Consider the following 1,153,433-nt stretch of genomic DNA (forward strand, 5'->3'; position numbering starts at 1 on the left):
AATTGTTACACCAAATATTATCGCCCGCCCTGTATTATATTAAAAAATTAAATAATGAAGAATCTGCATAAATGTATGTATGTTTCTCGCATTGTAATAAAACAACGGTACCTAGAGCCATCAAATTTTGAATGTAATCTTTCACCGAATATGGGCATCTGATAACCCTAATTTGGAATTTGTTCTATTATCGATTTCATATTTCGTAAACCTTTAAAGAATTTTTGATTAGCAAACTCAAGGATTTCAAAGAGAAAAAAAAATATCTCCAGCGCGCGAGATTGTGTATCCGAAATTCTAATGACATGTTCATTTTAAAATTATTTTGCGATATTGCTGTTCAGCTGAATTTTATGGTTTAAGTGCGAAGAACATTAAGAATAAATAATATTAAGAAGAAGCATATTTAATAAATGAAGGTAACACACGAAACGTTAAAAAAACACACCTTTGGAAGTAATTTAAAATCCGAAACCTTTTAGTTTGTTTCAGTTTCAGTTTGATAATTTTTTTTTTACTGTAGACGAGCGGAAAAAAATGTCCTCATTCATAGTTTCAAATAATTTCAATAGAGTGCGTAAACCACATTTGTCGTTATTATCCCTCAAAAAAAAATTATAAGATGCCAAATTTCAAACCTCTCCATTATGTAAATTCATGTATGTCTTAGGAATTTTGAATAAAAAACTCTTTTTTTTTTTTTTTTTTTTTTTTTTTTTTTGCATGTGTGTTAAAAATAGATGTATTTTAAGATGATGGTAAAAATTGTATAGGTTATAATTTGAAATTGTTTTCGAAAAATTTATAAAAATTACTTTAAAATAATTTTTAAAATCAGTCATAAAAAATGTCGGAATTATATTTGGATTAAGCCTAAATTTCGAATTCTGGAAGAAGGAATCAAGTACGTTTAATAAAAAAGAGATATTAATAAATATATACCAAATTCAATTAACACTGAGAAGCTAAAGTTTTGAGAGTTAATTTTTTAAAAACTACTGGTGCGATTTTTACAAAACATGGCAGTTATGCATAATTTGAGTCGTAGAATCTATATATTGAAAACAAATTCCATGTCATTTCATTAAACGTCCGATTTTGTGTCAAAATATCCATATTAAAACAACGCTATACATAAATCTACACTCATGTCCATAAATTAAGGATAATTCGGAGTCACGCGGAAATCGAACTCTAAAATATATATATCACCTGTAAAATCACTACACACATCTTCAAGAATCATATGCAAATTTCAGGAAGTAACCAGATGACACCGATGGTACGTCATTATGACGAGAGTGTAAGAGAGTAATATATAAGGAATACAGGCAAAGAAGTAAAATTGTTCGCAGTCGCTTTATAAGCATTTCAGTGCAATAACCGAATAGTTATGACACAAAGGACGCATTTGGGTGATTTTTTACGTGGTAGAATTATCGGCCGTCTGGAATGTGGGCGTACCCAACTGGAAGTATCAGACGAACTTGGAATTGCCCAGAGTGTTATCTCCAGGCTTTGGCAACGATTCCAAGATGATGGTAATGTGAGAAGATGTTACAGCACAGGTCGCCCCAGAGTTACAACGCCGAATGAGGACCGGTATTTGGCAGTTACTGCCAAAAGAAACAGGCGGAGCACAGCCTCAGACCTGTCTCGTCAGCTCTCATCAGCCACTGGTACGACAATTTCAAGGCAGACCGTGTACAGACGCTTAGGGCAGATTGGTATATATGCTCGTAGATGCGTTCCTGTCAGATCCGTTCCACTTACTGCAACTCACTGTCGTCTGCGGCTAGCCTGGAGTAGAGAGCATGCATTGTGGACACCGCAAGAGTGGGCTTGTGTGATGTTTTCCGACGAGTCCAGGTTTAGCTTGCAGTCTGATTCTCGCCGGACTTTCATATGCAGAGTTCCAGGTACCCGTTACCGCCAAGAAAACATCATTGAACGACACCGTTACGGTGGTGCAGGAGTGCTCGTTTGGGGTGGATTTATTCTGGGTTCCATAACTGACCTGCATGTTTAAATTGGAACCATGACTAGCCAAATCTATCGGGACGTCATTCTGGAACAACATGTACGTTTGTTTCGGGGCGCCATGCGCGCACAATTTGTGTTTATGGATGACAATGCCCGTCCTCACCGTGCAAACATCGTAAGCGAACGCCTTCAAACGGAGGATATCACCCGTATGGACTGGCCAGCATTCTCACCGGACTTGAATCCAGTAGAGCACGTGTGGGACATGCTTGGCCGACGAGTTTCAGCCCGTCAACCTCCTCCTACATGTCTACCGGAACTTCGGAGAGCATTGCTTTTTGAGTGGTGTAATATTCCCCAAGATCAGATCGATAATTTGATACTCAGCATGCCTAGGCGTTGTACGGACTGTATTGCATCGTCTGGGAGACATACAATGTATTAAAAATCATACCAATCATGTAATATTGTTTTTTTTGTAAAAAGTGTTTTTTTTTTTTTTCGGTAATTTGCTCCATGGAGAAAAAATCGCTAATTTTTTTAATAATATCAAACATATAGCATCTTGTTTTGCTCTTTACCTTTTGTTTAATAAATAAGCTTTACAAATAAGTCAAATTTGTTTTGCTTCTAACTCTTCTTTTGCCTCATTTTGCATTATCCTTAATTTATGGACATGAGTGTAATACAAATTCTAAGTCCGAAACATGAAAACCGCAAGTTGAATTTCGTCAGTCGGCCCAGTGGAACGGGAGATACAGAACTGTCCTATTTTTTTCGCAGTGTACATGTGAGTAGCGCGCTTTCGATTTATTTTAATGTTGTCAACAGTATGAATATTCCGGGTATATTTAATAAAGTTTAATGTAAATGACTTTTGTGCTTTTATTTCCTATGGCAAACCAAACATTTTACAGATTCATAGTAATCTTGATATATTTCTGTTGTCTGCAATGAATAAAACATAAATTCATTTTAATACCTCTGCATAGAGTCATTGTATTATTAAAACACTAAATTACCAGAATTAATATTGGAATGAGATGACATCGCATATCATGGAAATTTTGAAATAAGTAACAATAAAAATAAATTTTCAAACTCTGCTTTCTTAACACAAAATTAAAATTTCATATTCCATTCCTTATTATAATAAAATCAAACTGTGACGTACAGGTGGTCATGAAAAAACTTCCTAGTTACATGACCCCTAGCGGCCTATCCGCTCATAAAATCGAAATGAAATTTGAGGTATTTTTATTTGAAAGTAAGCGCTCGAGATTGTGAGGATTTAAAAGAATAGAGCTCTCAAGGTTACGGTTACAGTTACCGTTACGGCTATATAGCACGTAAACCAGCAAATAGGGTTGGATGCCAAGTGAAATAAAATAATGCTAGAATACTAGAACATAACAATAAAGATAATCCATGTGATTTGAAATCCAGAAGGCTTTTGAAAAGTGTTCAAGAAACAAAATGTCATTTTGGCTGAATATGCAAAAGTGAAAAAATGCAATTACCTTCCTCCGGCATTTTGATGTAGGATGACAATACGGGACATGGCCCACTATGGTGGCGATGCAAGATTCCATACGTCGTTCCAGGCTTTGCACAACATTATCCAGAAGTTACTGTAGTAACTTATCGCATTCCTCTGTCAGTGTACAGATGAAGGAGTTCTTGTTTATTGAAGGGTATTGTCGATCAACAAGACCCCTCCCCAATCATTTTCAGTCGGATTCAAATCTGGGAAACGTGCTGTCCATACGAAGCGTTCAATAGACTACCTGTATAGACACTCCTGGACAGAGACTATTCGATGAAATATTGCGTTGTCATCTATGGAGCATTTATCACCGACAGCACGATGGAACATATAAATATGAGGCATTAATAAATCGTAGGCCAGATAGTTCAAATTGGATGCACCTAGCGCGACGTACGGCGTTGATCTTGAACCCAGCCATACCATGAGACTAATTGTAGGATATCAGTCTCTCTCCTGTATTTTTACCGGACTATGCAGTACCATTCTTCCGCAACATCGGTTGTTGTTTACATTCAGACGACAAACTGAACCTACTTTCATCGGAGAATAGTACACAACCCCAGTCGTCTTTATTCCAGTTGCGATGAGACAGCATTACAAACGGGCGGAACGCTAACGACTAGACATTGGAATGCACACAACCAGGTGAGCATATAGTCATACTTGATGCAAAAATCTGCTTACAATTGTTTGGAAGATTCGCTTACCAGTAACAGAAAGTAACTGATTTGCAACCTAAGTAATTGTGCTGCGCCAGTTCATTTTCGTAGATCGCGCTATGTATCTATTTTCTGTAGGCTTCGTACTACAAACACGACCTCACATGAGTTATTTGCTACACATTCCGTTTGTTTGAAATTATTTCCAAAGCTTTAAAACATGACTGTGGCTGACCTGGCATTTTCTAGGAACATCTGTTGTTTTTCGTCTTTCGTCAGTCTTGCTAATAATACGCCCATGCGTGAAATCATCTAAGTGATGTTGGAAGACATAAAAAATTCAAAGTTCGTCAAATAACTCTAGCTGGATAAATTTTGCTTTTGAACAACGATGGTCAGTACGCATCAGATCCATTATATGTCTTATCAGCGGTATCACGTGACGAAAAACTTTAGTAATCCAGAATTTGCATACTCTCAACACGTCTTATTGTATTCCGTACATATGTTAATTTCCACATTTTCCTGCTTCCATTTTTGTAGTTGTTATCACTGCTAGTTTTATACCTCGTTATCAATTATTCACCAGTGTAATAAGACTTTTCTGCCGGTGAAATTTTATTCTATGTAGCTAAAACCTTCACTTATGTATCCTTAAATGACTCAATTCATGTAAAGATTCTAAACTATTTACAATTCCGTCATGTCCTGTGCTTTAAGTTAAATTCTTGGGCTGCTTAGACATGGGTTAGTTTATATCAGATATTTCTGTTTGTAAATTCATTCAAAGCCTTGCATATTCATTCAGAAGCTACACACATTTTGAAGTAGAAAGTGATAACAGTTAAGACATTATCATATCTCACACAGATTCGATATTTTTGCATTAAAAATAGGCGTTTTTGTCTAGCTGAATATTTTAGGTATATAGAGAAAGAATAAGAGAATTACAAGCACAGTAAAAGAACTAAAATAAAGGTGGATTTAGTTGAAGTTATAAACCACTTTTCATTTTACTTTCGAAACATGTTTTACACGCCAGTCTGAAAATGCAACGGATCCATTTTTGATTTTCATGTAACAACATGAATTTATTTTTAACAACTTTAGCTATTTTCAGTTAACGAATTTAGCTATTTTCGAAGCTAGTCTTCCTAAAGCATGTTTTAATTTTTGCACCTGCAAGAAACTGTATTGCGTTCACTTACATGTCAAATACTGACCTCAAAATATATAATCTAAGCGTGCCTTGGAAACTAATGAATGAGAATTACAGAAAGAAGCTCACTTTAATAACTTTTACCACTGCTACAAACATAAGAGTTTTAATTTGTCATCCATACATCCTCCGGCATAGCTGATTTTGAAAAATTTAAATAACTTTAATTTAGAAGTCAAACAGCAAAAATCAGCGTTGTATTTGCAAATTTTCCAGCAGCAGATTAGATGATTTTACGGAATCACCTGCCTCTGCTGCCGTAGTGCATTTGCACTTTGGTAATCTGGAGCAAATTTTCAGTTTAGTAATCTTTGTAATCTGGAGATTTTAGCCTTCAATTTATTTAGTTATTTATATATGCATTACATAAAAGACTAATTTTGAAATAGGAAACTGGTACAGAATCATGTAAAAAATTTATAATGTTTTACGTACTCATTTTGTTTTGGAAATTTTAATCATAACCTCTTCTTTTAAGTCTAGATTGTAATCTGGAAATTTTAGTATTAAATTTATTTAGTTATTTATGTATTTATTAAAAAAAACTTTTGCTCTTTTTAGGAAAAAAAAAAAAAAAAAAAGACTTTTTGAACAAATTCATGATGAAGTCTTCTCTAACGTTAATTTAGATCATTTCTTTGTTAACGAGATAATCAGACTCCCATTTTATGACTATAAAACAGTTTGAAATTCAGCGCAGTCCATATAATAGCTCTTGATAATGATAAAAAAGTAACTCAGATACAGTAAAAACAATTAATTCTTCTTATAGAGAAGAAAACAACAACCAGCGAGGGAATGAATTATTATTTTATTCTTGTTATAAGCAGGAGTGATCTGCTAAACAAAAAGTAATGAAAATATTCCAGCTGCACGTAAATAAAACAATAGTGAACAAAGATGTATCGGTTGCATTACGAAAAAGTTCGAGTTCTTTTATTTTTTTTTCCTCTTTTTGTAGGAGTTTGATCGATGGATCAAAGCTTTTACAATTAACAGCTGTAATAACACAAAAGGAGAAAGATTGTCCATTAATCAAGTAAATGTTAGCTCGAATGGAAAGAAAAAAGAAACCATGAAACGCAATTTTATGTTCTAAACTTTTTCGTTTTATTTTAGTGATAAGGTAATTAAAGAATAAATAACATTACACTTAATAGAAAAATTGTTTCAAATTATTTGTTCATCTTGATTAAGTCATGTGCTATATTCTTTAACGAATATAATACATTTTCGAAGAATAACATCGGAATAGAAGACCAAATCTCTCTAATTATCGGTAATTCCAATTATCCGGATCGTTAACTCTTCCTTCAAATTCAAATAAAATGATTTTTTGAATTTATTACTTTTCATTTATCTAAATGACAATGATAATCAGTAGAGTATTTATTTTTAAGAAGCTAATAATTTGCTTTTGGTATATGTATCTGATACGTATTGATTTAAAACTGTCATTACATCCTGTAAATATTAATAATAATGTGCGTATGCTCTATAGAACGATGTGCTATCTTTGTTTAGTGCGTGTCATTGCTTATTTATAACATATAATACTTCTTTTATAAAATACTTCGAACAAATTCAACTTGTGTTAATTTTTCTTTTAAAGCAAGAAGTTTCTGCCTTTAATTAAAAATATAGCAAATTTATTTTGAATTGGATTTTGAATAAAATTTAAATTTCGAGGCAAGATAGTAGAAATATACATATGATATAATAGAAGCATATTTTCATCGGAGTCACTAAAATCATTTGGACGCTTGCATTACGTTACGCTAACACGAATACATAATCCACTCGTCTTGACAAGTGTTGCTTTTTCTTGGAAAAGTAGTTGCTCAACTAATCAGGTACTAGTCTGAGGCATAAATAATTCTCAAAATTTTCCCATTCAATAAAACCTAAGATATGGAAGGAAAGTAAAAAGGACATGTACACTGCTCAAAAAAAAAAAAAAAAAAAAAAAAAAAAAAAAATGGGACAGTCCTATATCTCCCGATCTACTGGGCCGATTGACAAAATTCAAATTGCGTTCTTCATGTTTCGAAAGCGCGACTTAGGATTTATATATAGCACTATTCTAACATAGGTATTTTGACACAAAATCGGACTTCTGAAATAACATACCATTTTTTTTAACATATTTCGATTCTACGACTCAAATTACGCCTAAATATGAAATTTTGTAAAATTTGGAGCGAAATTTACGGAGAAATTCACAAATTTATGTTGGCACTTTTTTGTCAGTTTGCGCCAAGAATACTTTACTTGGCGAACTTCTTAATATATGGCAACCTAGTTTCCTTAGGAAAAAAAGTCACCATCGTTCCCTTTTTCCAAATAATATTCTTTATATTATATTTTTCATTATAACTTATTATTTTAAGTAATTTTTTCTTTTCGAATTTCATTTTAATTGTTTAAGTTGCACTTTTTTTTTTTTTTTCGAATAACTGTTTTAAAAATTTCTATTTACCTATTCGAACTGCGTAAATAATGGTGCAGCGTTTACTTATTATTTTTTTTTTCAAATAGTTTTCTTTATATATATTTTTCGTCATAGCTATTATTTTAGGTCATTTTTAAATTTTTATACTTTTATTTTAATTGCTTGTGTTGCATTGTCTCTTCAGATAATTGTTTTAAAATTTTCTATTTATTCCTTCGAACTGAGCATTTTAAATATATTTATTAATATCAATTTTCCAGAATTTGATTTTATTTATTTGAACTGCGTTTTTTTCGGAAGAATACTTTGTAACCCAGACTACGATGCGTTTGAAAACTGCATACTATATTAAAAGAGAAAATACAGTAAAGCACAGTTTTACACGCCTTTCAATGTTCCGTTCAGAAAAAATATATATAAATAAGAGAGATGTATAACCGATATTTTAACTTAGGATGACTTGCATGCACTGCTTTAAACAGTTTTATCATTGTGCCCACTGCTTTACACAATTTTATCCTACATTTGGTTTCTTAAAATGTTATTCATATTTTAGTCAAATATTTTATTTTTGAAATCGCAAGAATCAAATATCATAAGATTGAAAAGTTTTAAATTTAAAAAAAATACGAATACTAAATTTTACGAAAAAATTTATTTTTCTTCTCTGTTTCTTTAAGCATTCTGAAAGTATATTGAAAAGTATCCAACTTTTCGAAACATTTTGGTATTTCTGACAATCATTTTAAATACAGTTATCGCCTTCCATTTCATAAAGGCCCACAAACGGCCGAGCGGTAAAGTTGCTGAACACTGGTAGTTCACTCCGGGGTTCGAACCCCGGTAAACGGGCTGGTTGCATGGGCGTTTTCGTGGATTTTCTCATGTGTACCGCGTATGACAGCTGGTTTCCCTTAGAAAGTTCTTCACGAAGTATTTCGTCAGAGCCTTTATCAGTCTTTAGAGGCTAAACATTTTGAAGCTATGAGATGAAAGGAAAGACTGGTTTCATCAAAAGGTTTTGGTTTATTTTATTATGACAAAGCACACTACGGCTATCTGCCTAAGGGGAGGGATGCCTTCCTGGAGGACTTTCTAAGGGAAACTGGCTCGCATACACGTTACACATGGGAAAAACCACGAAAACGCCCATGCAGCCAGCCCGTTCGCGGGATTCAAACCTCGGACCGAACTACCAGTGTTCAGCGACTTTACCGCTCGGCCGCTAGTTCATCAGGAAGGGAAAAAATCATCTTTAAGTGACATCCACATACATCACTGGATAAACTCCTGAATCTTCAAATAATTCGACTGAGGAAATCATGGGATTCACCATTTATGATACGATATGATGTTCTATAACGTAATTTACACAACCATATAGTTTAAAACCAGTCGCTCTTCACTTTAATGTGCAATGATATCGTTTTGTCTTTTCTGTTAACACAAACTCAATTGATGGAATAGTGTGTGTGTGTGTGTATTTAATTATGGCAAAGCACACTAGTGCTATCTGCCTAAGAGGAGGGATGCCTTTCGTGGAGGACTTTCTAAGGGAAACTGGCTCGTATACACGTTACACATGGGGAAAACCACGAAAACACCCATGCAGCCAGCCCGTTCGCGGGATTCGAACCTCGGACCGAACTACCAGCGTTCAGCGACTTTACCGCTCGGCCGCTGGTGGGCCCTCAATTGATGGTATTTGCTGGTGTACTCGTCCAAGAGTTTTCTCTTTGAACACCTAAATTCTTTGAAGTATCCTGAAAGTATATTCGAAAGCGTCCAACTTTTTGAACATCTTGGTACGTCTGACAGCCAAATTTCCCTGCAAATTTTTGCTTACTTTTCTCCCTAATTTTCTTCTTTCCTTCTACAGTTATTTTCAGTGCTCACACAAGAAAATTAAGATTTTTCGACTGCTAGACTTCCATACATTTTGCATTCTTGTCAATTTTTTAAAATATCAATTATATGAATTGCGTTTCAGCTAAAGACAGCTTTTCATTTTTTAGTCATTTTAGCTATAAATAAAGTTTAAAGCGAAGTCCAAAGGATAAATAATTTAATTAAAAGATTTTTGCTAAATGCAAAGAAATAAAACAGTCCAGCAGGGTTTATTCTGTACCACAGAGTAACCCGATTCTTATATCGGCTGAAACAATCTAAATCATATTAAAGATCATGTTTTTTTATACAATCTATAACGCGAGAGAAAAAATTAGCTTCTTAAAACATGCTTTCTAAGAGAATTAATATAAAAATTTATATTTATATATATATTTTTTAAAGTTGGGACTTGAACCAAACTGTCAGACTTTTAAAGCTTATTTTACATGGTGGTTATTATTAAAGTTCCACTTTGAAATGGTCATAAAAGGAAAACTACCGGACCAAATGTTATCAAACTTGGGAATCGTGTAAAGGAGGTTATAAGAATTTATTTTCGGCGGAAAAAAAAAGAGTTCAAAAACTCACCATCAGGGGAAAAATGGCGCTGTATACAATATTGTTAAATGAAATAAGACACGAAAACATCTGTTTAAAATGTGTTTAATATTTTCCGAAACGTGTTACAAAGCATGTTCAATGTAGCGTCCAGCATTTTCCGAAAGCAAGTTAAATCATGTTACTTACTGCATTCTCAAAAGCAGCTCTTAGCATATCAGGTTTGGTTTTGGTTTGGTTTATTAGATTACGGCAAAGCACTCGAGGGCTATCTGCCTTAAGGGAGGGATGCCTTCGTGGAGGACGTTTTAAGGGAAACTGGCTCGTATACACGTTACACATAGCATATCAGGAGGAATGTTATCAGTGTATCACATTTTTCATTTCTGCCAAATTGTTTAGATTATCACCATAAACAGTGCTTTTGAGATAACCTCATAGACAAAAGTCACAGTGGTTGAGGTCTGGTGGGAAGAGGGGAAGTGTTGGCCTATAAGACGTTCATTTGTGAAATGTTGCCTAAGTAACTATGCGACACTCTTGAGGTGGTGCCCAGCCCTGCATAAAAATTGTAGTATCTAAAATGCCACGTTACTGCAGTTCATGTATCACGAAACATTTTAATATTGGCTCTAAGGAACTGCAATCGCAGTGGTCCAGCTGTCGACTGCTCTTCAGAAAAAAATGGTTCAGTTATAAAACTAGCTGTCATTCAAGAGTAAACGGTGTGAAATGACTGTTATGCAATCGAATGCAGTAGGAGAATGCAATGGAACTAGATAGATAACATGAGAGATTTCTTTGGCCCAAATCGATTAAAAGCATTTTGAATCAGTATCTTCATGTTTTAGTGCCGAATTCAGGCTTAAAAAATTACAAATTAGCGATCTGTAAGAAAACGATTTCCAGATTGTACGCACTTGTGAGAGTGATTTGCGATCTTACATTTTCTAATCGCTAATTTGTGGTTTTCACGGACGAAATTCTTACTTACAGGGATGGCGCACTCGACATTTATCGAATTTAACGTCTTTAAATGGTAATTTGCCTACTTCAAAGTTTCTTAAGGGTATACAACATATTAAACCCGTTTAACAAAAGGTTAAGTTAGATTCCGACCCATATTTCGTTTAACAATATTGCATACAGCGCCATTTCCCTCCCTGGTGGTGAGGTTTCGAACTTCCTTTTTTTCGCGGAAAATAAATTCCCATGACCTCCTTTACACGATTTCCAAGTTTGATAACATTTGATCCAGTAGTTTTATGACCGTTTCAATGTGGAACTTTAATTATAACCACTCTGTATATTATTAAATTTTAACTTGAAGCTATGCGTTATATGTATACCATGCGTAAAATTTTCGCTTTTATGGAAAAATAAAAAATCGAAGCAAATATACTTAGTATAATGGACCAAAACTGAAAACATTTCCCCTCCCTCCGAAAATAAAATATTGAAATTTCGAACTTGAATTTACTGGGTTATCGAAATATTTAATTTGACTTATCTTCTAAGTCCTAGTTCCGACAACAATTCCGTCAAAAATTCCGAATTAATTAAGCTAAAGTTAAAGATTTAGTATATATTCACTGTATGTTAATAAAGTAATCAGAGTGTAATAAAAATAGATTCTAGAATTTACGCTGATGTAACATTTTGTCTGACTGCACAACATGTAATGGAAGAGAAGGTTTGTAGAGATCTGTTTTTCACATGCCTCTAAAAGTAGATGTCATATTAATTTTGTCTCTTCAATGTCAAAAAACGTTCCTTTGAGAGGCAACTTTAGTTTTTGAGAAAGAAAAAAAATCACAAGAAGACAAATTTGAAGAACATGCAGGACGATTGAATATACATACTTATTTTCCGAACACAAGCGGTTCTCCGACTGGTTATTGAATAATGAAAAGATGCATTGTCATGCAATACAAAACATTTGGAATACGTTTTCTGGCTGAATAACGTAAGATTAAAAGTCATCTGCTTAATTCACAGCCATTTACAAGTCAACTACTCGGGCAATTGCAGAATCGTTTTGATCCTGAGCTTATAAGACAAACCTAATATCACTGGATTTAAACACTTCTTTAATCATCCGAGAACGTTCCTTCTTTAGCTCATATTCCAAGAATATTAAGTGAATACAATTATTGCCAAAGAAATTGAATATTCATTTGCACTACGGCTTGGTAGTTTACTAACGAGTTAACAAAACTTAAATTCTGCTTTTTCTGTCAAAGAATACAACAATATTTTAAATATTTACAAATAAAATATTAAATTGGAGATTTAATTGGAGCCTCATCAGTTGCCTAGCATTTGAAAAAGAAAATATTGTTAAATACTAATTGTTTGCTGCTCAGTCTAACCCAGGCTGCATGGTTGGTTTTCGTAGTTTTTTAGGTTCTCTTTACAAAGATTCTCTATGAAAGCATCTTAATCAAATAGCTCCCATGTTCTTTCTATGTTCAAATAACCAACTAACTTAGTTTAAGAGCGATTTCCAAGTGAAGTTACTAGTAAAATCCGAATACTCATTAAAAATCCTGTAGCTAGCCAATCGGGAGTAACATGAAAGATACGGAACCAATAATTGAAATGTTTTTACAGTACGCTGTTTCTTAACTTAGATGGTCATTCCTTAATTAAATAGCCCACCAACAGCCGAGCGGTAAAGACGCTGAACACTGGTAGTTCGGTTCGAGTTTCGAATCCCGCGAACGGGCTGGCCGCATGGGCGGTTTCGTGGTTTTCCCCATGTGTAACGAGTATACGAGCCAGTTTCCCTTAGAAAGTCTTCCACGAAGGCATCCCTCCCTTTAGGCAGATAGCCCTCGTGTGCTTTGCCATAATTAAATAATCCAATTCAATCCTTAATTAAATATAATTGATTTGTAAATTCTACTAGAACTGACGGTAAGAATTGAAGTGGAAATAAGTAATATGGTGTGCAATCTTGATTAATATAAAATTTAAAATATTTGCATAGAAAAATGTTTGCATTCAGACAGAAAGTTTTTTGAAATATTTGCAATTACTTTATAAGAAGGATTTATTAATAACAGCAATAATTACTTATTATATTACTAATGATTAAGATTCAGTTCTTGACAATTACATTCTAAATTAGAATTTTAAGGATATAATGAAAATACGCTACGCACAAAAATACATTTTAGGAAAAAAATGAGTTGATTTTTTGTTTTAAAACTTCTTAATTCATTTAGTAAACATCGTATCCTCGTTGTTTATTGAATCCAGAATGTTGGTGTCGTTTATATAATTATTCTTACTTGTCCACAGAATCTGCTGACTTATCCAGCCATTACGTAGCTGCAGATCATTTCTACATAACCATTGAACTTCCATTAATTCAGTCTCTAGAGGGTTGTATGTTTATATCATAATTTGACTTTTATAAAAAATGATTATTCTAAATATTATGTTTCTATAAAAATATATTGTGCTTTAAAAATATGGATAATAGTATCAGCCGCTCTTTCAGCCACTTCAAAAGCAACAGTTTGTTTAGAAATAAATTATGCAGTTAATGTCATAAAATTCAAATAAATATCAAACGAAAATTCTCAGTTTTAGACAATTCGATTTAAACGAAGTAAAGTAGCAGACGATAAAACGCGGAAGGTAAAAATTTACTCTTACAAAAACTTACTCTTAAACTTTTTAAAAAAAGAAAAGATACGAGAGAAATTTAAAAAAAAAATAGTTAAAAATTTGAATAATATCATCTATAATTTAAAAAAATAGCCTTTCATATAGTATTAATAAATATTTATTACGCATCATTCAGGGAAAAATGTCATATAATTAATTCTCCGTAAAATTTTACTTGAAGTATAAGGTTAAAAATAGCTGTGGCAATTCAGTGTAACAAAAATCCATAGACCACATTTGGTGTTATTATCGCTCAAAAAAAAGGTGCCAAATTTCAAAACGCGAAATTATGTAAATTTGTGTATATCTTAGAAAATTTTGAGTAAAAAAGTCTAATTTTTTGCAGATATGCTTAAAAATACACCTACTTTAAGATGATGGTAAAAATTTTATAGGTTATAATTCAAAATTTTTTTCGAAAAATCTATAGAAATTATTTAAAAATAAAAATTTAAAAAAATAAAACGCAAAAAATGGGTAAATTTTATTTGGAATGAACCAAAATTTCGAAATATGAGAGAAAAAATCAGAAAAGTTTAATAAAAAAAGAGATATTAATAAATATTTGCCAAATTCAATTAACATTGAGGAGCTAAAATTTTGAGAGCTAATATTTTAAAAACTATTCGTACGATTTTTACAAAACTTGGTATTCTGGCATAATTTGAGTCGTAGAATCGAAATATGTAAAAAAATTGGTATGTTATTTCAGAAAAAGTCCGATTTTGTGTCAAAATACCTATGTTAGAATAGTACTATATATAAATCTAATATATATCCTAGGTCGCGCTTTCGAGACATGAAAAACGTAGTTTGAATTTTGTCAATCGCCCCAGTAGAACGGGAGATATAGCACAGTCCCATTTTTTTTTTTTTTTTTTTTTTTGAGCAGTGTACCTGTTGCCATACAAAATGGGACACTCCCAAAAAAAAATAAAAACAAAACCCTCCTCTCCTGTTAAGGGGACGGTGGACTTTAAAATAGCTAAAAATCAACTTAAATGACTCAATTCTTGAAAAATATATATTAAATTTGATTATTAAATTTGATTATATTAAATTTATAAATATTAAATTTGATTTTTTACTCTCGTAATATTCCATATACGTAACTACATCGTATGCAAAAAACCGAATTCAAATATTCTAATGTTTAGAAGTTACAAGCATTCAAAATGTATAAAGAACGTAAACTTTGCCGTACACGAAACAACGTAAGCTTTTAAACTTGGTAAAATACTAAACAGAAAAAAATAAACTTCATACTAATTTGCATGAATGCTAACAAAGAACAATAAATACATTCTGCTTCACAAAATAAGAAAAAAAATAAAAGAAATGGCACGAATGTAAAAAAGGGATATGAAATACACGATTAACACATGAGGTAGAGGTTGCGTAGCCAAAAGAAAATATGCAACGAAAATTAGCATAAAGCGCAATCCGCAAGTCACACCACCACAACGCCTTAAAAAGGTACACTGCTCAAAAAAAAAAAAAAAAAAAAAAAAAAAAAAAAGGGACAGTCCTATATCTCCCGATCTACTGAGCCGATTGACAAAATTCAAATTGCGTTCTTCATGTCTCGAAAGCGCGACTTAGGATATATATTAGATTTATATATAGCACTATTCTAACATAGGTATTTTGACACAAAATCGGACTTTTTCTGAAATAACATACCATTTTTTTTTTTACATATTTCGATTCTACGACTCAAATTACGCCTAAATATGAAATTTTGTAAAATTTGGAGCGAAATTTACGGAGAAATTCACAAATTTATGTTGGCACTTTTTTGTCAGTTTGCGCCAAGAATACTTCACTTGGCGAACTTCTTAATATATGGCAAGCTAGTTTCCTTAGGAAAAAAAGTCACCATCGTTCCTTTTTTCCAAATAATATTTTTTATATTATATTTTTAATTATAACTTATTATTTTAAGTAATTTTTTCTTTTTCGAATTTCATTTTAATTGTTTAAGTTGCACTTTTTTTTTTTTTTTTTTCGAATAACTGTTTTAAAAATTTCTATTTACCTACTCGAACTGCGTAAATAAAGGTGCAGCGTTTATTTATTTTTTTTTTCAAATAGTTTTCTTTATATATATTTTTCGTCATAGCTATTATTTTAGGTCATTTTTAAATTTTTATACTTTTATTTTAATTGTTTGTGTTGCATTGTCTCTTCAGATAATTGTTTCAAAATTTTCTATTTATTTCTTCGAACTGAGCATTTTAAATATATTTATTAATATCAATTTTCCAGAATTTGATTTTATTTATTTGAACTGCGTTTTTTTCGGAAGAATACTTTGTAACCCAGACTACGATGCATTTGAAAACTGCATACTATATTAAAAGAGAAAATACAGTAAAGCACAGTTTTACACGCCTTTCAATGTTCCGTTCAGAAAAAATATATATAAATAAGAGAGATGTATAACCGATATTTTAAGTTAGGATGATTTGCATACACTGCTTGCAAAACAGGAAAGCATTTTTACCTAGTGCTTAAAGAATAATGTTTAAATCGTTACATTTCTTTTACTCTCATTACCATATCTAGCTTGTAACAGTTTTATCAGTTACAGTAACAGTTTTATCATTGTGCCCATTGCTTTACACAATTTTATCCTACATTTGGTTTCTTAAAATGTTATTAATATTTTAGTCAAGCCCACCAGCGGCCGAGCGGTAAAGTCGCTGAACACTGGTAGTTCGGTCCGAGGTTCGAATCCCGCGAACGGGCTGGCTGCATGGGCGTTTTCGTGGTTTTCCCCATGTGTAACGTGTATACGAGCCAGTTTCCCTTAGAAAGTCCTCTACGAAGGCATCCCTCCCTTTAGGCAGATAGCCCTCGTGTGCTTTGCCATAATTAAATAATCCAATCAAATCCTTAATTAAATACAATTGATTTGTAAATTCTACTAGAACTGACGGTAAGAATTGAAGTGGAAATAAATAATATGGTTTGCAATCTTGATTAATATAAAATTAAAAAAAATTGCATAGAAAAATGCTTGCATTCAGACAGAAAGCTTTTTGAAATATTTGCAATTGCTTTATAAGAAAGATTTATTAATAACCGTAATAATTACTTATTATATTACTGATGATTAGGATTCAGTTCTTGACAATTACATTTTAAATTAGAATTTTAAGGATATAATGAAAATACGCTACGCACAAAAATACATTTTAGGAAAAAATGAGTTGATTTTTTATGTTTTAAAACTTCTTAAATTCATTTAGTAAACATCGTATCCTCGTTGTTTATTGAATCCAGAATGTTGGTGTCGTTTATATAATTATTCTTACTTGTCCACAGAATCTGCTGACTTATCCAGCCATTAAGTAGCTGCAAATCATTTCTACATAACCATTGAACTTCCATTAATTCAGTCTCTAGAGGGTTGTATGTTTATATCATAATTTGACTTTTATAAAAAATGATTATTCTAAATATTATGTTTCTATAAAAATATATTGTGCTTTAAAAATATGGATAATAGTATCAGCCGCTCATTCAGCCACTTCCAAAGCAACAGTTTGTTTAGAAATAAACTATGCAGTTAATGTCATAAAATTCAAATAAATATCAAACGAAAATTCTCAGTTTTAGACAATTCGATTTAAACGAAGTAAAGTAGCAGACGATAAAACGCCGAAGGTAAAAATTTACTCTTACAAAAGCTTACTGTTAAATTTTTTAAAAAAAGAAAAGATACGAGAGAAATTTAAAAAAAAAATAGTTAAAAATTTGATCATCTATAATTTAAAAAAATAGCCTTTCATATAGTATTAATAAATATTTATTAGGTATCATTGAGGAAAAAATGTCATATAATTAATTCTCCGTAAAATTTTACTTGAAGTTTAAGGTTAAAAATAGCTGTGGCAATTCAGTGTAACAAAAATCCATAGACCACATTCGGCGTTATTATCGCTCAAAAACAAGGTGCCAAATTTCAAAACGCAAAATTATGTAAATTCGTGTATATCTTAGAAAATTTTGAATAAAAAAGTCTAATTTTTTGCAGATATGCTTAAAAATACACCTACTTTAAGATGATGGTAAAAATTTTATAGGTTATAATTCAAAATTTTTTTCGAAAAATCTATAGAAATTATTTAAAAATAGAAATTTAAAAAAAAACGCAAAAAATGGGTAAATTTTATTTGGAATGAACCAAAATTTCGAAATATGAGAGAAAAAATCAGAAAAGTTTAATAAAAAGAGAGATATTAATAAATATTTGCCAAATTCAATTAACATTGAGGAGCTAAAATTTTGAGAGCTAATATTTTAAAAACTATTCGTACGATTTTTACAAAACTTGGTATTCTGGCATAATTTGAGTCGTAGAATCGAAATATGTAAAAAAATTGGTATGTTATTTCAGAAAAAGTCCGATTTTGTGTCAAAATACCTATGTTAGAATAGTACTATATATAAATCTAATATATATCCTAGGTCGCGCTTTCGAGACATGAAAAACGTAGTTTGAATTTTGTCAATCGCCCCAGTAGAACGGGAGATATAGCACAGTCCCATTTTTTTTTTTTTTTTTTTTTGAGCAGTGTACATGCTGGACTTAGCCGGACATTCCAATAGCATTCAATATTTCCACAACACCATCACACTGGGGATGATAATTAGTCCTAGTATGTTTGATTACTTCCAGTGACTCATACGCTTCCATTATCGCCTGTGAAATAAGATTGGTACCCTTATCAGTAACAATACGTTGTGGCACCCCACATGAAGAAATGAACTGCTGCAATATTTCTTTTGTTGTGTCTGTTGTGGTTTTCTGTAACGGATAATCCTTAGGCCATCTAGGAAAATAATCGGTTACGACCAAACTAAATTTATTACATGTCAATGCACTGGAAGAAGCCCAGTTATACTCATCGAAGTTCCCTCAACAGGGCTGTTAGCCTCGGGCAATGTAATAAGAGCAGCCTTATGATGTCTTTGGCCTCGCCTTTGGATACAGTAGTAACATGATTTTTCATAATAGTAAATTTGTTTATGCGTTCCCATACAGAAAAATGAATTTGAATGTGGTGTAGAGTATCCTATACTAACCTGAGTGTGGAGCTGTAGATGAGTCATGATTCTCCTATAAAATCCTTAGCACTATCGTTTCAGGAACTATTAGTCTATTCTGCCTCTGCCAAAGAGAACTTGGCCTATTGTATTTACAGTATAAAATATCCCGTTGTATAAAAAAATGAGTAGTCCTAGAAGAGTTGTCTTTTTATTTCTCTTATAATTTGTAACTCTGGTGTAATTGAAGTCTTAACAATATGTGTGGCATTTACTATGAGATAAATAATCTGCAATTAAATTTAATTTACCTGGCTTGCGAACAATTCTGCAACTAGACTGGGATAAAACCATAATCCAACCTGCAGTTCCAGAAGTGGGATCTTTAAATTTTAAGACATGAAATAATGAAACCTGATGATAGAATACGATAAATTGTCTTCCTAATAAATATTGCTTAAAGCATACAATACCCAAACAACTTCCGAAGCCCGAACAACTTTCAAAACTTCTCTTTCCACTGTACTACACCTAGTTTCAGGTCCTTTTAATTTGCGAGTAGTATAACAAACTGGCTACTAGAAACCCTTTACATGCTCTTGACATAAAACAAAACAATTCTAGTGCATAATTAGAAGCATCAGTACACAGCCAAAAGATTTAGCAAAATCTGGTATAGCCAAAATAGGGTTATTTAGAAATTCAGATTTTTTAGAGTATCAGAAGCTTGCTCAGCTTCTTGTGACCAAAGAAAAGGAAATGTATTTTTTGTTAACTGAGCTAAAGGAAGTGCCTTTTCGGAGAGATCTGGGATGAACTCTCGATAAAATATCTTAAAATCGTGGGCACTGTTTTTAAGTTCCTATTATCACGTTATATTATACCTTTAGAGACATTAAAACCTAAGTATGTGATCTCTTTCTTTAAAATCGATGCATTTAGAAGTTTTAATTTTGAAACTATTCTCTTTCAGACTATCAAATACAATTTTTAATTTTTCTAAATGTTATTCAAATGTCTTGGAAGCAGTAACGCTATTAACTTTGTAAACCTTATTTTAAGGGTTGAAAGAATGACTAAAATAATTGACATTAACCTGTGAAAAGAGCTAAAAGCATTACGCCTAGCAGATGGAGTTCTTAACCACGCATAGTGCGCAGGAAAAGTAGAGGAACAACTTTTGAAATTATCACCTGAATGAATATTCATTTGAAAAACCCTGAAGTACAATCAAGTGTGGAAAAATAATTATCATCTGAGTGGATATTCATATGAAAAACACTGAAGTTTAATCGAATGTGGGAAAATAATTATCAAATTCCAAGTGTTGAATGAGCTCAATCGTGTTAGATAAAAGAAAACTGTTTTCTCATTTAATTTATGAAAGTTATGAATAAACGGTAAATATCACTAGCCCTTTTTTACAAATAATATTCAATCAGTATAGGGGCTATTACATTCTTGTACGATGTTTGCTTCAAGAAGTTCAGCTACGTTTTTGCCAAGTTCCTCTATAAGGTGAAAAGGCACTTTATAAGCTTTTTGCCTAAAAGGAATATTATCTCCTAAATTTATGTTGCGAAGAATAGTGTCACGTCCGGTAATGTGATTTAACACTAAGAAAATAAAAATTTTTGCATTATTGAGAATAATGCGCAATTGCTATAATATTGCACTTTTTTAGAGATATTTAGGAACTCGCAACTAATCTCTTTTATATATATATAATTTTGTTTTAGATGTGCATTAGTAATGTTAGCAGTGCTTTAAATAGTAGCGTAATAATGTTTTCAATAACTTTTATAAGTATTTGCGTTACACATTTACAATTCATTTGCACTAATTTTATCCTACACAACCTTCCTGCACAAATCCTAGTATAATACTGAATTTCGATGTGGGTTCACCCAAATTCTGACTTCCAGAGCGTTTACAATCTACCAATCCGTTATACAAGGACCATCGTTCAGCAAATGTACACATATTTGTTTCACAAAAATGCATTCATGATATTTTCATATTTTCAAATGATTTCACAGAATAAATGTTCAAATGATGAAGCGGCATAAATTCTCGTGACTATACTTATTCCCCCATACTGTGGCACAAAGATAAGTGACTCGATATAGTTTTCATGACGTAAGGAATTTCAACTTGCATCACAAAGCAATCATTCTTGATCACTGGTTTAATTTTCACTTGACGTGATAGCTAAGATCTAATGCATTATATACTCTATTGATTCACAGTTACTTGCTACGATAAATATAAATGTGCAATATGATAATTCTTCTTAAAACGAGGGAATTAATAAACTGAAATTGTGTTGGTCATTTGCTGGGTAGTTGGTATATTGTCTTAGTAAAAATAAACTAATTCGCCTAAACTATCTGGCAATAGAGTTCCTACATGAATTGTTTACTGATTTGCTGCTAGGAAAGGGTACAAACGTTTTAGAAAAGTACTCCACTTTATCTAAAAGCGCTTTCAAATATATCTTTAGAATATTTCAAGAAATAATATGTTATTATATGTATTATATTGTTTCTCAGAGATAACTAACTGCTTCCAATGCTTAAATTCAGCGGCAGCCCAGCTGAACTCCATTTAAAAAATTCCAGCCGGAACGTACATGATCTCCAAATAAGATAAGCTCCCTTAAGTAATGTTGTTATTGCAATTATGTTATTTAATTTTATATTCTTTAATTTAGCAGCAATAGAAACTGATTTTTTATACTAGAAATTAAAAACATGTCTCATTTTGTTTTCTGGGAGCGACGCTAAAATAGGAAAGCATTTTTACCTAGTGCTTAAAGAATAATGTTTAAATCGTTACATTTCTTTTACTCTCATTACCATATCTAGCTTGTAAGATCTATCTCTACTTGTCCACATACAATAACTTAGATCCTACAATAAACCTGGCGAATTCTAGGACAGGCGTGAATTAAATACCAGCACAGAAGAAGGGTGCAAAATAATCCCTTATTGAATCAAACTAATTTAACAGAAAGAACGGACTTCGTGCGTTACAAAAACACCGTTCACTTGCAACGGTAACTAAACGTAGACTAATAAATCAAATCTGAAAAATAAACGAGTGCAAGAAGATACTTCAAAAATTACTCCTAAGAGATAGACTCACAGAAATCTAACCGGCGTGATAGTAAACTATAAGGCCAAGAGGCTTATTAGCGTGACGCCAAATAACAACGAAACGTGCGCTATGCTAGCGAAACACGCTCTGAATAAACTGAGAATAATCACACGTTTAAATAGCACTTCACGTAACTTTAAATTTACATCCTGGCGAGAGAATGTGAGGGGAAGTTTGAGAAGTTAAGAACAATAAAACTTAAAATAAATTTGTTATGCAAAATAAGAAAATCCCTACAAGCTACTATCAATTTATTCTCATTTGTTATATTATTTTGTTATTTTTATTACCCTTCTTTATTTTACTAATAATTTATTCACTTTATTCGTGCATAATTTTATTTTAATAATATTTAAATTATTACTTATTTATTAGTAAGAGAATGTATTAAAGCTTTATTTTATTGCTTTATGTTTATTTAACATAAATTAAACATAAATTATTTTTTTTATTTTTATTTATTTATCGCCTTCTTTACATATTTTTAGGCCCATCAGCGGCCGAGCGATGAAGTCGCTAAACATTGGTAGTTCGGTCCGAGCTTCGAATCCCGCGAGTGGGTTGGCTGCATGGGCGTTTTCGTGGTTTTCCCCATGTTGAACGTGTATACGAGCCTGTTTCCCTTAGAAAGTCCTCCGCGAAGGCATCCCTTCCCTTAGGCAGATAGCCCTAGTGTGCTTTGCCATAATTAAATAAACCAAACCAATCTTTACATATTTTTATTTATTTACTGCTTATTCATTAATGTCCGTAGATCTTTGGAGCTTCTAATTTTAGAAATCAATCCCTGCCTGAAAAAGAATAACTGTTTTACTTGATGAATATCTTATATTCATACAAACATACATTATAATAAATGGCAATAATCTAAAAATATTAAAATAAGACCTAAATATGAATTACTCAGAAGTAAATTACATTGTTTGAGAAAGAAATTGAGAGATAAGAACTGTTCATTTTGTAGAATTTTACAGTAAAGTTCTCGAAAACATATAACCCATTTTGAGCTAAATTAAATCATAATAAGATAAGGCCATCAAACGAAGATAACTATTTAATTAATTTAAAGCTCTGAGTTTCGAAATTAAGAAATGTAAATGATAAAATCGCTCAAAATCCACTAACTAATTTATGCTTAACTCCTAACTTTAATTCTTAAATATATATTATTTCTTTAATTCATTCTCGGTTGAATTACGGAAACATAATCGATAATTTCAAAGTGAGAAATCACGATATCAGAATTAGATTTTTGAGATATTTAAATCCCTCCAATCTAAGTCTGATACGATCAGATGAAAAAGAAAATAAACGTATTATTTTCAAGAATCTAGGTTTATGATTCTATAACCTAAGTTACTACTTTTACATATTTTACCGGAACTTAATATAATTTAATTCCATAAACATTATATTTAAAAAGGGGAATCATGGTATGTAAATATTATATCTAATTTAATGCCAGAAAAAAAATATGAAATCACGTCATATAATTAACATTTAAAGGATTTAAATGTTCTCTTCCACCCTTCCACCCTTGTCTATCCTCTGGAAGAGGGTGTCCACAGGGTGTCTAAGTACAGAAAATTTACAATGTAGTACACGTAAATAACGACGTATATCGCTAATGTATTATTTAAGTTACATATATATCGGAAAACAAATTGTATAAGTATGGACATAATTTATTTATGTTCATACTTATACAAATTGTTTTCTATCCCTGCTATTGAGAAGAATTATCTCTTCCTCATTTAGCGTAATAGGATCAAAATTATCAAATTTTGGAAATAAATGATAAAGGAAATGATATAAAATATTAGATTTTAAACAAAGTGCGAAGAAATATAACATAAGCCGATAACTACGTTTCATTTTTAATTTAAGACATACAGAAAGAAATTCAAGGCATCAAACGGGGATCGGCCAACCTTTCTCATAAAGGGTCAGAATGTAAAAGGTTTAGATTCGGTAGGCCACAAAAAAGAGGTGGTTTAAAAATGCTTTAGGAAATGATATTTTGCATAATAGTTATACACGTTTTGCTGACAGTTGCATACACACATTTACAAAACTCAATAAATTTATTATAGAACAAGCTATAGGGTTCCAACTTTGGATTTACCGTTATGTGTGTGGAACTTTGAGAACCGGTAAGCGAACAATTGCTTTAGCTCAGGAAATAGAAACATAAACTGAAGAAGGGTTAATTGTCTGTTATTGCTCAAAATAAGGATTAACAGATGGCCCTTTTCGGTTAATCTTCGGATTATGGTAACTTGGCGATTTTTACCGAAAATTTGGCGGCCAACCCTGCTACAGCAACCTGCTAGTTTTTTTTCTTTTGGTCGCCATTTTGTTTCCACGAAGTAAAGGCCCCCCCGCGCCCTTTTTTTTAACTCAACATTTTTTTTCCAACAATCTGCTAGCCAAATTACTCTTATGCTAGAACTATTATGGAACAAAAGTGCTTAATTGTGACGAAGATTAGGTCCGAAATTGGGAGAAAGTGCAGAATCGCCCACCGCTTGCCGCGTTTTTAAGAATTGCACATACGCGGTATCCATGTACACGTCAACCTATTTTCACTTAAAAAAACATCCCAGAATTACACAAAAATGACATTGCGCACACTCTTGACTTTATCCATGTACACTGCTAAAGTACTAGCTAGTAACCTTTATCGCTTTACCAAAATGTCGCCAAACTACCTGTTACCATATTCCAAAGATTAGCCCCCTTTTCTCAGAACGTACAGTAAAGCCTCCACTTGGGCTTGAACTCAAGAATACTAAGAAAATCAAACTTGACTAGTGCTTTACTAAAAAGATATATTCGAAGCTATTAAAATTCTACAGGAATTGGTCCCTAAATGCTAACTAAACGGCGAGGCTATCAAGGGCATGAAATACGGCCGAGTGTTAGTAATAGCTTAGAGAGAATATAGCCAAAAGGGAAACGCGCGCTAGTCAGAATCTCTGCCTCTCTAACAAAGTCAGTGAAATTTCCGACTTAACTGCCGCTATACCTTCATTTGCATTAACCACGATTTTAAAAACACACTCTTTCATGAAATTTGTAAGCTGAAATTAGAAAGAACAAGAAAGTAGCTTTAACTAAAAATAACTGTTAAAAACTTAGGCTAAACCTTACAAAGTTAAATGTTATACTAATGCAATAAATGTAATTGTGTTCGCTGAAATATTATTTCATCATACTAAAATTCGTAGTTAGTAGTTAATATCACTTAACATTGTTTGCAAATGGTCATCTGTTCATAAGTATCTTTACAGACTTCATTTTCGAAAATGTTCTTTCACGTTGGTAAGTACTCCTAAGTGTAGACATAAATCCACGTGCAGATGAATTTAATTGATCGTATTTATCTTCCGAAAGATATGTATAGAACTGGGGTTCATCAGTTTCTTTGAAGGTCATTTTTTTAGTACATTATGATTTGAAAGATGAGTTCCTTCCAACTGAAGGTCCGACTGAAGTGCCTTTGTTTTAATTAATTTACTGTTAAATATGTTTTGAACTATGCAAATGTCCTTTGCACTTACCTTAAGATCTAATAAACATTGTTTTAACTGTAATTTAAATTCAGAAAATATGTCCGTCTCGAATTTTTCGGGAAAAAAAAATTCGTTAATAACTGATTTTTTACAGCATGGAAAATGATCAAACTTGTTTAATATTATTTGTGTTTCAAACAATGAGATTGTTCCGCTGTATGACTTAAAAGTATAATACATTTCACATATAAGCTTTTTTTTTTTACCCTGTAATTTTAATTTTCTAAAATATACCCCATTATTTCTTCAACAAAAACTAATTTCCATAGCCATTAATCATTAGGTAATAGTGCTTGTGGACAGTTTCTCTCCTTTAGGAAAATTTCTGTTACTTTTCCGAGTTAAAAAAAGTTCCATTTACCAGAGCTAATAAAGTTAATTGTTGACACAAATTTTTCAATAACACATGAAAGATCAAGGTTTTCACAACGAGAGGATCTTGGTGAATAATACAGTGAATAATCAAAGGTTTTGAACGTTATGCTTCTTCACAAGCCTTAAACATTTATTCAAATAATCCTTTAATCCTTTCCAAATGCCACAAATACTCTTTCACAATTAGTTGTGACACATTTTAACTGCTTTCATTGCAAATTGTACTGTGTTAGCGTTTTCCTTAATATACTGATTTCTTAACATTGCTTCTGAATGCAACGTGGAGTAGTTAAAATTTTATGTAACATTCATTAATGATACGAAAAATAACAAACATAATTCAATAGTTCAGCACTGATGTTTCTCGCAAAAGTAAAAACTATATGTCATGATAACCGACTTATTAACCAAGTACTTTAGGTAACAAGCACTTGGATAATTAGTTGGTACCTTGTTAAGAATAAGTTATGTTTCATAAAACTGAACGCTTTCTCATTCCGCACTTGTGACGTCATCAAAATATTGTTAATTGCCTATTTTTGCCTAACTTTGACACTCTACGCTCAACCACATTTGACATTCTACTGTGGCATTCTAAATTTCATTTTTTAAAAATTTTGTAATGGTTTCCTTTAATTGCGAAATAAGCATAAACGAAATCTATACTTCGGGTGTTATTGAGATGTGTTTTACCGAGACGTGTTTTGCGTCTTAAAATTTTTTATCCCTGAGACCGTCATTGGGGAACGTAGTCCTACTTTGAAAATCTTTGTAAACAAATACAATATATTGAAATATCTGAGGAACGAATGAACATTTCTTCTTTGACCTGGAACATTGCTCAAAAGGCACATGGGGTAAATCCCCAAACTGTTCATGCAGCCAACGTGTTCGCTAAGATTAAAAACATTTTCCAGCTATCAGGATTAAGCTTAATGCATTTAAATACATTGTGCTCTCGATTATCCGGGTTCGGATTATGCGATTTGCAAATTATCCGCGCCTGCCGCTGTCCCATACGCACACTCAATATTATACACGACAGTGTGTAAGAAATAAACACGCAGAAGTCTGAGAATGCTTAAAAAACTTTAAATTACATCTGTACAATAATATAGTTGAGGGCATTTGATTATACAGATTGAGTTTCTTTCATATTTGTGTGCATATTTTCTGCTTATTCTGTTACAAATAGATTTAGTATTTTAGAACTAAAAATTAACAACGATCACTGCAAGTACAAGCGCAAGAAAGTTGTCTTGACATCAAAACAAAAACTTACATTAATCGAAAGATTTTAACATGGCGGATTTTAACAAGCTCACCGAAGAATTTAGAATTTGAGCTTAAATTGTGGGTTCGTTTGAGACGGCAAAGTCTTTGTTGAAGCATTATTGTATTTTGTAAACAAAGGGGATTCGAATGCAATGATAAAGTAGCACGGTGTGAAATTCGACAAACGTTTAGACGTTTTGAAGAACAAAGTGAAATTACTGAATTTTCTAAGAAACAAACGCATACAATATGCATGAAAATTGATAGCTTGGATTATACGTATGATTTATATTTGAGATTTCAGTACTTGAGCATTCCGGAATATCACTAAGAGAAATGGAGCACAGATTCATTACAATAATTTAAACATTACAATAATGCATTTAATAATACTTAATTATCGGCGTATATAGTTTTTCTCGATGCGAACAATGTTATAGATAGTTTTAGAATATCGCATACAATTTGAAATAAATTAATGTTACTTTCTTAAAACGGAATTTAAACAAGGAAATGATCGAGTGGATGTGTTTATTGTTACATTGTAATTAAACATCATTTACGGGAAACGACTGGTAAAGCGTAATAAGGGGCTACGTAGCAAATGTCAAAATTTATAGGAGCAAAAATAAATTATCGCATTCCTTACAAGATTGTCACATGACGTTCGAAAAAAGCTGAATTACATGGATCCTAGTTACATCGATCTCATAATTGTTTGTTGGAAACGTCTGACATTCTGTTGAGGAATGGGATAATATTTTTGTTGTTCCTGTAAAATTTGAATTTTGTGACATAGCCCCTTTCTACAACTTCCGATTTAAATGGCAGTGTAATAGCTAACCAAAATAAAACAAGTAGTATGAAACCAGGTATATACATGTTACACCTTGTTAAACTATATGACTCACGGTGAGAAAGCATACACGAGGTTATCGGTGTTAGAAACATATTTTGTGGTGGAGACATTAAAAGAGAAAATATATCACATTTTATGTTGTTCTGAATAACATATAAACAACCTATTTCAATGAGTTTATTTTATCCTGTGAAAATCCAGCACAAAGAGACTTTGATGAAATCTAAAGATACTTTCCAGTTAACACCTGACAATTTCTTCAAATGAAGCACATAAAGTAGACGGAACTAGTACCATTTTAGAGGAAAATATAACTTTCTTCTATAACAAAATATTTTAAATTAGTTGAAAATGGTGCATGTTCTGTTTCAAAATGTGTGAAAGTAGCTCTTCGGCTTAGAGTGCCGATAGAGAGCTCTAGGTGTAAAAGAATATAGCATGTGCTTTCAGTGTTCCTAAACATGTTCCTAAATGTTCCTGAAGACTTAAAAGAGAAACTGTTCTGCATCTATTGAGACGATGTCAATCAATGTAATGATTTAGGGCTTTACAGAATTAGGAAAGCTGCATCGCTTCTTTGTTAACTATAAATACCAGCCTGTTTCCTTTTTCTAATAATGTCGTAATTAACCTTACATCCATGGAATACCTATATTACTTGCTTTTACGCTCAAACAAGGATGATGTACCTCATAGATGCAGTTTATACAGTCTAGATATCTATAATGATTATTTGTCTTATTACTAGAATTTAAACTTAGTTTATTTTTGTGTCAACCTAACATATTTCGCTTCATATCGTTAAATAATTCTCTGAACACTGAATGCAAGGTGGTGCCCAACCTTATATTTTCTGTAGTACAGAACGCAGATACAGCTCATGCGCCTCTTCGTTAGTTTAAAAAAGGTAAGAGGTGAAAATTTGTTAAATAGGAGGTTACACAATTACATCTGTCATTTTGAATTAATATGCTAAGCAAATTTATTATTATGAATGCTGTTCAAATCAATATCAATATTTTAGACTAATAAGCAGCCGTATAATTTAGAGTTTCTCATATATTTTTAAATCAAAGAAATACTATTATTTTAATTTATTAACAAAGTAACAATTAAAATAAAAATAAACAAGGGATCATCACACTATCCACTTACTTCCTTCCGTAATTCAAAGGAATGAACTAAAACGCATAAAGGAAATTATTAACATTTAGATTACTGCAAGAGATATGTCTCGAAAAATAAGAGAAAATACTGTAAAGTATTTGTAAATATTTTAATCCTTTTTTTATTTTATTTTTGATTTTCTATTTTGTAGTATTCCGTATTGCTTTATTTGCTTATTTATTGCATTTTATTTATTTAATCTTTTTAGAAGGTAATTTTATGGTTTATACTTTTAATAAAATTTCTTGCAGCCTGTCTTGAATTTGAGTGTTTATTTTAGCATAGAATTGTAGAGCTTTTGACTCTGATTGCAACTGTTTTAGAATTGTAAAAATAGCCCAATTAAAACTCGAGATATGGGAAATGAAGTGATATCTGGCGATTTCTCGCCAACTTGGAGTCTTTTTTTAAAATTCACGAAAACACATTTTCGAAGCCTTACGACCTGTTCTTTCAAAAGTTCCCAGAGCCCACGCTGCAGGATATAAATATGGGTCAGAAAGCCGCAGAGAACTACATGTTAGGGTTTACCCTGGGAGTGATATGAGGAACTTTGCGATTTATTTGTGTGCTAAGGAAGAGCTGCTGAATACCCCTGTTCTCTTCAGCGATGACCAGCCATCATTACGCTGTGTCTACCATTTATTTTTTTCTATTTTCCATAATAAACTGTTCATGTTTTCTGCTTATCTCGATTCATTAATTAAAGAAACATCAACTACCCCGTAACGCAGAACAATATATAATACCTAGTGGGAAAGAGCGGACTAAATTCGCCATATTATTTAAATATTTTCATTATGTAGGAAAATGCTAAATCGCAAATTTGTGTATTTCTTGCAATTACGTTAATAATATTCTCAATTGTCTGCAAATTAAAATTAAAAATTCTAAAAGAAACGGCGTTCTGTTCAAAATTGAAGGCAGTTTTGAGTATTATTACACTTCCTTACCGACATTCCTTACCGATTTAAATCGATAACTTAATGTAAGAGTAACTGCTTGTGAGAGTCTGTAAACATGTCTCGCAAATTTTCAGATTCGATATAAGTACAGTAAAGTTATTATATTCATACTTTATGGCTTGAGCTCTAACTTGGATCGCTTAATGATTTTGCATAAAGAATTAAAGATATTTCTGAAATTTTAATTTTCATTTAGTTTTAATAGGTTCGGATTAGTTTTATTTTAGATACGTGTTTGCGTAAATATAAAAGTATTAACGAAGTTATGCTTTTGGAAATGTTACAGAACAGCAGTTTCACAACAGGTGATCATCGGTTCATCTTACTAAGCCACAATTTCAAAATTACCATTCAGATTTCAATGATGGCATTTAAATTACATCCAGGCAGATATGGAATGATGTTATCGAATATGCGTGAATTCGAATAATTTATGCTGTCACTCATTTCCTCCGGCAGCTGGTGCCATATATTGGGGGAAGTGGAAATTGAGGACTAAGCTTGGAATGCGTTCCTACATAACTTTCACAGTTAGAGAGCAGAGTGGTAATCAATAGACGATGCTTCATCTGAGCCAATATTGGCGCATCACAATGGGACTGCTATTATACAAATGCCATGTTCAGTGCTAAAAAACGTCTTTAAGTGACTTGATTAAGAGATAATATTATTATTATGAGATAATAATTTAACGAGAAACTTGAACGTGCATGTTGTGAAAAACAGAGATATTTCTAAAGGACTTTTGTATTAATTCAGAAACTTCTTTTAAGTGCATGAGAATCATAGAAAAAATTTTAATTAGATAATTAGTCACAGAAGGATTTTACTAAAACGAACCTACGAAAGATAGCTGTATATTAATCTATGTTCTGCAGATTCATTTCAGTGAAAATATGGATATTTTGTAGCAAATAAAGATTGTCAAAAAAACAAAAAAGAACAGTTCGCTTACTGAAAGATTTAAAGTAAAGAGTAGAAAGTAAAAAGTTAAAGAGTTAGAAAAACCAATAAAATTCAGAAACTACATAAAATAACAAAATAAAATTCATTTGAAAATTTATAAAATCTAGACACATAGAGTAATCGGAAACATGAGTTAATATTGTTCTGTATTAGTATAGAACATTTTAACATAAGACATTTACAATAGATACTACTAAACATCATAACTGTGTAATAGAAAATTTATAGCAGTTAGTGTGTATAAGCCAATATTGAAATGGTACATAGATGTCCAATATCAGTAACTATATTTCAAGAGTAATTCATGTGAATAAATATTATAGCAATACAAGTATACAAATATAAATGGAATTGCCTTGTGTCACAAATAAGGTGCAAAACTCATTCGGTAAAGACTACATAAAATATACATGGTCCAGTGTAAAAAATTAAATAAAATTAAATACAATACAGAGTAAGTAAAATCAAACTAACGTTTATTCATGGTGACACGTTTAAGAATACAAGTTACATTTTAAATTGGTGGTGACTGGTCATCTAAATATCTGAAGAAACAAACGGAAAAATAATTTGTAAAACATACCTTCTTTAACATATATAAAAGTTTCACAGTTCACTTGATACATTTACTTGATACAGGTGAAAACAATGACACGATAACAATCTCGTCGCAGGACATAATTACTATACTTCGGGAAAATCATCTGTAAGAAGAAAACAGTATGAGATAAAATTAGTCAAAGGCAACTGTTTCGGAGGCCAGGCTTCCCTCCTTTCTGCCGCTTCCAACCGGTAGGACACCGGTCTTCCCAAATCCACAGGCCATTCTTGAGTCAGGAAATAAGCAAGGATTATTGTATCAGTTCGCCTTTCTTCTGTGCAGGTTGTTTAAACGTTCGTCACATTCACGTCTCCGAAGCTACTGGCCTCCACGCTGCACCATAGAAGTGTCATCTTTTTGTCTCGAACGGCTAACCGAAATTTCTTTTTCCCGTCTCCGTCTCTCGTCCAAACTGCTCAGCAACTTTTATACTCGGCAAGATCTTGAAAAAATTGACGAAGTATAATGATCGGAAGAACGCCAAGCACAGCAACCTTAAACTAAGGAACATTGAAATCTTCACGGGAAGGGGCGAACGACGCTTCCATTTGGCGAAGGACGCAGTTCAACAGTGCACCCTTTATGACCACTCTACTGGGTCAACCTCCTCTCTGCTGATGTAAGGGGGAAAAGCACTAGCCTCACCTGGGGTGCAACTCCAATATAGCGAGGAACCTATTCGACGACCTTTCACTCCCGTAAACCATCTCCCCATAGAACATTTCCCTGCTAGAGATGTCACAGCAAACAGGGTCCCGTTTAAGTAAAACGCCAGATGGTGCAATCATCAGAACATGTGTTAAAACTCTTGGCGAAAGAGTTTCGGGATGTCGAAATCCCCAGATAAGGAATTCTGAGAAACGGATTCCCAGCCGACAACTTTGGATGTGAAAAATTACATAACCAATGAATAGTTTTTCAACACAATAAACAAATTCAGTACAGTAAAAATTAAACTATTATTTAACAATTCAGTTCATTAGAATGTTATCGCAATATAAATTTTTTCTTCAGCAGAAATTAAGTATACACACTCATTATCCAGATTGAGTTCAATTACAATTGATTTACCTTACCACCAGTCAGAAAATATGAATTCGATAAACTTTAGTAGAAAGAGGGGTAAAAATTAAGTTAAATAAAATTTAAAAAATTAAATTAGCACACCAATAGTGCAGCAACAAAACTTAAATTAAATTAAATAATTAAAGTTAAATTAAAGTTAATTAAAAGAAATAATTAAAGTTAAAAGTTAAACAACTTTAAGGGTCAAAACAACAAAACAACAAAAACCAAGTAAACTTAAGTCCCTAAACTCAAATCAAAATAAACCACTTAAGAAAACTTTTGAAGCAACCATACTTAAATTTAAAGTTTACAGAGTTACAGTTTAAACTTACAACCAACATTAAACAACTAAAGCGAAATTAATAATTTTAATTACTGATCAAAAGTGAATTAAGTAAGCAAATAACTTAAAGCTTACAAATAATAACAATTAATACATAACAATATTTATGCCACGATGTTTGATAAGATATGAATAAATGATAAAAGAAATCTTATGATTTTGATTACATTTAGAAGTGCTTAGGAATAAGAATTTCCCTCTTTTCTTCTAAGAGTTTCTCTGGCTACAGAAAAATTAAGTTCAGAGATATTATTCAAAAACAGCTAACAGACAGATTTAAAAGGGCACTTCTTTACACTTTCGATGATTTCGTTGATTTTATATGCATAGTATTAACGTGTAAAATTACTAAATTTAGGTTAACAAACTGGTATTGTAAATGACATTACATTTTTCAATCAGTGAGATGACATATGTTTCTCGCCACTTTGTTCAGTGCTGACTGGAATGTCACGAATGTTCTTTATGATGTTGCAAATCGTTCAACTACTAACAGAACAAATATCTGTTATTGATCAAAACATAATGGCGTAGTACTATCTGTTTTTTTTTCAACCTACCGTTTACTGTGCTTGATATTCCGTGCTGTAAGGCTTATCAGACCTTCACAAAGGGTCCCTTTCATTCACACAAAAAACAGTATTCACAAATGCATTCTATTGTTAAAAGCAATCATATTTATCATGAGAGTTCGGAGCCTTCTATACAATCCTATATTTCACAGATAAAGATTTTAATGTTCTTAAAATTCCAACCAGTCTTCGCTCTATATGAAACGGTTCGTTTGCATATTCCTTGTACTATATTTTTCTAAAAAAATTTAGTTCTTAAAATACATACGTTGCAGATGTTCGGTACTTATTTTTATCCTCTTTTAATATAATTGATCTTCATGTGTAGGCATTGGTAGGGCTGCTATTAATCCGGGAAATATGTTAAAGTTCTGTAGGCCTTATTAGACAAGAGAGCGAGTTATCGCCATGTCTGAAATATGATCACAAAGCTTAAGAAGATTTAAAAAAACCCTTTTTTTATATTATCCGAAATCTTGACATAAAAGGCACAATTTTTGCTAAAGACAAACCTCCACTTTAGCCTATGTAAAAAGCAATAATAAAAAATTCATTTCAAACGTTGATAACTTAGTCAAAGATACACGATCAAATGAATAATCTATAATGTCTCAATTAATTTTACCGGCGCGTACGTTTAAAGCATCGGCTAACCAGAAAATGCAGAATCTGGTATAATAACTTTTAGATAGAGATAGATAAATTCTAAAAGCGCGACGATAATGCCAGAAACTCTTTCTTTCTAATATTCAGAATCCTCAGCTTATATACTCTCAAAGCTAATTTCTATCCTTGTAAGGAATATGGAAAGATGAAGTTATAATACAGATCAAAACCGAAACAACTGGTAATTAACATAGGAATCGTATAAAATGATTACAGCACCTAAATAAACGAAACAGAATATTTATGTGTAAATTTACCAAGTTAGTAAATAAAATTAATGAAAAAAATAATGATATGTAATTCCTTCAGTGCACAGACCTTTCGGATAAACTACCAACGAAACAAAGAATAAAGTGAGTAACATGAAAATATTTTTTAAATAGTTTATACGCCGTAGGCTTATTCAAAAATTTAAACAGTTTTTGAATCAGATGACTTTACAAAACCATTATGTTTTAATTATTAATTTTCAAAATAAGTTCTCCCTGAATTACAAGTTTCATAGAGTTCCATGCACAGTTCAAAAACAGCTAGCGAGGGATCTCTTTAACACCATATTCGTCAGAGTTTTCAGCTTCTTATTTAAAGAAAATTCTACGCTCAATTGACTTTTCAATAGTAAGAATGCTCATAAATCACCTGATGCTAAGTCTACCTTTATGGAGGGTGTCTAGCCATCGATTTTAGACACAGCATTCAATGTTGCAGAAGCAACAGGATATCGGACGTTGATCTAAGGGTAGGGAAGCTAGGTTTCTTGAATAAATCCGATCTTCCCGTCTTCAAAGTTTTTTAAAAAGAAATTTTCGAGGTGTTTTCACAATAATCAGAGCTCATTTGTCTCCCACAGTGTTGAAATGCTAATAATCGAAAATGAAATGGAAAACAGGTCAGAATACTTTCTTTCATGATTACTTCTCAATCACTTGTGTAATACCGACTATGAAGTAACCTACACCACTTAAATACTGATACACAATTAAAAGTTTCATTATCATTCGTATTTCATAATATTTAAAGTATTTTTTCATTACCAAGACTAACCTGGATATCATTATTTTTGATTGAACAATAGTTAGAAACTACGCTTAGAAAAATACGTATGGAATTTAAAACTTGTGAATGATTTCAAATCTGCAAATTAGAAAAACCAAAATTATTAGAGTTGAGAACAAATATCCTCAGAATGTTTGACAACGGAAGTCCTCTGGAAAATACAATATTAATATCCTCAGTATGTGAAACTGGTGAAGCCCTCGGGACATCTGGAATCTACATCTTCAGAACAACCTCATATATCCAGGTACATAGCGACTTAAACAAGATATCATCAGGATGTTAAAGCACAGTGTCATAAAGGCATCTGAGAATCAACATAATATAGATATCCTAAGTATATCCCTCGACATTCCTACGTATAAAGGACATGCTGAAGATATTTTGTGCTACAGGGGCTTTCCCTAAGATTAATATAAAATAAATCACACTTTCTTCGTATCCACCATCTTCCTCATCCACCACAACAAAGCGTGCTGGATACATGCCCTTTTTGTCCCATAATACTGAAGAGTTTGGCTGCTCAAATGCAGATACAGACATGTCAGTATACGAATTTGTCAAAATCTAATGCTATTAAGAAAAACAGAGACGATCTAAAAACATTTCAACCAGCTCTTATGGGATAATACAGTTCGCGTTTCAGCACATAAGGTTAACAACTTAAGTAGGTGAACGAGAGTATTTAAACGAGTGAACGAAAAGATCAGACAGCACGTGATTTCGCTAGTGAAGCGCACGTTTGCTATTTTATCCTCCAGCTGTTAATCAGAGTAGCGGCTACACATTCTAGACATGTAAGTTAGTCTGTAGCCGGTGTAGGTTTCCAAGTCAGCCTGTTAGATTAAATTAAACTGTATAGTGTAGCACTAGATCTTTACCTTTTGCATTTATTGTTAAATTTCTTTTAAGTTATAAGGTATTTCTCCCGCCTTCCTGACATGCCTTTGTGGTGTAGTGGTTCTTCACGTTGACGTCTCACGTCTAGAGTTCACGTTCTCACGTCTAGAGGTCCGTGGTTTTATTCCAGGCGAAGGCGATTGCTCATTTTTCATCCTGCCTGTTTAAAAAAAATACTTATGTCTCTACAAAGTTATCACTGCAAGTAGCCGGTGCTGTTGTATGCATGCAAGTCCGTGCGCTTCTGTTAAAGAGTTGTGATTAATAAAAGGACTTTTACACCCTTTCCCAGTTCCAGGTAATTGCTGCGTTTTCATGTTTTGTGATGCTATCATCAGAAAATGCATCTTGCAAAGTCTTTTGATAGCAGTGTTATTTTTTTTTACCTATCGATCACAATTAAATAAACAGTGCTGAAAATCGTACACAACACTTAGAATAATTGCTTCTTTTAGGAAAACAAAGTTAAACATCATTTTAAAATTACCATACATGGAAATTATGAATTTCTTCGTTGGATGGCATATAACGTTGAATAGCTGCTTGCTTGCAAAGTGTCATCGTAGATTTAAAAATTCGCTGTGTACACAATGAGCTTTCATAACATCATGTACGGAAATAAATAAATATTTTTTCGGGCAATATGGAAGCCCGCAATTTCATCGTTAGCGTATTTCCATGTCAAGTTCTTGGTCCGCGTATTGTCTTTATCTTTATCCTCTCCTCATCATCATCTTCGTTCTTTCTCAATGCTTGCCCGATTATTTTCGTTGTCCCCTTCAGCGAGTGCGACGTAAAACAAACTTGTTTACATACATCCAAGTCTGCATCTTCTCTATACTAGCACTAATGTACTTCCTCTATGTAAGTAAATCTAAGACTTCTAACATCTGAAAGACTTGTTTTAAATCCAAAATAATTTTTGCCATTCATATTCGTCACCTATGAAAATGATTACAGCCAGTCAACGGCGACGTAAAGTAATGTTCTTTATATCTCTCTAGTAAAGAGAAAACTTTGAAAAGGCATCCTTCAGCGCCAATTGATTCTGAAAATCATAAGTATTACTTTAAATGTTCAATCTTCTCACAAGGATACATAGAAATGGTTTGATAATTTATCTTTATATTCGAGATAATTCCTTGATTCATTCGTGCGATCGTTAGTCTGATACGTTGCGAGGCAGAAACATAACACAAACGTTTTCAACATATCTTCAGATTGAGCCTCTAACTTAAGTTTTTACCCAATAGGCCTAAATTTCGGATTCAAATCTAGTGCCACTATTTTTATGCTGCCAATTAACTGGATGCCAGTTATGATGAATTTGACTGTAATTTGAAAAATACTAAAAATGCTTATAATAAAACAAAAGGAAGTAACTGTTGGTAAGTAAGCCGTATTACAAAATTTGGAAACCATTGTTTTTTAAATTGCACCAATTTCCTATGCATAGAATGATATTAAAAAATTTTATCTGTCTCTTAATGTTTGATTTAAAAATAAAACATTTAATTAATTTTCTTCAAAAAATGAAACATAGACTATTACTTGAATTCATTTATTACATTTAATTCAAATGAATGTAGTTTTATCGGGAAAACTTTCCTATCTGTATGTTAAAAAACAAAAGGTACGTTTCATATCTCCGAACGAAAAATTGATAATTTGAGATATCTTTTCAGTGTTATCAGTACCACTCAAGTTTATCAATGTTTTGCAGGGTATAGTTTTATGTTACTACTAATAATGGAAAAAGCCAAATTACCTAATGACTACTTTTGACTGTTCAAACATAATTAAATGTAAAATTCATTTTGAAATGCTGTCAGCTAGCTGTCAAATTCAGCTGAATAGATATAGTAATAATTAACATAGGTATACATTACATGATAATAATTAATGCAGTATGAAAGCTGAATGAGAGAAACATGATTGCGTGTGAAGAGAAAATGAGATGAGAGAATCATGCGTATGAAGAAACATGAGTGCAATCGAATGAAATAAACATAAATTTTGCGTGAAATAAAAGGCATCATGCATTAGAAAAAGCAGATATTTAGCGGCCTTAAACTAGGTTTTTTTTAAACTAGTACTTTGAGATTTACTATATAGAAGTGTGCAAACAATAAAATTTATATCTAAGCCTTCTTACTTTTCTAGTTAGTTCTCAAGTTATTGGCAGGTATTTCCTACAACATTCACCCAATTCCTGCTACTCACTTCCAAACCTAACTTTTGAATCTCTAGGGTCGAGAGTGAGGAGAAGCTAGCAGAGAATTTCGTGCTAATGGTCAGCCGCTCTTGATTAACCTCGTTCCGGATAATAGTGCTTTCTTATGACTTCTACCGATTGATATTTGGCCATCTAATGCTCTGAAGCGGGTCGAAGATTTCGATTGCGACCTGACCCACCTTTATGAGATCAGAGTGGTTTCATTAGAAGCCTTCTGTTTTTATTGAATTCGTGCATTCAGTTTTGTGTTAAGGGGACTCATACACCTTAAAACCCGTAAGATCTTCGAATATGTGACTGTTACAGGAATTGAGGTAACTTATTTATTTTGAAATCAATTACTTCCAACTTTTTACAGCTGACTACATAATATAGCTGCTTTCTTAAATAGTAATCAGAAAGTTTGTGTTGCCACAAATATTTTTATAATTTAATCCGCTTTGTGACAAAATGTTTCGTCATGTTTCCACCTTGCGCGCACAGTTTAAAACATTTCGTTGCATAATTTAATTCCATATTTAATATATAGCTTTTATAACATTTGGAAAATACTGTGAACCAAAAATTCTAAGAATTTCATATTAAATTTTTATTTTATTTGGAGTTGAGGTTATAAAATGTATTTTTTATTAAAAGATCTGTAATATTTTTGTCCATAAAATTTTTTAATATTAAAATATTCATCATATTTTTAGTTCAGTTAGATAATAGTGCCTATATAAAGAATTCCATCAAATTTCAAGTATGTACTACGAGCCATTTTTAAAATATCATGCGCGCAAGGTGAAAACATGTCGAAAAATTTTGTCGCAAAGCGGATTAAATTACAAAAATATTTGTGGCAACACAAACTTTCTGATTACTATTCAAGAAAGCAGCTATATTATGTAGTCGGCTGTAAAAAGTTGGAAGTAATTGATTTTAAAATAAATACAATATCCCAATTCTTGCATCAGTCACATATTCGAAGATCATAAGGGGTTTAAGGTGTATGAGCCCCCTTAACATTGTTTTCCTATGTTAACATGCAATTTGAACTGATGAATGAATAGGGTACATCCCTGAGCTGAATTCTTACAGCAAAGAAATACCAAATGAGATGGATACATATTGTTAATTAATATTTTAAGGAATATTTATAATACTAGTAGGCTATAAAATAAAGTATTTTGCAAATAGAAGAATATATCCTTTCAGTATCTGATCATCTAAGTATATAGGCACAACAGTACACATAAATTCTAGCACATTTCATGAATTTCAGTTCTTCTTCTCGTTTAGTTTTCGTCATACACGGTTTTAATTTTAAAGCAAAAGCTTATTTATAATGAATTATTGTCATTCAGAAAATACTACATGTTTGGAAACTTATAAGATATCAGAAGTGGTAACAGAATGCTGGATATATTTCTATCTTATTCGAAAAATTTTTGTAGTAGTACTTGTTAGTAGAAACATATGTGCATGCGGAAACCAAACCAAGGATGGGCGAGAAGATAAAACTGTATTTATTGATGACGATCAAATACTAACTGAATGTCTCATTTAAAAGATATATATATATATATATATATATATATATATATATATATATATATATATATATATATATATATATATATATAAATTGTATCATCTGTAAAATTATGAGACTATAACTTTATAACTGAATTTTATAACTTTATAATTTTAATTTAACTATACAATGTAAGTTATGTGGTACAAAAGCATAATAAACTTTACTCGAGTTAAAACATCATATGAGTAAAAACATGTGTTACTTTTGAAAACAAATATCGTGGTAAAAGTAATGAATCAAATTTACGACGAAGCATTTTAAAAAGCAATACTTTTTGTGTACCGTTGGAAACACTGTCGAAAGGAATATAAATCAGCATTTGAAAAATCATATGCGTGATAGCAGTGGACAAGTTTTATTTTTAAATATATTTAAGCCCGAAAGTACAAGAAAAATTTTTCAAATCTTTAACCATTGCAAATGAGTCATCTACATCGCTATAGGGCTCACTTCATAAAGACGTTACTGTTAGAAATAAGTTGTATTTAGTATTCTAAATGTCTAATCAATCTAAAAATGCATTTTTTGGGAAGTTCGTAAAACTTCAGGATATTTTCATGGAAGCTGAATGTTGGATACTCGTATGTTCATCTTCTTTAGGATCTTCTAAAATTCTGAAGTACAATTAAAATTTTCGTTTAATGTAAGGTTTCTATTCAGTTAACAGAAGAAATCGCTACGTTTTCAGGCAAAGCAATATCCAAGGAAAGTTCCATTATTATTACGCATTTATGAGCTTATCTACATTTGCATTCTCCAAAGAAACAAAGAACCGTCCATTACTTAATTTTGCCTTTAACAAGCTAATGTAATGATTTCATTAAGTAGATCTCAAAAAACGATGTTCAGAAAGAAGAAAGTAGACAAAAATATATCTTCTTAAGACAAAATTCCTTGTGAATTACTCCTTCCTAAAGATAAATAAATGAACGGAATTTAAATTCTCCTTCCACCAGAGATAATGATGATCCTCGTTCTATGTGCGGGTTACAAATAAAACAGTAGCTCACTGCAATAAATTGTTAGAAACATTCACGGTTACGGGTGTTAAATCGTCAAATTCTTACTGCTTTTCATTTTTTGGACCTTTAATTTCCCAACAGCAATTATTGGCTGAAGGAAATAATTCGCCTTTTCTTAAGGCGAACGGATTAAGTTCCAAAACTAATATTATTAATACAATTATTTTTTCGAACGTCTATTGCGAATGACCGGAAAAATGCAGTCGTTAAACTTGATAGATGCATTTTAAGTAAAAGGTGAAAGGAAAATTTTGCAGAATGTCCTATTATTAATGCATATATACATGTGTTGTCAAAATAATAGAATTGTATAAAAGTACATAGAATAATGTACCCATTAACATGTACAATTTTAGTATCAGATATTGCTTGAAACGATTTTGGAATGGAGACGCGGACTGGAGGTGACAAGTAATTTATAACACTTTGCTAGTCCAAACAAATGTTATTGTTTGAGAGCTGCTGGGAGTGAAAAGAAAAATTACTCGTGTTTTCAGCACAGACGACAGTAGTTCATTGATATGTAAATCTGCTGATTATGCAGGTAGGATAAAATTTTTGTGTCCGTCAGTCTACGATTGCAGTATTTAACATCGATGATGAAAAAATTATCATCTTGAGAGATCCCTTATTCAAAGGAAACAGTGCTTGCGCCATTGAATGGACATGCTCCCTTAAAATGATTATGTTGACAAAGCTATTTGTTCTTTCTTAGAAAGAGATAATTGTACCTGTTGTAAATGAAGTAACTAATCGGAGCATAAATGAACCACAACTGTTTTTTACTGCTTGAAACAGATGGTCGTGATCTTAATAAGCACCACACATATTTAGATAAGAAATAATTCACTCATCAGATAACAGTTTTTATTGCTGTTGATCAATGTGCAATGTTCTGTACTTCTGGCGTCACTGCAGTCTCTATTTTGCATTTATATGTATATAGATAGAGACATTAGGTATTTCATTTGGAATCAGGAAAGATGAAAAATTAGCAACGCCTTCGCTAGGAATCGAACCACGGACCTCTGGAATACGCACCCAGCATGCTGACCACCACACCACAAAGGCGAAAGAAATATCTTATATACTCCCCCTTTTAAGGGAGACTGGGGTTTCTAAGGAACCCAGTCACCAAACCCTGGGTGGGGAGAGTCATCATCCACCACCCTTTCAGCTCGGGCGCCACTTTAGAGACTTAGGTATTTTTCTAGAAGCAAGAAAGATGAAAAAGTAGCAACTTCTTCGCCGGGAATCGAACCGCGGACCTCTGGAATTCGTGGTATGGTGCAGACCACCACACCACGAAGTTATGCCAAGAAAGGCGGAAGAAATACCTTATATGTGAACCAAGAAGTTTTTATATAAGAGAGTTATAACTTAAATATTTACTTATTCCGCTTTTCCTTGTACTGTATGGGTTAAAACTTGCTTTTTAAATAAAGATCGAGTTCAGAAGTCATTGTTCTTTCAGTACATTTTCTTTCAGACATAAATTCCTTTTAACGTTCTTCTGGCTCTATCAGTAAGTTTCATTTTGCACTCACAATTGTGTCTCTTAGAGATTATTTTGCCGAGAAGATTGTGTGATGTCATAACTGTATTGACTTACTTTTAGATGTCCAGAATAATTTTACAGTAAATTAAGATACCCACTAATAAGCCAGGTACCAACAATTACATCTCTTTGAAACCTAGTCAAGTCACTCACTTTTCTGCAATGGAAACTAAGTTTGCAAATCACACTTTTGCAACTTGGAATATATGCAAAATAGTCATGGAAAAATTTAGTTACTATTTTCTCGGAATATTATATAATTAATGAAAATGCATCCCGTTTTCGAATGATAGATTTACTTTAAATTCAATGACTCTGTGCTCTTAAGTACTTAAAATTAAGCTAATAATTTCATTAAAATCCAAAGATGCATATGGAAATTTTCTGTTATAACTCTGATATTATACTCTATATGATGGTCTTACGCACAGCTATTCCAATTAGGTTAATATTTGCAAACATTTCTTAAGTTTATTTAGTTTCGGTTGTAAATTACATTTTAATCTAAAATCTGTATAATACAAAATATTCAATAACATACAAACCGTATGTAAATAAAGTGACTTGACTTCATGAGGATTGCGAAATTTCAGCAGACACTTCTCTCAAACACTGCATCTGGCTATTTTAAACGAAGCACTTAAAATCACCAATGCGCGGGATTTCTATAGCCTACAAAAGGCGCTAAGCTTTTTCGAGTATACAACACTCACTTAGATAAAAATGAGTTGCAATTACTTATTTACATTTTTAATTCCCATGCGCGTATTCTTAATTAACTCTTAATGTATATATATTATTTTCTATAGTAATTATATATAAGGTTTGGGATTTTATATTTTGTGATTCTCGTCCTCACTATTTCATTAACATTTCTTGAAGTCTTTTATCTTATTTTGAAAACTTTCATAGAACTAAAAAGAGGAAAATGTACAATAATATCCTTTAACATCCTCTGCAACGCAGCGAAAACGTAAACTAATTTATAGTTAAGAAAATTAACGATATAAAAAAATGTGTATATAAATGTGTTATGTTGAAACGTAACAGAACATATTCTATTTATGCGATTCTTTTGCATAATGGACGCTTATTAAAATTACCTCATTTGTGCTACTGAGGAAGAATATTATAATGAGTCGTCCTTACAGGGAAGATGCCTTAAAACACCATTTGCTTTGAAGAATATTTTTATTATTCTCTAAACAGTTCAAATTATGAATTTTAAAAGCCGTCTTGATCGGTATAGTGGTTAGCGTTACTGGCTGCCGTTTCTTTGGACTCGGGCATAAATTCCTAAAAAGGTGTGGGTGATTTAAGGGTATAGTGGCTGGCAGCATGGAGATACTTAAAGCACCGACTCGCCGAAATTTCTGTCGAGATAAGACAACAGTGGTTGTGATAATGTAATAGGGACCCTTCTCCCTATGCTGGCAAAACTTGGCAAAATCAGTATCACCTACAAGTGGCCGATACAAAACGATTGAAATAATTATGCCTCCTCGAAATGGTTAAATTCGTGAACTTATTCTGATGTTACTTTCAGATAAGTGAGATAATTTGCATTAACTAGAATTTGAAATAAATTCGGTTTAGAGAATTGTATCTATAAAACGCGGAAGCATTTTTTTCTCTGTAACTGTATTTTGTGTTAAGAAGCGCAAAGCTGTAAGATTATTAATTTTGTAAATCGTGTCTTCGTCTAATTCGGAAAGAATTTTTCTCAAATGCAGCATTTTATAATTACTGTTAAAACTCAAGGGAATTTCTTAGGCTAGAGACTGAATAATACATGTAATGTTTGATAGGATATCTTCCACTCTTATGAAGTTTAAACTGTTGAATTTGGAATGGATATCATAATTCTCTAGCATTACATTTTGGTTTTTTGAGCCTCTTGCATTTTCAGTTTCTTTGTCTTTTGTTTATTCAGACAGTATAGTTGTTCGTCCAAAATACTTGCCATCAGCCACACTTTTAATTATTTCAGTGAACAATTAATAAAATTTTAATGTCTTTAATGCAGCTGGATTTCTGGTGTTAATAGTCACTAAAAATTTAAGATTTCTTTATACAACATATTAATGCATATTAGAAGTTTTACTTGCTGTCAGTATTCGTCTATCTGCTTTAAATTTGATGTTTAAAGAATAAAGATTTCTCAGGTTTAAAAAAATTAAAAATGTCATCAGCATATTCCAATGCTGATGGAATCCAAATGTAGCTACGGCGCACTTTCCAATTATCTCTTTAGTTAGCTTTTTTTTCTTCTGCTTGCATCAGCTGTACAGCAGAGGAAAGCCACGATCAAAGACGTTCTTGACAGATGTTCGTTTCTAGAAACACTTGGCATGTTAATTGAATTTGGACATTGGATTGGAATAAATGATTCTGGTAGTCATCATATGGGTAAAACATAATATTAGAATAAACTGATAAATATCTGAAATATTTTGCAATGGTTATTATAATAGAAAGCTTGGCTAATATAAGTAACCGTTTTAGAGACTCAACAATACAGAGTGAGCTTGCGAAGTAACATATATAAAGATTTTTGTTATATTATAAATTATGCTGTAAAGATCACAGACGTTTATGCCAGATTTATACCAAGATTTCATAGAATTTTTGGTGTAAATCAAGTTAAACCCTTTCTGATAGAAAATGGTTTCTTATCCAACAATATACCGGAGTTATCATGTTAACATTCAATCCCATACTTGTTGGGGCAGCTTAATTTGTTGGCTTTTAATTCTACGCTTCACTCAGACAATCTCTTAATGCTGCTTTATACTCTAACCACTTTACTTTTCAGAAAAAATCCCACAAGGAAGCGATTTCGCTTCAATTTCTTAATGGAATAAGTTGTAATTCGGAAGTAAAGTTTATGAAGGCTTCGCACTTAATGAAATGAAATACTTCACATGTATCCGGAAATTACTTTTGAAGAGAATTCGCTTGTTTCTTCTTGAAATAATTTCCGCTTCAGTTTTTTTAGCCTTATTATTATTAGATGCCTCTCCATTTCAAAGATCTCATCATTGTCGATCAAAGAACGAAAGAATTTTATCTCAAGTACAATGATCTATCATCTTTAACAAATACGTTTTATTGCTCTCCAATATAATATTGGAAAGCCGTCAAACGTTTCTTTCATGAGGTAGATAGAAGAAATCTTCTTTATTGCAAGCAGATTTCTAGTACATAAAATACAGTGTTTCTATAACTCTCCTTTATCACGGAAGCACGCATTTCTTGGATGCTCAAGGTATGTTTTGCAAGAGCTCGAGTATTTATATGTGCAGTAAAATGTAACATTTGTTAAATTATAGCGGTATTTAATAAAATGACTGTATTTTAAAATGCGCAAGCTTTTGTTGCTATAAGGAATGACTTTGCTAAATCGAAACAATTGATTTTGTGCTTGGATACAAATATATAGAAAGTTTTGAGCAAGTGGTGTATCTTCACGTCTCATTCAAACTAAGCTCTCAACATAATTTTCTAAGTATAATTTACAGTTATAGCTGTTCCAACGGTTTTTAAATTTTTTCAGTTCCATGGATTTGATAAATACTACAAATACTTCAAAATTTCATTCGAGATAAAAAAAAAGTGTTTTTGATGCCTATCGATTTTTTCATTCGATTATACTAAAGTCCTGAATTCAGTGAAGTGAAACTCGGGAGAACGTTAAAAGGACTTTACGACAATTAAATAACTTAATACAGTTCCAAGTTTCAACAATTCAAAAATATCCTTTATGTAAAGCATATGATATATGTAGTTCGAGCTTTCATATCCTAAAAACAAAATATGTATTTAATACAATTTTTATTATCTTTTACCTCACATTTTTAGAATGTTACTCACTTATTATTTGGCATATGTAATATCCATACATTGCTTTCTTTTTGCCTTAGTTTTTTTTTTTTTTTTCTCATTTTTCATTTCTTCTTGTCCTGCTTTTCATATATGCAACAGAATTGTGTACCTCTGATTTTAAGGATTTTTGTGTACCTCTGATTTTAAGGAGAAAGGTATCTAATAGCCGATATTTCTGTTGTGTGGTTTTCAACGAGATCTATTTATATCTGCCTGGGGAACCTTGTCTATTCTTCGATTAAAAAAAATAATGCTTTATTTTTTTCTCTCAAATCATGTGCGAAATCGTATGTTTGCAATACTTAAATAAACTTCCAGTGTTATATATTATAGTTTAAAAATAAAGGTCAGTAACAGTGTTTTATTTCGTCAAATTATCATTGCTTGAATAGTATTTTACAGAATTTCCTTTAGAACAGTTTTAAAATAAGTTGCTTTGCTGTTCTATTACATAAATCAATATTAGATTGATTGTAAAACAGAAAACTAATTATCAGATGAACAAAATATCTTTGAATAATTTATTCATCGCTCTGTCATTTCGATAAACTGATTTATGTAATTTTGTAAATTACAAATGGACCTTTTTTAATAAATAAATTATTTCGGAATCCTAAAATCAGATTTAATGTTTGAAATTTCACGAACCTCTTAAATCTATTGCTCTATGAGATATAGGCAAGATAACAAAAATATTCACGTAATGCTACAGGAAAAGGTAAAATATACGGAGTTGACGATATGCAATTTCATAAACTGAAGATAATGAGAAGTTCAAAAATCTCTTTCTTGAAAACGTAGTAATGGTCAAACTTTACCGAGTTAAGAGAAGAGAGAGGTATAAGTTAAGTAATGTTTAGATTCTTCTACTTAACCGAAAGAATATTTATAGAATATTTATATTCGGGTTAGTAATTTGTATGCTAGAATTTGGTAAATAGAAAAACAGAACTGCGTCTGCACTCCAGAACTGTTCCTGAACCTATTTATTTCTTTCTGGAAAATAATAAAAATTATAAATAAATCAGTTTGAGAAATAATTTGGTTCTTCGCATTACTTATGAGAAACCACAATATTTGTTGTTTAGTAGCCAAAATTACTGCTCACACTAATTCATCATTCAGTTTGGTTTTTCTAAACCAAACTGAATAGTTTTAGAACCAAACTGGTTCTAAAACTTTCAGAAATATTTCAGTGAGATGATACCGGATGCGTTACCAAATCTGTTCGCTTATGATGCAACAATCCAAGCTGCACTACAATTTTAATAAGCTAGGCAGTGTTTATGGTACTACATATGCTTTAAGTGTTAGCTCAGTTCCAATGAAACTGCAATCTAGTGGTATTTTCACCTTTATTTGCTCTTATTCTGAAGGCTTCTTTTCTTCACTTATTTTTTTAAAATCTTTTCGTTGTCTGTGATTGCCTAGGAATAATTTCATTTAGTTTTAATTTAGTTGCCCCTTTTTGTCAGTCTTCTTGAAGTAGCTATAGTAAATTATGTTTTCATAATCTTCGTTCTCATTTTAATTCCATTTGCATTTAAAACTACATCTCTGATTTAAAAAAAAATTAAAATATTTATGCTCATGGAAATTTTCTAATAAAGGCAGTTTCAATTTATTTGATTAGAAAAAAATCTTTAATTTACTTAGAATAAGAATTATTTTCTTTTGTTTTTACAGAACCATTTCAAAGGCTCACTACAATTTGCATTTAATCCTTTAATTGCACAAAATATTAAGGTAAATATACGGCACGCTGCCTTTTTCCTTTACTTTAATTACTTTTTCCTTTACTTTAATTCCCAACTTAAATATTGATGTAATTTGGAATGTAACACTTGGTTCATTTACTCACATTTCGTCTGTTATTAATTTCGTACTTATAATTTTATGTTTTAATTTAATAAAATTGCGAAACCTTTTTAAGCCTAATCGAATCCACTACAGAATACAGTTAATGATTCTTCAAAATAATGAAATTATACAAAATTCGCCTACATTATCCATTGAATGATCCTATTTAGAAACAGTGGATGTAAAATTTTGCATTAATTTTACATTTTTCAATACATTTGTTTAATCTGAAAAGTAGTATAAATGTACTGAAAATTCATTAAAGCAATTTAAGTATTCTTGCAATACTCTGTTTCTCTAAATGACATATCCTTAATTTTTGATATAGAAATTTTATCGTTGTTTCGAAACATTTTACTCCTGAGCGTTATATTTTCCTCCAAAATAGTCTCCAAATTGCTGATATATGTTATTCACTTAAAGCATTTTTAGATATCGAAGTCGTTATAAGTATTCTTTTTTCCAAGATTTATGCATTAAGCATAATAAATAAATTTCTATGTGAACAATATTGTAAAAACAAAAATATGTATAATTACATAATGATGACCCACACATGACTCAGTGATTAACACTGCTGCATACTGGTATTTCGATCTGGTTAGGGCTCCATCCTAGGCCAACAGACTGGCTGATGCATGATAAGATTTTCCTATGTGCAACTTAAATGCAAACTAGTTTCCCTAGAGAGTTCACGACAAAGAAATCATTCTTCTTAGACAGATAAACTCAGTGGCTTTGCCACATTCAAATAACTTAACATAATTAAATAAAGATCTGTGTTTTCATAAAAATTCTTTTTAAAGAATGATATAACATTGGTAATAGTTATTCATTTCCTTTGAAAAAGTAGAATTAATGGTGGGTAAATTGATACACAAAAGAAAAATTAAATTTGCAGGGATATCGCTAATGATACGTTTCAAATTTAGTTCATATTTCTACATGCTATAATTACACACTCATAAGACAGAGGGTAGCCTTTTAAATTTTTTTAAACTTGTGAGTCTAATTTAAAACAGGACTTAATATAATGTTATAAAATATTACTTTTTTAAATTTGAAGTAAACAAAGTTTTAGAAAATATGTAAATGCATTCCTTGGCGTTTCAGGCACTAATATACCTTTTAAAAACTATTGATAATATTAGTAAATTTGTGGTCCATTTAATTGTTTAAGTATCTTGTATAAAATGAAAAAGGAAATATGGTAAAGCGTCAGTGATGTATGAATCCATTATGAAAATTTTGCTTTATATTTAAATAAAATGTAGTAATATGTATTAAAATACCTTGTTTCAAATGATAAACTTAAAAAAATACTGCGAACAGATTGAGATAAGAATAGCAGTAGCACTAAAGATATTGATGCAAAAACATATTTTTCCCCAGAGCAGCTGAAGAAGCTCAAAATAAAACTTATTTGTGTTGAAAATTTTTTGTGCATCGTTTTAGAGTCCTTAGGCACATTTATGTTTAAAATTTTCACATCTTATGTTTTAAGATAATACTTTCTGAAGTATTCTGATAATATGTTTATATAAAAAAGTCAAAATCTATAATTTAGTTAAATCGTTTTCGTTGAAAAGTGATCATTGAATTCTAAAGAAATCGTGGAATAATTACAAAGATATGTTTGGCACGCAAAACAAGGAAAGAACATAAAGTTATTACTGTGATGCTCATCTCTGAACCATCTGTTAGGAAATGTAAAGAAGTGATTTTCTTTTACCTTTATGAGTATTTTCTGTGTTTTAAGAGATCATGAAACTCACTGTTCACAGCTCCACTCAAGTATATGTAACGGCGAATACCTCTGGGTGAGTAATGCATCAAATCAATGGATATGGGTGCATTTTGTCATCGATTTCATATTGAAAGAGATAGCGAGATACATTCTTCTCTAGCAGAAACGAGCAGAAAGTATCACCATTTGAAAATCTCTGTGTCCATATCGAAGAAATGCATGCTAGTGTGTCGACAGCTGTCGGCTTTCCAAGAGCAGCCATCAATACCGAGCAGACTTTTATTTGTTATGGATTTTCATGGTTTACGAAACTGTCTTGTAATCATGAAACATGAATATATTTCAAAGGAATATTTCAGTCCATCCTTGCTGTACACCTGGTTTGAAAACATTTGGAACGAGAAATAACGGAAGAGCTCTACTTTTTATTTCGAAATTAAAATCTATTTGAATTATAAAAAACAAAATGACGAATTAAGAAATTTTGTTTCCTATCAGTTTCAAATAAAGTTGAATAAGGGATTGGATTTGGTTAATGAATATATCAAACGAAGCTATAGATTTGGGTGTAAGAGCTCGAATGCTTTTATGGAGAATTTTCGAAATGAAACTGACTTGTATTAACAATATTATTTGAGATAACACACAAAGCGTGTGTAAAAGTCTATTCCGTTCTCTAGCATAGGTCTTTAGGTATTAATTACTTCATTATGAAAGATTTCTATGTTAAGCACTGTAGCAATATAATACGAATTTGGCATATTTTAGAGCTAAGCGAATTGTAGAACGCAACATTTTTTTCACTGTTTAGCAAAATGTGATACTATTATTAAATGTCCATAACCTTAGATAAATGTGAGGAGAACTTATATAGTTAAAAATAATATAATTTATAACTAAATCCCTGTGATAATAAATCATTATCTGAAAACCTCTTTTGCATTGGCATACTTAAACGCAGAAGGATTCGAAACTCTTTACAGGATTTTAATGTGCAGACTACTCAAATAACTATGTTTATGTGCCCCGATGTAATGACAAAGATAAAACCTTTAAAGGCTTAAAAATATTGCTGCGCGTCAGGCCAAGAATTTAATTTCCGCGATCAGTTTTCTTAATGTGGACTTATACAAGTAATTCATACAAGTAATTCAGAACGTTTCGAAAAGTTGACATACAAACAGTCACGTAACGCTCTGGTTCTGCGACTGCAAACGCAGATATAATATTTATAGTCCAATTCCCGGACCATTGAACAATATGATGTTTGCATCGCCAGTGCTGTGATAGTGAAACATTCCGTATCAATGTACACCTGCAGTAAAACTTTTTTTTTGCAATGTTTGCAAATTTTGCAACATGGATTCAAAAACAGGCAAAGCATATTCATTACTTACTAGAAATACTAATTGTAAGTTTCTAATAATATGTAAAGGTATACTCAGTGGTGCACACAATTTTCTCGAGAACTAATTATCAACTACAACTGTAGAAGAACTAATTATCAATTACAATTGTAGAACTGTAGAAGTTGGGTTGCTAGCTTTGATAATGTTTCGATAGCAAATGAGGATATAATAATTTGGAATTCAAATGAAGTAAAAAATTTAAAAAAATTATTAAATGTGTGTGTGTGATTATTAAGCCTCGAGGGCTAACTGCCTAAGGGAAGGGATGTCTTCGTGGAGGACTTTCTAAGGGAAACTGGCTCGTATACACGTTACACATGGGGAAAACCACGAAAACGGCCATGCAACCATGCCTGTTCGAGGGATTCGAACCTCGGACCGAACTACCAGTGTTCAGCGACTTTACCGCTCGGCCGCATTATTAAATGCTAGCAATGATAGATTACATACGCATATATTAATAAAAGCTGCAGACAGTAAGTTGGCATGCTGAAAGGAGGAGGAAAACAAATTATATAGTCCCCCTTTTAAAGGACGACTAGAGATTAGGGGTCCCAGTCGCCAAATCCTAGTGGTAGCGAATTATCGTTCCCCAACTTTTCATTCGGTGCCACTTCAGAGTTATTAGGTTGTTTTGAAGCAGGAGACATGAGAAATGAGCAATGCCCTAGCCAAGACTCGAATATGGACCTCTCAAGTACGATACACCACGAAAGCATGCTGGAAGGAGGGAAAACGTACCTTATAGGCTAACCATAGGATTACCTTAACTTATTGGCAAATTATCGCAAGACAATTTTTGAGTGAATATTTGACACGAGACAAATCAAAATCTAAATAAAGATTTCGTGGATTTCAATCTTCGTGGATTAGAATTGAAATATCAACACAATCTAAATCACTTAGCGCATAAGAATTTTACACAATGGCCCTACCTGCCTTGATAATATGTCGATTATTTACAAAGTAAGATTCAAAAAGCTAAAATACTTGGTTGGCAACATTAGGTTATGAAAACTCATCAAACATTTGCCAACTACACAGCGAAATGTGTTTTAGCCTTTCATGAACATAATAGGCACTCTATAAACTCTGTTTTTTTAAACTATGGTAACTATTTTTAAATCTGAATAACTTTATTGTCTGAGCGAACATTGTGACAGGAGCTAAGAGCGATAGGTTAGAATTTAACAACGATCTAACAGTTAATAATCACGAGGACGCAGTTAGTGTTAAACCAGTATCACATCTATTACCTATCATCAACAGTGCGTCAAATGATATCTGATTGAGTGACTTACACGAAAACCATTTCTTTTGGAAAAAATACAAGCGGCCCAGCTTTCAGCAAAGTATTTTTAACAAAACACACACACAACACACATCGGGGTCAGCAAAACATGTTTCATCTAGGAATCCTCCAGTGGTATGAGGTGGAGATGCTTTTTTCGTGGAAATGTTTTTCTGGTTTTAATTCGTTGTTAAATTTCATAATTCCATTAAATAGTAATAGAATTCTGTATTCATCTAAATGACTATTGTTTCACAAGTTTAAAAGATCTTTTTTCCTTAACTTTCGAAATGAAAACGAAGAAAACAAAATATGCCTACGTGAGCACAGCAGAGAAAAATTTTGAGAATATTTTACTATATGATTAAAAGCGAAGTCGCTGTCGTCATATGCTGACTGGAAAGAAAATGGAAAGCTCCAAAAAATTAATTCTTGAAACGGTGATAGAAAATAATTAAAATGAAACATTAACCAAAATCGAAAGTTTTTTGTGGGTTTTAAATGCCTTCATGAAATCCAGTTATAAATTAAATTGTCTCTTAGTTACTTTTCTTTTATTCTTTTGTTACAGGATGGCGGTTATAGTGTTACTTTCAATAATTTAACTGGAATGCACTCAATGTTTTCCTATGGTACCTGTTGGCATCAAATAACTGTTTTAGCCATTCAAGTTTTAATTGCATTCCTTTGGTAAGGTTAAGGCGACAATAAGGTTATATTGACTAATTGTGAATGTTTGATTTTGAGTACGTTTTTCATATTAGATATTATATGATTTTCTTATGTTCTTTTGTAATGGAAAATTTAATTTGTTTTTTGTAAAGAACTGAACTACCTCAGAGAATAGTGGGTCTCCAAGATTACTGCCTGTTTTTGATTCTCCTCAACCATATACTCCTTCGTTTGCCTGGAATCCTCTTTGTGGTTTAATATTACCATTACTAGGAATGCAAAAATTAGAAAGATGCAATAGTACGTCTTTCTTCTTTTGATTTAACAATATTTCTTCTTCAAACTTGCATCTGAAGTACCACAGATTTACAGTGTTAGATTAGTTCAAACAAAACTACAATAAGAATATTTTTATCTTTACTTTGCTAATTGTTACGCAGAATTGCATTTTTCTTAGTTTAATTAGCAAAGAAATGTTTTTTATCAAACATTTATAACTTAATAACAATATTAAAATGTTTATTTTATATTTAAAATATGGCTTTTGAAGTTAAGATATAGAAATGACGGTAGACCTAGAAGCTATTATGTCCCGATCATGTATCTATATGAAACAAAAAAGTAGAAACTTACATGCTACTGTTCAAGTGCGAAAATAAATGTTCACATTAATTAGGTAATTTTTAGATTACTTGATTTGTTTCGTAAAAGTGCGGAATTATTTATAAAATAAAAACTTTTCTTCAGTTTATGTAGATACTATATACATTATATTATTCTGAATCGTTGAAATACAAAAGTTTTTTTTTATTATTATTTTCTTCCCCTGCATGATAAAGTAAATACCTTAGTACAAAAAAGATTTTAAAAAACTGAGGCTGAAAATCTAATTGTGCTACAAATAGCTATAGAAGACAACCTGTGTAACACCAGTCATTAAATGGCGCTTATCATATTTTTGGCAAATTAATTTCCTTATTTTTAACTATTTAAATGAATCATTACATTCTAATTTATTCATTGATAAATTATATGAAATATTTATTCTGTTCATTACCTCATTCTGCCAACTTAACAATTCAGATACTGAAAACTTAAACATACGTAAATGTTATGTTGCAATAATTGTCAACATTTTTACTTACAATCTGTTGATTATTACCCCAATTTAATCAAGAAATAGATATTAATTTGTTTCCACATTTCTCTGTGCATTTCAAATAAAATGTCTTGATATATGTAATTAGTATATGAAATTAACAAATATTTTGCAGTAACTATTACTAAATATTACTGACTTGTTTGCTGAGTATTGATTTAAGCGTACAAAAACGTTACTGTTGTTCGACTGAAAATCATATTTTCAATTTAACGAGTGTCCAGTAGGGAATGTGCAGATAAGCTAGGTAATCTGGAGATTAACTGCGTTCCAAAATGTTACTTTTGTTCAAGCAATTTTAACGAGTGGCTAGTAGGTAAAGTACATGTCATCTAGGAAAATCAATATGAACTGCGTACAAAAACATTGCAGTTATTTGAGTGAAGCATTAGTTTCAATTTAATGGAGTTTCTAGTAGGAAATGTGCAAATTACCTAGGTCAGAGATGTCAAACGGCTGGTGTCCGAAAAAACTTTATACCGTCCGCGAACATATTTTTCGTAAAAGTAGCATAATTTTGATAAAATTTTGTAGAAAAAAATTTAAAATTTTTGATGATATAGATCCCAATTTTATGCTATTTCCATTAGCAAACAGTTAACAAACAGAATCAAGAGACTCCCAATGAAACCTTAGAAAACCTACAAATGAAGCTAATTAATTTACCTTAAGATATAAATCTTATACACAGATCTGAAGATAAAAAATGAATTAACTTTTATATGAACAGCGTTTTTACGTAGTTGAAAATTAATAAAAAAAATGTCGATGAGTATTTAAATTCCTTATGAAGATAAATTTAGAATTTTTCTCCAATATTACAAATGTGATCAAAATATATACCCTATCAGGTATTGTAACTAAAAGCTGCAGTAAGAAATAAAAACGTTTATAATTATTTACATTAAAATATGTATTTTTTCTGTATAGGTCATATTAAAATATAATAAATAAATGAAAGATAAGAATTGTCATTATTTATTTTGTCCCATATGAGAAGTTTTCTTAATCGGTTTATTTCAGTTTAAGGTAAAAGTAAGTTATTTAGTGATTACTTGAATATATCTGAATTAATGCCAGACTGAAAGTTTAATGTTTAACCGTCGATGTTTCTGAATTACAAAGTGTAAGTTTAAGAAGTGACTTAGAGATATAGGCCAGAATATTTCAGATAGAATTAGAATATTTCAGATAGAATTAGAATATTTCAGATAGAATTAGAATATTTCAGATAGAAAATAAATATAAATTGGAATTTTTTGCGTCATTATTACTACTTTTATGCATTACTGGATAAATATTTAATAAATAAAATTTTAAATTTAATTTAAAACATTTAACATTGTAGAGCCATTAGGTTATTTTTGGAAGAAGGCAAGATGAATAATTAGCGACGCCTTCGCCGGAAATCGAACCGTGGACGTCTGGAAAACGCACCCGTCGTGCAGACCACCACACCATGAAGGCATACGAAGAAAGCGGGAGAAGTACCTTATAACATTTCTCCCGCCCTTTTTCCCGGTTTCCCGGCACTTCGCAAAAAGAGACAGAGTTCGGGCACTTCGCAGAACAGCACAATCCACGGTAGATCCATATCTACGGCAACTCAATCTGATAACATACAATAAAGCTAGAGCTTTATATAAAAGAAAAATTAAAGAGGCCAAGTTAATCTCATGGAGAACTTACTGTAATAATGTCACTAAAGCCTTTGACCTACTCAAAAGATAACATATAACAAGGTGTTTCGTCCTACGACCCTTTCGCCTATGGTGAATAGCACTGCCTCATCCAACATCGAAGTAATCAGTGAAATCATAAATGCAGTTTTTCCTGATGATGATGAAGAGAATTTCTTAGAGGAGCAAGAGGAAGCGAGAAAAACCTACAGTATGAAAAGTTACCAGAAGTGATGAACCCCCTCCTACGCAAATGGAAGTGAATAACATCATACGTACTCTGGCACCCAAAAAAGCTCCAGGTCCGGATGGAATTGATAATGTCATCATTAGAGAGATACACCGGGAATTCCCAAAACTATTCCTTGCGGTCATTTCAGCTTGCTGGAAGCATCAGTAATTCCTAAAAATATGAAGGTGTCAGAAGTGGCGTTATTCCTAAAATGAGGCAAAACTCCGGCAGAACCTTCATCTTACAGGCCAGTCTGTCTACTGCCAGCGTTCGATAAGGTATTGGAAAGAGTAATTCTTTACAGACTGGACTTCTTCCTGCAAAGGAACAACCTATATGGATTCCGAATGGGCAACTCAACTGAGCATGCCATAAAAGACTTAGTGACCACTATCAAACAGAACAAGGATAAAATTTGCACTCACTGGCAATAGCCATTGACATCAAGAGAGCTTTTGACTCTCTTTGGTGGCCAGACGTAATAAATTTGCTACACAAGATGGCCTGCCCAACAACCATTATTACTATCCTTCGCTCGTATCTTCAAGATCAAAGTGTACAAGTAACATCAGACAGCGGCATTTATGTCAAAAATGTCTTTAGAGGGTGCCCACAGGGGTCATGCCTTGGACAAACACTGTGGAATATAGTGGAAAATTCAGCATTTCGTCAGTTCGAGAGCGTAGAATACGCTCGAATCATAGCCTATGCGGACGATTTTATGCTAGTTGTGGCAGGAAGGAGTAACCTCGAAATGAGATCTCAATACTGTCTTGATCTGTTCTCCCAATGGGCCAGAGCACATAAGCTTCAGATTTCGGCAGAGAAAACTAAAGCTTTACTCATAGGACGCAGCAGGCAGCTAAGACGCGCAACCCAAGCATTAAACTCCATGGGATACCGGTAAAATGTTTCCCCCAATTGAAATATCTTGGGCTATTACTCGACAACAGACTTTCTTGGATGCCACATGTCAGGAATCTTAAGACGCTAATTAGCATTCTAAGCAACAACATGAGACGCATGAGTTCACATAAATGGGATATCTCATCTAAGCTACTAAAATTTTGGCATAGAACCATTACAGAAAGAGTAATAACTTACGGTGCAGCAATCTGGGGTGGCGAACTTACCTCTCATATGGATTTGGATTTGGATTATTCAGTTATGGCAAAGCACACGAGGGCTATCTGCCTAAAGGGAGGGATGCCTTTCGTGGAGAACTTTCTAAGGGAAACTGGCTCGTATACACGTTACACATGGGGAAAACCACGAAAACGCCCATGCAGCCAGCCGGTTCGCGGGATTCGAGCCTCAGACCGAACTACCAGTGTTCAGCGTCTTTACCGCTCGGCCGCTGGTGGGCTTTACCTCTCATATGAAAAGATCCCTGCTCTCTATTCAGAGACAGCAGCTACTTCAAGTATGCAGGGACTACCGTACCACGTCAACACTAGCCCTACAACAACTGGCAGGAATTCCTCCCCTAGATTTGATAGTAGAAAGGGAGGCAGCTATCATAAGGGTTACCAGGCTGGGTCAAACGTCAACACTCTGGGGTCATAGTTATCACCACTCGGACTACGAGGAGCAAAACAACTGCAATAACTTTCACCCAGCAGCTTTTAATCTCTCCGACGGTATCAGCATAAACGACCAACCAATTCAGAGGTACAGTAATAACCTTTTCACAGATGGCTCCAAAACTGAGAACGGCACGGGTAGCGCCTTCTGTAGACTGGAAAATGGAGTGGAAAAGGAAAATAGGCTTGAACAACTCGGTATACCAAGCAGAGCTTCTAGGTATCAGTGCTGCAATTAGATATGCGAACACATGTCAACAGGAGAAATTCTCCATACTCAGTGATTCGGCATCAAGTCTGGCGGCTATCGCAAGTCAAAACAGCCGGAGTCCTTTGGTATACCGAATTCAGAAACAGCTTCTGACAATGTCTATTTCGCAAATACCCACTTTAAAATGAGTTCCCGCTCACACAGGGATTCAAGGCAATGAAGCCGCCGACCTACTGACCAAGCAGGCAGCCAGCTGCACTGATATATTAGAAAGACCAACTAAACTTCCTTGGTCTCATATTAAGCGAACAACTTTGACAAGTCTGCGACAAAATTGGCAAAGTAGATGGACAGAGGCAGAGGTAGTACGAAGGACATTTCGCTTACTGCCAAAAGTTAACATGGAAATAAAGACCCATTGTGTTAGCCTAACACAGTTCTTGACAGGTTAAGGGCCATTCTTAGTATACCTGAACAGATTCAGACTTAGGGATACTCCTTTCTGAGAATTCAGAGAGAAAGTCGACACGGACCATTATTACTTCCATTGTGTACATACAAGAACCTGGCACTTGAAGAAACCAGCGGACTTTGCCTGGGCAATGTCTAGCATACTCAAAAACAGAATAGCCCTTGATAACATAGAGAAAATCTCAAGACACTGCCTAAGCAGAAACAACCGTGAATAATATTATGTTTCAAATGTTCAAACCTTAAAGCAGATAACCAGAATATGTAAAAACTGTTATCAATATGTAAAAACTGTTATTAGTATGCAATATTCAACCTTGTTACTTTGGAGTCTTCCCCGCCGTGATGGTATATAATTCCGTTTGGTTCATGTTCGTGGTCGGAAGCCATCATAGCGGTGCACTCACTCACTCACTCACCTTATAACATGAAGGTAAGTATACGTTTGAACGATTCCTCTGCGTCATTATTACTATGGTTTATGCATGCTTCGACAAATATGTAGCAGGAACATTTAATTTAATTAAAAAAAGTGCTAAGAAAACATGATCTGCCAGATACTTTAATATCTTTCAGATTTGACTTGGGCGCTAATTTGATTAAGACCACTAATCTTAGTAATCAGAATATTAACTGGATAAAAGTCAGAAAATGAATACTATTACGCATTTTTTGGCTTAATTATCAGAAAGTTATCTAGGTAATCTGCACAATAACTGATTTTCGCATTTTAGCGATCTAATTTCTGCATTTCCGCACATGCAGTTTAATATTTCGATATTTCAGTATTATTAATATTTCTTGTTTCAGGTATTATTTAGCCTTCGAGATACAATGCTTCTCTGCCAAAATTGGGAAGTTAAAGCGTTTACATTTTAAAATTACTTCGCCACTCTATCGGGCATCAATCATTCATACACCTGTTATGCAGCCAGTTCTTGCGATCTCCAATTCACTTGGCATAAAATATTTGATATAATCTGAAGAATAGCTCAATCTGTGATGTTTGCCATTCAAGCCTCCATTTTTGTTTTATAAAATTTATCTTTTAAATGAAAGCCGTAAATTGCTTAGCAAACTACACGATATAAAATTAATATGTACTTCTTAAAAAAGTGCATCTGTATTTTGATCAATGCATAATTTTGATATAAACTGAAGCATAAAGAACCGCTTAGTAAATTTTGACGAAGCATGTTATGACTGGGAGAAATGGCTTCATAATTGATTGTTTGAAAAACATTTTCGGATTCAGGTTATAATACTTTAGGGAAATCATAAAATTTCATATAGCTAGCTTGTTTACTAGGAACATAATTTCGGATGAATTAGCATTGTTCAGAAGAGTTGCCCACTTAACATCGTTGCTTATATTGTAACACTTTTGATATAACACTAGCGTAAAATTGTTTTTATTATTATGCTAGCATATTTTTTAACATACAAGTAGAACTTGTTTGTAACACTGCAATATTATTTATAGTTGTTTCCAATGAAACCACTACATGGTTACAAAATACTCTTTTGTCTGGGCACATCAGCGACCGAGCGGAGTCGCTGAACTTTAGTTCGGTTCCGCAAACGGGCTGGCTGCATGGGCGGTTTCGTGAGTTTCTTCATGTGTAACGTGCAAGTTTCCCTTAAAACGTCCTCCACACAGGCATCCATTCTTAGGCAGATATCCGTCAAGGCATTGTCTGAATCACATAAACCAAACCAAACCTATCTTATCTACTTAAGAAGAAGTATTTAGTATTTATCTCTTTCTTGTTTGCTTTTTAATATGAAATATTGAATCATATCTAGTTTAGGAAACTTAATTAAATATAAATATTCTACACTAAAATTTAATGTGGTTGCCCGCTTGCAGCGAGAAATATAACAGCAGACAAAAGAAATTGAAATTATTTGCTGTTCTTTGTTTTTATGCTTTTCAGTGAAATTGTTTCTAATCAGCTTTAAGAATTTCAACAAAGAGGGCATTGAGTTTCCTTCCTTACAATCTTACTTTAGTGAATCCCTGAAGATGACTAGAATGCATCTAAAATTTAATTATTTCAAAGAGACAGAAAACGTACTGCGACAACTTAATTTAATATTTGAACGAATTACGGTTTCGTTACGAAATCAGTTTTCCACTATACTTCTAAATTAATGAAACTCCTTTTAAGTTGCTGCTAATTCAGTTTTAAACCGCATCACAAAAGCCTAAATGAAGACGAGGCATTTGGATCAGGCTAAAGTAAATTATACTTCATTCACATATAAAATTTTAACAAATTTGAATTCTTAAGACTTTTTGGCGATTCTGTCCAGAGGTATCTGAAGAAATTTCCTGAACATATTTATTTCTTTCCGTAAAATAAAAATAAAAATAAATCGATTATTTTAATGCTAAATATTCACTATTTATTATCTACTTGTTTCCTTCCTTTAATTCAGAATATCCATTCTTTTTTTGTCAAATGCAATAATACATGTGCCTACAAATTTAAAACTTCGAAGAATTAGTTGTTTTCAATATTATTTCGATAGATGAATTCTATATAATGCGGAATTTATCAAAGGCGCATTATCTGGTGATTGTTTTATCAAGTGTTAATTACTGGATGTTATGAATATTAGTAGTATTATTAAAATTACATTTATTGGTTAAATTAAATTCTAATGACAAAAAATGAAAAATCTGCATGTTTTATTCCTCTTTTTTTAATTTGCCACGTTTATAAAGTGAATTAAGTCTAAGTTGGCTTTGCTTTCATAATTTGAAAAACATACATATATTGGCTATTTTATAGACCTTAAAAAATTATAAGAATTTGCAATTATTCCCAACAAATGTAAAATAAGATAGTTCTTAAGATTTATTATATAAGAGAGAGCAGAGACGTAATGCTTTTTAGTTAACATAATACCCTCACTTCCAAACGTTAAGCAGGAAGATGTAAAATGCAAAAAAATCAACAAATACTGCTTTGATTGACACAACATTAGGCAGGAAAGTAGCATATATATTTACGCATAAAGCAAAATCAATAATTATATACAGAAATGAAAACAATATTAAATTTTTGTAAGTTATCAGATAATGACATACTGGAGACTTAAACAGAATTATGTATGCATGTTTATTAAGTGAAAATAAACAGCATAAAATGGAAAAAAGGACATTAATAGGGTATGTAATATCCCCCTCATCTGTATACAAAGCTTACACCTTGTGACCATGCTTTCAATTAGGTGGTCAACCACCGCAGAATTAAGCAATCTCCATTCTTCTTGTAGAGCAACTTCCAGCTGAATAAGAGTGGCTGGAGGTGGGAAACGTGAAGATACAGCACGGCCGAGAGCATCACATAGATTTTCAATGGGATTAAGGTCGGGCTAATATGCTGGCCACGCCATACGCGCAATCCCTTTGCTCTCTAGGTAGTCATCGACGATGTCAGCTCCATGGAACGTGCGTTATCGTCCATTAAAACAAAAGTAGGGCCAGCTGCTGCAGCGTACAATCTCACAATAGGTTCTAGGATTTAACATCGGTACCGGACAGCCGTCAAAGAACCCCGTTTAAAGATGTGCAGGTCGGTGCGGTATTCTAATAAAATCCCTGCCCACGCCATAATGCTTCCGCTTCGAAATGCGTGATGTTCGGTGATGTTTTGTGACGGATTGCGTGTTAGTTTCTCATGCCATATCCTTACACGCTTGTCATTTGGCTCCAGAGCAAATCTTGACTCATCAGTAAACATGACATTGCCCCAGTCAGACACATTCCAATTGGCATGTTCCCGGCACCACTGTAATCGTGCCCCTCTTGATTAGATGGCTGTTACTTAACATATTTGCATACTTCCATCTACCTCTGCAGTGAATTGCATCATCTTCAATTCCGGGTGGCTTCCGAAAATTAGCATTGTCCTCTCCGTGCTTAACTTTTGGAAGTGTGTGTTTCAAAAACACGAGGAATTTATTAAAACGTTGAATATCGCACCATGTTGAATATCGCACCACGTTGAATGTCATCAGCAGAATCTATCATACCATGGTCATTTTTGAAAGACATCATCATTGCCCACCATACAGTAGACCTAAGGTATCTGCCACTTCTGAAACATGGGGCTATTTTCGGGCATCATCTTTAAAACCGTCTCTTTCTGCTTAAAAATGGCCATTGACGAACCAAAACTGCGAATTTTGTGAAATGGGTACAAATAGTTGCACAAAACTGATGTGCAGGGCTATGTGAACGTTACGGCGCAAATTTTGTCTTTTTTTTGGAAGCCACATTTCGGACAACAGCTCTGGAAATGGAAGGATATATATATCATCCCCATGTAAGCGACAATCAAATACTTGCATCCCAAGTGGTTTCTTTTGAGCTTATTAGTAAGGGTCTACAAAAATGTCATATTATTATTGCGCCAGTAACAGATGTACGCTTAGTATTACATGCTGGTAAACTATTTCATAATAATTTAAAAGCGAAAACAGTAACCGTCACTTTTCCTGTTTCCATCATAATGTGGGTCTTCTCCCGAGATGTACTTAACACATTTGCTTTTAGAAATGTACATTTATACCCAACATCAGGAATAAGAATGGTTTTTCGATATCTCTTATTGAAATTTCTTAAACACATGTATCTACCAGTATTTATTTTTATACAGCAATTTAACAATCTTTAAACCTCTTTCTCTCAAATGCAATCATTTTACAGAATGGTGGATACAGCGAAATTCATATCATCTCCACTAGTTCATCCACTATTACTCTACAATCTACTCGAACAACGACAGCGGCTATGTTTACTGTCCTAGGAGTTGCACTAAAAGCCCTTTGCAGTTAATACATTTATGAAAGTGGATGAAATATTAAGCCTTATACAAAGAGATTACATTCCTTTCAGAAATCGAAAGTCATGATTTAATTGTTCTCATGGATATGCGTCTATTATCATTCTAGGTTTCATTACAAGGTTTTGAACAGCAGAATTTTAAAGCCAATTTGTGACATGAGCTATTTTCCAAATGATATGAGATAGGTACATAATAAAAAATCAGAATTCTGTTTTACGTTCTCCGCTTTTTCTAGATACGTTAAAAATATGCGAATTCAACTTATGCGAATTTCACATAGATCTTGTTAACAATACTTAGAGACCAAAATTTCCTGTTCATACTTTCGATATTCAGTTTATATTTGGGCTTAATTATTTTCTGGATAGTGTCGGCTTGTGAAAAGTAATCCAGGAATCAAGATTTAGAATTCTTAAGAAGGAACTCTAAATGCCATATCAACGAATTGTTTTTCGTATCTATTTTATTATCTGTAACACAAAAATGGCTTTTCCTAATTCTACCGTGATAAGCGATATAGGGAAAGAGAAAGGAAACAGCTTTTACTTTGTCTTTCCATGTTAGTTTCTGCTTATAGTTACAAACGTAATTTCGGTTAATGAGACCACACGTAGCCCCATCTGTATAATTAGGTGAGTTCAGATTTGCTTTCCCAAATTCTCTCAAATTTAACAAATGGTCAAATTTAAAACCTCCGGTGCTGCAATGAACTTCTAACCAACTAATGAACTGGAATCCGAAAGAGGCATTGCTTATTACTCAATTAAATTTTTCTTTAGAGCTATTTTATCTTGCAGCCGTTTAAGACGAAGTAAATCTTACACTGTATGTAAATGATTCCTAAGCATTCATCATGTAAAATAATAAGATTTAATATTGGAATACAGACAGTTTTTCATATGCATGAAAAAAGGAACACTTGTAGTGCAAAGTGCAGTAATGTATATTTAGGTAAATGAAAATTTTATCAGTTTGTAGGGATCATGGTGATCTAGAGACATTTTTTCAGTTTCAGACATAAAGGATTTTGCGTTTCTCCGTGAATGTTTCTGATTAAATTTTGAAAACACAATAAGAAACTTAAAATTCGTGTAGGAATGTCATCCTTATAATGCAGTGGTTCTGAACTACTTTTGCCCCATGTACCCCTTTTACCATTGCTTGACCCCTCCTTTCCAAAACACGAAACATATATACACATTTATGTAAATTAAAATTATTTTTTACTGTGTTTTAAAACTTAAACAAGAAAAGGTATAGAAAATATTGATAAGTAAAAAAAAAAAAACTTGAGAAAAGAGTATTTTGTTTATATTCATAAACTAAAACTAAATACCTTGTAGGCAAATAGAAGTCTAACCGTGCTTTTCCCCTGAAACTATCATATTTTACTCTGATTGAGAACACCTGTTATAATTCATAGAACTATTACTTCTTATTTATTTACCCAAATATTTTCCAACAGATGTTCATCATGTTGCATTAGCGAGAAAAAAGTTTATTGATATAGATAAAATTAGTATTACATAGAAAACAATTTTGAGTACTCCTGTGAAAATGGAACTAGCTTTCAATTTGAAACAGTTTATAATTGACATAAATGTTGACGACAACTGAAAGGACACTGATTAAGATTTAGAGTGATACGTTTACTAAAGAATTTTGTTTTCCACTGGATTTATAAGTTTGCAATATTAATATTAATATTTAATCCCTTCTACAACTATATTCACAGCTGAAGGAATAACTCCAAATAACACACGATTTGAAATAGTTAATTTTGAAAATATTGCACATAAAAACACACGATTTGAAATAATTAATAGTTTTGAAATATACAAATATCTTTTAAATCTTAGTTATACGTTCTAAACTATATGTAAAAATATAATCAGATGAATAAAATTTCTTACAGTTCTAAAAGATAAACGAGGTTTACATGTCTTATGATTGCAAATTTGTATTAATACTGTGTAAAGTAACGAATGGTTCCTTGTGAAAGGTTAAATTTCCAGCTTGAAAGTAATTTATATGATTTAGAATTCAAGAGCAGGTTATTATCAAATTCTTCGCCATTTAAATCGTTGAACTAAATATTATAAGAACAAACATAATACATTAATTCAGAAGTCAAACAACAAAAATCTGCTTTATATTTACAAAATTTTCACAGGACTAGTTTGGATGGTTTTACCGAACCACCATCCTCAGCTGCAAAACCGCAAATGAACAAGATAGGAAATAATGATTAGATAAGATAAGAAAGCCTGGACAAGAATAAGCAAGTGGCGCCATCTGTTGGTGAAACCAGAACTAAAACATAATTTCTTTAAAGACCGAAGGCAAAGTTGGATTGGAATTAGGATCGTTAACTAGAACAGAAAGATTTTTATAAATGTGAAATGCCTCTAGAAAATCCGATTCTCCAATGGAAGATGTTTTTTGAATAATTTTGGCAGCAGAAAAATTGAAAGTGTGATTTTCGGACCAACAATGTTGAGCAACAGAAGACTTCTGTGTTTCCTTTTCTCTAACATATGCCTCATGTTCCTTGACGCGAAATTTTAAGGCTCTCTTAGTTTGGCCAATGTAAATCAAACCACACTGGCAAGGAATCCTATAAATACCCCAGGAATTCATATCCGGAATGGGGTCCTTGAGTATGAAACTCGGAATTTTATTGATGGGAGAATAAACAACCCGAAAGTTAAATTTCTGCAAAATATGTGAAACTTTATAGCTAATTGATGGAAAGAAGGGAATGACAACAGAATTTTTATAATCTTCTAAAACAAGACTGTGCCTTTTAGTGTGTTGAGATGAGAATTTTTTAACTGCTTGATTAATAATGTTGGGTGAAAAGCCCCTGTCAATAGCTATTGCTTTTAAATAATTTAGTCTTCATCAAGGGCTAGTTTGGAGGAGCAAACTTGAAGAGCACGGAAAACATAGGAATAAAATGAAGCTAACTTTTGTTTAGTCGGATGACATGATTTAAAGTGTGGTGGAAGGCAAACCGATGAAGGTTTACGGTAAACCGTAGTACTGAAATTATTCTTGTCCAGGCTTTCTTATCTTATCTAATCATTATTTCATATCTTGTTCATTTGCGGTTTTGCAGCTGAGGATGGTGGTTCGGTAAAACTATCGAAACTAGTCCTGTGAAAATTTTGTAAATATAACGCTGATTTTTGTTGTTTGACTTCTGAATTAGTATTTATTCGGCGTGTTATTGTGTCTTAATTATAGAAGACCCAAACGGGCTTATTTTTTGCTTTCTTTTTTGCAGGTGGTGTGGCTGCCATTTTGTGATTGCATGGGTTTCGGTAAGTACATTTTTGCAATTTTCAAGTTCTGTTTATGTTTTTTATATTTGGACATTGTGCTTTGCTTGTCTGATTTCATGCATTTTGCTTACAAACGTTTTGTTTTCGATTCATTTCAGTGAGGGATTTTTCTGCTGTTTTGTGTGTGCTTTATTATTGCTTAGTTAATTTAGTTTGATTTTCTGCTTTGTTTATCATGCCTTCATCCGTTAATCGTTTCACTAAATTACGCCTGAAACGGCAAAAATTCCTGAATCATCTTGACATTTTACTTAAATTTAAATGTAAAAAATTGATCTCCAATTTTATTCAAATCAAATCTAATCGAAAACCTTCGAGTCGCGTTCCAAGAATTCTGTTAAATTGCAAGATTGTCTTACTTCGGTCCATCATAAGGGATACACGTCAACAATTGTCCAAAGCTGAACATGAACTCTATAAGCTTCATCTGAAACTCTCTAAATCATATCCAAAATTCACTGCCCTTGAACAACACTCTTGGTCCAGAACGGAGAATGCAGTTAACCGTCATCAAAACACCCTTGCAGTTAAATTCGAAAAACTTCTTTTACAGTCTTCCAGTTCAAGTAGTTCAAAAAATCTTCCCATTGTAAACATCAAGCCAATAGTTAATATTTCTAATGTTAGTCTTTCAGAAGAACAAGAGAGAATTCTAAAATATAATTTTAACTTCTCTCAAACCTGTAAACCCTCGCTTCCAAACATTTTGGCTCCTATCGAAAAAGCTTCCAAGTTCAGTAAAGTTTCAGATTCACAGAAAGAAATGATTAGGCATCTTATCGCTCATAATGTGAAATTCAATAATAAACCTTTGAAACCAAATCTAACTGCGAGAGAAAGAGCTGCAATGCGCGAAATTCATTCTAAGCCGGATATTATCATTTCAAAGGCCGACAAAGGTGGCCAGATAGGCGTCATGGATAAGAACACTTACATCGATGGTGTCACTAAACTCTTAAACGAAGGACCGTATAATCCGATCCCTAAAGATCCTTCACCTTCGGACTTGTCAAAAATAAAAACTGCGATCAAATCTTCGCAAATCATTTCAAGCAGCTTAAAACATTCGCTTATCCCATCTGTTGCGAATTGTGCCAGATTATATGCTCTTCCCAAAATTCATAAAAGTGGTATTCCTTTCCGCCTATTGTATCAAATTTAGGTACTGCCTCGTATCCATTAGCTAAATATTTAGTTTCTAGATTTTCAACTCTATTAGACAATAACATTTACATCATACAAAATTCAACAGAGTTTGTAAAAAAGGTTAAAAACATTTCTCCTAGTAATTTACTCATGGTTTCTTATGATGTAAAATCATTATTCACCAATGTCCCAGTGGAGGGTGCATTAAGATGTCTAGAAACCAGACTTCGCGAATTTCATTTCTCTTGCATCGAAATTGATGAGCTAATTTCTCTCACTCAACTTTGTTTGAAACAAACACATTTTGTTTTCCAAAATAAGTATTACAAGCAAACTGAAGGATTAGCCATGGGAAGCCCCGTCAGTCCCATCCTGGCTGATATCTACATGCATTATTATGAATCAAAATTGTTTGAAACTTTAAAGTTCCCGGCATGGTTCCGCTACGTACACGATACTTTTACTCTGTGTGAAGGTAATAAAGATGATTTAAATAAAGTTCTTTCAACAATGAATTCTATTGATCCTGCTATTCAGTTCACTTTTGAACTTGAGACTTGCAATTCTCTTCCGTTTCTCGACATTCTGGTCACGCGTAACACATCCAACTTCAGTACTACGGTTTACCGTAAACCTTCATCGGTTTGCCTTCCACCACACTTTAAATCATGTCATCCGACTAAACAAAAGTTAGCTTCATTTTATTCCTATGTTTTCCGTGCTCTTCAAGTTTGCTCCTCCAAACTAGCCCTTGATGAAGAAGTAAATTATTTAAAAGCAATAGCTATTGACAGGGGCTTTTCACCCAACATTATTAATCAAGCAGTTAAAAAATTCTCATTTCAACACACTAAAAGGCACAGTCTTGTCTTAGGAGATTATAAAAATTCTGTTATCATTCCCTTCTTTCCATCAATTAGCTATAAAGTTTCACATATTTTGCAGAAATTTAACTTTCGGGTTGTTTATTCTCCCATCAATAAAATTCCGAGTTCCATACTCAAGGACCCCATTCCGGATATGAATTCCTAGGGTATTTATAAGATTCCTTGCCAGTGTGGTGTAATTTACATTGGCCAAACTAAGAGAGCCTTAAAATTTCGCGTCAAGAAACATGAGGCATATGTTAGAAAAAAGGAAGCACAGAAGTCTTCTGTTGCTCAACATTGTTGGTCCGAAAATCACACTTTCAATTTTTCTGCTGCCAAAATTATTCAAAAAACATCTTCCATTGGAGAACTGGATTTTCTAGAGGCATTTCACATTCATAAAAATCTTTCTGTTCTAGTTAACGATCCTAATTTCAATCCAACTTTGCCTTCGGCCTTTAAAGAAATTATGTTTTAGTTCTGGTTTCACCAACAGATGGCGCCACTTGCTTATTCTTGTCCAGGCTTTCTTATCTTATATAATCATTATTTCCTATCTTGTTCATTTGCGGTTTTGCAGCTGAGGATAGTGGGAGGAAACCATCGAATCTAGTCCTGTGAAAATTTTGTAAATATAACGCTAAGTTTTGTTGTTTGACTTCTGAATTAGTATTTATTCGGCGTGTTATTGTACTTAATTAAACATGGTATAAGTTTTTAGCAAAGAAAAACAGTTAAAATAAATATATGTTCTATCTATACATAATAATTAAAAATATTTTTAAATGAAGACAGTTTAATTATTATTCCCTTTTCTGTTTTAAATCTTTCCATACATTAAGTAACTCACATTGTCTCTGCTTTGGCTAACAACAGTAGTCCTTGTGAACGGAATTCTTATGAAGGGCTTCATTAATATCACAGAAATAATCATACAGATTCAGCACTTTACTTTCAAACATACAGGAAAATTCAATTTCCTTAAAATAATTCGAAAGATAATAATCCTTTCTAACGTAATCGCTATGCTCCTTAATTTCAATAATATAACTAAATCTCTATTGTCGTCAATAGAAGTTAATCCGTCCGCTAAAGAGCTAATTGAAGAAAACCTTTTTTCTTTGCCCTTTATGTTTCTCCTTCTTTAAGTAATTTTGCGATAGAAGAAATGCAAATCCTCGTTGTTTTACTTTTATTGATGTTATTGATACAGAAGTGCAAGTAAATTTCACTGTGCTGGGTTAAACAAACAATCTTCTTAAACGATAAAAGACAAAGATTTTTACCGTTGTCTTTCTTAAACAGTTGGGTAATTTCCCAATTGTTTTAGATCTGATTGAGATCACTAGCGGTAAGTGTTGCTAAAACATTCATTGAAGCATTTAATTCGAATTTATATATAAGTTCAAAGTACGTTTTTCCATTCCGTCTTCAACAATGGAGCTTTAATCTCCTTCTTAAATTTAAAATGAATGTTTTTAAGTTGAAAAAGTATTTGATAATAGAGATTTAATCAAAATAGCTTATAAAAATTAAAAAAAAAAGAACAGTTTTGTTTAGAGTGAAAGCTAAGCATAGACTTCTTAAATAAGATATTCTTAAGAGTTTAGGAAACAAAAATGAATTTATGTTCTCACTCAAGTGTAAATAATCAGGTATTTAAAATATTTACGGGCATCTGTAGCTTAACTGCATTTTAGAAGACATTATCTAATACAAATAAAGTAGGAGCAGGATTTGTAGAAATCCAAACATTATGTTAATTCTTATTAATTTCACAAATAAACTTCAAAAATCCAGTTTCTTGTTTTTTAGTACCTTACGGATTGTTTAAATTTTAAAGGGAGAAATTTCGGGCCACAAGAATATAATCCCAAACGTAAAAATTTGATGTTTCATAATGAAATGATTTTCGTTTTCTTCTCTTCTCCTCATTGTTGCTTTCCAATAATCCATTCCATTATTAAATAATGCGGCAACTTTCTAAAATGTATTTAAAGTGTTCCTACGAAGAATATAATAGTCTTACCGCTAAAAAAAAACTATCAGATATCGCCAGCAGAGTATAAGAACACGCACATGTCTTAAATTCCGATTAATTTACAACGGTCATATATAAATTTCGGTGTGGTTTAAAAATTTTAATTTTAATTAAATTATTCTAATAAACGTAATAATTCATAAGGAATTATTATCTAAATATTTATAAGGAAATTCATGGGCACAGAATAGCCAAAATGCTCATCGTAGTTTTAATGTGAAACTGAAAGGTAGTACTTGGCTTGGAGTAGTTTTAAATAAATCTCTATCAGTTTCGAAGCCATTTAAACAAAAGTACCTCTTCTTCATCCTTGTTCCTGAAGAAAAGGTACGAGCATTTGATCGCCTTCAAAACGAAGACAGTTTTACACAAACTCTACTCCAAACTAAGGTTAAATTTTCCATTAACATGATTCTTTCCCAATTTGATTCCCTTTTTGCTAAGAGTTTCAAAATAATGTTAAAGATCCTAAATTTTCAAATAATTATAAAGATTTGAGTCTAATAAAGAAAGATTAGTTGCTGATACGAGTATATACCTATATATCTGCCGGTATTTCCATGCTGAGTGGCTATTTTGTTTGTACCGTCAGTGGTATAGTCGCATATAATGTACTGCAATAATAACACAATATGTAAGAAGAACAATCGAAAAAGGCATAGAAAGATACAGTAATGATGTTAAATATACTTCTGAAAATGACCTTCTACAAATAATTGGCGCGATATAGCAGCTGAAGTATGTTAATAGATTTCATTACAGCTTAAAGCGTTGAGAGAAAGAATAATAAAAATTTTGCTTTAATTGAATACTACAAATATAGCTAAGGTGTTTTAAAATTTTACAAAGTAACTGAAGCTTTAGCTTTCCCTGACTTTTCTATTCTCGTTCTTTTTTTCAGTTATATCGCTAGAGCAAAATTATGTAGAGTGTTTCATAACGTAGTTATGTTGTGGATTGCGCCGCCTTTTTTTCTAAAGTTGTCTAAAGTTTCTGAAATGAATGTTTTATAAAATAGGTTGTGGATTCCGCCACTTTTTTCTAAGGTTGTCTGCACTGTTCTTATCAATTTCGTTACCCAGCATCACTTGCTTAGTTCCTGGTCAGTTCGAATAAATGAGAGTTGGTTATTCCTCTGTTTAGATGTCAGTGAAAGGTAATATAAGGAGCAACACGCCACAGCTCTGAACGCTCTTTACAGAAACGAAAAGTGTTATTTGGAAACATTTCGTAAATTTTGTGCCATATTTGTGTCTGTTCTGGATAAAATGGTCATCATGAATGTATGATGTCAGATATGGAATATATGGATAATTTCATGAAAAATGTCCTAAATGCAGGATATGATTTCTTGGAGTGCCTTGCATTGCACTGATAAACAGAAATGGCTTGTAAGATCTTGTGATTTCTCAACTTGCAACTTGTTTTTTATGAGTTGATATTAAATGTTATAGAATTTCACTTGATTTGGGACCATAAACTATTTAAAATTCCTAACAGATGTAAAGCGAATCATTGCTGCATTTGAAATTAACATCAGAGATTTAAAAATGTTTTGAACAAGCCTTTGTATTAAAACAGATATATGAACATACATAAACTTCTCGTACTAAAGTAATCAAATATCACTTGTTTCGATATAATTGACATAACAGTCAAATTCAAATTTAAAACCCTGACTAGTACTCAAAGACCACACAATTAAATAAAAATCTAAACTGGTTCAAGAACTCTAACAGGCGTATCAAATTAAATGTCAGCAGCAATAAATGAAAGGTCGAAATTTAACAGAGATGGCAGAACTAACACTATATGCTCCCGAGTGGCAGAAACACTCTCTGTCTTACAGTCCAAAACCTTAGCTTAAATACCATCTAACTGATTTGTTTTCTGGTGAGGAAACTGAAAGGAGAAGATACAGTGAAAGCTGAAATTATAAATAACTAGTTACATTCAAATAATGACCTTATAAGGTATTTCTCCCGCCTTCTTAGCGAGCCTTCGTGGTGTAGTGGTCTGCACGATGGGCACGTAATCCAGAAGTCCCGGTTCGATTCCCGGCGAAGGCTTTGCTAATTTTTCATCTTTCCTGCTTCCAAAATACCTAATGTCTCTATAACCTTATAATGTATACGTAGGTAAACCGCAATCAGTTCTCGAATTAAAAACGAAATTCCACGGGCCGTTGGCGAAATCAGCAAAGACGTGGTTGAAAAGCTTGCCGTAAACCTCACTATCAGAATAACTGTCTACGGCAAACAAATATCATTGAGTTCAAAACCGAACTATACATGAAAGGGAATAAAAGAAAAATTTTGCTTTTCATGTAGCTTTCACTTATTTATAGCATTTTGTATACCTGTGTAATTTATGAAATACGTTACATAAATTAAATTTGTATAAAAACGCGAAGACGTTAAGACATGTCAAAAAATATCTGTCGCAAACCTTTCTCAACATAACTCTCAAAATTATCCCTAAAATGTATCAAGTTTCTTATAATATTATTCATTTTATCGAAATATAATGCTTTCTTATAACAACTGCGCATTTGATGATTTTTTTTTCTATTTGCTAGCCTTTCTAAAAAGATCACCTTCGAAAGTGACAAATATTTTTGAGTACATAAACAAATATCTATACTAAAAATTATCTCTCTAAAAACAACTTCATTTAGAATAGAAATAAGAATCGTTAGAAATCATCTTAGAAAGATTTTACTGTATTCAAATTGTTGTGAAATGTAAATTGCATTTAATGCTGCGCATAGTAGCAAGTCATTATATTAATAACGTTTATTTAAAAGTATTTTACGGTTGAAAACACTCAAGATTATAATTTTACTTCACTAATACAATGATTGTTAAATATTTATAAATCTATTAAAAATCAAATTCATTGAACGTTAACATTGGCATTTCATTATAAGGAAACCGCACATGAAATAAATAATACAGTTAATGATTAAGATTTTGTATTTGGAGCCCGTGCTTCAAAACTAGTAATATCCATTTGTCTAAAAGCAATGCGTTCCAAGACACATCGCGATTATGTGAAATAATGGATTACGGTAAACATGTAACGTAAAATTGATGTAATTTGCATTAATACATTACGACATAATTGGAAACTAAGCGCAGTAATCAATTATCATTACTAAATAAAGTAAAAATTAAGCGAGCTTACAGTATATTAAGCCTTTACATTAAATTTCTCTTACATAAATGGGAAAAAAAATCTCTCTTTTTAATTTAAAACACGGAGATTAAAATAGGAATAAAAGTACTTTATCTGTACTATATAATAACATGAAATGTTCGAACGAAAGCAGATTAATGAAACTGAAGCATATAGGTTAACGCACAGCATAAACAATTAAATATCAGTGCGAATCGAACGTAAGATTTTAGGCTCATAAAAATTATGCTTTTTTTAAACAATTCTAGGGATATTTTTGCTGTAGTACTCGTATATCACCATATTTTACCCTGTTCTTAACTATTGCAAGTATTTTGCTGATGAATTGCTTATTTTAATTTATTGTATTTCAATCGATTATTTAAATACAAAAAACAAGAACACATCTATCTTGAGATATTTATCCATAGTGCTTAACGATTTTGATTCTATCATCAATAGAATATAGGTATATAACAAACAATCTGAAAATAATCAGCATAACCAGTGTGAGTATTATGGAAAATAAAATATAATCGTCAAAATAAGTTCAGTGCAAAAGGTAGAATTGCAAAGGTAAAGTTAATTAATTTATCATCCACTCTAACAAACCTCCATACTATTAACATCAGGATCTTTTAACACTTCGTTTGATTAAATTTTTTACATTAATGGTGCCCCTTAATAGCGGTACTCAAAATATGTGACATTCTGTCGGTAAATGTATTCAGCCTATATATTCACATTAGCAAAGACAGCAAAAACATTTGCTGTTATCGAATACTCTATTATGTGAAGATCCACACACGCAGACTTCAGAGAAGAGAATCGGACAATACGGTCCATCAGGATGCATTAATCACTACCGTTAAGCTATTGGTCATTGATGAATGTGAGCTGATTCCTAGGATCAATTCAGGCGTAATCAACTCCGGGTGAATTTACAGCTCCCATGACGGGATCAGTCTTGGAAAGCGAAATAGCGCGTCACACATAATAGACTGCGCCGAGAGTTTTGCCTATGGTACAAAGATAAGAAGAATTTCTTCAAAGTGTATTTAATCAGCTTGTCCATTCCCGTGCCCACTTTATTCATTGAGTTTGTCTTTACTTTTCATTGAGTTTGTCTTGAGAATACTTAAATGCTTTGGAATAACAGGCTTAGAGACACAATGCATTGTATAAAAATGCATTTGTAAAACATTTCTTAGAAAACAAATTACAATAACAGAACACTGAATTTTCATTACTTTGAACAGTAATTTTCTGCGTACCCAAATTTTAAACTAGATTATCCGATTTTCCACCTTAGATTAACAGTAAATAAAGTTTAACAGTATAAAGAATTAGTACCCTTATTTGTAAAACCGTTCTTTTTACTTTTCAAAGGATGGAGTTTATCATAATTTCTTAATAAAATTTTAATATTACAGAATGCCCCCAGTGCGATAATGGTTAGTGATTCTGTCTTGCGTACCGAAGGTTGCGGGTTGAAACCTGGAAGAAGCATGGACATTTATAAATATATAGTAGCTTCGCGCCGGGGGCACTTTAAATAGTATATGGCGATCCGAAAGTTCTCTTATGTGGTTTGTGGTAGGGAAGAGAGATGGGAGGCTGTAGGGCAAAGGTTCCCCGAAGAGCTCTTTCAAAAAATTGGGATGGGAATAGAAGCCCAACATTCTTGAGGTTCTTGAGGTTTGATTATTATGAATCAAAGTTATTTGAAGCTTTAAATTTCCCGGTATGGTTCCGCTACGTAGACGATACTTTTACCCTGTTTGACGGTAATAAAGATGACTTAAAGAGTTCTTTCAACAATGAATTCCATTGATCCTGCTGTTGAGTTCACTTTTGAACTTGATACATGCAATTCTCTTCCGTTCTTAGAAATTTTGGTCACACGTAACACATCCAACTTCAGTACTGCAGTTTACCGTAAACCTTCATCGGTTTGCCTTCCACCAAACTTCAAATCATGTCTACCGACTAAACAAAAGTTAGCTTCATTTTATTTCTATGTTTTCCTTGCATTTCAAGTTTGCTGCTCCAAATTGGTTCTTGATCAAGAACTTAATTATTTAAAAGCAGTAGCTAATGACAGGGGTTTTCACCCAACGTTATTAATCAAGCATTTGCAAAATTCTCATCTCAACACACCAAAGGCACACTCTTGTTTTAAGAGATTATAAGAATTCTATTATCATCCCTTCCTTTCCATCAATTAACTGTAAAATTGTACGTAATTTAGAGAAATTTAACTTTCAGGTCGTTTATTCTCCTATCAATAAAATTCCGAATTCCACATTCAAGGACCCCATTCAGTATTTGAATTGTTGGGGTATTTACAGGAATCTTGCCAATGTAGTTTAATTTATATTCGTGAAACTAAGAGAGCCTTAAAATTTCGCATTGAGGAACATGAGGCAGATGTTAGAAAAAAAGACACACAGAAGTCTCCTCTGTTGCCCAGCATTGTTGGTCCGAAAATCACACTTTCAATTTTGCGGCAGCCAAACGTATTCAAAAAACTTCTTCCATTGGTGAATTAGATTTTGTAGAAGTGTTTCACATTTAAAAAAAAAAAAAAAAAAAAAAAAAAAAAAAAAAAAAAAAGCGCCTTTTTGTTCTAGTTAATGGCCCTAATTCCAATTCATCTTTGCTTTCAGCATTTAAGGAAATTATGTTTTAGTTCTCGTTTCATCAATAGATGGCACCAGTAGATTAACTCGTGTCTTACCATTCTTATCTTATTTAATCACTATATCTTATCTTTTTCATTTGCGCTTTGACAGCTGAGGATGATGATTCTCCTATACACTCAGTTCTATAATTTCTTGATGTAAACCACATTAATTGCTTAGTAAAATGTAAACTATTTTGAAGTTTGCTGCTCCTTCTTTTTTTTTCTTTCAAGCGTCTTAGTATATGCATTTCCTTCAAATGAGGTGAGTATTCTTTTTTAAAATCCGTGTTGTAATTCACCGTAAATATAATTTATTTTTTTAAAATAGGAAATTATAGTTTATGCTACAGTTGGTAAAGCTTAGTTATTATACATTGAGAATTATTGTCGTTACTGCATATCTTAATCACTGTCACACGATCAGCATAAAGTTTTCAAATTGGAAGGCCTGCAGTCAATTGGGTGAAGCAGAAAATAAAGACACTTGGGTAAGCAATAAGCAATATGCTGCGGCACACCAATGTAGCTTAAAAATCTCCGGTCATGTCATTTACAAAACCAAATGCATGGATAGCAGCTCTGCAAGAGTTAGCTACATTTTCCATTTTAAGTTCAAAACTGATGATTCCTTAAAGCTGTTTCTGTCATTTATTTTGGATTATCTGTTCATATCTCTCTTTTTCTGTCTACTTGAATCAATCTTTGCAAGTCATTAATGTTTTTCTGTAGTATATCTTCTAGCCTTTAAAATGAGACAATCATTCTTACACGCATGCTCTTGTACCTTAGAAATTTATCACTTAATGTTTTCGATGCAGTTTCTTCTATGTCCATCCATTTCCCTTGATGCTTGCGTTTACTCGAGCTGAAAATAAACAACCAATCAGTCCAGAGAATCTAAAGATGCTTTCGTCACTTTGTTTAATCATGTTTGTTTCACTTTTGTTTAAATCAAGTGTCGAAAGATCTTTGGTTCTAGAAAGAGAGTCCAGAAAGTCGTCAGTTCCAAGAAGAGGGTAGCTGTCTTTCTTCGTAACCTCAAACCAACCGGCGACAGTTGAATGGGAGATGCCCATAAACTTGCTGAAGGCTGGATGTTGTCGCTTTCTTGCATGTCCTTTAAAAGTGTTCTTACTTCTTCCTGTATAGCAATCGGTAGACGTCTTGGATGCTGCTTGTTTTTGAGTGATAATCGGTGTCAATTCATCTTGAAGATCTTGAATGACACGTTCCGTAACATTCCTCTCTCCATCGCTTAACTGCGCATTCTGCAATAACTCCGATTTAATGCTTTCTGAAGACACGGATTCTGGGATGTTACTCTTTCTTTCAACGCTGGTTACTGCAGTACATGCTGCAACCACTGCACCTTTGTTAATAACTCTCTCCTTGTCAGATACATTGGCAACTCTCAACCGGATAACGACCCTTGATAGGTCGACGAGTGCTGAGGTTACTAGTACTCCTTTCGGGCTATCACAGTTGATGCCGTAGCGGAAATTTCTATTTCCCGCTAAGGATCCAGGAAGTAAAAATTCGGTTCTTGCTGGTACTGTGATATCGTCTTGAGTTATGATTTTGTGGAAAGATTTGACTCATTCATCATTAATTCCGCAGAGGGCTATCTCCTTACAGGCAGAATGCAATTCGTTGTTTTTAAAGTCGAAGGAAAAATGGAATTTCCTTAGAAAGCCGAATCCTGCTAGGCAAGGATCTGTATTCTCTGCCACATATGCCGTGTGATGATAGGCGGCACCTCCAAACGTGATGTTAATGTTTACGTTTCCGTCAATGTCGATCTTCTCGCCGGACGCAATATGGAAGGTAACGCAGAGCAGTTATAAGTGTACCTTCCAGTTGCTGAACCAAATCTTTTTGGAAGCTGGTAACGTTGGCTCCTGTACCTATGGTCAAACTGTAGGGAACTCCATTGATATGGCACGTACGTGCTATTTAGCACCGCAGTTTTAGCACTTTAGTAAGAGTTTCGTCTCGGCTCTATTCCGTATCAAAGCATTGACTTCTGTAGTTAAATCATCTAAACGAGCAGTAACTTGATCTACTGGTTCTTGGACTTGAGAAGGTTTGATTGGGCTGCGATGTCTTGAAGTTACTTGCTGTCTGCCTCAAATTTCAAGGCGCACACTAGAGCGCTTTTTAAATCGTTTACTTCCGCCATTCGTAGAGCTTTCTGTATTTCAAGATCCCGTGTGTCGTCGATGAAGTACTGCAGGGACAGGAATTTCCTTGTTTCTGTCGGGCATTCTGAAAAAGTAATATGAAACAGCCTTTCAACATTCGTAGCATGTTCCTGGAGTATTTGCGTGCACTCTGTTTACGGAATTTAACTGAAGCCTACTGTAGCCTTAAACATTTCTCCCAAAAGCGCAGCTCTAACGCTTAAAGCTTCGAAATCTAGCCTTTGATTTTCGGAAGCGTCTGAAATATATCCGCTGCGTCTGTTCTCAAAGAAGCGGCGAGATAGCAAGCCTTAGCTTGGGAGTCCCATCCATTCGCGTCCGCCACTGTAGAAAATTGTGTCTTATAAACTTGCCAGGAGGTCTTATCATTACAAGTGGATAACTTCAAAGAGGAATGAGAAGGCACGGGTAAAAATTTAAATCCATTAGAATTGATCCCTGCCGCCACTACAAATTTCTTTATCAACTTCTTTGGCAACCGCAGAAACCGTGTCATCAATTCGTTGTTCCAAGGCAGAAAACTCTTTCTTCTATTTGTTCTTTCACAGAACAAGCTCTATAATCGATTTATTGTTCCACGGCAGAAACTCTCTCTTCTATTTGCTCTTTGACAGAAGAAACATTTTCGTCAATTTGTCCACCTTTACTTTCATCCACATCTACTCTGTTTTCCTTAGCTTCAAATTTGTTTTCTATTATGCAGGTAATTTCGCTATTTATTTCTCTCTTGAACGGCTTGCTCCTCTTTTTTAACTGATCCTTGTCCAGCTTCAATCTTTCTTTAACTGATTCTTGACTCCATCAATTTTTCAAACGCAGCAAAGACTGACACCAGTTGCCTTAATTGTTATTCGATCGCACTTGTCACTGGCATTGAATCCCACCTCTGCCACCAAAAATGTGCGTACCGGTTCGTAAATGGTTTAAGGCACAAGTCTGATAAAAGGGTAGTAATTTTTTTCTTATCGAAAGAAACATAATAAACGCTGGAATTTTGCTCGGAGATATTCGTACAAGTGTTCACGATATCAGGCAGTAATAATCAATAGAACGTAAATACGTTAAATAGAACGCAATACAACCAGTAGCTATACTTTAAACGTTAGATTACAACGTAGTTCAAAGAGAAACAGAAGGCTAATTCAAGTATCTCTGTTGGCGCGGAACTAACACAAATCGCAGTAACAGTAAGTAACAACTGAGCTGAGCCAATGCCAATGATTAAGCATTTCGGAGTGCCTATGGTTCTAAATCATGCATCTCTACATCATAAAAATATGTAAGTAATGAGCAGAAATAGGAAAACTGCAAAAATAGTTAGTTTGATGCAAGCTAGAGGGAGCCACATAAGCTTAGAGAGCTTAGGTATAGGAGAAATTTATAAATTCAAAAAAAAAAAAAAATGTTGTAATTTTTTTGGTTTTTATTTATTTATTTATTTATTTATTTATTTTTGTATTTTGTAATTTTTGGGGAGTATTTTATATTTTTATAACATAAATAAAACACAAAAGCAAAAGGCGGAAAGATTTTACAGATTAAGAGGCTCATTGGCCCATGGCGCTAAATGAGAATGTAGTAAAGTTTGTGAAAACGCGAGGACTTATCCAAGGCAGAAATTAATTCTGCGTGCATGATGTGAAATTTACGCGAATCGATTGATAACAGTGCAAAGAAGGCCATTTACCAGTTGAACTTGAGTAGAATATAGCAATTTGGCATAGTCAGTGAAAAACAGCAAATTTAGAAGATTAAGACTTTCGTCCTTCACGGCGCGGGGTTGGAATTGAGGAGGCGGGCGCTTGTCTACGTCTTTTATTAGGAGGATAGATGCCGTAGTCTCGGCTCATGATGAAACTGAACTCAGATGTCTCTCTCTGGCTTTTTAAAGCTTTCAATGGGTCACGAGAGAGTACTAGTAATTTCTATGCTTCTACAGATTTCTAGAAACCAAAAAGAGGATGGAATTACGGCTACAGCTAACACAGTAGTCAATTACATTTATTCAATATCAATACCGATTAAAGAGTTACAATAATGAAAATGAAGGAAAAAAAATAGAAACAGGATTCAAAACATTTAAATAATATCAAACATGAAAATATTGTTGGAATTATAATTACTTATATAGCATTTATATATTAGTAAATAAAATCTTACAGCATAACCCCAATGATTCGGATTAGTCGGAAATTTCGACATCGTGATACTCGTTTCGGCTAGGTAAGTAAAATTAAGACGTTTAAATTTATTTTTTAATTCAAATTTTTCATTGATTTAAATAATATAAATGTAACTTATACGTATTTTGAAGAAGCTAATAAATTATTTGGATGCAAAAGCGTTTAAAATAAAACAATTAAAAGCAATAATTTACAAATGTACTTTCTGAAACTCTCGTACTCGTTGCATAGCCATAACAAGGATCGTTCGCTAAATGAAGATTAAAGAAATTGGGTAAATTTCTCTCTTTCTCCAAAACAGAGATGTTTGTTTCCGCAAAAAATAAAGAAATAAACAAAACAAAATTTAAAAAAAAAAAAAAAAAAACTTTTTTTCATTTTGTGCAATAAAAGTAAAATTAATGTCCTATGTGCAGTTTTAGGGCTTAAGCAAATAAAAGATAATTCCTCTGCTTAATTCAAACATTCTTCAATTTAAAATGGGCCATGTATTTAGGCAAATAAAAATTAATTCCATTGCTTAATTTTGACAAGAAAATATGTGTTTTGTATTTAGCTAAACAGAAAAAAGAGAGATTAATAGATACTTTATTAAAATAAAATGAAATGCTAATAAATGGAAACCAAAATTATTTATACTTTCAGATTTTATATTAGGAACAAAGAGACATTACACGTTACGAGGGCATCTGGATTAAAAATATTTAAAAACATCCTGTCTTTAGAGCTTCAGATAGACAGTCTCGCGCGCAGGAGACAAACTTTTTTTTTTTTTTTTTTTTTTTGTTCGTACAGTGTAGCATTGCTCGCTTTGAAATCACTGAGTTTGTTAATCAAAAATTCGTACGTTTTACAAAATTTGAAATGCACAAGGTAGTCTCAGGCACGAGATAAAAGTGTTTTTTTTTTTTGTGCAGTGCTCCGATTGTTCTCTTTGAAATCGTTGAGTCTGTTAATTGAAAATTTACAAAAGACAATGCTGTGGCTATTTACAAGTTTACAATCCAAAATTACAAGTTTTACAAAATATGAAATCCACAATAAAACAAATTAGAAATTCTAAATTTGAGCTTCGAGGAGTCCATATTTGGCTGGAGGATTACGTTGTTCAAAATTAGAACATGATGAAAAAAATGGCACAACGAAGTGAAATTTACGACGAGACTGTCACAGCTTATGGCGGAAGGAAGGTGATAGGAAAAAAAAACTGTAAAAAACCCCCTTTCTATATTCTGCAATCAATACCGAAGATTTTGGTTAAAGTATAAATCATTTCCAGAATTCAATATTTTGGGTAATAATTTAAACGTAGTTTTTAGAAATAGAAAAAAAAATGAGTTAAAACATCTTTATTTCGTTTTAAAACAATTATATTTTGTAGACGAATGTGTAATCTTGTTAGCATAAATTTAGGTATTTTGCATAATGAAACTCGAAAGGCATACGAAACGAACGTGCGCCAAGGTATATATTGGCGAGAGAAAGTAAAGCTCGTGTGCAATGCAGTATATTTGATTTTCACCCTAGCTACTTGTACCTGGCCAAAGGTCTAATCCAGTAGTACTTTCTTCTCTTTCAGGTACGATGGCAAAGTATGTTCCTGTTTATTTTTCTTATTGCATAATATAGGTAAGCCTGATGATATTTAGTACTGATGATGATTCTGTGTAAGTTATTCTTTTGAATGCTTCAATTTTAATGTCCTTGAACATTATTACTTTTTGTTATGCTTAAGTTAAGCAAAATTATCCTATTTTATTAAATAAAGATTTCGTAGTTAATCTTTTGACTTATGATTCTTTAATTCTGTGCTTGAGGAAACGTACTCATTACGCCTTCAGTGTTAATGCCCAACCAACAAAAGATTATGAGACTGAGAAATTGAAATTTTGTAATGTTGTAAGATTCCAGGGGCATAAAGTGTTAAAACTGTTTGTTGAAAAAAAAACTAGTTACAAAGTTTATAAGAATAATTGTAACAAGTAATGATGTCTATTCTAAAAGAATCAATTTGTATAGAAAAATTAACAGATGAAAATTATTCAGTGTGGAAATTTAAAATAAAACAACTTCTAATAAAAGAAGGTTTAGATGATGTTGTATTCGAAGAAAAACCGGAAACTGATACTGATATTTGGTTAAAGAATGATCGTAAAGCTAAAGCTTTAATATGTCTAAACATTTCGGATTCGCAAATTATCCATGTTTTACATAGTAAATCTGCAAAAGAAATTTGGCAGAAGTTAAAATGTGTCCATGAACGTGTAAATTTAACAAATAAGTTATTTCTTCTTAGAAAACTATATTCCATTAGATATAATGAAAGTTCTAAAATGCAGGAACATATCAAAGGAGTACTAGAATTGGCTGAAAAGCTGCGTAGTATAGGTGAAGAAATTAAAGAAAATAACTTAATAGCAATACTACTATGTTCTTTACCAAATTCATACAACTCCTTAATAACTGCAATAGAAAGTAAATCGGAAGCTGAATTGTCGCTAGAATATGTTAAAAACAAACTAATAGATGAGTATCGTAGACGTGTGGAAACTAAGAAAGTTCAAAAGTACGATTCAATTGCTTTAAAAAGTAAAAGCGAAAATAAACCAAAGTATGTTACACAATTTTGTACTTATTGTAAGAGAAATAACCATACGATAAATGACTGTTTTCATTTAAAACGCAACGCTAGAACTTCCCCGAAAACAGATGTAAATAATAGTAAAATAAGAAATTAATCTCAAAATTATAAAAGTAATGCATGCCAAATAGCAAGTACACAAAGTGTAGAAAACATAACAAAATTTAAAGAAAATAAGTATCTTAAAAGTATTGAAACTGAAAATACAGAATCAGTTTAATCAAGTTCTAAAAGTGGAAAATAAACATGAAAACACGCAAACGCAAGAATGGGTTATCGACTCGGGAGCCTCCACTCATATGACGAGTGATAAGAAATTTTTCTATCAGTTAAATGACTCTAATAAACAAATAGTAACTGTAGCCAATGGTGCTAAATTAAATTCTTATGGTATTGGTGAAGGTTATTTTAAAGTTCAAAACTTAAAGGGTCAGATTACACAAATAAAATTGGAAAATGTATTGTATGTACCAGGTTTAGATAGTAATTTACTTTCTGTTCAATCTGTTACCAATAAAGGTTGCATTGTTACATTTGATAGTAATAAGTTTTACATAAAGCGTAACAATATACTCGTAGCCGACGGCAACGCTCAGCAAGGTTTATTTATATAAATTGATCGTAAACCCAATTGATGAGAAAGCATACTTAGCTAATAATGTTTCATGTTCAAATACGAACTGTATACTAAAATGGCATCAAAGATTAGGCCACAGAAATATAGATGCCATAAAAACACTTGAGAAAAATGATTTCGCAGACGGCATTAAACTTGGTAAATGCACTCATAGTGTGGAATGTTCTATTTGTGTAAAAGCGAAACTAACTGAAACACCTTATCCCAAAACTAGTTTTAGATCTAAAAATCCACTGGATTTAGTGCACACAGGTGTGTGTGGGCCAATTGAAGTCAACAGCTTAGGAGGGAAAAGATATTTCGTAACTTTCATTGATGATTATTCGCGTTATACTCAAATTTATTTTATTACTTCAAAAGATGAAGTACTCGACAAACTTAAACAGTATGTTGCATCGACAACAAATAAATTTAGAAAGAAAATAAAGGTTCTCAGATCCGACAACGGTACAGAATACTGTAACGAAAGTACTGAAAATTATTTAAAGAAACTCGGCATTTTTCACCAAACTTCGGTTCCTTATTGTCCGGCACAGAACGGCGTCGCAGAAAGGAAAAATCGCTCTTTAATAGACATGACAAAAGCTATGCTAATAAACTCTAAATTACCGAAAGGATTCTGGGCTGAAGCAGCAGCTACTGCTGCATATCTTCAAAATAGGTTACCGACTAAAGCCACAGATAGAACACCATATGAATTTTGGAATGGTAGAAAACCAAACTTAAGTCACTTACGAGTATTTGGCTGTACAGCATTTTATTATGTGAACAAACAAAAACGGCGTAAATTCGACAACAGACCTGAAGAAGGAATATTCGTAGGATACGATTTACGAAGTAAGGGATACAGGATTTATGTAGGTGGAAGAAAAATAATAGTAAGTAGAACTGTTAAATTTTCAGAAAACGCGTCTTTACCTGACAAACTTGCAGAAAATAATGCTGAAGATTTAGAATTAATTCACTTCAATAACTCGCAAGATGATGAAGAAAATAATGAAGAAACATCTCTTCGCGATGATTTTACAGAAGATTCAAAAAGTTCCGAAGAGTTAATTAAATGTGAAGAAAATGTAGAAAGAAGGGTTTCTAGCAGATCAACCAAAGGGGTTCCACCGGAAAGATTCTGTTATAAAGCAGAAGACGAAGAATCAATCTTACCTAAAAATAAAGATCCAGAAAACTTTGAAGAAATTCTAAACTTACCAAAACGTGAACAAGAAGCTTGGATCAAAGCTATGCAAGAAGAAATACATTCTCTAAAAGAAAATTAAACCTATAAACTTACAGAATTACCACCAGGAAAACATGCAGTAGGCAGCAAATGGGTGTTTAAGACAAAATATGATGAAACTGGTAAAAATATAAAATACAAAGCACGCTTAGTAGCCAAAGGATTTACTCAAAAATACGGCAGTGATTATGATGAAACATTTTCACCAGTAGTGAAACACACTACGGTAAGAGTTTTCTTAGCATGGGCAGCGTATAATATTGCCAAGGTACATCAACTAGATGTTAAAACAGCTTTTTTTTATGGCAACTTAAATGAAGAAATGTATATGGAACAACCAGAAGCATTCGTGGTTCCGGAAGAAAGACATAAAGTTTGTAAATTACAGAAGTCGATTTATGGTCTCGAACAAGCAGCTAGGTGCTGGAATGCAGAAATTGAAAATACACTGAAGAATCTGGGGTTCAGTCAAAGCAAAGCAGATCCGTGTCTTTTCACAAAAGTGGTTCGTGATAAAAGAATAAATTTAATAGTGTATGTTGATGACATCCTAATAAGTTCTACAGAAGGACTAATTCTTCAAACAATTAATGATTTAAAGAAACGTTACCAAATAACGCATCTTGGTGAAGCTAAATATTTCTTAGGCATGGAAATAAATCGCAAGGAAGATGAAAGTTATCTCTTATCACAGAAAAATAAAATAAATCTACTTGTCAAGCAATTTCAACTTGAAGAAGCGAAACACGCTAGCACACCAATGGAAACGAACTATTATAACCTAAACAAGGAAGAAAATCTCCTAACTTCAAATGATAAATTTCGCCAAGCTATTGGAAGTCTTTTGTATATATCGTCCATCACAAGACCAGATATCACAGCTTCAACTCACATACTCAGCAGAAGGTGTAATAATCCACGTCAAAAGGACTGGAATGCTGTTAAAAGAATCTTTAGATACTTAAACACGACAAAGAACCTATCCTTACAAATTTCGTCGAGTGAAGAACCTAATATTACAGTTTATTCAGATGCTGATTGGGGACAAGATATTGAAGATAGAAAATCTACACCCGGAAGTGTTATTTTATTAGGAAGGAACTGTATTTCATGGTTTTCAAGAAAACAAACTTGTGTTTCTTTATCCTCAGCAGAAGCTGAATATGTTGCACTATCGCAAGCTACGCAAGAACTATTATGGCTATTAAAATTAACAGAAGATTTCAATCTACCCCAAACTCTACCGATAAAGGTATTTGAAGATAATCAGTCTACTATAAGACTCGTAGAATCTGAAAAATTGAGTTCACGCACTAAACATATTGATACAAAAGTTCATCATATACGCGACTTGAATAACAAAGGAATAGTAAAACTTGCTTATCTTTCAACAGAGGAAATGGTTGCTGATATTATGACTAAACCAATTCCTAAAGCTAAATTTCAGTTTTGCAGGAATGAATTACAATTGGTATGAGTTTCATTAGCAAAACAGGGGCAATGTTAGCATAAATTTAGGTATTTTGCATAATGAAACTCGAAAGGCATATGAAACGAACGTGCGCCAAGGTATATATTGGCGAGAGAAAGTAAAGCTCGTGTGCAATGCAGTATATTTGATTTTCACCCTAGCTACTTGTACCTGGCCAAAGGTCTAATCCAGTAGTACTTTCTTCTCTTTCAGGTACGATGGCAAAGTATGTTCCTGTTTATTTTTCTTATTGCATAATATAGGTAAGCCTTATGATATTTAGTACTGATGATGATTCTATGTAAGTTATTCTTTTGAATGCTTCAATTTTAATGTCCTTGAACATTATTACTTTTTGTTATGCTTAAGTTAAGCAAAATTATCCTATTTTATTAAATAAAGATTTCGTAGTTAATCTTTTGACTTATGATTCTTTAATTCTGTGCTTGAGGAAACTTACTCATTACGCCTTCAGTGCTAATGCACAACCAACAAATCTTTATGAAATATTTTCATATTCTGCATTATTAAAATCGAATTTGCTATTTTATTTCACTCATAAACTACATGTTTATCTAGAACAATAAAGTTCTACATTACGTTTCTTACTTATTTCAGAAATCAGAAAGTACCAAATGTTGAATCAAGCCAACTAAGCATTGAAAGCCGTACATGATCCATGCTCACACTACTACTTGTTTACGAATTTTGTTATCCAGCAACTGATTGATTACCTCTCTACATTACACTTTTAAAATAGATATCAATTGCCAAATCTGAAATAAAAAATCCAAAAACAAATACCTATTTAAAAAAAGAAAAAAAAAACACTGAATTCTTCTGTAAATAAAAAGGTAATCATCTAATCCACTATGGCCATGTATGATTATGTTATTTCTAAATGTTGTTTAAATGCAAAATTTTCAGAAGTTTTAACGAAGCAGGCTTGTGAAATCATGATGCTATAGAACATGCACATGGACAGCAAGTCTTTGCAACAAAGCAAACAGTGAACGTTTTTTTACTTTATTTTCTCTCGTAAAATACTGATTTAAGCAAATACTGCAAGAACAGCAAAAACTTACTATGCATTTGCAAATTTTTAAATCTTTCTGTTCTGTGAACATATGTTTTTATAGATCTGCTGAAAAGTTAATGCGAGTTTACATCGAGTAATTTCTGCAGTTTCGCTTAGAACTTTTTTTCTTTCCTATTTATGGCAGAAAACAATTTTCTTTTATGGTGAGTGGTTCTTTCATATTATGCTTTCTGGCTTGGGGATTTTTTTTTAATATTCACTTCTTTGTTTTTCATTGCTGTTATTGCTTTAATATTTTGCTTCCTTCTTTGGTTTAAATGTCTTCAAAGTTCACCGAAGGATTTTAGGATTTAGAAATTTGTACCCTTGCCAGGATTCGAACCACGGATCCTTCCGTTGCGAGCTGGACACCCCCACGAATATGCACTTATCTCGAGAAAATTTTCATGAACACTCGGAGAAACTTAAAATTGCAACGAATATACAACTTACGACACGTAGTGTAGTTTATAATGATCAGAAAGTATGTAACCAATAAACACTGATGCAAAATCATTTATATGCTATATACAGGTCTATTGTTCTTTGTTTTTTCCATGATTCATAGCATAGTCATAATAAAGTCTCTGTTCGATGTAAATTTAATATTTGCATTTCTTCCTTTTTTCTTTTGCCTTATTTATTTTCTCACTGTTTAATTTTATGTTATAGTTTACAATAACCTTGTTACTGGCAACCTGCTTTATTTTACTGTTGAGTTTGTGTGAATGGCAACAGTTGTTCATGTTTATGTTTCAGCAGAATAACATTCTTATTCGCACTGTGCTGCATGCAATTTTTCTGTTAAAGAATTTCAGGTTTTAGAACATCAATAAAGTTTGTTATAATTTTTTAAAATTTTGACGGCATGTAACATGATTCTTCTTTTCTAAGGAACATTCTTTTCTAATATAGACATCTCAAAAAATGCAGCCCAGACGGTATAGTGGTTACCGGGGGGGGGGGCTAATGAGGTACCGTAGGATCGGGTTCGAATCCTGGAGAAGGCACAGATGTTTGTAAATATATAATGTCTTTGCGGAATGAGGGCACTCTAAATGTATGTTTAGCCGAAATTCCTCTCGTGTGGGTTTGTGGTAGAGGAGAGGAGTGAGACTTTCAGACTCCCCTCCCGGAGTGTTCTTCCTCAAAACTGGGGTGGAAATAGAAGTCCAACCACCTTGACGCTCTGGCAACCAGTCTTCCATGCAATTGATGGACGAGACAACAAGAACATCGCTAAAATAGTAAAGGGTCTCGAATCGCAAATTTTCCATCTTGCTAATTGTTCAAAAGCAAAAAATTATTCTAAGTATCTACTTCAAATAAGTCATTGTCATGAATAAGTGTCTGTGACAAAGAAAATAGTTATTTGATATAGTTTAAGGGATTTTTCAAATAATTTATTTGCTTCAAATAAAAGACGAATTATCTATTAATAGCACTGAAATGAAGGGCTTCATCAGCGAATAAAAGACGTCTTGGAATCAAAATAATATAATATAATACAATAAAATCAGCTCAAAATAACAAAATATTTTAAAATGGTACATTTTGTACGTGTTATGCAATTCATTTAGCTTTCAGTATAAGAAGCATCCATCCTTATTTGTTCTGCTTACCAGAAAAGCAATATCTACCAACTAGTAAATATATTACAATGGTACTTCTGAAGAAATCATTCCAGTCTACGATATACTTAAATCTTACTGACGTAAAACGGAAGATTTTTAATGTACGCTTCAGATCTATTAAATTTTTTATTGCCCTTTGTAAGTGAAGTTAAAGAATCTTTGCTTTGGAACAATTTTCTCACAAATCTCGTAAATCTCTCCTTCGTTTCGAGGAGAAAAACATTCCATTTACCATAAAATTGGATAAACGTTACAAGTTGTAAAAATAAATAAATGTCTTCCTTTTTTCTGCCAAGTTTTGAATTCTTCAGTTATTGGTCAGTAAAAGCACTATAAAACAGTTAATCACAGTGAAATATTTTCGAGAACCACGGTGCTTTGTGTAAGAAATTTTCTTAATCATTTGATTACTCCTTTGAAATAAAACTAGACCTTTTATTTTAACAAAACTACATTTTTAGTTTCTTTTCAAAGTTTATTACTTTGAAAACTATTTTCGAACATTAATCATATAACCTGAGATAAACATTAATCATGGTTTATCTCAAGTTTTGTAGAAGGTATCTCCTAAGCACTTGCAGAAAGACGGTAAAAATAATAAAAGAAAAAAAATCTTAAAGGTTTCAGATTTTAAATTACGTCCAAAGGGGCGTTTTTTTAACGTTTTGTGTGTTACCTTTATTTATTAAATAGGTACTATTCCGTTTTGAGGACAGTAAAAAATAATTATTGTTGGTGCTAGTGATGCCAAAAATAATTGCGGCAACCGTAACGCAAGAAAGGAAGTATAATAGTAAATAACTATCTAAAGAATATTGTTTTAATTTCGACGAAAGGTTAATTTCATATAATACATTTTTATTATTATAATTTATATAAAAAAAGATAAACATAACTGAATAGAAGCATAAGAGTAAATAACTATTTCAGATCATTATTATAATTTATATCAAAAAGATTAAACATAACTGCATGGATTCCTGCATCTCTCTTTCGCTACCGTGTTATCCCTAAAGCATAATTTCATCTCGTTGGTTGTTCAAACATAATTTTCTATAATGAATGATGCCTTTTCTTTAAAAAAAATTCTATTGTAGACTTTTCGTCATGAGTAGTTCCCAAATTTTTAAATCCATAGAATATCAAAAAAGGATTTAAAATAAAAAAAGGATTTAAAATATAAACTAGTATTTCAATGGCGTCTTAAGAAATATAGAACTATCTAAACTTACGCAATTTGAAATCAGCGCGATTAATCGCTGAATAGATTAATCGCTGTAAAATGGGCGCACTTGCTAGATTTGGCGCTTTTACGCATGCATTTTCGTTGCATTTTTTTATGGTCCTCAAAACGGAAAAGTACCATTGAGGTATGTTCTTCGCACTTAAACCATAAAATTAAATTCAATGTCGCGAAATAATTTTAAAATGAGCCTATTTTTAAAATTTCCGATACACATTTTCGCGCGCTGGATTTAAAAAGGTTTCCCCCCCTCACGTAGATTGTTGCCATTGCTCGCTTCCAAATCGTTGAGTTTGTTACTCAAAAATTCGTTAAAGTTTTACAAAATATGAAATCGATAATAAAACAAATTCCAAACTTCAAATTTGGGCTTCCACATGCCCATATTCGCAGTAAGATTACGTCATTCAAACTCGATGGCTCTGTGTACCGTTGTTTTATCACAATGTGAGACATATACATACATTTATGCAGATTTTTCATTTGTAATTTCTTCAAATATAATGCAGGACTCTAACATATGGTGGCAACAGTTTGAAAAGGGAGACGGACATTTATAATGATTAAACGCAAAATCGCAAAACAAAAACAGTAGTCCTTCAGGGACAAAGCCCCTTTGGACTAATTACCTTTCGTATTATTCCTGCAGGCGATTGAAACTGCGGACTTATTCGTTTAGATGTCAGAAAGAATGATAAAAGCGTTCTTTGGTTTATGTAATATTAACAGAATTCATTACCTTTGGAAACGTAAATAAAGGAATTAGAAATTATTACCAATCCACCACATGCATGACAAGGATATTTTTCACAACATGCATATTAATGGCAAATTTACAATACACGTAATGCATACATTTCGAGTTAACTCAACTGAATGCCCTTTTTCCTCACATACTATCATATTTTTCTAACTAAACTACAATGGCGTTTTTAACCTCAAAACGTTGGTTTATCAGCTTATAACAACAATAAGCTCAGTTTTTATCTGCGTCATTTAAAAATTCTAAAACATGACATCGAGTTTGAAAACATTTATGAAAGTAAAAAAAAACATTAATATTAACGGAGTTTTTGTTACTTCACATAATGTCTGTTAGAACAATCGCTCTTCAATGATAAAACAGAGAGGTATATATTTCATTTAAATCAAAGACAAGTTTATTTGATTTACAACTTTTTTTTTTTTGTATATTGCATTTGCATAATGTTGGAAAAATTTTCAGGTTGTTTCATTATGACTTGAACTCAAATGTTCTAGCAATTTTAGGCCAGTACTTTATCTCGAAGATTAAAATGTTTCTTTTCCTTAATATCTTCACATTCGAAAGAGCTTGGATCTCTATTAGCCAAAATCTAAATTTTATTAAAAGGATAGGGTGCAATAGTGAAAAGGAACATTGTGCTCTAAACGAGACAGCAGGCCTGTTATGCATAACTAAACGTGAAAGATAATAATATAATTCACCGTCTCTCAAATAACTCGAAAACACATTATAAAGTTAAGACTTTAGCTTTTATTTCACATTTCTGGTATTCTCTGAACACTTACGCCACAATGACGGGAACTCACTCGTTTCTCAAAAGCGAGAACACTCTGGGTTTTTCCCGTTTTGCCCAGCACTGCCCTCTGGAGGCATTTTCTACATTTTGCAGTTCATAAACCAAGGAGGTAAGACTGGACATCCTCCCGCCCATTGGAATTGCACATTTCAGCATCAGAATAACGCAACAATGTTTGCAAAATTTGAATAAAAATAATATCTAATAAAATTAGAATAACACTGTATAAAAACCTAAATGAAACTAATTGTAACATAGTGAATACTGCACAATTACAATAATGCCATATAATCTAACTATTGATTTGGCAAGATACATATGTGACGACCACTTCTTTTAAGAAATTTTCCATCTGATAACCGTAAATTGACAACTCTTATCTTTCCGTCTTTGCCTGGAAATATCTCAGCAATTCTAGCAACCAACCATTTGGTTGGTGGAAGATTTTGATCTTTTATAAGTGCACCAGTTCCAACATTAACATTATTTTTATCTTTGAAGTAAATTACTAAGATAATCTTGTCGCCACAACTGTCAATTTTTTTAACATAATTAGTTATTTTGTGCCACTTGAAAAGTCTGTTTTCGGGCTGTTAAATTAGGCTCAGATAGAGATGATTTCTCTGTCGATCAAAGTGTTTGGGTACAAAACTCTAAAACCATTAGGATCGGAAGACATGGGAGAAAGAGGGCGCTAATTCAGAAAAATTTCGATTCGTATTACGATTGTTAAAAACTCATCTATACTTAAATTAGTATTTCCCACAACACGTTTCAAATGGAGTTTGAATGACATTACGCCAGCGTCCCAAATACCGCCAAAATTGGGAGTCTTTGGAGGAATGAACTTCCAGTCAACACCTTCAGAAGATAAAAAATTCACCTAGAAGATAAAAGTTGTAAGAAGTTCATCAGCAGAATTCACCATACTAAACAATCTGTTTATCTCTACTCCCGCAGCTACAAATGTTTGTGCGTTATCCGCAATACGTTTTCTAGATTTGCCTCTTTGAGGGAAAAAAAAACATTTTAGGACAAGAAATAAAACTTTGTGTCGTTAGATCCAAATGAATTCCAAATGAATTGCACGGGTTGCGAGGAAATCAAATACGGCAACATAAACTTTGTTAAATACACCTTTACGTTGCTTTTTGTATTTTACACTAAAGTGTCCACAAATTCGATGTCTGTATCATTAAATGCAAAACTTATATTAAGACGCTCAGATGGAAGATTTCCCATTAACTAAGAAGTAGAATGATTTGCCTTTAAACAAGCAACGCATTGATGGTAAATTTTCCGCTAATATTTCTCCTATTTACGAGCCAATAGTTTTCTCTCACATAATATGATAAAGTCTGTGGTCCCACGTGAAAGCAATTTTGGGAAAATACATTACAATTAAATCTGTTATTTTTTTTTTTTTTTTTTTTTTTTCCGTAGAAGCACCACATGATGTTTTTTACAGAACACAAGATTAGAATTTTATATTCGACTACCAACTCTAATGAAAGAATTTTTATCAATAAAAAGGGCTGAAATTTTAGCTTACTATTGAAGGATACTTAGTTTACCCTTAGATAAACTTTGCAGCTCTGTGGCAAAAATTCTTGAGCCTTGTACTTGTCTGATATTAAGAAAATCTCTGCTTGCTCTAGTTCAGCAGCGATTACATAATCTAACCTTTTGTTGTTAGGGTTTCTTCAATTAGAGATGAACCTGAAAAGAGAACTTTAAACACGTAAAATGTGGATAAAATGATTACTTAAGTCATAAATACGATTTAAAAAGTTAAAATCCAGTGTTATACCAATGAGCTCCAAAGAGTCAATATTATCAGTCTTTTTTTCAGTTCATTAAAATACTCATCCTCTGTGACACTAAGTTCTGGAGGCTCAGGAGTAATTTCGTTTAGGAAGGCAGGCATAGTCCACCAATTATTTATAAGAGAATGGCTATTTGCACCACGGGTAAGTAAATCGGCTGGATTGTCCTTGCCAAGACAATGTCACGTAGCCTCAGTTGTCAAGCCTTGTAGCTTCTTCACACGACTTGATACAAATTGTTTTGAATCCAGTATAAGGTGACATTCGAATCACGCCAAAAAATGTTTCGCTATCTGTTTTTTGTCAATAATTGGTTTCAGTTCACTAGCTAATCTTGCTGCAAGTAAAGCACCCATAAGCTCAAGTCTTGGCAGTGACAGCTTCTTTAACGGATCCACTTTGAATTTTGAAGCCACAAGATTGATTAATATTTCGTTTTCAAACAACTGCTTCATAAGCCTTAGTACTAGCATCCGAAAATGTATGAATTTCCAGTTCTGCATCTTGATCGATAAAAGAACCAACTATATATCTCAGAACCTTTAAAGTTTTAAGTTTTGGAGCTTCTTTACACCATCTCATCATCCACTCCTCGCTTATATCAGGAGGTAAAGCTTCGTCCCCAAAACGGTTTCTTTGTCAGGTCTCCTAGAACAGGCATTTGAAACGGATAGTAAAAGAAGTCACCAGACCCAAAGGGTCGTAGATTCTTCTAGCAGCCATTATTAGAAACCGCTTGGTGTTCCTTTCCTGTTGGAGAAATTATAGCAAACTATTAATTTCTAAGGGGAGGTAATCACTACATAGATCCCATAAGAGACCAAGGACTCTGTGTAATTTATTCTTTAAATCTACTGGACATAACTGTGCTTAAATCACACAGCTTTCCACTCCTTTATTAAACTTTCAGAATTTGAAATCAACATCCTTAAGGATATCCCAGCATCTCTCATTATGTTTTCGGTACTTAAGAAATTTCAAAGACAGATGGAATGTCGTCATTTTCTGTGATAAGGTCATCTACATAAAAACAGGTATCAAACGTTTATTCTGTAGCAGGAAAGTCCTTAATGCACTTCTCTATATGGTTTTTAATAGTTACCGCCAATAAAAAGGGACTTGCATTTACTCGAAAAATTATCCTTTTGAATTTATATACACATACATTATTCATAATGTCAATGGAAAGAAATCTCACTGCGCCTCTGTCTCTTTCGAGTAAAAAATTTGCAAGAAAGCTTTCTCTATATCTGCCAAGAAGGCGATCTTGTTCAAGCGAAATAATATCAATAAATGAAATATATTTGGGTTTAAATTAACTCCTTGATATAAACAATCATTTAGAGATAATTGCCCTGGTTCATGCGAACTTCCGTCAAAAACAGTCCTTACCCTAGTAATTAAGCCCTCCTGCCCTCTGATGCACAAAACAATAAACTTATTAATAAAGGGTTAAAAATAAACCGCTTGCGTACAAAAATGCATGTAAATTCTGGGATGCAGAACTGATTAATAAAAGGCATAAAATAAATTTCTGACTAAATACTTGAAATATTGTCATTTACATCTTGATTAAACAAGAAAAAATTTCTGACAAGAGGAAAAATATGATAATAGCACAAACAATGCCCTGAATCTCCGGAATTCTCCAAATGAAGTATAGAAATCATGATTTAGAATGATGAAGTGCGCTGCAAGAGGTCTAATATCAAAGACCTCATCTAGAAACTTACTGTTAATTAAGTGCGAATAGTTCGCAAATTAACTTATGACTGCCTTTCTGCAAATTTTCTCGTTAAGGTGTTTTTAATTTTGTTCATTAATCTCTCTTTCCATATTTTGATGGAGCAAGCATTTACGTATCAGGTAGAGGGAAATATTCATTAGACGTTAAAATTTATTTCCTATTATGGGAAGTGGACTAGTGTCTGATTTTCAAGCAGCGCTCCACCCCGGTAAAGCGTAAGCTAGGATGGGCTTAAGGTAGTCACTGTCTGTCCATTTTCAGTATCAAATTTGAAAATTTTGAAATTAGTAGCAATCTACGGCAGGCATTTTTAATATGTGAAGTTGGCTTTAAATCTTGAGAAATAGCTGTCTCATGGTACTGAATCTTGTTAACAACGGGAACTTAATTATTCAACAAATAAAGATTCTTATGATTTGTTTTCTGCATTTTTTATATCTCCGAATTATCAGATGAGGCCGTGATCGATATAATGATTAGCGACGTCAACTGCCGTGACGATGGGCAGCGCTCAAATTCTGGAGAAGGAATTCATGTTTATACGTATATAGTGTCTGTGCAGTATAGGGATACTCAAAGTACTGGCAAGTCGAAAGTCCTCTCGATTTGTTTGGTGTTAGGGGAAGAAAGATTGGGACTTGCTTGCAATGATACTACCTCTCCATTTTCAACACCAGTGTTCGATTTCAGGCGTGAGTAAATGTAATATTTTAATTGCGTGGATTATGAGTTGTAGATTTAACAGATATCTTTCTGTCATATGAGAGTCAATTAAGTAATAATATTCTGCATAAAATTTGGGAAATTTGTGGTATAATTTAATTACAGTATAGAACCCTAGAGAACTCTGCCTTGATGTCTACCTCTATTCTCTATTTCGCAGAAAATTTATTTTTATACAGTCACTTAACATTTATCATATAAGGCAAAGTAATCTAAATATTCGGCAGTTTTCTAACTGAATAAACTGCGTTTGCCATAAATTGCACCCCTTTCTGGTTTGTTTTCATTATTATATAAGAATCGAAACTGTTTTGACAAAACTTCCAGAATTTTCTAAAAGGAAGATGAAGGTTTAAACCCGTAACTCGATGAGAAAACTGCACTTTTATTCTAATATCATCACGATTTGTTTTAAATACTTATTTAAAAATATTTGAAACAAACTCTCCAAAAAATTCCTAAATTACAAATGGAATTTCGCCAGTTGATAATGTTTTAGATATTCGATTGAGCTAATGGTTAATCTTACACAAAAATAAATTTTAACAAAAAATTAAAAAAAATAGTTAATTTGCTTTTAAATAGACATTTTCAATAACTATTTTTATAATCACAGCACAAATATTACTGTCACTTTATTAAGAAACTGCATTAACTGCCTTAAAGTTAAGAAATTCGGACTTTTTTTTTATTATTTTTTTTTATTTCCTCTATCCTGAGTTTTAAATAAAAGTGATATAAAATGTTAGTGCTACAAACTATAAATTTAAAAAAAAATATTTTCCCTCTTAAACTGTTAACTAAATTAGATTCTTTCTTGATTATTTAACACATGTTAACAGTTTTGAAATGTAAGTCTGAAGAATTGAAATCAAAGAAATTAATTTTAGTAAGGTATTAGAGATAAATAAATAAAACTTACACCACTAAATTCTAATATCATAGATAAACTTTGATGAACGTGCAGCCGAGATATGCTGTACGAGGAAAAGTAACGCTGTGACAAAGAGGATTAGACACGGATTTAATAAAGTTCAGTTTCCGCAGGAATGTTCTTCCGAATTACTTCGATTGCGTCGTGGTAAGAATTATGGACCCACTGGCAATGCCGAAGGACTGTGACACCGCTATTGTCAGATTAATGTATTATCCCAAACTTCCAAATTTGCTCCGTGACTGGAAAACGGAAACAACATTCTTCACAGAAAGTATTACTTGTCACCCAAATGTGGGTTGCTTTGGTAACCTGAACAATTTTGGAAAAAAAGTTACTTTCTTTAGAGTTGTGTTTACTAACAATAAATCGAGGATATTGTTAATCTTGATTGTATTTTGGTGTTTCGGGAAAGGCCGGAAAAGTACTGAATAAGAAAGTGTTAATTTAGACTCTTGATTCTTTCGTCCGCTTTCAAGAATATTTCTGACACAGGAATTTAAAATTGCAAAATAATTTTCGAGCTTATCGCTAATATTTATTTAAGATTATAATATCTTGTTAACTGAATGTCCTTAGTACATATACCATTTTACAATTTTTCTGTATCGTGGTTATGATTAATATATAATAATAACAAGAGACTGACTGAATCTGCACCCCTCTTGTTGCATTAACATTTCATTTTCGCATTATTGATAATGATAATAATGCAACGAATATTGATGAATAACTGATTATTAAATAGAGTGATTTCCTTCTGATGATAAAATAAAATAAATAATAGTTGTATTATAGCCATCTAATCCTGGTTAATTTTAGAAGAAAGTAGCTATTTTGCACATGTGATACTTATTCAGTATAGTAGAACATACCATACTATTTAAGATAGCCGAACGTGACGTTATCAGTCAGAAAAGTAAGAATAAAATTTGTACTGTCATTAACTTTGTTCTATGTAGTAGAGTAATGCAACATCGGATTTCTCTAATACGTAGTCCAACTCCCACCGTAACCGATAATTATGGTGCTACTTTTGAAGCTTCATATAAACGTGGTTTAAGATACGGAAAAACATGCGGGTAAGAAACGCGATTTCAGGCGAAATATAGACACATACAGGATGGCAATAAAGAAACTTCTCCGATGTAACCCGTAGCAACTTCTCTGTTCAATCAATAGAAATGAAGTTTTAGATATGTGCTGGAGATTGTGCTAATTTAAATTATTAGCTGCGATTACGGTTACACTACACACAGCTACGGTTACAGTGAAAGAATTTCGAAATTTTAGAGCGGCAACAAAAAACGTTTTTTGAAATTTAGAGTTTTCATCGTGCCCACTTTCGCATAAAGCATTGCATGCTGGAGATTACTGACAAAAATGACGAACGTAGCATCGTACAAGAAACCTATATAACTCCTCGCTTTATACATCTTTCAATTCTGGCAAATCTCGTGGATCTGATTTGCAAAATTTGTGGTTGGTATTTCAGATAATCGCGGTACCAGAAATCCATAGAAGCGAGGTCAGGTCATCGCTGTGCCATTAAACTGGAAAGTTACTTGAGGTGCCTAAATCTCGAAAGTATTGTGCTCGATTTATAGAAAGAGTTCCATCTTGAATCCATACAATGTCATTAACGATATTTCGCTGCTGCAGTTATGAAATTCCGTAATTCTGCAACAATGTTGTATACCGATCTCTTATGATTGAGCACGTTTTCATACCTATGAAAGTGACCTCTCCAAAGAAGTACGAATCTAGAAGGAATGTGGCTGCGTTCCCTCACCATTCAGCCACTTAAGCTTCGTGAAAAGTTGCTGGTGCCCCATTGTGAAAATTTTGTCAGCCCAGTGAATGCAGTTCTTAGACTTTACGTTTCCAGTTAAAGTCAAATGCGCCTCATCTATAATATCCACTGCAGCCACCTGCTATCTTCATCGCATCTGATGAGGAAAAATTTCGCAAAGTCGGCACACTGTTGCAATATCTGGACACACTTGGCATCTATAAGGAAACATCCGCAGAACAGAGTGCAGAAGCGTGAAAACTATGGCTTTCGGTACATCCAAACTACGAGTAAGACTTTAAGTATGCAATGGACCTGCAATATTCGAATTATGCAATCCGCAACAACTGCAACAGGAAATCATGGATCTGGTATGTCAGATGTGCATCCACTTGCTTTAAATTTGTTCAAATCACGTACAGGTTAGACAGAACATGACCCTCTTCTTAGCCTATGATTTTGCCGATAAACCTGCACTGCTTCGGCAACATTAAATAAAATAGCTTTATAGATGCACCTTGTGTTTTCCCTATAAGTGCCACATTGTAAACATTTTCAAACACCTGTCTGAAGAAACAGTCTTCCCGCACTCTTTATTAAAAATTTTACACAAGCAGAACTTTGCTCATGGTGTTCTGTGATTTGCGATTGTACTGTATAACCTTACAAATTACGCAATGTGCATTCACTACAGTTCCTGTCTGTGTTGTCATTAGTCCTTTTACAATGCTTTTCTTTGCAAAAGTTTTACACTAGCAGTTTTCATCATATGTGTACCATCCCAACGCCATATATGATTTTTCATGATCAATATGCTCAGGAAAATTAGTGTTGCTATTTGAAAATTTCGAAATGTTTCCACAAAAACCGTAACTATGTGAGCTGTATTGTTTTGAATCCATCAAAATCTTCAGCACTACCTTCAACTAACAATACCTGAAATTTCATTTCGATTGCCTGAGCTCATAGGTCGCTAGGGCTTCATACGTCAGGGAATTTTTTGAAGATGACCCTGTATATGTATATATATATATATATATATATAGAAACACACATACACAAAGATATATACAGGATGTTTCAGCAAACCGATTATAAACTTTCAGGAGGGATAGAGTGCATCTACACAATGGGAAATCACATAGCACTGCATGGTCAGAAACTTTTTTCTGGCAAGGGGACGTAACACCATAAAACACAAGAAAGGAAGGACACAAACATTGTGGGAATATACGTTTATTTTATGCTTTATGCAGCGGAAATTAAGAAATAAGAACAAAAGCAGGAGATTGCTGTCAAAGAAGACTTTCGAAATTACGTTCGAAACGTATTCTCAATATGGGATCGGCAAGGGTCGGTCGGTAGCAGGATCGCCAGACCTCACTTGCATTGTCTACTTCCTGTGGGGGTACGTCAAGACACTGGTCTACGAAACGTCCGTTGCAAGTGCTGAAGAACTTGATGCATGCATTGTGGCAGCTGCTGGGGATATACGGGTCATGTCCGGTATTTTCCAGAACATAAAATCTTCCATATGCCGGAGATGTGAGGCCTGCATCAGGGTCTGGAGTAGTAATTACGAATACCTTTTTTGATGACGATTCGTTGTCTATTTTGGTTTCATATCCTGTTCATGTTCTTCCTTTCTTGTGTTTTGTATTGTTACTACTGCGTCTGGAAAAAACCTGTGTGATTTTCCATTGTTTAGGTGTACTTTATCTCTCCCGAAAGTTTGTAACCGATTTGCTGCAGCACCCTGTATATCTTAATATTATTACTCTTTTTTAGTGAGAAGAAAGCACTTCTCAGCAGATGAGAAATTTTTCGCATTTCTTAAAAATTTACCTTTGTACATTTCTAAACTGTTCACCGTATTTATTACGCATACGAGATAAAATATTGTCTAATTTATTTTTATTTATTAATATTAGATTATTTTTTTAGATTATTGTATTTTTCCAAATGCTTGGCATTCTTAACCTGATTAACAAGTATCTTAATCGCTGCTTAGTTGCATTTTAAAAATATAATTGTCATAGTTGTTAATGAAATAATGGCTGGAAATTGTGTGTTTTACAAATTAATTCTAATCCACCTGATATTCTATAAACATATACAGTCAAATAATTGTAAGCTCATCATTACTTTTTAGGTTTTCCACTCAAACTGTCCTTACGAACCATTTTGGCATTGACAATATTTGAGAATACACAATTTTTCTGTCATCTCAAAATTGACGTATCCCGAGTGCTCCAGACAAGTACGACGACTACTGGTGCCGCATATATTTGATCAGTTTGTTTTTCCTTTTATATTTTTTCATCCTTTGTGAAATGTGCATGTGATATATTTCGGTAAAGAAACGTTTATTAATTTTAAGGATGGTTTTTGGATTTGATGCTATTTTCTCGCTCACAGCTTATAGCTAGGGTCGGTAAATCATTTTTAGATAGGTCCAGATAGTGAAAATTTTACACTCGGCAGGCCCTCTTAAAGGAACAAAGCTAAAAAACGTTTTAGGATGTAATATTTAAAAATAATATTGTACACATTTTGCTGACTCACACAAAAAAAGTGGGGCTAAAATATTTTCGTTTATTCATAAATGCATTATAGAATAATTTAAAGGAGATACTAATCTGATGAACGCAATTGTTTCTTCTGACAAAATATTTATTTCATCATATTGAATTTCGGAATTACTATCATTAGTGTTGTTTGACAATGATCATCTTTTAATAATTAATTTTATACTTCATTTTCAAAAATGCGCTTCCACTTTGATAAGTACTTCTTAATAAAGATATACATCCGCATAAATGTAATTTCATTTGACCATATTTAACTCCCCGAACGATATTTAGAATAATATTTGATCCCCTTCTTTAAAAATCTTTTTCTAGTATGTCAGTTTTCTTTCATTCTAACTTCCTTGATGACAACAGCAGACAACAAAATGAGAATATGCGATATCAGTAGCGCCATTTGAAGTCGGTATTGACAACTTTTCAGCTGGACTATGGCAATTACGTTCGTGAGTATTACGTTCGTGATTTACTTAAAAACTGTTTCATGTAAAAACAATATTAAGTCGCGAGCCGGATTTGGCGTGCAGACCGTAGTCGCTGACCCTTGCCATGTAGGGATTAAACAGAGCTACATTTCTGCATTTTTCGTGTCAGCAGCATGTTATTTCCATTCTCGATATGTATACATCTCATGATAGCAAAAACTATTTTAATTTTAATCAGAAAATATTTATCATAAAGACAAATATTTTCTGATGAATAAAATTAAAACTGATACCAATTCCAAATTTAAGAGCTCTGAAGTTTGCTTATGCATTTGAGATTAATGTAAATTGGTATAAATAAAAAAAATTACTAAAACATTTTAGAAAAACTGTAATGTCTGTAGTGAAAAAGAATACATATATAATAAAGATTTTAGAAATCTTTATTAGGACTCCCTCACTTTAAAACTACAATAAAGCAATGTGACCCTTACACTTGTTCTGCCTTCAGCAACGAGATAATAGCGATTAATGAGGGGCTTGATGCTATCTTGGCTTATGATTGTGATTTTGGAAAATTATGGGTTTTATTGGATAGCCGCAGTGTACTACAACATCTTGGTGGCTGGTCGTCCACAAACGATGAAACCAGCATATCTATTCTGCTCAAACTGAGGAAGCCCTCTCAGATCTTCGACGTCCACCTCCAGTGGATCCAATCACATGTTAATATTAGTGGTAAGGAGATAGCTGATAGATTGGCAAAAGAAGGCAGTGAAAATTAAACAGTCACTGGCTCTTCGCGTACTTACCAAGAACATTACTCAAATGAAAAATCTAAATATAATATGGCGTATTCCACCTACTCACCAATGATACACAAGACCATTCCCTGGCCAGTGCATCTCGAAGCGATTTTTTCAAAATTCGAATGAGTTTTTTATTTTATGTTTTTTTGATGAAACCGCATCAAATCGATAATTCTCATTATATCAGCAACAATGACACGCAGCTATTGTTGCTGATATATCACTGTTGCCTTCGTTGCTTTTATCAGCACTCTTGCCACTCGGAAAAAAGAGGCATCTAATTTTGCGCAGTTTTTTAAATTTAATGTTACTCTTGGATACTGGACGTTTGTCCAGAAAAGGCAACGGGAAGTTATTTAATTTATTTGTTAGAATAATTAATATTTGTATTATATTGCTTATTTCATTGTATTTTTGTATATTTAATAAATTTTTTGACTTTTTTTATAAAGTTTTCTGCAGAGTAAAATTCTGTGTAGTTTTTAAATTTTATGTTTGGTGTTCCCTTTAAACATTTTTCCGGTACATTTAAAAGCCAGTAATAAAATTTAGAGACAGTAAGAGAATTTAGAGTTATAATCTGTAGGATCGGTACTTACTGTCTAGGAATATGATGTCTGTAAACTTACTTCTTAGGTGGTTGTCTAGGGGCTAATAAACTAGTCCGATTTATGGAAAACTTGATAATTTAATGAAACATGAATAGTTACAACAAACTACAAAGTAATTACATACGTAGAAGGAAATAGATGATATTTACAGGTGAAGAGAATCGACCGTCTTTTACATGTAAACATCTTTCAGTTGCATCGTCGTCTTAACGGTGGAATCGTCTGATTTCTATCATCGGAAAAGTAAAAGATTTATTCTCACAGCTTGTCGCGTCATCCTATTATAATTAACGATGCCATCCCACATTATCAAAACACAAGAATGAAATAGAGCAAAATAACGGAATGCGAGAAACTTGGATGCAGCAACAATATTACAACGATCATTTTAATTGAAGCTGAAACGAAAAAATGAATATCGCTAATTCATCAGTAGATGCGCTAACATTGTGAACTTCGTCATTAAGAGCGCCAATACGGCAAATTGAAAAACAATTTTTTTTGGAGAGAAGCGCTCTTTTTTCTCCGTTGCTTCAATTTAACAATCTGTGAAAATTTCAAAACTTTATATATGGTATATTTTAAAATTTTAAAATCGTAATCTTCAAACTATCTAAAAAACTCAACGATTTTCGAAAATTTAAAAATGAAATTTACTTTTCTTGGGTATCTGAAAATATATTTTTCTACTGCATTTCATGGTAAAATCCCGGTATGTTTCGTTTGCTCGTTAAACGTAGATCTGTTCGAAAAAGTCATTTAAACATCAAATAAAAGAATTTAAGTCGAATTTCGAAACAAATCTCTTTACTGCGTTGTATTGTTATCAACGAACCGTGTACAAGGGGCGTAACCAGAAAGAGCAAGGGAGGCATTTGTCCCCGGGCCCAGCTTCCTGTGGACGCCAAACTTGATGTTACGAATTTTTAGAATGAAATGTTTTCCACTTCTGGCAAATAGGACGGGGACGCGAGATCATCGGTTGTCCGCTGGCACTGAAAACCCTAGTTACAGCTCTGCATATGTACGTATCAAATTTGAACTCGATAGCTTCCCAGAGAGTTGCTTAGAAATTGGTGACAAAATACGAACCAATGTAACTAAATAAAAGTGAACCAAATAAAAGCTTATAATAAGAATTATATTACGGAGATATAAAAGTATCACAATAAAAGTGTTAAAACTAATGCGTGCTTAAGTAGCTAATGTGAATATTATATTTTCTCGTCCATATACACAATCTTGTAGCTATGTAATTTTATAAAATCATTCGCAATAAATTACATAAATATAATTTCAAGTATAATCACGTGAGGTTTTGAATTGAAGCTGCTAACTCGGAGTTCTTGTGATCCTACTCATGTGATCTAGAACATCACCCAATCCTAGCGATTATCAAAGTCGTGTTGCTAAGTTCTTCTCTCTTTCAAAAGATAAATTACCATCGGCTTTCTTTGCAATTCTAATTTCTCGGTGCAAAACATAGTAGTATATGTTTAGGTGCTTAGTCTAAATATAAACTACAGAGCTATATCGTCAGTCATTATCCAACGTAAGTTTCCACTTTTAAAACATATATTAAGTACATATTATGTTTTCATGGCTACTATATTTATTTTTTTTTCTTATTTTTCTCTTATGAATGCTAGTAATTTGCAATATTTATCATGGAGTTTTTTAATATTGTTTTTGTGTATAAATTTTGGTTTGAAGTTTCCACTTAAAAAATTCAGTTCATTTACATACTATGCCATTTTCTATATTCTATGACCCACCAAACGCATTACAATAATATTTAATTATATTTTAAACCATCTAATCTTGCATAAAGGACGCTATCGTTGTTATCGATCTAATTTTCATGCTCTTTTATATTAAGTTTGGTTTATTTGATTACGGCAAACCATTCGAAGGCTAGGTGAGAAAAGTCTTCGTGGAGGATTTTCTAAAGGGGGCTGGTTCATATACACGTTGCACTACGAAGGACAACCACGAAGATAAATCACGAAGATGTCCATGCAGTTATTCGCTGGTATTCGAACCTTGGACCGAACTATTAGTGTCCAGCGACGTTATCGCTCGGCCGTTGATGGGTCTGCACTTTTCTAACTATGCAGTTTATTCATTCAAATACAAAAACATCACAATGAAATATTGAGAAAATATATTACGTAAATTGAATAATTCTTTCTTGTTTAATAAACCCAAAAAGGCAGAGAAATAATTCAGGAAGTTTCAATCCCCCCACTACCCTCTTTCCTAGTGTAGAACTGTCAACAGAATATTTGTCAACGTGTAATTACAGTTTACACTTCCTCGACAAGAATCAAGTCGAAGCTCCACAAGGGGATACATTTCAGCATCAACCAGAATTCTGGAAGCATTTCATAATTAAATAATTTATCACTTGGCTGCAATTAAATTATCCCGCTACCACGGAAGCTAGGGAACTCTGACTTAAAATAGAGCCTACTTACTAATTTGTATTAATTTGCCTTGCAGTGTCTGAAAATTTATTTTGTTTGTAAACTGCGTTTCGGGTATAGTTCCTTGAAATGACGATTTATGGCTTCACAACTTCTGTTTCTGATGTAGCCGCAGGAAATATTTAAACTTCCTCACAAAAACAAATAATGACGATTAGGGTAGCAATGCTATCGTAGTTAAAAAACGCAGAATTCCTGGAGCGCTCGCGAGATAAATAACGAAAACTCTTTGCTAGTATTTACACTGCAATTGTCGCCGGCGAGATTTTCAATAAAATTTCCGAAAATTGTCTACTAGGCACCAGCGGATGGATTAAACAAGTAGTATTTAAATAAAAGATCATTATATTATTTACTTTTTAGTATAATAATACAATCAAACTACAGGAATATTACAAAGTTCAAAAATCCATTCAGATGGATGGTGATTTTTGACAGTTTGTTTCGTATATACGCATGTGTTTTGTGCATTGTGTACAGATGTACAGGTGTTAGATGCTGTTCTGTGTTTTATTCAACATGAACAGTCTGGCGAATAATAACAAAAAATGAATGAGGATTTCGCATAGCGTACGAAAATAACGTTTTTGCAATTTCATAAATCTTGATATGGTATCACTTATACTGTAAATAATTTCTTTCCAACTTTAGACAGAAATTCCACGTTTTAGTTTATGCTTATTTTCTAACATATCTATAAGGCTGGAAACAAATAAATTATCGTTGTCTGTTAAAATTTCGAAAAAACTTAAAATGGGCTGTATCAAATATTACCACGATTATAGACTAAAATTCGGCAAAGCAGCAATCATATCTTGGTGCAATTTTTAAACAAAACTCTAGAAGGCAGGTCCTTCTTTTTAATCAGCGAAACAATAACGCCTCAAAAATTTTATTCAATTCGAAGACTCTTTCCCCCCCCCTCCTGAAAACGTGCCTGGTTTCCCGAGAAATCGGTAGAGTTTTTTTTTTTTTTTTTTTTTTAAATCTCTGTTAAAATAAGACTGTCTTTTTGCCTAATATTAAGTTTTATGCTGATGTGATTCTCTTTCTTTGTGATGATTTGGGAGAAGTTGTAGAGTCGTAAGTTCTTTTGAAGCCCTGGATTTCTCGAATACGTGTCGAGTATGCTTCAAATTACACCACGAAGGCAGGCGGAAAGGAGGAAGAAAATTCCTTGTATACTCCCCCTTTTACTGGGAATTAAGGGACCCATCGCCAAATCCTGGTGGTGACGAATTATTTTCCTCCACCTTTTAGTTCGGGCGCCACTGTAGTGTCATTAATTTATTTTGAAGCAGAAAACGTGAAAAGTAGGCATTGCCCTCCCGGGACTCGGACCCTGGACCCCTTAATTACGCCTTGAGTATTCAATTACACCTCGAAGACATGTGGAAAAATGGAAGAAATACCTTATAAAGATGCTGTTGACTGTAAAATGCATGATGTAACTCTAAAATGCAAAAGCCAGAAGTAACGACGACCTTAAGTTGCAACTGAAGAAGAGGAGAGTGTTTTGAATCCCTAAAAGTACGTTTTTCTTGAATAAAATGTTAATGAACGTTTATTTTCTTATAATTTAATTTAGTTTACTGAGCATTCCTTTTCATTACTGAAAAAATTCATTTTATGTAAATACATACAGTGCATCTATTTCAAATTCTTCCACATTTTAAACATTCATCTTTCTTATATTCAATGCATTTATTAAGGTATCACTGTTCTAAGTTTTACGCTATCATTCTTTTTTATTCTAGGAAATTTCTTGCATGCTTTTAAAATATTAACTCTTCTAAGCCGTTTTTTTTTTCTCTTATATTCTGTAATTTAAATTGTCACTATATATTAAGTTTACCAAAATTTTCAATTTATGTCATAACTTCTGCATACGTATGTCATATATTTAAGTTACAATATATGTGTGGTTTTATCATACAATGTGTGAAATAAATATTGACAAACGTAAAAAAGCATGCATTACTTTATTCAATAAAATCTAACAACATATTCTTAAACGAGACTGTTATCATCTTTATACTGGAAGTATTATCCCGATGTTATTAACTATTCATAAGCAAATTATTATTATGCAAGCATATAAATACGATACAATTTATTTTTAATACGTTCTCGGTATCTAAAGAAATATTTATGTCTGTTTTAAATGCTGCCTTTGCGATGGCGCTTACTTCTTCAGTACTGATGTTGAGCAAGTCGTGTATTAAATTTACATTTATTACGTTTATTAAAATTTTCAATTATTTTAATAGTATTTGTGCATAATTTTAATTTATTTGCAGTTAAAATCTTTGCGGCTTTGGCGTAAAACGTGTGAAATGAACTAATGCAAAATTTTAGACACACGTGCATTTTCGAAATTAATTTTGTAACTTGTGCAGAAACGAGATTGTACAGTCTATAAGGCTTAAAAACACGAACATTCAGGATAACCTGGCCAGGATTCAGATCTTTCGATTACTAGTCGAATGTACTAGAATTTACACTGTGAAGAGATGCAGAAGCGAAAGCGAAAATTCCTTATATTCTTCCATTTTAGATGTAATTGGGAAGGAAGGAAACCCAGTCTTCATATTGTTACACCACAAAGACACGTAGTGGGGAAGGTAAAAACTCCTTAGATTCTACCCCATGTAAAAGGCGACTTGCTATAGAAGCCCGAGATCCAGCTGAAAAATCCTGTCTGTTACGAATCATCGGCCACCGCATTTTAGTCAGGAACCACAGTAGAGGATTTTAGAAATTTGGTGGCAGGATAGGAGTCAAATCAGTTATGCCCTTCTCGGGATTTTAAATACAGACCTTTTCGATTAATAACTGCACTTGATAACCCTTCACTCCACAAAAGAACGGAGTAAGGAAAGAGAAAACGCCTAACAAGGCTATCCTCATCTTTGAATTTGAAACATCTTTGTTAGTTTACTGTATTATCAAGCACTACGTTTATTATGCGGACATTCTGCAGTACTGAAATAATATTTTTATATTGCTCCAAAAACTGGCTTTTCGTAATTTCCGTATTTCCTTTATTTAAAGCCAAATTAATTAGTAATTGTACATTTAGATCGATTCCAGAAAAATTGCTTTAAATTTTTACGGTTTGGTAATTATTGTGTGCAGAATTTCTTAAGAGGCGTTTGTGTTTTCCTTAGGTCTTAAAACACTGAGATCCTCAAGTTATATGCTTTATAAGGAGACATTATTAGTGGTTTATATCTTAAGTCTCGATGATTTAAATGCGCAGCTACCTTTGATCTTTATGAGAGAAAAATTCGCTTCCCTAACGAATATGAACTTGTTTAGGAAAAAAATAAAGCTGTCAGAAACTTCAATGAACAAAATTTGTATAATCATTTTTTTTTCTTATATGAAAACACGAAAATGCTTAAAAATAAATAAAAAGGCAAGAATACTATAGTCTAAAAATGCTAAGAATACTAAAGGTCTTAAAAACACAGAGATAAAAATGGAAATCACACAGAGATAATCTTGGAAACGTAGGGAGGAATATATATTTTTTCTCAGCTAATTTATTAGAGAATTAGCCTTCAATCTTTTACGATTGCTCTATTAATAACTTCCTTAGTCTAAAAGTGCATTATACGGATTTCAGGGAGTAAATATTCAAGAAATCATTCTTATAGTTTTCAGCCTCAACTAGAGTATAAGAAAATGCTAGAAGATTGGATTTTTCCCTGAAAAGCTTCTGGTGTTTAAAAATAAAGTCTGTCAAAAGCAAAATAAAATCTTTCATTTAATGAAGAAGCGACCAAATTAACGTTATTATTATTAGACGTTCTTCGTTTTATTTTGATCTTTTAAAGCTTTCCAAATAGACTTGTTTCAAAACAGAAAAGAAACACACCAAAGTCAAACATAAAATTAGAAAGCAGTAACCTTATTAACGTAGATTCTTGACTAAATCAATGCCGAACACACTTTACTAATTGTAAATAGACAAGGTTTTTTAAAACCTTTTTTTATAAATTTTGTTATCTCTGGGTCTAACTGCTCTTTTCGTAATAGCGGATACGTGTTCCCGACAAATTTTCGTCAAATGTTACTTCCCAGCCACAAACAACGCACTTCAGTCACATTTGCTGAAGGTGCCGGACGAAAACATCGCGAGCGTAAACGTCTCGGAGAAAACAATGCATGGCGAAACCATTGTCATCAACATCGTGTTAGAAAAGGAAGTAAGGAGAAAAATGCACAGTTATAAAATATAGTGATATAAACATGGCTCATTTACAACTTAAACATAGAAAAACACATGTGTGTGATGTTATAATCATGGAATTATTTGTAGGTTCTTTATTTTTAACCACGATGTTTTTACGACCATAAGTTCTTATTTATGCTTTAAAACAGCGATGTTTTTGAATCGCTTTATATTTGGCGACGATGTTTTTAATATTACTTAGTATTAGAACTGAGATGTTTTCTCTATGCTTTTGTTTCTACCACGAGGATTTGTGCGACAATATTTTATCTTTACATTGTTTTATTCGCGATGTTTTCGCCCGCAATATTTTGCCGCTATGTTTTCGCTAGTAACCACGCTGAAATATCAAGTAAAATATCTCTGTTTGCTCATAATGCGTTCGAGGATAAGGCTTGATAATGCAGCATATGCCGGTGACGGACCAGTCAAATACTGATTCAAAAAGAAATTAGTACTTTTCAAATCGTATTTTACTTGTGCTTAAAATTCTGGATCTTCTGCATTCAATTATCCCATCAGTTTAACATTGTTTATTCCCTATAGTATTCTTTTATTTGGTAAGATATGATCTTAGCTACTTTATGTTTAACGTTATGGCAATATTTTTATGGGCTACTACATTTGCTGGGCATACATGAGACGAGCGCTTGTATTCTTGACATTCTTCTCCACTAGAAATCAAACCCAGGCGGTCATCTGCCACATATTAATCCGGTTGCCCCTATAGACATTGTTGACCTTTTTGTAAATGGGAATTTTGCTAATCACTGTACTATCGTCAGAAACTGAGCCACCGACCTTCAAGTTTCTAAATGGATGTGCTAATCGCTGCACGAAAGGATACATCCTACGAGATTGCTAAGTTTTATTGCATTAATTTCCTACTTCCTTCACTTAATATACGTGAAGAAAATATTCACATAAAGTATACGTGATTATTTTAAAGCTGAAATTTAAAAGTAAAGCAAACAGATTATGCTTAATTTTTTAAACATATTTTGATATATATTGACTTCTTTACTCTGCTATGATCATTGTAATTTTTTAGTAGCCACAGGAGCAAAATGCCCAGAAAGACTATTAATTTCCTTTTTGCATTTTGCATTGGTTCACTCTAAACTGCGTTTCACTTTTCAAATTATTGCAATCAAATATTAGACAACTGAATTATATTAAAAAATTAAATAATGAAGAATCTGCATGAATGTTTGTATGTTTTTAGTACTGTGAAAAAACTACGGTACCTAGAGACATGAAAGTTTGAATAATGTAGTTATCCACTCGAATACGGGCATCTCGAAACACAAATCTGGAATTTGGAATTCGTTTTATTATCGATTTCGTATTTTGCAAAACTTTAACGAATTTTTGATTACCAAAGACAATGATTTCAAAGCGAGTAATGGCAACACTGTACAGAAAAAAATAAAAATTTTTTATCTCCAGCGCGCGAGACTGTGTATCGGAAATTCTAAAGGTATGCTCTATGCTGTGATATTGCTGTTGAATTGACTTTTATATTTTACATGATATTTAATAAATGAAGGTAACACACAAAACGTTAAAAAACGCCCCTTTCGGCGTAATATAAAATCTGTGAAAGCTTTCAAACTTTAAAAAAATTTTCCCTTATTTAAAAATATATGTAACGCATATGCCTGTATTCTTAAGTATTGGCATAAGTACTGAAAATAAAGACGAAACAAAAATTCAGGTTTTTTTCAATATTAAAAAAGGAACTGAAACGAATCGTTTATGTATTACGATAAAAAATTATCAAGTATTGGAGACTGACTATAAACATGGTTTACTGCAAGCTCACACTATAGCATATCACAGAACTGATTTTCTTTCACAAGTTATATAAGAAGCAAAGATATTTTACGTGATTATCTTTATTTTGAATTCTGTCCAAATAACTTCAACGGGATCTAGTCTCATAGTACTAAACAGCATAAAATTGCCATTATGAATGTGTCTGCAAGATACATCATACTTTTTCTTGTGCTTTAACAATAGGAAATAGAAAGATTTAATTATAGATAAAAGTTCTGCCCGATGTCTAAGGCGGAAGAGAAAGTAGGGAAGATGCAAAAGAAAGGAAGTAATTACGTACAAAGCCGGAAGCACTTTAGTTGAGAATAAATTTGTGATAAGAAAGAATTGACTATTATCAACAAAGAGATTTGAGAGTAAAAGCGAAATCTATAAACCAGATTAACAACATTACAACATGTCTGAATATTAGTAAATTGCAGGGTGGGAATAATACTGGTTCTTCTCATTTTTATTTATGAAAATGGCTCTGATTAAGACCGATTAGTAAACTAAGTGGTTCTAAAAGTTACAAAAAATACATTGGATTTTATTAAAACTATGCACATCCAGTTAACCGCACTCCATTTTTCTTGAACTTCAATTACCTTTAACGTTTATTTTTCGTTCTGAATCGAAAGATGTTATTTATGTAGAATTTGACTTAATTCACAGCATGAGAGCACGAAGTAATATTTAAATGGTTTATTTAATAGAAAGAAATAAAAGTAAATAAGAAAAGTAAATAAAGATGAAGTTAACGGTTGCGGTATGCAGGATTAACATAATGATGCACCAACACTCCTCTTACACCTAAAGGCATAACATCAAAAGCACAATCTAAATTCATAAACTCTTGAAGACGTATGAGCCGTCTGCTCACGTCCGCCCTCCACTCTCGACCAGGTCTCAGCGCTGTCTGGGATGATTCTTACTGCGCTGGGTGATGCTATACTGATGACGTCATAACGCGCAATTCTAATTCAGCATTGGACGTTGTGATTTCCCACAGCTTCGGCCAGCCTGAAGAGGCATCGTCCTCGATGTCTGTTGACTGGACATCACTATCATGTACCTGCAAAGAGAATAAAAAAAAAAGAAAGAAAGAAAAAAAAAAGAAAGAAAAAGAAAAAAGAGTATCAGGTCCTTAGGTTTTGAGCTGATACAAACATCAAATCAATTTGACCATGGCTTCATATGGTCAGCCGCAGTAGATGTCAAATTCGGTCCTTCATGGCATCCTACTTTCTTGACTTCATATCTGTCATTTGATCGAACAGCTATGATTTTATACGGTCCATGAAACTCAGGTCGTAGTTTCAAACCAGTCCCATATTGAGTTCTCTGAATGGCTACCAAGTCGCCAATCTTGTATAGTTTCGGTTTCTTACGTTTCTTGTTGAATTGTTTTCGATTCTCTTCTTGAATCTTCAAAATGTTGTTTTTCGCATCTTCTCTCATTTCATCACGTTCTTGCATCAATAGTTTTAGATACTCTTCATTCAATATCTCACTAATTCTCAAATCTTCTTTGTTCTTCATTTTTGTGCCTATGAGAAGCTCAAACGGTGAATATTTCGTACTTCTCGTAGTCGTACTGTTGATTATTCTCTGAACATCTGGAACATACTTAAACCATTTCGTTGAATCTTCATGTGATAATTTTGACAAAACAGGAATCAAAATTCTATGAATTCGCTCAATTTGTCCGTTACCTCTTGGAATACCGGTAGTAATTTTGACATGTTCTATACCTTCTTCAGTACAATACGCTGAAAATTCTTTCGATGTAAAGGCACTACCTCGATCTGAAATGACTCTGGCTGGATTTCCAAATACAGTCTGTTGTTGCTTCAATTTTGAAATAACTTCTTGCGTAGTTGGTGATTTCACTGGATAGAACCAAGTAAATTTCGTAAAAGCGTCCACAACAGTTAGAATGTGTTGGTATCTCTTGTTCGTTGATGGAAGAGGTCCAATAAAGTCGATATGATACGTACTCAAGGGAACGTTTCTTTCGGTACAGGATGAAGAAATCCTTCTGCTTTTCCTTGCTTCTTGTTGTACAGTATACATTCAATACAGTTAGCAATTACTTTTTCAACTTTACATTTCAGTCTGGGAATATAGAATTCTTGCTCTACGGCATTCACAGTTTTATCTACAGCAAAGTGACATTTTTTATGTACCTTCTGTATGATTTCATTCTGTAAGGATTCTGGCACTACTAGAAGATCTTTACCATTTTCAAATTTGTACAAAATATCATTTCTCACGAAGAATCCATTTTCTTCTCCCATCTCAACTAAATTCTTTATCAATTTCACATGTTCATCTTCATTCTGTTGTTGTGCTAACCGAATCTTCTCAGTTACATCGGATGTGTATGATGTTAAAATTAAAGCATTTCTACTTAAAGCATCAGCATGTTTCATTTGGCTTCCTGAACGATGTACAATTTCATAATCGAATTCTTCAATAAACATTGCCCATCTTGCAATCTTAGGAGTTAAATCTTTCTTATCTAAAATTTTCTGAAAAGCACTACAATCAGTTACAATTTTGAATTTAGTCCCTAACAAATAGTTTCGAAATTTCTTCAGAGCTTCTATTACTGCAAGGGCTTCTAATTCGAAACTACAGAGTTTCTCTTGCTGCGGTGAAGTCTTCTTACTCATATACTGGATTGGGTGATAATTACCATCATCAGACAATTGGAGTAATACCGCACCAAAGCCTTGACTACTAGCATCAGTATAGAGTTCTAATGGATATCCTTGCCTAAATATGCGTAGAACAGGTGCTTGAGAGAGAATTTATTTTAATCTGCAAAACGCTTCCTGTTGTTCGGAATCGAACTTAAAACCAATACCTTTTCTAAGCAAGTCGCTAAGAGGTTTAGCTATTTTAGCATACTGAGGAATGAATTTACGAAAATATCCCGTTAGTCCTAAAAAGCTTTGTAGTTGTTTACAGTTACGCGGTTGTGGAAAGTTTCGAACAGCAACAGTTTTGGAAGGTGATGGTCGAATAGTTCCGTTTTCAATTACATGTCCCAAAAATTCAATTTTACGTTTTAAGAATTGACACTTTTTGAAATTTATTTGTAATCCGTATTCCGAAGCAGTTTTGAATACTCTTTCTAATTTGTCTAAACATTCAGCTTCATCATTAGCCGGTATGACTATATCATCCATATAAATAATTAGTACACCTTCATTTAACAAGTTACGAATTACTGAATAAATATACCTTTGAAAAACATTTGGACTAATACATAAACCAAAAGGAGCTTTAAGAAATTCGTAGATACCATTATGTGTTACAAAAGCGGTATATTTGGTGCAATTTTCGTCTATGTCTACATGGAAAAAGCCATTTTTCAAATCTAGCGTCGTGAAGACTTTTGACTGTTCTAAGCGATCAAGTATTTCCGGAATTAAAGGCAGTGGAAATTTGTCTTTAATAATCTTCTTATTCAATTTCCGATAGTCCACGCATAAACGTTTCGAATTATCACACTTGTTACACAAAACAATAGGCGCCGAATAATTAGAATTGCTAGGCTTTATTATGCCCTCTTTCAACCATTCCTTAATTTGATCGTCAACAATTTTTTGTTCCGCAAAAGACATGTACCTTCTATTTTGACAGACAGGAATATCATCGCATAAATTTATTTGCATCTTGAAGTCAGATTGTCTATTTTTCCGAGGCTGGTACGAATTAATTAAATTACACAGTCTTTCTTTATGTTCTGCATTCGAAATATGCGATAAATCAATCTCGTTGACAGAAATATCATTCACCAGATGTGAAAGGTAATTAAACGTCGCGCTACTTCCGCTTTCGGGACTTTTGTTTACATTAACAGAGACGCCAGACGATTGCGAAGGATCATAAGCATTCTTCAATGAGACAGCAATATTCAAATTTCCCATAACGCAACGAACGTTAGAATTTCGATATGACTCAGCAGTTATCAAGTTTACATTACTTTTATTCCGATGAGAAATTATTTGAAGGCCATTCTCGGTAAAAGAGAAGTTAAACTGATTCAATACATCCAAACCTAATACAATTTGATTACATAACGACTTAACAACATAAATTTTCGTACAAAGTGAAAAACTATCAATTGAAATATCAGAAATGAAAAAGCCGATGGGGTACGTTTGCTGTGATTCAATTCCGTTTAATGTGATATCGCTACAATTTAAATTAGGAGAACCAATCTGCTTGTGTAACTCTGCGCTGCATATCGTTACATCTGAACCAGTGTCAACTAAACTATCAACTAAATGATTATTTATTCCTACAGTCTTCATAATTCTATCTTTGTCGGAAATTCGTTGAATTAAATCTGCTTGTTTCTCGTGGGTCTGATCTGGACAGTCAGTTGAATAATGCCCATACTTTTTACATTTTATACATTTTACACCCTTTGATTTGTTTACACAATGCTTTGAATAATGCCCGAATTCCTGGCAATTAAAACATTTGACCTTATTAACGTTAGATTGATTTCGGTTTGATGACGAAAGCTTTCTTCTATCTTTATCTACTTTCGGTTTCGGATTTTTAAACTTATCATTGTCCGATCTCATTTTAACATAAATTTTAAGCCTTTGTTTAAATTCAGTTATTGTTTCGCAACCATATAGTATAGTTTTCCTCAGTACAGAATCGGGAATACCATCAATAACATATTTAATTAATGAAGCGTCTTCAATGTTACCTCGCGAACACATTTCTTTCATTTTCAAAAAATACTCATCTAAAGATTCATTAGGCATTAATTTACGCTTACATAACATTTCATGCAATTCAGCAGAATTAAAAGCTTTACCATATTCAGATTTCAAAAGATTTTTAACTTACATCAATCATTAACTTTAGGTTCACTCTGAATAAATAGTTTCGCTTTACCTTTTAATGATCTTTTAGCAAAAACTAATTTATGCAAATCACTCAATTTTAAAGAATTTATAACGTCTTCAAATTCATCAATCCATTTATCAACATTTTCATATGCATTACCAGAAAAAGGATTTAACAATATTTCAATATCCGAAAACCTAAGATGAGGTTTAAAATTATCTTGAATTGGAAGCTGCATACTGTTGTTTACTTGAGTCTCATTAAAACCAGGATTGTCTCTTTGATTATCATCAAGCATTACTTCAGAAATTTTATTAATGGTTTCATCTTCAATATCACTAGTTTCTTCATGCAAAATATTTTCAAATAGTACAGATAAATCACATAGGAAAGAGACAATTCGGGTTACGACTTCCGTTTTTAAACCTTCTGAATTTATGCACAGTACATTGCAAACTTTAATTAACTCATTCAAAGTAAAACTATTCTGCACTGTATCTATTTTCTTATTAAATTCTTCAGAATCTGGTTTAAATATAAAGCCAGAAAATTCACGTAATCTTTTCCGGTTATTTCGATCTCCATCAGTATTAAAAATAAGCTTATGCAAACTTTTGATTTCAGAACTTTTACTATTCTTTAAAGCTGCTTCCAATTCTGGAATTTCTACTAACTTCATATTGGAAAGAAAGTTTTGTACTCACCCGACAGATGATGTCGTCAATTGGGTAATCCACACTTTATACGAGTAATCCAATAAATCGAATAACTTTCACTCAGTAGTTCAAAGGACAGTTCTACTACTCGCACATTTTGGAATTCGAGGCCCCACGTTGGGCGCCATATTTTTTGTAGAATTTGACTTAATTCACAGCATGAGAGCACGAAATAATATTTAAATGGTTTATTTAATAGAAAGAAATAAAAGTAAATAAGAAAAGTAAATAAAGATGAAGTTAACGGTATGCAGGATTAACATAGTGATGCACCAAGAGTCCTTTTACACCTAAAGGCATAACATCAAAAGCACAATCTAAATTCATAAACTCTTGAAGACATATGAGCCGTCTGCTCACGTCCGCCCTCCACTCTCGACCAGGTCTCAGCGCTGTCTGGGATGATTCTTACTGCGCTGGGTGATGCTATACTGATGACGTCATAACGGGCAATTCTAATTCAGCATTGGACGTTGTGATTTCCCACATTTATGCTTTACTTTCTTCCTTCATTTATGTACGTTATATTCCGGCCTATAAACATACACCTTTGATTTCAAACTATATCTTTTAATTTTAAAATACATTCGCCGTATAACGAACTGCTTTTTTTTTTTTTACGAAGAAAGATACATGTGCGATGTTTTTGTTCTTTGAAATCATTCATTTGAAGATTTTGCCAGACTTCCAAACAGTGGTATACAAATTTTTCCAAGGCTCTTAAACAGTGGTATACAGAATTGGTCCCAGGCAAGCATAAACACATCGTTAAAGTGCTCTATGGGTCAAAATGAGTTTGGTATGCTATAACAATATGTTTTGTTAAATATAAGGGTCTAAAGAATAGTAGGTGTACTAGTTTTTCATAATAATAAAAATATCATGGAATTTAAAAGTGCATTTTACTTGAATTCCATGTGTATCATCTAATAAAAGTATGCTTATTTGCTTAAACATTGAGCTCTGTATTGAATTAAAAAAAGTTGTTATGTCTAAATTTATAATTATTATTTTCAAAAATAAATACTATCATTGTTACAAAATAACGTCAATATTGTTTTCGCCTACTATAAAATACCATCTTGGTAAAACTGAAAAAAAGGAAGTATGGAAAGAATATTTGTAAGAAAGGTAAACATTTTTCAGCCTTATAAAGATGAAATAGTGCTAAGTAGTGAAAATTTGATAAGATGTAAGGCTGTATTCTTATAGTACACTGTGCGAAATTTTATGAATTTGACCGGTTTTCTCTGCATTTTTCAGGAGAAAAATGAATGAAGTGGCAGAGAAAAAGAGTGGATGAATGGGGCGTAGTTCGGTATCTCTGCCGGAACGACCTCATAGTAATAGAAATTCACGAGTACATGTAATAGATTTCGGAGTTAAAGCATCTGCAACTGTTAAATGCTCATTGAGGTTGCCATTTACTAATGTGAGACTCAGGGAAAATAATTCTTTGAAATGACTGTTAAGAAACTAAGCTCAGAAAGTATACAGCACGGCTTTGAAGGAGAGGGTGGCTATGTGTAGAATAAATCAATGTTTATTATTATTATTTACGTCTTCTTCCCTAGGGCACTACATTAAAAGGAGGGATACCTTCGTGGAGGAATTTATAAGAAAAGGTGGCTCATGTTAACATGTTACACATGCGGAAAACCACGAAAACGTCCATGCAGACAGGCCGTTCGCGGAATCCGAACCTTGGACCGAACTATAAGTGTTCAGGGAATTTACCGCTCGGCCACTGTCGGGCCATTAATCAATTTTTGTACGCCACTACTGTACCTTAGTGCAGTTGTGGCTGCTTACCTATCTCTACTTTTAGTATTGGACGAGAAAGGCGTATTTACAGGTTCCCAGTGGGAATAAAATCGTGAACTTTAACTTTTCGAACTGATTTCCAGTGAATGAGATTAAGATTTTCTAACCAGACCAAATGTCTGAGAACAAAAATTACCTCTCAGACACACTACGAAGGGTGCAAAGTTTATGAAACCAACGAAAAGGCTAGTTGTCTGATTATCCATTCCGGTAGATGACGCCACTACCCTTGAGGATAGTATAGCCTACTCTTCTGAACAGTAGGAGCCGAACTCGCATATTTTATGTCCCCAGAGCTAAGTCTACCAGATTGTAGTATCAAACGTATCTTTCAATCTGAGGTCTAAAACATTTCATCCTTTCCTCTTAGAAGCAGTCATAGCAAGTGTTGCCACACCTCTGCTTCATCTTTTATACGTCCTTGCACATACAGCGCATTCATAGCTTAAGATTTGCATTATATTTTTCATATTTAATCCGCCTGTTATTGGTAAACAGATGGAGAGAATTAAAAGCAATGTGTTGTCACTGTATATAAACCAAAAGTCTTCAGTTTAACTTTCATACGCCCTCGCAGTCATCTATTCTCAGTATGTTGACTTCTGCGCACCGAAAATCATTAATTTAACAAAGTTCTTAACAATTTTAATCTTTATTTTACTTTTTTAACAATAAATTATATTGATACAAAAAGAAAAGAATTAAATTTAGAGTATATACAATTCGGAGTAATTAATGTAAGACGTTTCTAAGGCTACATGATCCGTAATTTGATATATGATCTTATATTGTCATGCTCTCCATCTTTATATTTACAGCAACAATGAGGAATCGGTGAACAAACACGTAAGTTGATCATGCTGGATGCTGATCAAAGATGGTGGTACATGCAGCCACCAGATTTTGAACACATGTAGTCTTATATCCGAACAAATGCACATCATAGCCCAGGATTAGAACTATGAATTTTTTTGTTTATTCCATATTTGGGGCTATTTAACGAAATTCATATTAAGGAAATCAATGCATATGTATTATTTTCTCAAACGCATTGTTATAATAACGCTTGCATCTTTTATGACCACAAACACGAACAATTAAAATTTAAAAATTACATAGAATTAAAAGTCTATGTATCAAAAATGGTTTTAAGAGAAAATGTTTTCTGTATTTTAATTATGTAAAACGGAAGCTTTCACTATAAATACTATGCTTTCATTTGCGATAAGTTACTAACATTACTTCATGTTATTTTTAATGCATAAAAGCCTCTCATTCCTTCACAGTTAAATAATGAGAACGAGATTCACATCTGCTTATTTCTTTTCTTCAAATATTTTGAAATATGTTGATACTATTTTTATATCTTGATATATTTTCTTTATGTTTAGGTACTACTAATGTAATAAGATGAACTATCGATTGTGCAGTATTTTCTTTTGTTTTTATTGAAGAATTCAATGGTAGGAGACGCAGTAGTCGTTGTGTAGCGGTCTTCTTATATATTATTTCGATACTTAAATTATTTTTCTTTATCTCTTTAGCAATGCAAAGAAACCCTATGAAAAGTTCTAAAAGAACATCAAAAAATAAAAAGAGTAGCTGAAATATAATATTATAGCATAAATTGAGTAATTTCCATACAATTATTAGAATGTATCCAGTTAGGTATTTAGATACTCTTTTTACATATTTGCACGACGTAAAGGAAATATTGCAATCTCATAAAAGTTCGCTTTTGAGATTTCAAAGGAAATAACTATTTTGACAGTTTCTGAATCAATTTTGACTATTTCTTTGTGCGAGATCTGTACGTAAGGAAAAATAAAAGAATCTTTATTTCAAAACGTATCGCAAAATGGATTCAAAATTGACTTTTCGTGAAGTCTATGTACATACATATATACGCAGAACGTTGAAATTTTGTATATGAGACTGCTATAAAATCTAATTGTGTACTAAGATAGGCCAAAAAAACACTTTTCTTATTTTTCTATCGCTATACACCTGAAACGATGCCTATCGCTTATCTATGGAAAAAAAAAAGTTTTTATACAAAAATATATCATGTGTCAGTGCATCCCACTCAAAGTTTCGAAAAATAACGACATTTTGCTGTTTTCCGTCAGTTTTTTATAATTACTAAACTCTTTACTTACGAAATGTAATTGTTCCTAAAAGAGTATTAAAGGGCGTATGGTACACGGAAAATAATTAAAACCTGTAATTTAAAATAATTTATTATGTGTGCAAAAAGCTAAAATATGTTTTGTAAAAATAGCAATACTTCCTAGATTCTGATAATTTTAATTTTTCGTTTTTTAATAAACAAACAGTGAATATATTTCTCATTTAAAAATTTTATTTCTCATAAGATTACACCTTAAAGTTAATTGTTTGGGAAAATACTGGTATAATACATCTTGACAGGAGGCCGATATATCCTGATGTCCTAATCAAGCCGTCTGTTTCGTCAGCGCTACAACGTTTTTAGATGTTTCGGTCATAAGTTTCACACACCTTTCTATAGCCTGCGTCTGACAATAAAAAATAAAAGCTTTGGAAATGCAGTCGTTACAATATGCCAGTCTTAAATAGCTTTTTGATATATTCATCCCTGATGTTGCTTAACAGTGAATAGATATTGCGTCTCTCACACCAAATGAAGTTGACATAGTCTGTTGGATCGTAATTCAGTTTTGGCGTTGTGAAGTATTGAATATTCTTACCCTTAGAAAGTTCTACAGCTTTCATAATGGACACAACACCAGTTCTCTGGTATCTTCTTTCATTTACAATCATTGCAAGAATTAAATTTTTGGGATGAGCAAAGAAAGCATTCCGTTGAATTAATGGACTAATAACATGCAGTAAATTTTGAGTTAGATATCACGATCTTCTGATACCTACAGAAGCTACACTTGGTAGATCTTTGCTGGTTTAGATTTTGAACCAGAGAAGCTTGTAACAATTAAGAATAAAAATGCATCACCTTCCTAATTTCATCAATATGTTTTTTGAGCTCAAGTCAAGTCTCAGAATTGAGTGCAAAAGCTGACCAAGATGAGAAACAAGTTGAATTTTCTAGAATTTCACCTGATTTAATAACAGCGGAAATGTCTGCTCAAGTCTGTGAAGGAAGTATAATTCATACTTGCTCAACAGTTCTCTGACAAGTTGAGAAATGCAGAATGCAACACGTTTAAAGTTAACTCGTGGATGTTTTTCACAGGCAGCGAAATTTTCCTCGATTGGTCAACTTAGGAATTTTGGCCCTGTGGTAACACCATCCAAGTGATAAAATAGGTGGCGAAACTGCAGTTAAATGAAGCCTGAGAAACATATAGCTAGCCCACTGCAGTGATCTCCAAACATGCAAACCCATCTAGTGGATGATATTATTTTTCGAACTAGTATTAATTACAGGTCTATTCCTCCTATCGATCAAGATTTTAAAGAGAAATCTCATGTGTGATTAAATGGTACTTTATAGTGGAAGCTATATCTTTAGCAAATTCCGCAGAGGAAGAAATGTGGCTGATATATTCTGGTTCTGGCATTCTTGTTGCTGTGATTAATCTCACTTGCTCGACCTAATCAGAATAAGTACATGAATTTCATCGTGGCAAGGAGTACAAGATTGTGTCTGTCATTGGTAAAACTGCGTCTATCTTGACTTGGGCAAATGGAGTGTAAGATTGCTTCTGCTCAAGGATAAGCACCATACAGGCGACAGTCCAGTTCCGCCTCAGTTTTAAGCACTGTGAGAAGGGACACGGGGGACAAATTAGATACTATCCCAACCCTCTTTTACCTTCAAAATACGGAGAAGATTCTCGATTCGCCGGACATTCTGAGTGCCTTCATCCCGCCCAGACAATATACATTTACAAACAACCACGCCTTTTCCGAGATTCGAACGCGAAGCCTTCGGTACAGCAATTCAGTATTATTAACAATTTTCTCTCTGACTTCTGTTTCTTTTATGAAATAGTACTGGTCTTTCAGTTATTCGAAAACGCTTTGAATTAATTTCTTTGATTACCATCGTTTCATCTTTTCTTTCATCAAAGTACAGGCCCATAGTGTTTCCTTAATGGATTGATTATCCAAATCATATCTGTTATTACTTCTTCATCTTCTTATTTTTTTTCAGTCAACGATGTCGGGATATTCCGAATCAATTATCACATAAATGGTTGTCTAATGTTAACATGGTACATAATATTGAAAATTAGACAAGACAGTTACATAATATTTGCTAATTATAATCACGGCTTGAAAATGCTTGTAGCAAAAATTACGAAATATTGCATTTTTAGAGGAAAACAAAATGTGATTTTTGAGCTTTCTGCGCAAACAATAAACGATTTGAAATTATAGGTTTTAAACTTTATTTCCTGGTCCTCTTGCCAAAAATTCCCATTAGCACCTACAGCATTTCAGTAAAAACTGACCAAAAATATCAAAAATTTCACCCATTGTCAAGACTGAGTTCAATGAGCAGACAAGAGATATAATTTTATTTAAAATATATTTTTTTGTCATTTTGCTCATCAATAAACAGCTTTTTTCTGGGTATAGCGATAAAAAATAATAAAAATTGTACTTTTTGACCAACCTCCTGGGCACCTATATTTTTTATTGCAATCGGCGGTACCAAAAGTATATATATGTATGTATAATATATATCCTATTTTCTTTATACATGGTTTCTCAAAAGGTCGTTTGCAAATTTCACGAGCTAGTCTATCAGACCATGACGAACAAGCATAACACAAAATGCTGTGTACGAAACCGTGACTAGTCGTCGGCGCTAGAGAGGCAGTGTTCACTGGCGTATTGGAAAGCTATATCATTCCAGGTAAGGCTGTTGAAGGAGTAGCATGCATTTATGGTACCTTGGATGGAAGTTGACAAGTTCTTCCTAAACAAATGTTTGCCAAATCATCCATAGTTTGACCAACTGAATCTCAGATTTAGTGAGATTAGAGCTGAGTAAGAATTCACATCTCTCGGCAATGTACTATACACACAACTGCCATAGAGGGAGTTGCGCTACGAGCAATTTAGAGACTACCACGATCCGTTCATTTACCCATATGGATTTCTCCATGTGAGGTCCCTGGTATACTCCCACTTTTAACATTTGACATTGACTTCGTCGTCATGATACTTGACGTGGCGTGGTGGCACTTGTCCATGACTCACCTGGTCAATTTGAACGAGCCATGAATCTATTCGTTGACATTGTGAAACATACGTTGCGGTGTATTGAAGGAATTTTGAACGTTTTCTGAAACCATGATTATTTCTTTCGCCTGTATCGCGAAGTGTTTTATTTTAATTTTTAATAGTAAATTCGTGTTAAAGCCTCTTTGTTTGCATATTGGTCACATTGCTGTAGCAACGTACGGTTTGATTTTACAGACACAACTTCCTATGTAAAACTTGTTCTTCATGGTCTGACCCACCATCACGTAAAGTATATAAACGGCCTTGTGGGAAACATGAATAATCTTCAGGTTTTACACATTTTTATTACATTATTCTAAATATTTAAGTGTCCATTGTGATTTTTTAGTTAATAAACTGTTGTTTAACAAAAAAACAAAAAAAAAATTATGAAAACACATTGCTGAAATTGTACGTGATTTGTTCTTTTCTCACAAACGATTCACGCTGCAATGAAATAAACTTAATCTGAAACTGAAGCTGAAAAGGACTATCCGTAATGGCGTTGTCTTGTGTTCTATATTTTCTGTTGAGATGATTTACCTCTTGCTTACCTTACGTTATGTTTTATGCCGTAATGTCTAATTGTGACACGATGTTTCTGCAATGGGTTTTTGGATTTTTCTCCTCCTAATGTTTTCCGCAAACACTTCTACAGATCAACAATCTGATCAATGGGTCAGAGCTCGATGTTCGCGAGAACAATAGATGGGAAAAACGAGATCTAGTGAAAAGGCAAAATTAATTTTATGACACTAGATTCGATACTTAGTATAGGATTAAAAATAGTATTTAAAATACTTCGTTAGATATTGTTTTTATATTTCTTCAGTTTTATCAATTGTCAGCTTTAGTGTGAATAATTTAAACCTCAATATGCTTCTGTCTAATTGAAAGCTCATATTTCTATGAATATGTAGCGCTATGTCTGTTGCATATTGTTATGTTCTGAATTTCTATTTTATCTATTAAACTCAGATAGTTGTGGCCGAATATTCATACATCTTCGTGAAATGGATGACAAGCTATATCTCCTCGAAGTGCATAGAATTTTTTAAAGCAAACTGCAAGTTTAAATTTCAGTAATTTTAAATCAAGAAGATGATATTTATTTTGCTCTTTTCTGGTCTTTAGGAAAGTAAATATTTATGATGACTTCTGAATAATCAACAGATATACAAAGGGGAAGCTTTGTGCATTAAGAACAATATTAAGTAAAAGTTGTTCTCGGGGTAACGTGACTATACACACTTATAGTTATGCTTCAGAATTTGTAAAGCATCTGGTGTGTAAATGAATTATTGAGTACAAGTATGTTAGAAACAAACATTATTTACCTAGGAACTCTAAATAATAGGCATGAAACTGTTCTTTGAAATAAATGTTGCAATGGTAAAAGCAAAAGTATTTGTGAAATTCGCGGGTTGTTCTGATGAAACCTGTTATGATTTACATGCTCATCAATATCTGTATTACAGCTATGTACACTTGTTTGGATATGAACGCATGTCAGATAATTTCAAGGTTGTATTAAATTTCAGAATTTAGATTCAGTTGAAAAGACATGTAGTATAAAATCAAAACTCGAATTATTTTCACTGCTGTAATCAAGTAGGGGTAGTATTAGAAATAATAGTTAAATGCATTTTTTGAAAGCTTCTAATAACCCTACAATTAATACAATTAGAAAAAAGATTGTGCGTAACTTAAAGCCTTCTGTTTCACTGCAGTGCTGAACAACAACATTCTTTTTATGCCTTAGCCGAAATGGCGAAAAATATTCTCCTTTTGAGGAATTGAATGTACTATAGTGGAAATTTCAACTCTGTCATTCAAACACCTGCCAAACAGTCAACTAGGCATGTAAAAGACGTTGGAGCTACTTAAAAGGCATGCGATTCTGAAAGAATTTTCACATTGCGAATATACTATGCAGTTGAAGGTAGATGGTACAAAACCAAAAAAAAAAAAAAAAAAGGTGTAGATGTTAGAAGAAGAAAGTTTCGATGCCCAGAGTTTCAATATATTTTTGTCCATAGACCCAAGAAATCGCCAAATCGGCGCCAAAATCGGCGTATATGAGCTATATCTTTGTGAGGATTTTTGGCATGCTGAACAGTCCCACCCACTTCAGGCTCTTCCGAAGTTGACTCCTACCATACTTTTTTTTTTTTTTTTTCAGAAATGTTGCATCATAGGTGAAAATGGTTACAATTGAGCCTACGTTTAAAACATTGTTTATATGTAAGCCTTGAAAAGAATTTGCTCAAAATTAAAGGACTAAATAAAATTAATAAAATGACGTCTTTTAACGAAGGAAAAATTCGACAAATGAAATCCTAACGAATATGTGAGTGAACAATTTGACCATGGTTAGTTTTCATCACTAATGAGATATTCCACCCTCTGAGTTATTTTATACTTATAAGGGATGCAAAACTGAATTCGTTGGTTGTACATATATTCAGCTTTATCTTTTCTATCTAAAGCAAACAATAACTTTATACGCATTGTGCTGTTGCTAGGAAAAGAAAGGTTTTTAAGTGCAAAAAAAGATGTGAATTTAATGTATCCTAGCAAATAAGCAAGTCGTTTGGAAAGATAAAAATTTTCTCCCCAGGCTATCAGAATGCTAAGAATGCTTTTGCGTTTTTGCGTGGGCATTTTCGGAGATTCATAAGGGCTTTTGAAAAAAGGAAAATGTCAGGGTTTCTTCTAAAACATTATATTGTAAAAATTGATATTTTATTTTTCAGTGAGTTTATTTTTCAGTTTTTATTTTTCAATTAACAATTAAAAGTAATTAATTAAAAGTATTAAGTATTTAATGTGTAATCTTTACCATTAGGACTATACAATTTGAAGTTGGTCCTCTCACAGTTTTCTAATTTTTAGCTTTGATTATAACGAAATTTTGTTCATTCTGGAAAGTTCTTTTCATTGTTCTAGAGGAAGAAGTAATAAAACCGTTTGATTACGTTTTCTTCTTTAGTTGGGAAATAAAGTTCACCAGAATAATGAGCTTGTAGAAGAGTCCACTACATAGAGGGTTTTCTGAGTGAAATGACTCGTTTTATATTGCATAAAGGGGGAATATGCATTGTTCTATTAAATAACATAGATCACGATTCCAACCTATTGGAAGAAAAAAGTGCTAAAAGGACATAGTTTAATGATATTAGGATTCGTGTAGATCCCATTATTATATTTTTGTGATTTGAAAATAACTATATTATAAAATTTAAGATTGTGCTTCTCAGTAAGTGAGTAATCAAATCTGAGATAAATTAATAGCATTCTGATGTATCTAAATATTAACGACATGATGGATGTTTGTAACTGGAAGTTAATTTAGATCAAATTTTTTAACCTAATCTTATCTTTATCTAAAACTCTGTAAAAGTTGTTTAAACTGAAAAAGTGAAACTGATAATATGAGGAGAAAGAAAAATCTTGTCAAGTAACTAAAAGCACTAAGATTGCATTAAGCACAAATATGACATTTTCTCAGCCTTTAAATAAAGATTATCTGAAGACAATATTTGGATATTCTCAACGGGTACGATTAGTCTGTTCTAAGAGATACAAGCGTGGTTGCTGTATAGAGATGGTAGACGGCGAGTTGATTTGTACAAGATTTCAATAGTGTATGTGTGTTGCAATCTAAGGTAGTAAAACGTAGCATATATTGGGACGTCATTTATGTTCCTTAAAACTTTTACTATTGCTTTTATACTAGATATTGAATTTAAACTAGACGAAGTAATATAGAAGTATAAAACTATAATGTGCAAAACTAGACGAAGTAATATAGAAGTATAAAGCTATAATCTATCTACAGTATAATATTTATATTTGAATGAGAAACGAAAAAATTCCTTTTGTAATCATTTATCGTCTTTTCATGATTGTTAAGTTTCTCAATTGTTTGAAGAAAATTTTCGAGCAAGAATACTGTTCGAGAAAAGGAATAAGCGCGGTATACTGAATAAGTATGATAATCATGGTCCGGGTATTCGCGTAAAATAAAGGGGCTTAGGGTTTCGTTTTAAGAAAACGAAACCCTAAGCCCCTTTATTTTCTTTAGAAAACGAAAGTTTGAACAGAAACAAAAACTATATTAAAAATGATATCATAAAGGATAAAGAGAATAAAAGTAGGAAAAATTAAGGAATGGTTCTAAAATTATTTTTATGGGCAGCTAAAAAGCATATGAAATTTATTGCATTTTGCACTTTATTGTGAATAATTATAAATTATGAATTATAAACGCTTCATTCTAAGAATCTGAAGCAGAAATTATGAAGAGAACTTCATAGTTTCTGCTTCAAATTATGAGAATTCAATCATTTGTAATAAAATAAGGTGTAGGCATAGATAATTAATTCTAGTGCTTCAATTTCTATATCTTAATTTTAACAGTTTTTAGTGAAATGATTTTGGCAGTATTTGCAAATTCCGATAGATGACATTGTCCAGTAGGCATGTAGCAACGTTGTGGAAACCACAAGAGTTGTTGGAGATTTGTAGTATAGATAGGACTAGAGCAGAAAGCAACGTACTATGATTACAGAACAGAGTAAAGCTCTGCTTCACGTGACCAGATTGAGGAAATTGAGCATGAAAAGCTGATGCAGTATTTAATTATCTATTTCGTAAACAACATTTTGATTAGATAATAAGACAATAATATTCTTCCTCTCTGTAGTAACCACACGTAAAGGTCTTTTTGATTCTTCGAACCAAATGCTTAAGACAGTATTTTATTACCACACTGGCATTTGCAAATGTTCCTTTATATAAGATTACTTTGGTTTGTAAGTATTAGTAATTTTAAGTATTAGTATTAGTATGTAGGTATTATTTACAGTTCTTAGTGAACTTTGTACATTGCATTTATTTCTATGGTGCTTTCAATTTCTGACAAGAATTCTAACTGTTAAACATCATGGAGTCTGTAAGCACATGTAATTCATAATCATGCATTAAATTAGATATGCATGTCATAGTTTCTGTACTTATAAAAATGTTACATGTTCTTAGAATAGACTAAGCTTAAGACATTATTTAGCTCATTTTCGATTTTGTAACACAGAATTTTTGCTAGCTGTACTCCTGAAAAATTAATTTTTATATGGACTTGAGGATTAACGAAATCATATTTATGATACTTACGATAAGACTCAATTAATTGTAACATATATCTTCAGAAATATCAGACTTACAAAATAAAACTCGCTTCTTAAGTGATCCAGGATTGATGCTTAAGTTAAACTTGAATTCATCACGCACGGATTCATCACCATGTTTTTTTAAATGAAATCGAATTTATTGTAGAGGTATACGGTAATATGAGGGAAAATATTGTTTTGGCTTTAATATATGATTCAGCACAAGTGAGACTAAAACCTATTGAAACAGTGCTTAACCGGTGTCTCTTTTTTGCTTGGATAAGTAAAACCGCTCATACTGTTAAAAATATGAAGCATGAAACACATAAAGACTAAGAGCTATGAGAAACGCAAAAAGGACCCATATTAAAAAAATTGTCTATTGTATTGCAATTTTTAAGCACTTATGTCATAAGGTATGGTTACTTAGAGAAATCGAGAACGTGGCAATTGTTACAGTATATTTCACTTCAAACTCTAGAAACAAAGTATGGAAAAAATTCCAAATGTACGAATAAGCAATTGCGGAACACAAAATTTCATGAAAAGTCTTTGGATTAAATTTTTGTGATCAAGATGCAGCTTGATACCTTGATCAATACTTATTAGGTATTACCAGTTATTTTAACATATTTAGTGTTTGATTTCATGATCCATTGGGTTACCACGGAATATTTGGATAATAAAATTAAATCTGTATTTTAAAATGAGTTGAAATTCTCCAATTGCTCAACATTTTGTGTCCCGTACTGTCTTGCTATCACTAATTTAAGTACCATACATTTGATATGTAATGTAGTTTAATTTTTATAGTGTACTTATTTACTTATTTCATAACTGATTTATTCGTTTATCTTTTAAAATTTTTGTTGAATCTCAGTGAAACCTCCTTTATTGTTTATTGAAAGTAATACCTTTCATATACCTAGTTGCTGATGGGGACATTTTTCGCAGGTTTTTGAGTGAAGCTACTGCTGTGTGGTGTGATCTGCTGTAAACGATATGTAGTTTTTATTTGTACGAGAATATGAAATACCTAATTTTGCGGTATCATGACGTATATTTCGACAGATGTTATATTTTTATAATGTATCATGACATTAAATAGAAATATCTAGAAAAGAAAGAACGGGATATTAATACGATCGCTAAAAGAAATGTGCAAGGTACAGTTGATATCATAATAAAAGAAGGCTTGCCTTGAAGGATGAAATATTTTTGTAATTAATATCTAAATGCCTCCTACTAATTATACTTATCAAAATAAAATGTTAAATAATAAAGCAAACATTATTTTAAAAAAAAAATGTGAGAGTATCAGGCGAATGACGCTGAAGCTCGTATCAGCTCAGTGCAAGAACATAAAAATCCCTTTTCTCAATAAGCTGACAACTTTCTCTCCGACCACGAATCCTAGCTTCCAGTTTAAATCCTTCAGTCTATACGTTCACGCTTTATCACCGCGTCCAATGCTGTCTTCGACTGTCACATGGGAAGGAGGTTTGATTTATTAAATTTTCGCCCCGAGAATCACTTTGATTTTACACACATACTATCCACACTCACTTGTCATTTTTTATACTTAAATGGCAGAAAATAAGAAAGGTGACGTTCGCCATTTTTTTACCTGCCCATGTTCTTGACCTCGGGCGCCAGTGTCCAGACTGTGATATATAAAGCTTCACTCCACAATATTTTCGCATTATGATGTATGTTTCGGAAGGGGGAAGTCAGTTTAACTATAACGCTTCAGTATTGAAAGAATGGCATTTTTACTCATGATAAAATATGTGAAAAAATGCTTAGGTTTCTAGTAATTTTTAGGAACATGAAATATAGAGGTTAGAAAAAGGAAAGACATGTTATCAAATATTCACTTAATTTATTTCTAAATTTTGCATTCTGAGAAACTGTTCTTTCATGTATGTATTTCCTGGTAAACATAAGGAATCAATATTATTATACCAGATTTATATTTGTGCACTTTGCATATTGACTTCATCTTAAAATAATAATATAATATTTCATCTTATTGAAAAAGATAAATTTAACTTCTTACGCACATTTAACATACTTAATGTATGACACTGAGCAAATTTTACACTTATTTCGTTTTTCAGATACTTCTTTCAAGAGTATAATCGAAACTGTATCAAGCTTTTCCATTAATATCTGAAAAATATAATATGATCGCACTTTGTCTAATAAAACAGCCAAACAACTCTGCATTAGCCCTGATTTGTGCGCGCCTTGCTATATAAAAAAATTGAATTGTGTAGAATAGAATGTGTAGCAGAAATACATTTGAAAGCGTGTTGCCAATTACAAAAGATAAATAAATTTGCAAAATAATTTATCCATATTTACTAGCCGAAGTGTTTATTTTCATTATCTGCTTTTATAAGTCACCTGGTGTCCAAGGTCATCCGAATTATCTCATTATTTAAGTATGAATATGAGGGAAAACGGATCGCAAAGAATATTAGCTATCTCGCAAACTAGAAAATTTCAGTAAGATTTCCTTCCAAAGATATTGCTTAAAAGTCGTCGAATCATAAAGATAAAAAATTGCGGTTTAAAATTTTTTCCCTTTACAATTAAGATAATTCTTGATTACCTGAAAGAATAAAAACAACCGAAATTTATAATTACTTTAACGTTTTATTTGCAGAGGATAGCACATTCTCATTATGAAGATGAATGACATACATAGCCTGACCTATATTTGCATGATTTAGCTGCGAATTATTTGCGTGGATTAGTTATGTTTCCATGAATTTGTATAAATCACTGGAAGTATTTTTGTTAAATTTGTCGTGTGTTTAATTTTAACATGTCGAAATGCCAAGAGAAAAGATCCAAGCTTGAAAGAAAAAGATAAATTATAAAAATATTTTAATATTGTTGACATTCGTATCCAGAGAAAAACTACATTTAAAGTGAAAATATCCTTAACAGCATTGAGTAATCTGTTTAAAAAAGACTTTACAGTTAATGAATAACTAATAAAATTTGCAAGGGTCTCAAAGAAGAGCAAAAAAGACAGACAACCGCAAGAGGTTGAAATTAATTTTCTAGAGTAGATTTAACCTACAAAGGGAAAAAAATGTTTCTATTTGTAGAATTTTTCATTTATTACATACATGCTAAGAACGAATTTTATATCAACTGACATATGGTTCATAAGTTGAAAAAAGCGAAATCCAACAATATTCACCAAGAACTGCATGGTCACAAAACGGATCATCATCAGCTGATAACTGGATAAATCACATTTTGCAGGGGCTGCTAATTGAATACAAGCCACATGAAATTTATAATACAGACAAACTTGTATTGCATTATCAGAATACACATTAATGTTAAAAAGTGAAACAGCATTTACTAAACTATTAAGAAGATAGCACTGTTTATTGAGAAAAGCAAAAAAGCTCGATGTTTGAAGGGAGTTAAGAATGCACTTCTAGGTTACCGCAGTAACAAGGACTCATGGATAACATGGTTTTTTACTGAACTTATTTCTCTTCCTTTTTGAAATAGAACACTGGCTAAAAAATGAAAAATAGCTTTACTAGTTACATAACTGATTTCTTTCCAGAAAGTATAAATGTTTCTTCCTGCCAATACAATTTCTAAAAGTAAACCTTTACGATATGATAAAAGCTTTCAAACATTATTACAGAAAACGATGTTCTGTAAATGATGAACAGAAGTGAATTTTGTGGAAATCCGAGCACTTTGATAAATGGACTTAGTGGAAATCTCTGCTAAAGGTCGTGCGTATTATAATCAATGCAGGGGAATAATTCTGTAAAATCAGTTAAAATTGTTTTCGAAAATGGGATTTTTAATGTAGAAAAATTCTTAGATGAATTGTAGATTATAGCTAATGTTTCACATATAAGGAATAAGGATGGGAAGTTATGAAGATTAAATTTCAGAACATGTGTCAATTCTCAACAAAATTGAAACAAAGTGTATGAAAAATGACTATGAAGAGTTAGAATAACGGCTGAAACTGACAGAGAAAGTGAAAGAGCAAAACGTGACTACATCCCATCATGAATCGAATCCGAATCGAAAAGCATTGCGAATTATAAGGAAACTTCTTCAACCAAAAAATGTTGAAGAAAGCTATCAAAAGTTTTACAAAATTATTGAGAATGCAATTGAAGAAATGTTATTGAAAAATATAAAACAATCGTAGATACAATAACTGTTTGTAAGAGATAAAATTTCATCAAAAATGTAATTATGAAAATATTTCTATAAAAATATAAATTTATTTAAAAATTGCTTAAATATTTCAATTTAATATTAATCTTTATTTTATGATTAATTAATGAATTAGTTGCCCGGTATTATTTTTCTTGAAAAAAATATAAAACTTGTACTCCGGTTTGTAATATGCAAATCACTGTATATTAAACTCAACCGCTTATTAAACTCAAACATGCTTCGAACCGAAGTTATTTTAATAAACGGGGTATATTTTTTATATGTGTAATGCTTTTAATGTGCGCAGTTAATCTAATATTACGCAGTCCAGCTAGTTTAATTTCATAAAAATATTTAACAATTTTAGCAATAAACCAAAGGTATTGCTTTTTCAACAATCTAATTCAGGGTTTCCTGAAACATTTGGTGTGGGGACCCATAATACTTCTGAAAAATTTGTGGGATTTCATAAGCATTGCACTAATCCGACACACACTTGAGTGAAACTATCAGTTTCTTCATTTGTACTATAATATAATTTTAGTTTTAAGTCATTAACATTAACTTTTAATTTTAAAACATAGAACAATATGAAAACTTTAAATAAGTAACAGACTTAAAAATATAATATAGTAATAAAAATAAGTCCAATTTTTGGGGGGTAAGTTCAAACATTCATTTTTAATGGTAAATGAGTGATGTTTTCCACATTAATTCCGAATACTTTAAAAATCCATATTACTTCTTTGGCACTAAAATTTGAAGAGAAATATTTCTCAAAGTTTATTTCAAGACATCGAAGATGTTCATTTATAACTTTTAACAACTCAGCTTTTTGGTGATCTGTTTCATCATTTTCACTTAAATTATTAACAAAAGCATCAATTTTTCATTTGTATTTGAATATGTTGCAACTTTTCCCTTGAAGCGAGACATTTAGTTTATTTAGATTTTCAAATGCGTCACTCAAATAACATAGTTTTCGTAGCCATAAATTATTATGGAAGGAATTTACAAAATCTGATTTTTTTCGGTTAAAAAGAGAACTTCATCTTTTAATTTTAATAACTTTTTTAAACTGTCATTCCTGAAAGCCACCTTACCTCTGCATGTAATAATAAGCTTTTGTATTCAGGACATATGTCTTTTTAAAAGATTTGAAAACAAACGACTATTTAGAGCACCACTTATCGAGTTGACCATTTTGTCATTGACCTGAAGTACAACATCTAATTCCGTTGATACGTTTTTGGTCACCAGGGTCACTTGATGTAAAGAGTAAATGTTTTGTCTCGATTAGTAAGTATCTCAATGAGTAACTGTTATATGTTCATTGCCACTTTCCTGAACTTTATCTAGAAATCCTAATGAGTGTAACACATTATTTGAAACACGTCCATCCTGTGTTCCTACTTTTCCTTTAAGAGTTCGCCCGGTCATTGAGGAACTTTCCCTCTCTGATATGCACCCCAAAGCAGTACAGAATTTTGAAATTCCACCTTGGGAAAATTCACGGATTCAGCTTCTTGATGTTTTCAAACATCACGGGAAGGCAAGCACTAACGAGATTGTTTACAGACAACTCTTCGCTGAGCACAGGCACAAATATAGCAGTTATCATCCGATATACACAGATGGATCTAAGTCAAATGATCATGTTGGGATGGCATTTGTATTTGAAGATTACATAGAGGGCAGATGCCTGCACCATGCTTTCTCAGTTCTAACATCTGAACTAACTGCAATATATTATGGTCTTCTGTACATCTCAAAGCTCTGCCACAAAAAATTCATAGTTTATACAGACTCGTATAGTGACCTTAATACTTTGGAAGCTTTTCCGAACACTCAAAATCCTGTTGTGGTGGATGTTCTGAAAATTCATATAAACTTAAAGATACGAGGATATGAAATCCTGTACTGCTGGGTTCCCGGGCATACGGGAATAAAGGGAAACGAGCTTGCAGACATCGTGGCAAAATCTGTTGTTGAACTGTCCAGTCGCCTTATCCCTTTTAGAGACATCTGCTGTGTCATAAAGGGGAAGATACAAAAAAAAAAAAAAAAGGCAGCAAATTTGGGACGTTCAGCTGAGCAACAAGTTGCGAAATGTAAAGCCCAGAATCGAGCACTGGGATTTTGCTGGAAATCGTAAGGAGGAAATTCTTTTGACTCGCCTCAGAATTGGTCACACTAGAGTGACACATAAATGCCTTTTAAAAGCTGAGAATGAGCCTGTTTGTTTAAATTGTAATGTTTGTTTATCTGTCCGCCATATTTTAATTGAGTGTCCCCGTTTTAACAATCTTCGTCAGAAATATTTTAATACCTGTGACTTACCTCTCGACCGTTTAATCGGAAGAGAGGCCAATTGTAATTTATTTTATTATTTAAAAGAGACTGGTTTTTATTACTTAATGTAATCTGTTTTGAGGATTGTGTCTTGGATTTTAATGTCTGCTTTTACCTTGTTATTATATGACTTCATCCTCTGGATTTGTTACCTTTGTCCACTTGTTTTTATTTATTGTATTTTAATTTCATAAATTTTAATCATCTCACCTTGTGTTTGGCGCGTCATAATCATCTTTGGTTTTGCGCCAAAAACCCCAATCACTCACTCACTCTATCTAGAAATCCAATTTTTTCGCCGAACATCGCTTTAGCATCGTCTGTCCAAATGCCAAAAAAAGTTTTCCATTGCAAGCTTTCTTCAATGTAAACTTCATTAACTTTTATAAAAATGCCCTTTCTTTTTGTGTGTCGATAGAAAGAGCAACAAAACAAAAATTATTCATGAATACAAAGATATGACTAATATGCATTAATAATTGAGCGAAGCTGGTAATATCAAGTTAATTCATCCAACTGGATTGCAAACTTAGGACTCATTTTGAGCCTAGTTATTACGTGCTGATGTTGATCTTTATTAATACCCGAAATTTGATTTCAAACGGTATCGTTGGATAATGGAATTTTACGGATTTCATCCTCATACTTTTTCTGACATCTTAACAATAACCGGCAATATCAGATTTTCTCCAACAGAATACGGCTTTTTATTTTTTGCAGTTAAACAGAATGCTTCATAAGACGCAAATAAATATTTTTATTCACAGTAACAAAGTTCTCGTCGTCACATGTTTGCTGATTAGATGATTTCAAAAGTCGTTCAAAGCATTCTTTTGTTTTCTTGCATTACCTAGTATGTTTTGTATTGAGATGGCCCTTTAATTTGTCGGGTTACATGCTTCTACGAAATTTTCTTTAAAATTTAAGTATAATGACTTTTCAATTCCATCATAATTACAAGAAGTAAAACCAAATTCCAAGTACGAATCCCCATATTTTCCTTTTCTTGGTACTTCGCTCGTGCTAGGTACCAGAGAAACCTTTTCATTGTTTTTTGTCTCGTCTACCTAAATTTAACCACTTGTCCATGATTCGTAAAAATATTTGATAATAATTATTGTTGGAAAAACAAGTAGGGCTTGTTTTAAATAGATAATAAAACAAGTTATGTACTTTCTGATGAAATGAACGAAACAACTATGGCAAAAGCGATAGGACGCTTGTTTTATCGGGACATTAGCACTGTATAAAAAAGTGGTTGCCAAACTTACGAAGCTTCTGAGCTACTGTATCATTTTTTAATCCTACTGTGAGCTACCGACGAAAAGAACTATCAACTTTAAAAAACGTTACATTTGTTTATTGCCTATAAACTTAGATTTCTATTAAGTACGAAATGAATTTTAATTAAACTGTATATTAAGACACAATAACACGCCGAATAAATACTAATTGAGAAGTCAAACAACAAAAACTGTATATAACAAAAAGAAAGTGAAATTGAGTTGCACATAAGAAAGAAATTGAAGTGTAGTTAGTAATAAGTAACAAACGTAATAAGATATTTTTATCAGACTTATTAAATTAAAAAATTATTATACGAAAATTATTATTATTATTATATGAAAAGGATGGAACTTTTCATATAATAATATGAAACCTTTGGACATCAACAAGTTTTTTTAATGTTGGCAGAGTAGGTAGTGGCTGTTATTCGAATATAGTTATCCAAGTGTTCATCAGGGAGCCTATTACTGTACTAGTTTTAATAAATTTCATACTGTAAAAAGGAATTTTACACAAATATGTAGAGCCGAACATTGCCTTTACTTTGCGAAACATCTGGACCAAAATTGGGCATTTTTTTTTAGGAACAAGAGAACAAATATTTTCAGAGCTTGAAGAAAACGATTTTACTGATAAATCGTTTTGAAAATCAGACAGCGCCAACTCCACTGCGGAATTATCTTCTTGAAAATCAAAATGCCTCATGAAAGAAGTAGAGAAATATTCTGCTTCAATCTCTACAAAAGGCAAATTTACAAACTATACAACAATTCAAAACCTTTTGAAATCTTGGAAACGTTTGCAAATTCTGTAGCCAAGCCGGATCTTCTAATTCACGAAAGGTTTTTCCTCGTCCTTTCAAAAATTCAACTAAGGGAGAGAGCAACTCTTGGAAACGCTGTAAAATTGCCTTCACACAACCAACGAACCAACAAGATTACCATACTGGCAATCTAGTTCATCAGTCAGTGCTCTGAACACACATCTCTAAATTGCATGTGCTCTTAACATTAAATGGTGCTCTAAACATTAACCACTAAAACATTAAATGGAACGTAATCCAAAGAGCAGAGAAAGCGAGTTTCTCTCTAGCTTTTATAGCTTTTAAATCGGCCACGCGAGATAGTTCTAGCAATTTCTGGAAGGCATAAAGAGTAGAATTACAGTGAACATAGTAGTCGATTACATTGATTCAAATTAAATATCAATTTCAGAGATAAACTTCTATTTAATGTTAAATGCACGTCCTTTTGCATTTTTACTTTTCCGGCGTAGCTTTCTCTTAAAATTCGTCGCGCGCTGCATTGCACGGGGAAATGAAACAATTTTAATTATAATTCTACTAAAATGCCTAACTAAATACGAAATTCTTAAGAATTAATTATATACTTTGCTGAATCGGAACGCACATAAGATGGAGAGGCAAAAATATTTTATTTCCGAGAATGACAACATATTGCCTTTAGTCGAAATTTAGAAGCAATTGAAATATAACTTCTTACACTTTGTCAAATGAGAACACACTGACGAAAGGAAAATTAAAACATTTTATTTCGAGCAGTAGCAGTGCATTGGTTTTTAAATAGTTAAATTCGTTAATCAAAAATTCGTGCAAAATAAAAAATAAAAAATTTCCAAATCACTATTCGAGCTTCCAAGCATCGAACTACATATCGCACTGGAGAACTATGTCTTCAAAATTTGGTTGCTGTATTTACAGCATTTTTCCTGAATTTCCAGAAATATACGTACATATTTTTCATAATTTAGTAATAGAAAATAAGTAGCAAAATATTCTAGTAAAATTATTAACCTGTCTGAAGTACATAACATTATAGATTTATATTTAAAACTATTCCTGGTGTTAATAGATTTCTCTTTTATCTGATTACTACTACAGTGAAACCACTAGAAAATACTAGTACAAGAAATATATATCTCCATCAAGTAGGTATCACCATAACGTCGTGTTTTAAAATTGCGAATATCTAAGGTCATTAATTTGTTAACTCTTATATATTTTTTTTCTTTTCGCTGATAACTAGGTAATGTATTAAATGCATTAAATGAACATAATGAACGAATATTTTCAATTAGCTTGCGATAAAGAAACTGTTGACCAGAATGTTAATTGAAGTGCAATCCGTCTGAATTGCCAGAAATTTCGACCTTAATGCATATGTTTAACTTGTCATTTATAGAGAAAATACAAATTACTATAAAATTTCCATAAAAACATAATGTTTCCTCTGCATCCGTTGCATAATTTAAGTACCTACTTGTTTTAAAAGCTTTACAAGGAGTTGCCTTGCGCTGTTCTATGCATCACAGCTGAAATAATCTAGAGAAAACAAGCTGGTTTGAGACGTTAAAAGCTTCCATAAGGTGTTGGATTTCTTATATTTTTTTCATTGGTTTTCCTTTCTTTCTCCTTTGCCGTGCTGCTGGACATCAATTCCTATTTGCAGCGACAGTCTGCATTCGTAAATTTGAAGATAATGTTTCCCCTGGCTAAAGTATCACACTTAGACCCGACACCAGCGGCTGTTTATAAGCTATTTCAAAAAGTTTTCATATTAAGGTATAAGAAATGCTGTGTTGGATAGCTTCAGTAATTATTCAAGTATAGCGCCGCTACTGTAATTCATTAGTTCAAAGTTAGTGTAAATGCCTTACTCCTTTGTGGTGGAGGAAAATATAAATTTGCTTGAGAGCTAAGCGATAAAATGTATGACTTCTTCCTATTACAATAAATAACAAAATGTTTCCCAGGATGAGAAAGAAGGTGAAAATAGATAGAAAGAACATCATAACAAGAAATAAATTATCAACAAGTGCTTAAGATATAAATTTGTTGCTAATTTATATGCTTTCGTTTTAGCTGAACGTATAAATTTTTAATATAATGACAATTTTTGCTACTTAGGGCAGAACTCCAAATTTAGTTATATAAATGTTTTAAATTGTCGCATAACATTAAATTTATAGTATCTTAATTTTTTGGCCTTTCTTATTTACCCAAAGAAAAGAAAAGACCGAATACCCTGTAGCATTGGCACAGATCTCACGGAGGATAAAAATTAAGAAGCAATTTAGTTTTTGAGAGTTCTGTGCTCACTTTGATTAAAAATATGTGTTTGGTTACATTCACCATAGCTTAATGTATCGTTATATTGCCTCTTTTCTGTGTTATCCGCCAACAGAGTGTATTTTTATCCGATATTTGTAGAATATTACTTTGAATAAAATCACTTTAGTAGCTGCTAATTATTTATATTCATATTCTTAAACTGCAGTTTCTTATATTACAAAGAATTAAAATATTCCTTTTAAGGGTCTTGCAGCTTAGAATTTAGTATGTTTAGCTGGTTATTCGAAGGCCACATGTTTTGTCGACTTCAGTAGGTATATCGTTAAACAGTAAAGGATTTTTCACTCAAAAATCCTTAATATCATTGTTTTTTTATTACAGTGAAAAGCAATTTAATTATACTCTATCCATCACAGAAAATGCAACATCACGAAGACTCGAAAATATAATTATGCAAATTTCGCGGAATACGTAGCGGAAAGCTTCAAGCGGGTAATGTAAAATGCAAGCTGGTCACGTGATTATTGCGCGAGGTAAAAGGGAAGGTAACGGCGGATGAATCAACAATTGCTAGTTCAACTTTCCAGAAGGCACATGCGAATATAGGGATGCTTGGACGACGAACCGTCGTTTGATAAACTGCTGTGATTCAGCAAAAGGACGGTTTTATGAATGTCAAAGTGTAGGCTTACGTATGACTGGTTGGTCTTGCCGTCAATTCGCTGTTAAAGCACATGCATATCTATCCACTGCGCATAGAATTTTGTTTAGATGGATCGGTGAAGGAAATGTACGTAGTTGCGAAAGACCAAGTCCATCTAGGGTTACTACAAAGAGCATAGATCAAGCATACTAAGAGAATAAGAGAAGGGGTGGGGGCCCCACGATCGACTTCGCTGAGATTTTGAGCAACTTGCAGGGCGCTTTGGATCCACTATCTGGGAGAACAATTTTCCGAGGTTTGGCTAAAAGCGGCCTGTACACAAGCCGTCCTTTATGAAGACTATCATTAACGCCAAACCATCGACGACGTCAACGAGCCACTTGGACGTCTGCACAATGTGTCATTCAGCGACGAGTCTTGATTTTGCTTGTCTATGATAATCACTGGTAAAGAGTCTGGAGGCGTCGGGAAGATAGAACCAATCTGAATAATACTACTGAACACCACACACCTCGTCAACGTGGCATAATCGTTTGGGATGTCATCAGTCATGATAGCAGGTCACGTCACGCATCAGAAGCACATTGACTGAAATGTTGATTAAGTGCTGCAGCCGGTTAGTGTCCCATTACTTCCTTGGCCTGACATATTCCCTGAATTTTCGACGTTTGACCATATCTGGAGCGTAATTGATTTTTCTGCGCTGCCTGAGCCATTATAGGGGAAATAACTTTTGAGGTGGGTTTAGAGCATATACGCTTCTATCGCTCAGAACACCTATCAGCTCGCTAATTGAATCGGTTGTAGCTTGTATTGCCGAGAGTTGTAGTCATATTCATATAACTTACTAATTCCTTGTATGTATATTTCTTCACATTAAAAATTTATCTTTCTCTAAATAACCTCACTTATTTATATATATCCTTATGTATACCAAATGACATAACATTCTATCAGTCTGTCATGGTGTTACAGTTTCTGTGTCGGGCAGTGTATTTGGTAAATTAATATTGGAAATCTGTGAAAAGATACAGTGCTACAACGTCTCTGGATAATGAAAAAAACTCGAAATAAGTTTTTGAAGTCAAGTGCTTCTCGGCTATGATACAAATGACATAAATTTATATTTCCATTCTTTTCTTCTGCTTCAAAACATTTTCAATTACAATAATGTATTTCCATTAAAATAAAGGAAAAGCGCATATATTTCCACAAAACTGAATATTGGAAAAAAATTATTTGGTTAAGGTGAAGCGAATTACAAATAAAACAGTTATTTTTTATGGAGATTCTAAATCTAAACCAGCAATCTAGTGTTTTTTTTTCTTTTTTTGTATGAAGACAGAAAAGACAACGTCTCCACAACCTTTAGTCTGTTTATTAAAGAAGCAGTTCAAATGGCTAAGCAATGATTCCCGGAGCAAGCAAGTAGCGTGCTTATATATATATATTACTTAAATGCTTATCTTTTAATGTTTATCAGTTAGATATTTAATTAGTGATGTATGATTTAAGCTTATTGATAACATTATAATTGTATTTTATTGCATTAAGTGAAATAAATGTGCACCCTCATGTGCATCTCTTTACGCCACATTATTTTGAAAGCCAATTAACACGTCATACAGAGCCATTTATTTTAAATTAAAATCTTCTTTAAAATATATTTAAATTTTTATATTATTTATATTTAAAAAACTAAAAAGTAAATAAATTAACAGCAAAGTTTACCTTTAAATAATATTTCAAGAAGAATAAGGAATTCGGATGGTAGGGGGTCAGATAAGTGGAGTTCTACTGCAAGCCAAAACCTTTTTCTCTGATTCCTTCAGCTGTAAGCTTTAATCTTTACCTTATTTAAACTTGAATTTCTGTCAATTCTGTTATTGCTTATAATTAAAGGTGTTTTCTTATATTCATCTATTTCTGATGCTCTGTGCGTGATATCTTTCAAATGACGCCTTTTCGTTTCGCAGCTTTTTATATCGTTTGCAATAGTTTCATTTTCCCGGCATGACTCTTCCACGTATATGCTTATTTTCAACTGTCGTTATTCTTTACAATTTTAGTCGTTTCTTCCTTATTTTGACATTCATTTTTCATCCTGATCTTGAATTTCCGTAGTATTCATTTATGCGAAGAATGTAGTGTCAACTTTCTTAATTAATGTTTAAAGAATGAATATTATAAACATTGTAACATTTGATAAAAGCCGCCCATCCGAAATAGTGGTTAGCGTCGCTGACTGCCGTGCCATAGGTCTCGAGTTCGAATACCAGAGCAGGCACGGATATTTGTAAATGTATAGTGTCCGTGCGGCATGGGGGCACTCTAAATATGCGGCGAGCTGAAAGTCCTCTCGAGAGGTTAAGGTTAGGGAAAGAGAGATGGGAGACCCTCGGATCCGTTGGCCCCGCGATGCTCGCCATCAAAATTGGAGGAGGAATTGAGCTAAATCGCATTCTCACCTGTAGCTGTCTCATCTGTATGTTGTTGAGCTGTTGCCAACGACAGGCGTAAGATTGCGCCCCTTGCTACGAGGAATTTTGTGGGCTTGGTATGACTATAGGTTAGACATGTGAGCATTAGTAACAATAGCAACAACGACAACATTTGATAAATATTATTACGCTGTTGTGAATCTTTCCAGTTTTGTCCTATTTTGTTTTTGTTTTTCCTCTGCTAATATCCTTGATGGCATTACATGAATATGTTTCTAGATATATGATCCCACATATTTTATATATATTTTAGTATTATTATATAATTAGTATGTATGATTAAGATTTTTATGTATTAAACAAAATAAATATTGAAAATCAGCAATAGTTTTAATTAAAATCGATATGAAATATGAAAGCAAAGTAATAATTGCTTGCCTTAAAAAATATAAGAAAATGAAATCCTTTTCTATTCTATTTATTCCTAATAATTGCTTTAGCATACCATTTCGTTTATGTAAGTTATTAAAATCATTTTTATACCTAAATACCACAAAGCAGAACAAATAAAACTGTTTTCTTCACCATGAATATGTTTATATACAATTAATTTTAAGATTAGCCTTACAGATTTCATTAGATTTTTCAAAGCAGAAAGCACGCAAAATAAGCTATACCTTTTCGCCGATTCAAAGTCCGAATCTTATAATCACCAGTCCAACGTGTTAGTAAATTACACAACAAAGCAATGCAATGGGAAATGCGAACTTTTTTTTATAAATTTACAAGAAACAATAAATTTGGGCAAAAATGCTTCATATCGCAAATGTAGTACCGTTACACTTTATGATATTATAACCATTTTTCGAAAACTGGAGTTTACTTGCACAACATAATTTTACTTCGACCTAAGAACTGTTAGAACAAGCGAAAATGCATTAAAGAATCCTGAACAGAAAGATTCAATTAGGAGAAGTAAAACAAAAATAAGGTGCCTCAAACAGCTGATGTACTTAGAGAAGTTCAAGATATTTCTTTTAGCTGAGCCTCTCGGCAGTCTCTTCAGTTTTACTACTTCTGCTTTATTGTCCGAAGCGAGAGCTTGTGCTGCAACCGTAACTTTAAAGATAAAGAACACTTTAAAGCTGCACTTAAAAGCAAGAATTTGTGTTTCCAGCATACATTGGCAGAAAAGTTTTCCTCGTAATTTATTTTTATTACATTCCCGAATAAGTTTGTCTGCAGAAGTGAATTAAAAATTTTTAAGAGGTCAGGGTTAAACTTTTAAATGAAATCACGTTACATATTCGTCGTGAATTGCGGAAATGTGAAAAAAGCGGCTATTAAAAATATGATGATGAAAATGAACAATGAAAGTGAACCTCGCATAGAAAGCGAGGTAGTAGTCCCAGAAATATGAAAGCTAAAATATTTACTTTTCTAATATATAACTATGTTTTGGAATGAGGCTGTACTAGAGAAAAACGTATGACTTAAAGCAATACATTTGTAAAACAAATGGTGCATAGTTTTGGTTATGTGTTTGAAAGAGGCCGCGACTCATTTATTTAGATCAAAATACTTTATTTCAATGCTCATTTCGTATATAATATATATTAAAGCTATGTGTTTCAAATGTTTCGTAGATATATCGAAAATTATCCATAAAAATGGTTCATTTCCCGCAATATTAATCATTCATTCAAAGTGTTTCTTTGAAATATTAACAATACCAATAGCTAGAAATTTTAATAGTATATCAATTGGATTTTTAATAATAACTATTAATATGTGAAACATTAACAATATGGTAAAAATTGTTTTGAGTTTTTTGCGTAATGTTTCACAGCTCTGTAATAAGATTTGAATCTTTTTTTAAACTTCAACTTCTTTCATGGCAGGATCCAATACTTGAACGCTATCAAATAATTTTCCAATTAATTAAAAAAAAAGAATTACTTAAAGTTGTTAACGTTAATTCTGTTTCAATAGCTTCCATTTTGTTCTCCAAAATATAGTATTCATTTGGAATTATGAAAAGGTGTTCTAGCTTCTCTAGTGCTGTTCCTGATGTTTATACCACGAGATCATTTCTCTCACAACTATTTCGTCCACTGCTTCAAAATCTTTTTTTCCTTAATCGGCATTTAAAGTTACTATACGAGCTAATATATATTTTATATCAACTGTTTTAACGTCAGTGAAACCTTTTGATCTTACATTATGTGAACAAGCGCTGGTTGGGCAAGATTCTATTACTTGTAATTCCACGAAGCAGCACAAACTCTGTAGACTGTCGGACATTTCTGTTTCCCCCTAAGGTTAAGCTCAATTTTGTAATACAGTTCCGTTTTTTTTTTTTTTTTTTTTTTTTGTATGCGCGGGCAGTCAAAGCCCTAAACAATAAAGGCTATTTTATTATCACATGCTACAGGTTACAGTTCTTCAAAATTTTTAAATTAGCTAGGAAGATTGAATGGAAAAAACGTATATATTTCTTAAAAAAACGAGAATGATTATGAATAAAGAAAAACAGCTAAATAAACTCAATTAACCCATTAGCCGCTGGTGTTGCGTTGACGCAACGGTCAAAATAAATGCGTATATAAATATAACTACCTAAGACATTTTATACCAGCAGATGATTTTGTGTAGGGAATATTATGAAGATTATTTCTGTAAAAAATATTTGCCTTCAACAATCATTTTGTTTCTAATAATTAAACAAATAATAAAAAATTTTCTAATAATAAAACAGGTGTTGCGCTGACGCAACGTCAGCAGGAAAACGGGTAGTCAATCTCCTTTTTCATTCATTCCTTTCGATGTTCTGGTTCATGTTCTGGTTATTTAAAAATGCCTAGAACGAAGTATCTTACATTAGAAGAAGCTCTTCAAAGATTTTTCATGAAGAAACAGATGATGATAATGTTAATAATGACCAGAATGAAACTGATGTTGTTGTTGTTTCCCCAGAAATTGCAGAGGCTAGTGACGAATAAGAAAGGAATGGCAATGTTATGATAATGATATTTTACCAAATCATACTGCTGGGGAAGTTGAAACTCACGTAAGAAGTAAGTTTCAGCCTTCTAAAAGCAGTTATAGTAATACTAAAAAGTTTACAAAGCAGAAGACTGAAATCTTGAAGTGGATAAAAAAGGAACTGTTAGTTATGTCTCAGGAACAACATGAAGAAAGAGATAGAAGAGAAATTATAAAAGACAAAACACAAGGTAAAACTAGTGCACAGATTTTTCGATTTTCTTTTTGGTTTAGACATTTACTCTTTTCTCGTTGAATAGACAAATATATACGCTCAGAGAAAAAAAAAACGCCCAGAATTTATTGCATCTGAAGCCTATATGAGAATATTTATTGGAATATTATTGCTTAGAGGATATCATTCTTTACCTCAAGAAAATATGTATTGGTCTTTTGATAAGGACATATCTGTTACTGTTGTATGAGAATTAATATCACGTTTGCAATACAGGAATATGATGCAGAATTTGCATTTGACAATAGTCAAATTGACAATACTGATAAATTATATGAGATGAGACCGTATCTAAACTTACTAAATATCACCACATTTTACTACTGAAAATATAAAGTCTCTTTTAGATTCCAGACGCGAGAATGCATTATTCCTTTTGCAAACTCCTAATGAGAGTGTAGAATTAGCCAGAAATAGATCAGCAACAGGAAGACCTAGTAAATTCAGCATTCAAAAACCATTGCATGGAGATGGTAGACATTTTATCGTAAAGTCCGTTGATAACAAAAGACTTTGTTGTAAAGAGTACCATAGCCAGACTGTTTATAGTTACAGCAAAGTATGTAATGTAGCTTTACATCATGATCGTAATCAAGCTTTTCATGCTTGAATCTTTCAAATGAAATAATCTGTATTTGTAAAAGAAATACAATGTATATTTTAATATTAAATTAATCACAAGTAAAGTGATTTGTAGATTTATAAAACGTTAAACAGCTTAAAAGTAATTCTGCGCTCCACTCAAAAGAAACATCACTCGAGTACAATCCTACTCGCTAAACATCCGTAGTCTTATTCCGCTGACGTTGCGCGAACGCAACACTAGCTTTTTCCACAGGTAAGAGCATTTTTTTTTTATTTTCAATGTAAATTTATGTTATAAATGCTTAATTTAATATTTGTTATTATTTTCATGAGAAAAGAAACTTTCCTTGTAGATTTGGCGGTTAATGGGTTAATTTAAATTAGCGAGTTTTATTTTACTTTCAAAGAGTAGAATTCTGTGGACGAATTTCGGAAATTAAAAAACTGGTTGCTTTCACGTTTTCTTAAACCTCTGACCGGTCCGTACATCGCTAAGAAAACACAAATTCCCCTAAACTACCACGAGAAAAATTATTTTCTTGGTTTTTAATGCCGAAATGCCCCTGGTTCTTTATCCCTGGATCCCTGGATTTATATACTTTTAAAATATTGCCTTAACGTCTTGGACATATTTAAAGATGCATATATATATGCATACTTACAGACACCATAAAACAGTATTCTAGACTGTATATATACGGCCATGACGGTCAAAGTAATACCAATAATACCCATTTAAACTTTCAGCAACCACTAAAGGCTTACATTAAAATCACACGCCTTTAAGTTACTGTTTCAAACATTATATATAGCATTATTTTGTTAACTAATTTCAGCAGTTTGAATTTTTGCAAAGAACGTGTTTGTGACATTAATTTTGGACACCAGACTACTAATAACAATTTAAAAACTGATTCACAAATAACAAAATAAAATAAACAATTCAAAAAGCTAAAAACAAACCAAAAAATAGTAAAAGAATAAATATACATTTAAATGTTGCGGTTTATATACTTACCATTTAGTTATAATATCAAGCACTGTCGTAAAGTTTAAGAATATAAGAATGCTTATAAAAATTTACGCTAACAATGTAGGATGCTTATCTACCGCTTTTAACAATATTGATAAACGGAAGAGTTGCTTACAAAAGGCTCTAAACTATTTTAAAGTGAGCTCTTATTTTATATTAATGATTTAAGCAATCGGTTTTGAAAATTAGTCATATTTTTAATATCATATGTTTTGAACAAATTTACCTGCCTCTTTTAAATGATCGTACTAAGTTAATAAATACAGCTGTTAAAGGACTATTATTATATTATTGTTAAAGGATTATATTTAAGTAGTCTACATAAAAAAAAATCTAATGTGGACGCCACATCACTCCTTACGGCTTCTTACATTACACACATTGTCTGCTGCATTTCATTTAAACTTATTTCTTAGAATTTTATAAGAGATATATTCTAATTTAATTAGTTCAGTTCTTTTCGGCAAGGCTTCACACATAAAAACTCAAAACATCATTAAAAACTGTAAAATAAAAATAAATAAATAAATAAATAAATAAATAAATAAATAAAATCTGAAATGTTTCAGATTTTAAATTACGTCCAAAGGGGCGTTTTTTAACATTTTGTGTGTTACCTTTCTTTATTAAATATCATGTTCTTCGCACTTAAACCATAAGATCCAGTGCAACAGCAATATCGCAAAATAGTTTTAAAACGAGCATATCTTTAGAATTTCCGATACAGAGACTCACGCGCTGGAGATAAAAATGTTTTTTCTGCACAACGTTGCCATTGCTCGCTTTGAAATCCTTGAGTTTGTTAATCAAAAATTCGTCAAAGTTTTAAAAAATAGGAAATCGATCATAAAACAAATTTCAAATTTCAAATTTGGTCTTCCACATGCTCATATTCGTTGGAGGATTACGTTATTCAAAATTCGATGACTCTATGTACCGTTGTTTTATCACAATACGAGAAATATACATACATTTATGCAGATTTTTTATTATTTAATTTCTTCAAATATAATGCAGGACTCTAACATTTTGTGGCAACAGTTTGAAAAGTGAACCGACATTTATGAGTCCGACGCAAAATGCCAAAACGAAACTAATAGTCCTTCGGGATTCAAATACCTTTGGACTAATAAAATAAATCAAACACCAAACACAGTTACAGAAAAATTTACAATTAAAATTAGAGTTTCTAGGCAAAAACAAGCAATTCGGCCATCGGTCAGGAAGTCATATTTTTCTGTGCACAAAACGGAAAGTTTACTTTGGATTCTACTCGGCAAAAAGACACTGAAAAAAGTTGGTGCACAAACTGACGTAATTCTCTAATTTCATGTGTAAACAAATTCCTTCCTCTTAGGCTTAGCTCCATTTCTATTTTTAAATTGTTGATGATTCTACAGTTATTGCATGAAGATTAACAAAAGGCATGAAAACCTACACCGGAACATAAAAAGAAAATAATTCAATCACATTTAAATAAAAGAATGCCACCATCGTGTAAGAATAAAAAACTGAACCAGGTAACAGAGTGCGTATATTTATGTATACTCAGTCTCTACCTACATATACTCACCACCATTATATAATATATATAATGCTATTAATATAATAATAACAACGCATATATATGTAGATTCTTAGACATTATTGGTGTTCTGCAGCCGGGGCAACAGAAATGAGACAAAATTTGGAAATAAGTGATACGTTTATTTACCATCAAAAAAAAAAAAAAAAAAAAAAATTCCCAAGTGTTCCTCCTGTACATCGAGGAGAAGCTCTATTTATAGGTATGTGAGTGCCATGGTGCTCATCCAATCAGCGGTATTAATTGAGATTACGAGGTGACGCTATATTCTCATCAAGAGTGTTCTATGAGGACTGTATGTAATATGACAGATTTATAAGTTTGACGATTTGGCGGGCGCCAAGAGGTTTTTTAAAGTATAAGAAAGAAAGAGCTTCGCCAAAATATAGGAACAGGGATGAAAAATAGGTAGAGAATCGCCAACACATTATTATAAGGAATATGATTAGAATTTAATTTAATTAATTGATTTAAAAATATCATTACATATATGTAAACGAATATATAATATATACACACATATATAATATAATATATATATATATATATATATATATATATATATATTACGTGTTCATATATATATATATATATTACGTGTTCGTTGCGGCCGATTGTACCCAAAAAAAGAGATGCGCAGCTACATGTTGTAGCAGTCCCATGCGCAAAATTTCATCATTTGTAGCGAGACATTTTTTTAAGCGAGATACGCAAATGCGTACCTACCGAGGTTACAAAAAGAGATCTTCTGAATACACTTTACAATGCTTTTTGATGATTTTTTGGTGTAAAATCCTTTATTCTGTTCGTACGTACAGATAAAACATAAAAACATCCTTCAAATTGGTTTGAGAAAGGGTTAGACAAAGTTTAACAGGATAGGACATTTTGAACCCACGTTTCACAAGAAATACTTGACCTGCTATTGGACACTTTTAAACTTATCGCATGCTTTTTCCAAAAGGTAAAAATTTTTGCGTCTTCAAATCACCCTTGAATTCAACTTTCTTTTCCAAGGAAACAATGGAAATAAATGGTCATCTTTAGAATTAAATAAGTTTACGTTTTGTTCAATTTTTGTTTCAAATAGCTAGTGCTACAGATAAGCCATTTTTTAGCTTATTAAAGCTCAGATTAGATTTTATATTATTTATAGAAAACTCTTCTGAAAAATGTTTCGTTGTCTTGGTATTAAAAGTTTAGGATCGCATAATCGGGGGGCCACTCAATTTTTGAGTGTTGTTTAAATGACTATTTGATTTAGAGTATATTTGTTTTGCTCTTTAATCTGTAATTGCTTCTGCGTGACGGATTTACTCATAATGTTATTTGACGATTTTTTTAGATGTCATTTTACATAATTTAAAGTTTTATTGTTTTTTGAATAGTCAATTTGGCACAATGTAATGTAATGTCGTATCCTTTTTTCCAAGTGTTTCGAAAGCGTGTAGGGAAATTTTGGATACATTTGAAATTCGACTTTTCGGTTTTAAATTAATTTTGATGTCTTAAATGAAAATTTAATTGAAACGTTTTCAGTTTTTGATCTCAAATGATCCAGAAGACAATTGTGTGTGTATTTAATTATGGTAAAGCACACTAGGGCTATCTGCCTAAGGGGAGGGATGCCTTCGTGGAGGACTTTCTAAGGGAAACTGGCTCGTATACACGTTACACATGGGGAAAACCACGAAAACGCCCATGCAGCCAGCCCGTTCGCGGGATTCGAACCTCGGACCGAACTACCAGTGTTCAGCGACTTTACCGCTCGGCCGCTGGTGGGCCTGATCCAGAAGAACGAACGTATTTTCGAAACATATTAATCTAATTTTATGAAACTTAAATTCATTTTCCCAGGATGAGTTCTGAATTAAAATTTCAGTGAAAGGAGATTAATGTTTATATTTTGATAATTATGCTTGTTTTTCCCCTTTTCGCATTTTTATTTTCGAGTTTGTTCGACTGATAAACTCTTATTTTAATCTTGATATGTTTAGATACAGTGTTAACAGCTAACATTTTTTAAACAATGGACGGAGTTAGAAAAATAAACTCTGCGTGGCTAACAGCAAAGCGTTGCAGCGAAATGAAGCAGAAGAGAAGAGAAAGTTTCGACGCAATTACCTTTCACATCGAAATCCATTTCAGATCACATGACATATATATATATATAGTCTCACTCTGTTACCTGGCATGGTGAATTTAGTTTTTTATTCTTATATATTGAGTAATTGTGCATTTCGTTTTTAATTATTGAATTATGTCGTTTTTATGTCCCGGTTAAGGGTTTTATGTCTTTAGTTAATCTGCCTGCAATAGTTGTAGAATTATCAACAATTTAAAACTTTAAATGGCCACTCAAGCTTAAAGAACCCTCTTTTCTTTACATTTGAAGCTCAGTAGAATAGTTAATTAAGTCACATTCTGCACATTCGATGTCTTTTTGCCGAATGGGCGTAAACTTTCAGTTTTCCGCACAGAAAAATATGGCTTTCTACCCGATGGCCGAATTGCTTATTTTTTCACAGAAACTCTAATTTTAATTGTAAATATTGTTCTTTACGGTTTTAAATGTATTTGGTTTTTTATGCTTTTATGTATTTTACAAATTTAATGAAGATGTTTTGAGGTTTTATGTATTTTTGTTTTGCGTGAAGTGAGAACTGAATTAATTGAATGAGAAATATATCTCTTAGGAAAAATAAGTTGAAATGGAATGCTGCAAAAGGAATAATTTAATAGGCCATTCAAGGAAGTCATGTGGTGTCCACATCAGGGTTCTTAAACAAACATTCATCTTTTAACAAATACTTTAGAAATATTACAGCAATTACGAATTTTAACTCATTTTTAATTACAGGTTTGAAGTAATTAAAACAGTAAATCCCATACTACATCATTACCAAAAATGATATTGGTTCAGAAAGCCTAATAATGATAGGATTTACTAAGTGTGACACTTTAGTCCTATAACCTAATAAATATTTAGAGAACTATCGTTTTATGTGAGGTAATACGACAGAGACTTACAAATGTTTTAAAACAAGCTTTTTGTTTAAACTAAACTTCTAAGAAAACAGGGTACGACTAGTGCTACAGATAAGCCCTGCTTGTGAAAATTCTAAACAAGAACAGTCAAATCAAGTTAAACGCCGTACGTAGTCTAAGAGTACACAGATGCCACCAGTTAGCTCTTATTTAAAGGCGGTTAATTTTAGAAGTACCGGTGACGAGAGAAGATAAAGCCCAAATAAGTTACAACTAGGTAGATCTGGCCGAATCTAACCAGGCGATGCCTATGTCAGGATCATTCTCTCAAGATCCATAAACTTTAGGTTAGATATTCTACAAATTAATTTAAAATTAAAGTGAAGGTCCAAATCATAAATGATTAGTTTGAGATAAGATAATTACAAACAATAATAATAATAATGATAATAATTATAAAAAAAGACAATTAAAATTAAAAAAATAGAACTGCTGGGCATGTTACGTGTACATGCTGGTTTTCTTTATTACATTTGTCTCTAATAATTGCACGAAAATTATTTCCAGCATTTTATGTGAAATATATATTCGTTCATATTTTCGCAGTCATCACGTATTTATGTTTTCTACTTTTGCAGTTCATGCACTTATGCATGCACCTAAAAATATAAGAACATTACATAAGTTACATGTAAAACATCTGAAAATAATTTTGATAATATTGATTAAAATGTCAGTGAATTTGTCTATGGTTTTCATAGTTTTATATAAAGTATGAAACTCATATATTATATCAAGATACCCTAACTGTAGCATAAAACGAGGATCTGAATATTTGTTTTTTTTTTCAAATACGCATCAGATGACTGTTCCACTCCAAAGTAGTGCATAGGTTGGTACTTTCACTCTTATGACGCGTTAAAAGCTTTCTATGGAAGACATTTCTGTTTGTAACATGAAACATTAATGGCATCGATAGCACTTTGCATATCATAAAACTTTTATCTTAATGATGAAATTGTTGATTCTAAACGTATGATGCTTTGAAAGAAAAAATTCCATCTTATTAAGCAAAGGGAGAGCATAAGTTTACATTCCAAAAACACAAAGATGATTTTTATGATTAAAAACTTATATTAATAAAATAATTACGATTAAATAATATAATATACGATAGTAAGCTACGTACGTTAAAGTAAGCTCGCTCTTGGTTAAATAGCACACGATGAAACTTTTTGTTTCTATTTATTACTAATTTCTTTGTTATCACAAGCACATAAAAAGTAAGCGAAGAAAATAGACTATACTTAAATTTAATAAGAAATAAAACCTGATTTCCAACATTCATTTATTGAGATAATCTAATAAACATACATAACGGCAATATTTAAAAAAACGCGAATTACATAGTGTTTGAAAGAATATATACCAAACGAAAAGTAATAAAATTGCAATTTGCAGTCAATAAATAATACATAGTTTTTTTAATATTGCACAATTAGATATGACATAATTGTAGATTACAATATTTCACAGTAATGCTAATGTTTCCTTAACACTATTATGATGTACATTTCATATACTTTAAAATCATTACCCTTTTCTGCATACTATACAAAAGAAAATATACTATAGAATGTGCCTTATTATTATTTTAATGTATTGCTTTTTGTTATTACATATATCTAATTCATATTCAGTAGTCATATTAAGTACTGGTACCAATCCAATAATTTCTTTGTATTTTGAAAATAGTGAACATACCATAACAGCTTGAACTGTTGTTGCTTCTGCATTGATTGCATTTTCAGCAAAACCAGAAAATGCCTTACCGTTATATGTTATTTTTGGTTTAACATGAATTCATTCTGAGCACCAACACAGTAATTGATTAATATGAATGATATACGATATAACACTTAGGACGTTTTAAACGAATCGCCAATCCGTGTATCGAGATATTGCACCGCTGGAGCCAATGAAGATTGGAAAACACGGAAACACATAAAACACCAAAACAGAACACTATTTTACGAACACTATATTCACCATTATCATTGCGTTTGATATTTCACGTTGCATTTGATATTTTCTAAAAGATTTATCCAACTTTCGGTGTCTTCTTGTAGAGCAGATATTCGCAAACAAAATAAGCACAATTTTGGCATTTCTACGATGATTTCTCCTCAATTCAGAGGCTTCCAAACAGGAGCTCACAGCAATGCAAATTCATTCACTGAAGGCAGTTGAAGTAAGTAGATAGGGACAGAACAATTGGAAGATTCACAGTGAGTTCTTTTATTGACAGTGTATTACATTTATTTTTAATATAAGCAATATGAATTATATCAGTCACTGATTGATTCAATTTCAAGCATGAAGTCAGTCTTTTCAAATGCTTTACAGATGGCATCTTTACCAAAATACTTGAGAAAACTGCTGGAATCTCAATTAATTGCCCAGTTACTTGTTCGAATTTGGCAACTAGCCAAAGCGCGCAAGCCTCGAGCTCAGATGTTCGTTTATATAATCATCCAGTAAATAATATACATGGAATGTCCGTCTGTCGAACACCACTTGAGTGTAACTTTTCCGCTATATTTACGATTGCATTAAACCTTTCAATGGTTCTTCTGATAATTTAATAGAATCTTTTTAAAATGGCCTAGAAAAATTATTTCAGCTGAATAGAATTACGAACAATGTTCACAAGATTATGTTTACAAAAAATATTTATCGGGCTCGCTAAAATATTTTTAATGTCAATGTCGCCATATCTCGAGTGTACGGTATACTAGGATTAAACCAAGCATTTTTGAATGCGTAAAAACATCGCAAACAGTTCATCAGAATTTTTAGAGTTACTGAATTTCGCATTTTTGCTCGCAGTTTCTCTAATTTTGATGTCAACATTTATTAGTAATTTTTCAAAGCCATTAATTTTGTTGTTATCCATGAAAAGTGTTAATATTTCTTTTTACTTTTTCATTAATTTTTCCGTTCTGCGTTTCCTGACTGTCGATGAGTTCTCCGTCATATATGTTGGACAGTCATTAAAAATGCATGGATATGCATCATCTTTTAACATTGGACATTTTCTCGGAATTCATAAAATTGTCATATTTTTATCCGTGAATACATCTTCACGCACCATCATATCTTCGCGAAAATTATACTTTTTGCTCTGTATGCGCTAAAATGTTTCATATTATGTCAGCGTATTGATTCAGGTAAATTCGTCCTTACTTCAAAAGTAATCAATAAAGTCATATTTCAGCAGTGGAATAATTGCTAACATGTGATTTGCATTGATTTCGGAAATATGACTTTTTAAAATATATAAAATGCATAACTTAATAAATTTTTTGTAGAGTTCCTCACTGTGTAATTCTAAATTACTGACGGAAGTGATTAATCTTAAGAATTGATAGGCGAATAATCGCTTGAGTTCGTGTGACAGGAAACAACAAGATAGAAGGGTAAACTAACCATTTATTATTCCAACCAAAAATTTAACAAAACTCCGTCTTGGAATGTACAATAAAGGCGAAATTTGGGCTTTGAACTTAAGAGACTAAGAATAATAATAAACTAATCTAAACTAAAAATGTCTGGCAGAAGCTATCAAAATTCTAACAGAGCCAGCCCCTTAACGTTAATAGACTGCGAAGCTATCAAGGGTCTAAAGTACGACCGAACGTAATAATAGCATACGAGAGAGTAGTATAAAAACCTCTGGCATACCGGCCCAGCGTGCAGAGCCACTAAACCACTAAGGCACGCTAGGAAAGTGGGAGAAATACCTTATAAACCTAATTTAACCTTTTGAAAAGTTCTCCAGGAAAGTATCTCATGGCACATTGATCCAAATTGTTTTATCATGGCATTTACATGCAAATGTTAGAATAATTTTAATTAATAAAGTTCTCCAGGAAAGTATCTCATGGCACATTGATCCAAATTGTTTTATCATCGCACTGACATGCAAATGTTAGAATAATTTTCACCAAATAAACTCTAGACTCAAAATTTGCATTAAAATGTAGGCTTGTTAATTACATATTCCATAACTGACTGCCAAAAGATTAAATAAAAAACTCAGCTTAAAATGTATGAAAAGTGCTTTATAAAAATTAATTAATGTTAAACTTTGAATTATTTAGAAATCCCTTTAAGTGTGATTCAATATTTGACAATGAATTTTGCTATAAATGCAAGAAGAAATTAAAAAATAGAAACGTAAGTTAAGAATTGATAGGAAAGGAACTTTAACTCAATTTAAGTGTTAATAAAATTAATATAATTCTTAAAACTTTATAGATTAGTTTAATTTTTAATATTTTGCTATAATATTTATAAAAAATATTTTAAGTATCAATTATTTTAAGAAAATTTTAAACAATTATTTAGCACGTATTTTAGTACTAATTAAATTTAATGAATCAAAAGTATTAATATTAAATTTATATTTCATTAGATTGTACAGTTCCTCACTTTGTAAATGCTAATTTACAGTTGAACGTGAAGAATCTTAAGAACTGATAAGCGAATAATCGCTTGAGTTCGTGTGACAGGAAACAAAAAGGTGGAAGGGTAAATAACCCTTTATTATTCAAATAAGATTTAACAGAACTCCGTCTTGGAGTGTACAATAAAAGCCGACACTTGGGCTTGAACTTAAGAGGATAAGAAGTAAACTAAAACAAATCTAAACTAAAAAGATATAGCTGAAGCTATAAAAGTTTTAACGTAGCTGGCCCCATGAATACAATATAACTGGAAGCTAACAAGGGCCTGAGTACGGCCGAGCGTAATAACAGCTTTGAGAGAGAGTAGCGGAAAAGGCGGACTCGTGCTAATCAGAGACTCTGATTCTCTCTAACTCAGCAAGTAGAACTACGCGGCTAAATACCTCTCCTCCTCTTTATGTATTCAGACGTGATTCTAAAACTACGTTCTGGCCGGAAGTAGTAAGTTGAAGGAAGGAAAGAAGGTGACGGGAAATAAGTTTAACTCAAAATTTAACTGTTTATAAAATTAACATAAATCTTACCTTAGATTAATCTATTTAAATGAAATAAAGTAATGAAACATTGCAAAGTAAATCTTATGTGGACTTTAGATTCTTGAAAGGGCAGATTTAGTCTCTTTTCATTCTAAAAGTAACGCTGATGAACTATGAAAAAAAAATGCTAAAACGACCACGTCTAAAAGCGGTCATATCCTGACGTTTCAGCGACGTCGAAAATTGCCAACATGCAAACGCAAATATTTTGCGTCTTCGCAACGTTGTAAAGACATCGTAAAAGTTACCACGACCACTTTTCATTGTCTCAGACCAGTTTGCAACGTCGTGTGCTACTTCGGAATGCTGTCGAACACAAAGCAAAAACTATATAAACCCTGCTGGTACGGGGAAAATTAGTTAGTACCTCGTTTAGCGATCCTAGCGAGTTGATAGTCAGTCATTGAGCGAGCGTCCCGAAGTCTAGCGCAGAATTGCTCGTTGAGTGCATCGACAGAGTCTTCCAGTGTACCGCGAGTTAGTGCATCGTCGAATTTTCTCTTAGAGTGTGCTGAGTCGAGAGCTGTACTCTTGTGTATCGTCGAGTGCATCGCGTGTTGTAGTGTGGAGAGTCTCGAGAGTACGTGGGTTCTGAGAACGACCGAGGAGAGTCGGGAGCTGTACTCCGGTGCTTTGCCGTGAAGCTGTCTTCACCGTTATATCCTGATTGCCTGAAGGCTGTGTCGCTGATTGTTACAGCGTGTCTATAGTAGTTCTTCGAGTACTGTAAACGTGATTTTGGAGCTGTCCTGTTTAATATTGGCTAAATAAAGTGTGTTTCGATACTTCATCAAATGTCGTCATTATTCACTCTAAATTCACACGAACCCATACGTAACGAACGTGAAGAAAGAAAAATAAAGTAACAACTGGTATCAGAAGTGAGATTTGCGAGTAAAGCCGGACTGGAAGAGAAAAAAGGCCAGACGAGAAGAAATAAATTTTGGCCAAAGAGCGACAGCAACTCCAACAGGTGAAAGTGGATCTTAGAGAAGAAAGTGCAGCCATAAAAGACGATGTGGAAATGAGAGAAGTGGAATCTGAAATATCAAAGAATGAAGAAATGAAGGAAGTTAATGAGCTGTCTGAGGATGATCAAGAAATGAAGGATGAAACATCTACGGGATTAAAGAAAAAGAACGAAAACATGAAGAAATAAAAGACGGGAAAGAAGCTTTTGATTATCACATGCCTGAAGTAGAGATAGAAGAAAGTGAAAATGCGACCGTCAAGTTCGTAGAACCTGATGGTGAAGTTACGAAGTTAGCAAGTATTGAACCATCTGAAAGTTCATGTGACGCTGAGATGAAAGAAGCTGACGTACAGCTTAAGCTCTGTGCTCCAGTATTGAAAGCAAATTCACCCATTTCACAAACTGGGTGTGTGCCCCATAGTGCAGGCTGTGCAGACAAGAACTTGATTCTAAATTCTTGATAATACTCTGTCTTTAGTTACATTTACCTGGCTTGTATGAAAAGAGCTAACCACTGAATCGATAATAATAAGCTCCTGAAATCATTTTTCAAATTGGTCTTGAAGTAATTGAAGGTTGATGAAAAGGAGGCCAAGTCAGTTTCAGCTTCGCCTATAGTGTATGACTTCATCTGCAAACGTCATTCAAAAAACCAGAATAGATTTCAATGAATTACAAAATCCCTATCATTAAACTAAATGTTTGTCATTTCTTTGCACCTCCATATTTTAATTATTCAATTTCTTAATTGAATCGGAATTTGTAAAAAGGGACAAAAGCCAATTTTTACAGGAGCAACAAAAAAAAAAAAAAAACAACCCATCCTATCCTCACAATAATGTTAGAAGACGTTTTAAAAACGCTGAATGATATAGATCCTAATTATATCGATCTCATAATTTTTGTTATTCACTGCTGTATTCTAGTGAGGAATGAGATAATTTTTATTGCTACGCATGTAAAATTTGACTTTTCTCATACAGCTAATTTTTACACCATCCAATTTAATTATATTTGTGAGGAAACTTAAATCCGCTAGCAAGCGAAAGTACATTAGGTCAGATAAAACTTTTAATTTGTGGAATAGAGATATGTTTTATTTTCAGTTAAATTTACTAATAATGCAAGAACTTCGCTTTTGCGGAGCCAACGCATTTTTATATGCAGAAAGAGATAAGGACCTCAGGACTTTTTAGTACGACTTTGAAATCGAGATATTCCAAAGGGTCTATTCTAATGAAACATTACTATTTTTATAACTACTTTCATAATTATTGGGCATAATTCTACTATCCGAAGCTGCCTGATGAATGATACAATGATGCAACATAAAGCTTGGAAATGATTTATATTTCCAACAGAGCGAAGTAAATCCATTAATATTACTAACCATTGTTAGTGTCCCATCAGTGGTTATAGCCTATATCTTTAGCAGAAGCATGTTCATCTACTTTACATATGTTATAAATATGTTGTGGATATCCTCATCTCTTGTTCATCCTTTTATGGGTAATAATATTTTCAATAAGTCTTCTTTAGCATTAATTTTCATTCTCAGCATAACTGATAACTGTGCACTAATATATTTGCAGACTCTTCAAATTGTAATGAAAGCCAGCCACATATTTCTAAGTTACACTTGAAATGAGTTTGCATGTCTTTTGAAAAGGCATGAATTTTTCTTATGAAAGTGTTATCTGGCAAATGCAGGCCTTTTGCATCTAATATAATCTCGCGTTTATGAGATGGCACAAATAAGCCATCGGTAACAGTCAAATAATTCATCATCTTGAAAAGGATTTAAATAGTTCACTTTCATTTAATAATTCACCATCCTGAAGAAGATTTGGGGTCTTTGCTAGCATATGAAAAGATTTTACCCTGCAAAGCTATTTCCGACAGATCCATTTATCTTCAAAACTGACGACAAAATATGATTCTTCTAGTCAATATTAAAATTATAGATTCTTTCTCCTGTTATGTAGAATAAAGTGTAACTTTAAAAATAATGGATATAATAATTTAAAACTTTCTGTTAGTTATCTGAAAAAAAGAGGCTAGCTATTAAATTAACCTCACTTAGAGCCTGAAATCTAAAAAATAATGATTGAAGATATACTGAACTGTACGTAAACTCAAATATTTGTGAAGTAAAATAATTCAAAATTTAAAATCTTTAAATCAATATCAGGGATAATAAAATGAAATAATCTGTCAAAACACATTATTTTTCAATAAAAGAAAAATGCAATTCATTTAAAAAATTCTAAAATTTCAATTCCTACTAAAATGCTATTATTTTCGACTTACTTTAAAACACGCACGCCTCATATAAATGCCGAAGCATAATGATTCCTAAACTGAGAAAACTGCAAACTCATTTTCATTGTAATACAAACAAAAAAACCCTCAAGACAGCAGGGAAGGATTATCAAGTCATGAAATAATCCAATCAGCAGTTCAAATAAAATGATAATAATTCAGATCATAAGTTCAGATACATACAATTCAGTAATTCCTTAGACAAACTGCAATATGTTACCCAAATTAATTACAAGAGCGCTCTCTCTCCCTAAGGATCACATGGGGACATGGTTGATTAGTGTTAAAATAAGGATAGAAAAGAATTTACAATTAAAACACATTTAATAATCATTTGTTAACATAATTTGAGATAGCTGGCCCAGAGTATCTCTACATCCCTTGATTAAATAACATTCTAAATTATTTCTATTAGAAGCATAATTTGTATCAAAATTAGATTACAAATTTAAACATAATATGATTATTTTAAATTACTTTAAGGTATTTCGTTTTTTCCCTCTTTGATACTTGACTTTGCCTTTCTTTTGTTTAATTTAATTTTGTTTTCATTATAAGCACATTTTAAATCTCATGCATTCAACTGTTTATAGTATTCCAATACTTAGCTTACACATTACAAATCACTGTCAATCACTGTAAGATGTTAACCGAATTGTGGTTTTTATACATGCATTTTAAAGTCACTTAAGGAGAAGAAATTTTCCCTTAATTAAAATTTTAAAAAAATTGGCAATTAAGTAATATGAAATAAATCGATTTTCACTTCATAGTAAAAACAATAGTGTAAGGAAATAGCTCAAAGATGACTCACATTAGGACCACCACCTTGATGAGCCTTGCCATCTCTTTATGTTTTTCTTTTCAGGTTCGTCAGTCTCTGAACAGAAAAACGCAATTACATTCTTCCCTTCAGAAGTACTGGAGGCTAATGATGCCTAATAATTGGAAGGAGATACCGGAGTACGAAGGCCCTTTATAAGGTATTTCTCTCGCCTTCTTAGCGCGTCTTCGTGGTGTAAGGTTCTTCACGCATGGCACGTATTCCATAGGTCCGAGGTTCGATTACCGAAGGCGTTGCTCATTTTTCATGACTCCTGCTTTCAAAAAATGCTTATGTCTCTACAGTGGCGGCCGAACTAAAAATGGTGGTGGATGATTTTTCTCCACACCCAGGATTTAGCGATTGGGTTCCCTAAACCCCCAGTCGCCCTCTAAAAGGGGGAGTATATAAGGTAATTCTCCCGCCTTCTTAGCATGCCTTCGTGGTGTTCTGCACGCTGGGCGCGTATTCTAGAGGTCCGTGGTTCGATTCCCGGTCAAGGCGTTGCTCAGTTTTTATGACTCCTGCTTCCAAAAAATACCTAATGTCTTTACAACTTAAGATTTAGATTTTAAACAGCCAAGCTTAAACCAAGAAGACCGAGAAAAAGAGATTTTTTCTCAATAGAAAACAGGAGTCTTAATCCATCATACGACAAAATCTTAAGAAAACAAAACTAAGCTCTTCACGATTCTTTTCTCTTTAGTGATAACTTTTTCCTTTGTTAATAGCTGATAAAACTCCATCCTCCCAAGAGACGAGGAGAACCCTAACCGCAACTTGGTCAACTCCCGCTGTTCATAAGCCACGAGGAAGCTGTATTCACTTTTTCCCCCTTCCTAATTTAAATGAGGTGAAAAAACTTTCTCTGCCTCACTTGCAACAACTTTTAAAACTTTGGCTTCTGAAACAGGAATATCGTTTATAAATCCACCATTGGATCTAATTACGGATAAATTAATCTCTATTGACTGACATCCTTTTTTAAACTTCCTCCAACCAACAGAAAAGAAAAAAAAAAATAATACCTTAAACCATTTTTCCGAGAGAAGACGTTCTATCCCTCCAAAATGTGCTCTACCCTACTTCCTGGCAAAATTTCAAGGAATATTTTTAACCGTATTTTTGTCAGAGCTGTTGCATTTGTTGTAATAAAGAATTCAGAAATTTTACATTTCACACGAAGTCGAGGTTTCTTGCAACTTGAACGAAGGAAACACGTGCTCAGAATTGAAAATTAAAGATTTACTACTGCCGACCTTTGAGCACGATTGGAGGGAAGCATAAGGAAAAGTCTCCTGCGTGTCTAGCTATGCAATACATTTCACTATCATTTTAAGAAATACAGCGCATTTAGAGAAAAACTGTGCTTAAATGATATTACACACATGTCCATAAATTAAGGATAATTCGGAATCACGCAGAAACCGAACTCTAAAATAAATATATCACCTGTAAAATAACTACACACATCTTTAAGAATCATATGCAAATTTCAGGAAGTAACCAGATGACTCCGATGGTACGTCACAATGACGAGAGTGTAAGAGAGTGACATATAAGGAATACAGGCAAAGAAGTAAAATTGTTCGCAGGCGATTTATAAGCATTTCTGTGCAATAACCGAATAGTTATGACACAAAGGACGCATTTAGATGATTTTTTACTTGGTAGAATTATCGGCCGTCTGGAATGTTGGCATACCCAACTGGAAGTATCAGACGAACTTGGAATTGCCCAGAATGTTATCTCCAGGCTTTGGCAACGATTCCAAATGATGGTAATGCAAGTAGACGTTACAGCACAGGTCGGCCGCAGAGTTACAACGCCGAATGAGGACCAGTATTTGGCAGTTCCTTCGAAAAGAATCAGGCGGAGCACAGCCTCAGACCTGTCTCGTCAGCTCTCTTCAGGCACTGGTACGACAATTTCAAGGCAGACCGTGTACAGACGCTTAGGGCAGATTGGTCTATATGCTCGTAGACCTGTCAAATGCGTTCCACGTACTGCAACTCACTGTCGCCTGCGGTTAGCCTGGAGTAGAGAGCATGCATTGTGGACACCGCAACAGTGAGCTTGTGTGATTTTTTCCGACGAGTCCAGGTTTAACTTGCATTCTGATTCTCGTCGGACATTCATATGGAGAGCTCCAGATACCCGTTACCACCAAGAAAACATCATTGAACGACACCGTTACGGTGGTGCAGGAGTGCTCGTTTGGGGTGGAATTATTCTGGGTTCCAGAACTGACCTGCATGTTCAAATTGACAAGCCAAATCTATCGGGACGTCATTGTGGTACAACATGTACGTTTGTTTCGGGGCGCCATGGGCGCCAATTTGTGTTTAAGGATGACAACGCCCGTCCTCACCGTGCAAACATCGTAAGCAAATGCCTTCAATCGGAGAATATCACCCGTATGAAATGGTCAGCATTCTCACCGGACTTGAATCCAGTAGAGCACGTGTGGGATATGCTTGGCCGACGAGTTGCAGCCCGTCAATCTCCTCCTACACGTCTACCGTAACTTTGGAGAGCATTGCTTTTTGAGTGGTGTAATATTCCCCAAGATCAGATCGATAATTTGATATTCAGCATGCCTAGGCGTTGTACGACTATATTGCATCGTCTGGGAGACGTACAATGTATTAACAATCATACCAACCATGTAATAAATAAGCTTTACAAATAAGTCAAATTTGTTTTGCTTCTAACTCTTCCTTTGCCTGATTTTGCATTATCCTTAATTTATGGACATGAGTGTATTACATTAAATGCATTATGAATTATAACACAACTTGAATTACTCATTTTGGGATTAAAATAACAAGGTATATAAAAGCGATAATATAGAAGGCACCAGCAGTAAAGGAGGAGGCACGTACACTGAAACTATAAGCATATAATTAACAATAAGTGTAATATAGCATTTAGGAGAATACCTATTAAATGGGGATACCCGTTCCTTGATGGCACCACAATGCGGAACAAATAATTCTGCTTTTTGTGTGAAACAATCAACGAACAGTGGCATACAGTACAAGAAATGTATTAAAAAATTTTATTGCGTGTTCTTTGACTTTTTTTTTTTTTTTTAATTTTTAACAGATAACCGGGATAAAAGGAAAAATTGGTTTGGATGATACCTTCAAACGGAGACAATCGCTGTCAAAACGGGAAGTCTGGACGGGACAATTTAAAATGATATACATATAATTATAACAAATTACTAAAAAAATACGCTTATATTTCTTTAATTAATTACTAACTATAAAAATGTTGCATAACTTTTTATGGAAAACCTAATTTTTTTTTTATTGTGGTATATATAAAAGCCTCCGCCAGGCGCAATGATGCTAGCATACGGCTGAAATGAAGTATTCCTTACAAATCGAAAAACCGACTATTTTTGCTAGAAGACTGAAATTCGATGCTTCCAACTCACTATAATAGATCGAGCCATTAATGTACTGACCTCAAATCACATACCCCTAGGAAAGAGAAAGTCCAGTAGCATTTATTACGTCGTAGAACATGTCGGTTTAGCTACAAGTCGGCTTTCTGAGGATGAAGCTGCTTTTCAAGATGTGAATAAGTATTTAAGTAATTTTGCCCTTCTTAGTCGTTTTTTTCTTATTTTTTGAAGGTTTGAGAGTATTTTCAAAGAAAATCAATTTGCAGATTTATGTTAGAATCCAAATTTTACAAGCTAAAATTCGAATGATTTTGGAAGTTTTTTCATTTTATTTCAGAAAACTAAATTATTTTGAAAATGAACATGCCAGCCATCATCGTGTGTCAGGCAATGCCAGCTAATCAAATACTTTTAAGATAACTTAATGTACACTGCGAAAAAAAACGACAGTTTTTTATTTCTTTTTCTATTGGGCCAATAGACGAAATTCAACTTGCATTTTTCATGTCTCGAAAGCGCGACTTCGGATATGTTTTAGATTTATATATAGCATTGTTCTAATGTAGTATTTTGACACAAAATCGGACTTCTGAAATGACATGTCAATTAATTTCTATATCTCGACTCTAGGACTCAGATTATACCAAATTGCCAAGTTTTCTAAAGATCGCACGAGTAGGTTTAAAAAAAAATTAACTTTCAAAATTTTAGCTCCTCAGTTCGATTTCGATATATATTTATTAACATATCTTTTTTATTAAACTTACATGATTCTTTATTTGATATTCCGAAATTTAGGCTCATTTCAAATAAAATTCTCCCATTTTTATGATTTATTTTAAAAATTTGTATTTTTACATAAATTTTATAAATTTTTCAAAAAAAATGTTTAATTATAATCTGTGAAATTTTTTCCACCATCTAAAAGTAGATGTATTTCTAAGAATACCTGCAAAAACTTCGAGGTTTTTTTTTTATTCAAAATTTCAGAAGATATACGTGAGTTTATATATTGGTGCGTTTTAAAATTTGGCATATTTGTTTAAAAGCGATAAAACATCCAATGTGGTTTAGGTACTTGGTCAAAATTATTCAAAAGTAGAAACGAAGTGACTTTTTTCCGCTTATGCGCAATGTAAAAAGCTAGGAATGCTGTGACCTTTTTTCCGTTTCTGCACAATGGAAGGAAAAGGAATCTGTTTAGCTAAATACATATATTAAGAATTTCACCAAGTGATTTATTCTTGGCGCAACTGAAAAAAAAAAGCGCCTACATAAATTTTTAAACTTTTTTTTAAAAATTTCGCACCAAATTTCACACAATTTAATATTTAGGCATAATTTGAGTCGTAGAATAGAAATATTGGAAAAAAAATGTATGTTATTTCAGAAAAAGTCCCATTTTGTGTCATAATGCGTAAGTTAGAAAATGCTATATAGAAATCCAATATATATCCTAAGTCGCGCTTTTGAGACATGAAAAACGCAAGTTGCATTTCGTCAATCGACCCAGTAGAACGGGAGATATAGAACTGTATTTTTTTCCTCCCGTTGTACATTAAATTTCAAAACGCCGTACTTATCTGACATTCGTAAATTCTTAATATACACTAACGCTATAAAATAGGAATGTCCAACCCACGGGCCGCATGTTGCCCAAAAAACGTATCAATGCACCCCAAGAAGCCAACGCTAAGAGCAAAACAAATATCAAGAAACTCAACCCCATGACACATTTTAAATTGTTGAGACCGTGGTTCGAGATTGAGTTTCAACATGGACAGGCGATTTATTTCATGCGCCGAATTGGAGGGAAGTAAAATGAGTCTAGATTGCAGTGGCGGTTCCAAATCTTCTTCCTACTTGTGCTCCAGATTACTTCATTTCGATGCATTGTTTGTACATATTGCAAAGGTGATATTGTCAAGAATATTGTTTCCAGCGTTATTTTTAACTACAATGAGTAACAGCGATGAAGTACTTTCAAGCGAGTCAAGGTGTGTTTAAAGTGGTATAATTCGAGCTGTGTGTGGAATTATTTCCTAAATTGTTTGTGCAGTTAAGTGAATATGTAGGTGAAAAATCAGTTTGGTGTTTCAACGTTGGATGGCATAGCGAATAATAGTGTTTGAATTATAATTTTCATTTCCTAAAATCCTCTTTTTTCTAATTTTCTTTGTTCGGAGGTTCCGCAAAGTAAAGGCGGGATGATTGCTAGTAACATGTATTTCACTGATTTTGGAAATAACGAACTACCACAGGAGTTAAAAACGAATGACCGAGAATATCCCATCTTATCCCAATCTGGCCCATGGAAGCTAAAATAACAGTTTGGGTACCTCTACTATAAAGCATTCAGCTGCATAGTAACGACACACTATTACTATTGCAGAAAATCTATCGTAAACTGGGGTACTTCTGAATCGCCAAGCATTTAATTTTAAGTATTCGATTGGGCAAAATGATACAGAGTAAAGACTTAGCTAAACAGAAATAATAATCTAAGAATTCGCATTAAAGATATTCATTCTTGTCACTTTAATTATTCAGAAAAAATTTAACTTTACTTAGAGGGGAATATTTTCCTTAAATATTTCTTTCTTGCTTTAACAGAGTTATAAATTACATATAATTTACAAGTGTCTGTAAAATTCATACAAAAAGATACAAATGCTAATAGATACATACATTTTACAATCGCGATGGTAATACAGATTGTGACAGATACATAAAATTTACAAATGACAATAGATGCATAAATTTTCAAATGCGATGTGGTAAGATACATACTGTGAGATGCAAATGGTGTCAACAAATTGGCGCTGAAATCCTGTAAAGCATGACACAGGTTCTCTTTGTCATAAAGAAATTTTAATTTTTCAGGACTTTCTATTTACTTGCAAAAGTATCCTGAAATTGTATACTATTTATTACATTTGAAACTGATGCTGTGAGTAAATAAATGTCTTTTTCACATATATATTATGTAGTACAATTATTATCCAGTTAGCAGCTGGAAATCCTCGGTTGAGAGAGTGCAAGGATTTTATTAATTTCAATGACTGTACAATATTAATATTAAAATTATTTTCGATGTTTGAAACATATAACGGTTTTAATTTAAACGAAAATTTTCTAGCATGATTTGGTACCAGTTCCTTCCAAAAGTTTGTCTGTAGAGTATTTGTTCCCATCTGGAAAAATAACGAAACTGCAAGTGTAATGCATACTTTGCATAACGTTTTAAATGATTTTTTTTAAATTCAAAGCAGATTTGAAAAATTGGAATTACTTTAAAAGTTATAGCAAGAAGAATGAGTTGACAGCTAGCGCTGTATAACTTTTGAACGAAGTCTGATATTAATGCAAGAGTAGAAAAATAAACTGCTTTCTTTGCAGTGATCATATTTTCACTTTCTTATCGGGTATAATTTGCAAAGTTTTAAACTCTAGTTGTCATTCCTTTTCAGGGATAGAGAACTTTTAGCATGAGCCTGTAGTATTTGGCGAAGTTTCTCTTTCCCTGGCGAAATAAAGAATTTCTGAACTGGATAGAAAATGATATATTGCTCTCTTGGGGCATAATGAATAATGAAATAGCCATCAATTATTTTATGTTGCTCTGTCAGCTATTCGACGTAAAATTAGACATTATTTTGTCCCAAATGCAGCGCATAATAGAAAAGCAAGTTTGCCTTCTCAATTAGAATATCTGAACTTAAATATTCAGTTACTGGGGAAAATTATAAATTATTAAATTCTCTCTTTGGGTAGTCAGTGATTTCTCTCACCGAATGATTAATAATAATTAATAAGTTTATTACTTTATTCCCACTAATAACGCATAAAGCAGCAAAATAGAATAGAGTAATTAAAGCATCACTACTTTCTAGTCTGTAATTTTATATATTGTGGGGGAAAATCCTTAAATACGAATAATCAATGTTTTTAATGCTTGAGTAATGTTGAAAATTGTTTTTGAAAGATTGTTCAGGTCACGCGCCATTATAATTTACCATTTTCTGAAAGAGTGCTGTAATTTTGAGAAATGCATATAAAAAAAAGAAGCTTTTGTAAATACACAAATCACATAAATATTTTATTGTAATCTATATATTATGCAAAGTGTGCCAGCGTAATAGCATTAGTTATTTGAAACGGGCATGCACAGTTAAGTATTATTGAGCAATGCACTAAATTAACACAGAAGGATCAAGTAAACATTAGAACTTCTCTCAGAACATGCAAGCCCATCAAACAATTAATATATCAATAACAGAGAAAACTTTTGCATCAAATTTCAATGCAGGTAGTAGAAATAATTGCGTAAATAAATTTGCAACAATGCAATATTGATTTTTACTCCGAAAAAAAAATCTGATGAGTGCACCACATGACTTCCTTGTACGGAATATTAAATTATAGTATTTCTTCTTGCATTTCATTTAAACCTATTGGATTGAATTAAATCTACTTCGTCGATAGCGCATAAGCCACAATAGAATAAATGCACTCTTTAGAACTCACTATATTTGTTTACCATAGCGAGACTAATCTAATCATTCCTACGTTTTGTATTCAAATACTTTAATAAATCTAAAACGATGTATAAAAGAAATTAAACAAAAAATATCAACAACTAGAACAACAAAAAGAAACAGTTTTTCACAGACGATTCCGTATTTCCCATTCAATTAATTCAGTTCTCACTTCGCGACAAGGCAAAAATACATTAAAACTCAAGATGTCTGGAATTAAAATTATGAAATAAATCGTAAATACTTATTTCCTCGAATAAATTCCAGAATGGATTAATCATGATTTAATTCGCAATCATAAAAGAAGGCGTTATCTTTATTGTTGCGAAGCTAAGTTTCTCTAGATTGGCAACAAATCCACTATTCTGCTGTTTCAAATGTAAACAAGCAATGGCCACCATCAAAAAAACTATTAAGCTTAGCGGTACTTTAAAATTATTGATAATTCTAAAAATATTGCATACAGATTTACTAAAGGCATAAAAAACCTTAACCGGAAGATAAGTACAACATAATTCCATCATTTTTAAAGCAAAAAAGTGCAGAATTTTCAAACATATAAGAATAAAAAATCTGAGGTCACTGAGCCGAGTAAAAGAGTGGATATATATATATATATATATATATACATATATTTATATACATTTTGGTGCGGCCGATTGCAACCAAAATACGAGGTGCCCGTGTACTTGTTATAGCAGTCCTATATACAAAATTTCATCGTTCTGAGACTACTCGTTTTTGAGTTATGCGAGATACATACGTACGTGCGTACATACGCACAGACGCCACGTAAAACTCTCTTTAGAATTCAATTTAAATTAGTTTTACAATTTGTTTTGGGAAAAAAGAGTCCTTTATCCTGTCCTTACGTACAGATGTCACGCAAAAACATCGTTAAATTGCATTCGATAGCGGTAAAAATGGATATTTGCGTTAAAATATGATGCCTGAAACTTTTTGCGATTACAATACTTCCTTTTTACTTGGTACAAGAAAATAAAAAGGTTATTCATGGCTCATTTATTTGATGCATGCGTAACACAGGTTTCATGAAGAAACATTGTTATAGTTTAAAAAATAATGTTGATATTTAATAAAGATTAGTTATTTTATTACGTCTTCGATAATTATTAGCTATTAAACTTCTTTCGGTAATTCTAATGAATAAATAACTATTTTTATTTACAAAGATAACTAAAAATGTGCATGCTTTTAATGAATTTTGTATTCCCTGCTATTATATTATACACTCATTAGGTTATTTTGAAGAAGAAGACAAGAAAAATTAGCAATGCCCTTGCTGGAAATCCAACCTGGACCTCTCGAATACGCACCGAATACCACGAATGCCTCTCGAATACCACGGAGGCAAGCGGAAAGAATGGAGAAAATACCTTATATACTCCCCTGTTTTAAAGGGCGATTTTGGATTAGGGGACACTATCGGCAAATACTGGTGGCGGCGAATTATCTTCCACCTTCTTTTAGTTTAGGCTCCACTGTAGAGTCATTAGGTTCTTTTTTAGAGGGAAAAAAATACTTATCATATTTCGAAGAATTCTATTTCATGTAATTCATTATTTTTAGCATTCCCAGTTATTTCCGAGTTTTGCGTATGTATAAGCAAGTATAACTTATTATTAAAATGATATTTGATCTCGATTACTCATGTATATATTTTCTATGTAATCAAGAGATAAAAATCAAATCAAAATTAAGTACTGAAAGGTAGATGCTACCCAAATTAAAGACGCAGAACAAAAGCATAAGCATTGAAAATATTAAAAAAAATACAAAATATTAAAAAAAATATAGAAAAAACTGGCGAAAGTCTTTAGCTTTCTTTAAGGAACAGCCGAAAAGTTTTAATAGAGCCGAGTTTTGGAATTATATCTAGATCTTTTTTAAATACGGGTAGATTTAGAAAGTTATAGAAAATATCAATTCTGTTATAGAAAATTAGTAAAAATTGAGGTAGTTAAAGTGTTTTAAAATTGAAACTAAGTAAATTTTAAAAAAATTGTAATTTAGTAATCATCAAGATATAATCTGCTCCAATTTTCCCCACAAAATTGAAAAGAAAAATTCTCGAGTAGGAAAGAGAAAGTCCAAAAATTAAAAAATTAAACCAGGAGCTACCTGTAAGCAGTCTGCATAATTAATAAACAATTTGAATAACCTTTGATAAATAAATCAAAAGCAATTCACTAATATATATATATATATATATATATATATATATATATTAGCGAATTTTATATATATATATATATATATATAGATAGATAGATATAGATACAGAAGAATCCAAAATTCATTGAGTTCGAAAATAAGTTTTCTGCTACTTGCTCAATAGCTGCAAAGTAAGATAATAATAATTAATTACTAAAGAAATATTGATTATATTATCTCCTAATATAAATTTAGTAGAATGTATTAAAATAGAGTGAACCCATATGTAGGAAGTTTAATTCCGAAAATTGTGTTTTAAAGTAACTTAAATGTAAATCATGAAAAAAACGTTTTAAGGGGACTTGAATTTAAATCATAAATAACAGAATTTAAGACTTTGAGGAAGAAATTAAAAATTAAAAAACAAGTAATTATCGCTATTGATCCAAAATTAGTTGACTTTTCAAGGGAAATAAACCAACTCCCGTTCAATGAACAATAATTAATAATTGCGAAGGTGTTTTGTCTTTTAGTCAAGTAAGAATGATGATGCCAAACTGGCAAATTAAGTTAGGCCAAAATTGTAGTTCCGTGAAGAGATGGGATTTATAATCAAAGTAGATTATCAAAGAACTCATTCTGAATGAAGCATTTTCGCTAATACAAGATTCTTTAGAAATTTTAAGTAAAAAGCCAATTTATGTAGTAAAATTTACAAAATACTTGAATGTTTACTCAAGTTACATTTTGTATTATTAAATGTTTATGTTTTCGTTTTGAGTGTTTGCTTTATGGTAGCAGCCCACCTTTCATTATTTAATTTTGATTTAATTCATTTGGCAGCATTCTTATCGATAGTAATAACATATATCATCTTAATTTTAAATTTATCAACTGTTTAACTTTCCATATATAGGTAAAGAATTAAATCATTGCTAACCGCGACTGAGCAATCTATCATGTGGTTTTTGCTGATACAAACGGCGCCAATTAAATCAAGAATCAGTAAAAATAATTATATTTTATCAAAAAGGTTCTCTAAATTTGGAAAACCAAATAAGAAAATAAACTCAAGTGAAGAATAAAATTTAAAATAATTCGAAAACAAAATCAAGCGTAATTTTTTCATCATATTTAATGTGTTTAAAAACTAAATAATAAAATGTTTAGCCCCACAAGTTTACTCCTTTATTTCTAACTCTATGCTTATTCTCGCCTTTTATCTTCATTTGCAGACTATTAGAAATGAAGGAAATAATTTGCTGTCCCAAACTGGAACCAAGTTTCTCAGTGTTATGCAAACCATAAAATTCAAATTTGTATCTAATTTCCTTGATTTGGTCAGCATTTCTTTTTCAACTGCATTGCTAAAAACCAGTAAAATGAAATAAATCACTTGCATAGTGAGAAAGTTTAATATAATAGAAATCTGCGTCATCAAAACACTATTGCACTGACTGATCGCCCCCTGTAACTTCGCATTTGTGAATACTGAAAGCGTCTGCAGTGAATCAATAACAATGGAAGAGAAAATTCATCTACAAACCGGTAAAAAATATTTATACAAATCACCATTGACTAGCCTAATCATTTTAAGACAAGCCACCACTTACATTTCCTTTTCAAGGACAATTATATTTTATTCTTCTACAAGCATTTTCAGTCTTGAGTCTGTCTCAAAATGCAAATAGTTTTTCTACGAGATAAAGATTAATGTAAACTCCAAATTTGCCGAAATTTAAACAAACGCGATACTGGACCTAACTATGCTTAATAAATATAACAGTACTAACAGGCTTATATAATATACACAAACGATAACTGAACCTAATCAAACATATATTTTATTAGACCTTAATTAAAACAAAAGTGAATAAATTTTAAGCCATAAATCCAAATAGAAAAGTACCAGCTGAATCGCAAAATTTCAAATCATAATTAACTACAAATATATTTCTTTAGAAGAATCAAATAATATATAAATCAGTAACATAATTACAGTGTTTTCAGTCTTCACTTTAAAAGTTTGATACAAAAAATGAAACAGATAGTGCAGAGAAAGTAGACTGTAAAATAAAAAAAAATCAAGATATCATCTTAGTTGCTTTAAGATGATAACGAACGGTAACAGAACACCTATTACATTGAGTTACACTGAGATCAGATATCTATCTTCAATAGACAAAAATTTATGTGATCACTAACATAATTAATATCAAAATTCGTTTTTGAAGCTGCAATTTATCCAAAATTACATAATTATCCTAAAAACAAATCCACGCAATAATAATTATATAGTAAAAAGGGGAAAAGAAGAGGATGAAGGTACGGATTCTTATAATAAACTTTATCTCAAGGAACTATTATAATTATGACTGTTGTCCTACTATTATTATATCTATTATAACTATTATAATTATATCTATTATAGTATATGATATCAATCATAATGTCAATATACTATTATGTACTATTTTAAATACTAACTTTAAAAATAAACCGAAGTGTAGTGGGACTATACCTACATTACTTATAATAAACATTGGGTGTCCCACTACACTTCCACCTGAACCTGAACCCGTTACATTGGGTTACATCAAAGTTATCATTTGAATAAATGTCGTGCTTCTCAAAGAAATAGATAATTTGGTGTCAAAAATTATCCAATTTTTTTTCACTTTCATGTATGTCAGTTTAACTTAAACATTTAATGTTAGCAACTTAATAATAATCTGATGCTGAAACTATACACTGGAGAATTGACAAAAATCTTCTTGGCGAATGAGAAGGGAAAAGGTGAAGCAGTAAAACTGTTTAGTCACTAAGTTAAATTAAATGTTAAATATTGAATACTAAAGATGAAACTTATTATGTAAATTATTCTAGTACGAAAGTAGCCAAAATGATATAAGTTAAAATTTTTGTATCAGTCACATCAAAATCATAAATGTCATCCTAAAAGGACCAATGATATTCCAGTTTTATATTTTTATCTAAATTAATTCTCAAGGGGCCAATGTGAGATGAGCAATAACTATTATAATAATATATTATTAGCGTATGTGGATTAAAATAAATATTAACTGCATGCCTTACCAAAGAGTATGAGGAAAGAAACTACACCTACAATTTATTACGTACCTTATTATTTATCTAAACGTACGATTTATTAATTCGTAAACATAAACTAAAATAGCTCTCCATGTAATCTTAAAATTTAACACTGACTAATTTTGCTATAGGAAACATAATTACTGTAGTTGTTATAAATTGTATTGAATAAGAATATTTAAACGCTTAAAGAATAAAAACTGTAAAACATTACTTAAGTTAAAATTTTTATTTTGTTGCTTAAATTAAGGAGAAGAACCTCTACATTATAAGACCGTAAAACAATTTTTTTTTCACACAACGAACTAAATAAGAGAATGCTTTCAAAATTCTCAGGCAGATAGAAATAACTGTCCACTTCCACAAGAAGGGAATACACATTTTCTTCTTTTCTATCCATTTAAAAGGATAAGAAAGGTAAAAAGAAGAGACGGAAATCCCGAAAATATTCAATAAAGATCCCTAAGGAATTTGAAAAAACGAAACTGCGTCACCATTCCCGAGTGAGGCACTTATGCCTTAGGGATGAAAGAAAACTTGGAGATTTTTATGTATTTTAAACTTCACGAATTCCAAGAGAAATTTCAGAAAGTTCCTTCATCCAGGTGTTGTAAATAAACACAGAATACTTTTAAACATAGATTCAAAATATTTTTTATAACTTCTTTTCCATGTGAATAGAAATTGGTGTATGTTGAAGTGGTCTATTTTGCATTGTAAATCTCCGTCACTCATGCAAGAAACCAGTTTTTTAACAGTGCGAAAATTCTTTCTGCCAACTACCTTTTTTAGACTGGACGAATATCAAAAGAAAATATAGTTGTATGTAAATCTGAAGATGTTAGAGAAAGAGAAAATCGTCCTCGATTTAAATTATTTTTGAAGACTAAGAAAGAGACTTTATATGAAAAAGATAAGTTAGACTGAAAAGAATTTTGCAATATTTTTGCAGTTACAGTAATTAATTTATCTACCTATAGAACTGTGTAGAAATCCAACATTTCAAATGTTTTTATCTTGTTGATGAAATATCTGTATATGGAATCTGATCCCATGTACGACGTTGAGAAAATTTCAAACATTGGAGCTGTATAAAATACCTTAAACCAAACTGGCAAAATATCAGCTAGTTATTATTGAAGACTGAATTTCATTGAAGCAGAAAGGTTTTCTCCAGAAGATGGCAAAACATGAATTTTGAATTTAAAAATATGGAAAAATATATTTAGCGCAAATGAGTTAAAATAATCATAACTAACTCCTTTTAAGCGTAATTATTTGATAGCAAGCAATTTATTTATGAGTTCACGAAATGAAGCCATTCTATGAAATATTTTTAGAAATTTTTTAGTCACTTTTAGAAATATTTTGCACTTGCCTTAAATTTAAAGTCGAACATCTTAGCATATTAGCATTAAATTCTAACCGCAGGTAATTTTGTAAAAATAAAAATTTGATGTGGACGTCACATGACTTCCTAGTACGGCTCATTAAATTACAAACATTTTTTACTCCAACAATAAAATTATAGTAAATATTGTTGGATATTTAATACAATAAACTGATATTAAATATAGTTAGCTATTTATTTGTTTGGAAATTTGCATTCTTCTTCGTGGCTGCGCAGTGCTGAAGACGCGCTAAATTCAGCCCGCATATAGTCCCGCAGTAGAAGCAAAAAAAATGTGTCTCCTCCCGACATGCCTGTATCGAATGTGTGTGATCCCGATTACAGACATGGCCAGTAACAGTGATTTTATGCGGCCTTAGGCGGAGATCTGATGCACGGAATCCTGAGATAAAAAATAGCTGTCGAAGACAATAATGGGAGTAAAAGTCTAGCGGAGGGTTTTGGACAGCATTTATATGACGCATTGTATGGAAGTTGTGCAGTCAAGTACCTGCGACGTACTAGTTAAGTTAATCACATGTTATTCATTATCCATCTTCTTTATCTTAGTAGAACATTATGTTTTTGAAGCAGAAGACGTGAAATATGTGCCATACCCTCGCCGGGACTTGAACCTAGACCTCTCGAATACACAATACACGCTGAGTGTGCTACCGTTACACCTCGAAGGCATGCGTGAAGGAGGGAGAAAACACCTTATATATTATGTTTTTTTCTCACACGTCATAGGCTGAAATGTCCTGTTCATCGGTTTTGTTAAAGTTTATTTTAACATACAGCAAGCATTTTTCTTTAGTAGGCTACCAAGTTTTACACTACGCTACTCTCAGAATTATTGTTAGACTAACTATATATATAAATTGTTATTATATAGATAATTAGATTTCGTTATTTGTCGAAAATTAATATCCTTTAAAATTGACATGAATACTTTCATGCCAAAACATGAATACTTTCAAATCCATTTTACGATTCACTATGGAACAAAGAGTCCTTTGTTCTGTCCGTAGGTGTATATGAGTGGGGTGTATATATATTTATATTTATATATTGTACGTTCCGTTCTTTAAAAATAGTGGACTGTAAATTGACTTGATATTACTTCAGTATAGAACCCAAGAAACCTCAGAGTCATAACGTTGACCGAAACTTCTTTATTCGCTTTCAAACATTAAGTTGGTTAGAAACGGCGAAGACCACACTGCAAACTCCGACTTCGGTAGCGGCTTACCACACAAACTCAGAAGAACCTCTGCTTAATTGAAACTCCAGCAGTTCACAGCAACCTCAAAGCTCTAAACGCGAGCTTTAAAATCCTAACAAATTTGCGTCTGCGCCGCTCCTCGGTACAAAGAAAGACAATTTGCATAACATCGAGCATACCCCCAGCCTTGAAGTCCCAAGGGGGTTCAAACAATAAATTTAATCTGTTGAACTGAATAAACCTGAAAATAAAAATTAAAGTCTCTAAATCAGGAATTAAATGGAAAAGCACATAGCTTTGCTATAGGTAGTTTTATTTCACCATTGGAAGTGCGTAAACTCATCACTCGAACTTTCTCATCAAGACCAGGATACACTTTAGTAATTCTACTTAATTTCCAACGTAGCGGAGGTATATTTTCGTTCTTAATAAGAACCATATCACCAACCTTCAGATCTTATTGCAACTTGCACCACTTGGGTCTCTTCTGCAACTTAGATAAATACTTACTGCTCCATCTCTTCCAGAAATGTTGAAATAACCTTTGCACGTTCCTCCAACGATCACTGCAGCTCATGGTTTCTTGAATTTGGTTAGATTCTGGAATAGCGCTTAAAGCCGCTCCGGTTAAAAGGTGTCCTGGTGTTATCGTCTCCAAGTCGCTACAATCACTTGAAGCTGGTACCAAAGGCCTAGAATTAAGACAGGATTCAATGTGGGTTATTAATGTCAAAAATTCCTCGTATGTTAGAGTAAGTGTTCCTAAACATCTAAGTGATGTTTCATAGACTTGATACCCGCTTCCCGAACCCCTCCAAAATGAGGGGCAGAGGGAGGATTAAATAACTATTTAATATTTTCTGAAGAAATATAACCGTGTAGCTATTCATCACGTTGAACAATAGAAAAGGCTTTCCTTAATTCTTTATTAGCTCCTATAAAATTCGTTGCACAATCACTGTGAATTTCACATTTGCCTCTACCAGCTATAAACCGCTTAAGTGTCGCGAGGAATGATTTTGTTGAAAGATCTCCAACTAATTCTAAATGTATTGCTCTTGTAGTAAAACAAATAAATAAACATACGTAACACTTAAAGATTTTGCCTCCTCTACCAGGACGATATTTAACGTTACATGGTCCTGCTAAATCAATCCCTACACGAGAAAAAGCTCTACTTTGAGTAACTCTTGAAGCGGGTATATCTGCTATTAGCTGAGTTGCAGTTTTGCGCTCTAACTCTACGGCAGATAACACATTGGTTTATACACTTTCTTATAATATCTCTAGCATTCACAATCCAAAATCTATGTCGTATGACAGAAGTGAATAACTGCGTACCTGCGTGAAGATACGTGTCATGATAATGCTTAATAATTAAACGCGTGATATTGTGATTCTTAGGTAAAATCATAGGATGTTTCTGATTATTTGAAACTGTAGAGTTTCTGAGCCTTCCGCCTACACGCATTACGCCCGCGTAATCCAAGAAAGGACTTAAAGACAGTAATTTACTTGATGTCTTTAAGGGTTTACCAGAGTCTAAACAGAATAATTCTTCTGGAAATTCGGCTCTTTGTACAATCCTAACAATCATAGAAGTAACTTCGCAGAATTCTTCAGTAGATAAATAACCCTTTATACGCTCTGTAGGTAACTTACTACAATTATTTCTGAATCTTAAACATCACGTTAACACTCGACATAACTTTAAAGATGATGAAAATCTTGAAAACACACTAGGCTCTTCAAATTTGGAAACATTTGAACTGAAACCTTTTTTCAATTCCTTCAACATAACCTCACCCTCTAATTCTACACTTGAATTTTGCTGTACATGATTTAGGGATTCGTTTAACCACTGCGGTCCGTTCATCCATAACTGACATTGTAAGAATTCTGATGGAATAAAACTTCTGGTCCCACAGTCTGCAGGATTTTGTTTCCCAGCAACATAATTCCATTGAATACCTGGAACAGCTTCCTGGATTTTTGCAACTCGATTTGCCACAAAAGGTAGCCAACGGCGAGGTTCGGGCGAAACCCATGCCAATGTAACCCGCGAGTCTGTCCATGCGTAAATATTGTTAATAGGGCAGTTCTATGCATGATAATACTGCATATAAGAGGTTGGTTAAAACTAACGCAGCACACAACTCGTCTGGTTTTAAACACAACTCGTCTGGTTTTTAGACTGGGTTTTTAAGGGCGCTACTCTGGTTTTCGATGTCAGAAGGCTGACTTTGACTGACGAATCAAGGTTGATTGTTCGGAGATAGAGGACTGCACAATAAGCATTTTCTGAAGCGTCGCAGAAAGCATGGATTTCTATAACTACTGCCCTTGGACTCAAGACATACCTCGGAAATTGTAAGCTTGAAAGTAAGAGCAATTCTAGATAGAAACGCTTCCATTTTCTACTTATTCTCTTATCAACGAGTTCATCCCAACCCAGCTGTAAGTTCCATAACTCTTGTAATAATATTTTTGCGTATATTATTGTTGGCGCTAACCATCCCATTGGATCAAAGATTTTGGCTACCTCTGATAAAATAGTCCTCTTAGTAAACTCTTTATCACTTATTGCATACCTAAAAATGAAATGTATCACTAGAGTTGTTCCAATTAATTCCCAATACCTTTATTTTCTCGTCACTGGTTATTTCAAGAGAAATACTGGATTCTCGTAAGCACTCGGGAATATTCTCTGAAATAGCTGAACTGTTTGAAATCCACTTCCTTAAGCGGAATCCACCCCTTTTCATTATTTCATTCAACTGCTGAACTAGAACATTCGTTTCCTCTTCACTTTGTGCTCCTGAAAGCAAATCATGAACGTAAAAATCACGAAGGGCAATTTTTGATGCTAAAGGGAATCTCACTTGTTCATCTAATGCAAGTTGTTTCATTACTCTAGTAGACAAATATGGCGCACAGGCAGTCCCATATGTAATATGTAACTGTCACTAATCTAAATGTACTCAAGGGCTCACTAAGACTATCCCTCCAATGCATTCGTTGCCAATTTGTATCTTCTGGGTGAACACGAATTTGTCTGAACATCTTCTCTACATCAGCACATACTGCAATTTTGTGAGTTCTAAACCGTACAAGAATCGGAAACAGCTCTTGTTGAACTCTTGGCACAACCATCAAAATATCATTTAATGAAAGACCCGATGTCGTTTTAGCTGAAGCATCGAAAACAACTCTCAGTTTAGTCGTATTACCTGATTCCTTTAATACGGCATGATGAGGCATGTAATACGTAGAGTCAATAAGAATCTCTCCCTCAGGCACTCCCTCCATATGTCTCAGCTCAAGGTATTCCCTCATGAAATGCTTATACTGTTCATATATCTGATACCTTTTTAGAAGTGAATTTTCTAAAGATTGAAATCTACGCATAGCTAATTGTCTGGAATCTCCAAGCTGCGAAGGCGGAGAGTGAAACGGTAATTTCACAGTATATACCCCACTTTCCTCTCTCGTATATGTAAATTTGAAGTAATCTTCACATGCTCTCTCCGATTTAGTAAGCATGTCAAACGTAGGTGCGGCATCCAATTTCCAAAAGTCAGACAGCATCTGATCAGTTTCCACTTGTATATTATTCACATAGATAGTAGGATTAATTTGTGTTGAATTATTCACACTACCTGAAATTATCCATCCTAGTTCAGAACGAGAAGCTACTGGTTTACCTTCTTCGCATTTAATTATTTCTCCCTTTAAAAGAGGTAAGGCAATATCTACGCCTAAAAGTATATCAACAGGCCCACTTTTGTAAAATGTTGGATTTGCTAACATTAAATCATTATATTCCTCAACGTACTTCTTATCCAATGTAAAATGCGGCAAAGTTCCAATAATTCTATTGATGATAAATACTGGTGTTTTAAATGACACTTTCGCCGGAAAATGCGGAACGAAGTTTATTTCCGTAATTCCATTAGTTTTCGTATCCAAAGACCCTAAACATGAAATAAAAACTTTGGTATTTCTTCTTGCTAACCCTAGCCTTTGTACACAATCTTCTGAAATTAGGCTTGCTTGACTGCCAGGGTCAAGAAGGGTTCTACACAATTGGTATTCACCCGATGAATCTAACACTTTAATAACAGCCGTACATAATAAACTTCACGAAACACAAGATTTAATCACTGGACTAGAACTTGCGATATTCTCCCCTGACCCAACCGCTTGAGCGCGAGGTTCTGGTTCAGGGAAAAATGGCTTAGCCGTCATTGATAATTCATTCGAACTGTTCGTAACTCCTTTACGTGCCTTTTGTTCATTTTGAACTCTTTCGAAATGCAGTAGTGTGTGATGATTGTTAAACCACTTTTTACATTTATGTGTACTTCTACACTCGAAAGCTTTATGATTTGAAACCAAACAATTAAAACAAACATTATTTCTCTTGACAAAATTAACGCGTTCCTGAAAATTCAGATTTAAAAACTTATTACATTTAAAAATTGAATGACCGGCTTTACAATACCTACACTGCGCGCGAATCTCTGAAGCCAATGAAGTTAATTTGTCTTTTGTAACTTGTTTATCAACACCTTGCGTTTAACCTGCTTGCAAGGTTCTGGCATGAGATTTCAAGAACTCTAACAGCTCATTAAGTGTTGGTAGTTCCTCACTCTTTAATGTTCTTTTCCACCATACTCTCGTCGAAGAATCCAATTTAAACTGTACGATAAACATTAAAATAGTATCCGCGAATTGCTCCACTTTGAATCCTAGATTTTCAAACGAACATACACATTCTCTTACAGTGTCTACTAACGCTAATATCTGACTAGGAATTTCAGCTTGTAAATTTGATAAATACAATATTTTCTTTAATAACGATGAAAGTAATTCTCTCTTATGTGAAAATCTTTGACACAATAAATGCCCCGCTATTTCGAAATTCCTGTCACAAATAGTTAAAGCTTGAACAATCCGCAAAACATCTCTTTTTAAAGAACCCTTTAAATATTGTAGCTTTTGTACACCTGATAAACGGTCATTATCCACTATTGCCGTTTTAAATAAATCAAAAAATGATAACCATTCTTCAGCACTGCCACTAAATACAGGAAGAGTTTTCTTAGGTAAGCGTAAACTCGCTATTTCACAAGATTTAGTTTCCACACTAATGTCTTTAACATTCTTAACTCTGGTTAGCATTAAAATTAACTCATCAACAGTACCTTGTATGACCTGCTGTTCTTCTATAAAGACATCAATATCTTTTTCTTCCCACACTACAAATATGTTAGTAAAAATATCCGAAAGTTCGGTCATTACATTATTTAATCTAGATTTAAAAAGTTCTAACTGATCAACATCCACACAATCGTAAGTCACTGTAATTTTCTCTTTTAGTTTACTCAACTTAGCTTTAGCTACACGCTTTTTAGTCTTAAGCGTTGTAAATTCCATTATCTAATAAGAAAGATATAAAAACACACTGACTCACCAATTTTACTGCCACTCCGTAGCCGACGGATCAAAAACATGTACGTTCCGTTGTTTAAAAATAGTTGACTGTAAATTGACTTGATATTACTTAAGTATAGAACCCAAGAAACCAAGAGTCATAATGTTGACCGAAACTTCTTTATTGGCTTTCAAACATTAAGTTGGTTGAGGAACGGCGACGGCCACACTGCAAACTCCGACTTCGGTAGCGGCTTACCACACAAACTCAGAAGAACCTCAGCTTAATTGAAACTCCAGCAATTCACAGCAACCTCAAAGCTCTAAACGCGAGCTTTAAAAACCTAACAAATTTGCGTCTGCGCAGCTCCTCGGTACAATTTGAATAACATCGAACATATATATTTGGTGCGGTCGATTGGAACCAAAACGAGAGTTGCACAGCAGCAGTCCTATATGCAAAATTTCAACGTTCTGAGGCTACTTCATTTTGAACTATGCTAGATATATACATACGTACCTACGTACAGACGCCACGAAAAAAATCTCTTCTGAATCCATTTTAAATCAGTTTTATAATTCGTTAATTCGTCAACAGAGTCTTTTGTTCAGTCCTTACGTAGAGATGCTCCTAAAAGTATCGTTTAATTACATTCGGTAGCGGTCATACTGGATATTTACATTGAAATATACCTGGAATTTTTCGTGATTACGGTACTTCTTTTACTTCGTACAATGAAGTAAAAACAAGAATATTTGAAGCGAGAAATAAAACCAGTATAAATAATTTCAAGATGAAATTTATTAAAGCAGGAATATTAAATGCATATTGGCAACGTACAATCTTTATAATGAGTCTGAAATTCTTGTCTTGATTCACTTGAAATAAATTCTTTCAGTCTGTAGATTTAGCTGAGTAAATTTACTAAAATGGCATTTCAAGTAATTTCTTAAAGCCTTGCTTTAAAATTTTAATGATTATTATTTTCCACAATGTGCCTCTGAACATTAATACTAGAATATTGTATATGAGCTTGAATGTTTTGAATTATGAAATAAAAATCGAGATTTCTCGTAGTTTTCGTAAAAGCCCTCATGGTTGACTTAATCTCACTACTGACTTCGAGGTCTCCAGAAAAGTCATCAGTGGACATCGTGGCCGAATTCGAAACGGGTCTCTTATAAGAAGACAATGCTACTTCAGCCAGTGAAATTACAGATCGAAAGTGACCCGCATCGCTGCAAACGTGCTTATCAGAACACACAGTTGATCGATAGTCGACGTAGGAATGTTCATCTGCAAAACTGTGCTCAGTGAAATTCGATATAATAATAGGGGGACCGGAAAGTAATGTCGCTTTCTTACATTACATTCACACGAATAAATTTTTAACACGTTTTTATTTTTAATCGATAATGTAATCATCCTCGTTATCAACAACCTTTTGCCATCTAGTGTGCAGATTTTCAATCCCCAGACCGATATAAATCAATTGGTTTTTGAGTAAAATATCTGAAGATGGCTTTTTGGATATCATTCAAATTTTAAAATATTTTGAAAAATGTTGTAGGGATCGGAATAAATTGAAATCCAAGTGTACGATATCGAGCGAGTATGGCGGGTAATGCAGCACCTCCCATCCCAATTCAGTCATTTTTTCCAGTGTCCGTCTTGCACAGTGCGGTCTTGCATTGTCGTGTTACATAATGATGCTACTTCTATTGGCAATCGCCGGATATTTTTCGATTAAAGATTGGTTCACTCGATCCAATTATTCACAATAAAGATCTGCATTAACAGTTTGTCCAGGTTTCAGCAATTCAAAATAAACAATTCCGCGAATACTCCACCAAACACACAGACCCCTTATAAAACACATAACCCCTATTAAAACTGCCTTTTGCGCTTTGAATTATCATATAGGACCAATTTTTCGTCTCCAGTAATCAAGTGATCAAAAAACGGTTCTGTATGGTGCCGTTGAAGCAATACGTTGCATGTGATGGATCGGTTGGCTTTGTTTTCTTCGGACAGATTATGGGGGACTCAAACACCTGCTTTGCTTATTTTTTCATCTTGCTTTAAATATTCTTGGATGGTCGACCAAGGTTGGTTAAGAGTGTTTGACATGGATTTGCTTTCCCTTCTGCCCTTAGCATGTTGTCGACATTCGCAGAAACGACATTACTTTCCGGTCCCCCTATTAGTAGCTTAGAAATTTTAGCATAGCCTTTGAACATTACATTTTTTTATTCCGAAGATTTTCAGTCCATAATTTGTTATAATACTGAAAGTTATAATTTTACTTTCTGAATATTTAGAATCCTTTTAAATATATTAATAACACTATAATTAAAATGTAGTGCGTAAATAGAAATAGAATCATATTTTTTCATTTTGGTATGCAAGTTAAAACTTATTTACATACATGAAATATGCTAACTAGGAATTGTTGTGAAATGTATTGAATGATAGATGAGTACACTGAAATTTCTAATCATTTATTTATAATTTCGTGTTTTGGTCTCTGCTGTCCATTCAAAAGAAACCAGTCCTGAAGTATCAATACTGATTGTAACTGTAATTGATAAATGATTGAATTGAATAAAACTGAATTATTATCGAGAAGGCACTTATACCGCTGCTGGAGAAGTAGAGCCATGCTACCAGGGATTATTTCTTAGAGTAGTGAATGAAAATTTCAAGAGGAATAATTTATTTTAATCCTGGCAACTTAAAGTGGTATCTAAAGTAAAACTCAAAATATAACTCACTTTAAACTTGAATTTATATTAATTTACTGAAAATGTGAAAAATTCCTAGATTCTTATGTGTAAAAGATAGATTTCTTGAACAACTTCTTTTACGCTTTTTAGCGGGCAGGAGCTATTCCTGTTGTGTTTCTTTAAATCAAAGGTGTTTCAAGTTAGCTTTAGATACATAGTTGAAAGGACCACTGACTTAGAGAAGCTTACAACCAGGATTTGGTATGCAAGTTTTAATTACTAAACAATATTTCTGTAGCGTTGTATTTTAGCCTTTTTTCAGTAGTACACTGAATAAAAAACCGGAAATGAAGTTTCATTCATAGACAAGACGGTGAGCGATGAGATATTTATCGTAGCAGGAAATGTGAAAAATGGGCAGTGCATTCGCTGGGACTCGAATTTCGGACTTCCCGTTACACGATAAAAGGCACGCGATAAGTAAAAAGAAAATTTCTTTACATTCTTCCCTACTTAAACAGCGACTTAAGGAGGAGGCTTAAGGGTTTCCCACTTAACCTACTTAAAGAAGAAGCGGGGACTCAGCTCCCAAATCGAGGTGGTGACGAATTATCCCTCACCACATCTTCGTTTGGTCACCGTTTGTAGAACAATGCATTTTTTATTGGAGCAGAAAATATGAAAATTATGCAACGCTGTCGCCAGGACCGGATTTAGACTTGATAAGGCCCTAGAGATATTAGATCCATTATAAGTCCACATATTATACGTCAGTGCCAAATATGATTTTCAGATATCTAGAGGATTTTTTGGGGGTCTTGAAGAAAGTGCTATAGCTAAACTATAGATTTTCTAGCTTGTGCGTAAATCCTGCACTGGCTGTCGTTGGTTTTCGCCCTCCTGAACTTTTGATTGTTAGCCGTATTTATTCGTAAGTATATCAGTATTCGTAAGCACGTGTTGAGAAAGAAAATAACTTACAACACTTTACTATAACTTGCATGTTTGTAAAATAAAAGTAGATTAATTTTCACCAATAATAGCAGCAATAATTTATAAACTGAATAACAATATAGTGTTAAGATCACACTTACTTAATTAATGCAAGATTACTTTACTTAATACAAGATATTTTATTTACTTAATGCAAGACATTTCCTTTACATAAAACAAGATTACTTCATACATATTTCTATAATCCCAAGATCATTTTATTTCACTGTATGGTATTTATTAAAATATCCTTACCAATTATGTTTAAGCTATCAAAATGAGAGTTATTAATACTAGTGACAATACTTCGATTGTATTTGCATTGTTTTAATGCAGTATTTAACGATCATCTTGATTATGTAATATAAAAAATAGAACATATGCGTTGTAAGCATTATACAAATATTATTTATACTTCAAATTGAAAATATAAATTAAAAATAAAGTAAATTAAACTGAATGAAATCCAGTCTGTAAAAGGGAACTGGAATTTAATTCATTAGTTCTTTTAAGTAAAGAAATGTATTAATTAGAATTGTTTTTTGTCCCTATAGACGTGCAGCATCAGAATCAGTAAATAAAGACGAAGCGCTTACAAGAAAGCCAGTCATAAAGCAAAATAAAAATTGAGCATGGTAGGTAATGTTAAAAAGAAAGAAGGTTAGTAATAATTACTTACCATAAAAGAAGTACAACTATAATTCTTTCAAAATTGACTTCGTTCGTGCAAAATAAAGATTATTGTTTTTTCTTTTCTGCATTTTTCCATTTTTGAATCTTTCTCCTGAAACGAGAAATTCCTGCTTTCCTCTTTTGAATTTAATTAATATCATTAGTTTGAAGAGCAGAAATGAGGGCTTGTGTCTCAGTGGATTTTTTAATAGTTCTTTTTTAATTTTCTTCAGAAGTAAATATTATGAAATACATTAATTACAAATACATTTTGTTTCTCCTTTCCTCACGCGTGATATGAGCATAATAATATTTGATTGAGACAGCTTCAAATTTATCCCTTCCCAATGGAATTTCAAAGTAATCAGTTATGTTTCCGAGCTAAGTTTAATAAAAATAACAACTCGTTATTAGACAACATTAAAAAAACTGTTTTATACGGGTGCACGTAATATACGACGTTAGAAAAAAATGAATTGACATAACAGTAATACTATTTATAATAATTTTAAGTTAGGAATATGAAAATAGACAAGATGAGGTTTAATTGTAATTGTAATGAATCTGATATATTAACTTAGGGATATTGTTAAGAATAAAATAAATTAAATCACTAAGAAGTACGCATGCTGAATTTTAATCGTGTTAGAAACGCAATGTATAGTTTTATTTTAAAGTAATTTAAAACTCTGCCATGACGTCGCGTGATAACACTTGAAAAAGGCTAGTAATTTTATATTTATACATGTGGAGATTAGAAAGAAAGGCAACATTTGAAAGGCTTCATGGTTTGTATACTATATGTATGCTTATGATCATGTAAAAATTGGAGGGATTCAACTACTAATATTTCTAACGACAAAAATATAAATTACTAAGATGTATTCGTATTACTTTTAAATACATTAGATTCGTTCTGATGTTATGAGTTACCATCGGAGTGATAATTCTTCACATCATGGACTTCGTTAATGGATCCCATGATCCCATTTTTGAGTGGAGAATGTAAGGAATTATCGCCTCCTCCGTGCAGTATTTCGTGGTATAAGTGGTTATTACGTTCAGCTAGCAAATCATAAAATCTTTGTTCAAAATTGGATGAGAATCCTGTTTATTTCTCACGCTCTCTGGCTATAAAAGCAAACTGTTGCCTCTGCATTGCATGATCCTTAAGCCACAAAGAATGACAACATCAACGCAGCCAAATGAATAAATTGGCAGGTTGGTAACCCCGCAATTTTTAAACACGATTGTAAATTAAAAATGCAAACATTACAGTTTTGTATCAGCAAAGCAAATACCGAGGTGAAACGAGTAATGACTCTTAAAACAAAAGATGCATCAACAATTTTGTGTGATACAGCGTCTGCTGTAGATAATGCGGCGAGTGAGTACAAGGTTTGTCTTCTGAGTAGCTTCCTGAACATAAGGATCTTAATAAAAATTAATTCTTCAATAAATACGCCTTATCAGTGCTGAAAAATAAAAACCTTAATAACAGAGCTTATAAACAAAATGATACGCTTCCAAACGTCATAAAATGCAAGGCATGAATACTTCTCAACGATGTCTTTCGACTCCAATGTATGCAACAGATAAGTGTAATTCATATGTTTGATCGCCAAAGAATGTTGTTGCCAGTCATAAAGAAAGCTCAGTTCATAGACCGATCTTTCAAAACCGGAAAGAGTAAAATATTGGAAACTATGCACCAAAACGTCCGAAAATATAAGTGAGAAAAATTCAATTTTATATGTGTTCGTTGTCTGAAAGAGTATTGCTTGGCAGAATTGTTTTACGCCAAGCAGAGTTTGGCTTTAATGTAACCCTAAAGTTATTTCGTGTTTGCCTTATTAGTATGTATGGTTTTTTGACTTGATGTAAGAGCATATGGTTGCTCGCTTTTAGCAAAGTTACATAGGTAACTAACTATAAGCACATGCGTGTGCTAGTATACAATAATGTTGTTTTTGTTAAAATAAATTTGTTATTGTTAATAACAGTCCACTTACTGAAGTTAAGTTTCATTAAATAAGTTTGAACTATCTTCGGCAGGAACAATATAGAAGAGCATAAAGTATTTAAATATTATGAAGGAATCAAGCATTTTACAATTTTGAGCCAGAAAGTAATGTGCCAGAAATTAGTGCCATCGAAAACAAAAACTTTCAAATGAAAATGTTAAAAATTTTTTTTTGATAAATGAGAAATAACATCGAAATGCACACTGCACCATTTTCCAGGTTTTCTTACAATTCTTCCTATTATTTTATTAATTTATGTTTACCGAAGCTTATTTCCTCTAATAATAACTAACAAATTTAAAAACATAATTAAAGTAACTTTCGAATTGGTATGGCCATTTTGCGCCCCTTCTAGTGATCCACATGAGATTGTCCCGGCTCTGATTGTGGGTAGTATTATATTGTTTAATACTGTAAACTGTATTGAAGAAACAATAAAATCCGTACTGAACATGATAGATGTTAAATTAAGTAGAATAAAACGTATTATAAGTAATTGTATAATAAAAGTTAATTGGAGAGATATTAAAAGATACTAAACTTTCACTGTGGGCTAAACTATCGAATTGTTAAACTTGATAAAATAATACTTTTTAACATATTGTAAAACGGAAATAACTAATTTGAACTATTTCGCGTTTTCGTTAAAGAATTTCTGAAAGAAGGTGCAGTCTTTTCTGATGCCTGTTTTAAAAGCAACTGAGAATGCCCTAGTTTCACCAAGTGAGTACGAACGTAACCTCTCACATAATGAATTTAATAACGTTTCATGCCAAGAACTATAGTGCAGCATAAGAAATATGAAAATTATAAAGTGTTCGTATATTCTCCTAAGTTTATTTATGTTTTAAGCGTACATATTTTTAAAGGAATATATTTGGTGTTGTGTACCAAAAGCTAGCAGAGAAATCAGAAAAAAATACTAGTAAACTAATTTTATGACAGTCTAGAAGCTACAGTAACTGTATAATATGAGGGAATATGCACGTCAATGGTAAAAATGCACGTCAGCTTTCATTGATTGTATTTTACTTTTTCTCTGACTTAAATTATAAAATGTGATTTCAGTGACTCAAATTAAGAGTACTTCTAAGTATTGAAATTTGGAAGTATGCCTTTCTCCAGTCTTTTGTTGCATTTCTTTATCTTCTCTAAACTGAAATGTTGTTTAAACATGTTATTGATAATTCAAACTGTTGAATAATATTAAATTAATTTTTTGAAAGAGGTACAATTCCTGTTCACTTTATGGTCAGAAATCTATCAATCAATTAGCATACTTTGCATACTGTAATTGAGACCCTGTAACTTTATTGTTTTATGTTTAGACCATAATTCATTAATTTATTTGTGGTATATATTATCATTTGAGTACTGAGAGATTGCGAAAAGTAATAATTTGAGCAGTCCGGCAAAACAGCAAAGGAAACTCTCATTTCTAAGAAATTATCTATTGAGCGGAAATCCTAACATATTTAATCTCCCCATCAAATTCCAGTCCTAGAGTATTTTCTTCAATAAATACTTAGAATCACTTGAACAGTGTAAAATCATTCAGCTTTCAACTCTAACTTAAATGGAACTTTGACTTGTGCTAATTGTATCTTTCAACTCAGTGCATTGAATAATTGACTGGCAACGTCTTAATTCATGTCGCAGCATAATTCCATGTTTATTTTATTCATTTTTTTATCTTCGAAGTAGATGTCGAAAGAATGAATCTCTAAAAATACTTTAGGTCTAATGGACAATGTTATTAAAATACCTCTTATGTTTATCTGGAATATGTTTTAAGCATTTAAAAAATCAATACATGGACTGTAACGCTTCACAGAAAACCACTGTTACGCTATAAGTACATGATACATGACCATGTCCTTTAAATAAATATTAAAAATAAAAAGCTGTTTTGTAAAAATGTATGAACATATTGAATAACTGATGTCAAGAATTTCAGTAATTTTAGATGAAGAAAAATTTTTTAAATAGTTCAGTTCAGCAGATTAATGAATTACAGTCATTTTGTTATACGTTCGAGGTTCAGTAAAGGTACTTCAAATGTTTTGATATTTTTAGATGAGTGTTTGTATGAAATTTTTGAAAATGTCACTATATTAACACATTTTGATGACTTCATAATGTCACTTTTTCATCCCTTAAAATATCTGATGCGGACTCCACATGACTTCCTTGTGCGGAATGTTAAATCATCCTTTTTTTGCCGCATTTTATTTAAACATATTTCCGCGAATTTTATTAGAATTAGATTTCTCATCCAATTAATTCAGTTCTCACTTCGCAGTAAAACAAAAATACATAAAATCTCAAAATATCTTCATTCCAAATTAAAAATAAAGGAAAAAAATAAAATATGAAATACAATTAAAACAAGAAAAAAACCTTTTTTACAAATTAAAATTAGAGTTTCTACGCAAAAACAAGCAATTCGGCCAGCAGGCAAGAAGGCAGATATTTCGGTAAAAAAAACTGAAAATTTAATTTTGGTCCCACTCGGCAAAAAGATATTGAAGGTGCAAAAACTGACTTAATTCACTATTCTGCTACGTTTCAAGTGTAAACAGGTATGGCTGCTATGATAAACAAGCAAAATGCCATGTATAGAAACATGACTTCCTTGTACGGAGTATTAGACTATATGCATTTTTTCTTGATTTCATTTAAACTTATTTCCCCGAATTTCATTAAACATATATTTCTCATTCAATTATTTCATTACTCACTTCAAGGCAAGGCAAAAGTACATAAAAGCACAAAATATCTCCATTAAAAATTGAAAGATATAGAAAAACATAAAACACCAAATACACTTAAAATAATAATAATAATAATAATAATAATAATAATAATAATAATAAAAAGAAAAAAACAATTTTGACAATTAAAATTAGAGTTTCTACTCAAAAACAAGCAATTCGGTCAGCAGCCAAGAAGACAGATTTTTAGGTGCACAAAATAATTAAGAATTTCCTTTTGATTCCACTCGTAGACACTGATGGTACAGAAAGACCTAGTTCACTATTCTGCTAAAATGTAAAATATATAGCTGGTATGGTAGGAAAAATTAGGCTTTGCCGCACTTGAACATTTTTTAAATTGTTGATAACTCTAGAACTATTGCATGCAGATTAACTAAAGGCATAAAAACCTTAACCCGAACATAAAAGCAACATAATTCCATTACTTAAGCGAGATACATACATACAGACTTACATACGTACAGACGTCACGAAAAAAATCTCTTTTGATTCCACTTAAAACCAATTTTATAGTTTGTTTGGGGAAAAAAAGAGTTCTTTATGCTGTCCTTTGATACAGACGTCACGCAAAAATATCGTTAAATTGCATTGGATAGCGGTCAAAATGGATATTTTCGTTGCAATATGATACCCGGAATTCTTCGTGATTACGATACTTCCTTCGTTTCGTACAAGAACGCAAAAAGTGAAAAATAGGAGAATTTTGTTACTTATTTCGAGAAACGTATAACAGCTTCGTGCGATGAAAAAGGCATGTAGGATCGCCAATCCATGATTAGATCTTAATTTTAAAGGCTTTTGCTACAATGAATGCAGCCCGTTTTTTAACAATTATGAAAGTGCATAATTAAAGTTGAACGCTTTCATATTTATACACGAAAAATTGAAAAATGAGAAATCTGGGAATATTCAGTTCCAGTTTATTACACAATGCGATAACTACCCACAATACCTCAACGTAAAGTGAATAATTACTTGAAAGCATTTTTAGATAAAACATAGAATGGATCTTACTTGAAAAATGCACTATATTTAATATTCAGAATTTCCATATATTCATGGTTTATTTGGGATTAAACATTTCACCTCACATAAATGCATATACTATCTCCATCGATGCATTTAACTTGGCTCTTACATTGATATTCGATAATTAGTTTACTTCCCAATTACCGAATTTAAATTAATGATCGTTAGTAATTATATGACCAAGAAAATTTTATCGATAACCGATTAAGATTTAGAATCGATTTCATAAAACATTTAAGCAGTAAATTACACTCACTGGACGAGACTCAAAATATTTTTCCATCCCGTTAATTAAACTTACTACTGATAAACTGCAGAGTAAAAATAATATAAGTACATAATGAATTTATTAGCAAAATATTTCATGAATCTAAAAGATCAAATTATCAACATTAATTTTTAATTTACAGTTAATAGAAATTTAGTTAGTAAATTAAATGTATCTTTATTTCTACAAAGGAAAATAGTAAATAACAACCCATTCTAAAATTTTCACAGAATCTCCCAGGCTTAATAAACATCCTAAATCCATAGGTTATTTTTTTCCTTCAAAATTTATTTCATTGGTGTGGAAAAAGCGCTACCGTAAAAAATTATAAATATTAGTTCAGTTATTGGGTAATGCGATAACTAGCCGTGTAGACGCAGCACATTGACACTATCAGGTAGAAAAGAGGTGTTTATTTAAAAAATAATAATTAAAAATATTGCTTTTAAGCCTTTGTTATTAAATTGCAGAAATAAACATTACTTTCGATTTCTTTTCTCTATAATATAGCATTTAAAATATGTAAATATTTAGTTTTGTTGTAGTATTTTCATTTCATAATGTACATGTAAATTAAAATATAGTAAAATCCAAACAAAGCACGTTTCACTCTTCAGAAAACTAACCTATAAATGTAATACTTTATCTTGCGTATAATTCCTTAACAGTTCATCTCTCATCATATATCTTCGGTAATTCTCAGTTAGGAAGCCGTACAATGTGATGATTGAGCTTACGCACAGAAATGGTAGAAGCAATCGTGAAAGTTGAATATTTCTTAAACATTCATGAGAAATTCAGCTAAACTGGCGAAGTCTGCTCACCCTTCTCAAGCAGGTACATTTGCGTTTAGTTACGGATTACTTTATTTCTATTGCTCAATCAAGGTTTCAGTTTAAAATTTTTAAAGTTTAATTATTATTGTAGGAAATATTTCTTAAGTTATGTATGTACATGACGTCATAAGCGCTATATCAGAAAAACATGATAGAAATTAATTTCGAAGTGTTGTGTTGTATTTCGGGGAGATCTATTTTCAGAATAGAAGCTTGAAATAACAAACAAAAAATGGCATTTATGAAAGTAAAATTTGTCAAATTTACTTTCATAAATGTCAAAAGTTAATTTTAATAAAAATTCAAAATTTTAATAAATTATTAATGTTAATTTTAATAAAAGTCAAAAGTTAATTTTAATAATAATTTTCATAGAAATTTACTTTCACAAAATTTCAAAACGTTAGAGGAACACGATTTCTTAAATACATTGGCTTCCTAATGATAAGCATACAATGTGAAATCAACAAAAATAGAAAGGTAAAGCTTTGCTTAGCGCCAGAGTGCGTGTACAGATTACAAATGATATTATGCATAAAGGAAAACAAGCATTGAGCACAAAAATAAAAATCTATTCCATTTTCGCTAATTATATGATCACGTCCAATTTGGGTTATTAAAATATTGAAGTTTAAATCCAAAAACAAACCATCAAAATTTACATTAACCCTCTCGCTGCGCAACCCACGATTCCCGCGGGGATGAAATTTTGCCGTCTATTTAACAGTGCAACACACTCTTTCCTAGTTCAAGGTTTCCTTTCGGCTTTTCTGTGATGTTTAATAGTTTATTTAGGTATGGGCTAACAGATGGCATTAGTTGTCCACATTTCTACCAAATATACATGTCGCGTTTGCTTACTAGAACTTTACTTCCACGAACGCCCTCTGGCGGAAGAGACTAAAAGTAGTCAGTTGAACGGCTGACGCGTCTAACAGATGTATAACGATAGACCGTCTCCGTATAAATTATGCTTATAATCATTATAACTTGTAAATATTTTGTAGATATCTTTCATATGAATTAAAATTTCTTAAAAAGTTTATAGCTGTGTTGCGCAGTAAATCGAAGTTCATCATAGAGACAGATACCGAGAAGAAGGAAAAGCAGGCAGTTCAGGGCAGCCCTATTTAGAAGGTAAGTGAACTTTCACTTATCTATTTAATGATCAAAAAATTTTAATAGTACAAAGTTGATAAAATTTTTTAACATGACGCCCGAACAGGGACTGTCAGTAACTGCTGTTTTCCTAACTATTGAAACTGTCTAAATTGACATCAGTTATATAGATAATACATAAGCATAAATAATTAGTGAATTGCTGATACTTGTTGAATTGTTGAATATTAAATAATGACGGAATTCATCGATACATTGAAAAGGAAACGCGGCCACATAAGGGCTGCCGTTACAAAATTAATTGGCCGAATCGAAACTGAATTACCAAAAACAGAAGTGAATGCAGAGGAACTAGAAATTTCCTTAGAACTCTTAAATGAAAAATCGAACGAGTTAAAACAAATAGATGCCGATATAGAAAAATTAATAGACATAAATTATCTTGACCAGGAATTAAACGGTGTTGACGAATATCGTGAAAGAATAACTACATTTAAATACAAAGCTAACAAAAAATTGAAAGAAATTAATATAGAACAACAAAAATTTAATGTATTACGAAGCACTGAACAGTTAAGTGAAAGTATTATAGAAAACATTAAAATCGAAAGTCATAATGTGAAGCTTCCTAAACTTACGATTCCGAAGTTTTATGGCGAGAGCTGCGAATGGCTGACATTTTGGAACACTTTTTCATCAGCCATACACCAAAATAAAACGCTTGACGCTATAAGCAAATTTAATTATTTGAAATCCTTTTTGGGAGGCACTGCTTATAACACCATTGACGGTTTCGATTTAACCGAAAAAAATTACGAAACTTCAGTTAAACTCCTCACAGAAAGATTTGGAAATAAAGATGTACTGATCAACGCCCATATAGATAAATTACTGAAAATAAGACCTCTAAAGGATTCTGATGACATTCAAAATTTCCGTAAGTTATTCAATTATATACAGAAACATATTCGATGTCTTGAATCATTAAATATGACCTCAGAAACATATGGAGCTTTATTAACACCTATTTTGCTTAAAACATTGCCCGCAGATTTGGTTTTGGAGTACAATAAAACAGTTCGGAAATCAAATTACGATTTGAATCACCTAGTGGAATTTCTTTCTGAACAGTTAGTTGCGCGGGAACGTACATTCCAGACGGTCCAGCCAAAGGCGGCGCCGTAAAAGCATAACAAACTGAGTGAAACCAGACCTATTGCGAAACACACAGCTTCGGAGTTGACTAACGCAAGTTTGCGGGGGGGGGACAAACACCATGTGTTTTCTGCGACTCTTCTTATCACGAGTCTATAACGTGTAAACAAGCATCTTTATGGTCTACTGAGAAAAAAAGGGAGAAATGCAAAGCGAAAGGGATCTGTTATCGCTGTTTACACCCACGGCATCTTAGTTTTAATTGCACTTCTAGAATAAGGTGTGAATTATGTAAACAACGACATGCCACTATAATGTGTTTTAAAACCGAAAACGGAGAAATTAAGGAAGAACAAATTGAAAATAAGGCCATAACGAATAATTCATCCTATGAAAGTGTAATCTTGCAAACTTTAATTGCCAATGTTTACGGAGATGGGGAAAGCAATTTTATACGAATAATTCTGGATACCGGAAGTAGCAGATCATATATCAGCACATTTCTTGCGGAGAAATTAAAACTTAAATCTTTAGGTCAGGAAAGTGTGACTCATGGGCTTTTTGGAGGGATAGAAAAAAGGGAAAATCACAACAAGTATCTGATTAAGTTAAATAATCCAGAAACAGGATTCACATGCGGAATGGAAGTTTTGAGCCAAAAAACCATATGCTCACATATTCCAAAACTGGAGGATAGGGAATGCTTAAAGAAACTAAGAGGTTACAAAATTTTTCCCAGTGATGTAACTAATGAGAATTCTTGTTTATTTGAAAAACACCCTAACGAAATACACGTGCTTGTAGGAGCAGATTATGTCGGAAAACTCTTTACAGGGGAAGTAAAACACGTAACGGGGAGTTTTGTAGCGATGAATACACACCTTGGTTGGACTATATTAGGGAGAACGAAGGTAAAGGGAAAGAATTTTAATGAAATTCTTTTATCACTACACATTAGTGACAGAAAAATTTGTGACTTGTGGTCTCTTGATTCTATCGGAATAACTGAACCAGCTCTTTCGCAAACAAAACAAGAAATAGAAAAGGCTACAGAAAATTATTTCATCCGTACTTTAGAAAGAGATGACGCTGGAAGATATCAGGTATCACTTCCATGGCTTCAAATTCATCCTGAGTTGCCAGATAATAGAATCCTTGCAGAAAAGAGTCTGAAGTCTTGCGTGAAAACCCTTCAGACAAAGAATTCCTTAGAAGCCTACGAAACTGTTTTAAAGGATTGGGTAGAAGAGGGAATAATTGAACCTATCAATATTTCGGAGGCAGAAAAGATCAAAGGGCATTATCTGCCACATAGAGCAGTGTTTCGGGAAAATTCGACTACCAAAATTCGACCAGTGTTCGACGCATCTGCAAAGGAGAAAAATTCGGTATCTCTGAACGACTGCCTGGAAAAGGGTCCTAATTATCTTGAATTGATCCCCAAAATTTTGACAAAATTTCGAGAGGGGAAGTATGGAGTAATTTCGGATATAAAAAGAGCATTTCTTCAGATAGGTGTGAATCCAGCGGATCGAGATTTTCTCCGGTTCCTATGGTGGGAGAAAGAACAGCCTGAAAAACTGACTATATATCGGCACCGAAGGGTTGTATTCGGCGTAAACGCCAGCCCCTTTTTACTCGCTGCCACAATTAACTACCATTTGGAAAATGTACCAAAACATCATCAGGAAATAGCTTCAAAGCTAAAGAAAGCCTTGTATGTGGATAACTGCGTAGCGAGCGTGGAATCAATTGAAGAATTAAACTCATTTATCAAAGGATCTAGAGAAATAATGGCTACTGCAAAATTTGACCTAAGAGGTTGGAAACATAATAGACTTAAAAATGAAACTTCAATTTTAAACCTTTCTGATAAAGATTATGAAGATGTTGTGTCTGTATTGGGATTGAAATGGGACTTGTTTGACGATACTTTGTCTTGTCACGTAAAATATGAAGAAAACCCTGCATTGAGCAAAAGATCTGTTCTTACCGAATTGAGTAAAATCTTTGACCCAATTGGGTTTACTAGTCCAGTTACTCTCATGCCTAAATTGATTCTGCAAGAGTGCTGGAAACATAAAATTAACTGGGATACTAATCTGCCGAAAGATCTAGCAAGGAAATTTTTCACATGGTCATCTCAGTTAAAATATTTGAAAGACATCAAAATTCCTAGATTGCTTCCCAAAATAGACGAAAGTACCACTCTGCATGTATTTTCAGACGCAAGCAAGGACGCGTATGCGACCTGCATTTTTCTTAGACACAGCGGTGAGAGTGGAGTCACTTGTCAATTGATATAATCTAAAGCAAGAGTTGCTCCGCTAAAAGCACTCACCATACCTCGACTAGAGATACTCGCTTGCACTATTGGAGCCAGGCTCTCTCATACAATAAGAGAAGACTTGAAATTAAAAGAGGTTCCAGTTTTGTACTGGACGGATTCCACAAATGCTCTCTTTTGGATAAAACAGAAAGAAAATTGGTCCACTTTTGTAGCCAATCGAGTAAATGAGATTCGAAAATTGAGTAACCCAGATCACTGGCATCACATTCCCGGAAAGTTTAATCCTTCGGATTTGCTATCACGCGGTTGCTCTGCAAAAGAATTGAGGAAATCCGAATGGTGGAAAGGACCAGATTGGATTTATCGACCTCCAGAAGAGTGGCCTATTGCAGATGGAGAACATCCTGACTTCGATATAGTAAATGGAGAGAGAAAACGAACTGTGGTTTCAGCCAGCAATAACACGAATACAGATAAATTTAACCTTTTTGACAATATTTCAAAATTCGAAAAGATCATAAAGGTCGTATCTTGGATCTTTAGATTCATTAAAAATGCTACAACACCACCATCTGAAAGAACTCATGGGAGAATTTCAGTCGAAGAACTAAAAGGAGCTGAAATAGTGGTTTTCCGACTCATCCAACGAGAATCTTTCGAAGGATTGAAAGATAAAAGAATACGTGCTCTAGAACCTATCATGGACTCCAATAGCCTTATAAAAGTGAAGACACGTATCTTTCAGAGAGACGATGATGCTGACTTTCGTTACCCAGTTTTACTTCCCTCAGGACATCCATTAGTCTTAAAACTGATCAAATCTGAACATGAAAGGCTAAGTCACGCTGGAGTACAATTCGTTATGTGCGCTTTGCGTGAAAAATATTGGATCGTAAAGAACAGGAAGACAGTACGCAAGGTTATAAAAAACTGTGTACGATGTCGAAGGTTCGACTCTGATTCATATAAGACTCCTCAAGCGCCACTACCTGAAGACAGAATAAGAGATGCTTTAATTTCTGAGATTATTGGTGTTGATCTGACGGGTCCCTTAATTTTAAAAGGAGGCCAAAAAACATGGATCGTCATTTTTACTTGCGCAATATATAAAGCAGTTCACTTAGAGCTAGTCTCATCTCTATCAACCGAAAGTTTCCTGCACGCGTTCAGGCGATTCATCGCTCGAAGGGGTAGACCTGTCACTGTATACTCTGACAATGGAACCAATTTTGTTGGATCAAATAATTTGTTTAAGACCATAGATTGGAATACTATCTTAGAAAATGCAACAGTTAAGAAAATTGAATGGAAATTTATCCCCCCTTCCTCGCCATGGTGGGGAGGGTGGTGGGAAAGATTAATTGGAGTACTAAAGAGAATTCTTCCAAAGGTACTAGGAAAATCTTCTCTGAATTACGAAGAATTGTAGACAATCATTTGTGACTGCGAGAGCATTATGAACAACCGTCCTCTCACGTATTTGTCAGAAGACGCAAAGGATTTAAGAGCTCTCGCCCCAGCAATGTTTCTAACAGAAATTCCAGAGACTGGAGTTCCTGAATTAGATCTTTTGGATTCTAAATCCATCAATAAAAGATACCTTTACAGAGCCAAATTGAGAAAAGATTTACGAAAAAGATTTCGATCAGAATATTTAGGGCAACTAAAACAAAGCTCAAAATTCATCCGCGAACCATCTTCTGTGAAAGTTGATCTTGTAATTGTGTCCAGCAACGAAAAAAGGATAAACTGGCCCTTAGCTAGAATCGTGGAAATTTTTCCATCCCACGACGGACACATTAGATTAGTGAAACTGAAAACTGCACAAGGGGAGATTATAAGACCTACTAAGAACCTCATACCTCTTGAACTCAACTTTTCACCTGAGTCGGATATGCTAGTGAGGTACAGAACTCGACGTATGACGAAATCTCAAAAGACTTGAACTACAGGTCAGTTGAGGTCCATCCTCTGTTGATACTGGACCTCAAGGTGGGAGTGTCGCGTTTGCTTACTAGAACTTTACTTCCACGAATGCCCTCTGGCGAAAGAGACTAAAAGTAATCAGTTGAACGGCTGACGCGTGTAACAGATGTATAACGATAGACCGTCTCCGTATAAATTATGCTTGTAATCATTATAACTTGTAAATATTTTGTAGATATCTTTCATACGAATTAAAATTTCTTAAAAAGTTTACAGCTGTGTTCGAAGTTCATCATAGAGACGGATACCGACAAGAAGGAAAGAAGGCAGTTCAGGGCAGCCCTATTTAGAAGGTAAGTGAACTTTCACTTATCTATTTAATGATCAAAAAATTTTAATAGTACAAAGTTGATAAAATTTTTTAACAATACAAGAGTATGTGATGTAGAATTTTACGCGCGCTTTTCAGAGCTCAAAGATGCCTGGCAGGAAGCGTTTCGCGAGTGATATAACCTAGTATATTCCTGACGATATTTCCGACACTGATTGTAGTTTTAACTCTGATTTCAAGTATATTGAAGATAGTTATAGCGAAACTGATGAGAATTTCTCGGATTCCTCTGCAGATAGTGATGAATCTGAAAATTCAGTTTCTATTGAAAATGTTCGACAGTAGTGCAAAATTTATATGCAAAATATTACATTATACAAATATTTTCATTAGTATATATGTTTTACCTTTGTATTTTATAAAATAAATCATAATTTAACTAATATTAATTTTCAAAATTTTCCTTTTATATCATTATTATTTAATTTCAGTATTCTGACAACCTTTTTCTATGATCTAATTCTATAATAAAAAAAAACTCTTTTACAAAAAATTTTTCTACATTTTAACTCTATATAGATTTGAAATATGTAATAAAAAATACGCAACTAAATACAAAAATACTTTTGAACCTATTTTGATACAAATACAAAAACGTACGCAGTGAGAGGGTTAATAACGTATCGTTCCCGGACACGTACTTAAAGCAATTTTCCATGTTTTGAATGAGATGAGCAGATTCCAGTAAAGGCCATTCCTCTCTTAAGGTAGTTTCCAATTGTGTGAGATCAGTTGGATGAGGTAAACGTGCAGAGACAGCACACTTAATGGTATCCCGAAGGTTTTCAACGGATTTAAGTTCGGTAAAAGTACTGCGACCACTCTATTCGGTAAACGCTCTCACTCTTCAGGGACCCATTAAATTACGGACATTAACATCCTTAACAAAGAAATCAGGATCTCCTGTTCCGACGAGTAATCTTACAGTCAGCTGTTCGATTGGGGTGTCATTGCAATACTGCAAAACCGCAGTTGCGCAGTATCGGAACCAGTGTCTTAGTTCCAGATTTTAATCTTTCAACAGCAATGTCTTAGTATCAGATTGCGCAGAGTATTTTAGTTAGTGGATCTTGAAAAAAAAAAAAAAAAAAAAAAAAAAACCCTCCGTTATGGTATCAATCTTTTCCTTTCGGACTATGCCAAGCTTAGTGTCTTTTAAGCAAAGGTAATGTCTATTATGATGAAGTCTGCATTACTGCAGTTGTTAAACATGTCAAGGCAAGAACAAAGAGCAAGAACTGGAATACTATTTGGATTACCAACTTGCAACTAATGTTACATATACAGAGGTTTTATAAGTAATTTGGAAGTCATAATTATATTGGAAGATTTAAAGGTCTTTGTCGTTGCATAAGTTTGTCTTCCGAAAAACCGAAAATTATATACATGGTTTAAGGGCAGCTTTTTTTACATATATTTATACATACTTTATCAAGCTAATGGTGTACAGATTCGGTGTTGCTGAAAACGTCGGCAACTACTTGACATTTGGAACCTGGTGTCTGCATTTCAAGAGTATGTAACCATGTTATTATAAGCATATTTTTTTGTTTTGTTTTATTTCTGTACATACCAAACACTTTTAAATTTGTTCACACTCTTTCTATTTTTCGTCCAGCTCATTCAAGTCAACCTTCTTAGTCAGGAATTTGTTGCAAGAGTTTTTTTCGCACTTTTTATTCATAAATATTTCACATAAAATTTTCTTCCCCAAGGAAGGTGTCAATCGCTCATTATATATAATTAAACTTATATTGATTTTACTAAATTGTTTTCTTTTTAACGTAAGTGAATAATGTCACAGAATCTGTATAGAGTGAGATTGAAAGTTTGTTTTTGCAATTTAAAAAGTCTGATGTGGACACCATATGACTTTCTTCTACGGCCTATTAAATCATAAACATTTTTGATTTACTTTATTTAAACTTATTTCCTCGAATTTCATTAGTGATATGTATCTTATTCAATCAATTCCGTCTCACTTAGCGACAAGATAAAAATGGATAAAACTCAATATATTTTTTGTTAAAAATTTTAAAATGAAAAAACCTAAATTGCCGAATACAATTAAAAACAGATTTTCAATTATAGTTTCTACGCAAAAACTAACATTTTAGAAAACGAAAATCAAAGACATAATTTTCAGTGCACCAGATTTAAAGTTAAATTTTGGCCCCACCTATCAGAAAAGCAATGAAGTTGGCGCGCCAACTGACATAATTCACTATATTACTAAAATTTTAGATGTAAACAAATACATCTCGTTAGGCTTAGCTTCGCTCACACTTTTAAATCGTTGATAATACTATTACAAGTATTGCATGCAGACAATACTACGAGATCATTGATTAATTAAAGTCATAAAATCATTAAACCGTAACATAACAACAAGGTAATTTAATAACTGTTAAAGCAAAAAATTCACAATTCACCAACATCTAGGAATAAATACCCAGAGCTCACCGAACCAGGTAAAGGGGTGGGTAGATATATATTTATATGTATATTTATAAATGCACGTTTGGTTCTTGCAATCAAGAAGGGAGTTGTGCAGCTAGATATTATAAGAAGCCCATGTACGAATTTTCAACGTTCTACAACTAATCGTTTATGAGTTATGCGAGATACATACGCACGTACGTACAGACGTCATCCAAAACTCCCTTCCGAATCCATTTTAAGCCTATTTCACAATCCCTTTGGGAATAAAATATCCTTTATTCTGACCGCACTTACAGAGGTTGCGCAAAAAATTTTCCAGATAGATTCTGGAGCAGCAAAAATATATTTGTGATGAAATATGTTACTTGAATTTTTTTTTTTCGATTACAATACTTCCTTTTTGCAAGTACAATACATCGAAGGAAGTAAAAATCATTTCATTCAGCCTCTAAAACTCGAATAGCTGATCTGAATTATCATTCGGTTTTTCACGATTCTTGCAGCTCGTATGTCTTATGATAAAATTGTACAAGCATGTTAAACACCTATGCAGAATAAAAATTTAAATCAAAACTAGCTATTAAAACAAGAAAGCAGAATTTGTTGAATGAGAAGACAAATAAAGTATGTTAGCATATCATTAAAAAAATTTTTAATGATTAAAAAAATTTTTAATGATATGCTAACATACTTTATTTGTCTTCTCATTCAACAAATTCTGCTTTCTTGTTTTAATAGCTAGTTTTGATTTAAATTTTTATTCTGCATAGGTGTTTAACATGCTTTTGGACATTTATTCATTTTAGCATTTTATTCAACAGAGAAAGTTTGCCACCACGCAAGTAATTTTAAAAACAAAGGCAGATGATAATCTGCGCAGATTTAGTTCCATCTAATGACAGATATTCAATTTTTTTTTTTTTTCAAAATGAGATGATTTATCTTGAATGATGCCAAATCATCATCAATTTCTTCATTTCATTAATCTCCTCATTTGTTAACACCTATATATCTGTCTTTTCTTTAAAATATAAGCATTTACATCAACAGGTAATACATGGTTATTTTGTATTATTTAAATGAAATGTATTAGAGCTAAAATTGTGTAAATGCTATTGATAGTTTATATATGCAAGTAATAAATATCACGAGATTTAAAAAGGATAATTTTTAAAGAATAATACTTGTATTTCTGTTTATGCTTTCTTAATTCATCTAAAAACGCTCTGAAGAGAAATACAGAACAAAACACTTTTTTAATCACCCATCCTTGGATCCGAAATAACCAACATGGGGATGCATTAAGTGTTCTCCTTGAACGAGTTATCTCAGTCTGGCAACACTCCAGTGAACTGAGATTGATTGTTCCCAGGCTACTGGTAGAAAAATCTAGTTGTTGCTTTGCCCCGAAAATCTTGTTGCGGTCCGTGCTTGTGTATAAACATTTTATTTGGGTTACACTGAAAGCACCTAAAGATTTTGCGGAATGTGGTTAACACTAATAGCATTCTAAGTAATTTTCTAAAAACATTAAGAGGTACACAATATCATACTTTCTCAGAACACATCTCTTAATCTTGAAAGTCTCACCATTTATGTTCCTTATATATCACACGTTATATATCCTAAATGTGCTTATTCTTGTGAAATAAAGTTATAAAACAAGTGAAAATTTTAATTAGTCGCAAAATGATGATATGTGCAATATTTTTTCTATATTTTCTTTATTACTGTATTTTTTGTTACAAAATAACACATATATGTAATAAGACTATGGCATTGTTGTAATAAGATGACTTGATAAAAGAAAGTTGCAACGGATTGGCGGTGGTTCTTTGCATCATAACTTGAAGACAACTTGATTGCGTAGTTAGAACGATGGACGCATAAAACAAAAACGTTGAAGACATGGCCTAATTTCCACAAATAATTTTATTACTGGACAATGCACATTAGCACTATGGGTGTGCTCTTCACCTCCGCCCCCAATTTTGTACAAGTTACATCTTCTTAAAGGGCGAAAAATAGAAAAGTAAACTCTCCTTGGAGAGCCGCAAGGCGACAAAAGCATCTCGAAGCATAAGGGAAGACAGAAGAGAGATAGTTGCGACGTAATTAAGCTTTTATAACGAATTCTATTTCGGATCGCATGACAGATTAATGTTCAGATTTCTTCGATAAGTGAGCGTTACAGATTAGATGACGGACTTTTTCCGTTTAGTTAGAAAAATTATTGCGTTGTTATTTTTAGAATGAAGACAGGAGTTAAAGGGCTATTATTAATTTATTTTTTGAAAGATAGATATTTTGTATTTTACATATATAAAGCCTTCCTTGAAAAAAATCTAATTATATGGAGTCTAAAACACAAAGACTTTGGAACTGAATATTTGAAAGGACTTTTAAAATATTATCTTAAGTTTAATTTTGCAATTATGTAAATAATTTGTAGGGTTTATATTTATTTTAACTATCATTTATTTTAAGTTTAAGCTATCTTTCCTGTCAAGCCTTTACTTTCCCCTAGAATTGCCAATGCCAGAGTATGTAAATTGTAGTAGAGCGCGCAGTTTATTCAAATTTTAGCAGAAGTAAGTTGAGTTTAAATAGAAGGGAAACGAGATTGTATGTGCGCTTCTTGAATCGATAACGTGAAGGTAGCTATGTAGAAATTTAAGAACCAAGCTTTTCGGCCTGTGTGCCTATCTCGGCAGTTCGTTGAATTTTTCAACTGCTTCATCAGTAAGCTCACTGAATATCAGATGTATTTTAGAACGCGGTTAAGTTAGTTACGATTTCAGTGTCTCGTAGGTAGTGATCTAGATATTTATTCATCCTGTCATTAATTTTTAGTTTCACATTTCTGTTTTTGTTAAACCGCCGGGTCGGCGTCGTTTGTGAGCGTCAAGTGAACGCAGCTGTTATTTCTAAAGTGGAATAAAAAGGGCTTTAAAACCCTTCTTACGTGTTTGTGTAACTTTACAGTTCATTGCAGTTACTACCACAGTTGCTGACAAGTTGGGGCCATCACAATACTACAAATTATTTTGCTGAAACTTTCAGGATATGTATTTTTTAAATAATTTCTTTTCATTTGCGAATGGTTTAGCGTTTCTCTCTAAAAAAACTTTTCTCTCACTCACTTTCCTTGTTGAAGGGGGTGGGAATACGTAAAATATAAAATATCTATTTTTCAAATAATAAAAGCCCATTAACTTCCGTTTGCATTCTAGAAATAACAGGTCAATCATTTTCGAAGTTCCCTGCAATTCTGGTGCGCACTTTCCGATGAAATCAGGACATTAAACTGTCAAGTGATCTGATATGGCATAAAAGGTTAATTAAGTGGCAGTTAACTCTCTTCTCTTCTGTTGCTTCGTTTCTCTTGCTTGCTGCTTGCCTTGCCGCTAGCCAAGCAGAGTTTACGTTTCTAATTTCGTCTATTGTTTAAGAAATGTAAACTATACAAAATTGTGGGGTGCATAGCGCACCCATATTGACGATGTGTATTATGAAGGCATAAAATTACCTGTGGAATATATCAATATGTGTGTTCGTCGAGTATCATCTTGCTAACTACGCAGTAAAATCTGTTCAAGTTATAATGCAGAGTACCATCGTTAGTCCGTTGCAATTTTTTTTACAAAGCCATCTTATTACAATAATGGAACAGTTTTATTATATATATATATAGTATAACTGTTCATTACAAAATAACTATGTAAGTAGTTGACTACAAAATAACTCTACTTGTTGATTATAAAATAATGAAGTCCCAATTATCTGACTCGGGTTAATAGGTCTGAAGTAAGTAGCTTCGTATTCTATTTTCTAACCTCTCAACAACGAAACTGACAGATCATTGAATTAAAACTTCTATAAACTTTAGCAACATGTAATTAAATCATCTGTTAGTTTTGTCACATTAAGGTCAGCTTAAAGCCACCTATTTCGACAAATTTTATATATCAGTATCACAAACAATTCAAGTGCTATATCACACCAAATAAAATAGTTAAATTTTAAATACTACACTAATCCACCCCATATTTATACCGTATTTAAGTTTTTCGTTTTTTACTAGTTAACAGAAGTTTAAAAACGAAGTAAATAAATAGAGATCTCTCAAATTCATCATTTTCAAGTTTTAGTTTGACAAAATAAATTAGACCAATTAAATCAAATGTAATATAATCTGAATAAAATTGAAATTAAAAATGGTAAGGATTCATAAGTTTCTAATAATCTACTTATACATTTATAATATTTAAAGCGAATATTTGAGCTAGTTAGATATTACAAATCTTAGATACGAATATCTTGAATATTTAAATAATGTATACTATTGCGTTTCAATTTTCAAAGAACTGTTTTCATATAAATGAACTCAGTATTAATGTTAAGTGTATTCATGCGTTTTTTGAGCTTAGCAAGGTTTTTATAAAAGTACAAGTCTTTTCCTGGAGTAACGTAAAGTTACAATAGTTTTGTATATAATTTGATGTTAAACAGTTTTCCTTACAAGCAGGTTTTCAACTTGTTTTTTAATATATGATTTGATAGATTTCTCAGTTGATTAAACCATTTTCTGATATAAAATGGTAAAGTTTCTGCTATGCTCAAAGGATAATTTAAATGCAAGTATACTGGAGCCTCGATCCACTGCTTTCCAATGGGATACACAGGAGAAATTGAGGAACCTGTTTATTTCGGGACATCCTTGCACAAGTTAAATATGTAGCATATTGTACATAGATGGAATTTATTGCTTTCAAGGTGATTGTAGCTCATTATTAAGCAGTCTCACATTGTCCTTTGTTTTTTGGCTGAATTTTGATTTATTTGAAAATACAACCTTTTGAGATCTATTTTCACAGTCCGTGTTGCTTCTACAGTAGACTCCTGATTAACCAGAACGGATTAAATGGGTTGCGGACTAAGCCGGCCAAACATATCAAAATATGCTAAGTTTATGTATCGCAGATCAACGCAAGAACTACTGTCACGAACCATCAAAGTAAAGCATAATTGTCTATGAATAGTTAATAAAAAAGGATGTGTGGAATAATAGCAACAATGAAAGGGTATGTTATAATATTTGGGAGCTGGCTTTTAATACATGATATAATATAAAGATTGTTAATTCATCCGTTAAAATCAAATTCTCAATCTAATAAATAAATCAAGTGTACAGACATTCATAAATGTTTCACTTTGACTCCTACAGAAGTGCAAATGCGGTGTAAACAAAAACAAACAGCGACTGCAGTTCATAGATAATGAGTCAGGAGTTCTTTATTAAGCCACAGCTCTTTCAACCAGCCTTGGCGTTTTGTTTCTTCACTATTTTTATAATAAAAGACACAGTAAAGATGCATATTAGTTTTAGAAAGATTGTTTTATTCCCAAGTATCTTTTGTGGTGATTCGTGATATCATATCAAGTATTTTTGCTTTATTCTTGAGTGAAAAGTTTTGACAGAAAGCGAAACCGGTAAATTTTCCTTCTTCATAAGGAAGTTGAAATTATCAGAAATCTAGAGACTAAATCGAGCTTACAGTCACCATGGTTTCAATAGAAAGCTGACAAGCAGACTCTACTTGAATTTGTAATTTTATTCATTTAATTATTCTATTAAGTTTGATCGTTTTAGAACAACTAAGATTTGAAAGTTTTAAAGGTTTACTGAGGTGACTAAAAATATATATGTATACAAAAAACGTCGCGGCATTTGAGACCTTGAAGCACACAAAGATATCTGAGTGTCAATCACAGTGCAAAACGGAATTTTTGTATCTTAATTAATTAATTAATTAATTGTGATTTTCATGATACCAGACTAGATATGTAAATTCTGAGTCAGTCCATAAAGCACTTCAGCCTTTGAATAGAAATACGTTAAGGGTTACAAGGGAAATAAATCGTGTGTTAAATTTACAACGTGCAGTAGTGTAGCATAAATTCATAGACTGAAAATTAATGTCATTCTAAACAAGACAAATCTGAGGAAATTTAGTAAGTTCATGTATCCTTTGTTAACATAAAACGTACGCGACGTTCAATGACTGTTTCGCGAATTGTCACTAAGTCATTTAAAGTATTATAAAATCAGGAGAAGTATAAATAGAACCATTTAACTCAAATAAAGGTCAACATTCAGCACCAACTCGTGCTTAGAGAACCCAACATCTTTGGCTTAAATCGAAAGGTGGATGATGAACGTAAATTAGATGAAGTTTAAGCATTAAATTAGATGAAGCATAGCCTAACGGCTTCATAGTTTAACTATCCCGCAAACTGGCTCTGACCGAAGTCGACCTAAACAAACCTAATGGCAAGAATAGCTCAAAACCGCAGAATTCTAATCGCTAGAAAGTCAAAGTTAGCAACGTGGCCCTCAAGCAGGGAGAACACGCTCTGATTTTACCCTCTAAAACCTCCCTTTATATACTTCCTTCTTTCTGCCTAGTTTGAATATCGCGCGCGCTGGAAATTTGCATTGCGGCAGGGAAACGAAATGAGGCTTGAGAGGAAAGTCACTTAATTTAAAAGGAAAGTCTCTTAATTTAAAAGGAAAATAACTTAATTAAAAATAATGTGTTGGAAAATAAGAAAGAACCCTACAATTTAAAGTAATAGCAATAAGTAAGCCATCTGTTCCCTTTTCAGTCAGGAAAAAAGGTGAATGAACGCACAGTCGCACTGAGGGGAAAAAGGGGCGGAACGCCTGGGCCTCTAATTAGGCAGACTCTGAAAAACTTTTAAGTTTTTAATTATATGTACCTATATGAAGGAATATAAATGAGGGCGAACTTAAACTGTCGTCTAGAAATCCTTAAAGTTTATTATGGAAATGGACTTCCAAAAAACAGTCCCTAATTTATATTTGACGCTAAGGACTTTTCTGACGGTTTGTATTTCAGACAGAAGCTTTTCAAAAGTATCTTCCATTAACAATGAACAAATTAAAAGTATAAGGTATTTCTCCCGCTTCCTTGGCATGCCTTTGTGGTATGGTAATCTGCACGCTGGGCGCGTATTCGTGGTTCGATTTCCGGCGAAGACGTTACATATTTTTCATCTTGCCTGCTTCAAAAACTATTCTAATGTCTATACAGTGGCGCCCGAACTAAAAATGGTGTTGGATGTTGATTCCCCTCACCCGGCGATTGGGTCTCCTAAAACCCCAGTCGCCCTTTAAAAGGGGAGTATATAAAGTATTTCTCCCGTCTTCTTGGCATGTCTTCGTGGTGTGGTGGTCTGCACGCTGGGTGTGTATTCCAGAGGTCCGTGGTTTGATTCCCGGCGAAGGCATTGCATATTTTTCATCTTGCCTGCTTCAAAAATAATTCTAAATTTCTCTACAAAATGTCTGATAGTCTTTTCCATTGGAAATTAAAGAGCTAAAAGCGTTAATTTTTATGAAGCTCTAAAAATGTTTCAGCTGGCAAAAAGACAATTTTAACTTTTTTTACTAATAGAAATGTTAAAAGTATTTAATTAAAAAAAATCACATCTTAAGAAGCTTTCTTAGATCTGCTGGATATAAGTTGTGTTTTCTTTAGTCTTATGATTTTTTTTTTTTTTTTTTTTTTGTTTTCCAAATCAGATTAACTATTTAATTTTAATTAAGTAAATGTAAAATACATATTTGTGTTGATATTTTGTACGATGATCACTCCAATAGGGAAGGGGTCCTAGAGCTATTTACGCGGGCTTGAAATCTTGTTGCAAAGATTTAACTGGATTATAGATTTTGATATATATCAGATTTATTTCACAAAAATAAACTTTTCACTTTGCTTGAACGATTATCAAAGATACATGTGAGAAATGCTATACAGAAAACGCTACTTTCAAGAAACTAATGCGGCAAAACGAGCGAAAAGGAGTAACTAGCATTATTTATACATTATTACATGTGGATTAGTCGGAAAGGAAAGGGCGAAGGCAAAGCGATCTCTGTGAAATCGGTAAACCGAGATTGCACTCTATAAAAGAATACAAAAGAGTATATCCAACTTTATACTTTTCTGAGAAAAGTGAATATATTTTTCGAACAACCAGATTCCTGTAAATGAAGTTAATTATTCATATAAAAATAAGCGTAGTATACTAATTTATAAGAAATAAAATTTAGTAAAAGTGTAAGAAATTTTATATGAAGTTTATGTGATCGTTAGAATATCAATGTTGCAGTTCTTCCCACGAGAAAAATATTAAGTACTTCGGAAATTTACAATTGCAACTGATAACCACCTGATACGTTTATGCGACATTAACGTTTACCTTCGCTGCTTACGACAAACGACTATCATAAACTTCGGTCATTCGGTCATCGTCTGGAAATGCCATTATTTTAATCTCGTAAGCTCAAGGCTTACTTTATGAGAACATTGATTCTTATTAGCAATTAACAGGATTCTTTTCGAGATATTATTAATTGTTTTTACTAAATCCTTATGTATTTTAGATATTGTTTTATCTAATTTTTTATGTAATTAAATCATTGTTCCTGTTGCATATATATATTTGATATTCAGATTAGATCGAATACATACCAGACATTTTAATAATCTTAAGCCTTTTGCAAAATTGCAATTAGTATCTTCTGTTACTATATCTGTGATAATACATTTATTATGTAACTTTATTATTAATAATACTATTATTAATAATACAAACTGCAATTTCATTACAAGTTTAGTATATTTATTTAGTACATAGCACAAGTGTATACTTAAATACGTATACGAACTATGTATCTAGTGGATCTGTATATGCTCCATCGTGTTATGCACACAGATGTATGTGTCTCCATATTCTATTTGGCATGTTGCGAAGAATTTTTACCTTTCAAAAGGCTTTCTCCATACTTTTTTTGTTAACTCTAATTCCAATCCTCATGTTCTGCAAGGTATACCACAAGGCTTACACAATTAAGTTCTAACAATAACAAAATAAATAAAAAAAAATGCACAATATCTTTGGAAAGGGTGAAAGACAATTTCAAAAAAAAAATTTAAAGAAAATAAAAAAATGAAAGGAAGCATATAAGTTAAAAATTAAATGTAATTCAATAATTTAAATTGAGAATGAAATACCAAAAAACAAACATTCTCTCCATAATCCTCAAAAAAGCTCAGAAAAAATTGGCGGCCAAGATTCAGACAGGCACTGCAAAGGGGCTTAAAGTACTTTTCTCTGTTGGAGATGATGAATAGAGTCATATCGACTATGATTAACATCTTCATCGATCTACCGCAGCTGCACAAAGCGCTTGAAAGAAGTCCACATCACTTGAAATAGCCTTTAAATTTGCCATGTCCTGAAAAAAATTGAGTTAATTTAAAATCTGTTGACAATTGGTCAAATTTATTCTTTGAAAAACTATAGGAAAAATACCTTTCGGTCCATCACTATTGTGCTTTTGGTGATGCAAGTATTCTCTGTTCCAAATACGTTTAGCATCATTTCTATAAAAGCAATTCAGTTGAGAATCTGGAACACGGAGTTTTAAACCAATGTGAAGATTCATAACCAGGTTTGCTAGAGCATCATTCTTCTCATTTAAAAAATTTCCACATTGTCCACGAACATAAGCAAAATGAATGTCAGTATCACGATCTTGCAATGTCTTAATAGTAACCTGGCTTTCAACAGCAAGTTTCACGGAAACACTAAATTCCTATCGTGATTGCACGGAAGAAAAATTATTACTTCATATTGAAACGAGCATTAATAACAAATCACTAGGAGAATTTTTAATCCATTCCACGGCAAGATTTAAGCATAGCAACTAGGCCTGAAGAAAAAAAGAACTCATCACTAATTCTGTATTGTTAAGTCTATTTCTTGTAAGTTACTTTCTAGTTTATTTTCATAAACAAGAAAGTAAATTACAAGTTATTTTCATAAACAAGAAAGGAAGTCTAATCTTAGCATTCATCTTACTTCGCTAGTAAAAAAAATTAACTGGCATTCTTCAAGAATAGCATTTCAATAGACAATAACTGGTATAGGGTTTCTATTAAAGGAATGTGGCAAAGTAGAAACTGGAAAATTGCCATCAAGAAAATTCCACAATTATTAGTAACAAATGCTCTCCGTCATCACAGTGTTACTTGAATTAAATTAAATTAAATTTTAAATTACAATTGTACAATTGTACTTAAATTAAATTTTAATATTAATGGGTGGAAGATCAGCTATAATAAAAAGAGCTTCGTAACTAATAGTTCTCTAGCCGCGAATGGTTCTTAAATTTTATTTGAATTTTTCTTAGAAGCTTGCAGTTTACTTTCTTCAGTAAAGAAACCCAAACGCTTGATGCATAGGACTTATCGGCATTATTCTACTCTATATCAATATTCCTTGCGCACACATATCAATCTACGAACATCTGCTTTGACACATAAGTGGTCTTAGAAATTTTAAATAACTCTGATAATACGTTTTCGCGTTTTTTTTTTTGCCTGAAAGATGGGAAATATGATGCTTAAACCGGTATTTGTTATTTAGGATAGCTCCTTAACACTTTACTTGAATAACGAATACTACAGGAAAATCCCCAAACAATAAAAGTATTTAAGTCTGCTTACTCTAGTTTTTTTGACACATTTAGTCAAGCATGGCATAATCTTGGCATATCCAACATTCGTCCAATTCCCCGTTCACTGCTGATTTCTGCATCACTGTTCGTCTGTTCTTATAACGTCCACATCTTTCCACTAACGCCGCCGAAACTGGTTTTCTGCCAAAACTCATTCCACGTCAGATGAACCGATCTTTTCGAATTTAGCTATCATTTTCCGCAGGCCTTAAGTGATCATGGGGTAGGATTTTATGCCTTTTAATTTTCAGAACATCGTAATAGCTGTTGACACAGAGTCACCGCTCTGTTAGAAAAGCTTCACAAGCAGAGCTCAATCCTTCTTTGTCAGTCATGATAAAGCATTTAGGCAAAGCATTACGTGTTCCGCCAGGGTCCTGCATTTTTATCACAGTTATACCTGCGGTGCGCATGTCAAGTCTTAGGAATATGCATGCCTCCACAAGAAGGCTTACTTTAGGTAAGCAATATGAAAATATGTGTATAATTTAAAGTAAGATTATCTCGAATTAAAACTGGAAAAAATGGTTCAACAGAATTCACATAGCTATTACTCATGCATACATTCATTAGAAAAAAGAAAATGCATTTATTTTAACGTTGGGAGAAAATTTCCGAATAACAAACACTATGGTAAAATTTCTACGTTAATACACTCGTGATGCACGTGAAGTGTTGATAAACGAGGCCCACTGATCATTTTCTTTGTATTTATAATAGTTATTACTAAATGATTTATATCTCTTTAGTACAGTTAGTAAAGAAAATATATATTTAAAAATACAAAATTGTATTACAAATCAGCTGGAACAAACCTAATTGCATACTTTTAAGAAATGCATTTGCATAATTATTTATCAGATAAGTTTCGATATTAAATATAATCTATTACATTTAATACATTTTCTGCTTTTATTCAGTTGTATTTTACGAAAACATATCCTTTCTTCTTATGAATTCAGAGAGGGGATATGAAATTGTAAAAAATTTCGGGAAATATGTATGATTCTGCTTAAAAGTGATGTTTAAATATGCATACAATCGTAAGAAACACGGCTCTTTGTTTATCGAAATGTTATAGAAAAGAGATCGATAAAAATTAAATTTCTCAAACAACGGCATTTTTAAAGAAATTATTTTTTTATTTCTGAGACAAAGACTAAAGTAATTAGCAGAAAAGTCAGAGTGAAAATCAAAAGTCAAATGAGAATGAAATAAATATAATCAGAGAGACAATTTGCAAAAATGAATCAGAAGAAATCTGTCACAAGAAACTTTAAATAAAGCAGACTAGTTGGTTTGAACTTATTTACTAACTTTTATCCAAGCCAATCAATCGAAACATCTTTATATATAAATACTATTTTTTGAAACATAGTTCATTCTAGCAACATTTTTAGTTTTGTGTTATTTCCAGCTTTTTAGCCAAAAATATCCATCTATTTCGAAAGTATTTTTTGAAAAAATATATCTTGCTGTGCAACACATCCTACGCTCCTCTTCGTGTCATTATCTGAGTTCCTTCAGTCTTCTAAAAGTAAAGCGAGGGATATTTTATCACTGTTAGTAGCAGCAGCAAAAAGCTGTATATTTCGATATATTTACTTTTAGAAGGGAAACACAATGTTTAAGAATTCTGTTTGCTGTAGCATCTGAAATCATAAAGAGCTGACACGAGAAACAAAATCATAAAAATAATAATTCTCAATATAATGAAGATTTAGAACGAATGCTACCCTACATGCTGATAAACAATACACTACAGACAAGCCAAATGACTAATAAAAATATTACTCAGAATAACTGTAATTTGATTTCAGAAAGTATTAGACAGATTTTCATTAAAACAATTATCTGAGAAATGCTTTAATTCATTAAAGTAGACTCATTTATTTAAAAGCAATTATTTTGTAAACATTTCACTTCTTTGTTTCTTGGTTATTAAATAATGCCATTTAAAAGACAGTAAAATATAACGAATTTCGCTTGCTTTATTATGAGAAAGCACTGGAGGGCTATTTGCTCTATAGGAAAAGTGCCTACTTTAAAGACTTTCGAAATGGAAACTGGCTTATATCCATCAAATATATCTTCATTCAATAAACGGGTTAATCTTTCACTTATGAAACTGAATGATAGCCTGGACTCGAATTCGATTAGATACCTTTTAACTGTGTTTTGATTGCGGTAAATTATACAAACTGGCTATTTTTCTAAAGGGATTGAACTTTAAGGGAGACTTTTTAAGCGAAAGTGAATAGCATTTATGTTACACATAAAGAAATCCATGGACATACATATAACAAAGGCAAATTCTAGTATTAAAACCCGAGTCGAACGCAATAACCGAGTAAACACCTCGACCAGTAGCGGGCAATAATAATTAAAAAATAATCTTAGTTAAAATCACTTTAATATAATGAAAAACCTTTATAATTAGCGAAATAAAGTAAAAATGTAACATTACTGAGGCATAAAAATCATGGAGGATTTTTGTTCATTTAGTTCGTTAGTGCTTTGTCACCTACAAGAGAAATATCTTGTTTGTAAAGTTATTTTTTTTCTCAGTAATAGGCGGTGGTCTTATTCTAGTTGCTTCAGAATGGTTCTTGGATATCAGACCCAATGCCGTTCATTTTTGTTCTAGAAAAAATTAAATATTAACAATAAAGACCTCAGTATTTTGTTAAGAAACACACCCAAGTTTTACTATTCGTTATTTTCAGAACTTAATGAGCAGAGCACAAGATATTTTCTACAGAATAATGAAAACTTCATCCACTTTGAAGTTGATAAATATTTTTGAAAAGTGGGAAAAGAAATCGTTTATGTATTTACCGAGGTTCCATTACTTTATGTTAATCAATTTGTATCGGAATGAAGAGCAGCTTTTGAATGACAATGTTACTATATTAAGGTATTTCTTCCACTTCCCTAGCGTACTTCGTGGTGTAACGGTAGCACGTTGGGTTGGTATTCCAAAGGTCCGTGGTTCGATTCCCGGCGAAGGCGGTTCCATATTTTTCATGGCTTCCAAAATATCCTAATGTCTCTACAACTAAATCCGCTAGAAATTCGCTTTCGTTAATAAATATTCTATTCCTTTTGGTATATATGAATACGCTTGTAAGACTAACTATGAAAACGTGTATTTCAACGCAGAAGGATGCGAAGAAAGCTTTCATTGCAGTAACATGTTCTTGCCCCCAAAGAACTGAAGGGAAAATGCACGTATTTTCAAATAATCAAATAATTATAGTTGTTAATATTATTGCTATTCCGTTTTTCATCATATGAAATTAACAATATGAAATTAACAAAATATGAAAATGAAATTAACAAAATTATCCGAACCAGTTTATTAAATAAAAATCCATGTGAATAAGATACTATGCGTGAAATGCAAAACTTAATCCTCAAAATTAAAAAATGGATATAATTTAGTAAACACATTTCTATACTAATTCAGAAGTCAAACAACAAAATTTTTATATGTTAATTATGCAGATAATATTACATTTAGAAACTGTTGATTAATCATATCAGTTAACTGTTAATCATATCAGTCATAAGGATTAACATGATGATAAGCTGCTTTTATTTTAAAGATATTATATTGCTATATATATTGAATACTTCATCTGCAGACATTTCTATACACTAAATCTGCACTTACTTTTTTTATTACTTTAGATAATAATGTTTAAAAATTATTTTAATCACACGAATGACAATTTCATATTTATTATTTTAATAGACTTTATCAGCATATGACTTAAGTGTACTCTATTTAAACATCATGCAAGAGCTATTTAGCATTAATTTGCAAGCATAAATTTGAAATAAAGAAAAAAAAAACATTGCTCAAATGAAAGCTTAAAAAAGTAAACGTAAAATGTTTTGTACTATGTTTCGATGACACTTTTCTGGAATCTTCCTCATATCTAACGAATTTTTAATTGGGATATAATGTTTTATGTAGTGATGAGGATGATAATTTTCGGACAATTACGCGTTTATCTCCCTTTGAATTGATACAGTTTTAAAATTTAAATCTCAAACAAAATTTAAATCTGATAATTCATGAAGAAATTTTTATATGTTAATTATGCAGATAATATTACATTTAAAAACTGTTGATATTTTAAAATATGAATAATCATATCAGTCATAAAGATTAACATGATGATAAGCTGTTTTTATTTTAAAGCTATTATATTGCTATATATATTGAATATTTCATCTGCAGACTATGAGGTCTTAAATTCAATTAGTGTAATAAAATTTTAAAAAATGTAAGGATTATTCAAATTTAATTTCATGTATGAAAAAAGTCAACTTTTTTATAGCTTATTAACAGAACACGAAACAAGCAAGCTAACTTTATGTTCAAGTCTAAACTACCTTTAATTTTAGGAAGATTTTGTATGATACACAAGAAAATCTCGAATATATATCTCTTTTTCAAGGCGCCCGATTATTCAACCCATTTATTCAAAACTAATCAGTATAAAGACATTGCTTAAATCAAGAAACAATACATGGTGCCATACTTCGAGAAGCGTTGAAAGAAAAGTGGGAAGAATTATGAGAAAAGCCTTTTTATTCACTTAGTATTTTATTTTCTGTTCCCCTATTAAAATGACGCCAAAATATTTCAGCTTATTAATCTATGTCTTGAAGAGGTTTATCTTCACCCAAGTTAACAGTTTTTCTCTGACATTTTATTCAAATGCTTTCCTTCCACAAAATTTTAGTGTTATGTAATCCTGTGTTCACTACCTTCGAAGCGTAATGTCATATCACATTTTAGTACAAATGGATTTAAGAAACATTCTTCATGTCGCACTGTAAGTTAACATCATTTTAGCGACGAAATTTGAGTGTCTTTTATCGGAAACAAATCCCTGTCATACTCTGTGATCCCGCTGCATTTTTATGGTATGATTCTAAGTGGACTGCAGCTTTCGGCGAATTTCAGCTATCCAAAACTTTAGTAAGTTTCATCAATGGCAGATACAAAAAGACTGTATTCTGAAATTGTTCCCACGTATGTCAAAAGCATTGGAGAGAATATATATATTATGACGGATATTACTTGCAAGGTGGTTTGAAAATAGTTGTTTTCATATTTCAAATAGAATGGCCCTACAATAGGTTTCTGCGAATGTTTTCAGCCTAGCAGCGTTTCCAGCGCATTTCTTCCAGCGCTACATCTGTGATATATCTGTTTCATATTACTTTCTTGCTTTTGGTTTCTTCCGTTCCTTCACGTGTAGCCTTTAATAAGTTGTCAACAGGACTCTCAGATATGTAGAATATGAGGTACGGATGAAGGATTGAATAGCAACTTTTAGTAAATGGAAACCATACGATATTTATCAGCCGAAGCTTCGTATGAGTTTTAAAAAACAATATCCGCAATAGATCATTGACAAATACATGCCAATCGTTTTAAACCTCTTTTAAGTCCTAGAAAGCTAACACGTTACAAACTGTTCAAAACATTAAAGTGAAATTAATGAGATTTTGCAATTAACACTACGTTAAATCCAAATTTGCCGTATATAAATTTTAGGCACTTTCATACGCATTTTTTGTATGTGAAATGTATGAGTGTACGGAGAATATTAGAAGTTTAAATCTAGGAACAGTTAATAACAAACTGAGGCTGTACAAATAATAACCTCCTTGTTGTTTTAATTATTGCATCTCAAAAGCTCATTACAGAAATATCCTACTTCTTTATAATCTGCCGGTAACAAAAAAATTCGTCTGTGTGAGGTCACCGTTGTGTCATGAAAGCACCTGGAAGAAAATGCGTTCATTTGGTGACAGGTGTAGTTTACTCTTAAGTTAGGTCTAACGATTTAGTTCTCTTATCGACTAGAAGTTCATCTCTCTTTATTAAATGCTGCATCCCATCTTAGAAATTGATAACGACTCTTCTGCAGTAAATTCATAGATTATGCATCATGCAATCATGATAGTATGATATTTCTTAAAATTATATTATTTTAATAAACAATAACCTATAGCAACCTTACAAAAGCGTAGAACTAACGATAATGTATCCCAACTATTTTTTTGATCTGTTATTAAATAAAAGCTTTTAAAACCTGCTAAATAAGATCTATTTTTAAGTAAGTAAGATTTACTGTTCTATTGTAATGAAGCAGTGTTTAATTTCAAGTGATGCAAACATGATGCAAGGGTTTTAAAAGTACACTGATCATTGCATTAAATAAGATCTGAAGTATTATTCGAAAATCATTTCAATATCATTAGTGCGAATTGAATTTTTCTTTCTATTTAATTAAAGATGCATCTCATTTTATTCAAATCATGCTTCTTAAATTTATCAGTATTTTGTTTTGCTTCTTCTACGTTTTTCCAAACACAAAAATGCGTCCCACTTATCCGAAAATTACTCGAGTCTTTTGAAATACTTATTTTCAGAGCAAATGAAAGAAACAAATAAGATAGGCAAATCTAATTCGCTTTATTATCGTGTTAAATTGAATAAGAAGCTTAATATTATTAAATGCTGTCTGTGTATTAAATTAAAAGTGAAAAAAACACGCAGTTCTTAAGCTATATTAACTTGATAATCCATTTGTATAACTTCCACTAATTAGTATTTCTAGAATTCATACTAAACTTATAGCAAATATTTTATCTTGGAACAAAAAGCACATTCTAAAGGCATTCTTAATTGTTAAATTAAGAATGCCTCTAGAATAAAGAAAGAACAAAGAATGATTCATTACAATTCCTAAGTCTCAATTTTTAAACGCATGGAGAATTGAGAGAATCGATAAATAAATTCAAATTTTAATCCTTTTATATATATTCGGTACAGGCGTTCACATACTTTTCATAAAAGTGTATTTAAATATTAGACATAATTAGCTCGATTTCTAAAATTCTAAGCCGTCTGATACGCAATCAAAAAATGATCTAGTTGTATTTATGACTTTTATTAAAAGAATATCACCTAATTAGTGAATTAAGATAAGGTAGGTACGTTTTGCCCTCTGAATCATTTTCATGTTGTGTAATAGCAAAAATCAGTTATGATAGAAAAATTATATTTTAAGTTATGAAGTCCGAAATTGTTATAATAAATAGTTATGTTTTAGTAGGCTTTGCCAATTTATATTGGCAACCAGGATTTGGCGATTGGGTCCCCTAAAAAAACCCAGTCGCTCTTTAAAAGGAAGGGTATATTAGGTATTTCTCTTACCTTCTTGGCGTGTTTTCGTGGTGTGGTGGTTTGCACGCTGGGAGCAAATTCTAGTGGTTCGCTGTTCAATACCCGGCGAAGGCGTTGCTAATTTTTCGTCTTTCCTGCATCCAAAAAAAATACCTAATGTCTCTACAAGTTCACAGTCAATTAATTTGAAACGAACGAAAAAAAGTATATGTTCTGTTCATTTAGTCTGCAGCTGATTTAAACTAGCTGCAGCTGATTTGACTAGATTTATGTAAACCTTAAAACGTTTAAAGTATTTTTCAGATCAAGAGTCGATAAAAATTAATATGCTGATTTTACTAAGCTTATCCAAAGGCGCTTTCTAATAAACTATAAATGCATTCCAAAAGAAATGTAAAATAAATAAGTCTTGATTAGCTGAATTACTAATCATAGTTTTAGAATACTATCCAAACGTGGGTGCCAAACCAAATATGAACAAGACAAATGTATTACTAAAAGTCGATTTAATATTTTAATGAATCAACAAATAATTTTGACACGTATAGAGTTTTTGAAAATTAATATTCTTAATGGCAAAGTAAAAATCGTTTTCCTAAAGTCTATTTTTATTGTAAGTTTAAATCAGCTGCAGACTAAATGCACAGAAAAGATATTTTTTCCCTTCGTTTCAAATTAATTGACTGTGAACTTATAGAGACATTAAGTATTTTTTTTTTTTTTGGAAGCAGGAAAGATGAAAAATTAGCAACGCCTTCGCCGGAAATCGAACAGCGGGCCACTCGAATATGCGTCCAGTGTGCAAACCACCACACCACGAAAACACGCCAAGAAGGTAAGAGAAATACCTTATATACCCTTTCTTTTAAAGGGCGACTGGGGTTTTTCAGGGGACCCAGTCGCCAAATCCTGGGTGTGAAGAATCATCATTCAGAACCCTTTTAGTTCGGGCGCCAGTGTAGAGATATTAGGTAGTTTTGAGGGGGGAAGCAGGAAAGATTTTAAATTAGCAACGCCTTCGCCGGGAATCGAACGGTGGACCTCTGAAATATGCGTCCAGCTTGCAGACCACCACACCACGAAGGCACGCCAAGAAGGTGAGAGAAATACCTTATAAACTAATGAATTCTATGCTTTTCCTTTAATAGTTTTAAATGAAGCAAAAGTAATTTAAGTTATTGAAGAGCACAATTTAATACAATTCTCTATTATATATTCGTAATTTCCCGGAACAATCTTGTGAATCATATGTTGGTTTTTCAGTTCCAGTTATAGTACCGTCCAGTTATTTCCTTACTGTATATGTCATAGAAGAATCACAGATAAAACAATAAGCATTATTAGAAAGTATTATTAGTAAGCATTCTTAGATAAGCATTATTAGAAATGGTAAGGTAGACCTTTGTAATTTGAAAGAGAAAAGGCCTTGGCCTGTAATTGCTTTTTCCTATTCATTTATTAAAAGAGCCTAAAAATTCTACAGCATAGTTTGTAATACGTGCTATTACAATTTGATACAGGATTTTGAAGATAAGGGAATTCATTCTTCAATTTGAGACTCGCATTTGTGTTGAGTTTTCAGCGATTTGTACAAACACGCAAGGACTCTCTCTCTGGAAAGTAAGAAATTGGTGGAAAGGTAGGACTTTTGATTTTCCGGGTCTTTTTCCTTATCCCGTTTCAATGCAATCCTGGAAACCTCCAAGATTTAAGCATCTGTTAAAGAAGACCAGTAAAATATTTGCATTTGCTTCGTTAATTGATATGATTATGTTATTACCAATCGAATCGAGCTGGGGAGCTTTCTTTCTTGACAAACGCTTGTTGACAGTTCTAAATTCTTTCAGCTAGAAAAGAATGCCATTATTCGTTGGACGAGGACTGGTGTGTCTCCTGCTTTTTTACTTTTATGGGGTTTTGCTTGTTTTCTCGGGATCGTCTTTGTAGAAAACAGCATTTAAGATTTTGCTTCGTCAAACTGTGGTAGCGGCCTCTATTTTTATTTGATGCGCATTTTGGAACTGTATTGGAAAGGTAACTTGTGTCGGCCCCCAAACGAGTTGGCTTCATTGAAATCTTAGGTAGAACTCGGTAAGTGTTATTATTTTCTGTACAGATTTGCATTCAGCATTTTAATTTATCATTATCATCTTCTTCTTATAAACTGCTCTTTGCGCAATATAATTTATCTAAGCATAATATCCTGGTGTATTTTTTGGGGCTATTTATTTTTCTTTTCAGAGTCAAGCTTTTGCTCCATTCTGCGCTTAAATCTTTTGTATGAGCATTTTGGAACGAAATGCGGTGCAAATGTTTTGAATAATTTTTATTAGAGATGATGCTGCATTATTCATTTCTGTCTTGTTTTAATAGTTATGTATTATACTATTGTTATTTCCTAATAGAAGAAATCTAAAATTGTTTTTACAGTTTTGAATGTCTTCTATTAGGGAATATTGATCTGTTCCTCGAAATTTTAAACTGTCTCATCGCAGATTATGATGATGATTCTTCGGAAGAATCACTTTCGATAGGTTGCACTATTAGCATTTGGTCAGCCTGTGAGCATAATTACTTTTGTTACTGTGTAATGTCAAACGAAGTAGCGCGTAAAGGGAAATAATAGATTATTTAGCTTTCCCATCATCAGACAAATACCAAGTGTGTTCTTAAGTTAAAAATCACACCCCCAAAGAAAGCACTTTTATTTATCAGTACATAAACAGATCAGTATGTTTTAGGTGCATTCATTTGCATTTCCGCGCAAAACCGAGTTTTGACTTTAACTTGCTTACTATATGTATTAAATATATGTATCCTTCATTTCTTTATTTTCATATTATAAAGTATTGTATAAATTACCCATTCTATCCGAAAATTTAATTTTTAGTTTAGCAGGCTTTGGAACAATATAAAATGAGATTTCGACGCTTTTAATGCAAAGTAGGACAAACTGAATTTTCCGCAGCATGGTTGTCAGATTTTCTACTTTTCGAATGCTATTTTTCAATTTACAAATGCATTTTGTATTTATTTGTTTATTATCTCTGGATCCTGTTATGCAGTCTTCAATTGCTAGTTTCATCTCAAATTTTCCTTTCTGGGCGGAATAGTTTCCCTAGAGATATAAAAAAATTCGTTCTTACTTCATTTTCTTATTTTCATTACTTAAAATATATTCGAGAAGCAATATCTTTTCTTTGAGGAACATAACGTATGTTGTGCACTTATATGCAACATAATGCAAATAATATTCAGCTTTTATTTCTTTCCTCTCAGGTATTTTTATTTATACCTTTCTTTGCATGTATTGTTTAAGCTTATTTTGAATTGTTATTCCTGTATTATGATGAAGTTTTATTCCGTATTGCTTATAGTGAATATTTCTTCCCTCGAATAACCTCCATTAAACAATAAAAAGATGCAAAAACATGTTATATTCGTACATGAACATTGTTCATATCTTGCAATATATGTGCGTTTAAGCATAATGATGTTTCTTGCTTACTTGTAACCCCAAAATGCTGAATTTTGCGACTAAATGGCATTGACTATAAAATGGGAGGTTTAAGTAAACGAACATTTCTTCCCTTACAGATTTTTGAAAACTTTAATGGTAACCTTAAGCATTACTAATTTGTATCTGAAATATCAAAAGCAGCTGCTTAAAAATGTTTGTCATTTAGATGCTGATTTAAAAGTTTACATACGTATTACGTTCCGTGTGACAGGCATTTTAAATATTCTTCTGTTAATAAATGTGGTGTTTTTAGAGTTTTTGAGCTGTAAGAAGTCGATTGTCAGCTCAGTAATTTGGAATTAGAATTCACTGCAAACTCCATAGTGAAATCATCATCAGAGTTTTATAAATTTCAAAATGATTATGTTATGTACTTGTTTTTCATTTTCCATGCAAATAGCTTTTATTTTGGGGGAGTTACATCTTCTTAGTCGCCGCCCAGCCGATATAGTGATTAGTGAGCCGGATTCGAATCTGGGAGAAGGCTTGGTTGTAATTGTCCGGCCCTTCATAAAAGGTAACGAGGGCCACCTATTAGGCGCTTCCATAATGAAATGGCCACCACTTCCGTCTTTTGTAGTGACGCAAGGCTAATGGCTATTAAAGCGTCCGACTATTAAAAAAAATCTTCTTACTATAAATACTTTAGCCCTTAATTACTGTATCAATCAATATATTTAGACGATTTGCATCAAAAGAAATGGTATACTTGGGTACAAATCATGCAATTCCAAGGTTCGTTGCAGGGTCATTCCCTTTATTCGTATTAAATTTAGCTTCTCTTCAGGTATATTAACAACACGAATGAAGATCGTAGAAGAAAGGTATACATTAAATTACCTTTTACTTTGCTCTCCTTACGAAAAGCTTGGGAGCATAAATATAGTATATAATAATCGGATGTAACTGACAAAGACACACTGCATGGCATTGGAATAGCATGCAGTTACCATGATTTACCATTTCTAAGGAAGTGCTTACAATTCCGAACTCTAATACTATTGATCTCCTCATATGACAAAAGAAGAAAAACATTATTATGCGCCACGGAACGCTACTTACTAATTATTTAACAATTACAAATATATGGAGCATGGAATTTCTGAAAATCATTTAAAAAATATAAGTTAGAATTTCTTTATTTATCTCAGAATTGAGATCTTTTGCCTGACATGATAGACGGGATGTGTCATCTCTTTATACTATTTTAAAAAAAATTCTCAATCAATATTTTCCTATGCTATTATGTTTTGTTAGCTTAACTAAAGGTTCAATACTTTAGCAGAGTCCTATGTTTGAAGTAATGCATCGCTGGTTTACATCTATTATTAATCAGACAATGTGAAAATGCGATATAATTAAATATCTATAAATATTTAACTTACTTAGATTTCGATACCTAAACATTCAAATATGCAGTAGTTAATTATAATAAGTAGGTTTATAGAATGCGTCACAGACGTTTCCATGCGATATTCTATTTAAAGACTGGATCTTCGGGCAAAATATTGAGAGGTTTTATTTTTCAGTTTTTTATAATTGAAACTTACATAGTATACACCATTAAAACCACAAAAAGTTGGAAGAAGTCAAGCCTTATAAAAACATATATAGCAAATTTTATTTAGAATAAAGGACAATAATGGGGGCGCAAAAAATGGTAGATGTAGATTCCGTAACTAAAGTATAACAAAATCTGACGTGGACACCCCATGACTTCCTTGTGCGCCTATGAAATTACGCAGAATTTTGTTCCCCTTTAATTAAACTCGTTTCCTCAAATTACTCTAACTTAATTAACTGATTCCTCAAGGCCAGTTGAAAATGACATTAAAAACTACAAGTTCTATTTTTATTACAAATGTAGAAAATACACAAAATGAAATTTAAATACATAGATTACTGAAATTTAGTAAAGTTTAAGAAAAACTAGTAGTACATAAAAATTCCTTTAATTCGTGCAAGGAGTGAAAAATATTTAAACTTAATTCCTTCCAGAAATTTACGTTTTTTGACACACATTTCACTGCTTCTTGAGCAGAGATATATATCCCTTTATAATGTACTGTTTCTACTGGTAAAAAACATTGCTTTTTAAGTAGAGATATATAGCAGAATTATATCTTGAGTATTGTCATCAATATTTTGCACCTTTCGATCGAATGAAAAGGTGATGACGACGTTGAAATTTCTTCTCCTACTATACAGGATGCTCGTATTGTAACAGGGTTACATTCTCTACTTCGTGCTGTAACCTATTTTCAAATATAAACTCGATTTTTCCAAATATTAGATATGAAAAACATTTCTTGAATCAAGGAGAAACGACCGTGAGAAATATTCGATGTGCAGCACTGGTTGGTCTTCAGCCAGAGTATTTTCACAAACAAGTTTGATGACTGAGTTTCATGAACACTGAGCTGAAGCAACACCAAAGTCTTTTTTGGGACGTGAATTTTTTGGCAAATATATGCTTTCCATCTGTCAAAGTACCACGAGCCGATCGGGTAAATGAGTGCTTGTCATACATCGACAAAACTGTCTTTCACGGAAGACTCTGAATAGAAAGAAAACTTCCTTCAAGGATTTGAATGATGTAAGACCTTGCCAATCCAATGCAATGGAAACATCTGAATTTATTGAAAAAAGGGAATGATGCCTTTGACTGAGAATGAACTGACTGAGAATCAACTAAGGTTACAAGCTGCACTACTGAGAGCCATCATTTCTGAAATATACAATTTCTTAAAGGCAAAGGAATTTACTAAAGGATAAAAATATTCCACTGATTTAGAGAGATAAAATTACAAAAATAAAGTTTTGAATTAATAGGAAACAAAATATGTTTTTAGACATTCTTGTGTGTAATGTCGGAAACACAATGATAAATCTCAGCAAATTATGTCATTCGAGTTTCGAATGCAATGATTGGAGTCATGTAGACTAAACTATAAAGATTAGACTCATTATACATAAAAAATATAAACATTTTATGCGATGCATATTTCTCCTCTGATACAAACAAAAAGATGTCTATTACGTTGAATAATAGCTGCTACATCATACAATTTCTTCATTGTTCAATGATATATATGCCTTTTAGTTCGATGCAAACATTTGATTCATTACCCAAGAAGCTCAGCCTCAAGAAATTCGACTTCGAAAGTGAGGAATAAAAGAGAGTCTATCAGTTCCACCAATTGACCTCAATCGCCAAAAGTTCTGACACTCTTGCGTAAATCACTTCCTAGATTAATAGATCGATAGGCAATCTGAGTAAAGTCTCCAAATGGTGGAGACAATGGAAAGCTTTTGATTCACTGCTTTCGTTATTTATACAATTCGAGTAGATAAGATTGAGCTAGTTTATTAATTCTTACTAACATTACATGGGTATGTATGAACATACTGAAGATTATTTAATATTACAAAGTAGTGAAATCATATATTCTAAATGAGGCATGAAAAAGAGGCCTGGAAAAAAGTACAAATTCTGCAATTTAAATTATTTTCTCATGTTTATTTTATTAATAGTTTTTTATATCATTTTCCTTAAATGAAATGATTAACTTTCTCACATTCGGCTTCATGGATCATTGATTTCGCTCTATATGAATATGCAGTATTTTGCATGTAGTGGAAGAAACTAATAAAGAATCCTTTATTAACTAATTAGTTAAAAGATTTAAAATGCAGTTACCTTCTGATTCGCATTTTAAAATTTTTAAATATGCAACATCATACAATTATATTTGGCTTTTGGATTAACTTCAAAACATTATTCTAAAATACCATCTATGTAGAAGAAGTAATAATATCTTGGCAGATTTTGTAACAGAAATTACACGGATTTTTAATTTCACATGCAATACGTTATAACACATTCAGTCGCATACTTCTTCCAATCACATATTACTTCTCCGTTTCCAGCCTATGTTCTATTATTTGTGATGTATAATAACGATCAGATACACGCAGAGATAAGAACAAATTGCGGGAATGAAAGTAATATTATTGAAATTAATAAATTTAATTTATTGCTCCTAAATCAAAAATATATAAAAATTAGTATGTCTTGTTTGTTGCTGTACTTCCTTATGTCTCCCTTCAAAATTAGTGTACTTTAGTACGGTATACATTTTGTAGCACAATAGAGAAACCTCATCGGACAAGATAACATGCGAAAAAAGTGCAATGTTGATTTATGCATGAACCTAAAAGACAAAACATGCTTTGAAAAGTTTAATAAAAAATAACTTTGTTCTTTGACATTTAAAAAAATCTCTGAGATTTTATAATACTCCACAAAGTTTTTTTTTAATCTATTTATCCCAACTTACTTATTATGTGCGTTCTTATGTTTTCACTACTGTAGAAAAATCACATAAATATTTAATTAAAATTTTTTTCACGTGATTTGCTTTGTAAAATAAATTAAAAATTTACATATGCTTCAATTTTGAAATGCATTTTTTAATTCGCAAATTTTGTCATTCATTGGAAATGTGCACAGAAAAAGGTAAGTTGTTTTTTCCTACTAACTCAGTAAGTTTCCAAGTCCATGGCGCGCGCTGATTTTACAGGGAGAAAACCACCCACAGATCAATGGGCGAATGTAGATTTCTTTTAATTCATATATTGTTTGTCTCTAGGACATAAAATTTGATTACTAGAGCTGTTTATGTTAAAACATTATAAAAATAATATCGCGTGCCTCAAAGGTTTAAAGAAAAAAATCGGAAATAGTTTTTCGTTCTTAGGAATAAATTTCAGAGAGTAAAAATAACAATCATGGTTTGCTTTACTGCAGGTCTGAAGTAAACTCGATTTTTTTTCAGAAAGCGCACAACGATTTAGGGCAAAGAACATACTGAATAATGCGAAAGATTGTGCAGCAGAAAAAAATCCGTCTAACCAGCCTGGCGTTATGTCGCTTTTCATGTTTTCACATTTGCCAGAGCACGCGACAAGAAAACCTCAACTTTCAAAGTGGGACAAACGGAGAGAAGTTATAGGCATATAAAGAAAACCCGTATAAGCAAAGATAAAATGTTAACGATCTTCATTCTCTTTCTCCCATAACCTAATTTTCCATTTTTTTTCTACCAAAGACCGACGGCAAAGCTTAACGTATCATCGTCATTGACACGATCTCTAAGCCTCACAGTGAACGCTTTTTACTCCTTTTTTGGAACACGAATCTGTAAATAACGTATTTTTTTCTATGCGTACTTAATTGACCTTATTTTTATCATGCCATTCTTGATTCTAGTTTTATTTTAGATGTTATGCTTTCTTGGGAATAAACTTATAAGTTTTCCCCCTACCGCTAAAATTGCTCTGCACTATTTTCTATAAAAATTACTGATAACTGTTTCATTGCTTTATTTCATTTCGCCTTACCATGAATTTCAACTTTACGCGAAGTGTTTATGAAAGATACAAGAGTAACGGAAAACATGGTTAATGGATGTATTGCAGTGGAGCTGTCATCTGAGAGAAATTATTTCAAACGCTGCTATAATTTACTAAATTATTTCAAAATTATTTCAAAGCTTAACGATGAAAAAATAATAATTATTTGTTTACAGTATCATTTTACTAGCAAACCTGTGGATTCTACAACACATACAAAATACTGCAGAGGGTATTCAAATGCTTTGAAAACGATTATCGGGGTTGTTTAATTAATGTTTAAAATGTAGAAAGTATTTTTTTTTTAAATGTTCGAACTGATAGGCCTTTTTCCTAGACTATACGTCGGCATCGTGATTTCCCCGATAGAAGGGTTTTCATAAAATTTCCAAGGGCCTTGATTACTAAAGGCAAAGCAATCCACAGGTGCAGTTCCAGTTTTACCAGAATATACTTTGAGCAGGTATAGAAGGAATAGATGTATGTATCACTCTTTCAGGAATTCAGTGGTACTTTTTGAGATATAACTTATTGCTCTGTCTTTATGAAATTTCACTCTTTGAAAGTAATTGGGATAAAAAAATGGAAATTTTTCTGTAAATATTCTTGTTATATGAGGTGCTTTTGATTATAGATTTGAAAGTTAGCAGTGGAGACGTGGAAGAATCACTGGAGAACTGAAAAAGGGAGCTCGGCATATAAGACTAGGACAGCTTCAGAAGTAGCAACAAAAAAATGTCGAGGAAATATTTTTAGAGGAAGAGAGCGAAGACAATTCTAGTTCTTTGACCTGCGAAATATATGCAAAATGGATAAATTACAAAGTTTCGATTATGATATCAGGTTATTTAAGCGCTAAGCCACAGCCAAAGGACATTCAGTGACTATCCCTTCTTTCATTTAAAAGAAAACATTTTAAAAACATGCACAGAAACTAAGTCTTTTTCAACACTTTATGCTATCACATTTCCTTCTTTAAAGCACAGTAAAATTCACGTAAGTTTCTCTCTATTTTGTCTTTCAAAATATTTTCCCTTAGATTTAATAATTCCGATTTATGAACCTGCAGACATTTCTCTGTTTGTACGCAAAGCGCTGTTGAACCGTTTAAATAAGCAGTCACCTGCGGGTCAGGAATGGATTGATCCATTTAAAATAAATCCTTGTGGAGGAAAATGTTTCGGTTGACGAACATTTCGAGCGGCGACCAGGAACAAGTAACATTAGTAAACTGAGATTTTATTATACTAAACGTTAATTATTTACATTTATTTTTGGAAGCATGTTTTGCACCAACAGATACTAGTCATAAAATATAACTTATACTCTAGCTTTAGAAAATTTAAGGAAACAATACACATTTTTCAAATTTTCTGATTAACATTACCAACTATTTAATTAAAGCTACATAAAAATAATTATACAAGAATATTTGAATTTGTTTATTTTTTTCAAATAATAGACATTTATAAGGATAAAAGTAAAAGTTAAACTTTTTTTATTCTTAAGTCAATTCGCCTTGCGTTGTAATTTATTATGGCACATTATTATCTCCCTAGAGCATTTGTAATTGCCAAAAAAAAAAGGTGTTATATTTAAAAAGTAGAGAAGCAATTTCATTTAATTAGTGTCCAGAAAAATTTAAAAAATCTGCGCAGTGGCTTACAAAAAGAATTATTCTGAAACAAATGGGAATAAGATAATGAGATTCTGATGTAATAAAAAGAATTTTCTTCTTATCATAAAAATAACAGCTATTAAAAATAAAATAATAATGCAGAAGAAAATGTTTAATGTTAACTGTTAATGAGATAAGTACCATAATTAGGGGATAATTCTGCGTGGGCAAGTATATTGTTTGTAGAAAACTGCATCATTGATTAATTATCGTTTGTTTATTTATGAATAAAATATAGTTAAATATCCTTGAAGAAATGAAATTAATCACGAAAGAAATTTGTAAATACATTCTCTTCGGTAGTTTTCATTTGGTATTCTAAAAATTACTAATTAAAAGTAGCAAAATCATTAAGAAAATTTGTTTTCAGGCAATGAGCGAAACTTCATTCTGCTCATAGTGTGTTATATATCGTGTTGAAAACTTATCTATTTTATTCATTAATATAATGACGTAAAAAATCTGTAAAGATGGCCAATTAGACAAAACTTACAGTTAAATCATATGAATTTAATCAGGTATAAATTGCATCTGTTAAGCAGAACAGTCTTGAAGAAATCTGCATTTTTTTAAAGATTTTGAAAATTTCACTATATTCTGCACAGAAATTGAACTTAAATCTTTAGACTACCTTAATTACACTCTGAATACTAAACGATGATTTCACCGTACAATCAAATGCGATCTTTGAATCAGGAAAATATAGATTGGTCAGGAAAATATAGATTTGATAAATTATTAGAAGAAATATTACAAGCTGATGAATCGCAAAACTTCGTACAGCTACTATCAATAGCTTAGGAAGTTGAGATTTAAGTGTTTATTAAAAGCTTTCAATCATTCGTTAAAACAATATGTTTATCGTGTAAAATCATAAAGAAACTTCTAACTTTTAGGCGGAAACGCATTTTATATCATTTGCTTCATTTTAGGCGAAGTGTGTAATCACTTCCTAACTTGAAGCTTGTTTATAATATTATTTGTTAAAACAGTTAAGATCAAATTAACATGAATTATTATAAATATGTTAACATTCATGATAGTTTCGAAGAATATAATGGTCAAGAAAACGAAAGCATTATTTAATGCTATAAAAAAACCTACCAAACTAGATTCAGCACAAGTTTGAAGCAAACCTTAAGAGCGTATATATGTTAATATACGAAAAGTTATTACTATGAAGTAGCGAAAACAATCCATCATTTTGTGCGGTGTAAATGTATACAGCAATTTCTAGGATAAAAACTTTTTGAAATATAAAATTTACTTTTAAATTATAATAAGAAGACATACACCGTAGTACATGTAATTATAATACTAACTAGAAAACCAACTTGTACAGTATAATATACAATCGCAATTATTCATTCTTGATTATTAAATTAATATTCAATGGTCACGGAGAATTTTATAGACATGTAACGTATTTCTCATTTTAAGTAAAAGGATGTATGAATCAGTTGGAAATTTCATTAGTATGAAAAATTCAGTAGTCAAAGTTGCCACAAGTACCTCTGGGCATGAAGTCAAACTGAGTTTGTATGATAGAGACGAATATCTTATTCCATGTTGCATCAGGTTGTAAGGTATGTCTCCCGCCTTCTTAAAATGCCTTCGTAGTATAGTGGTCAGCCCGCTGGGCGAGTACTCGAGAGGTCCGTGGTTCAGTTCCCGGCGAGAGCGTTGCTCATTTTTCTCTTCTCCAGCTTCCAAATAACCTAATGTCTCCACAGTAGTGCCCGAAAAGTGTGGTGGTTGATGATTCTCCACACCCAGGTTTTGGTGATTGGTTCAACTAAAAACCCAGTCACCCTTTAAAAGGGAGTTATATAAGGTATTTCTCCCGTCTTCTTAGCATGCCTTCGTAGTATGGTGGTCAGCACGCTAGGTGCCTATTACAGAGTTCCGTGGTTCGATTCCCGGCGAAGGCTTTGCTCATTTTTCACATCATCTGCTTCCAGATAACCTAATGTCTCTACAAGGTCAAAGCGAGAATTGATTAATCGTAGTGGTTAGCGAGTTACCGCATGCCACTCTGTCGCTAATCCATAACCACATGTTCTCGTTGGATGATAAATCTGGAAAACGTGCTGGCCAGAGCAATTGCAAAGACCCTGTGCATCGAGGAAGATCAGTAGCAGGCAGTTACATGTAGGGCAACATGCAGTTACGCATTACCTTTCTGAAGGATGGCGTCACGCAAGCCTCGAATATATGGCACAGCTACGACATTTCGTAACTGGGTTTGCCTAAAAAAACGACGAGTTACCTCCCCTATGGCGAGTGTCGTTTCATCGTTGCAACATTGTAGGCTCTTCTGTCTGTGCTGAAGCGTCAAGAAAAGCCGAATGAGAACCGTCGCGTGCTTATAGACTATGGTGCTGTAGATGTTATCATACAGGTACTTGTAGTCTTGCCAAGGAGCAAGTTTCCCACTCATTATACGCGACAGGGCCAGTACGATTCCACAAGGCCAAGAGAGAATAATACGTTGGTCTTCTCAAGCGTTAGTGGCTAGGGTCCATTAAAATTTGCAGGACGTTCAGTATGTTTCTTCATCAATTCATTAATTGCCAGCCGGTCATGGAATTAGGACCAACACAAGTAGCAATGTCTCTGAGTGATAAACTTCGGTCTGAATAGGCCACGACCTTTATAATTATTTGTAAAGTTAATTATGCTTAATAAATATGCTCAATTTTTAAAAATCAATCTCAGTTTAAAAAATAAAAATCTCTAAAAGTTCTAATTTATGAAATGAGGCGCCACAACCAGCTTGTTCTTGACAACTATACAAGATGCAATAGCTAACCATTGTTAAGTTTCTGGAAGTCGTCCATACTCCTGCGGATGTGGTCAAGGGGACAGCCCGAAATGTGTCAGACGAGGAAGAAAACCAATTTGGATTGGTCTATTTCTTCTAAGGTCCATGTCAGAGCCACACTGAAGACTAGGCGATACGTTGATGAGGTGCTGCAGCCGGTTTGCTATCTTATATTCTACAGCTGCGAAATGGTATTTTCCAGCAGGAGATCGTGACATTGCACACTACATTCGTTAGCCGACAAAGGGTTAAGAGCATATAGACTTTCATGTTTCATCCCTCTGGACACTATCCACACATTAACCGAATCTGTAAATCATAATATCATGTAAATTACATCGCCGCTAGTGATGATCAAACATCTTACAGTTTCCTTATATGTTTCCCTATATAAATTTATCTTTCTATAAATCATATATTTACATGTACATGCTATATCTGTGTATCAAATGACATCATATTCTACCCCATCCATCATAGTGTTGCATTTTTTATGTCGGACAGTGTAAAACGTTGACAGCTCAGACAATGTAATTGTTCCAAATTTCTCTATTCTCTCAACTCATTCTTTCCTATGATTTCATGACATTAAAACATATACATCTATATTTTTACATATATTTGTATCTATATATCTATATATCTATCTATCAGTTTATACAGATAGATAGGTAGATAGATGTAGATATAGGTATATGAATAAATAAAGGTTCTTTTCAGGAGTTATAACTTTTCAGGAGTGTTAGAAGAAATGCACAATATTGATGTGCATTAAATTAAAAAATAAATCCTTCTATTAAATATATACGAACATGTATTTGTGAAAAGCATACAGATTCTTTGAATTATGGGACCAAAAATATGAAGTGATGATATCACTGAATTCAATTTATTCTAGACTTGAAAGCAAAGGAGATTTCGGAAAAATGAAGTGATGTTTCAGTTTTAACCTATAAAACTGTTTTTTTATTAAAAAGCAAAAGTTCCTTACTTAGGTGAAATAAGTAGCTCAACACGCAATAACGGTAATGGTTTTTCACAGCTCCCGGAACTGGAATTTATGGCATCCATTGTAGTTTTCCTTATCCAGTATTTATTTGTTTTGGAAAAGAAAAGAAGTTTGTATTCGGAATTGTGTGGGTAAATGCAGGGAAGCATCTCAGATACATAAGCATTAATGATTATTTCAGTGGGAAATGAATTATGAGTTTTACTTATCGAGGTGTTTTCTTTGGAATAATTTTGAAATTACGTTTGATCTGTAAATTTCTGTCTTTCATTTTGCAAGGCAATAGATATGGGCTTATGTTGCAGCTTATTATTAATCTCCGTCGTCTGCACTTTGATGCATCCGATTATTTGCTGTTGGGCGAAAAATTTAAATGAGCTAAACAATCTTTGCTTCCTCACAAATATTTTACCTTATACGCGAAGCAATTTATAATTATAAAAGAAATTTCAATGTTTGGATTATATATTCATTCTATTTTTTGATAAATTAAGACATAACAGTTTCAGAAAATCAATCATAATAGTCATTTATTTAACGATTAAAGTTTTAAATTATGTTTAGAACCTTAATATGGGAACAGAGAGGTAACAGTCAGCGTCTTTAACAGCCTTCAATCTCTCGCTCTGACAAATGTCGTCATTTCACATGGCATCACGTGTTTTTTTTCATTCAAATTGTAATTATGAACTGCCTGCGAAGCTCAGAGATTAAAAGCAATATACGTATTCTTTAATGCATCTTTATTTCCTTTTAATTTTATATGTTTCATAATAGATAGATAACCAGATTCATAATATATATATATATATATATATATATATATATATATATATAACGCATATATTTTATGATATATGTAAAACATGATTTGTAAGATAAAATTTGTACCAACATTATAATTAATAAAAGATATTCTTAACGTCACGCGTCATCTATTTTTGTGCAAAATAAGTGTTTTCGCGTCGCCTATCAGAGTTTTTATTCTTTTAGTCCTACGAGAGTTGAATCTCATTCGTCACTTAATATATTCATACGACTCGAAGTGGCGCCTGAAAGGCAACATTAAGAAATATTTCAATTTGTCGTTGACCAAGTGAATGTTGCTTTTTCAAAAGAGAACAAAAAATAATAAAAAAACAACATTTCATGTCATATTAAGTTATAAAATATCGTAAGTAACGGTATTACAATTTCAAATGCTGCCTTCAAAAATGTCCTGAAAATTATCAAAGCCGTTTCGACTGTTCACACAGAAAAAAAAAAAAAAAATTAAGTTTAAAATTGGCATGAAACGTTAAATTTACATAAAAAATACAGCATCAAACTTTGCTGCTTTTACTATTTCACTACAACATTATTAAAAACAATCTTAATGATAATTCCATAATATACCTATCGATAATGAAAGATTTCCATATGAAATTGAAAAGCTAGGAACGTTACAAAGATTTAAACAATTTTTAGAGTAAAAATAGCAATTAAGTGATTGGAAAGTATTTAAAACCGTAACCATAAAATTCTAAATAAGTTTCACAATTTTCAGAAGTACTTCATGATTTATATTTCACAAATATTAAATAAATTCATTAGCAGAACAAGAAATTCACAGTTGAAAAGACAATATTGAAGTTTTAGGATTCGTATAAATGATTGAATTGATATGGTATTGTTATGAATTTTGTACATATATAAGTAATTTCAGTGCAGCTATATGTGAAATTGTATTTTTCCGTGTAATGTAACATGAAAAATCGGGAGAGAGGGGCTATGCCGGAAAAAAAGGAATACAGTATCCAGTCTGTTTAATATTGAGTAAATTGGTATCTCGGTAATTTGATGAGATATCACCAAGCTGGCAACGGGTTTGGCGACTAAATTTTGTCAAAAATGTGACGCGAAATCAGAGTACTTGGCGATCATTTGGCAACATTTTGGTCCGGTCTCCGTATGACCGTTTTACGTACTGCAACTGGATAAACGTAATTGATCACTAAATTAGCTGTGATCGTAATTTGCCCCTCATATTATCTTCCAATAATTTCGAGAAGCAGAAAGTACTAGAAATATCTCGACGGCCGGGTGAAAACTATATAAGACTGGAGAGAGCATATGCTCTCAGTTCTTGTTATTAGCTGTTTAGCTCAGCGTGATTTCGGAGTACTGAGATATCTTCAGGTAGCTTTCTGTTTAGATGCGCTTTGCGTTGCATTGTGTTTAACGTTCATAGTAGTTTGAAGTGTAACTACTAATTGTACAGCGTGATATTGAGAAGAGTTCAACTACTGTTTCTGCGGAAAGTTCAAGAACTCTGAAATGTCTCTTTTAATAAAATAAATTTTATCAATCTATCATTGGACCTGTGTGGGTTCAATCTATTACGAGATAGTATTTTAAGAGAAAAGAATGAGTAACAGAATTGAAAAAAAATGCTAATAAATAGAGTACGTCTAACGAAAAAACATTTTTGACTGCTTACTTTAAGATACAATTTTGAAGATTAAAAAAAAAAAAAAAAATACAGAAACATTTAGATCACCCAGAATTTGAAAAATGTCCCCTTTTTAGAATTCAGAAAAATTTATCATATAAGAGATACGTTTTTGGAACTATGGGAAATTTGTTTTTAGAAAAATTTTAAAAACCTAATTTTCTTACTTGAAACTTAGAATGAATGCTTCTACTTTACTTTCTTGTACTAAGATGGACATAGATCTAAAATCGTTAAACGTATTACTGTTTATAAATGTCTCTCGTTGTTTCAATAAAGAACATACTTGTCGCTAATTAGAATTCGCTAATTGGAAGATAAACTAAAGATGTTACTTTAAGGGGATGGCAATTGCCTTGACTATTCATCTTAGATAAATTTGAATTAAATGAAATCGCGTGAAATATTGATCTGAAAATATGATGCATCAGTTATAAAGAATCACCTTTGTAAACTGTCACAGTTAAATTTCTAGACAGTAATCTGTCTTTGTAAAAATGAAATTTCCAGTGTCCACACCTAATTCGAACTCCGAACTGCTTATCGTTGAAAATAAGATGCAAATAATTTGTCACTCTTTGAGAGTCTCATGAGCATTTCTTGTGTAAACTAACCTCTTAAAGTTAAACGAGACACGCAAATGGGCACGTATATTCATTTCTGCGTGAAAACATGCTTTATATTCGCATTTGGAAACCGCCATCCATGAAGATCTATAAAAATAGAAATTAGTTTGAGTGTCAAATATTATGGTGACACAAATGTACCGCCCTTGTCACCAAGAGTTGCCCAAAAGCGCCCTTAGTTCCCTAAGGATAATTCCCTTGCTGAAATACATTTCGAAAACAACGCTTCTGACTTGTCAAGACACGCCTATTCAGTTCACGGCCTGGTCTAGCACGTTCTTATCTCCAGAATTATAATGAAGCCGCCATCGTAAATGAATTCTGTTAAAACTCGGGCATTTGACTTGTTGGTAGATAAAATATAGAAATGAATGAGTTTATTGTTATCATCGGTGGTGTTGTTAGTAACGCGCTGTGTAACTGACCTTTGCCGTGTTGAATGGATGGCAATATTGAGTAAATGGATGTTATTTTAGTGATGCAATTTGTAATCCTATGAATAGATAGAAATGATGTCAAAGCAACTATAAAAAAAGGAACAACCGTTATAATGCTTTTAGATTCTATGAAAGATATGATTTTGCAAATGAATGAATTTTTCACTCTGAGAACATACTCTCCAGAATTTCTCGTTTATAGAGAATAATTTTGTACATGCTCTGCTTGCATTTACAGACATTATCTCATTATATTATCCCATGCAGAGAGTAAGATTCCGTGGAATATCCAAGAAATAAAATGAATCAATTTCTTGTCTCAGAGAAACCCCTTGCCATAGGATTCCTCATGAATATAGAATTGCGTTCATAAATATTTTATTTGCATCGAAAGACATTTTTCCATTACATCTTCTTATTTAAAAATAAAAGTCGATAGTGAAATGTTTCGAATCCTTTTTTTATCGCAGGATGGTTTAGAAATATCTTAATGTCCCCTATTGTCATAATTCAGTTTTTGCTTTATAACTACTGTTCCATTTTGTTAATAGTAGGAATTTATATTGGGGTAACGCAATGCGAACGCAGGACATGGCTTTGTCCATTCTGTCTAACAGTACTTCAAAAAAAATAAGTTTATGAGAAAGTAGACTTAATATGCTATTGTACTTGAAGCTCAACTTTTAGCATTGCAGCTTCAGGCTGTATTCCTCGGACAGAGATTCGGAGCAAGGGATTCAGATTCTGCTCAAGGAATCCAGAGCATAATTCTTCTCAGGATTCCCAATTCCTGAGTCTTAACAATTAAAGCTGTAAAAAACACAATTTACACAAATTGTGCATTCGTTTTAATTGCTGTAGCATACTAATTCAGAAGTCAAATAACAAAAATCAGCGTTATACTCACAAAATCCCCACAGGACTAATTTCGATGGTTTTACCAAACCACCATCCTCAGCTGCAAAATCGCAAAATGCTGTAGCATGTTTGAGCACTAGAAATATAATTCAGTACACTAATTCAGAAAACAGTTTCTTAAATGTTCTTAGCGTATTTGATCCTATCATTTTGGTTGCAAGCTTGCGTTAATGTTGACGTCGATGACTATACAGACACGTTAGAAAAGAAAACTGCCACATTGCCTAGCGCTCAAGTACACATTTGCAATTTCTATCGATTCCTATCATGAAAATCATGTGTTCTATTCCTCTGCAGGCGAACTGTAGAAATGGGGAACTGAGTTGCGTAGTTCTGACCTGGAAAGAACGCGCAAGTTCAATCCACCACATGCTCTAAACCACCACACACCACCAAAAATACAACCACATGTTCGTTCTGTTTCATACAATTCTTGACAGGTCACCTTCATCATAAGTACTCCATCTTGTTTCAATATATTCGGCTCATAAGGATAAGGACATTAATATACAGCGAATTAAGGACCTAAATTTAGGTCTGTTTGTAGACCTTGTTAAGATTACTTCGAATATGCCAGTAGCAGGTTTCAACGGATCATTGTGTGCGATCTATAAACCCTTATTGTGCTACAAAGAATTTTAAAACAGGTACTATCCTTTGGTGAGGTTGTTGTGTTTAGGTCTTACATTTCAGTAGTCTGATAATCAGTTCTCCTTCTTCATCTCTCTGCCTCTTTCTCTTCTCTAATTTTTCTAATTCTAGTTTTGTCCTTTTTTAACATAGAAGTTGCAAATTGCTGTATATTTTAGAAAATTTTGAAACTTATGAAGAGTCAAGTACGGTACTAACGTATTTAAAGTACTAACGTGAGACTAATTATGCAAATATGTTTATATTAATATATATATATATATATATATGTATATATTATTATGTAGGGAAAGCCATATTTAGTGAAGCGTCTAAAACAAAGTGAAACTTGACAAAAAGCGAAAGGTACGATGAGGAAAGTGTCGCGTGGAAAGGAATTTTCAGATTACAGTACGGAAGGATGAAACATTAACTGCCATTTTATTACGCGCTATTGTCTTCATACTGTTTAACCTTTTGAAGACGGGATGGCCATTATAGTGGCCATAGTGTCCTCTCTTTGAAAAGACGGGGTTGTCCAATTTAGTGGCCATGTCTTTTTCCCCCATTTTCCAGGCTGAAAAGTGAGGTGAAATGTCAAATTTGACGTCCCTAGGGTTTTAACCACCTACCTCTTTTAAAGGTCTTCCTTTTGCAACATAGATGCACCCCTCTGAGAATCCATTAAACTACACACAAGAATCTTTGTTGTAAATAGGAGGTGATTTCTTAAAGGTGGGAAAGTATTCGGTTCAAGATTTCCCGTTCTTTGTTAGCTTTTACTGCTACCAAAACCCCGGCCTCAAAAGGTTAATATAACATTTTTATTTATTTAACATACTATTCAAAGTTTATTCCAATATTATCAATAGCTATTGACCCATTCTTGGATCAATAGCAATTCTACCTGACTACGCATTGAGAAAAATTATTCAATATCACGTACGGATATATACACAGCTAGACCTGGCTGGTGTTGAGTACGTCCCTCAAGTGAATGTAGAACTGCAGTAATGTAGATTTCAAGACTACAATGGGGTAATTTACAAACAAAGAATATCACACACTCTGCAAAACTTTCCATTCTATTATTCTATAATAAGGTATAGTATTTCTGTTCTGAACAGCGTGTTGTATGGTACGCCAGGTGTCTTCGATAACGCTGAGATATGGTGACTTAGTTGCAAATAGAAACCCCAAATTTAGACGAGAAGGCCGGCCTATTATCATAATTCATAGTCTGTAGAATATTATATGGCAATGCATTGCCGTATTAGAAGAGCCAAACCCATCAGAACCAGTACAGAACATAAACAGATGTAATACATTATAATAGAAGCGCACATAGTGCTCATTCGCTACAGAGGTTTGTAAACATGCCAAAATTTCCAACATATGTCATCTACATACGTCTGATACTATTAAACAGGCTCACGAACTTGTAGAATATCTTGTTATCCTGAGAACAGTTTTGATGCATGAAGTTTCTCTATTTTTTGATACTCCCATCTGCCCGAAACTATTTGAAATGCGATAAGCCAGAACACACTACTCATTTTCAGTCATTAAGTGTCCAGTATCCGAATTGGCAAGACAGGATGAGATACATAGCTTTGTCATGCGTACTTTCAGGATACTCTGGTTGTTCATCTGCAAAACCTCAAAAATTAAGGAAAAACTCCCGAAACCATGTTATAAGGATCTTAATTTTTATTAACTCAAGTTTCTTAAGTTATAAAGTTTTTAAAATCTTAAGTTTTATTAAGTCTTGTATTAAGTCATGCTATAAGGATGTTAAGTTTTACTAACGTTTATTTTTTTTAAACTCAAGTTAAGTTATAAAGTTTTTAAGATCTTAAGTTTTATTAAGTCAAGTTGTATTAAGTCATGCTATAAGGATGTTAAATTTTACTAACATTTATTTTTTTTAAACTTTACTGTCCTCTCTTAGTTTCCACTCCAGGCCAGAATAAAAGTGTTATTTTTATTTATGCAAATTGTACTTGCAAACTCTGAGGTATATAAGTTGTTACTTTTTGCTAAGAAGAATGGAGAAAGAGTGAGACCTCTAGCCACTTTACGCTCGCTTTCAGACAGTTGTTCGCCTTTAAGGCCAGAAATTTAATCTTCTTGAAGACGTATTGTAGTTTTCCAACACTCTGCGTACTACATACGTAAAACTCTAAAAGGCCAATCTTAGTATGACTAATCTGTGTAAAATATTGGAGTTTAGCTCTTACTTAAATTTAGTTAGTTTGTAGTTCTTATTTTTTTACGTTCAGACCACAAGTGCTGGTCTTTGTATCCCAAAGTGCGGGAGCACCTGTAAATTGTGGAGAATAAAGGGTAATTAAACCCTTCTTATCTTTGTCATACCTTCTACAGTATCTTAGGACATAGTTTTCAATAAACTCACTGTTCTACTCAGGACACATATATGTTTGTTAACTAGATAAGAAGAAGTAGTAGTCCTGATAATGTTTCCTAAAATCCCAGCATAGAATTAAATGTTACTTGGAGCAATATTCTACATATATGTAATGAAATATTTCTTGCCAGCTGATACTAACCATGTCATGAATCTTTTTGCGACCATTATGTTGCTCTTAAGTAAAGGATTTTCAGAAATCATTGCATTCATGATACATTTTGGAAATGGGCTTATGCGAAAATTTAAACTTCCCTTTTACCTTCGAAATTATTTGAGCTCCACACGAGCTGTAACTATTGAATTGCATCAAAAGTCACTGAAGTCGGAAACATTTACCATTTTATGGTAGTATCTCTAGAAGTGGCCGCAAATGTCTATCATTTTCTACAGCCGTTTGTGAGCTAGTTCAGTAAGGTGCGTATGTTGCGTTTCTAAGCATTATGCACAGGTTACCAGTCCTTTTGGCATTTCAACATGTGCATGTATTTTTTTGTATGAACTGGGCAATAAAATTGCAAATGAATTCTCGTTAAACTAGTGTTTAGAATTTTGTATACATGATAATAATTGTAATGAAATTATAAGTAAAATTGTAATATTTCTTGGTATAATTTAACATGAAAAGCTGAAGAACCAAAGGATACACAGGCAAAACATCGGCAAGCTGTCAATGATTCTGGCTACTAATGTTTCTCACCAAATTTGGCAAGAAATCGCCAAACTTCTACAAACTTGAGGACCATTTCGTGACACTTGGTATGGTCCCTGTATGGGTATTGTAATTGAATAACTGTAATTGATGCTATATATGGCTGTAAACGTATACGACCATCATGTGCCTTCCAGCAATTTCGAGTTGTGGAAGGTATTAGAAGTCTATCGCCGGCCAGGAGAAAACGTTATAAGACAGAGGAGAGCATCAGTTTTTGGAGTAGTTGTTAGTTCAGAGTCGACTTCGGAGTATTGAAATTATTTTCATGTGAGCTTTGCTATTTAGATGCGCTTGCTTTGCATTTGCGTTGTATTTAACGGTGTTGGTTGGTGTTGGTGTATTTAATTATGGCAAAGCACACAAGGGCTATCTGCCTAAGAGGAGGGATGCCTTTCGTGGAGGACTTTCTAAGGAAAACTGGCTCGTATACACGTTACACATGGGGAAAACCACGAAAACACCCATGCAGCCAGCCCGTTCGCGGGATTCGAACCTCGGACCGAACTACCAGTGTTCAGCGACTTTACCGCTCGGCCGCTGGTGGGCCTTGTATTTAACGTTCTAAGTAGTTTGAAGTGTTATAGCGGATTGTGTTCTGTCATACTGAGAGGAACTGTAAGTGTTTTTGTAAAAAGTTCGGGAACTATAAAGCGTTTCTTTTGGTACAATAAATTTTATCAAGCTATCATCAGTTCTCTGTACATACAATATATCACGAACCCTGGCGGACGCAACAATATTTTATTAAAAATAATTGTGTCCCGTTTTAATCCATAAAATGATTTTACAGAATAATTTGAATGAAATTCAATACTGCTTTCCGCAACTGTTTTTAGCAGAATGACATCAAAATTGGATACGAAAATTATATAAATGACTGACTGTTTCGAAACTGTATTTTTGTACCGCTTGTCGAGGTAGAAACATTTAATTGCGCGTACCAAAACATGACGCGTATGAAACCACAGGAATTTGGGATACCTGTTGAAATCAATGAATTATAGAATCCTTAGTTTGATTAAGATGTAATTGCACGCTTGTGAAATCTGTCCAAGAGAAGAAACATTTTCTGGGAAATATTTAAGAGACGAAAAATGTCTTGTTCAAATTGTCTCATAAATTATCACTTCAAGTGATAGCTGTTATTTGTCAGTAATATTTTTTTGGTAGAAATGCGAGAGTGCCGTTTAGTTTTCACAGTTCTTCCAAACAAATAAAAGAGAAATATTAACGAAAAAGGTGGAATATCAACAAAAACAGTTCTGAAATGTTTCGATGCTCATGTGGTCTATGCACTTAGGTCAGTTGCTTGTATTCAGAGCAATTCCAATACGTAGGCCTTGAATAAAATTGGCTGGAGAGTATTGTCTTTAGTAGTTGCTGAATTCAATCAAGTTTTATTTTGCACTGAGTCAGGATTAGGCCTATATCATGATGATCGATGACTTCTGTTCTAGTGTAATTCAGTAAAAGTTCAATTTCAATGCATGTTAAAGGAATATCGAGCTTTGCTTAAGAAAGTAGGGCAGTTTATACAGGAATAAATTTATTTGGGTATAATGAAGTGTACGTCCATCCAAAAAAGAATCCCTGATTGCTCAAAGGTACAGAGAGAATTTTGTAGACTTGCAGCAGTCGTACCTTGTATTGTTGCCATTTGGCGGTTCAGCGCCTTTTATGGATGACAAGGCCCTACTTCATGAAGCGAGCCTTATCAGCCAGATGTGGGAAGAATATTATGTATGTTAATGTATGATGTGGCGAGCATGCCCTTCTGTATCGGACAGAACATGGCTGGGTCACATTAGGTAGATTCGTTGCTAAAAGGCTACAATAATCGAATATGCACATTTAGTTGGAGAACGCGTTACATTGTGAGTTGTATAGAATCTCCTAAAAGTCGTCGGCCACTTTATCAATTCAGTACCTGGAAAGTATAAAGTCGTTCTTGCACCTTTGATGTAACCACAAAGGTGCAAGAACTTATTGATTTTACATTACTTGATTTAACAGTTCATAATGTTAGACAATGCTTAATTTTCCTTTTTAAAAATACATATGTATTAATAAGCTCATAGCAGAATGTGAGTTTTCTGTACACCTTTTCTTATTCTGTGAAATTTGTTTTCTTCTGTGAATTTCGTTTTGATCATGTGAAAATGATTTTGTTGCGTTCCATATTTATCACAAGTTATCTGCTCCGGTTGTATCATGTATTTCCTTCATCTTGTTGAACTTGCAGCAAACTAACTAGTTAAGCATTTAAAGAACAATAAACGGCATAATAATATATTATTTTAAGAATATCTTGAATTTTTCTTGGACGATAGCTCAGAATTTTAACATGCATTGTTTACTAATATTTGCATTTCTGTATGTTGATGCAAAGCAAAGTATTGTGTTAACTAAAGTGTACATTTATTGTATGAGAGTGTTTACTTATTGTATAAGATATTTCTCCCGCCTTCTTAGAATGCTTTCGTAGTGTGGTGGTCTGCACGCACGGTCTACATTCCAGAGGTCCGTGGTTCGGTTTCCGGCGAAGGCGTTGCTAATTTTTCATTACTCCTGCTTTCAAAAATTACCTAATCTCTCTCAGTTGTATCAATTCAAGTAGACGCTGAGCTCACATATACACATTCCTAACGCATATGTGTTTAGTCTGCATTGTAGTTTACATTGTACATGAACGAGTATGTTATCTAGTTCTTCTTTGTTAAATATATATTCATGATAATAAGATGATGCACATCTTTAGAGCTAAGATATTAAACTAAATCTATTTTGATTGTATACTGGACGATCTTATTTATCGTATGTCTTGTTCTTTGAAGTATGGCTATGATATTGCTTTCAGCGTAGAATAGCTTCGATTTCTTTAAAGCGTTATAGCATATAGCTATAGTGTAAATTACTGTATTTTAAAAATTATAGTATACAGAACACTTTCAATCCTGAAAAACGTTTAATGAAATTAAACGCATATACTGAAATTATTTTGAATATATGCTATATGTATTGTATGTATTAACGTTTGATAAATTTTATGTATTAGTATTTTTATTTTAACATGTATCAGTATGTTTAATAAATGATAGTTCACTATACGTTGCCTGTATTCCGATTCCTTTATCGTATTTTTAAAGGATTAAAGCACTATGCCAAAAATTTTGAATATATACTGAATGCTTATATACATATTATTTTCCAATAATAAATTTTCTCAGTAGTTATATATTGTACTATTAGTAGTTGTTTAGTTGAACAATATAACTAAGCCTCCCAACATCTAAGCTCTATTAGCTTCGAAAATATTTTAGCCTTCTCCTTTAAAAGTAACCTTGCACTAAAGATATGTGTGTGGATATTACACTATGAAACGTTATTGCGAAAATGCATTCACATTTATTACTCACTTCCTAAAAGAAAGAATTAACAGTCATGTAAAAACCTAAAGTCACAGTTAAAACATCCACAGAACTCCTAACGATGGGATCATCGTTGACATTTACCCATTACTGTCTGTCTCTTTAAAACGTTATTCATCCATATATATTTTGTCCACAGCTGCTGTTTTTCTAAAAATCGTAAAATCGTTTTCTTTGTAAACTTTTTCTTGATGTTTCCATTCACCATTTTCTGAACTGGTGTCTTGCTGTGACGACATGTTTAAAAGCCATTGGGTCACAACAAGTACTTTTATACATTATAAAGGATCACCTGTCATTTTGATGGGAAGGAGGAAAATGAACAAATACAGAGATCCCGAATACAGGTAGTTCGTATTCTATTGCAAATTAGTTCTGAAATTTAAAGTAAATATAGTCTCGACCTTGACACTTATATGCTTATTTTTTACGCCTTGTTCCAATGTCTTACAGTATGATGATATACTATAAGTTTCCGAATTCAATTATTATGTTCCTTTTTTAGAAATTAATAGAAGTTTCTGTTTTGAGCATAATAATTTTCTTTCCACTAAATTCCCCCCCAAAAAAAAATCTTGTTACGTGCGTGAAAATATCTACATTTGTATTTGATCGTTAGATGCTATTAACGTGGCCTTTGTCGAAGAAGTGTAGGAAATAAAAACCCCTAAAAAGGAAACGGTTAAATAAAGTTAGAAAAAACCCTTGAATTCAATGTCATACTTTTAGAAAAGGAGTTTACACTTTTCTTTTATTAATTAGCTGAATGCTTGTCGTGCCGCAGTCCCTTTATTTGACAGATTTCATTCTGTCACTCTTTTGTTCCCTCTTAACAACAAACTCTACGATGTCAAACTTTCTACCCAATTAAAAAACTAGCCAAAATGGGGTCTATGCAGGCTTTTCTGCCAATATCAAAGCAGGTATTTCCCCCACGCTTCTAAGAATGTAAGTAAACGTCAAATAATGTGTCTTCCAACAGATGTTATTTTTTAGGTAACTACGTTTTTCCCCTTTTCGTTTCAAACAAAAGTTTCTTATGAGCATCTGTCACAATCCTCTTGAACACAGAAGCAAAATTATTAATACTAATTGTAATAGGAAAAATTCTGAGAAACTGCAACTTCCAAGGAATGTACAATTATTTCTTTATAAATGTATTTCTTTTAATTCTTTCTCTGATTGATGATCACTTTATAATTATTGTTTATTCATTGTTATTAAAAAATCATTTTGAAATGAAAACATTTGGAGGCGCACTAAACTTTGATTTCGTTGACTGTGTGGTCGTTTGTTGAAAGTATTAATATTGATAATTACATACATAAAAAAGAAAACGTAGTTTTAACGCAAATAGATGCATTGAAAAGATAACATCTTTGAAATTCAAATGCGTTCGTTATAAATTAATTATTTCGGATATAAAAAGGACATGCAGAAATAATTTTAAAAGTATCTACGGAAAACCTTGGTATATGCTCAAAAAGTATTATGAATAGAGAAATATGCTAAAGAAGACTTTTCCATTCGTTTTAAAAAATTCAATTTGGTTCCTTTCTTTTATATTATTTCCTCTTGATTTGTATATGCACATATTTACTCACAACACAAATGTATTGAGGAAAAGATGAAATAATTTACTTAATCACTAAAACTATCGAGGAATTTTCAGTGCTCAATAAATAAATTCTGTATCTAATAAAAAATAAGATTCTTCAGAACGTTATTTTCTCATATCGAGTAAGTAAAACACACGAGAAATTAAATATTTACTCCTATGAAATGAAAATGCTACCTCATGATTTTATAAAGGAATTTACATTTAATATATAAATATCATTTTTCAGCTGGGAATAATGAAAACATGAATGTTTTTGCCAAAATTTGCTTTTTGACAACTACAAATATAAACATGAATGTACTTGGAAGAACTCAGAAAATATTGTACTTAATGTTATACTTACTTTTATTATACTTGTTTATTATTCTATGAAATGTGTTTTAGCACTAAAAATATTGGACAACTTCTTTTACTAATATGTTTAAAACCATCATTTTGACGGGCTGAATTAAAATGATTTATAGAATATATTTAATATATTTTTCATAAATAAAATTTCAAGAATTTAAAGTTATATATTTTCACCAACAAACATTAAATATAATATATTTGTATACAGTATTTTTATGTACTTATGTAGCGAATTCCCTAAAGTCATTTCAATTAAATAATGTCTGCTTTATTAATTTAACCTGATTTCAAGTATATGAATCAAAATTACGAGTAACTAATGTGAGTTAAAAATTATTAATAAATTACACTATTCGAATGAAGTAAAAATAAATGATACGTTGTTGCTTCTAAGAGAAAAGATATATTCAACATTCCGTTTCCCATTCATTAAATTCTGATAAGCGATATTTTCGTTTTTACATATTGCAACTAACGGAAATAATGTTTTTACTGCTTTTGTCCAAACTGATCTCTTGAACTTTTTGTCATGCAGTTCTCTTTTTACTGCTAATTCCAGCTGACATTCTACATGAATTTAATTTTGATTCTTGAGCAGAAGCCAGTGGAATGGAGCATGAAATACATTTGATAATCATATAATTTCGTCAAAGTTTTCTTCGATAAAATTGAAGAAAAAGTTCTGTTCTTGCAGTTACACGTTTCGCGACTTTTTTGTATGTAATCTAAGCACTGATTGAAGTAAGATCTGCATAAAATACTATGCAACACATGTATTAAATATATCCAACTTTTTGCTTTTAATGAGGAATTTTTAGCTATTTGGTTCAGAATGTTAACATTATAATTTGAAGAGTTAAAAATGTCAAGTTTTGAGGCAAAATCTTGGCATTAGTTGTATTGCGAACAGTTTGATGAAGAATGCTCAGTAATAACACACATTTTTTACTTCTTTGTACAAACTAAACGAAGTATTAAAGCGACGAAAAATTTCAGCTGTCATATCTCAATAAAAATATCCATTTCGACCGCTCTCGAAAACATTTCAACAATGTTTTTGCCAAAATGGTTTGTAAAATGGATTTAAGTGGATTCAGAAGAGATTTTTTCATGACGTCCGTGCATACGTACGTAAGTATGTATTTCGCATAACTCAAAAACAAGTAGCCTCAGAACGTTAACATTTTGTATGGGACTGCTATATAATGAAGTTGTGTACCATCCCTTTTCGTTGCAATCGGGTGCACCAAACATTTATATATATATATATATATATATATATATATATATATATATATATATATATATTTATAAATGTTTTTTCTACTCTGTTACAGTTAATATTTCTGTTCTTAATGTTTTTTCCACTCTGTTACATGGCTCTGTGAGCTCAGTATTTTTATTCTTATATGCTGGTAAATTGTGCATATTTTTCTTTAAATGTCATTGAATTATATGTTTTTATGTTTCGTTAAGGGTTTTATGCCTTTGGTTAATCAGCATGCAATAGTTATAGAATTATCAACAATTTAAAAATAGCGAGTTAAGCCTAACGAACCGCCATTTTTTACATTCGAAACTCAGTAAAATAGTGAATTAAGTCAGTTTCTGCACCTCCGTTGTCTTTTTACGGAGTGAGACTGTAAACTTTAAGTTTTGTGCACCGAAAATTCTATCTTCTTCCGCGCTGGGCGAAATGCTTTTTTTTGTGTATTAACTCTAATCGTAAAAATTGTTTCTTATTTGCTATAATTGCATTTAGTGTTTTATGTCTCTTTATTTTAAAATGTTCAATAAAGATGTTTTGAGTCTTTATGTATTTTTGCTGTGCCGCGAAGTGAGAACTGAATTAATCGAATGAAAAATATATGTCTAATGAAATTCTAGGAAATAAGTTTAAATGAAATGCAGCAAAAAATGTCTATAATTTAACAGGCCGTCCAAGGAAGACATGTGATGACCATATCACATTTTTGGCTCTCATGTGCAAGCAACCGTTATAACTGTGCTTGTACCCAGAAGTCAAATAAAGCGGAAGATTAAAATTCTATGTTCTCTTAAAATTATTTATCAACGCTTTTAATTTACCAGATAGTATTGTAACATAGAGAAAAAGCATGCCTCCTCATATTATATGGCTTTTACACAATACTCTTCTTGAACATATAACATATTCCGAGAAGCTTAACCTTTCCCAGGAAGCTGGGACATAGTATGTCCCGCACTTTCACTACTTTAAATGTGTCTCAAATTTCAGTAAACTATGGAGATTTAAAATTTTCTCTTTAATATGGATTAGGAAGTGCAAGACCCTTTTCGATTTGTTTTTCTGTTCCTTTCATTTAAAATAAGTGACTAAATGGCCATAATACGTTCGAAATTGGCTCCTATAGCCCACAGGAAAAGGAAGTAACAGTAAATTTCAAATTTAAAACTTAGTAACCAAAGGTTAAACAACTGATGCCGCCCAACCGGCATAGTGGTTAGCGTCGCTGACTGTCGTGTGGAAGGTCCCGGATTCAAATCCCGGAGAAGGCATGAATGTTTGTAAATGTATATTGTACATGCGGCATGGAGGCACTTTAGGTAGGTTGGTGTTAAGAGGGGTAGGATACCCTCCAACCCGCGCCCCGGGGTTGCTCTCCATCAAATTTGGGCGCTGAACTGAGCTAAATCGCACTGTCACTTTTGAGGAGCTCAAGGTTGTTGCCAACGACAGGCGTAAACTTGCGCTCATTGCCAAGAGGAGTTTCGTGGACTTGGACTGATATAGGTCAGACAAGTGAGCATTAGTAACACAAGTTGGTTCAAAACGTCTCATCGCCTCAACAATTTAAATGTAGGCAACTATAATGCGAAACCGAAGAATTGTAATCGTATCAAAAATAACAGTAACCTAGTAACGTGGACCCGAGAAGTAAAACACGCTTTGTATTACAATCCACAAACCTGGGAAACAGAAAGCAGAAGTAATAGTAATGATCTAATTGCTGTTAACTGGTTAGTTTTTACACTAGAACTTTATAATAATCACCACCAGAACTTAATTTACAACTAGAAAGGTCTTCAACGACCTACATAAAATTATAAATTCGAAATATAAAGAGAAGACAAATTTTTACAAGTAAGGAACTTGTAAAAGCTAAAATTCAGTTTTACAGACGTTGTTTACCGCAGGACAAATGCTTAAAGACAGTAAACAGTTCTTTATTCCTTTCTATTATAGTCTTGTTTCCATCTATGCATCTGTAAGGAAAGATACTTTAGCACACTTTTTTAAAACATTTAAAATATTCACTTTCTATTTCTACTGCATCAAAATCTTTCATACACTTAGCATTTTTTGTATAATTTTGTTTCCTTCTTGCTCTCCAGCTATGTACTGTAATGTAACGGCGAATATATTTGTATGAAGAAACTGAACGCCATCACCTGACTGAAATCTTACATGTTAATAACTTAGATACACTAGACCTCAAAGAAAACTTTAAGGGGTCACACGACCCTTGAATGAGTCGAAAGATGAATTTTTTTACCTTTTTTCAATCTTGTGCAACTTTTTTAATTCTTATCAAAAATACTCAATATTTTGTTCATTATTAATTTAATGTCTATTCTTTAATTAGATGCACTTGAAATTTGAAAATTATAATAAAAATTGTAAAAACAAATGTTAAATTATAAGACATTTTTCACATCTAATTAATCTGTACGCACACTGCGCGCACATGTACAAGAAATGTTTTGTACCAAAATGTTTAATTTTTCTTTTTTTTATGCAGAAGAATGTTTGAGAATATAACTGAACTAAAAATATTACACAATTCATGCATTTTAAATTTTTTTATGATATATATATTAAATATAATTTTTTTGCTATATTTTGATTTTTACATACCTTATAAAATTGAAACATTTCATTAAAATACCAAAATTTTAGTTTAATTAATTTAGTGTAACATGATAATACTATGGTACAAATTTCAGAAAGATACATTAAAAAGTTTTTGAAATATCATGCGCGACGCATTAAAAAAATACGTTTTGAGATAAAGACCTGTAAAGTTTGCATCGCTATAAAAATGAGTAACATTGTGACTTAACGAGTCTTAACTCGTACTATTTGGTACCTAATTTGTATTTTGTGCTTTTTGTTTGTGTTTTGAATAAAGTTAATGACAGAATATATATTTATAATAAGGAAACTGCATCTGAAAAACAATTAACAATGCATTGTTTAATGAAAGTGATGACACAGTCAACCGTTATCCAGGATACATTATTGCAGATAAAGATATATTTTTCATATACATGAAAGAGAATGCAATGTGCAAACTGTGTTATAAAACTATAAATATTTCTGAGAATAAAAATATATTAATGATCAGTTTCTTGAACAAGATGTTTAAATTTTTGTCGACACACATAACTTATCACAAAATACTATTACTATTCATAATATTTATATACACAAATTAAAAACCTCCAGGTTCATACATTATTCCTTCTTGATCAGTTTGCTGATGTTCTAAACTTGTTTTGGATCTTTTCCTTGCTTTTCGTGCTTCTATAGTGTTTTGCATTGCTCTCTTCTTAGCAGTATTTACACGTTTCATATCACTGCGAAGTTGAGATTTTATTGCATTTATACCTGGATGGATACCCATTTGCCTCATGACAGATAGCCTACCCTTTTTGCCCATGTTAAATAAAATTGCTGCTTCATATACAGCAATTTCTGCAATTCGTTTCCCAGATCCAGAAGTTTTCGGACACATCTGCCATATGAGGGAATTAAAAGATTCATTCGGATTCTGAGTGAAGCTACCAAGGCATAGTTTCAAAAGATCTGGACTTGATAAAGCTTTAAAAACAGGTTTTATAACATCCATGACTGAAGATGGCAAAGTCACTTTATGATGAAATTTACCCACTGAGACATTTGAAACTGCTTGTTGATATTTACACCATGAGTCTGCACCAGCAGGACAAAATGTATGTAACGGTTCACCATCAGTTGATCTCGTATGAAAATAAACTGCCCAAATACCCTTACGCATTTCATCAACTGACAAAGCATTTGAGCGAATTGCATTTCCATAATACTGAGTCAGCCTATTTATCATGGTGTCTGTCAGTCGTCCTTTGCCTGATAAAGGTTTACCGTCCTCCAGCTTTTTACATCTATAGTCTTGTTTTAGCTTTCTCAGTCGAGTTCCCATTCTTTTTTGTACGTGACCAACACATTCAAGTTTTGAAACAGTTTCATCATCATATGGTTTGCTGTCACGTATAGCAGGGAATGTTCTAGAATCACCATCACCAATATAATTAATATATTTGAGACCTCTTTCAGCTTCTGATCTGTGAAAAATTTTTATCATACCATCGACTTCCATTTTTTCTGAAGAACCGATATGATTTTTCTGACAATTTGGCAAATGTTTCATTTGCCACTCTTCGAAAGCTTTCCCAGATTTTTTTGCTTTCCATAGATCACATCCTTTACAAGTGGACGAGAGAACTTCAACATCTAAAACTTTCCCTGTTTCAGCACCTATTACAGAACATACTCCAATATGTGAAGTATGTCCTCTCGTTTTCCATGTTCCATCACCACTTACGGTGACAGAATTTGATGCAGTTTTGCATGCCTCTTCTTCTGCAGCAATTTTCATACTTTGAATGGCGACAGTTTTTGAAGCTGCATTTATATGTTTGCAGATTTTGTCATAAGCATTCTGTGTCACAGGTTTACCCAGATCCATTACACCACAAAATGTTTCCAGAGGTTCCAGACCTTGACCAATGCATCGCATAGCATAAACAATTCGTCTGTTTAATTCAGGAACATTTTTGTGTTCACCAATCAACTTTGAATTATTGAATTCTGTTTTAAAACTACACTTTTCACATTTCACAGTAATTGTTGAAAATAATCCAAAGGGTTTTCTCTCAGAAATATTGACAGAATTACAGCACAATTTGCACATTACATTCTCTTTCAAAAATGTAAACAATATGTCTTTATCCATTATTATATAGCCATGAAAACGATTCATAATGTCAGTAGCACTTTCATTAAATAATGCATTGTTAAGCTTTTTCTCGGATGCACTTTCTACATGTTCAATTTGAGTATTATTGTCATCACCTGATGAAACCAAGCTTTTATCAGAAAGTTCAGATCTGATATTCGTGTAGCGGTTGCCGTGGAAGCGACGTTTTTTGGCTCGCTTCCCAGAAGCTCTTTTATTATTTGCCATCACAAATATAATATATAAATATACTTATTATTGCAGAAAAAAGACTAACGCATCAAAAATTCAATATACACCAAATAAATGCTGCAAACGTCAATACAACTTTGCAGAATCAAACAACGTAGTAATAGCTTACGGAAACACGATGTAAACATTCAGAATAAGTATTAAGTTGAGTAGAATCATTGCTACTGATTGCTGACGAAATAAAAATAAGACTTGTAGGCTAGAATGTAGCAACACTCAGTTATATAACGGCTATGACAGCTGTGAGCAAATGACGTGTCCCTTTAAATGTTTATTTACATACGTGATGAAGGATTCTCGTGTCAGTGACCTTTACGTTTTTAATGATATCTCCTAAACTACACGGAATATTTTAACACGGTTTTTTTTAAAGTGCGCAGAAATGTTCAAACTAAAACATATATGTTTTTCAAAAAATCGATATTTTTGAAGATTTAAAGGTCGTGAGACCCCTTAAATTCAAACTGTTCCTAAAGTGCTAAGATTTAAAATTTCGTTAAACTTTTGTGTTGGCTGGAGAGCCTAAGCTTTGATTACATGCAAGTCTAGTTCAAAGAAGAAATGGACAGATGAGCACATTTACAATCAGAGGGTGTGACAACCTTTTAAAAAGCTCCTGAATATAAACCTTCAACATTTGACTAACAAACTGTTTCCCATCATCCGATATTACAGTTACTGCGGTCTTATAATATAATTTTATTTAAGAGAGAATTGGCACATTCTTAGCGGAAGCTCTGAGGTAAATACTTCTACATAGTTTGAAAAATGACTGCGATTGTGAGCAAATATCTATTTTTGTTCTTTTCACTATGTGTGTATGGACCTAATCAGTCAGTCCAATCCTAAGTTTTAATTCTTAATGATTGCTGTTTATATATCCAGAAGGACTGTAATTAATATCGTTAGCTAATTGACAAATGTTACAGGACTGCTTTACATACTGAATAACAAATTTTTGTACCTGCGGAAAATAGACAGATTCTCGAACTTGTTGCACCTTCTGTCGTATCCCTAAATGGCCTGAAACTAGCACATCATGCAAATCCTACAAAATACTGAATTTCAAAATTATTGGAATAACCGGTCTGAATTAATTATTTTCCTTTCTTTGGAGTGAAACAAAATATTGACAATAATTTAATAATTTGTAGCAGTGCTTCAGAAAGCCATTATATACTAGTGTTCAAAGTTATCAGGATGTTCTAATTAAGCATAAATATTTTTTAAATCTTTATCTGTTTCTAACTTAGAAATAATATTTTGGCCAGAATCTAGAATTTTTGAAGTTAAAATAACTCATCTGAGCTCATTGTCCACGTCATGTAATTTAATTCTCGATACAGTTTCCGCTTAAGTTGGGAAAGTCCGCTTAAGTCCGCGTAAGTTCATCTCATGAGTCTTGGTGATAAGTGTTTCTCTGAAAACTGTTGAACCATGGAGATGTAACCATCTCGATCTGTATAAATTGTTATAGGTAATTTCCCAAAATAAACTCGAAAATTCTAGTTCCGTGTAAGTTATTACAGGAAAATTTTCAAAATGAAATTTCTAAACTGCCCATGTTTCCCATTCTGTACCCGTTTTCCTTTTAGTTATATAAACAAACTTACTAAAATATGAAACTGGCTATTCGTCTTGCATAAACACGCCTCCTGTCGCAAAGTCCGATGCAGCTGCAGACATTTCCAGAGTCTCATTGCCAGCAGGGAATTTTAATACTGGCCCTTGAATTAATGCGAGACTCTGTGCTTGCAAACTCTGTGCAGCGAGTTAAACCTGCCTTTTTGTCAACTTTCAAAACGGTCCTGTTGTATTTGCAAAATCCTTTTAAAAAAACCTATAACTGGAACAGAAGCCCAAAAAGGAGGCTAACTTCTTTGCTGTGTTCGGCAGCGGGTAATTTGTTTCTTGCAATTATTTTAAAATCTTTGGTTTCGATTTATTTCTGAGATATTTTATAGCCTAAGGAACAAAGTTCTTTGGTCGCAGATTAGCATTTGAACATATTTATTTTTAACCCTGCTTCTTTTAGAAGCGAAAACACATCGTGCGAATAACGAATATGTTCGTCTATAATTCTGCTGGTTACAATTAAATGACCTAAGTAAATAAACGTAGATTTTGCGATAACAGGTCTTAGCATAAGGTCTATGGCGCTTAGGAACGTGAAAGATACTCCGCATAAGTCAAACATCATTCTCAGAAAGGCATAAAAGCTGATTTTATAATAAAGGCAGTTTTGGACAGACCTACGCTTTTTACACATTTGTGAAAATATCACGAGGTGAGATCTTACGTCTTCAAGTATTTTGTGGATTTTACTTTGCGGATAATTTCCCCGATTATTGGCAGTTGATAAACGGGATATTTAGTTATACTGTTTAATTTTCAAAACTCAAAGAGGCGTAGTTTGTTAGCGTCAAGTTCACGCATTGCAAATCTTAAAGAGTTAATAAAGGCTACTTTTAACCCTTCTCCTATGCAGTTACTACTATTCCAGTTTTCATAGAAAAGTGAATCTATAGGACTCTACAAGGAAATGGATTTTTCTCCATACGAAGTGATTGCACCTCTGTATTTCAGTATTCCTTTTTTAGTTTTAATTCTTATTGCCTTCTTCCTGTTTCTTCATTTCTGCTTTATCTTGGCAGTCGCCCCTCACGGGTGAAAATTTCTTTGTGTTTCTAACTGTCTGCTGTTGTCAGACCATGGGATTCCTTGCGCTCTGTGTCTATGAAAATATTCTTCTGACCTACTGGCCATATTCTACCTTACACACGTACTTTCTGATACCCTGCTATTTTCAAACTTTATCGCTAGCTCATATAATTTTTCGAGCGGCTCGAGTTGTTAAAATATGTCCTGGGTGTGGGGTAACAACATCGGCAGAATAATCTGTACGGGGCCTCTGCATCGGGTCTTTTTTCCGTACAATAAATTTACTAGCTGTATTTTTCTTAATATAATTCCCGTCATTTCTTCGACCTTAGGCTAGTATCTAAACAATTCCGGTTCTAATTTCCCCTTATCTTTCATTACGCACATTCTTTTACTAGGAAGACTTAAGCGCACCTCCTGTTTCTAATGTCCCATAGCCTAAGGGACTTTTAATACTTATAATGCAAAATTTTCACTCTCTCGAACTTCGAAGTGTAACAAACTGACAAAATCCATTTTTTCTTAAAATAGAAAATGATGAGCAATATGGTTTTTCACAAAAAATAGAAAATAATTAACTATTTACCATATAACTATTTAAAAAAATCTCCAGAAGCCAACTTAAATGAATATAAGTGTTGGGGGCTTTTTAACCAGAACTATGCTTTATCAACAATTAGCATTTTTCATGTACAGTTTATAGTTGCTAAAAGTAACAAGTATTTTCAAAGTCCTTTAAAATTAGCAAACTTAAAATATATTAGTGTGCAAAGATTATATGATTAAACATTCTTTCAATAAGCATCGAGATCGATTTTTCTCATATGACTTTCTGTTTAATTATTCTAACGAAGGATATATTATAGACACCAAAAATGTATTCACATGCTGTAAAAATTATGAAAGTTATTTTTACCTTTTACCAAGTTTACGGCTGGAGGAGAAACGAAGGAACGAATTACTTATGTGCTTTCATATGAACATAGAAATTATTATTTTAGATTATTTATATATGGTTACAGCCGAAAGCATCGTGGCAAAAACATTGCAGACGAAAACGTCGCGGAGAAAACAACGCAAGGCGAGAACATCGTGCTACAAAACATCGTGAGAGAAAACATCGCAAAGAGAAAACATCGCAAAGAGAAAACATCGCAGTTCTAAAACATCTTGGTACAAAACATCGTCGTCGAAAATAAAGCGGCTCAAAAACTTCGCAATTTAAAAACATCGTCGTCGAAAATATCGTGATAAAAAATAAAGTACTCGTATCTACAAATCATCGCATGACGATAACATCGCAGACATGCTTTAATAACTGTAAATGGATATTCCCATAATGATTCGTGAGCGCTAGAGCGAAAGAAGGATAATTTTTACTTTCATATTTTTTATTAATTAATACATTTTTGCTGAGAAAATAAAATGGAAACTTAAGCACAGAAAATTAATGCAACTTATAGCACTTAATAGAATTTTAAACCGACAAGTTAACTAACAAAGGCCATTAATAAATCATTTTTATAATGTTTTTACTGGTAATTTTTCATGAAAAGTATAATCTATAAGTTCCATTTAATTTTCTATGCTTAAGTTTCCTTCTTACTTTTTCAGCAAAAATTTATTAGTTTATAAAAAAATGTGAAAGTAAAACTTATCCTTCTTTACACCTTGTGCTCACAAATCATTATGGGAATATCCATTTATAATTATTAAAACCTGAAAAAAAGCATGTCTGCGATGTTATCGTCATGCGATGATTTATAGATACTTTATTTTTTACCACGATATTTTCGGCGACGATGTTTTTAAACTGCGAAGTTTTTGAACCGCTTTATTTTCGACGACGATGTTTTATACCACGATGTTTTAAAACTGCGATGTTTTCTCCCACGATGTTTTGTAGCACGACGTTTTCGCCTTGCGTTGTTTTCTCCGCGACGTTTTCGTCCGCGATGTTATCGTTGGACACCTTTATATATCATTCAAAACTTTGAAGAAGATTTTAGAAAGACGTATAGTGTATATTTATATTTAATAAAACAGCTAAATTTTTCTTCGCAAAGGCATTATGTGATAGCCTCTAATTTACTCCAAGACTCTTAAATTCTTAAATTTAATATGTCTGCACTTAAATAGTAACAAAATATTAAAACAACCTACATTTAAAATTATAAACTACTAAAATAGTTCATATTAAATTTACGTAATAATCTAGTGTAAAACTAAAGAAAGTCTTATTTTCGTATATTTGTTTTCCGTAGTGTACCATAAAAACGTTAAATTAAATTTATTTTCGAGTATTAATGAGAACATATTAGTCAATAAACAAACCGCATGCAATTAAATAATATCAATAATACAAATTTCTTTTTTCCTCGGTATTATTGTAGGAGTTACCATATATTTCATTATCGCAGTCTCAATAGCATCTCCTTAAAAGGCAATCAGAATTACTGATCAATTGGCCAACTGGACAGTTCCTTGTGGTGAGAGGGACATGGTCTTTAATACGCCTTGCTGAACTTCCTAGATAGTTTAACATGCCCGTTGGGAATGTCAGACGAGGTTCTCAGATTTCATTGCAGCATGCTGCCGTATTTAATGGGAAAACTCGAGGATGCAGTTTGAGAGGAGACTTGACTTCGCAATTCCCCTTCAAGTCCACACGGAACAATCCTATGATTGCTCGCATGAGTGTTTACGAAGAGCGATCAATAACCGAATCATCTTGCCTCGAAATGTAAATTTCGTAGCAGCCAAATATTACTACGGAATGAGTAGTCAAGTAGCCTATTATTCGGGCAGTCAGCAAAAGACGTCTAGAAATGATACCATCAACGCTAATTTAGCTTCATTATCGGATTAACAAATATTTGATAATGATGCAGTAAATAAAGAAGGTTGCTGTGATTAGTTACACTGACTTTACATCAGATTAAAAATTTTACCATTACCGCTTTTTAATGGATGTTAAAAATGTATCAACTGTATTTTCACAAAACTAGGTCAAGCGTCTAAAAATGAATGTCAGTTGACTACCTTCCTTGCATTTTTTTTCTGCAAGTCTCTTAAGTCTTGTTTTCTCGGAAGAAAAAAGGTGAGAAAATAAGCAGCTCGTCCAACAGCTGATATTTTATGAAATAACTCTCTTGATCTTTTACCGCAATAAACGCTATTCACAGCAAAAATATTCTTTGAGAATTCCTTTTTACTAATATTCGGCTTTTACGAAAGATAGATCGCATCCAATAGCTCCTAGTTACTCCCCAATTCTTCACAAAGCATCTCCGAGTTCTAGATGAGAAATCAATTGCTGTCTGCTTAAAGGCAGTAATCCATCTGGTTCCAAGGTCAGCCGCCGGCTCTGCTTCAAGCTGAAGCCATTGTCTTCGTTTCTTTCTTTTGTCGACATACAGGTCCAAATCTTCGAGTTTTTCTTCAGCAAGATCTCTTGACTTGCATGAAAGCGATTTTCGCTTAAACAGCTATTTGTAGTACAGAAAATGATAGTTTTTTAAACTGTTATTTCTAACTTTTGTTAAAAATTGTATTAAATTCTTTATTTCACAGTAATGTTTTGGAGGTATGTGAATTTATATATTAAGAAAATGTAAGATATTGAACATGATTTTAGAACAATACTTTAAACGACAATTACATTTTGTCAAAATTCATAGATACTGGCAAGCTTTACGAGTAAGCGCACGATTATACTATATGGAATGTAAAATGAAAATATAAAAAAATCTCCAGATAAGAATAAATGGAAATTTTGTCTTTCTTCCTGTGCGTTTCCGGGATTTAAGTAGCAGAGCGTTCACCTGGAATTCAAGGATTCCGAGTTTGACATTGGATTCTGACAAAAGAATTTTTTTTTTTTTTTTTTTTTGCTTTGCAGTTAAAAAAACTCTTAAGTTTCTACAACTATCTGCTGATTAAAATGTGGTGGACAATTAATTGGCACCGCATGGATTCGAAACTGATTCTTCGCTCTCCACAGTCATCCTTTATGTGAAGTAGAATTCAAGGAATTCTGTCTTCTCAAAGCGCAACATAAGGTATAAGTGACAGCACCCTCAGCTACCGCCAGAGCATCTGCAGTTCGAATTCCAGAGAGAACACTTCTCATATTCTGACGTCCCATGTTAGAAAAGTTCCAGAAACTTCATAAGGTTTTATAGATTTTAAGTAAAACATATAAGAAGAATATGTAGATTGCAGATATCTCAGTTGATAAGCACAGCCTGAGAGTGGGCGAGATAACTGCAAAGAAATTAATTATCTAATATTTCATGCTAAAATGAATCCGTCGAAGGACTTGTGCATAAGACAGCTGGAATCTTCAAGTTCTTTTCGGGAGCGGTTTTCGAAGAACCGAGTAACTGCATATATTTTCAATGTTTTCCTATTGCATACTGCAAATATGAGCCAGTTTTCATTTGAAAAACCACCTCACGAGTGGTCAAGTGTTTAAGACCATTGAATACCGGTAATTCGACTTCGCTTGGGTTCGATCCCAGTCAAACGAACTGGCTCCATGATTAGTTTTCGTGAATTTTCACATGCGTGACGTTAAATATAAGCAAGTTTATCTCAGAAAGTTCACATACAAGGTATTAAGTATTTTTTGGAAACCGGCAAGATGAAACATTAGCAAACGCCTTCGCCGGGAATCGAACCACGGACGTCTGGTATACCGGGAATCGGACCATGGAATCTGGCATACCGGCCCAGCGTGCAGAACCACTACACCACGAAGGCACGCTAGAAAAGTGGGAGAAATACCTTATAAACCTAAATTAACCTTTTCAACAATTCTCCAGGAAAGTATCTCATGTTACATTGATTATGTGAGTTAATTGTCAAAGAAATTATTTCGTACCATTTATCAGAAATCTGATACATTTCTTTACCATTATTCCGTACCATTTATCAGAAATCTGATACATTTCTTTACCATTATTTTAAAATTTAAAAGAAATTTCTTAGGTGTGTTATAGTCTTAAAATCTCTGTAAATTTACACTCTTAAAATACATGATATTTATTGAGAGTTAATTTAAAATATGCAATTTAGATATGATGTTTTGTTTTATAAATAACATTAAATGCATTCTGCATTTCCAATATTATTTCTACTTCGGAATCTGAAATTAGAAAAATACAGAAATAGTGAAAAATGGTAGCGTTGTAAAGCAGACCTTCTGAAATTAAGTAAATATCAGTTATCCTTTAATATTCTGCCCTTCTGTCTCATTGTCAACATTTGTTTCATAAAAGGTGAAAGTCGAATTTTAAAGGAAAAGAAGTATCTGCTATCATGGTTGTTAGAACAAAGTTTATTATCTGACAATGTTTATGATAGTGTTTTTGCTGAATGCATGTCAATCATTTGATATTGAATAAAATCCAAATTGTTTTATCATCGCATTGACAAGCAAATGTTAGAATCATTTTCACCAAATAAACTCTAGACTAAAAATTTGCATTAAAATGTAGACTTGTTAATTAAGTATTCCATAACTGACTGCCAAAAGATTAAACAAGAAACTCAGCTTAAGGAGTATGAAAACTGCTTTATAAAAATTAATTAATATTAAACTTTGGATTATTTACAAAACCCTTTAAGTGTGATTAAATATTTGACAATGAATTCTGTTATGAATGCAAGAAAAAATTACAAAATAGTAACTTAGAAAGCGAATTTTAAATATAAATAAATCATTGAATATTTAATCACGCTGTTGAATATAAAATCATAAATAAAAACAATATTTCTTTGAATTCACGAAGGTGTAAACAGAGCAATATTTATCGTCTCAAATGTCACATTAAATATGCAAGCTGTATTTTCCCATCAGGTCATGCATGATTTATTTTTTTACATAATAAAACCACTAAACAATTAAGTCTTAAATTGTCTTGATAAAACTTCTATTCTCAAACATTTTTGCTGATTTTTTAAAACTTTAACGTATTTTAAAAAGTAAAAAGTGTTATATAATATGAAAAAATTCGAAAATTCTAGGAAGGTAATCTTAAAACACGAATATTCCTGAAAGGGTTGTTCAGAAAAAAGCGTGCTCATATGAAATTCAATTTCAGTTTCTTTCATTAACATATGCTTCCAACGAAGTAAAAGAAATCTAACATTAAACATCTCTTTGTATGACTATACAAATAAAGTTTCAAAATTTAACAAATGGTAACCCTTTATTTGACCCTCTAAATGTTTTAAAACACAATTTTAAATAATTTCGATACACAAGTTCGATTTGTACAACAAAGTGACTTTCCTTCTTTGGCAGCAATTTTTTAGTAAATTTTTAAAATAAAATGTATAAAAATATAAAATATAAAATTCTGAAATGTTTCACATTTTATATTATGCCTAAACGGTCGTTTTTCATTTATAGACATATACAAGTTTTATATATACAAGATATAAACAAGCATTTGGGCTTACGCTACGTTGGGCTAAATATATTTAAAAACAACATATCTTTAGAATCTCCAATAGACAGTCTTGCGTAGTGGAATAAAAATGTTTTATTCTTTACAGTGTTGTCACTGTTTGCTTTGAAATAATTGAGTTTTTTAATAAAAAATTCGTTAAATTTGTAGAATGTGAAATAGACATTAAAACAAATTCCAAATTCGGACTTTCAGGTGCTCATGTTCGGGTGGAGGACTACTTTATATAAAATTTGCTGACTCTAGGCACTGTTGTTATTTCACATACATACATGCATGTAGATTCTTTATTACTTAGGTTCTTTGAATATAATACAGGACGATATTTGGTGCCAGCAATCTGAAAAGTGATCCAGCCGTTTACAGTGCTTGCATGATAAGTGCCGTTTCGAGATTAAAAGCCCTTCTGGTCTAACGCCCATTTATGTTATGTAAGAAAAAACTGTTTTTTTTTTTAAACGTAAAAATGTTATTTTTAAAAAAATGTAACATTATTTTTCAGAAGCAATATGTGTTAGCATATGTGTTTTATATACTGTGTAAGTCATAAATACAAAGATAATAAACGCAAATTTTAGAACTACTAATGGCGATAGCATAGAACGAAGATCCATTCTTAAGAGGAAGTATTTCGATTGTGTAGAATGCTACTCCATAATGAATAGGAAGCTTGGAAGTCTAGGCGTTCTATATTCCATTTTTCTTTAAATTGACATTTGTGGTCACAATTTACTTGGCACTCTAATCGCGCCTATTCAGTATTATTTACACTTTTGATATTATTGCGATAAGAAGAGAGCAGAGTGCAACAGTGTTAAATACCATATTGGATAAATGCTCACAAATGTGCGCATTTATCTAATATGGTATTCTGCTAAGATAAAGATTATGGTTTGGGTTAGGAAGCTTTCAGTTCTCAGAGTTTAGGTTCCCAATTAACGACAACATCAGGTTTACGTAAGCTGTGTCGCAGAGACTGATTTAGCAATGGCGCAGTCCAGAAAATGTTTTTATTATTTTTAGAATAGAAAGAGGAAACACCCAAATTAAAAGTGAGGAAATAAGAGACTATAACTAAATTAAATTATAATGCTGATTTATATACTTTTTACCTTGCATATTCCCTCTTTCAAAGAGAAAAAGGTCTACCAACAGAAAAGCTTTTTTAGAAGAAAGCACTAAAAAGGATTAGATTGTCCAAAAAAAAATTTTTATCTAAATCATTCTAAAAAATAACAAAATATTGTAAATATCATATTTCACATTAAACGCAAATTGAAAATTCTGTTGGAAACCTTCAAGTTCATTTCTTTGTAAAAAGGACTGTCCTATTTTTTTCAAGAAATAACTGTAAAAGCTCACAGTTCTTAAAATGTTTGCTTGATTATCATGATCATAATCATAATCCTAATAAGTTACAGCTCTTGGCTTGAAAGGTTTTCGTAAAATTTGTTGTTGTGAATATAAAACCGAAATTTTTTCTACATATTCATGAATGTTTTATTAAAAATAATTATTTAAACATTTGCTGATGGCGGTGTGATTCTTAAATTAAAGAGAATCTAGAACCTCTGGTTCTTAGAAAAGGTAAATGGCTTGTAGTGTTGTATAATTAAACTTATGGTTATAAAAGTTTCGTATCAGTTAATGGAGGCAAAGAAAAAATACAAAACATAAAATTTAAGACGAATAACAAACAACTCTACGCAGCCTTATAATAATTATATAGATAACATATTTTTGTGAATATAATATAAAAATAAATAAAATTCATAATTATATCTGTTTAGGGAAGGCTTGTAAAACTTAAACTAAAATTTGTATAATTAAATGGATGTATTTAAAATATGAAAATTTTATATCTATTAATTACATTACAAAACCACAAGAAATTTAAAATATTATAATGTAATTAATTTTTCTTTCGAAACATAATTTGAAATAATATTACTAAAATAATGGTTTATATTTTTATCGACATTTCTAATTTAGTTATGTTTTACAAATTGGAAGACCTCACAGCTTTATCTTAATAAAAACATTTCCGTCGATTTGGTAAATCCACATTAACGAATTTGTGTATGAATTTCCACCAATGGTCAAAGAGACGCAAGCGACAGTTACTTATAAAGAGCCTTTATTCCTTGTTTAAAAGCAGTTGGCCTTTTTGAACTGCGCTATAACCTTCCATTGATTTAAAAAAATTAACTACACACCATTATATTATAAAAAAACAAAAATAATAATTATATATGAAAAAAAAAATAAAAGTGGGAGCCTTCAAAGTTTACCTGAACATATACTGATTCGTAAATTTTAAGTTTAGTTAACATAATTCCATACTAATAATAGTTATTCAGTTTCCAGAATTACTCATATTGTTATACGTTATTACGCTATTTTATATCAAAAGAATGAAAATTTACAATAGTAAAACTCAAAACACTATTTGTTTATCATAATATATACTAATTTCTCAAAGTTATTTCATTCACGTAAAATTCTTATCAAAAATTTAAAATTTTCAGCGTAAATTCAAAAAATATAATTATTAATCGTAATATTCTTCTCTAAAACTGTTTAAACATCTTAAAAAGTTTTACTTAATTTAATCACGTAAAATTTTAATCATTTTTATAAAACAAATTACTAAATTTTAAAAATATAATATAAGCAACATTAGATCTAACTTTCAAATCAATGTCTAATAAAAAATTAATTCATGGTAATGAAAACGTTTAGTATACACTATTGGCAAAATAACATTAAATAAATCCATCATTAAATAAAATAACATAAAATTAAACTTTCTGCGTGCCTTCGTAGTGTAACTAGATAGCGCGTCCAGCTTGTTATTGGAAGGTTCGGAGTTCGAATCCCGGTGAAAGCAATGCAGATTTCTTCAATTTCCTGACATCGAAAAATTTTAAATGTGTAAAATAGCAAAACGTAGATTTTCTACTTTCAGTTTACTGTGTACATTAACTGACTGCATAATGTACGTATCATTCATACCTGTGACTATATTACAAACGCATAAATGAGCAACTCCACTACATATAATTAGCCTTTCGCATTTACGACATTGCTAAATACTATACAGATATTAAGGAAGTCTCGCTAAAACATTCAAGAAGGCAAAAGCGTGTATTCACACTAATATCAGAACTGCTCCCATTTCTAAACACGAATGATTACACTAATGAAAAATAAGTTATCATAACAACTGAGTGCTGATGAGTAGTATAGGGAAACATTTTTATAATTCAAACGACTCTCTCGATGATAATGGTGACAATTGCTTTATTAATATTTAGAACCTCTTCTAGAATATGCAATAAAAATAGCGCGGTTTCCTGTGCACGTCCGCGTGAATGGAATTTAACACATAAACTTACTTCTGAAATATGTTATGACTATGTGTTACCATGCCAACTTCAGTTTTCATCTTGTCAGCGACTTATATATGTGTTTGCATGCAAAACATAAAAAGACATCTGTGAGTTTATATATAAGCAGTGCAGCACTTTAATTTCTATCAAACCTAAGTCTGTAAAATAACGTAGTTAAGAATGAAAATGTTAAGGACTGTGAAAGATTATATGGGATGTTTTACATTGGAAAATAAATCACTATTTAGAGTTAATATAATGATCATTTGTAATTTGCTAAATCTTCAGAAATCTCTTCTATATATCATTTGTAGCAATATCTCAGTAATACGTCTCTCATTAATGCATCTTTGTTAGTTATACTTTCAGAGTTTCCACCCAAAAGTGTAACAAAATAATGTAATTTTATTTTATTTTATGTATCACAGTGTGTCGTTTCTTGTTTAAAATGCAACATAAATATTTTCACTTTTCATTTGTTTCCGACATTCTTTACCACTTGCTATAGCTTATTAAGGAAAATTAAGTATCCACGGTGGTTTCTTTCTATCGCCATCCTACATTTTCGGTTTTATCAGCTGGCGTTGTTTCAATATCTTATTTCCAATATATGGATGATCTCTGCGTATCTGTTCAACATTTCGACCAGCCGGTGTCTTAAGTTTCTATCAGACCGAAAACAAAGATTCCTATAATTCTCGAGAAACGGAAAATTTCCAGAAATTAGTTTTATTTTATTAGATTATAGGAAAGCGCTCGAAGGCTACTTGCCTCAGGGAATGGATGCCTTTGGGGAGGAATTTCTAATGGAAACTGACTCGTACTCATGTTGCACACCGAAAAAAACGCAAAAACACCCATGCAGTCAGCCCGTTTTCTGAGATTCGAACCCCGAACCAAATTACCAGGGTATAGCGATTTTACCGCTCCTGTCACTAGCAGGCGGCATTGACAAAAATATTACTAGTGATACGTTGCTTTTTTAATAAACACTTCACTTCAAATCGTTGACAACATGGTAGTTACAACTGCGTAAAAGAAGAAAATTATCATTTCAGTCAAAATGAAAGTGACAGAGAACTATTATGAAATGTCTGACCGAATGCTTGATCAAAGAAATCAGCTACAATATATTTCGGAGTTCTCGCAATAAAAGTGGAAATAATTCAGTAAAGCAAAGATGCCATTATTGTCAACACACCGTGAAAATGAAGCAGATACTAAAAAAAAGGATTATGAGGTAGGTAGATTGGTCGCCTAGGAAATGCATTAATGGAATGATTTAAATACATTTACGCATGCGATACTGTAACTATCAGCTCGACTTATCAGGAAAGAAAATAATAATACTTGTTTTATTAACTCAAAAAATGTGAATGGTACTAAAATTTCACATGTAAGGTGTAAATATATGCACAGAAGATATTATTGAAGTGAGTTGTATTGCATTATACTGAAAATTAAAGCTTTAGTATGAAAGTAACGAAAAATTGAAATCCATATGTAGGTACAACACAAAATACTACCGGTTCAAATTTTAACTGTTAATAATTTTTTTATTGATTAGCTAACTAAGATTTATCTGGGACGACTAGAAACTATACTATAGTAAACAAGAATCTAAAATTATGACTGTTCTAAACTTGTAATGGAAAAATTAGCTTAATTTTTTTTGGAAAACATTGAATAAAAAATTTACTGTTGTATAGGAAACTGACTATAAAAAATGTTAATATTATAATAATTTACTAAGATAAAATTCATTGTAATAAAACAAATTTATTAAACTCTTAGTACAATTTTATTCAGCATTACATTTATATAAGAAAATTTCACATAAGAAATATTCTTTTACATAAATTTAATACCAACATTTAAGACCATAATAATAGTATTTCTAAATCTTGAGCTATAGATATATCATTGCTATATCATTTAATGTATTTCAGAATTACTTAATATGACAGTTTAAATTAAAAATTGACTTTCTCAAAAAATGTAAATCAGAACTGGTAATTTAATTAATAAAATGGATTTATCATTTTTTACATCGTACCTGAACTGTAACTTTATTTATCAGAATAAATGATTTTTAACTTTCCTTTTCGGTGTAGAAAGCATAGATCAATTTTAACTGATAAAAAATTTCTATTTTTGAATTTTTATAAATCTAATTTTCTATTTTTAAATATCTTGATGACCAACTAATTAAGTAGTTAGTTAATGATTAGTTATTTATACAGCAGTTTTCAACAAAAAATTAATGGATGGTATACGTTATACTGCAAGAAATTAACTAAAGATCGTTCATTATTTGTTTAAGCTAAAAGAGGTGACATCTGGGAAAAAACATGAAATTGTGTATTTCATTCGTAAATCGTATTCCAGACTAAAAATATTTCTGTCAAAATTTGGAAAATTTGGAATTCCACTTTCACGTAGTATTTTTAGACATGAATTTAGTTAATTTAAAATACGAAAAAAAAAACCGTTAACCATTTATTTTCTTATTTATTACTTCTTTAATTAGTTTGGAACAAGTTATCCTATTTTGTTAGATTTTTAAATAAGAAGCAGAATAAAACGGACATAATTAGTGAGTCAATTAATTAAAATGAAATAATTGTAAGATTAGGAACTTTTAAATCAACAGAGAGTTAACTAAAAGATAATACTTGGATAATGTTGGCTTACAAGAAATACTTAAAAAGATCTAAGAAAAATCTTTAAGATTTTATAATTTGAGAAGAACCTTGAAAGTTTAGTTTTTATTTGCAAAACTTTCCTTAAACTTTAAAACTAAGAGTTTAGTAAAATTTAAAATTTGAGAGAAGTAACTAATTAAAGTTCAGAGTTTTTGACACAAATTCTTTCAGAAACGAAACATTTTTATGCATTATATGCACAGATTTAAAAACTTAATAAAAGAAAGGACAAAAAGAAAGGATTTCTTGACACTGAATAGCTCGTTGAACGGAATAATTTCAGATCAATAGAACAAATAGCTTCATTAAAATACTATATAAATTTCTCACGAAAATGTTTTTTTAGTTAATACTATGTATAATTACGTATGACATTAAAGTCAACTTTAAAGTTGGTTATTTGAATATGGCAAAGCACACGAAAATTATGTGCCTAATATAAATAAAGGAAAACTCCTTAATTATTGACAATGCATGATTTTATCTCACTATTAGTAAATCTATGTACTAACTATCTAACCTTTTCAGCGCTTGTTATTCTGCCCCTTACGATACGTTCCGATGACATTTATAATAATGTGAAATCATCTCAACTTTCCATCTGCGCGAATACACTTGTTCACTATACATTTAAATCTCATACAAATACTATTTTTAATTTACATTTACAACACTTTCTTGGGCTAAATTCTAAAAGCTGTGGTGTGGTGTGGTGTATTACTTATGGCAAAGCACACTAGGGCTATCTGCCTAAGGGGAGGGATGCCTTCGGGGAGGATTTCTAAGGGAAACTGGCTCGTATGCACGTTACATATGGGGAAAACCACAAAAACAACCATGCAGCCAGCCCGTTCGCGGGATTCGAACCTCGGACCGAACTACCAGTGTTCAACGACTTTACCGCTCGGACGCTGGTGGCCCTAAATTCTAAAAGGGAACTTAACTTATGCACTAAGCAGCTTAAAGATCTCAATTTTCTCAGTATACCTAAAACTGTGGGAACATAGTTTTGGTCCATGCTGTTCTTATTCGCTAAGAAAATGAACGATTGCTTTTAAGTTTCATTCCAGAGACATTCACATTCGTTTGAAATATTAATATTCTGATGTCTATTCTGCATAAAATATTTTCCTTCGTCTTAGCTTTAAATATGAGAAATAACTTTTCTCAAGATATTTAAGGAATCTGTTACTCTACGTCATCATCTTCACAAAGTGTTTGATCAGAAGGCTCAGTTTAAGTAAGGTAGTAATCAAATTCCTCTTTGCTAAGACTTATTTTATATAAAATGCTTTTTTCTGTTATCAAGTAGAAGAGGTTTCTTTAGTAGGCAGTGTTTTTGCTCCGAGCATTGACATGTTACTCTGATGTTCCCCAAATACATGAAAAAAAGACATGATTTAAACGTGTTGACTAACGTGTTGACTGAAAAGCATGCACAATTTTTAAGTTCGCGGCAAATCATCCATCAGTTTTGACTTGTTTTAAATGCGTGATTTCTAGCTTATATATTCATAATCTTGCTGTAGATACACATAACGGTTAAAAGGTAAATGGAATGCTTATTCCAAGTATGCAAAAGTTAAATTATAAGTCTTCTTTCACAAAACAGAATTAAAAAAATGTAACGTGCTTAAAATTTCGCAATTTATAATAAAATCAGTAATTATATTTCACTAATTTCTTATATGTTCAATATTCTATCATCAACGTTTTCGGGTAATTTAAACAGTGTATTTTAAATTACTATAATTAATATTCAAATACCTATTACAATCATTACAAAATATAAATTTTGCAATAAAGAATGGCATATGACATATAACGCTTATAGCAGCTTTTGAAACCAGCATCTAGAATAATATAACTAGTACAATCTTAAGAAATTCTTTTCGTCAAAGGTAGTAATTAAACAAATGCAGTGAGTTTATTAGTTAAAGAAGTAGGCATCCTGAGTGTCACGGCGCTTTAGATCTGTTCATAATGAACTGAATTTAAGCAGCTTATATTAGCTGAATGTGTTAATTTCTTATTTTAGTCTTCATTTTTATTAAAATGATATTTAAAAGAAAATAGAAAGAAAAATAATCTCAACTATAAAAGTCTGAAGGAAATTTATTTGTTTAATATAATTGCTAATTAATATTTGTACGTTCTGAAAACGCATCAGATTTTAAAGTTTGAAATTTATTCTGTTTTCGTTTTCAGTAATTTTATTTATAAAGCAAACTTGTCAGGTTTAATTAGACTTTTTAATCAACAGTGAGTTAATGTGGGGTATGAAAGGTAGAGGTAATTTTTGGGGAGATTATTAAGTTGAAGTAAAACATATTCGCCTTATACACTTGATAGAATCACCCATACATCTATCTTTTTCTTAACAGTATGAAGAGAAAGTATAATTTAATCACTATCATTGCTTTACTATTTTAACAATTCAGCCACAAGAAATGATAGGAATATTAAAAACCTATTTTTTTGAAGTAAATTCTCAGTCTTTTCAAATGAATGATAATGAAATAAAGGGTAATAATTTGATAAATAGTGATAGGAGAAAACGTCTATCAGGAACATTATTCAGTTAATCAGAATTATTATTTATTTTTATTGGCTAGGAGTATAGGTTAAATAATGTTTAAAAGCTTATTATTTTAAAAGAAAATATGCTCTTGCAATCTATTGGCTCAATACAAATGTTATAGTTTCATCCTGTTTGGATATGCGGCTTGTCTTCCAAAACTAGTTAATCATGCCAGTTCACTCTGGGACTACAGAGAATTATTATAAGGATATATTATAAGGAATTATTATGAATATTTTATATAAAGTCTTCTCTGTGTTGGCAGTCTGAATACTCGATGTTTACCTAATTACATTCTATTGTAACAAATTTACCTAATTACAATATACTACTGCACAGCATATTTTATTAAAACATTAATGTATGTGGTTTGCAATGCTAAGTATAAGTTTTTCATTACAGTTTACTTTGTTAATACATAAAGGATAAATATACGCTTTAATATTGCAGTTTGCGTTCGCTTATATAAATCCACAGAAATAGGATGAGAAAAATACTGTGTAATGCTTCTCTTTTTCATGCTGAGTTGTCTGATGTTCATGGCAAGTTCATTCATTTGTAGGGTTTATATTTATTTTAACTAACATTTATTTTAAGTTTAAGCTATCTTTCCTGTCAAGCCTTTAATTTCCCCTAGAATTGCCAATGCCAGAGTATGTAAATCGTAGTAGAACGCGCAGAATATTCAAATTTTAGCAGAAGTAATTGAGTTTAAATAGAAGGGAAGCGAGATTGTAAGTGTGCTTCTTGAATCTCGAGCGTGAAGGTTGCTTGGTAGAAAGTTTAAGAACCGCGCGTTTCGGCCTGTGTGCCTATTTCGACAGTTCGTTGAATCTTTCAAATTCTTAATCAGAAAGTTTGCTGAATTTCAGCTGTATCTTAGAACGCGGTTAAGTTAGTTACGATTATAGAGCCTCGTAGGTAGTGACTTCGTTATTTATTCATCCTGTCATTTATTTTTAGTTGCATTTTTGTCTGTTTTGTTCAACCGCCGGGTCGGCGTAGTTTGTGAGCGCCAAGTGAACGCAAATGTGATTTCTAAAGTGAAATAAAAAGGGAGTTAAACCCTTCTTAAGAGTTTGTGTAATTTCCAGTTCATAGCAGTCACTACTACTGTTGCTGACAAGTTGGGGGCCTCCCAACATCATACATTAGATTAAGTAAGTGCGCAACATGAGCAGTTTTATAGTTTAGTTTAGTTTTTCCTAACAGTTATAAATAGTATATGAATATGTACAGGAGTCAGGAGACCATCAACAGAGCAACTGCACTATCATTACGACTTTCAGCTTTTGTGCTCTATTGATGGAAACTATCTACCATCCGCTATCAGCGGTATTTATTTAAAATAAAACTTTACAAAGTTACAATGGTTGTGCAAATATACATATGACATACAGAGACATATTATATAGGTCTTGGGTTGTTTACATAGGTGGCAATGTTTAAAATAAAGCTCATAACATAAATATTTAGAGAATTCTTACTTAAGTTGAAAATTTATATTTACTGATTTTTATATATTACTTTTGAAGAATAACCAAGTTATATAATATAAAATATCATTATACATTTTAAGAGAGTCTAGAAATAAATGAGTAGTCTGTAACTGTAGATATAAGTAAAAGGTAAACAGTCTTTGATAATATAAGTAGGTTTTGAATAAAATAAGAAAACAGTCCTTGAGTTGTAGTCTTTAAATTACAAATATTTGAGTAGAAATACATCGAAGTCAAGATAATTTACATATAAACATGTACAATGATGAATACAATAAGATTAGAGAGGGTGTAATATGGGTAATTAGAATTTCTATAATAAGAATTTCAGAAAAAGCATGATGACATCATATTACACATAATTTTGAAGAAGAATGAATCCTTAGTATACAAAAGTTCCCAAGTGGGAGGGAGTAGGCTATGTAAGTATTTACGGTGCTTTGAGATTGTCACAATTTAAAGATAGATAAGTTATAAGTGACTGTAATTTTTTACGAAATATATTGCTTTTCTTGATTTGCTTGAACCAAAGTGGAGCAGAAGTTGAATTATAAGGTTTAAGATGAAATTCTTTAGTAATTTTACAGTGAAACATATAATGGTTCCATCGCGTCCACAAATGTATTGGCTTGAAGAATGTAATTCAAATCTATGCAGATAGAAAGGAAATGGACCGTGATCTATCATGCATATGTACAGTGAAAAACCGGTCTATCATTTTTCAGTGGGATAGTAATAATAAATAATACTTGTAAAAGTCATTTTGAGACTTTTATTTACACAGCCGTTAGTTACAGACTTATATTTCCTATTATGAAAAAGGTATTAAATGACCCAAAGATACATGTTTTTCTTTTCGTAAATTTAAAATTCAGCTTTATAAAAATTTAAAAAGAACCTTTTCTACAGTTTCCTCTTTAAGACATATATAGCCTATACGATTTATGAAAAATATTTATATTATTTATTTACGCAAAACGCAAATTTACATGTTTGGTTATTTTTTAATATTAAAAATCAATTTTTCAAAAAATCACAGAACTGATTTTTTTTTTTTTTTACTTTACAACGCTTTTCATAATTTTATTTAGTAATATTTATGTTCGTATGAAGTTAAAACAATGAGCAATAATCAAGTAAACAGTAATAAAAAAATAACCAATAAAAGTGTGACTCTCAAGCTATAAATAGACCAAGCTATATAATTACAAAATTAGGAATTTTACCATACTTTTTTAGTTTTCTTTGAGGATTCAATTAAGGTATCTGCCTACGTTAAAAAAACGATTTCGGCGAAACAATTCGATTTTTTTTATTGCCCAATTTGAAAGGTCAATTTTGTAGGATTCCGACAGTGGTTCATTTTTAGGTGTGATAATTAGAAGAGAAGGTATAGCCAATTAACTGCACTGGAAGTGAAAGCAGAAAGACCGGAAGTGCTATTTAAAAGGCTCAACTTAAAGGTAAACAATGTTGTTATCCGTGTTTTTTTTTAACTGTTTGTGTGTCAAATTGTGCTAAAACATTTCATTTTAATTCTGGGTACTTTTTTTTGTTTCTGGCAATAATTATTTGCCTTAATTCTTTGAACTGGGACTGGCAACATTGTGGTTTTTTTAACTGGGTTTGGCAACATTGCGATTAGGTATAAAGATTATGTTGCTGGGTGTATATATAGCCGTTTTAATTTTTAATTCAGGGTATCTTGGATTACTTCCTGTGTTTGAACATTTAGGCATATCAATTGAACAAGAAATGATTAAAAATTACTTTGGAATTGATAACGAAAGAGTAAAGAACTCGAAAATTCATTCGTCGCTCATTTCGAAAATAGCCAGAAAAAATTAAAATCAAATAGGAAATCAAAATTACTTAAGTATAAAGATGTGGAGGGTGTGATGTACAAATGTGGAGAATTTTAAGTGTGTAAATGCAACAGAACAGTTTTTCTGTTAATGTGAAATCTTTAAATTCGTTTTCTGAAAAACTAATTTTTCTAGTGTTTTTACATACAAGAAATGTAATTACTCAAAATGTTCTAAAGATATCTCTATTAAATTTCACTAAAATGTTTTCTATATTATTTATTAGGTTAAGCTACAATCTAAATAATATTTATTAATTTGATTGTTTTATAAGTATTTCTATATAAAACGATAAGAAATATTTTATAAAAAACTGTGTTTTTTCATGTAATTACACATATTTTAGTAAATTTTAGAAATATCATATACATTTTAGTTCATAACACAGATAAGTGTTGTAGTAGTATACAGTATAAAAAAAATTGAAATATATGCTGTGAGAAAAAATATACGGCATTTAACGTAAGTGTTAAATTCTCCTAAAAATTTGCATAAAATTGCATAAATTTCAAAAATTTATAAAAATATTCCTAAAAATTTACCTATTTTCATGATTTGATATCATATTTTGACTAAATAAATATATATTTCATCAGAATTCTATATTTTTAAAAAAAGGGCTCCGAACGTAGGCAGATACCTTAAAAACTAAACTACAACAATTCATTGTTTATTTTTTATAATGTTGTATTATTTCATAATACCCCTTGGGATTTAATACTTTGATTTTTTTTATTTATAAGCTTGTTACATATGCTTCGAAAAGGTCTTCATTTAAGTTTTACCAATTATCGAAAAGTTCTTCATTTAAGATTTTCCTGCAACTGTTTTGTAAGGTAGAAGTTCTATAAGATTTTGCAAATAAAATTTCCTTATGAAAATAAAAAAGAATTATAATGATGGATAATTTTTCAGATAATATACATAGCCATTCCGTCCTTTAATCTCTTGTCTAGAAAAGGTTTTTTATAAATCAATACTTTGCTTTTAATTACAAATGCAGACATCCGGCTCTTCAACTCTTCAGGCAAGTTGATGTAAACTACAAATGTGTCCTTTGCCGTTTGTTTTTCTCTCCAGAAGAAAACTGTAGAAAATACTAAGGGAATGCTTGAATTTTGAACAATTAATGAGTAAACCGATGATGTGCAGTAAATTGGTATATATAAACACAATTTTATTTGATGCATAAAAATGTTAAAATAATGCATGTGGGAACGAGAGATAGAGGTCATGTAAGAACGATATATAGAGAGTTTTACACATTTTTCTCTGCATATAGTGCTGCCACGGAAGTCTTTATCCGGCATTTGCTACCGCATCTTTTGGTCTTAAGCATATATTTCTGAATTCGAATGTGTTTTAAATGACACAAATATGCATGTTTTGGCATTTCAAAACTAAAAATTCAATTTTGTGAAAATTATGAAATCTAACTTGCTATATGTTCTCTCGGTTCCTGTATTATATTTAGTAAATACTTATATGCGTTATAAAAAATAAAACACAAAAACGTTTACTCTCGTATGATAAAAATTACTCTAAACATTTAATTTCAATATTTGAGAATTTTGCTGTCTTTTTAATCTTGCCTTGATGAGTCGGTTGAAAAATAAGCTACGATATCGGGAACATGATTTTTTTCTCTTTAACGACTTTCGTGACTATTGTTTCTGATTTAACAGAGTGTGAAATTTTCTAACTTATAATTTCGTTACATTATATTTTCTAGCGTATTTACTCCCTATGGCTTTTATCACCAGATTCAGGAAATTAAAAAAAAATATTCGTGCAGTTTTTTCCTTCCTGAAAATGATCAGAGAAAGATCTCCCTAAATTTTAAAATGGATTCGTCTACTTAACCTGGCACTCAGTCTACGATTTTGCAGAATCAGTCGCACGGACTTTCTCTAATTATTTATAGATGATTTGAGGCCAAGAAGTAAAGAATACAATATGTTTTGTTGTACTTAGTTATGGCAAAGCACACTAGGACTATCTGCCTGAGGGATGCCTTCGTGGAGGACGTTCTAAAGGAAACTGGTTCGTATTCACGCTACACATGGTGAAAACCACGAAAACGCCCATGCAGCCAGCCCGTTCGCGGGATTCGAACCTCGGACCGAACTACCAGTGTTCAGCGACTTTACCGCTCGGCCGCTGGTGGGCCAGACTACAATAGGAACAGCCAAAATTCAAGATCAGGGAAGTAAAAGTGAACATATTTTAATAGGTACTATAATGATAATTGTGCCCTTTCAGGTTGGCGATGATTTATATTTCACATAAATCGATTTTAACATGTTTTATTATCTATAAACAAGACTTTATATACAGAAATATTCCCATGTATTTAGAAAAGTACAATTGAAATGAGAAATTTAAACATTTTTACCTCAGTTGTTATTTCAACACCCTACAAAATTGTATGAGCTGCGCCAGCTAAAATCCAAAATCAAACCCAGGTGCGAACACCGAAGTTCTCGCAGACAACTCGAACCTTCAACTGACAGACTGTCCCCCCCCCCTTTGCTGGCTCTTCGCCGCGATAAGGAGGCAGATGATGGCTTAACCAAAAAGACGTGACAACAATATTATTGTATTCTTATTGGAATAATTAAATTTTTAAAAACATATAATATTGCGAGAGGTACCAGTAGTTAATTGTAGAATACTTTTAATTTACTATGCTCTTACTACAAATGCATTCTTAGAAAACTAAATTACTCTAATTATTAATTAATCTAATTATTTAATTATTAATCTAATTAAATAATTAGAGCTTAATAAAATATGCGTAATTTTCCCACTTTCGATTTTTGGATCGTGAAAGAAGTAATAAAAAAGGTAGGAAAATACGCGAGGAAATACTAATAATTAATAAACATACATTATCAATATTATATAACTTTAATAATGTGGAATCATACTTTAAAAGGCAGAGATAAAAAACATTCCTTAAAACAGAATTTTCTCTTATTTCTGCAAAATGTGCTATGAATTGGCTGTTTGCCAGTACAGAAGGCTTCAACAATTTTCTAAACCATAAATTCTATTCCGTGAATAGATATCCTTTCTTGAAGAAAATTATAGTGATCAGTTATTTTCATGAAAATTTGCATTTCATAAATTAATGTAATATCTTTAGAAACTTTTTTCAAACTTTTATTTTAGCTTTAGTTACTTACAAGCACGAACATTTCTCTTTTAATTTTTTGCCCATCTCAGAACATGATCTCAAAACTTAATTAAATATCTGCGTCAAGTGTTTGTAGGACGAAAGTCAAAAGTTTTGCGTTTCATCTTTTAGAATGATGACAGAGTTTTACTAAATGCAGCTACCTTTAAGGAGTTTAATTTCATAATTTTTAAAAAAATTCGCCTTAAAAATTTAAAAATTGCACAGTATGAATATTTGCGTCATTTAAAACATTTCTGTAACTTAATAAAATATGCGCACGACTAATGACTGAGGGAAAAAAAGTTTTGTAACGGCTTTTATGGGAATGTGCATAAACTTCAAACCATCTTTCTGAATAAAAATTAATTTTAATTTCTATCAGTGAGATATCAGGTTATTAAGAATGTCAAAAGTCATGTATGCTATTAGTAACTTTTTCCTTTCAAATTTATATTTAGAACATTTAGAATTGCAACATCATGGAAACACATTTGAAAGCAACTCGTAGAGAGATCCCGAATGTTACTGCATTGCACTCTAAATGAGATAACTTCTAAGCTACCAAATTTAATTTCGAAGTGGAATTCGGAAACTACTGATGATAATAGCTTTTCTGTAAGCGAATTCATTATGCATGGCAGAAATGGGACGGAATTTCACAATTTCCATATGCTCTGCTTATATTGTTATGCGTTTGAAATGATGCGAAATAAAGTTTTTAAATTCTTTTTTTCACAACACTTTGTTATAGAATAAATGCTATTCGAAGGTTATATCAAAATGATAATATTTGCCTTTGCACTGGTACAACGAGAGTTTCATATTTTTAAAGGTAATATACCACTGCTTACGTAAAGTAATATATAAGTTTAATATCTATGCATATCTTCAAATCTAAACAGGCAAGATGCTTGTTGTTTGTTTATTATTTACAACGCTAGTTTATGTCTCCTTAGTAAACAAGATTAAAAAATCTGATGTTGACACCGCATGACTTCATTGTACAGAATATTATATTATAGCAATTTTTTGCTGCATTTCCATTACATTTCTCGTTTCGCTGGAAAGGAAATATGCATAAAAACGCATTAAAATTGTGAAATACAGAAAAACATAAAACACCAAATATAGTTAAAACCGTTAAAAAAATTCACAATCAAAATTAGAGTTTCCACGGAAAAACAAGCAATCGGCCGACGTGCTAGAAAGCCGGTGTCATTGAAAGTGACTGACTTAATTCACTATTTTACTGTGTTTCAAATGTAAACAGATGGCGGTTCGTTACGCTTAACTCAACACTTTTAAATTGTAGATAATTCTTCAACTGTTGCATGCAGATTAACTAAAGGCATAGAAAACTGAACCCGAACATACAAACCGCATAACTTAATCACTTTTAAAGCAAAAGATGCACAATTTATCAACAATCAAGAATAAAAATTTAAGTTCACCCAGCTAGTTAACAGAGTAGGAACATGTATATATATATATATATATGATTTGTGCAGCCGATTGCAGCAATAAAGGAGGTACATAGTATAGCAGTCCCATATACAAAATTTCAAAGTTCTATAGCTACTGGTAGTTACGCTTTGCGAGATACATACATACAGACGTAAAAAAAAATTATCCTTTGAATCCATTTTATTTTTTTATGTATAAAATTATGTAATTATTTTATTCTTTCCTATCTCTTTCCTATTTTCTATTCTTTCCTATTTTCCGCGCTTTCTTATTTACGCTTAAAAATGTAATTTGCACTCCAAGGAACTTTAGCAGATAGTTTGCCATAGAAAGAGACTTTACATCAACACGGAAAAAGGAAAGAAGCTTATAATAATGTCTACAAAAAAAGTAATAAACTATTAAAATTTTAACAACGTTCTTTAAAAGTAAGAGATGCAGAATTTAATGGTGTATACAGGCGAAGACATGGAAATGTAGACACATATATGTACTGAAGCTTCAGTGAAAAATAAATATTTCATTATTTAATTACAATTTCAGGTAATATGTTAACAGATATCATCTGTAAATCAGAAAATATCCCATAGGAAAGTTTTTCTAGGCTCATAGTCATTCTAGAAAGTGAACGTTTTGAAATGACCAGAAGAGCTTCCGAATGGCTCCGGTCTTTTGTATAGATGTTCAGTTTAGACAGCGTTACCAGTAATGGCTAGTGTCGAAGTTAATTTGTGTTTCGAAAGCTAGAGACGGTTGCCATATGCTCACTATATGCATTAGAGCGCCCATTAATATCACGGTGCAGTAAATGCTTTATTCTATATTCTGGAAATAGCCGCGACTGTTTCCTGAAGTTACCTGAATTCTTTTATGGTAAGAAAAATACAATAATTTTTTTTTATTACCAACGAAATTATAACTCCGTATCATAATTTGCTACAGCAAAACACTCCAGCCAAAGTTATTAGAAAACGTCTGAATTTATTAGGATTTTTTTTTCTTCACGAAGCACATCCAGCTAATAATCGGAAAATCCGGGATTCGAACCTTAGCATGGGCACTGCTGATTTTGCATATCAAGCATTCTGATAGTTACTTAATTCCTATACAGCTGTGCTCTATTATAATGTAGTGAACGTAATTCGTCACATGATTTGGATGACTACGTCTCCTATTTCTCCAATCCCTCTTTAAATAACAAGAGTGAAAAGAATTTTCTTTTCCTTTGTGATGTAGTATTTTGAGTACTTAACTTACACTTCCAGTAAATAATCAGAAGGTGCGGAATTTGAATCCTGGCTAGGTCATGGTTGATTTTTAATGCTTCCTCGCCCCCATAAGTACCAGTTTTTCGCTACAAGAGAAAGAAAAACATGGTAGAAATATGGGAAATGTATCATAGATGAATGGGTTAAAAGAGAAATAATGGTGCAGAATTTTGTTTCTGTTGAGTCTATTTTTGAATATCTCATCAGAGGAAGCCATTTACGTGTTGTTTTCATTGCAGATTTCGCACACAGGCAAAATAGAATGTATTCTTACTGAATGGAAACATTTGCTACAAACCTAGTGTGCCTGAATATAATAAGTGCTACAAAGTGAAATAAATGCACAGCTATGTCTTCAATAATTATGTCGTTTCGTTATCAAATAAATGCAAGAATTCCTGGGTGGATTGAACTGATGATAGAATAATAATGATTCAAGTAACTTGTCTGCTTTAAAACTGAAACACATAATGATCCACTTTATTTCAAATCACATTGCATAAATGATAATGACGAAGATTCTATTTAGAAGTAGTTGAAAAGGTAAAGTAAGAACCTTTTCGGTCTCAAACTAGATGCCTAACAAATCGAAGTATTAAATTGCTGGAAGTCACAGAGAAAGGCATAGGAAAGGGAAAGCAGTTTTGAGCATTTATTGCCACTGGCGTGTTCCATTCAAAGCATTCTTCTGAAATCTCTTGCAACAATTTAGGGCTTCCACCCACGTTGCATCCTTAGATAAATGATACACACAATTTCACTGCAAACGGGAAGTTTCATTATCCATGAATACCGAACAGTAAACAGCCCTTAAAACAGACGAAAGTTTCATTTCTAAGATTTCAGAGAGATGTTAATACTTTTTCATTATTCAAATACTGTTTAATTTTTAAAATTCCTATAGTCGGGGTACTTAGGTTAGCTACAAGCTATATTTGTGTTTAATATTAACAGTTTTATGCATTAGGAAGAGTTTTTACATGACAGAGTGCTATTTGTTTTACTTTCGATCAAGCCTTTGCTATTCCTATATGGCATTCAATTTAATCAACTTTTTTCCAAACTTCATTAAATCAACATCTTCCTAAACCCCCGCTAAGATCCAATGAACAATAGGTTGATTGGGCCCTTTGAGCAGTGTCGAGTCCTAAAAAAATACCTTTACACAAAATAAAATACATAAAACACTTTATTTTCCACAAAATTAAACAATAAAACTTAATTTTCTTAACCTGAAAATAAAATTATTCTCTATCAAACAAAACACGAAAAGAAATCAGTTTTGATTTACAGTCCTTAGTATAAACTTCTTTACGTTTTTACAATACTTAAATTAAAAATAAAATTATAAATTCCTTGGCTTAATAACGCGTAACTTCTTTCTACTGAAAAATGCAGGTTAAAATTTTAAAGTACAATAATCGGCATATACGGATAAACTTAGCAATATAAGACATTAAAACTATTTGTATCTTAAATAAATATTTCACTGATATTTTCACTCTCGACTGCTACATATTTTAATTTACTGTCTATAATAAATTTCACCTTAATCAAGAACATTAAATGAGTCAGCGAAAACATTTAGAGAACGCAAGTAAATTGATAATAAACTTAATTTTTATTACGTAGAAGAAAGATAAAGTAATATGAATAATTCAAGGCAATAGTTACTAGTAAAGCGAGAAAATTAGATTTGCATTTTATTTATTCGTTTGCCGTTAGGTAATGTACGTGTCGGGAGCAAGTTGATTAAATACAGAAACTCATGCACGTAAATACCATAACTATATCGCACTAAAGGTTAGGAGAGATTTCGATTTCATACTGATGTTTAGGGATTTAGTAAACTGAGTTTCTTACAAAAGCAATTATAAATATAGTAACTGAAGATGTGATTTATAAATTGTATTTACCACATTAAAAAAATTGATTTACTGAATGACATCTAAGGGGAAAAAGTCTTAATTTAACATATATGGTGTTCTTATTTAATGAGTAGTAAAAACTCCAAAGTTTCCAGTTTTTAATTTCATAAATTATACTCTCTAAATGATTAAACCGAACTAGTACACTATGTAAACAAGTTGGTATAATAATCACGATAAAAGCAGGAGCACAGATTCTAGACATTAGAATAATTCGATCATTTTAAAAGAACTGTATAAAAGTATTCAACCAGAAGAGTAATGAATAATTTGGAAGCTCATCTCTAAATCATCAATATCATTGAATTAACCCTTTGCGGCACAGCGTGTCCGGTCTGGGCACACCTAAAAATTTCCTTCTGTACCCAAAGAAAAATTGAATGGAAAAGGATTTATAGGTTATTATAGGTTACTCTGAATCTTCTTTATTTATAGTAGATGGCAGCTCAACACAAACCCGTCCATTTATTTTAGCCATGTTTAGTTTTTTAAGACCCTCATTTTTTAAAGAAATCTTCCAGATTTTTTCAGGGTATAAAAGTAATTGTTTGAAAAGATATTTCTATGTTATTCTTTGGCTGTTCGCTAACCTCCTTATTCTATATTAGTTTTAAATTTTTACCTTGAAATCTTGCCTAAAATTAAACGGCGAACCCTAGGTGTGCCCAGACCGCGCTCACTGATAATCTAGGACAAGAGACTGTATTCTTTGTTTCTCCGCATCTCATCGGTCAGTTCATTGACAACAATGCAGGTTTCAGCACTCTTTTCGAAGCTCTACTCAATCAGTGTGCCCACTTTGGGCACACATACAGAATTAAAAGGATAAGTGCTATCTTCACAAAATTTTACTTGTGTACTCCTCTAGGCTTAATTAGACTGCCTACCTTTTTTTTAACCAAAACTCCAACTGTAAAAGGTAGCGTGAGGGAAATGATTTGTAATGCATGTTCTTGATGTAGTGGGTCTTGTCAATAATCATAAAAGAAATAACATTAAGCATCATGAGTGAGTGATGTAAAAATTTGGACTTTTATTTCAAGTGCTATCGAGCGTATTCTCTCATGACAGAAATGCGAAGAAGATACTTTGTAAAAGTGAGACAGAAATTTCTTTAGCGTACTAGTTGTTCGCTTATGTATCTTTCGACGTTGAACATCAAATCTTTGAGCTATTATTTGATAACAATGAAGCAAACAACTGGTAAGGTGATTGTTAAAAAAACAACGTATTAATTGCATCACAAGCTGCAAGGCTATATCGTCACATCTGCCATACAGCAATATGTGACAAAGAGCATGTTTTCAATGACTCGGTGAGAAGAATTGTTTTTTCATAGAAACCATTGAGGGCCACATGCTATGAAAGAATTATAGCATGGGCTACAGAAAAATGTCACTGAAATAAGCATTATCAATATATATATATGTATGGTTTTGCATTGTAAAAGCGATAACAACATGTTCACAGATTTATTTCTGGTCTATAGTCTGCTAAATATTTTTTACAAAATCGACATTTTTTAAACTATAGTTTATTGCTGAAGTATTTTTTACTTCTGTTTATACTGCGCTGTTATTTTTATTAGCGTATCTGTGGATAAAATATTCTTAGTTGTGAATTTACTGAAATCTTCTTACAATTATGACTATGAATATTTTTTAATTTTTACTAGCCCACTCGGCTTTAGCCCAGAACGGCAATTAATTCCATTTTGCTAATTTGCGTCGAAAACTCTAAAAAGTCTGAATTACTTTTCAGATTGTTGCCACCAAATATTATCGCCTTATATTATATTCAAAGAAGTTAAATAATGAAGAATCTGCATGTCTGTCTGTATGTTTCTCGGATTGTGATAAAACAAAAGTACGTAGATCCATCAAATTTTGTATAGCGTACGTATCCACCCTGATACGGGCATCTGGAAGCCAAAATGTTGAATTTTTTTATTATCTATTTCATATTTTGTAAAGTATTTATGAGTTTTTAATTAAGAAACTCAACGATTTCAAAGCAAGCAATGGCGATTTCAAAGCAAACTGTGCGAAAAAAAACATTTTTATCTCCAGCGCCCGGGACTGTGTACTGGAAATTCTAAAGATATGCTCTTTTTAAATTATTTTGCGATATTGCTTTTGAATTGAACTTTATGATTTAAGTGAGAAGAACGTGATATTTGATAAATAAAGGTAACACACAAAACGTTAGAAAAACAGCCCTTTGGGCATAACATAAAATCTGAAAGTTTTCAGATTTTTTTTTTTTTTTTTTTTTTACTATATTTGCCTTTTTATTTCAGTTTTTCCATTTTAAACAATTTTATCTGTAGTTCTGAGCATTTTGTTAAATGTTAATTCGACTGTATTTATGTTATGAATTAATTAGGTTTCGGAAAACATAACTAGTTTTTCCTAATTACATTTTTATAATCTTATTATTTTTGTAACATTTTCGACTTTGATATGTTTATTTAATTTGCTGTGCGACGTTACGTTTAATATTTTATTTTAAGAACACTTGGAAATGCAGATATATTGAAATCGATAATTAACAGTTCTTTGAAACTGTGTTTCTCTAAATGGTAAACTATAATGATAGGCGTATACTTATCTTGTATCATGCACTTAAAATTTTAAATTGATTGAAAGCAGCGAAGTGATTTAATTCTGATAAAAGTTTTCCATCTATTGCAGTAGTACACTTAAGTCTTGGAACTTAAGGTTTTTCATTATTTTCTGCAAAACGCGTTTCCTAGAGTAATGCTTGAGAAAAATTATTGGTTTAATGGATCTTCATTCTCCATTAAAAAGATCATTACAGAATCCACGAAAAGAAATTAATGCTGATTGCATTTTGTGGCTCCTAATGAACTACACTTTGATCTTAACGAAAAGACTGATTTTAGTAGAGATTTTAATCTTATCTGCGCATTCCAATTGCTTAAGTATCATTTCCCAATCCTCAGTTTCTAAGTGCTAGCAGCGTGTCCACCTAAAATGTTCAATATACAAAGTATTTACAGCAAGATAAAACTAGCTCATTAAGTTAATTAGGAGCGATTTATAAATTCAAAAATTTTCTCTTTTTTTCAATATACATTGTACAAAATAATTAGTAAACGGTGGAGACTACTACTATAGATGAGTGATTTTCGTTTATTTACTTTTTCACAAAATGAAAACTCTTACTTTATCTTTTAAAAATATATCATAAAATTAATTAGAAATGATTTTATATCATACAATGTTTTCGGTGTGTAATATGCGAAATTTTAGGCTCCTTATTTTAGAATTGACATATAATTAAAGAGGGGATTTTCATTCAATTAATTTTAGTTCTTCTGCATCATTGTTTTACATTACAAAGCATAATACGAGTCAGAAATTACCAATCTTAAAGAAAATACTACAGAGATTTTAGGACTTAACTTCTACTTTTAATTAGCTATTTTAATAATAATAATAAAAAAGTCTAAGTTTTCAGATTTTATCTTAAGCCCAAGCAGGCGTTTTTTTAAAGTTTTGTGTGTGTTAACGATTTTATTAAATACCATGTTCTTCGCACGTAAGCCACATAAAATTCAATTCGAAATCAATATCGCAAAATACTTAAAAACATCATATCTTTACAATCTCCGATAGATAATCTCCCGCCCTGGAGATAAAAATGTTTTATTTTTTGGTGCAGTGTTGCAATTGCTCACATTGAAATTGTTGAGTTTGCTAATCAAAACGTCGTTAAAGTTTTATAAAATGGGAATTAAATTCAAAATGAAATATTTGGGCTTCCAGTATTCGAGAGGACAACTACGTAATTTAAAATTTTATGTCTTTAGGTGCTGTTGTTTTTTCACAATGCGAGAAACATATATACAGTTACCCGCAGATTCTTCATTATTTAATTTCTTTAAATATAATGCAAAGCTCTAATATTTGGTGGCAATAATTTGAAAAGTGAAACGCCGTTTTATATTTGACGACGCAAAACAGCAAAAAGAAATTAATAGCCCTTCTGGGCATACTGTCCCTTTGGGTTAATAAAAAATAATTAAATAAATAAATGTTAATTTAATTATTAATTATATAATTTTATAATAACTTAAATTAGATTTTAAATAATATTTATAATATATAGGTTAAAAATGTTATATTAAATTATATTATGATTGGAAAAAGCTTTACTCATAATCAGCTATAGTGAATTAAACTGAGGGATTCAAATTTTGGAACTGCATCATTAATGTTTTCGAAATGTATGAATCACGTAGCTAATCATGGCATCCATATCACGAATTTTGGCTTTTTCAGGAACACAGATACCGAAATTCACCGTAGTGTTTCATATGTAATCCCTTTTTTAATAAAAGTAATAATTTAAATCTTAAGGAAATGAGATACTGCATTTAAATATTATGTTTTATATACAATCCCTTACAGCGATTAAAAAAGTTTACTTTGTTATATTCTTAGAAAATATTTCATTATTCAAAGAGCAAAATGACAACATAAGATATTGTGGTTTGAAAAGTAAAATGACTACACGTTGTTAGCATACATATTTGTTGTAGAAATCATCGACATCGAATTATTTTAAATACAAAGAACTTTGGGATACATTTTAATTAAATAGCATTTTATTCTCTGGGAAATCATATGTTTGAAAATTAAATTAGTGAAATAATTAAGAAATTCGAATTCTAAATTTTACAATCTGGATCTTTTTCTATATTTCCACATTTATGAGTTTCCACATTTTTGACGTATTTAGAATGAATATTAACAATTTTTCTCATAAAATATCTTAAGATGTTTATTTTGAAATTAAAAGAAAGTCTGGAATTTCAGAGAGAATTAATTATTCATAAAATCTGAAAAAGTAAATTAGAATGTTGATTTTTTTCAGGTGTATAGATTCTTTGCGCGGTTGCATACATTCACACATACCCTAACCATGCGATATGTTGCGAAATAATATGTTAAGAATTACAAAACAAAAATTTAAAAACCAAGCACCCAAATAAAAGTCATATTTTATTTTAATAACCATAAATTATGTTCATTCTTAAAAAAATCTCTTCCATCTTCATGCTTTATTTACTAATGTTAAATAAAAATATACACATATTTAATCAGTTTTACCAACATGTATCGCTATTTAAATTGATATTTTAGTGGTACTCATTTCAATAGCTTAGCGAGAAAATTTGACTTACTCTTTGAATATAAATGCTTATAAAAATCCTCCTTTCATTTCGAAGGAATGTAATTTAATTGCAGATTGAAAATATCCTATTCACTTCTGCATAAATGTCTGATTTAGAATACCTTTATCAGACTACTTAAATTTAAAAAAATATATTTGCTTATTTTATTTGAAACAGAATATTAAGTAACGCATAAATATTTTGCATTCATTGAGATAAATTTAAAGAAATATGTGAAATCGTTTCCAAACGTATTAGCAAAAGCGATAACAATGAAGCTACAGAAAAAGCATTTCTGAAGTATTATGCCTTCGTTGCATCGTAAAAATGTAACAGTTTACTTTCAATTTACACAATTTCAGGTTTTCCTAAGTTCGAATTTCATAGCTTTAGGCTTTCTGTTTTGTCAGTGGTTTTGTTAAATATATCTAATTTTCTAAATGAAACAGAAAAGCATAACTAATTTTTACGAATACAATAGAAATTGTCATATAGCAAATTGCTATTTTTGTAAATTTCTGGCTTAGGCTCCATTATTGATGTCGGTTTACTAAAATTTAATTCGTTTGTTGTATTATTCTTCCGTGGTTATTCGTTTAATGAATAAAACGTGTTTCCGCCTTAACAGAACTATATTACATTTAACCTAAATTACATAGTAAACAGTCGAAAAGCAAGCACAGTTCAAACCTTACTTAAATGAACAGTTTAATGGTTTTATAAACAAAATGTCAATTACGAACTGAAACTAGGCATTCTGCAAGCTAACAAAAACATGTAGAATATTTTTCGTGCTCTAAAAGTAACAGAAATATGTTCAGCAAGCCTAACCCATTTTTCGACATTAGAAAAATTAATATTAGCGTAACCTTAATTTTGAGGATCCAGTGCAACCCTACAGCCTGTAACCCCAAAATGTCCAGTTTCATTTATTTTTCTGATTAACATTCATCCAAATGTCATATTTATGGTTCTTTTATTTCCTGGGTCAGAAATAGACAAATTTTCTCTTACATTTATTTCTTGATAAACTATCCTCCTGATGAAGATGTTTCAAGAAATGTAAAATTCGTTTGCTATTATTAATTATTTTTTAAATATTTAATTTTTTTCCAGCCGCTGTAAAGTAGTTTTGGCGTATTCTTTTGTTCGAGTTTCGATTTAGCAGAACTTTGGTCTATTTGCTAGTTTTGAAATTACTCTCGTTTCGTTTTTGCTTTTAAATTATTATTTAAATTACCAGAACTAACGAGTTTTATTTTAAAATTATAATTTACATTTCCCGCAGGAATTTGGGTTTTAGATTTCGTTCACTTGCGCCAATCAATGCACTATTTACATCTTTTGAAATTTTCCAATTTTTTATATCTGTTCGTCTCTTTAACCTTAACCAAAGTGAATATGATATTTAAATTTTCATTTTGATTTGACTGCAGTTATTATCACGAAGTTACTATAACTTCAATGACATGTGATTCATAGTATTATTAATTTAGTGTGATTCATGGAGAATATCTTGACCTCAATCTGGTAAATTTTCAAAACCCAGGCTCTAAACGTTCGTTTGAATCAGATTTTGGATATAGCAAATAAAAAGACTTTTATTTTTTTCTACGATTTTACAAGTTGCTTTAAACATGTTTCACTGGAAGTACTTTATGCTATTTTGGTACATTTCTCACACACTGAAGTTAAATGATTAATGCGCACTTTCTATATTCGTAAATAAGGTGTTCTATAAGTAGCTGCAAGTGTTTTTCCACCAACTGAAATTGTTTGTGAAATCGGGTAGAAAAATGTAAGCAAATAGATTTTTCACTGAAGACAAGAGGAATCTGTAAATACAAAAACCAATATATTTTTAGATTCCGTTTAAGTAAAATATTTTATTAATAAATACTCTTTTTTACTTTGCACATTAAGTTTAAACTCTTTCTTGTGCGGAAAATTACAAAACATTTGTAATAATTACTTTCCTTAAACCATTCATTAAAAAATTATTTACTGTTTTACCTCTTGCAAATGTCTCGTCTAAATCCTGTAATAATAAGTGTCAAAAAGTCATGTAATCCTTTTTCGAATATCTTCATGAATTTTTCATGTGAATTGTGAATGTATGGAACTATTTCTATTGAAATCTCAAAGCGTTGTGCAGGGCCCTCTTCGTTTTGCTGACTTTTCTCTTAAAAAAAAAAAAAAAAAAAAAAAAAGGAAAATATAAATGCAGGATTTTTATTTTTAAGCTGACACTATTCAGAGTCATCTGTATCCGGATATACCAGCTGGAATGCCACTGAATTTGGAAGGAGAACGAAATGACATAGGAGAGAAAGATTCCGTGATTTAAAAAAAAAAAAAAAAACTAAAAGGAAAATATAAATGCAGGATTTTTATTTTTAAACTGACACTATTCAGAGTCATCTGTATCCGGATATATTAGCTGGAATGCCACTGAATTTGGAAGGAGAACGAAATGACATAGGAGAGAAAGATTCCGTGATTTAAAAAAAAAAAAAAAAAACTAAAAGGAAAATATAAATGCAGGATTTTTATTTTTAAACTGACACTATTCAGAGTCATCTGTATCCGGATATACCAGCTGGAATGCCACTGAATTTGGAAGGAGAACGAAATGACATAGGAGAGAAAGATTCCGTGATTTAAAAAAAAAAAGAAAAAAACTAAAAGGAAAATATAAATGCAGGATTTTTATTTTTAAACTGACACTATTCAGAGTCATCTGTATCCGGATATACCAGCTGGAATGCCACTGAATTTGGAAGGAGAACGAAATGACATAGGAGAGAAAGATTCCGTGATTTAAAAAAAAAAAAAAAAAAAAGGAAAATATAAATGCAGGATTTTTATTTTTAAACTGACACTATTCAGAGTCATCTGTATCCGGATATACCAGCTGGAATGCCACTGAATTTGGAAGGAGAACGAAATGACATAGGAGAGAAAGATTCCGTGATTTAAAAAAAAAAAAAAAAACTAAAAGGAAAATATAAATGCAGGATTTTTATTTTTAAACTGACACTATTCAGAGTCATCTGTATCCGGATATATTAGCTGGAATGCCACTGAATTTGGAAGGAGAACGAAATGACATAGGAGAGAAAGATTCCGTGATTTAAAAAAAAAAAAAAAAAACTAAAAGGAAAATATAAATGCAGGATTTTTATTTTTAAACTGACACTATTCAGAGTCATCTGTATCCGGATATACCAGCTGGAATGCCACTGAATTTGGAAGGAGAACGAAATGACATAGGAGAGAAAGATTCCGTGATTTAAAAAAAAAAAAAAAAACTAAAAGGAAAATATAAATGCAGGATTTTTATTTTTAAACTGACACTATTCAGAGTCATCTGTATCCGGATATATTAGCTGGAATGCCACTGAATTTGGAAGGAGAACGAAATGACATAGGAGAGAAAGATTCCGTGATTTAAAAAAAAAAAAAAAAAACTAAAAGGAAAATATAAATGCAGGATTTTTATTTTTAAACTGACACTATTCAGAGTCATCTGTATCCGGATATACCAGCTGGAATGCCACTGAATTTGGAAGGAGAACGAAATGACATAGGAGAGAAAGATTCCGTGATTAAAAAAAAAAAAAAAAAAAAAAAAAAAATTTCCAAATGTTTCAGATATGGGTAAAAAATGGCCTTTCTCTAGCCTAGACAACTGAAAATTTGCATGAAACACAGGTTTCAGAATGCAAATGGTTGGTTTCATAAATTATAGCAGCATCAGTAAGTCTATAAGGATAGCAACTATTGCTCTTTGTAAGTTTAGAAGTCATAACAATCTAAAGAAAGTCCCTGTATCAATTAGTGCATTGAAAGGTAGGATTTATAAGTTTGAAGAGACAGGGATTTCTAGCAGTTCGGTTTGGAAGAGAAAGAAAACTAATCTTGGAGCACACAGTTACTGATCTCGCAACTGCAATCGTTGGTGGCATCCATGGGAGCATTACTGGTTGTAGTAGTGCCCGGGGAATAACATGACAGTTGAATATGAACGGTACGGAAAATATTTCAGAGTGTTATTCATATCTACCCATATAAGATAAGCCTCGTCCAGAAATTAAAATATAGCGATTACAATAAACCCACGGCATTTCCTGCGATATTTCTTGCCTGCATGGAGGTTGATAATGCTTGGAGGTAGTGAATTCTATGAGGAAACAAGGCTCAGTCTCTTAAAAGGGAGTCTTCTCTTACACTTCTCGAACTTGGGCATTTGAATATTGCTGTACAGTTTAGAAAATACCACTGCATTCACTAAAAGTTGCTGTTTGGTGTGGTTTCACAGCATATTTCATTTGCGGACCCTTCTTTTCCGAACATTATTCTAAAGGAATACACACTTGTACCGTTATCAGGAAAACGTATTCATATTGTGCTGACTAGTTTTATCATTCTACAGATTCGGCAATGACAGCGGTCGTGCCAGATAGCTTTTATGAAGGGTGGAGCACCACCACATATTGGTGAACCTTTACAGGGACTGTCGCGCACCCTTTTACAGAAGGTATAATCATAAATCGCAATTTTCAATTGCATGTGGCCCACCAATGGCCACGCGGTAAAATTACTGAACAATGGCATTTCCGCCGATTTTAGGAGAAAGAGTTGGCTGCATGGACGTTTTTTTTAGTTTTCCTCATGCTTAGCATGTGTGCGAGCTGGTTTCTATTAGAAAGCCCTTCACGAAGGCATCTCTTCCCTTAGGCACATAATCCTAGTGCGCTTTGCTCTAATCACTAAAACCCACTTGCATAGCCGCCTTGCTCTCCGGATCTTACCCCATGAGAATTTTTCCTGTGGGGTTTTGTGTGGTAGCGAATTAACGACCTTAAAAGATTGCATATAACAGGCTGCGTTGAGCATTTCTGGTAAGAATTTACATTCCGTCGTCGAGAATTTTGTGTACAGTATGCAATGTGTGATACACAAGAAGGGTTCTCACATTTTAAGAGGTCTTTGCCTCGCCGAGGAAACTTTTTTTTGTTTATTTATTTTTTATTTTTATTTTATTTATTTATTTTTTTAAATTAGGTGTTAAGGTGCACTGAATATATAACACTTTGGGGCACTTCATTTGCTGCATTAAAACGGAATTACACTGAAATTTCTTCTTTAGTCTAGTTTTATATGTAATTCTCACCTTTGCATAAGAATCAATGCAACATTTCCCCTGCTGGTAACTTTAGGTACTATATTTTTCTTTTCTGCCATTTTGTCATTTACCACATTCGGTGGTATTTCAGCTTAATAGTTCAAGATACAGATGTTTCTGAATAGTGTGAATTTAGAAACAAACACCCTGCATTTGACACTCGTAATTTTTTTTTTTTTTTTTTTTTTAGTTTTAATGAGTTTGTGAAAACAACTAATATAATTTGAAAAAAAGTTTTAACTTTTAGAAAGGATTTAGAATATATAGCATAAACTAATTAAGAAATAACTTCTCATTTAGTTTTTGAAGGAAAATAAGCATTTTAGAAAGCTGTATTTTATTGCGTATGAAAAAACTAGAAATTTATATCTATATTTACAAAGTTCTCGCCTATTTTTATGATCGGTTTCCATTGTAAATTTTCCTTATTTTGAAAGACACATTAAGTGGAGGAACGTATCCTGGGTTAAAATGTAAAGCCCATAATCATGCTTTTGAAAATTTTGTCTATTTTCACATATGCGCAGACTATTCCCTAAGCATGTGTTTGTTATTTTGAAGTTGTGTTTAAGTACTTAAATGTAGATAAAAGTTTTTATTCTTTTTATTGATATTCTTTATAATTAAACATTTGTGATTCTGTAAGGTTTATCCTAAGTTTTAATAGTTAATTTTGAGTTCCTATCCATTCCTTATTTTAGCTTACAGTTTCCTGCCAGAACATGTTTTCAGAATCGATGTTAAATGCAATGCAAATGAAGGAAGAGCAAGTATTTAAAGTTGAAATTCTACTGACTTCGTTAGAGAGCCAAAGATGGAGTAGCGCGCGTTCGCCTTTTAGGCTACTCTCTCTCTAAAGCTATTTCTACGCTAGGCCGTACTTTAGGCCATTGATATCTTCGCCGTTTAGTTAGCGTTAAGAGGCCCACTCTTGTAGAATCTTGATAGCTTTGGCTATATCTCTTTAGTTAAGTTTTATTTTTAGTATTTCTGAGTTCAAGCCCAAGTGGATGCTTTGCTGTAAACTCCAAGAAGGAATCAACTGTTAATGTATTTTGAATAATAAAGGGTAATTAACCCATCGTTTACGCTTCTATCTTTCTGAACTAAGCGACTATTCGCTTACCAGTTCTTAAGGTTCCACACATTTAGCAGTAAGTTATAGGTTGGAACATTACAATTCATTACACAATCTTAACAATTTGTCATTCCTTATAATTTACAATCTTAACAATTTGTTATTCTTTGTAACTAAACATTTTTATTGCATTTTTTCTGCGTTATGGATTCAATCATTAGTTTCCAAGGCTATATGTCAAAGCATTCAACCAGCATTCGGTTTGCGGTATATAATTTACATTACCTATACCATTTGAATGAGTATAGTAAGAAACATATTTGAAGATTAATATTTAGGATTTTCCCCATTGTGGCTAAAATATTTAGATATATTTAGATATATAATATTTATTTAGATACCTTTTATTTATATTTTACTTTTACGTTACTTTTTAAATTGGCATATATGAAGAACAAATGCATATATCTCTTTCTTTGTTATACAAAAAATAATTTTTACTGATTACACCGAGTTAGTACTATTTGATGAATCAAGTAGAAAACTGGACAATTAATCAAAATAATCAAATTGTAGGGATTATTTTTATTTCAATTTTGAAACCCTTTCCTTTAAGTTCTTGTTTCCCACCTTGAACTTCCTGTCATAATCAGATTTCAGTACCGAATTTTATGTAAATGAAGTGGAACGCTATTTAATGGGAAGTTTAGTCATTTCCGTAAAAGAGCTCAGGCGATCTTAGTAAAGTGTGTTCTGCCTTAAGGCCACGTCGTTGCTTTAAGCCTATCTTACTACGTTCGGCCGTAGTCTTACGTACCTCTTAGTACTCGCCGGTGAGATTTAATTACAGGCCAACTCGTTTAATTAGTTTGGTACAGCTTCTTTAGCTAATTAGATTATTTTAGTTCCTTATTTTTTAACTTAAAGCCCAAGTTGATTTAAAAGCCCACGTTAAGGCCCAAGTTACAGCCCAAGTGGAGTCTATCCGGTAAGGCCGAGAAGCGGCCGATTATATTATTTCTGTGAATGAATAAAAGGGTAATTTAACCTTTCTTTGGACCCTTCTAATAGTTGTAAGAAGACCAGTGAATAGTCGCTAGGCTCTCCAATGAAATTTTAGCAACCAAGGACACGTAAATTAGCTAACATTTTATGAAACAACTAAAACATGTTGAAATAACCTTTGGTAATATATTTTCTTGACCTCCTCACATAGTGTAACGAATGCTACAATAAATTGTTTACATAACAGTGAACTTTACAACCAGAAACCTTCCATTATGAAACTTTTGCCTGAAACAGTTATTCACACAATATGGACAATGCCTATGACAGAACGCAAGAAAAAATAACGACTGACCTCTACACAGTTTACGATAAACGCCTATTCGACAACGGTTACTTAACCCTCTGAGCGTTATGGCCGGCTTTATCCGGTCAACAGACGATTTTGCTACTTGACATATATTAGCTTATAATTTAAGGTATTTCTCCTTCTTGCTTTCTTTATTAATGTAAATATCATCTTAATGAATGTAAGTTTATGAAAATGCACACTAAAATAAGTAGTTATACAAACTCAATTAATAAATGCTGTTTAAATACCGGTTTTCATGACGTATCTAAAACCCCATCTAGATCAGAAGGCGTCCCGATCAAATCGTCGGGCGTCCCGACCCGATCTGAGAGGCGGAATAGCCCGTAGTTTCGTGGACAGTAAAATCAGATATAACCTTTTGTCCCAGTTTTGTTAGTTTCTGAAACACAACAGCGAGAGGTTCGATTAAACCTCTCTTGAATGGCATCTGACTGTGGATGTAAAGGTGTAGTTAGTGCTATGTCTATGCCGAGTAGTTTACAGAGACCTTTAGTTACAACCTAGGTAAAATTCCATCTTCGATCAGAATATAACTAGAGAGGCACTCGAGACCTGGAAATCAAATTCCGTATCATTACCTATCGTACACCGACAGCCCCTTGATCAGAGGTAGGATATGCTTTAGGCCTCCTTGTAAAATAAAAAAGGCATCAATAATGTATATTTTGCCATAAATAGATCGTAGCAGACGTCGAAGTATGTCGAAGGGAATGCATTCAAAAGGTGCTCTTACAGTGCAACGTTGCAACTTCCTTCGGCCGCGATTCGAATCCCTTCCTACCCACGCAGACATCACAAGTCTGGCCCCACTTTCGCACGTCTGCCCTTGCATTATTCAGTAGAAACACTCTCGAACTGTATGAGCCTCCATTATTCCGAAGTGACCTCCTCTCCGACTGTTGTGTAGTAGTTTAAGAAAGTCACAGTTCCCTGACCTTGGAAGTGACAGCCGCCATTGCAATGTCTTTCCATTAACCAATTCGAGCATCTGGTACAAGACGCCATTTCGAATGTGGATTGATTCTCAGAGAGTCCATATTGTATTGTCGCTAGATTATGGATCGAGATATCCTGCTAGGTAGGTTTCCTATTTGAAGCCTGGTTTAAATCATTTATGAGTTTAATGTCACCGTCTTCAAAATGGTCTTTCCTGACAATTTTCGTCACTCGATTTGTCTGGGTGAAAAGATGCTAAAATTTCAACCGAAATGCGAGCGGATTAATCTGCTCGTATTTCGCCTCCATCCTTGAACAATATCGGCAGCTTTCTGTGCAAGGTCTTTTAGGCAAGATTTCGGTTTAGTGTGATGATCTTGTGCGATAATGATAATTAATGCGATATCCGTAGACTCTCTGTATCAATCCGGCTATTTGGCGTTCTGGATTCTTAAAATTAAGGTGAGTGGTGCATGATCTGTTTGCCAAAGAGATGAGAAGGCAATATTCTATGGCTTTATGCCGAACAACTCTTTTCTGGTCGCAGAGTAATTCTTCTCCGGTTTAATTGACCGATCGATTGATTTAGGTGTCTAATTGCTGAAGGCTGGGTAACATTGCTTTTATGCTTGTCCTTTAGAAGGTTTCATGCATCTTCTTGTTCAGCAATCAGGTAGACGTCTTGGATGTTGCTTGATAGTACGATGACCCCTGTATCAGTTTTATGTTGTGCCAAACTGGTTCAGCTTATATTAGAAGATGTGCAGAAGAAAACATCTTGAAATTCTTGAATGACAGGCTCTGCAGCTTACTCTGTCCTTGCTTAGCTGCACATTCTGCAGTAACTCTGATTTTAGCGCTCCGGAAACAGAGACTGGAGGGCTACTGGTTCGTTTAACGTAGTTCATTGGAGTAAACTGCAATCGCTTAACCTCTTCGCGACGGGCGAATCATATATGCATTTCGTACGGACGCATGTGAGGCCCGGGCGGTTCACCCGTGCACTCCTGGAGAACTGGCCAAGTGAACGGGCAGTGCAGATATGCATTTTAAGCTGAAAAAATTTTTAATAGCCACTAGATGGCACTCTGTGTCCATTACATTTAAACTGAACGTAGTTTCAGTATTCTGACCTTCAGATTGTTTATATTCTGGCTGTTTTTGGTATTTTGCTTGTCAGCTGTGGCTGGGGTGGGGGGAAATCGTAATGTAAACAAACGCAGCTCGGCTCTTTAAATCGCTGCGTGCTAATGAAAACATTCTCGTATCTGATTTATATCCAATTCCTTTTTTATTCTATTTTTTTCCTCTACTTTGTATGGTCTTTTAGGGTTACTGTGCGGAGTTTATTTACGTTTTGCATTGCCTTCAGATATATTTCCGTTCCTTCTTTTTTTATTTAGGAAAGCCTCACCTCCAGTCTATTATGACGGGAAGGAGGCGCTATTTATCAGAGGAAGAATACCCTAGTATGGTTAGTGAACCATTTACTAACGCAAATGAGAGTACTGATTCATTTTCTAAGGAGTTAAAAAGTGATACTTTTTCTAAGAGTTACAAGGTGATACTTCTCTGTGCTTCGAAATTTACCACGCTCGTTTTCATTTTAAATTTTGTTACTTCTTACTGTAAATAGTCTTTATTGTGTTCTTTTTAATAATTTTAAACTTTATTGATGGATTTTATCAATTAAAACTTTAGAATAATTTGAATAGCTCTTCCGAAAAGTATTATGGAAGATAAGCAATTTTTTAAGTATATTTCCATGTAAAATAAAGAAATAAATGTTTTAAGGGCTAATTTTAACATATATAAGAGCTCAAGTAATAATCTAAAATGATACCAAAAATTACGATGCTAGAAGCGAAACTTTTGTTTTTCTGATTTTTGTTATAAAATTAGGCTTAACGATGCAAAACCTCCGTCCTGTACGGTGACTGCCTTCGATTCTCTTCCGTCCCGCACGAGCGTTTTAAACAAAGGTGCGCCGTCGCGAAAAGGTTAATGACTTTCGGCTTCTTACTTATTTTTCCATCTGTCACCAGAATGAGAGTTGACGTGTCCCAAGGCTACTAGTATTCCTTTAGAACCGTCCTGAGGGTCTTTGTTAGAGTCCTTAGGATATCCCATTATATCGTACGGGAAATTTTCGTTCTCATTTATGGATCGAAGTAATAAAATTCCGTTCTCACGGGTATTGTAATATCGTTTTGAGTTAATGTTTGGTGACTCCTTAATCTTTGATTCCTATAAGGGCTATGTCCTCAGAGGCTTGTTCGTTATTTTAAAGTCAAGCGAAAGTTCTATTTCCTTAGAAAGTCTAATCTTTATATTTATATGGAAGTGCTTGTATTATCTGCCACATACACCATATGTTGATAAGCAGCGCTTTAAATGTGACATTAACGTTTTACTATCCGCTGATGTCGATTTAATCACCGGACACTGTCTTAAAGGCTAGACGGCGTCCAAACAAATTTACCTTCGAGTCACTGAGCCAGATATTTTCGCAGGATGGTAACATTGGCTCATGTATCGATGTTTATACGGCAAGGACCTCAGTTTATATATCGTATGATGAAGAATCCAAAACTTCCACCACTTATTGAAGAAATGTTAAGAGCTTTAAAACGGGGCTTCTCAATATCTGGCAACCTCTGCTTCGCGAATTAGCTCCTAATTATTTTCTCCTCTTATTGATGGGAAGCGGTCTTATTTCCCTTGCCTTGGAGTACTCTGCTTCCCGGATTACCTCGAATTTCATACCTCACGATGGAGCTCTTTCTAAATCCTTGACATCCTCCATTTGAAGGGCATCTCTGTACCTCAGGATCTCGGATGCCATTGACAAAGTATTGCAGGCGGCAGTATTTCCTTGCTCCTGTTGGCCAGGCTGTAAAGACAAGACGAGATAGGCTTTCAACATACGTGGCGATCTCCTAGTGTGTTTCCGTGAGCTTCTGGTGAAAAGATGTTAAATGAAACCTGCTACTACTTACGTCTCACAAAAACGTAGCTCCAGAGAATTAGATAGAGCTTCGAAATCTGTCATCTGCTTTGGGGTCAGATTTTGGAGAATATTTGCCTTGGCTATCGTCAGAGAAACGGCAAGATTGCAGACGTTAGCTTCAGAATCCCATCCATTTGCATTTCATTATAAAGAATAGAGTCTTGAATACTCTGCAGAAGGTCTTTCCATCATACGTGGAAAGCTTTAAAAAGGGTTATGAAGACAGGAAAGAACGTAAAGCCGACATATTTATTTTTAACTGTCACTATGGATTTCCTCAAGCTATCAAGTTCCATGGGGACAGCCGAAACTGTCTTTAGTTTGATGTTCCACAGCAGAAACTCTTTCTTTGATTTCTTTCAATTTCATTTTCAATTAAGTCTATTCTGCCTTCCATAGCCCCTAAATTGTTTTTCATTTTCTCTTGCTCTGTTTCAGTCTGTATTTGAACTGAGTTCATGACTCCTTCCATCTCTTTCTAGCCCATTTCTATCGTTTCTTGGACCGCTTTCATTTCTGCTTTAACGGACTTGACGGCACCTTTTTCTGAAATACAGCAACGTCTGATATCAACTCCCTTAGAATTACTTCTCTACAGCTCTTGTCACCGTCATTCACTTTTACTTCTGACACCAAAAAATTGCCACGTGCGTACGGGATCGTAATGGAATGAATTCATGCAGAACCCATGATATCTTCTCGAAATTGTTTTTTCAAAAGGAAGCACTTTACAGGTATTAAGTGTAATATCGTAAAAACAATCAATCTTTAAGTCTTTAACGTTATGTTTAAAAATTATAAAATTTCAAAAATGTATGCTTTCTTTTATAATAAAACAAGTATATTTTTCTTAGGTTGAAAGAGAATGCAATTGAATCTATAATGGACTGTCAACGAATAATGCAAATTTTCAAATTTAATATGCTTAATCTTCCAATCGTGAACATTATCTTGCATGCGAAGAAAGTCGTATTTATAAAATCAATAATTTTTACTGAATGCTTGTAAAAAGTTCCTTCAGAAGGTGTTTCCTTAACTCTTGATCTCAGACATCTAAAACCTGAAAATATTTAGGATAAGATAAAGATTTATTAAAATATCTCTACTGTGGTTGCATGATTTTGGAAGGTAAGCATTTTAATAGATAAGAAATAATATTCCATTTTTGGAATAAAATATGCTGTTATTAGGCTATTAAACGCTTTTTATATTTGCATGAAACATTATTAAACATATTCATGAAGAATGCATTGACATAATCCAATATTTCATATTTAATATCGGGGTAATTTGACATCGATAACAAGTATAGAAAAATTGGTTATTTTAACGTATTTGTCATTGTAAGTAGGCAACACTTTTAAGGCGCAACTATGAAGCTTAATTTCGTTTTGCTTACTAATACTTTTGTCTTTAGCTAACCATCCTTCACTATTTTATTTGTACGGGACTACGTGGTTTCTTTTCTTTTTTTCTTGCATTTTTATTTTTTTAACGAACTACTATAAATTTTCTATGTAAATATATTTGTTTTAACAAATTAAAAAAAAATGCTTAACTAATTGTAATTTTTGCAGTTTGGCGCTACATAAATTTTTAAATCACATTTCTTTAAATAGACCTTTGAAACTGCTACTTCTAAAAATTTTAAAACTGAAATAGAAAATACCTAGTTAAGAATGCATAGTTAATATAAATATTAAGGAAATAAAGCTTGCAACTCCCTCTTCGCACTCCCTGCATCAGATTATAATTATAATTTCTAATGGGTTCCATATAATTTGCCAAATTATTGACTGTATTAATTTAGATTGCGAAGGAATTCTCAGCTCTAGACTTTTTAAATATAAATTTACATTTACGTTACCTTTAAGTACTAGATTAATTAGAAAAAAATATTGTTAAGTATCCCTACTAAAAATGCCCCATAGAAACCAGTAAAACTTTTTATGGGTACCCATAAGATTTTATGGGTTTTTATTGACTTTTACTGGTTTCTGTTGGTCTCTGTGGGTTTTTTTTACTGGTTTCAAAATGACCCATAGAAACCAGTAAAACTTTCTACTGGTACCTATAGAATTTTTGATGGTCTCTATTGACATTTACTGGTTTCTTTTGATCTCTGTGGGTTTTTCTTACTGGTATCAATTGACACCCATACAACCAACATTCAATGGCAGAACTTTGTACTGGTTTGTATAGGTTTATGTTGACTTTTGCTGGTTTTCTTACTGGTATCAATAGAATAATAAATCTTCTGTTGGTTTATATGGGTTTGTGCTATTTTTTTATCTGACGTTAATATACTTCTTGTAAACAATAAAATTATGAAAATATGATCTCTTTAAGACCACCAGAGTAACCTGTAAACGCAGGTGGTCGTTTTAGAGAGGGTTTTTACTAAATATGCTATTTTTTTATTTAAATTTTTTTTCGGAAACAATAACAGTAATCATATACACCACACACAACAAGGTCTCTCCAAGGCGACCAGCCGCAAATAAAAATTCATCTTTGCAAGTGGTCGCCTTAGAGAGGTGATGCTCAATACCAATAGATACTCACGTTCTCAGAGATACGTTTATCTTTTAGAGGTGGTCGTCTTAGGGAGATTGCATCTACGGAATGAATCTCTCTAAGGCGACCAGACACACTTGCAGAATTTTCTTTGTGAATGGTCGCCTTGCAGAGGGAATATTCAATACCAAAGTATACTTATTTGTTCAGAAATACTGGTTTCTTTCAGAGGCGGTCGTCTTAGGGAGGTGGTTTTTGCTACGAGTTGGTTCTCTGAATACACACACATAAGCACTTACATTTCTGATATTACAAATAAACACCGGTATCAACCAACACCTCTTTAACGCGAACAAGTTCATTCACAATCGCAAAACTTTTCTCCCTGTTATCGCTGACGTGAAGAAAAAAAATTCCCCCTCCCTCTCCCACTCTCAGAAGTTTCCCAAACAAGCAATATGGCGCCGCTCTAGTTATTGTTGTGTGATGGTGGTGTTATTTTCTTCGTGGTTGTAGTAATGCAATATATTATTTACTAGGATTTACTGTATTACAAATTTTACTATGTTTTACTGTTTAGAAATTAGTAATAAATAATAAAATACCAGCACTGACTATGAATATACCACTAAAGCCATGCACGTGTAATCGTGTCTAATGTTTGAGAGAACGTTGCTGATAACTGACTATTTGTGAAATGGAGTTTCTGAGCGTGAAATTGATTTTCCATCTTTACTTTTATTCTGAAAAACAATGCGCTTAAAGACTGAAAAGTGATAGTTTCAGGCTTGATAATTTGTTTCAGTGTGCAGATGCAGAAATGTAGTTTTTGCATTCTACTGAAACTGTATTTTGGAAAATTTATTTTTTTGATTACAGTTTAGAAATACTTTTCTAAAGCTTGTTCATGTAGGTGCTTTATCATTTGAATATTATGTACTAATAAATTTGAGCATACCTTACTTAAAAATGATCTTGCATGATTCAATTTTGAATTTTTCGAATAATGTGATGTGGCCGAGCAAGAAGAATGTTTTTTTATGTTTTAAAAAATGTACTTGAATGTAAAGAAAATTTCAAATGTGTTTTTCATAAATTGCTTTTGAAATAGAAGTAGATTTGTGAATAAGATTTATGTAATATTAAATGTACTAGTCTTGGGAGTATAAAAAGTGAATTATTTATTTGAAAAAAATTACATTTAGTTGAAACCTCATATAGTGGTTATTTTCTTAAATGACCACCTCTGATAATGGCACATTTGTCAGGACAATAATTAAATAACAGGACTTAAAAATCATTCATAGTTTTGTCAGGCTACAGGAAACTCGCATTATCTCGAATTGTGGAGTTGATTGTTTTAGGAACGTTTTGCTGTATAATCAATTGACTTCGGTGTAGTAATTTTTACGTGGGTATGAATTTTGCAGAAGTAATTGAAAGTTTTTACGAGACATTTAAAACCAAAGCTTTTCGGATCATGAGTCTTATAAGGGCACTGTTATACCATTGCTTTCAAATATAGTTAGAGTAATATTTAAACATTTATTTTCGGAATCACTTCCACAGGGAATCCGGTTGTTCTCTGCGGATGAAAACTCATATAAATAAATCTTCTGTACAGACTTATACAAATGCAGTTAAAATTACTGTCATTACAATTAAGCGAATATAGCCACATTTGTTTACAAAAAGTTATTATTGCTAAATACTGCACTATATCAATTTCATTTAGCATTGTAATTTCAGAAAATGCTCAGCATGAGGTATTTTTATATTATATAATCTACTGTCAAAAACAATAGCTTCCTTTTCAGTACTTTAAATTTTACTATTGAGAATTTTTATGGTTCAAAATAATATTTCTATACATTATTTCAAGTATTTTTTCTACAATAGAAATCTAAATAACTTGCACCTAAAACACTGACTCAAATTTATTCCAATAATGCATCACTTTAATTAAATTTATGTTCCCTTGAGATGATATATGAAAAACCTTGTGTAATAATAAATTATTAATATATATAGGTAAATAGTACTTTTATATATTTTTTCGGGTGAAGTGCAGAATCGCCCACTTATTTATTTGGCACTTTGTACAAAAGTAAAAGGAATTGGATTTTTGTCAATTTTCTTTTGACTTTTAAAGTGAAAATAGGTTGATGTGTACATGAATAAAGTCAAAGGAGTGCACAATGGCATTTTTGTGCAATTCTGAGATGTTTTTTTAAGTGAAAATAGGTCGATGTGTACATGGATACCGAGTATGTGCAATTCTTAAAAACACGCCAAGCAGTGGGCGATTCTACACTTTCCCCATTTTTCTATAGGAATTTAGTTTCATTAAATTAGTTATTTAGTATAATTATGTGTATATGAGTATATTCATACTTATTCACATAGATGGAATTTTTACAGTACGAAAGTTTATCTTTTTTACATCAAGAACTACGTATACTATAAATACCCATTATGTTACAGATTTTATTTATATTATGGAGATTTCCGGTTATGTTTTACCACCAATCCTCGAATTCCATATCACAGATTATGTTCTTACTGCATTAATATAAATATTAACAAGACATAGTGCACAATAAAAATTAAGCTTTATTTAGGAACATCGCGCATACTCCCCGACAGCCTGCCTGTTTCGCTCTGCTCGCTACTCGTAAGAAATTTCTCCTCTAGGTTTGCCACACTTATCGGAGGGCGCAAGGCGCGCTCCTTATCGCCATCACCACAGAGTTTCCCCCCAGTTCCTTTAATGGCTATTCAAAGGAACGACATAGGTTATGAAATTATCTTAGAGGATCCGTACTGTCGGGTATTTTTTACATGATTACAAAATTAGAATATAAAATTAGAAAAGATCAAAATGCAATTCAATATATAACAAGGTATTGACACATATAATAAACATGAAATAACAAGAAATATGTTAAGATATGAATTTTAAAAGAAATGTTTTAAATTGTTACGTAAGAAGCAAGTTTCTTAGGGAAGTGAACATGTCTTCCCGATCTGGTGACAGTTTGTGTCTTAGAGAGTTCGTTTGCAGATTTATTCTGCTGAACTGTCTTTAAGTCTTTATTTGTTTTCAGTTCAGGCAAATTAGAGTCCGAAAGCAAAGAGGCTGGTTTCACACGGTCTATAGACACAGTAGATTTCAGACCGTTAACATCAATTGTGAAAGTTTTGTCTGTTCTAGAAAGGACTTTATGCGGACCTGTATATGGTTGGCACAGAGGTGGCTTTACTCGATCGACACGTAAGTATGCATGCGTACACGACTTTAAGGTAGCACTTACGTAACATTTTTCTTGGCAATGTGCAGATGTTGCTATTGGATTCAACTGTTGCATTCTATGCCTAAGATTCGTGATAAATTGTGTGTCATACGGAGATATCTTAGATGACGTTATCATATCACTAGGCAGCTTGAGAGTTGTGCCGTACACCAGTTCAGCACAAGATGACTGTAGATCCTCCTTTACGGCTGTCCGAATACCAAGCATAACAACTGGTAGTGTTTCAGTCCAGTTATTGGTCTCGTGAGCCTTGAGAGAAGATTTTAAATGTCGATGAAATCGTTCAACAATGCCGTTGGACATTGGATGATAGGCTGTTGTTGTGATTCTGTTCGTACCCAAAATGCGCGTGAATTCTGCAAAAAGTGCGGATCTCATTTGAGAACCTTGGTCTGTTGTTATGATCGATGGGCAGCCAAAACGAGATATCCAACAGTTGAAGATGGCTCTGCAAATGGTTTCCGTTTTCATATCCGGGATGGGAATGGCTTCAGGCCATCTGGAGAATCTATCTATTAGAGTCAAAAGGTACACGTTGCCTTCTGATGGAGGTAACGGTCCGACGATATCCATATGGATTTCTGAAAAACGTGCATCAGGAAGAGAGAATGTGCCCAGTGGTGCTTTAGTATGCCTAGTAATTTTCGATTTTTGGCAAGATTCACAGGATTTCACCCAATTTTTGATATGACGTTTCATATCGGGCCATACATAACAAGAACAAATAAGCTTCGTAGTAGCTGCAATTCCTGGATGTGACAGATTATGCAGATGATTAAAGATGAGTCTGCGAAAGGAATTTGGAACAAATGGACGAGGAATGTCTGTTGATATGTCACACAGAATATTACCATCGGAATATTGGCACGGTTTAAATTCCAGTTTCAAAGATGATGTGTTGTTTTTGAGAAGGTCTTGTACCTCCGGATCATGCCGTTGAGCTTCCGAAAATTTTTTAAAATCCAAAAATGGAGATTTTGTTATGGAATCAATTTCGATTCTTGAAAGAGCGTCAGCAACGACGTTTTTTGAACCTTGCACATGCCTAATATCAGTAGAGTACTGAGAAATAAAATCTAAATGTCGCAATTGTCGAGGTGAACATTTATGAGGGTTCTGTTTAAAAGCGTATATTAACGGTTTTTGATCCGTATAAATTATAAAATTTCTGCCCTCTAACATGTGTCGGAATTTCTTAATTGCAGAATAAATAGAAAATAATTCCCTATCGTACGCGGACCATTTCTGTTGACTTTTATTGAGTTTCATAGAGAAAAATGCTATAGGTTCCCATGTTTGTTGAGACAACTGCATAAGTGTGCCGCCGATTGCGACGTCTGAGGCATCTACCCAGATGCTTAGCTGGGCTCCGGGAATAGGGTGTCTCAAAAGGGTAGCCTGAGCAATGGCATTTTTGGCAGCAATAAAGGCTTGTTCAGCATTCTCGTTCCAATTTAATTGTGGGGATGAATCCTGAACACGAGAACGAGATTTCTTTTTATTAATATAGCCTTCTAACAATTTTATTAAAGGAGAAAGAATATGTGCTGCTTTAGGTATGAAACATCTATAAAAGTTAAACATGCCTAAAAATCGGCGAAGCTGAGTGAGAGTGGTAGGTTGAGGAAAATCTAAAATACATTTGACTTTGTCAGGAAGAGGTTCAATTCCGTTTTCACTAAGGTGAAAACCTAAGAAATCAATAGATGTTTGACCAAAGGTGCATTTTGAAACATTTATGCAAAGTCCATATTCCTGAAGTTTGGAAAATAAAGCTTTCAAATGCCTGCAATGTTCCTCAGAATCTTTAGAGGCTATGGGCAAGTCATGGACAAAAGCGTAAACACCTTCTAAATCCCGCGTGACTTCATCTATAAAACGTTGAAAAGTCGCGGATGCATTGCATAAGCCGAATTGCATACGGATACTTTCGAATAAACCGAATGGTGTGCATATGGCGGTTTTGTGGATGTCGGCTGGGTTAATTGGTATTTGACGGTATGCCTTAATCAGGTCGACATGACTAAAAATTTTAGTACCGTGCAATGCAGCAGTAAAATCGGCTAAACATGGAATAGGGTATTTGTCTTTTATTGTTTGAGCGTTCAATGCTCGATAATCTCCTACAGGTCTCCATTCCAGACTTCCCTTTTTTGGAACCATGTGAAGTGGGGATGCATAATTGCTGCTCGAAGGTCTCAAATGCCCCAATTGCATCATAATTTGAAATTCTTGTTTTGCTATTTTTAAGCGATCTGGAGCTAACCGACGAGGTTTTGCAACCACAGGTGGACCTTTAGTTATGATATAATGAACGGTGTTGTGTTTAACAGGTTGGTTAGGATCTGGTAATCTAGTAACTGGAGGAAATTCTTTTAAAATTTTGTGATAAGCTAAGTCATAATAAGCTGCAGGGTGTTACTATCATCGGTAAGCGAGCTTTAAAGGGATAGCAAGTATGCTAAATTTGAACTCTATGTTAAGTTTCTAATTTGCAAGTCCCGTATTCTTTTTGCTTGCTTGTTAATAATGTTTCTCTTCCTGAAAATTTGGGTTTCTTCTAGTTTTGTTTTTTAATTTGGTTTAGTGCATTGTAGGTAACTTAAAATTTAAGCAGATGCTAGAAAGTACCATCCTTTGGCAATACATTTCTCATCATAATTATCAAATTGTTAAACAAGCTGATGTGATTAAATACAATTGTTTAATTTCCCAATTAAAGAACTGAAATACAAATATATGCAGTGAGGTACAGTACTATATGTATATATTTATAATGAAATCAATAATATATATACAGTCAAAGTAATGATTCGCAACCATCAAATGAAATGATATTATATATATATGTAATAGATTCTGTAGTAGAATACAAGCAGCTGAATCCGTAATGAACAGCAAGAATTTTGATGGCTTAGAGATGTTGAAACTCCAATCCACAATGAATAAGAAATTTGGCAGTCGAGGTAGATTTAATTCAACTTTTCTTTCAGCAAATATGTTGCGGCCACAAACAAGTTGGCACATTATTTATGCCTATTCCAAAAATTAACATTTTTGATAAATGTGTAGTAAGAAACAAGAAGCAGACAGACTGCAATCCAGCTAATACAAAGCGTAAAAAGCAAATGCGTTACGTTAAGGGTGAAATCTTAATTCAGACCGAGTTAATTTTGGTTCTCGATGCATTTTTACTCGTCTTTGATAGTTAATACTGCTGTAAAATTACTATTGGCTGTTTGAGTTTTAGTTTCTTTTACAACATCAAATTATGTAAGAGTGATATGACATGAATTAATCTCCAAATGATGCAGTGCAGAAAGATTACTGTTTTTAGAATAGAGAAGGAAAATTAATTTTACGCTGCTAATTTAATCTTTTGCATATTCCTTATTTTTCTTACATATATATATGTACATATATCATTCGATGGTTGTGAATCATGACTTTGGTTATTATCTTTCTATTCATTTTATTTTCAGAATTATATAAAGGTAGTTTAAAATTTTGTAAAGAGAATTTATACAAATATTTTGTAATATGTTTATAGATATTGACGTGCATTAAGAAGGACGGGCTCGTAGGCTTCTAGATATTTTAAAATTTTTATTTATTCGCATTGAGTTTTATTTAAAATTACTTTACATGCTTTCTCCGCAATTTAGTTCTGTACATTTCATCAGTGCTAATTATGTACTTCTGCTGGTTTATGTTTTTATGGAAATTTGATTTACAGTTCTATTTTTGTGTATTGTTTTTTATAGGGATTCTGTATATGGATACCCGTTCTGTGTACGATTCTATGTATGGATACTCCACTATGGTATAATGCTATTGGTTCTGTTTATGGGTTTTGTGCAGCGATTTTTCCAAGAGGTACCTTTATTGGTCTGTGGATTTTTGTGTAGTGGTTTTTACAGGATTTGGCGTATGGGTGCCTGTATAGGTGTACATGCTTTTTTTGCTGGTTTTTACAAGGCATAGACTTACGGAATATCCATTTTTTAATGGAAATTTGGCCAATGGATATGCATATAAAGTTTTGATTTTTGGCTATGGGTTTTTACTGGGATTTTGTTTATAGTGCCTACAGTTCTACAGAGATTTGGCCTACTCGTAACCGTACAGTCGTACGGGTTTCCGTTTACAGGTTTTTTACGGGTATTTCGCCTACAGGTACCTATACAGCCGTGCATGTTTCTTTCTATGGGTTTTTACGGGTATTCGGCCTATGGGTACCCGTACAAACGTACAGGTTTCTTTTTATGGGTTTTTACGGGTATTTGGCCTACGGGTACCCGTACAATCGTACGGGTTTCTTTCTATGGGTTTTTACGGGGATTTGGCCTACGGGTACCCGTACAGTTGTACGGGTTTCTGTCTGTGGGTTTTTACGGGGATTTGGATAGATTTGGCCTACGGGTACCCACAGAGCTGTACGGGTACCCGTAGGCCAATTCCCCGTAAAAAACTTTTATGGGTTTCTACGGGGCATTTTTAGCAGGGATGTTTGTTTATAAAATGCACATCATCTCTTACTTTAATTTGAGTGGAGAGATATGCATTAAAGCATAACGACTAACTCTTTTTGTGCTATAAAGCACAATAAGCAATTCTTATAATACATAGGAAATAGGAAAGCTATTTCTATAAATTTGCTATTCCTATAACTTAAACTCACTATTACAATTCCAGGACATCTAAAAGACAGCATTATGATTTCATTTGGGGTATTTTAAAGCAATTTCACTAGTAAATATACCAGCTTAATCGGTTGTTTACAGGCCCACGATTACAATTCATGAATTTAATCAAATAAGTCATACTCTTCAGTTGTTTGGTTGGTGTTGTGTCCCTTCAGAAGTCAAATGGATCCATGGCTGAAAATCACTGCTTTTACCAATTCTGCAAACTTTTCACTATACAGTTATCCCTGGAAAGGAAATAAGGGAATTCTGGAGAAAGCTCGATTTCGGGGTAATTTGCACAAGTTTTATATGATCTGGTATTATATTCATTAATTTTCATTCCTCTGAAATGGCGTTTTTCAGTCTAATAATGGTCTTAGTGGTTTCTCACTTTGCATAAATCTCACATATCTGATGGTCTTTCATAATAGATTTCTATTGAGTCTATATCTGGCGATGGCATTAGCATCTTCAAGAGTTACGGGGATTGAGGTGTTGGAATTTCTTGCCTTTTTAGCCAGTTAACCGGCTGCCTCATTTCCATCGATTCCAAAGTGTGCAGGTATCCATTGGATAATGCATGTCTTTACCATCCGGTTGATTGTTTCTATGTTATATTGTATATCCTGGGTGAGTCTTGAATGTCCTTGTAGTACTGCATCTTTAGGGTATTGAATCCTTAGGGCAGCCTTAGAGTCATAGTAAATTACAAGTCCGCTGGCTTTATGATTATCATTTAAGTCGACATAAATTCTCAAGGCCTCCTCGTTTGCTCTTAATTCACATATGAAGTTGGAAGCAATTAGCAAGCATAATAAAAGTTGCATCAAAACATTTTTCAAAAATTCTATACTCAACAAAATAAGTGTTTATACTCAGGTTGTAAGATTTTTACTTGTGTAATTCTCAGTTATTGTAGAAAGTGACGAATCTTAAGAACTAATTAGCGAATAATCGCTCAAGTTCTTGTGACAAGAAACAACAAGATGGAAGAGTAACTAATGGAAGAGTAACGACTTTGATTGTACACTCTAAGACGGAAGTCTTAGAGTGTACAATCAAAGTCGACACTTGGGCTTAAACTTAAGAGATTAAAATTAAACTAAAACTAAGATTAACTAAAGAAATATAGCCGAAGCTATTAACATTCTAATCGAGTTGGCTTCTTAACTTTATTTGACCACGAAGCTTATCAAGGGCCTGAGTACGGCTGAGCGTAATAACAACTTTGAGAAGAGAGAGAGAGTAGCCAAAAGGCAGACACGCGTAAATCAAAAACTCTGATTCGCTCTAACTCTGTAAGTAACTTCGTGGTTTAAATACCGCTCCTCCTCATTAAATATTCAGAAAAATTCCAAAACTACGTTCTGGCCGAGAGTAGTAAGTTGAAGTTAAGATTTTGACAGGAAAGGAACTTTAGCTTAAAATTTAACTGTTAATAAAATTAACATAATCCTTACCTAGCTTCCGACCAGACTTTAAGTATTCGAAAAATAAGGTCTCAAAACGACTTTGCTTAAGACTTTAAAGTCTGAAAAAACTTCTTACGTTTACTACACAATTCAACCTTTTGAATTAACTAAATTAACTTTTAAGTTCTGTTTTTAGGGTCAACTTAACAACAATTCTAAAAGCTAGACTAAAGCTAGGAAAAATTTTAAAATTTTACAAGTCCTCTGTTCTGTACATACATCATCTTCTTGAATGGACACTTTATTCAGCTACTATTAAGTCAGGTCTTGATCCTTCCATATCTGGAGGGAAATGTCATTAGTAAGAAATTTTACAAAACTTTTCTATAAACCCTGAAATTACGCTTTTATTTACTCATTTGGACCTCACGCACTTTCATTCATACCACAGTTTTATTTGTCCCATGCTCTCCAGCAAATTTACTGAAATGTACTTCGGGTCTTTTATGTTGTGTTACCGCGAACAAAACTACCGCTACACAACATCTACTTTGTTAAAGTAGACACCCTAGAACTTACAAGACTCCCTACACGAAAACTCTTTCCTAATGTAGTAAGTGGAAGCTTATATTTACATTTAAAAGTGTTAACTGGAGAGCATAACATTAAACACACATATATACTAAACATTCAATTCTTTCACAATTCAAATAGGCCGAGGTCAAAATTTATCTTTTGTACAATTTTAAATTTACTATATTTCAACACAGAGATTAAACATTTCTACATGAAAATGAACATTTAAATATTTGCCCATCACTTTTGAATTCACTTTACTACAACAGTCATAGTTGCTTAACTACAATTTACAATCTTTACATAATCTTTACATGAAATCTTAACTTTACGTTAACAGATTTTCTAAGAGTCTTGCGACTAAACTTATTCACAATTTATATCTCGCAACTTGCGAATTCCTAACAAAAGTATTTAATGCTAACATAAATCTTGCCAAATTGCTAACATAAATATAAATATTTACAAGGATTATGAATATTTACAATCAGTCTTTCGCTATCTGCGATTTAACTTTTCTAAACATCTTTAGCAACTTAGACCAAGATGATATAATTTGAATCTGTTTTCAAAGTAAAACAAGTACAGAAATTTTCACTTATCTTTTTCTGTACTCCTCCATACTGATGTGGCAAAATTCTTCAAATTTAGGGTATTTTAGAACCTCCAAACTTCTTCTGGAACTTTGATGCCCGTGTCATTTGAATTACTCCTTTTCCTATTCTGCCACTTGTCTAGCCATCTGGGACTCTTGCGGGAGGGTTGCGGGTTTTGGAACGTCAATTTCCTTTTTAGCTCCGGTGGGGATATCCGTCCTTCAGGGTCTTTGAACCTTCTGTTGGACCTTCTAACTTCTTGGTCAGGTACGGGTTTCTCCACAGGTCTTTTCTAGCTTTCGTTCTCTATCGTGGACCTCTTTGGGCTTCCATTATAGTTGTAGCTGCTGTAAACTGTGGTTTACGTTTCGTAATTTGCACCCGTCGTTGAAATCTCTCCTTCACTGGAACCTTGTCAGCAGGCCTCCTTCTCTTAGTCGGTGGTACTGGAATTTTTTGCAGAATCCTCGGCTCTGGCTCGTTGATCTGTCGGTGCTAACTTCCTCCGTTTTCGTGCTCTTGTAGCCTTACTGGATTGGATTCCCCTGGTCGAAGATTACTGGCTCTACTTCCTTTTTTGTGTTGGGGGACCCCAGCTGTGCTCTTGAGCCGGCGGGCTTCTCTCCTCACTTCTAGGATCCTGTAATAAATGCAACTTTAAAATCATTACGGCTGTAGTACGGCTTGATTTGGTCAGTATTTGTAACCAGATTTTGGCCGTTTTCGGCCTTTAAATAAAACGTGGCTTCTCTTATTCTTTCTACCATGTACGGCCCTTCAAACCTGGGCTCAAACTTCGCAACTCTGTTTTCGGGTGCAGATGATAACGAGTATTTCAACTTAAGAACTTTCTGTCCCACTTTATTATCCAATTCCCTTATATTTCTATCATAGTAGACTTTTGCTTTTGTCTTGCTATATCAGAGCTTTTAATTGCTTCGTCGATAATTTTCTGAATGTTTTTTAACTTGAATTCTTCTAGTCTCTGTTGTACAAAGAACAGCTTATCCAAAATCGTTATGATTTTTATTCCTAAAAATAACTCCGCGAGGGTCTTCTGCGTAATATAGTACTTTGCGGTTCTCAAGGCAAAACCTAACTCATTGACACAATTGTCGCAGCGGTCATGAAAATGTTTCACATATCCCCGGATAATTTTTACAATATTCTTATTTACGCCGTTTCGCTATATTCGATTGCGGTCCATTTGGTACCATTTTTAGATGGCGTATGCCGAGTCCTGTGCACAAAATTTTAAATATACTGCTAACAAACTGTTTTCCGCTATCTGATATTACTTTTAATGGGGCCTCGTATTTTAAAATATATTTATTTAAGAACGAATCTGCAACTATTTTAGCTGAAGCTCGTTTAAGAGGGACTATTTCTAACCATTTTGAAAAATGGTCAACAATTGTTAATAGATATCTGTTTTTATTTATTTTTGTCCTAGGGTAGGGTCCAAGCAAATCTAAGAATATGGCTCCTAAGAATATGGCAAGAACGTTGGGATCAAGCCTCCACAGGGAGACGTGTTTACATACTCATTCCCAGGTCAAGACAACAATCCAAACTAATAGCAGTTACATGACGTATATCCTCACTGGTCATGGGCCCTTTCCTTCATACTTCTGCCGCTTTGGCTTGAGAGAAAATTGTAATTGTGAATGTGGAGAGGAGGATCTTCCAGACCATTTTGTGTTCTATTGCCCATACACAGCACTTAACAGCCTCAAGCAACCAGGAGCCAAATTCTGGCCAAATTGGTTCCAGAATCTACAAAGTAACAGAGTTGCCCAGCGGAAACTGAAAACAATAATTGACTACTGTACTAGCAATTACTCTTCTGACGCTGGAAGATAGTAGTGATAAAACTCCATATAAGCTAGTTAAATATGTCAGCAACAGAGTATGTGATATGTATGTTCAATATGTAATTTTGTATTTATGCTGTGCCAGGTTCTCATACATAAAGTTCGTACTGTATCTGAATGCTGTAATGTACGAGTATCTACACATGTTTATATCTTTTATTTATGGTACCTAATTTATATTAAGGATCACGCGTGCCTCAATGGCATGCTTCTTGTAAACTTTAACTATCATGATAACGTATATATATGGGTGTATATATCAATACGAGTGACAGTATGTATACTTTTATTTGTTTCGGAATATTTATGTATGTAAGTGTGTATATATCTGTACATGAGTTGGTATTTATATGTATATACATATATTATGATTGTACTCTTCTTCAAGTGCCTTGTATGCACATGTATATATTTCTTTGTACATTTTATAAATGTCCTCTGCTCATTATATATGACTGCCTGGTAGCTAGTGGTTTACTCCCGCCGAGTTGGTAACCAATTCTGCATGGATATATCTATACCTGCGTCGGAAGCCAACTCAGCGGTTTACCTCCCCTAACCACTCTGCTTTGTATGCACATGTATATATATATATATATATATTTTTTTTTTTTTGTATTTTATAAATGTCGTCTCTCAGCCGGGGCTGTCCAGTGCTGCGGCCTGGCAGCTAGTGGTTAACTCCCGCTGAGTTGGTAATCAATTCTGCATGGATGTATCTATACCTGGGTAGGAAGCCAACTCAACGGTTTACTCCCCTAACCACCACTATACCGTCTGGGCGACTAAATGTGATTATATCTCTGTTATGAAGAAAGAAGTGGTTTCAGTTAAAAAGATTTAAGTAAACTTTCAATAAGTCTGAATTTGAGGAAACACTAACCAAAATATATGCGGTCAAATAATTGCAGTCTTCCTTCAAAATTGTATTTGTAATTCTAGCTATATAAATTATATACCAAGAAAATTTTCTCTTTAAGTGATAATTAAAGTTATTATTCTATGCCGTTTAGCACACCGAATAAAATTATAATTAGTCGTCATCAGAATGGGAAACGATTGGAGAAGGAACTATTTGTAACGGTAAGTGAAATCACTTAAATGTGGAAATCATCCAGGTAACAGTCCAGTTCTATGCGAGGGTAAACTATATACATTAAAATAGTGAATATTTTACGATATTCACATTTTTGTTGAAAAATTGTACATGTCATATATATATATATATATATATATAAAGAAATTAGATAGTTCTTAAATCCTCTCGATCCTCACGAAACTTGAAAAAAATATAATTAATTAATTTACAAGGTAATTTAGTAATATGGATTTCAGTAATATTATTATTTGGATTTCTGTCGATCGCACAATAAAGCAATGGCTAAATGTATTCAGAAATCTATGCTTCTATCTATAATCTGGGATTTTGTAAAATATTCAAGCTTAATCCACATTTAATCAATTTAGTAAAAATAATAGCTAAATGATGAACGAGCAAGAAATATTCGTGTTTTTGTGTAATCTGTGTTCTAGTTCTTCATGTCACTGCTAAAGTTAACTCAATAACCAAATTTTTATAATATTTACAGTCTAAAACCTTCAACTTAATGTAGACAAACATCTAATTTTTGTCCGAAAACGATTTTAATCCTTCAAAATTTTCTTTTCAAAATTAGCAATCCTTTTTCATATTGACCAAACCGTAAATTACATGGCTTTTCTTGATGTCTAATATATGATGGATAGAGAATACATGAAAACAATACTTTCGATTTTATTTTCATATCCTTAATATGTTAAAATGCATAATTTTGCATAAAATTGAATTTTTCATTGTTATACAATCGCATGAGTTAATTTTAATCTAAAAGCTGCAAATGTTGCTGTGACTTCTCTTAAAATACTTGATTATGAGTGCGAAAGAATACATCTGTATTCATTCTTTGACTACGATTTTGCGCGTATTTTCAATCCTCTGCTTTTGAGAGTTAATTCCTTTTTGTTATGGCCCGTAATAACTAAAACTGGCATACATACATACATATATATATGTACAGAACAACGCAACCCCACTTGCTGTAGTAACCCAAAAGAAAATTATGATATCCTCTTCTCACATCTCCCCCCAAAAAACTAAAATGAATAGATTGAAGATCAGATGAAAAATAATCCATTTGCTGTATGTTTAATTCAGAGGAGTATTTATAAAGAAAGCGAATCTTCGATTAAGACTAAATCAGGTTTTACAATAGTTTATGACTATTTGAAGTGTTGTGAGGTCAAGTATCCGAGATTATTTTTAAATTTTCATCACGTATACTAAAAGAGCCAAATTGATATATCTTCAAAAATATTTCGAACTTTTAAAAGTAGCAAAATATAGAAAGTTATTTTTAAGAATTTTTTAGAAAATGTTCAATTTCCTGAAATCATTTAGCTTCTAATTTTAAAAGTTCCAAAGTTTGAGATTATAATTAATATATTTGAAGAATATTGCATGAAGATGAAAAAACTCAGAGAACATGTAATAGTTTTAAAATCACTAATATGAAATATTCACATCAACATAATTTGTAATTGCTTTTCAGTTTCATAAATAGCAATACCTATAAAAAGCTGTCTTTTAATATTATGAATGTAAGTTATAACTTGGAGCATGACTTTTCTCTATTGACAGAGCAAGAGTAGCTGGTTCCTTTGGAGATGCTGCTTATCAGCCTGTTAAACCATGTTCGGATGAAGGAATGTCTTTAACACAAAGGTCAACGAAAGTGCAGAGTAAGGAGCGAAGTCACCCATGCAGCTAAAGCTGTCTGGTTTTGATTGTACAGCTATTAAACAGAAGAGGGCAATGCATATGATTTTCTTTTTGTGTTAAACAGAGCTGTCCTTATGTGGGTTCTTCAAATACTACACTGTTAGTAACATACTCTTGTAGTACTCATTTGAAAATAGACACAGGGCAATAAACTATCACGTCTATACAAATATAATAATAGTGTATAATATATAATACAATTCATAACATAAGTAACTTATACAAAAATATTGATGCACTAGAACAAGTATGTATATATAGCAGTAGTTCCAATATACTGTTTAAATCAAAATTAAAGAAAACCTAGTTGTGCTAATAATTTTAAGATTATTTTCATCATAGACTGGATATTAAAAATTGGCATTAAGTATTAAACATTTGAAAACTTTCAGATTAAATCTAGAACAAGCTTATGTTTCTTTTGGATTCTATCTAATCTCATTTATTTGACTTTATCAGCATAAACCCCGAAATTTATCGTGGCAAGAAGTGCAAGAGTGCGTCTACCGTTGGCATAAGTTTGAACACCATATAAGTGAGAGTACGACTCATTTCCACTTCAGTTTTGAAGGGGAGCATCATAAGGGACAGATCCGAATGTCACCTTTTCCCTTCCAATTAAACCACTCGAAAGGACTTCCTGTTCGTCATATATTTTTGAGAGCCCCTATGCCGTTCAAGACACTATACATATGCAAACATCCTTGTCTTCTCCGGAATTCGAACAAACATACGAATATCTGTAAAAGCAACAAAATGTTTAATGCCTTCAAGGATTTTTACATTCAGATATTTTAATCTTCATAAAGTAGCTTGATCTAGTTAAAAACGTGTCCCAAACAGTTGGAAATTTCTGTATAAATAGCAACGGCTGCGATACATTTATTTGCAGCGTACTAACTAATATTGGACAATTTAAAAGGAGAAAGTTTTCAATATTTAATTCATAATTAGGCTCATCAAGACTCACACCTCTTTATGAGGCATTTTTATCCATTTCTTTATTTATCTAATGAAAGATAAGATATAGCTTGAAAATTATATCTGATGCTCGCATTAAATCACTTCAAAGCCTAAAGTATAGAGAAGGAAACGAATAGACAAATCTAAATACCGGTGGAAAAATCTAAGCTATTAAAATTGAACTTTCTTTTTAATCAAGGAATAATCAAAGGTTTCTTATTCTAGCTCGTAATTTTAGCCATTTTTGATTTATATGTGTTATAAACCGCCAGTACCTTCATAAGTAGATATTTACACGTTTCGCTTATGCTACCACTTTTCATTTTCAAATGTGTTTTGCAAAACTCCTTGGGAAGAAAAGTATAGAGAATAACTTTTAACGAGAATCCCACTTTTTGAAAACAGAGCCTGACTTTATCTTTCCGAAACCGGATGTACCCCAATCCTAGAAAACTGAGAGCGACGGGACCGATCTAAAATAGACGGGTGTGGGCCAAGCCTCCCTTACTCTCTTCCGCATGTTCCATAGGGTCCGTGGAAGGAACGATCGATGCCTTGTGACGTAGACGGAGCCTGTCTCCGACTCTCCTCTCTGTCGGACTGACTGCCAGAACTGCGCTGATCGGCGAACTTACCGGCAACACTCTCCACCAGATCTTCAAGTTGAGAGAATTCTTTTAAAGAGAAGTTTCTCCAGTTCTGATAACAACTACTGAGAAGATTTCGGACGAAAAAAATGTAGGAAGAATTAGATGCCTCTCTTTGAAGTCAGACGCAAGATCTCGTCTGATGGGCATCCTACGGAAGTTAAGATGCGCTTTTTTAATATTTGAATTAATTTTTTTTTTGAAATTTCAAAATAAGAAATTTGAAGTTTTATGAAAAACTCTGTTGATGAGTATTATATGTTTATATATGTTACCCGATGTATTCCTTTGCCGTTTTTCGGAAGCTCTCATCTTTTAAAAGCGTAAAATTTTCACCTTCTTTATGCTTTTCCGTGCGTATAAACTGTAGTTTTTTATGGTGTATTGACTAGTTATTCAACAGATGAAGCAATGTAAGATGAAAGTAAGAATTTCATTACCAGGTGCTTTAAAACTTGACTTTCTACGAAAATTTAGATTAAGAATAAACTTTGAAGACAGTTATACAGATGAATCTTATTTTGTTTGAACTACTCCGTCATGTAACGTTGTGAAAACTTTGTTCACTATGAAAATTCAGCGTTTAAAACTCGGTGAGAGTAACACAACTTCCGTATACGTGAAAGCTTTACGTGCAGCAAAGGGATGACAAACTAGTTCTTTATTTGTGAGATAAATTTAGTATCGAATGACTTGAATAACCAAGGCAAATTTTTTTCAAGACAGCAAATATCTACGGAGAATGACCACTGGTAAGTAATTCACAGTTTTTAACTAGTTTTCTCTTATACATTCCAAATTCTGTGAAAATTCTAACTCAAATCCTAGTTCGTTTTTGTCTCATTTGCGTCAGAGGTTTTCAAAAAATTTCATTTGTTATCGTAATACTATACTATAAACGATATTCTGATGAAATCCTCTGAGACTTCTGTTCTTTTCAAAATTTAGGTAAGTTTTTTGATAGTGTATAAATTTATTTTAAGTGCTCTAGAGAAAATATGTACTGTGCAATTATTATTTTTCATATTTTTATCCCTTGTAGTATAAAATAATTTGAAACATATTTATTTAAAACTGTTAAGGTAAAGACATTAAATACATCAATTTATATCTTAGCATTTTAAAAAGGAAAATAATTACAATACTTTTTCAATACATTCAACTTTGTTCATTTGGAACAAACATATTTAATCTTTGTAAAAATTGAATTGTTGAATTTTCCCAATCGTTCTCTTTTTATATTTTTATCACAAGAAAATAAATTCTCATTCTCAACTATTCGGCGTGCAAATAGAATAAAGAATTTTAAGCAATCGGAAAAACTCAAATATGCAGACGAGAAAGTCAAAAAATAAGTAAGTAAAGTTAAAAATTATTTTATTTACATATAATAATTAAAAAGTATCTTAAGTCAAAAAACTCAATCCAGCAGAAAAATAATTTTGTTGATGAATTGTTTATGATTTAATTTACTTCGAAAGCGTGAAAATGTTGAAAAAAAATTAAAATGCAAATTTCATACACGGTAATAATATTCCTCGTTAGATTAAATAAAAATTATTTAGGAAAACGTTTGAACAGCATCAAAAATATGGAGAAATCACTTATGGGTAGATGAAGGAATCAGTAAAACGAAGATTTATTGAATAACAAAGCATAGGAAAATAATCTGCACTAAAGCATGTAAAAATACATTACTTGTACATATTCGAAAACTTAAGCATTTGTTTCATTAATTGTGCGGCTTTTAAAAGATTCATTAAATATTCTGGAAAGTGTGGAAATGTAATGTTAATAACATAATCGTAAATATTTCATTTTGAAAATTTTCAAAAATTTACAAATTAATTATAATTTACATTTAAAAAAATAGTTTTTAAAATATAGGTGAAGATTTTCAAGAACTAAATGTAAATTTAAGTTATGGAATGATCTACATTACTTATCAAACACTAAATAAGAATGTTGATGGACACGTCAAAAATATTTATTTTACTGCAATTTCCACCAATTATTTGCACTTTATAAGCGTATATAAGACGGAAGGTACATTATGATTCGTGATAATGTAAATTAAGCATTACGTTAACTATGTGTCGCAGAAGTAATTTAATTAAAGATTTAAATTAATTTTCTATTTAAAGGGATTGCAATTTCTAAAACCTTTCCTCTGAGGTTTATTTTTTGAGTAAGCTTAAAATTTAAATGACTGAAAAGTTTATTTTTGTAATTGTCTAATTATTTCGCAGACTGAAACATTGTTTAAAATGAATAAAAATTTATGCTGGTATCCCATTTTGGATGTAAAGATAGTTCTTTGAAACCCACTATACATGCATTTATGCATACATGTATATAAGTAATTAATAGTGTGGAAATAATGGATGTATTAATATATAGAACTAAGGTAACTGTGAATGAATATAAATTCATTATAGCATGTAATTTTCATCAAGATATTTCTATCAAATTGTATTGGGACCAAATAAAGAATTAAATAGTTTGTAACAGAGTTGAAATTTCAAAGACCCGCCTGCATATTATCATACAGCCCTCTGCTTAACTCAGAATTCTTTTGTCTATAACAGTACTATTTTCATTTGAATAACCTTCATGAAAATTAATGTTACTCTTAAGCATTCCAAACTGCTTATAATAGTAGTCTCTGATCATTTTGTAAATCTAATACTAGGGTATGGTTCAATTTTTTATTACTATTATCTACGTAAATTGATTTTTCTGCTTATGATCAGAATCGATTCTTTCTTGAACTTACTTGGAAAAGAAGCTCATTATTCTTTCTTTATATTTTAAAGAGGAATACCCATTTAATATGATATTGAAGATATGAAGTAAATGATAGCATAATTTAAGGAAATCTCAATTAAGTTTTTCACACTTTAAAATTAATTCATATATGTTAAAGTGAATATTAAATGAAATAATAACAATGTAACCGTAAACTAATGCATAAACATCAGATATACATGTATTAAATCCCCTTTATCATAACGTAAAAGAACTGTAATTTAAAATCACCTAAAAATAATGCAGGTTTTATATAAAGGGTATCGCCATTAAAGCGTATTCTCTGTGTATTAATATTATATTTCTAACATCCATTTATTAGTTCCAAGTCCGAATAGCGTCTAAAAATATTTTTTATAATAAGAACATTTTATGAAAATTCATGTAAATGCAATTAAGTAAGGACTGATGCAAAAGAATTATTTTTCTGAAATTAATTATGTTGTGCATGAAAATAATATGGATTACCTTTACTGTGTACTTTGATATTTGAAGCTAAAAAAAAAACGGATATATGCAGAAGGATGTTGCCAACAAATGTTTGAAATTATTGGGACCTGAGCTATTAGCTTATTCAGTTTGAGATGAACATAAAACTTAATTTCAACTGTTACAAAGTAAACACCTGACTATAAACCTCACATATAAGACTATCCTGTATTTTTAATGTGCTTTAAAGCTTGTAAAGTTCTTTCAGATAATATTCTCTCATTCGTATGATTTTATGTGTTGAAGGTGCATCATCTTAAAAAAGAAAAAATATAAAGATATTTTAGAACAATTTGATGCAAATCTAAATAACCATATTTCTCTTCAGTAAAAAAATAAATGAAAAATTACCTTAATAATTAGGTTTCGCAAGTTACACTGAGCATATATCCTGCGCATAGCGGACAAGTGAGGTTTCGGGAAGATAAGAATCCGGTCATTGTGCTCCCTCTATATTTCTATTGTGATTGTTTTAACTAGCTATGAACATATCTCTCTTTATTTTGGCTAAAGGTATTGCGTTTCTTCAGTAGATATATATGTTTAATTGGAAATGGAACAAAATCTACTAACATCTCTGTTTAATGTTGTTCTTTATGCAGCTATTGTCTTAATCTGGGGGCGTTTTTCTAGTTGCAAAGGCTGTCTACTTAAAGAGGCATTTTAAACAATCTTTGGTGAATTTATAAAGCAATTTAAGCTTGTGTAGGTATTTCTGACTTTATTAAAACAATTAGAAATTTGTAAAATGGCACAACTAGCTGGACATTGTTTAAGTGTACTGCAAATTTAAGGGAGTTTTCTAAATCTAAGATTCACTTGAGACATAACCACAAAATATATAATGCATGCAATATTTTGCATACAAATAATTTGTTATTCCGTAGTTTATGCACATAATATACAGCGTCAGGAACGTGTTTTGTTAATTAAACTCATCTCGTAAATGTTTGTAAAATGTATCAGTTAGGTACGTCATATGATACCATAATAAATATCATAATCACTTATATATAATAAATATCACAATCACTTATAAAAAAAAAACTAAAACTCAGTGCGTAACAGCTCTAGTGAGCCAATGCCTGCAGTGCCCCAAAATCTGCTTTCTTGACCGTGTGCCCCGGGGTGCGTAAGCATATGCCCTGAAAAAGTGGTCAGCTTGTCGCAGAGCCCCCGGTCATTAGTCTCCAAGCGAACTTGGTACTCATTTTATCGACCCAAAGGATGGAAATCAAGGGATGAAAGGCTGAGTCGATCTTACCCAGCCCGGAGATCGAACCCGGATCTGTGGTGCTGGTGCGCGATGCGCTAGCCACTGCGCCACCGAGCCTCATAATCACTTATATACAGTGTTAATTACACTCATGGTGTAAATGTTCATAAAATATATCAATTAGGTTCATTGAATGACATTAAAGTAAATATCAAAAGCACTTAAAATATAAAGAAGCACATTGCTTTAAAATATTCTATCTTTTTTATATTTGTTAATTATTTAGTAGAAAAATTTAAATCAATTAATATAAAAATCATTGTTATGAAGTACCTGCACTTTTAAATAACTCGGATTATTATACGGTAGAATATTAAACTTCTGTAGTTAAAAAATCAGTTAAATGAATTTCTGTTGCTGAATGAATATCATCCGAAATGTTCAAAACTATCTTCGTAATTAAGCATGGGTTAGTTAAAAGTGAAATAACAAGACATCATAAATGTTTGAAAAGATGTAGAAGCTTTTAATGCTAATAATTTAACTTCGCCTATAATGTAGTATGCTAATGCGCTTTGGGTAGAGAAGTCAGAACGGAATGGTGACCTTTGCTTGAAAGTTAGACTACTTCTAAATTAATGTAGAGATATTTGAAATTCATTTTCCTTTCGGATATAAAATCAGATAGTGACTTCAGACAATGACAATCAGCAAATTATGTTTATCTGTAGAGCATTCATTCTCAGTAGAAATTAGTTTTATATTATAATGTGCAAATTAACTGGGACGAAGGATTTTTATTTACAAAATTTTAAGTTGGTTGTCAACTCTTGATTATAAAATAAGCACCTGACTATAAACCTCACATATAAGACTATGCTGTATTTATTCTCTCATTCGTATGATTTTATGTGTTGAAGGTGCATCATCTTAAAAAGAGAAAATATAAAGATTTTTTTAAAACACTTTGATGCAAATCTAAATAACTATATTTCTCTTCAGTTAAAAAATAACTGAAAAATTACCTTAATAATTAGGTTGCGTAAGTTACACTGAGCATATATCCTGCGCACAGCAGACAAGTGAGATATAGATAGGGAAGATAAATATAATGATATAAAATCAGATAGTGACTTCATACAGTGACAATCAGCAAATTATGTTTATCTGTAGGGCATTCATTCTCAGTAGAAATTAGTTTTATATTATAATGTGCAAATTAACTGGGACAAATAATTTTTATTTACAAAATTTTAAGTTGGTTGCCAGTTAAGCAGGTCCCTAAAATCATGTCATGTTCAAAAATGTCATTTAGATTTCTAATTTGCCAGTTTAGAATTGATTTAGACTACACATTAAGATTATTACACCGTTTCTGTGAGAAGAGGAAGTTATTTGCACATACATATTAAGTACATTTTCAATTCGTTCATTTTAGTGTACTAAAAAGAGATATAATGCCTAGAAAGAAAGCAAAGATTATCACATTTAACAATCACACATGGATAATGGTATCAAATTTTGCTTCTGCTTTTTTTGCTTTTTAGTGACAAAAAATCGATCATTTCTCGAATTTTGAGTAGACATAATGAAACTGAATCATTTTCTCCAGAAAGCAAGTGCAAAACTCCAAAATATGATCACTTGCTTCTCTTAAATGGCATTATTAATCCAATAAATTATAGAAAATACCTTAAAAGGAAACCGTTGTGTATTTTTTTTCTTATATTCAACCTTCAAACATGCAGCGTAGACTTCTGACTGTTATTCAGAAGGCAAGAAAAAGAATTTTTGACACGTGAAATAAAGAAAAGCGATGATTATGGGTAAAATACAAATCATGGACCACAAATGACTGAGAAAAGGTCATTTTCAGCGATACGACTCATTGTTTTGTTCATGATTACTCGTCTAACGTTGTTAGACGAAGCAAGGGTGAATCATAAAGGACCTTAACATATCCGAAAAACCGTAAATTACCATCGAAAACAAATGTCTTGGGCATTGTCACTACAGATAACAGTGAGAATCTAGTTAGTATTGACGGAAAGATGAATTCCTTAAAATATATAGAAATTTTATAACATAAGATTGCGCCATTGTCAAAAGCCTTTGCAGGGACATTTCAACATGAGTTGGCTTCACGCCATAATTCAAAATCTGTCAAAAGGCTCATGTTGGAAAATAAAATTATTTTGCTAGATTGGCCTGGACATTCACCAGACTTAAATTCGACCGAAAACCTGTGGCTCATTCTCAAGGAGTATACGCAAAACATATTGCACGACAAAAGAGTACATGAGTAAGAAATCTATAAAAGTGTGGTTCCATGATAAAGAAGTAAAACTCTTATACACAATACTTGTAGAGTCAATATCTAAATGCATGTCATTTGTGCTTATGGTAGACATAATTACCATTAATTTTATTATTATTAATGTATATAAAGGTAACTACTTAAATCATAAAAAGGCGCTTTGTCCCAATTAATTTGCACACTATAGTACATTCCTATTATCAGTATTTTCCCACATAAATTCCACACAAATTATTGATTGAGTTTTCTTGGGATCCTTGTGATTTTATAGTTACCCCTATTCTGGTCCAGAATTTTACTTAATTGCTGAGACAGAAAGGGAAAAGTTACTCAGAGAATTTATAATTAGCGACCTAAATGCACTCGAGGAGACACCCGATTATAGCAACGCAGAGAATCAAACCTGTCGGAAAATTAAAGTTAGTGGAAGACAAAGGAATTGGTGGAGACCAAGCGCTCCTTTATACTTGTAATACGTAATGTTGACAGTGTTAAGTAGATATGCCCCTAGTTTCTCACGAATCCAAGTCATGTTATTGGCTTCTAGTAATGTTATATTGCTTGAGTCTGTAACTAGAGGTCAAGGTTTCCAGCAAATATGTTTACTTTTATTCCGTTCTGCACTTTTTGATTTTGTATCTACCAGTACAGTACAAACTACCTGTACAATAATTAATCTACCATGACATCTTGACAGTTGAGGTGTTTATGTCAAAATTTCCTCTAGAATATTTAGCAGATTACGATTCCAACAAGTAAAACGTATTTAAAAATTTGTTAATTGGTATTCTAATTTTGCTTTCTAATTTATTGAAACGATGTACTGTTCAAGATTCGTTTTATAATTAAAGTTACGGTTTTAAGCGTGGTAAATTCTCTTAAATAGAAATAAACAAAGAGATAAAATTTTATGATGTTTCATGCCAAACAAGAATTGGAATTTAGGAAAGCTAAAAATGTAAAACGGATAAAAGCAATTCATTTGTTAACGCATAATACAAGCATTTTTTATTACCTAATTGTGAATAAGAATACGAAGAACGTGAAATTACACATTGATATTGTAAGGACATCTTATTTGACATTACGCGAGATCGTTTCTAACGAGTAACCGATGAAAATTTATTATCGTAACAATTATCCGTAGCTACTATATAAAATATGAAAGTTTTAAGAGCTATTTAGTGCACAGAATCAATAAAGGATTTCAATAATAGAAACTTATTGCTTGACAAATGTTTTCCGATTTCCGCAGAAATGCGTAATCTGCAATTTTCTAGAGAGCTACGTCAGTATCCTTGCTTCTATCTGGCAAATACTATATGTAACTGTATTTTCCTGATATAATATCTAACTCAAATATTCAGTATTCTCCTTTCTCATCAGTTTATTCGCCCTGAAAACTCAAATTTACTATATTTAACCCTTTTTTGTTTCCAGTATCATCATCCGGAAATCATGAGGGGGAAAGTTATGCGAATTTAAGTTTCGAAACAGCGAAAGCATCTGAAATGAAAAGTAGTCATGAATAAACTACATGTAGCTATTACAATATCTAATAAGGTTTCTTAATTTCTACTTTTCAGTAGCATTATAGTGTTGCGAGGCCCCAACTTGTCAGCAACAGTGGTAGTGGCTGCTATGAACTGTAAATTACACAAACTCGTAAGAAGGATTTAAATCCCTTTTTATTCCACTTTAGAAATCACAGCTGTGTTCACTTGACGCTCATAAACTACGCCAACCCGGCGGTTTAACAAAACAGAAATGTGAAACTAAAAATAAATGACAGGATGAATAAATAACGAGATCACTACCTACGAGGCTCTAAAATCGTAACTAACTTAACCGCGTTCTAAGATACAGCTGAGATTTAGCAAACTTATCAATTAAGTAGTTGAAGACTCAACGAACTGCCGAAATAGGCACACAGGCCGAAACGCGCTGTTCTTAAATTTCTACCTAGCAACCTTCACGCTCGTGATTCAAGAAGCACACTCACAATCTCGTTTCCCTTCTATTTAAACTCAACTTACTTCTGCTAAAATTTGAATAGACTGCGCGTTCTACTACAATTTACATACTCTGGCATTGGCAATTCTAGGGGAAAGTAAAAGCTTGACAGGAAAGATAGCTTAAACTTAAAATAAATGTTAGTTAAAATAAATATAAACCCTATAACCTGAATCTTGCCCGTTCGTATTGTTATCTCTGCTACCTCTTGGACCTCAAATCATGCATATACAAGGTGTTTCAGCAAATCGGTTACACATTTTCAGGAGAGATAAATAAGATCTATATGACGGAAAATCGCACATCAATTGCACGGTCGAATACGCTTTCTTGGCTCTGTAGCAACGACAGAAAACACAAAAACGGAAGGACATGAACAGTGTGACAAAATATGTTTTATTATGTTTAGTATAGCAGAAACCATCAAATAAGAACAACAACGGGCAACGATCGTCATTAAATAAGATGTTCGAAATTACGACCTCGGATCGTGATGTAGGCCTTTCATCTCTGGGATATGGAAGATCTGGATTATGCATGGAAGATCACATGGAAGATGCATGACGCATGATTTCTGCAATTACGGTCCAGGTCGTAATTTCGAGCACCTTCTTTGAGGATGACCGTCTGTTTTTGTTCCTATTTCTTGATTTCCACTGCACTAAGCCTTAATCTCACCCTGTTCGTGTCATTCCTGTGTTATGTATTCTTCACTAACGCGCCAGGAAAATGTTTCCAAACATGCATTGCTATGCGTTTTCTCATCCTCTAGGCGTACTCTGTCTCTCCTGAAAATTTGTAACTGATTTTCTGATACATCCTCTATAATTAGAGAACGTAAATATGCAGCTGACTCAGCGAATTGGTTCTTATGTTAGGCTGACATAACTCGTGATTCATTAATAATACGCTGTGTGTTCTCATTAATAACACGCTGTGTGTTCATCGGTCAAAGAAAATTTAATACTGAAACAGGTAAACCATGGAATTTGACCTTCCTGATTAGTTAAAAAAATTCTACATATTTTTTATAATAATCATGTAGGCTGTTATATAGTTATCAACTTCCAGAGAATTTAATGCCTTATCGAAAGCAGAAATTTAATTGAATATATTTTATATCGTTTTATATTGGAATAATCAGGATGAGTAAGAATTACGAGATAAACGTTTTGAAACAGTTCTGCATTTAAAGAACAAAGAAGCCAAGTTTTTGGAAATGCAGTTATTATCTTCAGATAGCTTTAGACAGTTTTTCAATTGCTTTACCATAAAACTCAATCACAGATATAAACACGTTATATTAAGTTACCGCACCGCCCCTGAGTATTGTTTAATAACAGAGGGTATTTCAAACATTACATTATGACTATATTTAAATCGTAATCCAGTAAAATCAAATATAATATATAGAGTTGAAACCAATAAATAAAATATTGAATTTTCACTCCCACTCATTGCAAAAAATTGTCGTATGCTACTCTTAGATTTTCAGACATATCAAGGCATAGCTTCGTAGACACATCGACAAAACTACGAAAACGCCTATGTAGCCAGCCCCTAATCAGCAAGAAAAGAAGCATTTAATATCATATACTGGTGGAAACATGAAATAGACGTAAGTGTAGAAACAAGTATTTTTTTTGACTTATTAAATGGTAGCTCAGAGAAATGAATCTGAAATGAATTTCATTCTGCAGTAGTAAGCACACTGAGTAAAAGTGGTCTAAAAATGATAGTCGTCCGCTTCAAATGCAGTTACGCTTCTCTGCCTAACATTGCATTCCCCTTTCTATGAAATAGGAAGGTTGTTTTGTTAAACTGTAACCCCGATACGTCGACACACACATAACTTCTAATATATCGAGTGCATTCAAAGAATAAAAGGGAAAATTTGTTCTTCAACAGAGGTCCCTGAAGTTGAAAATTCCTATGGTTACTTTCTATGTAGCGCTGAGTACTAGCGGTAACTTTGATGAGAGGAAGGAATGTATGCTTTGCACTGAAAACTGGAAGTATTTAATTCTAACTCTCGGTCTAATCATATGTTAAGCTTTTGGCGATACTGAGTATACTGGGGATTTGCAGCATTCACAAATTAAGAAAAATTTAAGATATAGCATAATTCTCGAGAAAACACATTTCGCCAAGTGAATACTTTATTTTAACAGCTTTGGGAGAGAGTAATGTGATTAGGTGGTTTTCAGCCCAAAGATTTAAGGATAATAATTAAAGATAATAAAGATAATTTATGAAATTTTATTTTTCAGGATATAAGTTTCACGTCTTTTATGGGAAATTTCAAAGATCATTCGACTGATCTTTCTTATGAAACAACAGGTTGCAATAATGATAAAAGTTCATGCACGAGAGGACATAAGATCTTACTTGTATAAAAATGAAACCTATGTAAATATCAGCAAATGTCGAAATTCCGTTTGTTTTACGTGGTTGAAATTAGCTTCATTAGCATCTATGGTTAAGCGTTCATCAAATTGAATATTTCAGAGTATCTGCTACAGTTATTCCGTTCTCCATGTCTTAATCTAAACTTTCAACATTCTCGACGTAATAATCTTTTATTATACTTTATTCCATTACCACTGCATTACTCTGATATCTAAGCAAATTTCATTTAACCGTTATTTAAAAATTATCTATATTAATTATCATTAGATATGACTGTTATAATAGCCTAGAATCAATAGCGAATAAAAGTCATTTTTTTGCTATGAAACTGTTTCTGCTTCAGTTCTCTGAAGTATAACAAGCGTCTGCTCAATAGTGCTTCTGTAAGGTATCAATACAAAGCAGCCCTGTATTATTCTCTGTGATACTCTGAGACGTTTTTGGTGATACTGCGATCAGAATTTAAAAAATACGTAGATTACCGCTTGATGGTTACAATAACCCTGTGATATTTCGTGAGTAAACCAGGTACTAAATTGTGACTTGCTCATGTCGTGCTGATGATGAACATATCTTGGATTCGATTAATGGACGTTCCATTATCGATATCAGTCTATAGCGAATCAGATATCTATAGCCTTCATTCAGTTCGAATCTTATCATCTATATTTTATTCTCCTAACGTTAAAATCTGAACCAAATATTCATATTTTTACGAGAAACAACTCTCATTTCAAAACTTTACACATAATTGCTTTAATTCTATTTGGTTAACGTACTCAGTCTCATAAGAATGTGCAGCATAATACAAAAATGCTTTCCAAATTACAGAAAGCCCTTCCGTATTTGAAATGACATAAGATTTTACTCGCACAAACAATAAACTCTCATTTATTTATACCAGAGATTAAATTTGCAGAATGACAGAGGGTGCGATTCATGGAAATTCAAACAATTTTTGCTTTAACTCAATACTTCACTCTTTTATACGCTAAAAATAAGCCAAAATACTTTTCTTTTCTTTCGATAGGTTCTAGTAAATCTCATGTATAATTTAAACTCTCATATTTTCAAATATGAAAAGAATATACGAATCCTCTTTCATTCCAAATGAAGGCATTCTGTAAATCCATTTATTAAGAAAATTATGTTTATTTATTTATAAACAGAATACAAAAGCGACGTTGTTTTTATTCCACTGGCAGGTGGTCATGTTTCCATGTAATAATTAATGACACACAAATCACTGGTAACAAGGTAAATTTTGTAATTTACCTTGTTACATAATTAATATAACAAGATAAATTATAAAATTTACCTTGTTATATTAATCTAAAGCTGAAATATTTCAATTTTTTGATACTGCTTCTGAAACAAATATTTTCTGCTACATTTTGCCATTGAACATGCAACATTAAATTTGCACTTAAAAAAAATAATTTCTTTCAATTTGCAGAATTTCTGAATTTCTGTATTTTTCAAGCTGTCTTCATTTAAAAGGATTTTCCTAGCTTTCTTTTAAAGAGAGTCTTAGATTTCAAACACATGAATTTTCTTGAGAAAGATAAATGGAATTTTTAGCATAGTATTTCTAACCAAAACAAGTTTCCATCTCAAAGAATATGGGAAATCTTTATCTATTTCTTTATAAATAAAGGATGCAATCTCCTCTCAAATATATCTTAATTGTTTACGATTCTTAAACAATAATTAATCAATTGCCGTTTTACATATCAGACTAGTAAAAACGATATTCAAATATATTTTATTAGAATATGCTAATTTTATTATAATATGATATAAAATGGAAGCGTCAACTGATTTTTATGCACTAAAGACTAAACTACCATAATAGCTCTTTTATATTTATTTCAATGTAATAGAATATTCTTATTAGTGTTCTTAACGTTTAACATTTGTTAATTTCTTTGTATATTAAAATTAACCAATATATTTCTTTTAACATAATTTTCGAATTGTTATTTAATTAACGTATTTATAATGAAAGAAACATAACCGTTACCGTGTTATTATATACAGGGCAGTGATCAATATTTTTAAAAAATATAAATTTGAAATTAAATAAATATCGCAATAATTTTAATATTAATTTTTATTTTATTTGCTAGAACAATAGATTTTGGCAAATATAATTTAGTCTTTCGTCATGGGAGGGAACGTACAATCATGTTCTCATATTTAAGACTTTTATTCCCGTCCCTTTATAAATTCAACAATGGAAATAAAAATGTTTGATTTTCTTTGAATACTTATTTCCTCAATGCTTGTTTACAATATGTAATTTGCTTTTTTGTCTTACTTTGTTTTCTTTGCATTACTACGTTTCTCGTCATTTGAATCTGCTTATCTATGCAGCTTTCCTGATTGTATTAGGCTTCGTAGATTTAGAAATTTCTCAGCTGGCCAGACATAGTGATTTCATTCGCGATATTCGCCTGAAAATTTTATCACATTGCTTAAAATCTTTTATTTCTGAGATTATATATATTTTTGCCTACTGGCGCAGATATTTAGGGACTTTATATTCCTTATTCTTTACTTTGGTATTTTCAATCTGATAAAAGGACCTCAAACTTTTTTGTTCACATTTGGCTCGTTTTCAAGAGTTTTCTTCTTGCATCAACGGGTTCATTCTTTTCTTTCTGCACAGATTGTAGTAGTTTAATATTTAAGTCATTTTGTTATACTTGTGTTTTATATTGATTTATATGTATTAGCTTCAAAATGTTAGAAAGCGAATCCCATTCCTCATACAGCACAAAAAATAATGCATTAAATGGTAAGAAAAAAGTTCAGAGAAAGACTAATAATTTAAGTAAAAAAAATATGATTTAAATCTGGCATTCATTTTCTAAAACTCTCTATTGCTAAATTGAAGGAAATGCAAATAAATCACTTAACTAGTACATTTTCAGAAAAGCTATACGTATATTCAAGAGTAATAAATTCAACATCCATTTTAATTTGGTACTTTATTAATTTAAAACATTCAATTTAATTAAAATCTTTATAAGCTAAATTAAGGAATAGCTGCACGTATAAAAGCACAGACAGAATATTTTTAACTGAAAAAATAAAATTTTTCTCTGAAGATGTTGTACTTAGGTGGAAATAATTGCTGATCGGCAGCTTTTAGAATCGTATGCAGATCTAGGCAAAAGAGAATAGACTATATCTAATAAAAATAAAAGAAGAAATTATATTTTATCTAAAACTAATCATTCTAGCTTGCAATAAACATATAAGTATGTCTTTATATTCACAAGATAGATACTCAAGCAGAATTAAGAACATTTTTGTATTTTTTTTACATTATATGTTTCAGTAAAATTACAATGAAAGTTAGTTTTAAATGCTTACATAGAATAGATCGCAGTCTTTTAAATATACTATTAAAGAATGAAGAATAAATAACATCTGATTATTCATCTTTTGTAGCATGTATTGAACTGCGGTTTTTACAAATATAGATAGATAGATAGATTCACTACAATGACATTCAAAAAATTCCAAAAGAAACCAATTTAAATAATAATGTAGCGACAAAAACATAGAATGAAGAAAATATGTTCTTTCTATAGATGCTACACTGAATTCTGAGTAATTAATAGCAGCTTGATGTTTGGGGGAGAGGGAAATGGACCTTTTTAAAACACCACTGAATGATATAAAATTTTTTTCCTAGAGATATATCATAATTAGCAAAAGACTATTTTACTAATAAACGCTATAATACTCCTAAAGATGACAATGTCTTAATTATAATGTATTGCTTGAATGAATTGAAAATAGATAGCCCTTGTTATTGTTTGAACTTTGCGTAGTTTTCTTACATATGAATAACAACAGAAAAACTTTTAATACGCTTATTGGAATTTCGCATACAACTATTAAGTTAAACCGTATTACATTTATGTCATTGCGTAAAATGGTAAATAACCTCATTTCATCAAGAAAAACAGTAGCAGTAATACTGTGCGGTTTGATAATTTTTGCTGGAATATTTCATAATTTTATTTTTTACTCACGTTGATTCAACGGTTTCGTGCGAAACCTATCTCCCGTGTAAATCGAGGTAAAAAGATATATAATTTTTCACATTTAACAATTAGTTTTTAAATTTTGAAATGAATGTTTTGCTATTTCATATTACATTATGTTTCATTTACGCGAATGTTTTCATAATATTTATTATATTATTAATGTTTCACAGTGCTGCATTTCTTATTTTGAAAAACTATCATTTTTAAAGTCTTTTGCAGGATTCAGGTTTACTATGTGACAGCTATACGAGAATGTTCATTTTGCAGTTGAAACACCTGAGTGTGAAAAGATTTAATCTTGTTGAAACATCCAGCGGATCCCTCGTTTACCTTCAATATCCGTTGAGGTAGCCCACGATATATAGTCGAAAAAAAATCTAAACTGTACGGGGATGGCAGGCTGCTTTTGAAAGTGAGAACTGAATAATTTTTCGAGATCATGACTAGTTTTATACAAACCTAGCGGGCTGCAGCCAAAGCAATATGTATAAGTTTTTTGTATTGAAAATCTGAAAATAAATTTAACTTTTAATTTAATTTACCATACACAAAGTTGCAAGCTGCGGCAAAAGCAGAATTTATAGTTTCTATGTACAGCTGAAAAGAAAAATGCACAAGAACATTTCAGTACTAATGGAATCATTTCTTTCTTGCCAAGCAACAACTAATTCGTAAATAATTTTTGTTTACAAAACAGGAAGCGAAAACTTTTGACTCTTCAGATTAATACGTATACCTATGACGTCATGATTTAATTTAAATGTAATATAATAATTTTTTCTCATCGATAAAAGTACTAACAAGACAATAACATACTGTCTCAATTATCCAAACCTGAAACAAAAAAGTTGCCAACTACAGTTTTTTATTTAAAATGCTGACATAACACAAAACCTTTTTGACATACAATGACGTCACATACAATCGTATGCTTTCTGCAACGTCAGAATATGACCTTATATAATGATAACAATATGTTTAACAATGATCTTTTTACTTCATATTTTGTAAAACTTAAAAATTTTTAATTATACTCTACGATTTGAAAGGGAGCAGTGGCAACACTTTTTGAAATAAAGCATTTTTATCTCTATCGCGTGAGGTGGATGTCACAGGAAAAACTGAATGTGAAAATTAGAGTTTGCAGAGTTTTTAATTAATATTTCGGCAGTTTAAAGTCGAACAAATATGAGAACGGTCAAAATGGCTTCGCACAAATTTTTGAAATCCGGAGGGGGGGTACCTCTTTTGAAATTCAACTCCCCGCCGTTCAGGAGAAAATAATGCCAGAAACAAATAGACAGCCGCGTTCAGATTTTAATAGTGTAGAAGATCATGCGTAAGGCTGAAAACAATGACAAATGTTGTTTCAAAGAATAACATCTGAAATTAAAGCACCAGCATTTATCTGATCAACGTCATGTGAACAGCGGAAATAAACCTGTATTGATTGCTATTTTAATAGAAAACTTTGAGAACAAATTTTAAGCTTTGGGAAACATGAAGTATATTTCCGGTATACTATCTACGCTAATTTCAATTGTTATCAAATTTACCTGGAAACTTGCTGAGCATATTTATATATTCAATTGCGAAATGTGAATCACAGTTATTTATTTGGCCACCTATAAACTGTGTCTACCTGAAGTAAATTCTTAGAATTTGACAAATAGTTATTGTTTATAGAGTCTCTTTCTGAAAGCTTCCCTTTTGTTTAGGAAATTGTTTTCCGGTACAGAAAATATAAAAGGTAATATCAAAATAAATTAAGAGGCTGTTCGCACGTTTTTAGATTATTTTATTTTGCTACATAAAACAACTATCTGCTTGGAAATCGTTTTAACTATAACTATATTTTCGAAATTATAAATTATCGTCTACTACTTGACTGTTTTGTTTTCATGCAAAATGGAGCTTTTAAAGAAGCAGTGGATGGAAGGCTACATTTTTGCTCCTTCCAAAGAAAATTATTTGTATCAAGTTATTAAAATGCACTGTGAAAAACACGGTGTTTTGACACCTATTATAAGATGATATTGTCAACAAGAAAGAAAACAAAATGTAAAAGTTTGGCTTCAAGTGGGAAAATTGTTCAAAATACTTAGACAAGGAAAAACGAATGTTTTGGATGTTGGTCTATAATCTATAATCGAAAATAAGATCTATAATCTTGACAGAAAATCCCTTAAGTCAAAGAAGAGTTGCAAAATCATTAAATTATTAAATATCGACTGCAATCAAAGTGATTAATGCAGATTTAAATCTTAAAAAACATAATGTGCAACGTCTTTCACCTTGTCGTTTTCTTTACCGCCGAACTAAGGACATGCTGACGAGTATTTTATGAGAAATAGTTATTCGGAAAAAATGACATGAATCTTGGGTGTACTTAAATGACTAGAGCTAACAAAGATCCATTTATTATCATCAAAGAGGAGAAAAAAACCTTAACACAAAAAATCTAAAGAAAGTTTTTCATAGGGTTTTAGGATTGTTGCTTGTTTTTCAAGCAACATTAAATTAAAAACATAGAGAATGGAGAAAATTGTTAAAATCAACTCAGTATATTATTAGAAACATATGTTATTCTCAGTTTTCAAATACGAACTAACTTCACTTTACCCACAGTGCCATCAATCCGTAGAATAATATCAAGAAGAAGCAAATAGCCATACGTCGAAATCCTACTGTTAATTTCCTGGAAAAAATGGAACAAAAGACAGGTGTCAAGGCAATATCCCGCATATCCCTTCTCAATCTCCCGATGTATCATCCATGGAGTTTTGCGCTTTGGATCTTTTAGAAAAAGAACTGTTCAGATGTCGACCTACAACCCTCCGTGGTGTTTGGAAAGCTGTTCGAGAGGAATGGTATAAAATACATCTTCCGACATTGCAAAAGGCTTTATTATCTTGGAAATGACGGTGCAGAAAGCTAGTGAAATATAATGGTAATAAAACAGAAAACGGAAAACACAAAAGTTTAGGTAAAATATTTCTGCAAATACAATGATACTTGTATAAAATATGTTCGAACAGCCTTCGTATTTAAGGAGATAAATTTTGAATATTTTGTTCTTTGTCACTGTTTGTTTTTTGCTTCATAACAGATTAGCTAAAATTCGAACAATAGGTCCATGGATTATATAAAAACATTACGCTCATAGCTTCTAAATAAATTCATTTTATTTTAAAAAAACAAATATCATTTTATCAGATGCAATAAAGACATAGATCAGATTGAGACCATTCATAAATATTTATTAGTACTATCTAAATCATACTTTTCCTGGGCGTTGCAACCCTTGCTCACCTTTTTCGGAATATGGGAATCAGAGTTTCGAAATTTTAGGCACCTGGTCTTTAACAGCGTTATCTGAGAATTTAATGATGCTTTTTTGCATTTCTTATTTATATAAAGTAAGATTTGTAGACACGGTAAATGCAGTGATGATAAGTACCTCTATTAGATCTAACCACCCATTTTATTACCTATAGCATGCTAGTAGTCAAATTGTGGATGTACTCCCACGCAGTTGAATTTCGCATTACTCAATCCTCGAATCATGAGATCACAGCTCAGGAATAAATTTCCAGTGAATTTTGGAAAACTCCATTTCAAGTTTGAGGAATTTAGAGAACATCGATGTGAAGCATATGCAGATAGGAAAGCATGACCGGCTACAATATCTGCAGAATATAGGAAAGACATAAAGACACAGGAAAAACACTAATGCAGAAAGCAAGGTATATTGGTATATTAGGTGAAATTTATCAATACATCTACAGGTAGACGGATAATATTATTTCACACAATAGACGTTCATAGATTTGACATATTGCAGGTATGCATGTCTGACATTGACGTTGCATGGATTGCCAAACATGTATTCAATACATCTGGAGTTTCAAGGTATAAGCAACAGCGACTGCGGATGTTGCCATAATGCCCATGTCAAAAGTAATGGAAGCATTGCAGTGTCATAGAAGGTTCTACAGAATATGCTTCCTTTAGTACTTACATCTCAATGAAAAGACTCATCCTTTGCGAACATGATTTGTTTAAATATTCTGTACTTCCCCTTCAAAGTTTGTATATAGAATTTTGAAATAACCTGTATGTAGTTTAAGGACAGTCAACTTCGTGGTATATCTGATGCCATTGATTTACCCTTTAAAGCTATTAAGTAGACTTACCTGAGCAAGACATGTGGAAATCCGTTGTATACGCTTATGTGATAAAGTACATCGGTCACATAAAAACAGTCTTGTTCACGTTGAAGAGTCATTAGGTTAATTGGAAAAGCCGGAGAGAGATGAAAAATTAGAAACCGCCTTCGCCGGAAATCGAACCACGGACCTCTGAAATACCGGCCCAGCGTGCTGAACCACTACACCACGAAGGCACGCTAGGTAAGCGGGAGAAATACCTTATAACGTATTTAGCTTTAATTAACATTTATTTTATTCTCAGGAGCTTTTAATCGAGCAGAACCAACATTAATGCTTCTTGAAAACCTTTTACGAAAGCTAGATAAAATCTGTATCTTAAAAATCTGTATTTTAAAGCTGGCAAGGCTATCTTTTTACAGAGAAGAGATTTGAAACTTTAACTACAAAAATTATTATTATGGAATCAATGCCAAACAATTTTCGTTCCTCTTACTTCTTTAAGAATAAATGAGTATTTTTAAAACCAATAACTTTCCTTCGTAAGATTATAATTTCTTTAAAATATTTATTAATTTTTCTTCCGTTTAAGAAAATATAAAAGTGATTCAGGTTAGATTATTTTATTACACCGATGAATATTTATTGCACTGTTTTAAGACATCTAATGGTAATTATTGTAATGGCCACAAGATGAATTAAAAAAAAAAAATAAAGTTTAGCTGTAAAATAATGTCAAAGTAATGACTTGCGCCGTGAACTTTCTAAAGTAACTAAAGTTTAAAATATCACCCAGGCAGTCTAGCATCACAAGTTCAATTATAGAGACCATAAAAGCATTTGATCTCCTTAATCGTAGTTTAGCCTTTCAATAATATTAGAAAAGATTTTTGTATTGCTAGCATATGCAATATATTAGAATCCTAGTTATTCATTTTGATCTCGGATTAGTATTTCAATCATCTTAAAAACTTTATAGTTTCGATGAAATATATAAGCAAGCATTTTGCTATTTCTTTGAACATATTTTCAGAAAGCTTCTACATCCGCCTGAACCATTCTAATATTTAATGCAGAATGTTTTATTTTTCAATTTTAATGCTTGCTAAAAGGAAAACGATTTAATAACGTATTCTATGAAAAGCATGGTTGACTTTCTGCTGCATGCCTGAAATAAAGCAGTAGACGCTAAGATTTTAAGGAGATATTAGAATTATTTCAAAAGATATAAAAATTTACAAGATTTAGACCTATATCTGTGCAATTAGTGCTTCTGTGCAATCTTTGGATAAAATATTTTATTTATTTTTCACAAAATAAAAAGTCTTAGTTATGTTTTGTGCTACTTGCTAGAAACTTTACGTTAATATTCCTCACTCGACGATAATTTTCTAGATTCACTAAATTTATTTACTCAAAATAAATAATTGTACCAGCAATAATCAAACTAAGCTTTATACAGAGAACGTTTAAAGACATTCAACGCCAGGAAACAGTTAATAAAGCAATAATTTATTCAATGACACTGTTCTATATTGATCTTTAAAAACGTTCAGCACTCTCCAGTTTTCCGTATATGTGTAATAACCACTGCACACGTCTATTTTTCATACGAATATTTTCGCAATCATGCTGGCGCATTTATTGACGCACGTATGCTAACCCATTTATTACGGTAATATTTCTTCTGCACATCGGAGTAGAATAATAACATAATTCTCAAAAAGCAAACATTTTAAAACAACATGAAGACGAAATACAAGCTTGCTTCCTTTATACTTGTATGTAGAATTAAAATGTTTTAAAATGTTATAACGATATGCATAAAAACATTTAATAAATTTCAAATAAACAATTTAAAATTATGTACATAATGCGGAAACTTACTACTTTCAGAATAGAGAGATGAAATACCCAATGTAGTAAAATAAACAGTAAGAGTTACAGTAAATTCAAGTTTGTTTTCATATTTTTAACTAACACATTAACGTATATAATTATGTGCGTGTGTATATAATATAAACAGAGGGAGAAAGAGAAACAGTTCAGAAACTAAATAATATTTAATTAACAAGTTCTATTAATGTCGCACAAAATGCTCCGAAATACTCTCTCCACCCCCGAAAAAATTGCCAATTATTGTTTCATGTTATTCGAATTTTGCTTCATTTTTGAATTCAGTTACATTTATTTTAGTTTTGTTTTAACACTTATTGATTCAATTATTTTTAAATATGTCTTTTTTTAAATAATTTAATGTATTTGTAGATATTACGTATATATATTTATTCTTTTTCTCATATATTGTAGGGTTTATATTTATTTTAACTAACATTTATTTTAAGTTTAAACTATCTTTCCTGTCAAGCCTTACTTTCCCCTGGAACTCCCAATGCCAGAATATGTAAATTTGAGTAGAACGCGCAAGCATTCAAATTATCAGCGGAAGTAGTATGATTTAAATAGAAGGAAACAAGTTCGGTGAGAGAAAGTTATTCTTACTTCGCGAGCGCGGAGGTAGAAATCGAGAATTAAAGAACCCCGCGTTGCGGCCTATGTGCTTGGCGGGAAGTAGTTGCAATTGTTCCAGTGAGCTTCAAGTCTGCTGAATTAGCTGCGGTATTTGTAAAACGCGGTGAGTTAGTTATTTTAGAGAGCCTCGTAGTTAGAATATTGTCTTTACTTTCTTTTCAGGTTTTTATTTTTATTTTGACTGCCGAGTTGGCACCGTTTGTAAGCGTCAAGAGGACGCAATTGTAATTTAGTACGTTGTATAAAAAGGGACTTAAACCCTTTATAAGACTCTGTGGTTTATACAAACTTTCACAGTCACCTCTAGGTTGCGTGCTAGTTAGAGGCGCGCAACGTTATATTGGCGCCCGAACATTTATCGAACTGAAATGGCCGAAAACTGGAATATGGGGGAAAGAACTATCAAGCTAACGCATCGAAACTTGAAGGGCAAGGCCCAAAAAGAAAATTTGAAAATAAGCATCCGCGTACCCAGAAGACACAGATTGAAAGGAAAGCTTTAAACGACTAGAGGGGCCTGTGAAAGGGAGGGTCCAGACCCCGGAAGTTTTAGAAAAACCCTCAAATAGACATCTAAATACAGTCATCGTAAAAAACTCACAGCTACCAATTATACAAGTCCTGGTTGGCGATGTACCAGTAGAAGCCCTCATCGATACAGGAGCAGAAGGAAATTTCATGAGTGAAAAGTTCTTCAACAAGAATTTTTATAGGATACGACTCTTTAAAACCAGAAATACGGAAATTATAGCGGCGCAAGGAAAAACATGTCACTGCATCGGGAAATTATCATTAAACATACAGGTAAAAGAGGAAAATCTCAAAGTATTAATTTTTGTGGTGAAACACCTCCAACACTCTCTTATTTTAGGTATGGACTTTTTAAGGGCCGCGAGGGCCAAATTAAATTTTCAAGATAGTTCCGTGGTGCTGGAGATGGACCAGAGGGTGGTGGAACCTGCGGAAACACCTGAATTGGACCTTAGCCATTTGAATGACCAGGAAAGTAAAGCAATACAGCAAGTGGTGAGTAATTTTTCTCATTTGTTTTCAGAAAAACCGGGAAACTGTCAGATCGTGACTCACAAGATTCAATTAAATGCCGAAAAACCTTGTAGGACTAAACCTTACCGCTATGACAAACAAAAAGACGTAATCATCGAAGAACATATTCAGGAGATGTTAAAGAATAAAATAATAACGTCCATAAATAGTGAATACGCGAGTCCAGTCGTATTATGTAGGAAAAAGAACGAGTTCCCCCCTTCGGATAAAAGGGCTTGGAGGTTTGCTATCGATTATAGAAAACTAAATAGCATAACTAAATTCTCAGTTTACCCTTTGCCGGTTATAGACGAGATCATTAGACAGATCAAATCGACGAGATATATGTCTACTTTGGAGTTAACGTCTGGCTACTATCAAATAGCTATGAGACCCGAAGATATACATAAAACCGCGTTTATAACAAAATCGGGCACTTATGCATTTTTACGCATGCCTTTTGCGTTGTGTGGGGCCCCATCAACATTCCAGAGAGCTATGGACATTGTTCTAAAGCCTGTCCTAGGAAAATCAACTTTAATTTATCTAGATGATATAATTATAACGAGTAGTACGTTGGAACAACACGTCAATGACCTCGAACAAGTTTTTAAATTATTAAAAGAGGCCGGTCTTACAATTAACGCCTCAAAATGCAAGTTCGCAACTAAAGAACTTAAATATCTCGGTTATAAAATTTCGCAAAAGGGTATAGAAACGCAAGATTCAAAAATAAAAGCTATTAAGAATTTCCCACCGCCCAACACCGCCAAGAAACTTTCGTCTGTCCTTGGACTATGTTCTTACTATCGATCTTTCATAAAAGATTTCGCTAATATTGTTGAACCATTCTTAGTAATCAAAAGAAAAAAGAGTAAATTTACGTGGACAGCGGAAGCTAACACGGCTTTTGAAAGATTAAAAGAAGCGCTTATTAATGCCCCTGTTTTAAAATTCCCTGAGGGGGACGAAAACCTGGAAATTGCGGCAGATGCATCAGACTATGCGGTGGGTGCGGTTCTTATGCAAAATAACCATCCGCTGGCATTTTTTAGTAAAACATTGAATCAAACACAAAGGAATTATACAGCTACAGAAAGAGAAACATTAGCCGTATTAATGGCTGTACACAAATTTCGAGTTTATTTCGGCAAATCGCCAGTAACAGTCTTTTCGGATCATGCGGCTGTTGGTAGACTTTACTCGGGAAAAAACCTAACGCCCAGGTTAATAAGATGGGCTTTAAAACTCCAAGAATATAATATCACAATAAAATATAAACCGGGTAAGGAAAACAATGTAGCCGACGCACTTTCTCGTATAAAACTGGACGATGAAGGTAATGAACTTAAATGCGCTGTGTTGACTTCAAAAATTTTAGATTCTAGAGATACGGTTATTACTGAACTGAAAGCTGATCCTGAATTTGGAAATATCTATGCTTATTTGAAAGACCCCGAAAGCTTTGAGCACACAGATATCGATGCGATAAGAAATAGAGCAAAAAACTATGAAATAATAGATAATTTATTATTCTATACGAAAACAACGAAAGAAAATCTTGAGTATAAGCCAGTCATCCCAGCCTCGCTTCGATTAAGCATTTTGAAGGAGTTGAACGAAAAAAAAAAAAAAACAGCGGGCCACCTCGGGGTCAGAAAGACTTTAAAAAGGGTACGCGAGGCGGTATATTTCCCGCAATTATACAAAATAGTAACGGCGTATGTCAGGTCCTGCAATCAATGTCAGTTAATAAATGATATTAATTACAGCCCGGCCGGGTACTTAAATAGCATTCGCGCTACATTTCCGAATGAAATTTTAGGCATAGATCTCCTTGGTCCCTTCCCCCAGAGCGAGTTAAATAAAAATCGTTTTCTTTTAGTAATAGTAGATCATTTTTCAAAATGGATAGAAATTGTTCCACTTAAACGCGCGTCAGCCAAAACAGTCGCAGATGCATTCTTACACAGGTACATTTTAAAATACGGTGCACCGATAAAAGTCATTAGCGATAACGGAAAACAATTCATTAGTCAAATATTTGAAAACATATGCAATGGACTTGATATACGCCATATCAAAATGGTTCCGTATAGACCACAGGCTAACATAGCAGAAAGAGTTAATAAAAACATTGTAAAAATAATTCGCAGTTACGTTAGCACACATCACAAGCGCTGGGATGGCTACATAAATGAATTAGCTTATGCTTTAAGAACGGCACATCATGATACTACGGGAAAAACTCCAGCAGAATTATTTTTAGGCAGAAAGTTAATTACGCCTTTAGATAAATTATTCTTTGTGCAACAAAGAGAGCAGGAATTTAGACAAAAGGACGTGCAAAAACTAATTGATCAGGCGCTTAAAACCTCGGATACGGCAAGAAATAGACAAAAGTTATATTACGATAGAAAACGCCGTGAAGCAGATTTTAAAGTTGGGGATAAAGTATTGAAACGGAAATTTTCTTTATCAAGTGCCCCAGACAATTTTATGGCAAAGCTAGCTCCAAAGTTTGAAGGCCCCTATGTAATTCAGGAAATCAAAGGAGTAGTCTTATATCTTAAAAACGAGAGAGGGGAAATCTGTAAAGCAAGTCCCGACCAGGTGAAAAAATACTATAATCCAAATGATTTTGAAATCCTTAAAAGTTTCTTGCAGGACTCAAGTCTAAACGAAATAGAAGGGCCAGAGACTGCAACAACTATTCCACCACCCAAGAAACGGAGAACTAAAGAGAGACCTAGCACTTCTACAACCCGGACGTCGGTATCAAAAAGAAAAAAGGATTTTCAAACTCCGGCGTTTAAGAAAAACAAAAATACAGATGAACCGGGTAAAGAAACCGTGGTAAAGACGAAAACACCACCTACAAAAGATGGCAGGAGAAATTACACATCAAGGAGAACGCGCACACGGCCACAGAGTCAGGTGCCAGCAAGGCCGCCGTTCCGGAAACTGAAACGCCAACAGGAGGCACAGAAGTACGAGGAACAGAAGAAATTCAAGGACTCCAGACCGGAGGACGTCAAGACCAGCCGTCCCAGGCAGAAACGCAAAGGACAACAACCAGACGATTACTCCGTCAAGAGGCCAGCATGTAGAGGACGCAAAAGAAAGATCAACAGGGACGACACGCGGAGATCAACAAGGAGAAGATTGACATCCATGACACCTCTAACTTGGGATCAATTTTGTCAAAAACGGATGACGGAGTTTCAAGCATCGAAAGCATCGAAACGGATGACGGAGTTTCAAGCATCGCAAAAGTATTATTTTCTTTAAGTGTAAAAGCTAAAAACAAGCATTTTCTGTTGGTCGAAAGACTAATTCTGTTATGTTAAAGCCAAAATTTGGCCGGAGATAAAAATAACTTCGTATTCTTGTACTAATAAGAATTTTAGTTTCAGTGCCGCCAGCTTGGCGAAGAATGAGTAAAGTAAAAATTTATTTTCTCTTATTCATTTTATGGTAAATTGTAAAAAGCATATGTATTAAACTTTTGTAAATGTATGTAAATACTTGCATGTTATGTAAAAGTAGAATTTAGTCTAGAAGCATAAAATTGTAGATGCTAAAAGTGAATGCTTAAAAGCAATGAAGTCAAAATTTAAGTATTAAACTGTAAAGTCATGCTTTAGAGCGAAAGCCTGCATGTTTAAAGATGAATGAGGGGGAAGTTAGAATGAATGTGTTTCGTAGGGTTCTCCACCTACATTTGAATTTTTAAGACTATTAAAGTAGCTCATTGAGTTGTAGAATGTCGAGTAAGGTGTGTCTATTTGGTTGTTGAATTCTAACAAATCATGGTGGTTAGGGGAAGTGTTGTAAGACTAAAACACGAATATTCCCGTTTGACACCACACACGGTGGAGAGCCAGGGTAAAGTTAAATTAATGCTTGAAAAATTGAATGAATGTGAAGTAAGCAATAACTAAGAAAAACGAATCGCTTAAAAACAAAAATTTATTGTGTCAAGAAAGTGTAAATTATAATGTATGTAGAAAGATACTGATACTTATTCCTTCCAGATGCTGGAAGGAAAGACCAAGATTGATTGATGAAGTCCAGGAAAAGTTGCTGTAAGAAGAAAGCTTTGTAACGACTAACAGAATTTTAATTGTTACATAAGATTTTTTTTGTGTAAACGAGGCTTTCGCCAGTTAGTTCAGAATTAGATAAACTTACAACAGGTCGTTTGTAGGACCTGCTTCCAAGTTTTCCAAATTCTGGCAGCGGCAAATGTAGGGTTTATATTTATTTTAACTAACATTTATTTTATGTTTAAACTATCTTTCCTGTCAAGCCTTACTTTCCCCTGGAACTCCCAATGCCAGAATATGTAAATTTGAGTAGAACGCGCAAGCATTCAAATTATCAGCGGAAGTAGTATGATTTAAATAGAAGGAAACAAGTTCGGTGAGAGAGAGTTATTCTTACTTCGCGAGCGCGGAGGTAGAAATCGAGAATTAAAGAACCCCGCGTTGCGGCCTATGTGCTTGGCGGGAAGTAGTTGCAATTGTTCCAGTGAGCTTCAAGTCTGCTGAATTAGCTGCGGTATTTGTAAAACGCGGTGAGTTAGTTATTTTAGAGAGCCTCGTAGTTAGAATATTGTCTTTACTTTCTTTTCAGGTTTTTATTTTTATTTGACTGCCTAGTTGGTACAGTTTGTAAGCGTCAAGAGGACGCAATTGTAATTTAGTACGTTGAATAAAAAGGGACTTAAACCCTTTATAAGACTCTGTGGTTTATACAAACTTTCACAGTCACCTCTAGGTTGCGTGCTAGTTAGAGGCGCGCAACGTTATAATATATACATGTATGTCAATTGTGATAAAATTAAATTCAGAAGTAATAACCAGCAGGAATTTTGATGGCGTAGAAGTGTTGATCCATAATGAATAGGAAAATGGAGGCGAAGGCAGATTAAATGTTAATTTTTTATTTCAGTAACATGTTGCGTCTACAATCAAGTTGACACATTAATTGTGCCTATTCCAAAAAATAAACCCTTTATATAAATTTGCTGAACGAAAGGAAGAGCAGATAGACTGCAGTCCAGCTAGACCAAAGCTTAGAAAGCGAACGCGTTACGTTGAAAATATTAATTTAGGCAGAGTTAGTTTTGGTCCTCAAGGCATTTTGATTGGATAGCTAATATTGCTATAAAGTTACTATTGGCTGTTTGAGTTTTAGTTCCGCTCATATCATTAGAATAACATAATTATCATATGGCATAGATTAGTCTCGAAATTACGCAGCCCAAATAGAGGTTACTATTTTTAGAATTACTTATTTAATATTTTACATATTCTTTATTTTTCTGACCTATATATGTAAGATATAACAAAATACGATAGCTGCTTTAAAAATAATTGGTGACCTCAAAATTAACGATTCTGTATTTGGTGCTCTCCCCCTAAATTCATCTGTTCTCCAAAATTCGTACCTTCCATGATTATATAACAACCCCAAATTAACCAGTCATTGCTTAGAGTACTTTCTGCATGTACTTAGTATAAAAACCGCTCGCAAATAATCCGCGTCATCTTCTTCTCCTAGCTTCCGCCACGCCAAGATCCACATTGCTTTGCTTCTCCATCTAAAATGATATCGCCCCGTTAACCTGTGTATATAAGAAATTGCTGTAATTGTTTATAATAAATAAATATATAATGCCTACGAAGAATTATTCTAATGTGCCTGGAAATAAAGATGGTAATTAGCTGAACTTAGTTTGGTATCAATATCTTGGTCCCGTCTTGAAGCTCTGATATCACGACCTTGCATCAAAAATATTATATATATATATATATATATATATATATATATATATATATAATGTGGTTTGTAAAGAATCAATTGGAAAAAAATATGAAATGTTTATTTCGTATTTTGTTTGAATTACATTTTATTGCTTACAGTATGCAATTTCTTGGTGAATTAACGAATATGACAATGCTTGATTAAACCTGCATGCGTTTTCACAAGAGAAGATTGCATATTACTTATAATTTCTTCCGTTTATTAATATTTTCTGATTAAATAACAAATTTGGACTACTTAATAAAATAGTAAAGCAAGTATCTTCCATTATTTAACACCATATGGATCAGAGTTGTTTTTCAAAACCGAAAATAATATAAAATGTGTCTTCTTTTAAAACCAATGCATTTTAACCGTAAACAAAAACATAAATAATCACGGTATATTGCTTTCAAATGTGTAGAGGAAACTAACAGTTCAATAAAAGCGATAATTATTCAAATGGTAATAAATTAGTTAAATGGAATTCATTAAACATTAGTTAATTATTAAACTGCTAAAAGGAATTAATTGCGTCAATATAGTAAAAGACGCTAAGACTTGTCTTCAGTTTTGCTAATTAGGCTCGAAGAACAAACTGGTGATAAATGAAAAGTACGTGAAATATAAATCTCTCGGTCAGTTTCTTAACGTTAACTTCAGTCACAGTGTTAACATCTTACTTTAACATTTTTCCATAGCGTTAACATCTTTTCGGTAATTAAATTACCATTTTTGCTTTCCAGTAATACATATGGTACAATTCAATAGACGTTAAATGTTAGACATATTAGTATAAAGGAACAGAAAAAAACCTCATAGCACGATTCATAGCATAAGGAACACAGGCAACATTTGCGGGCTGTGATTTCGCAGAAGACTTAAAACTTTATTAAAAAGAACTAACATAAAGACGGCGGATAGAAGCAAGACAAATATTTAGAAACAGCGATGAAAAATGGAAATAAGCTTAAATTTTCCTCAATATGAGCGGAATTTCGCGGATAACCATAATCGCTGGAAAAGAAATGTCTAAGAATTGAATGACTGAGCATAAAGCTCAGCACCGTAAAACAGACCCAAAGTCTCGATCCTGTTGATGTATGTCCACCTATAGCTTCAACTGCTAAGGGAGAATAGTAACTGCTCCTTGAATATTCCAATATATATAATTTTAGAGGTTCCAAAATGGGTTTCCTGGAAATTCGAAGAATTTTCCAAGTTGGTAAGAATCGCAAAATGTCGCCAAGCCTAGAAAAAAGGGTTTTCACGTTATATCTTCGAATCTACTTGAGCTATCCTTACAATGTCATAACCAAGTGATTAGAATTAAAAGATCTCCAAAGTATCACAGGAAGTTGACAAATTACAGATACAATAAATAGCCGTTATTAAAAGTTAAACAATTAAAAATCACAAATTGCAAAACGTTTTAAATGAATAAACAAGCAAATAAAGCAATTGAAGAAGCTGTAAAGTAGATGAAATAAACATAAATATTTAAAAAAAGTACATAAACTAATAAGTTTAGGAATAAAATTTTACTCTTTTTATATAATGCCGAGCTACCTTAGTGCTGTTTAACACAGAGCACTATTTGATAAAATTTTTACTTTGAAAATATTTCATTGCTTTCCTTTGACTGTTATCATGAATCTCTCTTATGTCAGAAATTAATTTTTGGCTTCAAAATTAAATAAACTTTTATTGCAGTATATTTTATATAGTTTCTGCACTGCTAAATATATGTTTTAAATACTCACGTTGTCGACGCACTGCTAAATAATGATGCTTTAATAATGACGATGACTATTTAAAATACTGATATTATTTTAAATACTGATGATAAATACTTAAATAATTTCTGCACGGATAAATATGTGGCTTAAATATTCATACTGTCAAAAGCTTGGATTGTATTACGTGGGAAAGCCCCTTAAAACGTAACGTTTAAGTGCAGGTTTCTTGATGAAATGTTCGTAATCATTGCTAAACGTTTTAAATAAAAATTAGGCCAATTTCAACCTAAGAATAATATTATTTAGAAATATGCTTTATGCTTTCGAAGGACACCGATATTTAGATCATTAAAATTATCATTAAATATTTGTATTGTATTAAACATATGAAAAGGGTAGATTTTTTTATATATTTATAGTTTTATCTAAAAGTTTAAATATAAGTAAAATTTATATATATAAGTTCACCTTTTTGTTTTTCCTAAACCATATATATACCTTTACAACACAGGAAACTCACAATATCTATTATATTCCAAAATTCCGATGCATTTTTCTAAGAAAATTAATAATGAGGTTTCGAAACGCTGTCACTTATATTTTTGTCAATAAAAAACAGCATTCTTCATTATTTCATTTTTAGATTGTTTAAATCATTTTTAGATTGTTCATTTTTAGATTGTTTAGTAAAAATTATAATACAATTTAATGGCAACTTGAAAAATTCAGTTATACTTATCAGCCTCGCAATTATACTAAATTTAATTTTTCTTCATATTCAATGCAAACTAATTGAGAATCATAAAATATATTTTCAGAAAATAATTTACATTTTCGATTCTTAAACAATCTAATGTCATATATTCATGCTCCTATTCAATAAAAGAAGATGGTGAATAACTTTCATATTATAATAATGACATTCTAGCTACAGTTACAAATTATAAATAGCTGCAAGTATTTCCCAATTACTAGTTTCGTTGGCAACCGTCACGATGACCAAGAACTTATGGGGATACATAGAAAATAGAGGATATTTGAAATACATTTGCAGCTCTACTGTTCTACTTATTATTATTAGATTATACTCATGAGAAGCAAACTTGACAGTTTGTGAAAGTTAGAAATTCTAGGCCTCGAACGTTCATAACGATGAGGCTTTGTTATAATAACTACAAGTAATTACATAATAATGAGCAGAAACTACACTTTAATATAACGCGTTTTAAAGGTATTCCACTATTTATAATGAATAAGTTCTATACGTGATTTGGAAGTTATTTACATATTATTATTCTAAAAGTGAGTATATTCTTGCAACTAGGAAACTGGAAAAGTGCCTAATTGTTACATTTTCGAAAGCAAAGAGAATGCTCTAAAAGAAATTTTATCAAGAAAGGCTACATTCTATAGAACTTAAAATTAAAATCTTGCATAAAATCTTTATTCTTGTGCCCTGAGTAAAGTAAAATGTTCTAAAACCTAATTAAAATTAAGCTTCTCTGGGAATAATAAACCATGAAAAGTTTTAATATTTAACGAGGAAATAGTGTAAAAATGTGGCATAAATAGGATGCATGCATTAAGCAAGGAAGCTGGGACAATTATCGTTCTCAATGTAAAGCTTCCGAGATCACGAATGATTAGATACATTATTATATTATATTGTCAGATTTCAAATTTCTTTAATATTCCGTTATATTTATAGATTGAAATTCACATTATGGTTTTAATAAATTCATGTTGATTGCTGAAATGTTTAAGTTCTTATTTATATATTTAGATTATGTTACTTGGTTTTATGTCTCGTGCAATACTCATAAAAAATTCTTTGAAAGACTTCCCTCATTTACATTTATTGTCACATTTATTTTACGAAGTGATTAGAGATATGTAGACGAAAAATATTTGAAATTTAGAATATGGTTCTAATTGGAGCATCACATGCTATACTTGAAATCTGTGTGACCTATGAATGATAGAAACTGACAGTTTATTAAATTTATATATAATGCTAATTTTGCTGTGTTTTATCGTGTGCAAAGTTGATCAAAGATATCATTACTGGATAAATGAATTTCATATTTATTTATTTAGATCAGAAGAGACCAGCAATTTCTGAATATGAAGACTAGTTTAAGATACTGCTCGTAACACAAACCATCTATCTGCTTTTCAGGAGAAATTTAGAAACACTTCTTCAAATAATAAAATCGTTTTTTTTAAATGGTAATTAAATTCACTTCAAGTTAACTTTGTAATCCTTTTTCAAGTAGAGCAACAACAAGACAAAATATAAAACTACTCTCAAAAATTCAAAACATTTTCAAATAAATTTGTATATCGAATTTATGTTCTTAAAACTCAATAAATATGGTAAGAAATGCTTTGAAAATATATGCGAAGTGAGGATTTTACCAAATAAATTGTCTCTTTGTTATTTTAAGGAAGACCTGAATATTAATAATGATCAGTCTCCTTATTTTCTACAGTTTCACTGCCATCATTACAAAAAAAGGAAAATTAAATTTTATGTTTGTGTATCCAAGCTTTTTGTGTCTGTTTCTAAACACAAATGCTTCTCCTACTAAATTCTAAAATTATTTTGCAATTCCTTGTGACATCAGGTTCCAGAACCAGAGTTATATACCTAGCTTAGTTAGAAATCGCACATACAGTTACATATGCCTCGTCTTATTTGTTGGACACGCCAGCGCGATATGACTTTATCCCATAAGACTTAATGGCTTGAATTGAGGCTTAAGACGTAGAAGTCTTTACAAGTATTAAACTGACCTCATCAATTTAGTCAAGTCTGTCAAACTTAGGAATATAACTCTTAAAGTGCGCCTAAAGTTAAATGAAATTAAATGACCTGTTTCCTATGAGAAGCATTCTTTGTTTATGGTGTGCCAACCGACATGTAATTAATACGTAATTTGACCACTGATTGCACATCAGCGCAATTATAAATAACTCTAGAAAAAATACCGAGAAAAATTTAAATTTACAATATTCACTAATTATTTGTTTCACTCATTTCACTGACTGTTTTACTCCTTTATACTTATATTTCTTCATTATTTTGTTCTAAAGGAATTTTGCCTTCCTTGAATTCTTTTTCTGAAATTTTATTAAAATAATTTGTGTTAATTAAAAAGCTTTAAAATAAAGTATTAATATTTGAATTAATTCTAAAATGAATTAGCTGATAACCACGATTCCTGACTTCTGGATTGAGTGAAAGATCCCTATGAAAGCTTATTAGAAATTCAATAATCTCTTTTCAACCGAAGGAACGAAATAAGCATGACAAGTTCACAAGTAAAAATGTCATTTCCAACTGTTAGTTACTGTCTTAATTCAATACATTTTTCTGCATCTGTTAATCAGTAGGAGGATTCAATTTTCAAAAATTTCTGATGCATCTCGGAACTTGACTTGAGCAGCAATTGAGTTTTCCGTGTAGGATCATAATATTTTTAATTAAGGCTTATGTGTTGAAGATTTAAAGCATTCATAATGCTATTAGAAGCTACACAAAATCACGTGGAAATTAAATTAATAGAGAGAGTATATCAGCGAATTGGGATAAAAAAAACACGTTAATGAGGTTGTAGTTTTAAGTTAGAACATTGGTTCTAAACGGGGACTTTCCCACCCTCCCAGGAGGCAGTGGAAGGATTCTGAGGGAAAATGAACGGTGTTTTGGGCCGCAGGGGGCACCGAGCACATTTTGGGCGGTAGGCGACTATGTTCATGTTTTGGCATTAGAATTTAATTAAAAAAACTCCCCCAAAATTTATTAAATTGATTCTCCTACTTACACCATTTGTACGAGCAATAAAAAGCTTAACGCGACGGCTCTCCTCATGCAATTCTATGAAAGGTAAGACGAATCTGCAAAAAAATCATTCTGACAAACAAAATAAAGATTTGCTGTTTTTTCTGAACATCAGAGCCAAGATTCTGAAAGTACCGTCTCGAATTAGTTGTACCGTCTCGGATAGGTTACCACCGATGGAGATACTGCAATGGTGGGTCATCATCGCGGGTTCACCGCCCTTTTGAAGAAAGCTGTACACAGCACACTGCCCTCAAAAGTTAAGGAAAACCATGTTTTTGTCTCTAATTTGAGAATGAAGCAACACAGAAACAAGAAATTTACAGGGCATGTTCACTAAACTAAACTATTTAATGAATGCGACATAGAATGTTTCTAAAGCTCAGCACAAAGATGAATTACAACAAAATATTGCACTTTTGGGAGAGGAATCCAGTCTTGGAGAAATAGTATATCACAGTTGTTTGAGGAAAAATAGGGTGATAACATTACAAAAATGGGCTTTTATAAGGAATGTGTCCATTCCTAGATAAAATACATTGGCGACAGCGATGTTCCATGCGTTCAATTAAGTTGTCTGTCAGTGAAATGGGAAGCAACGACCAAACACTGAGTAATCCTTGTTCAAGCTTATCTAACGACTTTGGAGGAAGACTTAAAGCAGCAACCTGTCTCCCAAGGCAATCCCAAAGATGCTCTATCGGATTTAGGTCTGCGGATTGAGCTGGCGATTCCATTCGCTTCATACCGTGACCCTCAAGTAACCCAAGCTCAGCACCCAAGCTCGGCGAGGTCGCGCATTGTCGTCCATCAGAAGAAATCCAGGACCAATAGCAGCGACATATGGGCGGACATATTGATCATGGATTTCGTCTCGATATCTCACACCGGTCAAAGTTTCTCCATGGAATACATGTAGGTCAGTGTGACCACTGAAAGACATCCCAGCCCAAACCATTATTCCACCACCTCTATATCTGTGGATTTTTTTACAATGCGGGATTGGTTGTATCTCGTGCGTTGTTCCCTCCAGATTATCTGACGCGCTTAATCACTCTCCAACGTGAAGCTGGACTCGTCTGTGAAGAGAACAGATGCCAATTGTTGACTGGTCTAGGAGGCGTGTTCTCTTGCTTAACATAAACGGGCATCTACGTGTCCTGGGATTAAGGAGACACAAACAACTGGTCGTCTCCCATACACATCTTTATTGTGCTGACATCAGCACACTGTAGTAGCTGAATTATTTTTGTTTCTTGTTCTTCTGGTTTTGTTCGTTTTCCTTTAAATTTCATTATTTTTTTAAATGGGGTTTTGCTTGTTTGAAAAGTTTTGCTTTTAATATTTTAAAATTATTTGTTGAGTTTATAAGATTATTTGAAATTTATTAATTATGAATTTCAATCTCTGGTCTTTGCGAAATATTAGTTCTAAATTTCTTACTTTACGTCTTTAATGATAAGTTTTCTGCAGCTTAATGCGCGAAAATGCTAGGCATGTTTATATTTTGTTTTCAAAAGAATTCTTTTGCAATTATATAGATATATATATTTAAAGTTAAGTTGAAAGAACGAACGAAAAAAGAAATATGTGGTCAAAATTTTGCGCATTGTGCTGCAAAATTAAGGAAATTAGAAGATAAATTTTAGTACGCACGCTAAAAAGGTACCAAAAACTGTGGCTCCGTGAAAACTTCAACATAACCATATTTAGTTGCTATGAAATGTGTGAAAGAGGAGAAAAATACAACATTTGAATATTTACAAGTAAAATTAATAAAACGTAAGCTATATGCTAAACGAATTAAGTAATTTTTAACACAGTTAAAAAAGAAATCAATTGAGCGAAGTAAAAACAAAAATAGTAAGCTATGTGCTAAACGAATAATGTAGATTTAAAACACAGTTAAATACTAATCAATTGATTGAGGTAAAAATAAAAAATAAATATTAAGAATTAAGAAGCGGTAAATGGTTAATTAGCCCAATTCGAAGTTCATTTTGGCTCGTCAAGGGAAAGTTTTAAAATACTCAATGTGTCACTTGGCTCGGCAAGCTCAATTTTTTATTCTCATATGTTGGTAAATTTCGCATATTTTACTCAAAAGGTGATTGAATTATGTTGTCCTTACGTTCCGGTTAAGGTTTATATGTCTTTAGTTAATCTGTATACAATAATTGTAGAATTATCAACAATTTAAAAGTTGTTCAAGTGCAACTAAGCCTAACGGAGCAGCCATTTGTATACCTTTGAAACTTGGCAGAATAATGAGATCAGTTTCTACAACTGCAGTGTCTTTTTGCCGTGCGGCACTAAAAGTAAATTTTCGATTTTGTGCACCGAAAAATCTGCGTTCTTAAAAAAAAAAAAAAAAAAAAAAAAAAAAAAAAACCCTCCTGCGCTGAGTTGCGTACTCTTGAGAAGAAATAATTTTAACTTTAAAAATTGTTTTTTAAACTGTATTTGGTGTTTTATGTTTTGCTATTTTTTCAATTTTTAATGAAGGTGTTTTAAGTTTTTACGTATTTTTTCCATAAGCCGATGTGAGAGCTGAATTAATTGAATGAGAAATAAATGATTGTAATGAATTTCGAGAAAATAAATTTAAATAAATTGCAGCAAAAAATATGCAAAATTTAATAGGCCATACAAAGAAGTTATGTGGTGTCCACATCAGATATTGTAACGTAATTTAAGTGATCATTCCCCTTCGTAGCGTGAAACAAATATTGCAAGCCTTTAGAAAAAATAACAGAGAATTTTTCCCAATAAACAATATATCATTTTTCTGCTATATAAATAACAACTTAAAATGCAAATAAATGACCATTTCATTTCTACCTAACTTAATATTATCCAAAAGAAAAATCGTTATGAATGTTTCTATTTTCTAAATATCTCTGCAAAAATGCCTTACTACGAGCATTTAAGCTCATGTTAAGGCATTGGGCCCACTTCTGCAGCACAAACAGAGAGTATCACAAATTTTAAGAACAGCACTTCTTGACTTGATGTAAAATAAATTTGCCAAACTTGAACCTGAAAATCAAAACTCATTAATTTTAAGAACATTAACTTAAGTCATTAATGTTAATATTAGAACACTTAGCTGTATATTTATCCTTTATGGGCGGAAACGGAACAGCCTTTAGTAGACATGTTAAGTGGATTACTGCGCTCATTTATTTCATTAGTCAGATTTATGACTTTCTTCTTTTTTCCTAAATTATTTTACATATCATTAAGTGGTAAGTTAAATAATAGAACAATAACATTATTCATTTTTCTTTGAGCATAAAATATGATACATATGTTTTATGAGAAAAAATTATTATTCTGCGTAATGAAACACAATGTTACCTTGTCAAAGGGATACGAAGTTGTTACTCTGAACTGGGTTAGAGCATTACGACCACTCGTTGACTGATGTTACTCATTGCAGTCCTAGCAATTGTTTTGAAATATAAACGCCTACGAAATTCGAATTGCTCTGCATAATTTATTTGGCTCCTTTTTCATTTAATGTTAATCCTGTTTGTCATTTTACACTGCAGATTTAAAGAGTTCATGGATGTCCATTTTATCTAATGAGTATCGTGTTACAGAAGGTCAGTACATAAACAACGGTGGGTTATTCCCAGCACTGATGTCAATTACAATTATTTATGAAGTGGAAGAAATGAAAACAAGAAGACAAAAGGGAAGAAGATGCTTTTGACTAGGCTAAGAAATATAGTAACTTTGGTTAGGTAACCAACATCATATTATCCTTTCCCTTAATACTTATACCTGACTTGGTTGGATTATACCTGACATGACCTGGTCGAAGAATATATCTTAGAACTTCTTAGTTCTAAGATATAATTTCAAACTGAAGAAATATACGAAGTAAACGAAGTATATATATATGAAGTAAAGTAAATATTGTAATCGTGAAACATTTCGGGTATCATATTTTAACGACAGTATCCATTTCAAACGCTCTTAAAACCATCTGAACGATGTTTTTGCGTGACATCTGTACTTACATCTGTACTTTGCACTAATACTCTCCTTTACAGCACCCCCTGGCGGTGTACAATGACTTTTCTGGGCATGAGTTTCTATGCAATTGGTAATCCTTATGATGTGCCCTACCTCCATCAGAAGTTGTCGCAACATTTACCCTATACATACAAATATCAATATATACCCATTTTGTTACCTGGCTACGTGCGTTTAGTTTCCTTATTCTTATATAATGGTAAATTGTGCATTTAAAAGTGATTGAATATGTGTTTTTAATATTCTGGTTAAGTTTTTTATGCCTTTAGTTAATCTGCATGCATTAATGCACTAGTTGTAGAATTATCAACAAATTAAATATTTAAGTGGTAAGTTGAGCCTAACTAAATGCCATTTGTTTACATTTGAAACTCAGTAGAATAGTGAATTAAGTCAGTTTCTACACCGTCAGTGTCTTTTTGCCGAGTAGGACTAAAAGTAAACTTTCAATTTCGTGCACCGAAAATCTGCCTTCTTCCCCGCTGTCCGAATCGCTCGTTTTTGCGTAGAAGCTCTTATTTTAACTCTAAAAATTGTTTTAAGTTTTTGGTGTTTTATGTTTCTCTGTATTTTACAATTTTTCATGAAGATTTACATGAGTTTTTATGTATTTTGCTTTGCTGCGAAGAGAGAGCTGAATGAATGGAATGAGAAATGTTTCTTTAATGAAATTCGAAGAAATAAGTTCAAATGAACTGCTACAAAATGTGTCTATTTTAATAGGCCGTCCAAGGAAGTCATGTAGTGTCCACATGAGATTTTTTCTGTTGAATCTCCTGAGCTTATGAGGAAGGCAACCAAACTTGGAATATCTTTATTTAGCATGATGTCTGTTTTCAGTATTACTTTCCCTTGGGTGGGCCTCTAGAATATGAAACTGGTATAAGCTTTTAAACTATTAAAATGAGATAATTGATACCTTTGATATATCAAAATATTTAGTCACTTATTTTAAAAGTAACTAAACGTAACTTAACTGATTATATTCCATCAATCGTTTTAACTTTTTTAAGACTTGAGCATTTAACTCACTTATGTATTATAAAACTTGTAGTTTCATTCATGCAGTTAAAAATGAAACTAGTTAATTTTCAAACACAACTAGTGAAAAATGCTTTTAATAATTTGCAATGAATTTTCTAATTCCAAAACGAAACATTATACAAGAGATAGTAAACAGAATTTTTTTAAATATACAAATTACGTAATATACAAATTACGTATTATGTTAAGTTTAAAATGCTAACAAATATTAAGACAAACAAAATATGTATTAAATGGATGTTGAGAAGATACCAAAACAAGAGATTTACTATTACCAAGCACGGTACTGGCCTCTGCACCTTCTACTTCATTTTATTACGCTTTTTCATTTAAGCCCACGAGTTCGATTAAGTCTACCTAACCGGGAAGGATTTCGAGTAGGCAGTGGAATGCATTATCCAGTGCTTTCGGCTATTAGTGTATCATTCACATAACAGATTGATTTAAATGAAAAATAGCTAAGGAACAATTTCATATCTACCTTTAAAGGGGGGGTTATTGAAAAAGAAGTAAATTTACTCATTTTCAAAGTTAAATATTTTTCTGTATATAGAAAACTGAGTTTAATTACATCTTTCACATTATCCTGTGAGTATTTACGCTTACCTAGTTTTGAGTAATTAAAGCAGTCACGAAAAAATCCATATAGTATTCTCAGAAAAACATAAAATGTTTTTAATTTGACAAAAATGGGCAATTCATAGAGTATTTCTTGTGACTTTCAGTCTTAACATTAAACTAGATCCCTATGGTTTGGTTTGATTTGTTTTAGTTGATTATGGTAAAGCACACTAGGGCTATTGATTATGGTAAAGCACACTAGACCTGCTTAAGGTTTGGGATGCTATCGTGGAGGACTTTCTAATAGAAACTAGCTCATATTGGGAACCCCTTAAAAATCCCCTGCAGTTTGCACATTTCGCCTGGAATCGAACTCGGGTCGAACTACCAGTGTTTAGCCATTTTGCCGCTCGGCGCTGGTGATCCTAGATTCATGTGATATGTATGAAAAATTTCCCCGTTTATAATCACGTAAATCATTGTGCAATAGTTATGTTGTTTAACTTGGAATAATTAACTTTAACTGATGTTTTTGCTTAACTTTTAGCAGTGGCATTTGAAAATATAACCACCATCTTTTAAAAGTAACAATTCTTGAAATGCATGATTCTGGGCTTAGCTACCGCCTCTTCAGCTAGGAAGAAAGCATTAAGACCATTTTAAGTTATTATCTTCAAGGAAAGGAACATGTAGCAATATGCCAACGGGAAATTGCATCGATATTAAGAAAAACATTTCTTTCAAAAATTGCACTAATCTCCTCCTCCTCTCCTCTCTAATGAATATCGAAAAGCTCATAATTTTTACTTCTTATGGCTTTCATGATAATAAAAAAGAGAATCGTATCTCGACCAAGTCAAATTTTTCACATAATTAAAAAAAGTAAAACTCGTAAACGTAATTAATTCATTTTCTCGTGAAACCTCTGCTCGTTTGAGTCAGTAAAAGTTTCTGCATTTCGACCACATTCTCTAAGTATTTTTATGGTGGAATAATTTTCAGTTGCAAAGTGTCCTTTAAAGGCACCGCGGTCAAACTTCTTGCGTCCAGACTAATTCATTATAATTAATAATAATAAAAGCATAAAACTATGATAATAAGCATAAAAGTATGATAAAACAACTTATTTCATATTAATTATAGTTACGCAGGAGTGGTATGCTTTCATAGGAATTTAAAGTCGTCCTAGCTCCAATTATTTGACAGCTGAACTCCTATGCAAACAGTTGTTATCCTAGTACCGTTGCTTATTATACAGTTATAAAAGAAAGTTATGCAACGATTTGATTGCTGGTATTGTATTCAGTTCAGTGACGCTTTAGTAAAATAATGAGGCATTGCGAAGTTTTTAGATCAATTATTAGAAGAGATTGATAAGGCAGACATGCATGTTAATTCCCAGCACATATTAATTATATGGGAATATGTGGACCTGTGTTACAGCGGAGGATGAACATTAATTAAATAGGTTATTCATAGTTTTATTTAAAGACATCGTATAAAATCTAATGAAAATTTCTACGCAGTACGAATGCGTTACCAATTTGCAATATCTTATTAAAAATGACGAGAAAGTAATATTTCCTATTTACTTTTGTGTTTCATCGTTTTTCCACTACTACATGCCTTACGAATAAAATGATTCGTTCTAGTATTTGCATTTTCGTATGGAAAGTTTTCGGTTATCATACATTTGGTTACTTTACTTTGAAGTTAATAAAATTAAAAATCTGATGGGTACACCACATGACTTCTTTGTGCGGAATATTAAATTCTAGGCATTTTTTCCTGCATTTCATTTCAGCTTATTTCCTCGAATTTCATTAGAGATATAGTTCTCATTCAATTTATTCAGTTCTCGCTTTACGGCAAGACAAAAATACATTAAGACTCAAAACTATATCTTCCATAAAATTTGAAAGATATAGAAAAAAATACCAAATACAGTTAAAATAATTAAAAAAAACAATTTTTACAATTACAATTTCAAATTCTGCTCAAAAACAAGTAATTCAGCCAACAGCGAAAAAGGCAGATTTTTCGGTGCACAAAAGTAAATGTTTAATTTTGGTCACATTCGGGAAAAAGACACTGAATGTCCAGAAAGACGTAATTCCCGTTTCTGCAAAGTTTCAAATGTAAATAAATATGACTGCTATATATATATATATATATATATATATATATATATATATAGCAGTATATATATATATATAGTATATATATATATATATATATATAGCAGTATATATATATATATATATAGTATATATATATATATATATATATAGCAGTATATATATATATATATATAGTATATATATATATATATACTTTTGGTTCGTCCAATCGCAACCAAAATAGGATGTGAAACACAACATGTTATATCAGTCTTATATACAAATTTTCATCGTTCTGAGACTACTCGTTTTTGAGATATGCGCGATACATACATACATACGTTAATTTTTTTAACTGTACTTGGTCTTTTATGTTTTTCTATATCTTTAAATTTTCAATGAAAATATTTTTAAGGTAAGCGGCGCTGATTCGTCTGTGAAAAACTGTTAATTTTTTTTATACATCGTTTTAGATTTATTATAGTATTTCAATAGAACATGTGATAATTCTTCAGATGATATAATTTTTGTGTACTGTTTAGAAATGTTTTGTGTACTGTTTGTATGTTTTGTTTAGAAAATGAATAAAATGTAAAGCTATTAAGGGAAACTAGCGCCAAAGTGTCGCTATGGTAAATAAATACAGTGTACTTTAAAGATAGGCATTTATTATATTGTGGTTTACACGTTATCGACGAAGTAGATTTAATTCAAAATTCGTTAACTGATAATTCGATATGTTGAAACGGAATGCAGGAAAACTGCGTATAGTTTAATATTCCATACACGGAAGTCATGTGATGTACATATCAGATTTTGTTTTCATTTACAGACACATGCATGTGAATAGATACAACTGTTTTATTGCCTATAATGTTCTTATTGCTCGGTTTGAAATCGTTTACTTTTTAACCAAAAATTCGTTACCGTTTTACAAAATATTAAGTAAATAATAAAACAAATACCAAATTCAATGCCCAAATTCGGATTCTTCCAGGTGGCCATATTCGAATGGAGGACTATGTTATTTAAAATTTGATTGGCTGTAGGTAATGTTTTTTTTCCCCATGCTAGAAACACACATACATTTCTGCAGATTTTTTATCATTTAATTTCATTAAATACATATAGTACAAGGCGATAGCATTTATTGGCAGCGATATTAAAAGTGATTCGGACACTTATAGTCATTCATTGCAAAATGCCGTTTAGATACGAATAGCCCTTCTGGGGTAATGTGCATTTGTGTTAAACAATTGCCGCACTTGTTATTGTTTATAGTTTTTAGAGAGTTTTCACTGTTTCTTTCCTCCCCCAATATTTAGCCCAAAGGGACGGTAACCTATAGGGCTATAAGGCTATAAGTTTTGCGGCGTTTCCTCAGAAACGCAGAATCGCTTTTTAAATTTTATGCCATCAAATATTATCTCCCTATATTATATTGAAAGAAACTGAATAATGAAGAAATCTGCATTAATGTATATATGTTTCTCGCCGTCGTTTGTGAAAAAACGAGTGTACCTAGAGCCATCGAATTTTTAATAACGGAATCCTCCTGCGAATATGGGCATCTGGAAGCCCGAATTTGGAATTTGTTTTATTATCTATTTCTTATTTCGTAAAACAATGACGAATTTTTGATTAACAAACTCAACGATTTCAAAGCGAACAAAGGCAGCACTGCACGGAAAAAAAATACATCTCAAGCCCGCGAGACTCTTTATCGGAAATTCTAAAGATATGCGGTTTTGACATATTTTATTCTAGTGCTGTTGAATTGAATTTAATGTGGTTTATGTGCGAAGAACATGATTTTTAACAAATAAAACAAGACAAAAAAGTTTTAAAAAAAGACCCTTTGGGGGTAATAAAAAACCTGAAATTTTCAGACTTCTTCTTTGTTTATATTTTGTAGTACTTCACTTCTTTCTACAACATTATGCGATCTCCTCTTGTACTAATTTAAGGTACGAACCTCGAAGGGCTTCGAAGTTCGTAGTGCTTTAAAGAACTTCGCTCTATCGTTTTGAAGACGTGAATTTTTTGAAAGCTTAGCATAGTGCTCATAGGTAGGGTTTAAAGAACTGCTAAAAACGACTACTGACACTTCTATACTAACTTCAGCGTTTGAAGAGGAAAGAAACAGTTGTAAGGTATTTTATATTAAATTACCAATTATATAATTTGCACCTTTGTTATAGCTTCTCCGTTTCGTTAGCCCTCACAAGGACGTAAATTAGATTAAAGATGCATAATAAGATAAAGGGGAATAGACTGATGACGCAGATATATAAGGCAAATATTTTGAGTGTTTTAGAGCTTTTGAGCGGCGCTTGCAGTTTATGTTCTTCCACCCCCTGCAGCTCTGCATGTTAATATTCAGGCGTGTGCCGTTTTGATAATCGACATTAAAACGCTCCATTAAAGTTTTGAGCTCCGTAGTTACACTACATTTGTGCAGTTTTTGGTTACGATCTTTTTCGTTTACTGTCCATTAGTCGACTAGTTCTGTTTGTCTGTGCAAGTGCTGCTTTCTCTTGAAATTCAAATTAAATTATAAAAAAAGATTATTTAACATTTTCATAGAATTATGTTGCATTTATATTAGATACAACGAAAACTCATTTGTCAGTTTGCTAGGAGTTATTTTACTTAAGGTACACTGTAAGAACCCTATACAGTAATTATGGCTTCAAAATACTTCCACAAAGTATAAATTATTGAGCATATAATAATACTGAAAGGGTCTCTTTTGTAAGCACACACAGTGTGCATTACACAAAGTGTACATTACACAAAGTGTAATGTACTTATCAAATATATTAGTTATACGAAATGGACACAGTCCATGCATCTCTTTTATACTCAGAAGGGAATTTCTAAGTTAGAAAATTTCTTATCATTGACATATCATTCTTTGCTTGCCATATTCACCAAATGACTAGAGAGAAGTACTCCAAAGACTTGCAGCACTCTTCTTTGCCTTTGTTTCCATTGTTATCTTGGGTAGTAGCATCCTAAATCTTCGATTGCATTGATGTGAGATGACTCAATTACTAGCTTGCCTCTTAAGCACTTACCTCTTAAGAAGCTTTTCTTTAGTGTTCTGGAACTGCTTTTTATTTTACTCTCTTTCCTGTGTATTTAGGTACGTTTGTAGAATATATAGTTCATAAACCTAACTCTCTTAAGCTCATTACACGTTACATTTGGAATTATATTTTAAGAAACACGAAAGGCTATTGTCTTCATTGAGAAGCAAAATACTATCAAAAAATTATATTGCCTTATTAGAAAGAAAAAAATCGATGTGTACACCACATGACTTCCTCGTACGGAATATTACATTATACGCATATATCGCTATTGCTGCATTTTAATTAAACTTATTTCCTCCAATTGCATTAGAGATATATTTCTCATTCAATTAAATCTGTTCTCATTTCGCGAAAGGCAAAAATACATAAAACTTCAAAACAAGGCAAGCAACAAGGCATATTTTTTCGGTGCACAAAAATGAAAGTTTCATTTTAGTCGATTCATCAGAAAGACACTGAAGATGAGTAAACTGAATTCAACTACGTTTCAAATGTAAACAAATATGACTGCTATGATAAATAAAAATTAGGCTTAGCCCCGCTTAAACAACTTTTAAATTGTTGATAATTCTACACTTATTGCATGCAGATCAACTAAAAACGAAAAATCCATATCCGGGAGATAAGAACAACATAATTTAATCATTTTTAAAGCACAAAATAGGAAGTTTTACAACATGTAAGATTAAGAAAAACTGAACTCACTGACCCGAGAACAGAGCCGGTATATATATATGTATATATATATATATGCTTTTGGTGTAGCAGATTGCATACAAAACGAGAGATGCACAATTACATATCAGAGCAGTCCCATATACAAAATTTCAACGTTCTGAGGCTACTTGTTTTTGTTAAAATGAATTCAGAGGAGACTTTTCTGTGGCGTCTGTGTACGTTCGCCACGAAAAAGTCTGTTCTGAATCCATTTTAAATCAGGTTTATAATTCATTTGGGGAAAACGAGTCCTTTATTCTGTCCTTATGTACATATGTCACTCGGGAACATCGTTAAACTGCATTCGATAAATGTCAAAATGGATATTTTCTTTGAAATGTGGACCCGGAATTTTTCGTGATTACAATATTTCCTTTATACAAGGAAGTAAAAAGTGCTGATACTTATTAAAATATTTCGAGAATAATTAAATTCTTATTGAAAGACTCCTCTGAATTAAAAATTCTGCATTTAATAATTTCATTTTTCCATAACAACGTTTTTTTCAGATAGTAAGTCTGAAAGACATTTATATTTCATTTTGATTCTCTTAAACATGCTTTTCTTTTCGTTTCGTTATGTAACCCAAAGGAAAGGGCTTTTAGTCCCGAAGCGGCATTTTGCACAAATCAATTAAAAGCGTTGGATCACTTTTCATATTGTTGACACCAATATCTCCCTGCATTATATTTAAAGAAATTAAGTAATGAATAATCTGCATGAATGTATGCATGTTTCTCGGATTGGGAGAAAACAATCGTACTTATAGCCATCAAATTTTGAATAACACAATTCTCCAGTCGAATATGGGCACCTGGAAACCAGAATTTGGAATTTGTTTTATTGTCTACTTCATATTTTGTGACACTTTAACAAATTTTTTATTAGAAAGTTCAAATGTTTCTAAGCGAGCAGCGGCAACACTGTAAAGAATAAGAATTTTTATCTCCAGCGTGGGAAACAGTCTATCAGAAATTCTAAACATATGATACTTTTACACAATGTGGCGTTAGCCCAAATGCTCTCAAAACGTGTGTGTCTGTAAAGACAAAAAAATGCCCATTTGGGCGTAATATAAAATAAATAAATAAAAGTTTCAGATTTTATTTAAATAAATAAAAATCAAAAAATAAATAAAACTTTCAAACTTTATTTATTTATTTTTTAATAATCTGTTTTAGCAGATCCAAATAAAGATGATAACTTGAAATTTAATGTACGCTTTATAGCAGAACTGCAGAGCGAAAACGCCATAAAACCTGACTACACTTGATGCGTAACTTAGCTACTCACGTCATTTAATATTCACAGAAACTGAAAACACAAAGCACGTGTACAGAGCACCAGATTACAGTAAACTCGCAAACAAAAATGCCTAGAAGACGTTGTTGTTATGTGTAATATCAAAAAGGGGAAATGGAACTTATTGTTCTAATTTTGCAATAAATGATATGATTCCTATACTCACATGCTATATTTAATACGCTTACTTAAACATGCAGCATGCAAAATTTAACTGATCTGAGAACCTCGAACCGAACTACTATTGTTTAGCGACTTTACCGCTAGACCGTTGCAAAGACATTACCATACCGAAGGCAAACATATCAAATTGAGCAAAATCTAAAGTGAATGGTTTAAGAAATGACAAGATTTCAATTTCCTGGCCCATATCTATTACACCTTAGATAAAATAATCTCCTTTGACTGCCATTTCCTTAAATATGATTTAACGCCGTTTTCTGGAAACTTCTCCAGAATTGGAAAAGAATTTTTTATTCCATTAATAGTGTCAAAACTGTGACTTCTACAATTTTAACTGCAGAAGCAAGAAAAGGCTCAAACGGTGCCAAAGATAACAATAGGTGAAGATCGCATATTAAAATTCCTGTAAAAAAGTAGTCCTTCAAATCAAGAGCATTGCGAGCAGGCGCATTATCTTTGTTCGAAGTTCCTCGCAGCAATAAAGTTCTATTCTAAAAACTGTTTCATGCAAATGCCTTAAAAATCTTAAATAACCTACTTTCCAACCTGGTCTAGAATCATCAAGTATTAAAGTCATCAAGCCATCAAGTATTAAATAACATTGTCCTCCATCCGAATATGGGCACCTGGAAGTCCGAATTTGGAATTTTTTTTTTTTTTTTTTAATTTTATAGTTTGTAAAACGGTAACGAAGTTTTGGTTAAAAACTAAACGATTTCAAACGGAGCAGTCAGAACATTGTAAAACACTTATATCTACATATGAGGGGGGTTGTCATATCCTTCTTTTTCTTGGGCGTGTAGCTTCTGGATATGTATTTACTTCCTACCGTAGACGTATCGTATTGTGTGCATTGCATAAAAGAGCCATTTTAAGGGCACAAAAACTTTATTAACACACAAATAAAAATAATAAGTACAAACGATGAACACACAAGTATCACTTCGTATCTTGCATCTAAGCTGACATAAAACACGTTTCCTTCGTTACTTCGCTACCACCTACTAACTACTCTTCTCTAGTAAGTCTCATGAGAGAGAGGCGTTGCAGGCCGTTCGGCTGAACTGCGCATGCGTGGTCATCACGTCATGACACCTCCCCTCGAAAAGATTTGATTGCGTCTTTCAATGACCTGTCAAATCCACATATATAAACATTTCTTGAAACAAAACAAAATAACATTCATGAAATTTTCGAACTTAATTAACCAATTCTTGCCATTTTAAATTAAAATTACTTCAACATAAATTCAGTAATCCTATTCATTTAAAAAAATGTAACATTCAATTAACTTTTCAAACTTAAATCCTTCACATAATCATAATCATATAAGCAGTTATCATATAAACGAGACAATACAAATCAATCATTAACATTAAACATAATACTTTAGCAAACCCTAGCTAAATCTTTAAACACATTACCTAACGTTAGAAAAAAAATTTAGCATTTTAGCTAAAAAAAAAAAAATAAACTAAACAGTCAAAATGCCTTATAGTTCATAGTTCATAACATAAGTCATGCTTCACTCACTGGGAAATATAATCATGTCATTTTAAGTCACGTCATCAATAAACTCAGCATGGTCTTTTAGTCTACACATGTTACCGTTATATTTTGTTGACACATAAACTACTGGATGCACATATTCACTTTCTGATTCAACGATTAGCTTTAGCTGTAAAAGCTTATCTATTTGACGATCAGCTTCATTTCTTAGAACTTCAGGTATCCGATACGGTTTCTGCCTTCTTGGCATACTTCCAGGTTTCAGTTTGATGCTGTGTTCTCCCACATTGGCGATTTTCGGAATACCAGTTCTTAGGTTCTTATGCCTTCTTAAAATTTCCTTAAGTGCTTTCTTCTTATGCGGTTCAAGGTGTGTAAAACCACATTCCTCATTAGAATGGTGTTCTTTTGCTTTCCGTGGAACAATTCTTGGAACGTTTTCAACTTCGCCGAAATCAATATCTGTATCATATATCACACCGACATTATTCACAGCGGTATTGAACTCTCGTATCTTGTTTGCGTGAACGTGCTTCGATGAATTGTCAGGCAGTTGTACTATGTAACTATAATCAGTATGCTTTTTGATGATCGTAGCAGGCCCCGTCCATCTGGCATAAACTTTGTTTTGGCTATCAGGGATTAAAACTATAACCCTGTCACCTTCCTTGAATTCTTTATGACGAGTCTTTCGGTTACGGTAGAATGCATAAGCTTGTTGCTTTCCAACATCTGTAAGTCCTGCTTATTCAGCAGCTTTTTCCAATTTCGTCTTCAAATCATTCAGATAATCGGTAACTGAACTTAACTGTCCATGAGGAACAAGAGTTTCATTAGTCCATGACGATTTCAAAATAGACAACGGGCCATTAGGACGTCTTCCATAAAGCATTTGGAACGGACTAACACCAGTCGTAGCATTAGGAACTTCTCGGTAGGCCCAAAGTAAATACGGTAGATGTTTCTCCCAATCTTTCGAATGTTCTCTAACGGTATGATGTATCATTCCCTTTAAAACAGCATTAAATCTTTCTACCAGGCCATTTGAACTTGGATGATAAGGAGTCGAGAACCTTGGGGACGATCCGATCCTTTTCAAAAACTCTTGGGTCAACGAAGCAGTAAAATTAGTTCCTTGATCTGAAGCAACAATGTGAGGAATTCCTGTGCGTGAAAAGATTTGCAACAATGCATCGCGTGTTGCTTTGGCATTCAAATTCTTCAATGGCACCGCTTCTGGCCACCTTGTACATTGATCAACAGCACACAGAACATATTTGTAACCTCTACAGCTTGGCTCTACAGGTCCTAGGATATCCACATTAATTACCTGGAATGGTTCTTTAGGACGTGTTACTGGCGTAATCGGAACTTCATCAAAGGGACGCTTTTTCGCATGAAGTTGACAAGAAGTACAAGCACTGCAGTATTCATTTACATATTTCTTGATTTCAGGCCAATAGAACGAATATCTCAAACGTTCGGCTGTCTTCTTGTTTCGCAGGTGGCTTCCCCATAAGCTAGAATGGGCTAAGTCCAAAATCTGTTTTCTTCTTTCTTTTGGTACGACCAACTGGTAAACTCTTTCTCCTAGAACTTTATCTTTATGATACAAAAAGTTGTCAATAACAATAAAGTTATTACTTCCGTTCTTAACATTTTGCCAGCATGTTTCTAAAGATGGGTCATTCATTTGTTGCACTCGAAACAGTTCTGAATCCGAAGCACATTGATCGTGTCCCGTGCTACCTTTGGAATCCTCTTTACCTGTATCTTCATATACAAGCGCACAACATTCTATTATCTTCTTAACAGTTTCATTACATTTTTCATTAATTAGGTTTTCCCTATCATGGTTAAGTATTTCGTCAAAATTTTCAGTTTCATGAAAAGGCATTTCACCGAAACTATCAGTAGCAATGTTTACATTTTTACATTCAAAATTAAACTTTCTTTTATCATCTCCCCTTAACTCATTAAAAGCACTTAACGACAAGAGTAAATCATTACATAACTTATCCACCATTGCACATGTTATAAAAATAGGTGACATAAATTTATTATTTTCAGAATATATTACTAAAGGTAGGTTAATGAGAGGAGCTTTTAAAGCTTGTCCGAAAGCTGACGTGAAGATAACACTTCCATGTGGCGTACGGTATTTTTCTGGTACAATGTCGGCCTTGACAACGGTTAATTGCGTGCCTGTATCTGCTATTGCATTAATTAATTTACCATCACATATAAGTTTAACGGTTGGCAAGTCATCTATTAATTCTTTAACTTCTTGATTCGCAGTAAAATATTTAGAAGAAATATTTGCAGTTACGGCGTTAGAATTATTCTTAATTTCTTCTTTAGCAACCCTTTCCTTATCTTCATGCAACAATATATTATGATACTTAGAATTACATTTTGAACATTTTAATTGAGAAGGGCAATTTTTTATTCTACAGTTCCTTTCGAAACAAAGAAAGCATCGATTAGAAGCCCTTAAACTCTTTTTCCTTTCTTCCGGAGACATAACGCATTTTTCCGAAGCATGATTTTCGCTTTCGCAAAATAAGCAAGGGAAAGTTCGAACAACTGCAATTTTGCTTACATTAGGGGAATAGCTGGCGCCAAATTTGTTGGCGTCGAATGAATTCCGAGTGTGGAAGTTGTTTCGCTTTTCATTTGGTTGTGAATGCCTTCCAAGAGAATTAGCGTGACTCTTAGAATAAAATACATTTAATGAAGTTCGTTCGCGACTTTCAATTTCCCTTTTTTTAGAAATTTTCCCCTGTTTTAGAAATTTCATGAGGTTCTCGACATTAAAAGTTTCCTCATCTGCGTTTTGACGAGCAAAATCAAGCGTTATATCCTGAGGTATGCATTTCATTAACAAAGGGTATAGTAACTTTCCATACGATTCGGTCTTGACCCCTATCGAATTTAGTGACCTTACTTGTACGTTGCAGGTATCATATAATTCCCTCAAAGAATTAATGTCATTAGAACTTTGGACAGGCCGTAAATTTAAAAGTTTATGCATGTAAGAATTAATAAGGAGATCTTTTCGACCATACCTATCTTTGAGAATTTTTAAAGCTTCGTCGTAGTTTTCTGGAGATAAAGAAAAGCCTTCTATTGTTTTTAAAGCTGCACCGCCTAACAGGCTAAGCAAGTAATTAAACTTATCTACTTTAGATAGTTTTACGTTTTGATTTATTGCCGTATCAAAAGAATTGTAAAATGTCTGCCACATTTCAGCATTTCCATGAAATTTATCAATCATAATCTTCGGCAATTTAACATTATAATCAGAACTTTTATCGACACCAGAAATAGATAAATTGTTACTATCACTAGAAGAACCATTAAAAACTAGCGAATTATTGCTATTTCTTTTTTCTTTCAATAATTTTGTGCCTCTAAAGCTCCATTTCGAAATTTTTTCTTCGTATTCCAAGGCACTTTCGATTTCGGTTTCAATGTCATTAACATCAGTCAAAGTTTTAATTTTTTCGTCTAACGCTCTCAAAGAAATAGCTTTTACTTTTAAACTTTCCAGTGATTCTTCAAGGTCTTCAAGGTTACCGGCTGCAATTAATGATTCAATAGCATTTGTTACTTTAGTAATGGCTGAACGAATAATTTTCCGTTCTTTCTTAGATTTCGTTAGCTCTTCAGCCATTTTTGTAACCTTGAAATCCACTTTACCACAAAATAAATTGAACGAATTTCTTACCTTTCTGAAGACTCACTTACGCATTTATCCGTGAACTTTGCAGAATGACATATCCTCCTGTTCTGACACCACTGTCATATCCTCCTTTTTCTTGGGCGTGTAGCTTCTGGATATGTATTTACTTCCTACCGTAGACGTATCGTATTGTGTGCATTGCATAAAACAGCCATTTTAAGGGCACAAAAACTTTATTAACACACAAATAAAAATAATAAGTACAAACGATGAACACACAAGTATCACTTCGTATCTTGCATCTAAGCTGACATAAAACACGTTTCCTTCGTTACTTCGCTACCATCTACTAACTACTCTTCTCTAGTAAGTCTCATGAGAGAGAGGCGTTGCAGGACGTTCGGCTGAACTGCGCATGCGTGGTCATCACGTCATGACAGGGGTTATGTGTCTATAAATGAAAACAAAATCTGATGTGTACACCACATGACTTCCGTGTACGGAAAACTATACGCAATTTTCCTGTATTTCATTTCAACATATTGAATTAGCAGTTAACGAATTTTGAATTAAATCTACTTCGTCGATAGCGTGTAAACCACAATATAATAAATGTTATTTATTTACCATAGCGACGCTTTGGCGCTGGGTTCCCTTAACAGCGTTATATTTCATTCGTTTTCTAGGCCGTTACTAATCTAACCTGGTCAGTTGGCAGAACAGAACGACAGTCGCGGAAAACCACCGGCAGAAGAGTTTACAGATTTTTTCCAAAAGTCTGCCGGCTTCTAAAATCTGGTTCGTCTCACTTCACTCAGTATCTAACAGGACATGGTCCCTTCATGACTTACCTGCATCGCTTCAGACGACGCGAAAACGAGCATTGCTCATGCGGGATGGTAAGAGATCCGGACCACTATCTGTTCGCTTGCAGAGAGACCGCCAAATATCATCTTAGGCAACCAGTAGCAAACCACATCCATGCATGGGCCGAAGCTACTTCAAAAAATCACAATGCATTGAAACGCATATGCGATTGCATAAACATTGCACGCAAAATCTCAGACAGCCTGGAGTAATTCTCAGCCACCATCCTCGTCACCAGCACAGCCCCTGTATGCTCTGTACCTGTAGTGAACTAATTTTATCTTAAGTTAGCTTATTCGGCTTTTCTTATTCCCTGTATATATTTATCTCCTTGAACTGTAAACCTTGAATTATGAACCTTGAACTATGTATTTTGCCTTATTTTATGTATTGTTTCCACTGTTTTGCCTTTTTTTTATTTTATGTATTGTTTTACTTTCTAGTATTTTACTTCTTATTAATTTTAGTATTTGTAACCACCTATCCATTACTCTGTAAATATGTAACTGGAATTGTTCTTCACGCCCGCAATGCACCCTTCTTCCATCTTGCACTATCGTCTTCGTCCAGCATTTGTTTGCACTGCCCTCAGCAGTCGTCTTGAGCACAGTATGTATTTATAACTGTATCTTTTGTTCAAGTTATTTCCGTCAGCGGGGCTACCTGGCCGATATGCTAACTACCCAGTGGACCGGCTGCCTCGCTGTCGGTGGAAAGAAAGGTGGAAAGTCGCGGAAAACGTTCATCATTACTCTGATTTTAATAATTGAATTTGACGTGATCTTAAGGCTCTTGCTTCACCCAGTATTCTAGTACCAATCACATGATTCTTGAGATTTTTGAGTATCAAATGAGTAGATCAGATTTTTATCACCCTTAATAATGAGCGCTAAGTCACTCACCAAGAGAGATTGGCTCTTGAGCCACTTAAACACATTTTCATTAGATATAAAATTCAAACTTTTGGAACGACTTATGAAATGATGCTCGACAAACACAAATTATCTTTCAAAATTACTTGGAAATACCCACATGATATAAAAACTTGCTCAGTAACACCTTACTCTTAAACAACAAACGCGAAGCACCACATCTCTGAATTTGTTGGGGTTGAGGTTTATTTTGCCGCTGCTTTTAGATAGTGGCGGAGATAAGTTTGTTTTAGATAGTTGCGCGGCTGCGGAGATAGTTTACTGTTATCAGACACGAAGTGTTACCGCCAGGCTCACAATAACACTGAAAACATAACACTGTAAAGTGAAACATTACACTTTAAGCATTCTTCAAAGCTAGAGTTATTTTCCTTATAAGTTTGAGCTGGAGTTATTTTACCTAAGTTTCAGAGTAATACAATAAGTAGTTTGACGGTCTTTATCGGTTCCTTGATTAATTCGAAAATTTGGCAAGATTTAGTTTATGTCCTAATAAGCTACAAGCTGGAGAAATTTTGGCAAGCTTGATGGAAGTTTTCGGATATCTCTTAGATGTCATGCGAGCTTCTATGAAATAATTTTAATATAATCATGCAAGGAAATAATGTTCGATGAAAAGATCTCTGCAATAAATTTTGTCGAAGGTCTAGAAATTCATTTTTTTAGAATAAAGTAATAGGAACATCCGTTCTGAAAGGGCAGAACTTGAGTCGGCTCAAAGACACTAGAAATCATCTGTTAAGAGAATCTGGCTGAAAGATGTGCATTATTGAAGTTTTCAACGCTTTACTAATTAAGGAAATTTTAGCAGAAAGGGATAGGGCTAATCGGAACTATTCGGAAATATTCGATTGTAAGTGAAGAACTGTATTGACCACATGAGACGTCAAAAATTATTACAGTCAAGTAATCGGTTAGCAAAAGCACATCGTGTTCTCGAGCTAGCTACTTCGAATATAGGATTTCATTGAATTGAGGGATCCCACGATACGACGTCAGATCATGTATTCGCATAGGGGGTGAAGACGAATATCGTATGTCGGCTGAAAATGCATGTGTTGGTAAACATGTTTCGGCAGTAACTCTGTCTCTCAGATTTGGCATTAGAGATGAAGAAAGTTTCAGCGATGAACTGGGAATGCACCAGCGGAATAACTAGTCAGATAAGCTAAGTGGTGATTGATCAAAATGAGGTATGGAACAAGAAACGAACAGAGAAACAAAAGTAGGATAGAATATAATAAGGTGAGTACCTTAATCTAGGAAGGGGACACAGGTCTGATAAATTTGTAAACCATGATGAGCAGACAGTCTCACAAAGGCAGATGAACATAGTATAGTTGAAGAATAGGGAGCTGCCGAATTTTCAAGAACTTTGTTACATACAGGGTTTTAGAGCATTTTCTTAGAGAAGAAAAGATTCTAAGACAGAATTTATTTTGGGCAAGACGCTTGAAGTTGTAAGTTCAAACTTCTTAACGGCGTAGATTCAGTCTTCTGAGTACGTAAGCAGTATTTCAGTCATCTGAGTACGTCAGCAGTATTTAAATGTCCAGCTAAAGAAGAATCGCTATGGCATTTTATTCTATATAGTTAGGAATTTGGAGGCGAATGTGATACTGAGCTGGAATTTCTTTAACTCTGTTCGAGTGCAGATAGATTTTCAGGAAGAGACGATGGAGTTAGATATAAAGAAAATACAAGAAAAGTAGTTGCTGACACAAGAACCCGGATTTGTATGACTTACGCTGGAAAGAAGGGAAAGACTCTAGAGACTGGTAAGCACATTTTCGGAATTTTTTAATAACGCCCCCAGGATCATCCAGACAGGGAATAATTACCTGCGTAGATCAAAACACTATGCATATGACAAAGTTAAAGAGAAAAACAGGTAGATGTATGTCAATGATATTCCAGAAAATAATATTATTCCTACAATTATTGCTTATGCTAGTCTAGTGATTTATTTCCAAGAATAATTTACCTCAAACAGACCATATATCTTGGTGTTTCACTATCGATTACACGGTGTTAAGTAGCATAGCAAAATATCCATTTTTATCCTCTACCCAAATCGAGGAAACAAATAGAGAAATGAGGTCTGCTAAGTATATAACTATACTTGGTCTAGCTTCCATTATTTTCAAATACGTATGAGACTCGAAGAATTCCCGAAAACGGTGTTCATCACAAAGTCCAGAATGTTTGCATTTCTAATATCGCCCCTGGAGTTATAGTTCACGCTAACCACGTTCTAATGCAAATCAACTTTAATTAATATTGAGAATTTGCGAGCTGTTACTAGAAGAGGGTTTGCAAGTAAATTCACAGACAAAGAACTTCGTAGTTTTGGGCAAGAAATATCAAATTGAAAGATTGAGAGAGGTGCATTCCAAGCAATTGCAATTCAAAACTATTCTCTACTTACGACGACGACGAATAAACTAGCATTTTCTTAGGTTGTGATCAATCTGTAGGAAGTTCATTAACGACCGAGTGAACATTGCAGAGCAAAATCTGGTATGGCCAGACCATGACTTTGCGTCAGTTCCATGTTTTAAGATTAGAGTGGCGGAAGATGACTTAACCACAAATGAAATTAAATTCTTCACATTTTTAAAATTTCCTTTAAAAATATTTTGATGCTCTTTCACGTTCCTTAAATATACACCAATATGACAAATTTTGCTCGCTTCCTTGTGATTCCTTGTAATTTTTTAATATTTCAGTTTTACTTATGTACTGTTTACTCGCATGCTACATAGATTCGTTACTGTTATTAAAAATGTTGCGTAGTCGTCAGGCTGCTTATCCAATATTTCTTTTAAATTTTAAATCCCATTCTGAAAGAAAATCCTTTTTTTGTCATAAAAGTGCATTAGCAATTATTGCTAAAACTCAGTTCTATAAAGTTCGGATTTTATTAGCGTATGAATTTCATAATAGTACAGATTTCCTAATTATGAAATGTTTGTCACTGAACATGCATGTTTATTACAGACATGCAAAGTGAAATCGTTCCAGTTATGAATGTCGGGTTCTCTTCATTTATCCAATTCTTGTGCGATGTAAGTATTTTAAGCAGAATAAATATCTTATTTTCACTTAGCATCTCAGACGTCCATTGCAACTCATAATTTATAAGACATAAATTATACCTAGCCCACTTTCAGATATATTTATCCCACATTTCTTGTCTTGTGTGAAATAATGTTACCAGTAAGGAGTTTTGCTCTGATTTTCATCTATCTAAATTTAATTGAGTAAAGATCTTAGTAATTAGAGGAAGTGTTATGCCTCGTTACTGGAAGATGGTAAGAAGGAGAAGCAGAACTCGATTAGTGGTTGCATTTCCTTGGGCGGTTTTGACTGGAAGATGGCACAGGTACATTTTATTTGAGCTAATCTAATAAACAGTTTCAAGCGCATTTTTAATTGAATCCTGATCAACTCAGATAGCTAAGTTTCGTAAAATGCTATTACATGTCACAATCATTTTACATTTGTGGTAAAAGAATAATTCGATACTTAATCTATCTAGCTGTTATCTGATTTATTTCTCCTAACTGTCGAAAATGTGTGGGAAACACAAATATTTCAGTCGTAACAACTGGAAAACATTTTAACAGAAGAAAAGTTACATTAGTCTAAGCATTTTGACAGTTTTGTTTCAAATCATATGGCCGTGGATAAAGTATATTAATAATGTTTGAAAGCAAATAGTATAAAACTTTTCTAAATATTTCTCAAATCATTTAAAACACATTCATTTATACATAACGTTGTTCCCGTGAATTTTTATTTGAGTAAATTTACATATATAAATACGTTTCGCAGAGTAACGTTTTTCGTAACGTTATTTCATTTCAAGTGTGAAATTGTCATTGTTCGAAGCATGTGAAACAGATACTAAATTTTATCTATCTAAATTCGAGTTTAACTTTATTATGAAATATTCTCATTTGTTTCAGTTTTTCGCGTGTTGAGGTAGTTTGGTAATTTCTATAATTTGAGGTACGGGTTTTTACTTTCATAAAAAGAGATTAGGGCGGAGGAATTTGAAGGACAGTGTGACCATGAGATTAGCCAGTTCTTCAAAGTCCACCTAATGGAGAATTTTTGATTCGAATAGATTAAATAGAATCTCTATACAGACTAAATAGTATCTCTACACTGAAGGAAATTGGAATAAATTTCCTTCAGTGTAGAGATACAAATCTCGATAAATTTACCTCTGTGAGGAAAGCAATTTTTTTAAACATTCTGTTCCTAAATTAGCATACCATCTTCTTCGGCTGCTAGTAAAAAAATATCAGCTACTACAAATCATCCAATATCGGTACTTGTTCTCTTTTTTTAGGAGTATCCATGTCTGGTATTACTTTTTGTTAATGTTACACTTGTTCTACGTGAGCAACTTCAGTTGACAACCTTTAAAGTTCGATTAAATAATCATTTTATTATTATAATAATTAAAGTTATTTATCAAGATTTTACTGTTCAAAACTGAATTTATAAATTTAAACTACAGTTTATTAACATGTGATTACTAGCTCGCATTAGATTTCTAATGAAAATTGCTAATTTCTAATTGTCAGATCAGATTAAAAACCATTTCGGTTTAAACATACAAAGCATAATTTGTTATACAAGGAAACATTCTTATTCTCGATAGTAGTTAGTGGGTGTGGTACGTATTTAATCCTCTTTAAATTCTGGCCTCCTGCTGTTGACTAAAGGTCTGGTACTACTTTCATTAGGACTTCAATATGAAACGCCTTTGCCTTTACTATAAACCTTTTTAAATATATAGGCAATAGAAGCTTTCAATCTCTGAGATGTTTTTGAAAGGTACTATCCGATATCCATGTCTAACCGCTGAAACATAGGATTGGCTAACCACCAATCGATTGTCTCCAATTAATCGTTCCATTTGCATGCTGGGAAATGAATACCTGAGCAAACAGGATTAGTTTTCAACCGATGTGAAACTGGCAGTCATGGTGGTAAATAGCATTATACTTCGCTTGAACTGGATTGCAAGCATTAGGCAGTCTAGAAAGCACGGATTTCTCATACTGTGCTTACATTATGTCCATTTGCTGATTGTGTAATTAAACGAGTTTAAAGACAGGTTCAACATATTCAGAATGCTTATGATTATGAGGTTACGTATTTATTGAATTCAGATAGGCTCAATTAAACATGAATGCAGATTTTATATGGTAAAGATATAAATGTGTATTATCCTAAAACATGAAATTTATTACCGGGCAACTTCCAGATCCATTTATTGAATAATGACGTTAGAGTTCCAGGAAAAGCATCAAGTAATATGAAACACAAAATAGGAAAAGAAGTTGAATAGTCTGACTAAATAATGATTGATATTAAATTAATGTTATTTAAAAATGCATAAAAATAATAAAAATGGAGATAAAGTTATTACTGTGCACAAGCATGAAAACATAAAGTCCACTTCTGTTTCAAAAGTTAAAATGTTTAAAAAAGTAGTGAAATAACACTTCTTATAAATAAATATTTATAAAAAATAATTAGAATATTTTTAAAAAAATTTTAAAATATAGTATAAAAAATATCTAAAAACTTGCCCTTTTTATAGAAAATAATTTAAATTATTCGCTTTGCTATATTCAGAAAATGAACTTTTAAATCGCAAGTTTTTTTTTAAATAGGTACTTTAATCAGGATCGATCGAACATTACCAAGTATAATCAGTACTTTATAAAACTTATTGCAATTGCAAGAATTATAATGATTGTGCTTATCTAGAGTAATCGAAAACATAGATATAAACGAAGATTCCATCTCAAAATAAAATTGTTGGATATAACATATTTACCAATATTTATACCGATATATGTCACCAATATGTATATTGGTAGAGTATTACTTTTAATATTCTGTATATTCTATTTGATTTAGTATTATATGAAAATAAAAAACAGATGTTTGCAATTATTTTTACATGTCACTTACTTCAATTCTAACCTATGTGTAGTTAGTTTTAAGAATAAAAATAAATATTGTTATAATTGCATTTTATAACAATATTATATTATGTTACTATGTTTATTATTATGTCTGTGTTATGACCAAAAAACATTAAACATTTTCAACTAACAAACAGATGATGGCTAATGCTTAAATTGGTTTAAAAATCTATATATTGTTTCTTTACTTTCTCAGCAATTCTTTATATTTTTGGTATTAATTACTTGCCATCTCTTCAGATTCAAACTGTCGGCAGGTGCAGAGCGTTCCTGCTAAAGTTATTGTTTCAATGACATTAAAACAGTCAAACTACATGAAAAGAACAATAATTGTAAATTTTCCTTACATTATTTCCCAGTCAAAATGAAACATGGATATGTTTATACCAGTAATTCAATTTATGTAATTTAATTTAGCGTTCGTGAGCTCTAAGACATTTTTAGGTTAATTTATTACAGCTTGCGTCTAAAATTATTTAAGTTACTCTTTTAAAAGATTTTTAAGTTTGGGATTTAAATATGGAAGCGTTTTAAAGCGTTACTTGGGTAGCTATTAAATTGGAAACTGTTGAAATTTTCATAAGAAAATACTATATATCATTCCTCAGCATCCTGTTATAGTCTTTAGTTTAAAATTTACTCGCATATTTTATAACTCGTCATAATTAATGCAATTTTAATTGTAATGTAAAATAATCGTACAACATCATGTTATTGTCGTTTACTTTAAATTCAGAATTGACTTGCTTGCTGTATTGCCAGTCGTAAGTAATGTGGTATTAGTTGTAATATATGAGGGTTGCATAAAATTAAAATACTTGTCGCAAGCACTCGTACGGTGTAATTATCGGCACATCGAACTGATTATCTAAAAGCCTCAAACCCAATGGGTTATAGTGTTAAATTTTCAACGACTTCTTGTTCCCGTACTCATTTCTTTTCCAACTCAATAGTATAATTTTATTCAAAATATAATGCATGGTTTTTATCATTATGTCGAATGTGGACATTTAGCTAAACTGGGAAATTTTTGTTCGTTTAAAGAAAGAAAAAGGAACAAGGGACACCAAATTAAGTGGATTTTAATGGCTATTTTTTATTAATTAAGTTTATTACTATTATACTCCTATGTGTATTATTATTTCCGTGTATTTGCAGTCACTTCACTTCTAAAACAAAGTCAGTACAATCTATACTCTATATTTTATGAAACAATTAATATTGAAGAAGGAAAGAAAAAGGAAGTAATTTAATTCGCCCGAAGTTAAATTTAAAATAAAAAGAGGTTATGTATAAATAAAAAAAACTGATGTACACACCACATGACCTTCCTTGTACGGAATATTAAATTATGCGAATTTTTCCTTAATTCCATTTAAAGTTACTTTCTCGAACTTCATCAGAGATATATTTCTCATTAATTCAGTTCTCACTTCCCTATAAGGCAAAAACGCATAAAACCTCAAAATACTTTTATTCAAAAAAAAAAAAAACAGCAAATACAGTTAAAACAATTAAAAACAATATTTACAATTCGAGTTAAGAGTTTCTACTCAAAAACAAGCGATTCCACCAACCTGCAAGAAGGCAAATTTTTCGGTGCACGAAAAGGAAAATTAACTTTTGGTCCCATTCGGCAAAAAGACAGTGCGCAGAAATTGAATTCACTATTTTGCTAAGTTTCAAATGTAAACAAATATGGCTGCTATAGTAAAACATTTAGGCTTAGCCACACTTAAACAACTTTTAAATTGTTGATAATTCTACAACTACTTCATGCAGATTAACTAAAGGCTTAAAAACATTAACTGGAAGATAAGAACAACATTATTCAATCATTTTTAAAGCAACAAAAAGGGAGGTACACAACTATATGTTATAGGGGTTCTATATACAAAACTTCAGTGTTCTGAGATGCTTGTTGTGATAAGTAAGACAGAAGGAAACAAATCTTTTTTTTTTCTTACTTGCATTATACTAAACTCGCATTTCACATGCACAAAAATAAAACTGATTTTACTGATTTCGTAAAACGCAGTCAGTGCTGTGGTTTAAGTTATTCTCTATATTTGAGGTTTCGTTATATTTAGATTGCTTAACTGTACTGAACTGTACTATATTTAGATTGCTTAACTGTGTTTAATGAACGTTATAAAATATTTTCACATAAGTTAATAAGTTAAACGTCTGAATTGAAAAACTAATAAAAACTTACTATTACTATATTACTAAATTCTGGTTAGAACTTACAGATTTATCATAATCAGTATGAGGTTAAAATGTTCTGCATTAGCAAATGCATTTGTATTATTCTTAAAATCTTGAAGAAAGCAATTAAATACCTAAATACTCGACTTTCTCGTAAATTTCTTCTAAAAGGATAGAGTTGAGATATATGAGTTGGTAAAGCTAATTCTATAGTTATCCTTGGAAATAAAGAAGCACTTTGCGAGTTTACAGCTCGTTAATTAATGTTTAAGGCTTGAAACCTCCCACTCCACTGCATTAAACTTCACTGAATATTTCACGATAACGTAGCTTAACAAAGATTGAACACATTTCTTTTCTTAAATTTTCTTACACAGGGCCAAGGATATTTTTCCTCGTTTACCTATTATCGTCTCAAGTGATGGTGCAATGTAATTTAAAAGAACTTTAACTGAAATGAATTGAAAGAAATCCGAAATCCTAAGATTGCAGTTAATGACGATTTTTCTTGGAAGGGGATTTACAGAATTAGTTAATGTAGAAAGTTTTCTTACTTTAATTTCAAAAGTTGTTAAGTGACATTTGCAAGTATATTTAACTAACAGATCGTTTCAAGTTATTTAATGACAAATACAACTAAGGAGTTTTCTGAAAAAAGACTTATAAAGTAAATGGAATTGCAGTTTTCTTTTAGAATATAATGAAAATGAAATGAGTGGAAACATTAATTCTAAACCAAGAATAGAACTTCCGTGAGGAGAATAATTTTAATGAGCATAATACTAAAAAAAAAATCCAAATTTGGTTTAGTGGATAAGATTTTAATTTTAAAAGTGTAAATGATTAAACATCCGAGAAGTTTAGAACACTGCTGATTAACTCTTTAACTGACTAAACAGACAGCTTTTAGATAAATACATAATTGTTGTTACTACTAATAATTTTAAAAAAATACGTTTCTAAAATTAAAATATATTTGAAAGCAAAATGTTACCATACAGGTCGTATTTTATCATTTTCACTTAACTAGTAATTTATTAAAAATGCATCATTAAAATTTTAGGACAAAGAAACAATAACGCAATTTCGTAAATGCTTGAAACTTCACTTGCTTCCATTGGAAAAAGCTCTGATAGATTTTCAGCAGTATTATTTAGACCCGAGAATTGTCTAAAACAAGGTTTAAATGTCTCTCGTTATTTGAATATGTCACAGCAAACAATGGCTGTCTGCTAAAGGATACAGAATCTTCGTAGAAGACTTCCTAAAAGAAACCTACTCGTATTCTCCTTCCAAGGATAGAAAAATGAAACCAGGAGAATAAGCAGCCAGCCTTTTCTCTTGAATTCGAACCGGGCCCAAGTCACCGCTTTTAACCACTCGACCACTGTTCGGATGTCCATATATATATATATAGAGAGAGAGAGAGAGGCATCCGAACACCGAGACAGTTCTCTCTCTATATATATATAGAGAGAGAGAGAGAGATTGAATATTTAAGTAACGTAAAATATCAGTGTTATCAAAGCTTGTTGACTTTTATTCTGCTTATTTTATAAACAGAAATATCACTTTTTATTGCAGTATGTAATTACCTTAAACCTGAAGTTAGGAAACTCTAATTTCTGTAATGAATGTCGGTAAAGTAAAATATTCATTTTAAGTCGTTTTTAAAAAAAATTCTGAATATAAGTATACAATTTGTAAAAAGTAGTATAATTTTTTCCTTATTCATCCAATAAGCTATCCTGCTGCGCGAATAATAATACGAAAATTATTCATGTGCTTGTATGCTGAACTCAAAATTAATATTCTGACAACTGAAGGTGCTGTTGATAATTACCTATCTACACCATATCCTTAATTGTTTTCTGCCGTTATTCATGACGAGAATATTTAAATATGCAACTCAGCATAAATGCCTATCTTAAAGCACCTGTTTCTTACAAGAATCTATGTAAATATAGTGTAGGAATTACCGTCAGTTCTTTCAAAATACCAAACTGGTCTTTCGTTTCCGTATGTATCCACTTTCTGCGCTATATTTTCTTTTTAATATAAACAAATCGTTTTTTTTTAGATAAAAATTCTGATAATTCTTGAAGTTATCAGATTAAATCATCATTTGTTTCAAAACGAATCATATGCCCAACTTTAAATGTACACTATTCTACACAGACATTTTGTACTTTAGTGTTTTTGGAGTCAAAAATATATCACAAGGATTATTTCCCCTGGTATTCTATATGTAGCTAAAATTCAAACAAAGTGAATTATAACTTAATTAACTGAAAAAATTTCACGCATAGCTGGAAGTGCTTTCTTTCGTTAAATACATAATAGAAATTTTAGGGTTATGGTTTACGTAACTGTGATTAAAAATATAATATCCGCTTTGGGAGATAAACTTAAAGTCATTAAATATAAAATCTACTTTTAGTGTACGTGGTGATCCAAAATTTTATGCATTTATTTAAATTATAGGGTAAATCAGAAATATTTTTGCATGTTTTATAATACAATGGATACTTACAGATTACTCGACGACCATGAAAACTGGCAACTATCAAACCATGAAAATTGGTGGCGATCCGCTAAAGAGAACCATGAAAATTGCTGAGGATCTCGCCAATTTTGAGCAGCATTTTTTTAAGCAACAAAACACTCGTCTGCCTTTCTGCGCTGTTCTATACCAAATATACACAATTGTGGCAGTATTCCACAGCCTTCGTTTGTGCTGTTCGTCAAAAGGCTTATTTCAATTTCTACTGTTTTGTTAGTTCCTCAAATTTTACCGCAAGGTCCACTTAGAACTTCCCATCAGTAAAAATTTCAATTTCTAACTGTTTTATCCTCATATGTAACTGGCCTTTTCCCCATTCAAAGGATGGTAAATCTCTCAACCAGCTGCAAAGGAATGGGATGCTGTCATATAGTATTTTTTCAAAATGAAATAAAAAAGTAAAGTAATACCAGTTAATTTATAACCTTGGTTATATAAATAAAAGGTAGCTCATCAAAAATCAGTCCGAGTTGCATCCAATAAAATCGCAGATGTTATGAGTGTGTTGCGGCGTCACGCTTATCTGGCGTCAGTTTCACAGTAAAAGGAAAAAACGCAAGTAATATATCATGAAATTAAAGTTATTATGGCTACAAGAAATTTAGAGTGAAGCTGAAAAATCTCTTAGTCAGTCTGGAAAATAATGCTCAAATAATATCAAAGAAATTCCATTTTCTACTTTTATGCGCACACTATTAGCCTTTACTTACTTATCGATGTAATAGCAATAGTGTTACTTTTGGTTCTTCTAGGAGTTTACTTTGCTCGGTGTTTTCTACGTTAAACTATGTTTTTTCTCTATTTTCCCATAGTCGGCAGAAAAAAAAATGCTTCGTTAAAATCATACCTGAGTATTCTTACACGTGGCCTCAATATCTTTCTGGCACGCAATGGACCTTGCATCAACTTCAACTTTCTACTGTACGCTCATCACAATTCTTGGATAATAACGTAAGCTAGGAAAAGTGAATTTTCTTATAAACCAAGAAAAAAAGGTTTCAAGTCTTATATAAAATTCACAGTTTCTATAACATATCTATAACATAGAGTGACATTAGATTATTTCATTATGTTGTCATATCTCTAATTCACATCAGAAAATAAGATACCTAACAATAGAAAGGCTAAAAACGTAATTAGAAAACAAATTAAAAATCTTAATTTATTTAAATTTTGAAATTCTGTGCAAATTCCTTAAGATTATTAGACAGATATTTTCAGTACGTCACTTGAATTATTTGACATTTTATGTCTGCGTAGAAAAGAATGGAAAGAAAAATGGGAGGAAAGACTTCTAGCAGAATGCAAAAATGCTGCGCATCTGCGCTGTCAAATTCATCAGCTTCTGCTGAACAGTTCACAGCAAGTGACTTTGAAGTTTGATTTGCACATTTCTGCCTTATGAGGCTCTCTAGCGATAAGCCATCAGCTGATGAAATTTGAAGCTCAATCTGAAGAGCAATTTTTCAATAATTTTTTGCACTGGAGATCTATCCCAGAGGGAAGTGCCAACGAGCAAGCACAAATTCATGCAAACAAAAACTTACTTTTCTTCTGCGTTCAAGCTTCCACGAACTTCACTATTCATTTTCTGAGTTATTTCTTTGTCATATCTTATCCCACAGGAATAAACTTAACCGGAATGAAATATATTGAAATAAAACGAAAGAATTATGTTTTCTTGCAGTTCATAAAGTTTCACTGTCGGTTATTTAAATTTAAGTACTATGAAGCATTATTATTTATTATCTTCCTCCTCGTCTATCTAAATGTTTCGTAACTTTAAATTTTCTGTTTAAGAAATAAATTTGTAAAAATAATTTTTCAAAAATTATTACGTTGTGAGTTTCTTTATAATTGATTAAACAGTTATTTTACGTCTTGGATATGTACTGCCGTTGTCTCACTAGAATGCAAATCTAGTTCGCATGTATTTAAGGTGAGGTAATAGGTTGTAAGACAGAGCGCGTTCTACCTTTCGTAGCTACGTTAGTAGCTTGCTATATTAGATAAAAGTTCTTGCATTTTAGTTTCCGATAGTTAAATCGTTCGCCGATTAAGCTTTGAACCAACTTCGCGTTAATTGATTGTGTTGCCTTCGAGTACTATAGTTATTTGAATTTGAATTTTACATTTGACTTACTGTTCACTTAAGTTACCTTGCCACAAGCGATTGACTGACTTATAAGCACACGGACCATCTGTTTATTAGTCTTTTATACCCTTCCCAAGTTCAGTCTCTCAAGTCAAAACTAAGCATTAAGTCGCTTAATGTCTACCAAGAGTTCAGACAATTTAGATGACTAAACACATTAAACTCTACTACATAAATAGCTACTAGTTGAACACAGGCTATGAAAAGAAACATAGAGAGGCTGTTTACACAATTTTAGAACAATTTATATTTAGAATTATTTTATTTATAATTTATTTCTATTTAGAACAATTTCAATTTTTTAGGTTTTATTAATTAAGCGGTCAAACCGTTTAATTAATGTTTAAAATGTAAAGTATACTTTTTAATTCTTTGATCTGATAGCCGTTTTTCTGAACTATAAGTTTGAGTGACTTTCATGATCAAAGGGGTTTTCATAAAAATTCCAGGGTATTGATTTCCGTTCCTCTTTCACCATTCTCCAGAGTCCATCAATTCTAGTGCGTAAATGTTTAGAAAAAGACCTTTTCAAGAAACCAAAGACACGAAGTTCTTTGTAGGTGAAGTAGGTGAAGAATCGGGAGACTTTCAGGAGTACATGGAAAAGGTATATATGCAATACCTGTATCAGTCTTCATGTTTTCAAGGAATACGGTAGTATTCTCCGACGTATGACTTGTTGTTTGTCTTGATGAATTTCCCCCTTTTGAAAGCCAATTCAATTAAAAAACAGAATTTCTTCTATAATATATCGGACATAAACTTTTCTTGATACTACATTCAGTTTATTTTAAAATTTTCCCCACTCTTCCCATTTTTAATTTATTACTGTTATAAAATTCAGCAACAAACCGAAAATTCTTTTTTGAAACTTTCATTGCATTGACAGAACCAGGTTTGCACGGTTTTATCACTCCGTTTCCCACAATAGATAGACATTTTCTGTTGCTGTCATTTAGGTAAGTCTGTGCTTCATTAAGGATCATAATGTATTTTCATTTACCACCTGCTAAATCCTTTCATACAGTGTTCTATGAATGGTTCTGCTCTGAGCCACATGCCTCGGCAAAAGTTGGTGAACATTATGTTTTTTAGCTTTTTACAGTTGTAAATCTTGGTTTATTATTTTATGTATTGTTGCTATAGATGTATTTAAAGACATTGCAATTAATTTCTGCGTCTTCACATTTTCTTTCGTTATCAAAAATGTAATTTTAGAGCATTAAAAAGAGTACGCACCATTTTCGAATACTCATTTGGAAACTTCGTTCTATGTAGAAGTTATGATTGACGGTTTTTCACTTTCTGATTAATTATGTCGCTTATTTTGAAATTTAAATACTACGCATATGAGAACTGTTTTTGGTTTATGGAATAGAAATATTTATCTTCTTACAGTTCAAAAACATATCCCTCAGTCCACAGCTTATTTGCATGCGGAGACATTTAAATTAATAAGCTTTCAATTAAAAGCTTATTTCAAATAATAAACTGTTGCCAAAAGTTTTCCAAACTATTTGTTTATTAAAATTCTTTAATCTAAAATTGTGAACACCTATGTAGTTCAACTGTGAGTACATTCAATACCGAAATGTAAGATAAAATGTAAATACTGAATTTAAATCGTATGATATGTTTATCAGTGTATGGTACTCATATCTGTGAAATAAAATTTTTGCCATATTTTAAGTATATAAAATCCCAGTCTCTTAGAAGCTGAATTTCTTGTCAGTATTGTATTCTAGAAAATACTTCTGAGCATATGAAACTACAATATCATCTTTCCACACGCAACCATATTACCACCAAAAAGTTGTAGAAACTCAATATTTTATACTCTAAACATGCATTTTGTATTGTAAAAGTCGGATAATCCAGAGTATAGGACTATTGGTAATTATAGTGTGTAACTATTAAAAAGTAAAGACACATTCTTGGAATGTTAAATATTAAGTTATTTATGAAATTGAAAAGTGCCAAAATCAGTGTGTAACTACAATTCAAGAAAATAACTATAGTGTATCATGTGAGAACAAATATGCACCGAACAAGGTGTGAGGTGTAAACAAATTTAATAGTAAAAATAAAATAATTCAAATTCAAATAACTAAGCATTCATTCATAATATACCGGGTTATCCAAATTAAACTTTCCCAACTCACAGGCGTGTGCAGAGTGTGATGATGATGTGATCATAATGTGATGAAATTTTAAAAACAGACACATCAGATCATCAAATAATTACTTTTACGATTTTAATTACGCCCTGTGGAGGTGTTCATCTCAAGACGGTTAGTGCGAAGGAGCGACACTAGTTCTGCCAATGGTGATGTGTTGGTGCTTCCCACACTTAGTCCTGTCCTGCCCTGTAGAGACATTAGGTTATTTTGAGGTCGGAGAGATGAAAAATTAGCAACCGCCTTCACCGGGAATCGAACCACGGACCTCTGAAATACCGGCTCAGTGTGCTAATCACTACACCACGAAGGCACGCTAGGAAGGCGGGAGAAATACCTTATAGAGTATTTTATGAAATTTTGTCTAACTCTGCACGATTACAGTTCAACATGGCTCATGCTATGGCTAGACAACGACAGATGCTGTAGCAGAAAAATAAATTAGACCACATGCAACATGTAATGTTTTTCTGTAATGTTCATGGTTAACCTTATTTTAATATTTCGTGGCAGGCTAATGTACAGGATGGTTATAATTAAAGTCTATTTTGAAATGGTCATAAATGGAAACTTCTAAACCAAATATTATCAAACTTGATATTCGCGTAAAGGAAGTCATGATAATTTATTTTCCGCGAAAAAACTTAAAAGTTCAAAAAACTCATCCCCAGGGCGGAAATACCGCTGTATGCAATATTGTTAAACGAAATAAGGGGGTCAGAATTTAACTTAACCTTTTGTTGTATACCCTTAAGAAACACTGACCTAAACAAAAGTACCATTTAATGGCGTTAAAGGCGATAAACGTCCAGTGCGCCACGTAAAACGGAGAAATCCGTCCGTAAAAACCGCATAGCAATTAGAAACTGTGAGATCGCAAATCATTCGCAAACGTGTGCGCAATTCGAAAATCGTTTTCTTACAGATCGATAATTTTTGATTTCTGAAACCTGAACTTGGCCCTTTTTCATGACGATATTGGTTTAAAACGTATTTAATCGTTTCTAAAAGGACACTGTTGGTGGGTTATGCAAAACCGCAATGACTTCTAATTGGTTTCCGGCAAGAAGAAGCAAATGATAAATGAAAATAATCTAAACAATTTGGTGGAATTGAAAGACACGATACAACGATATGTCCGTAACATTCCTCCTGATATGCTAAGAGCTGCTGTTGAGAATGCAGTAATACGATTTATTTTGATTTTTGAAAATGGTGGACGCCAGATAGAACATGCTTTGTAATACGTTTCAGAAACAATTAACACATTTTAAACCGATGTCTTCATATCTTATTTCGTTTAACAATATTGCATACTACTCCATTTCTCCTTGGTGCTGAGTTTTTGAACTTTCTTTATTGCAGAAAATAAATTCGCATGACCTCTTTTACACGATTACCATGTTTGATAACATTTGGTCCATCAGTTTTCCTTTTATGACCATTTCAATGTAGAACATTAATTATAACCACTCTCTATATATCTAACACTTTCATCTAAATCAACATAATAGGTTATTAAAATATGTGATAGTGCATTGAGACACGTAAAAATGATGATGGTGCATGTTAACCCCATGCAACAAACGGTTAAGTTCGACTCTGATCCTTATTTCGTTTAACAATATTGCATACAGCGCCATTTTCCCCCTGGTGATGAGTTTTTTTTTATCGTTTTCATTTTTTCTCAGAAAATAACTTCTCATGACTTCCTTTACACGATTATCAAGTTTGATAACGTTTGGTTTAGTAGGTTTCCATTTATGACCATTTCCAAATAGAACTAAGTACTGTTGCTTTTTGTTTTACATAAGCTAATCATCAAATTAAAAACACGTACGTAGTTAGGCCAAGAAAGAAAGAAAAAAGTTTGGGATAATTGGATTTCCACACGTATGCTATCAAGTTAATTGTGAACTACAGTTAGATTACTTTTCTACTCTTTCTAGTGTTTTTCTTCATTTAGAAATCTTACATGAAACAGTTCGAAATTCTGCAGCGTATGAAACAAATCTACATATGGTTACAATAGTTTCCTTCTTTAATTACCATGGTGAATTGAATATATTACATACATCACAACATTACCATTTTGATGCGTTTAACGAACGTTTCCTCTCAACTCCCCTGCATTGCTGACAGCAAGAACAATAGTCACTGTATAGTAGCCGATCCTACTCTTTGTCAGAGAAACAAATGAATTCACATCAAAACTGAGATGAAGTCAGTTTATGTTTCACCGACGGCGCTTGAAACAAATGGAGCAAAGTCGGGCCTTTGTTCTCTCAGTTTCACTGGAAACCCCTTCTGAGATCTATATTTATTTTTGTTATTCTTGTAATGAAAATATAACTTTAAGACTCTTTAATTAAATTCATTTAAATGCTTTAATTAAATTCATATAAATGCTTTTTAACGCAAAGAAAAGGATAAAAATGGATATCTATAGTTGATTTTGTGAAACTATATATTTCATTTGACGTGTTCGCTATCACATAAACGTTAAATTATTTATTCAAGGGTAAATAAATCACTGGTGTGATGTGTTTAGGCATAAATTAGGTGCAAATAAAGTTCATAGTAAGCTTAACTGTCATTAATATGTTTTTAATTTAGTTTGAGTTATGTTATTCATCTGTAGTTTTTCATCTTATTTTTAATTAAATTTCAATTAGCTATTCTGTTGAATGATATATTTAAAGGTATTTACGATTAGATTCTTTTTTCAGTTAAAATCTTGTTTTACTCTTTACCTTCGAAAATGTTAAAGCTCATACATAAAATGCTTTTAAATAAATGCGTTTTAACTCATAAATAATAACTCATTTAATGTTTACGAAGAGTATCTTCATGGTGTAAATACTAGATACATATTATTCAATTAATATCCACTTCATGAAACCATGTCGGTAAAATTTAATTAAATATGCCGCTGTAAAGTATAAAATTAGGCAAAATAACAACCTTAGGTTGACATAGCTTTTGGAGAAAACTCTACCAGTTTCGGAGACTATCAGACATATATTCCTTTTCTTTAGGAGAGAAAATAAATACATAGTTGTAATAATTTATAATTTCTTCCATTTAATAAAGAAGGACGGATGTCTTACCGCTGTGCCAATGGACAGATTTTTATTCAAAACCTGCGCCATTTTAAGACTATTTTTTCCTTTAGTTTGAATATTCGCTTCTTATGCTTATCACCAACTAGCGATAGAGATGTAATCTTGCTGAATACTGGCAGTTCGCCCTGGGTTCATACGCAGGAGAACTGGATGGCTATGTAAGCGTTTTCAGGGTTTTGTAATCAGTAACGTCGATAAGAGCCACTTTCCTTAGAAAGTCCTCCAGGAAGCTTGCCGTTCCCTTAGGCAAATAGGCCTCAAGTATTCTGAACTAAAAATAAACCAATCTTATGTAAGGTTACATTATGTTAATCTAATCAGTTTATTGTGATTTAGAACTTCACTATCACTTCTCCTTTCTGTTTCCCTGTCACAATCAAATCAAGTTAAGAGCATTTAAGGCGAGGATTTCGGGATTGTAAGACAAAGCATCTTTCCGCTTCGCGAATCCACGTTATTGGGTTTCTGTTGGCTCAGATAATACTGAATTATTCGGCTTTGCGTATTAGCTGTCGGCAATTAAATTATTAGGCCATTGAAAAAATTTGAGCAAACTTCGCGTTAAATCAGTTGTGTACCCTTTCAATTACTTATCTTAGTACCAACGAATTTCTGGTACCATTATTTACAAGTACCTTAAAAATGTAAGTACTTAAAAGACACATGTTTTTTTCCTAGCATTTTTCGCTTGTAAAGTGTTCTTTCCAGTTTTCACCATTGTCAGAAAAAAAGCCAGCTTTAGATGAAATGCCTTATTTTTGCCGTAATTAAAAATTATCTTAAATTAATAAATGCAATACTTGACAGACTTTAGACTGCTAATTTGAATTCATGTAATCGGATAAAATACAAAATTGTTTATAAAAATATGCTTATTTTTAGTCACAGTATGGCAGAAAAATGGAACTGGCAAGTGGTAAAAAAGTCTGTGAAGCGGGTTTGAAGCACCCGTGGCGTAGCAAGTGATTTTGTTAGGACCCTGATTTGAGGCTTCTTTGTAGACATAGCATCAAACTTTCTCCGTAGCCTAATACGGAGGTTAGTAACACCTTAGTTCCATCAAGTTGTAGGAAAGTTTAAACACATTTTGACCGATTATTAGATTTTACCGAAATGCTAGTTGATCTTTTCCGTTGTCTTGTAAATCGACGTTTCCTTCATGCTGCACTACTGCGTCACCGTTCACTCCCTAAAGCACTACGCCTCCACACAACTAGATAACTTTCATTCTTCCAAATAACTGAATATTTTTTTTATATAAATGTAATAAAACGATGAGAAATTTAAGATAAGTCTGCAAATTTACGAAAATACTGATATATTTCTATAGCTAGACATTTTTTTAGCATTTACATTATGAGTAAAGGTAATAATTTTTTAACACGATAAATCTTATAGCTAACTGCCAGGGAAACATTGTCTGAAATTCCCGCTATCCATTTTCCCATCGACAGCAGATATATAGGTGCAGTTTGTTATGATGTAATACATCTACTTTCTCTTTAGCATCTGATCTTTAATAGTTTAATAGTAATACAGGATTACTAACAGAAATGTTACGCTAAACAAATTCATTCTGTTGTTTTAAATTTCATTCCTAACAATTAGTTTAAAAGCTACATTGAAGATTAAATATCAAATTCGCACAAGAACACGTTTATATTTTAAGTTTTTTAATAATCTTTGAAGTTAGAACTATCTGATGCTTAATAGTTTTTGTTTCGTATCAAGTTACGTCATCAATTATTCGTGCAACCTGCAAAGTTTTCGGTTCTCACGTGTGTTGTTATTCTAAATGGCATGAGATCATTTACCTTTCAAATTAAACATTACACTGGTTCAAAATTTGAGCAAACTAAATAAAATCATGGACATCATAATAATTTATTTAATTTTAATAAAATTCTTATTATAATACATTTAACTGATGTAGTAATAATTATAATATTAACAACAAATGTAAATATTTTCATTTTTAAAGTCAAATTAATATTACTTTCCATTTTTATGCATAACAATAATAAATATAATATATTATTTAAATGTGATTTTATGATTACATTGGTAAGTTAATATAAGAATTCGCTTCATTATTGTAAATTAATAACACATGTTTTAACTGCATATGTTACGTCCTTCGGTTGCAAAATATTTACTTCGCAGCGCCCTTTTTAAAGAATCCTCTTCATTTCAATTGTTTTACAATATGTTGGATATATTTTTGTGTACTCGACATGTCAACTTTCTGTTATATTGTTTCAACTAATTACTCGGTTAAATTTACTTAACTTTTAAATTAATTACTCAGTATTAACATACTATCAAAATTTCAATTACGTTTCCTAGTAATTTTTATTGTTACGAATTTTGTACGTACATAAATGATTTTAGTGCAGTTATATGTGAAATAGTTGTATTTTCGGCATAATGTAACACGAAAAATCTAGAGAGAGAAGCTAGGATGGAAATTAAAAATACAGGAGCAAGTCCATTTAACATTGCGTAAATGGAAATCTCGGTAATTTGGCGAGATACAACAGAGATACAAGCTGACAACGGTTTTGAAGATTTATTTGGTTGCCAAATTTAGCAAGGAATCGCCAAATGTCGCCAAAGGTGGCATTTTGGTCCGGTCCTTTTATCACCGTAATTGATCACTGTAGTGGACTGCCGTAGTCGTGCCGATGTAAATAAAGAATCATTCTATTAATCCGTAGGGTGGGATTCATTTCCTTCACACATGTTACTGTCGATGGACGCATAGATGACACTCTTTTACTGTTTGTTTAACAATAAACTTTAATAAGTTATCAATTCTTGATTATTATATATATTATAGGTACAATCGTGGATAGGTAATTCTGACATTGTCTCCGCCGCATGAGACAACAATCTCTGCATAACAAAAAAATGGCAATCGCCCTTCAACCACCAAAAAAAAAAAAAAAAAAAAAAAAAAACCGGACCGTCCCGTCCGACATCCAGTGTCCAAAGTCTCCTCCCCTTTCGTCCTCTCTCTCCTTTTTTTTTCTTGTTTTTTTTATTACTTTCTTCCAAACACCACTCGCCGCCCGCCAGAGATGACTCCGTTGGAATAATTATTCCGCTTGCTCAGCTTTTCCTTCTCCTTCTCGGGCTATGGGCATTACAATCACTATATTAGCTGTAATCGTAACTCGGCAGTCATATTGCTCTCCAGTCATTTCGATACTATATAAGGCCGCAGAGAGAGCATCTGATCTCAGTTATTTTGTTGTTGTTGCGAGTTATTATTTCAGCGTGAAATCGAAAGTGCTTAGGTATGTCCGGGTTAACTTTCTCTTTAGATGCATTTGCGTTGTGTTCAAGGTTCTTAGTAGTTTGAAGTGATTGTACCCTGTGATACTGATTGTACTTTGTGATACTGTCACCACCTGCCCGAGAATTTCTTTGAAAAATCCCAGAAGTGTTCCTTTAGAAAAATGTTTGTTGCTTTTGTTTCTAAATGTTACATTCAAGTAATATATACCAATTAAGTAGACTCGAAAATATAGAAACGAATATTCAATTAATGTATTCTATCAATTTCCACCTTTACTTCCCCCCCTTCAAATACAAAATACTGATTTTTTTTTTTTTTTCCTAAAATAATGGCAATTGACTTCTGATTACGAAGCAACAACTCAGATTGTGAATCTGTCATTATGCTGAAAGCTTTTCTATGCAATTACGCATAAAAATCCAAATTAAAGTGAGACGAAATCAGCAGGAAAAAAAAACAAGAATAAAAATGCATAGCTATTTGGGAAATCATATTGCTCTTCTTCATCAAGGTAAAAGCTGAAAATAATTCTCCAAAACGAGCAAAAGAGGTAGGCAATAAAAATAAGCTGCTCTTGAAACAATAAATAAGAAGATTATAACCGAATGGCCTGGTAATAAAAAAATATGATGGTTTTATATTCTTAACAAATCATGCCTGCTTAATGGTATTTTAATTTAATAGACTGCTTTCTAAGGTTATTAATATAAGAAATGCGTATTTCTGCAGAAAATTTCAGCACTATATATGGAAAAAAATTTGATTTATTTGTCAAATAACGCTTGCTTTCACTTTGCGAAAAGCATAAATGCGAACACAAGGACTGCCAAAATGATCTAGAAAATACATAATCCTCCAATTTCATTTTAAAACTTCAGAAATTACTGTATAGCAATAATATTTTAATAGAATTCATATAGGTAATTTATTCTTAAGGAATCTATACCAAGCTATATTTATGAATACATTAATATAAATATATACAAATAATAAGTTTCCTAATTTCTTTCAAGATAAAACGGCAAAGTACCTCAATTATGAAAAACTATGAATAAACATAGAAAATAAATTAAAAATAACATAAACAAATATGTTTAAAAAACAAAGTAAATAACCAAAATGAAAGAAAAGGCGGTTAAATTGCATTGAAGAAATAAGTCAGGAAACTGGAGAGAAAATGGAAGTTTCTTTAATCCAGTCAGCGGATGATCCATAAAAGTGTATTAACAAAGGAATAAATGCAATAATAGTACGAAAACTCCAAAATAAAAATATGAAACAAAATGTGTAACAAAATGGAAATAAATAACGAGGACATTTCAGATGTGTGAATGCGAAGTAAAAACCAGTAACACACGATAATAATCCAAAATTTACTGTATATTCATCTTTACTTTAAAACCAGTACAAGAGAAGCGATGCGAAAAAAAAAGTAAATCAACATAATCAATCGAAATCTAAATCATTCAGAAATCTAATCGGATGGAGTGTACGAGCGATTCCACGAAATGCGTTACCTTCACTCCAGTTCATTCATGAAAATTATTTTTAGAAATAAAGAGGTTGTTGACATATTTTAGAAAGATTTCAGTAAACAATTAAAAAATTACACTAGTTTTGGCATAAAAATTTATGGCTACAGATTATTTTTGGAATGACAAATATCGTTTTCGTCTTTTACATTTATTTCTCTTTCAAAATGTCGGTAGTAAACAAGCTGTGGTTTGAAGAATATGCTTTTGTGCTTCCCGAAGAGAAATATTACTATTACTAATCACAAAATGTTTTGAAATGCATGGTATGAAAGTTTTCAATTGCAAAATAAGCAATATTATTTATCGAAAAGGTAAAAACAGTCAATTATTATTTCTACATAGAAAGGTATCTCCAAAAGAATAGCCGAAAAAAAAAACACGTATTATTTGTATCATTGGTAATAACAGATAATCTACCCATACTGAAACCGGTTGGAAATTCTTTATATACTACATCTGCAGCAACAATAAAAAAATAATGAGCCAAGCTTCCCAGCTAAAAAAGCCGAAAAACATAATGTTCATCAGCATTTTCCAAGGCATAGGGTTCCGCACAAAACAATTTGTAGAACCTAGTATGTGAAAACTATTTAGCAGGAGATAAATGGAATTAACATCGTGACCCTTGATGAAGCATGGGTGTTTCTAAATGTCTGCGATAAAAAAGCTCTACTTATTATCAGAAATGGAGAGAAAATGTACAGACCTAGTTCAGTTAATGTAGTACAGAAAGTCATTAAGGCGTTTATGATTGTCTAGGATTCTCCTAAAAGAGAAATTAAAAATCAGAAAAGTGGAGAAAGTGTTAAAATTAACTCAACATACAATCAAGTCAAAGTTCTGCATCCGCCATTTTTAGAGAAATTCCATTTTTTATCTCACTTTGGGAGAGTGAAAGGTCATAAAGCAAAGAAACAAGTTGTACTTGTAAAGGTACCACCGAATTCCTCGAGAAAATGAAGACTGATACTTGTATTGTATAAATATATTTTCAACGTATGCACGCGAAGTCTCCTGACGTTTCATCTATGGACTGTTGTGCCTTTGTTCTCCTGAATATAGCTCATTCTAAGCACAAACCCAGCACGACTAACCTAGGAAATTTTACGAAATGCCTTTCTGCCACGTAAACCATGATGCAGAACTATAGTTGAGAATAAAGCCTATCAGCTGGAACATTTAAAAAATAATTTTTATATTTTTAAATATTAATTAAGCTGTCCCGAAATCATTCTAAAAGTGCTTAAACATCTTGTATACGTTTAACAAAGTTAAATAAATGCACTTATTTCATTATTAGAGGCTTAACTCTTAAAACACAACAACAAAATAAGTTTCTTTACTTTCTAGAAAATATTTTAAGGCTTGGTAAAAAAATTCAAATTCATTTACAGGAAAAATTATTGTATTCATTCAACAGTCTTCTTCTTAACACTTTTATTCAAAAGGTGACAAGAAAAGAAAGATATGCTTTCCTTGGATACTGCCTCCCAAATTGTTTTGGGCAAAATAGAAGCCGTTTTTAAATTCGGATACTTCATTGTGGTAAAACAATTCAGTTATACGCCCTGGTGGAAAGCACACCTTCGTGGAGAAATTTCTAAGGAAAACTTGCTCATAATCAAGCCACACATAGTAAATGCAAGAAAAGCGTTTAACTGATTTACTAGAATTCGAGCATAAGGTGAACTACCAGCGTTCAGCAGCTTTCTCGATAAGCACCAAACCTGTGTTGGGGCTAAGCAGAATCTCTCATTATGTACTGCTTTATAAGCATTCTAAACAGATTTTCTCTCTTTTAATAATTAGTCATGATAGCTTTCGCATTAGTATCGAATAGTAGATTATATAAATTTGAGATCTGTATACTGAAGTGTACGAGCTCACGCAAAGTGAAACATTTTATTTACGCCATTAGCTAAATCCGTCTAATCAACATTTTTGTTCTTATATATCTATGTACTTTTTATTACCTGCACATTTTTATTTATATGCGCAAATTACTCTTGCTTTTGCAAACGTTTTAAAATATTTATGTTCGTCTCCATAGTCAACAACTGCCTAATAATATTACCAGAAAATTATAGGCAGAAAATTCGCTTTAAATGGTAAAAAGCATTTTGGTTCCATTCATTTTCTGAAACTTCCAGTCGCGTAAATTTGCTTTTCAGTTCAAATTATATATTTGTTAATTGAAACACCCGATGCTAAAGTAGATACCTTAATTGGATTGAAGTATTCTCGCTATTCCAAAGGAATTATTTCATTCTGGAAGTAATGGGATCTGAAATATATTCAATATATTTCCTAATATTAAGTTAGAATACTAATCGTCGAATTTAGCAGAGCTACCGAAAGAAGTTAATTTTCTGTAAAAGCTAACTTCGCCAAGTGGCTTAAATATTTGGCGATACTGCATAAGGGGATTTAATAACTGCTTTCCTATTTTAATGGTTTCCTCGCTACATATTGAATAGATGAATATATTGCTGCAAATATTGGATGATAGTAAGAATAAATATCTCAGGTTCAAAATATTTTCTAGAAATGCATTTAAATTCCTCTTTCAATTACGTTAGATTAAGTGGTAATCATTCAAAAGTTTACCGCCTTTGAGTATCAACAAATAAAGAGCTGAATTGAAAATAATTTGAATTTCGTCTCTATTGAAATGACGTCAGATTTAAGTAATCAGCCTCTGTAGGGAATTAAAAGGAGGAACGCTCATATAACGTTATATTGCAGTTAGATAAATTCCTAAATGCGGCAGTATATGAGTCTGCTCCCCCTGTTTTTTCTCTGTTTTCACTAGGAAGGGTTTGTTAGGTTTCGAGCGGAATTTGAATGCGTTACAGTGAAATCAGCTAACTAGGAGCATAGAGTTTACAACTGTGGTGACAAAACGTACTGTCACATAAAAATTGATTTTTTTTTTTTTTTTTTTTTTTTTTTTAAGAATACTGATTTAAAATACCCGAAGTACAATATTTCCCGGACTAGTAATAGGCATATTTACTTGGCCGAGATAAACTTGTCTTTTTCTCTTAAATAATTTGATTAAACCATAGACTGAATCATCAGATTGATGGTTTCAGTAACTGTCTGTTATACATTACTAGCAGGTGTGAAATTTCTAGTTACAGTTATAAGAATATTTTAAAAATTCAAGGTAAAATTTCGAATTTTTATAAAAGTTGCATGCTTGATCGAATTTATCAGAGATACATCTTTCGGTATCTCTGATAAATTCGACGATTAGTATTCTAACTTAATATTAGGAAATATATTGAATATATTTCAGATCCCATTACTTCCAGAATGAAATAATTCCTTTGGAATAGCGAGAATACTTCAATCCAATTAAAGTATCTACTTTAGCATCGGGTGTTTTAATTATCAAATATATAATTTGAACTGAAAAGCAAATTTAAGCGACTGTGCCTGTGCATTTAAAGTCAGCTTCCTAAATCATAAGAGTAGGATCAATAAGTAACAAATAAAAGTGAATAAATTATATTTGAACGTCCATGATAGAGGTAACTAATTGTGTTAATACCTTATTTAACGACATTTCTGGTTGTCATCCAAGGACTTAAATGTAACCCACATCCCAAGAAATAACGTCACGTCATTTGCTATAGCGCATATATTCTTCATGCATTCTCGATGTAGCAAATGCATTGCCGCAGAAAATGCACTTATCTGTGTGCAATTGAAAACTACTGAAAAAGAAATCCAAAATACTTGTACAATTTTTCTTTAGATTGATTAAAGCCTATTTTATGCAAAATACAGGGTAGCATTCCTATAAAATTCTTAAAGCATTCATTTTTTAATCTAAACTTTATATTCTTTTGAACACTCGAGTTTTAATTTGGAAGTTCGATACATGTTTTCACTTATAATATGAAGCTGCAGCAGGACATAACATATAATAACTCTGCTTAACTTTAAAATAACTCTTTACAAAATGTGGAAAGTTCATTAAATCATTATAATTATTATAAAATTTTCGTACACTGCTGATTAAATTTTCTTTTCGAGATCAATAATTATGCTATGGATCTTTCACATTAAAACTGGTAATTATATAATGCATCCATGCAATTGAATGGATAATTATAATTAATATTTACTAGAATGGATAATTCTAGTAAATATTCTTAAATGCTAAATTGTTAATAAAATATTGTTGTCGTAATCAATATTACCTTCACTGCATGAACGTAATTTAAGGCGCTTAATTTCTGGAGGTCCATGATGTCATAAATTCTAGTTTCCAAATGTTGTGATAAATATGCATCTTATCGCACTTACTGCCAATTAAGCTTCTTAAATCTTACACTTTTAGAAACAAAAGTAAAGTACTACAATTTTCGCTAGATGAAGGAGTTTCCATACCTATAATCTCCTCTCGCTTGCAATTTTTAAGCCTCCTTTTATTGAATTGATTCAATATTTACTGTTATCATGTACTTCAATGTTTTGTAGATCGGCATTCTTTAACTGGAAAATTTTATTCTAATTATGCAATGATTATTATCTTATTTTACCATGCCTGAGCGTTTCACGATCTTATAATTCTGCAGCAGTATATTGTTGAGAAATTGGCATTCCTCCTTTGCAGCTGTGCTGAGCCGTAAGTATATAATCCCCGAGTGGAATACAAGAGATGGGGTGAAGACTATGTGCCCTCCCGGTGACATGGCCAACAGCCGTGAAACATTCCGTGGTGCGGCTATTTCAAGGCATGGAAACCTGCAGTGGAATACGATTGTGGAAGACCAGATTGTAACAGGAATCTAGCTCAGTATCCTGGACTACTCACTATCCGGCCAAGTACGTGCTTAATGAACTGCCAAGTAGACTCATGTTGTACCAGTCAACTAAATTCATCTGCTATTCATCATATGGTTTTACTAACGTGGTATATATAGCCTGACATGTATGTTCATCTGTTTTGTTGAACTTAAACACCCCTTAAATCTTATGTTTTCAACTTTCAGCAAGTGTACTTACTCCTTTGGTAGAAAACTACGTTTTACATTACTGCGTATCACTCTCAAGAATCTTAAAAATTAAAATAACAAATATGGAACTGGTGAACATTTACTATATTCTTAAAACATTCTTAATGAAAGATTCGACACGATGATGTTTCATATTGATTAAATAACTCTTAATTATGAAATTTCTTAACTGAAATTACAAAATGTTACGTAGCCGATTAAGCTGAATATTTCTATTTTCCCCTTTTTAAAGAAATAAAATTGCCGTTTTCATACTAATTTCCAGTCACATATTATTTTGCTTTATGCACTGACTTTTCATTCATTGAATTGCTTTAATTTTTGTATTAATAATACCTAACTATTAGATTAATATGACTTTTTTTATCTAAATAATTTGAAAAATAACCTAAATGTTTTAAACGTCTAAGTAATTACTCTTTAAATGCTTCCAATGGCCCCCAACTGATTCTATTCTATTATTTGACTAAATATGTTGTTTAGTCAGAACCTTATTAATATAATGCAAGAATTATTTGATTGGAACTCGTTAACTAATTTGCCATATTTTTTCTTACTAATCATCATTTAACGAACATGTGCCCATTATCTAATATTCATTACTGATTAGAAACATTTACATTCCAATAATACAATCATATTTTTGAAAATGAGGCTAGTTATGATTTTCTTTCTGAGTTATAATCAATTACACAGAAACTCTCAATGCGAAGAACTTGGGTTGATTAAAAACGAAATTTTACACATTTGCATCCGGCTTGAAATAGTTTGACATTTGAATATCAAGTAGCAATCTTTTCATTATATCAATGAGAGGAATAATTACGTTTAATAAAGATGTTCCTTCAATTACCAGAAGTTTCATTTTTCCCTTCTAGCTTTTTTTCTCCATTCATTGCAGAATTATAATCATCTGAAACGTAAATCATTCGCCTCGCTGTTCTTCAACAGAAAAATAATGACTAAATAATTAATGAATCGGAACTTATATCTAGACATTCTATCTAAGTCAGATAGATATTCGGTCGATATTATCTTTCTCGAAATGTTAATTAAGGAGGTCTTTTTTAATTGCTTCTTTTTTCTTTCAGTCTCTTATGATTGATTTCTTACACACCGAATGTGAATGCTCAAAATCGTTATTGGAAGAAAGCCAAATTATTTCTTTCAGTAATGTTTATAATTATCGAAATTTTAGAGTCTATTGCAATATTTTGCGTTTCATTTTGCGACATACATGCATGTGTATTTAGACATGCACGTAAAACTATATGTAGAGAATATGCACAAAATTGCCCTACCTTTTTTAAAATAAAGATATCTAGTTCTGGACCTCATAATTGAAGAAATGGGAGAAGGGCACTGAGAACAGTCTGATATAATTTTCTCACGATAAAGCGCTGCAGTTAGACGAAAGATCTATAATTTTACGACAAGCGTGAAAATATACATATCTTTTTATTCATGTGTGGTGAATATGTTCTGTGAAAGAAGCATTGTCTAGAAGCTCAAGCATGCTCGATTTCTTTAATGTGTGCTAACTTATTGTTTTCATTTTACAATTCTCAACTAGATAAGATTTTCTCGTTTATAATTTAGCGGCTGAGGACTTGAGTGATTGAGCATAATCTTGCTGAAAATAGTCAGATTCGTTCGGCGGAACTGATACATGCATTACATCTTATATTGTGTTTTCATCCACCTTTTTGCATGCCTTCATGCTGTAATGATTAGCAGATTCGGTGCGTATTCGAGAAAGGCCAAGTTCGGGACCCGGCGATTGCTTTCCACATTTTTCATGCTTCCTGCTTTCAAAATATCCTAATGACTCTACAGTCTATAAGGAGTATATAATCCGCATCAGTTAGAGTACTTGGTATATGTCATCGAGAGAGCCAGGCACACTCCATATCATTATTAAGACACTAATGCGTTTCACAATCCTTTTTCCATATCAGAACATACTGGTTCATTCAGGTTTCTTCAGTCTTGAAGTCATTTAACTATTCGAATATTTGGTAATGTGACTTGTTAGACCAGGCTTCTCTTTTCAATCTTTTAACAGGAAATGTTCTCTCCAGTCCAGAACAGGGGATGAGTTCTTAAGTTCCAAAATGTAGAACTCCATTTTATGAGATAAACAATTTCTCTACTCGTTCATTGGTAATTAAAAGCCATATTATTCAGAAACATACTATAGAGTCTTTAGGGTGGTACGATAAAGAGCATTTAACTGCAATGTTATTGGCAGCTAATACCGACAGCCCTCCAACACATTTTATCGTGCAAATTGCGTCTTCTGGCATATGCTTTCCGCTTTCGTTATATCGCATTACATGGAACTATCGCTGCTTCCGAACTGAAGCATAGGTCTCGCATGCCCTTTCTAAAGAGTTGAGGTGTGGCTGCAAGATTGTGTTTAATGCTAATTTTTGTTGCCTATTTGCATTTGCGATGCAACCTCTACCTCATAGCTGTATATTCTTATTCAAATTTTTGCCCTTCGTACCTTTTCTTTTAGAATTTGGAGATTTTTTTTTTTTTAGCAGAGTATGGTTCCAAAAAAATTTACATTGGAATAACATGTAAATCTATGATGCAGATATGCGACTGCAGAAATGCCATTCCCTAAAAAGACATAACAAAGATACATAATTAAAAACATTGTTATATCCATGATTAATTCACAAAAATAAAAGTTAATTTTTCTCCAACAATTATAGTTACAGTGTTACAATACTCTTAATGTGTCCCAAGTCTTTCTGTTCCATCCTTAAAAGAAAGTGTCATGAACAATGTATTGTTTGGAAATAAAAGCCAGAGAATTAGGAAGCAATTTTCTTTAATATCACTACGGCTTGCTTGGAATTACGAAAGGAGAAGAAAATCGAAACAAGTGCAATAAAACCCACTTCATTAATATTCTGAGCAAGGAAGGTACAATTAGCAATACAATTAAACTGATGCTATTTAAATCTAATGTAAACATACGGAGCACTGTTTCGGAATAAAGAAACGAATTTCAGCAATGTCCTAAGGAAAGTACTTTGAAGAATCTTTCATTGCTAGAATCTATTTGAAAAATTAAATATATCACAAAATTATTTGCACTGCATCTTCTTTTTCGTAAAATCTAATCGAACAGTGCTTTTTGATTAAACGAAAAATTTAAATAATTATTAATTAATTCGTATTTTTGGATATATTTCGCAAAATATTGCATGAATGAAGTATTTTTCTGAAACAATGAATATCATTAAAAAGATTCCTCATTGTTGTGTCGTAGGAACTTAATCGAAAGCTAGCTTGTTATATTAAATGCAACGAATAGTTTTATCTTTTACCAGTATGCCGAAAGATTTCCACAGTCATATGCAAATTCATAGCGCTCATAAAGCCTTCTGAGGAAAAAACCAACATCGATTAGAACTTTGTCAAAATGCTTTGAAACTTTTTTAACGTTATTAGTTTTCTCGATACCTAGGTTTTGTTATCAAATGATTTATTCTAAGCAAAGAACAAGGTAGCAATGAATAATATTGTTACGAATTTCGTACACAAATAAATAATTGTAGTGCAATTATATATGAAATTGCTGCATTCCTCTGTGTAATGTAACGCGAAAAATCTAAAAAGAGGAACTGTGCCAGAATAAAAAATGCGATAGAATGTGCGCAGAAAAATGGTTGAATCAACGATCAAGATTAGTTCTGCCATCTGAAAAATAAATAGCTACCTTAAAACGGTAGATCGGTTACTTTATTATTACATCAATGTGGTAAGAACCGGTTATTTCTTCGGATAATTAAAAAATGCATATTATTTCGTCCCTTAAATTGAAGAAAGAGTACCTGAAAAATACCTAAAAACCTTTTGATTCTAAAACTAAGCAGCTGCAGGTTACAGGGTGGTTTAAATATGTAAAATATTCTCATCTGCAAAGAATTGAAACATAATGTTTATTAAATCATGCTGTTCTCAAACATTTTCGTACTTTCTCTAAGCTAGCTTGTCTACGTCTGAAATTTTTAAACAGGTAGTGAGGTAAACGGTAATATATCAGCTGGTATGCATTACCATTTATTTCTTACCATTTAGTTATTATTTAGAAATTCATTACGAATATATTATTTACCGAGGAGTTGCTTTTCCAAAAATCAATAGAAAAAATTCTGAAATAAAATTATGATTTACGTAATCAGTTATTTACGCCAAAATGTTAATATTTTCAATAAACAATTTGAGAAAGTTTAAATAATTTGAAATTTCTCATGTGTGCATAAATAGTATATTTTATGCTCTAACTTATATAAAAAAATAGATAAAACTTTAAAATAAAAGTTTAATTGATAAAACACACATTTTTGTATAATTTTAAATGCTAACATGTAGATATTAAAGTAACAGAGATTTGGATAATAACTTACTAATGTTTTAATGCAAATAGCGAGAGAGTGAAATCCCGAAAGAAGAGATTCTTTACAACTAAACTCTGTATTGAGTTCTGTATAAAGATATCTGTTTGAAAGAATTTTATATCATTGTTTCCTCGGCAAAATTATCAAAAACAAAGTGATAAATATCTGAAAATATCAGTGCTCTCCACGCAGTCGCAATATTTATTGACCATCACCTAAAGTTTAATGAAATACTTATCAGGTTCAATGTTCCGTCTTACTTTCTTTGGGAACATGCAAGGACCTGACTCGGAACAGGGAGCTTACTAAAGATATGTTCAATAACTGTGGGAAGTAGACAAGATACACAAGAAGGGTATACAAAACCCTTTATTTTTCACTCTTTACAATAATTTCCGTACTTCGGAATACAGAGACCAACTACTTGTGGTCTGAACGTAAGGATATAAAAATATAACTAAACTCTAACTTAAATTTGGAATAATAAACGTGGAAGATTGGCCTTATACTAACAGGAAGCCGTATGTAGTACAGAGAAATGTTAACACTACAATACGTTTAAAAATTATCACGAGGATTAAACCTCTGGCCTGGAAGGTGGTGGTGTGGTGGTGTATTCAATTATGGCAAAGCACACTAGGGCTATCTGCCTAAGGGGAGGGATGCCTTTCGTGGAGGACTTTCTAAGGGAAACTGGCTCGTATACACGTTACACAAGGGGAAAACCACGAAAACGCCCATGCAGCCAGCCCGTTCGCGGGATTCGAACCTCGGACCGAACTACCAGTGTTCAGCGACTTTACCGCTCGGCCGCTGGTGGGCCCATGGAAGGCAAACAGCAAGCGAGTAAAACTTCTAAGGCAAGCGGCCTGCTTCGACTAACTCCTTCCTCTCTCGCTTGGCAAAAAGCCACAACTTAAGTACTTGGCGTTCGCCAAACAAATTTTGCATAAATAAGTTAACGCTTTTAATTCTGGCCGGAAGTAGAAAATAAGAAGTGATAGTAAAGATTTAAAATTAAATAAACGTTATTAAAACTTAAGATCCTTACATACTTCCCGCCAGAGTTAATTAGTTTGAAACTGAGGTCTAAAACGACCTTGTTGAAAACTTTTAGCTCTAGAATCTAACGCGAGGCCAATTTTTACAAACATTTTTCGCTAGAAACTAGAAATTTAAAAGAAAGAAATTTGTTTTTACAATAGCAGCTCCCAGGACACGCAATTTTTTCATCTGTACTGCATCTAAACAGGAGCTTTTATTCAAATCTGGTTCCTTCCAGAGATCTGGAAGGAAAACTAGTTTAATGAAATGTTACACAATGAAATGGCAAGTAACATGTATAATTATATTTCTCTTAACATTCTTATTTCATTCATGACTATTTTAATTATCTCTCCCCGTGCTCTCTGACATGTGTTGTAAAAGAACACCAAACACGAATGTGTTTATGTCTACGTGTTCAACACTTCCTCCTACAATCAAAGCACTAACGTGTTAAAAATTCAACATACCAAGACCTCGTAACACACCCTAACTTTAAACCCTGAAGTACTATTCTGAAAGTGGCTAACTCTGAAGTGTAGCGTCACAGAGCCTAACTACATTCATTCAGCCTTTAACACATATTCACCATAATTTGGTCTTTTTACAGTCACACGAATAAGTTTAAAATTTTTGGCATTACTTTCACTTTTACCATATCACAGTATTTCTTAACATTTAAAATAACAGTTCACATTGTATATAAGAACATATTAACATGCCGTTAATTTTACGCATTTTAAAACATACATTAGTAGTACATTGTTAACTTCTATTCTTTTCCAAGCAAGTGCCAATTCTTCTACATTGAAATACTACATTTCAAAAAGTCTTTCAGACTAAAACTACTTTCTTGCCAGAATGTTTTAAAAAAAATTATACAATAACTTTTACAATATTGAAGTATTTACACATTCCTATTATACGTCAACTTTAGTTTTACTCGCGAGTAATTGAAAACATAATACCAAAATCGGTAACAACTCATTTCTCGCCTTTTTGGCGATAAAGGTAGACCTCACATGAGGTAAAACTTCTTAAAATCTGCCACTTGCAGTAAGAATGAAAGATTAACTTAAGTTTGCAAAGTAACATAAAATTTTACTTATCTTTGTGATATTCGGACATTCTTTTCTGAGTCCAGTCCTGGAAGGTAGCGCAGATTCTGGTTTGATTTATCCTCCTTCTTGTGCGGGCTCGCCCTTCAGTGCCTTCCTCTAGAAGCTTTCTTTTTCCTCCAGTTCGGTCACCCTTGAATACCTTCTTTTTCGCCTCTGCCTGTGGTCTTGGCCGTTTGATGGCAGCTGGTCTTGGCGGAACCGGGACACTTCTTTCGCGTTCCTGCTTGGACCTCGTTGCTGGCCGTTCAAATTTTCCTTGTAACTTTTCCTCCGCCGCTGGTGGCCCTTCCGCAGTTCGGCGACATTTGCTGCGGAGAGTCCTGTCCGATGAGTTGATCTTCCGTTTGGGAGCCGGGTTATAGTTGCCGTTATTTCTCCTGGCTTTCTTTGGATTCGTCGTACTGCTCCCTTCTTCATTCTGGGGGTGTTCGTGAGCTCTCTTTTCTGGACGGTGGAACGGCTTCTTTTTCTTGTTACCTTCAATTTTCCAGCGGGGAAACTTTCTTTTCAATTGCTCCTGCCTCCTAATGGCTTGTCCTTGTGCTTGACGTTGTTCCACCTCTGGAGCTTGTGCCTGCCGTGTCTGCCGTGCCGGATCCTGCAAAAGATCTTTGAAAATTTGCATTTTATTACGATCATAGTAGGGTTTTATTTGATCAATGTTTGCGGAGCACGTTTCACCATTTCTGGCTTTTAACAGCACTACAGCGTGAGTTATTTTTTCTATGACATATGGTCCTTCAAAACGTGGAAAAAATTTGGCAGTTTTATCTTCTTATGCTGAAGAAAGTGAATGCTTAATTTTTAACACTTCATCCCCTACTTTATAAGTTACTCCCCGTCGTTTCATGTCCTAATAAAGCTTCTGTTTTCTCTGTGCTACTTCAGTATTCTTTTTTGCTTCTTTAATTAATTTTTCTATATCACCAATTTTAAATTCTGGGGCTCTTTGTTGCACATAAAATAATTTATCTAACGGCGTTATAATCTTTCTGCCTAAAAATAACTCAGCAGGAGTTTTGCCCGTTGTATCATGTTTTGCGGTCCTAAGGGCGAAAGCAAATTCATTGACATAGTTATCCCAGCTTTTATGAAAATTTTTAACATAACTACGGATAATTTCCACTATATTTCTATTGACCCGTTCCGCTATATTTGATTGCGGCCGATACGGGACCATTTTTAAATGACGTATGCCCAGTTTTTGGCACATGTCTTCAAATACATTACTTACAAATTGAGGACCATTATCCGATATAACTTTTAGGGGCGCTCCGTATTTTAAAATATATTTATTTAAAATAGAATCAGTAACTAATTTCGCAGAGGCTCGTTTTAAGGGAACAATTTCGGTCCACTTACTAAAATGATCAACCATAACAAGGAGATAGCGACTTTTATTTAACTGACTTTTTGGGAAAGGGCCCAATAAATCGATGCCAATTATTTCATTTGGAAATTCGGATTTAATACGATTTGGAAACCCTGCCGGGCGGAAATTAATATAATTAACTGCTTGACATGTTGGGCAGGACTGGACATACGCCCTTGTTAACTTTTCAGGAATATAGACTGCCTCGCGTACGCGTTGTATAGTTTTTCGAATACCAGCATGAGAAGCTAAAGGGCTGTCATGGAGCTCCTGCAGGATATTTAATCTAAGACTAGCTGGGATAACAGGTCGAAATTCGTTGTTGGAATTCGTAGTTTTTGTATAAAATAATAGATCATCTATTAGTTCGTAATGGGCCGCCCTATTTCTTATCGCCACAATATCTTGGTGGCTAAAATTTTCAGGATCCTTTAAATACTGATAAATGCTTCCAAACTCAGGATCCTTACCCAGTTCGGTTATTACAGTTTCTCGGGAATTTATTGTACATGCTGTGAGCATTGCCACCTTTACAGTATTACCTTCTTCATCTATTTTAATTCTGGATAGGGCATCTGCTACGATATTTTCCTTTCCGAGGGTATGCTTGATTACCAGATTATATTCTTGTAGCTTGAGTGCCCATCTCATTAACCTTGGGGATAAGTTTTTCCCTGAGTACAATCTAGTTACCGCCGCGTGATCAAAGTACACTGTTATTGGCGCCTTTAGTTCGGCTAAAAAATGCCACGGGCTGCTGATTTTGTGAAAGTACCGCTCCTACCGCATAATCCGAAGCATCCGCTGAAATTTCTAAATTCTTATCCTTTTCAGGAAATTTCAACACAGGGGCTTGCGTTAATGCTTGCTTTAATTTTTCGAACGCACTATTGGCTTCGGCCGTCCACGAGAATCTTGCCTTTTTCCTTTTTAATTTTAACAATGGTTCAGCAATAGCTGCAAAATCTTTTATAAAGGACCTATAATATGAACAATGTCCTAGAAAAGAAGAGAGCTTCTTCGCCGTGTTTGGAGTCGGATACTTTTGTACAGCAATTATTTTTGATTCGTCTGTCTCGATTCCTTTCTGAGATATTTTGTAACCTAAATATTTTAATTCAGGGGCTGCAAATTTGCACTTTTCGACATTAACTTTTAGACCGGCCTCATTTAATAAAGAAAACACCTGTCTTAAATCCTGTACATGTTGGTCGAGATTATCACTAGTAATAATGATATCGTCTAAATAGATAATGTGGACTTTCCAAGAACAGGCCTTAACACAATGTCCATACATCGCTGAAATGTTGCCGGTGCCCCTGAAACGCCAAACGGCATACGCAGAAATGCATAAGTGCCAGACTTGGTTATAAAAGCAGTCTTAGGCACGTCCTCAGGCCTAAGCCCTATTTGAAAATAACCAGTCGTTAAGTCTAAAGTCGTCATATATTTGGTCGATGTTATGTTCCTTAGAATTTCTTCAATAATAGGTAACGGATATAGCGGATATTTAGTTATGGAGTTTAATTTACGGTAGTCAATTGCGAATCTCCACCTTTTTGGATGTGTCAATGGATAGTCATTATTTTTCTTACATGAAACCACCAGGCTAGCATAACTACTTGAGATGGGCGTTATGATCTTTTTACGTAGCATATCGGTGATATGCCATTCTATAATTTTTCCTTATTCTTATCATACCGGTATGCTTTGTGACGAACTGGCATTGAATCTCCGGTGTCAATACTATGGTTAGTAACCTGAGTAAATCCTGGAATATCACTAAATAACGAAGCAAATTCACTTACCACTTGTCAGATTCTTCGTTGCTCTTCATTAGGCAGGTGGTCAAGGTTTAACTTCGGCGGTTCAGCCTTTTCTTCTCGAACTGGTTTCATCGTCAGCTTAAGGGACGCTTCATTATAATCCAGCGTTGCTTGTGCCTCTGAAAGAAAATCTATTCCTAAGATAATATGTGCTTGCAGATTCTTTACTATGAAAAACATAACCTTTACTTGTTCGTCCTTGATACGGATGTATAGTGGTAATTTACCTATGCACTTACATATTTCTCCTTGCGCCGCTAACACTGTCGTATTATCCGAATTATATATGCGATATTTACGAAAATACTTCCTAAAAAAATCTTCTGCCACACAGGAACACTGCGCACCTGTATCCAGGAGTGCGGTGCCTGGGATATTATTCACCAACACTTCAATCTTCGGAAGAGTCAAATTTTTCACCATTACTGGTATTTAACTTGAAGGAAGAAGGGTTTTCTTGGCCTTCGGATTTCCGCACCCTCTCGTCAGCAGAAATCCGTTTTAGTTTAAATCATTTTTCATTTCCATGCTTTCCTTCTTTTTCCACTGGCCTTGAGACTTTTTTCATGGATTTCTATTGAACTGTCGACGTTCGCCGGCTGTTTTTGAATGCTCGGGTTTCCTTGCCCACTGATTCGCTTTGCTTCCGTAGCCGTGTGCTTGACTTTGCTGTGGTCTTGGCGCACCAAATTGATTTCGTTGTTGATATTGGCGTCTTCTTTCAATGTCCGCCGTTCTTCTACTTTCAAACTGGATTGCTAGCTCAAATAAGTTTTCCAGTGTAGTCGGATTCCTTAATTCAATAAAGTCTTGCACTTGGGGAAGTAACCTCGGCAAAATCACTTGAATTATCTCAGGATCCGGACGGTTTCCATACAAGAGTTTGAAGACGTGAATTTTTCTTAAAATAAAGCTTGAGAGATTTTCGATTCTTTGCTGATATATGCTGAAAAGTTCCGTTTCTAATTTCGCACGATCCCTTACGACAGGGAAGGCTTATACTAGGGCAGTCTTGAAATTATCGTAAATATAGGTGGGACTTCCTGCTTGACCCAAGAGACTTCTGCCTATACATTTGAACCAGTTAAGCGCTTGGCCCCTCAAAGCGCTGAGAGATAAGGTAACTTTTTGAAACTCGTGCACGGGGTAGAGCATGAAGTGGTCATCCAATTTTTCCAAAAAACTGGTTACCGGTGAGTTTCCATTAAATGTTGCTTCTGGTTTCATCGAAGCGCGCATGGTCTGGACGATGTAACCAAATCCTTCCAGGGCGGCAGCTGGTATTTCTGGATTCTGAGCCGCTTCTGAAGGCAGCACAGGTTCTTCTTGAAACTCGGCCATGGTTATTCTTCTTCGTTGGGCGCCACTATCAGGTTCAATTTTCCGCCTTACTTTCTTTGGGAACATGCAAGGACCTGACTCGGAACAGGGAGCTTACTGAAGCTATGTTCAATAACTGTGGGAAGTAGACAAGATACACAAGAAGGGTATACAAAACCCTTTATTTTTCACTCTTTACAATAATTTCCGTACTTCGGAATACAGAGACCAACTACTTGTGGTCTGAACGTAAGAATATAAAAATATAACTAAACTCTAACTTAAATTTGGAATAATAAACGTGGAAGATTGGCCTTATATTAACAGGAAGCGTATGTAGTACAGAGAAATGTTAACACTACAATACGTTTAAAAATTATCACGAGGATTAAACCTCTGGCCTGGAAGGCAAACAGCAAGCGAGTAAAACTTCTAAGGCAAGCGGCCTGCTTCGACTAACTCCTTCCTCTCTCGCTTGGCAAAAAGCCACAACTTAAGTACTTGGCGTTCGCCAAACAAATTTTGCATAAATAAGTTAACGCTTTTAATTCTGGCCGGAAGTAGAAAATAAGAAGTGATAGTAAAGATTTAAAATAAAATAAACGTTAGTAAAACTTAAGATCCTTACCTACTGTCAACTCATTATTAACCGAGAGCGAATTAACAGAGTGGAGGATTAAATGCGCGTCGTCTAAAAATTATGCTTTCTCTAAAAAACAAATTTTTCACAGTGCTTCTTGCACAGTTCTTCTTGTAAGTTTGTTTAATGTGAAATGATGAAAACATCACTATTCCACAATTTTCTAAGCAAATACGAAAAGAAATGTAAAACGCGTGGCATAAGAGCAGTAGCAGATGATGTCACAATACCTGGGAATTTGTTTCATCATATAGTTTCATCATTTGTTTCATCATGTTAAAATCATATAGTTTAATTATGCATAATCGGGAACATATAAACATTTTACAGCCATAGATTAAAAATAAATTGCTAAATCGTAAAATTGAATTAAACACACAGCCAAATTAATATTCTGTTCCTTATTGATTCCTGTCAAAATATAAGAATAATATGAAAAGAAATACTCTCCATGTTTGAAATGTGTTTCCTTTTGAAGGCTCTTTTAATTTATGTAACATATTTGCGAGATTAAACTGCTTAAAATATAAGTAATCAATAGTACCTTTCTGTTAATTATAATATGGGTTACTTATTCCTCCTGAGCTTTTTTATCCGCTGTCAGATTAAACTACGGTTTTCGATTAACTGTAAACGTCTTTCCCGATACTACTCCGTTTAATTAGGATTCTTTTGTAGTTAACTTAAGGAACGGTAATTCACATATCGATAGGAATTCAAATTTTATTTGCAGCAGTTACGTAAACTAAATATATAAACCTTTAATTTTAATATATCAAAACAGTTAATGTATGTAATAACCAAATTATATACTCATCAAAGAAACTGACAATCAGACAACAGAAGAACTCAAGGAATCAAGCCCTAGACCCAGAAATTTTATCAAACATTTATCTCTCAAATGACTAAGCACAAATATTTGTCAAAAACGTAAACTCTATTAAAAACTTCTCACAGAATAACGGGTTTCCGGAAAGATTCGTCAGTCTTAAAAATTAACATTAAAAAAAAAATCAAAAGTCTATTATTGAGAAAAATTAAACACAATCCTCACTGATTCCAGTTTAAAAAAATGTATTTGATTGAAAGTCTAAAATGTGGACTATGCCTTCGTTAACCTCAGTGGATCATCGTTAGGATCATCGTTAGGGCAGAAAAACATGGCAGCCTATTTAATTAAATTATGCATCGCAGAACTTGTGAATTCAAATTTTATTAGCTTAATTATTAAAGCTTATGAATTTAAATTTATATGAGCTTACCAGCTCACTTCCATTTAACTGGTTTTAGTTATAATTCACTATTAAGTTCTAATTTGTATAAACTGTTAGAGAAATCATAAAACAGCGTAGTCCCAGCTCGTCTTGACGAACTGATCAGAAGATACTTCAGTAAATAGCATCTAAATTTAGTAATGATGGTCATATTTCGAAGACGTAAATTTTGATAAAATACACCTAGTTTATTCTACCCAAAATTCAGCATAAAATCTCGGAGATAGATCCTAGATTCCGCTTCCTCCGCTATTGTATGATATTCATTACGTTTCATCAAACTTCGCTTGAGTCTCACATTAATATAGTGGCATTTCTTTACAGCACATTAATATGTATTTCAGTCAGGCGTCGGTATGAAGATGAGACAGCAGAAGAGCATAGATTCCATATACATAGACCATGAATGGATAGATAATTTTAGTGATTTAGTTTACTTCCCAAGCTAAGGATCGATCACAGTTGCTCTGTGGATTTTAGCAGATCTAGAAGCTTCAAAGCCAGGGAATTAAGCCTCCTTAATATATTCAGAATTATCCATAAAAATGTTCAGAATGAATTAACCTTCGAGCATGGAAATTATCACCTTCTTGAAAAACGCTTATTAAAAGGAGAACTGCTGATATTTTATAAAACGCTATTTTTGGTAAAAAAATTAACAATTAAATGCAGTAATTATCTATTCAAATGGAATACTTATCTTTATCTACTCAAGTTATACAGAAAAATCAAGAAAACAAGGAAAAAAAACGAATTTTCATGTGTAACTCTGAAGAATAAAGGAAACCTTTTCAGCAACTTATAACCATACTAGCTTAGGAATATAGCAGTGCAGTGTGTCTTGATTAATTTTTTTTCGAAATCTTATAAACACTGATCACGGAAACTCCGGAAAACAAGTCAGTTTTCATCAAGTATTATTTTAAATTAAAGGAACAGAATTATATTACAAATAAATTAAATCTTAAGTTATAAAACTATGTTTGGCATCATAAGTGTAAGCTTATCTATTTATCACTGCAAATTGTTTTAAAAGCTTTATATTACTCTTACTTTATTTGAAGGGCGCTAGGTTCATAAAAATATTAGAAAGCTAAAATACCAGAATTACGATGGTTTCTTAGGAGAGTAGATCCGAATATGAGAATTAGGTCTTCCTAATCAATAACTTAGACACTATATAGGTATCTTTAAAATGTTTGTGCAAAGCAAACTAATTACCATAAAATTAATTGTCTTCACAATAAAGAAAACTTTAATCACATATAAGAATCAACTGGTTAGTTTTGAGGAAAGTTTTGAAAAAGAAATTAAAATAACTGCTATTTTCTATTTAGCCATATTAGTATATCTCCATGTGATATTTACTTATGTCTTTTTTCAGTGCATTTTTATTTTTTTACAGTTGCAAAAATCCTAGTGAAAGTAGTAGTCTGAAGCCCTTGTAAAAATATTATTGGAGTATTTTAAATATAACATTGACGCTCCTTGTTCATTCTTGTATCTTCGAATTTTCTATTCAAAGCCATTGCTATGAATGGCGCTTGAAACCTGAATGCATTAAATACCAAAAAATGTATAAAAAAAAATATGATAACTTTCATTGCTATAAAGCTGTTGCAGAATTTTCTGCTTATGAGAGTGGTGATTCAGAATATGTGGTGGTTTTCGAGCTGCGCGCTATGTTTCGTTTAGTTAACATTTAGAAGAACAATCCTAAAGAATATTTATTGCGCACATAATCAATTTTACATATGTACTTATCATAGAATACTCAAAATGATGTCCATAATTTTAAAAATTTATAGTTCAATAATTATCACAAAAATGCAGCCAAAAGGTTCACATTGGAGACTGCTTCGTAAGGATGTCCGGTCTTAAAGGTGTCAACATCTTTACACGCATTTATGTATACAGTTGTTATTTAAAGAAATGTTACTCGTTTCATACAGTTATTATTTAAAAGAGTATTACATGTGTTACACAATTATTGCTATTACTTAAAAGTATACAGTTATTACCTAAAGGTGTTTTATGTATACAGTTACTATTTAAAGGAGTTTTGCATGTGTTACACTGTTATAATTATTACTTAAATATATATATACTTATTACACATATATTATTTAAATGCGTTGACATCTTTACCCGTATTATTCGTGCATTATATAGTACATTCAAAAACTAAAACCTCATTAGGGTGACCCTGCATAAAAGTGAGCGTATCTTTATCAAGATCAATATCTAACGTGCAAAAGACAACCTTCATACAGATATGGACATTTTTAAGCCAATCTTAGTATAAGAAGGGATTTTTCCCTACCTTGATTTAGTAAAGCAAATGAAAGATCTATCTGCATAGCAATTCTCCTTGCATAAAGGTTATTGCATCTTTATGAAGGTTCCTTTTTACTAGTCTTTACTTATTATTCAAAACCACCTGCGCTGAGGATGTGCGCAGCACTAATAATGCGTCTCTTTGTACACTGCTGGTACAAAGAGACGCATTATTAGTGCTGCGTATTTGTAATGTACTTTGTAATGCGTCTCTTTGTACACTACTACATTGAAATTGCAACACCATAAAGGGATAATCTGACGAGTGTCAAAATCACATGAAAGGAAGAAGAGGTTGGGATATGCAAATGATTAGTATTTTAGCGCATTTAGACGATGCAAGAAGGAGAAGCGACATTTGAAAAGACGACACTGCATAAAAGAAAAGTTGTGAAATGGATTTCTTATACGCACTGTAAGGTCGACATTTGATCAGAATATCCTGTTATGCCTCAAATAATAAGAAGAAATGCTTACCAGCAAGTGTTGGAATTCGATAGAGGTAGGATCGTTGCCTATTGAGAGTGTGGATTATCGTCCCGTAATATCACCCGTCACGCTGGTTGACATCCAAACACAATCATGCGAGAGTGGAGTCAATGGGTTGCTGAGGTCATACTGAACGGCGTGCAGGATCCCAAAGCCCTCCCATGACTAATGCCCGAAAGGACAGGCATATTGTGAGGTCAACCCTGAAAAACGTATAACCATATCACTGACCATTAGACAGGAACCTAAGTATCCAATCGCACAGGATCAAGGAAGTTGATTTACGGAGTGTGCTAGGCTGGGCCTTTAACTCCACATCATCAGAGATAAAATAATTACACCAAAAGAGGGGTTCATCTAATAAGGGAAAATTTTGAAGCCTAATTATAAAAATAAAAGCTTTTCAGATAATGCCTTCCGCATGAGAAAAAAGGAAAACTCTTAGAAAGTCTTTAAATTAAATTTCGTGTCTAAAAAGGGCCAGGAATAAATTTTGAGAGAGGAGTAAACATTCAATAAGTTTTGAAAAGAATAAAAAGGTGCAATACATTTCCTTGATTCTTGATATCAACAGCAAAATAAAATCCTTAGGACAAGCAATCCGGAGAGTTGGGCAAAAAGGGCTGGGGGCGAAACCCGTTGGGTGAGTTCTAGTAGCAGTTCAGTGTAATACAGCTGAAGGAGGAGAAGAAAATTTTTGGTCGCTATTTAGTGCGACGTTAAAAGGTCCCCTTAGGGGGTCGAATTGCAGGAGCGTGGACTATTAGCACAGCGACCATTACTTCCACTTCGCTTGACAATGCAGCACAGAGGGAGACGGCGACTCTGATGCGTCGAACCACGAAGCGTGTGTTGCTGAGAGACTAGCTCGCCACCCCTCTCCAGCGAATACGTTGATGAAGTGTGGCATAGACTTGAAACAGCATCACTGGAAACAGTTGCCTGTTCTGTCATCCAAGCCCAGTTCAACGCCATGCCTAACCGGGTGAGGGCCGTTTTAGCTGCCAGGGTTGGCATCTGTTTCTATTAATTTCGCACCCTTGTAAACCCCCGAACTGCTTACAAATTTAATCATTTTGTCTTCATGCCATATTGCAATTTTAATGGCCAGCAGTGTAGTAACTGGTGTTGGTTGCTTTTGTTAATGTTGCGCATTACTTACATATCGAACAAAAATACATTTAATATAAGTGAGAAGCGCTATTAATAATACAATAACGATAATTTACAATTAATATTAAATGAATAGATCAGATAATTATTGTAAATTATTGCTGTCAAGTATGTCTAGTTAAGAGTTTCAGATCATTTTGAATTCTTGCCTTGTCGAAAACAGTATGCAGACTGAATTAGTCAAATCCTTTTAATTTTTCATTCGTATTTTACATTTTCTGTTTCGTAATAGTTGAAAAGATATCAGAAGAGAAACCGAATCATTGACCCATCAAACGCCTTGACATCGAGATGTTTTGGTGAGAGACACTGTACAGATCGCTAAACTCCCTTCATACTGGCTGTGAAGTTATGATTCTTATGATGTCAAATGGAGCCGTAACTAGCCGAATTACTGCTTCTGCAATGCCACAGACTGTTGTCTCACACCTCGTAAAAGCTCAAACATTGCTACCTGAAGAAATCACACACACAAATTTCTTATCTCTGCATGTTCCGCCGCACAACTATGTAGGAAAGATAACTTGTTCACCACTTTCACCACCACTGATATAAAGTCTTTGCAAACCTCTGTAAGAGTTAATAAAGAACATGAAATAAATTTGTATTATTTAAGTTTTCAGGGAATAAAAAATTCTTTAGTATATAGAATAAGTAATAAGGTTTGATGTTTAATCAGTAACAGAAGTAAAAATAAGAAGTCTTCAAGCACCATTCTATATATTTGTAACAACATTTGTTCCAACATTTCTAAGAAAAAGAGAGAGAAGAAAATGTTCTTTATATTAAATACATTTATTAATAAAAATAAGTATAAGGTGCGATGAATGAATTACAGAATGTGCTTTCATTGATTGATGCCTACAAAATATATTTTAGCTTTAATCAAATACAAAATCTAATAATCTGAAAAATTATGCGATTTTAAGAGCGCTAATATTATAATGATGTTATAAGATAAAGAGTATTAATTTTCTGAAACTTTGAAACAACTATAGTTTCCAATTCTATTTCTCCTGGATACCTGTCCTTAAAAAGTAACGAAAGACATATAATCGATCACTAGAATATCACATCTAAAATGCTAGGAAAAGAATCACTTTGAAAGGAGGGAATTTTGTCTCACATAAGGTTTTTCTGCTAAGAGTCTTCAAACATAATAGAGAATTATCCCATAAACTAGAGTATTATCTGGGAGATCAACATGATATCATCAACTTAAAGAGTCAAGAAGGTAAAGATATGTGCATTATCAGGCAGATCAAAGCAATGCCTTGGTGTAAGCAAGTTGTGAAGTTCTAGATGTGGATCTTTATCTTGCCGAGGAAAGAAAAAAAATTTAGAATTCTATCATTGTGAAAAATTACGTAATGATCATTGTTCATAAGACAAAAAATAACTTTTTCGTATCGTTTACCTCAAATGAAACTCGAAACGTCCTGTAGAGTGGAAGCTATAAACTCAACGTCGATACCAAGCTCGGGATTAAAGAACTGATATTTTATGAAAAATTAGATAGTTAGATATTGTGCTTCTTTTATATGTTACACGTTTTATTACTTTTGGAAAACCTAAAATATCTGAAGACTGTTTTAATTTATTTTTATTTGATTCGAGTTGTCTGTTTGTGTAACTGCTTTCAAAACGCATTCCTGTTTCTCTAAAAATTACGTTAAATTTTAGGATAATTGCATTGCCATTTTTGACTCATTATGCCTTATCTAACCAAACGGATCTCAGAAAATTTACTTTGATCGAAAGTATTAAAAGAAAGTCTACTTCTGTAGAGTAGTTTCAGATATCGCCTTTTAAATTATTATGATACAATGAAACAACGCATAACTGTACTTTTATGCGGATAAATAGCTCACACCATTGCTACTTCTATTTTCAAATATTAATGCAATTTTATTTTATTAAGTAATTCAGAAGCACTAACCTTAAAAATATTTTAAATCCCGCTGCTTCAGGTAATATTAACTCGAAAACATCAAATTTTAAAATCAGAAGAGAGTTTCAGAGTGCAATTGCTTGCAGAGGTCATGCATGCCATGTAGGTCATAACATGCTGTGACTTGAACGCAAGAGTCACATACTCCTAAACGTTCAATTACGAATCTATCCTAGAATCTCTATACCAGGATCAACAGGAGTTGGTGGGCCGTCCAGTGTAGGCCAATTCCTTTTCTTTGTTCTAATACACTCATCTCTATAACTTGCTGTGTAAACCCTATTTCATAAAAGTATATATATATATACAGAGAGAAAGCCTATATTATATTTAAAATCTATAGATAAGTATATATACATGTATCTTGAAATATGACTAAGAAATTAAAGCAGTTATTCACAAAAGAGATTCCATGTATAAAATACCAGCGACGTTCTCATATTTTAGTCAAGAAAACACCTCATTCTCGCGACAGTTTTGGGAAATTTATTGTTTTAAAATCCAAACTTTGATTGAGGGTTTTAACATGATAATTGTAAAACCATTATCGTCCGTTTAAATCTTAAACACAGCGACAAGTAAAATGTATAGAAGCTCTGAGCGCCACTATAATGCTTTGCTTAACCAACACTTAGAATGACGAAAAACGTTTCGAACGCCACAAAGATACTACTGCTGTAATGAACAAAATACATTTCGATACCGTAATAGTTTTCTAACCAGTGATTTATATTTTGAATATTTTTCAACGGTAGCACGTTTCAATGTTTCATTAACATTCATACAATTATATATCTATTTACTAATTTCCTATTTGTGATTTTCTAACACTTCCTTTCTTGGGAGGAATTTGAATTAGGAAATGTTAATATTTAAAGAGGACTGTGATACAACCATTAGAATCTTGCAATAAGCTTAAAAGAAGTTTAAAATTTGTACGGTATTCGTCAAAAATGTGCGCAAAATATACATGTTTGACGCAAAAAGGAAAACAAATAGTACATACATAAAATATAATAAGCTACATACATAAAAAAGGAAGTAAATGATGGCCGATTTCTTTGAAGAGGGTTGACGTATCAAGTGAATAAACCCATCCACCAAAACTCCGAAATTATTTGGGTATGACTTCGTTTCTTCCCTTCTGTACGTATTAATGCATTATTTTAATCGCGAAAAAACTGATACACAAAAGTGATATTCAAAATTTGGATTTAAATTAATACTTTTCAAGAGGGAAGCTAATTCCCCGAAACGATCAAATTATTATACAGTTTACTCTTCTATTTGATTATAACGCCTTAATCACACACATATACAAAAACATAATTTTAGCTTACAGCTTAAGGTCCTTCGCTGTAATTGTAAATATATTAATCGAAAAGGATGTTCTTTGAAACCGACGCTCAAGGATACTCAGGTTTACCAAAAAGTAGCGTGAAGTTGTTAAAAATGTACACGTAGTTAGGGATAGCGAGAAATGTATTCAAAGGAAGCCCAATAATTGGCTGTAAGCTAGAAAATCTAAATGTTAAGTGTGAGATAAAAAAAGCCCTCGAATGGACTGTTATGTAAAAAAAAAAAAAAAAAAAAAATTTTAAATTAAAATATTATAAGATTATTTGACTGAAAGTCAATAAAATAGAAAAAGTTGTAATATATATATATATATTATATATATATATGTATAAATGTTGCAACCGCAGCTTGTTTGTTTAAAAATTAATGATATATTATTGTTATTATTTTAAACGTATTCTTGCTTAAGTGGAAATATGTTTTGTTATGCTTTCTCTGAGACTTATGTTGGTCGTTTTTGGAAATTGGATAATGTATTGTTTAGCCAATGCACACCATTGTAAATGTATTTGTGCATTTTTTATATCAGTTCTCATTTATTTCGTTATAAAATTTAGAAAGGAAAAGTGTACATTTTATTTTGATATCATTTCTTATATCTTGTCTTTATTTCTGCACTGAGCCTCCAACTATACATGCGAGCTCGTCGCCATCAAATGTGCTCTGGAGATTTATCTCGCTAAAGAAGACCAGAGTTCCAAGAGCATCATCATCTTCTCTGACTGCAGATCAGCATTGCAAGCGATCGAGAAGGGCAAATGTCAACTCAGTGATCAGATCATTGAGCTCACAAACAAAATCATTGCTGCCCAGAATCCTGCATCTTGCAATGGATACCGGCTCATGTAAATGTTTTTGGTAATGAGAAGGCCGATGAGCTTGCAAAGGTATCTCGTGATTCTCCTCAGCCATCTAACTGCCTAACCCTCGTTGATGCCAATGCAGTTGCCAGCCAAAGACTAATCGGTCAAGTTAAAGGAAACTCCATTCCGGAATTGAACTGTGACAGAGCCATATCGACTATCATAACTAGACTTAGGACAAATCACTTAAAAGGGAGGAGGATTTCTGCAGACGGACAGCGTAGTTACACCAACATTTGTCCTCATTGCCCAGATGACATCCCACTGTCTCGCCATCACATCTTCAGCTGCCCAGCAATCCAGGCCAGACTGTTTAGCATCGGCATTGAAGACCCAGTGGACCTACTTTATACTGATAGAGCTGCCGAGGTTGCAAAAGCTGTCTTTGACAGCTTCGGAGCTATATAATTGCACTTTGCCACAGACACGACATCATCATCATCATTTCTGCACAGATACTTTATTTTTTCTGTAGAATTTACAATATCGCTTTATATACTATTAAGATATTAACCACAGCATTTTTTCAATTAAAAATAATTACAATATTTCCTGACTGAGTGGAGTTCAGAAAAACCTGAAAATAAGTCAGATTATTGAGTAGGAAACAATTTCGCGTTTTGGATTTTAAAATTTCGTGACATATTTAAGAAACTATCAATGCGAATTTTTTACAGTCCGCTGCATTTATTCCTAAAGTGTCTATTGTTAATTTAGTTACATAAATTATTGCTTTCAATTCTTCTTTCGAGGAGGCGGGACAGAAAAATGTATTGGAAAATTGAAAAGTATTCCATTTTTTAATGGTTTCAAACAATTCTCCCTTGTTGGTATGAAGTTAATCATTTTTGAAACATTATTTCTAAACAAAATTCTGCGGTGAAAGGTTATGCTCTACTTAACGTTATATTTCAATTTCTAAAACTGTTATCAAACAAACATTAGTATTTTTAAATCTTAAAATTTCGAATAATATATATTATTCAATATAACATTCATGAATTTAATTTACAAATCTGAAACTCAGGCCTTAATAATTATATGTGAAAAATCAGGCGAACATATCCCAGCAAAAAAAATAAAGAATCACTGACTTGGATCTCCGCTCTCTCCAGTCATCTCCCTCTTCCGAACATTCTGGACTTCTTTCGAAATTTCTACTGCGAATATAAACGACATTGGCATATAAACGCACGTTCCAGCGCAATACCCAAACTTTCCGCAGTTGCTTTCTATCCCAGAACCTGAAAATCTTCCAGATCCGGAAATTCCACACCCTTATCCTTCGAAGAAAAGGCCTGGATCCTGGGAATAATATGGAGAGGCTGCATTCCCGGCATACCTCAACGGGAGAGAATTCAGGAATTAATCTCACTTCGAAAGGCCGAAAGGCGGAGGTCATAAATCATAGGGCTGCCTTGAAATTTGGAAGGGGGGCGATTAACTCCTGCACTTCCGCTTCGCGGTGGAAGTTTAGTTAAGAAGTTGTGATAGGGGATTGTAATTTAGTGAGTACAGAACATACGAGGAGCAAGTTCCGAAGCTCCTTCGGTGGGTTTTGAAGTGAAGCTAGTGGAATAGTTGAAAAGCTGCTGTTACTAGATAAGAAATAGTACTATACCTTCTGTTATACATTTTGTAGATTAAAACAATTTGTTATCTTCTGCATGATGCTGCCTAAAATAGAAATTGCTCTTCTTCAGTGGAATTGTAAGTTTGTATAGGATAACAGGAATTTATGTTACGCAATATAATTACAGATCTGGATCCTTAACAATAATCTTCTTTCAAGGATTACACCATTAAATGAAGTACTCATTATTTGCAAACAAAGTATAAGATTGCGAAAAGGGATTAACAAAAACATTTGTGTTAAGGAATTAAGTTTTAAATTTTAAATTAATCAAAGTGTAACCCAATTTCAATTTTAAAATTAGAAGCCTATTAATTTTTATCATTATTGTTTTGTCATCCTAAACTGTACATTTTACAACAATATTTTTTGTTTGTTTGTTAATCTCCCCACGAGATGCATAGTATTTTCCAGAGAAAGAGGAAAGAGGTAACCTTTTACGTAACTGCTGAACTGTTTCTTTTTTGCAACCAATTTAGTCCAAAAAAATGTCACTTTTTTATTTCCTTGTACAATGAAAGAACGCATTGTAATCACGAAAACTTCAAGTATCATATTTCAATGGAAATCTTTATTTTGACCATTCTCGAATCCATTTGGACGATTTTTTGCTGACTTCTGTACATGCAGACATAATACAGGCCTCTTTTTTTTTCCAAAATGTATTTGTTCTAAACATCCGTACGTACTTACGCATGTATATATCTCGCATCACTCAAAAAAACTGTGGAGCGTTGAACGTTGAACGTTGTTGCTGTGGAACATTGAATTTTGTATACAGAACTACTATAGCATTCACTTCTACGTCTCCTTTTTTTTTTATTATTGCTATCGGCAATAACAAACTTGTATATACACATGCATATAGTATATATATATATATAAGTAAAATGGAAATTCTTCAAGCTATTGCTTAAAAGCCAATGTGATACTGTGGTTCCCGTGTTAAATTTTTAAGCACTATATAAAAATAATTTGTAATACAAAAAGTTAAAATACAAGAAGTATGAAATACTAAACAAGAAAAACTGACAAATAAAAAGTGAATGTAAAACTCAATTCAAATTTAAAAATTAGAAAAACGTAGATGAAAGTTTAAACAATCCTAAAACATTTTAAAATTACAACAAAAATTAATTAAAACATATGTAAAATTACTAAGAAGCGGTAAATGGTAAATTAGCCTAATTCGAATCTCATTACGGACTTAACAAAGGAAATGCACAATGAGTTTCGAATCCAGCTAACTCCATAACGCGTTTCGTCAGAAAGAAAAATTGAGACTGAGCACGAAAAAACTTTTTGAGTGTTAAACAGACAAAATTACCTAGTATAACTTAAGTCTCAATTTTTCTGTTTCATTTCCCGACGCGTCCGCTGATTAAAAGTAAATGAGAAACACATTAATGATGCAGAAAAAAACTATACAAACTAGCCTGGTAAGGCAAAGGTACAGAATAAAATAAATAGCGAATTGCTTTTAGTCAACATATACATAATTTTAAGGACCTACTGAGCTTGAAGAATTAAAACGTTGTAAAAGGAGGAATAAAAACTTTTTAAATTAAACAATAAAGCGCGTCAAATTGGGTCTTTCTATGACCAAAATTAAAACCTGGAGAAGAAGACCTGGTATACAGAAACGGAGCAAACATTTTGTTGATGTTATCTTTTAGGGTATTTAGAAATCTATTTAATTTGTAACACTTAAGTTATAAAATAAGATTTATTCTACCATATTATTAATAAGTACCTTTTTAAATGATTTATTTCCTTATGTTCATAAGCAGTGGTCTTTTATAATACGAAATAAAAGATACTGTGACTGGCAACAATGTTCTTTCATGTTTCATCCCCAGATCATTGTGTAATGGAATGGCCTTAAATGAAGGAATACCGTATTAAATTTCCTGCAGCTAATGTCATTTCTTTCAAAAGATTCCTTATTAAGCAAAGCAATACTGTTATGAATTTACTTTCGGCACTGGTAAAAGATTGCCTTTGAGCTAAATTAAGTAATTAAATATTTGAGATGTATTGCGCGTTTTTTTGTTTGTTCGTTTCTTTTCTAAATTATATAATGAAGGCAGCCCAAAAGGTAAAATAGAATAGATCTGGTTGAACACTTACTAAAACGTTTTTTTTATTAATTCATATTCAAAATCAATTTCAAAATTAGATTTTGTCCAGAGTTTTAAATTCATAACTGTCTCTTCAGAAGGCAGGTAAAAGAACAGTTTAACTGCACTTAAATTTGATTGTGGAATGTTTCTATTGAATAACTTTTTCCTGATGGTGATGGGATTTCCAATCCGTTACTCGGTTTGAAATTTACAAATGACAAGACTATGATTAATAATTATTCAGTTATTACTTCATTTATTTGCATGTGTAATTTTTAACTCGTAAGTACTCGCTTTATGATAAACTCTACCCAAACCAAAATTCATTTTTAGTAAACTAATGAGTACATTACTACTGAATCTAACTATCAATGTACACTGCGAAAAAAAAAAAAAAAAAAGAGAGGGGGGGGGCGACAATTCTATATCTCCCGTTCTACTGGGCCGATTGACGAAGTTCAAATTGTATTCTTCATGTCTCGAAAGGGCGACTTAGGATATATATTAGATTTATATATAGATCTAATCTAACATAGGTATTTTGACACAAAATCGGACTTTTTCTGGAATAACATACCACTTTTTTTTCCACATTTTGATTCTACGACTCAAATTATGCCTAAATATTAAATTTTGCAAAATTTGGTGCGAAATTTACGGAGAAATTCACAAATTTATGTTGGCGCTTTTTTTTTTTCAGTTTGCGCCAAAAATAATGTACTTGGCGAACTTCTTAATATATGGCAACCTATTTTCCTTTCCCTTTTTACATAGCACGTGAGCGGGGAAAAATAACAATCATTGCTTTATTCAAATAATGTTCTTTATGTTATATTTTTAATTATAATTGTTATTATTTCAGTATTTTTTTCTTTTCAAATTTGTTTTTAATTGTTTAAGTTGTATGGTTTCTTTCAAATAATTTTTTTAAAAATTTCTATTTACCCACCCTAACTGCGTAGTTTAAATAAAAGGTGCATCATTTATTTTTATTTTTAAAATAGTTTTCTTTGTAATATTTTTGTCATAGTTTTTATTTTAGGCAATTTTTAAGTTTTTATAGACTTTTATTTTAATTGTTTGTGTTGCATTGCCTCTTCAGCTAATTGTTTTGAGCATTTTAAATGTATTTATTAATATAAATTTTCCAGAATTTGATTTTATTTAATTTGATTTAGTCCAAAGTATAAATATTTTAAGTAAAAGATTTTTTTGGTAAATGTTAAAGAAATAAAAGAATCCAGCAAGGTTTATCTGTACCACCGAGTGACCCCATTCTTAAATCGGCTGCAAACAATCTAAATCATATTAAAGAACATGTTTTTTATACAATCTATAACACGAGAGAAAATTAGCTACTTAAAACATTTTTTCTAATAGAATTAATGTAAAAAGTTATATTTATATATATATACATTTTTTTTTTAAAGCTGGGACTGTTAACGTCCTGTTTGCTTAAAAACATTGTGAAAACATCAAACGAACTTGTTTTAGATTGGTTTTAGATTGAACTCAGTTTTAGATTATTCAATTTAAATGCAGTTAAAGTAAAGTAGCAGACGATAACACGGTAAAGGTAAAAATTTACTCTTACAAATATTTAAAAAGAAAGGAAGAAAGAAATTAAAAAAAAATTAAAAATTTGAATAATATCATCATAATTTTTTAAAAGATAGCTTTTCATATAGTATTAATAAATATTTATTACGCATTATTGATGGAAAAAATTTCATATAATTAATTTTATGTAAAAATATATTTGAAATTTAAGGTTACAAATAGCTGTGGCAATTCACTGTAAAAAAAATTCCGTAAACCAGATTTAGCGTTATTATCGCTCAAAAGAAAAGATGCCAGATTTCAAAACGCGAAAATATGTCAATTCGTGTATATCTTAGAAAATTTTGAATAAAAAACTCTAAATTTTTGAAGGCGTCCTTAAATACACCTATTTTAAGATGATGGCAAAGATTTTATAGGTTATAATTCAAAATGTGTTTCGAAAAATTTATAAAAAATATTTAAAAATATAAATTTTTAAAAAATCATCAAAAATAAGTGAATTTTATTTGAAATGAACCTAAATTTCGAAATGTGAAAGGAAGAATAAAAAAGTTTAATAAAAAAAGAGATATTCATAATTATATACCAAATTCAATTACATTGAGGAGCTAAAATTTTGAAAGCTAATATTTTAAAAACTGCTCGTGCGAATTTTACGAAACTTGGCAGCCTTGCATTATTTGAGTCGTAGAATCGAAACACGTAAAAATATTGGTATATTAATTCAGAAAAAGACCGATTTTGTGTCAAAATACATATGTTAGAATGATGCTATATATAAATCTAATATATATTCTAATTCGCGCTTTCGAGACATGAAAAACGAAATATGAATTTTATCAATCGGCCCAGTAGAACGGAAGGTATAGAACTGTCCTTTTTTTGCAGTATAATACCAGTTTATTGTTGTACCAGTAATAGCTAATACCAGTTTATTGTTGTAAATATGTAACAATATTTAATATCAATTTTACTGTCATTCTAAAAAGAATATTTAATACGCTGGGCAAGAAAGTCATATGGTGCCCACATCAGATTTTTTACCAAAGATTTATTTAAAGCTTCCTTTCAATGGAGGCTAATATCAGTTTAAAGGCCCTCAACTATTAAATTTAAACATTTAGAGCAACTTTTATAAGGAAATTCTATATCAAATTATTACTGAAACTACCCGAGTTGTTCATAACCTTATGGATGTATAAATAATATAAGACATATATATATATATATAGGAAAACTTCCTTATATATTCAGCGTAAAGATATTTTCTTTCGATATCGGAGGGAAAACTTTGTAGAATAGTGATCATGCTTCAAATGGGCTGCTTTTGTCATCTCATGAACAAATTGTGAGCTAATAAGAAGTGAAAATTCCAGCAAAACATAACTGGAGGGCATAAACTCTTCCAACTTGTAAACCTTGCGGGCAAATTAAGTCAGTCCCGCAAAGGACGCACGTACAAGTAAATCTGTTAAGTGTGTATATATATAATTCAGCTTTATATCAAGAAAATAACCAATAAAGTTTTTATATTGATAGTTGTCTGTATTCCAGTTCTTAAAATATTAGTTATGCTATGAGTTATGATTAATTTGCTTAGATGATATAATTGTAAAATGATATAAAATACTATCTATTGAAATCTTAGTACTATTGAAATCTTAGTACGAATCAATAATATTATACGAGTATAAAAAATCAAAAGTAACATCAAACGCGATTACAAATGGATATGCTTATAATGAAAAATAACCACATTTTAAATAACAATGGAGGAAATATAAAAGCTACCATTTTTTCCTACTCAAATTTAAAATTTGTATTAAAGAAAAAACGATAAATAATGCATAGTATTAAAAGCATTACATTATAAAAGGATTTGTCTTTATGATATGATTTATTCAGGTTAATGTTACATACTAAATAAATGTTTATAGATGATATTAATTTATTATAGATAATTTAGAAGGACATATTTGTTATTTTCCTTATTTTTTCTGTTAATCACAGTCGTATATATATCCGCCAGGCGCTCATTTTAGGGGATTCTTAGTTCTGCCTTTACAGACCGTAAAGTTAACTGAATTTTTGGAGAACGTTTCAAATTTTATTTTTACTAGTGCTGTTTTTACGCACATTTGCTTTTTCTGTGATGAATAGAAAACTATGCTTTAAAAAACAAAGTCGCATATGTCCGAATGTCAGATCTTTTGAGTTTTCAAACCACTGATCTGAATTTTTTCAAAGTAACCTTTAATTTTTAGTCCTTCAGATAATTTCTCAAATATTATTAGATTATTATTTAAAATTTTTCCTACCTATGGGCTGCTTTATTAATTATATCCTGAGTTAGACACTACAGCAACATAGTCTACGCATATTTATGCAATTAGCCAAATTTCATTGAAAATTTCTTATAATACAGATTCCTAAAATGCTTTGTCACAATTAAATAAGTTTACCTTAAAGCAATTTAAAAGTTAATTCTTTAAACCTATCAGGGAACTTAATTGGTAATGTTGACTTTTTCAGGAAGACAAAGATTTTGTTTCAGGGTCAGTAGTCTGTGCATTGAATATGTATGTTTATTGAATACAATGTACTGCTGCATTATATTTTTATTATAATTAAGGTCAAATAGTCTTTGATAGGGCAATTTAGTAAAATTCACTAAAATACTCTATTAACCTATAATCCTGAATCTATAAATGATGTAGTCAAACCGTGGAATTTTGGTTGAATATCATTTCTAACCTTTCACGGTGAAATATTTAAGTTTATTTTCTTTTCTTTGCCACATATGTGAAATAAAAGCTTATACCATTTTAATAAACGTCTTAAAATACTTACATAAATTTCTAGCAGGATATGTAGATGTAATTGATATAATGCATAAAATTCTGAAATGCGTAAGTTTAAAAAAATTTTATTAAATGTGCGAGTTTCATATAGCCTCTTTACAGTTAATAAAAGTAGCCGAAAGTAAAAGTGAAGGCTTGTCTGTTCAAAATCCCATTCTAAAATTCCCATTCATTTAAATCCCAGTCTAATGTTTTCCACTTTCGAGAATACATTAAAACAAATATAATACAACGAATGAATAAAACTCAACTAGTAATTCCATTTTACATTAAAATCCCCCCTGTCATTTACAGAGAAAAAAAGAGTTGCAAATGTCATGAATTCTAAATAAATAAGTTTGCAAATAAATAAGAAGGAAATAAGGGCCTCAAAAGTATTCAAAAGAAATCTTTTTTTTTTTTTTTTTTTTTTTTTTTTTTTTTTAAAGAAAAATTTGGTTGGTTCGTAGCTGTTTCTTACTCCAAGAATTATAAACTCTCAACATATTTTTAGGAAGTTACGTTATTTCAATGCTAAAAACCATTAGAAGATCCAGAAATCCCAGTCAATAAGAATTAATACAAAATTAAAATATTTATTTTATAGTTAATAATTATAAAATGTGAAACCAAGGTTGCGAAAGATTTTGAAAATAGCAAGTTAAAACAGAAACTTTTATCACAAGCTAGAATTTAAATGAATTCGCAAGACAATTTACAACAAAAAATGAAATACTATTTATTTGTTTTATATTACCATGATTGTGTAAAAAGCGTATTCGTATTATCTAGCTGACTCACCTAAAATTGAGTTTTTTCTATTTTTTAAATTTTTTAGCTTCTAAATTTTAAAATATCGTCATAGTAATGATCTGAGAACCAGATCCGAGGTTTCAGTGATATAATTAAATTTTGTTACCCATTCAAAATAAACTAATATAGAATCCTGCAGCTCTAATTTTAAAACATTGTTACTTTTTTGTAGTCTACCTTTTGCATTTGCACTTAGAGGATACATCAGTTTCTTATGTTATTTTAAATTATTACTTACGTCACCCCTGGTTTATTTGTTTTCGGGGGAGGGGGCAAATTCAAACTCTAGTGCTATATCGATGCATATTATGTCTACATTTTTAAGTTTTAATGCATTTTAGTTCTTAATATACATAATTATTTGGATAATATAAATGAAATTATAACAGAACAGATAAAGAATGAACTAGGAATTATTTAAAGTTAATCAAATTAATTGAAATATTTAAGTAAATTAAGTGGATTCTATTAAAATTACCTGAAGTGAATTGGGAAAGTATATAAATAAGTGAATAAAAATACAGAAATAAAACAAATATTAATTTCAATTAAGGAAAAGTGGTTTTTTGAATGGTCAGATTCAAAGTTTGCCAGGAGGAATCTCACACCAATATTACCAGTTTTTCTGGCATTACCAGTTATATTTCTGGCGTTTCCAATTAGCTGAGGCAATGGAATTAATAAATTTAAATAACCAGTTCCTATGAAAATTAAAAACGCTATCCCTACATAATCAGTCTATTAAACTATCAAATGTAATTATTCAAAGAGAAATTCAATGAATCAAATCTCTCGTTACGTATGCTAAAAAATGAAATCAAGTCATCTTGTTATAATAATAACGCAGTTTTATTCGTAAAAAATGAAAGAATAAAGATTAAACTGTCAAAAAAAGAATTTCTTTCTAGGAAAATCTATTAACAACGGGAAAAAATGGAATGTTATACAATCTGGAATAAACTGAATTAGACTTTCATGTAATTCAATCTACTCGCGACAATATACAAAAACAATTAATGAAATAGGCCAGGAAAAAAAATTGTATTTACTCCCAAGGTAATAACTAAAAAAACAATTTCCGATACAAATTGTTTGTTGAAAATGAAGTCAGTAGGAATGCAAATCTGAGTTATTTATTGGCGATTTATAATCTCGTCAAGAAATACTGATGAAAGAGTTTTAAATGTTTAAAGAAAAATCAAATTCTGATAAAAGCTAGGAACAATGGGAAACAAAAAGAATTTTAGAACAGTATAAGATATTTTACGCTTTTAGCTATAAAAGCGACTTTTTCAGGATTTAAAATTCGGCATTTAAGTAAGAGCCTGAATTTGAGAAAATTACCCAGGCAGATTTACAGAAAATTACAAAATTCACATTTACATACACTATGAAATTTTCTAATCCATTTGCCTCAGTTCCCGCTCTTAAGCTTAATAGGTTGCAATATAAGAAAAAACGATCATAGTTCGAAGACTACTCAAATTTTAAAAATCGTTGTTACTTCCTTGTATACGAAGTAAAGAAATATTGTAATCACGGAAAAATTCCGGGTATCATATTCGGGTAAAATATTCATTTTGATCGCTATCGAATACAATTTAACAATGTTTTTGGGTGACATTTGTACGTAAGGACAGAATAAAGTACTCTTTTCCTCCAAACGAATTATAAAACTGATTTTAAACGGATTCAGGTGAGATATTTTAAGTGTGTGCGTACGTATGTATCTATCTCGGATAGCTCAAAAACAATTCTTTATTCTTATATGTTTGTAAATTGTGCATTTTTTGCTTTAAAATGATTGAATTATGTTGTTCTTATCCTCCGGTTAGGGTTTTTATGTCTTCAGGTAACCTACATGTTATAGTTGTAGAATTATCAGCAGTTTAAAGGTTGTTTAACTGCGACTAAGCCTAATTTTTAACCATAGCAGCCATAGTTGTTTACATTTGAAACTTAGCGGAATAGTGGATTCATTGCCAATCTAGAGAAACTGAGCAACAAACTAACGTCTTGTTTTATTATTGAGAATTAAATTCAATCAGTTTCTATGCCTTCAGTGTCTTTTTGCCGAATGAGATCAAAAGTATACTTTCAGTTTTGTGCACCGAAAAAAATCTCTCTTCTTGCTCGCTGGCCGAATTGTTTGTTTATGCGTAGAAACTATAATTTTAATTGTAAAAACTATTTTTATTTTTATTTTTTTAACTGTGTTTGGTGTTTTACATTTTTCTGTATCTTTAAATTTTTAATAAGATATTTTGGGTTTTTATTATTTTTACCTTGCCGCGAAGTGAGAACTAAATTGATTGAATGAGAAATACACCTCTAATGAAACTCGAGGAAATAATTGTTTCCTATTAGCAGAAAATATAGTCACCAGTCTGTTTCGAATAGGGCAGAATGTTTACGAGTAGCGCATGCGCATTATTTAAGCAGCGCTGAATCATCTGTGAAAAGGCATTTTTTTGTTATTTGTTTAATATATTTTATACATCATTTTAGATTTATTATAGCATTTGAATAGGACACGTGGGAACGATTAGATAATTCTATAGATTATATAACTTTTTTTTTTTTTCATTCTGAGTTATAAAATCAATGAGATGTAACGCTATGAACCCAGCACCAGAATATGGCTATGGTAAATAAATATACTAAATTTTAAAAAGCACATTTATTCTATTGTGGTTTATGCGCTATTGAAGAAGTAGATTTAATTCAATTCATTAAGTTTAAATGAAATGCAGGAAAGAATGCGTATAATTTAATATTCCGTAAAAGGAAATCTTGCGGTTTATGCATCAGATATTCTTATAAAAGCATTTAGAACTTGATAGTTGTCACCCTGCAGTTCTGATACGCACTTACCGATGAAATGTGAACCCCAAACTCTGTACATTAAAGTGTCACGTAATCTGAAAGGGAATTCGGTATAAAAGGTAATTACGGCACAACTTCCTCTTCTCTTCGCTCGAATCTTGTGGTGATTTGTGCTGTGCCAATAGCTATGCGAAGTTTCCTTTCCTAAATTTTTTAAAATGTAATCTGAAAAAAAGTGTGGGGTGCATAGCGCACCCACAGCGATAATGTGCATTATCGAAAAATAATGTGTGGAATTTACCGTTATATGTTGTTTTCTTCGAGTGTCATCTTGCTAACTACGCAGCAGTCTTCAAGTCTTCAAGACGCAATCCTCTCCAACGCCAATCCGTTGCAACTTTATTCTCACCAAGTCATCTTGTTATAACGCAGTTTTATCACATCTAATGGACCAGTTTCATTACATATATATATATATATAGTTTTCAAAAGAATTGTTTTGTAATTACCAGAATATAGCAGGGTAAAGCGGGGTTGTCAGATATAGCAAGAAATGGCATATTTGGAGATATTTGGCCAAAAAATAGGGTGATATGCTAAAGACGGAGCGAGAACATTCTAGAACGCATTCTTGGCAGTTTTGCTTGGGATAATTCTCGAAGGTATGATAAAGCTATATATATCATGCCTGTACGTGGAAAGAGAGAGTATGTTGAGTATAGTAGTACTGTTTTCAGCTCAGAGCGTAGCTTGAGACTGATAAAATCGAGTCGGGAGCTGTACTTAAGCACTCTGTCGTGAAGGTATCTTCACCGTTATAGGCTGAAGGGCATATTGCTGATTGTTTCAGCGAAGACTGTAAGGTTATCTTTGGAACTCTCCTATTTTATACTGGAAAATTAGTTGTGTTTTCATTCTTCATCAAGTGTTATCATCAGTTATTCCACATCCAAAAAGTGCAGACCGCAACTATTTATGTACACTGAGGAAAAAAAAAAAAAAGACTATGCCTCCCGTTCTCCTGGGCCGATTGACGAAATTCAATTTGTGTTTTTTATGTCTGGAAAGAGCGACTTGGAATATGTATTAGATTTATATATAGCATTGATCTAATATAGGCATTTTGACACAAAATCGGACTTTTTCTGATTGGCATACGGAATGTTTTCCATATTTCCATTCTACTACTCAAATAATGCCAAACTGCTGAGTTCAGTAAAACTCGCAAGAGTAGTTTATAAAAAATTAGCCCTCAAAATTTTACCTCTTTAATACTAATTGAGTTTGGAATACATTTATTAATCTCTCTTTTTTTTTATTAAACTTACTTAATTCTTCCTTTCACCTTTCGAAATTTAGGTTCATTCCAACCTAACTAAAATTTTTAACGTCAGCTTATAGTTGATATATTACTAGGCACGTCTGCCAAAAAATTAGTTATTTATTCAAAATTTCCTAAGACTCACAGTATGCCTAAATATTTTACGCATAATGTGAACTTACGCGCGTTTCAAATTTGGCATATTCGTTACAAGCGATAATAACATGACATGTGGTTTACGCACTTTGTTAAAATTATTTGAAAGTAATGAAAGTTAACATTTTCCGCTCGTGTGTAATTTAAAAAAGGAAAGGAAAATAAATTGCTATAAATTTAGAAGTTCGCCAAATGAATTATTCTTGGTGCAAACTAAATAGTATATGCCAAGATAATTTTTTTAATTTCTCCGTAACTTTCGCACCAAATTTTGCAAAACTTAATATTTAGGCATAATGTGAGTCATGGAATCGAAATATGGGAAAAAAATGGCATGGCATTTCAGGAAAAAGTCCGATTTTATGTTCAAATACCTACATTAGAACAATGCTGTATAAAAATGTAATATATATCCTAAGTTGCTATTTCGAGACATAAAAAACACAATTTGAATTTCGTCAATCGGCCCAATAGAACGAGAGATGTAGAACTGTCCTACGTTTTCCCGCAGTGTATATTAGTTTTCTATTTATGATTATCTTCTAGGAAAGGAAATGCAAAACTTTCACAAACAGCTTACATTTCTTAAACAATGGCAGAAAATTGGAAAAGTAAAATCTGCGTGGCTAGCGGCAAGGCGACATAAGCGTCTATAAGCAGAAGAGAAGGACGAACGAAGGGAAGTTGCAACGCCAACCTTTTTAAACATTTCAAATCACATGACAGTTTAATGCTCAGATATTGGGTTCAGATATTGTGGATAAATGTGCAATACAGGATAAATAATGGATCTTTTTAATTTAGTTAGAAAAATTAATGCTCTGTTATTTTTAGAATGAAGACAGGAGTTAAAGGGGCATTATTAATTTATTCTTTGAAAGATAGGTATTTTATGTTTTACATATTCCCCTCCCCCTTCAAGAAGAAAGTAGCTGTGTGAGAGAAAAGCCTTTTTGAGAGAGAAAGTGCTAAAATATTAGCAAATGAAGAGAAATAATTTGAAAAATACAAATCCTGAAATTTTGATCAAAATAATTATTTGCATAATTGCAAAATATAAACTTTGATAATACTTTAGAGTCCTTTAAAATTTTCAGTCCAAACGTTTTTGTGTTTGAAAAACCACATGATTAGATTTTTTTCAGGGAAGCAAAGCTTTGTTCACAATATCACTATTGTAAAAATTTTGCACACATATTACTTATTTTGAATAATCACAACAAATTTCAAAACATAACTAATTTTCAATATTATAACCTATATTTTAACATCATAAATTTTTATTCTTATTGTTACATTTCTAATTTTCTTATTTTACGCAAACTATAAGACCCCACGGGAGTTGCGACGCAGTGTACCATTTCAAATCACATGATAGTTTAATGTCCAGATGTTGGCTCAGATTTCATGGGTAAATGCACAGTACAGATTAGATGACGGATCTTTTTCAATTAGAAAAATTATTGCTCTGATATTTTTAGAATGAAGACAAGAGTTAAAGGGCCATTATTAATGTATTATTTGAAAGATAGTATTTTACATTTAATATATATATTCTATTATTATGTCTATTTAATTACACACACACGTACATATATGTATATATATAATTTTTTATCTGGTACGTGGGTAAAGTCCTATATACTAGATTTTGTGAAGAAACTACTAGAAAGAATGTTTCTTTCTTGTAAATAAAATAAATTTATCTTCAACATTTTCTTCCATACAAATGATTATTCCTGACAACACTGAAAGCTCTTATACTGTTTGAGCAACGGATCCTGTAGTAAACAAATACAGAGTAATATTAAAGAGTATGATGGTATTAGATTTCCTAATCCTAAGTAGATTAAAAGATAGGATATATTTGCATAATATTAAATCAAATCAGTCACCTTTTATTGCAGTATATTTTAATGCTGGGTACTGAATTGATCTGTAGGAATAAAAATTGCAGTTAAATGAAGTTAAATATACAGAAGAGAAAGATATGAATGTTGTTCTCAAAAAGATATTTAACTATGCAGTTTTAATAAAGAAATGAAATAATTCATTCGTAAAAAGAAATAATGCTTAACATTTAAATCGGAAAAGGACTAATTGAAACATATGCATAATTAATAGTTACTTCTTATGAAGTATATGCGATATAGAAAAGAATATAGTGGCAGTCAGCATTTAAATATTCAATAAATTCGAACAAACAATAACATTAAGTAGTCATTTAAAATGGTGAGCTTATAACGATGTACGACGAGAATGCAAGTATTAAGTAATGACATTTGGTATAAAATAAAAAGCATAGTGTATGAATCTTTTCCCATTTTTAAAGTTTTCCATCTTTAATTAGTTATATATTTATTATTAATAATGCATTTGATTTTACTTTTATCTGTTGAATTATTCAAAGATAAAATATTATGATAAATGGCTTATTAAATAAAATATGGAATAAATAAATAAAATAGTAGTACAGCGATGCCAAATAATTATATTTATTACTAACCAATGTTAAACTATGGTTAGAAATAAATATAATTTTTTAAACCTTAGACGTTACGTTAGACCAAATCTACGTGAAAATCATACCCAATCAGAAGACATAGCTGGAGCATTAATATCGCTAATATTATGTCTCCAGCGTTTGGTCTTCTAAGATTCATCCTTGAGAAAAAATTATAATTCACTGCTGATTTTATTAACTAATTCAGTTGATTTGTTAAGAAGACCAGAATTTACAAGGCATTCACAAAATAGCCTAAGTTTAAATCACAAACGGACGCAGCGACTCCTAACTGAGGTAAGGAAATTTAAAGGTATTAAGTTTCTGTAATTTTTATTGTAAGACTTGACGATAACAATTGTTCTACCAAATATAAGAATGTCAGCTTAAGCATTTTAAATGACCTTCACAGTTACCTAAACTCAACAGCTCTAAACTGTGTAGACTATGCTAATGGAAAAAGTTGGAAAACAATGTCTTCCTTCACTATCATGAAGTGAAGTAGTGATTGATTTCGAAGTTTAGTGGTTAACAATATATTTAATGTTTGAGTAAGCCTCCTATTGGCCATATTAAATAAGAATCGCTGCAGTATCGGCATTCAAAGAAGAGCTTAGACCACACTAAGAACATATTAAATTCTAGAAACAGACGTTTCATTTTCTTGTCCGAATACACAGCTTTAAAACTGTGAGACGAGAATTAAATGCGAGCATTTTAGGTGCATGTTCTTTCCTATCGGTCGCATGCATACTTATACGTGTGAGACAATTAAAATTACTTTTGCCGATCAGTTTACCATGCGCCTGACAAACTCTGATAAAAAATGTCTCCTCCCTGTGAAAGCATGATTATACACGAGGTTATAAATTCGAGCTCTCATTGTCGTGTTGTTCCAAGTTTAGAAATTTAAATATTCAGTTAGTGATAGACGACACTCCCGCTTTTCGAGATACGACGAGAAAGAACAAAAAATGAAATCCCCATGGGGAAATATATAAATTAAAAACGTACAGCTCGAGAAGAATTTTCTTTAAACGAGTATAGCTATCCAAAGAATTAAAAATGTATATATACATATATGTATATATATCACAACAGTTTTATCTGCTTATCCCAGCTTTTCCGAAAAGTTAGTGGCAAAGTGGCGTACACTTTAACTGCTGCTTATCACATCTTTGCTTATTCATCCTCGCTGTTTTGACACGTCTTCTAAACATTTGCGTTTTTTACATGTCACAGGATGAAAGGAGTTCTTTTTATTATAGTGTGGATACAATATCAATACATGAAGACATATTTTCTGAAAAAGTATATATAGATAAAAAAAGGAATGCGCTGTAATAATTCCTTTTATTGCGTTTTTGGCGACATTGATCTACAATATTTATTCGAATGAAAAAAAAAAAGCAAATAACCTTTCGTTACACACCTTGACTATTTTATTTTATTCTAATTTTTAGCTAAATATTCAACCATGTACATAATTTGAATTATTAAAAATATTATTAGATTGACAATTGTAATGTATATGTGGCACTGAATAAAATGCAGCAGAATGGCGATCATGAAAAATAAAACTGTGCAATGATATAGCTTCCGGCAAATGATAAAAATAACTGTTGAATGAAAAACTTGTGATTATTTCAGATTCTTAATTAGATATATAAAAGCTTACACCATATAGTAACACTTTTAAACCTCCTATTAGTATAAGGATCAAGATTAATTTAGATTAGTGGAGTAATAATAACTCTCCCACTTGCTCTTTAATTGTGGAAATTCAGAAAGTTGATACATTTCTCCCATACGCCTGTTGTAATGAAGGGTTATTTCGAAGAGCTAATTCCAGTTGCCTATGATGAAATAGCTAATTATGCAAGATGTCTGTAAAATGTGAAAATCAAATTTCTGCATATAAAAATATGCGCTGGTCTCTTCACTGTACAAGAACTTCACACAAGAAGAAGATAAAATAAATACTCTCTCTATTGTTGTGTGATTGCCTATTCCGCTAATAGAATCTCGCGGAGCCTGCTTAATTTAAAGCTTTTCTTTCTGAATCGTAGAATATTCTTTTGTTTATGTTATTTAAGTTGTCCATATTTTTTACAGTTGTATCTCTTTCAACTGCCGATGGAATCTAAAATTACATTTGAAGCAAATGCATGTAGTTTTACTGATTTTGATATAGTATTTAAATATTTCTGTTAACTATATTTTCAAGAAAAATATTTCAGTCGTAATAATTATGTATTCCCTAAGATTATGTTAAGACTTATGTGGTAATGTATGGTACTGTGAAGGTCGTTGATGATACCTTCAGCTGGTACACTATAGTTTATGAACAGATGATCCAAAATTTCAACAACGTCGATAGTTGGAAAAAAAAGAGGTTTCATGCGATGTTTAAAAATTTTTGTAAGCCTAAATATGTATTGAAAATTCAGACCAAGTATACTTCTCCGTTTAAGAAATTAATCAAGCTTATAATCGATCCCAGTACCACTTTTCCTGATATAGAACAATCATTAAATTAATATAAGAGGACATTTAAACAATCCCTCTACAATAATAATTGTTATTTGTTTAGAAAGCCTTTTGTTCAGTTGAAGAATTAAAACATTAATCCAATTCTGTAAAGATTAAAGTTAACTTTAGTAAAATAAAATTAAATGACATTGTCACATGGCGAAGCGTAAATATCATCTAATTAATATTACCTAAAAACTGAATTTGTTTCCTAAAATGCTTGAAATTTAGAATGCTTTCAAATGGAAACCAAAATTCATGAAAGCACCAAAAAGAAAAGAAAGAAAGAAAGAAATTGCTTCCAGTGTTAATGCTTGCCTTTTGTTGACCGTGCAATCTTAGTTGCCAATCCGATAAATGTAATCTATAGGCTGCACGGGTGCCTGGATTTTAACTTGAAAGTGCAGACACATATATATTTATAACAAAACAATGTAGTATTTAATTTATTTTCTTTAGTTTAAATTTTTCTAAATATTTTGATATTTTAGTCATTTACAAATTAACAATTTTAGCGTTTCACGCTGTAAGCTTAAATTGTATGGCAGAGCCGGGGCAAGGGCAAGTAAGGTACTTGCCTCAGGTGAATCACTAGAAGGGGTGCCAAATTGGTCCCACGAATTAGGAAATTACTTTAATTATGATTTAAATTTTTCAGTTATTATTAGGGGAAATAAGCTTTAGCAAACTAAAATTAATAAAACAATAGGAATAACTGCAAGAGTGTAAATTAATGCAATGTGCATTTCGATGTTAATTCTTATTTATCAAAAAAGAATTTTTTAATATTTTCATTTGATTGTTGTAAATAATTGGCTATATTATTTTTCTGAATTTATAGAACTACGATTAAAAATACTTTAAGAATTATGGTATTATTACGTTATAAGTATTATGATATTTTGATTTAATACATTTACTTTTGTTTAATACATATAGAGTGCGCATTTACTTTTTTGCCTCAATCTTGAGACGGCTCTGTTGTATGGCCAGAAAGTGGTTTCTACGAATTGTAAGCCCAGAAAGAGGCTACATATCGTTTACACTTTTCGAAGCACCAACCTATAATAATGTCACGGGAAATTTAATATCATTTTACGTTTTAGAAAAGTTTCTTTTTTCATTTTTTCAGTTTTAAGCAGGGATTTTTTGCACTGTTTCGATGGAATTTTCCTCGCCTTTGCATTGCTATTATATAGTATGTACTTTATTTGGATATGAAGAAGATAATAGTAACGAGGTTGAAAGTTTAACATACAAAGAACTGCTTCCTATAATTAAGAACACACGAAATATCGGTAAGATACTTAAACATTCCCCCAATAAAAATGCCGTTTTATAAAAATTCATTCTTACTGAAATGAAAAAGAAGTTATGCTAAATTTATCTTCTTCTTTTAAAATCTAAAGCTGTACCAGCTCTGACACCAATAAAGCTATCTGTGGATGCATTTAGTTGGAAGCATTCCAACTTATTAACAGCAAATGCAACAATAAATTTTATGTTGCAATCATTTTAAGATCAGGGCACGCCACTGCATGAGAAATTATGCAATGTATTGAAAATTTTCATAAAGGAAAGTCATAGTGAACTAGAAAAGGTATTTATTTAATTTTTTTTTTTGTTGAGGTATTTATTTAATTATAACTACTTTAAAAAGCAAGGAAGCAAAAACGCTAACAAGTTTAAATTTAATTACATTCGTCTTACATTTCCACAAAAGCATTTATGAAGACGACGTTGATATTAGCATCGAAAAAGAATTATCAGCCGAAACGAAATTAAATTCGTTATTAGAAATAAAAACAAACAATAATAAAAAAGCAATATAAGAAATCTGATGTAAAGAACACATATATATGCGTAATGTCGCTTGCAATAAAAAACAGTGTGCACAACTATATGTTATAGGAGATCGAAATATAAATTTTCAACGTTATACAGCTAATCCTTTTTGGCCTATACGAGATAAATACATACATACGCCAGGATACATTCATTTTCAATACCTTTTAAATTCACTTTGAACTCGTTTTGGAAAAAGACTCCTTTATTATGTCTGTGCCTACAGGCAGCATGGGGAAAAGTCTTCCAAGTGGATTCGGAAACGGTCAAAATGGATGTTTCCTATGAAATATGAGCCTCGAAATGTTTCCTGATTATACTACTTCCTTTTTACGTAAGGGAATGTAAAAGTAGATTTATCGAAAACCGTCGGACGAGAGAACGAGTAAGATAAAGGACTTAGATGCAGATATTTAGAGGAAGTATAATATTAATGTTTTATTCCTTTGTTTTATTGTAATTCTATAATATTTTCAGTTTTATATCACAGTTTTTGTTTCCCCTACAGTTAGAAATTATTATTCTACTTCTCTTATTAGTAATATTTTTTATAATGTTCGTTCCTTTATATTTGTACATAACAAAACTGCAATATTATTATAGTTTATATGTATATTTTTGTATAAAACTAATAAATATGGCAAAGAAACAACTTTTAACGTATTTTTGGTCCAATATTGCAACTATTTCTTACAATATTAGTATATGTCTTAGTATGAAAGCAGAATTAGCCTTGGATATTCGAAACCTTTTGTTATATCACAGAAGTTTAAGATATGGAATAATTTCGTAGGAATATAAGGACTCGATTTTTTTTTTTAAATTTTGACTGATTTTTCCCAACATTGTTACTCGAGCAATTTGGTTAGTCAAAAACGTATATTATTTGATTCACTTCGTAAATTACAGTCTCTAACCGTCAGTCAGTAGATATTGAATCTGCAATATTTTTACGAACATGCATAATCATCTTATTTATGCATATGATTCAGTTTGTAACTGATAAGGGTGTTAGTAAATTATACAATTACGTCTAGGTAAATGAAATTTCCATTCATAAAGTTGTTATACATATAAATTAAAACCAAATACGTACAAATTTAATACTAGTAATAGAATGTTTGGAACTGTAATTTGGCATTTTGTAATGTCTGAATTCCCATGATCTGGCAAGCTATGAATTCGTTGACATCACATTTTGGCTCTAGTCTTAAAGAATTGCCATTAGTAGCCTTCAGGCTGCAAAATATAATTACACTGCATTCCACTGATTTGGTTTTATAGCTCTATTAATCTTTGCATTAAGATGAAAATTAAGTAAAAAAGAGGAGCAGAGTTAGAGATAAAACTATTAAATGCGAACAGAAAGCATTTCCTATTCATGAAAAGTACAATTACGGGAAATTTGTAAAAGAATATCCGTTAAAATATCTGTCCATTTTAAGATAGGAATTTAACTGCTTATGACTTAGAAATGGAAAATTTAAAAAAAAAAAAAATGGTGAAAACTTTTAATGTGAAAGGAATACAAAACTTAACAATGCACTTACAGAGTAAATGGTTCAAGATCTGATGCAATGAAGGCGCAGGTACGTTTGGGCAGTGGACTAGGGAATGAGCCCAACTTTTCATAAAGAACTAAGTTACTATGAAGTGAGAAAAATAGATACACAAGTTTACTCTGAGAAAGAGAATTTGAATGTATAACATTGTTGATAAAAGCATATAACTGACATGAAAGCTGGGTCAGAGTTTATGGATTAACTGCTTTGCATCGGTAAGGGCCAAAATGTCTTCCTCTCAAACATCTGTAACGATCGTATATACGAACGCCCATGCCCAGTAGAATGCTACAGCTTTCATAAAAACCTATTTAAGTGAAGTGATTACTTCTCTCTTGGGGATCTTTGTGCGGTTTCACCCACTGTGTGTAGTTTCTCCTTAAGGCATGATTGCAACTGCGAGCATCAATACCTAAAGGTTGACGCTAAACAAAGAAGATGGAAGGTGCATTCAAATAAGAGAGCTACATTTAGTAGCTTCTAAAAACATACGTATGCCATATAGCACTCGTAAAACCAATGAATGCACTAACGTGATGGGGGAGAGCAAAAAGTAGAAAATGGATGCAGGCGTTTGGGCGATTTGCCGATGTCTGAATGCACGGCCGATACGGACGACTTCAACTTTAATGAAGCAATTAAAATTAAAACTGGTAATAAATGTATTTGCTTCTATTTTAAAACGCCATTGTTCTACTTTTGATTCATGGCTATATGTGTGTGAAATGAGACAAGGAGTCTAATACGTGAGCTTGTGTTTAATTTAGCATAAATATTTCCATTTGGATTCGATTTATGCTTTGGATCATCATCTACCTTTTGCCAACTGTCCGGTTCCATGGCGAAATTTAAGAAATACATTCTGTATGTACAGAAATCCGTTATTAGATGTGACAAATAGAATAAATATTTCCATTAATTTATAACCCTACAAATGTTTAGACATAATTATAGCATCTATTATTCTAATAAAATATATGCAATCACATTTCTCAACAGTATGAATTTTAATGCTAGAATATACATATATATATATATATATATATACAACATATTTTTGACAATATGAATTTTAATGCAAGGCTCAGTAAAAGTTTATGATTGTTTTTCGGAGCTGTAAATTCGGAGCTGTAATTGATGAATGCATATGGCTATAAGTGATTCGTTTGAAATTAATGCAGTTGATTGGCTACTGCTTCTGCAAATTCTGGCAGACATAGGTTATTAAAAGACAAATTGGGATCATATATCACTTCGAGGGCGGAAACAACATCGTTATGTGCAAATTAACAGAGAACGCGAGAAATGTGATAACGGCATAAGCTATTTCATTTTCCATACGAATAATAACCAGAAGACTTGATAAATTTATTACACTGAAATTAGTGACATAATTAATCAATAACTATGTAGTCATGTTTGTGATATATACAAGTGCATGACTTACTGTATAAATATCTGATGTGTGCAATGCATATTTGTATAAATAACATTAAATCTTTTCTTTCAGAGCCAGGCGTTTAACATTTTAACGGCCTCAGCCATGGTAAGTCAGTTTTGTGTTATTAATTCCATTGTGATAAATACAGTTTCTTTTAATAGATTTTACTGACAACAAACTGAAATTATCATATAGTCATAAAGTCGTATCAAAGTTATTGTTTTATGATTCAGATGAACACTGTAAAATATTATAATTTGAATTGCAGTTATGGGCGAAATGGTCATTTCTAGCAGTGCAAATTTTAATTAATTTTAAAGTGTCCATTCAAAGCACATTTGTTATTACGAAAGAGCTAATATCGGGTACAGCATATGAAAAGAAGCACTGAAAATCTTATTAGCTACTACCGAATATTTTTTCAAACGCGAAGAACGAATTACTGAGATGTGTATGACATTGTTCAAAGCGCTAAACGTTTTGAGGTTTTGAAGAATCAAGTCTTGTTTTCAAAAACTGAGAGTAATTGCAAAACGGAAATAATTATGCTAAGTCAAAATGGCTTTCTTCTGTTTAACGATAGGTTTCTTTTGATTTCTAGGTCAATCAAAATGCTATTTTTATAATTTCTCACAGTAGATTGTTTGTATTCATATCCGTACTTTCATAGATCTTCCTAAACCTGGCATAAACGGATATAGCCGAAAGCTTCACGCTCCGGCCTACAGGTGCCAAGCAGATTCTGGTACAACTAAAAATATCGATTGCTCCTGTTTTAACAAACTCTTACTTATGAACAGAGATTTAATTTTTCAGATAAAGGCGAAGTTTCCACTGCATATTAATTCGTATATAAGCTTTGCAAATTGAATGAAATTTGTCTTATAATATTTTTATTACAGTATCACTCCAAATATCCGATGAAATTGAGATAACTGCCTATTCAAACACTAACAAATGGTTACTGTGAGCAATAGGTCACACTGTTGTTTGAATTCTACATTAATACTAACAAATAGGTTTGTTTTCTTTTGCAAGTTAAATATATATTTAGCAATGCAAATGAAAGTATTTTATATTTTCCTAAATCAAATTCCACTTTGCGTAAGATTCTGCAGTTAAAATGCAATTTTCTTGTTTTTTAATTACATAGTTTTGGGCAAAAATTAAATATGGATGCAATTTTTTATTTGCTTAAATACGCAATCCATTTTTATTTGAACAATAATAATTTATTTTTATTTATATTATTCTAAAAAATTAATAAAATAAACTTTTTTTCCCTTTTATTTATGTAATGTTAAAATTAAGCACACTAGTTGCAGTTTATTCTTGTAAAATACAACGGGTGATCTATTTTAGCTTAATGTAATTAAGCTCTTACTTTGAATAGTGAAAAATGGCATTATTGTCTTTATACTGCAATAGTTAACACGTTATTGTGCTTAACCCTTAAGTATACACACGCATTTGCAAAGTTTTAGTATATATTAGGGTAACTATTTATACGAATTAAAATTACCGTTTTTCAGAAAATTTGACATAAAGTCTTTTAGAATATCTTTGTTACACAGAAATACACAAATTCAAGCGGATTTTTACTTTTTATACAATATGTTAAAATTGCTATCGTGCCTATAATACTTCATCTTGAAATATACCAAATATAGAGAAAAATGCTATCACATCCATAAATCATCTTCTGGACAAGATATAAGAAACTTGTCCTGAAATATTTTTCATAAGATCATTTAGTAAATAATGTTGAAACGTATGCTTGTAACTTCAGGCATAAGGTAATGCGCTCAGTTGCTTATTAGGATTTCAGTCTGGCTAGGGTAGTTTTTATTTCAGTGTTAGCACTTAGGAGTTAATTCATTATAATCAAAGAAAAAACATTTTTAAAAATATAAAAAATAAAGAATGAACTTAATTATTTTTTAGAAAAATATATCAAGATACATGATTTTCATATCACGAATTTGGTTACTGTAGGAATTTGGTTGCTGTAGATGCAAAGATCGAAGATTCGGAAAAAGACTAAAAGGAAGAACTTAAGAAATAGGGTTGATTAAAGTTTGAAACCAGACCCAATTTTGAGCAAAGCTTTCTGAAGACATTCTTTGCGGCATTAATTTAAAAGATCGATATCTTCCATTAATGTTTAGCGAGGTTCGTCTAGCTGTCGTTGTACGACTCAAAAATCATCTGCATACGGCTTAATCTTTTTCATTTCCTTCCCTTCTTCTTTCCATGTAATTCCACATATGATTCTTTTTTCCCTGACTTTTTTAATAATCAAGGTGTCGTGTGTCAAAAGTCATCACATAAAAATCTGTCGCAGTTTTTATTTTTGCTCAGTAAAGGGAAGCATTAATAAAGTGTCCAATTCGCATATGAAAAAGTAAAAATAAAAGTGTCATACGAAATGGGATTTTTGATAGATTAAGCTGATTCCGAGTTGAGATGGGCTGTAAATCGGTAGAGTTAAGGTTTTCTAAATTTAAAAGATGATTCCAAACTGAGGCTGAAGCCAGTGACTTTTTTTTAATTAGAAACGAAGAAGCGTAAATCTAGAACGTGAACTCTAAAGCAGATAATGCGCATGCACATTATTATGGCTCCTCCATGATTAAAAATGAGTTGACACTTAAATCGGATGCTGCAATTTTATGACAAAAAATGGAAATACTTTTAAATAACAGCTTTTGCTAGATTTCGGCGTCGTATGATTTGTAATACCCAAATAAATTTTTTCAGACTTTCAAAATGAAAATTGTAACTTATTACTAAGCCTCGCATCAATGAATGCATCTCCCACTGCCGAGGTAATTATTAAATGACGCTAAAATTGCATCTTATTTATACACATGTTTATAAAAATGCCCATTCGAATAATGTTATTAATAATGCAAAGCTTGTGGCGGTTTCATATGTTATAGAGCTTTTCCTAAGAGAAACTGGTTCATTTATATTTTAGACGAAATAAAATAACAAAGAAAACCCGCACACAGTTTTTTCATTCAGTGCGATTTCAAGCTGTATTAATAATACCGATATTTTTCTGCACATTACGGACATTATTATAGAGCCATTAAAAGTCTGAGAGCGAAATATCTTAAAGTAATTAATTATGCCATCGAGCAGAGGTTTTACTGCCAATGATAACAATAAGTCCCGGGCTTTTGTGTTACAAGAATAACATACTAACAACTGCATTACTAAATCATTAAAACGCAAGGATTTGGATTTTTATCATGGCAAAGCACACGAGGGATATTTGCCTATGAGGAATGATACGATCGTGGAGGAAGAAAAGTGGAGGTTGTGAATGAAATTGTGTAGTATTCACTTTACACATGGAGAAAACCACTAAAACTAACCATGCATCCAGCCCGTTCGAGAATGGGTTAGAACCTGGATTGAAATTCCGGTACTCAGCAGTCATAACTACTCAGCCAGTGGTGGAGTCATATTTGCTATTTTTGGCAAAGTATACATGGGCTAACTATCTGAAAGAAAGGATTTCTTTGTGGAGCACATTTTTACAAGTTACGTACTGAAATGGTCTTATGAGCTGATGGGCCTATTATTAATTGGATATAATATAAATTAAACATGATTTTTATTATATGAAAAAGGCAAAGGGGAAAAGTCTGAATGCTTTCAGATTTTATTTTACTTCCCAAAAGGTGTTTTTTAACGTTTTGTGGGTTAGCTTTATTTATTTATTTATTAGTTTTATTTATTATTATCATGTTTTTCGCACTTAAACAATAAAATTCTGTTCAAAGCAATATCGCAAAATAATTTTAAAATGAGTATATCTAGAATTTCCTATACACAGTCTCACGCGCTAGAGATATTTGTTTTCGTACAGTGTTGCCATTATTTGCTTTGAAATCATTGAGTTTGTTAATCAAAAATTCGTAATAAGTTATACAAAATATGAAATAAGTAATAAAACAAATTCCGAATTTTGGCTTCCATATGCCGATATTCGGGTGGAAACGTACGTTATTCAAAATTTGGTATCTCTAGGTGGCGCGTCGTTTTATCACAATGTGAGAAACATGCATATATTAATGCAGATTCTTCATTATTTAATTTCTTTAAATATATCACAGGGTTGTAATATTTCGTGGCAACAGTTTGAAAAGTGAACCGACATTTAAAGTTTTCCACGCAAAATGCCAAAACGATATTAATAGCCCTTCTGGGCTAACACCCTTTGGACTATTGAAAATAATCTGTTAAAAGCATTTCTAACAAAAAAGGTTCTACCATTTTGATCGTCATACTTTTATTTAAAATACATCATGAACTTCTAGTCACTTAATTCATTTCAGTTACTATCATATCGAGCAGTCAGGAGATAAAAGTCTATTCATGTAACTAGGGACAGTTATGTTTAACTAGAAACGAACACTTTATTATATGGTTAATTTATTTCACTGGTATTTAAAAGTTTGTTGAATAATAAATTTAGACTAAATTATTAACTACACTTATTAGAAGTGTAAACTATTAAGTATTATTAGAATAAATTATTAATTATTGTTACTAATGGGAAACTAAATTATTGAGTGCATTAAAAATTAAACTGACATCTGATTTAAGTTAAATGGATTAAATTTGTAAGGGAAAATTAAATTAGGAAAGCTAGAGCATAACGGATGGTTTACATAATTTATACTAAGGAGAACAGTAAAATAGCTATCCACTGAATTTGACATTTCAGAAAATAGTGCATTCATATGTAGAGTTTAATTTACAGAGAAATAAACACACGCACAGTTATAAGGAACATACAGAGGCTAAGCAATTTATACATATTAAATAATAATTCCTTTTATATATTTGTTTTATTTCGCTCATATGGATATTTAAATTCCAGTTTAGTAATTCCTTTGTAACAGAATACAAATTTTACTGGAAACTAAATTATTACTAAAAGTACTGGAATCATATGTTTGTATTGTACGTTTTGTAAGTACAATACATGCATTGTATATTAACAATATAATGTATAATATACAATACATGTATTGTATATTAACAATATAATGTATAATATACAATATATGTAATGTATAATACACAATATATGTATTGTTTATTCACATTTGGAAAATATAAGTGTGTATTTTTCAAAATGTTACGTGTAATGACCGAGGAAACGAAGAAAATCGTTTAATATTGTTATTTTATGCAAAACCGACTTCTTTAAATGTAAAATTCCCAAAACGGCCCTTTTACATTTAAAGAAGTCAGTTCAAGTATATGTAAGTGTATACACAAGTGTTGAGAATATATTAGTGTATATATAAGTGTTAAGTATATATAAGTCTATAACAGTTTAAGTATGTATACTAAGTGTGATGACCGAGGGAACGTAGGAAAAAAGTTTGATTTTATTATTTTCACAAAACTGATTTCTTTAAATGTAAAAAGGCCAAAACGGAATAACCGCTTCGTTTAAAACAATTAGTATTTGCAAGTGTATGTCTGCGATCAACGGTTACAAAATAAAGGCTAGTATATGTTGGAAGAGAGCATGTTCTTTCCCAGCCGACAGATGACGTTGCCATCGCAACAGCTTGGAAATACGACAGGAAGTTCCCGCGCAACCGTTAAGCACATTGTAGACCGGTTCCAATGTCTTGTACACAGGAGAAGGCGGCACATCGAAAATGTTGTACGTGTTCTAGCGGACCCTAATGTTGATTAATAAAAGATTATTTTCAGTGAGTTTTATGGTGTTTGTAATTCATGTCTGTATGTACATTTATATATATATTAAAGAAATTTTGCGTAATCCATTTTCAGCGCATTCATGGTATTTGTACAGTTATTAACTCATTTTCTGGTCCACCGGCGCCAAAATATACCCTATTTTGGATATCTTGTACTCGTTTTCTTTTTTTTTTAAATTTTTTCATCGATTTTTTATAACCATTTTGTCTATACAAGGACTTCAACAAGTGGCAATGTTTTTTTTATCTTCATTCAATTTATTAGCATTGTTGTTAATAATTTTATACCATTCAGGTATTATTAATTTTTTATGTTAACTTTATAATGAAGCTCATGGCATTTTGAGATGTTACGACATGGGACATCGAGCAACAAGACCAATCCGAGAGGTTTTTTACAGTTTAATTTTGTTTATTTTTATTGACAGCTGTCTGCTCCTTTAACACAAAAAAAAAAAAAAAAATACTTTTTTTAACTCATTTTTCCCAACAAATGCTTTTTCATCAGTAAATTATTATTTTAATAATTAAATATTTTTATATCATCAGAATGCTACATAATTGGAATCGAGTTACTTTTATTAATGTTTTTGAGGGGAAATATCTACTTCTTCGTCAAAGGTAAATTTTTCTGTTTATTTTCATATTTCTCTCCACTTGTATAGAAGGTAAAGGAAAAGAAAGAAATTCGATTGGCTTCAATAAATTCGTATTTTTATTCGTTAAATTTATATTTTATTTATTTACTTATTTATTTTGGTTTATAACTGTCAAAACCTGTCTGAAGTTCTGGAATATGACAGCCTCTAGTTCTTATATATTTATTTATTTCTTCATCGCACTTGATATATTTGCTGTACCATTACGCTTGGACAATGTAAGAAACTATACTACTAGTATAAAGAAAATCTCTTTACTTTGAAAGAAACTACATAGCGAAAACAGTTAAAGTTTTTTGAAGATATTTGGAGTTTGATCCAATTTCCTTTCCATCTGTTTATAGCCATCGTTTCACGCGCAAATGGTGGTCCAGTTCAAATATTCCAGTTGTAAAACACATCTGGAGCTGAATCCGGGGCATGAAACATTCCCATTCCCTGGTCAACAAAATCTCTTCAGCTATTCATTCCCGTCAGAGAACAGAGAAAAAGCTAAGAAAACTATATGGTACTTTAGGAAACGTAACGCAGTTTGTAACGAATAGAAAGTTCTCTGTTCTTAATTATCTAATATAAATTTTGGTGACAAAATTTAAAATCCATTTTGTTTAAAATTAATTTTAGTGAGAGTAGCTAACTAAGCGAGAGTAGCTAATTAGGTTTACAGATCATAAGCTAAGACAAATATTATTTCAATAATAATACATTTTTAAAAATAGGCCCACCAGAGGCCGAGCGGTAAAGTCGCTGAACACTGGTAGTTCGGTCCGAGGTTCGAATCCGGCGAACGGGCTGGCTGCATGGGCGTTTATGTGATTTTCTCCATGTGTAACGTGTATACGAGCCAGTTTCACTTAGAAAGTCCTCCACGAAGGCATCCCTCCCCTTAGGCAGGTGGCCTTAGTGTGCTTTGCCGTAATTAAATACGCCACGCCACACATGCATTGAGCGTTATTAATTGATATGATAGTTGCTTTTATGGTAGCCCTACTGCTGATTAAGCATCTTTGTTTAGAAGTTTCAATATCCTGCCAACTATGAAATTGAGTTCTCTATTTTTACAAGTTATTGAGATAAAATTAAAAGAACCGTCTAAACAATTAGTTATCTGAACTAAAAATCCATCAGTCCATGAAATACTTTTACTAAAAGTATCGGTATAAAGTGATTAATAACTTCGGATTGCACGTCTAACGTTTAAATTTACAGGAAGTTTGCAAAATAATTATGTTACTGGGATCGTATAATGTAAGGGTGTTTACGTAGAGGTCACTTTTATTTGAAATCCTTAGATTAAGCCATTTACTGGATGTTGGCACATTTGTATGCATTCATTTAAAACGCTATACTTGGGGGACGCGACCTAAGTTTTAATAGAAAATTTACGATTTATAAATTCCTTATATTACTAAAGGAGTTTTATGCATCATAAATAGTTTTGATCCTTCCTTAGGCATCCCTCTCTTAGGCAGATAGCCCTCGAGGCTTTGCCATAATTCCACACACACATTTTAAAATATTATTATTTAGATGTGAATACATTTTAAATAATAAATATTAAAATTTAATTAATTTATTTTTGCAATGTTAAAACTGCTGTCCTGACTCTCAATTCCAGCGAGCTCCCAACAATCCTATAAGCTGTTCTGCTCTCATTCACAAAGAAGAGATCTTTTTAATTCTTTTTGCCCCCCTAAAAAAAGGTGTCCGAATGGCCTTCTTCATTTACGTGAAATTTAACTTCAGACTAACTAAAGCAAGCGTATTTGTACATTCCGTCGTTTTTTCATCAGTATTTCCTCACAAATGTTCTCAGGAATACGTTTATTATTCTGGTGTTAAATTTTACTACAAATTGCATTACTCGTTTGCTTGATTTGCTTAGCGTTATATATTATTTCCAAATATTTGGCATTTTACTAAAACATAGTGAGTTATTTAAGTCTCAGGCAATGACTCAGGCATTGACGGAAGATATCTGATGAAAATCTCTTGATTTTCATCATAATAGTCCGTGTGAACAGGCACAGGAGAAAGACAGGCATATCAACAAGTATAAACAGAAGTTAGGCTAGCACCTCCGTAGTATCATAGGTGATTTTTATATCGCTGCGACTAGCTAACTGTAAAGCTTCCGCCTCGGGTTTGAAGGAGAACACATGGAAGGGGCGATCCAGGATCTCCACCTCCTTCTTTGCATAGCATTAACCTCCCGAGAGGACTTTTGGTTTCCCATGTATTTTTAATGCACTCCTCAAAGACACTGCGCTTGCAAACACCCATGCCTTCTTCCATTATACGAATCTAGGATCATCAGTATGACAATCACCGTTACTAACCACTACACAGCCATCCGATGTCAACAACAGCCAAAAAAGTATTAGTGTCAATAATAGATATTGTTAGAGAGAAGTTACTTGGATTTCTTTTAACAGAGTTAATAATGAGATAGGTCTATGCTATGTAGAATTCTCACACTCAAAATATACTGTGATTTTGAATGCAATTGTAGGTATTACAAAGCCGAAATTAAAAACAAAAACTCCTCTAATCGAAATGCTGAAGCAGGAAATATATTTCGTTGCCAAAAGCTACAATAGATTGTTTCTTGGCTGCATATCGATGGTTTAATACTTAAGTACCATTCATTAGAGTTTTACAGAAATATTATTTTGATGTGCAAAATATATTTATCCTTCAATTAAATGACAAAAAAATCTGAAAAGTCTATCTTCAGACAGAAAAAAACCTTTCCCTCTTTTTGTTTTTTATTATCGCTTATAAATGCCTAAAAATAATGTTCCCATTTAAAAAGTTAGGTTTGAAAGATAAATTTAACAATATTTTTCTGCTAATTCGTCTTCGTCTCAAACTGTTAATTTGAATTTCTATTGAAATAAATTTCCCGACATTAATAGGTTCATAACTCAGTTGAAGAAGTTAAGTGCTACTTGCAGAAGTATTCACTTCCTTTCCATTTAAGCACTGAAAAATAAATTTCCTTTGATAGAGAATTATTAAATTTAAAATTATCTGCCTCATTAAAGTTGCAGGAGAAGAGTGATAAACGTTAAAAATGGTATTAAAAATTCGAAATTTAATTCTTATTAAGATTACTTCGAAAGCGTTCCAATATTTTTCTTTAAACTCATAAAAATATATACTTCATAAAAGTTGCTGTGAAAAATCTCATAAATTATCTTTCGAAATGATATGTAAATTGCCTCGATAAAATATATTTAAATACTTTTTAAGTAAAATTAAATAAAAAAGAAAACCTAAATTCTGAATGCATTTAAATATATTTCTCGTCTGCTTTAATTGCAAAAATGATTAATGATTCAAAACTTTTGTTCGGGAAGTAGCAGGATATTAAATCTTAACGTGAATTTACATTAGCTAACTGAAAGGCTTAATTAAAGAGCAAGAAAGAAAATAGATATTTCTTTTATGGAGCACTTAAATCTAAATCTCACATTTTTTATAACGTGCTACAATTTATTGCATAAAAAAGATGAAATTTATATGCTATATTTTAACAGTTCTTGAAAAGAACAATTTAGCACTACAAAGTAATACGTATAAGAAAAAATCTGATGTGTACACCACATGACTTCCTTGTACGGAATATTAAATCATACTTATTTTCTTGCATTTCATTTAAACTTATTTGATTGAATTAAATCTACTTCGCCGACAGCGCATAAACCACAACAGAATAAATGCATTCTTTAAAATTCACTGTAGTATTTGTTTACCATAGCGACACTCTGGCGATAGATTCACTTAACAGTATTATATTTCATTCATATTATAATTCAGAATGCGCAAAATTTATATAATTTAAAGAATAGAATTATCTAATCGTTGCCACATGTTCTATTCAAATGCTATAATAAATAATAAAGCTAGAATGATGTATAAAAGAAATTAAGCAAATAAAACAAAAAAAAAAAAAAAAAAAAAGAAACAGTTTTTCACAGACGATTGAGTATTTCTCATTCAATTAATTCAGTTCTCACTTCTCGAGAAGACAAAAATACAGAAAAACTCAAAATATCTATATTAAAAATTACGAAGTAAACTTATTTCCTCGAAAAAATTCCAGAAAGGATTAAGCATGATTTAATTGCAATAATAAATGAAGGCGTTATCTTTGTTGTTCCGAAGCTAATTTCTCGAGATTGGCAAAAAATCCAATAGTCTGCTGTTTCAAATGTAAACAATCAATGCCCGCCATAAAAAAAAGGCTTAGCGGCTCTTAAACAGCTTTAAAATTAAGACACAATAACACGCCGAATAAATACTAATTCAGAAGTCAAACAACAAAAATCAGCGTTATATTTACAAAATTTTCACAGGACTAGTTTCGATGGTTTTACCGAACCATCATCTTCAGCTGCAAAACCGCAAATGAACAAGATAGGAAATAATGATTAGATAAGATAAGAAAGCCTGGACAAGAATAAGCAAGTGGCGCCATCTGTTGGCGAAACCAGAACTAAAACATAATTTCTCTAAAAGCCGAAGGCAAATTTGGATTGGAATTAGGATCGTTAACTAGAACAGAAAGATTTTTATAAATGTGAAATGCCTCTAGAAAATCCAGTTCTCCAATGGAAGATGTTTTTTGAATAATTTTTGCAGCAGAAAAATTTAAAGTGTGATTTTCGGACCAACAATGTTGAGCAACAGAAGACTTCTGTGTTTCCTTTTTTCTAACATATGCCTCATGTTCTTTGACGCGAAATTTTAAGGCTCTCTTAGTTTGGCCAATGTAAATTAAACCACACTGGCAAGGAATCCTATAAATACCTCAGGAATTCATATCCGGAATGGGGTCCTTGAGTACAGAAGTTGGAATTTTATTGATGGGAGAATAAACAACCCGAAAGTTAAATTTCTGCAAAATATGTGCAACTTTATAGCTAATTGATGGAAAGAAGGGAATGACAACAGAATTTTTATAATCTCCTAAAATAAGAGTGTGGCTTTTAGTGTGTTGAGATGAAAATTTTTTAACTGCTTGATTAATAATGTTGGGTGAAAAGCCCCTGTCAATAGCTATTGCTTTTAAATAATTTTTGTAAATATAGCGCTGATTTTTGTTGTTTGACTTCTGAATTAACTTTAAAATTGTTGATAATTCTAAAAATATTGCATACAGATTTACTAAAGGCATAAAACCCTTAACCGGAAGATAAAAACAACATAATTCAATCATTTTAAAGCAAAAAATGTACAATTTACAAACATAAGAGTAAAGAAACTGAGATCACTGAGCCGGGTAACCGAGTGGATATATATATATATATAAATATATTTATATACGTTTGGTGCGGCCGATTACAACCAAAATACGAGGTGCACATCTACATGTTATAGCAGTTTTATATACAAAATTTTAACGTTCTGAGGCTACTCGTTTTTGAGTTATGCGAGATACGTACGTACGCACGTACGTACATACGTTCGTACAGACGACACGAAAAATTCTCTTCAGAATTAATTTTAAAGCAGTTTTATAATTTTTTTGGAGGAAACGAGTCTTTTATTCTGTCCTTACGTACAGATATCACGCAAAAACATCGTTAAATTGCATTCGATAGCAATCAAAATGGATATTTTCATTGAGATATGCTGCCTGAAACTTTTCGCGATTACAATACTTCCTTTTTACTCGTACTTCGTACAAAGAAGTAACAATGAAATCTGTATATCTTTGCGAACTAGTGGAGATTATGTGTAGAACATTTACAGCTTCTATACCTGGGAAAGTAATAGGCTGATGTAAAATCAAAACAGGGAGAAAATAACTTTTGATTGGTGTACATTTTATATACAGTATTAAAACCTTTCGGGGCGATTGAGGTAAGTTCTTTGTCAGAAACAAAACAAAACAAAAACATGTTTTTTCTCTCCCCATATAAGTCTTTTGGATGCAATTCGGTTTCTGTTTGAAAACCATGTTATTTGACAGTATGCTGCATTCTTAATTATTTGGATATCTTATATCATTTGGATATCGTCATTTAATTTTAATTTTTCACTTCTATTTAATCGACGTTTCAAATCGCTTTATTTTAGTTTTTTAAGTCCTTGGATAAGAGTTTGAATTTGGCTTTCTAAGTAGAGATTTTTATGTTTTGGTAGGTAAAATTTATGTAATTGCTTCTAAGTGCTGTATTTGGACAGTTTTTTCTAATTTCTTTTAAGTTTCTATATTTAATCCTTATTTTCCTAAGTGTTTGAGAGTGTTTTCCTTATTTTTATTATATTTCCATTTATTTTGTTTAACGCGCTTTTAGGAAAATTCTTTTTTGTATATTGCATTTCTAATGCATAAAATTACTGAAGTATCTTTCGCTTTTACTTAAATGCGAATGTTTGCGCCTTGAAGATAGATTGAGGCCTAGAGATGTGGTATCAATTTTATTTTCAAATCCAGAATTTGCCGTTTTATACCCCACTTCGGTATGCGATATCACTTGTTCAGTTTTAGTATTTGGTAACACTGATATTCTAGTAAAATATATTCCAATGTATTTTTTCACATAATTTTGCTATTTTATTTAAGTACGAAGATTCAATTTTTAGGTTATACAGGTTGTTGAAGATTAGTTTTTATACTGTAGATCTAAACACAATTTATTATTAATCTAAAATCCTTACTAAAAGTCAAGAACATGCTATTTACAAGTGAAGTTTTGCGCAACAAAGAAATTGTCAATAATATTGATATAATAACAATTTAGTGAAAATTGCAGCTACAGTATTTCAGTAACAGACATGATTTTAAAGTCAAGGAACTTTTTTTCTGGGGCGAACCGCAACTCAAGACAATTTTCCGCATATTTTAATTTCTTACAACTAATTTAAAGTAATTTCACACACAATTTAAAGAAATCTAATGGCTCTTTTATGTCTGAAGATAGTTGGCCTCTTTGACCGGATACAAACGGTATTCTTTGTGACATTTCTACAGATTCTGTGCACGTCATCAATTATGAATTTTCTCTCTCTTCTGTCTTCTTCTACTCTATTTTTCCGGGGATGCTTCATTTTTGAGGCCTTTCATATTACATTATGCAAGAGATACTACAATTTACATACAATTCCAATTAAAATTATTTACATGTATACGAAATTAATTATATTTCCACCTTCCCAAGTACTTTAAGTTCCAGAGAGTGCAATCTGTGACAGGAAGCCATACTTTCAACTAATAAAATACATGACTTTACAAATTTATATCCACTTAGTATGTTATTTACACTATATACATTAGGTACACTACGTACTATACAGCCATAGTAAAGACCTAGCCTGTTGTTGTAAGGCTAAAATATTCAAATGTTGAAACAGAGAGGTATGTGTAAAGCTTTCTAGAAAGCTAGCATCAATATCAATCTAGATTTCCTCTAATTTCGAAGTTCAGATTTTCACACTATAACAATTTAAAATAATATAGATAAAATATAAATAACTGTATTCTGTGGCAAATGTATTCTTTCCAAAAGAAACTACCTTTGTAAATTAAATAAATATTTTCTACATACATTCGGCGAAATTCGTTGATATTTTTATTTTCATTTTGCGTCAATGGGAAACTGCCTTACTTTTATAGTGACAGCTACGATGAATATTACCAAAGTCTCCAAGGGTTCAAATGCGATGCATTCATTGCTGGTTTAGTATTTCACATATAAAATGACAAGAAAATACTGTGCGTTTATGAAAATTTAAATTCCTGTGTTTCTCGCTAAGCGTTTATCCCGAACATAAATTTAGAAAAATTTATAAGTTGTAAATCTCAATGTTACAAGAACTTTTATTCCCAAAAGTACGTAAAAACCTTTTCTTTATTTCATAGATTCTAATAATCTTATAAACCTCTTTTTCAAAATTTTCAAATACAAAGGAAAATGTAAATCGCATTTTAAGATAGAGAAATATAGTAAAATAAAGCGTTTGTTACTCTTGGCTTAACAATAAGCAAGATGATCAGACAAACATAAATAAAAGAAGAAAAAAAAATATGTAGTTTTTATTTCGTTCCGTTGTAAATATTTTATGAAAGTTCTTAAGCCCAAATATGTCCTGCCATTCAAAAACATCAAAATCCAGAATTTAGGCAGCGCGAAATATAATACACTTATCTTTATTCAAATGTTTCTAGTTGATAACATTATAATATGAGTATGTATAGCAATATAGTATACTGTAATTATAAGAGTGATCTGTACTTGAACAATTAAGAATATAACATGTGCATGCATGAACATAGAAATAGAAGGGTCTATATTGGAAGTGTCAGCTAATATTTGAGAACGAAATTGCATTACCTGTTATAAATCATTTACATCCTTTAACGACAGTTACTTTTAAAACAAGCACGCAAATCAAATGAGATTTACACTTTATGTAGAAAGTCAGTTCTTTATATTCCACTTATGTTACGTGTTGTGCCTTGACTATACTCCTGCTTGCAAAATGAAGTGATTTTCTATGAAATGAAAAAGTAATTAGTTACACAGAATTTACTGGAGCTAAAACCACCAATTAGATTGCACACTGAAAATTGGTTGTCTGTAAACTGTGTTGGTAACCTGTGAACTCAGCGAGAGAATAACCACCTCAACAAGTCCTATGGTTCGAAATTAAAATCTGAATCTTTTCAATTTTTTTGAGTTAAATCTGGTTTATTCGAAGAAAAGTCACCAGCCCAATGGCTTAGTTGCTTGATTATTTCTAAAAGTGTTTTCTCACATTGATCCTGCTGTTTGTTTCAGACCTCTTTATAAATCCTTCTTAAAAATAACTGGGCTTGGAAAAGAGAACATTCTATGCAGTCTAGTTACATCATGTGTTAATTTAAATTTCTCTTAATAATAGATCTCAAAAACAAGCTAAATCGAAACATCTTAACTTGCTTGGGTCAATTTTGCTATTTAGCACCAGCATTGCTGTTGGTCTGGAAACTCACTTTTTGACCATATCTTTTTTGCGTCCGAAACACTTTTCAAATTAAATTCACCAAATGATATGTCGAGGTATTATTTAAAAAAAATTAAAACATCAGTATGTGTTTAATACATATATATGTAAGTATGCACATTCTTGGTATTCCTTGCGTATGTATGTATAAATGTATGTTCCCTGCATTGTGGAAAAATGACAGTGCCTAGGGACACTGAATTTTTATACATGCAGTTCTCCATGCGGACATGGACATCTTGAAGCTCAAATTTTCAATTTCGAACTTGTTTTTGATTTATTTCATATTTTGTTCAAATTTAACGAATTTTTGTTTAACAAACTCGAGGATTTAAAGGGAAATGTGACAACGCTGTCCGAAGTAAAGCATTTTTATCTTCAGCTAGCCAGGTTGTTGCCATTCGGCAAAATCTAAGAAAACATCTTCCAATTTTAATCCACAAATTCGGCTATCTGAAAGCAATGTGTTGCCAGTGCCTCTAATAAAGAACTTATTATCTCCACGCACCAGCGTGTTGCCATTAAATAAAAAGTAAGATATTTAACTTTCAAATTTAATCTTTCTGCTACTCAGTAGCAAACCAAGTGATTGAACACAGTTCTTAAAAATATATTTTTTTGCTTTTATATCTGACTGAATTAAACAAAAATGCATTTCAATCATGAGATGTTTAATTAGAAATGTTAAATACTTTTATGAAAGAACCCTAGCTGGCCTCATTAAAATCATTATACGATAACTCGTTTAGGTGGCTGGCTTATTGGCTGGCGGTGATTTCGCGCTTGAATTTTATGTGGCAAAAACGAAAAGAAAGCGATGTTTAATAATAAAGTTTAAAATATTTTTTAAAAATGTATTAGATTGGTAAACTGTGAACTCAGCGAAACCACCAAACACCTCAACAAATTCGTTGGCTTGAAGTTAAAATCTGAATCCTTACAAGTTTTGGGTCTTTTTTAAAAATCAAATTTGGCTTTACTCGAAGAAACACCATCAGCACTTAGTTTGGCCTTTTCGAGGAATTTTTGCGTGTTCTCTTCTGCCCATTAAAACGTTTTCTTCAGGTAAATCTTAGTTTATTGTTTGCCTATTTAATTGTTTTATTACTGCAAATTTAATTATTATTTAATTATTTTAACTGATTTAAAAACACAGGAATGTTGATATAATGAAGGTTATCTTGTTAAAGAAACTATTAAATTAATTTGATCAATGTCCACGTGCATATTTATTATTTATTATTTAATACGTGCTTCGCCGTTAGGTACAACTCTGCAAAGCAGGGATGCCTCGTGGAGGACATTATAAGGGAAACTACCTTGTATCCACGTCGCACATAAGGGGGATACCACGAGCAGTCAGCCTGTTCTTCAAAACTTGAATCCTGGATTTGAACTACCAATGTTCAGCATGTTTTACCTCTCGGTCGCTAGTGGGCGCACATGTAGACTGATGTACAATTTTTTACAAGCTCGTAACCTCAAAGACATTTGAACTGCGTATTCTCTGTTTCCCCCCCCTCCGCAAATTTCGTTTCTTCGCCATAACAAATGCTTTCTTCAAAAGAAGATAAACAAACATGAGATACTTCGCATGGAATTTTTCTTTTAAAATGCGCAATACAACTGCCGTGGATTCGTTGCATTTAGTGACATTTTGGTGCATTTTATTTTACTGTATTTGCAGAGTAATGCAGATTTTATATTCTTTTCAAAAAATTTCCAAGAAAGAGCAAATTTTTCTTTTCAGAATTTTCAGAATTTCATAATTAAGGATTCTTTGTAATAAAAATTTCAGTTTAAGAATGTGTTACTTGTTAGGTAAAATTTAATGCTATACCATTCTACTGCATTATAAAAATTTAATTGTATAATCCTCCTTTTGTTCATTTAAAATGTTATTTACATTTTACATTACATTACATCATTTAAAATGTTATTTACATTTAAAAAAAATTTTATTTTTGGAAATACAAGAATATAAAACTTCTTAATTTTTAACATAAAGATATGAGCCACCATGAGTTAATTTTTAGAGATAATACTAAATAAGTAATGCATGTTTCTTCAGGAAAATTTAAACATGTATCGGAAAAACAATTTGCTAAAGGAAAGTTTTGATATCGCGTCTGAACATTTTAATTTCTAAAATTTATTTATTAAAAGCACTGACAGCATAAAAGACAATAAAGGGTGTAATTGATTTGACAGACGAACTTACCATCTTGCATCAAACACGTTTGGTCAGCAATCTTCATTATCTAATCTAAACCTCCAGGCAATATTCTTCCATCCGCCAGCAAGATTTGGAATCCAGTTCCTCTGCGATGCCTCAGTTTTCCTTTCCTTCCTTTCGTATACTGATGTATAAATTCCAAATGCTATCTAAAGAAGAAAATTACCTACGAAGAAAGATTCTGAGTTATGACATTTGTGAGAAGGACTATCAATGAATAAATCAGAAAGGAAACGACGTTTTATAGAAATTGTACGATGTACAAATGAAATATTACGTTATATTAAAAGTATATTATATAAGAATTATATTCATGTTAATAGCATGTTAATATAAAATACTGTACACATGAATAAGAATAAATCCGAGGAAAGATGAAGGGACATAAAAAGTAAAAGAAGCATTAATGATAGAAACATAAAATACATTTTACTGTATTTGTTCTCAATGCTAGGAAAAAAGTGACATCTTTTCCTGAGTATGAAATACAACTTTTGTTGGAAATCAGTTGGACAACCGATATAATAAAAGTTCACTCATATAACATACCAACAATAAATATAAAAGTGGAAAGAAAATCTATAAAGCTATAGAAATCTGTAACGTCAAGTAATTAAAATTGATTTTTTATCTTTATAAATTAACCTATTTTGATTGCAAAATTATTTACATTGTCACCATAAATGCACACACACATATATATATATATAGTACACGTACTATTCATGGTAACAACATGGTACATGTATATATATATATATATGTACCATGTCACTAATTGAAGTAAAAGTGTATCTGAATTCTAATGGTTAAATATCCTTTCAAATACTGTGAAGAAATTTCAGAAAAGAAATCTCAGATGCGACACAGTTTAATAGAACAAATGTTCCCTCAAGTTATTGGATTTCGCGTAAAAATATTAATGATTCTGAATCTTGACGTGTATACTTATAATAAGAATTAAAGCCTTACTGATTGAAATTTTTATCCATTTGTCAAAGTTTCTGCTGAATGAGTCTTTTGTGATTAATGAAGGATACAGCGTATTTAATTATATATATTACAGAGTAAAATTCGCGGAATTCAATTAGATATTACCTTCTTTTAGTTAAATCTTTTGAAATCTGAGTAATATTCTCTGAAAGCGCCAATTTCTCGCTGACGTTTATGATAAAAGTTATACGGGGCGTAATAGATGTAATTTAATTACAGGTAAAAGTGACTTTCATATATGCATAGCTTTTAAATAAATGCATTTTATGAGCGCGGTGTCGTATTACAAAGACTTATAGAAACTGCAATCTTTATAAGGATCATGAGTCATACTCAAAATTCATAGTCTAGTAATTTACTTTTTATATAAAATCTAAATATATTTGTATCAATGTGACTGTAATAACGTTAAATGTAATTTTGAAGCGTATGAATAATTTTGAAATGTTTTGAAATATGTGAATACTTGCACAATGATTAGACACAATGACAAAGACGCAAAACTTTTAAATGAGAATTGGGAATATTATCTATAAATACTATATATTTCTCATTTCCTAATAATTCATTTATAGAAACACAAGAAAACAAAACAAATGACAAATAAAATTTCTCTGTCCATGTATCTAATAATAGCTATATTTTCTAGATTTTGCCCTCTTATCTTATATAAATATTAATAAGTTCCAAAAGAATGCAAATATAATGAACGTATAGAACAGTACGTAACATGTACAGTACAAGTTTCCGAACGTTTCAACATCGCAATCGATTTGCAAGCTCTTGCAATTTTTGGAAAACCATATGTAAAGTTCTTACTTTAGAGAGGGAAGGAAAAGAAAGAAGGGAATGTAAAAATAATGATAATAATTTTTCATATAATTATTAGCAATTAATTTAAAATTGTTAATAAACGCAGTCCTGGTAAATGCATGTAAGAAATTGTAAAAAAAAAAAAAAAAAGAAAAAGAAAAATGAATCCTTAAAAAGTTTGATGGCACACCAGAAATTTTCTTCTGACCAAAGGTTTGTGAACTACTGATGTAGGACTTATCAAATAGTTTAAATCTTCAGTGAAGGAAGTCAAGCTCAAGATTCTCACGTATTTTAGTATTTACCATAAAGCTGATCCAAACTTAGCGTTAGGAGTTACAGGATGTATCTAAGTACAGAAATTAGGAATATTCACTTATATAAAGTAATTTAATTTATTAGATAATGAATTAAAATATTTTTGTAGCTAAAACATGACTTGAAAATATTATTATTAAAATAAGATTTTTTTGGGGGGGAGGGGAGAATATTTTAAGTTTTAACATCAAAACTTCGCTTCAATAAAGCAAAGTAATTCATATGCCTGATTTAAAAGTGTCTACGAGTATTATATTGCATATAGTACTAATTAGCAAAGTGTGGGCAGCGATACTATACATCAGTTAACAAGAGTGGACATCCAGACACCCACATAAATTTTTGCGACTTGTGAAATAGTTCGATGTTTTTTATTTTTTACATTGTAAGTCGTCATAAACTGCATAAAAGTATTAATTATTAGTCCAATAATACATAACATTCTTCTAGATCCGTTCTTCTTCTTCGTTACCCTTAAGAGCAACTATGCGCATATATTTTGCGATAAATCAAACTTACATTCATGGGAATCACCAAATTAAAAATTTAGCAAACACTACTTTGTGGAATAATTCTCTTCTAAAGAGACCTACAATACAATAACTAAAAAAACATAAATTATTCAATTAAAATGTATGCATACCATTATCCTAGTAGCTTCAGAGAGAGTAAAGCAATTGAAAATATGTAATTATGCGTTGTGTGTGTTCTCATAATGAGAATAAATAATTGTGCAGAGCGTTTAAAACTTTTTTCATGAAGTTTATCGGAAGCTGAACGTAATAATCAGGTAATTAAATTCACATATTATCTGATTTTCTGTGACAGCTATATATCATGTATATCTCATTTAACGTTTTAAAAAAGAAAGATTAAATTAAATGCTTTTACCCCTTTTCTTTCATTGTACAATTTTTCCAACTCACTTTAATATATCTGTTTATTTATTTTGTCTATTATATGTACTTGTCTAATGTATTTTATTCAGATGTCTATATGCTTCATTGAATTTCTATATTGAATCTGAATGTACAAATTGGCAAAAACATTGATAGCTCTTGATGTTAATTTCCATTTCGTCGAATTAAGATAAAAAAATGTCAAGATAGCTAAAACACAAATTAGAGTCATCCCTTAAAGTTGTCTAACCTTCTAATTAAAAAATAATCCCATGTGTACACCACATGACTCCCTTGTACGGAATACTAAATTACACGCATTTTTTCCTTGCGCCTTTCATTTAAACTTATTTCATCGAATTTCATTAGAGATATATTTCTCATTCAAATAATTCAATTCTCACTTCGCGACAAGGAAAAGTAAATAAAAACTAAAAATATTTATATAAAAATTGAAAGATATAGAAAAACATAAAACACCAAATACAGTTAAAACAATTATTATTTTTTTTTTTTTTTTACAATGAAAATTAGAGTTTCTACGCAGAAACAAGCAGTTCGGCCAGTGTGCAAGAAGTCAGATTTTTAGATTCACAAAACTGAAGGTTTACTTTTGGCTTCACTCGGCAAAAAGACACTGAAGGCGTAGAAACTGATTTAATTTGTTGTGGACGTTATCCTGAGTCACTATATGGGATAATGTAATAACTTAAATGATAATTTCAGAAAGGATTAAGAATAATTTAATTTGCAATAATGAAAGAAGGCGTCACTCTGTTGTTGCGAAGCTTAGTTTCTCTAGACTGGCAACAAATCCACAGTTCTGCTAAGTTTCAACTGTAAACAAATACGGCTGCTATAATAAAAATTACGCCTAGGCCTAAACAACTTTTAAATTGTTGATAATTCTACAACTATAGCATGAAGGTTAACTAAAGGCATGAAACCTTAACCGGAAGATAAGGATAACAAAATCCCATCATTTTTAAAGCAAGAAATGCACAATTTGCAAATATATGAAGAAAGTGAGCTCACTAAGGCGAGTAATAGAGTGGGTATATATATATATAAACATTCATTCATATATTCATATACTTTTGGTGCGATCGATTGCAAAAAAAAAAAAAAAAATTAGGAGGGGCACATCTACATATTATAGCAGTCGTACGTACAAAATTTTAACGTTCTGAGCCTACTCGTTTTTGAGTTATGCGATATACATACATATGTACATACTTACGTACAGACGCCACGAGAAACTTTCTTCTGAATCCATTTTAAATTAGTTTAATAATTCGTTTGGGGGAAAAGAGTGCTTTATTATGGTCCTTACGTACAGATGTTACGTACAGATGTACAAAAGTTTCGTTAAATTGCAATAGGAGTCAAAATGGATATTTTCGTTGAAATATGTTACCCGAAATTTTTCGCGATTACAATACTTCTTTTTTACTTCGTACAAGGAAGTACAAAATTACAAGTTTTAGATGTCGATGTTACGCACGCCCTCGCTCTAATGATAAAAAATGCAAAATGTGTCAAACCAGGTATGAAAATAATTTGCATAAAAATCAATAATAATTTATTTGAAAACACTGCATTGATTAAAATAAAATAGTGAATAATTACTGACTTAATTTTCATTTTAAAACGCTTAGTGTGCATATTCAAAACGTTTGCTTAATTGATTTATTTTAACGAGTCCTTGCTCAAGTGAAAAATACTCAGTAAATGAATAATGTTCTGTTACAGAGTTATTATATAACAAGCAGTTTTTTACACAAGAAAATCAAATTCATATTATTAACAATGAATAATTTCTTTTTAATTTTCTTTTAATTCAAATATTTTCATGAATCCATTGCTTTGCGGAATGTTAATTGAACCTCTTACTGTAAGGTTCTTTCGGATCTCACGCGGTTGAATAAAATATAATACTACGTTCTAAAGTTAACCCATCAAAATGCAAAAATAGCTTATTAATTTATTCTGAAATGATGCATTTTCTTTGAAGTAATTAAAATGATATAAATATCAATAACTGCAATCTACCAAAGTAAAGCAGTAAGTTACGCTCAAGTTAATTCTACTCAGAAAAGCTAGAGGTACATAAATTTAACAAGGCATGTTAGTCAACTTAAGGTATTCTTCTATCCCAGCTTGTGATGACTACCCACGTGAGAAGGGGTTTCTTATAATAATTTGACTTTAATATTCTCAGAATAAGCAATGCGATTTGCCGGAGAATTGGAAATAGTATAAAGAGCAATCTGTTCCATTAAACATAAAATAAAACTATAAAATAAACAAACGATTTACCTAGGACGAACTCTTACCAAAAATATTCTCATGTCAGATTAAAGTAGCTAAAATTTAAGTACCTCAGAGTTTTGAGCAACTTAAAAAATAAACTTAAAAACTTAAAAAATAAACTTGAACTTAAAAAATAAGTTCAAATTCTGAGATACGAAGGTTTTTTACAAAAACGCATAAAGTGCTTTACCGCATATTTAAGTATTTGCAATGAAATAACTAAAACGCCACCTAAAAATAATTTCTAACGCGCATGCAGATTTCCACATAACTTCTGAGACTAATTTTAAATTCTCCATATTTTTCTCGCCAAAATGCGTTGCTGAATGTTTAATAAAGCATATTTTGAATAGTCTGGAATTTCACGGAAATTGCAAAATTTCTTTATTGTACGAAAGTTTCATTTCGTAATAAGAAATTTCATACTTAGAATGCTCGGAAAACTTAACCTCTCCTTTAATTAATATTTCATTGACGGATTTCAAACGAAGGATGAATTATTCTCAGTGTTGTTTATTTCGCTGTTGAAGACTTCAGTGCGTTGGAATTTTTCTGGTATTAAAATAACCAACGGGATATATTAAATCAGCATCTGCCTGCGAAAAGTCAAAAGTACAGCATAGTCAAAATGAATTAGATGCTTTAGGAATGGTCGATTCCTTTAATAAATTAAGAGAGAATTACTATTTTCTTGCTGTCAGTGGCTTTCAAACATGATACATAAATGACATTTCGAAATTCCGCCTTTCTTTTGCTTTTCCTTTTGATAAATAAATTTCGTATTATCAATGAATTTCACCGAATTCCACCAACTTTAATTTGAGCAGGATACGATCAAAAGTTAATAAATTTCTCATATAAAAAGATTGTCTCTCAATAAAAAAAATTACTTTTCTAGAATGGAGTAAATTTTTACCAGGCAACATTTCAAAGGATAATATCAATTATTATAAGCATATCACAGATACATTTGAAAGTTAAATTATTTTTTAGAACGCCTTTTCACATTTTTTTTACCTCGCCTTTTAGCATGTTTCTTACTGACGTTTTGAACTTCTTTTCAAATTCCCTTTCATTATAAACATTATCTCGTGTTCATTTTGTCCTCAATGAGCACTTCAATTTGTACAAGGTTTTCATTGGCAAAGCATTTGATTTTTCTTGATAAACCTATCATAAACATAATTAAGTGGGAAGTATTACAATCGACGTACTGAACATGAAAGCTTAGAGAAGCCTAACATATTTTACAGAATTTATTTAATGTTATACGGAATTAAACACATATATCAACCAGCACGTGTAAACAATTGATGGAGCAGCGGCCTGCAAACTATTTAAAGAACTAATCTTTCTGAGGAGGATCCTACAGTAAACAAAATAATCAGTATCACTTTCTTTTGACAGATCTATGACAGCTGATTACCCCTTACCGGCACGCTACCTTTTAAAGTCAGAGTTTTGATTTAAAAAAAAAGGGTAGGGAGTCTAATAAGGCCTAGAGGAGCACACAAGTAAAATTTTGTGAAGATAGCACATAATTCTGTCTGTGTGCCCAAAGTGGCACACTGATTGAATAGAGCTTAGTTTGAGTACTGAAACGAGCATTGCTGTCAATGAACTGACCGATGAGATGCGGAGAAACAAAGAATACAGACTCTCCAGCTGTCCTAGATTATCGATGAGCCCGGTTTGGGCACACCTAGGGTTCGCCGTTTGATTTTAGGCAAAATTTCAAGGTAAAAATTTGAAACTAATATAGAATAAGGAGATTAGTGTACAACCAAAAAATTAACATAGAAATTTCTTTTCAAACAATTTTTTTATACCCTAAAAATTTTTGAAGGTTTCTTTGAAAAATAAGGGACTTAAAAACTAAACATGGCTAAAATATATCGACTGCTTTCTATTGAGCTGCCATCGACTATAAATAAAGAAGTTTCAGAGTAACCTATAATAACCTCTAAATCCTTTTTCATTCAATTTTTCTGTGCGTACAGAAGGAAATTTTTAGGTGTGTCCAGATGGGACCCACTGTGTAGCAAAGGGTTAAAAGTACTGTTATGTTGGCTGATGATGATGACTTCTTAGTAGATATTATTTCGAATTTTGTACATAGATTATTTTAATGCAATTATATGAGAAAGTGCTGTACTTTTCTGTGTAACATAACATGAATATCTAGAAAGAGGAGCTATGCCGGAAAAGTAAGAATAAAGGGGCTAATCTATTTAACATTGAGTAAACGGGTATCTCGGTAATTTGGCAAGATATCACCGAGCAGACATCGTTTTTGACAATTAATTTTTGTCTCCAAATTTGGAAAAAAAATCCTCGACGACCATTTGGTGACATTTGTGTCTCGTCCCTATATGACCGTAATGAGTATTATAATTGAATAAATGTAATTGATCACTATATTAGCTGCAACCGTAATCCTGCCCTCATATTTCCTTACAGTGAGAAAGTACTAGAAATATATCAGCGGGGGAAATGGATGCTATATAAGGCTGGAGTCAACATAAGTAGTTGCTGTTAGCTCAGAGTGAGTTCCGAGTCTATCTCCGGTTTATCTTCGCTCTTTTGTTTCGCTTTGCATTCCTTGTGTTTAACGTTTTTAGCAGTTTGAAGTATAACTACTGATTGTAATCTGTGATACTGTGAAGGTATTTTCAATTATTTTTGTGGAAAGTTCGAGAAAAATGAAGTGTTCCTTTTGATAGAATTAATTTTATCAACCTGTCACTGGACCTATGTGTATTCAATCTATTACGAATCCTACAACTGTTTTAACTTTTGTAAGGTCAGAAGTTGAAGGATCTTTAAGGATCGAGCATTAGAGGGCTTCATTAATGAGTTTCGTGACACTTTCAATATATGCGTTTTTGTCTATAACAACGATCTGTCCAGCCTTATCAGCTGTGAAAATTATAATGCTTGGATTAGAATATATTTCACGTAAGGCCACCCTTTCCTTTTGGTTGAAATTCGAACCAAACGAGTAGTTTTAAAATTCACGTTGTGAGTAAGTAAGTGGCTATGTGTTATTTTGCAATTTTAAAGAATTTCAAAGCTTTTCAACAGGAGCGATGATTTGAGCAACTGAAGGTTTAGATGTCTTTGAAAAGTTGAAGTTGTATTTTAATACTTTCATCCAATCCTCCGAAAATTAACATTAAGGATCTTAACAATGGATTAGTATTTACACTGAAAAGATTAACCAGACGAGTGGGACTTACCGACTGGGGTGTAAGCTCTTGGAATTCAGAAACAAAGACCTTTTTTGGCGTTAACAAACGGTTAGAGTTCTAGACCAAGGTTCATGATCAAGTGAGGAAGAATGTAAGATAGAATTGGTAATTTTTAAATGAGGGTAATATAAATTATACTCAATTTTAAACAAATGTTTGCAATATTGTGACGAAGAAGTAACAATTTAAATTTATTCATAATTGTCGAAATGTAAACATAAGATTTAAGACTACACTTGACTGTTTAATTTAGAAATTATATTCCGATGTGTGCATTTAAGCAAAAATTGGAGAAAGTTCAAGAATTACATCTGCTTAACTTAACAAAATCTGTTCCTGTATGTTGATATATTCCGAAAATATTGGGCAATGTTAATTATACCGATAAAATATTGTGTTAAATAAATAACACAAGAACTCCTAGTGGCATGGTACAGTGCAATATCACACAACCCCAGCGGATAAATGGTGAGTAGGTGTTTAGGTCTTCAGAGACTAAACGAGGAAACAGAAAGGGAATTATACAATTTTATTGCCATTACATTATCACTGCAGCTATTCCTTAATAACGGTCTATTCTTATGGCACAACGTTGGACCATCAAGGAAATGATTACTATTTCCCTTCCATTATATTTATTCCATGATGCCGGATTCTGTGTCTTATTGAACTAGGAACACCTTGCGATAATATCGGAAAACACATATACAAATAACAGGAAATTATTTCTGCTTTTTTACTCCTTAACATGACATTAGGTAATATGTGTGTAACAAATGTAGAAGTGCAACTGGATTTATTGCTTCTCTTTCCCCTGCTGCCATAGAAGACTATCTAGTAATTCTTGAACAATAGCGCTGTTCTTTAAAGGCAATACTCTCCTATATCCCCAAAAAATTATAGAATACCAAATGTATGGCTTAATAAGGACCCCAACTCATCTGGATGCTCGAGTATTCTGAGAAAAGGATTGCCTTTTCATGTTTAGGTCACATAATTCGTATTATGTAGAGCATGTGAGAGAATTTTACTAATTCATTCATCATATATTATTTTTGAAATGTATTTTAATTAGAAAAGGGGTTTTAGCTATATATTTTGTAAAAGAGATTATATCTGCCAAAGAGAATAAAAAGCTTAAATTTCGTAAAAAATTTAAATTAATTAAAAGTATTTTCAAGTTTATGAAAATACTTTTAATTAATTAAATTATCATACTTAGTTAAAATATAACAAATAAATATATTTTTACTTATATTTATTTTTTTAAATATAAATCTTTTTTCGAAGTTTTATTTCCCAAAAGTATGTAAACAAATTATTTTAAATGAGACATAATTGTTCATTCTAATTTAATTAAATTGATTCTAAAACAGTGTATGCAAATATTGTATTATAATTTTGTAATGTTTAAAAGGCAAAAATGTTTTCAAATTACGTAAAGTAAGTAAGACAAGTGCAATGTTACTTGGGCGAAAAAATGAGCAAAATTTCTAAGTATATAGAATTCAAGTAATTGGGAGCTCTACAGTGTTTACCTGTAAGCACCTTTTATTTCACTTTATTGCAAGACCAGATCTGCATGTCTCAAATATTTTCTAAATCTCTTGGAGATTCAAAATACTATTTCTGTAAATGTTTCGCAGAAGTTTGTAATTTATTTTAACTAAACGTTTTAGATTTTATGCTGTATTCGTTTCTTTCCTTCCTATTAGATTTCATTCAACTCAGTTCATTTATCGCTAGTTATGAGCATAAAAAGTAGTGTAACAAGGTTAAGGTGAGTAGCAGTTAGAGAAAGTTATAGCTCCTACCTGCTTCAATCATTTTATATTATTACAACTGGATACCTTGTGACCAGCAAATTGCTAACTTGGCATAAATAAATATTCCGGCTTAGAGGAGTTTAATTCAAAAACCTAACCCGTCAGATATAGAAAGCTAAATATTTTGGTAAATTTATAGTAGAGACTGGTGATTGCTAAATTGAAAACTTTATTTTCTCTTTTTCAAGGTTTTAAAAAGTATACGCTAACATGAAGTTTTGCAACACGTAGCACAGTGGCAATTGGATATCGTGTCGGTGCATACGTTCGTACCGTTTTTACCATGCTGTAGTATAAAATGCATTATAATACACTACAAAACAATATTATACGCAATAACAAGATATTGATACTCTACGTCATAAATCAATATATAATCACTCACTCATTCACTCAGTGATGTAATCACCAACTTTGTCAATGACCACCTGCCAGCTTTCAGGCAGGAGTTCAATGCCTCTCCTGCCTCACCTTATCCAATGAATGCAAATAATGATGGTTGTGTGATAGCATACCATAATTTCTGCCACTTACCTTACACACCGTACATTCTTCTCCTAGCTCCTGCAGCACTAAGTCCTCGCTTAAACTCGAATAGTAAAATGTATCAGAAGTGTTCACTTTTCTCTAATTAACCCTCCACATTGATCAGCACTGAAAATGGCCAAAAGAGTCTGTTAACAACATTAAGCTTTTATTCCCAACTATCAAACTCCGGACGGAAGAGAAACAATTGAATAAAGAAAAACGAAGGCTTCACAGAGTAGTGTTGCCAGTTCAATGAAGAACGGCTCGGACTTATGCACTGACTCGGTATTTCAAGAACGTTTTGAATTTCTTAAAAGTTTCTTTACCGGAAGATGTTTAGAGAAATACCGAAACCTCTGTCTACAGTTTACTTGTTTAGCAAAAATTTAAAATTCACCGATTTATTACAGAAGCCAGATGGAGCGAATTACCATAGTTCGAAAAGTTAGTTTAAACACATACATAGAATCTGTCTAGTGATGGAGAATATTCGCCAAATTAGGATAGGTTTTAACCTATGAAAACGGGGGATTCAAATTTAAAATTCAATTAAACCTTTTTAAATACATCTAAATCTGATAAATTTACAAATTAAATAAAAGTTGCAATTGAGTGATCCATTCCGACTTGTGAGATCAAACGTTGCAGATGATTGGTCTTCTTGAGAGATCGTGTTAAAACTAGCTTATTACGCAGATATTTGAGATTAATCAAATCAAATGCTACCTCAAAATCCTCACAACATGTATTATTTCCTTGCGAAAAGAAATTTAAGCTAACATAACGAACATGTACAGTTATAAAAACTCTTACTGTTTCCTTACTGAATCTAGAAAAGAATAAAATAAAGCCAGGTTTAGTTAAATTATAATGAATTATAATGTAATAACATTATGAAGTCTAAATATTCTATCACATTGCTTCGAAAATATAAATTTAGTATCATTTGACATAAAATTAAGCAATGTCTGCTTAGTTTAGTTTTTTAACTCGTAAACAATTAAGCATATATGATCGTTTTGTTTGCTGTAAATTTATGTATTGATTTCAAAATGCCTGGTGTCTGTAAAGATAGGACTTGTGGATAGGTTAAAATGTCGGTTGGAAAGGAGTAATGAGAAAATGTGCAATAAACCCCTGCATTGTTAATCATGAACATTCAGACATTTCTAAGCTAAAGTTTGCTGATTATATGGCAAATATTTCATATAAATTCTTGATATACTTTATTTCTGTCACTCTTATTACTTTACACATTGTCACGCAAGCTGTCACTTTCCTAGAAAAATTGTAAGATTTTTGTTTACACAGGTTTGGTATGAAGTTTTTGTTTCTTTAAATGCTCTTTTAATTTCTCGGGCTTCATATAACACAGGAGGTAGAAAGATAGTAAAGGCAAGAATCAGAACTTTAAAATAAATATATGCTTATTGTATAGCAATAGCTCTTCGTAGAAACTTTGTTGATACAGTACACAAAGGTGATTTCTGTTCTTGTGTCGTGTTTGTTTGGCAAGATGACTCAAATGCCTATTAGAGACATTCCCATCCACGAAAGTCTTTTGGTGTAGGTAGGTCTTGAATGTATTGTAAGCTTTAAAGAAGTATATTGTAAGCAAACTTTAATATGTAATAGTATAGTTCATTCTCTAGTCAAAACATACATATTCTACAGAATGTCTGGGTCATTGTATCTGACAGTATGAGTTCTAAATTTAATAATTTACACGTCAGCCATTTATCAAAGTAGGTTATATAAATGCTAAATACTAAAATCATAGATCTAAAATGATAATCAAGTCAAATACATTCGTTTGCTCAATTCTACTCTAATTCTTCTTATCTCTACTTACTCTTAACCGAAGATGAACATATTTATTCCAAGGATGAAGCAGAATAAATAAACGCAAGAGTGGGAATGCATAAAAGTCTAACTAGTTAGAAAAATTATAGATATCATGTGAATTTAGCTTAGAACTGAAAAATGATATAAGACTTTTGACAGTACTAATTTGATATATACCATATTTGACGGCATATAAGACGCACATTTTTCCTAAATTTGGTCTCAAAAAAGTTACCTGCGTCTTATACGTAAAGGACACAGGTTAACTTTCAATACTGAATGCTATTTTTAGCCCGGATAAAGATCTAGACACACATAACTTTTTCTACATCTACATGTGTGTGGCCTTCTAAACAAGGGTGCGTCTTATATGCCAGTGCGCCTTATATGCCGTCAAATACGGTAATATTGCAAATATCGTGTACAACTTCAAAAGGAATACCTGCAGGCACTAACTACATCCCTGAAACATATTTGTATACACTGAATATAACTCAACGCCAAAACGTATAACTTTACTACCATGATTATTGAACAGGATCCCGAATTTCTTTCATTATGAGATGAAAATACAGATTTTTCTGAGCATTACCATATTAGAAAGTCTGTAATTTATTACAAAAAATAAAATTCATTCAATTCTAGTAAACTGATATAGAACTATATTCATCCAAGTAAAATATTCGATAACAAAACTAACAGCGTAATCAGTTTCATTAAATATTTGTATTTACAGTCTACAGTAAATTTACGGCTTTAACTGGAAACTACCAATCATTTTAATAATGTTTAAGTTCCAGTCTTAAAATATATATACAGATGTTTTAGGGAGAAATATATATATATATCAGAATATTCTACACAAATGTAAAGAACTATGAAATCTTGAAGATGACATATATGTTTACAGCTTACTAATGGTGATGCGATCCAACATCTGACTTCTCGTAAGCGTTACGGGAGAGCAATTCTAAATCTTACTAATTTGTTTCAAGAAAAATACATATTTTAATGAATTTTATTATGCACATCTCCTTTATACTGCTATAAAATTATATTTCTGTGTTTGAATGTCGAAAGTATTTTCCGCGTTTTCTCCGAAAATATGATATCACAAATGGCTAAGGATAAAATTATTTGTCCAACTAAAAGAAGTTTCTTTTTGCTATTCTAATTTAGATTTGGGATCAAAATTAAGAGATTTGTCATACTTGGTCAATTATATCCAAATTAACGAAATCAGATATGGGCAAAAGGAAGATGTAGTACAAAAAATATGTCACGCAAATCATCGTGGTACACACGCATACCGTTCTTGCATAAGGTCCATTGGAACAGGAAGATTTAAAGCAAGGTCTGCAAGATCCAATCAATAGGAGACTAATGGAATGGTTAATCCTTCCTAATAGAAATTCAGCTTTTACAATGTGACTTCATTCTCTAAATGAGGTAGTTTGTGAGTCACATTGGAATCGATACCACTCCTATAACAACGCTAGTTTCAAGTTCTAGAGAGTTCTAGGAGAGGAAGACGATTCTCAGGTGCACCTTTAGAAACGCTCCAGACATATTCTATACAGATCGCAGCCCAGATGGTAATAGTGGTGGGTGCTGACTGCGATACCGAAGGGCCCTGGCTCAAATCCCAAAGAAACCTGGATGTAAATCATTTTGTCTCCTCATAGGAGATAATGGTGGTCGCCTATTAGGTGCCTCCATAATAAAATTACTACCACTTTTGGCCTTAGTAAGTGGTGAAAACTTAAAAATGGCTAGCGTTCGCCATAAAAAATAATATTCTATACAGATATGACTGCCAATCCATCCTTTTAACATCCTCATTTTACGGAAAATCATCCATACTAAATAAAAGAACATTGATCTCTACGATCACGTCAATGTACTGGAGGATCTTGATTCTTAAAATGAGCTGCTTCTGCGCTCCATTTTTGCAGCGATATCTTTTAAGACCTATTGTAATTTTACCAAACGGATTAGTCTCCTGGATTAGACCTATGCGGGCGTTAACTGTCGTTTATGAAAAATGAACTGAGGACCAAATGTATCCCTGAAAAGCCAAACATAGGACTCTTAAGATCTGTCCTAGTGATTGCAATACTGGTACATCGTTGTACCGAATACTGGTAATTCATTGTTTTGCGATTTCGTAAAACCGGTATTTTCTAATGTAAAATGTACTTATTTTCGGTATTAGTTATAAATAATAAATATTTTTTATTAAAGGCTCTAATTTAACTTTATTGGGCATATGCTGTTATATGAAATACAAAATAATGCTATACTAATATTCGAAGTTAGCTAGAAATTCGCTAGAGATAAGGCAATATCGCCCAGGAGCCCTTTTTTTGGGAACAGCTTAGTTCAGTGATGATCATAGTGAAACTGTGAGTAATAGTTTAAAGTTTAAACGTTTAAATATATGTTTAAATTGGTGAGATTCTCCTTTAAAAATAAGTAAACATTTTTTATTATACTTTGCTGCTTCGAAATATTTGTAACGTATATGTTGCGTTTTATTTATCAAAAATGAATAATAATAACTTCAAAGAACATATAATATCTGCCGATAATACTTCGGCTTAATTTTACTATTTATATGACTCCAAAATACGCTGGAATGATGTAAAATGTGTTCAAGAGTTATTAAAGGTATTATAGGAAGTACAAGAGAAGGACATACATGTTTAAAAACTAAACACGACATTAATTCGTTTAAAAGAAACGAATCTGAAACAAACTATAACTCGCCTATAAACGGTATTGTTAAAATAAAGATCAGAGCTTTTACAGATTTCCTTAAGAGGAAAAAAAAATCACCATTTCGATGAAACATTATCTCGCATAACACTATTGGCTTTGTCGTTCAGAGTATTTTGAACTTTGAGAAAGTCAATTTAAGGGAGTTTCAAAATGTACCAAACTATCCTAATACTTACAAGAAGAACGGTTATAAATTACAGTGTCAGCATTCGCAGTTCTCTTCGAGGCAAATATTTATAAGAAGTATATTAGTCATAATTAACAGTACCACCTACCAGCCAGAGAGCGCAAAACAACATTTTCAAGTGCAGGTAATATGTGCACACAAAATACGTTCTAGTCCCAATAACAGTTCAATAAATGCATTATATTTTTTTACGATTACCTTTCTAAAATATGCAGCTTTCTAAAATATGTGTTTTGTTCTTTATCGTATTGTAACATAGTAAAAGTTTTATTTTTATACTAATGTATCAACACTAATATATATATATATATATATCATATATTAATACACTAATGTATTTGTTACTAATGTTTAAATTATTATTTTACTGATATTATTAATACATTTGATTACAGCATTTTTCCTTTATTATTTTATATTTGCACAGAACAAAACTATTTATATTGTCATAGTCTATGTATTTTGTATAACATTAATAAATTCTAACAAAGAAACAACTCTGCATTTTCATCTTTTTTGAAAAATTCCCAATACTGGTATTTTCGGTACAACGTTGTACATACAATTTCGATACAATATACCCAATACCGGTAACATAATTTTGGTCCGGTACTGAAATCATTTATCTCTTCTGTATATTTTACGGTAGTCACGGAAAATCTGTCTAGGACATGAAGGTATGTACGTCCGGCCAACATAATGCCAGTTTAGTCCGTCAGACCTCTCTTTCATACAGGTGTCCTTCTCAGATTTTGGACGGTAGGTAGCACGGTCTCTGATTCTCTCCGGGTGAAGGTACGTCAAGAATCAATGATTAGGATAAATCGTTATACCAAAATTGATGTTCTCTGTATCATGTTAGATGGGCTGTCTTATGCGCAGAAACAAGCAAAACACAAACAGCAGGTCTTGTTGGAAACAGACGAGATCTTCGAGATCTATATTTGGCTTTGAAGGGAGGCAGTTGATCTTCAGTTGGTTTTTATAGACGATAAGCCCTTAGGCCTAATCTGCGCTTAGGAGACAATGCTTAGGGGTACCACATTAGGCCTAAGTGGAAGAATATCCCTTTAAGGATTATTTGGTAGATGATGTTCTGTACAGTTAAGTCAGAGCACTACTCTTAAATTCTATAGAATATATGTCTTCTGCGCTGGGAAGACGGTTGCAATTTCATTTTCCTGAAACCTTTAGGATCTGAAAAATAGCTTTGCTGCAGGAGTAGAACCGACTGTCACAATTACTCATAAACAGCCTCATTTATAGTTGGAAGTCTCGGTAGGAGAGCACTCTGACTGTTGGAAGAAACCGTAACCCCTTAAAACTCTCCTTTCCTGTTCACATTTAAAACTCTGTTTAAGACTTTCCTACACCGATGAGAAAAACAATGCGTGTATAGCATTAATATTGCATGGTATATTGTTTTGTATTATGTAACTCTATATCCATACCTAATTTCTTTAAAAGTTTTCAGTCAGTTCTTGAGGCAACGGACTAAATGGGAAAGACCTCAAAGTTGAGCCCCATTGTATTTATTTATGTAGTTAATTTTACTAACAAAAATAATGGAAAGTATAAGATTATTAAAAAAATGCAGCGTACAATGTTAATATAATAGTATGTTATATGCTTTGTGCAAGGAAATATCTGAATTTTTATAAATTGTATAGTTATGAAATGTAATGTTTCGGTATATAGTTAACTCCCGATTAACTAGTTTTGGATTAAACATACGGAGTATTAAGCAGACTCTAGCTAAGAAACAGTTTTGTGTGTTTTGAAACGATAGAAAAATTACAATAATAATCTACCTATGCAAATTAAAATTCCCTACAAAAATACATGAAATAAATTTAAACATTTGGATAACAGCAGTTCTGTAATAGGTGATGTCATAAGTACTTAAATGTTATTTATTTCTCCAACACTAGATAATTTAACTGTACGTAATCCAGGATATCTCACTTTTTCTTGCAAATGGTTTTATTTACTGCTATTTATAATTTTACTTTTTTTATTTCCATATGATATGTATTCTTCTATTACTTTTACGGCGCTTCTATTTCTTTAAATGCTGATGCAATTTATTAATGATGCAATAAACTTATTCTTCAGATAAAATACTTAAAAATATAAATACATTTTTGTAACTTTTAATTAGTTATAATATAGATTGTTTCTCTTTTCCATGTCATTTTTAACTGTTTTTGTATTAATTATAATTTTGTATTGCCAATGAGCGTTATCTTCATGTTATCCGGCAAAATCGGGAGTTGACTGTAGTTTTTTATATAGTATATTACTTGCATTTTATTGTAGTATATTGCTTAGCATAGTAGATATAATATTTGTTTTATGATATAGCTGATAAATCTTAAAGATAACAGTTTAAATTTACATGATACACACTAACATTATTTCATAACACTTTTCGAGAACTTTGATTTAACTTTGAATATGAAATAAAACAGAAAGAGTCCCTATTACATAATATTGAAGTCGAATATATTTATATATTTATTACAATGACTAAAAATTGTAAAATTACTTCACAAATTAGTTTTATCTTTTGAAATGATCATTTTGATTTACAAGGATAAACAAATGTTTTGAATGTCGAGGCGAAAAAATATCATTATGTAAACATTAGACTTAACCAATAAAATAATATCAACAGGCACATAGTATATCAAACACGTTTTTCTAGTTCAAATTTTATTATGCCTTCATAATCGAAAGAAATTCATTTTTCCCATACTCGAAAGATTCCTTAATGCAAATACAAAAACGTAAACTTAAATGTGATACATGAGAAACAGGTTTAATGACAAATTTTCGCTGAAAATATCCTTGTTTCCCCACCTTCCACATCAAGAGTTAAGAAGCATGGAGGTAGGAAAGTTGTTAAGAAGCAAAGAACAGCCGGAGACAAATGCGAAAGCAAATCGCCGATGCCAAAGTAAAATGAATGAGGAAAATCGAAGATATAAAGAAGTAGAATTAAGAAGATGCATACGAGACTCGTCCGCGAACTCTACATGGCGCCAATACTTTCAGATATTGGCGCCATGTAGTGTTCGCGGACGAGTGTCTTATCTGTCTCGTCGCCAAGCCGCCAAAGGAAAGGAGAGAGATTGTTTTCCCTATGCAAGGAAATGATTTCATTGAGAAGAAAAGAAAATCAAGCCGGAAACTGAGACGCATTCTTCAAGAAAGAGGTAATGAAAATCAGTAATCTATTATTCATTTTTAATAATGTTTTTTTTTTCAGGAAGAAAAATTTAATTCTATTATTCCCCATGCTCTGTGTGAACAGTTTAATTAAAACTAGTATCTGTGGTATTCATTGAAAGCGTCATTTATTTCCGATGAGTTTAACAAAATAAATTTTTGTTATTTATTTAACAAATATTTAAATTTAAATTAATTAAACCAGTTTTACATAGAGATTGATACATATAAAGGAAAATGACATTATTATTATTATTTCTGAGAGCAAATCGGGACAATATTCCCCAAATTCCTTAATAAAGTGTTATTTAAGCCAGATTTCTTAATGAATTGTATATACTCTTTTAAGAAATAATATGATAAGTGTTTTATGATGCCCGTCAGGAACATAGTCAAGGCATCTTAGATAGCTAAAAGCAAATTGTTTAACGCACAAATGACGAAATCAATTATTTAAAAAACCGTTCATATTATGATTATACTGTAATAATCTTAACCAGCCGATCTGGTCAAAACTGGAACTGTACAACATTAAACATTTAACAGCTTGTTTTGGATTGCGGCCACCTACGTTTTAACAGTTTGTTTTGGATTGCGGCCACTGGTAAGATAAATCGCTACTAATTTTGAAACTATGTATTTTGATAAATTTGATTAGGTTTTGTTTTGTATACCTTCATTATTTTCTCTTCTTATTTTTTAATAAACTGGAGCATCACTTAAATGGAAAAAAGGAGAGCCAGATATAGCAATCAAGTATGAGGTTTAGAGATTCATGGTATGCGTAGAAAGTTGATTGATTGCTGAAAATGGAATCTTTGAAATCATGATGGGATTCTTCAGGTTTTTAGCACTCAGCAAAACATATGATCCGCGTTTAAAGCTTCATTCTTTTCCAAATGCATATCCAAACATCATGTCGAGCTCTTCCATTGGCTTTCTGCTCCACAATAAATATAAGCGCGATATGTACCTGTAATGAAGAGGAGACGAAACAGACACAAAATGACAAGATATTGCGAGCATAAGTTTCAGTAAAATTGGTTATTAAATAAAAAAAATCTTCATTTATCCAGATTAAGAAGTGAATTTTAAAATAATTTGTAAACATGGCAAACAGAACTCAGTCGATGCTAATATTATTGTTCATTTTGCGTTTAGTGATTTTGCAAGAAGTTGACATTGCTGGAAGAGGGAAGCTATGCTCGGTAGCATTAGAACTATTAATCATAAATAGTTAAGGATTTCTACAACGTTTTCTGTATGCACGAAAATAAACTAAAAGCTAAATAAATGAGAAAAAAATCCGAACGGGTTCAGATTTTAATGGTCGCACGTTCGAAAGTTTAATATGGTTAACCAATATATCAATAGAGATGGCCCAGATGGAATAGCGAAATATTTTATGGGATGCTAGATGAATATATATTTAGATTGAAAAGGGATAAGTAGATGTTTTTTGTATATTTGAAATTTGAAAACATATATATAATGTAATTCTATAAAAATACATAATATTCTTAATTAGATATATTATGAATAAAACGCATTTTCCTTTAAATCAATCAGATTAAAAAATAAAAAATAATAATCGTAAGAACTGCTTTTATTACTTTTAAATAACTTAGCTTCTCAATTAATAATAAACAGAATTAATTTTATTAATTAACAACAAACTGATTAAACTTAAATATATTTTCTGCCAAATGACAACAGACTCGAACTAAAAGTGAAACAACGCGTTTAAAAAGAATAAAAACAAAATCGTATTTCGAGAATAATGGCTCTTTTGCGCTAAAATTATGTAAAGAAAAAAATCGCTTGAAACAGATAAACAAATAATGATCTTAGTGTGATGCGTTTTGACTTTTCACATTTACATTAATGTCTCGGAACGATACACTGCTTTTCATTACATTTACCGCTCATCTGTTTGTTTTGGCAAATGTTGCTATTGGAAGAAACATTTGTACTTCCTTAATTTTGGTACTTTCCTTTCACAGGTCACTGATGACTAATAGTTTCGGCGGTTGCAGGTAACCATAGGTTTGACATCACTGTATCACTGTACGATGGTTTTGGCTGTATATTACACGAAAGTGTCCGTAGGTCGTCCATGATCAACCCGTAACTCATCTTTGATTACCATCATTGCCATCAGATTTTAACTGTATTTAAAAACATATATCTAAACTAATGAATCGTCTCATAGTGGTAAAATATCCGTTTATCGCTTCAACTGCCAGTGAGATCTGACCAGTATAGTAGAAGTAACCAGTCTTGACCGGTATTAACGTCGCATGCTAATGTTTAATTTAAATGTTTAGCCAGATTTACTGACAGCCAAACATCATCGATTATGTGTTGACCAGGTTGACAACTAATTTGTACATAATTGGCGATCAACAATCTTAAAGGACACTTGCGTCTTTCGTTGAAATTTGTTTTAAAAAATCCATTGAAGTTTTCAGTACAGTCACATTCATTGGTGATATCTCGATTTAGTGTCAGAAATGGTTGCTCTGTAGATGCTAATTATTAATAATATATATATATTATCGCTGAAGTGCGGAAATCAGTATTCTGCAGATTATCTAGGTAATCTGCATATTAACTATGGTGATTCGTTAAAGTGCGGAAAATTGTTTCATTTCTCAAATTACCTAGGTAATCTGCAACTTAGCTAGATAACATGCATATTATCTACCAGGTACTCGTTAAAGTGAAAATAATATCTTTGCTGGAACAACAGCAACGTTTCTGTATGCTTAAATTAACATATTATTATTATTTATATTTCGATATCTAAAAACTCAAGTTACAAATCAAGCAATCAACACATTAATTTATAGAATCAATCATCAGTCAACTAAAAAACTGTAATACAAAGAAAAAAGTGGTTTATAATTATTACAATTAATAAAATTAACATAATGTTATTTATTTATTTTTCGATATATAAAGAATCAAGTTAATACAATCAAACAAACAATGAAGTAGGGAGAGGAAATGACAGAAACAAACTTTTGAGCTTAAGCCGTTAATGTACACATTACCATGGTAAAATCCGGAAAACCCTTGATTCCGCACTTTAACAGACCAAATCATTTCATCTTCAGATTAGCTAGATAATGTGCAAGTTGCGACTTTGGAGCTTTGGCTGAAGCTTATATATCGAAAAAAGACAAAGTTTTAAAATCTAAACAATATTTTATCAATTATATTTATTATCTATAAAATAGTCAGTATCAGTGTTAATTTTTAATTAGTTGTTAAATATTAATTAACGATTAGGTATTCAATAATAGTTGTTAATTAGTTATTAATTATTAGGCAATGACCTAATAAATAAATTACACAATTAATTTAGACAAATTTTAAAATTAAGATTAAACTGAAGGATGCCGTTAATGCTTTTGGGTCACATCAAAGCTGTTGGTGTCCTGTGATCTACATGTTGATCACCTATTTGGCCAATACAGATACTTTCAATGAAATTTTAAATAAAATTAAAGAGAAGCACACTGATGTCATTAAAAGCTGTTAATCACTGATGATCTAGACATTTGACTGATTGACATTTTTAATTAACTGACAAATTACCGATCCAGAGTAGTGCAGGAAATATATACAGATTTTTGAACAAAATTAGCAAAGTACACAGTGCCCGTTAAACTCCATGATCTAGAAATTGACCCCTGGTGAGCTCACGGAAGGTCACGGATGAGCTATGCATATTGACACTAAGTATATATAACTCATTGGTGTAATGCAGCACATCGAGTTAGTTAAAATTAGACTGTTAAAATAAAATTGAATGGCACTAATTGCCGTCAAATATATTTGTCATTGGTACCTATAGGTAGAATTATAAAATTGCGAGACAGTTGCTGTGGCAACGATTGCCAAACCCAGAAGTGAGAAATGCCCCTACATGAAGGCATAACCTAATTTAATGCATCAAGAAGATTGAAAATACTCTGATAAGGATGATTTTAGCGTCAAAATCCATATTAATATTTAGATCAGCATATAAATATGTATTTTAAGTGCATTTTTACCTTTGAGAAGTATATTCTATTTTAATTCTTTCTTGATATTTCAGTTTTACAAAGAATTCAAATTACGGACTTAAGATAGCAACTAACATAAAAATAAAAATTTTGAAAACTGAATTGTTTAATAAGAAATACACTTTTCATCCACGACGAACACCCACTTCGTAATAAAGCCTTAAATTCAAAATCAAAATAATTTTTAACTTCGGCCAGTTTCTTTTGGTCAAATCAGGAAGTGATATCATTTGAAGCACAAAATAGGAACAGATACTTGTATATTTTTTAATTTGACTATATCGCTTTTAAGTGGCTACTTTTCAGGATCTGATCGCGACTTATGTAATTAAAAATTTAAAAATAAACGTTTTGGAATAAATCAATACATTTTAAAATATAAAATTAATATAATTGATAATAATAAATATAATTGATATATTAGAATAAAGAATATTTATTAAGTTAAAAGTATGTTTTAAAACTTGTAATGAAGCTTTTAACATCTTCTTCATGAAACATTTGCGCGCTTTAAGAGACACAAGTGAAACAGAACAACTCTCATTAGGACAATAATAAATCAGATTTAATATGACTGATTGTATTTGAAATATTACAGTTATTTATCGTGTGACTGGCTTAGTATGCCAATCTAATACAGACAGAAGGCATTTCTAATTATATTAATAAAAGTTTCAAAAAGCACACTGCATAACATATTGATTTATACATGTAAAAATAAAAAAAAGTTGCTAACCAACGAAAATGTTGCCTTTAATAGATTATTGCTCTTCAGTTTTCGCATTTTTCTCTTGTGTTACTGTAATATCTTTAAGAAACTCAAAAATTACTGATATTTCACATGCTAAAAAAATTCGTATAATTTGCCAAGCTTCATTGATAATGAGTTTAAATAAGGAAACCTAGAAAGATTGCAAATGTAATGAAAGAAAAAGTAGATGCAGAGTAATCCAACAAAAATAAATTGATTTACATTAATAGTATTAATAGCATTAATAGTCTGAATTAGTATTAATAGTAGTTGGTTGGAGAAAAATTTCGATACTAGTGAAATAAAGAGTCCTATATTATTCATAATAAAAATAAAATTTAAACTATGAAATATATAAATGACAAAAGTAACCTTTGTTAGTACCGAGATTAATTAAATTTAGTTGGGAAAAAGTAAAATTTAAGGAGATATAGAGATAGATAATTAGAACTATCTATTATACGACTATTACAATACGGTGTTATTGACAACAGTTGCTAAGATTAGTTTATCAAATATTTGCGAAAGATTCCGTTAGTGTTTTCTTTTTAATAATATACTGGCTATAAACATTGTATATGCAATGCAAATATTGACATAAGATTTCTCAGCTAGAATTCTGTCTGAGGTATAAAAGAATTTTAACTGCGATGTTTAGCTTTTGTTTTCTTCATCATTTTATTTCATACAGGAATTTTACAATATTCCTTACCTTCTATAGATGAGTTTTTTTCTGACCTTAAGCTGAATTTCCTAACATTGGGAAGAAACTGCTAATTTTATTTTCAAAAGAAAGGAAGCTCTATACATTTTTTTTTATTTTAAGTTTCACTACATTAATTAACAGTGTAATCATTTTAATATTAAGTGCTAAAGTATTTCTGTGTACTCAGATATACGGAAAAACCTTAATAAAAAAAGATTTCACAAATTTTTATTTCTTACATGTTTCGGTATACATTTCCTCTATTCATCTTTGGTTCACTAGCGGCCGAACGGTAAAGTCACTGAGGCACTGGTAGTTTCTTCCACTTCCGGTTTCGAAATCCCAGAAAACGAGCTGGCTGCATGGAGTTTTGGTGGTTTTCCCCATGTGTAACTTGTATATGGCCAGATTTTTTAGAATTTCCTCCACGAAGGAAGTACTCCTCTTCGGCAGATAGCGCTCGAGTGCTTTGCTATAATCAAATGCTAAAACTTTTGTTTCTACAGCAAACATTATATAATATCGTATTATCAAATTCATAACATGTGTACCGAAGCTACATTCCAGTGAGGGCAATCCAGATTTATTTACATTAGAAAATACAAATTGTTATTAAGAGGCAACATTTAGTGGTTCTGAGTTTATTATCTTATTTAGAATATTACTGTAATATCTGAATATTAACAATGACTTAAAGCAAAATGGATTTCGTTATTATTTTACTGTAGGGAATTCGGTAGCGTATTATAATAAAATATGTATTCACTGAAACAGACCGTGAAATAAAACTAGCATCTTGAAATTTAAGTTTCTCTGTTTTATTGATTTGATTGTCTCCATTCCCAATGATTTATATAATATATATATATTTACATCATTCATATTTTCATTTTTCATTATTTTTTGCTTTTTTGAATTCTTAGATTAATGAATTCCATAGAGTCTTTAAAAATTATGTTATAAAGTTTATGATAATCTCTTTTATGATTTTGACATTTTAATGATGATGGTAGGCTTAGGTAGAAACGATGAAACAAAATCGTTGAACCAAACCTATATAGTTTATGATATCGTATCACACTGTTAGACATGTTTGAGCTTTCGTTCTCGCAAATAGGAATTTTAACTTTTAAAGTAAAAAATGTAACTTTGTTTTTTAAATAGTTGGCATACAAATGTAATTCTTCATGTGATTACTATGCCTTTCAGATGTTCAAACATCTCATTCGCTGATATGATGTTTGCCACAAATGAAAGAGAAAAATTGAGATTTTATAAAATCAATTTGAATTCACAATAGCTCTGTAGGAAAGTTCAGTCAATTTTGAGGAAATACGACATAAAACAATACTCTTCAAAACGCAAAAATATTCTGGCTTTTATATATTCATTTATTTAAAAATACCTGTGCCTCAAGGAAAAGACGGCTTACGTTTCATAACTCCAAAACTAGTAAAATTTATTTTACTGGATTGGGGCAGAATTCTTCTAAAATACTAGCTCCATTCTAAAGAAGTATTTTATCGTGTATGAAAGAATTAGCATGAATTAAAAAATTAGCTTTCCGGAATTCTTTTATATATTGCTTAAAAATTAATAAAAATCTCGGAGTGATTAAATATAAATACCGGTAAGAAAATTAATTCCTCTCTCAAATGGCAAAGTAGTGAAAATTAGGCGTCAATCATTCGACTGTATTATTTTATCTTTATATCTAACAAAACAGTAACTTTCTGAGGTAGTCCAGAACGCCTTATACCTTCCTTTCTCTTGCTTTCATTCTCTCTATTTATTCATTTTCATTCGTTTTCGAATATTTAATTCCCATGTTTGTCAAGTATTCTTAATTAACAAAGTCTTAGCAAAGAGCATAATGGTATAATTCTTTTAATGAAAATGGATTAAGAACATCAGAAGAATAAAATACTTCTTTTACAAATAGTTCATTAAATAACTTTCGATTCATGAAAACTTAATACGTAAAAATTAATCATGGCGATTGAAAATACGTAAGTTAAGTTCTGTGAATTTTAAAACCGGGATCCTCTCTTGTCAGAAACAAAAAATTTCTCCTTTCTTTAATTAAAAGCGTATTAATCACAAAAACCTTGCAATTATTATTACTTCTTGGTTGAACTTCTCACAATGACGCAATCTATTCTTTTGGACTTAGAAAGCCCGCATTGCGCTCAAAGCGTCAAAACCATTGATCCCCAACTTCAGTGGTCGAAGGCACAAGATTAGCTACAGGCGTTAATAACAGTATGGTTCCTTTGTTTTTATTTTTCCTTAGAAGCCGATTTTTAGGACCTTAACGACAGTTTAGTTGATGAATTGCTTCTTAGAGGCACTTGATTGGCACTATTAGGTGTCACTGGTGGCATTTATCGGATAATTGTTCCTCTGCTTGTAAAATATTTTTACTTAACAGCAATACGATATTGTGATGATTATTTGGTTAACAACTACTTCTGAGATCTTTCCACTGTGAAATAATGCAAGAGTACTTTTTTCTTTGTTTACAAAATATGCTTCAAAATATGAGTGGAATGAAATTAAGGAGCAAGAGCCTAGCAGTCGATATATCAATAAATATCTTTATTTTACATTCATGTCTGAAAATAAGAAATAAAATTTACTTTTTACTACTGATTTAAAATAATAATTAGAGATATTTTTTCATTGTTCTTGAGTATACCGAATATATTATAGCATCTGATTTATATGTTGTGTAATATTACTTCTGCATTTTAAAAATCGGATCGTGGGCAAAAGCTGAAAATTTTTAAAACTTCACATTACTGTCAACATCTCAAAGAGTTTGTCATTAAAGTTTCAAAAAGACTAAAATACGAAAAATAAAACTAATTCGTAAGATTGAAAAGGAACTGAAATCTCATTTGTATATATATATTTTAATTTAACATCTAGGTCGATTTTGAGAAAACCCTTTAAGGTAAGGCTTAATAGTTTAAGAGTTAATCCCCCAGGAATTCAAGATATGAAACACAGAATCCTAAATTTAATACGAACTGTTAAATAAACAGTGCGAAATAGTTAGAGAAAATATTACGGAATACTATTCATGATGTAGCTCTGCATTTACTATTTAATTTACATACTTTGCTTGCACTCAAAGCTTGCAGGAAATATTTTGAGTTATAAATCTTTATTTATTTATTTATTTATTTATTTATTTATTTATTTATTTTTTTTATTTTTTTTTTTTTTCAGAAAGCGAAATAATTTACTGAGAACATTAAACACCCGAGAAAATATTTCCTTCAAAGCAGTTAAAAATAGTTCTTTCATCTTGAGCACTATATTATATTGTAGTTTTAGAACTGAGTATGAAGATATACGTATATGTAAGATAAACAATACGTAAAGCAAAATTATAACTTTAATTTGCAATAGACCCTTAACTTATTTTAATTTGTTTATTTCAACTTCCTATTCTAAAACCGTAACTGCACATAATAAATCTCTCTAAACTGAGACATTTTAAAATTAATCCCTGTCATATGCTTCTTATGTAACGCTAATTTATATTTTAAGAAGCGAAACATTTTAACATCTAATCGAAATTTTCAGCAATCAATCAGAAAATCGGGAACCAATAGATAAATCTCTCTGAACCCAATTTTCCTGTTAGTCACGTTGGGTTCCTGCTGTTGATTGCTGTCCTGCCAAGATGTCACCGGTTTCCCCTTTCTTTCATCAATCATATTGTAATCAGGTGCAGAATAGACAAAAATGTACAACGAAAGATGTAAATAAATTTTAAAAAATAAAGCAGACAGTTTTATTTATTTACTTCATTCGCTATATTAAGCCCCTGATGTCGTTGCAGCAAAAGATGTAAATTTAATTTTAATTTTTGGTCTTGGTATATTTTGGTTTATTCCGAGATGAATATGGGGAAGTTTTAAAAGTATTTTTTATTTTATTTTATTTTTGCATTGTTACTACCACTTGTTGCTGCTACCAGCGCGCAGTTGGTTTAGATTTTGCACTGTTTATGATTACATTGTATTTATTCATACATACATATATATATATATAGAGAGAGAGAGAGAGAGAGAATGATCCAAAATTCACTGAGTTTGAAGACAAGTTTTTCTTGTTTTCGAAACAAGTTTCTTGTTTTTGATACATTCTACTAAATTTATATTAGGAGATAATATAATCAATATTTCTATAGTATATATATATAGTATATATATATATATATATATATATAAATTGTAGTAAGCTCGCCTAAAGTTTAGGTATTGTAAGATTTAGGAAGTTTAGGTATTGTTTAACATATTTTAACACCTTAATGTGTCATTCTGTGCCGACGCGTCGGGAAATTGGAACAGAGAATTGAGACTATTAAAATTTCCAAGACACTTTGTCTAAATTAAAAAAAAAAAAATTTAGCGAAAAAGTTTCAATTGTCTGTTTCGGCGAAACGCGTAATGGGGTTAGCTTGATTCGACGTTCAAATAAATGAAATTTCCCTTGAAAAGCCAGTTTGGAAGTCGAATTGGGCTAATTTACCATTTTCCGCTTACTTTTTATCTTTTTCTGTTTTTTAATGTTTTACATGTCTAATGGTTTGATTTTCATATGTATTAATTTTTTTTAAAACGTGTTGAACCTTTTGGAGCAGCAGCTCTTGGTATCTTTTAGGCGAGCTTACTACAATTTTTATATTTTACTTATTTTGCAGCATATTGCGCAAGATGTTTTCTACACCAAAATTGTTTTTTTTAAAAATTACAATTACTACTTTGCTTGATAAATTATATATATATATATATTTCTATAGTAAATATTTATATATAAAATCAAAACATTTTTATTAAATCAGAATTGGTTGTTAACAGGAATCAAAAATAACATAGGACAAAACTTGTTAAATAACATAAAAATAATAATACATCAAATAGTTCAAAATTCTTAAGCCTTTTCCCATCAGTAGCCTAAAAATTTTCAACAGCTTCACCACGGTTCTGACTTGTGTCTGGATGATTAAAAATTCAAGAAATGAAGTCAAGAACAATGAAAAAATATGTCAAAGTAAGTACAAATGAGAAACAAAACATTTAAATTAATTTAAAACAACAGTATAAGGCTAATACAGTATTTTATAATGTTAATAATGAATGCAATCATATACAGAACAAAATTTCAATTTTTTTAAATAAATTATCAAGTTAATAAACTACTGCCACGTAACCCTAACCAAATAATACTCTAAAAAATCAAACATAATAAATTTAGAAATTTCTAAATCAAAGTAATGAGAAACAATTAGTCAAATTAATACAATTTGTTAAAATATTATTCAACTAAGAAAGTTAAAACTTAAAAACAAACAAAACTCATAAATACCTGTCACAAAGCAAAAGTAACTGAATTTTGAAACCAAAATTTCAGGAAAAGAAATAAAACGATTTATCTGCAAGAAAAGCAACGGTCTTTAACAGAATGTTCTGATAACATTGTGTTTTTTTAACAGTGGTTTCCAAATTGAAAAAAATATACGAAAATCCAAATAACTTAGTAAGCCTAAATTTGGTAAATAATTCTAAAACCAGTTAGCTCAAATTTCTGGAAAAAGAATTAATTATATAATAAATAGATTTAAATAAATAATAAATTAAATGGAATAGTTAAAAATAAAAAAATGCATAAATATTTTCTTCTAAAATCATTGGAACCGAAACCAGGAGACTGCAGGTAATTAAAAGGTCAGGGGATGAAACATGATTTCAGGTGTGAAACATGATGTCAGGTATGACATGAATTGAGTTTTGATGGTAGGTAGATAAAATAAAAGTTTCAGAACACCGTCGGGTTAAATAAATGTGGCCTGCAGAAATGCAAAAGAGTTAAATCCTAGTGATTTTTTTTAAAATTTAAGTGGATCAATTAAATTGTTTAATTCTAAATTTTTAAATGAATTAAATTATGTTTAAGTAAGAAAATTAAATTTTTAATAGGAAGTAGGGTATTTTTAATTTAATTTATGGTGTAGAAAAGAAAAAATTGAATTCTTTATGAAAATAGGAATTATAATAAATATATTCTCATTAAGAATTAAATTTGTCATTACTCCTTAATAATTTGATTACTAGTAGTATTTAATTTAAATTTAAAATTTTAATAGTTAAAAAAGTATTACATTTAATAGGAAGTAGATAAAGTTGCGAAAAAGGAAATGGAAATTAACAGTAAAATTTCTTCATTTACTATTTGGAGTATAATAGGGCTGGAACCGAAATAGCCCGATTTTAATAACACAGGAAATATTTTCATATTTCTATGGTCCCTCGTACAGTCCTCTCTTTTTTAGTTTCTTTCTCTATCTCTCTCTGTGTATATATATATGTGTGTGCATATATATATATGTAAAATATAAAATATCTATTAATTGTAATAGAAACAAACTTAGAAGTAATAAATAGCAGGAATTTTAATGGGGTAGTTAGCAGCACGACAATGCACAACAAAATTCCTGCTATTTATTACTTCTAAGTTTGTTTCTGTTACACACACACATATATATATATAATATATATATATATATATATATATATATATATATATATAAGGGTGTTTAGAATGTTCAGAATTAAGATTATAAATTATTAAAGTCGCTCAGTATGCTTTGATACTAATTCAATAATGAGTTAATAATTAAATGGAAACTAATGGCTAAACAAGTAAGCTGTTATAGTACACAACCTATAAGTATTATAACATATAAAAAGGAATAAAATAGAAAGAATTAATATAAACCCAAAGTAGAGAATCCTTAAAACATCAAGTTGCAGTGCAAAATAATGTATTCAAAACATCGAGGACATGTATGTTAAATAGATATAAAGTATAAGAATATTAATATAGACAATAATTAAATACGACATAATCAAAACAAAATAATTTAGAAATGCATAGTTTTCTTTAAATACTAAAATAACTTACATTACAAAATTATCGTACTGTTTTCACACACTCAGAAATGAAAGGATACTATTTCTGATTGTCTCGATAAAAATCTCAAATGCCATTTTAATAACGTTTTTGTTTAAAAGCTAAGAGTATTTAATACTACTGTTCGTATGTTCTAATAATTCTTTTACTACTAATAACATTGAATATTTCGTACTACTGAATGAAGAAAAATTTGTAGACTTCATTATATATGCAAAAGAATATTTGGTTCTTTTAACATCAAGTAGTTAGTTATATTTTTTGAATTTTAATTAAGATGTGGCCAAGAAAAGAAATGCGCGCAGTCAAATATTTAATTTCATAATGCAACGCTGTTGGGTGTTTCCTTGCGGCAAAACACACGAGGACTCTTTCTACCATAGCGTAATTACTTTCTTTGATTATTTACATTCATGTATATTTTGTTCCCTTACGTCAGTTAAATTTGCGTTTCGTTTCATTGTGTTTCTTTTTAGGCTAAATATTTCAATGACTTAAAAATCATATTTTCGAGTTTTACTGGATGCATAATTCTTAAACAATTTCAAAAAAAAATTCTTCTCGGGAAGCTGGTGTTATTTGGTCCACATTATTCCCTTCTTTAACTTTTCATATGATAAAAGTGCATATTTCATAGTAAATGAATTTACGATTGGTGCAGTCTTCGGGGAGAATCAATTTAAACTGGACAACTTAGTGAGTACCCTTTTAAGTGCAACAGTAATAAATGTAGCTTAATACAAGTATCATAATTACCGTAATTATAATAGGGTTAGTTCAATGCACAGAACTATGAAATTTATCTCAATTAGGTTGGCTTTTCATGAACTTACACGTTTAATTATAGGGAAATGATGTAGAATTATTTCTGTTTTGAAGTTAATAAGGTTGTAAAAAAATTAAGATGAAGGTAGTTTTCAAGCTAAAACTGATTACAACTTTTTGAAAAGTCTCATGTAGACACGATGTGTTGTTCGTATTAAATTGACTTTCGGTGGTGAAAAATTTTTTAAAGCATGAATTTAGATTTGACTTAAGGATTTAATAGTCTGAAGGATAGAATTCATTGAAACTGACAAAGGATTATTGTAATGCAATTAAGGATTAATACTGCTCAACAAGTCATTACTTTACACCTATATATCGTGTAAAGAAAACCAGATGCTCCTTCCATTTTTGCAAAACTTTCAAAGGATTTAGTTTTTTAAGATCATTTGTAAGGCACGTGTACGTCGGAATTCACACAATCTATTTCAATCTCAAAACGATTACAGTGTCAAATGGTAAAAAGAGAGCCCCAAAAGATTCTGTTGAAATTGTATTAGATGACAGAACATAGATTTATTTATACCAACCCGAAATAAATTAACAGTCTATTTTTTATGTATTTCATATTGAACCAAATTCTACAAAGGTTTTCATATTCGAAATGATTAAACGGAAACGGCTGTTACGTTTCTTTGTTAACTTGGCCCATGTTGGATACGTTGATTTTAACAATAAATGCGGATTGGTCTATGACAAGTTGCTGCTAAAAACAGCTGTTAAACTTAGAACAAAAGTTATGAAATGACGCTACATTCAGCATCATCGCAAGCTCATATACCGCATTTTAAAGTGTCAGTTATTTGAATCATTTAAAACTGATCTGAAGAAAATGAGCATTATTCACATGTTGCTGCACCAAATGATTTTGTTTCGCATTCCCCGTATCCAAACATAAGCTATGTGATCTGCGATTTATTAGTCCAGAAGAAGTAGTGGAAACTTTCTCACTTATTTCTGCTACGTGAAATTTCAGATAGCGTTACTGCGTTACTGTTTAAAAATCCGTTTATTTTAAAGCACAAATAATGTTGATACTGAAGGCAAATGTTTTAAAAATAGGATAACGATTTACTTCCATAGCATTATTTCCTCAGAATTTAAGTACTCTTATTAAATCTGTTTAGAAAATTTTGATGGATAATATTGAAGTTCAGTTCTAAGCAGTAACTGCCAGTACTTATTATGAAACATTTCATAGAAAGGGAATGATTGCGACCATTTAAAACAAAAATAGTATTCTTATACATTTATTCAAGTTTAGAAGAACATGACTAACAAAGGCAAATGTTTTAAGATATATTTCATCACAGAAAAAACTCACATGCAGCTGTTTTGTTGTAAGAATGGAGGTAAATTATTTATTTTAGCAAGTGTTTCCAAATTTTTACAGCCATTCACATAGCATAGTAACTTTTAGATTAGTAACCATAAAGTTTGTGTTGCCACAGATATTTTTATATTTTAGTATGTTGTATTGTAAGACAATTATTTATGTCTTCACGACATGTTTTCAATTTAAAAAGGTACCATTTAAAACATTCTACTACTTATTTTAATTCCATATTTAATATATAAATTTCATAACATTTGAAAATTTATATATATGTTATTTTTTAATTTTTATTTTTGCAATTAAAAACTTTTAATTAAATTTTGTATTTTTATTAGCTTTATACGAATACAGAATATTTGTTAAATTCAAATATATATATTTAACATATAAATTTTATAACATTTGAAAATTTATGCAATGAAACACCTTAGCATTGCATGGTTTAGTTGTCATTTTATTTTGAGTTTATAAAATGTATGTCAATGAAAAATTTCAAATGCATAATATTTTACAATATTAGAAAAATTATTGGGTTTTTGATTCAGTTAAAATATAATGCTCCTATAATGACATCTGTAAAATTTCAAATGTGAGCCATTAACTATGTTTAAAATGCCATGCGCGCAATAGTGAAAGATCATGTTTTAAGAAAATTAAGTTTTAATGCAAATATTAAAAAAAATACTTGATCTTAAAAATACTTGACGTCTTGCTATGAAGTATATAACGTATTGTTTTTCTGAATTACTTCAAACTAATATGTAATTTTCAATAGCTGATATAAGTATGTGTAACATGAAATAAATCACTTTCACCAAAAGAATAACGTCGACTGAAATGATACGAAATTTGGAATCAACCAATGATATTTTATGCAATTCTCTGATTTTTTTAAGTGAAAATAGATCGACGTGTACATGAACACCGAGTTTGTGCAATTCTTTGACTTCGTATTTTGGTTTTGTATAGTGGCAATCTTGAAATTGTGACTTCCTGGCGCCGATCTTGGCATCAAAAAAGAATTGCTAAAAAAACAAGGGGCACCCAATCGTAAACTTTTACTATTAACCGAGTAACATTTAATCAAATATAATTTAATTAGAGAAAAAAATAAAAGCCCCTTTCCTGAAATGATAATAAATTATAAGTGTTTTGGACTAAACGAAATTTTATCCAGTTATATGCTTCTTCCTTAATATCTTTAAAGGCTAATAGTTCGCACATTATATAATATAAGGAAAATGTACTATATTTTAATTGTATTTTTCCACATATTTATTCTTAATTGGGAGTTTTTAGTTAATTCGAAAGCAAAGGTAATATTATTTTCATCTACTGCCAAATATTGAAATACTAACTCTGCTAAAATATATTTTAGAAGAAACGCTGGAAGAATTCGCAAAGCTAATGCATAGCTCTTAATCCAAGGTTTTCCTTCGAAGATTTAACAGTCTATTCCTCTTTAAATAGGTAATTGATGCATATCTAATAAGATTTGTCTTACGAAACGCTTAATCAGAAGAGACTCAATCTGAAATTCCTTTATGGAAAATCTAATCACGGATCTAAGTCGACATATTCGCGATATTAAATACCTTTGACTGTCTGGGAGTGAATAATGCTGGGTAAGTTACTTTTTAACAAGTATAATTGTTGAAAATAAAGTTTCTTAGATCCCACTGCAGTTTCATTTCTGCTAATTTCATGAATATAAATTACACGCTGGAAAAACGAAATGTGTGGTTATTTGATTGTTGCAACAAAATTAATATTAATGATAGTACTTTTTATCTTCATCTAACGTTTCTACAACATAAAACAGAAATAAAGTTACATTTTGCTAATTTTCCATGTTTAAAATTTATATATAACGTTCTAGAGAAAGCGTTCATCAATATTTTGGAAAAATGGAGTAAATAATATTTAGCAAATAAATGATACAAGAACTACTAAAGATTTGGCATTTATAAATGTTTTCTTCACAAAGAACGCATTATTATTTCCTATGAATTTTGTAATTTAATTTAAGGATTCTCGTTTATCGACTGTTTGCAACGTTTTCAGTTTTATGTAATCAAGCTTTTTAAATTCGCTTAAATAACTAAAAGTTAATTTTAAGTAATGCATGAGATTTTATATAATACTGAAAGTAAGAAGCATGTGATCCAATATGGATCAATCTAATGTACATTTAAATATACGAGTATATTATTTCAGATTAAGTTGATAGAAAGCTATCATGACTAAAATAAATAGCATGACTAAAATAAATAGCAGAGACTATCATGACTAAAATAAATAGCAGAGAAAGTTTTTCTATTGTAGTAAACAATAATGAAAGCAAACAATGCTTAATGTAGAGCATCCGATGCTTGCTTAATGAAGAGCATCCGAACGTCAAAAATCTGAAAATGCTCATTAGCTCTTCATCTGCATTTGATTCCTAATACGATGCATTTTTTTTGCAGACTGAGAATATTTTAATCACATTCTACTCAGAACTCTATCTAATTAGAGTTTTCATAAAAATGTTAATAACATTTAATTTTATTAAATAAATACGAAGTCTAAAATTTTTATAAAATAAAACTGTATTTAGTGCGTCATTTTTATAAAGATTTAGTAATGGATTATTTCGGGCTGAAATGTTTGTATTTCGTGGCTTGTTATCAAATGCTTGCAAATACCAATAGGTATTCAATTTTCATTTATTTTCGAATCTTAACTCAGTCACACAATAGAATGAGTGCTAATAGTACTTGCGCTTTGCAATTTAATCCCCTGAGTGTATGTGGTTACTTCCCTTTTACTAACGCTGACATATCATAATTAATTATTTATATTGGAAGAAGCTTAACATATTCAAGCTTAAAGTTCTTAACTAAACTTTTGAACCTAAACTAACTAAACTTTTGAACCTAAACTAACTAAACTTTTGAACCTAAACTAACTAAACTTTTGAACTTTAACTTAACTTTTAATTACTTTTGAAACGTGCTAATCTGTTCGGAGTAACGTATAAAATTATAATGTTAGAGAAAAGTTCGCTGTGACCAGAACATAAATATTCTTTACACAGCCATTTTGTTATCTTTAAAGATATTCATCATCTTCATCATCATCTGTTTCATTGTTTAAAGTAAAAAATATTATTTTGGATTCTTTCAGTTTAGATATTTTGAGAGAACGTAGTTTGAAATACTTTTTATATAAAGCAGATTTGTATTACTATATTTTATTTATATGTAAAATCACTAATTATTCGCTAGCAAATAGTTTTAGAATCACGATCATTACGATTACATATAAAAATAATAAAAATGAATTGACTGTGGAATTAAAAGGATTTTTTTTATATAAATGCACAAGAAATTCCCTACAACTTATTTTAAAATCACGAATAGAAATACAAGAATAAATGTAAGAAAAGGATATTTATTTCATGTTTGAAATGCTTCTATTCGCTTCGTAATAATGTTCGAGTGTTTATGCTACGACGAGTGCATATATGCGCAGTTGAACAAAATGGATAGATTTATTCATTCATACGTTGAATTCACTTTCGTTTTCAAAGGAGATACTCCAAACCACGCGTACCTGGGAGACATCATTATCCATTCAAGAAACTTTTCAGAGCCAAGCCAAAATGAATGCCTTTTGAGAAAGAAAATGGTACTTTTTGTAGAAGGATATCAGCCTTTTTAAAAGAGATTTTACTTTTCAGATGGAAAATCTAAAATTCACTACCATAAAATATTGAATGGAATCATCTATGTGGATAAGTGCAACAAATAAACTGTCAAAAGCATATTTTGTAATTTGATTTTATGCAAAATGCCCCTGGTGCATACAACAAAGGATGTATCCGAATAAATAACCTGAAATTTATTTCATAAAATGTATTTGCATTTTATGTATACATATATACGGCGTTTTAAAATCTTTGAGTTTAAGTTAATATATTTGGATACACATATAATAGAAATAACCTGAAAATTAAAATAAAAGCTTTATATTTAAAGGTCTACTGCAATATAGCCAGCATTTCTAACGCTCGAGTCCCAGCTATATTTCATGATATCTCGCACGAAGCGGTTTATCAAATATTTCTCAACTATTATTCAGTAATTACATGAATTGCTTCTATATTCTGATTTTACAGGTCAACACCTGAAGTTATTATTATTTAGTTTGATTTAAAGCCATAGACACTCTCTGCTTTGATGGTTAAAATGTTGGCGCCCCTAGAACGATCTCGGACGTCTCGTAACTTCTTTGATCACAGAGAAATATGCAGCAGAGCATTTCTTCCAAACTTTGAACTGAATTTAAAGGAAAACATTATCGTTGAAATTTTCGTACGGTGTTAGCAGTATATGCTCTTTTTAAAATACGTTTTTATTTGTATTTATCATCATGTTGGACGTGCTTGCCTCGTGTGATCTCCCTTGATTCTTTGGGTATCTATGGTGGTTAAGATCTATGGTCATCTCGAATTCGATCGAAGGATTAGGGTTAGAATTATTTAATAATGGCAAATCACTCTAGGAATCATTTTATATGGGAAGAGAAATATTTGGGGGCGGGGAAATTTCATACTTAGAATTGCTCATAGAGATTACCACAAATCTTCCACACAATAGCCCGTTCACGGGAATTCGAACTCAGTCGACTTTCTAATGCTGAGCGGTTTTATCCATTCAACAACTTATTCCTCTTTTGACACAGGAAATGCTATTTTTCTCCTATTACGGCCATGCTGAGGGGACTGACAGCTTCATGTATTTTAAGTTCTTCAGAAAATTGATTGAATGTTAAGTGCCGAAGTGATACTACAAACATTTGTACATTTATGCACATCCTTACCTACTACAATATTCGAAGCTGAGCCCCAAGGTACGGCAATAGGCATCCCTAGCGAATGTTTAGTTATTTTGTTGATAAATGCAGATCTATGAAAGAAAAATGCTCTATTAACTAATTAAGATATAAAAAGGCTAGCAAAATTTTAAAACTTTTAACACCACAAAAGTGTTACCAACAATTAAGCGATAGTAATTGCAGTTGCAATTATAAATCAAAATTAATAAAAATTAAACAGCACAAGACTTAGATTTTTTAGAGAAAATCAGACACGTTGCATGCGCTAAATATAAATATATATATATATATATATATACATTTTAACATCGAAGACCTTTTATTTTAAAATGTTGGCGCCAGTAGAACCTTTTATTTTTCATATTTTAATCAGTAATTTATTTAATTACTGATGTTTTTCATCTCATTTATATAGTAAGATTCTTATTAATAGCGTTAAATCTGTAGTGATGCACTGAAACATTGATTTTAGGTACAGAAATTCAAAACTAATGAGCTGCGAACTATCACGATGTGTTTTCCTTTGCCCAAACTCCCACTGTAAGAGGACAGTGTCTGCTTAAGAACGTACCGGATTTCAGTAGATGAAACACGAGAAACAAGGACTTCTTCCTCTATTTCCCCACCAAAATGCAGTAGAGTAGAAGAAAATCATACTATTACATTACAGTTGCATGGAGAAAATCTTTGTTGCTTACCAATAAATATAGGGAAATTTAGCATTGTTTCTTAGTGCGCTAAGGATGTCATTTCTGCATTGAAGCATACATTGTATTCCGTACTTAATTTAAGACTGGTTAATTGCAATTTATAAATGTATTTCTATATGACAGAGTATAGAACTATCTATCTATAAAACTAAGTATCTAGAAACTTGAAGCGGGTCTGAAAATGAAACTGATATGCTTCTAAAGAGCATAATTCTGCATATGCTTATTTAGCTTTCGACATTGCTGGTTATTAAAAATGATACATCTTGCTGTTTTTAACAGGCATATAAAACAAGAGAAGAAGATATCAAATTGCTAAAAAAATACTTGCTTTGTAGTTCATGATGCTACACAATAATTTTTGTGTTGATTTTCAGTTGTTTGATAGTGACAGAATAAATGCTTATACCACGGATGAATATTCGAAATAAAGACGAAGTACACGCTCTGCTTTCTAGCAAGCATCATTTATGAAAATTAAGTTTCTTAGATCCCACTGCAGTTTCATTTCTGTTAACTTCATGAATATAAATTACACATTAGAAAAACGAAATGTATGGATATTTGGTCACGTTGGTCATTTTAAAATACAAAAAATCTCGCTATCATACTAGAGAAAGTTTAGAGCTTCCCACATATCAAAGATTTAGAAAAGATCTTCATTTTAATCAGTTAACAAAAATGCCTACAAAATGTTTTAAAGCTGCCGTGATAGAAGTAAAAAAAATTAAATCGGCTGATAAATTATACAATTCCTTTTAAAAAGAAACGTTCCAACGAAGAAATTTTGGTTAATCTGTTGATATCACAAACAGGTAAAATTGCACTAAAATTCTATGTCTAAATAAGTGAAATAAAAGTAAACAGAATTGCCCATAGATAGTTCCCATTGTTTCAAATGATATAAATTGCAATCGAAACGTTTGTGTGAATACCGTAAATTCCGAAGAACGATTTCGCAGTTTGTTGCAATAATAAAATAAAAATAATAGTAGTATAGCACAGAATAAGGCAGAAACTTTGTTTTTCATTAAAAGAATAGAATGCGCATTTAAAAATGGGAAATCCGAAACGTGTAATATGAAATTATAATACATAAAAGGTGAAAAGCCTTGTATTTATAAAAAAATGGAATTCGTCTTCTGAGAAATTGTTAAATAAACTTAGCACTAGTCCATACTGTGAAATATTTGAAATAAATAAAAAGTAATTTACAAAAATGTATAATAACATATAAAAATTTTCTTTTCAGTCCTCAAAACTAGTGAATTTGAAAATTTTATTTTGAGTATTTTATTATTTTATATGCTATGCAATATTCAACAATGTTAATACGCAAATAATACAGTCAACTTTGAAATAGACGTAACGCTAAAGCGACGTATTAACATAATTTCTTTTTAAAATTTGGTGTTAAGCAACATGGTCTTTGTGGGAATTAAGGCACGTCTTTAAGTGAAACAGGTTACATTTTACAAGATCTTGGGAAAATTTCTCTATTAAGTTTGACCTTAATAGAGAAAAGCCAACATAACAAAATATACCAGTATCAGGTAAAATATCTCAAAAGATAAGTTTATTATGCGAATAAGGCATACGCAAAAAATTGTCTGAACAGAATCTTAGTTACTATACAAAGGCAATTTCTGAATAGCGTGTATGCCTTCACAAAACAACATATTTGTCTGATTATTTTAAGTTGGAGATTTGATTAAACTTCTTTTTTAAAGTTATCTCCTCATCCAAACAAACAAAACTATTCATCACGCTGAGGTTTCTAAATCTATGTATTTCCTAGCAGTAACGTCGCTGAATCGGAACGAAATTGTGGAAGATTGGGTGCGTTATCTGACATCATAAAGTGTCGCAACTCTTGTTGAGTGCGTTTTTTCTGAAATTTCACTTTCTTAAAAAATCAAAGATTAAGACATTAGGTGGAATAGAAAAGGTTTGATTAAAATGTATAATATTAAAATAATCACCTTTTTGAGTCATTAGGTTATTTTGAAGCATGATACATGAAAAATGAGCCATGCCCTCGCCGGGACTCGAACCTGGACCTCTCGAAAGCTCACTGAGTGTGCTACCTTTACATCACGAAGGGGGGAGAAAATACCCCCTTTTAAAGGGCAACTGGGGATTAGTTGACCCAATCGCCAGATGCAATGCTGGTGGTGGCGAATTATCGTCCACCCCGTTTTAGTTCGGACGCCACTGTAGGATTCCGGTTGAACTGGGTGCCTTTAGCAACTAGAATACTTGGAGAAGAGTGTAGCAAGTATTCGCCGGACTTCTAAAAACTACAAGAACAAAGTCAAAAGAATGGTTAAATTAACGTTTTATTTTACACTTAAACTATTCAGATTCGACCCCCTCTCCGGATTACAGGAAGGCCTCCATTTGGGCTTTAACTTGAGATAGAAAATAAAAACTAAACTAATTCCAACTAGCAAAACCTTAACCGAAGCTGTTCAGAAATAACTAACCGAGTTGGCCTTTATTTAAACCTCACTGCCGCATGCTAACAGGCACGTAATAAAACGGCCAAACGTAGTAAAATTGGCTTAAACCAACGACGTGGCCAGAAGGCAGAATACACTGTAATGATAACGTCTGAGCTCTTCTATGGAAGTGACTGAAACTTCCCATTAAATATTGGTCTCCATTTACAATAAAGGGCGATACTGAAAACTCATTCTGGGAGGGAATTGTAGGTGGGAAACAAGAGTATAAAGGAAAGGATTTCAAAATTAAAAATAACTATTTGGAAATTAAGACAAACTCCTACAATCTAGTTAATTTTATTATAAAAATAAAAATCTATTGTATATACTGTTGTAAAATAATTATAAAATCATCTTAATTCTAAATTGCGGCAATTTTGATACCTTTTTCACGAGCTGAAATGTAATTACAATGTGTTGCTTGTGAATTTATTTGGAAGTTCAACGTAGAAGATTATTATGTATATTTGCACTGTGGGGAGTGTTTTACGAATAACTGTAAATGCAATAAAAAGTGTATGTTTAAAATATTTGCAGATTTCGCAGAAAGCTATGAAAGCTCAAATGATCGATTTTAAGTTCAAAAACTGAACTAGGAAATCTGCATTGTTAAAACAAATTAAATTCTTCACAATTAGTAAAATGTAAAACTTAAAAGCAATGCAGTTTCTAATGCAATGCTGTCTTGAAATTATATGCAAACTTTTCTATTTTCTTTATTTTTCCCTTTTCGATCTTTGTTTTTATCGTAATATTATGTTATATAATCTACTTTTAAAGTACATGTTTGTAAGATAATCTTTGAAAGTAGATATTCAGAACCCAAACAATGAGGTAAACCATTTTAGAGCAAATATTGATCAGTGTTTAAATCTTATTAATTTCAATCAACTTAGAAATAATATTTTGATACGAAAACTCTGTCTTTAAGTGTGTAAACTAAAACTCATTTTTTAGATCTTTTTACTGTAAAAGAAAGAAAGTAGTGGTTTTATGAAATATATTGAAGAAAACTGCCATAATTTCATAAATAATAACAATAATCAAAATACTGTTTCCGTGTTCTGTATTTCGAATCTGAAAAATGTGTTTTTTATTTATAAAGAACTCACATAGCACAGTTATCTATAGGCTTGAGAAAATGGTGAATGATACGACAGTATATGAAGGAAACGAATTTATTGGGTCAGAGAAAAGTTTTATTTCGATCCATTTTATACAGTTCAGATAACACTTGATCTCTGTATTTTAAATGTAAATGTGCAGAAGATAAACCTTCAGTCCACATGGATCCCGACTACATGGATTCAGTTGGGCGTTTTATGTATCTCTGTTTTCGTCCAAGGTAAAGAATACGGACTTTTAAAATTATAAATACTCTTATTAAAAAGAATCGGCATCACAGCAAACCAAATGTAATTGATTTTGTTCCTTCAATGATTCATTTAGTAATTTCATCAAATGTAATTGATTACGTTTAATTAAAGAATACTGCTAAATTATTCCAGTTGAGTTAAAATTAAACGAGTGCCAAAAATCAACAAGCTATTTTTTGCTAATACACATAACTGATGAATTTAAATCTTCATGGATTAGCGAGTTTTTTATATCCAGCTTATCAAATAATTGTAGTTTGGATTAGCTAAACAGTTATATTTTTATATTTGAACTCATATTATTGGATACAGGTAAGTGATTATGGGAGGCACAAGTCATACAATTAAGAAACATGTTGTGAGCAGTTAAAACGCTTCGAGGAATTAAGCATTGATGTTTAACATTTGACTTCTAATTATTAGATTTACTATTAAAAGCTTATGTTGTGAAATTAAAATCTAAATTTTGCCTCTATTACTGTGATATAATTCTGGGTAATTTTTACTTATTTCAAATGAATTAACATTATCATGTAATTTGAAAGGGATTAAATAAATGTACAGAAGAAATTAAAGCAGTTATCGAGTATCCCAGTTTTGTGAATGAAAATTAAAAGGTAATTTACGGACCGAAATTCGGAAACTAATAGATTAACAGATGCTTATTTAAGTCTTATCGTTATGCAGAGGTAGACAGACGGTTTCGTAACTCCAGCATCTGGAATTGAAAAGATATCTTAAATAAACGATTAGTAGCAAAGTATATATTAAATTTAAAGTGTCAAAATAATCTTCTAGTGAACAGAAACATTTTGCTTCCGCTTAACTTAATTCCCTAAAATAGCAAATGAACAAAGCAGCTGAATAATAGTGTAAATTGGCAATGGATTATCGAATCAGTTATTATTTTAAACAAGTTAAACTCTTTTAATAAACATTATATTAGTCTGTGTACTCCGCTACCAGACTACTTCAGTATACGCTCTCAATATTAATTGTTAAATAGGAGGTGTACGCCACTGCTCTCGTTACAAGCACAATTTGGATTTCATTTGATATGGATCAGATAGTCTGAATTACAGCTGCAAGATTTTCTAAATGGAATTACTTCAAATCATGAATAACAGCTGAATTACATCTGCAAGATTTTCTAAACGGAATTACTTTAAATCATGAATTCAGTGCTCTTCCTGCAAATTCCAATTATTCGATATTTAACATCCTAAATATTCTGATTTTAAAACGTAATTCTTGATCATATTTTGGTTTAAGAAAATTATCAGCGTTGCCTGTCATAAGAATGTGTTAAATACGTGTGTACTTTGAACTAAAGTATTTCACATTTTTTTTCCGATATTTGTTTTTTTTAGAGCTATTTGTATACGTTTTGTACTAAATATTGGCAACAGGCTTCAAGCATTATTATATTATTGTTACAGATTTTGTATTTAGTTAGGTATTTTTAGTAGAATTGTAATTAAAAATGCTTTATTTCCCCGTGCAATGCAGCGCGTGACGAGTTTTAAGAGAAAGCCACGCCGAAAAAGTAAAAATATACAGGTGCACACGCATTTACTAAATAGATATCTCGTAATTTATATTTAAACTATGTTAGCTGTAATCGAAATTCTATTCTTTTTTATTTCCAGGAATTACCAGAACTGTCTCGCGCGCCAATTTCAAAAGTTATAAAAGCCGGAGAGAATCATCTCAATTCCGTTATTTAGGTAAATGTTATTGACTGTAGCGAATTCGCGGTGAGATCCGATTAGCTTCCTCTGCGCTTTGGATTGCGTTTTATTTGATGCTTTAGTAGTTGAAAATATAATTACTGATTGATATTGTGTGATATTGTACGAATATCTAAGAGGGAAAATGCAGCATTTTGTTTTATTTCTTGTTATAAGAATAAAGATTTTAAACTTTTTATTGGTTAATACATTCAATCTATTACGAACGCAGCAATACATTATTTTTTCTCGCTTTTATGACTTGATTGTTGCGATAAATATAAAAAATTTATACTTGTAATAAAGTAATTTATTCAAAAACTTTTAATCAGTACCTCACGTAATAAATCGGAGACTCAAATGTTTTGCTAAGATGTTTTGGCAGGTGATGTTGATATAAATTTTTATTTTAAATTAAAATATATCGTATATTCAAATGCAAATATAACATCTATATGTGAAAAATATTACATGCTTAACAAAATATATTATTATTTCTATATCTTATCCTGTTAGAAATTTAATTGTTAATTATTTGAATGAATGATGGTTAATATATTAGAAATATTCAAAACAATAACGGGAGTAAAGCGTGCATCTAGTAGCAAATAGATGTTATGAAACGATAAACGTTTCGTGGAACAGTTGATGGTTTGCAATAAAAGTTAACCCTTAAACTGTTAGAAGAGTCATAAGGGCACATGAATACAACGGGAAAACAAAAAAGAAAACAATTCTTCCTTTACTCGAAAACAAAGAAAATACGCCTGGTGTTCGCAAAATTCATGCTAAGCAAATTGTATCATGTTGGAACATTATTATGCTTGGAGAATCAAAATTTTACATATTTCAGTCAGATAAATGAATTATTGTCTGACAAGCAGAATGAAAAATTGTATCCGATAAAAATTTTCTTTCTGCTAAGCACGTGGTTAATGGTATGGTTTTAAAATATTCTCTGCTCCTGGGATGGGAAATTTAATTAGTAGAATGTCATATGATTAGTATAAATATTTAAATATTCGTAATAAAAATTTGCAAGCATCTCCAGGAATACTTGGAAAGCAAAATGCACTGAAGGTCTATTCCGCCTGCTTCACGTCTCAATGGGCACTACAGGGCAGTCATGTGATCCTGATCGTTGCACGAACAACTGTTTTTCGGTTGTTTATCTTTTCAGCTTTATTATTAATAAACAGATTTAACATTAGTGTGTTGCTTTTGTTGAGTGCTCCAACTTTCAGTGTTTAGGTATGTTAGTATAAAATTAGCAAAATGATTAGTTTAGAGATATTTATAATTATATACATGAACGGAGGCTTGCTGCCTTTACATTTCGTCAAGTGCCTAGACATGGTTATCTGCTGTGATTACGTTTCTCTTGGAATAGACATACTCTATGATGGTTCTGACTTCCTGCTGTCCGTAATACTCCTGAAGAATGTCTTTGGGGCTATGTGATCACTGGAGCTGAGGAAGGGAGGCTTTCATGGGAGAGGTGAATGGACAGTCGTGGATGTAATGTGAGACGTCTACTGAAGAAGCTGAGGCACCGCAAGCGCATTTGACGTTTTGATGGCAGAACCTGCTGAGTTACACGAGAAATCTTCTGTGATTTGTGAAAGCTTGTTGTAGTTAGAAGTCTGTTTGGAGCCTCTTGATGGAGACCATGGGAAAGATGGAGTAAGTGTGTCGACCTTTGTCTGAGTCGTCCCACCGAGCCTGCCAGATAGAGATAAAGGCGCAGAAGATCTTGTGTTTGGCAGCGCCTATGGAGAGTGGGATCTCTGAGCCGATGGAAGGGTGACTTGGCTTCTTTAGATAAAGAGTCGGCCTTTTCGTTACCTTGGGTACTTTGATGACTACGTACCCAGCATAGAGACACTTGTCTGGAAGAAGACAGGGTAATAAGCAATTATTTTAATGAGGAGATGTGAAAGACTTGCGTGCCGTTCTTGTTCAAGGCATGTAGGGCTCTCATGCTGTTCGTTTAGAAGCTGATGGATGGAAATTGATGTTGCGTGCCCAGAGAGCAGTTTTCTTTAAAGCGAAGGACTCAGCTTGGAAAAAATCAGGATGACGATCCTAAAGATATAATTCGCTTGTGGTTATTATTTATTTGTTCTGAAGTCATCAAAATCATCTTTATTATTCGCACTTAAGTCCCACTGAACACGTATGGAGTGAAAAGAATAAGGAAACATGGTACTTTTTCAAAACATGATGCTCCCTCATGTTTTATAAATAATTATTCTTTATAAATTTCGGATGGTCTAGTAGAAGCAGATTTTAAGAGGCAATGGAATGTTCTTACACGAACAAGTAGTTCAATCTATTCGCAGGCCTATGAAATGTGTAATTTTAGCAAAAGGATATTCAACAAATATTTATTGTCTTCTTATTTTCAAGTTTTTATTAAATGTAAACTGTTCCGAATAAGTTCATTATCAAATTGTTTTGCATCTCTGATTTTCGTTTTTTACCAAAAATGTTTGAAAAATCTTTTGTAAAATAAGTAGATTTTAAAAAAGATGACCAGTAGTATACGTGAAAGTAAAATAACATGAATCCGTTAATATTTTATAACTGAAGATTGAAAATATATCTGTAAAACACAACTATCCAAAAACAAGTGTAAACTACTTTACATTTGGGTGACTGAACTTGTTGAAATTATGCGATCTTTGCATTCTTTTGAATTATTTCGCTATCATCAAATATTTGCACTGTTAGGGCTATAACTGGAAATGTATTATAGTCTTAAAATAAGCACATTATAGTCTTGAAATAATAAGCACCTGAAATGGTAGCTATGAAATTCCTTGCCATATTAATATTTAATTTATTTTTTATTTTCGAACACTGAACCATGCATTGCATAATACATAATTTCTAGAAAGAGAATGAAAAACCCCATAATACATAATTTCTAGAAATAGAATGAAAAACCCTATAATACATTATTTCTAGAAAGAAAATATAAAACACTACAGCACACAATTTCTAGAAACAGAATGAAAAAACTAAGTATGTTTTATTATTCTGATTAAATGTTTCTTACGTAATGCATAATATATGGTTTATTTGAAACCTCGCAAGAGTATTTAAAAATTGTATTGAATAGACGAGAGTATAAAAATCCTTATTTGTAATACAATGTTTTTTCTTTAAATTCCTGTTTGCGTTTTTTACTAACCCAGGAGGTCTGACATTGGCGAGGTATATGAACATTCTCTCCTATAACGGTATGATGGTCAAAAGAGGCTGACCGCTGTCCAAAAATGTATTTTCAGCTGTAGAGACATTAGGATTTTTTGCAAGCAGAAGAAATGAAAAATTAGCAATGTCTTCGCCGGGAATCGAACCGCGGACCTCTGGAATACGCGCCGTATCACAATATATATATAGAGAGAGAGAAAGAGAGCAAGCATATACGAAATAGCTAAAGAAATATTCTAAACTACTCAAGTAAGGTACTTACAGAATATACAATTTACGTTTGTTTTCAAATATCTTACGAGATTTAAATATAAATTCATTCTTAAAATTCTATGCATTATTTCTAAATTAACTCAAAAAATTACTCATGGACCTGTTTATTCAAGCGTGCAAATATAGTAACATAATACTTTCCTTGTGCTATTAGTACTTGCTGTTATCAGTCATAATTCCGATAAATTCTAAACCTAGCATATTTAATTACAGCTCTTTTATTGTGTTATGGTTCACATTATAGTTAAAATTTAAAAAAAGCATTTAAATTTCTTTTCTGCGTAAAGAGAACTGAACTGTTCCGTTAAATCTGCACATTTTGAAATTTAGAAAAATTTCATAATTTTTATTACTGAAAGTATTTCTTTTGTGCGTAAATTAAAACTTTAAAAAATTACATCAGTGGTAAACGAGCTTACCCGCTTTATAAATATTAAAGAAAAAATGTTTCATAATAATGGTTTAATTAACTCTCATATCAAAAACCTTTCTCAATTTTTTGTAAGATTTCCCTGGACTACATTTATTTTCTTTTCTTGCCACTGTATATGTTAAAGCACTGCTGTTCTTCCACAGCTCTAATCTGTTTTTAATTAATAAACTATCAGGTGCGTTTTCAACCGAAAATAAATGTTTCATGCTTAAAATTTGCTGCAATTTTTCTTACAAACTCTTCAATCCATTCTTACAAAAAAGAAGCGTCGATATTTTTAACGAGGTTTAAAGGAATAAAAGAAAATATATGATCAAATGTGTTCTAAGAGGAAAACAAAAATCATTCTGCTTGATATTTACTCAAGGTACTCAGATAGTAATCTTCTTATACATCTGAATACATTTTATTAAAATAATCAAAAAATATAAATTGAAGAGAAAAGTGAAAGGAAATAATTTAACAGTATTTGATAGCATAGGCAGTCAGAAAGCAATGGACCAATTTTGTGACTGCGAGTACTTCCTTGGATTGTTGGTGTTTAATGCGAAATTTCAAATTTCCAATCACCAAAATTACTAAACAAAAAAGTTGAATCGGTTTTATGTAAGCATTGAAGTATAACATAATAATTTGCAAGTGTGGATATGAAACATTTACTATGTGTGCATCATTTATTTTAAATAACCAATTATTTGTTCCAGTTACGTCTGCTCAATCTGGTTCCCTATGCACAAGCTCTCAATCCGAAAGTCTATAAAATTTATGGAGTGGTGAAAAAAAGGTGGTAAGTACAGAAACAGCCTGTTACTGTACGTCACAGCAGTTTCGTTGTAATTAAATATAGCTTTATCAAAGCGTTGATGTTACTGTGAATTTTTGCAGAAGTTTTTGGGCTACACACTGAATTTAGAACGACTGGTAGGAAAAATAACGGAGGGCCACCCAGACGGTATAGTGGCTAGGGAAGCTTATTGAGATATCGAAGGGTCCGGGTTGGAATCCCGGAGAAAGCATGAATGTAAAATTGTCTATCCACTCATGGGAGGTAACGGTACTAATCGCATGGGCTTTCTTGGACAGGCCATTATATCGAAATACATAAGTAAGACGCATCTAAAGCAAATTCTGAAGAAGAAGTTAAGGTGTTTATTTGATTATATTTAATCTGTTGTTCCAGTTAAAAATAATCTTATAAGCTTGCACACACATTCTACCACAGATAACTGTTTTTGAAACCTCTTTCGTGAATACTTTCTAGATATGGTTTACCTGCTTAACAGAGAAAACATTAAATTTCACATTAAATCTAAAATTTAATTTTGAAACAAATATTTAGTACAAAAAGAAACCAGATAAACATACTTGAAAGAAAACAAAGGCTTATAAATTTCTGTTAAAAATTTTAAAATTTTTTTTTTAGCTTTTAAAAAGAAAAACATAAAAAGAAAATTCACTTTCAGATTCAATCTGTATTAGAGTGGGCCAAAAAACGCTTTTAATATCGCTATACACCGAATGTTATCGCCTAGCTATGCAAAATGAAAAATCATATAAAAATATATCTTCCGTTTGAACATCGCACTCAAAGTTTTGAGAGTTTTTCGCCAATTTTTTATAATTATTAAATCCTATGCTATCAAAATGCAGTGGTTCCTAATGTAAATTCTGGGGCTTGAGGAATATGAAAAATTTTTAAAACCTGTGATTTGAAATTATTTATTGCCTGCTCAGAAACATCAAAAAAACACAATGTTTTTTCAAAAATAGCAATAATTCATTCATACTTTGTGATAATTTTACTTTTCAGACTTTTAGTAAATAAAGAGAAAATATATTTAATAGCTCAAATTGTTTTATTTAAAGTTCTATTTTTTAAGTTATTTTGCGGGGAAAATTATAACATAATACGTTTTGATAGGAAGGTCATTCTAATTTAGCCCTCTCGCAACCTGTGTGTAAGAAGGGAAGTTTTGGAAAACTGAATGCACAGATGTGCCTGTCTTTAACAGAATTTTGATGCCTTCATCTGTAATGTCCCATAATGGTGAAGGAGGAGCATGAATTAGTCTGTGTTTCATCGAAGTTAAGATTTGTCTTCGTGAAGTTTCGTTGGCGTTTGGCGTGGTAAACATAAGAAGGAGTAGTATTTTCCTTGTAGAGTTAGTTATCTAGACTTCAACAATCAACACAGCTCTCTGATACATTTTTTTTCATACACAACCATTCAAGCATTACAAGCATCAAATTTTCGGGCTGAGCAAAAATAAAAAAAAAAAAAAAATAAATAAATAAAAAAAATCCGATAAAAAATACTGACTTCAGGACGTTAGATATCGTAATATTCATATGGCTTCAAAAATCTTTCGTCCGTCTGTGAAATTTTCACTGTCTTTGATTTTGAGTCAGAGAGGCCTGTGACAATTCAGAATAAAATGTATCAGCTGGCTAATTTTATCAATATGTTTTTCTAAGGTCACGCAGACACTGATAAATAGATTTGCTGTCGTCTTTAGTGTTGAAAGCGGACCAGGATCATGAGCTGCTAAAGCTTCTAACATTTTATCTTGACTTTGTGGCAACAGAAACGTAAGTGTAACTGATCCTTGATCAACACTTTTCTGTCACTTCGAGGAATGGAGAATTCAACACGTTCAAAGTGATCCAGTGCAAGTTTTTCACAGCCAGCAAGTATTTTCTCGATCTTTCCATTTAAGAAATTGGTCCCTGTGGTAATACGATCCAAGTGACAAAATAGGTTACAGAACAGCAGTTCGCTGAAGTATAAGAGACAAAACTCATTTCAATGGTCCCTCAAAACTCCATTTTTCAAACCAGTATTAATTACAGTTACATCGCTGCCTATAATATCAAATTCTTCAAGGAAAATCTCACGTGTCAAATGGAAAACTATGATAAAAGTTATATCTTTAGCAAGTCTTTTGGGTACACGGAGAAACATGGCCGACATATTCGGATTCTGGTACTATTGCCATTAGGACTAGCCTCATTTATCAGACCTGATCAGAATAATACTTCAAATTTTATCCTAGCAAGGACTAAAAGTCAGCTGCTCTTACTAGAATTGGAGTACAAGATTGCATTTTGTCATTAGTGTTCAAGTATGAGCTCCATACAAGAGACAGTCCGATTTTACTCACCTCCAATCCTATTTGGAGCACCTGAGGAAGGAGAAAACCGCGCAGGACGGGGTCCGATGGGCACCCACCCTCTTCACCACCAAAATTTCGAAAGGGCTGTCGATTAGCCGTATATTTGAGTGCCCTCATGACGCACGGGCACTATACGTTTACAATCAGCCATGTCTTCTCCGAGAGTCGAACACAAAACCTTAGGTAAAGCAGTCAGCATCAATAACCACTGTCCCGTGCGGCCTCTTGTACTTGTATGAGACGATAATGGTCCTCTTTTTCAGTTGTTCGAAAGCGAGTCAACATTTAAAATGGTCTGTAGCAAAAATTACGAAATACTAATAGTTTGACCAAAAAAAATTGTTTTTAGCTTTCTGTGCAAACAATAAATGATTTAAAATTATTGTATTATTATTGCCATAGTGTTTTAAAAAGAATGAATAACTATAAAAAATTGACGAAAAATATCAAAATTTCTTCACTACTCAAAACATCGAGTTCGAAGCATGAAAGAAAAGTATAATGTTATTCGAAAATATTTAGTATATTCCTCAACTAGGCTATAGGCAACATTTTCGGGGTATATGATAAAAAAATAATAAAAAGTGTTTTTTCAGCCCATCCTACTTTTCACCTCTCTTCGTTATTGCGATCGACAGTACGAAAAATGCTCACACCCTCGTCGGCCTTTATTTTCGCAATTATTGATCATAGACATATACTTCCAGCTATAATATAAAGTGTTTTAAAAGTTGAAAATATTTGTGTTTTAGCAATTTCAGATTTAAAAAAATGACATATAACGAAATTTAACTTTTAATGCGGTTTCCTGGTTTTGCACTTACATTTGGAAAAGTTTTATATTTGTTATAAAAATTAAAATACAAGACGTTTAATTAATTTAATACAAGATATTTAATTTCAAAATTCGCAGTTTTTAATGTCATGTTGAGTTTTCCTTGAACTCGCCACATCTGTCTCCAACTCAATCAATTCATTTACTACGCAGTAGTTTCCAGCTATATCTCTCGTATAACCAACCATCTCAGTTATGGCCAAAGGGTGAGTGGTTTCATTTTCTCTAGCCAACTAACCAACTCTCTACTAAGTTCTATCGACGTACCAACAAAAATATTACATATATATAATCCCAGATTCTGTAAGAGGATATTAAAGAAACACTATTATGAAAATTGCAAATACCACGAATAATTTATTGGAAAACAATCTTAAGTTATTAATAAAATTATCCATTAAATCATAGATTTTCACCATGCAGAGAACATGAATGTGTAAATAAGCTAAGCTTATTTAGCATAAAAAAGTTACATTAGCACATAATCAAGTAAACCAAATTTTCAGTAGAATTTCAACAACTTATCCTTAAAGTTTAAAAAAAGATAGGCACATAAGCGTAGAAATAATTGTATAACGAAACTCTAAGAACAAGGTAATTGGTATTTGCTAACTTCTCCTGGGATACAACAGGGAAAAAACACTAATCAGTTAAATTTTATGTTAACTTTCTCAGAATCAAGGCATTAATTGCATAACACAGTAAAATTATAAGATTAAAGGTTCAGAACATTAAAAAAAAAAAAAAAAAAAAAGTAATTGCTTTTCTGATTAGTCAAATCCGATTTCTGATTAGGCAATACGAAAAGAAAATTGATTAAAAATACAAATAAATAAAAAAAATTAAACATTGAAGCATAAAAATTACCTAACATGTTTTGAAGGTGGTAAATCTTGCGATAGAATTGGATGATAAATGAAGCAGTCAATTAATGAAGAGTAGAAAAGTTAAATGACTACGGTAAAATTTAAACGTTAAATTGTAATGACAAGGAAAAATTGCTCAATATTTCTTTTCAAGTGCGCCTTTTTGCTTCCGGTTACTGAATAATATCAGTTCCGTATTATGTCCAAAATAAGCTCTTATTATGGATAACTGAATAATTAAGCTTTAAAAAAAAGAAACGGCATTCGTGCTTTAGAATAAAAAATGAAATGAAATAAATTCTTTATTAATTATTAGAGGATTGAAAAGTAATTAACAACCGTAACTGAAATATCCAATTCCAAATTAAAATTAAATATGATAAAATTTGGGGAAAAAAACATTTTGAAAGTAAAAGGCAATTGCGTGAATTTGGTTGTCAAAAAGTGAGAATATTGTATGTAATGTCAGTCGTAAAAGCCAGATGTAAAAATTGAAACTTAACTCTGATTTTTAAGGTTCCTTTAGAAGATACGTTTAGCAACTCGTTTCAAACAATATGTTATTCGTAAAGATATCAACCGCAGTTCTAATAGATACACTGTTGGCCATTAAAATTGCAACACCAGGGAGGAATAATCTCACGAACGTCAAAATGACATGAAAGGAAGAAGAGGTTGGAATATGCAAATGATTAGTATTTCAGCCCATTTAGATGACGTAGAAGGGAGAACAACATCTGAAGCACTGCATAAAAGAAAAGTTGTATAGTTTATTTCTCATGCGGAAAACTCTTTGTAAAGTCGGAGTTTACTCAGAATATCGTGTTATGTTTCGAATAATAAGAAGAAATGCTTACCAACAAGTGTCGGAATGCTATAGAAACAGGATCGTTGCCTATCAAGAGTGTGGATTATGGTTCCGTGATATCGCCTGTCGGACTAGTCGACATCCAACCACTGTCATGTTAATATGAAATTAATGGGTTGCTGAGGGTCATATTGAACGGCGCTCAGGATCTCAACGCCCTCCTATGAATAACGCCCGAGAGGACAGGCATAATGTTAGGTCAGACCTGAAGAACGGTAGAACCATATCACGGACCATTAGTCAGGAAATATGATGCGTATTTGCAGCAACACCAGTATCCAATCGTATAGGGTGTCGACGTTTGCAGCCGCGTGGACTATCAACATGACGACTTCGGCTTCTCTTGACAATGCAGCATAGAAAAAGACAAGGAATCTGGTGCGCCGAACGACAAAGCTGGATCCAGGAGTGACACAACGTCGTCTTTTCAGACGAGTCCCACCCGTATATGTGTCTGGAGGCTCCTAGGAGACCTCATGTCACCTGCTTGCATTCGATATCGACATAGGGGCGCTGCACCTGATGTAATGGTTTGGGCAGCCATTGGGTGCACGATACGCAGCACATCTGTAGTTCGGATCGACTGTAATTTGAACGCAGATCGGCCCTTTTCTGACATCTTAGTCCAGTGGATGTGCCCTACTGTAAGATCACGTGCTGCACGTTGTGTTCTGACCTCCCTCGATACACAAGGTATTTGACTGCTGCCCTGGCCTGCACGGTCTCCAGGCCTGTCACCCATTGAAAATATGCCATGGGTTGCCGAGAAATTAGCCTGCCACCCCTCTCCAGCTAACACGGTTGAGGAAGTGTGGCATAGACTTTAGGAAGCATGGAATGAGTTGCCCTTTCTTTCATCAAAGCCCAGTTTGACTACATGCCTAACCAGATAAGGGTCGTTTTAGATGCCAAGGGTGGCAGCTGTTTCTACTAATTTCGCCTCTATGTAAACCCTCAAACTGCTTACAAATTTAAACTTTATCTTCATACCATACAGTTTACGTGCAATAACTATCTTTTTCGCATTTGCTTTCTTTCATTGTGTTGCAATTTTAATGGCTAGCAATGTAGCTGCAGGAAATTTATTAAAAATTGTACGAGAAAACATCCTTAATTACTGTATCCCGAATAAAAGTCCGTTTTTCGCCTCAAAAAATAATTTTAAAGCATTTACAAGCATATTTTTATACGTTCTTAAAATTGCATGTAGCATTCAGAATATATCAACTCTTTTGATGGAATCTAAACCTACTATAGGTAAATATTAAAGAAATAAATAAATACAGTGGAAAAACATGAATAAAACAGTAAAACGAAAGCAAAAAAATACTGTCTCCTTTCTTATAAGAAATTTCAACAAAGAAATGCGCGTTGATGCTGACAGGCTGAAATATTTTGAACAATAATCAATTTAAAAAACAGAAAATGTCATCTGAAGACCGAAAAGTATTTTTATAATGTAAACAAATTACGTTACAAAGAAACTAATTAATTATCTGCATTATTTTTATGCTGAATAGTTTGAGATTTCAAGTACTTAATGTAGCTAATCATATTTAGTTCTCTGAAACTAGGCCAGGAATTTAAAACAGTATTATTATTATTAAAAACAATTCAAATTTTCTTTCCAAACCGGACTGAGAACTACTTTAGATCAGTTAATTAAAAGTTAGGAAATCTAGAAGAGTGTTTGTAATAACACAGCTCGTGAAATAGTCTTAGTTTGAGATGATTTAAATTCCATTTATTGTGCACTAAATGCTGACATTGTGAATATACCTTAGAATGAAATGTAATTCATTCTACCGTAACTGGTAGAATTTCCCAAACTCTAGTTGCCTTACAATGAACTGTATATCATTCTAATTTAAGTGACATAATTTCAGAACATCAGCATACAGACATTACGTAGCTCAATAATACAACGTAAGCCATTTCAACATTTTCCTTAGAAACAACCGCAATTTCCGACGCATTTCATTATATATATTTGCATTATCTATTCCTCCTCTTAATCGGTTCTATATGTGACATGTTTCACTCCGACTACATTTACAAGGCTAAAAGACGGAACGAAATAAAATATTTCTAACTATAATTAAACTAATCAGATGTTGTTGTTGTTGTTTTTTTTTTAATGTTCAGACGCTAATTTTAGGTGTAGAATGTTTCCAAGACTTATAAGAACAGCGAAATAATAAGAGTAATAATCCCCAGTCAGGGAATAGTTAATGCGTGTGCTCCTTCTGTGTTCTCTTCTTCTAAATTACAGTATTAGCAAGGTTTCATTTGGTTTTATGAGGTTACTACAAAGCCTCGAGGGCTATCTGTCTGAGGGGAGGGATGCCTTTGTGGAGGACTTTCTAATGGCAACTTGCTCGTATACATGTTGCACATCAATATTGGCACGAGTTTATTTAATAACATTCTACTAAGAAAGAAGTTTATGCTTTAAACATTTGTCTTAAATTTGTTATGATTTCTGCTTCCTTATAAAATCATCACAGAAAACCTATCATTTACTTCTATACTCCTTTCTTAATAATAATATTTTCATTTGATTATGATTTTCTTTGAAAATTAAAACTTTATATTCCAAAGACAATTTATAGGCTACTAATTGTGTAGAAGCTTATATCAATGTCCTTTAGACCCTATTATTAGATTGACAACCGAGTTATCGCTTCAATGTGAATTAAGATGACAAAGTCCTGCTAAGGTAAAATAATCTTTAAATTAAACTTTAAATATCTAAAATTAAACATTGAAATTGTGAATATGAAACAAACATCGCCAGTTGCGGGTACTTAAAATAGGTAGAAATCCAAGCAACGTAGTTGAAGGTCTGCTTGCGCTGACTCAGTTATTATAATGACGCGTTTTTATTGTCGGCTAGCAAAATGGCAAGAGCCAGAATAATCTCTGATAGAGCTAGCTATAAAATGTAAACTGCAAGTAAAGTTCCAAAAGCTCAAATGCTAAAATATTCAAAACCCTCAATTTAAATACTCTAAAAATTACCGTATTTTCTTGCTTATTTCTTACTCTTTTTAACTAATTCTATCTTCCGAAAATCGAGAGAGGAAATTTACCCAAGTAATTTTATTTCCGAAGAATGTGATTACAGTAAGGGCATAACCAATAAAAAGTAGTCAACGATAAACTACTAAATAAATGGTAAGTATTACAATACGATTTCTTTAAACGGAATAAGCATACATAGTAATATTAATGTTACAATAGCTGACGCATACTGAGCCTATATTTTACTATAGCTTAGACGGACACGTTCGATTCGGTGACCTTGTAAAACCACAGAAGCACCTCACACGAAGGAATGTTGATAGCAATTCCCAAGAGGAACATCGGAGGAATGAAAAAGTATGCCGGTGAACAAAAGACCCGGATTTCGAAAGAACAAACCTACCAGCAGTACCTGAGGCTACAATGAACGAAACAAAATTAATAGACGCATGGTGAGATCACATGTTTAGAAAGTTTCTTAAGCATCAGAACACCTACCACGTCCGGCTAGATTAAATATGAATTTGCACAGAACACGTTTCAAGTAATAAATGCAACGGAAAATAAAATGGATAAAATGCTAATACAAAAATGCAAATAAAAATCAAATACACTGAATAAAAACAAAAATAATCAAGGGAATACAGTCTAACAATAAACTAGCCCTCAGCAGGAAAACTCTGTACAGAAGAGAATGGGGAAAATTTTCCAAATATTATTACTGAAAAACTGTGGGGGAAAATTCACAAGGAAATCCAGTACTTGGCATTCTGGTTAGGATTACGGAAAGAAATAAGTTGCGGTAAAAGTTTAAATCACAATAATTGGTTAAGTAGCATAAATCTTTGTAACTTAACAAATTCATGGAAATCTGCCCAATGCTTATGTCACTGACATCTGTTACTAGTCCCGTTTGAAATATCTATATATATAAAGAAGAAAAATCTGTTTGTTTGTTAGTTCGCTAATAACTCAGTCACTAATATAGCTATCGTCCTCAAGCTTTCTACAATTCATTTCTGGGCCCTGGGAATGGTCGACATCCACCTTTTTCCCCCAAATAATTCAATATACATATATTTTACGCGAATTTAACGATTAAAAGCTCAGCTATCTGAAGACTTTGCATTGCCACTCTGCAAATGCGTAAGATTTCAGATTTATTCAGAATACTCGGCGATATAAAAAAACTGTGTTGCAATCAAGAAAGCGCAATTATATTAATTTGTCTCTAATTTAATATAAAACTCGGCTATTTAAGAGAAATGTGTTGCATTGACCAAATTAAAATATTTCAAAATGTGTTATCGTTCAGCAAAGAGTAAATTATTTAATTTTTCACGCAATAATACGCATCAACATGCGTGTCATTGCATCACACGCATTTTATTTGCAATTGAAAGTGAATCTGTAATAACTCTGCTGTGAAATCAACTATGCCACTCCGCGAAAATCGGTTGCTCGATTTGCAGCCTAAACACGATAAAAAAGGGCATCACGAGCTTCAGAAATAAACTGGCAACGGGAAGCAAGACTGGGGAACGTTCGAGTACGTACTGCTCAAGCCGTTCATATGAAACAAACGAACAACGAGAAACAAAGAGTGGAAAATAATTCGAGTATGCAACTGCTCGATCTAGACGAACGCTGCAGGCTGATTTAAGTCTTGGTGCATTCCATTACGATGCTAATTATGATTACAGTCTTCACCCAAGTGTGGTCGTTAAAAAGACGGATAAATAATGTAGTATAGAGGACTCAAATTTAAGGATGAAGCATCAGGAATGTTGCTATGGGTAGAAAAGTGAAATTGCCAGCAGCAGATGGAAGAAAAAGTATTGTGTATCCAAAAGCATTTAAATAAACAGAATTAAAACACAAAAATTTTCTTTCCTTTAAGTGGCATTACAACGCATACCGAGTGAAAGTTAGTATTCAATAAACTATAAATTTTTCGTATGCAATAAGTATTACATTTCTCGTATTATTACGCATGCGTAATTCAAATAGAATTTGGGAACAATATGAGAAAAATATAAATGGATATCTAACTATTAAACTGAAGCGTTAATGAACTGAACTCATTAATACATTTATTTCCCCAATATTCATCAATTCATTATCACTGGACTCTGTCTATAATTTGTTTAATGTCTATATTTCTCATAACAAGCATGAGAACAAATATTACGTTTAATTATACCTCATTTCGAATGTATATGATATAATTTCAGAATATTATTCTACTAATAATATGTTGGGACAGTAAATGGAGGTTTATTCATATCAACATTTCGCTTGAAGGAAACTGTAATTTCAAAGCATCTGTACCGTTTGATTTATTAGCATTACTTCTTCCAGCGTATACCTAGTACGCTGAAGGCTCATCGGGAATATGATAATAGTCACATTATTTTTTTTGTAACTCTCGCAGATGTAGCTATGATAATAACCATCATTTTAAAATTCCTTCTTAACTTTCTTTATTAGCGTTTATATGCCTGCGGGTTTTACTTGTGCGTTTAATGATACTAAAAGAAAAAAAAAATGTTGTTTACAAAACTGAGATATATTTCGTTCGGTTTGCAATTTGCATTGAAGCTTTTCCTTTGAAATCGAAACCCAACAAAGAGTAAATGTCAAACAAGAGTGTTTCAACTGTTACTGCCTATGGTTGATTGACATGTGTGTTCAGGTTTTGTATACAGCTTACTCAACGTATGTGTTCAATTAAAAATGGACTCTTCATAGACAGCTAGATTGCAAATTTTTGATACTTTCCTTCCCTATAGTATATGTTGGAAATGACGTTCCATCAGTTTAATACATTTATCGGTAAATTTCAACGCATTTCTTTACCTACAATCCAGATGGCGACAATGACGCTCATTATCAATGTCTGTGTTGCGCGCTTATCGTTAATGACCAAGGTTCGTTTTAAGTGTCTCCATTAAAGTATTCTGTGTTGGCATGATCTGACGATACCTAATGTTTTGCATTATATTTTCCATCATCTTGCTATATCAAATGGTGATGTTGTATATCTTGCAGAAAAACAGCAAACCATCATATAGTATCTGGGTGACTATCAGCATTCATGAATGCTTCAAAGAGCAATTATTCTTTAATCTAATAATTTTTTCCTTCGAAAATTCACATAAGACATTAAGTGTTTAATGCGTATAGACGATCTGATAAACAAATGCAGATATTCGTAGCTATTTTTCTGTTAACTATTCCATAGCTAATTGTCTTCAACAACCATAGTCATCAAGAAGGAAAAAACCATACTTCACCTCTATAAAACACATGATCTAATATTCAAATGTCGCCCCGAATGATAGTTATGAAAAATTTCAAAATTTGCTGTCTCTACGAAGCTCATCAAGAACCTTCCTGTTTCTGAGGTATTGTTCTTACCTCAACTATATTATCAATATTTATTCATAACGAAGCAATTTAGCAATCGGAGAACGACCGCAAATAACTAAAGAACAAAATTATGTACTCGTAAATTTGCAGTCTGATGGCCAGACGGGAAAGTGGTTTGTGATTCTGACCGCTGTACCAAAGGGTCGGGATCCTAATCCCGGACAAGACATGGATGTATATTGTCTGTCCCTTCATAGGACGCCTGGGGAGATTGACTCAGGAGAATCTCTGGGAAGTACTGGTTAGAATCTGTACTTAGACACTCTCAACCATGGGGGCACAAAATCAGTCTTCACAGGACTAGAACCACCCATTATTCGGTGATAGGCTCAAGCTCGGCAGGGACCGTACTGATAATGTCTTCTACGTTCCGTTTGGAGTGGTCTTGTCCTACATGATGGGTAGTAGAGGCGGTCGGAGTGAGAAGAGTTCTGCCCGGTTCTCGATTGGATAGCCATCACATGGCCAAAAGCATTACAGAAAGAACATCGTATGTGAGTTTCTTTGAGCAACCCCAGAGTGGTGCCCGGTTGCAAAGGTGTCTCTGCATGACTTTGTTAAGCCCCGCACTGGAGTGGTGGACCGTGTGCTGGAGCAGTTTTCGATAGAATTGTCACGGTCATGATGCCGGGAACCTCCTTTCGAATGCTAAACCATGAAGGCTGCGGCCACCTGACCGTCCTCGGCGGGTGGCTTCCAAGCTAAGGGAGATTTTTCACCTAGGTATTGGGGCTTCGGACTGAGTTTATTTGTCCCTTCATAGGAGGCAAGATTGACCCACCTGTTAGATGCTTTCATAATAAAATGACCACCGCTTCTGGCCTTAGTATTTTTGCACAGCTTTCCCTTGTTATAACAAAAAGATTGGATGAATAATAAATCAGCAAAATACTATAAGTTAAGGACTTCACACTAAAAAACGAATATTTATACAATATTAAAAATATATAACATATAAAGATATAATAGTGAACCTAAAACACCATTTGGGTACCTTTCAGCCAGCAAATTATCAAAGAAAAAAAAAGAGGAAAGCAAATGTAACGTAGAGGTACGTAAATAATGCATACATATCATTCTGTATAAATTTATGCTCATCAATTAAAACTACAGCATGTATATTTGATTATGTATTTTATTTAATGTGCTTTTGAAGCAAATGTTTAATTTTTTTTAATAAATTGCGAGGAAGATTAGTGTAGCTAAGGCTTCCTTCTAAATTAAAGATGTTAATAATTCCATGTAAAATATACCTTCGTGATTCCAAGTAAAATATACCTTTGTAAAATATATGGCTCGTGAGAGCAATATAGCTAGCGCCTATGTCGTCTGTGATTATAGCTGACCCAGGTTGAGAAATTTTGCGCGCTGAATAGTTAGTATATTTTCAGGCACTGTACTCCAAAGTTATATTATTTAGATATATTTTAGACAATATCAGTAAAACAACCAAAATACATATAAAATAAATCTATATATAATCGATCTAAAACAAATCTATAACAATGGGTACGTGTTAGTGAGGGAAACTGTTTTATGCTCTTGAAAAGAAAGGAAACACTGATATGAGTACTTAGTGTTTTTCATACCATTCCATTAAAATACATTTTTCTATTATTAAAAAGTATTAATTCTGCATATTCTCAGCTTATATTGCTATTCCAGCTTTTGAATTTGTTTTAGTTCGAAATTATCTTTTCAGTTCCTTTTATTTATTATTAAATTATGAACACTATCAAGACACCATGTTTGTTAATCTTATTAAAAAAGCAGTAATTATTCCGAACTTATCTTCTATTTTTCAGAAAATAAAACACTACGTAATATCTTCCAGAAGAAAAACAAAACTTTTTTTTATATAGTATTATATAATATTTGGTATTGAAGATAATGGCAAAAAATTGATTTCTTAATAAATAATTAATAAGGCTTTTCTCTTACAGTTGTTAAAGATGTTTTATAAAAAGCAGGATTTATTCTTTTTCTGTAAAAACGCCCGGCAGAGCATAAAGTTCTTTTTCCGGGCGAAAAATTAAAACACCAAACCACCAGTACAGCCGGATCAGAGGAAGAGGAGGAAAGTGTTGCTGATAGGACGGGATTATGTCATTAATATTAATGATGATGACTACGCAAAAAAGGACAATGCAGCTCATGCAGGATTTCTTTCTTCTCTTTTCTATAGAAGCTTTTTTTTTTTTTTTTTTTTTGAAAACGTTTATTTTTAAAGATTGCTGAATTTCGTAGTCCCACCTGATGTTTTAATTTAATTGGATACGTTTATCTGATATTATGGCTTTTGTAAGTTGCAGATATGTTTTATACCAGTGGTGGCTAATTTCTGAGCATCCGACGGCGAATTAAGTTCTGTATTAGCACCGCGGGCCATGAAATATTGCTTTTTTTTCTAATATTTATAAATACTTGCTGGCATAATAAGAACGAGTTACTTAAAAATTAAAACTCTGTTAATATTTGATTAACTTTCTTAGTAATGTTTTCGGTGGAAAAGTTGCGTAACCATTTGATACAAACCTGCAAAACTAGAACAAAGTTACATTGAATTTAATTCCAGCAAAATATTAATGTCCTACTATTTTTTTTTAATTTGAAGTTCATGTGAACAATGTGAACACCTTATGCAAAGCAAAAGGTTCATCGAAGTTAATTTTCAGTGAGGATTTTACTATTTAGTCCTGATCAAGCACTTTAAATAGTCAAATGTGTTAAAATATAACAGTTTTTAGTAGCTTGAAATCAAAATAATAATAAGAGGGATAACTAGCAACTACTTTGGTAGATAATAAGACTTGTTAATAACAGAAGTAGACAGATCAGTTGTGAAATGATAAGCAGAATTTGCATATGCCTGTACTTTCATATCCCTGTACTGCAAACAAGATATCGATTCTCGGACAACAGGATTAGAATTGTCCTTATCAAAAGACCAATACATTTTTTCTTGAGGTAAATAATGATATCCTGTAAGCAATAATATTCCAATAAATCTTTTCATATAGGCTTCAGATTCAAAAAATTCTGGGCCCTTTTTTTTTTTTTTTTTTCTGCGCGTATATATTTGTCTGTTCAACGAGAAGAGAGTAAATGTCTAAACCAAAAAGAAAATCGAAAATCTGCGCATTAGTTTTACCTTGTACTTTGTCTTTTATAATTTCTCTTCTATCTCTTTCTTCATGTTCTTCCTGAGACATAACTAACAGTTCTTTTTTTATCCACTTCAAGACAGTCTTCTGATTTTTAAAATTTTTAGTATGACTATAACTGCAGGCTGAAACTTACTTTTTATTTGAATTTCCACTTCCCCAGCAGTATCATTTGGTAAAATATCATTATCATTATTTAAAATATTGCCATTCCTTTCTTTTTCGTCACTAGCTTCTGCAATTTCTTTGGGAACAATAACAATATCAGTTTCATTCTGGTCATTATTAACATTATCATCATCTGTTTCTTCGTAAAAAATCTTTGAAGGGCTTCTTCTAATGTAAGATACCTCGTTCTAGGCATTTTTAAATAACCAGAACATCGAAAGGAATGAATGAAAAAGGAGATTGACTACCCGTTTTCCTGCTGACGTTGCGTCAGCGCAACACCTGTTTTCCCTTCCTTTCCAACACAAATATAAACATCTGACTGATGTAATGTTCTGATAGACGGTGACCTTGACTAAAAATAGATCACTCATAAAGACGGCGATTCTTTCGTTAAATATTTTCAGCAAAAATTCCCGGTCGAAAATTTTGCATAAACTATGAGATTAATTATTATAAACAAAATGATTGTTGAAGGCATTTTTTTTACAGAAATAATCTTCTTAATATTCCCTACACAAAATCATCTGCTGGTAAAAAATATCTTAGGTAGTTATATTTATATAATCATTTATTTTTACCGTTGCGTCAACGCAACACCAGCGGCTAATGGGGAGAATGTACTTATGTTATCGTTAGTATTATAATTATGAGTAGTTAATGATATAGTTATGTTCCGTGAAGATTTTGCAAAGTTGTTAATTTTATTTAATGTAATAAAGTTGATTTTGAAAGTGATAGCTATTAATAATACTAAATCAATTATTTACATTTTTTAAAATTTATTTATTTTTATTAATGAACAAGTAAATACATTCCTGTTCCTTTAGATATGTTGGCAATACGAGCTCAGTTTTTTAATATTTTGAAACGTTAAGTGAGTTTTATTATTACTAGTATTATTATTATTTGTAATTGCTAGCAACATTCGCATAATTTACCTGAATTTGAAGCCTGCTTTTTAAAATTATATAATGCATAAAGTTTGCTAAATTGGATGTAGGAAGTTTTATTTGAATTATTTAATTATTGATAGAAGGCCTCCTAGACGGTATAGTGATTAGGGTAGCCTGACTGTAAAGCCGAAGGGTCCGGGTTTAAATCCCGGAAAAGGTGTGGATGTAAAATTGTCCGTCCCTCTATAGAAGTCAACGGTCGTGGTCTGTTAAGTGCCTCAACAATAAAATGCTCACCACTTCTTGGCCTTAGTAAGTGGTCAATGCCGTTATACGCAAGTGCCCGCCATTTGGAAAAACAAATCATCGATAGAAGACATACAGTTTGTTGACTTTTGTTCTTGCTAGGCGTATAAGCAATTTGGATTCCAGATGCCTCTTTTAATAATTTTGTAATATGATTTTTATGCAGGTCGATATTCAAAAATGTGTAATTAAAGGCAATTGACGTCGCTCAAAACGCTTCAAAATTATTGCGAATAAAATAGAAAAAATGGAATAATTATATACTTAAAGGCAGGCAGCCACTTAATATAAAGTAACAAAATATCAGACAACATGAATCATACTCCTGGTAATCAATCCTCAACTTCAACACAAATTAAAACGAGAACAAAACAATTTAATTGCAAAAGATGTAAATCTTTAGTTTTTATTGTCCAAAGAACAGAAGGGGAATTATTGACGAAACCAGAATGAAAATAAATACCTTTCAAGTATTAATCAAGAAACTTTTAATTTAAGCACCTAATTTTGGATTTCAGGAAAACAACATTATACGGAATTACAGTACTGTATCTATGTATGTAAAATACAAAAATATGACGGAAATTTATTAAAAAATTAATTTAATTGGAACAAAGTGGCAATAGTCCTTTAAAGTCGTACTTCTACTCCTAATGAAACTTCCTTCAGTTCATTTGCATTGCGTCAGTGACGTCACTCTTCCCCTGACGCCACTTTTTCTTTTGTAATTTCTATGCATTGCTGTAAAGGCTTGCCTAATCGTTATCCAGAACTCAAAGGTTTTCCGAGCTTATAAATACTACTGCAATTATTACGCATCCTCTTTTGTCGCTTCCTTATGCCTAAGAAAACCACGTCTCTCTTTGAGCTGTATTTTTCTAGTACTTAAAATCTAAGCTACGTATATATAAATTATGGGGCGCGTTTAACCACCCACCTAGTGTTGTTCCAATTAAGTAAAAATGGCATTCTGAAGAATTCTTAATGTTCAAAGTAAAAATGATGCTTTAGCCATCAAGCCAGTTATAAGTTTCCATCCGGTCATCATCTAGACAGCAGTTTTCTTGGTCGTGAGTAAAAAGTGATTGTTTTCATTTTCTCTAGCAAATCTCTACTAGGTTCTACTGATATACTAACAAAATATATTACATATATGTATACAATATTTTTTGCAAGTATTTTAGTTTCGATGTATGCATAACTTAGACATGCGATAGTTCGATATGAGACATGTTTTCATCAGAAAAGCCATCATGAAAACTTTTAAAAGCATCATTAGGAAATTTTTAGTGATAGGATATAAGAAAATAATTACTTGGTTTGTAAGATAAATTCTTGACGATCAGAATCACATTTTAAAATTAGAATGGGAAATATTTTATCTGATGTTGGAGCTGATGCTAGTCCTGCGCAAGTATCAGAAGAAACAGAATAGATCATAGAAATAGAAGAAAGTGAGGCTAGTTGTGATGTTACAGTATCAAAGGAAACAAAACTGATAAATTACAGGACAGCAGAAGACGAAAAATTGCAATTTCATTTTCAGATAAAACTAATTTATCTAGTTCTGCTCTAAAATTTTAAATTAACGAACTAGTTAACATGCCTAATGCTTTAGCTAATAGAATAAGAGAATTTTAATGATAACAGTAAATTCGCTTGGTGATTTAACGAAAGTTTTCCATAGATGATTCATGTAAATATTTCCGGCCCAAAGCCCCAAGCTTCAATATAGTTAAAATTAGAATTATGACATCGACACGAGAAAGTTAGCTTTTTGTTGTTGATTGAAATTATTCGATATTAAATCGAAACAAAAGTAATAAATGAGCTTATAATAAATAAGGAGACAGCTTTTTTTGCATGTGCAAAAAAGTATAAAGCAAGAGCTGTATGCAATTAGAATAATATACAATGCCACACACATAAAACGTGTTTAAAATTGAGCTCTATGTAACTGATCAGATATTTCGTGTTACTAAGTAATATAAACGAAACTTTTCTTCAAAAATGTTCACGTTGATCAAGAAAAGCTGCATACTTGCAAGACCATGTCGTATTCAGTTTCCTTATGCTGAATCGCATAGAATTCAAATGTAATAGTTATGGGTGTAGCCAAGCTGGGTGTAGGTATGGATGTACTTGGCCTCCTCTTTGCCAAATTAAAGTTAATGCAACACAAGGTCCCAAAGTTTTCCGAAAATTATTTTATCATAGAAAAAAACATATTACATCCCCCTTTTTTTGCCATTTTTTGCCGGATTTCACAGAAGCTTGACACGGAATTCACAAAATGACAAAGAATGACAGAAGCTTGGATGTGTACGTTATTTACTTATTACTGTGTAAAAATATTCCTTTATTGTGCAAAATCTAGAATAGTTGAGAACATTAGAATCAGAGGTGTACCCTGTTTTTTTCATAAAGAGCAAGATGTTAAACATGAAATTTAAAACGATATCTGTGTTAATGAATAGGAATTAGCTTTACGCATATTCAGTATATAATTATTATTAATGTATATTAATTATGTGTAATATTAACACATAATAAAAATAATAAATTCTATATGCCGCCCAACCGGAATAGTGATTAGCGATGTTGTTTGCCGTACCGAAGGCCCTGGATTCGAATTTCGGAGAAGGCGTACATATTTGTAAATGTGTCTGTAAATGTTTGGAAATGTCTGTGTGGCAGGGGGTCAGTCTAAATACGCTGTTAGCTAAAATTCCTCTCAAGAAGTTGGATCATGCAGGTAAGAATAAATTCTACTTCCTACCTCCATGAGCTGCGGGTATGGGGAGAGGGTTGGGAGACACTCGGGGCTGTCCCTTCCTTGGTGCTCTCCATAAAAGTTGGGGAAATGAGCAAAGTCGTTCTGTCCTTTGTATGATGCTCAAGGCTCTTGCCAACGCAATCTTGCACTCTTTGCCAAGATGAATTTCCTAGGCTTGTTCTGACGTTACTGTCAGACAAGCGAGATTATTCAAAATAACAACATAAACTATAAATAATAAAATTTTAAATTCTCCAGTAACCTCTTCATTTGATTAATTTAAAATCTGTAAATATAGATATAAATAATTATATATTGCTCCATTATTGTAATAAGCCTGCGTCATTATTGTAATAAGATGGCCTGGTGAAAAGAAAAGTTGCTACGGATTGACGTTAATATTCTGCATTATAACTTGAACAGATTTTACTGTGTAGTTAGCAAGACGACAGTCAAAGAACACACATAGTGATAACTTTCACGCATAATTTTATTCAATCAGTATTCCATCCATCCATCAGCACATCATCAATATGGATGCGCTATGCACCCCACAATTTTATATAGCTTACATTTCTTAAATAATGGACTAAATTTAGAAAAGTAAACTGTGTGTGGTAAGCTCAAGGAGACACAAGCGTCTAGAAGCAGATGAGAAGAGTGAAGGAAAGAAAGTTTATCATTGAGGTTTTCATATGCCCCGTCATTGTTCATGACCTTTCTCATATACAGATTATGAACTACTTAAGCATATAATTGACAACTATTACAACAATATAATTTCTAAATAAAACTACGAGTAAATAATAAATTAACGCAAGTATAATTTTTGAAGTAATACATTTGCTAAAATGACCAATGTAAATCTTGTGAAGTCTCTTAACGAAAATAGATCCACAAGGTAAATGTTCAAATGCTTTCACAAATATTTTTCAAACTTTCTTGACGTAAATATTTTCTTATATTTGCCAGTTTTCATGTAGAAATATTATACTCAATTTATGGTTAATTAAATAAATTTTTCTTATTTTGGGTACATATACCTGATACAAAAGAAACTTCAATATAAAAAAATATAAAAACCTTTAAGGTTTCAGATTTTACGTCACGTCGAAAGGGGTTTTTTTAACATATTGTGTGCTACCTTTATTTATCAAATGTCACGTTCTTCGCACTTATACCATAAAATTCAATTCAATAGCAATATGCCAAAATAATTTTTAAATAAGCCTGTCTTTAGAATTTCCGATACAAAGTCTCGTGCGCTGGAGATAATTTTTTTTCTTCCGTAAAGTGTTGCCATTGCTCTCTTTGAAATCGTTAACTTTGTTAATAAACAATTCGCTAAAAGTGTTACAAAATATGAAATATATAATAAAACAAATTTCAAATTCCAAATTAGGGCTTCCAGAAGCCCATATTCGGTGGAAAATTACGTTATTCAAAATTTGATGGGGCTAGGTACCGTTCTTTTATAACAATGCGAGAAACTTATATACATTTATGTAGATTCTTAATTATTTAATTTCTTTAAATATAACACAGGGCTCTAGTATTTGGGAGTAACAATTTTAAAAATGAACAGACATTTAGAGTGAATCAACGTAAAATGCCAAAATTAAATGTACAGTCCTTCTGGGCAAATTGCCCCTTTGGACTAATAATAATATAATGTAATACTAAATAATATTTTGATTATTAATTTGAGTGTCCTCCCCAACAAAATCAACTTAATATGTTGCTGATGGTTAGGGGATGCTTAAGTACAATATATTAGAAATTCTCGGTTGCTTAGTATAAAGTAACTGGTTTTTGGCATTGTCCAATTATCAAATTTTTTTCGAAAAACTTTCATATTAATTAATAAAAGTATTAAATTATACAAAATTAAGATTGACATTTAAAACAAATAACTCATATAATCAAGTTAAAGTCTTCGAATTTTGAAAAATATAATTATATATTACTCTAAAATAAGAAGAAACAAAGGACTTTTTTTATTTTAAAATTAATGTGTTTGTATATATGGTAGCACGTTTGTGCTAAACTATGGTCAGAGGATCGTGGCTGGTAAAGAAATAGAAAAAAACCAAGTCAGTTTCATAACCATAGTTGAATCTCCTAACAAATAATACAATAAAATTTTAGAGGGGTGTTAGGTGTGTTCTTAGAGGGACAGCGGGCGTGTGTTATCACTTCTTGTATCCTCCCTAAAGAGAGGATGCAAGAATGAGGTTTCACTCGGAAAAAAAGAATTAAAATACGTTTGTCATTGAATAAGAATCTGATGTTAAATCCAGATTTTCAAAATGTGGTCTAGAGGTTTTCCTCTCCTTATCTCCTGGGCTATGGGGGACGTAAACAACAAATTTTGAATGGAAAAACTCTGGGAAGAAGGAAAGGCAGGATAGGAGAGGAGCCAGATTGGGAAAGGTCAAAATCAGGAAAAATAAGTTGTCATAGTTAGGTTTTAATGTCTTGATAAGGTTTTAAAATGTCATAATCGGAAAAAATATTTGAATGCAGGATTCGGAAAAATAAAATAAATTAATTTTGGACAGAGACAGAGATTCTACTATTTCTAACAGTTAACTGGAATTCACTAGCTGGATTGAAAGTAGGAGTCTGGTGGAGTGAACAATTTCTAATTTCTTTTAGTTAGAAGATTAGGCTTATTTGTTTCAAACGTAACTTCAGAATATTGTTTTAAAATTCTGCAAGGTCCTGAAAAAGCATGAAAGTGTTTACGGGTATTAGGATATTGAAATTCTTCATACATTACTAAATCGGGTTATAGGAAAATCGCAGGCTGTGTCCTTGATGCTTCCTGATGTCTTTCCTCCATATGATAAACTTTTTCTTGCTTTGCTAATGCTTTTTCTGCCATCCTGCTCTCCCAACCTTTCTTTTGAAGGGGAGGGGGGAGAATGTAAGATATAACAAAATGCGATTGCCGACCTCAAAATTAACTATTCTAGATTTGATGTTCTCCCCTCTAAATTAATTTGTTCTCCCAAATTGGAGATCTTTCCATGTTACATAGCAACCTAAAATTAACCATTCACAGATTAGCTGTATTTATGCATAATACTTAGTATAAATTTTACAGATTGGATTCAAATCTTAACAGGACTCTAAAAATATGCAATCATTTTAAAAGGAAATAGTACGTACTTAAAACAATTATTTAATTCAATATTTTACCACTTGCAAATTTTTAATTGTTCAAAAGTTAATTTTATGCTTTGTATGCTCATGCTATTTCAATTAAAAAGGCCTCTTTATCGCTCGGCCTTTTCTCTTTGAAGGGGGGATATGTAAGACAAAAATATAAAAGCAAACTTTGAACTGGCTATAACCACTTCTATTTTTATTTAATTTGGAAATTTCCTTTCTCTCTCTTAAAAATAGCGCGTCTAACTGCGTAATTACGCATCGGATCCTACGAAACGCTTAACGCAGATACCTCTTGCCAAATCAAATAATTGTAAACCAAAATTTAATTCGAACTGAAACTTTTGACTCCCTGCCTTCTTTCTCTGCATTGCTGCGACGCATTTCGCTTACGCTTTCCTCCTGGTAAGACGCTTCTGAAAACATCTACGCGCTGCTATGCTTTATATAAAAATTATTGTAATTGCTTATGATCAAAACGTATATTGCCGATAAAGAAATTGTTTTGATGTGCCTGAAAATAAAGATGGTGATTCGCCGAGCTTAGTTTTGTTAACGTCTTCTTACTGCCTCTCCACTCAGCCATCACGACTACGCAGTAAGATATGACATATAGATATACATACTATATATATATCTATATATATAAAATACATTATATTATTTATGTATATAATTATTAATATAGATAATTTACATAGAGGATAAATGTATTTTTTTGTTTAAGAGAATAGCAGTATGTAGTTGAGGCCTAAGATGCAATCAAAAGTCTAGATATAACATTTAGATTACACTCATTCAAATTATTTGAACGTGAATTCTGCCCTTCTATTTTGAATTGTAATATCCTTTCTGTCATTATCATAAATGCAGGATAAGCTTTAATTCCCAGAAGAAATATTTCCTCGATAGACAATATGCTAAGAGCATTTTAATATTTCTTGATATTGCTTAAGCCTAACATAGTTATTAATTCTCTCAGTAGTGAAAATGATCGCTCAGCTAATGTAAATAAGGTTGATATTAATGGAATGAAGTAAGATAATTTTTCGTTTCACTCAATATGTTGTAAATATTGTTGGTATATATATATATGGCACTAGTTTATACAGAGGTTTATTTTCAAACTCTGCAGAAGGATATGAAGCTATCAGCTCATTTTAAAATTAAAAAGCAAGTGATCTGCAGTATGGGCGGGCAATCAATTTGTTCAGCAATATTCCGAAAAATTAGAATTGTAACAAAGGAAGTAGAATTATAACAAAGATATAAGTACAGATCTATCTATAACAGAACAAGCTCCTCTATGCGAAATTTGATTGAAGGTTTGGAACTACTCGATTATGTCAAAGCGTATTATAGAATATCTCTTAGGGTTAAAATATGGCTTTTTGGAAGACGCTCAAGGTCGAACAAGCTTATATTCACACTACTCATGCCTAACCTATGAAAATATACATACAACCGACCTGTTCTCCAGGATTTGAAATCGGATTTAAGGGTTTCAGATCTTTCTACTATACCAAAGGAGCAAAATTTGAGCACAAATTATCTAAATTATTTTTTAGAAATTAATTCTTCACAAAACTTACTGCAGATAAAACTACGACCTTCCAGGTCTACTTCATTTTGAGAAATTTGCTAACAATATGCAGCTATGTAATTATTCTCTCAGCACTTTATTCCAAGGACAAATTTATTAATCAGTTTCAAGTACATGCACCAACTGAATGCTGTGTTAAAATTTCGCTTTAAAAAAGGCTCTCAAGTTCTTTACTAAATATCGTTTTACACCTGAGATTAATTTGATACGTCACGAAATGCAAGTTACCCTCATAGTCTTTTAAACAAAAGTAAAATTAGATTTGCAAAATCTTTACACCCTTGAATCTTCTTTTTTTCACGCTTGTATTTTTCTAACATGCTTGAATCTTCTGTCTGTATTCATGAAAAAAAAGGAGACATTAATAATTAAAAAAAACTGTTACATAAAAAATTGTAAATAGACAAAATAATGTCCCTAGTTCCTAGTTAGACTTAGTTTCATTTGTTTTTATTTCCTTTAAGCAAAAGGAATAATAACTAAAAAAAAATGTTTTATTCTTCAAACAGAACTCAAGTAAGCTGCAGTCAGTAATTTTTCTCCTCGTACTTATCATGTAGGTTGGCGATGAAACTCCATTTTTAACGCAGAGGTTTTGATATGATATTAACGTTCAGAAAAATATTGTATAACGTTAAGTTTTGTTTAACGTATTCAAGAAAAAATTTTCATAGCCCACTAGTTTTGAAAACATACATGCAATCATTTATTTATATTACATTAGTTGTATTTGTTTGAATATTGGAAAACTAAAAGTTAATTTTGAAGAAGCTAAAAAGTACTGATTAGAGACTTTAATTTCAGTCAGAAGAATTTAACTTGAACTAAAGTCAGTTAAGTGCTGTTTCACACGCAGTTTAACGTACGCCTACATTAGTACAACAGTCAAAAAAAAAAAAAAAAAAAAAAAAAAAAAAAAAAAAACAGCCAACTAGCGGCCGAGCGGTAATATCGCTGAACGCAGGTAGTTCCTATCTGGGTTCGTATCCCGGCGAAAGGTGGCTTGCGTGGGCATTTTTATGTTTTTCCCACATGTGTAAGCTGTATACGAGCCAGTTTTCCCTAGAATGACCTCCACGAAGGCATCCCTTCCATTTGGCAGGTAGTCTTAACGTGCTTTGCCATTATGAACTAGAATAAACTTTCGAAAATTTTCAGGGAACTTCTAATTATGTTGCAGATGTATTCTTCAGATTAAAACTAATGTTATAGCGTCTATTAGGGCATTAAAATCTTTTGTTTTCTGAAAATGATAGCAGCTTTTAAGGAGATATATTTCTGTCTAAAAACAGCACGCAATGAAAACGTAGCCCACTAAGAAAGAAAATTCCGCGAAGTATTGACAAATTACTGCTAAGAAATAATTCACTTCCACAGAAGGCATACATCTCGAGAGGGATCTGGTAGTGAAGTGTACAGTTATTGATGGCTCAGCGTTACAGTATGGGGGTTCTTTGTGGTTCCAAACACTGAGTGAATCAGAGGAAAAAAGTCAAATTTTAATCGTAAAGACAAATATAACACCTCATCGATAAAGAAATGCAGTAGTTGATGCATTCGATGAAATTATTCTTTTTTAAACAAGAATTTTAGATTCCTGTATTGGCTGATTCACATTGATTTGTACAAATGCATTGAAAATGGTGATTAATTCCTATTGAAATGACGAATATACACTGAAATATTTAAGAATTAATTATTTTCTTTTATAGATACAGAACGTCCAATACAGAATCTAAGAGGTTTCATTGTTGAAACTTTGATACTGATGTTATATTTTAATAACTATTTTTCATTGAAATGTTCTAAAATTTTATAAAAACGGTCTCCTCTCAAAATTTTTATGAAAGAAAATTAAATATATTACCTGCCTTTATTAAGCAAAGATTTTGCCTAGTATTGTATCCATTGTACCTTGATTTGTCCAACAAATAGCTCCATGTGTTTAATCACGTATAATTCGCTGACTTAATGGTTGATCGATTCGATGCACTTGGTAACCGACCTCGACCAAAAGGCCGATTTCCGTTGAAAAACTCATGTTTCTTTATTTAATATCTTTAAAGGTCATATTCTCATCTATCCAAAACAACTTTACCTTTCTCGTTAGATTAACTAGAAATGGAGATATACTAGTTTTTAAAAAGACCATAAACCAGAAGCAACTGTCTGCCACCCTAAAGTCGAAATTTAAAGGGCAAATTAGAGGTCTAATATGCGTCTTTTTCTGAGTTATTTTTGAACTAAGTAATTTTGAGCCTTTCAGTGTATCTGGTAAAGTATTTTCGTTACGTAATTTCTCATTTTCGTTTTGGCAACAACTTACCGAGCTAACTGTTTTGTTTACATCTTGTTGTCGATACTTCTTCTTCGCGTATTTGATTAAGTTTTTTTTTTATGATTTATGTACACAGAAAAGTAACCCTGCAGAATTTTAGTTATACCTTTTCTTTTTTAATAACGGGTGTATTTTTAAAACATTTTAAATATTGCGTAACATATTTGGCCATATATTTCTAGTGAAGCAATATTTTCCAGTTATTCTACTTCATTGTAACATGTATGTTAAAATATCAAAAAAAAAAAAAAAATATTATCAGTATTTTCTTGGTAACGATGGTTGATGTTTTTGTTGATTTCGACCTCGAATTTTCGGTTATTTTGCATAAATTTCCAAAATAATAAAGATTATTAACACTTATATTTAGGTCTGAGTACATTTCATCAAAAAGCCACGTAAATTAAGAATTATAACAAGCATGTTGAAAAACGCCCTTCGAATGACTTTGATTTCCTTAGTAATTAATAATTTTTATTAAAGATGGAACTGTATGAGAGAATATGATTAAACACATATTGCTACACTGTTGAATTTATAATCCAAATAAAGACATGAGTCCAATTCATTATTTGCTATTTTGTTTAGCAAGATTCTTTTGGCTTAAATGGATAAATGTCTTTATTTGGTGTTTAGGTGTATTTAATTATGGCAAAGCACACTAGGGCTATCTGCATAAGAGGAGGGATGCCTTTCGTGGAGGACTTTCTAAGGGAAACTGTCTCGTATACACGTTACACATGGGGAAAACCACGAAAACACCCATGCAGCCAGCCCGTTCGCGGGATTCGAACCTCGGACCGAACTACCAGTGTTCAGCGACTTTACCGCTCGGCCGCTGGTGGGCCTGTCTTTATTTGGACTGATTATTAATTGTGACTTATGGTTTGGATCTGGCAAATAATTTAATGCTTACTTGGAAGTAAGATCAAATACTCTCTGTGTAATTTAGTTGTTGTTAAATGATGGCAGATTGGTTTATCCGTTTGATAAGTCGATTAGCCTGCGACCAATGACAATAGCTACTTTTTCAATACTTAAAATATCTACTTTTGGTTTTTGCATTTTTTCAATTAAAGATTTTTCCTAGCAGATTTTATGTTTTTAAACAAGGAGATTGAAATTATTACTTAAAATACTAATTTAAATTCTGACCAAAAATTTGTTTCATTCATGGTTTTAAACTGAATTTGTGTTCCTTGGAGATGGTACATGGAAAGTTCTCTCATTATTAATTATTATGAATTATATATATATATATATCTGCAAAATGTGTTCCCCCACCTTCATTTTTGCAATCATTCGTGGTAGTCATACTTCCAGTTGCAAAAATATTTCAAATTACTCAACGTTTTTTGTTTTGGTTGTTGAGTTTAAAGAAATCAATTTTGTAAAAATTATGATACCGAAATTTTTGTATCTTCTTCTGGTTCCCATGCTTATATTCAGGAAAATTCTGTCCTGTTATAAAAAGTAAAGGTTTGACACCTGTATATAAAATATTGTCCGACATATTTGATATTAAACTAAACATCCTATTCAAAGGAACTACATAAATTAAAGATCGAAATGTTTGTTCTTGTACGCAAATAAAAATAAAATATCAGTCTAGAAAACGGTTTTTGATGTTCAGAGTTTACGTGGCAAATATCCCCATGCAAACTATTGTGAACAGTATACATCAATGTTTAGTTTTGTTTCTTCAAAATATAGTTTTATTCACAGAATCTTACTGAATTACTGAAAATACAGGCAGGGTTCAGTATTAGCACATAGCCAACTGTAATATTATTAACAGTAATTCAAAATAAAAAATAATTGCAAATGCAAATGGAGAATGAAAATGGAAAATGATATCATAAATGAGAACTTTTGAAATTAAATATTGCTGTCAATTTTTACAGTACGGGAATGAAACGTTTTATTTTTTATGGGAACATAAGATTTTCCTAAGTAAATATATAGTTACTGGAAGTAGGTAAAAAGTTAGATTTCGTACTTTTAAAAAACTGATTTCTTTAGCATTAAAAAATGCCCAACCGTGAATATGTACATCACCTGAAATATTTTTATGTGTCTATATGATCAACGACTGCTACCAACTGCAATATATATATGCAAAATATAAAAAATACGATGGCTTTGCTCTACGCGAACAGGCAACATCTAAATCAGTTTCCGCAATTTCAGGATCTTCTCCCTAGACCAGTATTTTCGAGAACATTCTACCATGTTATGTAACCGCTAGTATATGTAAGTACCGAGAATGCGCCATTTTTTAGTCAGGATGTTTCCTACTATCGCTGCTACAAGACTCCGCGCTGCTCTGTCCATCTTGCTTCCCTTTGTAAGAACAGTTATGACGTTAAAAGCTTAGATTTCATCTTATTTAGTTTAAAACACTATTTGATATGTAATTTGGAGAATTTCATCTAAAAGAGAAATGATTAGCCATTTGAATTGAATAAAGTTGTGCAATTAAAAGCAAAATCCTTCTGTGTCATCATTCTATTGTATTCCACTCAGCCAAACAACACCCGTACTCTGATGCCAAACTTCGTCATTCCTGTGCCTATCCGCAAAATCATCACATACATATATATATATATATATAAATCTCCCTCTCTAAGTAGATAGACGGAGAGAGAGATACATACATATGTATGTACAGAATAATGCATAAAGGGTACAAAAGTATAGTTCAAACAATCAGGCGTTGTCCCAATAAACACTAGGATAACCGAATATTTCCAGCGGATTGGCAAAAGCAAGGATACACTCACAGTCTTCCGAAAACGTTTTTATACTGCGAGGATTCGTTTAGTGTTGCTAATAATTTATTTTAGGTTAATTTGCTTCACTGTCTTTCTCGCTTTCCATTGTGTATTTCACGAGTATTCAAATGAGGTAGAAAGGAGGCAGTATTTAAAGGAAGATTCTAGAGGGTAGAGTTCGAGCATGTTCCGCTTCCTGAAGGTCACGTTTTCTAATTGCTTCTCTTGAGAGCAGTATTCTGCGGGGTTGCATTATTCTCGCCATTAGACTTATCACACCGACTGTATGTCAGAGTCATGTTGCGCACTTCGCTGTCTGTGTAGCCTTTGGGCTAACTTACATTTACTTAGTCAAGTCAAATTCCTTACTTTTGATTTAAGCCACAAATGCTGTTCTCTAAGCATGAGTAGAAGCATGAGTAGTGCATTCTATTAACCCTTACTTGATTTAAATTAAAGACTCTTTTACGCCCCTTGCCGGTCTCTGTGACATTTTATAACACATTGTGATAGTTCACTTAGGTCTTAGAATTCTGGTCTGTGGTCTCCAAGAAGACCAGAATCCGCAACACCCATTAGGAAAAGAGAAAGAAAGAAAATCAAAACTTCTTCTCTTCATTTAGTTGATTAAATTCTAACACAGTTAAAAATTATGATTTTAGGATAAACTGGCTTGTTATCATCATTTACCTTATATTTCAGTGTTTTCCACATATACAGTGGTGGCCAAAATTGTGGACACTTTTGGAAATTTTTATGTTTTTGAACTTTGTATGCTTATAGAAAATGTTACGTTTCGCAAAATGCAAACTTGCATATATCATTTTAAAGGGAATTTATTACTGAATTCAATACAAAACACAAAATTCAATTATTTGCAATACAAAAAAGTTATATGTACTTTAATATAAATAAAAAACACAGTTATGAAGTGGTTTGTAATGTTAGCTTTCCTGGCCAATCACTGTTCTTGTTCTGAGAACCAATCATATGTTAGTAACTGCCAGTAGAAGCTGACATCATGTTTACACTTGGAACAATTCATTATTTTGCTTTGTTCTGTAGAAGAAGGACCTGTTTCTTATACACGGCAATTACAAGTACGAATTTTTGTAAAAAAAATTAATATTTAGTCAGGAAGCAATGACATTAAATAAAAAAGTAGATTGGACACCTAGAAAGAGATGTAATATTATTGTGTTACGAGAAAGTGGTCTTTCCTATGCTGAAATTGCAAGACAGGTGGGTGGTTCAGTGACTACATCTTGAGTCCGAAAGTTTTCTTTACGATATCAGGAGACAAATTCAATAAAAAACAAAGAAGGTCTAAAACGGTGCACCACATCTATTGATGACAGAAGAATAAAAAGACTATGTCTCCAAGAGAGAAAAATGTCATCAGCGGCCATCAGAAGTGATCTGAATGATGCTGGTGTTTCTGTCAGTTCAAGAACAATCAGGAGAAGATTAACAGATGTTGGACTGAGAGGTAAGAATTTCACGAAAAACGCCTTATCTTAATTTTCAGGAAAAAAAAAAAAAAAAAAAAACTACAGTGGACAAAGGAACACATTAATAGGACAGATGATCAGTGGTCACAAGTTTTATGGAGTGATGAAACTAAGATATCGTTATTCGCTAGTGATGGGCGAAAGTAGGTAAGTCGTAGAATTGGAGAAGAGCTACATCCTGACTGAATTCAAGCAACTGTGAAGAACCCAGTTAGTGTTATGATTTGGTCATGCATGTCAGCAGTTGATATTGGTCGCCTTCATGTCATCGATGCGACTCTGAATGCCAGAAAATGCATTGACTATTCTAGAACCAAAACGTCTACCTTCCATCAGAGATTTCTTTCCCAGCAATGCTTCGTTTATTTTTCAGCAATTCTGCTCCTTGCCACACGGCCAAAATATCGAAAGAGTGGTTTCGTACAAAGAGCATTAAATTGTTGGCATGGCCAGGAATCAGTCCTGACCTCAATCCTATCGAAAATTTGTGGCACCGTTTGAAAACTCTTGTCCGAATGAGGGTCCCATCAAATAAAAGGGAACTAATTGAGGCTATAATTGTTTCCTGCCATCATGTAATAACGAAAGAAGAGCTTAAAACCCTTGTCAGCTCAATGAAACGTCGATGTGAAGCTGTAATCAAACATAAAGGGTACCCTACTACGTACTGATAACTCACTGCAATCATCACTATCTAATGTATCTCGATAACTATTATCGTTAAACTTTTTTTGTATTGCAAATAATTGAATTTTGTGTTTTGTATGGAATTCAGTAATAAATTCTCTTTAAAGTGATATATACAAGTTTGCATTTTGTGAAACACAACGTTTTCTATAAGCATACAAAGTTCAAAAACATAAAAATTTCCAAAAGTGTCCAGAATTTTGGCCACCACTGTACTTCAGATCAAATGGTATTTTGGGACAAAGGTTGTTTAACATTCTTTCTGTCTAATATGTATCTATCTTCTGTCGTCTTCTACGTTCTCTTCTATTTTAGAAGAAATGTTATTTTAAGAAGTTTGTGAATACATTCAATTTGAATCTAACTGTTGAATAACTGACAAAACTTGGTGCCAGACATATATTTTAAAATTTTAAAATTTAATGTCTGAAATCTAAAAATTGATAATTGAAGTTAAATTAAATTTCATAAATCATTATCTCTGTAAAGAAAATTATATTACTTCAAAGCTCAACTCTTTAAGTCGAATTCCTTTGAGACGGAATTAAATAATAGCCTCGTTGTTGTTTCAGTATAAAATTAAAAAAAAATATAACTTTCGATAATAAATGAAAACACAGTTCATTTTCAAATTCTACAAATACAAGCTTTCTTTAAAATAATGCTATATCCTTTTACTTTCCTAAAAACATGTATATCTCAACACAATAAGTCCTAATATCTAGAAGCAGCGCATCAGAGAAGTATAATTCACACAAGTAAAAATTCAATCACTAGTTCAAATAAAATAATAAATCAGATCGTATAATTCAAACACATGTAAATAATTAATTTCGCAACTACATCGCAATAACGTACCTAGGTTCATTTTAGAAGATTCATGTTTTCCCTGAGGATCACATGAGAGCCATGATAGAGAAATAAAATAAACATAAGCAAGCATTTACATTAAAAACACATTTATTAATTTTCGATTCAGATATATTAAGAGAGCTGGTAAGAGTACCACTGTATTCGTTGGTTAAATAACACTTCAAATCATTTTTATTACAAGAACGAAATCTATCGAAAGAAAAATGAATGATCAATTTAACCGTAATATATTAGTGTAGAATATTTCGTTTTATGCTTAAAATATATTTGTTTTACTGACTTAAATTTGAATTCATTTTAACAACCCTTAAAACCTCACATATTAAAATGCTTCTAATGCATACCAATACTTAGACTACACGTTAAAAATAATTTTCAATTACTGTAAAAAAAATTATAAATAACCGAATTATCTTTTTTATGCATGCATTTTAAAATCACCTAAGCAGAACCCAGTTCTCCATAATTAAGATTTTAAATACCATTTCTACCAATTAACTTAAGATAAAATAAAATAACCATAACTTGATAAAGCAATGGCATTAGGAAATAGTGGAAAGAAAACTCACATTAGGTCTGCGTTAAAAATATGCCACTTGATAAGCCTAATCAGTATCAGATGTTCATTTATGTTCATCAGCCCCTGAAGGAAAGAATGCAGTTGCACTGTGAATCAATACACAAGAGTCTTTTCTAATGTGTACCCTTTATCATTGGACTTTACTGATTATATACATTTATGCACATTTTATGAGATAATTAGTTTTTTACCCTGTTCCGACTATCGTGTATTTTGGCTGAAATTGATCGTTCTTTACCTCGGATATTCTTATACGTAGTTAAGTTATTTCCTATTTTCATCACATGAAAAATATCAATAGCACAGATGGTAGTTTTTGAATAGAAATAACTGTAAAGCCCATGAAGTTGTTTGAATTAGAAGCAGACAGGAGTTATGTAATGGGATATTGCTATTACAGCAGCAACATTTCTTGTTGAGATATATAGAAGACGACTGAAATGGTGATCTTCCACACAACCAAAAGTGCGACTTCACTAATAAAGAATGACTGACATTTTCAATAACGAATAGAATCGTTAGAGGATTCTAATAAATATACTGTAGGAACTATTTCTAAAATAATACTTTTCCTGTCTTTGAAATCTAAAATAGTTTTCGATATTTCGTGATTCTCAGAAATCAGGAGTATTTGAAAAATCACCTAAGAGAATTCAGCAAAGAACGAGACAAGAAGTGTAAATAAATAATTTATGGAACTGATTTTGAGTTATTCTGGCTAATTGCGCTTGGCTTTTAGTTTGAACTGGAACCTAAGTTTTCTTCCTGTGCAGGTATTAAAAACAAATTAAATTGTCCACTGGTTGCAAGCTGAGAAGACCTTCAACAGCGATAGTTCGGCTCCGTTCTAAATCCCAACCTTTCTCAGTCGTGACATGAATGTAAGGCAATTTCCGGCTGAAAGTCCTGCACAATGGTATCTCTCCTCTTAGATGGTTTTTTCTAACTTCTTAGGATATTAACCTTGAAATACGCATTTAACCACAGTATAGATTCAGAATTCAAAATAAATAAATAAATAATGTAATTTTAGAAGGCAAGTTAGCAGTTACCGCTTGAACGCCATACACATCCCTGTAGAAAATGTTTTAATTTAACTGAAATATACTGTCCATATTTGCATAAGCCATTGTACGGAAATTGTCTACATAGAAAAATTATTAATCCAATATGCCTTTATTACTAAATAGCAACAGCTGAACTTCCTTTCGTATAGTATTTCTGCGATTTTTCCATACACCCCACAGCAGCATTCTACAATAATATTAGTACCCAAACAACTCTTGAAAAACTTTCTGTTTTCTTTATATCTCAATAAACACATTTTCCTTTATCCAATTTTCTGCAGCAGACAAAAGTTTTAGATGTTAGGTTTAAGGCATGTCTTTTCTTCTGCTTGAGGAATATAAATATCTGCATTTTAAAGCACCTTCCTCAGTATGACCACACAATTTGAACTCACTAATTTTCATGAATTCACTACTTTTCTTCGAAATATTAAACTGATTCCAGAATTTAAGCCAAGAACAAGGATCACCGTAATATTTTGTAATCGTTAATTTTGGCAATTTTAAGGTATTAACTTCACAAGTTTTCAACTTCGGAGATATAGTTTCCTCACTAGAATTTCTAGATTCAACTTTACACGCGTTTTTTCTTAATTTTTCCTGAATTTTACATTTAAAACTTATAATTCTTTCCTGATATTCCTGCGCTGAAATTACTTCTGTTTCCAACTCCTGTTCCGTAATTATAAGTTTTTCAATCTCAGAATCGTATTGTTTCAACAACTGCGATTTTTCAAGTAACATTTCGAGTAATTCTTTTAATTTCTCATCTGCGGTTTCACCCTCTTCTAACAATGCAGAATCTATTTTACTCATCAACTTAGTAGTTAAGCTACGCGTCACCGTACGCAACTTCTTTGCCTTATTCATAGCCTCCATTTTACCATTAGATTCTATCAACTATAATAATCAACAAGATTTTTATTCAACAATTCTATTCAAAACTGGAAAAATGAAAAAACTCGTGTAAAGTTGAATCTAGAAATTCTAGTGAGGAAACTATATCTCCGAAGGTGAAAACTTGTGAAGTTAATACCTTAAAATTGCCAAAATTAACGATTACAAAATATTACGGTGATCCTTGTTCTTGGCTTAAATTCTGGAATCAGTTTAGTATTTCCATTCACCAAAACGAAAGTCTCAGTTCGGTTGACAAGTTTTGTTATTTAAAATCTCTTTTGGGAGGTTTAGCTTTAAATGCTATTAGTGGATTAACATTTACTAGTGAAAACTATACGGTGGCTGTTGATATACTAAAAAACCGTTTCGGCAGAGATAACCTGCTAATTAATGCGCATATGAATAAATTGTTGAGTTTAGAACCTGTAAAATATTCCGAAAATACGGCTTCTTTGAGGAAGCTTTATGACGATATAGAAATACAAATAAGGAATTTAAATTCTTTAAATGTTACTGGTGGTTCTTATGGACATTTATTATCCCCTATTTTGTTAAAGTTAATACCCGAGAATTTAACTCTAGAATTCACTAGGAAAAGAAGTGATAAACAAAATTTCGATGTTAATGAACTACTAACGTTCTTGAAAACGGAAGTGGAATGTAGGGAAACATCAATGATATTAGGGCGTTCCAAGAATTTTGATGTAAATGAGACATCAATACGAAACAAAAGTTCCCATCAAGGTTATCAAAATAAATCTTACATGCATTCTAAAAGAAATGATTACAGTACGAATAAGCAAGGTGCTTCGGTATTAACTGGCCAAAACACAATTAGATTCCTTCCTTTCAACCGAAATTTAGGTAGCCACATCTTTTTGAGCAATGAAGAACTCTTTTTTTCAATTTAATTCCGGAAAAAAATGCCGTGAGGATTAGTTTTTCAGGAGCTGCGATGACGAAAATATCTTCTCTTATTTTATGTTAGAAAAGCGATTTTTTACAACATAATTTAAAGCAGTTATAAATACAATACGACAAACGTTAGCAATGTTTGTTTACCGTTTTGAGTACATTAATTTTCTGCTTTGCGAAATTCAGTTCGGTGGTTGTTCCTGCATCTATTAAAAGATGAGTATCTCTCATGGTAATGGCTTGTTTATTTTCGTACGAGTCATCTGTATTTTCCTTTTTTATTGAAATTATTTATGTTATACACAAGTTCTTCTTATAAATATTATAAAATTTTGCATGCTATGCCAATAATTAAATTTAAAAAAAAAAAGTATTTTTTTTTCAGATAATCTAACTACAAACTACAACATACAGTGAATTACTTAAACGTAACAGAAATATCAAAATTTCATATTTACATCACATTGTGTTCATTAAAAACACTCCACGCATTGTATAGAACCATCTGTTAAACTTCAAAAGCAGACTTTGCATCAACAAACAGATCATAACCTTTGCATGAATTTCTTTGAAATATTTTTTTTCCAAAGCGAAAACAAATATATCTTATTTGAGTTTGCTCATGAAGAAGAGGGACGTATATCAATGTCTCTTGCAATCTCTGGTGCTATATTTGAAATATCTACGGTTGTCTCTTTTGCCCACTTTTACATTTTCCATTCCCAATAAACCCACTGTTTCAGTAGAACTCTTTCAGTAGAACTATTAAAATGTTTGCATATAATTATAGACTTACATTTTAAGTTAAAAGCTTTTAAAAATATTTTATACTTATACAACATAAAATTTTCAAATATTAAATATTTGTAGAAACAAAATTCATCCAAAACAAATAGACACACACGCAAACACATATTAATGTATGTATACGTGTGTGTGTTAAGTATATTCTCTTTTAAATCTTTTATTCAATGATTTATATCTGCAGGCGAATAAAATTTCTTTGAATCGATGGATAAAAGTTGTTAGAAAGAATTCCGTCTGAAAAGTTGAACGATAATTTATCGCCTATGCTGCGGGAAAAATATTTAACTGAAACAAAGTGCCTATCGAAGAATTATTTAAAAAGAAAAAGTTCACCTCAAATAAAATATTCGTTTGAACACTCAGCTTTCGATTTAGAAAAACACATTTACGCAGACGCCCTTGGGAAGTTTTTCTTTAAAACAACTCAGAAGATTTAACGCAAATGCAATTTAACTTTCATTATGCAAATTCCCCTTGCCTTTGAAATTGAGTTTCAACGAAGGGAAATCACTAGGATTAGATTTCAATAAATGATTTAATATTTCACGCTTTGAGGATAATCTTTGTTTGGAGCTCTAAATAGAGAAAATGTACTCGATTCCCTTGCGAAACCGCCCTTGCGAGTTCATCAATTCATTTAAATCTAGCGCTAGAAGGTAATGATACACAAAGCTTTGAAATAAAATCTATTCTCAGTTTATTCAATCATCCTAAACAGTTACAATTTTTGAGTTAAAACTATACCTGTTGGCGGGGAAAAGTAAATAAATGATTAGTTAGAAGGAACTAAACCTTACTTCTACAAATCATAAACAACTTTGGTATAAGCAATTCGCTTCTTTAAAATAACTCACTAAGAAACGCCAAAGCAATTGTTTTAAAATTGTAGCATTACAGACCAATAACAATCTTTTGGATTCATATACACTTTATATAACGTTCAAACAAATGGATGTATTCTCGCCTCAAGAATTTGAACACTGATGTAAAATGTATTTTTTCTTTTATGTATTATTATATCAGTAAGAACAAATTAACTTGGCTAATGTACCAAGTAGTATTGAAAAAGGCAAATAATAATATACCGAGGTGCCTGGTCAAGTATTCTGGGCGAATGCTCACAGGAGGCGTTGGGTGCAGAAGATGCTTAGCGGATAAAGGCGTTATATAATGGCCAACTGGAGGCCAATTGGTTCCTCTACCTCATTAAAATCGACTCAAAAAGATACACCAAAGTAGCTGAAATAAAAATGTAATATTGTAGATCATTAAAAGTCTTTTGCACTTATAGACTCTGTATATAATATATAATGCAAATAAACGGATACATTTTGGTCAAGAATTTGAAAGTTAGTGTAAAATGCATTTCTCTTCTGCGCATGTGACCAGCAAAGGTTAACATTTGTTGGAATCTGTTAATTTTATTTCATGGTTCGATTCCTGTGACAGATTGAAAAGTTATTGCAAATCTCCATAGTGGCGTCTTTGTTATGCATATGTGTGAAAACTAAATTCATCTCATTATTTTATGTGATTATGAAATAATTTTCTACTTTACGACTAGCAGCATATCTGTCCCAAAACCTGAAGATCCAAAATTTTGAGCAACGACGTGGTTTCAAACATTTTTTGCTTCTAAGCATGGGAATTTCTCTACAAATTACATTCGAACTTAAAATGCGAGATTATGAATTTTCATCAAACTAAAATTGATCAAATAGATAACTTGCGTCTTGTCGCACCAATCGTTTATAAGGAGAGAGGAATGGAATGTAAAAAATTAAGACTTTTTCCATTTACTGTTGTGGTATCAGTGTCGGCATACATACATTCAACGTACATTTCAGCATTTCTGTACAAATTCATCAAGAATTAATCACTCCCAAAGTCTCTTCGTTTGTCAAAAACATGTATGTTCCATAAGGTAGCTAAGAAATGCAAATTGTTCTCATATATCTTGGAAATAAAGGGTTAAACAATAATACAAGCCTGAAAATTTCATGCATTTATTTTACTGTGTTCTCTACAGCCTGAGAGAAAAAAATCAGAAACTTTTAGTACACCTCTATGCGAACTCCGTTTGTAGCTCGGAGTATGTCTAGGCTATACTTTATCTTATTCTATACGTTCGAAAGTATAGCTGCTATGATCTTGTTCGACTGTTTCTGTAATTTGGCAGTGGTTTGTTGTAAAAGGCGCCTTCGACAATGTGTGGTAGCTTTTTATTCTCAGTTTCTTCCAGCTTTCTTTCCAATAAGTGGAATTTCCAACGAATATGTTTTTCCTTAATGCTGTCTTTTTAAATAATCAGCGGCCAAACTGCAACTGGGCTCGGCATTTGCAATCTGTCGACTTAAAAGGGGTAGCTCTCAAAGCTCAGTTTCTGGATCTACTATTATTAATAATGATCTCCAATCAAAGCTGAAAAGTCCTGTTTATTGCGATCTTGCCTTTGTGAGTGATATCTTGATTTGCTTCCAAAGTAGTTATCCTCCTGCTAATTTCTTCCACGCAGAGACTTTAAACTCTACCTCATTGGTCGAAAGGTTTTAAAGTGGACTTTCATCCTGAAGAAAAAACGAGTTATAATAAATAAAAAGCAACACTTTTGTTATTTTACATTACATTTCAGTTATTCCTCGACGGAAACCCACTGTCTGTAGTAAAGCAAATAAAATATCTTGCGGTTTTCCTTGGCTGTAAGTTTTCTCGGAAGTGAGATTTAACTTAGGTAATGAAGATGATCAAATGACAGCATGGATTAAGTCGAATTGTACGCAACACGTACGGTATTAATTTCAACATACATTCACGCATGTAGAAGTATAGAATTAGGAGTATGTCGCTTAAGAAGAATCTAAATTACAAATATCTATGATGCATTCAAAGGCGGATAATTCTGCGGGTCATATGTGGATATCGGGCAATAAGTTATGAGTTTGTTTATCCAGTTTCTGGTTTGTCTCCTATCGATGATTATTTATGATGATTGTGATTTACTTCCATCTGTTTTGTCTCCTATCGATGATTATTTATGATGATTGTGATTTACTTCCATCTGTTTTTCTTCATTCTCAGAAAGAAATGCTGCTAATGTTATTCAGTTTACGAATACAATAGCAGACGATTTCCTTGTAAATTGTTATATTGATGGCAGTAAAACAGATGGCAAAGTCGGTTTCGCATTTATTGTCTTCAGAAATGGTCCTGAACTCGATCACTTTCAGGTTAAAATTCGGAGATGAGCTTTTATGTAGCTGAACTTTTGTGTTCTTCTTCCAATAACATAAACGTCGAGATTCTAAGGCAACTGAATAAAAACCTAAAAGATAAAAACAATTTTTTGATTTTGCATTTTTTCGTGGACATAGGGTATTGTTGGGTGTGTCGGCTTCCAATGGGCCGATTTTCTTGCAAAGACCTCCACCAAGCGCGAAACTGACATTCTTGTCAATATCCGTAAGTTCTTTTATAGAAGGTCATCAATGATAGTATTGTGGAGTCGTGGAATTGAGAATAAATAAAGGTGTAGAGTCATTACGATTTTAGAAGCAGGGTATGTGAAAAATAAGCAATGTCCTAGCCGGTACTCGAACCTGAACCTCTCAATTATGCGCCGATTGTGCTAACTGTTACACAATAAAGGCATGCTGGAAGAGGGAGAAAATTTCTCCTTTTAAAGGGCGACTGGAGATTAGGAGACCCTGTCGCCAAATTCTTTTAGTGAATAATCATCATTCACCACCTTTTTTAGTTCAGGCACCAGTGTAGTTTTAGTATTACATTAAGAATTTTTTATGCGGAAGACGTGAAAAATGAGCAATGCCCTACCCGGGACTGAAACCTGGAGCTCTCGAATACGCGCCGAGTGTGCACAACCGTTACACCCCGAAGGAGTACAGAAAAGAGGGAGAAATACCTTGGAGACTAGGCAGTCTAGTCGCCAAATCCTGGCGATGAAGAATCATCATTCGCCACTTTTTTAATTCGGTCGCCAGTGTGCAGTCTATTAGGTTATTCTAAAGCAGGAGACAGGTGATATGAGTAATACTCTCAGCAGGACACGAACCTGGACCTCTCGAATACGCGCCGAGTGTGCTAACCGTTACACTACGACCAATTGCAGGGAAGAGGAAGAAAATTCCTTATAAAGGAAGCTTAACTAAGAGATTTTTTTCCTTCCATTAAAATGAAAGTGTCATGTGATAATTTTTTTTTACAAATCATAAAATGACCCAATTCTTTATTTGCTATGGAAACTTTTAAAGTTATTTGAGCAGATTTAAGCTGGGTCCAGAGACTTTTTGTGATTACAGCGCCGTTGGCGAGGAAAATTATGAACATATGCATCTTCTGGGTTTAAAATATCACAGTGAAAGGAAGATCTTGAAACTGGCACTGAACCATATTAACTGGCTTCCAGATTTTCATCTGGGTGTTTTCGTGGTTTTCCCCATGTGTAACGTGTATACGAGCCAGTTTCCCTTAGAAAGTCCACCACGAAGGCATCCCTCCTCTTAGGCAGATAGCCCTCGAGGCTTTGCACTAATACACACACACACACACACCAGATTTTCATCAGTTTATTTACGAGAGAAGTGCCTTTGACTACTTTTAACAATTCATTGTAAAATTTTGCTATCCTTCATAATTTTGTTTTAAATTTTTCTTTTACTATTTATTTATTTATTTATTTATTTATTTATTTATTTATTTTTTTTTTGTATTCTGTTACATACTTACAGAAGGAAGGTCCATGTGACAGTTTGTGGTAAATGGGGAATTCTTTGCGTTTTCCAGTAAAAAATAGGCATACGTTTATTTTTAAATTACTTGTATTAAAATATTAGAGATGTAGTTCTAGTTGTCAAAGGGAAAATGAAGATAAGAAGTTCAGAAATGTTGCGTTAATCGCCCTTTTAGAATTTTAAACTACTTCTAGAACAACAGAAAAGGAATATAACGATTTAATTTTAACATTAATTCTACTCCCTTAATATACTTTTAAATATAAAGAAAATTCATTTGAATGTGATAAAAAATCAAATTATGTTTCGCATCTACAGCGATTTCTGATCACCTTCGAACCTGTTCATGCGATATATGGGTAGCATAACTACTAATTAACACACACTTATAAAGGCTTACATGAAAAACCATAATATCCAGAAGTGAAAGGGAAATCAGAGTCAACGTGATATATGACAATAATATAAAAAGTTCAAATATCCACGTGTGAAATGAGAGGGAATATATGAATTTCGAGAATTCTTAGATCAAATGAAGTATTCCTGGGATGGAATTAATGAACCTTAAACATTATTTAAGAAAATAATACTTCCTGAATATTTGAGGACATAATCCTGTTTGAAGGCCGGGGAATATGCAGCTAAATTGAATTTGCTGTCCTTGATAGAATAAGCTGCATTAGCGGAAAGCAAAGTTTCCCATACATTGAGGGAATACATGCATGACATTCTCTTAAGGCCTTACATGAGAGCATTAATTTTCAGATTCCTAATTTTAAACGACAGAACGAGGTTACTTTCAATCATTTAAAAATGACTAGCCGTTGAACGAAAGCAAGTAATGATTCACATAGTTCAGGTTCCAAACCTTCAATCATATATTTAAAAAATATTCTAGAATATGTTTTTTGGATATTTCAATGGGTAATGAAACGTTCGAGATTAATTAAAACTTTGCTTTAATTTTGTGTTATTATTATAGTCTTCTTTAAATGGAGGATCAATATTTATTAGTGAGAGTTTCGCTTGGATTAAAATTAAATAAATCTGAATTTAATTGTAATCTTTTCTGAGGTATTTACGTATTATTCCGTTGACGGTTGGCGGAAATTTCTGCCACGATTACCAGTTACCAATCAGTACTGCAGAATTCTAAGAGACACGGTCATCCACAATTGGCGCAAACCCGCTCTACTTGGCCGGTCAGCTGGATAATACGTGCATACGTTCTGTGACTATAAACACAGACTGACTAGTATAATCTAACAAATAAGAAACTTTTATTAAAATTTCTTCTTATACAAATCCAAATGTAAAAATTCTACAAACCTGCATGCTAAGAAATACAGAATAATTACAAACAGTACGCTAAGAAGTACATGATAATTACTTTTACAGTAAAATTACATTGCATATATTACATAAAAACAGAATAGACACATACATACTCATGTATATATATATATATAGGATGCATAGGAAAGTTCCTAACCTGAAAATTCTTGCGAGTGGAGAGAGCTGCAGCTATGCAAGTGAGGTGTATCATTAGTGATTGGTTTGGTTTATTAGATTACGGCAAAGCACTCGAGGGCTATTTGCCTTAAGGGAGAGATACCTTTGTGGAGGATTTTCTAAGAGAAACAGGCTCGTATACACGTTACACATGGGGAAAACCACGAAAACGCCCATGCAGCCAACTCGTTCGCGGGATTCGAACCTCGGACCGAACTACCAGTGTTCAGCGACGTTACCGCTCGGCCACTGGTGGGCCGTATCTTTAGTGAAATTTGCTTTGTAGTTTATTTCATACACCTTATTTTAACGTGAGCATGTTTATAAAAGCAATCTCAGGATGAAATGAAATTTACGGAATTATATTTCCTTTCGCTAGAATGTATTCTTAGATCATCAGATATTTTATTCACCTTATAGTGAGTTAAAATAACACACCGAATAACGATTATTGGCGGAGTTTAAGCAAAAAGAATCAGCTTAATACTCTTAAATTTACAATAAATTTGTGAACATTATGCTGATTCATATTGCTTTAACTCCTAGAACAACTTGCAGTTTGCTTCAATCGTTGCGTATTTTAACCTAATACAGCATATCTGTTGGGTTTAAAAGTTTACTGTCAGTACTTTGGCCTAATTTGTGTAGTTTAGCCTAATTGTCTTCCCTAATCTAATAAAACAACTAAATTTAAATGCGAATGAAGGCACTTGCGGAGCTGATCAATTAACTTGAACTCTATATTATGCAAGAACAGAGAATACGACATACATCTGTTAACATCTTTGCACCCGTTCCCTCATTCGCCCGCTGTCTTATAGAGGTGGGCTTTCTTGTGTTCGCTAAAAAAAAAAAAAAGAACTTTTACCCATCCGAAAATATCTTAGTTACGAAATGAGTTCATCTCTGCATTTTTCGCGCAGCCGAGGGTCTTTGAGTACACAATTCAACAAGCCCAGTAGATAACAGCAAAATGGACTATTTATATTAAATTTCTAGACAAAATACAAATATCTCGTTACTTGCAACTGAAGCATTTTATCTGGCCTCTTTCTTTTATTGTAAAAACAACTTTCACTAAGGATGTATAAGTACTTAACCGTAAGATGTTATCATATGAATAACATGCTTTGTTGTGATAATTGTTAACTACAAGAAGCAAAATATCTCAAGTCGAAATTCAGTAGAGACATAAATGCTAGGAACTTTTAATATTATAAAGTATTATTCTCTATTATTCTAGAGCAAATTAAAGACAGTTCTGTATATGTTTCGGATACGTATACGAGATATAACGTCGTATTTTAATATTATGTATATTGAAACTGCCTTCGTACCTCTACCTTGAGTACGTTATACTTAATATTAGTAATACGTAAAATAATCTTCCATTATATTAAGTTGATTAAGATGTCTTATAGTCACATAATATATAAAAAGATAAATTAGTAAGCTACTTCAACACGTCTTACAACAGAAAACCGTAAGCTGTTTTATATTAGGATACTGTATTAAAGGACTCGTTCTACTGGGCTGCTTGACGAAATTTAGCCTACGGTTTTCATGTATCTAAATTTTGACTTAAGATGTGTAGAGATATTAGGAATTTTCGGAAGCAGAAGAGATGAAAAATTAGCAACGCCTTCGCCGGGAATCGAACCACGGACCTCTGGAATACGCGCCCAGCATGCAGTACACTACACCACGAAGGCATTCTAAGAAGGCGGGAGTAATACCTTATATACTCTTCCCTTTTCCCTTTTAAAGGGCGACTGGGGTTTTAGAGGATCCAATCGCCAAATCTTGGGTAGGGAGAATAATCATCCAGCAAATGCTAACAGAAAAGAAATCGCAGGTAAAAGAGAAGGGCGACTATTTTTCAACTGAATGATTGTATAATTTTATATTGCGTCATAGATCTTAATATCATATCATAAACCGGGAATCGCAAGGTGTATCAGTTGAATTAGTTGAAAATTCAAGGCTTTATCCAAGGATGTATATAGCCATCATGGATCTCCTTGTTGATAAAATTAGTCTTTCATCTCATGTCTTCAAAATGCCTAAACTTTAAAAACTTTCAGTATTACGTAAAAGGCGCTTCTTTATTGTACTTTAACCAAATCCTATTGAAACGGAAAGCGATACGTTTAAATAGATGAATGTCAGTAATACCAAGATATTTTGAAATTGTTTGCGGTATACAGCGAACAAAAATAAAATAAAATGAAAGGTGGAAAAATTTTAATACTTTTTCAAAATGCCCAAAGAAAAAAGACAGGGAATCAAGAAGAAAAAACAAATGCTCACACAGTTCACTCCCTTTTTTTAAAAATAAATAATTTGTATTAAAATTTTATTTAAAGTTAATTAATCTTATTAAAATTTAATTTTAATAAAATTGTAATAAAATCAAATTTTTCTTTATCTCATGCGATTTAAATCTTGTGATTTTAAAAATAAAATTATTGACTAAAATATGAATAATATTATAAGAAACTAAAAATAGGATGATAACATTATGTAAAGCAATGGTATGATGGTAAAACTGTATAAAACATTGTATGCGACTCATCCTAAATTAAAATATCGGTTATACATATTTCTACCTTTTATGAGAGGGCACTTGTTAATTGTGCTTTCCTGTATTTTCCATTTCAGTATTTACTATTTTCAAATGCATCGTAGTCTGGGTCACGAAGTAGTCTTTCTAAAGAAATGCAATTTAAATAAATAAAATAAAATTCCGAAAAATTCATTTGCTGAAAGTACAGGACGGTCATAGAAAATTTTCCTCGATATATAATCCCCTAGTGGGCCTATCCGCTCGACCTATAGAAATGAAATTTCACATCTTGTTATTCTAAACTATGCGCTAGAGATTGTGATGATTTTAAACATTGGAGCTCTCACGCTTGCGAAAGTAGAATTAACTAGTTTTCAACGTGTACAGCGTTTCAAGATACAGTGGATGGACAAAAATATGGAAACACCTTGTGAAATGCATGTTTGAAAAGAAAAATTGATTTTAATGAAATATGTAGGTGGCGCTGGCGTTTTTGGCTACTGACGCCACCTATACAACTTAAACCGAGGTGTTTAGTGTTTCAAGAGGTACTGTATCGAAGATTTATTCCGCATATTTGAAAAGCGGAAAAACATCATCTGCTAAATCACAGCGCGGACGAAAGTGTGTCCTGAGTGATCGTGACAGACGATCATTAAGGGCAATTGTGACGAAAAATAAGAAGTCCACAGCTGCAAAAGTTACTGCTGAAATGAATGTTGTGTTACCGAACCCTGTGAGTACCAAAACAATTAGAAGGGAGCTTCATAAACAGGGAATCGCTGCCGTGCTGCAATTGAGAAGCCACTCATCAGTGATGCTAATGCCCGTAACAGGAAAAGGTGGTGTTTAAGTCATAAAGCCTGGAGTATAGAGCAGTGAAAGCGAGTAATATGGTCTGACGAGTCTGCTTTCACATTGTTTCCCACTTCTGGCCAAGTTTACGTCTGGAGAACGCCATCTCAAGCCTATAATACAGACTGCTTGTTGCCAAGAGTGAAACATGGCGGGGGTTCTGTTATGGTTTGTGCAACCATATCTTGGTTCTCTGCTAGCCCCATGATAACTGTGTCATGGCACATGACTGCCAAGACTTATGTGAACATTTTGGCCGATCAAGTTCATCCCATGGTACAAACTTTGTTACCCGATGATAATCGTGTCTTCCAAGATGACAAAGCCCCTGTTCACACAGCTCACATTGTCCAGGACTGGTTTTCTAAATACGAGGATGAGTTGTCCCATCTCCCCTGGCCACCACAATCACCAGACCTGAATATTATCGAACCTTTGTGGTCTACATTGGAACGAAAAGTGCGTTCTCGTTATCCACCGCCAACATCGTTATCTGAACTTGCCACCGTTTTGCAGGAAGAATGGTATAATATTCCCTTGGCAAACATACAGGAACTGTATTTATCCATTCCAAGAAGACTGCAAGCTGTTTTGGATGCCAACGGGTTTCCTACACCATATTAAGCAAAGAAACATGTTCTTTTAAAGGTGTTTCCATATTTTTGTCCAACCCCTGTAGACTCACGTGGAGTACATTTGCACCTTAGTTTCCACCGCTATTCCCCGACATCCTTCGGATCGATTTTTACCTCTGGAGTAATCTGAAATCTAAGATGTTCACGTCAAAATCACAAAGTTAATAATAATTCAAATATGCCATAAAACGTCAAATTATACAGATTCATCATGCATCATATGTAATTTTTGTCAACATCCTTTCGCAAACAGTACGCTATCGTCTGCGAAGATGAGTACGTTAAAAAACGTGTAGTTTTCCAATAAAAAGGTTTTTTTTCTTCTCCTTTCTATAATTGTCAATGTTCTTTTAGAATGCTCTTTTCAAATGTTTTATGCCGACAAGTTTCGCCATACATCACATTCTCGAGCGCATACATTCAAATAACAAAATCTTAAATTTCATTTCGATTTGCACAGCGGCTAGTCTGCTAGGGATTCATATATCGGGGAATGATTGTGATGACCACGCTGTGTTTAAAATATACACTTCTAATGAATAAATAAAAAGAAATTTAAATAATTATTGAAAAAATTGTAATTCAAGTATATAACTCAAACAAATAAAATTAATTTCTATAAAAATATCTAAAACTATGATTAAAAATATATATGATTATGATTAAATAATCATCTATGATTAAAAATATTAGACGAAGATAAATTATATGAAAGAAGAAACAACGCCTCTTTTTCCATCTGCGAGCGACGTATATCTCTGAAATTGTCTCACTAAATTTTTACAAAATTTGGTATTTAGGCATAATTTGAGTCATACATTTAAAATGGTAATCATTTTTGAAAATTATATTCACGTAATATTTCTTAACAGATGCTTCTCCTAATGTCTATTCATAATATTTGGTAGACCTGAAATAAAAAAGAATAATTTCAATCGAATGTAAAATATCATTGCTGCTTTCTTAATATAGTAATAATAATCCAAGACATATATAATTCTAAATTATATTCTTAAAATATCAAATTCATCTTAAAATATCTTTCTTGTTTACTCATAATGATAAATAAGAATGACACATAAGTATAATATCTACTCAATGTGATATGTTGAACCATTTACATTAACAGATAAAACTTTTAAATGGAAATATTTGTTTCAATGTTTTCACTTGAAATTTTATTTGTTCATAATCTAAGCATAGAAATGTTCACATTGAAATAGTGGCCCAATATAATAGAATACATTACATCGCGTAAAAGCGATATATCGATAGTTAGTTAGGCCATAAACAACGCAATTCCTCTTGGTCGGTCTATTTTTCCCCGTAATGTTTCCAAGATACAGACAGGTAATGAGAAACAAAGGAATATTTCCGGAAGTCGAAGGAAGAGAAAAAAGGAAAAAAAAAAAAAAAGGGGGTGAAGGAAGCAAATGCTCTCTCGAGCCCATCCCCATGCTATTGACGGATGAGACACTTTTAAGATGAATGCTGTGTCCTTGCTTCACTTTCTTATTTCTTTTACGCCCTTTCATTATTATTATTTATTTCTCCTGTCCGCTAAAGGACTCCCTGGAGAAATGCTCCAGAGAAGAAAGTGCCATCGCAAAAATGAAAGTGTATGAGCCGGAAAAAAAAGGGAAAGGTATGGGTCCTTCTCGATGCTGCTGCGGATGAGCATGTTTTTGTCAAAAGAGAAGAGATGCCATGGAAGGAAGGACAAAGGTACAGAAGAGAACTGAGTGCTTATACTCATTCGACTTAGAAGGAGGCGTACACTGATTAGAGAGAATAGCTGTTGCGTAAGAAATGTATGAGATATATTTACTTGGAGTCAAAATAGCCGCCATTGCTTATGAAGATGGATGAACTGGAATTACTCAACCAGCGTCAGTATACAACATGTTGAATATATATTAGATAGAAAGTAAAACACCGCTTAACCATAACTCAATAAAAAAATTATAGGTGGAAAAAAAACCTAAGACTGTTCATCTGTCGAACATTTTCAAAAGCACATAATTTAAACAATCATATCGAACATTTTAAAAAACACATATGTTTTTCGCTTTTTTGATTATTTAAGAGTACATTTTTGCAAGCAAAATTTGTGAACGCATTTTGCATTGAAAGAATCTCAAGAAGTGAATCTTCATATGACAATATTTCATTAAAGTATTATTATCCTGAACATAAAGAAAGGTAACACACAAAATGTTAAAAAACGCGCACTTTGGACGTACGTAATTTAAAATCTGAAACATTTCAGATTTTTTTTTTTTTTTTTTTTTTTTATAAGACGTAAGCGTTACATTGTCCTGCTTAACAATATTACTGGAACAGATCTCATCTCTCGTATTTTTTGAAAGAATAAGGTACTTCTCATTTTGAACGAATTATTGTGGCAACGCAGCTTATCTCCGAATTCCTCATATCTTTCACTAATTTCAGCGTTTCCATCAAGCGAAAAGCTGCATGTTCACCTACTGTTTCACCAGCTGGTCTTGTTTCGTTTTTTCTCAAACAGGGAAATCAGTTCAGTAAACATTTTGACTGCACATCAGTAGCAAGCCACAATTTAATGCCGAATTTGTTCAGCTTCTTTGGCATATACTGAATAAATCGGCATCTGGCCTTCATTGGAAATAATTGTTCATTCACTGTTACATTTTCGTCCGGTTTATAACATTTCAAGCGGTTTTCTATAAAAGCATTCCAAATATCTGAAACAAGGAGAAATGGATCAGTTTGCAGTCTTTGGGATTTTAATCTTAAATTTTTACTTTCGTGAACAGGTTCTCCATTAGACGAATCGAATTTACTTGCTTCAGTAGGAACAATCCAGTCCTCATTGGATAAACTGGATGTAGTTTCAGTATGAAATTCTTCATCGGGTTCAGTTTCTGAAGCGGAATTAACATCAGAAAGACTTTAAAAAACTTTCAGCATGTCTTCCTTCGTTGTATATTTTCTACTAATGCTTCTACGCGACATGATAAGCAGGTCAGAACAACAAAACTATCCAAATGAAGTAAAGTACATTATTGTTTACTGAAAAGTAAACTTTCTAACACAAGCGAAATGCGCAGATACATGGCGCGCAAAAATTCTAAACAGCTGTTTTTATTCCCCATTCACTTCTGTAAAATATGCAATATTCCTTAGCAAAAATGCCCTTGTCTATCTATCAGCAAATCGGAAATAGCTAAAAAAGTCATAAGAATATTGAGAAATCTATAATTTACTGAATACGGATCAAGGATCAAAATGTCCGATAGCCTTAATTCTAAATATAAACAACAATATCGTCGAAAATAATTCCTTAACATGAACAGAAAAAATATCAAGTAATATTCGTAAATTTTTTAAAAAAACCAAAAAATATCAAAGTTATAAATAAAGAATTAAAAAAGTTGCCTCCAATTAAAATGGAGATACACTCAACACGGCCGTTTTCGTAATTCTAGTGTTAAACCACCTTAGGAAAATTTAAAAATTTTTTTAAGAAACGCGTTAAATTTTAAAACAGAAATCAAAAGTTTTTAATTTATTTAAAATGAATTTATCAGTCATATTAAAATTTTATAATACTGTTGCGTGCGTACGGGATCTAATAGATTTAATGCACAAGTCTGATGAAAAGTTAATAACATGTGTTCTTATTACAAGAAATAAAACAAAATGCTGAAAATTTTCCTCACCGATATTCGTACAATATCACACAGTAGTTATATTTTAAACTATTAAAACGTTAAATAGAACAGAATTCAAAGCTCAGAGAAAGCTAATCCGATCTCACCGCGAAATTTCTACAATCAAAACAACTGAACTGAGATGTTTCTGTCAGGCTTTCTAATGCTTTTTAATCAGTTATAGGAAGCTTCAGGTAATTTCTCATTCGATTTCTGGAAAGCAAAAAAAGAGAATTACGAGATATATATATATCAAATATTAAATGCGCGTGCTCCTGTATTTTTACATTTCCGGCAAAGTTTCTCTTAAAATAAGTCTTGTGCTGCATAGCACGGGGATATAAAACATTTTTAATTATAATTTTAGTAAAAATAGCCTACTAAATACAAAATCTGTAACAATACATTTTAGGCTATTCATATTATCATGCTCCAGACCGACTTCTCTAGATCGACTAAATCGAAGAAAAACCGATTATCGATCGACTTAAGCTCTGTCGTTTTAATACGTTTTGCTATCGCCTTCGATTATCAGTTTATTTCAGGATATTTTTAAGCAGTAAAGAGAAGAAATTAATAGAAAGAAAATGAAATTTTCTAACATTGCTTCCTCTTAATAGGGCTAATCAAGATAAGAATATCCATGTTCGTATAAAGCATTTTTCAGTACGGGCATTGTAAAGCAAAAATGAAATTTAAAGGGAATTCTTCAGTATTTGATGGGGACAAAGCTTTCTTCTTTATGCTATGTGGATATGTGTGGTGCCACACAGGCAGAGAAATTACTGTCGCTAATTGTTTGGTTTTTGTTTGCTCTCATTTGAAACAGACAGAAAAATTGAATCGATATTTCAAAACACAGAGTCCCTTTTCGTAGTCATCTAATTAAAATAAAATATTTTCAATGTCAAAGTTTGCAGTTTTGTTTTATTTATATTTAAAATAAACTAATAGAATATTATTAAAAATAAATTATAATAATTAGTGACTTAAATAATAATTATTCACACAGGTTTTCTTTCTCATAAAAGACGCAAAGAATCCAGTACCTACCAGTCTTCATAAAATCCAATTTTACAACCAAAGCCCAAGCCCCAATATTTCAAAATTTAGAGAAATAACATTGAAACAGTTATTTTATTCAAACTTAATGGATTCTAACTTCTTAAGGTTCCATTAACGTCAGCTCAAAGCTTTTTTTTAGGTGTAATCGATATTTCTAATTTTGAAACGACTCTTTAATGAAAATGTTTATTTTTATGGAAAAAGATGGAACTATTTTCTATCTGAGTATAATTTTTGATAGAAAAGTTATTTTTTCAGCAGTATTTATTTTTATTATTTATTATTTGAATTTTTTTATGAAATATGTAATTGCGTTTAGAAAAGGGAAGAGCTGAAGAGAAATCATTTCCTAAAACAAATAAAATGTGAAGAAGAGATAGTTTTATTGTATAATCATCGAAAGTTTTTATATTAGACGTGCAATTGAAGACTTCTATGCGAAATCAAATACATTTCTTTGAATCTCTTGAATGTAGGGCGATTTTCTGAAGCATTTAACGTTAAAGGCAAAATATTTTGACTGTTATCCAGCATCTAATTTAAAATAAAAGAAGAATTTTTAAGAATTCAGTATATATTCATCACTGTTTCTCAGAAGGCTTTTGTTTTTACAGCTTCACATTGCAATGATGATTAATGTATTCTATTTCATATTTTATAATTTATTGAATTGGTATTTATAGTTAACCAGCGGGCTGCAAGCGAAGCAAAACTTGTTCTATGTACACCTGAAAATAAAATGTATAAAAACATTTCAATGTAAAAAATGAGTTCATTGTTTCCAAGCAACACCCAATTCATAAATAATTCTTTGTTGCCAAAACAGGAAACAAAAACTTTTGACACTTCAGTTTAATACGACGTCATGATTTAAATTTAATTTAATACAACACCTTTCTCGATATCAAAATAACATATTTTGTCAATTATCCTAACCTGAAACAAAAAAGTTGCTAACAGCAGCTATTTATTTGAGATGCTGATATTAACGAAACATTTTCTATATACAATGACGTCACATGCAATCGCATGCTTTCTTCAACGTCATAATATGACCTTACATAATTACAATATTTTTAATATTTGGCAATGCTATTTTTATTTCATATTTTTACAAAACTTTTATTAACACACTCTATAATTTGAAAGGGAGTAGTGGCAACATTTTTCGAAAACGGATTTTTATCTCCAACGCGGGAGACTGTTGCCGTTCGGAAAGGTGAGTTCGAAAATTAGCGTTCTTAGAGTTTTTAATTAATATCTCGGCTGATTAAAGTCGTACAAAGATGAGAATAGTCGAAATGGCTTCCCACGAATTTTTGGGATCCGGTGGTACCCCTCTCGAAACTCAACTCCCCGTCGTTCCGGAGGAGATAATCCGACAAACAACCAAACAATAAAAACAGACAAACGCGCACAGATTTTAATAGTATGTGTTCAAGTTTGCGATTAAATTATCTTCTTTCACAGAATCAAACTGGAAACTAGGAGAGGATCTCTAAACTATCGATTATCGTTAAATTAGAGTTATGATGCTATGTCTGATTTCAAACATACGAATAAAATTTACTTTTACATCTGATAAATTTTGGAATTGAAACAAACCGCTCTGGAAAAAATAATAAATGAGGTCGCATAAAAAAATACTCTACAGATAGATTAACAGGTCGCATAAATTACTATAACATTTTAAAAAGGAAACTACGAAATCGGTCAATTTGAAGTCTATATCAGGTATGGTATTATAACGCAAAATTTCACAAAACCAGCATCCAACTCTGTCCTGTATTGTCATTTCACCAATTCTGTCCTTTATTAAACACGAAGATTTTATTGCATAGTGATATCGAGATAAATTTAAGGATTTCACAGAAAAATACTTACTAAATATGAAGTGAATTAAAATATATATGACTTTACTGTTTTGCATTGTGCGTATTCTTATGTCGCGCATTCAGCTAGAAACTGAAAGGTCTATGGTTCGAATCCCGATAAAGGAACAAGGGAATTTTTGCGTTTCCTGCTTCATAAAGGCTTAATGATCTTTGTAGTGGTGCTCGAAATAAAATATGTGCAGTGGGTGCAAATATGTGGAGCAACCTGGATTTGTTTCACTGGATGCCGTATCTGTTAACAGCCGTCTTTTAAATGGAGTAAAATACAAGGAATTTCTACACTAGCCCTCTGTGTGCTATCGGTTTGCAAAAAAAAAAAAAAAAAAAAAAATTACGTCTTTCTTGTAAATGAAAGAACCAAATGCTGGTGAAACAGTTCATTTTTTAGGTTGACTGGTTCAGCAAGATTACTCAAAATGGTATTTAAATATGTACTTCCAATTTGAAATAGCTTTTAAAATAAATTAATTAAATATTCGTTGCTAGGAAATATATTTTAGTATTCTATTTGTAAGGAAATTCCGTAACCCAAAAGACGTTCTGAATCATGTAATAAAAATTAAGTAAGAGTTACCTGCTACAAAAACAAAACAAAACAACAAAAAATGAAAGAAATTAACTGTATTTTTCCTAATATTATGTGACACTGAGATTTCATGTTATACTATAGTATTGTAGATAAAGCACTTCCCTGAAGTTGCGCTTATTTTTAATTACCATAAATTTCGGTACTGTCGAAAGCTATCGTAAGTATCATCTAATGAGTAATTTCATGAGAATTTGGATAAATTTTTAATAGGGACTGACTGATAAATTTATGAGATGCATAATGTTATGAACTTATAACCGGCCAATTGAACTTGCAGCGGAATTTTTTATCTGAGGATAAAATATCTGCACATCCTAATAGCTATGCAATTATTATTCTCTGGTAAGTTAGCTGGGTGAAATATTTAAAGCAAAAAACTGCATCTATATTTTTACTCATAATTAAAGGTATACACACAGTTTTTGAGTTACTGGACATCTGTTTTATTATGAATAGAATACATTACAGGACAGTTTTTGTTCCGTAACTGCCTCAACAATTACCGAAAATAACATTTTGTTATGTAAAGTTAGATTAAATAAATCTCTAGTTTTCCATTCGTACCTATTCTATACAATCAAAGAAATTTCAAGAAAAGTTGAATATAATTAGAACTGAAACTGAAGTATAAGAGAGCAGGGCATGTAAATTATATTACAAAAAAGAAAAATACTTATTTTAAGGGATTTTCATCATTTTAATTATCGCCAAATATATATTTCAACAGTCACCAAATTCACACACACTAAAAGGTGATCCAGATGCTATACCACTTTCGTTACACTTATAAATAGCTACATAATTTATGTATGCAATTATTCACCTTTATCAAATTTAAATAAATTGAAATATATCAAAAATTATTAAATATATCAAATTATTAAATATATTAAATATATCAAAAATTCTCAGTCAAATTTATTGTTTTTAGTATTTTTAATACGAGAAAATTCAAATTTTGGATAAATTTGCTAAAGCACTCCAAGAGAAATTTTAACAAAAATATACATATTAGTAGCACTTACAATAATATCAGTTGATAGCAGTTGCACTCAGCAGCATAAGTATTCAACAGCAACAGTATCAATCGATAGCTATTAAATTTAATGCAGCAATTATTGACACATGTGTAAGAACATTATTAGCTTTATTAGCGATAAAAATATATTCATTAGCTGCAAAGTGAACTAAATTATATTAACTCGATATAAATGACTTGATATGAACTTTATTTAGCATATAAAACATAACTATGATTTATCACTAATTTATATGATCAAGAAAGAAATGCTTGTAAAGCTAGCATCATTTTGGGAGTATTTATGCTAACCGTGGCAGAATTGTTTTGATTGATGTAGTAAGCATACCAGAATTTGTTAAGTCAAGAACAATCTTAAATTCAAAAGCATCAAAGCAAAGAAAGGAAACATGCGTTAAAGACTGCAAATGTTTTAAACTTTTATAGATTATATAAATTTATATAATATATTTAAAATTTTATATTTATTATTATTTTACTAAAGTGGAAAACGATAAGAAAATAGAAATATGCATATAAATACATTGAAAGAAAAATTGGAATGTGAATGATAAAACGAATTTTTTATTCTCAAAATACTTCTTTTTTTACAGGCACCTTTCTTAAAGCGATCAGGAAATTTAACTTTCAGAAACCTTTTAGCTGTTCTTTAATTTTTTTTTAAAAAAGGAAAACGTTAATTTTTTCCCTAGTTTAATTAAATATTTTGGCAATATTCCATTTTGATTGAAATAACAATTAATTTTTTCTTAAAGTGGATGTTACCTAAAATGTTTTTAAACTTGTGAGATATTTAATCATTTTTAAATATAGATTTTGTCGACATGATAACTAAGAATTATTATCAAGGTAGTAACTGTATTGTGGCGTAAATTTCCAAGATTATTTTTGTACCTTTAGAAGTTTTTCGGATATTTCACTGATTTCAAACAAATTTTAGAATTTAATGTTTTCTAATTCCTCTTATAATGGTTTGATTATTCTCGATAATTTAATTATTTTAAGACTTAAAAATGCTGCAGAACAAGATGCATTCCGTTAAAGGGACAAGGAGCTACATCAGAATCTGCTTAATGTTAGTTTGAGTGTCACATAAAGCCATGATAAAATTAGCAGAATTTAATTGACGTATAAATGAGACTATCTTCATTTCTCTCATTTATTGAGGTACAACGCTTATTTACATATTTTAACTAGTATTTATAATACTGATTTTTATAAAACATAATTTTCTGTTTATCTAAAAGATAACACTCCAAAGTGAAACTCAAAATTAAGTAAAAACGCAACCTTAGAGGGACGTATTTTGAATAGCTCTTTTCGGTTCTGTATTCGCTATGTGAATTTACATAGCGACTTTACTTTTTTTGAAGTAATAAAGGAAATTTACCAAAGATTATATCTCTCATCTGTTCGATTGATACATGAATCTAATTCATTTCCAGAACTGAATATTAATAACTTTGGTTATTGCTTGACATCCGCAAAGAACCTGACTTCGTTGCTAAATGTCTACCTTAAATCTTCCTCTTTGTAAGCTTTCCCATGCAGAATCATATCACTTTGCTAGACAAAATCATTTCTCTTAATGTTACATTTAGCATGTTTTCAAGGTTGTTCTTAAGAAATTTTTCTCTCACAGGAACTCAATAATAAAAAATAAATTGCCATCGTCAAAACATTTTCTCTCGCGGTGATTAATCAAACTTTTCCGAATTTTTCTGTTATCATGAAGAAGCCATTCTGCTGTTAGAAATAATCACAAAAACCTTTTCATTAACCAGTTCCAACCTTATATTCGTTAACAAAATTCTCGAATTAATTGTAAAGTCATCTAGTCATACAATTTATTGTTTGATTCTTAAAAACCCCATTTTAACTTTAATTGTTAAGGAACTAAATGAACATTAAAATTTTGCTTCTAGATACGTTATATCTATCCTGTGTTCAGAAAGGAGAATTAAAAAGATCTTCGTTAACTAACATTAGTTTTAAGCACTTATTAAAAATTTTGATTTTGGGTCTGTTAAAATTATTTACAAACCTTCTTCAGGTGATGAAATGGATTTTATTGAAGAGTTTCAAATACGGAAACATTTTGTCTTTTTTAATGAATGGCATTAATTCCAATTCAGATCTAGCAAGCAGTCGTTTATGCATATAAAACAAAGAAGAACTCTAAATTGTACAACTATATATATATATATATAAGTATAAATAATTATGAGTAATTTAAAACTCCGAAAACTTGCTCTAAAGCTGCTAAGTAATAAATCAATAATTAATTATTAGAGAAGGTATTTATATATCATCTCCAAGGAAAAGAAATTTAATTAAAGCTATGAATTATTAGAAAAATTTTAACTAAGTATTTTAAGTAACTTTTCAAGTCAGTATCCATAGTTATCTATATTTCTATTATAGTAAACATTTAATCTATATATTTTAAATAATTTTTACTATAATAGAAATCTGGATAATGACCTGGAAATGTACTTAAAATACTTACTAAAGTTTTATTTAATGCTTCATAGCTTTAATTAAATTTCTTTTCCTTGGAGATGATATATAAATACGTTGTTTTCTAATGTAGTTCTTGTACGCGTTTTCATATAAGAGTTAACACATGTGTTCAAATTTCACGCGAACAAAGATATTAAATAATATTACTATACATGCCGTAAAAAAGGAATGTTAAACGTATATTTCAATTCACTCCACTGTTGAGCTCTCCTTGAATTTAATATGGATTTCGTATGTATCGCGCAACATTTTTCTTTAAATCAGATTGATCTACATTTTCAGACTAAACCATCAAATATGCATCGCAGCATTTCATTAATAACGTCAGGAATTCAAAGACCTTCATAACTTTGTCGAGTTTAAATAAGGAGAAAAAAGGGAGTTTCGGTAAACACTCAGATTAAAAGCCTTTCAAGAGAATTTCTGCGATTTTTGGCAGAAGTTGGGCGGAGGAAACTCATATCCTAGCATGATTGCTTCTTTGACGCCTTCATCCGCCGTCAACTGCCATCCGTTGCTTCTGCTAGAAGTTTTCATTTTCTGCCACCTCCTACACAATTTTGTCATAAATAAATATGGACGCAATTCTGATGAGTCTGTGAAATCATTTATTGTAATTATTCTCTCTTCACTTTTAGGTTGTTCACGTGTTTCTCACACTCTCCACCAAGTAGTATAAAATCTTTTATTTCGGGATGTAAGTTTTAGCATCCTCTATGACTCACTATTTTTCCTCTTTCGTATTTTGTTTTCTTATAGGCAGCATCTGGATAGTATATTTTTTTCAGCATTTCTTTCCTGTTCATACCTGTTCATATCAGAAAAAGAGTGATAGCATGTGCTTTTCTTAAAATTTGTTCAATTAACGAAGGTTTAAATTGTAGTTTTATACTTTAAGATATAATATCATTTTTTGAAAATTACCTACATTAAGATTTAGACATAATTTATGTTCACTTAAAAGTTGCGTTCGTCTTTAGGCTAATTTGATCATAAGAGTTCTCGTTTGTTCTTATCTTTTGTTTCTACGCCAAACGGGCAATTTACCCAGAAGAGATATTTTAATTTTGACATTTTGCGTTGGTTCACTATAAAGAACGTCTCACTTTTCAAATTGTTGCCGCCAAATATTACAACCCCGCATTATATTTAAAGAAATTAAATAATAAAGAATCTGCATGAATGTATGTATGTTTAACGGTATGTTAACGGAAAAAATAACGGTACCTAGAGCCACCCAATTCTCAATAACTTAGTCCTCCACTTGAACATGGACAGTTCCAAATTTGGGCATTTGGAAGCCCAAATTTGGAATTTGGTAGGATATATAGAATAATGCCTGAATTTCTCTTTTTAAGAAAAGTATAAGCGTAATTGTATTTATTTAGGAAAATTAAAAATATTTTAATATATATTTTGCTTCCTTACTCCTTGGGTTAATAGTTTTATTTTATTATGTATTTGCTCACTAAAATAATTGATCTGAAAAACCAGTGCTTCAGTGCTAAATTTGTTTGCTAAATTTAATCGAAAAATTTGTGAAAATAGGGAAATTATTTGTGTGTGGAAAATCAGGGAGGCTAGCGAAGCGAAATTTTGCTGTGTCATTCTACTTTCAAAGCACGGGAAGGCAAGGAATATTCTAAAAGCATTTTTCCATCCTTGCATAATCTTAAGGGGGACTGGAGTACGTGATGTCTTTCAGTAAAGATCAAGAGGTAATGTGAGGTTACACAAAAAGATCAACAGGTTTGCACGTTGTGCTTTGAACCGTTGGCTACTAGTTTTTCTGGTCGCGATTGCGGAAAGGGTTGTTTTTGATTGACTTGGCGAAAAAGTGGATATTTGGTCCTTAGGGGGGTGAAAATCTTGAAAATTGGGGTATCTGGGTTTTTCTTCTCTAATTTTGAGAGAAATTGTGAAGTACGTCTCACTTTTGAAGGAACTGAGATGTAGTGTGTACGGATTTAGCTAGACGAAGTAGACTAGGGCCGGGTGAAATTCGAGATCATCTGAGAAGCTTCCTAGGACTATTGGAGATTCGTGAAGAATTTCTCTTCCATCGCAAGACACCTTCAAAACCTGACAGAGAGCAAGCAAAAGTTCTTGTGGACAAAGGAATGTGAGGATGCATTTAAGAACCTGAAAAAAGGTTTAATATCTGCTCCACTCACGACGTATCCTCAACTCGTCAGACCATTTATATTTGACACGGACACGAGAAATGAAAGTGTCCGTGCTGTTTTGTCCCATGACATAAATGGCCAAGAACATGTAGTTTCTTACTGGAACAAGTCTGTCTAGACCGGAGAAGAATTACTTTGTCACCAGGAAACATAGTCAAAGCCGCAAAATATTACCCTCATTATCTATACGGCAGAAAATTCCTCCTCCGCACGGATCATGCATGATTGGCCTGGCTTTAAAATTTCAAGAATCCTGAGGATCAAGTAGCAGGTGGATACAGAAACTTCAGAAATACGACATCCTATTCGTTATTGGAAGGGATCATTACACGGAAACGCCGACACCCTGCCTAGAAACCCGTGCCCAGAAAGCTGTCTAAATTGTTCGGTTGTGACCTTCGTCTGCTTTGTGACTTCTTGTTTGGTCGCCCTCCGGATGCGCCTTCATCGCCTGAGCAATACATTCAGGATCTCCAGGCCCAGTTTGAAGTGATTGACAACTTTGCACGAGAGTGAGTCAGCTTAGCGTCGGAGAAGATGAAGACCCGATACGACACGAGAGCTACTGAACATCTATTCAACGAAGGAGACAAGGTGTGGTTGTTCAATCCGACTCGACGGAAATGACTCTAACACAACTAACTACAGTCACCTTTGGAGGGTCCATACACAGTCCTAAACAGGCTGTACGACATCATGGTTCGGATAAGTAAGTCATCGAACTCTAAGCCTAAAGTCGTTCATTACGATATGTTAGCTTGTTTCTATGGTCATAGTACATGTTACGTATAATTGTAAATAGTATAAACCATGGTCATTTTTGTTCTAAACTTATATTTGATAGTATTTGATTTGTTTTAAAGTTACTTACTGCAATTATTGTTCATGTTGCTATTGTAATGTAATGTTTATTATCGCATTTTTGCCTTAGTTGAAAGTTTGGCTTCTTGTCCAGGGATTGTACTGTCTGGGACGTGCATTCCTTGAGAACGAGGCAGTGTTACGGCTTTTGTATTTAGTTAGCTATTTTTTGTAGAATTGTAATTAAAATTGTTTAATTTCCTTGTGCAATGCCTTACGTGACGAGTTTTAAGAGAAAGCTATGCCGAAAAAGTAAGATTACAGGAACACGTGCACTTAATAAATAGAGATCTCGGAATTGCTATTGCTTTTCGAGAAATTACGAAAAGAAGCTTCTCGTGACTGATTAAAAAGCTTTATAAAGCCGTACAAAAACATCTCAGTTCAGTTCTTTATTAAGTGTTTGTAGCTGATTGGAGCGAATTCGCGGTGAGATTGGATTAGCTTTCTCTGAATTGTGTTCTTTTACTTTGAATTGTGTTCTAGTTAACGTTTTAGTAGTTTAAAATATAAATAATGTGTGATATTGTAAGAACATCTGTGAGGGAAAATTGCAGCATTTTGTTTTATCTCTTGTGATAAGAGCAAATTGTGTGATGTGTAAGCCTATGATCATCCGTAGAGGTATGGAATTTTGCAAACTGAAATTAATATAAATTGAACCAAAATAAGAAACGAAAATTATACAGGTATTTTAAGTACCTCACATTTATTTAATTTTTACTTCCATATGTAAGCAGGGCCAATGGTCGCAATTTAAATACATAATGCATTTATAGTTTTAATGAATTTATAAAACTAAAATCCTGTAGAATTTAACATATGTTATTATCCTGTAGAACTTACCATTATGGTTTATTTGTTAAGGCAAAGGTAAAGTTTTAGCAAAAGGAAATTCCCTTGTTGAGATTTATTAGTCGGTATGAAAATATTTTTTAGCAATTATAATGATATAAACGCTAATAAAAGATTAATTTCGGAAAGTATCAAAGTAAAGTGAAGAAATATATGCGCGCGTGCGTATATATAAAGAGATATGATAATTTTTTTTTCGATTCCTGTCGACTATTTGTACTTCCTTGTACGAAGTAAAAAGGAAGTATCGGATATCATATTTCAACGAAAATATACATTTTGACCGCTATCAAATGCAATTTAACGATGTTTTTGCTTGACATCTGTACTTAAGGACAGAATAAAGGACTATTTTTCCCCAAACGAATTATAAAACTGATTTAAAATTGATTCAGAAGACGTACGTAAGTATGTATGTTCGCAAAACTCAAAAACGGAATAGCTTCAGAACGTTGAAATTTTGTATGTGGGACTGCTAAAACACGCAGATGTGCACCTCCCTTTTTGAATGCAATCGGCAGCAAAAGTATATAAATATATGTATATACATATCCACTCTGTTACTAAGCTCAGTGAGCTCAGTTTTTGTATTCTTATATGTTTGTAAACGGTGCATTTTCGCTTTAAAAATGACTGAATTATGTTGTTCTTATCTTCCGGATAAGATTTTTATGGCTTTAGTTAACCTGCATGTTATAGTTGTAGAATTATTAACAATTTAAAAAATGTTCAAGTGCGGCTAAGCCTAATTTTTCTTACCATACCAGCTATATATTTTACATTTTAGCAGAATAGTGAACTAAGACTTTCTGTACCTTCAGTGTCTTCGAGTGGATCTTGCCCGCTAGCCGAATTGTTTGTTTTTGCGCAGAAACTGTAATTTTAATTCTAATTGTTTTTTAAATTATTTTAACTGTATTTGGTGTTTTATGTTTTTCTATGTCTTTAAATTTTAATGAAGATATTTTGTGTTTTTATTATTTTTACCTTCCCGCGATGTGAGAACTGAATTAATTGAATGAGAAATGCGTCTCTAATGAAATTTGAGGAAACAAATGTTTCATGTTAGCAGAAAATACTGTCGCCAGTCTGTTTCGGACAGAAGAGATTGTTTACAAGTAGCGCATGAGCATTAGGTAAGCGGCGCTGAATTGTCTGTGAAAACCTCTTTTCGTTTTATTTGTTTAATTTCCTTTATGCATCTTTTCACATTTATTATCGTATTTGAATGGAACATGTGGAAACAATTAGATAATTCTTCAGATGATATAATTTTATGCATTTTGAGTTATAAAATGCATGAGATATATCGTTGTTAAGTGAACCTAGCTCCATAGTATCGCTTTGATAAATAAATATAGTGAATTTTAAAATGCGCATTTATTCTATTTTGGTTTTTGCGCTATCGGCGAAGTGGATTTAATTCAATTCAATAAGTTTAAATGAAAGGGAGGAAAAATGTGTATAATTTAATATTCCGTACAACGAAGTCATGTGGTGTACACATCAGAGGTTTTATTGTGATTATTCCGTAGAGATCAGTTGAGGATTAGAAGATAGCTGTTAGCGATAATATATATTGTTTGTAATTACTTGGAAAGACTTTAAAGCATAAATTCATAAGGTGGCTCAACGGAGACAGACCTTTACCAAAAATGCTTTAATATATAAATTATTGATAAGCATAAACATGTACACACATGATTTTAGGTGCGAAAGGAACCCTCCTTGTATGACGGATCATATCATTTGACAATGGCTGAAGCAGAGAAATTCACAGCATTCCTTTGCACAGCATGAGGAAGATAGGAAAAGTAATGCTTATTCAGCAGCCGTATTTATAGAAGTAATTCTTTGCTTAAATTTTGGATTGCGACTGGACATGAGCTTACCGCACTGCAGATGACATAATGCAGATTAATTTTCAAGTAACGCAGTTTAGATTCCAAGAAGTTACAGAGGCAAATTAAAATCAGAAATGTAAAAAAATTTGCCTTGAATTCCAAAAAAATGCGCAGTCACATGAAACATCTGCCTCTCAGCTAATTAGCTGTTTTCATATTCTTTTTAAAATTTAAATTTTACAATTTATTTTATCAGGGTCAATGTTCCTTCTTACCTTCTTCGGGAACATACAAGGACCTGACTCGGAACAGAGAGCTTACTAAAGCTATGTTCACTAATTGTGGTAAGTAGACAGGATACAGACGAAGGGTATACAAAACCCTTTATTTTTCTCTATATACAATAACTTCCGTACTTCGGAATACACTGACCCGCTACTTGGGGTCTAACGTAAAAGTATAAAAATAAAACTAAACTCTAATTTAACTTTAGAATAATAAACGTGGAAGATTGGCCTTATATTAACAGGAAGCGTATGTAGTACAGAGACTGTGAACACTACAATACGTTTAAATTTATCAAGAGGATTAAAACCTCTGGCCTGGAAGGCAAACAGCAACTAAGTAACTTCTAAGGTAAGCGGCCTGCTTTGACTCACTGCTTCCTCTCTCTCGCTTGGCAAAAAGCCACAACTTAAATACTTGGCGTTCGCCAGACAAACTTTGCATAAAAACCTTAACGCTTATAATTCTGGCCGGAAGTAGAAAATAAGAAGTGATAGTAAAGATTTAAAATAAAATAAACGTTAGTAAAACTTAAGATCCTTACAATTTTTATAAGTATAGGTTACAGTATAACATTTAGCTTTAGAATTTTACTTTTGATTTCCTCACTGATTTTGTTTGCTAGTAAACGCTATTTTTTTTTAAATTCTTCATTGCTTTATAAGTTATTTCTCCCGCCTGCTTAGCATGCCTTCGTGGTGTAATGGTCATCACGCTCGTCGCGTATCCGAGAGGTCCAGGTTCGAGTCCCGGCGAGGGCATTGCTCATTTTTCACCTTTCCTGTTTCAAAAACTTTCTAATGACTCTACAGCTTTTTCATTATTTATAATTTTTATATTTTTATTTACTTGTCCAATTTGATAGTTTGATATTCCGAGTTACTACTTTCAATATCTTTTGCATTTAATTGAAAAAATTTTATTAAAAATGATTTTTTCCTTTTTTTTTCCCAAATTTGCATGCCTTGTTATTACCCATTTATTACTCATAGTATTTAATACTTATATTTTTCAAATTATAATTTCTGTAAAACGCAAAATACAAATTTTCTTTCTAGTCGCGTTGGGTCGGATAATATCTTAATGATAGCTCAATTAAAATTTCTTTAATTTTTCCTTAAAAATACTTTATTGATTAGTTTTGTTTAAAAAGAGGATATTTTCAGTTGGTTATTTTAATTTGTGTTCAGATTTGATTCAGGAGCTTGGATTCTGTTGAAAATATTTCGCGTGCCCCTTGAAAAAGGCCTAATAACTAGTATCTTTAATCAAATTATTTTTGTGTCTTTCTGTTATATTGTAAGGATTATATTAATTTTATTAACAGCTAAATTTTGAGTTAAACTTCTTTTCCTATCGCTTCTTAATTTCAACTTACCACTTCTGGCCAGAACTTAGTTTTAGAATCACGTCTGAATGATAATGAGGAAGAGCGTTATTTAACTGCGAAGTTCTACTGTCTTAGTGAGAGAAATACCAGATATTCTGGCTATCACGCGTCCGCCTTTTTAGGCTAGTCTCTCGTAAGCTATTATTATCCTTGATAGCTTCGCAGTCAATTAGCGTTAAGGGGCCAACGGTGTTAGAATTTTGATAGCTTCGGCTATATCTCTTTAGTTAAGATTAGTTTAGTTTAATTCTTAGTTTCTTAAGCCCGAGTGTCGGCTTTATTGTATAACTCCAAGACGGAGTTCTGTTAAATCTTAGTTTGAATAATAAGAGTCTTTTAACCCTTTCCAAGTTTATTGACTGTCTCACGAACTCAAGCAATTATTCGCTTACTAGTTCTTAAGATTCTTCACTTTTAACTGTAACTTAGAATTACACAGTGGAGAATCCTACAATATATACAGGCACTTTGATATATAATTCTACATATTTTATTTCGTTGGGATATTTAAAAATAGCGAACATATGAACTTAATATGATCCTGAGATACCCAGCGTACCGCATTACATTTACGTAGAAATTTTGAAATTTTACAGAAGATGTAGTTAAACTACTGGCATTACTTTGTTGCAATCATGTATGGTATAGTTTCCCTCGTATGAAACATGTTATAAGCCGAGGTATTAAAGTTAAAAATATTGCATTCCATTCTATAACCCGGAATTATATTAAATAGCTCTGAAGATATAACAATGTCTGCAAACTTGAACGGACATGTATACGCTAATTTGTTCTACAAGTATTAAAATGTTGTATTAAAAGTTCACAGAAATATTTGATGTCACCCACGTTTTCCTAATGAGGCAATGTATATATATATATATATATATATATATATATTGTTACGAATTTTGTACTTGGAATTATAAGTAAAATTGTTGTATTTTTCTCTGTAATGTAGCACGGGACAAATCTTAAGAGAAAGCTATGCCGAAAAAGAAAGATTACAGGGGCAAGTGATTGTAACATTGAGTCAATGTGTAACATTGACTAAATGGATTCTCGGAAATTTGGCTAGATATCCCCAATCTGACTCTGTTTTGGCGACTTATTGTGTCTTTATATTTGGCAGGAAATCACCAAAAGCCAATTTGGTGACAATTTGGCGACATTTTTGTCCGGTCCCTGTATTACTGTAATATGTAGTGAAATTGAATAAATGTAATTGACCGCTATGTTAACTGTAATCATAATGCCACACTTTTATTGCTTTCTAGTAATTTCGACAAGCAGAAAGTACTAGAAATATTTTGGTGGCCGGTTGAAAACTATAAAAGCCCGGAGAGAGAGCATCTGAGTTCAGTTGCTTAGTTTTTGTTGTGAGTTGTTTAGTTGCGCGTGAAATGAGATACCCGAGTTAGGTTTCTCTTTAGATGCGTTTTCCTTTGCTTTGTGTTTAATGTTTTTAGTAGTTTTAAGCGTAACTATTGATTGTATTGTGTGATACTATGACATCTTTACGAGTATTTCTGCCTAAAATTCTAGAAGTTTGAAGAGTTTATTTTGATAAAATAAATTGTTGTAAATATAGCATCGGACCTGTGTGCATTCTCATATGCATGCAACAATATTCGTTGATTTATGCAAATAAACATCTTATATGATTTCCTTTTCCTCGATAATGTGCGTACATTTTTGGAACCATGCTACCTGGAAGTAATCATCACAGGCAATTTTTCAAGATTTCAAGATGATTAATTTTTTGGTAACGTAATATGACATGAGATAAAGCGAAGGAATAAACTAATTAGATTGTAGAAGTTTCTAATGTGAATATTCCACCTATTAATAGAAAGCATGTTAATCTTTAAATAAAATTTTACATAGCCTTATTAAATTCAGCTAATGACATTTTCTGATACGAAACAAAGATGCAGAATCTACACTCATTGCCCTTGTACTCGACTTTCGAAACATGCTGAGGCATTCTCTAATCCGAACACCACTTTCCTTTTAATGGTCCTTGTACCTATTACTGACAAATTTCGGTTGGGTATCAGCCTATGGGGCTGAGGATGCGGAGTTCCACTCATCGAGAAGCAATTCCGAAAACTTATTAAATAAATACACGATAACAGATCTCAGTGTATAAATTCATTTCTCCTCTCTTTTTAAAGAAATCAATTACTGAGCAGCTGGTGACAGCAAAAGCAGAATAGTGGTCTGCACCATTTGTTCCTAAATTGAATTTACCACTTTGCGACACTGTGTGATCTAATTCGTTTTCCCGTAATTCCATTTGCAGATACCAAAGTGGAATTCTTTGCCACTAACAGCACATCAGTTCATATTTGGCATCTATTTTGCTTCAGTATATCTAGAAATGCATATTACGCTTTATTTGTTCAGGTTTAAAATAGTATTTTCTTGCACTTTTATAATTTGATATTAACTAATTTTCCAGTAGAGTTTCATTTGGTAACCTTCTGCGTTACAGTATTTTTGGCATAATTCTCCAAGATAGATAAGAAATGGAATTATCATGGTCAGGAAAAAATTATATTTCATATTACTATTTTCTCCTCTTTTGTTATTAGTATTATTTTAATCACAATTCACTAAATAATGTGCTGCCATCTAACGACAGTTTGACATTATGCTGTTCATTAATACTATTTCTTTAATCTTAAGGTTTAATCGATTATCAATCAAAAACTTTACTTCAGTACCACAAAAGCAAGAATTGAGAGTAAAATCAAATAAATTAACTTAAAACTTTATTTTTAGGAAAATTAAAACAGATTTACTTCTGTTATAATCAGTAATATCTAGTGTCATGAGGCAAATAATTAGTACCTTCCTTTTAAACCCTTTAAATCTTTAGTAATCAGAAATTCATTCGCTTGAACCACCAATATCTGCATCTTGATATTTATGAAAAAACTATTTTGAACTTCATTTGAATCTTTCTCAGTTTATACGCATTTATTATCACAGTATGCCGCATTTAATAGTAGACACAATGTACCGTATTTTTCGCATTAAGACATGAAGAGCTTAGTCCGAAAAGCGAACCTTTTTTGGGAATAAAATGTGTTTAAGCTGCAGATTCCTTGAGGTAAGGAATATGCAAAGAAATACCCAAACAAATTATTTTGTTGTTTCCATAGCACTTGCAGAAAATTTGAAACCTTAAAGAACTATCGAATCGTTCTCTCGAATACGTGGTGTCATTTTAGCGAAATACTCCTTACATTGCAATTACTTTTACGAAAGCTGTAGCATATATCGGATGGTTTGACTGGACAAGCTTATAACTGGACAGCGTCGCTAAAGGTCATCGTTTATAACATGGGCAACAAAGCAATAGAAAGGGGCATCAATGGGACGCTATAGGGTACACTGAGGAACAAGAAAGAAATAACAGGGTGCTTAAACGGTTTGGTTGCCTAAATCGATTTTAAAACAAGTGTTTCTAAATTTAAGTCATTCATCCTAATAAATATTCATATTATATCATGTAATTACACTTTCACAAAAGTAGATCAAATATTGTATGAATGCAAGATTTTTTCTTATCTTCGAAGGAATTTACTGTGAACAAAGATACAACGTAGAATTGGAAAGTTCTATAAACAAAACCGCAGATCTTTATATGCAGCGATATCTAGAAAGCGCAAATTGCTTGTTCTTTCTATTTACACAGCTGTTTACAGATGCATCTCAAGTACAATAGCAGGAGTTTGTCCATTTCCTGTTAGGCTCATTGTTATAAATTCAAATGAAAATTATTATAAATTCAAACTCATTATTATAAATTATTTTACTCTTAAGTCTTTGATCATTACAAATCGTATATTAAGTTTTAACTAATACTTCAATTCAATACCATGAGAATAAACAAATAAAAATATTAAATTAAAATAACAAGAAATGGGTTTTCATTTAGTTTTACAATTCATCTTCAAAAGCCGTCTAGTATATCATTATTGCAAGGGTGAGGGTGGTTCTGTAAAAGCCGAACCGGAAGCTGAGAAGGAATGCCTTTTGAGAAGCAACCGGGAAACCGAAAAGACTGGGGAAGTAGGATGTAGATGAATGCCGCATTTTTAACATATTCTATTGTTATAATTAAGAAATTCTATGACAACTAAAACTACCACCAGAAATAATAATGTGCTATTTTCCATTCTTTAAATTGGCATGTATATTTTGCTTCTTAAACTATTTGAAGTGGCGGAACATTAACAAAATATTTGTGGAAAACAAATTAAAAATGCGATGAAAGTTTTCTGCTTGTGCTAGCTGACTCCGGAATAATCGGAAAATCTTTCAAGCTTCCATTTTAGATCTCTGTTGTTTGTAAACTTGGAGCAAAAGAGAGAAAATGCTTAATGCTTTATATGTTTCTGTTACTGAAAATGAAATTTATTTCATGAGTTTTTATTAGCAAGTTTTAAGGAATGATCTGTAAAAAATTCCAAAAGGAAATGAAAAGTATATATATAGATGTATAATATATATATATATATATACACGTACACACATATATTCGGTACGGCGCAATACAAAATCAGAAATTTAATATTTGGTACTCGTCTTATATATTCTGTTAGATTCGTCAAACTGCAAGACAGAAAACATTCTTCAGACTGCAAGACAAGATTCTTGAAACTGCAAAAGTCGATGAACGAAATGAAACATTAAAAATGGCCTAGGTGTCAAAATAAGCAACTCTTGTCTGAATTTTGACACATTTTTTTGCATGCAAGGAATAAGATATGTAAATATATGCTCATTATACTTAGCTTCTGTATGTGCGTATACCTGTGCTCATTGTAGCTTCTGCGCTCATCCTGTATAAATTCTGCGTTTCTGCATTTATATTAAATTAAAAAAATTCGATAATATACGCAAATTCTATGCCAATTGTATCTAACTTGTGCTTCACTGTATCGAATTAAAACAAAATCAGTATTGCAATCAAGTAGAATAATTGCGCAAAATAATTTACTCAGAAAGAATCTAGTAGCAGAATTTATGACAGTTTGGTAAAAGTTGAATATGTCGAACACAGTTTCCCTTCCAACAACCGGATACTTACTCCTAAAGCATGGGTCGTGAAGGCTATTTATCTTTGTCGTGCAGGTTATTTAGATAATGTTAAGGAACAGGGATAAATCCTCTGTATAGGAAGTTTTAAGAAAATAGGGTTACATGAGGTTACACACGAGGAAAACACGAAACCGCTCATGTAATCAGGCGTTCGCTGCCATTTGAAACAGGTTGGAATTATCATTGATTAACGATTTTACCGCCTAGCTGTCGGTGGGCCTAGGTTTGATTCAGGAGTTATTTAAACTTAATTGTTCATGCAGCCGGCTTATTTCTGTGAACTTACCCTCATGGTAGAAAACAGGAATAAACGAATGGTATGCCCACTTGATGAGAAAGATATCTATAAGTACTCATCCTATGTCTGAGATTCGAACCCGGGCCAATGTTGTGACACCCGTCTGTACGACCACACCAACAGGGCAATGTGTGCCAAGCAATAAGAGCGTCCATCATTTTCTAACAGTAATTGTTTCCTTAAATCTAATACCTCATCCTCTGGTAATACCGATTCCTTTGAAACGACTGGCTGATCAATAATCTTTTAAATTGTCAGACTGTAATTCAATTTAAAGGGAATTATAACAATTTGATAAAATATGCAAATTTGTTTATTTTCACTTAGCTTTATTTGCGATACTTTTTCTGTGATATCGATGAAGATTCTGATAAATGCATCATACGTATTGATACTAGATATCAGAATAGACATTTCTGATAATTCTTCAGTTCTGGCATTTTGAGATATTCTTAAAACATTTTGAAAATGTGAGATTTTAAAATAAAGTAATGAGTAAAAACAAGGAGCAGTTTATAAGAGTAAGCTTGCTTGTAAGCAATAATGAAGTTAGGGGAGCATGATTATGTTATACTAATGTATTTACAAGTTTAAGTTAAGTAAGTCTTATTTATGTACATTTTAAAAATTATATATTCCTAAAATGATTGTGAATATTTTTCAACAGATTTTCAGGTATAAAACATTTCATGGCCACTAACATAATCTATGCATTAAATAAAAGTGTTTGCTTTTGGGTTATTTTATTGACATTGATTTTTCGATTAACTAATTGCAACTTCAAAAACGTTAGCCAGCGACAGAGAAATGCTTTAACGCTTGAGCTCCTGCATTTTTCAGAAAGACTTACGGGATCCAAAACCGGAAACATTTTCCCTCGGAAATACTCATTACAAATATGCAAGTCATCAAATAAAAGAAAATGGGGAATGAGGACCTGCAGACGTTCTTTAAAGGCAGCTATAAGCTAATTCATTATGAATTTTCGTTCTAAATTCTTACTCATTAATTTAAAAAGGACCAGGTCTTCAAACGCGAAGATAGTGGCTGGCATTATATTAATAACGAGAAGAGTTATGTGTTTCTGAAAGCGATTAGGAACTCCGTTTTGTGAAGAAGGTATTAAAGTGAACATTCTTATAAATTCATAGCATAGCCTGCGGTGAGATTATTGGATCTGACAACTGTTGACACTCAAACAGGAAAGAATGGTAGAAATACTAAGCTGCATGTTTTACAGGCACCATTATTCAGCATGAGAATAATTCAATGGCATTTGCTAAATTGCGATAGACTACATGTTTATATTCCTTGGCAGGTTCAGCTCTTAGGGAATGCGCTTATTTGACAATAAATTGTAATTTATGGTTTTCTGTAATGAAGGGATGCTGTACGTATTGTATTATTCTCTTAAGGGATAGATTATTTTCATCATAGTCATATCTCTTAGAATCTTGTATAAGACAGCGTAAGAAGAAATTGGAGAAAGGAAATCTTTAACAACTTTGTAAATCACATAAATATTATTCTTTAACATCACAGCATAGCATTTTAGCCTAAAACTACGTTTAAATAAGTTATAGCCTGTAAGGATTAGCACAGCAAACTGGTCCCTGGAAGGTTCGACAACTATTATCCAGAAAGGATCATTGTGGCTGAAATCCTGTACTAAGTTCGTTTGATCAATTGAAGCCTCTCCTCAATCAGCTTTAAAAGAGGGATGAATGGCATGAAGGCTATACGACATTTTGCGTTGTAACATCAGCTGTTATGTGCCAGTTGCCTCTGCAAGCGCGACATCGAAAGTAGAAGGTTGTGATTATAGGGTATAACAATCAGCGTTATTTCATTAACATAAACCAGCTACCTAATACGATTCTGTACAACAGCATGTTATAGGAGAGCTATGTAGTGAAAAAAAATGCAGTTCTTCTATGATGATTTATGGTGTTACAGATAGCACCCCACTTTGTTACTTTAAAAATCCTTTTAAAATTTTGTTGACTTTTCCATCATTCATGGCGGAAGTGTGTAACATCCTGATTGTCTAGAAGGGAATGGGAATTTTTGGGAAATTAGAAGACTTGACCTTTTTTCGTGGTAGTCGTTACGATAGTTAGGAGGCAAGCTAAATAAAGGAAACTGACCTTGAAGTACCTATTCTAAAGTACCAGACTGTAATTGTCCATCACAATAATAATAATTGTTACAATCAGACTATAATTGTTAAAATCAGGATCTGTTCACAATAATTAATTATTTTCCTGAGTAAAGCGAAATTGATTCTGGCCAAGGATGTGTCAAATTTTCTGACCCTTTTTTCTAAAGATTTCTCTTTATGAAGACTATTAAGATTTTCCGGAGATAAAATTTAAAAACAGTGTCAACACTGGAATTCGAATCAACGAGCTTCCATTTGTCATTCAGACATACCAGATATTTATACAATGAGAGGAATCACGTGGCTAGGAGAATACTCTTTATTCTCTTCCTTATTTAAAGGGCAACTGAGTAAAGACACAAAACGCAGTGCAACAAATCCAAATGCTGATAGACAAGGGCAAGGGCTTATCAATAACCTTAATTTTGGATCGATTAACTTTTATGTTTTTTAAACGGGTAACATGAATAATCTTGTCTTTAACGATGCGAAGTATTAATTATGCAGCTGCTAGCTGAGATTGATTACCCATTTAAACCCGAGAATGTTTACATGGAAGTGCAGTAATTCCTTATATCTGCTTCATAGTATTAGCCGAAATATAAACTATGTATAAAAAAAAAACAACAAAAAAAAAAAAAAAGTCATTGGGTAATGTGTAAAGCGCAGCCTCCTGGCAGACCTTTCGTCGCCGTATGGCATTTTGTGAGCTGCGCCAAGCAAGCCAGGAACAACAGTCAATATGTATTATTCTTTCTTTCTGGTGAAATATTAAATTTGCAAGGGTGTTATATAAGGATTTTTAAAAATGATACGCCACTACGTAAATTGTCGAAATTATTATATATCTGCAATTTTGGATGAAACATGCTTACATATTTCCCCTTATGCATGACCAGATGTATGAGTACTTTTAGATGATCATAAACTAAAGATACTGAACCAAACTATAGTTTTCAAATTAAAATGCAAAAAATATTTTTGAACAAGGATTTATACTGATTTAAAATTCTCATAACCAAAAAAGGATTAAAATGCTTTGTTAACGAATATAATTAATTCACTTAACATCTATTACTATTTCCTCATTCGATGAAAAGTTTACCTTAAAAACCTTTGAATTTCATGCACTATACTTTGTTTAAAATTAAAATTACTGTTTGTCTTCATTTTAGCTTCCAATCCTCTTCACTGTTTCTTATCCATTGTTTTCAATACATTGTGTTACACTCTCTGTCTTCTAATTTGTTTAATACATTTTGCTACTATTTCGCTAGCGTAATGTTTCTTTTACATCTTTTAGTATGTAATTGTTTCACCATATATATATTTATACCATCTCATAACCATGTATTACACTCATGTCCATAAATTAAGGATAACGCAAATTCATGGCGGAAATGTGTAACATCCTGATTGCCTAGAAGGGAATGGGAATTTTTGGGAAATTAGAAGACTTGTCCTTTTTCGTGGCAGTCGTTACGATGGTTAGGAGGCAAGCTAAATAAAGGAAACTGATCTTGAAGTACCTGTTCTAAAGTACCAGACTGCAATTGTCCATCACAATAATAATAATTGTTACAATCAGACTATAATTGTTAAAATCAGGATCTGTTCACCATAATTAATTATTTTCCTGAGTAAAGCGAAATTAATTCTGGCCAAGGCAAAGGAAGAGTTAGAAGCAAAACAAATTTGACATATTTGTAAAGCTTATTTATTAAACAAAAGGTAAAGAGCAAAAAAAGATGTTATATGTTTGATATCATTAAAAAAATTAGCGATTTTTTCTCCATGCAGCAAATTACAAAAAAAAAAAAAAAAAACTATTTACAAAAAATCAATATTACATGGTTGGTATGATTGTTAATACATTGTATGTCTCCCAGACGATGCAATACAGTCCGTACAACGCCTAGGCATGCTGAGTATCAAATTATCGATCTAATCTTGGGGGATATTACACCACTCAAAACGCAATGCTCTCCGAAGTTCCGGTAGACATGTAGGAGGAGGTTGACGGGCTGCAACTCGTCGGCCAATCATGTCCCACACGTGCTCTACTGAATTCAAGTCCGGTGAGAATGCTGGACAGTCCATACGGGTGATATCCTCCGACTGAAGGCATTCGCTTACGATGTTTGCACGGTGAGGACGGGCGTTGTCATCCATAAACACAAATTGTGTGCCCATGGCGCCCCGAAACAAACTTACATGTTGTTCCAGAATGACGCCCCCATAGATTTGGCTTGTCATGGTTCCAATTTGAACATGCAGGTCAGTTCTGGAGCTCACAATAATTCCACCCCAAAAGGGCACTCCTGCACCATCGTAACGGTGTCGTTCAATGATGTTTTCTTAGTGGTAACGGGTACCTGGAGCTCTCCATATGAAAGTCCGGCGAGAATCAGACTGCAAGCAAAATCTGGACTCGTCGGAAAACATCACACAAGCCCACTGTTGCGGTGTTCACAATGCATGCTCTCTACTTCAGGCTAACCGCAAGCGAAAGTGAGTTGCAGTAAGTGGAACGCATCTGACAGGTCTACGAGCATATAAACCAATCTGCCCTAAGCGTCTGTACGCGGTCTACCTTGAAATTGTCGTACCAGTGGCTGAAGAGAGCTGACGAGACAGGTCTGAGTCTATGCTCCGCCTGTTTCTTTTGGCAGTAACTGCCAAATACCGGTCCTCATTCGGCGTTGTAGCTCTGGGGCGACCTGTGCTGTAACGTCTACTCACATTACCATCTTCTTGGAATCGTTGCCAAAGCCTGGAGATGACACTCTGGGCAATTCCAAGTTCGTCTTATACTTCCAGTTGGGTACGCCCACATTCCAGAGATAATTCTACCACATAAAAATCATCCAAATGCGTCCTTTGTGTCATAACTATTCGGTTATTGCACTGAAATGGTTATAAAGCGCCTGCGAACAATTTTACTTCTTTGCCTGCATTCCTTATATATCACTCTCTTACACTCTCGTCATTGTGACGTACCATCGGTGTCATCTGGTTACTTCCTGAAATTTGCATATGATTCTTGAAGATGTGTGTAGTGATTTTACAGGTGATATATTTATTTTAGAGTTCGATTTTCGCGTGACTCCGAATTATCCTTAATTTATGGACATGAGTGCATTTTGCTGCTTACAGTTATTTTTTATAGTAAAAAAAGCTGTTACTTTCGCCTCTTACTTATCTACTGTTATTTTTTATGAAATAAAAACAGTTACTTTTCTCAGTTTACTTGTTTACTGCTTTTTCATTTATAAAAATTCTGCATATCTGAAAAAAAGACAGTGAAGATCGATTTGCCCTTTTTTTTAAACAGACCTCTGTTTCCTTTTTAAAATGTCTAAGTTTTCTCTTGAAAATTAAAAATAATCTAAGTTTGGATTTTAATTGCCTAATGTAATTTAGATAAAGATAGGAGTTACCATTCAACAATCGGCGATTTTATATTTTAATACTAGAGCAAATTCAATACACCAAATCCAGATAAATGTTATCAAGTGAACGTTTTTTGAACTGGTTCTTGAAAGTTCTGAGCTTTTCTAAAATAAGAATTGAAACGGCTTTGATGCATTAATCCTTCATTTGACTCGCACTGCGGACATTAAGTTCATTACATAACGATACATATTTTACATTTAACACTAAATACTGAAATCAAAAATTTCTTTCGTATCAGAGTGTCATCTAGTGTTCAATTCGCAACATTCTCCGATGCCGATTGTTAAGTTCCTCAAGTGCTGTTTGGGGGAGGGAGAGGACACTGTTCATTTTGTCAATCTCACGGTGCATGCACAAATACAGTCATTGCATCCAGCATGCAATCCCATATCAATGCTCATTCGCTATTAAATGTAATGAAGAAATGATGTTCAAAGTGGCGCGTTATACTAAAATTCAACGAAAGAAAAATTTTCCTATTATATTTCGAGACATAAGTATTTATACATAAGCTCACATAAAGAGAAATCTAGAACTTATCTACTTTAAAAGTGCTTTGTAAATTAAGGAAAAAAATAAGAACAATTCTTGGAGAATCTGTACATAAACTGTCAAACATGTATAAGCTTTGTTCTAAAAAAGACGATGGAAACACATCGAATGTAATTTACATGCTCAATTCACATACTGTGAATACAAAGCATACATGTTTGAAAAATTCAAAATGTTCACTTAGAAATGTCGAATTCTTAAAAAAAAGTAATACAGTCGATTGCGCTTAATTGGGACACATCGGGACCGGGTATTTTGTCCCAATTAAGTGAATTTCACAGTTTTTTAAATAAATTTATTTGGTTTAGGAAACTAAGGCCAATAACCGGTAATAAATTAAACAATACATATTTTTTTCAATAATTTTAATAAATGTAAATTACAAATGGGAAAATTATGTATTAATATTTATCTAAAATTAATATGAATCTAAAATTCTAAATTAAAATTACAAAAATGAGTCAAGTGTAGTCTATTTTTTGTTTTTGTAGCTTTTCTTTTCTACAAAATAAGCGCAGATATTCAGTGCGGATGCAGGGCTCCCTTCATTTCCTTCCTGCATAAAATAACGCTGTAACGTGACAATACATTTTTTTTTTTTTTTTTTTTTTTTTGCTTCCTGGTTAGTCACAGGCACAGGTGACTCATCATCATCATCGTCATCTTCGTCTATGTTTCCATGTTTTGATTTAATACCTTCTACGATTGAATCCTAGCAGTTTTCATTATCATCGTAACCGTGTAAATTGTTACCTATTGTTGAAAATACAAATAGGAACATAGTTAATACAAATAGGAACTTGCAACATATCCTCATTTTCTTCGTTGCTTAAATTTTCGGAAATTTCTAATGGTTAAGCCACAATTAGTAAAACAGTTCTGTATTGTAGTGGCTTTTATAGCTCTCCAACTATCAGCGACAAACTGTATTGTTTCAAAAGGGAAATTTTTGAACTTATCTCTCTGGCTGTTGTGGAAGTTGTTAATAAATTTTCATCAATGGATTCTAATATGTAATTAACCAATTTCCCACGATACAAAGTCTTAAAATTTTTTATTACCCTCATGTGCATTGGTTGTATTAAAGATGTGGTATTAGGAGGAAGAAATTCCAGCTGTATATTTTGTAGATTGTTTAAATGGAGGTGTGGCGCACAGTTGTCAACAATAAGCATAAGGAACCGTCTGGCGTAGCACGATAATAGAGGCCGGTTTCATCAGCATTGTAAATGTCATCAGCTTAAAGTAGGAAAAAGTAGAAAGTAGGAATTCCAAAAAAGTAGGAATTTTCGTAGTTTTCCACTGTTCAGAACTTTCTTTGACGGCACTGCCCTTTTCAGCGTGCGCTTTTTAAAATTTAATGTTGTGTCTTGTTTTCCTTCGCGATAACCACTCGTCAGTTGCTTTGAAATCATTGCGGTCCAGCTTTTTAGCTAACTCCTCTGACTTCGCCTTCAATATCGGGCCGTTGATATTTACGCCTTTGCCACTAACAATAGAAAACCATTGATCTAGTGCTTCTTCGACGTCTGGATTCTTCCCCTCGCGTTTCCTTTTGGATGTTCCTGCTTGTCCTTCTTGTAAAACCAATTCCTCACGCAGTTGACTTTCTTGTCGTAAGGCACGCGATATGGTAGATTTTGGTACTCCAGTTATCTCAGAGAGCCGGCGATAACTTGTATTAGGTGGCTGGCTTTTTATTTTATCTAGCAAAGCAATTTTGCTAGAAAGTGTCAAATCATTTCTTGGCATTTTGGCAAGGGTTAAATTTTTGAACAATAAGTTTATGCACTGTTCACGCGCGATGTGTATCGTGAGTGAATAAATATGCAACAATCGAAACAGTCGTCACGTACGAGGTGTAATGGTAACTGAATAAGAACGCCCTTGCGCTCGCCTGCGATGCAACGCATGCACAATCAGCTGTAACGCAACGCATGCGGAATAAGCTGTAAGACAACGCTCCGTAACAAACTCGTAATATGTACTGTGATCTTAAATTTACTGTCCCAATTAAGCGGAATGTTGTCCCAATTAAACATATAAATTTTCTATTGGCTCCTTAGTTTGGTATCTGTTCTTTGAGATTAGTCCCAAATAAGCGGCTGTCCCGATTAAGCGGTGTCCCAATTAAGCGGAATCGACTGTATTAAAAGAAATTTTTATCGGACAATAGGTACTAAAAACACAAAATAAATTTGGAACTGTCAAAGTTATTTTGTTTTTGTTTAATGAAATAGCCGAATTTCTGTTCCTCAGATATGATCAAAGCATTTGTTTTATTAAATAATTTTAATTCTAATGAACTGAAGTGGATATTCTTTCGCTAATTCCTTTACATCACTTATCAGTTCATTGCCTGAACAAAAGTATTTAAAGGTCATAAATTTATCTTCATTTACGCACGTCGCAGATTAGAAAAGCTTTATTTGAAAAATAATTAACATTTAAATAAATCATTTATTTATAGAGAAATTTTGTGCGTTTTTATTCACTGATCAAATAATTATTATTATATGTTTATTTAGTTTATTCATTGTAAATGAAGCATGAAAAATAGTATATATATATATATGTAATATGGTTATGCAATACAGCTAGGCAAAATCTGTAAATCTATCATATGTACTCTCAACACATGTAAAAAGTAGTTTGTTGGATATAAGAGAAGACAATAGCTTTGAAAGACAAAATTTAAACTTAGCTAGATATATTTAAAAAAAATATGTAATGTTATTTTTATCTTATGCATTTTGCAAGAATATAATATAGAACTACCTTCTTTAATGGAGAGAAATTTTCTGCGTAGCTATATATATACGAGTATATATATATTTTTTTTCAAATATAAAATGAAGTAAAAGATAATAAACAGTTATAGAATAAATAAAATTAGAACAGTTTTTAACAAAATGGAAGTAAATAAAGAAAAGGAGCAGAAAGCGTTCAAGTTGCCAATTTTAATTTCTTAAAAGAGAGCAATTATAATTGGAACAATTAACAAAATGTAGCAGAATTTTAATGTATTTGTCATAGTTTGGGTAATTTTTTATTTCGTTGAAAATCTAGATAATCAACACAATGATCCCATCCAGTGGAGCCTTAGAAATCAATGCGTTCCCAAACGGGTTCGTGACACTTTTAGCCGCCAAAAGTCCGCTACCGGTTCCCAAACTCGTAGTTATTCATTCTTATTATCTTCTCCTGGATGATTTCTGTTTTTTTTTTTTCCCAGTTTCGGAAAGAACTATTCGCACTCTAACTCAGATACATATAAAAAGCATACAATAATACACTACACATGCATACAATGAAGAAAGCACGCAATGAGTATGCAATTGTATACAAACAATGAGACGGGTGATATCGTCTCAATTGTTAATATAGAGAGTTGGATAACTAGTAAAAAGATATTTCCAAGCATTTTATATTTTAAACATTTTATAACAATAAATAACACATTGTAGCCACCCAAATCGATAGTGGCTAGTAACTTGGACTACTGTACCGAAGATTCCGGGTTCGGTAACCAGAAAAGGCACGGGCGTTGTAAATGTACAGTGTTTTGTGGTATGGACGCACTCTAAATACATGGCGAGCCGAACGTCCTCTCATGTAGTTTTGTGGTAGAGGAAAAGGGGTTGTAGATCTTCGGACCGCTTTCTCCTTCAGAATTGGGGTGGAATTGGGCAAAGGCACATTGTTTTCTGTACGGTGCGCAAGGTTCTTGTCAACGACAGACGTAATGTTGTACTCCTTGCAACAATAAAACCTGGCGTATTCAGATTAGATCAGATGAATGAAATTAGTCACAACAACAGTAATAATATATTGTTACAAAATCCTGTGCGCACTATGAAGAATGACAGAGAGGATCATATTTTATGGTATACAACATGCAGAAGAAAATGTGTCATGTCTTAGAACTCAAATAATTGGTAAACGGAATCTGATATTTATAAATATTACACTAGTAAATTGACATCATAAACGATTCACATTATAAACGAAGATGCAAAAGTGATCTAAACTCACAGCTTCATAAAGTATTTTTCTACGTGACGGAACTGATTAAAGTTATTTGGAAAACTGCTCCATTGTTTAACGGTTCATAATTAATTATTGAAGAGCGGAAGCTAATAAACTTCAAGTGTAATGGTGCAAATGATCAATTAACTCGAATTCTTATCGCAGGTTAATCAAGGTTTGATTTTAATACTTCTAATCACGCTACATGAAGACGAAACTCCCTTTATCGTTTTATGCCGTACAGTTAATGATGCAACTCTTTTAAAAACTTGAAAAACTGATTTATCGAAATTATTTGATAGATGGACTTTACGAAAATGAAGTAAAATAAGGTATGGACACATTTATTTTTATTTCTAGTGGTATGTGTTAAACAATTTGAAATCCATATTGTGCATAGAATCATACGCATTCTTTTATCTTGTGTAATACAATGTTATAACTTGATTTTAAAATTTGCATGCTGGAAGCAAAAATAATATTTGACTTATCTTAGCTTTTTCCATATACATTTCAGAGTATGAGTTTCATGTCGGAGATGCAAAAATAACCAAAATATTTAAAGTCTGATAGTTTTACGGAAGGTATAGTTATTCGCTTTCCACGAGTATTAAATCACCTCTAAGATACTGAAAGACGTGTTTGCATTTCTGATTTCTTGAAGTAATATTCAAGACCTACTACAAACCTCCATTAACTATATTTTTTAAATATTGCACACGTCGAAAAAAATATATTAGTGTGATATTTTCAAATTATTAACGCTTGTATAATCGGCGTAATAGAGGTACCAATATCCCGTGTAATTATAAAAAGGTATATAGTTTTAGTCTCATCCTAAACATAATATAATACGTTTATTTGATGCAAGAATAAAAGAAGAATCATTGATGACATGTATGTTTACTTTAGCTTTCATATTCTATATTCTTATAAGAAAATTTCAAAATGGGAAAAAGAAAATGGATTTTTCAAAGAGAAAAAGCAAAGTTCAGTACTGTATTCTTCTATAGCATTATTTTTGGTCGTTTCTTAACCTGTTTCTGAATTCTTACATGTGTAGCTCCTTACAGGATGCAAAACACTGTAGTTATTATAACATTACTAATATAAAAATTTCAAAATGGAGAGATAATGTGGAAAAAGTAGATTTTGATTCAGAGTATAAATGTACATGTATATATAATTAATCATTAGCAGTTCAATACTTTTTAATAGTAGCCATTATTTACGACTGCTACTCGTTTGGCTCTTTTGTTCTTTGAGTGCAGCTCTACAACAAATCAATTTCGACTACAGTGAGGAAGAGCGAGGTGCCTATTGGTCTGACGAGGGCGGGCGGGCACGGGTTGTGGCGCGGAGGAGGTATACAAGACTAACATGCGAGTTGAGTGAGAGCGAGCTAATCATAGCTTGTCCGTCAGCGTATGTAGTGGTCAATGCCTAGCGTACCAAAAAGCCTTTCGCGAACGATTATAGCATCTACATAGTCTATAAAACTAACTGCATCATTCAAACAACTGCAGATCTCAAAAGTATTTCGACATGAATTTAATAAGTTTTTTAACTTTGTGTTGCTGTTTTATTGTTATCAAACAAAACGTTTTTAGGTTTCCACCTATTTGGCATGATTACAAGAAGAAAAAAAATGAAAGACGGGCACCGTGAACTTAAAGTTGAATTTGCCGAACCATTAGCGTCTATACAAACTCAAATGGTCTTCCAACCTGTCATATTTGTCAAGAAAAATTGACACATAACAAGAAATAAAACTTGAAGAGAAACTTTGGAAATAAACACGCATCATTCGGCAGCCAATATACCGCCGGTGATTCGAGCAAAGAAGCAGTCGAGGAACTTCAGAAAAGTCAAGAAAAATCAAGTTTGTATTTAATTGTCAGGTGCAAGCTTCCAACAATGTTATTATTGCAAGCTTTGTTGATAGTCAAGAAACTACTACGAGAAGCAAACCATAGACAGACGGTGAATACATCAAAAGAGTTTTCTAAATGCATCCAAAGAGCTATTACGCATTTTAAAAACAAGGCAGAAATTCTTAAATAAATTAAAGAGTTATTGCTGTCTGCTAAAGGTAAAACTCTAAAAGAAAGAATAGTCAAAGTCAGCAATTAGCAGTCGAAACCAATCATCAAATCAAAATTGTTTTCAGCTTTATCAATAGCTGTTGACGACCTTGTGACATTAAATGACACAGAACAAGTTTAATTTTTGATTCACTAATTTTATCCACTGACTGTAAAGAGGAACTTTTACGTTGATTGCCAATGAAAAGTCAAACCAATGTTGAAGGTATTGCAGATGCTGCCATTGAATGTACGGAGAAACAACCACACTCCATTCGATAAAACTGTTTCAGTTTCAACAGATTGGGCAAAAAGTAGGGCTGAAGTGAACAAAGGTTTTGTTTCTATTTTCAAGGAAGAAATGTTAATCACGAGATACTTTACCGTTGCATCATTCATCTAAGATAAGCTTTGTATGCAGACATTCCAGAAGAATTCGCAATGTTATGAAGTGAGCGATCAAGACTGTCAACACAATTGTAGTTCTTTATAACAGCTTTACAATCACCAGTTTTAAGAATTTTTAGTCGAAATGGAGAGCAAATAATCATATTTTCTGCTGCATAATAAGGTAGATTGGCTCTCAAGAGGAAACGTTTTAAAACTTATATAGTTTGGTACATTTTGGAGTCATCCAAATAGTGTCCAATCTCTTGGTAGATGTTAAGCGAATTATCGCTGAGTCTAAACTAACAACTGAAATTTGATAAATGTAAATTTTAAAATTAACAAAGCCAGGAGGCACACTTCGTGCTTACAAAACAGCCAGCCACTTGTGGCGATGTTACTTAGAGTAAGAATCAAATTTAAAATTTAAATGAAATAAGCTAGTAACCAAAGGCTATACAGATCAATTTAACGCAAAATTAGCTTAAAAACCTAGCCGGCGTTAAATTCAATATCGGCAATTAAAATGCAAAGCTGACGACTACAAATCTTATCTGAGCTAGCAACCTAGTAACGGGGTCTAAAGAGGTAAAACACGCTCTGTCTTAGAATCTAAAATCCTCATCTTAAATACATGCAAGCAAATTTGCATTCTGATATGAAAAAGAAGGAAGAAGTGACATAAATCATAAAAATAACTGATGAATTAACATAAAGGAACTCTAAAATTTTAATTTCCTTATTATTATAAATTAAAGCCTTTTTCCTTTAGCAAGGTGTTTACTATGCTAAATAAAGGGAAGATCAGTGTATCCAAAAATTTCGTTTAATGGTAGACGTTACTTCTCATCTAAGTAATGTTCATTGTAAATTGCAGGCGGAAGGAAATAGAATTCTTTTGCTGTTGGAAATAGGCATTTCATTCGAAAACGAATTATCTCTTTTTATTCAACATATTGAAAGAGAAGCATTAATTCATTTTCCTAGTCTGCTGAAGCACTGACAAGAAAATAATTTGGTAATTGATATTTACTATTTCAAAAGAACAATTTTTAGTATAAGGGGCACTTTTTTGCCGAGATTTCAAAAAATTCAGAAATAGCACAGCAAAGTTAGCCTTTGTTAAATAAATAAAAAAAACCTCAATGCTCACGCAACAGAACTGAATTTCTTTCTCTTTAATGTAGACACTGGTATATTTGAAATGCAATTATCGGAGTTGAAAAAACAAAGAATGATGTAGGTCCAAATTTGAGCGCTTTGAAGCTGATGTGGAAAACTGCAAAAAAATAATTGTGGTCCTAATTCCAAGGGAAAAGAGATATATTTTGAAGAATACAAAGAAGGAAAACATGATAATTTACAAAACCTGAAATAGTATTTCTGACTCAAATGGTAAGTTAACTAGCATTTGTTGCTCTTTCATTCTACATATGGCAAAAATCTTTTTCAAGTATAAACTTTATCAAAATTAAATTAAGAAGTCGTCTTGTTGATGAGAACCTGGAATCCTGCGCGAAATTAAAAACAACGACATACAAACATAACTTGCATGAACTTGCCAAGGAAATATTAGTTCATTATTCAAGTAAAACGCCTGTTTTGTCATATTTTTATTTTAATTTGCTTTAAATTAATTTTTAGCCCAAGAGCTATTAGCCTAGAAACGTGATTTTGGGTCAAATCACTGTAAATGGATTTTTCACTTTTGATTCGAGTCTTTTGCCATTCTGAAAAATTTAAGATATTTATCTTTCACATTGAATTTGTCCGCTGAATTTATAAACTATGCTCTTTGAACGCAACAGATGAAGTTCTTAAAAGATACTCGATTCTTATTTTTGAATGGTATTGATTTAAATAGGAAAAGCGCGTTTAATACATGATCTATATGAATAAAAGTATTAAATATTTTCATAGAATGACGTTATATATTTTTTATTATTTACTTCATATTCAGCAAAACTTGAATGAATTTTATATTAACAAACTCAATGATTTGAAAGCGGGTTGTGGCAACATTATACCAAAAAAAAAATTACCTCCAACCTGTAAAACTATCAGAAATGTAAAACATGTGCTGTTTCTAAATATTTTGTAATTTTGCTGTTGAATTTTATTTGTCATAAGTGAAAAGGACATGATATTTAATATACAAATTTAATGCACAAAACGTTAATAATAAGAAGGGCAAAGAAAAGTTTTGATTGCATATGGCCTAAATGCGAAGGAAATGTTGCTTAATAATAAACCTAAAAAGACTTTAAAAAAAGGTTAGCAGGATAAAGTGCGAGAGCAGGCTGGTAGACTGAGAGCTCAGTGACAACGTACAAAACCTTAACAGACCCTTTTGGAAGGCTGTTAAAAATCTGAAGATTTTCAGTTTCTTTTTGTCATATATTTATTGTACATTAAGTATTACTTTTTGTCAACAAATGAGATTTTTATTATTATGATATTTATTTTCATTTACTGCTAGTACCTAGCTTAAACCTACTCACAAAAAATATGGTTCTTGGAAAGAAATTTGGTTCTCCAAATAAATCTTAATAGTTGCGCTGTTGTTGCTCTCTGACTCTTTTGACTAATGAGTTTGAAAACAACTGGTCTAGACTATTGTAGGTTTGTTGATTAAGGAGAAATGTATTAACAGTATGCTTCTTTGAATAATTTTATTAACGAGAGATGAGGAGTGAAATAATTGATAACGAACTTCCGTTTTTTTTTTTTTTTTAAACGAAACTCTAATGTTTATTTTTATTCCAAACTCTTTTTTTCTGCTACCGCCTGAGCAAAGAGAAAATCGCAACGCGAAGTATTTGACAGGTGGCGCTTCAAGATGGAAAATGCTATCATCGCACACCCCCTTTCCAGTGACAGCGTCATACATCATAGTCTTTCAGATATACAGGAAATCTTGCTCTTCGACCAATTCTTGTGTTTCTAGGATCATTGTCTTTGGAGAGATCATTGTTAGTAGAAAGTGGTTGTGAGATTCGTGTGTTATCAGCTTCACATGTGTAAATATTTGGAGTTACTTATTGAGTTTGAAACACTCTATCTATCGACATTCTTATAATTTTATCTGACCTTACTACATCGAAAAATTTCTCTGAACATTATTCAACTAAATATGGTGCAAGATAGGTTGCTTGAAGAGAAGATGAATTAAATTATTAAAGATTAAAACATGTGGAAAACTTGTGCGTGAAAACTGGTTCTTTTCTCTGGCCGGTTGTAAGAATTGCTTTTAGACTTTTGATATGGCTTTGCAATTTTTATACAAAATGTGAATGCATGGTATTTGGGGGTTAGCTGCAAAATTTTAAGGCAAGCAGATTGATGTGTCGCACACAAGGTTAGCAGAAGAACAACACAAATCTTCTTTAATGGCAGAATGAATGCCAAGAAGAATTAAAGATAGAATGTCAGTTCAAAAACATGATGTTTGAAGGTAAGATTTCAAGCTGTTTTTCAATGTTTGATGTTATTGTTCCATTAGTGATAATCTAACGGTGTTAGTTTTAAAACCTATATATTTGCTCGAGGAAATGAAGAGCTGGATTTCAAACTGTCTATCTTGATGTGATGTTATCTTTTGTGTTATTCCAAATCTGCAGATCCAAATCACAACAAGGTCATTTGCGATGGAATTTGCACTTTGGTCTTTCAAAGGAGCAGCTTCGATTCACCGAGTGAATCTATCGATGGTAATATGCTGATACCTAAAACTTTTGAAAGATGGTAAAGGGCCAAGCGTATCGAAGTTAAGATACTTGAAACGATAATTGGAAACTTTAATTATGTATGGATATATTACTTGAGCATGGATATATTTGTGAACTTTGGCTCATTGGCATGGGAAGCACGCTCAAGTTCACAGTAGGCAGTCTTTATTCATGCCAGACCAAATGGCTCTTTTGTGTCACCACCTTCATTGTTGCACGGATTCGAGGATGAGATAAGTTATGTATACAGACAAATATTCTTTCGCGAAATTCTTTAGAAATTCATAGACGGCATGTTGTTGTTCGCATAAAATCTCAAATTTACGAAAACTTGTATATGTAAAAAAATCCATGTTGTTGTTCGCATAGAATCTCAAATTTACGATAAATTGTAATTGTGAAAAATATTCATAATGCGTAAACCATGGATTTCAGAATTTTTTTTTTATTTTTTATATGTGTTTATAAATTTATCTATTTGTATGATAATATAAATTTGTTTCTTTTATATGGAACCAGGGGACCACTTTTTGAACTGTACATTTGTATTTTAGGATTATTGTTTACAAGTAACCAATCGCAATTATTATTTTCTTCATTCTAAATTATGAAAAGAAAGCTAAAACAAAAATTATAAAAATTTGTATATTTGCCTGAAACATTTGTTCGTTATATGGTTTGAACGAAATATGAGCTTTTCTGATTTATTAAAAAATATTGAACTTTATTATTATTATTCTTTAAAATCCAATTTTGAATTTAAAGAATAGTAAAGATAAACGCACACAATTTTCTTCTTAATTTGAGGCATCTAACGAAAGGTTTTAATTTTAAATTCAATACTTTATTCTATGTGGCCAGAAAATTCATTATAGGAAAATATTCCATATTTCCATACTCATATGCGCTCACCGATTAACAATGGTATTTAGAAGCTGTGAAAAATAATTATAAACGCATAAATAAAGAGAAAAACTGCCTTTCATAGTAAAGATATATCTAAATATCTACCTATGCAAATTTCTTAAGATGAGATGAAAGATTTCAAACTTATAAATTCGTATCACAAAATGCAATATATGATATGAATGAAAGCTGATTGTTAAAACTGAATATTAATATACTTTTGCTTCCATTTTGCTCCACGATAGTTGTCATTTTCACGAAAAATACGTACTAGAGTTATCCTAGAGTTACTGACAATCTTTCTTTATTGTGAAGCAATCACGTTAAAGCCGTGGTAGGCTAAAGAAGGAACTGAAATTACGAAAGCATACCATTATTTATTCTAAGAGAGATTTTTTCAAAATAAAAGAAGGCAAAAACTGGTGAAACACTCAAAAATTAATTATCTTTGTAAGGCCTTTCATACACCAAATTGTGTTCTACGTCAAACAACAACAGAAGCTGTCTGCTCCATAAAGCCCCTACAAACAAAGGCAATTAATTGAGTAACTCAGCATTTTTACTTTCTTCTTTTGTTTATAGTCAACATTATATTTAATACTGTGTTCAAAAGATTTTGTTATTTAATGGAAACAAGTAATAATTTTGGCGTTCATAAGTTCAACATCTAATAATTTAATGTAACGTAAGTTTTGAATCACTTTCAACCTTTACACTTAAAATGTATTTTTATAACATCATAAACATATTATGAAAATGAATATGTATTCATATTTATTTATATTATTTTTGCCATCTAGATTATTAAGTTATTAACAGATAACTATGAGTTTAAATCCTATTATCTAAGGGAAGAGATAATAATCAAAATCATTTTACTTGATAGATTATATTCTAATGGAAACATCTTTTTATCAGATACTGCATGTCTATTCGAAATAGAATTAATTAGTATAAATTAATTTTACATGTGCCTCAGAACCTATTATTTTGTTTCTGACTAATTCGATCTACAATGGGAGAATTTTTTGCAATGTATTTGACTTCTAACTTTGCCCTTTATTATATGTGTATAACATTATAAACAGAGTCTGCTACTTTAAACAATTTATATTTCATTTGTTATCTCTATAGAATACAAGTAGCATAAAAATATATTGTTTTTATCACTTAATTATCTTCCTTAAATGAAAAGAAAATTCGATACGCAGTGACGTATAGCCTCATGTAGAACACCTTAATGTAGATTTTGACTTCAGAACCAGCATCTAAATTATAAAAATGTATCTTTGAGTCAGAATGTCATGCATGATACAGATATGAGTTGGCAATAGTTCGGGAGTGAAACTCTTACTTTGCGTCTTCAGGAATTATTTTCATGGAGCTGTAAGAAATAATGCGGGAAATGAGCAGCTGATAAACAGAAACAACAGGATAATAAATTTTTGATGACACTGATTTAATTATTTCGTAAAGTAGTTGTAGTTCCGATTCGAAAATGCTCGACAATACTTCATTAATATTCTTTCTGCTAGCTATTGTAACATACGTAAATACTTTGATATATTCATTCATAGAACAAATACAGGAGGAAATATATGGGAGTGTTTCCCCATCTTCCTTTATTTAAATAAATTCCCTATTATAAAATAAGGGACTATCCGGCCTTCATCTCAAAAAGAAGAAGTATCACCAAAAACTACTGTATTAAGAAAGAATTTAGAATTAAAATGTAGCAGTGGATTACTATTTAATATTTTGGAGAAAAGTAACCATACACACTTACGTATAAGCGTTCATTACATACAACAGCAGAAGCTCAGAGCTAACTTTAGTTGGCTGCTAAAACGTATTGCACATTACATGATACAGCTCTGATAGACGAACAAACGAGCTGTTAAAGAAATGACATTAACCACTGTATCTCAAGAAATGAGACGTTAAAATGTAAACATAACAGTAAATATGAATAAGATTAAGTTTTTGTAAATGTTATGCTTGATTGGACTGATGTATTGGTCTTGTTAATGTTTTATTCGAAAGACATAATGTGCAAAACTATAGTTTAAGACAACAGTAACATTTATGCCGAAAATAGAATTACTGTGCGTTATATAATTAGTCTTCATTTGTACAAAAATATTTCATGAAACCTAATGAAAATGATCGTCCTCGCGTAGTCAGAGAATCTCTTTGTACTGAATTCGGATTACTTAATCCAGGTCAAATTAGGAGAATCTAAAGATTGGTGTAAATTAATGACTATTTGACCAGTGGCTTCGGTCAGCTCAATTGATATAGTGCATGTCTTCTGGAAAGAAAACCCCACAGTTGATCCCCAGCTGGTATCTAGGTTTCTATAAAATAAGCGTCAAGTATCTCAGAATAAAATTACTTTCAGTGTAGTTTTAAATTGCATTGACGCTTCGAATTTCAAAATAAGCTAATGTTTAATGGAGAATGAATAGATGATAAAAACAAAAAAAAATGAAGCTAGTTGTTTCTAACCTTTGTTTTGAAATTCAATTGTCTTCATGTCATACAGAGCACTGAAACAACGCATTCCGAAACATTGAACTGACAGACACAGTAATATGATTTAGATCCACGGTTCCCAAATGTGTAAAGCCAAACAATTTTTGGTGGGTCTCGAAACATTTTTAAAATTATTTTTTTAATTTAGAACGTAATATATTTGCATTCCAGTAATGAATTACATTATAATTATCTTTTGATTCATAGTATGTATATGTGTTTTCTTGTTTACTTCATATTCAAAAAAATCTCCTTTTTCATCACATTTTTTTCCACAGCCACTGTATACGTGTATACGTGTGTAGGTGTATATGACCGTATACGTGTATAAGTGTACGTGACCATATATGTGTATAGGTCCACAGCGACCGTATACGTGTATACGTGTATTCGCCATATACGTGTGAGTAGCAAAAATCGTCACTATCTGCATACGATCAAGAGCTCAAGAGTCTGCTCTTTGCAGAGATTAGTAGTTACAAAATTTCAGATAGCACTGTGAGTCTAAAATTACCGTTCAGAAGAAGCAATTTAAACACAACAAGTATGTGACTGAGGATGACAGATGTTTTTGTAGTTAGATATTTTGCAAAGTTGAATTTTGAAATATCCTTAAAGCTGGACTACTGTTGGTTAGCTTTTATAACTTTCAAATAATGCTATGCTACTTAAATTTATATCTTGAAGAACCAGTTCAAAAAATGCATATCTGCTGGAAGTAAATTCAAATGTATTCAGCTCCTAGATAGATGCACTAATTATATCGTAAGAGTACATGGAATGAAAACATTTCAGTTTCATAACTCTTGTTCTACAAACGAAAAGCAACTGAGAGGCTAGACTTATTCGGCTAAATATGCAATAAAGAATTATCGTTTATATGTTTTAGTTATGCGCCGCGGGAGAAAAATTAGATTTCCTGTAAGTAGAAATCTTGAGAAATGAACCTCTCCTAGCCGGAAAACTTTACGAGACTTGTTGCTAGAAAGATGCACAGTTTATTATACCACACGCACGCATCAGAGACATGCATTTTATTTTTGAAGAATTAATTTTGTTAAATAATGTGTCATTATTTAAATAGATCGAAGTATGTTTAACTTTATTTTATTTATTTTGTTATTATTCAAAGGTCCTCGAATTCGGCCAAAAGGAAAATGAATTTTGATACGGAAAATAACTTCTAATAAAGCCTATAGAAATAGCAGTCAAATGGGTTATATTCAGTAACAGATTTAATAGCAATATTAAAACGGAAAAGTCATAAAATATTTCTAAAACTTCCTGAACTTTCTTTCAACCAAAAAATCAAGAAAAAAAAAACTAGTTTGAAATGGCTTTTAAAATTGCCCCTCCTCACTCTTTCCCAATGACGTAAATTTTGGCGCCCATCTACAATCTAAAACCCGGTTCTCTTCGTCCTCTCTACTTCCCTTTACCGCTTCTCGGATGAATGCTTCTTTACCAGGCAATTAATTGTGGCCGTATCAGCAGTGCGGACGGCCGTTACAAGCAGGAGGGTTAGCTTTCAACTCCACTCGCTCGTTTCAAAATGGCATCTTCAAAATACTACCGTTTGGTTTCAAAGGAAATGGGAAAATGGATTTCTTTCGTCGTTGAGTTTTTTTTTCTAGGACTTTAACCTTCGTTCAGTTCAGTGGTTATGAGGACTTTCTAGTTTTAATTCCCGTTTACTAAGATAGCCTTTTTCTAAACAGAAAATTTTTCGTTACAACTTTACTTCAGTTAATTAAAAATCATTTCTGATTTTAAAGTCTGAACAGTATCTGTGACGACGCTATCCTCATAATTATAGAACACATTTTACACGTCCGTGAGGTTGCTCAGTCTATGAAATTTAAATAGAAACAAGGAAATACTAGTTTTGAACGTTCTGAAAGCGTAGTGGCAACAGGCTGAAAAATAGTGCAGTTGCTTCTCGAAGCCAATTTGGTGAAACTGCTTTTTGATTAAAGGTGTGGTTAGAAACTCTCCTTTTGTTGGGTATATTGCACTACTTTATTGACACTATACTTGTTTATATTATTTTATTTTCATTTGTTTATATGGTTATTAATTATTGACTACGTCTCTAACGGTTATCACAGAATGCATCAACATCTTTCAATTTTATTATGTTGCAGTTCCAGAAGCCTCTAATTATTTAATTTATTTTCACAATGAAATCTCTTTCATTTCCGTAATAATATAATTCAGCAAATTTTATAACCAAAGTCTGATTTACAAAACTGTGACATGGAACAAAATCCCTTTTGAAAGTCTTTCCTTCTGTAATTAATTTCAGTGTAGTAAATAACACCAGTACGAATTATATGAAAAATTTCTTGAAATAAGTTATTAATTTACTATTTTTTATTTATTGGATTTTAAAGAAAAATACATTTTACCATTTTAAATGTGTTTTAGCTTTTTGAATATTGTCTAATACATGAGCTTTTATACTTTAAATAGCAGACTTTACTTATTATTTTTTTCTGGAAGAAACTGGGATTTCTGGAAGAAATTTTTAAATTATACCACGCGGGCATGGAACAAAAATTGGTTAGATGTGTTAGCGTTATTTAATAAGTTGAGACATTTCTAAATGATAATAATTGACAACGGCAGCGTAAGACAATTCTCCAGCATTTTTTTTATCAAAGACAGAAGATTATAATACCAAATTTTAAATTTAGTCCTTCTTCTAATTTAATATTTTTAAAATCTAGAACTGCCAATATTATTTAAAGTTATACATAAGGTTGATTCACATGGTACAGCCGTATAGCGAATCTTTCAGTTCAATAACTCTTCATTGGGTGAAGCTAGAAACGTGAAACTGTGCACGTAAGCGTAGAGAGACCAAAGAATGTACTTTTTTAAAACTCTCTCCTCCACAATCTACCGATACTCAGTAGAAGCCTGTGTTCGTTTAGTCAAAGTGTTTTATTTTTGTGCCCAGAGATCTTCCGAAACACTAAGGAAGTGATTTAGTGCTTTTAAAAATAGGCCAAAGCCATCAAGCATGTTAAGAGCATTAATTGCCACGTTCGAATAAACAGATTCATTAGCTGATGACAAATTCGGCATGAAAACCAGACAAAAAAAGACAAGGACTCCGAAAAATATCACCACTATCAAAACAATAAGGAGGAAAGAGCCGTCAATATCAGCTGCAGTCGTATCTCAACCAGACGTCAATGCAGTCACAGCATCTATAATAGCCAGCAAAATTATTGATATTTCCCTTCACAAAATTTAGGCAGGACAATCTCTTGGTTCAGACACTGTTAAAAAAAGACTAGAGTTTACCATCTTTATGTGCGAAATGATCAACTTTGTTTTCAATTGTTACTATGTCGTTTCTTCCATTGCAGCACACTTCTGGATCGATGACTATGTTAATCGTCAAAATTATGGAATTTGGGGCAGCAAGAAGCCAGAATTTGTCATTGTCAAGCTTCTTCTTACATACATGATCACTGTCTTGTGTGATTTGTGTGGTGATAGCACTATGGGTCCTTTTTTCTTTGTCCCGTCGATGAGTTCTGAACATTCTCTCGAATTCTTGAGAACGAAGTTTATTCCTGGTGCCTACCACGAACACAATATTCATGACACATGATTTCAGCAAGACGTAACTTCTCTGTATTCCACAGGAGACGTCCTGGACTTGCTTAAAAGTTACTGTTACAATCGTGTCATCTCAGGAGGCTTTCTGAATCACTTCGGCAATGGACCTTCCTTGCCCCCCTTTAGTTCTGATTTATCATTGCTGGACTTCTTTTTATGGGGCTACGTTAAAGATCGAGCTTACAGAGATCGACCAGAAACCGTAGAAGAACTGAAAACAATGATAACAAGTGTATTGTAATATGTTAGAAAGCACCAAATGTAAAAAAAGAAGTATTTTATTTCTTGAATAGTTAGCTAAGATTACGTTGTGTCCGCAATAACATGTAGATACATATGAATGTGAGATAGGATATGTGACATTATAAGGTATTTCTCCCACCTTCCTAGTGTGCCTTCGTGGTGTAGTGGTTCTGCACGTTGGGCCGGTCTTCCAGAGGTCCGTGTTTCGAGTCGCGGCGAAGGCGGTTGTTAATTTTTCATCTTGCCCACTTCCCAAAATACCTAATGTCTCTACAGCGGCGCCCAAACTAAAAGGGTTGTGGATGATGACTCTCCACAACCAGGATTTGGCGATTGAATCCCCTAAACACCCCTTTTTCATCATCTGCTACCTACTTTAAAAATGCATTTAATACGATGCTTCCTTTTTTCACTACATTTTACTAATGATAATGATATTCTATGGCCTAAAATATTTTCTGGAAACTTAATGCAAATTCTAACTCAGCTTTAACGTGTATTTCCATATGTCGATTACCTATTATTAAAACAGCATTTAGCTTATCTGTTTATTACGAAATTAAACACGTTCAGCTCCTCTAGCAATTCGGACTAGTTTGAAACCTGTGATCAAATAATGCCCCTGGACTACATCAGGTATCAAATCGAATGCTCTGTAAATTCATTCCGTAAACTTTCTAATTCGTAATGTCAGTTTCTGAGTTCATTTAATGGAATGTTACGGAACTAACATAGTTATCCTCATCTCAAAACTTGATTCAATTTAAATATGAATGCAAATTACAAATGCTGTGTCAAATTATCTCCATTATCAAATATTACTATTATTTAATTAATAGTATTGTAATATTTGGAGTTATTGAGCCGTGTCGAAAGTTTTATTACTCCGGAGCAATATAACATCCGGCTTGAAGGATTGCAGGTATACGTATTCGTCCACTGAGAGTTTCATGAGCGATTAAAATCCGAAATTATTTATCTAGATAATGGCAACGCATTTAATCACATCTGGCATTCTCGGCGTATTAACATTTTCACGTGGATACATTTCTCGATCCATTTCGTTAAAATTATTACCGCTTATCTTAAGCATGTGCTTCCCATTCGAAAGAGATATATTTGAATATATAACAATTGTTTCCCGCTAGGTTTTCCTCAGGAATGCCTCTGTTAAGTATTTATGCAAAGACTAACCCTATATACAACAACGGCTATGTTTTTTTTTATTCCGCAGATACACTTCCTTTTCATATTTCAATCACGAAGGTTTTTTTAAAATGCGTTGAACAAAAGTTGAGCAAAATGTTTGCTATATTACACTGAATTCTTTTATATACATAGCAAACAGTTATATAAAGAAATTTGCTATCAAAAAATTTTGAAATTACTTTAATGAGTTCTAACCTTTCATTCCTCTTCCTTAGTTGTGCTAAGCAGTGTATCCTCATCAGTAGATGACTAGACACGTTTTAGTAAGTTCTATAACTGTACAGAAAGTAAACTGAGATACTGCAAGTAAACATACAAGCAAGTTAACAATAAATAGTATTATTTATTGCGACAGTCTACATGTACGTAAAAAAATTACAATAAAATGTTCATTACAAGGATATTCTTAACCATTTATTCTAAGCTGTGACATGAAATATATGGCTTTAGGAATATATTTCATTAATAGAACTTCAAATAATTATTATGCTAGTATTACGTATGTAACTTGAACCTAGTATGAACTCAATATATTATAATTGTTTTACTGGAGGATATTATTAAATATAATATAATATTATAAATTAATAAGAAGTATTTTAGAGATTTAAGTCTTCCAGTAGTTGAGTCGTGTACCGTTCAAAGACAGTTAAATCCTTTATGGAACTTCAAATGCCAACATCTGTGAGAACTGAACATTTGGTAGGCCGGGTACATGATAAATCAAGTATTTAATTCTTCGTTTTACTGCCGCAATATTAATGACAAATCCTTTTACAGAGTTATAAAATGAAATGTGTTAAAATTGAAAAACTAAGCTGTATGGGCTTCTAATGTTAATAAGAATGTAGACTCTTGATCCGCTATTTCAGTTAACAATTTATAAATAGCCAGTAGCTCTCTCTCTCTCTTCTTTCTCTCTCTCTATATATATACAAGCATTTTTTCTTTGTTTGAAAATTCTAATGGGGTAATGTGTCAGAATTGGAATCATCAGGTTTAATCTACACGGTAATTGACTTAAACCTAAGAGAGAAATTTCTGCATTTGTTTTCGAGATTCTACATCATGTTTAAGTTTGGAATTTTGCGCAGCATATACGCATGGGGGATATCAGATTATGTCAGGTGATTCAGATTACATTCAGATTATGTCATAAATAATCTGAATACCTGGGGAAATGAGAGAGCTGGTACTGTGAAATATTTTATTACGCATACCTCTGAGAATTTTGCTTTAGGGATTTGAAACACTTAATTTGTTTAAGCATAATAAATAATTTTTGTAAAATCATATAAATATTTTTAATTTCTTTAAGCATAACAAAAGCTTTGGTTTCAGAGAGAGACATAGAAGTTTAATTTAGGATTATGAATATTTCTCGTTCCTAGTTCTGAATTCCATGTCAAGAAATTTTCTGTCACATTTTGAGAATTTTTGAAAGTGATTTCTTACAATTAATAGTTAAACAAGAGTTTCTTTTGGAGTGTGATATACATAATTTACAGCTGCGTGCGTACGCGTTCGTAATAGACTGAATGCCCAAGTCGAATAAAGGTTAATAAAATTGTTCTTATTAATTGCACGGGGAAATAAAACAATTTTAATTATAATTCTATTAACATTAGTCTAAATACAAAATTCGTAACACTGCTCCCTTCCCAAGGACTGCACGTCCCGGGAAGTGCAAACCCAGGGCAGGAAGGCATATTTACAACTAAAGCATCAATGCAATAATACGCATTACAATACAATAATAAACAGGGCATAAACAGTAATAATTGCAATAAGTAACATAAATCAAATACTAAATCAACAAATGAGTGCACAAATTTACACATTTAGAAACAAAGAAGACATTGTCTTAGTAAGGACTATCCCAAGGTGACTGTAGTTTAGAATAAGAGTCCCCTCCGTTGAATCGGATTCCACAACCACACCTCATCTCCTTCGTTGAATCGATGTCCTGTAGCTCTCGTATCGTATCGAATCTTCATCTTCTCCGTCGCCAAGTTGACTCGTTCTCTTGAAAACTTCTGCATCATTTCAAACAGGGCCTGGAGATCATGGATGTATTCTTCAGGCGATGAAGGCGCATCCGGAGGGCGGCCAAACAAGACATCACAAGGCAAATGAAGGTGACGACCGAAGAGTATCTTTGTTGGGGAATATCTCGTAATCTCGCGGATAGCAAAGCGGTAAGCCTTAGAAAACAGTGATAACTTATTGTACCAATTTTGTTGGTTTCTGGAAGCTACCATTTATAGATTATTATGGGTGGTTCGATTAAAAATCTATACCATGCCGTCTGATTGGGGATGTAAAAGCGTTGTTTGGTTTTTGTCAACGGCGAGTAGCTTTCAGAGCTCTTTGATTATAACCGTCGTAAAATTCCTTCCCTGATGGGAATGTAACTGAAGAGGCACTCCGAACCTGGAAATCTAGTGCTGTATCATTATCTCTGCTACTGTGACAGCCTCTTGATCAGTAATAGGATGTGCTTCAGGCCACTTGGTGAAGTAATCAGTGGCAATGAAGATGTATTTGTTGCCATCAGCAGTTAGTGGCTGAGGTCCCAGAATGTCAAAGGCGATACGCTCAAAAGATGGTCTTACATTGTAACGTTGCAGCTTGCCTCGGCTGCGTTCCTTCGGTACTTTCTGACCCGCATGAGCATCGCAAGATCGCCACCATCTTTGTACATTATCCTTTGCATTACTCCTCTAAAAGCGCTCTCCAAATCTCTGCAAGGTCTTCATTATTCCGAAGTGGCTTCCCGTTGGGCTGCTATCTAGATCTTTAAAGACGTTCGAGATGCAGGATCTTGGAATCCATCGGAAAGTCTTCCCGTCATGAGATTCGATTTTCCGGTGTAAGACGCCGTTTCAAATATGGAGAGAGTCCCAGAGAGCCAAATATTGTTTTGATGTGGGACTATAGATCGAAATATCCTGCCAGGTAGGTTTTCTGTTTGAGGACTCAATAAAGTCAATTATAGGTCTAATGTAGCAGTCTTCCAGCTGATCTTTCCTGATTTCTTTGTCACTTCATGGGTCTCGATCGTCCGATGTTGATGTTGTAATTTGTCGTGCGACTGGACTCAGCAGCTCATATTTCTCTTCGACCATAGTATGATATCGACAGCTTTCTGAAAAAGGTCTTCCAGACAAGGCATCGGCATTTGCAGGTGAGGGTCTCTTCTGAGGATGGATAGCTAGATGCTGAAAGCAGTTCGTCGTTTTTGAAGCCTAAGGTAAAATTGTATTTTCTTAGAAGGTTCGAATATCTGTATTATCTGCTACACATGCCGTGTGATAGTAGGCGGCACTTCGAAACGTGATGCTTGCGTTCAACATCCCATCCAAGTCGATTTATTTCCAGACGCAGTCTGGAGGTTAACAGATAACGGCATCCAGATGTGTTCATCCTGAAACTGTTGAACTAAATCTTTCCGAATGATGGTAATTTTCGCTCTTGTATCGATCACCATATTACAAGGAACCCTATTGTATGTTCCATGAGGGAAAAGTCCATTATTGCCGCCACTCACTAGAATCCGCTGAGTTGGCTTCCGCCCTAGAGTGTTACATAATCTATACAGAATTGGAACCCAATAGTTTAAGGTCTTTGAAGATATTACTTTCACTGCGTTTCTTAGGAAGCGGAAGCTCTAACTCATCCTGCATAATACATGCATGCTTACTAATACACAATACAAATATAAAATATAAATCGAAAAATATGATGCAATTACAATATAAATACATAATACATTCTTGAATTAATGCTAATGCATTCTTGAAGAAGTACTAAAACATAAATGAGTTATTAAACATTATACAAAGATGATTACATCTTATAAAACTAATGTATGCTTCCAGTACCTGTGCTTTATACCTATGCATTATACATTTACCAATACTTGATAAACCAATAACTTATACCATATTATTACGGAAATGCATTACACAGCATGTATAAATACAATGTATTATCAATCTACTTCTTCACGAGTATTTTTACATACAAATTAATCATACGGCAGATACAGGTACGTAGTTTTATCAGTCTACTTCTTAACGAATACTTTTGTATTCCTAGGTAAATACTAAAGTTTGTTTCAAGTACTGATATATTACACACATGCAAATTTCCTTGCAGTATATAGTATTTTGTCCAATCACCTATACTTTATAATATTATTGCACATAACACAAACAAAGTAAGTATGGTTTATAGAACGCACATTATCTGAAGCGCTTTGAAATGGGGCTTCTCATTATCCTTCAAATTCCTCTCTGCGATATGGCCATTAAGTTCTTTCTTGCGTCGTTACTGCAGAGTGGTATTATTTTTCGTGACCTGGGGTTTTCTGCTGTTCCTCTGTAAGTGACTTTCAACATCGCAGTTTCAGCACTTTAGAGTTGGTTTCTTTTCATTCTATTTTCATCTCAATGTACTGACATGTCTGGTAAAATCATCTGTTTTATTTTCAATGCCCTGGGGTGTTCTGCAGTTCCTTCGTACGTGATCCTCATCACCACATTTCCAACACTTTAGGGCCAGTTTCATCTCACTCCTTTTCCGTATCAAAATAATGATTTGTCTGCTTAAATCATCTAAACAAGCCCTCACTTGATCCACTGGCTCGTAGACTTGAGCAGCTCTGCTTTGGTGGTGGTCTCTACGAGTTGGTTGCTGGGTTGCCTTAAATTTCATGGCACACAGCAGAGCGCTTTTTAAATCCTTGACATCCGCAATTCGTGGAGCTTTCTGTATTTCCAGAATCTCAGATACTGTTGATGAAGTACTGCAAGAACAGAATTTCCCTTGTTTCTGTTGGGCAAGGCGAGATGAGAGAGCCTTTCAACACACGTGGCTACATCCTGGAGTGTTTCCGTGAGCTTCTGTTAACGATATTTTAATTGAAGCTTGCAGTAGTGTTTTAAGCATTTCTCCGCGGAGCGCAGCACCAACGCCCCGGATAGAGCTTTGCAATTTAGCCTCTGACTTTCGGGAAAAATCTGAAGGATATCCACTACGTCTGCTCTCAGAGAAACGGCGAGATGACAAGCTTCAGCTTGGGAATATTCTCCATTTGCTTCCGCCACTATAGAAATCTGTGTTTTATAAATTTGCTAGGAGGTCTCCCTATCATATGAGGATAGCTTCAGAGACGGTCGAGTAAGCATGGATAAAAATTTAAAACACTCAGTATTGCTTCCTGCTGTCGTTACGCACTTCTCTAACGTGTTTGGTGACAGCAGTAGAAGACGGCAGTAGAAACCCTGTCATGAATTTGCTTTTGGATAGAAGAAACGCGTTCTTCGATTCGTTGCTCCATAGCAGAAACTCTTTCTTCTGTTTGTTCTTTTACAGAACAAACTCTTTCCTTAATGTGTCCAACTTTATTTTGAACAGCGTTGATTCTGCCTTCCATAACCTCAATTTGTTTTCTATTATACAGGTAATCTCTCTTTTCATTTCTCCTTGACTTGCTTTCATATTTTATTCCACAACTTTCATTCTCTTCTTTTACGGAATCTTGTCCAGAATTCATGTCCTCTTTAAATGTAGCAAAGGCTGCCATCGGCTGTCTTAATGACAAGAACGATGCTCATCCATCGTTCTTGTTATTGGCATTCAACCCCACTCCAGACACCAAAAAGTGTTGCGTAATAGATTGAATGCACAAGTCCAATAAACGGTTAATAAAATTTATTCTGTTTCATAGGAAATATAACAGAACATTGGGTCTTTGTGGAAAGATATTTGTAAATATCACAAAGATATTTGTAGAATATCCACAAAGATATTTGTAGAATATCACAATATCACGCAATACAATCACTAGCTATACTTTAAACTTCTATAACATTAAATAGAAAGCAATCCCCAGCGCATGCTAATCGGATTAACAATAATAACAGAGAATGCTAATCGGATTAACAATAATAACAGCAGCTAACTAAACAATAAGTGAGATGAGATGTTGTCTGTCTGGCATTTTATAGTTTTAAATCGATCGTGAGAGATTCTAGGAATTTCTGCTTAACCAGATTCCTGGAAGGCAAAAGCGTAGAACTGCGGTTACAGCTAACATTGTAGTCAATTACATTTATTCAGTTTCAATATAGTTAAAAGATATATCCCTTTACTGAATGTTAAATGCAGTTCGACTAAATGTTTCTAGCTATTTATTGAATGTTTAGAGTTCTTGACTTTGTAAATGCTAAGTTTTTGTTGAACGTGAACAATCTTAAGAACTGTTAAGCGAATAATCACTTGAGTTCGAGGGACAAGAAACAACAAGATGGAAGGGTAACTAACCCTTTATTATTCAAATAAGATTTAACAGAACTCCTTCTTGGAGTGTACAATAAAAGCCGACACTTAGGCTTGAACTTAAAAGGCTAAGAAATAAACTAAACTAATCTAAACTAAAGAGATATAGCTGAAGCTATCAAGATTCTAAACGAGTTGACCCCTTAAATCTATTTGACCGCGAAGTTATCAAGGGTCTGATTACGGCCGAGCGTAATAATAGTTTACGAGAGAGATGCCTAAAACGTCGGATGCGTGATAGCCAGAATATCTGGTATCTCTTTCACTAAGACAGTAGAACTTCGCTGTTAAATACCGCTCTTCCTCACTATGTATTCAGAGTAATTCTAAAAGTACGTTCTGGTCGGAAGTAGCAAGTTGAAGTTAGGAATTTGACAGGAAAGGAGCTTTAAGTTAAAATTTAACTGTGAATAAAATTAATAGAATCCTTTCAAATGAATTCTCATATTTGACGCAGTCCATAACAACACAAAGCATTTGCACTAAATATCCGTTACAGTTTCGCAGACAGGACACAAATCAGTTGTATCTGTTATAACAAGGACACAATCAAACATTATGACAGTGATTCACCTGCATCAATAGAATCTATTTACTCCAGGCATCTGATGAGTTAGAAATAATATGTTTTTTTAAGTCATAAACTTTGAGTTCTAAAGTAAACTTTTTCAGAAACGTTTTATCAGACAACGTATATAAATTCACAGCTTTGTTTTTTAAAATTATTGTGTTATTTTGTATTAATATGAAAGTGATTCAATGATATACAGCGTTGCCCCACAGTAACTCTTGCATATTTTTTATACAGACTGTACTAATGTAAATTATGTTCTTCTATGAATAATGCGCTATCATATTTCGCACTTAGTTTCCTATATAACGTAATATGGAATGCTGTGTACTCTGCTGCTCATTTTACTTAATTTTAATTACACAATTAATTATATATTTTCTTTCATGCCAACTTAGTAATTTCTATCTGTATATGTATGTATTTATACATGTGTCTTATCTATACTATAAAGACATCACACAAAATTATATTAGAAAATTCCTAGGTTGTTATCATTGGTATTACCTCATTGAAAGGAAAAACACAAATAGGTAAGAATCACATTCATGAAATTCTCTTGCCTCATGCTATCATTCAACAATGATGAGTGTCTCGCAATTTTTAATATGAGTTCTATTTCAACTTTCTGTTTTGTTTTCGTTCCTAATGGACAACAATATCAAGCAACTTGTTCAATTTTTTCTGTGTTTTTGGCAATGGATAATAAAATCAAACTATGTAACTATATCAAATTTTGTGGTAACTCAGCTGTCGAAAATCTTCAGGTGATCCATGCAGCTTTTGATGTTTGGGTAGACGCGTTTAAATGCTCGCTAGAACTCGTTTGAAGGCAACAAGCACTAGATGCTGAAAAGTTAAAACAAAACAACAACAAAATGTAAACAAATATTTGAAAACCTGTTGAGGAATATCTTCCTCGTACTGTTATAAAGTTTATTCTTCGGTCTCATCCACACAACTCTAAAAACTCCTTAACTTCCACTATTCTTTCTTTCTCACTGTTTATACATCTTCGGCCTAGTTCTTTTTCATTTCGATGTGTTCTTTAGATTCAAAATGGAACTCAAAATGATGTTTTAAAACTATTTTTTTTTTACTCAGTGAGAAATGAAGCGGTCCTCGGCTGTTTTTCCATGATCGCTTAGAAAGAAGATAACAGCCGCAGCAGAATAAAGTAATTCGTAATTTATTTTCCTATTAAATACAGGAACTTCTGATAACATTTTAATTATTACCCTCGGACGTCCATGTTAAAATGTTCTGATTTTCATTGATAACTGATATAACTACCTAGCTCAGGGCATTGGATTGGTAAATAGTCAGATTTTTTGCGCTGACATGAGTGTCGTCGAAAGAGACATAGAGAGCTGCAGCGCTTCACTTGAAGCGCTGCAGCTCTCTATGAAATAGCATACGACAACTACTATTATTAAATGAATGAATATACTATAACTACTATAATTTAATGAATGAATATGGATTACGATTGTGTTTGTTATGCATTTATTTTCCTAATGTATTTGTTAATCATTCGATTCAAAATATGGCAGTTTTACCATATTTATGACATACCTCGAAGTGTTTTGTAGTGTAATGGCTAGTATATAAACCTAGGGTTTTGAATATCTCCAAGTAACAGCACAGATATTATTTTTTGCTATTCTTCGCTTGCAAATTCTTCTCTTATATTCATAAATTATATTCCATAAAATGTTCGAACTAAAAATATTGAACCTAATTTGTTACCAGTTTTGATTGGTACACTGGAGATTATCCCGTTTCCTTCTCACTTCCAGTTTGATGTGGAGAATATAAGCATAATTTATCTGTTCTGTTTTTAGTGCAATTAACTGCTTAGCTAACTGGTTATTTGAAACTCACATAGTCGACTTAGGGCAGCAGAATTATTTATTTTTAATTATTTCTCATTGCAAATTAACAGTCTTTCCGCAAAGGAAATAAATTAGTATATGGGGAAAATACATTAAAAACATTTATCTTTTAATTTGATAGAATAGATTTATTATTTTCATCTAGTTTAATGCAATTAATTATATATTAATAATTAATCAACTTTTTAGTTAAAATCTAATAGTAGTATTTAAATAAAAGTGATTAATTCTGAAAGAAATGAATATTTTTTTACGAAAATTAAATTCGTTATTTCTCAAAGGGAAGTCATTTAAAATTTTTTGAGCTCTTATAAGCGGAAAATAAGAATGTTTTTCATAATCGATAAGATGCTCGACTCCAATTTCCTCTGAAATTTCAAATCTAAGTTTGTAACGGATTATGACACGCCTGAAGCAAATACTTAAGGAAAAAAAACAGTGTTAAAACAATCTTTAAATATTTCTACCCCTCAGCCTTTCAACAGTTTAACATTTTTTTCTTTTCCCTTCTTCTCTGCTTTGGTACATTTTATTTATTTATTGAGGAAATAGGATAGAAAATTGTCCAACGCTGTATCGGTTGTATCGATTTATTGACAGCTTGCGTAAATTTCTTAGCTTTCAGCAGGAAGTTAGTAGCCAATCGATAAAAACAACTCCAAAACATTACGTAAAAATCGCTTCTTCTTTTGTCTTTGCCTGCCTACTTAATCCGTACATTTCGTGTCAAAGAAAGACGCGAAGACCGTGCATCTGGAACTGAAGGCTTCGTGCAAAATAACGCAATTCCTTATCCAAGGAAAATAAAATAAAACTGTAATTTCGAAGCTTGTTTCCTATTCAGTATTTTTCCTGAAATATTGAAGTTCCAGGAAAGGGAATTCGATATGTGAGAGCATTTACTAAAATAAATGCGAGCAAAACAAATTCTACTGGTAAATCGAGGAAAAGATTTCGTTATTTAGGTTATTTAGTTGTGTAGATCTCATTTTCTTTCCGTCGGAGAGATTTTCTTCTGTGTATCATTTTCCGACTTTGACAAAGTTATTCTAGTCAAGAAATATTTCAATGCACTTATTCAATGCACTTCTAGTAAACTTGTTTCAAAATGATTCCAATGAAAACTGCGATAATAATAGTAAACATGCGATGTCATTGTGAGTTTTTCATGTTTGATTTCATTATTTATTGGAATGCTTCTTCTAACTGATGAAGTCAATTAAAACTTTCGATAGCAATGAAGGCAAGTAATGCTGCTGTGAATTTTAAGTGTTCACCTAATTAGAGTTTAAGTTCTAATGTAATTAAATATTTAAGAAATCCGAAGCACCTTGCTTCAACGTCTGGTGTGTTTTTCGTAACATTTTAAAATTAGTTATTTTATAAAATGGTAGTCTTTTCTTACTCATATAGCGTACTATTTTAGATGCACATTAGATATTAATAATAATTATTATTATTCCTTCCCTGTTCCACCTTCTTATACACTATAGATCTAGGTGTATCATTCCAATAGCCCCGTCAGTTCCTTTGGTTGTTTATCTCTTCAATTCTCATTCATTTTATTGCAGTTAACATTATAAGGTATTTATCCCGCATTCTTAGCATGCCTTCGTAGTGTTGTGGTCAGCAAACTCGGCGCAATTTTCCGGGGATGTAGGGATTCCCGGCGAAGGCATTGCTCGTGCTTTCAAAAATATCCTAATGTCTCCACAACATTAGTGTGTATGTTTGGTTGCTTTCCCAACTTACAATCTTGGACTTTGCCCTTTCATGTTACTTTTTACAAACTATGGTATTATAATACAGAATACGTGCTGGAGTATTAGAGATTAGATAAAGTATTTAGAGATAAACTTGCTGCATTTGACCATCGTCAGGTCGTTGACCTGGTATATTAGTTTGCATACATTAGTTAATTAAAAAAACGAAGCTGCATAGGATCGCACTGCGTAAGATCGACACTGGCACTGGACCGACACTATTTGTCGGAGTATGTTTTGACATACCAAAACTAACATTTTGATAGTGAAGCAATAATGCAGAAAAGGATTAATGCTTATTCGTCATCTTTACAGAGATTCCAGAGTCGATGCTGGCTTTGTATTTACACAGCATAGCAAAATCACCAATTTGCTATGGACTCCGTTAAAGGTATAATTAGAATAGCCCATTACCAAGAAGAAAAGAATTTGAATTATTTTTTAAGATGCCTGCATAGGGTATAACTTGGAATAGGACAAACATCACCGGTATATGACTGTTATAGGAAGGACATCGACATAGAGTCAAAACAGGCTTAAGAGTTCTGTTGGACCCTTGCCGGCAGTGAGACTGTCAGTTCTTCAGAGTGGAGCTGTTGTTGAAAATATTGTTTGCTGTTGTTGAAAAAGTTGGATTCCTATTGTAGAAGAGAAAAGAATGTTTTTCCTAAGTTAAAACTGAGTTTAATTTTTATCCTTTTTCTAACAATTTGAAAATTTTTATTCTAGGTTTTTTTATTCTTTTGTTCTATATAGAAAGGTGCTTTTAGAAAATACTAAAATGTATTTGAAATATAAAGATGGGATAGAAAATGACTCTTTATAAAGCCATGCCACAAAATTAATGACAGAATATTTTGCAGAACATGAATGTGAGCTGCAACTTTCTTCATTGTTTGCATGTCCACTGATTTCAGTTATATTGAATCCTCTGATGCTTTGCTTGAGATCTCAAAAACATTTCCCTCCTCCTATATCATGAAATGAACTAGCCACTCTTTGAAAGAAGGAATGATAAAAACAAAATATATTTACTGACTGTGCAATGCATGTATCGGCAATTTCAAAACATGATCTGCGGTATTACGCTTCAAAGAAGCACATACACTACATGAATGATATATTACCTTGCATATATATATTTTTCAGTTTGTCCTTCAACTCAAGTAGTATGTCAAACCAACAATAAAATTGAATTAGAAATTCATTTTAGACGGTATTTATTTATATAATATAATTATAGTAAAATTTTATTTATATTGTATAATTTACTATATTAATTTAGAGACGACATAAATGGTGAAAATTTAAAGCACTTGAAATAATCGGTCAATAACACTGTTGCGTGCGCACGGGTTCGTTTATGAAATGAATGCACAAGTCCGATGAAAAATGAACAAAATTTATTATTATCACAACAAATTAAAGAAAATGCTTAAATTTCCTCAGATATTCTTACAGTATTACAATATCTCACAGTATAGTTATCTTTTAACTGCTCAAACGTTCAACAGAAACTTAATTCAAAAACAGCTAGAGAAAGCTAATCCGCTACAGTCAACAGAGCAGTTTTCTAAACAAACTCTTAAAAATCAACTATATAACGAATTGATGCCAATGCCAATGATTATAAATTACGGAGTGTTTATGGTTCAAAACCATATTCCTTCACATCAGAAAAATATCTAAGTAGTGAGCAGCAATAGGAAAAATGCATAAATAAGTATCATGATGCACACTAGAGGGAGCCACATTAGCTCGAGAAAGTTTATGGATAGAAAGAATCAAGATTTGATATATTTGAAGTTTTTTTTTTTTTTAAACTTTTTTTTTTAATTTTATTTATTTCTTTTCTTTTTTTTAATATTTTTATAACACATAAATGCAACACTAAAGCAAAAAGCGGATAGAAAAGATTTTACAGATTAATAGGCTCATTGGCTACTCATAGTGAAGTAAAGTATTAAATTTTCGCAAGGAAATATCCAGAGCAGAGATTTATTTCTGCGGACATGATGGCCACGTTTCAGTAAAATTGGAGTAGAAGATAGCAATTATATGGCAGTACGGTCCTTCCTTCATGGGTCGGGCGCTGGAACTGAGAAGAGAGAATCAGAATCAGAATCGTCATTCTAAAACCAGGAGTCAACCACCACGGGTTTTTACCTATATTTAATGCGGCCTAGGCCATTCGCTTGTAGTTTCTTAAATCAGCGGTGCATGAGCACCTCACCCGAAGGCGAAAGAAAGGTCGAGGTGGCGAAGCCACGAGGTAGAGCAATCCATTACTGCAATGCAAAGATAGCAAAGTCCTCTCTGTAATGGCAGAAGTCCTCTCTATAAACAGTAGGAAGTGATTGGTCAGGGCCAGTCACGTGAGAGGTCACCCTCCCAAGTACTGACCCTGCGATGAGCTGCTTGAAAACAGGAGTTGTTTTAAGCGAAGAATGAAGGAATTTTTGTAAATAAAATAAAGTCCAGTATTTTTTTCTGCGTGAATTAGCGGGGAAGTAACATCTAATCTTCATCTTCTGCGATCTGTACAAGGTACATGGCTGTTTGAAACCCTGCAGTTAATTTTTAAAAGGTTGACTTCGCTTTTTTAATTTTCCCGATATTCTGAATGATAGTTCCGAGGAAGTTTTGTATTTTTGCATCGCGGAGCCAGGAAATTGCTTCGTTAAATTCTTCAGGGACTGTGCTTTAACTTGATTGTACTTTTTCGCTGAAATAGCTTCTGAGAAGAGAGGAACGTAGAGACGTTTCTCTCTTCTCAGAAGTCTTTTAGCTGGAGCATAGATGTTGTATTCGCGTCCAATGATGGAGCAATGTCTTTTATGTGAGCTGCAAATAGCAGGATCGTAGGCTGGTAACTGTTGAAATGAACGGTTATCAATCTATTCAGTTTTGAGAAATAAATGTTGACTAAGTTATTTAATAACAACATCAATGGGTTTAATGTTAAGATCCGTATGAATCACATCAATACGGACATAATAGGCTGCATTAAGGACTAAAGGCAGGGTCTTGCTTTGAAGTTTTTTTTTATGTGTGGTTTTGCAGCTGTACCCCAAATGGTGGAAGCATACAGAAATATTGGTCGAATGATGGAAGGATAGAGAAGAGCTTTGTTTTTAATTGACAGATGGCTCTTTCGAGCCATCTGTCAATTAAAAAGAATGGAGGGGGTAAAACTGCGTTCTGACGGTCTTCTCTTTATTGAGTTTATAATCATTATGAAGACGCCAGATTAATTTGAAATCAAGTATCATTTTTAGATACTTATATGAATTTGACCTGGGAACACAGTCATCGAAGAACTTTAAATTAATGTTAGGGTATGGGATTCGGGAGCGTGTAAATACCATGGTAGCACATTTAGCGACATTAATTTTGATTTTCTAAGTAATGAGCCTGTGCTAAAGGCTATGGAGATAACTCTGAAGATTGTGAACCAGAACATTCAAATGTTTGTGATTAGTTAGGGTGGCTGTGTCATCTGCATAAAGTGCTAGAGTGACATTGGCTGATTTTGGAATGTCATTGAAAAGATGTTGAATATAGTCGGTCCAAAAAGACTATCTTACGCCACTTAGGATTGGACGGGGAGCCGAAATGATAGAATTACTCGTACTGAGAAAGAACGTTTAGTGAGGTACGAGTTAATTATGTGAATAAGTTGAGCCGGATTACCAAATCGCATGAGCTTGATATTAATACCCGTATGCCAAGTCCTATCAAATGCTTTGGCTATGTCAAGAAAAAGGGCGCCAGTAAGCATTATGCTACGATAGCCTTCGTGAATGAACTCTGTTGTCCTCAGAAGCTGGTGCGTTGTGTAGTCTTTTGCTCAGAAACCAAATTGTTCTTCGATAAAGACTTTTTGGCTCCGAAAAAATTCATTCAGGCGTTTAAGTAGCACAAATTCGTATATTTTTTATAAAGAGGATAGGAGGCTGATGAGTCTATAATCTTGAGGATTTACATGGCACTGGCCAGGTTTTGGAATAGGCATAGTAAGTGCTCTGTTCCAGCTTTGAGGAAAATAGCAATGCAGTAACATATAATTTATGATCATTGCTAAGACAAATACTAGATAACTGGTTGGCAGATATTTAATCGTGCAATTAGAAACAGAGTCCAATCCGGGCGATTTATTAGGATTTAATTTAGCGACATATTCGTTAATTTCGTGCATGGTTGTATATTTTATATCTCTTTACCATGGATAGTTTTGAAATGTTTTAGCATCTAGTTGGAAGGAATTTGCGGTATTAGCAAACATACCCACATTATGTGGCGTCAATTGTGTTTGGAGACTGTAAGCGATTAATTCAGCTTTCTCGGTGACTGTATGAGCCAGCACTGCGTCCTTAGCTAAGGACGGAATGTGAGATTTGTGTTTGCGATGTCTGGCAGATGCACGCCAAAGACTGTTATCTGTAGTCGTTAGGGTAAGTGAGTGAGAGTGAGATTTTTTGGCGCAAAACCAAAAATGATTATAATGCGCCAAACACGAGGTAGATGAAATCATGAATGAATGATGCTTTGAAATTGCTTACCAAATCCAGAGGATGAAGTCAAAAAAGCACACATTAAAATACAACATATAATCTTCAAAACAGTTACGTTTAATAAAAGCCAGTCTCTTTTCAATAATCAAATAAATAACAATTGACCTCTCTTCCATTGTCCTCAGAAGCAGGTCGAGAGGTAAGTCACAGCTATTAAAATATTTCTGACGAAGATTATTAAAATTTGAACACTCAATTAAAATATGACGGACAGATACACACACATTATAATTTAAACAAATAGGCTTATTTTCAGGTTTCAGAAAATAGTTATGTGTCACTCTAGTGTGACCCATTCTGAGGTGAGGCAAAAGAACTTCCTCCTTTCGATTTCTATTAAAATCCCAACACTCAATTCTAGGCTTTACGCTTCTCAGTTTGTTGTCAACTTGAACGTCCCAAAGTTGCTGCCATTTTTTACGGATTTTTTCTTTGATGATATAATAGATATCTCTGAAAGGAATGAGGCGACTGGACTCTTCAACAGCAGATTTCGCTGTGAGGTCGTTAGGGACTTGAATGTGATTAGAGTATTGTGATTGGTCACATGATACCTTAATATCGTTTTAGAGAGTACGAAGTTGTAATTTTAACTCAGGACTTCTAATTCTTTGCCAAAGCCTTCGTACTTTATTCTTTTCTTGAATTTTGTGTTTGATTTCAGCTGGCAGTTTATTAAAATTGGGGCGAAGGGTGGGTTTTGATACTTCTGAGAAGATAGAAGAAGAATCTTCTGAGAAGTATCTGTTAAGATAGAAGTTAACTGATCAACTAAATTATAAATATCATCACTGGATTTAATATCGAGGGAAGGTAAGCGTTTACTATTAAGTTTAAATCGAAAATTGTCCCAATTTGTAGAGACGAGTGCCGGAGAATTTTGGTTAAAAGTTACAGTTAAGGTCGATGAGTACGGGGTTGTGATCTCAGGATAGACAACTTTCCACAGTCTCGTGATACTCAAAAAGAATATTTTGAAAAAGTGCCGAATCAATATAAGAAGGTGGTCCCAGTACATCATATCGTGTGGGCCTCGACCAGCGGTGTTGGAATTTTTACAACGCCAAGCCTGGTGGTGAAAATTCAAATCACCAGCAATAATGATATTGTTTGATAAATTGAGCAGTTTTTTAAAGTCGTCCACCGGAAATTTGTCTCCTGTTCTGGATATAGGTGGAAGATAGGCAGAGATCAAAACTAGTAAGGGTGAATTTTGAATAAAAATTTCAATAACCGTCGCCTCGAGTTTGCTCAGACTCGGCGTGTCTATTCTGCGATGAGTAATATGATTTTTAATAAAGACACTTGTACCACCATGATAAACAGCACGGGGATCCGGTGTTTGTCTGTCATTTTTATAAGTAACATAACTTGCAAGCTTGGAAACTCTCCCTGGATGGAGTCTGGTCTCTTGGACAAAGATAATGTCAAAGCTTCTCTCTTCGACATAATCACGAAATTCGTGATATTTACGCATAATGCCATTGGTATTCCAGGTACATAATTTCAAATACTTTAAACCTTGCAAAGTATTGAATTTTAATGTGAGGAGGAATCTGAAAATTGGAGAGCTACATAGCTCTCAAAAGTATAGCATGCAGCGTCAGCACCAGAGGAAGCCACTCGTAGCTGAGGCAAAGCATATTTGAATGCTAAAAATAACTTGCTCTTGTCAATGCCAGGCTGGTTAGAAATTTGAATTATTGCGAAAAGGATTTCGGTGCAATTATGGGTCGTATAGGCTCCTTGAGGGACCGAAAAATTTGGAAAACTAGGGGTGGAAGCCTGTTGCATAACAGTTAAAACGTTGGAGTACGAAATCCCAGGTTTAACTTTACCAGCATTGGATATTGCTCCGGATGAGAAGTGTTATTTTTGTGGGAGAGACCAACGGATGGGCTAGGTCGAATATTATGTTTTGTTGCAGAGTTTTTAGATTTAGGGAATTTTGGACCGGAACGCCAGTTGGCGGCGTGGACTCCAGAGCAGTTAGCGCACTTCATAGGTGCTTCGAATGGTTTTGGGCATTCACGAGCTTGGTGAGGTCCGGCACAGCGAACACATCGTTGAGGCAGATGGCAAACTTTCGAGCTGTGAAAGAACCCCTGACAGCGGCAACACTGCAAGGGGCCTTTCCTTCCACGAAAACGTTCTATTTTGACTTCCAGGAGTTCTGTGATATTGTAAATCTCGTCAGCTTTCAAACTGTTATGGATCTGGAGGTAGAAGAGTGGCATTGGCATTTTCGTCTTCCATCCTTCTAACGAACTGAGAGGTTTTCATGCCGCTTATTTATAATTCTACTAACATTAGCTATTTAAATACCAAATCCGTAACACTGCCCCTTCCCAAGGACTGCACGTCCCGGCAGTACAATCCCTAGACAGGAAGTCATACTTACAACAAAGACATAAATGCAATAATAAGCATTGTATTACACTAACAAACAACATGAACAATGAATGCAATAACTAACTTTGAACAAAACAAATTCTATCAAATGCTAAATACAAATCAAATCAAATGCACATTTAGAAACAAAAAGAAGCATGGTCTTACATTATTTACAGTTATTTTTACTAAGTATTATGGCCGCGGTAATGAGGTAACCTGTCGTAATGAACGACTTTAGGTTTAGAGTATAATAAATTACGAATCTGAACCACGACGTCATTCAGCCTGTTTAGGATTATGGTTTGACAAGCTGAGGCACGGACCATACCAAGGCGATTGTAATTTCGGACAGAGTCCTTTCCGTTGAGTCGGATTCCCAACCACACCTTTTCTCCTTCTTGAAATTAATGTTCAGTAGCTCTTGTTTAGTATCGGGTCTTCATCTTCTTCGTCGCCAGGTGGACTCGCTCTCGTGCAAAGTTGTTCATGACTTGAAACCGAGCCTGGAGATCTTGGATATATTCCTCTGGCGATGAAGGAGCATCCGGAGGACGACCAAACAAGAGATCACAAGGCAGACGAAGATCTTCTGTGATGGGGAATAGCCGGTAGTCTCGTGGACAGCACTGCGGTAAGCTAGTAAAAACAGCGGTAATTTCTTCTCCCAGTCCTGTTGGTTTCTGGAAACGCCTAATGAGAGGTTATTAAGGATGGTTCGATTGAACGTCTCTAATATGCCGTCCGACTGGAGATGTAATGGCGTCGTTTGAGTTTTGTCAATGCTGAGTAGTTTGCATAGTTCTTTGATTACTGCCGAGGAAAATTTCTTTCCCTGATCGGAATGTAACTGCAGAGGCACTCCGAACCCAGTGCTGTATCATCATCTTAGCTAATGTGATAGCCTCTTAATCAAGAATATGGCCATTTGGTGAACGCTTCAGGCCACTTGGTGAAGTAATCTATAACAACGAGTATGTGTTTGTTGCCATCAGCAGTTCGTGGCAGCTGTCCCAAGATGTCAAAGTCGAATCGTTCAAAAGGTGCACCTATGTAGTAATGTTGCAGCTTACCTCGGCTGCGTTTCCTCTGTCCTTTCCGATCTGCACAGGCATCGCAAGATCGGCACCACTTTTGCACTTCATCCTTTGCATTATTCCAGTAAAAGCGCTCACGAACTTTCTGCGAGGTCTTTATTCTTCCTCTAGGGCTGTTATGTAGTTTTTAAGGACACCAGGTATCCGGGATCTTGGAAGTATCAGTTGCCATCGGAAAGTCTTCCCATCATCTGATTCCAATTTCCGCTATAAGGCGCCGTTTCGAATGTGAAGTGAATGCCAAAGTGCCCAGTATTGTTTTGTTGTAGGAGTATAGATAGAAATATCCTACCAGGATCGTTTTCTGTTTGATGACTCCATTAAATCAATTATGGGATTAATGTCACGTTCTTCCTGTTGGACTTTCCTGACTTCATCATAACTCACGGGTCTCGATCAGCCGATGTTCATGTTGTAATTTGTCGTGCGACTGAACTCAGCAGCTCGTATTTCGCTTCGCTCTGAAACAATATCGGCAGCTTTCTGGGCAAGGCCTCCTAGACAGGCAGTCGGCGTTTGCGTGTGATAATCTCTTCCGATGACGGATAGTGATTCATATTTATGGAGTCTCTGTATCAACCTGGCTTTTTGACCCTCGGAATTCTTGAAATTTAAAAGCAAGGCCAACGATGCATGATCTGTGCGGAGTAGGAATTTCTGCCGTAAAGATAATAATGGAAATGTTCTACGGATTTGACTATGGCGAACAACTCTTTCCTGGTGACAAAGTAATTCCTCTCCGATTTAGACAGGAACTTGCTCCAGTAAGCCACTACAGGTTCTTGGCCGTCTATTTCTTCGAACAAAACAGCACAGACACGTTCATTGCTCACGTCCGTGTCGAGAATAAATGATTTGTCGAGCTGAGGATACGTCAGGATTGGAGCAGATGTTAAAGCTTTCTTTAAGTTGTTAAATTCATACTCATATTTTTGTATTTGTAACCAAGAACATTTACTTGCTGTCTGTCAGCTTGTGAGGGGGGTCTTGCGATGGAAGAAAAGTCCTTCACGACTCTCCTGTAGTAGGTGCAAAGCCATAGGAAGCTTCTCAGCTGATGGATATTTTCGGGACGTCTCCAGGATTTAACTGCTGAGACCTTTTCAGGGTCCGTGAACACACCTTCTACAGAGAGGACATGTCCCAGGTGGAAGCACATTTTTAAGATTTTCTAGTTGTTCTTCAAAAGTACTTCCAACGATGATGATATCTTCCAAGTATATCAGACAGGTTGCGTAGGAAAGACCTTTCAAATCTGTCTGCATTAAGCTTTCGAATGTAGCCGGCGCATTGGAGAGTCCAAACGGCATCACCTTGAATTGCCAAAGCCCTTGTCCCGTAGTAAATGTCGTCTTTTCTCGGTCATCAGGATGTATTTCCACCTGCCAATATCCACTCTTTAAATAAAGAGTTGAGAACCTCTTGTTTCCAGAAACAGTGTCCAGAATGTTGCCAATTCTAGGAAGAGGGTAACTGTCTTTCTTCCTACCCTCATTCAACCGGTGATAGCCAATGATAAATCCAGTTCAGCCTTCTTTCTTTCTGGCAAGGACAATGGGAAATGCTCATGGACTTGCTGAAGGCTCGATGACATGGCCTTCTTCAATATCTTTTACAAGTGTTCGTACCTCTTCGTGTTTAGCAATCGGTAGACGTCTTGGATGTTGCTTGATCGGAGGATGGTCGCCGGTATCGATTCTATGTTGTGTCAAACTGGTTCGACCCACGTCAGAAGACAAGCAGGAGAAAACATCTTGAAGATCTTTAATGACACGATCGACAGCATTCCTCTCTTCATCGTTTAACTGCGCATTCTGCAAAAACTCCGATGTAATGCTTTCTGAAGACACGGATTTGGGGATTTTACTCTTTCTTTCAACGCTGTTCACTGGAGTACATGCTGCAACCACTTCACCTTTCTTAATAACTCTCGACTTTTCAGTTATATTGGCAACTCTCATCGGGATAACGGTCCTCGATAGGTGGACGAGTGCTGAGGCTACTAATACTCCTTTTGAGCTTTTACAGTTCTTTACTCTATGATGCTGTAACGAAAATTTCTATTTTCGACTATTGATCCAGGTGGAAAATAGAAGCTATGATTTTGTGGCTAGATTAAACTCCTTCATTATTAATTCCAAATAGGGCTATAGAGCCTCAGATTAATAAATAAATGGGCTCAGATTCAGATAAATAAATAGGGCTCAGATTCACATAAATAGGGCTCAGATTCAGAATGCAATTCGTTATTTTTAAAGCCCAAGGAAAAATTGTAGTTCCTTAGAAAGTCTAATTTGAGTATGCAACTATCTGTAATATTTGCCACATGTGCTGTGTGATGGTAAGCGGCACTTCCAAACGTTACGTTAAAGTTTACTTTTCCATCGATATCGATCTTCTCACCGGACACAGTCTGGAGGGTAACGCAGGGCAGCGTCCAGATAAGTTTGCTTTCCACTTGTTGAGCCAAATCTTTTCGGATGATGTTAAAGTTGGCTGCTCTATCTGTCGTTATATTACAGGGAACTCCATTAATATGTCCTATTATGCAAAGACCATTATTGCCGCATCTCACTGCAAAAATCTGAAGCGCTTTAAACTGGGGCTTTTCATTATCTGGCAACCTCCGCTCCACGAGATGGCCATTAATTAGTTTACCTGCTGCTTGCTAGGAGCGATCTTTGCATCCGTACCCTGGGGTGTTCTGCAGTTCCGTCGTATGCATCCTTCAGTTCCACAGTTCTATTCTATATTAAGTAAGAATACTATAACGTAAGTCATATACAATAATTACTACTAAACATCATCACAGTATAATTGTAAATTCATAACATTTAGTATGCATAAGCCAAATTTGAAATGGTACATAAATGTTCAATATCAGTAACTACATTTCAAGAGTAATTCATGTGAGCACATACCATAGCAAGACAAGTATACAAATATAAAGGGAGTTGCGTTGTGTCATAAATTAGCAAATTAACGCCAGTAAATAGAGAATATGGGCCCAGCGTAAAAAATTTAATTAAAATTAATTATAATACAAGGTAAGTAAAATCAAACTAACGTTTATTCATGGTATTATCACCATGGTTACAATACTGGTAGCGTCATGATAATCACAATATTCATTACAAATATTAAGAGGTGGCTGGTAAACATACTTTGCAGAAGTAGAGCTAGAAAGGAAAACAAAAAAATCACACTACTTTAAAAACATTTTACAAGTGGGGGCCCACAATATTTACTGGAGTAAAACTTAAACTATTCACACATAATCTTGAAAATACATTGTAGTTAGTTGTAGGCAGAGAGTTATCGACTTCATTACCAATCGGGCTTTCAGCATATCTGTCGAAATAAAAGAAAGGGATGCGCAAAAATTAAATCAACAAAAGGAAAACATCAAAGACGAGTTCAGGTTCCAATTTTCCGTCCCAGACGGCACTCCCATCAGGATGGTTCCGAACTTCTCCCTTTTCCACAGGTCATTTAAACGGTGAGGTCACAGGACTTCCTATTCACCAACCGTCTCAATATTCGGTGTCCGTCCACTTCTCCGAAATTGCTGTCCTCCACGCTGTACTGTAGAAATGTCATCTTTAGCTTTTCTTCGAACGTCTACATGAAATTTCTTTTCTCTGTCTCTCTCTGTTTCGTCCTCACTGCGCACTCGGCGAGATCTGGAAAAAATTGGCGAAGTATGATGATCGGAAGAACTCCGAAGCACAGCAACCCAAACTACCGAAGCATAGAAATGTTCACGGGAAGGGCTTTCCCGACTACCAGAAGACGCCAACTATCGCGGTTAAACCACGCAGCCTTCAAGGCCACTCCGCTGGGTCAACCTCCTCTCTGCTGATGGAAAGGGGAAAAAGCACTAGCCACGCCCGGGGTGCAACTCCAATATAGCGAGGTACCTATTCGACAACTATTCTCTCCCGTAACCAAACTCCCCGCAGAACAATTCAATGCTAGAAATTTCAGAGCAACCAGGGTCCCGTTTATGTAAATAAGAACATGCGGTGAAGACATCAGCACATGTAGTGAAACGCTTGGCAAAAGAATTTCGGTGTGCAGCAATCCCCAGATAAGGGATTCTGAGAACGAATTCTCAGCCGACAACTTTGGATGTGAAAAATTGCAGAACCAATGAATAGTTTTTTAACACAATAAAAGAATTTAGTACAGTAAAAATTAAACTATTATTAACAATTAAGTTCATTAAAATATCAACAAAATATAAATTGATTTTTTCTGCAGAAATTAAGTATACACACTCATTATCCAGACTAAGTTTCAATTACAATTGATTTACCTTACCACCAGTCAGAAAATATGAATTCGATAAACTTTAATAGAAAGAGGGGTAAAAATTAAGTTACGTCAAATAAAATTTTAAAAAAATTAACACACTAAAAGTGCAGCAACAAGGATTTAAAATAATTAAAGTTAAAAGTTAAATAATCTTAAGGGTCAAAAAAAAAAAACAAAAAATATAAAATCCAAGAAACTTACGTCCCTAAACTCAAATTAAAATGTAACAACTTCAGCGTAAAATTTTTAAAGCAACCAGACCTAAATTGAAAGTTTACAAAAAGTTACAGTTTAAACTTACAACCAATTTTAAACAACTAAAGCAAAAATTAATAACTTTAATTACTGATCAAAACTGAGGTTAAATCATCTAGACGGGCAGAAATTTGGTCCTCTGGCTTTTGAACTTGAGCACCTCTGACTTAGTGGCGGTCTCTACGAGTTGCTTGCTGTGTCGCCTCGAATTTCATGGCGTAAACTAGAGCGCTTTTCAGATCCTTAACATCCGCCATTCGTTGAGATTTCTGTATCCCGGATGCTGTCTTTAAAATATCGCAGGGACAGGATTTCCCTAGTTTCTGTCGGGCACTTCCAAAACGCGAGATGGGATAGCCTTTCAACTTCTGTGGCTAGTTCCTGGAGTGTTTCGGTGTGCTTCTGTTGACAGGATTTTAATTGAAGCCTGCTGTATGCTGTAGTCTTTTAAACAATTCTCTCCGAAGCGCAGCTCCAACGCGCCGGATAGAGCTTCGAAGTTTAATATCTGGTTTTCGGGAAGAGTCTGCAGGATATCCGCTGCGTCTGCTCTCAGACAAGCGGCGAGATGACAAACCTTAGCTTGGGAATCCCATCCATTCGCACCCGCAACTATAGAAAATTGGGTCTTGTGCACATGCCAGGAGGTCTTCCCATCATAAATGGATAGCTTCAGAGAGACGAGCAAGCAAAGATAAAAAGTTGAAACTATCCGAATCGTTCCCTGCCGTTGCTACGAATTTCTTTAAAGTATCAACTTCTTTGGCAACAGCAGAAACCCTATAATGAATTTGATGTTCGACGGCAGAAACTCTCCGTTATATATGTTCTTTTACATGTAAGCACGATTGTAAATTATTTATCGTTATTAGACAAAATATCTATTGAGAAAATGGCAACAGCTAATTGCTGGATGTCGTTCTTTTTTTTTTTTTTTTTTTTTTTTTTTTTTGTTGTTGTTGTTGTTGTTTTGTTTTGTTTAGGATGGAATAGTTACATGTTTGCGCTTTCGAAAGTTTAGATAAAATTTGTTAACATTTTCAGTGATGGTTTTTTTATCCAGAACAACCTAATTTTTACTTTATTTCAATAAAGTGCGGAAAAATGAATTGCATCTCAGTATGGAATTAAAAGCCTAGCGTCGGTCTTCAGAGGTTATTATGCAACACAGTTAAGTGAATCCGCCCTCCATCGAAGTTGTTTGAGACGGAGATTTTGGTGTTGCGAAGAACTAACTGCTTCACGAAAGCACGGATTTGAAGATGATCTTGTGGAGGCAACTTTCATAACTTCTAAATTTATGCCTCAAAGCAGAGACAAAAGATTTGCACGAGATAAATTCGCTCCATGCCTCAATCTAGGACATAAAGCTCTCAAATGCTGGTTCATTAAGACAAATGACTAATTACCCTGGATCTCTACAAAATTTCTTTCAAATTTTCTTGTTTCTCCTTAAAACTGGAAACTTAAATATGCTCGTATGATTCATGATATAACATACATTACTGTTGCGCTTGTGAATCTTACTGCTGAAGCATCATATTAATGCAATTTATTAGCAATGAAACAAAAGTACATTAAAATTCCTAATTATTGTTTTAAACATTAACTGGAAGCAAATAAGTAAATAAATAAATAAGCCTGAAAAAAAAATATACTGAGAAGATATACGCTTGAAATGTTTAATGGTACGATGCAGTAAGTACGTTTGTTATGTTATGTACGTTTACGAATACGTTACGTGTAATTTATTAAGGTTTATTTTTAAATAAATGTTTGTTTGTCTTTTACAACCATTTTATGAGTGATTAATTTAACTACAAAAGTAAGTTAACATAAATCAGAAGTGGGATTATTCTGAAACCTAAGTCTAAAGGTACAAGAATTTGCTATACGTAAATAAATTTAAACGAATTTGAATTTCAAGGTATGTGCATTGATGTAACATATTTATTATAGAATTTAATTTTGTTATTTCTTTTATCGTTTTGGAAAGAGAGTTTATTTTTTTTTTCATTTCCTTAAATTTTGAAATATAAATATATTTCAAATAGAACGTTCTAAATAGAACGATATCCAGAAATTAGCTGTTGCCATTTTCTCAATAGATATTTTGTCTAATGACAATAAATAATTTACAATCGTGCTTACATTGGAAGCACTCTTAAGGATGATGTGATGAAAATTATGCCTGTACAGAAACAGACAAGAGCTGGTCAACGCACAAGATTTAAAGCTATTGTAGCTATGGGAGACCACAATGGTCATGTAGGTCTAGAAGTAAAATGCTCCAAAGAAGTAGCTACTGCCATCCGAGGAGCCATAATGCTAGCAAAGTGTACGATGAAGAATGCGCCAAAGCATGGTAGAACATTATAATAAATGAAAGAAAAGAAAAAGAAGAAATTGAAGAACATAAGCGTAAAGAAGAAATTGAAGAACGAAAACGTCAAGAAGAAATTGAAGAACAAAAACGTCAAGAAGAAATTGAAGAACGTAGGCGAAAAGAAGACTATGAGGAAAGAAAACGAAAGTATGAAATGGAATTTGAACTGCAAAAACTACGTATTGAAGAAGAATGTAGATCTACAAATTCTGGCACCAATGAAAATGTTAGTGGTACGCACGTGAATCCAAAGTTAGAGCTTCATCGTTTGATGCAAAAATTTAAACCTACCAAGAATAATATCAGTTTATATTTAATGATGTTTGAACGTTTGACTAAACAAGTTGAAATACCAGAGAATATATGGGATACTCATTTGTTTGGCTTATTGCCGTATGATATTGCTCAGTTAATCGCCAGATAAACCGATGAGATTGCAAACGAATATAAAGAAGTTAAAAGGATCTTATTAAAACGGTACAAGATGACACCTGAAACATTTCGCCAAAAATTTTTTACGCACAATAAGAGTGTAAGAAACACATGGAAGAATTTGGCGTATGAGTTAAGAAATTTTTTTAATGAATGGATAAGCGGAATTAAAGTAGATACTTTTGAGAAACATAGCGACCTTATTGTAGCGGATCAGATAAAGCGTAAACTGTCTCCAGAAGTAAAAGATAATTTTATTGACATCTGTTCTGAGTTGATTTCGCCAATTGATTTAGTTGAAAAACTAGATGATTACGATACCTTGAGGTCAACTTTCAACAATAAACAACCGCGTAAAGAAGGGTCCTACGATAAACGAAACTCCTTTAAAGATGGTCCAGCTGCTACAATCAACGAAAAGAAGAAACTCTACGGTATCACACATAATGAAAAAGGTGAACCAAAATGCTTCAGCTGTAACAATTTTGGACACATCTCAAGGGACTGTCCGCTGCCCAAACCAGTAGTAACATGCCGAAAATGTAATAAAACAGGTCATAAAGCTAAAACTTGTGTTACTAAACCTGAAAATAATCATTCAAATGATAAAAGTTATTCTGTTGAGCAAGTTGGCGAAAATATAGAAGAGAGCAATTCATATTTGTAGAAAGCAAAACTGAATAATTCTGAAGAAGTACAGGCTTTAATTGATACGGGGAGTTCTTGTTGTCTCTTAAGGACTTCAGTTGCTCAGAAACTTAAAGTGAATCCAGAACCTGCTATGAATGAATTGTACGGTTTTGGAAATCAAAGGGTGCCTGCAGTGACCTCTATAGGAATGATTAAAGCCGATATTGAAGTTGATAATGTAAAAGGCTAAGGCATAAATATATACCTTGTACCTGATAATGCACAGTCAGTTAATCTAATCATCGGACTGACATGGCTTGATCTCCCTCACATCGTTTATCTCAGAATAGGAAAAAGATTTCACTTCGGGTATAGAGAAGATGAAATATTTAGTAACCTCCAAATTGATGGAAAAAAAAAATAAATCGAGTTTGCCTTAAAGCTATGCGTTGGGAGAGCAGAAGAAGTTGAACTATGTTTAAATACTGAAATTTCAAATGCTTCTGAAAGAGCTGCGATCAAAAAAATAGTTCAACAATGGAAAGAAAATGGAATTGTAACAAAAACGCGATCCCCATATGCTAGTCCTGTCATACTAGTAAAGAAAAAGACCGGTGAATACAGATTAGTTGTTGTTACAGACGTCTCAATAGTCAGACTATAAAGGATAAATTTCCCCTGCCTAAAATAGATGATTTATTAGAACAATTGCATGAGTGTAGTCCGTTTACAACGCTGGATTTAGCACAAGGATATTTACAGATTCCATTAACTGAAAGTGCAAAATTGAAAACTGCTTTCGTAATACCGGATGAAAGTGGACAATTTGAAAGAATGATTTTTGGCTTGACTAACGCTCCTGCGGAATTTCAACGATTGATGTATCATGCATTATCCTCATTATGCAATAAAGAAGTGTTGTGCTACCTTGACGATATACTTGTTCCAGCAAGGACTTGGGAAGAAATGATTCAGAAATCAATTAAAGTATCCGAAGCACTACGTGCAGCTAAACTAACCCTGAAGTTACCGAAATGTGAATTTGCCAAACAAGAAATAGAATATTTAGGCTTTATAATCAATAAAAACGGAATAAAGCCGGGATCAAGAAAAGTTGAACTAGTATCAAAATTCTCAGAACCTAAAAACTTTCATGACGTTCGACGATTTCTTGGTTTAACAAGTTTTTTTTAGAAGGTTTATTCCAAATTATGCATTAAAGCTGGACCATTGACTCAACTAACTAAGAAAAATCAAACATTCAGATGGGAAGAAAGTCAGCGGAATTCTTTTGCAGTGCTGAAAAATAGAACGACATCCAGAAATTAGCTGTTGCCATTTTCTCAATAGATATTTTGTCTAATAACAATAAATAATTTACAATCGTGCTTACATACAGAAGAAACTTTTTCTTCTATTTCTTCTTTCACCGAAGAAACTCTTTCTTCAATTTGGTCTTTTACAGAAGAAATTTTTCTTCAATTTGTCCAACTTTATTTTTAACCACGTCCGTTCTGTTGTCCTTAGCCTATTTTTTTTCTATTATACATGTAATTTCTCTTTTCATTTCATCTTGATCTGATTCAATCTTTTCTTGACCAGCTTGAACGGCTTTCATTTTTCCTTAACGGATTCTTGGCCAGCTTTCATCTTTTCCTGACCGGATATCATCTCGTCTATCATTTCTTCTTTAAATTAGGCAAATGCTGATATCAGTTGCCTTAATTGTTCTTCCATCCCTCTTGTTATTGGCATTCAAATCCCACTTCTGACACCAAAAATTTTTGCATGCCTATGGGTTCATTATGAAATGAGTGCACAAGTCCGATGAAAAATGAACAAAATTTATTTTTATCACAACAAATTAAGCAAAATGCCTAAATTTCCTCAGATATTCCTACAGTATTACAATATCTTTTAACTGCTCAAACGTTCAACAGAACTTAATTCAAAAACAGCTAGAGAAAGCTAATCCGCGAATTCGCTACAGTCAACAAGAGCAGCTTTCTAAACAAGCTCTTAAAAATAACTATATAACGAATTGCTGCCAATGGAATCGGGTGCCTTTCTAGGTAATATTTATGATTTTATATTACTTAATTTTACTCATTCTTAATTTATACCACTAAAAGCAGACAAATTAGCTCTTTAATTTGAGATCACTTTCAAGAATCTAGCCTTAACAGGTTTCAAGATACAGTAAATTATTTAACTGAAATTTTCATTTTGTGGTAAAAAGGCTGTTTTAACAAGATTTCTAGCTCTCTTGCCTGTGCTGTTAGGGGATTTCCGGTGGGGTGAGTTTAGGTTTGCCAGCTTGGCCTTCGCAGCTGTTCCGGACTTGGCGATGGTTGGAAATGTTTGAATTTCTGTTTAGTTCAACGCCTGGGAAAAAAGAGAAATTTTACATAGCGTGAGGCGGTGTTTGTAAAAACTAGTTTTTTTTTTCACAATTTCTAGCGTTTGTTAGCCATTGTGGTAGTCTCATCATATCTACAAGGAGTTGCAAGTAGGGATTTTGCCCCTTCTCGCTTGTTGCTTCTGGCTTTCACCATCCTCGCTTGATTTTAAATGCTCTCGTCTCATCAGCTCGGCGATGGGAGACGTAAGCAATGCGTTCTTCTCGAGCCAAACAGATTTTTAGCCCTAAGTTGGCTTGCTCGTTAAGGAAGCTCGCTGTTAATTGCTTCCTAAGGAGAAAATTGTTACTATATTCAGCTAGTTAGCAAATAGCACTTTAAAAAAACATGTCGCCGCTTATTGGGTTCTACAGAAATCTTCTAACAGCTGTTCCTGATTTTTTTTCCTCTAAATGCCTCCGCTCATAAGATTAATCAACTGAAATCTTTAATCCATTAATGGAATGTGTATTCGCTTCCACCTTCACCTGTCGGCTGCGGGAGTCTTAACTGGACACTTTTCCTCCAACTACTGTTCCGGTTTCTTTTCAACTGGTCCGAGGAAGAATGTATCCACAGTATGTATTCGCCTCCAACTCACCTGTCGGCTTCGTGAGTTCTGAAAGTGTATTCGCCTCCACTTCACCTGTCGGCTGCAGAAGTTCGTAACTGACATTTCTCACCATGTGACGATCCGGCTTTATTTCATCTGGCCTACCTAAGCTCACTTGCTTCTGCCTAAGTTCATCGTCGGATTCATGCAGAGTTTTGGCCTTTCATATCGGACATTTTTCAACCAAGTCCTGTTTTTTCTGTGGCTCCAAGTGACCATGCAGCTGTCAGTCAGAAGTAAAGATAAGTGTTATTTGTTTTTTGTTGTTGTTCAGTTTAATCAAATCGGACAATAGCTACCCTTTTCTGTTTCGATTAATGGTAAAATTTGCTTGTTAGATTTGATCTGTTTAAGATTCTAGTTGTTTTACTCAGTACCTATGATTTACTTTGCAATGAAATGATGCTAAGGACATTTTATGTTAATTATAACTAAAGAAATGTCAGGAAAATTTTAAGTTAACTATAACTAAAGAAAAAAAAATATCTTGTTAAACTTATTTAATAGTTAATGCTCCGAGATTTGATAATACCTTTTCATACCTGCTGTTAAGTAATATTTACTGAAGAAATGAATTAGGGCGATAGTTGTAAATTAAACAAATACCGCTTGTATGAACTGAGTGTAGGCGATCCTTCTTCGAATTTTGTTAATGTTGGAATTTTTTTTTTTTTTTTTTTGTTTGATTCTTTTATGTGCAATATGTTGGATAAATATTTTGTTCTACAAAACCTTTTACAAAATACCCTTTATGAAGATAATTTTACTATTTGATTAAGAAAGAGTAATAGATTTCGGTGAAAATATTAAACTAAATAGTGAGAAAAATTTCAATCAATTTTATATAAATCCTATGTTTTTGATTTCTCCCGGGTAGAAATGTTTTTTTAATATAGAAGATTTTCAATATTTTTTATAGGATTTAGAAGTACTCTCTTTGATAAATAAATGTCATGCTTTTCTTGGGATAACAATTGTATGTTTTATTTAATCACTACTCATGATCATCACCAGTTATCAACACGAGGTTAATCCGATTCTTATAAATCACAACGCAATGCTGTAATAGTTAGATTAGGTTTTTAAGTAAATTTTATTTGTGTGAAGTGTACTTCTTAAATGGCTCCTTAACACATATATATTCTTATCTTTTGCTCTAAATATTTAATTCCTACTTGCAAACATAATCTTATTTTCAAACAATACTTGTGCTCTGACATATACAGGGTGATTATAATTAAAGTTTAAGTTTCAAAACGCTATAAAAAAAGAACCACTGATGAAAATAATGTGAAATTTCAAAGGAATGTTATTGAAGAAGGCGGAAAGCGTATGGCAGAAGAAAAAATTTAGTTTCAAAAGTTAGCAACAGATGGCGCTGTAAGCGGCAGAATCACGACGAGAAACGAGAAGCGATTCGTAAAACAATGGCTAAGGTGGAAGTTACACATTAAAACGCATTGACAAATTAGAATTGTTGAATAATTTTATTTGCATGACTGTACATATCACATCGAAAGGGACAAATCGGTTTCAAGAGTTTTGCGGCGACATACCGCATAAGAACCATTCATCAAAGAAGTTCGGAACTGTCGCGAGACTGGCACAAAACATGTTCAATATGGTGTCCACCGTCGTGTGTAACAAGTTGAAAGCGACAAACAGCATGTTCCACAACGGATCGCAGTGTCTCCGGGGTGATGTTCAGAATGTGTTGCGAAATGCGTGCCTTTAATTCCGCTAAATTTGCAATTGGAGCACGGAACACAACATCCTTCAGATATCCCCACAGCCAGAAATCACACGGAGTAAGATCAGGCGATCGGGACGGCCAAGCTGTAGGGAAATGACGGCTGATAATTCGAGCATTTCCGAAATGGCGCCTCAACAGCTGCTTCACGGGATGTGCTATGTGCGGAGGAGCGCCATCTTGCATAAAAATGATTTCATCCACACATCCACGCTGTTGCAGAGCTGGAATCACGTGGTTGCGCAAAAGAGACGCATACCTCTGACCAGTGACGGTTGCAGTAACAGGACCGGAAGCACCCGTCTGCTCGAAAAAATATGGTTTTAGGATGAATGATGCCGTAAAGCCACACCATACCGTGACCTTTTCAGGAAGAAGTGGTACGGGGTGCGTTGCCAGTGGATTTTCTGTTGCCCATATTTGAAAATTCTGGGTATTCACGTATCCTGTCAGATGGAAATGGGCTTCATCTCTCCACAAAACTTTCCACGGCCATTCATTATCCACTTCCATGCGAGCCAGGAATTCTAACGCAAACGTCTCCCTAGCTGTCAGGTCAGGCGGAAGCAACTCCTGCACATGGCCAATTTTATACGGATAGCATTGCAGGATGTTTCGTACAATTTTCAGCACCGTGCTCGTAGGCCTGTCCAATGTTCGGGCAATTCCTCGTGCACTGCACGGTTGCACACCACCGGCCGACCCCTCCTGTAATGCTGTGGCCACTTCTTCAACTACCGTCGAATGCACTCGTTTTCTCCCTCTACCAGTTGCACATCAAACGAACCTGTCGTTTCGAATTTTTGCATCATTTTCTTTAGACCTACGACACTCATTGGACCAACGCTTTCTTTTATACCCTTCAGTGTCCTGAATTTTTGCAGAGCTACTCTTGCACAATCATCATTCTTGTAATACAGCTTTAACAGCAGAGCGCGGTCCTGCAGTGAAACACCCATGGCGAACGTCTGAGACGCGAAATGAGGAACAGCCTGGTACCTGACGGCTTTATAACACTGAAATTTAACTAACATTTTAATTTGTCTTCTTCCGCTTGCAGCGCCATCTATTGCTAACTTTTGAAACTAATTTTTTTCTTCTGCCATACGCTTTCCGCCTTCTTCAATAACATTCCTTTCAAATTTGGCGTCATTTTCATGAGTGGTTCTTTTTCTATAGCGTTTTGAAACTTAAACTTTAATTATAATCACCCTGTATATTATTTATTTAGGGCTATTTTTTTAAAATCAGTAATGTTATTTGGCGCATTTGTTACTCGGCATTGCACCAAAAATTAGAAATTGTCATCTTTCGACAGCATTCCGGAATTACATCTTATGCGTACATAAACTTTTATGCACAGAAGGAAAATTTATAGAAAATGTCCATTACCATCTACGTACATGTACTTTTAAAATGCATTATTGGGCTAAAAGAAGCTATTATATCATTAAAAACATAGCTGTTGTATGAAAGTGAATACTATCGATTATTCTTGTGGTAACAACCAAAAACATTAAAAACCTTCTGTAGGTTCTTGGTAAACAGAAAGAATAACCATAACAATTACCATTATGTGTTGTTTGACCAAGCAAACGGAACCGAAATTGAATTGATTTCAGTTTTTGCTTTATTTTGTTGTTATATTATTTTTATATTAAATATATCACGCATGAAACTTTTCATAAAATTACAAAGAATATCTTTTTGACTATAATGAATGCAGTAGAATAATGAATTTAATATTAACCTGTCTACAATAAGTTCGGATTTAAGTATTTGATTTGAGAAATACATTTCTCTATTAACTATAAATTTTTGTGTCGTTTATTTATCCGAGAGTAGTATATCTCCTTTCACTGCATACGCAGAGAAGTTCGTTTTCCATATTACATTAAAAAACACACAAACAAAAATTTGTTTAGATTAGCTTGCTTTAATCCTGTTTTCGTTTAAATCTTAAACTTGAGATTAGCTTGCTTAAATTAGTTTACTTTAAATCACTACTCATTCCAATAAAAGGATTTAAAATTTTAGCTTTTCCATAGATACTTAAAATTTGAGGATTGTGAAGCTATATAACTTATAAATGCAGTACTATATTTTCGAGTAAGCAGCTGTCAATAAATTTTAAAATAATTTTGCTTTAATATATCATCGTTGTATTTCGGAATTTGACTAAAACTGAATTTTTACTTACGTGATATATACTGCCATTAAAACGCTGTCATGTATGCTCCATCAAAGCTAATTAAACGGTTTAAATATCATATCCTGACATCAGATTAAGTAAATGCATTTAATTTTAAAGTTGAGGAACAAGTGATTAAATGATAAATCGCCTTCATATTTTTTAATGTTAGGTTTTACTATTAATATACATTAGGAACATAAGTTCCAGAAAGACTGTAGGCAAACGGTATTATAAGCGCAAACAGAACTTTCATAATTAAAAATATATTTAATTATTTGTATCAGTAAAACAAAATCTATTAATTTGATCAAACATATGTGCTATAGAAAAAGCTAATAAAAGGCATTGTTAGAGGTATTTTAAACTACTTGTAAAAAAGGTTTTAAAAAGTTAGTTTTCACAACTAACATTTTACAGTCTCGTTTTTAAAATAAATGTAACTGCTCCTATATACTTTGTTAATTTTTAGATACAAAGTATTATATGCCGGTTATTTAATTATTATATGCCGGCAGCAGTGTTAGTTTAGGTGTTTTTCCTAAATAAACATATATATCACCAAATGCTAACTAATTTCTGAGTGATACCAATTAGTAAACATTAAGGACAACTCTTAATATCCATTAGGATAGACTATTAATATACATTAGGATGCAAACCAAGAAAGCTATTATTGTCAGGAATTCAATCATATTTTTTCCGCACACTAATCACTAATAATTAAGAACAAAATAACAAGCCTCCTATTTCGCTATCATAAAAGGAAATTTCGCTAGCTTATTTCTCACTTAATAATTGTATGCACAATAAAGTGTGATGGATCGAGAATAAGGCATACAGTAAGAAATGGAGAAAAAAGGTATATTGTAAAAACCCCGAGAAGAACTTCAAAGAAATTTCAATACAGTTTGCAGTTTTAAATAAATGCACAGAAAGCCATACACTTACGTGCAAAATTAAGGAACAATTTGAATGTTTAATAAACAGTTAATGACTAAACGTTCTATGAAAGTAAGTAAGTATACTGATTTGAAAATTATTCAAGTCTCTACCACCGTTTCTGCTTCTAAAGAACTTTACAAAATATTAATAAATTGATATCTTTAAATATATCTCCAGCTGATAATTTAGATAAATATCAATGGTAGCGAGCGTTTGGTTGACTGAAATCTGTTTACTTGCAGTTGGACATAGTTCCTCAAATGAACATAAAACACGCATTCCTCAAATGCCATTCTAGCATATACAGACCTGCTCTCCAAACTAAATATTAGGGAAAGGGAAGTTCAGATTCGGGTAGGGCTAATTTCGCATTCTAAAATTGCTATCAAACAAGCAAAGCAACTTAATCTAACCTATCAACCAGTAACGAAATTATGCCGGTTATTTAATTATTATATGCCGGCAGCAGTTTTACTACTTGCCAAAATATGCAGGCATGTGGCTCTCATTCCAAACAGGCTTATCTTTTTCTTCCTCTTTCAGGGCAGAGGAAGTTCTTTTACAAATCCTATGCAACTGAGATCGAAGTCTTTCCTCTTATGAATCAATGTTCAGTTCAATATATGTTCGTAATGTACATTTTCGAAAGAGTGGAAAATACAGAACGTCAAAAGTCATGTAAATAAATCCTTTTATAACAGTGGCCTTCTTCTCTATAAATTAGCCACGATAAGCAGTCTCACAAATCTATACATTTTCAATCAAAATCCAATGTCTAGCCGAAGTTAAATGAACATAAAACACGCATTCCCAACTATGATTTTTAATGCTTCCTAAAACCATGTAACACTAGAGATAATCGATCCTGTGTGTTGCGTAAATGGCTTGAAAGTAAAAATATCATTTCTTCTGTTATTGGCCAAAAATCAGTTGCTCGTCAAAACTCATTTATATTGAGCGTTAGTAGGATATTTAGATGCATTTTAGCACATCAGATCTTTGTCCTAAAAACACTCAGAAGCTCAATTTTACCTTTTAGAAATCTAGAAATCTAGAAATTCTACAGGCGTATTTCACAATCTAATTAATGCCGCAAATGTAGACATATATAGTTCATTATTCGTGATCATACGCCGCATTAACTGTTAGCACGTACAAATGTATTCAAATATGACCTGAGCTGTTACTTTTACAAATCACTACCAATGCACATCGCTGTGTGTCCTTGAGTGAGTATAACCACTGCCCTCACCATACCTAAAGTACAGATTACACGCACTCATTAGAGTCTGGTAGTCGCGAGATTGATGAACGAAACAGACGAACACTGATCGCGTGAATGAGGTTATTCGGAAGAACAGGAGTATCATTATCAAAACACTTGCATTGATTTTTCAGTTGGTGTTGGTAGTGTAGAACACACTGGGAAGACTCATTTGCACTACGACATAGTGCATGTCCAGTTAATTACATCCACCCTGACAAACGATAGCACATGTAAACCGCCAGTTCTGTCTTACAACTGTCAGAAGAAGAATGGATGCATTGTGGGAGATTATAGTGGCTGCAATGAAACGTGGGTCTACTTCTTCAATGCCGCGTAACCGACTTAAATCTCAATTCGAAGGCATCCAGTTTGTAGATAATAATGCCATAAGTATTCAGTTGTTAAATGAAAAGCTAAACGAAAAACTTCTGTGAAAAAAAGACATGGAACTGCTCCCAGAACATTGCCAAAAATTCATTGATGTCAGAAAATGTGACATGCTCAACACTTTCAATCATAACAAAGGTTTCGGGGGGAAAATTAATCCCTGTCATATTTGATAAATCTTTTAGAACAGTGAACATACCAAAGTTTATTATTTTAGAATTATGGATAGTATTTATTCTACATAAAATCCGCTAAAAATACTAAGCACCTCAATTCATTTATGCAGAAATAAATAAAGTTCTTGTAATGCATCCCATTAAGACTGAATATTCAAAGTTATTTAAATTTGCATTGCCAGGGTACAAAATAAATTTCAGTAGATGCATATTGCTAAAAAAGGAATTTTTAAGTAGGAGCGTTTGTCATCGCATGGTTAGAAAAAAAAGAAGAAACTTGCAAATCGGTGATTAATAAATCTAACCTCTTACTTTTAGAAGTCACTCTAAACAAAAAAATTTTCGAACTGTGTTAGAAAATGTGACGCCAAATTTAAGATATTATTATCTAATTAAAGGTATTTATCTATTTTATTTAATGTTTACTTGCCTCTGAAAATGTCGTTATATACTTCACGGCATATATGAGGGAATTCTTTTTTGTTAATCTTTCTTAAAATATTTTGGTACGTGTAACTAATTTTCTTGAAATCAGTCGCAAATTTAAAATATTCTTATAGCTTCTTGCTTAGTATTTTAACACTTTTTTGTAGGACTGATATTTTCTGGATTGTTGTATTATTGGTTATTCTTTACCTAATTTAATTTGTTTGTTGTTTCTAAGGTAATAATTTAAGAGTTTACTTTATATTTGCGGCAACATGTTTTACACATAAGTGTTTAATTCTTGTATAGAAATGTAGAGCTTTCAGTTCTGTCTCCAAGTTGTAACAATAGATTAAACAGAATGGATATTGGAAAATTAAGCTCCTGATGGGCAACAAATTTTATCATCCAGATGGCGGCATTTGGCGATTCCTGGAAAGTTCGGGAAAACACATTTTCAAAACCCTACGATGAATTTTTTTTAAGTATCCAGAAGCTTAAGGTATACTTTATAAACACGACTCAAAGATGACCTCCATGCTTGGTATCATGGAGTTAGGAAGTAAGAAGAGGCCCTACCCGGTTTCCTCCATACACTGTTTGAAGCACTGTCGATCCCTTCGTGGTGACCAAAACATTCAGTGTCTTACCATTACGGATCAATGGATTTTGACACGATCGGATGTAAATATTTTGTAATTACGTCGTAAATATACATATAAATGTATATATTTGCTTTTCTGACAATATTTCAGAGCCCTGAGTAGAGTATGTGAAAAGAACACATTTTTAAACATTTCATTCGGAACGGAATTGATTGCTATACTTTTAACAGAACAATTTAATTTGAATGATATATTTTCACAAGTTTTCGTTAATTATGTTAGGGAAAAAATTGAGGTAATTTGATTTTATTCAGTTAAAGATTACAAAAATTAAAATCAAAGTTTATTGTATTATTAATATTAAAATTACGCATTATATCTTTATAGAGTTTCTTCCTAAAATAGTTTCTCAAATCTGATTTGATTTTGTAGCTTCTGAGGCATCTTTTAAATCGAAAAATCGAAGTCAATTTATAATTACTCTATTCGGTCCATTTCTAATTAGAGCACTTTTTTATTAATTGTGAAGTACTTTAAATACCGGTGATCATTTCCATGTACATAACTTTCTCTGAATATTTCTGAAAGGAAAAAAAAAGGATTTTTTTTAAATATTATTTAAAAGTGAGTTATAAAATGTAAGGGAATAATTCTTTTAATTATTCGAATCAGATTTTTTAACCGTTAATTTCAACAATAAATATTCTAAAACTCTTCTTTATTACTTTCTTAAGCACGCATCTCATAGAATTTGCTTTACAATAGCTTTTAACAGATTGCTTTCCAGTACAAACAATTCTTGCTTAAATAGTTTTGTAAACGTATTAGTCAACATAATTTCAATTTATGTTTACAATTCAATGTTAAAGCTATTATATATTTAGATAATATTTACAATCATTATAAATTTAGATGCATTTAATAATTGGATTTCTTCACAGTAATTTTGACAGGAGTTTATGAATGAAAAATTCCTTCATTTCAAATACATTTATAAATAATTTAATAAATATTTACGCATTTCGTTAAAGGCAGATACATGTTTTTTGCAAGCATATGCATTAAATACGCATACATATTTCATATTTTTCATCATGTGTAAATTTTTAATTTCTGTGCATTCACTATATTTTTCGAGTAAAGTAATTTACAATAATTTAGCATATACCCGAAATTTTTACATAAGAAATATATATAAATATAATTTGAATGAACATGCATTATTTTTAATACCCGCTTAAAGGGCAGTTGCAGCACTTTGTGGTAAGCTTATTTTTTATTTAACCTAAATTAATAAAAAGTGTAAATCCAAAGTGATTATTTTTTAATTATATAAAAATATGATCAGTTTAAAATGAGCAACTATAAAGTCTCTCCTCTAAAAATGTTTAAAAAGTGTGCATGTTACAAAAATATGTGGATGACAAAAAAATTCATTTTATTTAAAACATTTTGGCATTTGGAATATAAAATAAAAGTGACGAATACTGTATCAAGCGTATCGAAAGACGTATGCAATCCTAAAGTCACAATGTTAAAGGTAAGGTATTTTTCATTCTTTAAGCATAACATTTTTGCTAAAATCTATATTTTTGTAGTTCAACAGCAATTTTATAAAACAAAAATCGCTGTTGTTCGTTATCGAAAAATAACCAAAATGTGATTTTTGAGTAAATGTCATTAAACTATACAAATTACTATTATCCATCACAAAATGAATGTTTCTTTAATCGGAAGTGTCCTTTTTTTATTTGTATGTTATTGGCGTGTGTCGAAATACTATCAAAGCGCTGTCAAGGGAGTTTCCGAATGTAAACAAAAAGCACCCCATCTGGAGACCGAAGCCTCGGAGCAATGCTTCACTTGTAGTGCGGAGTTGGCCCCTCCTTCTTTTCTTACCTCTATGCTTAGGGAAAGAGCAGTGGGAGACCTTCGGTCTGCCCTCCGAGGTGCTGTCCATCAAACCTGCGATGGAACTGGGCAAAAGCGTGCAGTCTCCTATAAGATACTTGATGGGCTCTTGCTAATGACAGACGAAGTCTTGTACTTCTTGCTAAGGTAAAATCTGTGGGCTTGTTCTGATTAGGTCAGACCAGTGAAATTAGTCACAACAACAACTTAATTTCGAGAAAATCGATTTAATTTTAAGTTATAAAAATTACCAGTATAAGAGCAAAACTATCTAAATTTATTAGTTTCAGTCATCATTACACTTTAGTCACTGAAGCCATTTCATCCGTTATTTCAGCTAGCCATTGAAAAACACCATAACATTAAATTTCTACCATCGAATATAGAGACCCCAGAATCTTTTAAAACACAAAAGAGACAACTTTGGGAATTTCGCTGCATATTTAAAATTGTTAAGGGTAAAATTTAACATAAAAAAAGACCACATTTTGACCATTTTTAAGGTATAAAATCTATTTAAAAATTAACTTCAGGATCTATAACAAATTAAAATTAAAATTTTAACTTGCATATAAATATATACATAAATCTGTTATGTATTAATTCAAAAACTGACCTTGATTTCTCAACCGTACTTCAGACCATTACATCAAATAGTTTAAATCGTGAAATATTTCTTAATGGAGATAATATCAGGTTAATACGTTTTCTCAATCCGCCTTAAAATAGCTATCATACTCGTATCAAAAAGAGCTTTATTTCTGTTGCAGTGTTTTCAGTTTTACTGTAAGTAATAAGTCCCACTAGTATGTTTCAGAATATACTTACTCCGTTCTACTTATGACAATAAGACTTCCATTCGTTTGTGGAATAATACTCCAAAAATATCATTGTCCTATTTTAATTTTCTTCTGGAAATTTTTTTAATCATCATACTACTCTTTCGTAAAGTAAGTCTGGATTAAAAAATAGTGAAGAAACTTTTTTTACTTCAAGAAGTTTTCTGTTATTGCTTCGTAATACTTTATCTTCTTTTTTTTCATTCTTTCCCAAAGGCTTATCATTTCGGTTGCTAATCTTGTCATATAAATGTTTCGTAAGACCCTTCGTTTGGTGGAAACGCAATTGTTATTTTATATTACTTATTTACTTACTGCTTAATATACGGGTAAAATGTAACTAGTCAAAATGTATTGGGCAATAAGCAACACTCAACAATTTATTGAAAAATTAACTATAATGTTTCAAACTACCATTTTTCATAAAATAAAATTTAATGTATTAATAATAAATATAAAAGAGCATTTGGCTTCATGTCCCTTTATGCTAAAATATTTAAAAATAGCATATCTTTAGAATTTCTGAGAGACGGTCTCGTGCGCTGGTGATAAAACATTTTTTTTTTTCTGTACAGTGTTGCCATTACCCGCTTTGAAATTATCGAGTTGTTATTAATCAAAAATTTGTTAAAGTTTTACTAAATATGAAATAAACAATAAAGCAAATTCCAGATTCCAAATCCGGGCTTCCAGATACTCATATTCGGGTAAAGGACTACGTTATTAAAACGTTGATGTCTTTAGGTAGCGTTATTTTTTCAAAATGCGAAACACATACATACATTCATGTGAATTCTTCATTACTTATTTTTTTTAATATAATACGGGGCAATAATATTCAGTGGCAAAAGTTTGTAAAGTGTTACAACTTTTCTAGTGATTCGACGCAAAATGCCCTTTGCAGACTACCGCACTTTGGGCTAATAAAAAATTTCTTAATTTCATAAAATAATGTTTTGTTGCATGAACAAATTATATAAACAAATAATTTGTTACGAAAAATTATGAAACAATAAGCATTTTTCCCTCAGAGAAATACGAATAAAATATGTTAGGACTTTAGGAATATAAAGCGGTTTAAGAAACATCTCAATTTTATATAAATATCCATCTTGATTTCTTTATTTTCGATGATATCCTTCAATCTGCTCGATACAGTTTTTATTATTTAAAAAAATATCATTTCGCTAGAAGAAGTTTTAGTTCCATGTTTATTGGAAATTTTAACAACGTGAAATTTATATGTAGTCTACACATCATAAATATCTGATTATATTTAAAATCAGTATCATGATACTGATTAAACTCTATAAACTCACTTTTAAACATTTTGTTCTAAATCCTCTTTTAAAATACACAAATTTGCCTACCTGCCGTCTCCGGAGCGCATGTTTCTATTAACATGAGTATTCAGAGAGCCCCAGGCCATCTGGTTACTATCATCATGTTTTATTGGACACCTAAAATTGTCATTTCGAGCTTAGAGTTCGGCCTGCACGACACAATCCATTTTTAGTCTCAGAATACGGAATTCAGAGTTGGTTTCAGAATTCTCGAGAATGATTAGTGCCAAGTATTAGTGAATTCTAATCTAGCCCTTCAATTTGCTTCACTGCAGGTTTTTTTTCCAGGTATAAGGTTATGACGGTTGTACGTTAGTAAATTTATTTTTTACGGTTTTCGCAAAGCTTTCAAATTTTTCCGAGATTTTAAAGCCATACATCCTGGTTTTAGAATTAGAAAGAATGTTTCTTATCATCCACTTCTCTAATTCCAAGCAACATAATGAGTCATACATTTAATAAAATTCGATATATCACAAATTTTTATGATTCACCTACTGACGTTCCAGTAAAAACAGTGAGTTTAGCAATATTTATTGAGTTCACACTTTGCACTTCTGTTTCCATATTAATTAAAAATATATGAATATAGTGTTGTGAGAGTAAATATTACTTGTAGTTTAATTAAAAAACAATGCTTCCTCTAGGATGCCCTAATGCATTTACTAATTATATTTCTCTTTAATTAAAAGATGTTAAATGTTTCACAATGTTAATTATTAATTCTGCATTTTTTAAGCTGTATATATTTTGTTAATCCAACATAATTTTATTTTACGAAGAGTGAATTTACGAAGTTATGTTTTATTTTATTAAAAGTTGCTGATGTTCCAATGCTTTCTGACTGGATACATATTCATTTGAAAAAAATTCTTAGGCTTAGAATATTTAATAAAAATCTAATTATACCACGAAATACACGAATTTAGAAACCAGCGTATTACTTATTAGTATTTGATTTTCATAAAACCATGCCTCTGATTGATGACGTATCCTCTATTTAGCAATTTTGAAATTTTTCGAAGACTTTTCACTTTTGGAGACCTTTTTTAACATCTAGGGCATTTAGGAGTCTTTTAGGGCATTTTTGGAAATTTCAGAGTATTTTACAGGCATATTCTTGTAATTAAACTAAAAAAGAAAATAGTTTTGAAATAGTACTATTTCAACTCCTATGAAGTCATTTTTACAGTGCCTCAAAAACTGATTATGTAATCACGACAGAACTTTCCCACAATGCATGAGTGTCACTCCTAAGATTTTTTGCACACCGGTATTTCCTAGGTCTTTAACACATTTTGTGCATATTCACTTCCATAGTATTAGATGCGGCGGGGAAAAAGAAACCTATTCCACAGAAGCAATTTTGGAATTACACACATTTTTGTTTTCGCTTGGGTAGTATAGTCCCTCGGCGGTAAGTTAACGAATGTCCTTGGAGCTTTCCATTTATTAAAATTTTACTATCGTATTAGGAATGCCATGAACACAAATATGTTTCGCTACATTACATTTCGATAAAATTACAAAAGGTACATTTGCATCGAAAGTACCGCCAAAACGAACACTATATATTTAAAAATTTACAATCTTCGCTGGATACATTTTGTAAGGGGCTGGGACGGAACATGTTGCTTCAAGTATTAGATTTAAAATAGAGCTTCCTTTGTTTTAAACAACTGTTCCATAGGTTTCTCACAAAGGTTTAGGCTCATAAGTATAAAAATATTAATGGGATTATCTGAATATAATAAAGAAACTAAACCTGAATATTTGATGAAACTATTGTTGTCATCTCCATTATTCGTAACACCGTAAATTTTATTTTAATACATATCTCATAAATTTCATAAATCCATGCATTTCTATTCTTATTTGGAAACCCTTATATTGTCCACTGATTGTACAAGCCCACACATTCCCCTGTTAAAAATACTAATAAAATCGGATATATAATTTGATTTAATAACTTATGTCGTAAAAATATTGACATCATTCTGTATCTGTTTTAATGCAAGTAGATATGCCGTTTCTTCCCCTACGTTTACTTAAAAACAATAATAATGAAAGACGAAGAAAAAATAATTTTTCCGCCATAGTTTATACGGAGTTATAGGAGGTGCCATATTTAGCAAAGCTTCTCAATTTTTTGCTCGTGTAAATTTCTTTATCAAAATCATCAATGAAGCCATTTTATAAAGAAGCTTATTGATGATGTAAAGCTTTCGTGGCAGCAACATTCTTCTAGGAAAAAAATTAATAACGCCAGATTTTACAGTTTTTAAAAAAATATCCAGGCCAAACAATACTTGACTAATTTATGCTACGGCGGAATTATATAGACAATTATTTCTCGGAAAGAATGGAGAAAATTAGTGAAACTGCAAAAAGGCAAAAATATTTGTTTCAGTTGACGAAATAAATGATGCTGATGGTTATCATTTGTGTAATGTGACAAAAGATACTCTGAATCCAGATTACCTATTTTACCAAGATATTTTTACTTAATATCGATGAAACTGGAAAAGGGAATTTTCATAATATAAATCCCAGGCTCTTAATCTAGATCTGCGATTGAAGACTTATCACACATTGGGAAACATTGCCTAATGCTACCATGAACTATAGTGAAAATTTTCAAACAGTAAATATCAGTTATGCATAGCTTTTTTGTGGATGATGCTGCTTCGATTCAAATTGTACAGAAGATCTTTCAGAGACAAAATTGAAAGAAATATTATATACATCAGATTCTAATGTCGACTATTAAATCCTAATTTCGACCAACCTAATCAAAATATGGACCCTGTCGATGCAATCAATCAGAAGACGTTTTAAAAAAAGGCCTAAGACAAAGTTTCAAACGCTGCATTTGCGAAATTCAACACAGTTTTAATTGAAAACTGTGGCTTCTATGCCATGAGGAAAGTATTCCTCATCTTCAAAAGAGAAGCAGTTTGTTTTGAAACTGGAGAAGAGTTAACTATAAGTGATGAAGGCTTTTCAAATATCCTCCAGTAACTGCAGTAAATATTGAGAGAAGCTGTTAAAAAATTTTATCAACTTTGTACTATTAAAATTTTTTGATCATTAAATAGATAAGTTCACTTACCTTCTAAATAGGGCTGCCCTGAACTGCCTTCTTTCCTTCTTGTCGGTATCCGTCTTTACATTGAACTTCGATTCACTTCGAAACACAGCTATAAACTTTTTAAGAAATTTTAATTCGTATGAAAGATATCTACAAAATATTTACAAGTTATAATGATTACAAGCATAATTTATACGGAGACGGTCTATCGTTATACATCTGTTAGACGCGTCAGCCGTTCAACTGACTACTTTTAGTCTCTTTCGCCAGAGGGCGTTCGTGGAAGTAAAGTTCTAGTAAGCAAACGCGACACTCCCACCTTGAGATCCAGTATCAACAGAGGATGGACCTCAACTGACCTGTAGTTCAAGTCTTTTGAGATTTCGTCATACGTCGAGTTCTGTACCTCACTTGCATATCCGACTCAGGTGTAAAGTTGAGTTCAAGAGGTATGAGGTTCTTAGTAGGTCTTATAATCTCCCCTTGTGCAGTTTTCAGTTTCACTAATCTAATGTGTCCGTCGTGGGATGGAAAAATTTCCACGATTCTAGCTAAGGGCCAGTTTATCCTTTTTTCGTTGTTGGACACAATTACAAGATCACCAACTTTCACAGAAGATGGTTCGCGGATGAATTTTGAGCATTGTTTTAGTTGCCCTAAATATTCTGATCGAAATCTTTTTCGTAAATCCTTTCTCAATTTGGCTCTGTAAATGTATCTTTTATTGATGGATTTAGAATCCAAAAAATCTAATTCAGGAACTCCTGTCTCTGGAACTTCTGTTAGAAACATTGCTGGTGTGAGAGCTCTTAAATCCTTTGCGTCTTCTGACAAATACGTGAGAGGACGGTTGTTCATAATGCTCTCGCAGTCACAAATGATTATCTACAATTCTTCGTAGTTCAGAGAAGATTTTCCTAGTACCTTTCGAACAATTCTCTTTAGTACTCCAATTAATCTTTCCCACCACCCTCCCCACCATGGCGAGGAAGGGGGAATAAATTTCCATTCAATTTTCTTAACTGTTGCATTTTCTAAGATAGAATTCCAATCTATGGTCTTAAACAAATTATTTGATCCAACAAAATTGGTTCCATTGTCAGAGTATACAGTGACAGGTCTACCCCTTCGAGCGATGAATCGCCTGAACGCGTGCAGGAGACTTTCGGTTGATAGAGATGAAACTAGCTCTAAGTGAACTGCTCTATATATTGCGCAAGTAAAAATGACAATCCATGTTTTTTGGCCTCCTTTTAAAATTAAGGGACCCGTCAGATCAACACCAATAATCTCAAAAATTAAAGCATCTCTTATTCTGTCTTCAGGTAGTGGCGCTTGAGGAATCTTATATGAATCAGAGTGGAACCTTCGACATCGTACACAGTTTTGGATAACCTTGCGTACGGTCTTCCTACTCTTTATGATCCAATATTTTTCACGCAAAGCGCACATAACGAATTGTACTCCAGCGTAGCCTTTCATGTTCAGATTTGATCAGTTTTAATACTAATGGATGTTCTTAGGGAAGTAAAACTGGGTAACGAAAGTCAGCATCATCGTCTCTCTGAAAGATACGTGTCTTCACTTTTATAAGGCCATTGGGGTCCATGATAGGTTCTAGAGCACGTATTCTTTTATCTTTCAATCCTTCGAAAGATTCTCGTTGGATGATTCGGAAAACCACTGTTTCAGCTCCTTTTAGTTCTTCGACTGAAATTCTCCCATGAGTTCTTTCAGATGGTGGTGGTGTAGCATTTTTAATGAATCTAAAGATCCAAGATACGACCTTTATGATCTTTTCGAATTTTTAAATATTGTCAAAAAGGTTAAATTTATCTGTATTCGTGTTATTGCTTGCTGAAACCACAGTACGTTTTCTCTCTCCATTTACTATATCGAAGTCAGGATGTTCTCCATCTGCAATAGGCCACTCTTCTGGAGGTCGATAAATCCAATCTGGTCCTTTCCACCATTCGGATTTCCTCAATTCTTTTGCAGAGCAACTGCGGGATGGCAAATTCGAAGGATTAAACTTTCTGGGAATGTGATGCCAGTGATCTAGGTTACTCAATTTTCGAATCTCATTTACTCGATTGGCTACAAAAGTGGACCAATTTTCTTTCTGTTTTATCCAAAAGAGAGCATTTGTGGAATCCGTCCAGTAAAATACTGGAACCTCTTTTAGTTTCAAGTCTTCTCTTATTGTATGAGAGAGCCTGGCTCCAATAGTGCAAGCGAGTATCTCTATTCGAGGTATGGTGAGTGCTTTTAGCGGAGCAACTCTTGCTTTAGATTGTATCAATTGACAAGTGACTCCACTCTCACCGCTGTGTCTAAGAAAAATGCAGGTCGCATACGCGTCCTTGCTTGCGTCCGAAAATACATGCAGAGTGGTACTTTCGTCTATTTTGGGAAGCAATCTAGGAATTTTGATGTCTTTCAAATATTTTAACTGAGATGACCATGTGAAAAATTTCCTTGCTAGATCATTCGGCAGATTAGTATCCCAGTTAATTTTCTGTTTCCAGCACTCTTGCAGAATCAGTTTAGGCATGAGAGTAACTGGACTAGTAAACCCAATTGGGTCAAAGATTTTACTCAATTCGGAAAGAACAGATCTTTTGCTCAATACAGGGTTTTCTTCATATTTTACGTGACAAGACAAAGTATCGTCAAACAGTCCCATTTCAATCCCAATACTGACACAACATCTTCATAATCTTTATCAGAAAGGTTTAGAATTGAAGTTTCATTTTTAAGTCTATTATGTTTCCAACCTCTTAGGTCAAATTTTGCAGTAGCCATTATTTCTCTAGATCCTTTGATAAATGAGTTTAATTCTTCAATTGATTCCACGCTCGCTACGCAGTTATCCACATACATGGCTTTCTTTAGCTTTGAAGCTATTTCCTGATGATGTTTTGGTACATTTTCCAAATGGTAGTTAATTGTGGCAGCGAGTAAAAAGGGGCTGGCGTTTACGCCGAATACAACCCTTCGGTGCCGATATATAGTCAGTTTTTCAGGCTGTCCTTTCTCCCACCATAGGAACCGGAGAAAATCTCGATCCGCTGGGTTCACACCTATCTGAAGAAATGCTCTTTTTATATCCGAAATTACTCCATACTTCCCCTCTCGAAATTTCGTCAAAATTTTGGGGATCAATTCAAGATAATTAGGACCTTTTTCCAGACAGTCGTTCAGAGATACCGAATTTTTCTCCTTTGCAGATGCGTCGAACACTGGTCGAATTTTGGTAGTCGAATTTTCCCGAAACACGGCTCTATGTGGCAGATAATGCCCTTTGATCTTTTCTGCCTCCGAAATATCGACAGGTTCAATTATTTCCTCTTCTACCCAATCCTTTAAAACAGTTTCGTAGGCTTCCAAGGAATTCTTAGTCTGAAGGGTTCTCACGCAAGACTTCAGACGCTTTTCTGCAAGGATTCTATTATCTGGCAACTCAGGATGAATTTGAAGCCATGGAAGTGATACCTGATACCTTCCAGCGTCATCTCTTTCTAAAGTACGGATGAAATAATTTTCTGTAGCCTTTTGTATTTCTTGTTTTGTTTGCGAAAGAGCTGGTTCAGTTATTCCGATAGAATCAAGAGACCACAAGTCACAAATTTTTCTGTCACTAATGTGTAGTGATAAAAGAATTTCATTAAAATTCTTTCCCTTTACCTTCGTTCTCCCTAATATAGTCCAACCAAGGTGTGTATTCATCGCTACTAAACTTTCCGTTACGTGTTTTACTTCCCCTGTAAAGAGTTTTCCGACATAATCTGCTCCTACAAGCACGTGTATTTCGTTAGGGTGTTTTTCAAATAAACAAGAATTCTCATTAGTTACATCACTGGGAAAAATGTTGTAACCTCTTAGTTTCTTTAAGCATTCCCTATCCTCCAATTTTGGAATATGTGAGCATATGGTTTTTTGGCTCAAAACTTCCATTTCGCATGTGAATCCTGTTTCTGGATTATTTAACTTAATCAGATACTTGTTGTGATTTTCCCTTTTTTCTATTCCTCCAAAAAGCCCATGAGTCACACTTTCCTGACCTAAAGATTTTAGTTTTAATTTCTCCGCAAGAAATGTGCTGATATATGATCTGCTACTTCCGGTATCCAGAATTATTCGTATAAAATTGCTTTCACCATCTCCGTAAACATTGACAATTAAAGTTTGCAAGATTACACTTTCATAGGATGAATTATTCGTTAAGGCCTTATTTTCAATTTGTTCTTCCTTAATTTCTCCGTTTTCGTTTTTAAAACACATTATAGTGGCATGTCGTTGTTTACATAATTCACACCTTATTCTAGAAGTGCAATTAAAACTAAGATGCCGTGGATGTAAACAGCGATAACAGATCCCTTTTGCTTTGCATTTCTCCCTTTTTTTCTCAGTAGACCATAAAGATGCTTGTTTACACGTTATAGACTCGTGATCAGAAGAGTCGCAGAAAACACATGATGTTTTTCCTCCCCGCAAACTTGCGTTCGTCAACTCCGAAGCTGTGTGTTTCGCAATAGGTCTGGTTTCACTCAGTTTGTTATGCTTTTGCGGCGCTGCCTTTGGCTGGACCGTCTGAAATGTACGTTCCCGCGCAACTAACTGTTCAGAAAGAAATTCCACTAGGTGATTCAAATTGTAATTTGATTTTCGAACTGTTTTATTATACTCCAAAACCAAATCTGCGAGCAATGTTTTAAGCAAAATAGGTGTTAATAAAGCTCCATATGTTTCTGCGGTCATATTTAATGATTCAAGACATCGAATATGTTTCTGTATATAATTGAATAACTTACAGAAATTTTGAATGTCATTAGAATCCTTTAGAGGTCTTATTTTCAGTAATTTATCTATATGGGCGTTGATCAGTACATCTTTATTTCCAAATCTTTCTGTGAGGAGTTTAACTGAAGTTTCGTAATTTTCTTCGGTTAAATCGAAACCTTCAATGGTGTTATAAGCAGTGCCTCCCAAAAAGGATTTCAAATAATTAAATTTGCTCATAGCGTCAAGCGTTTTATTTTGGTGTATGGCTGATGAAAAAGTGTTCCAAAATGTCAGCCATTCGCAGCTCTCGCCATAAAACTTCGGAATCGTAAGTTTAGGAAGCTTCACATTATGACTTTCGATTTTAACGTTTTCTATAATACTTTCACTTAACTGTTCAGTGCTTCGTAACACATTAAATTTTTGTTGTTCTATATTAATTTCTTTCAATTTTTTGTTAACTTTGTATTTAAATGTAGTTATTCTTTCACGATATTCGTCAACACCGTTTAATTCCTGGTCAAGATCCCTTATGTCTATTAATTTTTCTATATCGGCATCTATTTGTTTTAACTCGTTCCATTTTTCATTTAAGAGTTCTAAGGAAATTTCTAGTTCCTCTGCATTCACTTCTGTTTTTGGTAATTCAGTTTCGATTCGGCCAATTAATTTTGTAACGGCAGCCCTTATGTGGCCGCGTTTCCTTTTCAATGTATCGATGAATTCCGTCATTATTTAATATTCAACAATTCAACAAGTATCAGCAATTCACTAATTATTTATGCTTATGTATTATCTATATAACTGATATCAATTTTGACAGTTTCATTAGTTAGGAAAACAGCAGTTACTGGCAGTCCCTGTTCGGGCGCCATGTTAAAAAATTTTATCAACTTTGTACTATTAAAATTTTTTGATCATTAAATAGATAAGTGAAAGTTCACTTACCTTCTAAATAGGGCTGCCCTGAACTGCCTGCTTTTCCTTCTTCTCGGTATCTGTCTCTATGATGAACTTCGATTTACTGCGCAACACAGCTATAAACTTTTTAAGAAATTTTAATTCATATGAAAGATATCTACAAAATATTTACAAGTTATAATGATTACAAGCATAATTTATACGGAGACGGTCTATCGTTATACATCTGTTAGACGCGTCAGCCGTTCAACTGACTACTTTTAGTCTCTTCCGCCAGAGGGCGTTCGTGGAAGTAAAGTTCTAGTAAGTAAACGCGACAGAAGCTTTTCACGATATAAGTATTTATGTACTGACAACAGAAGCCCTTCCACTTTCGAAATGATCAAGATCTTAAAAATTCAGTGCAAATTGAAAATTAAAATTCAACTGCAGGTATCGTAATTGTTTGGGTTTTAATCTATTTGCCAGTGTTTGTTAAAGTGCGTCACTTTTTCTGTTTTTATTTTTAATATTTTGGAGAATTTTGTTTTGGGGTGTAGTATTTTTCAAGGGCATTTGTTCCATTCTAACTGCATTTTTAGTGCATTTTCAGTGAGTTCTCAGGTGATCATAATTTGAGTCCTGTTAATTATGGTAGTAATTCAGAAAGTCATAAACTTTCTGAATTACTACCATAATTAACAGGACTCAAATTTAGCTTTAATTTAGCTTAAAATAAGATTTAGCTTTTAGTTCTAATTCTATACTCCCTGTCTAATTTCTAATATTTTTACCGTTTTGGATCAGATATTACAGAGTATAAACGTTCAGTCAATATTAGAAAAAGCAAGCAGTACTTGTATTTTTGCAATCTCAACCTTATATGTTGCACAATCTAAATTATAATTGCTGCAAAATGCAAGTGGGCTTTTACATTCTACAGTTAATTCGATGATAATATTGACTGCTTACAAATTAATGAAGATTCCGTGATTCCTGTTCTGAAAGATTAAAATAAGAAACCTAACTTCAATTTAAATTGAACGGATATAATTTTAATCTGAACTTGAGAAAATTTTCAGTTGAATATGTTCAAAGAGTAGCTTAAATATTTTCAATGTCTTCTAAATTAGGCACTTGAAATTTTTAGAAGGCTTTCTAGGAAATGCTGAATTTGCAATCAATCAGCTCTTATTTTATTAATCTAAAACGATTACGATAATTAATGATTATCCAATAATGATTACGATCTGGATAATGTTTTCTTAATCTACATTGATTGAGATACATAAATTTAAGAATAAAATAGCAGAATAACAAAGGTTGCGCGATTATCTGAAAATAAAATTTTAAAAACGGAATTAAAACATATTCAATATTTTGTATCTATGTAGAAAATAATAGTATATCAGTTTAAGAATTAGTCAAAACTGAAAGTAAACTTATAAGGTATTTCTCCCACTTCCCTAGCGTGCCTTCGTGGTGTAACGGAAGCACGCTGGGCCGGTATTCCAGAGGTCCGTGGTTCGATTTCCGGCAAAGGCGGTTGCATATTTTTCATCTCTCTGGCTTCGAAAAAATCCTAAAGATTCTACAAACTAACTTTCTAAATGGATGCCTGAAATTTGCCTCCTCTTTACTTAACCTGTTATATCATTATCACATTGAATTATTAATAGGTTCGGGCAAAATTTGATAGGAACTCCATTCTTATTGTACTGTTATGCGTAAAAATGTAAATAAACCCCACAAGAAATGCTTCGGTTTCGAAATTATGTTGTTACAATTAACTTTTTCATGAAAATGAGCCATCTCTGTATTCTTAATACTTCCTCAACTCTCTTTCCTCTTCCTCAAAAGGAGAATAAATAACTGGCTTAAATAAGATTCTTAGAATCGCAAAATTGTATTATAAATTTCAATAAATTCTGTTAACTAGTTTAAAAGATTGTGGGTTAAATTAGTTGAAGCAACAATTTCAGGTGTCATCAAATCAATGTGTATTGACGCAACAGAATAGCCATTAAGTTTTACAGTTATTTTTATTAATTATTTTTGAAGTAATTGATTTCTTATTTATTATCTCCTAATTTCTCGAAACAACATTCTATCTGTTAACAGAGGGCTATTTATAAATAAATCCGTTTTGCGTCCCATGCTGTGTTGTGCCTCCCCAATGTGGGCGTCTTTTTGTAAAATAAATTGAAAAAAATTATAAACTGCTCAGAGTTACGTTTTGCAGCATATCAAACTCTCCGAATACGTTCTTAACAGGAATTAAAAAAAGAATTAAAATGATCATGTTACGAACATACTATCATTTAGCCAGGAATTGTATTGATAATCTAAGAATATTAATAATTCAGAATTTAAAATTTGTTGTTACGACTACGACAGGTCTGCAAACAGCAAGAGGGTGAGGGCCATTCAAAATCTTAAAATAGTTTCTTAAAGTACCTAACTTCTTTATTTTTATTACTATTTTGTGTGTTTAATCATTTTTATTTTAATTACTTAACGGCGCCATTTGACGGCACTCTGCCGATATTCTCCGAAATATCTTGTTTATTCCTTTCTTACGTTTATGTTCCTTCCTTGTTCACCATTTATTAATCACTACTCGACATTCGAGAGCTTTTACTGAATAAATTGTTATGAAATACTTGCAAACTTCTTGATATTCTAAACTCATTGCTTACATAATGTAAGCTATTCACTAGTAATAATTTTCAAGTCAAATTTTGTTGTATTTGGGAAACTTCGTGCCCAGACACAAAGGTATTTAACGCCATTTCTGTTGCAAGTTTATAATGTTAGATTTCTTCAATTTATACTAGGAAGTCTCAATATACTTAGCAGTTCGGTTAAAGCTCTTCAATCCTTTAAAATTGGATTGAAATCTTTCTTAGACAGACAATTACTTCTTATTATTCTTACGATTATTATTAATTTTTCTGGGCAGTAAGGAATTTTTGTTGAGAATTTGCAATCTGAAAATAGAAGTGTGATAAAATTAAACACTAGTCTATCACAACAAAAATAACACATCTCATGCAGAAATTCAGATTTATGTTTAAGTTATCTAAAGTATCATGGTAATATCACTTCGTGCAAGGTACACACACATAAAAAAAAAAGAATCTCGTTTCGTGTTTCCGTTTCCTCTTCTTATTCGATCCCAACTAAATTATCAATTCTCCTACCCCTTTCTTAAAGTGTTTTGTTTGTAAACTTCGGAAGTATGGCATTTTTTGTATTTTATTAACATTTTAGCTCTTTCAATCTGTTTTCGATTCTGCTCTTGTTCGCTTTCATTCACTCGCTCTAGAAGTGTATAAATGACGGGTGTAATGGAAGGATTTAGAAAAGGCTGCAGCGACGATTGATTAGTTGGAGATTTAACTGAGAGATTCTCAGGGTGAGCTATCGTTTTGAATGATGTTCTCATACTAGCGAGTTGTTCAGAATATAAGCTATTGTGAGAGTGTAGGAGGTCCCAAAACACCTTATTTGTCCAGCAACTTCGATTTAAGCGAAAGTTTATTTAGTCAGATTGAGAGTCCCAACTAATTTGGTTGCTAAAATCCGGTTGCTAAAATCCAAGCAACCGGATATTTGCTTGTAAAAGTTAATTAATGTTTGCTCTTATTTTTATAATTCTGTAAAGTTAGCTATTCTACTGCTCGACTGTAAGCTGCAATAACGTTAATTCATATTAGACTTCTAAAATTAATGTAAACCAAAGACTTTAAAACAATTATATACTAACAAACTAAAACAAAATCATATAAATAAATGTTACTAACTAATGCAAAAAGTAAACAAACTGTTTACATTAGTTTGTATGTGACTTATATATATTAATTTTGTTTGCATTAATTTACAAATTAATATAAACAAAAATGTTAACAAATTAATTAAATTCCTACTTTAATTTTGTGGTTGCATAAATTTAGCTATTGTACTTTCCGACTCTACTTTGCAGTAAAACTTTTATTTATATTAGTCTTGTAAAACTGAAGCTTGCTAAAAGGGGGTTGACAAAACTGATAAGTAATTATTTAACGAGTCAACAGGCTTCACTGTGTGGGATGAAGATGCAATAAACAAATGTTTCAATTTTTATTATGTTTCTCCAGGCCCCCCTAACGGCACACAGACCGAGCTGCTCACAGATATGCTGAGGGATATCGCTTCGAGAAGACAAGAGGGCCCGTAAGGACAAGCGAACTAATGACAGGAGCCGCAGTAGGGTAATACGCTTCACCAGCACAAAGAACTTCGCGACACAGTATGTGTGAAACCGGCCAAAGGACGAGTCTAAAATTTCTTATAATTCTGATACTTCGTAAAATGCTGCTTAAAGGAAACAGTGGAGAAAATTAACATCAAATCCGAAAAAAGTCATCAACACTTTTCGTTACTGCCTTTTTAGAGCTAAATATATATCCTCCGATATTATGTTAATGCGGTAATATTTGTGCTGTCGAACTTACATTTATAAAACAATCTACGAGAGGGATGCCGTAAAACTACTTACGTTTTTGCCTGCACACCACTTTCGAAAGCAGTCTTTTCAGTGGTTCGTTCTCGTTAACAGTTGCACATTATTTTTACGCGCTAATGTTTCCGTTTTGTTTTTTAATAGAGCGAGAACGAATTTTAAATTTTCTCGAAACCGAATCCTAGAAGTTTCTCCATATCTTTCGAATTTTCCATATGTCGTATCTTTCAAATCCTCCACAAGTAATAATAATAAAAACACAAAAAATCTGAAAGGTTTCAGAATTTAAATTACGTCCAAAGGGGCATTTTTAATATATTACGTGCTACCTTTATTTATCAAATATCATGTTCTTCGCAATTCAACTATAAAATTGAGTTTAACGGCAATATGCCAAAATAATTTTAAAATAAGCCTCTTTTTAGAATTTCCGATACACAGTCTCGCGCGCTGTAGATATATTTTTTCTTCCGTACAGTGTTGCCATTGCTCTCTTTGAAATCGTTGACTTTGTTAATAAAATATTCGCTAAAAGTTTTACAAAATGTGAAATATATAATAAAACAAATTTCAAATTTAAATTAGGCCATATTCGGTGAAAAACTTCGACGCAATCTTTCACAAGCCCATATTCGGTGAAAAATTACGCTATTCAAAATTTGATGGCTCTAGAGGTACTGTCGTTTTACCACAATGCGACAAGCATACATACATTTATGCAGATTCTTCATTATTTAATTTCTTTAAATACAAGATAGGGTGATAATATTTGGTGGCAACGATTTGAAAACTGATACAGCTTTTTAAAGTTTTCGACGCAAAATGCCGAAATGAAATTAATAGTCCTTCAGGGCAAATTACCCCTTTGGACTAATAATATTGTTTACTTAATATTCACTTTTTAATTAAAGCCGAATTTAAATTTGCGTTTAATGAAAAATATACTTAATACTTTACTTTAAAAAATTTTCCTTTAATTTTTAAGAACACACAAATGAAATATTGAAAAAGAAGCGCATAATTTAAAATCTTGTCTCTTAATGTTCATTTTATCAATATGATTTGGCAGTAATATTTAAACGAAAGTAATTTTTATACCTTTCTAAATTCTTACTATTCTAAAATTTAATCAAAGATGTTAAATGTAATGTTGCGATTATATATTCTCAACTTGCCAGTAGATGGCAGTAGTGTTTATTTTCCAACAAATGCGGCATCATATTTGTATATATATAGTAGTTCATCTTTGCTGTGTGTAAAATTATGAGATTAGCGACTGTCGCACGATTTCCTCTCAACGACCTATGCTTGTATACCTTTAGCTGGTTTCTCCTCACGGCGGCCAGCTAGGAACCCTCAAATCGGTTTTAGGCTGACAGATCAAACAGCGATAATAGATTCAGATTATTCTACAACTTCGGCTTCCAGTAGCAAATTTAAACTTCAAGATTTTCTTAAAGATAGATACTCTAATACTAGCGGTTAGAGATCGAAAAAATTAAAACACAAGGCTAATTCTTCTAAAACTCCGTATCAGTCTCCAAATGAGTTTACTAACACGAGCGAAAAATTTAGGTCGGTTTTTCTAACTTTTTATGATGACAAATGAATGATATTCAATCTCGAAAACCAACCAACGTCTTGACAACTCTTGCAATGTACTTGATGAGCTTGAACCAAAATATTTCATCAGCATACCTTTAGATCAACAGCTTAAAAATATAGAAATCCAAAACAAAGAAACTGCGAAACTATTAAACGAATGCAAAATTACTGAAGAAAACTGTGTAACAATATACTTATTCATAACGCGAACTGAACGGAAAATTGAACAACTTGCGAGAGAACAATCGAAGGAAATGGAAAATTTGAGCGTCGAAGTTGTTACACAATCGGAATGGAAAGCACTCACTAAGACTTGCAAACCCAGTACCGAAAACCACAAGATTAAGAAATTATACAGAAAAATAGATTCTCCGCACTTAATTCTGAGATGAAAATATCAGGACCAAAAAACATAACCCCACAATAAACTTACACCTATAGCAATCACAGAAAATAACCCATACTGGAGATCCATCAACAGAATTCTTCTCGAAAAGTGCAAAGGTAGTTTTGAAGCCGAAATGAAAAGCAGAGCAATTTATCTACGTACAAATTCAGTTACTGGTTTCAAAAACGCAATTTTGTACCTCTAGAACGCCAAAATTAAATTTTACACCTTCCAAATTAACTCAGAAACAACCATTAAAGTTATCTGAAAGAATATTCCCAGTTCACTGACAAAAGCTGAAATATTTGAAGATCTTGAAAGAACAGGAATCCCTATCGTTAAAGCCAGGCAGTTTTTCTAAAAAGACAGAAGATCGAAATATTCTCCTATTAATTTATTTCCTGGAACTTCCCAGAAATTCATCTGGCGAAGCAATTCGTAGGCTAAATAACATATTCAACTTCAATGCGCTTATAAAAAAATACATTCCCAGAAAACGTCCAGTACAGTGTTTTAATTACCAAGAATTCGGCCATTCCCATGCTACAAGCCCCTAAGATGCTGCAAATGCACTAAAGACCATAGGAGCAATACCTGCAAATTAAAACCAGACGAAAAGCCGAAGTACATTTTGGCGGTACATGGATACCGATTTTGTTCAATTCTTTGACTCGTTATTTTGCCTTGCGAAGATTTTTGTGCCAAAAATCGCCGCTACACAAAGCAAAATAACAAGACAAACAATTGCACAAACTCGGTATCCATGTACACATCGACTTATTTTCACTTAAAAAAAAAAAAAAAAAAAAAAAACGAATTCCACAAAAAGGGCATTGCGCACTTCTTTGACTTTATCCATGTACACGTCGACCTATTTTCACTTCAAAAAAAATCCCAAAATTTTACAAACTTGTACTGCGCACTCCCTTTACTTTGTCCATGTACACATCGATATATTTTCACTTAAAAAGTCAAAGGAACACCAAATTCTACAATATAGGCAAACAAAAAATACATAATCTCAATAAAATACATTTTAAACCAAACAATAAAATAACATAAAAAAGGAGAAACATGTTATACATTTAAGCACATTCACTTAGCATGATTTTCGAGTTCGCTTCGTACACCCAGAGCCACGTAAAAATCAAAATATCAATCATATTCAAATGACTTTTTTCAAACCAGGTACTCTTTCTGATCGAACGCTTCACATAGTGACCACCTTAACCTTTCTTCCTCCAAACCCATTCAAATCCATCTAAACGGTTTTAACACACACCACTAAAAAACATCCCATGATTCAAAATTTCCCAGAATCATGCACCCGATTACTTCACAATAGGCTTTCCATAACATTCAACTACTCAGGCAACCATAAATGAAACAACAACTTGGCGATAAATCAAACAACAACTTCGCCATATTACAAGGGGTACCTTAAAGTCTACTCTACCCCATCTACCAAAAACGGTACTTTTCCGTTTGGCCGGCGCAGGTGATAAAGTTGCCAATAATGGTACAACTGATGCCAAACGGAATATCCTCGCTTGTAACCTTTTACGCATCATTTTCAAAACAAATCGCAGCCATTTCTTATCAGATTGATTGTTTCTTTCAATACTGGCATACAATTACATAGAATTTTTATCAGATAGTTCAATTTTATGCCCTATGGCCATTCGCGGTAATTAAGTCAATTAGGATGCAATCACAGCGCTCATCCGAAGGCGAAAATATAGAAAAGACAAAGTTAAGTGTTAAATTCATCAGTTCTAATGAAAATGCATTAGCGAAGTAAAGCACTACGGTTTTACATAATTTCTGAGTAAGCTATTCGTATGAATTGAAATAATTCTTTCATTCCAAATTAAGATTTAACTTGAAATTAATGTAGATAATTGAGAGAATTAGATTTTTGTAGCGTAGTTTACGTGACATGAGATCACTTCGGGATACGGGATATGAACCGGCGAATCAGGATGTTGAACCATGATAGCAGAGTAAATTCTTAAATTAATGTCTCTTACAAATTTATAGTCTTTATTTATTAGCTTTTTACAAAGTTTTCAACGATATTAAAATGTTTATGCCTTCAAAATAAAAATTTCTTAGAACTAACATTTGTTACATTTTTTTAGAACTAAAATTTGTTAACATTTTTTATGTGTATACTGTATGTTGTCGCCAATAAAGCCTGCTTGGCGAGATTTGCGCCGGCGAAACGGAAAAGTACCCCAAAAACGTTTCCAGAAGTTAACACCTAAATTGAATTACAGCGCGGCTTTAAAGACAAATTTGGAACTACTCTTATATACACTCTCGCTTAGTGACAAATTTTTCGCCAAATACTTTTGGCGAGAAACTCTATGGTGACCTATTACTAATTAAATATTTTGTTTGCATTTCGAACTTTAAGCCCAAAATGTCTTCAAAAACGCGGTTATCGCAACTGTAAAAACCAGGTTTTGAGCACACAATGTAAGCTAAAAATCCGATACAAAAACAAAAAACTTAAATAGCAAAAACGTAAAGTTCAAACCAAAAATATTTCATGTGCACAGCGATATGTTTTAACTTAAAAAGACATAACAGAATTGCACATTCTATGCAGCGAAGGAATCTACGAACTAGCACACGTCGCTTAAATAAATTAACATAAGAACAATAAATTTCAAAGAATACCATGCACACAGCGTTCTGTTTAAACTAAAAAAATATATATGAATTGCACAATCTAGGCATAATGAATTCTTCTTCGAACAGCAAAAATATCAACTACATACAAAATCCAGCATGCATTCGTGAATAAAATTTCGCCAGTCACACAACGTCTGTGAACAAAAGTGCTACGATTTTGCAATATCACACGTCTTTCTGGATTCAAAATTCCGAAGTTAACGATAGAAACTTCCTCCAAAGTTAACTTACTACACGAAAAGCACAATCCAAATCTTAAACTTCGCTGACAGCTACATGCTTTACCAGCAACCATTTGACTACACAAGTCTAACAGAACACACAAGTCTAACAGAAACGCCCTTCTTCGTACGACTTATCATATTAGCTCCGCATTTCGGATACGCCAAACTCCGCTTCAGAAGTCCTGATTCCCACATGAATTCCAAAATACACTTCGATGCGCATAAACACACCCGTGAGCAAACGACTCGTTAACAACTCCAACATCGCTTCTTTTAATACTAAATTTACTTTACACACAATCTAAAATACACGACTGAAATTTTCCCACCACGTCTTTCATTGCAACATTCCATTTCAAAACGCGCACGACACGAACCAACGAGCAAATAAAACTACTGCAGTGAAAGAATAAGTTTCAACATCAAAAGAGTTGCCATACAAACAACATCGTCACCAAAACCATCGCAGAACACGCAATCGCGCCAAAAACCAGCGCAGAACTCATATCGCCACATTTGGCGACCTGAGGGCGCGTATGAGTAGTACCAAAAATTTAGCCCCAGAAGGCCAAGGTTTCAGATGCAATGCAAATATTTCAATAGCCGAAAGTATTTTACTTAATCCAAAACATCGACTTGCTCACAAAATTAAATATGCCAAAAGTACCACCAAAAAATGCTAATTCCCTTTAAAACAATTGAAGCAATGTTAAACTTCGCAGAAGAAGACTAAATGTCATCTTTACAGAAGTCTGAGCAGCTGAGCGGTGAAAATCGCGACCTAGAGTTCCTTCGTAAATTCCGTACCCAGCCCAATTCACCCTTCTACTTATCATGCTCAATTTTTGGTCGTTCAAAAATGGTTTTTCGTTTTTTCTTTAGCCTCCCTATCTTAATATGAATGCGTAAAGGCCTTTCTTAGGTCATTGACTTCTCATTAAAGTGATGATCTGTGATCTGTTCGTGAATAAACGTTTCACAGAAAAATGTTCTCTATTTATTAGTTTTGCGACTTGAGATGACAAGTTGACAGTTCAATCAAAAGAAGCTATAATTAGAATAATCAACGCATTTTTAATATTCGTTTTTAAAATTTTTAACTCTTAACCGAGTCCAAATATTTGTTGAAAATAAGGCAACAATATTATATTTCATGCTTATCTTCAAGTATTTGCGTGAACAAGTATTATTAAAAAGAACAAATTATAATATCTATTTTGAAAAAGAGCTATAAATTCAGAATTAGTTACTTTTCTAAGACCTTTACTTCTTTCTGTTCATCACAAGCGGTAAAATATATTTTGAATAAATTTACATTTTCATATAAGTGCACATCATAAATGTATATTTCTTAAAAACCAGACAAGGGCGTTTGTTACTCATACTCACCTTTTCTATCCATTGTTGTGACTTAACTCACGTACTTGACATTAACACAGGATAAAGTGCTCGAATTGTTTCGTGATACCGCTTGGTTTAGACCATCTGGGTAACGGTACGTCTGGGTAACGGTACGAATTTCTCCTTCTCCATTCCCAATTATTGGAAATCCCTCTGGAAGATGGATCCAAGGGTCTTCCTCTTTCACCAGAGAGATTTTCATTTCTAGAGATCACGTTCGACTTTTAAATGCCCTTGCACTGCAAAACTAAAACACACTTACAAACATCCATGCATTCTCAGAGATTCGAACCCGGGTTCAAATGGGTGACAACTGGCTTCTCTACCACCATTGCCAAAGGAGCGGCACCATAGTGTACAAAATAATTATTTCTAAACGGAATATCGCTAATACCGTTATGATACTCACTGAACAATTATTTCACAAAACAGAATTATACTTGAGATAAAATAGATCTTTGAAATACAGCTGCGTATTGTCAAAAGCATATTTATACGCTAACAGAAAAGATATCTGTATGTAGTCATCTTTATTGGGTGATGAGCTTAAATACTTGTAAAACATACTAGAAGGCCATGTTATTTTGACACCCTTCTCACAGGAATTTATTCTTCTGATAATGACTAAGAACTTGTAAGCGAAATGAGGGCTTTTCGGCTTACTGAAAGTGTCAAGCTGGCAATCCTGCACATTTACGATCAATATATCATAGCAGTGTTGCGTGTTGCAAGACGGAACTAGTAAATTTATCCTTCTTAGAAAGGAAACTACGAGATGGAGTGCTTATTTCTATTGCTGAACGGATTAGTTCGATTTCCAGAATTCATTAGCTAATTTCCTTAAACTCCTTGATATGAAACGCATATTCAGTAAAATAACGTAATAATATCAGATACATCAGCGAAGATATTGTAGCGTATATTCACTAAAATTAAGAGAATAAACATTTAACAAAATTGAATTTATTTACCGTCATGTAGAGAAATAGATATAAACAAATACATAAAGAACACGATATATTATTGCACATTTAATATAGAAATTTAATTTTAATTCTTAAAATCATTTATTTCCAGTCAGAAAATCATTTTACAATTCATAAGTATTGTTTGTTTTTGTGTCTTCAGTATTATGCTTCAGGATTGAGTTTTTCCTATCATATATCCAATATTCAAAAGTATTGCGTGTTTTCCTAATAATATTTTTAAGTTTGTGCTCTGATTCACTGGTTGATTGATGAATATACCTATTTCATTATAGAATTAATTCCATAATGTTTGCCATGGCTTTCATGGAAAATTTATGTTAGAATATACTTGTATTCTTGTAATGGAAAAAGCGAAATTTTCATCCAAAAGATCAAAATAGAATTTTTTTAATAATCGGTGTTGTGATCAGAAACAAAACGAGCTAAGCGGATAACTAAATATAGGTTTCAGATCATTTCAAAGGAATCATAACGACGTCTTAGAAATTATATAACAACTAAGAGAATTCTTTTCCTATTTTCTTTCGGAGTCCAAATAGTAAAGAAATAAAATTTTAAGCTTTTAAATCTTTTCTCATAATACGCCTTTGCGCAAAGTATTAACATCGAAATATCTATAATTGAAGCTTTACGCAATCTTGTATGTGTGTAACTCCAATAAATAAGTGTTTAAGATATCAAGAGTAAATACATTGTGAATGCTATGATTTTGTTTTCTTTTAAGTATGCAAAAGACTAGTCATCTGAAAGCTGTTTGATGCCTATTCTAAAGCATTGCGATCATTTATATTTTTCTGTGCGAAGTAAGCAAAACTTCCTATATTGTTTGTATTTGTCTCTTTACGCTATCACATTTATATCTAAGTGCTTAAAACTTAGATATGACAGTGATAACATAAAGAGAAATTTCTCTCACTAATGGATGTTGTGCAGTTTACTTTACTGAAAAGGGCATCGATGAGTTGTTGCAATGATAAATGAATGATTAAATTCCAGCCGTAAGCAAAGCTAAACTGTTAAAAATTCAGGGAAACTGGCTTGGGAAAAAATGGCTTAGCCTTTCACTGATAATTCTTTTGAACTGTTCAGTCACTGCTTTACGCGCTTTTGGCTCATTTTGTACTCTTAAGAAATGTTGTAATGTGTGATGATTTCTAAAGCAGATTTTACATTTATAAGTACTTCTACACTCGAAAGCTTTATGATTTGAAACTAAATTAAAACAAACATTGTTTTTTGACAAAATTAACACGCTCCTGAGCATTCAGATTTAAAAACTTATTACATTGAACGACCGTCTCTACAATTCTTACACTACGCCCGAATCTCTTAGCCAATAAGGTTATTTGTCTCTCTCAGTTTGTTTTTTAATACCTTGTGGCTTAAACTGCTTTCACATGAGATTTCAAGAATTCTAACAGGTCATTTAAGGTACTTCCTCATGCTTTAATGTTCTTTCCCACCATCCGAAGAATCTAACTTAGATTGTTAATAGTACAATTTAACTTAGATTGTACTATTACAGTCTAAGTTAAATTGTACTATTATCATTAAAATAGTATTGATAAATTGTTCCACTTTGAATCCAAAATTTTCAAACGAAAATGCGCATTCTCTTATGGTGTTTACCAAGGCTAATAACTTAGTAGGATCTTCAGCTTGTAAATTTGATAAATACAAAATTTTTTTTTAATAACGATGAAATTAATTCTTTCTTATGCGAAAATCCTTGACACAATAAATTCCAGGCAATTTCAAGATTTCTATCACAAATAGTTAAAGCTTGAACAATTTTTTAAGAATCTCTCTTTAAAGAGCTATTTAAATATTGTAGCTTTTGCGCACTCAATAATCGGTCATTATCAACTAATGCAGTTTTAAATAAATCAAAAAGTTATAACCATTCTTCAGCACTGCCACTAAATACAGGAAAAGTTAGCTTAAGTAAGCCAATACTCGCTATTTCACAAGATTTAGCTTCCACACTGATATCTTTAACATTCTTAACATAACTCTGGCTAGCGTTAAAAATAACTCATCAGCAGTATCTTGAATGACCTATTGTTCTTCTACAAACACGTCTATATCTTTCACTTCACAAATTACAAAAACATCCGGAAATTTCAGCCATTACATTACTTAATCTGGATTTAAAAATTTTAAATTTGACATAATTAAAAAGTTCAAACTGAGCGAGATCAGCAGAACTGTAAGCCACTGTAATTTTCTCCTTTAGTTTGCTTAAGTTTGCTTTTGCTACATATTTTTGAATCTTAAGCGTTGTAAATTCTATTATCTAATAAGAAAGATATAGAAATAAACAGACTCATCAATTTTCCTGCAGCTCCGTAGTCGACGAACCAAAAACTAGGTACGTTCCGTTGTTTAGTAGTAGACTGTATGGTGATTTGCAATTACTGTATGGTGACTCAAGAAACTTCAGAGACATAATGTTGACCGAATCTCTTTATTGGGCTTCAAACATTAAGTTGGCTAAGGAACAGCGAAGAACACGGGGAAACCTCTGGTTTCAGAAGCGCATATCGCAGAACTAGAAATTCCCAGCAACTTTGAAGCTCCAAAACGCAAGCTTAAAAACCTTAGCATATTTACTTCTGCGCCGCTCTTCAGTAAAAAGACAGAAATACAATTTGCATAACATTAAAAAATTCCTTTAATGAGAGCTTGAACCGCAATTGTCTCGAGTTATGAAAACTCCGCTCTAAACTCCTTATGACACATACCTGTGCCAACGCTAGGGAACCAATACAGCGCCAATACAGTGTTTCAAATTAAAAAAAAAAAATCATTACTCACAATCTAGCAAAAATTGTCCAATTTGATCAAAACATTTTTAGAAAGATTTTTTTTTTTTTTTTTTTTTTTTTTTTTGTGAAAGAAAATTAATCTTTGACATCAGTGTATATCAAGTAAATGTGAAAATTTTCATATTCTACTTCAAAAGCAGTTAAAAATATGTCGTAAAGTATACTAAGCAAACATTTTGAGAATTTTGAATGAAATATTTAATGGTAAACCTTCATGAATCCAAGCGAAATACTGGCCCTACTGAAAAGAATCTTATGCTGTTCTACAAGGTAGCCAAAATAAAACTGGTTCTGAGAAATGCTTTCGGTTTCAGTGAAAACGTACTCTAACATGCAGACAGATCAATGGAAATTGAAGCAAACGTCATTTGGTAATCATCTGAATGCAACACAAAATAGTGACAACGATGAAACAGCACGTGTTTATTACTGAATGTTATGCAAACTATATTTCGTGGGAAACGTGTACTGAGCTGTACACGTAGTTTTCGTGGGAAACGTGTACTCAAAGATTTTAAGAATGGTTCTTGGAAATCCTCCTGCAAAATATACAGTGGAAACCTTCGTGATAAAATAGAACCAAAAGGACTCTAGCGAAAGAGAGTTCTTCTGTTCATCAAACTAAGTTAAATTTAGTATCATAATTCTACTCATTACCGAGGTCAATTTTATTTTGACCACCCTGTATAATTTCTATGTGAGAGTATATAGCACTATTTTGGGGGATTTTGATATTTACAAAATTGTAAGCGCATGCGATAAAATTTTAAATGCACTGTCCGTCTAATACTGTAAATTTAATTCAAAACTGCCCTTCATGGCGAATTTTTGACAAACCTTTGTTCGGACATTAGCTAATTATAAACAACTTAAACCAAAACTAAAAATATATTCTTTCAAACGAAAGACTCTGGGTAATTTTACAGAGTATAATCGATTCGGAGATGTTAATATTCTCAAGGGATTAAGTTCATCGCCGACAACAAATATTACCTCACTATTCTTACAGCAGGGAGCTCTTGATGACACTTTTATTATCTTAGAATTTCTTCTTCAATACAAACATAACGGAAAAGGGTCGATGTCACTCGACGATACATAAGATATGTATCATCAGATCCTTAGATATACTTCTCAGCTTTTGATGAAATATTTCACTCATGAATGGGTCTTAGTCAACCTTAATCTGAGCAACATTTACGCTCTGTCAAGTCCAAATCCCCTGATCTGATTAATTACGCCCTGAGAGAACGCAGCTTTGTTCCTTGCATTCATTCCGCCTTTATTGTTCAACGTCTCCGTCGGCGATTAGCTCCTCAACTCTTCAGCGCAGAACCAGAGGATAGAATTACGTTGCTTCTATGTTAATACCATCTGGCTTCAAGAGTAAGTATATGGCTTGGTAGAAACGAAGCGTTAAAACGATTACTACTACCCTCTACCTTCCCAAGACAACCGTACGTAAACAAAGAAATGATGAGCAGCAAGAATTATATTTATATCAGGTACAAAACATATCTCAATAATTTTACAGAAGTATGCTTTTCGAAACGCTACAAATTAGTTGGAATTTTTTGCTAAATTTATTTAAGCCATTTCTAAAATATTCATCTTTGGTAATAAATTTTTATGCATTGAGGAAAGTACCAAATTAATGATCTAAAGTATTTCTACTTCACATTGATGCTGAATAATATTTAAACTTCATTCACTGATAAATTATATATTGTTACCTCAAATGCCATCCAGAGCCCATCAAATTGAGTAAAATTCGGTGACATCGATTACTTTACAACGTGCTACTATATTTCCAGTAGGCAAATGGTTTGGTCGTAAGTTTCTCCCTCCCCTTTCCTCGTGCGTAATGAAACTATGAGCTAATTTCCTTTAGTATGTCCTTCACGAAAGCATATCTTCCTAAACCATTGGTTCTCAACCTTTAACCATTGGACCTCAACCTTGTCCCATGAACCCCTTTCAACACTGCTACACGATTACCCTCCTCCTTTCAAAAACTCAAATACCTATACATGTAAGACAAAAATATGTAAAACAAACTTCTAATTTTGATTGGCAATAACCCATTTTATTCTTTATTTTAATTTGGGTATTTATCCATTCGGTCCAAAAAGTAGTTAACTGTTGTAACTGGAATTTATTAGAGTGTTTACTGTCTTCAGGAATATATTTAACAAGTTAATCGGTACCGACATAAAACAAATAAGAACAAGAAGCTAAGGGTGCCAGTTTTTTATTTCCCTTGGTTTAATGAAAACTGTGTGCCAACCATGAATAAAATGAAAGAAAGAATTCGACCATGTCTACGCGTTTCTTCTTTATGCATCTAAGACGCCACCAGCTTTTCCAAGTTATTACATACATTTATTTACACTCAGATTATATTTTATTTTTAATATGTTTGATAAATTTAAATAAGTGTAGAAAGTCTTGATAAGTGCCAAAACTTGAATAAAGTAGTTTGTTTATATCCATGAACTAAATATAGCTCGTCGATGTTCTTTATAAAATAAATGAGTTTCTCATAAAGTTTAAAAAATATACTATAAAACTAAAACTCATATTTAGTTTGGTTGATACTTTTAGGAAAAAGCTTATTTCATGTGTCTTAGGCGCCTTTATTTTTATGGTAATATTTAATGTATTTTTGCAAAGAGATAATAATTTTTCTAACAGTTTCATGTATAATATCAGTGCTTAAAACGCGAATTAATCTAAGATATAGTGAAAATAAAATATAGAAAGATAAAGTTAAAAGTCTTATTTTTGCGGATGTCACAGCAACTGTGCTTGTCATTAACAGATTTTCTGAGATGGAGCCGAGGGCGCTGTGAACTTCTGAAGAAAAACATAATATGAATAAAACTGTTCTGCAATTTTCATCAGCGAGAGAAGCTTTTTGCATGCTGATATCAAGCAAAAATTTAAAGTAAATTCACCAAAATATTTTAACTCATTTTAATTGATTTGCACCTTTTATGCTTAAAATAATTATTCATAATTACGAATGTGTACTTTAGAAAGAAATTTACACCATTTCACTCAGGTCTATATCTGGCCTTTATTTTCATACCTTTCAGTTTCATTTGCAGCACTTATTTATTTTTATGAAACTGATATACTTGTATGCTGGCCAAATGTATCCGAAATTCGCCATGTTACTTTTGTTCTGGGTAGCATTTTCATCCATCTATAGATCAGTTTATGTAGAGCGTTTGGATTAAAAAATTTTAACAAAATTCAGTAATAAATCGCATACCAGTAATTAATCAATACGCTGAAATATATAAAAGTAATACCTCGCCTTTTTACAGAATTATTTACAAGAGGTTTGTAAAATATCACTTAGAAGGCGTTGTCAGGAATTATTGCGCTATATCGACTGTTAACTTACTTAAATTAGATTGGCTGTGAGGATTCATCCCATTGTACACAACTACTAAATGAATCATAAATTTACGCGAGGCATTTAAAATCTTCAAAAACTGGTCTTCTGTCGTTTATGTGTCCAAAATAGCCCTTCTACGTAAATCATTTCAGAGTGAAAATAACGTAACAATTGATGTTCCAATAATTATCCTATGGAGCACATCTGCAGTTCCTGATCATGTGATTCAGTTCTTTTCTATTTGTTATGACAATTTATTTTTATATTGCATTTATTATACTGTTACGATTATACTGTTATAATCGCAACGGTGTACGCCGAAAACGTCGCGGCAAACACACCGGGGACAAAAACGTCGCGGAGAAAACGTCATGTTACAGGACATCGTAGGAGAGTAGCATGAAAATGACAGTTCTGCGACAGGAGGGTCAGAGGGTCAGGGGGCATGGTCAATGACGTCACACAGAGGGCGGGGCCAAAGGCAACGTCATCACACTAGGAGGCGTGGTTTCGAGTGGAGTTGAGTTGTTGGTAGACTGCTGATTGAGTTGTAGACCTCCTGCTTTTCATTTAAAGTTAGTTTTTTTATATTGGCAACGGGAAATATTTTCTGCATCTTAATTTTGATGATATAGCGATGCTGCCCTCTATTAATGAAAAAGTGAATTATATGTTTTAGATATATATTTTTTAAGTCTGGTGTTAAAATTATTCAATGCGCGACTCTGAAAACAATGTAAAAGAAACAAATATAAAAAAGACTTTCCTTTAATGATAGTTCATCATGTCATGAAAATGAAACTACAAGATAATTTGTTTTTATTACTCAATTTTATTCTGATACTTTTATCCTTTCTAGTTTTCCATGAAACTTTAACTTATTTCTTAGGTTTTCTGTTCATAATAACATATTCATTTACTGTCATATTTTTTTAATACTTAACGTTTCTAATTTGTAATATTTTATTTAATTTCCACATACTATTTTTTTTCCCACCTTTCATAAATTTCAGCATACCCTGATTTTTAACTTATATGTTATATTTCACAAACGTTCCCGCACGTGCTGTTTATTTGTTACATTACTTAATTTTAGATGCAATTTCACACTTTTTTTAACGTTATAATGTTCAATATATTCTGAATTTTAACTTCATTTACTTTTTCAAACCATTCTAGTATTCTATACACACTTTAACTTAGTGGTATGAAATTGTATTTAAAAAGAAACGTTTATTTTTCATGATCTTAGTTCTTTGACTAAATTTCCTACAGAATTTCTAATTTCTTTCACATGTTCAACAATATTTTCCTTATATTACCGAATATTGTTTTTAAAAAACTTAAGTCTATAACTGTGAATTGCTTTTTTTACGTTCACGATTTCCCTTCTGTGTTTATATTTCTTAATTCTAGTTTAACTTATTTATTATAATGTTTTTATTTCTGTCTCATCACTCGTAATTCCAACATTTTATCCCTTTTTATTCATTTTAACGATATGGATTGTTTTCATTTACTCCATATTCAAATATTTCCTTACAATTTTTATAATACTTGTTTTATTCCTCGATCATAATAGATCATCTACAGGTTTTACTCAGAAATTTCCATTCACAACTTTACAGTTTAATACCATTTATATCTAAATGTATTTCTTTCTCATATAGTTTTATGGTCTTAAAAGTTTCTAACATCATATTTAGTTTTAAATCCCGATTACCTTTAAGTGTGTTGATAATTTTCATTTCTAATTTTACAACCACGTTCAGTGTTTCATCCACACATACCAAAATATTTCTTACATTTTCTGATATTTAGTCTATGTCATATTTCAGTACTTCAAATGAATTTACACTGCTCACACTATTATTTTTTCATATTTTACAGACACTAACTATACTAATTTTACTATTTTTCCTGCACTAATTGCATCTATGTCAGCACTCATGATAAACTAGCAATTGTTTTGCATCACATGCATAAAGAAATTCTTAAAACCAACTTTTTCAATATCGTACTCAAATTACTGTTTTCCAGATAGGAATTACCAGTATTCTTTGGTTTTACTTTGTTACATCTTTTTAAATTTTAACATCTTACTTTTAATTCTAACATACATCTTTTAAACAGTTTTTTCTTTTAATGATAGCCTTACCTTATTTGTTCAAATTAATTCTTTCATTCACCTTCTTTACTACATTTCAGTACCTTCATAATTCACTATGCAAACGCAATGTCTTTCACTGGCATTCTGTTTAATAATACCACAAGTTTCCTTAATTGACAAAAAGCGAATTATTTCTCATGTCAAAATAGAACTACTATATTTTTGCACAAACATTTTCTTTATCCATTCAAGCCACCCCTTAACCTGTAACTGACGTAGCGATAGGAAAGGAGATTCTTATCATATGCTCTTTCGACATTTGAGGTTTCTAGAACTTCTTTGACAGGTATATCAATACCATCAGAAAATATACTTAACACTTTTACCCAGTTTAAAGGCAACATACTGTTATAAGAATGGTTTTAGTTAAATTTATAACACAAATAAACGCATTTTGAGCTAAATAGGCATAAACATTTAGATTCAGAATATTTCTTTTTAATCCGATGTAAGACTTGAATTTCATTCATGATACGGATTGTCTCTTGATTTTCTTTTTGTTTACCTTACACTAATAGAAAATTTTTATTTTACAAGTTCAGCTTTTAATGAAATAGAAATAAAAACTACGATACACCTGCTGTTTTTAAGAAAAGGAACTTTGATATATTTCTGGAAATGTAAATGCTTTTAGAGTTTTCTTTCAATAACGTTGATTTTCATTACTTTACTAACTTCAATAATTCTCTTATTAGCTAATATGAATGAAAGAAGATAGTCAAAAATGTGACACAGTATAATTCTTACGAACATATGTACCTTTACCAGCATACAGATATTACCGATTGAAATGAAGAAAGATACAGATATTTTACTCCAATCTACACTAAATTAAAAAAAAAATATTTAAACTTTCATACATTCCAAAGAATAAACGAAAACTCAATAGATATTGTCATGTTTGTATATATGAGATAAAAGTTTTATGAATGGTATTTAAAGTAATGCTTAGAACTTCATAAAAGCGAACATTCACTATGTTAATACACATATCATCAGTTATTTACATTAATCAATGTAATATTAATCATTACATGTACTATATGCATATATATTTAAAGTTTAATTGTCTTACAATTGAATAATTAACTATTGAGAGAAAGAGGTTCATATCTTACACTATTTAATTCACATGGAACAAATTTTTCCATCAACCACATTGAACCAAGTTTATTAAATTCGCGAAAGCTCTTTTATTTCTGCATTTTCACACTCACGACACATTTTAAATGTAACTGTTGATTACCATTTCAAACACCGATATCATAACTCAGTGTAACTACATCATAACTCATTTTTTCCCTACTAACTACAATTTTATATATTCAAGAAGTACATCTAAGACATGATCATTTTCTATGTTCTAGCAAATCGATTCAATTGCGAACATACTATTAAGACTTGCGATTTTAGAAGACTTGCATGTATTAACGATGTCAACGTTTCTTCGTTTTTATAAGATTCACATCAAATCATGTCGCATTCGAATGTGGTGTAAGAGATCACTTTTTCTTTTAAACACGTGTAAACAATGGATGCAATTTATAAGAAGAGAAGTATCCTGCTGTTTTAAAAAATCATCATCAGCATATTTCTGTTTCTTTTGACACCGGCAAAATTAAAAAAAAGAAAAAAAGGTTCGTGAGATTTTTATCAAATTGTGTTTTACTTGAAAAAATGTCCGAACATTCAATACGATGTAAAGATTCATATTGTTTTAAATTCTTATGCTCACTAAATATTTTTTATCACGATTTACTCTTAAAAGTAACTTTATAAGTTTTCATATTCTTTTTACATGAAAAGAACTTGTGATTATTCACTACAAAATTCTAAGACGAGAAGCTTCGCGACTTTTCAAACTACAAACTTAAATTTCTTAGGACATACACTACATCTGATGTTTCTTTCATGAGATTTCAAATATCTCTTCAGATTACTCGTATTCAAGAAACCTTACAAATATATGAAATAAGTTCAGCGAATAATCGCTTCATAAACTCTTAAATTTTCAACACGAGTGAATCACTTGAAGCATATACTGCACTGTAAACATACAATACTTAAAAAAATTGTTATAAAAAATAAAAATACATTCATTTCACCAAGAAGTTTTTCTATTTAAATACATTTATTTATTTCCAAAGAACAAGTTTCTGTATTATACATAAAATATACTTAGGATTTTCTTTCATTAGTTAATATCAAATTAACAACAATATCCATTTACTGATATTTGATATACATGTTTGCTTTAAAATTAAAACTAAAATTTCAATATATTTCTATTAAAAAAAACATAAGGGAAAAAAATACTCATAACATCAACCAAAGACAGAAATTTAAATAGAATAGCTGTACTTATATTAGTGCATTTTTATAATCTTCATAACATTTCGATTCAAAAAACCTATTACAAAATAAATGAAACATTTTTTTCTGCATTAAAGAATCTCTTATATTTTTAAAATTAATACATAAAAATATATCTTCCCCAATATATTTAATTCTATCCTCAACACTTATTATAATGCAATCATGTCTTGTTTGTGAAGGATGATTTACAATACAACCTTCGCATTTAAATAGTTTTTAAATCACTGAATTTAATTCAGTTTTGATAGAGTTTATGAGTTCTTTAAAAAGTTCATCATCATCACTTACCATATTCGAACAATTGTTTTTACATTTGATTTGCAACGGTAAAATAATTTCAAAAATACTTTTATATAAAGTATTAGATACATCAGGAATAATTTCTTTCAATTTTTTTAAAATATCACAGATTCCTTTTGGTATGTAGGTTTTAGTTTAAAAGAATTTTCATCTTGTTTAAAAACTTGTTGAAAAATACACTCACCTTCTTTGTTGAAAACTACCAACTCATTATTGCAAATGATGCTGGCAGTCGTATAGACAAGATTAAATTCATATATTTTTGAGGAAAATTCTTGCCATGTTGCAGGAGTTATAACAACACCGCGTGTAGTAGGGTATAATATTTTATTTTGTTCCACACATTCACGTAGATGAATGTTCATTCTGTTTTCAAACTGATTTATGTACACAAAATATCCCCAACCAAGAGTCCACTGTGCAATCAACTTCGAACATTCTTTTTTCTGTTCTCGATTATTCGGCATGAAAATATTTTCAGGAACAGACTTCATATAGTGGGCAAACCAGTCATCCTCTGGAAGTACATACAGAAGTGAAGGAAGATCCTTGATAAGCGCTGTACACTTCACGTTATCATGATAACGTGCAGCACTTATCAAGGGTCTTCCTTCACTTCTGTATGTATTGTCAAACTTGGAATAGCAACAATAACCTTAAGATAATACATTCTTTCGCGGATGATTATCAGAGTTTTAGAAATTTTCCATTACTCTATCATGATAAGTGGATGATGCTTTTAAGATTCTCCTTATGCATATATGTAATATCGAGGTTCAGAATAACAACATTAGGACACTATAACTCTTTCCCACTATCCTATCATGATTATTTTTACACATATGACGCCGGAAAGACTGGCTTCACAAACAAGACATGACAAGAATGTATTACGATAAGTGTTGATGAAATCATTTCGTTAATGTATGTTTTAAATAATTTTTGCTATTTAAGAATGCCACGTATTTCTATATCATTCAGAATTGTCGTTAGATTCAGAAGCGAATATGAGGAATATATGTGATACAGAGTTAAATGTGGAATTATACGAAGAATTTTATTCACGAAATGAAGCTGATATTTTGCTAGATGAACTATCAAATTATGATTTTAAAAATATTAATTTTGAAATTAATGGGACTCAGTATGTTCCACGAAGAAAAGTACTCGGTTTTGGTGATGAAGGAGTTAGTTACGAATTCTCTGGAACAAGCATTTGTGCAGAACCATGGACTCAAACTCTTCTAAATGTAAAAGATTATGTTGAAACGATAACTGGCACAAAATATAATTTTGCTTTATTGAACTATTATCCTGACGGAGTGGCGAAAATTTCAACGCATAAAGACAATGAAACTTGTCTCGAACCTGAAAGTGATATACCTATCATCAGTTTAGGTGCAAAACGTCAAATGGTATTTACCAGGCGAAATTTCACATCTCGAAGCGTGGACTTAACTCATGGAACTCTCCTTGTAATGAAACCCCCAACGAATCAATTTTGGATGCATGGAATACCCTCTCAACCTGACGTTAAAGATCCTAGAATTAGTATCACATTCCGAAACATAAAAATTTCGAAAATTAAAAAACGACGCTTGGAAGATAATGAGGATGAACTTCCAGAGGATGACTGGTTTGCCCACTATATGAAGTCTGTTCCTGAAAATATCTTCATGCCGAATAATCGAGAACAGAAAAAAGAATGTTCGAAGTTGATTGCACAGTGGACTCTTGGTTGGGGATATTTTGTGTACATAAATCAGTTTGAAAACAGAATGAACATTCATCTACGTGAATGTGTGGAACAAAATAAAATATTATACCCTACTACACGCGGTGTTGTTATAACTCCTGCAACATGGCAAGAATTTTCCTCAAAAATATATGAATTTAATCTTGTCTATACGACTGCCAGCATCATTTGCAATAATGAGTTGGTAGTTTTCAACAAAGAAGGTGAGTGTATTTTTCAACAAGATTTTAAACAAGATGAAAATTCTTTTAAACTAAAACCTACATACCAAAAGTAAACTGTGATATTTTAAAAAAATTGAAAGAAATTATTCCTGATGTATCTAATACTTTATATAAAAGTATTTTTGAAATTATTTTACCGTTGCAAATCAAATGTAAAAACAATTGTTCGGATATGGTAAGTGATGATGATGAACTTTTTAAAGAACTCATAAACTCTATCAAAACTGAATTAAATTCAGTGATTAAAAAACTATTTAAATGCGAAGGTTGTATTGTAAATCATCCTTCACAAACAAGACATGATTGCATTATAATAAGTGTTGAGGATAGAATTAAATATATTGGGGAAGATATATTTTTATGTATTAATTTTAAAAATATAAGAGATTCTTTAATGCAGAAAAAAATGTTTCATTTATTTTGTAATAGGTTTTTTGAATCGAAATGTTATGAAGATTATAAAAATGCACTAATATAAGTACAGCTATTCTATTTAAATTTCTGTCTTTGGTTGATGTTATGAGTATTTTTTTCCCTTATGTTTTTTTTAATAGAAATATATTGAAATTTTAGTTTTAATTTTAAAGCAAACATGTATATCAAATATCAGTAAATGGATATTGTTGTTAATTTGATATTAACTAATGAAAGAAAATCCTAAGTATATTTTATGTATAATACAGAAACTTGTTCTTTGGAAATAAATAAATGTATTTAAATAGAAAAGCTTCTTGGTGAAATGAATGTATTTTTATTTTTTATAACAATTTTTTTAAGTATTGTATGTTTACAGTGCAGTATATGTTTCAAGTGATTCACTCGTGTTGAAAATTTAAGAGTTTATGAAGCGATTATTCGCTGAACTTATTTCATATATTTGTAAGGTTTCTTGAATACGAGTAATCTGAAGAGATATTTGAAATCTCATGAAAGAAACATCAGATGTAGTGTATGTCCTAAGAAATTTAAGTTTGTAGTTTGAAAAGTCGCGAAGCTTCTCGTCTTAGAATTTTGTAGTGAATAATCACAAGTTCTTTTCATGTAAAAAGAATATGAAAACTTATAAAGTTACTTTTAAGAGTAAATCGTGATAAAAAATATTTAGTGAGCATAAGAATTTAAAACAATATGAATCTTTACATCGTATTGAATGTTCGGACATTTTTTCAAGTAAAACAGAATTTGAAGAAAATCTCACGAACCTTTTTTTTTTTTTTTTTTTTAATTTTGCCGGTGTCAAAAGAAACAGAAATATGCTGATGATGATTTTTTGAAACAGCAGGATACTTCTCTTCTTATAAATTGCATCCATTGTTCACAAGTGTTTAAAAGAAAAAGTGATCTCTTACACCACATTCGAATGCGACATGATGTGATGTGAATCTTATAAAAACGAAGAAACGTTGACATCGTTAATACATGCAAGTCTTCTAAAATCGCAAGTCTTAATAGTATGTTCGCAATTGAATCGATTTGCTAGAACATAGAAAATGATCATGTCTTAGATGTACTTCTTGAATATATAAAATTGTAGTTAGTAGGGAAAAAATGAGTTATGATGTAGTTACACTGAGTTATGATATCGGTGTTTGAAATGGTAATCAACAGTTACATTTAAAATGTGTCGTGAGTGTGAAAATGCAGAAATAAAAGAGCTTTGGCGAATTTAATAAACTTGGTTCAATGTGGTTGATGGAAAAATTTGTTCCATGTGAATTAAATAGTGTAAGATATGAACCTCTTTCTCTCAATAGTTAATTATTCAATTGTAAGACAATTAAACTTTAAATATATATGCATATAGTACATGTAATGATTAATATTACATTGATTAATGTAAATAACTGATGATATGTGTATTAACATAGTGAATGTTCGCTTTTATGAAGTTCTAAGCATTACTTTAAATACCATTCATAAAACTTTTATCTCATATATACAAACATGACAATATCTATTGAGTTTTCGTTTATTCTTTGGAATGTATGAAAGTTTAAATATTTTTTTTTTAATTTAGTGTAGATTGGAGTAAAATATCTGTATCTTTCTTCATTTCAATCGGTAATATCTGTATGCTGGTAAAGGTACATATGTTCGTAAGAATTATACTGTGTCACATTTTTGACAATCTTCTTTCATTCATATTAGCTAATAAGAGAATTATTGAAGTTAGTAAAGTAATGAAAATCAACGTTATTGAAAGAAAACTCTAAAAGCATTTACATTTCCAGAAATATATCAAAGTTCCTTTTCTTAAAAACAGTAGGTGTATCGTAGTTTTTATTTCTATTTCATTAAAAGCTGAACTTGTAAAATAAAAATTTTCTATTAGTGTAAGGTAAACAAAAAGAAAATCAAGAGACAATCCGTATCATGAATGAAATTCAAGTCTTACATCGGATTAAAAAGAAATATTCTGAATCTAAATGTTTATGCCTATTTAGCTCAAAATGCGTTTATTTGTGTTATAAATTTAACTAAAACCATTCTTATAACAGTATGTTGCCTTTAAACTGGGTAAAAGTGTTAAGTATATTTTCTGATGGTATTGATATACCTGTCAAAGAAGTTCTAGAAACCTCAAATGTCGAAAGAGCATATGATAAGAATCTCCTTTCCTATCGCTACGTCAGTTACAGGTTAAGGGGTGGCTTGAATGGATAAAGAAAATGTTTGTGCAAAAATATAGTAGTTCTATTTTGACATGAGAAATAATTCGCTTTTTGTCAATTAAGGAAACTTGTGGTATTATTAAACAGAATGCCAGTGAAAGACATTGCGTTTGCATAGTGAATTATGAAGGTACTGAAATGTAGTAAAGAAGGTGAATGAAAGAATTAATTTGAACAAATAAGGTAAGGCTATCATTAAAAGAAAAAACTGTTTAAAAGATGTATGTTAGAATTAAAAGTAAGATGTTAAAATTTAAAAAGATGTAACAAAGTAAAACCAAAGAATACTGGTAATTCCTATCTGGAAAACAGTAATTTGAGTACGATATTGAAAAAGTTGGTTTTAAGAATTTCTTTATGCATGTGATGCAAAACAATTGCTAGTTTATCATGAGTGCTGACATAGATGCAATTAGTGCAGGAAAAATAGTAAAATTAGTATAGTTAGTGTCTGTAAAATATGAAAAAATAATAGTGTGAGCAGTGTAAATTCATTTGAAGTACTGAAATATGACATAGACTAAATATCAGAAAATGTAAGAAATATTTTGGTATGTGTGGATGAAACACTGAACGTGGTTGTAAAATTAGAAATGAAAATTATCAACACACTTAAAGGTAATCGGGATTTAAAACTAAATATGATGTTAGAAACTTTTAAGACCATAAAACTATATGAGAAAGAAATACATTTAGATATAAATGGTATTAAACTGTAAAGTTGTGAATGGAAATTTCTGAGTAAAACCTGTAGATGATCTATTATGATCGAGGAATAAAACAAGTATTATAAAAATTGTAAGGAAATATTTGAATATGGAGTAAATGAAAACAATCCATATCGTTAAAATGAATAAAAAGGGATAAAATGTTGGAATTACGAGTGATGAGACAGAAATAAAAACATTATAATAAATAAGTTAAACTAGAATTAAGAAATATAAACACAGAAGGGAAATCGTGAACGTAAAAAAAGCAATTCACAGTTATAGACTTAAGTTTTTTAAAAACAATATTCGGTAATATAAGGAAAATATTGTTGAACATGTGAAAGAAATTAGAAATTCTGTAGGAAATTTAGTCAAAGAACTAAGATCATGAAAAATAAACGTTTCTTTTTAAATACAATTTCATACCACTAAGTTAAAGTGTGTATAGAATACTAGAATGGTTTGAAAAAGTAAATGAAGTTAAAATTCAGAATATATTGAACATTATAACGTTAAAAAAAGTGTGAAATTGCATCTAAAATTAAGTAATGTAACAAATAAACAGCACGTGCGGGAACGTTTGTGAAATATAACATATAAGTTAAAAATCAGGGTATGCTGAAATTTATGAAAGGTGGGAAAAAAAATAGTATGTGGAAATTAAATAAAATATTACAAATTAGAAACGTTAAGTATTAAAAAAATATGACAGTAAATGAATATGTTATTATGAACAGAAAACCTAAGAAATAAGTTAAAGTTTCATGGAAAACTAGAAAGGATAAAAGTATCAGAATAAAATTGAGTAATAAAAACAAATTATCTTGTAGTTTCATTTTCATGACATGATGAACTATCATTAAAGGAAAGTCTTTTTTATATTTGTTTCTTTTACATTGTTTTCAGAGTCGCGCATTGAATAATTTTAACACCAGACTTAAAAAATATATATCTAAAACATATAATTCACTTTTTCATTAATAGAGGGCAACATCGCTATATCATCAAAATTAAGATGCAGAAAATATTTCCCGTTGCCAATATAAAAAAACTAACTTTAAATGAAAAGCAGGAGGTCTACAACTCAATCAGCAGTCTACCAACAACTCAACTCCACTCGAAACCACGCCTCCTAGTGTGATGACGTTGCCTTTGGCCCCGCCCTCTGTGTGACGTCATTGACCATGCCCCCTGACCCTCTGACCCTCCTGTCGCAGAACTGTCATTTTCATGCTACTTAGGAGTAAACATCGCAAAGATTAAACATTGCAGTTCTAAAACATCGTGGTACAAAATATCGTGGTCGAAAATAAAGAGGTTCAAAACGCAGTTTCAAAATATTGTCGTCAAAAATATCATCGCAAGACAATAACACCGCACACATGCATTTTCAAAGTTGTAAATGCATGTTCGTATAAAAATCATAGAACACAAAAAGGAAAGAGGGATTCTTTTACTTCTCTATTTCATATATTTGAATGCACTAATAAATTTTTGTTGAAAAAATAAGAAGGAATCTTAAGCATTTGAAAATTGAAAATGAGTAGAAAATTAATGCAACTTAAAAAGCTTAATAGAATTTTAAATTTATATAGTTAATTAACAAAGGTCATTAATAAATTAACCTCTTTTATAAAAATTAACTGATAATTTTTCATGAAAAATACAGTCTAAAAATGCTTAGAAATAGGAAGATAAACAAATGCATGAGGTTACCTCTATAAAAATTGCTTAGTTAATGATAAAATCATTTTCTTTCACATTTGTTAGTTTGTTATTTTGGTACTTTTCCGTTTTGCCGGCGCAAGCGATAAAGTCGCCAATAATGGTACAACCCATGCCAAACGAAATATTCTCGCTGGTAACCTTTTACGCCTCATTTTCAAAACAAGTCGCAGCTTTTTCTTATCAGATTGATTGTTTCTTTCAGTGCTGGCATATAATTACATATAATTTTTATCAGATAGTTCAGTTTTATGTTTAACGCAACTTTCGGTAATTAAGTTAATTAGGATGCAATCACAGCACTTACCCGAAGCCGAAAAATATAGAAAAGGTAAAGTCAAGGGTTAAATTCATCAATTCTAATGAGAATGCATTAGCGAAGTAAAGCACTGCAGTTTTACATAATTTTTGAGTAAGCTATTCGTACGAATTGAAATATTTCTTGCATTTAAACTTGTGTTCCAAATTAAGATTTAACTTGAAATTAATGTGGATAATTACTAAGAGCATTAGATTTTTGTAGAGTAGTTTACGTGAGATGAGATCGCTTGGGGTCACGTGATATGAACCGGCGAATCAGGATGTTGAACCATGAAAGCATAGTAAATTCTTAATGTCTTTTTACAAATTTGTTGTCTTTATTTATTGGCTTTCTATAAAATTTTAAGCGATATTAAAATGTTTATGCCTTCTTTTTTAAAAAGACTTCTTAGAACTAACATTTTTTTAATATTTTTTACGTGTATACTGTATGTTGTCGCCAATAAAGTCTGCTTGGCGAGATTTGCGCCGGCGAAACGGAAAAGTACCGTTATTTTTTAATGAAAATTGCATATTGTTTTATTTCCACTTATTCTGAACGCGTCGTTAACATTTTAACGTACATCGTGCAATAAATGTTTTGGATGTCGATTTGTTAGTTATGGAAGAAAGTCAGCTACATAATACGTCACTATGCGATTTGAAAAACGCATGTATGCGATGTTATCGTCATGCGATGATTTGTATGCACCTTATTTTTTACCACGATAATTTCGATGACGTTGTTTTTAAATTACGAAGATTTTGAACCGCTTTATTTTCTACCACGATATTTTAGAGCTGCGATGGTTTCTCTTTGCGATATTTTCTCCTACGATGTTTTGTACCACGACATTTTCTCCTTGCGTTGTATCCTCCGCGACGTTTTTGTCCGCGATGTTTTCAGCTGTAACCAATCGCAACGTATTAATGTATTTGTCTCTGATAATTATTGTGTACAAAGACAATTTTTTTCAGAAATATTTAATTTAATTTTGAATCTGTGAATTAAAAAAAAAAGGCATGGATCACGGTTTTCTCAAATTATGCTGTTCGCGCAAATTATACTTCACACAATTCGTGAATTAAACACACAATATGAAAACAACTAGCGTCAATAAGCCTCCCTGTCATGCACTTCCACACACAAATTAGCATGAAAAACATATATGTGTAATAAGTGACCAAACAAAGAGTTAATGAATGTGTCTTCTTGTTAAACTGTTAGCAATTCAATTGAAAAAAAATTAGGTATTGTAATCTGTATGAAAAATAACAATGAAAATGTCTGAGACAGGTAAATTTAATTGTCTGAAATAGAAATATAAATAAAAAAGTCTAAATATATTTTTTTAAACAGAAACAAAAATCGGTAATATTCGGTTTCGAGGGCCGTAAAAAATCGCCAAACTATTGTTGATGCCAATGCTGCCAAACATAATTGCGGCAACCCTAATAATTGCGGCAAGAAAGGAAGTGTAATAGTAAATAACTATCTAAGATTGATGTTTTAATTTAGATGAAAGGTTAATTTCATATAATACTTTTTTATTAGTATAATTTATATGAAAAAGGCTAAGCATGACTGAATGGAAGCATAAGAGTAAATAACTATTTCAGATCATTATTATAATTTATATAAAAATTGCTAAACATAACTGAATGAATGCCTGCATCGCTATTTCGCTACCGACTTATCGCTAAAGCATAATTTCATCTCGTTGGTTGTTCAAACGTAATTTTCTATAATGAATGATGCCTTTTCTTTGAAAATATTCTCGGTAAAGTGCAGAATCGCTCACTTATTTGTTTGCCGCTTTTAACAAAGGTAAAAACAATTGGATTTTGTCAAATTTCTTTTACTTCTTAAGTGAAAATAGGTCGATCTGTACATATATAAAGCTAAGGTTGTGCGCAGGGCCATTTTTGTGCAATTCTAGGATTTTTTTTTTTTTTTTTTTTTTTTTTTTTTGAGTAAAAATACGTCGATGTGCACATGAATACCGAGTATGAGCAATTCTTAAAAACGCGTCAAGCAGTGGGTGATTCTGCACTTTACCCAAAATTCTATTGCCGACTTTTCGTCATGGGCAATTTCCAAATTGTTAAATCCATAGGATATCAAAAAAGGATTTAAAAATTAATCTAGTATTTCAATAGCGTCTTAAGAAAGATAGAACTATATAAACTTACGCAATCCGAAATCAGCGCGTACGCTAGATTTGGCGCGCTGTTAAATGGACGCGTTTGCTAGATTTGGCGCTTTTGCTCATACATTTTTGCTGCAATTTTTTTTACGGCCCTCAAAACCGAATAGTACCCAAAAATCTAAAACAGTCTGAAACGGACACAAAATAAAATGTCTGAAATACAAGCAGAAAGCTCAGAAGGATGAACCATAATATTACATCATTACGAAAATGTGAGGGTATTCAGATTTTCTGCCTTGATTTTATACCATATATATATATATATATATAATTAAGACATTAGGTTTACTAACGGAACTGCGTTCTGCAAAAGATTGGTGAACTTAGTAGTCAAGTATAGTTATACCTTTAAATGCTATCTAACAGCATCTTCAAACACTTTAACATCTACAAATCTACAATTGAAAGCTCTTTGAATAGAGGTGCTATTCTAAAAGGCATCCATAAAATTAGACTGAAGAATGAAACGTTATTAAATTGCATATATTTTATTCTCTATCAATATCAGCAAGAAACAACGGAATAATATGCAAGAATTGATAAATATGAAGCAACCAACATCCACTTAATTATATATATACCTCTCTTCATTTCATATTTAAATTTATATTTCCTTCAGGGCTGAGTACCCCTAATCCTACAAAGTAGAAACTAGAGCTCCGTGTTTTGTGGGGGCAAAAAATGTTCCTAAAAGTTTCAACTAATCCTGATATTTAGAAGAAAAGCGGTACTGGATACACCTGAAACATATGCTATATACAAAGTCTCAATTTGCTTTAACTGGGCTCCGATTTCATGTTCAAATACATCGCTCCCTTTAAAGCAAAAACTCTGTAAAAAGTGAAATTAACTGAGAAGTAATATCATGAATGTTGCAACTATTAAAGCAGTTTATTTTTTAACAATATCTCATATCTGACGAAGTAACAGTTTTATAAAGAAATACCTATATTCTAATATTTCGGAATCTTAAAAATAATTAGTTTTCTTTCTTAAATATTACATATAAAAAGTCGAAAATACTTTAAATAAGCTCATTTTTATTTCCAGGTACGAAAATTCTCGTTAGAAGTTGGATTGGTTTTCTGCTCAACACATGTTTTTTATTCTCCGAAGCCTTTAATACCAACGGAAAGGTAAGAAAACCTATTTTATCTGAATTTATTAAAAGGCTTAAAATATTCATTGATTCGTTAATAATTTATCTATCTGCCTGTCATAAAAATTACATGTATGTCCGATGCTAAAATTTTAATTGAACCCAGAACTAATTTGTTGGTTGAAATGTTTGCGAACTTAGACCATCTTCATTTGTTATTTTTATTTCCATTCAACAGCCTTCAAAATCGGCTTGAATTTTGCGGTCATTTTTCAGATTAATTAATCCCTTTCATAATTTAGATCAGTAATGATGTTAACATCAGAATCATAAGTTATAAAAGTAACTTCTAATTTTGAAGAATTTAGCCAGTTTCATTTTTTTTATAAATTTAGCATTTTCTAGGACTAGAACTTGCTTCATATACATTATGAAAACGTTTTACGGATTCAGAATATTTTGATTTGTCATCTTTCATTTGGAACATGATAAATAGATGACTATCTTTGTTATCTACAAAGAGAGAAGTGTAATTCAATACTATGTTAAAATAATTACGTTCATAATCTCTGGTCTGTTAAATAAAGATTCATCCACCGAATATTTTATATATAAATAATGCAGTGTGAATTATTTATGTAATGTAAATTTGGTTTAGCTTTATAAAAAATTAGCTTTTACTCTACTCACATAGGTCACTACTAAAGCTTTGAGAGAGGCAGGATAATGGTTCATAATTTCAATTCAAAGAATTTTAGTCGGTAGTGGTGATCGTTCTAATTCACCTGAGCAAGTTTTTTAACTTGTTTGCTTTATTGATGTAACTGGAAAGATTTCATTGGTTTCTATTGATGTAACACTCAATTGCCGTCAGCTATGGAGCTAGGAAGAGAGCAATTTTACGATTTTATATGAATCAAAAATTGCGTTAAAAGTCTCTCAAACGTTTTAACTAAAGGCTTTGAGACATTGTTTGTTAATAGATTTTGGTGATGCACCCAATTTTTGCAATTGACTTTTGGGACTTTTGATCTTTGTTTCACAACAATGCTTTAATAGTTTTTAAGGAGTCAGAATAAAATAACTTTACTTCAAAATAAGCAAAGCTGTAGTGGGTATTAACCAACCGTAGTGAATGAAGAAAATACCACTATTATTAAAAAGCGGTTTGAGAAAACTATCGAGTGACGTTTAAGAGCACAGTAGCTGTACCTACTGATTGGATTAATTAGCAGTCTCTAAAATCCTACGCAATTATTTTCGCATCAGGGAAAGTTTCAGCCAGATGGTTGCCTCTCATTTTGACAGTAAAGCATATATTCATCCATATCGAATAATAGAAATATATCAGATTTTTGGAAGCAAATCGTTGGAATCATCTTTGTCGTTGTTACTGACTTGGACTAACTTGGGAGATTTATTACGGAAAAAGAAATTTCAAAATATCAGACAGAAAACGGCGATAACGCTCTTTTTCAAAAGGCGGTAGTATCTAAACAGTTTGTCTAGATGTACAATGGATTGTTGTAGCCCGGTTTTACACGTTAATATTCCTCCCGGGTGTTTTCGGAAAGCTAAATTTATTACTCATCCATTTCATCACACACACACAGTCGTATTCACAGTCGTAACTTGGGCCTATGTCAATACTTACAGCTCCGTAAAGAAAAAAAAACTGCGAGTACAGAAATTAATCCAGTTCTACTAAAATGAGCTTACAATATTAGAAGATAATTAGCAGAAAAGGGAAAAAAAGGGCATACAAGTATGCTCAAATAATTGTACAGATTGCCGTAGAACTATTAAATATTTTACGCTTCTGAACTTTTATGTTTATCAAAAACTTCGTAGCAGTACTATCTTTTTTTTATCCCTTCCGAAAAAAATCTTTAACATGCTGGATGTTCCAAAACATTTCCATGATTAAGCAGTCTCTTAAGCGATAAATCACATTTCCACGCTATCAGTTTAAATAAATTACTTAAGGTAGAATTCTAGGCATGATAATCTTAGATCGGGAAAAATCTTTTGCTAAAATTATATGAACGAGAACATTTCTTGGGTTTTACAGAAGATAACAATGGCAAAAAGTGCTTTCCATAGCCAAATAAATATTTGAAAACATTCTATCGTCATCCAAATGAAATTAATCAAAATATTAAGTCAAACTGTCATAGACCACACACATATATTTTTAAAAATAATTTTGCATGCTCAAGTCAGTGTTCCTATTCAGAATTCTAAAGGATACCGTATTTGGTTTAAAATAAAACATGTAATACAGAATCTTTGATATAAAATTCCGGTTTATTAAATAATGGAATTCAAAATTCTTTCTAAAAATTTACTTTTATGCATGTTTCAAATGTAAAATCTGACCACTTCCATTACTGAGTAAAAGGCCTATCAGCGGCCGAGCGGTAATGTTGCTGAACACAGGTAATTTGTGCTAGGGCTCGAATCCCGGGGAACGAGTTTGCTGCATAAACGTTTTCGTAGTTTTCCCCATGCGTAACGTGTATACGAGCCAGGTTCCTGAACGTCCTCAACGAAGGCATCCCTCCTCTGAGGCAGAGAGCCGTCGTGTACTTTGCCATAAACAAATAAACGAAAATCGTTGGATAAAAGCGGTTTAAGTTCCATAGATTTGGCAGTTTTTCCCTTTGGCCAATTTCACACATTTCAGGACCATTTCATTTTTCTAAGATATTTTTAAAGAAACAAATTACAAACTCTATCCTTCTCTGAAAAAAAAAAAACACTTTGCAATAACAAATTTTGCATATATACGTCACATATATGCAATAAAAGTCAATTTCACATATGTCCGCTGGAATTTCATCCTTTTTATATTAATTTAGCTTTGAAATTTAGCTCTTGGCACCCATGCAAAATGAAAAACTAGAAGTCTCAAGTAAAAAAAAAAAAAAAAAAAAAAAAAAAAAAAAAAAAACTATTACGCAGAATTAGATATTAAAACAATTCACTCAAGCTCCATATATTAAAAAAATTCTCTCAGGCAACCAAACAGGCACCATTTGAAGGCAACGCACAGATATAGATTCTTCTTCATCTAGAATTATTTATAACTAATCCAATAAAATGCTTTTTACTCTAATTTTTCTAGCTGCCTTATTCGATTCATCTCTTGAATTGCATAATTGGATAATGTTCAAAAGATGTTTAGTTTAAAATTGGTTTCAAATATTTTGTATGATTAATATTCGCTAGATGTTAAATATTTGAGTTAGACGAAAAAAAAACATTGTTTTCTCTACAACTGTTGTTCAATTTGGAAGCTATTATCTGAATATTTTTTAGTGGAAAAAAATGCAATAAACGACATTAACAGAGTTAAACTAAAATTAAAAAGTTCATTTCTTACTTTAATTAGAAATATATATATATATATATATATATATATGTGAGATGAGGTTAGGATTAAAATAGAGGAAGGCAGTTTCATTTTAAGGGTATTTAATAATGAAAGAATAAACATGATTGTGGTATGTACAGAGTGAAAGGAAGTAAGATAAAAAGTTCTATTCATCATGAAACGGAATTATATCATCAAGTAACATCGTCGAGCAGTATAGTTCAGTTACATCCATCACCACGTCATAACCTCATCGGAATAGAAGTCTGTCCATTTCCTCACGCAGCTTGAAGAAGTATCTCGCTGCTGTCGCTGTTGCCAGATTTAGGAAAAGGCGGTGTTGTAGGAGCGAATGTCCACACGGCCATTCTGCCTTGCCGGGCGTCCTCGCCTGGGGGTTGATCTGAAAAGAAAGGAAAAAAAAAACAAAAAGCAGAGAAAGTGAAAAAAAATCAATGTCCAGTTGGCGAATGTTAGCTTTGTGCGCCACCAGTTCATCTTATCAGTACAGGTTGATATCATAATGGTTCCTTCATGGCGTATTTTTCGTACTTCGTAACAATCAGAGGGATGTACTGTCTCATAAGGACCGAAGAATTTGGGACGAAGTTCAAGCCCAAGTTTCAGTTCAAGTCCAAGATTCAGTCCAAGTGGAAGTTTCAGGTCAGGCTGGATTGGCATTTGGTGTCCAAGTTTGTATTTACAGGCAGGTTTGCGACGTTTCTTATACTGTCGTATATGTGCTTGCTGTAAACGGAGGGGTTTCCGTTGAGCTTCAATGCATAATGCAGCGTTTTCATCATCTTGCTGTGTCAGCAATGTCATTTTCTTTGAAGTTCGTTTAAATTTTCTTCGTTTATACTTCCAGGCTCTCTTCTTGCGTATCTTTGGGTGTGAAGTGGATGAAGTGTATGAAACAGTAATTTTGATTCCAAGTATTTCAGCATTCTTTGTTGCCTCAAAAGCTTCAACTAGAATGCCAGAGACAAGTAGTTTCCTTGGATTATTATTTTTTTTTTGTTCTTTGGGAATTTCTGCACTTTTAGCAGGTGTTTTCTCGTTTGCTTGATCAGCACATGCTTGTTCAAATTGATTCAGCTTATTTTTCACAGTTTCTTCAATATTCTGCACGTTTGGATCATTATAGACATCATCATCATCATCATTAGCTTCATGACTGTCATCATCATCTTCGTTGTCATCAACATCATCTTCCTTGACATGATCTTTATCAACAACAGCAACGTCACCTTGATCAACATTATTATCACCATCTGAGCCAAAACCTAAACGATGTAAAAGCTTGATATGCTTGGTACTGGCGGTTTGTAATGACTGTGTAATGTTGGGATAATTGTTAAGTGTAGCCATTATTTATCAGTTTCGTTTTTAGAAATTATCATAACAAAGTATATTTTTAATGTTTTGTATTCATCACAATAATATTAATTCTTCTTAGTATCTTACACAATAACTATGATGTTAAAACACTCAAAAATCATATATAAAATTGTGAACATATAATTCAAACAAATAGTACAATATATCGTCAAACAAATCTTCATATAAGATTGTGATAAGAATGGAAAATAGAATTTCACGTTAAAATATGATATCAAAATTAATAACTTCAAATAATATTGTACAGTTCTTGTAAAATATAGGCATCATAAGAAATAAGAAATTTATGCACCAAATTCGAAAACGAAAGTAATTCTTCAAAGTAACTTTTTAAATACATCACAATTCTTTAAATAGTCGGCAATGGATTTCCATCAAAATCAAATACCTTTAGTTTATTCAATTAAACTTCATCAAAACTGCTTAATTAATTGTCATGAACATCAAATTCGAAAACGGAAGTGTTAATTCTTCAAGGTAATAATCATTTAAAAGCAAAATGAATTTTCATCAAAATCAAATGCCTTTCGCTTCTTCAAATAAACTTCATAAAATACGTCATGAAATCTTCATAATTTGAAAGAATATTACTTCCTGATTAGCATTACTTCATCAAATAAAATTAGGTCTACTTACGTGCTGACGAATCACAACAACTGGGATCTTGCGATATTATTCCAGAGGTTTCCAAAGTATTCCATCATTAATAGCTATATTCAGTATGTTATATGGTAGTCTAGGGGGTTTAAAAAGCTGAAAAGAAGAACAGATTTTAGTTCAAGGAGTCGAAAGAGTTCGTGGGGCCGAGCCCCCATGTGGGATGAGGTTAGGATTAAAATAGAGGAAGGCAGTGGCATTTTAAGGGTATTTAATAATGAAAGAATAAACATGATTATGGTATGTACAGAGTGAAAGGGAGTAAGATAAAAAGTTCTATTCATCATGAAACGGAATTATATCATCAAGTAACATCGTTACGATGCAGTGATAACATTGCAGTGATAACAGGCCACAGCAGATATGGAATTGTTTCACTCTCCAGATTACTCTACACAACGTCGGTACCCATTGCAGTGATAAAAGGACGCACAGGAAGATGCACAATTTGCTTTTGCTTTCCGCTTTGGTTACCTCGAATTGTATGGAACTATCCCTGCTTGCGCACAGACACATAGGTTCGGCATGGCCCTTTTTAAGGCGTTGTGGTGTGATTGCGAGATTGAGTTTTATGCTAATTTTGTTTGCCTATTTGCCTTCGGCGATGCAACCTCTACTTAATACGTAAATTTTATGTATTAATTCCCCATTTTACATTCGTATCTTTTCTTTAGCCTTTTTTGCTTACTTTTTTAGCATGGCTATATTTGCATTATCTTCAGATCCTGAATTCAGTTTCACAGAATTGCCGCATACATAAGGTTATGCACGTATTAGATGAAAGATAAAAATTGTATATACGTTTATACACGTATATGCGTCTTTCATCTGTTCTCTGAATTATGTCCTTCCAGTCTCATATGACAGTAATGATGTTTGTAAATTCCAATAGTTTCCTCTTTAGATAAATTTTCTCTAGTCTTCTCTCTTCTATCTTGCTTGGTAACGATCTGTGAAAAGAAAAAAAAAAACATTTATTGCAAAAACTATAGGTATTTTGAAATCAGAAACAGGACTTGCATTTATATGGTTTCTATTTTTTATTTTAAAACATTCGATATGTAGCATTTTAAAAGAACCACTACTCAAAGTAATATCGTTCAAACTAAAATCTTCTTCTATTTATGCCGTGAATAAATGATTTATGCAAGAAGAAACGTTGAAAGCCTTCAACATGAAAGAACCTTCACTTCCTATGCACGTTAACCGGTTCTTTCATGTTGGCTTACTCTAAAGTATGCAACCATTAGAGTCGAACATTTTTTCCAGGTTTTATTTTTTCGAAAATGCATGATACTCAGAATAACTTAAAATTCTCTCTTTCCAAGTTTCTATGTAGTATATATCTCTGCTCTTGTATGAACGAGAAGACATTTCAGTGTAACAGGGAAAATGCACGTCTTTTCCTCTCACGTCCCCAGAGGCATAACGGAAGTTGAAAACTACGAGTTCCCGTTGATCAATCGAGACATTTTCAATTTATAAAGCAGAGTCAATTTTAAGGAAAGCATTCTTTTGAGAAAAATTTTTAAATAAGGCTTTGTCGCAAAAAGCAGCTGACTTGATATGAATGAGAGGCTTTTGCAGGAGTCTTTCTAAGTGAAACTTCTCCTTATTTACATTAAATTTGAAAACGCACAAATATACATTAAGACATATTTACGACAGTAATGTAAATAATCATATTAGTAAACCCTCTAGGTAAAGCAAACAGTAGGTAACATCAAGAATGTGATGTATATTAAACAAATTACAGGTATTACAGGTATTTTAATATAATGAAATATAAACAAAACATGTTCAAGAATTTTTTATAAGCATCTGGATTTTAGATTACGATAAGCTCGCAAATGAATTTAAGCCCACGAGAGGTCAAATATAGCAAATATAGCAATGGTGATATTCTACATTTAGTCATGGAAAGCTGTAGCTGTCTTTAACGTCATTACTGTTCTGTAGATTTGACGCTAGTACATAATAATGAGTGTTTGCTAAAATGAAGATTGATTCAAGATATCCTCCCTCAGTTTTGTTTGACATTCAGTCGTTATAATGTAACCTCCGCTATAAGGAGTGACAGCCACTCCCTCGTGATAACAGCTATCACGACTTTCAGAAGTGTTATGGTCTTAACCTGCGAAATATTTATTTTCATATCAAGGTAATATAGCTACTATATTTATGTTAATCCTTCCCATAAATAGACAGCTAAAAAACACTCCATGGATACAAAAATATTACAATACTTTGATAGCATTTGAAAAATAATCCTTTTTAATCGCATTAAAATGTAAATCAATATAAAAGAAAACTGGTAGTAGATTGTAAGATTATTTGACAAAATGAGAGCTAAAATTTCGTCAGAAAAACGTTAGGAAAAAATAAATATCATAAACTTCTTTTTTACTCATCCTGTTCACATTAATAATGATGAGATATAGGTATGCTCTTTTTACGCGGCGTAATTTACTATTTCCACTATACCGTTACAAACTGAAAAAAACGATTTAAACTTGCTGCATGAAATGAAAACAGTGGCTAAATAAAAGAATGACTGGCGAACCGTTAATGCAAGATAAATTGATTTGATGACAGAAAAAAGTTAAAATAAGTCTACAGAAATGTTGATTTTAAACAATTTATTTTTAAAAAACTGAGCTAAGGAAAATATGATTACATCGAGACTAATGTGTAAACGGTGTTTACACATTGTCTGCAATAAAATGTTTTGTGTTTTAATGAAATAAGCATAATCCTATTCCATGTATTTACGGTCAAATTTTGATGAGATAATTGTAATTAATAGCTTTAAGAAGCCAGTACATTTAGTTGTACAAGCCAGCGCACACTAGGGCTGTCGGCTTAAAGGGAAGAGACATTATTAAATTGCAAGCTAATATAACAGAAAATTCAAAGTATATAATTATTTGAGAAAATGAGGGTTTAATTTCCGCAAAATATCTTCATGGCTCATATTCACATTTCAACCAAAGAAAAAAAGAGGAAATTACCCATGAAGATAATTTTTTTGTAGGAATTGGAACCTCTATCATACTATAATCGTTTTAGGTACGTTAATGTGTGAAGCGAGATTTTCTAGTACACTTCCTTTATCAGTGTCAGATACATCAGTATCAAATGGTGCTGCAGAAACGTCGCATTCTATGAGAATATCAAGATAAAAACAGTGATTTTCTCGAAAGAAGTGCTGAAATTGATTTATAACAGCAATTCCATCGCATAAAGTTCTGAGAAAGTACATTTTCCTCTGGGTGATTTCGTCAATAAACAAAACTGGCAGATCTTCTGGGTGAAGAAACCTTGCATAAATTCTACGACTACTCTATGCACTAAACATATACTGTGTGTTTGGCTTTATTCAGCGAAATTATCACTAGACCCATTCTTTTAAGAAAGATCGTAAATTCAAATTATTACACACAAATCTTGAAGGAATTTGTGCCCATCCGTAAAGTCTTGAATGATTGATCCACTTGAAACACACTGTTTCACGCAATATGGTGCAAAACCTCATCAAATTGATGAAGTTTTTCACTTTCCTGCGGAATATTTTCAAACTCACGGCCAAGCATGGGATATATATCAGTCATTAACACGAAGCCATTTTAAATCAAGACGTTGCGATATGTGTCTGCTAATATTGTACTTCGTTTACGAAAACTGATTGCTTCAAATGATGAACATTACGTTTTTTTTTTTTTTTTTTTTTTTTTTTTTTTTTTTTTTCTTTTTTGAATTTTCAAAAATATTCCAGTGATTATCAGTTTCCGAAACTAAACCACCATTTGTTCATAACATCTTCCACTAGCACAAGGGGAAATGTACTAAAGTTTTCCTGACCTTCCTCATTAATATCCAGTCATAACTGCTTTAATAACTCTCATCGTTTGATTGTTATTCCGTTTTAAAATTAGTCAGTAATTTTCAGGACATACTATTTATAGAAACCCAATTGCAAACGAATAAACATAAATGTTTAACTAAATTATAGGAATATATACAAGTTATGTTTAGTATAGATACACGTAAAACATTTTTGTAATCTCGTATTATCTAACTCGGGGTAGGATCATCATTTAATTTTACGTAAAATAATAATCTAATAGTACTGCAATGACGGAGTTAGTTTAGCCCTATCTCCTGTACAATCGCTGCAAAAAAAGAAAAATTAAGGATTTACACCAGCGTTTAATTATACGAGAGGGGAAGAACTTAAGTGTTTAAGAAGCTAAAAATCGAATTTTTTGTTTGTAAGTAGCTCAAGGATATTTGCAATATTCAAGCAACATTTTTAATTAGATATTTCATAAGAGTTGGCAGTTTGTCTTGAAACGATTGCAGCGTTCCAAACTTTAAACGACTTTTATCTTGAAGCATGTACAGTATTTCAAAATAGAATCATCTCGTCACCACTGCGATCTTCCAACCTTATTCCGATAGATTTCTGATTCTGGGTAGATTCCAAATCTACGGTGTACGCATCAAATCCATGAGATCTGTCAGGAATGAAAGATGCCATAAAACGTGAAGCTATACAGATTCCCTCTACAACGTTACAATGTGCAATGCTCTTTTTTTACAAATGTTTTACTCTGGCAAATTTCGTCATACGTAAATCATTCCAAAGCCATTTATGATATTTCAATACGCTGATCAGTTTGCGCTGGAACAAAGTGGGTGTTGCCGTTCGAAAGTTTCCAAATGTTTTCACTGTAACCGCAGCTGTGAGAACTGTATTGTTTTAAATCATTACAATCTCGAGCGCATTCCTTTAAATAACAATATCTAAAATTTCATTTTAGTTAAACGGATTGGCCACTATCTCATATATCGGTAATGTTTTTTAATAATCACACTATACATAATGAGGCTGAGAAAGCATCCACGAATGAATACGCAAGCAATTAGTTCTCTGGCAAGTTTCTTGTTACAGGAAGGTACTTTTGTAAAATGCATGATATTATTTTTTTAATTTATTCTTTATATTTGAATTAACTTTCAAACTTGTAGTTTTTTAACTTTTAAATAACTTTTTTCGAAACACACTGTTGCGCCTACAAGCTTCCATGGTAAATGCTTTGAATTAACCGCACAATGAACTTTTAAAATTTTAAGTCTTCCTAATTCCTTCAAAAGAATCCATTCAACAAATTAGTCGTATATAAAAAATACACAAAAGGGCCTACTGGTAGACGAATAATCCTTTCCTAGTGAGTGCTGATTTATATTTAATTTTATTTCATTCGTAATGTTTCTTGTTTCAAATCCCGGAAGAATACCTGAGGGTTGCGTTTTTGTTATTTGGATATCCCAGATAACACTTATAATTAAAAAAAATGAATTTTTTATCTGAAACACGGGAATAAATCTGAGATAAGCTTTTCGATATTGAATCACTTAAACTTTCTAAGTAATAAATAATTGGGCTAAGTTATGCGAATACATTTATTTGGGACAAAACACCCTATTTGTTTATTATTCGTTATTTGGCATTTTTTTAGAGCGGCGACAAAGGAGTGCTACAGCTCTCACGTGACATACACTATGAACATCCCTGCACTATGAACTCTATTGATAGGCATGGGTATATGAAATGTCTTTTGGATAGTTTATCTCTTTCTATTTTATAAATGTATATTTATAGCAAATTTCATTAAAAATCTGTCCATTAGCTTTTCATGCATTTGTGTATAATGTGAAAAATCTATTAATTTTAACTAAGTGTATAATTACACTGCGCAACGCAAAAATTAAAAATGAAATTCTGAAACAAAAACTTTAAAATAACAACTGTGATATAAAATTATAATATGGAGTAAAAATATACACAAGAAAGGGAAAAATAGTACTTTTTCCGAATGAAAGGAAGACTGGGAAAAATTGGTGTAAATTGAGGAGTTCACAAAGTGAATTATTCTCGCCACTAAGTCAAAACAATTAAGTTTCCGAATAACTGATTAAATTTTCCACCAGATTTACAAAGTTAGGCTTTTAAAGTATAATTAAAGTCATAGATTCAATGTACTAATTTTAAGATTATGAAGAAATGGTTATATGATTTTCATATGCAGATTTCCTTTTAATATTAATAACAATTCAAAACTAAGACGTTACGATAGGCCTACTCTTTCAGAATTAATTCTCGAGAAAAAATAATAGATTCTAAACCTTACACTTAAAAGGAATCTAAGATAGTATAGTGGGAAATAGTGTAGGATTTAAAATAGCGTAGGGTAAAAACTATTATGGTGCTTCAGCGCAAACTTAATATATTGTCAGGATGTGAATTAAAAACAGTGTACGTCTCGAATAGGTTTCTGTCGAGGAGTGTAATGGCATAAATAAATATGATAAAGAGGGCGACAAGGCCTAATTAATAGTCTAATTAATAGTTAAAATCATGCCTTAAATATCAAAACGAATGATTTTTTATACTTCTGTTTTTCAGAATATAGCTAAATGTGAGGACAATATTGTTAAAGAATTGTAACTCCATCCGATTAATTTAAGCTCAAAAGGATGAATTAAAATCTTAAATATAATAAAATGTCCTTAGACAAGATATCACTTTGGAATAGTTTACTTTTCCGCATAAAAATGAACTACAGTCCATGAAAATTTATTTTCATGAAGAAAAATTGATTAAAAAAACAATTATATGAACAATGTTTTTGTCTTATCATTACGTTACGCTGATGCCATTTAACGTATGAATCTTAAAGGAGAATGAAATGTAAGTAGTTGTTTGCTATGCCCCTATGCTCATGACGCCTGTTTTGCTCAATTGATACTAAGATAAACGTAAACATAACTTCATTAGCGACTGCACCATTTAGCTATACCCTTCAGAATCAATTTCCTGAATTATTTCAGGAATCGTCTTTCATTTTAACAATACATAACTTATCTTAAAACAGCTGCCAACCGTACGAATGAGTATAGTGTTTAACCCGTATCACACCTCTCTTCGACCTCTTCATCTCAGATTCGCCTTTATATGCTTATGTCAGATCAAGCAGTAACACGATAAGAGAACTTCGCCAAGCCACTAACGCTAAGGGATTTCTTTATCGCCTAAATTTATCGCCATGGATAAAGTAAAGCGACCTGGCTTAATTTGACACAGAGATTCTTGCTTAGCGGAGCGCGTGGGAAGGGTTTTTGAGGAGTTTTATTTCTTCCGGGCTGAAAGGAAGGGGAGGGGATAAAATAGAGCCTGGATTTTTATTTACGTTTTGGATCATTGGCGATATGGTAAGCTAAGATCCACGACTTGCAATAACGACACCATTTTTGCAGTTTAACTTGTGATGATATGTGTTTGATAGAAAAGAGGAGGATGTGCGTTAAAATAATTACTAGGATATAAATTGAACTTTTATCTTCCCGAGAAAAATTTACTGACCAGCATTTTAAGTAAGTAATTTCTGGGAGAGGTGATATTCTGTTAACTACGGTAAGTGTAAATATATGAGAAAAAAGAGGAAAAGAAAATGACTTTGGACTATCATTTCTGTGATAGCAGTAAGCGTTAAAGTTATAAATGTTCGAAAGAATTTTACGGTAATTAGGAAATAAATTGATTAGAATTTTTTACGTATTCATTTTACTGATAAGTCCGATGATGCGTAAAGTAAATCGTATGAAATGTGAGCTATAATATATTTATTTTATCATTTTAATTTCTTCCTCTTTAGATTTCAAGCTTCAAAAAGTTTTTAAAATAGCAGCAAAAATAACCATATTTTCAACTTACTTAGAAAAGTAAATTTCTTATACATTTAAACACAAATTTAAGAAGCTAACGTTCTAAGAACAGATAAATTTCTTTAGCAGCTACTATCTGGTCTAGGTAAATTACGTTAGATTGCTTATTAAAGCAAAACCTCAGATTTATTTAACACTCTGACTGCTCAATTTGTAGACCGAAATCGCTTCAAAAAATGTGTAATTTTTTTTTTCATATTTTAAATCTATATATATTGGAAAGTTGAAAAATACACTTTTTCTTTCTAGAAAACACTTTTATGCAGATTTTTATCATGAGAAACTAAGTTGCCAGAAAAACCAATTTCAGATGCTATCAGCAAAAAAAAAAAAAAAAAAAATAATAATAATAATAAATTTCAATCGAATTACAGTTAATTTCTATTTATTACATAATATAAAAAAGTAAAATGTATAAATTTTAAGAAAATATGAAGGACTAGGAAACAATACCTTAGAAATGCAGTTTATTACGATAGAGTTCAAAACAGGGTTCAAGGCAAAGTCCAACTTCACAGTCTTCGCGCCAGATTCAATAAACTAATTAATAATCAATTTAATTATAAATCTAAGCAATAAATCGAATTAATATTCAACAATTTTATTAAATAATCAAGATAATCGCTGAACGTTTTCTAGCAGCCATTTCTGTAAAAAGAATGCGGCAAAAAGTGAAGTTTGAGCTGTAATACCACGTACCTTCAAATCCCGCAATTGAGTGGAAAACTAACGATATCTGTTGGCAAAAACGTAAACTATACGTCAAATACTGTATATAATTTATTTCAATGGTTAAACGGGAAAAAACGGGATGCGCTCCTCAATAAAGGAATAAAAACACATGCCCGCGGAAAACGCGGGATGGGCAGATTTTGCTACATTTGAATTGCCCGTGGAAATCGCGGGATGATCAGCCAGAGGGTTAATAGAGAGAATTTAATCCCAGGTTAATGGAAGACGGATTGACGAACTCTTTGTATTTCGAGAGAGACAGACGAGCCTCGAGAGAGCCTCTCTTCATTAAGAGTAAATATACTGCTCCTTCAAGAAGAGGAAACACTGTCAATCTCAATCGAAATACATGGTTGCCTTATTTAACCGAATTCGGTTTAAAACTGAAAAGCATTTGTTTAATTTCAAATTTTAAGGAATTTTTTCTATTCTGTATAACATTCAATGATAATTGCCTTAATAACAATGCCTTCGAGGAGAACACTCGAAAGGAAGTTCACTCGTCTTCACGTTTCAGAACTTTTACATAATTAGGAACAATAGACTGAAATACGAACTACTAGTGGCCAGTGAAGTCACACGGTTACTATTTGATCGGGAGTAATTTAATAGATTCTTTTAAAATCCTTTCGAATAATAATAAAAAGACCCCTTTGTCAAAATGTTACGTCAGTTTCAAATCTGAACCTTTTCGGAAATATCGATTACAGAAATGAAGGGTAAATCAGCCTTCCAACCGGGACAGCGGTTAGCGAAGCTGACTGCCATACCGAAGGGCCCGGCTTCCGATTCCGGAGAAGGCATGGATGATTGTAAATGTAAAGTGTCCGCGCGGCATATGACATTCTAAATATGTGGCGAACCGAAATTCCTCTCGACACGTTGGTGGTAGGGGAAGAAGTTGGGAGACCCGTCCTCCGAGTTTTCTCTCCATCAAAACTGGGGGGGGGGGTGCAGAATTGAGCAAAGTCTTACTGTCACCTGTATGGTGCTCAAGGCTCTTGCCAACGACAGGCGGAATCTTGCAGTCCTTGCCACGATGAATTTCCGGAGGCTTGCTCTGATGTTTCTGTCACACAAGTGAGATAAGTCATAGTAACCAAATGATAAATCAAGATATCCAAAAATATAAATTTAAGTTTTAAATAAAAACAGTGGATTATAAAAATCGTAGACATAGGTTTTCTAAAAGAACTACTTTATAACTTTTTAAAATATCTATTTTTAATTTTCAGTATAACATAAGCCAAAAATAAAAAAAGAAACTAGAGGATAACAAAAAGTACTACTCGTATTAATTAACTAATTACTAGATCATTTTAATATATTATATATACATAAACTTCAACTTGTAATAACTGCATGTTCTTTCGGTTTACCTGAGTAGTGTGTACAAAAGTACACCGACACAATTAATGTGCTGTTTAACGTATAAGTATAAATTTGTATTAACTACAATATTTGGATGTGATATGTTTCATGCTAGTTTGACTTTCACAAATATTAATTGCCCCTAGAATGTTTTCTTTTAGATTCCTGATCATGTAATCTAATGCAATGACAGATATGAGAGATGCATAGCAGCTTATTATTAGACAATTTTAAAATTTCAGTATTAACGTGCGTTTATATTCGAAACGATTGTTGATGATATAAATAGTATGGTCCAGACTTTGCAGAAGGCCTTACGAAATCGCTATGATATTGATTTCGTATTATTAATTTATTCGGATAAATATTCAGTATCCTAATTATTATTACTTCATTTTATCAACATATTCATTTCATTTCGTATTTCATGTGATATAAATATGCAGTAAATTTGATCACCCTGCAAATCGTACGAATATTGCTTTAACAAATATTTGATACTAATTAACTAATGATATTTAAATACTAACTAATGATGACTTTACTAATAATATTTGAACAATATTTGATAAATCAATATCTGTTTGTATGAGTGAAAGATTTAGTTTTCGTGTTTGGAAACTTTTGCGTTATCACTGCGTGCATTTTATAGTTTATTTGTTAAAACAGTCCTTAGAGTAATTCAAGAGTTACATTTCGTACTTTTTATATGACTACTTAATATAGGATCCATAATAATTTTGGACCTTTTTACTATAAATTTTCAAAATCAAGTTACAACAATATGCTAAACTCATTTTTTGAAAATATTATATAACATTATCAACTTAATAAAATATAGACATGTGGAAATTCTGTCGTTATTAATCTGTTCTAAGTTGCGGAGAAAACTACGTTACAAGCTTTTGTACAGAAAATTTTAATATTATTAAATGCATGTGTGATTATTCATCCGAACCATAAAAGCATGCAATTTCTTAAACGGTTTCAACTAAAGTAATTTCAAAAGTATATTTACAAATATTGAGAAAAATTAAAAACTTTAATCTCTATAAGACTTTTTTACTTCGTAATTATACTTTCTGGGTCTTCATTTACTACAGTATATGCAAACATTTTGATGATCTTAAGAATGTTTTAAATTGTTCAAGGGAATGATAAGAATCTTAATATTAACTTTTGTAAAGAGACAATTTTCCACTGAATGATAAGAGCGTATAAATATATCTAAAATAATTTATTTAAGATATTTGGATATTGACAAAGAAAATTATGAAATTTGTACATGAAACGAGATTAAATAAACGGATTTTAAGCTAATACATTCAGCGCATAAAAAAGTAAACGTTTAATGACTCCCGAGTCTTAGATTTTAAAAAATGCAAATATTGAAATATTTTGTAGCCATTGGAAACTAAAAATAACATAAAGCTTTTCAAACTTTATGTATTTTTAGTTTCCATTGGGTACGCTTTCTTTTGAAATTGACTAAAAGAGAAGCTTTTTTTTAATGGTACTTAAAACTGCAATTCATAAATATTATTGCTGCGATCCCTCATGAAAGATAACGCAAATATATCATATCGACCAAAATTACTCATCTCTTAACTAGAACAAAAGAATTCGCAGTCAAAATCGATGTAGTACAGTTTTTAGGAATTTGATATGAAAATAGTCATATTTCTTTATTAATTTTAAGTTTTAATTTCTAGTCAGCATAATGCAAGTGTATTTCAAGTTCGCTAAAGGGATCAAGACATTACACGAGTATTTATGAGGCTTCGAACGTGAGTTATTCCTTACAGGCTTGGCATTATCACTAATAGATACATTATGCTAGAAATATCACCATTAGATACATTATATATAGAGAGCATTGGGAAAACTGACATAAGATTTTAAACAATGGCAAAGGACTGGATAATTCAATTAAAACAAAATAGAAGTCGGCTCATTGCCTTGCTTCCTCTCAATTTTCAGAGAGACTAAGGAGTATAATTATAAAGTGGTACAAAAGAATTGTCACTATGCAATATCACTAGTCTATCAAATATGGTAGTCTAGTGAACTACCATATCTGATAGTTAGAACTAGATATTGTTGTAAGTGACCGAGTTTTAATTATTGGCCGTGTTTGAAAATAGATGGAATCAGCAAATGTCTATATACATTGCTGTTTTGCTAGTACGGTGATCTGATTTTGAGGTGCGTGACATGACGCTTTTAACGCCGTAATTTCTGTAAAATCGTATTTCGAGTTCAAGCTTTGAGCAAGCATCGCTTTCATGGAGCGTGATGTCCCTACCGATGCTGCAATACATGTATAGATAGGACAATTATATGAGTTTGCCTTATAAATTGTTATACAAAAGTCAACGGCGTACACTCGAGCTGTTATGGTATAAGGCAACATGCTGTGACATGACAGGTAATACATTCCCCAGTTATATCTCAATTTGACACAAAATTCGTTATTTCATGACTTGTGTAACTCAAGTAAGAAGATCTCAGCGATCCGCAACTTGTCCGAAAAGTCCCTCGATTACTTTTGAAAGGCTGCAGGTATATGTTTGATATTTGACAGTGAATGTACATAAGTTCCACTTTAGAAAATTCTAAAATAATTGAACGTCAACTATTAAAAATTATTTTTTATTCACAGAAAATAAATAAATAAAAAAAGTAATAAATAGGCAGAAATATAAATCGTTCTTTACGAAACTATTGTAATAATATTGAAATTAATTAGAAGTTGTAGTCTGAATATTTTGTTACTTGAAGCTTTGCCTTCTCTCCGTTACAGCGGTAACCTAGGTATTATAATATATGTCTCAAAACTCATGCTATTATCGCATTTAGGAAGGTTTTGCACCGCCCTGATCAGTACAGTTGTTAACAGTGCTGGCTGCGGTTTTGTTAGGCCGAATTACGGAGAATATTTGAATATCAAACTATATAGTGTCTTTGTAGTATGGGAGCACACAAAGTGGAAGGTGAGCCGAAGGTCCTCTCGAGCGGTTTTCGGGCGCATGAAGAAAGGTGAGAGTCCCTTGAATTGGACCCCGGAGGTATTCTTGAAACTGGGACGGGATTGTGTAAAATCGTACTGTCACCTACATGGCGCTCGAGGTCCATGACAATGTCAGAAGTAATCCTGCACGTGCCTTTCGACACAATAACATTCGGTAACTTGTTCTGATATTATTATCCTGCAATATAAAGGACTGGTGTACCTAACTGCCTTTTGAAATTTTTTTTGACACAGAATGCTGCTGCTTTAAGAATCTGTATGGCATCGGTCTGAGTAATCTTCAGTGAGCAGTGTTTATGAAAATGATTGTATTCAACAATGAGTTTGGCTCTTGGTATGACTTGATATGATTATCGACTCAGCGAGCCATAAAGCTCAGCATACAATGATTTACAAAACTCATGATAAGTGGGCCGTAAAGCTCATAATACATGGTGTTTCAGAGAAGTGCTCTGATAACATGTTTAGCTTCACGGCTAATGTAAAAGTTCTCGCGACTGCACGTGTACAAAATAATTTGTAAATATGATTATAAAATTTAGTTGTTACGTTGGATACCATGTGTCGGGATAATTCATTTAAATCATTCTATGCTGCTATCATACCCATCATTTTGTATTCTTGATCGATAACACCATTCTCATTTGTCAAAATGCATCCTATCATGTCCCTCCAAGTAGCACTACACTGACACTCGAGATGACTTTACAGAAACGGGTGATGAAATTGGAACAGTTTATGATATGTAAATTCCTTTTCAAGACATTCTTTTCGGAAAGTAATACACGAGTTGACATTCACATATTCATTGTGAAATGCAGCAACATGCTCCACATATTCGCTCAATTAAACGATAATTTACAAACAAAAACTAAATTCCTTTCAAGAGAGCTCATAAGCAATATTTCATATTTAAAAATTAATATTGTCAAATTTCGTATTTATTCGAATCTACTTATTTAAATACCAAAATTAAGTATTCCAACCCATGTATTGACAGAATTTTACCTCAGTACTTCTGTATTAAATTTAATGTTGAGAATCTTTATAATGGTATTACATATTATTAAGCGTTTCGTAAATTAGTAATAAATATGTAGTTCATGATCTAGAAGGCGCAATTAAATAATATGCAATTTAAACATCAATTACAAGAATAGTAAAGAACATCATGAATGCTCTTATCAATCTAAAAATGCATATATTTACTATTGTTGACTACTGAAGGAAAATGGGGGCGCTGTCCATTTACCACAGGTCAGACGGTTTTGCCCAAAGTCCACCACTAACGAGTAAGAGAGCATCAGGTAGAGAGGCAAGCGTTCGCAGTGGACGAACAGAGGAATTTGTATGTCTTAAATTGTATTTCCATTCTTGAATTGGCAGCAGGTGAGTGCTTACATGGAATGGCGCAAAGATAATATACTTTATAATATACAGAGATTATAGTAACATACGACATGATACAATAATATAAACAGGCAATAAAATACAATAGAATTCGCACAATACAATAGAATAGAATACGTTAAACGCATTAAGTATACACAATTAATATACAGACGCATGACTGAATTAACAAATTCGATGCTTGATGTGTAAGGTGTAAATTAACATGGGAAAAATGTAGAAAACTTCATAATCACCTCATTAAATATCTGTTCGTATGTCCACGAATCATGTTACATCAAGTTATACAGTTGAGTAAAGAAATTAAGAATCAGCTAGAGAAATTAGCATAAATGCGGAATAAGGTAACAGAACGAACAAAAAGGACTAATCAGGAGATAGATATGGAACCGGTACAGTAGCATATGCGCATATATGGCATCTGAACTAAGGAAAGGAGTGTTAGAAAAGTGTAAAGTTTACAGTATGGCTGCGTACGCTCAGCAATTTGGTAAAAGCAATGCAATGATTTTAACGACGCCAATTGCTGCTACTGTGTGATATGGTAAACAAGCACTCCAAAAGACGTCGTATGGATGATTTAGCCGAAGTCGAGTCATCGGAAAGTTTGAACACGGTCGAAGTGTGGCGAAGGAGTTCAGAATCGCTCACATTATTATTTCACAAGCCTGGAGAGCATTTCAGAGGCAAGAACAGCTATCTGTGCATTCAGCAGAGATCGCCAACCAACGAGAAACAATGGTAGCAGTCGACTGCTATATTGTCCGAATGGCGAGAAGAAACAGGAAGCAAACAGGAAACGAAATTGTAAGTCACATGCAACAGACTCCTGGACGTCCGATATCATGTTTTACGACAAGTCCATGTAAAGGTAGTGGGGACATCTGCGATGTACCATGAGTCATTTGGTAATACCTTCCCATACTACCTAACCCTAAAAAATTGTGAGTTTTATGACAGTTTACAAAGAAAGATTGAGGAAATGAGCAATTGAAGATTTTTAAAGAATCTATAATTTATTTATTATGATAATGTAATGTAATATACAAGTGCGCTGCTATCCTCCTGGCCGATAATAATCAGCATCATGGTTAACGCAGCACACCCAACACAGACAAACAAAAGTACTGTTAAAAGATTAAAACAAAACACCGCACGTTTTACCACAGTTTGAAAGCTATATAAATGTGGCTTCTATACACGATGCGGAAGTGGGGCATTAACACCTGTTCATCCGAGATACCAGTTTCTACTCTGCCGGCAGCATAACAGCTGGACACAATAAGAGTACAGTCGAGGGCTCTTTAGTGATAAAAACTGATTTAATCTGACGGGCGATTCTGGCTGTACACACATTTTGAGGGAAAACGGAAGGTACAATCATTCCTATAACATGATCGAAAGAGACCATTTTCGAAACGTCGGAACTCTCGTTTGAAGTGAAATCATGCTTAGTAGCCGTACTGACCTCCACATCTTCCAAGGACATACACTGGTGTCCGCTCTTGTACTTATGTCTCAAGTGTTTCTGTTGAAAGGCCCTGTGGGTCCAGATTTCTTTTTCGTAGATGATAACCTTACGTCTCAACGCACAGTAGCTGCTGCAGAGCTCTTGGAGAGTTAAAATTGAGCAGATTTTGTTACTTTATTCTTTTCGTTTTTAATTTATCCAATCAATTCTTAAATAATCTATAACAGGTTAAACGATATTGAATTCATCTTTCAATTTGCTCATACAAGAACTCCAGGAGGCAGCTGAAAAACGGTAGCTTTTTGTATTTCTTATGTTTAATTTTTTAATTAACTCCTGAGAGCCAATGAATTGTATAAATCCTACTTTGACTGACAGTTCAATTAAATAAGAGTCAGTTAAAAGAAATAAAATTAACACCTGTATTCTTGCCAAGTTTTACGATTACAATCACCTGAGTACCTTCAGTTGTACAAGATAGCAAATGAAACGAATTTGCTAACTCAGGGCACTAAAAATAGAAACAGGTATTTTACCGTTAAGTTTTGAGAAACAATTTACGATTACCGATATCATTTACTATTTATGATGAAAGAGGTATTCTGTGTTTATAAATATTAACAGACACTGACAGTCAATTTAATCGGCATTAATCCTAGTCTTTAGCATCTTACAGACGGAGAACTTTCACAAAATTGTTTGCATGTTGTAAACAAAATTCCAATCAAAGCGTTGAAAACTGTTCAAGGAAAAATACAATTCTAACAGTTGGTGTAGTGAACAAATTTATTTGCTTTATTGATGGAATATTATAGTCCCACCTTTTATTCATATTTTCAGATTCACTTATTAAAACTGATCTCAAATGGATCAGTTTTATCTTCTTACCCTTCTTATTAAAATATTTTCTTTATATTTTATTTAGTTGCATGTACAATATATGGTCAAATTATTTCGAAATATCGGATTTGTACCTTGCAGCAGCATGAAAATGATACTTTTCAAAATAGATAAACTAAGAATTTTCATAGAGGAACTCTGGTTTTCAAAGACTTGTTGAAACATGCTAGAAGCGAAATAGAACATAAAAAATTAAACAGAGAATGCTAAAACGTTGGGATACAATGGACATGAGATAGGACTGCTTGAACACAATCCTTAAAAATATTAAAGTTTCAGGAGACGAATTAATTATCTTTATTTTTTCAAAATTCTTCCCCCCTCCCAATTTTGGTTCATTTTATGGAAACAGCATGCCTTGTACCCCATTAAGTTTTTACTGTAGCATAAAATTAGTAATTGTTCATCTAGTGAACATATTTGTTTACGCATATATTTTTGTACTCCTCATGATCAATTATGATTTTATGTGAATAATTTTTTGTAATAATGCCTCGGGTAATAGCAATAAGAAGTAAAATGGTTTGACTAAATTAATAAAAATATTCTCTATAACTAGTAAATGTAAAAGAAGCTTTCCAGGAATATATACTTAAGTTTTTATGTAGTTGAAAAGGATACAACATTTGTATGTTTACAGCGGTACTGTAAAATTATTCATGAGTCAAAAGCGATTTGCTTTATTTAACAATATATATCTCTCTCTATATATATCTATATATATATATATATATGTGTGTGTGTGTGTGTGCGTGTGAATATACTTCAAATAGTAGATAATTTAAATCCTACCGCTGAAATATTTGAGATTATTGTCTCATTTTCCGGAAACATGTTGTAAAATTGGGTTTGATTAGCGGCTTTGGTTAGGATTTAAATTATCTACTGTTTGAATTAATTTGAAAATTAGCATTTCATAGTGCTATTTTTATGTATTATTTTATGTATTATTTGTGCATTGGGTTTTTTTAAAAGACACATTTTTTAATTATTTTATATTGATTTTTTTAATATATATATATATATATTATTAATTTAGCACAAATGTGTCTGCATGAATTTTAAAGACGATATTTGCTTTTAAACAGAAGTTCAGATTTATGACTTTTCTTTTATTGTACGTTACTCAATCCACTTAAAACACAAATCAGTACAAATAACTTCATGGAGCCATTATGCAAAATTTGTTAGAATACTCTTTTTAATATTTAGAAAGAAATAGAGTATAATAAATAAGAGAGAAATCATCCCTGTAATCCTAATCCAGATTTATTCTCTGTGGGTATATTTATGAGACATCCTATATACTACCTCCATCTATCTTTCGCAAAACTTAAAGAAGTCTTTTGAATTCAAAGAAATAAGAGCCATTCCTTCAAAAGCAATATATTTAAACCGCATTCTCAGCAAACTTCCATCACCAGTTTCATCGTGGCGAATGCTCCCCTGCAGTTTACTTTCCCACGTAACTGCATTATATAAAGTATACGTATCTATCTGAGACACCAACACAATCTCCGAAGACGTGGGCCTACCTCACATCTGCTTCAACACCTCCAATTTTCTCGCGATTCAGCACTTTTTTATGACATCTCAATATTTTTCTCTGGTAATGGCATAAGAAATCGAAGTTTCACTATCTGTTCTCGTCAGATTTCAGAACCTTCTATAGATTATGTTTGTCATCCTATACTTCTGGGATAGAAAACTAGAAATTTCTGAAGCATTTGTTTGGGAAAACAATATAAGAAAAGAAGAAATTGTTATATTGATCTTCTTGATACTCTTTGTTTATATTGTATACAATAACAGATCTCATATCTCTTTCACAGAAAAGTTAAAAAAAAAAAAAAAAAAAAAAAAAAAAAAAAACTCTTTTTCTCAAAAGCTTTTGTTAATCCAGAAGCATTACTTTAAATTTAAGAATTTGAAACATTTGAAAGTAAGATAAAGTAAGCTTATTTGTATTGCTAAAAAGAAAAAAAAAGTATTTGCGTTTAATATTTCCACTTTTTTTCGCTATTTAAAAAACGTAAAATAGCATTTTTTGAAGTTGAGTTTCGAATATATTCATGCAGTTAAAAACCACCGAAAAATGAACCGAAATCGAACTACTTCGCGTCAACATACTTCTTTTTCTGTCTAATCCTGAATGAGACTTAATCTGCAAGTAGTATTTTCTTTCCATTATTGAACTTTAGTGTCAGTTCTGTTTCACATAATTGTTTAAGCTTTCGTTCTGGGCAAAATGTTTGTCTGCTAGTTCCAGAAGGAATAATGTACCTTTAATAGTAATTCATTTACACACATCTAGTTCCGACAAGATAAAGAAATTCTTGAAATCTAATTCCGTCGAGATGTGAAAAGAACAGTCTTTTGTGAGATTATACATAAATGTTTTTAATAAAGTATTTAGTAAACAAATTATTAATAAACAAGAAACTAAGATTGTTGTTTACCTACGAGTTTTTTTAATATATATATTTTACGTTGACTGAAAATGTATTGCAATATATCTTTCAATATATGTTTGCAAACATATTAAGGTACTTTATTTGATTGTGTAGCTGATGTTGAGAATGAAAAGCCGAAATTTAATTCATGTACGCGATGTAGGGTGTTTGGAAACTCCAGGAAGACAAAAGGTCATTTCTCAAACATAAAAACACTTTATTGAAGCATATGAAAACATATACAAGGACAGATGTAAAAAGTTCTTTCACGTTACAAACTAAAGACTAACTCTGATTCTCCTACATTCTATAATCTGACGTCACTCTACCCCCAGGTTCAGTTCCCTTCAGTTCGCCACATCCTTCCCCTTTTGAGACCTGGGAATAGATTAGAACTTGTAACAAATACAGTTGATTAAATCTAATTTCTTTCTCTTGATAGCTTTTGCATTATTTGAATTCCAGCTTGACAGTTTTTCATGCCTGCAAATTTGATCAATATCCTAGTACAGTGGTCGGCAAAATTATTAGCCAAAGAGCCAAATATGAATATTACAACAATTTACAAAAAATTGAGAGCCAAATATGCTTGTTTAGTAAATTTTTATTACACTAAATAAAACTAAATTTAATACTTAATAAATATTTATTAATGCGAACAATGTGATTGCATCTCCTTGGAAAGTTTGATTAAGTCAGGTTTGTATGTTGTTGTTTTTAATTTTAGGCGTGGTTCCAAGTTGTCATCAATAAGACGACTTCTCAGTTTATTCTTGATAATGTTCATCTTTGAAAAAGATTGTTCACATATATATGTAGAACCTAAAAGGGAAAGAACAGCAAACGCGAGCTTTTTCAGCTGACCGTAAGAGTCAGGAATACTATTCCAAGAGTTAAAAAAGATCATGTCTTCATTCTCCAGGTCATTCAAAGCAGACCACTTGTATTGTGAACTAAGATTACATTTTTTCTTCTCCAATATTTCCAATTCAACATAAAGACGTTCGAATTTAGGGTGCCATATCTCCTTGTTTTTTAAATCCAGCAATTATATTTCAAAGCTACCAATGTCAGTTTCAAAAGGAAAAAATTTCAACTCGGTTATCGTAGCATTAAGAGGATTTTTGACAAATGCTAAACTTGTTCTGCTGTTTTTAAATTCCTGAAACCTGCTGAGAAATGCTTCCCTCATATTTAAAATTATTGTTTTAAAATGCTGTTTATCAATAGAGGTATTATTTTAAAGGCGATACTTTAGCAGGCTCGGAAAGTGAAACAATGTTTCCCTTTCAAAATCCTGTGCAAAAATGGATAATTTGTTTTCGAATGTTATTACTTCTTCTAACATCGAAAAAATTAAGTTTCCTTTCCCTTGTAGTTTACGATTAAGCTTATTTAGATGAGACGTAAAGTCTACCATGAAATAAAAAGTTTTGGATCCAGTGATCGTCTGTGAGTTCTGAATAGTGAACGCCCTTCTCAATGAGAAATGCTTTAATTTCCGAAAAAAGGGACGCGAAACGTTTTAAAACGTTCCCTCTTTATAACCAACGTACCATGTTATGAAGCAGAAGATCAGCATACTCACTCTCCATTTCAAATAAAAATTCTTTGAATTGGCGATGATTAAGAGAGTTAGCTAAAATGAAGTTGATAATGGTAATCACCAATTCCACAACTTTACAAATTTTTTCCCGAAATTTTTGAGCACAAAGCTCTTCTTGGTGGATGATACAATGGTAAACAAGTATCTCGTGATTAATTATTTTCTTTCAAATTAGCAACAACTCTCTTACGCCGTCATACTTTTGGCCCCATCTGTTGAAATCGACACAATTTTATCGGGGGGGGGGAAATATAATGTTTATCCATACACTCAATTACAGCATTGGTGATATCTTTATATACAGGTCCTAGTACATTCACATTGGTTCGGTAACTATACTGCATACAGGATAGATTCTTCTTCATTTCGATGAATTGTCTTACTTTCTACTGTTACAATATATCTTTATCTTTAAATGTAACAAAATTCAAAGATTTTAAATCATTGAAATAATAAATATGAACTAAAAAAATCACACTTATTTTTAAGCGTCTTTACGTTCAGAAAAGCAAGGTTCAGGTTTACTTCATACAAGTTAGCAGGCAATTGTTTACAAATCTTAAAACCCAAGCAAGCAGTTTAATTGCTTTATCATCATTTCATATGTTGTTTAGATACCAAAGGTTCTTTCATCAAATCAATAGTCATCAATTAATTCTTTTCCTCTCTACATCTGCTTCTTTAGGCTTTTTATCAATTTCGCCAACCGACCAACATTCCGAATTTTTCTTTAGCCACTTAGGCCCAACATCAGGAAGAAATCATGCTCTAATCAGAACAATCATGCGGCAGTAAATCAGCAATATTTATACGCCTTAGAAGCTATTTCTATGCCTGACGCCTTGTTAACCGACGAATTTCTTTGACTTCTTTTGTCACGAAAACTGACAAATCTCCCACTCTTTTATCCCATAATGGCTGCAGTGGAATCCACCAAATGCCTGCAATAGAATCACCAAATGGCTTGAGTAGAAGTGTTATTTTAAGATCTGGTGGGCCAAGTGCTTTGATACTAGAATTTACAAGCCTAACAGCTATCTATAAGCCATCAACCCCAATCGTGGAATACTGTTGTTGTTGTCCTGTCTTAGAATTTCATGCAAGAATGGTTGCTACAGCCTCAAGGATGTTGGACTTTTATTTTCACCCTAATTTTGAGAAAGAGCGAATTTTGAAATTTTCAGGAGGTCTCCCAGTCTTCTTTCCTACCACCAATCCACAGGAGAGGAATTTCGGTTCATTATACATTTATACTATCCATATACCATAAAAGCACTGTACATTACAAACAGTCATGCCTTTTCGGGGATTCGAACCCGTGTCCTTCGGTACCGCAGTAGGCTTCCCTAACCATTATACCGTCTGGGCGGCAATGGTGGCATACTAAGAGGTTTTATAGGAACTACTCTAGACCTCGCTTTAACAAGAACTAACTTCACGTCAGAATTAACTATTGAACGAAGAAAGACGCACGCAGCATACATCCGTTTCCTAGTATCAACAAAAATAGCTATTCAGAATATGAATTAATTGTCACATAACTAGGTAAAGTTACATTTAATTTTCATTATTGTTCCATATACCGTTCGGAGACTTTATTCACAATATCTCTTTATAATTCGCAAACCGAATTTATTTTTGACTTTCGAAAATCTTGTAGCGGTAGTTTCGTAACTGCAACAACATTGCAGCTGGGATATCCTTTTTTCTGAATGAAGTACGTATTACGCGCAAATGAAAGAACGTTAATTTTCCCTTACGATATTGTACTTCTACAGAGACTGTATAGTTGTAAAAGATAAAGTGGTTTTATTTCCGAAAAATAAAAACAAAGCATGAATTTTTAAACAAATAAGACATACGCATTTTTATATGAGCTAAATTACAATAATAAAGTCCATTTTTGTTTGCCCATGCCTCCGACTTTAGATCCGTTATTATTTCTAACGTATTTCCTCAAACTGAACAAAGATTTATTTTTCATTTTTATAACCCCATAAAGTATTTCTATTTAATTAAATTTATTATGAGATATGTATTACTTGCAATGGATTAACAAAGATTTTCGGGCTAAATAAAATGCTCAGTAAGCCTATACACAGTACTTAATTTGCCTTATATTAGTGTGTATAGGCTACCTTTATTAACCAACCATCTCGAACCAAACTATTTGCCGTACACAAACATATAACGTAATTTAATAGCCTTATAAATTTGTGTGTTTGTAATTTATATTAGTGTATAGCATACGTTTAATCGTCTAATAAATATATGTTATTATTTATGCCTAATATCATACGTGTTTATGATTTTATAATATATGCTTAATAATATTACAATGCAGGGGTATTAAATTAGTCTCTCGAAGCAATTTTACGCGGCCCGCGAATTCATATTTTCCCCAAGTTAATTAGCATGATTATGACATTAATTATTATCGTAAGAACTTGAAAAAGGTTTAAAATATTAATGATTTTTGAATACGATTTAACGTCATTTTTATTTGAGTAACAACTCAGTAAATCATCAGATGGAGCTATTTAATTTACACTATGATCAAAATCTTGTTCAAAGATTTGAATATACAGACTTGATTAAACTTATTTTTCACATTTGTGAGATGAAAGAATTCTCTTAGTTACGAATTTTTACAATAAAAACAATCTCTTTTTTGGAAATATTTAGATCTGAACACTTTTTTTTCGCCGTAATTCGTAATAAAGATATATTCTAAAACGTTTTTCTGAAAGGGTACAATATTTATCTACATGCGATAATATGTTATAGCTGAACGTTGTAGCAAGAAATGAAAAAAGTTTATATTTGTTTCCATAAAAATGCATGCATTATGATCTCAGCATGGGGAAGAGAAAATGCTATGCACGGTGTTTTTACTTCCTTGTACGAAGTAAAGGAAGTACTGAAATCACAAAAATTTCCGGTTATTATATTTCAACGAAAATATTCATTTTGACCGCTATCGAATGTAGTTTAAAGATGTTTTTGCGTGATATCTGTAGGCAAGGGCGGAATATAGGACTCTTTTTCCCAAAACGAATTATAAAACCGATTTAAAATTGATTCATAAGATATTTTTAGTTGCATATATACGGATATATGTATGTATTTATTTCACAAAACTGAAAAACGACTAGGCTCTGAGCGTTTAAATTTTGTATATAGGTCTGCTGTAACATCTATTTGTGCAACACCCTTTTTGGTTGAAATCAGCCGCACCAAATGTATATGTATCCACTCTGTTACTCGGTTCCGCGAACTCAGTTTTTTTACTTCCTTGTATGAAATAAAAAGGAAGCATTGTAATCGCGAAAAACTTCGGGTATCATATGTCAAAGAAAATATCCATATTCGCCACTATCGAACACAATTTAACAATGATTTTGCGTGCTTCTGTACGTAAGGACAGAATAAAGGACTCTTCCCCCCAAAAAATTCTAAAATTAATTTAACATGAATTATGAAGAGAATTTTTCGTCGCGTCTGTGCTTTCGTACGTAGGTACGTGTATTATATGTATGTATCTCGCTTATCTCAAAAACGAGTAGCCTCTGAACATTAAAATTTTGTATGCTATAACATTCAGATGTGCACCTCCTATTTTAGTTACAATCGGCTGCACCAAAAGTATATAAATATACGTAAATATATATCCACTCTGATACTTGGCTCAGTGATCTCAGTTTCTTTATTCCTATACGTTTGTAAACTGTGCATTTATTGCTTTAAAAATGATTGAACTATGTTGCGATTATCTTCCGGTTAAGGTTTTTACGCCTTTAGTAAATCTGCATATACTATTTGTAGAATTATTAACAATTTAAAAGTTGTTTAAGTGCGGCTAAGCCTAATTATTTTTACAATAGCGGCCATATTTGTTTACATTTGAAACTTAGCAGAATAGTGGATTCGTTGCCAATCCAGAGAAACTAAGCTTCGTAACAAGAAAGATAACGTCTTCTTTTATTATTGCGAATTAAATCACGGTTAATCCATTCTGGGATTTTTTCCATGGAAATAAGTGTTTAAGATTTACTTTGTAGTTTTTAATATTGATATTTTGAGCTTTTATGTATTTTTGCCTTGTAGTGAAATGAAAACTGAATTAATTAAATGAGAAATACTAAATCGTCTTTCTTTCTTTTCACCCTCGACGGAACAGCTGGCCCACTGCGTTAGGTGCTTTTCAGCCTGTTGGATCCAGTCGATGGAATTAAAAATAAATACATGAATAAACATAAACAAAGAGCTTAGTACTGTGTCCTCCGGGGATTGACCACGAAACAAGGAACATTGGAGTAAGGACCAGAACATGGACAGAAAGTGCATGGTGGGGACTGCTGAGACTAAACGGAACACTTTTCACTATTATCGTACATGTTAGGCATACAGTTATATTAAGGATGTGCTATAAAATCAGGTGCAAATGTAAAGATGACCAAATACATTACAAATTGTAGAATACATTAAATGAATTCTGGATTAATCATATTATTTAATATAATTAAAAACAACAAAAACAAAACAAAAAAACACAAGACATTAAGTAAATTAATATATGTACAGAGTAGGCTGCTGACGGCACGGTGTCCAAAGAAAGAAGTCACTCCAGGTTGTCAGCAATGCTTTTAGCAATGGTAGTGCAGTCTCTAATGCGGCTGAGCGCATATTTATTCTTAATTGTGTTCTTGAACCATGCTGGCATATTGATTGCAGTTGGTCTTTTTTAATGTGAATTCCCCGTGTGCGAGCAGTCGAACAGATAGTAATCTAGGTCACCAGTACTGCCACAAATACATTGGTCACTGTCTGTTAGGCGAAATCTGTGAAGGATAGGACACATATGGGCCATGCCCTGTCAGATACTGCGTGAGGTGCAAAGAACTGCTGTTTAAATTGTGGTTAACTTTTGGTTGGAAATCGTACAGTCTTCTGCCTGTGGTGCTTGTCTCCCAGTCGTTCTGCCACTGCTTCATTAGTTTACATTTGAGAGTAGTTTTCAGATACGAGTGCGGAATGGGCACACCAATGCTACTCACGTGGGGTTCATTGGCTGCGCCTTTCGCAATCATATCCGCTGCTTCATTTTTTTTAATCCCCGTATGGGTTGGAACCCATTATATCTGGGGCCTCAGACTTGCAGGAATCGAAATTAATGGTTTTTGTATTTCTCTCACAATGGGATGGCTACTGCGGCCGCCTTGGATGGCCTGCAAGCTTGACTTTGAGTCTGTGTAAATTACGTTATACCTGCCATTGTTAGCAGTAAAGTCCAGAGCTGCCTTTAGGGCTGTAAGTTCTGCCTGAAACAGAGTTACTGGGATGAAGCTTCTTAGCCCAGGAATGGAGTATGTGGTCACCCTCTATTGCACACCAGGCACTGCCAGTCCCGAGTTCTCCTTTGGAGCCATCAGTATATAATACTAAATCGTCTGTGAAACGATTCTGTGTAATGGTTAGCACTCTGGACTTTGAATACTAAATGGTCTGTGAAAAACTGTTTCTTTTTGTTTGTTTGTTTAATTTCTTTTATACATCGTTAAGATTTCTTATAGTATTTGAATAGAACTTGTGGCAACGGTTATATAATTCTTCAGATGATATAAATTTTGTGGATTCTGAGTCATAAAACAATGCATGGTTAACATTTCGATATTCAGAACTCGCCAATATATTGCTTCAATATATATAATGTCATATAATATAATATATGTCAATATATTGCTTATAATTGCTACACCGTCTCAAAATTAGATCCACATTGGAGATGCAATACGGCTGTGTACATGTATCCAAATTTTCTGCATTTGGATTTTTTCATTTAGGATTCCAAAAGGACAAATTAGAGTGGCACCGATTCTTTACCAAATAGAGTGGTACCGGTTCTTTACCAAATAGAGTGGTACCAAAATAGAGACCTCCGATTCGTACAGCACTTATATGAGTATGACCTAATATCTAAGTTATAAAATGAATGAAAAGTAACCCAGCGCCAGAGTGTCGCTATAATAAACAAATATAGGGAATTTTAAGAGTGCATTAATTCTATTGTGGTTTATGTGCTATCGACGAAGTAGATGTAATTCAATCTAATAAAGTTTAAATGAAATGCAAGAAAACATGCATATAATTTAATATTCCGTACAAGAAAGTCTGGTGTATACATCAGATTTTTATTCTTATACGTTGGTAAAATGAGCATTTTTTGCTCTAAAAATGATTCAATTATCTTTCGGTTAAGGTTTTTATATCTTTGTAAAATTGTCAACACTTTAGAAGTTGCTAAGTGCGGATGAGCCTAATTTTTCTTACCATAGCAGCTATATTTGTTTATAATTTGAAACTTAGCAGAATAGTGAAAGTCTTTCTGCACTTTAAGTGTTTTTTCGCTGAGTGCGACCAAAAGGAAACTTTTTGTGTCGTGCACCGAAAAATCTGCTTTCTTGCCTGCTGGTCGAATTGCTTAGTTTTGCGCAGGAGCTCTAATTTTAATTGTAAAAATTATTTTTTAATTGTTTTAACTCTCTCTTTCTCTCTCTCTCTCTCTCTCTATATATATATATATATATATATATATTTGTTTTCTATATTTTTTAATTTTTAATGAAGATATTTTGAGTTTTTATGCTCTGCCGCGAAGTGAGAACTGAATTAATTGAATGAGAAATATATATGTAATGAAATTAGAGAAAAGAAGTGTTTCTTATTAGCAATATTGTCGCTAGTCTGTCCCGGACAGAGGAGAATGTTTACCAGTAGCGCATGCGTATTACATAAGCAGGGCTAAATCTTTTGCGAAAAACTCTTTTATTTGTTTAATTTCTTTTATACATCTTTTTATATTTATTATAGTATTTGAATAGAATATGTGGTAACGATTAGCTAATTCTTCAGATGATATAATTTTTGTGCATTCTGAGTTATAAAATAAATGAGATGCAACGCTGTTAGGTGACCAAAACACCAAAGTGTCACTATGGTAAATAAATATAGTGAAGTTTAAAGAGTACCTTTATTTTTAATGTGGTTTATGCGCTATCGACGAAGCAGATTTAATTCAATTTAATAAATTTAAATTAAATGCAAGGAAAATGCGTATAATTTAATATTAAGTACAAGGAAACGTGTACAATGTGGTGTACACATCAGATTTTTTAAGTAAAAGAAAGAAAATAGGTTGTCATTATTCATTCTCAGGTTTCTCATAATGTGTTTTTGAAAAAGTTGCTTAGTTGTTAACTCAACATATTAGAATTATTTGAAATAAATGTCAGATTGAAAATTTAATATTTAGCTATCAAAACATTTGAATTACAATATGTAAACAACAAAAATTTCTTGCAGATAGTACCTTCGAGATTTCAGGCAGAAGATAAATGTAAACTGGAATAATTTTCGTTTCCATCATTATATTACAGGTTATATATGTTTTGATATATATTAGTAACTAAAATTAAATCTTTAATTAAAAATAATTGGTTCATAAAAATTATTTAATTTATTAATGGTCTGTCATCTGCTTTTATACCATGAATTCGGCCCGCACGCACTTTGAGGCAATTGCTATAACGTATTATTGATAAGTTATAATATATGTTTAATAGTCAAATAATGTTGTAATATATACTTAATAGCACATATGACGTAACATATATTTACCAGCCTTAAAAATATATTTTTTCAACATCAAGGACCCGAATAATTCTAATTTTGCTGTTATGTTATTAAATTCCACTATTTACCTTCCCCTCCCCAAATTTCAGGAGCTAGAAAATAAAAGAATTTTTTAAGAAAATTGTTTACATATTTAAACACTTCATATATGTAGTATACATTAAAATCCCTGTTAGTGTTGTTGTTCCCATAAGTACTCATTGAAAGACTTTGCACAGTTGAATTCTGAAACGTTATGTGCACATATATCTAACGTCAAGGAAATGCTGATTTTTCTTACTATCTTTCTTTTCAAAATGTTGCAGTAATTGATCGATAATTTTCAAGAAACCTTTGAAGCCAGTTTTTTCTTTTAAATACAGATATGTGAACATTATTTCCTGATGGGATTGTAAAGAGCACCGTTTACCGCCCTTATCACCTTTGTTGAAAAGAAAACTCAAGAACTACTTTTTGTACTGAATGTCCTAAAGTGAACGACATACTCAAAATTCTGCAAGAAAATACTGGAAATTTTATTGTTTCATTTTTTTAATATTTGTCACAAGACAAGTATGCTGCAATAAGCCAATACCATTTACCGCATCGACACTCACATTTAGACTTAATTGCAGATTACCGATGAATGTCTCATTCTGATGCTCATCCATTCCATTAAAATATAAAATATTTCTCTCTTTAATTTTGAACTCGTATTTGAAGATTTTAGTATTCTGGAATTTACGCAGCAACGGGTTCTACGCTATCGCTGTTTAGATAGTTCTAGTCTTGATCTATTTGTAAATTATATGCTGAAAAATATTTTCTGCAAATTACTTTGAGTTTCAAATTTCAAGTATACATCTGTCAGTTTTCGAGTTTCAAATATATAGTATGTGTTATTTTAAAGCCTAGTCATTAGTCTTCGAGTGAAACGTTTCTAGCAAGAAGCATCTTCAAACACTGTAATCTTGAACTTTCTAATGAAAGTTTTAAAATTTTGCAAAATCTCTAAGCCAGAACTTCATTGACAAATGTAGTACTAGATTTCCATAGTTTGAGTTTTTTGTTCACTCCGAATTAATTAGAAAGTGCGCTTTTATAATACTATTTACTTCTACGTGAGAAAATGCTTTCTGATTTTTCTCATGCTCTTATGCATTCAAATTGCTGAATTTTCAGCATTTTGTTTTAATTGTAACATTGTAAACATGCAATACGTATACGAATAAAATTGTAATCTGGAGTTATTTGAATTATTTGAACTCCAGTTGAAATTATTTTGGGGGATGTAGGTATTCTAGATAACCGAAAAAGGCTTTAAAATTAACTGCTAAATTCCTGTACGTGCAATAAAAATACAATACTATAAAGAAATATCAAGGGTGAATCGCCAAAGGCGAAATTTACTTAAAGATTCGCTGCGAAAAATATATAAAACATACTTTTTATACTTTTGCTTAAGGCTGCTTTTAACTATGATATCAAATTTTGAGATATTCCAGAAATAAACTGCAATTATTATTTTTCTAACTCATTAAATAAGTACCTTATTTTGCTTATTGACATTACAGATTCATTGCGCTTATTTGTGGCAAGTTTTGTAAATTCATAGTTTTTTAATTTTTAAATTTATGTTCTGTAATAAATAATTTGTGTTAGAAGTAAAATTTCATAAATGTCGTTTACTAATATTAGTAGGTGTATTGCGTTTTCTATAACCGCAAGATATTCACATAAAGGTTTCCTTGGAAAACACTGCAGTTTGTTGTTTGAAGTTAATTATAATCAAACTATTTAAATTCATGTCACCTTATATACATTAACATAAATGCAACTTACTGTCCTCCATTTTTTATGTTTATATTTTTTTAATAATAACTTTATTTTAATTTGAATTCAACTTGATTGTCAAAGCTGAAAGGTTAGGGGATCAATGGCTAAAAATTTTAAGTTCTAAATTATAACTTTATTTACTGGTATAAATACACACATTATAATCTAAATGGCCTTGATGCTTATACAGTATTATTAAAATTATTAAGTTTTGCCCTAGAGAATAGAATATAATCCAAGGAAACTTGGATTAAATGGCAGAAATCCTCGCCTCGTGATTGATCTGAATTAAGAAACCAGCCGACTTACTGGAAAGTGAATTTACAGTTGTTCCGTCAAATAACTCTAGACGAAAGTAGATGAAAAATGTAACCTTAATCATATATGACTGAATCTTTAGCAAAAAGCGGTAAATTTAGCATAACATAAGGAATGATAAAAAGAATCGAAGTGTAGCTTGCAACATATTTAAAATAAATTTACGCAGGTGAGAAACTTGCAGTATTTTTTTAAAGTAATGGTATGAAGGTGTCGGTAATCTACTCGGCCACTTGAAATCGAATGAACGATGGAACTAAATCATTCGCTTTTAACAATTTGCTTACTTGTAACAATCAAACAAAATAACCATCCTTACTACCTGTCATTTCAGATGCTGACTCAACTTCTTTTCAGCGAAGCTTTTAAATATAAAACTTGCGAATTCATCAGAAAGTCCGAAGCAAATTTTTTTACTGAGTACACATTTATGCATACCGTTAATGCATAGAAGTTTCCAAAATTTAGAATTGAATGATAAAATAATAATATTCAGATATAGGATTATTGCAAAAGGATCTATACATCTCTGTTACTGAAATGGCGCGGGGAAAATGCTAATTTTTGTGAAACTTTCTGCTCCATCAGATCATGAAAATTTTCCATACCTCATATTACCAGGGTTTATCATTCTGCTTAGCTGCAATGCCACTTAGTCATTGAGAGACGGTGAATTTTTTTTTCAGAGCCTTGTAAGTGATTACAAAATTCCTATCCTTCCGCACCAATCCAACTTTAACATTTATAAGCGGTATGGTTTCATTTGCAAGTGCTGTCAAAAAAACTTAACAAATGTTTGATTTGCGAAATATAATATTCAAGTCTAGGGCAGTTTGTTGTAGTCTAAGAGTGGAACTCTTACCATTCTACAAGCAACTAGAATTCTTCAGCTATCGGTACCAACGCAGAATGTTCTCCTGGCTTAAGAGATCAGTATTATACTGATTTCGAAGCATGCGTTTCATAGAAGAAAGTGTAAAGAAATTTTATTTGCACAATAAAAGCTATTTTAAAAGCGAGAACTACGGCTATACGATGTGTCACAAGAATGTTTGCATGAGCATTTATAACAACCTTTCATATCACTGAAAAAGCCTGGGATCAATGCATAGCATTTTACATTTATTAAGAAATAATCATAAATTTGTTAAACAAGAACATTGAAGTCTGCATACATTTTGACGTTCTACCATTATTTTATTTAAGTAACAGTTATGTCATCTGCCAACACTGCTTCATTTTCTAATAATAGAAAGAGTTTATTAAATCCCTTGCTATTCTTACCTCTTCGTCAGCAAACGCTTAGTTTCGACAGAAAGCGAAACGATTCCCCTTAAACTATGAAATCTGATGCAACATTCTCACACAAAATGAACATATCCATGTCTTTTTAGATTTCAAATATTTATTTAATTTTCAATTTTTAACAATTCCTACTAATTTTTTAATCCTCTAACTGTTGCAGACTAATGTACGAGGGTTTATATGAGGATTTCGCATATTTTTCCTGAGCTAATTTAGAGCATTTAAAATGCGCAATGGAAACCTGAGCTAATTTAGAGCATTTAAACCTGAGCTAATTTAGAGCATTTAAACCTGAGCTAATTTAGAGCATTTAAAATGCGCACTGGAACTCCACGAAGATGTCATTTATAAAACGTTTTATCCTTTTCTAATTTTTGTTCATATTGATTTAAACTTATTATGTGACCGAAAATACTGATGAATCTTCACGTTGAAACGTTTACCAAATAAGATACTTAAATTAATGGAGATGAGTTCTAAATTTTTAAAATCAGCTGAAAATAAATTTTTATAACCCTTATCCAAGAAATAATAGTTTACATCAAAAACAATTTGTCTACCAGGGCATTCGGTGATAAATTTGAAGTGTTACATGCATCTTTTAACCTGTAGTCAAATAATAGGAGGACTCAATGGTTAGTGAGACAAAAGTAAATTTCTCGGCTGCTTTTAAAGTCAAGTAATCAAGTGATTTATGTTTTGATGAAAACTAAACTGCAATTAATTTTTGATAAAATTTTGCGCTTTGCTTTAGAAAGAGATATTGTAAATCTCAGAAATCTGGCTCCGACGCTTCTCACTTTTGAGGGAAAAACGAAATTTCAACCTCAGAGTCAAAATGAGCTCCGTTACTTTTTTTGTAACTGAATGGCAGAGTAAGCAAACTATTCTTCTCGTATTAATGCAACATAGTATATTTATCAGTGGTCTAAAACTGGAATTAATGTTATGCCCAGGGAAACGTGAGCGTGAGCACCCTTATGAAAACATTACACACTTCGAAAAGGTATCTCTTCCGTTAAAGGAATATTTATGGATTCTATTAATTTTGGTTAAAAATGCTAACGAAACTGAATCAGAAGCGAAAATGAAAAAGCAGCAGTATCTAATCATAAAAAATGCTATTCAAAAACATTTTGTTAAAAAATTTTTGGGGTGCATTAAATTTAACTTAATTGCTTCTGTAATAAATAATATAATAATTTTTACAAATAGTTCTATTATTTATCCTTTTCTGGTTTATTTGTTTGCTATTTTATTGCTTTTTATATATTGTTGTACCTATTGCACCTAATTAATATACTTTTCTTCACCGAATCATTTAATAAAAGGGAGCACTTAACTAATTTAACAATTTCAACCCTGATCTGAAGAGTATATTTACTCATGAATTGTTTTTGGAAACAGGATTAATAATTATTAAGTTGTAAGAGTAATCCGAAACTAATATCAAACTAAAATGGATATGTACTTATTTGTGTTCATTTTAGTAGATTTGAATAATTTTCAAAATTATTACTTGCAGCATACAGTTGTTACAAAATACAACCAAAAAATGAAATTAGCTCTGGCGTGCTTTCCGATGGAATTAGAACAGTTTTCCTAGTTTTGGAGAAATTAATAAAAAATGGAATTTTTAAAAATCGAAGATGAATTTTTTTAGAACATCAAATAATTAAAGGTAAAATTCCAGTAAAAGCAAATCTTGACAGATAGGATATTTCTTTAAGTTTAGATTTCTTAACGATAACTTTAGTTTAACTTAACTTTACGATATTTCTTTAACGAATAATATGTAAGTTGGATGCAATAGAAACGTCTTTGAAAAATACTCATTTAAATTGCAACTTATTTGCAAAACTGCTCTATAAATTTATATTTTTTTAAACGAAGCTAAAATCAGATGTCGAAAAATGTAGCTGAAAGCATTTTTATATAATTATTGTTTTGAAACTAAGTAAATTAAAAATTCTAACACAGAAAATGTTTTTTAATTCTTTCATGGGGACAGAAATGGTAAAAGTAAGCACGCTGGTAAATTCTAGGGTTGAAAGCAAATTAACTGATCCTCTTGCTTTCAGCTGTTGATATTTTACGCAGCAATGTTTTTGCAATGTTTTTGAACGAGATTATAAGAAATTTACAGTCATTTGCGTTAAAAGTGATGATTTATTAATCATATGTTTAAGTTACGTTTTAAGAAACCATTCACTGAAAACAAAATTTTATAATCCAGGCTTAAGAATAGTGACTTTTTTGCTTTAAGTAGCAAATTTAGCTTTTTAAAGAAGTCAGCATATTAAATAAGATTTTGCTTAAATAATGAGGTGAAATTTTACAGAGCTTTGTATGATATATAATTCATGCAACAAGTAGAAACACAGTTTGAATCTTTTAACGAAGTATTTGTTCCGTAATATGCAGAATAAGCAATTTTAATTTTAGAAGAGACATAATTTTTTGAATAAAATATAACGTGTCTAATTTAAAGATAAAATTTAATAAATAAATTTTTTCATTCAGAAATCCATTTATTTAAAGTTACACCTCACGTAAAATGAATTTTACCCCTTTCATTAACAAGAATATCTTAAGCTTTTATTTTAGCAGCTTAGGGTAAAGTACATGAGTGTTGTCTATTTAAAGGGAAGTACAGAGCCTTTGTGCAGGAATTGCTGTGCAAACATTGTGAACTTATATCAAAGAGAAGGCCTCGCATGAGGAATGCGATCAAGCAAAAAGAAGGAATGCGGGAGTACGTATTATATTGCATTAATTATCCGCATATTGCTATGGCTGTCATCATTAGCCAACTTACATAAACGGAGAACATTGTATATCGTCTATTTTCAGGAAGGTTAACATTTGCATGTGTAATATTGCTGTCAGTGGGCCGTCTTGGCTTATGCTCTATGGAATCCACTGTACAATACGAAGGATAACAATGTGGCATGCGCCTTGACCTTTGCTTACGTATGCCAAATTATTCTCGAGTTAATCGCTCATCTGTATAATGCAATGCTAATTCAAACGTTGCTGCTCATCTGTATAATGCTAAGAGATTCAAGAGACGCTCCGACTGTGACAACTTCGTGGTGAACACACTGGATGTACAGCTGGTTAACATTATATAAAGAGGTGAAGTGAAGTTTGACTGCAACTAGGTGATGAACCGACACAGCTCGCATTAACGAATGTTTGAAAACCCATTATGGCACCCATCTGATGAGTTTAGTCATCAGGTGCTGTGGAGCCTCAGTATCTGATGCGGAATTTTTGCCACTCGCCTCATAAGACTTGTGTTCTACCTTAAATGGATGAAGATAGATGAAACTATTATATAAAATAGTACCTTTTTACCTAGATGACTTACCGTTAGTCTACTGAAGGTTCTGTGTGCCTCCAGCCTCGCTTCATTCCCCCATTAAGTGGCGATAGTACGAAACTTCTTGTCGGATAGTTTCGGGAACAGTATTGTCAGTTACGAAGGGAATGGTTGAGTGGCCTCCAAGGCTACCTGAGCTAACTCCACTGGATGTTTTTTTCGTGTATATTTGCATTAAGGACTAGGAGTGCAGCTTGCTATTCAGCGTTGATAATAACCTGTGACTTGGATTATCTAAGTAAACAGTAACACAACAATTGGAATGCTGCATAACATCCAATAAGAACTTTTAGCTCTAATACTACAATTCGAATTCGTTCTATCTCGAATATCAGCATATGTATTGCAGTAGATGTTAGACACATTTCTTATAGTCGAAATGATATTTCATAATTACAGAATATTGTGTTTTACTTTTACATATTGTTCTGTTGCTCAATTAATAATTTTCAGATGATTATTGCATATTCCCGACACGTGTAAAATTCTATTAGTAAATTTGATTCTGATTCGGTCACGCAAGCGATTACTGGTATATTTATACCGGAAATCATTTTATACTTAGCGATTTAAAACGAGGGATCCGCATTTCGGAACTGCCCATATTGCTGGTGTATGTACTGCAATATTTTATATTAAATCGTTGTCGTTCTATAGACCTGCATTGACATTTTGCCTCTATATCTCTTAGGCTTCGTGATAAGATCACTAAATTTCAAACTTTCAAAATTCTCTTTTTGGGGATCTGCAATTGGTCGTATATGATTGAAGAGCATTGTCATTTTCTCATCGCAATTAGAAATAATGAATTTCAGGGTATTTTTAGATTTTATGCATTAACGGCAGTAGCAGCATATTTCAGTAGCAGTATTGTCATACATAATTCTTGAAGTGGGTGTTCTGGATCTATATTTACTACTTAACGTGGGTGGGAACGTAATGTGGGAACTCAGATAACATACATTTAATAGCATGAACACTTTATTATCACAAGAACAAAACAGACAGTTTACAGAAAAATAGAACGTTGTTGTTATTATTATTACGTCTGGTATATGTCTTGTTGCTTTCGTTACCATCCCATTCTATGCTGTTCTATTCCGAGTCACGTGAAAGAGAGAGAGGCGATACGCCCCGTCCGGCTAAAATGTTCATGCGTTGTCATCAAGTCATCACAAATATATTTTTAGATTTTATACATTTACTACAATAAAGTTACATTTATAACAACAGAGATGCTTTCACTTTAAATGCATCATGTCCCATATGGTCACTCCTTGGTCTCATCTGTAATCAAAATCAATTTACATAAGTTCTCGATTAAGCCAAAAATATCTAGAGCTGCTTGCGAGGTAGCAAGCAGAAACGATTAAAAATCTGGCTCTTGCAGAAACGATTATAAATTCAACTCTCAGAATTATTAGCATTTTTTGCAGGGGCATCCGAGTAACGTCCATTTTAGTGCGTTTGAAGGCATTTTATACCGCTGTTCAAATTTGGTCTAGAAGAACACCGAAATAGCAAATCAGTGTGATAAAAAAGTAAAATGAAAACAAAATTTGATGTGAACAACACATGACTTCCTCTTACAGCGTAATAAATATCCTTTTTTAGAATAACAGTAAGCTAATATTAAATATTGTTAATTATTTTATTATTAGACAGACTACACATATAAATTGATATTATGTATAATTAGATTTCATTACTTGTTGAAAAAATATTTTTTTAATTCACATAGATAACACATGAATATTTTTCTCAATTAAATTACTTCTGTACTTTGAAGTGTATAACTACGGCCAACGACTGCGAAAATAAGGACCGTCTAAGGACTTTTACGAAGGATAAGTGGGTGAGTGTACCCACCCACTTATCTTTCGTGTATTTGTTACGTAACAGCTAATACATATACCTTTTATACAATCAAAATATTTGTAAACCAAAACTTTCCTAACTCGAACTGAAACCTTTGTCTCACTCACTTCTACTGGGAATTGCGGCGTCCATTTTCGCTTAAGGTTTCCTCTTGGCAAGACGCTCCTTATCCCGCTGCTGCTTATTTGCCTAAAATGACGTCGTACTTTAAAACCCGTGTACATGGAAATTATTGCATTCAATTATGTTTGAAATCTGAAAATTATGATTGATCTGCAAAAGGATGATTTGATATGTGTAAAAATAAAGATTGTGATACTTCAAGCTCAGCTGTGTTAAATGCGTCATCATAGCTTTTATCTTAATCCACTACTGCCTTCTCAGCCATGACGAATATCAAAACCTGCTAAAAGTATCGGATTCTTTCTTTTACGCTTTAAAACATTACACATATATATATATATAGTTTTAATTTTTTAAACAATTCACATCATTTCACAATTTTTAAAACAATGGAAACCAAATGATAATTTTAAATCAGATTTTAATCCCTATTTTATACATTTCTGTTGTTCTCTGTGAGTCTTCTGGTTTGGAAACGCTTAGTTGATATATTTTACATTTTTATTTCTTACTATATTGTCTATAATATATATATATATAATATAATATCTATCTATCTATATCTATATCTATATCTATATATATTGTCTATATATATCTATATATATATATGTATATATTGTCTATATATATAGATATATATTATGATTTAGAGTGTACGATGAGAAATTTAGTACAGAAGACAGCAATTCGCATTTTAATCATAGCTGAGATAACTTTGCAGGTGATAGCTGTACTGGGCAGGCTATTAATACCGCTTATAGTAAATGACATGTACGTCATTTAGCTAGAGAATGTAGGTGGCAAAAGAAAATGCGCACATGGGCGGCTGGAAAATATTTAGCTCAAAAATACTTTGCTTGAGTCTGGGATAGCGACTAGGCAAGGGGTTTCGCAATGTACAGAAATAATGACACAAAATGGTCAATACATATCATTTAAGAAGCGATGTACTTAATTAAAATTAAGAATTTAAAGGGCTATTTAAGTGTTATTGCCAGTTAAGTTAGAAATACTTTCCAATTAAATTTAATTTTTTAATAATTTTCCACCATCATTTAAAAGACTTCAGTAGTTGGAAGTGTATAATTACGATTGCGAAAATAAAAGAAAGAGACGCATAACTATACATTATATGAGTACCGTATACAAAATTTTAATGCTTCAATGTTCTACGGCTAATCGATTTTAGAGTTATGCGAGATATGTATCATACGTACGTACAATAGAGTGGTTACAAAAACTTATTTTAAATCTTACGTACGTAATCTTTCGAATCTATTTTAAATCCTACGTACAGATATTATGTAAAAACGTCATCTAAGTGAGTTCGAGAATGGACAAATTGGATATTTCGTTTGAAATATAAATCCGAAATCTTTCGCGATTACACTACATCCTTTATGTCTTACAAGGAAGTAAGAATAGCAAATGAATGTGACTTTTCATTCTTACCATATTGAAAGGAACATGTAATCAAATTACGGTAATTTCGTGGTTGAAGAAAAAAAATGTTTGTCTCTTTTTAAGCTGTTTATTAAGAATGACAAATACCATAACGAGGAGAGTATATATCCTTGGAGGTGAATCCAGGGTTTGATTATCGGCGACAGATAAGAAACTTCATACTTTTACGCTTTTTTCAATTACTTGTCGTATGTCTAATTACAAAACCGCGTGATTGCTGGAAATGTTGTAGCATAAACCTTTGCCATACTGGCTGGTAATTATCCTAATAAATCCGAAATCATTTAAATTAATTTCGGAAAACAATTGCATAAATCTTTCAGATCGTATTGAAATTTGATCAGAATTAGTTGTGAAGATAAGCACAATTAAATGCTATTTTAAGAATACCTAGGTTTAGTTGCTTAATATCTCATCAAATTTATAATCTAGTTTTGAAAGAAATATGATTAAATGCAGCATTATAAAACTTTAAAGCACTGCATTATTCTAGTAAATTATCATCCTTTTGATGATATGCCTAACTTCCAAACCGCGTGGGAAATGTGAGTGTGAATACTATGCGTGTAGCAAACCGGTAATTAACTTTAAATAATTCAGTCTGGCATTAAACACTATCTCTTAGGAATTTCAATGATTGTTAAATAGCAGCATTCAGACTTCCATAATATTTGCTTAATTACACAGAGCACATGAAAGCTTTCAGGATTTCTGACGCCAAGCTTTGAAACTCTGGATTCACAAGCACGATACAGAGATTATGAGCAGGCACCGAATACGTTAATTTCTGCCTTAGACCACCTCCTCTCTAACAAATGTAGTTCAAATTTTAAATGAATATGAGGTTTCATCATTACAGTATAATACTCATATTATAAAAATTTAGTCGATTCTTCCCATTTTCTTATAACGCTAATGTAGTACTCGTATATAGCTACAATGTAAAAAATATTCGCAACCTGATAAATTACCATTCTTTTGTCAGGATATCTTCGATTTCGCTTTAAAGAAAAACTGCAATTCTGACACTTGACTTTCTGACATTCTAGCCGAATATTAATCATTTAACAAATTCTGTAAATACTGTAGCAGTTGGAGTATTTAAAAATAATGCAAAAGTATCTGCAAAAAGAGGATAACGAAATAAAGTTGCGAAAGTTGTAATTTTTTTAGCCCTGTATATCGATCGGTATCAATATGTCGAATTTTGGTAGTCAAGAAGAATAACGGAAGAAGCGATGTGTCTTGTGTTGAGAATGAAAAGTAGTTTTACTAAATGAGTTTATGGCTGCCCTTTTTATTACAGAAAGAGGAGAAAAAAGTTCCTGAAGTATGAAAGAGGAGCTAAAAGTATTTTATACTTCTGCGTAATTGAGAAGGGAAGAAAGTGTAAAATATTTCAAACATAAATAGGCTTAGAGGTTAGAATAAGAGAAAATGTTGGTTAGGAATAATAACGCAACCTTACTTGTTGCGCTCCTTAGGTATTGCGAGAGTGAGCCTGTTCATGACGGTGGTAACCATGTTTACAGAATATAAAACCTACCAGTTTTATCGTACCAGGAATTTGCTCACAATTTACCAAAAGTTCTCAGGGCTTCACAGTTTATTTAGTTATCGCAAAGCACTGGAGGGTTATCTGCGTAAGGGAAGGGATACCTTCGTGCGTCCACCTAGCCAAGCCGTTCGTCGGGATTCGAACTCCGGACCGAACTGTCAGTGTTCAGCGACTTTACCGCTTGGTCGCTGGTGGGCCCAGGGGTTTTAGAGTATTTCGTTTAAAAGTTATGCTTTTAGCATTGCGTTATGTAATTAAGTTCTGTTTTGTGGATAACATTCGAAATGAAATCCGTTGCGCAAATAGTTGCTTTTCAATTTGTTTCTTGTTGCAGCTCCAAATGTTTTTTAGTTAAATAACGGAGCATCAGGTTTAATTCTTGACATACATCTAAGTAATCTTTTTGCATTATTGTAGGTAAAAAGGATTTGTAAATATAATTGTATAAATAAAATATTAAATATTAAAAAAAAAAAACTAAGAAGGTTATTTTATTTTGGCATATTTGTCTAAGCATTCTCTGTCGGAGCCCGTTGCAGTAACGTGATTAAAGACTAACATATAGCGATAAGAGAATTTTGAGTTTTGCTCACGACATTACTGATTCGGTTTTATTTTATTTATAGACATTTTTCCCAGAGTGAAATCGGTTGACTGATTAAGCTTGCATTTACTGGAACTATAACAATTGAATAATAAAAAAGTAATATCTTCTTGCTTTCCTAAAGAAAAAAATATTGTAGTTAATATCTCAGGTTTCTGCATCCAAAGTTTTCCTATAATCAATCCTACATTATTACAGTTACTATTCCATTACTTACTAAACATTTGCCTTCTTTAATCATACATACAATTTTCGCGAAAAATTATTAGGTACTTTTCTGTTTCGCCTGCGCAAATCTCGCCAAGCAATCTTCATTGGCAACAATATGCAGTATACACATAAAAAATTTTAACAAATGTTAGTTCTAAGAATTCTTCATTTCAAGGCATAAGCATTTTTATATTGTTTAAAATTTTGTAAAAAGCCAATAAATAAAAACAATAAATTTATAAAACGAAATTAATTTAAGAATTTACTATGCTTTCATGTTCAACATCCTAATTCTCCAGTTCGTCTCATGTGACCTCAAGTGATCTCATCTCGTGTGAACTACGCTACAAAAAATCTAATTCATTCAGTAGTTATCTACATTAATTTCATGTTAAATCTTAATTTGGAATGCAAGCTTAAATGCAAGAATTATTTAAATTCGTACGAATAACTTACTCAAAAATTATGTAACACCGCAGTGCTTTACTTCGCTAGTGCATTCTCATTAGAATTGATGAATTTAACCCTTGATTTTGCCTTTTCTATATTTTGGCCTTCCGGTGAGAGGTGTGACAGCATCCTAATTAACTTAATTACCGTGAATGGCCTTAGAACATAAAATCGAACTATCTTGTAAACATTCTATGTAATTGTGTACCAGTATTGAAAGAAACAATCAATCTGATAAGAAATAGCTGCTATTTGTTTTGAAAATGAGGCGTAAAAGATTACCAGCAAGGATATTCTGTTTGGAATCAGTTGTACCATTATTGGCGACTTTAATCGTCTGCGCCGGCAAAACGGAAAAGTACCAATTATTAGTATGCAGTAAATAAAGTTCCAGTAAAGTTCCTTTTTATTATAGCGTGAAGTTATACAGGGTGTTTATAAAGTCCCAGACCCATTTTGATGTTTAATAACTCATAAAATAATGAAGATATAAACAAACTTATGTCATTTATTGACGGAATAACTTATATATTTTCCTTTTCAGCTTTCAATATCTTTACGTTTGTAAATATCGTCTGCGCGTGGGGTTCATTTCAGGTAATTTCATTTTCCAGTCTGAATATCTATACTTTTCTAAATATCGTCGTAAACATCCTTTCATCTTTCTCGCATTGTTAATCGTCATAATGTGCGCATATGGGGATCTGAAAACCCCCACGAATACCGTGAGGCACAAAGGGATTCCCCAAAGGTTAATGTGTGGTGTGGACTAATGCACGATCGAGTCATTGGGCCTGTCTTTTTTACAGAAAAGGCGGTCTCATCAGTCGTATACTTAGACACGTTGGAAAACTTCGTATTTCCACAACTAGAAGAGCTTCAGCCACATGTCTTTTTGCAAAAAGCTGGTGCACCACCTCATTGGGGTACCATCGTTCGTAGTTCATTGAATGACCATTTTACAGGAAGATGGACTGGGCGAGGAGGTCCAATTCCTTGGCCACCCAAATCACCTGATATAACGCCGCCGGACGTTTTCCTTGAGGATTTGTAAAAGACAACCTTTACAGGAGGAGAGTGTCGAACATTGATGACCTAAAAGCCAGAATTACAACCGCAATATCCTCTGTGGAAGCCGACATGCTTGCCGGTACATGGCGTGAAATTGAATATCGACTTGATATTCTCCGTGCGACGAAGGAGGCACACGTGTTCATTGACAAGGGTCATGAAACTTTTTGAGTCTATCTAACCATTTATGTTATTAATTTTAATCTATCTTTATTATTTTATGAGTTATTAAACATCAAAATGGGTCCTGGACTTTATAAATACCCTGTATTTTAAATGCATCGTATTAATTTCGTTATAAAAGTACATAAATTTAAATATGATGATAATACATTTTCTTATTTAAATTTCCTTTTAATCAAAACGCATCGTCTTTTGAGGAGCTTATAAACTACTGTATGTAATACGTTAAATTTCCCTCTACGTTTAATATATAGAAATATCTTATATGCAAAGGCAATTTCAATTGTTATACTCTATTAAACTGAAAGTTGCAAATCATATCATTCACGTAAAATGTTGAGATCTCCCCAAACACTATGTTCTATAAAATCTCTTCTTTTTGAAAACAAAATTAGTTAGTCTTCTAGACAGGATTTTTCGTGTTATTATCGTATAGAATTTGTACATTTTTACACTGTATATAGCATTTAAATTTGCTCATTAAATGGATGTAATTTGAAACAGCAAAAAATATTGATAGATGCGTAAAGGGGCCATATTAATGAGAAGAAAATAGTTATTAATTATTAGTTTGTAATTATTATTAACAACTAAAAAATAACTCTAAACATTTCAGTAAAGCAGAAAACAAAAGATTTCATGTTAACGAAGGAAACGTCATAAATGAGCTTAACGAACATATTAATGAATTACGAAGTAATTTCATAACAAATACCTTTCTTAATTTTCTACGTTTAAAACAATTGTCGGTAATGATAAAAATAGTTCTTCATATATTTGAAGCAACTGAACCTAAAAGCTTTCTTATTAATAAATTTTCTTAATATTCTCGAAAGCTTTATATACAGGTATTTTCAAGATTAAGTTTTCATTTGATACATTACTTAGCAACATTATCTTCGAGTTTTCTTTAAAAAATATAGAAACGTCTGTTTATTTTCTTAAGAAATGCAAAAGATATTAAGATTAATGAATCGATCTTTGACTAAAGCATTAAGTTAATGAAAAATATTCGAACTTCGCAAAAACTAATTATTCATTTAAATCTTATTTCTGTATTTTAAATAGATATTTATCCTAGATAAAGATATCTATTGCTTGTTTATTTATCATCTTTCATAGACGATACAGAAGTATAAGTGAATGATTTTAACATTCCAGAATTAAATGTAATTTTAAATTATATTTCTTCATTAATAATATTTCTTCTAATTTTAAATTATACGAGGGCCATCCAGGAAGTAGATTACGTTTCCGTCTGTGTCCGCTAGGGGCGGGGCTAGCGCGGCCATCTTGGGGTCAGAGCGTTGCGCAGATCAGTCTGCATCTAGCCGTGCTAGTGAGAGGTTCGTGCTGTGCTCCGTTCAGATACTGTGACGGTTTGAAATGTCTGCGTTAATTGAAAATCCCGCGAGCTGCGAGGTGCGCTCAGTTATAAGGTTTCTGACTGCAAAAAACTGTAAACCGATAGAAATCTATCGGCAGCTTCGTGAAGTGTATGGGGACAACATTATCACTGAAGGTGGAGTGCGTCAGTGGGTCATAAGATTTCAAAATGGCCGAACCAATGTTCACGACGAAGATCGAAGTGGGAGACCCAGCATAGTGACCGCCGAACTTCTCGAAAAAGTCGATGCTAAAGTCCGTGAAAATCGAAATTTCACAATAACGGAACTTTCTTTGAGTTTTCCACAAATTTCGCGAAGTTTGTTGCACGAAGTCATCAGCGAAAAGCTTGGTTACCACAAGTTTTGTGCAAGATGGATTCCAAAAATCTTGACAGAGGACCACAAAAATCAGCGAATGGCTGCAGCGTTGAACTTTTTGGACGCTTACCATAAGGATGGTGACTCTTTACTCGATCGCATCGTTACTGGTGACGAAACATGGGTGAAACATGTGAACTGTGAAACGAAATTGCAATCAATGCAGTGGGGGCACACAAGTTCTCCCCAAAAACCCAAGAAATGCATGCAAACAATGTCGGCAAGGAAGATGATGGCGACTGTTTTTTGGGACAGAAAAGGTGTAATTTTGGTGGACTTCCTGGGAAGAGGCACTACAATAAACTCTCAAAGGTATTGCCAAACTCTCCAAAAACTCAGAAGAGCAATTCAAAACAAGCGCAGAGGAATGTTGAGCTCTAAGATCTTGTTGATTCACGACAACGCCCGGCCCCACACGGCAAATGTCACTCGTAAAGTTCTTGAATCTTTTAAGTGGGAGTTGTTTCCTCATCCGCCGTACAGTCCCGACCTGGCACCGAGCGACTTCCACCTATTCCCAGCAATGAAGAAGTGGCTGGCTATGCAGCGTTTTGATGACGACGCACAGCTGCAAGAAGAGGTAACGAAGTGGTTGAAGGCGCAGGCGGCCGAATTTTTCGACGAAGGAATTTCCAAGCTCGTACATCGCTACGATAAATGCCTTAATTTGTATGGTGACTATGTAGAAAAGTAGTATTTGAGTGTGGCTTTCATCTGTATATAATAAAATTTGTTTCCTATACTTTGTTTATTTTTTTATTCCAAAACGTAATCTACTTTCTGGATAGCCCTCGTATTTTTTGTAAAAAAAGGAAAGTCTTTTTTAATTTGTAATTTAACATGAGTTCCATTTACAAATCGTTTAAGTAAAAAAGCAGACAACCTTACAAACAAACTCTATCATTTCAATTCAGGTTATTTTTAAGACGGATCAAATTCACTTTTTTCCGCACATATATCTTATTGCTAAAATCGAAATAAACTTTAAAAAACTGTCTCATTATCGTATATTTATTAAGCATGACTTGCATTTTATTAATTTGTTTAATTTTAATGCAACTTTATTCATTCATTTTAATAAATTTATTGAACCCAGGTCTGGGTTTTCACCGGTATTGTGTTCGAAATGTGATGCTGATATATAATATTACATACCTTCTAAGATTAATTCTTTTTCCAGTTTTAAAGGGAATAGTTTTTCTGTTTTCATTGCAAACATATAACTGCGACTTTAGCTTTTTCCAATTCTTCAATTTTTAAATTGTTTTTATTTTTTTACTTTATCCATTAGGGATATTTAGAGAGAATGGGTACATATTTTAGAACGATTTTAAAACCATTTGAACGTAATGTTTAAAACGTACAAAGCATTGTTTTATTATGTTCGATCTGATAGCATGTTTTCAGGACTCTAGGTATGCATTGTGATTTTCATGATGGAAGTGCTTTTCAAAAAAATTCCAGGGGTGCTGCTTTTCATTCCTCTTCCATTATTTTACAGAGTAGTGACGGGTTTGCGCTTAGAAAGAGCTCTTTTCAAGAGACCAAAGGGACAGACTTCGCGGGAATGCGTTGGAAAAGTATATATGTAGTACCGGCATCAATCTTCAATTTTTCAAAGAACGTAATGGTTCTTTTCGAAATATGACTTCTTCCCTGCATTAATAAAGTTCACGTTTGAGAGATATTGGGATAAAGAAATAGAATTTATTCTGTAAGTATAGGGCATATAATTTCTCTTGTTTGTACATTGAGTTGATTTTAACATTTTTACCCAGCCTTCTTATTTTTAATTTTCCACTGTAACTGAATATTGCGACAATCATAAACCCCTTATTAAAACTTCCTTTGCATTGACGAAACCAGGCTAGATATTTTGTATATTAGTAACTCTTCGTTTTCGGTTATAAAAGGACCAATTTTATTTCAGACATTTAAGTAAACCCATGCTTATGAACATCACAATATGTTTCCATTTATCTCCCGCTAATAAGTTTTCATACCGAGTTTCATTATGCTCTGAGCCACTTGCCTCGGCAGAAGTTGGTGAACATTAAGTTTTTTTGCATTTTCAAGTTCTAAATTTTGGTTTGTAATTTTATTTATTGTTACTACAGATACGTTTGAAGACTCTGCATTTGATTTCTATGTCGGCGGATATTTTTTCTTGTTAACAACGGCTGGATTTAGGAACATTAGAAACAATATGCACCTTTATCTGGGTATTCGTTTTCTTTTCATGCTTAAGTAATGATGGACGGTTTTGACCTTCCTGATTAAGTGTTGCTTATTTTGCACCTAGGTCTTTTAATAACAGATCAATCTCTTTTATACATGCATCTTTAAGCAATTACTTAAAAGGAAATTTCGTATTTCTTATCATTATAATGTGCAATAAAAATTCTATTCATTATAATACGCGTATAAAACTTTTAACACTTTAAAAAAAATACTCCAGCTCATGTTTCTAAACTAATTTTGACAAAGTCAAAACTGCCACTCAAATATATATTTTTGCTTCTAATTCATATTATTATTTATATGCTTTATTCCTTTTCTACACTTCTTTAAATGATTAGTATTTTACATCCCTAATTGTTATAAAATTCATATAAAAATTTTATACTTTACACAACATGTGGCCCACATCACGTTTTAGAATAATATTTCCTGATTCAATACTACTTCTAGAGCCAAATAAAGTAAAGACGAGGAACTAATCAAGATAATGTAGACATATTAACTTTATTCTCAGTGAATTGCAATACGTTGCGCCTTAGTTTCAGAACTTAATAGAAACTAGACACAAACTTTAAATTAAAACATTTGCATCCTATACCTTATCAAATATGCAAATATTTGAAACCTTTCGCCACTTTATGGAAAATTTAAATATCCAATAGTCAATTTGTTTCTAGAATAATTTTAGCGCAGATATCCGATTGGAGGAAAGAATATGCAATATTTCAAAACTAATCGGTACGTCTTTAATTTAAAATTAAAAATAGTATTGAAAATATTGAGGAAAATTGCAATCTTACTCTGATATACATGTAAAATACGAAACATGGAAATACAAATTATAATTTATTAAGGGACTTTTGGGAATTTAAATTATGATTTATATTTAAATGATTATTGGTTTACATATTAACACTTTTTATTTAAAATGTTTTCTCTGTCTCTAAGCCTTTTTCTCTTTGAAGGGGGATGATTGATTAAGGTAGAAAGAAATATGTAAATATAAATTATAATTTAAATTAGCAATAGCCCGCTAATGCTTAATTTTAATTTGGGTTTTTCCTTTCTCCTTTCTAAAAATAAAAATGTCTTTCGCTGAACTGCGTCATTTTGGGATTAATCCATATCATATGACATTCGCATAATGGCGATGACGTAAATTTAACTAAAATTTAAAACAGCAATAATAATTTTACAGTGATTTGGTTTGAACGGATACTTTTCTCTGCTTCTAAATGGCAACGTGAAAATCAGTAGAGGCACATCGTTTGAGAGACCGCTAAGTGGCAACAAAAAACTTCAGAACTTGGTTTCGATTTATTTGACTTAGTTTGAATGCTGCGGATGAGATGTCACATAGAATCTAGACTAATGTATTTTGGTATTCTAATAAAGTATCTTTTAAACAACTAGATTGAATGTTGATTTAGATAGGAATACAACTCAACCACACATATAAAAATTTAAAACGGCATCACTCCAGATAAAAAGGAATCATTAAACTGCCTCGGCTGCCAAGTTTGCTTTTCATTATTGATCAACATCTCAGTATTAACTGAATTAAAATTCCTACATTACTATATGTTAAGCTACAGTAACATTACATACATATATTTATATATAATTTATTATTAAAACGGGTTTTTCATATATGTATTGTAGAGACATTAGGTTAATTGGAAGTAGGAAAGATGAAAAATTAGCAACGCCTTCGCCGGGAATCGAACCGCGGACCTGTCAATTACACGCTGAATATGCTGACTACTACACCACGAAGGCTCGCTAAGAACGCGGGAGAAATGCCTTATATAATATAAGAGCTGAATTTGGACCAAAATACCAAAGCATTTAGAAACAAATTTTTAAAAAAAATAATGTTTATGGGAGGCCAGAGTCGCCCAGAAGTTATAGTGGTTATGGGAGCCTACTGCGGTACCAAAGGTCGCGGTTTCGAATCCCGGTCAGGACATGGACGTTTGTAAATATATAGTGTCCGTGCGACATGGGAACACCCAAACCATGCGGCGAGCTGAAAGTCCTCTCGTGTAGTTTGGTGGAAGGGGGAGGGGTAGAAGATCCCCCGGACCAGCCCTAGGAGAATCTCCCTCAAAACTGGGGTGGAGAAATAGAAGTTCCTCCTCTCTTTGGAGCAGGCTCTGCCAACCATTCTTCCATGTAATATGGGCACAACAACAACAACATGGCTGTCCAGGATGGGAGGAAAATGTTACCTATAATGGAACCAAGACGAAATGAAGTAAGGCGAAAAGAAAGAGTTTGAAACCTTTTTTTATTAGGAACAATATGGACAAAAACTTTCCAAAAAGAAGCAGGCAAATTCCTTTGAGTGTAGACTAGTAAATTAATGAAGTAAGAAAAAATTTCTACAGCTTCCTGTTTGGGAATGTTCGTTTGGAAATAAAATAAGCGTGTATGGACTATCCTGCATACATGCAAATGTCAGATTTATTATCTAAACCTACATTAACTGGAGGATAACAATATAGAGATACAACAAATATGGAAAAGAGTAATATTTGTATATATGGAGAGAGAGTTACATAAGCAAGAAAATGTAAATATAAGTATGCACGAGAAAATATAAAGAATTATTTTGAGAAATGTTCCCGGGAATCGAAAATTCTACGTTAGCAGCTGAGTTCTTAGTACTGCACAAAATTTTGCTTCACGATTACCAGTCACGTGCCAGCAGTACATCATCTTTATCCGAAGATAGGAAATACGTGATCCGCTATTCCGTCAACTGACTTACTCTCCGTTTGTCCCCGGCTTTTCCTCTGGAAGTTAACGGTGGTTTGGCTTTTCTCAAATTGAGGATGTTGAATTTTCTTTTGAATTATTGTGTCGATATATTGACTCGAAATGAGTTTTACGTTCCCAAAAAGAGTTCTGCGATGGAATGATATATCTTTAGTTGCTACTTTCCGATATGAAACGGTTATTTGAAATTTATTTATTCTTATCAAGAAAGCTAGCTATATATCAATATAATGGTTTATGTTTATTTGAACATAATATTTTGTAAGGATAAAAATTTAAAAAGTCATCTTCATAACATTTTACATATTGTACGTATAGCCATACAGATAATACTGTAGTTAGGGAAGCCAACTGCGATACCGAAAGGACCAGGCTCGAATCCCGGAGAAGGCATGGTTGCATCTGTCCGTCCCTTCATAGGAGGCAAAATGGTCGTCTATTAGGTGTCTATACAATAAAACGACCGTATGTTCTGGCCTTAGACAAGTGTTCGCCATTAGAAATTATCATTAAAAAAATATTGTGCGTACATCGGGATTAAACATACTAAGTTTTACATATGGAATGAGAAGTAAGATGAACTTTAATGTTTTTCTTAAATCTCTGAACAATTGAAATAAATTACAAATTTAATTTAACATGGAACAAAAGTAGAAATATAAAGTTTCAAACAACGAAAGAAAAATTAAAAAATTTCATGTATGAAAAAAAATGCAAAAGAAATTAATTAAATTGTCGTAACTGTAGACACTTAAAAGGTATCATTTTTATAAAAAAGTCAAAGACTGAGAAAAACTTACATAATGACGTTAAAATCACATGAATTTATTTAGCGACTAAAGTCGCTACTGCATCTAACGTTACATTTAATCTGCATCACTCAGAAATAAATGGTTTGTGTGTGTGTGTGTGATTATGGCAAAGCCTCGAGAGCTACCTGCCTAAGGAGAGGGATGCCTTCGTGGAGGACTTTCTAAGGGAAACTGGCTCGTATACACGTTACACATGGGGAAAACCACGAAAACACCCATGCAGCCAGCCCGTTCGCGGGATTCGAACCTCGGACCGAACTACCAGTGTTCAGCGACTTTACCGCTCGGCCGCTGGTGGGCTCACTCAGAAATAATTTTCTTCTTTGTTAGAAATAAAAATTCCTCAAAATTAATGAAAATTAATTTTCAACAACACTTTTTGACATAGTCAATACGTTAGCTTCTGAACTGTTTTTAAATTTTAGATCGTGATAATTTTTTCTGAAACCTGGTGGAAAGTTCTCAGGCTGAACGAGGAGATAACCTGGAATATTAGACTTCTTTGAATGACCTCACGTTTCCTTGAAGTTCTGTGTAAGAAAAATTTATCATTCTTCATTATCTAATGAACATTTTCTAGAAATCTTAAGAAATGCGTATGATCTGTGTGAAACCCAATTCCGAAAGAAACTGAAAGTATTCAAAATTTTTCGTTTAAGCCATTATTATCTGTGATTAAAACAGTAAATTTATATATAAGATTAACTCTTCTAAGGTAACAAAATATTTTTTTTTTTTTATTTCTCCGTCCAGTAATTTCCCTTCGCATGGACAAGAGTTTCCCTACGACTACCGACATTTTTGCTATCTAGCTTTCTTTTCGTTCGATAGACTATTCAATAAGATTTCGTTTAAACGTTAATAAAGTATATTAATCGTATATCGAAACTTTTTCCGTAACTCCCTTTAAGAAAAATTTCTTTTCAGATTTTCAGTGGGAATTTGGTGTGAATTACGGGTTTAAGAATGTTCTCACAGATTTTAGAAAAACGGAAATTTTTATTCATATAATTTTATTATTTTTCTTATAGTAACATCTCTTTTTTATTTCAGTATATTTGATAAACCGAAAATGTTAATAAATATTGAACATCTACTGAGAGCAAAACAAAACATGCTGTTACTATTCGATCCTGATATGATAGCTGTCTTTATGAAACTCGGAATTTGGATAATATTATGAAATGAAGTGAAGCTGAATTCATTATTCTAATAAATATAACAGATATTCTTAATCTGATATAAAACTCGAAATTCAACCATATATTTCCTCAAAATAAGTGAGATTAATGAGCTAGATAGTTCATTGGGACATTGGATTATAATATAGTTCAATATTTTCTTCTGTTGCTGATGATGTCCAATTAAAATATTATATGATTCATAACTCCAGTCTTTTATCATATTATATTTTAAAATCTAATGTAGATTAATTAAAGTAAACACATTTTCATAGATTTCACAATTTTGCCATCTTCGGCTGCCAATAAATGAAAGACAGTCCAGACAAACATAACTGAAATCATCGACACCTTTCTAAATCGACACTCTTTGTAATGAATAAAATACGAGAAGGAAAATAAGTAAAGTGCTAAACGAATTCTAGGGATGAGTTCTAAATAAAACGAAATCTAATAAAAATCTGATCTGCTTCCAAATTTATGAAAAATATGTTTTAGAGTTTTTATGAATATGCATAGTCTCAGGGAAGTCTAATTCACTAAGAAAGGTTTCGGATTATTTTAGATGTATAAAATAAAGACCTGATTTGCAAGCCAACAGTTCTCAGCAATACATAATTTACTTATTTATTTTCCCGAAACAAAGAAAGACCCGAAGTTTTGTCCAAGGCAAAGCTTATTTCCTTACGCTCCCTGCCCTGACAAGAAACCTAATGAATCCACAAGTGGTGCCACAAGCTAAAATGTGGTTAACGATAATTCGTAGCCACCTGGATTTGGTTACTGGGTTTCCTCCTCCCGGGGAGGAGAATATAAGGAAATTCCTGCTTCCTTCTTTGTGCAGTTAAAATCGTGTCCGCCTAGAATTGAGGAAACGCTGTCGCGAGCTCGAATACTGGCAAGGGAATTATTGATTTTTCAGACTTTCCATGTTCTACAAACGTTTTTACAAATAAGTATAAGACGATGGAGAACATTCCCTTAACTAAATCATCAATTCATAAAATGCCTTTTGTTATTTCAAAGTAACGAAGGGGTATATTCAATACGTAAAAATGAAATATTCTACGTCTATTTTTAAGGCATTTTATGGAACATTCCATCGGTAAACTACCCTGATTTTCTCACAATTTATTATTATTAAAACCGTGAGCAGATATTCTTAATTTTCACACCTGACTGGAACAAGCTCCGACATAGTATATGTAGTCAACATCTACAAATAAAAATGCCATTCCAGATTTTTGAATGCATTTAATATAATTCTATTCACATTTATGTTTGCAAATTATATACAACCACAATAATAAAAAAATTGACTTATCTGTACATTGAGAGTAGGTCCAGCGTATTTTTTCTAAACTTAAGAAAACTTTTGTAATTTAAATACCGCAAACTTAAATATAGGAGTCCTCATTTTCTAAAACGCAGCAAATTGAGAAATCTTCCTAATATTCGCAACGGATTTCATTTCATCCAAACCTAGAATTCAATTTCTAAACGCAATAGAATCGCAAAAATGAATTGGCTGCATTAAGAACAAAAATGTATGGAATATCATCCGCTGTTACCATTCAAGCGATGCAATATTTTTTCTACTACAGATGTTGCCAGACTTATTCTCGTAAAATGTGAGAGGCACAACAGAAGGGGTTTATTCAATAATTTCAATACGTGAAAGTGAAATCTTCTACGTTTGATTTTAAGGTATTTTATGGAACATCCCATCGGTAAACTACTTGTAACCAAAGAATTAACGTGCAAATTAAACAATTAGGACGTTATCAGAAATTTATACAATGAAGGAAATATAGAGAAATCCAGTTCTTTTCGCCAACGAGTTTGATCATTCTTCATATTCATTAAGCATGCCCGGGAATGGGCAAGCCCATCAGTCAGTCAGCCGACTCATCATTGATAATGTTATTCTGTTTGTACTATAGACGGCGACCTATATTACACTATATATTAAGTAGAAGAATAGGTCGCATCAAATATCGGTGCTGTTTTCAAGATCCAAACCCGGGCCCGATGCTATGGACACAGCTTCATTTGACACCATGTTGAATTTAATATTATTATTAACATAATAAAATGTTTGTTTATATAAATAAACATGCATTTTCATATTTCATATATCCTCAATAAATTCCATTTCATAACTCAATTAGATACTATACGCCATTTATTAACTTGAATGAAATTAAATAATTTCTGCTAAAAGAAAAATCTGATCTGTACACCACATGACTTCCTTGTGCGGAATATTAAATTACAGTAAGACCCCGCTTAACGCTGTTTCGTTTAGCGCTGTTTCGGTTTAGCGCTCTTTTATTTCAACCCGGGGATTCCACGAAATCGCTCGCAGCATACGGGGATTCCCCGAAATATTATGCAGCGATAGGTTTCAAATACATATCCGAAAGAGTGTACTTGTATTTGTTGTTTGGTGCGATATCGTACAGACATATTTTGAAGGGGTAAATGTGGAAGATGTCAAAGAAATAATTCAAGAAGCAGCGGCTAGTCTTTCTAATGATGAGCTCAAGGAATTAACTGAACAAGAAGAAAACAAAAATGTTGACAGCAGTGATTCAGAAGAAGATCAAAAAGAACTTTCAATGGCGTTTGTAAAAGGGAGTTTGTCTACCAAAACTGAAATAATGAATCAATTCATTGAAAATGATCCGAATTTTGACAGGAGCTCAAACGTAAGGCGTGGTGTTAGAGATGCTCTATCCGTTTATGAAGAACTTTTAAGAGAACAACGCAAAAGAAAAAGGCAAACAACATTAGATGCTTTTGTCACAAAAAGACAGAACACTGAAAACGCGGAAGGCTAACTAAATATGACTGACTGAGAATTTTATTTGTTTTTTTTAAGAATATTCGTTTTGTTATTTATATTTTGTTTTTATTTTTACAAGAAATAATAATGTCGTATTAATTTGGGCTTTAAGAAATAAATGTTTGGTTTTATTTTTATTAAAAAAACATACTTTTTAAATTTAATACCTAACCAATTTCCTAGCCATCTTCCCCTAACCCCAATATTTACATGTAAAGATAGCCTCGTTTAGCGCTGTTTCGCATTACGCTCTACTTTGATGGAACGTATCCCCCGCGTTAAGCGGGGTCTTACTGTATATGCATTTTTTTTTTTTTTTTTTTGCATTCCATTTTAACTTATTGTATTGAATTAAATCTACTAATCGATAGCGCATAAACCACAACAGAATAAATGCACTCTTTTAAAATTTACTATATTTGTTTTCCATAGCGACACTCTGGCGCTAGTTTCACTTAACAGCGTTATATCTCATTCATTTTATAACTCAGAATGCACAGAAATTATATCATCTGAAGAATTATCTAATTACTGCCACATTTATGTTCTATTCAAATAATATAATATACTATTTTGCAAAAAAATCGAAGCACCAAGAAGGACCTTTGCGATCGTGACGAAATTTGGTACGCAACACTATCTTGATAGAAAATGCAAATGATCAAAGTTTCAAGACAAATGAACGGGAGTTGCGATAATACCATGCATATCTAGTGAGGAATTCGCAAAGTATAAAACCAGTAACAGAGGCGGAAAATTTATCTTTTTTTGTTGCTGCCATTGTATTTTCCTAAAGAAGCAACTAAAGATGTCATTACGACTATATCGAAGACCTTACACACAACTAAACGACTTAACGCGGTCCCATTGTAGAGTTGCGTGAAGCTGGGTGGTCATACAGCAAGAGGCCGCCACCTGCAGCGTACAGACACTGCTATGCAAAGATGTTGGCAGCAATGGTTGCTACAATGAAACTGCCGACGAAATGAGGGATCTGGAATGCCAAGGATCACAAATGCGAGGCAAGATAGGATGATTGTTCGTCAGGCCCGAACTGCTCCAACAGTATCATTGTCGACTATTTTCAACGCACTACAGCCACGTCTATACCTCTCGTGGTACCGTCTCACGGCGCTTGTTCTGAGGCGGGGTTACGCTCAGACAGGCCTTTAAGACGTTAGCGTTTGACCCCACAACATCGGCGAAGTGGTATGCAGCGGTATCGCAGCCGATCATCATGGCTGACATCAGACTGGCATCCTATAGTGTTCAGCGAAGAATACAGCTTCACCTTTGAAGCAGATGAAAATCGTGTTCGTGTCTGGAGATTACGGGGCCAGCGTTCTCAAACATCCTTTGTTTTACAAAGGCATACAGCCATCACCGCTGGTGTGACGGTGTGATGGTGTGGAGCGCTATTTCTTATGACAGCAGGTCATCTTTATTTATCCTCCGTACTCAACGATATGTTGATACCATCCTGCGTCCGGTTCCATTACACTTCATGGCACATCATCCTGGGGACATTTTCCAACAGGATAATGCCAGGCCACATACCGCTCGTATATCTCTCGACTGTCTCTGTGCGGTTCATTCTCTTCCTTAGCCAGCAAGTGGACCAGACCTTTCACAAAACGAGCATGTCTGGGACACGGTAGGCCGCCAGATTCCGGGACCACAAAATATCGCAGATCTGGAGCGACAACTGATTAATGCCTGACAGAATGTGTCGCAGGATGACATTAGGAATCTGTACCACGCCTTGCCTCAACATATACAAGTATGCTTTGCCGCCAGGGGCGGTTCGACCAACTACTACTGAACATTCAATGGGTGATTCTAAGCCGTGAACAGGTACTATGACCTTGATTTTTTAATCATTTTATTATCTCCCAACTAGCAAGGCAACGTCGTAACGACGTAGCAAATTGATCGCGACTCATGTTGCAAAAGTGTTGCAATCTGTCGTCTTTAACTCAGATGTCCACGAAACTTCACTCGTTTGCAACCGTTGCAAAGACGTCTTTATTACATTTTTGCTGATGAGGTTTATGTTGAATAGACGTCGTTATTGCGTCTTTCGCATGTTATACTTTAGTTGTAAAAGCATCGTATTATGACGTCTTAACGACCTCTAAATGTTCGCAAAATTCCACTTTTTGCAACAGTTGTGAAAACGTCGTTATTATGTACTTGTGTTTCATATACAGGAAAATAAGCTTAGTGATTAATATATTTTTCTTCTTTTTTAAAATTTTGTATTCTTTGTTTTTTTCTAAAGTTTAAACATTTTATCATTTCCTGGAAACCAGAAGATAATACAATTTTTTTCTTTTTAGACTAAATATGCATAATCAATAATAGCCTTAATTATTTTCAGTACTTTAATCTATAATTTTTAAATAACTTCAATTCTAAGTTACTATTATTTAAGATTTCTTCATTTTAAAAAAAAATTCTTTAGTATGTAAGTGAGAGTAGTCATGAAAGTAGTTATTATAAATATGTAACTTTAATAGTAGGTTTTAAGTAAATAAAACTCAATCAGACATAAATAAAAGTAAAGATATTATATGTGCGTAAAAAAAAAAAAAAAAAAAAAAAAAAAAAAAAAAAAAAAAGTTCTAATTACAACAGCATTATCACATTTATTTCTGTTATATCTCAGAGACATTGAAAATTTACAATGTCATGATAAATTAGGAAACGGTTCCTAAGGTAATATAATCAGTACTTTACCTGAACTCAAGTATAAATTCATTCGCGTTTCATAGTAAAAATATAACCATTAACTTCCATATCTGCAAAATACGCATTTGAAAGACTGTATAAATTAGTTAATAAATGTGATCATAAATATAAAAATATAGCTAAATTTAATAACCAAAAAAACTTCCCATATTTATATGTAAAATGAAATAATAACATATCAAACAATATACAAGACAGCATTATTTAAGAAAAAACATGAATTAGCAGTGTTTGAGAGAATAAATAGCAGAAGGAAGGTAACAGAACTAAAATTTCCAAGTAAATAAACAATTATTTGTGTTTCATAAATAGTAAGCAAATAAAAGTGCAATAATTATGGATTGCAGTATTTACTAGTAATACTAATGCTTCTTAACACCATTTCCTTCGATCATATGTTAATGTATTTACTTATTTTTAGATTCTACATTTTAGAATAGTGCTAGATTACAATGATAATTTCAGGCACGTTTTATAATCCATTACACTTCATGGCACATCATCCTGGGGACATTTTCCAACAGGATAATGCCAGGCCACATACCGCTCGTATATCTCTCGACTGTCTCTGTGCGGTTCATTCTCTTCCTTAGCCAGCAAGTGGACCAGACCTTTCACAAAACGAATATACTTTCCTTTTGCTACTGTGCAGAAATAATTTAAATAAAATAGTATACGATAGTAAGCTAAGTACGTAAAAGTAACCTCTTCGTTAAATAGCGCACGATGAAACTTTTTGTTTCTATTTATTATGAATTTCTTTGTTATCACAAGCACATAAAAAGTAAGCAAAGAAAACAGAATATACTTAAATTTAATAAAAAATAAAACCTAATTTCCAACATTCATTTATTGAGATAATTTAATAAACATACGTAACAGCAATAGAATATACTTAAATTTAATAAAAAAGTGAAACCTAATATCCAACATTCACTTATTGAGATAATCTAATAAACATACATGGCGGCAATATTTAAAAAAACGCGAATTACACAGTGTTTGAAAGAATGGATACCAAACGAAAAGTAATAAAACTGCGATTTGCAATCAATAAAAATATTTAGTGTTTCTAATATTACACAATTAAATATCACATAATTATGGATTACAATATTTCATAGAAATGCTAATGTTTCCTTAACACTGTGTTTTCGATCATATATTTCCACAGTTTTAAAATCATTAACCTTTTCTGCATACTATACAAAAAACGACATAGTATAGAATGTGCATTATTATTAATTTTAATGCATTGCTTCTTGTTATTACATATATGTAATTCATCTTCGGCAGTCATACTAAGTACCAGTCCAATAATTTCTTTGTGTTTTGAAAATAGTGAACATACCATAACAGCTTGAATTGTTGTTGCTTCTGCATTCATTACATTTTCTGCAAAATCAGAAAGTGCCTTATTGTTATATGTTATTTTTGGTTTTATATGAATTAATTCTGAGTACCAACCTTTCTTTATGAACACAATTATCGGTTAATATGAATGATATACGATATAGCACGTAGGACATTGTAACCGAAGCACAAGTCTGATCAGGGTATCCATATATTGCACCATTGGAACCACAGAAGATTGGAGAACAGCACCATAAAACTTTTTAATCACCGGAAACACATAAAACACCAAAACAGAACACTGTATTCTCGATTAGCATTGTAGCACGTTGCGTCCGATATTTTCTAATTGATGTATTCAAAATTTTGGTGTCTTCTTGTAGAGCAGACATTCACAAACAAAATAAGCATGAATTCCGCATTCGCATGATGACTTCTCCTCAATTCAGAGGCTCCCAAACAGGAGCTCACAACAATGCAACTTCATTCGCCGAAGGCAGTTGAATTAAGTAGATACGGACAGAACAATGAGAAGATTCACAGTGCGTTCTTTGATTGACAGTGCATTACATTTACTTTTAATATAAGCAGTACTATTTATATCAATCATTTCCTGATTCAATTTCAAACATGCAGTCAGTCTTTTCAAATGCCTTACAGGTAGCATCTTTACCACATTACTTGAAAGAACTGCTGGAAACTCAAGTAACTGCGCAGTTAACAACTTCGAATTTGGTAGCTAGCCAAAGCTCTCAAAACCTCGAGATGTACGTTTATGTAATCATCCAGTAAATAATGTACATGGAATGTCACCGGATGAAGAGCAATACAGTGTAACTTTCAGCGATTTATACAGATTTCATTAAACCTTTCGACGGTTCTTCTGATAATTTAATAAAATCGTTTTTTAAATGGCCTGGAAGAATTATTTCAACTGAATAGAATTACGAACAATGTTCACAAGATTATATTTACAAAAAAATTATTTATCGGCCTCGCTAAAACATTTGTAATGTCAATGTCGCCAAATCCCGAGTGTACCGTATAGGATTAAATTAAGTATTTTTGAATGCATGGAAAAAACATAACAAACAGTGCATCAAAATTTTTATAGGTAATAAATTTCATATTTTTGTTCACAGTTTTTCTAATTTTTATGTCAACATTTATTAGTAATTTATCAGATCTATTAATTTTGTCGTTTCCCATGAAAAGTGTTAATATTTCATTCTCTTTCTTTCATTACTTTTTCGTTCTGCTGCTCCTGACTGTCGGTGAGTTTTCCGTCATGTATATTGGACAGCCGTTAAATATGCATGGATATGTATCGTCTTTAACATTGGACGTTTTCTAGGTATTCTTAAAATCGCCCCATTTTTATCCGTGAATACATCTTCAGGCACAATCATATCTTCGCGAAAATTGTACATTTTGCACTGTATGCGGAAACTGTTTCATATTATGTCACCATATTAAGTCAAATAAATTCGTCCATACTTCAAAAATAATAAATAAAGTCATATTTCAGCAGTGAAATAATTGCTAACATGTGATTTGCATTGATTTCGGAAATATGATTTTTTAAAATATATAAAATGCATATCTTAATAACTTACTTTATAGATTAGTTTCATTTTTTAAATATTTTGCTATAATATTTATAAAAAATATTTTAAGTATTAATTATTTTAAGAAAATTTTAAACAATAATTCTTAGTATTTTTAGTACTAATTAAATTTAATAAATCCAAAGTACTTATATTAAATTTATATTTCATTAGATGAATCTACTTTGGATTAATATATTTAGATGAAATAAAGTAATGAAACATTGCAAAGTAAATTTTATGCGGACTTCAGATTCTTGAAAGGGCAGATTTAGTCTCTTTTCACTCTAAAAGTAACGCTGATGAACCAAATAACCAACCAACATATAAGAATAAAAAAACTGAGCTCACAGAGCCAAGTAACAGAGTGGGAATATATATATCTATAGACAGATATGTACTTTTGGTGCGGCCGATTGCTACCAAAAATAGAGGTGCATATCTAAAAGATATATCAGTCATATATGCAAAATTTCAACGTTCTGAGGCAACATGTCTTTTAATTATGCCAGATACATACATAAATACGTACGTATGTATGTATAGACACCATGAAAAAAATCTCTTCTGAATCCGTTTTAAATCAGTTTTATAATTGCTTTGGAGAAACAGAGTCCTTTATCCTGTCCTTACGTACAGATATCACGCATAAACATCGTTAAATTGCATTCGATAGCCGTCAAAATGGATATTTTTGTTGAAATATATTCCCCAGAATTTTTCGTTATTACAGTACTTCCTTTACTTCGTAAAAGGAAGTGACAAAGTTTATTAAAATAAATTGTCTTTACTAATGCACTGGAATTCATCAATTTGCATAAAAATAGCAATTATTGAAGCAAATGATTTTCACTACTATAAAAGATTTTGAATGAAATTCTTTTTGAAAATGAAAGCATAAACTTGTTTTAGAGTTACAATTCTTGTTTTAAAATCCTTACTACTTATTTATATGAGTAGAAATTTTCGAAAGTGTAGTGGCTTTCTCCAAATAAAAAATGGCAGTTTCTTCAGTGGCTTGCGCCTTTTCTGGGAAATTTAAGAATGTAAACTTCACAAAATAACCAGAGCTACTGCTTTTCTTTTTCCACTTTATTTGTATATTTACTTTTTTGATTGCTTTTTTTACGCTTTTCTGTAGAGAATCTTTAAAATTACAAGAAACATGGAAAATTCAATTTCTAGGCACGGGAAAACTCTACAAAGTTTAGCCGCTAAACTATTTTTGTGCTTTCTTTTGCTCAGAGATGTATATATATTTTTTTCTTTAAAATGATTTAATGTAAGCAACAAAAACTCTGGAATCATAGAGCTTTCAGAATGATATTAAATAGACCTGAAGCATGCTTAGAAAAGGAATACGTTTGATAACAACATCATCTGCTATAGCTGAAGATCCAGGTGGTTCCGCGGTGTGGCCATGCGCATGCGTTAACCATATTTGTGAATATACAAGAAAAATTGAAAATGAGGCTAGTTATTAGTATATTACTAATCTCTGAGTTTACATCTGCGCACACGTTTTTCATGAAGTCTCAGTTTTATGCATTTTTAATTGTCAAATATATTAAAAAGCAATATGAACACATAGTGTACGCTTTGAAATTTTTGTCATTAGTTGCTTAATACTATAAAACTCTGAAAAAAATGTGTGAACCTTTTAAGTGATTTTACTTTATTAAATGCATAAAATAGGTTTTAGTGCTATTAGACCGAAAACAAAATACGAAAATAACATTAAATGAAAATAGAATACCGTTAATGACGTATAGAAAGTTCATTATTTATATATATTTAAAAGCAAAGTTGTGGAGATGATTCGCTCTAAAATAAATATCGCTTAAAATTTATATCATTTAGAATAATGGTTATGAATTAAACTTCAGAATTTTCATTTATAGAATTTTTATTTCATCTAATATACGCGTGACGTGTATTAAGCATTTGGAGTTACAAAATAAGAACTAAAAAAAGCAATATGTCTGAATAATATTTTCATAATAAATGAAAGAGTTCTGAATATATAGTCTGATAGCCAAGATGCAGGCAGGATCCTGCATGTGACGTCACAGTGTCTTCACGGCAGTTGTCCTGCAAAACATCGCTCATTAAGGGAATCTTTTCCCCGTCCCCAACATGCGAAACATTCTTTACGGAAGATGCTCATTAAGAGATGTCTGACTGTATATTCTTTAGTGTGTTTATCATCTTTAAGAAAGAAAGATACTTCAGACTATTTGAAAGAAGCTGTCTGCATCTTGGCCACCTATCCTTTCTAAGTGTTTATATACTAAAGAGACTACATCTGCTTTTCAGATGTTCGATTTCGATTTTAATTTAGATTAGATTTTAATTTTTTTTATCTATTTATTTTAATAGTGCTATAACTTGCTTACGTAAGCTCCGTGACATGGTTTGTGGAATACAAGGCGATAGTGTACACTGGTGTGCAAAAATTAAGGACGAAGTCGAAAAATTAGCATATCAGCTGAACGAAGAGGCAGAGCGGACAGAAAGACCAATCAGGAGATTAAGTAAGGTGATGTACGGTAGCACATGCGCAGATATGCAGGTAGACGTAATGGGGGAGTGTCTGAGTAGTATAAAGCATGTTGTCGGTGTAAGATCAGTATTTCTGGCAAAGAGATTGCACGCCGTATAGCAGTTAAAATCACACCGTATTGCTGGCTCAGCGAGAAATGGCGAATAATCAATCTGTTAGATGACATCTGGATGCTTTTACCCGAGGTCGAATCATTGGGAAGTTGGAGGAAGGCCGCAGTGTGACAAGTGTGGCTGCAGAGTTCGGAATTGCTCACAGCATCGTTTCACGACTTTGAGACAATTTCAAACTACAGGAACAGCTATCCGGGGGTTTAGTAGTGGTCGTCCACGAGGAACCACACCCGCAGATGACCGGTATATTGCCTTACAGGCCAGAAGAAACAGGCAGCAGACAGCGGGAGAAATCGCTAGACACACGACACAGGCGACTGGACGACCGATATCGCGTTTTACCGTGGCCAGAAGACTGCACGGTGGTGGTCCGTTTGCACGACGCCCTGTACGGTGTGTACCTCTAACGCCTGCCCATCGGAGAAGGCGTTCTGTGTGGTGCCGGGAACACCGGAATTGGAGATACAATGAATGGGGACGAGTACTCTTTACAGATGAGAGCAGATTCAGTCTGAGTAGCGATTCTCATCGAATACTCATATGGAGAGAGCGGGGAAGCCGCAATCATCCCTCGAACATCATTGAAAGGGACAGCTATGGAGGTGGCGGTGTTCTCGTTTGGGGAGGCATCATGCTTGGTAGTCGTATAGACCTTCACATCTTCGACGCAGGTTCAGTCAACGGGACCCGTTATTGTAACGAGATTTTTCTTCCATATGTGCGTCTTTTTAGAGGAGCTATGGGTCCGCAGTTCCTTTTTATGGACGACAATACACCATGTCATCGCACAGTAGCTGCCGAACAGCTCTTACAGAGTGAGGATATTGAGCGTATGGATTGGCCGGCACGATCTCCGGATCTCAATACCATCGAGCATGTATGGAATTTTCTAGGCAGACGCTTGGCAGCTCGTACCTTACCACCAGTAACGATTCCGGAGCTTCGATTGGCGCTGCAAGACGAATGGGCAGCAATGCCTCAACAACTCATTGACACCATCATTCTCAGCATGGGCAGACGCTGTGAAGAAACCTGCCTAGCAGTCAGGGGAGATCATATCCCCTATTAAAGACCGGATGTTTCTTGCTGGACACCCATCACAGGGACGTTTCGGCCTTCAGTCGCATTGCGCTCCATGCTACTTTTTCAATAAAACTTCTTTTTATCCCTCTGATTTCTCTTTTAGTAAGTGTTGCTTACATTACTCATGTCCTTACGTATTGGGGATCTTACGGTATTAAATGTGTTGATTTGGAAAGCTTTTGTACAAAGTTATATTATAAAACCGTCTCGTCCTTAAATTTTGCACACCAGTGTAAATTAAACAAAATATTCTTTTTTATTTTTACTACAATATACTGAAAAATAAATTAGTTTTGTTTGGATAAACCAAAAATAATACTTTTGGGCAGTTCATAGCATACCAGAAATTAATCTAACTTTCAGACTAACTAAACGTTCGGAACACAATCATTTTTTGTTGCTCTACAGTAACTAACAGAGTAAGAAAAACATAAAACAGGCCAGTATACAGAGCTCAATCGATCTTTTATTAATTCGTATATGCAAAAAGAAACTTATGCCTAATTGTGAACGATCTAACATGTTGCATGCATTCATCAAAATAAATTTAAAGCTCGCATGCACACAATACATTATCATTTTATATTCAATATACTATAAATGACAGTGTCAAACGTACAAAAATAAGTAAACAGCAAACGTAATTTTTTTGGAGCAGATGTAAGAACCAGTAATTCAGGTAACTGGATTTCCGTGTTTTTTTAGTCGGAATAATAGGTGTTTTATAGTACTTTAAGTGTGCCTTCTAACATACATTCGATGAACTTTCATTATTCTTGAAAAAAAATCATTGCATGCCCCATTTAGTACAGTAACGTTTACTTGAATTTAAACATCCTTTGTCATTCAAATGTTGTATGTGGAAATAGATGATAATACTTTTGATTTATTACAGTGCCCATTTTTTTAAATTTTGGTTCTTTTTCCTCTGTCTGTTCATTCTCAGAAGTCCTAACGCTTTGCATTATTATTTGCTTGATCATTATTTATCTCTGCTCAGAGAAAAATGACAAAATATGTGAATTGTTTGCTCTAAAAAAGCGTTTGCGTGAACAGTGAAAAATGGTTCATAGTCTCTTAGGAGTGCATTATTTGGGAGTAACAACAACTTCCTTCTATAAATCTTCCAGCCGTTGTCCAAATATATTTTAATCCGCGAAGCTAAGTAAATTTATTCATGAATTCAAGTCGATGTTTGATAACAAGTAAAGTGTTGTTATCTTTTATTTAATGATTTTCTCTTTGAACTTAGAAATCGTATCAAGCGGTTAACTGAAGTGAAACTATGGTTGATTCAATTCTAATCTCCAGTAAGAGATGTATATGAGGTAATCTAAAAAATCGGGGAAAGGGTAATTTACTAATTTTATATTGACAGTGGCTCAAGATATTCCATTTAAGAGTTTAAAAATAATCATTATGAAGTGTCCAATAATCATTAAAATAACAATCGATTTCCAGTTTAATAAATAGAGATTTAATCATTTTCTCGAATTATGGATTGTTTCGCTTTCCTAGATAGAGATTTAACAAGTTGTCAGAATCTTCAGAATTTTCAAACTTTTAATATTTGAAAAATTATCACTAAAGATTAAATGAAGTCAGTGTTCTACGAAACATGCAGAAAACTTCTTGACATGCGAATATTTATTTCTCTAACAAACTTTGAGAGAGAAGGTCATTTACTTTGTTCTAACTCCATCTTTCTGATAATAATTTTATCATTTAAAATGAAATATTCAGTATAATTAGTATGTAATTAATATTGAACTAATACTGTATAATGAATAATCTGGAATCAAAGACTTATTTCAGGCCTTGAACACCATATATGATACTTATGTAATTTTCTTATATTCGTCTTAAATTTGATGCAGACCACTCCGCAGAAGGCACTGAGATCTTCTCCATTCTTCTTCCCCCTACCGCTAACCCACTCGACAGGATTGCGGTTCGCCGTTACTTTGAGGGCCTCCATGTAGCACAGACACTAAGCAGTTACAAACAGTGTCCTCTCTTAGTTTCGAAACCAAGCCGAACGATACATCAACCACGAGCGGTAACAAGTGTACCGATCAAGGCAGCAGATCTTGAACAGTAGTTCTAAAATTCTTCATTTGCCAGAAATCAATTCATTTCGATTTGATTTGGAATAAAGCGTCATCAAAAATTAGGTTTCGCATATATCATGCATTAGCACGAAATTCGACACAGTATTTCCCAGTCATGTGTAAAAGGGCCTTTACTGTCAAAGATATAGAAAATTGATTTTAATAACTATATTGGAGAAAGAAAAATTCAGTCAGTGCTATTAAAGTGCAAAATGAAATTTATAGAGTTACACTTTTACAGTTAATCGTATATATATATATATATACATATGTAAGATAAAAATATATGAATCAAAATTATAAATTAAACTATAAACATTAATTCTTCCTCTCTATTCTAAAATCGTAATAACTTCTTTGCATTGCGTCATTTCTAGATCACTCTATGATCGGCTCAGCTCTGATGACGTAATCATTGGGAACTGAAACTGTCCTTGTAAACCAAAACTTTTCTCTTCGCGTGCCTCCATCTTGCATAACTACGCACTGCAGCTTTTGCTCTCTACTGTGCTAAGATGTAATTTCGCTGGCTTGCTTTCTATCCCAACAATATCAAAAATGTAAATCTTCTGTGGAAAGGCATGACTAGAGTGCCAAGTGATTGTGGCCACAAATATCAATTGGAAATAAAAATGGAATTAAAAACTGCCTCGACTGCCAAGTTCTTTAGATGTTACCAAGTTAGCATTACTAGCATACTGCGCAATCAAAATCTTATTCAATATAGGTCTAATCACGCATCTACAGTATTCCGTCAGTTTCCTTTTGCTTTTATTATGACAATTAAGCCGGAAGGATAGTTTCCTGCAGCCTGAAATCTCAATGGAAAATTTAATTCAGCTCTTCAAATCATCGTTTTGTGATAAATCCAAGATAATGTGAAAGAAATGAATCATCAAGTTTGTTTTTTCAGTGTTTAAAAAATAACAGATCATTCTTCTGCTGTGGTGTTTTGCAAGTGCTTCAAAAAAATAATCACGCGTAGTGTTTACAGATTGAAAGTAATCTCTCGATAAATTGAAAAGTTGGAATGCCTAGTAAATGCCTAGTGTGGAATCATCAGTGAATTACCGTTTAGGAATTAAGCATTACAGCGGGTTCAAGGTCGATCTGAGTTAGTGTTTGCAAGTATGTGCGACAGAAAATTATTTGCCCTTCGCCTTTTTCATCAGCTCAAAAACTGTTACATTCGTGTGAATCTAACTCAGGAACTAAATCATTTAATATGCTGCGAATTCTATAGTTTTCATTTTCAACTTTGGTTAAAATTTCTGCAATTTGTTTTGAGAAAATCTGAAATTCTTGTTCATTAATTTTTCTAATTTTTCATAATTATGTGTGAGCAAATCAAGTAATGAATTTTAAGCTATTTAAATTATTCATAGGGAAGGATATTAAGATAAGTTTTTATGTTTTTGAAATTTTGTTGAGAATTTTGAATACTAATTTTATAATTATTCTAAAAATGAAGTAGGTGTAAAAAATAAGTGAAATTATTACATATACGTAATATGAAATTATGGTAAATGCATGTTAAAATTTATGGGTTATTGTGTGTTAAGTATAGTATGATGAGGGTGTACTGGTTCCTTCAACAGAGGCCTGTAATTACATCTGTACAGTTGTTCCTTTTACCCTCTTCATGCAAGATAATGTTGGAGGCTCTCATTTTATGAATGCATGTAAATTTTTTATAATATTATTATTATATTTTTTTTTTATTATGGAATGTATTAGTGCAGTTCTCAAAGGCCAGTTACCTTAATGCAAGGAACGGAGGTCTTTTCAAGTAACTGCCTAGGCACCCTGGGCCACTAGTGCAGAGAACACACTGGTTAGCTCAAGAGGACAGCCTTATTGATGGATATGTTTGTTTAGAAGTATTGCGAAGCTTCCAGTTTGGTAAAATCAGGAATTGTAAATGAAAGATGATAACGGTGAAACCATAAATTCTGAAAATCTTAATCTTATTATTTATGATGTTAAATTATAATTTATCAGTATAGAAATAAGTATCATAAATATTTATGTGCATGACATTTAATTATAAGTAATGATTATGTGAACTCTCAAACAAAAAGACTTTTGGACTAAAATGCTGAAAAATTCAATAGGACTCTAAAAATGAAAAATTTATTTAAAAAATTTGATATTTATAAATTATACTATACTGGACAAAAATTTTATGATTTATGTTTTTTTTTTTTTTTTTTTTTTTTTTTTTTTTTTTTTTTTACATTTGCTAGTGCTTTAACTCTTTCTCTTTAAAAAGGCTTCTCTGCCGCTACGGTTTTTTCTTTTTGAAGGGGGGAATATGTAAGATAAAAATATATGAATCAAAATTATAGATTAAACTATAAACATTAATTCTTCCTCTCTATTCTAAAATCGTAATAACTTCTTTGCATTGCGTCATTTCTAGATCACTCTATGATCGGCTCAGCTCTGATGACGTAATCATTGGGAACTGAAACTGTCCTTGTAAACCAAAACTTTTCGCGTGCCTCCATCTTGCATAACTACGCACTGCAGCTTTTGCTCTGTGCTGTGCTAAGATGTAATTTCGCTGGCTTGCTTTCTATCTCAACAATATCAAAAATGTAAATCTTCTGTGGAAAGGCACGACTAGAGTGCCAAGTGATTGTGGCCACAAATATCAATTGGAAATAAAAATGGAATTAAAAACTGCCTCGAGTGCCAAGTTCTTTAGATGTTACCAAGTTAGCATTACTAGCATACTGCGCAATCAAAATCTTCTTCAATATGGGTCTAATCACGCATCTACAGTATTCCGTCAGTTTCCTTTTCCTTTTATTATGACACACACATATATATATATATATATATATATTGATTTATCGGCGATCCATACTGATTTATCGGTATTCAATGCAATGACAATAGAAAGCAAAGATTTGGATATAATGCAAACTCAAGTATGTTTATGAATTAGAGACTATGAAAATTCCTAATGAAGTATAAATTTTCAAATGGAGTACATAAATTTTCTAAACTGTAGATAAAAAAATTTAGAAAATAAGATATTTAGAAACAAACACAGGCTTTGGTTTAGCAAATCATTTTTATAAACAATAATTATTTGATTAAAATTAATTTAAAACGTTCATCGTTCGTTTATACTCTTTGGGGAGATATTCGTACTTAATTTTTGACTAGTTTTGCGTGCTTCAACTTCACGAACTATCTTGATTAAACATTTTTTTGACAGTTCGTTAAATACATGTTCGATCGTATTTTTTATTACGGCAGTCCAGAGAAATGAAATTAACAAAATTCTTCTTTCAAGATTCCATATTTTAATAAACTTATTTTTGGATTCTGGTCATATTTCAGATTTTTGCCAACATGCAGAAAAAGCACAGATTTATTTCGAAATACATAACTAATCAAGGTAGCATAGTTTACGCTTTACGTATAAGCTATTGGTTGGCTCTCAGTTTAATTCTTAAGCCAATAGACATGTAATTAACGGTAAGCTTAAGAGTCCCTCTAAAGCCAACTAAGGAAGTTAAACATGGGTTATTGGCTCATTGAAGCTGATGCCTATTGGCACCAATTTAGAATATCCCCAAATGAAAGGCCAAGACAAACTGCAGTCTAAGGATAATGAAGGTACCTGATTTATCTCTTTGTAGCAGAGAGGTATTACTCGAATGAGAAGCTGGACACAATGTCTAGCTGATTAGCTAGAGCTTACAGGGAAACCGATGGCAGGCAGGGCTAAGATGGCCTTTAAAACGTATCCCTTATTGCATGTAATCCTTAAAATAGCTCTCATAATTATTCCTACAATTTGTGGATTTGAAGCTATTGCGAATAGACCCTAGTCCTTTCAGTTCATGTTTTATGAACAGATGTGTTACGCTAATTTCAGTCTGCAAGCAAACACCCAAAGATATATAAAATAGACTTAATGTCTAGTTAATGGGCATCTCTGAGAACAGGGCTTTTATTGAAATTATTAGGCTAGAACAGTTACTCTGTTTATTTCAGAATGCTTTAATGGCTGAATTAAATGTAAAAACCCTTTCGTTTAAAAACATTTAAGTTACTATAGTTTAGATTATAACTTTTGTCTTTCTGTAATGCGAAATGGAATTATGTACAAATTAATTTCGTTCCTCCTGTGAAAAAGAAATTGTTTACATGGCTTTACATTTTACGTATGCTTATAACCGCACATGGTTATTTAAATAGCCTCTAAATATGTAAAAGATCTAACTATAAATATTCACTGTTTCTTGTGAAAAAGGAATAAATAAAACTCAATAGAAGTCTGTTAATTTAGTATTTTAATATAGTAAGATTAAAACCCCATATGACTTAACAGCAAGTTTAATTCCATACTGCGAAACCTAAGTGAAAACTCATCAAATAAAGGAAATTACATATTATTGCCACAATAGTACTTGTTAGCGTTACGGTAAATAAATTAAAAATGTTTTTTGATTCGTTTGAATTAATTGAGAGGAACGTTATGGAGCTATAACACAATAACTCACATATAAATGCATTTTCGAGATGTTCTTGATTCGGAAAAAAATATGAGTTAACTTCACAAATCCTTTTAAAATGAAACGATTAGTCACGTTTCACAATTATATTGTTTCTGAAACAGAAATTTCATTACGTAATCAATGTAAGAAAAGGTATCATTTGACACTATATACTTTAGAAATTTTTAAGGTCCATAACTGCAAAGTTTTAGTTTTATTTACGTTAGTTTGTAATAGCAAAACCTAGTTAATTGGCAGAATTTATATAGCATAAGGGAGTAAGTAAATGTATATTCATTCCATCTAACAAAAGAAGCTACATAAGCTCTTCTGACCCAACTCCTTTTGTTTCCGAGGGCAAAGAGTTCCACTTGTACCTTTGAGCCTCAATTTAGAGCTCCGGTCTCTGCCCGAGACTGTCACCTAGACCATTAGCTGTCACCTAGATAAGATCTTCACTCATTTCTGCAAATAAAGCAAGGAGGAAAATACTTGTCAAAACTGCGTTACTCATACGGAAGAATGCGATACAGCAACCGAATCTATACGTTCTTTTCCTTCAGAGTCAAGGTCCCCAGCATATCTATTACATTAAGCACAATAAATGCCTCCATGGGAGGAAAGAAATTTGGTAAAACAACTACGTTTTCCTAGTATCTAAATGTAATCTTTAGAGAAAAAATAATTAATCTGAAGTATGAAAAATAATTTTCAGTTTCAAGTCTTACTATGGCTTTATGTTCCAGATATTATCTTCTTCTAGGAGAAGCAGAGGTTTAATTAGGCAAATTAGGTAGTCATAATATTAAGTGACCGTGAGAATGTTTTAGAAAAACTACGTATTCAGAATTTACATTGCACATATTGGGACAATCGTCTAATTTAAACATTTTATGCATTTATGTTAATGTGAAACTGAGAAAGTTTAGATTATTTCCATGAGAGAAAAATATTTATTTTAAGTGAGAATTTTCTTTAAAAACTTTAATTAAAAGATGTAGAAAATAGAAGAGGTGGTATGTACTGAAAGTGAAAATTATTTTCTTATCATTATCATTGGTTTATATAATCATAATAATCTTCTAAAATCTACTTTATCTACTAAATTCGTTTTCAGCTGTTAGCAAATGATTATTATGTATCTGCGTACGGAATAAATCGGATAAGAAATTCCTTTCATTCTCTGTTTGATGACCGCACACAATACATGCGTTGCGCACAGTGTATCTTCATTGTGTTATTAGAATGAAGATTTTGAAGATCTGTAAGCTTATGTGAGGTTTACTTCTATGCACGGTAACAAGAGGCAAGACAAAGTTCAATGGTTTTCTAAAAGAAAAATATATTTGCGTATGGTGCGATCAGCGAGTTTGCCGGATCTAAATCCTATGCAGCATGTATGGAAGTCTTTAAGTAAATCCATTGCCTAAGGCCTGCACAATCCCAGAACATTACAGAAATTAAAATACCTACTTTTCCACATAAGTGGTTGGACATTGGTAATTTCATTCGAGTGTAAACGCAGGTGAATGAGATGGCTAAATGTTTGGTTTCCGCGATTTCCCTTGTGTAAATTCAATACAAACCAGTTTTTATCCACGATGCCATCTCCTCCTTTGGGAAGATAGCCTTGGTGAGTCTACCACGCCAATTTATTTGTGTGTCTATAAAAATGTGTGCCAATGATAAAAAGTGAAGTATTAAAAGCAGGGTAAGATTTACAAGCTTCTTTGATTATACTCCAACATCCGTCATTTAACAATTTCTAAACTAAATATTATGCTATGATTGTGAAAATTTTCTAAACTAAATATTATGCTATGATTGTGTTCTACTCTTCCTTTAAAGAAATTTACTACTTCTTCCAGATTTTTTTTTTCCTGAAATGCATACTATTTTAGCAAAAGACAAATCGAGAGATTTTTGCACTGCGAGATTTTTCACAACTGTATTAAATTTTATGTCACTAGTTTTAAGCAAACCAACGGGATTTCTATGGTCACTAATGTCTCTTCACAATTCTCAATAATAATTATTTACAAAGGAATACCAATTTCGGGTAATACTAATTCAAAACTGTTTGCCAATACAATACATACAAGTACATAAATTATACTATCACTTTCAACAATTTTGGATCTGTTGAGAAATTGTATACTTACTCTTCTTGCTTAATCCTTAATAAAACTAATGCAAGTCAACAAGAAATAGATTTTCTTGATCTACACATTACTTAATACAATAAAAATAAAGTATTTGATAAAAGAAAATAATTTAATTGCACTACTATTAAACTAATTAACTGGCATACTAGTTTGCCAAAAAATGCTATTAGTAACGCAATGTTCAAACAACTTGATAGGATGAAATATTTGTACAGAAACATGTGTACAGAAACAGACTACTTAAGAGATGGACTAATATAACTCACGCAGGTTCTTTACAATCCAGTTCTTTCCGATTTTGTTAATTATTAATTAAATAAAGAAGGCTTTATTCATATTTAATCTTCGGGGCTTATCTTAAACCGTCCATGGAGGATGAGTCCGGATATTTTGTTGGCTTTCAAGATTTGAATATTGTTTATTTAAGTGTAAACATATTTAATGTAAATTGCTTTGGTTACGTTCTTTTTATTAACAAAAAGTCATTTAGTTTCTAAAGACCCAAATATAGCTGATTTTGTGTGAAGACTTTTGGCTTTTATTCTTACCATTTTCTGTTTCCCAAATTTTCTGCCAGAAAATATTATAATTTTTCAACTTTTTCACAACAATTTATTTACCTAATAGCCAAAAGGGAGATTAAAGCGCTTGCCTATCACTCGCATTCTTAGCATTTAGATTTCCTTGGGCTGTATTCGAATTCTTTTCTCGCCATTCTTGTCTACGTATACAATTTTAACACACTGTCCTACCTCATTCTATGGTAAACCTAAGCGTTATTCCAGGGTCTGTTCCAACGAACATCCTTTTTGAATAAATGTTTCAAAATAGCAGATACGGAAATTAAACTGTAGGCTAGGATTAAAATTAAATATTTTTAGCCAACACTTTTGTATATGCATGTAATCAAGACATTATAATTATATAATAATTCAAATTGTATATTCTTACATTGTTTTCATATGTATTGGTATATCTAAACTCAGCATCAGTTTTTATAACAACCTCTTGTAAATATGTTATTTTTTGATTGCGTCGGAGAATTACCTTATTTGTTTGAAAATTATTAATTATTCGTTTAAATACAAATTTTATACACTCTTAGACAAAACAAACGACGCACCGAGATAATATAAAGCAAATTGGACACAAATTGATATGCATACAGGTTTCGACAGAAAATGCAAAATTTTACATTTTGGCTGCCAATGAATGAACGGTTGTCGCTACACCGCATCTGATCTGCGCAACTGGCTGGATATTTAAGGGGAGAAATTACGATTCCAGGTCATAAATTCTTCACGAATTTCATTCTGTGTACTCTGGTAGACAGTAACTATGCCTCGCATACATGTGCGCTAACAATATGCGCAGATGTCAGAATTTGAGAGAGATCATATAGTTGGGTTCAAAGCAGCCGGTTGGTCGGTCTTTACGGCGAATAGCTCGACATTTGAGCAGGAGCGATGTCACTATTAGACGATGTTGGCAGGAGCGTTTGAACCATGGCTGCACACAGCGTCAAGAATGAAGCGGTAGGCCTTGAGAAACGACGGAATGTGAAGACCAAGCTATCGTCAGAGCGGCACTCACAGCCCAGATGCATCATTATCATCGATTGTACGTGCAACTAGTGCTTCAGTGACCGCAAGGACGGCTCACACAAAGGGGGCTGAGGTCACGGCGCCCCTTGCACCGACTAACATTGACCTCTGTACAATGTCAAGCCCGTTTGCAGTGGTGTCGGGATCGTTCGCACTGGAATGTCACTGACTGGAGTAGAGTAGTCTTCAGTGATGAGTCCCGCTTTGAACTGAGACCCGATTACCAACGAAGGCGAGTCGGGAGACGTTCCGGACAACAGTGTGGTACCAACCTGACTGTCTTCCAGCAGACAGGCCGACAACCAGGAGTGATGGTCTGAGGTGTCATTTCATTTCACAGTAGGACCCCTTTGGTTGTCATCCGTCGCAACCTTACAGCGCAGCGGTACGTCGACGAAGTTCTAAGGCCCGTTGTGTTGCCCTTCATGTCACGTCACCCTGGGCTTACATTTCAGCAAGATAATGCCCGCCTCCACACTGCACATGTTTTCAGTGCTTGTCTTAGTGATTGCCGAACACTGCCTTGGCCAGCAAGGTCGCTGGATCTCTCTCCTATTGAGCACGTTTGGAGCATTATGGTCAGGGCCCTCCAACCAGCTAGGTATGTTGAAGATCTAACGCGCCAGTTGGACAGAATTTGGCGCGATATCCCTCAGGAGTACATCCAACCGGGATAGTAGTTAGTGACTCTGACCAGAAGGGTGTGGATTCGAGTCACAGATAAGGCATGGATGTTTGTAAATTTAATAGTGTTTGTGTGGCATGGGGCACGGTAAACATGCCAAAGTCCTCTCGAGAGTTTGATGGCAGGAGTTACCAGAAAAACAAATTAAAAAAATTTAAAAAAAACTCAAGAAACCCAAAAATTACAAATCAATCAAATCATCATAATAATAATAAAGAAATTAATTAGCAGTTTCCCGTCTAAAACTCGAGCCATGGAAATCTTTTTACAAACATTTTTATTAAAATAAGAATGTTAGTGGGAAAAAAGTGCAATTTTAAAATAATAATGCTTTAGAAAAGGATAATGTTTCGAAAGCAAACCCTTCCACCAATCTGTCAATAGCTTTTAGAATTTGTAATTGGACATTCTTCGACTTTTGTTCGTTTTCATATTAATAACGTCATTTAGCATGTCGTGAAAATGTAATAGCGCAACGCAACATACCGTCAGTAGTAACATAACGTAACTTGTCGTGAGGAATAGAATTATAGACCTGTTTTGCAAATTACAGTGCACACTAATTGCTTGTACCTAATGAGTACTTGATTTATGACGTGCATCAACATTTACTGTTATTATGACTTTGTGTAAATATAATGGTTACAAATGCTTGAAATTTTATATCATAGGAACGCGGCTAATATGATATTTTATTTTAATTTAAATTTTGATTAGATAAATTAATGCAAAAAAGAATAAAGGAAAAAAAAGAAAAATTAAATAAACGTAGCGGACACATTAGCTAATATAGAAAAACCGAATTTTTCTGTCCATGGGATACACAAATCCGGAAAGCTGGAAATTTTCCCTTCATTAACTAATGGTGCATATGTTCCAGTTACATACTGTTGATTATATTCAGGTAGGTTATTTAATCTATTTACTGCTGTATATTTTGTTTAAATATGATTATAAAACTAATAATTTTTCTGCAGATTATGTAAATTAAATATATATTAAAAAACGAGTTAAGGATTAAAAATTTCTGATCAATTAAAATGTAATCCACATAATGCATGCACCTGCTTTTGAATTCGTTGATGTATTAATCAATGCTTTATTTCATCTCGAAATATAAACAGTCGAATCTTTGCGCATAGAATGGCAGTGACTTTAACGTCTGCAATTTAATAGGCCACACAGTTGATTAATGCCGATGTTTAATAGTGTCACGAGGGTAATTAATGCTGGATGCATAATGTAACGCGATGAGAAAATAGAACTGTAGGTGTTTCTAATGTCAAAACTCAGTCATCTGATTTATGTCTCTAAAAACACGTTAAATTAATATATACCTGAAGATTTTCAAATAATGTTTAAGAATTAAGAAACACTTCAGTTCTTACAATAACCCTTTCACTAAGCAGAAGGAAATAAATCTTCTGACGAAAACGTTCTTTAATATAAACGTTAGAGATAAGTATTCATATAAATTCAAATTACGCCATTTATCTTCCACATAAAACGATCTTTATTCAGAAATCTTTTTGTTGTTCTGCGTTTACACTCGAGCAATTGGATAAACGGTTTAATTTAAATTCTTAATTAGAATGGTTTCAGGTGTCTGATTTAAGTAATGAAAGTAATGAACTGCTTTTGAAGTTTGAATTTTAAGTAAGGGAGAGTATTTAATGGCTAAGGTGAGAAAAAAAAGCACGAAAAGGTGTAATAATTCCAATTCTATAAGGAGCGTAAATGAATAGTAATGCTAAGCTTTGACATTAAAAATATTTAAGCTTATTTGAAATTAAGAAAGTAAGTATTACTTCTATTTAATATATATTCTGCATGGGGAATTTATAATTGTTTTAAGAAGGATATAAAGATTTTGAAAATTTAGAAAAATCAAACATAGGTTGGCTGGTTGGTGTTTATTCGATTACGCAAAGCACATTTGCCTATGCGGAGGGATGCCTTTGCGGTGGGCTTTCTAAGGAATACTGGGTCTATACACCTTACACATGTGGGAAAACATGAAAACGCCAATACAGCCAAGCCGTTCGCCCGGTTTGGAATCTCAGACAGAACTACCGGTGTTCAGCAAATCAAACATAGGTGTGTGGTGTATTTAATTATGGCAAAGCACACGAGGGCTATCTGCCTAAGGGGAGGGACACCTTCGTGGAGGACTTTCTAAGGGAAACTGGCTCGTATACACGTTACATATGGGGAAAACCACGAAAACACCCATGCAGCCAGCCCGTTCGCGGGATTCGAACCTCGGACCGAACTACCAGTGTTCAGCGACTTTACCGCTCGGCCGCTGGTGGGCCTCAAACATAGGATAAAATGTAGTATAAATAACCACAAATTGCCAAATGATTATGACAGTTCGCTCTTCCTAACGTGGAATGCCCTTGCCAGATTTCAGATGAAAGAAAATCGATAGCTACAAGTGGGTTTGCGGAGTGTAACGGTAATACTTAGGATGTCTTCTAGTAAAGCATCCGTTTCTAAAAGTATACAGCTTTCAAGTGCTTCGCTATATTCAACAAAATAAATAAAGAAATATAGTGCAATATGCCCAGAATGTAAACATTTAGTTTACGATTCCATCAACTGAAGGTACTCTACCATATTATACCAGTTATGATTAAAAATAGCATATAATTTAAAATAATTGATTCTCATTTAAAAATACGCCTCAGAAGGGGAAAATTAAATATTTAGATTAAATTTTAGTTATTCATAAGCTTAAAAATTAAATTTAACGTTATTCTTCCAATTATTAAAAAGCTGTATACTCTCGATATATGATACACTGCGTGCTATCAGGATAACTTTGAACTCAATATTTAACTATTTTCAAATTTGTCTCCGACTTTGTAGTTTTCTTTCAAGAATGACACTTATATATGGCAGTTTATATAAAATGAGTTAATCGTTTGGAAACTTTGAAATAATTGTTCTTTTTTAACCATTCTGTGTATATGATAAGCAATTAAATTCAGTATCTAGCTTCGTTCCATAACATAAAGGATCTACCTGAAAATCAGACGTGACGTTTCGACTTTTAGATTTGTCTTGAAAATATTTTTTAGTTTAGCAATGCCAAATATTAAGAGATCCAGAAGTAAGTTATGGTATATGAGTATTTGTACCATACTTTCTAGCGTTTGGATAAAAGTCACTCTTTAATTGCAACTTTTACTAAATTTTGTATTTTTTTTAAATTTTCAGATATTCAAAGTATTATGAGTTTACATAGTCTACACAGACTTATTTGATTTCTTTAGTATACCATTTTTACATTATTGCTAAGAGTTGCGTTTTTGTTTCCAGCTTTAAAGGTTATAAATCTTTTCCTGGAATAACATTCAGTTAAAAATGAAAATTTATGCAAACTGTGATAAACCTTTAATTTATTACTGTGTAAAGTTCTTTCTTTAAACTCAGTTATGATTTTGATCTAAACGTTAACTTCTTCATTAAGTATTGCTCACCAGAATGCAAATTGGTTTGAGGGGTATTTACGCTGAAATTTTTGGATCTTAAGAGATAGTGCTTCTGGCCATCGCGTAACGTGCTTAGATTTTGGTCAGCGCTTGCTAGTTGTAGTTATCTCAGTTTTGAATACTGCTGCAGGTGATACTTTAAGCCCTACGCACCACTAGATTCTTTGAACTAGATCGTAGCTTAGTATTTAATTATGTAAACTTAGACTATTGACTGACATTTGAAAATTATTTGAGTATTCTTATTTAATTTGCGTCGCCGCAAGCAGCAATTATCTGTAGCACGAGTTGTGCCCTGGTTCGTTAAAATTTCAATTTAAATAAAAGATTGCTTTAAAACCTTCATACATCTTTGTAGTACTATATCATACATAGCGATAATCTCAGACATAGCGATAACTCACTACTACAAATCTTTTAGGTTATAGAACTAAAGTTTCAACATTAGGCTAAATATAATATTATAACTCTGGTAGTTTAATTTGTTTTGGAATCCAGGCCAGTTTATATTTTGTCAACTGTATTTAAATTCAAAATACAATATACAGCAGATTTTTTATTATTAGATCTGATCGGCAGTATGTTATAAATGTCTGATTAAATTAACATTGTATTAATGAAAATATAATGGAGAAAAAACCCATGTCTGTGTTTAAATTTGCTCGGGATTGCCATCAGTAGAAAGTTTTACATTGTTGCATGTTAGGAATTTCATGTTTTTAACAAAGAGACTGTAAATTAATTTGTAGTATAAAGAAATAACTTCGAATATTTATGCAGCTTCAAGCGATAAGATACTTCTACTAGTGAAAACTACTTGTTGATAAACAATATCAACAATGCAAAGAGATACCATTATTAATCATTCTGATAAATAAATCAAATCTTAGAACTATTTTCCGGAAAATAAAAGAACATCTGTTGTCAGAAAATCACAGTGTTGGAGTACAAAAGATGTAAAAAGAATTATTAGCTCTCTCACGTGATGTCTCAGTATCCGATTTCCACGTAAAGCTATCGAGTAAATGAATAAAATAATCGTCTTTATGGTCGCTGTTTTCTTCAGAAAAAAGCGCAAAAACCTTTTTTTTTCTTTGCTTCACTCACAAGATATCATTTCTTGATCACACAAAAAAATGTCTTCAGATTTGGAGAGAAATGGCCAGTTCAATTTTAATTGATGCCTTGTAGCCTTTAATGAATAATCTCGAGTTTTGTATGCGCTATTTACACCATTTCTGAGAATCTGTTGAGATTTACAATCTACTGAGAGTGTCATATGTAGGACGTTACATAAAAATTCGTTCTGAACAAGAAAATATAATAATCAAGTAAAATGAAAAATAAAACGATTATATGTAGAACATATGCATAAAATTTTAGTAAAATAAAACAAAGAGTACTAAAACTTGTTGTGCACTAATGCAAAGTCAATAAACCCATGCTATAGCCTACATATATTCAAATTAAGTACAGTAAATACATTTACTACTAAGACATTTAAAGATGTAAATGGGGAAAATGAAACTGCATAAACTTTCGGCAATTTTCGGGAAAAAGGTGTACAATCCGCATATTTTCTAAATGTTATGGCACTTAAGAGGAAAGGAAAGACATTTTTTATTTTAAAGTTATTCGTTGAATCACTTGACATTTAAATGCAAAAAATCTTTTTTGCTCAACATTTTTATTGATATTAAGATTAAGAGCAAATACACAAATAGATTTCTAAAAGAAAGTGATTAAGTTTAAGAAACTAATTTTTTAAATCAAAGCATATTTATTAAGATAATAACTACTAAATGAGAGGGATGTAAAAATATCACACACTTTTAAAGAGCAGTTTGAAGTTATCTTAAAGGTAAAAAATTGAATTGCTTTTAAAAGTGTGAAGCATAAGTTATTTAAAAAATTAGCAAGTAAAATATTGATAAAGTACGGAAGAAAAATCTAAAAGCATTTTTCAAAAGTTCAAGACATCTTTGAAGGGTTTTGACGTAAAGAAAGAAAAATATGTATTAAACTGAGTCTCTAGCTTTGAGCAATATCTCATATATATGTGAATGTAAACTTAAACGTAAAAGTTGTGCAATGAACCTAAAGGTTTTTCTAAATACTTATTAGTTTTACAACATTTACATGAATGCTTTCCTGAAATATAGTAATCATAGTTTTTACCGTTAAGAAATAAATTATTATAATTAAAATAATGCTTTTTAAATCAAATTAATTAATAGTATTTAAATAGCTTAAATGTATTCAGAATAATTGAAATAAATATATTCACTAATACGATATTTAAAAATATTGTTACGGTTTTTGTATTTAGTTTGCTATTTTAGTAGAATTGTAATTAAATTCTTTCATTTTCCCATGCAATGCTGAGCGTGACGAGTTTTAAGGAGCACGCGCATTTAACATTTTAATAAATAGATATCTCGTAATTGTACTCTTTAAATCAAGAAAATAGATTTTAGCAAAATGTTCTCGTGCATAATCAGAAAGCTTCTAAAAGCCGGATTAAACATCTCAGTTCAGTTATTGTTTCTAGGAAATTCGCGGTGAGATCGGATTTGCTTTCTCTGTGTCTTTAATTTGAGTTCTATTAATATTTTAGTTGTTCAAACTATAACTACTATAAGATATTGCGATATTCTACGAATGTGTCTAAAGAAATTTCAGCATTTTGTTTTATTTCTTGGGATAAGAATACATTTTATTAACTTTTTATCGACTTGTGCATTCAATCTATTACGAACCCTCACTCACGCAACACGTTTTGGTGTCATAAGTGGGAATAACTAGAGCGATGGAAGAACAATTGAGGCAGTTGATAACTGTATTTGCTGCTTTCCAAGAAAAGATGCAAGCTTGCAAAACATCCTTTAAAGCAGAGATTAAAGCTGGTCAAGAATCAGATAAAGTAGTGTTGAAAGCTGGCTAAGTATCTGTTAAAGCAGAGATAAAAGTCGTTCAAGTAAAGATTAAAGCCGGCCAAGTATCTGTTTAAGAGGAGATGAAAGCTATTCAAGTAACTTTAAAAGAAGAGATAAAATCTCTTAAAGAAAAATAAAAGTAGGTCAAGAAGTAATAAAAAAAGTGATTACATGTAAAATAGAAATCAAATTTGGGGCTGTGGAAGACAGGTTTAACGCCGTTGAAAATAAAGTTGGACACATTAAAGGAAGGGGTTCTTCTGTAAAAGAACAAATAGAAGAAAGAGTTTCTGCTGTGGAGCAACGAATAGAAAGAAGACTTTCTGCCGTCCAACAACAAATTGATGACAGGGTTTCTGCTACCGTCGCGAAAGACGTTGACACCCTAAAGAAGTGCACAACGACAGCAGGCAACAATTCTGAGGGTTTTAAATTTCTACCCATGACTGCTCGTCCCTCCCTGAAGCTATAAACATATGATGGGAAGGTGATGTAAATGGTAAATGTATTTTATACGGCACAGTTTTCTATAGTGGCGGAAGAGAATGGTTTTGATTCCCAAACTAAGGCTCGTCATCTTGCTGCTTTTCCTCTCAGAGGAGAGCAAAAGCTACGAATTTTTTTAAACACTTCCAGAAAATAAGAGACTAGACTTCGAAGCTCTGTCCGAAGCTCTGCAGCTGCTTTTTGGCGAGAAATGTCCAAGAGACTACAGAAGGCTTCAATTAAAATTCCGTCAACAGAAGTCCACCGAAACACTCCAGGGGCTCGCCACATATGTTGAAAGGCTGTCCCATCTCGTCTTTTCGGAGTGCCCGACAGAAACAAGAGACATCCTCTCCCTGCAATACTTTATAGATGGCATCCGGGATCCTGAAATACAGAAAGCTCCTACGAATGACGCATGTTAAAGATTTGAAAAGCGCTCTAGTGTACGCCATGGGATTCGATACAACCCAGCAAGCATTTCGTAGAGACCGCCACCAAATCAGAGCTGCTCAAGTACAGAAGCCAAGGAATCAAGTCACTGTTCGTTTAGACGATTGAACCAGACAACTCAATACGTTGAGACGGAATATTATTGACAAGAAACCGACCCTAAAATACTGGAACTGTGGTGTTGAAGGGCACATATGAAGAATCTGCTGAACACACCAGGGCACGAATGTTAAAACCACTTCTAGCAAGAGGCAGGGAAACTAATTAGTGGCCATCTCGTGGGGCGGAGGTTGCCAGAAAATGAAAAGCTCCAGATTACACGATTCAGATTTCTGCAGTGAGAGGCGGCAGTAATGGACTTTTCATCATGGGACATATCAATGAAGTTCCTTGCAATATGACTATGGATACGGGAGCCAATGTTGCATCATTCGAAAAGATGTGGCTCAACAATTGAAAGCAAACTCATCTGGACGCCGCCCTGCGTTACCCTCCAGACTGCGCCCGATGAGAAGATCGACATCGATGGGGAATTTTGACTCTAGCATCATATTTGGAAGTGCCGCCTGCCATCACGCGGCATATGTGGCAGAGATTACAGATTCTTGCGTTCTCGGATAAGACTTTCTAAGGAAATACAATTTTTCTTTGGAATTGAAAAATGATGAACTGCATTCTGACTTTGAGGATATAGTCCTATCTGGAATTAATGATGAAGGAATTAAATCTGTCCATAAAATCATAGCACGAGACAGTATCACACTATCAGTAAGAACATTCACAAGGGGAGTTATTAAGAAAGGTAAAGGGGTTGCTCCTGTAACCAGCGTTGAAAGAAACGGCAACATCCCAGAATCCGTGTCTTCAGTGGGCATTACATCGTCGTTATTGTAGAATGCGCAATTAAACGGTAAAGAAAGGAATTCTGCACAACATGTCATTCAAGATCTTTAAGATATTTTCTCCCGCTCGTTCTTTGACGTGGATCGAACCAATTTGAGGCGACATGGAATTGATACTGGTGATCGTCCAAAAAAATGAGAAAACAGATTTTACCAAATGTTCTCGTGCATAATTAAAAAGCTTATAAAAGTCTGATTTAAGCATCTCAATTCAGTTGTTTAATTAGTGCTGTTATTGATTGCAGCGAATTTGCGGTGAGATCGGATTTGCTTTCTCTGTGTTTTTGAATTGAGTTCAATTTACTCTTTTAGTAGTTCAAAATATAAGGAAATTTCAGCATTTTGTTTTATTTCTTGGAGTAAGAATAAATTTTATTAACATTTTATCGACTTGTGCATTGAATCCATTACGATCCCGTAAGCGGGTAACAATATCTATAGTGAAAATTAATTTAAGGAAAAGTGAACAGTAAATTTTTTTAAATTAAATTTTAAATGCATTTTACTGGTCCTTATAACATTTCAAACAATTCGTTTAGTATATTACTAGGGAGAATGCTAATATTTAAATTAAACAAAACTAAAATCTATTTTGATTTTAAAACTGCTAATAGTTTCTTAATCGTTTTACCTATATTTAAGTCTACATATTATACACTAGCCGTTGCGTGGCCAGCCTTCGTCTGGCTTTTAAATGTACTGGAAAAATGCCTAAAGGGTAAAATAAACAATAAATTTTAGAACTGCACAGAATTTTACTCTGCAGAACAAATTTTTAACAAAAAAAAGTATGTATTAAGAAAGAATTTAAAAAATCTGAAAGGTTTCATATTTCAAAGGGCCGTTTTGTTAGCATTTTGTGTGTTACCTTTATTTATTAAATATCATGATGTTCGCACTTAAAATTCAGTTCGAGAGCAATATCGGAAAATAATTTTACATGAGCATATCTTTAGAATTTCCGTTACACAGTCCGCGCGCTGGAGATAAAAATGCTTTTTCTATACCACGTTGCCATCGCTCGCTTTGAAATCCTTGAGTTTGTCAATCAAAAATTCGTTCAAGGTTTACAAAATATGAAATCGATAATAAAACAAATTCCAAATTTTAAATTTGGAATTCCAGATACCCATATTCGCAGGAGGATTACGTTATTCAAAATTGGATGGCTCTAGGTACCGTTGTTTTATCACAATGCGAGAAACATACATATATTTATGCAGTTTCTCCATTATTTAATTTCTTTAAATATAATACAGAACGAAAATATTTGGTGACAACAATTTTAAAAGTGAAATAACGCTTGTAGTGAATCAACGCAAAATGCCATTGATAGTCCGAAAGTGATAATCGTTCTGGGCAAATTGTCCCTTTGGAAAAATAAAAATATTATAATGAAATAAGGAATATCTCTTAATACAAATATTAATTATCTTTATAAATAAACTATCCAACTTCCTGTTGCCTTTTCTTAATAAATATCCAGTATCTAAAAGAAACATTACCATTCAAAAACTGCACAGAATTATCCCTTCAATTTTCCGATTGAAAACAGCGCTGATATCAGCAACAATGGCTGCGTGTCGTTGTTCCTGATACAATCACCGATTTGATCCGATTTAATCAAAAAACATAAAATAAAAAAAAATCTTATTCGAAAGACACACACAGACACAGGGAAACAGACAGACACTTCCTTTTATTATATTCTTACGTGCGTACGGGCTGGTAATAATTTAATGCACAAGTCTGATAAAAAGTTAATAAAATTTATTCTTAACACAAGAAATAAAACAAAATGCTGAAATTTTTCCTCACAGGTATATCACAATATCATACAGTAGTTATATTTTAAACTACTAAAACGTTAAACAGAACACAATCCAAAGCTCAGGAAAAGCTAATCCGCTCTCACCGCGAATTCGCTACAATCAGCAACAAAAACTTGCTAAACAACTAAACTTAGATGTTTTCCTCCGGCTTTTTAAAGCTTTTTAATCAATCACGAGAAGCTTCTCGTAATTTCTCGAGGTTTCTGGAAAGCAAACGAGTACAATTACTGTATATATTTTTATTAAATGTTAAATGCGCATGTTCCTCTATTTTTACTTTTTCGGCACAGCCTTTCTTTTCAAACTCGTCACGCTCTCCATTGCACGGGGAAATGACACAATTTTAATTAAAACTGTACTAAAGATAGCAAATTAAATACAAAAGCCGTAACAATATGTAGAGATTTCACGCAACCTTCCACTATTTAATTTTCTCAATTTCCCAGAGATAGTTGGTAGTATTCTTATACAGGAATGCTTTTTTCAAATGCCAAAATTATAACTTATTTTCACAGTTATCAAATGGTAATAGTTCATGGTACCTCTTAGTCTGTATTTTTGCGGAATGAAATTAAATTCACCATTAAATAAACTGTGTGATTAATGAAAATATCTACAAAAATTAGGTTTCAATGGAAAAATTAGTTTACTACTGTTCGACTATAAATTCATGTTCAATAATCATATTTTGGGAAGTTGAGATCGAAAAATAAACTTCTTTCCTAACAACTATTGTCATAAACAATTTCTAACAACTATTGTGATTCCTATAAAACTATTTAAAAGTCATTTATAATTTATTGTCGAAATATAATTTTAGCTTCTGCTTCTTACTACTAAAACTTTTTCTCCCTATTGTCACCTTAATATCAGCTTTAGTGTCTTTTTCTTAAATTATTTTTGAGATCAAAAAATGTATCAACATTTTCATGAAGTTGTCATACAATCGTACTTATTTTATCAGATGTACATTTATTGTATTGTAACAATTTATGCATAAATTTTATAACAACCAAAAATCTTTCTGCAATCTGGAGTGATAAATAAAACTTACGTTGGAAATTCTATGATGGCGATCGACTGAGAGAGCAAACATGTATACAAACGAGCATCATTACCAGTAAAATCATCAATGTTAAATCAAATGCCATACCAACGATATATGAAAAACGTCTACGGAACCACATTACCTATTCTATCAGCAAATTGCAAGGCATTCTCTTCCGAACAATTATAACTTAATTTTCACTTCCTCGATTTAAGGGAGTACGGTGTTCTTGTGTGTTATGAAAAAAAATGTGAGGTTTGTCCTCACATTGGACATCTTAGTCTTTCTTAAACAGGAATAATAAAAATGAAAATAGTTATATTTTTTACTTTATTGGGGAGAAAGGGTTTGCTGATTTCCAATCCCATCCTTCTCCTCCTCCCCCGCGAAAAAAAGGAATTCGTTACCGAATCAGATTAAATAATACATGAAAACCTAGCATAATATTAAAAACACTAACTCTCCAGCTTATATAAAAATGGAAATATCGTATGTGCAGTGTATTTCTAACTGTATGCAGCCTTGTGAAAGTGTGACGGGCACTAGTTTTTTAATATGTCTAGTAGAGACTGGAGTGTAAGAGAACGGGAATTGGAAATTATTTGTTAAATTATTATTATCAAGAGATAGCAGATGACTATAATTTGATAAATTCTATCCATTTCAGTTGGTATTCTACAATTTTGGTTCCTTTCTGCTCAGAGACGAAAGTCAAGATTTATCATCAAATATTGCAGGTGGGAAAGACGCGAAATTTTGTTTTATGCTTGACTATTAAAAAAAAAATTCATATTTTTCTATATTTATTTATTTTCATTTTCAGAATTTCATTGAAAATGGCAGAACGTGAAAATATACACTCATCATGTTTGCTCTTTTTTAGCTAATTTCGTATTTCTGTCATCGTAACAAAGAAAAAAAATGTAAACGTAAACAGCGTGTATTTTTCGCCATTAGCTGTTCCTTTTCTTTTCTTTTTTCCGTTAAAAACTGGAATCCTTTTCGGAATTTACTTTCTCTAAGCAAAATCCAAGAACATCCAAGCCAGATGGTACGCAGCAACATTTCTCAAAGCTGGGTATTCCTGTATTCTTTTTCCTATCGATCTTCCAGTTGTAGAAATCTATTGAATTTTGTATCCCATTTCCTATAAATGCATCCCTTTCAGAACTGTGCAATTTACGGCTTAACGGGAACGATAATGTAAAAATAGAAAATTATGACTTCAGTTGCTACAATTTGCCGCTGTTGAAAATTGTTTAGTGTCCTCCTCTTTAGATTAAAATACCGGCTAGAGGTTAACAGCAGGCTTCAGGAAACTATTCTTATCTTAAATGACAGAAAACCTATAAATAAATCGCAAATTTCTATGCATGTTCCTGTAGATTTAGCTCGCTTTTCCCGCTTTGTAAACTGAACAAAAGACCCTTCTAATATTCATGTTATAATGAGTAAACGACAAAATTCACATGCAGCTAACTTTTCGCCTGAAAACGAATCTTAAATGAACTAATAATAAACTATGGTTCACTCGTGGTGGTTTCTGTGAAGAACCATCATGGCAGTTTTGCTATGTAAATTGGATTTAAGCAACGTAAACTGAGTTATATGAAAGAAAGTCATTGTTCATCCATCCTTTGAGCAGATCTGTTGACCAAGTTGGCATATTATTGATACAGGTTTATTAAACCGCATTTTGAATTATTTTTATGATAAAAAATCCTAAATAACAGAATAATGTTGAGAAGTAAAGCTTAAACACCAACAACTTTTAATGAAATATACAATAGTGAAATGAAGATATGCTTTGGAAACTTACGTACAGTAATGTTACCTGCTCGATAACGTGGTCATCTAAAGCGCAGGGAATACATTTTTAAGCAAAAGCAATAAGATGTCTTGAATTTAATATTGTTTATTAACTATTTCTGGACCAAGTTTATTAACTATTTCTATTAATTAAATATAAAAACACTATACTTTGTAACTTATCTTATCTTCATTAACCAGTTATTATGGTTTAAGACCTTGCTACAACTTCTCATTTCCGTATTCTTCACCAGAATACAAATTAGATTGTGTCTTTAAGTTGGGGATTTAGATAAGAGCTGCTGTCAATCGCATTTTGTTGCTAGTATTTCCGCTAGCTCTGACTAGAAGTTATATTCCGGACTAGCGACCCGCTCCGGCTTCGCACGGGTATAAAATATTAATGGATATTTTAACAATGAATAGCAGTTCATAATCTTTTTCTGAACTTACATACCCTCACCTTAAATTACGATTTTTGAAAATAATTTCCCTAATATTAAATTGATTTAACTCTAAATTTTAACCAAGATCTTAATAGAAAATTCCGATCCATAAATTATGGTTTCATTTAATCTAATCTTATCTAAGCTTATGTACTTATAATTACTATAAGTGCGATTTAAAATTATGACTTCAGTTGCTACAATTTTTAAAAATTAACCTTAGAATAGAATATCATTTATATTTTAAAACTACTATCATACAATTATTTATCGTAACTTACTTATAATTACTGATACGTTGTTGCGCTGAAAGCTAGAGAGCTCCGATAATGAACGCATCCGATCGCTACTAAATTCAAAGTGCTGTAGGGAGAACCGCGGCCTCCGACGCACTATTTATAGGCACGCTTCCGCCGTCCCGGCCGGCCGGTACCGCCGCAAACGCTACGTCCCGCAATTTTTAAATCTGTAGACCTTTTCAATGTGTACAATACTTAGTACATTATTTTGATAAATCTCGTAGGGTTCAGCCTGCGTTTGCAATGTAAGCGGAAAAAATGTAATTATTTACGACATCGCATTAGAAACTTAAAAAATAGCATTATTTCTCCACCATTTAATGGATGTTATTATACATATAAACCTTCTTCTTCAATCACTCTATCTATTAAAAAAAACCGCATCAAAATCCGCTGCGTAGTTTTAAAGATTTAAGCATACATAGGGATACAGGGACAGCGAAAGCAACTTTGTTTTTACTATGTAGTGATTTAGAATTCTCACTAGCCTTTTTTTATTCACACGTGAGTAAAATATCTGAGCAAGCTTTTTTTTAGTCTATTTAATGTGCAATCTTAGATTAAGTTACCAGCGTTTGAACTTAATTGAGTTATATTAATTTAAATATCTACACGTGGTGGACGCTTGGTCTGTAGAGGACGTTGTGTCTGTTCTGTTATATTAAGATATAAAAAAATATTATTTTAGCCTTCTTCAGTATTTTGTGAGTTGTTTAAGACGTAGCAATAACTCGCAATTTATCTGGTAACATCTGGAGGGTTCTAGTTCCCAGTTACAATTAAAAAATGCGCTGATGTTAGGAATAACGATTATCCTTTTTAATATATTACAAAATTTTAGTTTAACGTACCAAAGATAAATTATATTGTTTTTCAAGTTATTTTACAGTTGTCTATAAATTTTGTCTTTAATTGTCGCGCTCTGAAGAATAATTTTATGAGCTTTCCAAGCGAGTGATGATTTTATTTTTTAGTCTTCTTTGTAAAAATGTATTCAGATAACCAATAGAATTATCGACTCTCCAAACATTCATAAATTATTCACCTACATAAATTAATTTCTAACTGGCCACTACCATCTTGCTACAACTCACCACAGAAAATGGCTCGCCAAAATGATTTGCGACCGCTGCCACCAAGGAAAAGTAAAATTATGATATTCATTAATTCATCCTCTTTCTGGTACTTTATAGATGTCCACGGAGAAATCAATTTTAATGGGAAGAGTTTGGTTTCTTTATTCTTATGACATCGTTAATATTCATAATTCGATGGCTTGGGCGTGTGGAAGCAGGTGATAACATTTGTGAAACTTGAAATAAGTGTGATGTTCCCACCATGATGATTATTATGCAGCTCATCAAAGGAAAGGCATATTCTGGAAGTTTAATTAGCTTCCCTAACAAGGTATTCGGCTTTTTTGCTGTTAGGTAAACAACTCTGAAATGGTACTCATTCACGATAAGTATAAAAATAAATTACTGTGTAGCGGAATTTTTGCTTATTATTTTTTGTTTTTCGTAATTCATGGGTACTAGATGTTTACGGCTGCATTCCTAATTATCATAGCTTAAAATAATTTCTAATAAAACCTAGGTTTGTTGCTGTTAATATCACGGTTTAATATGCTCCAGATGCAGCATGATAATTGGAGTAAAAATTGTATGGTAAGAAATTATATGGTTGTATAGAAAAATTTATATGGCAGAATACTTTATATTGATTTGAGACCTGTATTAAAAGTACTGAAACGTAATCCAGTATTATTGTCACTATAGCAATCATTGTCATCATTAATAGTGATAAATGATTACATACTAAATATATTGAAATAATTGCATACTAAAATACATTGAAAACATGAGTAAAAAATTCTGAAAGTCTTCATATTTTATATTACGTCCAAAGAAAGTTTTTTTAACGTTTTGCGTGTTATCTTTATTTACTAAATATCATGTTCTTCGCACTTAAACCGTAAAATTCAATTCAAATATTTAAAATATTATAACAAAATATTTAAAAGAGCATATTTTTAGAGTTTCCGATGTAGAGTCTCGCGCGCTGTAGGTAAAAATGCTTTTTTTTTTTTTTCTTTACGTACTGTTTTGCCATTATTCACTGTGTAATCATTGAGTTTCTTAACCGAAAACTTTTAAATGCTTTACATAATATGAAATAGGTAATAAAACAAATTCAAAATTTGGGCTTCCAGATGCCCATATTCGGGTGGAGACGTACGTTATTCAAAATTTGATGGCTCTAGGTATCGTTTTATATCACAATGCGAGAAACATGTGTACATTTATGCAGATAATTCATTATATACTTTATTTAAATATAATACAGGGCTCTAATATTTGGTGACAACAATTTAAAAAGTCATTCGCCGTTTATAGCGAATCAATGCAAAATGCCAAAAATTAATAGCCATTCTGGACAAATTGGCTTTTTGGACTAACAATTACAAATTAAAGCAATGTAATATAACCACTACTTACTTCTGTTCTCAGAGAAACTTTCGGTTTTTATGCTATTGTTGTATAATTTTCAATTAGATAAAACTAATTATTCGAATCTCTTGATTAAGATAAAAATAATAAACATTATGAGAGTTCACAGATATCATAATTCAGTACTTAACAACTTTAAATATATTTTTCATAAAACACCATAATACTCAGTTCGAATGTGAGTCTATGCGTTCAATTTTCCAGTGAAATTTGATAGTGAGATTGACTACACTGGATAGAGTGAATCTGCATTCACTAAAGCAACGACGTTAGATAGAAACATCAAATTATTATTGTACGCACTCCCATTCAGTTTGTCACATTTTTATAAAATTCGCGTATAAAAGTATATATGACTTTTATTATTCAATTAATAAAATGATACTGATTATTTTAATTATTATTATGTTCTCTCTAGTGATATCACATGAAAATCAAATTTCCTAAAGCTGACTTGCTGAGATATTTTTCAAAGCCTCTTTATGATAATAGTCTGCCCGTAAAGAAATTTAGCATGGATACCGTTTAGACTTCTGAGCTATGCTTGAAAAAGCAGCAGGACTCCGTAGCATGTTAGCAGTAACGAAGCGAAAAAGAGAATGTGATGTGTTTGTTCTAGATGAAAATTGGATACAGAATTAATCTTGAATGTATCAGCACAAATTTTAACCAAATGCTAAGGTCATCGTTATGAATAATTTTTTTACCATTTAAGAAGTTTTGTATTCAAAATAAATGATAATCCGATAAAGTAAATTCGAGTTTTATGCAACATTGGCTCCCGCTGAAGCTCCAATAATTTCGTACATATTGCTAAATATATGCGAGGCTTCGTATTGTCGTGCTAGAACACAATTCCTTTGCGAACAGCCAATTCTGGCATTTTCATTTTGACTGTTTCCTCCAATTTCATAAGCTGTTGTCAGTAAACATCTGAGTTGATCGTTTGATTTCTTGGAAGCAGCTCAAAATATACAACACCTTTGTAATTCCTGCAATTTGACAGCATGATCTTTTTCTGATGCTTCCTTCTGCTGTCGATATAATTTGTGCTGTTTCATAATACTTGGGTCATGACCTTTTTCGATTTAGAGAGAACCATTTTTCATTATCAATAATTCATTTCGAAAAAAGTCGATTGCATTACGTTCGAAATGCGAATTGCAAATATTCATTCTTTGTGTTAATTGAATTTCTTTCAATTCGTGCGGAATTCAAATATCGAGCTTATTAACGCATCCATTTAATTTTTCTGTGTGATACATTTAACCATTTTGCAAACTCTCGAAGAAGGCGATTCGCTTCACTTATGGCTTTCATTTGGTATCATTAAATTCAGAAGATGGGCGAGAATATTCATTCAGAAGAACAATTTCCAGAATGAAACTTTTAAACCCATTCTGACGCATGCGTTCTATTAAGAAATCAACACAATAAACTCACATATCTCTTTGTAAGCCTCAACCACTTTCTTGCCTTTATGAAAATAAAAGCTTAAATTTATAGAAAATATTTGTCTTTGCACCCCATGTTAAATGTATCGTAAACTAACAGTTGCAAACAAAAAGGCAGGCGATTTACTTTTATCAAAAAATAAAAGAGTTAGCTCCCAAATCTCAAAAGAAAAAAATCTGATGTGTACGTCACATGACTTCCTTGTACGGAATATTAAATTATACGCATTTATTCTTGCATTTCATTTAAACCTATTGGATTGAATAAAATCTATTTCTTCGATAGCGCATAAACCACAATAGATAAATGCACTCTTTAAAATTCACTATAATTTTTACCATAGCGATACTCTGATGCTAGGTTCACTTAACAGCGTTAAATTTCTATCATATTTTAACTCAGAATGCACAAAATTTATATCATTTGAAGACTTCTTATTGTTGCTACATGTTCTATTCAAATACTATAATAAATCTAGAACAATGTATAAAAGAAATTAAGCAAAAAGAAAAAAAAGAAACATTTTTTTCAAGATTCAGTATTTCTCATTCAATTAATTCAGTTCTCACTTCGCGACAAGGCAAAAATGTATAAAAACTCAAAATATCTATATTAGAAATTACAAAGTATATCTTAAGCACTTATTTCCTCGAAAAAATTCCAGAAAGGATTAACCATGATTTAATTCGCAATAATAAATGAAGGCATTATATTTGTTGTTGCGAAGCTTAGTCTCTCTAGATTGACAACAAATCTACTATTCTGCTGTTTCAAATGTAAACAAAGATGTCCGCCATGTTATTTAAAAGTTAGGCTTAACCGCACTTAAACAGCTTTTAAATTATTGATAATTCTACAAATATTGCTTGCAAACTTTCTAAAGGCATAAAAACCTTATCCGGAAGATAAGAACAACATAATTAAATCGTTTTTAAAGCAAAAAATGCACAATTGACAAACATATAAGATTAAAGAAACTGAGATCACTGAGCCAGGTAACAGAGTGGATATATATATAAATATGTTCATATACGTTTGGTGCGGTCGATTGCAACCAAAATACGAGGTGCACATCTACAGGTTATAGCAACCTGTAGATACAAAATTTCAACGTTCTGCGACTACTCGTTTTTGAGTTATGCGAGTTTGTGATACGTACGTACAGACACCACGAAAAATTCTTTCAGAATTCATTTTAAATCAGTTTTTAAGTTTTTTTTTTTTTTTTTTGGATGGAAAGAGCCTTTTATTCTTTCCTTACGTACAGATCGTTAAATTGCATTCGATAGCGGTCAAAATGGATATTTTCGTTGAAATATGCTGCCTGAATCTTTTCGCGATTACCATACTTCCTTTTTACTTTGTACAAGGAAGTAAAAAAAGAACTTTGACAAAATATTTACAAAACGAACATAGCGCTATGCGTTACTCGCCAACCAAAAATATTTAGGACAGCGAAGGAAACAAAGTAAAACTGAGAGCCAAATCCCTATTGCAAAGTAAATTAAATTAGAAATAAAATTAAATAAAGAAATATTGAAAATAGCTTTCAGCTTTTATATTACGCGCAAGAGTGCGTTTTTTAACGTTTCGTGTGTTACATTTATTTATTAAATATCATGTTCTTTGCACTTAAACCATAAAATTCAATTCAACAGCATAAAACAATTTAAAAACAACATATCTTTAGAAATTCCGATACACAGTCTTGCGCGTTGGATGTACGTCGTTTTTTTTCCGTTCAGTGTTGCCATTGCTCGCTTTGACATCGTTGAGTTTGTTAATTAAAAATTCGTCTAAGTTTAACAAAATAAGAAATACATAATGGAACAAATTCCAAATTCCAAATTTGGCCTTCCAGATGCTTATATTCGACTGGAACACTAAGTTATTCAAAATTTGAGATTTCTAGGTATCGTGTCTTTTTCACAGGTCGAGAACTTTTCATGCCGATTCCTCATTATTTAATTTCTTTAAATACAATGCTAGGCAATATTTGGTCCCATCAATATGAAAAGTGAAATGCAGTTTATAGTGAATCTATGCAAAATGCCAAAAGGAAGTTATTTGTCCTTCTGGGAAAAGTGCACCTTTGAGCAAATAAAAATTAGAATTCGATTTCGAAGCACAATGGCTGAGTGGTAAGACGAGAGGAAGAAGTTGATACTAAATTAAGTTCAGCCAATTATCATCTTTATTTCCAGATCTTCAGGCACACTAGAATAACTTCTCGTAGAAAACACACACTTTAATCTTACAATTGGGATAATTTCTTATACACATTGGTTTTTTTTAAAGGAATGACGCAGGCATTTTAGAGAAGCGAAGTGAGGCGTTATTAGCAAGGCAGAAGCTAGTAGAATAATGACGTAATTATCTCGTCAGAAGTATTTATACCAGAGTAGGCATGATTCTAGAGACAATCTATGATTAATTAATATTATTTTTAGTTGCCCTTTTCCAGTAGCGTTATATCACATAGAAAAATCTCGAATATGGGAGAACAGATGAATTTAGGGGGAGATCACCAAATCTAGAATCGTTAAGTTTGAGGTCGCCAATTATTTTTAAAGCAGCTATCGTATTTTATTGTACCTTACACATATATATAATTTGCATTTCAGCATTCAACATTACTTCAGAATATTTTATCATCGAGTAAAATATTTCGTCGATGAAGTTGTTAAATCCAAAATTTTTATTTATGCTAAGGGTAATTTCGCGTCATGATATCCTTTTCGTAACATTTAATAGTGTATATTCTTAGTAATTTTGTAATAATGTAATATCACCGGCTTGAAGAAAGCGAAGCTCTGCCGGAAAAATAAGATTAGAAGTGCAACTCTACTCAACATTAAGGTAAACGGCTATCTTGCTAAACTGACCAGATATCGAGAAGCTGACAATAATTTTAGCAACTATTTTTTGTCGCCAAATTTGTCTAGAAATCGCCAAACTTGATGAAAATTTGGTGACATTTTGGTCGAAACCGTGTAAAACTATAATTGGTACTGTAACTGAATAACAGTAAGTGATCCCTATATTAACTAAACAGTATCCGGCCCTCATATATAACTTTAATCCTATGTGTCTTCCAGTAGTTTCGAGAAATGGAAGATACTAGAGAACTTTCTATACTTCTTTCCGGCTATAGTTTCCGGCTATAGTTTCTTTCTATACTTCTTTACTATACTTCTTTCCGGCTGGGGAAAACTAAATATGACCAGAAAGAGAATCATTTCTCAGTTTAGTTAGTATAGAGATTAGCTCAGTGTACTGAGAGATCACTCTAGAATGCGACCTTGCTCATAACAAAACAATGTAAAATGTTGAAAACCTTTTACATTGTTTTGTGTTTAACGTGCTAAGTAGTTTGAAATTCTACTCTGCCACATTGAGATGGGCTGTGCGAGTACTTTTGGGAAAAATTCCAGGGCTATAAATTGTTTCCTTTGGGAAAATAAATTTTATCAAATTATCATCGGTTAGGGTCCATTCAGTGCATTACGAACTTAACAGTAACTATCACCAAAACTTATTATAAAATTTAATAATATATGTATTTGTATGCAATGCATTACTTCACAAATGAAAATAAACACTCCCTTGCCCAATATTTATTGCTGCAATACACGAGACAGCTCAAGCGAAAGCTTCTCATACACGCAGATTTGCGAGAGCTATTTGCTTTGCGATTTTCAAAACGGGGAATCCCAGACTTTGTTTAAAGCTGATTCACTGCCAAAAGAACCGATAATTAAAAAAAAAAGACGCTGTTCTTATCACTTCAGCTGTTTTAATGATTGCAGCTGATTGAAGAACGGGGAAAAAATATTGCTTTCGCAAGCACACTTTCCTCGTTTTTTACTCTTTTCAAACATAGACAGGAAAAATTTAATATTAGCATTTTTTTTCCTTCCTGAATACTTCGAGGATACAAAACTCGATTATTTAATTAACTTATTCAAACCATTGCAACAGCTGCTGAGAATTTAACTGAGTGTTTTTTCGTTCCAGCAGCGTCAGCGGCTGTTTAGACGAGTTCGCGATTTGATTAAAAAGTGTTTAGGAGGTAAGAACGCCAGTATCAGAGTGTATAGTGCTGTTGAATCAGCATAAATAGTTTATCTAAAGTTAATAAAACGCTGTTAATCACAGACACGTTTTGATGTATGATGAGAAGATTGCGTGTTGCTTGTGATGTCATAGATTCATTAAAATTATAGTGCTGAATGATTGATTTATTGTTTACAACGGATTAAAATTATTGATAACTAAGTGTACAATGATTTATGTTAAGCAATTTTTCTTATAGGACAAAATATTAATAAACATTATAAATAATCTACGATTATCTACGACCAAAAATTGTAAAAAAAGTGTTAGCTGCATACGAGTCTCTCTCTCTCTATATATAAAGGGTGATTTTATGATCATGGGACAAACTTGGAAAGATGGTTGAGCGTACTAAAACATGCATTTTGTGTATAGGAATGTAGGGTCTAAAGTGACATTAAGGACGAACGCAAAAAATGACACGAGAGGAAAAATGAGTTTATTTACAAAATGAACGCAAAGCGCTTATTTGGAGCAATGCAGTATTCACAAGAAATGTTCAAAAGTACGACCACCAACAGTAATACGAATTGCAGCTGTGACTGGCTGGCAATGAGGGCGGTAGTGGGCGAGGAGAAATGAGAAAGGTAGAGGGCGGTAGTGAGCCGGGCAAACCGCGATCCGATTGCATAAGCGGAGGGATAACTTGGTCCAGAATTACTTGGATGTTAATTTTGCGGGGCGATGGAATGGGCGTGGTGGACCAGCCCGATGGCCACCCCGTTTTCCAGATTAATCCAGCGTGGATTACTTTATGGGGCCATATGAAGGGCATCATTTACGAGATTCCCATTGACTCGCTGGAGGCCCTCGTTGCACGAATATCTATTGCGGGTGCAAGGGTACGCGAAATGCCTAACATTTTTCAAAGTATTCGACGAAATCTTCTACGACGCTATCAAGCATGGTATTACTGCTGGTGGTCGTATTTTTGAAAATCTCTTGTGAATACTGTATTGTTGCAAAGAGGCACTTTGCGATAATTTTTGTAAATAAACTCATTTTTCCTCTCGTGTTTGCTTCCGTTTGTCCTCCGTTTGCTGCCTCCATCTGTATACCTTAACCACCAGCCATGACTGTTATCGAATGCTAAGAGCTCCATGCTTCGACTGCGCATTCAAAATCATTATATATATATATATATATATATGCATGTAATGCAAAATGAAATAAAATAAAAAATTACGTTTAAAAATCATTTTATATTTATTTCAAAATAAACCACACGCAAAAATTAAAAAAAAAAAAAAAAAAAAAAAAAAAAACAGAAATACTGTTACAAATAACAAGAAATAAAGGGGTGGGGCAAAGTATGCCAAAACGAAAATGAACACAAACTTAACATCTTTCGTTGCATCTTTATGAGGGGTTAGCGCAACGAAGGAAGTAAATAAATAAAACAGCCTGATTTTGAACTAACAAAAACACAAATTAATGTTTAAAACTTAAAATTTTAAAATAATTTTAGCTAAACAATCAAAGTATTATTCACACACACACATACATATATGTACACACACTTGTTTACGAAAGTCTACTTTACGAAATTTTGCATTTAAAAAGAAGACACTAATTAGTAGTAACTGTAACCTTAATGACTCGGTGGATGCAAATGACGTATAAAATATTTATAACTGATGTTTAGTCTTTCTTTTTCTCTTGCCAGACCATCGCCGAATTTCGGATCATTTGGTGCATAATAATAACTGCTTTAATTTTAGGTCTTCCAGTGTTCTCGCTTTCTTTTCATGTTTAGAAAAAGAAAACATGTTGTATATATCTTATTTGTGTTTATATGGCATACGTATTTATCATAATATTATTATTTTCAGTTTTAATTTTGTTTGGAGTTTTTAAAAGTATTTGTCATGACCTTTAAAATATTAGGAATATTCATTGCATTTTTCTATGTAAATTAATGGTAACTGCTTATCCGCTTTACAGCATTACAAAATTCAGGTTTACGAAATTTTACATTTCATTGCATTTTCGCCTGTAAATTAATAATAACTGGCTCTCAGATTTACCAAATTCTGGTTTACAAAATTTTTTACAGGACTCGACGTTCGTACATCAGGAAAGATTTTATATACATAACGTAAAATAAATTAATTTACATAAATCCTTAGTTATAATCACAGCTTGTGATATACTGGGTAATAACTATAACAATAGGTGACATATGTTTTATGGTTATGAGGATGAATGAAATTATACACGCACTTGACGGTAAATCATCAGACAAACTTTCCTGAATGTACTGAGACGCCGCTGCTTAGGCAATAGAATGACAATGTGGTTATCTTAAACAAATAAACGTACGAAATGCGACAGGAACAATATGCGCGATGCTGCCTACTCATCTTTCTGAACTGTGGTAACAATCTATCAAGAATGGGGACAAATGTCTTGTCATGATGAGAGACATCAGAAAAGTGTTTAAATGAAGCTTGGGGCTTGCTATCAGCATTCTTTTATATTTCATTACGCTAGTCATATGATGAATATTAAAAAATGTGAAATAGGATTGCTTCATGATTTGAAGAACTTTTACCGTATATACCCGCGTATAAGTCGACACCCCCACTTCGATATAAAAAATTCGTAGAAAATATGAAACCCGCGTATAAGTCGACCTCCCCACTTCCGAAATCGATCGAGAAACTTCGAAATTTTTTTTTTAAGTACTACATTTATTCAAAATCATCTGGAAAAAAGTAAATATACGATAAAAAATACCTTGGTAAATAAACAAAATCAAAATCCTTCAACGTCCGATTCATGGTCGGATTCGCCAAACATTTGATAGAACTCTTCTGTCGTCATTGGCTCGTCATCATACATATTTTCAGTCTCGAACTCTGTATTGTTACAATCACTACTAGAGCCTTCGTCGTCATTTTCACTTTCAAAAACAATATCATCTTACGTGCCGTCTAGTTCGTTGCTAATACAACATTTTTTAAATGATTTTATAATCATTTCAGAGGAACTCTGTGATTAGTTCGTTACATAAGTTAAGTCATGAAATTACTTCAAGTAAATGACTTATCTGATAAGTCGTCCAATTTGAGTGCGGGAAGAAAACAACTGCATTATATAAAAAAAATTTTGAACTTCCGATTCTTTTAATTTTTATGGCCCCGCGTATAAGTCGACCCCCCCACTTTGAAGCTTTTTTTTTTGTCCAAAATATCTCGACTTATACGCGGGTATATACGGTAATTTGTTTCCAGTACTATGACAACCATAGAGGGATATGATAGTCTTCTTTAGGGTAAGGTACGAACTGCTCAAAATTTGATCGAAGATCCCTCCCCCCTCTTATCTAATCCACGAACTGCCCGACGTTTCCCTGTCCCCTCTTTCTAAGAACGTGAATTCCTAAGAAGATGGCTGCTACAAAAAATCATTTATCGTCATTAATGGTCCATTTTATTGAGACTGCAAGCCTCTATTTTCGTTTATCAACATTGTAAAAATCTGAGTATACAAAACAAATATTAATTTATAGTCTGGCATGTTTTAAAGTAAAAATGAATATCTTTTACACTCATTTTAAGTTTTATGATGCTTAAAAGAATGATGAGCCAGATCTTTTTTATTCTCTGTAAGAATTAAAAACTTTCCAAGTTGTAGATTTTAGTCGCTGATATATCAATTTTGAATAATAAAAATTGATAGTTTAATGACATACACAAAACTGATACATTATCAACCTATTAAATATAGGATTCGTAGCGCACCTTAAATAAGTTTCTTGTCTAGATAAATATTGACAAATCGTCTTAGATAGCAGATCAGTTTTAACTTTCAAATTTACCATTTTAGGTAAACAATTCTAATTGAATTTAAACAATTCACTTTATTAAATCTAAAAATTGGATTTCTTAAGTGGTTCTAAATTCACACTAATATTATTGCAATATATTGCCGTATTAAGCTTTCCAATTTTAGTCATTGAAGATATTTTAAGATTATTTAGCTTTCTTACAAATTTCATATTTTAATACTAGAAACGTTTAAATATTTATTCTGTTCTCCAGTTACTCTACCTGATGTACTTTGGCATACATTTAATTTCTAATACACATTTAATTAATAAATTGATAATTATGAGCGTCTGCAGAATTTTTATAATTAACAAAAGAAATTCGAACTCGCTTATAGTAATATCTTGGGATTTTCAGTTCCCTTTTTATCCATTCCTTTTTCACACATTGTTGCACTGTATTCAAGTTTTCATGGATGTAGAATTTATATGTTTTGTATTATACTTATGCCAATTTATATTTAAAAAATAATTTTTACAAATTCTTGCATCATAACTCTAGTTAACAGAAGATATTTCTAACACCTTGGTAAAGCTTAATCTTCAGTATGCATCTTCTTTTTTGTAGCCTAGTTTCAGGCTGAATTATGTGTAAAATTAATTATTTGAAATTATTTGAAACAAAGATGATCGCTAAATCACGCTAATATTATTTATAGCTCTTGTAATTTATAATGCAACGAGTTCATGTGATTTATAATAGAATTCATTTATAAATTTTTCAGCAGTATTGAAATTAATATCAGATACTGATAATGTTATACATTTAGATTACAATGATTTAGTTTGCCATTACCTTCTTCCCTGATGCTTTTATGCTACATTCCTAATATTTCATAATGGCATACAGATAGGTTTAACTCACTCACCACGACAGTTAAATGCTTTCAAATAAACTATTGTTTCAGTAAGTAAGAATTATCATGGAACATCAATCAAGCTAAAATTTAAAATACAAAATTGTTTTTCTTTCTTATGTATAAAAGTGTGCCTAAGGGAATGCTAAATCTGAAATATTCCCTCTCTCGGTATCAATATGATAATGTAGTATAAAACGTTATATGTTGCTTAAGAGTTAAAAAATGTACTTCAAAATAAAATCATACCAGAGAAACATAAAAAACCAGATAATGTATTGATGGAAAATTTTAATAAATATCCGGTCTAAAAAGAAAAAATAATGTTGAAAGGTGGAAGCATTAAGTAAGTAAAAATTCAGTAGAGTAGCTCGTGTAAATCTTTTGGCATTGCAGATTTTGCAAGCGAATGTTTATCTTAACAATTCGAAATTCAAATTTCTTAACGCCCTTTTTATGTCAATAATAGGAAACGAAAATATTTGAAAACTGCATTTTAATTTGTATTTTTATCGATGTTCATGACTTAAAAATATTTTGCATGCATGTTTTACGATGTATAAACACATTTTTCTGCTACTTTTGATCTCTCATCAGTGTAAAATATACTTAAGTATTAAAAAGAAGGTTAAAAATACGAAAAGAGTATTTTGTTCAAATTGGCATCTTACTGCACAGACAAAGAATGGTAGATATACTAAATTCAAGTTCTAGTGAATTCGAAGCGTCATCTTAAATTTTGCCTGCAACCGTAATGTGAGACAACTGAAACCCATCTACAATAGGCAAAATATAGACAATTTAGGATAACTTCAAATAGACTTAAAAAATAATCAAACTACGATTCACATCCAATCCCTCAATACAGAAAAACGAATTACAAATTAACTAAATGGAAACAATGAGCTAATTTTAAATGTTTCTTTTGCCAAAGTTCATTGGAATAAACCAAAACCGTCTGGACACCATTCAATAAATGAAACCTTATGTATCTCTTATGAATAGAAAAGACAGGATTAGTTTCTGCTAATCAAATGTTTTGTTGATCAGTTTCTAGAGCAGAGAGAGTGGTCAAAATATCTTGTTTTCTGGCGTTCTTTACAACGAAAAATTTACGTTTAATTTTTCTTCATCGTATACCATGAAGTATGCATCACATCAAGAAAGTAATCGAAATAGTCATCACAATACTTAGATTACTATGTAAAATACATAGACAAATAGATATTACTAATACATAAACATAAGAAAAGGTTTTTCTGCTAAGATCTGTTTTTTTTATAGAAACAACGTAATGTTAATTGCATGCTGCAAAATGAAACGATATTTCATGCAGAAAAGAATATGCCAAGAACAGATTTTCAGCAAGATAGTGATATATAACACAATTCAAAACTTCTGAAAGAGTATTTATCTCGTACAAAAACGGAAGTCTTTAACGGTGGTTAAAACATGACATAAATCCTATTATAACATTGGTGAAAAAAGTTGATGCAACTTACAATAATTTAACTTTTAAATATTTCCTTCAAAGATTAAACTTTAAATCTATTGCTTTAAACAAAATTAAGTTATTGATTCTAAGCCCCGGAGTTGAAATGATGTTTTGAAAAATATAAGATTTTTAATCTGCTTTTAAAATGAAATATTATTTTACTTGCTCTTAGTATAACATAGTGCACTTTTTGACGTCTGATCCATCATTACGAATTGTTTTCTTATTAATAAAAAAAAATTCACAAACTGTGCGTTTTGTTATATTTTTAGTTTTGTATAATATTTGCCAAGTTTTATTTTATACTGCAGAAAATTAATTAACATATTGAGGAGTTTTTGAAAAACGTGTATTTTTGAGGCAGACTCAGTTATAAAAAATTTTGATTAAGTTAAATTTTTATTTATAAAGAATAAAAAATAAAAAATTATATGTAACAACGATAAAAAGCATGGCACTGCTAAATTTAAAAAAAAAAAAAAAAAGTAAACTAAATTTTAAGAATAAGAAAGTCTAAATTTGTTTGCTAAATTCTGAATATAAGTATTTATTTTTTAAGAGTTCAAAGTTCTTTTTAAAACCAATGAAAGAGCTGCTTTTTTTTACCTTAAAACCTAAGAATTTAGCTTATCACACCGACATTTTTGACTGGTTTTATTTGATTATGGGAAAGCACTCCAGAACTATCTGCAGAAGGGGAAGGATACCTTCGTGAATGGCTCTTATTCAGATTACACATGAGAAAAACCACGAACATGCCCATGCAGTCAGTCCGTTCGCGGAATTCGAAACTCGGACCGAACTGCCAGTGTTTAGCGACTTTACCGCTGTTCATTGGTGGGGCCCATTTTTGGCCGGCCAGAAGATACAGGAACTACAGGAACTATTGTTTATTGTCATTTCGAAGATGCCTGCTAGTTTCTGGCCTCCCTAAATTAGTGAAACTCGCAAACGTACATATAATTTCTTTTTTAAATTTTCATATACACAAGAAATATTTATGCTTTTTTTGTGATTAAATTCTTTTCAAAGATCCGCATTTTATTACATTATTATTCATTATTTATTTATTTGGGATGAATGATATCAAAGCATGTAGTTCTCCCAGCTGCACAAAAGTAAAACTCAGACTGCGACAGCGGTGCATGACATTAATTGCCTGGTTTAAATATGTCGGTTTCTCTCTCTATTCTGATCCAATTTCATATAGAAAAAATAGATTTTAAGGAATAAAATTTAAACATGTAACAGATCATCATTTTTATGTCGGGATCAGTTGTATTTCCAATCATTAAAATGAATTTCAATTGTCAAGGTAAAATGTTCACTGTACATTAGATTCATATTACTAACAAAATAGATCATTTTCACATTGAGTGTTTCATTATGTTACATTGCTTTTGATGTTATCATAAATTCTTTATTTGAGAAGCATGTTAAATATTTCTTGTAGTAATTCGTTTTCTTGTTTCTGCAGGTAATGCATGAGTTCCCAAGAGAATCCATTGCACGTGGCCACTGGCCTAACATTTCTGAAAGTGCAGGAAAATGATAAAAAATTTGTACAGTATCCTTCTGAATAGACTCTAGATATAAAAGGCTCAATGGATTGTATGAGGAGCACAAGTTATGTTAGTCTCATCTAAAATATTTTATTGTTTTTACATCAAACATGATGTTTATCTTGTTTTCATTTGCAGCACTTTAACAATGGTTCTTAAACTTAAAATATGCATGATTTTGGATAGCTGAGTTCTTTGTATTATGTCCGTACTGCTAATATTTCATAAATAACATTAAGCAAAGTCACACGGAGATGCGAATAGCATAATCGTAAAGTAGCATCGGATAATAAATTTTGTATTATCCGATAACATATTTCGTTATTACCACATCGAAAGAGAAATTAGACTAATAGATCAATTTGACGTAAATGGAAACATTTGTCAACATAGCGTTTTTAATTTGAATAACTGATAGTATTGCAATAGTTATTGACTTGAGCACCAAAATATGATTCTTTGTTTAGAAATCGCACTTAATTTAGGAACTTCTGCAATGCATTTATTTTAATAAAAAATAGGTTCAAAGAAAATTATGGTTGATATTCTAATCGCTACTGTATTCTTTATAATACATATGAATGAATTATAATATGTTTATGAATTTACATATGTTTATGAATTTCTATTTAAAATTTCATTAATGTTAAAAACTGTGCAAATACTCTCAGAATTCTTTTCTTTTTCGCTAAATATTATAATTTTAAACGTAATAAGATAAAATTTGATGTCGATCTGATAATCTTGTCCATTTCTATTTATTCCAAGTTCTTTATTTCAGATTTTATGAATGATTCATAAAGGATAGTTTAAATTCTAGAATGTTCGTATAGCGATAGCATATCAGTCCTTAAAAGTTCCATTTAAAACTTATTTTATTTAAAATTGCATAATTTTCCAATATATTCTGTGTTTTCAAAAGAGCAGAGGAAACATGATAACAGTTTTGTTTTCACACTGTTTTTGATTATTTTGGCTTCTATGTGTGTTTGTTTATTAAAATCAGATCTTTACAATAATTTGAGTCATACTATCCAATCGACTATTTTGAAATTTTCAAAGCATGCATGTTTCTAATGAAAATGCATTAGTTTATAAAGACCTCTTAAAATGTGATATAGTAGATTTCTTTTAAATTTGGAACTGAATTTTCCCCATATATCTTTCCCGTATAAACCAGTAACTAACGAATTTCAAACTTTAACCATCGGACAGATGAAAAATAACTTCCAGTGCGAAGTGTTTTGGAGTATCGGATAAATTATCGAATTTAGGCGCTCTTTATTGCATTGAAAGGTTTTTCCGACTCTTTGTTGAGATTAATAATGGCGGACTTTTTCAGACATCTAATTTGCCGTTGTTAAATACGCACCGAAAATTTATCAGAAATATTTTCCAAAGAATGGATGCAATCTCACATCACTGGATGGAGACAAAGACTTAAAAGAAACATAACATCAAGATCTTCCTTGCCCCCTTCTACAGATTAGAATGAAAATAATGTCCCAATATTCAGAAGCAACGACTTCTTTTCTTCGTATTTCTTCTTTGGTCCAAAAATTTTTAAATAAATTGTATATAAAAGCTTTTCAAATACGTAATTTATTCAAAGGGACTAAAAAGGAAAAACAAATAATTGTTACAATATTTTTGGCCCGATGTGATTAAAAGGAAAGCCGTGGATTATTCGCAAAAGTTTTATAAGACATACGCATAATTTTAAGGAATATGGAAGGTGTTAGTATAGCATTAGCATAAGAGAGATTACAAATAAGTCACTTAAGTTTCTGTTGCACAATTTACTTCCAAACTCGGCACTATTGCCATTTCTATTATTTTATTTTTAGTCATTTATAACCGATAATATTATAATTCTTGAGAAAAATTTTTTTATTTTATTTCATTTAATTATTAAAAGGTACAATTTATGAAATCTACTTTTGTTTCATTTAATGAAACAGGTTATACGAAAAGTGTATTCCTAAAGATATATTTTTGTTGCTACTTCATTCATGACATTATGCGACGAACCTACGCATGGACACAGCGACGAACTAACGCATGGAAATCCAGCCGATAATCCCAGGTTCTTTAATGGTTCCGAAGACCTGATTATTGGAAATCCTAAAAACTTAAAAAGTGCATAACATAGTCATTTCAATAATACAAATTTTGAAATTATATATATATGAAAGCCAGTTTAAGGTGTACATTAAAAAATGGGATGCGCATTGGCATCTTTAGTTCAGCCGATGTTTAGGAACATATTCAGTTCAAAATAGTTTCTTAAGCGTATCTGATTAGCCTAAAGGTAATAGGGATTTTTACATCAGAAATTTCTAATTTAGTTTTTACGAAAGAGCATGCATATAAAGGCAAACTCAAATAAATGGGCATGATAGGTTAGTAAAAAGTCATACAGAATTTTACATTTCATGGAAAAGGTATTTTAGCTTAATATAAGAATTAAATTATAAATTTAAAATATGAATTAATATTTTAAGGTATTTATTTACTTAAATTGTATATAAATAAAAATTACCAATTTACCAATTATATATCAATAGAAATAAAAAATAAATACAATCTACAACACAAAAAATGACTCGCCAAGAAGGAGTTATCCTAGTGGGACGAAAATTCGTTAATGTGAGTTACATGTATTCAAAATAAAATGTTAACAGTATCACAGAAACTGAATTTTTTATTCAGAAAATACAGCTAAAAAAGAAAAAAAGTACTGCATTGACTTACTTCTGGACCTGATGCAAGCTGTTATCCGCCTGCGCACTTGACTTGTAAATTTGGTGGATTTGCATGCCATTGCCATGCGCATTAAGATTGACGAATTAGATCGACGCGATCTGGGGACGGCAGGAAACGCTTGTTTCTCAGAGCTCATAGCCCACCATCGAATGAACAGTAAAAGCCGCTAGCCGCTATACACTGGTGGTTCGGTCCGGCGTTTTAGCCGCGGTGAACAGACGTTTTCATGATTTTCTCCATGTGTAACGTGGATATAAGCCAGTTACCCTTAAAATGTCCTGCACATTGGATACCTCCCTTTCCGTGTAGTACCTAATAGCGGAGCACTTAATTAATAAACAAAACACATTCCAAACATGCTCTGTTGAAGTGAGATCTGGCTATCGCGTCGGCCAGAGAAGTGTTACAGAAGCACATAGGTAAGCAGTTGGAAGGCACGTCATGTGCGGCCAAACATTATCCTGTTGAAATGTAAGCGCAACGATCCGTGAAAAGAAGGATAACACTACGGGGCGTAGAATCTTGTCGACTTAAAGTCGTGCTGTAAGCATGTCAAGTATTGCAACCAAAAGGAGTCCGACTATACCCCATACCTTAACTCCTTGTTCTCGGTCTGTGTGCCGGATAGCAGGAAGCTGGGTTCCTATCACTGTCCTGAACATTTGCAGACACGTCTTCGCTGATAACTAGGGCTCATTCTGAAGCGGGATTCAGCGATGAAAACAATTCTTCTCCAGTCCCTCAGTGAGATCCCGGTTCGAATGTACCAGGCGTCCAGCAATTATACCTGGCGGTGTGAAACAGTGAGATACAGTCGATGGAATGACATCCGTGACCTCAGCTCTCGTTAACTGAATCGGTTATCAATGGTTGTTGTAGTCACTAATGTCCCAGTTATATGTCAGATTGTGATAAACACGCATCAGAGGATCTGAGCTCGACTGGACCATTAATCTGTGCTTGTGTTCTGTTGTCATTCCTGGTCGACCTCTACCTTCTTGATACTCTGTCCGGCCATTGTTCGCCCATTCCTTTTAACATCGTCGAATGGTAGCATCGATTTGAACTAAACGTCTAGCGATCCTGAGATTTGACTACCCTGTTTCCTTTAGTCTAATTGCTCATCATTTCTGAAACGGCAACATCTGCTCATACTGTTGGCGAACCAACCTGCGAGGCATCGTATACAGTCCACGTGGGTCAACGGAACCAAAGTCGCATGGACGTATGCCTTAGCATTGGAATGTTCTCTGTTTTTGCAGTATTCGGATGTTCCGTTGCAGTGCGGAGTTCCAGTTACTCAGTCGTGGGTCGCCAAAAATTAATAATTTGCATATTTTCTCGTTTTACGGAATTTCATACCATTTGGATAATTCCTTCTTAGTGCTTTGCATTTTATGTTATTAAGTTGATATATATATAGAGTTAGTTAATTTTTTATTCTTTCTCAGTTTTAATTCAAAGAATTAGTATTTAAGAAAGCATCTTCATTAATTGAGAAGAATTAGTATCTTAAAGAATAAGTATTTATAAAAGCATCTTCATTAATTCAAAGAACTAGTATTTAAGAAAGCATCTTCATTAATTCAAAGAATCAATATTTAAGAAAGCATCTTCATTAATTCAAAAATCATAACAAAAGTTTACAAAAACATTTATATATTTTTTACTTTTTTCTCTCCTTCTTTCATTTTCTAGCACAAAGAAATATGAAACAACGAATTTTGGTGCCTAATAATTTCATTATTTCTCTTGAAAATTCTCAAGACATCTTCCCTACCAAATAAGGTAAATTTAGGAGTTTGAATTTTCAAACAGCAGTATTCCGATACTTCATCTAAAAACAAAATATACTTGATTTTTTCTTAACTTTGGGTGGTCTTCAAAGCCAAACAAAACCAAAATTTCTTTAAACACGTAAGGAAACTTACTATGCCATATCTAGAGATTTTAACACACAAAGAGATAAACGGCTTGGCAAAATCATGGAATCGAAATTTATCTGAGTCTTCCATGATAAAAAAATTTCTTAAAGTCTGGAACAGAACTAAATCCTAACTTCTGCAATAAATTTGAAGTCCTGCAATTTGTTTTGACAGGAAATCTAGCTTGAAATTTATTACAAAACATTTATTCTTTATTCTTAAAACTGTTTTCAGAACTGATGAAGAATAAAGCTATGTATATGAAATCATTCTTTCTTATCTACTTCAATAAGTTTCCCTTCCAGCAGAACTGAGCTAATAGCACTGGCGAAACATAGTTAGGAAATTAGTTTTTGAACTTCCGTGGCCACAACATGCCTCGAAATGCTTATTAATTTTCATTTATTGTTATTTTTGTACTAATTAGAAATACCCACTTTGTATGAATGGTTTAAATGGTACAACTATTTTAGTCAATATTAATTCTCAACATAAGTTTGTAAGGTTTTATGCTTATAAAACCATTATCGTATTACTTTTATCTTTACTATCACGTCTAATTTTGTGGGCTCCCACTAGGATGAAAATTAGTTTATATAAGAACATATTTCTTTGAAATCAAAATAGAAATTTTGAGAGAAGTCTCTGTCTGTTTTCATATTATTTACGTCTGTTTTTTGCATTTCTCCAGTCAGTTTTTAGTCTTTTGCTAGACGTATTTGCTGGTGTGATTAGAGTATCTGAGTTTAGGCTTACAGTATGATTTTTGCCTTGCGGTGGTGGTGTATTTAATTATGGCAAAGCACACGAGGGCTATCTGCCTAAGGGAAGGGATGCCTTCGTGGAGGACTTTCTAAGGAAAACTGGCTCGTATACACGTTACACATGAAAACACCCATGCAGCCGTGAAAACCATGAAAACACCCATGCAGCCAGCCCGTTCGCGGGATTCGAACCTCGGACCGAAATACCAGTGTTTAGAGATTTTACCGCTCGGCCGCTGGTGGGCTTTTGCCTTGCGGGTTTTGTATTTTACTTCCTTTAGTTTTGTATTTTAGTTCCTTAGTTATGTTTGTAAATACCACAATAAAGGAAGGCCTATTTGGCTGTGTAATTTGTTAATTTTTAATAAAATGGTTTACTTTAAGACTTCTTCTCAAAAACTTTTCTGGAAGGTTAATAAGGCAGGCCAGTAAGTCTCATGACTGTCTAGGCGGATCCACGTAGACTGTCTACGTGGACGAAGTTACTTTGAAGTTCCCTGGATCTGTATACAATGTTATATGTTGTTTGAATATAAATGATTTATGTAGATCTTCTTGATAAACAGGCAAAATGAAGAGAAGCCTCTGAATATATGTAACAGCTGCAAGGACAGTAAACTAATAACAGTGAAGAATGCAGGAAATACAAAACTACAAAAGTGAAGCATGCACATGTAATCCTATTTGAAACATGGTAGAATACCACAAATATGGCCTCTAAAATGAAACATCATGAAGTGCGGAAAAGTTCCGACGTTGCAGAATTCACTGGGGAAAGTCGAAAACTCATGCAGGTTTTGCGTTTGTCAATGTGCTCATTTGAATTGAGTTAATTCGCTATTGCAATCTACTTTTATATTTTCCTTTTAAAATGAAACTGTGAGGGGTGGGAGCACGGGGATAAATTATTGTGATGCATTGAAAACTCTTTTTTTTTTTTTTTTTAAGTATTCTTATGCTTACGAGAACCCTTTGTGGAATCTTCTAAAACGTGTGCTATTCTTATTCAACAAGATTGCATACATTACACCATAATAAACTAGAAAGACACTAGAAATGTATACGGAAATATGATAAACAAAGATGAAAAGCAGATACTACGTAATGATAAATAAAGAAATTTAAAAGCAAATTATTTTTAAATATGTTAAAATGTAATGTAGTATATATCCAGAAAAAACATAGAACTCTTGTTTATTCTCTGTGTAACGTAGAAATGTGAAGTGAAAGCTTTAGTTACCTGTATCTCTTTTTAAGGCTGTTGATAAGCTGTATAATATGTTTGTGGAAAAAGGAAATATTTACCTGCTAATTAAAATTGAGGGTAGTAAAAACACAACAAACACAACATTTAATTTTATGGTTTAAGTGCGAAGGACGTGATATTTAATAAATAAAGGTAACACACAAAACGTTCAAAAAACGCGCCTTTGGGCGTAATATAAAATCTGAAAGCTTTCAGATTTTTTTAAATTAGTTTTAGTTCGTGCAACAGTAAACGAAATAGTACTGGACTACAATTCATGTAAAGAAGCGTTTAACATGAACTTATGGTGTGTCTTTTTTCATAGTCATGAATGAAAATGTCAAACGTTGTGCCTTTATGTTAAATAATGAAAGGTTCCTGCTTTTTAGAACAAGAATTAAGTTTCCAGTCATTGTGTTTGGGCAAGTTTTATATTTCCTTTCCACAACAGATTTCTGCGATAATGCTGGGTATTATGTAATTCAAAATGGTATGCCAGGATTTTGAAACAGAATTTTTTCTCACCAGAGTATGGATTTAGTGCACCTGTAGGATTCAAACTTGAAGTGTTTAGTTAATAAATGGAATAATTTGTAGTGTTTAATACCAAAATAATTAAATTATATAAATTCCGCGATCGAGAAAGGTGTAATGCATTGCGAAAAAACATTATCGAAAAGTTAAAAAAAATGTAAAAATAAATAAAAATTTTTAAAAATATCAGAAGAAGCGAAAACGTTATGATGAAGTAAGGGCAATGTTCAGTAAACGTATTGTTTTTGACATGTTTTTTCCGTTTTATTTTGCTACAGTGCTTTTGGTAATTGGGTTTTGCATATGTTTATTCCGAATTAAATATGGGATTAAATTTAAACATATTGTATTTTAATTTATTTTTCATTATAGATATAAATAGACATAACCCAAATTAAAATGAAAAATGAATACGTTTAAAGTCACCCTCTATTTAATTCGTAATAAACCGCATACGAAAACTAAAAGAACAGAAGTACAGTGGCAAATCAGTGTAGTACAGTAGCAATCATGTATAGAATCTCAAGAATCAGGGAGAGAAGCAAATCAAAACCCAAGAGGAAAACTGATATTTACATCTTTCGCTGCATCATCATCAGAGCGTTGGCGCAACGAAAGAAATAAAATAACCAGTTTCCGAACTGATTAGTGCGAAAATTAAAATTTAATATTTAAAAATAATCTTAACAAAACAATAACCTTTGAAAAACAATCAATTTCGTGAAGACGATGCGAAGAAAAATGTAAATATCGTTTTTCGTTTTTTTTTTTTTTTTTTTTTTTTTTTACATGTTTTGCCTCCTGTTTCTTAAGGCTTGCCACTGTACTTCTATTTATTTGCTTTTCGCATGTAGTTTATTCCGAATTGAATTTAGTTAAGATTGTAATGGGTTTTTAAAAGCAGTTTTTTTTTTTTTTTTTAATTTTGTTTTGCTTTATTATGACCACTTGTTGCTGCTATGAGCGCACAACTGAATTAGGTTTTGAACTGTTGTTTACTTTGTATTATGCTTTAATACACACACACACACATATATATATACGTAGAGAGAGAGAAAATTTAACTTTTTTATATATTTCCATAAAGTTAAATATCTTATTTTGATAGAATGCTTGCAAATGATATTTTTGATTATTCGTATACCTATATATCTGATCTGTTGATATTTTTCATTATCTGTATATCGGAATACTATGCATTTAGGTTGATCTTTCCTTGGAATTTTTCCTTTGGCTTTCCTTTATTTTTGAAAAAAATCTGATGCGTACACCATATGACTTCCTTGTACGGAATATTAAATTATAGCATTTTTTCTTGCATTTCGTTTACACTTATTAGATTGAATTAAACCTACTTCGCCGACAGCGCATAAACTACAATAGAATAAATGCATTCTTTAAAATTCACTTTGTTTACCATAGCGAAATTCTGGCGCTAGGTTCACTTAACAGTATTATATTTCGTTTATATTATAAATCAGAATGCACAAAATTAATATCATTTAAACAATTATTTAATCGTTGCCACATCTTCTATTCAAATACTATAATAAAGTTAGAACGATGTATAAAAGAAATTAAGCAAACAAAACAAAAAAAGAAACAGTTTTTCATAGACGATTGAGTATTTCTCATTCAATTAATTCAGTTCTCACTTCGCGACAAGGCAAAAATACAGAAAAACTGAAAATATCTGTATTAAAAATTACGAAGTAAATCTTAAACAATTATTTCCTTGAAAAAAGTCCAGAAAGGATTAAGCATGATTTAATTCGGAATAATAAATGAAGGCATTATCTTTGTTGTTGCGAAGCTAAGTTTCTCTAGATTGGCAACAAATCCGCTATCCTGCTGTTTCAAATGTAAACAAGAACAATGGCCGCCATCAAAAAAAAAAAAAAAATATTAGGCTTAGCGGCACTTAGACAATTATAAATTTTTTTATAATTCTAAACATATTGCATACAGATTTACTAATGGCATAAAAACCTTAACCGGAAGATAAGAACAACATTATTCAATCATTTTTAAAGCAAAAAATGTACAATTTACAAACATATAAGAGTAAAGAAACTGAGATCACTGAGCCGGGAACAGAGTGGATATATATATAAATATATTTATATACGTATGGTGCGGCCGATTGCAACCAAAATACGAGGTGCACGTCTACATGTTATAGCAGTCCTATATACAAAATTTTAACGTTCTGAGGCTACTCGTTTTTGAATTCTGCGAGATACGTACAGCCGTACGTACATACGTTCGTACAGACGCGACGAAAAATTCTCTTTAGAATTCATTTTAAAGCAGTTTTATAATTTTTTGGGAGGAAAAGTGTGTTTTATTCTGTCCTTACGTACAGATATCACGGAAATACATCGTTAAATTGCATTCGAAAGAGGTCAAATGGATATTTTGGTTGAAATATGTTGCCTGAAACCTTTCGCGATTACAATAGTTCCTTTTTACTTCTTATAAGGAAGAAAAAAGCATAAATCATGCATATAATTAGAAGGCAAATCGATCAAAATTCTCTTACTCTATGACCTTGACGTTTAATTAAGCTAAAAAATCTGATGCGCACACCACATGACTTCCCTGTGCGGAATATTAATTTATACGCATATTTTCTTGCATTTCATTTAAACTTCATGGATTGATTTAAATCTACTTCGTCGACAGCGCATAAACCACAATAGAATAAATGCATTCTTTAAAATTCACTATATTTGTTTAGCATAGCGACGCTGTGGCGCTAGGTTCACTTAATATTTCGTTCATACTATAACTCAGAATACACAAAATATATATCATTTGAAGAATTATCTAATCGAAGCGACATGTTCTGTTCAAATATTATAATAAAGCTAGAACGATATATAAAAGAAATTAAGCAAACAAAACAAAAAAGAAACAGTTTTTCGCAGACGATTTAGTATTTCTAATTGAATTAATTCAGTTCTTACTTCGCGACAAGGCAAAAATACATAAAATCTCAAAATATGTGTATTAAAAATTACGAAGTAAATCTTAAACACTTATTTCATCGAAAAAATTCCAGAAAGAACTAAATATGATTTAATTCGCAATAATAAATGAATGCGTTATCTTTGTTGTTGCATTAGTCTCTCTAGATTGGCAACAAATCTACTATTCTGCTGTTTCAAATGTTATGTCCGCTATGTTGTTTAAAACTTACTGCACTTAAACAGCTTTTAAATTGCTGTTAATTGTAGAAATATTGCTTCCAGATTTACTAAAGGCATAAAAACCTTAACAGGAAGATAAAACAACATAATTCAATCATTTTTAAAGCAAAAAATGTACAATTTACAAACATATAAGAGTAAAGAAACTGAGATCACTGAGCCGGGTAACAGAGTGGATATATATATATAAATATATTTATATACGTATGGTGCGGCCGATTGCAACCAAACTACGAGGTGCACATTTACATGTTATAGGAGTCCTATATACAAATTTTCAACGCTCTAAGGCTATTCGTTTTTGAGTTATGCGAGTTTGTGATACGTACGTACGTACCGACACCACGAAAAATTCTTTCAGAATTCATTTTAAATCAGTTTTAAAGTTTTTTTTTTTTTTTTTTTTTTTGGAGGAAAAGAGTCTTTTATTCTGTCTTTACGTACAGATGTCACGCAGAAAAATCATTAAATTGCATTCGATAGCGGTCAAAATGGATATTTTCGTTGAAATATGCTGCCTGAAACTTTTGTGATTACAATACTTCCCTTTTACTTCATACAAGGAAGTAAAAAAGTAAAAAGAAGTGCAGTTTGCATTCCTCTTGTGTGTAAGAAAGAGAGATTAGAAAATTTTAAAACAAAATTCAGGAATAGGAAGGTCAAGTAATACTTTTTTTACAAAATGAAAAATTTGTCCTTCGTTTCACTATGGAAAACGGTGGCATCTACAGACACACCATACTCAACATACGTAGTCGTGCATTTAAACGCAGGCAACTCGAAGCTGCAAGTAAAATGCTCGTTGTAACTTTGTTATTACATCCGATTTTCGAAATTGAATATTTACAGCCACTTCTTCATTCTATGAGTGACGTCTAGATACTTTTCTTTTCTTCATAATTCTTTTATAATTTGTTTCTTGTGTTTTAATAATGACTAAAGATTTCGTCATTGATAATGTGTTATTGAGACTAGAAAACAGAAGATTATATACAATTAAAAATGTTTTGTACAAAAAGTATTTCTTTAAATGGGATATGACTAAAAGGAGATGTACTAAAGGAAGAAAAATAATTTATCACATAGTTTAATTTGAATAAGAAATAAAATAATTCTATTTACGGAATTCATCCGTAGTTTAACATTGCGAATAATAATAGGGTGAAGCGCCCACGCTAAATCAAAAAAACGATAATTGCTTATACTTTTAAAATGTAATTAAATTAATAAGTTTCGTTATTTAAGGAGCCCTAATATTTTTTTATTCGTGGTATAAAACTGCAGACTAATTCTATAAATTGGATAATTCAATCTTTTATTGCTATTAGTCTATAAGATAAATTATTTTTCTCTTTCTAGTACATTAATTGTCATATCCATTTTAAATATTAAAAACCTTGTTATATAAAAACCTTTTTAATTGTATTTCATTTAAAAATTATTGATTAAAAAGGCATTTAATTTTTGCTCGTAAATTGTAATTATTTCCTGCGTCTTCTATATCTCGAGCTCGAGAAATTAAAGTTTGGAAATTGCTTGTAATAAAAGCCTAAGGCAGTGAAGTACATTGGATTTAGGAGACGTTTGATAGAGAGTAATACAGGAGCTTTTATATAGCATTTTTATTTGCAATAAATTACTAATATTATTATCCTTTTCAGTCAATAAAAGCATCTTACTGTTTAACAATTGAATATGGAAAATGAAATGTGGATCACGTTATTTCTTTCATTCAGATCTTCTCAACTATATTTATTTATGCTCTTTTTGCTATGGTACAGTTTTCAACATATTCTGTCGGCATTGATATTGGCTCAAATATCGACTTGAGTAACTTGTTTTTATTGAAGAATTTGATGATAGGAGAAACAATATTCTTTCTTTAGTAATGTCCATATGTATTATTTGGGTAGGGTACGAACTGCACGAAATTTGATCGCAGATCCTCCTCTCCTCTTATCTAATAGACGAACTGCGCCACTTTTTCCTGTCCCCTCTTTCTAAGTACGTGAAATCACAAGAAGATTGGGTGCTACAAAAAGTTATTTATCGCCATCAATGGGGCATTGTTTTGAGGCTGCAAGCCTCTATTTTCGTTTATCAATATTGCAAAAAATTGAGCATACAAAACAAATATTAATTTAAAGTCTGGCGTGTGCTAAAGTAAAAATGAATTCTTTTACACTCATTTTAAAGTCTTATGATGCTTAAAAGAATGATGAGCCAGATCTTTTTATTCTATGTAAGAATTAAAAACTTTCCAAGTTGTAGATTTTAGTCGCTGATATATATATATCAATTTTGAATAATAAAAATTTATAGATATATGACATACACAAAACGGATACATTATCAACCTATTAAATATAGGATTTTTAGCGCACCTTAAATAAGTTTCTTGTCTAGATAAGTAATGACAAATCATCTTAGATAGGAGATCAGTTTCAACTTTCAAATTTACCATTTTAGGTAAACAGTTCTAATTATATTTAAACAATTCATTTTATTGATTCTAAAAATGGGATTTCTTAAGTGGTTCTAAATTCACACTAATATTATAGCAATATATTGCCGTATTAAGCTTCCGCTTTTCCATTTTTAGTCATTGAAGTTATTTTAAGGTTATTGAACTTTCTTACAAAGTCCATGTTTTAGTACTGGAAACGTTTAAATATTTATTCTGTTTTCCAGTTACTCTACCTGATGTACTTTGGCATACATTTAATTTCTAATACATATTTAATTAGTGAAATGATAATTATGAGCAAAAGTGTCATAATTAACAAAACAAAATCGAGCTCCCTTATATTCGTATCTTGGAAAAATGAGTTCCCTTTTTATCCATTCCTTTTTTCACATATTGTTGCACTGTATTCAAGTTCTCATGTACGTAGAATTAATATATTTTGTATTGTATTTATGACAATTTATATTTAAATGATAATTTTTACAAATTCTTGCATCATAACTCTAGTTAAGAGAAGATTAGAAGATATTTCTAACACCTTGGTAAAGCTTAATCTTCAGCGTGCAGCTTATTTTCTAACCTAGTTTCAGACTGAATTATTTGTAAAATTAATTATTTGAAATTATTTTTTAACAGTCGCTAAATCACGCTAATAATATTTCTAACTCTTGTAATTTATAATGCAACGAGTTCATGTGATTTATAATAGAATTCATTTATAATTTTTTCAGCAGTATTGAAATTAATAGCATATATTGATAATGTTATACCTTTAGATTACAATGATTTAGATGGCCATTGCCTTCCTCGCTGATGCTTTTATGCTACATTCCTAATATTTCATAATGGCATACAGATAAGTTTAACTCATTCACCAAACATGTAAATCTCTAATTCAGCCCACTTTTGCTTTTACGTGTGCTGTATCTTTAACGTATTTTGCTTAATATATTGTTCAGCCTAATTTCAAAAGGTCTTATGATCAAGCGGAAAAGTGACTACGATCCGAGTTTCTAATCCCAGAAATCCCCCAGGTCTTTCATTTTCTGAAGTATTTTACTGTGTAAAAATGTACCATAAAAAGTTCATTCGTAAAGCAAAAATATTTTTTTTTATATTTTTCTTTAAAAATATTACAAAAATTTTCACCTTTACCTTAGCATATCGTTTTACAAATCCCTTTAATATGAAAAAATAAGGAAAGAAATTAACTCGGATTCGATGATTGATACCTCGGTCTAAATTAAATGTAACCTTTTCCAAAAGCATAGAGTTTATATGGATATTAATAAGTTAAGGATTATTTCTCCATCTAATTTTTTTAACATGTTTAATCCAGAATTTTCTTTTCACACTGTAATGTTTAACTGTATGAGATTTCTAGAATCATTCAATTTCTGTAGCTATGGTAACTTTTCATACCTTCTGATAAGTAATTATATTTTTAACCATTGTATTTTAATTCTTGTTGACTATCAGAACATTATTCACTTGTTTCACAAGTGCAAATATTTATTTTATACACAAATCTACGTAAAATAGCAATAAAACTTCAGTTATGCGGAGCTCCTGATCGATTACTTGTTTTAGATTGAAGAAAATTAAGCTTAATGTTATTGTTAATTAGCTTGTTATTAATTTAATTGTACGTTTCTAATTAAAAATATGTTCAGTTATTTCCAAGTCTGTTACACAAATTTCTGCATTCCAATTTTTAGTTTTTGGTTAAAAAATAATCTTTTATTTATTGATAGGCCTGATTGATTATATTAATTTGCAGTACTGTTTATCTAATTCTTTTCTTCCAGATAAATTTTAGTAAAAACTTCTTAGCATAATAATTTAATTTTTTAAATGTATACATCAGTATTCCAAACGTATAGTAAAGTTGTTTTAATAGATTTCGTGTTATGATTTTTAAAATTTAACTATTAATTTTTGCAAACATTTACATGATTACTTTAATCAACAAAAAATATTTTTAGCACACTTTAACACACTTTGATGTGGAATTATCTTTTGCACGCCAGTGAACTATATTAAATTTCCAGTCTAGTTCAGACATCTTAACTATTATTGATGCAATTTCTAAAAATATAATTGGTATGCTTTATAATTATTTAATTTATGATATTATTGTAATACGCTTTGCTCAACGTTGATATGTAATTCTATTTTTTTTTTATTTTTAGTTTCCTCTTGGCTACAATTGGCTTCGAAAAGTTAAATTGTAACCCTGTAGGCAACGGAGGAAAGAAATTTTGATTCGCGCAGTTGGACTATAGCAGGAAAGGGAAGGGTATTTTATTCGCGCAGTTGCAGCTCACCCATTACTTGTATATTAAAATTCCTTTTGTCTTTCTACACACGGAACTAAACCTTTCTAATCTTTCTTAAAAAATCGAAAAGGATCAATAAAAGGGCTTAATGATAATGTAAAGCTTCGTATATTATATAATGTACTAAATATAATAAACACTGATGAATTTCACTGCAAGTTAATATTTAGAGTCCAGCTGTTAATAATAATAAGCATATAATGCTGATGTATTCATACAGTCTAAGTGCAACAAAATGATAACAACTAAAAATTCGTAACTTCCAGTTTAGTTGACGTTTTTCTTCATCCACAGTAGTTTAAATACTTTATTTATAAAACTACAGAGCAGGGAATCTTTTGATTTTTTGTTAAAGGATTAGATTAATTATCTAACCCAGATCTGCTCAAACCAATTACAAATGCTCCTACGGCGATTTCGCCATAGGAGCAATTTTAATTAAAAGAACTTCTAATTAAATGTTCAAAGGTTTTACAAAACAAACTTATCAATCATTTTTATTATCATGTGTTCATATGAATATATCCAGTGTTATGGTTATTAAAATCCAGCCATGAGGAAATTTGTAAAGATAAGACTAAAATTTCTACTCAAGACTTCCCATTTGCTATTTCAGAAATGATTCGCAACCTCTCAGAGTTAGCACTGCCCTTTGTCTCACAAACGTCACTGTCGCCATTTGCTTCGGTTGGAGTGCTGCGGACGCAAAATCACACGCACTTTATTTTATCAGTGGGTTAATAGTTCACTGTCTTTCAACAGTTTGATGAGGTGGTTAAGCATATTACTTCCGAAGCTATATAATATGTAGTTTCTGTGAGTTAGTGCGATTTTTTGTGACTGTATACAGATTCACTCATTATTATTTTAAACCATTGTCAATACAGTGTTGTGATCCACTAAAATATCTGCTATTTGTGGATACAGTTTCATCAGATATTTCAATGCTTTTCTTCAGGACTACGACCATAATCCCATATGCAGTAAGAGGGATTTATGGAGACTTACTATATTCTTCCCACATTAGTTTATAAAAATTATCCTTTTAAGGGATGTTTTAACACTCATATTGATCCACTCTCAAACATTTCCGCTGTAAAATTTGGATTTTATTAAGTTACAGGCTGTCCTATTAATAGAACAACGGTCGAATAGACTACTAAGTTTTAATAAAATTTTTACAGCTTACTCAAGAAATAATTATCAATGAAAAGTGTGAAAACAGTCTATACAAAGTCTAATCTTGCATTATTTGAAAATAGTTGTAGGTTTTCTATTGCGTGTTCTTACCTTCATCGTCTCTGGCGTCCCTCGGATTTTTTACTTTTAGTGACACTAAAAGAATAATTATTTTATTTATTTATTTATTGCATATTGGTTAGTCTTTACAACTGTACGTGATATCATGTCTTCAGCCATCATGTGTAAACGTTCCACTGGTGTTTTTCCTGTTACCACATTTAGAATAATTTGATGATCTTGAAAAAACATACAGCTTGGTGAAAGCATGAATTGGGGTTCAGACTTTTCCACTTAGGGGCTTTTACATCAAAATTAGGCTCTTACGGTGTTTTGATAAAATTTCTATAGTTCCTGCGGTATCTTCTAGATTCCCTAAATGGTACTGATATGTTACAGTTTGTGGCAGAATTACATATTTGTGCTTCATCATTAACTAAATAAGGTTCAAGGACAATAATAACCACTACAGGCTCATCTATTTCTTTACCAGAGAGAGAATTCCTATGTTCAAGAGCCTCGACAGCCGTTATAAAATTTCTTGCCATTTTAAAAATATTGATCTTTCTAAGACCGTTGAAACTTTCACTCATGTAACAAAAAGGGAAGTAACTGATTTACTTTAGAAACAAATACTACGAATTATTTCTCCCAAAAGAACAAGCGCCTGTGCAGTTCCATAGAGAGGTATAAAACTTTTAACAGAAATGTATACATCTGTTTAAAAATATATAGATTTTAATCCTAATTAACGGTTCAAAAATAAATTATTTTAAAGAGTTATTTTTAAAGTCATTTTTAAATGAAATTAAATTATGACAGCTCATTTCGTTAGCCTGCATATGAAACTTACGTATATGTCAAGGCACTTATGTCGAAGTTTTTCCTTTTGTTTACTTTATTTTCCATTTAATCCATCTGCATTTATACAGATGGATTAAATGGAAAAGAAAGTAAACAAAAGGAAAATGGAAAATATATTTTCATTAAATGGAAATATATTTTCCATTTAATGAAAATTCATTGGGCAGTCCTATATTTAAGACAGCAGTCCAATATGAGTTAAGAAATTTTTATCATATTTATTATTAATGAGCACTTACTAATGGCGCATCTAACCTGCACAAAGGAATCAAACGCTCTGAAAACTCGTAGGAAAATTGCTAAGGAACTTCAATATTATTGGTATATTCATTTACTGCAATCCTGAATTTATACAGAGTTAAGTTACGAGAAGCTTTGAGAATTAAAACAGCTTCTCGAATGTGCAACTTTAAGGAATGGAGAAGTATCGTCGGCTAAAGGAAAAGTAAAATTTGGCTTAACGTATTTCTGCTCTCAGATTGTAATTTCTAGTTTTCTTATTTTATTTCTACTTTTTGTTCCTTATTTTTTAATTTATTTCATCTTGTATTTATTTTGTTTCTTTGGAGTGGCCGAGAAGACCCTGCGAAGTGAATGTGGTTTCTTTAATGCCCTCATGAGCATAATTCAAGGAATCTGACAAAGGGCAGCAAACAAACAACAAAGCACAAATTTGGACCTGCATTTTTGACATGGGTGGTAAATATTAATAATTCAGATATTTTTGTGTTGTATAAAAGGACGTTCGACATACCTTTTACGTCTATCATATTTAATTTTCCAAAGAAATAAAAAAGAAGGAAAACCTGAATCCAAAACAAGTTCTCAACACAGAATACAAAAATCCTCAAACAAAATGACATCAAGAAAATGAAAGTAATGCAAAAGTCATCAGAAAGCAAGTGACTCTTCAGAAATTTCGAACAGTTTCCACAAGTTATAAGGAACGAGAGTGAAAATGAGAAATTCCAGATAAAGTACACTAGAAACTACAAAATTACTTTTGACAGCTATCAGGAGATTATGTGGTAATAGAGTTATAACCGTGAGAAAGGTAGACATGCGTTTACTGCTTTAGTTGTTACATCACGTAGGCTAAGTGAACTATACTTACAGTTAGAAAACATGTAGAATGAAGAATAAGAATTTTTAGCGAAAAAATTCTCTGCTTGGATAACGACGTTTCGAAAAGCAATTTTGTTATTTATAGCATGGAGTAGGATGGTTTGTTTCGATGCTGATTTCATAAATGCTTTTGTAATATCTTAAACTGATTACTTTAAAGCAAATTTTCTGAGTTTTGACATTTCCTTTAGTTTCTATTATGTTCAACTTTGTACAGACAAAATTTCAATTGCTTTAAGGTTCAGTGTCTAGAACCAAACTTTTTTTTTTAGTATTTAACTGAAATATTTTGGTAGGTAATACTTTTGTTTCTGCATTACATGTGTAATTTCTGCATATGATGCTGTGAAAAATTAGGGGCATTTATTCATTGCCTAAAATTGTAGGATTATACAACTCAATGAATCTAAAGTTGCGTGCTAAGCTTTACTAACATTTTCAGTGAAATAAGTACTTTTGGAACGTAGTAAGAATGATAAGTTGCTGTTTAAGCTTCTATTCCATAGTAAATATAAATTCTAATTACGGGAACATCTTGATCACCATCTTCATGTATAGCGGTGCTACCTGAGCTAACGTTCGGATATTTAAATATAGCACAAGAACACAGATGTTAAAAATCTAGAGAGAAATACATTTGCCCGTTGTTTGAATTTATATTCAATCACAGAAAATTATATTTTCTCATTTATTTTTGAGCTATATCACGTATTACGTTGCAGATGCATACAATAGCTTAAGATTACAAATGTATTTTTCTGTCGTTGCATTTTAGTAAAAAAATTGTTGTGTTGTATATGATTTACGTATTGAAATAAAATAAACATAAAATATTTTACAGTGTTTTTTTATCGATTTGAACATTCTCAATTATTTTCTTTTGGAATCTATTGTTTCATTTCGGAATTTTTTGTTCAGGAATTTAAAATCATGATATTCACAAATAATAAATTCATGTTATTTAATACTATCAGAACCGCATAATTATTGGAGAGTGGAATATTACGTTTAAAGGAATAAAATTCCTGTGTGCCGAACCGCAGCAACTAAATATAACGAAGAAACGCCCTTCTATCGGAACAATAAACTCCGATTATTAAAGTACGTTGAGAAAAAAGAAAGGACGTTGATTTGAAAAAATAAAGGACGTTGATTTTTTTTTTTTTTTTTTTCTAAATCAAAGAACAACGTAACAGCATTTTGAAGTAAACTTATTTCCCTTACCCAATCGTTTAAGTGATCATGCATAAGCGTTTTCTTCTTCTTCTTCTCCTTTTTTTCCACAAAAGTTTTTTTCTCTTTTGCTGTGTGCTGTATAGGATCAAAAGTACGTGGACGCAACTAGTGGTTATTCCTTCCTAAATTTATGTCTATCTTATGTGACGTTAATATTACGTTGTTAATCAGTATTATGTTTCTTTTTCGTAATGCCTGTAAGTCTGTCTCACGCCTAAATTATACGGGAATAAATAAGCATAGTATAGCCTTGGTCCAGGAATTTAATTCGTTTCTGAAGCTGGTTCGTCCCTCTAAATATTAGTAAAGGGAAACAATTATTTTTGTAGAATTTAATGAAAAATGAAGGAATTCTTTCCGGGACACCAAATGCCTGCCTAGAAATGAGTACTTTGTGTACAAGTTCCTAATGCAAAACTGGTTTATGTAATTAAATCTAAAATATATGTACTGGGCTGGCTGACAACTGACGAAATTTAATTTGAATTTTTTCTGTCTCGAAAGCGATGTTTAGGATATACTCGTATATTAGATTTACATCAGCATTTGTTCTAACGTAGATATTCTGACTCAAAAGCAGAGATTTTCTTATATGCCATACCGATCTTTTCCCAAATTTCAATTATACGACTCAAATTATATCCAAATATTAAATTTTATAAAATTTGATGACAAAGTGTGAATCTTAAAAATTTATCGTGGCTTACGTTTTTCACTTTGCTCTAAGAATAATTCATTTGGCGAAATTCTTAGTTAATGATAACTTATTTTCCTTTACTTCCGTTGTGGGCAAGCGAAAAAAACTCATCGTTCATTCTTTCAAATAATTTTAACAAAATGCGTAAACTACATTTGGAGTTATTATCGCTTATAATAAATATACCAAATTTCAAAATGCACCAATATATAAATTAACGTATATCTTGCGAATTTTTTTATTTTTTTTTTCAAATGTGTCAAAACATACATCTACTTTAAAGTGATGGTAAAATTTTATACTTTATAATTCAAAAACGTTTCCGCAAAATTTGTCTTAAATTACCAAAAAATACAAATTTAAAAAATGAATCAGAACATATCGGCAAATTTTATTTGGATTGTACCTAAATTTTGGACTGTGAAAGAGGGAATCAAGTAAGTTTGATAAAACAAGCGATATTAAAAATATATATATATACCGAATAAAATTTTGAGAGCTAATTTTTAAAAAACTACTCGTGCGATTTTTACGAAACTTTATAATAATTATAGACATCAAGCGAAATTTTAAAAAAGTCGGTATGTCATTTCAGAAAATGTCCGATTTTTGTAAAAATACCTAAGTTTGAACAAAGCTATATATCAATCTACTACATGTCGTAAGTCGCACTTTCGAGACATGAAAAATGGAAGTTAAATTTCGTCACTCGGCTCAACAGAGCAGGAGGTATAGAACTGTACTTTTTTTTTTCCTGCGGAGTGTACACAATATTAAACGCAGTACTATACTAAACATATTTTGCGTTCTACGGGTTCGTGGATTTAGAGAGATTAAAGGCAACATTTGATGTAGAATTAAACACAATTTATTAGCCAGTATTACTTAGGACAGTTCTAAAAACACGTTTACACTCTTCGAAAAACTACAACAGACACGCTTAAACAATCAACAACTCAACCTTCAGGCTACCAGGCTGTAACTGTGAAGACAGCTTCAAGGCCCCCAGCTTCCGACTCGGTGGATCGCTCTCGGAGCTGAACACATTCAAAATACTCTTCACAATAAAACTCACGATACACTCGACGATACATCGCAACTCCGCGTACAAGCAGAGTTTATATAACTTTTGGGCGAGTACAAGCAGAGTTTCTATAGCCTTCGAGAACATTCTGGTGCCAACCGGTAAGAAATCTTTCTAGAATGTTCTCGCTGCGTCTATGTTATATGTCCAATTTTGTCACGAATTGTTGCCAAATGGACGATTTCGTGTCAAATCTGGCAACCCTGCCTCTCCTTGCCATTTTCTGGCAAACCCAAACCTGCTTTGCGAGGAAGCTAACTTACAGCAGCTGGGCATATCGTAACAATGAGAAAATATGAAAACCTGAATTAAATTTTGCCGTATCTCTACAAAAGAAAGTGCTCAGCGTGAGTAGAAAACGATGAAGAAACCAAAGCTGTAAAATATTATTGTTTGAAATGGGAATCATCTTGCGTATAAATATGTGGGAAAATAAGCCTCATATCTGAGCTCGTATTATTTCATTAAAATCAACGTCACGCTAAGAAGATGAGAAATCTCTTCTGACATGTTTTTGCCACATCGTTCTTCGCCTTTAGGTTTCCAGTGAAACTAAAAAATAAAATAAACCTTCGAGAGATCAGCTTAGCCTTGCTAAGCAAGTCGTTATTTTAACGACAAGTGTATTCCCAGGGATTATGATCAAGAACGTCTCTGCAAAATAACTTTGAAAGTTAAGTCAAAGAGCAGGTCTGCCGCTTTCTGTACTAGTGATGGGTCTGTAGTGTGAAAGTAACAGTAGCTATTTTATTCTACTTAATTATGCAGATAAATAATGATTATTCTTCTAAGACATTGCCTCTTGTTCATTCATTGTTTTTACAGTTTATGAAGGCTAATAATTGTGAGGATGAAAATAGATCGGAGAAGTTGACTTGGCAGTCCATTGATGAAAAAATTAAGAAAGTTTATTCTAAGATGTTTCAACAACCATCTTCACTGACTTATTGACTACAATCTGTAGAACTATGTTTCGGACTGTTGACCATATTTATAAGAATGTGCAAACGTCAGCATTAACCCGGCCTAAAAAGTAAGTCAATTTCTGACGCTACATATGTCATCTTGACCCTATATGTTGAATGAGTTAATTTAAAATTTACTTGTGCTTTACTTCTTAACCGAATTATAACGGCACGCTAGTTTGATTCTTTTATATTCGTGTTACTGGGTGATTGCGGCATTAATTTAAACTGAAGCATTAATATTCATTATCAATTTTAATAAATAATGACGGTTTACTGACAGTATATTCTCTTTCTGTTTTCTTTCCAATTTCCCTTTTCTCTTAATGTCGCTAACCTCTGCTTCATAATCAGTGGGCCTTTTTCCCATAAAAAATTTATTCAATGTGATTTATTTCAGTTTGCATTTTAAAATATTCCTAAAACAAGACATAACACTGCCACTACAAATACTATGCAACTGTCTTATTTAGGTAATATTCTATTATGCACCCTGCACATTACCCTATTCTGCAGAAATTTCGTGGGTCAAATAAGTAGGAACATCCTTTTTTTCGTCTTTGTCTACTGAAGACATCTGCTCCACCGCATAAACTGCATTTTCGAGTACTGTTTGTAAGTCGGCTTATATTTTGGTATCTCGAGACGTCATTCATCATCCAAGGCACTTTTCGTTTGGAAAATTTGTTCGTGATTCAAGGTTACACTTACATTTTTTTTATCTTTCTAGGAGAAAGTGCATACCAGATAGATTGTTTCAGTAAATAATGTTGTTTGCAAATATCTCTATCTGTATGGCACAAACATTCAATTTAAAAACATTATTCGAGCATAATTCGTGTTTAATACATTGTTGTGAAGTTCGAACGTAAAGGTCTCCGGTTAAATGAAATAATAAGTGTCATTCATATTGTTTTCAAATTGCAGAAATTGTACTTAAATAGAGTACACTAAACTATTTAATCCATCTGAAGCCCAAGTATATAAATTTCTAAAATAGAGGATTTTACATTAACGGAAAAATGATAGTAAAACTAATCAGGGATGGAAGCACAGCAGAAAAGAAAGAAAAATGGAAAATGCCTCCTTTTCCCTTTTAATGGCTTATGAGGGAAAAATTACAATGATCCGATTAGTGAATTAATCTTGAGTCAAAAAGGTGAATAATTGACACCGAAAATGAGTATTTTTGATTTTAAGGCTAACAAAGGCTGATTTCACAGATGGAGAGACACTGAAGGCCTTTGGAAATATTTCATGTAGAATAAAATGTCGCGGATAATGAAGACACAAAAAACTTGGATTAACGAATGTATCGTTTACTTAATCGGCTAATTATTTATAATAGCGAAAAACTGCTATTCGTTATAGGAAGCTAGTTAATCTTTCGCAATCTTGGAGTTTTATCTTTTCGTACGGTAAACATTCATGGGTAAAAAATTGTCTGACTGCTAAATATATACTATTTCGATGAGACTCTTAAATTTTCATTATCTGCAATTGGTAAATGAAAACATTCATCTTGTCTCAGGAAATCATTACTGAATTATAAAGAGCTTAGATAAAACCTATGAAAGCTTAGATAAAATGAAATAATTTTAAGAAAGGGCTGATGTCACTTTATTATAAAATTAAGAAAATTATAGTTACATTCCATATTAAACAGTTCCATATTTGCCGCCCAGACGATGAAATGGCTAGGGGAGCCTGGCTGCGATACTTAAAGGCCCGGTTTCAAATCCTGGAGAAGGCATGGATGTATGTCCCTTCATAGGAGGTAACGGTGGCCCCCTATTTAAATACCTCCTCCACAATAACATGGCCACCACTTCTGGACTTAGGAGTGGCCAATGCCGTTATAGGCAAGTGCCGGCCATTGGAAAAAAAGTTCCATAATTTATACGTAAAATATGGATAAATCCCATATTTCTTTTACATCTACGAACCTAGAAATCATGTTTTTTTTTTTTTTTTTTTTCAAAACGAATTGTACTGTGAAAAGGTAGTGAAGAAGGCAACTATGGTTTTTTTCTTTAATGGTGCTGCAACTGATATGCAACTATGACATGATTAAATAAATATGAGTATTTACAGCAGTTTTACATGACTGTATCATAGAATGCGAATTCAACAAAAAAGGCATAAGTCATTATTTCCTTAAGTGTGGTTTTGGATAAATTTCTCTGACCTTTAAAGACAGTGTATAAGTTCTTCCGATCTCGTACCTGAATGAATGATTAAATGAATGAAAGTGACTTTATTAATTTCATAATTGTGCTTAAATTAGTAAAAATACTACAAGCGCTTACAGGGAATGATAATAAGGATGATAATCGCCTAAATAAGGAAGTTTCATTTTCTGAGAAAGAGCCAAATGCATCAGCATCTGAGTATAATTTAAAAAATATGATGATAACCCTGACTGTATCATTCGTTAAAAAATCGAGTAAAAGTTTTATTAAATTATGAAAGAAAAGGCTATCTAAAATAACTAATCATTTTTCCAAGTTATAAGTTTTAAAATTATGTAATTTTCTGAATGATATGTTTTATATACAAATCGGAATTTATTAATAAAATAATAAGTAAATTTTACTAGAAAATTTCATTTAATCATGTTTTATTCCAGTTTTGAAACATTTCGTTCCTTTAATATCTAATTCAGTTCATGTAGAAAATCACCTGCCTCTTTATTTAACGAGATGGTGGATAGTTCAGTTTCCTGCTAAGAGGAATTCTAGCTGGAGCATCCTGCGTTACCTTGCCTTTACGCAGAGTGATGAGGCTTTGTTTAGAGGAAATGTGTAGTTTTTTCTGAGATTTCAGAGAGACAATGGTTTTCTTTGTATTTTGATTCATGGTGAATTGTGAAAAATTTTAGCAAGCTTAAATAAAGCTGTAGAGCAATGTAGAAAGACACTACCCATGTAACGGTTTTAGTAATAACTGGTAAATGCTTTATTATCGGTTATGTCTTTTTCCCGAAACGAGCTACAGAAAATCACCGTTTACTTCGGTCCATTTATTCACCGTTTTCAAAATATTCGAAAACAAATGATAGAGTGCGCACTTAAATATTATTTTAAAGATTCTACACTGCACTAACTACATTAACTACACTATTCTAGATAGCAAGCGAACGCGGTGCCGTCTAAAAGTTTCGTAAGAAATGATAACGTAAACGCAACAACTGTGACGTGAATTTAAGATGGGTGACATGATTGCGAAACTGAAATAGTGTTGAAATATTAATATTTATTACTTGTAAAAAATTATAATTTCCTTGCTTAGCATGATTAACTCCCTGACAGATGGAACGCAACAGCGGCATATACATAACATGGGTGACGCGAGCACAACGTTCTAACATAAACGTCTATATATCTGGTGGAACCAGTGGGGTGGTAATTCGTAATTTTATATAGACAGTGACCTTTCTCTTGTTTTGAACGTCAAGTGTGCAAAATTTTATCACGATAGAAAAAATTGCAGATATGTATGATTTACGCGCATACAAACAAGCGGGCACTGTTCTATACGTACATAGTTGATTTAAATTATTTCAGCTAATGTAATTTCAGATGTCAAATTAGTAATTAAGAATAATTGAAATGAATCTGTGTTTATTGCCTTTAAATCTCTTCGTCTGTGAATGAATAATAACATAAATTTTACTATATGACGCATTTTTGGGCGACAAACACTGCAGTATGAAAGACAAACATAATTTCATTTAGGCAGCAGCAACACATTTCTTTTAGATTGCTGAGTTTGATTTTGTTTTAATTGGAAAGACAAATATATTATGAGCGAGAGCACACTTCTTTTACATCGCCGTGTTTTCCGGTTAAATTTGAAACATACAGACTCTATGCTTTGCAGAACGACGAGAGAGAACTTTACCCCGATGGCTGATGACATACGGTCTACATTGCGTTATTTTACAGATCTCTCCTCTGCCAAAATGACTGCCATCATCAAAGCCATAGGTTTTATATTAAGGGATGACATGCGTATTTATAAAAATATATGCTCTCCATAACAAACTTAGTATCTTAAATATCTGAGCGAATTATTCACATAAATCTCTAAGTATTTTTGTTTAATTTATGAAAAAATATTTACCATTTTTCCAGTATTAAAGTATTTTTTCTATAGGGAACTACAAGGTAACTTTCCTTAAAAATTCCATCCTTTAGTGAAATAGCGCTTTTGTGCTTTTCCATAATTTAACGAAATAAATTCATATATAGAGATCACGTAAAATTTAAAATTCATATTTATAAAAAACAAATCAAAAACAAATTATGAAATTATTTTTATACAATTATCTGATTCATTGTAAGAAATTTCGTCATTGGAAATAAATATCTATGATCAACATTTAAGGAATTTGCACATATTTTGTGTGTATAACCCACATAAGGTATATATTAAATCCTTTCCATTAAAAAGGCCAAGTTAATCATCGAATATTTTAAACCAGGCATCGTCGAATTTTCACTGTCAAGTTTAGATAATTCTTTTATTCTTATATAAATGATACGGAGTATATGGCAATGTATAGCATGGGAAATGCTGACATAGATTTCGATATCCTTCCGCCGTGTGTTAGAAAAAAAGGTATTTCCAATAAATTTGTAACATAAATCTGGATTCCAAAAATAGCTTGGAGGTTCCTTTATGCCTTTATAGATTAAAATACTCTGATTTTTATGCACAAATTTTCCTTTTAATAGAAATTTACCGTCTTTATTTTAAGTTTCGTTGCTTTAAAAATGCATGAGAAAACATGCAAGTTAAGTATACATCCGGTAATAAATATGGTTAAGTAAATTACTGTATTTCAGATTTTGTGCTAATGGTGTTTCCCATTATTCTGATTAACAAATAATAAGTAAAGATATTAAATATGTTCCTCCCATTCAGTGAATTAATAAATGAAATGCCACTCAGTTCCAAATTCCTCCACAATCGAAATGCGTGGGCAGGAATGGATACTGGTAGCTAGCTTAACGTGAGTTCATTACTGTACAGATAGCGTGCGCAGTATACAGATGCCGAAATAATAATTTTCTGTACTCACGCGAACTCTAGACTCAATTAACTCCGAACAAAGGTTTACAACTCTGTGTGAGAGACTTTGAAGAGCAGAGCATGTCAGCGGTCTGATAGAAATACTTTTGGGTTCATTTTAATTATCTCCATTTTTAATCTCTGTCTAGTATGTACGCAGATGAGAAAGTACTCATTTTCTCATGTTTTTAGATATTACTGAGAAACGTGATTCATAAATGTCTACTGAATACACTACAGGACAATTAATCTTAGATCTTTTTATGGCCTGTTCTTTTCATAACAAATTGCCATTGTTGAAGTATACGTTTTTTGGAAAGCATATAAAAGTGTGTAATAATTAATCAACAATAGCATGAAAAATATGATTTGCTAAAATCTCTTTTCTGTTTAAACTATTAAAACTTTTAAGTAACTATTAAAGAATTTAACATTCTATTCAGACTGCATGATTCTTTAATTTAGCATTCAGAGAAATATGGCAACGACGATTTCTTTGAAACACCTCTTTTGAAGACAACTTTATTTTGAATGGGTTGACGTTGTTTAGGTATGTAAACTTTTCTGCGCGCATGTGAAGGTATATAAAACAGAATATCTTAAGTTAAAATGGTTTATACAAAGGTTTATTCTCTTTTTTAAGGCTAACTTTTGGAATTTTCTGGTAAAAGTTTTATATCTAGCTTAAATAAACTTTAAAATTTAAACATATTTGACAGATGGCTAAGAAATCTTAATTTACCGTATAACAGCGTTATATGCGCAAAACATTGCATAGCAGCTATTCAGAAACTTTCTTTTCCAAAAAAAAGTATTGTCCATTATTGTCCCATTATTTTTACGTACCTCTCTATTGAAAATTACGAAGAATGAACCAAAATACATAACAGTAATCAGCTTGAAATCAACGTTTGTTTCCTCTGAATACAAGCAAGGAAGTTGTAAATTTATTGGATTTGAATAACTTTCATCATGCCCAAAAGGTGTCTCTCTCTTATTATTCAGAGGTAATATTAGAGTCTCAGATAGCTGTTGAATTAAAAAATTGTAAAATTTTTATCTCTGTTAGGAAATAAATATAATTTAGGTGAAATCCTAAAATCACTGCACAAGGAAAGTTTGGATGTAATAAAATGTCCTAGAGAAGGACATTAGTAATAAGAGGGACATAACAATGGTGTGCAACAAAGTGTACTATAGAGGAAGCCCTGCATGCTTACTTTGTAAATTGTGTGGCACATAATTTAAATTTAATTTTAAAAATCGCTTAAAGAAAACATAAAAATTTGACAGTTTTTTAAAACAATTCAAAATGTATAGTGCTGATTTGGTCGTAGCATTGTTTGCTGGGAAGAGCCGAAAACAATTTATTAAAGTGGATCGTGCAATCCAAAAATGACAATAAACAGTCTCAAGCTAACTCGCTTGGTGCAGATAAGATGCTGGGCCTTAAAGCATAGGTTTTATAATGCGATGAAACGTCTCAACCGCGTTCTGACTATCCGGAAAAAGCAACAAAAATAAATGAAGCTATGCAACTAAAATAACTGAAAACGCTTGATCTTGTCCTAACCTGAGTTATGCAATGTGAATTTCTAGATATTCTGAACATAATTTTAAAGTCTTTGCAATCTGAAATCGCATATACATCGTATATACGATTTCAGATGTCGCACTATACATCGTAGGTGTTTTTTTTTTTTTTTTTTTTTTTTTTTTTTTTTTTTTTTTTTAATCTATTATCAATTTATGGATTACTGGAGCATGCCTTGCTTAAAATTACCGAAATGTGAAGAAAATTTGAAGATCTGACGTTTATCTCTTCAGATATCTTTGACATTAGGGAAAGAGTCAGAGAGTTGTAGCCGGAGGCATATAACCATTCTGTACCGTACCACGCACATACGGAAAAATCTATCCTCATGATTGGATACGGCTTCCGATGACACTATTTCCTCTACGTTTAGAAACGCCTTTGGTTGGGCTCGAAAGTACACCTCCATGCCTTTTGTTTACATTTTGATAGCAGTAACGAAAAGATTATTACCGTTATTGACGTGCATTGCATTTTTGTTGCTGATTACCTTTATTACGGCACTTTAGTATGGCGAATTTAATATGAAAAATAGAGTGCTTTTTTTTTCATAACGAGGAAAATTGCTATTTCTTCTAGTGCGCTAGCTTCGTAAATGTGTATTAATATTAGGTGCAGAGGTTTTTGAAAATGTGTTCTTAATTTAAAAGCCTTCATATCAAAGATTTTGTGATTATTAATTAATTGTTTCATGTTCATTAAATATAGATTCATTGTAGATGCAATCTCCGAAAGCATGAGACAAGTCAGTTTTCGCAAACAGCAAAAGCGTTGGGAGCTAACGTAATTCACAGTAAATTCACGATATTTGTAGTCAGCCTGAAAGAGTAAAATTCATATTTGAAGTGACATGACTACAGATTTCGAACACAGAAATAGATATAAGTACGTATAAATTCAATATTTCCCATAAATACGTACTTTATGAATATTGCCCATTTTTTAATCCGTAAATTTTTTTGTGACTTTGCATAAAAATAGTGTTTATCCGAGAAAAAAGTTTAATTTCTTATACACGCGTATTCAGCGAATTTCCTTTCATTTAAGACAAAAGAATGTTTTAAGCGCGAAAGACGTGGATATTAACATGGAAATAAAATATACAGTTGCAAAGGAAATATTTTCTGCAATATGAAAGGAACCGAATGCAATGAACTTTCAATAATAATACACTTACTAGCACAATATGCTTTTACATTTGAGTCAAGATCGTAGTATAATCTAATGTGTTTTATTTTTTGCATTAAATTTATGAACTCAGTCATTTATATAATCTAAGCATTTAAAATTGTTTCTGATATTAACAGCATCCTTGGAGAATTTTAAAATTTTATTATTCCATAACCAGGATGCCATCTGCAGAAGGCTGCATGTCAAATTTTTTGTCTGGCATTATTATTGAAAGAATACAAATAATTTTCACGCTTGCGTATCACTCATACGCGTCATTGAACGAAAACAAACTGTAAGAATCCCGCCTAAAGGTCATTGCGCCAAGAAAAAATAATGTCATCGGAAAGTATGTCCAATCACAAGTACGGATTTTTCCCTATGCACGTAGCGCGGTACAGAATGTTTATGTGCTAGCCGGAGTACAGATAGGGTAGTGAACAAATGTTATAGTCATTTACGCAAAGAACGAATTAGTAAAAGATTATTAATTCAGGCTAACTGTGTTTTACCCAATGATATATGTTTTATGTACTTGTTTTGGATAGATTTATTGCTGTCTACGACTGTCCCCTGCAAGAAAGTGCACTGGGCTGTTAAGCATGTTTTTTTTTTTTTTTTTTTTTTTTTTTTTTTTTTTTAGTTTTTAATTTTTAATATTTTTGGCCTTAAAGTTTATCCTTAGTTTAGCGAAAAAGTCAATCTGTGTGTTTGCAGTAAAAATTTTATGAAATGTTTTATCGGTTAACTACATTCAGCACATACTTATTTTAACATTAACATTCCTGACTTAAAGTGTGAATTAAAGAATTAACAGAATTTGTTCTAGTTTTATGAAGAATGTTCTCTGTGTATGTTCACTGACAGCAAGTATCTTTTACTGATGTCTATTTATATCACAGTTGAATGTAAGCGTTCAACATAGAAAAAAAATGCATGTATTATTTTATGTCCATGCACAATTATCTTGCCTCAAATAGCTATAAATCCTTGTGAGTTCACAAAGTATATCTAAAACAGTCAGCAATTTGAAAAGAAAATCTGCCTTAGTAAAGTATTTATTTAGAAGGAATGCCCAGGTATTATATTCCGTTTTTATATATTAGGCGAAATAGCAGTTACTGCTGTGTGTATTAGAAGGTCCCCAAATGAAACAAAAATTGTTATTAAAAGCATAAACAGGTAAATGACTGCAGAATGATTAGACGCAAGGTGGCTGTAATAGAAACCAAATATTCTTATAAGCCCAAAGTACAGAAAACGAAATATTCTCAATTTGCGAAAGTTTTTACGAGAGCAAAATAACAAGGAAGATACACGTCTTTTTAACAGGTCCCATGCAATCTTTTCTTTCCCACCAAACACATTCGTCTCCATGCATCTACTTATTAAATGCGGTTACCATAACACGTTACTATCACCCAATCTTCTCTTACCGCTGCAACAAAAGTCTCCTTTGGGGGAAAGAACTAAAATGGATTGCAACGCTCTGTCTTCGTCAGTAAGCCCCGAGGAAATATATTGCATCCTGATTCTGGAATATAACTCCAAGGAGAGGTGGAAAAATTTTTACCCCTAATTTAAGTCGCAATATATCATCTTTCAAACTTTTTTTTAAGTGATGGCAACCCGAGGAACAAAAGATATTGATTCTCCAGAGTTAAGGCCGGTATGACACGTTATTTGCATAACTTTTAAATTTGAGTATAGGGTTAAGAGTTAGAGCGTTATAGTATTATGTTGTTATTGAAATTTAGACTAAAAGACGTGGGTAGCTGTAAATTGTGGCTGACGTTAAATCCAAAATAAATTGCTAAGCTCATGATGGTACCCTGAAAATATGAGAACTGTTACTAATAAAAATTTCACACCTAGTTCTAAATATGGTATAGGTTTCGAGTCCCGGCGATGGCACATTTTTCACGTCTTCTGCTTCAGAAAAAATCCTAATAATTCTACAGTGGCACTCGAACAAAAAGGCGGTGGACGATAATTCGTCACCCCCAGGATTTGTTGATTGGATCCCTTCATTTTCAGGTCTTTTAAAAGGGGGAGTATGTAAGGTATTTTCTCCCTCCTTTCCGTATACGTTGTCGAGTGTGCTGTAACGATAGCACACTCGACGCGTATTTGAGAAGTTCGAGATTCGTGTATCGGCGACAGTACTGCATATTTTTAACGTTTCTTGCTTCAAAAATACGTAATGTCTCGACACATTTTTGTATCATTCATTAAATCTATAACAAACTGAGGGATTTTAATATTTCAAAGTATTACTTAAGAAACAAGCATTTATTTATTTTGCATCAAAACAAATATTCAGTTATAAAACAAATTACATTTTTTTAAATATCAGCATTTTACATTAAATTATAGAAAGCAGTTCCTTTATTTTATTATTTTTCTTTTCCAAACTCATGTCTTTCATATGAATGTCTAGCAGTAATTAACCACCATATTTGGCTACATTTTTTAACTGCACTTTCTTCCAATATATTTAACTGAAAATAATCTTACTGAAAATCATACTGAAAATAACTCTTATGTTAATCTAAAGTAGCTTCCAAAATTTCTAGAAATGATCTAAAAAGGAGAAATACTTAAGAGGGCGATACTACTAACCAAGGCCTTTATAATATAAAGTAAACATCTCTACAGTCCAATGCTTTCTAAGTAAGTCTTGAGGTTAACATTAAACTCCTGTTTTCCAGGGGGTATCTGGGAATAGAAAGTTGGTTGGTTGGTTGTTGGTTGGTTTAATTACGGCAAAGCACACTAGGGCTATCTGCCTAAGGGGAGGGATGCCTTCGTGGAGGACTTTCTAAGGGAAACTGGCTCGTATACACGTTACATGGGGAAAACCACGAAAACGCCCATGCAGCCAGCCCGTTCGTGGGATTCAAACCTCGGATCGAACTACCAGTGTTCAGCGACTTATGGCTCGGCCGCTAAAGGGTCGTGGGAATAGAACGAATTACATTCAAATTATAAAGTAAAAGTCTTTTTTTCAAATTTGTTTCAAATGAATTTGTATAAGTTCCTGATTTTTCCAAATTAAATGATTTCTTGTGTTAATCGTTGATCATCTTGGCAAAGTACTTTCTTTTGCGGTTGCAAAAATTTTTAAACATTTTCATTTTGTTATTTTATATGGTAATCAAATTTTTCTTTTTCATATACTTACTGCTTGTATAGTTAATTGCAAAACATATTTATAGCATGTTTCAATAAAACTGCCTTACTTCGAAGATATTGTTTTATCTACTCAAAAATGGCTTTTTGATTTAAAGTAAATTTAATTCTCAGCAAATGTAGATGATAAAATATTATTAACCCCTTTAGAGGCTATTAATCTGGAAACTCATTCTCTGTCCTATAACTTTCGTCTCTACATCACTTTTCAATTTGTTGCCACCAAATTTTATCATGATGTATTGAAGAACATATATGCATGTATCTAAGTTTCTCACAGTGGGAGAGAACGGCGGCACTTAGAGCCACTGGATGTTTAATACACGTTTTCACCTTTCCCCCGCTTAGTTTAAAATAATGACATTATACACTCACGTTTGTGAAAATTGCAACACCAAGAAGGAATCGTCATAATTGAATGCAATTTAATACACAGTTGAGTGGTAGTGGTACAAATAAATGATTAAATGTTCAAAGCAAACAAACAAGAACAAGAGATCAGAATCAGTATTTTGTGTGGCCACCACGCGCCGCAATAAGTGCTGCTACACGACGTGGCATGGAGTCAAACAAAGTTTGAATGTCTGACTGAGGAAGAGCATTCCATATCGTTTGTACGCGTACCCAAAGTTCGTCTGCAGACGCAACAGGACGAGGATCACGAGTAAGACGCCGACCAATGACATCCCACACATGTTCAATTGGCGACATATCCGGGGAACACGCAGGCCAAGGAAGAAGCTGTACCTGCTGCGCTGCAAAGAAGGATTTAACAATCCGAGCAGTATGAGGGCGGGCATTGTCCTGTTGAAATACAGCGCCTGGCAAGCTTTGAAGGAAGGGAACAGCTTCGGGCTGTAGAACTTCACGGATATACCGGTTGCTGTTCAGATTGCCCACAATTCGTAGCAATTGAGATCGTCTATGATATGCTATGGCGCCCCAGACCATAACTCCGGGTGTTCGTCCACTGTGGCGTTCGATAATGCATTCCGGAAGGTGGCGTTCACCGGCATAGCGTCTGACACGAATGCGGCCATCATGGTACCACAAATTAAAGCGGGATTCGTCAGAAAACACGACATGCTGCCAATCAGCACGCCAGTCTCTATGCTGATTGGCCCATTGTAGCCGCAGGCGGCGATGGTCGTGCGTTAGGGGGATCCTGTATAAAGGAGTCCGTGCGCGCAGTCCACACTGCAGCAGACGTCTACGAATTGATGAAGCACACAATGAAACACCTGTAGCTATTGACCACAGTGCTGCCAATTGTCTAGAGGAAGCTGTACGGTCCGTCCGCGCCATGCGGACCAGGTGTCTATCATCGCGAGCTGACGTCACATTTCGGGGGTCCACTCCCGGATTTCCGAGTTGTCCGACACTCGTCCGTCCACTGCTTCCAAACGCGCATCACTGTGCTGCTGTTACGCTGCACACGAGAGGCTACTGCACGATACGACAATCCAGCTTCACGAAGGCCGATGATTCTCCCTCGTTCAAACTCTGTAAGTTGTTCAAATCTCGCTCTCTTTCGTCGACGAGGCATAAGTACAGATTGAGTTAACGTTTACCACTAGCAGATAACCACCGATAACCATACACGCCTCGCTACAGCCGTCTATTTATTCGGATCCATCAGCCGTTCAGAGGGCGCTGCTCAGCATACGCATGCGCTACGGATTTGCAATTCTAATCATTTGCATATCATGCGCTACTTTGCATTTCCTGAAAATTTCAGCTCACTCGCGTAAGTCCTTCATGGTGTTGCAATTTTCACAAACGTGAGTGTATCTTACAAGTACTTTGGTGCAGAGTTAAAATCTGAATTCTTTCAGACTTATTTTCTGTCTTCCATTCTAATTTTGAACTAAACTATATTTAAGTTATACAGAAAGACTATCAAATTTAAAGTAAGGAATTTCCTACCGAAGAGTAATTTTTTTGATGCAGAAGTTAAACTGACGGCACTAGTTGTTAGACTGGAAGTATGACTAATCAGGTTCATTAAGTCACCTATCAAGTATTATCGCTTTTATTTCTGGAATACGTAACTGTACTGGATTTACAGAGTTATCCCAACTAACTGATACGGTAGCCAATATGAATATTACAGAATTCTTGAAACGTTAATTCCCATTTTAAAGAGAAATATACGTATTTCTTATAAAGGAAGTGATAAAATTTTGCTTTGCGTCTTATCCTTGTTTATTATTAGAAAGATTACACAATTAAACCAAACAGTTATTTATTTTTCTTTAAACAAATCGCAAAACATAGGAGTTTCAGTAAAACTATTGAAAAGCAACTTGTAGAGACATTAGGTAATTTTGGAAACAGAAGAGATGAAAAATTAGCAACGCCTTCGCCGGGAATCGAACCACGGACCGCTGAAATACCGGCTCAGTGTGCTGACTACTACACTGCGAAGGCACGCTAGGAAGGTGGAAGAAATACCTTACATACTCCCCCATTTAAAGGGAGACTGGGGTTCTTAGGGGACCCATTCGCCAAATCCTGGGTGTGGGGGTCATCATCCACAGCCCTTTTAGTTCGGGCGCCACAATAGAGACATTAAGTAATTTTTGGAAGCAGGAGAAATGAAAAATTAGCAACGCCTTCCCCAGGAATCCGACCACCGGACCTCTGAAATACCGTCTCAGTGTGCTGACCACTACACCACGAAGGCACGCTAGGAAGTCGGCAGAAATACCTTACAAACGAATGATATGTTAATATGCACCTAAACTGTGCTTCAATTAAAATGAAGAAAGGAAATTAATTTTTATTAATACACATCCTAAATCTAAACATAAAATCATGTTTCTGGTTTCACTTAAATATTAAATGAGTAACTTTTATCGGAATAAAGCAAAATGTATATTTTCGGATGACTTAGAATTAAACCATGATATTTATTTTTACTGTTGCTTAATAACGAAATTTACGATAAAGAATATGATTCAGTTTAACTTGCAACATTACATTACATTTAAAGAAATCAAATAAATTAAACACTTAACTTTATTTCATTTGGTGTTAATGCAACAAAACCCAATGCATTCTGTAGATCTAGAATCATTATAACTACATTTGAACTCCATTTAATTTCATTCTATTTCACTTAAATCGACAGAAATTGAAAAGAGTTATCATTGTTTGTTATATAAAATCAAGTATAGAATGAAAGCAGGATTATTGCCTAGTATATTCTGAAAAGATATAGTGCGGATTATTATAATCAATGAAGTGTAACAAATTATTCCAATGGCTAGTAATTACACTTAATACAGGCGTATTTTCTAAGCGACTGATTTTAAGTATTATATTAAACAATACTTAAAATCTGAGAGTACTAAAGATGTGTTCCTAATATAAAGTAATTTGCTTTTCTTTAAATAATGTGTTAACTACAACTGACTTTAATGCGTGTTAACATAACTTATTGTCGATGGAATGTGCACCAATTATTAAATGTTCCTGCGTTATCTTAGGTCAATGCATTGTAGGGATTTAATTATCTTGACTTGCAAATCAGATTGCTTTTATCTCGAAACATTGAATACCAAATGGCCCGTCGGTACACAGAATGAGTATTATTTCCACTCAATAACTCGCACTCTCCTAGGTCAATAAACGTAAGCTAAACATGCACTAATGTGAACTACATCATTAAGGCGTAGCCTTCTGAAGTCGCCATTAGAAGAATGAGTGTAATTGCAGGTTGAATGTTCATTAAATTGGTAGATAAATCAGACATAAAACTTTAAGGGATTTATATACGAATATAGGGCACAACATAATCTGAATTTTTGAAAACATTTTCTTAATCTTTTGAAGAATAAAAGAATACTTTCATATGCAATATATAAATATACATATATATATATATATATATATATATATATATAGAAAGAGAGAGAGAGAGAAAATAAAAGATTTAGAACCAGTTTCACAGACACCCAAAAGAAGTGAAATTTAATACCAATAAATTTCAAAATACCCTATAAATATGTAAAGTTAAAGAAATGTTATAAATACTAAAATCTAAAAATTACAAAAATCAGAGAAAATACAAAAGAAGAGGAATTGAATCAAATCTTATATAACGTTATCAAAAGGAGGATTTATGAGATTCAACTTCAGTTCCCCTTCCGCTTGAAAAGCACCTGGAAATAAAATATTTCGTGATACTGTATATAGTAAATATATCTCCGCGTGTGTGTATACATATATATATATATATATATGCAGGGTGATTCTAAATTGTTTTTACAAATTAAGAGGAATGGTAGTATACTCATCCAGATAAGCAATAATTACTATAGAACATAGAGTCGCATTCCACTTTGAGAGGCAGAAGAGTGTGAATATTAGAGTTCCAACCTGAACTTATAACAGTGTTGGGAGAGCAAATGACACTAAACGTTGCCCAATCCGTTTAGTGAAAATCTCACAGATTGTCCACAAAACGGATAAAACCGAAAACTTAGTTCTTTAATTCGAGTTCAGACTTTGATGGAAAACACTCAAATGCACATCTTTGGTTCGCAAGGTCTCAACTTGGCAAATGATTGCAAAAAGTTAATTATTTAATCAAGGGCTGAATATTATCAACTAACTCTAACTTCTGCTATATGCCGAGATAAGCATGAAACGTCCATGCTATGTTCCGGCTGTCAGAACCTCGTTTCTCATGGGAGGGGGCTTCAAGTAGAATGACCGCAGCACAGTAAGTCTAGGTGGACAGGATAGAAGATGGCGAAGGGGAAAAAAGCTGCTACCTTCATACTTGATCAAGGTAGCAGTTTTTCATCCTAATAGAAAGTAATCCTAACAGATAATAAGTTTTTCATCCTAATAGATAATTTCCCTCTAATAATTTATATAATTAACTTTTTGCAATCATTTGCGAGGTTGAGACCTTGCCAACCAAAGATGTGCATATGAGTGTTTGCCATCAAAGTCTGAGTTTGAATTAACACTCGAACGCCAAGTTTTCGGTTTTATCCGTTTTGTGCACTCTCTGTGAAATTTTCACTAAACTGATTGTGCAACTTTTGGTCTCGTTCATTCGCTCTCCAACACTGTTGTAAGTTCAGGTTGGAATTCGAATATTCCAATTTTCCGCCTCTCAGAGTGGAATGCACCCTATTTCTATTATAATTATTATTCATCTCGATGAGTAATAATTATTTAATTATTATTAATAATAATTATTTAAAAAACAATTTAGAATCACCCTGTATATATAGAGAGAGATGCAAAATCGAAGAATATTTAATTTTTTAATTAAATGTTATTAATTTGAAACAAAATGTTGCGAAAGTAATTAATTCACAAAAGAATACAATAGAATATACAGAAAATATATCTACCAAAAGATCTGTGGAAAGATATCTAATATGAAGAATGCAAGAATCAAAAAAGGACACAAAGCGTAAACTTAGAAATCGAACGGGAAACATAAATATATTAATACGAAAGTAAAAGAATAAAAAAAATCTGAAAGCTTTCAGAATTAAAATATAAAAATTACGAAAGATAAAAATTTATTCTAATTTAAATCTAAAACATTTGAAAGTGTATTTTTCTTTTATTAATATTTATGTTATTTTTATTCACAATTCAGTTTTCGATGGCATAAATTCAGTGACTTTGCAACCTGAGTTTTATTTGAAATAAGAAATTAAACAAAAAGGAAAAAGAAAGAAAATCATAAAAAAAAAACCACCTGAAAGCTTTCAGATTTTACATTACGCCCAAAGGGGCATTTTTTTTAACATTTTGTGTTTTAACTTTATTTATTAAATATCATGTTCTTCGCACTTAAAACATAAAATTCAATTCAACAGCAATATCGCAAAATAATTTTAAAATGAACATATCTTTAGAATTTCCAATACACAGTCTCACGCGCTGGAGATAAAAAAATTTTTTCCCCCGTGTAGCGTTGCTTTTCCTCGCGCTGTAATCATTGACTTTGCTAATGAAAAATTCTTTAATATCTGACAAAATATGAAATATATAATAAAACAAATTCGAAATACTAAATTAGGGCTTCCAGATGCTCATATTCATATCATAGGTGGAGGATTACGTTATTCAAAGTTTGATTTCTCTGGGTACCGCTGTTTTAAAACAATAAGGGAAACATACATATATTTATGTATATTCTTCATTATTTAATTTCTCTAAGTATAATACAGAGCTGTAATATTTGGTGGCAACCCTTTGAATAGTGAATCAACGCAAATGACCAATCGAAATTAATAGCCCTTCTAGGCTAACGTCTTTGGGGCTAATAAATAAATGAATAAAATTTGATAATTCTTCAGCGTTTGCGAAGTAGAAACCTAAAGGAATATTAAGAGATTCCAACTTCTTGTGTTGTAAGGATCTTAAGTTTTACTAACGTTTATTTTATTTTAAATCTTTACTATCACTTCTTATTTTCTACTTCCGGCCAGAATTAAAAGCTTTAACTTATTTATGCAAATTTGTCTGGCGAACGCCAAGTACTTAAGTTGTGGCTTTTTGCCAAGCAAGCAGAGAGGAAGGAGTTAGTCGAAGCAGGCCGCTTGCCTTAGCAGTTTTACTCGGTTGCTGGTTGCCTTCCAGGCCAGAGGTTTAATCCTCTTGATAATTTTAAACGTATCGTAGTGTTAACAGTTCCCTGTACTACATACGGCTTCCTGTTAATATACGGCCAATCTTCCACGTAGGCCCTTGTTTATTATTCCAAAGTTAAGTTAATATTTTTATATTCTTACGTTCAGACCACAAGTAGTTGGTCTCTGTATTCCGAAGTACGGAAATTATTGTAAAGAGTGAAAAAATAAAGGGTTTCGTAGACCCTTCCTGTGTATCTTGTCTACTTCCCACATTTATTGAACATAGCTTTAGTAAGCTCCCTGTTCCGAGTCTGGTTCATGAATGTTCCCCAAGCAAGCAAGGCTGAACACTGAACCGGATAGTGGCGCCCGACGAAGAAGAATAACCACGGCCGAGTTTCAAGCAGAACCTGTGCTGCCTGCAGAAGCGGCTCAGAATACAGAAATGCCAGCTGCCGCCCTGGAAGGATTTGGTTACATCGTCCAGACCATGCGCGCAGCGATGAAACAAGAAGCAACATTTAATGGAAACTCACCAGTAACCAGTTTTTTGGAAAAACTAGATGACCACTTCACGATGTATCCCGTGCACGAATTCCAAAAAGTCACATTAGCTACCAGCACTTTGAGGGGCCAAGCGCTTAACTGGTTCAAATGTATAGGCAGAAGTCTCTTGGGTCAAGCAGGAAGTCCCACCTATACTTACGAAAATTTCCAGACTGCCCTAGTAAAAGCCTTCCCTGTCGTAAGGGATCGTGCGAAATTAGAAGCGGAACTTTTCAGCATATATCAGCAAAGAATCGAAAATCTTTCCACATTTATTTTAAGAAAAATTCACGTCTTCAAACTCTTGTATGGAAACCGTCCGGATCCTGAGATAATTCAAGTGATTTTGCCGAGGTTACTTCCCCAAGAACAAGACTTTATTGAATTAAGGAATCCGACTACACTGGAAAAGTTATTTGAGCTAGCAATCCAGTTTGAAAGTCGAAGAACGGCGGACACTGAAAGAAGACGCCAATATCAACAACGAAACCAATTTGGTGAGCCAAGACCACAGCAAAGTCAAGCACACGGCTACGGAAGCAAAGCGAATCAGTGGGCAAGGAAACCCGAGCATCCAAAAACAGCAGGCGAACGTCGACAGTTCAATAGCAATCCAGGAAAAAAGTCTCAAGGCCAGTGGAAAAAGAAGGAAAGCATGGAAAGAAAAAAGGATTTAAACTAAGACGGATTTCTGCTGACGGGAGGGTGCAGAAATCCGAAGGCCAAGAAAAAAACCTCTTCCTTCAAGTTAAATAGAGTAATGGTGAAAAATTTGACTCTTCCGTAGATTGAAGTGTTGGTGAATAGCATCCCAGCCACCGCAATTCTGGATATAGGCGCGCAGTGTTCCTGTGTGGCAGAAGATTTTTTTTAGGAAGTATTTTCGTAAATATCGCATATATAATTCGGATAATACGACAGTGTTAGCTGCGCAAGGAGAAAGATGTAAGTGCATAGGTAAATTACCGCTATACATTCGTATCAAGGAGGAACAAGTAAAAATTATGTTTTTTATAGTAAAGAATCTGCAAGCACATATCATCTTAGGAATAGATTTTCTTTCAGAGGCAGAAGCAACGCTGGATTTTAATGAAGCGTCCCTTAAGCTGACGATGAAACCAGTTCGAGAAGAAAAATCGGAACCGCCAATGTTAAACCTTGATCACCTGCCTAAGGAAGAGCAACAAAGAATCCGACAAGTGGTAAGTGAATTTGCTTCGTTATTTAGTGATATTCCAGGATTTACTCAAGTTACTAACCATAGTATGGACACTGGAGATTCAATGCCAGTTCGCCACAAAGCATACCGGTATGATAAGAATAAAGAAAAAATTATAGAATGGCACATTAGCGATATGCTACGTAAAAAGATCATAACGCCCATCTCAAGTAGTTATGCTAGCCCGGTGGTTTTATGTAAGAAAAACAATGACTATCCATTAACACATCCAAAAAGGTGGCGTTTCGCGATTGACTATCGTAAATTAAACTCCATAACTAAATATCCGGTATATCCGTAACGACTGGTTATTTTCAAATAGGGGTTAGACCGGAGGACGTGCCTAAAACTGCTTTTATAACCAAGTCTGGCACTTATGCATTCCTGCGTATGCCGTTTGGCCTTTCAGGGGCACCGGCAACATTTCAGCGATGTATGGACATTGTGTTAAGGCCTGTTCTTGGAAAGTCCCCATTTATCTATTTAGACGATATCATTATTACTAGTGATAATCTCGACCAACATGTACAGGATTTAAGACAAGTGTTTTCTTTATTAAATGAGGCCGGTCTAAAAGTTAATGTCGAAAAGTGCAAATTTGCAGCCCCCGAATTAAAATATTTAGGTTACAAAATATCTTAGAAAGGAATCGAGACAGACGAATCAAAAATAATCGCTGTACAAAAGTATCCGACGGCAAATACGGCTAAGAAGCTCTCTTCTTTTCTAGGGCTTTGTTCATATTATAGGTCCTTTATAAAAGATTTTGCAGCTATTGCTCAACCATTGTTAAAATTAAAAAGGAAAAAGGCAAGATTCTCGTAGACGGTTGAAGCCAATAGTGCTTTCGAAAAATTAAAGCAAGCATTAACGCAAGCCCCTGTGGTGAAATTTCCTGAAAAGGATGAGAATTTGGAAATTTCAGCGGATGCTTCGGATTATGCGGTAGGAGCGGTACGTTCGCAAAATCAGCAGCCCGTGGCATTTTTTAGTCGAACTTTAAATCAAACACAAAGAAATTATTCCGCGACTGAGAGAGAGGCACTTGCAGTTCTGTTAGCAGTGCAAAAGTTCCGAGTCTATTTTCGAAGAGCGCCAATAACAGTGTATTCTGATCATGCGACGGTAACTAGATTGTACTCAGGGAAAAACTTATCCCCAAGGTTAATAAGATGGGCACTCAAACTACAAGAATATAATCTGGTAATCAAGCATACCCCCGGAAAGGAAAATATCGTAGCAGATGCCCTATCCAGAATAAAAATAGATGAAGAAGGTAATACTGTAAAGGTGGCGATGCTCACAGCATGTACAATAAATTCCCGAGAAACTGTAATAACCGAACTGGGTAAGGATCCTGAGTTTGGAAGCATTTATCAGTATTTAAAGGATCCTGAAAATTTTAGCCACCAAGATATTGTGGCGATAAGAAATAGGGCGGCCCATTACGAACTAATAGATGGTCTATTATTTTATACAAAAATTACAAATTCCAACAACGAATTTCGACCTGTTATCCCAGCTAGTCTTAGATTAAATATCCTGCAGGAGTTGCATGACAGCCCTTTAACTTCTCATGCTGGTATTCGAAAAACTATCCAACGCGTACGCGAGGCAGTCTATTTTCCTGAACTGCAAAAGTTAACAAGGGCGTATGTCCGGTCCTGCCCAACATGTCAAGCAGTTAATTATATTAATTTCCGCCCGGCCGGGTTTCTAAATAGTATTAAATCCGAATTTCCAAATGAAATAATTGGCATCGATTTATTGGGCCCTTTCCCAAAAAGTCAGTTAAATAAAAGTCGCTATCTCCTTGTTATGGTTGATCATTTTAGTAAGTGGACCGAAATTGTTCCCTTAAAACGAGCCTCCGCGAAATTAGTTACTGATTCTATTTTAAATAAATATATTTTAAAATACGGGTTGCCCCTAAAAGTTATATCGGATAATGGTCCTCAATTTGTAAGTAATGTATTTGAAGACATGTGCCAAAAACTGGGCATACGTCATTTAAAAATGGTCCCGTATCGGCCGCAATCAAATATAGCGGAACGGATCAATAGAAATATAGTGAATATTATCCGTACTTATGTTAAACATTTTCATAAAAGCTGGGATAACTATGTCAATGAATTTGCTTTCGCCCTTAGGACCGCAAAACATGATACAACGGGCAAAACTCCTGCTGAGTTATTTTTAGGCAGAAAGATTATAACGCCGTTAGATAAATTATTTTATGTTCAACAAAGAGCCCCAGAATTTAAAATGGTTGATAGAGAAAAATTAATTAAAGAAGCAAAAAAGAACACTGAATTAGCACAAAGAAAACAAAAACTCTATTACGATTTGAAACGACGGGGAGTAAGTTATAAAGTAGGAGATGAAGTATTAAAAATTAAGCATTCACTTTCTTCAGCACCAGAAGATAAAACCGCCAAATTTTTTCCACGATTTGGAGGACCATATATCATAGAAAAAGTAACTCACGCTGTAGTGGTGTTAAAAGCCAGGAATGGTGAAACATGCTCCGCAAACATTGACCAAATAAAACCATACTATGACCGTAATAAAATGCAAATATTCAAAGATCTTTTGCAGGATCCGGCACGGCAGGCACGACATGCACAAGCTCCAGAGGTGGAACAACGTCCAGCACAATGACAAGCCATTAGGAGGCAGGAACAACTGAAAAGAAAGTTTCCCCGTTGGAAAATTGAAGGTAACAAGAAAAAAAAGCCGTTCCACCGACCACAAAAGAGAGCGCACGACCACCCCCAGAATGAAGAAGGGAGAAGTACGACGAATGCAAAGAAAGCCAGGAGAAATAACGGCAACTATAACCCGGCTCCCAAACGGAAGATCTACTCATCGGACAGGACTCTACGCAGCAAATGTTGCCGAATTATGGAAGGACCACCAGCAGCGGAGGAAAAGATACAAAGAAAATTTGAACGGCCAGCAACGAGGTCCAAGCAGGAACGAGAGAGAAGTGTCCCGGTTCCGCCAAGACCAGCGGCCATCAAACTGCCAGGACCACAGGCAGAGGCGAAAATATCTTATTCAAGGGTGACCGAACTGGAGGAAAAAGAAAGCTTCTAAAGGAAGGCACTGAAGGGCGAGCTCGCACAAGAAGGAGGATAAATCAAACACGAATCGTTGCTACATTCCTGGACTGGGCTGAGCAAAGAATGTCCGAATATCACAAAGATAAGTAAAATTTTATGTTACTTTGCAAACTTAAATTAATCTTTCATTCTTACTGCAAGTGGCAGATTTCAAGAAGTTTTACCTCATGTGAGGTCTACCTTTATCGCAAAAAAGGCGAGAAATGAGTTGTTACCTATTTTGGTATTATGGTTTTCAATTACTCGCGAGTAAAACTAAAGTTGATGTATAATAGGATTGTGTAAATACTTGAATATTGTAAAAGTTATTGTATAAATTTTATTTAAAAGATTCTGGCAAGAAAGAAGTTTTGGTCTGAAAGACTTTTGAAATGTAGTGTTTCGATGTAGAAGAATTGGCATTGCTTGGAAAAGAATAGAAGTTAACAATATACTACTAATTTTCGTTTTAAAATGCGTAAAATTAACGGCATGTTAATATGTTCTTATATACAATGTGAACTGTTATTTTCAATGTTAAGAAATACTGTGATATGGTAAAAGTGAAAGTAATGCCAAAAATTTTAAACTTATTCGTGTGACCGAAAAAAAAAAAAAAAGAGAAAAGTATTGAGAATATGTGTTAAAGGTTGAATGAATGTAGTTAGGCTCTCTGACGCTACACTTTAGAGTTAGCCACTTTCAGAATAGTACCTCAGGGTTTAGAGTTGAAGATAGGGTGTGTTACGAGGGCTTGTTATGTTGAATTTTAACAGGTTAGTGTTTTGATTGTAGGAGGCAGTGTTGAACACGTATACATAAACACATTCGTGTTTGGTGTTTTCTTTTACAACACATGTCAGAAAGCACGGGGAGAGATAATTAAAATAAAGTCATGAATGAAATAAGAATGTTAAGAGAAATATAAATATTAATGTTACTTGCCATTTCATTGTGTAACATTTCATTAAACTAGTTTTCCTTCCAGATCTCTGGAAGGAACCAGATTTGAACTAAAAGCTCCTGTTTAGATGCAGTACAGATGAAAAGTGATTGTCCATGGAGCTGATAATGTAAAAAAAAAATTTTTTTTTTTTTAATTTCTAGTTTCTAGTGAGAAATGTTTGTAAAAGATTGGCCTCGCGTTAGATTCTAGAGCTAAAAGTTTTCAACAAGGTGGTTTTAGACCTCAGTTTCAAACTAATTAACTCTGGCGGGAAGTATGTAAGGATCTTAAGTTTTACTAACGTTTATTTTATTTTAAATCTTTACTATCACTTTTTAATCCTCTTAATCTTTACTATCACTTTTCTACTTCCGGCCAGAATTAAAAGCTTTAACGTATTTATGCAAATTTGTCTGGCGAACGCCAAGTACTTAAGTTGTGGCTTTTTGCCAAGCAAGCAGAGAGGAAGGAGTTAGTCGAAGCAGGCCGCTTGCCTTAGTGCCTTAGCAGTTTTACTCGGTTGCTGGTTGCCTTCCAGGCCAGAGGTTTAATCCTCTTGATAATTTTAAACGTATCGTAGTGTTAACAGTTCTCTGTAGTACATACGGCTTCCTGTTAATATACGGCCAATCTTCCACGTAGGCCCTTGTTTATTATTCCAAAGTTAAGTTAATAATTTTATATTCTTACGTTCAGACCACAAGTAGTTGGTCTCTGTATTCCGAAGTACGCAAATTATTGTAAAGAGTGAAAAAATAAAGGGTTTCGTAGACCGTTCCTGTGTATCTTGTCTACTTCCCACATTTATTGAACATAGCTTTAGTAAGCTCCCTGTTCCGAGTCAGGTTCATGAATGTTCCCCAAGCAAGTAAGGCGGAACACGGAACCTGATAATGTATGTCTGAACGAACTGCAAAAGAAAAATTTTCAGAGTTAAAATGTTTGGAAAAAATCTAACTAAATAATACTTATTATGTATAAAAGTCTGATAAAAATCTACTTCGACGCAACTCTAAAGAAAATATGTTCTTTATATAGCACATTCTGAAAGGTGAAACACACGGAAATCTGCATCTCAATCAGTTAGCTAAGTTGCAAATGCAAACATATCACAAGTTCTTTATAAGTGAAGATCAATTGCTTAAAATAATACTGACGGATCTAAGTCATAGATTTCTGTATTGAAGTTAACTTGGTGAGAAACGCTTAGCTTGGTCAGTTGCAGATTCTGCTGCTCCACTAGCTGCCGAGCGGAAAAGTCTTTGAACGCTAGTAGTAGTTCGATCGCACGTGAGTAACCTGTATACGAGCCAGGTTTCCTTAGAAATTCCTCCTCAAAGCATCCCTTCCCTTTGGCAGATAGCCTTAGACAACTTTGCCGTAAACAAATACACACACAGAGATTCTCTTATTAGGCAATTAATTTTAAAAGACCGTTTATCCAGTACATAAAAATGTATTGCATTTTGTCCACTGCCGATCAAAACTACTTTTAGGCTAGTTTTAAGTTATAATACATATCGTTTTAAATAAAGTATTTTTCATTTTTTTCATAAAGTATTTTTCATTTCATCGACATAAACTGATTGACATTTATTTTTTTAATCGTTAACTAAATATGCTTAATAATGCGTATCCTTTTGTTTATTACCTTGCTATACCAGACTGTTGACAATACTACGTATGTTAAGTAGCTGACTTGAGAAATAATTTCATTTTTAATGTATAAAATGAAGGCCTTATTTGAAGTATTCCAGTTACAGTTCCCTTCCATTTTATTCCCGTAATGTCTGTTGCAGTAGTACCTGTTTTAAGAAAATTGCTTTAGAAAAGTCTTTTTGTCAATAGATTACATTTCATAATTCGTACCAAAGAACGAGAAAAACAATAAACATCTGATTTCTTGAAGAAAAGAATATCCTTAAATAAAAATATATTCTTCACACAAACAAAGGGAAATCTTTCAGAGACAGCCGCTAGAAACGTCTGTCTTTCCGCGGCAGAAATTGGTGTTTCTTAGCCTCGTTCATTCACTCAAACGAAATACGATAATACCAGCTTGTGTATACGCCGTGTTGCTTTTATCTGGTGTCTTCAGAAACCTTTTTGTTAAAACTACTCAATGACTTTCTCGCACACATTGGGTTTTTTTTTTTTTTTTATCTTCAATTCTCCATTATTTCTTTTTCAAACTGAAAGTGTTTCCTATCCTGAATTCTTTTACATTATACCGTTTTGCTGAAGTTATTTTTCTTCTATTCGTACATATTTTGTTTTCTTGAGCTGATTTGTAAGGCCTTGTATAAGAATACTTTAACAGCATATTGTTGAAGTTTTACTCAGCTGGCTTTGAAAGGTCTGTCATCTTTCGAGTTTCAGGATGCCTTTCCCAAGTTTTGGAATTTATTTTGGCTGCTTTAAAATGCATAGCTTTTGCATTTATATTTCTACTTGGTCAAAGTGCCGGCATTATATGCTACTTTTTCACAAACAAGAAGTTAACAAACTGCATATAATATACAAATATATTTTGCTTCATTGCTAATCTCATACATTACCCTTGTATTTTTCTGTCAAACCTATGTTGAGTTAATCGATTAATCCATTTTCTTAAGGTTAGTTACATTTTTATGACTTTGTATGTTATTCCGATATATCTCAAAATGCTACGAGATCTTAATTTTCTGCGTACATAATCGAATAATGGTTTCTGAAGATTAGGTGATTAATATAGTATTTATTATTCAGATTTTCAAGAAACTAGTATTTTCTCATTTGATAAGGTTGTTCGCTAGGTGAATATGTCGTATTTTCAAAGTATTTATAATGTTTGTGATGCATAGATTGTTAATGCCGCAAACGTTTAAAATTTCTGTCTAGTACAATGCTAAATTTAAGCTTGATATAAATTGTCTCGTAGAAACATAATAAAAGTTGCATATCTTCTGTTTAAAATCCGAAGAAAGAGATAGAGTAATAATTAGAGAGAGAAAAAGACGTTTCCAATACCGAGAAAGACAGAAAATAACAAATTAAAAACTTATTCGAGTTGAAAAAGCAAATTTCTTGAAGATGCCTAAAATTGTGTCTCATAAGGAACAGACAATAGTAAAGAGTATTTTTTTTATATATAGTGTGTTTGTGAAAAAGTGACTCCTGTGTGTTTGGCGGAACCAAAATCTTAATGTGTCATATTTTATTGCGATGTTCACTTTACTGCTGTAATCGGCAACGAAACTCTAATATGTAGACTCATGATTGTGACATGCAGCGGAAGTGCCATATGAAAATTCCTACCATCCTCATGGATAGGACATCCTGATGATTATTTAGATAAGTTATGTCCGAAGAATTAGAGATGGAGTACAGTAGTGGTATTAAAGCAACGGAAAATAAATGCGAAGAGAAATATAGTGATAATTATTGCAGTTATCTTGAGATGCTGAATGTGTTAGAGAAGTATTTGCAAAATTACATGCAGAGGGCCTGTCATCATGAAAGATATAATTGAAATTATGCTATCGGATACTATATTAACACTTTTGAGAATGATGAATGTTATTTTCTGAGACGTGATAAATGTATCTAAAAAATACAAAATAAAACTGCGGTTCACAAATTAAATCGCAAATCATACTTTTCCAAATATTTTCACTCCTGAATTCGCCCGTGATCACAGGCAAAGTGAGAAACTGAGCCAAAATTTATATCTTTTACGCAATTTTCTGCAATTTTCTTTTCCTTTAGAATACAGTTCATATCGTGAAATTTACTATGTGTAAATCTCACTAAAATAAATTTATTTCTAAACACGACCACATACTCATCTATTATTATTAGAGAAATAGCTCTTTTTCTGACGATTTAATTGAATTTGTGGAGAAAGGGCACATAAGTGCATTATTTCTTCTCGTGTCCATTAAACTAAGCTCATCATGTTGCCAGACTAACTACAAATAAACTCATGTTCCGAAGATATTTTATAAATAATTTAAAAACTTCAAAATAATGCCAGTAAGATTATAAAGCGCTTTTCCGAACAAGACCAATACATGTGATTAATAACTGCGACGATACGAACTTTTATTTTTATATATGTACCCATCAAAATAATAAATGCCTGAAAACCTTTTCGAAAAATAACACGGATTCCATGGTGGATGTTAATCTGGATCCATAGCATCGCGGGACAGATTCTGAATTACCATGTAATAAAATCCTCATGTACCATACGTAAATTCCTCTCCTCACTTGATGGCTGTTAGCTCTATATCTGGTTAGGCTTGCATCTATATTTGCTAGCTGGCATACAGCAAAATATAAATATTACCGCACCCAACTAAGTTCTACTAAACACTAACGTTCTGAACTACATTCTGAGTACTTAACACTCTTAATCCAAGTCCAGAGTGTTTAATACTGTATAATCTAAATTCATTCATAACCAAGCCTCGGATTTACCTTCTTTCGAAACAATGTATGGGAGAGGGTGGCCAGATCTCGTAGTTACTTCCCATCACCTAATTAATTCGATTTCAAATCGCAAAATTGAAGAAGACAACTCTCACTCAGATCATAAATATATTACTTTTGAAATCAAAGAGAACTCAGAATCAGTTTTAATGAAACGTTTTAAAATTACTAAAAAGAAAGAAAAGAACTTTATTAAGCAAATTCAACAATCCGCATTTCCAATGACTTCTTCCTTCCAACTAAGTGCAACAAAAGAAGATCTAAATAAAGCTACAGAAGATTTTATAAAAAAAAAATCCAAGAAATATGTGAAAATACCTTTCCAATACGATCTGCAAAACCTTACTTTCATATAAATTGGTGGACTAAAGAGTTACGCGCTCAAAAGCATAAGGCGAGAGCATTGAAACGGAAAATGAAATCGATTACTGACGATGAATTAAGACACCAAGCCTGGCTCAAATTCAAAAACGAAAATGCAAACTACAAAAAGATGATTCTCGAATCTAAATTAAAAAGCTGGCACAAATATTGTTCAAACAATAAAGAAATTTATGGCACCTTATACAAGATCGCCAGTAGTAAAATATTTAAACCGTCACAAATCCAACTTCCCTCAAATTTGCTTTCACGTTCTGCTGAAATTCAGGATGCCACTCTCTCAACCCTAAATGAGATTCTTGACTCTGTCTTTCTAAAAGATGATCCAGCTGAAGATTCGTCTACTCAAACCAGAATCCGTAACTGCGATGACATTCCACAAACAGACAACGATATTCCGTTCTCAAAACAAGAAATAAAGCAAATAATTAAAAACCTAACTTTAAAAAAGGCACCAGGCCCAGATGGCATCGATAACCACATTATAAAATTAATCCATCAAGCCCATCCTGACATAATCTGTAATTTTTGCAATCGATGTATAGAACTCTCTACCTTTCCTGATTGCCTGAAAATTGGTAATATAATACTCTTCAATAAGAAGAATAAAAGCTCCGATGAACCTAAATCTTATCGTCCGATAAATCTTCTCCCAGCCCTGGGAAAAGTTTTGGAAAGATGTCTTATTGGTCGTCTAAAATTTCATGTTTACAGCAAAAACTTAATAAGCAGTAACCAGTTTGGATTTCGAAGCCTACTTTCAACAAGTCATGCAATTAATGCAGCTCTTAAACAAGTCAGAAACAATAAAATCAACCAACTTCATTCTGCAATAATATGTCTCGACTTAAAATCAGCTTTTGATTCTTTATGGTGGCCAGCAGTTTTACAAGCGCTGCGTTCCTTTAAGTGCCCTCAAAATTTATTTCTAATTATTCAAGATTACTTCAGAAACAGAAAAAGTATGATTCTTTACAACAACACTGAAATTGTGCGTAATCAAGTCCGAGGATGTCCTCAGGGGTCTTGCATGTGTGCAGATCTCTGGAATATCAGCTTCAACAACATCATTGCCTATCCATGGCCAGATCACTCAAAAATTGTAGCTTTTGCAGATGATGTGGCTTTTATTACAAGTGGCCGTACCAGAGACATTTTACAGAATAATTGCAACGAAACACTCCAGTTATTTAACCAACTTTGCAAAATTCAAAAACTACAAATTTCACATAGTAAGTCCCAAGTCTTAGTGATCCATAAACCAGGACAAAATATAACTAAAGCTTTAGCTCTAGAAATTGACAATCAAAAGATCAAATCTGTGAACACAATCAAGTACCTCGGTTTAACAATCGACAAGAAATTCTCCTGGATTCCTCATCTACAAAATATTAAACTTCGTACAACATCAATAGCTAACTGCCTACGACGTATGCATTGGATATAACTGGGGCTTAAATCCGCATATAACACGTATTCTTTTAAAAACAGTCATCTCAAAAATGGTAAATTACGGAACCGGAATTTGGGCACAACCAATGACAGTAAGAAAGATTAAATGTTTAAATTCAATTCAAAGGCCTTTTACTCTTTGCATTACTCGGGCGTATCGCACAACTTCAAATATAGCACTTGATACTCTAGCTGGTATTCTTCCGTTATCAATCAGGGCAGAAATGGAATGCACCTATACGAAAGTTCTCCAACTTAACCAAGCCGCAGAATTCAACAACCAAACCTTTTGGCCATCCAACTATGAAAAGAAAATTAACCCCAATCTTATCCATCCAGCGCTTCGCTTCAGCAAAATAATATTCAACACGTCTGAAGAAAATTCAAGTTCATCTCCAACTGCTTATACTGATGGATCAAAAATTGAAGGAAAAGTTGGTTCCGCAGTCTTTTTTCAAATTACCCCCTCAAATATCATCAAATGGAAAGGCCGTCTCCATAATAATAATAGTGTTTTCCAAGCGGAATTGTCAGCTATAAAAGCAGCGATTGAAATAGCCATTCTAAAAAATCTCAACGAATTTAGCATAAAATCTGACTCTCAAGCAGCTATTCTAGCTATTAAAAATCCCTTACCTTCCTCTCCATTGATATCCGACATAAATTCTCTTCTTGGAAAAATCCCATACTACAAAATTCAAGTCTCATGGATCAGAGGACATAGTGGCCATTTTGGTAATGATCAGGCAGATGAATTAGCCAAAGAAGGAGCTATTAATCAAGATGGTACTGAAATCATCATTCCGTGGCCTCGCTCGAATTTCAAGTACCAACTGAAACAACTTGCTTCAAAATCTTGGCAAGATTTGTGGAACAATGCTCCACAGGGAAGACGCACATATAACTTGATGCCCAATGTAAGCTTAGCATCTCTGAACTCGAATCCTTCCCTAAATTACTTTATAACAGGACATGGACCCTTCCCCACATATTTCTACGCAAGAAATTTGGCAAACTCTGACATCTGCATATGTGGGGAACAGGGAACTCCTGATCACTACGTTTTCTCATGCCCCTTAACTGAGGATATTCACATAAAATTCCCAAGAACTGACCTCCTGGCATTCCAAAGATTTTTAATTAAAGATAAACATCAATATCCGAAGTTTCAGAAAATTATGCAACGACTCTCTTCCTACGGCCTAGATCTCTGTCAAGTGTAAATCCACATACAGTTTAAACTTGGTGAACTTTTACATGCTGTAATTATGGACAAAATGGATCCGCTCGTGAACTGAACTTTATAAACTGCAATAAACCAATATATCTGAAATAACCCATGGACACCTACCTCTTTAGCATTATTATAACAATTCATTTAACATTGTGTTGCCAGTACTAATTATAATTATCTCATTATGTTTATTTGTTTATTAATTATGTTTATCTCCTATTTTTGTTGCACCAAATCAAATGTTCAATTTATCTTGTGAATCTCAAATTGTATTCCTACTATTTTGTAATCTACTTATGCCCTACACCATTATTTTTAATAAATACTGGATGCGGGGCGTACTGTGGAATTGCACGATGTACCATAATAGGCAAACTTTAGACCTTTTGAAAAGCTTCAGTTTATGCAAATTCTTATAAAACTTGCAATTACCCCTTCCCCCCCCTTTTTTTTTTTTTTTTTTCTCAAAGAGTTAGTATGGAAAGGCATTACCAGTTGACCTATGGTACATCGCTGGTGTCCCCCATACTTTTACCTTTACCTTTACCTGTATAATCTAAATCTTAATCACTCAAGTTCAGAATGTTTAGTAATATATAATCTAAATCTTAATCATAAGCCACTGAGGAATACAAGATTTCCTCGCAGCACAGTAGTAAACTTTTATTTAACATCATCAATGAAATTCATAGCAGGGAATACATTGATAGCAATTAGAGCAAAAAGCAAATAACAAAAAAAATTAAATACAAAAGCTGTGAAAAAAACTTAACGCAGAACTGCAATTTAAAGGCTAAATTAAAAATTTGAGAGATGGAAAAATCAGTTTCTGAAATCAAGGAAATGGAAAATATATGTAAATATAAATAGTTGTTCATGATATTTCCCGTTTCCCTAAGGTTTATTATTTTTGTATCATGAACATGCAGTTTGTGATGTAATATTCCAAGTATAACAGAGACGAATGCCATTGAAAGTGACTTACGTAATGAATATCAATCGCAAATAGACGTTGTTCCGAGCTATTTTCTTTGTATATTTAAAAAATATTTTTGTTACTTAAACGCTCTCGCCTTACCATGCTTCGTCCCAGAATATGATTACCTCAACTATGGAATGAAACAATGATACTAAGTATAATATTACTTTTATTTCTTATTATATTTAAGAAATTTATTATTTAAAATATATTTTGCTGCAAAATTATATTCACACTGTTAACATGCATGGTTAATATTAATTTCTGGTAAAGAAACGTGGTTCAGGTTATGAAATACATAACTATTCTACTTAAATTGTTTACTCTTTCATATCAATCTGCTACTTCTGTTGCTTGAAAGGATATGAGAAGAACTTGTATGCTATTTGAAAAATAGGTAGAGAAATTAATACCTTTATATGTAAATCATCATACAAAGAAACTTTAATTTTAAAAGAGATATCATTGCTTTAGTTTTAATAGATTTTTATCAAATGAAACTATCATAGATTCTTAACTCTTTAGAAGAGATTCCCTTTCTCCTTTAGTTAGTTGGCGGAATGGCTTCCTTTTTAAAACATCTGATCATATGGAATGATGTGAATCCTTTTTATATCTAATATTATTATTAATATTTGCATCTTTCAAAACAAAAAAAAATGTAATCCCCTTTCTCTATAGGCTTTAAAAGTAAATCTATAAGAGACTGTTAAATTTATTTTAAAGATCCTTATTTAATTTCCAAGAAGAATATCAATGACGTATACCACCTTTTACTAAACGTATGATATTTTCTCTAAAAATCTTAAGATATTTAACCTCCACATTTCGTTTTTTTTCCCAAACTAATATTGTACTAGTATTTTGCTCGTAAATGAGCTAAATTAGTAGGATGGTAATATTATCAATATGACAGAATTATCCCATCAGTTTAAGAACAAATACCTACGAATACAAATAATAATTTGTCGAATAATGATTCAAGCCGAATAATGATTTGACTTCTCCAATAATCATTATTCGGCTTGTTATTTTAACCTGAATGACTATACATCCGTGTTGTCTTCGTAAACATCTACAAAGAAAGGGGAAATTACAAAATATCTTGTGGCTAATTATAAAAGCGGAATTTAAAAGTGAAACTGACTTATTAAGTCTACTTTCATTTAAAACATAAGCTTTGGGAAAATTACACGTAACAGATGAACGCAAAATTCATGTTGTAAATGTAATTTTTTCCAAACAAAATTATAATCACCATATTAAACTGTATTCGCAGATATTTCTTCAAAGCTTTTAACATTCTAAGTTACCTTGTGTAAAATCTTTTTTAACTCTTCCCTTTCAGTATTAACAAGAACATTTTTCAGTATGCGGTTTAAAAGTAAATCAATAATCTTGAAATATACGTAAATTTTTCCTATACCCTGTTTTTAACTAAGAAATTAGTATATCTGTAAAACTGTATTATTTTAAAGTATAAAATGGAGTAGCACATAATAGCTAAATGTTGTTTGTTGTTTCTTATGGGTGTTAGAGGTAAATACGCAGATTTCAAAAACGAAAAGGCAAAATCCAGATTCCGACCTTAGAACTTTACAACTGAATCAGAAATAACTTTTGAACTAATTTATTTACTAGTTTATTACAATGTTTTTAGTGTCAGGTAGACATCATGCTTATAATTTTTTATTTAAAATTTAATATTAATTGGTTTGTATGTATATATATAGAGAGAGAGCAATTTCATTTTGTAGTTTTTGTATTCTTGTCTCTGCATGAGGATAAAGAGAGGCATAAAATTTCTCTAGTGATAATTGTCATGAAGACAAGCCTTTCCCTTTCTCCATCTTCCCGCTTCAGATCTTTAAAATGATTTAATAGGCCTTTAAGTATACATTTTTTTTAAATGACGAGAACACATTGGTATGTGTTCATGTCATTTACAAACACTCTACAAAATGTACTTAAAGACACATTAAATCAAAAATAAATGCAGTTTCTTTGCAATGCACATTTTTCATATTCGTAGGCGTACAGTTTTTATTATACTTTTCGTGCGGAAGAGTAGAATTTTGCACGTACTTGAACCATTTTAGAATGAGCGTAAGCATCACTTATCATCTCCAGAAGTTTCATTATAAACTACAGTGAGATTTTACTTCTTTTTAACGCACTTAAAATGGTTTTATGGGAAATGGAGCCTTTTTTACTCGAGATCAGAGGAAAACCTCTAGAATTTTACGACCTCCCAAGGTTTGAAGAACGCTGTGTTTTTATCTGTGCATATATCACATGTTTGTTCAGAAGAAAACGAGGGTAAAACGGGCATGAATAAAACCGAGAAAATGACTAATGGCATACCGCCAAAATTAGATATTTGTTTGGGTTCATCTTTCTGCTAAGGCGACTTTATAAAATAAATTAAAGAGAAAGTCTGGTTGAGTTACTTTATACTTCGTTTTACGTAGAAAACAATAAAATAAATAACTAGAAATTTTGCAAAAATTTAGAGAATTTTCTTTTTTTTTTTTTTTTTTCCTTCTTTCAAATTTCGACTTACAATGTTTTTCCTCCTCCCCCCTTAACAACAAGTTATGATCCTTGTTTGGTGTTAAAGCGTTTAACTTCAATAGTGCAAAACTGCTGGAGGTGAAATTCGCAAGTTGTTACGCAATTTTTCAAATGGATGCTTTAATTCATTATTCAGAGAACCTTAATGAAACGTGCTATTAAATAATATGGAGTTCTTTTTTAATACTGCGATCAGTCTTTAAATTTTAATACATTTTAATTTTTAACAAATTTTTAATTCGCAGTATTAAAACAAAATTAGCTATTATTTTAATAATAGTTAATTTTGTTTTAATACTGTGATCAGTCATCTTAATTATCCTTGCAATCTTCCTGTTTTGCTGAATTAAATGCAATTATATTCGAACAATACAATTTCTTAGCTATTAGCGTAGGTTTGATCAGTTTTGATTTGCATAGACCATTTTAGACTATATTTTGATTCTATTTTTCTGCTCTTCTTCTTGCAGCATTATTCGTTCCAGTTGTAAAGGTGCTTAATAAATATACACAATATGTTAGCAGTTGCGATAACTGGTATAATATAATATAATCTGTTACTATAAAATAAGTATTTCGAGGCTGCTGTCTTTCATCCGTTCGCCATCGTATTATCACCACCAGCATTTACTTTATCCACGTCTCTGAGACTCTACTCATATTCTTCGTTCACAAGCTTTTCATGAAGCAAAACAGAAATGAAAGTGCGAAATACTAATAACAAAGTCCACCTTTTTTCCATAATTGTTGTTCCTATAGTTACGAAACAAATCGAGCGACGGAAAATAACTTTATAGTTCCTATTTCAAAGTAACAAGCTGTAGTAGCTGTAATCACTTTCAATATTTGTGCTAATTAAGGTAAATTAATAGCCAGTGTTTACATGGTAGGAGAAATTTTGAGTATTTTTTGAATTATTGTTAGTACGGGAGACAGGAAACGTTTTAATTTTTCTTTTTTAAATTTTTATATTTTCCTTTTTATTGATCGATATTTTTCAAAAACTTTTAACACAAATTATATTTCAATTAATTACATATTTGAATTTTTAATCAAAATGATCTTATATCTTTATATCAAAAGATACTGTATCTTTACGTTAACGATACTGTTTGCAAGTTATAAGCTTTCAGGTTATAAAGATTTTCAGGTTTTATAACTATACCAATTTATAAAAGTATGTTTATTAAGAGCAAAATAACTCAAAGACGAGGCTTTGTTTGACGGAGCATCTAGCAAGAGACATCAATCAAAAGCGTAAAACTGAAAGAATAGAAAGTAAATGTCTTTCTAACGCAAGTTGTATGTTGAAAAGACTGATCATACTTAACGGCATGGAAAAATAGATTTTCCTGAAAATGTAGTACAGTTTGTGCAATATAATCATAGCTGAACAGCTTACAAAAATCTGCGAGTTAGTTTTGAAGGAAAATGTGTTTAAAAATGGTTTTATACAGGCACTTGAGTTTATGAATACAGTGAAGGCGATTCGGAGAATGTACTCCACGAAGGCAATTCTTCAGATAGCCCTTGTGTGCTCTTCCGTCTAACTGTTTATGTATATAAAAGTTTTAAACATATAAAAGACATCTTAATTATTCTGCAATTTTCTGTACTATTTTTTGAGTGTTGCGTTTTGATATGCAACAATTTGTAACGTTTGTTTGAAAACATATTCAGTACATACTTTACTGCTTTTGTTGAAACCTAAATATTTTGCATTGCTTTCAATAAAACTGGGAATAGCAATAATGCTTGCTAATAATTTTTATAGAGCAGAGGAGATTTAAAAAACTAATAAATTTTACCCAGTATGTTAAATCGTGTCGTTTTTAATAATCCATTTAAAATAGATATGATGCGTAATACAATGTATAATCAATTATATATTATTACTTTTATTACAGATTCTTAACCAATAGCCAGACACTTTCTGCAAATTTAGTGAAGATTTTTAAGCCGTGTGTCTGAAAAAATGCCTCGATTTACAACTAGGCCATGTACATGAGTCGTTTTTCTTTTCTACAGAAGTTACAGAAAAACTTTACATTTTTGGTGATATGTTTTATGTTAATTCTAGAATATGTATGTGTATGTGTGCGTGCGCATGTAATACGTTGCCTTCAATACGACTATCATGCGAAAATAGCATTCTTTGCCATATGTATTGCTCTGAATAAGAAAGGAACCTTCTCTTTCCGACGATTCGTTGAGTAGAATCTTAGCTAGAAATACTGAATTAAAAATGTTTGAAACTTCGAGATATGCATGTAGAATACTTTCTAAATTTAAACTTATGAATTTCAAAAATCACTGTATGCAATTAGAACTTTTTTTATGATCTTTTATTTATTATGTATGTTCTGCTTACTAAATAAAATTTTAGGACTGCTACACTTCCCCCCCCCTGAGCATTTTTAACGCAATATGAAGGAAGACGACTGATCGTTGCGATTGAGACCGTGTTATACAGAGATCTTTTTTAAGTCCTGGTCTTATAGAGGTAATTGCGAGGTCTGTGCGTTGATGCGATTGGTTAGCGCTGTGGTGGGCTGCGGCAAGGCCATCTTGATAGGAGATCTTGATCTGATCTTGATCTTCCATCAAGATCTCCCATCAAGATGGCCTTGGCTGCGGCCGCAATGCGTGGGCATGTCTAGTCGGGCCTGTTGTTGCACTGTGCGTTGTGGCACTGCGGCGCGTGCAAGATCATTCGTCATTTGCCTCCAAGTAGGCGGAGCTGTCACCTTCAAGTTAACAATGGGGTTGATCGAGGGGCTAGCTTGCATACTTGTCGGTTTGTTGTTGTTTTCTTACGTCGCCAAATAACCTAATGACTCTACGGTGGCGTCCGAACTAAAAGATGGTGGATGATAATTCGTCACCAAGATTTGGCAAGTGGATCCCCTAATTCCCAGTCGCCTTTTAAAAGGGGAAGTATGTAGGTATTTTCTCCCTCCTTCGAGAATGCCTTCGTGGTGTAATGGTAGCACACTCCGCGCATATTCGAGAGGTTCAGGTTCGAGTCCCGGCGAGTGTATTGCACATTTTTCTCGTCTCCTGCTTCAAAAAAAAAACCTAATGACTCTACAACGTTAACACGATTTTATATTTAAACGTAAATGCTACTAAACATTAACATTATGGAAGATTAAATGTTTGTTTTATTTACTGTTTTTTTATGATAATGTAATCTAAAGTACTCCTCAGTATGTCTTTTTTAATTAGCATACATATTACCAAGCAAAAGAAGAATTATATAATACTTTCATGCATGTATAGAAATATTAATGATGTGCTTCAGAATCTCGAGCAGAAACTTTTAATAGATATCAAAATTTTTGTTCCTGACAAAAATTAAGTAATGCAAGAAAAATAAGTACTTAGCTGCAATTATAATGTTTAACCATAAAAGGAAAAGTGAAGAATAAAGAAAATCGAATATTACAAAAAGAACTGTAATTGATTAGCAATTTATAAACACTTTTGGAAGCTTAACTTGAATCAATTCTCGTGAAACAGATCCCCTACAACATTAATCTTCATTAATAAGGAGGAAAATATCTTTTGCTCTTAAATTGGAAAGCGAAGTTCTGGCAGAACTCGTTAGCTGTTCCGACATCTTAAAGTGTTGACGCCGTACATCGCATATTTTAGTAACATATCAAACTTCGTTTCGTTGAACTTGCAGGCTGTAATTAAAAACAATTAAACAATACGACTGGCAATATATTTTTCATAAAATTACTTAATTTTTCAAAGGAACTTTTCTGAGTATCCAGAAGGTGGTAGACGTTTTAGCATATTTCGCATATGTGTAGAACATAGAAAGAAGAGGGTCATTAAAACATAGAGGATGCAAAGTTACGTAATCGGTTAAGCTGCAAGAATGAAACTTTGTTTACTCTGCCTCTTAAAAAACGTTTATTCATTTCTCTGTACTTTTTCACTTGTTTTCTAAAGATTTTATAGCTCCAAATCGAAATATGATGTTTATTCTTCAGTGAAAGCGAGTAATTGTAAAGGAAAAAAGGGAATCAAAGTCAACTGAACTGAGAAAAGGTTTCTCTTTTAATGCTATTGCACAGTAGAATACTTAACTATTACACAGTAGAGATTATTACGTTTTCGAAGCAAAAACATGAATAGTTAGTTATACCTTCGCCAATAATCGAATCATGGAGTCTGCATATGCCAGCTTGATGTAATAACTATTCCATGAAAAGTGCACATATGAAAAATGTGCTTTATTACACAGTACTTAAACACAGTGATTACATAATTTATTACACAGTGACTGCACTGATTGTCTCGGTAGTGCATATTAGGTACATAAAAAGAGTGGTGCACTATCTAAAGTTGAAAGAAATACGTTACACGGGCACATCATATTTCATCAACAGCAATGATTGTTTACGTTTCTCATGGATTAATTACATTACTTCAAAATGTTTACCTTGGGATATTTGAAACACATACATGCAATAAGACATGCCCACAGTAAAATATAGGAAATTGTTGTCTTCATTTGCGGTGTTATAAACGAACAGAAATACTTGCACGTTCCTTTCAACATGAAGGATAAGGCATTCGCCCATGTGTTTAATGCCATCATCAATAAAATTGTTCATTTGGAGAAACGGAAAGTTTTACAACATGTTCAGAAATGATCTGCTAGAAAACGGCTGCCCCGTCGTAGTTGATTCATAAGAGAAAAAAAGGGTTAAGCATTTTTCTCCTCACCTCATAGAAAGGAATGAGTTTTTGAAGCTTTTTAAAACTTTATATGGAATTCATGCTGCATTATAACCACACATCTGAACACCTCAAATGAAATACAGATAAATCCTTTTTCTACCGTTAAAAAGAATTCAGAAACTAGTCCCGAAGTAAGACGAGAAAGGGCTAATGGAAGCTCATGACAGACTTGATCAGTTGTTGTTACTGATAGTGTGGAACCAACGATGAGAAGCTTTTGGGAAACGTCATTATTCTTTTCTTGTATGTCCTATATTTAGAATCAGTCTACAGAGTGTTTCATAGATCATAGGACAAACTTAGAGAGGTGGTGGAGCGTTTTAAAACATGCATTTTTTATAGGAATGTAGGGTCTAAAGTGACGGGTTAAGGCAGGAACACACACACACACACAAAAAAAAAAAAAAAAAAAAGACACGAGAGGAAAATGTGTTTATGTATAAAATCAACCCAAAGTGCTTCTTTGTAGCAATACAGTATTCACAATAAATGCTCAAAAGTGCGACCACCAGCAGTAATACATGCTTGGTAACGTCGCAGAAGAGATTGACGAACATTTTGAAAAAACGACAAGGCTTTCGCGAACGCTTGCAGCCGCAATGAATAGTCGTGCAACGAGGTCATCCAGTGAGTCAACGGGAGTCTCGTAAATGATGCCCTTCAGATGGCCCCATAAAAAAAAGTCCAAGCTGGATAAATCTGGTGAACGGGGTGGCCATCGAACGGGTCCACCACGGCCAATCCATCGGCCCGGAAATGTCCCAGCCAAGTAACTGCGGACCCGAACGTAGTTATCGGTTGGTGCACCATCATGCTGGAACCACATGCGATCATGAACGACAGCCGGAACATCCCGCAGTTATTCCAATAGCACATGTTTCAGAAAAATATGATAACATAAGCCATTTGTAAGTATTTGTGCAGGTAAGAGGTATGGGCCTATGAGGTAGTCGTTAACAATATCCGCCCACACATTCACGGAGAAGCGGCTTTGCAATGCATGTGGACGTGTGCCGTGTGGATCATGAGTTGCCCACACCTGCATGTTGTGGCTGTTTAAGATGCCGTCCTGTGAGAAAGTTGCCTCGTCCATGAATAGCTCATCCGATAGGTAATCCGCTTGCGCCGCACACTCCTTCAGTAATCAATGGCAGAAATGACCTCGAAGAGGGTAATCTGTCTCTTGCAAGGCTTTGACTCTCTGCAAATGGTATGGGTGGAAACCATTTTCATGCAATACTCTCCAAACGGTGGAATGACTCAGCTGCAGACGACGTGAAATAACTCTTGTACTTGTCTGAAGTGATTCATGCACAATGTTCAAGATGGATTCTTTCAATGCGAGGTTGTCGTGCACTTCTTCTTCCACTCCTATTGTCAGAGGTGGCTTCAGATGACCCGTTTTCACACAGAGACCGATGCAACCTCTCGAACATTATGTGCTTCGGCATACGCTTGTTCGGAAACCGTTCCTGGTACAACCATAGCGCTGCGCTGCCGTTCCATTGGCAGCACCATACATGAGATGCAAGTCAGCTTTTTCCCTGTGCGTAAACTCACCCATCACGCTCGACATCAGAGTTGCGAATGATCCTCTGATGCATCGGATCGTGGTTTGTCCGGGTCACTACCGCCCTCTACCGCTCCATTGCCAGCCAATCACAGCTGTAGTTCCTATTACTGTTAGCGTTCCCTTTTTTGAACATTTATGGTGAATACTGTATTGCTGTAAAGAAGCACTTTGCGTTGATTTTGTACATAAACACATTTTCCTCTTGTGTCGTTTTTTTGCGATCCTGCCTTAGACCCTACATTTCTATACAAAAAATACATGATTTAGTACGCTCCACCAGTCCAAGTTTGTCCTGTGATCTATGAAACACCCTGTATATATTTGTTACATTTTTGCAGCTTTAGCTAAAAGAGCAAAAGTAAATTATAAGAAAATATAAGGAAACAAAGCTATCTGTAAATTTACTTTTTAAAGATGTTGAGGAATGTTTTCCCGTATGCAGGTTGTCTGACACGTTCGATTTCTTAGCATGCAGCCATCAGGGAAGTAACATTTTGGAGCATCCCCGCATTTCAAATTCCGTTTTTCATTTGTTGTGATTGCTATATTTGATGCCAATGTAACTAACATAGTAATGACTTTGTATTGGAGTTGTAATAAAATCTTTTCTTTCAGAAACAGCGCTTTTCTGTTTACATACGCGATTCGAAATTTAAAAATTTATTTTAAGATATGCAACTTTTTAAGACAAGTTTCTGAATAAGAAATGTCTAGATAATACAGAATAACTGTCGCATTTCATTCGAAGAGTTTTTTTGTGCAAAATATAGTAATATGCTTAAGACCTGAGCCAAATATACAAATCTATATGTTGTTTTTAATCTCATTTTGTGCGATTTGGCAAAAGAAAATCCAGTTTTTGCTTATATAATTGGAATTAAATGAATTTTAAATTAATTATTCCTTTTTAATTATTTTTGCTGACTATTATTTTACTTTATGTATCAAAAAAAGTCCCTATATTTTACTGGTATCCATACCTGCACTTTTCTATAAAATCGGATTGTAATGATATAAAAGTATTCTGCAGCTATTTGGTTTCTGTTTAAGAAAAACTTGAAAATCTTATTTATGTCATGAAAACTAATTCATGGCATAAATATCATCGAATTAAATCTTTCCACTATTTTCGATGTTACTATTTTTCACTATGAGCACTGTATGCGTTATGGAATAATAATTTTCCTAAGTCTACTTATTTCCCAACAGTCAGAGTATATTTTAAGTACTTAAATGTACAGAGTTAAATTGATTTATTTATTTTATAGCTCCCGCATAAACTAAAATTACAGCCACATATGTGATGGAAGTGTCACTTCAATGTTTTCCCGATAGTGCTCATGGCGTATTTTATCCACAAAAATGTGTATATAATAAAACTGTGCATGTGGTTTAAAACCGCATAGCTTCGACGTAAATTACATCTTCATGCAACTTTAGTAACAATGCAAAGATTTACTTTTTTCAGTTACAATTAGCTACTAGTTGCGAGTAAAGTGGTCACATCAATTCCAATATCTTCCACTCACGTATTTGTAGTACACACAGTTATAAGTTTTTGCCAGGTAGTCGGATGCCATTTCCCCCCTTTCGAGTGTTAATTCTATTTGCTTCGTTGTATGATTTTCCTAACAGCTCTCGATGCTTTTCACTAGACAGAAAAATGTATTTCTCATTATACTTTAACAGTGGCAGAGACATTCAACTTTTTATTATGCAAATGAAATTGAGGATTACGGTTTAATAAGAGCAATAGAGAGCAAATAAAAAGAAGCTTGAATTCATTCTTTATTTAACTATTTAACTCCGTTATTAAGACAGTTGTGAAATAAGAAAACATTCAATGACAAATTTCTATTTTCGATACTTTACCAGCTTCTAATAAAGGAAGGACTGTTTAAATGATTCACCATATTTAAAAAAAAATGTTTCTAAATGTATTACTCATGGAATAATAATTCACACCTTAAAATAATCTAAAATTCCCCACGGTTTCCTCGCGAATGTCCCATTGGTTATAAGCTACACGATCTCCAGGTCTCCTGATCTAGCACCATTTGGATCTTCCTTTTAATGTGCGTCACGATTGAGTTTTCATGCAAACTTCCACTTCTACCAATACTCATGGAGTTGAGGAAACATATTATAACATTTTACTATTATAACTACTGACAAAAGAATACTACGAACGGCACAGACTGAACTCGAGGTACCATCTAAATGTATACTGTGTGACTATTCAGCAGACATCGAACATTTACAGTGTAGAAGAAAAATTTGGCGTAAAAACTTAATATACTTCTGGTTATAAAAAGGCGTGTTTAGAAATACGATGTATAATTTTTAATAGCCCTGAACATTTCTTCGCTCTTTTACATTCGTTTGGTACAAACAAACTAACATGCATAAATTTTCACACTAATATAATATTCTTAATTTTTAATTGAGTATATTTATCTCAGCAGCAGTTAGACAATCCATGCAAAAAATTCTAGCATTCATAGGTCACAATCCATTTCAAAGAATTGCATTGTATTGTGAGTACGGCAAAGCACATTAAGGCTATCTGCCTAAGGGAAGGGATGCCTTTGTGGAGGACTTTCTAGGGGAAACTGGCTCGTATACACGTTACACATGGGGAAAAACCACAAAAACGCCCATGCAGCCAGCCCGTTCGCGAGATTCGAACTTCGTACCGAACTACCAGTGTTCAGCGATTTTACCGCTCGACCGCTTGTGGGCTCCATTGCAAAGAATATTGCTTTTTATATTCTTCCACTTAAAACATTCGATAGACTCTTATTTGAAATACGGTTGAAATTAAAGTTACACTGACGCCAAGGCACTTCTAGAAGTCTTTGAACGTTGTCATTCATTCTCTTAAAATTAATACACATGCATGAAACCTATAAATTCGAAGTAACACTTAAATGCGTCATATTTCATACGCAAAATGTATTTTTTATTTTAAAAATCGGAAAAGCGTTTACACAGTAAACACAGTTGTTAAATTATTTATGAGAAAGACTTTTTTAACACTTAAGAACACTGGACATTTTATGAAACTGCGGCGTCCCAAATACCATCCTAATTTTTATTTTGCATACAGCTGAGAACGAAAACTGGCATACGTTCAAGGAATTTCCGACACCAACTTTATCGTAACATATTTATTGATGTAAAAAAATCTTGATAGTCACCATTAATATACTTTCAGAACTCAGGTTAAGAAAACTTTAAAGGAGGTGGTTCTTGATGCGGTGTTCGTAGTGTCAAAGTGAATAAATTTCGAAAGAAAAAAATGAGCTGTCATTTATATCTTTTCAGATGAGCTTTAATGTACTCAGTGTATCCTAAAGGCAAATTTAATTTCATGAAATAGGGATAACGTTTTGTGTCTTTTCTTTTTCCCGAAAAAGAAACCAATAAACTATTTTCAGCAGCAATATTTCGCATTGCTTATAATATTTAACTGTTCTTCTATCACTTTCGCCTAAAATCTGTTCGAGTTCTGTAAAGCATTTTTTGAGTATTAAAAAATATTAATGACTAAATCATTGCGATTTCATACTTTATTATTGGTTGTCATGTTGTTTTATTATATATCATTGTTTACCCTTTTATAGTGAAAAAGCAACACATTTTAATTTCTTATGTAAAATCATACGATGCTTTCTCCCCAAAATTTGATTATGGTTTTATTGATTTATTTGTTGGTACAAAGCTTCTAAATGAAACCTTCTTTTGACAATGTGCTTTTAGATCCCTCTTTCAATCTTATTTGGACTTAACTAACACTCAGTTTAGTTAGGAAATTCATACGTAACAAGATATTGGTTGCAGCGGCAATTTAAAGAGAAAAACCATTTGTTCAGATATATTAAAAACAGAAATACGAGAACCAGAAGTATAGATTCGAACGTAAAATACGGAAGTGCATTTATAAGATGCTTTATTGGTGATGCATATAGCAAACAATCAGTTATCCAGATCCTAAATACTTGATGCTGAAACGATACTGTACTGTTATCAATACCCGTGACTTCGACTTTCAAATCTTAGCGTCTGTCAGTTTGCCAGATGGGCATTAACAAGCAGTCTGAGCACATTTTGGATATTTATTTCAACCATGCAAACCTTATTGTGTTGGCAAAGCTAACAAAATTCCTTGATTTTATGCATTTTATGCATGATCCTTTTACAACCTAAAGTCACAAAGAAATTGGTGAATTATCATGATCTCTTATTAACAATAGGTTTGCTACCTTTTCGTTTCAGCTAGCATGCGTTGCCGATACGATATATTAATGTGTCCACTAGTACTCCAAAAATTGGGTATCAATATCAAGAAATGTACCATAAATATGTTTAAAAATATTTATAATATAATAACACTCCGTGTCATGCTTGGCACAAAAAATCCGAGTAAACATTTTAGAAGAAGGTCTTACTTTCAGAATAATTTTTTAATTATATATCAGTATTTGCAACTTAAAGCCGTTCCGTTCTGTTTGCCGTTGTCGTCGCGTCTAGCATGCAAAAATGCAAGCTGTATACCGGCTATCTTCAGTTGGTTTCTTCATGTAATGACGCAAGGACAGCAATGCCTGAGTCCTGGAGACAAGATATGATACATAAAAATACAAATCTTTCTCATAAACTGGAACACTATATACAAACAAAGTCCTTTAGCTTTGCGTAAAGTGGACATAGTTGCGTAAAGTGGAGGATGAAGACAAAATCATGCTATATACACAGATTCAACTGAGATCTTGGACAGAACAGATGTGAAACCACGTTTAAGCGTTATGTAGGAAAATGTTGTCTATTGGTGAACATGAAAGCGTAAATGGGCGCAGATGTCGGTCGTCTTGAAAAATCTCGTAGCTGAAAAGTTCAAAGTTATATTCTTTTGCTTTCTGATAGAAGCGGTCATTGAGTGTTCTGAAAAACTTCGCAAACGGTTCAATCTTAAGGTCGTCGTGAAGACATTTGTTAAGCAAATAGAAATGGGCATTTGTAATGATGCGAAAGTATTTGCTTTGTACCAATTGAGCTTTTTAATATCCTTTTCGGAGATAGTTGTCCATACCTGCGAAGCCTAAGTCATGACTTGTCTGATAACGGAGAAGTAAATAAATCTCTTCTTGTTCAAGTATGAAGAGTATTTTCCAATAACTAGGTATAAACATTTGATGATTTTAAGTGCACTGTCGCGCACATTACTCACATGATGTGTCTAGGTAAGGCGGTCATTAAATAAAACAATCTCCGTAGAAATCTTGTCGTAGAAATCTTGCCCTCGAAAACCAAATTGTTCAGACGATAGTAAATTGAGATAAGGTTGCATGCGTGATAAAAAAATCCGTTCGTAGATTTTTCCTAGCACCGGTAGCAAACTGATAGGCCGATAACCGTCAGGTTTAGTGTGGTCCTTAGCAAGCTTCGGAATCAGAATAATTTTTACACATTTCCATAAGCTAGGAAAATAGTCTTGATACAAGCATGCGTTTAAAATGCTGTTCAGTTTACAAATAATGTTGAGCGGCAGGTTTTCGATAGCAGCATTTGTGATTCCATCATTACCGGACGCTTTGCGCGGTTTAAGTTATAATATTCTCAATTTCCGCAGGAGAGGCAAATTTCGGCATGCTTTTGACAGATGGAGCACAGATCCAGTCACGTACTCGAAGTAACGTGGATGATTCGAAATTCTTATCAACAGGCCATTCATTTGGCTTGAATTGCGTTTCCAAATGCATAGCAAAAATATCCGCTTTATTAGTATTAGAGATATCCTTTTTTCCACTCTAGTAAAGAGGGCGATTTGACAACTAGGTCGAATTGAGATTTTTAATCAGAGTCCAGAGCGAGCCGTCCTGAATGTTAATCTGTAATAATTATTAACTCCACATCTCATCTTTGTGGGATTTTACTGCTTTCTTAATGTCCTTGTTTAGGCGATTTATCGCCCTTTTGACGACGGGTTCCCAGAACTTAAAGCCCTGAAAATTGCAGTTGCATTTATGTTGATAGCTTTTAAATTATTCTGGTGAGTACTCGAGAACTCTCGATCACATTCGTAGGTTCTTGGGCGACATAAAAAGGTTAAAATTGGAAATTTGATAAACTATAGATTAATGACAGCTTTTAAACGTCCCGTATTAATTTCTGCTTTGTAGAAATCATTTACAAATATTTGTAACACAACGGCTAGCATCAATGTTCTCGACGTAAAATCATTATCGCAAAATAATAATAATTATTATTAAAACTTATTCGAAATAATTTATGAATAAATACCCAAAACTTACTCGTGTCTTTGCATGAGTGTGTACTTTTACAGAGTATTAGTTTTTCATGAATGTATAAGTTGAATAACATAAATTAACCTATACACTATCCTTCTAAATTAAATACATTATCCTTAAAATTCATTTCAAAAAATTTCTTATAAACACAATATGAGTTTTAATTTTATAACTGCACTCCTTTTTAAATGCCGCGCAATCTGCAACCCTGCAATGTAAAAGTCAAAATTCTCATCATTTGTTCCCTAAAGCACAAATAAATAACACTCAAAACAATTTTGTATTATATGCCCTCCATTTTAAGACAGCTTGACAATTTATAAAAAAATGAATTGGAAATAGTCTTTTCTTTGATAAAGGGGTAGTGGAAGAAAGATCGTTGCACGCCGTAACGTTCGTAAACGTGAAGCGGGTACTAATCCACCTTTAGTGTCAATATTATGGTTTAAGTAAATAAAAAATTGAGTTTATTTTTATTACATCTATATAGTATATATAAGTGGCTAAAGTGTGCGTCGCCGATAGTTTAATGGTGCCACTCGGAAATATTAGCGCGGAAATTAACGTTTTCGCAGTTTATTAATATCTCGGCCGATTGAAGAAGATGAGAACGCTATCGATTCATTCGGAGAATTTTTTGGAATCCGAGGATACGCGTCGAAGACGCGAATGATCAAAATAGCGTGCCACGGACCTGCGGAATTTAACGGTGTGCCTCGCTAAGCCCGGGAACCAGTCGTTTCGGAGGAGATAATGTTACTTCACCCCATATATATATATATGCGGCTTAAGTGTCTATTTGTCGCCAATAGTTTATTGGTTGCTTGCGTAACTGTACTGTCCAATGGAGTGACGGCACAGGTTTGCCGTTTCAATTGAGATGTAGACAATTTCCTGTCCCTTTGCTATGACCTCAGCGTTTGGCCCTGCCTAAGTCTCAGGGCTAAGCGCTTAAGCGTGTTGGTATTTTTTCAACTGAGCCTGCATTTGGACACGGTCAACTTTATGTTGCCTGTTAAAGAGTTCGTGAAAGAACGGACGTAAAATTAAAAATAATCGATGGTCCCCTGCAAGGCGAGCTTAAAAATGATGGAAAGATCTACACAAGAAATGTTGAGCACAAAGAGATCTTTGGACATGTGAATTAACATTTTATTATTTAAATCACCTTTATTTATTGAGCTGGCGGTGGCTCTTAAGAAATATACCGCCACTGATTCCCTTCATTGCACTCTACTTTAAGCAATTAAGCAAGTAGAAGGGGGAAAACCCGTGGGGCAGTAAGCAAAGGGACGTCCTCGCCGCCTGCCCCGGGTAATTCACTCTGAATTAGCAGACACCTTTTCACAAATCATTTTAATTACAATTTATAATATCTAGGACAGCGGACATTTCGTATGATCGCCGGGCTTTCTAGTTTTTATATAAATTCATTTACTAACAGTTTTCATTGTTTATGATTAACTTGTTGCCAAATTATAAACATGAATCCTTAGTTTTAGTTGTAGATTTAATCAGATTTTAATGCTGTATACCAGAAGTTCTCTGAGATCATGTCAATCAGCCATAGATAACAGAAATCTCAGATGCAATGGACAAGAGCGGCTATTATGCACTAAACGTTACGGATGTAAAACACATTGCTGGCTTATATGATGCATCATGTATTAAATCTTTTTCATAGCTTGTCACCAATTATAAATTTATCTCTTTCTCTCTATATATATTATGTAATACCTCGTTATACGTAATTAAACATCTTTGGACTTACCCCTAACTGGATGTATACCGGACGAACTTTTCTAATAAGAAATAAATGCAAAACAGTTACTCCATTCTTAACCCAGCATTACTCGCGCAGGGTATGAGATACCCACCTCCCATAATTTTTTAATGTTCCTGTCTAACACTTTTGGGGAAATGGATGAGTCTTCGTATAGCTGACTCTAAGAACATAATTTTGAAGGAGAAGAAATCTGCAGCCGAACTCAAAAAAATAGTTCTTTAGGTATCGCCTCCAAGGGTATATTATACCCTGCGCGAACATTTGTATTATAGTTCTGAACATGTGAATAAGCTTTCAAATAGTTGTTCCGATATGGCGCATTATCGAAGTTATGATGAAGAAATGCGATATTTGAGAAATTTATTAGATATTGTATCTTCGGATGAATAACTATAGTTGGACTCATAAGAAAAAATAAAAGAGAGCTTCTTCTAATGTTTCTGAATTCAAAGAAGAAAGCGATTTACTCCTCCGTGTTTGGTTTCCAAAAACACACAATATTAGTCTCACATACACCCAAGAAACATAAGAATGTTCTTCTATTTTCAAATATGCATAATGATAATGCAATAGACTCATCTACAGGAAAATTGGAAAAAACCTGAAATAATAACTTTCTACAATCTATCTAAAGAGGCGTTGTAGACAAAATTGTTGCCACATATTCAAGGGCTAGGAAATCTAATCGATGGCTAATGACAATATTTTTTGCACTGTTAAACGTTGCTGCAATTAAATGCGCGAATTATTTTGTTATGTATTAAGAAACCACCTACTAAACATCAAACGAGGCGATCATTTTTGAAATATTTCGGATTTCAACTTGCAGAAGAATGAATGAAGAAAAATAGAAGCCAACAAGAGATGCTTCCGTGAAACTTAAAAGAAAAACTAGGATCTAATGAAGACATCACACTTACTTACAAAGAAGGCCAAAGTAATACCTGAAAGATGCAATGAATGCCCTAGACAGAAAACTAAATTTATTTGTCAACGGTGTCACAAACACATATGTATGAAACACATGGCATATATCTGCAGAAAATATGCAAAATAAATGTAAGTAGCATGATTAACTAGTTTTAGTTGCAGTCTTCGTTTTAATTTTTTTCTAACTTTCATGTATAGATTTTATGGTAGAAAATATAATGAAACACTTGGTTATAACATACCCTGCGCGAGTAACACCGTTCCTTTTTTGCCGCGAGAGTAATGACGGGTTAAAAAAAGTCCTATTGCTTTTATTATAACGCTGTATAATACTAAACTACAAATGCAGTGGGTTTAATATATACATAAATGAATATTTATCAAATTTGTTTATCTCTGTTTTCTGTTTCTTTCCTTCTGTCAGATGCCTACTTTTGCTAAAGGTCTGTCCAAAGAAATTTTCTTCTGTCTTCTCCTCCGGATGTTTTGGCAATGTTGCATTGTTTGGTCATTACAGACAATGCTATTACGACTTGTTTGAGCTTTCTCGAGTCCATCCTTTTCTACAACGTTTTTGACATCCACTGATTTGGCAAAGATTTAACTGATTAATGAAGCAGGAACTTCTACAGCGTCTTCCTTATCTAAGTCTGAGATGAGTATAGTCTTGAGCTTTTCTTTCTGAACTTCCGGAAGATCTTCAGTAGACAGCCTTTCTTCGCTTCCTTCTATAAAACTCCTCGACCATTATTATCACTCACATCCAGACTCATATACTCACCTAGAGGGACTGTTCTTAAACTTTAGGCTCAACCTTAATTATAAGCACTGCACAACTCTAGGCACATTCCATTATAGTTAGTGCTTCTGAACACATATTCCTTCACGCAGAATTCATTTTTCGTAGGAAACTTCCTGTTATGTGTCAAAACTAGTTAGTCATAAAAAATAGTAAAAGTGATCATTCTATATACAATATTAATATATCCAATGATATATATGAAAACGTTTTGTGTTTTTTTAAATATGTGCTGAAAATTATTACGTCATGACTTTTTACATATTCTATACAAGAAGAATTTAAGGTAGCTTTAGTTCATGATCTGCTTTTTTTAGCCTAAAACGTTATATTTATATGTACATATGTATATATATTCAATATGTATACATATATATATACATATATGTATATATATATATATATATATGTAAGATAAAATTATATGAATCAGAATAACTAAAAACATTAATTCTTCCTCTTTATTCTAAAATCGTAATAACTTCTCTGCATTGCGTCATTTCTAGATCACTCTATGGCCCGCGCAACTCTGATGACGTAATAATTAAGAACTGAAACTGTCCTTGTAAACCAAAACTTTTCTCTTCGCGTGCTTCTATCTTTCATAACTACGCACTTCACCTCTTGCCCTCTACTCTGCTAAGATGTAATTTCGCTGGCTTGCTTTCTATCTCAACAATATGAAAAATGTAAATCTTCTGTGGAAAGGCACGACTAGAGTGCCAAGTGATCTGTGGCCACATATGTCAATTGGAAATAAAAATGGAATTAAAACTGCCTCGACTGCCAATCTTTAAATACTACGCAATCAAAATTCTTCTTCATAAATATGAATCTAAGCACGCATCGACACTGCTCCGTCTTTTTTCATTTTCCTTGTGCTTTTATTATGTCAATTAAGCCGGTAAGGATAGTTTCCTGCAGTCTGAAACCTCAATGGAAAATTTAGTTCAGCTCTTCAAATCATCGTTTTGTGATAAATCCAAGATAATGTGAAAGAAGTGAATCATCAAATTTGTTTTTTCAGTGTTTAAAAATAACAGATCATTCTTTTGCTGTGGTGTTTTGCAAGTGCTTCAAAAAAAATAATCACGCGTAGTGTTTACAGATTGAAAGTAATCTCTCGATAAAATGAGAAGTTCGAATGCCTAGTGAAAAGTAAATCATCAGTGAATTACCGTTTAGGAATTAAGCATTACAGCGGGTTCAAGGTCGATCTGAGTTAGTGTTTGCAAGTATGTGCGACAGAAAGTTATTTGCACTTCCGCTTTTTCAACAGCTCAAAAATTATTACATTCGTGTGAATCTAGCTCAGTAACTAAATTATTTAATGTGTTTAAATTATTTAATGTGTTGCGGATTCTATAGTTTATATTTCACCTTTGGTTAAAATTTCTGCAATTTGTTTTCAGAAAATCTGAAATTCTTGTTCATTAATTTTTCTAATTTTTCATAATTATGTGTGAGCAAATTAAGTAACGAATATTAAGCTATTTAAATTATTCATAGGGAAGGATATAAAGATAAGTTTTTATGTTTTTGAAGTTTTGTTGAGAATTTTGAATACAAATTTTATAATTATTCTAAAAATGAAGTAGGTGTTAAAAATAAGTAAAATTATTACAGATACGTAATATGAAATTATGGTAAATGCATGTTAAATTTATGGGTGATTGTGTCGAGGGAGTACTGGGTTCCTAAAACAGAGGCCTGTAATTACCTCTGTACATTTGTTCCTTTTACCCTCTTCAAGTAAGATAATGTTGGAGGCTCTCATTTTATGAATGTGTAAATTTTTTATACTATTATTATTATATATTTTTATTATGGAATGTATTAGTGCAGTTCTCAAAGGCCAGTTACCTTAATGCAAGGAACGGAGGCCTTTTCAAGTAACTGTCTAGGCACCCTGGGCCACCAGTGCAGAGGACACACTGGTTAGCTCAAGAGGACAGCCCTATTGATGGATATGTTTGTTTAGAAGTATTGCGAGGCTTCCAGTTTGGTAAAATAAGGAATTGTAAATGAAAGATGATAACGGTGAAACCATAAATTCTGAAAATCTTAAATCCTATTATTTATCATGTTAAATTATAATTTATCAGTATAGAAAATATTTATGTGCATTACATTAAATTATAAGTAATGATTATGTAAAAGTTTATTTTGTGATATTCTGCGATAACAAGAACCTTCCCTGAAGAATTATGATTATGTGAACTCTCAAACAAAAAACAACTTTTGGACTGAAATGTTGAAAAATTCAATAGGACTCTAAAAATTAAGAATTTATTTAAAAAAATTGATATTTATAAATAATACTTTACAGGATCAAAATTTTATTATTTATTTATATTTTTTTTTAAATTTGCTAGTGTTTTAACTCTTTCTCTTTAAAAAGGCTTCTCTGTCGCTACGTCTTTTTCTTTTTGAAGGGGGGAATATGTAAGATAAAATTATATGAATCAGAATAACTAAAAACATTAATTCTTCCTCTTTATTCTAAAATCGTAATAACTTCTCTGCATTGCGTTATTTCTAGATCACTCTATGGCCCGCGCAACTCTGATGACGTAATAATTAAGAACTGAAACTGTCCTTGTAAACCAAAACTTTTCTCTTCGCGTGCTTCCATCTTTCATAACTACGCACTTCACCTCTTGCCCTCTACTCTGCTAAGATGTAATTTCGCTGGCTGGCTTTCTATCTCAACAATATCAAAAATGTAAATCTTCTGTGGAAAGGCACGACTAGAGTGCCAAGTGATCTGTGGCCACATATGTCAATTGGAAATAAAAATGGAATTAAAACTGCCTCGACTGCCAATCTTTAAATACTACGCAATCAAAATTCGTCTTCAATATGGGTCTAATCACGCATCTACAGTGTTCCGTCATTTCCTTTGCTTTTATTATGACATATATATATATATATATATATATATATACATACATATATATGTAAAAGATTAAATTAGCAGCTTAAATTCCCTTCTGTATTCTAAAAATAGTAACTTCTATTTACGCTGCGTCTATGTCATGTGATTCTTACGTAATTCTGATGATGTAAATGGAACCAAAACTCAAACAGCCAATAGTAATTTTAAAGCAGTATTAACTATCCAATCCGAATGCATTGAGAACCAAAACTAACTCATTCCAAATTAAGATTTCATCCTGATTATAACGCACTTGCTTTCTTCGCTTTGGCCTAGCTACACTGCAGTCTGTCTGCTCCTTCCTTCTTACTGTAAATTTATCTAAAATTTAAACTTTTTGGAATAGGCACAATTAAGGTGCCAACCTCATTGTGGCCTCAAAATGTTTACTGAAATAAAAGTTGAATTAAACATACCTTCATTGCGGAGTTTCAGTATTCTACGACATCAAAATTCTCGCTGTTCGTTATGGATTCAACCGCCATCGTTTTACTACAAAATCTATTACATGTACATATAAATTTAGAGAGAGAGAAAGAGAGCAAGAATGTCTACGTAGTTGAAAAGCAGAAACTATAACGAATAAAAATCAAGAAGCATAAGCTTGAGAATAAAGCACGAAACAGAAATAAATTAATAAAAAAGCGAAACAGAAGCGAAACTTGATAATCCTTTGAATTTTGGCCAAGACCAGACGAAAATGTTATTAACGCATTCCTTATTAATAGATGACATTATACACACTTTTATCTATATACTGTACTACACTGAAAACTGTCTTAGTGAAACATTCATGAAATTCAAAGTAGACTTTCATGCTCTTTACATTTTCTTGGGACAAAGAGTGCATTAGGTTAATTAGACCTTCTCTGTATCTTGTTATCTGCATCACTCTTTGGAAGTATTAAAATATGCATTGCTTTAAATCTTCAAATGAGACTTTGAGATAAATGCAAGGCATACTGACGACAGAGATCCTAGTGTTCTATTCTCGTTCCCTACAATGAACTTTGCAAGTAAAACTCATTGATGACTTGGAATGGAGAGATTTGACTCTAACTTTAGTAACTTAATTAAAATTAATTATAAAAGCAGCCATTTTGCTTTGTTGGGATAAAATGTAATTAAAACATGCATTCCTATATTCTGTTTATTTTGGACTCATATTAATTAGCTTGGAATGAGAAAAATGCACTTTCTTTTGTTGCGAAAGTTTCCCGAGAATGTATTATATAGTACTTAACTCTCTTTTGCAGAAGAGGATATGACTTCAACTTTAAAGTAGGATTGCTATAAAAATCTGCCATTTAATATAAGGTGAATTGACTCTCATATGTTATGGAATATGAAATTTACTCTCACATTCATTTATATGTGCATTAAAGAAATAAGCTAGGGAAAGTTTTCAAAAAGGGTTTATAGATTCCTTTAATATTACTATTTCTGTCGTAGCACTTAATCTGAAAATCATATTCGTAATTTTTTAAAATTTCCGTAGTTTTCGTTATGTGTATTAATAATGTGTGACGTATTAATATTCTAAATATTTTTTATTAAACATATTCCTGCATCTTACTGAAGCTATGCTGTCATATTTTTAAATTATAACTTGATTTACTGAGAAGCTAATTGCTTTAAATTGTATCGTGATTAACTTCTTGTACACTATTATCATGGTAGCAATCATATGCAATGATATCATTGTGGTTTTCTAACAAAATTATGCTTACGACTTGAAATTTCTTCCATTATATTCCATACTTTTTAATTTTATCATATTGATTTACTTTTATCACTAGGTCAGGGTTTAAAGTGTTATAAAGGTTTAATTTTTAAAAAAAATGTTTATGAGAAGCTTCTCTTTTTTTTATACATTCTCCTTATGGATGCATACCTGTGATGGTACAAACAGGAATAATCAGCGTTCATGGATTCCGATTTTAGCGATAAACTGACGGAGATCTGTGTGTCACAAGAATAAAGAATAAAGAAGTTGGGTAAAAGAATCAATGTTTAATCCATTAACCGTAATTTTGTTTCTTAACGATAAATTATATTTTAGGGTACGTATTTCTGTTCATGTAATAATATGCTTAAATTATTTTAGATATACGCATTACATTATTTTCCTCTTCATAAGCTGTCTCATTAGTTACTAAATTACTGCCGAAAAGTTAACTTGAACCAGTTTATTTTCTTGTCTCCGCTAAATTTATTGGCATTATTTAAGTGCGTTTTTTTATTTTGTACTGAATGTTGGCAATTTTGATATTAATTCTGTACTTTTCCGTTACGCAGGCGCAAATCTTGCCAAGCAGACTTTGTTGGCGACAACATACAGTATACACATAAAAAATTTTAACAAATGTTAATTCTAAGAATTTTTTATTTTGATGGCATAAATATTTTAATTTGGTTTAAAATTTTGTAAAAAGCCAATAAATAAAGACAATAAATTTGTAAAAAGGCATTAATTTAAGAATTTACTATGCTTTCATGGTTCAACATCCTGTTTCGCCGGTTTGTATTACGTGACTCCAAGTGATATCATCTCACGTAAACTACTCTACAAAAATCTAATTCTCTCAGTAATTATCTACATTAATTTCAAGTTAAATCTTAATTTGGAATACAAGTTTAAATGCAAGAATTATCTAAATTCGGACGAATAGCTTACTCAGAAATTATATAAAACCGAAGTGCTTTACTTCGCTAGTGCATTGTCATTAGAACTGATGAATGTAACACTTGATCTGATTTTGCCTTTTCTATATTTTCGCCTTCGGGTGAGCGGTGTGATTGCATTCTTATCGAATTAATTACCGCGAACTGCCTTAGGGCATAAAATTTAACTATATTGTAAATATACTGTTTAATTATATGCCAGTATTGAAAGAAACAATCAATCTGATAAGAAATGGCTGCGACGTGTTTTTAAAATGAGGCGTAAAAGTACCAGCAAAGATATTCAGTTTGGCATCAGTTGTACCATTACTAAAGTTACTGAAATAATTTTATATTTATAACTAGATTTCATGTGGTCCGATATTGTTAGCGAATGATTTGGCAATGTTACCAGCTTTTAGCCTCAAACAGACGGAGTTACACTCTCGTCTAATATATGTGGGTGTATCCCATATTCTAGAGACACGTTTACCTGCTTACTTTATATTTTGAACTATCGTCTGATATAGAATAAGGAAGAAGTTAGGAAGAAGATGAGAGATAGACTGCCAGTTTTGAAAATGATGATGCATTGTAAATAGGGCAAAAATAGACACACTTTTAAGTTTTATTTATGAGATGCATATTAAGCCTCTTCTAAATTCCCGTAATAGAATTATTCTAATTGTACCAGCAGAAACTATCAACAGCTTCGAAACTATACAAAGTCGCTGTAAAAAACTGCTCTTCGCCTGATTATCGGAGCAGTTGCGCATATTCTAACCTACCAATCTTACGCATATTCTAACCTACCAATCTTAAGCACATTCTAACCTACCAAACCCTCAGCTGAAAACAAGATTTAAATCTTGCTGTTCTTTTTTTTTTCAAAAGCTTTGGAGACTTCTTCTTAATGACTATTAAAAAATCTATAGCTGCAAAAATCCAAGAAACTTAGATTCAACTATCACATTGCAAAAGATCTTGTTCCTATCAATAATTATAACCTTTAAATAGGACGATGATACCACTAGATTTCAAAAACGTTCAAGTCGATCTTAACTTTTTCTTAGAAGTCAACAAAGAAGAAATTTTGACTCTGTAAACCATTAAGCGAGTTCTGTGCGTGTTTAATGATGCATTCTTCTCGACATCTACACGTAGAATGACAATTTACGACAGAGGAAAGCTTTTTTGTACCACTTAATAGCGCCTTCTACCTCATTTTGCAACATACATTCCACCACAAAAATCTCCTTACTTCGACATCCTCTAAATTTAACTGGCTATTTCAAAAACATCTTGTATAATGAAATCAGGTACAGATAGTAGTCGGCAGGATATCAGAAATTCACCATTGTTTTGCCGCACAAACATTAAACGCTTACAAATATCCATGCTTTCTATGGCATTCGGATCAGGGTCCATCGGCACGGCATTCAGCATCACTAATCAGTACATCGGCTGGCGGCTGTATGTGAGGTCAAGGTTTTTAAATATTAATGCTAGCAAATTTTTAATTGTCACAAAAAATCGTTCTTGGAACATTAATTTTTTACATTAGTTTAATAAGCCAAGTAAAAAGAAGATAGACTTATTTTATACGTTGAAAGAAATGTGAAAATATTGCGGAAGTTAACATGAAACTAGTCAGATCGTAGAATATAGCGGCTGTCATGAAAATAATGTTTCAAATACCAATGAGTTCTGTGCGAAAAAAAGTGCTTACCCATATATGTCATCGGCAACTACCTATTTTTGGATCCGAAAGAACAAACAAAGCTTCAGAACTGACAAAATGTTGGATTCAGTAATTTGCAGTGAATGAGAAATACGCATTAAATTTCTATTCAGTTAAAAAATTAAGGCGACGAGAAGTAATCATCATATGCCACTAAACATTAATTATGTATTTTATATTCCAATATCGTAAATGAACCGAATAAATACATTTAAAAATCAATGAACACTTCACTTGTCCGAAACCAAAATCTCTCAGATTTCAGCTATATGTGTTAATCTATACTTCACGTGACAACATTTACGTTGAAACATTTCATAATCTTAAAGCTAATTTTACAGAATATGCTAATGAAACTCATCTGAAAACAATTTTATACTCTACAGGAATTATTTGTTTTCCTTTATATTATTAACACTAGAAGCGCCGTTGGGGTCATTTTGACCTTTTTTTTTCCAATTTTCCGCGTTTTTTTTTAACGTACAGCTGAGCTTCGAAGCTGATATTTTTTTACTTTTTCTAAAATGTTTCCAAGTATACTATGCCAATTTTTCATATTTCTACGTTAATTATTTAAATAAATAATCGCAGATATACCTAAAACAGCCAACTGGGGTCATTCTGACCCTCATAAGAAAAACGACATATTTTTAAGCGAATGTCCGTTTTCGAATTCCCGATGCCACGTTTTCGTTTTCTGCGCGTTGGGAAACACGCAGCTCTTATCGCGATGACTCAGGGGAGAAAGGGGAGTAAAATCCAGAACGGAGCATATTCTCTCTCCATTGCAATGCCGAGAGGAAGAGGATTGAGTACACAAGAGTGCCTTTTGAAACCTGGTACAAGCTAATAGAAAACTGTTATTTATGCTATAATCCTGTACCAGAAATAACCGTTGATGAACAATTGTTGCCTTGTAAATCAAGATGTAGATTTATCCAGTACATGGCGAATAAACCGGATAAGTTTGGCATCAAATTCTTGCTAGCAACTGATGTAAAATCCAAATATGTTTTGAATGGGTATCCTTATCTGGGCAAGGATGAAGAACGACCAACTAATTTACAACTTGGGGAAAGTCTAGTTCTCAAATTACTGCAACCACATCTAAACTCCGGACTCAACTTTACTTCTGTGAAACTTGCAGATGAACTTTCTGCGAAAAAAAACACAATTGTCGGGACGATGAGTCGGAGTAAGCGAGAATTACCCCCTATTGCTCGTGAAACTTCTTTGGAACGATATTCATCTTTTGCACTGAAAAATGGAGACAAAACACTCACAATATATAGGTACAAGAGCAAAAAGAATGTCGTGATTCTGAGCACGATGCACAATAATGTGTTTGTTGACGACAGCATAAAGAAAAAACCGAACACTGTCACTTACTACAACAGTACAAAATGTGGCGTTGATGTCGCAGATCAGATGCTGAGGAATTATAGTACAAGCAGTGGAAGTCGCAGATGGCCTGTACATGTTTTTTACAACGTCCTTGACATTGCTGCACTCAATGCTTGGATTTTATTCAAATAATCCTTGGGCACCTCTATTTCCTGTCGAGAATTTATTCTTGCACTCGTGAAAGAACTACGAGTTGGTGCACTACGCAATAGATGCCCCCAACTGCTCAAATACAGACACTTAAACGAAAGAAATGTGCATTTCAAAGTTGCAAGGGACAAAACAAGACTGTTGTCAGCTGTGAGGGATGCCAGAAACCAATTTGTGGTAAATGTTTTGCTGTCACTGTCAAGCGTTCATATTGTATCACCTGCGGTAATGTATAACAAACTTTGGAAAACATTGTGTGTTTATTCCCAAATTATGTTTTTTTTGTAATTTTTTTGCATATGTTCTATTTTCCACTTCTTGCATTTGTATCTTTTGTTTGTTTTTCACAGATTTTGTTTTTGTTATCTTACATTGAAAGATATTGTGTGCTAATTTCACTAATTGCACGAAAAAAATTCTAAAGCATAAAAAATAAATAAAAACCTCTAAAAACTCTTTTATTTGGTCATTTCAGCATCATTTCAATCATTTACTTTGTTTCTACTTACATTTCTTATGAGGGTCAAATTGACCCCCAATAGCGGTTTCCGGTTAGTCTGAAATTCGGCTGTTCTAGTGTTAAGAGAAATTTCCTAGTTTACCATAAAAGCATACTTCCATTAAGTAATTTAATAGGTAGCGGCCCTTTGAATATATGATCCTTTGATTTCTTATAAAGTTTGAATTCTAATTACTAATATGTGCTAAATACATTATTAATGACACGCTACTATGAAAACAATCATTTTCCCTGCTTTCCTTTTGCAATAAAAAAAGAGTAATTTTACCCGCCTTATGAATGGGCAGCTAATGACTGGCATAAACTTGTTTTCCGTTATTAATGCTGATGCAATTGTCATATAAATCGAATTCTGGTAGATAATTCCGAAAATGGAAAGATTTGCAATATCATTATATTCTGCTCTTCAATTAGCCTAAGAAACATTCATTTAACAAATATTCTATTTTCAGCATATTTTGAAGTAGTAAATTGAAGAATATTATAAGGAAGAAATTTTACTTTGAAACATACACATATCGTATTTTATCAATACACATATCGTATTATAGAGATAATACATATCGTATTTTCATAATATAAACACACACATATCGTATTTACCACATATCGTATTTAACATATATCGATAACACATATCGTATTTTCATAATCATATTTTCGCGTAACACATATCGTATTTTCGGGATAAGTGTTAATTGGAATATGGTAGACTTAAAACAAGTAACAAAGTGATATTTACAGTTTATGAAGTATAGTTTAATGTCTTAGAACTGTGGACACTATGATATTCAAAATAAAGTAAAATATGAAATATTCAGATTAACTCTGATGATACCCGGGCATTCAAAACATTCGTAAGTTTAATTTGTAAGTTTCAAATAATCTAAAACTATATTCTCTATAAAGCAAGAGTAGAATTTTATTTTCCAAGTATAGCATTTTACTTTAAAAAAAGATACGTAATTAAGGAAACATAATTTTATTTTCGTGAAAAATATAAAACGTTAATTTGTTTCACAATTATAAGGAATGAAATTGCATTTTTAGGTTCAAGTAAAAACAATGTAATTAATTTTCCTTTTATGCATGCTACAAAAATCAAATAAATTTTTTTAATTTTTTTTTTTCTAAAGCAAAACGTAACTTTACTTAATACAAAACCAAACTGCACCGATATTTTGTATTTTCATAGAAAAATATAACTGCAATAAAATATATTATTCGATTTAATCATGTTCTTCTTTTTAAACCTTATACAGTACAGTATTTTAGTGACCAGTTTCTACTGCGTTACTAAAAAAAATATTCTTTTTAATAAGTTATTACAACGTACATTGTAGAAACGTCTTAAGGGCCCACCAGCGGCCGAGCGGTAAAGTCGCTGAACACTGGTAGTTCGGTCCGAGGTTCGAATCCCGCGAACGGGCTGACTGCATGGGTGTTTTCGTGGTTTTCCCCATGTGTAACGTGTATACGAGCCAGTTTCCCTTAGAAAGTCCTCCACGAAGGCATCCCTCCCCTTAGGCTGATAGCCCTAGTGTGCTTTGCCATAATTAAATACACACACACAGAAAAGTCTTAAATTTCAGATGTATTTGCAGAAAGCAATAATGGATTTTATAGAAAAAATTATAAAAGTGTAAATAAATTAGAAGTAATTCTTTATACCTGGCGTAGAAATAACTGGATAACCCAGATACTGGAGCCGTGAATTCTCCAAGTTAGGGTGATACTGGTTAAGTATTTCACATTACAATATTGAAATGTCAGTAATAGCTTCAAGAAATATAAAGAAAATAGATATCCCTGTTTACACATAAATAAAAATTAATAAACAAATTTTATATAAGTGCTAAATTTTAAAGAGCAGTAGAACAGTTTGAAACTAATACTCTTCATTATATAATGAAAGATGAGGTCATATATTACGTAGCTAGGAGTTGGAAAGCATATTGTTACGAAATGTATAGGCGTGGTAAGACGGCTTCCCCGCAAAGCAGTTCTAGGGTTGCCATAAAATGGCAAGTTAAGGCAGAGTTGCTATATTTGGCAAAAATTCGCCCATTTGGCGATGTTTGGCGACAAAATTGGCGATAGTTCATGTACGGATCGAGAATCTTCTGGAACGAATTCTTACAGGTTTAGCCCAGAATGTTCTCGAACACAAGCCGAAAGCTATATAAACCCTGCTGGTCCGCAGTCAGTTAGTGTGTCTCAGAGAGTGTGCCTCGTCTAGCGAGCCGTGCGGAGTCGATCGAGTAGAGAGCCGGGCAACGAGTGCCGAGTGGGTCGTCGAGTGCACCGAAGGGGTCTCTTAGTGTATTGCGGTTAGTGCATCTTCGAGAGAGCGTGTTGAGCTCAGGGAACGACTGAACCGAAGAGTAGGGAGCTTCGCTCGTCTGTCGTCGAATGCATCGCGAGTTGTAGCTTGGAGAGTCTCGAGAGTACGTGGAGTTCCGAGAACGACAAAGCAAAGTCAGGAGCTCTACTCCGGAAAGCAGAGTCGGGTGCTTTGCAGGAAGCTGTCTCCACCGTGATAACCTGAAGGCTGTGTCGCTAATTGTTCCAACGAGTGTTTATAGTAGATCTACGACGCCTGTAAAAGTGACTTTGAGCTGCCCTGACAATACTGGCTAATAAAGTGTGTTTCATTACTTCATTATTCACACCAAATCCATACGAACCCCGTAAGAACGTGAAGGAAGAAAATAACGTAACAACTGGTGTCAGAAGAATTTAAAAAAAAAAAAAAACGCAACAATATTCTATTTCTCCACGTGAGTAATTTTTCGCAATGTTTTCCTTATTTTATTTTGAGAAATCGTATTCCTAAAAATGCTTCCTTAGGATTAACAGCTGAAGAAAGGGAACTATTAGCCACCTATTTTGGATACAGCATACATCTTGTTCTTCTTAACACCTCCTATATTACCATTCGTTTACATAACAAAGCAATAAAAGAATTACGATCCTAAGCTTTCAACCTTTTTAAAATTAAATGGTTTGAAATACGGAGGAATACGTTTGTCAATTAAATTTATAGACACAACTGAAACCACCTTATTAGAGTCGTTAGATTTTTTTTGAAGCAGGAGACATAAAAATTATGCAGTGCCCTTGTCGGGACTCAAACCCTGTACCTGTCGAGTATGCTTCCAATTACATCAAGAAAACATGTAAAAAGGACAGAAAAAATTATATATTTCAAGAATTAAAAACTGTATGCATTATTTAAAAAAAAGTCTGTTTCTTAATTATTTTACCTTCCATCGGTTTAATAAATGCGTCTACTCATAGAGGGTTTTTTTTTTTTTTTTTTTTTTTTTTTTTTTTGTGTGTGTGTGTGTGTGTTAACTATAGCAGTTGAACATGTTAGCCTACTATAATAAACTTTATGGGAACACTTGAAAAAAAACCCTTTTTAAATTCTGAATAAATGTTTAAGCATCTTAGATTGCAGTATTTTCTCAATTTAATCTAAAAATATAGAGATGCGATTACGAAAGTTTTATTTTAAATTCATAGTTATATTTTCAAATGTTTGATATAACTTGTGTAGTTCGAGTAAAACACCATGTCACATGTAAACTCCTGCCAAACACATTCCAGTGCGTCAATGGTCCTTGTTTCTAAAACAACAGAAGTGCGTTTAAAATTGACGGCTTATGTCGCATCTGCTGCGGATCTTTCACAAACTTCCAACGGGAGATAATAACGAGAGACCTATATACCAAGTATTTCAAACCAAGTCGACTACATCTGCCTGACATTGTGCGAATGATAATATGCAATGAACTTTCTGCTGTCAAGGCACCATTTCTTTTTTCCTCCAAAAAAATAAAGTAAATGAAGGCAAATTTTCTCCTTCTATTTTTGATATGATAAACTTAGAAATGTTCCCTTTATATTCATGTAATACTTATCGTTGTGTGTTTGCTTACTTTTAAAACTACAAACTACTTACTTTTAAACTTGCTTACTTTTAAAAATGAAATGGTTATTCCTGAATTAATACCAACACGTAAAGAACAGACTAAAAAATAAAATTTCTCGAAGGACAGAAAGATATCAAACTGATTAAATACGGTACCTTTAAAATAGTTTAAAAAAATGTTTACAAATATTTGTACATCAGTTATGTCAAAATTACTGTTCGGAGAAAAAGTAAAAATAATGAGAAAACGCTCAATTCAACTGAAGCCATTTACTTTAAACGTTCTGCCATTTATCTTTCCTAAATATTTGTTTCGTTGTTTTTATTCTTATCCACAAATTGGTACTTGTTGTCGCTGTTGGTTGAGGAAGAAATTCCAGTTCCTAAATGTTTTTGAGTGATTCTATGGTCTCATATATTTAACTCAATTGCTTGATTCAATTGCTCAGAAAATCTAAGTTATTCCCTAAAGTAGAATAGCTATATATGTTCTCCAATAAAAGGGCAAAATACAAGCTTTTATACTTGACGAATCGAAGAGATATGTGTGTGAAGCAAATATAGATCACAAATCCGTGGTGGATTTGAAGGAATTTAGCCAAAAAACTTGGTAATCTCTGATGGGAAAAAAATAAACAAGGATTTGGGATAAGAATTTCCGATAGTTGAAAGGCATTTTTCTCCCGATTCACTCACTTTTGGTAGAAAGACGTGGTTTTTAGTTGAATAGAGGTATTTTCGTAAGTCGTAGCTGATAAAACGAATTGAAATATAAAATAATTTTTAAAAAATATAAAAGTAACTTTCAATTCGCTTTAAACCTTAAGTTTGTGGAAGTTTAAAATCCAAGATATACGACTTCAAATTTCATAAGAACAAAATGTTTTCATCTGAGGTCTAAATTTATAAGTAGAAATAAATTTCCTTTCTTCAGCTTATAAACCGTAAAAGAATTTCTCTTTCCAGGCCTATGTTCAAATAGACGTATGATCATTTAATGAAAATCCTTTTAAAATCGCATTTTTTTTGCCAATCATATAATTTAAAATTCATCTGAATGCATAAAAATACATACATTTTACTAACTAAAAGTAAATATAGTGCAGAGTTTAAAAAAAATTTATGGCGGGAAATTAAAATGTTTAAATAGGTTGGGCAAAATTAAAGTAGTTATTCCCTTTGTCTCATCAAGTATTTATCTTAGATACGCCTTTCTTATTGCGCACGTTTTCAATATGAAGAATTTAATGAAATCTTTGCTAGTAAGTATGAACATGGTAGGAACGGTTTAGTAAAAATACATTTAAAGTAACGTGGTCTCCTTCGAGACAGAATTTCATTTGGGTAAACCATTTATAATGCTTTAATACATAAAGCAAAATGATTCAATATATTTCCTAGCAAATGTATTAGATTTTTTGAGCTATTTTGATTTGTATTTCTTAGGTCACGGAAATTTAATAATAATTTACCCAGTACAAAACTATTAACAGCTTTCTCACTCAATGCAAAACTATTATAAGCTAAAACAATGAAGTTATAATTTTCCTTTAATTTGTTCCAGTTTTATTTCTATCTCTAATGGGGACGGTAAAATGAGCTGGTCACTAAATTCGTTATCTATTTCATGTAAAATTTGTACTTACGTATTTTCCCGTCTAGAGTTTTCTGAGGAAAGCTATCCCCAGACAGTTCAATTTAGCTCCAATAAAGCATAATCGCGACTTCATCACTTACTTAGATCTTTTCCTTATTTTGTGTAACTCAGATTAATCCGCGATAAGTTAGTTCAGTTTCTGTTAAAGGGAGATATAAATTACCTGCTATGCCACTGTTATTCCCACGTATTTTGAAACGAAAATGTTGAACCTGGCGAACGTGCTGACTGCATCGGCGTTTTCGTAATTTTCCCCATGTGTAACATGTAAACGAGCCAGTTGTCCTTAGAAAGTCCTCCACTAAGGCATCCCTCCCCTTAGGCAGAGAGCCCTCGCGTTCTTTACCATAATAAAATATAGCAAACCATGCTAATCAAAGTTTCTTCAAATTTGCAGCATTCTGTCATCGAAAAAAGCGTGCATTAATGGGCACTGTATGATATTTTTTTTAAATGGCTGAAGAATACAGATGCGCCGCGAAACGTGTGACAAGCGTATATCCATTTGAAATGGAATGTGGTTCGAGGATTCCCAAATGATATGCTATATCCGTAACGTGTATCTATTGATAAACAAAAAGAACGGTTTAGTTTACCAGTACGGCTGGCGAAGAGCGGTTTTACTTTACCAGTATGACTGGCGGAGAGCGGTTTCCAATATGACTGGAGCAAGTTTGACGGGATCTCTGTCAACTTCATGAATACGTTAGTACCCAAAAACTTTTAATTCCATAAATTCTCTCTCGTTTAAAAAATAATGTTAAAAGGGATTACAGTTGTATTATGAGCACTACGATTTGAAATAACTGTAACGAATTCTCTTGCCGTTTAACTGTTATTAGATAATAAAAGAGAATATATGAAGAGCACGCAATTGATTAAAATCTTTAAACAAATCTTTGCATTAGTCAGTTTTTATCCTTAGATTTAAAAAAGAACTTTTCTTACCTTAAAAAGTCTTTTCATGAAATGTGCTTAGCTAACTGTTTTTCACTATTCATAGTAATTTTTCACTTACACATAGTTTAAATACTATTTTAAGCACTATTTTAAACACTATTTTAAGGGCTAAAGCAGAATTTGTTTCCCATGTGAAGCTATCATATTTTAAAATTTGTTTAAGCGTTTCGATACTTCACATTAGAGGTAACTCCTTTAACTTCTAAGCAACACAGTTCATTTAAAAATTTAGAAATTATTATGCAACTATGATGAACTAAAATTCGGAAGGGTCAGTAGTGTGAGAATGATAACGATAGAGAAAATAAGAGCGTAAAATCTTTTTAAAAATTTAGAAATTATTATGCAACTATGATGAACTAAAATTCGGAAGGGTCAGTAGTGTGAGAATGATAACGATAGAGAAAATAAGAGCGTAAAATCTTAATAAACAGGTCTTTGTACTTTAGAAAGTGTTGAAATGTCGTATACAAGGAATGTACATAAATTTTGTTTTCAAGGCAGGATTAGAATTTTTTAGATAAACACCAAAATTTGTTATTCATAAAATTTCTAAACCGATAATAATGTACACTAGTTACGTCAGTGCAAGTTCTTAAAAAACGATAAGTCCCTAAATGACTGGGAAAATTTTTCAGTTTTATTAGTATGAAAAATAAAGTAACAAATACAACAGTAAATAATTTTGAATGCAATTAAACTCTTGTTCCAAATTAAGAGAATCTGTAAAATGTCGATTTTTACGAAAAGTATTAAGGCAAAGTCACTAATTATGCCTCAGAAGAATTATGTAAATATTAAGAGCTAAATAGGGGTTATAAACGCACGAGGCTTTTCGGTGATTTATTTCTCTTATTCCTTCACGGCATTCGTTGTGTTTCTCGCAAGTGTTGGGTAAATGTTTCAAGCTGTCAGGTAAATTGTGTAGTCACGTACGTATGGATGACGGAATGGCATGGATAATTGTCGGTAGAGTGCAGGTATGGCAATTACAAGCGCAGGGGGTCCCATCAGTTTAACTTTGTGTCGTCTTCAATTTTTCTGAAGAGTTTATGGGCACTGGATCCATGTCAAGAAGATCTGCACAAGGTGGTTTAAGGCAGATCAAGAATCTGTAAATGGATGAATGGCCCGTGGTGTAAATTTTAAGGTAAACTCTCTCGTATTCACAATACATATGGGGATGACTACGAAAACGCCCATTCAGCCAGCCAGATCGAGCCCCGGACAGAATTGCTAGTGTTTTGCGGCTTTTACCGCTCGACCATTGGTGGGGTTCATCAGCAGCTATTAGGCTATATAAAAAAATTTCTAGCATTACAGACTGATTTATATAAAACGTATTGTTAGGAAATGCCCAGCTGCTGCAAGATAGCTTCCCCGCAAAACGGGTTAGTGTTGGGAGAAAGTGGCAAGGAAAGGAAGGTTGCCAGAATTGGCGCGAAATCGCGCATTTGGCGACATGATTAACAATAAACATCAGGCGGAACGAGAACATTCTAGAACGAATTCTTACCGGTTTTTCCAAGAATGTTCTCGAAGCCAAGACAAAAACTGTATATACCCTGTCGGCAGGTGGATTAGGGGATTATATAGGCTATATTGAGTTCAATAGTAGTATCTTAAGTTCAGAGATCAGCTCGAGAGAGATTAACCGAGTCGGGAGCAGTGATTTAGCGCTTTAGTGAAGCTTAGTGAAGCTGTCTTTGCCGTTTTCGCTTGTTACCCTGAAGGCTGTGCTGCTGATTGTTTCAGCGTGTTTGTCGTAGTTTTCCGACGACTGTAACGCGTCTTTGGAACTCTCCTGTGTAATCCCTGTGAATAAATTGTGTCTTGGTTCTTCATTATGTGTTATCATCAATTATTCCAAATCCATGAACCCGTAGAACGCAACAATATATATATATATATATATATATATATACATAAAATAAATCGTTCAGAGTTTTCTACATGTCTGTTTTGAATATCTTGTTCCTACTTAATTGTTCACGTCTTCAGAATCACTTTCCCACTGCTGTTTAGGAAAGCAGACCTATGCTAGTCCACCATCGAAATAGTGTGTAATATTGACGAATAAATTGTGTTATAATTCTTCATCATGTGTTGTCATCAATCACTCTAAATCCACGAATCGGTAGAACGCAACGGCATCTTAGGCATGTGGAACTTTGCAAAGTTGTAGAGTAATTAGGATTTTTGATGCCTGAGAAGTAAAAAATTAGCAGTGCCTTCGCCGGGACTCGAACCTGGAATTCTCGAATACATGACGTGTGTGCTATCGTTACACTACGAAGGCATCCTAGAAGGAGAGAGAGAATACCTTATAAAGTATTAAATATGTATATGCATATGCACTTGTAAAACCTTGACTGATAATAAACACATCACTAACTTACTAAGCAACTGGCAATATAACTGAAAGAAATCATGCGAAATATTAAGTAAAATCTGTTGTTCACAAGATGGTATAAAACCGAACTGTATTTCGAACATTCCTCTTTATCTTGCAGAAACTATAACAAGATAAGGAAATTTCTTTAAGGTAAGATAATGAAATTTCTTGGATAAAATATTATTAGCCTTATGACGTCAATTTTTTTTTAAATTTCCACAAAGTTAGTTTCAGTTATTTATCGCTGTAATTAATTTCAGTTCCTTCATAATTTCATGTTCAAGAGGCATGGCCGAGCAATTTGGAGTTATTTTGTGTCAGTATTTTTATTCTATTATTGCTTTTCGTTATTAGAAATTCAGTTTGTTTTCAAAGACACATTTTATTTTAAAACATTTATTATTAAAAACTCCTCACTTGTCTACAGCATTATCATAAGATCAGTTTTACAGGAAGAATTTAAAACACCCTTTTTTAAAGAACTTGTAGTATTGCTTTGAAGTAAAAAGTAGAAATCTAGATTTAGTCATTAAACACTTCATGATCAATCAACATCTCGTGTTTTCTAATCAGCCCCTTATAAATTACTGATCCACGAAGAAACGTATCAGTTAATGCTGATAATAGAACTTACCTGTTTGTTACGGTTGTGATCCTGTCATCAAAGAAAACAGACAAACATATCCTGTCCTGAAAATCTTCTAGCGTGATAATTCTCTTCTTTCGCTGACGTGTAGATAAAGAACCTTCATTACTTCCAGACTTCGGTTGGTGGCAATTACTCTCTGCATTGTGATTGACAGGCTAACGAGGACTTCGCAATCTAGTTTAATTGCAGGTTAGATTAAAATAGTTCAGTTATCCCGCCGAGTTGAGTGCCGCAGTCAATAACAACGACGTTCATGAGGCGTTTAATAAAGGAGAGAAATTTATGGCTTGCCTAGCACTAGTAGTGTATTATGAACTGAGGACACATTTTTAATTTCTGTATTTGCTGAAGAAAAGTAGATTTAGAAAAAAATCGTATCAGCAATTTTAACATTTTCGATGCATTAATAAGAAACACGATAATTTCACTGTAAAATTTTTTATCAGATTCATTTCAAACTGTTTAATTCCTTCTAAATATTATTATGCTTAATGTTTCTTATATATCCCTGTTCATCAGTCAAACTTGTCATTGCAGCATTTTCATCATACAAATAATAATTCAAAAATTTTAATATAAGCTAGCTTTGGCAATATTTTTAAATTGTTCGATTCAGGTGGGAGCAATGATTTCTTAACCCTTTAAACTGGCGATGGATCTGGCTCGGAAATCTGAAATTCCCAAAGCTGGTGACGTTAGCAAAGTCATTAAAATTATTCTGGAGCATACATATAAGACATGACAAGGTAGACGAGACAAAAGATTTGATTCTTACTGTCATAGTTCGTGTTTCGAACTGACGAAGAGATTGAAGTTCTAGATAAAACAAAAATTTAATTAAATGCTGTGAATAGACGCATGCATGTATGAAAAATATTGGAAGGAAAAACCAACGTTTCCCATACTTCCATTCGACGCTATTTGAGATGATTGACTTTCCTACATTCAGAGGGTTTTCTTTCTTTATTACTTTTCTACATTCTTTAAATTAAAGAGTATAAATTATTACACACACATATATATTTTAACTTATATGGTGCATTATAGTAAAAAAAAATTGATAGCTTTTGTAATATTCTTTTTCATATGTGTCTAGAAACACTGTCGTGAGGCATTCATATATGATGTGTTTTAAAGTTAATGGAATTTCAAGAAATAATTTGGTTACTTATTTATTTACAAATGCTGGCTTTCAGTACTTTAGCTATTAACTATCTTGCCTTCCAATACTTCTGAGTTATAGAATTTAAACTAAGAAGAAGAATACGAGTCAGTCAGTTAAGTCAAGAATACGAGTTTAAAAGTGCTCTCTCCATGGGTTGAGAATTAGCTATGCTGTCGTAGATTTCAAGGTTAGCCAGCAGACAATATTATTATCTTTTAAGATCAAACGTGTATCTTTCCGACGCTGGAAACAATGATATTACCGCATCAGATATAAGAATCAAATTCCCTCCGTTTGCTGGAGAACTACATACGCAACGCTTTCGCACCGCACAAATGGCAAATGGAGCTTTAGGAGTCAAGGATGTCGAAGTCATCACTCTGGTTGACCTCGGTCGAGAAGAACAGACTTTGTAGTACAGTAACCTTGGTAAAGTTAACCATGGTGCTCTATGTGGAGCGCGATCTTCGAAAAACTTCACGCGTAGGAGCCTAGCAGTAGGCGCCATTAGCCCGCACAGTTCCTAGGTAATGTTAGCGGTTGCAAAAGTATACAGGGCTTCAGAATTTTATAACTGGAGAGGATATTTTCAAATTTTATACATATACTTTGACATTGTGTTTCTAAATATTCTTTTACGCTCGTGCACCGCTAATCAGGCTTTGAAGCAAACGCTAACGGTCATTTTGACGGAGGCGTGGCTACCGGACTCGCCACAACATTTAGCTCCGTCATTTGGCAGCAAAACCGTAGCAATGTATTTATGTTGTTTACGTGTGTGAAGTTACTCGTTCTACACGTTCTTAATCATTTTATCAAATAAAAAAAATGTAAAACAAATGTGTGTTTAGCGTTAAACTGCAACGGGAACACACATTTTTTCAAACTGCGTAATTACAGTAAACAATGAACTTATTTACTGCACAATACTGGAGAATTTTCTATTGCACTTAAAGGAAAAGGTGATACTGAAACTAATGTGGAAGCAGCAAACATAATAATGATATTAATGCTACTGCTTCAACAAACATAAGAGATTTTCTAAAGCCAAAGATGTGAATAAACAATAATAGTGATCTAGAGTGTGCTGCGTAAGAAGCAACGTTTTTGAAACCCTGCTATACACCTGAGCTCAGTTTCGAAACATCAGATTGCACATCTGAAGTAGTTAAAAAGTTATGTGACTAAAACGTTTGATCTGTTATAACCAAAACCGCGGCAACTATTGTTAAATTAATTTCGCCAGTTATATTTGATTATGTGTTCATTCCTTGGAAAAGATTAATTAGGTTAGAGTAACGATAGATATCTGAAACAAGAGTGAAATAAACTTGTTCCAATTTTTGTAAGGTATTTAAGTCTGGAGAAGAGAATTCAAGTTAAACTTTTAAATTTCGTTGAAGAGTCAGGTATATATTGCTTATATTTTGAATTAGAAACTTCTGCAATTTGGGAAAAATATGAACTTGAGAAGAAAAGCTTGTCAATTATGCTGTCAATAACACTAACAGTAATTTTGACAGGGTTTAGGCTGCTGATAACACTAACAGTAATTTTGACAGGGTTTAGGCTGCTGATAACACTAACAGTAATTTTGATTGCGTGAAAAAATAGCTACTGAATGCTAAATGTTTAAATTAATTCAGAATGTCATGTCCAGTATAACTGCAACTTAAGAAATAAATTTTAATGTTTCCGTAAACTGTTAAGAGTTTTAAGTAATTTAACATATATGTCTTGTTTTGGTACGCAAAAAATACGGTAAGCGTACCTACGACATTACAACTTAATTGTTAGCAGCCCCGTTGTAAGCAGTTATTTTTATTCTCACAGGACCAAGAATCATGTAGCTAAAATGTTACATTTTATTCTTTAATGTAGTTCACTAAAAGCTTTTAACTTACATTTTTTTAAATTGGTTTTTTGAACACTGTTAACATCCGTGGTAGACCACTTACAAAGTTTCTCACTGGATGGCAAAATTTTACTTCAGATACACTACAGTTTACCCTCGATTAACTGGGCTCCGACTAATTCGATTGCAGATTAGCAGGCTGTGTGTAATTAATTAGTTAAGTTTGTTTGCTGCTAGGAGATGAAAAAGAATTACTATCCCAAAATATTAACATAAAACAAAACAGTCTAGAAAAAATATAAAAAGGAAACGAAAGTTACGTTGGATTACAAAAAGAAATAGGAGATAATTTTTAAACTTATTTTCTTCATTTTTAATGATGTTTGATCTTCTATTACTTACTACGTGTTCTTTGGTTTGGAATAGTATTTAAATTTCATAGTATCATTAATTGATATGCCAGGTCAAACGTTGGAAACATAATTAAACTGCTAAGTGCTTTAGGCATACTGTTATCGGTAGAAATTTTTCAGATAGTTGCAACATGCATTATTATTCTTTCTTCTCAACTAATTTCAGATTAAACGGGAGAATTAATTGTGGACGTCGTAGTGAATATTATAGTTAAGTATTTAGTTGCTATATATTTTTATTGGCACTGATGAATTTATGCTGATAAAATATTATCTTTCTAGTTCTAAATTTGCTGTTAAATATGTAAAATATTTTAAATTGTTTCTTATGCCATTGAAGATATCGGTTAAAACAATATTGATGGCTTAGTAGTGTAGCGTTAATAAATAGTCTTTAAAATGTTACTTTCTTATGTTATATTAAATTATATTATAAAATTATATAAATTAATATATTAATTATTATAATTATAAAAAAGTTAATAAATTATATTATAATTATTTAAAATTTTATAATAATTATTATAAAATTTTAAATAATTTTCTTCCTGTTCTATATTTTAAATGTATAAAATTAGAACCATAATGTCACTATTCTGTCAGCTAGTTTCAGCTCTTCTTAACTCTCCGATTTAAAGCTTATGTTATCTCCTGCATTGAGAGTTTTTTTTAATACCGTAAATGTGTTTATTATATCGGCAAACAATTAAATTGTTTTATTTTGGTATTTGCACTTTAGTTCATTAATGTTTGCAATATAATCAATAAGAATACTTTAATTTCTTTCAGGGAAAGCACTTGGCTTGAGATACATAAATTTAAAAAAAATATTGACGCAACGAAAACCAAGAAAACAGTATATAGGGAACTGAAATGAACTTTTAAATATGAACTTAAATGAAAAAAATGTAAATTGTTTTCTTATCTAGCGAAACATTTACGTAATTCACATCAACAATATCTACTGCACGGAAGAATTAGAAGAAGGGAATCCTCTAATTTTAAAATATAGACTTCCGTATATGCATGCTTCAGATGCTGAGCCTTTTAGCTGAGTAATCAGGCATGTACTCCTGCAGCGTATACCTGTGTACGAAGCATTTTGTGCGCGCTATTACAGAATTCATTATTAGAGAGAAATTATCAAAAGTATATAAATGTACCACGATCTAAAATAAAAATAGTTATGATAAATTTAATTGAACCTTGCCGAGAACTCCATTTGGCCTCCTATGTCATGACCATTCCCGTTACGCGTTTTTAAAATTCATAGCACCAGAAACCATTTTGCTGACGAATGTATGCATAATTTCAGTTCTTTCCTTGAATAACGCTTAGCAGCTCAAATCACCGCTCTCAAAATGCAAACATTTCCATAAAATACAGCGACGTATAAAAAATGTAAACATGCAACAGAATTTTCCATTTAATGATATATGCTACAATTTATAGATTGATGTAAAAAAGGGGAAAAGAAAAAGATACCTCCCTTGGCGGAAATCACGGACAATGTATGGAGAAATTTTTCAATGCCCGACTTATCTCAGGGTCTTTTGAAAAGGCAAGGACTAACATCAACAGAATAAAACACCATTATTTATATCAGTCTTTCAAAAGACACAATTGTCAGGCCACACGAACCGATAGATGGCGCTGTAGCATAAATTATGATGCGCCCGAAAATTTTTCAGAAACTGAGCATTTTAAGCATCAAAATGATGGCTACCACATTTATTTGGAGATTATTCATGGAAACGGGAAAATGTTTTATGCTGCATTTTCCCTTGTTGTTTTGTTTTGTTTGCTTGTTTACATCTTTTTAGGTATGCATGCTTTTAAATTTAAAAATAAATCAGTAATTAGAGTAAGATAGAGAGAGTATCGCGATATTATTATGTGTAGGATATTATAAAACTGTTACAATCAGTATCTAATTAAATATTTAATCCTAAAAGAATTATATTTTTTTCCTAAAATTCTTTTGCAGTCTTCAAACCCACTTCCACTTACAGTAAAATTTCTACGGTGATCAAGCAAACTCGCTTTGTGCTGGAAATAATTTTTTAAGTATTGATGTTAATGACAAAGTGCTATAACAAAAACAAAAGTTAACTGTTTACGATATTGTTTACGTAAGTGAGCAATCACCGATAAACGAATTGGAAAAAACACTGTGAAGTAACCAAACTTATAACAAAATTATTATACAGTAATTCGTGATTATGTTCCTTTCTTCAACAATTGGTTAAATAAATATATATACATATAATCTCATCCTGATGCCTGAAGAATAAATACTGTTTAACCAAGATACAGCGTTTTAATTTAAATCACAAAATGGGCGAACCCTTCTTTGCATTTCCACATATTGCTTGTTCTTTTATTAGTGCCATTTAATTTAAATTATTAATATTAACCAGTAGTTTGCTTTATTAAATTAGCATTTTGAATGAAATATAGAGTAAATTAATTTGGAAAATATGTAAAGTTTATAAAAGAAATTAATGTCAAATTTTTACTATGCATCTGAAATTTTTCAGGAAAGTTATTTCTTATACTCTTCCACTTTTCTTACTTTTTAAGTTGCCGTATAAGACAAAATCACTATACATTAATTGAAAGCTTTAAAGAAAAGAACAACTAAAAAGGTGGAATATTAAGTCGAATAATTCAATTATAGGTATTTCACTTTGCCTTAACGCGCAGAGAATTTTGTAGAATCATATTAGTTTCCAAAGAAATAAATAAATTGACAAAAGTTTTACAGCATAAAAAATAGGCAAAATGCTTAGTCTGTCCCTGAAATCAAACCATATACACATCTGCGGCAGTCGCAAAAGCTTTCTAAAAATTCTTCTTAATTTGTTTAACGACCGTAATTCTATTCTTATCACCGTTCAACTACTGCTCGAGATTCATTTCTGAGCATTAGTTATATATTTTACTTTCCTGTTTTATGTTGATCCTCTTAATACTTTCAGAACATTGTGGATTCTTTTTCCCATATCTGTGTCCTTAGTTCTATTTTTACCATAGTGAATAATTTAATATGCTTTGATATACAAAATGTGTCCCATTATTTATCTCAGTGACTATTATCTGGAAAACTCTCATTAATTTATATTACAATTCTTCTTTCACGTCTCTTTTCTAATAATTTCTTTATCCAGAGTTTAAAATCTACGGGAAAATAGTATGCTCTCTTCCCCCCTAGAAGCAGTAGGGTATTCTGATGAATTGGGAAGAGCTGAATGTTTTCTGCTGCCATCAATAAATTAGACATATCATGCTGTCTGTTTTCACATCCCCCCGACTGCGTGTAGTTTTCTACATATTATTGCTAAATTTAATTTTTTTCTTAGAGTACTGTACTATAAGATGCAGCTGAACTTATCACAAAATAAATACATAAGGAATAAACGTATAAAAAAGCTGTAATTTAAAGCATGGGACAACACTGTCTCTTTTTGCCACTAAAATCACCAGCAATTTTATAAAAAGGATTAAATACTGTGTTATATTATCATGAGTAAATGCAGCATTAGTTTGAATATCAAGAAAAAAATTCTGATGTGTAAAGCACATGGCTTCCTTGTACGGAAAATTAAATTATAGGCATTTTTTCCAGCATTTCATTTAAACTTAATGAATTGAATTAAGACTACTTCGTCGATAGCACATAAAGCACAATACAATAAGTGCGCTTTTTAAAATTCGCTACGTTTGTTTACCATAGCTATACTCTGGCATTAGGTTTACTTAACAGCGTTACATCTCATCCATTTTATAACTCAGGATGCAAAAAAAAATTATATCATCTGAAGAATTATTTAATCGTTGCCACATATTCTATTCAAACACTATAATAAATCTAAAAAGATGTATAAAAAATTAAAAAAACAAAAAATAAACAGTTTTTCGCAGACGATTCAGCGCTGATTACCTAATGCGCATCCGCTACTCGTAAACATTTTCCTCAGTCCGAGACAGTATTTTCTGCTAGTACGAAATACTTATTTCCTCGAATTTCATTAGAGATGTATTTCTCATTCAATTAATTCAGTTCTCACTTCGCGGCAAGACCAAAAGTTAAAAAAAACACAAAATATCTTTATTAAAAATTTAAAGATATAGAAAAACATAAAACACCAAAATGTCTTGTTGGCTAACTGTCCGTGTCGGCTAAATGACCTGTCGGCTAAGTGTCCAACTCGGCTAAATGTAATGTCGGCTAAGTGTCCGTGTCGGTTAATTGTCCCGTCGGGTAAGTGGTTGTCGGCTAATTGTCACGGACCCATTTTTTAGTAATTTGTCTCCCAAGCTACTAACTCTATCAGAATCGAAACACCGACAAGAGAGAAACTGTTCTACGAAATACTGTTGTACAAATAGTTGTACGATGTATGTGTGTGTTTGTGATTATCGCAAAGCCTTGAGGGCTATCTGCCTAAGGGGAGGGATGCCTTCGTGGAGGACTTTCTAAGGAAAACTGGCTCGTATACACGTTACAAATGGGGAAAACCACGAAAACACCCATGCAGTCAGCCCGTTCGCTGGATTCGAACCTCGGACCGAACTAACAGTGCTCAGCGACTTTACCGCTCGGCCGCTGGTGGGCCGTTGTACAATGTATATATTTACATACGGACATAAGTATTTTTATTTATATGTCGAAAATAGTTTAATAAATAAAAGAAAGTGATTAGGTAGCCATTATTAATTTTCAAGTTTTGATCCCACAAGCAAAATTTTCTCTGAAAACTCAGCAACATTTCCTAACTTTTAACTTGTTCCTTAAATTATTGTAAGCATTTAATGGCTAATTAAACATCTTAAACTTGTTTTCAATAAATCAGAATGACATTTATTTAAAATAGGGCTAACATTTTTATTATAACGTATTATAGTACTTATTGTATTGCAATTGTTATTGTTTTAAAATAGTTCAAACATCTGAATAACAAAATTTTGATTAACAAAAATGTCTTGCCAGTAACTTTAAAAAAACCAGTAAACTTTAAATTATTATAACTTTAGATTCCAGATAGAAAATAAATATAAATTTGAATTTTTTTCTTTCGCCATATCATTATAATTGCACATAATATGTGTTTTGATAAGTATTTAATAAGCAAAATTAATTTTTTTAAAATTTTCTTAATAAAGAATTTTCAGTTCGTTTGGAAAGGAAAGAAACGTCTGGCCAGTCGCCTATTTTTAGATCGTGCTTCGGCTCATATGCTATCTGATTTTAAGACCACTGGCCTAAGGCACTTTAAGTATATACATCAACTTTATTACCAAACATTTTTTCTTATCAGAAAATCTATTCTTAGAATAATTTGCATTACATATGTGAGATGTTTGGCTCTATTTTTTTCCGAAGTAAGAAAATACTTAAAAGATCGAAAATAACACAAATCTCAAACTATGACTCGAAGCCTTTCAACAACGAGTAAGTGTTATGTCGCTTCAAAACATCCAAAATTAGAAAATCTTTCAAGGTTTGTATTTTAAAACTCCTAGCTTATTTTTCGACAGTAAAGAATAAAATTTAAGTTAAAAGGGAACTGCAACTTCGCAATATTCTGATATATATATGTGTAAGACGAAATTTAGAAAAGTATAAAAACAGAAATAGCTTCAATTCTGGAAAGCAAACGTGAAGGGTTAAATAAAGTGTTCCGAAAGGAAGGGGTATCAAAGATTAATTTTACCCCTTCAAAAAACGATCCTGATGGAACGGATGGAATATTTTAAATTCGAGATCGAAAAACTGAACAAAAATCATGTAAGGTTAAGAAATCATTTCCACTTTGAAAAAAAATAACATAAAAAAATTAAGTGAAAATATCGTAGAAAATAGTAGAGCGATTCCCATATAACGAAACGCTGACTTTTTATTTTTGCTTCTTTTTTTTCTTACCAATTAATTCGGAGCAAAAATGGAATATGTTAAAAGAGTAAATTAAAAGGACAACCTATGAGAGAATAGAATGGAAATGGTGTTTGTTTAACATATGACTGGCATTCGCTGGCGTCTGAGGCAAACATTGACTTGATATGTTATTTTTACTACGAGTTAATGTAAACTCTTCGTGAATAAACATAAGAATAGGAATATTAAGAAATATGTCTTGTTTTCAATCGTAAACGAGAATAATCTATAAGTTGCACTTGTTGCTAGAGGTGTGATTATTGAAGAATATTTATTTATCCTTTGAAGCTGTGTAGTAAAGAAAATATAAGTAAAATAAACAGAGTGTTATTAAGGGAAATATTTTGATAGTCATAAATGTTTATGTTAACAAATGGCTGTCTCAAGATCCTTTTCGTTCCTAATTCAATAAGGTACATGATTTTAATTTCATTCCTTCTATATCTTTTTCAGTTTATTTAATATTTAAATGCCTAACTAAATCTAATGATCCTTTTTGGTATAAAATAATATGATTAAAACCCCACTAGAAATTCTTAAGGTTTGTTACATTTTTATGAATGATTTCTTTAATATTTTAAATGCCGATTTGCTTATTAAATTTTATCGTTGTAGAAATTTGAAATTTTAAAAACTGCATTGAATGTTTTCTCAAATTTAATTATTCTTTCCCTTGACCTTTATACTGAATTACTTCATATTTTTAAAGTATCATTAAAACTATAACTCGTATATATTTATAATCGCATAATGGTATTCCCGTTATTTACAAATTATCTTCCTTGTAATGGATTTGAATATATAACATTCATTTTTGTTATATATATATCAGTATTTTCGTACGTCTTTAACATATAAGTGTATTTTTGTTTCTCTTTGTTGGATGTGCTGCTTTAATCATGAAACCGATTATTATCGGCGAGAAAAGTTGCAACACATTCCTGTATTACATTAAATCTTTCACATATATTATTTATTACATTCAGATTATGATATTTGATATTTGTGTCTTACAGAGAGTACAATTTTCATAAAATTAAATTTCTAAACAAGTATATAAAACTATTAAATACGAGTATTTTAAGCACATCAGCTCATGATATGAGTGAAGTGAAGTTTTTTATGAGATATGGATGAAATCATAAAAACAAAAATCTCTGAAACTTTTGGAGTTGCTAACATATATTTTTTAAATATACAGCTAACAGTATTAATGACATATTTTTAAATTTGGAAGAATCGAGAAGACATTTTGTAATTTCAGTAACTGTAATTCGAGATTGTATTCACTTTGTAACTTTGTGAGTTTATAAACAATTTAGTGCCTCATTTATTAGTAGTATTTTCTCAGTAAGCAGACACTTTCAATTATTCTCTGTCCACATGCAGCTTAGATTCCAAAACCTTGATTTCAAAATTTAAAACAACAAATTTAATTTGCAATATTGTTACGAGTTCTGTAAATAGATAAATAATTTTAGTGAAATTATATACGAAATTGTTGTCTTTTTCCGTATAATGTCACATGAAAAGCTGAGAGAAGTGATGCTCTGCCGGAAAAATAAGAGTACAGTCAATTTAAAACTAACAAAATGCAGTTAATTTAAAACTGAGGAAAAATAAAGTCATTTTAAAACTGAGTCAATGGCTCTCTCGCTAAATTGGCCAGATATCGTCAAGCGGACAACGGTGTTGGTGACAAAAATTAATCCGCAAATTTGACGAAAAATTGCTAAAAGCGTTAATCATTTGTCGTCTTTTTGGTGCTGTACCTGCATAACTGTAAAGGATATTGTAATTGGATAACTGTAACTGATGATCTGGGTAACTGTAATCGTATTAGTTCCTCATATGCGTTCCAGTAAATTCAAGAAGCTGAAAGTACTAGACATTTCTTGGTGGCCGGGTAAAAATTATGTAAGACCGGAGAGCTGCTGTTTTTGTTGCGAGATTTTAGCTCAGCGTGAGACGGAGTAGAGATATCTCCGGATTAGCTTCGCTCTTGAAATGCGCATTGCATTGCATTGTGTTCGTAGTATTTTGAAGTGTAACTATTGATTGTAGTCTGTGATACTGTGAAGAAGTGTACGACTATTTTTGTGGAAAGTTACAGCACTGTAAAGTGTTACTTTTGGTAAAATAAATCTTTTCAAGCTGTTATCAATTTTGTGTATATTCAATCTATTATCAACCCGTACGAACGCAAAAATACGAAAACTGCCGCCATTCGTCTATGGAAAACTAGATTTTAAAGTTTAAGCACATAACTTAGTTTATACATAATTTTAAGTTTAGAGTATTCACGAAATTTTACAATGTATTGTAATGATATGAAATTTTTTTTTGGCGATTTTATTCTCAAGCCCTTCTTCACTTTGGATACCTAGATAAATTTAACTGAATCCATTAAAAATACTGTGTTTCTTTTAGGTTAATGTTCATGTTTTAGAAGAAGCGTTTTCAGTTTTTAACTTTTTTTAATAGCGAGTTTAGTTTTAAATTCTTCCCTTAGAAGTGACGTAATGTAATTAGTGGAATTAAAAGCTTCCATATAGTAAAACGTCAAATCCCAAACAAAGAAAGACTGCTCAAAATAATTGCCTAAATCATTGAAAGCTCATATGTAAGAAGAATTAAAATCAACGTGCAAATATATTTTTATAAGTGTATAAAATCTACTATTATTCTACATCTGAGTTCAGAGGTCGTTCTACGCACAGAATGGAAGCATAAACTTTAGCTAGGGATATGTTTTCCGTTACAATGAAATGCATATCAGTATCGTATATAAAATTCACCAATACGCATTCAAAATTTTCGAGTTATTTTGTTGAACTGCAGCTAATAATGTGAATTTTTTTTTAAATGGCTTCTAAAATAGAAAATAATGTGTTGATTTAAAAAATTAAAATGGAGAAGTTCGTATTCGCCATTCATTAACGTTTTAGCATAGGTTATTAAATGGAAACTCCTTGCATATGGCTTATTTTCTGAAAACATTTCAACACAGCATTATGCAGTAATTATTATGTCTACATATAGCAAATTTTAACGCAGCTTTATTAAAAGTTTTAATTTAAAAATTCTAAATTTAAATTTTGTTTCTAAGAAAATTACATCGCAAATGCTCAACAAAAAGTATTTTTTTGAGGGAGGAGAATAAATATAACTCCTTTTAACCCCTGCACAATAGTAGGCTTAATTTACAAAATTTAACAAAGGGGACTCATACACCTTAAAACCTTTAAGATGTTCGAATAGGTGACTGTTGCAAGAATTGGGATAACTTATTTATTTTATAAGCAATTACTACCAACTTTTTACAGTTGACTACATAATATAGCTACTTTCTGAAATAGTAATCAGAAAGTTTGTGTTGCTACAAATATTTTTATAATTTAATCAGCTTTGTGACAACATTTTTCGTCATGTTTCCAACTTGCGCGCACAGTTTAAAACATTCTATTTCATAATTTAATTCCATATTTAACATACAGCTTTTATAACATTTTGAAACTACTGTGAACCTAAAATTCTAAAACTTTCATGTTAAATTTTTATTTTATTTTGAGTTGAGTTTATAAAATGTATTTTATTAACAAAATTTGTAATGTTTTCGTCCATAAAATTTTTCAATATTAAAATATTCATCAGATTGTTGGTTCAGTTAGAAAATAGTGCCCATATAAAGAATTCCATCCAATTTCAAGTATGTACCATTAGCCATTTTTAAAATAATCATGGGAGCAAGGTGGAAACAGGGCGAAATATTTTGTCACAAAGCGGATTAAATTACAAAAGTATTTGTGGCAACACAAACTTTCTGGTTACTAGTTTCCAAAGCAGCTAAATTATGTAGTCAGCTGTAAAACGTTGGAAGTAATTGCTTTTAAAATAAATAAAATATTCCAATTCTTGCAACAGTCACATATTCGAAGATCATGAGGGGTTTAAGGTGTATGAGTCCCCTTAAATTCTGGGCTTACTATTACTTTTCTTTATTTTACTGTTTCGAAAGGAATAACGAGATTTTTCAAATGAAGAAAGAAAATGTTTAGCTGAAACATTTGCTTAACAATGGTTCTGGCTATTCTCTAAAATCTAGTTTTTAAACCTCTACTACAAAAAACTTTCGCATTTATGTTGAACAACTGAGAATTCTCTGCATGGAGGCTTGTAAAATCGTAAACAAGAAGTAACTCCATTGTGTAATTATGTTAACAAGAAAATCACAATCTATATAAGAAAAAAAAAATGAAATATGTAGGAACTTTAACTAAAATACTGTTAATGAATGGTCTTCGAATTTGGGAAGAACATTTTGTAAATGCAGTTAATGAATGAACTAGTATTCCTTATATAATGAATTAATTTAAAGCCACTGATATATAATAATCCTGTATGTGTCATACAAATCGCGAAATAGCCTTTTATGAAAGCATTGTTCTAAAAACTTCTAATTCGTTGTGTGTTTATAGGTGAAATATTTGATCTCGGATGATAGCAAGATCCTCCTTCTTTGTGAGTGCAATTTTTCTACTCTCTCTCATGCCTGGGCGTGGGCACATTTTGCTACTCTATGTCGCTAACACCATGAGACGATAGCTATTTTACCATTTCGCAAAGATCTGATGTCTTACATACTTATTTCTATCTCGTCCTGCATATTACATACTTTGTTTGGCTTCATTATTGCATTTATAGTTCATCTGCACTTTATATTTTTTTTTAAATAAATTTTTATCATTACTTTATATATCTTTAGAAAGTGCAATGTGTGTATATATTTCTATATTGATTCTAATAATATGCGTCACATGATTTTAATTCCATTATTGATTATATCTGGACATACTATATTGCAGTGGGCATTCCTGTATTATTGTTCTGAATCTTTTCGCGTGATGCATCATGGTTTTGTCACATTTTTTAAACTTATTTTCTATTACCACGACAAATGGATAATTCATCTGTAATTAACTTCATCAGAGTAACATTTACGTAAGGAAACTTTTAGAAAAATTCAGTTAATTAAATGCATTTCCGTAAGGAAACTTTAGCGTAAAGAAACATTTAGAAAAATCTAAGGAGACATTTAAAATAATAAATGTAAGGAAACGTTTTGAAAAAAAATTATATTTCACTGTATTTTTGAGAAACTGTAACTTTGTATGGACTAAAGTGCACTATATTTAAAGGCGTTGAGCGTATTTTGATGTATATATTTAGATAATATAATACTTGCTGAATAACAGTTAATTTAAACCACAACAAAATCATTCGTTGTTATAAATGTTCTGTGTGCCAAAACGAAACAACATTTCTCTACAGGACATTGACACCTGTTGTCTAATAGACTGTTCTAGGCTTCAATTAATATTGCAAAGTCTCTGTGATTTATGGTACCATTAGAGACCAGTAGCCATTTTATTTTGAAAAATATCTCAATAATTTCCCTGCAGTTGTTGCAGTATTTTCCCGATTACAGTCCGTAAAAGTGCAGCTGGCGTTGTTGACTACGTTCTTGATAGATTTGATTGACTTGATGTCGATAGTATTAATGTTTTTAATGGTCAATGAACAAAAAAGTGCTACAGCTGCATGGACCACGTGCGATGTTGTTACAAGATGTGAAAAACTTGCATAAACGGGGGGAGAACATTTTGCAACAACCATTAGAACCTGGTACCATTTAACAGCCATTTCACTTCCAACATTCCAATATAATTTAATAATTTTTCTGTTGTTCTGTTTTGTTTAAATTAAATCGCATTTACCAGTTATTTTTTATGTATTTTATATTCTTGTACGTTTGGTAATTTCGTTATGAAATATGAGCTGTACAAATGGCAGCCCCTGTCTTATATTATCCAATATTTAATGGTCGGACGAAAATTAAATTTGATATTCGAATTTATTTATTTATTTACTTACTTTTGATAAACTAGAAATGTTTTATGCTGCATTCCATATGCATATAAATCTATTCTGCAAAATGGTAAAAACAACTTAATGGATCATTAATGTATTGTTCATATTTTCTATAGCCCATAAATAATAGATTATCGTGAAATATATTCTTAATTATCTCTGCTACTTCACAAAAGAGAATTAAAGTGCATTATGTGAAAACGGTGGGTAAGAATTTTCTCTGTCAGTAGAGAAATAAAATATTAATGATAATGATGAGTTTAGAGCTCTTTCCTTCTGATTAGTATCCTCATGTTATTAAAGTAGTTTTTTTATCAAAATCTGGGATATGATGTTACAGCATAATGAAAGATAATTTAATATTAAAATGTGCGTTCTGTAAATACATTAAGAATACGTTTTCTTTCAAGCATTAGTTTTAGACCTTTATACTATCGATTACGCGATTTTAGAGCTGTCATTGAAGAATTTTGAAATTCCAGATTCTCTGTGTATTTCATATACCAGGCATATACGTGCCATTACGACTGACCTAACCAATGTTAGTTGTTCCACCTCTCTCAAAACACTTTTCAACTCTGTCATTATTATTTAGGGTAAACCTTTACCATTTTTATTACGTATTCCCGTGAACTAGCTTAATAATATTGTTACGAATTTGGTATTTAAAAAGCTAATGTTAGTTCAATTATAAATTAAATGGTTTTATTTCTCGCGCAGTGCAGCACGTGACGAATATTAAAAGAAAGCTAAGCCGGAAAATTGAAAATACAAGAGCGCGTGCATTAAATAAATAAATATCTCTTTTTGATTTCGAGAAAGTACTGGAAAATTCTAGCGCGTGATTTTAAAATGTTATAAAAGGAGGAAAACATCTCAGTTCGTAGCAGTTGCTTAGTTTGTTGCTGTTTAGAAAACTACTGTTGTTGATTGTAGCGAATTCGCGGATTAGCGTTCTTTAGCTGTTTTGAATTACGTTCTATTGGACATTTGAGTAGTTAAAAGAAAACTACTGTGAGATATTGTAATACTGCATGATAATTTGAGAAAATTTAAGCATTTTTGTTGTGATAATAATAAATTTTTGTTCATTTTTCATCGGACTTGTGCATTCATTTCATAACGAACCCGTACGCACGCAACAATTTTTGGTGTCAGAAGTGGGATTTGAATGCCAATAACAAGAGCGATGGAAGAATAATTGAGACAGCTCATTAGTGCTTTTGCTGCATTCCAAGAAAAGATGGAAGCTGGCCAAGCATCATTTAAAGAAGAGATGAAAGACTCTGTTAAAGCAGAGATTAGATCCGTTAAAGCAGAAATGAAATTGGGCCAGGGATCCGTTAAGGAAGAAATGAAATTGGGCCAGGAATCCGTAAAGGACGAAATGAAAGCCGTTCAAGCTGGTCAAGAAGAAATGAAAAGAGAAATTACTTGCATAATAGAAAATAGATTTGAAGCTATGGAAGGCAGAATTGACACAGTTGAAAATAAAGTTGGACAAATTGAAGAAAAAGTTTCTTCTGTAAAAGATCAAATTGAAGAAAAAGTTTCTTCTGTAAAAGATCAAATTGAAGAAAGAGTTTCTTCGGTGAAAGAAGAAATAGAAGAAAGAGTTTCTTCTGTAAAAGAACATATAGAAGGAAGAGTTTGTGCCGTCCAACACCAAATCGAACAACAAATTGATGATAGGGTTTCTGCAGTAGCCAAAGAAGTGGATATTTTAAAGAAATTCGTAGCGACGGCAGGGAACAATAGTGATGGTTTTAAATTTTTACCCATGCCTGTTCGTCCCTCTCTGAAGTTATCCACTTATGATGGGAAGACCTCCTGTCAAGTGTATAAAACACAATTTTCTATAGTGGCGGATGCGAATGGATGGGATTCCCAAACTAAGGCCTGTCATCTCGCCGCTTCGCTGAGAGCAGACGCAGCGGATATCCTGCAGACGCTTCCTGAAAACCAAAGACTTGACTTCGAAGCTCTATCCGGCGCATTGGAGCTGCGCTTTGGCGAGAAGTGTTTAAAAGATTACAGCAGGCTCCAATTAAAATCTCGTCAACAGAAGCCTACCGAAACACTTCAGGAGCTCGCCGCGGATGTTGAAAGGCTGTCCCATCTCGCCTTTTCGGAATGCCCGACAGAAACAAGGGAAATCCTGTCTTTGCAATACTTTATCGACGGCATCCGAGATACTGAAATACAGAAAGCTCTACGAATGGAGGATGTAAAAGATTTAAAAAGTGCTCTAGTGTACGCCATGAAATTTGAGGCAGCCCAGCAAGCCACTCGTCGAGACCGCCACCCAGTCAGAGCTGCTCAAGTCCAGGAGCCAGGGGATCAAGTCACCGCTCGACTTGACGATTTAACTGGACAACTGAACGCCTTGAGACGGAATATTGGTGAGAAGAAACCGACCGTTAAGTGCTGGAACTGTGGAGCTGAAGGCCACGTACGAAAGAATTGCAGAACACCCCAGGGTACGAAAATTGAGACCATTTCTCAGCAACGACGCAGGAAACAAATTAATGACCATATCAAGGAACGGAGGTTGCCAGATAATGAAAAACCCTGTTTTAAAGCGCTTAAGATCTCTATAGTGAGTGGCAACAATAACGGACTGTCCATCAATGGGAATATCGATGGAGTTCCTTGCAATATGATCATTGACACAGGAGCTAATGTTACCATCATTAGGAAAGATTTAGCTGAACAGGTTAAAGATAAACTTATTTGGACGCCATCCTGTGTTACCCTTCAGACTGCGTCTGGTGACAAGATCGACATAACTGGGAAGTTAAACGTAAACATCACGTTTGGAAGTGCCGCCTACCATCACACGGCATATGTGGCGGATATTACAGATCCATGCATACTCGGATTGGACTTTTTAAGGAAATACAATTTTTCCTTAGATTTCAAAAACAATAAGCTGCTTTCAGCATCTGATGGTATGACTATCCATCCTCAAAAAGGATCCTCGCCTGGAAATGTCGATGCCTTGTCCGAAAGATCGAGCTCGGGAAGCTGCCGAAATCATACCAGAGTCGAAAAGAAACGCAAGACTACCAGCTATTCTCCATCCCAGAAGCTCTTCGGTCGAGACCTTCGTCTGCCTTGTGACCGCCTGTTTATTCGCCCTACGGATGCGCCTTCATCGCCTGAGGAACACATCCAAGATGCCCAGGCCCGGTTTGAGGGGATGCACCGTTCTACACGAAAGCGAGTCAACTTGGCGACGGAGAAAATGAAGACCAGATGCGACACAAGAGCTAATAGACATAGATCCAACAAAGGAGACAAGGTGTGGTTGTGGAACCCAATTCAACGAAAAGGACTGAGTCCTAAATTACAGTCACCTTCGGATGGTCCATATACAGAGCTGAACACGAATGACGTCGTGGTTCGGATCCGTGAGTCTTCGAACTCTTACGACAGGTTAGCTTATTACTATGGCCATAGTACATAATGTAAATAATTGTAAATAGTATACGACCATGGTCCATTTTGTTTTTAAATGAGTATTTGATTTGTATTTGATAGCATTTGATTTGTTTTATGTATTGCATTTATTGTTCATGTTGTTTATTATTGTAATGTAATGCTTATTAATGCATTTATGCCACAGTTGTAAGTTTAGCTTCCTGTCCAGGGATTGTACTGCCCGGGACGTGCAGTCCTTGGGAAGGGGGCAGTGTTACGAATTTGGTATTTAAAAAGCTAATGTTAGTTCAATTATAAATTAAATGTTTTTATTTCTCGCGCAGTGCAGCACGTGACGAATATTAAAAGAAAGCTAAGCCGGAAAATTGAAAATACAAGAGCGCGTGCATTAAATAAATAAATATCTCTTTTTGATTTCGAGAAAGTACTGGAAAATTCTAGCGCGTGATTTTAAAATGTTATAAAAGGAGGAAAACATCTCAGTTCGTAGCAGTTGCTTAGTTTGTTGCTGTTTAGAAAACTACTGTTGTTGATTGTAGCGAATTCGCGGATTAGCGTTCTTTAGCTGTTTTGAATTACGTTCTATTGGACATTCGAGTAGTTAAAAGAAAACTACTGTGAGATATTGTAATACTGCATGATAATTTGAGAAAATTTAAGCATTTTTGTTGTGATAATAATAAATTTTTGTTCATTTTTCATCTGACTTGTGCATTCATTTCATAACGAACCCGTACGCACGCAACAATATTTTATAAAAATTATAGACCCAAATGTGATTTCACCAATTACTGTACTTGATCTAATATTGTTACCTGTAAATTTCTACAGTAATAATTTTTATGAACCATTAAAGGGGATCTAGAACGCAGAAGTTTATTTTTTTTATTTTATTTTTTTTTACATACGAATATAATATAATGAATTTTATATCTGAATTTTGTACTTAAATAAAGATAAAATACTTACGAAAACTTTATTTAAGAATTTGAAATCTTGTTTTAAGACAAAAGAATTGAAATACGAATTATTTTCAAAACAACTGCTAAAATCAATCCATTTGCATAATTGTTTTTATGTTTGTGCACAGAAAGTCATATGTATCAGTTGGTCTTCAAGAAGAACAAAAGCACTTAGTGCAAAATTTTGCTAAATTTAAAAGCGAATTCATTTTTTTTTATATATTTTTCTTTTAAAGGAAACACTTTTAAAATTTTCCATCCAAGCATGAAAAATCATGGAAGGATTACTAAAATAGAATGTAAAAAATATGCAGAAAATTTCAAGAAAATAGCTTACGAAAAGGTTTATACATTAATTAAACACTTAAATGTTTAAAATTAGGAAATCCGTAATAAATCTGTTTTAATAATGCATTGAAGTGCCACTAAATTAGGCAATTACAGAGCCTAATTTAGTGGCACTAAATCAAGTCAATTACGAGTTAGGCCTCCTCTGGCCTTGATATTGGCTGCCACTCAACAAGTCATAGATGAACAAGTTTGCGGAAGCGTTGCTAGCAATGTCTTGCCAAACATCGGCTAAAGCTGCCCATAATTCACAGTCACAAGTGTTGTATGATGTGTTTCCACACCTTTTTCTCCCAAAATATTCCAAAGGTGTTATATTGGATTTAAAGCACGGCTTCTAGGCCGACAATCCAGGACAAAAAATGTCAGAGAAATGCTCATCCATCCGGGTAATAGCCAACTGGGACCTGTGATAGGTGCAATTTTCTTGCTGGAATACTCTATTTCCATGTGAATGACAGGACAAATCAGATGGAGGGATATGGTCGCCCAGAAGATTTATACCAAATATAAAAAATACCAAACGCTGCCAAGAGAAAACACAAAAGACTCCGGACAATGATTAAGCCGCCGTAGCTTTGAGTAGTTTCAACCTGACATGCAGAATACAAGGCTTCAAAAGCCTGACACCATATTCTCAGACTCCCGTCGGCATTAAATAGTCGGAATCGAGACTTACCATTTCGTGCTACTCTTTTCCAGTCCTCTAGAGTTCATTCTCTGTATTCTATTGCCCAGGCAAGATGTGCAGCCCGATGGCATGCATTGAGCAAAGTTATTCTTGCGCGTCTAGGGCTCTCGAAGCCCTTACGGTGAGATGAGCGTTGCATGGTCTGTTTACTGCCTATACGATTGCTGCCCTGGTTTAACTGGATGGTAATTTGAATTAATGTTTGGCTTCACTGGCTACGCAAAATGCGGCTGAGCCGTCTCCCACCACATATCTTTCAAGGCTATTTATCATTTACAGTCTGCCCGATTGTTAGTATTTTACCACCATAAAGGTATTCTAAGTATGTTTCTTGACGCTGTCGACCTTTAAATTCCTATGTCTCTAATGACTGGAGAAATTGAATGGCTCATCCTTCGAGCACCTACTATTAGTCCGCGATCGAAGGCGTCTCACTAAAGTAGATTCAATTCCTCTTCTATTATGTTAGTTTTTCTTTAAATATCATTAATTTTCTGAATTGGGGTATTGCTTGTTTGATGAATTTTGGTATTGCTTGTTTGATGAATTTTAACATTTATTAAGTTCTTTATTGCATTTATAGGTTTATTTGAAATTTATTACTTATGATTTAAATTTTTGGTCTTTGTGAAATATTCTCTCTTCTACAAAAATCTCTGCTTAGAATTCAACTGGTTTCAGTGTTCCTCCCCCCTGATCCAGTAGATTGAATGCCTCTTCTGTTTTTGTTCATTTTTCTTTAAATTTCATTAATTTTTTGGAATGGGGTTTTGCTTGTTTAAAGTGTTTTGGTTTTAACATTTAAAATTTTTTGTTACATTTATCTAAAATTTATTAATTATGAATTTGAATTTTTGGTCTTAGTGAAATATTAGTTCTAAATTTCTTACTTTAAGTCTTTAATGATATATATATATATATATGAGATGTGGTTAGACTCAGTCCTAATTGTGACGAGAAGGGTGTTGGAATTTTATGATTTTATGATGTTTTAATGACAAACATAATTAACACGATGATAACACATAAAAGCAGTAAGAAAAAAATAAGTCTGCACATGGTATGATCAAATAATAAAAACATCGTAAGCCAAGATCACAGTCCTTCACATTCGAATACCGTCGCTGCTATTACGCCATCGCTCGTCTGCGTCTCAATGGCGGATATGAGATTTTTTCCACACAGCTTGGATAACCATCTAGCTTTTGCTCAAGCTGCCATTTTGGGATATCAAAAGAAGGATCTAGCCCACATATATATATATTAGATTTGGTAGATAGCTATAATTTATTGGACTTGTTTATAGCCTTGTAATAATTTGGAGAGTTTTTATTGTGTAGGGAGAGAGATGACACTTGCTGACAGGCGTAGCCATAGAGTCAAAATAATTTTATTATTGTATAAAGCTAATTATTAAAACGTATAATCCGATTCACATCATTAAGAGGGCAAAATATGCAAGGCCAAAAATATGTAAATCAAAATTTTAAATTAAATTAGCAATAGCAGGTTGATCATTCATTTTAAATTGGCTAGGCATCCTCTGCCTATTCTAAAAACTGTAATTGCCGATAATAACATTCTGTAGACTGCGATATTTTTGAATTAATCCATTTGATATGACTTTTACATAACGCTGGTGGCATAACGAGAACTAAAACTATTCGAGAACTAAAACTATCTCTACTATTTGTTTAAACAACAAATAGTAGAGATTTATTAATCACATGCAGTAAAAACGAAACTAACCCAGTATAAATTAAGATTTTATCCTGAACACAACACAGTCTTGCTTTCTCTTAAATTACATATTCCGAAAGATGTTGTATCCGAGAGGAGAGATATTATGGTGAAGTAATGAAAAAATGTAGTTGATTATTGCATTTTGCAATTGAATTCAGAGCACGTTTACCGGCTCTGTCATAGCTAAAGCACTGGTGATTAAAATCAGCTCTAATGCATATTTGAGTCCATTAATATTATAAACATCCACGGAGTGAAGAAACGTCTTAGTAGAAAGCATGCATTGCAAATCGATCATAAATATTACAGTACGCTATATTTCAAGAAACTAAACATAAAGCAATCTTGATCCATAAGAAAAATCAACATTAGAGACAGTGCAGTTATTTTCAGATGCAGTTATTTGCATGAAACATTTGCAGTCATTTGCTCTGCTGATACGAAGCGAGAAAATCTAGTTACATTACATGTACTTTCGATTTATTTATCAAACTCTGACGAGAGTAAACATACAATGTTTTTGCCTGAAATTATGTTAGTAAAAGGTTATTAACTGTCAAGTTATGAGGTTCACCTTATTCATGTATTTGTATAATGTCTGCATTAATGGGATGGCGATAAACGAATATGCGTTTGCCTTCACAATATGTAGCCTTCAGCTTTTTATCAGTCTAATTTCAAGAAAATCGTTAAAATTAATATTCTTACCTTTAGAGAATGTAACAAAAAAACGTAAAAATAAATGTTTGTGGTATATCTCCAGATTACTTATCCAAAGGCTTTTCCCCTTTGAAGCAAAAGCATTTGCACAAAACTGATTTCTGTTTTACTTAGATTTGAATGAATCGAATATGATATCGATACGTTATAGTGCCTAATGTCGATGAAGATTGTTGTTGATCAAGGTTTCAAGGTAAACGTAAAAATATAATTAAATCAAGAAATACTGCCAAAATTGTTATTATTTTTAATATTACTAAAATTCCTTACCAGTCGTCTGAATATCAAATAATTTCTGACTGAACTGTAAAAGCCAAAATAAGTGACTTATTTTTGACTACTTCTTCGAACTATAATTTATTGGAAGCTTCAAAACATCTGTCTTGAATCGTACAGTTAAATAACTTCTATAGCTAAAGCTAATACAAATACATTGCCATTTCTTAAATTGAAATTCAAACTGTTTGTTCAATTATGTATTTAGTTGTAACTCTTTTTTTCTCGAAATAAACTTGCAAACGAAATAACTAGCGTTTAGTTTTCCTGAAGGATGTTGTTCTCTTATGTTTAAATGTATGCAATTAAATAACACAAATCCATCAAAATGTGTTTCAAAACGCTTTGTGACTGGGAAAAACTTGTCTCAAAGCTTCTCACTATCCATCAGGTATTGCATAAAATTCTCCGTAACCGATTAAAAATTGTGTCTTGATAGGTCACTAATAGGGGATCACGACCGCCACAGCTTGCGTTAAGCAAAGACGGCACATTTTAGAGAATATTTCAGAGATATCATTATACTTACATTAAGCAACAAGACTTCAGAACATTTGGGTTCCTTTTAAAAATGGAATAGGAGATTAAACTCCAGTTGTTCAATTATATGTTTTACTCAGATGCCTTTTGTAGCGGACTTTTCTTTCACAATCGCTCAGTCGATCAGATATTTACGTTTCACAGCAAATAATGGAACAAAGGAAAACAAAATGAATTCACGCTCCTGAAAAGCAATTCATAATCTTCCGATAACCTATTCTTGTCTGAGGTGTTAGTGCATTTATTTTAGCTTTAGTGTTCTCTTGAACTTTCTTTGCTAAATTTCTTCTCAAATCCTAGACCACTTACTCTTTCTTAACTTCACAGCAAGGCAATTCCCGTCGCACATCCGCCTCCAGTGGAAACAAGAAAGGAGATGCTTGGCATAAAAATCAGGCTATAAAAACAAATTCAAAGTGTCGTTTGCTGGGCTATTCCGCTGGGCGACAGGCCTCGGATGGGGTCTTGCTGCAATGATTATCGCTTTTTGGTCGACGCCATATTGTAGGGCAGGATGTCCAAGTGCTCAGTTTGTGTTCTCCTTGTAGTTTTTTTTATATCTTTATTTATTTTTTACGACAAGGAATAAATCACATTAACCTTGCGCCCACTTGTCGCTTACCAGGAGCTGGGAGTAGATAAGCAGGTAATTGGAGCTCGCAAAGAAATCTCCATTTTTCTTCATTTTCACCCGTTGGGGAAAAACACAGTTTGCTTTCTGAGATCGTGTCTGCCGTTTACTTTTACGGTGTTTGCAAGACTGCATTTTACCGTATACCTTATTTTCATTCTTTAACGATCCGTATACTTAAGCGAAATATCACGGTCTTAAAAATGTACTAAACCGTTTTGCATGTAGAGTGAATATAAAATACATCATAAAGGCTGTGTACTTGAACGTTGTTTACCTCCTGATTTTTAAACTGTTGCGGATAATGCTGCGGTTAAATGTTTATCTCTCTACTGCCATAATCTGAATTTTTCAGGCGGTATTTGGATAAAATAAAAGTTTATGGTAATGTGCAAGGATAACTCAGAACAAAATATGCAGCAGACATTCGAGTTAATAATAATTTTCTGTTAGCAAGTCATTATAAGTTTAATTAAATTGTTTAATCAATAACTATTAAAAATGAATATTTTACATTACACGGAAAGCTCCTTTCTCATATCGATTCCATTTTACAGCGTGATGTATGATTATTTGTTAAATCAATTAGATTGCTCGTTAGAGTGATTGCATGGAACTGCATCTGAATTACCTCATCTGGAATTTATTTAATAAATTCTATATATAATTTGAACTCATTTTATATATGCAACTTTAAAGAATTATAATTTCGGTGTCCTGTTTTATTAAAACTACTAAGGTCTGAAATTCCACTATGATTTAAAGCAAATTCTCCCAGGTCTCGTAATGACTACAATTACATTATAAAAACCAGTAGACACTTTTTTATGATATTCTGTCTGAAGATAATTCAAAGGACTACCCTTCTGTACGAATATAAACATCCTTTCGATTGGGCTCGCCATTTCTTATGCTTCCATTTGTTTAAGTTACGAAATACCCCGAAGTATGATGACTGTAAATACGGCAGTTTAATCTACAAGGGCTGTATTTTGCTAAGATTTCACTAAAAACAGGTACTCAAACCCACGTCTTCTTAATCCACAAAGGGTCCTTCATCATTGCAATGCAAACATCCAAAGCACATTAATCATAACTTCTACATGAGATTTAGATAACAAGTTATTTTCTCTGATTTAATTTGACTCAGATATAATAGGATTCTTTTTACCTGAGATAAAACAGTTCAGATTAACTTTGAAGTTCTTTTACATACAATTATCTGTGGAGAAAGGACAAAGTATATTTTTGCCAAATAGTCCAGATCTTGAGAGGACACTAAATTTAGAAAATAAATTTTCGTGAGATCTCCATTAAAATATAGCTAATGATGTCCAATTGTTCAGCGTGTGTCCTTACTGTTTTTTTCCCGATAGTACTTCAGTATGCTTAAAATCTTTGAAAATAACCAGTGTTTCGAAAATACACTTCGACTGCATTCAACCAAATAAAATGTTTGAGTCTTTCTTATATTAATCCATCAGCAAATGCAGATGACAATAGCCACTATTGCCACTTTGAGAAAAATCCAGAACTTAGCCGCAATGATTTCATTTGAAAGAACAAATGTCTACGAATGCACACACAAATTATAGTCGACGTATCATAAATAAATTAAATGTTATAAAGATATAGCCAAGAGCTATATGCAGAAAGAGAATGTATACGCTGTCGTAATTACGTGTCCTCAGAGAAATTGTCTGCGAGTCAGAATCTTAGAAATGAATGCTCATAAAATTGTAACAAGCATGGACTGGAAGATTAGCCATGTTTTCCTCAACGGAGTTAAATTGGAGATCCGAGGTCCGATCGTGATTGAGACAAGTCATAGTGGTTATGCTCAGCTAAATTTAATACTCTTTCAAAAGTATTTAAGGCCATTTTTTAGTTCTGTTATTCACAATCGTGAGAGTCTATTATTGATCGAAGCAAGTCTTTACATCGTTCGTTAATGACAGTAAAAACAGTTCACCTCTCATTCGTCATTTTTTTATCACAGTCGTTACCATTTATTCAATAGAAAACAGATATTCATCAAGCTTTTGTTGAAAGACAAATATTATAATAAAAGCAACAGCAATTGCATCATGAAGTGGAACATGTCCACCGAACGAAAACCTGCGTTAACGCTATTATTTAATCAAATGATTAATATAATTTAATCGATTCTTCTTAAGTGAATGTAATAAAATATAGAAATAACTATGATATGTTTATTAGTTAGTGCAACTTGAAAAAAAAAGAGTATGAAATATAAAAAAATGTATGTGCCTAATAAAAAGTCAAAATTAGTAAATATAACAGCTGTTTAAATTTTCATTTCCTGCCGTAATACTGTTTGATCAATTTCCTACTTTTTATATATAAAAGTTACGAAAAGGTGTTTCTAATTCCTGACATTTTAGCTTATAGAATATGTGATATTTGACGATTGCTTTATCAAAATTTTAATAGATGTAAAAGCAAAATTTCCTAGTAGAATTATTCTAATATAAGATTAAATAAGCACATCAAATCTCAAAAAGGGGAACAGTTTCTTTTAAAGTTATTATTTTAGTTGTAACATTTCATTAATTTTGTTCTTCTCATATTTTTCTCTCTCATATGCACACTACCTTCGAAATGATATCATTGAAATTTATTTTTTTAGCCAGCAAGTAAGTAGGTTTCTCCAGAAAACATTATTGCTTCATGTGCTTTATCAAATATAATTGTTTCTTTAATAACTTTAAAAATTAAAGCCAATTAAATAATTTGCCTAGAGTAACTTCGGCACAAGTTTCACAAATGAGCATTGAAATATTGTATGAAAAAATATCGTCTTAAATGATGAACCATTCGCTTAAAGTAGGCAGTAATATTCCTGCGTGCGTACGGTTCGTAATGGATTGAATGCATACTGTACCGAAGATAGCTTGATAAAATTTATTTTTCCAAAAGAAACATTTTACAATTCTAGAACTTTTCACAAAATCACCCGTGCAAATCTTTTCAGTACCAAAGTACAATCAATAGTTAAACTTCAAACAACTGTGAACATTAAACATAACGAGTGCAAAGCGCATTTAAAATGTGAAGCTCTCACTGATATATCAATACTCCAAAGTCAGCTCTGAATTAACAATTGAGAGATGCTCTCGCTGGTCTTATATAGCCGCCGAGAAATCTCTAGTACATTCAGTTACTCAAAATTACGCTAAGGCATATACCGTTAAAATTGCATTTGAGGACCGGATACGGTTACATTTACATACATGGATCAGTAACAGTTATTCAGTAACATTGCAAATTGGAGTCATACAGGGACCGGACCAAAATGTCGCCATATGGTCGCCAAGTTTGGGGACTTTTGGAGACATGTCGCCAATTTGGGGATAAAAATTGTTGCCGAAACCTTCGCCCATTTAGCGAGACAGTCATTTGCCTCAGCATTAAATAGTCATGCGCTAGTAATCTTATTTTTCCGATAGAGCTCCGTCTCTTTCAAGCATTTCATATTAAATGACGCAAAAAATACTGCAATATCATATATAATATAACTAAAATTATTTACGTATAAAAATTTCTAACACTATCATTTGGTTCAATTCCACGAAACGACAAATTTTTTAATCAAATTCACACTAAGCGCGGAAGCGTTACTGTGTTTTACAAAAGCAATACTCGCTATCAGCTGTAGTTACTTTACTAAATTGCTATCTATACTACTGTAACATTTATATTTAATTTTTAATTTACACTTGTTAATGTCCTTAGGGAATTACAAAAAAACTGTCTTTGGTAGCTTGCAACATATCCCATTAGCAAACAAAATTTTGACACAATCCTCAAAAATATCAATTACATGTATGTATACACTTTTTTTCTGTAGTTTCTACATTAGCTTTGTGTTTTACAAAGAGTTTCAGAACATAAGAGAAAAATTCGGTTGGTTTATATAAATGAGCTGAAACTTTTGCCATGAAGTTTCAGGTTTGGAGAAGACCCCCTATTTTTCTCGGGTACCTGAAAACAGAAATGAAAACCTTTTCCTTCGACATGGCTATCTCTACGAGCCAAATTTAGCCTTATACTCTTCAGGTACTGATAACCAGACAGTCGACTGTTTCGGTATGATAATTTCTGCAAGACTCCTAATCCCAGAGGTGCCCTTGGTTCCAAAAACATGCATAAATACGGACTGATGGATGCGCAACATAAATTCCTGGGAGGGTCGTTAGCCGTGAATTCTCCAAACAGAGGTCAACGGAATGTCGTTAAGTTTTAGGAGTTAATGACCCAAAATATCCCGAGTGCCGGTAATGACTGAATTTAATTCAGGGCCCTTCGAAAATTAGATCTGATGGAATCCTTGGGTTAATTAACTTAAATATCGTTAAAGAGGATCATACCAGCCGATTGATGACTTTGCATTGCTCTGGAATGAGAAGACAGATATAATTCTCTCCACAAAAATTCCCAATCTTATTTGCGAAAATTTACAAGAACTGAATTTGAATGAAATTTGAATAAACATGTAATTTATTAATTTTTATTGGAAATCCAAAATATGCAATTTTATGTGAATTTCTTTGCGGAAAGATTTAACTAAGCACATATTGAGTTATGATGAGCTTATTTCCTGTGTGAATTTCAACTCAGGAGTCTACAGATGAAAGCTCCATTAGCTGAGAGACTAAACTGATAAATCATAACTATTAATTGTGCTTTGTTATCACGCAACGGTAATTAATGCGAAAATTGCTGTTCTAAAGAATATGGAGAAAATTTAGTATCTGCATCAGTAAACTATAATAATTACTTCTGTATATGGAAAATGTGTTTTTTTTTCTTACTGGGTCGTGTGATCTGTACCAGCAAACTAATGCGGTAAAGTATTCCTATAAATGAACAATGTGTGGTTTTCTCATTGGATGCTTCAAAATAGACGTACTGTTTATCTCTATTTTTATATAATATGCGAAATATTTAAATAGTAATGAGTACATACCACATATTGCTTTGACATTTTATTTATTGTACATATTTTTTTCTCCCTTAGATTGCAAGGTCTCTTTGCTTTCCGCTTTGATATGCATTTTGTATACAATATGATTCATACGTTTAACTCCCTCGTATCCGTCAACCTGAAAATCCGCTCTCCCCAACACTGAAACATCCGACTTTATAAATTTCTAGTAAGAATAAATTAAGAAGTGGCTATTCATGCCTTCTGTTTCTTGCCATGTATTGATATTTCATGTCATATTATTACAGCATTTAACTTTTGTTCTCCGGCAAATGACAGCAGTGGTTGTTAGCGATATGCAAAAATTCACGACGCAGCATAGAAACAAGAACTAAGCTTTAAGGAAAAGAAAATAAAAAGTACATTGAGATTAGAGACAGATTCAGCCAAGTACAAAAGAACGTTTGGTAACTCGTGCAGGGAATCCAGAAAAATAATAACCCATATATAACGAAAAGAATACTCCGAAACCCGAATATTGAATAAAAGTTAAATTAGCAATAACGTGCGTAATTTTCAGGACTGTATTTCGAAGGTTACACAGAACCTCTTTTCATACGCAGGAGTGACAATGATATTTTATTTACTACCCTCACTCCTGAAGTCGAAGAAGAAGGCTTTATATAATCTTCAAATTTATAATTCGACAAATTTATGCACGTTTTGTTGATTTCTGCTGCTAATTATCACTATCTTTAACGATAAACCATATATTAATATAAACGTAGGAAAGCACTAAGGCGGTGCACCTGGACCCCTACCCGAGTTTTGGATCACTAGCAGCGTGATTTAGGCGTTTTTAGCTAAATAAAAATTCGTTCTTTATGGACTCAGAGTCTTTTTTTAAGACGGCGTTTCCCCAACGAATCCGAAAGTTGAGATATATGTCACAATTTAATTAGCGGTTCCGGTTTCTCATTTCGAGATGTCATTGTTATGAAGCTCTAATAATATGGCTCATTCTGATTTACAAATGAGAGCATTAAGTATGAATAATATTCAGTGCTTTAAGACACGAAATCTTATAACATTTATTATATTTCACTGTGATGTGGATCCACTAGAGATCAAACAATTCTTATATAATAAGCAACTAAAACACAAATTTAAATTAATCTGAACTCATCTTGCATAATTATCTATTTTATATAGGCAGGTAGCATTTAAGAAGCACTTAAAGATTATTTCTTTAAAATTAAACGCAGAAATCTAGGACGTTTTGTATAACTGTCTTCTGAAATTTGATACTTATTCATATTTTAGAGTCGTGCAGTTTAATGGTGAGAGAACAATTGATAAATGATAAAGGCAAGAAATCAGAAATTCTCATTAAATTTCCTACCTCTAAACATCATTGTTACAGACATTAAATGAATTAAATTTCTCACTGCAAAGAAGAAATTGGCTACTAAGGAATATTTAGATGATAGCATACAGAATAACTGTGAAACTAGAAAAATGGCAGAGCAGTTTGGGCAATGAGTTCGATATTGTTTCGAAGATCGTATCGCTGGCGTAAATGTTGATATAAGTACAGGTTAGAAAGACCAGCCCCTGTGCATCCAGGTAGGCATATTAGGTGCCTTCGGGCCTTGCTAAGTGCTAACATTAAGCACCGGATATAATTCCGAGAAAGAATACTGTAGTGTTCTTACTCTACCACCAGCCTCTCGAAAGTATTCGCGTGTATTGAGTCCCTCCCTTGTAAGTGTATAGACACTGTACACTTACAAATATACATCCCTTCTCCGTGATTCGGGCCCTTTGGTATGGCAGTCGACGTTACTAACCAATATCCCGTCTGAACGGCCTTAAATGCTGTTAGAAAAAAAGCTAGAGCGCTCATGCAATATCCAATCGCTGGGTAGTCTACTATTGGCCAAAATGTGATAACCATGAAAAGGTTATTTGTGAACTTACATTATGTAGTACTATTGTGGACCATTATCATGAAATTATACGATTATTTATGGTTTTTACTAAACTTATACGATTATTTATTAATTATGATAGTCGTGTTATTTATTCTTAGTGATTCGTCCACAAATGAAGAGTGTTCATGGTGTGCGATACCTTCTAATAATTTGACAGAAGGTGGTATATATGGCAGAGAATTTCACTGGGCGACTGAAATTTTCTATCATACGGTGCATATAATAATATATACCAAACACTGTACCTATAGAAATAAAATATTTTCAGAACAATCGATGTATTGCTCAGTTTTATCCAACTTGTACACATCTATCTCTAACAACAGCTTTAGATCTTTTAAGGAGTGAGACATCTTTTTTTTTTTTTTTTTTGAAAAATCTATTCATTTTTACACACACAAGAAAAATTTAACTCTGAAAATCAAAGAGTAAAAAAGCATTACATCCATTGTAATTGATAAAGAAATCCAACTGCTATTTATATACAACTTTTCCACTTGAAAATGCCAATACCTGCTTACCATTTACTGAAGAAAACATTTTGGCCCACGCTTAGGCCTCCTATTTCATAAACACGTTTGCATATGCACCGAAAATTTGCGCGTTGAAACGAATATGGTCAAAACTCGTTATAACGAAAAATACTTGCTATAATGAATAATCTTTATAACTCTAATTATAATGACCGAAATGGTTGTTGTAACGTCACAACGTTTGAACAATGATCTTAAATAGAACTGATCGCTAGTTATAAAAACTTCTGCTACAAAAGCTCATTTAGTATGTCTCCAGCTGATATCACAACGTATTTAATTAAGTCCCCAGCTGATGACATGATGGATTTAATATAGATCGTCTTTCGCTGTAGCAACAACTTCTTATAACATAATTTTTATTTAGGGCGCGAGGTATCATTAAAACGAGAATAGGCTGCAATTAATTATTAATTCATATAGTCGAAAGCCCTCAGAATTTTAACATTTTGTACCCATTTTGAACTAGAGGATGCGTGATGAAATAGATGCTTAAGAATTTTATTTATCTTAAAATTAGACATAAAAATGAACAAAAAAATATTGAATTAAAATGGGAAGCAGTAAAACGTTAATTATAAAATACGTAGCTAGAGACGCAGGTTTCTACTTGTAACATTTTTTACAGAAAAATGTCTTATTGCATCAACCTAATCCATCTTCCAGTGACTAAGCTAGCATTTTTGAAGTAAAGGAGAATAAACACTGCTCATCTAGTAATTCTTCCATTCAGCATCGTGCACGAGTGGCAAGGAAAATTTTAATCACATATTAATAGAGAAAGTTAAATGCTACAAAGTTATAATGATTTACATATATGACAAATGTAATAAGATAACATTTCTTAAAAAGATTGAAGAAAGATATTTACATCAATATTGTTTCAAAATCTCTATTAAAAAAGAACAGATTAATTTATGACAAGCAAACCAGCAAATGAATTTGATAGCAGTCTTTCAGGATGTTGCTCAACATTTCAGGCTGAAATGTTATTAGAAATGTTTACATTTGAACCAAAGATTATAAAACTGAAATGTTGTATTAATTATAAAATTGGACTAGTTCCTTAAACAGCAAAATTTCTTTAAACCATAGCAATAGTTTTTTAGATAATAAGTACCTTTGATGAAAATTCAGTGCCTTTGAACGAAACAATTCGAACATCTGACTTTATGTCATAAAAATAAGGATTTCATTCAGTACATTTATTAACGAAAAACTAATTAACATTTATCAGATTACCACATTTTAAACTGATGTTGTGTGTCGTAGTAATATTAAATGAAATCAGGCACAAAGAAGACAGAAAAACATCTTGTTGCGGAATCTTTTCTTTAGGAAATATTGATTTTTTTACCCGCTTTTATCTGCACTTTGGCGGAAATTACAGATAAGAAAGGCCTATCTCTAAAACATAGCTTAAAAGAGCTAAAAAGAAAAGGCTTTACTGGGTATAAAAAGCTGTAATCTTCTCGCATAACCTCGCAATAATGTTCTCTTTGTGCGGATATTAAATCACGTGGTACAGAGTAAATCGTTTCAGTGTTCTTTCTTTATTTTTTAAATAAGTTATATAGTCATATGTGTTATGCATTCATTTCTAAATAATGAAGTTAGATAAGAGAACTAAGCAGTACTTTTTGTTGCTATCATGATGAATTACGGAAGTAGAATTAAAGTATACATAGTGTCCACAAAAAAGTTCTTACCCGGTGGTCTTTATTTCGAAACCGTTGCTCGTAGATATATACATACAAAAATGTTTTAAATGAAGCAAAGATTCAGCTCTTTTGTACTTTTAAATTTTTAAAAAGTAATTTTGTGTAAAAGTGGATATTTTAACTTCACGGTCCATATACGTATGTTGATGAAAATGTTATACTTGTTATGAACAATAATAAGCAAATTGTTTAACAATCGTGTGACAAAAGCTGAACGAGATACATAATTTCAAAATTTGCGATTTTTGACGTCATTTTCAGCTTGCCTTGTGGGGTCTGTTTTTAAATAATTTTGAACTATTGGAGATTGTTTTTGTTTTCTTTAAATGCAATTCATGATATACTTTCGCAAAATACTAGTGTTCCTTGACTTATAATTTTGCTACAAATGATAACCCGTAAGAATTTTTAAACAAATAGTTTATACGTTTTGGAATGTTAAGAATACAGTGTTAAGGTACTCAAACAGTAACAAAGCATTATATATATAATATTATAGATACCAGAGTAACAAAACACTATAATATTATATATAACAAAGTAACAGAACACTATATAACAAACAAACAATAGTAACAAAACACTCTATATTATATAATAATATTGTTACTATCAAATCCTAATCTAAAAATCATAGGAAAAATACATCAAACTAGAAATACGTTTTGTTTGAAAACTATGCAAATAAAGTTGTAAATGACAATATGACAATACGGAAGCTTGGCAGCATTTTCTAGAATAGGAGATCTGTAAGATTCCGTAAATGAGGTCTATTGTTTGAAACAAACTTTATTGGTCAATACCGTTTACGATTTAAATGCTCGTCACTTAACTTGTTAATATCAGAAATATTTTTCTACAACAGATATTTTATTTAAGTGAAAATTCAAACAAATGGGTCTTCAACATATATGGCTCCTCATTAAGATGCGTAGCATTAAAAATAAGTGTCTCATTCAATTTTTCTTAGGGAGGTCAAACATTTTAAATCGTACATTTTGTTATGAGTATAACAATTTTGATAAATATGAGTAGATATATTGGGAAAGAGTATAAAAATTTAGATTTCCTAAATTTGCATGTTTTTTGTTTATATAAATATGCTCAAACATAAATATTTAAGCTGTTTAAAAGACTTTATAAATAACAACATATGTCTATCCTCAGAGGTTACGGAAATAAAGGAAGACAAACATACACGGACATGGTGTACAACATTTAAAATGTTTAGCTTTTAATATGTGCATATAAACCGCAATGATATTTAGGAGTCTAAATCAAGTTAAGCTTGCTTGGCTTTCCCTTATTAATATGAAATTAACTCATATCATCCTCTGTGAACATCAAATTTGACTTCCAAACGTAAGACTCATAAATATTACTAAGTAAATTATAATTTATTGAAACAACATTTAAAGTCGGGATGTTCGAGTATAAATGATTTAAGAATAACAAAATAAAGTACATGCTGTATTTGTTTAACACCTACTCAAATGTAATGTAAGTTTAAATGTAAGATATTAATCATGCGTATAAAAAGTTTTAGTTTAGTTATGCGTGAATGTTGTGAGATAAATTACAATTGAGCTGTTTTTGTGTTGAGATATTTGTAACTTTGTTAAACAAACTCATTGACGGTTTAAGTGTCATGCTTCTTAAAACTTTATAGTAATTGTTGCACTTTTTTGAAAATCTAAATGTTGGCTGATAAACAAAATATACTTGCTTATCATAGGTATTGAAGTACAATCAAATATTTACCTTAGCAATATCCCTGGTTAACGTCATTAAGCAACTGCATCTGCCTTTATCTTTCTAGAGTTACCTTTACTCATTCTTTCTTTTCGTCATAATCGTCTTTATGTTTGCGATTAAAGCTAAATTAATGCCGTTATCACAAATATTGTTACTGTTATAATCATCAAAATTTAAATCAATATCACCGTCATTCACATACTTGTTATCGTCCATATAGTTCTTATCGTATTCATCATAATTTAAATCCGTATCAAATAAAACCATTATTGTCATCAAAATCTAAATCTAAATTTTGGATATCAACTTTATTGTCATCTTAATCACTGGAATAAGTTCAAGTAAGCCTGCTTAGACCAAATATTTTGGTTATTACTAAGTGATGTCAAACGTATTTTCAATACATTTATTCAGAAATCGAAAACAAAATTCGCTCACCTGACGATTAATGATAATATTTGTTTTCATTTTATTATTATTACTAGCAGCCTTCGTCTGGCTTTTAAATGTACCGAAAAAATGGCTGAAGGGAACACCAAACGTTAAATTTAAAAACTGCGTAGAATTTTACTCTGCAGAACAACTTCATAAAAACAAAGTTATTACGTATACCAAAATTACAATGAAATAAGCAATATCCCTTAATACAAATATTAATGGTAAAAGCGCAGAATAGGCTGCATCAACAAAGTTCAGTAGGAGGAGCTGTGTGACGTCCATAAATGGGTGGGACTAAGCTTATGACGTCACAATGTACTCTCGCATTTACACTACGTGTACTTTCTATTTTCTCTTAAAAATAACAATAATAAATTGTTTATTATTGCAAATTAATATCAAATTCTTTACTTTTAATTTACATTTATATCATTTAAGCTTAGGCTTTACTTATAATAAGTACAATAAATTGCTTTTATTTGAAATTACCATGATACAGTGAGCGAATTCTACCAATTATTAAAACGATAAACAACGTCGCAGTCTCAATTACTTGTAGAGCTTCAATATTTTCAAAGATTTTTACTAAATTATTATTATTATTTTTACTAATTTTTTTATTTATACAAATAAAATATATAAATTTAAATTCATATTGTGGAACATTTCAGTTTTATCATTTTTAATAATTACCTTCTCGCTACGAAACGACATAATTCCTTACATACCAATAATTAGACAATTTTCATTATTTCTAAAAATTTTAAACTTTACATTAATAAAAATTAAGAATATTTTTATTGCATATGAACATCATTACACAGCTTTCATATCAGTTTCTAAAATTCCTAAATCACGCCATATTCTGTGTAGGCATGCTAGAATTCTACGCATTAATAAATAAAAAGATCTAATTTCTCAGAATGAAAGAAAATAATATAATAAAATAAATATAACGTATTAAAATATGAGGAAAATGTTACTTCAAGAGTTAAAGTTAGCAATTTTGCTACTGTTGAGTAGATCGTCGGACTATCGATATATGTCGTAAGTCGGAAAGCGTTATAAACATATCAAAGCCAAAAAATTAAAAATGCAATTTAAATGAAAAATGACGTCTTAAATATAATTCACAATTAAAACAACAATACAAATTTAAAATACACTAACGATATGTTAAACATTGCACATAAATAAAGTTACATTACTGCTGGGCATAACACAAAACCTCGTTTTCTCTTCTACACAACGATCAGTATTCGCTCGAAAAACATCAAAGAACTTCACAAACTCGGTGTCCATGTGCTCATCCATCTATTTTTACTTGAAGAAAAATCAGGGAATTGCTCAAACTCGGCATTGCGCACCACATTGACTTTGACCATGTGCACATCGATTTATTTTCACTTAAAAAAACATCCCAGAGTTGCACAAACTCGGCATCGCGCAAAATCTCGGCATTGCGCACCACATTGGCTTTGCCCATGTGCACATCGATCTATTTTCACTTAAAAAACATCCCAGAATTGCACAAACTCGGCATCGCGCACAACGTCGGCATTGCGCACCACATTGGCTTTGCCCATGTTCACATTGATCTATTTTCACTTAAAAAATCCCAGAATTGCACAACCTCCGCATTGCGCACCACATTGGCTTTGCCCATGTGCACATCGATCTATTTTCACTTAAAAAAAACATCCCAGAATTGCACAAACTCGGCATCGCGCACAGCCTCGGCATTGCGCACCACATTGGCTTTGCCCATGTACACATCGATCTATTTTCACTTAAAAAATCCCCGAATTGCACAACTCGGCATTGCGCATCACACTGGCTTTGCCCATGTGCAAATCGATCTATTTTCACTTAAAAAAACATCCCAGAATATTAGAATATATATTAGATTTCTATATTGAATTGTTCTTACACACTGAACACCCATTTCTGTGTATTCTGACACAAAATCGGACTTTTTTTTAAATAACATCCCCATTTTTTTCCATATTTCGATTCTACGACTCAAATTATGCCTAGATATTATATTTTGTAAACTTTGGTACGAAATTTACGGAGAAATTCAAAACTTTATATTGGCGCAGTATTTTCGGTTTGTGCAAAGAATAATTCACTTGGCGAAATTCTTAATATATGGCAACCAATTTTCATTTTCTTTCCATTGTACAGGAGCGGAAAAAAGGCACTTCGTTCCTACCTTTTTTCATTGTGCATAAGAGGGGAAAATGTCCCATCGTTCTTACTTTCAAATAATTTTAGCAGTGTCTAAACCATATTTGATGTTTTATCGCTTTCAACAAATATGCCAAATTTCAAAACGCGCCATTATATAAATTCACGTATATCTTCGGAAATTTTGAATAAAAAACTGTAATTTTTTAAGGTATGCTTAGAAATACGTCTACTTTAAGATGAAGGTAAAAAATTTAGATTATAATTGAAATTTGTTTTTGAAAAATATATAAAAATTATTTAAAAATAAAAATTTTTAAATTGATTCATAAAAATCAGTGAACTTTATTTGGAATGAACCTGAATTACGAAATGAGAAAGGAAGAATCAAATATGATTAATAAAAAAGAGAGAATTATGAATATATATATATGTAGGTTCTACTTTCAAAACATTCACAAAGAGCACGTATATTGCATTTTAATGCTTTTATTTTACTAATAAGAAATAGATATAAGTAATAAAGGTTAAGTAAAAATTAATGTTGCAAGGAATGTCCTGATCAGTCCACAGGATTCATGTAATGATGAGCAATTCACACACACTATTAGTTCCACCGGCGTTGATAGAATATGTTACCCTCTTAACAGCTAGCTTAAATAATATGATCGGCTTGGCTTAAGCATCAAAGGCACTTAAACACCAAAGAAGACCGTCTGTCTTCTTTAACTCTTGAGGACAAGCAAGCCATCCGCTCGCATCTGCTACTCTCAACTCTCTTCCACGTCTGGACGCTATCTGGCTTTGTCTTAACTGCTCCGCACTGCGCTAAACTGGGCTGACGTCACCACGCTAGTAACTCTAATTTAGCATCGGTCGTCGATGATCTCCACAGCTTCGGCCAGCCTGAGGGGGCATCGTCCTCGATGTCTGTTGAGTGGACGTGACTATCATCTACCTGAAAAAGAATTTAAAAAAAAAGAAAACAAAAAAGAGTATCAGGTCTTTAGGTTTGAGCTGATACAAACATCAGTCAATTTGACCATGGCTTCATATGGTCAGCTGCAGTGGATGTCAAATTCGGTCCTTCATGGCATCCTACTTTTCGACTTCATGTCTGTCATTTGATCTAACAGCTATGATTTTATACGGTCCATGAAACTTAGGTCGTAGTTTCAAATCAGTCCCATACTGAGCTCTCTGAATGGCTACCAAGTCGCCAACCTTGTACAGTTTCGGTTTCTTTCGTCTTTTGTTAAATTGTTTACGATTCTCTTCTTGTATCTTCAAAATGTTGTTTTTCGCATCTTCTCTCATTTCATCACGTTCTTGCATCAATTGCTTTAAATATTCTTCATTCAATATCTCACTAATTCTTACATCTTCCTTGTTCTTCATTTTCGTACCTATGAGAAGCTCAAACGGTGAATATTTTGTACTTCTCGTAGTTGTGCTGTTGATTATTCTCTGGACATCTGGAACATAGTTAAACCATTTTGTTGAATCCTCATGTGATAATTTCGACAAAACAGGAATCAAAATTCTATGGATTCGCTCAATCTGTCCGTTACCTCGTGGAATACGGTAGTAATTTTGACATGTTCTATGCCTTCTGTACAATAAGCTGAAAATTCTTTCGATGTAAAAGCACTACCTCGATCTGAAATGATTCTGGCTGGATTTCCAAATACGGTCTGTTGTTGCTTCAATTTCGAAATGACTTCTTGTGTAGTTTGTGATTTCACTGGATAGAACCAAGTAAATTTCGTAAAAGCATCGACAACAGTTAGAATGTGTTGGTATCTCTTGTTCGTCGATGGCAGAGGTGCAATAAAGTCGACATGGTACGTACTCAAGGGAACGTTTTCTTTCGGTACAGGATGAAGAAATCCTTCTGCTTTTCCTTGCTTCTTGTTGTACAGTATACATTCTATACAGTTAGCAATTACTTTTTCAACTTTGCATTTCAGTCTGGGAATATAGAATTCTTGCTCTACAGCATTCACAGTTTTCTCTACAGCAAAGTGACCTTTTTTATGTACCTTCTGTGTGACTTCATTCTGTAAGGACTCTGGCACTACTAGCAAATATTTACCATTTTCAAATTTGTACAAAATATCATTTCTCAGGAAGAATCCATTTTCTTCTCCCTTCTCAACTAAAATTCTTTATCAGTTCTACATGTTCATCTTCATTCTGTTGTTGTGCTAAACGAATCTTCTCAGTTACATCGGATGTGTATGATGTTAAAATTAAAGCATTTCTACTTAGAGCATCAGCATGTTTCATTTGGCTTCCTGAACAATGTACAATTTCGTAATCGAATTCTTCAATAAACATTGCCCATCTTGCAATTTTGGGAGTTAAATCTTTCTTATCTAAAGTTTTCTGAAAAGCACTACAATCAGTTACAATTTTGAATTTAGAGCCTAACAAATAGTTTCTAAACTTCTTCAGAGCTTCTATGACTGCAAGGACTTCTATCTCGTAACTACAGAGTGTCTCTTGCTGCGGTGAAGTCTTCTAACTCATGTACTGGATTGGGTGATAATTACCATCATCAGACAATTGGAGCAGTACCGCACCAACTACTAGCATCAGTATGAAGTTCTAATGGATATCCTTACCTAAATATGTGTAGAACAGGTACTTGAGAGAGAATTTCTTTTAATCTGCAAAAAGCTTCCTACTGTTCGGAATCGAACTTAAAACCAATACCTTTTCTAAGTAAGTCACTAAGAGGTTTAGCTATTTTAGCATAATGAGGAATGAATTTACGAAAATAACTTGTTAGTCCTAAAAAGCTTTGTAGTTGTTTACAGTTACGCGGTTGTGGAAAGTTTTGAACAGCAGCAGTTTTGGAAGGTGATGGTCGAATAGTTCCGTTTTCAATCACATGTCCCAAAAATTCAATTTTCCGTTTTAAGACTTCGCATTTTTTGAAATTTATTTGTAATCCATATTCCGAAGCAGCTTTGAATACTCTTTCTAATTTTTCTAAACATTCAGCTTCATCATTAGCCGGTACGACTATATCATCCATATAAATAATTATTATACATCTTCATTTAGCAAGTCACGAAATACTGAATAAATATACCTTTGAAAAACATTTGGATTAATACATAAACCAAAAGGAGCTTTATGAAATTCGTAAATACCATTATGTGTTACGAACGCGGTGTATTTTGTGCACTTTTCATCTATGTCTACATGAAAAAAGCCATTTTTCAAATCTAGTGTCGTGAAGACCTTTGATTGCTCTAAACGATCAAGAACTTCCGGGAATAAAGACAGTGGAAATTTGCCTTTAATAATCTTCTTATTTAATTTTCGATAGTCAACGCATAATCTTTTAGAATTATCTCGCTTGCTACATAAAACAATAGGCGCCACATAGTTAGAGTTGCTAGGTTTTATTATTTTTTCTTTCAGCCATTCATTAATTTGATCGTCAACAATTTTTTGTTCCGCGAAAGACATGTATCTTCTATTTTGACAGACAGGAATTTCGTCGCATAAATTTATTTGCATCTTAAAGTCAGATTGTCTATTTTTCCGAGGCTGGTACGAATTAATTAATTTACAAAGTCTTTCTTTATGTTCCACGTTCGAAATAGGTGATAAATCAATCTCATTGACAGAAATAACATTCACCAGATGTGGAAAGGTATTTAAACTTCGAGCCACTTCCGCTTTCGGGGTTTTTGTTTAAATTAACAGAGACGCCAGCGATTGAGAAAGATCATAAACAGTTTTCAATGACACACCAATATTCAAATTTTCCATAACGCAACGAACGTTAGCATTTTGAGATGACTCAGCAGTTATCAAGTTTACATTACTTTTATTCCGGTGAGAAATTATTTGAAGGCCATTCTCGGTAAAGGAAAAGTTAAACTGATTCAGTACATCCAAATCTATTACAATTTGATTACATAACGACTTGACCACATAAATTTTCGTACGAAGTGAAAAACTGTCAATTGAAATATCAGAAATAGAAAATCCGATGGGATACGTTTGCTTTGATTCAATTCCGTTTAATGTGATATCGCTACGATTTAAACTTGGAGAACCAACTTTCTTATGTAACTCCACGCTGCATATCGTGACATCTGAACCAGTGTCAACAAGAATATCAACTGAATGATTATTTATTTCTACAGTCTTCATAATTCTATCCTTATCAGAAATTCGTTGTACTAAAGCTGCTTGTTTCTTGGGGTTCTGGTCTTGACAGTCAGTTGATTTATGCCCAAACTTTTTACATTTAAAATATTTTATTCCCTTCGATTTGTTTACATAATGAGAGGACTTATGCCCAAATTCCTCGCAACTAAAACATTTCAGTTTATTAACGTTAGATTGATTTCGGTTTGATAACGCAAACTTACTTCTATCTTTAACTTGATTGTCTACTTTCGGTTTCGGATTTTTAAACTTATCATTGTCCGATCTCATTTTATCATAATTTTTTACCCTTTGTTTAAATTCAGATATTGTTTCGAAACCATATAGTATAGTTTTCCTCACCACAGAATCAGGAATACCATCTATGACATATTTAATTAATGAATCATCTTCAATGTTACCTCGCGAACACATTTCTTTCATTTTCAAAAAATACTCATCTAAAGATTCATTAGGCATTAATTTACGCTTACATAACATTTCATGCAACTCAGCAGAATTAAAAGCTTTACCAAATTCAGATTTCAAAAGCTTTTTTAACTTACACCAGTCATTAACTTTATCTTCACTCTGAATAAATAGTTTCGCTTTATCTTTTACTGATCTTTTAGCAAAAATTAATTTATGCAAATCACTTAACTTCAAAGAATTTATAACATCTTCAAATTCATCAATCCATTTATCAACATTTTCATATGCACTACCAGAAAAAGGATTAACAATATTTTCAATATACGAAAAACTAAGATGAGGTTTAAAATGATTTTGAATTGGAAGTTGCATACTGTTATTTACTTGAGACTCATTAAAACCAGGATTGTCTCTTTAATTATCAAGCATTAGTTCAGAAATTTTATTAACAGTTTCAACTTCAATATCACTATTTTCTTCATGCAAAATATTTTCAAATAAAACAGATAAATCACATAGGAAAGAGACAATTCGGGTTACGACTTCCGATTTTAAACCGTCTGAATTTATGCACAATACATTGCAAACTTTAATTAACTCATTCAAAGTAAAACTATTCTGCACTGTATCTATTTTCTTATTAAATTCTTCAGAATCTGGTTTAAATATAAAGCCAGAAAATTCACGTAATCTTTTCCGGTTATTTCGATCTCCATCAGTATTAAAAATAAGCTTTTGCAAACTTTTGATTTCAGAAATTTTACTGTTCTTTAAAGCTGCTTCCAATTCTGGAATTTCTACTAACTTCATATTGGAAAGAAAGTTTTGTACTCACCCGACAGATGATCGTCTTCAATTGGCGTAATCCACACAGTTCACTCAGTCAGTTCAATACACAGTTCAGAATACTACTGGCACACTTTCGATTTGAAGTTCGTTGATGAGCTCATTGCCCCACATTGGGCGCCAAAGTTTGTAGGTTTTACTTTCAAAATACTCACATAGAGCACGCATATTGCATTTTAAATGCTTTTATTTTACTAATAAGGAATAGATAAATGTAATAAAGGTTAAGTAAAAATTAATGTTGCAAGGAATGTCCTGATCAGTCCACAGGATTCATGTAATGATGAGCAATTCACACACACTATTAGTTCCCCCGGCGTTGATAGAATACGTTACCCTCTTAACATCCACAGCTAGCTTAAATAATATGATCGGCTTGGCTTAAGCATCAAAGGCACTTAAACACCAAAGAAGACCGTCTGTCCTCTTTAACTCTTGAGGACAAGCAAGCCATCCGCTCGCATCTGCTACTCTCCACTCTCTTCCACGTCTGGACGCTATCTGGCCTTGTCTTAACTGCTCCGCACTGCGCTAAGCTGGGATGACGTCACCACGCTAGTAATTCTAATTCAGCATGGGTCGTCGATGATCTCTACATATATATATATACCTAATGCAATTAACATTGAGCAGCTAAAATTTTGCGAGCTAATTTTTCAAAAACTGCTCGTGGGATTTTTGCAATACTTGGTACTTTGGCGTAAATGGAATGGTAGAATGGAAATATGTAAAAAAATTGTTACGTTAATTCAGAAAAGTCCGATTTTGTGTCCAAATACCTATATTGGAACAATGCTATACATAAATCTAATACATATCCTAAGTCGCACTTTCAAGACATGGAAAACGCAATTTGAATTTTGTCAATCGGCTCAGTAGAACGGGAGATATAGAACTGTCCTCCCCCCCGCAGTGTACATGTGTCATTAGCATATAAGTATTATATGACAGGGATTAATTTTAAAATATCTCAGTTTAGAAAAATTTTACTATAAGTCCATTACAAGCTGATAACACTTCCAATAAAAAGAAAAATACCAAAATAGAAAAGAACTAAGGAACAGTTTGAAATGAAATTGATTATATATATAATTACTTAGGAATGCATGCGAGATGACAAAGAAAAACTATAATTATAGCCGATGGTTATGGATACTTCTGGCATTATTCAGTAGTAGAAGAATAAACTTCCAGACGTTGAATATTTTGTAGATAACAAAACACAAAATTTTATTCCTTGATTAATAATTTGTAAACGTGTCTTTGGAACTCTCCTGTGTAATCCTGGCGAATAAATTGTGTCTTTATTCTTCATTATGTGTTACCATCAATTACTGCAAACCCACAAATACCCGTAGAGCGCAACAATATATATATATACTATATAGACTCTTCAAAAGTGAAATTGCAACACCAAGAAAGAATGGTCGTAGCGTCTTGCAAATTGCAGGATCGAGAGTTGTGAGATGGATATGCAAATGATTAAAAAACAGATACATAACCTATCATAAAAAACCGTTTTATTCAGTATCTAATGTGTCCACCTTGGGCAGCCATACAGGCCGCAATCCGGCGAGGCATGCTATCAGTGAGTTTATTGATGGTCGCCTGAGGTAGCATTTGCCAAGCCACATCCACTGCTAGACGCAGATCATCCAAGGTTTGCTGCATTTTCTCTCATACAAATGTTACTGATTGTTTAGTTATTTTATTTTCTTCATAAAATACTTGATTTTAATGCGGGAAGAAGAAAAATTGCAGTTCAGAGACATCTCCAGGAAGCAATCTATCTCATTATATGACAATAACACTTAGTTCTCTGTAAAAATGATGTATAGAAAACTTCCTCAGATAATATATATTCCTTATACAAATATTTTAAGAAAGTGCCCCAAGCAGTGAAATATAGAATGCCATGCCAAAGAGAAAATATAAAATATGCCGTATGTTGATGCAGCTCCCAAGAATTTGTTCCCACTTACCTAATCTCCCGGAAAAATATTGAACAAGCAGAAAAAAAAAATTCCTAAGGGAAGCAAAAACCATTCAGTATTTGTTGGCTGAAAATGTTTACCTTATATCTGATGCGAATGCCCTTCTCTCTCTCGTAACGTACGCTTCTTCAAATTTTTCCTTTCAAGACTTCCGATTTATTGAAAAAGTATTTTGTTTTGCTTAAAAACACTCTTTTTATAAATCTTGCAAGATATTGTAATTCTTTTCCTCTTGGTGCAGTATATGCTCTAGTCTTATTTACTTTTATGAAAATTTATATTACAATATCTTAAACTTACTGAAATATCACGAGTCCCTTACCAAACCCGAAACAAACACTCATAAACAACGAATATGCGCATTGATCTACGTATTTTTGTTAGTTTTCTCAAGTTATGCTTTGCAAAATACTTGTGGCTAAAGAGGACATAACTGCTGTCATAAACGGAATTTCATAATAAATGATTTATTACTCTTTCCTTGCATAATAACATCATGTATAACGTAAAAGGCAATTTTTGAAACATGTAATAACCGCTTATGATTACTTTTCTTCATTTCTGCGCTTTTTGGTCTTGCTGCTGTAATTAATAGCTTTGTTTGGAATATTACTACAGCGCTAATATTAAAAATAGCAGTGAAAAAAGTTTTATATTAAGTTTACTGGTTATGATAATCATTCTTCTCTTATGTTAGTAGCCACCGTGATGTTTCTAATCGCGATTTGAAATTAGCTATCAAACAGAAATAAATATTCCCGTTTTCTTAATTTGTTTAGAAATTTTTTAAAAAATGTAAAATACGATAAAGGTTTTTGATATCCGATTCCTGTGTTGAAAGCAGGAACGGTTAGCGACTCAGTAATTTCCGGTTAAGGGAGGGAAACGTTCATTAATCAGGCCTATTTACAAACTTTTCATACTGTTGCGAATTTTGCATTTAGTTAGATATTTTTAGTAGAATTATAACTAATTCGAATTATAACAACTAGTAGAATTACGTATAAAAACTATCCCGTGCAATATTGTAAAGTCCAATATATTGTTTTACTTCCGCGTGCAGTACAACGCGTGACGAGTTTTAAGAGAAAACTATGCCGAAAAAGAAAAAAATGCAAGAGCACCGTGCATTTAACATTGAATAAAATTTTATCTCTATAATTAATATTTAATTTGAATGAATATAATTGACTAGTGTGTTAGCTGTAACCGTAATTCTGCTCTTTTCGCTTTCCATAAATTGCTAAAACTGCTCCGCGCTCGATTTAAAAAGCTATAAAAAGCCAGAGAGAGAATTTCTCAGCGCAGTTGTTTTAGATAACTATTGTTTATTGATTTAACAAATTCGAGGTGAGATCGGATTAGCTTTTTCTGCACTTTGAATTGCGTTCTATTTAATGTTCAGTTTAAAATGTAGCTACTGGTTATATTGCGATATTGTACAAATATCTTTGAGAAAAAATCCAGCGTTTTGTAATATTATCTGTGATAAGAATAAGTTTTATTAACTTTTTATCTGTTTTGTGCATTCAATACATTACGAACCCGTTCGCACGCAATAATACTTTTTTTGAAATTTGGTGTAAATATTTCCAATTACATATCATCAGATCCTTATTAAAGCATTTATCTTTAATGTGATAAAATAAAATGTGCAATCTTCAATGATGAACAATTTGATCTTAAATCCCCCTGAATTCCTCCATACTATAATTTCTTGAAAAATTCATTTTGAATACACGTAAAATCAAACACGATTCTACATGTTGATAGGCTAATATCCTTATCACTTCGTCACAAGGGCAAATGAGAGAGAGGTATGTAAATTTTCCCAATAAATGAGCTCTAATTCTGTTCCTATAAATTATAGGTAACGGTATTGGCCAGATACAAGTTTTAACATGTTTATGCAACTATCCCGTGCAATATTGTTAAGTCCAATATTGTTAAGCAAATAAAAAGTAATAACCTTACCTTCTTGCTTACAATCAGAGTTAAAACATTTTGAATCAATTTATTTAAAATACTGTTGCTTGGGTTTAAACGAGACTGGGCTCCTTTCGTCCCCATTTTTTTTGCTTCAATTGCCTTAGGAAATTAATCATGCATTAATCTGTTAAAAATGCATTAATCTGTTAAAAAGTTCTGTCAGTTTATGTTCAAACCAGAAAGTGGGGACTGCTTAAACTTATCATCTTAAACTGCCTAGACTGACGGTGATTAGTATCTGAAGAGTTTCTGGGAAAAGCTAAGAAAGTGGAATATATCTAGCCTCTTTGCTGGCAATCAAACCTTTGTCAAGCAATCTAAACAATCTAAGCAATCTATACAAAAATTCGTAAGAGATCGTTGGATTTTGCAAGATAGAGGGCGATAAAAAATTTAACATTATTAGTTTACTGAACTGTTCATATTACATAGCTGAGATGGAAAATAATTGGGCAATTCGCTGATATAATCAATTCACCGAGGAACGACTTATCGTGAAGCTACAGATAGTAGCTTCAGAGTAGTAGAAGTCACATTTTGTACTGACCTAGCTAGAGAGTACTGACAGTGATCTTTCTTAGGTTAATGAATTTAATGAAACTAACTGATATTGAATTAACTGATTCTTCGTATTCTGCTTCGAAAATGATGCAAAAAATAATAGTAATTAAAAATGTGTACAGTAAAACTAGGAAAAAAAATCTAAGTTTCTATATATGTAAATTGAATGCTTACTATACATTGAAATTTAACTTTTAAACTCTTCCTGAGTTTGAAAGGTCCTTATGTTTTGTAAGTTTCCAGAGTGAGAAATATTTATAGCAGCAATATATTTAAAATATAAATATAAATTTTCCTTCGAATTTTATATCCAACTGATAAGTACTGTAAAAATTGCTTGAACCTATTTCTATTCAAAAGATTGAAATGTGTTATCACAAATATAAATTATAAAAGTTAATACTTAGTAATAGAGAATAATAGGATTTAACGCTATATTTAAAATTTTAAGCTTACGTGTTTTAAACTGAGAACTTGTTTTACCCTGCTTAAAATACCCCATAGACACCAGTAAATCATTTTATGAGTACCCCTAATAGAATGAGGTATAGGCATTAACTAATAGAATGGGTAAAAAATTATGTGAATTTCTATCGATTTTTTTAGTTTCCATTGGTCCGTACTGGTTTTACTTACTGGTATCAACTGATACCCCCACAACGAACATAAATATCAGTATGACTTTCTACTGGTTCTATTGACTTTTGCTTGTTTTCTTACGATTGTATTTGGTTACCAGTATAATTTCATTGATAATTCATAGACCAATATTATCCAATAGACCATCTATTGGTTTACATAGGTTTATCCGAAATTACTAACTGACGTTAATAGACCATTTGTAAATAATGAAATCTAGGGAAAATTAAAACTTATATCAGTAAACCAAAATTCTTTAGTATTAATGTTGCCTACTGATTATTTAAGCTCATTTATTTGTTAATGTTTATATCGATGTTATTTCAGTTTTGTAACCAATAGTAACGTTTCGAATTAAAAAGATGCAGTGAAAGCTCTTGTCCCGACCATTTCCCTAAAACGACCATCTTTGAAAGTTATCAGTATTTCTAAAAATATAAATAAACATGAGCACTAAATATGACCTCTTTAAGACGATACGCGTAACTTGGAAACGTAAGTGATTGTCTTAAAGAGGGTTCACTATATATGCTCGTTCCTTTTTTATTTTTTATAAACTTTTGTGTAAAACAATAAACAATAATTGATACTGTCGTGTATAATTAAACACCTGCTCACAATGAGGTTTCTCTAAGGCAGCCATCCACAGATTCAGAATTTTTTTGATGGTGGTCGCCTTCGACGGGTGATGTTCATTACCAATATATACTTATGTTCTCAGACGTACTGGTCTCTTTTGAGTGTGATTATCTTATAGAAGTGATCGCCATGAGTTTTTTCATCGAATATACACCCGTGTTTATATACGCATATATTAGCATTTCTGAGAGCACAAATAAACGCTAGTATTGAATATTATCTCTCTAAGACGCCCATTGTCAAAGAAAAACCAAAATTGTGTGATTTAGGTTTTCTGGAGTGGTCGCTTTAGAGAGGTGATATTCGAAACCAGTGTTTATGTTCTCAGTAATACTGTTCAACTTTAAAGTTGGTCGTCTTGGAGACGTTATCACCAAGAGAGGGTTGCTCGTTTATATGTATATTGAATAGTCCTTAAGGTAGCCACTTGTAATTTCAGATCTTGCGGTCAGTTGTGGAAGTGGTCGTGTGATCTAATGTTATATTTGCTTAAGTTATACGAAGTCCTGGTAATTTTCAGATGGGATTTCTAGGCGTGTGATCAAAGCACAGTTCATGAAAATAGTAAACAAACGGATCAAAAAACATGCTCTGTGTAAATATTTTCTATGACAGTTTCTCTCTCCTTTTGATAGCGAACACCTTTTCTTCATTCCTTTGCGGAACAAAATTGCATATTCAATCTCTTAAGAGTGATAGTTTCAATTTTATCATAGAAATGGAATATTTTCTGAGAATAAAACCATTCTTTTTCGTGTGAGGAGAACATTCCCCTCCCCTCACCCTTTTAGAAATAGAATTTGCCAATAAATAACATAGCGCGGTTCATGTTAATGTTGTTATGGGACGTTTGTGTTATGGTCTGGCTGGATAGTACATTGCAGTTATGCAATAAACAGTACGTTTTCCCCTTTAAGATGTTTCTAATGAAAAATTGAAAACAGCATTGAGGTGAATATGAAATAATTTGCAAGGAATATTCTAACGTTTGAGTAAACTTCGATACTTCGGTGCTATACTTTGACATAACAATTATTGTTTATATTATTTTGCTGACGGTTGAATAGTTCTGAAATGGAATTTCTCCGGTGAGAAGAAACTAATATGTGATCTTAATTTTACATTTTTACTTTTATTATAAGAAGCAGTGTTTTAGTACTTTTATCATAAGTAGGAATAATTTCAGATTTGATAATTTGAATCTATTTGCTTACAAAAGCACAAATACATTTTTTCTATTTTATTTAAACTGTAATTTTTGAAAACTTGTTTTCTAATTAAAATTTTAAATTCTTTTTGAGGCTTTGTTGATGTAGATGTTTTATCATTTGAAGATGATGTTGTAATAAATTTGAACATACCTTACTTAAAATTAGAAAAATTCTTACATGATTAAAATTTGAATATTTCGACTATTACTAATGTGACGTGGTTGATCCTGAAGGATACGTTTTATGTTTAAAAATGTGCTAATTATATTTCCCAAACGAAAAGGTAAGTTTTTAATGAGGTAAATATTAAAATACTTAATACGTACATTAGTTAATGAATTAGTTTGACAAGATATGTAAACCAAGGATTCTTTGTCGTCGTGTTATGTGAAAATTTATATGATCGTATAGTAGCTCACCCTGTTTACATAGCTTTTTCTTCTTGGCCCATTTTTCTGTACAAGTATCATACTAGAGTCACGTTGTTACATTAAATATTTTGTGTTATTTTATTAAAACGTATATAATCAAACATTTTTATGCATATCTTAATTTTCATTTTATTAAAATTTGATGAATAAATTTTCGAATGGGATTTTTTTAAATTTCATTTGAAATAGAATTGTGAATAAAAAATAGACTTTATGTGATATTATAGGTCTTATCTTAGAATTATAAGATAGAAATAATAATTCATTTGAAAAATATTTTGTAAAGTGAAACCTCATACAGCGGTTAATTCCTTAAGATTACCACCTCTGACAATGACACATTTGTAAAGAGCATAATTTAATAACACTGCTTAAAATCACCGACAGTTGTATGTGGCGACAAGAAATTGCCATTGTCCGGAATTGAGGTTAAATGTTTTAGGGAAATTTCACAGTATATTAGTTGATTTAGAAATAGCAAATTTTATATATGCATGAATTTTGCAAAAGCAATTGAAAGTATTTACAAGACAGTTAAACCTAAAGCTTTTCAAAATTATGAGTTTCGTAAGGATATTTAGCATCACTTTCGAATATGTTTAAACATTATTTATGTACATTACTTATAAATTAATTATACTGCAAGAGAACGTTTATGTTATACTGTAGTTATAACGTTTTACACTAAAATTTTCCATTTGTATAGATATTATTAAAATAGATAAATTGTTTGTAAACAAATGCGAAATGAGAGAAGTATTAATAAACGACTGTGTGAACGATTTATTTATAGTGCACTATAAAATTTTAATTTGGTGATGCAAATACAGAAAACGCTTATCACCCTTTTAATGGTACAGCAAACAGGAACAAGTGATCTTTATTTCAAAATGATAGTCAGAATACAAAGCGAGAACGACGTCGGCTTAGTAGGATGTAGAACCACCATGGGCAGCGATGCACGAAAAAAACGCGTCTAGGCATAAGAGTCAATAAGAGTGCGGATAGTGTCTTGAGGAGTGGCTCTACATTCCCTTTCAACCATTTGACACAGTTCGTCTGCTGTACGAGGCAGGGTCAGAGGCAGGGTAACTCTTGATACACTCACTCTACAATAAAGTGCTACTCCGCGTACACGCAGGGTATTTATAGCTTTTGACCTGTCTTCGAGAACATTCTGGGAAAATTGGTAAGAATTCGTTCTAGAATGCTCTCGCTCTGTCTATGGCATATCGCCAATTTTCTAGTTAAATGTCGCCAAATGAGCGATTTTGCGTCAAATCTGGCAATCCTGCCTTTACTATGCCATTTTCTGGAAACCCTCAACCCGCTTTACAGGGAAGCTATCTTATCGCAGCTGGGCATTTTGTAACAATATTTTAATAATTAATTAAGTATAAAAAGAAACTATTAGAATAACATGTTTTACATTTTTTTACACTAAAAAGATTTTTTGATGATTTGTGTGTTGATGTTTAAATGATGTTTTACACTGAAAAGATTACCCTTTTACGTTATTAATTGTTTCGGGAAAATTGTTTAGGGAATTAATATTGTCTCATGTTAAATAGTAGTGAAAAGTTAAATCTGGAGAAAAAACGTTTCATAAAGGGTAGTTAAAATATGAAAATGTATTAATAGTAAAATAAAAAAAAATATCATCAATCACCATCTGTATAATGTTTCAAATAAAACTTTTCAAAAAAGGTCAGTGTTTAGAAGATCAAACCGTTGCTAATTAATTGTTCAAAAATGATAATAATATTTCTAATAATGACAAGAAATACGCCAACGCATGTTCGGTACCCTACTAGTTACAACCAAAAAATAAAAGTAAATTCTAAATCATAACTAAACTGAAATGCAAAATGACACAAAAGTATAATTTACTTAAAGATAAAAACCTAGAAAACGTATACACTAAAATATTCAAAAACGTTATTTTTTAATCCGTTATGAAAACGCATGAATGAGTCTTATACACACCATTATATAAGAAAGAAACCCAATTAAACAGACGTAAATCTTAACTGCCAAAATGCCAACAATTTCGAAAAAGGGAAATGGACTCTCGTTTACCTATTGGTTTTGTTAACAGGTTTTCGTCTAATAGTTTCTGCGAAGATTTGGCCTACGCGTAGCCATGTAGGTCTACGGACTTCTGCATACTGATTTTTATGGATGTTTGGCCTGTGGGTACCCGTATAGATCTACACATTTTTGTCTACTGATTTTTATCAGGATTTAGCCTACAGTTACCCATATAGGTTTTTTTTTTTTTTTTTTTTTTTTTTTTACCTGCACTTGTAAACCAGATCCACGTACAATATTTTTACGGATCTATACAAGGCATTTTTAGCAGGGTATTTATTCACTTTTGATTTTAATTCAGTAGTTAATATTTAATTTTTCTCATTCTGGTACGAAATTTTGATAATTGTACAAAATAATTTTGTTAACGCGAGCTTAAACATAGTTTCGAGGACCTTTAATTCTCTTAACACCCTCTATTTTCTTTATTTTCAGGTAGGAAGAATGGAGAAGTCCTTTGGAGTATGGTGCTGTCGCCATGTATATGTTTTATATGAATATTTATCCTACAGAAGGAGACAAAATATTGGATGAAATTTTCCGGCAGTTCGCCTGCTGAATAAACTCAAACTGGACCATCTTTCTAACCCAAAGCAAAAAGGCAAAATGAAAGCAAAATAGTTCTATTTAATCCAAATACAAACTGAAAAATTATGGAAGAAAATGGTACAATGTTTCTTAATAGCAGTGTGCATTATAGTTCTATACCCATAGACTACGAATTGTTCCGGCAAGTTTTAAATGGAACCGCAGAGATAAATAGAACTGAACAGAATTATACATATGCCTGGCAGAATGGAGACCGGACCATGGATAACTACGCAATTGAGTGGGACGGCGCGGTTTACCCTAGCGGGTATTCCCATCTCAGAATCATTCTGACGTCTTTTTTTGTGACAGTCATTATGATCCTAATTGTGGTGGGAAATATGCTGGTATGCATCGCTATCGCTACCGAGAAAGCGCTCAAGACGGTCCAGAATTGGTTCATTGCCTCATTAGCCGTTTCTGACTTCCTGGTCGGCTTGATTGTAATGCCTTTCTCGTTGGCCAAAGAAGTCATGGGCTACTGGATCTTTGGGCGCATCTGGTGCGAAATCCACTCTGCGCTTGATGTTTTCCTGTGCACGGCCTCCATCAATAGTCTCTGCCTTATCAGTCTGGACAGATATTGGTCGGTAACACATGCAGTTGAGTATCTCAGGAAAAGGACTCCTCGTCGGTCAATTGCTATGATATGCGGTGTTTGGGTGCTATCAGCCATCATATCTTTGCCCCCACTAGTCGGCTGGAAGAAGCCCGAAAAGCCTTCTAATTACCCAGAATGCTTGTTGAGTGATGATGTTGGATATGTGTTATACTCGGCCTTCGGTTCCTTTTATGTGCCCGCTTTCGTGATGGTGTTTGTGTACTGTCGAATCTTCGTAGCTGCTCGTTCTCGGGCAAGAAGGCATCTTAAAAAAAGACAAAAAGCATCGTCCTCAGTAGCCACGGAGTTTACGAACGATCCTGTGAAGGATAAGTCCACGACAACGACTACGTGCACGAGCTTCAGCAATGCGAGTCCGCCGGATCGCTCCAAGGACTTCGAAGCATTTGCGCCAGTTCCCGAACTGCCCAAAATCCCTGAGAGCAATGGCACCCGATCCGAATTAAATGTTGCTCCTATTGTCACGGTTGCAGCTCCGGAGATTATTATTGAGAATTCTGGGCCTGTAGAGGAATTAGCAGTAGAGGATTCCGTGATTCCATCGACACCTCAAATCCAGCTTCCAGACAACGAGTTGCAGAGAGTAACTTTTAAAGACGATGTTCCTCAAGAGCCGAATAATTTATGCAAATTGGCTAGTGCTGCTAAGAAAAACATTGAACGTGAGAAATGTCACCTTTTCGTGTGTGAACCTCAAGGACGAAGGACATCATTACTTAAGGCTCCCAAATTTTTGAAGTCTCCTTTTGGGTCCACTCTTTCTCTTAATGAGATGGGTAGGTCCGACGAAGACGTCAGCGAAATGGGGGAAGTTGGAGACATGAAATCCTCTGGAAAGAAAAAGAAAAAGAAAGTTAAAGTTAAAACTCAACCTGAAGAAATTCCAAAGAGACATCCTACCACCGAAGCTGAGCGCCATAGACGAAGAATTGCTAAAGCCAAGGAGCGTAGGGCTACGCTTATTCTTGGTTTAATTATGGCCTCTTTTATATTGGCCTGGCTTCCTTTCTTCGTACTTTATGTCCTCGAAGCATTGTGCAAAGCCTGCGATATTGGGCAAACAGGATTTGCTATAGCTTTCTGGCTTGGCTACTGTAATTCTGCACTAAACCCTATTATATATACCATTTTCAACAGGGACTTCCGAAAAGCATTCAGGAAGATACTTTTTAAGTAATTATTTAGAAAAACCTTTGTTTGATATTGAATGGCAACATCCATCTGAGTTCCAAAGCAGTAAATATAAAGTGACTATACATATAAACATAAATATAAAGTATATATTTTACTGGATAAACATACAGTAGTAGTTTATCAACAATTGACTGTTAAGCATTCATGATGTTGTGTGTGTCTATTATGTCTCAAACTAAACATTTAATATTCTGTTATTTGGTACTCCACTTCTCACTTTGCAATGAAGTATTTATTTATTATATCGACATATACACGCATTTAAAATTTAACACATGTTCTACTTTTGTATGATCTGAAATTTTGTACTGAAATAATAATACATAATTTCAGGAAACCTGAAAATGTTACTTATTAAGTAAGTTTATTAATACACATTTCTGCAGTAATAATATATGCCCACAGGAATTTGTACACATAGCTCAAAGTTTTCAAAAAACGGACTACAGGAATTGTAATGAATAAAGACGAAATATATGATGAAAAAATATTCTTGCAGTTTAATGAAACTGTGTAATTATACTTACGGATGATAAAGAAAATAATGGCTATAAATCATTATTATTACAACTTAATTTGTAGGTGCAACATGCAAAGCAAATGCTGGAATATCTGCTTAATGAGAAACTCTTGTTTATTTTTTTGCGGTTTTGCGGTTCGGTAAAACCTTCGAAACTAGTCCTGTGAAAATTTTGTAGATATAACGCTGATTTTTGTTGTTTAACTTCTGAATTAGAAAACTCTTGCTTGTTAATATGTTTATTAAATGTAAGTATCAGTCGTTAAAAGAATTTTTTGCAACAGAGCTCTTAGTTACATAACATTGGCGTCATTGGAACTCAAATGGATTTTTCAAATTTTGAAAAAATTAAACATATAATGTAAAATTTAATACTTAATATGTTGTCTTCCATATCATCAAAGACAAGAAAGTGCCTGGCCTTACGAAATCTGCATCTATCAAAATTTTAATATTGAATCCATAAGAATTCTTTTTTTTGTTTTTAAATGTAAAAAAAGCTAAAAATCAACACAGTAGGCCGTGATATTACTAATAAATGAAAGTCTATTTTATTTTTGTCAGTGCAATGCATTTTTCATCAAATAAAGTAAAAACCAACAATTATCTTTTTTGTTATATTCATTACCTTATTAATTATGAAATATTTATTAAAACTGCATTGTAAAATTTTAAATTGCTGAATTTGTAAAGTATGAATACAAGAATAACGTTATATTGCTTTTTGAAAATTAGTTTATTCTTAACACTTCGAAGGAATGTTATTATTTTCACCTGCAGATAAATTCCGGTCCTACACGGATAAAGCAACATGAAATGCTGTTGTTGCACGAGACTTGTTTTTAACAAATTAAAGTATTTATGTTGCCTAATACAGTATTAAAAATATTTAATATTTATTTTATTTTTAATGATATGTTTAATTCATCTAATTTATTATATATTTAAATCATACATTTCCGGTCATATACATACAGTGGTAATGAATAATCGTTATGTTTTCTAGTCCAATTTTTTATTTCCTTTAGGAAACGGATCGTTAAATAAAAATATTTAGCTGCATTTTATGCATCCGACATCCTTAAAATAATGAGACGTTTTTGCATTTCTTTGTCGTTGGAACGCATGTTTTGCACAAATGCATATACATGTATATGCTTCTTGATCATTTTCAGAGTCTGACAAGTCTCCATCTAAAGATGATGCTCAGATCTCTCCGTTGGATTACATCCCCAAAACATTTCAATTCTCAATGTATCTATCTCTGCTCCCACAGGTGTTAAACTGAATACTAACAAATTAAATCGTAAAATGTTTTCTTTTTTCCTTCTCCCCCTTTTTCTTTGTCTCTGTGTGTATGGTGTATCTTACGTAATATTTGACATAGAGTAAGAAACTACAAATAGAAACATGCAAATGTGCAGCCTTATGATACCCAGAGCTAATAAATTACAATTTATTATACTTAATAAAAGAAATATGATAGGTCATTGGTTCCATGTTTTAGTTTTAAATTTGTATGTATGCTTCTAGTATACCATTTTGTTTAAAATAAAATTAATTTGATTCAGGTACGATTACTGAAAGATCGTCTTATGCAAAACTAGCTTTTATTTTATTTCCAAACAGTTAGCATATTTTTAACATATTTAGCGTATTTTTTACCTATTTTATTTCATTTGATTACTTTAGAGTTTCTCAGTTACTTTTAATAATTATTTAATACGTTGTAAAAGTAAGAAAATAATAACTGATAACAAAAATAGAGGAAATCTACACAAATATTAATGACTGAGTACAAGTTTTTCTCCCGCCTTTGAAATGTTTAGATGTATGAAAAACTAAAACTGTATCGCACGTTTCTATCCAAAAGTAAAAATGAAGAAATTTATAAACCAATATCCAATTCAACCTGAAACAAACAGCTAGAAAATTTTAAAAGTAGAAAAAAACTTGTTTTAAAATGCAATAAATCTCTGTGAGTAAAATGTGTCCAACATTATAAATCAAAGGACAGAAATGCATTAAAAGTCTCAGTTCATCAGTCCGGTCCGGATTGCTGAAGATACTATCTGATATGTAATTTATTGAAGTTTTATATTTAGTAAATTTGGGACATTATCAGTCTAGAAACAGGGATTTGCCTCTGATTATATATCAACTTCCAGAGAATGATTTGACGAGAGATGCAAATTATGTGTTGTTTGCACTACCACTTTTTATGCAGTGCTCTTACATCTCACTATTAGATAGTTTCATTTACAGTGTTTTATTGAATTTTAAAACAATTCTTATTTTTTATATTTTATACTTTCCACCTCCTTATTCCAGGTGGAATACATATTGGATTTAAATAGTATTTCTAATTTCTTCAACTTTTATATATGCACATAAAACTGTCTGGAATGTTAAAAGTCTGTCAGCCATAAATAAAATGGCTGAGCCGTTCATTAGCCAGTTATTAGCTTTTGCTTTTATTTTTATTTTCTATTTTTTGAATTTAAGTTCTTTCCGAACTCTTAGCTCTATAAAAACGTTAACTTATTTTGTTTATCGTATTCTATTTTGCCATGCCAGAAAGAGTACGATTTAACGCAACTCTTCCTGAAAATGTATCTTTATGTACATATTTATTTACATTTGAAAATTTACATACATGCACACAAACATACCTACAGATATGCATATATACATATATTTCTGAATGCGGTCCCGATAATAGAAAAGTTTTGAAGTAAGTAATATTTCACAAGACTATGCTTTGACTCTTCATGTCACTACCAAAATCATTATTAAATTGCACTTAATAAACTCTACCAAACGTTTTATCAAATTTGAAACTTTGTAAAGAACTATACCGAGCCGAACGTATCAAATTTCAGTAATTTTAAAATATGATGCATATTTTGGCACTTAAATGCAATATTTGCATTGAAATTACCTATCAGTTTTCACCTACACACTTCTAACCTAATAGCTTGGTAGAATAAATTAACTATATTAGTCTTTGCTTTAAATTCATTCTCTTTTGGCCTTATCGTTCTCACACAGCTTAAATCAAGTGTCACTAAAGGAATACAAGAATTGGATAATAAGATGTTTAAACACTTAATTCGTTACGACATTCTAGCAAGTGCGGAGACTGGCTGAGAAACAGGACGGTGTAAAATTAGACAAAAAAAATCTTATTTTGGCGTAGATAAAGAATAAAAATTAAAAAAATCTGAAAGGTTTCAGATTTTAAATTACGTCCAAAGGAGCGCTTTTTTAATGTTTTGTGTGTTACCTTTATTTATTAAATATCATGTTCTTTGCACTTAAACCCTGCAATTCAGTTCCATAGCAATCTTTTAAAATAATTTTAAAATGAGCATATCTTTAGAATTTCCGATACACAGTTCCACACACTGGAGATAAAAATGTTTTATTTCCCCGTAGAGTGCTGCCATTGCTCGCTTTGAAATCCTTGAGCTTGTTAATCAAAAATTCGTTAAAGTTTTACAAAATATGAAATCGATAGTAAAACAAATTCCAAATTTCAAATTTGGTCTTCCACATGCCCATTTTCGTAGGAGAATTGCGTCATTCAAAATTCGATGGCTGTTTGTACCGTTGTTTTAGAACAATGCAAGAAATATACATGCATTTATGCAGATTTTTCATTATTTAATTTCTTCAAATATAATGCAGGACTCTAACATTTGCTGGCATCAGTCTAAAAAGTGAAACGGACATTTATAGTGATTCAACGCAAAATCGCAAAACGAAAACAATAATCCTTCAAGGACAAAGTCCCTTTGGACTAATTATGAAAAATTAATATATTAGAATTCTCAAAGCGTTAAGGAAAACTAATTAATATCATTAACTAAATAGTTAACTTAAATCTTTAGTTATAGATAGATTAGCTAATATCATTAACTAAAGATCGATTTTTATAAATGTGGAAAGCTTGAAAGAAATCCATTTCACTTATTGAAGAAGCCTGGTGGTTTGTTTCTCCAAAGTCGGAAGTTTGATGAAGTATCTAACATGATTTGCTACTGAAGACGTTTTTCTTCATTGCGAGCATAAACCCATTTCTTGACGCGAAATTTTATACTCTTTAGTTTCTTCGATATATTTCAAACCACACTGAAAACATACACAATAAATTAATTATATTAATTTCAATATAGTTCTCGAGGTATAATTATTTTATAACTGTCTGCTCAAATTTTATGGACCTGATGTACTTTATTTTTAATGCAATTTCATTTCTTTATTTAATTTTTTATTCCTCATTCATATATTTAAAAATTTATAAATTTTAATTATGAAATTTCTACGCTATTTCATAATTTTAATGTATAAATTCCTAAAATATGAAAAGCGTAGAAATTTTTGGTTATTGTTATTTTTAAAAAAATAATCTAGTCAGTACTGGATGTAGGACAATAACTGTTAACCATTGGTAAAGGCTAATTATCTCCATTATTCGTGAACTGAGCCAAAATGAACACTTTCAGAGCCCATAATCTTCGCGTTTTGTTAGTATTCTCTTCAAACAGATGTCACTATTTTCATTTTCGTTTTGCTCCGCTTATTGTTTAGAGATAAAATGGTTGCGCTTCTGTCGTTTTTTTTTTTTTTTTTTTTTTTTTCTCTTTTGCAAAAAAATATTTTGCTGCTCAAGAGGTTATCCTGAAAGCAGAGCACAAAGGTCCCCTACTACTTTCAGAATGCCTGCGCTACTTTTTGCACGTGCTTACCACACTCATTATTTTAGCTTGATCAGTTGCCAAGTCAGCTGATTAGATGCAGCCCAGCGCTTACCTTGCCAGCCTTCAGACGTGCATATCAGGTAGACCAATCCGCTTCTGTCTGTCATAGCCACTCTAACGACATAACGACAGTATGAATCTCTTTGCAAAGCATCATTTGGAAGGTTCTTTTTTTTTTTTTTTTTTTTTTTTGAAATCTTACGATTCCTGAGCTCGGACGTTCTGTCCTGGAGCTTACAGGCAGGAACTTGACGGTCACCACAAACGAAGCGATAAAGTGCATGTTTTTGAAGTATACTTTTTATTACCCTTTTAATTATAATATTAATGCTATTGTTATAACATTTTATATTCTTCTACTATGAATTATAATTTTTCACTTAATTTATATGCAAATAAAACCATTAGCATTAAGTTGATTAGTAATAACATTTATCATATATTTGGAGGGATGATAGTTAATGAACATACAAATATTCCGTATTCCTTATTTTGATTCCTCATTTTCACTAAAAGTGAAAATATCTAGCGATGAATAAATTTTTATTTCCGAAACGCCATGTTACCAGTAGTATTCATGTACATGTATCATCATAAATAGATATATACGGGCCACTTCTCCTGTTAGTTTTATTATACATTCAGAATGATTACAAATCACATATTTAATGAACTGTAATAGGTTTGATTGGTATATTTATTTCCATGTCATTTCTAATTAATAAGTTTCTAATTTTAATTTATTAGGCATTTGAAAACTATATTTACCTTATTACAATTATTAAAATGCTTTGCTTTTGTTGGTTTTAGTCTGTTTTACTAATTGAGAAATAGTTTTAAATGAAATAAATTGAATGTTTAAACTATTTAAATTACTCATAAGAGTAAGTACTGCAAATGGTTGCTCTAATTCAAAGCTTTCATTAAGCTTCGAAAGTGCTCCCACCCAAAATATTCTCTGGAAATGAAATTTTCTTTTATACATAATATAAACTAATCTATTTGGCAGTCGTTACTAAGAGCAGTAGTTCTCTCAGTCCATTACTAACTTACAAAGTTGAATTTTTTTGTGAAAATTACCAGTTACTTTTGGCCATTTATTATTGGCTTACATGTACCAAATTTTGTTATCTAACGACATTTACTATGTCTGTTAAACTTTTAAGAATTTCAAAAAAAAAAAAAAAAAAAAGAAAAAAAAAAAAGAAAAAAAAAAGCAGATTTTTACCCTCAGTATAGCGTAGTAGAAATTTGGAATGGATTGCACATTTGGAAAGTTTTCCTGTCACTTTGTTACCTTCTTTTTACTGTGTTTTTACTTGTTAAGTAGTACAATATCGGAAAAAAAGGTTCAAGTCTATTTATTTCTTTTACCAGAAACTAATTTTATTATGTATATAAGTGTGAGAAATGTATGAAGCAGTATTACCAGAATACCAAAAAAACTGAAAGAAAAACCCTCAACAAATTGTAATAAGATTTGAGAAGGGATTGCACATCTGAAAAATTGTAGCTTTTGTAAATTTTAGTCATCTGCGGCTCTTGTCTCTCACATCTTGTTAAAGTATAAGAAACGGTACGTAATGGACTATGAGTTTCTACACGCCAGTGATTGTTCAAAAGACATAACTGAGTTTTATTTAACTTTTTAACAAAGCTACTGATTGGCTTGCTTGAGACTGTGCAAAGTGAGTCAATTCTTCGCAGAGCATAAAATATAAACACATAAATAAAAATAGCATTTAAAACATCTGTTATTGTCTAGAAATTTATTTTTACGCCAAATCCAAACAGTTATAATTTCTACAGGTGCCAATTACAGATACTTAGGCAGACATGTTAAAAACTCATGTCTGTAGACAAGCATTTCCTTCAAGGATATGATGTGCTTACGGATTTAACTTACGTGAGTTTAACTTAAGTCTCTATCTTTCTTGATCTCATCAGCAATTCTGCTATTGCTTGCCTTTATATTTAGTTCCAAAGACAACCAAAAAAAGATACTGAAATTATAGTAGTAGAAAATGATAGTCATCCAAAGTAACTCAACTGAGGTTTGAGGTTAATTTTACAATAGTTGCTATCCAATATAATCAAAATAATATCGGTTTTCTGAATTAAACAACAAGCTTCAGAAAGATCAGAATAGAAAGACAGGAGCAATTTAAAATACATCTGGGCATTAGAATTCAAATTAAAACCTTGCATTTTTCAGTGGCTTTAAAATATACAGTTATAGATCAAGAGGATATTATTTTTTAAATTAAAGTCTAAAATTATGTAGGAAAATAGCTATAAAAATGAAGCTTCAAAAATAATATCACTGTGTTTTCTAACTGCGCTTTCGAAAATTTTTAATACCCAAGTCTCTCACGTTTTAAATACATATGTGCGAAGAATATTACTTAAAAAATGCCTTACTTGTCGCTTTATTTCAATACCCATTACAAAGCAATAGCAGTAGTCATAAACGCCTACAAGTAATCTTGTTAACATTGCGCATTGCTGCCGTTTTGCAAGTTTACATTTGCGTTTAAATAAAAGTGCAGAAGTGTGTTCTATGCCTGCTTCTTCTCGTCTCTCTTCGCTTTTGATGCACATAAAAACACAGCCTCTTCCTCCTTTTTATAAATTTCTTCAATAGTTTGCCAATGAAATAGCTTCAATCACAATTTACATATTCTGTAAACCAAAGTTTTTTTTACAGCAGGATCATTCCACTGAACTGGGTAGGTTCTATTTCATCAACTGGCTCTAACGCGTCTTCTTACGCATGCCACTTTATGAACAAACTATTTTAATATAAATCTGGTAACAACATCCCGATGCCTAACAGGAGCATTTAAAGCTTCATGTCTAAACCTTTAATTTTATTCAGCATCGAGACCACTTACATGTTAATAATATAACCTGTTAATAAACCTCCAACCTATCTGCACTGAAATTTTGCGATACTCAATTTTTAAAATTTCAGCTGTAGTACGTTTTCCTTGCATAGTGCTTAGAGATGATAACTGCCAGTTTGAAATCGGAAGAGTAAGTATGATCGATTCTTATCAACTTTCCACTTTCTTGTAAGTGCAGTATCGGTTGTCTCTTAAGGGAGATACTAGGCAATATTATCCATGATGCGCCGAATAAAAATGGATGGATTCATGCATATAGCGTAAATACTGCATTATCAATGAATGACCAGTTGCTGGGCGATATGAGAACGTTTTAATTACATTTAGATTATAATTTACATGCACGATTTCCTGATAAAAAAATTTTGGAAGCAAAAAAGAGCTTAACAAATAATGCAGCACTGGATGCGAAAAATGAACATATCTAATATTCTCCTTTCCTCCTCCAAAACATAAACGATAAGCGGGTTCTTTAAGGAATTAGTGAAACTAATAATAATGGAGAATACCAGACTTTTAATATCATTTCAACTCGATACCAAAAAACTGCATGTGACTTAGGAAGATATTAATGATTGTAAAATGTTATTTTTAATAATAAGACGATAAATTGTTATATTGGGGATGATTTGAAGATTGTTTTGCCGTTCCTGTTAAAGACAACGACGACAAAATAAATTATACTGTTAAATCGAAGTTTCCTTAAATCGAGGTAGAACATCATCACAAATCAAGAAAGCGCATATTTTAGGAAATACGTAGAAGGTATTTTGAGTTTCGAATGTGATAGGAATACGCGAACTTAAATATAATCGAGATAAAGTGAAATTGTTTCGAACACATTTCGAAGAAAATAAAATGTGAAGACGATAGAAGATGATTGTTTAGAAGGTTTTTAGGATACATGTTGAAGAATAAATGTACTTTCGCACAAGTTTTGATTATTAAGCATCAATCGAATGTTGTAATTATTTTCTTAAATTTTTAAACATCTTGTTTTTGATATGAGAAAGATCTTAACTACGTGTTACCCTTAATATCTAATAGAACTAATAATATTGAAACATTTAAACTATTTCAGAACACAAATGAACCTACTTTTCAATAATTAACTCTCGTAAGCAAAAGTGAATAAATATAAAGATTTGAAGCACAAATAGCGTTTATTACATTTTAACTTAATTTTTATTTATATTTTAATTTCAAACAACTTTTTTGATTGACTCAGATGATAATTTATATGTAAATATTTAATAATTTTATTGCTATCAAAAGTAGTATTCGTGAAAGTTATTGGTAAGAATACACTAATTTGAATTTCTCTCAGTCTTTAATTAAGTTATTCATAAAACCAAAAAATGTGATAAGAGCAGCAACTCAATTAGTCAGCTGAACAAAGATCAGGCATATTTAACTATCGAAATATTAGCTAAAGACGGAAAATGGTCTTGCAATAAAGATTTGTTACATATCTTAGGTATACATATGTTATCAAATTTAGGTAATTACAAAAAGCGAAGATATATGTAGACGTTTAGCTGTAAAGAATAATAAAAAATAAGAAGGTGTATTGGAAAGTTACCGTAAAATGTGTTTAATTTCACCATTCTGTTTCGTATGTCTTATCTCTGAATTTGCCACAAGACATTTCATTTACTTACTGAATAATTTACCTCCTTCACTAGTATTTTGTAATATAAACAAAAGTAAATTAATTATATAAATCTGAAACATTTTTCTCATCATAAATCCGTATTTAAAATCCTAACTGGAAAAATCGAAAAATATGGAGATGGAACATGTGAAATTAAAAGTATTGGCATCTTAAAATTAATTATTGCATCTAATCAAACGTTTGTAATGGCAAAACCGTAAAATTAAATTTATTAAGTTAAAATGTTGTTTAAAGTTTACATAGAAAGAGTGCTTGAATAGTAATATAATGATGAAAGCTTCGACTATACTTAATGCGTTATTATCTTTAGGGTAAAAGAAAAAAACAGAACTCAGTTTCTGATTTAAAACATAATATCACTATGAAAACACATATAATAACTATGAAAAATATTTAAAAGTCATCTATATAAATCAATAAGCATCATGGGAATATAAAGTCATAATTCAAAATATGAGATGCCATTTGGGCTTATTAGGAATAATGCGTACTAAAATGACATTAAACTGCACACTCTTATATGCATGAAAATTAATTATTCGTAGAATAACTAAATTTTATTCTAGAGCAAAAATGACTTTATGAAAGCTCTCAGTTAAAACATTTTGTCTAATTAATAGAAATTAGGTGTTCCCCAACAATAATTCTTTTCTTGCGAGAAATAGTTGCAGTTAAACAAATCTTCTAGTAATCGACGATAGAATCGCATCTAATCTTCATCAAAAATAAATAAGCAGTAATAAATAAGTTACCTTTTTCATTATTATTTATGACTAATTAATGACTCTTGTAATAAACAGGAAGAATAATCATTACTTTAAATTTCGACACAGAAATTAACATATCAACTGAACAACAGAGACATGTTTCCGAGAACTACTGCTCAGTGTAAGCAATTAGTTTGCTTAACATTAAGGCCAATTTTTGCAGTTTTCGTTTTCCTGAGTTTCTCATCGAGCAGAATTAAACAAGGTTAAAACTCATATTTAGGTGTAATTTTAGTTTTAGAGATATTACAAAGTTTTATGTAATATGAAATAAACAAACACTATGCTGTACGGATATTCTTTTTTCTTATTGTATTTTCTTTGTAGATGTAAAATAGATGAATCTGTAGTGAATTAAAATAGATATATTATTCCGTTGGTGACATAATCCAAAAATCTTTGTATTAAACACCACTTTCAAATTCTTCACCTTTGTAATAACAAAGACTTGATTTCTTCAAGGAACTTTTTTTTTTCTGAAAAGATACTTTTTCAAAGTAACCTAATTAGCACTTCAGTTTTCTTTATTGAATGTTTATTTGAAATAAAAAAACTCTTGTTTATATAAGAAATATAATCATATGCGTTTGTATAAAACATGTTGCTACGAATGCTTGCGAAAGTTTATAAACAAGATAACATTGTAGATTTAGTTTATTAATAAAATTCCATTTATATGTGTGTTTAAAATTTGCTTGAAATTTTATCTTGATGTTATGTGTGTTGTAATTTGCTAGGTATGAGATTTTATCAGAATATATGCGTTTCTAGACGTAATCAAAATAAATGAATGAATCCTAAGGAATGATTAAAAAACAGATATAGATTATACAAAATATTTAAATGGCATTTCAGTGCAGCTAGTATTTCTGTATAAATTACGTGTCAAGATATTTTCATGAAATAAAAATTATTTAGACTTTTGCAAAGTTGAGTGTGTTTAGAAATTTTATATAATTCTAATTGTGCGTTATATGTCGAATTTATGTATTTATATGCAGAATGCTGTATGAAGGAAACGCATGAAAAAATTAAATACTACTAAAACCTTTAGTTTGTTAATAATAGCAAATCAACAACAGTTTAATTACTTTACATTTTATATTTCAATTAATGTTTTTCTGAATGAATATCTGTTCCCTATGAATTAAATCAGATCTATATTTTAAACTTTTGAGAATATATTATTTCTATTCTGCTTTTGATCGTTTATGGTTTTACAATAAAAAATCACGCGTTTTACAGGTATAGTTATGCAACTACAAAAACATCTTTTAAGAAAAGTAACAAAAACAATTAGTAGCGCCGAAATTAATAGTTACATAAATTTACTACTACAATAACATGCACGATTGAAATACGGTGCTCCATAATTAGTTATACTTCACGCCCCAGAAAATGGCTGGGAAAAATTACCTTATTCCTTTGCTAGTGAATCAAGGTTAACGGGAAGTAAACTGCTAAAGTATTCTATTATTGGAAACAGCTCAATATACGTCAATCAAAATACTTTTAAACTCATGTGCATGCATTTATATGGTGCACTTGTTGCTTCTAATCGTTTAATGCATGACGAAGAATAACTCCAAATAAAGACAACTGATTAAATAGCTCACTGCGCATGTCTAAAATTTCCACGAATAAATGTGCCTATGTGGCTTCAGATATAAATAATATTTTATTTCATGAGATCCTAGTTGTAAATTAATATTATTTTGTAATTTAATTTTCTTTCTGTATATATATATATATATATATATACACGTATATATATATATACGTGTATTTTCAGTCTGTCAATTAAATTTTTAAAATGTAAAACAAAACTTGAGAAATTAAAAAAAGCGAATCAGAGATATTATAAATAAAATTTATGTTCTTTTGTTTGACAACTACGTTAAGAGTGTAAAAATATAGACTTAATCCATAGTTCTGTTTGTAAATGCATTTGTTCAAAGTTATCGTTTATGTTTACTGTATTTAACCGTACGCAATAAAAACAACTAATCTTTATTTTCTATGTGTTCAGTAATATTATTTAAATTACAAGTTCTATTAAATATGACTTGTCTTCCATGTATATTGCTCGATGATATACACAGATAAATCCTTAATATCTCTATTATTCCTTTAATATATTACTTCACGATTTGTATGTACTTCAAGCTTCACAGCAATAATACTGTTACCTATAGTCACAACTATAGAAATGCATTTCTTTTTCGCTTTTGAATGGTTCCAATTTTACATCATCATATGCAAAACAGTACATATGACGGAAATGATACTTGCGCTGTTACTTTGAGTACTCTGTTTTGTGAATGAATGACTTTTGCTACTGCGAGAAGTGCTGGTACATGTACAAACAGCACTCTGATATTAAACTTATGTTAGATCACTGTACATTTGTGTTAAATAATAAAATATGAAAATAAAATGTATTGCACTGTTCTTGTTTTGAATCTTATTTACAAGGCTCAGCACCATATTACGATAAAATACTATTGACTGTTGATGGAGATCCGGGAGCACCATCTCTTTACTGTTAAGTTAGTCGATTTTGCGTCGTGCCTGCTACTAGCGAGTGGAAGAGCGCTCATTAGGAAGTCAAACGTCCACAATAAACGAACAGAGGGCACTGTATGTCACCAATTGTATTACCATTGTTCTTCTGGAAGCAGGCAGCTATAACACTGTAGGTGATTTGTTTACATTGAATGGTACTAAGATTATAAACGTAATAATATACAAAAGAATATTGTAACATACAATAGGATACAATCATATAAATATTCAATAAAATACAATAGAATTCACATAATTGAACACAATATGTTAAGTCCTTTGCATATATACAGCTAACAGATAGATGTATGAGTGAATTAAGAACTCCATTGTTGATTATGCGTAAAGTGCTATGTTAGTATGGAAAAAATATTTCTGCATATTCAAGACATGAACCATTTTTCATATTCAAGACATGATACATCAGTTCATATGTCCATAAGTCAAGTCACATTAGTTTATAAGTCATTTGTGCTGCAGAGATTCTATGATAGCATGTCTAATATGTCCATTAGAATATTATTCGCTTGGGAAGTACTGTTATGCTATAAATTCAAGGCCGAAATAAATTTTTATGCCATGAGTCAATTTATTATGCACTACTTATCTGTACTGGGAAAGCACATCCATTACTTTGCAGATCTTCTGAACTAAGTGATGTTCTTTAATTAAATATCTTCTGAAAGCTTGCGAATGTTTTTAGAAATCTTACGTATAGTCCTTCCGTTATTTGGTACTTTGTTAAGTAGTGGTCCGAGGTACATTGTTTGACACACACGCAACGGTCAGTGTTTGAAACCTTCAATCTGCAGAAATGCGTCGGGAAAGGTCCATGTCCGCTGATAAACATGTTAATTGTGGAATAGAGATCTTTCGGTGTATATTTTATTTCTGGTATTTGATAATGCGTCTTTCTTGTATGTTGCTTTCTTCTAGAAAAAGGCTGTAGGCTTTGCCCTTTAATTGATGCCTGAGATATGAATATGAATAGGGTAGTCAAACCATCTGTGATGACACAGTATGGTGTAAGCCAGCGGTTCCAAAACCTTTTCGCTTTCAGAGCCGTTTTCAGAATCAGCTTCTCTAGCCTAGCCATAAGCCTATCAGTTGAATAATTCTCAATAACTGTATTTTATGAGTAGGTTAAGTTAAGTTATTTGAATATAACAAATCACATGAGGCTTAAACGATTGTGCAATGTCCATGAGATGACATTACAGTTAAAATTTTTTAACTTTACCATATCTCAATTTTTTCTCAACAGGACATTGTCAAAAGTTAGCCATGCCTAAAAGTTCTGCCAGAGTTTAATAACACATACTAGTTTGCGTTGCAACAGGTATTTTACATTATTCCTAAGAGCATCATTAAGTCTGTTAGGATGTTATTATTATTATGATATTTATTATGTCAGGAAGCTGGAGAATGTGCAATGCCCTCCCGGGATTCGAACCTGGACCACTTGAATATGCTTTGAGTGTGCTACCGTTACATCGCAAAGACATGCATAAAGTTGGGAAAATACCTTATATGCTCCCCCTTATAAAGGACCACTGAGGATTAGGGGACTCAATCCCCAAATCATGGTGGTGAAGAATCATCATTCACTACCTTTTAGTTCAGGCGCCACTGTAGAGTTATTAGGTTATTTTGATGCAGAAGGCAGGGAAATGAGCAATGCCCTCGCCTGGAGTCGAAACTGGACCTCTCCAATTCAGGCTTAGTATGCTGTCGGTACACCACATAGGCATGAAGAAAGGATGGAAGAAATACCTTATAATTCTTTAAAACAAATTCGATTTCTGCAAGTTAAAAGATAACATGTAGTTCACTTGAAAAACATATTTCCTCATTACATCTTACTCAACATTTGTGTTATTCTTTATAGAAGACGATTAAAGTTTAATTATATTACTATGCAACTATAGTGCACTGTGGACATAAATTAAGTCAAAGCTTTGAAAATGAAATGTAAAATCATAAAAATTTTGTATGAGACCAGTGGATACTTTTTGTACTTTTTGTTCAAGACTCAAAACACCATTACTTGAATGTGCAGCAGGTGGAATTCATTGTGGTATACCATAATCTTCACACGTTATTATATACTAATGAACAAGCCCTCTAGATGAGCAGGATGCGACCAAAACAAAATTTGCAAGTTCTACGTACATCTGAAAAGAAAATGCGTAAAACCATTTCAGTATGAACAAACTCACATCATTCTTTCCAATCAACAACCATTTCGTAAATAATTTTTTGCTGCCAAACCAAGATAATAATTTTGACACTTCAGGTATGCGTGTGACGCATCATTTAAATTTAATGTAAGGTAACAACTTTTTCTAAATGTCAATAAAATAATTAAAGTGGCAAAAACATATGGTGCCAGTTATCCTATCCTGAAATAAAAAAAAAGTTGCCAACAACAGTTGTTTATTTAAAATGCTGACATTAACGAAAGATTTTCGTCATAAAATGACGTCACTTGGAATCACGGGCTTTCTTCAACGTCGGAATATTACTCGATTAATTAACTCCAGCAAGCGAGACTGCTGCAACTCGGAAAAAGCATTTTCACAGCTTTTACTTAATATCTCGGCTGTCGCAACTCCCCGCCATTCAGGAGGAGATAATGTCGCAAACAAACAAACAGACAGACGCGCAAAGATTTTAATAGTGTAAGGTAGTCTGCTTTTAGAAAGTCGCAACGTTTTGCAGTTCATTATTTTTAATATTTACTAATTGCACATAAAAAATGTAAAGAAATCAAATCCACATAAAACTCTCGGAAGAACCCCCCAAAACCCACGCTATTATAGCTATGAAGGCTCTGCGTGATCGACTCCAAGTCTACAAGTTACCTGTATGTATATTTTGAGAAGTTTCGAGTGGATTCCAAGAACACTTGAAGGACTGAGAATGAGCGAGGAGCTTCTCGAATATGCCATTAAAGCAATGGCCAAGCATGGTCTACTAAACAGGACACGAAATTCAACTTGCTGAAATTTGGCCTTCAAAATATATCTCTAAATTTCAGTTTTTGATTCTACATTCCTTTCTTATTCTTCGATTTTCCTTCAGTTTTTATTTTTTTTTTATTTACCTTGAGGCCTTAGGGCTCGGACTGGAAAACACTATTGTAAGTAATTTGAGCCAAGCTATGCAAATGCTGTAGTTTTGCAGCGCAGAAAAAAATTTTGATAAAGTTTGAATAACTTAATATAAAATTTTAAAGAGCAAAACTATGTTTTGTTAATTACCTTTGCTTTAATACAGATATTTTTAATGACTTTTTACACGTAGCAAATTAAATACTGGGGAGATATTTTTTCAATTTACTTGTAGCAGCTAACTATTTAAATTACACAAGATTAATTAAGACACATATAAAGTAATATAAGAGCTTAATTAAGGCGCATATAAAGTTCTTTCGATGTACCCTGCGATTAAAAAAAATGGGACAATTCTATATCTACCGTTCTACTGGGCCAATTGACAAAATTCGAACTGCGTTTTTCATGTCTCGAAAGCTCGACTTCGGATATATATTAAATTTATATATAGGATTGTTCTAACATAGGTATGTTGACACAAAAGTCGGACTTTTTCTGAAATAACATTAACATACCATTTTTTTTATATTTTGATTTTACAACTCAAATTATAACTGGATATTAAATTATGTAAAATATGGAGCGAAATTTACGGAAAAATTCAAAAATTTATCTTGGCGAAATTTTTTCAGTTTGCGCCAAAAATAATGCACTTGACGAACTTCTTAATGTATGGAAACTTATTTTCCTTTCCCTTCCATTATGCCGGAGCGGAAAAAAAAAGGCACCATGTTCCTACCTTTTTGTATTGCGCATGAACGGAAAAAAAGTCTCTTCGTTCCACTTTCAAATAATTTTAACTAAGTGCCTAAACCACATTGGATGTTTTATCGCTTTCAACAAATATGCCAAATTTCAAAACGCGGCAATATAAAAATTCCCGTATATCTTCCGAAATTTTGAATAAAAAAAGTAATTTTTTGCACGTATGCTTAGAAATACGTCTACTTTAAGATAATGGTAAACATTTTATAGATTATAATTCAAAATGTTTTTGAAGAATGTATCAAAATTATTTTAAAATACAAATTTTAACAATAAATCATAAAAATGGGTGAATTTTATTTGGAATGAACCTGAAATTCGAAATGTGAAAGGAAGAATCAAATAAGTTTAATAAAAAAAGAGAGATTAATAAATATATACCGAACTCAATTAACACTCAGGATCTAAAATTTTGAGAGCTAATTTTTTTAAAACTACTCGTGCGATTTTTACAAAACTTGGTAGTTTGGCGTAATTGGAGTCGTAGAATCAAAATATGGGAAAAAAGTGTCATGTCATGTCAGAAAACGTTCGATTTTGTGTCAAAATACCTATGTTAGAACGATGCTATATATAAATCTAATATATATCCTAAGTGGCGCTTGCGAGACATGAAAAACACAATTTCAATTTTGTCAATCGGCCCATTAGAACGAAAGATATAGAACTGTCCTTTTTTAATTTTTCCCGCAATGTACGTACTTCCAAGGGGCAGATATCATTCTACAGCAGCTGCTAAATAAAGAGTCTATACAGCAGAAAGAAAATGGTGATGCAATGTTCTAAACACAGAATACAAGAGATCACAGATGAGATTAATGAGCCATTGCTAAGAATATTTGTTCCGTGGCGAAGAAAATGCATAAACGATTAACGTGCTGCTGACATTTACCTCTCCATAAAAAGGATGAGCATCATACCATTGTATCGAACAAAGAATAAAAGCATTGAAAATATCACTGTCACAGCACAGTTGTTTTTAACTTTTATTCAAAATTTTAAAACATTATCTGACACTCTTACTATTTAACAATTAGTAGAAGATGTGGATCACTTCAGACATCTATCTGAAAGCTTACACTTTTGGGGGTATCCATTGTAATGGTTTGAAAATCCTGAGAAATTTTTAAACGGATGTACGAATACTTCACCGACCATAAGCAAGATTTCAGATAGGTCAGAAGTTGGTATCCTAGGTAGGCTATCATAATTATTTTTTATTTTTATTAATTATTCATTTGTTTATTATTCTTTTAAGAAAGCTGTTTCACCTGTAACAGAATAGACTAAAAATCTAAGATCAGTCGAATTGACGGGACGGCTAAACGAAGCGTTACAGCATTAAAAAATTAATTACTATTTTTAAAACTCATTTACCATTATTAGCGTAAATTAGGGAACATTAATGCTTTTGTATGCAAAGGAGTACTGCTGCGGACGCTGCTCTTATCTCATTTATTTATTTAATAAGATACGACACGTATTTCATTAAATTTAGTAACTGATCTGGAACTCTCATAGTCAATGTACGGCCTTTGTTAAACACATGTAACAAACGGTCACATTTTCCTCTGCACCTTCTAGCCTACCCTACACTGGGCTATTTTCCAAACTTATTTATCAGGAGGTGTCCTTAGAGGCATCATCTTCAAGAGCCGGAATACATCGGGTAGTTGGAGCTGTAGTCGGTTTTCCCTCTCTTGGGTGGCGGATAAGAGAGGTGAAGATGCTTAGGCCTCACTCTTCACTGCTGCCGTTGATCGTGTATCGAGACTCTCTTTCAACTTATAATTTTTCATGGAAGGAACAAGTGCTTTAAAGAAATGCTAAAAATTATCTTTGACTACATCCTGCAGTAAAGAGACTTTATCCACCACGAGAGAGAATTTATTCTGCTGCAAGCACAATTTGCCATTTTAGATTTCCTTCGCCATGTGGCCATGCGCTGATGTCTGAAATCTAGTGCGTAATTAGCGTAAAGAACTCTCTTCCTGTGTAAAAATAAATTGGCGTCTTCTGAATGAAATGGCCTCTTCACACATTTTCCCTTATTCAAAATATGTTAAATACAACATTTATGAGGATGAATCTAGATTTATCTATGACGTCATAATCTCCATTGCAAAACCTCAGTGTGACAGAACACTGAAGAACTCTTAAGGTGATGGTGGTATTTGTGTTTCCTTTATAAGGCAGTCTTTACATAATCACATTTGAAAAGCAGTTATGCTTCTTATTTGCATTACATAGAGTAAAGAGTAAGCACATTTATTATTCTATAATCCAGCAAAAGGTTAAAGATTATTTTCATCATTTCTTAGATTTGGATTATTGCTTCAACACAGTGCGATGTATATATATCTATTTAAAGAATATTTGTTAATCAGGTACATAAAATTCAACATTTGACTTTTCAACATTTTTCAGATGTAAATCATATGTACCGTAGCTTTTGATTTCCATATTAACGTATGTGCCGTAACATTTCGTTGTGACAAGGTCGCATATAGATGTTCTTTGGTCGACCAGGGGCACCGAACCCCAATTAATTGTGCCTCCTTCACAGCAGAGGAGAAATTCTTTTGAAAAGAGGTTACCTTTGCTAATTATTCTAGCTTCACCATGGACGGTCGCTCCAACGGGGCCAGGGATAAAAGAAGTCTTTCATTGGGTTCAGAATGTGGACATCTTTGTTATGTAAGAGTATAAAAATCCCCTTGGGGTTCAGTGGAGGTAACGACATCGTGATTGAGTGATTTTGGCAGCGAGAAAGGAAAGTGGTTTCCCGAGAAGAGCCAAGACATTCCTGCTGGGGCTGTGGGCATATTCGGCCCGCCAAACTATGACTCCTCGTGTAGGGCGCATATTCCTGTTTAACAAATTTCTGAAATTACAGGATTGAATATATCCAAGTCCCACGTCGTTATGAACCAGACCCGTTTTTTTTTTTTTTTTTTTTACTTATTTATTTATTTTTTATTTTTTTATTTTCTTAAAATTCATGTTGTTGTTAGAACTTGAGTTAAAAGTTTATTTCAACCGTGGATTACAACAGGGGCTGCGGTGCGGGTATTGGATTCGGCCCCTACACCACACGCTTAATTTTTAACACGTGGCAATATCAAATTCCTCTCACTTGCAAATAAAATAAATAAATTTAAGAAATGGAATGTATAGAAATATTTTGTAGAATCATAATCACAAAATGGTTTTAACCCTTTCTTAAGATGACGCAACAAACGATAAGGAAGAATTTCTAAAAATAAGGAACAATAAAGCTATTCCCCCGATGGAAGATGATCTACTAGTTAAAATAGAATTCTTTCTTATTTAAGGAACTTCTGTTGAAAAAAGGCACATAGGTTAGTTTCTATGGATGAGGGACCTTAACGAATTAATTTTACATACTTGTCCATATCTTCTTTCACCCACCACTTCTTTCTTTTCAATAAATAGCGTATTCTTTAGCCGTTCCTCTATTACTTTAAAGCCGAATTAATAATTTTATTTTTGAGGATAACTAGAAGCTCTAAGCGTGCATTTTTTGAGCGGGTGGCTAATTACCCTTCTCCCTAGCATAGATAAAGAACTAAAAAAGTCATAATAAAGAGGCTTCAGTTTCATATACATAACTAATCAATAATTTTCAAGGCATTAAATCAAATTGTTTGTTTCTGATATTAAGTACTTATTTTCCCGATCTGGCATCTGCGATATTTGTGATGCGATGTTTATTACAACAGGGTGTACGCAACTTATCTACTTCAGTATTAAATTTATGCTTCAAGTATGCAGTCAGGCCATAGGGTAAGCTGTGGCTAATCAAGCGAGCAAACGCGACTAGCAAAAGGCTAAAACTGATTTAGATAAATCTGTGAGCTGAGCGAAATTATTCCGAGGAACGTTACTGTCAAAATGTTGAATATTTAATGTAATCAATAACGCTCAGAAGAATAATGAAGGATATTAAATCTGCTTAAAATGGGATTAACTCAATTTTTTGGACTACGTGCAGAGAAGTACACAAAAACACGATTTCATCAATGAAACAAAAAAAAAAAATAATATCTAAGAACAGAACTGTATCCGAAAAAGAAAATGACAAAACATTTGCTGAAATTAATCCATTTAGGTTTCTAACTTTTATAGAACTCCGCTTACATAAAAAAGAACACAGTCAATCGGTGTCCACCGACAAAAACGTTCTTTACCGCTATTGGATTTCTGACAAACCAAGAACTACTAATTTCAAACTCAATACTTTTAATTGACTATTGTTTTCGCAGAAACATGAAACCTTTTATAAGATTCTGCCAATACAGCAAATCGAATTTTACTTTTGTAAAACATTGTTATAATGTTAATTTTTTGCTCATTGTTATGTGATATTTAGAAGGTTATGCTTTACAGGGTAGGAATGTTATTTAATGTTTTTGTCCTAAAATTATAGATAAAAATGTTTTAAATGTTCTATAATAATCCAAAAATAATGGCATATTATATTGGGATAAAAATATTGTCATTTCACGCAGAACGCCCAGACTTTCATGTATTAGATTTCTGAATTGTGAGATTTAGATATCCCTTGCCATTGTTATGTACTATTGAGTGGCACCAAACGTTTGGGCCTACTAAGTTGACAAGTAACACTTAAATTTTTCTAGCAACAGTTACATATACTAATACCAATAAAACCTAGACATTGCGTTGTGTTTCGGATTAACCCTGAGATAACTCTAAGTAGTTGACCGGTGAAAGATATGAGCACACAAAAGAGAATAAACATTGACTGACCCAGAAAAGTAAGCCTATTTATTAAATTCTTAAACAGTTAACTAATTAATTAAATTAGTATGCAATTTATATTCAAGCAGAACTGTAATATATTGATTATTACAAAATGTATACCCCTACCAAATAATCTTACATTTTCTTTAAGACTCTACAATATCAAACTATTATTTCAATTTCATACAGGTAATCATACAGGTAATCATAATCAAATAAAACCTTTGGATAAATTAACAATACCCTCCCCGGGGAGAAAAAAAAGAATATTTAACAAGTAACACTTTCAAAAAAAAAAAAAAATTTCACACAGAATAATCAATAAATGAACTGGGTACAGAATCCAATGGAATAAAGGTTGTTGCACATTGTAATCTACTGTTTTCAAAATAATAATAATAATAATTTAACCGGGTAAAATATTAAGGAAAAATTAGGCTTTTACATCTTACAAACAATTTAATCCCTAAGCGAAGCAAAGAAGCTCAATTAAAGGCACCTTACATAACAATCTTAACGATGAAAGAAATTCACTGTTTCAATTACATAATTTAATGAAGAATATATTTCCTTAACCAATCTAATTAAGTTGCATTTAGCAACTATCTAAAATTATTTCATTCGAATTAAGTTAATTTACTCAACTACAAAATTTAACTCAATCTAATTAAGTTAATTTATCACTACCAACTGAAGTATTTCTTTAACAACCAACTATTGAAGAAAGAAAAAAAAACTTATCTAAACAGAGGGATGGCTGGACGGCGAGCTGGAAGAGGTGAAAACATCCGCTCCGGTGCTCTGAAGAAGAGTGGAATTGTTCCCAAAATTTTCCAAACAATTGCAGGGAAGTTACAAGTCCTTAAAGTTCCAACATTGAGAAGAATTATTATATGAAACTATTTTCTTTAGGTGAACTCGAAGCCACACTATTGCAGGGAAGTTCCAACATTGAGAAGAATTATTATATGAAACTATTTTCTTTAGGTGAACTCGAAGCCACGCTATTGCAGGGAAGTTCCAACATTGAGAAGAATTATTATATGAAACTATTTTCTTTAGGTGAACTCGAAGCCACACTATTGCAGGGAAGTTCCAACATTGAGAAGAATTATTATATGAAACTATTTTCTTTAGGTGAACTCGAAGCCACACTATTGCAGGGAAGTTCCAACATTGAGAAGAATTATTATATGAAACTATTTTCTTTAGGTGAACTCGAAGCCACACTATTGCAGGGAAGTTCCAACATTGAGAAGAATTATTATATGAAACTATTTTCTTTAGGTGAACTCGAAGCCACACTATTGCAGGGAAGTTCCAACATTGAGAAGAATTATTATATGAAACTATTTTCTTTAGGTGAACTCGAAGCCACACTATTGCAGGGAAGTTCCAACATTGAGAAGAATTATTATATAAAACTATTTTCTTTAGGTGAACTCGAAGCCACACTATTGCAGGGAAGTTCCAACATTGAGAAGAATTATTATATGAAACTATTTTCTTTAGGTGAACTCGAAGCCACACTATTGCAGGGAAGTTCCAACATTGAGAAGAATTATTATATAAAACTATTTTCTTTAGGTGAACTCGAAGCCACACTATTGCAGGGAAGTTCCAACATTGAGAAGAATTATTATATGAAACTATTTTCTTTAGGTGAACTCGAAGCCACACTATTGCAGGGAAGTTCCAACATTGAGAAGAATTATTATATAAAACTATTTTCTTTAGGTGAACTCGAAGCCACACTATTGCAGGGAAGTTCCAACATTGAGAAGAATTATTATATGAAACTATTTTCTTTAGGTGAACTCGAAGCCACACTATTGCAGGGAAGTTCCAAAATTGAGAAGAATTATTATATGAAACTATTTTCTTTAGGTGAACTCGAAGCCACACTATTGCAGGGAAGTTCCAACATTGAGAAGAATTATTATATGAAACTATTTTCTTTAGGTGAACTCGAAGCCACACTATTGCAGGGAAGTTCCAACATTGAGAAGAATTATTATATGAAACTATTTTCTTTAGGTGAACTCGAAGCCACACTATTGCAGGGAAGTTCCAACATTGAGAAGAATTATTATATGAAACTATTTTCTTTAGGTGAACTCGAAGCCACACTATTGCAGGGAAGTTCCAACATTGAGAAGAATTATTATATAAAACTATTTTCTTTAGGTGAACTCGAAGCCACACTATTGCAGGGAAGTTCCAACATTGAGAAGAATTATTATATGAAACTATTTTCTTTAGGTGAACTCGAAGCCACACTATTGAAGGGAAGTTCCAACATTGAGAAGAATTATTATATGAAACTATTTTCTTTAGGTGAACTCGAAGCCACACTATTGCAGGGAAGTTCCAACATTGAGAAGAATTATTATATAAAACTATTTTCTTTAGGTGAACTCGAAGCCACACTATTGCAGGGAAGTTCCAACATTGAGAAGAATTATTATATGAAACTATTTTCTTTAGGTGAACTCGAAGCCACACTATTGCAGGGAAGTTCCAACATTGAGAAGAATTATTATATGAAACTATTTTCTTTAGGTGAACTCGAAGGCACACTATTGCAGGGAAGTTCCAACATTGAGAAGAATTATTATATGAAACTATTTTCTTTAGGTGAACTCGAAGCCACACTATTGCAGGGAAGTTCCAACATTGAGAAGAATTATTATATAAAACTATTTTCTTTAGGTGAACTCGAAGCCACACTATTGCAGGGAAGTTCCAACATTGAGAAGAATTATTATATGAAACTATTTTCTTTAGGTGAACTCGAAGCCACACTATTGCAGGGAAGTTCCAACATTGAGAAGAATTATTATATGAAACTATTTTCTTTAGGTGAACTCGAAGCCACACTATTGCAGGGAAGTTCCAACATTGAGAAGAATTATTATATGAAACTATTTTCTTTAGGTGAACTCGAAGCCACACTATTGCAGGGAAGTTCCAACATTGAGAAGAATTATTATATGAAACTATTTTCTTTAGGTGAACTCGAAGCCACACTATTGCAGGGAAGTTCCAACATTGAGAAGAATTATTATATGAAACTATTTTCTTTAGGTGAACTCGAAGCCACACTATTGCAGGGAAGTTCCAACATTGAGAAGAATTATTATATGAAACTATTTTCTTTAGGTGAACTCGAAGCCACACTATTGCAGGGAAGTTCCAACATTGAGAAGAATTATTATATAAAACTATTTTCTTTAGGTGAACTCGAAGCCACACTATTGCAGGGAAGTTCCAACATTGAGAAGAATTATTATATGAAACTATTTTCTTTAGGTGAACTCGAAGCCACACTATTGCAGGGAAGTTCCAACATTGAGAAGAATTATTATATAAAACTATTTTCTTTAGGTGAACTCGAAGCCACACTATTGCAGGGAAGTTCCAACATTGAGAAGAATTATTATATGAAACTATTTTCTTTAGGTGAACTCGAAGCCACACTATTGCAGGGAAGTTCCAACATTGAGAAGAATTATTATATGAAACTATTTTCTTTAGGTGAACTCGAAGCCACACTATTGCAGGGAAGTTCCAACATTGAGAAGAATTATTATATAAAACTATTTTCTTTAGGTGAACTCGAAGCCACACTATTGCAGGGAAGTTCCAACATTGAGAAGAATTATTATATGAAACTATTTTCTTTAGGTGAACTCGAAGCCACACTATTGCAGGGAAGTTCCAACATTGAGAAGAATTATTATATAAAACTATTTTCTTTAGGTGAACTCGAAGCCACACTATTGCAGGGAAGTTCCAACATTGAGAAGAATTATTATATGAAACTATTTTCTTTAGGTGAACTCGAAGCCACACTATTGCAGGGAAGTTCCAAAATTGAGAAGAATTATTATATGAAACTATTTTCTTTAGGTGAACTCGAAGCCACACTATTGCAGGGAAGTTCCAACATTGAGAAGAATTATTATATGAAACTATTTTCTTTAGGTGAACTCGAAGCCACACTATTGCAGGGAAGTTCCAACATTGAGAAGAATTATTATATGAAACTATTTTCTTTAGGTGAACTCGAAGCCACACTATTGCAGGGAAGTTCCAACATTGAGAAGAATTATTATATGAAACTATTTTCTTTAGGTGAACTCGAAGCCACACTATTGCAGGGAAGTTCCAACATTGAGAAGAATTATTATATAAAACTATTTTCTTTAGGTGAACTCGAAGCCACACTATTGCAGGGAAGTTCCAACATTGAGAAGAATTATTATATGAAACTATTTTCTTTAGGTGAACTCGAAGCCACACTATTGAAGGGAAGTTCCAACATTGAGAAGAATTATTATATGAAACTATTTTCTTTAGGTGAACTCGAAGCCACACTATTGCAGGGAAGTTCCAACATTGAGAAGAATTATTATATAAAACTATTTTCTTTAGGTGAACTCGAAGCCACACTATTGCAGGGAAGTTCCAACATTGAGAAGAATTATTATATGAAACTATTTTCTTTAGGTGAACTCGAAGCCACACTATTGCAGGGAAGTTCCAACATTGAGAAGAATTATTATATGAAACTATTTTCTTTAGGTGAACTCGAAGGCACACTATTGCAGGGAAGTTCCAACATTGAGAAGAATTATTATATGAAACTATTTTCTTTAGGTGAACTCGAAGCCACACTATTGCAGGGAAGTTCCAACATTGAGAAGAATTATTATATAAAACTATTTTCTTTAGGTGAACTCGAAGCCACACTATTGCAGGGAAGTTCCAACATTGAGAAGAATTATTATATGAAACTATTTTCTTTAGGTGAACTCGAAGCCACACTATTGCAGGGAAGTTCCAACATTGAGAAGAATTATTATATGAAACTATTTTCTTTAGGTGAACTCGAAGCCACACTATTGCAGGGAAGTTCCAACATTGAGAAGAATTATTATATGAAACTATTTTCTTTAGGTGAACTCGAAGCCACACTATTGCAGGGAAGTTCCAACATTGAGAAGAATTATTATATGAAACTATTTTCTTTAGGTGAACTCGAAGCCACACTATTGCAGGGAAGTTCCAACATTGAGAAGAATTATTATATAAAACTATTTTCTTTAGGTGAACTCGAAGCCACACTATTGCAGGGAAGTTCCAACATTGAGAAGAATTATTATATAAAACTATTTTCTTTAGGTGAACTCGAAGCCACACTATTGCAGGGAAGTTCCAACATTGAGAAGAATTATTATATGAAACTATTTTCTTTAGGTGAACTCGAAGCCACACTATTGCAGGGAAGTTCCAACATTGAGAAGAATTATTATATAAAACTATTTTCTTTAGGTGAACTCGAAGCCACACTATTGCAGGGAAGTTCCAACATTGAGAAGAATTATTATATGAAACTATTTTCTTTAGGTGAACTCGAAGCCACACTATTGCAGGGAAGTTCCAAAATTGAGAAGAATTATTATATGAAACTATTTTCTTTAGGTGAACTCGAAGCCACACTATTGCAGGGAAGTTCCAACATTGAGAAGAATTATTATATGAAACTATTTTCTTTAGGTGAACTCGAAGCCACACTATTGCAGGGAAGTTCCAACATTGAGAAGAATTATTATATGAAACTATTTTCTTTAGGTGAACTCGAAGCCACACTATTGCAGGGAAGTTCCAACATTGAGAAGAATTATTATATGAAACTATTTTCTTTAGGTGAACTCGAAGCCACACTATTGCAGGGAAGTTCCAACATTGAGAAGAATTATTATATGAAACTATTTTCTTTAGGTGAACTCGAAGCCACACTATTGCAGGGAAGTTCCAACATTGAGAAGAATTATTATATGAAACTATTTTCTTTAGGTGAACTCGAAGGCACACTATTGCAGGGAAGTTCCAACATTGAGAAGAATTATTATATGAAACTATTTTCTTTAGGTGAACTCGAAGCCACACTATTGCAGGGAAGTTCCAACATTGAGAAGAATTATTATATAAAACTATTTTCTTTAGGTGAACTCGAAGCCACACTATTGCAGGGAAGTTCCAACATTGAGAAGAATTATTATATGAAACTATTTTCTTTAGGTGAACTCGAAGCCACACTATTGCAGGGAAGTTCCAACATTGAGAAGAATTATTATATGAAACTATTTTCTTTAGGTGAACTCGAAGCCACACTATTGCAGGGAAGTTCCAACATTGAGAAGAATTATTATATGAAACTATTTTCTTTAGGTGAACTCGAAGCCACACTATTGCAGGGAAGTTCCAACATTGAGAAGAATTATTATATAAAACTATTTTCTTTAGGTGAACTCGAAGCCACACTATTGCAGGGAAGTTCCAACATTGAGAAGAATTATTATATAAAACTATTTTCTTTAGGTGAACTCGAAGCCACACTATTGCAGGGAAGTTCCAACATTGAGAAGAATTATTATATGAAACTATTTTCTTTAGGTGAACTCGAAGCCACACTATTGCAGGGAAGTTCCAACATTGAGAAGAATTATTATATGAAACTATTTTCTTTAGGTGAACTCGAAGCCACACTATTGCAGGGAAGTTCCAACATTGAGAAGAATTATTATATGAAACTATTTTCTTTAGGTGAACTCGAAGCCACACTATTGCAGGGAAGTTCCAACATTGAGAAGAATTATTATATAAAACTATTTTCTTTAGGTGAACTCGAAGCCACACTATTGCAGGGAAGTTCCAACATTGAGAAGAATTATTATATGAAACTATTTTCTTTAGGTGAACTCGAAGCCACACTATTGCAGGGAAGTTCCAACATTGAGAAGAATTATTATATGAAACTATTTTCTTTAGGTGAACTCGAAGCCACACTATTGCAGGGAAGTTCCAACATTGAGAAGAATTATTATATAAAACTATTTTCTTTAGGTGAACTCGAAGCCACACTATTGCAGGGAAGTTCCAACATTGAGAAGAATTATTATATGAAACTATTTTCTTTAGGTGAACTCGAAGCCACACTATTGCAGGGAAGTTCCAACATTGAGAAGAATTATTATATGAAACTATTTTCTTTAGGTGAACTCGAAGCCACACTATTGCAGGGAAGTTCCAACATTGAGAAGAATTATTATATGAAACTATTTTCTTTAGGTGAACTCGAAGCCACACTATTGCAGGGAAGTTCCAACATTGAGAAGAATTATTATATGAAACTATTTTCTTTAGGTGAACTCGAAGCCACACTATTGCAGGGAAGTTCCAACATTGAGAAGAATTATTATATGAAACTATTTTCTTTAGGTGAACTCGAAGCCACACTATTGCAGGGAAGTTCCAACATTGAGAAGAATTATTATATGAAACTATTTTCTTTAGGTGAACTCGAAGCCACACTATTGCAGGGAAGTTCCAACATTGAGAAGAATTATTATATGAAACTATTTTCTTTAGGTGAACTCGAAGCCACACTATTGCAGGGAAGTTCCAACATTGAGAAGAATTATTATATAAAACTATTTTCTTTAGGTGAACTCGAAGCCACACTATTGCAGGGAAGTTCCAACATTGAGAAGAATTATTAGATAGCTGCGAAATAGCAGGTTAGCGGAATCGATGAGAATCAGCATCGTCACGGAGAGTAGAAGCATCCTATTATACGAAATTGAGTATCTGCTTAGCAGGGGCGTCCCAGGAGATATCAGTTGAATTTTCTTGCATTGTGAAGATTAATTATATAGTGCCGGAATAGCACAACAGCGGAATAGATGACCTCTCAACATGGAGAGTAGAGACTTAAAATTTTAACGGTGCAAATTTCGAAGGCTTTTCTTTTCATTTTTTTATATTAGTTAAACATTAAAAGATTCATGACAACATTGAAGACAAAATAAATCAGGCGAAGACATGTTGCCGACGATATGCTCATCGTTTCATTTCTCACGAGGCGAGAAACCCGTAGATCCAGCGGTCCGTAATCCATTTTTCCGCTTTTTACGCGGCCTGCGAGTAGCAGTCTCTCACGTCAAGTCAAAAGTCCCAGAATTCTTAACTTTCCCTCAAAACCTCCCGTTAAAAAGGAACGCGCGGGAATACCAACTTGGCAGCCTCACCATTCCTTCATGCTAACAATCTCACCAAAACAAACACTTTGAAACCCCAACGGATTTTCCAAGTCGCCAACCAGCCACGTCTAGCAGAGGGGAGAAACGTGGAATCTCAATAACCCTGTAAGAGGTCCCAATGAAAGTGCACTGAAAACTCGAAAAAACGACCATTCTACCGGGAAAAGGGAGATTTCTTCCCCCAGAATAGAAATCACAATGACAACGGTAAAAATCTATTAATTAAAAGGTCATAACTAAAATGCAATTGAAGTTAGGAAAACAAAAGTTATATCAAATTAAAGGGCTAATTTCTCTGCAACTATTGATATTAAATACTAAGAGTTTAACTCAATTTTTATCAGGAAAAACTGAGTTAATTACATGAAAATTCACCTATATCCATTGTCTGAGTGTACAAGTTTGAAGACACTGTTCGCGTAAAACCAAATAACCCAAATTGATTGCAACAATTAATAATAGTAAAAAAAAAAAAAGTGAATATATCCAAACTTGTTGTGTAGCTAAAATTTTGAATATTTACAAATTAAAATTTTAATTTCTGTGATTCGTTTAATTACATTAAATTTGCTACACAACACCCATCACTTGAAATTTCCTTTACATCTGTCAACATAAACAAATATTTAACTTTATACATATAAATGAACATCTCTCCGTAATTATGTATACATATGTACGTATAAATAAAAACAGAGATTTAAAGGAAACGACTTCAGTTTATTCTAGCTTTAAATCTGATCCTGAAAGTTTAAAATTACAATTATTTTTGAAAACTGCGGTTTGAGATTGTAATTCATGTAAATTTTTACGATCACAGACGAAACGTTGAGGGATATTCTAGTTTAAACTTGAATAATTTAAGTTTTTCCGTGTTTTCAGTGCATTTTTCAGGCATTTTAAAGCATTATTGTTACGACTAAAATTATTTATCAGTTTATGTGGTTTTTAAAATTAAAAATTTATGATTAATTTAATTTTATAAAATAAAGATAGTGATAATGAAAATTTTGTATAATCATTAGTACATATTTAGAAATAAACTTGACCTTCATATAAAGCATATCCGAACAACCCATCAGTAGATCAAGGAAAAATAAACACAGTCATTAAACGAGTTAACATTAATTTATTGTGCTTCTTAAATAACAAAAAGTATGAAATCTTTACGATATCTAGGGCTACTTGAGTAATACACAAAATCATTTTAAAGGAAAGCATAAGCATGAATTAATGATTACAGAAAATGTACGACGAAGACACGCAATAATGATGGCCATTATTATCATATTATAATTAACGACTACAGTTGCTTGTAATAAAGTAAACTTTAGATGATATAGAAATATTAACTGCACAAAATGTTGATCCATAATGAACAGCAAACTTGTCACCTGAGGAAGATTAAATATTATTTATTATTTTAACTTGCAGTTGAGGCCAAAATTTACTTGGTACTCTAATCGTGTCTCTTTCAAGGTTATTTACATTTTTTGGTATTGTTGCGATAGGAGGAAAGCACAAGCAACAGTCTAGTTTTGCTGAGAGGCAGAAGGCAATGTACGTAATTATCCCAATATGGCAGATTATTAAGTGAAAGCTTTCAGTTCAAGTTCCAAATTAGCTACGTCGTTATCGTTATGTAAACGTTGTATGATCTAGAAATGACGCAAACTAGGAAAAGTTATTACAATTTTTAAAATGGAGAGAAGAAATACTTAAATAAAACCGGAGAATTAAGGATTTGTTGCTAATTTAAGTTATAATTTTAGACGCTAAAATTGATTTTCTTAAGTGAAAATAAGAGTGCTTATCATATTGCACCAGTCAGTAGTTTTAAATTCTACATATTAAAATATTTGGTTAACAATAAATTTTCTTAAAATAATAGTACTGTTAATAAATATAATATATTCGTAAAATAATAATAATACTGTTTCAGACAATAATTTTTTCACATTGTAAGCGTAATTCAAAACATGTTTTCTCAAATAAGTTTTCTTTTCTACTTTGTAATAATTTTAAAGTTTTGAGAAAAAAATGTCTCCTCGATTAATATTCTCCTCGCTCTGATTAATATTCTCCTCGCTCTAGAAAACTCTATCTTTATATAACATCACATTTTACAGGCGAAGTGGACATTTGCACTGGGGCTGAGACTATACTGTTATGGTAGGAGAGAAATCAAATTTCATTTTTAGAAAAGAACTGAAAATCAAGCAGTTTAAACAATCATAGCAAGGGCTGAAAGAGGCTTACAAATGGTTTATCAAAAGGGAGTGATAAAAAGAAGAAACTCAATTTTAGAAGAAAACTTTAATATTTCATTTGTTTCTAAAAGCTGTAAGAACTGCACTTAACAGATGTTAAGAAATATTAATATATTACAAATATAAAGAAACGTTCTCGAAAGTAATTAAGTACTAACTGAGGATTAAGTAAACAAAAGTGGGCACCATAAGTTTTTACCATCAGGAACTGCATTCTCCCTAGAAAAACTAAGATTTCACTTTGCCATTATAAACTTTCCTAGAACAAATTAAAATATTCCTATTACTTTAAATAATCAGTTATTTTTTTAATTTAGATCTGTTCTATCACTTTTATTTTCCGATTCCCTATTTCAATGTAAATTAGTTTGAGAACATGTAACGTGAGATTTTCAGACTATAATACACAGCATGTTTCTGCCTGTCGAGGTCCTCTTACTAGGTTAGTTAGCTCAGTTAAAATTTCGTTCTTCGGTTAGTTACCGACAGTTAAGCTGTTACGCAAGTTAGAGGTTTGAGCCAACTTCGCGTTAAATCATTTGCTTAGCCCTTAGCTACTATGTTCTAATTGATAATTTCAATATACTATTACTTTAAGTTACATCGCTACAAACTATTGACTGATCCTGTTAAGTACGAGATGTGCATTTATATGTTCACAGTTCTGATTTAATATAAAGCTATAAACTTTCGTAGGACTTTGTAGTTATGTTTAGACGATGCGATAATGCGTTCCATCTCCGTTAAGAGCTTAGACTTAGTTTATACTACAAGAACAAGTCCAACGTTATAACCCTCATTTTGAAGCTCTAGTAAGTTGTACAAGGACGTACCTAATTTGAATTTATTTGGAAAGGATTAGATGAAAGAAGAAAAATAAAAGGGCGGAAGCAAAATGTAATCGAAATTAATATCGAAATGTAAGTAATTTATAAATTCAACTAAATTTAAAAGAATTATTGATATACATACTTCCGTATGATTTTTTTCTTGCAGAAAAGATGCACAGTATGAAAATTATTTATAATATTGAAATTATCTTTTAAATTTGGGAACGATATATCGAAAAACTATGAGTTGATGTTAATATAAGAGTTTCATAGTTTATTTTCTGTGAATGCTTTCAAAAATTATGACGAACAAGTGGCAATGAAAATATGCGTACTAGATGCGAAAACACTAGCAACGGAAGAAATATCAATACGCATTCCGAAAAGAACCTGCTCGTTATCATATTTGGCATATAAAAATTATAGGTAAAACTTCGCTTCAGAAATAAGCTTTTCCAGAACATCCAAACGACAAAAACAAATGAGCATCCTTAGCAGGGTTTTTCTTTCGAAATATCATTTTGAATCAAGTCAAGCAACAAGAATGGAAACTTCTATGCAATTTTAAAAACCCTTTACCGTTAATCTGAGCAGCGATATTTTATTTTGGTGCATTCGATTTCTTGAAGCAGATTTGGAAATACGAATAAGTTGGAATGCAGTTTTGAATCGAATAAAACGTATTAATCAATTTTCTAATTACAGTAATAATCTTCAGTACATAAGTAATGCATTTCGTAAACTTTTACCTAACTCAAATGCTAGGGACATTGAATTTGTTAATCGCTAAGGTTCAAGAAACAGTAATATTTATTATGCGCATGCCATATCACAGATTATTATTTTTATCTGTAATATATGTCTATATACAACAATATATATACAACAATTTTGTAGGCATACGGTTTTTCCTACAAAAGGTTGTTAAACATTTTGAAATGCATACGGCTGCTAGCGTTCTTCAATCGCTCAGTGTTCAGATTCAGGCCTTCAACTGTAAATCCTTAAGCCTTTTCTTAATAATAAAAAATCTGATGTGTACACCACATGACTTCCTTGTATTGGAATATTAAATTGGAATGTTAAATTATAGGCATTTTTTCTTGCATTTCATTTAAACTTATTGGATTGAATTAAATCTACTTCGCCGACAGCGCATAAACCACAATAGATTAAATGCATTCTTTAAAATTCACTGTAGTATTTGTTTACCATAGCAACACTCTGGCGCTAGATTCACTTAACAGTATTAATAATTATATAACAGTTAACTTATATAATAATTATATAACGGAAACTAACTGTTATATAATCCAATAATTATATAACTGTTAACGTATATATTTCGTTCATATTATAACTCATAATGCACAAAATTTATATCATTTAAAGAATAGAATTATCTAATCGTTGCCACATGTTCTATTCAAATACTATAATAAAGCTAGAATGATGCATAAAAGAAATTAAGCAAACAAAACAAGAAAGAAACAGTTTTTCACAGACGATTGAGTATTTCTCATTTAATTAATTCAGTTCTCCCTTCGCGAGAAGGCAAAAATACATAAAAACTCAAAATATCTATATTAAAAATTACGAAGTAAATCTCAAACACTTATTTCCTCGAAAAAATTCCAGAAAGAATTAAGCATGATTTAATTGGCAATAATAAATGAATGCGTTATCTTTGTTGTTGCGAAGCTAAGTTTCTTTAGATTGGCAACAAATCTACTAGTCTCCTGTTTCAAATGTAAACAAGCAATGGCCGCCATCAAAAAAATTATTGGGCTAAAATTATTAGGCACTTAAACAACTTTAAAATTGTTGATAATTCTAAAAATATTGCATACAGATTTACTAAAGGCATAAAAACCTTAACCCGAAGATAAGAACAGCATAATTCAATCATTTTTAAAGCCAAAAGGCTACAATTTACAAACATATAAGAGTAAAGAAACTGAGATCACTAAGCCGGGTAACAGAGTGGATATATATATAAATATATTTATATACGTTTGGTGCAGCCGATTGCAACCAAAATACGAGGTGCACATCTACATATCATAGCAGTTCTATATACAAAATTTCAACGTTCTGAGGCTACTCGTTCTTGAGATATGCGAGATACGTACGTACATACGTTTGTACAGACGCCACGAAAAATTCTCTTCAGAGTTAGTTTTAAAGCAGTTTTATAATTTTTTGAAGGAAAAGAGTATTTTATTCTGTCCTTACGTACAGATATCACGCAAAAACATCGTTAAATTGCTTTCGATAGAGGTCAAAATGATATTTTCGTTGAAATATGCTGCCTGAAACTTTTCGCGATTACAATACTTCCTTTTTACTTCGTACAAGGAAGTAAAAAAAGACAAAAATATCAGTTCCAATTTAGATTCTCGATCCAGTTGGACTACAATTTCTTCATCTTAGAAATCTAGCAGAGAGTTTTCTTGGTGATGACTGTGCTCTTCAGCGTTAGCATGTCTTTCTTGCTTTCAACAGTGTGAACTGCATTTTTCACTCTCGGATTCAGCAACGAATTGGTCGATTTAAATCCGAAGCTGTTGTTGATATAATCTACCAGTTTTTCTTGCATGCGAAGTTTTTTTTTTCCTGAGTAGCTTTCAAAGGTAAATAACATAATAGCATTAATGGTGATAAAATATGACTAAACTAACTACACAATTATTGTTTGAGTGCAATGATTCCGAGAAGTGAGTAACGGTTCACAGATTTCTTATCTAATATTGGTGGGTTTCAGCTTGAAAATTATGACCTTTGTTTTCTTACGTAATTTCACGTTGCATGAATCGGAGGGCTATTATACTTTTATTTTTGTTTCATAAAGCTTATTTTTAGAATCGCATTATCAAATGATATCGATTGAAAACGACTAAGTTCTTTTTAAGACTGAAGTTCGGATTGATTTAGGATTGAAGCTTTCTTCTTGTTTTGATGCACAATTGTTTTTGTAATTCAACAATTAAAGGAAATTTGCTTGCTGTGCGACAAGCAACACTTCTCGCAACAGAGTGGAGCCTCAGTGTATCGTTTTTCAAGGATAACCAGGAAATAACAATAGAACAATAATAAAATATAAATAAATGTTATTTATTTTTTTCCGAATGAACAAATAACATTAAGAAATTGTTTTTAAGGGGAGGGAGAAAGTCTTACTTTACTTCTCGGTTAAATTTTGCTTTAGCTAAAAATAAGATGTTGTTAAAAATGTTTTCACTCCCAGTTCGATTTCGACGTCTGCATCCTTTTATTCTGCATAAAGAAAGGAACTTTTGTAGAGCTTCATAAGTGTCTGAGATGCTTGTTCCCATTTCTTGTTAATTTTTGCCTCGTCATGCTATTCTTCCAGTTTCCGTGAAGATCTAAATTGAAGACCAATCCTCGAACCAATGAAAACTAACAAAAGTGACTTATTCCAACAATATGAAATAAATGCAACAGAATAACATTTGTAAATCGGATTAAGAACTCAGACACGGAGTTGGAGGTCACATACGAAGCGTTAATGTGTTACTGCATTATCCGATGTTTAGTTTCAAGAACTGGGAAATATTAGTTTGTATTTTGCTTCAGAATTATTTTTCAAAGCATCCACGCGAGAAACGCTGCAACGGGAACCGGATTTAGGATTGATTAATGCGGTAACACGATTGTCCGCAAAAGATAGATGCAAAAGTAGACAATAATATTTATACAGAAATTTTATTCGTGCCCTAACTATTATCCGATGCAGGAAAGAAAATTGTCATTGAAAAAACGTTATATCCAAGTGCTATTTCATATTATTTCTTAGAAGTCTTAAAATAAACACTTCAGTTTCATATACTTAATTGATGCTCATCTTCACTTTCCGTACTTGCTTCAAACGTGTATGTGCTACTGTATAAAAATCTTAGACGTAGATTTTTCTGAGGCGCTGAAAATAATCCTCCAAATTCTAATATTTTTCTCTAAGAAATAAAACATTTTTCTCTTTGGCATTTTTATTAGACTAGCAGTGTGTCATAGTGTGTCAGTTTTATCTAAGCAAATACAAAAACCTTAAAAAATGAAAGCAGATAACATGCAGGATATTTGTTGCTTTCTTTCAGTCAGAAAAAAATTAATTTACGAAATTATTAAAGAATAAATTTGCAGCCTAGTAACACTCGAGAATTTTTTTTAAAGTTTATTTTAGCTTTCATATATAATAGTGATAGTTAGGGAAGGATTCAGAATCCAGATCGCGCAAATTACAGTAAAGATAAGTAAAAAAATAATAATTGTATTCTAATAATTTTGCCGATACTGTCATTTCGAGATGAAAGGAAGAAAGCAAATATGTTCCCATCACCAACAGAAAAGTAACAAAAGCACATTTATCAAAAAAGAGATAAAAAGGTCATTATTGAATCGGAAAATGTTCACAAGATGCTTGAGATCTTGTGCCGCTGAAAATATTGAAAAGACAAATATTTCTTATCACATTAAGGTTTTCATGTGATTTTCTTCAGTGGGGATAATGATGGAGGAAGTAAAATTGTCGTTAGTTCCTTATCTAAAATAGGATATATCAATCTCTCCTTTGTATTTATTGCTTAATTAACTCTATACTTAAACATGAGAATGATGCTGATAATTAGTACTAAGATGCTGCAATTTATGGAAATATTTGTGCATTATACGTAAAAAAAATTACTGTGTATAAAAGTATTTATAATGATTATTTAATTAAATTTTTGAAACTAATTTTTTAAAACATTTTATAATTTTGTAAGATTATTTAGTTAACCAGTTATTTTATTAAACACATCCAAAGAAACCTTTTCGTGATTTTATCCATTTCAGTTCACAGATTTCCCATCTTGAAAAATAAAAGTTTTGAAAAAATTGTTTTGCAAGCTTCGGGTGCAAGCTCGCCATTCAAAACAACGTAATGCTAAAGATTTAACTATTTGTGTATTTTCCTGAAAATTATAGGAATAAGGCTCTACCTGGCATATTCGTTAATTTACCAGTAAAATGTTAGAGCAATTTTTTTTTTGACATTTGGGCTACCAGTTTCATTATCTTGTATTAGCTACGTGTTAATATTCTATGATTTTAAGTTCTGGGAAACTCAAACGTTCATCGAAATGTTGCTGTTGCTCTAAATGGCAGGGCATTTGAAACTTAATGCTTTCGTCTAGGATGACCACACGAACTCTGAATCTTCTAGTGGATATTAGATCTCTCTGCCACTTGGGCAGGTATTTGTCAGATCTGGAGAGAAACAATTACATTTTTTTTTACATTGATGCTTTCACTGTTCACCTCTCATATTTGCACACTATGGAGAACAGCTTCAGTTTTGTTTGCATTTGTGCTTTTTTGCGGTAAGATGCGATGTTTGAGGTTACATTCTACCATTCTGCATGAAACTAACCTAATATTTTACGCAAAATGCTAAAACATCGGAGCAAATAAATGCATTTTGCTTCTTTCCAAATCTGAAAAATGCCTAGGTAAGCAGTAGAGAGCTATAATATCCACCAGAAGAAACATAGCGCGCGGTGTATAGGCCCAAGGTAATATCATAAAGACGAATCCGGAGCAAAGATATATGCTTGGTCATCATGCGGTCCGCTCCTTTATCACCATGCCAACAGGGCAACGGCACGGTTAGTACATATCTTAAATTGTGTTGTAAGTTAAGATCAGATAAATCCGCATGTCAAACTTAGTTTTTGTAATATTTTAAATTTTAAATAGTTTAATTAAAGGCTTTTGTTTACATTTTAAAACTTTAGTAATTTCTTCGAGGTGTTAGACTGTAATTCATAGTTTTCAAATAGCATTTTTTTATTACCAGGCCTTTTTCCCCTTCTGGCAGCCTTTCCCATCGCCTGCCCGTGATTTCAATCTCTTTTTTACATCTATGAGAAGCCATCTGAAGAATAAAAGTAAATACATGTTTTACAATTTTAAATAGCGATGAAACTGCTACATAAAATTCTCTACCAATACAGTAGATAATGTAAATGAATCTTGTGTTACTTCTTTTCTGTACTTCCTATGCTTTCGATGGACTTTTCCGAAATACAAATTAAATTGCGTTTAAATTGTGAGAGGGATCAATTTTTAGGGTAAATCGGCAGTATCAAAAGTTTTTATCCTGTGTATGAACAACCTCTAACCTTGCATCATCAATCCGATTGAAAGTGAGTTATTTGATTTTTCTTTTCACAAGTTAGCACTTTAAGTAAATGTGACATATAGTGGAGCCTAAGCATGGTATACTTCAGTTTCATTGGGTTCTTTTAGCTCAGTTATCTTCTTACTTGGAATCCTCAAGTAGCTGTGGAGAGTTTTGTTTGTTTCGAGGTTTAATTGTAAGTTACAAGTAATGCCAAGCAGTATATGTTGAGTTTTATTTTCATCTGTTATTGAAAAGTTCTCAACACATTTCTTAGCTTGCGACAGAATAATTATTTTAATTTGTTATATACTTTATAGTAATATAAATTTTTGCTTGTTTATTTATCTATTTAGCGCATTTTATTTAAGTAAATTCATATATATTTATTGCATACTTTGTATTTTTTATCTGCGTATATTTATAGTAATTATATGGGACTAGTTCATGCATTATTTGTAAAGGTCTGAGAAGACTGTCGTTGAAATTGTAACTACTGCTTAAGAACAAGGAAAGACATAAGCGTAAAGCTCTTATCTACCCTTAAAGGAAGTCTTTTGATCCCAAATTGGTCACATTTAGGGATTTTTCCCCAGTTAATACCTTTTGGAAGTTTAAAGAAAACACGTTTCCGAAGATTTAAATATGATTCTTGTTACGTTCCTTTTCTTTTAAACAAATAGTATGAAACGTAGGCTTTGCTGTGAAACGTAGGCTACTTAGAAATGGCAAATGTAGACTTATATGAGGGGTGTTCAAATGAAAGTGATTCGAGGTGTGTATCCATGGGATGTGTACCGACAAAAAATGAGATAGATAAGATAGATAGGAACAACAATACTTAATAATTGAAATGCATACAGTGTTTGTTAAAATAATCACCCATTGCGTTAAGGCAGGCGACCCATTCCTTGGGAAGGTTACGAACTCCGTCCGCAGAGAACGATGTCAGTTGATCATGGAAACCAGTTCATTACAGTAGCCTTTACGTCCTTGTCAGACTGAAAGTTTTGGCCCTTTAGGCTTTTCTTCAGTGGTCCAAAGATGTGATATTTGTAAGACGACAGATCTGGACTGAAAGCTGGATGTTTTAAGACTTCCCTCGTTTAACGTACCAATGCCTCGACACACACCCGGACGACATGCGGCCTTGAATTGTCGTGCAGAAAGATGATACCTGGCGACCGATACCTGGGCGTTTGCTTTTGACAGCCTTATGCATCTTATCAAGCGTTTCGGTGTTCCATTGGATGGAGAAGTGCACCTCCTTAAACTCCAGTGCTAAGGGACCCTGAATGTCGAAAAGTGCCGGCAAGATCAGCTTTCCAACTGAGTGCTCAGTTTTGAATTTTTTTTTGGGCCTACGCGAGTCGGGATGTTTTCATTGCATGCTGACAGACTTCCCTTCCGGTTGGAAGTGGTGACGCCATATTTCATACCCTGCCACTATGTGCTGCAGAATGTCGTCACCGTCAGTCATGTAGAGCACCAAATGCTGTAAACTGAGGCCCATTTGCTATTTTTTGTGGTGGTGAGACAGTACGCGGTGTATTACGTTTCGATACTTCAGAATGTTGGTGACAATACTGTGAACAATTCTAACGGAAAAAATTCAATTCATTTGCAGCGTTACGAATGTTTCGAAGCCTATTTGCCTTTATTGCCGTGTCAATGTCCGTAAACAGCTTACCTGTCACAACCTTATGCAACTGACAGGGCCGTGGCAAATCCGTTGTCTCCTGGCCAACTTCGCTAAACATTTTCGTCCGCCTCGTCATTGTGGGCTTCGACACACACTTGTATCCGTATTATTATTATTTTTTTTTGTTTTGTTTTTCTGTTCATGAAGTTATCTATGTCTTTACAGTGGTCTGCTACATTTCTCCAGTTTCTGTTATGAAAGATAGAAATGCACAGAAAGGTTAATAAAGAATGAGAGCCAGAGAAAATACAGAAAGCTTCCTTAAATGCAAAATATACAACTGTAGCTCTTAAATACTTTTTATTTAGAAAATGCTTTCATAACTAGAAACACTTGATTTGAGAAAATAAAAGGAAATTTCGAACTAGTATTTAAGTATTTATGTTCTGAAGACTTTATTTTAGAATAAACTGCAAAAATTCAAAAGGACTGTCCTTCCACGTCCCTGTTGTCATTTCTCCAGCAATGACCGAAATAAAGCTCGGAAACACTTTACTTTTAATCAGGAATATCGATGTGATCATAATTTAGTTCATATTCGTAATTTGTATTCAAAAGCTAAGAAGGAATAAAAAATGTATAATAAACGTATGGAGCAATTGAACTAACACGGTGATTTTTATCTGGTGCAAAATTTATTTTTCTACTCAATTTAATTACGTATTCAAATTTGAATTTGATTACTCTTCATTTGCCTCTACAATCCATCTCACTAACACCTATAAAATAATGTTTTAAGCACAAAACGCTACCCCTAAAATGTACCACCAGGGCGGATCACCCTTTCCCGCCACCCTCTAGCTATGCCACTGATCTAAAATTTTTTAAGGAAGCCAATATGAACTCGTAGTACGCAACAATATTATTAAATTTTTCACACAAGGTCCGCAGACATGCCCAGTCGAAGGCCAGTTCTTTACTTCATAAAAGAAAGTTTTGCAATGCCTTAACTTCTCTAACAGCCTAAAATAAAATACAAACGTATGGTTGGTGGAGTATTTTAGTATAAATTAGAAATTTATACTACGATTCGAACTTATTTGCCTATTAAAATGGTCATACTAAAAATGTAATTATGAAATTATCTAAATTACCGCATATTTTAATATCATTTGAAAAGCTGAAAGGTTAAATTTTTCTAAACTTTTCAACCAAATTATAAAAAATCCACGTATAAACAGAATTTGAACTGGCCTGGTAAATCCAACTACATACATACACCGGAAAAATGGCGGATAATTGTTTTTCTTAGTTTGGTTAGACATATCAGACGAGCCGAAGACAAGTGTCAAGTCACCTTCAACTTCTCTTGTGAAGACGAGGATTACTGTAGAAAATGAACACAATTATTTAGTGTTAGTTTGGTTCTTAATACTTAACATTTCGAGCATGAACATTACTTGACGATTTTATAAAAGCAGGTAAAATATTGCTTTAGAGTTGGTGTTGTGGCACCATTCTTAAACAACTACAAATTTTTTTTCGCCTGGGTTGTTTCTCACGTTTAGAGATTTTTTCAGTTTATTGTGTAGTGGAAAATACTCAGATAAAAAGGAACTGCATAATCTGCCAGATTTAAAAGTTGTCACTTTTGCTGAGAATTTCTATCGGCAAATTTAATTAAAGATGTATGTTTATTCTTTTAAAGCCATTCTACCTACAGCAAAGATTCGAAAGGTAATATTCAGAAGACTTACTTAAAAGAAGATTTCCATAATTCCATAATCGCTAGAAAATTCTGAACCAGACGCTGACATTAAAATATTTTGCTCTTACGTAGTAGAACCACATAAAATTTTAAAAAATATATTTTCGTTTCAGTTATTTAACCCAAATTATAAATTTTGTGATCCAATATTCTGCAGTCATTTTGAACGCATATATAAACCAATTCAAACTTTCTGTGGCGATAAATTTCTTAAATATTCTAGACATATATACGGAAATGCTCATTTTAAAATTGAGCTTAAGTTTTATTTTACACGGGGAGTTTCAATGTAACTGTGTTCTATATTAAGTATATGGCACTATAACATAAGTCATATACAATAGGTACTACTAAACATCATCACTGTGTCATAGAAAATTTTCATGTTTATGCTAATATGTATTTTGGAAAATGTGTGCATGTGTTCAACATCAGTAAACATTTTCTCAAATAATACTGTGTAAAACACTATCAAGAGTAATTCGTGTATTTATCAGAGTGAAACATAAACAATAAAACAAATTCTAAATACAAGAAAGGGGTTTGCGTTGTGTTTCTAACTATCGGGGAATAACCCGTTCAATTATTATGGTCCAGGGCAAAAAATTAATTAATATTAATTACAATACAAGCTAAGTAAAATTAAATTAACTTTTATTCATGGTGATTAAGAGATTAGGTTACAATATTGATAGCGTCATGATAATCACAATATTCATTACAATTACTAAGAAGTGGCTGGTTAACATACTTTGCAGAAGTACCGCTAGAAAGGAAAACAACAATAAATCACATACCTTTAAAAACAATTACAAGTGGGTCCCAAAACGTACGGGAGAAAAATGAACTAATCACACTGAAATCTTGATATACAAGTAGAGGGTTCTAGGTGGAGAATTATCGACTTCCATACAAAGGCTTTCAGCATATCTGTTGAAATGAAAAGAAAGGGGTAAGCAAAAAATAAAATCAACAAAAGATAACATCAAAGACGAGGTCTGGCTCCAATTTTTCGTCCAAGGCAGCAATTCCATCTGGATGGTTCCGAACGTCTAACTTTCCAGAGGCTATTTCTGCGTGGATCAAGGATCAGGACTTCTTATTCAGCAAGACTTCCACTTTAGGTGTCCGTCCGATTTCTCTGAAGCTCTCTCGGGTCCGCCATGCAGAGGATAGAAGTAGGTAGCATATTTTTGGTAATTCAGATATTCAGAACTCCGCTGTTACTCTCCCAGCTGTTCAGATGAAGGACACGTTTTTTCGTCGCTGCCGCTCCGACTCTCGTCACAACAGCGCAGCAACTTTTATACTCGGAGAGATCTTGGAAAAAAATTGGCGAAGTATGATGATCGTAAGAACGCCAAGCAGAGCAACCCAAACTAACGAAGCATAGAAATCCTTACGGTAAGGGTTTTCCCGACTGCCAGAATATTTTGGCGAACGACGAAGTTCAACGGTCAGAATTGTAAGAATTGGAGGCTCCCTTCAGCCCACCTGGACACGAGTGTCCCCATAGCTCAAAAGAAGGGGCCCCGTATCTCCACAAACGAGAGCAGCCAGTAACCCAGCCACCCCAACCAACAAACAAAAAATACTAAATCAAAACCAGTTCGCAGTTCAACGGTGCAGTCTTCAATGCCACTCTGCGGGGTCAACTTCCTCTCTGCTGATGTAATGGGGAAGCACTAGCCTCGCCCGGGGTACAACTCCAATATGGCGAGGAACCTATTCGATGACTTTTCACTCCCGTAAACAATCTCCCCATAGAACATTTCCCTGCTAGAGATGTCACACCAAACAGGGTCCCGTTTAAGTAAAAACTCCAGATGGTGCAGTCATCAAAACATGTATTAAAACGCTTGGCGAAAGAATTTCTGGGTGCAGAAATCCCCAGATAATGAATTCTGAGAAACAAATTCTCAGCCGACAACTTTGGATGTGAAAAATTACAGAACCAGTGAATAGTTTTCAACACAATAAACGAATTTAGTATACTAAAAATTAAACTATTATTTAACAATTAAGTTCATTAAAATGTCAACACCATTTAAATTGTTTCTTCCGCAGAAATTAAGTATAGACACTCATTATCCAGATTGAGTTTCAATTACAATTGATTTACCTTACCATCAGTCAGAAAATATGAATTCGATAAACTTTAATAGAAAGAGGGGTAAAAATTAAGTTACGTCAAATAAAATTTTTAAAAAATTAACACATCAAAAGTGCAGCAGCAAGGCTTTAAAATAATTACAGTTAAACAACCTTAAGGAGCAAAGCAACAAAAATATAAAAACCAAGAAACTTACATCCCTAAACTCAAATTAAACAACTTCAACTTAAGAAAACTTTTAAAACAACTAAACCTGAATTTAAAATTTGAGAAAGTTACAGTTTAAACTTACAACCAACTTTAAACTAAAGCAAAAATTAATAACTTCAATTACTGATCAAAACTGAATTAAGTAAGCAAATAACTTAAAGCTTGAAAATAATAACAATTAATACATAACAGCTGCAATAATATCGAATGTCATAAAAATGGATACCGAGAAAAGGAAATTGTTGAAACCTTTGTGAAACTTCAAAATTAGGGATTGGATGAAAGAAATCATAAGGGCATATTTAAAAATGCATGACTTTTTAGGAATACTAAGAAATTTACTCTTTAGTTTTGACTGTACTTTACAGAGAAGAACAGGAAAATTTTCTGAATCTCTGCATTAGAATCGTATCATTTATTTTCACTAAGTCAGTTTACATATAAGTTTTAGGAATGCTCCTAACGCTCAGGAACAATGCTGGAAAGTACATATGAATGAATATTTAAGTATATTTAAGTACCAAAAGTATATCTAAAGATAAATTATTCTTTATTAAAGGTTAGCTTAAAATATACATAGATAGCAAATATATGGGCTAAAAAGATCATTGTATATACATTGAAGGAAAAACAAAGTGTCTACACACAAAGATATATATATATATTTAGTTTTAAATGCAAAAATTGTTTTTTTATTTCTTAATCAACTTGTTTAAATAACAAAGAACGTTTTAAAAGTGAGATACTAATATTACTGTTAAGTTTCGAATCTAAAGCAGCCACATCATTGTACGAAATCATCAGATTCCGATTCTGAACAGTTAATCGACATCTATTAGATATTATCGATATCATTAATTCATTAAATGTAAGCCTTCATTTTATCTGCCTTTAAATACATTTTGCGACCAGTAACTATTTGTATATAAAGGACATCTATAATAAACCTTATTATTATTTTCTGTTATCTCCTATTCTTATACTTAGGTTTCTATCACTTTAGCATTATTCTTGTCTTAAATAAGACAAAATCTATTCTTTTGCTCATTATCACCTCTGTCTGACATAAAGGTTTGTTTTTATACTTTCGGAGATGCTTTGTGTTTCTGATTTATATCTATCTCATTTTCGTGAAACAAGAAAACTGCATTATAGATCCTGAAGAACTTATCTGGATTTATTACATTTGGCAGTATGTATAGGGAATTTGTGATGTCTCTACCAATCAAATGTCATGAACTGCGTCTTACTCGGAGACTGATAATTCTAAGACGTGGCATGTTTCCAAAGTATAATTTATTAAAACATTTAAATAATCACATTATGTGCAAAAATTGTAGCACTTTATAACGAAAATATTAATTGCCTCTTGAGGTACAATTAAATTTAAATGAAAATCACGTAAATGTTGATTAGCATCGTTCAAATCTCCATATTTATTAAGCAAGTGGTGAAAATGTGCTTTAGCCCTCTTCTTGGCGATTTTCAGTAGTGGCGATTCTCAAAAGTCGCCAGTAAAATCCCAAAATACGTTGCATAAACAAAGTTGCGAAGGCGAAGCTAAGTGACGTGCATAAATGAGGGGACTAAGCTTGAGGTCACAATGTATTCTCTATAGATATAGAAATAAGTATAATAAATTCTTTATATTTTAAATTATAATAATACACATCGATCTATTTTCACTCAAGAAAAATCAGAGAATTGCACAAATTCGGCATTGCGCACTGCCTTGGCTTTGTCCATGTGCACGTCGATCTATTTTCACTTAAAAAAATTTCAGAGAATTGCACAAACTCGGCATTGTGCACTGCCTAGGCCTTTGTCCATGTGCATGTCGATCTACTTTCACTTAAAAACATCAGAGAATTGCACAAACTCGGCATCGCGCACAACCTCGGCATTGCGCTCTGCATTGGCTTTGTCCATGTACACATCGATGTATTTTCACTTAAAAGAACCATAGAATTGCACAAACTCGGCACTGCGCATTGCATTGGCTTTGTCTATGTACACATCAATTTATTGTCACTTAAAAACATCAGAGAATTGCACAACCTCAGCTTTTCCTATTTTCTAGGATTGAGCCAAAAAGGTAGCAAAATATTAAACATAAGCAACTTCAAAACGAAGCACACAAGAAAAAAGTTTTACTTACCCTTTTCACGAAAATTTTAAGTCTTCTTGAGACGTTTTATATATGGTTATATATATATATAGAATTTATCTCAGGGGAATAAGCTTTTGGTCCTCCCTCCCATCTTTAAGAAAATTTACTGACCTTTTATTCGGCGTTTCCGTAATATATTCAGAAAAATGGTGAAAATCCACAGGGAAAAAAAACTCGATTAAGAACTACTACATAAGAACATTCAAACCGCAACTGAATTAACTGCTAAAATTAACACATAAATATTTCATAAAAAAATTGAAAGCCTTCAGATTTTACATTACGCCCGATAAAGCGTTTTTTCAACATTTTGTATGTTACTTTCATTTATCAAATATCATGTTCTTCGTACTTAAACCATAAAATTCAGTTCAACAGCAATATCGCAAAATAATTTTAAAAGGAACATACCTTTAGAATTTCCAATATACAGTTTCGCGCTCTGGAGATAAAAATGTTTTTCCCCCGTACTGTATTACCATTGCTTGCTTTGAAATATTTGAGTTTGTTAATCACAAATTCGTTAAAGTTTTACAAGTTATGGAACAGATAATAAACCAACAAATTTGGGTTTCCAAATGCCCATATCCGGTTGAAAACGTACGTTATTCAAAATTTGATGGCTCTAGGTACCTTTTTTTATCATAATGCGAGAAACATTTATGCAGATTTTTCAATATTCAATTTCTTTAAATATAACACACGGCGATAACATTTAGTGGCAGGTGACAAGTGACAGCAGGGCCGAACACACGGACGGCTTTCAAAGACTAATCCGGTATAGTCCGGGAACATTAACAACACAGCTTCAAAATATCGGGTTAGTAATGTTGGCGCGTTTACTGCCCATTAAAAAAATCGCCAAGCAGTGGGCTAAACCGCATTTCAGCCAAATGAACTATTAATTTATTGTACTGTACACAAAGTTGCTAACTCTGGCCAAAGCAAAATTTATAAGTTCTATGTCCACAAATAATTTTTTGTTGCCAAACCAGGAAACAAAAGCACTTGAATTCACGTATGATGTCATAATTTGAATTTAATGTAATATAAAAGCTTTTTTTCATGTTAACAAAATATTTAACGTGGCAACAATGTATTATGTCAGTTATCGTAATCTGAAAAAAAAAAAAAAAAAAAAAAAATTCGCGACAGCAGCTAGTTATTTAAATGATATTAACGGAAAATCTTCGACTTACACTGCTACAAAAATAGGACAGTTCTATATCTCCCGTTTTGCAGAGCCGATTGAAGAAATTCAAATTGCGTTTTTCATGTCTCGAACGCGCGACTTAGGATATGTATTAGATTTATATAAAGGCATTTTGACACAAAAATCGGTCTTTTTCTGAAATAGTATGCTATTTTTTTTTTTTTTTTTTTTTTTTTTTTTTTTTTTTTTTGTTCAGCGACATTAACGCCAAACGATAATATGTACTTTGTTAAATTATTTAAAAGTATGAAGGATAACATTTTCCCGCTTGTTTACAATGAAAAAAATGAAAAGGAAAATAGGTTTCGATAAATTAAGAAGTTCACCAAGTAAATTATTCTTGGCGAAAACTGAAAGAAATATGCCAAACATATTTTTGAATTTCTGCGTGAATTTCGCACCAAATTTTACAAAAATTAATATTTAGGCATAATTTGAGTCGTAATATCGAAATATGGAGAAACATTGACATGTCATTCAGAAAAAGTCCGATTTTGTGTCAAAATGCCTATGATAGATTGATGCTATACATAAATCTAATATATATCCCAAGTCGCGCTCATATGCATCTATCCGACGTAGCCGTATTACGATCATAAAAATACTTGGGGAAGGGACGGTGACCCGAGATGTACTGGGTGAGAAAGTAGGTAGATATTGTGGTATTTTCATCAGCCTTGGGTAGCAGTTCGAATGTACGTCGTCCTTGTGGTCCTTATTCCCATTGACGTTGCCACTTTTCACTCGCCATTTGTTTTAGTTTGTATTTTAGTGATGATTTAGGCCATGGGATAGGAATTTGAGATCCTGTTTGTTCTAGAGCTGCTGTTTTGCTAGATAATCGGCCATTTCATTGCTTTCACAGACGTTGTGCCCTCCGATCCATGACAGGACAAATTTCTTATTACTTGTGCTTATGATATCTTGAATTTGCCGGGCTATTGGAGAATTTGTGTGCTGTTGTTGAATGGCATGTATGGAAGACTGACTGTTTGTGATTACGTGGATGGAATCTGTCACTAAGTAGCATAATGCTGTTTAGTATGGCTATGAGCTCTGCTTGATGTTCGCTGTTTTGCGGCCAAAATAACCTTGTCATTCGGAGTGGAGGCCTGTTTTTGTTTTTATGGTGACACCGCATCCTACCTTATTTTCGATTTTGAGCCATCCGTGTATGCAGTAAAATCAGTTTATGGAGGTAGCTTGTCGAGATTGCAATGGAGATTGTGAAGGCTCAAAACGGGATGTCTGCTGTATGTCGGTTGGTTTTTCTTCATAGTCTTGTGGATTGAAAATTACGCCGTTGTACATGGAAGTTTTCCTGAGTTGTAGGATCATTGTGGACAGTATTTGTTTAGCTATTTTTAGTAAAATTTGTATTTAAAATTGTTTCATATTCATTGTATGAATATCTCCGAACCAATTTCAGCACTTTGATTTATTTGTTTTGATAAAAATAAATGTTACTCACTTTGCATCGGACTTGCGCATTCAATTTATTGAGAACCCTTACGCACGCAGCAATTTTTGGTGTTAGAAGTGGGATAATTTGAATGTGAATCACAAGAGCGATTTATCAGAATGACACATTGAAGAAAGTGTTTCTTCTGTAAAACAAATTGACGAGAGAGTTTCTGTCGTTGAACAACAAATTGATGACAGGGTTTCCGCAATTGCCAAAAAGTTTATAATTTAAAAAAATTCGTAGTGACTGCAGGAAGCAATTCGGATGAGTTTAAATCTTTACCCATGCCCGCTCGTCCCTCACTGAAACTATCCATGTATGATAGAATGACCTTCTTGCAAATATATAAGACATAATTTTCTATAGTGGCGAATGCGAATGGATAGGATTCCCAAGCTAACCCCTGTCATCTCGCCGCTTTTCTGAGAGCAGATGCTGCGGATATTCTTCAAACTCATCCAGAAAACCAGAGACTAGACTTAAAATCTCTATCCGGCGCATTGGAGCAAGCTTTGGCGAAAAATCGTGCCGATAGAATCCCACAGAAACACACCAGAAGCTCACCGTCTCAACTCACCTTTACGGAGTGCCTGAGAAAAACAACGGAAATCCTGCCCCTGCAGTACTTTAAAAATGTCATTCGTGATCCCGAAATACAGAAAGCTCTGGGAATGGCGGACGTCAAAGACATGAAAAACGCTCTAGTGTACGCCATGAAATTCGAGGCAGCCCAGCAAGCAACTCGTGGAGACCGCCACCCAATCAGAGCTACCCAAGTCCAAAAGCCAGAGGATCAAATGGCTGCTCGTCTAGACGATATAACCAGACAACTGAATGCATTGAGACGGAATATTGGAGACAAGAAACCGACCTTAAAGTTCTGGAACTGCGGCACTGAAGGCCGCATACGAAGGAACCCCAAGATAAAGATGTTAAGGCCTCTCTCGACAAGAAACAGGGAAACTAATTAATGGCCATCTCGCGAGGCGGAGTTTGCTAGATGATGAGAAGCATCATTTTAAAGCGCTTGAAATTTCTGCCATGAGCGGCGGCAGCAACGGGCTCTTCATCATGGAACATATCAACGGGGTTCCCTGCAATATGACTATCGATGCAAGAGCCAACGTTGCCATCATCAGAAAAGATTTGGCTCAGGAAATGGAAGGTAAACTTATCTGGACGACGCCCTGCGTTACTCTCCAGACTTTGTCCGACGAGAAGATCGATATCGAAGGAAAGTTAAACGTAAACATCACGTTGGAAGTGCCGCCTACCATAATACAGTATAATACATGGCAGATATTACAGGTCCTTGCATGCTAGGATTGGATTTTCTAAGAAAATACAATCTTTCCTTAGACTTTAAAAATAACGAATTCCATTTTGCCTCTAAGGAAATAACCCTATTCGGAATTAATGATGGATGATGGATGAGTTAAAATCTGTTTACAAAATCATACCACAAGACACTATCACAATACCAGCAAAAACATAATTTTTACATCCTGGATATAAAGCCGAAAATAGAAATTTCCGCTAAGGTGTCATAAAATATCCCAAGAACTGTAACAGCTCAAAAAGAGTATTAGTAGCCTCACCACTCGCCGACCTACCGCGAACCGTTGTCCCGGTGAGAGTTGCCAATGTAACTGAAAAGGCGAGAGTTATTAAAAATGATGCAGTGGTTGCAGCATGTACGCATAAGCCGTTTAAATACTCTATAGAGCATTATTAAACAATGCGTTGATACTTCGGAAATTTCATGGATTTAGGCTTAGTAGCAAAAAAGCCCCCGGCCCTGGAGAGAAACAGTAAGCAGCGTTGAAAGAAACAGTAATATCACAAAATCCGTGTCCATAGACAGTATTACATTGAAGTTTTTGCAGAAGGCACAATTTTTAGTAGAATTTTCAATTATTATTGTTTCATATTCCCGTGCAATGCAGCACGAGACTTATTTGAAGAGAAAGCTACCCGGAAAATTTAAAATATTGCAGCACGCGCATTTAAGATTTTAATAAATAGATATCTCGTAATTATACTTTTTGGCTATTTAGAAAAATTGAGAAAATTCTAGAATGTTCTCGTCGAAGATTAAAAAGTTTACAAAAGCTAGAGGAAAATACTCAATTCAGTTGTTTACTTATTTCTTGTTGTTGATAGTAGCGATTTCGCGCTGAGATCGGATTAGCTTTCTTTGCTTTGAATTGAGTTCTATTTAACGTCTTAGTAGTTTACAATATAATACTGTGAGAAATGGCGATATTGTACGAATATCTCGGAGGATATTTTAACATTTTGTTTTATTTGTTCTGAAAAAATATATTTTATTCACTTTTCATCGGACTTGTACATACAATTTATTACAAACCCGTACTCACGCAAAAATATCTTTATTTAAAATGAATAACTTCAAATTCGGATGGAAGATTGTCCATTAATTTTTAGCGGCAGAAATAAGATCAAGTCCCATATATTCGTAAGAAAGAAAGAGAAACCAATAAAACACATTCAAAAAATAAAAAAAAATTTTTGAATATTGCACATTGCATTTCCTAATATCAACACACGCTTATATTTGCAGATATAATGAATTCTAAAATAATTTTAAAAATACGAGCGTTTGAGCAAAATGTAATTTTTTCCGCGTTACAATTTTTATATACTAGCTATTTTAATAACTCCAATTATTATTTTCAACTGCATGTACTTGAAATACACATATGTCATGCATACATCAGGAAAAAAACAAGCAGTTTTAATATACTGCGTACGTTATTAGGAATGCATTGCCCTTGAAACGTCTAAGGAGAAAAAATTTGCTCCGAGGAAATCAAACGAAAAGATTGGACCCAAACTTCAGCGCAATAAACGAACGTATCCATTTATAAATATTTATGTCAACGAAATTCAAATGAGCAGTTTGCAACAACTTGTACGAAACAAAAGAGAAATCGTTGCTCGTATGTGATTCTGAATTTTTATGGCCGAGGTTGAGCTTAGATCACTGAATTTTATGCAGAATTTTTATTCTTGTTTACCAAATAACTAACCTTTCTCTTTGACTGATCTGAAATAAAACTGAAAGGGGAACTATAATTTTGGGATTCTACATACACAAATTTGCAATATTTTCTCCTCACCGATTTTATGGTATGGAACACATGCAACGTTAAAATATTTTACTATTATTTAAAGCAACATCACTGATATATTAGAAATACTAAATTTGAGATACCATGTTTAATGATAACATAAAATTTAGTTTGAGACAAAATGCATCTCATTTAATAGATACAACGAGAAAGACATGAAGGCACGGATAAGATATCATTAGTCGATTCTTTAGGTACTATATTTGAAGAATGTCTGAAGATTTCTTAATTGGAAACCAATTCTAATCTCATTCCTGTCTTGCCATCAAGGTCAAGTTTATTTTTTTAACTGTTTGATGTCTACTCAACGCAACTGCTCTGTTTAGATTTCACACTTAAAAGACCGACTCACAGTTTGGCAGTAGTGTTTATTTGTTGAAAATGCTAGACCAGGAAAATATTTAAGTACTGAAAAAAAAAAAATAAATGAATCCGACCAGCAAGTATTAGTGAAACTGAGTGCACTGAGTTCAACAAAATCCAAATGTATTTTTTGTTGCAAATCGTAGTGAGGGGCCATCTATAATTTACACTGAGTAAGTAGGTAACGGCCCCTTAAACTATCTATCCAGTTTAACATACAATGTCTTCCTGGTGCAGAGGTACTATTGTTGTTTTGTGTAACAGACATAGCAAGCTCTGCCAACGCTGGAGGCATCACCGTTTGTCCCGTCTTATGTCCTGACCGACGGTATTATTGAAACATTTATGATAGACCATTTACATTTAGTGCTTACGTAGCTGTTATATGATTCAAATTACACAGTCAGAGGCTTGATCAGAATGAATATTTGTTGTCTACAAACGTTGAATATTTGTTGTCTACAAACGATCTTCTAGATCCCACTGGAAATGTAGATAACGGAGCAGCAACATATATGATTTTCAAAATGTATTATTATTTATCGTCTTCAGTATTAAGATAGGTGCTTATATAATGGCCTTCATGAAATTTCACAAACAGAAAATGTATTATTTAAAAATAGCATGGTTTTAGAACGTAAACTAATTCAGTTATGGGCCCACATATTATCCTGTTACATTTAGCAGATATCTATTTTTCTTCAGGTTCTGCCTAATACCAACGACCCTGCGTAGCATTACATATGCCTAATGCCTTATGTGCCTAATTGCTTCATTCATTATGCATATACAAACCGTAATAGAGAACATTAAATTTGTATGCAACATTATATTAAGAAAAGATACATTTTAGATACATTCTGCAGAAAGACACATTCTTAAAAAAAAAAAAAAAAAAAAAAAAAAAAACTATACCAATAACTTGATTGCAGTAATTTACAGTTGAGTATCACTCTGTCGATTTCATCTCACTGTTGCAGTAGTAAGCACTCCAACTCGCTTTTGTAATCACCCTAGATTGTATCTCTAGAATCAGGTATTACTATAGCAATCACTGGAAATTATCAGAAAAGTATGATACGCTACTGTGATTTTAAAAATTTGTTAGCCCAAAAGTGCTATTAGTCTCGAAACGCGATTTTGGGTTATATCACTCTTCATTTGAAACTGTTGCCATTCGGAGAAATGTAATATATTTAGACACACGGCAGTGTGTCGGACAAGTTCGGAACAAATGGAAAAGAAAACAGCGAGACATCGGCCATTTTTTATCTTACACGAACCATTTTAAGCTACTTTCCATCACCGCATTACTAGAAAACTATTAGACCTACAAAAATTTGCAATTTTTTTGTGTTTAATAGAGCTCACTTGAACACCTAGAAGCCCAAATTTCATTAAATTGCCTCTTATGTAGGTATGGCATTATTAAGGTTTGAAAAGCGTCATTTTTATCACTCCCTGACTGACCGTCATTTTCATTACTGACTGATCAAAACTCTAGACCATTTTTAAATGACTTAGATACTCTAAATATGGCATCAAGGCATATACAAAGGCCATCAGGCATATACAAAGGAAACAATGTAAAACTTATCGAGCTTATGCCAAATAATATTCTTAACGAGCATTTGACAACGTCACAGCTCAAATCTTCATGCAGCCACCAAATACAAGCAACGACAATCCAGTACAAAATACAGCCACCACAATCCTTAACGAAGTCTTCCCCACAGACAACGCGGAGGAAGATACGCCAGCACAGAAAATTGTTCGAATGAATACCACCATCCCACCGACTCCACATGATATACCATTTAGTGACAAGGAAGTCAAGCAAATTTTCCAACACCTACCCCTGAAAAAGGCCCCCGGTCCAGACGGCTTGGACTATAGCATCATCAAAGTTGCCTACAAAGCACGTCCCTCCTTCTTCTACAAATTCTTTAACCAACTGTTTGACAACCAAATATTCCCGCAGGCATTCAAGAAAGGACCAGTTGTCCTATTCCTGAAAAAGAATAAAAGCCCGCAAGACCCGCGCTCTTTTCGCCCGATATGCCTTTTGCCAACCCTGGGCAAAATTTACGAGAAATTAATTGTTGACAGACTAAAATATCATCTCCATAGCAACAATCATCTCAGCCCCAGGCAGTATGGCTTTCGCACTGGTCTGTCCACTACGCATGACCTCTGCAAAATTCGTGAAACAATTCAACGCAATAGCACCACAGGTTTCCATACAGCTTTCATATCCATTGACCTCCAGAGTGCGTTTGACACACTCTGGTGGCCAGCGATAAGACAGGCCCTCCGAGACGCACAGTGTCCATCCAACCTCTTCAGCGTTTTTAGTAGTTATCTAGAGAATCGTAGTCTTTTCATAGTCATCAACAATGACACTACCTTCAAAGTGCAAGAAAGAGGATGTGTCCAAGGCTCTTGTGCTGGACCGATTCTCTGGAATTTAACATTCAACTCTGTACTGGATGCAAACTGGCCACGACATACAAGTGTCATCGCCTACGCAGACGACGCAGCTCTTCTTGTCAAAGGTCGCACTCGTGCGGAGCTCGAGAAAAACGGCACCGAAGTCTGCTCCCTCCTCGCCAATATCTGCAGCAACTTAAAGCTTACAATCTCTACCGCAAAGTCATCAGCAATAATAATACCCAAAGCAGGCACGAATCCAACGCGGCGCCCCTGCATCAAACTACAAGGAGCCAACATAAAGATTGTCCAAACGCTAAAATACCTAGGTGTAATCTGGGATAAAAAACTAACCTGGATCCCTCACATCCAAGAACTAAAAAACAAAACATCAGCTATAGCCAGAAAGGCCCGCGCCTCCCAAGGTAAAAACTGGGGTCAGAATCATCATATTCAGAAGATCCTCTACCATGTGGTAGCTGAAAAAATAGTCTTGTATGCTGCTGCCGTATAGGCCCAACCGATGGGAGGACGAAAGATCAAACATCTTACATCTCTTCAACGACCATTCGCCCTGAATCTCTGTAAAGCGTACCGCACCACAGCCACCAGCTCAGCGACAGTCCTTGCAGGGCTCATTCCACTCCACATACGGGCAGAACAAGAGGCAATGTACACCACCCTCATATACCTCCGCAAAGATGCAACATTTGGCAACATAACATACAGCCCTCTGCAATTTCAAAGCCCAGGTAACACTCTTCACACTCATCCTGCACGTAAAGGCACAGGAATAAGAATTAACATCTCACGGATACAGCCACTGTCAATGACGCGAGTTTCAAGGGATACGCAAATATACACCGACGGCTCTAAGCAGGAAGATGGAGTAGGCAGCGCCTTTGCACACTATGACAAAGGAAGAATCATCCATGTATGGAAAGGACGCCTTGACTTAAACAACAGTGTGTTCCAGGCGGAGGTGCAAGCAATTATAACCGCGGTAGATTACATTTTCAATAATAATATAGAACGGGCGAAAATTTTCACTGACAGTATGTCAACGCTTCTAGCACTAGATAATCACAACCACACCTCGCCCTTGATCATCAAATTACAACAACTTTTACAGCGCAACCCGCAGAAACATCTCTCCTTAACATGGATCAAGGCACATGCAGAAAATGAGGGGAATGAAGCAGCTGATAGCCTGGCCAAGCAAGCAGCCACTGATCCAGAAGCTGAAAAAATCACAATCCCAGCCCCTCCTTCCTACCTCAAAGGGCTATTACGGGGTCAAGGCCTAAATCTTTGGCAGGAAGACTGGACGCACTGCACAACTGGAAGACGTACATACAGCTATCTCCCGAAAGTCAGCACTGAACGCAATATTGCAATAGCTCCTCTTACGGCTTATATTACGGGACACGGCCCATTCCCGACCTACTTCAATAGACATGGCATAACAACCACGGACATATGCGCCTGCGGAGCGGAAGGCTCCCCAGACCACTATGTTTTTGAATGCCATCTGACAGCAGGAAATCACCTCCCTCTTCCTATCAACAATAGTGAAGCTTATCACCGCTTCCTTATAAAGCATAAACCGGCAGTAAATACAATTTGCAAAGTTGTTAACAAGCTCAAGAGAATGGGCCAAGATTTGTGCTCTCCTCATTAACCAAAACTCTCAAGACATGATACACTAACTAAGTCAGCATGCAGTTCCACATTCTCAGACACATAAGTCTACTCCTAAAATTTACATAAGTCCCTATTACAGACGCCTTTCAAATAATGTACAATCAAATGTATTTAACATTTCCTCTTCTGTATATGCATAATACTTATTTTTTTTATTTTTATTTATTTATTTTATTTTATTTTATTTTTATTTTCATTTATTTTTTTATTTATTTATTTATTTTTTTATTTTTATTTTTATTTTTTTTCCCTATGAGCCTGTAATTTGATCCTATTATTTTGTAACTGTATTTTTGTATCTGTATATTTAATTTGTATTTTTATTAGAATTTTATTGTGAATGTGCAAAATTACCATAGCAAATTGCAACAACAAATGTCAAAACGGTAAAACGAATGCAATCTGCCCTTGTATGGCCATGTAAATGATCTTGTTAACATCCTAAAAAGCTCCCGAGGCGGCCTCTTGAGGCCCCAGGGAGTTGTTCCTGGTTAGTGGAGGGCGCGGGACACATGCCTGTTTACCTCTGTTAGACATCAGGCGTCCCCGTCCTCCGTTACCAACCAACCAATAGATGGCATTGCACCGGTCGCCAGTTTCCGTGCCACTCAGATGCTAATCAACATTACCGAAAGTGAAGAATAAAAACCTGTTTATAATAGATCAAATGATAGAGCAAAGGTAGAGTGCAGGACCGGCTCTTTTTCCATGTTAGTTGTGACATCGGGCCTAACTACAGCGATATCCTGAAAAGAATGTAACAAGCTTTAAAACGCTTAAAGTGTTGCTGTTCAGTAACTCAAATTTAAGTAACGAAACAGATGTGATATGCAAATAAATAATAGAAAATAAAAAACACGAAAAGTGAAATACTTTAAAATAAGATTTAAATATTCATCCTGTTTAATAATTAAAAGTTAGTTGCTTAAACTTATTGTTTATATTGCTGTGTGCGTACGGGTTCGTGATAGATTGAATGCACAAGTCCGATAAAAAGGTTAATAAAATTTATTCTTACCAAAAAATATAACACAACGCTGGGGTTTTCCTCAGAGATATTCGTACAATATCACAATATAATCAGTTATTATAATTTAAACTACTGAAAGCGTTAAAATACAACTCAATTAGAAAGAAAGCAAAGAAAGCTAATCCAATTTCAGGCTGAACTAGAAAAAAAAAAAAAAAAAAAAACTCTCCAACTAACTAAAACAACTGAGATGCGATGTTCTCTGTCTGGCTTTGGTGGCAAGAACTTTCTGGTAATTTCTTTGCTTCTCAAGATTTCTGGAAAGAAAAAGAGTAGAATTACGGTTACAGCTAACATAGTAGTCAATTACCTTTTTTTAATTTAAATATAAATTACCGAGATGAACTTTGATTTAATGTTAAATGCACGTGCTCCTAAATTATTAATTTTCTGGCGCAACTTTCTCTTAAAATATGTCTCATCCTGCATTACACGGGGACATAAAACAATTTTAATTATAATTCTACTAAAAATATCTAATTAAATATGAAATTAGTAACACAACCGCCTTGGACTGCACGACACAGGCAGTACAACCCTGGACAGGAAGGCATAATTAAAACTAAAGCATCAATTCAATAATAAACATTACAATAACAAACAACATAAACAATAATTCCAATAAGTAACATAAAAATATCAAATACTAAAGCAATAAATGAGTGCATAAATTTACAAATTTATAAACAAAAATGATCAATATGATTTACAATATTTATATTATATACATTACGTACAATGGCTACAGTAAGGAGCTAGCCTGTCGTAATGAACGACTTTGAGCTTAGAACTCGGAGACTTATAGATCCGAACAACGATGTCGTTCATCCTATTTAGGACTATGTAAGGACCATCCCAAGCTACTGTAGTTAACTACAGATTAATTTCTGCTGAATCGGATTCCACTACCACATCCTGTCTCCTTCATTGAATCGATGTACTGTAGCTCTCGTGTCGTATTGGGTCTTCATCTTCTCTGTCGCCAAGTTCACTCGCTCTCGTGCATCACTTCTGGAGATCTTGGATGTGCTCCTCAGGTGACGAAGGCGCATCCGAAAGGCGACCAAACAGGAGATCACAAGGCAGATAAACGTCAAGAATGAAGAGCTTCTAAGATGGGGAATAGCCGGCAAACTCGTCGACAGCACTGCGGTAAGCCAGTAAAAATAGACATAACTTCTTGTCCCAGTCCTGCTGCTTTCTAGAGATCCCCAACGAGAGGTTATTAACGATGGTTCAATTAAACGTCTCTACCATGGCGTCTGACTGAGGATGTAAAGATGTCGTTTGGCTTTTGTCAATACCGTGTAGCACGCACAGTTCTTTAATTACAACAGATGTAAAATTTATTCCTTTGTCGGAATGTAACTGAAGATGCACTCAGCCTGGAAATCCAATGCTGTGTCATTACCTCTACTACTGTGACAGCATGTTGATCAAGAATAGAATACTCTTCAGGCCACTTGGTGAAGTCATCTATGACAACGAGAATGTATTTGTTGCAACAGCAGTAACTGGCAGAGGTCGCAAGATGCTAAAGGCGATGCGTTCAAAAGGCGCTGCCCCGTTGTAACGTTGCAGCTTGACTTGGCTGCGTTTCTTAGATCCTTTCTGACACGCACAGGCATCGCGACATTGGCATCACTTTTGCACTTCAACTTTTGTAATATTCCAGGAAAATCCCCTTCAAACTCTATGCTTTCTTAATTATTCCGAAGTGGCTTCCTATAGGAATGCTATGTAGTTGATTAATGACGTCCGGGATCCAGGATCTAGGAAGTTCTAGCTGCTATCGAAATGCCTTTCCGCCATCTGATTCGAATTTCTTATATAAGACGCCGTTTCGAATATGGAGTGAGTGTCAGAGGGCCTAATATAGTTTTGTCATAGGACAATAGATCGAAATGTCCTGCCAGGTAGGTTTTTTTGTTTGAAGACTATATGAGGTCAATAATGGGTTTATGTCGCCAGCTTCCAGCTAGAGGTTTTCCGAATGTTTGGCTTTCCATGGGTCTTGTTCAGCCGATTTCGATGTAATTTGTCTTGCAACTGAATTAAGTAGCTGCTATTTCGCTTTGATCCTGGAACAATATCGGCATCATCTTGTGCAAGGTCTTTTGCACAGGACATCGGCTTTTCCGTGTGATGACCCTTTCCGATGACGAATAGTGATGTCATACTCCTGAAGTCTCTGTATTCACCTGGCTATATGACCCTTAGAATTCTTGAAATTTAAAAGCCAGGCCAATGATGCACGATTCGTGCTGAGCAGGAATTTTCTACCGTATAGATAATGATGGAAATGTTTTAGGACTTTAAATATGGCGAACAAATCTTTCCTGGTAACACAGTAATTCCTCTCTAGTTTAGATAGGCACTTGCTCCAGTAGGCCACCAGTTCTTGGTCATTTATTTTCTGGGTCAAAACAGCACCGACACTCCCAATGCTCTCATCCGTGTTGAGAATAAATGGTTTGTCGAGCTATGAATATGTCAGGATTGGAGCAAATTTTAAAACTTCCTTCAATTTGTTAAATGCAATCTCACATTCCTTTGACCACATGAACCTTTGTTTGCTTTCTGTCAGTTTGTGAAGAAGTCTTGCGACGAAAGAGAATCACAAATTTGCCATAGTATGTGCAAAGCTCCAGGAAATGTGTTAGCTGATAAAAAATTTCAGGGCGTTTCCAGTTTTTAACTGATGACACTTTTTCTGGATCTGCACACACACCTTCGGAAGAGATGATTTGTCCGAGGTAATTCACTTCTTGTCTCAATAATTTACATTTAGCCGGACTCATCTTTAGAATGGCATCTTTCTGTTTCTGAAGCACCTTTCTCAGATTTTCTAGATGTTCCTAAAAACTCTTCCCGGTGATGTTGATGTCATCCATGTATATCAGGCACGCTTCGTAGGATAGACCTTTCAATACAGTTTCCATGAGGCATTCGAATGTTGTTGACGCATTACTGAGTTTAAACAGCATCACCTTGGACTGCCAAACTCCTTGTTCCGTAGTAAATGTCGCCAGTATCAGTATGTATCTCTAATTTCCAATACCCACTCTCTAGATTAAGCATCGAAAACCACTTCCTTCCAAAAACAGTGTCCAGAATATCGTTAATACTAGGGAGGGGGTGGCTGTGTTTCTTCGCAACCTCATTCAACTGGCGGTTTAACGAAAAATCTCTGGAGAGAAAAGATTATACATAAATTACCGAGATAAGCTTTTATTCAATGTTAAATACACGTGCTGCTTTATTTTTAATTTTCAGGCGTAGCTTTCTCTTAAAATATGTCTCGTGCAGCATTGCACGGGGAAATAAAAAAAAATTATTCTACTAAAATCATCTAACTACATAAAAAATTTGTAACAATATTTTTACTTCCCTTGAATAATAAAAAAAAACTTTAAAAAAATAAAAAAATGTGCTGTGTAAAAGGGGAAAAAAAGAACTGATGGTCACAGGTAGCACATTTGTTTATACGCTTTTTTTCATTTAAGTGACTGAATAAGAAACTAACCTTTAATTTACCCTTTCAAAAATATATAATACCATAACAACATAAATATCAAAAGAGGCCAAATTCGGGAGAAACGACGTTCGGTGTAGTCGATATCACAGATAAAAGAGTTGAGATCTTATAAGGTATTTCTCCCGCCTTCCTAGCGAGCCTTCTTGGTGTAGTGGTTCTGCACTCTCGGCCGGTATTCCAGAGGTCCATGATTCGATTCCCGGAAAAGGCGATTGCTCATTTTTCCTCTTGCCTGCTTCCAAATTACCAAATGTCAATACAGTGGCCCGAACTAAAAAGCGTTTTGGATGATGATTCTCCTCATCCAGTATTTCGGGATTGGGTCCCCCAAAATCCCAGTCGCCCCTTAAAAGTGGGAGTATATAAAGTATTTCTTCCGCTTTCATAGCGTGCCTTCGTGGTGTAGTGTTTCTTCGCGGGGTAGTGGGCCGGTATTCCAGAGGTCCTGGTTTAATTCCCCGCGATGGCGATTGCTCATTTTTCATCTTGCCTACTTCCAAATTACCTAATGTATTTGCAATCTAACGGATGGCAAGTTCCCTAGCAGTTCCTTTAATTATATCTGTAGAAATGTACAATTCATTTAAAAAACAATTTATTACTTTTCTTTGATATCGGATTTCTAATTGAAGAAGTCATATTTTTTAACGTAATTTATTGACAAATAAAACTTGTCAAGATTGTTATGATAACTTGTTATGATTATTCTTTCTTATTTAATCTTTCTGTTATTAATTAGCAAATTAAATTATTTAAAAGCAATGGATAAAATTCCTAACAACATTATTTTTTTATTTTTAATCTGATTGATTTAAATAAAATGAATTTAATTCATGATATATGTAATTATAAACATTCAATATTTTTATAGAATCACATAACATATTTTTCAATTTCATATTTCAATTTTCAATGCAGAAGATACATAACATTTCCATGTTAGTCTAAATACATATTTTTCTAATATCCTTTCAAATGTTTCGCTATTCCATCTAGGCCATCTCTATCAATAATCTCTATTGTTAAACCATATTAAAATATTAAACTTTAAAATAGCCCTTTTAGGAAATCGCTAAAATCTGAAACCCTTTCAGATATATATATATATATATATACAAATTATGCATGTATATTTATATTTCCAGCTACCTCTTTATCGTCTCTTCGGGATTGTTTTTTTTTATATCGAAAGCTTCCAGGTTAAGTGTTAGCAGACATTCGAAACAATTTATCCATCCACGTGATTTTGATATTTCAGATTGTAGGTTTTGCTTCTTTATTTCTCTGTATATTATTTTGTCAATATAATTAAATTATTTTACGTTTGCGACGCAATTACAGCATTACTATAAAGTACCAGTGACAGAATTCAGTGACTGAAAAAATTAAATTATGAGTGGAATCTATCTGCCATAATGGAAAACACTTATGCAGATGCTTGATTTCTTTTTTTTTTTTTTCTTTCACAGAAATTTCACAAAATTCTACTATTAAAAGGCCTGTAGTTCTTGTACGTACTTTATTTAGAATTCCTGATATCAGGAGTCACAAACTAAATAAAGATATATAATAGATTTTATAAACACAGCTGATTATTAAATGAATGACTGTAATTTTAAATGTTTCACAGAAATTCCTCCCCTTTACTTCTTTCTCTTTTACCTCAGAACCGCATATATTCGTTCGGACTAATTACTCATATTTTAGTAATACTTCAAATAAGCTCTCGTTACTTCCCTGACCAAGCAGGTACGATCACTGAATGAGGTAAAAGTTGCGAAACAATGTGATAGGCTACAAATATCGGCTGGCGTTTTTCATAAACTTAAACAGTCATCGATATTTATAAATCTGTAATGTAGGCTTTTTTTCCCCTTTTTTCACATTTAGCGTAAAGTTTGGGAAACTTGACAATCTACTCCTTGATGCATCTGAATCCTTACGTAAGTCTATCAATCAACTAGTTTTTGCGTGACAACGTAACAAGGATTCAGACGACGTTTCATTTTGGTACGTTAACGAATTCTTTGACAAGTTAACAAGCTTACATTACGTGATTAAGGATTTGTAGGTAAGAAATTGTACGTGTTTCTTGTTCATTTGCTATAAATATTAACAATTCTCGCAAACAATTATGTAAATTTTATCGTGACTACAAATAAATAAATAGAACTACGAAGAAATGTGATATTCCTGAGAAAACCGCTTGTCTAGATATCATGTTGGTTGATCTATTTATCGCTGTTAAATCAGATTAACTCAAACTTTCGCAATATCCGGTCACACACCCCGAAAACGTTTACAATTTGGTCTCGACTGCTGAGGAACTACTTAAAATGGGTGTGGATTGTTTACGTTTATAAAATAATTGCATAGAATTCTATACAAAGTACTCTACATATTCTGGCTTAGTGGGGGGGGGGTCTTTGTTAGTTGTCTGAAAACAAGTTTTATTTGCTATTCGCAGTATGAGATCATTTTAAAAGAAAGACAAGTGCACATGCTAATACTTTTACAGAATCGCGTGTTTCTAAAGCAACAAACTTCTAGAAATTTTATGTCAGTTGTAGCTTTTGAGAAGTTTTCGCACGCGACTTATCTCATTCTCCACACTAAAATAAAACTAAGCCCGTTTTCACTCATCTCGGATGTATCTCAGCTGGATAAATAACTATGCGTTTTTTATGAACGAAGATTTAAAAGGAAAGATTTATCTCATTTTTATCAACAAGATATTTCTTTTAACGAAATATTTCGTTAAAAGAAATATCTTCTTAATGCAGTGCTTTTGACAAATGCGCAAATACAAATTTAGTAAAACGTGGTATTTATGCATAAACGTATTTTCCATATCTTTTCAAAAAATATGTACAGAAAGGGACAACTGATAAATGTATTAAATGTTGGTTCGCGAAGTAGCAGTAATTTTCGTTTCAATAAGCGTTAAGCTCTTTTTAAAAGAAGCACCTAAACAACGTACTCCATAAACTCTATCTATTATATAGGATGGCTTTAAAAGCAGTGGCGTCTGGGGACGAAGGGGAAATCTGTTGTTGGGCGCAGAAGCCAGTTTGCGCCAAATTGATGCTTCCCATTGAATTTTGACAAACAGGAGGGGGATGCGAAATCTTCATTTGACCCCTGGCGCTGAAATCCCTCTAGCTAGGCAAATGCTTAAAAGTTCACGTTTAGATTTTGTGAAGAGTTTGAGAATATCGGTAAAAGAGCATATTCACATAAGAAATCCTAACCTCTAAAAGTCAGCCGCAGGAGATAGAATAGACACAGAAACACAGAAAAAATACAATGCAGAAAACAATGTACTTCATTAGAGACATTTTTTCATTAGAGACAGAGATTCATAGTACAATATAGAGAGGGCTCAAAGAAGTGTTCAAAGTTCTGGCCATTTGTAGTTACGTATACCTCACACTGACGTCGCATGAACTGCTGAACATGTTCAAAGGTACCTGAAATTTCGTGGATAATTCAAAAGCGATGGTAATTTTTGCCGTGAGATCCAAATCACAAGACATGAACGTGTTCACAATGTTACTTAAATTCTCCCACAGAATGACAGAAACAAATCGATGCTAGATATATCAAGAGGACGGAGAAGGAAGCTAGAAAAATTACTACGGCGCCTCATTCATGATCATCAGGTAGGTCCTACAAAAACTGCACAGCGTTGGTAAAAGGATAAATGTTTTCCGTACGACGTTCAAACGCTTTAATAAAGAAAATACATGTGCCGAAACGAGACCCTGACGTATAGCGCCAATATTTTTTTTTTTTTTTTTTTTTTAGTTCATAAATTTCTCAGCAGCATATTATTATAGCAATGATGAAAAGAGGGTTTAGCATTTAATCAATGAGTTTGCAATGCTTTGTATCCAACAGTCAAGTGTCAAAAACTCTGTCGTTCTAAGAACTTTGCCACCGATTTGTAATCAACAAGAAAATAATTTCGTTTAATATTATTTACGATGTAATTAAAATTGCAGTGATAAACAGGAAGATTTAAGAACCTGATTAAATGAATATGAATACATCATCTATAGAAAAGGAATTTTCGTTTCCCTTATGAAGTATTTCTCCCGCCTACTTAGCATGCCTTCGTGGTGTATTGGTCAACACACTCGGCGAGAGGTCGGTGGCGCGAGTCCCGGGATGGGCATTGGTCATTTTTCACGTCTTTCAGCATCAAAAATCCTAAATTTATGAAACTAAACTAAATTTATGAAAATTATTATTATTATGCTATAGCGCTAGAAAATATTTTATTTTAGACAAGTATACTTACTAATGAGTGCTTAATATATTCAATGATTCCTTTTATATAAATAATTTAGCACAAGAAAACTTAAATACTTTGAGGATGGAACTTTAATAGTTTCTAAAATGTTACATCTAAACTGACTGAAATTATTAAGCTTTGATAAAACTATTAGGCTGAAATCCATTTAAAGGCGTTATTTGTTATTTAATCCATTAAATAACAGGCATGCTTAGATGGCTAAACATAACACTTATAACTCAAGACTTTTAAACAATTCTTGAACCATTACATCAGCGAATTTTACAGTAAAATTGCTTTAGTTCTGAAATTCTGTAAAATCGCTTTAGTTCTGAAGCCACTCCCACTGGTGTGATCCGAATGTACAATTAAGAGATCCGATTTCGTTCCTGCTTTCAAATATAAATATTGTTGTTCGTGTGCTTTCATGTTTCTGCTTTCATAAATGAATGTGATTTATATTGATATAAACTTTAAAGTTTGTAAGTGGGTTTTAGATGTACTGTAGAACACTGGAAATTTATGAAATCTGACATGTATTTGAAATTCTATTATTAAAACAATTTAACAAGATTCTTGAGATCTAGATCCTTTTAAAACATTATAGCTTATATTTTTATTATTAATTCATAACACTATTATTAATTATAACACTGATATAACCAACAAAAGCCGTTTCTCATGATGACCACTTCGCAGAAAAAAAATACAGGGACAGTTCTATATCTCCGATTCTACTGGGCCGATTGACGAAATTCCACTTATGTTTTCCATGTTTCGAAAGCGCGACTTAGGATATGTATTAGATTTATATATATGGTTCTGATATCGGTATTTTGACACAAATTCAGACTTTTTCTGACATAACATACCAATATTTTCCCACATTTTGATTCTACGATTCAAATTGCGCCAAACTACCAAGTTTTGTAAAAATTGCGCGAGTAATTTTTAAAAGGTTATCTCTCAAAATTTTAGCTCCTCAATGTTAATTGAGTTTGGTATATGTTCATTAATATCTCTTTTTTTTATTAAACTTATTTGAATCTTCTTTTCACATTTCGAAATATAGGTTCATTCCAAATAAAATTTAACCCATATTTTTACCATTTTTTTATATTTGTATTTTAAAATAATTTGTATAAATTTTTCAAAAACCGATATGTATTATAATCTATAAAATTTTTACCATCATCTTAAAGTAGACGTGTTTCTAAGCATACCTGCAAAAGTTTACAATCTTTTATTCAAAATTTCCGAAGATATACGTCAATTTATGTATTGGCGAATTTGATATTTGGTATATTTGTTGAAAGCGATAAAACATCAAATCTGGTTTAGACACTTTGCTAAAATTATTTGGAGATAAAAACGAAGTGACTTTTTTTCCGGTTACACACAATGTAAAAAGGCAGGAACGAGGTGCCTTTTTTTCCGCTCCGGCATAAGCATAATGGAAGAGAAAGGAAAATTGGTTGCCATATATTAAAACGTTCGCCAAGTAAATTATTCTTGGCCAAACTGAAAAAAATTTTCCAAGATAAATTTTCGAATTTCTCTGTAAATTGCACACCAAATTTTACAAAATTTAATATCTAGGAATAATTTGAATCGTAGAATCAAAATATGGAAAAAATTGGTATGTTATTTCAGAAAAAGCCTTATTTTGTGTCAAAATACCTATGTTAGAACAGTGCTATATATATGTGGTTTCCGTTAGTTCAAAACAGCCATCAGAGGGCATCACCTATGCGCTTGCAGCGAGAACGAAGCGAAAGACAATGAAGATAGATGTTGATTCCACGCGAAGGTGGTAACAAAAGAACTCCGTTAAAATAGCAAGCTCGGGTAGGCGCTGAGTAGCTACGAGCTCGTATTTAAATTCTTAAAGTCATGCAGAACTGTATTTGTATCTAACAAGCGCGAGAACGAACAACGGTACTGTTATTCAAATTCATAACTGTAGCTTTTCTGTTATTATTTATTAAATTGTCTGTCTGTCTGTGGTGTAGAAGTGTTATTTACTTAAGGATATCATCTTTAACTCCCCATCCACATATATATCTAATGTATATCCTAAGACGCGCTTTCGAGACATGAAAACACAATTTGAATTTTGCCAATCGGCAGAGTAGAACGGGAACGGGAGATATAGAACTGTCCCATTTTTTTGCATACACTGAGGGAAAAAAAGTGGGACAGTTCTATATCTCCCGTTTTACTGGGCCGATTGACAAAATTCATATTGCGTTTTTCATGTCTCGAAAATGCGATTTAGGGTATATATTACATTTATATATAACACTATTCTAGCATAGGTATTTTGACACAAAATCGGACTTTTTCTGAAATAACATAGCAATTTTTTTCCGTATGTCGATTCTACGACTCACATTATTCCAAACTGCTTAAGTTTTATAAAAATCGTACGAGTAGTTTTTAAAAAAATAGCTCTCAAAATTTTAGCTCTTCAATGTTGAGTTAGGTATAATTCTAAGTTTATAATTCTCTTTTTTTATTAATCATATTTGATTCTTCCTTTCACATTTCAAAATTCAGGTTCATTCCAAATAAAATTCACCCATTTTTATGAGTTATTTTTAAAATTTCTATTTTTAAATAATTTTTATACAATTTTCGAAAAAAAATTGAATTATAACCTGTAAAATCTTACCATAATCTTGAAGTAGGTGTAGTTATAAGCATAAATGCAAGAAATTAGAGTTTTTTATTCAAAATTTTCTAAGATTATACCCGAAATTACATAATTTAATTGAAATTTGGCATCATTTTATTTAGCGATAATAACGCCAAATCTGGTTTACGGATTTTGTGACGTGAATTGAAACAGCTATTCTTATCCTTAAATTTCAAATAAATTTTTAGGTCTATTAATTATATGAAATTTTTTCTCTCAATGATGCGTAATAAATATTTATTAATACTATATGAAAAGCTATTTTTTAAAAATTATACAGTGTCTCCCAAAAGTGATGGGACACTTGTGCTTTACAAAAGGAAACTGTAATAAAATAAATGAAAAAAACATGTAAAAATATTTTATAGGTGTGTTTCATACTTAAATTTAGTAAGAATTATTACATAACATGCATTTTCTCAAATTATTAAAATATTAATTTAATAAAAATACAATTGTTTAAAACGGAGCAAAAAATGGCTCACATAAGTGATGGGACACCATTAGATACTACTACGTACTACAATAAAAATATTTTTTTGGCTTTTTATTTTTACTCAAAAGCAATTGGCAATAATTTATAAAATCGTCTGCAGTATTTCTCTCCAGTTTGTTTTGGAAGTTTTGTGTTTTTTAGCTCTGTGCAGCCATGAATGCTAAACGAAAAGAAACTTTGCCTGAAATTCGAAAATTAGTTATTAATTTGCATATTGAACATGGAAAATCTATTAGAGAAACTGCTGAAACAGTTAACTTGAGTCATTCAACAGTTTTCAATATCATTAAACGATATAAAAAGAATCATATGATTCAGGATAAAAGAAGACCTGGCCGACCAACAAAGCTATCCAATGGAATAAAGCGAATTATCGTTCGAAATATTAAAAAAAATCCAAGAATGATTGCTCCTAAAGTTGCTGCTGATTTACAAGCATTATATGGAGTAATTGTTAATCCTGAGATTATTGGAAGAGTAATTCGATTTGCTGGATATCACGGTAGAGCAACCAGGAAAAAATTCTTCGTAAGTGAAAAGAATAGAAAACTGACTGGCTTTCGCAAAATCCAACACAAATAAGAATTCTGATTACTGGAATGTATATTTGCTGATGAGTGTAAATTTAATATATTTAGTTCTGACGGTAGAATCTTGATGTGGAGAAAACACAGGGAAGAATTTCGGAAACAGAACTTAGTGCCAACAGTAAAACATGGTGGAGGAGGAGTTATGGTAGGGGGTATATGTCGTCCACTGGAGTTGGTAATCTTGCTTTTATTGGCAGTATAATGGATCAGTGCAAGTATATTGACATTTTAAATCAAAATTTGAAATCTTCAGCACGAAAATTGAACCTTTATAACGATTTTAAGTTCTACCAGGACAATGACTCCAAGCACACTGCTTTGAACGTTAGACTCTGGCTGCTTTATAACTGTCCTGAAATAATAAAAACACCACCACAATCTCCAGACTCAAATCCCATAGAGAATTTGGCAAAAAATTGGAATCAAGAATTCACAAACACACCATTTCTTCAAAACAACAATTAAAATCGGTACTTCAAGAAGAATGGGGTAAAATCACTCCAGAAATCACAAAAAAATTAGTCGAATCCATCCCATGAAGATTAAATCATGTTTTAAAAGTAAAAGGAAATCCAACAAAATATTAAAACCTTTTAAAAAGTAAAATTTTTGGATAAATATTTGATGGAAAAGTAAGTGTCCCATCACTTATGTAAGCCATTTTTTGTTCCGTTCTAAACAATTGTATTTTTATTAAATTAATATTTTAATATTTTGAGAAAATGTATGTTATGTAATAATTGTTACTAAATTTAAGTATGAAACACACCCACAAAAAATTTTACATATTTTTTAATTTATTTTACTACAGTTTCTTTTTGTAAAGCACAAGTGTCCCATCACTTTTGTGAGACACTGTAGATGATATTATTCACATTTTTAATAATTTTTAAAATTTTCTTTCTTCCTTTGTAAGAATATTTGTAATATTTGTAAGAATAAATTTTTACCTTCGCCGTGTTATCGTCTACTACTTAACTTTAACTTCATTTAAACTGAATTGTCTAAAACTTGGAAAGTTCGTTTGATGTTTATTTTCACAATGTCTTTAAGCAAACAGGAGGTTGACTGTTGGGTCATGTCCCAGCTTTAAAATAATATATATATATATATAAAGTTTTGTTGTGTAGAAAATTTGTCTGATAGCGTTATAAAAACTATGTGAATGATTTTCTGATTTATGGAAATCTTAATTTTTATTACGTGTAGTTTTATTACGATCCTCTCACGTGTAGTAAGCATCTACATAACATTTGATGCCGTGACCTCTGCTTAGTGAAGGATCGAATCAGTAACTTATTTTTTGAATTTTTTTTATTTTGTATAACTTACTGTTTTAAGAAGGTGTTAAATTTTATGTGTGAGGACTAATTAAGGTCTTGATTTGAATTATGTTTGCTTACTGGTTACTGCAGGATATTAATTCTCTAATTTAATTTAAGAATTGAATTTAAGGTTACGTAAATTGTTTTGGTATAAAATTAACTAAAAAGATAGTGTTTTGATAGGTGTGATTCGATGATTTCATACTGTGCATGTTAGTTGTTGACCAGTACAAAAGTATTATGTTCTGAGAAGGTGTGTGAAATTGATTTTGAATTTACCTATTTTTAGTAATTTACTGTTTTAATGAAGGAGTTAAGTCTATGTGCTAGGATTAATTAGTTTTTTGATTTGTGTTTGCTTATTTGTTAATACGAGAGTGATAAATTTTGAAAATGTGTGTAAATTTCAGGAATTTTGGACTTTAACGTTGGGCAAACAGAATTGAACTTTAAAATTAGGAAAAATATATATTTTTAATGTAGGAGAATAGGTACTGTACATTTTTACTGTTCAAAATCCTTGAGTGTTTTCTGGATGTATATTTTTGATTTCTGATTTCTGATACAAGATGGAAAATGAATTATTTCACGATAATCCTATGCTATTTGTGTATCCTTGTAACAAGTTTCGAGTGCTTGTCGGTAAAAACTGGACTCATTTTTTGAGCACTTCTAAGTGAAAGAGACTCTAATTATTTTACTGAATGAGTCAAGCCATAGATATGCGTGGCTAGAATTTTTTTTTTTTTTTTGTGTGTTTTTGCTACTTATTTAACCTAGAATCTTGTGAAATGTGTAATTGTGAGGGGTAACGTTAGAGAAATTTTGATTTTTTTGACTTAATTGAATAATATTTTGTGAAATGTATGTAATGTTTTCATGATTCTCTAGCGTAGTATGTTATTGCTTTTTGATTACATTGTTTTGATATGATTCCAGTATATTGTGTAATGTGTTAGTAATTTAATTTAGTATTGAGCAATGAATTTTATAAGTTCTGAAGGCATAATGATACAAATGAATGAGTAAAAATTGTAGATTGTTTTTCAATTGCCAAATTCTGTTTGAAAGTGAACATGGGTTAGATTTGAATTTTTGCCTGAGATCAGCAATAGTGATGTTTGCATACTTAATTTTTTTTTTTGGATTGAATTCTTCAGCTTGAGTGAAGTTCTAATTAGTTAAATGAATCAGAGTAATTGGGATTAGTTATCTTCTGAATTTTAAGTTGGTGAAAAGTTGTCAGGTGAGAATTGTTTAAACAGTAGAAATTTGAGTTTAGTCTTGTGAATTGTAGAAAGTGAATGAGAATTTTGTGACAACGGGAATTGGTTTTATGAAATTTTTGAAATAAGTTTGAGAAGATTAGTTACTTTTGCTCTGTACTCATGTGTGGGAATTTTTTGTTGATTACAAGTAGTTTGTCTTGAATTTGCTAGTGAATCGTAATAGATTTGATTTGAGTTATTGAATTTTCTTTCTTGGTTGGACTTGTTGCTGAATTTGGGGTCAATTTTTGTTTTGGCTTAAGTTTTGTATTTGAATTGGTAGTATCAAGATAGTTGTATCAGGTTTTTGTTTTGTTTTGGTGGTTTCTGCCAAGGTCCGTAAAATGTAAGTTCTCTGATGTTTAGTTTCTGTGGAAGAATTGAGATTTCTGTGGTCATAGGAAAATAGTAGAATTTGAGTTATGGATTTCATTTGTGTGAGTTTTAGGGATTTTGAATTATGAGTTATGAGTATTTTTTTTTAGTTTAGCACTTTTGAGAACTTTGCATTTGTTGCTTGCAGTTAGGTCTTGCGTGAAGTTGTAATGTCCTGAAAGCTCGTTTTCTTGTAAATACTTGCACTTCATGGTGGCACTTGACCTCTTACACCGGGGAAAACAGGAACTTGTTATCTGAGAAAACTATTGTTGTATCTCTTTCATTGTGTTGGTTCAGAATTGTAACGTTTCAGTCAGCTCACTTTTCTTTCCGAGATTAGAGATCTTATGTTCTCTTTCAACGTGTCTGGAGGTTTGCTTGATACGTAAAAGTTTGGGTCTGTCATTCATAATACAGCGCTTTTCTCAGCTTACATGGACGCGGTAAAGAGTTACTTTGTTTCTTTTGTTTGGGTGTTGCTGAAGGCTGCTACTTAGGTTACCATACAACATTTTGGAAGAGTCTGATGCAGTATAGATCTCAGTTTTTGCCTAAAATTGAGGGGTTTGTTTTGAACACTTTTTGATTTGTGATATTTTATTTAGTGTTCTAGTAACGTGCTTCAGTCAAGCTTTGATTGATTTCTTTGAATTTTTTTTTTTTTGTGGACCTAATGGATTTTTAGAATTACTGAATTTTTTGGGTGTTGTCTTACTAAGGGGACTTAAGTTTAGTGTTGTTACTCACTAGTGTTTACTTTGAGGTTTGAAATTTTTAGCGACACTTCACTCTTGCTGGTTGATTTTATTTTTTGGATTGATTTGAATTACAGTGAAATATTTCTGACTTGATATGGTTTAACATAATGATTATGTGTGTATTTGTTTAGGTATTGCAGTTTAAATTTTTTTTTAAGTATCACTGATCTCATTGCTCATTGGAATTATGTGCGAAATTTTTACAGTTTAAGTGTATTTTCATTTTATGTGTATATGTGTATCTTGGTAGTATTTGTAAATTTTTGGCCAAACGTTATTTTGTATATGCATTAGGTTGTATTATTATTATTATTATTTTGTGTGTGTATTGGATAAAATTCTAATTGGTATTTGCACAGCGTATTCGTTATGTTAATTCTCGGAATTGATTTTGGTTGAATTGAATTTTTGGACAATCACGTTTTCTTTCTTTCTGATTTTTTTGTGGGGGGTATTTTCGGCTGGTTCCGAGGTTCCTTGTGTTGTAACGTTCTTTTCTTTTCTAATGCTTGGCCCTGATCAGGCCGCTTCTTGTTCTTAGACGTGATTGTTTGGGATTCATTCCTGGAAGTTATTCAGTTTCGTAGTACTTAGGGGGGTCTTTAGTCTTTGTTTGAATACGTTCATGTGACATATTTTATTTGGAATTATTTGAATTATTAGTGTGTTTATTTTCTCAGGAATGTATTTTATGTATCTGCGGCGCGTTAATTATCTTATTTTTATTTATTTATTTATTTATTTTTGGTGTGAACAATTGGATTAGATTATTTCTTTCTTCGGGTGTGAGTATCCGAACACATTCAGTGGCTTATCTATCGTAAGGGAAAAATTGACAGATAAAGTCTTCTTCAACTTTGAAAGAGTGATTGTTCTTCCTTGGTCGAAGGTGAGACGTAGGAGGGGGAAATCTGGTTTCTTTTAAGGTCACGTTTCTCTACTAAAGCTATTGTGGTGCTGAGTTCACATTACGGGGTTGTTGCTTTCACTTTCTCGGGTTGAAGGCTGCAGGGGGGAGTTGCTAACACAATGATTTCTAACTACAGGGTTTTTCCTCGCTTGCATTGACAACTCCGTACTCATTTATTATACCCCATGATTGTGCTCAGCAGAAATTGTCACAATAGTAGAATGTGCTCGACCTCAGGTGAAATAGTTTACATTAATGGACTGAAAAAGAATGAATAGATAAATAAACGTTCAGAAATGTGGCCAAACACAGAGACTGAAACACTAGTGTGATGTAATGAACTGAAAAAAAAAAAGAGAAATTCTTTTTTTCATTATTGATTGATCTTAGACATATTTTGTTTGTGATTAACGCCTTATTTTATATTTTTATATTTGTATGTGTTCTGAGTATTTCTAGGTTTAATTAATTAGGTGATTTAATTGATGTTTTTGATTAATTGTTTTTGATGATCTTCCTTGAGTATTTTAATTAGTAATTGCTTTGATTAATCTTGTTGTTTTACTTGCACAGTTTGGACTTGAAATTTAATGCGTCAGTAACGTCACTGTTACCAAGGAGTCGTGTGAAATATTGTTACATTATGTTATCCTTTAGCCTTATTGCACAGTATGAGTCATGGTATTTCAAGAAGTGTCTGTCTTATAAATTTTGGTAAACCAAAATTTAATTCCTTAGGGGAAAGGAAATGTTGTGTAGAGAATTTGTCTGATAGCGTTATAAAAACTATGTGAATGATTTTCTGATTTATGGAAATCTTAATTTTTATTTGATTATGAATTATTTATTTTAAGGCTTTAATTTTGGGGAAAAACAGATGCTCCTGGGAATATTATTTAGTTTAAAAGAATATTATTTATTTTCTTTTATTTGCAAATTTTGTACAAGCTTTGATTTATTGTGAAAGAAGCAGGGAAAGGGAGGCAATTTTTTGCCAAGTCATGATTTCGCGCGCTTTGTCCCTTAGAATGTTCGAGAAGGAATTTTCATTGTGGAGTTGACCTTAAGAGAGGAAGTACGTGACAAAAAGGTCAAAAGGTTGCTACTTGTCTTTCAATGTAAGTCATTCAGGTTTTTGGCGATTGAGGGTCCGGTTGTTGGCTAAGTGAAGAAGGGCGCGCATGCGCGTTCACCCTTATTTCCGCATTCAGGGGTTGAAAACGCAAATTTTGCCAAAATTAAGGGGGCGATAAGTGAAGCCATAGTGGGAGCCCGCGTTTGTGAAGGAGACGAAGGAAATTCGAGTTGGATTCACTCTCTTACTTACGGGCTTGCTGGACTTTTGGACGTTACTCTGGAAACTTGCTGGAAAGGGAGAGACCAGATGTAATTACGAAGAGAGATGTTTCCCGGCGGGGAGCGGCAAATATGCTCCCCGGCCGCGTTTTGGTTAAGAGGTCCCTCTCTTACTGACTGGCGGGTGGAACTTACTTGGGACGTTACTCGTGAAGCTTGCTCTTGGGATGAGTAAGAACAGGCGAGCCGTAATTGCCTATAAAAAACGTTTCTGGCCGGAAGCTGCAAACACGCTCCCTTGCCGCGTTCTGGTAAAGAGGCGAAATTTGAACGAGTTACCTGCGTGTTGACTTAGGACTTTCAGGACCAAGTGGATAGCCGTCCTGGGCAGCAGTGCTCCTGTTTCTGTTCTACAGTGGTGAAGTGGCTTCGACATTATGAGAACCAGTGTAAAGATGAGCCCGGCCGACGTCAACGCTTATTAAGATACGAGTCCTCCACTTCAAGATGTCCAACCAATTAAGTTTTATTTTTTTTTTTTTTTGTGTTTGAACTTTAAGCAAATTTTTCAAAAACGTCCTTAGAAGTAAAAACAACGTTGAATCTTAAAATTAATTCTCAGGCTATCAATTGTTTTCCCTTTCCCCTTTTTAAATTACCAGACAAACCTTAAGTTTTTTTTTATGAATTTAAATGAAAAAAAAGGGTAAATGACAAATTGATGACTTCTCCTTAGACTCTCAGATGAGGTTAAGATTTTTTTCATTGTGATGTAATTGAATAAACTGATATTTAATCTGGAAACCTATTACAGTATGTTTTCTTTATATATTTAATATGTTTTTCCTATATATCTTGTATATGTTTTTCTTATGTTTTCGATCCTCTCACGGCGCGGTCCCGGGATGCATTTTTTCACAACGCAAAATGCTTTAACGTTTCACTATACGATCACTAAAAGTTTGGTAGTTGGCAAATTCTTAAGAGTTTAGTTTCCTCCCTAAGAGGAAGTAGAAACCTTTCACGGCAAGTAGGTTCATATTTAACATTTAACATATAGGAGTTTCTTATTTAACATGGTACCTTGAAGTAAAGCTATTTAACCTTGGTGTCGAAACTTCTACATAACAGTTTTACATTAATCCTCTTAGAAAGTATGTTTTAAGTAGTAATTTTCTCTCATGTTGTAGATTATAAAAAAAAATATCTTCTTTAATATATAAATAATTAGGCTTAAAAATTCTAAATAATATGATTTAGATTGTTTGCAACCGATATAAGAATCGGGCCACTTGGTGGTACAGGATAAGCGCTGCTGGAGTGGTTTATTTCTTTTTCATTTAACAAAAATCTTTTAATTCAAATATTTTCCTTTGGACATTGCTTTAAATTTTATTTATAGTTAAAATGTCTAGAAAATTAAAAAGCTGTCTTCAGCTGAAATGCATTTGATGCAACTGATATTTTAGAAAAAAATCACAAAATTTATGGAAGTGTAACAATCGAAAAATCTTAATTTTCTTGTGTCAGCACTGAAAACAAAAGCGCTGAAGGAAGGAAAAGAGGGGGGAAAAGCAAACTTTTAAAGAGAAATCTACTTCAAGGCAGTTGGGTGTTTAAAGAGTGGACGTGTATACCAGCAAATAGTAGCAATTGAATTTGTGCTAACGGAAAAGACAAAAACGATATCATTACAGATTAAAGTGATGAGCGACTGGCTTTCGATTGCATGGTTGTATAAATTTAAATTACTTTATATAACATCATATCTTATCATAAACGGAGCATCTCATGATTTCTCAGTCGAATTATTTGGGATAATTATTCAGGAAATTATCTAGTGACGTATATGGATATCATCTAAAGACGTTTTTCCTCTTGATGAAACTAGGATTTCCTTTTATCTCATGCCTTCAAAATGTCTAGCCTCTAAAGACCAATAAAGGCTCTGACTAAATACTGATGAAATGGATTGAATTCAGTTGCGACGAAGAAGGACTATCTGCCTAAAAGGAAGTAGGCGTTCGTGAAGAAATTTCTAAGCGAAACCAGCTTGTATGCACGTTGCAACCAGCGAACTACCAGTTTTCAGCGATTTTACTGCTCGGCAGTTTGTGGGCCAGTTTGAAATGGAAGGCGATAACTTTATTTGAAATTAATATCAGAAATACCAAGATGTTTCGAAAAATTGGAAGCTTTTAATATATTTGCAGAAAGCCTGAAAAAAAAGAACAAGCCATTAACAAGAAAAAAATACATTTTCGCATAATTTTTTTTTTTTTTTTTAATTTTACGATATTTGATACTTGCGATTTCAAAAATAAAATATTTGACTAAAATATGAATAACATTTTAAGAAATTAAATGTAGGATGATAAAATTATGTAAAGCAATGGGCACAATGTTAAAACTGATTAAAGCAATGTATGCAACTCATTCTAAATTAAAATGTCGAATTATACATCCCTCTTATTTATATATCTTTTCTGCACGGAAAAGTTGGAAGGCATGTTAAATGTGCTTAATGGGCTTTACTGCATTTTCTCTTTTAGTATATGCAGTTTTCAAACGCATCGTAGTCTGGGTCACAAAGTATCTTTCCGAAAAAAACGCAATTCAAATAAATAAAATCAAATTCTGTAAAATTTATATTAATAAATATATTTAAAATGAATGAATGAATATTCGAATATATAAAATGAATATTCGAATGAATGAATAGAAAATTTAAAACAATTATCTGAAGAAACAATGCAACACAAACAATTATTATAAAAGTCTAAAAATTTAAAAATTACCTAAAATAATGACTATGACTAAAAAAAAATCTCAGTTCGAATGAGTAAGTAGAAAATTTTAAAACGGTTATTTGAAAGAATCCATGCAGTTAAATAATTAAAATGAAATTCGAAAAAGAAAAAAATATTTAAAATAATAACAATTATAATTAAAAATATAATATAAATAATATAAAAATATAAAGAACATTATTGGAAAGAAAGAACGATGTAACTTTTTTTCTTCTCACCCACAATGTAGAAAGAGAAAGGAGAATAAGCTGTCATATATTCTTGGTGCAAGCTAAAAAAAAAAAAAAAAAAAAAAAAAAAAACGCCAATATAAATTTTTGAAATTTTACAAAATTTAATATTCAGGCATAGTTTGAGTCATAGAATCGTATTTGTAAAAACATTGGTATGTTATTTCAGAAAAAGTCCGTTTTTCTTCAAATACCTATGTTGGAATAGTTCTACATATAAATCTAATATATATCACAAGTTGCGTTTTCGAGACATGAAAAACGGCCCAATAGAACGAGAAATATAGAACTGCCCCATTTTTTTCAGTGTACACTATGCGCCTATATTACAAAATTTACTCGTGCAATGGTTTAATCAAAAATATTTCATCATTTTGTAGCATATTTTTTCGGTTTTTAATAGGCATCAAAACATAATTGGTAAAAGCATTCTGAATTAACCATAAATTCAAATGCTCAAAATATTTTAATTTTTTTCAAATTTTTGTGATTGCGTGAAGGTGTTGAATTAGGGTACGTTAAATTAAAAAACATTTATTTCTTATTTCTTTAATTTTTTATTTACTGTAGTCATAATGCCTGCAACAAATTCATTAAATATAATTATTTCTGCAGCATTTCATTAAATTAAATTACCAGAATACTATTTAGGTCTCGAACTGTCTAACAAAACCTGCCATTCATGCAAAGCTGTAAAGGAAAATTCACTAAGCTACTTAGAGTTAGAAACGAATAACACTCTATTTGTACGTAGATTATTTAATGCGCTTAACTAAAAGAGAGTAATTTAACAGAAAAATTAATTTTTTTCTAAAGTTACATATATTGGAAAAGATATAATTGCAAGAATACTAAATATATTGAAATAAAGGGCAAAAGACAGTCCTATATGTGAGTGGATATATATATATATAAATATTACTCTAGGGCAGCGGTTTTCAACCTTTTGTCTGACGCGTGCAATCTAAACAAAAGTTGAAAAACTTTAGTATCACCAATACCTCCTACAATGATTATTTTTTAATTTCTCAATAGAAATCGTAAATATAGATATATCTATATATATTACCATTTGAGCAATCTATTGGCTATTTGTTTTAAATATGCACACGTTAAACAAATATTAGATTTGAAATTGGTTACTATTTTAACTATAGAAATTTAAGTTATAATAACTTAATTTTAAAATTTAGTGTGAAATTTGGGCCTGTTTACGATAGATCAATTTCCTTACACCTAGTCTTAATTTTACTTAGCTTAACGGTAAATTAGGATCCACTTTTAATTGTGTTCTGTATTTTTCAAATATAACATGAAAGAAAATGCTTGTTCACACAAATAGGTTGTGGAAAAAGGCTATAAAAATTCGATATGATTATTTGAAATGCCTTTAAATTATTTTTTTCGGTTCAGCCAAAAGTTAACAAGTATATAATTTTTGAAATTTTCAGTTAGACTTCGATTACAGGAAATTTTCATCGATTGATCTTTCTCTTCAGGAGATTTTGGAATGTAATTGTTAAAAATACTGTGTTTCCTTGCGTACCATCTATTTTTCTCTCTTTTACCACCACTGGTACGCTTACCAGCGGTGGTACGCCAACCACCGGTTGAGAATCGCTGCTCTGTGGGGGTTTTACCTCCTTGTAAGAAATACAGCAAAAACTGTAACTGCGAAAAATTTCGGGTATCAATGAAGCTAAAATAGATTCCAAAGCTAGATTCAAAGATAGATAAAATATATTTTTTCGTGACCCCTGTACGTGCATATCTTGCATAATTCGAAAGCTATTAGCTGTAGAACGTTGCAATTTTGTATATGGAACTGATATAACACCTTACACACCTGCCATTCTCATTGAAATCACATTACCAAAGGTTATATATGTATGTAACCCTTATCTGGCTTAAAAAGCCTTACTCGGCCTTTAGTTTCTCAATCGTTGATTGTAGTAATATACCTTCAGTTACAGAAATATTTTAAATAATCAAAATATTCAAATTTTGACAATGTAAAATTTCTAAAAAAATAATTTTAGATGCATAATGAAATCTAACTTTTAACCACAACCAAACTTGTTGTTACTATTTAATACGTTTATTTCAAGAATATACTTACTAAAATATTAAAAATTTATGAGAATGCAAGTGAACTAAAGTAAAAGACAGGTTTGTTTCTGGCTAAAGATGCACGAATAGATAACCTTTTTTGGGTCGTGAAAATATTATAAATTAGTACATTTTGCAAAAAAAAAATCTTAATCTAGCCAGTTCACATAATTGTTTGCCATACTGATGTGCCTTGAGATCCAATCAAGACCAATAAAGTATAAAATGAGAATCAGCTCAGCATAGGTTTGTATTTGTGTTTCGGAATTGTTATCAGCTTTATTAACAAAAACATAAATACATATACTTCTGTAGCATTACTAAAACAATAGTCTCAGAAATGAAGTTCTGTATAAAGGAAAATACTTATTTAATATTTAAAATCGTTCAATTTACGAATGAAACTGCACACAATATTAGCTTCAGTAACAATATATTCGCCTTGTTCTTTCGGGCCTTTAATTCCCTTTGGTTTATAACATGTAGCGATGTCTACTTAGCTAAAGGTTTTGCTATACACATAACGGCTATGCGTTAACTCTGGTCGGGTTCATCTTCCTCTCAAACTGCATTCCTACGCAAAGCTCACAGCATTCGGTTGAGCTATAACACCCAACAACCTTTCTAAACGTATCAGACGTGACTAAAGCTCGTTCAGCTTCTGCTTTAATGAGGGGCTGTATCTGACGAAACAAGGCATAAAGGAATTCATATAAAGTTAGCTGTTAATAAAACATAAATCATAAATGTCACAACCTGCATAAGAATCGCGATATCCCATTCAGCGCTATTTACCAAGTGTACAACAATTTTCTATTTCTATATAGTTGAAAGCTGAGTTAAGACCAACGTTTCATCTGAACATATGTAATACATTTTTAGATTTTGTTCAATATATTCCAGATCATTTTAAAGTCAATTGAAAGCAAATTTATGAATTTATTTTACCTTTCCGGTTAATATTAAGTATGTGGCTTTAGCTAACGTTTCGTAATTTTGTCGCCCCGCGCTATCTACAGAAGGATGCGAAAACTGATGGTAATAATTTAATAAGAATTAAAACTCCACATTCCTCAATTGTAAGGGCATTAATATTTTATCAATTATGTTATCAAAAGCCCCTTTCATGCACTTTCAATTATTCCATTCGTTACTGGAAGAACCGTACATATTGTATAACGTGCACTTGCATAAAAACCATTAAGTTTCAAGATTCGTTTCTCTTCTTCATCTTCCCTCCCTTCATTTTCTTTTCTTTTTCCTATTTTTCCACCAAGAACATACAAAACTTCATTGTAGCTTTAACGTTCGTAATAATATTCATATTAACTATTTAATACCTGAAAATGCATTTCTCATTCAACGTCTTGTTCTGACACAAGTAGGAGGATATATTGTATCACTCCTCTGTGTACTATCATCAGAACTACCAATTATGCGAACGCTTTATGAGTACCGTTAAAATTTCATTACCCGTTTGCTGGATTTAATAGGCCCTTTAGGCAACGCACTGTCGTTAAAAGGTAATAGCGAAGGGGTACAGAGATTCACGCTTTGATGTTGCACCCAATGCGACACAATTTTAATTGAATGACTGTTTCTCTGTGTTTCATATCCTGGCTCAAAGTCGTTACGATTCTATTTCAGACTATCGACGGTCGTAGAAACGTGTTTGGCTTGCGTAGGAACTTGATTGTGGCCTTACTGCCATAAGCTTAAAAGCTTTTGGGTATGCTCTACTGTGGGGACAAAAATAATAATTATCACTACTTTCTCAGAGTCTAATACGAGAGAAACATCTGATGAAATGGCAGCAATTCAAACTAAAAGCAATTCAAAGTTTAAATTCTTATTGTGTCATGAGCACGCATACCTGGAATGATCACGTCGCGGAAGAAGTGTAAACTTACACATATTTATAGAAGAAGAAATATTGCGATTTGTAATACTTTGTTCTCTTTTTCAAAAAAATTAAGGGAGCATGGAGAACGAATTTTAAGTGCTAGACAAAAAAAAAAAAAAAAAAAAAAAAAAAACCTAAATATTTGACCTCTATTTTGATATTAAAAAGTTTGTAAAACGCAATTGAATTTTCTGCATCACATCGCAGTACATTACGCTATCTGTATATTTATCATTATTGCTAGTTAAGAAGTTGTCTAAGCATTCCATTTTACAGTATCCAAGAATTTTAATTCATTGTCCATTCGGCATAGCGAGATACCAGTTATAAAATGCTTACTGCAATCTGGGATGGATGGCAAAGGCATATTCGGTAAAAGTTCTGTACTTAATCTCAATTTAGAGCATCATGTTTCTTTACAAAATGAATGATTTAATGTAAGCATGCTCTTCTGAATAATTTACGCTTTTATTCTCCTTTCTAAAAAGGATTTGTTCATTTAATTTGTAATGCATCGAGATCATATGATTTATAATATATGTCATCTGGATAACTTCACGATTAGCAAAGCATGATTACAAAATCGAATAGAAAAGAACGGGTTTGATTTCCGTGTATGATTTCAAGCTTCGCATATTGTTATACACTTTCCTTGCAGATATCATACCAGTTGGCCCTTGCACTACATTCTACAGGGAGCAACCACTATAATAACCGCAAGGAGTCATCAGTAAAATTCTCATCAGCAGAGCAATTAATGGCTTACGGGTGGAACTCGATCACAGTTTCTCTTGAATACTAAACAGGCAAACATTTAGCTGCTTAATTACAATGAACAATATTAATAATGTTGCGCGCGGACTGGTTCGTAATAGATTGAATGCACAGGTCCGATAATAGGTTAATAAAATGCATTCATATCAAAAGAAATATATCGGAACTCTTGAATTTTCTTCAGAGATATTCATAAAAGTGTTCACAATATCAAGCAGTAAAATTAGTAGTTATATTTCAAACCAATAAAAACGTTAAATACATTCAATGCAAACAGCATTTAAAGATAAATTTACTCATATATCTCACTTCACAGGGAACTAAACAACGTGCAACAACAATAACTAAGCAACTGAACTCAGTCGCTCTCTCTCTGGCCTTTAATAGTTTTCAACCGGTCACGAGAAATTTCTAGTACTTTCTGCTCCTCGGGATTTCTGGAAAGAAATAATAGGATAGAATAAAGGTTACAGCGAACAAAGTGCTCAATCACATTTATTCAATTTCAATACAAATTACCGGTATATTCATTTACTCAATGTTAAATGCAAGTGCCCTGTATTCTTATGTTTCCGCCATAGCTTTCTCTTAAAATTTGTCTCGCGCATCATTGCACGAAGAAATACGACAATTTTAATTATAATTCTACTAAAATTAACTATTTAAATAAAAAATTCGTAACATTGCGGGGAGTACAATCCATAGACAGGAAGCTATACTTACAACTAAGCTATCAATGCAATAATAAACATAATAAAATAACAAACAACCTAAACAATAATTATAAAAATAACAGCAAATAACTTAAAACAAATGTTGACTATCAGTACATTATTCAATTGTTTCATAAATGCAAATATTTATTTTCTACGTAAAATAGCAATAAAACTTCAGTTATGCGAAGCTCCTGATCGATTATTAGATTGAATCCTGATGATTTTAGATTGAATGAAATTAAGCTTAATGTTACTGTTAATTAGCTTGTTATTAATTTAATTATAAATTTCTAATTAATTATATGTTCAGATATTTCCAAGTATATTACACAAACTTTTGCATTCCAATTTTTAATTTTGGTTAAAAACTTTTATTTATTAAGAGACCTGATTGATTATATTAATTTGCAGTACTGTTTATCTAATTCTTTTCTTCTAAATAAATTTTAGAAAAAACTTCTTAGCATAATAATTTAAATTTATTTGCAATTTATACGTCAGTGTTCGAAACGCATAGTAAAGTTGTTGTAATAGATTTCATGCTAAGCTTTCTTTAAATTTAACTATTAATTCCTGCAAACATTTATATGATTACTTTAATTAACAAAAAATATTTTTAGCACACTTTAACACACTTTGATATGGAATAATCTTTTGCACGCCAGTGAATTCTATTAAATTTTCCAGTCTAGTTCAGACATCTTGACTATTATTGATGTAATTTATATTAAAAAATATATAATTTGTATTCTTTATAATTATTTAATTTATGATATTATTATAATAAATGAAAGATATTTGTAATTCTAATATGCATGTTTACCAATATCTTTTATTTTCTTTGTTAGTTATCGCATTTATTACTGTTATTCAAGTAATTAGCGTGCTTCATAGATATTTTTACTTGTTCTTGTGTTATGTAATTCGATTCCTTTATTTTTACTTTCCTCTTGGCTACAATTGGCTGCGAAAAGTTAAATTGTAACCCTGTAGGCAACAGGGGGAAGAAATTTTGATTTGCGCAGTTGGACAATAGATGGACCCGGGGGGGGATTTTCATTCGCGCAGTTGGAGTATACCCCAAAATACATTGCTGTTTTCCTTTTTATTTAAAATAACTCTTATGAATTTGGGTCATATTAATCTGCTTTCATGTTCATTATTTTAAGAATGAAAGATTAATGATGTTGGCAGCTCAATAAAGCTAAAGTTTGGTAAATAAAAAAATTTAAAAAATATTTTTATGCGAATATGTAAAGAGTAATATATGATTAGAATTCTGTGAATTTTGATATTGTTTATGAGGAATTTTTGAAAGTATATTCCAGTGCTATTAATAAAACCCTAATTGCTTAAGCTTACATATAATTAATACTAAGGGTTGAATTTTATTCTTATATTCGGCCATACTGTATTACATTTTAAATACTTAGTGTTGAAATTATTTATGATTTCTCAACATATATGTATATGTATACAAAAGGAATTCTGGTTAACAAACTTCTGATTGCAAAGGTGTTGTTATTGTGCATTTTGTGTTAAAAATATATTTAAGACATATTAATATTTCTTCATTGATCTAAGTTGTTAATGAAGATATTATATTCAAAATCAAAAAGGTATAGTAAATTTTAATAGTTTCCCTTTCCCTATTCTTATAATTTCTGCCAGTGAGCAATATTAAATTAGATTAGAGAATTTTTCAACTATTAAAAAAAAAGATAAAAAAAACTTTACATAAATCCCCTTCGAGATGGCATATTTAGGCAAAGGTCGAAAAAATGACCTTAAATTACTAGCTTTAGAGCTTTGATTACAAGTCGCAGATAACTTACATTTGTGCAATTGCGATATCTCATAACGAGTTCTAAAACGCGAGTTTGAATCAGAGAAAGTTTAAACTCTAACTTGAAGTTAATAAGAATAAGCCAAGGGAATCTGTTTCTCAACAAGATCAGCCTAAATTTGATTTGAGTCGCATTCTTCCAAAGTTTAAGCCAAATGAAGAAGAGATGGGACTGACCATGTTTGAGCGTCAATTGAAGTTCATAAATATACCTGAAACTGATTGGATCCCATACTTGATTGGATCATTACCATCCAAATCTTATTTTAAAGGATGGATTAAAGAATTGAATATCTCTAATTTCGAGCAGCTACAAAACTTGATCACTGCAGATCAAATAAAGAAAAGAACACCTCCCGAGGTAGTAGAACATTTTGTGGACAGTTTATCAGAAATGAACAATCCGTTGGAGCTCGCAGAAAAGCTCGATTATTGTGAAAATGTAAGGCTTGGCATGAAGAAAAATTGACTTCCCAATGCAAAGAAACCATATTGTATAGAAAATATTAAATTGGTTCCAGAAGGAAAATATAAACCTAGTACTCCTAAAATCGTTAACCAGGTTAAAAATACAAACTCTGAAAATTCTAAATTTACTAATTCTAGACAAGAAAGGAAAATTTCTATTCATTGCTATGGTTGCGAATATCCCGGTTTCCTACAATCAAAGTTCCCTAAGTGTAAAAGTTAAAAGAATAAATTAAAATTGTCGTCAATTGTGTAAAATTGTATGCAGTTGAATCCTCCGATGTCCTGTCCAGTTCCATTTTATAACTGTTTGTGGAGACAAAGCACCTTTTTGCGCTGATATAGAGGCATCCAATAGCTGATGGCAAGGAAAGAAATACTCAAGCTTTGACTACAATCGTAAATCTTAATGTTGAAGGAAAGATAGTCCGTATGAAATTTATTGCTTGGCCAAAAGCAAAAGGTAACAGAACTTACTTGGAACTGATTTTCTACAGGCTGCGGGAATAGTCCTCAACACCCAGAATGGCATTTGGTATTTAAGTGAAAATCCACAGAAGCAGTATCCCTTTTACAAAGAACCATCTGAAACTAAAGAGACTCCAAACGTACTAATATCTCTGAAAGTAACATCTCCAGAAACAAAAACGTCTGCTGACACTCCTGTTGCGATACAGGAAGCAACCGAATCCGTGAAGTTGAGAGATAATGAAGTAAAATATTTGATGAGAGAAGAACGGAAGAAATTAACTTCATTGTTAGAAGAGTATAAAACTAGCTTTTAGCCAGGGGGAGACCCTACTCCCTTTAACAACTTTACAGCTAGCCGTGGTCGCAACGCTACACTAGGTGTTTTGAAAATGGGATTCACAAAATTATTCCTCAGGTTTCAGAGGTTCAATCTTCCCAACCTCGACAACTTCCTCCGTTTTAGGAAACGCTTAATTTTTGTAATCAAAAATTAAATTATCTTCCCCTTCTAACTTTTCCACAAACCATCGAACTAAAAATCGTAATTTGAGCTATTGAATTTTCTATATCGTCGCTGTGCCTCCAGATGTTTCAGTGGTCGATAATCTAAATGGCGCGGAAAAAAATAATTGGAAAATTCTTTTTTTTTTATATTTTAATGCATTTAAACTTTTTCTACTAACTATAATCCAGTAAATATATCATCCACTTAAAAGAGCGCATCAAAATTGTTGTCGGTCAGCCACGTTCTAAACCCCATGGCAACTACAACACAAAAGCCTTATACAAACGCAGGGCAATAAATAGATGCAAATTAATTACAAGAAGTTTTAGCTTTGTTATTTGACATTGTACACATACTCTAGATTTCGTGTTGCTAACGTGGCCATCAAGCGTCAGAGTGAACAGCACATTTTCGAAGCTCTGATGACAATATCTTCATTAGAAGAACATTATTAGCACATTTTATTTTGATCTTTAACTCAAACTGCAAATGCTTATAAATACAAAAGGAAAATTCTTTACCAATCTGGTTCAATTCCTGAGTTCGTAACATTTCACTTGTTTTCACCTATCCTCTCCTGCTTCATACCGAAACACATTACCGAAACCGTAAACTTGGATTTCAATGCAAAACATTTCAGCTTAGCCTTGGATTTTCATAAAATAGAAAAAAATTCAGCTTTTCTTTCCCATTCCTCATTCTGTGTATATCAATCAATATTTGAAAACGTCTTTTCTTCTCAGTAGTCAGGAAACCGCGAATTTTCAATGTAAATGACAGTTTGATTGATTACTGGCCGCTGTTTGAAAGCCTTGCCTTTAAAAGCCCCGATATATTACAGCACTTTACTGCGGTAAGAATAAAGACCATTATTGTTGGCATTGTATTCACCGAGTCTCGTTTTTCGAAAACAAGAATTAGATGACTGTATTTACATTCATATAAAACTAGGAATAACAGTAATGTCATCTGCTTTGAGGAAGATATAATGTTTGTATATTCGACAAAAATGACAAATATTAAAGACGTAGAGTATGAAAAAGGCTGAAATGCATCCAGGTTTAGAAAATACAAGTATGTTTCTTTAAAAGATATCTTGAAAGTTTAAAAAAGAAGGGATGAACGAAAAGAGTAGAGTAATAAGTAACAAAAATAATATTTTTTAAAACTGATTTAACTCGCACGATAAATTACATGCTACAGCTACACTAACTAATTATGACTACGTTTTAAATGGAGTTTAACTGCAGAAATAGCTTGAATATTGAGAAAATGGGCTTCCAGTATTTCTTCCTTAAAACCGATCTTCTAAATTGTTGATAACCATTTGCTGATTTCCAAGGGCTGTCCAAATATAATATAGGGTCTGGCAGTTGTGGTAGCGATACTAATCACAGAATTAACGATAATGTATTTGTAATAATACGTAAAACAATAATGCATACCAACGGTACGGCAAAATTTGTTGGATGTGGAAACAATGTAAATAATCACCTTTTAAATGTGAAAATATAATGGATCTGAGACCGAACTTGAAAGCACATGCCTCCTTTATATTAGATTAGTTGTCAGCCTCGGACAAACTAGTGAAAAGGAATGTCAGAATAATAATAAGTTGAGAGTTTCAGCAAATAATTCTGATTTGCAAAGGTGAGCACATGATCGGTTCAAAAGCAAAAACAGAGGATCATATTGTTACGTTATCTTATTCTTCTGACACCAGTTGTTACGATATTTTCTTCCTTCACGTTCGTACGGGGTTGTAGATTTGGAGTGCATAACGACGACACTTGATGAAGTATCGAAACACACTTTATTTACCAGTATTGTCAGGACAGCTCCAAAACACGTTTTACAGTCGTCGATGAACTACTATAAACACGCTGACAAGATCAGCGACACAGCCTTCAGGTTATCAGTCTATCACGGTGGAGACAGCTTCACGGCAAAGCACTAGAATACACTCGACTCTGCTGTCCGGAGTACAGCTCCCGACTCTGCTTGGTCGTTATCGGAACTCCACGTACTCTCGAAACTCTCCACCCTACAACTCGCGATGGACTCGACGACACACGAGCACAGCTTCCGACTCTTCGATTCAGTCTTTTCCGGAGCTCAACGCGCTTTCTTGACGATGCACTAACCGCGAAGACACTCTTTCGATACATTCGACGACTCACTCGGCACTCGCTGTCCGGCTGTCAACTCGATCGACTCCTCAGGGATTGACTCGCTAGACGAGACACCAAATCGATACTAACTAACTCGCACTGCAGACGAGTCTCACAAACACTCGCTCTCTCGACGAGGCACACTCTAACTGACTGCGGACCAGCCGGGTTTATATAGCTTTTGACTGGTGTTTGAGAACATTCTGGGCTATACCGGTAAGAATTCGTTAAAGAAGGTTCTCCATCCGTTCATGGCATATCGGCAATGATGTCGCCAAATGGGCGATTTCGCGCCAAATGTGGCATTCCTGCCTTCCTTTGCCATTTTATGGCAACCCTAAAACTGCTCTGCGGGGAAGCTCTCTTATCGCGCCTTTACATTTCGTAACAATATGCTGTCATGAATGGTTCTTTCTTAGCAAGAGTACCACTATAGAAAGAATCCATACTTAAATTCAAGATTGCTTAAAAAGTTGAGATATAAGATGTTTTCCTTGAAGAGCAAGGAATGGTGTGAGTGTCAAGATAATCGACCACTGGTATTTTTTTAATTGAGAAGAGTCGCTTATTATATTACCAGTTTTGATCTGATTGGAAAAAAAAAACGAGAAAGGTTCTAATAATGCTACTGAGAATTTGATGCGAGTAATCTGGCATATCAGACGGTGAATACAGTAGAGCTATACTAGGTCAGGTGTCATGCCAGCAAAACGATATATTTCCAACATATATGACAAGGAAGCTGCAGCTGTTTGTCTTAAAAGTTATCGCTTAACTTCATTATAGCCTCGAAATGTCTCCTAGGTAACATTATTTGGTAATTAAGTAAACATTATTGATAAATGTAATAGTCGGAAAAGATATTTTGATGGAAAAAAAAGAATTGATCCAATCTGTGCTTCCGAGCCTTTTTCTTGAACACAGTTCCTTAGAACGCAAAAAACAACGGGTAAAAAATCAAAGAAGAATACATTAAAAAAATAAAATCTTAAAGCTTTTAGATTTTAGATTTTGCCCAAACGGGATTCGTTTAATTTACAGGTACATACACATTTCGAGAGCATTTGGGATAGCATCGTATTATGTTAAAAATGTTTAAAAATAGCATATCTTTAGAATCTGCCACTGCTCGCTTTGACATTGTTGAGTTCTTTTCAAAAATTCGTTAAAATTTTATAACATATGTAATAGACAATAAAACTAATTTCATATTCCAAATTCGGGTTTTCAAGTGCCCATGTTCTAGTGGGCGACTATGTTATTCAAATGTTGATGACGTTAGGTGCCGTTGTTTTTTCACAGTGCGAAGAACATACTTACATTCAAGTAGATTCTTCATTATTTCGTTTCTTTAAATAAAATACAGGGTATTAATATTTCGCGGCAAAAATTTGAAAAGAGATTCAGATATTTAAAGTGATTAAACCAAAAACGCCGTTTAGAGTCTAATTACCCTTCTGTGCTAAAACACTCTAATTATTGTTTTGCTTGACAAAATATTGGTTATCTTATGCATGAAGATTGGAAAGGTAGTAAATCAATTTTCGTTCGGTTATTGTGTATTTGCTTTTAGTGCTATTTCATAAATGCTGGCTTGAATATTATCTAGAAAAAATTAAAAGCGCAATGCAATAGTACTGCTTTCAGGCTAATGGAATTACACAGAAGTTAGTTGTAGGTTATTAAATTTTCTAAGTAATTTAGTGTTTTAATAAGATAATATTCAAGTTATATTTACATTTTTAAGTAATAAGTTATAGCTAATTAATTACTTCAATTGTAATAAAATTTCATTTTATCATTATTGAAAGTTAAGAAACATGAGGACACCTTTTTTATAAAACAGTTCTATTAAGAGGTATTTTCATACAAGTAGGACTTTTTTTACATACATTTATTGCTCATTTAAAACTGCCTCAATATTAAGAATAAAGTGTTTTAACATTTGTGGCCTAATGGTATGAATCAAAATTTCAAAACCAAAATAACTGATTTTTTAATTTTTCTGTTACTTAATTACCAAATAATGTTTCCTTTGCAATTAACCTCTTCTGCACTCAACAGACAACTCCCCAAGTCCCTATACTTAATCCTGAATGTTCAGAAGTCACACTTGCATGAAATATATAACTTTTTACACTCCTTGTACGAAGTGAAAGAAGTATTCCAATCGCAAAAATTTTCGAGTATCATGTTTCTACGAAACTATCCATTTTAACCTCTACTGAATGCAATTTAACAATGTTTTTGCTTGACATCTGTACGTAAGGACACAATAAAGAACTCATTTTTTCAAAATGGGCTGCAAAAAGGATTTAAAATATGTATGTATGTATCTTGCATAACTCCGAATTGATTAGCCTCGGAGCGTTGCAATTTTGTATATTTAGGACCGCTATAACATGCAGTTCTGCACCTCCCGTGTTGGTTGCAATCGGCTGCATCATAAGTATGTGTATGTGTGAAAACTCGGCGTTTAGGGAACTTCTAGGCTGATGATACACATTTTGTAACTAAATTATTTTATATAGCTATTGTTGAAGATACATTAGCGATTATTTAGAAACGAATAAAGGAGTGATGATTGAAAGGTTACATCTTTGTTGCCTAATCATTACATCTTAGTCGGAACGCGACAATTTCCTTCTTAGATTAATTACATCATTCCTCTAACTGCGAGACAGTCATTCATGTTGAGTTGTCGCAGTCCTGCTATTCACATTCGGGCATTCTGATGGAATGCGGCCTCGTGTTTTAGTAGTGCGACCATCAGCATCTGAGATCTGAAAAATAAAGTAAAAAAAAAAAAAAGAATTTAGCTCGAATTTATTTTTGCTGAGCTTTGCCTCATTTGTCGTCGTCGTGATAGACGTCTTAGAATATAATCATCGTAGAAACTGTTCTTCAGCGTCGTCTGGAACTGTCTGTATTTGTCTATAACAAATTGCGAATACTTAACAAAGCTTTCTCTCTAACATTACAGCAAGAAGAGCAGGAGCTAAGTCAATACAAGAGCCCCAATGATCTGAACACTTATACCGAGCGGCTGCTTGACACTCTACGGAGCATTTGCGATCAGCACCTGCCCACCAGAGCAGCAAAATGTTTGCAAGGAATTTCCTGGTGGACAAAGGAACTGCGACAGCAACGGCAAAAGTGCAGGGCTTTACGACGTCGCCTTCGCACCAACATTAACGAAACCACCAAGAATGCAATACTAGCAACCTTTAGGGAGGAAAGAGCGCATTATAAAAATAATATCCTTAAAGCCAAAATAACCAGCTGGCGTAAGTTCTGCACAGAAAATAACAACCCATATGGAATTCTACACAAGCTTGCCACCAACAAGGTCTTTAAGCCGGATCAACTCTATGCCCAAATTGCCAACCAACCCATTACCACCAACATAGCAGAACCCACGGCAGCCACAACCTTAAACACAGTCTTCCCAGCAGACGATCCGGACGATGACACGCCAGAGCAAAGGCACACAAGGGGAAACACCACTATCCCAGAGACTTCAGACGACGAACCATTTGAAATGGAAGAGATCAAGCAAATCTTTCGACAGCTTCCAGTCAAAAAGGCACCAGGTCCTGACGGCCTGGATTATGCAATAATCAAGGTCGCCTTCAACGCTCGACCCACTTACTTTAAAGTTCTGTTTAACAAGCTTCTACATTGTCAAATCTTCCCTACTGCATTCAAACGAGGACAGGTCGTCCTGTTTTTAAAAAAGCATAAATCCCCGGAAGATCCAAGATCCTTTAGACCCATATGTCTGTTATCTGCATTGGGTAAGATCTACGAAAAACTGCTAGTCAACATCTATACCGACAAAACGTTCTTAGCCCACATCAATATGGATTCAGGACAGGCACATCTACCATCCATGCTCTAGAACACATTCGAAAACATATAAATGACAACAGAATCAACAATCTACATACTGCATTTATCTCTTTAGATCTTCAAAGTGCCTTTGATACTCTCTGGTGGCCTGCAATAAAGCAGGCCCTCAGGGAGGCAAAGTGTCCAAGGAACCTTTTTAATATCTTCACTGACTATCTCCACTCTAGAAGTCTAATTATAGTCAATAATAACGGTGTCGTCACTAAACAGCAGGAAAGAGGGTGCCCACAGGGCTCACGTGCCGGGCCTCTACTGTGGATAATCACGTTTAATTCCTTATTACAAATCAAATGGCCTACCCATACCAGAGTGATAGCATATGCAGATGATGCGGCATTGCTAGTCTCTGGCCGCACAAGAGAAGAACTCGAACGAAATGGTACGGAAACCTGTTCCATATTTTCAGATAAATGCAGTAGACTTAAATTGATCATTTCCGCACAGAAGTCAACGGCAGTAGTCATCCCACGACCGAGAACTAATCCAACGCGACGGCCGTGTATAAAATTGATGGGACGAAATCTAAAGATCTCAAAAACCATAAAGTATCTCGGACTTACATGGGATCAGGGTCTCACATGGCTGCCCCACCTTCAAGACATCAGAGTCAAGACAACAAATATAGCTAAGAAAGCCAGACAATTCCAGGGAAGCAACTGGGGGCAAAACCCTCACATCCAGGAACTGCTATATCTAACGGTAGCGGAGAGAATTGTTCTTTACGCATCGGCTATATGGGCGCAACCAATGAGCAGTCGCAAGATCAAACTCTTGACAACAATACAACGGCCATTTGCTCTAAACATAAGTAGGGCATATAGGACAACGGCATCAAGTGCAATAACGGTCCTTGCGGGACTAACACCCCTGCACATAAAGGCCAGCATAGAAACTGCATATGAGCGCCTAATTAGGCTAAAACAAGATGCTAACTTTGCTGGCACCGCCTTCCATGCAACACAGTATGAATTACCAGGGAGTGTGCAGTATGTGCACCCGGCACACAAACGTAAAGGCATCCATGTCGTGACAGCACAACACCCAACGCATCTCAGAGAAACTCCACATGTGAACTCACGATTCTACACCGATGGATCAAAGCATGACAATGGAGTGGGATGCGCCTTCGTTCACTTCAAAAATGACCGAGTGGAAAGCAAATGGAAAGGCCATCTCGCTACCCACAACAGCATTTTCCAGGCAGAAGCTGTGGCAATAGCAGCTGCAATTCAGTATGCTCAGGATATCAATCTAGCAGCAACCGAAATTCACACAGACAGCATGTCAGTGCTACAGGCAATCATGAATCACCACCATACCTCACCCACAATTATAGCAATCCAACAGCTCCTGCGTAACAATATGCAAACACACATCAAACTAATCTGGGTGAAAGGACATGATGGCATAGAGGGTAACGAGATGGCAGACCAGTTAGCAAACGAGGCGGCACTCAACAACGACGCGCAAGAGGTGACAACTCCAATCCCGACTTCGTATTTAAAGCGAACGCTAAGAGAACTAAGCAAAGAACAGTGGCAACAGGAGTGGGATAACTGTGATACAGAAAGAAGGACACATGGATTCTACCCAATAGTAGACAACGAACGTCTGCAGGCCATTGCACCCTTGACATACTATATCACGGGGCACGGCCCATTTCCATCCTATTTTCAAAGACATGCAATTTCGATGACAGATATATGCGTCTGCGGGGCAACTGGCTCCCCCGACCACTACATATTTGAATGCAGCCTTACATCCAACTTACACCTACCACTCCCAGCCACAAATATAGAATCATATAAACGATTCATCATTAAGCACCCACCAGCGGTCAAAAGGATCTGCCAAATAATTAGGCAGGTCAACGACCTAGGGCAAGATATCTGCCAACCAAACTAGCGTCAATTAAGGCGTCTCATAAAGCAACCACAGTCAGCTTTCACTACCAAATCATCAACAGAATTCTGACAGTCTCTTATACTGACAATCAGCTGAATGCAACTTACAGTATGTTTAAATTATGTGCTGCGCTTATAACATAACTGCACTGTAACATAACTGCAGACATAGCTGCTTACTGCGTACAGTACTCACTTACGGCGTATAGAGCAAACTACTGACTATGAACAGACTGCTACCTGCATTGTGTCTCTGTAGTAGTTACAACGACTGAAATATCTATAGAAGTATTTCCTGGAATAACCACAGTTATTACAACAATTGCAAGTTATATATCAGTGTATAAGGTACTGTGCGCAGAGTAATTGGAACGCCCTGACAAATTGTGTACAGAACTTATCAACAGTGTACAGAGCTCAACACTGACTAATCACAGGTTTCTACTTGCATGTCCATGCTAGTCCATGCTTAACTGAACAGTGTAAAACAAATGTGTATCCGACTTTGCATTGTGTAACCATTCTCTAAGCATTGTGTATACAACAAGCATCATGTATCTATTACAATACTAATATGCACTGTGTATTCTACAACATAGTGTTTCTCCTACAGTCATTGCCAGTACTGTATTACACAAACGCGTTATACAAACTATCTGCAATAAATATGCACCTCATTCTGCACTGAATTTGTCAAATTCTGCACAGTATCTGCTGTATATAAAGCATATAATTACTATGCAACTATCTACATTGCGTGTGCATTACCTGCAATACCTTACAACCTGTTGTGTATCTGACTTTGCACTGTGCATTTGTTCTGTGAGCAATGTGTATATAAAAAGTACTGTGTACCTACTTTAATCCAATAAACACTGTGCATCTAATATAATATAAAATAAGCTCAGCGCATTCTATAACATAGTGTCTCCACTACAGTTATTGCCTGCACATCATATCTGTATTACTCAAACTATCTGTATTATATCTGCACTGTATCTGACATATGCATAATGTATAACTCATCTATATCTATCAATATTGTATCTGCATTATCTGTATAATCTCATAGCTTCGCATAGGAATATATAGCTTGGCAACATAGCATGCATGGTGCTGCGTACTATAATTGTGTGTATACAATAGTATAGATTTTTTAATGTGTAAGTATAATTGTGTTTATATAATTGTGCAAAATTGTGTTATATACCGTAGTATAGTGTTTTATTCTGCGTTTTAATACGTTAGTATAATTGTGTTTGCATAATTGTACACCATAACTGTGTTGTATATAGTAGTATAGTGTCTTATTTCGTTTGTACAATTGTGCGCAGTATAAATTCTAATATCTAATACTTTACAAGCATAGCGTATCTGTTTTTACATTGTGTATCAATTCTGTAAGCATTATGTATATAAAAAGCGCTGCATATCTATTCAAATTAAAAAGGAATTGTGTACCTGATATAATGTATTGCATAATGTATTCTCCAGAGTAAAGTTTCATCTGTAATTACTATATCATCTAATAACAAAATTTAATATTCTACAGTGTGCCTGCATGCTTTATGTATGTTTATTTGCGCATTTTACATGTGATATGTGATCTAAATGTGTCTAAATGATCTAAATGTGTCTTTAGTGTAAGTGTATACTATATATTAGCTTAAATATGTTTCATTATAAGTATGTGTTTTACTTGTATAAGTGTGTGCAAACTAGTATCTAATTTCTATTTTTATATAATGTGCTTACATGTTTTATATGTGTTATATATGTGCTTTTATATGTGTTTTACAAGTGTTTTGTATGTATCTTTATATGTGCAATTGTATGTACTTGTATGTGTATGTATATGCTGTAATTAGTGTCTAAAAATGCCTAAAAACCAAGATGTAACAAATCATCCGCCTATCGATCAAAACTAATGTATTCCTAAGACACCTCTGTATGGCCATGTACAATTACGTAAAATTCTTCAATAAACTCCCAAGGTGGCTCATGAGGCTCCTGGGAGTTGCTGCCACTAGATAGGGGAGGGCGCGGGACATATGCCTGTTTACCTCTGTTAAACATCAGGCGTCCCCGTCCTCCGTCACCTGTCACCACCTGTATTTGTCTTCGTACATAGGTCTTTTCAAACATGGTCTGGACACGTCTTCTTATATATCGTCTGGATGTATCGTCTAAATGCGTCTCTGATATTCTCAAGATCCGTCTCTTCAAGTCGTCTTCCTTCATACATTTCATCTTTAGGCACAATCTTCAATCTTCTTAAAATAGATCACGTCTTTAAAACAATAATCCTTTAGTCAAATCGGGAGAAATTTGTCAAGTTGGTAAAAAGTCTAAATCAGAAATCATCAAAACCGGTATTTCAACATCAAAGATTTTCGTTTTTCTTCCTGGATCTTCTGAATCTGTTTTTCTTTATTTTCCCCACCTACTTCAGTTCCTTTTGTTCCGTCTTTGCTTTGTGTCTCAGCGTCTTTGTCATCAGGTTTTCTAACTGACTTCTGCTTTTCAACCTTCTCCTCTTCTTCGGTGGTCTTTGTAGTTTGTTCGTTTAGCACGGTTTCTCTTCCTTGTCTGTTACAACGTACGTTACTGAAGTTCTTCTTGTGGAATTAGCATTTAATCCATCATAAACTCTGAGCTGAGACTCTTCTTTGGGAAAATGCTTTCTTTCAGAATCTCCTTCTGCAGGCTTCGAATCTACATGTGTTGTACTTGAGTTTCCTCTTTGCTCTAATCCATCGTTGGCAGCGTAATTTTCATGTACAGCAAAATCTGCATCACTCAAGATGTCAAAATTCACAATCAGGGAATCACTGCCACTTGCTTTGATTGTAGATTAAGTGTCCAGCTTGATTACATCTTGTACTGTAACAGGAACTATACTAACAAGATCAGTTTCTGGTTTTGGAAGTGAAAAAAGCGAGAATTTACGAATTCTCCGGATCCTTCTTCAGAACCACTCCCATTAAAACGAGCATTTTTCTGCCTTTCAGAATCACACTCAAATTTCTTGTTTTCTGCGATAACGAAACTATTTGATCTAAATAAAGAAGCGTCAGTTTCGAATTCTCCTTCCAAACCTCCATACAGGCTTAAGTTTTCCATTGCCAAATCCCGTTAACTGTAGATCTGTCGGCTTAAGTTCAAGAGAACCTATTTTCTTATGTATATCTTCTCGAATTAATGTTACTTGACTACCAGTGTCAATCAATGATGGAATGATAACCCTAGAAATATTGGTGTGAATCATTATAGTATGTAGGAGGGTGACTCTGCGACAACTTGATTGAAAACTGCCTCTGATTTTTGTGACGATGGACGTGATGCACGACTTCGTTTCTGAGTACAAGTAGACAATTTATAGCTAAATTAATCGCATGAAAAACATTTAAGCTACTTATGAGTAAAACTAGAACTTTTATGGCCTTTAGACCCGCAGTTGTAGAAAACTATAGGTTGGGTAGGGTTTTGAGAAATTTTGCTAAGTGATCAGAATGACTAATTCATAAGTCAAAGAACAAAAATCAGCGTTATATTTTCAAATTTTCACGCTGATTTTTGTTGTTTCACTTCTGAATTAGTATTTGTTCGGTGTGTTATTGTGTCTTGATCAGAATTATTTTGTTTAAAATTCAGATCACTAGAAAATTCAGTATATTTGGGAACAGACACAAGCTTTTCATAAATCTTTAACTTATCTTTGAATTCCCTTACAGTTTTGCAACAATATAATAAAATTTTGTTAGGGTTTCCTGAAATACTATTTATCACATAATCAAAAGTTGAAAGCATATCAATTTGACCACTGGAACAAATTTCTCTCATTGTAATAAAATAATCGAATAAAGATTCGTTTGGCTTTAAACGTCTTTTAAACATCAATTCATGCAAATCTGTACTGTTAAGTTTAGAGGAAAATTCTTTTATCATATATTATTTTAACGCAGTAAAAATTTTGACACCATGAAAAGAATTTACAAACGTTTTAGCAGAGCCTGATAAGCATTTTTTGGTAAATGTAAACTTGTGTACATCCGTAATTCGTACATCATTCGTAATTCATAATAATTCTTCTAGGTCATTTAAAAAAAGATTCAACTAATTTTTTAGAAGAATCGTCAGTACATTTGTCACGGTATAAATCACAGAAAGTTATACTGAATTGCTGTTCATTTACCATCGATGACATGTTAGGTGAATGATTTGTTCGATGTTTATGTAAACAAATAACGGAGTTGGAAGTCTGCGCGTTTTGGCTAGCTGCCAATTTCGAACAAATAATTGGCTGCGTAGTGGTTTGAGACTCCATTTCATTTTCGAGAATTAATTTTTGTTCTACTTCACCGTCGGAATCAGTGAATCGGAAACAATGATTTCTAATACCAGATCGAAATTAGTTAAAGCATTCACGATTGTAGTATAACATTCATCAGCTGAAATGGCATATTCTAATTTCAGAACATGAAGAATCGAAATTAGATCTACCAGAGTGAAAATATTTAATAAACGTTCCTTAACTTCAGCAGTGTGAAAAGAGCTATCTAGTCCTGTGAATTCACGAAGCCGTTTGCGATTTGTAAAATCAAACGCAAATTTATGTAGGAACTTAATTTCTTTTGTGGAAGCTAATTTTAAAGATTTAGCTATATGTGGTGTATCATTTAGAGTTTGACATTGTCACAATTTACCTATTTCGAAGAACAGAAGTGATGGACAAGTTGATACAGTAAAATGAAAATTCAGTTTCGAATTAAAAACAAAAGTTATGGTTTTAACACAATAAGTTCTGGTGGCAAAAATGTAGTTTCACTTCATCAAAATTAAATTCAAAAGATTCTTTAATTAATTTTTAAAGAACAGCTTATCTTCACTGAAGAACCGGTCGAAGCCTCCATGTCAACTCGGCATTTAGGGGATTTCTAGGCTGATGATACACATCCAGCTAACTATATTATTTTATTTAGCTATTGGTAGAGATACATTAGTGACTAGTTACAAATGAAAAAAAAAGGTCATGATTGAGGGGTTACATCTTTGTTGCCTAATCGTTACATCTTACTCAAAGCGCGACAATCTCCTTTTTAGTTTCTATCATTCCTCTAACTGCGAGACAGTCAGACGTGCTGAGTTGTCGCAGTCCCGCTATTCACACACACACACACACATACACATTATATATACATATATATAATTTATTTAATAAAGGATTAATGAGTATATAATCTCCTTTGATAAAGATAGTAGAATTTTAGTTGAATGAAGTTATAAGGTATTTCTCCCACTTCCCTAACGTGCCTTCGTGGTGTAAAGGTAGCACGCTGGGCCGCCGGTATTCCAGATGTCCGTGGTTCGATTCTCGGCGAAGGCTGTTGCTAATTTTTAATCTCTCTGGCTCCCAAAAAAATCCTAATGTCTCTACAGTGGCGCCCGAACTAAAATGATTGTGGATGATGATTCTCCATACCCAGTACTTGGTGACTAGGTCCCCTAAAACAGTAGTCGCCCTTTAAAAAGGGAAGTATATAAGTTATTTCTCCCACTTCCCTAGCGTGACTTCGTGGTGTAACGGTAGCACGCTGGGCCGGTAATCCAGAGGTCCGTGGTTCGATTCCCGGCGAAGGCGGCTGCTAATTTTTCATCTTTCTGGCTTCCAAAAAAATATCCTTATGTCTCTACAAAGTAACTTATAAGTATTTAAAAAAGAATATTGAAAATTTTCTTAAAATGAAACATCAAATATGAATCATGAAAAACTGAAAATAGAAACTTTTAAAAAATGAAAGTATCTTCAATTAACCAAGTAATTATCGTTATTGGTCGGAAATTTTTTTGCTTTTTAAAGGAACAAACCAACGTCTGATCAATTAAGAATAATTAATAAATGCGAAGGTGTTTCATCTTTTACTGAAGTAAGGATTATGATGCGAACCTGGTATTATATTTTAAGTGAGATGAATTTAAGTTAATGTACTATATAGAATTCACTATCCAAATGGCAGTTCCGTTTAGTTAAAAAAATTATGATCTTGAGATATTATTGTTAGAGAGAGTAGTAGTACTTTTCTTACTTGGGTAAAGCGTCCCCCGACACCGTCCCTTTCAATCATGTTAATGCAAAGTAAGCTTTATAAAGATAATAAACAGAATGCAATCTTTGCAAATATATTAAGTATAAAAGTTGAAAAATATTAACAGTAGTTAAGAAGGTACAATTAAATATACAAAAGAAAATGTGCATAATACACAGAAATGACCAGAAAATGAATTAATTAACTTACGTGATTAAGTCTGTTAAAAGTGAGAAATGTCCGTTGCTGTCTTCGTACCCAGAATAGAATTTGGAATTCGAACCAGGCTGGAGAGAGGAGGGACGAATGAGTTAGTAGTAGTTGAGGACTTTGAGAATCTATTTTTAAAATGCCGGAAGGAAATGGTTGTGGAACTCTCTTTCGAGTTCAAGTGGTGTCTGTTGAAATTTTTATTTCAAAGTGACAAGACAAAGGAAATTAATTAATATTTGGCTAATTGTCGTAGCGATAAGAGGAAAAAAGTTGTAATCTTCACCGCTCACGAGTTACTAAGCAGACTTAGAAAATTTGAAAATAGGCCCATTAGTTTAGTAACAGCAAAAAACGAAAACGCCAGAAACAATGATTTTTACATTATATACAATAATTTCAGTAATTGCACAATTTACAAATCCTATAACTGATAGTCATCCAGCATATACCGCTTTTTCAGGTTTAGGAATAAAGTTTCATATCCCTATCAGCAGAATGATTTAGATAGAGTACTTAACGCCTGCTCTTTTAAGTCATAGAATTTCGCGTTTTAGATTTATTGTATCTGTATAAATATGCTTATAATAATTATACTACGCAAACTAACAATATCTCAGGATCTTAAATTTTTTTAAACTTAACGGAACTGCCATTTTTCATAATCAATTCTATACAGTGCTTTAATTCTTCTTACTTAAAAGCTACCTCTTTGGCTTAAATTCAACTTTGCTAATACCAATTCGGCATCATAATTCTTACTTGAGTAAAAGACGCATTTATTCGTAAATTTATGAATTATTGTTAATTGATCGGGGGTTGATTTGTTACTCTAGAAAAGTCAATCAGTTTCCGCTCAATGACGATAATTACTAGGTTATTTTATTACTCTTTCATTTTTTAAAATTTTCTCTTTGAGTTTTTCATAATTCATATTTAATGTTTCATTTTTAACAAAATTTTCAATATTCATTTATAGATACTTATAAGTCACTTCATTCAACTAAAATTCTATTAGCTTTCTCAAAGGAGATAATATACTCAAATACCTATTAGTAAAAAGAAAAAATTATTTGTTACATTGCAGATTTTGCGTAAGTATCAGACAATTTATTACGATTAATTCATATATTTACCTCAATCTTAGGCATATATATATATACCCACTCTGTTACAAGGATTTATCAGCTCAATTTTTTTATTCTTATATGTTGGTAAAATATGCATTTATTGCTTTAATTGCTTGCCACACCCAGGATTTGGCGATTGGGTCCCCTAAAATAAACCCCAGTCGCCCTTTAAAAGGGGGAGTATATAAGGTATTTCTCCCACTTTTTTGCCGTGCCTTCGTGGTGTAGTGGTTCTGCACGCTGGGCCGGTATTTCAGAGCTCCGGGACACGATTCCCGCCGAAGGCGTTTGCTAATTTTTCAATTCTCCTGCTTCCAAAAATATACGTAATGTCTCTACAATATATGCATTATTTTACATATTTTTATGCTAACTGTGTGTAGAATTACAGTTTTTCTCAACTTCCATACTTTTACAAGGATCCACCTGACGTCGCCTTTGCTATTTTCACCTTAAATCTACATGCTTATTTAAACTACCAACCTTGGTAAATCTAACAGTAAATTACATACTTTGCAGTGCTTTAGTTTGCATTTTGCAATAAAAACTGCGAAGAGGAAGTGGCGAAGAACCACGAGGACGTGGTTGCATGTCAATCTATACCTTGCCCTTCTGACCATCAAAGTAAACACCATAGACCTGTTCTTTAATTTTCGTCGCAAAATCACTTTTAGCTTTCACACTTTTCCTCCTGATCTTGCTTTGAGTGACCACATTTCTAGTAGCCGTTTTTGATCAAAATAACCATATTCTTTATAACAGCTCTGATAGTAACTACCGCTTACCTATCTGAAAATCCAATTCTGTTATTTGCCTTAAAGATAAACCTCTTAAATTCTTATCTGAGAAGATGTAGATTTTATTATTGATGTGCTTCTTTATTTTCCTCTGAAATAAGTTCAAAGTTTTCATTATTGTCGGAAATACTTGATAACAAAGACGAGTAGGTTCAGAAGGTGCAGAGAAGTTTAGAAGAATTTTTGGAAGGTGTAGAGAGGAAAAAGAGAAATCTCTTGTACTAGTGATATAGTCTTCCAAGTCGACTGTTTAAATTCTCTCTTCTGTTTTGTCTTCACGCTGCAACCTCATGATAAGAAGTTTTGGAGTTTTAGGATTAATTGCTTTAATAACCATGCTATTAGTTCAACCCCCTGCAAACGGATCTGCTACGCCAGTGTTCTTTATGATATTCCTTAAGAGGGGATCAAGGTTCCCTTCGGAATATTCCTTGATCTTGGAGAGGATAAGAATACTAATTCGGCGTAAACACTTTCATCTTAAAAGCGCAAGTAGAAAAGTCTTTGCTTTCAACGCAATGAAATATCAAAGTGTTTTTCCCCTCAGCTAACATGGAGAAAAAACATTTTGAATTATATTCGTGTTAACGATTTAAATGATGAAAATTTTTTATGATATTTTCTCATTTTATGAGATATTTGTTTATATAAAAGAATAATAAATTAACCTCTTTGTACAAAAGGCCTGGGAGTTCAATTTTAGTATTGCTTGCGAATACATCATCCAGACTGTGTCCTTCGTTAAAGTTTCTTCATAGATTTAACCCAGTAAACAAAAAGTACTTCATTACGTCCACATACGTCGATAGCACATTTTCACGAAAAGGGTTGTTTTGTGCTCTAAAGCGCGTCTAAGGCATTTATAGATTACAAGTTAAAGCTACAGCACAATTCGCTTATAACGAGCAAGGTTTAAACGAGAAAGTCGGAAATATTTGGTTGGTACAATGCGTAGCCAATGGGAGCATAACTCGCTTTTAAAGAGCAAATCTCGGTTATAACAAGCCATTTTTTCGGTGACTCATAAAATTTCTATTGACTTCCACCTCTCTAACTTATCTAATCTTTTATTGCAAAAATTCCTTTAACATTCCGAAGTCAACGGAAACTTAGTGATGAGTCCAAAATCCTGCAAATACGTGACGGCGGCCTTTTTCATCTTGCCGAGTGAGTGCACGTTGCAAGGATATCCCACGACGATCTTGAGACGACGACGGAGGTTGCTGCTTGGACGGAAGTTTAATCTGCATATTAGGGGCTGGGTAGGAAACTTGTGTGGCGGTCATTCTTTTATTGGCATTCATTGAGTACGCTCGTCAAATTTTATCTTGCTATGGGCGAAACGTAAAAATTTATCAGTTGACTTAAAAGTAATGATTTTACGAGAGTTAGAAGATGGCCTAAGAAATTCCAAAATCTGCAAAATGTATGTTTTATCTTCTTCTAACTGTTCCAACACTATTAAAGAACATGGAAAAATTAGTGGCTGCATTCAATCAAAATAGGGATGACTGCAAACGTCTGAAGAAATGTGCTAAAGAGGATTTGGGCGATCTTTTAAAATGCATATCTTGCAGTCAATGTTATCACTTCCGAGATACCTGCTTTCGGACGATATTGTAGCTGAAATTCAAACTAAAGCAGATGAAAAAATAATGAAATCGACGATGATAACGACGAATGTGAAGATTTTCAAACTGAGCCACTCCCAGCATATTCAGTGACTTCTGGGAAACCTTCGAAGTGATTTTGAGGCCAGGGCTGCAAATGACAATGTTTTTCGGGCCACAAGTGTTCTCCGAAGAGCAGTAGCACAAGGAGGAAAGAACAAGAAAGCAGTAATAAGAATAATTCAAAGCAAAAGAATCAACTTGCATAGTACAGAAATAAAAAATAAATAAAGTAAATATGTATAATATACTAAGTATGAATAGATGTTTATGATTCTTTTCAAGAATACATTTTTTGCCATCACTCGGTTATAACGAGCAATTATCGCGGTCCCTTCACACACTTATTAAGCTAGCTCGACTGCAATTAAAGTTGGCTTTTGATTTAGAAAATGTTATTTAAAGCAACAAGTTGAACTTCGTCACACAGAACAACTAACAAAATGCAAGAATAAATTTGGTAGCCTCCCAGCCACCGCTTTTTCGAAGCAAACTGTCGATGTCGGGAATCGGTGCCTACCTCCAAAACCAAAACTGCTAAAGCTGACAGTCCGGGCTCTTGCGCCAGACAGCTTTATAAAGCTTCATTTAAATTCAAACGTTTTATAGTTCCTCAGTAGAAATGTAAAATATTAATATGCCAACTCTGGAGAAACTAGTGTAATAGTGAAGATTTCAGAAAGATTTTGTTAGCCAAAAAGAAAAAGCTAATCTGTAATTTGAAGAGTATTTCCCAAGTTAAACATGCTTAATAAAAGGTATATAGATATCCACATATAATTGATATAAATTTGTAAAAAAACGTAAATGAAAATCAATCCACTTTACTGGGTAAACGTTATTATGTTATTGGGCGCAGGTCTAGCTAAACACACCCTTTACACTATACTATATTATTGGATTATTCCTTTAAAGATTTTCCAGGTAACTTAGTTTCAAAATATTAAAGGCTCATTCTCCTCACTTCATTACAAAATGATTTTACTAACTTTAATTTTCGAAGTTCTGAAATTCTAAATAAATATTTAAATATAAGTAAAAAACCTGGAACTTACATTTTACGATTAAATTAACATACTCTATTTACATTAATACTAACGTACAACTGAAACATTTCATTTTTTACGTAGAAATTACTTTCGTTCCGTTCGACAAAGTTACAATAAAATAAGACTCAAGATCCATTAAAGCTGTTTGCTTCCAGCTTTCGCATTTATGCAAATGTTATTAAATCGCATCAAAATTTTTAATGCCTGTTTAGTGTAAGAAAAAATAATGAAATACATTACCAGGTAATTCAAAACTACAGTAACCAGCGCTAACATTAAGAAAGAGAAGATCCATTATACCAGAATAATAAGAACATCCATTTTTTATAGAATATTAAATGATCAGGAACATGGATGGTTCTAATTATTTATATTCTAGTCTTTAATTTGCTTTTCAGATGTTTTATTTGAAATTACAATCACACTTCTCTTGGAAATAAAATATAGGTTCGCACAGTACCAGCTTGATTAATTATCTATTTAGACTTAAAATATCCGGGTGATTTCTTTTTGATATATCTATCCTACAATCAGTATATGCAGATATTAAGCAGAAATTTAAAATAAATATGCATTTTTATAAATAACGTATAGTACGTAAATACCTAAAGTAATGCATAATTCAATTTCACCTTTTTATTAGCACATACAGATCGTCTCAATTCCGCAGGTTGCTTGGATGAACCTTAATTTTTATAGTACATTATTCAATGCACCCTCCCATTACAAGCAATGCCTTTAGAACTTCGCTGAACCCAATTCTAAAATCTTATTTGAAAGCTTTCAGATGTGCATTATTTTGATCACATTTTAATAGCTCAACATTGTTTGTTGAGCATATTGTTAACGTTTTGGAGTCAGTTTGGAAGAATTTATGATGACGAGTAAATTGGTTATGAAGATAATTTTCAGTATCTCATCCAATTCATGGCAGTAGAGCTCGAAAACGTTTAGATAGCTATCCGCCAATGCTGATACCTATGAAGAAAGGCTCATAGTCTAAAAACAAGGTTTGGCCGCCAGGATCTGCTTTCAGAGTGTTCTGTCCGGGAACTACTACCACTGACAGTAAAAAGCGCTATGAACTTGGAAACATAGTTGAACGTCATGCAGCTGTATGACAGATTCGAGCCACGTTTGAGGTCTTTAGAGTAGATTGGCGTAACTACTGACAAGTATGCTGACATGTTATTCTCATTTGTGAAATCATATATTCCGGAAAATTTGTTGAGGTTTTTCATCACGTAATCCGGTTATCAATAAACAAGAGAAATACTTTGGAAGTTGAAGGTGGAAAATGAATTTAAATAATATAAAATTTCAAGTAAATATCAAAAGTACACAAAAGACGAAATTTCTGTCCCGACGGCTAATCCTCTAGTTTCGGTTACTAAAGTTATGAAACTTGCTTGTGTATTTTGTGGGAAAACACGTTATTCTGAAGACTGTTTTAAAGGCCAAAAATGTCTTTTGAGGCAAAAAATACATTTTAAGGAAATATAACGCCTGTTTTGAGTGTTCGAAAAATTGTCATTGTTCGAAAAAGTGAAAGACTAATTAATATTCGTTGCATTATTTGTGAATAGAAACATTGAACTATAGTATGTCCTGAATTGTCTAATGTTGATAAGAAAATTAATTCAGAGGCTTCTCACTTATATGAAAATGTAATATTATCTAACCAAAGCCAAACAGAAGTTCTTCTTCAAACTCTGCTTGTGTCCATTGAAGCAAATGGGAAGAAGAGCTTTGCTCTATTTGACAAGGGATCACAGAGGTCGTATGTTTTTAAATCTACCATAAACAAAATGGGGCGACCGCTCAACGAAGTAAAATTTTTACACATGTTTTGTTTGGGGGTATTACCTCTAGAAAGCAATATAAATGCTAGAAAATATGGATGAGTAATTTAAAGAAGAATTACTCTTGTGAAATCCAAGTTCTGAACCAGAAAGTTATTTGTGGGTTCATTCCTAGTGCTCATGAAGGTCCCTAGACGGTTGAACTACGAGATAAAGGCATCACCCTTACTGATGTAGGAAAAGACTCACTACCTATAGAACTCTTAATTAGAGCTCACTATGCTGAAAGTATACCGGATATGGTTTCCACTTTACATCTGATTTTGTTGAAGAGCAAACACTACAAGACTGGATTGTTATGGGCAAGGAAAAATACTGCATTTCATCACAAAGTTCTTCATCTTTGATAACCAGTATGTTAATCCATAGCAATAAATTAGAAAATTTATGGAAATTAGATGCTTTAAGAATAAGTGATCGCTGTGAAAACAAGTCTAGTGTAGAACTGGAAATGGCTGCATTGAATCACTTTCATAAAACTTTGAGAAAAATTGATGATGGTAGATGTGAAGTTCAGTGTGCTATGGGTCGATAATAGGGATAATTTACCAGTCAATAGAGGCACAGCTGAAAAGTGATTGCTCTCAACCACAAAGAAACTTAAATTAGAAGAAATATTTGAAGACTATAATATGTTAATCTAAGTCTAGTTACAATCCGGAGTGATCGAAGAAGTTCCAAATAATGAAGCAGAGGAGAAAATATATTAACCTCCTCATCGACCAGTTTTCAAAGAAACTTTGAGGGATGGTATGACACATTCAGAAAATTTATCTCTGAAGATATCTTCTAGTAGAAAAGAAATATTCTTCGCCTGATCCATCCCTTCCTGCCTCGCCAATAAGCCGAAACACTGTCGTTACAAGGAGCAGAAGGGGTATTAAGCTACTTTTTAGATTACTGAAATGAACTTTTAAACTAAATTGTTATTTTGAACTGAGACCTTTATTGCATGTTTTGATTATTAATTATATATTATTAATCAAAAGGTGGGAGGATTGCCGAGTAATTACTCCACCTTTAGGTAGCCACAAAGTAAATCTAGCAAAAAGTTGTAATGAAATAATTTTCTTGATGCAATTAGCATCACTGTTTATGTTTAGAATTAATTGTGGTTTTAAAGAATAAGTTCGTAATAAAAATCTAAGGAGGAAGTATATTAGCAACCTATCCATTCTCAGCAATATTGTGCACCACGCAGTAACTGGCAGTTACTTTAATTTTTCACATTTTTTACATTTTTCACATTTCACAGCTTTAATTATCTGTATAGACTTAAGGTCTATATTAAATTTTTCATTAATTTCATTAATTCAATTCCTTTTTCATTAATTAAATTTTATTTCACGAATTTAATGGCTGTAAGAAAAAATAAAATATATTTACAATAAAATAGATTTTAGAATATTTTTTACATTATAGTAAACACGCTGCTAACAAAACATTTCTGGTCTTTTTAACTTCATTATTAAATATCACTTACGACACGTAAAGTTCAACAGTAAAACACAGTATTTTTAACAGCAACATATTTTTTAAATTTCCGATAGAGTGTTAAGTGTTGCAGTGCATTTTTCTTTTCTTTTTTCTTTCTTTTTTTTTTCCAGTTTTTTTCTACTCATTTTATCATATTAATGTTCGGGTTTCTTAATAAAATTACCCATACAACATTGAATTATTTTCTGTTTTATTTATTAAACTTCAATTTCTTCGCCCTAACTCCACATAAAACTCAAGAGAAAAATCCCAAAATATTTTCCGATAGTTTGCTAAATTATACCATACATTGTTTTTATTAGCTATAAAATTTCTTTGAAAATAATGCATTTGATGACAACATAACTTTATTTGTATTACCATAAACTTGATATTCGAAACATACATACTTTTGATATCTGTTACAATATTTCCAGATAAATAGCATCTTTGCTGCTGCAGAAAAAGAGAGACCCAGTTACCAGGAATTTTCAAATATTCGGATACATGGTGAATATATTTCGGATATTTAGTTATACTTGTTGAATTTATAGTTCGTAGATAGCTCGACAGGTTCTACTGAATGCAACAATTCTACAAAGGAAAAAAAGTATTTGCTCTTCAAAGCACATATTCCTTTGCGTGCATGACGGCGATGAAGCATAACTCATTTGCTTCCGGAAAAAACGCGAACCATCAATTTTCGTCAAGTGAAGGGTTATTTCTTGAACTGTGGAGAAGAAAAGAATGAATCACAGATGTTGGCGATAAGAATAACAGGTTGAAACTCGCGTTAGCACGAAATAAGAGCTGTTGTTACTTTTTATTACAAAAAGAAAAATAAATTTCTTAAAATACGTAAGCAAACTAACCTTTCAGGTCATGTGTGAGTGCTTCAGTTTTTTCACAAATGGTACGTATGGATAACTAAAACAGTATTCCTGGAAATTGAAATATAAATTTATTATGTAAATTCTGTCAATTTTCGAAGGTCAAAATTAGAAAAAAGAGGGGGAGAGGAATTGGTTCAGTCTAGAAAGCATTTATTGTAAATTTTATATGCTTCTTAATTTACTCTCGAAAACTGTCATTTCATATATCAATTTGTTTATTAATATTCAAAATTGTATGTCATAATCGATGGAACTATTGAAATACCAACCGAATATAAGACATTTACATCTACTAAGACCTTAGCAAAAAATGACTTTTACCAGCTTAGGACATTTGCGATTCCTCACAAACACGACGATAATTTAGAGTTTATAATTAGCAGTTTATAATGTTACAGTGTTAAAATTACGTTATCAGTCTTCTCATATAGATTTGTTAGAATCATTGTCTAATTAGATATAAAAAATTAACTAAACTAGTAATATTTATGGTTTTATTTTTTTCAAACAATGATACATCTATTGTTGGCTATATCCTGATCCTGAATCTTGGCAATGTTTTTTAGAGCACGATTTCTGATTTCTTTTCTGTTTGATGAATGTGATATCCTTTTGAAAACCAAAATATATTAAAACCAAATTATATTTCATGATAATCTGCATAGCAATGTACCTCGTATATTTTACTAATATGGAAAACATTTTTTCTGGACAGATATTTCATTTTAACTGAGTATAATGCAAAGAGTTTGCTGTTCGACTTCTGTATGACCCTTGAGTATGATCTCTGATTTTAAAATTGTCACACACGTTTTTAAATTTTTAATAATAAGCATAATATCTTCCTGGTGAACCATCGATGCAATCCAGGTTGCTTTGTATATAAAATGATTATTTTTGTACATTGCTGAAGTATTGGCTTCAATTACATTTAAGAATGATCAGCTCTCTTAACCAGTTCACCGTTTGCCCCGAGAGAAATACGTTCACAGAAAAGGCATCGTCATCCGTTAGCGTCGGCAGACTCTCGTCGGAGAAATTTGGTCTGAACCGTAACCCCCGAGACACATACGACGCAGCGACGTTTTTCCAACCCCCACAGAATGAGTCGAAAATCAAAAGGGGTGATTGATGGGTTACTTATCTTCTCAGCGGTGTTGCATTAGGATCACAGCGGGGCTGTTTCAGGAAAGTAAAGGATGGGGACACTTTCTTCGACAAGCTACCCCTCAACATATCTTATGGGATCCACAACGGCTTTCTCCTTTTCTATTAACGGACAAAGGGATTTGAATGCTATCCTTTCAATTCTTCTCTTTTGTTACAGGCCATCAAGAAAACAATAAAACAAAATTCAAGGATATTTCAAATACTAGCTAATGCCCTTATTTTTACGTTATATAAAGCTTTTTCTTGACAATTAAAAATTACATTTACATTGCAATAGATTTGGGGTTAGGTCCAGGAAATGGAAGTGGGGTGGGTGCAAAGGGAAAAATATCTGCTCTAAGGATTACACCAGTCTTTGTGTTTTATTGCTTCTTAGGGGGTCGTTATTCACCATCCTTCAGTGTGACAGGTACGCTGTTCAATCTGATTTGAACAGAACTTCTAAATAGGCTTTCACAGGTGGTGAAAGGGGGAAAGAAATATTCTGAACCCAGTTTTAGACACAAAAGGTTTACCTTTGGATGCGAAAAATGGCACGAAATGTTTACGATTTTCCTAACGGCGAACTGGTTAAGGAAGTCAGTATAATATGAATATAATGTATTTTTTATATCTTGGTAATAAGGCCGAAAAAAGGCCGAATACGCTGGTTGTGCTTCGAATAAAGAATATAGTATACAAGTGTTGCTAACTTTGGAAATATGTTCTGCTATCTTTCTCTTTGTTCCAAGTAAGATAAATATGAAGATGGTTCAAGCTAAGATTTAATATTCTCTTTTTGTTAAGAAGTGAATCTTATATTGCAAATTACTTTCGTTTTGATTGAACTGATGATTGAACAAGTTGCAAATGACTTCTAACGCCTCTTCGTTACGTAATTAAAATCGTAAAAACAATTTAGTTAATGAAGATATCAAGTTAATTTGAAAGCATCGTTAAAAGGGATTTCTAAATGGAAATCGCAAAGGCTAAAAGAGCTACGCTTAGATCTCTTACAACAAGATTAATTTCTAAATCGAAGCTCGAATTTTAGAAAAGGAAACAGAAGAAGATGAGTTGGAAGAACTTTTAGAACATATAAATTTGAAATTTAAACAGTTAAAAGAAATAGATTCTGAAATTCAATTACGGATGTTAAAGAAATACAAGGGGTGATCAAATGAAAAGGTACGAAACGACACGGTGGGTACAAATGTAGACTTTATTCAAAATATACACCATAGGCCTGAGCACAACGATCCCACTGATGAACAAATCGCAGGATTCCTTGTTCTCAGAATTCCTGTGGCCGTAACGAGACACAGTCCTTCACATCGTCCTTCAGTACGTCGTCCGAGTTGAAGCGCTTCCCTTTCAGGTGTTTCTTCAGTGGATCAAACACATGGAAATCGCAGGGCGACATGTCCGGACTGTAGGGCGAATGGTCCAACGTCTCCCACTTAAACTTGGCCAGTTCCATGTGTGTGACTCTGGAGACGTGTGGACGCGCGTTATCATGGAGCAACACCACACCCACTGTGAGCAACACCGGTCTTTTGTTCTTGATGGACCTGCGTAGGCGTCGGAGTGTCTCACAGTACACATGGGAGTCAATGGGTTTTCTGTGCTCAAGGAATTCCTCGAGTAGTGGACCTTGAACATCGAAAAAGACGGTGAGCAATACCTTGCCTGCTGACGGCACGCCTTTGAACTTTTTATGGGGAGGTGACGACGCATGCTTCCATCGCATGCTGTCCCACTTTGTCTCTGGCTCGTAGTGATGGCACCAGGTCTCATAACCTGCGACGATCCGCTCCATGAAAGCGGGGTCTTCCTGATACCGAAACCGATGTTGCAGTGCTAGCCCCATATACAGTTCCTTTTGCTGGTCAGTGAGCTCCTTCGGAACCCAAGCGGCACACATCTTCCGATATCGCAACCACAATTGTCCACACGGTTCCATAGCTGACATTCACCTTCACCGCCAACATTCGCAATGTGGCACGCCGATCACTTCTCACTAGGTCGTCACCTTGTCAATGAGATCGCTCGTGATGACAGTGTTTGCCTGGCCTGGTCTCGGGTCATCACTCACACCCTCACGGCCTGCACGAAAACGGGCGCTCCACTTTCTGACAGACTTGTCAGAGACACATTTCTTCCCGTAAACTGTCACCATCCGGCGATGAATAGCTGCCGATTTCGCACCTTCCGCTGTTAGAAATCGGATCACACCTCTCTGCTCCTCAGTCGTCGAATTTTGCAACATGAACGCCATCCTGTCCTCATACGGACTGCCGCATCATTTGGACGCCGCATTTGATAACAGCCTCTGCTCTCTCCTGCGCATGCGGGCGCCCGCGCATACTCCGATCTCAGTCAGAGACTCCAATCGCATCCCGAGATGTCTCGTTACGTTCTCTCATGGCGGAATATGCAAATATTTAACTGTTACGTTTTTACGTCGTTTCGTACCTTTTCATTTGATCACCACTTGTAGAAAACGAAATTATTAAATGTGATGAGTATCATGAAAAATTGATTAATTGCTCATGTAAGTTGAAAGCTGCTATCACTAAATATAAACCAAATAAACAAAGAACGCAACACCAACCTATTAGCTTGTTAAAATTAGAAAAACATTTCGTTAAATTACCGTCGTTAACAATAAGAAGATATGATGTCGATCCTGCCGATTGGCAAAAATTCTGGGATCAGTTTGAATCCCTGCTACACAGAAATGAAGATTTATCTAACGTAGACAAATTTAATTACTTACATTCATATTTAACAGGAGTAGGCGCAAATGCAATTAAAGGAATTACACTAACAAATCAAAATTACGAAGCAGCAATAGAAACCTTAAAGGAAAGATTTGGACAAAAAACTTTGGTCATTAATTCTCATTTGAATAACCTGTTAAACCTAACACTTGTTAAGAAATTAAATATGTCTCTCTGCTTAGAGAACTGTTAGATACTTGTCAAACAGAAGTTCGCAATTTAGGAGCCTTAGGGGTAAATTCAGAAACTTATAGTTCTTTATTACGTTCCATATTGATTAAATTAATACCGCAAGATATTGTTTTAGATATCACTAAAAAATGCGAGATAGACGAAGATTGGAAGGTCTCGAAAATAAATTAATATTCTAAAAATAGAAGTTGAAAGCACAGAAAAAAACTTATTTTTGACACACAGCAAATATTTAAATGAACACGAAAAAAAATTTCAAACACTATTATTAAAAAGTAGTGGTCCGAGTGCAAAGCTTCAAAACCGAAACACTTTCGTGAAAGGAACTCATAAAAGTACGCCATCAGCAATGGCATTCAATATGACGCAGTCTACATGCATTTTCTGTTCTGCGCTACATGATTCATTTAAATGCAAAATGTCACCACAAAATAAAATAGAAGTTTTAAAGAATACTAAACGTTGTTTCAAATGTTTAAAAATGTATCACATTGGTAAAAATTGTCGTTCTAATTAAACTTTCTTATTTTAAGTGCAAAAGCGAAAGTCATCATAGTTTCATTTGTCTGGATAATAACCGAAATAATAATACTGCAACAATGTATCAAACGAATAATATTGAGGACAAATGTAAGGAATCATTGAATTCAAGTTGTAATGCTAAAGATACTCAAGAGTTAAGTGATTCTAATTCTGAAACTGTCAGTTCAATTTCACAGTGTAATACAAGTATGACATGTTCCAAAAATGTTTATTTACAAACGTGCAGTTATTGCAAATTCAGAATTTAATTCTAAAGTAACTAGGCTTCTTCTCGATAATGGAAGTCAAAGAAGTTTCTGCACTGAACATTTAGCGAATACGCTCAAGTTAAAACCTATTTTCTATGAATTACTTTCCGTTTATTCCTTCGGAATGGAATGAGCTTCAGAAAAGAAATATACAGTCGTCGAATTTGAAATCAAAGCTAGATATAATACGCAGTATTCGATTAAAATCGAAACTCTCGTTATCCCAAGCATTAATTTCATCTCCGGATAAACAAGTGTCAAAATTCATGACTAAGCACAAACTACCGCTCGCTGACTCATGCTGCGGAGATAAGTATTTGGATATTGAAATCCTAATAGGATCCGATATATTTTGGAAATTTATCTTAGACGAAAATTCACAATTAATAAACATTTAGGTGCATCAAAAACTGTCTTTGGATGGGTAATTATAGGTTCGAAATTTGGAAAAGCCGAAGCTTGCTTATAAAATATTACTGTTATGAACAATGCGATAATAAATATTACCGTTATGAACAATGCGATAATGTTTTGAGAATTAAACCTAATTGGTATTTCAAAAGAAAACGTAGACTTCTCTTTTAAAGAGAAACAAATAATTGATCAATTTGAAAATTCTTTATTCTTTGATTAGGGAAGATATCAAACGAAATTGCTTTGGAAATCACACCCTGATGAATTAAATAATAATTTTCATATTGCAAAGAAGCGTTTTGAGATTTTGAGAGATCGATTGAATAGGGATGTAGATTGCGTAAGGAATACACAAAAATAATTCAAGATCAACTCGATGACCGAATTGTTGAAGTATATCAAAATCAAGACTTTGAATCAGGTTAATATATGTCTCATAGAGCAGCCCTGGTGCTCTCTCATTGATTAGCAGGATCGCCCTGACTTGTGTACAGCAAATGAGCAGCAAACGTTCTTATATTTTTGTCTTCCTCGAGATCTTCGAATGGCAAAATATCCGAAACGTTAGCAGGATTATTATTTACTGCTATTTCAAAGAATTGTTCATTTATCCTGGAGATAAGTTCTCTTATTTAAGATACGAGTGTATTCTCCTGTTTGATAGAGAATAGCACCTATGATATGGAGCACCTATGATAATGCGGAGGATTTTATCCTGTAACTCCTGAAGTTTTTAGAAGTTAAATGTCCTCACTGGCGTTGAACCAGGAGAGTAAGATAGATTTTCAAAGATAGAAGAGCAGGATAGTAATTCCATAAGCCATTAGACGCACCTCGGTCATGTGATTTATGCATGTGAAATTTTTGTTGAGCGTTACCTAAAGATAATTTGAACTTTCAACTTTCGGAACTTGAATACCATAGTTTCACTTCGTTTTTAATGAAGGAATCTTTTACTATATTTTCTAATAAGGAGAAGCTTGGATTTATCTGGCTGAATACTGATTTTCTATTTGCTACACCAACGCTCGATGTCAAGTATTTTCTCTTGAAGCTTAGCCAACGTATTTCCTGGGCGTCTTGATATTGCTGCAATTGCTGTATCATCGCCGTAGCAGCACAGCATAGCAGAATGTTATCGGGAAATCATTTACGTACAGAATGTAAAATTAAATCAGAACCTTAAATCAGATCCCTGGGAGACTCCTGCTAGGATGATTTTAGCACTGGAAATTACATTTCCATGTCAAACCATAAAACGTTTTCACTCCAAAATAGTTTAATCTTCCGTATAATTACCACGGAGAAATTCAAGATCATCAGCTTATATATATATCCTGGATACCAGACGCGGGCAATGGCTTTGCTCACGTGTAACATCAGAATCGCGAAACTCATTTTATTTTGAAAAGCTGAGCCAATGAAAGTGGATAAACGAATTAAGAATTGTATCGAGCTTGTTGAACGGTCCGTGAGAAAAATGAATTCGTTTTTCTTTCAGTTTTAAATCAGCCTTAGGCCTATTATCATGCGATTTCTCTAGTTTATGAATCAAAAAAATATTCACATATTTCCATACCTACGGGAACTAAGCATTATATAAACAAGCATTATAAATGCTATCAGTTTACATGCATTTTAGGATGGCACATTTCTTAACATATGGTGTTTACTACATCTCTGTCCGAAGCCTTTTCGGTTATAAGTCCTTAAGATGCTATTAACTTCGCGACTTTAGGGATAGTCATAATACTGGGCAAATTAGTCTAGTTTTCCAGAAAAGACTGATTTTAGTTCTTCTAGATTCTGATTATACAGTGGCGGCCAAATTGTGGACACTTTTGGAAATTTTTATGTTTTTGAACTTTGTATGCTTTATTGTGGTATTTTATAACACATTGTGATAGTTCACTTAGGCCTTAGAATTCTGGTCTGTGGTCCCCAAGCTGACAAGAATCCGCAACACCCATTAGGAAAAGAGAAAGAAAGAAAATCAAAACTTCTTCTCTTCATTGAGTTGATTAAATTCTAACACAGTTAAAAATTATGATTTTAGGATAAACTGGCTTGTTATCTTCATTTACCTAATATTTCAGTGTTTTCCACATATGCAGTGGTGGCCAAAATTGTGGACACTTTTGGAAATTTTTATGTTTTTGAACTTTGTATGCTTATAGAAAATGTTACGTTTCGCAAAATGCAAACTTGTATATATCATTTTAAAGAGAATTTATTACTGAATTCGATACAAAACACAAAATTCAATTATTTGCAATACAAAAAAGTTATATATACTTTAATATAAATAAAAAAACACAGTTATGAAGTGGTTCGTAATGTCTAGCTTTCCTGGCCAATCACTGTTCTTGTTCTGAGAACCAATCAAATGTTAGTAACTGTCAATAGAAGCTGATATCATGTTTACACTTGAAACAATTCGTTATTTTGCTTTGTTCTGTAGAAGGAGGACCTGCTTCTTATACACTGCAATTACAAGTAGGAAGTTTTGTAAAAATTTTTAATATTTAGTCAAGAAGCAATGACATCAAATAAAAGACTAGATCGGAAACCCAGAAAGAGATGTAATATTATTGTGTTACGAGAAAGTGGTCTTTCCTATGCTGAAATTGCAAGACAGGTGGGTGGTTCAGTGACTACATCTGGAGTCCGAAAGTTTTGTTTACGATATCAGGAGACAAATTCAATAAAAAACAAAAAAGGAAAAGGCCGAAAAAGGTGCACCACATCTATTGATGACAGAAGAATAAAAAGGCTATGTCTCCAAGATAGAAAAATGTCATCAGTGGCCATCAGAAGTGATCTGAATGATGCTGGTGTTTCTGTCAGTTCAAGAACAATCAGGAGAAGATTAACAGATGTTGGACTGAGACGTAGAATTTCACGAAAAAAGCCTTATCTTAATTTTCAGCAACGAAAAAAAAAAAAAAAAAAGACTACAGTGGGCAAAGGAATATATTAATTGGACAGATGATCAGTGGTCACAAGTTATATAGAGTGATGAAACTAAGATATCGTTATTCGGTAGTGATGAGCGAAAATATGTAAGACGTAGAATAGAAGAGCTACATCCTGACTGCACTCAAGCAACTGTGAAGAACCCAGTTAGTGTTATGATTTGATCATGCATGTCAGCAGATGGTATTGGTCGCCTTCATGTCATCGATGGGACACTGAATGCCAGAAAATACATTGACACTAAACCAAAACTTATATCTTCCATTAGAGATCTCTTTCCCAACAACGCTTCGTTTATTTTTCAGCAGGATTCTGCTCCTTGCCACGCGGCCAAAATATCGAAAGAGTGGTTTCGTACAAAGAGTATTAAATTGTTGCCATGGCCAGGAAACAGTCCTGACCTCAATCCTATCGAAAATTTGTGGCACCGTTTGAAAACTCTTGTCCGAATGAGGCGCCCATCAAATGAAAGGGGACTAATTGAGGCTATAATTGTTTCCTGGCATCATGTAGTAACGAAAGAAGAGCTTAAAACTCTTGTCAGCTCAATGAAACGTCGATGTGAAGCTGTAATCAAAAATAAAGGGTACCCTACTAAGTACTGATAACTCACTGTAATCATCACTATCTAATGTATATCGATAACTATTATCGTTTAACTTTTTTATATTGCAAAAAATTGAATTTTGAGTTTTGTATTGAATTCAGTAATAAATTCTCTTTAAAATGATACAAGTTTGCATTTTGTGAAACGCAACGTTTTCTATAAGCATACGAAGTTTAAAAACATAAAAATTTCCAAAAGTGTCCATAATTTTGGTCACCACTGTAAATTCAAAGCAAACAAGAAATGAAACAATTTCAAAACACATTATAAAACACTTAAAAACTGTTACTGATTAAAAACAGAAGAGAAACAAGTGAAAGTGAAACATAAAATCAGCAAAGCAAAAAACTTGTGTTTTGTGTTTGGCGTAGATTTTGTCAATACCGCCCCATGCTAAGTCATGTCACCCGGCTAAGCAAAAAAATGGCTTATTTTTACTAATATGTACTATTTCGCGCTCTCCCAGCTTGTTTATCAGAATCTTTTCTTCCTAATGAACTCATTTACTTGAGATGAGTTACCACTGACTGAGGATTTTCTCCCATTTTCATTGATAAAGCTTTAAAAAAATTTACTCTTGCTCTCAAAGAAGACATTGCCCTGTTCGAAATAACAGTAATAATTTTATTTAAGTTGTATAAATTAATAACTAATTAATTTATATTAATATAGATTAGTGCATAGACTGTTTTTTGTTGGATGGTGACTTTGACAAATTCCAGCAATCACACTTTGTTTTATGATAAATGGCAGAGTTGTTTTCTGAGACACTGGGGTTTTTACATTAAAGTTTCAAAGGTTCATATGTAGGACTTTAGACTTCTGTCAGAAAGGAAGAAAAATTTTCTCCCAAGACAACCTCTTCTTCTAGAAATTTGCAATGTAACTTTTGACTAAGAAGTGTTTTGTAAACAAACGCATTCGTACTAGCAATGTAAAGTTAGAACTAGTTCTTTCTTAGAAAAATCCTTGCAAACTAAAAGTTTACGTTTCTGGAACAGGAGAGGATTTGTTATGCTCTATTAGCGATGATTAATTGCAAGGATAATTTATAATTTTTTATTTATTTAAATGTTTCTAACTATTTATATGGTAAATCTATAGCGCTAATTGTAATAACACTAATCACCTGTCGTGTAAATAATAAGAATGCAAATCTAAAGTATTATTCTATAGAAATAAATAAAAGAATATGAAAGAACATTCTAGAAGCGAGGGAGATTAGCGAGAGACATAGAGCAATTTCAAATGCTTTCCGTTTTTAGAGATGTCGGGTGTATGGTTTTAATAATACAGGACCTCCTAGAACAATGAATAAATTGCCTTTTACGGTAAAGAAAAATTCCGTTTGCTTTAGAAAGTGACCGTGAACTGAGCCTTACTACTATATTTGGGCATGACGACGTACCAGCAATGAATAAATACCGCCGCACCAGAGGTAGGACAAATGGGATGAACAGCAGCGGTCATGTAGTACCTAAGGAGTGAGTCAAAAGTTTTGGGGTAAATTCTACAAATACCCCAGCCCATTTCGACGAGAGGAAAGGAGAAAATAGCCAAAAGAACTACGGTAGACAGAGAATGACAGCTGATGTGTCTGAATACTACCAAGAGGCCACGTTTTAACAAGCGTCGCTCGTCGAGGATTGCGCAGGAGGTGCAGTATTCTCAATATCACGATTCAGGTTAGTAATATTGTTTCAGTCAACCCACTCCTTTCTAAGCGAACGGAAAGTTCTTGAGCAAACAGAGCTGCTCGGACATTCTCAACATCGAAATAGAATCAGCGTTCTCTGTGTTCAATGTAGTGAACAGTGCTCTAATCCTTCTTAAAAAGGATTGCCTGTAGTCATAAATTTTCTTGCATGGCATCCCATCATGGTTATGATATTACCAACTTAAGGTATGTGATAGTATATTTTGTACGCAGAAATTTATGATTTTCTTAAAATGATCTCGCTTTATTTGATAACTAAAATTAGTAACCTTGTTTATCACATAAGTAACAGCTATAGTTAACATTTAGAATTTACTAGAATTTGAAAGACAAAAATAATAGAAGTTAAATCATTTAGGGTTGTACTTATTTCGAAAATTTACTAACGGGTTGTTCGGGTATACTTCAGACTACGTTTACTTTTACGTATGTTTGTACTAACCATTCTACGAAAATTACATAGTCATCACTTAATAAAATAATTTATATATTTTTATGTAAATCATGCAGCCAAATTTATCATAACAGTGTCAATATTCTGAATTGTTTTGCTACATTGAAACAGAAGCCTGATTTTTATTTTCGCTAGCATCAATTCTTGTCAAAACCCAGCTCAAATTTTACCCCATCCTACCGCATATTTTTCTGCATCAGGTTTTCAGAGTACAGTTTTATTTACAGTTTTTTAGAGCTTTAGCTAAATATTTAGGATCGCTTAGACAGAAAGTCGTAAAAAATTAGTTATTTCTTAAGAAATCTTAGAAACTTCTGTTTCAAAGAATTCTAAAATTTTGATAGCAACATAAAGTTCCGAATTTTTAGTTGTGATTCTGATGAAAACTATATCAGTTACTCCTCTGCTTCGATAAAAGTGCATGATGAGTATCATTAAAGGAGAGACTTTAATCCGCTAAACTTCGTCCCACTTTTCGGAAAAGTTTCTGTCAAAATAAACATAGAGATAAGCGCCCTTGCACTACAAAAGGGAAATATTTGCATACAAAATCTATTCTTGCCTGTCATGAATTGCTGCAGAGCTGGGAAAAAGCCCATTTCTTTATTTTTATTTCAAAGAAAAAGTTCATTTTCGAAGGCTAAAACTGAGTTGAATAAAAATGATTTTAGTTCCTTAGCAGAACCTTCATAAAAGTTCGACATTTCATTTACGTCTCAGAATTACATGGGTGTTGATATGATATCTACATCCAGAAAACTCCTATTACCATACTGAAATCTTTTATCAAGTTAAAAATAAAATTTCTTGCCTATAATCGAAAACACAAGTTACTTTGATTGCACTGTAGAGTGATTAAGTTATTAAGCAGGAGACGTGAAACATGTACACTGCCCTCACCGGGACACGAACCCTGGACCTCTCCAATGCATATCGAGTGTGCTTTCAATTACATCACGAAGGCAGGCGGAAAGGAAGGATAAAATGCCTTTTAAAGTGCGACTGGGGATGTCAGGACCCAAAAGCCAAATCTTGATGGTGACGAATTATCGTCCACTACTTTTTAGTTACCCACTTGTAGAGTTTTGTTACCACTTGTACCTTTACCCACTTGTAGAGTCATTACGTAATATCGATCTTGGGACGTGAAAAATATGCAATGCCCTTGCCAGGACTCTAATTTTGGACCTGCAAAGTACTCGTCGATTATGCTTCTAATTATACCATAAAGGCATGCGAAAACGTTGGAAGAAAATAATTTAAAATACACACACGTTTTGTTTAGAAAAAATATTGAGGACCGCTGTAAAATCAAAGAATCACTCGTAGAAATCAACATCTATATATAATCTGACACACTCTGCGAGAAAAAAACCAGCTTCTTGATATTCGATTAAAATAAAGTTTACCACAGTTTAGAGCATTTTATTTAGAGCAACAGTCAAACGCGTTGAAGCAAGTTCCTCCTTAAGAAACATATAAAACGTCAGATAACGCATCAGTGATTTTTAGAGGAGGAATGCTTTCTAAGCTAGTGCAGCAGTTCGATTTTGAACCAGTATCACTATTTTACCCAAGCACTACAATCCGTTTCCATTAAGTTAAATATATTTTGTTTATCATCACGAACCTTCCATAGTTTCAGGAAATTTTTAACAGTTCAGATAATGGCAATTCGGCAGAAAAGTACATAATAACGTACTTTACGTTTTTTTAACAAAAAATATTTTTTAGTAACCACAATGTTCGATGCCACTGAGTAGCACTAAAGGAGCCGAAAGACACTGCAAAGTATCATTTCGAAACAGTCATACAGTAAGTCTAGCAAAATACTAGAAAGCGGAATAATTCAGGAAATATCAACCGATTTCAAATTTCAATTATTTTTAAAACTAGCAAAATATTATATTAAGTATTATATTACTGGCAAAAGACAGTAACTTGGTGTACAAGTTACAGAGCGTGTTAGTTCATTGTTTAAAGATTTATGTTTGAGAATGAATTTAAATAGCCTCTAAACAGCAGGAGACATTTTCATGTGCCCAGTGTCATTCTAAATCTCCATTTACCGTTAATTTCAGAACAACACTATGTACCGACTCATCAGACTATTCCCAGACGCTCTTAATGGAAAACTGAAACACGTAACAGCAAAATTAACAAAATTACAATCTATTGCTGATTATAATTAGAAACAACTGTAATGTTCTGAAAATAACTGACGTTTGTAATATTTTCAAGAACGATAGCTATTTTGAAATAGTTCATGTTTAAGAAAAGGGTTAAAAATAAAAAAGGGGAACCTCCTTGTTTAGAATTGCAAACAACAGAAATCCCTTGAGAAGTCTTTGCTGCAACATGCCAGATAAATCTTTAGGCATATTTCATTGGCATTTCTGTCTTCTTTCTTTTACTTGCATGCATATTGCAGCTGATATATATTTTCTGTCTTGATTTATTTATGCAGCTTTCTCTATTTCATTTAATTTTAAATACAAAGAAATCCAGGAACTCTAAATATTTAGAATTCTTATATTCGTCTGTGTACAACATATCGCTACACAATCAGGTCAAAAATGCATAAAATTACTTCTAAAAATTAATTTTTCACTTTGTATGGTAATTCTAACAGTTATACTCATTTGTATCTTTGAATACCTTAAATACAAAACTCGTCTTTCGGATTTTCAACATCTCTCTAAGCTCTTAGCAAATAACACAATTTTTTATCATGAGAAATGGTATTGCTGAACATTGCGATATTAGTGCAGGATGAAGCAATACAGAATTTGACTTTTCTTGCAAATAAATTTAATTTTTGAGCTTTTGAAAAAATCCTAATCATATTTCAGTGCTCTAGCTTTCAAGAATAATGATTTCTAGATAAATGTAACTCAGCGCTTTTAGCAATTTTGCGAAACAATATACAACGGTATATACTAAATATTCCTAAATAAATGTTATTTCTTTCTTAGATTATCTTCATGAAGCACTTAATAATGATAATGCTTTATGTCGAGTTTATTATGAAGTATGTTGTGTTTGTTTAGCGATAAAAATCCACGGGTGGCCATAACTTTTTTATAAAAGTTGCATCGTAGAGATCTTAAAATAACTGCGCGATTACAAGCTGGGCTAATTTATTTTGGGGATAACTGCATTACAATAACAGCGTATTCACTGAAATAAAAATGTCTTACATGTGTAATGACACTGGATTACTTCGTATATTCTCGTGAAGTGAATGTATTTGTATACATCTGTAGTTAATTAAGCTATAATTTGCCAGGTTAGAAGATTAAAATCCGTTTGCGGTATGTTAAACACTACGTCTAGCCTTATACACCTCCGGCTGAATTCTTGACCCATCCTTACATTTTAAAACCAGAACAGCGAGTAAATTCAACTATGTAAACCAACTACTAGGATTTACTTGAATTTTTAAGAGACGTTATGGTTCTCAAAGAGTAACTGAAGTTAACATTCCTTATTCGCTGCTAGACAAGTGTCAAGACTCGATGTATTTACAAACGTAAAGTCTAACAACCGACTTCGCTATTTCTAGACAGCTAACTTAATTTTCATTTAGAGATAAATTCACCAGCTGATAGCAACAGAATTAAAGGCAGACAATAACAGAGGGGTTTCACTTAGGCGGTGGCCAATCTTCTCCTTAAACGTATGATTTCGCTTCTGCTTAAAACTTATTACATTAACATATTCTGGTGAAGAAACAGTAGAGAAGTGAAGAAAAGATATAATATAAGTAGTATTGTTAATTCGACTAAATCTTTTAAGGTAATTAGTGGAAATCTTACCAAATAGAAATATTTGATATCTCTAAGCATGAGTATAGACGGAAAAAAGATACAATGTAGCATTCATATGACAAAGAAGTAAAATACACTTTATCAATATTTTTGTTCTCTATGATGCTAGCCTATGAAATCGTAATTGGTATTGTCGACAGGAAAAATTATTCTGCCAAAGATGAGAATTATTGTCAACATCACGATCACATTATAGCTTTCTTTTCAATAATTTGAAGGATTTCCTGGAAAGCCAACTTTCATTATCAAATCAAAGAAGACTAGTGTTAATAACAGAAAATTATTAATTTGAATAAAGGGATTAATTAAATAAATGTTTATTCCGGTTGGCCATTGCCTCATTGGAAAAAACATCGAGTGTCTTTATCATAGCGACACAATTTGGCAATATGAGTAAGTCTTATATTAAGTTTTGAATAAATACAAGTGGACTGGTAACTTGCAGTGTTGTGTTCAATTCTGTCAGGGAAATCCATCATTCGTGATAAAATGCTGAAACTTTGGATTTCTTTACCCCGCGGAAGAGTTGTGATGTGGTGACTAAATACCTGTCAGTCAATACATGTGTTAGAATCCATGTATTATTCTTATTCATTTCAGTTAATTTAACTTTTAATTTGCCATTTCATGATGCAGCGAAAAGGAAAGAAATCATTTTTGCTTTTCTTAAACACTGAAGATTTTTTTGCGGGTAATAAAAGCCATCTGTGTTACCTAGTTAGTAGTAGAAACAAAAATGTTTTAGAATGACAAATGAAAATGAAGTTAAACTGCTTGCTTTTTATATTTTCTGCAGTAGTGACGTTTGTTCGCATACGTGAAAAGATACATAAGATCATACTATTTCAAACATACAGCAAAATACGGAATCTAGACATTCGCTTTCTCAAAATCGTCAGGAGTGTAAGGAACTCTAATGTAAATCGCCGCTCTTCTGTAACAATAAAATGAATGATAACAAATAATTCAGGTGCTTTTCAGATTGAAGCCTGAATAATGATTGTAAAAGATTTGGTACACTTAAAACGAAGCGTATGAAAGCAATTGTGAATTTGAAACACAGTGTGAAATTAATTAATAGTTTATCCTCAGTAAGGTTAATACACTTTGACATATCTTCACATGCTAGCAGTGTGAGATGGATGCATTAAAATGATGCCACAAGAGAAACAATACGTTCAATAACGCGTATAAAAGAACCGCTAAATAATATTATTGAAAAATTAGAAATAATACAAGAAATAATTCAATGAAGTATAATAAGTTATGTCAATAACAGTCAAGAATCATTAAACTTGCCGTTCCATGTGATTAGCCACTAACATGCATGAGCAGCGAAATCATTTAGTGCTCGAGAGTTTATGAATATCTGTTCAATTAAAATGTATGACCTAGTTAATGGAAAAAATGTTACAGCCCATTTTTATCATTTCCAAAAGAGGCTGCCGCAGGAACTGAAAACAATATTTTGCATTTATTCTCTAATTCAATGATTTTAATTAAAGGATAATGAATATATTTCATTGGTACTGGTCTAATCTGCACTGTAAGTGCAAATACTAATGAGGTTCTAACTTTTGTTATAATGATCCAAGACTTTTCCTATTCAAGTGTTGTATTTAAAATTTTGCCATTTTACGATGCAGCGAAAAGGAAAGAACTAATTTTTGCTTTTTCTTAAACACTGAATAATTATTGCGGGTAATAAAAGCCATCTGTGTTACCTAGTTAGTACTGGAAACAAAAATGTTTTAGAATGACGAATGAAAATAAACTGTTTGCTTTTTATATTATTTAAATATCTAGCTAGCTATCTTCAGATTAAAGAGCAATCCAGACCAATATAAACTACATTCATGTTTTTGACTCAAACTGCTTGCCGTTTTTTGCACTACCACAAGCCTGAGAATCTTAGCAGGAGATTTTCCTTTCTAGAAGGCTCATTTTACGAGAAGATGCCTTTCCACGAAGAGACAGAAATAATACTGCATTCAAATTGCATCTTTTCAGTATCACAGTCTGATAATTATTTTGATAAGAAATCGGATCCTACAAATGAACTCGCCCTGTGTATTCAGTACTATCTTGATGTATGATGTAACGGGAAACATCTGAGAGCCACCTAAAAGGATAAAATAATGTTTCACATTTAATATACCAATTACCATTTCCTTCTGTAAGCTACAGAAATAAGCAAGCGTTTATTTAAGATGTAAGCAGCATTTACTTCAGATTCTTAACTATCGTACTAGTTCATCCCGCGTTTAAAATGCTAGTATTTCCTTAAAGTGAAATCTAATTGAATTTATTTTCATTCAAGTTCTATATGAATAACGTAACCGTGGAATATATTGAAAACAAAAATGTATTTATCATCATATAATACTTTTCGCTTATTTTTTATGCCAGGGTATGTGTCACAACAACAAACACTGTATCTTTTTGAGGGGAATAAGTTCTAACTATTTACTAAAAATAAATTTATCTTCACATCTTTTGATCTGTTGCGGACGTTTAGTTGCGACTATTTAGCAGACAAAACAGCTAGTCTATGGCTTTAGACGGCAGGAAATTTAGCCAATATGTTGATTTAGCCGATACATCTATTAAACCAACACGCCCATTTAATCGAAGGATGTTTAGCCCACCCGCATTAAGCTTATAAGACAATTAGCTGACAGACGCTGAGCCATAACATGTTTACCTATAAGACGTTTAGCTGGCAACAGCACACGTAGACAACAACATGCAACAATGTTTGAATACAATTTGTCCATATTTATCCGATTAAACTCTGTTTTCAGGGCAAAACGCCTGTGAAACAAGTACCACATATTGTATCTTAATTTAATGTGAGACTAGGCAAAAAGTAAGCTTAGTTCAGCAGATTTCGGTATACTCTATCCGTGAGTTAGATGCATAAATTTGTTCATTCATTACATATTTCTTCGAGGTTAGAAGTTTAATGTTTTAAAAGAATGAAGCAAGAAGCTGTTATATGACGCTCAGAAAAATTGGCTATCACATCATTCAGTTTCACATTCTATTTTTTTTAAACTCCACCTACTACAAGATTTGCACTACGTTGTACTATGTTTTGAACTTTTACCGAAATTTGATGACATATATTTTTGTGAATTATGAAATATTAGTAATTAATATAAGTACTATTATTATATGTAATAATATAAGTAATTAATATAAGTACTATTAATATAAGTATTATTATGCGGTTTTTGTAATTTATGATGTATTTTTCAGTATAAACGATTATTGAAGTTTGTTTTACAAAATGTAACTTTGTAAAATGTTTTACAAAATGTAACTCACTGCAGGTTAAAGATTCATAACTATATGTATATTCAATATAATAATAAATAATTAATACAATATAAACATTATATATACCAAACTTGAGCATTTGGAGCATACAATTGTAAAATCATTTAAACGCGTGATTTCTTCAATCAAACCTGATTTTTAGATAAATACTTTCAGAAAGTCTGATAAATTTGTAAATTTAAAGATAAAATTACATTATAAAATTTATATAATCTCTATCTTGTTTGATTTATTAACGCTTTTTCGGTTTGTTATAGGGCTTGTGATTTACAAAACAGTATTTTTCTTTAGAAACTAGATTGCTCAATTTAAGTAAACAGTGGCAAAGTGAATGGATATAACAGCAATGCAGAAGACAACTATCGTTTTCCATATGAAATCGTTTTCCTCCTCCTACTACTGCAATTTCTTTTTCTCGTGGAAAACGACAACTTATTTCTAAGTGTTCGCAAAATCCACAGAGTTTTATTCAAAATCTACCAAGGTTCTTTTTAGGCCTAATTCGATATTCATACTATGTTTAGGAATAAAGACAGAAAATGTGTACTTTCTCTCGTTGTGGAAAACGTTTGGTAAAATACTGTAGCCTGCTTTTCTGTATGTGGGGTTATTAAAACGTGCACTCAGTTAAAAGTGTTATTTTTTGCTCTTCTGCATCATAAATTACATTATAGCATTTCTTTTCTCTCGAAGAGCAAAGATCTGTATTTAATAAACCTCAAAATTGAGTCACATTTCGTTCGAAATCTTGCTTAGACTAACTTTCCTTCTTAATTTTAACTTTTTATCATTTTCACTGAAATGCAAACCTTATTTTAAATTAATCGTGTACATTCTTAAAAGTATTATGATTTTTTCTAGTCGAGTAACAAATTTATAAACTTTTAGTAGTCGAACTCATTTTTGTTTCTCTAAAACAGAAATAAAACTGAAATTTTACTTGCGTTTAAATGATATACACAAATTTCTTAGCAAACATTCTCAAAATTAGCATCAGGCTAGTTTTCTCCATTTTCGGTTCAGTAAAAAGTAGCATTCTTTGTTATTTTGTTCCCTTTAAAATTACTTCTATCTGAAATTTTAAACAATGACTAATAATAAAAGCATACATCTTAACTACTAGAACTGTTATGAATAGTTAATACGCTTTTCTCTTTCTCATTTAAATATATAGTCAATGTATCCTAAGTAAAATAAAAATATAACTTAGAGGAAAAGAATCATTCTTCTTCTGCTATATTTATAGGTTTCTCGCTTCATCATAAATAATAGTAAAAAAAATTCTAAAAGCAGCTATTAGCATTTTTTATACTTTTATTTCCGTAGTCCGTTTTTAGATAAGTGAATAATAATCATATAAGTCATTTTTTACTGTTTTGCAAAGATTCATAATTTTTGCTTTTTAGATTATGTACTTATATACATAAGCATATATTTATATATAAGCGCACACACACATATATATAAGTATATATATATATATGTTAAGAAGAAAATATGTAAATCAAAATTATAACTTCAATTAGCAATAGCTTCTTTATTATTAAATTCCTCCCTCTATTCTAAAAATAGAAACTGCTTAAAATAACTTCTTTTGGATAGCACCATTTCTGTTCTAATCCACTTCAACATCACTTTTATACTATAACTCTGGTGACGTAAATCGAATTAAAATTCACATAGCCTTGTCTAATCAAAATGTAAAAAATGTATTGAAATCGAAACTAACCCACTGTGAATTAAAACTTCATTTGGAAACTTGCGTTAAAAACTTTCGTTTGAAAACTTCTGGGCATTACTCCGGCTAGACTTATACTTCGCTGTTTTATTCTAATCGCGACAACTAAAAATTATAAATACTATGTTCTGAAAGGAGCGCAATTAGTGTCCTAATATATTTGTAACCGCAAATGTTTAACTGTAATAAAATGAATATTTCAAATCTGGCATGATTATAAGCTTGTACTGTTTTCTGCTTCAACCTCAAATAATGTGTAAGTATTAATCCTTTTGGTTACCAGAGCGACATGCAAACCAAGCAACTCTGTTCCCCAAAACATCTATAACACAATGCAGCCATAGTCATTCTTATTTGGCACCATAAACAAACAAAAATAAATATGTTCAACAGTCCCATGGGACTTCAAGGAGATGTTACATCGAGCCAGATGATCTGGTAGCCGCCAAGTGTCTTTATCCTCCGTTGCCTGTCACCTGCTTTAACATCTATTACGATCGCAATCGAAATCCCGCGCACATAAAACATATACGCGACGAACACAATGAAGCCCCTTCTTTGAGATCATTTTTAGGAAAACTGGTGTTAACATTACATTTGGAAAAACTCTGCCCGGTCTGCTCTTCATACATCAACATTCTGTGTTGTCAATATTTCTACAACATCATTACTTCTAAGTCTATTTCGTTATATATATATATATATATATATATATGTATAGTGTTTACTAAAAAGTTCAATACATTTGGCGAGCGAAAAAAGAAAATACATTTTTCATAACTTTAATATTTATTGTACAATGTACACTGCTAATCATAAATATTGAAACAGCACGAAGGAAAGCAAATACAAAAAGGATATCAACAAGATATCCATTATCCGTAAATAGTATGACATGAAGACAAAATGATTAAATTTGTAAGCATTTTGGAGGTTTACACGGGTGCTAAATTAGTACAAACAGCTGCCACTCCTGACAGATAAAACGGCCCTTACCACATTAGGCCTGGACTCAAACAGAGTTTGGATGACAGAAATTGCCAACTCATTCCCTTCTGCTTTAAGTCTATGCCACACTTCAACCGTATTAGGAGAGGGGTGGCAAGCAAATCTCTCAGCAACCCATGACCAGATGTTTTCAATGGGTGACAGATCTGGAGACTGTGCAGGCTAGGGCAGCTATCGAATACCCTGTGTATCGAGGAAGGTCAAACAAGACGTGCAACATGTGATCTTGCATTATTTTGTTAGAACATAGCATTAGGGGGCCTCGAAGACAGGACAAAACCACTGGGAGTAAGATGTCAGTAATGTACCCATCTACGTTTAAGTAACCGTCGATCCGAACTAGAGATGTCTGTATCGTGTACCCAATGGTTGCCTAAACCATCCCACCAGGTGCAGGGCCTTATGCGGATATCGGACGCAAACAGGCGACGTGAGGTCTCCAAGGACACTCCAGACCCGTATACGGTCTTCAAAATACTGCACGTAAAATCGGAATCGTTTGAAAAGGCGATATTGTACCACTCCTGTACCCAGCCCATTTGCCGCACCAGAGTCGTCTCTATGCTGTGTTGTCAACGGAAGCCGAAGTAATGGTCACCCTACAAGTAGTTCACACTGCTGCAAACGTTCGACGCACCTTACGAGCTGATACTGGGCTTGCTGTAAACATGCCCATTTCCTGCGACCAGTGAGACAGGCGATATCACGGAACGATAATCTACACTTTCGATAGTCAACGATCCTGCCTCTATTGATATTTGAAACTTGCTGGCAACCCTTTGTGACGCACTATACTTTAAAGTCGGAATTTCAACAAAAAAAGTTGTGTTCAGTCTATTTAGGCTTAAAGAAGTATACATGTAAAATTTTGTAAAAATTGCACTTACCATTTTAATTTTGTGGGTGTTCCATGAGGTGAAACACTGCGCCGCCAGAGCTCTTAAAGTGCGACTACGCGAGCATTGCAGTGAAGCACGAAAATGAGTAGAAGCTTTTGTATAGTAATGAAAAAACAATGTATTATGGCTGTATACATGGTTTTCTGGATATACACAATGTTCTTGAATATATATGGATAAATGAGATAAATATATGTATATACACAAGTTCTGTATAAAAAAATATTTACAAATGTTTCAATTTCTTAGCTTCATGAATTGTTCAAAGTATGTCACACCTTTTCAATAGAAGCACAAACCAACTTTGCAGGTTTTGCACACAAAACTTGTTTTGTGATGACTCGAGCTGCTGAAAGGATGACTCGAGCTTTGCAAGGATGACGAGCTACTGATAAAATTCCCACCCGAACTCACAAAAATTTCAAGATGCCCATATTAAGGCTTTCATAGCACAAATCACACCTCACCCTCAATACTTCTTTATATGAATTCATTGCCTCTAAAACAACAGAAACAGAAAACGTATACAACAGATGTTTTCTCCTAAGAACGGACGTTCTGATGCGTAATAGCATGAGATCGCTAAAGGCGCAGTGTTTCCGCTGATGGAACACCCTGTTTTATTCTATGATTCTGCGCTTGCTTTTTGTATGAAAAATTTTAAAAAAATAGAACAAATGATATGGAATACAGCCATTAAAATTATACAGAATTTTGTTTCAAACAATTTTTTGTATCACAAAAAAATAGAGAAAATTACTTGAAAATAAGTGGATTTTAATATCATATCATAGGTGAAATTTCTGGGTCTCCTTCTGATATGCTGCCATCTACTATTTGAAAAGAAGAGTTCAAAGTATATTATAAAGGCACTTTTATCCATTTGCGGTTGCATTTAATGGTTTCAGAAGCGATTCAAGTTGGGTTTCCATGTAGTGGAACACTGAGCAACAAAAGGGAAAGCATTTCCTCTTCTTGTTCGGGGTACAACACGATATTCTGTGAAAACTCCATCCTTACAAAACACTTTGCGAATGAGAAATCCACTACACAACTTTTCTTTTATGCAGTGCTTCAGATGTCGTTTCTCCCTTGTGCATCTTCTAAATGCACTGAAATACTAATTATTTGCATATTCTTTTTCTAACTTCTTTTTCCTTTCATGTAATTTTGACGTTCGTTAGATCATTCCTTCCTGGTGTTACAATTTAATGGCCAGCAGTGTATTTCCATTGTTACTTATGATTTCTAGGCAGCATGATGGTAATTTGTAAACACCATTTTTGAAAAGTGTCTTGCGAAGAATTTAAGTATTGCTTGAATGGCATCTGCTTCAATTTTGAATTTTTTCGTTAAAACAATTTTTCAACAAAGAAACAAGAGGTAATCCAAAGGTTACAGGTTTGAGGAGTATGGCAAATGCGGCAGAATTTCTCACCCTATTTCTGCAATCTTATAACGAGTCGCCAACGCAGCATGTTCTCTGGCAATATCATGATTACAAATATTCATTCTATTGAACATCGGCGGCCTCATTGCGTTGAATTATGTATACAAAACACTCATGTGCAGACAGTATTTTTCAGATCTGATCTTTTCGTTAGATTTCAAAAGCTCGTCATGTATTGATCGTTAGGGGTCCCATCATATACACATCATTCTCTTATTCAGGCGGAGGTTTTTAGGCGGAGGTGGCAGGTTTCCCTGGCTAATGGTATGCTCTTCTCCTAACGATATTTTCACAGGTAATACACTTTTTTACAAATAGTCATCATTCGGTCTAAGATGACTTTGTTTGTTCCGAGTAAGCAGAGATGTGCACATGACGACTCGATCGTGCAGTTTTTTCACGCTCAGAACCTAAAATTTTGTGGTACTACAACCATCCAATTAGTTTCACTATTTATTCAAACTGAAACTCCTGGAAAGTGATATAGATACCAAATTTTATTTTCTGTCTTCGAAAAAGCGCATGTTTTCATACTTTCTCCTTCCTTTACTTGTTATCTTTGAAACCTGAAAATTAGAATACAATTTCGGAACCCGAAAGAGTGGAATCCTTATTAGTAAATTCAGAGATGAAAATGTAGAAATAGATGAAAGGAACTTCAAACGATACGAATTTGTTAATTATACATACTCATGAAAGAAGTTATAAGGAAAATTATTTATAGTTAACACTGACTTACTGAAGTTTTTTCAGAGGAAGTAAATATAATATTGTTATATAAAAGCATCTCAGAAGCTATCTGAATGTTCTAATAAGCACTAAACAGTAGCAGTTTTGATAACTTGGGCAACAATTTTCTAGTCTGATATTTTTTTTACTTTTTTGATACTGAAAAAAATCTTTAAAGCTTTTAATCTTGTTTCAAACGGAATGCTAAAACATCTTCTAATATCTGTACTCCTTTATCTCCAGACTGCAGTTTTTTGTTTATTTGTTAAATGTCACTAGTAGCACAGACTGCGGCTATTTTGTTCTTTCATTTATTTGGTATATATCTCTAGGAATACATAAGGTCTATACGAGAACTTTTCGACTACACTGAATATTCTCTTGTGATGATCCATTAAAAGTGTATTTTTTAATCGCGTTCAACACTTTGCTAGGTACGTTTCGAGAAGTGTTGCATTTCGTATTTCGCTGCAACAATTTCAACAAAAGTAACTAACTACCTTCTAACATTGTTGCAATCTCATGTTATGATTTATACACGTCTCGAATTGCGAAATAAAAAATGATGCTTTTAACGAAGACAACGTCAAAGGGGTTAAAGGCTTTACAGCATCCATACGAGAAGTACCAAACTAAAACAGTTAGCGGTAAGCTCGGAAATAAAAGTACTACATAATTTTCTTATCAGCCCTCGTGGCAATGATCTTTTAGCAGATAAGAATTGAGATTTAATTCAGTGTAGTATTATATTTGAGTTACTCCAAAATAATATTTTCTGAATAACTATGCTTTCAAAACTGTTTTAATTTATGTCTAGTCTAATGAGGTATTTGATAACGAATTAAGCAAGATTTATTACATGAAATAAATTAACCAGATACTAAGTATAATCAAAGTGATAGAACGCACATAACTTTGATGTTTAATTTAACACAGATATTTTTATCGACTGTATGATACTTTATAATCAACCTAAATTAAAATTAAGCATGGGTATGAAGTAAATAACTCTTGAATATGCATCGTGTGCTCTTTCTAGATGACACATTTGTTACCATACTATATTAAGTTACCACACTTCACATTTTGCAGCATATATATACATGATTTGTCTATTGCAAAACAAGATTGATTACCCATATTTGTAAATTACTAGTGCTTATTTTCAACACTTCACGTAGCCTTTGTTCCAGAAGTACAGCTGACATATTATGTAAAGTTCCAGTAAACTGATCTGAATAAAAACATTCAGATTAATTTTGTGTTTACGATGCATCCGAATAACTTAGTTTTTTTTATTTAGGTGAAATACTATCATGTAAGTGAATAATTTATATTTTAACTTTCTGTATTTTATACTTTTAGTTTTAAATTATGCAATTGCCAATAGTTGAAAAATTAAAAATATATTTCTCCTTCTAAAAAACAAAAAAGCAAAACATATTTTTCCGTCAACTTCAACGGAAATAATTTTAACTAAGCACGTAACACGCTCAGCTCTATTTCAGTTTAAAAAAATATTTTTTTTTCACGTAGACACTAAAAAGCGCAATAGTGTTTACAATGAACATTGCACATAAATTAAATACTAGAATCATTTTTATTCGCCTGAAACAAAATTCCCAGCTCATTCATTTTAACAATGGCTTTATTTTCTTGGATGTAAAATAATAAAAGGATAATAATATTACTTATGCAGTAAAACCATTCAGTTCAATTAATACGGGTAGAATCATTTCACATAATGTGTTTTTAGATAATCTAACGTAATTCTCATAAAAATGTAATAACTCACTTTTTTAACATCATTTTTAAAGTAACGCTACTTTCCAATACATTTCCATAAAAAAATTCTCGAAATTCCTTTTTAATATTTTAAATTATTTTAAAATTTTCTAAATGAAGCAGTTTGGATCTTAAGTTCTAAAAGTATTTGTTTAATATTTATTTTTATTAGAATTATTGTATTTAAATTATTAAAATGAAGTTCCATAGAAGAAATTGAAGACATTAAGGAGAAAAATTAGAAGTATTTTAATTTAAATGTGTCTGTTTCTTTTGGGAGCGTTGATAGCTCTTTGCGTAGTTTTTTTGTGGGTGAGAATTTTTGCCTAGTAAGAAACGTGGTATCCAACCAAAATAGCATATGGGATGTATGTAAAACAAATGGTGTTTAATTGGTGCTTTCCTTCACCTTAAAAAAACAAATAAACAAGGCATGACAATAGATAACGTATGAGAAAACTATAAGATTGATAACAGGATTAAAACTAGATGATAATAACTGCTATTACATCATGCTGGTCTGCTTGACATTTTATTAGCTCGTTAGGCATTTAACTACGATATGATGTTTTACTTCATAGTTGATACTTCCCAGGACTTCAATCTCAAGCTCTGTTAGACTCCTACTCCCATTATTGTCTTCGGCAGCTCCATTCCATATCCATGCGTCACATCATGCTGAAGAGAAAGACGGCTACTGTCTCAGCAGTAACCTCGCGAGTAGCCACATCAAACGATACAGAATGTTTTGGCTACTACCGCGTGAGATTAAAATAGCGTGAAATTTTGGGTCTTTATGAAAATTTCGTTCTAAATTTTATACTCTATATATTTACTTATATATATATATATATACATATATATATAAGTAAATACATAGATATATATAATATATATATATATATATATATATATATATATATACATCTATCTATTTATACAGGGTTCCATAGATATTGTGACAAATTTCCGGGGGAGGTAGGGCACATCGTAAAGATTAAGAACTGCATACGAACCCATGCCCAGAAACTTCACTGTACTCTGCCAGGGGTGTTGTACAGGACAGTGCTAGTGAAAAGTGAGGATTGCCTCATTCGAGCGATTGGTACCATACGAAGAGAATGGAACGCTGTGTAAACGGAGAGGTTGTAGACATGCACTTAGTGCACGGAATAGCCGAGAGTGATGGACGAGCCGCTGCACACATTTATCGAGAAAGGTTCTCCAACAGATATCAACCACCCCACAGTTTGTTTGCACGTTTGAATCAAAATTTGTACCACTACCGGTCATTAAGAAGTGGCAGGAAAAGTAAGAGCAGGCCACGATGGACTCATTTGGTCGTTAGGGAAGAAAGTGTGTTGGATACGGTGGAGAGTAATCCAAGGACCAGCATACGTGCTATTGATCTCAGTTAATAATGTCCCGTACCAGTGTCCAGCGTGTCTTGAACGCAGAGTCCTTTCGCGCCTTTCGTCTCTAAAGGGTTCAGTTAACGCTCCCCATCCTGAACGTGTGAATTTCGCACAGTAGTTTCTGCAAGAAAATACCTGTAATGTTAATTTCCCAGCTTATGTGTTGTTCACGGATGAGACCATATTCAATAGGGATTGTATATTCAATCACCACAATCAGCATTTGTGAGTTCAAGAAAAACCCCACTGTGTGCGGCACCACGCGGTACAACGAGGCCTCTGTATTGTAGTAAGTATTGTAATTGTAATATGTAATTGATCACTATGTTAGCTGTAACCTTAATTCGACTCTCATATTGCCTTCCAGGAATTTCGTGAAACAAAAACTACTAGAAGTATCTCGGTGGCCGGTTGAAAACTATGTAAGGGCGGAGAGAACATCTGTTCTTATTCTCAATTAGCTGTTGTTGTTAGTCAGCGTGAGTTCGGAGTATTGAGATATCTCTGGGTTAAATTTCTTTTTAGATGCACTTTGCATTGCGTTGTTTTATGTTCTTAGTAGTTTGAAGAGTAACTATTGACTGTACTCTGTGATGCTATGTAAACTTGCGAGTATTTCCGTGGAAAATTCCAGAACTCGGAAATGTTTCTTTTCATGAACTAAATTTTATCAACCTCTGATCGGTCCCGTGTGCATTCAATCTATTTCAAATCCGTACACACGGAACGATATTTTGTTTATTGCACAATATAACGCTCGCTGCGAAACTTTCAGATAACATTAGTTTTTATATGTTAACTACCCCTGTATTACTTTTAAAATATAGAAAATAAAAAATGATATAATCTATAATTGCTTGGCAACCAATTTTATTTATTTCAAAGATTATTTTCTCCAACGTTATAGTAACACCTGGAAGAAATTTTCCTTCGATATGTTGAAAAACTGTCTCTAAATATTTAATTTCGAAATTTTAAAAATAAGAACAAGTCAAATTCTTACTTGTCGATGTTAGCTGTAATCATAAACTGTAAATATACATATATTGTGTAGATAGATGCACATATTGCTTAACCTGCAAAGCAACGTGTAGGATAATGGAGAAAATTGCTTAAAAGGTTTGCTCAAATCGACGCTGATAATACAAATTAAATATAACTATTCTCCTCTTTTATCTTGCAAACATAATATTTCTACATTAATAGCTTATAAAATCTATTTATATCGGTTTTCATAAAACGATAATTAAAGCCTCGTTCCTTTCGGAACTTTCTTCGATGTTTCGGTCGAACTGTATTATCGTAATCCCTCCAACTGATTTATAGTGCAATTTAAGCACGCCGAAACAGTACTCTTGTAATTAATCGTCCTATGCATTGGAATTCACTCATTTTTCAAACGCGATGTGAAGTATACCTAAGGAATAAGCTATCATCTTCTACGCTGGTTCAAATTTCCTAACTTCAAAGTTACGGTATTTCATTGTTGTATATGAAGAGAATGCCTTATTTTCGCTGATAGTTTTGCTTGAATGAAAATTTAAATTCTCTTGTTTATTTTTATCCTGTATCTCTTCATATAATATACTTGTTATACGGTGCACTCATTGCTGAAAACACCAATCTCGTAAATCAAACCTAAGTATTCTAGTTTAAATTGCATTATAGTATTTTAAACTCAAATATAATGTACCTCTTTTGACGTTAATATTCATTATCGTTGGAAATATCTGTAATGTAAATCTCCTCCTATAGCAGAACAAGTTGCGTTACGTTACGTAATCATGCATTAATTAAATTGCAAAAGCTTTAATAATATATCTTTTGTTACAGAAACTTCATACTCTGCGATTTATAACATTTATTTTGCTGATTTCCTGTTCGTTTAGTCAACCTTCATATTAGGCAGTGTTCCTGCGAGATTGCAGTATTGTATTTTATAAATTAATATCGTTATGTTACACGCATAAGCCAAACTTTAATGATAAATATTTTATTATTAAATTTTGATCTATTTTGGCTGATATTTTTCCTCTAGTACATTTGCATTTAGAATATAATCGAAGACTATGAGTATTTCAAGATTTTATTTTCCTTATAAGGAATTTTGTTGCATGGTTTATCTTAATAAAATTATTGTTCATGCGTATGGTAGAGTATGCGTATGTAGAGACATTAGGTGCTTTTTGGAAGCAGGATAGATGAAAAATGAGCAACGCCTTCGCTGGGACTCGAACCTCGTACCTCTCGAATACGCGCCGAGCGTGCTGACCACTACACTACGAAGGCATGCTAAGAAGGCGAGAGAAATACCTAATAAGTTCTCTAGAATGTAAACAAGATTAGAATCGAGAAATGGAAAATCTTGAGCGACCATTTAGGTCGCAATACTTAGGTTTTTCATGAATTTACTAATTAGCTCTCGAATAAGTTTTACACTTCTATGAGTATATTAGAGTTTTTCGCGATATCTTTAAAAAAGCTTCCATGTGTGAAATTTACCACTATTCAATTTCCCCTCAAATGAATGATCACTCCTTAATTTCGTAAGTTGCTAATAATCAAGAGATTTCTATCATAACCTTGCCTTTACTAATTTTTCGGCGCTTTGGTTGTTTTGTATTAATTTACCATTGTTGAGAAAAACTGGTTATGACATCAACGAGTGAATTAGTTTAAAGCTGTAGCTAGTTAGCAATAATATGGCGAGGAAAAATAAATTGGCAAAAAATTATTCACCAGTTGAATGATGTAGGGTGGTGACGGTCGTTGAATAACTTTTTCTGGCTGCAAAAACATGATAACCTATATTAAATCTGAAAATGAGACGTTTGCTATTCCTTAAATAGAGGTATGTTCTTGATGGCGCCGAAATGATTACCGTATACAGAATTTAGAATCTCAATCTTCTAGTGGTTGTAAAAGATAAAACCCTTCTCTTTTCCATTCACTAGCTTCAGAAATCTTACCATTTAACCTAATTTGACACGAATAATTAGCAGTGATATTATCTGAGGGTTTATTAAGATCTCATGAATATCATATCAATGGAGTTATAATCCATTTATAAGATCAGAAATTTTAAGTATGATTCTTTTTTTTATCACTACCTAACTCACAAGAGAATGTGTTTTTGTATATCCAGATAAATAGTAGAGTTATTTCTCTGAGATCTACACAGATATCTTGTAGGTGTTTCTTGTAATGCATACTAAAAATATTTTTTTTAATTTTCTTTATGCGTGCATCCTAAGTAGGGGAATGTTGCTATCGATTAACTACTTCTACAAAATGAACCATAAAATCATCAAATTTAATAATTTTAATGTTCTGTACATGTTAATATAACTATTACTTTACATACTACATATATCTATGAATAAATCTTATAATTATGAATTTTCAGAAAATATTAGAAAAATAAAATTAGATGCCACTGTCCCAATAAAGGAAACCGGTCAACTTCACTGAACCGGAATGTTTCTATGATTGGGCCACTAGCTATTTTCTTTTTAATAATGTATCATTTTAATTCAAGTCAATAAAATGTTTGCAACTATTCTGAATATGATTCCTAAATATAACATGCTCTTTAGAAACTAACACAGGCCACTGTAAATACATTGAATCGTATTAATAGCTTCACGTTATTCACAAGGAATCAGGAGATGGATTTTAGTTTAGTCTCCCGTTAGATGCGTAAAATGTGGACAACAGCAATGAAGCAATCAATGTTCTATGAAACCGGAAGATAAGCGCAAATGTATATTTTGCGGACTTTGCCACGTCAGTAGCTATAGAGGATGCAGCGAGTACAAAAAATGATTTGAAAAGAAAAGCAGCCCAAAAAAGCCTAAAGCCCCAGAATTCACGGAGGAAAATTTTCCCAGTTCAAAGGCTACTAAGTTCCCAGCGCTGAAAAATCCACCCCAAGCTACTTATAGCGAGAAACTGAAAAGTAAAATTACTCCCCCACCGAAGAGCATAAACGACGCTATGGCATGGATCCAAGACGACAAGATCAATGCATTCCTAACCTCAATCATTTCATGCATAGTACAAATCAGAGCTGCAAAATGTCTAGCAGAGAAATTACAGACAGGTTTTCAGGCAACTATGCTCCTCATAAATTTTGCCAAATCGGAAAATTAGAAAAGTACAAATTCAATCAGCTCTCCATCCATGCTGCAGTTGAATTGATCGTTTTCTTACTTAGTCGGAGTTGCTCCGAATGTGTTATATTAAGGCTCATCTTAGCATCATCGAGAATTCTCCACTGGAATTATCTGCCAACATCCATCTACGTCATGGTAGGAAAGTCATGTTTTTTTCCCACGCGTCACATGCAGAATGAGGCTTATTATCCCAGGGGCCTGTTTAATAATAGAAATAGAAAAATATAAATAGAATAGAAACTTAATGTATTTCTAGCAAAGAATATTAATAATAGAAGAAATCGCATATTCGTACGCACCTGAGCCTCCAATTTAGTCTTTATAATGAAAATTAGGTCTCATACGAGAATCTGCAAAATAACATTGAATTTCATTTATTATAAACTATGTAATTAAAATGAGAATTTGAGGGTAATTTGTAGTTAGGCTTATATAAAAAGAACAATAATCGTAACTTGGAAATTTTCAAATAGTATAAAACAATTATTAAGGCTATTATTAATATTACGCTATAAATCTTACACAGATTGCTGAATTAATTATTCGTTCTTGATGAGTTCAGTTGCAGTTTTCGCAATAATACAATTTGATCCACATTCTACACCAACACACTTCTCAAGAACTCACACTTTTCACGATAGACACTGAATCAGGTCTTCCCTGAAATCATCACAACAGATAACACAGAACCATGAATACTCATTGGAACTGATAGGTCTGTTTACTGAAAGCAATGAAAATTTAGCCCCTTCTCCTGTCCAGAAGATTGGAGTCGTCTTTTTACAGCGGAGGCTGCGGTTTTATTAGGTTAACACCACAATCAGAGATGTACGACAGAAAAGCATAAAGCTACTGTCAGATCGCAAAAACATGTAGCGTATATCATAAATTTAATACCTGGCTGCTCTACACTTTTTTAAAGTCTCTAACAAGTGTGCATTATTGAAAGTTCTTGTTGGGAGCAACAGTAAGAACTACGTTATCCTACCATTAATTAATTTTTTCACTTACCGTATTTTCCGGCGTATAAAACGCAACCCCTTCTTATACACATTTTCGAAAGATAAAACTTTATTATTAATCATTATAGTGAATTTACAATTTTTTTTAAAAATAAAAGTAATACAAATACAAAGTAATATTTTCTGCAAATACCCATTCTATCTGGGGAAGAACGTCTTTTAATCTTCTTCGTCAAAACCCAGACACTCATCACTTAACTGTAAAGTCACTTAAACATCTTCTAACTCAGCATATGAGTCCTCATGCAACTAATTGACCTCTATACCATCCAATGTATTACTAATACTACACTTCTTAAAGGATTTAACCACTTTCTCTGTTTTTACAACATCTCATGAAACTTTGACCCATTCACAAACTTGCGAAATGCTAACTCCGAATAAACTGAGTGTCGAAGTATAAGACGCACCCCGTTTTAGAGACCTATTTTCAAAGTAAAACAATGCGTCTTTTACGCCGTCAGATACATACATTATGCAAGAAGTAATGAATCTCATTACGATAACTTCAATAAAATATTCATTTTACACACGAATTAGGGATATTCCGGTTTAGATTAAAATTAGATTAATAGCATACAATTATTTTTATATCAACAAAAATGAGATCATCATCTAATTATGGATTTAATTACTTCTGCTAGTTCTTTAGTAAATCAGTTTGATTCTTCAGTTTGAAAGGTTACAAAATATTAGCCTCGATATGGTGCCTTAGCAACCATATCGAACAACGAACCATTCTTAGATCATTGAAGGCAACAAGCAAATACGTATGTAATACGTCCAGGATTTCCGTTATAATAAAGCAAACAACCATTGTTAAATGCGGCCAAATAACTCTATTGAACACAGTTTTAAATGTTATCAGTAACAGCTAAAACACTGGTAACGTCTCACTGATATCTACATTTTCTTTACATTGATAAATTAGAAGAAACGTACAAAAATCTTATCTTCTTATAAAGCAATCTTGTTTGAGCGCGGATCAACTCTCAATCAAGACAGCGGTTTTCAGGCTTATGTAGGATACCAAACAGTCAACAGGTAGCGCCTGCTATCAAGTAATTAGAAAATAATGAATGTGGCTCAACGAAGAAGGCGGCAAATCGATAGCAAGCTTAAGTGGCATTGAAATATAACTGTTATGAAATAAGATTGCATTTAATTTTTTTTTTTTATCGCAGGATTACATTCCTCCATAATGGTCTGATTGGAAAAGCAAAAATTAAGACTATTTGAGGTGCGTGCAAAAGCTTATATTTTTGAAACTACAAATGTTGAAATCAATCTGCATACATCATGAGATAGATGAAAGAGCACAATAGCAAATTCCCACACGCACACACACACAAAAAAACTGAAAACTTTCATATTTTATATTACGAACAGAGGGGCTTTTTTTTTTCATTTATATAAACATACACGTTTCGAGAGCATTTGGGCTAATGTTCCTTTGGGCTAAAAATGTTTAAAAACAGCCTGTCTTTAGAAATTTCGATAGACAGTCTCGCGCGCAGAAAATACTTTTTTTTTCAGTGTTGCCACTGCTCGCATTGAAATAGTTCAGTTTGTTAATCAAAAATTCGTTATACTTTTACAAAATATGAAATACATAATAAAATTAATTTAAAATTCGGTCTTCTATATGTCCATATTCGGATGGAGGACTACGTTATTCAGAATTTGATGGCTCCAGGTACCTTCTCACAGTACGAAAAACATGCATACATCCATGCAACTTCTTCATTACTTAACTTCTTTAAATATAATACAGAGCAATAATACTTGGTGGCAACAATTTGAAAAGGGCTTCAGACTTTTATAGTGATTCTACGCAAAATATTGTTTTGAGACTAACAGTCCTTCTGGTCTAACGCTCCTTTAAGCTAAAATTGAACAAAGGGCATAAGCACAATAACGCGTCAAAAAAAAAAAAAATTGGTGAAGCTCTGTGCGCATTTGCCACCGCGTGTGGGTGGTAAGATGGTTTGGTAGACAGTCGCGCGTAGACAGACAGTGTGTTCAGGTGGTGTTTGCTCTATTTTGTTTTATTTTACCAAGATAGTGGTGTCGCGATTTATAGAAGTTTGAAGAGTGTAGCAGACTGTGTACTAATAGCAGTTACTCTTAAGCAGCCACTGATCGAATACAGGATTCAGAAGCAGGCAATGTTTGTATGGTTGATGTAATTGTTAAAGACCAGACAAGATGCAAACAGCTTTGCCTTTAAATTTTTGCAAAGAAAATTTGAAGCATTACTGTCGTGGTGAAAGAGCAATATCGGATACTGATTTATCCAGAAAGAAATGCGAAAAAAAAAAGTCCAGCTTCATTTGAGAAAATATCGACTCTTCGAGAAAACTTATATTAATTTATAATAAATAGGTTTCTTTAAAAGGAGAATCATACTATTGCGTTCTACTGGTTCGTGGATTTGGAGTAACTGCTGATAACATTTGATGAAGAATCAAAACACATTTTATCCACCAGTTTTAGACAGGACAGTTTTCAAAACACGTTTATAGTCCTCGGAAAACTACAATAAACAAGCTGAAACAATCAGCAATACAACATTCAGGGTATAACGGCGAAGAGAGCTTCTCGGCAAAGCACCAAAGTACAGCTTCCGATTCAGTAGATCGCTATCAAGCTAATCTCTGAAATGAAGGCACACTACTGAACTTAAGATACTCCACTTCCTCCCAGGACAGACAGGGTATATATGGCTTTAACCTACCTTCTCAGTAACTTAATCCTTGTTTCGGTTTTCAGGTTTTGCAAAAGATATATACAATTTTCCTTGAATTATATAACGCGGAATGAAGTAATACTTTAAACAAATGTGAAAAATGCAAAATTTCTTCCTCAAGTTTATGTAAGGAAAATAATGCCTCTCAAAATTCTCGAAATGTTTACATGCAAATAAAATTTACATTCCTGGCCTTTTATTAAGAAATTATAAACTAGTCTGAGAACGTTTTATGGCATAGAGTAAATTCAAAAGGAAGCCTATTTATTTAATTCAAACTAAATTGCTTCTCTTCTTCGCATAAGTGCAAAAGGCCGTTTTCTATTAAAGCGTGAACAAAATGGTAGGTATCTAGTGGGAATCATCTGCAAAACTGGGTAACTAAGTATAAAATGCATTCTGAAAATACAAACTTAATAAAACACTATTATTTAAAACATACGATAAGCAGACCATATACTTTGACATGATGCTAAACTTCAGGTCAAATTGTGTAAGGTTATATTAATGTTTCGTTTCCATACGTGAGAGTAAAAGATTGAAATCAGAGACTATTTCACTTCCGAAGTATTTTCTGTGTATAAATTTTTTAAACTATATAAATAATATTTCTGTAGATAAAATCATTTGAAATAACATATGAAAATAAAGAGATAAAAATATACGTAAAAAGAGTATTAAGCAAACATATGCTTACATATGACACAGATGGTAGTATCTAAATAACGACTTTAAATTTTTATCACTTTTGTAATAATATATTAAAAATTGTGTAATTCTAAGTATATGATTTAAAAGAATTGGGAGAATTTCAAGAATGTAGATGTTTTCAAAGAAATCAAAGGAGACGCTATTTGGACAATTTTAACAGAAAGAAAGCTGAATGATTGATAGAGAGATCCAAAAGGATAATTGATGGAAAATATCTCCTTTCCTGAAGCAAAATTCATATTTTTAATCCGAGATTTCAAATTTTTGTTATTTACCTAATACATGTGTAATGTGACTCACAATGGGCAATATATCTGTCAAAGGGTTAAATCTGTTGGTTTATTTTTAAGGATTGAAATATGAACTTTATTGATGGAGGATAGGATAATAGAAACTTAATGTATTGTAGACTAAATTTCTGTTACATTTAATAAAGGAATGTTACTTTGTATTTAAACTATAGTTTCTTTTAACCATGTTATTTTTAACTAAATAAAGTTAAGATCTTATCAATGAGATTTTTCCTATTATTTTTAACATAATATTGTTACATATAATGGCGAAACCAAAAACGTTTTAATAGCATTTCAGCAACAAAATGATAGAATTTCTAGTCAACTGTCTCAGAGCTTAACATAATTCCTTTCCAGATAAGCCTCTGAATAATAATTATGAAGCGTATGAAATATATGAAAAGAAAAGGAATCGTGATGGGAAAATATTCAGAGTTTCATAATAATCTGCAGTGCTGAAATAAAAAAAAATATTACAAGGGTATTAAAATACGAAACCCTCGAAGGAAACTACGTTATTCTATTACAAGAATTAATAATATTACGAACAGAATTTGTAATTTCCGAGATACATTTCCGCCAACAAAATGAGCAAAAATGCTATATATATATTTGGGTTTGTGTGCGTGCTACAGAGTTGCATCGATTGTAATTGAACCTGTTAGTCTAACCTTATTTTAATTGTCATATATCGTACAAATTTTTTAGGTTCCTTTTTTTATCATTTAATATTGTTACGAATTTTGTATATATATATATATATATAATTTTAATGAAATTAGATGAGAAACTGTAATATCTTTTATTTAATGTAACACTAAATACTTGAAAAAGCGAATCTCTGCCGGAAAGATAAGGTCAGGAGGGCAAGTCTGTTTAACATTGAGATAAATGGCTATCTTGTTAAATTAAAGAAATATCCCCCTGTTGATGATAGTTTGGGTGACTAATTTTTGTTAAAAAATTTGGCGAGATATAGCCAAAAGTTGCCAAATTGGGCGACCATTTGTTGCCATTTTAGTCCGGTTCCTCTATAACTGTGACTGGTACTGTAATTGAATAACTGTAACTGATCTCTATATGCAACTGAAACCGTATATAGCCGTTATAAGGAATTTTAGCCGCATCTGCCTTCCAGTAATTTCGAGAAACGGAAGGTACTTGAGATTTTTTGGCAGCCGGAGGAAAACTACATAAACCCGGAGAGAGCATCAGTTCTCAATTTTCAGTTCAGAGTTGGCATCGGAGTACTGAGAGAGCTCCGTGACAGCTTTGCATTTTAGATTAGTTTTGCATTGCGTTGTGTTTAACGTTATTAAAAGTTTGAAGTGGTAATTACTGATTGCGCTCTGTCCTACTCAGAAGAGCTGTGCGAATAATTTTGTGGAAAATTATAGAACTGTAAAGTGTTTCGTTTGAAGAAATAAATGTTATCAAGTTATGATCAGTTCTGTGTGCATTTAATCTATTACAAATGCACAAACAACCAACGATTTTGTGTCAAAAGTGGGATTCTAACCCATGCCCACATTCGTGGACCAGAAAAAAATAGCTGCGTACAGTCTCCGTACAAATAAAGTGATTTCTAAATAGAACTGAGAGTTTACACGTAGGAGATACGATTGTCACTCTCAGCCGTCTGTGGCAAAAGCTTGTGTTGTGTACTAGGTAACCGATTACTACACATGTCGTTAAAATCAGTTAGAAAGCAAATAATAAATCAAAAGTCCAATTTCGGTAAACAGCCATATTTCTTTCGAAATCTATGCTACTTACACCGCTGCTGCCGCTGCTGATTAATCTTCTTAAAATCATAAAGCCTTTTTTCTAAAGTGATATTTTGTTTTTACTTTGCAAGTGCCAAAATTTCGTTCTTTAATTTATGCGTGATCAATGAAGAAGAATCTCAAACTTTAAAATTTAAATAAAAGGCGCAGTTTTCGGCCTCGGTAATCAAACGCTTTCTCTTTTATTTTTTAAAATAAAGATAAACTTTGTCTCTGATTGAGAATTAAGTTAATAGCCGCAAAACAGTGTAGGCAGGTTTTTAGACTGAGTTTAAACTTCGATTTGTAAATACTCCACTTTGCAAAACATCTAAAAATGATGTTTCTGTTCTTAACTAAGTGTTCTATTTAGAAAGAAATAGATTACATTTTCTACCTTCCATAAAAAGAGACTGCGGCATTTGGTAAAATGTTACGAGCTTTCCCGATAGATGGCCAATAGATAAAAAAAAGTTAAATTTTGTTAACCAATCTTTGCTGTTAGTGTACAGATTAGACACTTCTTTTAAAGTCGTATAGTTTATGCACCTATATCCTTAGTACAAAATGACGGTTAGAAGCTTCCTTCTTTTTTTACAATTTTTCACAAATTTATAAAAGCATTTTTGTAAGTTCTGAGTTGAAGTTAACGCAAATCCTTTTCGTTATTTTGCATCATTATTAGTATTCTGGTATTGAAAAACAGGACGAGAATTTACCCGATATTTTATAAAGTTAGGCTTTAGTTTTGGCTAAACTGTTTAACCTTAAAAGGAGCAGACTTCATACCAAGCGTACTATGCACCTTTAAACTAAACAGGTATTTTTTAAATGTATCATGCTCTGCTCTATAGAAAGTGGGGCTTTACATATAATAGCATGCATTTGTGCTTTAAATAACATGGCGAAATAATAATGATTGCATTGAAAACGCATCTTTTTATGATTTAGAAAGCAACATTCTGATTCAGGAAAGGAATGTCTTTACATGCAACTCAAAAACGGGGTATTTTCATCATCAAAATGAATGTAAATAGACTTGCTTGCATGCAAATTCGATCTGTTTGAGAATAACTTCTTGAAATCCCATGGGTTGCGGAAGAGATGTTCCACCTTTTTCTTGTTTTGAGTAGTTTAGTTTAGTCGGATGTTTGCATTTCAAGGAAAAAAGCTTTCCTAGAGTTACTTTATGCATTTTTTATAGTATGAATGTGTATATTCAAGTATATTTAAAAATCTAACAAGATGAATTGAATTCAAAATCGTGATCTAATTTTCTCAGTATTAAAGCTTCAACTTTTCTTCAGTACCATCAGGCCAAGAAAATTTTAAAACTTATATTTCCAAATACCTATCCAATTAATACTTACACATCTCCACTTACTGTTTTCTCATGGCGAAGAAATTGAGCTATATATATCTGAATTTCTTCGCCATCAATTTCTTTTCAGTTTTGAATAGTACTCTAACTGATACAATATTCAAACAAGAGCCTTTTGATAGGCACATTTTAATACGAAAGCAAATCAATAGCTTTTATTTTCTATCAGAATAGTACAATATCTTTAATTAAGTGCAACTTATTTTAGAACCATTTAAATATTGTATGAATGAAATTGCAAGTAAAATATAAATGTTTGGTAGCATACATTATAGGATAATGAATATTAAATTACAATAATACTTGTGTGTTACAAATCTGCTAAATAAATATTTGGCTTCAAAGAATGCATATCAATTCTAATTTAAAACATCTTCCAGGTTACTTTGTCTATGTACGTTGCTCCGGAATGTCTATAGTATATCGAAACTGCTATATTCCTTCTACGTTTTTATACGTTTATTTGGCTGTAACCATCACTTTGATTGCTATCATATTTTAAAATTTTGCTTTTTGTTCAACACCGCACGACATCTTCGATACAACACATTTTATATTTTTAATTTCACTTAGGTAATCAGAAATACTGGGAACAAGTTTAAGCCCAAATTTCCTTTATTGGGAGGATTTAAGATCTTCGAAATAGTTTTAAGTTTTAGCAGTCATATTAATCAATCATTTGCCATTTGCATGCTCCACTTGAACTAAAATCAATACAGGCCAAAAACATGGCCAACTACTCAATTAATTCTGTCGCACACAGCAGAGGAAAGAGAAAATTCTTAATGTGAAATAACGTTATTTAAAATTTTGTCGATTCAAAATTTAAAAAAAAAAAATGTTTTAAATTATCATAGCTGTTCTTCAGAATACAATGAGTTATTTTCAAACAAAAATCGCCTACTTTGCTCCGAAACTTTCAACACAAATTTATACTCTTTTGCAAAGAAAAAAAAATCGAAGCATCAAGAAGGACTTTTGCGACCATGACGAAATTTGGTATGGAAAAATATCTTGATCGAACATGCAAATCATCAAAGTTTCAAGGCAAATGAACAAGAATTGCGATCATAGCCTGCATTTCTAGTGCGCAATTAGCAAAGCATAAAACCAGTAACAGAGGCGGAAAATTTATCTTTTTGGTTGCTGCCATTGTAATTCCGTAAAGAAGCAACTAAAGATCTCATTACGACGATTTCGAAGACCTTACAGAAAACTAAACGACTTCGAACGTGGTATCATTGTAGGATTGCGGTGGTCATACCGAGCAATATGCCGCCACCTGCAGCGTACAGACACTGCTGTGCAAAATGTTGGCAGCAAGGTTGATACAAGGAAATTGCCAACGAAATGAAGGCTCTGGAGGGCCAAGAAGCACAAATGCGAGGCAAGATAGGATGATTGTTTGCCAGGCCCGAACCGCCCCAACGGTATCATTGTTGACTATTTAACACACCACCATGTTCATATCTGGAGAGGACGGAGCCAGCGGTCCCAATCAGCCTTTGTTTTACAAAGAGATACAGCAATAATCCCTGGTGTGATGGTGTGGGGCGTTATTTTTTATTACAGCAGGTCATCTTTAGTCATCCTCCGTACATCTTTAACATCTCAACGATGTGTTGATACCATCCAGCGGCCGGTTCCATTAACCTTCATGGCACGTCATTCTAGGTCCATTTTCCAACAAGATAATTCCAGGCCACATAACACTTGCATATCTCTGGACTGTCTTCGTGCGTTGATACTCTTCCTTGGCGAGCAAGGTCACCAGACCTTTCACCAATCGAGCATGTCTGGGTCATGGTAGACAGCCAGATTCGGGCGCCACAAAATACCACAGATATGGCGTGACAGCTGATGAATGCCTGGCAGATTGTGTCGCAGGATGACATTAGGAACCTCTACCACTTCAAGCATACAATGTCGCCAGGAGTGGTTCGAACAACTACTAATTTAAACACTCAGTAGATGATTGTGAGCCGTGAACCGGTACTATGACCTTGATTTTTTAATCATTTTATTGTGTGAGTATGAGCTATACACATATTAAATTTCATCGAAAACAACCACTTCTTTCACGGTACTTTTTTTTTCAAAAGCGTGTATTTATTACATGCAGTATTTGTTAAGCCAGAGATTGTTTCAATAATAATCTAATATGCTCGATATAACGGTCGAGGGGCGAGGACGGAAGAACAAAATTTTCAATATTCTATCTGAAAGCCTACAAGCAAACAATAATAAAATTCTAAATGTAGAAACAGGTTTAAAACGGATGTCTTTCCATACTCCACACGCAAGTGCTGCTGATTTAAAAGGGCATGTTGCATGAAAAAGTTTAACCTTTTAACTGTCATGCCCGAGATTATCTCGGGCACAGCACTGGTGTTCGAAAATGTCACGCCCGAGTATTTCTCGGGGTAATTTTTTTTTTTTTTGAGTGCATCGTATTGTCATACCCGAATATATATCGGGAGATGTTTATTTCAGCTACATTTGGTTTTTCCAATAAAAAAATTTGACAATTTGTGTACCCAAATCATCAAAATAACTTGACAGTTAAAGGGTTAATGGGACTCAGTACTTCTTCAGACATATCTAAATTCAGCCTGCGTGGATAAGACGTTAAGCTGCATGTTTGGAGAGGTAACTGGAGTTTATCATCCAGATTCCATATTGTCTCCTGTGTAATTCCCAGACATTGTCTGTGGTACATATCCAGCGAAAGGGTTGATCGCCTGAAATTTATTACTTAAAATGTGGATGCATCAGTTTATAATCATATCTTGTAGCAGTTTTTCATGCCACTTATTGGGGATCATTTTAAATGTGGTGGAAATTGCATTTTTATTCCGGACTCTGCACTTTGTCATATAGTAAAGTAAGTAGGCATGATTTAATTTATTTATGCATGACATTACTGCCTCATTTACAAGTTTTCATCTCCAGATCATAACGGATATAATAAAGGTAATTTTTCACCGTTTAGACAGAATCTAGTATTAAAGTTTGGGACTGGCATGGGAATAGTTATGATCTGAATTCTATTGTGCATTGTTGGCATGTAATGGTTACTAAAATTAAACTAAGATTAAACTGCAGGAAAGCATAATTAGGGTTTGTATCCATGAAATTGGATAGGATTACATTCAGCAATTCCCACCTTCTATGCCGGATCGTTGCAAAACTGGCATCGCAGTTCGTGGAGAGCTTACTAAATACTGAAATGATACTTATGAGTATATGTACATCCACGTATATCTTTAATGACTGCAGTTTTGTATAATTTTCTTTTACTACCAAATTTGGGTATTAATTACTTTATTCCCCGTTTTTTTAAATATTCCATTTTCACTTTTCTGAGTATTTAAATGTAAACAATTTTTAATCCTAATAAAGCTTGATTAAGATTAACCTTGCAACTTTATTTTATTGTAACAATATGATCTTTAAACGAAACTCATGATACACTATTTGCACACTTTTACACTTTGTCGCAGGTGATGCAGTATTTTTTGTTCGCCACTGTATATGAATGCACTCATCTAGAAATAGATGGCGGAAAAAATTAATTGCTGATACTCTAAAGATAGACAGCTGTAAAGTTGCAGACAAATAACGAAGTTTGATGATACGGCGCTAATGGGCGTCATCCCATGTTTCAACAAACAGGTTTGAAAATTTTGAAAGTGGTCAAAGTCATAGATATATGCAATGAAAATTTTAAATGACGAATAAAAAACATATTTATCAATACACAATAATATAAAGTTTAAACAGAAATAATGGGAATATAAACTTCTAAAAATAGGTCAGAATAAATAAAAAATTACTCTCCAATCAGGTACAGGTCCCGTTCATCATCAGCAAATAAATCTGCTTTGCTTTTGATGAACATGGACTTGTAACTGCTTACTTACAAAATCGATAAGAGTCTTAATTAAAATCTGTGCTAAACACAAGGTTGTTTCGTTGTCTAATTTTTTGTAAAAATGATTAAACTGTACTTGAGAAATCTACCAAAGGTTTAGAAAAATTGTTTAAATAAATTTATAATTTTGGCGTAAATTGTCTGATTAATTTTTCACTCATGACTTATCACTAGTCTATAATTACTGATATCCTCTCTTTTACTACATCAACGCTGGGATTTAAGAAGTGTTAGGAATATGGAGAAATATTTCTAATATTATATAGAGTTGAAATTCAAGAAATGTTAAACCTTATTTGGAAAAGATATATTGTATCACACGAAATCGATGAATTTTTAATAAAATGTGGAAAAAATACATTTCTTAGGCCCGTCTTTTATGTTTACGCGCAATTTTTTATGAAAAAATATCTTGTACGAGATCTTCAAGATGGATCTGCCTTTTTAAAATAAGTTTTGAAGCTTTCTCTAAACGAAACTGAATGATCAGTCGGTACTACTGCAGCAGAAACAGAGGCAATATTTTTTACAGGAGTGTCCAACTAGTGCTCTCCTAAATTTTTATTTTGCAGCATTGTATTTTTTTGCTCTTCGGGAGAAGATTGTTGCCAGACGGAACTAATGATTTTTAGATTCTTCGTTCTAAATTTTGTTCTTCAGGTAGAATTAATGACTTGTAGCTTCTTTCCTGAGTTTTTTTTCTTCTAGCAGGGTGAATGATTTATAGATTTTTTTTCAGTACTCTGAAATAAATGTAGCTTTCCTTTGTAGTTTTTTAGGTAGAAAACAACTCTTTTAATTTTTTTAAAACTTTTATTCAGACATTATGAAACGAATTCAAAAGGTATAATATTAGCAGAATATATAGGAAAGAGATTTTGTTATTATCTTTATGCATTTGTTCTAATGATTGTTATTACTTTACTAATTGGGTTTTTTGCATTTTAAAGTAATACTTCACATAGTATGCATATATTTGCCAAACATATAAATTATTATTAATAAAAATTAAACATGCAGCAATTCGATAATCATGCCATCATGGTTATAGGATTTTATATATTTATTTGTTATAGAAATGATGAGAACCACGTTTTCATGAATTTTTGATTCTTGAAATGATTCTGAACCCCATTAATGGCCAATTGTTCAGTACCGCTGATGTCTAGTGTTTTGACGTAGGAGCATTCCGGTAAACTGACAGCTGTACTTTTGGTTTCTGCAGTTTTTTTCCATGTGCAAAGTAAATAAGAGCAAGTTTCCCTTAGAAATTTTCCCGAAGCAGTTAACTTGGGAAAAAAACGTTAATACAGCGGAAAAAGTCCATCTTCATTGATGTTGCACGCGGTGAAGATATACAGAAGATTTACGATGTTCGAACTCATTCCTTGCAAATGCAAGTTCGTAATTCCAAGTCAGGTTGTTGCCCAAGAATTTGCTTTTGGTGTGAACGCTTCGGTCATTATCAGTTTTGTTATTTCAAAGAAACACGTAGCTTGAAGTGTAAACAATTCCATCTCCTTTACTCTTCCAAACGCATCTCCTAGTACGCTTCCAAAAGAAGAAAAGGCAACGTGCTTGAGATAGCACCGCTGAACACTGGTAGTCCGCTCCATAATTCGATATCCAGCAGACGGGCAGGTTGCACGGGCGTTTTCTTGTTTTTCGCCATACAAACCAATTTCCTTTAAAAAGTCTATAAGGTATTTCTCCCACTACCCTAGCGTACCTTCGTGGTGTAGTGGTTCTGCCCACTGAGCCGCTATTTCAGAGGTCCGTGGTTCAATTCCCGGCGATAGCGGTTGCACATTTTTCATCTTTTCTGCTTCCAATTAACCTAATGACTCTACAAGTCTTTCACGGGCATCCCTTCCTTTCCGTCTAGTACCTAATGGCGGAGAACATAATGAATAAAAAAAAACACTTGAGGTATCAAGGTAAAAACACACTTTTAACTTCAAAAGCTGCCTGAAATTCAGAAAAAAATAAGGAACCAATAAAGATGGAAACTATCTTTATGCTCCAGTCAGTGTCATCGAACATTTTTCATGCAGACAGAGAAATCATTTAAGAGTGTAAGGAAAATATTGCCTTTGTACTCGGCGATAGGAGCATGTAAGGTTTTGTTAAAATCCTATTGACCTTGTTAATATATATAAGTAGGAAATTTCCTCTGGTAGTTTCTAAACATATAATTTATCAGACTATTAGAAGAGCTGGATTTACTTGTTTGATTACCTAGAATATATAGAGGGAATAATATCCATCGATTAAGCATTCCAATTAAGCTTAACCGTCTGAACTGTTGCATTATTGGACTAGACGTTTCTCCATGAAGGCATTCCTCCTTTCAAATAACCTTAATCTGTTTTGGCATATTCCAGTCATTTCACGTAACCTTAACCTGAAATGATGAGTTTATATGCGTGCTTGTATTGATAAAGTTTCGAAAAACGTAAGATGGAGAAATTGTGAAAACAGTTTTAACAGCAGAGGTAGAACAGCTCTACAAATGTAAAACCTAGTTTTCTAAATTCAGCTGTCATAACCCTCTAACTGATAAACTATTCGGTATATTTTAACAATTCAAGCTTTCATAAGGATTTATTAGGCTGCTACCATATATCCAATTTTTATGTAGAAATAACTGTTTCAAGCAGTTTTTAACTATTTTTACCTCTGAAATAAATAATTTTTCCTTCTTTTCGAAAAAGTAAAAATTGTTCGTTTTCGACAACCAATCAGCCGCTAGCATCGAATCCCGCCTTATCATCCATCATTTGTAATGGCATTTCTTCTTTAAATGAAAACCCCAAAGTGATCCGTGATGACTGGCTATTTTATATTGTGTGACAAAGCGGAAAATCTGTTCAAAACAACTACCCTTCTTAAACAAATACGAACTTTAATGGTATGCAGACTTCGTAGAAATCTACGCATCTAATAGTTTCTTAAAATCAGATGCAAATTTAATAGAGAATACTCTTATACCTAATATAAAGGAACTAATCCCAAAATAAGAAAATATTATTTTTCATTTTCTGTCTAAATTTATTCGTAGATTTTTTAATTTTAATTGTTAACAGATGCTAAAACTATTAAGTAATTCCTCGTGGAATATCTGCGCGAGTATCAGAAGTACAAAATAATTAACAATACATGATTTGTAATTTTTTACCTTTTTTCTTCTAATCTTCCAAAACATTGTATTTATGTTTTATTTTCATAGTCCACCAATTCGTGGAACTGAAAATGTACTTGTAAAATCATTTGCCTTATTTTGACAAGATTTTCTCGCGGAAGTAAATATCTAGGATTATCGCTAAGGAATTAAAACCTATAAGAATCTTTTCTGAATAACTGAAGAATATTCTCAAAAACATTCTCCTTTTATTAATACTGTTGGGCTTACTGTTATAAATAAAAGTTTATATGTTGTACTTCAAGTCTAATTTTTAAATTTTGTGCGGCTTCGCTATTTTTATTTTTTAAAGTAAAAATAACAAAGCCGCAAAAGCCGAGTTAAAAGGTTTTTCCTCCCTCCTTCCAGCATGCCTTCGTGGTGTAACGTTAGCACACTCGGAGAGTATTCGAAAGGTCAGAAATTCGAGTTATGGCCAGGGTATCGCTCATTTTTCACATCTTCTACTTCAAAAAAACCGCATGTCTCTACAGAGATGTATTACACGACGAGTTTTTATCGTGCTTTTACGTCACATTAATTTCTTAAACCTACACTGCATGATTTTTTATTTTTCCTTGGAAAAAATATATATGTACTTGTGAGAGCATGAAAAAATATTTAAAAAAATTAATTCTAAATTCTCACTGTTTTTAATTAAATATTAATATCTTGCCAAATGCCAACAACATGCAGTTGAAAATAATAAGTAAAAAAAGGAAACAGTGCCAAAAGGCTACACCATGCATTCAACAGAGAAATATAACATTAAATGATAGTCTCTAAATCAGGTTTTCTTTGTAAAAGCATATAAGACCTAAACCTTTGGTTAGTACATCCTTTGCAATTCAACATTTTAAGTCCTTGTTTATTTCTACAGTATTCTGGCCAATGATCAATTCTGTCAAATATGATACCGTTTGGAGGCTCTCTTGACCAAGATTTTTCTTCTTGTTTTCGAATTATTTCCTCTGTGGGTGACCTCGGTTTTAGAGATTTTGTTTCTGTATGTAAGCACAAAGTTTGTGCTAACTGCATTCTAAAATTTATACGTTTCAGATGCTTTTCAGTACTGAACGTTTGTTTGTCTACTCTCTTATATAACGACCAAGAATTGATAATTGTCAGGTCTAATAGATGGTAGACCAAGGGGAAATATTACTTTTTGCTTCCCATGATTATTTTATACCTTCCAATTAACCTATCAAGTAAGTCCACACCTTCCATGGGCTTGCTGTAAGTTGTTATAACGTGAGGACAGTTTACTTTCACATGACACTTTTCTTTTCTGTAAAAACGTTGTACGTTAGGATTAAATGTAGGACCTTCATCACTGCCACTTGAAAGAGCATCCCATATTTCATCTGTCAATACGTTCTTTTTACCATCCGTGTCAACAAAGTAAACAGAATTATTTGCTTTCATCATTTTACATTATAAAGTTAAAAAAAGAAAGAAATTACTTCCAATCCTATCACAAAGACTGCATGCGAATTAAAACTGCATGAACAAAGAAAAGAAGAAAAATCTAGAGTAAGAAAATATACATAGTACATGCTTTGTGAACTACAATTCTGAGGTGAATTGTTCACTACATCCTTCCTGCATAATGTTGCCAAATGGCTACAGATACATATTATGGCCAAATTGATTTTAATGTTAGATTTTACATAAAAAGCCTGTTAAATGGAAGATAAATGTTAATTTTATGCATATGATTTTTTTAGTGTTCATAGAAAAACATTTAATAACTTCGGAATTCGGTCATTCAAGTGATTTGAAAAGTCTATCCCATGGTTTCATTTACTGTTAGATTACGGTAACTACTGCCATCTATTAAGAATAAAAGGTGATAATTAAATTAAAGATGTCCGAAACGTTCTCTTGATGCACAGTATTGCCTAATGGCTACATTGTGCTGGTCATTAAGAAGACAAATCACCTATGTAGCCATTTGGTAACATAATGCGGTGTAGGGTTAATCTGTCAAACATTTACAAATTTCTGGCTGTTTGATATGTTCTATGCAGATTTCTAATAAAAACGTGATGCAGTTAGCTAAATGATCTAAACTGAATCTTTTGAAGGTACTGCCGTTTATATTCTTGCTGATTAACCATATATTAGCTTCTATTTTCTTTATTCATAGGTGATCTCCACATTTACGTTTTTCAAAGGGAAAATTCACGATGTATACCATTGTGAGATTTAAAAAAAAATATATTTACTTATTTACATGGATTACTAATCATGCTATATTTGTAGAAAAAATACCCGGATGAAGTATACTATTAACCTGAAACATAGACTATTAATAAAATTAGATTAAATGTGTTTTGTTTCAGTCCTAAGCTACATCACCCTGAATTTGCTTTCAGTGTAATCTCCAGTGGTAACTTGTGTGTAATATGAGACATGACACATCTATAATTGAATAATAACTGTGGCACGTATCCACAGCGAATAATGGCTTATTGTACATATTATGTCATACTAATCATATTAATATCGAAACTATTCTGAATCGTGATCAAATCAATTTTGATGTCATCTCTGCAGGGTATGTATAATCTATCAGCCTCAATGCAAGCGTAATATAATAATTATTTCACAGTGATATAATAATGAATATCAATGGATACAAAGTACATTTAAGACTTTTGTAGACACAGTTATTTTTTTAAATGTAAACTTCATACGAAAAGAAGTACTTTGCGTCTTTTATAGTTTGGATAATTTTAATATGATATCTCTTGCTAAGTTGAAAATTACGAATTAATTATTTATTTCTTATTATTAACAAAAGGTCTATATTTAAAGTACAAATATTTCTGAATACATATTTGTAAATTATATAAAGTTCTCTTTGTACGAATTCTTGGTACATTTGTGTTATGTGTTTGTCACGCAATTACGCAGCTTTTTTTAATTGTACACCATTTTTAGTTATAAGAATATTTTACAGATGGCTCACACACGCACACACGGTACGTTTTCGTTATGCTTACATACTGTAGTTCTCCGTTATGCACACACATCACAAAATGGGCAGCAGGTGCTTAACGCAAAAGTACGGAATTATTTATACAAATTCTGAGTATCTTTTTTCTTGAAAACACATGTAATTATCTTAAGAAATTTATCTCTTTAAAATTACCTAAGTTTATATGGCAACAAATTTCATGTGTGTATAATTTTACAACAGGAGGTATCACGTGCTTGTTGATGTATCCGGAAATGGTCAAGAGAAAGTACGTTTATTCGTTAATTAGACAGAAAGTTTATTTTTAATTTTGTTAAATTATTGTGCAAATTAAAATCATATCTTTCCTTTATCAAACGAAACAGAACAAAATCTAAATTATGTTTTCATGTCTCTTAAGAACATAAATACGAATTTCGTTTTTGGTTTTAAATTAAAATTTCATGTTTGATAGTTCTTTTATAATGTATATACTTTCGTTTAACGGCATTTGAAGTTGGAATATTTACTTGGATTAGAGAAAGGAGGTGCACTTTCCGAAATTATATTAATTTTGAAGTTAGAAAATTGTTATTTCCATTTCCGTATCACTGTCGTTATAATACGCTACTGTGGAATTAGTTATGCACTGACGAACTGCCGATTCTTAAAGTTCCTGCCATTCCATATGGCTTGGGGTTGGGGCTAAACTGCGGTCGAGTAGTTAAGTCGCTATAGTAGTTCGGTTCGGGGTTTGAATCCCGGCGAACATGCTGGCTGAATGGGAGTTTTCGAGGTTTTTCTTTTGTGTAACATGTATTATGTGTCAGTTTTCCGTATAACGTCCTTCACGAAGGCATCCCTGCCCTTAAGCAGATAGCTCTCGTGAGCGTTGCCGTAATTAAATGAACTAAACCATATGGCTTTGAAAATTGTTAGTTCTCAAGACATAAACATTCTACGGAACGTAAGAACTTCAGTTCATTTTCAAAATAAAGAATGTTAACGATTATCAAACTGAAATATTTATGCGTACCTTCCTGTTGATTATTTTTAATAAAACAAAATTGTCGAGAAATAATATAGATTAGCGCCATTAATGGTTCGCATCACGATATAATGTCCTCACAAGATAATTTTTAGTTTTTTAGAAAGAAAGCTTAAATCTATATTTGGGAACGGGTAAATAACGACTATGTAATGTGAAAAAGTGAGAGCTTATATTTATACATGTTTTTCTCTGTTACAAGTGTGCAACTAAGTAACTTTGAGTTAAATTAAGAACTATTCGTTTATTCACACTTCCCTTAGAATACGTATCATAAATTAACGGGATCTCTGCCAACTTTCATGGTCGACTCAAATGTTCGTTCATAATCAAATTCATAATGCATTCAGAATCAAAGCTTTCATGTCTTGTCATCCAACCACAGTTTCATTACAAATATATATATAAAACCTTTCTTTTTCTGTTAAATCTCCCTCTCTTTATATATATATATTAATTGAAGAAGAAAATGTAAAGCTAACTGGTAATTAGACGTAAGACCTATCTGGTTTCATATATATACTTTTGGTGCGAATGATTGCAATCGAAAAGGGAGGTGCACAACTATATATTATAGCAACTATATATCCTATATACAAAATTTCAAAGTTCTGAGGCTACTCATTTTTGAATTATGCGAGATAAATGCTTACATATGTAGATATATGTACGTACGTGAAAGTATTTTACGTACTTTCACGTACGTACGTAGGAACTACGTACGTACGTGCATGCGTAGGAAGCGAAGAAAAATTATCTTCTGAATTCATTTTAAATCAGTTTTATAATTCGTTTGGGAAAAAAGAGCCCTTTATTCTGTTTTTACGTTCAAATGTCCAGCAAAAACATCGATAAATTGCATTCGATAGCTATCAAAATGGATATTTTCGATGAAATATGGTACCCGGAATTTTTCGTAATTACAATACTTCCTTTACATGATATAAAAAAGTAATAAAAAGCATATCTTATGCAGCTTGCGTTATTAATTCTAAACGCTTTGCTGTAATTTATTTTTAAAGCTATGGAAATAAATATGCACTTTTTTCAAGATCCGTTACCTTGGTGTTTATAAAACATAAAAAGATTTGCTTGTTGCAAAATAAATATTATCCAAACAGTCTTTACAGTAAAAAAGTATTAATTACATCATGTTAATCAGTAGCTCACATAATAACTGGGAAACTTTTAAGTTTCGCAGATATATTTTGGAAGAATATGTTTGTTTTATAATTTTTTGTTTTGGATAAAAGTACATCACGCGATTTATCGTCTGCATGCAGAAACTAGTACTTCGTTAATAAAATAGTCTTTAAAACTTAAATGTTTTTAAGTTTGTTCTTTAAATTTAACACTTACATTGCTTAAATACATTATTTAAAGGGTGCATTTTCTGTCAGTTATTTAGTTGCTCATTAAAGATAGAAATATTCTACACCCATATGCTCTTTCTCCTAATGTGAACATGTACCTTCATTGTTAATATTATATTAAACTAAAATAATTCTCTTATTTTATGACGCAAAATCATGCCTATTTTCCTCGTTTTCGAGGAGAAAATTGTATTTCTCGAAATCGTTTAATAATTGTTTTTTTTTTTTTTTTTTTTTTTTTTTCCTAGTAGCTAAATTAGAGGAAAAGTGTTGGAAAACAAGTTGAAACATCGATTTACAAATACAAGTGAAATTTAGAATTTTTGTAGCAGTTGGTCGTTTTAACATTTCAGTTAAACAGTTCGCTGATAATATAAATTTTACGTTTTCTTGCAGAATTAGTAATTCTTCGGTTAAATTATTCACTCATTCCTAAAGTTTACATTATTAGGTTTGTTCATGTTGCTGTTGTTATTGTTCCTAATGCTCACTTGTCTGACCTATAGTCAGCCCAAGGCCACGAAACTCCTCGTGGCAAGGAGCGCAAGTTTACGCCTGTTGTTGGCAACATCCTCGAGCACCTTACAGGTGACAGTGCTCAGTTCGTCCAGCAGTTTTGATGGAGAGCACTCCGGGGGGGGACCAGTGCGAAGGTCTCCCACTGCTCATCCCCTACCAGGAAACTCTCGAGGGGATTTTAGGCTCACCTCATATTTAGATTGCACCCATGCCGCACATTATACATTTACAAACATCCATGCCCTTTCCGGGATTGAAACCCGGGCCCTTCAGCACGGCAGTCAGCGACGCTGACCACTTAAGTGGTTGGGCGGCTCATATTGGTGTAATAACTTTAACCATCGTTCATAGTTATATTTAATGTTAACTTGACCTTCCACTCTGGTTTATTGGTATTTTAGTGAGATAATGACACAAATGTAAGCAGGAAAGAAACGGAAGCAAGTAGAGTCAACAGTTAGATTCAGACCACTGCAGAATCTGTGATTCTTGGTTCAGTATTCTCTCGCTAACAAGTTTGAGTTTTAAATGCTGTTCCAATGCTGGCACACAAATTCAACCGTAATCTTGCATAATGGAAAAGAATAAAGGTAAGACCGCTCGAATTAGCATGAATTTTTAAGGAAATTACGGAATAGCTCAGAGAACTGTGCATAATGTAATATCAATTAATATATATTAATTACGGTTTATGAGCTGTACATCAAATAATTTTATATATCATGTTCGACCTTTTATAGAGGATGTACACTGAGGGGGAGAAAAAGACAGTTTTATATCTCCTGTTCTACTGGACCGATTGATGAAATTCAATTTGTGTTTTCCATGTCCCAAAAACTCGATTTAGGATGTGTATTAGGTTTATATATATCATTGTTCTAAGATAGGTATTTTGACACAAAATCGGACTTTTTTTACAGTAAACAGGATGAGCATCTAATCACTAAATTATAAAAACTGGCACCCAGTTTCTCAGAAATGCTATTTCTGCAAAGCAAAAGTATTTTTTTCCTAGAATCTGGACAAAACAGTCTTTCATGCTTCTCCTCTTTCCTGTTGAAGACTGGAGCTATATCTATTTGCAATAGCGATGCCACTGGCATCTGTCCTCAAAGCACTTTTATTCATGCTTGTGCCATAATATTTCCGTATTTTACCATAATTTGACGTTTCCACCCTCTTTATTTTGTACTGAGCTAGGTGCACCTTGCCATATTCGAATTCGAAATTCCTGGTCTATTTTTTAAATGTTCTAAATGGTACGTACGTTGGGTGCGTACGCAAATTCTGGGTTTTATATCTGCGGGAAACCAGCCTTCTTAAACGGTAAAATCCTGTGTTCATGTTCAAGTATACAGTCTAGAATGGATGCAAACTCTAATTCAAACCTCATAGTGGCTGTATTCATCACTATTGCAAAAAGTAAAATGACGACCCACTTTGTTGAGGCCTGCGCATTTAAAACAGAATGCACCAATCTGTAGTGTCATAAATTCGCGAAAGTATTTATTACTGTGGAAGCAAAGTATGGGGTTTCCCGTTTTTAGAATTCAGTTGCCGTTTTTATGTGTGTTCTATAAGATTTGAAGTTGAGCATCTGTTACGTTGTCTAACATAAAATTTTAAAACAGTCCATTAGTTATTATTTTCAGAAACTGAAAAAATGAATGAAAAGGATTTCTGAAATCTTCCAATCCGTGGAAGACCTAGTAAGAGAGGCTATGCATGTTTATGATATTGCATCGAGAACATGCGAATCGCTGCTTAAAATTAATGGTACAGTGTCCAGTTGATGCTATTCTAGCGAATACTTGCACACTTATTTGCAAACAATCTGTAGCTTAGAGAATTGCGTTAAAGGCTTAATGATGATTACTAAGTTCTCTTAAGCCCGATATTTTTAACTAGAAGGGGAACAACTGTTTCGAGCTCCAATGTATTTCTCAAATAACTATAAGGAAGCACCAAAATGATTTCCTGAATTTCTTATCCTTCGTCAATGGCCTTAAGATCCTTACTTTTAGAAATAAATAAACTTTAAAGGAGTTCAACAGCAGAAGAAACGAGAAAAAAAATGGAATCAGCGTTTCGTTCTTGACGTAGTCAACGAGAAAAGAATGAAAAGACCTGGAGAGAGAAAATGAGGAATAAAGACTCACGAATTCGCGACTTCCGAGCGTGACAAGGTCAGGGATATGCAATTGAGTGACAAGAGCGCTGCTGAAGAAGGAAAAGAAATAAAAACCAGCCTGCGGTTCGATTTTTCTCAGGGACATTCGGAAAAAGAGAGAAATTGATTGAACGCAACACGCTCGAAATGTTCCTCTTTATATTCTTTTCTCTCCTCTTCGTCATTCGCAGCCATTCATTTACTTTTCTTTTAAATATAAGACAAGAAAAGATTTCAATTTCTTGCTTGTAAAGCTTCACAAAACTGACAGGCCATGGAGCTGTTTTTCGTCTGACAGTCCATAATAGATTAAGGCCATTGTAATTTTGTTTGCTGGGGTAAAAAAAGGGTTTGTTATGCTTCAAATAAATTTTCATTCTGCTGCGTTACGGTAGCTTTAATGAGCCGAGGTTATTCAAATCCAAGCAGCACTTAACACAAAATATTTTCTTTTCATTATATAAAAAGCAGTGTCCTCTCTTCTCTATTGTGCTCCTGAAAAAAGGCATCGATCATTAAGAAATAGCTAGAAATTAATTATTTTGCTTAAATAATTTAAATACTGTAGGATTTTAAATGTATGGACAAGCTAGGATTCAGCTTATCCGCTTTTTTTCAAAAATATTCTCATTTGTTTTTATTTTGCAGGCTAAATATATATGCAATGCAAAAAAAAAATGTTTTAGTAAACCGTATTTTCTTACTTATCTAATTTTATTTTAGCAAAGACTCAATGGAAAAAAAAATTAATAAAATGTAATTTGTTTTAGCTTGCTGTTTAACTTGTTAAAAATTATTACTCTATGCAAATAAATAAATAAATAAAGCAGGTTTCAAGAATAAACTCCTGTACATGAAAAGTAATTTTTAAAAATGTCGTCCCTCCAAAAAAAGGCTTGAAGTTTTCAGTTTTTATATTACGCCCAAAGGGATTTTTTTAGCATTTGTGTGCTACTTTATTTATCGGATATTATATTTTTTGCACTTAAACTATATAAAATTCAATTCAATAGCAATATCACAAAATATTTAAAAACAGGGTATCTTTAGAATTTTCGATAGATAGTCTCGCACGCTGGAGATAGAAATGTTTGTTTCCGTACAGTGTTGCCCCCTGTTGCCTTTCAAAGCAGCTATTAAAAAGCAGCTATAAATAGCCCAAAATGTGCTATTAGTCTTGAAACTGGATTTTGTATTATTTCACTATAAATGGAGTATCGGTTCTTCAAATTGTTTCCAACAAATATTATCGCCCTAGATTACTTTTAAAGACATTATAATGAAGAATCTTCATGTACGTATTGATACGAATTTTTGTATATATGTAAATAATTTTAGTGAAATTGCATAATCATAGCTATTTCTTGTATCATGAAATACATGGAAAAAGAATGCTATTAATCCACCCAGCAATAACTACAAGGAAACATATACTCCGAATAAATATAGAACATTAAAGTCAAGGATATGCATTCAATCAAAACAGTATATACCCCTAAAAGACTGCTTTTCTTCTTAGTGAGAAACTTCTTTACGTCTTCCTATGGAAATGGGCGTTTATCATCAATGAAACGATTCATGAGGCAGGCTAATTAGAAACAACTAATTAACAAAAGTTTATTACTAACAATTAGCTTCAAGCTGTTAAGTCTTCACCGAAATCATAATATTCCGTTTAAACTCATGTTTAACATCCTGAAACACGCTCATTTTTAACTAATTAAAATTTAATCACAGAAAGGTGTGTTTTCAGACATTCTGATCGTCATATTTCTAATTAAAGGCTGAATGAAATTCAGTTTAAACAGATTTGATTATAAATTATATATATACAAAGCGGTGAACATTTTATTATGGAGGCACCTAATACGCGGCCACCGTTACTTCCTGTGAATGGACAAACAATTTTATACCCAAGCCTTCGCCGAGACTCGAACCCTAGCCCTTTGGTACAACACACAGAGTCACTAACCACTTTCCCGTCTGAGTGGCATACATAAAGTAAAGTGCACAGGCTTATTTAAGATAAGCAAAAATTAAAGTAGTTTTAAATAAACTCAAAATGTACTTGAGATAAACATTTATACGTTATAATCATTAAGTACCTAAGACTTATAAAACAATCTTGTAAAAAAGGTTTGTTTATAATGGGAAAATTCTCAATAATATCTAATTGAGAGGGAAAAAAAATTAAATAAAGTAACTAATTTTTAAACGCTGCAGATAAAAACGCAATGTATTTTTATAAAAATGTATAATACTAATCATATATCTATACTATAATTCAGAACTTAAGCACGTAAAAGAAAACTTATCTACTATTTAACTTTATTGTGTATCGGAATTTAAGAACATTATTTTTGCAATGGGAAAGAAAAAAGATTTTTATGGAACGTCTGTATTATAAACATTTCTCAAATGAAGTGTGCTCTTGTAAAGGAAAAATGCTCCACCTTTTTCACAACGAAAGAAATAAATTTGGAAATATTAAATTCTTGTCAGTAGAAATGAGAAATAAAGATACGTCAAGCGTAAGAGTCAATTGTTTTCTTTTCCTATTGTCCATTTATTATGGAAAAGCAAAGAAAGAAAAAGAAAAGAATGGGTTTACACGAATTAAAAAAAAAAAAAAAAAAAACATCAAATTTACATAAAATGAAGGGAAAAAATACGAAATATAATTATTTGTTTAAATTCCGAAAGTATTTAATTGTTGATGTTTTTAAGCGCCTGTATTGACATGCAATTTGAAATTATTCGCACTTCAAGCAGTACAAATGGAACTTTAATCCAAGTACGTAAAAATGAATAAAACATTCTGTTTATACAGATGCAGATGTAGATAAGCAGATATCTATCTGTGCATATATAAATATAAATTGTTGAATTGTATAGAACGTAAGTGCGAATAAAAGAAAACGATAGTTAATATTAAAGCAAAAAAAAAAAAAATCTGAAATGTTTCAGATTTTAAATTTCGTCCAAAGGGGCGTTTTTTAACATTTTGTGTGTTACCTTTCTTTATTAAATATCATGTTCCTCGCACTTAAACCATAAGATCCAGTGCAACAGCAATATCGCAAAATAGTTTTAAAACGAGCATATCTTTAGAATTTCCGATACAGAGACTCACGCGCCGGAGATAAAAATGTTTTTTCTGCACAACGTTGCCATTGCTCGCTTTGAAATCCTTGAGTTTGTTAATCAAAAATTCGTCAAAGTTTTAAAAAATAGGAAATCGATCATAAAACAAATTTCAAATTTCAAATTTGGTCTTCCACATGCTCATATTCGTTGGAGGATTACGTTATTCAAAATTCGATGACTCTATGTACCGTTGTTTTATCACAATACGAGAAATATACATACATTTATGCAGATTTTTCATTATTTAATTTCTTCAAATATAATGCAGGACTCTAACATTTTGTGGCAACAGTTTGAAAAGTGAACCGACATTTATGAGTCCGACGCAAAATGCCAAAACGAAACTAATAGTCCTTCGGGATTCAAATCCCTTTGGACTAAAAAGACAAAAAAATGGATTATCAAGAGTGAGAACAACAGCAGATGAGTGGACTGAGAACTCGGCAAGAGTGTTAACAAATTTAACAAACTCTTTTGAGCGACCTTTAAAATACGAAAGCTTTCCAATTTTTTTACTATGAATAGTGATACCTAATGCTTCGTATTAGACATTTTGTCATGCCTAATCATGTCATGGCATGAAATAAATATTATTACTATTATACTTAAGGTTATTTCTAAGTTAATTGGATGCACAGAGAAGATTTTAATTTATTTAAGATTAGAGTTTATAACATAATTTACTATGCTTAGCTAAATAGTTTAAAAATTGGTATCTCCTCCAGTAATTCCATGCTCTCTAAGGCAAATAAAAGTTCTCAGAAAATAGTGCCGCTATTCTTTTGAAGAAGGAAATAAAGCGTTACTTTAAAGCTTTTGTTGGAGACAAGCAACTTTAATTGACTGCCTAAATGGAAGTAAATGTTGGGCTTGACCAATGCCAGAGTCCCCGAGGAACCGTTTCTAAGGCTCTTTTAACTTTAAATGTCTTTTAGATCCGTAATATTATTTGTTTCAGTTTTTGCAATGTAGGAATTGAAGTGTTTAATTCATGAAGTTCGTCGAGTATCATTTATCTTTAATGAACGTCTGTCTAGTTGAAAGAAATCTAAAGAATTGTTCTTCAGATCTGAGGTTAAAGCATCAATCAGAAATATCTGCAGAATATAGCCTGTCAAGCTACTTGCAAATAGCTTTTTTAATACTTTATTTCTTCATTGTGTGCTGAAAAGGCAAATTATTTAATATAATATATAGATTTGTGTCACATTCTTTTGCTATTTCTTTAAAGAGAAATAAAAGCATTTGTTAATTCTCTAAATGCAAGAAATCACTAAGTTCCCCAAAATAAGCTGCGGTTTTTTAGCTTTTCAAGTTATAATTTTAGGCCAAAAATATTATTTGCAAAATCTTCAAAACATTGTGTATTCTGTTGAGTGCAACACTCTCCCAAAATAACCTCTATAACTAATTCAGTTGAACAGGAAAAACTTTCCAAATTTATTATTCCATATTTTTCATTCCAAATTCACATATAAATAAAAAAACATAAATTTTTAATAATTAACAATATCAGTTAATTAATTAATTAATAACATTGCAAGATAAATGGCTATGTGCAATTCAAACAGAAACAGATATAAAATTCGAAGTCTTCTTAGAACAGGATCAGTATCGCAAACCCAAAAATTAGCTGTCATTGAAAGCAAAGCAATAATCGACAGAGAACTTAGAAAATTAAGGTCTTTTTCTGTAACCACCGAGCAGAAAGTTCAAAAATGTAAATCATTAAGAATTTTAACCCAACTCGTTTTCTATAACATTGCTCAAGGAGAAAAAATTACATTTGGCTTAATTCAGAAAATTTGCTCTGACTTCAGAAACAATTTTCCTGGAACCTTTCAAAGTGTTGCCAAGCTAACAAGGATATTCCGAAAGTCGATCATTCGGATACAAAAAATTTATCAATGATCGGATTTCCGCTCATCTGCTTCTATAAATCTAATGTCAATGGACTCATAACTGAGAGCTCTACAAAACATAAAGCCTGAAGTAAACGCTATTAATTGTCCACAATGTAAACCTTTATGGAAAATAAATAAATACTAGTTATGACACAAAATGCAATAAATTAATAATTTAGTAAATAGAAACAAATGCAAAAAATTTCAAGAAAAAATAAAACAAACTATAAACAAATATATGTAAAATATTTGTAAAACTTTGCAGCAATGTAATAATCACAATAGGGACGTATGGATACTGAGTAAATTTAATGCGAATATACTGTACATTCAGCATCAAATTTTGTGTAAGTAGTTTTGACACCGTACCAAAAATACTACGCAGATCTTTATCTTCCTCCTCTCGTCAGCAAAATATAAAGATAAGAAATGGCCAAAAAACTGTGCAAGCAATGTTGGAGATGTCATTTATTTTTTGACATTTAGTGTCTCAAATTTTATTAACTCTTGAGTGGCCATATTTTCTGTCATTTCAAGCTGAAGCTTGGCAGTAGAGGATAGGATTTAGGATAATTAATAATCTTATTTGCGCATGTGCTTTGAAATGCCGTCTTTTGGCCAGTGCTCATTGTAAAGTTTTATATTTCATAATAATTTAATGGTTTTACATATGCATTTAATTGATATGGATCTGCGTCGTTCCTTTTATTTTTACCCTGTACTTAACTAAATTTTGTTTCTGATAGTCAACGTATGTGCAGTTTTATTCTAATAATTATTTATGATGGGCATGTATTTGATTCCCTCCTGCATATCGGATTTCATGCAATGTTAATGAATAAGGATTACTGATTTTAAAATTAAATTTTCCTTTAGTTATAATTAAGATTTATTTAATTTTATATTTGTGTCTAAGGAGGAAAACTGAACTTACTTCTCAATTTTTAAATTTCTACATCTAGAACAATAGCTGATACCTTTCTTAAACTTTAATATTGAATATATTGTAGGGCAATCATCTTTGCCTGTAAATGGATTTTTACATTTGCAGTGGTATTCTTGCCGAAAAACAACATCACATTTTAAAATAGTGTCGCAGTTTCTGATTTTGTCAGTTATTATTATTTTACTGTCATAAACTTACGATTTTGTTGCTTTGTTTTATTGTTTTGAATTAATTTTCTCCTTTAACAATGGAATAGGGAGGGATTAATTCACAATTAACGGAAAATAGAGAATTTATTCAAATTTATAAAATTAATTTGTTAAATAATATAATTTGTTAATAAAATACTCGTATTATGTTAATAATATTGTTAAATTGTTATTAAATGCAAAGCAGTTTTCGAAAACTAAAAATGAATTTATAGAAAAAAAGGATCTGAAAACAAAGCAGAAGCATTTAATTGTAATAAAGGGAACAATTACTGAAACTACCCCGGCTCTGGATTTACAGAAGAAAAGTAAGCAGTGGTCAAATTCGATGGAGGAGACAAGAGTAGAAAGTTTTGGTCAAGTACCTATGGAAAAGTTTTGTTTTCAGAAAAAAGCTTGAATAAAATCAAAAGATAAGAAGCGATCTCGCCGCGATGTTAGAGATGTTAGAGTTGGCTTTCTTTAAGAATGTCCTATAGAAAGGTTTACTAGTATTGCCTATAAATTAAATAAAACCTACATGCTGTAACGAACTTTTAATAAGATGTCATGTTAAAGACAATATTAAAATCTGAATTTAATGATCAAGGGTAGACCTGAGCTGCAAGGTGATTTAACAACAATTGAGCCTCGATTACTGAAAGAACAAATTATTGTTCTGGACAAACTGATATGCATTGTATCAATAATTTTGGTCTAATTGATCTATCTGCATTTCATCTAAAAACTATTTTTGTATTGAAATTTTTGTATCTGAAATAATTTTGAATAAGTGAAAAAATGCCATAATATGCTCTGGGATATACATTGAAAGAACCTCTTACAGAAGGTTAAGGGCTGTGGTCCTCCCCGGTAGATTTTAAGTCCTTTTAAGAGAAGCAAATATTATTTCATTTCTTTGCATTTATTGAAGAGTAAAGTTAAATATAAAACACAGCCAAGAAAATCTCCTTTAAATAATAGCATCATTTAAGCAACAAAATTTGAAATAAAAACGTATAAAACATCATTTGCGAAAAGCTTTTGTTGTTTAAGACTATTTTTGCATTTGAATATTTTTCTTTCGCAATTCAAACAGAAACGGATTTAAAATTTTAAGTCTTCTTAGAATAGAATCAGTATCGCAGACCCATAAATTAGCTGTCATTGAAAACAAAGCAATAATCGACAGAGAACTTGGAAAATTTAATTTTTTTCTGTAACCACCGAGCAGAAAGCTCAAAATGTTTTGTTATGGACGAAGCAGTGTTTATTTTTAAAGGTCTGAAAGAAGTCTGATAACAGTTAAGAGCCAGTACAAGTACTTAAGTATTTATGTAACAGAAGAATGACAATGGCAAAAACGTAAAGAAAGACGTATGTGAACAATGACAGAAATTCAAAAATATTGCATAGGATTTTAATTATATTTTGATGTTTTTCTGCATGTTTGCTTTCATTGGCCGTAATATCTATGTTTCCAGATATTTAGTAATATTCACACTTTACAAATGAAAATGAGATTTTAAAATATTACTTTTGAGATTAGAAAATATATAAATATTATACGAATGTTTTTTTCATAACTGATTAGGTTCCCGCCTTCCTAGCGTGCCTTTGTGGTGCAGTGGTTCTGAACATTGGGCCGGTATTCCAGAGGACCGTGGTTCGATTACCGGCGAAGTCATTGCTAATTTTTCATCTCTTCTGCTTCCAAAAATTACCTAATGTCTCTACAGTGGCGCCCGAACTAAAAGGGTGGTGGATGATGATTCTCCACACCCAGAATTTGGCGACTAGGTCCACTAAAACCCTAGTCGCCATTTAAGAAGGAGATTATTTAAGGTATTTCTCCCGCTTTCCTAGCGTGCCTTCATGGTGTAATGGCCAGCCCACCGGGCTGGTATTACAGAGGTCCGCGGTTCGATTCCCGGCGAAGGCGTTGCATATTTTTCATCTTGCCTGCTTCCGCAAAATTACCTAACGTCTCTACAAGGTAACGAAAAATCCTTTTTGATTGTCCAACTTAAAGAACTATTAAAATTTGCTTAAGAAAAAAGACGAAGACAGACTTCGAGTAAATCGGCTTTCCATAATTATTAATTGATATTAAGAGTAGCTTAAATAATATATTAACTGAAATATTTAATCATTTCTAGATGTATAGTAATATAAGAATAAATGAAATTTTTAAATCTTTCTAGGAATTTCCATAACGCTTCTGATTTTTTTTAGCATATTCAATATATTTCCGGGGTTCCACACAAACATAAGAAATTTATGTAGCGTCCCCTCACAAGTCGCAATTCAAAGGTTAATTTAACTAACTCAAGCTATAACGAGCCTAGGTGTGAAATGATATGCAGTGACATTACAGAAGAAATAACGTGTTCCGTAATGTCTTTGATCATCGGAGATTTGACATTACGAAAACTCATAAGTTCACAAACAATATCAGACGACTTTAGCGATCTGTACTATGGCTGTCATCATAGCCTCTCGATGTCCGTAGGGCTGACCGACCAATAATTCTGCAGCTTCTGTGATGTCGCTTTCGGTTATAACGAATCAGAGGACGCAAAATAAAACCGAAACACTATAAGGTGTGACTAAATATGTCTGCAAAATGTAGCAGACATATTAATTGCATAAAGGCGCTCTGAAATTATAGAGAGAGAGACTTTTGCTATTAGTAAAATCTTCATAAAATAAGGACAATAACTTACTTACCTTGAAAGCGATCTAAATATTTGCACCTACGCATTCAAAAATTAATTATAAATTAAATTTTGATATTGGAATTGTTAATAGTGTTGAACTTCTAGAATACTGAACTTCTAGCATAATTATAATGATCATCGTTGAGTTTAATGATGCAGCCGTACACGCAACCAAATTACCAGTCCCCCGAATGGAGTTTCCCCATGTTCTTAGAATTAACCAGATGGATGCAGTAATGTTTTTATTTAGCATGGTAAATAATTTTTCCAAATCTAATGAAGAAATCTGTGAAAATTTCGTGCTAACATTCATGTATATTTCTAGTGTTTCTAATTTTCTAGTGTCATGTATATTTCTAGTTTGCATGTGTGTAAATACACTGCTCGACATTAACCCTTTCAGGACGGGCGTCACATATACGCATCGCTAGAGATTGCATTCAGAGGACGGGTGATGCGTATACGCATTTTAAGCTGGAACGTTTTTCTGAAGGCCACTAGATGGCATCCTATGTCCATTACTTTTGAAATGAACGAACACAGTTTTAAGTTCCTGATCTTGAGTTTGATATATTCTGCTTGACTTTGGTATTTTACTCATCAGCTCTTGAGAGGGGGGGGGAGGGAAAGTCTAAACAGAGGTGAGCTTTTTAAATCGCTGCGTGCTAATGAAAACATTCGCGTGTCTGTTTTGTATCCAATTCCTTTTTTTATTCTATTTTTCCTTTACTATGTACGGGCTTAGGGTTAGTATATGGAGTATTGTTACATTTTGCATTGCCCTTCAGATATATTTCCGGTTCTTCACTTTTTATTTCGGAAAGCCTCACCCTCAGTCTATTATGGCGAAAAGGCGCTATTTATCAGAGGAAGAATACCCTCGTATGGTCAATGAACCATTTATTAACGCAGATGAGAGTGATGATTCATTTTCTAAAGAGTTAGAAAGTGATACTTCTGCGTGCTTCGAGATTTATCAGTCTTCATTTTACATTTTGTTACTACTTACTGTAAATAGTCTTTATTGTGTTGTTTAATTAATTTAAAACTTTATTGATGGATTTTATCAATTAAAACTTTGGACTAATTTGATTAGCGCTTCCAAAAATTACTTTACAAGATAAGCATTTTTTTAAGTATATTTTCATGTAATAAGAAAAAAATGTTATTAAGAGCTAATTTTAACATATATAAGAGCTAAAGTAATAATCTAAAATGATACAAAAAATAGCGAAACTTTTGTTTTTCTGATTTTTTTTTTATAAAATTCGGCTTAGCGATGCAAAACCTCCGTCGTGTACGGTGGCTGCCTTCGATTCCCTTCCGTCCCGCACGAGCGTCTCAAACAAAGGTGCGCCGTCGCGAAAAAGTTAAAACTGCAACACCAGGAAGGAATGTTCTGACAAACCACGTTGAAAAAAGAAGAGATTGAGATATGCAAATGCTTAGTATTTCAGAGCATTCAGAAGACGCAGGGGGGACAAACGGTAAGAACGGAACGGAACTCATAAAAGAAAATTTGTGTAGTAGATTTGTCATTCGGAAAGCGCTTTGTAAAGTCGCAGTTTGCTCAGAATATCGTGTTATGCCTCGAATAACAGGAATAAATACTTACCAACAAGTGTCAGAATTCCAGAGAAGAAAGATCGTTGCTTATCGAGAGTGTGGATTATCATTCCGTGATATCGTCCGTCGCACTGGTTGACATTCAACCACTGTCATGCTAATATGGAATCAATGGGCAGCTGATGGTTATACTGAACGGCATGCTGGATCTCAGCGCCCTCTTATGAGTAACGCCCGAGGGAACAGACATATTGTGAGGTCATCCCTGCAAAACTGTACAACCGCATAACGGATCATTAGTCAGGATATGGGCATGTTTACATCAAGCCCAATATCTGCCCGTACGGTGCCTCAATGTTTGCAACAGCGTGATCTATCAGCAGGGTGACCATTACTTCGGCTTCCCTTGACAATGCAGCATAGAGAGAAACAGCGACTCTGAAAGATAAAGCTGGATGCAGGAGTTACACAATGTCGTCTTTTCAGACGAGTCCTGTTTCTACGTTCAGTATTTTGATGGCAGTATACGTGTCTAGAGGCTTAGCGATATAAATAATTCGAGGAGACTGCACGTCGCCTGCTTGTATTCGATATCGGCACAGGGACTTTGCACCTGGTGTGATGGTTTGGGCAGTCATTGGGTACACGACACGCACATCTGTAGTTCGGATCGACGGTAATTTTAGCGTAGATCGGTACATTTCTGACATCTTATGTCCAATGTTTGCGTCTCATCTTCGAGGCCTACCAAACGCCAATTATCAACAACGTAATGTAAGACCACATGTTGTACGTCGTGTTCTGACCTTCCTCGGTACACAGGGTATTCAATTGCTGCCCTGACCTCCACATCTCCAGATCTGTCACCCACTGAAAACATATGGTCATGGGTTGCTGAAAGTCTGGCCCGCCATCCCTCTCCAGCTAATACGGTTGATGAAATGTGGCGTAAACATGAAACATCAAGGAATGAGTTACCCAGTTCTGTTATCAAAGCCCAGTTGGATTCCATGCCTAACCGGGTAACGATCGTTTTATGTGCCAGCGGTGATAGCTGTTTCTACTAATTTCGCACCCCTGTAAACATTAAAACTACTTACAAATTTAATCATTTTGTCTTCATGCCATACTGTTTACATACAAAAAATATCTTTTTTTTTGTATTTTCTTTCCTTCATGGTGTTGCAATTTTAATGGCCAGCAGTGTAATTTTAGCGAAATTACGTGTGAAATTGCAGCGTCTTTTGTTTAACGTGACATGTAGTGTCTGAAGAAACGAAGCTATGCTGTAAAAATAAGATTACACGGGCAAATCGTTTTAACATTTAGTTAAATGTCTATCTCAATAAATTGGCGAGATATCTCAAAGCTGGAGTTTGTTTTAGCGACTAATCTTTATCGACAAATTTGGCGGGAAATTCTCAAACGCCGCAAACTTAGCGATAATTTGGAGACATTTTAGTTCGGTCCCTGTATAACTGTAATTAGTTCTGTAACTGAATAATTGTATTTGATACCTATATGTAACGCTAACTGTATTTGATACCTATATCTAACTCTAACTGTATCTGGCCCTTGTATGTAAATTTAACCGTATATGCCTTCCAGTAATTTCGAAAAATTGGAAGATACTAGAGATTTTTTGGCGCCGAGGAAAAACTTCGAATGACGGTCGAGAACATGAGCTCTCAGTTTTAACTTCACATGTAGTTATGAACTGAACATTTTACATTGATTCCTATTGAAAAAATCCGATAAGTATGAACTGAACATTTTACATTGATTCCTATTGAAAAAATCCATATGACTTCCTTGTACGGAATATTAAATTATGCGCATTTTTTCTTGCATTTCATTTAAACTTATTGGATTGAATTAAATCTACTTCGCCGACAGCGCATAAACCACAATAGAATAAATGCATTCTTTAAAATTCTCTCTATTTGTTTACTATAGCGACACTCTGGCGCTAGGTTCACTTAACAGTATTATATTTCGTTCATATTAAAACTCATAATGCACAAAATTTATATCATTTAAAGAATTATCTAATCGTTGCCACATGTTCTAATCAAATACTATAATAAAGCTAGAACGATGTATAAACGAAATTCAGCAAACAAAACAAAACAAAAAAAAATTTTTTCAGAGACGATTGAGTACTTCTCATTCAATTAATTCAGTTCTCACTTCGTAAAAATGCATAAAAACTCAAAATATCTGTATTAAAAATTACGAAATAAATCTTAAACACTAATTTCCTGAAAAAAATTCCAGAAAGGATTAAGCATGATTTAATTCGCAATAATAAATGAAGGCGTTATCTTTGTTGTTGTGAAGCTAAGTTTCCCTAGATTGGCAACAAATACACTATTCTGCTGTTTCAAATGTAAATAAGCAATGGCCGCCATCAAAAACATTATCAGGCTTAGCGGCACTTAAACAACTTTAAAATTGTTGATAATTCTAAAAATATTGCATACAGATTTACTAAAGGCATAAAGACCTTAACCGGAAGATAAGAGCAACATAATTCAATCATTTGTAAAGCAAAAACTGTACAATTTACAAACATATAAGAGTAAAGAAACTGAGATCACTGAGCCGGGAAACAAAGTGGATATACAGGGTGATCAGCCAATAAGCCCTGATTTCAAAATTAAATATCTCTACAACAAAGATCGATAAAATTATGCGGTAAACTGTACGTTTATTAGCAAAACTGTAAAAATGGTGTACAAAAGTTTAGAAAATTTAGTTACAAAAATCGTTAACAGATGGCGCTCTAATCGCAATGACCTATCAGTAGCCTTTAAAAATGTGCTTTGAATTCGAAAGTGATCAGTACGACTGTTGGCTAGTGAAGAAAGGCTAGCGTAGAAAGTAAAATAATGTATTTCATTGAACAACGTGTTTTTGGTTCTGGAATTTTACCAATTAGAACACAGTCCTACGGCAACACATCGCAGTTTTCAAAACCGATTCAATGTTCTAGTTGGACCCGATACGAAAACCATTCGCATGCTCTTCGCGAAATTTGAACGGACTGGCAGCGTGGCTGATGATCGAAAGGGAAGTGTTGGGCCTAGGCAAACTGTAGTCACTCCTTAAAATGCACCCAACGTTTCTGGAATTGTTCAGCAAAACAATTCAAGCAAACAAATGCCAAAGCAAACATGTTCAGCAAACAAAAGCAAACATGTTCAGCAAACAAGTTTCAAGCAAACATGTTCAGCAAACAAATGCCATCCGACGGATGGCATCAGAGACAGGTTTGAAGTACACGAGCACGCAAAAAATATTAAAAAATAGCCTACGGCTGTTTCCATACAAAATCCATCACTCATCAGGCCATACCCATGAAAGCTTGCGAAACAGATTCTAACAATGGTCGACAACGATAGATTTGATGTGAGCTGCATCTGGTTCACAGATGAAGCACATTTTCATTTGAATAGAATCGTTAACAAACAAAACTAGAGATTTTGGGGTACCGAAAATCCTCATTTGTATGAAGAGAAAGCACTGCATTCGCCTAAAGTTACTGCATGGGCTGCGGTATGCATTATCGGACCATTTTTTGTACGAGCAACGATAACTACTGAAAGTTACGTTACAATTTTGAAACAATTTATCAGCACTCAACTAGCGTTGGAGGATCGACCAGGTATCGACAGGTTCATGTAAGGTGGAGCTCGACCACATCGAATAGATAAAGTTTTCGCTTTCTTCATGAATACTTTGGAAATAGAGTAATTGCGTTAGATTATCCGTGACGTGATGTCAAATTTCATTGTTCGTTTCCGCCACCTCATTGTTTCGAACGGTGAACATTTTGAAAAAAATTGTATTTTGATTTCAAAGGCTGCTTCACTTTATTGTTTTTTTTTTTACTCCTTTCAGAGAAAGAATTTTTAGCGCAGAGCGTTATCTGTTAATGATTTTTGTAACTAAATTTTCTAAACTTTTGTATACCATTTTTTACAGTTTTACTAATGAACGTACAGTTTACCGCATAATTCTATCGATCTTTGTTGTAGAGATATTTAATTTTGAAATCAGGGCTTATTCGCTGATCACCCTGTATATATAAATATATTTATAAACGTTTAGTGCGGCCGATTGCAACCAAAATACGAAGTGCACATCTACATGTTATAGCAGTCCTATATACAAAATTTCGATGTTCTGAGGCTACTCGTTTTTTGAGTTATGCGAGATATGTACGCACATACGTTCGTACAGACGCCATGAAAAAGTCTCCTCAGAATTCATTTTAAAGCAGTTTTATAATTTTTTGGAGGAAAAAGTCTTATTCTGTTCTTACGTACAGATATCACGCAAAACCATCGTTAAATTTCATTCGATAGCAGTCAAAATGGATATTTTCGTTGAAATATGCTGCCTGAAATTTTTCGCGATAACAATACTTCCTTTTTACCTCGTACAAGGAAGTAAAAATGTTTTCGCTTTATAATAAGATTCAGGAACTAGTTGCGCTCGTTAAAAGAGATTCCACTATATTTGATTTTGAAGATAATTTATAATATAAGCATGAAATGGTTTCAAAGTTTTAATTTATATGCATTCTTTCTTTCTTTTCGTCATCGGCAGAAGAGCTCTCTACTGTGTTAGATAGCCATCAGACTGTTGGACTCCGCTGATAGAATAAATAATGTAGAGCTTTGTTCAATGTTCTTCGGAGCTTCATTAAATTAAAGTGGGGAATATTGAAAGGACTGGAACAAGGTGGAAAGCAGTAAAAATAGCTATTTCAGTATAATTTTGGCATACAAATGCAATATGGTAATAGTGTGGATACAAGTACAGATGTAAAGTTGAATAAGTGCAAATGTTTAAACATTGCACGTCCTAAAAACAATTTACAACATTAAATTAACAAGAAGATATGTATATACACGATGGTTTGCCACAGTTGAAATTGCTACTTAGCACTATGATGCATAGTTTCAAAATATTACAGTGTAGCTGGGGTTATTGACTGATTATCATAAGTCATATTCCCTTGTAATAGTGAAAGCACGGAAAATACAGGCCTTAATGCAAGATATTGCACTCTTATTTTTGCAGGTGTTAGCTGCCCATGCATGGCACATCTCAGTTGTTGAATTCCGTAGATGGTAGTTGGAGGAAAATTGGCAGTAAAATACATAGCGGTTGGGGTTGCCAATCTCATAAAGATCATTCACTTGCCACGTGTCCAAATCAATTAAGATAACTTATAAATGCTCCATGCCGAGTGAAGAATTATGTAAGCTCTAGCATGCCATTTTTGAGAATTTCACCAGAATTTAGTATGAACTGGAACAGCCTGTAACTTCATCGTTCCAGTCTATTTGTTATTTATTATAAAGACGTTGATGTACGCATGATGTTAAATGAGAAGCTGGCATTTTTATACTGACAGTACTAATATTTATTCTTGTTGCCGCTAATTTGTCCAGCTGTCATTGCCAAAATTCCGTATATGTTTTGGTACCTATTGCAACTTCGGTCTGCAGTTATTGAACAAAGAGAGTAATATTTTTTAATATGTTTAACGATGATATTTTTATGGGATTTCTGAATTTTTTGAAGTGCCTTCAGGTTTGATGCAGAAACCATAATGATGTTGAGGTAGGAACTATTAGAGATGCAGGAGACGCTTGCAAAGCAGCAGGTCCCGCCTGAAAGACAGAGCTATTTTGGTTGTGTTTTCTCTCCCAAGTGCTCACTATGTAAGTGGCATTCAGGATGCAATCTCTACTTCGTGTTACTTGCTCGACTTTGCAACCATCGGTGTAGATGGCCCTTAATACACGAAATAGTAGGTACTGCCCATTCTGTTATAATATCAAGTTTAACCTGGTGGCAAGGTGGAGGGGAATACTTTCTTCATAATCTGCATGAATAAAATTCGTTATCCCAAAGCATAAAATTCGCTTCCACTCTGAGGATGCGCACTCTCTGAGCCACTAAATGTAGAGGAGGAATATCCCAAAGGACATTCAGAATATTGGTGGTAGGAGAAGTACGGAAACTTAGGTAAATAATAAAATGAAGAGGCTTTGAGCAGACTTCAGATTTTCTCTAAGAATGCGAGATTTGTTATATTTTATTATCATAAAATGGTAACTATATCTACTTGAATGTCAAACCTTGCAAATTCTCGCATAGTTATGAAGATGAATACAACATGGATAGGGTGTAAAGGACCCTTCTATTTATCACAAACTAGTTAACAGATGGCACGGACTTACGGGCATACAATCAAAACACTTGCGCTGAGAACTTAAATGATAATGTGACAGTAAATTTAAAACGTAACGATCTTAAAAGGTAACTTGAGGTAAGAACTTAAACGATAATGTAAAAACAAAGTTAAAAAGTAACGGTGTAGTGCTAGGCTACACAATTCAATTTAATCTAACAGGTTGACTCAGAAACCTACACCGGCAATATACTAATTAGACGGCCAGAATGCATAGCCGCTACTAGGTCCACCAGCGGCCGAGCGGTAAAGACGCTGAAGACTGGTAGATCGGTCCGAGGTTCGAATCCCGCGAACGTGCTGGCTGCATTGGCGTTTTCCTCATATGTAACGTGTATACGAGCCAGTTTCCCTTAGAAAGTCCTCCACGAAGGCATCCCTCCCTTTAGGCAGATAGCCCTCGTGTGATTTCCCATAATTGAATAATCCTTAATCCATAGCCGCTACTAAGATTAACAGCTGGAGAACAAACTAGCAGATATGTTTCTTCACTAGCGAAAAAACGCTCTGTCTAATCTTTTCGTTTCAACAATTTAAATACTCTCGTTCACTTACTCATTTACATCCTCGCTAGGACATGCGAAAGGAAATAAGAGAAAGGTTCACAAATTGAAATAACTATTAGTGAAAGCAAATAGGACTCTACAGCATGAGGCGTCTGTTTTCCATATAAAGGCTACATGTAACGCGATTCTTCCTCCCATATATTGCGATTCTTTCTGGTACCGTCTAATACGAGATTTTAAACATCCTTGATTACCCTACCAAGAAGTTTCTGCTGTTCTAAACATACTGTTAACTAAACATTATTATGCTGAAAGACTGATTAATATACTAAAACACAAAATTAATATACTGAAGCATTCTAATTATTTTTATTGTACGCATGCGAATTTCTCATTTTTTATTTTGATTCTTCATTTTAGGCTAAGAAGAATTCCGCTTATGGCAATGTATTTATCTATTTTTATTTTTAGTTAATTTGTTTACTGTTAAAAGATACTGCTGTGTATTGTATTACTTAGAAGCAATTAAACTAGATCCATATGCAGGATTTGCAAGCCGGTTTGTGGCCACATTGGACAAGCGTATACTTTACATAGGCCTTCTTCAAGTATAAATAAATAATTATATTAAAATAAGAACTGAAACCTAGTTCGTAAGCATAACAAAAGCTTACGTGTTTAGTTTTAAAGTTTACGCAAATCAAAATTAATTTTGTTACTTTTATTTATAGCAGAAATTGGCTGTAAACATAGACAGAAAAATTGCATTGCACAGTTGAGTAGGGAAAAAAATTATAAAACAGAAATTTATTTTTGAAACTGTATTTTTTCAAATTAAATATGGTAAACAAAAGAAAGAAATAAAATTCCTTCACAAGAATTGAAGAATTCCTTGACAAGTCAATACTTGGCCTACAAGGAAAAAAAGGAAAATTTTTCGTTTTCTTGGTGAGATACTTTCCTAGTTATACCAGAATACTTAAACTGCTACTGCATATCGATAAGATTATAACGCTCATGACAATATAAATTTACATACCGAAGAGTCAAATATTCTCAAGTCTCTGCTGGTTGCCTTAATCGCTCCCGTTAATTACTATGTAGAACATAAAAAATAGCCCTGAAAAAAAAAAAAAAAAAAGGTTGGAAGAAATATACTTAAAACTTCAGAGCAAATTAATTATGAATAAATCAATAAACGCCACTGATGTATAAATCGATAAAAAAGATGTGGAAAACAAAATATTTAAAAAAGAGAAGAGCTTGAAGTCTTTCACTTTTTTGCTTCTATGAAAATAAAAATAGGTCTCAAATTACCAAAGGAAGAAAAAAAAAGAAAGGAAAAAAAAGTATCCTTATTTACTATTATTTAAAAACTACTTTATTTTTAAAAGAATTATGCAGCCAATGAAAAAAAATCTTCCGTATCAATATGAAAGGAAAACTGAAATTTCTGTTGAAAGAGGATTAACATTAAATTACTAAGGCGCAACATAAGTTGTTGATAATTAATTTTGCACAAATTAGTAAATCAGACTAAAACTATTTTAGATACCGAAATACGAAACTTTTTATAGGATTAAAGTGTTTGAAAAATTTAATTAAATCCCTTCAAAAGTGCTTTTTTCCTTGAAGAAGTCCATAATATTTTTTGCGGGTATTAAAATCAAATACCTCTATTTATTTATTTATTATTTCATTAAATCAAAATTTGATTGACACTGATTTTAAATAAATATCTGAGTGAATTTTTTAAATGCACTGAGTGATTTACTAAAATTAATGTTAATTTTAATTATTCTGATGCTGTAATCTTCTCAATTTTAGGCATCATATGTAAGAAAATAACTGCAAATGTTAAACTAGGAGGAGAGATAGAGGAGAAGACAATTATTAACTAAAATCTCGCATTGCATAATCTAGACTAAGCCACCTAAATCCTTAAAGGCCAAACTTAATGGATGAACCTCCTCATTATTATTATAATGAGGAGGTTCGAAAGCGTTTATTCAGCGAGCAGTTTCATATTTAGGTAAAGATATTGCAACACCCTATAGTATTCAGAGCATTAAATTCATTTACTGTTCCATTTCGACCAGAGGGTGGAGCATGCATTAAGATATATAACTAAAATCTCGCATTGCATAATCTAGACTAAGCCACCTAAATCCTTAAAGGCCAAACTTAATGGATGAACCTCCTCATTATAATAGTGGTGTCTGAAAGCGTTTATTCAGCGAGCAGTTTCATATTTAGGTAAAGATATTGCAACACCCTATAGTATTCAGAGCATTAAATTCATTTACTGTTCCATTTCGACCAGAGGGTGGAGCATGCATTAAGATATATACCATCCTCGGTTGATGATGAAGAGATGGTTTAAAACAGAAATTACAAACACTCATCACAGTCCTCTATCCCTCTGTATCTAATTCAATTGAATAAATGTTTTACTTTTTAAGTTCCAGAATATTAATTAGGTTACCATAAACCCTGGGCAATCCTGGATTCTTAATAATGTCTGATATTGTGTCCTGGATACAAATAGAAGTCCGAAAGTTTTATATAAATGATTCTAAGAATTGAAAAAGATATTACGAATATTCATTTACGGAATAACAGAGGAAAATTCCAGAAAATTTAAGACACTTTTACACGCCTGCAGGTAATTTAGAATTAAATCGGATAATTTCGGAGTTTTATGGCAGTTTTCAGAAGTACATGTTCGTAATATTTGTATTTTCGCAACAGAGCTACTGGAAAATGACGCTGTCTATATTGAGTTATTAAGATATTTCGTTAATCGAGTTCTTTGCTTATCCCTATGCCATTTGCTTTTATCTCTTCATACCAATGTTTCGTTTGTTGCGTTTACTCAAACTTTTCTTAATTTTTCACAAAGTTAGCTTTCTTAAAATATGGCAAACACCTAAATATGATAATAAAATTCTCGATTTTATTTTGGTGCAGAAGGAATTTTACTAAAAAGAAACAAATCTTCAAATTATCTGCTGTAAAGATTATGATCATTATCTAGTACAGCTGGCTCAGTATTTCAAGGCGTACTTTTTTGTCATTGGAGTTACTAAATATAAAAATATTGAAAACCATATTGTACTACCATTTCCGTTTTCAGATAGTCCAAATTTAATATAATGAAACATATTTTACATTTTGTTTTTAGTCAAATTCGAGCTTAATATGTGCTAAGAAAGCGGTAAGTTTATTCGCTCTTGTTTCTGAGAAAATACCTTGTCTATTAAAAGAATAATAATAAAAGGATGTGTCCTTGAGTTTAATTTTAAAAAAATGTGTAGAGTACAGTAAATACAAGGGGAGTGTTATATGATACAATTCAACGACAATGCATATTTATACATATTATAGGATTTTTACTCTCCAAATCGATGACATAAAGGAATCCAATTACGTCCTTTTTGACGGATTATAAACCATTTTTGCAACGCTCGCTAAGCATGCGCAAACGTTAGTTTCATATTATTTTATTTAGGGATGAAACGATCTCATTCCTGTCTCCTTACGAAGTTTGCATCCAAAAAATATTTGGCTTTGCATATGACGACCTAAGGAAGGCGTAGTATATTTGGAGCTGCTGAAAAGTAAAACAAAGTGTTAATTTTTAAACTTCGATAACCATTGGTTAGATACTTTGAAATGGGATTTAACAACCAAGTATCTCGACTGCAATAGGCTTAATGGGATTGAAGAATCACACCAAGCCTGTTTCAGTGCAGAATAAAATTAAATACCGGACTACTAGAGTTATAAGGTATTTCACCAGCCTTCTTAGCTTGCCTTCGTGGTGTAGTAATCAGCACGCTGGGCGCGTATTCTAGAAGTCCGCGATTCGGTTCCCGGCGAAGGTTTTGCTCATTTTTTAAGTTTCCTGCTCCCCAAAAAATCGTAATGTCTCTACAGAGTGACTCGATAAAAACTTAATAATCAGAAATTTTGCTCATCAGTCTAAGATTTTAGGTATAAACTTCTCACAATGATGAATGATCAGTTACTAATTTTAATTTATTATAATTATTTTATTAAAATAATGTACAGAAAATATGTGCAAAAACGGGATAATCAATGACTTGTATCTTATTGAGACTTTTCATGTCAGGTATAATTGAAATTTAATTTTGTTGACCTTTTATATACGGGTGATCCAAAAAAAAGTTTACAAGGCAAATGAAAAAGTATTTATTGACAATAGAAACAAGATACAAATGGGAATCAAGAGACACATCTGGCCTTCACTTCTCCACATAGTTGCCAAACCTGTTTAGGCATTTGTCAGAACGTTCGACCAACTTGTTTATCCCGTCTTGTTAGTAATCAGGGCCCTGCTCATTGAGCCATTTCTCGGCAGCTGTTTTAACTGCATTGTCTGAGGTGAACCATGTTCCGGATAAGTATCGCTTCAACGCAGGAAAAATGAAATAGTCTCTTGGAGCCAAATCGGGGCTGTATGGGGGTGATTCCAGACCTCCCACTTGAACCTTTGCAGCAATTCCTGAGTCTGGCGAGCTGTATGGGGCCTGGCATTGTCATGCAGAAGAATGACGCCTTTGCTCAGTAATCCAGGCCGTTTGCGTCGGATGGCTTTACGCAATTTCGTTAAGGTGGCACAATAACGATCGACCTTAATGGTATGGCCACGTTCCAAATACTCGATTAGGATAACACCAGTCGTATCCCAGAAAACGGTTGCTATCACTTTACCGGTAGAGGGTGTGACCTTAAACTTCTTCCTCGTCGGTGATCTAGCGTATTTCCACTCCATCGTGGCTCTCTTGGATGTGGGGTTGAAGTGATGAAGCCATGTTTCATCACCGGTAACGATGCGATCAATAAAGTGTTGGCCGTCTGAATGGTATCGCTGAAGAAATGTGAGGCTGCACATCATTCGAGTGGCCTTATGCTCCGCGGTCAACGCACGTGGAACCCAGCGGGCACAAACTTTGGAATATCGCAACTCATCAGTTACGATACGCTGAACGTTACCATAACTCAGTTCCAAATCTGAGGCAATCTCACGCACGGTTACTCGTCCATCCCTTTGGATAATTTCTTCAACACGTGCCGTGTTGATATCCGTCCTTGAAGAACTTGGACGGCCGCTCGATTCCATATTGTGGTTTTCCACATGCTCCCTGCCCGCTTGATAAGAACGACACCATTTCGCTACCTGTTGTCTACTCCCGTATACCTCAACGATTTGTCTGTGAATTTCGAATGCGGCCACATTCTTGGCCCATAAGAATCGAATTACGGCTCGCACCTCTATACGAGACCACTTTTCTAGACGTCATGCCATTACTGTCGCTCTTAATTGTCTGCGTACTGACGCTACTTACTCGTAGAACCGCTGTAGGACAACTAGCGTCATCTGTCAACCACCCTGGATAAAAAAATATTCACTCCACAATTATTACGTTTCAAATGCTTCTGCTTGTAAACTTTTTTTGGATTAACCTACGTATTAATAAATATATGGCTAGCAGGGGTAACTAATATTGCGAAACCGGGTTCGATTTCTTTGTAAGGCTTAGATGTCGTTGCACTGTCTTCCTTTTACTTATTGACACTGTAATATCAGTTATTACACACTGATCAATACTGTCCGATATGAAGCATCTAAATCAACCGATTAATATACGTCCTACTTAACTTAGTTAACATACAACTTAATTAACATACGTCCTACTCTAGGAACAAAATTTATATTTCTACGGACTAACTTTGGTAGGTTAAAAAAATAAGATCGAATTTGAGTGCATCATCACTCTTACGAATCTTAGCTTACACTGGAAACACACTTCCATCTCACATAGGCAGCGCACACGCAGGAAGAAGATAAAATTACAACAGGAGCTTGGCAAGTACTGCTATCTGTTGAACAAATTAGAAACCTATGCTTACACTGAAAACACACTTCCATCTCACATAGGCAGCGCACACGCAGTAAGAAGATAAAATTACAACAGGAGCTTGTCAAGTACTGCTATCTGTTGAACAAATTAGAAACATATATACGACAGGAAGTATGTTCGGCTAGCTTCGGTAAGTCCGAAGTTTGAATCTCTGCAAAGGCATTGCTCATTTTTCATATCTTCTGCTCATAATGACTAATGAGTTTCTTCAATTTCTTTCCTTATAATTTTAATGTCTTTTCCTTCTAAATAATATAAACAGAAATTAAGGTTTTTCTCTTTCTTCGCGGTATCACGTTCAAAACACGAATGTAGTTCTTTCCCACATTAACTTTAATCAGATAACACGACATTCAGCAAATAACGCAAAATAAATAATTTGAGGTCTTCGTAGCCAGAGCTATTTCTCTCAATAGATCTCTCAGGTAAATTGATTCCCACTAACCACCCACAATTCCCTTTCGTAACATTTCATGTTACGTCTAGTGGGAATTTCGGTGACCATTATTTATGGTAAGCTATTAGCTGTGAGATAAAATTATCCGATACTTCAAAATGCCGTACGAGGAGGTATAATGAAACGGACAGAGGCAGATTAGTGAAAGACTGAGGATATTTCAGAGAAATTTAAAAAAAAATACTTTATGTTTGCATTGTAAATAATAACTGTAGTAAAAATCAAATGTTACAATTCATCATTAAACTTTGCTTACTTATTTATATATTTTCATGCATGAACTTTAAGCTAATATAAAAAATAATGCATTGTATATCATTTTTATAAATTTTAAGTCATTAAAATATTGTGTAATTAAAGTGAAAAATGAGAAACTATAATATTTTGAATTTTCTGCCTTATCTAGAACACCTTTTGCTAATCAGAGCGCTCCGAGAAATAATGATGGAAAACACTTTTTAAAATGTATCGTAAGAAACCGGTCTCAAAATGATTATTAATTTCAGTAATTCGGCATCTTAGCTTACTAAAAGGGATTGCCACTTGAAATATCTATGGCAGACTCATGTAAAAAGGATAAATGCTTAGCTACATCTTGACTAATGAATGCTATTCCTTTTTATATTAGACAAAAATTTTCATGAGATGATAATTTATCATGAAATAATGTTACTATAGCTATTTTTATGTTACATTTCTATGTTACATTAGCTATTTTCTTACAATTTGGAGCTGTTATTTTTAACACTCTGTTTTAAATACATTTATGCTTTCTACTTTAAATTTCTGGGAGAATAATCCTTAAATTGAATTACTTCGCTCAAAACGTGTTCATGTTTAAACCGAAATCGGCGCACTAGCGTCAGATTGTAATTTCTTTATAATTCTGAATTTATATTTCTGATTTTTTTAGCTTTTCGAAATTTTGGGAGGTAAACATTTAGAAGGGGCACTGTATGCTGAAGTTTTGAGAGTGCAATTTAATTATGATTATTATTAGTGTTGTTTCCTCTTCTTTTTCCCTGATGGTGTGTTCGAAAAACTGAATAATAACTTGATAGAGAGAAAAGATAAATAATTCGTTTATACACAGATGCAGATAAGATTACACTTATTGATTCATCAAAGATGAAGAATACAACTGAGATTACGAATCTTTATATGCATTTATTACAATTTTCTCGCAGAGTGAAGATATTGCAAAAATAAAATGAGATACTTTCACGATCTGTGACCCGACAGCTGAAGCCAATATTTTCACATGTATGTAGCCAGATTATGTATTAGCTAACTTGCTACGCTGTCAGCATGCAATATTTCTCTCTCTCTCCTTCAAAAGCGAATTCATGGTGTAAGTGTACCAGCCCTCCAGCGGCCGAATATTAAATCGCTGAACACTGGCAGTTCGGTCAGGGGTTCGAATTCCGAAGAACTGGCTAGCTGCAAGAACGTTTCCGCGAATTTTCCATGTGTGACATGTATACAAGTCAGTTTCCCTTAGATAAACCTTCTACGAAGGCATCCCTTCCCTTAGACAAATAGCCCCCGAGTGCTTTACCATAATTAAACAAATCAAACTAAACGGAGTGAAAACTGGAAAGCATGTTTAGATAACATCGAAAGGTTCGGAGTTCGAGTTCCGACGATTAAAATATAATTTTTTATAGTTCCTGCTTCAATAAATCTCTACAAGTCTTTTGTTTACCATTGACTTGCTATGTCATTTACAAATTTAATTATTCCTTCAATATGGCCAGATAATAAGCGCAAAACTGCCATTTTTCGTTTTCATAGCTAGCCATTCTGACATTTTGCCTTCACCACTCAGAAACAAAATAAATTATAACTTACGATACTTTGCAAGAAAAACAGTCTTGTTCTTGCTGTTGATAACTGACAGCGCCTATCCATTTAAATGCGTTTGGAATAGGAATAATGATCGAAAACACTAATTATCAGATCTTTTGGTCTGAGTGGTCACCTCGAGCCATTTGCCGTCTTATACCGTAAGCGAACCTCTATTTTAGTTAATCATATAGAGATCAAAGTGAGGTTACTTGTCTAAACAAGAAATAAGTTTATAACATACTGTAGTGATTTTAAGATAAATTTTACAATTACAAAATTTAAAAAAATCTCGAATATATGAAAAAATATTATAAAAGAACTCTTAAAACGAATTCATGCTGTTTTGGCATATTGTAGAAATAGATGAATATATTCCATCTGAAATACAAGCTTACACATATTAACTTATAATAATGGGATTTGAATATTTCATACTATTCCTTCTCTATATGAAGTAAACAATGAACTTCAGTACAATAATGTATTCTTAATTTTTGTCAAATTGTTCCTATTTCCACTAAATTTTAAAAATGTAATTTAAAATAAATCAAACTTAAATGAACAAAATTTTCTTTATTAAAAATATTGTAGATTATTTTATACCTGGATAAAAGTTTATAAATTTAGTTTTATAAGTGAAGCTTAAACATATTAAATGAAAAACTGAGATGAAAAATATTATTTGTTTATTATTAAATTTTCTCATCTGCATGAGTTTGTGTATCAATTGCGCTAAGAAATGTCTTCTAAAATTATTATATTTTAAATATAATATTTTGTAGTCCCATATTATGTCGGGGGTTAAAAAAAACAAATGATGCCAACTCCAGACCACTTAAAACAGAATGGTTTGAAAAGTATGGTGTGATTGAAAATTATAAAACGACTGTGTTTGTACGAGTTTGATGTGACATTGCATTTTCACCATACACTTCATGCAACTGCCCATAAATTTCAGTGCAGTTGCACCTTTTTTGTCCACAAAAAAAAACAAATCACTGCACGTATTTCCAATTTGGACGCTAGTTGGGGTTGTTGAGACATGTTAGCGACTGATTATTAGAAAAACTAAACTTGCCTCGAAAGCCGCTACGTCACGCGATAAAGGTACATGTCTGAAGTGTTGCCACACAGTGTCATCCAAATAGTCTTAGACGGAACATATTTACGCAGTAGTGCAACAAACGTTCTGACTGACCTACGTAATTTGTAACGAAAAGTAACGTCACATACATAGTGTAAAAAGTTACTTTGAAAAGTTTCATTGAAAAATCAGCATCTCGATGGATGAAAAAATGAGAGAATATTTTTTTCAAAAAGAAAAATAGAACAATTCCCAATCCAGTGTTATAAAAAACTGGTACCTCCAAAATAATATTATAACTGCTAGTCTTAAAGTAGCCCATTGCATTGCTTACCATGGAAAAAATCATTCAGAAGGAAACAGTTTGTGAAACAAACGTTTTTAGTATGTAGTTGCTACTTTATTTGCATATCTTAAAGAAAATATATAATCATAAAGTGTATAAATGAGCTGCCAGTAAGTCGCAGTACAATTAACGTTCGATTAGTATAATTAGAAAGAAATATTTCTTCGCAAATACATAAGGATTTAAAGCATGCAGAAATATATTTAATTGCTTTAGATGAGACTAATGATGTAAATGGGTATGTACAATTAACAGTTTTTGCTCGATATAAATCAGGTAATATAGTGGACGAAGTGTTTATAGAACTAATAACGTTGAAAAGGAAGCGCACCAGTCTTGATGGTTTTAAATAATTTGACAACGCATTAAAAAATTCAATATTTGTCTATAAAAAAATTTTAAGTGACTGCAGATGGTGCACCCAATACGATGCGAAAGCACATTGGTCTTATTCAGCGACGTAAGCAAAATATTGGACATTCTCTGATTGAATTTCATTTTATAAAACACCAGGAAGTTTAATGCTCGAAGCAAGTTTTAAAAAATATTTTTGACGTAATGCCAGTTGTAGGAAAAGTCATCAATTTTATAAATACAAGCGGTTATAATAAACTAGAATTTACACAATTATTAGCGCAAACTTAATGACAAACAACAATGTTGGATGACTCAGTTACGGTCAAGATCGTAATCGGTTTATCAGTTTATTACAAGAAACCAAGCTATTTTTGAAATAAAAAAAACAATAGTTATGACGAATTTTCAAACACATATTGATTAAATGATTTAATATTCTTATGTGACATCACTTAGCATTTCAATGAACTAAATGAAAAGCTTCGATGAAATGGACTAATTATATCAATGTTGTTTGAAAATATTAAAATATTTATGACGAAATTTGATATCTTCACTAAAAGATTTGGAAATGAAAATCATGAAATATTTTCCTCGGCTACAAAAACATTTTCGAAACACAACAATTTTTAAGATTTGACTTTCAAGAAAATGCAATTGAAAATATTTAATCATTATATAGGAAATAAAACAAGGTTTCAATAGAGATTTAATGAACTTAAAAGTTTGAAAAATAAATTTCATTTTTTATATATTCATACAAAACGGAGTTAGAAACAATGGAGTTAATCGGATTTATGTGGTTATGTTTCCATGATTTAGAAAGGAAACTAGTTGAATTTCAAAGCAGTATATTTAGAAAGGAAACTAGTTGAATTTCAAAGCAGTATATTTAGAAAGGAAACTAGTTGAATTTCAAAGCAGTATATTTAGAAAGGAAACTAGTTGAATTTCAAAGCAGTATAGTGTGAAAAAATAAATTTGAGAACTTGATTTCCGAACCTGAAGGAAAACCTTCCGGAAAATCAGAGAAAAATGATTCCCCATTAAAATTGAATAATTATATTAAATGAGATTCTTTATCAAATAATTTTATTTCAATTAGGAAACATGCTAATGCTCTTTTAACGACGTTTGGGTTTAAATATTCGTGAGAAAAATTGTTTTCCTCGATGAATATTTTAAAATCTGAAAACAGAAATAAACTTGGAAATGAATTGATTGCGAGATGCGTTAAACTTATGACTAAGGAATACGAACTTAATATATTAAGAAACTATTTGAAACTAAGCAGCAACAGATTTCTCAATGAATATGCTTTTATCAGCCTTATTATACATATATATTTCCACAACTATATTTATTAATGAAGAATATTTCTTTTTCCTTATCCATTCAAATTCTCAGGCGACACTGGGCATGGTGTTCCTTGGTGTGGTAATTCAAGATTTCGCCCACTGACATAAATGTTTTGACGCCGACCTTTACTTTTTGCTCTTCATTTGGAAAAACTGTAGAAACAAAAATGAAAAATAACCGTTTGAAGAGAATTTCAAACGTTAGAGCGAAAAAAGAAAGGGTCAACTGTCAAGTTTTGCTGTTAGTAAATTTTCAGTACTTCGAAATTATTGGTACCCTTATTACCCCCTCCCATGTGACGCCACTGACTTAGTGACCCACGGGTCAGTATTTAAAAAAATAATGAACAAAATTTGACCCACTTCTCAGAACGGTTCGCCACCATTGTACTTAGACACACAGTGAAATCTCCGTGGTGTTCTTATTTAAATCTCATTCACTGCTGCTTCTTGAATGAGTAGTCAAAAGTGCACAGAGCAGGTGAATGAAAGATAAAAAAATTTGATCGAACAAAGCAATTGTGTAACAAGAGGAAATATTTTAACGTTCCTTGTTTCTCAAGCGTAATTGCCGTTTCAAAATACCGCTTAATAATATTTTATAAAAAGCATACCTTTTATTTTGAAATTTAAGTTAAAATCCTTATTTCAAACGAAGTACCATAATGTTTCAAAACAGTTAATTTGTGAAAGACGGTAACATATGTAGTGTTAAGTAGAGTAACGTGATGCAAAACAAAATAAAAATCTTAAATTGCAGTTGTTTGTAATTTCAGAAATTGTTTTAGCATATTGTTTCGTACGTACGGGTTTGTAATAGATTGAGTCCGATAAAAGTTAGTAAAATTTATTCTTATCACAAGAAATGTAACAAAACGCTGGATTTTTCCTCACAGATATCCGAACAATATCACAATACCATACACTCTTATGCAGTAGTTATATTTCTTACTAAAAAACGTTAAATAGAACGCCCTCCAGAGCTTAGAGAAAGCTCATTGGATCTCACGGCAAATTCGTTACAATCAACAACAACTAAGTAAACAACTGAACTGACATGTTTTACTCAGGCTTTTTTAAAGCTTTTTAATGGAGCACGAGAAAGTTCTGGTAATTTCTGTTTTCTCGAGGTTTCTGGAAGCAAAAGAGTAGAATTACAGTTACAGCTAAAATATTAGTCAATTACATTTATTCAGTTTAAACGTAAATTACGAGATATCTATTTATTAAATGTTAAATGCGCGTGCTCCTGTATTTTTACTTTTTCGGCGTAGCTTTCTCTTAAAACTAGTCCCGCGCTGCATTGCATGGTGAAATAAAACAATTTTAATTATAATTCTACTAAACATAGCTAACTAAATACAAAATCCGTAACAATGTTAAACAATAACATAAAAAAATTCCTTAACATGGACTGAAGATCTGTTTCAATGTTTCATCTTAGACTGCGACTCTCCTGTTTATTCGCAAACATTTAACCATTTTCAAACAAAACATGATGTTACATTTTGTTTTTCAAACTATTTCCGACAATGAAAAATTTCTTTTCTAATGAAGCAGAATGAACTGCCCGTAAGCTATAAAAATGAACCAAATAAAACCAAGATATACCTAGTTTTAATAAATAATAATAAGGAAAACTTTGTTACAGAATTTGCAACAGTATCAGTGAATTCATCAAACTGTTGCTAATATCATAACCCCTGATGAATCTCGCACTACATAAAGCAGTACCAAGTACTCCACTATACATAAAGTACCAATGGTGTGTTCGTTATTCCTTTTCATCCACACTTTTCCAAAGCTGTTTGAAACATCTAGCTTTTCTACGTTTCAACTAACTTTTTCTGATATTCTTTATGATGCTATAAAAACGGGCGATTTTTTTTCGAACTTCACTTTCCTCTTCCTCTTTATAGGCACTTTGGCCATTTCTAACTTTATCAGATTTTCATCTTTTCAGTGGCTTTTTCCCTTACAGAGCTCAGCAGTGCATAGTATAATACTTTACGTATTTTTTTATATAAAAAAATTGCTTTTCTCATTTTTTTGACTCGCAGCTGTATTCAGAAATTCATTTCCTCTCCATTACTTATGCATGTATGAGCATCGCTATGTATAGAAATAGTGTTAAAAGCATGAAGGATGTTATGAGCTTGAAAAATAAGCTTCAGATATCGAACGTTAGTGAAAAGCGTAAGTATATATCAGAAATTTCTCAAGCCCTTAGGTATATTTTTCGATTTAACTCTCAGTATATAGTATTTCCGGATGCTATACTTTTTGCGTATTTCAAAACTATACTGTCTGTGTATTCAGTAAAGAAACGCCCTTTTGCAGGTGTACGAAAGGAAATCTATAATATATCCTCTCATATTTTTTAGCCTAAATTGTGATTATTTTGCATTTTATTCTGAATAGAGTACAGAAGTGTGTATATATATACGCGTTATTATACATTATATGCCATGACAAACAAAAAAAAATCTACTGTGATTTTTCCATCTTGCATGATTCGAAAAATTTAATATTTCGCATATATTTAAAAAAAAAACTTGAAATGAATTGAGATTTAAGTTATTAAATGAAAGTAGCAGAAATAAATCACGACATATTAGGTGATGAAACAAATTTTGGAATAGACTCCAAATACTTCAGGATAAGAGGTAGGACTGTCTCTCAGGAAAATGACCATCTGATATTCGTTCAGAAAAGAGCAACTAACGATACGGTCATTGTCAAATTTTGATCGAAGCCAGATACTCGGAAGGACACGTGTGCGGCTTGGAATGATACTGTGTCTTACATGTGCTGCATAATGCTCTCCTATGACTTTATTAGCGATTTCTAAAGTAAAGAAGGCCTCTAATGAATAGCGCAATAAACTCGAACCAGCTAAAATCCTTTGGCTGATGGAGAGTATTGCCACAATTGCGTTTGTGTATTCTCTTGCCCATATGCGGCAGTTGTGTGCATTTTATACTTATAATTATAATTTCTCTTCTAGTTCTAGTCTATTTATACTATATTATTAAGAGAAAACTGAATCTCGTCAGTCCACAGGACATTTTACAGACAGTTCGCATTATTTCTTACCCGTCGAAATCTCAAATACAAATTCGTGCCGTCTCTGAAAATCACTGATGTTCGGTTCCTTGTTCGGTTAGATTTTGTACTAACAGATCATCAGAAGGGTCTTGAGTGATTGTCAATACACTACCGTATGAAATATCAGCTCTCCGAGAAAGCTAAGGCGCCATTTATTTCTAAAATGCGTGCTTAATATTCCAATAAAATCTTTCGTTATTAAAAGAAGTATCGTATACGTTTTGTGCATTCATGCGCTCTGCTTCTCTCTTTAAATTTTATAATCATAATTTTTTGCCTTTTTTCTGTTATGTTTGGATCACCCAGCATTGTTAAATGTATAATTCTCCCCATCATACTGAAGGGAAGCCAATACTGAAGGCAAGCACCATTTTTCGCTTCTATAAGGCATTATTCATTATTGCTTATTGGTTTGATAGAAAGTCATGAATGTTCCTAACAATGAATGCAAATTATTAAATTTAATAATGTTATAACGTATTTTCTCCCTCCTTTCCGCATGCCTTCTGGTGTAACTGGAAGCATACTCGCCATGTATTCGAGAGGTCCAGGGTTCGAATCCCGGAGATGGCACTACACATTTTTCAAGTCTCCTGCTTCAAAATAACCTGCAAAATTGACACCTGAACTAAAGGGTGATGGAAGTTAATTCATCACCACCAGGATTTGATGAGTGCGTTTCCTCACCCCCAATCGCTCTTTAAAAGGGGAATTATGAAAGGGCTCTTTAAAAGGTGTATTATATAAGATATTTTTCCTCCTTTCCGCATGCTTTCGTGGTGGAACTGTCAACATGCTCGACGCGTATTGGTCCAAAGTTCGGGAAACTGCACTTTTTTCACGTCTCCCGCTGCAAAATAACCTAATGACTCTACAATGTATAACATTGTCTGCACTAAACATGAATTTCTTCATTCTCTCGTCAAGTTCCTTAAAATCTGCATCATTCTGACAATAAACTTTAACTATGTTGCGTCTTAAGTTTGATTAAAGCTATTTTTTTTCTTTTATTGATTAAGTTTAATATTTATAACAGACGAACGTTTTAATGCCTACATAACCTAATAACTAAACCTACAAATTTTCTACTCCTTTACTCTGAATAATGAAGTATTTAGTATGCACGAGTAATATGGGTAAAACCTTCAGAAATACTTATATAATTTTTATGCATTAAGCCATGCTTTCTGCTTGATTAATTGTTGTGTTGTCAGTGAAGGAAAAACGTCTGTTAGACAATCCTAGAATCTAATAAGAATTTTATTGAGGATCTTTGGGGGAAATAGGTCTGGAGAGCAGATACAAGCAAGATTATCCAAGTAACAAAGCTAAATTTATTAAAGCGAGAAAGGGCGAATCTTTCACCTGAAATTTGACAAGCGTTTATGTTCAGTATTTTATAACACACTCCTGCCATTAACGAAGATACAACATTTAGCGCAAAATATTTCAAATACAGAAAACATGTTTTCTGATGTAATACCCCAATGTATGAGTATCTAACAAATAGTAACACCAATGAAAATAAGAAATTTCATACGTTAAAAATCGTTATTTCTTTCTATACTTTCTTTACGAATATATTTCTAGCTTTTCAAAGATAAAAAGTGTAGAATATTTCAGCATTTACCCGCGTATATACCCGTATATACCCGGGTATAAGTCGAGATATTTTGGACAAAAAAAAAGACTTCAAAGTGGGGAGGTCGACTTATACGCGGGCCATAGAAATTAAAAGAATCGGAAATTAAAAAATGTATTTATATAATGCAGTTGTTTTCTTCCCGCACTCAAATTGGACGACTTATCAAATAAGTCACTTACTTGAAGTAATTTCATGACTTAAATTATGTGACGAACTAATCACAGAGTATACGATTAGCATACGATTCTTTTCGTGGACACTTTTCTGAAGAAGTGACAAAAGTTACTAAACACCTAAAAACGACTCCGTAATTTCGGGAGGATTGACATCCGTCATTCAATCCCTAGATGTCTGCCTCAATAAACCCTTCAAAGTAAATGTTAGAAAATATTGGACAGAGTGGACTAGTTCCGGTCGACTGACATTTACAAAGGGAGGCAACATTAAAAAGCCCGATATTACATTAATTTGCTCAGTGGGTTAAAGATGCTTGGAACGAAATACCCTCTGAAATGATTATAAAATCATTTAAAAAATGTTGTATTAACAACGAACTAGACGGCACGGAAGATGATGCTGTTTTTGAAAGTGAAAATGACGACGAAGGCTCTAGTAGTGATTGTAA

The 1,153,433-nt window shown here is 32.6% G+C and overlaps 3 protein-coding genes across 3 annotated transcripts; 1 reads left to right on the forward strand and 2 right to left on the reverse strand.

Annotated features, from left to right (window-relative positions):
* Positions 1-254,592: 254,592 nt before the first annotated feature.
* Positions 254,593-257,577, reverse strand: LOC146994931 (uncharacterized). The gene is made up of 2 exons (XM_085825097.1): positions 256,471-257,577; positions 254,593-254,658 (listed from the first exon to the last, which is right to left on the reverse strand). The coding sequence occupies exons 1-2, from the start codon at positions 257,575-257,577 to the stop codon at positions 254,593-254,595; spliced, it is 1,173 nt and encodes a 390-aa protein (XP_085681223.1).
* Positions 257,578-323,076: 65,499 nt separating this feature from the next.
* LOC118185654 (alpha-2C adrenergic receptor-like) lies at positions 323,077-966,868 on the forward strand. The gene is made up of 5 exons (XM_085824822.1): positions 323,077-323,844; positions 450,132-450,167; positions 695,935-696,020; positions 805,870-806,023; positions 951,818-966,868. The coding sequence occupies exon 5, from the start codon at positions 952,036-952,038 to the stop codon at positions 953,767-953,769; it is 1,734 nt and encodes a 577-aa protein (XP_085680948.1). The 5' UTR covers positions 323,077-323,844; positions 450,132-450,167; positions 695,935-696,020; positions 805,870-806,023; positions 951,818-952,035; the 3' UTR covers positions 953,770-966,868.
* A 100,421-nt stretch (positions 966,869-1,067,289) lies between these two features.
* Positions 1,067,290-1,067,967, reverse strand: LOC146994932 (histone-lysine N-methyltransferase SETMAR-like). The gene has a single exon (XM_085825098.1). It carries the CDS (start codon positions 1,067,965-1,067,967, stop codon positions 1,067,290-1,067,292), a length of 678 nt encoding a protein of 225 aa, XP_085681224.1.
* Between the last annotated feature and the right edge of the window lie 85,466 nt (positions 1,067,968-1,153,433).

Source organism: Stegodyphus dumicola, chromosome 10 (genome assembly GCF_044657685.1).
Source record: "Stegodyphus dumicola isolate Sdum_Otavi_A_Nest chromosome 10, ASM4465768v1".
Taxonomy (NCBI): Eukaryota; Metazoa; Arthropoda; class Arachnida; order Araneae; family Eresidae; genus Stegodyphus; species Stegodyphus dumicola.

Coding starts and splice junctions, on each gene's coding strand:
- LOC118185654 (XM_085824822.1), top strand. CDS start 952,036: ATGGAAGAAAATGGTACAATGTTTCTTAATAGCAGTGTGCATTATAGT.
- LOC146994932 (XM_085825098.1), bottom strand. CDS start 1,067,967: ATGTCAGCTATGGAACCGTGTGGACAATTGTGGTTGCGATATCGGAAG.
- LOC146994931 (XM_085825097.1), bottom strand. CDS start 257,577: ATGTGCAAATTGTGCTGTAATTCTGTCAATATTTCTGAGAGAAAACCC. Junction 254,659..256,470: donor TGCCATCTTCAGTCATGGAT/GTTATAAAACCT, acceptor AATTTTATGTAG/GTCGTTGAAGACCTTTCTAG.